Here is a 1,017,562-nt window from a genome sequence, read left to right on the forward strand (position 1 = left end):
TGCCGTATTTAGTAGTCACGGGCTTCAACTCCGGTTACTCAAAGCACGTGTACTTGCTTTTTTAATTACATCGCCCGAAATCGACTAATTCAGCCATTGTGAAAAAATGCCCATGACAATTCCTCGCCTCTTTAACGTGATTCCAATTTACACCTTTTCGAGTCGTTGTGGGACCGCGATTATATCCACTTCGCTATCCGCTAGTGCCTAATCATTCATTTTTCGAAATAGAATTTAATTTTTGTTATCAAAGGTTATGAACAGTTAACTTTTTTTTACATTTAATAATTAAATACAACAATTCTTTATTATATGGTATCATATGACTGCTATATAATGAGGAAGATCATAAGAATGCAATACAGAAAATTCGAATATTACAAAAAAACGGATATATAAAATCTTTGTTGAAAAGCAATAACATCACCCTTCATTGCCAGTGGACAGAAGATTTACAAAGAAAATAAAAGAGAGAAAGAGATGGGGGAAGAAGAGGGGAGATTTATAGCTATAGAGTCGCATCAAAATATTTTCAGATGTGTGTAAAGTGATCATTACGCAGTGAAACAAATCTTCAGCTCTGCAGTGGTTTTATGGTTGTGATTACATTTTTCTATACTTCAATCACAGATGAATCTATGGGAATCTGCATACAAGTTCTCGAGACGGTCTAAAGTTTGCTAGTGGATATGAAACGATCTGCAGTTGTTACCAGCTGAGGCTCTGAGGGTTTTATATGGGATCTTCCACTGACAAATAAACAAATCCCAGAAATAAAGAGATCTAATGTAGCCTGTAATAATTTTTATGGTGGTAGTCCGCTTCATTTCTTCAATATTCGATTTTAAAGTGTTATTTTAAGGCTGCTCTAATGGCGGCAGTGTTTATATTATTTGTAAGGTTATGTTTACGTGCACGCTACTCGATCATCTAGTAATCATCCTATGAACCTGATGGAAGGTGCAGAAAACATGAAATAGATACTGCTTTACTGTTCTTAAACTACACATTCTGATGCAAAGGCCTCCAAAATGTCAGTGGAACTAGCTTTGGTCCAAATCACTCCTAGATCAGTGTGGTGTAGACCCTCGGGATTCAAGTATCATTAAGCATTACTGGATATTTTCAAAAGTCAATGTGAAACTGTATTTTGTGACGGCTAGTTTTAAACTCGAAAACATTTAGGGCTATCGACGTGGTGTTGTGCTGTATAATGTGAAGGAATGAACTGCAGAACTTTGGCGCAGATCTTAAAAATTTGCGATTGATCGTTCCTACAAGAACATTGTTTTGGCTACTCATCAATACAATACAATACACATCAAACACTCTAATTTAAAACGTTTCAGCGGGTACCGTTCCGATGTACCAGCTGTAGAACAGAAACACGGATTGCTGTTGTCATTTTAGCGCCTCTGCTTGTCTATTACTAGATGACTCTGCTGCCACAAAACCATCTTGTAAAATGCAAACGCTCTGAACTTATGCTTATCATATTGTAAAAAACATTTTATTTTTCACGAAAACGTATGCAATTAGGCTTAATTGATAATCAAAATTTACCAGTTAGGCCTTACGTTGGTATCACATATAATAAAATTAGTAAAACTAAATGCGCAGTAAAATTTATTGATATACTAACCTTTAAATTTATGTATTCTTTCATTATGAGCCCTTAACCATGTTGGGGTGAAATGGATAGTGCAATATTATTATTCAATACTTCAAACGGATAAATTATCTCCTAGAATTTATAGGATTATTTCGTAAGTAGTTGCTAAATGGGGAAGAAAACTTGATAAACCAGTAACATTTGGATATTACTTCATCAAACCAGTAATATCCAGTTATTTCTAGTTTACTAATAATTTCAAACTAGCATTGTCCAGTTTTGTGACGTATCTGCAGTTTCTTAATTTGACAAATACATCATCGGTTGCGACCATCCACCGACAAAAACTTATAATCAATTTCTCAAACATTACGACCTAAGTTCAATCAAAGTTTGACGAGTGAAAGGGAGGGTCACTGAAATCATTTGCTATCTATTTACATTCGATAACTAACTGTGTGCGTGCAACAGATTTGTACGATAAACAATGAAGTCATGGCAGGCAGCCAAATAAGAGGGGCAAAGAGCCTTACACCATTGTACAACAAATATAAAAATTTATCAGATCATGAACGAATCACTCCACCGAAGGTCCAGCAGTCGAAGTGATTAGTTGGCAATTTTTCACCATGACTCGTAGGGAAAGCAGTGAGATCGTCTCGTATGGGACTATTTCAGAAGACGTTTCAGTCAACTCCTACAACGAAAATAATGTGGAACAAAATACTGTGGAAAGAAATCCACCAACAAGGAGGAGAAAGTTCAAAGTCATGGCCATTGTCATTTATGGCAATTTTTGGTTGTGTTGCTGTTATGCGCTTCTAGCTCCATTCTTCCCATCCGAGGTAGGACATTTTATTAAAATTGAAGGGATTTTGTGTAGACAGTAATGAATAACGTTACTTTTGAATATATTTTAAAATAGCGCTTTGAGTTGCTTGAAGCGTTGTTATTACATGTTACAAATGCAGTTATTATTGGGCTCATAATGAGGCATTATGCGTGAACAAAATCTACATAACAGATGTAAATTAAACAGAATTAATATTTTCGGATAAATCATTAACTACCCATCACTTGCATTTCTGGCCGCCTATTTGCCCTGCATGGAAAACTTCATGTCTATTTGTATCATAATCTTTAAGTCCTCTTCTTAAACCACCTCTAACTGCTCTCCTCCATAGTCTATAAATTATTCCTGGGTTTTCCTTCCCCAAGTTCAAGACATTTCGTAGAATTAAATCTTAATTTAGTCATTCAGATCATATGTGTAGACTTTAATGTATAGCATGCGACAATAGAGTTCTATGAGTATCAACGACTTTAGGAGTATCAACTCCTTATATATATACTGTCTGTAAATTGCGTGTGTTCTGTGGTCGATTTTCTGTTCGCTGAACGAAGAACCCGAGACTATAACTAAGGCCATATTGCTCCTTATATATATACTGTCTGTAAATTGCGTGTGTTCTGTGGTCGATTTTCTGTTCGCTGAACGAAGAACCCGAGAAAAAACAATGTTACCCTGGCCTGAGACCGACTAACTCAGCCACATTGTAAAAAAGCCCTTAAAAATTCCTCACATCATTGACAAGACTCGAACTCAGGTCTTTTCCACCGGTGTGGGGAGCACAGTTGAGAATTCTACCAACTGTGCTACCCACGAGGGCAGAATTTACTCAGTTATGCAGCTGCCAGGGCTCTAATGTGGCAGGAGGGGAAACAGGACTACTGTTGATCCAGTCGAAAGGATGTGTCTGATAACAGAAACATCGTTCCGATGCGCTCCGATTCATTCTGAGCCCTAATCTAGACTCACGTGTGATTTCATTTTAGGGCATCTAAAAATATGTATGTCAGGGCCCCAGACTACTTGTTTGTTTGTTATTTGGTTTTTAGGAGCATTAGCAACTAAGGCCATATTGCTCCGGGAATATGCGGTGATCATTCCCTGATCTTTCCGCATCCCCGTATTTGGTGGTGACGGGATCGAACCCCGGTCTAATCAAGAAGCGTGCGTTACGCACTGCTGCTTCTTCCCACCTGGCTACGGAGGCGCCCCCAGACTACTGAAATCCGGATTTGGGCATTATAAGTGCGAAGTTCCATGTAAGGAAACATTCAGAAATTACGTAAGCCACCGCTTAATTTATGAATGGCTCTTATTATCTTAAATGTATCGTTTGAGATAAAGAAGGTAGACAAGAGATAAAAAGAGATAAATGTGGAAAGTATTCTATACGGACGCCTTCCATTTACATTCAGAAAAGCAACTTTTCTGGTGTCTTTTGTATTATTTGTGAGATCTCTGTAGCTGAGTGGATCCGGTAATCGTCATAGGCTGGAAAGATTCAGATTCAAATCTTGTTAATGAAGATTGGTATAAATACCTGATGAAGTTAAGAACGTTTATTCTCCATTGCCGCGAAGTATTACCTTTCGCCTTGCAATGCTTTGAAACTAGGTACCTCTAAGGAAACCCCCTGCATATTAGTATTAGTATCAGTATTAACCATATGGGGCAAGGAAGCTTCAGCTGTTTCCTGCGCAATCCAGAAAAGAATATAAAATAAAATGAATAAAATAAACTACCAATAGTGAACTTTCCCTCCATACTTAAGTATCTGTCCAATTTATCTTTGAATTCCCCCAAGCTGTCAATCTCAACTGCCCATGGAGGCAACTTTTACAGCAATTAACAACTCGCAGGCTGAAAGAAAACTTCTGGAATCATTTTTTACGCTAAAAATTTCGCTCTCATTCATTTTACGTTCTCCTCTCCGAGCACCATAGACTTCAACTAGATCCCCTTCAAGGTGCCTGGTTGCCAAGCTATGTGGCCTTTCGAAGTCTTTCCTCATATGATCGCCTTTTTGCCGATCTCACTAGTTTTGGCTGCCTTTGGACCCTTTCAACAATTTCAATGATAGTCTAAATAAGACTATTTTTTTAAAAATGTTTTAAAGTTCATGGTTCAATTTTTTTTTTCCAGAGATTTTCTAAGTGGGTATAGCATTGTGTCCCAAAGGGTACCTTAAAATTTTGGCATCACATCAGCATTGTTTGTACTGATTTCCTTTCACAGCATACTTTGATATAGTCAATTAATTAAAATGCAATTATTGATTAATACATAAAAAATTATGACATTTATAGTCCTGCACACTTATCCTCCCCCCTTACATTGTTTGGACGTAATTGGGCAGAAACAAAGGAAGTTGTCTGCCGTTGCATTTAGATCAGCTTAGAGGTGAAAAACAAAAATGATGGGATCGAATAATTACAACATTCTTTATGGGGGTATCGAATTATGTTTGGCACGTTCATACACTGGCGTCAAAAAAGTTTAGAAAGTACTAAATGTTTGGGATGAAGGTTGTAAAATAATGTTTAATTCATTTCGTGAAATCGATACCACTATCATTCGACTATTTTAATAACTATTAGCTCTTTATTTTTGCAATTACCGTAAAGGAAGATAATTTATGTAAAAAATCCATATTATCACTGCTTTATCGTGATGAAGCTGTCATGCCTATTACTGTGGTATTATGTTTCATCCCAATATTGACAGCTTATCTCATTACCGATGATTTAAGCGCATGATATCGCCTGATTAATCTTCCACGGATTTAGAGTGCTGGTTGATTCTAGAATTACATAATGTGTGTGTTTAAATGAAAGAGGAGTAGCTGTGCCAAACACTTTCAAGCCATTGAAAATATAAAAATAAAATTTCTGTTTCACTTAAATGTCGACAAGTTGAAATAAAAATCCTTTCAAGGTCACCTAAGGCTTCATTTTTTTCAAAGAGAGCCCATGTACCATTCTAATCTCAAGTACTCAAGTTATTTGCAGTGTCACATAAATTTTTATTTGCTAATAAAAACTATTTTATGGACATCGTATGACATTATTTAAATGAGAACATGTTAAGGAGGACTGCTTCGTTTTATGTATTGTTTAAAATAAGCAGCTTTAGATTAAACATATTTTATTTTTAAGCCTTTAAATGGAGGAATATGTTTTGTGACCTACTTTGTGGTATTATACAGTACTAAAAATAAGAGATGCAACTGAAATTTTCCACCACTTGCTATAATCAAATGTGAGAACAGTAAGCGATCGACATATTGGATCACATAAGCAACACATCTCTAGAACTAGATATTTTGTATCCTGAGAAAACTATTAAATATGTATTGCCCATCCCTTCTGTTTTACCCTTGTTCCGGCATGGGCAATACACTGACCCAGTGTGATGTGTCCTTGATGAGCAGTATCGATAACGAATTCTCTACCTCATCCTAAAAACGACGTAAATTCGAAACAACTTTAAATGAAGAGACGTTAAGCGAAGCCTTCTTATTTCAATTTTTTTAAACTAAATTAGACATTTATTGTTTTTCCATTGCTAGCTCTGTTTATTACACGACGAGGATTTTTATTGGTTAATTATATTCAATTAAATATTAAATGTATGCGAATATTTGACGATCTGTTATGTGCATCTCTCCAATCAATTAATGCTCTTTTGGTCTGTGTAACATTAACTGCAAAGGCTCAAGAATTGACATGTAAATATTTAAGTCGTTTATTATATTTTAAAAAATATATTATGTGATTATAAATACTTCATAGATTTTTAAAACGTTTCTTCCATAGGCTGAGAAGAAAGGAGCAACCCCAACAGAGTACGGTCTTGTGTTTGGTGTCCTACAGTTGGTTATATTTATTACTTCACCCATATATGGAAGGCTGGTAAGTGAACGTATGTAAATTAAAATATTTGAAGTTGCTGAAGTATCTTTTTGTGTAATGTTCGAATTATTCATAAGCGAATAACAAATAGACCTCCACAGATCTGTGCGTTGTGTGTGTGTGTGTGTGTGCGTGGCAAAATAACTCCCACCATTGTACCAATCATCTGAAGTTTGAGATGATACAGGAGATTTCTTTTTAGTCTTACTCTTTCTTAACATTGACAAATGCAAAGCACTGCTTATGGGTAACAGTAGCAGTCGTAGCCCCTATTCTGTTGTGAGGGTTTTCTACAAAAAGTATATAATATATAGCTGTCTTTTCTGTTTCCCTCCAGTTATATGCAAATCGAATAACGGTCTCCATGTAACTTATTAATTTTTTATAAGTACAAAGTAATAGCTTGTATGTAAACCAAAACTGAAGTTGTTTACAAATTTTATCAAGCAGGCACTTGAAAAGTTTTTAACCTGAGCACTCAAAGATTTTTAAAGGTGACAATCGATGTAAACAGCAACGCAGTTGTTAGATATTGAAGGTTCATCCACTACAGCCGATTTAGAAACCAAAGTTAGCACAAGACTAAACAAGGTTTCTTCTCCCAATTGATTTTTTATATCAGAATATTTCTCGAGTATTGCGCTGCGTATGAGAGGTGCATGTTTTGTTAAAAAATAAAAAGGGCGCTGTGTCTTTTTTTTAATGTAAACTAATTTACATATTTGCTCTAATTAACATAATTATTATAATTAATAATTTATTTAAATTAATATTATTACAATTAATTGTTAATATATCAGATTGTTAATTAAGATTTATTATTAAGATATTATTAAGATTAAGATTAATAATTAACAATATTATAATTATTATTATTATTATTATTATTATTATTATTATTAATAATAATCATAGTGTTATATTAACTTTGAGAAGTGCGTATTGTATTTTTTAATTATATTTTGTTTACCAAATAAAAGTATTTTCATATAATTTCAATGAAATTAAATTTTTTTAGCTGCCTATTTTAAAAATCGGGTTTATGCTGAAGGCTGGAATGTTTGTTGCTGGATGCTGTTCTGTCCTATTTGGGTAAGAAGAAGCTTTGATTTTTAAAATTCATTAAACATTAGGTGTTTAATAAGTTATGGTAAAATGGTAATCAGCGTTATTATTTAAGCAGCACACAAAATGTATGTTTTTACTACTTAAATTTAACACAATAACGTTTTAGTTTTGTAAAGGAGGTTTGCGAATATCCTGTATATTAAATTGTTTTATAAGCGAGCTGTTCCATTCAGGAACTTCACCATCTTCTCTAGAACGTCTTGCTGGTACGATTTCTCACTTCTTTTCACAAAAATACACCACAGTACGCTCGTCATAGAAAACTTACAGCAAATCATTATTGAGCAGGATAGTGATCGCTTTGTGGATGACTCGAGCAGCTTACCAAGAAAGTGAGAACATAGACTTGGTCACTTTGTTTATTGGGTGCTCCTCACCAGTCAGTTTCTTTTTCGTTCTAGAATATTATAGTGGCTATGGTTGATGAAGCAGTTGTTACATCCAAGACTTTCGAATTTCCTTTAGCGATGCCGTCAGCATAGGGCTTGAATTGAACGGAAACACCAGAATGTCTTTCCTGTTAGTTGTACTCATCGGTAATGTCATGTCTGCTTGTTAAACTACTTGCCGTTGTTACCCTGTCACAGACTTGAGTCATCACGTGGCCTATATCGTGGGTTCTCAAGAAGCTTTGTGACACTGCAACCTCTGAAAAAAGAATTTGGGGGACCCTCCCAAATGAATAATACGAATGATTTCATTCGGGTTAGAGTGGGGCAAGAAATAAATATACCACTTAATTTTAATAATTACATTTTACTGTAATTAAAAACAGCAACGAGAACCTTACAACTATATAAAATAAAACCGTTTCATTGGAAATAAAATCAGCAAAAAAATCAGATTTAAAATCTGAGGAAATACACCGTTAGTATCCCGGCTCCCTAGGTTTTGGCCAGCTTCATTCTCTATATCTTCAGGTGGTAAAACAAGGCCTCTTTCAATGAAGGAAAGCCATCCCTACTGAGATTCTTGGAATTCAAAAAGACATGGCAAATTATCTGGAGAGGGAAAGACGCATAATGGAGAGACTGCAAGCCATTTGGCAGAGATCTTGGAATGAAACTATAAAAAGTGCCATCACCAAAAAATTCCTTCCTAATGTGGTGTTTCCTGGCCCAAAGCTTCTTCTCTAGTTTTCTCCTGGGCTACAAGTAACATTTATCTTAACGGAGAACGGTCCGTTTAATCGCAAGTTGACAACCTTTGGAATACAGCAAAACCCTCCCTGCATTTGTGGCGACCCTGAAATTTGGACCACGTCATGTATACATGCCCTGAATATGAAGAATATCGCATCAGACTCATCACTAAAATACAGCAAAACCCACGGAACCAAGAGTATCCTCCTGCAACAAGAACACCTCTATACTGCGCTTATTGAGTTTGTGCAATCAGTATTCCAACATAGGCGCTCTATTCAGAGGCGACCTCCCTAATTTGACATCCATAAAAATGAACAAACAAATGCTGAGTTGAAAATTCCCAAAGTCAGAGCACACACTATTTTTTTTATCTACTGGACTCAACTGTGGCAGAAATTGCTCAAATGGATTCCGGACAAATGGACTAACCTTCTACGAGAAATTGCAAACCTAGATGCTCCAGGGTAGGATTTCAAATCCTGAACCTCAGGTTAGGATTTCAAATCCTGAACCTCAGGTTAGGATTCGCTAGTCCCCAGTAGACGGCAAGGGTGCACCTGTGTACTTTCTGGTGGGTCAGGTGCTGCTGACATCTTTAGGTGTGAGATGCCATTCTGGCGCTTCACTTTGTAACACACTACACTACACAAACCACACACTACTCACAAACTTCTGCCATTTACAGAGTTCTGTTTACCTCACAAGAGTACTGATGGCGCAGTTGCGGGAAACCACCGGTGGCGCTTTACCTCCAACACTATGCCACTATTTGCACATTCGGCAGACATTTGAAGCGAAATAATAAGGCCCTGGAGCACTGAATCAAGTGTTCTTTTCGTATCTTTATTAGTCATAGGCACATTAACAACAGTATTACCATTAAATAATGGTAATACTGTTGTTATTCTGGATGAACGAAGAATTTTTTAGTCTGAAAAATAGATTTGAAATCAGCAGATAGGCCAGCACAATACTTTCGTTTCCCCCATTATCAGACCGTGGAAGGGCCCTCCTCTCCCTTTATTCTTCTTAGTAGTCACTGTGATCGTATTGTAAACCTACTGTTAACATAACATCTTGATACCTCAAAGAGTGTCCATACTACAAAGGCAGGTCTTTGTACAAGACGTACGACAAATTTTAATTTCAATTTTTATTAAATGTTTCATTCAGCCACAAGATTTCGGCAAATAAAAAAAAAGAAGAAGAAAATAAAGTTTATCATACGATTATGAACACTCAAGTATAACTTTAATGGTACATATAATAATGAATTTAACTTGTTTATTATAGGACTCTGGATAAAGCTCCTTCGGGAACAACTTTTATAGCATTAGCTTTCTCAGTAAGAACAATAGAAGCCCTAGGTTCATCGGGATTCTTGACAGCCAGTTATACACTATTGGCCATGGAATTTCCTGACAACATTGCTACAGCAATGGTAAGCAGATTTCATCTTTAGTTAAACCATGTATTTTATAGATGCCTTTACCTTTCATTGATGCTTTACATTAAAGCAGCAATCCCTGAAAAAAATTTAAAAAAAGTAAATACTTTTATATTTTTTAGGCGCGTTCGCATATTGTTATTGTCGTCCATCTGTCTGTCCGTCCACGAGTAACAACTCAGCTCACAATGGACAGATTTTCATGAAATTTTATATTTAGCTCTTTTGAAAAGATTTGTTGACCATTCCAAATATCATTAAAATCGGAAAAATATAAATTAGGAAATTATTATTCCTCCTCTTTTTTTTTTTTTTTTTATCAAAAAGACTAGCGGTTTCCACCCGGTGGTTCGCGAACCCCTGGAGGTTCACACTAAAAATTCCGTAATGGCGTCTGCTTAGATTTACATAGGTAAACTACAAAATATAACTAACAATAAACAATAAAGTACAGTATACTAAAATTAAATAAAAAGTAAAGAATTGCCAAAAAAATAAACCACATCTCCTACAATTCCTTATAATTACTGTACTACCTTACAGTATACCATGTTAAATAAATATCTAAAATTATTTCTTGACTAAATGTCTAAGAGTATGAAAAAGGTTGTTCATGCATGGGTAAATTCGAGATATAATCAGGTGCATGCATACTACCTGTGTAGTAGAAATTACGGAAGTGTATTATTACCTATGCATAAACAACCTTTTTCATACTCTTGGACGTTTAGTCAAGAAATAGTTTAAGATTAAATCATGCACACCATCAAGCATCTCTCATATTGTGGAGTTATACTCATAACCGGGTTGTCACTATTGCAACAACAGGATACCTACCCACCCACCGATGAGTAAGCCAATAAGTTTCGAACCGGTGGTGGCAACCGCCGAGAATAAGTAACATTAGCAATACCTCGGCCACTCGTTCTGAAGGTTCATTCATAATATGAGATATGAATAAACGATGCATTCATACTACCTGGGTAGTAGAAATGATGGAAGGGCATTACCCATGCCTAAACAACCTTTTTTAAATAAATATGTTTTCCATACTATTTTTTTTTTTCATTCTCAAGGATCATTGTTACGTACAGGTACTTTTTTTTTTAGAACTTATAGTACTTAGTACCGTGCATTGGTTGAAAAGATGAAAGAAGATAATTGTTGTCATTAGACTTGAACTTCTGTAGACTGTAATTTTCAGGAAATACGTATGAAGGAAGGTTGTTCCAGAAAACGGCAGATGAATGATTAAACGAGGAAGATGAAAAGTTGGTTTTGTGAGTTTGAAGTTAGATAGTAAAAGGATGTTTACCGGTTGCATCACGTGTTGGGACTGCTTTAAAAGAGAGAGTGAGAATTATAGAACCCAGTTCAGAAGAACGGCGCCCATGGAAGTATCTGTAAAAAAGACATGCGACAGAAACAGAACGTCTAAGTGACAGATTGGAGACTCTGTTAGAGATGAGTCATTAATTAACCTAACTGCCCTCTTTTGAATGTAATCTAGAAGCCTGCGAGAGGTTTTGGGAGCACCGCCCCAGATGTGGGAACAATATTCCATGGTAGGGCAAATTTGCTATTTGTACAGAGTGAACAGCTGCTTGGAAAGAGAAAACCAAGTTTCTTAGATGCAGAGGAAGCAATATTTGTAATGTGCTTGTGCCAAGAGAGATTAGAAGTCACGGTAATCCCCAAGGTCTTTCCTAGAAATCGGAGTGTCATCGAAGATAAGCATAGGAGCAGAAGAATCCATTTTTCTAGATATAAGACAGGACTGAGTTTTAGAAGGATTGAAATTAAGATTTCTTTGCCCCACTGAAGAAGTCCCGGAGATCAGCATTTAAGGATTTGGCAGCGGATACTCAAGAAGTTGAAGCTCTTTCAGCAGGGCAGGGTTTCTCAAACTGAAAGGTGGAAAGTAATGTGCTATCACCAGCAAAACTATGGATAGGATTTCCGGTCAATGGAAGAAGGTTATTAATATACAAGAGGAAAAGAGTGGGGGAAAGAACTGAACCTTGGGGGACACCGGCATTAGTGGAGAAGTAAGAAGACAGAGCCTTCTACCATCACCCACAGTGAGCAGTCAGAGAGAAAACTGAATACCCAATTACAAAGCTCACAAACCATAGGATGGACGATTATTTAGAAGACCTTTATGCCAAACATGATCAAAAGCCTTTGAAATGTCAAGAGCAATGGCTTGAGTTTCACCAAAAACTTTTCTATTGAATTTGTCCATAGATATACATCTCCTTCTTCAAGAGGAGTGTTTCCATTTACAATGGATTTCCTCAGCCTACAAGTTATTTTTTGGTAGGAATTTTTTCCCGCGATAAAGTGTGGTTCAAGATGTCTTGGTCAGTTAAACCTCGGGCTGTCATGCACTCCCGTTCTCCATCCATCCATGTCCTCCTAGGTCTTCCTCTTCCCCTTCTTCCAGGTGGTATCCATTCCAGGATAGCCTTTGGATATGTGGTTTCTTGCATCCGTTTTACATGTCTATACCATGTGAAACGCTTTTCTCTACTAGTGTTAATATTCTTTTTCACTTCCATTTTCTCTCTTATGTTTTGATTTCGTTTTCTGTCTCTTCTAGAAGTTCTTGCATAGATGTACATAAGCAAGAATATCAACCAGTGGAACGACACTGACAGAATCCATGCTGGCGATCGTTGAGCAGATGAAATATTTCCAGATAGTTTAAGAGTTGGCAGTTAATTTATTTCTCTTCATTACTTGGGACAATAATTGGATGGAAGGGTTTGTCACCCTTTTTAGGAACTGGCTGGATATGAGCAAATTTCCAAGCAGAAGCAAAAACACCTTTTAAATAAGAAAGTGAAGCAAGACGACACAAAACAGGAGTAAGTTCACGGGCGCATGTTTTGAGAACAAGTGGAGAAATACCATCAGGACCTGGAGCTTTCGTAGCATCAGATTCATCAAAATCCTTCTGACGTAAAACCACAGGATTCATTGAATAGAGTGTACTGAGAACGGTTTGAGGTGATTTACCAAGATCATCAATACATGAGTTGGTAGAAAAATAGGTTGCTAGCAGGACAGCTTTATCTTTGGCTGATGTGGCAATAGAACCATCTGGTTTTGACAGAGGCGGGAACAGAGATGGACAAAAATTGCAGCCAATAGCTTTGGAAAGACCAGAATGCTCGCCTACCATTTGGACAAGAAGCAAGTTTTCTACTCTTAGCCTGTTCAAAATCTAGTTTGGACTAATTAATAACTGCTTCACAAAGTATAAAAATAATACTTAATAATTTTTATTATGCAATGACGCGTATACAAACGTAATGCTGGAAATATTTTATAATGAAAATTCAGTACTTTTGTACGATTTCAGAGAATATAGAGCGATATAAATATTATGTTGAAAGGGGTTCGCGAGTCAAAAAAGGTTGGGAACCGCTGATATAGACAATCCATATACCGCAATGTAGCTGAAGTACTGGATACAGTATTATGTTTGTTGCTGTTCGCTGATTGTAGGAATGAATGGACAATATGGCAGATATTCTTAAACGAAAAGTTCTCATTAGCACATAAAACTCCTTGCATTTTTAGGGAGTTCGTTTTCCGTTATCAGTTTACTAAATATATAAATAATGGATTATTGTTATTTGTTTATTACATTAATCACAGCAAAGGCGTAAAATAATTCAATTTTTATTAGAATTCAAGAAGAAATAAGTCAAGTACATTACGAAAGTGTTGGCAGCATACAACAATCTGATGTATGTATTGATATTTGTTTAATTTATTGAATCACAGAGCGGGAAATATATATTGCATTTCAATTTTTATTAAAATCGAGAAGCAAGTTAGTAAAGTGCATTTAAAAAAGTTAATTGCTTAGTAATTAACTGGCAGGATGTTAATTAGATATTTACTTTCCACTTCCATTAATCATAGAAAATGAAAATTCAATTAAAAAGCATCTAACGCGCCTGAAATAAAGCACTGCGAACATTACCTAATTTATTAATTCGTGCATCAAATCAAATTTGAAATTTTCGTAAATGATGTAGTATATGTTTCAAGTTTTTTTTTAAAAAGCCAGAGACGATAATAACACTAATAGGAGGCAAAACCAACACCAGTTTATTTAATGACAAATCGTTTTTCTTTCGCAAAGTAGTTTTTAAGTGCATCGCGTATCAGATTACTTGTAAGGCACCTTTTGGAACCAATTTGCCTGGCTGCTTATTTGAGTTTTGTTGAGAGATCTATTGGTAGCTATCGGGTATACTGAAACCGCTTACGCCACACCAAAACTTCTAACGATACATTCTCAGTTACAAGATGATCACGTGCTCATTAACAAGATCTGCAAGTGACAAAAGAGCTTCAGTTTAATATTGACCACCAGATGGCGATATAAAATATCTAGAGGGCAAAACAAAATGGTGTTATTGAAACCTCGTTGTAGATGTAACTCTCGTGTATAAAACAAAGGTTACTTGTTCCACTGGCTTAGCGAGAGGAAAAAGAATATCGAAATGTGTTCGATCGAACGAAGAGAAGTTTCTTTTAATATTATAATCATCTTTCAATATAGCTTGAAGACAAGAAACAGTTTCGTGTTCGCCCTTTGCCCTTCTTTCGTATTTATCGATAACCGGGCAATGCCGGTTGCCACATCCTTTGCAGCAGCTGACATTTGTGATTTGTCCTTTGAGAAAACTGAATGCGGAGGGGATCAATTTTCTTCGTTTACTCCTTGGTGCGCAGAAATAGAGTATTGAACTGCACAGTTTAGATTTCGAGTTAAATATTTTATTACGTCACCATTTAGCTTTCAAATATAATCGGCATAGAAGTATTGAATGTTCTGTATTATTTATACCATTACGAAATTTAATTAAAAAACAAACAAACAAACATTCAGCAGTAATTATGAATAATGCTTTTATAATAAGCAGAATTATGATTGGTGGATTGTTTATATCTTCGTAGTTCAAATGGTAATTATAAAAAGCTGTTGAACAGTGTATTTCTTAGAAAAGCAGATGCATACTCGAACAGCAAAGTGAATTCGGTTTATAAATATCACTGTTAGACATATGGCTGGTCAGAATGTGGCATACACCCACATGTTACCTTGAAGTCGAAGACCTATTAAATTACCTCTATGAATAATACGAAGGTATATCTCATAACATAGCTAGCAGAGCGTTGTTGTGTAGGAATCAGACAGAAAAAAAATTACAAAAAAAAAAAAAAATGGGATATCGACTGTTATATTTTCAACTACGCAGTGCTATTAAAGCATGTTGTTGTTGTTGTCATCTTTTCGTCGAAATGGGTTGGGTCTTCAGTTATAGTCATGTAGTTGTGAGTTCTGTGAGGATGTTTTTTTTTTTCCTGTCTATTCATTTTAATTTACTGGAGGACGCATAAAGAGTTACTTCTGATTCAGATAACTTGTTTGGTATGTAAGACGAAAGAAATAGCACTCCCATATGTTCATTAGAATTGAGTTTTGAGTGGCTGCGAGTCTTTGCCACTCTAAAAATATTTTTTAAAGATAATAAAGATAAATAAATAAATGTAAAACGTCTGGCCTTAGTGTCCAGAATTAAGAAATAAAACTGGATATCTCTAAATAGACTAATTTAATTTAATCTTTATTAATAAACCATACATAACAGGGCTAGAGTCTCTTTAAAAAACTTGTAAATAAAGTAGTATTTATACACGACCTCAGCATTGATACGCCAAAGATTTGTCGCTAAATACAATTATATTATAATGGATTGTTTCTCCAGCAATATATAAAAATTGAAAATAATATACCTTAATTATCAATTGATAATTTATAGATAAAAACAGAAAACGGGTTAGCAGTGACAGAGATAGCACTACATTATTAATACTGTAATATAAAAAAACGACGTTAATAAAAAAATAAATCTTCTGTTTATATTTCGGACGCCCACATAGGGTCAGAGGAATATACAGGATAGATAAGAACAAGATAATATAAGAACAGCACTACAGTATATTTAGCTGTCACGCGAGATTAAACCGCGGTCAACTCAAACACGTGTACTACTGTACCTACGCGTTTTACCAGTCGGCCACAGCAGCCTCTAAGTTCAAGGTTACTTTGTCCTCTGGCACCGTATTGTATACATAGAAATATCTATTACGCTGGCGCTATTTACTGAAACATTAAAAGTTATTTTGAGAATAATACTAATCTAGAATATGACATATTAAAATTTCGAATTACGCTTTATTTAATAATAAAATTTTATTTAATTAAGCTAACTGTATAGAGTGGTTTCATATGTAACTGATGCTACGTTAATGAAATAAAATTTTTTGTCTGTTTGTAGGCTATCAGTGAAACAAGTTTTTCTTTAGGCCTGACAATTGGTCCACTGATTGGAGGAGCTCTGTATCAGGTATGTTGCTATGAAAACAAAACAATACATCAGTACCCTCTTTCTCATCAATTTTCATCAAAATTACGAACATAATCTGATTATCCAACTACACAATGCCTCTGCAATAGAAGAGTGGCTAAGACCTCTGTTTTACCACTTCGTGTGAAAACAATAACCATTATGGCTCTTACAAAAAAGGAACGTGTTCTTTTAGTAAAACTAAATAATACCAGAATAATAGTAACGCTAATGCGTGAATATCAGAAACTTAAAGGTTTGCGTAAAGGACCTTTGACATTGTCAGTGGGGTTTCGAAACTAATAAACATAACTCCCCAATCAGTGGTTGGTGACGCCACCGATTGGGGAGTTAGGTGTAATTCTAGGCAGGGGAAGACCGCGTATCGGAACGGAAGTAGTGGATAAAGTGGCGGTTGCAATGGTCACAATGCGAAACACTACCAGTCAGTTGTGCCAGAGGTGTGTGGGACTTGAACCTTCCTTGGTCTACTGTATGTAAAGTGCTTCGAATAATTTACGCTGGTTCCCGTACAGGATTCATGTAGTGCACGAACTAAAGTCTTGTTGTTGTTGTTGTTGTTATTTGGTGTTTTAGGAGCATTAGCAACTAAGGCCATATTGCTCCGGGATATGCGGTGGTCATTCCCTGACCTTTCCGTATCTTCCGTATTTGGTGGTGACGGGCTCGAACCCCGGTCTAATCAAGAAGCGTGTGCTACGCACTGCTGCTCCTTCCCACCTGGCTACGGAGGCACCCCTAAAGTCTTGTGATCAGCAACAACTAATAGACTTTGCTCAACGATTTCTGGCTCGTATGAACTTGACGATCGAATGATCTTGTAGTCTAATGAGACACATTTCACTCTTCATGGGGCTGTAAATGCACAAAGCTGCGAAATATTCTTATCATCTGCTGTGCATGGAAGATCACTACAAAGTCCATACGTTACAGTGGTGTGGATTCACAGCAGAGTTTATAATCGTACCATTTTCCTTTGAAGAGTCATGGCCTCGTAAGGTGTATGGTAATTAGTGCATGGTACAGCGCTCTTCTAAAAGATCACATTATTCCCGTTCTGCAAGAAAGGCAATGCTTGGAGACTGTAGTGTTCATGCAAGGTGGTGCCCCTCCCCACGTTGTTCGACAAGTGAAGGAACGGCTCCATTCAACATTCGGAAATGATCGCATCATTTCTAGAGACTTTCCGTAGTTCTGGCCAGCCCGATCCGCAGATCTCAATCCCTGTGATTGACAGAGTTTACTGTGGCGGCACATAGACGCTTGTAGATTTGAAAGCAAGCATTAAACAGCATGTAGCCATCATTCCCAATGAGTTGCTACGCGAAACTGTGTCACATGTAGTCCTTCGTTTTCAGAATGTCATCTCAAGTGAAGGAAAGCACATAGAACAATATCCGTAGATTTCTGAGTTCTGATATTAAAATATAATCCTAAGTTAAGTATTCCATCTTATGTTTACAGTGCCAATTTCTTCCCTGGTGGCGAAAATTTGAACTATTTTTTTTTTTCTTCTACAAATCGCTTCCCCATATCCTAAATGACATACCCACCGATTTTCACAGCGCTATCTCTAACCGTTTTGACACTAGGGTCTCCTGAATATGGAAACTTATTTTATAACCACTCGGTATATATATTATTTCAAGAAACTGGAAAAAAGCTGTGTACCCCTGCTTTGTAATCTCCCTCTCCCGGGAAACTTGCTTTTTTTTTTTTTCGAAAACTTGCAGATAAAGACTCGACTATAGAAGACACAGACGCCTGTGATTGTCATGTATTGGGAGTGGAGACATTGAAGTAGGAAGTTAAAAGGAGAAAAGGAGAAGATAAATGGGAGTATTCGTCTTAAGTCTTTCTTGTTTGATTTCCTATATTAATTTCCATTCCCATTGATTTCCTATTCCTAATTTCCATTTGCCTCCATTTCTTTAGTTGTTTTAAGTTTTCGTTTCCTTTCTTGTCTTATTTGGAATTTATCGTGTAACTGTGGCAGAATACACCGAAGTGACCATGGCAACAGCAACGTGACGTCATCGAATATGGTGAATTATTTTTACAGATATCAAAAGGAAATTTCATTTTGAGAGTTGGGTATTTGAGGACCAGTACAGCATTTATTAGTGCGGTGCACAAAATGAGTTTTCCTTCAGAAGAATGTCTTTATTTTGGAATTACTTTGGATACAAATCATTTTTGCAATGCCAAGAGACAATCAGTAATAAAAATCCAAACAGAAACTAAAATTCCAAACAAAACATTAAGAACTGAATTCGCGTAATTGATGACCATATTTTTTTTAGAGTTGTATCAAACACACTAAAAAGATTGAATGCATTATGCATGTCTGTACGTGCAAGGGGGACACTTCCATATTTCTGCAACAGTATTTTTCATTAGTTTTGTTATTAAAACTTCTTAAGCGTGTCATCTTAAATGGATTCTACTGTATTTATGTTTATAATTAGATAGTATGAATCAGAGCTGTAATGCTCTGATTCATACTATACATTGAATACAACGTTGAATACACATTAGATATTATTTGGGATATGTTAAATAAAAACTCTACACCAATTAATTATACGAAGCTACCTATTAAGGAAAATTTTCACTTAATTAAACTGTTAGTTGAGGCTAACTACATCACCTTTCGAGACAAGGTGTACAAACAAATTTTTGGATTACCAATGGATTTGAGCCTGAGTGGCTTAATGTCAGAGATCTATCTCTCAACGATTGAACAGATACATTTGACACCTTTTCGACCCCGTAGCACATACTATGGGAGGTATTTAGACGATGTTCTAGTTATTACTGATAGTAGTACTATCCAAGACATTTTTCATTCGTTTAATAATATTCATTCTAGACTCAAATTTACATTGAAAAGGGAGGATACGGATACAAAGTCATTAAAGTTTCTAAATTTCATGCTTACTCGGGACTCGAATAAAATCCAATTTAGCATCTATCGAAAACCTACAAACACCGGTATGCTTCTACATTATAATAGTTATCACCCGTTCACCTACAAAAGATCGATTATCTTTAATCAATTTCTAAATGCCTATAAATATTCAACAGCGGAATCTGCTTTAGGCTCAGAAATACAAACATTAACTAGCAGGTTCTTAAACAGGGATTATCCCCTTGCCACAATAAACCGAATTAGGTACAGGCTAAGGATAGGATACAAAATACTACACCAACCAACAATAGTAATATCAAAAAATACTTTATTTCTGTCCCATATGTTGAACAGTGGCACAAACAGCTTAATAGATTCTTTAAAGATACCAAATTTAAAATTGTGGCTAGGCCAATACGGAAATTACACACTATACTGAACAATCGCTCGGTTCTTTCCGCGTTCAAATGACCTGGTATACATTTCTTGCGGTGATTGCGGCTCGTCTTACCAAGGTTCGACGCGTTTTCTCTGAATATTCGTGTAAATCAACATGAAGCCTCAGTTCGTGCTTCTCGTTCAGCAGCATCAGAATTAGCCTTTCATGCCATTAACGAAAAACATACTTTTTTATTTAACGAGGCCAAAATACTTAATGTCCGACGTAATTATACGCGACAATTAATTGCAGAAATCGTAGAAATTAAATTACACGAGAATTCTGTTAATGTTCGTCGGCCATATTTGATCTCCGATGCATGGACCTTTACGCGCATGCTCGAAGACAAATAACACTATTTATGTTTCATGTTCAACCCTGTTCGGTAATTTTCATTCCTGTGATCACGACATACGGTCGAAAAGCGTTGTCAGCTTCAGGAAGGAAAATCGTTTTGAATATTTTCGTTAGATTCTTTTTAATATTTTTAATTGCGTCAAATTGATTTTTAATTGTGTTAAATTGGTTATGTATAAATATAGTGCAAGTGCATCAGAAATAGATATTCATAATATGAAATTAAAATGAAATAGAATGTTTTGGAAACAGAGCCGGACTGAATCAGAAATAAATGAAGAAAAATCTCGGAACGTCTTGTCTTCCTGTAGGGTACTCGCTAAGGGTTTTGTTTGACTTACTAATGAATCGAAACTAAAATACTTTTATTTTCTTGGGAGCCTCTTTTTTTTTTTTTTTTTCAATTCGAGCCTGTTTGAAAAGGACTGCATCGTCCCAACTATGAAACATGGTGATGGCGATAGTCGGATGTTTTGAGCCTCGTTTTTTGTGGTATGGTGTTCGACCGATGGTTTTGTGGATGCCATGGTACCTTGTAGAAGAGGTTGACAGGTGGCGTAACGTAAACTGAGGCAAAGTGTGGTCTGATGTGTAAGTTTGTCTTATCTATTATCACCCGAATATTTCTGCTAACACAGTAGGTATCCAAGCATCGTTATGTAATATTAAACAAAATAGCCACAACAGAGTTAAGGTAAAATTTTCACGAACTGTATAAACTAGATCACTTTCTGTAAGATACAAAATGCGATGAATCCTGTATTTGCGTACGACACAGATTTGAATAATGCTTATCACTGGCCAAATAAGGGTTTTTTTAATACGCATTTGTTCATAAAATGTGCAACTATAAAACATTTTTGTCTGCCCAGTACGGTACTCATCTTGTAGAATTTTAAAATTTATATAAAAAACAAAAGAGAAGAAACTTGAGAAGAAACCAAGAGAAGAAACTTGTAAACAATTCTAATTTGGTTTTGAAATGAAATTTTATCTTTCCACTTCCATGATATGCATAAAGATCTGCTCTTAAACTAAATTCAAGAAGAGATTAGGGCAATCAGATAGAGAGGAAAAAACTTACTTTCTTCTCATTTAATAAACAATGCATGTTTACCAATATCTGATTAGCGCAAAAGCAAACAAATTCTTGTAATGAAGTTGGTATTTGTCGGACGGCACAGAGACCTGACCTTAAATTATGATCGCATTTGGTCTTGTTTATTCAGGTTCTAAGTAGGCCACGAGAATATTTTAAGGAATTCCTGATTAGACCATATCTACTACAGGTCACCTCGACTGACCCCTTTTAGTTTTAGCGGTTCTATGCTATTTGCTTTTCCACTAGGTCTTAGCAGAACGTTTTCGTATTTCACAAATACATTTGTGACCTTCCCTCGGTATTGATTACGCTCCCTAGAGCGTTACCTACTCTCTTGATTGCCTTCTCTAGGAATATATTTTTCTCGTCCGTGACTTGAAAATTGTTTAACTCTCACTTATTAATACTAATATGAAATTACGATATTTATACATTACAAACAGAAAAACACCTGCGTGCAGATGAGTTATTCATCGTTGGTATCCCAAGGCAAGTAACACAACCAGCAATAAGTAGTGACGAAGTACCTGAAAGATAAATAAAATAAAATTGCTCTTAACGTATTTACTTGGATGATTTGGCCATGCCAATTTCTTAGCATTACTGATGTTTTTTGTTGTTTTGCTTTTTTATCTTTCCTACAGTATCATTTCCAACCGCCTTTCTTCCCAAATCTGTTTCTTTTAAATCTTTAATGGATTGATATCCAAATGAAACACCTGATACCCACACCATAAGAAACACTGTTAATCATTATTAAGATCAGAAACTTACACTAAAACTATATACACTGTATTTACGAACGCTCAAGTACACTGGTACTGAAAAGCTAAGGAACAAACATGGAAACGTAAATAAATCAAAAACCATTTATCGTATGATGGAAAAACGTTAGTGAGACATTCGTTTTTGTGTGTTAATAATAGTGAACAAAGACTGGACAGGAATCGAACCGGAATTACAGAGTTATGAAATGAGTTCGAGGAGTGATTCTTATTTGCAGAGAACTATTCTTTGTTCTTAAACTGTTAATTACAGCTAGTTTTATCAATTCCTATTCTTAAATAATAGCTGACCCAAGCTCAGTGAAGTCTCTGGATGGGATCCTTTAACTGACAACCCTCCTGTCTATGGTGTCCCAGGCATGTTTTATTGGACTGTGCTGTTGGGAAGTGGATGGTCATTTCATACAAAATATACTTCTTTCTGAAGGTATTGGTTCACTTGGAGAACTCTGTGGGGACATGCATTATGTCTCCAGTTACGCTTGCAAAAGGGCGAACATACGAATCAGGGACCTTATTTCGATACTTTACAGCCTGGAGAATTTCTCGCTGGAACACATGGAGATCTGAATTTCCGCTGACAGTAATGTCAGGTCGCCGAACTCCAAATGCATTTCTTCCTGTGATGTTAGTAGGATGGGATCCAGCTCCTTGATTCTACCAGATGAAAGTGCATTGAGAACCAATTGAAGATTGAATTTCCATTTATCATTGAAGAGTGTCACGGCGCATTTGGTACCAAGTCGGAGAGCACTCTGGGGATTAAGGGAATACAGACGGTTGGTGTGCATAAAATGCTGTCCCTCATGAATACAAGCCTTTGTTCTGGTAGATCCAGCTGGTGCTAGATGACGGACATCCTGCGTGGAAATGACAACAGGTTTTCAAGAGAACAGTTTGAGTGGTTTGGAACTGGTTTCGTAGTGTGAAACTGCTTAGAAATCCGCAAGTAGGTTTCTATGCACTGTGGTTTCAAAGACTCATGTATAAGCGGAATGTTTTAATTTTCCCCACAAGGTTGTTTAACATAACTGTTATCAGTCCTAGATATTTTTTCTTTCATTAAGATAAATTTTCGTTATTATATTAAAAAAATATTGGTATTAACAGTCTTCAAACATACGCTCCTAGTATTATAAATAAATTTTCTGTTTATACTCCGGCACGACAACCAAATCAGTAGAGTTTACAATAAATCGTCAATACAAATATTTATCGTATTTAGTAGTCACAGGCTTGAACCGCGGTCCACTCAAGGAACGCGTGCTATGCACTCTCGCTCCTGACCACTGGGCTATGTCAGTAGAAGTGTGTGTACACGGGCCGACAAAGTCGAAATAAAACCTCTTCAAACGCGTCGCAGACAACGATGTATCTTGCCTACTAAATTGCCACGGAGAGCCTTTTTTATTTATATTATAAATGTCACATATTAGGGTTACCCGAGAACAACCTCATCCACACACGTATTTTGTTGATAAATTGCAGCGCATTTGGGTAGCACAGTTGGTAGAATCGCCGTCCACCTGGTGGAAAAGACCTGAGTTCGAATTCCGTCAATGAGATGAGGAATTTTCATAGGCCTTTTTCACTGCGTGGCTAAGTTAATCGGTCTCAAGCGAAGATAGCATAGCTTTTTCTTCCGGAAACTTGGGTTTTTCGTCCACGAAATCGATCACATAATACATGCAATTTGCAGACATATTATGCACGGCGCATAATATTTATTGGGGGGGGGAAGAAACATTGCTATCCTCGCCTGAGACTGACTAACTCGGCCACGGAATGAAAAAAGCCAATAAAAGTTCTTTGCATCATTGACGGATTTGAAGTTGGGCCTCCTCACCCGATATGGAGAGGACGTTGATTATAACCACTGATCACTATGCTACCGAGAGGACTTTTTATTTATAATAGGTAATTTTATCTAAGTGCTAATTGTAGCGCCTCTAGCTCTTAGTGCCCTAGGCAATCGCTTAGTTTGATTAGTGACGCTGGCCCTGACTGCTCATGACATTCGACTGCCTGACCAGTTTGGCTCCTCCGTGGCAACTTAGCACCATACATCGCCGTCTGGTACTCGTTTGGAGAGGATTGGATTCGATTCCCGTCGAAGATCATAGGAATTTCTAAATCCCTCTTCAATGGAGGCTATATTTAGCCGATCTCAGATGGCGAGTGTAAATCTTCCGGGCTGTGAGTTATTTCGTGTTTTTCAGTCTGAAAGGGGGCCAATGAACACACATCTGCAGAGAAAATATATGTATACGAATATAATCATACGATTGGGGGTGATAAAATAGTAATGACTATTTTGACTTCATTTTCTGTTTCTACTCTTGCTACAACTCTCTACTTTGAAGAATTATCCAAAAGGTGTCGTTGAGCGAGAGCGAGAAATATGAAATGCAACAGTTCCGAAAACAGACTCTCTTGATTTGGTTTTGTAGTTTGAATGTTTTAGTAGGTTTTAGAATGTCATGCGCGACTTTGTTTATCGAGTCAAACATAGATTGCCTTTTTTCATAAATGACAACTATTCGAATATTTTTTTATTTGTATTTAAAAATTTATTCGTGTTTCTATGTTTTATCTTAACTTTTGAGCATTGATATAATTTTATTAACCTCCTTTTACACGAATACCGTCTACCTTGTCAAGTTTTGAAAAATTTTAAATAGGTGATTAATCATCTATTTTTAATTTTTCAAAAAAAAAGTTTCTGCGATCCTAAACGCAAAATATTTTTGGAATCTGTATTGCTCAAGGACTACGGATAAACAGAAGTGATGACATTAGGCGCTTCATGGTCATAGTCTACTTATTGGGTAATGAAATCCAGGAAATCTGTACATGTGGAGTCTACTTTTGTTTCAGATAAGGATATGACGCATCCATATCTCATTGCCAGTAATGATATAATCTTGGAAGGAAACTTTGTTTTCCTCTTATCAGACGAGATACTATAAGCTGAGCTCTATGAATTGATTTGTAGCGATCGGACTTAATGTGACGATACCTTTTGGTGTGTCGAAGGATTTCATATACCTTTGGAACATCCGGCTCTACTACAATATGCTAAATTTTAAGTGCATATCCTTGTGGATAAAAGCTTCAACACGGATAATGCAATTATCATAATGTGGTTTTTCTGTGTATGTCTTCAAATTCTCAACTTGAAGATTGTCACAACATGCTTTTTACCCAAGCGTTACATTTGACGTACAAAGAAGAGTAAAATGTTGGTGATTGACAAGTTTCACGAGTGTATAAGAAGCGATTTGCTAATACCAAGAAAAGGTTAGAAGTTAAGATTAAACCGTTAGTAACGAAATGTGTTTATATCTATAAATTTAGATGCTGTTAAAGATGTCGTGATAAACCTAATGAAAGTTTAGTTTTGTGAGAGTTAATGTGATATTCAGTTTTATTTGAAATTAACTAAGTGTTCTCCTAATTGAATAATGACCTGGAGATCAGCATTGAAGAAACTGTTGGTGGTTATTCTAGCAATTGCAGTTGTTTTTGCAGAGCAAAGTTTACCAAACAGAAAAGTGGAGTGAAGACATGGAAGCAGGGAATCAATTACATCTAAGCGTGAAATCTCGGGGAAGACGAAGATGGCAGTATTATGAGACATTTTCATGTAGGGGAAAGCGACACTGTTCTGTTTGCATCCAGGGGCTTTAAACGTTAGCACGGTTTTAAGTGGAGAATATTATTATGAACAAAAAAAAGTTAATTATGGGGCAAAGATTTTAAGGATAATCAGAGAAATGTTGCTAGGATTTGGGGACAAACTCAGTAACCTTGGAGCTACCGAGATTAATGAATATTCTTCTGACCTTTCTGATGAAAAACTCAGGGAGGCATTGAGTATAAATATTTTCTACTTTTGTGAAGCTAAGGTTAGAACACTACATGTTAACTGCATATTCCATTATCATAGATATCTTAGTTCCCATTTACCATCATCAAGATTTTAGTAATTTCCTATGAAATCTAAAATTGTTCAACATTTATTTTTTTGAAAATTAACACCCTCGCGGGTTGCACTAAGGTTATAATCACTGCAGGGCCGGCGCTAGGGGTGCTCAGATGAGGCACTTGTCATAGGCGCTGCTAGATGTGCTACTGCATATATATGCGTGTTATGATACGCTATGAATTATGCGCCGTTACAAGGTTTTTCCTCAGTCGCCACAAACGCTAGCGCTAGCCCTGAATGACATTGAGTGAGAATAAATTTTGTTTGAATTCCGTTAATGACAGGAGCAAATTTTATTGGCTTTTTTCATAATGAGGCCGTGTTAATCGGTCTGAATCCAAACTCCAACATTTGCTGACGGTTCTTATTCTTGTTGCTTTGGCACTAAGCACACAGGTTAGAGAATATTAGGTCATGAGGTCACAAACCATAGTATTCACTCTAAACTTATTAATATAGAAAAAAAAAATGGAATTTTGAATTAGACAGCTGTGATTATTATTATTTACTTTACAGTGGGGAGGTTATACGCTTCCATTTGCAACCCTTGGAGGTTTGTTGGTCACCGGCTCTTTGGCAACCTTTTTTCTGTACGACGATACAAGTAAGTAATTAATATTCATTTAAAACTGCATTACGTAATATTTTATGTTATTTTTAAGAAATTTCCTTCGACCAATTTCTATATTTTCTGGATTTATTCATTTATAGTGGCTGACAGCATACACATACACTGACACAGATAATAAAATCAACGAATATGATTAAAGATCACAAGGGTTTATAAATAATATTATAAAGAGATACAATGCATATAGATTACAAAATGTTATTACATTTTGTAATCTATATGCATTGTAAATTTATTTTTTTATACAGAAATAAAATAAATTTACAAAAATAACACATTGTTGTGGAGGTATGAGTGAATTCGGAAAGAGCATTTAAACTTGTTTAATTCCTGCGTTGTATGCGCTTTTCCAGGAAATATATCATAATCTCCTAGAGATGGAAGGGCAGGAAACACGTTACGTCATATTCGATATGTTTATCTCGAAATAAAATACAAGTTTTGATATGTTTAGATATTGATGGTTGGCTATCACTCAGAGTCTCTGCTGAAGTCGGTAACGTGATGGGCATTCTGTCGAGATTGAGGGTAAAATATTAATGTTATGGGGACATAAATTCAAAGTGAAGAATGATAGTTTGCAGGGTACATGTGAGGAAATTTGTCTTCTGCTGACAGGTGGTCACTTGTCGGAACAAACTCCCACTGGTGTAGTAGAGGTGGGTATTTTGAATGAATATGCTGGCGAAATTGGAAGGATTGTCTTATTTGGGGGGGGGGGGGGTGATGTTGTATAAACTTGGTTCCGTGCTTCATTTTCCGCTACTAATACTAATTGGTTTCAAGTTGGGAAGCCTATTGGGAAGCAACCGAAAAGGGTGCTATTTTTTACTTGAAATTGAAATTCAGAATTTTTTTTGGGTGTGCAGCAAAAGTCTCAGACTTTCTTGCACCATTTGGCTAATAATAATAATAATAATAATAATAATAAAACTTGCTTGTATATTTACTAACTTAAAAGCTTCGAAAAGTAAAATTTCAATAAGCATTTCTTCAAATATGTACCCTATAAAAAGTGTAGAACAAATTCAGTCCTACTGTCTTTCATATTAATCAAACCTGTAATTATACACACGGCATTTTTGTTTCTACAGTATTAATGGACTATATTCATTTCTAATGTTAACTGTGGAGGAAGCAAGTCATCATGATTCGTCTGGAGCACAGAGTACTTGTGTACCTAATATCCTTGGCGCCAATTCTGCTCAAATCATTCTTACATTAACATTTTCAGGCATTACAACGAAAGATTATTTGGTTTTACAAGAAAGCCATTCAATTATTTCAATGAACAGAGAGAGATCAATTTGGAACCTGCTTATTTAAATACACCCACGTTAGAAGCAGCTAGCTTGTTAAGCCACGGCTTTTTGAAATTCCACTTTAATTACTTTCGCTCTATGTTGGATTTAACGAGAGGTTTAAGCGAGTGATTTTAATTGCTAACTAGGATTTCGAAATACGAAACTGGCAGCAGGTGCGTCTCCTGTACTTGGGTGCGATATTTCACTGAATGGAGTTTCAATAAAAGCTTCTTCTTTTTTTTTTTTTCGGAAACAATGAAGCATTTTTTTTTTTTTTTTTTTTTATCTGTGTGTGAGGAACAGGAAAGATGGGAGGGGGGATGAGTAGCGTAACACTCGTTTTTTTTTTGAAATTTAAAGAATACTCTAAAATTGTTTTTTTTGTTTAAATTATACAAAATTTGACAATTAAATACCAGGACTGATTCGATTTAAAGAAAACTAGATGCCAGAATGAAAGCGCTTTTAATATTTTTTGGGAGTTTCACATGTTGTTGGATATCCATAGCCGTTATCTTCCAGATCTTCATGGCCATCCTAAAAGCTTGTAAATTAATGAAAAACACTTGAACGGATAAAGTCTCGTTGCCAAGCGTTTACCATTTCGAGGGCTTCAGTAAAATTTAATGTTCATCTTTTGTTCCGTCAGTTACCACAATGACAACTCCTTGAACATGATCGCTTGCAAACAACTTACGATACGCAAGTAATCTCGTAGAGGGGTTACGGTAATGTAAGCCAGCTACCACGATGCGTTGCATCACTGTCCTGCGTACTTAGTGTAAAAAATTATGGAAATCCTAAAGTCTCGAAACTTTTTTAGACATGTTGGACCCACTAATTTGCGGGTATCGACTACACAAGTTGTCCTGTCCAACATGTCCTACGTACTTTGTCGTGCGTGCTATGGGCCCAGTTCTTGGAACTCAATTGTCGAACCTTGTACTATGACCATTTCTTGTTAATTTATACTTTTTTAAAAATACGCATTTTAATGAATAACTTATTATCACTGTTATTTTGTGTCCTTGATTTTTTCTTTCGTCTGACTTAATCTGATCATATGTTTAATAAGCATTTCGGTAAAGATGTTTGCATTGCTATTCTAGATAACAGCAATATTACTGACAACAGTACAACCGCTGGCTCTTGGAAACTGCTTCTTCACCCAAGTTTTATCTTAGATTACGTAGCTGTTGTAGCTTGTTTTCTGGTTATAGGTTTCAACGACGCTACACTGGAGGTACACTTGAGACAGGTATATTGCAGCTGTTTATAATCATTCATATTTAGGAAATATGTTACTTCTAATTTCTAATATATCGAAGTTTATTTGCAAACTCTGCTGAAATGTGAGATTTTTTGAAAAATTATTATAACATGATTTTATCATAATCTTAGATTGCCATAAAAAGCAAACTAAAAAATGGTTCTTGTTTAATCAAGTACTGAGTAAATACAAATAAATAAATAAAATAGAATTTTATATAATCAGATAATTGGATACTTTCACAGTATAAGCTTTTATTTATCTTACAGTTTGAACTTCAGCCAGTATACATAGGAATGATATTCATGATTGCTGGTGGAGTCGATGTTTTAACTGCAATTGCATGGGGTATTATATGCAATAAGAGTGTAAGTTCAACATATTTAGAGCTATTGAAGTTCTTTTATTCGTTTCATGTTTATATCTATTTTCATTGTGTAAATACAAATGCAGTCGAACTTCTCAAATCCGACAGCCTATGGGCCTGACATTACTCGATCTTGGAATTTTCCTGATTTCGGATGGTCATATTATAATACTAAGAAAACAAAAATCGATAAAAATATTGTATTTGTATTTTTTTACTCACTGTGCATTTTACGCTATAGAAGTGCCATGACTTACTTTATAGCCAGCAACCACTGATTCATTTGCTAACTTCTAATTAATTTCTCCATGGTGCCGGAGTAATGCAGAAACCTTTATGGTTCAGGTTAAATCTCCACCTTGTACAATCAGCTGTAACTGCTGCCTTGGCGAATGGTTAATCAAAGAACTAAAATTATCGATTCTCCAGCTTTTGGTCCTTGAGGTTGTTGCAGACATTCTCTCAGATATGCCAGACAAGCTGTACTTGCTACCTGGGAGTCTAAAATGCTGATGTTTCTAATATTCGGGTGACACTCAAGTCAAGTGAATCGAATTTCGGCGAGGTCCGGATGGTCTGTGACAGCCAAATCCTCTGCTTGTACCTTCACGATGGTGGGACTGTTAGTAATCCTGGGTATAACCCTAATGCGCAAGCACACTGTGGGTGACCGCCCAGGTATGAACCAACGTAAGCAGGGGTCGAAGTGTGGCGCCCATACCACATGGAGGAATGCGTCCCTCTGTGTTACCAGGCAATACTATGTGGCAGTTGATTCTCATCAACCGGTGCAATACCACCACTTTGCTTATTGGAGGCTTGAAGTGGTGGAAACCATGTTTAGTCTCCAGAGCTAAGTTCCAGTCAACCCTTCCCCATCTCTTCCATCATGCAGTATGACTGTGACTTTTGAGGTTATGATAGACATCATGGGGAGATCCAACCTTCCTTACATTTCGAGTGTACAGCTCTAAAACGGTGTTCCCAGGCCGGCCGCTAGTTAGTACACCGGACCGAACCTATTGGTAACTCTTTAGGAGGCTTCCAGATCAGCTAGTGTATAATCTTGCTACCTCTACTCTGCCAGATAGTGACTGAGGGAGTCCGAGTAGTGTGTATGCGGGGGTATTGTCGAGGCCACGTTATTTCGAAGATCTGGATATATTCTTACCACGTGTACGCCATATCCAAAAATTTCATTACTTCATACAGCATGTCCCACCCACTTTTTATTACTATTGAATACACCATGAATTGTCAAACTAATAGAGTAAGCTTATCTGTGAAAAGATTTAAACCTCCCAAACACTTCCTAGTTAATTTCACGAATATACGTGGTCTCAGTTCTAATCTCAACGATGTCCATTTCCACTTGCAATCTGCCAAACCCCATGTAATTTTTCTGATAGAATCTCAGTTATCAGTTGATTCAACCACTGCTCATCTCAGTTGCCGAAATTATTCGCTGTATGATTCCTTTCGCCTTAAAGGTGGTACTTGTGCATATATTCGTTCCGATATTCCCTGTCGGAGACTTGGTAATTTGGAAGCTCCTCTTTTCGATTTTCTCTGGCTTAAAATCTCTCTACCTCATTGTGTTAAATTCATCTGTTTTCTCTACCGTTCTCCCAACTCCACTAATCACTTGGAGCTCTTCGACTTCCTCTCTTTGCAATTTGACTTTCTCCAGTCCAACTTTCCTAACAGTGAGATAATTTTCCTTGGTGATTTTAACGTTCACAACTCCAGCTGGCTTCCGTTTTCTAGTCACACCGACCCAGCTGGTCGAGATGCTGAGGCTTTTGCAATTACTAATGACCTTGCACAGATTGTTCATTTACCTACCAGAATACCGGACAATGCTAACCAACAGCCAACTCGCTTGATCTTTTTCTCACAAACAACCCTTATTAGTATACGGTCGAAGCGAGTGGTCCTTTAGGCACCTCAGATCACAACTTGGTGATTGTCTCTTCTCCAATCGAGCCTTTATCTCAAGGCTGTTCCCAACCTCGTGTTGTTTGGCATTATAAGAATGCAAAATGGGATGACCTGCGAGATTTCTTTTCTTCTTTTCCTTGGTCGGATTACTGTTTCAAAACTTTTGTTGTCAACGTTTGCTCAGATCGTGTCAGTAAAATTATTCTTGTAGGAATGGAATCCTTTATTGAACACTCCACTTTAAAATCTCGTCCTTTATCTAAACCTTGGTTTTCCAATAAATGTGCTAAGTCTGTTCAAAAGAAGAATGTTGCATATCGTAATTGCCTTGTTTCCAATTCTTCAGTTTCATTTTCTGCCTACACCAAAGCTCGCAACAATTTTAAAACAGTTATTAATCATTCCAAACTAGATTTTGAACAGTCTAAGAGTAGAAAACTTGCTTCTTGCCCTACTGGTAGCCGAGCATTCTGGTCTCTTTCCAAAGCTATTGGCCGCAACTTTTGCCCATCTCTGTCAAAACCAGATGGTTCTGTTGTCACTTCAGCCAAGTAAAAAAAGCTGACCTGCTAGTATTCTATCTTTTTTTTCCAACTCATGTATTAATGATCTTGGTAAAAACACCTCCCACCATTCCCAACACTTTCCATTCAATGCCTCCTGTGTCTTCCGTCAAAAGGATGTCAGAGGATTTTGACAAAACGTGATGTTCAGAAAGCTGCAGGTCCTGATGGTATTTCTCCACTTGTTCTCAAAACCTGTGCTCCTGAACGTACTCTTGTTCTTTTCTTTGCCGCCTTTTTTTACTTTCTCATTCCAAAGGTGTTTTTTTTCTCCTGCTTGGAAATTTGCTCATATCCAGCCAGTTCCTAAAAAGAGTGACAAATCCCTCCCATCCAATTATCGTCCCATTGCAATTACTTCTACTCTTTCTAAAGTAATGCAGAAGTCAATTAACCACCAACTCTTAAACTACCTAGAAACCTTCCGTCTGATCAATGTCGCCAATATGGATTCCGTCAGTGTCGATCCACTGGTGATATTCTGGCTTATGTTACCCATTTATGGACTAATTCAATGGAAAAGTTCGGTGAAACACAAGCAGTTGCTCTTGACATCTCAAAGGCTTTCGATCGTGTTTGGCACAAAGGTCCTCTAAACAAGCTTCCATCTTATGGTTTGCCAACTGTTTTCTGTAATTGGTTATCCAGTTTTCTCTCTGATCGCTCACTGAGGGTGATGGTAGATGGCTCTCTGTCTTCTAGCTTCTCCACTAATGCTGGTGTCCCCCAAGGTTCAGTTCTTTCCCTCACTCTTTTCCTATTGTATATTAATGACCTTCTTCTATTAACTGGAAATCCTATCCATAGTTTTGCCGATGACAGCACATTGCATTCCATTTCCAGTTTGAGAAAGCTTGCCCTGCTCAATCAGCTTCAACTTCTCGAATATCCGCTACCAATAATTTAAATGCCGATCTCCAGGTAATTCTCCAGTGGGACAAAGACAACTTAATTGATTTCAACCCTTCTAAAACTCAGTCTTGTCTTATATCTCGAAAAAAGGATTCTTCTGCTCCTATGTTTATCTTTGGTGATCTCTTTTGGGGATTACCCTGACTTCTAATCTCTCTTGGCACAAGCAGATTACAAATATTGCTTCCTCTGCATCTTAAAAACTTGGTTTTCTCTTCCGCTCTCGGCGTTACTTTTCTTCCAAACAGCTGTTCACTCTGTACAAATAGGAAATTCGCCCTACCATGGAATATTGTTCCCACATCTGGGGCGATGCCCCCAAAACCTCTCTCAGGCTTCTTGATTCCATTCAGAAGAGGGCAGTTAGGTTAATTAATGATTCATCTCTAACAGAGTCTCTCCACTCGCTTTCTCATAGACGTACTGTTTCTGCTGCATGCCTCTTCTACAGATACTTCCATGGGCACTGTTCTTTTGAATTGGCTTCTATAATTCCCGCTTTCTCTTTCAAAACAGTCCGAACACGTGCCGACAACATCCATTTACTGCCCAACTTCAAACACACATAACCAACTTTTCACCTTCCTCGTTTATTCATTCAAATGCCATTTTCTGGAACAACCTTCCTTCGTACGTATTTCCTGAAAATTACAGTCTACAGAAGTTCAAGTCTAATGTCAACAAATATCTTCTTTCGTCTTCTCAACCCATGCACGGTACTAAGTACTATAGGTTCTAATACTTCTCGTATTGGGGTTTTCGTAAAAAAAAAAAAAAAATTGTATTTCCTTATTTTCCCAAAAATATCTGGACGTGTGTGGGGTCGGATTTGGGATGTTCCACTCTAAAAAAATTTTTGGCAACGCATATCGATCTTAGTTTGGTTCAACAGACAACTGCTCTTAGGATTCAATTATCTAAATATTGGATTTAAGAGATATTTTAAAAATTGTAGGGCTACTAGGGCAGGTGATTGAGAAGCATTATACCTTGTTAAATTAAATAAATTAGCTTAGTTTTTTGTATTAAAAGGCAATAATGTAAATTGCCTTTTAAGGAGAGAAAACGCGTTTTAAATTTTCTCAAGGTTCTTTTGAATTTTATACATTGTACCTTTTTAGTATATTTTCTTTTTCCCAAATATTAACATGAATTGTTCTTCATTTCAGAATAACATACGAGTTTTCATCTTTGTTTCTTGTGTGATGTCTACCATTAGTTATCTTCTTGTAGGCCCGGCTCCCTTTTTGAATTTTAACACGTGAGTGCCATTGAGTATCTTTTATCTTATATATTAAATATAAACTTTACTACTAGTATTATATTAAAATCGTTGAGGGAAATGCACAAATTACGTGCATTAATTTAGATAAAATGGTGCCATCGTTAACGGACGAGAGGGGAAGCGATAGCATGAATGTTATGTAGCAGGCTTCTTTCATTTAACAAAAAAAAAATATTGAATTTGAGTATTTTGTCACGGTAGAGTGGACTGGTGTGGATAAAAAGGAGTTCAAAAAGGTCAAGTCGCATAATTTGTGAATAGCCGTAAGTTTGATTGGTAATCCTAGTCTCCTATGGAGACAATAGGAATCCCGGCTGGTGGAGTGTGCTGCCAATCACCGTTTGCCTTTGGATATAGACCTTTTCCGCGATAGCCACTGAGGTAAAACTAAGTTGAAATAAATGTTATCCAAAATTTCAATACTTGCACAACGAAGTAAGCTTTTAAACCAGCGACAGTATGCAGTCTTTGACGATTATCTTGAAACTGAAGCTCATTTATACTCTGGATTCGGTATGGAAAAAGTTTTAGGTGTTTTCTTACGGCGAAATGAGCTGAACCAGATGACATTCCTCTTTTCAGGCCTGATGAGAGAGGGCGGAGATAGTGATTGGGGGGGGGGGTCTGCCGTAGCCTGGCCCGCAGTTCTTCGAGAGGCCCGGCAAAGACCTTAACATTGCATTTTTAAGTATTTCAATTCATTTTAATAAACATAAAAAAAATCTACAACTTTAAAATAATAAAAAAAAATATTTTATTAATTTTTTATCTTATTGATTTGATATGCGTTAGAATTGAGTTGTTTTGTAACCTTGATATCTACGTGTGGACACACGCGCACACAAACACATATACAAAGATTGCGGGCCATCATGCACTTTGGACCGGGGACCGAGCTCTCCTGACCCCTTTGGATGCTGAGTTTCCATACAGATTTGTTCGGAGACTGCAAAATTGTTTGTCTAATGTCCTCTGAAGTGTCATGCGTAAGAACACTCCCTCTTCTTTTATGTTCCTTATTGCTAACTGAGTCACACTCCCTCTTCTTTTATGTTCCTTATTGCTAACTGAGTCACACTCCCGTAACTTCTTTATTATCTTGAAAATTTCATCTTTGCATGGACGGTTAGTGTCGAAGAATTTTTCAACACTTTTTTGACATTTACTGTTTACTTTGTTTCCAAGTAAGATTTCTCTATAAAACAAGTTGCTCGGTGATATACAGCATGAGCATTCACCAGTAATGACCATGCAATTTCAAAACGGATTATGACAAACTGAACACCTGAAATGCAAAAGCTATCACTTCCTCCAGTTGCGTAACATCCAACTCTAGCGTCTTCGCACAATTACACCAACGATCTTAACCTAGTTGTATTAAATACGAACAACGTGAGTTTACATTTAAAATGAACATCCTGTATAACTCCTTCTTGAAACCAGTCCAAATCTTTTCTTTACTTTCCAATACCTCTATCTTACAGTACTGTATATAATTTATTCGTACTTTTTTTAATGTATGATTTCTTTTGTCATATAAACAAACTATTTACTTTATTTTATACTTGTCCAGTTTGCTGTATACTAGTCTGTAAATCTGTTAATTCTTAAGTATGAGAATACGGATGGTTAAATGAAAATCTTAAGTCATCTTAAATGTAAAAAATAAGACTCCCATGCCACGTATTTTCTTAGTCATACGCGTAGTCAGGCAACCTTACGCATGCGCTGTTCCTTCAGCAGACAGTACTTAGTAAAATGAGACCACTCTTCTGTGTATTCAGCCACCAACAGAAGAGTCCCTAGAAGGCAATCCTCAATTTATTCGTTTGTTTCGTAGGCTTTATAGCGTTTTATTTTAAGGATGGCGGTTGAACGGTAGCCATGCACAAAGATAGATATGATCTTTAATATCGCTTATTGGTTATTGTGTTAAAATGTTATTTATATAGGATGGCCACTGAAAGACTGAAGGGTTTGAAAAAGTCATAATTTGTTCATTTTTAATCTTTTTTATTTTGTTTTTTTACAAGTTATAGAGCATCCCTTGGAGATTAAAATGTGGCCACTGAAAGACTGACCACCCTTTCAGAATCTTCTGAAGCGATGTTCTGGCGATGCCTAGTTGAGCAGAGCGACGACGGGTAGAGGCAGATGGGTCCTCAAGGACACTCTGCCGTACAGCTTCCACCGCTGCGTCAGTGTCAGTGCGCACAGGACCTCTTCCCGGAAGATCGCCGACTGATCCAGTTCTTTCAAACCGGGCGATTGGGTTCCGAATCATGTTATCGTTAGGAGGACTTTAAAATGTTGCCGGTATTTTCTCTGAGTTTCAATAATTGATCTTTCACTGGAATAGAAAAACCCAACGAGTTTTACTCGTTGCTCGACATCATACGTAGCCATTTTAATCTCCAAGGGATGCTCTATAACCTGTAAAAAAAGAAAATAAAATTAAAAATGAACAAGTTATGACTTTTTCAAACCCTCCAGTCTTTCAGTGGCCACCCTGTATAACTCAAGTTGTTTTCATTTCAATGACCGTCACATATTTTATGCACATGCGGCTATGACGTTTATTATAGCCGCATGTGCATAAATGCGGCTATAATATCATAAACATCATAGCCGCATGATATCATAAACATAATAAATGCGGCTATGATGTTTATTATTTATGTATTTTGAATGCTAATAAATTTAAAATTTTAGTGGTTACAGTTTTAAGCTTTTTATGTATTGCAGCTATGTCAGCTGAGTGACCGTTATAATTGTAAGCTTACGTTATAAATCAATAAATTTAATACTGATATTGCATTCATAATTAAAATAACATATTCAACATTAACAAAAAAATTACATTAGTGCTTTTCAGTTATTTCGTTTTTTTTCTCCAGAAATTTTGAAATTTGAAGGTAGAGTTTAATTGAAAAATCACAGAGCGCCAGAACACAAAAAATTCTTAAAATCAAAAAATTTATCAAAACCACTTGCCTATTTAGTAAGGTGTTGGTTCATTTTGTTCATAGTTAGGACATCGATAAGAGCGTTTGTGTACTGGCGATAATATTCTTCAATTATGTAATAGTAAATCAGGCATTTACCAATAGTTTAAGAAGGAAGAATACGTTTCTTTTTTTTTTTTTTAATAATAACAATAGCTTATTATATGCCATTTCTGAAACTTAAGGACAATTTATATAAGAAACGAGGTACAGTTGGGTAATAATGTTTATGTGCAACCTTAATTCAGATGAGAAAATATTATGATACTTGTAACAATTTACTGACATATAACAGAAGACTTTAACAACAAAACTGGAATAAATGAACGAAAGAATAGAGAAATTATGAGTTTCTTTAATGAAATACTGGATACAAAGGGATCCCTGGAGGTGAATTATGAAGACATAGGTGAAAAATAAAAAGTAACTGGTGGCAACACTTATAAACCCGCGTCTCAGTGTCATCACTGTATGGTAAAATCCAAGATGGCGGAAAGTAAGCATCGGAAATTTTCGAAAAAGCAATTTCAAGGACGCTGGCAAACTTGATGTTCATCTTGCGACATCTTAGGATGAACAGTGCGAAAACAAGTCGAGTACGATGAAGAACGCACTTACATATTTGATCCTTTTATACCTTTATTCATTTTTATGTAACAAAGAGGGTTATCTTCCTCCCTTCCGTTTTTTTTTCTTTTTGACAACCAAGAACTTTATGTATAAATAGCCAACTTTTATCTTCCCTCTTTATTTAGGAAGCTGTGGGTAGTCATTGTAGCTCAGATCCTTCTAGGTCTAGCAATGGCAGGAATCATGATTTGCTGTACTGCACATGCTGTTAAAGATGCCGTGTAAGTAAAATAATGTAATGTAAAATGCAATTTTCTTTTCTAAGTAAAATATAATGTAAAAAAATTGCGGGTAAATTTTACAAAAGGCTTGTCTCTGACTGTTTTTCTAGAGATTGCAAATTTATTAACAAGTTTCTTTAAACCACGGTTGCTACAATTCTTTCTTTAAAATAACCCTTCTATAGGCCGCCGTAGCCGAGTGGTCAAGCGAACGGGTGCATAAGTACACGTGCCTTGAGTGACCGGGGTTCAAGCCCGTGACTGCTAAGTACGGTGCTGTTTTTTGTATTCTATCTATCTTGTGAACTCCTCTGACCGTTTGGTCGTCCTGGAGTATAAACAGAAAATTTATTTATTATTATTTACTTTCTCACGTTTATTGTACACTTTCTATTTAATAATATGATATGTTTTATATATTAACCCCAGGGGCTCACATCTGGTGAGTATGGGCTTGGCACACCCAGGGTCCTAAGCTGGATATCATTATTTTTCTCTTTCTTGGTGATTCCTTTCTACTTCTCTCTCTCTAAGGGTAACTCAAATTTTTTCTTTTGGCCTGTGCAGCATAAGCCTCAGGCTTCCTTGCACTGTATGGCTAATAATAATAATAATAATAATAATAATGTAATATATAATAATATATTATGTTTATATTATACTTTATATAATATGCCTTATTATATTATTATATATATATATATATATATTAAAATATATTATATTAAAATTGTTAATATATTTTATAAATATATTTAATATTTTATTTATATTAATATTTAATATTTTATTTATATTAATATTTAATATTTTAATTATGGATATTATTTAATATATTTATTAAATTGTTAAATAAAAATTCTTTTTTTATTTAAATATTTTTTTATTTTTAAAATGAAAAATTAAATAATTTTTAAGAAATGTGTAAAATAAAAAAATTCAAAATAACATTTTCTGGAATAATTATATGTTTTATTGCAGTTTTTTTTTTTTGACAGATTTACTTATCATTTCTTATTCTTTTCCTTATCTAGTGCTCGTGGATATCCTGATGATCAATCAACTTACGGAGTAGTTTCTGGAAACCTTGTGTCAGCCTTTGCTTTAGGGTAAGTTCAAAATCTTAAAAAAGAAAGACAGTCAAATGGAAAAGTGGCTTGTCACTTTTGCAGTTATTTGTTTAGAATTTCATATCCATATTATTTTATTGATATTAAATGCTGTTATTATGACATTTCAATTAATTGTTCAAACTGTTTTCTATAATTGATAATTGACCTCTTCTTGCTGCGAACTTCTTACCGTTGGATGAACGTATCATGAATGGAAAACACAACAAATATTTGTTGATACTGTGCTCAAAGCGAGCCTGTCGATATTCAAGGTGAGCCACACAGGGAAACGACCTTCCTACCTTAGAAATAGATGACGTTATCCGTGCTGATAGATACCTAAAAAAAATTTCACAGATCGCGTCAGAATTCAATCTTCTAAAGTCAATTATCCCTGAAGTCCTCTGCCTTAATCTTGGACACCGAAACGTGTTTTCACATTGATTTCAAAACGATTGTTCGATCCCCACAAATCCATAAGAATGTCCGGCTTCTTTTTACCTATGGCGAGCACTTTTATGAATCAGCCTTTGGGCATCGAACACAAGTCAGTTTAAATGGAGATGAGTTTGCGTAGGAGGCATTGAACTCTGTCCTCTCAAACATCATTTTAAGACTTGTTGGAGCTCGCTGTGGTAGCCGTAAGCAGCTGGCTGAGAACATCTCATCTCGAGTATCTTGTTTGTTTTACAGTAATCGTATTCAGAAAACAAATTATTTGGATTTTACCCTTAAAATTCAAGAATATCGACTTGACTGTACTAAATAACACTTGTAGCTTGTTAAAAGTTTTAAATATTATTTTAAAGCCCTTTTTTATTTGTTTTTGAAATTAACAGCCATGGTATTGATCGTAGGCTGAATCGGTAACTTCCCAAGAAATCGTTATTTAATATTAATGCTTTCGTTAACATAGCATTCAGCAACTACTTAACCAATAAAGCGAACAACGTTAGCAATGTTCAATGTTTCGTTATTAAAATTTTAAAAGGTTATTATTTATTAAAATAATGACCCTTTAATTGATAAATAAATGATAATGGCATTATTATTTATTTATCAGCTCGCCTCTACTCTCAATATGGAGAAGGTGACTCTTACGATGATATTATCAGTTATTAGTTAATGTATCGATCGATAGGATTTTCATCTCTCTCTCTCTCTCTCTCTCTCTCTCTCTCGCCTCTCTTTCGAATTCCGTAGAATTTGAATTAGTAAAAAAAATAATAATAAAAATAATTTTTTTCTTAGATTAATTAATGTAATTATTATATTTTAATAATCACTGTCAGTCATGAAAAAATACTGTCCTTAGTTTTAAAAAAGTGACAGATTTCCAGCTTTTGCGTAGATAATTGCTACAGCAGAGGTGAAATGTTATCTATTCTGTTTTTGTAGTAGAATATTTTTTTGATACTTTCATCATTAACGAAAAGCTTCCTCTTGTACGTAGAAAAACAGTACGTTTACTTTTTATTTTAGCAAGTCCTTTGTAACCCGATTTTTGAGGCAATGTTCTCAAGGTAGAGCACCATTTTCTACAATGAATAAACAATTACCCTTTCATTAAATTTTTAAACATAATTTACTCACTAATTATTTTCTCAATTAATTATCCTTTGTGATGTCATTTGTGTAGGGAGGGACTTGTTAGTAGTAATTAATGCCAATAGCATTAATCTTTGTACGTGGATATATGAGTAAAAGAACACTCGTTTTTTTTTTTTATGGATTTATAAATTGTCATACGTATAATTTATTATTTATTTATTTATTTATTTGTGTCTCTAACTAAGAGTTCCTCGGTATTCGAAGAGCTTGCATATTGGAAACACTATGAATATTATTAAATTGCACTTCCTTGAAATTTATTCAAATTTCCCTTTGGATTAGAACAAAAGTGATTAACATTTCATTAATCTTATTTGAAATAATGGCTAATTAACCACAAATATATTTAGGAAACTAACTCATATCCAGGTGCTGGTTCTCAAGAGGAGAAAAATGAATAGTATAAATGGGAACTTTTAATTTGAAGGGACAGACGGTTACTTGTTTGCATCAGGGATCTTAAAAGTGTTAACACGGTCCCTCATCGATAACTTTTGCGATATTTAAGTAATTCAAAAACATTTGATCTCTTTATAAGGCTTTTTTTTCTCTCAGTTATTTCTTTTGATTATACACTGCCCAACCAAAATATTAGATAACGTACTTAATGGCACCTTTAATGGCGAATGACAGCAGCAGTCAGTCGCGTATTTGGATAAATGTGCACAGTTGTCCCTAGTGATGTTATTCCATTTCGTTTTTTTTTTTTTTTTTAATGAAAATTCCAAACACCAAAGGTATTAGGAAACTAATAAATACTTAATACAATGAGTGAGTTGAAGGTTGAGAAGATATTTGTTGACGTTAGACTTAAATTTCTGCAGATCGTAATTTTCGGGAAATACGTGTGAAGGAAGATTGTTCCAGAAAACCGAAGTTGAAGGAATAAATAAATGAAAAGAAAAGTCGGTTCTGTCAGTTTGAAGTTGGACAGTAAAAGGACTTTGGCTGGTGGCGTCACGTGTTCTGACTGCTTTGGAAGAGACAGCACGAATTATAGAAACCAATTCAGAAGAACAGTGCCCATGGAAAAAAATCTATAGAAAAGGCATGCAGCAGAAACTGAACGTCTATGACACGGAGAGTGAAGAGACTCTAAGTCATTAATTAGCCTAACTGCCCTCTTCTGAATGGAATCAAGAAGCCTGAGAGAGGATTTGGGGGCACCACCCCAGATGTGGGAACAATATTCCATAGTAGGGGGGATTTGCGATTTGTACAGAGTGAACAGCTGTTTTGAAGAAAAATAATGCTGAGAGCGAAAGAGAAAGCCCAGTTTTTTAGATGCAGAGGAAGCAATATTTGTAATGGCTTGTGCCGAGAGAGATTAGAAGTCAGGGTAATCCCCACTAGAGATATATGCTTTTGCGTAGAAATCAGAGTGTCATCGAAGGTAAGCATAGGAGCAGAAGAATCTTTTTTGCGAGATATAAGACAGGACTTAGATTTAGAAGACTTGAAATCAACTAAATTATCTTTGCCTCACTGCAGAATTACCTGGAGATCGGCATTTAAGGAATTGGTAGTGGATATTCGAGAAGTTGAAGCTGTTTGTTCAGGGCAAGAATGTTCGCAATAATTTTCAGGGCAAGAATGTTCGCAATAATTTTCAGGGCAAGAATGTTCGCAATAATGTTCAGTACCTGATGCATATTGCTTACCAATTGTTCAATTGGTTCAAGTTCAATTGTTGAAGTTGAAGACTTCTATCACATTCTGATGCACATCAGTGCTAAATAATGTGAATCATGATTCGCCTGACCACATTAGGCTTTTCCAGTGTTCCATCGACCCATGCCGTTCCGTCCGAAATCATTGTAGACGGCTCCATTTGCTCACAGACGAAAGGCTTATAAATTGCATACAGCTGTTCAATCCCATTGTTCTCTGGCGATGTACTGGTGGAAATAATTTTTTCCCATCCTGGCCATGCAAAATCTTCTTCCGGCTGGACTTGTCATTTTCGTTGCTGGTTTTGTCACGTAGTAGCCACTAATTTAAACCCTAAGAACTGTCTGCGTCGTAATATGTGTGCTCTCCGCTAACGCTACCTGTAACGATGCTCTTGTTACATGAATGCCTATGACCATGCTTCTCATGAAGTCTCTGATGCCGCTTGTTTTACTTGTGGTACAATTTTAACAACTCCATCGAGGAATTACAGCTGTTACAGGTTTGTTGTATCACGTGGCACAACAATCAGCGCAGCCCAAGCTATTTCATTGCTTTTTCTGTGCTGATTGCCTTCAGTTCTCGGTATATTGGCATCTCTAATAAATTGGTAAATCAGTGTAATATTTTATTTCAAGTGTCATATAACGTTTTCTGATTTTATGCCTGTTTTATAATATTCAGGGCTTTCATTGGACCTTCGATTGGAGGAATATTGGTGGATCATCTAACATACAAGCCTGCGACGACTGTTATCGCTGGTATACAAGGTTCTGTTGTAAGTCAAGCCTTTTTTTGGATTACAGAATTCGCTGAATGATATTATTGATATTATTGATATTATTCTTTTAGTAGACATACTTTAGACTAAAAAAAAAAAAAAACTATACAACTAGAGTTCAATGATTATTATTTTTTAAAAATAAATTTCATAAATTTTGTGGTCACTTTGTGCCACAAAAGAAAACAAACAAATATTTACGCCCATTACCAGTGGCGGCTCGTGACTCTGATGTTTGGGGATGCTGCGTCTTAAAGTTACATAAAATTGCCTTGGTTATAAAACATGCAGACATACACAGTAATAATAATAAGCAAGTTAAAAATACTACAAAACATTAACTAGACATTTACCATTAACAGAGTTGAACTTTTATTTAAAAACAAAATCCATTTTTCGGTTTTTATTTGTTGAAAATAGATTAATAACTTTTTCATTTAAGTTTGGTGCACTGTTGACCAAGCTTTTCTCTATTGAAAGCATTGCTGATGGCTCATAGCCTTAGTTGTTTTGGCGCTTAACACATACCTAAGGGAGTGATGCTCTCGTGGGTAGCCCAGTTGGTAGGATTGCCGTCCTCCTCACACCAGATGGAAAAGATCTGAGTCCCGAGGATGAAAAGAGGAATTTTTATGGGCCTTTTTCACAACGTGGCTGAGTTAGTCAGGCGAGGCAGCATTGTTTTTTCTCCCGGAAACCTGGTTTTTTTTTTTTTTTTTTTTTGTCCAGGAAAACAGAAAATCGATCCCAGAATACACCTAATTTATAAACAATATACCTAAAAGTATATTGTTTATATACTTTTAGGTATATAAAATTTTACTTTAGGTAAAACAATATACCTAAAACCCTACAACAGCAACAAGAGGGAATGACGCGCAGTGGAGACAATATTTCTCAACTTTTAAATTTGTAAATTAGAGGTTGCGGAATGTTTTGGCATGAATTCATATTGAAAAAGAGAAAACGTTGTGAATATAGGTACTCAAATTCTTATACACTAGCGATTCAAAGAGGTCATATTGAAAAAGGTAATGGTCTATTGTTTTTATCATTATTAGAAGGTCCATTTTATTGAATCGGATTTAGATGAATTTGTTGCCTAGACAGATAAAACAATTAGATAAACAGAAAAAAAAAAAAAAAAAAAAAACTTCAGAAAGAAACAAGCACATTTCTGCATGTCTTATAGAATAGCACTAGTAAACTTTCAGAACTTGGAACAATGGTGTTCGAATCGAAAAATCGTGCTGTTATTCCCAACAGCTCCCCGAAGTGATTGCTAAAATAAGCAGACTAAATAGTAACATGACTGCTATCTGATTTCTACGAGTGATGCCAACGAGTCAAAGCATTAGGCGCATGTGAGCGCGCCACAGTGAAAACAAGGGCCAATGAGGCCAGTAACGGTTCCAAGTAGGGGTTAAAGGGGTACAGCACCTCATGATAAAAAATATGTATTTTTTTTTACTGCTAGATGATGATTTCCGAAAGCTGTTTTAGCTCTCTCCCACCTTTCAGAAAATTCTGAGACCCCTACTGCAGCAGTACATAAGGAAACTTACTTTATATCACAAATATCGTTGTTTCGTGCTTTAAAGTTTATATATAATCTCCGGGGAAATCATGGAACCGCGGTTGGGAACTGCTGATCTAGGCGGAGTTGAACTTGAGATTGATTTGTTAAAACAGCGGAAAAATGTTAGCGGACAAACTGGTCTTGGCACTAAACGAATTGACTGAGCGATTGTTAGAGGATAATAATGCTGGAATGCTGAATGACTTCCTATCGCCAGAATTGTTTAGTGTTCGAGTCAAGAAAGTGGTGGAGTGATGAAAGCGATGGGGCCAAGGAAGCATTTGTGATGCATTTAGGTGAATATTAACTTCTCTACGAAACGATGAGGAAAGGTTGAGGACGATTTGTTCATAATAAATTTTCAATGTGCAGCATAATGTATCTTTTTTCACGATGGGAGATATCTTCTTGGGTTATCAGTGAGACAGTGAGGAGACCCGCAAGAAAGGTAAACAAAGCATTCTAGTTTGTAAAACTGAATGAGAAAATCATCTGACAGAATATGCCCTCAAGCTGGGTTAAATCAATTACAACAGGAATGTGATCAGAGCTAGAAAAGTAATCATCGTCACTAACAGAGACAAAAAAAGAAAAACTATCGTATTTGGGCCATCTAAAAACTAATTTGTATGCCAATGTGTATTACGTACATAAGTTGCGGGTGTGCTCTAGTCGATTTGGCTCTTTCACTGGAGAATATTTGGAGAAACCCGAATTTCCGGAGAGAAAACCTTGCTATTTGACTAACTCAGCTACAGAAGATAAAAAGCCCATAAGAGTTCCTCGCATCATTGACAGGACTTGAACCGGGCCTCTTTTACCCGGTGTCAGTGGACGGTGATTTTAACTCTGTACTACACGAGCAGACTTATCAACGGGTGACAGGAGAAGGATTTACAGTAAGCACAAAAGTTGTGAGAAATGGGCATATCTGTGAAGGAGCTTTGCTCAGCCAGGTGTTCTTGAATTATTAAACTAAACAGTTCTGATAACAATTAGGGATACAGGCAGAAAATATACCCTCGTGGGTAGCACAGTTTGTGTAATCACTGTCTTCCCAACACTGGCTAGAAAGAACTGAGTTCGAATCCCATTAATGACGCCAGGAATATTTATGGATGTTTTTTAACAACGTGGCTGAGTTAGTCGGTCTCAGGCTAAGGTAGCATAGTGTTTTATACTTGAAACTCGGTTTTTTTCTTCCAGAAAACAGAAAATCGACCACAGAATACACGCAATTTACGGACATAATATATTATAAGTGCAATATGATCTAAGTCGCTGATGCGCTTAAAGTCCTAAAGATAAAGAGAAAGAGCAGAACAACGGAATTCTAAAAGATCTGTTATAAAATGATAGAGATATAAATGTTTGTACAATGGTATAGAAGAAGGCTGCTATACTTTCACCTCTTTCTAGTCAGAAGATCGAATATTCTTGCAAAGTGCTCAATGCAGTTACAGAAGTCAATGGTTTTGTTTTTTTTTTTGTATGCAGTCAGTCCTGGAAATTTTAAGCTATAGGATGTACGTGGCACACAGCAACAATAGAGTTTTTAAACTTTATCAAAGAATGATAATAAAAACTTATAAATTATAAAATTAACGTATGTACTGTTAACGTAGTTTTTTATCTACCTTGCATTTATATTCTTTATTTTTTATGTTAAAAAGCGAAACCTCTTGCTTAAAATTGTGTTTCAGGTCTTTCCTCGCTAATTAATTTAATTTTTTTAGGCATTGGCTGTCCTAGTATACATAGTCGTGGATATAGTTCGAGAAAGGCGAAAAGGCGTGGTTTACAAGAATGAAATTTGAAGCAGGATCTTATTTCTATCATCTTGAAGAACCTGTCATAAAAATAGCAGCTCTACTACAGGAGTACGAAGAAAGCAAGTCCAATCAAAGTGGAATTTGAAAATACAAGAAGAATATGATTATAGTGTGAAGGAATATGTCTGTTTTTTTAATATGCCCGTGTATCCTTCAATCGGACCTCACGTTTCTCGGGAGTATACGGCTTCCATCGGTTGATAACCACTGCTGTAAAACATTGTATAGTTTTATAAACAACCTAAGTGCATGTAATTTATTATTGTTATTGTATTTTTTGACCTCTCAGTGGTGGCACACACACCAAAGGCTGCAATGAAGCCATAATATTTTATCTTCATTTGAAATGGGTAACATGGGTTCTTTTTTACGGACATCCGTTTTTTATTATTATATATTTTTTATTGTTTTTATAACCATAGTACGCTGCTGATCTCAGGAATTTCGAGATATTTATTTTATACTATTTCATACTGTACTTACTTTGTTTCAGGTTTTATGCAGTATTGTATAAATATACTATGTTGGAAGTCTGTTACAAAAAAGTGTGGGCCTAATTGAGCAAAATGTTAATCCTAATATGTAAATAAATGCTACATTATTGTTATTATTATTTTAAAATGGTGTTTTAATTGGTTTATGCTTTATAGAAATTGATAAATGCAACTTAACTGATAAAATATATCGTTCTGATATTGTTCAGATGATGAAATTAAAACAAAAAGCTGTAACAATAAACTTATCAATATACAGAAATTTATAACATCTGAAAAAAATAAATACTATATATAGGAAATATATAAGGTGGGAAAATTGTTCCCGATCTTCCCGGATCCCGTTGAAACCAATACAACCAAACTTTGTATGACTTCCTTCTTTATCCACGAGAAATCGAAGGCTGTGTTTCAATCCAAAATTTTGAATCGTCCAGAGATATAGGCTCGCCACAATAGATTTCGTAGCTTGTCATCAAGGAAAGTAAAGAACTGCTTTTTTTTGTCATTATTTTTAAAAAATATATATAAAATATTTGGAAAAAGTATTATTATAAGTCATTGTCCTATGCCTGAACTGGATCATGGTGCAAGGAAATGATTTATTTTTGCGATGCAACCAATTTTCTGTTGTTACAGCACTGGTATTTTATAGAAAATCATCCGTATTGCAAATCCTCATATTAAAAATAATCATTATGAAAGCATATTCGCCCAATAAACTGTTTATCTCTTCATGTTACAGTTTTGTACTCTTTATTACTCAGGCTTATTTCAGCTGTATATTGTGTCTATTAAATTTCGTAACATCCAGCCCATAACTTTTAACTCTACTACAAAACGAAACAGGATTTTACTTTGCGTCTCCACCTTACAATTTTCAATTAGCTTCTTAAAAGGGAAACAGACCTTGTAATAGATGTGATCTTGTTATAACCAGTTCAAGAACACGCCTTGACACAAAATTCACCAGCACAATTAAATTTCATCGGAATATCGTTCCATTTTCTCTCACCCTCAAAGAGAAACAAAAATGCAAGATAGACGAGACACAACATATAGTAATGCATGTTTTCGCATCTTTTATTATTATAATTCTGGAGCTAACGGTACAGTTGACAGAGGTCAGCAACCATATTGCTTAAGAGAGCTAGTTTGCATGTAGTGTCAAGGGATGAGAAAGCATTTATTTTACGAGAGCAAAATAGATTTGATTCGAAATCAAATTGTTGAGAGTGACTCGCATGCAAATATACCTGTGTCGACAGTTATTACCTCAATAAATAAATACCGGTGTGCATTTTCTTAAAATCTGTATTGACAGTGTGTCAATACAGATTTTAAGAAACTTCAGAAAACCCCTAATTTTATTGAAGAATGGGATAAATATAATATGAATTCAGCATGTCCATATTTTACTTTTCTTCCTCATAATGGGCCAAGTGCACGATTGTGGGTTCCATTCTTTGTGTCATAATAGTTTAACAAATAATTACGGAACCTTTTCTGTGACAAGGGTTTGGGCATTCTCGCTATTTTGCATGGCCTTATTTCCTGAAGGCTATGTTGTCTAATCAGTGTTGTTCTTTACATGTGAAACTGAACACTTTTCCAACGTTGTCAGTAGCTGTCGTGACAATTCACGCAAAATAAATTATCTTTATTGCAAAAAACTGCAAGAATACACATAGATTCCATGATTATACAAAGTCTCTTTACCGCACTCACCCAGAATTCCCGCGAATAGTATTAGTGGTTATAATAGCTTTCCTTCCATACAATGTGAAAACTCTCAACAATCATATTGCACAGTATTATATATACAGACTCCATTAGTGCTATCCAATCTATACAACAGAATACGAAGGATGATAACCCTTATTGAGACAGGTCTGGGATACTCTGACTAAATTAGCATTAGCATTAGTAGAGGCATATGATGCAAGAAAGCAAGCTTATATATCATCAGCCAAAAAAAAAAAAAAAAAAAAAAAAAAAACATTCCCGTTTCACCCATCCATTAACTCCCAAAGTTTGTCTAGTTCGGCATTGAATTTATTTACGCTGTCAACTTCCACAATGACAGATGGAAGGTTTTTCCAGCAGTCAATCACCCGCTGGCTAAAGGCAAATTTCCGCATATCTATTCTACAACTACCTTTCCTCAATTTGAATTTATGCTCCCTCAGGTGCGGAATCTGAGTAAGAGGAAGAATCCCATCAGCGTTGAGCTTGCTCAAACCGATCAAGGCCTTATACACTTCAATGAGATAACCTTGGTTACAGTAACCCTTTGTTCCACTCTCTAATCTCGTTGCCCTTCTCTGTACTGTTTCCAGCAGCTCTATATCTTTTCTAAAATGAGTTCTCCAGATCTGTATGCAGTACTCAAGGTGTGACTTGACCATTGTCTCATGCAAGGGGACAATCACCTCCTTATCGCTGCTAGCAAAATTCCTTATATATCATTGACAAGACCCATGAGCTACTCTTTCAGTTAAACCAGAAGAAACAAGTTCTCTTTTGTTGGGTTCCTGGTCGCGCTGAAATTTCTGGAAACAAACATGCCGATCTAGCTGCCAAAACTGCTACTGATCCTGTAGAAATCCTTTACTACATCTGCATTTGACTACAAGTACATTATAAAGAAACGATATCTCAAACATTAGCAACACATCTGACAGAGCCAAGCCAATAACAAGCTACTCAGTATAAAAAAGATTTCAAACTATGGAAATCCAGTATACACGAGAACCGACATGAAGAAGTTGTATTTGCCCAATTACCGATAGACCACACACACACCTGACACATCTTTATTTACTTGCGGCCACTGACTCACCACAGCATATACTCATTGATTTCCTCATTTACAACAGTGAGCGACAAACTCTCTTTGTCTCATTTTCAGCAATGAACACTCTGAGTATTGCTCATCTCCTATCTGATATACCACACGTGGACAAAATATTACTTTCTTCAAACAGATACAACTATAACGCACTCCTCTAAACGTAAACCTCAATCCATATTGATAAAAAGCGGCAGAGCAATGAACTTTACCATAGTTAGGTGCATTATGGCCATTTTCCCCTTGCGTCATTTAAAGCTCACAAAGAAACAAGGTGAAAAGAATTGTTTGGGTTTGAATCTCTTCGAAATCGGGCGTTTTAATAAATTTTTTCCACACTATGGTATAGCTAGTCGGTCTTGGGGTTATGGGGTAACAGTATTTTCGCCCCCGGAAACACTGGTTTTTCATCCATGAAATGGATAAACGACTTTAGAATACACGGCAGTTTACAGACACAGTACGCTGATGCCTCATGCTCTTTGTTGTTCTGGCGCATGAGCAACTAAGGGTATGAGTTAATAGACGTCAGAAGAATGGTAGATATAAACGAGAAGGTTATGATTGGGAAAGAAGATCAAGGATTAATTTAAACGTTACTTTTAAAATAAAAATTAATAATGAATTTAATGCGAATAATGCTAGATGACGATCAGTTTATGTTTGAAATACTGTTAGTACCGTAGTCTAATCACTATGGCAAAATGTAGGGAACTCTGACACCTATCACAGAAACAACTGTACTCAGTCATCGTTAATTCCGGTTAAAAGTGAAATGACTGCCTTGAATATGTATTGTATTAAATCAGTACTAAGCTTATAGTCGTTAATATAATTCTGAACAATTGCCGACATGCATTCTAAAATATCTTTGAGTATGTTTGATTTTTCAGAACTATTTTATCTGATTTTTCAAAAAATTAGAGTTATCGGTTATTGTAGATCAATAAGAGAACGGTGAATTGAAAAAATACATATTTGTTTTATTTATAAACTTATGAATTTAATTATATTACACGAATCATAAAATTGCAAATGTCAATATCCCAGAAACAGGGAAGACTAGGAGTGAAGTTGAGAGTTAATATTATATGATGTAGTAAGTCTTGTGGAAAATGTTAATTCTGTATACTTTTGGCAGGACATAGCAGTTCGACTTTTCCTACCAATTCTGACGAAGTTAGAAATGGTATTTGTCAGAAACATATACTATGTAGGTGACAGTAGGTGTTAAAAAATTGATATCACCCCACTTTTTTAACACTCAGTTCGTTTCAATTAAAAAATAAAAACGCTACTATTGATACTATACAGTCTCTAAGAGAACAATAATAACAATTATTATTTTAGAGGTATATCAATAGAATTTTCTAGAATTTTAAAAACTGGTTCTTAGAGAACCTGTGCGACCACCAGGTGAGTTTATAGACCTCTTAGCTGATCAAGGACCCTCGCGAATAGCACAGCGGTTACGATTGCAATTCCACACCGTATAGAAAAGCCAGGTTTGAATCCCATCAAGATGGAGGAATTTTTATAGGCTTCACTCTGTAGCTACATTAGACGGTCCTGGGATAAGGGTTGCATGCTTATTTGTCTTCCAGAAATTTGGATATTTTATCCAGAACAACAGATAAACCGACTATAGAATACATTCTATATAAGCTGGTCAAGATGAAAACAAAGTCGTGTAACTGGTGATCCCTGCATGCTTCTTTTGCTGTTCGATTGCATGATTGTGTATATACTGTATATCTAGCGACTGGAACCCAGATGAAAGTTATTTTTCAAAAGTTAATTTATTTGCTCTAATTATCATTAGCATTAGCATTAGTAGAGGCATATGATGCAAGAAAGCAAGCTTATGCAGCATCAGCGGAAAAAAAAAAAAAAAAAACCCATTCCATTTCACCCCTCCGTTCGTTCGAAATACCTGTCCAACTGAGCCTTAAATTTATTTAGGTTATCAACTTCCACAACAAGTGATGGAAGTCTGTTCCACCAACCAACTACCCGCTGGCTAAAGGCAAATTAATTATAAGGAACATCTATAGGGTAGTGATTAGTAACACCTTTGGGCATACTGTTTGAATTTTTAGTTTAATTATTAGCAGTAGCTTTCTTTAGAATGAATTAGAGGAACAAATCGGCAGGGAAGAGGGTGAAGAATAGCGAACTCGGTCTACAGCCAATGTACATTTTTACAAGTCAGTGTGAATGTGATCATTCACTGAATAAATATTTTGCATTCGCATTCACACGTGAAGTTGTTAGGTATGGTGATAAGCAGAAGTACACCTAATTAAAAAAAAAAAAAAGATTTTGTGATGAGAAGAAAGCAGCCTTCGATTCAGGAGAGGCCCCTACAAATTGGTGATGTGTGCCTTTCCCGTTCTCAACTAAGTGTGACCTGTGATTCAGGAAAATAACGGATTCAGTGGTTAAAGTAAGCTAGGATAATCTTTGCAGAAATGCAGTTATACAGCAATCAGAGCATAAATGAAACAATCCATGCTTTAAAGCCGTTAAGTTATCCAAACTTCTATCTCCCAATCGCCTTATTGTCAAATCTCAGAAGGATTCTAGAAAGATGAATAGCTTTTCGAATGAACAATCCTAAGCGGGTAGCACAGTCGGTATAATCACTGTCTCCTCCCAACATTTGCCTCTAGACTTGTACATTGAGTATCGGGCCCTTTGTTATTACTTAAAAAAAGGCATAGTTGTTTCTTTCATGAATATTACATCTGATGTCACTATAGAGATGGCTAAAGCTAAGAAAAATGTTCAAACACAATTGATTGGTATGTGGCAACAGAGATGGGATCTTTGTGTAACTGGGTAACTAGATTGTTCATTCCAACAGTTACATTTACTTATGATAGTAACAACAAATGCTTTTTTCCTTCTATAGTAACATCGTTTATTTTACTGGCCATGGGTCATTAAATTTTAAAATACATTACTTTGATCTAGACTTGCGGTCAACCTGAGACTTGGAGTCATTTATTATATGATCGTAGTTTGCATGTTGAACATAGAGAAAGGCTAAAAGTGAAGATTGGTAATTTAGTTAGAGGCTGTGAAAGTGATCTTATTGCTAATCAGGATAAATTTCAAGCACTGCAAGAGTTCTGTGTAACTGTTTTTCAACGGAAAAGACATTGGAATAATCTAATGCTTACTAATTAAGATTTGGTTATATACACTTTGATTATCTGGTTTATTTTTATTTTTTTTTAGTTTGTTTATATTGTATGTATATGTGTGTGTATGTACTGTATATATACGTATGTGTATGTGTGTATATGTATATAATTTTTTTTTTTTTTTACTGGCTGTCAGGTGTGGGCAGCCTCGGAGCGGGATTGCTGGCACCCACCGGTATAGTACTACTTCCTGTGGGTGAGGGATTTTTGTGAATGAGGCACTGTTAAAATAGTAGACCAGGCCCAGTACCAAGTGACTATGGGCGGCCATTGGGGAGCAGCTGCTCTCTGGTGGCGAAGAGGCCTGCCATACAGGTCTGTTCCGCAGAGGTTCTGCACAAATTCAGTTTATCAGGTGGAGATAGACGGAAGTCTAGGTGCCACCTTAGACATAATAATTATAATAATAATAATAATAATAATCGTGAGCCATGCATTGGAAGCAATTTTATGTATGTGATCTTGATGGAAATCATTGTAGTGTCTGCCATGGTGTGTCTTCTCTGCCCATCTTTCTAGCTTCGTTTGTACCTCCAGGTTAGGGGGAACTCCTCGCTTAGGTTGAGTCGGGTATACCGCTTGTCTATCTTCCTTATGGCCTGGTGGAGTGCTGCTGTGTGTTTCTGGAAGTAATTCTTCAGGTTAACTATTGCTGTCTTCTGTTGCTCCATGAGGTCTATCAGGTTCTTTCCTCCTTCTTCCCGGGAAATTGATAGTCTCTCCACGGGAGATCTCGGGTGATGCTGGTGGCTCTTGGTCATGATTGTTCTTGTCTTTCTCATGATATCCTCTAGCTCGGAGTTAGTCTAATCTATGACCCTGTGGGAGTATGTGAGCACTGGGGCTGCATAGATGTTTATGGCTTTAACTTTGTCCCCTCCATTCAGCTTTGCTTTCAGCAGGTTTCCGAGCCTCTGATGGTATTTTTCGGTCAGGCAGGCCTTAATTTCCTTGCGTTGTAATTGCTGAGCCTGCATCATTCCCAAGTATTTGTAGGCCTCTCCCTCTGGCATGGCTTCGATCTCTTTACCAGTTTGCAGTTGGTAGTTTCGGTTGACTAATTTTCCCTGGTGCAATCCATGGGTCTTGCATTTGTCTAGACCAAATTCCATCCTAATATCATTGCTGAATTCTTCGGTGATCTGGAGTAGTTTCTGGAGGTGCTTTTCGGTTCCCGCGTAGAGTTTGATGTCATCTATATGCATCAGGTGGATGAGGGTGTACAGGTTCTTCCTTCTTTTTTTGTGGTTATATCCGTACTTGCTACTGTTGAGTATGATGGACAGCGGGTTAAATGCTTGACAGAACCACAATGGGCTCAGGGCATCTTCCTGAAAGATTCCTCTCCTGATCGGGATTGGCCTGGTTGTGATGTTTTCGACCTTAATGGTAGTACTCGATTTCGCTATCGTTTCTCCTAGGAAGTTTGTCACTATCGGATTGACTTTGCAGATCTTCAGCGCCTCTATTAGCCAGCTATGAGGCACAGTGTCGAAGGTCTTGTGGTAATCTATGTAGGCTGTGCACATATTGCGGCGCTTCTTGTAGGCATGCTCCATAACCGCGGCATCTATGGTTAATTTCTCCTTGCATCCTTTCTGCTGTTCGGCCATTATGTTCTGGCTCTCCAAGTGGTCTGATATCTTCCTAGTTAAGCAGCTGGTCAGGATCTTGTACATTGTTGGCAGGCAGGTGATTGGCCTATATATCGCAGGGTTTCTTGTATCTTCTTCTTTAGGCTTCAGATATGTGATTCCTTGAGTGAGAAACTTCGGGATTGTTTCTGGGTACCTTATCATTCGGGTGAACTGCTCTCCCAGGTGCTTATGTGTGCAAGTGAGCTTCTTGTACCAGTAGTTGTGGACGTTATCTATTCCTGGAGCTCGCCAGTTGTGAGAGTTCTTGATCGTCTGTTTTACTTCTTCCCGAATCTCCCACCCTCTCTTTTCTTGTACGTCCTTGATTTTCTTGCGTTCTAATTCTATCCAGGGCGCTCCGCTGTTATGTCTTACTTCCCTGCTCCATAAGTTTCCCCAGAATTCCTCAATCGTTTTCTTCTCGGTGGTCCGTTCCCTTCTTTCCCGTCTTCTCTGACATTCCTGTAGAAGCCTCTTTGGTCCTCATCAAAGATTCGGTTATTTGTTTTCCTCTGGGAGCTCTCTTTGTGTCGGCGTAGACTCTTGCTGAGTGCAAGGAGGTTCTGCTTCAATGTGTCCAAGTTCTCTCCTGTTCTCTGATTTTTTATCTCATGTTTGCTGTGGATGCTGTCGCTGACGCGAGGAACTTTCATGGGCTTTTTTCACTCCATGACTGAGTTAGTCGGTCTCAGGCGTAGACAGCAAGGTTCCCACCCCATAAATCGGGTTTTTTTTTCGTCCAGCAAACAGGAAAATCGACCAGAGAACACGTGCAATTTACAGACAAATAAATACATGGGTAGATGTAAGAAATTATGGGTGGCCCTAATATAATAATTCGAATTTTTGGATGTTGTCTCTTGAGGATGCTCTTCACTTGGTACTGGGTCAATTGGCCTATCTCGACTCTTAATTCTTCTATTTTCTGCTGAAGTCTTCTTTCCCAAGCTGGTGGTTCGTTCTGTTTTCGGTTCTTCTGCTGCTGGTCTCTCGCTTGTCTCCCGTTAATCCTCATGGCTGCTACTGCAGCACAATACACGGCTGTGTGAATGGCCTCCAGTGTTGCACAATTGCTGTCGAGGTAACGCGGTATTATGTGCCGATTTAGGTGGTCTGTGACTCTCCACAAGGTTCTTTTTGGCCTCTGCCTCGGTATCATGTGAGCTTTGTGGGGGTCCATCCCTTTGAATTCTGTTAGGGCCTTCTTGCACTCGTCCTCTATTCTGGATATCGTGACATCGTCTCTTTCCACTTCAGCTGCTGTGGGTTGTATTTCTTCTTCCTCTCCCTCCTCTAGTTCAGTGGTGGTATGGTCTTCCTCCTGTGGTTCCGTATTCTTTAACCTTTGTAGTTGATCGTTCACGTCCTGCTTGATTTTTTCCAAGGCTGCAGGAGCTATCAGGTTCTTCGTGACGATGGTCCTTCTCTGGTCCGCTATTCGCTGACTTGAATATTCGGGAATCGTTCCAGCCACTTGGTATGTAGTCTTGCCCTGTAAGTTGTCATATCGGTGTCCAGCTTCGTTGTTTCGTAGTATGCCTGCATGATGTACGTATTCATTTCGATGCTCCACTTCATACGTTGGCGTTTTCTTCCATCCTGGATGGTCACTAGCGCAGTTACAGGAAGCACTTCCAGTTGGTGGGGCGGGATGGTCTTTCTCTTCTCTTCTTCTTCTTATTATTATCCATATGGTGCAAAGAAGCTTGAAGGTTATGCTGCACCAGCCAAAAAAATTTTCTGAGTTACATTGAGAGAGAGAGAGAGAGAGAGAGAGAGAGAGAGAGAGAGAGAGAGAGAGAGAGAGAGAGAGAGAGAGAGAGAGAGAGAGGAATCACCAAGAAAGAGAATAATGATGATATCCAGGTCAGGACCGTGGGTGTACAAAGCCCACACTCGCCAGATGTGAGCCCCTGGGGGTATTGCATGCACAGTAGTTGTAATTACTTTTAGTTATATTCACTAATCGTAATAATTGCCTTTCAATATATATCTTACGTTCACATAACGAATTCTTGTTTTACGTGAAACTTTTCGAGTACACATATATTACATTAACCGAGGAATTCCTATATTTGTTCGTTTAAATTTGGAAAACTACCATATTTCTCTTAAAATCGTTTCCTTCCTCTTTCATGGAAAGAATTTCACCTTTTTTATTTCGTCTGATAATTTTAATGTCTTTTTCTTTGTTGATTAAGAAATATTTAATACTATTCTGAAATATGTTTATTTTTTCCTATACGGATAGATAGTATTTAAGTATAATTAATTTGTCTTAAAGATAAGAAAATTGTAACGTTTTAATTAATTTGTCTTAAAGATAAGAAAATTGTAACGTTTTAATTAATTTGATTTATAATATTTCCATAAGATGGCGGGTAAGTTCTTATCGTTCATCAGCAAGACAACTGGAACCACCCTGTACTCACAAGATTACCGCTTTTTGGTTGAGTAACAGTGGCTCTCAGTTAGAAACTAAGTTTTGCGGTTTCTATTTGCTGACACTTGTCGGGTTCTTTATCCGCCTTATTTCGTTGACATATGGTGCAAACAACTTGTAATATAAACATCTCTTTGGACCAAGTGCGAGAGAGAGAAAGCGATAAAGTGCGCTAGGATACTCAAAATATTGGAGAAAATAGTTCCAGCATCATGACCTCAGTCATCGGACATTCAGCTCCACGTTGAAGTGGCTCAAGGAAATCGCTTTTTTAGGGGTGATTTGCAGTGAAAAGGCCCTTGGTCTTCCGCGTTGGGCTGTTTACTGTAAGATATTTAGGAATGTGGCGTAGATATTTTTATGTTCAAACAGTGTTCCTAGTTCTCGTATCAGGAAAAACTGAGGTGAGTAGTGTTCATCCCTTCTTGAAATACATCTTCTGAAAATACATGTGATACCCTGTAACCGTACTCATGTTGTGGGACATTGTATTCTTGAAGAAGTAAACACTAAATATAATTAGACACAGGTGTTCTGTAGCTTTTGCACCGTAGTTCACGTGCGTCCCGGCTCCCCTGAAGTATCGGAGTCTCTCTGTCTAGGCTTTCCTCCCACACCACCTCCAAGGCAAAGAAACTTAAGCTGTAGTATTTTCATCAAGCCAGAATTTGAAATTAGTATTTAATTTTATTATATTGTGACAATCACGCGAAATTTCCTTCCCTCAACTGTGTTACAATCACCCATTTGAAAACTACTACATTAGATATAAATTTGGCAGTTGAGTAGTACACCTGGTGTACTATTCAATGAATAATGATTGTTACACAAGTTACCAATATGACCTTTTTTTTTTAAATTTTTTATGGCAGTTATTTTGGTTCGAAGAACGTAAATATTTCATTGCCATAACCACATATTTGGTGTTTATCCCACCCATGCCGCTGTTTTAAAATCGGGAACTCGTTTTCCTATTTTAAAACAGCTGGAAGAGGGGGAATAAACACCCCAAGACCATGGCATGGCAGGCTGAAGGTGCACCATGTTCTGGAGTATAGCGTTTTTTTTTTTTTTTTTTTTTGCTATTAGTGTGTTATAAGACGTACATTTTAAAGAGTTTTTTTTATTTTTAAAATGCAATTTTGTATGTAAAGTAACAAAGTCCATGAAATCTTGGTTCTACACTAGCTGTAAAGTGCAGAACCTAATTAGATTTCAATAATTGAACTTTGAATACAATTTCTGAATGCTGTAATTTAGACAAACTACTGGTTATTATTATTATTAGCATTATTAGCCATATGATGCAAGGAAGCCTGAGGTTTATACTGCACCAGCCAAAAAAAAAAAAAAAAAATTCTGAAGTACCCAGAGAGAGAGAGCACGCATCAGAAGTAAAAGGGAATCACTAAGAAAGAGGAGTATGATGATATCCAGTTCAGGACCTTGGGTGTGCCAAGCTCATACTCACCAGATGTGAGCACCTGGGGTTAAAAGGAATAAATCAAGTGCCAGTAATGTAGTGTTTGTATGTGTTTCTGTTACTTAAAATTAAAAATAAATACAGATTTTTAATTGGTAAGTGGTTAAAAAACAATGCAAAACTAAATAAAATAGCTGAAAATAGAATAAGAGCATTTAAAATAATATCCATCCTTTTTTCAGTGACATATAGATTCAATAAAAAAAAATCCTGCTATCTTATGCTGCATGCCCTGGTAATGCAAGCATTGAGGCTCACAAACTAAAACTGGTTATGATTACTAGCCTTGCACACAAAGAAGAATTTTAGTTTGTCTTAGGCAAGGGTAACATGTTTTTCTCCTAGAAAATTAGATTTTCATCCAGCTTCTGGAAATTTCATTTGTAAAGTAGCATCAGAGTTAATTTCCTGAAAGTTTAGATTCTAGACTAGCTAATAAGCTAAAAGTTAGATTTCAATAATTTAACTTCGAATACAATTTTCAAAGGATAAAAAAAATCCAGTTTTCTCCAAGGAAACGGAATTTTCATCTTTTCCATCCTTCTTCAGTGACAAGTAGATTCAGTAAACATCCAGCTATCCTATGTTTATGCCCCGATAATGCAAGTATTGAGATTTTCAAACTAAAAGATTGCTGTTCTGTCTCACAATGCAGAATCAGGTGTGGTGAGAGAAATATTAGTTTGTTTTAGGCAAGGGTTACATGTTTTTATCCTAAAAAATTGGATTTTTCATCCATCACAACAGACAAACCAATCAGAGTATATGTAATTTAACAGACATTATATACAACACCTCCTGTCTTTAACTACCTCAGAACTGTATGTAAAAGAAACAAACAGTAAGCAAGCAAATATTGTTGCACTCCCATATACAGAAATGGAATTATGGCTGCAGTTCCCAACAGTTTCATCTGGCATTTCTTCACTGATCGTTCTGCCCTCATGGGTAGCACAGTTGGTAGGATTGCTGTCCTCCCTACACTGGGTGGAAAAGACCTGAGTTTGAGTCCCATCAATGATGGGAGGAATTTTTATGGGTCTTTTTCCCAACATGGCTGAATTAGTCGGTCTCAGGCTAGCATAGCATAGTATTTTCCTCCGGCAACTCTGGTTTTTTGTCCATCAAACAGAAAATCAACCCCAGAACACACGCAATTTACAGATAGTATATACAGAACAATATAGCTTTAGTTGCTGCTGCTCTTAAAACCGTATAGCCTTAGTAGCTAATGCGCCAATAAAACCAATCTTAAAACCGTATTACAACAACTACTGATTGTTTTATTGCAAGATAATTGATTCTAAAATTGGAAGCTTTTATTTAAACAAGTTTTTAGCATAGATATTTATGAATCACTTTAGTGAATCAATAAATCAAGTGTTAATTGATTTATAAATTGAGTTTTAATGACTGGGAAAACCATTAGTACTATATACACTGTAAAACTAAAATATATTCATAATGGCAGTAATTACTTTTTTAAAAAATCATTTACAACCTAAGAGGTTACATTAGCTGTGTGCAATGTAGCGGAGTTATTTTTCATTTTTATTTTTAATCAAATATAATCAGTGATGTGGTTTTCAAAAACTTGTTTAAATGAAAATAAACAAATTCATAATCAATTCAGGAAAAAACAAGGATTCATAATCCTTGTTTTTTTTTAATGTTATTCAAAACTTAATTATGAAAGTTTATTAAGCAGGTTATGGTGTAAAAGTAAACATCATGACATCAACTGTTGTCACTGTGAAATATTGATGCTGTTGGTTGCATTTTTTTTTTTTTTTTGAAATTTGACTGCTGGTCATATGCCAATTCATATGTCTTAACATGTATTATCTTCATAATCATAGGCTGATTTACATGTATGGGATTAAAAATGTGGAATTACCAAGGTGAGAAAATTCTCACCTCTCTTTCCACCTGAGATTGGCTAATTGCAGTTTTCATTGAAGAAGCCTTAAGAATTTTGATTGTCTCCAAATATTTGAACTTCTCTATACCACTGATTGTTGGTTTTGGATAATGCACATGGGTATGTTATATTTATGAATCATTGCCAGGCAACACATGCACTTCCACAAAAAATGTTCATCCCATTGTTAATTGTTACACTGATAATATTGCCTGCAATAAAAGAGTGAAGTTGTAAGCTTCTCTGGCATGGTGCCTTACTGAGTTTAAACAGAAATTTATTTTTACTGTCATGGAGGACAGGATATTCATGTTGTCAGTTGTGTGGAATTTAGAAGCAGATTGCAGTTTAAGTATTTTATTTTATTTTAATCATATAAAATATCATTTGCTGATGATATTTTTTCAAGCATCGGCAAATGATCCTATAAAGATTTTGATTTCAAACACTTTTTTAAATAAAAATACATTGCTTTCAAAAATGATCCAGGCTTGTATTATTTTTTTTTACTGCAAAGGCTTATGGAGATTTCAATGTCTCACTGATATTCTGAGTATGGTTATTCTGAGACAATTTATTTTATTTTAATTTTTTAATTACTGTAAGTCACAGAAGAATACTGCAGAACTTCTTTTGATGAATGTACAAGTAACAAACAAGTTTTCCAAGAATTTTGAAATAGATCTGTGATGAGGGAAGTTAGTGGATGATTGATTTTTGAACTTGGAGAAAAAATTTCTCTTCCCTTATCTTATCTTTTTCTCATTCTTATCATATATATTCTCCCCCATTTCTCCGTGCTATCAGACTATATGCAGGCAGGTATTATCCTCTTGTTTGCCTTATACACAATGTAAGATTATGTAAAGTAAATGACATATATTTTCTTTAATGATAACTTCAACTTTGCATACTATTTTTGAAAAAAATAGTTTGCATTTTAAATAAGGGATGTTTAGGTTAGTAAGAGTTGTAAGATTAGTTAATTAATTTACTTTTGTTGCATTAAGGTGAGTTACTTAGGAAGTTATTGCTGTTTTTAATATTGAATTCATGTTGAAAAAGGAGATACGTGGCAGTTTTAAAGTCTTTTGAAGACAATGTATCAGTGAAAAAGCTTCATACAGTAATGCTTTAAGGATTGTAATCAGTGGATGAAAAATACTCTTATTTTTGATGTATTTTTTAAATTTGAACAAAGGAAAATATTTAGAGAAATTGGTTTATCAGCATGGTATTACCATTAGTAGAGGCATATGACGCAAGAAAGCAAGCTTATATACAGGGGCAGCTCCTTGGTAGGCACTGCAGAACTGCAGCACCCCCAGCTTTTTAAATCAAAATATGCAGTCAACCGGGTTATATGAAATTTTGTGAAGAACAATGCAAATATATTTATTAACAGCTCCCACATATAGTATACTCATCCTCTATTTCTGAAAATGAAAAAAAAATAAAATAAATAAAATAATTGTTTTATTTAATACAAGTATTAAACAGAGCCCATGAACCAGGCCTTTAGTTCATGGGAAAACAACTATTTCCAATAATCTCAATAATAAACGAATAAAAACACAAAATTATTTTAAACTTTTTTTGGAGTTAAACCACAGGCAGAAGATTGTGCTAGACACTTTCAATTACTATCTATGTTTACATGTCTTATAACCAAGGCAATTTAATGTAACTTTAAGAAGCAGCACCCCCCCATACATCAGAGTCATAAGTCGCCACTGCTTATATAGTATCAGCCAAAAAAAAAAGAAAACCTTCCCTTTCACCCATCCATTCGCTCCAAAATTTTGTCTAGTTCAGCATTGAATTTATTTATTTATTTTATTTATTTATTTATTTTTTTATGTGAACCCCAAACACGAGAGGTATTAGAACCTATAGTACTTAGTACCGTGCATGGGTTGGAGGTTGAGAAGACGAAAAAGATATTTGTTGACATTGGACTTGAACTTCTGTAGATTGTAATTTTCAGGAAATACGTATGAAGGAAGGTTGTTCCAGAAAACGGCAGTTGAATGAATAAATGAGGAAGATGAAAAGTTAGTTCTGTGGGTTTGAAGTTGGACAGTAAATGGATGTTGGCTGGTGGCGGCACGTGTTCTGACTGTTTTCAAAGAGAGAGAGTGCGGGAATTATAGAAGCCAATTCAGAAGAACAGTGCCCGTGGAAATATCTGTAGAAGAGGCATGCAGCAGAAACAGTACGTCTATGAGAAAGCGAGTGGAGAGACTCTGTTAGAGATGAATCATTAATTAACCTAACTGCCCTCTTCTGAATTGAATCAAGAAGCCTGAGAGAGGTTTTGGGGGTACCACCCCTGATGTGGGAACAATATTCCATGGCAGGGCAGATTTGAGATTTATACAGAGTGAGCAGCTGTTTGGAAGAAAAGTAACGCCGAGAGCGAAAGAGAAAACCAAGTTTTTTAGATGCAGAGGAAGCAATATTTGTAACATTAGATGCAGAGGAAGCAATATTTGCTTGTGCTAAGAGAGATTAGAAGTCAGGGTAATCCCCAAAAGAGATATATCATTTTGCCTAGAAATCGGAGTGTCACTAAAGGTAAGCATAGGAGCAGAAGAATCCTTTTTGCGAGATATAAGACAAGACTGAGTTTTAGAAGGATTGAAATTAACAAAGTTTTCTTTGCCCCACTGGAGAATTACCTGAAGATCGGCATTTAAGGAATTGGTAGCAGATTTTCGAGAAGTTGAAGCTGATTGAGCAGGACAAGGTTTCCCAAAATGGAAAGTGGAATGCAATGTGCTATCATCGGCAAAACTATGGTTAGGATTTCCAGTCAATTGAAGAAGGTCATTAATATACGAGAGGAAAAGAGTGGGGGAAAGAACTGAACCTTGGGGGACACCGGCATTAGTGGAGAAGTTAGAAGACAGAGAGCCATCTACCATCACCCTCAGTGAGCAATCAGAGAGAAAACTGGATAACCAATTACTAAAAACAGTTGGCAAACCATAAGATAGAAGCTTGTTTAGAAGACCTTTATGCCAAACATGATCAAAAGCCTTTGAGATGTCAAGAGCAACTACTTGTGTTTCACCGAACCTTTCCCTTGAATTAGTCCATAAGTGGGTAACATAAGCCAGAATATCACCAGTGGATCGACACTGACGGAATCCATACTGGCGATCGTTGATCAGACGGAAGGTTTCTAGGTAGTTTAAGAGTTGGCGGTTAATTGATTTCTCCATTACTTGAGAAAGAGTAGAAGTAACTGCAATGGGACGATAATTGAATGGGAGGGATTTGTCACCCTTTTTAGGAACTGGCTGGATATGATCAAATTTCCAAGCAGAAGGAAAAACACCTTTGGAATAAGAAAGTGAAAAAAGGCGGCAAAGAACAGGAGTAAGTTCAGGAGCACAGGTTTTGAGAACAAGTGGAGAAATACCATCAGGACCTGAAGCTTTCTTAGCATCAAATTCATCAAAATCCTTCTGATATCCTTTTGACGGAAGACCACAGGAGGCATTGAATGGATTGTGTTGGGAATGGTGGGAGGTGTTTTACCAAGATCATTAATACATGAGCTGGAAAAAAAATGGGATGCTAGCAGGTCAGCTTTATCCTTGGCTGAAGTGACAACAGAACCATCTGGTTTGGACAGAGGTGGGAGCAGAGATGGGCAAAAGTTGTGGCCAATAGCTTTGGCAAGAGACCAGAATGCTCGGCTACCATTAGGGCAAGAAGCAAGTTTCTACTCTTAGCCTGTTCAAACTCTAGTTTGGACTGATTAATAACTGCTTTACAATTGTTGCGAGCTTTGGTGTAGGCAGAAAATGAAACTGAAGAATTAGAAACAAGCCAATTACGATATGCAACATTCTTCTCTTGAACAGCCTTATCACATTTATTGGAAAACCAAGGTTTAGATAAAGGACGAGATTTTAAAGTGGAGTGTTGGATAAAGGATTCCATTCCTGCAAGAATAATTTCACTGACACGATCTGAGCAAATGTTGACATCAGACGTTTTGAAACAGTAATCCGACCAAGGAAAAGAAGAAAAGAAGTCTTGCAGGTCATCCCATTTTGCATTCTTGTAATGCCAAACAACACGAGGTTGGGAATAGCCATGAGATAAAGGTTCCATTGGAGAAGAGACAATCACCAAGTTGTGATCTGAAGTGCCTAAAGGTCCTCTCACTTCGACCTTGTACTTAGAAGTGTTGTTTGTGTGAAAAAGATCAAGCGTATTGGCTGTATGATTAGGATTGTCCGGTATTCTTGTAGGTAAATGAACAATCTGTGCTAGGTCATTTGTAATTGCAAAAGCCTCAGCATCTCGACCTGCTGCGTCGGTGTGACTAGAAAACAGAAGCCAGCTGGAGTTGTGAACATTAAAATCACCGAGGAAAATTACCTCACTGTTAGGAAAGTTGGACTGGAGAAAGTCAAGTTGCAAAGAGAGGAAGTCAAAGAGCTCCAAGTGATTAGTGGAGTTGGGAGAATGGTAGAGACAACAGGTGAATTTTACACAATGAGGTAGAGAGATTTTAAGCCAGAGAAGATCAAAGAGAGGAGATTCCAAATTGCCAAGTCTCTGACAGGGAATATCGGAATGGACATATGCACAAGTACCACCTTTGAGGCAAAAGGAATCATACAGTGAATAATTTGGGCCTCTGAGATGAGCAGTAGTTGAATCAACTGATAACTGAGTTTCTGTCAGAAAAAGTACATGGGGTTTGGCAGACTGCAAGGGGAAATGGACATCGTTGAGATTAGAATTGAGACCACGTATATTTGTGAAATGAATTAGGAAGTGCTAATTAGGAAATTAGGAAGCTTATTTAAGCTGTTAACCTCCACAAGAACAAATGGAAGCTTGTTTCAGCCATCAACCAGCTGCTTGCTAAAGGAAAATTTTCACACAGTCTGTTCTACAACTGGCGTTCCTCAACTTGAATTTATGCCTCCTCAGGTGTGGAATCTGAGCAAGAAGAAGAATCCCATCGGCATTGAGCCTGCTCAAAACATTCAAGGCCTTCTACACCTCAATCAGATCACCTCGCAGGTGCCTTGTCTCCAGACTGCAATTTGCACAACTTAAGCCTTTCTTGGTAACAGCAACCCTTTGTTTCACTCATCAGTATTGGATTATTTCATCTGTACACTTCCTAGCAGGTAAATTTTTTCCATGTGGAATTGAAAAACATATTTTCTGTCACATCAAAGAATATGAAATAAAATGGGCTAACATTTTGCATTTTTACTTCTGTCAAAAAATATATATATAAAAAAATATTGGTTATGCATAGTGTCATTAATGTCATGCTCCAAAATCAATCTAAAATTAAAAATTGAATAATTATTAATTATTTATTAAACCTAAACCTTGATTATTTACACATAATGATAACATTAAAACTTCCAGTATACCCATGAATAATTTCCCGGAACGTTTTCTTTTGTTCATATTTAAAATTCCCGTTAATTCATGTAGAAAAAAACCACTTGTTAGGATGGTAATGTAAGTAGTAGTTTTTTTTGGCTAAGATGTGTGTGTTTAGTTTTTGAACTGTTTTAATCTCACGGGGTCAGATGTGCTATAAAGAAAATGAAATATTTGTTGTTATTAAATATATGAGACAAGAAAGTATTTGCAATATTTGTACTAACATTTTATTATGATTGCAACTGTTATTCAGTTATATTTATGGGTAGCATAATTATTGTGATTGTTGGCCTTCCATACCATGTGGAAAAGGTGTGGGTTCTAATTCTGCCAAGGTGGAATTTTATGGACTTTTTTTTTTTTCATGGTGGCAAGTTCACAGTCTTAATTTTTCCATAGTTCCCCCCTCCATAGAGGGGAACTATGCAAATTCCCCTTATTCAATGAACTATGCAAATAAACATATTCCAGAGGCACTGCATATGCTCCTGGTATAGAAAACCAAAACTCTGGTTTTCCATTCAGGAACCGAATACATATAGTGGACCAATGTTTCATAGCCATAGTTGCTTTGTTGTATAAATAAAACAACATTGTAATTGGTTTTGCTGATATACTATATAACATAACCCCTTATACTTCATTGCAGATATGATTTTGGTTTGTGTCAATAGTGTATCTGAGATTTTTTTTTTTACAGAATTCTGTAAGGCTACACACCTTGCATACTGTGTACAGGTCTGGAGGCCTCATTTTAGGAAGGATGTGGAGTTGCTAGAATGAGTACAGAGAACAGCAACAAGATTGGTGAGGGGAACAAAAGGATGTTCTTACCAAGAAAGGCTTAAGTTCTGCAAATTGCAGTGTCTGGAGACCAGGCACCTGCAAGTTGATCTGATTGAGATGTATAAGGCCTTGAATGGTTTGAGCAGGCTGAATGCTGATGAGATTCTTCCTCTTGTTCAGATTACAAACCTGAGGAGGCATAATTTCAAATTAAGGAAAGACAGTTGTGTGGAAATTTGCCTTTAGCCAGTAGATAGTTATTTGGTAGAAAACTTCCATCTGTCTTGGAAGTTGATAGCTTAAATAAATTCAAGGAAGAACTGAACAAACTTTTGGCATGAATGAATGGGTGAAATGGGAAGTTTTTTTTTGGCTGATGCTGTGTAAGCTTGCTTTTTTTGCATCATATGCCCAGTGCCTGACCAAGGTATTTTCATGCCCTGAGCAGAAAGATTTTTTGCTCCCCCCTTTACTAAGGATATATATATATATATATATATATATATATATATTTTTTTTTTTTCATGATTTGTAAAATTTGCTCCCCTTAAAGAATGGCAAGGGCCCTGTAAGCCCATGCCTTAATCCAGCACTGCATGTGCCTCTATTAATGCTAATTACAATTGGACATCCAGCCACCATTCATTTGTAATTCAGCTCACGTTTCCTCATCATTCCATTTCCTTTGATATCTGTTTTCCTCATACAAAATTCCTTCATATGTACACCTCAAAAATTACACTCAACAGACGTTCAAGTTGAATAGGTTTCATCAATTTTTACACCTCTGAAACTATTCAAAGTTCTGTGGATAGAGCAACCTATTTTGTTGGATAGCTGCCATAGAAAAAAATGAATTGATTTGTATGATATTTTATTAAAAAAAATAGTTATTTTTAATAATAAAAAATAAATAAATAATGAATATCATATAAAGTACTATAGGCTAACCTGTACAGCATAATAGCCAGATGGGGTGACAAGGCAAAAAGTATAATGCTACGAGGGTGATTCAATAAAGAATTGCCCTAACCTAGCTGCAGAGGTGCTAGCCTGTTGATTCTTGGCACAGGTTTTAGTCCTTCTGTACATAGCCACCGTGCAGATTTACACATTTTTCCCATTGATGGATGAGGCTATGCATACTGTTTTTGTAGAAGTGGTGAGGTTGGTCTTTGAACCATGACTCTGTTGCAGAAACGAGTATCTTGTCGTAAGGGATGTGGGTTGCCCGAAAAAATGATTTGAGGGAAGGAAACAAGAAGACTGGTGTAAGATCAGGTGAGTAGGCTGGATGGGGCAACATTTCATATCCACAAGTGGCCACTTGTATTGTTGCAATTTCTGTAGTGTGAACTGGGGCATTGTCTTGGACAGCATGCCACGCCTACATGTTTTGATTTTCTCCCGTAATTTTGTTGAAAGTAAGTTGGCATAATAAGCACCTGTAATTCTACCTTTCGGCCCCTAATCAATCATTACTATGCCTTTCTCATCCCAAAACACTGTCAGCAAGACCTTTCCTGCTGATGCTTGGACCCTTGCCTTCTTGGGAATTGGTGAACCATGATGTCGCTATTCTGTGGACTGCTTTTTTACTTTCAGGGTTGAAATGGTTTATCCAACTTTCATCCTGAGCGATTAAACAAGAGAAAAAGTCTTCCTTATTTTTTTTTGGCACAGGGCTAACAACTCTTGTGATTTCTGTTGTCGATCAGCATTCTGGAAACCTGTCAATAATCGGGGAATACATCTTGCACCCAATTTCTGTAAATGGAGTTTGTCATGAAGGACTATTTCAACAGAGCCCACACTAATCTTCACTTCCTGGGAAAATTCACGCACAGATATCCAGTGATCTTCCATGATTAACACTTTTTTGATCGTGCTGTCATCAATGGCTGAATGGGAACGACTTGGAATGGGTTCAGATTCTACTGATGTCCGACCACACCTAAACTGTCTATGCCAGTGCTTCACAATGCCCAATCACACCTAAACTGTCTATGCCAGTGCTTCACAGTGCCAATGGGGCTTCATCCTTATATAGGGTGTCTCAAAAATATTGGTACAAATGTTTAGGGGAGGTAGGTAACATCTAAAGGAATGTAAATCGCATAGGAACCCATAACCGGAAACGTCACCGTAAGTCTGTAGATGGCACGGTAGTTTCTGCATGAAGAGCATGCATCGATATACGAACTGTGAGCTGGCGGACATGCACTTAGTGTATGGATTAGCAGAGGGCAATGGACGAGCCGCTCAACGAATTTATGGAGAACGCTTCCCAGGCAGACATGTACCGGACCACCATTTGTTTGCCCGTGTGCATCAAAATTTGTGCGGTTATGGGTTATTTAGAGGTAACAGGAGTAGTGCGGGCAGACCACATTCGACGCGAACTCCCGCCATGGAAGAAAGTGTGTTGAATGCTGTCCTGAATAATCCTACTACCAGCACACGTGCCCTTGCCTCTGCCTTAGGAGTGTCTCTTTGCAGTGTACAGCGTGTCTGGCACGACGATTTCTTCACCCCTTTCATCTCCAAAGGGTTCAGTTACTACTCCCCCAAGATCATCCTGCATGTGTGGCTTTTGCGCAGTGGTTTCTCCAAGAAAGTGTTCAAGACTTGAATTTTCCAGCCTATGTTTTGTTCACAGATGAGGCTTATTCAATCAGCACAATGCTCATGTGTGGGCTCACGATAACCCACACGGTGTGCGCCTCCATTCAGCACAACATCGCTTTGCAATAAATGTGTGGGCAGGTATGGTCGGTGACTGCTTAGTCGGCCCATATCTGTTACCATCCCGCATGAACTCCGCTAAATATCGGATCTTTCTTGAACAAGTTCTACCAGGGTTACTTGACGATGTTCCAGCAAATGTGAGACGCAACATTTGGTTTCAACATGATGGGGCACCTACCCATTATGGAAGGTGTGTTCGTGACCATTTGAACAGGCATTTTGGGTGTCGACGGATTGGCCGTGGTGGACCCGTTGCCTGGCCCCCACGCTCACCTGATTTATCGAGCCTTGATTTCTTTCTGTGGGGAGCTCTCAAATCTATCGTGTATGAATCGCCTGTGGAGACGGAAATGGGTCTCGTCTGTGCTGCTGCTACTGTCAAAGAAACTCCAGGTGTGTTCGACTGTTCGCCAATCCATGCTGCGTCGTTGTGACACATGCATCATGTCTCATGGTGGAGTTTTGGCGCATCTGTTGTAACATCGTGAAATGCATCCATCTCGTACTCCATTGTTAATATTATGTCAAATAAATGTTTTCCACTAATTACTGTCTTGTGTCATTTCTGCTTCTTGTGCCTCTACTACTACTTTCCCATGATGTTTCCGGTTATGGGTTCCTATGCGATTCACATTCCTTTAGATGTTAAATGCTTTAACATCCTCCTCCCCTAAACGTTTGTACCAATATTTTTGAGACCCTGTATACAGCAGTCATCTCCTCATGGATTTCTTTAGATTTCCCCTTCAAGAACAGATACCGGATTACAGCTCTGGCTTCAACTTTGTCCCTGATGCTACTTCATCACACGTTCGGCTCTGTAAGAGAAAAACAAATTAAGACACAGGGCTAAAATTTTACACCTTTAGTACAGAGATATGTATGTTGTTACACACAAAATATCATGACTCTGCTACATGTGGAAGTAGGTGAGGGCAATTCTTTATTAAACCACCCTCGTATATCAAGATGTTATAATGAATTTCTTATTTCATTATAATAGAAAAGTTATTCATATAAAAATTAAGTAGATAAAGATAAGGTGAAGACATCACAAAAGATGCTGTTTATTTATGGATTATCGACGTATCATGTAAATTAGATTTTATTTTTTTTTTATTGCATGGTGAATTTAATGGCTTATGAAGTAGCACATTATCTGTATAAAATAAAAATAAAGTGCAGCCATTATCAACCCACTGCAGGATGGAAGCCTCCTCAACAATTCATGCTGAGGGAAATGGACCATAATCTGCCACGCCGATCCAGTGCGGGTTGGCAGATCGACAGTATTCAGCAGTCAGGGGCTTGAACCCTGGTCTACTCAAAGAGCGTGTGCTACTGCACTCCCGTTCCTGACCACTCGGCTACGGAGGCCTTTATATAGTGGCAAATAATGCAAAGAAACAAGCTTGTACAGCAACGTTATGAAAAAAAAAAAAAGTCTAATCCTAAAATGTATCAAACTACCTACTTTCATAACATCAGACGGAGTTTGTTCTAACATTCAGTTACTCTCTGGTTGGAAGAAAACTTTCACACAACTATCCTTTTACCATTTAAATTGTCTCCTTATGTGTGTCAACTGAGAAAGGGTAAGGATGCTGTATAGTAAAATATAATGAATTAAGCAGTTTGAGAAAAAAGTTTGGAAGCTTCATTTTAGGAAGGAGGTAGTATTGCTAGAATGATTATAGAAAAGGGCAACAAGACTGGTGAAGGGGACAAAGGGGTGCTCTTATGTAGAAAGGCTTAAGTTCTGCAAATTGCAGCTTCTGGAGACTAGGCACCTGCGAGGTGATCTGATTGAGGTGCATAAGGCCTTGAATGGATTGAGCAAGCTCAATGCTGATGGGATTCTTCCTCTTGCTTAGATCACAAACCTGAGGGGGCATAGATTCTGAGGAAAGACAGTTGTAGAATAGATGTGCAGAAGTTTGCCTTTAGTCAGCAGGCAGTTGATTGCTGGAACAAGCTTCCATCTTTTGTGAAAGTTTGATAGCTTTAATAAATTCAAGGCAGAACTAGACAAACATTTGGAATGAATGGATCAATGAAAAGCATTTTTTTTTTTATGAAAAGCATTTTTTTTTTTTTTTTTTTTTTTGTGGTTGATGCTGTATAAGCTTGCTTTCTTGTATCATATGATGCCTTTGCTAATGATGATGCCAAAACAAATTTTTACTCCTTGTTTTTACTTATTGTGCATGTAAACAAGATTCTAGTATAAGGTTTGTAATATGATGCTCATTTGTTAAAATATTTATTATGGTAATTTAGCAATTTTTTTTCATATACACTGAAAGAAAATGTTGAATTTTTAAAGCGATTAATTATCGTCTTCATAGCTGATTTCCTTGCTTAATGTGAGGGCAATCTTATTAGCAGTTTTGTGGCAAGATCAAATGGGAATACTTAACAATTGAAGGACAATTAACTGTGGAGAAATTGATAATTTTTAATTTTTTTTTTTTGCCCTGAGTTTTGCACAAAAAGAATGTGGAAAAAAATTAAAAGGGATGTTTTATGTCAAAAGACATTGTAAGCTCAAAGTGAACAGAGTTAAAAATAGGACAAACAATCTGCATCTAAATGACACTCTATCCAAAAATATTAAATCTAATGTTTGATTTTCCCTTTCAAGCAGGAAATAAGTAATAAGTTCTTTTGTGTTAAATTGCAAAAATTTTCCTTAATAAACTGTTCTAATTTCTTTAATAAGAAAAATTTATAGGATTAAAATTGCCTGATAGGATTGTGAGGAATTTATAATAATAATAAAATACTTTATTCATAGAAATGTAGGACACGATTCCTGCTACAGGCAACCAGAGGAATCTTACAATTAACTGGACACATTTCATTCAGTACATAAAAAAACGATGTGGATACACAGCAAATACATAGAATTCATACACAGTGCAATATACACAGCTAATATTGCAATAAATGTATTTTATAGTTATTATAATAGATTGATTATGCAGAGCTTATATTCCATTATAGTACATAGATTTTATAGTTATTATATACAAGCTGTGAGGCAGTCTGGAGACTTTCACTGGGAGTTATTCCGCTGACAATTGCAGGAATGCTGACTGCACTTTGACTATGGATTTGCGCTTTTCTTCTCTGTAGACAGAATCTCTGGACTGCACATCCAAATCAATGTTTGTGGAGTTCAGTGCGCTGATGATGCTGTTTGGAAAGTGCTGCTTGAAGGTCGAGAGCTTCTGCAGGTTAGCACTAGACGGTTTCTGAGGGCTCTACCAGGAATTTTCCAGCCTATGACTTCCCAGATAATTAACGAAGTTGAGAGCAGTGGAGCACAGATTAAGTGCCATTGTGAGCTTCCTTGCATATGCCAGGTGCTGGGCTGGGGTGTATCTCAGATTTATGCAGAGCTGTGATTTTGATGTTGTATAGGGTAGGTGAGTCCAATTGTTGGCCCACTTTAGGACCCAGAATTCCAGACCCCCATAACTGATGATAGAACTAAAGTAGTAGAGGAGAAATTTTCTGACTGTTTCCTTGTTGTGCACTCTACAGAGATCAAGTTTCATACCCCAAAAAAGCCCGTAATGCTCTTGAACGCAGTTGCTGGATTTGTTCCTTATACATTAGGTTTTCATCCATTACCACTTCTAGAAATTTTATGGAATGAGTGGCGACGAGAACATGCCCCGCAATGGAGGGCTGCAGAGAGGCTTCTTGATTGAGATCTGCTTGTACTCTAGGTGAGAAGATGACATATTTGGATTTTTCAGGGTTTATTTAAAGCCCAAAATAAGTAGCGTACTCACAGAAAGAGGAGAGATATTTGTCAGAATTTGATAATTGACAGAATTTGATAATTCCTCTGCCTGGTCTGGTAAGGTGTTAGCCGGGCTTGAGAGGTAACATACAATGTGATCGGCGTAGGCCATAAACGCAAATATTTTATTCATTAGTGGAATAAATATTGCTGAAAAAAGCAGCCTGGGGTATACAGGAGGTGTCTTACCTTCCTGCTGGAAGGTAAGACACCTCTTGGTCAGCAAATTTCTGAGGAGCTTCGAGACATTACCCGTGAAACTGTAGTAGTTCTCCATGAGGCACATAAGTGGCTAAACTTGCACTGAGTCAAAGGCCGCTTTCAGATCAAGAAAAACAGCATGCATAACATAGCCTTGCTCTCAGGCTTGAAGGGTTTTCAAATTCAGAGCCTGTATGCATGTTATTGGCGATCTTTGTGAGAGCGCATAATGTGTATGCTGAGGTCTCTGGGAAAGGATCTGATTGGCAACCACTTTAAACAAGCACTTCTCCAGGCATTTGAGAAAAGGGGAGGAGATTGAAATAGGCCTATAGTCAGCAGTAGAGGTTGGATTCTGCACCTTTGGAATTGGGATGACTATAATTTAGCCAAGCGTTTGGGACAACACCCTGTTGTAAAATTCTGTTAAACAACTTTGTCAGCTCATCGCTGATGAAGTAGGAGGCAACTTTAAGGCAAAAGGTGGGAATAGAGTCACTTCCCATTGATTTCTTATTGGACAGGACATTGATGGCTTTGATTAGCTCCTCTTTGCCAATTGTCACGTTAGTGAGATTAGTTATGTTGTAGTGTGCACTGTTCCAGGGGAGTCCGCAGCTGGACTGTCTGTTTTGACGAACCGGGTTACATGATCGCACCATTCGGCCAGGTCTAACGATTCTGCTGATCGGATGTGATTGGCCAACCAGGATCGCTGGCCACACGCTATCCTCTTCTCTGTGAATGAGTTTGTAGCCTGCTTCTTGGATTTCTGGAAACTGTATCTGGCTATTGAGTATGCTGAGTATGAACTTTCTGTGGGTGATCTCTTGAATTGGGCATGTAGCCATTGTTTTTCTTTAAACTGGTGCATAAGGATGCTGGACCACCACGATTTCGAGTGTGGGAAGATGACGCAAACTCTTGACATGGCCACTCTAGTAATGAAAGACAACCGTTTCTGAAGCCAAAATGCAGCTTCCTCTATATCGATTTCACTGAGAGTTCACCAGGGGTAGAGCTTAAAGAGATCCATTGCTGTTTCAATTTTTAGGTATTTTGGATCATATACAGCTTTCCTGATCTTTTCAATCGAGTTCGATTGGTTTGGTTAGTTATAGCATTCTTTCAACAGGACGAGAGAAGCTTCAATTGGCCTGTGGTCGGAGGGAAATGCCAAATTAGAACTGATTACAGCTTCAACACTCCCATGGCTGGAAAAGATTCTCTGTAATGTGGCTTCTCCGTGAGAGGGGGGGGACACAGATGCAATGGATGTTGAGACTCGACAGATCCAAAATTAACTGATCGAGGAGCTTTGGTGCAGCTGGCAGGGACAGGTTGAAGTCTTAGAGAATTATTACTTTCTGGTTGCACTTGATAGAGGTCAGGAGCCAAGCAGAAAAATTAGTAATGCATTGGTCTGCAACAGGTGGGGTAAGTAAACTGCACATACTAGTAACTGTAGTCCATCGACTAGATAGCAGCCCAGCGCAGCCTCAAAATCTTTACCAGAATATGCACAAGCCTTATTCAGAGGGAACTGTTGCCTTTGGCAGATTAAGACTCCCCTCCTTTCCTATCTTTCCTGTTTGCCAGAACAGACTGATAACCGATGTTGGTGGTTAAAGGCGATATGTCCATGTCATCATGAAGCCAGGTTTCAATAAGGATAACAAAGTCGTAATCTGTACTTAGAAGTATGTCAGTCAGGGCACTGAGCTTGTTATTCAGGCTCCTGATTTTCTGCACGAAGCATTTCACATGTTTATCGTTGACAGGCTTGATCTGGATTAAGTTTTTAGGGTTCCTTTCCCTGAGGATGGTGGCTGATTGGAGGTGGATTCCTCTTGAGTAGGGTGTGGCACCCACCCTACTAGTAATGTGCACTTGTATCTGGTTATCATACTTGACGAGATGATTGCAGGATTTAGTGAGCACTGTGGCTGCTCTTCTTTCATTAGGTTGAAAGGTATAGTCTGGTTTGCTGCCTAGCTATGCGGAGAGATGCACCCTGCCATGGTGCATCTCTCTGCATAGCTATGCAATGTGCAACCAGGGGTACATGCTATCTCGAGACCTCTGGTCTCTGATCTCGAGATAGCATGTACGTCTGGTTGCAAATTATGGTTGCCGAAAGATGGCATCACCAGGAGACCTGCAGGCCAGATATCTGTGTTTAGATGATACCTTTCTATATTGGGATCTTTGATTTTGATCTGGAAAGAGGCATAGCTTGGATGCCTGGTGGGAACCCTGATGGGGTTACCGGGTATGTCTTGCTGCTTCAGAAGGGTTTCAATTTGTTCCACCGTTGTTTCTGGGGATAGTCGACTTATAAATATGCTGGATGGTTTAGACCTCCTGCCTCTGCGTTGCACGATTTTAATACCTAGTGTGTTAGGGTTAGAGCCAATAACTGCATCACAATTCTGATCTGCTCGGCTGACAGAGGTTTCTTTACTAAGACTGGCTTTGCCTTACTTGGGAGGCACATTACTTCTGCTTATTGCTGATTTCTCACCCCATGCTTTCGCAACTTCCGGGACAGGGGATGAAGGCGAAAGGATTGCAGGTAACGGCTCTGTTGGGGGCTGCACGATGCGGTAGTCAGAAACCATTTGTTTCGAGTATTGAACAATTTGCATAGGTAAGGAGTCTGCTGTATCCTGGATGGGCTTACTGATGGATTCCAGCAGCAAGGACACAGAATGGTGCATAGAATGTTGTAGGTCTTCCAGCCTATGTATTGACTCTCTTAGGGTTGTATTCTCTGTGCAGAACTTTTTCAGAATATTTTCAAATAAGGTAAACTTCTTGCCCATTTTACTACAATTCTGACGCATGCGCTCCTCGTGCTGCTCTAGGACCTGATCAGTTTGCGCCTGAGCGTCTCGGCTTAGAACTGTGGTGGAGTCGGACATGCTTGTATTAGGTGACCTGCAGTCAACTTCGCCGGAGTAGCCTGCTGGCGACGGAGGTGGGGAGGGGGAGACACTATTCCTTGCCTTTGATTCTATGGCGTTTACTTTTTGTGCCCACGGCATGCAGCACATTGCCATCGTGATCGCCTCTGGGCTGAGGCGCAAGCTAAGTTTTTTAAAAGACAACAGGTCTCACAAAAAACAAGCCTACAGGGGCCACTGCAATCTAGCAATTTGTAGATTGTGAGCATTTTCTGCATGTTTCAGATTGCTTCTGCGCCATGCTGCCACTTGTATAGTAAGGCTTAACTTTGTGGGAAGAATAAAAGTTTAGAATACAGTACTTACTTTATGACGTATGCTAAGAGACACTTCACCCTATGGGGAGATTATCACCCCCTTCCTGATCTTGACAGTGGTCACAGACGGTAAAGATGGCAATGAGTGGGCAAATTCTTCCAAGCTGTAGGAATGGCGAGCTTCTGCAGCAGAAAGGTGCCCGATTCGATTTAACTAACAGGATTGTTGGAAGTGTTAGAAGGTACAGAACTTGAAGATTTTGATCTCAGAAGATATAAAAACACTGCCGTTGCCCCGGTACATGGGTAAAACTCTAAGCATTAACTTATATTTAAAAACACAGTCGATTATTAGGGGCACTTGAAACAAAGACTATGTCGAGTTTGTGCACGTGCATGAGAGTTTAAAGTCAGTTATTGTAATTCTCTACTTAAGACATTTCTTGAACTTTTCAATATTAATGCACCCCTCCTCCCTGAACATATCGTTTTTAGCATTAGTAAAGGCATATGATGCAAGAAAGAAAGCTTATACAGCATTAGCCAAAAAAAAAAAAAAAAAATCTTTCCATTTCACCCATCTATTTGCTCCAAATGATTGTCTAGATCTATTCTGGGCAAGAGGAAGAATTCCATTAGCATTGAGCTTGCTCAAACCATTCAAGGCCTTATACACCTCAATCAGATCACCTCACAGGTGCCTAGTTTCCAGACACTGTAATTTGCAAAACTTAAGCCTTTCTTCATAAGAGCAATCCTTTGTTCCATTCACTAATCTTGCTGCCCTTCTCTGTATTTGTTCGAGCAACTTTACATCTTTCCTAAAATGAGGCCTCCAGACTTGTATACAATACTCAAGGTGTGGCCTGACCATTGCCTTATACAAGGAGATAATCATCTCCTTATCTCTGCTAGAAAAATTCTTGTATATCATTGACAAGACACCATGAGCTACTCTTGCAGACCATCTGCACTGCTCACAAAACTTCATATCTGACTGCACAATTACCTCCAGATCCTTTTCATTCTCTACACCATTAGTGTAGTACTACACAGTTGATATGTTACATTTTTACTGTTAATAATGTTATACTTTACATTTTTCAATGTTAAACTTCAGTTGCCACCTCTCAGCCCATCTGCTCAACTTTTCAGGATCATGTTGCAGTAGTGTACTGTCATCAGTGTCATTAACAACCCTCCAAACTTTTTGTATCGCCTGCAGACTTAGACATTAACTTTAATATACCTTCATCAATATCATTAATAAATACAGAAAACAACAATGAACCCTGGGGAACTCCACTAATAACATTAGTCCACAAAGAGGAGTCTCCATTGATTATCACTCTGTCTTCTTGCACTCAACCATCCTTTTATTCATAGCAGCAATTTGCCCCCAGTGCCACATTGTTCCAATTTGTACAGCAGTCTTCCATGCGCAGCAGTATCAAAAGCCTTCCTAAGATTAAAGTATATGATATCAAAATTATTCTTTGCTTCCAATTTTAAATGTATCCAATCAGATTGGCCAGACAAGACTTCCCCTTAACAAACTCATGCTGTGTCCAAACTATAACTGAAGTCTTGTCTAGATGATCCTGTGGCTCTTATTTAACCAGTGCCTTCATTAATTTCCCCAGAACAGAAGCTAAACTAACAGGTCTGTAATTACTTGTCACCCTTTCATCCTCCTTTGTGAATTGGGATCACATTTGCACATCTCCAGCCCATGGGTATCTCCCCTGAGTCCAAGGAAGCTCCCATAATTATGGCTAAGGGTTTGCTTTCTTCCTTTGCTGCCTCCTTTAATATAACTGGATAGATCCCATCCACCCCAGGTGCCTTTTTTTATGTTTATCTTCAATAATTTCTGCTCCACTTTGATCTCAGTTATTACAAAATCATTTAGCTCACTGCCAGAGTTTAATACACCCCTGGCATTCTCCTCCCCGAATAACTCCTCGTGTGTAAATGTAGATGCAAAATGCTCGTTCGGTTTGTTAGCTCCCCGAGCAGGATCATCTGCAGTTGAACTATCGATATCAAGCGGACCAATCTGATTCATCCCCCTTCCTTCTAGAGTTTACACTAGTAAACTCTAGAAGGAAGTTTTGCTGTTTTTCTTTGCATCCTTTGCCAAAGGCTGATTTCTCGTAATCTGCCTTTGTGACTTGATTACAGACCACCTTATAACTACCGTAGGCTTCTATGTCTCCTGTTAATTTATATGTATCCCATGCATTTTTCTTCTCTGTCATATGTCTCATTAGTTCATCTGACATCCATTTGGGCCTAAACCTTGAACAGTATTTCTTAGTTAGTATGAAAAGCCTAGTAGCTTCCAAGATTAATTCTTTGAATGCTTGCCATTTAGGATTTTCTGTTGGTATATAATTTAAACTGTATGGAATTTAAACACTGTCTCAGATCACCGTAGTCACCTTTACAAAAGCAAAAACCCTTCCTTTTACCCCTAATGGTAGTTATCTTTGAGTGAATCCCACATCTATGCACTGTGATCACTGCCACCTAGTGGTTCTTTTATCTGCATATTCTTAATGCATGAAGAATCACTACTGATAATCTGATCAAAAGTATTACTCCCTCTGGTTGCTTCTGAACATATGCTGCTGTAGAAAACAATCGTTCAATAAATCCACAAAAACTTTGCTAGTGTGTGTCAATGACCAGCCCACAACTTCCAATAGAATAATGAACCCCACACTCCCTGATGGAAATTACATTTTTTTTTTTTTTTTTTTGGAGTCTCTGTAGCCAGGTGGGAAGGAGCAGCAGTGCGTAGCACACGCTTCTTGATTAGACCAGGGTTCGAGCCCGTCACCACCAAATACGGAGGATGCGGAAAGGTCAGAGAATGACCACTGCATATTCCAGAGCAATATGGCCTTAGTTGCTAATGCTCCTAAAAAAAAAAAACCAAACATTTTTTTTTTTTTCAATTCCTACTATTAGTTCACACTCTCCCTATATATATTTATATATCTTGTTCAAATTTTCAATCGTTAATAAAATACTTTTTATTCATCCACTCAAGTTCAAATACATTTTTTTAAACTTGTAGTGGATGACACTTGATGTTAATACAGTTTTTTCAAATATTAATTTAGTAATTAAATTTAATTAATTAATTTTAGTTTTATATGGGAGAAAAAAATTTCTTTTATATAAGATATTTAGCAGGATTTTATTTAGGAATAAAATTGAAATCAACAGGCAGTAGCTCAATCGGTAAAATGCAAGGATTTCAGTATTTTTCACGTGAAGGTGAAGAATGCAAGTTCAATTCTTGCGTAAATCAATAATTTTTTGATAAATTTTTGCTTTAAGTAGACATTTTATCCAAATGATTTTCGAGAGTGAGTTAGCAGTTGTGGCTTAGTGGTTAGAATGAAGGATTTTTCTCAAAAAATAAAATTGAAGAAATTTTATGCTTTGGGTTCAATTCCGATTTCTCTCCTTAAAATCTTTGTCATCAATTGTTGGTCACTTCTCCTACCTAACCTTAAGATTGAGCTACGTGTCGAGAAGGTGAATGGCATAGGGTAGTAAAATAATTATGTCGCTAGCGTGCCCCTCAGGGGCACGCTAGCGACATAATTAGCGACACCCCCCTGTTGTAAGAAGCCTTACTCCATCATCAGGGCCACTGATGGAGTGGACCGTATATTTGCTCCTGTTACGTGGGATTAAAAATGAATGAAAACAATAAACTAAACAAACAAACTGGATTAACGGTATCGACCCTTGCTTCACAAACGGACAATGCGAAAGGAAAGCGAAAAGAAACTACAACACAACGCAAGCGACGATTAGAGAAAGAAAAACAAAAGCGCCAAGAAAAGCTTGCAAATGAAACAGAAGAAGAAAAGCGCCTACGCTTAGATAAACGAAATCAAAGATTACAGGATGCGTCTCAAGAGCAGCGCGAAACTCGATTATTAGCTGATCGTCAAAGACATGCACTGTCAATAACAAATGAAACTCAAGAACAACGCGAATTATGATTGCAAGATCTACGTCGTAGACAAGCACTAACAATAGAAAATGAGACGCAAGAGCAGTGCGAAACACGATTACAAGATCTACGTCGTAGACAAGCACTAACAATAGAAAATGAGACGCAAGAGCAGTGCGAAACACGATTACAAGATCTACATCGTAGACAAGCACTAACAATAGCAAATGAGACGCAAGAGCAGCGCGAAACACGATTACAAGGTCTTCGTCGTAGACGAAGATCTTGTAATCATAGGTCAAGCATATGTCGCCTTGAGTCGTGTGAAATCATTAGATGGACTATTAATTGAAGAACTGGACTGCTCGAAACTCACTGGAAAGGTTCCTTGCAATAATGATGCATTACAAGAGATGGATAGAATGAGAAATTATAGACCACCATCAGCTTCATAAATTAGAAACGAAAAAAAATAGAAAGCGAATAAATCGTTAATAAAATACTTTTTATTCATCCACTCAAGTTCAAATACATTTTTTTAAACTTGTAGTGGATGACACTTGATGTTAATACAGTTTTTTCAAATATTAATTCATTAATTAAATTAAATTAATTAATTTTAGTTTTATATGGGAGAAAAAAATTTCTCTTATATAAGATATTTAGCAGGATATAAATTTAGGAATAAATACCGTCAGTGGCGAAGCGTGTAGATCGCTGGAAAAAAATTTCTTTTTCAGTTTCTTTTTTCATTCTGGGTTCTAGTCTGAGTCAAGGAGGGAACAAAATGGAAAATGAAACATGTGAATAAAAATAATAGTCCAACACCATATATAGAAAGGAAAATGGAAAATTGCAAGGAAATTCGCTTTCTATTTTGCCACTTAATATTGTGATTCTGTCATATGTATATACATATTTATATTAATTGTAATTATTTAATAAAAAGTAACTAAAATAAAATTTTTCTTTGTTGACCTAAGTAGGAATTGACTTTAAAAAATTTTTTTTTTATATTACTTGTTTAAACGTAAGAAGAAAGGAATTGTTGAGCCAATAAACATCTTTTTTTTTTTTTTCACTTTAATTCTAGAGAAATTTTAAATCACTTGAACTTTATAAATCAACACAGAAGCAATTAAGTATATTATATCAAAATTATTTTTTGTATCTAGTTCCTTTGTGACCACATCGTAGTATCCAGTCAGATTGGTCAAACAAGATTTCCCCTTAACAAACCTATGCTGTTTTTGAAGTACAATTGCAGCCTTGTTTAGATGATCCTTCACTCTTTAACCAGTAACTCCATAATTTTCCCCAGAACAGCAGTTAAACTAACAGTTGTGTAATTACTTTTCACCCTTTGAACTCCCCTTTGTGAATTGGGAATACATTTGCACATCTCTAGTCCATGGGAGCTTCCCCTCCCCATCATCATCCTAATTTCCTTAGGATGATGATGATAAAAAACAAAAGAAAGAAAGAAACAAATTGATATTGAAAATAAGTTATTTATAAAGAGGCTGTAGTAGCGGGGTAAATGTGTGTGGTGCAGATAGGCATAATGAGAGGTGGACAGCATGGCCACAAAATGTGCAGCTCACATTACTTGCTTCCTACCTATATCATCACCATCAGAAATATTTTGTAAAGAGTGGATATCTAGGTCAATATTATAGTTTATGTCAGTCCTTACCTCCAATCTTCCAGTCACTACTTTTTTTTATGGTCTCTGTTACTTCTTTGATTTTTAGCCTTCTTTCCTCCCTAATGCTTGCCTGACGATATTGATCTGTTTTCACTTGATCTGCATTTAGTTTTATTAGCATTCATTTCTTCTTTTAATATCTGTTTAACCAATCATGCATTAGCATTAGTAGAGGCATATGATGCAAGAAAGCAAGCTTATGCAGCATCAGCCAAAAAAAAAAAAAAAAAAACCTTCCACTTCACCCCTCTGTTCGTTCGAAATACCTGTCCAGCTGAGCCTTGAATTTATTTAGGCTATCAACTTCCACAACAAGGGATGGAAGTCTGTTCCACCAACCAACTACCCGCTGGCTAAAGGCAAATTTCCGCACATCTATCCTACATCTGTCTTTCCTCAATTTGAATTTATGCCCTCTCAGGTGATTATTCTGAGCAAGAGGAAGAATCCCATCAGCATAGAGCATGCTCAAACCATTCAAGGCTTTATACACCTCAATCAGATCACCTCGCCAGTGCCTAGTCTCCAGACACTGTAATTTGCAAAACTTAAGCCTTTCTTCGTAAGAGCAACCCTTTGTTCCCTTCACTAATCTTGTTTCCCTTCTCTGTACTCGTTCCAGCAGCTCTACATCCATCTTGAAATGAGGCCTCCAGACCTGTATACAGTACTCAAGGCGTGGCCTGACCATTGCCTTATACAGGGGAATAATTACCACCTTATCCCTGCTAGAAAAATTCCTGTATATCATTGACAAGACACCATGAGCTACTCTTGCAGCACGTCTGCACTGCTCAGAGAACTTCGTATCTGCCTGCACAATTACCCCCAGGTCCTTTTCATTCTCTACCACTGCCAGTGTAGTACCACAGAGTTGATACATTGCTCTGGGGTTGCTGTTTCCCATATGTAGTACTTTACATTTGTCAATGTTAAACTTCATTTGCCACCTCTCAGCCCATCTGCTCAACCTTTCCAGTTTCTGTTGCAGCAGCATACTGTCAGTAGTGTCCTTAACAACCCTGCCAACCTTTGTATCGTCTGCAAACTTGGACATTAAGCTTGATATACCATCATCAATATTATTTATAAATACAGAAAACAATAATGGACCCAACACTGAACCCTGAGGGACTCCACTAATAACATTAGTCCATGATGAGCAGTGTCCATTGATTACCACTCTGTCTTCTCCCCCTCAACCACCCCTTTATCCATAGCAAAAATATTGTTCATATTTTCCACCTTCCTTGCTTTTCTTTGTTTTCATCACTTGCCTTTGATTGGATAATTGCTACTCCAAGATTTTTTTTTCTTCTTTTCTCATTTGTTATGTTGTCTTACCACTGGTTCCATTGTTAGTGGTGGGCGTATTCATGTATTTTTCTTAAAACTGTCATTTCTTTATTGGCTTCTCATGCCTCTTGTTTTACTTATTGTGTTGGTTCTCTCTGGTCAAACTCATTCAATTGTTTAAGAACCCCTCCATGTATTATTTTCATTGTAGACTTCCCAGATATAAAAATTAACCAACCTTCCAATTTTTGTTTATTTAGTCTCTAAACTAATTTTTTTCATGTTTCTACCAGCTTTCACAGGTTTTATTTTTGTGTAACTAATTTTCATGCCAAATTCTCTGCATCTTTATCTAATTCATTAAGTGATTGTGTCCTATTTAATGACACAGTTATCATCCACGTATAATAACAATCCAGTTTTTTATATCATACTGAACTTTTTCAGTAAATTATGATATTTTGTTCAACATTCCATTAAAATTATAAACATAACTGGTGATAGGTGCTGCATTTGCCTCTCACATTACTTTAAAACTATTTACTGATGTTTTTATCATTCCTCATGCATATTTGTTTACTTGTATACAAGCTTCTTATTCACCACAAAAGATATCTTTTTGTCTTATTTTGCTAAAATTTGAAAGAGAAGCATTCTCGGTATTTTGTTCTTGTGTTTTTTTAAATATCGACAATTCATTAATACAATTTGTTATGGTTCCATGATTTTCCTTCATGAAAACCTGCAGGCTTAAAATTTTACTGTAGTTTCACAAGGTTACATTCAATATTTTAGCCCTTCCCTCTTCTCTAAGCTATTCTTATAAATTTTACCTGATATGCCAGGAGTATAAATTGCTCCATAATTTCCATATCCCAGTTAATTTAACTCAAGGGGCTTACATCTGGTATGGGCTTGGCACACCCAGGATCCTGAGCTGGATATCATCATTCTTCTCTTTCTTGGTGATTCTCTTCTACTTTTGACACACTCTCTCTCTCTCTCTCTCTCTCTCTCTCTCTCTCTCTCTCTCTCTCTCTCTCTCTCTCTCTCTCTCTCTCTCTCTCTCTCAGGGTAACTTAGGATTTTTTTTTTTTTGGCTGGTGCAGCATAAGCCTCAGGCTTCCTTGCACCCTGTAGCTACTAATAATAACAATAATGAATAACAAGTTATTAACACATTGAAAAGCTTGCTGGCTAAGTTTATACTAAGTGATCAGTGGTGTAACCAGGGTAGGGTCAGCAGGTACATTGTACCCCCTGATTCCGATATCTGGTATTGTGGCACTTTTTAGCATTAGATAATTGGCACCTTTTTTTGTGAATGTACCTGCTGATAAAAAAAATCCTGGCTACGGCACTGTAAGTGATTGATCAAATCTTTGAAGTATTTAAGGTAATTTTTCTTGTGGAAGAAAAACCAATGAAATTTATTATAAAATGTTTTGAATCACCATTTAATGAAGCTTTCTTCCATGTTATGCATAGTATGCATGGCATATTCAATAAGCAATTACTAAAAATTGAATGTTCCGAAAATTTTATAATAGAGGTAATGAGTTGGATACATCAGATGATCAAAATGGATCTAGGAACATTCACTCCCCACAATTCACTGCGGAAAATTCACTGCTGGGAAAATTCATCATCAGGGTTTGTTTATGTAACAATTTTATATATTTATTTTATAAAATAGTATTTTTTTCTGTCACTTGCAAACTAAGTAGTATACCTAAAGAGGACATGTAAATATGACATTTCTTAATTTTGTTCCAGTCTCTACTTTATTAGCAGTCCGAAATGTCTTTCCAGTTTATTCAGACAGAAAAAGGAAAGAGGAAGTTGATAATCGGCGATCACTGCTTCTTTGAAGACAAGCAGATTCAAGAAAAGACACATTGGAAATGTGAAAAGTATCAAAAAACAAAATGTCAAGTGCGAGTCAGTACAGTTGATGACAAAATTGTTAGAACATGGAAGAAAGAACACAATCATTGTGGTGATGCAGCAGAAGTAGAGGCAATGAAAGTTTATGATATCATTCGTACAAGTGCGAAAACTACAAATGATGCACTGCATTACGTAATATCAAGTGCTTGCTAGTGAATGCAGTTCTAGGGGCAGCGTCTAAACTTCCATGCATTGACAGTATTAAAAGAACAATAAGAAATATTAGAAATCAACATATGTCTGGTCCAGCTCTTCCGACTCCCCGTAGTGATATTCAGTTTCCCGAAGAATATACCAAAACATGCAACGGGTTCAGAACAGCTTTTACTTTTTGATTCCGGCCCAGAAAAGAAGCGGATATTAGTTTTTTCAACACAGCGCAACCTCCATTTATTGGCACAAAGTGATCACTGGTATGCTGATGGAACTTTTAAAACCGTTCCGCTGCTATTCCATCAGTTGTACACAATACATGGTTTGAAACAGAATGCATCTTTGCCGTTAGTGTATGCACTGTTACCTGACAAATCAGAACGTACCTACATAACTCTTCTACAACAGTGGCACCAGGTGGGCAGGAGCAGCAGTGCATATCACACGTTTCTTGATTAGACCGGGGTTCGAGCCCGTGACCACCAAATACAGAGGATGCTGAAAGGTCAGGGAATTACCACCGCATATCCCCGGAGCAATATGGCCTTAGTTGCTAATACTCCTAAAAACCAAATAACAAACAAACAAACAAACATCTACAACAGTTAAAGAATTTAGAGCCATCACTTTCACCATTATTGATAACCCCTGATTTTGAGAAGGCAATGATTAGTGTGTGTAAGAAGGAATTTCCGAACGCAAAACACCGATGTGGTTTCTTCCATTTCACTCAGTGTATTTTTTGTACAATTCAGAGAAATGGACTGAAGCAACGATGCGAAACTGATGCAGATTTCGTATTAAAGCTGCGTATGTTATTTGCAATAGCTTTTGTGCCAGCAATTGCAGTAGTAGATGTATTTGAGTTTTTATATGGAAGTGGGATTTTTCGTCCAGAAGCTCAAATAAGTCTTGACTACTTTGAAGATATGTGGATTGGACGTCCACAAACAAGGCAGCAACGACGGCAACCACATTTTCCACATGAAATGCTTTTTATTTGAAACTGTTTTGGAAGGTTTTCCAAAAACAAACAACTCTGTGGAAGGTTGGCATAGAGGTTTTGAAGAACAAGTATCGACCCATCATACAAACATATGGAAATTTATAAACTGTTTAATAAAAGAACGAAGCCTAAACGAAGTGCGCATCGAACAGAGAAGAAAAGCACAACTCTATAGTAAAGTGCAGTCAGCATTTCTGCAATTGTCAGCGGAACTAGTCAGCTCCCAGTGAAAGTTTCCAGACTGTCTCAATGTGTTGCAATTTGTATATAATAACTATAAAATCTATATAATGCAATACAAGCTCCGTAATCTATTATAATAACTATAAAATCTATATAATTATAATAACTGTAAAATCTATATAATGCAATATAAGCTCTGTATAATCTATTAGCACTTTCTATGTATTTGCTGTGTACCCACTTAGTTTTGTATGTACTGAATGTAATTGTCCTGTCTAGAAATGTGTGTGTTATCATTGACGATAAGCACAGGAGCAGTAGACTTTTTTTGCAAGGTATGACTGAGTTTTAGATGGATTGAAATGAACTAAGTTATCTTTGCCTCATTGGATCAACATTTAAGTTATTGGTAGTGGATATATGAGAAGTTGAAATTGTTTGTGTAGGGCAAGGTTTGTCAAACTGGAAGGTGGAATTTAAGACTATGGACCAGTCAGTGGAAGAAGGTCATTAGTATACAAGAGGAAAAAGAGTGGGAGAAAACTGAACCTTGGGAAATGGCAGCATTAGTGGAGAAGTTAGAGGACAGAGAGCCATCTACCATTACTCTCAAAGAGTGGATACCCAACTTCCAGACACAGTTGACAATCTATAGGATGGAAGTGGAAGCTTATTTAGAAAAACTTTATGCCAAACATAGTCAAAGACATTAGAGGTGTCAAGAGCAACTGCTGCAATTTCATTAAACTTTTCCATTGAATTTTGCAATAGTGGGTAACATAAGCCATATATTACCAGTTGATTGACACTGATGGAATCCATATTGGTGATTGCTGCTCAGATAGAGGGTTTTGAGATAGTTTAGGAGTTGATGGTTAATGGATTTCCCCATTACTTTGGAAAGAATAAAGATGTGTCATGGGATGATATTGGATGGGAGGAATTTGTCAACCTTCTTTAGAAACTGGCTGGATATGAGCAAATTTCCAAGCAGAAGGAAAAACATTGGTGTAATAAGAAAGTGCGAAAAGATGACACAGAACAGTGGCAAACTCAGGCTTTGAGAACAAGTGGAAAAATGTCATCAGGGCACAGAGCTTTTTTGGCATCAAGATTGTTGAAAATTCTTCTGATATCCTTTTAATGGAATTAAATACAAATATTCAACAATTATTTCACAACACTAATAACATTTCCATTATATGGTTAATAATAATATTGTTAAATTGTAAGGAAAGCACATAGAATATCGTAAGAAAGTGAACTATATTTGTTACATATTAGTTTTAAACTGTTGAGATGCATAACACTTAAGGCTATATGCATGGCCATGGTTCACATAATGTAGAGGAACAGACCATATGCAGGTTGCAGATTGGACACCCTTACCTTAAGTTCTTGAAAATTTTAACCGATCACAAATTCAGTGTGAGGAAATGATATTATTTAAGGATTAAATATTTGATATGTATAAAACTAGTGACTATGTAGGAAAACGGGCAACCCTTTTATAAATTCAAATTTATGGTTTGAATACTTTTAAAAGTATAGTTTGAGAGGAAATGCCAAATGTGTAAAAAAATATTATTGATGTGGAATTTCAACTGAAAATTTATTATTTAATTAGTTTTCTTTGCAAAAATTAAATCTAGAAGAGTTGAAAGAGAGGAATGATGATTGACTTAAAAGATCTTGCATATTCTGGGGTTTTTTCCTGAAGTTTGTAGAGCAGATCTCAGAAATTGAAAAATTCTGACTTTTTGCTTGCCATTCTCACGCATAATGGAAATGTTGAAAGAATATTTTTGGAAATTCTTGAATTGTTATTCAAAATTATTATAGTTGTCCACAGTGGTATTTAGTTTTGTTCACAGTTAATTGTCCACAGTGGTATTTAGTTCTCGAAGTATATTTGTGATAAATCTGTAATTGATTTAAGAGATTTTGTAATTTATAATCTACTGTCAATCACACAAAACTATTTTCTTGGAAAATTTATTTTCCTGGAATGTATTTTAACACATCGTGTTAATTAAAGTATGTATTTGGAATGCTACTTCATCTTGTTAGCTTTCATTGGTTGGATGTACAAAATTTGAGCATAAAAACTGTTATCCATTACATATATAAATTTAATATGTGAAGATTTTTATTGAACAAAATATTTCAATGATTAGTTCAGGAAGAAGTTTAATAAAATATAATTAAGTAAAAGACTTTGGTGCCTGATTTATTTTATTGCAACAGTGCTTAATTATTCCTCATATATATTAATATGAGGATGGAAGTGGAAGCTTAAGTTCATTGCAAAATTCAGTTCATTGAACTGAATTAAGTTCATTGCAAAAGCCTCAAGGTGTGAAAGCTGTATGTACATATTGGGCATAGCCTCTGTGTGTGGTTGTGAGCAAACTGGGTTTGCTACTTAATGCATTGGTCTCATATTGTGGAAGCACTTTACCATGAGTTGCCTTGGGTATTGCACTACTCTAAATAAAATGCATTGTCTAATAGAGAAGTATACTGCTTATTAAACCCAGGTCTGCATAGCGGCACACACTTTAAATAAAAGGCAGTATACTTCTCCATTGGAACAGTGTGTTTTATTTAGAGTGGTACCACACCAAGGCAGTTTGTGAAGTGCCTCCACAGTATGGGATTGTTGCACTAAATGGAAAACCCAGTTTTCTCACTATACTTAGAGGCTATTCCAACACACACAATGATGATATACAGTACTAAACTGTGTTTCTCTTTTATAATTATTTGTTTTATTTTCAGAGCACATATTACCTAAACATGAAGTTCTTTATGTCCCCTCCCGGCTTAAACTCATTTTGGCCCAGTTGTGATTGTCAGCATGTGTTCACCCTAGTATAAACAAGAGAAGTTATTTATATATGTAAAGATATAGTTCATAAAATAAAAATGGAAAAACAGAATACTATAACAATATTGTAGCTTGAATGGCATAGTGTGTAGATAATGTAAATTTATTAAAGATGGCATGAGATCTAAATATCTGCTTATTTTCAGTTGGAAATTATATATAGATGGAAACCAACACATAGACAAGTGGTCGGTAGTGAGAGTGCAGAAGCACATTCTCTTTGGTTGAACCATGGCTCAAGCCTGTGTTGACTGCTAAATATGATTAATGATTGTATTCATAATTTATAAACTCCTCTGACCTGTGGTTGTACCAGAATATAAACAAGAACGTTTCATGGTATGTTCCTACAATTTCATCAGTGATTGCTGTCATTGGCTACTTAACAACAAAAAGGCCAAAGATTTGACATACAAGGACTGTTCAATAAAGAATAATCATTATTTTTCATGGATAACCATACTGCTTGCTATTTCTAGTCAAGCTGTGGAATTTAAGACCAAACCAAGTTGCATAATGTAGCAACTGCACAGTTGACTTGTGTGCACGGCGTGACCTTGTCAATTGGTGAAATTTATGTTTCAGTTTCATTTACGTAACAATGGACGTGACATGTGAGGAACAGTATGCTGCTCTCAAATTTTGTTTCCTTATCAAGAAAGCTTCATCTGAAGCGTATGATATTTTAAAAGAGGCTTGTGGTGAATCTGTGCTTCTATGTAGTGCAGGTGGTTTAGAATGTTTGAAGATGGATGATTTGGTCACAAAAGTCGGCAGTCCTGGATCTCCAACCACTGCTGTCACCACAAAAACCATAATCGCTGCTTCTGTAATTGTGAGAGAAGATCATCATATAACAGACGGCAGAGATGTTGAGAATATTATTAGGAACCAGGCATGGTATTCTCCATGACCATTTGCATATGACACGTGTTTGTGAATATGGAGTTCCAAGCCTGCTCACACCGGAGCAACAACAAGTTTGCATGGATGTTTTCTGGAAGCTGCAACAGATAGTTACTGAAGATGGTGAGGTTCTATATAAGGTGATAATGGCAGATGAGATGTGGCTTCATCATTTTCAACCCAGAGAATAAGTAACAAAGCTCTGTTTGGAAGTCTATGTTATCACCAACATGGAAAAAAAAAAAAGTTTTAGCTTCTGCAGGAAAGTTTGTGGTCATCTCTTTTTTTGAGATTCAAGGAATAGTTTTCCAGCATGTTGTGCCATGTCATGTGACTGTTACAGGACTTTATTACAGAACTGTACTGCACACTTTGCAGGATAACATTTGTTGCAAACAACCACAACTGCACACAGGCAGGTAGATGCTGCATAACGTCAATGCAAGACTTCACATTGTTCATATTGTCATTGAATACTTATCCAGCATTAATGTTAAATGTGTTCCTCATCCATCTTATAGTCTTGACCTTGCAGCCTGCAGTTTTTTTTTTTTTTTATATCCAAAGTTAAAGAAGTTACAAGGAAAACATTTAGAGTTGTCAGAAGTTGTAAAGACAACAGAGGCAATTCTCAAGAGCATGTCAAAAAATGGTTTCCACCATGTTTTTGAAGAATGGCAGAAATCTTGAAGTAAGTGCATTCCATCAAATGGAGACTAATTTGAAAAGGACCATCAAAATACGGATGAATAATAAAGGTATGTTGTGAAAAAAAAAGTTATGATCGTCCTTTATTGAAAAGCCCTCCTACATGATCAGATCATGTATGTGATCTGATCATCTTTAGCCATTCTGGTTTTTTGTAATGGTGAAATAGCAGTGATGGCATTCACTGATGAAGTGGCAGGAACATACCATGATATGCCTGCCAAGCATTAAAATTGAATATGAGGGAGTGGGAAATTTCGTGGCCAAAATATTAAGATTATGTTCATATGAGCAACTAGCTGCAGCACTTTTTATTTTTAATTGATTTTAATTTATTTCTAGCTTAAGTAATATATTTTTGCATTTTAATGATGTTAATGTTTGGAGTTAATGATTTTTCACTCTCAGTGCTATACTATGTTCAGCTTGAAAGAAGCTCTTATGAAGGTATGCTAAAAGCTTACCGAGATGATCTGGTACTTTCAAAGTTAGCTTGATTTAATACAATTAAATGAAACATAATGGAATAAAGGAAGATTTCGTCTGTGGGGACTCTGTCTCATCAGGAATCACAAGCCACTGGCATCCAAGAAAATCTACCATAAGCCCTATTTGAAAGGCTGTAACCCTCCTATACAAATCACTATCATAGTAATTAACCAGTGAAGATAAAAGAAGAGCTTTGGCACTGATTACCCCTCTGTCTGGACAGTGCCCTCCTAATGAAAAATTTATTCAGAAAAGTGATCAGCTACTTGTAATAAATGACTAAACATGAATCTTATATTTACTAGTGTAGCAGAAAATTGCTCTGGGGTGGGGAGGAACTGTATTAAAATATAATTTTGCTCAGAAATAGACCTGGATATTCAAAAATAACCAGCAGGAGAGTAAATACTACTGAAAATCAAGTTTCATTGTAAAAGAATGAAGTTTGATGCTGGAAGGAAAGGGCCTGAGCTCTGGCAGACAATCCTTTATTCCATTATATATATTTTTAACTGTATTCCATTGTTTATATTTTTGCATTTTAGCTCACAAATCCAGCTGTCTGAGAGTACAAGTTGTAAACGAGATGTCTGTGGCAAGCTTTGGTGTATTTTCATAGGTGCATCTGAAAGGATTTCTTTCAGTCTCAATGTAGCATATTCAGTATAGTATTTAGTACAGCATATTTTGTTCCCTTTTGCTTACATGTTTTAAATACTTTCATTTGAATTTTAAAAAATCTGTTTCTCTTTTACAATTTAATTGGCCTGAATTATTTCTTATGAGCTGTTGCCTAAAATAAATGTTTTGTTGTTTAGACAGTTATATATAGTGCTAGTACTATAACACTTTTTTTTTTAATTAAAACATGCATATGTTAATCTGGTCCTATCTTAAAAATTTCAGAGCTGAAATGCAAGTCTTTACACAACAAACTGGTTTAGTAGTACTGCTACTTCACTAGGATCACATCTGTAATTTTGTTTGTAATGGTTTTGCTGCTTAAGTGTAGTTCTTTGATTATCCATGGACACAAAATGTTTGTGATTCATTCTTCACTATTAACTTACCTCAGTGACACTTTTTTTCATGACATAAAGATATTAGAGGCATGAATAAAATATTAATTTCTAAAATTTTTTTGGAGGGAATTATGATCAGATCATATCTATGAGTAGTAGCGAGAAATTTTTATAGTTCTTAATTGTACTGAATGTTAATGCAGTTCTAATAGTAAAAATTGTTTTAAATAATGTTTTAATTATTTTATTTTCAGAATGAAGCAAATGTATTTGATAATGGTATGTTCTTTATTGATGGGCCAGAAGTAAGTATAAGCTAGATACTATATGTATAATAGATACTGTGTTACAATTATACACAGGCCTCAACAAATTTGTTCAAGGTCATGGTGCTACTGCTAGAAGTGAACCATCAGATGGGGGCATTCTAAAAAAAAAGTCTTCTGGAACAGCTATTATGCAATAAACACAAGTTATGCGATGAGGTGAAAGTATCGGTCTATCATAATATCAGGCTATAATAAGGAGGTAAAATATCAGGCTATCAGTGTTTACATTTCTTTGTAGCATTAAATTCATATAATGTCAATTTCAAAGTAACTAGGATCAGTCTTTGGTTGCAAACAGTCCTTTGATAATTAGATTGTGAAAATTTAAAGCATTTAAGCACGAGGTTAACTTTTATCTATATATGTTAAATTAATTATAAATGATATATTAATTATTACCAGCATGCTGAATCAACACAAATCAGAAATGCACAGGAGATATTAAATTACTGAGTCACTTCCCAAGTTAGTATTAGTAAGGCCAGAACAGGCAAGGGTGAGAGATTTTTTTCTGCATTAGCAAAAGCCTGGCCCACTATAAAGAATGGCTGTGATTGAAGAGTATCTTAACCAAAGCTTCATATTATAAACAGTAGAATGCTTTCGTGAATGAAGTCTGAGTATTTATTTATATTTCCTCTGATCTCAATTACCATGCAAAATATGTACTTCAGAAAATAAAAGCTATGACCTATAAAATTATTAAGATTACCAGGAGTACTTTTGGTGTAAAGAAATCTTCCATTAAATTATACTACTCTTGTATATTTATACCAATTGTGTGTTATGCAGCTGGGGCCTGGGGATACAGAATCGGTAACTCCCTTGTTCAAAAATATCTTACCCAAGCACAAAGATTCTTTCTTCTTGCTGTAAGTAGAGCTTGTCGAACTGTCTCTACAGCTGCTCTCCAGGTCCTCAGTCATCGACTGCCAATCCAATATGAAGTAATGTTACACTATCTTTTATATTGTAGAAGAAAAAAATGTTCCTGCGATTGTAAAAGGTATAACATATAATACTGACTTGCAAGAAAATGTAGACATTAAAAGAATGAGAAATGAATGTTGTAGAGCATGGTCCACCTCTACTTTGGGTAGGGAGACCTTTAAGTTTTTTCCCGAGGTTGTTGATTACGACAAGAAAATGGACTGGTTCAATCCTGGTTTACACGCTACGTTTTTATATACCGGTCATGGAAGTCTTAACTTTAAATTGTTCTCACTAGGATTCAGTAACACTCCTCTCTGTAGTTGTGGTGCTCAAGAAACTGTTGAGCACCTCATCTTTCATTGTCCTCTGTACGACAATTTAAGACTAGACTTTCAACTTGTCACAAATGTATTTGACTGCTCCGAACTGCCAAGAATCGTTAACTGTTCTGAATATTACACTGCCTTCTCCACCTATGCAGAGAAACTGTTTAAACGGAGGAAAAGAATTCTTGCTCCTGAGCTTCAGTAAAATGCTAGACTGTTTCTTTGGATTACTCTTACCTGATGTATTGATCAGTCTGCTGGACTCCGAAGCGCAGTATTTATTTATGTACCATCATTGTATATAGTCTTTTATGTACCATCACTGTAAATAGTCTTTTCATGTATAATTAATCATTGTACTTTTCATGTATAATAAATCATTATAAATTGTACACAATGTATAGATTACCTTCAGCGGCGAATAGGGGAAACCCTGGAGCCCGCCAAAAAAAATAATAAAATACTTTGAATACTTTGAATTTCCTCTGATCAGTTAAGAGATAGTTTGCTGTATTGATGTAGAATAAGAAACTAATTACAAAATGCTCTCATGGTAATTTTATAAATAAATATATCGTAATGAAAGCAAGATGTGATTCCAGTAAGATTTGTTCTGTAAAATAATGCTCTTGAATAGTTTAGTATCCATGTTAAGAGTCATCATATTGTTCATTTTTCAAAAGTCATGCCAATTCTTGCAAGGTTCAAATTGTCATGAAAAGAAATGAAAAGAAACAGTTATGAAAAGAAATGGTAGTTGAACATCACAGTCCTTAGACTGATCTGTAAAATACTGATTGCTAAAGTAATATCTTAGTAACCACGGCAACTGTTTGTTGAGGCCTGATTATATACATATATATATATTTTTGAATATATTCAAATAAATAATATAAATATAAATAATGTAAAATAATATATATCCTTTTGAATATATTTTAAAAAAATTTTGTTCTGATTTTATTATGTTCAATATGCTTTGACCATCCAAATTTTTTTTTTTTTTTTTTTTTCCACTCCAACATTTGAAATGTGGCTATAGCATTCATCAAACTGGCTAATTTCAGCCAGTTTGATGAATGCTCCTCTTTGGGTCATTGATCAGAATTTGTATGCTGTGAAAATTATAAATTTTTGAAATCATCCATTTTCTGTGTAATTGTGATGTAAACTGAAATTCAGTGATTCAAATACAGTAATGCCCCGACTTACGCGAACTCAGAGTTATGCGGTTCTTAATTTTTTCGTTTGGCAACACTGCTGCCCACTATCTTCAAGGTCATTTTTCATATGCTATTGATATACGGTGCGACGGTGGAGAGTGAAAGCGAAAGATGAACAAAATTCAACTTTGCTGCCGCATGAGCTGCAAACATATACAAGAATTTGTATTCCAACTGTCATATTTATATGTGTGCGTTTGAATTTGCGCTTAACTTTTGTCGGAAATTACATCGTTTTCACGAATAAAAAAACTTTCCAGGCTTTAAGGTTTCCAAAGACCGATTGACATGATGGTCGGCGAGAATGCAGCTGGTGACTGCAAGTTAAAACCTCTCTTAATTTATTGCTCCGAAAACCCAAGAGTTTTAAAAAATATATCTAAAATTAGCTTACCAGTGATTTGGAAGTCAAATCATAAAGCTTGGATAACAGCTTCCGTTTTTGAGAACTGGTTTGGTAACCACTTCATACCCAAAGTCAAACATTATTGCAAGTCTAAACAGATTCCATTTAAATTGATCCTTCTTATTAACAATGCACCCGGTCACCCTCCTGCCACCCTAATTAATTTCGACCGACATGTGAAAGTTGTGTTTTTGCCTCCAAACACAACCAGCTTGCTTCAACCGATGGACCTGGGAGTCATCAAAACATTCAAGGCCTACTACACGAGGCGTTCGTTTGCACGTCTGAATGAAGCTATGAGACAAAATAGTGAGATATCTGTTAAATACTTTTGGAAACAATTCAATGTTTTAGATGCCGTAAGAATCATTGAAGAATCTTGGGATGAAATTCACAAAAAAACATTGAATGGTGTCTGGAAGAAACTTTGTCCATTTTTTTTCAAAAACGAGATGAAAACAATGCCAGAAATTGATCATGTCGCTCATATGATAGAAGAAGTTGTTTATCTTGCCAGGCAATTAGATTTGGAAGTCAATGGTGATGATGTCAACGAGCTGTTGGATTCACATAGTGAGAAGCTGACAATGAATGAGCTCATAGAGATGCGTGAGCAAAACGTCACTGAATTATCCGACACTTCAGACCCAGTTCTACCAGAAAAGCACATGACAATTGCAAGCTTGACAGAAGGTCTCAGCTCAATTGAAAAGGGCTTAAAAATTTTAGAAAATATAGACTCCAACGAAGAACGCGTTATAGCTACAAAGCAAGGAATAAAAAATTTATTAGCTTGCTACGAAGAAATTCTGTGTGAAAAAAAGAAGGGGCTGTGTCGTCAGATGAATTTGTTAGATTTTATGAAGCCATCGACATCGAAATAACTTTTTTACGTAACTCATTTATTTTTTTAATACATAATTTGTATTAATATGTATAAAGAACTGCAATTTTATTAAATATTTTTCTTTTAAACTAGTGTTTTTGTTAGTCCTTGGTCCCAATTAAACAATATTTATATGTAATTTATATGCAAAGTTGTACCCCGACTTACGCAAATTCGACTTAAGCGATTTTCGTCGGACCCACCTATCGCGTAACTTCAGGGTATTACTGTACTAGGAAATTCTGAAATGCACAAAAGAAGGGATACACAGAAAAGAATATTTGTAGTGATGACAAAAGAAGAGATACACAGAAAATACATTTGTAATTGTTGCTCAAATTCAGTGCATCTTGAAGTTGAAGGAGAGCATTTTTGCCAAAAATGCTCTCCTTCGACTGACCAAAAGGCACTTCCATTTGAAATGTGATATGGTGAGTACTGGTGCGTTTCAAGTCAACAAGAAGATGTGAGATTGGTTTACTTAGTTGTCTATACTTGAAACATGTGAGATTGGTTTACTTAGTTGTCTATATGAATTATGGCCAAAAGACATTTTCAAACCTGGTAAACAAGACTGGAAACCCACAGCAGGATACATAGAAAACCTGACCAATAGTTGTGATATGTTAGCCAAAGAAAGGCTTAATTTTTGCAAATTACAGTGTCTGGAGACTAAGCACCTGCGAGGTGATCTGATTGAGGTGTATAAAGCCTTGAATGGTTTGAGCATGCTCAATGCTGATGGGATTCTTCTCAGAATAATCACCTGAGAGGGCATAAATTCAAATTGAGGAAAGACTGTTGTAGGATAGATGTGTGGAAGTTTGCCTTTAGCCAGTGGGCGATTGATTTCTGGAACAAACTTCCATCTGTCGTAGAAGTTGATAGCTTAAACAGATTCAAGGCAGAACTAGACAAACATTTGGAGTGGGTGGATGAGTGAAGTGAGAAGGGGATGTGTGGGTTTTTTTTTTTTTTTTTTTGGCTGATGCTATATAACTTGTTTTCTTGCATTATGTGCCCATGCTAATGTAAAGGAGTCTCATCTTAATATTTTCACTGAAAGAGAGAGACTCTGGAAACCAAAAGAATGTTATTTAGGGTGGATAGGTGTAATTTTTATAGGCAACTGCAATGGAATGAATATAATGCTTTATGAAGTAAGTGATCTGGAACTGTTCTGCAAAATGTGGTATCGTTGTTTAAAAGAAAGTTCCCCTGACATGTGTCGGTGTGATGGAGAAAATTGTTGGCATAGTTGTTTCTCAAACAGTCCCACAATTGTTCTGTCTGATTGCTGTACAGTGATTGGGAAAGGCATAGAAAGTGGATAACTTAATCTTCAAGCTTTTTAAGTCACCTGTGGACTGGAGTTGTTGGGACTGGAAGACACTCTTTTCTAGCAGAGAAGAAAACCTCTATCTTGGGATTTCAAACATTCAGGATGGCTATCAAGGCAAGGTTTATACAGCCACTCCATGGCTCACATAATGCTTGATTTATGGAAATTCGACTTTACGTAAGTTTTTGCCAGCCGATGCAAACTTAAAAAAATCATGGAAACTGGTTTTGCATCCCGTAGGAATAAATGGAGGTATCGTGAAAATATCATAATATGAACCCATAACACGTTGTTTTTTGATAACTCATTCCAAGACCTTGGAAGTTGAAATTTTCGATATATAACTAAGCTATTTATCTCTCTAAAAGGTCATTTTTATAATGGAAATTGCACTACGCTTTCATCGTTATCATATGTTCCATTATAAGAATCAGTTTTGAATGCCTTTGTGATATTTTTCTAAAACACATTTCTGGAAGTCACTACCATAAAACAATAAAAACAATTTGAACTTTTCGGTTTATTGGGCTTTTCTGTTATCGAAATCTATTTATAAACGGGTAGTAAACTCGATCTTAATGCATTTGCGATATAACCGATAACTGGAATTGCGTGGATTTTTACATTACTATGGTGAAATGTGTTTCTCTTTCACGAAATCTTCAATCATATAAAAAACATAAATAACTTTTCAGAATCTTCTCTTCATTCCTATTTACTTATTACAATGGTGAAGGGTAGGGGACCAATGGAAAGTGCAAGTGCTGGCAGTGCTAGGAAATGAAACAAATTTGATTTAGAAATGAAGATGAAAATGATTAAGAAGTATGAAACCGAACAAAGTTTGTCATCTGTTGCACGGAATTAGGTCTCACTGCTTCAACAGTGAGATGTTAAAGGATCAAACGCATGTTAAAGGATCAACGCATTTAAGATCAACAGTGACCACAAAACAGCATTCAGGTGCTATATCAAAAATGGAAAAGCTATTAATAATATGGATGGAAAATCAGATTCAGAAGCAAATGCCCCTGAGTCCAATGGCCATTCAAGCAAAAGCAAGAAGTATTTATGAAGATATTAAGGATAAGTATGGTGAACCCCAAGCCAAGTTCATGGCAAGGAATGGGTGGTTTAATAGGTTCAAGCATTGCACTGGTTCCCAAAACATTAAAGTATGCGGTGAAATCGCCAATGCCGATTCTGCAGCTGCACAGAAATTGTGATATGTTAGAAAAAACCCCTTCTAAATCTCCACAGCCCTCAACTTTCACAGCAGCAGAAGTTGAGGACTGTGGAGATTTAGAAAGGGTTGTCAGCTGGAGTTAATTCTGCTTATCAGCTAGATAGTTAATTCTGGCAACGATGCTTGAAAGGTAAAACTTGCTAAAAATTATGCCTGTCTCCTCCCTTTTTTTGTAATTTTATAATTTTGAAATTTTGGTAATTTTGTACACTTTTGTAATTTTTCCTGCGTATGAGATAAAAAAAAAAATAATTTAATAAATAATTCTATTTACATGTTCGCCAAACATTTCTTTTTTGCTTCAATCAAATTTGCGAGTACTGCTTAAGCATTTAGGGAAATTCCGACTTACGTAAAATTCTGACCTAGCATTAGTAAAGGCATATGATGTAAGAAAGCAAGCTTATACAGCATTGGACAAAAAATCCTTCCCATTTTACCCATCCATTTGCCAAAATGTTTGTTTAGTTCTGCCTTGAATTTATTTAAGCTGTCAACTTCTACAATGACAGATGGAAGTTTGTTCCAGCAATCAACCGCCAGCTGGCTAAAAGCAAATTTCCACACATCTATTCTACAGCTGTCTTTCCTTAATTTGAATATACGTTCCCTCAGGTGATTAATCTGGGCAAAGGAAGAATCCCATCAGCATTGAGCTTGCTCAAACCATTCAAGGCCTTATACACCTCAGTCAGATCACCTCGCAGGTGACTAGTCTACAGACACTGTAATTTTCAAAACTTAACCTTCCTTCGTAAGAGCAACCCTTTGTTTCATTCACTAATCTTGTTGCCCTTCTCTGTACTCATTCCAGCAGCTCTACATCCTTCTTAAATGAGGCCTCCATACCTGTATACAGTACTCAAGATGTGACCTGACCATTGCCTTATACAAGGGGATATTCACCTCCTTATCTCTGCTAGAAAAATTCTTGTATATCATTAACAAGACACCATGAGCTACTCTTGCAGACCATCTGCACTGCTCAGAAAACTTCATATCTAACTGCACAATTACCCCCAGTTCCCTTTGGTTCTCTACCACCGTCAGTGTAGTACCACACAGTTGATACGTTACTGTTATTCTTTTCTAGATCCTGTTGCAGTAGCGTACCATCATTAGTTTCATTAATAACCCTGCAAACCTTCGTGTCATCTGCAAACTTGGACATTAAGCCTCAATATCATTAATAAATACAGAAAACAACAATGGATTAAACACTCAACCCTGTGGGACTCCAATCATAACATTAGTCCATGAAGAGCAGTGTCCATTGATTACCATTCTCTGTCTTCTCCCACACAACCATCCCTTTATCCATAGCAGCAATGCCACACTGCTCCAATTTGTGCAGCAGTCTTCCACATGGAACGGTATCAAAAGCGTATCTAAGATCCAAATATATGATATCAAAATTATTCTTTGCATCCAGTTCCTTTGTGACCACATCATAGTATCCAATCAAATTGGTCAGACAAGATTTCCCCTTAACAAACCCATGTTGTGTCTGAGCTATAACTGAAGTCTTGTCTAGATGATTGTGCAGTGTAATCTTAATCAGTGCCTCCATTAATTTCCCTGAAACAGAAGTTAAACTAATAGGCCCGTGATTATTTGTGTCACCCTTTGATCCTACTCTATGAATTGGGGTCACATCTGCACATCTCCAGTCCATGGGTACCTCCTCTGAGTCCAAGGAAGCTATCATAATTATGGCTAAGGGTTTGATTACTTCCTTTGCTGCCTACTTTAATATAATTGGATAGATCCCATCTACCCCAGGTGCCTTTTCTTATGTTTATCTTAAACAATTTCTTCTCCACTTTGCTCTCAGTTATTACAAAATCATCTAGCTCACTGCCAGAATTAAATTCACCTCTGCAATTCCCCTCCCTGAATCTACTTTCATGTGTGAAAGTAGATGCAAAATACTCGTTTAGTTTGTTAGCTACCTGAGCAGGATCTTCAACAGTTGAACGATCGATATCAAGTGGACCAATCTGATTCATTCCCTTCCTTCTAGAGTTTACATAAGTAAAGAACTCGCTGTTTTTTTTTAGCATCATTTGCCAAAGATTTCTCGTAATCTGCCTTCGCCTGCCTAACCTCCTTTGTGACTTGGTTACAGACCAGCTTATATCTATCATAGGCTTCTGTGTCACCTGTTAATTTATATGTATCCCATGCATTTTTCTTCTCTGCCACATGTCTCATTAGTTCATCTGACATTCATTTGGGTCTAAACCTTGAACAATATTTCTTAGTTGGTATGAAAAGCCTAGTAGCTTCCAAGATTAATTCTTTGAATGCTTTCCATTTTGAATTTGCTTTTGGTAACATCATCAGTTGGTCCCACCATATAGAATTTAAAAACTGTCTCAGACCACCGTAGTCACCTTTACAAAAGCAAAAACCCATCCCTTTACCCCTGATGCTAGTTACCTCTTTGAGTAAATCCCACTTCAGCACACTGTGATCCCTGCCACCTAGTGGTTCCTTTATCTGCAGATTCTTAATGCACGAAGAATCACTACTGATAATCAGATCAAGAGTATTACTCCCTCTAGTTGCCTCCCAAACATGCTGCTGTAGAAAATAATCATCCAGTAATTCCACAAAAGCCTTGCTAGTGTGTGTGACCAACCCAGAAATTCCAGTCAATTTCTGGGAAATTAAAATCTCCCATTATAAGACAATCAGATTTACTGGCCCACTCTATTTTCCTGTACAGTTTTTTTATTATACTCATCAGAGTCGATGGGCCTATAACACACTTCTACTCAACACTCCACTGTCCAGCGATGTTGACTGGCTGCACTTCCTTGGATTTTATGTGTGTGTCTTAGCTAATAGCATAATCCCTCCTCCCTTCCTGTCCTGTCTATCCTTCCTGTACACATTGTACTCCCCAAATTCCAGTTCTGTATTCCTTATATCTGTGTGACACCACATCTCTGATATCCCAACAATATCTGCCTTTGATGTTTTGACCAACACCTCAAATTCATCAAATTTATTTACCAAAAATCCTAGCATTGGTGTGCACGCAATTATACATGCACCTGTTCCTATTCTTAGCTACCCTAACACAGCCCGTGTAGTTACTTGTTCCGCAATGACTCCCAGCAGTCTCTGAAATCACCGAACCTTGTTTTCTAGTCTCCTGCTCATTCCAATAGAAGCAGTGCAAGAATCACTTTCACCTCTGCTTGTGGCTACTGTTAATCTATTAGTCCGTGTATCCCCCCTCAAGATAGCAGTGTCCGACTCGCCTAACACTGCCTCGATAGCCTCAGCAAATATTCTTGCACCCTTTCTATTTAAGTGTATCCCATCCCTGCAGAAGCAGTCTCTCCTGTTAACAAGCACAGACCAGGCTAAGAAAAATTCTACCTCTGTTGTAAAAATCAAGGATAAGATTAAGGAGTTTTTAGGGAAACTGCCTTTGAAAAAAATACCAGCAGCTGAACTACAACTTCTTAGCTCCAACTCTGTAGAAAGTTTTTCCAGGCACCACTACATAATCATGGTAAATTATCTTCTACTACATATCAACCAGCAAATCAAGGTAAAAAACTAGTCTTTTATTGTTTAACTTTATTTTGCTGTTTCTTATGTATATAATATAAGATTAAATAATATGTATGTTGTAAAAATGGTTTCGAAATATAAATTAAAAACCTTTCATTTTAACAGACATTTGGCATTAACGTGCCCCTCCCCCATTAGTCCGCACAATAGATGGCTTTGTGTACATGTTTGAACATGTACACTGACTTTTGGTGGAAAATATATATTAGTTATATCACACAGTCGATTAGTTACTGTGACTTTCCAGGCGTGTGCATTTTTCTTCAAATATTTCTCTCTCATTGACCTATCATAGGCCTTTGAGGAAATGGTGGCATGATTGTGAATGCAAAATGCTGCAATTGGCAGAGTTAACAGACTTTCAGCATGGATTGATAATAGGGGTGCCATGTAAGCACTCTGTCTGTATGTGACATTTCAATGGGACTGAAGATCCCTAAGTTGATGATTGGTGATGTGATCTGCAAATGGAGTGGACTGGTGATGGTCACAAAATGACCCAAAAAACCTCTGAAGATAACTGAACATGACAGGAGAATTCTGCAAAGAATTGTCTACTGGGAACACAGGCCCCTCACGGAGATGATTAAGACACATATCAGCCCCAGTACATAGTGTACGGTGTTACCATGCCATAGCATAGCTGTGCTATGGAGCGATGAGTCACGGTATATGGTTTACCAGTCTGACAGTTATGTTTGAAGAAAGCTATAAGCTGGACTCTACTATCCCAACAATGAAATTTGACGGAGGCAGCATGATGCTCTGGTTACTTTTCGTGGTTTGGCCTCAGATGACTGATTGTTTTGGACAACCATGAATTCTGAGGTTCTATCTAGACATCCTGGACGGTGATGTTACCTACATTGTGGCAGTGTTGGGAAGGCTCATGCGTGCCTGTATCAGCAGGACAATACTTCACATCGTACTGCTTACATTGTGACAGACTGGTTTGAGGATATGAGTGTTAAAAAGTTGGACTGGCCAACCTAAAGCCTTAACATAAATCCTATAGCAAAAAACCTCTGAGATGAATTGGTTCATTGGTTCATCGGGTGCATACGAGGAGAGACTGTTTTTTGGACAGAGTTGAAGTGGTTGTTGCTTTGAAGGCCCAGTGGTAGAAAATATGAGAGCATTTACAAAAAAAAAAAAAAAAAAAAGTTGGAGAGCATTCCACAGAGATTATAAGCTATTAAAGGTTTTAGCACATGATATTAGTTTTATTGTAAACGTAGGTTATTTATAGATATGCAGGTATCCAGGTATTACTTTTAGGGCAGTGTAGTTCCTGTATGTGAACTCAAACACATTTGATGAATGAAAAGCAATGTTTTATTTCTGTAGCCTTCAAACGTTGTGCAGGTATGCCTTTTATATATGTCCATGAATCCTCTCCATCCCATTCTTTCATCCCTTGAGATGACTTTTGAGTTTTTTCATTTCTTTTCTGCATTTTTTGAAACATGCAGTGTTAATTCAAATTCAATCATGCCATTCACTTTGTACAGATTTTAGAATATGGAAAAGATTAAATTTGGACAATTTGTATTATTATGAACTCTTTGTTCATGGTAGATCATTTGCAGTTAAAAATAATAATTGTCAAAGTGTTATTGTTATTATATAAAAACAATTTATATAATAGTGTATTTTAGCTTTATAATAACAAAATACTTGTATACATTAACTAATAATATGCAACTATAAATGATTAAACATTAAGACTGATTTCTCTGTTTTAAAAACTATTGCTATTCTGAATAATTTGCTAGGAAGATCAGTTAATAGAGGGTAGTGCTTCAGAGGATGAATTTGGTGATGTTGACCATTCTTCTGGACGAGGAGATGATGATGAAGATACTCCGGGATCAGGATTTGGTCCAGATCAGGAACAAGATTCTGGATCTGGTGGTAATAAGTCAGGGTTATTTATGTATATATATTTGTATATGTGCACGTGTGTGTGTGAAGCATATTTGTTTATATTAGGGACTAGAATACCTATGGCGAATATTTCGCCAAAACTGTTTCTGAGAAGTAAGGATTAATATCGAAGTAACCTCTCCCTCGGCTCCCTTCGCTGCTAGCTAAAGTGTCAGTGGGACGGACTCAGGTAATAAAATGGCTAAAAATGCAATTTGATAATTTTTTACATGTATAACTATATTGTCCTTTAAAAAAATTACAATTATTGCACTGAAATTATGAGGACCTGGAAACTTATGTAAAGTTGTCCATGAGCAAAAACATCTACTTTGTTGAAAGTGTGGCTGAGATTTGTTGATTGTGATGACCAAAGCTAAGAAATTGTCTTCTCTTCAAAGTAAATGGCAAGTTAGTTTTGCTGGAAACTAACTTGCCACTTGGGATTTGAAATTTGTTGGAAAATTTTTTTATAATTTTTTTTTTTTTTAATTTTAATTTTACTACTATATAAAACCTATTGCAAATAGAATTAGGTCAGAAGAAAATCGGTTGGAAAATTTTTTGGATTTTCTTTGGAAATTTTTTTTTTTTTTTTTAATTTCAATTTTACTGCTAAATACAGCCTATTGCAAAAGCTTGTTTAGTCCTTCAGTTATTCAAGTTCAAAGAGTGTCATGGACAGAGGGACATAAGCAAATTATACATATAATTAGGTTCTTAAGGAGACTGTGTAGATGTCTAGTATGCAGGTGAGAACCAACGTAAGAACCCAGTGTTGGAGTTTTTATTCGATAACTGAAAGTAGGTTGAATGAATCTGGTAGAGATGTTTAATGACTTTGAGTCTGCCAGGCCAAAACCAGGCAAAACTGATGATATTTGTAAATAAGTGGCTTGGTTGAGATTTTGTTACTCAATATATAAAATAATTTCAGACTTCTTGTGGGTTGAAAATTTTTAATATCTATTAAAAACAAATTTATTTATTTTTTTTACTGATTTACTAATTTAACAAGCACAGACAAATGTCATAATACATTATCCTATTACAAGTAATGGGACACCTTATTTCAGGAAATAATGACAAAAAAATATGCAAATATTTTGGTCTATAAAGTTGATGAGAAGGCAGTTAGCACAGAGTTCATTTCAAATGTATACACTGAATGTTGAGCCCACAAAAATACTTAACATTTTCAGAGGGGAATTTGGATTTCCAATTGGGAAAGGGCATTCTGTTGTTCAGGAATTAAAAAAATGTTCTTTGCTTGCTCAAAAGTAGTTTAATACAATACAATAATTACCATATTTTAGTAGTCATGTGGGCTCAAATGCGTGTGTGTTACTGCATATTCCCATGCTGATCATTCAGCTTCCTAAGTAAACAAGTGGCAGTAAGATGAAATCTTGATACTGAGCTTAAGAAATGGGCAGCTGACGGCTGGTTGTCTCCTCTTGCCATCAAACTCTAGAGAATCTGAGTGTGGAGAGTGATGAGAGCAGTTTTGCCTATATGCTGCTAGCAGCTATAGGCAAGCCTGTAAATTTTTTCCAAGACTTGTATAGAGCTGTATGACATGGATTTTCTTTGAAGAGCTGCAGTCCATAACTTGTTAACAAAAACAAGTGTATGCTTAGTTTTTTTTTATTATATTTTGAAGTTTAATAAAAATGAAAACTTTGTACATACATGTCTTTAAATATTTTCTTCTTGTTTTGACTGGATTGCCCATCATTAAAGTAAAATTGTTATTAAAAAAAAAAACAGAATTAAAAAAAAAAAAACTTCACACATTTTTTTTTTTAAAATAAAACTACCTTCTACATCTATTTATATATCACTTAATTTGATTTCATCAACTTCTAGATCTAAATTGTAGAGAAATTCAGATTCTGTACTCCAAAATTGGATAACAATAGCCAACAGGTGTAATATTTTTGTCTGATTTTCGATTTAAAACTTCTTTCTTATTGCTGTTAGAAACAAATCTTGTCAACCGTCTGTTCATTGCCTTAAACTCTTTGTGTAGTTTTTCAGCAAAATCATTAGCTTTTTGATGAAGAATGCTACAATTAAATGAGCTGGCCTGTTTGAACCAAACAAACAGAGCTTCATCTACTGTTTGCATTTCCCTTCATGCTTCCTTTTTCTGGTTTTACTAATCACATTAGTGTTTACTGTGTGACGTGATTTTAACATTTTTGATAAAGATGACTGAGGCACTCCTAATTTTACTGCCGCTTCCCTTTGAGACATATTGCCTAAGTTTAATTTATCGTACGTTTCTATAATTCGTAACTTATCTTTTCCACTCAAAATTCACTCTTTTTCTGTTTACTGACATTTTTTTTTGGTGGTAAAATTTAAAACACAGTAAAAAAGATAAGCTTCAATCAATAAAAAGCACATGGCACACACAAATTGGTACTAGCATGATACACGCAAGTGAGACGGAGTTTAGATATAGAAATGAAGAACAGATTTTAGTGAAGGGGAAATGCATTTCACCATAATAACATGAAAACACAGAATTCCAGCTATCGGTATTATTGCAAATGAATAAGATTGAGTTTACTACCCGTTTATTGCACTAACAGAAAAGCCCAATAAACCGGAAACTGCAAATTGTTTTTATTGTTTTATGGTTGTGTCCTCCAGAAATGTGCTTTAGAAAAATATCACAGAGGCGTTCAAAATTGATTCTTATAACCAAAAATGTGATTCTAGTAAATGATGAAAGTGTAGTGCATTTTATTGATTTGGATCGGTTCTTCAAAATTTGATTCTAATGAGCAGCTGATTCTAATAACCAGTGATCACTACAACCGGTGCTTACCACGTGTGTGTTTGTGTGTGTGTGTTTCGAAATTATGCTTGCACATTTTTCTCTGCTTAGAATTTTGTTTTCGTATACTGCTCAAAGAAGTTTACAGACTATAATGGACCCTTAACAAAAATTTTAAAAAAAGTTAGGGTAGCTTATTAGAATATTCTGTAGTTTCAGTAAAAATTCCTGAAAACTTTGAGTATGTTTTCACTTCATAGTGCTGTACACAAAGATAATTACAAGAAGTGCAGGGAACAAACACTGTCATTAGTTAACTAGTGAAAACAATAGAATGTAGGATGATCTTCATTTCTGTTCTTCCAGCGTTATTAATCACTTGGAATTCTTTGACTTACTTTTTTACGAAACTTGATTTTTTCAGTATAACTTTTCTAACAAGGATAATTTTACTTGGTGATGATTTTAATGTTCACAGTCCAGCTGGCTTCAGTTTTCTGATTATACAGACCCAACTGGTTGAGGTGGTGAGGCTTTTGCAATTAATTGTGACCCCACATGGTATGTTCATTTACTTACCAGAATACCAGAAAATTCTAAACACACACCCAACACTTTTGATCTTTTCCCTACTAACAGTTCTTCAAAGTACACGTCCAATGTTAATGGTCCTGACTTGGTGATGGTCTCTTTTCCAGTAGAGCCCTCCCCCCCCCCTCTCTCTCTCTCTTTCTCTCATGGCCATCCTCAGTCTTGTGTCATTTGGCATTACAAGAATGTGAAAATGTGATTTTTATTTTCTTTTTCTTGGTTGGAGTAGTTTTTTAAATCTTCTGACTCCATGTTTACTTGGATTTTGTCAGTGAAATTATTCTTGTAGGAATAAAATCCTTTATTCCTCATCTACCTAAAATCTCATTCTTTATACAAACCTCGGTTTTCCAATGAATGTGCTTAGGCTGTTCGAGATAAGCATATTGTAACTCTCCAAGTTGATTTTCTACCTACACTAAAGATTGCAACAATTGCAAAGCAATTATTATTCAGAACAAACTACATTTTGAACAGGTTAAGAGTAGAAAATGTGCTTCTTATCCAAATGGTAGTTGAGCATTCTTATCTCTTGCCAAAACTGTTGTCCGCAACTTCCATCCATCTGTACTCCCGCCATCTGTTAAAACCTGATGGTTCTATTGCATTCTCAGCTAAAGATAAAGCCTACTTACTACCATCCTACTTTCAGCTCTTATATTGATTATCTTGGTGAATCACCTCCTGTATAATATGCTCCACTCAATGTCTCCCATGGTTTTCTGACAGAAAGATGTTAGAAGAAATCTAGACAGCCTTAGTGCCACGAAAGCTGCATGTCCTGATTGCATTTCTCCACTTGTCCTCCCAACCTCTGTTCCTGAGCTTGCTTCCATCCTGGGTTGCCTTCCTACACTTTCTTATTGTACTAGTGTTTTTTTTGTTCATATCGAACCAGTTCCTAAAACTGATGACAAATCCCCCCCATCCAGTATCATACCATTGCACTTACCTCTACTCTTTCAAAACTAATAGAGAAATAAATCTTTTGTCATTTTTTAAACTTCTTGGAACCCTCTATGTGATCAAATCTTCAATATGGATTCCATCAGTGTGAATCGATTGGTGATATGTTGACTTGTGTTATTCATCTTCTTCAGACAAGTTTGATGGGAAAGTTTGGCAAAACCAAAGCAGATACCATTAAGAAATATTGTTCAAGGTTTAGGCCTAAATGGTTGTCAAATAAACTAATGAGACTCGTAGCAGAGAAGAAAAATGCATGCGATGCATATAAATTATCAGGCAACACAGAAGCCTATGATATATATATATAAGCTAGTCTGTAATCAAGTCACAAAGGAGGTTAGGCAGGCGAAGGCAGATTACGAGAAATCTTTGGCAAATGCTGCTAAGAAAAACAGCAAGGATTTCTTTACTTATATAAACTCTAAAAGGAAGGGAATGAATCTGATTGGTCCACTTGATATTGATGGTTCGACTGTTGATGATCCTGCTCAGATAGCAAACAAATGGAATGAGTATTTTGCATCTACATTCACACATGAGTTATTAAGGTTTGAAAATGCCACAAGGTTATCAAATTGTAACAGAGTGCTTAATGATTATATAATAACTGAGAACAAAGTGGAGGAGAAATTGTTGAAGTTAAACATAAGAAAGGCACCTGGGGTGTGGGATCTATCCAGTTATATTAATGGAGGCGGCAAAGAAAGTAAGCAAACCCTAAGCCATAATTATGAGAGCATCCTTGGACTCAGGGGAGGTCCCCACGGACTGGAGATGTGCAAATGTGTCTCCAATTCACAAAGGGGGATTGAAGGGTGACACGAGTAATTACAGACCAGTTAGTTTAACTTCTGTTCTGGGTAAAATGATGGAGTCACTGGTTAAAGATGTATTGCAAGATCATCTAGACAAGACTGCAGCAATAATTCAGACACAGCATGGGTTTGTTAAGGGAAAGTCTTGTCTGACAAATTTGATTAGTTATTATGATGTGGTTACAAAGGAACTGGATGCAAAAAATAATTTTGATATCATACATATACTTGGATTTCAGGTAAGCTTTTGACACTGTTGCACTTGGAAGACTATTGTACAAATTGGAGCAGAATGGTATTAAGGGTAAGTTGCTACAATGGATAAAAGGATGGTTGAGTGGGAGAAGACAGAGGGTGGTAATCAATGGGTGCTGCTCTTCTTGGACTAATGTTATTAGTGGAGTCCCATAGGGTTCGGTGTTGGGTCCACTGTTGTTTTGTATATTTATCAATGATATTGATGATGGTATATCAGGCTTAGTATCGAAGCTTGCAGATGATACAAAGGTTGGCAGAGTTGTTAATAACAGTAATGACAGTGTGTTACTGCAACAGGATCTAGAAAATTTGGGCAGATAGGCTGAGAAGTGGCAACTGAAGTTTAACATTGAAAAATGCAAAGTACTGCATATGGGTAGAAGTAACCCCAGAAAAACGTACCAACTGTGTGGTACTACACTTAAGGTGGTAGAAAATGAAAAAGACCTGGGAGTAATTGTGCAGTCAGATATGAAGTTTTCTGAGCAATGCAGACAGGCTGCCAGGGCAGGTCATGGGGTGTTGTCAATGAAATACAGGAATTTTGTTAGCAGGGAAAAGGAGGTGATTGTCCCTCTGTATAAGGCAATGGTCAGGCCACGCTTTGAGTACTGTGTGCAGGTCTGGAGGCCTCATTTTAGGAAGGATGTAGATTTGCTTGAGCGTGTACAGAGAAGGGCAATAAGATTGGTGAGGGGAATGAAGGGATCCTCTTACCAGGAGAGGCTTAAGTTCTGCAAATTGCAGCAGCTGGAGACTAGGCACCTGCGAGGTGATCTGATTGAGGTGTATAAGGCCTTGAATGGGTTGAGCACACTGAATTTTGATGGGGTTCTTCCACTTGATCAGATTACAAACCTAAGGGGGCATAAATTGAAATTGAGGAAAGACAGGTGTAGAATACATGTGCGGAAATATGCCTTTAGCCAGTGGGTGGTTAATTGCTGGAACAAACTTCCATCTGTCATTGTGGAAGTTGTTAGGTTAAATAAATTTAAGGAGGAACTTTACAAATATTTAGAGGTGATTGTTTCGTAATTTTTTTTTGGCTGATGCTGCATAAGCTCATACGCTTGCTTTCTTGCATCATATGCTACTACTACTACTACTACCACCACCATTGAAATTTTTATGGCTTTTGAACATGTTTGGCTTAAGTGTCTCTAAATAGGCTCCCACTTTGGAAATTGCCAACTTTTTTTTTTTTTAATAGGTATTTATTCAGTTTCTCTCTCTCTCTCTCTCTCTCTCTCTCTCTCTCTCTCTCTCTCTCTCTCTCTCTCTCTCTCTCTCTCTCTCTCTCTCAATGCTCACTGCAGGTGATGATAGATGGCTCTCTGTCTTCTAACTTCCCCACTAACACTGGTGTACAACAAGGTTTAGTTCTTTCTTCCACTTATTTCCTGTTGCATATTCATGACCTCCTGCTGACTAGAAATCCTATCCATAGTTTTGCTGATTAAAGCACACTACATTCCACCTTAAGAAACCTTGCCTTGCACAAACAGCAGCAACTTCTCAGATGTGCACACCTGCCTTGCTCAATTCTGAGGTTGTCTTAGAATAAAAGGAGATAATTTTAATGTAATCTTAATATCTATCTAGTATTATAATCAACAACTGTAATTATTATTCCATTGGTGGTGGGGGGGTTGCTCCCTTGTTCTGAAGTTATGATGGGATAAAAATAGATAATATTAATGTAAAAATGAAATATGAAACAAGGAATTAATTTGCCTAATATGAATGAGTTCACAAGCTAGAGCATAAAGCCTTTTTCTTTAGTTGGAATTAAGGTGCCTAATAGCATTTTAACATACTACTGGAATCGAGCATCAGGAATTCAATATTAAGAAATGACTCATCTTATCCTAAAGGTATTTTAAGTAAAGGCCTCATGCCACATATATATCTATATAATGTATATGGTTACACTTGAAAAAGGGTAAAAGATTTTTTTTATCTATAACTGAAGTTTTTCTTTTTGATTTATCTGTATTCTTTGAATGCTTATGAAATAAGAAGCATTACATTTTAGTCCACCCTTGTAAAATGAACTGCAAAAAGTGGTTACATTCGTTTACAGTTCAAACATGTTTTTCAGTTTAGGCCTTTAGCAGGAAGGCAATGCCATTGTGCTGTGTGATGAAAAACATCTATAACCTAATATTGTATGATATCCTAGAAGCTTTGCATTTCTTTTGAGGTGTGCGTGTGTCGTGTGTGCACGTGCATGCACGATTTCCACAACTCTGCCTGTGCCAATTTAAACCAGACTGGTCTCCTTCAACATACTGTCAATTACAATGTCTGTAACACCTTTCTCCTGAGGAATATACTCATAGCTACTAACAGGCCTAGCAGTAGAGCTTAAGCTTAAGTGGAAATTTCTTTGCTACAGAACAACAGGACTCCTGAGATTTTTTTTTTTTTTTTTTTTTTTTCCTGTAAGTATTTTTAGACCTGAAGACTTGAAAATACTTATTGAATACTTTTGGGTTGGCATTGCAAAATGTGTAAGTCTCCTTAATTATGCTTTCCACTGGATTATTTATGCAACCTTTAAGAACTTGGTAACATTATATGCAGGAATTATCCAAAAGGTAATGAACAGCATGCTGCTATATAGATATTAATTCATCTCTCTTCCTTCTCCTGTAATAACCAATATTTTGGTAGGGCCATTCCAATTGGCTATTCTTATCAATGTTGAATGCTCGGGCTCACTTCAGTGGAAAATTCCTGGGTGAATTTAATTCTAGTGCGAAATGTCTAATGCATTTCTGTCACTAGGATTAATCCTCTTTTAAAATATCATGCCCTTTAATTTTAGGATAGTGCAGCAGCTACCATATTATTTTTTTTTTCCATTTCAAATGTTTACAGTCCACAAATAGCTCTTATTAGTAATTTGATCCTTTCATTAGAAGTCTAATTTTCAAATGACAGTGTGGCATCAGCTTGAATGAGTGCAGTAAGCTTTTTTGATAACTGTTGTGTATTATGTAATATAATATTGTTATGTAACAAGCACGCTTTGACTTTTAATTCTCTGACAGGTCTCTGAAAATTTTTTTTTTGCCATGTAATACTGATCTGTCTATCTAAGTAATACACTTAAGCCTCTTTCTAATATAGTGTAGCATCTGTAGCATTGGAAAGAAATTTGTATTCATGTTCATGGATCAGAAACATTACCATGTACACATCATTTTATCATACGTATCTTCCAACCAGTAAATGTTCATCTAAAACCAAAATCTGCTCCTAATAGTAAGTTTTGCATTTGTTGAGCCCAGTTGCAAAAGTGGCACGATCTATGTTTCTCGGTTGAATAATGAGTTAAAATGCGCGACCAAAAATGTTTTTTAGAATTAACTTTGTATTGCTTTTGTGCATATTTTTTTGTTTATTTTATTTTATTTTTTGTCTTATATATATATATATATATATATATATAAAATATTAAAGAGTAAAAACAGATAAGATATTTGAAGGTTAAAAAACAGGATAGGATATGGCAAATGCACCAAAGCGTACAAAGCAGCAGCAGCAATGGATGCAAATGTAAGTATATGCATATTATAAAAATATGACAAATAGAAATGAAGATGATGGTAGTACAAAACGTCCGGAAAGCCACAGGCCAAAAAGGAAGATAGTTGAAAAAGTAGTAACCTTAAAAAAAAAAAAAAAAAAAAGGAATGGCACTTACATCAGATAAAGGCGGGAAAAATTTTTTGCAAAAATACTTCAAAATGGGGAAGAAAAGCAAATATGCAATTAATAAAATTAAAATAATCTTTCTTTTAGATAGCCTGCTAGCTAATCTTAGAAAAGAAAGATAGCCTGCTATCTTTCTTTTTGGCCTGTGGCTTTCCGGATGTTTTGTACTACCATTATTTTTATTTGTCATATTTTTATAATATGCATATATATATATATATTTGGAGAAAAATTTCATTTACACTTTGGATTTTTCTGGAATGTCCAGGTAAATCATACTGAATAGCCTGATGTGGTGAGGACTCCCACCTTGAAATGGAAATGTGGTTTGGCAACGAATACTTCCTTGAAATAGAAATTTGTGGTTGAGAATCATACTTTGAAATTGAAATTACTATACATCACTAAAATTTTTAAGATGCATAGTTTAATATGATTATTTTTTTTTATTATGAAAAAGATAATGACTTATAAGGCAAACTGCTTTTATTGTATTAAATATTAGATAGCAAAAAAAAAAAAAGAGTTGTGGAAACATAACTAAGGAGTCTCTTTTTTTTTTATTTGAGGAGGGTTGTTATTTGAAGAGGATAATATTGCACTTCATAATACTCTTTAAAATGGAGACACAAAGCATGAGATACTGTGTGTGCATACAATTTAAGTCTAAACTCATTTATGAGAGTGGGAAAGTAGGTGTTGCAGTGACGTTGTATTATGTCATTTAGTTTGTAGATTCACAATGTGACAATAGGTATAAGTAGTGGCATGCATGAGTCCTGGTTTAATCTGCAACCTTCGAAAGTTTGAACTTCTGAAATTTTGAAACTCTTCAGCATTTAACAGTTTTTATTTGGCACATTTCTGATATAGATATTAGTATTAATAGTGGCAAGTGATGCAAGAAAGCAATCTTGTACAGCATCAGGGGAAAAAAAATCCATTTCTCCTATCCATCTCCAACTGACTGTCTGGTTCTTGAAATTATTCTAGCAAACGACAACTTGCGGACTAAAGACAAACTTACAACTATTCTGTAGCCATTTATGCCCCCTCATGTATTTAGCCTGAGCAAGAGGAAGAATCCCATCAGCATTAGGCTTGCTGAATCCATCCAAAGCCTTAAACACCTCAATAGAATCACCTTACAGGTGCCTAGTCTCCAGACACTGCAATTGAAGAATTGAAGCATTTCTTGGTAAGAGTACCCCTTTGTTCCACTCATCAATCTTGTTGTCACTTGTATTCGTTCCAGCAGCACTATATCCTTTCTAAAATGAGGAAAAATGTAATAAATTAAGAATGTTGCTGCATACAGGCTTCCAGACCTGCATGCAGTACCCAAGATGTGGGGTATTCTTGAGTACTGCATACAGTACTAATCATGATTACATGTTGAGTACTATTATGCAGTTCTCATCTTGCCTGTATGCCATACTCATCTTTAGTACTCAGTGCAATACTCAAGATATGGCCTGGCCATTGCTTTATACAATAGGATAATCATTTCCTTATCCATGCTAGCAAAATTCCTTTATATTATTTACCAAACCCCATGAGCTGCCCTGGCAGCCTATCTGCACCTCTCAGAGAACTTCATATCACACTGCTCAACTACCAAGTCCTTTTCATTTTCCACTACCCTGAGTATAGTCCTATGCAGTTGTTATGTTACAAGAGTAGGAGACTGGTGGAATTACTTAACAAGTACAGGTCACTGTTGAAAAAAAGCCGTGAATTAGGGTTGAATTTGAAAGTGTCTGCAATTCTGCCCAGACACGATAGGAGGGAGTATATGATGAGAGCCTTGTCGATCAATTCGGCCATGGAAAGATTGTGCAAGGCTCAAGGGGTAGAATTTTTTTTCAGGCTGGTCTGTACTTGTTAACAGGAGAGACTGCTCCTACAGGGATGTGATACACTTCAATAGAAAGGGTGCAAGAATATTTGCTGATGCTATCAAGGCAGGGTTAGGTGGGTCGGAAAACTGCTAGCTTGGCGGGATACAAGGACTAATAGATTAACAGTAGCCGCTAGCAGAGGTGATTCTTGCACTGCTTCTATTGGAATGAGCAGTAGCCTGGAAAACAAGATGTAGGGTATTTCAGAAACTGCTGCGAGTCATTGTGGTACAAGTAAACACATGGGTTGTGTTAGGGTAGCTAAGAATAGGAACAGGTGCATGTATACTTGCGTATACACCAATGCTTGGAGTTTGGTAAATAAATTTGATGAATTTGAGGTATTGCTCAAAACATCAAAGGCAGATATTGTTGGGATATCAGAGACGTGGTGTCACACAGATATAAGGAATGCAGAACTGGAATTTGGGGATTACAATGTGTACAAAAAGGATAGACAGGATAGGAAGGGAGAAGGGGTTATGCTATTAGTTGAGAAACACAAAATCCAAGGAAGTGAAGCCAGTGGACATCGTTGGACAGTGCAGTGTCGAGTCAGTTTGGTGTGACATAAGCATTGGGAGATCAAAATTGAGAGGAGGAGTGTGTTATAGGCCTAATGACTCTGATGAGTGTAATAAGAAACTGTACAGGGTAATAGAGTGAGCCAGTAAATCAGAGAGTCTTATAATGGGGGATTTTAATTTCCCAGATATTGACTGGAATTTGTGGGTTGGTCACACACATTAGGCAAGGCTTTTGTGGATTTATTGGATGATTGTTTTCTATATCAGCATGTTTGGGAGGCAACTAGAGGGAGTAATACTGAATCTTCATGCATCAAGAATCTGCAGATAAAGGAACCACTAGGTGGCAGTGATCACAGTGTGCTGAAGTGGGATTTACTCAAAGAGGTAACTACAATCAGGGGGTAAAGGGAGGGGTTTTTGCTTTCGTAAAGGTGACTACGGTGGTCTGAGACAGTATTTAAATTCTATACAGTGGGACCAACTGATGATGTTACCAACAGCAAATTCAAAATGGGAAGCAGTCAAAGAATTTATCTTGGAAGCTACTAGGCTTTACATACCGACTAAGAAATATTGTTCAAGGTTGGACGCTACTAGGCTTTACATACCGACTAAGAAATATTGTTCAAGGTTGGACGCTACTAGGCTTTACATACCAACTAAGAAATATTGTTCAACACCTAAATGGATGTCAGATAAACTGAGACATATGGCAGAGAAGAAAAATGCATGGGATACATATAAATTAATTGGGTGACAAGGAAGCCTATGATAGATATAAGCTGGTCTGTAACCAAGTCACAAAGGAGATTAGGTAGGCAAAGGCAGATTATGAGAAATCTTTGGCAAAGGATGCAAAGAAAATCAGCAAAGAGTTCTAATGTAAACTCTAGAAGAAAAGGGATGAATCAGATTGGTCCACTGGATATTTACGGCTCAACTGTTGATGATCCTGCTCAGGTGGCTAACAAACTAAATGAGAATTTTGCATCTACATTCACACATGAGGAGTTATTTAGGGAGGGGAATTCCAGAGGTGAATTAAACTCTGACAGTGAGTTAGATTATTTTGTGATAACTGAGAGAAAGTGGAGGAGAAATTGTTGAAGATAAACAAAAAAATGGCACCTAAGGTGGATGGGATCTATCCAGTTATATTAAAGGAGGCAGCAAAGGAAGTAAGCAAACCCTTAGCCATAATTATGAGAGCTTCTTTGCACTCTGGGGAGGTACCCATGGACTGGAGATATGCAAATGTGACCCCAATTCACAAAGGAGGACAAAGGGTGAACAAGTAATTATAGACCTGTTAGTTTAATTTCTGTTCTAGGAAAATTAATGGAGGCACTGGTTAAAGAAGCACTGCAGGATCATCTACACAAGTCTTCAGTTATAGCTCAGACACAGCATGATTTTGTTAATTTGTCCAATCAAATTGGTCATGCTCTTGCCTGACCAATTCGATTGGATACTATGATGTGGTCACAAAGGAACTGGATGCAAAGAATAACTTTGATATCATATATTTGGATCTTAGAAAGGCTTCTGATACTGTTGCACATGGAAGACTGCTGAACAAATTGGAGCAGTGTGGCATTGGAGGCAAATTGCTGCTATGGATAAAGGGATGGTTGAGTGGGAGAAGACAGAGTAGTAATCAATGGACACTGCACATCATGGACTCATGTTATTAATGGAGTTCCTCAGGGTTCAGTGTTGGGTCCATTGTTGTTTTCTATATTTATAAATGATTCTGGTGATGGTATATCAAGCTTTAATGTCTAAGTTTGCAGGCGGCGATACGAAAGTTGGCTGGGTTGTTAAGGACACTAATGACAGTACGCTGCTGCAACAGGATCTAGAAAAGTTGAGCAGATGGGCTGAGAGGTCGCAAATGAAGTTTAACATTGACAAATGTAAAGGACTACATATGGGAAGCAGTAATCCCAGAGTAACATATCAACCGTGTGGTACTACACTGATCATGGTAGAGAACGAAAAGGACCTGGGGGTAATTGTACAGGGAGATATTAAGTTTTCTGAGCAGTGCAGACGGTCTTCAAGAGTAGCTCATGGTGTCTTGTCAATGATATACAGGAATTTTTCTAGCAGGGAAAACGAGGTGATTATCCCCTTGTATAAGGCAATGGTCAGGCCACACCTTGAGTACTGTATACAGGTCTGGAGGCGTCATCTTAAGAAGGATGTAGAGCTGTTGGAATGAGTACAGAGAAAGGCAACAAGATTAGTGAATGGAACAAGGGGTTGCTCTTACGAAGAAAGGCTTAAATTTTGCAAATTACAGTGTCTGGAGACTAGGCACCTGTGAGGTGATCTGATTGAGGTGTATAAAGCCTTGAATGGTTGTAGTATGCTCAGTGCTGATGGGATTCTTCCTCTTGCTCAGAATAATAACCTGAGACGGCATAAATTCAAATTGAGGAAAGACGTGTGTGGAAGTTTGCCTTTAGCCAGCGGGTAGTTGGTTGGTGGAACAGACTTCCATCCTTTGTTGTGGAAGTTGATAGCCTAAATAAATTTAAGGCTGAGCTGGACAGGTATTTGGAATGAAAGGAGGGGTGAAATTGGAGCATGTTTTTTTTTTTTTTTTTTTTGACTGGTGCTGCATAAGCTTGCTTTCTTGCATCATATGCCTCTACTAATGCTAATGCTCTAGCCATATGCAGTACCTTGCATTTGTCAATGTTAAACTTCAGTTGCCATTACTCAGACCATCTGCCTAATTTTTCTAGATCTTGTAGAAGCGTGCCTTCATATAGTCATTAACCACCCTGCCAGCTTTTGTATCATCTGCAGACTTGGACATTAAGCCTAATATGCCTTCATCAATATCATTGATAAATACAGAAAACAACAGTGGATCCAGCACTGAACCTTGTGGGACTCCACCAATAGCATTAATATATGAAGAGCAGTGTCCATTGACCTCTCCTGAATCCAAAGACGCTCTCATAATTATGGCTAAGGGTTTGCTTACCTCCTTTGCTGCCTCCATTAATATAAATGGATAGATCTCATCCATCCCAGTTGTCCTCTTATGTTTAACTTCAACTGTTTCTCTTCCACTTTATGCTGAGTTATCAAAAAATTGTTTAGCTTCCTGTTGGTTTCATAAACTTCTGGCATACCCTTCTCCTAGCCTTCACACATTCCTCATGTGTGAATACTAGGAGTATAGTAAATAAATTTGATGAATTTGAAGTGCTGGTCAACATATCAAAAGCAGATATTGTTGGGATGTCAGAGATGTGGTGCCACATGGATATAAGCAGTGCAGAATTGGAATTTGGGGAGTACAAAGTGTACAGGAAGGGAGGAGAAGTTACACACAAAATCTGAGGAAGTGCATCCAATTGACATTGGCAGACAGTGCAATGTTGAGTCAGTGTGGTGTGACATAAGCACTGGTATAGGGAAAATGAGGGTAGGTGTGTATTATAGGCCTAATGAATCTGATGGGTATAATGAGCAATGGTATAGAAAAATAGTGGGCCAGTAAATCAAAATGTCTTATAAAAGGGGATTTTAACTTTCCAGATATTGACTGGAACTTGTGGGTTGGTTACTCGCACACTAGCAAGACTTTTGTGGATTTATTGGATGACTGTTTTCTATAGCAACATGTTCGGGAGGCAACCAGAGAGAGTAATACTGTTGATCTGATTATCAGGAATGATTCTTCATGTGTTAAGAATCTGCAGATAAATTAACCACTGGGTGGCAGTGATCACAGTTCACTGTTGTGGGATTTACTTAAAGGTGTGACTATCATTGGGTAAGGGTTTTTGCTTTCGTAAAGGTGACTAAAATGGTCTCATAGAGTTTTTAAATTCTATAGTATGGGATCAACTGATGTTACCAATGATGAATTCTAAATGGGAAGCCTTCAGGGACTTAGGCTTTTCCATCAACTAAGAAATACTGTTCAAGGTTTAGGCTTAAATGGATATCAGACGAATTAATGCTGCTTGTTGAAGAGAAGAAAAATTCCTGGGATGCTTAAAATTAATCAGGCGACACAGAAGTCAATGGCAGATATAAGCTTGTCTAATCAAGTCACAAATGAAGTTAGGCAGGTGAAGGCAGATTACGAGAAATCTTTGGCAAAGGATGCAAAGAAAAACAGCAAAGGGCTCTTTACTTATGTAAACTAGTAAGTATTTTGCATCTACATTCACACATGAGGAGTTATTCAAGGAGGGGGAATGCCAAAAGTTTATTAGACTAACAGGGATACAAGTGATTTTGTAATAACTTTGAGCAAAGTGGAGGAGAAATTGTTGAAGTTATAAGGAAGGCACCTGGGGTGGATGGGATCTATCCAGTTATATTAAACGAGGCTGCAATGGAAGTAAGCAAACCCTTAACCATAATTATGAAAGCTTCTTTGGACTCAGGGGAGGTCCCTATGGAGTGGAGATGTGAAAATGTATCCCCAATTCATAAAGGGTGACACGGGTAATTACAGACCTGTTAGTCCAACTTCAGTTCCAGGGAAAATAATGGAGTCACTGGCTAAGGAAGCGACGCAGGATCGTCTTGACAAGACTGCAGTGATAGTTCAGACACAGCATGGGTTTAAGGGGAAATCTTGTCTGACAAATTTGATTGGATACAATGATGTGGTCACAAAGGAATTGGATGCAAAGAATAATTCTGATGTCATATATTTAAATTTTAGGAAAGCTTTCGATATTGCGGCACATGGAAGACTACTGTACAAATTGTAGCAGTATGGCATTAAGGGCAAGTTGTTACAATGGATAAAAGGATGATTGAGTGGGAGAAGACAGAGAGCGATTATCAATGGACACTTCTCTTCGTGGGGGTGCCTTCGTAACCAGGTGGGCAGGACCAGCAGTGCGTAGTATACGCTTCTTGATTAGACCGGGGTTTGAGCCCATGACCACCAAATAGAGAGGATGCGGAAAGGTCAGGGAATGACCACAGCATATCCCCGGAGCAATATGGCCTTAGTTGCTAATGCTCCTAAAAAAATCAAAATAAATTCTCTTCATGGAGTAATTATTAATGGAGTTCCCCAGGGTTCGGTGTTGGGCCCATTGTTGTTTTCAGTATTTATCAATGATATTCATGAAGTCAGGGTTAATGTCTAAGTTTGCAGATGACACTAAGGTTGGCAGGATTGTTAATGATGGTAAAGATGGTATGCTACTGCAACAGGATCTGGAAGTGTTGAACAGATGGGCTGAGATGTGGCAACTGCAGGTTAACATTGACAAATGTGAAGTACTCCATATGGGTAGCAGTAACCCCAGAGTAACGTATCAACTGGGTGGTACAACACTCAGGGTAGTGGCGAATGAAATGGACCTGGGAGTAATTGTGAAGTCAGATATGAAGTTTTCTGCAAAAAAAAGGCTGCTAGAGGTTTTTTTTTTTTTTTTTTTTTTCTTTTATGAAAACCCCAAACACAAGAGGTATTAGAACCTATAATATTTAGGTTCTAATACCTTCGAAAGCACATACCCCCTTAACAAAGGGGGTGTGCTTACGAAGAAAGGCTTAAGTTCTTAAGTTGCAGCATCTGGAGACTAAGCACCTGCGAGGTGATCTTATTAAGGTGTATAAGATCTTGAAGATATATTGTGAATGATGTTACCGTTCTGAATAAGGTAAATGTTGGAAGTGATCACAGAATGGTAAGATGTACACTTGATATAGATGTAGGAAAGGAAAAAACTGACTCGAGTAAATAATACAAAGGTCTTTGAAATAACAGAGGAGGAGAAAAAGCAGTATGTACTGGAACTGAAGAACAAGTTTGAGCTTCTGCAGACTGCTCAGGACCAAGATATCGACGAGGAATATTACAACTTTCTGAAAGTGATAAAGCCCAAGAAACCTATAGGGAAACAGAAATCCAAAGAAGAAAAAATTAGTCAAGAAACACTTGTCATGATGAACCAAAGACGACAAATGAAGAGCAAGAAAAACACTGACAGGGAGAAAATTGAGTATACTGAGTTATGCAAAGCCATTAGAAAGAGACTCAGAGAGGACATAAGAAGATTTAACACAAGAAAAGTAGAACAAGCATTAAGGGAAAACAAAGGATTTAAATCAGCAGCCATGAGCAGTAATACAGAAAGACAAATGATACTGAAACTGAAGAATAGCGATGGTGTACTTATAAACAGCAGAGAAGGCATAATTCAAATAGCAGAAGACTACTATAGAGAATTATACAAGGAGCGAGAGAATGATACCAGCAGTGGGGAAGATGGATTGCAAAGTAGCAACACATACGACATACCCGATATTCTTCCTGATGAGGTAGAACATGCATTGAAGAAAATGAAGAATCGGAAAGCCCCGGGGGAAGATGAAGTTACTGTAGAGTTGTTAAAATTGGGAGGAAGAGACATAACACAAAAACTGGCAAGGCTCTTCACAAAGTGCATTAGAAAAGGTGTGATGCCTAAGCAGTGGAATAATGCAATCATAGTTTTGCTGCATAAGAAAGGAGATAAATCAGAAATTGGAAATTATAGACCAATTAGCTTGTTATCCCATATCTACAAGTTGTTCACAAGGGTCATTACTAACAGACTAGAAAGAATACTTGATGAGAATCAACCGAAAGAGCAAGCTGGCTTTAGGACAGGATTCTCAACTATGGATCACCTTCACGTAATATCACAGCTAATGGAGAAAGCAAATGAATATAAAACACCATTATGCCTGGCATTTGTGGATTATGAAAAGGCAATTGACTCCATACAGCATAAGGCAATGTTTGGGGCACTGGAAAGACAAGGCATAGATACTCCATATATTATGATTTTGAAGAAAATATATGAGTGCTACATCCTTTATTAGACTAGACAAAGACAGTAGGAAATTTAAAATCGAGAAAGGAGTTCGACAAGGAGACACAATATCTCCGAAGCTGTTTACTGCTGCCCTTGAGGAAGCTTTCAGAAGATTAGACTGGTCGTAGAAAGGAGTCAATGTGGACGGAGAGTACCTAAACCATTTACGATTTGCAGATGACATTGTGGTCATAAGCCACGATCCCAAAGAATTAGAGGAAAATCTTAATCAGTTATGCACAGTTAGTACGGATTTTGGACTAAAGATGAATATGGGTAAAACAAAAGTAATGATGAACAAGTATGCCACGGAAAGGGAAATAATGATTGAAGGAGCAGTAATTGAAAAGGTGGAGTCATATACTTATCTGGGACAAGTTATTAGCTGTAATAATGATAAATGGCTGGAAGTCAAGAGAAGAATAAATTTTGGATGGATAGCATTCAGGAAATATAGTCACATACTGAAGAGCAATATCCCAGTTTGTCTGAAACGTAAAATAATGAATCAATGTATTCTCCCCACCATGACTTATGGAAGTGAAACTTGGGCACTCACCAAAAGAATGGAAGAGAAGCTATGAACTACACAGCGAAGAATGGAATGAATTATATTGGGAATCAGACTGTTAGATAAGAAGAGAAACACATGGATTAGGCAGCAAACTCAAGTAAAGGACATTCTTATCAAAACTAAAGAACTAAAATGGTCTTGGGCAGGACACATAGCTAGAAGACATGATGACAGATGGACTAAAAAAATAACAGAATGGTACCCAAGAGGAGCTAGAAGAAAACCTGGAAGACAAAGGCGGAGATGGATAGATGAAATTCATGAGTTTTTGAGTAGTAAATGGATGGCCAGTGCTCAAAACAGAAGGAACTGGAAAGTTGCTGGAGAGGCCTTCATCCTGCAGTGGATTGAAAATGGCTGATGATGATGAAGGTCTTGAATGGTTTGAGCAAGCTCAATGCTGATGGGATACTTCCACTTGCTGAGGTTAAGAAACTGAGGGGGCATAGATTCAAATTGAGGAAAGACAGTTGTAGAATAGATGTTTGGAAGTTTGCCTTTATTTTATTTTATGTAAACCCCAAACACGAGAGGTATTAGAACCTATAGTACTTAGTACCGTGCTTGGGTTGGAGGTTGAGAAGATGAAAGAAGATATTTGTTGACATTAGACTTTAACTTCTGTAGACTGTAACTTTCAGGAAATACGTATGTAGGAAGGTTGTTCCAGAAAACGGCAGTTGAATGAATAAACGAGGAAGATGAAAAGTTGGTTCTGTGAGTTTGAAGTTGGACAGTAAATGGATGTTGGCTGGTGGCGTCACGTGTTTGGACTGTTTTGAAAGAGAGAGCGGGGAATTATAGTAGCCAATTCAGAAGAACATTGCCCATAGAAGTATCTGTAGAAAAGGCATGCAGCAGAAACAGTACGTATGTAAGAGACAGAGAGTGGAGAGACTGTTAGAGAGGAGTCATTAATTAACCTAACTGTCCTCTTCTGAATGGAATCTAGAAGCCTGAGAGAGGTTTGGAGGCACCGCCCAGATATGTGAACAATATTCCATTGTAGGGGGGGATTTGCGATTTGTACAGAGTGAACAGCTGTTTTGAAGAAAAGTAACGCCGAGAGCAAAAGAGAAAGCCCAGTTTTTTTAAATGCAGAGGAAGCAATATTTGTAATATGCTTGTGCCAAGAGAGATTAGAGGTCAGGGTAACCCCCAAAAGAGATATATCATTTTGCCTAGAAATCGGAGTGTTACCAAAGATAAGCATAGGCGCCTCCGTAGCCAGGTGGGCAGGAGCGGCAGTGCGTAGCACATGCTTCTTGATTAGACCGGGGTTCGAGCCCGTGACCACCAAATACAGAGGATGCGGAAAGGTCAGGGAATGACCACTGCATATCCCCGGAGCAATATGGCCTTACTTGCTAATGCTCCTAAAAACCAAAATAACAACAACAACATACGAGCAGAGGAATCCTTTTTGCAAGATAGAAGACAAGACTGGGTTTTAGAAGGATTGAAATCAACTAAGTTGTCTTTGCCGCACTGGAGAATTATCTGGAGATGAGCATTTAAGGAATTGGTAGCGGATATTCGAGAAGTTGAAGCTGATTGAGCAGGGCAAGGTTTTTCAAAATGGAAAGTGGAATGCAATGTGCTATCATCGGCAAAACTATGGATAGGATTTTCAGTCAATGGAGGAAGGTCATTAATATACAAGAGGAGAAGAACTGAACCTTGGGGGATGCCGGCATTAGTGGAGAAGTTAGAAGACAGAGAGCCATCTACAATCACCCTCAGTGAATGATCAGAGAGAAAACTGGATAACCAATTACAAAAAACAGTTGGCAAACCATAAGATGGAAGCTTGTTTAGAAGACCTTTATGCCAAACATGATTGAAACCTTTGAGATGTCAAGAGCAACTGCTTATGTTTCACCAAACTTTTCCATTGAATTTGTCCATATATGGGTAACATAAGCCAGAATATCACTAGTGGATCGACACCGATGGAATCCATACTGGCGAACATTGATCAGAGGAAGGTTTCTAGGTAGTTTTAAGAGTTGGCAGTTAATTGATTTCTGCATTACTGTAGAAAGAGTAGAAGTAATTGCAATGGTATGATAATTGGATGGGAGGGACTTGTCACCCTTTTTAGGAACTGGCTGGATATGAGCAAATTTCCGAGCAGAAGGAAAAACACCTTTGGAATAAGAAAGTGAAAAAAGGCGGCAAAGAACAGGAGTAAGTTCAGGAGCACAGGTTTTGAGAAAAAGTGGGGAAATACCATCAGGACCTGGAGCTTCTTTAGCATCGATATTCGTCAAAATCCTTCTGACATACGTTTGACGAAAGACCACAGGAGGCATTGAAAGGAATGTGTTGGCAATGGTGGAAGGTGATTTACCAAGATCATTAATACATGAATTGGAAGAAAAATGGGATGCTAGCAGGTCCGCTTTACCCTTGGCTGAAGTGAAATCAGAACCATCTGGTTTTGACAGAGGTGATAGCAGAGATGAGCAAAAGTTGCAGCCAATAGCTTTGGCAAGAGACCAGAATGCTCGGCTACAGTCAGGGCAAGAAGAAAGTTTTCTATTCTTAGACTGTTCAAAATCTAGTTTGGATTGATTAATGACTGCTTTACAATTGTTGCGAGCTTTGGTGTAGGCAGAAAATGAAACTGAAGAATTGAAAACAAGCCAATTACGATATGCAACGTTCTTCTCTTTAACAGCCTTAGCACATTTATTGGAAAACCAAGGTTTAGATAAAGGAAGAGATTTTAAAGTGGAGTGTGGAATAAAGGATTCCATTTCTACAAGAAAAATTTCACGCAAATATTGACATCAGACGTTATGAAACTGTAATCCGACCAAGGAAAAGAAGAAAAGAAATCTCGCAGGTCATCCCATTTTGCATTCTTGTAATGCCAAACAACACACAGTTGGGAATAGCCATGAGATAATGGCTCCATTGGAGCCATTATCTTCTTTTGTAGTCATACCGACCCAGCTGGGTCGGTGCGACTACAAAAAGGAAGCCAGCTGGAGTTGTAAACATTAAAATCACCAAGGAAAATTTTTCTCGCTGTTAGGAAAGTTGGACTGGAGAAAGTCAAGTTGCAAGGAGAGGAAGTCAAAAGAGCACCAAGTGATTAGTAGAGTTGGGAGAATGGCAGAGACAACAGATGAATTTGCACAAATGAGGTAGAGATATTTTAAGCCTGACAAGATCGAAAAGAGGAATTCCAAATTATCAAGTCTCTGACCGGTAAAATCGAATGGACATTTGCACAAGTACCACCTTTGAGGCTAAAGGAATCATACAGCAAATAATTTGGGAAACTGAGATGAGCAGTAGTTGAATCAACCGATAACTGAATCAACTGATTTTATGTCAGAAAAAGTACATGGGGTTTGGCAGACTGCAAGTGGAAATGGATATCGTTGAGATTAGAATTGAGACCACGTATATTTGTGAAATGAACTAGGAAGTGTTTGGGAGGTTTAGATCTTTTCACAGATAAGCTTACTCTATTAGTTTGACAATTCATGGTGTATTCAATAGTAAGAAAAAGTGATGGGAACATTCTGTATGAAGTAATCAAATTTGTGGATATGGTGTACACATGGTAAGAATATACCCAGAGCCTTGACATATAACGTGGCCTCGACAATGCCCTAGCATACACACTACTCACTCCCTCCAGTCACTATCTAGCAGAGTAGAGGTAGCAAGATTATACACTAGCTGATCCGGAAGCCTCCTAAAGAGTTACCAATAGGTTCGGTCCGGTGTACTAACTAGTGGCCACCATCGAAATAAGGAAGATTGGACCTCGCCACGATGTTCATCATAACCTCAAAATTCATCAGTCATACTGCATGATGAAAGAGATGGGAATGGGTTGACCGGAACTTAGCTCTGCAGACTAAACATGGGTTCCACCACTTCAAGCCTCCAATAAGCAAAGTGGTGGTATTGCACTGGTTGATGAGAGTCATCTACCACTTAGTATTGCATGGTAACACAGAGGAGTGGCATTCCACCCTGTAGTATGGGCACCACACCTCTACCTCTGCCTATGTTGGTTCATACCTGGGTGGTCACCCAAAGTGTGCTTGTGCATGGACTTCGTCAAAATTGGGTCTGCTTGACTAGACTATCTCCTAAATATAAGTAACTCATGGTTTCTTGTCAATTCTATACAGAAATTTTACTAAAGGGATAAGGAGGTGATTGTCCCCTTGTATATAAGTCAGTGGTAAGGCGACACCTTGAGTACCGTATACAGGTCTGAAGGCATCATTTTAGGAAAGGTGTATAGCTGCTGGAACAAGTACAGAAAAGGGCAATGTGATTGATGAGGTGAACAGTGGGTTGGTGTTACTAAGAAAGGCTTAAGTTCTGTAAATTGCAGCTTCTGGAGACTATGCACCTGCAAGGTGAGCTCATTTAGGTGCATTAGTATTAGTAGAGGCATGTGATGCGAGAAAGCAAGCTTATGCAGCATCAGCCAAAAAAAAAAAAAAAAAACTCCCATTTCACCCCTCCGTTCATTCGAAATACTTGTCCAGCTGAGCCTTAAATTTATTTAGGCTATCAACTTCCACAACAATGGATGGAAGTCTGTTCCACCCACCAACTACCCGCTGGCTAAAGGCAAATTTCCACACATCTGTCTCTCCTCAATTTCAATTTATGCCCTCTCAGGTGATTATTCTGAGCAAGAGGAAGAATCCCATCAGCATTGAGCATGCTCAAACCATTCAAGGCTTTATACACTTCTATTAGTTCACCTTGCTGGTGCGTAGTCTCCAGACACTGTAATTTGCGAAACTTAAGCCTTTCTTCATAAGAGCAACCCTTTCCATTCACTAATCTTGTTGCCCTTCTCTGTACTCGTTCCAGCAGTTCCAATGAGGTCTCCAGACCTGTATACAGTAAGGGATAATCTTCTCCTTATCCCTACTAGAAAAATTCTTGTATATCATTAACAAGACACCATGAGCTACTCTTGCAGACCATCTGCACTGCTCAGAAGACTTCGTATCTAACTGCGCAATTACCCCCATGTCCTTTTCATTCTCTACCATGCTCAGTGTAGTACCACAGAGTTGATACGTTACTCTGAGGTTACTGTTTCCCCCTATGTAGTACTTTACATTTGTCAATGTTATACTTCATTTGCCACCTCTCAGCCCATCTGCTCAACCTTTCCAGATCCTGCTGCAGCAGCATACTGTCAGTAGTGTCCTTAACAACCTTGCCAACCTTTGATTCATCTGCAAACTTGGACATTAAGCTTGATTATACCATCATGAATATCATTTATAAATAAAGAAAACAACAATGGACCCAACACTGAACCCTGAGGAACTCTACTAATAACATTAGTCCATGATGAGCAGTGTCCATTGATTACTACTCTCTATCTTCTCCCCCTCAACCATCTATTTATCCATAGCAGCAATTTGCCTCCAATGCCACACTGCTCCAATTTTTGCAGCAGTCTTCCATGTGCAACAGTATCAAAAGATCTAAGATCTAAATATATAATATCAAAGTTATTCTGTCCATCCAGTTCTTTTGTGACTGCAGCATAGTACCCAATCAAATTGGTCAGGCAAGACTTTCCCTTAACAAAACCATGCTTTGTCCAAGCTATAACTGAAATCTTGTCTAGATGAACCTGCAGTGCTTCTTTAACCAGTGCCTCCATTAATTTTCCTGGAACAGACGTTAAACTCTCAGGTCTATAATTACTTGTGCCAGCCTTTGATCCTCCTTTGTGAATTGGGGTCACATTTGCACATCTTCAGGGTACCTCCCCTGAGTGTAAAAAAGCTCTAATAATTATGGCTTAGGGTTTGCTTACTTCCTTTGCTGCCTCCTTTAATATAACTGGATAGATCCCATCCACACTGGGTGCCTTTTTTATGTTTATCCTCAACAATTTCTCCTCCACTTTCCTCTCAGTTATTACAGAATCATCTAGCTCACTGCCAGAGTTTACTTCATCTCTGGCATTTGCCTTCCTGAATAACTCCTCATGTGTGAATGTAGATGCAAAGTACTCGTTTAGTTTATTAGCCACCTGAGCAGGATCATCAACAGTTCAACCATCAATATCCAGTGGAACAATCTGGTTCATCCCTTTCCTTCTTGAGTTTACATAGGTAAGGAACCCTTTTCTGTTTTTCTTTGCATCCTTTGCCAAAGATTTCTAATAATCTGCCTTTGCCTGCCTAATTTCCTTTGTGGCTTGGTTATGGACCAACTTATATCTATCATAGGCTTCCATGTCACCCATTAATTTATGTATCCCATGCATTTTTCTTCTCTGCCATATGTCTCATTAGTTCATCTGACATCCATTTAGGCCTGAAACTTGAACAATATTTCTTAGTTAGTATGTAAAGCCTAGTAGCTTTCAAGATAAATTCTTTGAAGGCTTCCCATTTTGAATTTGCTGTTGGTAACATCATCAGTTTGTCCCACTGTATAGAATTTAAATACTGTCCCAGACCATCGTAGTCACCTTTACGAAAGCAAAAACCCTTCCGTTTACCCACTAGTAAGACTTTTGTGGATTTATTGGATGATTGTTTTCTGCAGCAGCATGTTCAAGAGGCAACCATGGAGGGTAATACTCTTAATATGGTTATCAGCAGTGATCATTCGTGTATTAAGAATTTGCAGATTAAGGAACCACTAGGTGGCAGTGATCACAGTGTACTGATGTGGGATTTACTTAAAGATATAATTACCTACAGAGGTAAAGGAAAGGGTTTTTGCTTCTATAAAGGTGAGTACGTGGTCTCAGACAGTTTTTGAATTCTGTACAGTGGGATCAACTGACGATGTTACTAACAGTAAATTCTAAGTGGGAAGCATTCAAGGAATTAATCGTGGAAGTTACTAAAAGTTTCATACCTATTAAGAAATATTGTTCAAGGTTTAGGCCTAAATGGTTATCAAATGAACTGATGAGACTCGTGACAGAAAAGAAAAATGCATGGAATGCATATAAATTATCAAGCGACTCAGAAGCCTATGGCAGATATAAGCTAGTCTGTAGTCAGGTCACAATGTAGTTACTAATGGTAGTTACCTCTTTGAGTACATCCCACTTCCGCACACTGTGATCACTGCTACTTAGTAGTTCCTTTATCTGCAGATTCTTAATGCATGAAGAATCACTACTGATAATCAGATGAAGAGTATTATTCCCTCTAGTTGCCTCCCAAACATGCTGATGTAGAAAACAATCATCCAATAAATCCACAAAAGCCTTGCCTAGTGTGTGTGTGACCAACCCACAAATTCCAGTCAATATCTGGGAAATTAAAATCCCCCATTATAAGACTCTCTGATTTACTGGCCCACTCTATTTCCCTGTACAGTTTCTTATTATACTCATCAGAGTAATTAGGCCTATAGCACACTCCTCTCAATTTTGATCTCCCAATGCTTGTCACGTCAAACTGATCCGACACTGCACTGTCCAGCGATGTCGACTGGTTTCACTTCCTTGGATTTTGTGTTTCTTAACTAATAGCATAACCCTTCCTGTCTATCCTTTCTGTACACATTGTACTCCCCAAATTCCAGTTCTGCATTCCTTATATCTGTGTGACTCCACGTCTCTGATATCCCAACAATATCTGCCTTTGATGTTTTGAGCAATACTTCAAATTCATCAAATTTATTTACCAAACTTTTAGCATTGGTGTACACTCAAGTATACCTGCACCTGTTCCTATTCTTAGGTACCCTAACACAACCCATGTGTTTACTTGTACCGCAATGACTCCCAGCAGTCTCTGAAATACCCTGCATCTTGTTTTCCAGGCTGCTGCTCATTCCAATAGAAGCAGTGCAAGAATCACTTTCACACATGCCAGTGGCTACTGTTAATCTATTAGTCCTTGTATCTCCCCAAGCTAGCAGTTTTCCGATCCACCTAACACTGCCTCAATAGCATCAGCAAATGTTCTTGCACCCTTTCTATTTAAGTGTATCCCATCCCTGTAGAAGTAGTCTCTCCTGTTAACAAGGCCTTCAATGGATTGAGCAAGCTCAGTGCTAATGGGGTTCTTCCTCTTGCTCAGATTACTCACTTAAGGGGGCATAGATTCAAATTGGAGAAAGACAATTGTAGAATAGATGTGCGGAAATTTGCATTTGGACAGTGGTGGTTGATAGTTGGAACAAACTTCCATCTGTTGTGGTGGAGGTCACCAACTTAAATAAGTTCAAGACAGAACTAGACAAATGGATGGGTGAAATGGTAAGGGTATTTATTTATTTATTTTTTATTTGGCTGATGCTATATAAGCTTGCTTTCTTGCATCAATTACTCTACTAATGCTAACGTGGATGACTGCTGTACAAATTGGAGTGGTATGGTATTAAGGGCAAGTTACTACAGCGGATAAAGGGTGGTTGAGTGGGAGATGGCCAAGAGTGATAATAAATGGGCACTGCTCTATGTTGACTAATGTTATCAGTGGAGTCCCCCAGGGTTCGGTACTGGGCTCATTGTTGTTTTGTGTATTTTTCAGTGATGTCAATGAAGGTATATCAGGCTTAATGTCTAAGTTTGCAGATGATACAAAGGTTGGCAGGGTTATTAATGACAGTAAAGCCAGTATGCTATTGCAACAGGATCTAGAAAGGTTAGACAGATGGGCTGAGAAGTGCCAACTGAAGTTTAACATTGACAAATGCAAAGTACTGCATATGGGTAGCAGTAACCCAAGAGAAATGTACCAACTGTGTGGTACTACACTCAGGGAAGTGGAGAATGAAAAAGGCCTGGAGGTAATTGTGCAGTCAGATATGAAGTTCTTTGAACAGTGCAGATGGGCTGCCAGAGCAGGTCATGGAGTCTTGTCAATGGTATATAGGAATTTTGCTAGCAGAAACAGGGAGGTGATTATCCCTTTGTATAAGGCAGTGGTCAAGCCACACCCTGAGTACTGCGTACAGGTCTGGAAGCCTCATTTTAGGATGAATGTAGAGTTGCTAGAATAAGTACAGAGAAGGGCAACAAGATTGGTGAGAGGAACAAAGGGATGCTCATACCGAGAGAGGCTTAAGTTCTGCAAGTTGCATCATCTGGAGCCTAGGCACTTGCAAGGTGATCTGATTGAGTTGTATAAGGCCTTGAATGGTTTGAACAGGATCAATGCTAATGGGATTCTTCCACTTGCTCAGATTAAGAACCTGAGGGGGTATCGATTCAAATTGAGGAAAGACAGTTGGAGAACATATGTGGGAAGTTTGCCTTTAGCCAGCAGATAGTTGATCACTGGAACAGACTTCAATCTGTTATTGTGAAGTTGATAGCTTAAATAAATTTAAGGCTGGACTAGACAAACATTGGAGTTACTGGATGGGAAGGTTTTTTTTTGTTTTTTTTTTATAATTCTAAATTACTCAGTCGGACCTCTGTTTAATTGTGTCCTTTTATTGTGAATTATTTTGAATTTCTCTTGGAAGTTACATTTAAAATAGTTTCCTTTGAGCAAAGAAAATTTTCATATAGTGAACGGATTAGGAGAAAATTAACTCGGTACGCACTGTTTGCATTTCTGGCAGTTAGTGCTGCTGCAAGAATTAAGAGAGCTAAAGGGATTACCATTCTACAACTTGGTGGTAAAATTTGGTAAAACCTATCCGACTACCTGTCCCACATACAGAGAAGTTGCGCTGGTCTGCAGTGAGCAGATCAAGGTGTATTCCCAATGGGCTCTGGTCCACCTTCTACTGCAGAGGTGTTCAAACATTTCCCATACAGGGGCCATATTCAAAAAAATTCAAAGTTAGATTTTTTTAGTGTGTTACATTTTTCATATCTTGTTGCATGTAAAATTAAAATTGAAAATATTCAAAACTTTTATTAAGTACAATACACAATTATAATACAAATTATTTTTACTTATTTTATTCACATTTTACTTATTTTTTTTATATACTTGAATAATAAATTTATGCTTAATAAACTCTGCTAATATACTTAATTTGTTGCTCTTATTCTAAAAAAAATTACTAACTAAAGTAACAATATCAGGGAAAAAAAATTTTAGTTACTTTTCATATCCTTTTAATTTTCAGTTTTTCCTGATAGCAAAGAATCAGTACCGGCACTATTTTTTTATTTTTATTTTTTTTCAAAAAAAAGCACTGCTCTTAATTACCATAACACAGCCCATGTATTTCCTTGTTCCAGTATGACTCACAGCAGGCCTTGAAATCCTCAGTACTTTTTTTTCAGGCTGCTGCATGTTCCAATAGAAGCAGTGCAAGAATCATTTTCACTTCTGCCTCCAGCTATTGGTAATTTAGTAGTCCTTCCCCAAATATGATCTTTTTTAAGCCATTGACAACATTATTAGAAAAAACTGGTAGATATTATCAATATATTAATATTCTAGAACAGCATATGCCAACTCCTTGATGATTAAGATAACTGATATTTTAGATGATCCACATTTGGGTAATCAACACACCCACTGCATTATGAATTATGAAAATATTTGACACATTATGAATTGCTGCATTATGAATGATGAAAATTTTGTATATTAAATTGTTAGATTTATTTTATTGTGTATTCATTATATTAATTATTTGCATTTGCACAGTAGTAGATCTACCAAAGATGATAGCAAATCCTGATGTTCACAAAACAGTATCAGTCACGCCTCCAGTTACTACTACTACTAGTACTACAACTACTGCCAGTACTACTAGTACCACCACCACCACCACTACAAGTACTACAATTCCTGTGACTGATGCAGCCACTACAACTCAGAAACCTTGGAAGAAACTGGTAAAATTATTTTTGAAAACTCTACCACTTGCTAGTTTAGTGTTATTTTCATGTAGTATAAAAAATGCATATTCTCTCTATAAGAAAATATACTATATTCTCAAAATTAACCAGACACCTGGATGTTTTAAAGAATATTTTTTGTTACAATATTTAATAATATGTCAGGCAACCTTTTGGTCTTAATTGCACACTGTATATCCTCATCAGTAGATCCCAGACTTATTGAACTTAAGTTTTTGATAGTGAGAAGTGGTAAGGACTTGTTTAAGTTAACAATTCATTTAAAGTCATAATTAAGGAAGGGGATATTTGATATATTAGTGCTACCCATATGCAGTACCTTGCATTTGTCAATGTTAAACTTCAACTGCTGTTTTTGAGCCCATCTGCCTAATTTTTCTAAATCTTGCATATCTTGATTACTGTCATTAACCACACTGGCAACCTTTGTACCATCTGCGAATTTAGACATTAAGTCTGATATACTTTCACCAGTATCATTAATAAATATTGAAAACTATAATGGGCCCAGCAGTGAACCCTGGGGTACTCCACTAATAATATTAGTCCATGAAGGGTAGTGTCCATTAATAACTACTCTCCATCTTCTCCCACTCAGTCATTTCTTTACCCATAGCAGTAACTTGCCCTTAATGCTGCACTGCTCCAATTTGTACAACAGTCTTTTATGTGCAACAGTATCAAAAGCTTTCCTGAAGCCAAAGTATATGTCAAAATTATTATTTTTTTTTTTTGCATACAGTTCCTTTGTTACTGTATTATAGTATCCAACCAGATTGGTCAAGCAAAGACAACCCCCTCCTTTAAGAAATCTCTGCTGGGATTGCAGCATAATTGCATTCCTGTCTAAATGATCCTGCATTTCTTTAATTAGTGACTCCATTATTTTCTCTGGAACAGAAGTTAAGCTAACAGATCTACAATTACTCTTGTCACCTATAAACTCATGCCGCTAGCTAATCTTTTCTCCCAGTGCAAAAAATTCTGGAACATATTTCAGGGTCGGAAAAAAATTAATTATTTTGAGGTTATTACACATGAAAGTAACTCACATTTGTCATGTTAGAGGTTGTCTGCAACTTATGATTTAGGAAACATATGTGTGAATGCCAAAACAGTAGAAAATAAAATGTTGATATTGTTTAATATGAAAGACCAAATAAGTTCTGTATTGTTTAATATGGAACTTATTTGGTGACATTGTTTCATTTTACAGTAGAGATTCATTTTCCAACATTAAGTACACAGATATATACCTTAAGTATAGTCATCTTGGAGGAAATTCACCTTAAATAAGGTGATTACACCAGAAAGAACATGACAGCCTGACGAAACAAATGGCCCTCAGTCCCCAGTAGCTTTCACTCCCCCTCTTACAGCAGCGAGAGGATCAGAGTGGAAGCAGAGGGTGCTAAGAATCTCAGGGTACAACCAGGCCGCCATGCATGGAAACTGAACTTGGCCTGTTACAACGTAAGATTGCTCATAAGTGAGGACAGGATATTAGAGCTGGAAAAGAAATTAGAAAATGTGAATTGGAATATCATCGGTTTGGCTGAAACAAGAAGAAATGAATCACTTATAAGTTTATCAAGTGGAAATCTGCTGTATACTAATGGAAACAGCAAAAGGAGTGAAGGTGGATTTGGCTTTCTGTTCAATAAAGATATAAAAAACAACATTTTGGAATTCAAAAGTACATCACTAAGGGTATCAAGACTACTACTCAAGATTTCTATGATGATGAAGAGGTTGAAGAAATGTACACTGAAATTGAGAGTCTTCTAGACAAACAGAAAACTCACTACACTATCATTGGGGGACTTCAATGCTAAGGTTGGAAAGAGACAAAACAGCACAGAAAGGGGAACTATAGGAAATTTTGGAATTTGTGAAAGAAATGAAAGGGTGAAAGACTTGTGGAATTTGCAGAATCTCGAGGAATATCAGTAATGAACTGATTTTCTTTTTTCAAGAAAATGGTGAACAGAAAGTGGACATGGAAGAGCCCAAATAGATTAACAACTAATGAAATCGACTTCATCCTCACTAACAGAAGATATATCGAGAAGGATGTTACTTGTCCTGAACAAGGTAAATGTTGGAAGTGATCACATAATGGTAAGATGTACACTTGATATAGATGTAAGAAAAGAATGGAAAAAACTGACTTGAGTAAATAATACAAAGGTCTTTGAGGTAACAGAAGAGAAGAAAAAGCAGTATGTACTGGAACTTATGAACATGTTTGAGCTTCTCCAGACTGCTTAGGACCAAGATATCGACAAGGAATATTACAACTTTCTGAAAGTGATAAAGTCCAAGAAACCTATAGGTAAAAAGAAATCCAAAGAAGAAAAAATTAGTCAAGAAACACTTGTCATGATGAACCGAAGATGACAAATGAAGAGCAAGAAAAACACTGACAAGGAGAAAATTGAGTATACTGAGTTATGCAAAGCCATTAGAAAGAGACTCAGAGAGGACATAAGAAAATTTAACACAAGAAAAGTAGAATAAGCATTAAGGGAAAACAAAGGACTTAAATCAGCAGCCATGAGCAGTAATACAGAAAGACAAATTATACTGAAACTGAAGAATAGCAATGGTGTAATTATAAATAGCAGAGAAGGCATAATTCAAATAGCAGAAGACTACTATAGAGAATTATACAAGGAGCAAGGGAATGATGCCAGCAGTGGGGAAGATGGATCACAAATTAGTAACACATACGACATACCCAATATTCTTCCTGATGAGGTAGAACATGCATTAGAAAATGGGTGCCTCCGTAGCCAGGTGGGAAGGAACAGCAGTGCGAAGCACACGCTTCTTGATTAGACCGGGGTTTGAGCCCGTCACCACCAAATACGGAGGATGCGGGAAGGTCAGGGAATGACCACCGCATATCCCGGAGCAATATGGCCTTAGTTGCTAATGCTCCAAACAACAACAACCAACCAGCATTAGAAAATGAAGGATCAGAAAGCCCTGGAGGAAGATGAAGTTACTGTAGAGTTGTTAAAACTGGGAGGAAGAGACATGGTACAAAAAAACTGGCAAGAGTCTTCACAAAATGCATTAGAAAAGGTGCGATGCCTAAGGAGTGGAATAACGCAATCATAGTTTTGCTGCATAAGAAAGGAGATAAATCAGAAATTGGAAATTATAGGCCAGTTAGCTTGTTATCCCACATCTACAAGTTGTTCACAAGGGTCATTACTAACAGATAGAAAGAGTACTTGATGAGAATCAGCCGAAAGAGCAAGCTGGCTTTAGAACAGGATTCTCAGATATGGATCACCTTCATGTAATATCACAGCTAATGGAGAAAGCAAATGAATATAAAACGCCATTATGCCTGGCATTTGTGGATTATGAAAAGGCATTTGACTCTATGCAGCAGAAGGCAATGTTTCAGGCACTGGAAAGACAAGGCATAGATACCCCATATATTATGATTTTGAAGAAAATATATGAGAATGCTACCTCCTTTATTAGACTAGACAAAGACAGTAGTAAATTTAAAATTGAGAAAGGAATTAAAATTGAGATTGAGAAAGCAATTAAAATTGAGATTGAGAAAGGAAGCTTTCAGAAGATTAGACTGGTTGCAGAAAGGAGTCAATGTGAATGGAGAGTACCTAAACAATTTACGATTTGCAGATGACATTGTGGTCATAAGCCACGATCCCATAGAATTAGAGGAAAACCTTAATTAGTTCTGCAGGGTTAGTAAGGATTTTGGACTAAAGATGAATATGGCTAAAACAAAAGTAATGATGAACAAGTATGCCACAGAAAGGGATATAATGATTGAAAGAGCAGTAATTGAAAAGGTGGAGTCATATAATTATCTGGAACAAGTCATTAACTGTAATAATGATAAATGGCTGGAAGTCAAGAGAATAATAAATTTTGAATGGATGGCATTCAGGAAATATAGTCATACTGAGGAGCAATATCCCAATTTGTCTGAAACTTAAAATAATGAACCAACGTATACTTCCCACCATGACTTATGGAAGTGAAACTTGGGCACTCACCAAAAGAATGGAAGAGAAGGTGAGAACTACACAGCGAAGAATGGAACGAATTATATTGGGAATCAGACTGTTAGATAAGAAGAGAAACACATGGATTAGGCAGCAAACTCAAGTAGAGGACGTTCTTATCAAAACTAAAGAACTAAAATGGTCTTGGGCAGGACACATAGCTCGAAGACATGATGACAGATGGACTAAGAAAATAACAGAATAGTACCCAAGAGGAGCTAGAAGAAAACCTGGAAGTCAACAACTGAGATGGATAGATGAAATTCATGAGTTTGTGGGTAGTAAATGGATGGCCATTGCACAAAACAGAAGGAACTGGAAAGTTGCTAGAGAGGCCTTCATCCTGCAGTGGATTGAAAATGGCTGGTGATGATGATGACACCAGAAAGAATTTTTTTACAGATGATTGCCAAATTGGCCCACTTCAAAGTCTACCATCAAAACATTGAAAGGTGAAATTCTTGAAATGGAATAAGATTTTCCATGGATAAGTACCTGGCAAATTGATGTTGCACTGTAGGTTCATGACTTATCTGTTTGGGGTATTCTTTGATCATATCATTTGTATCTTTTCATCTGTAGAAAGTGTAGTCATTTATCCCAGCAGACTACCTTAAGTGACAAAAGTTCTGTTAATAGCCCCTCTGTCATCATGCCCAAGATCCTGATTTTGGCAAGTCAGTTGCTGTTTACTGATAAAGCAAACTTGAGTGCAGGTTTGGAATCATCAATGTGCACAACTTGAAAAAAGAAAATGAAATGGTGTAATGGTAAGAGTTCATTAAGAGCAACTCTTTATTATCATCTAGTGCAGTATTATTTGAAATCAATTAATTGGACAATATAATCTGCTCTATGTTATTTATTTATCCTGTATTATATTTCCGACGAGATGATATCTCAGCCACATGTTAACCCCTGGCTTAGTACCGTGAAGGGTTTGTGAAGTCTGGGTACCTGCGTGTACTTTTGCACCTTACAATAAAGATCATATTTATATATTTATATGTTCTTACATGATATCTGGTCAGTCAAGCCTCCCAACACTTTTTGGAAGATATTGCTTGAAGATGTTCCTCTTTGGACAAAATGTGATAGGTAGTTCATACATGATGGCACTCTGTTCATTTCAGCTGGCTGGCAGGGACCTACCTTGCCACCTTTTCACTCAGGTGAGGGAGGCCCTCTTGTTTGGCCAGCACAGTTACATGAAACCTTCCCCCCCCCCCCCTTTGACTACTTCCTGTGGATTACTTAAATCCTGGTTCTGTGATATCCAGAACTTCAATGAAAAATAGTCCACCACCACTGTGGGAATGTTTGAGCATGTTTTTCAGTCAAGATGAGGTCTGCATTGAACTACAAGGATGTCACTTTGAACAGTTATTCATAAAATTATATGAGGGCTGTTCAGTTAAGATGATCATAATTTTTCATGCACTGCTTGCTATTTCTAGCTGAGCTGTGGAATTTAAGACCAAACCAAGCTACATCATGTAGCAACTGCACAGTTGACGGCGCCTCCGTAGCCAGATGGGAAGGAGCAGCAGTGCGTAGCACACACTTCTTGATTAGACCGGGGTTCGAGCCCGTCACCACCAAATATGGAGGATGCGGAAAGGTTAAGGAATGACCACCGCATATCCTGGAGCAATATGGCCTTAGTTGCTAATGCTCCTAAAAACCAAACAACAACAACAGCACAGTTGACTCGTGTGCTTAGTGTCACCTTGGCAGTCAGACAAGTTTATGCCTGTTCAGTTTCGCCTATGTGACAATGGACATGACATGCGAGGAACAGTAATGTTCTCAGCTTTTGTTTCTTTCTTAAGAAAATGTCAGCTGAAGCATAGATGTTGAAAGAGGCTTATGGCGTGAATCTGCACTTCCATATAACACAGCTTGCAGGTGGTTTAGATTATTTAAAAATGGATGTGATTCAATCACAAAAATTGGCTTGTTCTGGAGCTCCAACCACTGCTGTCCACACAGAAACCATAAACACTGCTTCAATAATTGCAAGGGAAGACTGTCATATAACAGTAAGGCAACTGTCAGGGATGTTGATAATATCAATAGGAAGCATGCATGGTAATCTCCATGTCATATTTCTGCATGACGTGTTTATGCACGATGGGTTCCAAGACTACTCACATCTGAGTAACAGCAAGTTTGCAGGGAGGTGTGTAAGGAGCTGCAGAGAATGGTTACTGAAGATTGACTAATTGATATATTAAATTATTTTCTATAAGTAGCTTATAGACCTAGCCAGGATCCTTGGTTTTTTCTGAATTGAGACAGCGAGATTTTGGAACTTAATTAATACTTGTGTCCGTAGATTTAACGTTCGTGACTTGCTGCCATTGTTATGCGATACAATGTTTTATCCTGTTAGTTTAGTATAGTATAGTATATAATATTATCAATTAATCAGTAAAATTTATTAATCTTGTTAAACTTCATTGCCATTTAAATTGTACTTTTTTAACTAAATACATATAATGACTTAGATTTTACAGACGTAACATAATTAATTAATACATAACTTGATACGGAAGTTATATGACAGAATACAAGTTTAGGGTTATAATTTTATACTGAAATTGAAATTTAATCGAAATCATGACTCGGATCAGAGCAGCAAAGCAAAAGGCTCAAGCTAATAGGAGTGCTGTGGCTCAGGGGAGAACCGAGGGGGGCCAGTTGCTCTCTGAATCACAGCCTTTTAAAATGCACTGCTTGCTTGATGTTTGTGGAGCAATCAGGTACGGGACATGATATTGCCAAGCCAAGGGGAATTTGTGTTTGTGTGCGCGCGATGTAAGGAGTGTGAGAAAATCAGGCAACAACTCAGCATTGTTATGGGCTTATATGAGAGCTCGAAGGATAGGGTGGATGCCCTTGAAGAATCTAAATTGGGGGGGGGGGGCATCAGGCTCTCAGCCGCCCACATCAACGCCAGAGCTTGCACTTGATCACGCAACACTGCAGCAACCCCCAAGGCAGAATGCTCTGGTCCCACAGGAATTAGTAGTTGTTGGTGACGCTATTGTCAGGGATAGGTGGAACAGGACCAGGTTATGTCTGCCAGGGGCAAAGGTTGATAACGTTGTAGAGTGAATATCATCTTTTAAGAGCACAATAGGTGATATTGTTGTACACGTTGGCACTAATGATATTAAGAGTAGGAGAGCGGTGGAATTACTTAACAAGTACAGGTCACTGTTGAAAACAAAGCTGTGAATTAGGGTTGAAATTGAAAGTGTCTGCAATTCTGCCCAGACATGATAGGAGGGAGTATATGATGAGAGCCTTGTTGATCAATTCGGCCATGGAAAGATTGTGCAAGGCTCAAGGGGTAGAATTTTTTTCAGCCTGGTCTGTACTTGTTAACAGTAGAGACTGCTTTTACAGGGATGGGATACACTTAAATAGAAAGGGTGCAAGAATATTTGCTGATGCTATCGAGGCAGTGTTAGGTGGGTCAGAAAACTGCTAGCTTGGGGGGGATACAAGGATTAATAGATTAACAGTAGCCGCTAGCAGAGGTGAAAGTGATTCTTGCACTGCTTCTACTGGAATGAGCAGTAACATGAAAAACAAGATGCAAGGTATTTCAGAGACTGCAGGGAGTCATTGTGGTACAAGTAAACATATAGGTTGTGTTAGGGTAGCTAAGAATAGGAACAGGTGCATGTATACTTGTGTATATACCAGTGCTAGTGGTTTGGTAAATAAATTTGATGAATTTGAGGTGTTGGTCAAAACATCAAAGGCAGCTATTGTTAGGATATCAGAGACATGGTGTCATACAGATAAAAGGAATACAGAACTGTAATTTGTGGAGTACATTGAACCCTCAGGGTTCAGTGTTGGGTCCATTGTTGTTTTTGTTTTCTGTATTTATAAATGATATTAATGATGGTATATCAAGCTTGTTTGCAGATGATACGAAGGTTGGCATGGTTGTTAAGGACATTGACAGTACGCTGCTGCAACAGGATCTAGAAAAATTGAGCAGATGGGCTGAGGTGTGGCAAATGAAGTTTAACATTGACAAATGTAAAGTACTACATATGGGAAGCAGTAACCCCAGAGTAACGTATCAATTCTGTGGTACTACACTGACAAGGTATGTTCATGTCAGACGGCACCTGGGATTTCTCCCAGTGGTAGAGAACGAAAAGGACTTGGGGGTAATTGTGCAGGCAGATATGAAGTTTTCTGAGCAGTGCAGACGGTCTTCAAGAGTAGCTCATGGTGTCTTGTCAATGATAAACAGGAATTTTTCTAGCGGGGATAAGGAGGTGATTATCCCCTTGTATAAGGCAGTGGTCAGGCCACGCCTTGAGTACTGTATACAGGTCTGAAGGCCTCATTTTAAGAAGGATGTAGAGCTGTTGGGACGAGTACAGAGAAGGGTAGCAAGATTAGTGAATGGAACAAAGGGTTGCTCTTACGAAGAAAGGCTTAAGTTTTGTAAATTAGTGTCTGGAGACTAGGCACCTGCGAGGTGATCTGATTGAGGTGTATAAAGCCTTGAATTGTTTGAGCGTGCTGATAGCTGATGGGATTCTCCCTCTTGCTCAGAATAATCACCTGAGAGGGCATAAATTCAAATTGAGGAAAGACAGATGTGGGATAGATGTGCGGAAGACATTTGCCTTTAGCCAGCGGGTAGTTGGTTGGTGGAACAGACTTCCATCCTTTGTTGTGGAAGTTGATAGCCTAAATAAATTTTAGGCTGAACTGGACAGGTATTTGAAATGAAAGGAGGGATGAAATGGGAGCGGTTTTTTTTTTTTTTTTTTTTTTTTTGACTGATGCTGCATAAGCTTGCTTTCTTGCATCATATGCCTCTGTTAATGCTAAAGATGGTGAGGTTTTGCACAAGGTGATAATGGCGGATGAGATGGCTTCATCTCATCTGCCATTATCACCTTGATCACATTTTTCAGAGTAAGCAATAAAGCTCTTTTTGGAAATCTGTCATTGCCAACACAGAAAAGAAAAAAAAGTTATGGCATATGAGGGCTTGTTTGAACAGCCCTCATATGAATCTCAAAAATTGAGGATTGCTGTGTTTACATGCTTTTTTATTTTTATTTTTTGATGGTTTACTGTAATAAGTTTGAAATAATAAATTATTTTCAGGTATACATTTACATCAACTTTTTTTCTTATTTTGGACAATAGAATATGTCCCAGAATTTTTTAAGCACAGTTTGAAATATCCTGTTATGTATTTTTCTGGTTAAACAGGCATGCATGCTAAAACTTATAGAACGGAGTTTCTATCTAATGTGTTATCTTTCCTAGTTTTGCCCTTCTGATTGCAAAGTTTACACCCATTTTTTTTTTTATATCACATTAAGGATTTTCTGCTAATTGAGGAAATAGAAAATGCATTTTTCCTATTTTGTAAATTTTATTTAATTTATCCAAATGAAAACTTGTGTACTTTTTATAATGAAATAGACAAAACTTAAGGGGCGCCTCCATAGCCAGGTGGGCAGGAGCAGCAGTGTGTAGCACATGCTTCTTGATTAGACCGGGGTTTGAGCCCATGACCACCAAATACAGAGGATGCGGAAAGGTCAGGGAATGATCACCGCATATCCTCGAAGCAATATGGCCTTAGTTGCTAATGCTCCTAAAAACTAAATAACAAACAAAACTTAAAATTAAGAAAATAGAAGAATATTAATGTATTATAGTTTTTCTTTTGTGCATTATTCATCTCTGTCAACTCTCCAGGTTTATAACAGTAATTTTGTCTTTTTATCTTGTTTTGATCACTTTTTTTCATCTCGGCATCATAAAAATTTCAGATTTTTTGCTTATTTTCATTAATGAATTGGTCATCAGGTATGCTGGTATGTGTTGCATGAAATATGCAGAATGCACACGTTATTCTTCAACAGAACACTGTCCCATACTCTGTTACTTGTAGTATTTACCATCTTTTATTTTGTGTGGTATGGTGTGAAGCTAATTAATGTCCATTATGATGCTAAAGCAATATGTCATAAAATTTTAGAAGACATGTACAAGGTTTTCTATGTATTGTAAAATCTGTAAAAGGTAATACATTTTCTATGTGTATTGTAAGTTGAGGTGATTTTTAAAATGGTGGGAAATGCAGTGTAATCAGAACATTTGCAAGCAAATAAGAATAAGAGCAGTGTGCAATACATACAAAAAAATGTAGAATTTCAAAATGATGATGATAATGTCATATATTCTAAATTCTTGTTGACGTTTAAAATCATAGAACATAATCTTCCTGTGAACTGTGCTAATAATGCAGGCACAATGTTTAGAAATATGTTTCTCAAAAGTGAAATAGCAAAAAAAAAAAAAAAAAAAAAAAAAGATCTGGAAGAACAAAAACAGCAGGTATTGTTAAAGTAAAATTGCACAGAGAGGGAAAGAAGAGAGATAGTGATAACTTTGAATAATATGCCATTTTTGATTGCTACTGATAGCACTAATCAGCGATTCCAAGCTGTATATGACATCTTTTATTCAACTGCTGAAGATGGCAGTTGGCACCTCTTCAGCACTACTTGACACAGTTTGCAAACAAATTCATTTCCTTTAATTTTGTTTAATAGTGTTTAATTTGAAAATCATTTGATCACACCATGTTTAATTTATATTTTAGTGAAAGCGTACTGTACTAGTAAGCAGTCCTCTGGCTGTCTTAATATAAAATGCATACATTGTTAGCGAAATTTAATTTCAAGTGCAAAGTCTGGACTTTAAAACCTCCTGCTTCTTCCAAAAGTCAAAATGTGGCAGCTCTGATTGTTCCACACATCTCCCTTTTCAAAGACCCATAATTGCCCATCATGTTAACATTCTGCCTTTCTAGTATCTTCTTTTTGTACACTTTATACCTTAGTGGAATCACCACCTTGTTACTTTCTGACTGAACCAGGATTTCCAGAAAAACAAGTCTGTGGGATTGCAAGAAATGAACTTTCAGCTCATCTTATAACCTAGATTTTGAAATCCATTGATTTTACTTTAAAAGATACTTTAATAATTGGGTGGGTGATTACGAACAGTACTTTTGAAGTCCGTCATGCTTATTTTTCAGCTGTCATCATTCCTGCAAATTGCTCATCTGAAATTAACTAATTAACTTTGGCCGCATTAGCATTAGTAGAGGCATTTGATGCAAAAAAGCAAGCTTATGCAGCATCAGCCAAAAAAAAAAAAAAAAAAAAACCCACTTCCACTTCACCCCTCTGTTCGTTCAAAATACCTGTCCAGCTGAGACTTAAACTTATTTAGGCTATCAACCTCCACGAAAAGGGATGGAAGTCTGTTCCACCAACCAACCACCTGCTGGCTAAAGGCAAATTTCCGCACGTCTATTCTACATCTGTCTTTCCTCAATTTGAATTTATGCCCTCTCAGGTGATTATTCTGAGCTAGAGGAAGAATCCCATCAGCATTGAGCATGCTCAAACCATTCAAGGCTTTATACACCTCTATCAGATCACCTCGCTGGTGCCTAGTCTCCAGACACTGTAATTTGCAAAACTTAAGCCTTTCTTCGTAAGAGCACCCCTTTGTTCCATTCACTAATCTTGTTGCCCTTCTCTGTACTCGTTCCAAGAGCTCTACATCCTTCTTGAAATGAGGCCTCCAGACCTGTATACAGTACTCTAGGTGTGGCTTGACCATTGCCTTATACAAGGGAATAATCACCTCCTTATCCCTGCTGGAAAAATTCCTGTATATAATTGACAATACTCCATGAGCTACTCTTGCAGCCTGTCTGCACTGCTCAGAGAACTTCATATCTGCCTGCACAAACACCCCCAAGTCCCTTTCATTCTCTACCACTGTCAGTGTAGTACCACAGAGTTGATACGTTGCTCTGGGGTTGCTGTTTCCCATGTGTAGTACTTTACATTTGTCAATGTTAAACTTCATTTGCCACCTCTCAGCCCATCTGCTCAACCTTTCCAGATCCTGTTTCAGCAGCATAGTGTCAGTAGTGTCCTTGACAACCCTGCCAACCTTTGTATCGTCTGCAAACTTGGACATTTAAGCTTGATATACCATCATCAATATCATTTATAAATACAGAAAACAATAATGGACCCAACACTGAGCCCTGAGGGACTCCACTAATAACATTAGTCCACGATGAGCAGTGTCCATTGATTACCACTCTCTTGTCTTCTCCCCCTCAACCACCCCTTTATCCATAGCAGCAATTTTCCTCCAATGTCACACTGCTCCAATTTGTGTAGCAGTCTTCCATGTGCAACAGTATCAAAAGCCTTTCTAAGATCCAAGTATGTAATATCAAAGCTATTCCCTGCATCCAGTTCTTTTGTGACTGCATCATAGTATCCAATCAAATTGGTCAGGCAAGACTTCCCCTTAACAAAACCATGCTGTGTCCGAACTATTACTGCAGTCTTGTCTAGATGATCCTGCAATGCTTCTTTAACCAGTGCCTCCATTAATTTCCCTGGAACAGAAGTTAAACTAACAGGTCTGTAATTACCTGTGTCTCCCCCTTTGATCCTCCTTTGTGGACTGGGATCAGATTTGCACATCTCCAGTCTATGGGTACCTCCCCTGAGTCCAAGGAAGCTCTCATAATTATGGCTAATGGTTTGCTTACTTCCTTTGCTGCCTCCTTTAATATAACTGGACAGATCCCATCCACCCCGGGTGCCTTTCTTGTGTTTATCTTCAACAATTTCTCCTCCACTTTACTCCCAGTTATTTCAAGATTCTGTAGCTTACTACTAGAGTTGAATACACATCTGGTATTCCCCTCGCTGAATAACTCCTCATGTGTGAATGTCGATGCAAAATATTCATTTAGTTTGTTAGCTACCTGAGCAGGATCATCAACAGTTGACCCATCAATATCAAGTGGACCAATCTGATTCATCCCCTTCCTTCTAGAGTTTACATAAGTAAAGAACTCTTTGCTGTTTTTTTTTGCATCCCTTGCCAAGGATTTCTCGTAATCTGCCTTCGCCTGCCTAACCTCCTTTGCAACTTGGTTGCATATCAACTTGTATCTATCATAGGCTTCTGTGTCATGTGTTAATTTGTAAGTATCCCATGCATTTTTCTTCTCTGCCATATGCCTCATTAATTCATCTGACATCCATTTTGGCCTAAACCTTGAACAATATTTCTTAGTTGGTATGTAAAGCCTAGTAGCTTCCAAGATAAGTTCTTTGAATGCTTCCCATTTTGAATTTGCTGTTGGTAACATCATCAGTTGGTCCCACTGTATAGAATTTAAATACTGTCTCAGTCCATCGTAGTCACCTTTACGGAAGCAATAACCCTTCCCTTTACCCCTAATGGTAGTTACCTCTTTGAGTAAATCCCACTTCAGCACACTTTGATCACTGCCACCTAGTGGTTCATTTATCTGCAGATTCTTAATGCATGAAGAATCACTGCTGATAATCAAATCAAGAGTATTACTCCCTCTAGTTGCCTCCCAAACATGCTGATGTAGAAAACAATCATCCAATAAATCCACAAAAGCCCTGCTAGTGTGTGAGTGACCAGCCCCCAAATTCCAGTCAATATCTGGGAAATTAAAATCTCCCATTATAAGACTCTCTGATTTACTGGCCCACTCTATTTCCCTGTACAGTTTCTTATTATACTCATCAGAGTCATTAGGCCTATAGCACACTCCTACTCTCAATTTTGATCTCCCAATGCTTATGTCACACCAAACTGACTCAACACTGCACTGTCCAGCAATGTCGACTGGCTTCACTTCCTTGGTTTTTATGTGTTTCTTAACTAATAGCATAACCCCTCCCCCCTTCCTATCCTGTCTATCCTTTCTGTAGACATTGTACTCCCCAAATTCCAGTTCTGCATCCCTTATATCTGTGTGACACCACGTCTCTGATATCCCAACAATATCTGCCTTTGATGTTTTGAGCAATACCTCAAATTCATCAAATTTATTTACTAAGCTCCTAGCATTGGTGTACACGCAAGTATACCTGCACCTGTTTCTATTCTTAGCTACCCTAACACATCCCATGTGTTTACTTGTACTGCAATGGCTCCCAGCAGTCTCTGTAGTATCATGCATCTTGTTTTTCAGGCTTCTGCTCATTCTAATAGAAGCAGTGCAAGAATCTCTTTCACCTCTGCCAGTGGCTACTGTCAATCTATTGGTCTTTGTCTCCCCCCAAGCTAGCAGTTTTCCGACCCACCTAACACTGCCTCGATAGCATCAGCAAATATTCTTGCACCTTTTCTATTTAAGTGTATCCCATCCCTGTAGAAGCAATCTCTCCTGTTAACAAGTACAGTCCAGGCTGAAAAAAATTCTACCCCTTGAGCCTTGCACAATCTTTCCAGGGCCGAATTGATCGACAAGGCTCTCATCATATACTCCCTCCTATCGTGTCTGGGCAGAATTGTAGACAATTTCAAATTCAACCCTAATTCACGGCTTTTTTTTTAACAGTGACCTGTACTTGTTAAGTAATTCCGCCAGTCTCCTAATCTTAATATCATTAGTGCCAACGGGTACAACAATATCACCTTTTGTGCCCTTAAAAGATGATATTCGCTCTACAACGTCATCAACCTTTGCCCCTGGCAGACATACCCTGGTCCTGTTCCACCTATCCTTTTTACAAAGCATGTTCCCCGTTTCCCTGACAACAGAGTCACCAACAACTACTTGTTCCTTCGGGACCAGCGCAGTCTGCCTTGGGGGTTGCCTCTGTGTCACGTGATGCCAAGTGCAAGCTCTGGCGTTGATGTGGGCAGCTGAGAGCTTGATGGGCCCCTCAATGTAGTTTCTTCGAGGTCATTCACCCTGTCCTTCAAGCTCTCATATAGGCCCACAAGAACGCTGATTTGTTGTCTGATATCGATACACTCCTTGCATCGCACACACACAAAGACATCCCCCATGGCATGAAAATGCTTTCTCTGAGTTTTACATCAGATAAATTCAGAAAGAAAAATATAAATTTGCTAAGATACTTGAGCAGTTATCATCCTTTTGTAAAATTTTTACAGGTTACTTCATCAACCCAAATTTGGTACAAAGGGCCAACTAGACTTGTGTTCAGTACATCTCTCTCTCTCTCTCTCTCTCTCTCTCTCTCTCTGTGTGTGTCCACTTCCTCCTTAACCATCACTCACTCTGTTCTCTGCTGTTCCATTCACTTATAAAGCAAAAATGTAACTTGATCACTGACCCAACGACATATAGATTTGTCAGGGCTTCACGGAATAGTCAATTATGTCTTTTTTATTAAGATGTTTTGGGGATTTCATGTTTCTCCTTTAATTTAGCTGAATATGCAATTGTAACAGAAAGATAAATGTTTCTTTTATGAAGGGGAAAATGCTTTTCAGGCTAATTTTGTTGAAATTGAAGAACCGTCTATTTAGTTGATTCATATACCAGATCTAATGATATTTCTGCAATAGACAAGTGAATCATCCTGAGAAAAGTATGGAATGACCTCCCCTGTGACTGCACTAAGAAAATGATGTTGTCAGAGGCTAGGTTTTTAGTCTGGAGTCTTTATCCAGGATCTTTGCAAGGATTTTTAAGATCCAAATCTCTCATCAAATTGTTTGGCATATTTTTACGAACTGTGTGATTGATGTACATTTTAATTTTGTCATTGTTGCCATGTATATTACATTTAGAATCTGATGGTGAAGGCAGTTTATTGAAATATCTGGTGCAGATGTTGTTGCTTGAGAGCTATTGGCGCAAGAGCAGCTTAGGCTATAATGCGCCTAGTACCTCTGGTGCAGAAGGCAGATCACATTCATTCATGATGTCTTATAGCAAATTTAGTATTCACATACAAAATGTTATTTTAATTTTTAGTGTTGTTGTGCTTAAGATAAACAGAAATAGCAGTCGTATCCATGGCTTCTCAGTTCATACCAGACTGTAGGAGGAAAAGATATTCTTTCTCACCTTGACTCTGTTTCCAAAACTGTTCAACACAAGTGTGGAAACCTGTGTGTGGAGTCCATAGTTTATCTCAGATGCCAAGTTTTTTCCTAGAATGTGTACATACAATGTGCTGTTTTAACAAATTAGCCAGTTTTCTCTGCTATTTTTATAACAAAGCTACCACTAATGTAGAAAAATATGTCAGGTTTATTTACAACTGCCTCTTGTTGCGATAATGCACTACAAAAATCACCAACACAGGAATAAAGATTTTATTTGGATCACTCTGTACAGACTAAAACAGTACAAAGAAGGACACTTAGTGGCCTGCTATCCACTTATATACTAATGTCATTATGGATTCTGTTTCTCATTGTTTATGGAGGGTTCTTTGTTTACAATTATACAGTAAAAATCAGTAAGCATTGGTACCAACCTTTTAATAATAAAAAATGCATTGTCAGTTTTGCATATGTTAGTTTTGCATAAAATTTTTTTATGTTTTTGAAACATAAAATATATGTGATGGAAAAAAATAGATTAAGACAAATGGACCTGGAGTACTGGTGTCCATGGTTAAAGAATAACAATAAGTCTATATCCAGTAAAAAAAAAAAATTTTTTTTTTTTTTTAAATTATAGATAACTACATTGGAGCTTTCGAGACAATCATGTCTCTTTATCAACAAATTTGAAATTAACGTATACAGTTATGCGTGCAGTGAGGCGAGTGAAGGCACATTATTCATTAAATTGGTATCTATTGTTGCTGCACAGACATGCGCTGTATTACTCCAGCATTTGTCGAGGCATAAAATGGTTGTCTCTAGGATGGGGTGCAATCTCATGCCTTTGCAGTGGTTCATGGTTCTTGGGTTGCCCAATATATTGAGTGACTTTAACCAAAGGCGGTGGTGAATGTGCTGGAGTGGTCTATTATCTTATAGTCCTGTTTGGGATTGAGGTTGTGGTCGGTAGCCCAGAAGTGCTCCACGATTGCGGATTGGTCAGTCTCAGCAAGGCGGATTGCTCTGTTGTGTTCGGTGAGGCGGTCTTGAAGACATCTCGATGTCTCTCCTATGTAGCAGCTGTCACAGTCTCTGCAGGTTATGCGGTATATTACACTACTACATAAGAGAGAGGTGTGATAGGGGTCTTCATACTGGAGACTAGAGAATGTAGGCTTCTGCCGGGCAACTGTACACATTTTATGCTGCATTCTCTGAGGATTTTAGAGATCCACCCCGATACACCTGGATAGTAGGAATGTATGCAGTAGGTAAATTGTCCTGGTTCGGGGGTCTCGGGTGGACTGTGAGCTCCTGTGCTTTTAATAGGCACCTGTCTAGCACGTGCAATGGGTAGCCACAATTGATCAAATCTGTCCTCACACGAGAAATCTCGCTGCGTCTAGCTGCATCAGTATTTGAATGGCTCCAAGCTCTGGAGAACAGAGTGCGGGCAGTGTTGTTGAGATGACTGGGGGCATGGCCGGATCTGTAGTTTGTAAACTGTTCGCACCACATAGGTTTACGGTATACTGAGGTCTCCAGATGTGGGCCCACTCGTTTTACCAGGACATCCAGGAATGGGAGTGACCTGTTAACTTCCAACTCTAGAGTAGACTGGATGAAATCAGACAGGGAATTGAGATATTCTAGTAATGTTGTTTCAGAACCACGTGGGATGATGGTGAAAATATCGTTAACATATCTGCACCATGTTGTAATAGGCACAGGTGGGTTCAGGAATATTTGTTCTTCCAAATCTTCCATGGTGATGTTCGCTACTACGGAACTGATGGATGCTCATAGCAGTGCCATATACTTGCTGGTATATGGAATCCTCGAAGGTGAAGATGCTGCTTGACAAGCATAGGTTGAGGGCAGTGCAGATGTCATCAGTGGATAGTGATGTTCTGTTTGAAAGGTTTAAGTCACTCTCAAGGAGCCTCCTGGTGCAGTGTACGGCCTGTTGGACAGGAATTGATGTAAACAATGACACTACATCAAATGATGCCATAATGGCACTGTTGGGAATGGAGAGCTCTTTAATGAGGCGGATGAATTCGCCGCTATTATTGACGGTACTATGATTTTTTAGTGGATCGCAAGTGGCTCGAGAGCTTACGAATTAGTTTTATTGAGAATAATATAAATAGAGATAGGGGCACACGCATTCATCCCCTCTTTGAGGCGGTAATCCTTGGAGGGGATGAACGTTTTTGCCTGAAACGCTCCCGAGCCACTTCCGGTTCCGATGGGAACAGTATACGTTTACGTGAGACGCACCGTGAACCTGCTGGTATTTAATCATGCACCGCAGAATAGAAGTACACTGTTGAGAAAGAAGGCAGAAGCCTTTGAAAGCTTCAGTTAGTATTTTAGCGCTTTTAACCTAGTATATTTTATTGTATTTTAAATTCGGTATTTGTATATTTACTGTATATCACAGTTGTCTTATTTTAAAATTACTATCATCAGTAATATGGTATTTTGTTTTGTTTGTAAATAAATTTATTGTAAATATTAAAAATTTTAAGAATTTGGTTTTCCGTCTTTCGTTTTTACTTCAGTGGTTGGTGAGAAACACTAAAAAATCATAGTATGAATATACCCAACCCCAGAGGCCTATTTGAAGAATTATTGACGGTATGCGTGGTATTTCCTACAAGAGGTGAGAGGAGGCGTGCACTAAACTTGGACAGTTCATATGTGGGAATATTGCAGCAGGACACTATAGGTCTGAGAAGAACACCTGGTTTATGGATTTTTGGTAATCCATTAAACTGTGGCAGTTGGCAGCCGGTGGCATGAAGAAGACGCCGAGTTGTGGCAGAGATTTTCTTTTCTCTAAACCATGCGTGGACAAGCTTATTGATACAAGCCTCTAGATGTTTTAAGACCTTGATGGGTGGGTCTGCCACAGGTTCATACATGTTGGGGTCTAGTAGGAGAGCCAGGGTGGGTTTTCTCTCGGTAGGCTGACCAGTCTAATACGACAGCCCGGCGTCCTTTGTCAGCAGGAAGTATGACGATGGTGTTGTCCTTTTTTAAAGAGGAAGGGGCGCGTGCTGACGATGGTTAAGGTTTGAGCAAGTGGGCCGAGTGCTGTGGAGGATGGTGGCTGTTCTGAAACTAATTTCGTTAGCAGTTTCTTCTGGGAGGTTGGTAATACTTGCTTCCACTCCCATAGCGAGCTGTGTGACTGGCGGATTAGATGGTATGACGGCGAACTTCATGCCAGTGGACAAGACGTTGAGCTGCTCCATGGTTAGCTGTTTGCTGCTCAGATTTAGGACGAAGGAAGTCATGTCAGTTGAACGGGTGTTTGCTCTCGAGGAGTTGGTCTCTCTATCTAAGTTAATGAATTTACATTGTTATCGTAAGCGGTAAGTATCAGATGTGGTTAGCTCAGCGACAGATGGTATGTACAAGGTTGGTAAATAAGGTAGGCGAGATCTTACCTTGTAGTTCTTGTAAGTCTGAATTTATTGTAGTCAGCGTTCTTGATTTCATAGTGGAGATGGGTTATCCACAATTTTAAAGTTTGTAGACTGAAGTTAAAGCAGGCATGTTCCATGCAAGTGTTGCTAAATGGGGCTCTATAGCTGAACCCTTTAGGGATGATGCGTTTGTTTTTGCACCTGTGCGCAAAGCGCAGATGCTGTCTGTTGCGGGCTATCGAAATGGACTTCTGTAACTGGACACAATCACTGTAAATGTTTTGGCCATAAAGAGAGCGTATTAAGACAAATGGGCCTGGAGTACTGGTGTCCATGGTTAAAGAATAACAATAAGTATATATCCAGTAAACATTTTTTTTTTTTTTAATTATAGATAACTACATCGGAGCTTTCGAGACAATTGTCTCTTTATCAACAAATTTGAAATTAACGTATACAGTTATGCATGCAGTGAGGTGCGTTATTCATTAAATTGGTATCTGTTGTAGATAGATACCAATTTAATGAATAATGAATTTAATAGAAATTAAATTAAATAGAATACCAGTTTAATTGGTATCTACTGTAGATAGATACTAATTTAATGAATAACATGCCTTCACTCGCCTCACTGCACGCAAAACTGTATACATTAATTTCAAATTTGTTGATAAACAGATACGATTGTCTCGAAAGCTCCGATGTAGTTATCTATAATTAAAATATATATATATATATATATATATATATATATATATATATTTTTTTTTTTTTTACTGGATATATACTTTTTGTTATTCTTTAAAAAAATAGATGTCACTTTTGAACTCTGTAACACAAAAAGAGTTCAAAAACTAAAGAACTTATATAGTTAGCCAGACCACAAAACTATTTTAGGCACATATTTTTGTTTTGTTTTCATATAGCAATATACTGAAGAATGAAATATGTTGAAAATAAAAATTGCCCTCCATAGTACTGCATTTTTTCTTGTTACCAAATTTTATTTTAAAATAGCCATGTGTTTTATTTATTTATTTTTCAAATGCACATTACAGAGCTACTGTTTCATTTAAGTTGCATGAAAATACACTAATAAGCATAGAAACAGTTAAACACAGTGTAAAAACAGTTTTTTATTTTTCATTTAAAAATAGTAATCCTCAAAGGGATCGATTTTGTAGGTATATTCAAATATTTAATAAAATATTTATTGGACTTAAATATCCATATTCAGTATTAAAAGTAATGTGAAACAATTTTTTGTTTCTACAAATCTTAAAGGGAACATGTGGGGAAATATATTTCGATAATGTATCATTTAAAATTTTATTTAAAATGTATAAACAGATGCATCCAAAATGTAATTCTGCGCATGCTTTTTTCCTGTGAAGTTTCATACAGAGATAACTACATCCCATCTTCATTTCTGGTGCACAAATAAACACCAAACCAGATCCCATTTCACTTTTTGGGAGTTTTCAACTGTGTGTTTCTTTTTCAGCCCCCACCTGAACATGAAAATAGAATTCCTGAGATTATAGATCCTATTACTCATGAGACATCAACAAAATTTAACGGTGGTGAACCAAGTCCTACAAAGCAGACAGACCAAAACAGTATGCATAATGAGATACACATTTTGGGTCAAAAACAAGATGACCAGCCAACTTCATTTTTTGGCCAACCTGGCATTTTGGCAGGTAAGTTTATGCACCCAAACTTTTTTGCTTTTACATTTGTGGTGGTAAATGTATTTTATTCATATCTGTTGCTTAAGTATAATGTTCAATTATATATAGAAATAAAGAGGAATTTACCTCGATGCTTTTTTGTAGAATAACTTCACCACTCACACACCTGAATTCAATCAGGCATAAAATTATTACTCGATGGCTTCCTTCCCTCAAAGACATGAACGATCCGATGTATCTGCAATCGATAGGCAAGATCTCTCAACCTGACCACCAACACACAACTCTGAGTGCCAGAAGACATTGTCTAATAATAAAATCATTAAAAAGATCACAGTGTATAAAAGTTAAAATAATTTAATCCAATTTTGAACAACTTCCTTCCTGAAGCAGACAGGGGCTTTTAATGGGGAAAAACCCCGGTCCACTTTAAGAAGTTGTTCAAAATTGGTTTAAATTATTTTAACTAATTTCATGATTTTAACTTTTATACACCGCAATATTTTTAATGATTTTATTATTAGACATAATGTCTTCTGGCACTCAGAGTTGTGTATTGTTGGTCGGGTTTGGAGATCTTGACTATCAATCATGGATACAGCAAATATGTGGATACGTTGAATGTCTTTGAGGGAAGGAAGCCATTGAGTAATAATTTTATATACGATTGAATTCAGCTGTGTGTGTCATGGTGAAGTTATTCTACAAAAAAGCATTGGGGTAAATTCTTCTTTATTTCTATATGTTAATATAAATGTAGAACTCATTGAGCATCATAGCTCTGTTTTTCATTTATCTTAATCTTCAATTATGTAAGCATAGAATTCTTAAATTTTTTTAAAAAACATTGTTTAAATAATTGAATCAGATGAGCTTTTTAAATTTGTGGAACTCACTTCCAAGACTGCAGTAATGTGCTTTCAAGTTAAAAGGTGAAGATTTTAAAGTGAATTTAAAATTGCTTATTCATCCTGAATAAGAAATTTTAAATTCACTGAATTGAATGAATAATCCATTTCAAATTGTTTATTCATTCAAGGTCCCGAGTTTCTGGGCTGTGTATGAGGGGATTGTATATTTGTGTGCATAAGAACAAGTTTTTTTTATTTTGAGAATAAAAGTAAGAATTGAAAACTGTGTAGATTTCCTATGTATATGCATTTCTCTAAGGTTTCAAAAATTAATGCTATTAAAACAATAGCATTTTTCTAGCATATACATTTTTATAGCATTAATCTAGTGTTAAATCAGTTTAATTTAGTGCAAGGGTGGCCGACTGGACTAGCCGGGTGGGTAAAGTGCCTGCCTGGCAACCCAAAGGTCACAATTTTGCAATAATGGGAATATGACTAAAATGTTCACCTTTCTTCACAAATGCAGCATGTATTACAGTTAAGGAAGGATGTTATGTTGTTTTCCATTAAGATTATTACTATAATAATCTTAATGGAAAACAACATAACATCCTTCCTTATCTTAATGGAAAACAACATAACATCCTTCCTTAACTGTAATTAAGATTATTACTATAATAATCTTAATGGAAAACAACATAACATCCTTCCTTAACTGTAATACATGCTGCATTTGTGAAGAAAGGTGAACATTTTAGTCATATTCCCATTATTGCATAATTAGGTAAGGTGATATACTGTTCCATGACTGCTTATTTGTAATTGTATATCTTAGGAAGATTTTAAATTATAATGATAATATTTGAAATATGCCCTTTCTTTTCAATGATTAATTTTCCTCTGCATTTTTCAGCTGTGATAGGTGGTGCTGTTGTCGGCCTTTTGTGTGCTATATTATTAGTTATGTTCATTGTTTATCGTATGAGAAAAAAAGATGAAGGAAGTTATGCACTTGAAGAACCAAAACGATCTCCTGCAGTTCACTTATATGTAAGAAATACAAACAAAGAGTTTTATGCTTAAATAAAACAGAAGTCCCTTATACCAAACCACTCATCAGGACGTGTGGCTGCCAAGTCTCAACCATCTAAAAATTGTTGGTTTATGGCCATCAGTTCTTGTGAAAAACTCTTTGTGATGTCACGTGTAGTTCCTTGGCAACTTATATGCACTATAAGATGGTATATGTCCCTCACTTAAGAAGCAGCTTTGGTGAATTTGATTGGCATCTTTTACACACATGTACATTGGCCTAACTGTATTTGTATATATTCCAGAAATCAGCCATGTGTGCTTAATGTTTTCATAACAAATCATTTTTATATTTAACTGATATTAATAGCATTCATTTTCATTAAAAACTCACTGGCTGGATCGGTAACCGTGTACTGTTATTTATACGTTGTGCATTCCACGATGTTGTGGGGCCTGTTTTGATAAGCTCTAGATTTTAAAGCATTTAAAATGGTTTGTGTACATTTTCACATATAGTTTGTGATAATGATTTGTGTCACCAACTTTTAGTGGTTAAAGTTTGAAATAAATGAATTTAGGAACAGCGATATCAAGAATGTTCCTAAGTCTGCTTTTTTATTATATTTTTTTCCAAACATACAATGAACTTGAATTTGTACCTGAGAGTGTTTAGAATACATCTAGTGATGCTATGTGCAAAACACTAATGGACTATGGTGTATTTCCAAATACACATGTATTTGCATAATAATATGCTGCTGCCTTTAGCAGTTTTGACAGTTTTTTTTGAGTACTTAGAAATAAAATGCTGCTTCACTTGCTGTGATTAATGGTTCCATCTGTGGTATTAGTTGTGAAATTTCTACACCAGAAGACATATTTGTGAATATGCATGTAGTATTTTGATGGTTTCCCTATACTGGGCTTTGATAGTTTGAATTTAATCATGTGTGCAAAGACTTCAGAAGTCCTAGTGGTAAATGACTTATAGCTCAAATAATTTGGTAAAATTTAGAATTCTTAGTGTTGTTTTAATTCCTTCCCCCACCAAAATGCACATTTTGATGATGTATCTGGGGGAATAAAACCATATCCCCCCCACCATGTAATTTCTACAATGGAGTTTTCTAAATGTGTAACAGAATCAAATGGTGTTTTGCCATTTCATTAAAGCTAGAAACTTGTTGGAATGTAATTGTTTTCAGGATGGAATTTTTTTTTTTTTTAATATGTGATCATTTATTTACTATAACAAGTTGTTTTCAAATTAAGTGTTGAACTATTTGTGGGGAATTATGTTTCTAGTTGGCATAATAGTGCTGTATAATTCAATTTGCTGTTTTACTCCAAGCTAAAATGATGTAATGACTCTTATTTTAATCAAGAATTTAGTTATAATTTTATTTCATTTTATCCAAAATATTGCATTGTGAAATATGTAACCAGAATAATGAATATGTTGATATGAGATGTATATGCCACTGGAATGAATTTTTATTTATTTTATTTTTTTAAAACCAAAATGTAAGTTTAAGTTAGCACATTTAGAAAAAAAAATGTAAATAGTTGGATTACTTTCCATCAATAAACTTCTTACTTTAAATACATTGATACCAGTTGAAGTTTGATGAATTGAATGTCTGGTGGATGTAGTTTTACATGTTAAATGTATTTTGCCTTGAAAGTAATATAATACCCTGTTTTTACCTTTCCTGTTGTGTTCAAACAAAGAAAGGTTCACTGCCATTATGGCTGAAAGTATGCAGTTTATTAATATAATGTGGTAACTTTTAAATACTTCCACGCGGACTACCAGCTTATGGGGAGGAGGTAGAATATCCCAATGACTTTGAGAGCTCTGCTGGCAGGAGCTTAAGCTCCTAGTAGGCCCACCCTAGCCAGACAGGATGAAGGATAAGGGTGAGACAAAGTGTAGTTCATCAAAGTGGGGGGGGGGGGGGTGCAACCCAAGATGTAAAATTAAAATGATCAAAGAAAATTAGACAGAAACTGAGAAGGATGATATATACTAACCCAATAAGTAGCATACTTTATGGGAGAGGAACTTTTAAATATAGATCTAGTGCAAAAGATTTGTGTGCTTTACTGTAATCTGAGTATATATTTTGAATAGTAAGATAAATATAGAAATAATATGAAGGGCATCCAGAAAGACCTACCTTGACTTAAGTATTCTTGATATATATAGAAAACTATTTTCATCATACTCATGTTTGTATCTTATTTGCACAAGTGCAGCCTACAGTGAAGTATGAAAGAGCTTTTTAAAGTAGTCAACCCAAAGGAAAATATGACTAAATGGATCATTGAGCCAACATCAAATATTTGACAAAAGAAGGGAATGGCCCAAATGCTTTCAGGAATCCATAGGTGATCCCAAATGGGATCTTCTGTGGATTCCTGACCAATGGAAGTGACAACTCCAGAAATGTGTCAAAAAAAAAAAATTGTGTATTAAAGGTGTGCCAAAAATATTTTTGAGGGTTCCATACCCATGTCAAAGGTCAGTTCTTGCTGAATGCCAAGGATGTTCATACTGCTTCAGAAATAATTCAGGACTCAAATTTGAAAATTTCATCTATAAATTTCAAGAATTGTAATGGTGATGAAACATGGATTCTTCACTGGAATCCACAAACAAAACAGCAGTTCATGTGATGAAAATATCATGGAAAAAAATTCAGGTCTCCAGGAAGATTCTGACTAATCACCATCTTTTTTGGGTTGTGTGAAGAGTTCTTTACACCCTGTACCCAGTGATTAAGAAAATAATCACTGTACAGGATGTCTCAAAAATATTGGTACAAATGTTTAGGGGAGGTAGGTAACATCTAAAGGAATGTGAATCTCATAGGAACCCATAACCAGAAACGTCATGGGAAAGTAGTAGCAGAGGCACAAGAAGCAGAAATGACACAAGACAGTAATTAGTGGCAAACGTTTATTTGACATAATATTAACAATGGAGTACGAGACAGATGCATTTCATGATGTTACAACAGATGCCCGAAGGTTCCACCATGAGACGCAGCATGGATTGGCAGACACAGTTGAACACACCTGGAGTTCCTTTGACAGTAGCAGCGGCACAGTCTCGCCACGAGATCCATTTCCGTCTCCACAGGCGATTCATACACGATAGATTTGAGGGCCCCCACAGAAAGAAATCAAGGCTCGATAAATCAGATGAGCATGGGGGCCAGGCAATGGGTCCACCACGGCCAATCCATTGACACCCAAAACGCCAGTTCAAATGGTCATGAACACACCTTCCATAATGGGCAGGCACCCCATCATGTTGAAACCAAATGTTGCATCTCACATTTGCTGGAACATTGTCAAGTAACCCTGGTAGAACTTGTTCAAGAAAGATCCGATATTTAGTGGAGTTCATGCGGGATGGTAACAGGTATGGGCAGACTAAGCAGTCACCGACCATACCTGCCCACACATTTATTGCAAAATGATGTAGTATGGGGGTGCACACCGTGTCTTGAGCCCACACGAGCATTGTGCTGATTGAAAAACCTTTCTGAGTGAAATAAGCCTCATCCGTGAACAAAACATAGGCTGGAAAATTCTGAAGTCTTGGAGAAACCACTGCGCAAAAGCCACAGGATGATCTTGGGGGAGCAGTAACTGCACCCTTTGGAGATGAAAGGGGTGTAAGGAATTGTCTTGCCAGACATGCTGTACACTCTGAGACACTCCTGAGGCAACGGCACGTGTGCTGGTAGTAGGATTATTCTGGATGGCATTCAACACATTTTGTTCCATGGCGGGAGTTTGCGTCGAACGTGGTCTGCCTGCACTACTCCTGTTACCTCTAATTGACCCATAATCGATTGCACAAATTTTGATGCACACGCTCAAACAAACGGTAGTCCAGTACATGTCTGTCTGGGAAGCGTTCTCCATAAATTCGTTGAGCGGCTTGTCTATTGCCCTCTGCTAATCCATACACTAGGTGTATGTCTGCCAGCTCAGAGTTCGTATATCGATGTATGCTCTTCATGCAGCAACTACTGCTTGAATGAGTAAACCAGAAATTTTCCCTCTCGCAAACTGATGAATAGCCCCGTCTACCAACTTATGGTGACGTTTCCGGTAATGGTTTCCTATGCGATTCACATTCCTTTATATTATTGATGGGCAAACTATGGCCTGCGGGCCAGATGTGGCCCGCCTGGAGGTTCTATCCGGCCAGCCGCAGATTTTAAAACAATAGCATAGAAAATTTCAATGTTTTAAAAAAATTCATTTAAGGGCGTGTTCCATTCTTTGCATATGCAAAAATTTACGTAGAAATTTGAATATATTTTTTGCATATGAAAAATATAGTTGTGATAATTTATATAGAAATTGATTTAAAAACTTTTGCATGTGCAAAAAATGGAACCCGCCCTAATAAATATGTATAAAATTATTAAAATATACTTATTTGCTTTTATATTTAAATTTAAAAAAATAGAAACAAGATTTTGAAAGAAGAATTTGGATATACTGCTTATATGTTTATATTAACGACAGCAGAGGCGCTAATATTTGTCTACATGACCACATCAAATAACATTAGTTGGTTCGGGAATATGCGTGAAGCGGGAACCTACTCTTGAATGTTAGTGTCACGATGGTGAAATTATTGTTGTTGGTGCTTGTGAGTTTTATTGTGGATATTAGTAAAATATTTCAACCCCAAAACTAAAAAACGTAAAATTGATTCAGAGTGCCATGTTTTCAAAGATGAATGGACCTGGAAGTACTTTTTTACAGTTGTAAAGGATAAACCACTGTGTCCCATCTGCAATGAAACCGTAGCAGTCTTCAAAGAATACATTTCCTGCCACTTCACTTCTAAGCAGAAAAATTCCAATTATGAAGCAATGTCTGAATATGAAAGGAAACGAAAAGTAGATCTTTGCAAAAAATTATCAAGTTACCAAAATTTTTTAAATAAAAAAAATAGTTCTCAGAAAGCAGCTACACTTGCAGGTTATATTGTAGCATACAGTATTGCTAAAAGTAATAAAGCTCTCTCTGATGGGGAGTTTGTTAAACACTGTATGCTCCAAGTTTGTGATGTTTTATGTCCTGACAAGAAAAAAGATTTTGAAACTAAGCTTATCCCGAAAAACTGTGACTTCTAGAGTCGAAGCTATAAATAAAAATCTGACATCACAGTTGGAGTCAAAGATTGGTCAGTTTAAATTCTGCTCCATTACTATGGATGAAAGCACTAATATAAATGATACTGCTCAGCTAGTATTATTTATAAGAGGCGTTGATGAAAACTTTTCTATTAGTGAGGAATTGGCATGCATGTGGTTGTTAAAAGGAACAACACAGGGTCTGATATTTTTCTTGAATTTCAGGAAGGGCTTTCGACATTGAAAGTACCCATAACAAACATGTGTAATATTACGACTGATGGAGCACAAAGTATGACAGGTAAAAAATCTGGATTTGTTGGGATCTTTAATCAAAAATACCTTGGGAATAAGATTGTCTTTCTATATTGCATTGTACATCAAGATGCCCTGTGTAAATCTGCCTTGAATATGAAACCTGTGCTTGATGTAATCATGAAGCTTGTAAATACTATTCGATCTCGTGGGCTTACTCACAGACACATTCGATCTCGTGGGCTTACTCACATTTCGAGATTTTCTTGAGTCCATGCAATCTGAATACTCTGATGTGCTGTATTACACGAAAGTTAGGTGGCTGAGTGCAGGACGTGTCTTTGAGCGAGTTTGGCAGCTGAAAGACGAGATAGTGTCATTCTTCCATGAGAAACAGTGGTCTGTGGAGTGTGAAATTTTGGAAGATACAGCATGGCTTTCGGACTTTGCATTTTTCACAGATTATCTCTGTCACATGAACAAGTTGAATGTCAAAATGCAAGGAAAAAATCAATTTATCAACGGTATCTGGGGCCATCTCAGAGGTTTTAAACTACAACTTGTTCTGTTTGCTAATCAGATAGCTAAGAACGACTTGTCTCACTTCCCGAGATTAAATTCAATAGCCCCAGTAAATAAAGACAAGCTTAAGAGCTACGAAGATGGCCTGAGAAAACTTCATCTTGAATTTGAACGAAGATTTCAAGACTTCAGTGCCATTGAAAAAGACTTAGATATTTCAGCATGCCTTTTAATGTGGACTGTGAAGTAGTGAGACCGGACTTGCAGCTTGAATTAATTGAATTGCAATCTAACAATCACCTCAAATAGTTGTTTCTCAATGTCCCAAAATTAGAGTTCTACAAGTCTTTATCGAAATCAAGTTTCCCAAATCTGATATCTCAACGCCCCGAAAGTTAGTGCTATGTTTGCTTCATCCTATATATGTGAACAGGTGTTTTCTACTTCGAAAGAGTTGTATTAGAAACAGACTGACAGATAAGCATTTAACTTCACTTCTCAGAATCAGTACATCCTAGTTCGAACCAGATTATGAGGAACTTTTAGAAATGCAGTCACAACTTCATCACATTAGTATTAAAGAATTTTTAAAATATACTATTTTTTTTTTTTTTTGTCTTTATTGCATTTTATAATAAATTATATTGGCCCACCAAAATTTTTTTTTTTTTTGGCCCATTCCTAAAAAAGTTTGCCCATCACTTCTTTAGATGTTACCTACCTCCCCTAAATGTTTGTACCAATATTTTTGAGACACCCTGTAGATACAGAAACCTATACTACTGTTCTCAAAACTTTAAGAAGGGCCATTAAGGAACAGTGACAGAAGGTGTTTTGTTTCTTTATGGCAATGCTCCTGTATGCAATTCTGATAAAGCAAGTGCTAAGAAGTTAAACCACCTGCCCTACTGTCCCCCAGTGATTATTTCCTCTTCAGAAATCTGAAGACATGCCTGCCTGAACATCAATTTTAAAGTGATGACTATCTCAAGGAAGCTGTAACTGGCTTTTTCCAGAGGCCAGAACAGACTTGTTTCACAACTCTTGTCTCTAAATGAAGGACTTATGTTGAACTTGGGGGATATTGAGAAAAAGATAATAATAATAAATATTTTTTATTATACTGAGGTAGATAACTTTTTGAGTGACCCTCATGTGTTCAATATAAGAAGTAGGTTTTTCATACTTTTTTTTGTTAAATTTTTTCCTAACTACTTAAGAACATGGTCATGTACTCAGAATACAAGTTTATAATACAGTGCAACCTTACTTTAATGCAGTTGCAGGAAGGGACAACTTTAATAACTGCATGATAAGCAGGTGGTACAGTTGAAAATAAAATCGACTCAGTTTTTTAACATGAATAAAAGACAATCTATTAAGTATGTTTGTATTGCTTTGCACGTGTTTTTAGTTTTAACATTTTGGCACTGCTGACTGAAGTGTATTTAAACATTTCAAATGGTAAATGCATCAATACTGTAGTTTTTTTTTTTTTTTTTTTTTAAGACATGATTGCATCAAGCACCTATTGTTTTCACCATATCTGTCTGTCAGGATGTTGTTGTTATGGGGGGTTTGATGGCACATAAGTTTTCTTTGGCTATAATGCACCTTGTCAGGGTGTAATAACTTGATTCCTAGTGGATGAATAAATGGATTTTCATAAAATTATATATTTGGCTTTTTTTTTTTTCTTTTTTTTTTTTTTTAAGATTTGTAGAGCTGTTCCAAATATCATTACAATCAGATCAGTACAAATCCAGCAATTATTATACTCCCAATGGATGGATGGATTTTCATAAAATTTTACATTTAGCTCTTCAAATATTTTGGAAATTATTCTTTGTCCATACTCAACAGTCAATGGATTTTCATGAAATTTTATATTTAGCTTTTTTAAAACAATTTATCAAGCTGTCCCAAATTTCATTAAAATCATACTAGTAGAAATCTGGCAATTATTCTTTTTGTTTCATATCTAACACATAGGCTATCATGTATTTTTAGCTGAAGAAGCACTGGATATTACATTTGTTGCTGTGATCTGGTGGAATAAATGGGCAGTCAGGCAGATGTACAGAAATTAAATATTCTCAGTTTTACATAAGTCTCTGCTTTTTGCTCATCTTTTTGTCACAAATCATGAATTATTACTATTTGCTAATGTGCCTGAACACTGCATACTTTAACTAACTTGTTTTATTAATGCTGTACTTAAAAATATTAGTCAGCAATACTTCATATACTAAAAATAAAATTTCAAAATTGTCAGTTGCTTCTAATGATCCACACACTTTCAAATGAGCCATGCTTACAGGGAATCCAATTTACTGTATAATTACAAATAAGAAATAAAGAGCCACTCAGCTACATAACCGTAGTGTTGTGTGTGTAAGTAACACCATTAGAACAATGTCACACTGTTGGGGTCAGCGAACTTCATAATAAAATACACTAACTTCGTAATCATTTACTATTCTATGAAGGGTGATTATCAGTGGTGAAATTAAAACATTTCCAGGTTTGCAACTGGCGAGGTAAGGTAGATGGGTTGGTTGGATGGCATGCTTGTTAAAGAGTATGGAGGGGTGGTTCATGAATCTTGGAGATGAACTTGTAGTTCTCACTGGGTGATATTCTAACTTTGTTTTATGAGTTATGTTTAATAACAAATAATCGGCCTTTCCAATCTTTGTCTGATACTACAAAGTAAGAGCTTGAAGTACACCAACATTCAGTACTGCAGTTCTTTTATTATTATTATTATTATTATTATTAATAGCCATATGATGCAAGGAAGCCTGAGGCTTATGCTGCACCAGGAAAAAAAAAAAAAAAAAGCTCCCGAGTTACCCTGAGAGAGAGAGAGAGAGAGAGACAAAAGTAGAAGGGGATCACCAAGAAAGAGAAGAATGATGATATCCAGCTCAGGACCCTGGGTGTGCCAAGCCCATACTCACCAGATGTGAGCCCCCGGGGTTTTCAGAGAGATGCAATTGTAAACTTCTTTCAACAAGCTGCATGGCATAAATAAACATTCGTAACAAATTTGGAATCTTCTAATATAAAAAGTTAATGTAATTCATATAACTGTGAGAGTTCTTATACAACTGGCAAGCATCAACCGTACAGAACACATGGTAATCAGATTGATTCATTACCTTGTGTAGCCATTTTTGGTCTGGATTTAACATGATTATGTTCATTTTGGTAGTTTAAGCAAAAATATTTTTCACTCCATTAAGACTTCTCTATATATATATATATATAAAATAATCTGCAGTAAGGATCCATTGGTTTATTGCTTAATGAGCCAAAACATTATGACCAGCAAGTCGTTATGCAAATTGAAGCAACTGCAGGTGAACTGTGCATGCGTGGGTCGGGACACTGTATAAAAAACATCTGATACCAAAGAAGAGTAACATTAATCAGTGTTACTCTTCTTCTTCAGATCAGAAAGGCAGCGGACTTAAGCGAGTTTGACAAACAGTAAATTGTAATGGCCAGAAGACTGGGTCAGAGCATAACCAAAATGTCATGGCTGGTGGGGTGCTCACGGTCAACTGTGGTTAGTACCTACAGAAAGTGGTCTGAGGGAAAACCCACGAACTGCCAGCGAGGGTTGTGACCATGGCTCATCGATGAGCGAAGGCTCTCCTGAATGGTATGTGGCAACAGAGGGGCAACTCACCTGTAACTGGAATGCTGGAGATGGGAGTAATGTGTCACAACACACGGTACATCAAATCCTGCTGAAAATGGCTGTGTAGCTGCAGGGCACTCCGAGTGCCCACTTCCACAGTTCACCGGCGACAGCACCTACGATGGGCACGCGAGCATCGAAACTGGTCTTCGAGTGATTGGAAGGCCGTCTGGTCCAATGAATCATGTTTCCTGTTGCACCATGTGGATGGCCGGGTACGTGTATGTCGTTTACCTGGGGAAGTGATGGCGCCTGGATGCACCATGGGACGAAAACAAGCTAGTGGCGACGGTGTCATGCTTTGGGTACTGTTTTGCTGGGATACCCTGGGTCCAATCATTCATGTGGCGGGCACTCTGACATCTACCACCTACCTAAAAACATTGCTGACCAGGTACATCCTTTCATGGCAACAGTCTTCCCCTCTGGCAGTGCCATCTTTCAGCAGGAAAATGTGCTATGCCACACCACCTGGATTGTTCGAGACTGGTTCGTGGAACATGAGGAAGGCTTCCAGGTATTGCCCTGGCTTCCAAATTCTCCAGACATTAATCCCATCGAGCATCTGTGGTTTGTGTTGGAACAGCAACTGCGATCTGCAGGTACTCAACCACGGACCTTAAAAGGATCTGCTGGTTACGTGTTGGTACCAGATACCACAAGGCACATTTAGAAATCTTGTAGCATCCATGCCTTGCCGGGTACGAGCTGTTTTGGCTGCATGTGGAGGACCATCATATTAGGTAAGTGGTCATAATGTTTTGGCTCATTGGTGTAGGTTAGGCCATACATCAGATTACTGAGAAGATATGCAATTTACAAGAAGTAAATTACTGAAAAAAATTTGAAAAATTTATCTAGGTGTTGTAAATAACATTATCCAGCTCATGTGCATCTGAGAAGGTAATGTCATACATTACACACAAATAGCAATATATTTCTCCTTAGGAAGCAGTATAGTTAGTTTATTTTTAGTTTAATCTGTTTATTTGTAGTTTAATACGTGGGATAATTTTGAATCTCCCAATGTAAAAAATAAAGGGATGTTGTGAACATTAGATGTTTGATGTATTTGGAAAAAAAATTAGTAGAGGCATATGATGCAAGAAAGCAAGCTTATACAGCATCAGCCAAAAAAAAACCCTTCCCATTTCACCCATCCATTCGTTCCCAATGTTTGTCTAGTTCTGCCTTGAATTTATTTAAGCTATCAACTTCCACAATGACAAATGGAAGTTTGTTCTAGCAATCAACTACCTGCTGGCTAAAGAAAAATTTCTGCACATCTATTCAAGAACTGTCTTTCCTCAGTTTATGTTCCCTCAGGTTTGTAATCTGAGCAATAGGAAGAATCCCATCAGCATTGAGCCTGCTTAATCTGTTCAGGGCCTTATCCACCTTATTCAGATTGTCTAGCAGGTGCCTAGTCTCCAGACACTGCAATTTGTAGAACTTAAGCCTTTCTTCATAAGAGCAACCCTTGTTCCCCCTCACCAGTCTTATTGCCCTTATCTGCACTGTTCTAGCAAATCTTCATCCTTCCTAAAATGAGGCTTCCAGACCTGTATGCAATACTCAAAGTGTGACCTGACCATTGCCTTATACAAGGGGATAATCACTTCCTTATTCCTGCTCACAAAATTCCTGTATATCATTGACAAGACCCCATTACCTAAATGGGGTCTCTGGCAGCCTGTCTGCACTTCTCAGAAAACTTCATATCTGACTGCAGAATTACCTCCAGGTCTCTTCAGGGGTGGGCAGAGGGACATATGCTGCTCCTTAAACAAAAATTTTAAATTTTTAAAGAAAAAAAAACACAGGAGTCATTCTAAAAAAAAAACTCAAAATGGCTGTTTGCCATGCCCCCCCCCCTTACGATGATACCTGGGTACACCACCAGGTCTCTTTCATTCTCCACTACCCTGAGTGTAACACCACCCAGTTGGTACATTTCTTTGGGGTTACTACTAACCATATGCAGTACTTTGCATATGTCAATGTTAAACTTCAGTTGACTCTTCTCAGCCCATCTGCTCAACTTTTCCAGACCCTATTGCAGTAGCATATTATCATTACTGTTATTAACAACCCTGCCAACCTTTATATCATCTGCAAATTTGACATTAAGCTTGATATAACCTTCATCAATAACATTGATAAATATACAAAGCAACAATAGGCCCAACCCTGGGGAACCCCACTAATAACATTAGTCCACGAAGAGCAGTGTCCATTGATAACCACTTTGTCTTCTCCCAATCAACCATCCTTTTATCCATTGTAGCAACTTGCCCTTAATGCCATACTGCCCCAGTTTGTACTGTAGTCTTCCATGTCCAACAGTGACAAAAGCTTTCCTGAAATCCAAGTATATATCAAATTATTTTTTGCATACAGTTCCATTGTGACCACATCATAGTAACCAATCAAATTGGTCACACAAGACTTTCCCTTAACAAACCCATGCCGTGTCTGAATTATTACTGCTATCTTGTCTAGATGATCCTGCAATGCTTCTGTAACTAGTGACTCCATTATTTTCCCTGGAACAGAAGTCAAATTAACAGGTCTGTAATTACTTGCATCACCCTTTGATCCCCCTTTGTGAATTGGAGATACATTTGCACATCTCCATTTCATAGGGACTTCCCCTGAGTCCGAGGATGCTCTCATAATTATGGCTAAGGGTTTGCTTACTTCCTTTGCCACCTTGAATATAACTGGATAGATACCATCCACCCCAGGTGCCCTTCTTATGTTTAACTTAAACAATTTCTCCTCCACTTTGCTCTCAGTTATTACAAAATCATTTAACTCCCTGTTAGAGTTTGATAAACATGTGACCATCTCCTCCTTAAATAATTTCTCGTGTGTGAATGTAGATGCAAAATACTCATTTAGTTTGGCAGCTATCTGAGAATGATCATCTACAATTAAACCATTGATATCAAGTGGACCAATCTGATTCATCCCCTTTTAGAGTTATATAAGTAAAGAAGTCTGCTGTTTTTCTTTGCATCCATTGCCAAAGATTTCTCATAATCTGCCTTCGCTTGCCTAATCTCCTTTGTGACTTGATTACAGACTAGCTTATATATACATAGGCTTCTATGTCGCCTGATAATTTATATCTATCCCATGCATTTTTCTCCTCTGCCACAACTGTAATTAGTTCATCTCATATCCATTTGGGACTAAACCTAGAACAATATTTCTTAGTTGGAACAAAAAGTCTGGTAGCTTCCAAGATTACTTCTTTGAATGCTTCCCATTTAGAATTTGCTGTTGGTAACGTCATCAGTTGGTCCATTGATAACCACTTTGTCTTCTGTTTGTACTGTTATTTATATTAAACTGTATTACACTGAATTAAACTTTGGTGCTGGTGGAACCAGCTGTATGCTAGCTAAATTAGTGTGCTATTAAAATTAATTAATAAAGAAGGTTTTCGGGAGTGTTGCTCAAAAATAAGTTATATTTTAGATGAAATAAGTGTGGGTGAGTGAAGTTAAGATTTGGGACCTAAAGGTGGTTTTATTTTTCGGACTGTGAACTTTTTTAAAATGGCTATCATTATTATGTTCGGACATAGGAAACATTGGAAATTTCAAGGTCATTAAATTTTTAAGGAACTATAATCAGTAACTGGGAATTCTTAGTAGAATAGTTGTGCTACATTGATAGCTTTGATGTAGAAGTTTTCAGGATACCAAATTGTATTTAAAAATACTCACGTGTTGCTGAGTTATACGTTATTGGTATTTTCAAGGTCACAGTAATCCTACCGAGTCAGCCATTTGGATGTTTCCAGGAGATAAAAGAACTACAGCAGTGCCACCTGCTTGTTCAGTGGTGACTAGAAATTTGGCATAAATTGCATAAAATTATTAAATTGTGACATTAAATTGTGACATCACGAAGAAGCTTCATCACTGAATAAGAGCTACTCCATTTATATGGCTGCGGCAGGTTTAGTAGATCGGCAGCTTAAATCCCAAGCCCGGATAAATGGTGAGGGTTGACGTCAGGAAGGGCATCTGGTCGTAAAAACTATGCCAAAACCAATATATGTATTCCGGTTAAGAAGTTAATCCAACTAGAGGAGAAGAAGAGGATGTAAAGTGTGAATTGGGAACATTAAATGCCAACCCCATATAACATCGGAAAAGGCGAAGACAATGAAGAAGAAGAAGACACTGTATTAAACTTAAAAAATCTCTGGGACTACTGTAGTCACCTTTGCGAAAGCAAAATCCCTTCCCTTTACACCTAATGCTAGTTACATCTTTCAGTAAATCCCACATCAGTACACTGATCACTGCCACCTAGTGGTTCCTTTATCTGTATATTCTTAATGCATAAATAATCACTGCTGATAATCAGATCAAGGTTGTTAATCCCTCTGGTTGTCTCTCTAACATGTCGCTGTAGAAAACAATCATCAAATAAATCCACAAAAGTCTTGCTAGTGTGTGAGTGACCCATCCACAAGTTCCAGTCAATATCTGGGAAATTAAAATCCCCCATTATAAGACATGCTGATTTACTAGCCCACTCTCTTTATCTGTATAACTGTTCATTGTACTCAATCAGAGTCATTATGCCTATAACAAACTCCTACCCTCATTTTTGCTTTTTAGTTTGCTCTTTTATGTGCAAAAAGGATTCTTTCACTACATTTACATTAGTGTGTATTCTTATTTATTATGAATAATGTGTGACTAACTGCATTCAAATTGGTGGAAAGCTTCTGCCCAACTTGAAGGAATCCAAAACAAATAATATAGCTGTTGTTGTTTAAGGGTTTTAAGACACAACAGCATCAAAGGCCAAGATATGTCTTTTCAGTTTTTTTTTAATGTAAATCAATTTTTTTTCAGATTCATTTGTCAAATCAGACAAATGAATTTGCTGAATGAAATTAAATAGTTAATCTAGATTTGCACAGTTATCTAATATCTTTTGAAGGGTAAGTGGGTTCTGATTAGTGCATAAAACCCTGCAAATAAATGAATCTGGTATTTCTGAAGCTAGGGCATAACAAAAGGATGTGTCTTACTGTAAGCTGAACTTGGCATTGAAAACAGAGAGGAGCATTTTCATTAGCTAGTAGATGATAACTTGTAAGATGAAAGTGGCCAATTCTCAGTCTGGCAAGCATTACTTCTTCTCTGTAACTTTCTGATGCTTGAGTCCCATGTTTGTGGATTTGGTTTTATTTCTGGCAGTTCATTGTTGGTTTGATTTCTCCTTATCTGGGCCCATTTGTCTTCACTATTGTTATAAGAGCATAATAACATTTGGCCTAAAATCAGTATATGGAACTATGATGTAGCCGAATGGTCAGGAGCATGAGTGCAGTAGCACACGTTCTTTGAGTGGACTGGAGTTTGAGCCCGTGACTGATGATTTATTGTAAACTCCACTGACCTGGTGGTTGTGCCAGAGTATAAACAAGAACGTTATTGTTTTGTTTGGTAGTTCTGATGCCGACTTTGTTGCATTATCTTCTTTGTCATTGCCTTCTATTCTGGAGTGTCCTGGGATCCAGCAAAGAGTTATTTCAGTGCTTTTTTTTTTTTTTTTTTGAAAGAGGTTGGGTTGATTAGAAAGCCTATTTCTTGTAGGGTGGGATAACGAGAATGATGTTTATGCTGTATGACTGATATAGCATTGAGTGAATCAGAATATATTAGGACAGAAAGTGATGATTGCTGGCATATTTCACTTAATGTGAGCTGAATGGCATATAATTCTGCAGAAAGTATTCTGTACTCAAGTGGAAGGGATTTTGAAACTACATGTGAAGGGAATACAGCTGTTGCACCAACGTGTGAGTGTGGCTTAGAGTCATCCATATAGATTATGACTTTCCCAGTGTTCCAAAGTATGGTTGGCATGTAGCTGTTGGATGTTAAAGGATGGAATGGTGTTATTTGACCACTGAGCAAAGTACAGATCAGTGTCTATATCATGTCTATCCCATGGAGGTAAAGGCATATTTGTACTTTCCTCCATTTTGTTGAGATCAATTTTCCACTTCTGTATTATTTCTTGAAGGGGTATTCCCAGCAGGCCTGAGTTCATTAGACTTGGATTCAGTCTTTGCCAAAGAAGTTGGTTGAGGTATATCCAACTAGAATGAGATGAAAAGCTTGTATTGGCAGACTAGGATTTGTCTTCTAATATAAAGTGGCAGGGGGTCATGTGCTTCCACGTACAAGCTGTGAACTGGCGAGGTTCTGTAGGCACCTAGTTTAGATCGAAGGGCACTGTGTTGGTGTTCAGAGACCATAAGATGCTAATTTTAGCTGAAGCATATACTATAAGTCCCATAATCTAATCATGACTGGATTAGAGCACATATAAATTCAGTAATGACTGCCTGTCAGCACCCCAAGATGTTGAGGATACTGCATGAAGGATGTTTAATTTCTGGAGGTAAGTGGGTTATATGTTTATGAAAATTGAATTTGATATCTAAAGTCAAACCCAATAATCTTATGGAATCTGTCATTGGCATTTCTCTGCTTTTTAGTTTTAATACAGGTTCCAGATGGAGCAATCACAATTTACAGAAGTATATTGCTGCTGTTTTCCCCTCAGTTAATTGTTAGTTGTTGCATTTTGTCCAAATTTCAATTTTTGGTATTGCTAATTTTAGTTGTCTTTCAATGGTAACCATGCTCGATGATTGACAGGAGATAGTAAGATCGTCTACATACATAGATAAGTTTCCACTATAGCTGGGATGTCTCAAGTAATGACACTGGTACGTAAAGCAAAAGTGTGGCACTTAAAATTGATCCTTGAGGTACTCCTTGCGTGGGAATTGTGGACAGCTTATTCTGGAATCATACTTGAAAGGTCCTGAGATGAAAATTCTGAATGAATTGAGGCAGGTTACCTCTCAGTCCAAGATTAAGTCTTGGAGGATTCTATATCTCCAAGGTTGTGTTGAATGCTTTGGTAATATGGAAAGTTATCATTACTATGTGTTGTTTTTTAACAAAAGCATTTCGAATGTGAGCTTCAACTTTGATGTGAACATCAGTTGTAGACCTGTTACAGCGGAAGTCAAATTGGTGTCGCATTATAGTCTCTTGATCTCCGATAATCCAGGCAAGTCTCCTGTGAACCATCTTTTCTAGTATCTTTCTCAAGTTTTGCTATGGCTACCACCATTGACTGAAGCCATGTATCAGGGTAAACATTCTTTTATTAAAGATTCTGTTATAAAATTTTAACAATGTAGATTTAGAGTCGGAGTTGAGGTGGCAAAGCATTATGTACTAAATGCCATCTGGTCCAGCAGAACTATTTTGAGAATTCTGGAGAGCTTTGTTAAGTTCAGTAATAATATAGCTGTAAGAGTAGTAAACTGTTTAATAAAGGAATATATATCACAGGGCAGCACATATGCATTAGCATTAGCAAGGTTTGTCTAGTTCTGCCTTGAATCTGTTTAAGCTATCAACTTCTACGACAGATGGAAGTTTGTTCCAGCAATCAACCACTCTCTGGCTAAAGGCAAACTTCCACACATTTATTCTACAACTGTCTTTCCTCAATTTGAATTTATGCCCTCTCAGGCGATTATTCTGAGCAGGAGGAAGAATCCCATCAGAATTGAGCATGCTCAAACCATTCAAGGCTTTATACACCTCTATCAGATCACCTCGCTGGTGCCTGGGCACCAGACACTGTAATTACAGACAATCTAGAAAAGTAATTACAGACAATCTAGACAATCTAATCACCAGACACTGCAAATTACAGTGTCTGGTGCCCAGACACTGTAATTTGCAAAACTTAAGCCTTTCTTCGTAAGAGCACCCCTTTGTTCCATTCACTAATCTTGTTGCCCTTCTCTGTACTCGTTCCAAGAGCTCTACATCCTTCTTGAAATGAGGCCTCCAGACCTGTATACAGTACTCTAGGTGTGGCTTGACCATTGCCTTATACAAGGGGATAATCACCTTATCCCTGCTTGAAATATTCCTGTATATCATTGACAAGACACCATGAGCTACACTTGCAGACCGTCTGCATTGCTCAGAAAACTTCATATCTGCCTGCACAATTACCCCTAGGTCCTTTTCACTCTCTACAACTGTCAGTGTAGTACTACATAGTTGATACGTTACTCTGGGGTTACTGCTTCCCATATGCAGTACTTTACATCTGTCAATGTTAAACTTCAGTTGCCACCTCTCAAGCCCAGCTGCTCAACTTTTCTAGATCCTGTTGCAGCAGCATACTGTTATTAGTGTCATTAACAACCCTGCCAACCTTCATATCATCTGCAAACTTGGACACAAAGCCTGATATAACATCATCAATATCATTAATGAATACAGAAAACAACAATGGACACAACCCTGAACCCTGGGGGACTCCACTAATAATATTAGTTCACGAAGAGCAGTGTCCATCGATTACCACTCTGTCTTCTCCCACTCAACCATCCTTTTATCCATAGCAACAATTTGCCTCCAATGCTACACTGCTCCAATTTGTGCAGCAGTCTTTGACAGTATCAAAAGCCTTTCTAAGATCCAAATATATGATTTATTTTTGGCATTCAGTTCCTTTGTGACTACATCATAGTAAGCAATAAATTGGTTAGACAAGACCTCCGTTTGACAAACCCATGCTGTGTCTTAACTATTACTGCAGTCTTGTCTAGATGATCCTGCAATGCTTCTTTAACCAGTGCCTCCATTAATTTCCCTGGAACAGAAGTTAAACTAACAGGTCTGTAATTACCTGTGTCTCCCCCTTTGATCCTCCTTTGTGGACTGGGATCAGATTTGCACATTTCCAGTCCATGGGTATCTTCTCTGAGTCCAAGGAAGCTCTCATAATTATGGCTAAGGGTTTGCTTACTTCCTTTGCTGTCTCCTTTAATATAACTGGATAGAGTCCATCCACCCCAGGTGCCTTTCTTATGTTTATGTTCAACAATTTCTCCTTCACTTTACTCTTATTACAAGATTATCTAGCTTACTGTCAGAGTTTAATACACCTCTGGCATTCCCCTCCCTGAATAACTCCTCATATGTGGATGTAGATGCAAAATATTCATTTAGTTTGTTAGCTACCTGAGCAGGATCATCAACAGTTGAACCATCAATATCAAGTGGACCAATCTGATTCATCCCCTTCCTTCTAGAGTTCACATAAGTAAAGAACTCTTTGCATCTTTTGCCAAAGATTTCTCGTAATCTGCCTAACCTCGTTTGTGACTTGGTTGGAGACCAGCTTATATCTATCATAGGCTTCTGTGTCACCTGCTAATTTATATGTATCCCATGCATTTTTCTTCTCTGCCACATGTCTAATTAGTTCATCTGACATCCATTTAGGCCTAAATCTTGAACAATATTTCTTAGTTGGTATGAAAAGCCTAGTAGCTTCCAAGATTAATTCTTTGAATGCTTCCCATTTTGAATTTGCTGTTGGTAACATCATCAGTTGGTCCCACTGTATAGAATTTAAATACTGTCTTAGACCACCATAGTCACCTTTATGAAAACAAAAACCCTTCTCTTTACTCCTGATCAGAAGAAACTATGCAGATCAGCAGAAACTTGAATGAAGCTAAAGATAAAAGTTTTATGTGTGCTGGTTTTAACAATGATTCAATAAATTCTAAGCAATTGTGCTTATCTGAAATTGTGAAGGTTAATGAAACAAAACAGTAAATGTTATGGATTTACATGTTTTGATTCAGTGGGCATATTAACCTACAAGCTTTTCTGCAACTTTCATATCCTCATGGATTTGTTTTGCTTCTTTGAATTGTAAATGAAGAAACACATCCTGCTACAGATTGCCCTGCAAACATGCTGCAAGTAGCTCATATTATGAAGTTGGTTCGTAGGAGAACTGCCCTCGGAATGCCTGCCCCAAGCCAAGCATTCCTACTACTCTGAGCTGTCTGCTTTGCTGCTCTAGTCTGAAGCAGGATTTCAGTTTAATTTTAAATTTAAAATATCCATGCAAAACTAAGAGAAACAAGTAGAATAATAATATTACACTATTCCCATAATGCTATATTTGTATTGTTATAAATTTATAATTTATAGACTTAATAAAAATACTACTATGGAATCGCAAAAAAAATCTATCAAATGATGCTTATATCATTCTTATGTTGATGCAATGAACACAATGGCATAAAAACCTCTCCTACCTCAATTCGCATTTCCAAGCCAAGTAAAGAAACAATTTCACCTACATTATCAGATAAATACAAATAATAAATGCACTACTAATTTGAAACAAAAAATTAATAAAACCCAATAATTTAAGTAAAAGATTCTACCTGGCAGAGAACAAAATGGCTCCCAATATGACCCACATATCTAGAAAAAGGCAACTGGCTAAATTTTTTAAATATTTGGCACTCTTATAAATCATAATGCAGAATTTTAGGTCTAAAATATTTTTACAAGCCTTATAAATATATATTAACAGGAATCTAGACAACCCATAATTTACAAATATAAACGGAAAAAAAAAAAAAAAATCTTAACATGCACACACATGGCAATGGAATACAAAACTTGTGTATTAAATAAACAAAAGCTAACTTTTCTTTTTAGTGCCAAAGAAATTGTCCTGTTAAAAGACATAATAAAAAGAATAAGATAAAAAAAACTTCCCCAACTCAATTCAAGGAATTGATTAAGCATACTTTTGATATTTTGAGATTATAAAACTTAAGACAAATGATCTTACTACATTCTAACCATATTTTAGTATAATCATCATATGATGATTATACTAAAATGTTGTTAGATTGGCTTGCTATAGATGGAGTGTATGTAACAAAATTGCACTTGATGAGGAATTAACTTCTGTATGAAATCAAACACATCTGTAATCAGTTTAAAATGATAGTTTACTTTGAATACAAAATTAAATTAGACACACTATTATTTTCAGAATTTAAAACAAACATAGAATAAGAATTCTTCATTTCCTTTACATACATAAATTCATGATACATATTTGAAGAGCTACTCATAAATTTCCAGTGGTATTTCTGTGTTAAACCACAGATATACCAAACTTAAAATAATTTAAAGTTCATATTTATCAGCCTGACTGATAGTATATATCATATTACATAAGCAAGCATGATTTTTATTAAATTTAAGTAAATAATTCTAACAGCGGGAGGCTAAGGAATATATACAACACTGTGCCAGTCAAAAGCTGGCTGACTGTGCCAAAATCCTTCATTCAAAATGTTGTGGGGAAAACTGTCACTGATCTCACTTATTTTCTGCAGTGGAACTTTAAAATGTCAAAGTACACTTTTGTTCATTTACACTTTTTGTTACTTTTTCAGTGCAGTGTTTTAGATTATAGTTTTTTTTTTTTACCCTTTATCACCTTACAGAGTTTATTTCATTAGTTTCTTTTGCTTTTGAACTTTGTAATCCTGATATGCAAGAAAGCCGTGCAATTCCAGACTGGCCCGCAGTGAATATCCACAGATGAGAACCCATGTTTGGATTCCAGCACACCTTGACAAAAAAAAAAAAATAAATAAATAAAATAAATAAATTAATTAAAAGTTATGTAAATATTCATTCATGTAATTTTAAAAAATATATTGACTAATTAACAGCAGGAAAATTATCCTTTTGCTATAATACGTTTATAAGTTCATATAGTAAAAAAGATATAGAGAAAATATAAAAATAATAAAAAGATACTAATTCCACACTGAAAAATGCAAACTAAAGTTTACTGAAAACTAAAAAGAGGGATTATTCCACACTCGGTATATGATAAATTAATTTGCTGGCTGTGTACATAAAAAGGTGAAATGGACTGAGAGGAAATATTAAACTTAAAGCAGCATAAAATACTTGAATTTGAATCAAGGCTGGTGCAAAAGTATTTGGCACCCTAGATAGTTTTGATAAACTTAACTACGTTAACTTATAAAAAGTTACACTGAGTGGTCACTTTATTAGGTATGTCTGCCTAACAGAAAATAGGTTCTAAGAACTTAAGCTCTAAGAACATCCTGGATTCAGTGGCATGGGCAGGCCCATTTTGACTCAATTACTTCCTACAGTTTTAGCAAATTGGATGAGTGCAGATCTCTACTCCAAAACAAGCCTGTTCCACCTCATTCCACAGGTGCTCAGTTGGACTGAGATATGATGATTAGATATCCCACTGTAGTAGGCTAAATTTACTCTTGTGTTCCTGGAACCAGTTCTGTACAATTCTGACCCTGTGATATAGAAGGTATAATACCAATTTGCAGATGGATATACTGCAGCAATGATGGGATGTGCATCATTGGAAACAGTTTCTAGATAACCTGTTGCATCCAAATGTTGCTCCACTGATATGAGGAGGAGGAGGAGGGGAGCCCAATCTGCACCACAAAAACACTGTATGTACACCATTACAATGCCACCACCAGCCTGCACTGTTCACATCTAGGGGTTGGGTCCATGGCCTCGTGCAGTTTTTGCTACATTCTGGACCTATCATTGTAAAACAGCAGGAAGAGGCAATTCACTAGACTAGGCAACATGCCTGACACAGCCGAGTGGTCAGGAGCGTGAGTGCAGTAGCACACACTCTTCAAGTGGACCGGGGTTCAAGCCTGTGACTGCTAAAATACGATTAATATTGTACTGATTTATTTATTGTAAACTCCACTGACCTGGTGGTCGTGCTGGAATATAAACAAGAACATGTTTTCTAACCTTTCACTATCCAGTGTTGGTGTTCCCAAGCATATTTAATCATACTTTCTTGTTTTTTTGTCGACAGGAGAGGAACCCAGTTCAGTTATCAGCTGTAATATACCAATCTGTGATAATGTACACGATAAGTTGTTCTTGTTTATACTTTGGTAAGGCTACTAGATTAGAGGAGTTTACAATTAATTATTTTCTGACAATGAGTACAATCATTACCATATTTAGCAGTAATGCAGGCTTGAACCATGGTTCACTCGAATGTGTGTGTGTACATTACTGCACTTAATGAAATGCTTCTTAGGCCACTACTGTTATGCTGAGATGTTATTTAACTTACTAGCTTTTCTGATACCCAGCACAAGTTCCGTTAGTCTCCACTGACCTCTCATATGAATAAGCTTTCCAACCACAGGATTACTATTGGCTGGAAGTTATTTGGTTATTGGACCAATATTGATACACCCAAGACACAGTTATATGTGAAAACCCCAACAGGATTGCAGTTTCCAGGATATTCATACCAGCACATCTGTTGCCGACTACCATGCCATGTTCAAAGCTACTTCATTCATGTTCCTCATTCTTGCATTGAATTGTACACATACATATCTAGCTACCTGCTTTATTTTGCATGGTTTAAATATATGCTGCAGTTATCGAAGGAGTGCTCCATTTCAGGAAAAGGGTAGGTGCACCTAATAAAACTGGGCTTCATAGCTACATTCATGCAATAACCAATTTGTTATCACTATAGTAAATCTGTGAAGACCTAATAAAACACACACTATTTTCTGTTAAGCATATTTAGCTAGCATCTTTAACATAATATTATATTATTTTTATAGGGGTGATCAAATGAAACACACTTTTGGAGGAACTGTTGTTCCTCTGAAATACCAACAAACAAAATCACTTGTAGCATTCTGTCCCATCATGTGACAAGATATAACCCCAACATAGAATTTTGCTGGTTGCTGGCAATCTCAATCTGTCATGATTGACACTAAACCCAATCATAACAAGGTGCATGAATGGGGATGAAACAAGACAGTCTCCATGAAACCACTGTTAAAAAAATACCATATTTCGATCAACTACTAAGAAATTATCACTTTCAAAGTACCATTCTTTCCACTTTTTTTTTCTTAGCTATTGTATCTTTTTTTAATGTTTTGTCTCTTTACTGATTTCCTTACTAAATTCGCATCACTTTTGGGTAGAATTTCTTTCCATTGAGTTCCCCCCTCACATCTACACCCCCCCACCCAGTAAGTTTCATGTTCCATATATTCTCATGTTAGATATTTGGGTTCTATTAACATTAAAGGTAAGGCATGCAAATGGAATGAAGACCTTGTAGTTCTTCATTCCATCTGTATGCATTACCTTTATTAAAACAGTAGTAAAATGGCTAACAAAATATGGAAACAAAATCTTTTACTTTTATTCCATGCTTTAGTATCTATATTTATTGTCAAAAATAAATAATACAGATAAACAAAATAAAATTTCTCTAGCTCTATATTAAGGCTAGCTACTCATAGCTGATTACACTTTGACTAAAGACAAATTTTTCTTACATCCAGCCTACAATTATGTAAGGTGTCTCAAAATTGAATGGAACAAAACAGAGAATATTCAACAGTTAAAACTAAGAAAAAGTTCCAATACAAATATCTCTCAAAAATTAATCAAATTATAAAACTGTGTAAAACATCAAAACATAAGTATGGGTCTTGCACCACAGTTTCACTGCTGCTTGGTGCCTTGTTGGTGAAGCAGGCACCACAAGTGAATGATCTAAAATATCCACAACATAGTAATAGCCATATAGTGCAAGGAAGCTACAGGCTTTTGCTGCACTGGCCAAAGGGTAAAAAAAATAATAATAAAATTAAAAAAAAAAAAAAAAAATAGAAAAGTGCCGACCGGGCTAGCCAGGTGGGTAAAGTGCCTGCTTGGCAACCCAAAGGTCGTGGGTTTGAATCCCGCCTCAGGCTTAGATCAAAGTAGAAAATGCAAAAACCTTGGGAGGTGCAATATGGCCATAGAAGCGGATGCGCCAACAACTAAAAAAAAAAAAAAAAAAAAAAAAAGAAGAAAAGTAGACAAGAAAGTACAAATTATTTGTTTCCCTCCTCACATAGGTAACTACCAACACTAATAACTCAGTTTGAGTGACCAGTGTGGCACACCACATACCAGCAAGCAGTGTCGATGTGATGTGAACTGTTACTTGAGTTTCAGGTTCCATGATAATTCTTTATTTACAGAACAGCATGCGTTAAACTTATATTATGGGAAATACTACAAATCTGTTTACCTTTGCAGAGTTAACTAATATGATTTTAATTATCAGCGAGTTCATAAGAATTCTACAGCTATATAAGCAGGCTGAAAAAGCTGGAATAACTGTAGGGGAACGTTACTCCCCCCCCCACCTCTCTCTGCTTGAGACTGGCTAAGTAGAACTTTGAAGAGGCCTCTGGATCTTCCTCCAGTCACCAGTGAGAATCAAACCTAGAACTCTCCAGGTGAGTGGCAAATGACAATGTATCACACTGACTAAGCTGCCACAGAGGAATAATCTGCATCACAAACAAAAGAACCATTTCTAATTACAGACTACCCAAGTAGTAGCTCATACATCAACATGTAATTTATGTTTAAACTGCATGTGTTTTCTGGTTGAATTACTTATTTTGATAGATGAAAAAAACCTGAGCTTCCAGGATTAAAAATTCTTGCTACCCTTACATGAGATCAAAAAAAAAAAGCCTACAAAAAGTCCTCCTGTCATTGTAGGGATTTCAATCCAGCCTTTTCCATGCAGTTTGGGAGGGCGATAGTTATAACTACTGTACTACTACTATATGGGCAACCTGTAGCCACAGATGGATGCTTCCAACAAACTAAAGTGCTAGCGTGTGACTCAGCTCTGGTCTATTTCTATCGGTATTAAAATACTGATCTATGGTAATCCAACAAATTACTTAGTAATCATTGATGGCTGACCAACAGTTGCTATCTGACCTGTATGATCCCAGAATTATCTACATTTGTTTCCAAATAACTTGTGGAAAAGCTCATTGTTCTGTTTTTAGTGAGCATTACTCATCCATTATCAAGCTTTGGCAGTGTATTATCTATGTTATTCCCCCCCCCCCTTTTTGTATTCTTTTCCAAGTGCACATAATGATTTCAAAAAATACCTGTTCCTTTTTGCCTTAATCAATAAGTTCTGTTTCAGGCAGGTCTCTTAATATATATTCTTAATAATCTCATTTATTAAACCTGTTTTATTTACAAGACGTGTGCAGGAATATACAGTGAAACTTCCCTTTAACAGACAGCCATGGGGAATGAAAATCTGTCCGTTAGAGAGAAGTGTCCACTAACAAAAAGTCTGAGGGAGAAAAAAAAAGAATGAAAGAAAAATCGTTAAATGTTTAATGTAAAATTAAATTAAAATATATACAGATTTTGAACAATATTTTTGTAAATAATATACATACAATTGTGCTATGCATATTATGACTTCATCTTAAGAAAAATACATACAGTAATCACTTATTTTCCTCTGCACCTTCTTCCGGCTGATAATTTTGTTTTAAACATTTGTTTGGAGTGAAGAAACCATCGAAAGTCCTTCAGTATCTTCTTCAGTGGCGAAAAACATTTTTAAATGATTGATTTGTATGAGCGCTTCTTCTATTTTCATCGGTGGTTCGTCTTTAATATGTTCTTCGACAGAATGACCTCCTTCCATTTCTTCATCCTCATGAAGAACTTCTTGAAAAATATCGATGATAATGTCGTTGATATCTAGATCACCATCTTCTGTAGTGAGGTTCGAGTCTATATCTTTGTAGCCAGGGTCACTTGTAGCTGAAGTATCGTACATTATCAATAGATGTTGAAGTTTTTGTTCTTCTTGGTGCTCCACATTGCTGTTCACAACTTCAATTTTTGCGTTTGAGAAGCCAGACTTTACAAAACAGTTCACGACAGTTTGTTTTCTAATTGTGTTTACTGAAGAGGAAATCCATTGAATCGCATCTAGGATGCTGATTTTCTTTGCAAGGTCACTCGCACATGTTACATCGTTCATGTTTGCAATGAGATGTCTTAAAACACGTTTTCTGTAGTGAAGTTTAAAATTTTTTATTATCCCTTGATCCAAGGGCTGACACTCTGCAGATGTGTTTGGTAGCAGAAAAACGATTTGAATGTTGGACAATTCAATGTGCGGGTGAGATGCAGCATTATCCATGAAAAGAATAATTTTTCTGTTTTGACGAATCATGTTTTGGTTAAAGTGACTTATCCATTCGTTCATGATATCTCGTGTCATCCACGCTTTTTTATTAGACTTCCAGTCAACATTCAAAAGATTCAACTTTATGCCCTTGAAACAACGAGGATTTTGTGGTTTTCCTATAACAAGAGGTTGTTCAAAGTCTCCCAGCATATTTGTACACAATAGTACAGTCAAGCGTTCCTTAGAAATTTTTCCACCTGGCACTTTTCGTTTTTTAGACTCATTGTTTCTTCAGGAAGAGCTTTAAAATACAACCCTGTTTCATCACAGTTGTAAATATCCTTAGCTTCAAAATCACGACATAAATCTTCCAATTTGACGGTCCACTCTTTTACAACCCAAGTATCAACAGATCCACCTTCACCACTTACGGTTTTCCAAGAAATTTTATGCCGAGTTTTGAACTTGTCTAGCCATCCCACAGAAGCTTTGAACTCATTTACTCCCATAGATTTCGCAACCTCCAAAGCCTTTTCCCTAATAATAGGCCCATTAATGGGAATTTTTTTAGCACGTGCGCGACAAAACCACTCATACGTAACATTGTCAATTTGAAGTCCAACAGTTTTCGGGAATGATTTTTGAACCTGATCATTTCCGTGTTGCCAAAATTGTTTGAGCAGTTCATTTTTTTTTCTTTAGGATGTCGCTTACCTGCGTCTTCCCGATTTTGAATTTTGCAGCGAGAGTGCGAACACTATTTTTTTGCCGATCATACGCATTAATGAATTCGACTTTATCTTTTAAAGTTAAATGTTTACGAGAAGACATTGTGTACTTCACAAGACACTGAACAAAACTGAAAACTGAAACTCAAAAGACGAAAGGCCGACCAAATTTACCCCGCCCCCTGCAAACACCGAATTCATCAGAAGTTTTACACGTGCCTTAAAAATTCTTGAAAAAGGGTTTAGAACCGCGACGTAAACCTTGATAAAATTCAGAGAATCAGAAATAGAAAATAGATTGAGGCAATATGTGGAAGAAAAGTTCCTAGAAAAAGGGCGCCCCATGAGCTCTCCCGCTGTCCGTTATGGGGAGTTCAAATTAAGTGCTAGATCTAAACGAAACAGTGCAGATTGCCTGTCCGCGTCCGTTACAGAGAATGTCCGCTAGACAGAAGCTGCAAACACGCTAAAACCAATAGAGGTGAGTTGGGGAATTTGAAAATGTCCATTGTAGAGAGATGTCCGTTAACGAGAGGTGTCCGTTAGGAGAAGTTTCACTGTATATATATTTTTTTATCATTTTTTTTTATTTTTTTATTTTTTTTTATCATTGTTTTATTCAATTTTTTTATTTATTTATTTTTTTTGGGTGGTGCAGCATAAGCCATAGGCTTTCTTGCACCATGCGGCCATTACTAATACTAATATCCATTAGTCATCATATCAAAAATTTGTTCTTTAAAATTTAATTTTACCACCAATGTATTAATCACTCAACCCTGCATATTCATTATTTTCATTCATTTGCATGCAAATATAATTCCAAAATTAATAAAATGAAATATCTTTGCAAGAATCTAAGAACTACATCTAATGAATTAAGATGAAGGAACTCTATTTTACGCTGTTTTAATATTAAGTAATTTTGCTGTAAACAGTTATGTAGGAATATAAAGTACAAGTAGCATTCAGAAAACTTAGTTTGCTGCAGAGTGCATTAATCTCATACTGTGAAAGCACTTCAGCACGAGTAGTACTGCTGAACTTTTCCTGAAACATTAAGTGTTGCCTTGTCAAACATGTCAGGAAAAGAAATCAGTGTTTTGGTCAATGCAATCAAGAATATCAACAGTGAAGTTTTGTCACTTGGCTTGATTTCTTGAACCATTTACAATTTATAGGTGTACAGATGCAGCCGCTTGTGTATGCTCTGCAGAGTTTCACAGGGCATGTTAAAATCCCTTGATTCATGCCAGATTGATTTCTGCAGGCTATGAACAAAGGCAGCACGTACCTCTTCAATTCACTCTTCTGAGATGCTTTGATGATCTCCTTCATGTTGCTTCTGCACACTACCAGTGTTCAAAAAAGTCCTGTACCATCTCTGTAGAGACATTGGGTCAGGTGCATATTTGTTGAACACACCTAAATTGCCTAACGACAACAGGTTTTCTCTTTGCAAACCACACCACTGCCTGTGCTTTTTCTTGGAATAATCTTATCTTTAAGCAAACGATAGCAGTGCTGCAGGCTTGGTTGCAATGCATTTCAAATCATCAACAAGTAAACTTGATCATATCCCCCTTTCCCAGCTCCCACTAGGTTGCTGTATGTACAACACATGAATTTTAACCAACTTTTAAAATCAGGGATATTCAAAAGGTACGCCCTGTATTATTGTATCATTATGTTTTATACCTCTTGTAACATAAGGCCTTTACCCTAAATTCACTGTACAACACATCTAGCTTCAGCCTACTCACCTTGTCATTTTATCTCTCTCGTGTTCTGTTACAGTACTGATTGTACAGATTCTGGTAATAAAATAACAAGATAACTTGGGACACTGGAAGTGAAATTAAGTTGCATTATGTGTTCTGAATAATGAAGTTCTCCCCCAACAGAAGCAAGGTGCATAATAAATATATGTGGTGCTGTATGACCTCAGGGATGTGTACATTACAAAACAGTGTTCTGAAGAATAAATAAATTAAAAGAATACTGTATCTTACGGCATTATTTATAAGAGTAAGTTTGTGAAAAAATGGGCTTCAATATTCATTGTTTCATTGTCATGGTTTTGAGAATCAAATAAGAATGAATAATGAGGTATGCCTGTATAGCATATTCTGTTATTGATGTGCTAAAAACTGATTCTTAAAAATATATATATTACCTTATTTACAGAAGCAAGTGGATAGTGTTGTGGCAGTGTTAAATTCAAACTCTCTGTTCTGTTTAGTCTCTGAAACTCTGCCTGTGGTATAGATGACAAATTCCTCTAGCAAGAAATAAATTATGAATAATTAATCACATGCACATACACATATATATATACACTGCCCAGTGAAAATATTATGACCACAACCATGTTTTAGCAATCAGCTGTTCCTCCCCACCTGGTGGCACATGTTGCAGTGAGATTCGGTAAATGTGATACTGCAGGTTCATGGCAGGCAGTCAATACGAATAACTTGATTGACATGGGCAAGGGATGTGATCTGGACTTTAAAAAAGGGATGATTGTTGAGTGCCAGTTGAAGGGTGGCAGTATTACAAAAACTGTGAATCTTGTGGGCTGTTTGCAGAGTGCTGTAGTTAAGGTGTTTTCAGAGTGGACAGACAGTGGATGGAGTAGCAGTCACCAGGCCAATGGTGGAAGCCCATGCCTCACTGATGGTTGTGGTGAACTCCCAGTGTGCGTGAGCTGATAGATGGAAAATTGTGGAATGGTGACCATGGACTTTAACCAAGGGATGGCATGACCAGCAGTGTTTTCAAGACCATGACCCTCCTTCACATGGGACTGAGGAGTAGGTGGGTTAAGATACCCATGCTTACAGCATTCCACTGAATGGCATTTGAATGGCATTATTGGACCATTAACAACTGGAAAAATGTTGGCTTTTCCAATAATGAATCACGTTTCCTGCTGTGCCTTGTGGATGATAGATATAAATCACTCCGATGTCCTGGTTCAACAGAAACAGGCAGGTGGCAGCAATGTTTTGGTATGGGGGATGTTTTCCTGGGAATTTCTCCAATGTGGCTGATCAGGTACACCCCTTCATGGTGACTGTCTCCCTAGATGACATAGGTGTGTCCCAGCAGGCACCACGCCACTTTGTCAGTATCATGTGAGAGTAGTTCGCTGAACTCAAAAGTGATCTCCAAGTGCTACCTTGGCTGCTGAATTCGCCAGAATTTTAACCAACACATGAATTTTGCACGAATCCCATAGAACAACATGGGATCATCTGGATCAACACATCTGGCATTTGAATACTGCAGCATGGACTGTTGCAGATCTATGGGATGCAATTCTGGCAACATGGTGCAACACATCTCCTGCAATGTTCAGGGACTTTACAGAGTCCCTATCTGGCCATGTGGAGACAGTAAAAATGGCAAGAAGAGTGCATACTTGCTATTAGGTAGGTGGTCATAATGTTTTGACTGGACAGTGCATATTGTATATAAATATAAATAATATTTTGAAGACATTATTATCATATTGCTGAAAAGTATCCTTTCAGCAATAATTTAAATACATTTATAAAGAAAATCATTTTCAAGCATTCTGGAAATGAAGAGATGAACAGTTAAGGTTTTGAATAGCCTCTTCAGTTGTAAAATTACAGTATGTTATCAAAAGTAGAGTAGAACCTCACTGTTTGTGGAGATTATGCATCTAAATATTTCTACAATCTCCAAAGAGTAGAGGGGAAAATGCATGATTAGGTTCTCAGGTTGTAAGATATTTTTGTGTAATTCTTCTAGGTGTAGGTCTTCATACAGAAATATAAAGAAACCATTATCCTTCTAGCATGTGTGGCAAAAAAAAAAAAAAAAGATGAGGAAAGTGGTTTACATAACACACAATTCAGGTTTTTAAGATGAAAGGTAAGAAATAGGCAAAAATGGTGCACTTTATAATTTTATTATGGAACTATACTGAATAATAACAAACACCATTGTTTGAAACAGCAGTCAACTACCTCACTTACAATGCACTGTAATAAAAATCAAATATAAAACCAAAAAAGCTCTATAGAAAATCAATACAGATGCAGATTAAATGTAAATACAGTCTGTCCTCGTATAGCACGATAGTTGTGTTCCTAGAAACTCTCGTGCAATGAAAAATCGTGCAATATAAACAACAGTCCCTATGGAAAAAGTGGGGTTAGGTGCCGACCACCCAAATGTGTGTTCAACACATTTGGAACCAAAACATTACCAAATACAATAAATAATCAGGTAATTTTAATCGTTATAAAATATAATATAATATTTTTTTATTTTTATTATACAATAAATAATAAAAAATATTTATTTTTATTATATTATAAAAAAGTATTTTTTATGAATAAAATATGTATTTTATTCGTAAAAAATTATTATATTAAATAAAATAGTCGTAATAAAATACTTACGTATTTTATAATACGTAAGTATAAATTATAATACGTAAGTCGTAATAAAATGCTTATGTATTTTATTACGTAATAAAATATTGCTACTGCTTTTGCTTCTATCGTAAGCAAACTTGTTTTTTGTTTGATTTTCTATCCAAACAGATGACAGCCGTTCCATCTCTTCCAATTCTTGTGTCTTAATCTAATGGATTTTAATTACACTTTGAGTTGTTCCCGCTATGAAAGTTGTTTTTATTTTCTCCGCATTCTTTGTAATTCTCGGCGTTGCCTCATTTAGGTCTGTAGCACGTGCAATATCACATGGTCTTTCATTTCGCTCAAAGCGTTTCACAATTTCATATTTTTTTTCTCTATCGACAGAGGCGGACTGGCCATAAGCCTTACTGGGGAAACCCCGGAGGCCGGTGTGATTTTGGCCATAAATGCTAGTATGAGGCCACTATAAATTTTCCCGGGTAAGAATTTTTGATCCAGTCCACCTCTGTTTATCGATATTGCTTTTCTTTTTCTCTCTGAATCTGTAGTGTCTTCACCAGGATGCTTCCTTTTCACACCTTTTAAGCATTTTACTCATTTTTAGGGAATAAAGCACAATTACAAAACGAGGAGGCACCCTTAATACACATAAACAAAGCTGCGCGCGTATAGCAACTGAATAAACAACACGGTAAAGGCCGAGATACGCTATTAACACCTCACATTTTACTAAAGCACATTTCTGGGGGTTACTACCATAAAACAATAAAAACAATTTCCAGTTGCGTTTCTGCTAGTGGAATCTGTTATAAACTGGTAGTAAACTCCATCTAATTGCATTTGCGATTATACCGATAGCTGGAATTGTGTTAGTTTTTACGTTATTATGGTGAAATGTGTTTCCCCTTCACTGATATAAAACATAAATACATTTTCAGAATCTTCTTCATTCCTATCTTGTTGCGTTCGGTTGGGGTGATTTCGCATTTGACTGCCATTTCTTGTAAATACAAAGGCGAATCGTGCATAAGCGAATTCGGTTCGTGCTATATAAGATAACATTCCCCTATTTATAAATCGTGTATGATCGAATTCGTGTAATGTAAACACGTGTTATACGAGGACCGACTGTACAATGCATAGGAATATATACCAATGTAATTCTAACAGATATTTTAATTTTTATATTTTTCTGTTTTGGTTTATAAAATATACCACACAAATCTAAGAGAGGGTTAAGAGAAACCATGCTGTTTACAGGGGTTCTATGAACTGCAAATCTGTGAATTGTAAGATTAAAGTTCTATGGGAAAAGTGGAATTAGGCTCTTGGCCTGGATACAGGGATAAAAAGAAAGTATTATTTATACTTTGATATAAAAAACTTCATATCTTATTTAACTAAAATTACTTTTAAATTACTATATAAAGAGTAATTTAAGAGTAATAAACAACTTTTTTAATACTGAATATGCTGGGTGAAAGGGAGACATGGGAATTATCAATTAAAATAGATTAAAACACTTTGACTCCATGTTTTAAAAACAACAATTCTGTTTGCTGACTCTGCAACACTGAGAAGCCTTACATCTAGAACATTCAATATGCTAAACCAAACTGTTTATTTACAGATGGCATTTTTGAATCCACTTAGAGATTCTGTTATCAAGTCAAAGCAAAAATGTATATGACCATCTCCAGACAAAAAGGAAAAGAAGCAGTTTCCTTTCCTCTCTGTCTGAAGACAGTCCATCCATTTTTCCTTTGATTTGATAATGGAATCCCAAAATGGATTCAGAAACATCTGTAAATAAGCAATTAGTTTAGAGTACTGAATGTTCTAGATGTAATGTTTCTCAACATTACACAGTCAAAAACAGATTGTTACTTTTAAAATGAAGTTAAAAGAGATTTAATTAATTTCAATCTAATTTTGATAGCTCTGGTAATTAAAAATTCTTCCTTATGTATTAAATGTGACACTTTATTTTATTAAGTCCCCCTTCTCCTCCTATCAACTGCTATTAATTAGAGTATAACAGTCGGTAGGGAGAGAAGAAGGTTATTATTGTTGTTATTTGGTTTTTTTTAGGAGCATTAGCAACCAAGGCCATATTGCTCCGGGATATGCGGTGGTCATTCCCTGACCTTTCCGCATCCTCCGTATTTGGTGGTGATGGGCTCGAACCCCGGTCTAATCAAGAAGCGTGTGCTATGCACTGCTGCTCCTTCCCACCTGGCTACGGAGGCGCCAAGAGAGAAGAAGGGGGATGAAATCATTTCCCTGAAGTACTCAAACTTTTAGTACAGACTGCTAAGTTTACATTTTTTTATTACTTAAAAATTAATTTTATTTTTGTTAAAAATTAAACACAAGTACACTCGTTACTTGTATTTATCTAATAAAGTTGGTTAATTTGTTGCTTACTTGGTTTTCAAAACTGTTCAAAAAAGAAAGTTGTAGTTTACCACCACTGTTACTCCCCTGAATTGATATAATAATGATATACCTTCCACTGTTATATTATTGATAAAAGAATGATATAAATGTAGTATTGATTACAGTATTGTTATAGAACAATATGAAGTATTTTAGTAGTCTTCTATATAATTCCGCAGGAGTATAGTTATATTAAATGTGTTTTATTAAATCCATAAACTATAAACATATACAAATTTGATCTCATAATGTAAGTGTATAACACAGTAACGTAACTTACAATAGTGTAGTAAATAGTGCTTTTGAATGAAGTTATATTATATTTAACAGATATAGTTATCTGTTATACATATATAGTTATATTTGTTTTATACTGTGTTATATTATACTTTATCTTTTAATTTTGTTAGACTAGACTCAAGCAACAGACTGGAGCACTGAAGCAAAACGTTCAAAGTAGTGGGAATTCTTTCATTTGGGATAGATCTACCAACTGCAGTTCTCTTATAAATCAGGATTTTTTAATGTGTTCTGCTTGTTCTTCTTGCAAAGATACTTTTAACCAGACATGATACAGTGTGTGTGTGTGTGTGTAGTTAAGAGCATGAGGAGGTTAAGTGTGAATTCAACTTTCTGATGGGCTTATATGAAGGCTTGAAAAACAGGTCGATGACTCCCCCCCCCAAAGGAATTAAAGAGAGAGAGAGATCCAACAAGCACTCATCTGCCAAGCTCAACCCTAGAGATCATGCTCAAGCAACAGACACACAGTGACATTTTCAATGGCAGAGACCTCTGATCCAATGGGGGTTGCAGTCATTGGTGACCCTATTGTTGGGGGAATGGGAAATATACTGTATACAAAGACTAGGTGGAACAGAACCAAGGCATATCTGCCAGGGACTAAAGTTGATGATATTGTACAGCAGCAATCATCTTTTAAGGGCACAAAAGGCGATATTGTTGTTCATGTTGGTGCTAATGATATTAAGAGCAGAAGATCTGAGGAATTGCTTAAAACAAGTACAGGGCAATACTGAGAATGCCATAAAATTAAGAATAAATCTAAAAAAGTGTCTGCAATTCTGCCCAAAATGATAGAGGGAGTACATGATGAGGGCCTTGTCAATGAATTCAGCCCAAGGTAGAATTTTTCTCAGTGTGGGCTGTGCTTTTTAACAGGAGAGGCTGTTTTTACAGGGATGGGTTCACTTAAATAGAAGGGGTGCAAGAATATTTGCAGATGCTATAAAAGCAGTGTTAGGTGGGTTGGAAAATGCTAGCCTGGGAGATACAAAAACTAATAGATGAACAGCAGCTGCAGGCAGAGGTGAAAATGATTCTTGCACCGCTTCTACTGGGACATTAGCAGTCTGAAAAGCAAGATGTCAGGGATTACAAGGCCTGCCAAGGTAATTGTGAAAGAAACAAATATATGGGTTGTGCCAGGTTACTAAAAGCAAAAAGAGGTATATGTATACTTGTTTCTACATTAATGCTAGGAGTACAGTAAACAAATTTGATGAATAGGTACTTTTTTTTTTTTTTTTTTTTTTGTAGTTGTTGGTGCATAGGCTTCTGTGGCCATAATGCACCACCCAAGGTTTTTGCAGTACTTTGATCCAAGCCCGAGGCGGGAATCGAACCCATGACCTTTGGGTTGCCAGGCAGGCACTTTACCCACCAGGCTAGCCCGGTCGGCTTGAATAGGTACTGATTAAGTAAACAAATGCAGAGTAGACATATTGGATACATGGTGCCACTCAAACATAGGTGATGTGGAATTTGAATATGGAGAGTACAATGTGTGCAGGAAGGGTAGGCAGGACAGGAAGGTGGTGGGAGAAGTAATGCTCTTGATTAAGAAGCACAGAATCGAAGGCAGTATACCCAGACAATGTGGGTGGCCAGCGAAATGTTGAGTCAGTCTGGTGTGAAAGCACTGTGAAAACTAAAACGAAGTAAGAGTCTGACAGTAATGAGTACAATGAACATGCAAAGATAGGTAAAGTGAACTAGTATATTAGAATGTCCTATAATGGGAGACTAACTTTACAGATACTGAGAGTGAAACTTGTAGATTGGTCACTTGCACAAAAGCAGAAATTTTCTGGATTTATTAGCAGACTTTTCTACAGCAGTATACCTGAGAGGCAACAAGAGAAAATAATGCTCTTGATCTGATTACAAGCAGTGACTCACCATTAAGAACATCAAAATAAAGGAATCATTAGGTGGCAGCAATCATAATATACTGATGAGGATTATACTTAAATTTATAACTACTGTCAAGGGTAAGGAGATGGGATTTTGCTTTCATAAAGGCAACCAAAGTGGTCTTAAGCAGTTTTTAAATTCCTTTCAGCAGGGACCAACTGATGATATTATCAGCCACAAATTCTAAATGGGAGGCATTCAGAGAATCGCAGAAGCTACTAATCTTTTTACAGCAACTAAAGGCTCTTGATACAGTTGCACATAAAAGACTTGTTAAAAAGTGGAGCCCTGAAGGGTTCAGTGCTCGGTCCATTGCTGGTTTTCAATATTTATTAATGATATTGATGAAGGTATATCAGATTTAATGTCAAATTTTGCAATGATACAAAGGTTGGCAGGGTGGTTAATGAGAGTAATTAGGATGAGCTACAGCAACAAGATCTGGGAAAATTGGATCAATGGGCTGAAAAATGGGTTGAAGTTTAACGTTGACAAATGCAAGGCATTGCCCATGGGTAGCAGTAATCCCAGAGTAACTTATCAACTGTGTGACACTACACTCAGGGTAGGGGAAAATAAAAAAGACATTGGGGTAATTGTGCAGTCAGATATGAAATACTCAGAGTGTGCAGACATGCTGCCAGGACAGCTCATGGGGTTTTGTCAATCATACACAGTAACTTATCCTTGCTAGCAGGGATAAGGAGGTGATTATCCCTTTGTACAAGGCCATAGTTAGGCTGCATCTTGAATATTGTATAAAGGTCTAGTTGGCCTCATTTTAGGAAGGATCTGCTGGAACAAGTGCAGAGAAAGGCAACCACATCAGTGAAAGAAACAAAAGAGTGCTCTTACCTAGAGAGGCTTCAGTACTAGTAGTAGTGGCATGTGATGCAAGAGAGCAAGTGTATGAGCTTATGCAGCATCAGCCAAAAAAAAAAAAAAAAAAAAATTCACACATCTATTCCCTCTAAAATTATGTCCAGTTCCTCCTTGAATTTATTTAACCTATCAACTTTCACAATGACAGATGGAAATTTGTTCCAGCAATTAACCACCTGCTGGCTAAAGGCAAATTTTTGCACATCTATTCTACAACTGTCTTTCCTCAATTTGAATTTATGCCCCCTCAGGTTCATAATCTGAACAAATGAAAGAATCCCATCAGAATTCAGCATGCTCAACCCATTCAAAGCCTTATACACCTCAATCAGATCACCTTGCAGGTGCCTAGTCTCCAGCCACTGCAATTTGTAGAACTTAAGCCTCTCTTGGTAAAAGGATCCCTTCATTCCCCTCACCAATCTTGTTGTCCTTCTCTCTACATGCTCAAGCAAATTTACATCCTTCCTAAAATGAGGCCTCCAGACCTGTACGCAGTACTCAAGGCGTGGCCCGACCACTGCCTTATACAGAGGGACAATACCTCCTTTTCCCTGGTAGCAAAATTCCTATATATCATTGACAAAACCCCATGACCCGCTCTTGCAGCATGTCTGCATTGCTCAGAAAACTTCATATCTGACTGCACAATTACTCCAAGGTCTCTTTCATTTTCTATCACCCTAAGTGTAGTACCACACAGTTGGTACATTTCTCTGGGGGTTACTTCTACCCATATACAGTTTTTTGCATTTGTCAATGTTAAACTTCAGTTGCCACTTCTCAGCCCCATCTGCCCAAATTTTCTATATCCTGTTGCAGCAGTACACTGCCATTAACAACCCTGCCAATCTTTGTATCACCTGCAAACTTCGATAATCGATGGGTCAACTGTTGATGATCCTGCTCAGGTAGCTAACAAACTAAATGAATATTTTGCATTGACATTCACACATGAGGAGTTATTTAGCGAGGGGAAAGCCAGAGGTGTATTCAACTCTAGCAGTAAGCTAGAGAATCTTGTAATAACTGAGAGTAAAGTGGAGGAGAAATTGTTGAAGATAAACACAAGAAAGGCACCAGGGGTGGATGGAATCTATCCAGTTATATTAAAGGAGGCAGCAGAGGAAGTAAGCAAACCCTTAGCCATAATTATGAGAGCTTCCTTGGACTCAGGGGAGGTACCCACAGACTGAAGATGTGCAAATGTGACCCCAATTCACAAAGGAGGATCAAAGGCTGACACAAGTAATTATAGACCTGTGAGTTTAACTTCTGTTCAAGGAAAATTAATGGAAGCACTAGTTAAAGAAGCACTGCAGTATCATTTAGACAAGACTTCAGTTATAGCTCGGACACAGCATGGTTTTGTTATGGGGAAGTCTTGCCTGACCAATTTGATTGGATACTATGATGCAGTCACAAAGGAACTGGATGCAGGGAATAACTTTGATATTATATACTTGGATCTTAGAAAGGCTTTTGATACTGTTGCACATGGAAGACTGCTGCACAAATTGGAGCAGTGTGACATTGGAGGCAAATTGCTGCTGTGGATAAAGGGGTGGCTGAGGGGGAGAAGACAGAGAGTGGTAATCAATGGACACTGCTCGTCGTGGACTAATGTTATTAGTGGAGTCCCTCAGGGCTCAGTGTTGGGTCCATTGTTGTTTTCTGTATTCATAAATGATATTGATGATGGTATATCAAGCTTAATGTCAAAGTTTGCAGACGATACAAAGGTAGGCAGGGTTGTCAAGGACACTACTGACACTATGCTGCTGCAACAGGATCTGGAAAGGTTGAGCAGATGGGCTGAGAGGTGGCAAATGAAGTTTAACATTGACAAATGTAAAGTACTACACATGGGAAATAGCAACCCCAGAACAACGTATCAACTCTGTGGTACTACACTGACAGTGGTAGAGAATGAAAGGGACCTGGGGGTGGTTGTGCAGGCAGATATGAAGTTCTCTGAGCAGTGCAGACGGGCTGCAAGAGTAGCTCATGGTGTATTGTCAATGATATATAGGAATTTTCCTAGCAGGGATAAGGAGGTGATTATTCCCTTGTATAAGGCAATGGTCAGGCCACACCTAGAGTACTGTATACAGGTCTGGAGGCCTCATTTCAAGAAGGATGTAGAGCTGCTGGAACGAGTACAGAGAAGGGCAACAAGATTAGTGAATGGAACAAAGGGGTGCTCTTACGAAGAAAGGCTTAAGTTTTGCAAATTACAGTGTCTGGAGACTAGGCACCAGCGAGGTGATCTGATAGAGGTGTATAAAGCCTTGAATGGTTTGAGCATGCTCAATGCTGATGGGATTCCTCCTCTCGCTCAGAATAATCACCTGAGAGGGCATAAATTCAAATTGAGGAAAGACAGATGTAGGATAGACGTGCGGAAATTTGCCTTTAGCCAGCGGGTGGTTGGTTGGTTGGTGGAACAGACTTCCATCCCTTGTCGTGGAAGTTGATAGCCTAAATAAGTTTAAGGCTCAGCTGGACAGGTATTTTGAACGAACAGAGGGGTGAAGTGGAAGTGGTTTCTTTTTTTTTTTTTAATTTTATTTTTTATTTATTTATTTATTTTTTTGGCTGATGCCTCTACTAATGCTAATGCTAACTTCGACATTAAGCCTAATACACCTTTATCAATATCATTGATAAATACACAAAACAACAATGGGACCAACACCGAGCCCTGGGGAACTCCACTAATAACATTAGTCCACGAAGAGCAGAGTCCATTGATTACTACTCTCTGTCTTCTCCCAATCAACCACCCTTTCATCCATTGTAGCAACTTAAATTTAATACCATACTGCTCCAATTTGTACAGTAGTCTTCCATGCGTAACAGTGTCTAAAGCTTTCCTGAAATACAAGTATATGATATCAAAATTATTTTCTGCATCCAATTCCTTTGTAACCACATCATAGTATCCAATCAAATTTTTCAGACAAGGCTTTCCCTTAACAAACCCATGCTGTGTCTGAATTATTACTGCAGTCTTGTCTAGATGATCTTACAATGCATTTTTAACCAGACTCCATTATTTTCCTCAGAACAGACATTAAACTAACTGGTCTGTAATTACTTGTGGCTCCCTTAGATTCCCCCTTTGTGAATTGGGGATACATTTGCACATGTGCAGTCCATGGGGACTTCCCTGAATCCAAGGATGCTCTCATAATTTATGGCTAAGGGTTACTTCCTTTGCCACTTCCTTTAATATAACTGGATAGATCCCATCCACCCCAGGTGCCTTTTTTATATTTAACTTCAACATTTTCCTACCTTAACTCCTCATGTGTGAATGTAGATGCAAAATACTCATTCAGAGTATTAGCTATCTGAGCAGGATCATCAACAGTCGAACCATCAACATCAAGTGAACCAATCTGTTTCATCCCCTTCCTTCTAGAGTGTATATAAGTAAAGAAGTTCTTGCTGTTTTTCTTAGCATCCTTTGCCAAAGATTTCTTGTAATCTGCCTTTGCTTGCCTAATCTCCTTTTTGCTTGATTACAGACTACCTTATATCTGCCATAGGCTTCTGTGTCACCTGATAATTTATATGCATTCCATGCATTTTTCTTCTCTGCCATGAGTCTCATTAGTTCATCTGACATCCATTTAGGCCTAAACCTTGACCAATATTCCTTAATTGGTATGAAAAGCCTAGTAGCTTTCACAATTAGTTCCTTGAATGCTTTCCACTTAGAATCTGCTGTTGGTTAAACCATCCATCACTATAATCAAGGAGAAGAAACAACCATTCATTTATGCATTAAGTGAGCACTGCTTCAAACAATTTGACACAAATGTCTTTTTGTTTGTGGAACAGCTGGCTGACATCTTGCTTATTCAGAGATCTTCATGAAGGATGGTATACGTGGAGTCAACATGGATCTTGTAGCTGTTTCAATTTTCTCCACTGTTGCTCAACTGTCACCTAAAACAATTTCATCCATCCAGAGGATGTTGGCCTCAGAATGAATGATTCGATGTCTTGGTTGATGAGCTTTGTTCTTATAAGACTCTCATCCTTCACAAAACATTTGCACTGAGCTATGCTCATCTTTCACATGCATAATGATGTTAGGGCAAACTTCTGACATTTATGCAAATACCGGATAACTATACAATGGTCTTGATAAATGAAGAATTTTAAGTATTTTAAGAACCATTTTAAGTATTACAAACATACTATGTTGTTTGGAGCATTACAACTGATGTGACATGTTTTATCTTGCTGCTATCTTTTGACAGCTTTCTAAACTTCCTACCATTTTTAAAGCAGTTGCAATAATATATTTCGATTATTTTTTAAAACTAAATTTGGAGAACTTACAACTTAAATGCATCTTCTACAGCTCTTTGCCTCCTGTCATGTGACTATTGTGTAATTCATACCAAGATCTTCGATAATCCCAATATGTTCTAGCTTATATAATTAATCTCTTTGTGTGGGACTGAGTCAAATGCTTTGCAGAAGTCCAAATAAGCAATGACAAAATTACTTCTTGCATCCAAATCAAGAGTGACACATCATGATTAGTGATGGCATTACTGAATGATTGGAAATCAAGAAATTTCCATAATTAAAATGATAAAAATAATCCTTTAATATAAATAAAGTGGTACAGAAAGTACCACAAAATGTCTGGGAATAATCTGTAGTCCTTTAAGAAATTAAAGACATATTACAATCTATGCACGTTCAAGTGCTTATTTTCTCCATATTCTTCATTAAAAATAAGTTATCCCTTTATTAACCACTGCAATACATGTATTTAATAGTTATTTTCTTCATTCATATGTTCTATAGTATGAATCAGAGCTGTATTACTCAATATGTTCTACGTTGGTAATAATATTAGTAAATTGATAAGAGGAGTTATAATATTAGTAAATTCTGGAGGGTATCATACGGAAGTGTTCCACGTACTATATTGAGGTAAACTCCTCTTATCAATTTACTAATTCATATGTTCTAAAATACTTGTGCAGAAGTTCACCTTTAGCCAGCAGGTGGTTGATAGTTGAAACAAACTTCCATCAGTTGTAGTAGTGGAGGTCAACAACTTTAAATAAGTTCAAGGCAGAACTAGACAAACATTTGGAGTGAATGGATGGGTGAAATGGGAGGTGGGGTTTTTTTTTTTTTTTTTGATTGATGATGCTATATAAGCTTGCTTTCTTGCATCATATGCCTCTACTAATGCTAATGAGTAAATTATTTTTATTTATTTTGTTCAATTACTTAGCACTAGAGGTTTGTTGCAAAGAATGCCGCATTCAAATATGAATTCAAATATATATATATATGATAAAAATATATAATAAAAAACAAAATTGAAGTGAGGAAGAAAACTTAAAAATACACATATGCAAAAATTTACTGCACACTTCTCTGACCCTTAAAATAGTTGTTCAAAATAGTATATTATGGGTAATAGCATGCGGCTACAAGGCACAAGGTAGCCCCTACATGTTTATCTTACTGATTTTATAATTAACAAAATGATAAATATGTCATAGTTATTCCTAAAATTAACATGAATACTTGGTGGGAATAACTGTAATTTATCATTTAAGAATCTCTCAATGAATATAAGAGACTGAATTGTAATAACAGATAATTGGTGTATAAGTATCATATAAAAAAAATAATATTTGCCAAAATATATTACATTTGAGACTGAAAATTTAAAAATGCAAATTGTTTTTTCCACACGTAGAGTAGCCATTTCTCAAAAATGAAAAGTAAATAACAAATACAAAATATCTTACTTACTAAATCAATATCCTTGAACACCAACCCATATTTGCTAGAAATATCTTTATACGACCGCAAAGGAACACTCTCCTTCAAACAAGATATAACCGTCAGAGCTGATTCTTCAGCTAGCACTGATTTGGCATGTTCTTTACTTCCAGAAGAGCCAATATCCACAGTCAATTGACTATTATTTGATGGTACAGATTTTGTTATTTGGAAATTTTCTGATGACTGGACACTGTTCAGCACAGGTGTACTAACTTCTATTTTATTAACATTTGAACTATGTACAATGTTTTCAGAAAAATTATCATTCAGTTCCATGTCTGGTACCTTTGAAACCAAACACTGAAGCTCTTTATCTACATCACAGTGTGTATTTTTTGGGGTTTCTAAAGATTTTATGGATTCTGTACATGGGCTACTAATTTTGTTCCCAGATCCTTCTCTGATTACAGCATTTATATTGGGTATATTCATTTCTAGAATTTCAGTATTTTCAGGTTTTGGTAAATTTTGTTCCCTCCTTTCATCAGACATAATTGCTAAAGTATGTTCATTTTGGTGCAGTGATGACTGAAAATTTGTACATTTTTGTGGTTTATTTTCATTCTCCAATAGATTTTTATTTTCATTCATCTTGTGACTAGGCATCTGGCCACAGTTCACTGTTTTGTCTGATGAACCATTATTCTCTATTATAATAGTACCTGTGTGAGATAATGCTTTACTGCTATAATCATTTGTTGAATTCTCCAAATTGGACCTGAGATCGACATCCTCATCTACTGCTCTTCCATTTTCATGTGTCACACTGATGATCATATTATTTTTCTTGTGAGAATGGTCAACCACTCCTTCACTCTGAGCCAAATTAATTTTACTAATTTCTGTTTTTTCTACTGAATTAGGTGATACTGATGAATCTACTGATTCTTCTTCTTTTTCTTCATCCTTTTTACTATCTTCCAAACTTTTCAAAAGTTCCAGCTCAGTTCTATAGATGGGCTAAAAAACACAGAATTTTTATTAATGAAAATATAGAAATGCTAACAGGAATAATTTTATTAAAATTTGACAAATTATACATGTAGAAATGAGAGAAAAGATGAATTAAAGGGCATAATATATTGAAAAGGGAGGACATGGGGGGGGAAGAACGTTTTAATGGAAAATCTGTCATTTGTTTCCCTTTCCATTGCCAAAGAGTTATAACACCATATTGCTCAAATATGCACATTTGAGTGCATATTTGAGCAATCGACACTTAGCAACAGTGCAAGCAGCCATATTTCAGGCAAGTATCTCTTCTTCTAAAGAGGCCTAAAGGTGAGGTTCAGTAGAACCTAGAAACATTCTCAATATTTTAAGTGTACCTTGATGTGGTAACACTTCAATAAATATATTTTAAAATACATTCACATGGTATAATAGTGTACTTAGTTGTCATTTAATCTATATGTAAAAGTAAAGTTATTAACTAGAATTATCCATTAAATTCATAAAGCCAAATATGACAGGTGTTTGGCGAAATAAAGTGCAAACTGTTACACAATATCAAAACCATATTTCAACATGCTGTTCAGGATACAGGCCTCAAGTTTTGCATCTAAAAAGAAAAATTATACATAATTTGAAGTCTAAACCATGAATCAAATTTGTGACATTAAATTTTGGTTAATGAGTCAATTTTTAAATACAAAATCAAGTAACTGATATGTTTGCACAAATAACTAACTGACAATATAAACAGGATATTATACCGATGAGCCAAAGCATTATGACCATCAAGTCGTTATGTAAATCGAAGCAACTGCAGATGAATTACGGCACGTGTGCGGGTCGGGACACAGTATAAAATACACTTGATACTGAGCTCCGTTAATCAGTGTTACTCTTGTTCTTCAAATGGGAAAGGCAGCAGACTTAAGCTAGTTTGACAAAGGCCAAATTGTAATGGCCAGACAACTGGGTCAGAGCATATCTGAAATGGCACAGCTAGTGGGGTGCTCATGCTCAGCCATGGTTAGTACCTATTGAAAGTGGTCCGAGGAAGGAAAACCCACGAACTGCTGGCAAGGTGTTGGACAACCACAGCTCATCGATGCTCAAGGTGAGCAAAGGCTCTCCCGGATGGTACATGGTAACAGAAGGGCGACTGTGGAGCAACTCACCGGTAAATGGAACACTGGTGATGGGAGTAATGTGTCACAACACACAGTACATCATGTACTGTGAGCTCTTGTGCTTGCAATAGGCACTTGTCTAGTATGTGTGCTCACAGTCTATCCGACACCACCAACCCAGGACAATATACCTACCGCCTACATTCCCTACTATCCAAGCGTGTCAGGCCAGATCTCTAAAATCCTCAGGGAATACCGCATAAAATGCGTACAGTTACCCTGTAGAAGCCTACGTTCTCTAGTCTCCAGTGTAAAGACCCCTGTCACCCCTCTCTTACGCAGCAGTGTAATATACCGCATAACCTGTAGAGACTGTGACAGCCGCTACATAGGAAAGACTTCGAGACGTCTTCAAGACCGCCTTGCAGAACACGATAGAGCAATCTGCCTTGCTGAGACCGACCAGTCTGTAATCACACAGCACTTCTGGACTACCCACCATGACCTCAATCCCAAACGAGACTACGAAATAATAGACCACTCCAGGCACTTCCGCCGCCGCCTATGATTGGAGTCACTCAATACATTGAGAAATTCGAGAGCCATGAACCACTGCAAGGGCATGAAACTGCACCCCATCTTGGAGACAACCATTTTATACCTCGACAAGCGCTGGAGAAGAACTGTGCCTGCAGCAACAATGAATGCCAGTTTAATGACTGAATAATGTGCCTTCACATGCCTCACTGCACGCATAACTGTATCCGTTAAGTTTAAACTCTGTTGAAGAAGAGACACGATTGTCTCGAAAGCTCCAAAGTATTCATAATTAAAGATATTTACTGGATTTACACTTATCTTATTTCATTGTACCATGGATTGCAGTACAACAGGCCCATTTATACTTAGGGAATTTACTCACTAAATAAAGTAACCATTAAATGTAAAACTGGAACCTTATTTTTTACCCTTCATAAGCAACCCCCAAGGTATTCTGTGATCTATCTGGATTAGAAATATTAAAGACTAGTTTGTCACAGAATCTGGCACACCTTTGAGTGAAGCAAAATGGCTACTTTGTATATGTGGAGTAGAAGTATATTAAATGTACTAACTCTTAACATTCATAACATGCATTCTCAAAAACCTTTATTACCATGAAATCGGCACAAGGCAGTACTTTAAATTTTATCCAGCAATATGTCAGATAAAGTCAACTTGTTTCATATATTATACAGATTTTCCACGCCATACATCAACAGTCCTTTAGTTGCATATGTCTGTACAACACTGTGTGTGTGTGTGTGTGTGTTCATGGGATGATTTGAATTTTGTGTAGGCCGATTCTTCAGTGGGATTTGAATCCAAATTTGTATTATAAATCTATTTATTGACCTGATATATTAAGCATTCAGTGTTGCATGGTTAACTGAAAGAAGCACAATTTTATAGCTTTTTTATGTAAAACATTTTCATAACAAAACTGTCTCACGTCTTCCATACTCTACAAACAAAGGCTACAGTTAGTACCAGGGCTTGATAAATCTCAGAAGCTTAGAAAATCCTGTCTGGTATCTGTATTTTATAGCAATGTTGAGGTAGTAGTGGCCTGAACACTAAATTTTTTACAACTATTGTAGAAAGCAGGATACTATTATATCATGAAACTAATACAGCAATTAAGGTTATGCTTGGTAGGGCCCTTCATTATGTTTTAATTTTTCATTTGGTTTGCCTTAATAAACTTTATAATTGATTAATTTATTTATAATAATCCTGTTCACTACAATTTGCTATTTAAGGTTAATTTGCACATCTGTATTTATTTGAAACCTGTCAATTGGTGGTGTCAATGTAGAAATTCATGCAAGAGTGGGAACAGACTTATGTTCCCGAATGCCGAGAACATCGCACCCACTGAGGTTCACTGACATATGAAGAAGGCTTATGGGCAATTCTACAGTTAATATAGATATGTTAGTGGTTTAAAGGACATGCCAAAGTCAGGTTGTCCTCGCACCATGATGATGATGGCAGAAAATGAAGACAAAATGAACTGATTTGTGAAGAAAATGCATGTAAGAGTAAGAACAGGCCTAAATGCACTAAAATCAATGTTGGTTGATCTGAGATACAGGAAATTGTGTACAGATGGGTTTCACAAATACCAGATTACAAGGAGCATGGTGCAGTTTTAATCTTCTGGAGTGGCATGAGACTATGAATAATTTTCTTAACAATATATACCACAATGAACCAGAGTTAAAGTGGCAGTCTATGGAGGGATGACACAAGGATTCATCAATTAAAAAATATCAGCATCCTAACAAGGGTGACTATATCAGAATTTGGGTGGACTGTTCTGCCAACCCACCCCATAAAATTTTGACCTTATACCATCAGACTTTCACCTGTGGATCTTGGAGGCCGATAGAAACTTTTAAAAGAAAGGGATGAAGGCTCTGGTTCAGTGGTGGAGAAATACAGGGAGTCTCTTCTGAATATACCTGATTTCAAAAGTTGGTTAAAATTTATTATCATAATCATCTATTATTGTTCCGCTATTCCATGGGCCGACGTATGAAGCCTCACCACCATGCCCTGTCCGTGTACTTCTCTTCGTCGTTGATTTCACCCCAATTTCCTCCTCTCTTAATGACATCGATCTTTATGAGGAAAAAGGATGAAAGCATGTCCTGCCATCTCATTTTTGGTCTCCCCCTTGGCTTTTGTCCCTTAATTGTAAATCAAACATTCTTCTTGGCAAATGCCTCTCGTTCATCCTCTTGACACATCCAAACCATTTCAAATGGGACCTTTCAATCCTATTCTGGAGTTTTTCAACCTGAATTCTCTCCCTAATCACATCATTCCTGATTTTGTCGAGTCTTGTCTTTCTGGCTATGCTCCTCATAAATCTCATTTCTGCCCCCTGAATTCTGCTTTCATCCTTTTATCTCATAGTCCAAGTTTCAGATGCATATGTCAGAATTGGTATGTAATAGTCCTGATATATAGCCTTCTTACACTTCAGTGGTATGTTCCTGTTCCAAATCAAATCTCTTGTCTGCCTATAGAAATTTCCACCCGCTTGTACCCTTCTATTTATTTCTTCGTCTATTACTTCAGTCTTTGTAATGGTGCTTCCTAGATACTTGAAGTTGTTAACCATTTTTAGCTGTTTCCCTTCCATTGTAATGTATCCATCAAGCTTGTCACTCCTCTTTAGATCCATTATTTCACTCTTCTCCTGACTGAAAACCAGTCCAAATTAATTGGCCATACTAGCCCATATATCAACTTGCTGTTGCACTTGTTCCCTGCTCTCTCCTCTTATGCAGAGGTTCATCTGTGAAGAGCATGACTTTCATCTGGTCCTGTCCAAGTTGTTCCACCACTCTACATTGGTTAAAATTCATGTATTGTATATATTACAGTGTAGTGGGAATCAGTAGAGGGCGATATGGTCAAGTTTCATTGTTGATTTTTGAAATGTGCTGTGACCGAGGCTGTAGCTCTGTTGTTTGTGTAAAGTCATGGTTCAAAGGCAATTTAGACACGGGTTCAACAAAGATGCACCTGACCCAAAGTCTATATGGAGATGGTACAGGACATTTTTGAACCTGGGTAGCATGCAGAAACAACATGAAGGAAGTTGTCAAAGCATCTCAGAAGAGCAAGTTGAAGAGGTACAGGTATGCACTGCCTTTGTTCGTAGCCTGCGGAAATCAATCAGGCATGCATCAAGGGAATTGATCATGCCCTGTGCAACTCTGCACTTCTACTTCTACACCCGTAAATTGAAAATGGTTCAAGAAATCAAGCCAGGTGACAAATCACAGCAACAAAACTCCGCTGTTGACATTCTTAATTGTATCGACCAAAACAACAATTTTTTTTTTAATCAGGCAACATTTCACATTTCAGGAAAAGTTAACCTACACAATGTTTGAATTTGAGGTTCTGAAAGCCTGTACTGTATCCGAGATCACATTTAAAACAGCTCAAAATTGAATTTGTGGCATAGTCTTGTGAAGGTCATCATTATCGGACTGTTCTTCTTGGAGGATACTGTTACAGAATCATATTGCTAGACATACATGCATTTCCTCAGATTGCACATCTACAGCCCAACATAATCTTTCAGCAAGATGGAGCACTGCCTTATTGGAGCTTGCAGGTGTGCACTGCTCTGAATGACACATTCCTGGACCATTGGATTGGGTGTGGTGGACTGATACCTTAGCTCCCTTGTTCACTTGACATAACCCTTAGATTTATTCTTCTGGGCTATGTGAAAGATATGGTTTATTCCACCAAGGCATCTACCATTGCCTTGTATCATGCATGCAACTGCCACCATCAGTGCAATTATGTTGGAGCAAACTTGGTCTGAAATCGAGCATCGTTTGGACCTTCTTTCCTGCACCAAAGGAGCTCATGTAGAAGTCTGCTGACTTTTTTATTATAAACGGTTTGAGTTTTCATTCCCAATAAAAGTTATTAACATTTCCTAGTGCACTGGGTTTTCTTTTACGAGACATTTAAAATCAAGGATAGCCTGTATATACCAAGTTGTGGTGAATATGTGAAAATAAATGCAAGTACTTCAAGACTTGAAGTACATATCATATAGTTTAGAGTGATACACCTGCAGTGGAATAAAAAAAAAAAATTAAAAAAATCAGGCATTACTTTTTTGAGTGATTCTCATATTAATCCTGAATCAGAATATGGAAAGGAATAAAAGGAAATTCCATTTGCTTTAAATGTCTCATAAAAGAAAACCCAGTAAATACCATATATTTAGACTGTGGACAAGTTTTTGTTATTTGGTTTTTTAGGAGTATTAGCAACTAAGGCCATATTGCTCTGGGGATATGCGGTGGTCATTCACTGACCTTTCCGCATCCTCCATATTTGGTGGTCACGGGCTCGAACCCCAGTCTAATCAAGAAGCATGTGCTACGCACTGGTGCTCCTGCCCACCTGGCTATGGAGGCACCTGTGGACAAGTGGATGTTCTTAAAACTCTTAGGGCAATCTTGAGACACTGATGGACAGTACTGAAGTGAATGGATGCAGCTTTTTCCTAGTCATGTAATAGAGAGGTGCACCACAATCCAGGCAAGATCTGATTAATACATGGCATAAATGAAGGAGAGTGTGTCCGTCCATCAGAACTCCATGTCTTACAGAGTACTCTGAGGATATTTAGGGTTGTTCCCCCCCCCCAGAAAAATTGTCCTCAGATGTGTGCGATATGTTGCATAAAGCTTAATTTATTAACCAGCTTAGGCTTAGAATTTGATAAAATCATTAAAATGCATTTATGTGAGTTCTAGTGGTGAGTGAAACATGATTCACTCTGAATAATGCATAATTCAAGTTCAGCGAATCTCTTGTTTTTTTACAGAAATGGATACACGTTGACATCTGGGCTGATAAATGATAACCATTACAATATGTATAAATTTTATTAAGTGAGATCTAAAGCTGTCTTTCAAAGGATTCATATTTTCTGCTTGACATGAGATAAAGTAAGAGTAATTTGTAAATTACATATATGCAGTATCTATGTACATAGTTACAGTGATGGCCACAGTAAATTTCATCACCCTCCTAAAGTTTAATATTTCCTTAATAATTCCGACCATAGGTAAAATTATGTCATCTCAAGATACTATTACATCATCTGTAAAAACAGCATGATTTGCATCATCATTCCATAATATTTGAGTAGTACTGCATCACTTGTTTTATAAAAGGATTAAGTGTCCAACGTAATTATATGCGACTATTAATTGCAGAAACTGTAGAAATTAAATTACACAAGAATTCTGTTAATGTTCGCTGGCCATATCTGATCTCCGATTCCTGGGCTTTTACATGCATGCATGAAGACAAATAATAACTATTTAAGTTTCATGCTCACCCCTATTCGGTTATTTTCATTCCTGTGATCACGACATATGGTCGAAAAGCGTTGTCAGCTTTAGGAAGGAAAAGCGTTTTGCAATTTTTTCGTTAAATTCTTTTAATTAATTTTCTTATTTTTAATTGTGTTAAATTTTTTAAAATTATTTGTTACTCTAATGTAAGATTTTCGATTTTTTCATTTAGTACGTATAGTACCTCGATATAGTATGTAGGACACTTCCTATTTCATACGGAAGTGTCCTACGGTACTATATCGAGGTAAACTTCTCTTATTATTTTACAAATATTTAAAATATAAAAAAGAATAAATGACTCTGTGCATTATTTTTTGGATAATGCAATGAAAAGTTATTCCTATTTTTTCTTAAATGGGAAGGGAGAGAAATTCCTGTGATCTCTATCAATTATATCTATAAATAAGACATATGACCAATGGCACACATGTGATTCCAAATAAAACAGACTTGGTAAAGCATAAAAGTCAAGAATGCTGAATTGTGCAAATTACAGACTAGCAAAAGTTACTTACCACTCTAGACTGACTGATAATTTTAGAAATTTCTGATTTTGTAAGTTCACCAAGCAGTGTAACAATCACTTCTCCAGAGGCATCAGCACTAGCTTCAGCATTTAACCATTCTGATACATTAACACTCTGAAGAGGAAGATATAGATTTTTTAAAATAATTCAGTTATAAAATTTTTAAAAAATATTAAATATTTAGCTAAACATCAGATCTGCAAACCTGTAAATTTCAAAAATCAACAGTTAATTCCACACTTTAGTTAAAGTGTGGATTAAGACAAACTTTTGCTGATAACTTTTTATATTAACTTTTGATCATGAATGTCACAATGCTCCAGGATTTAAAAATACACACACACACGTGTGTGTGTGTGTGTGTGTGTGTGTGTGTGTGTGTGTGTGTGTGTGTGTGTGTGTGTGTGTGTGTGTACATAAATATTACATATATATGTAAATATTTTTATTTTAGTGGATTGAGATAAAATTTTAATAAAAAAATAATAAAATAAAAATTTAATTTAAATAAATTTAAATAACAATTATGGGAAAGTATTTTTAAAAGGGAAAAACAATGAATGGACAGTACTATGCTAACCTTGTAATTAAATTGCCCATCGTGTAATCAAGTCAAAAGTTGGGTAAACTGTTTGTTTACACCAGACCAATGCACCTGTTTATACACAGGCTGTTGCCATGGATGCATTTATCAGGGCTGATTATGAATTGTTGCCAGCCCAACATATTTGCTAGATTCAGCCCAAATGATGTTCATCTATTTTTTAAATTGAAAACCAACAGTGGGACATCAAAAATTACATGATGTGTGTGAAAAATGAAACTCACTAATGGAGAACTGAAGACTTTTATAGGAAAATAAAAACATTAATAGTCTCTCGAATTCATTATTTTTTTTAACCTCAGAAGACAGATGCTATGATAAAAAGTAAAAAAAAGTAAAGTGCAGCCATTATCAACCCACTGCAGGATGGAAGCCTCCTCAACAATTCACGTTGAAGGAAATGGACCATAATCTGCCACACTGGTCCAGTGCGGGTTGGCAGATCGACCGTATTCAGCAGTCAGGGGCTTGAACCCCGGTCTACTCAAAGAGCGTGTGCTACTGCACTCCCGCTCTTGCCCACTCGGCTACGGATGCTATGATATTGCCTGTCAACTGAATTGATTTAGTTTATTTCAGAGTAATGAACTGGCATGCTTCCTTTGTTTTTATTGCAATTTTTAACTCTGGTTGGTAATGATGAAATCATGTATTGTTTATAGTTAGATATCTGGCCAGAACATTTTCAGGATTTGCTTGATAATGAGAAAAAAAGTTACTTTGAATTTCTGAATTGAAGATATTTCTGATTGGTGTGCAAAGGAGGGGAAGACATCATGCAGAAACTGTTGTTATTCATTTGAAAGAATGTTTTGCAGTCATTCAATTAACATGTCTATAACCTCTACTATTTCTCTAACAGTTATTCACTGATCATTCATTACCATGTTATGAACTCTACTAGTATTTTTGTAGTGGTTGTTGTTGATGGATGTTCTGTTCACTTGTGATGCTGATTGTGCCATGTTTAAATTCATCCACCCAATTTTTGACAGTTATATGTGACACACAGTGGGATTTTTTTTTTTTTTTTTTTGTCGATACTGTATAAGCTTGCTTTCCTGGATTATTTGCCATCACAAATACTAATCCTTGGTCCATAATCCTATTTTATAAAGATATTTTATTCTGGCATAATTTTCAATTTTTTTCCATTTATGAAGGTTTGAATTTTAATAACCTAAAATAAAAAGTTCTAAATTATGAGTCTACATGCATTCGCATAAAGGTTAACATTATTAAAAAAAAAATAATAATAATAAATGACCATATATATATATATATGCACTAAAAGTACATGTATATAAGAATTTCATCAGCATTGAGCATGCTCAAACCATTCAAAGCTTTATACAGCTCAATCAGATCACCTAAGTAGGTGCCTAGTCTCCAGACACTGTATTTTGCAAGACTTAAGCCTGTTTACATGCAAACTGTTTACATAAAAAAATTAAGTGATATGTGTAAAAAATGAAACTCAGTAATGGAAAACTGAAAACGTTTATATAAAGATCAAAACAATAATAGATTCTCTTAGATTCAGCACTATGAAGAATTTCGTCTGCCACACAAGAGGCCAAACAAGAGGAAGAATCCTAACAGCATTGAGCTTGATTAAACCATTCAAGGCCTTATACACCTCAATCAGATCAATTCGCAGGTGCCTAGTCTCCAGACACTGTAATTTGCAAAACTTAAGCCTTTCTTTGTAAGAGCAACCTTTGTTCCATTCACTAATCTTGTTGCTTTGCTTTGTCCTCATTCCAGCAGCTCTACATCCTTCCTAAAATGAGGCCTCCAGACCTGTATGCAGTACTCAAGGTGTGGCCTAACCACTGCCTTATACAAGGGGTTAATCACCTCCTTATCCCTGCTAGAAAAAGTCCTGTATATTATTGACAAGACACCATACTCTTGCAGACCGTCTGCACTGCACAGAAAACTTCATATCTGACTGCATAGTTACCTCCAGGTCCTTTTCATTCTCTACCACCCTGAGTGTAACCACACAGTTGATATGTTACTCTGGGGTTACTGCTACCCACATGCATTACTTTACATTTGTCAATGTTAAACTTCAGTTGCAACCTCTCAGCCCATCTACTCAACTTTTCTAGATCCTGTTGCAGTAGCGTACTGTCATTAATAACCTTGCCAACCTTCGTATCATCTGCAAACTTAGACATTAAGCTTGATATACCATCATCAATATCATTTATAAATATAGAAAACAACAATGGACCCAACACTGAACCCTGAGGGACTCCACTAATAATATTAGTCCACGATGAGCAGTGTCCATTGATTACCACTCTCTGTCTTCTCCCACTCCACCATCCCTTTATCCATAGCAGCAATTTGCCCTTAATGGCATACTGCTCCAATTTGTACAGTAGTTTTCCATGTGCAACAGTATCAAAAGCTTTCCTAAGATCCAAGTATATGATATCAAAATTATTTTTTGCATCCAGTTCCTTTGTGACCACATCATAGTATCCAATCAAATTGATCAGAAAAGACTTCCCCTTGACAAACTCATGCTGTGTCCGAACTATAACTGAAGTCTTGTCTAGATGACCCTGCAGTGCTTCCATTAATTTCCCCTGGAACAGAAGTTAAACTAACAGATCTGTAATTACTTGTATTACCCTTTGATCTTCCTTTGTGAATTGGGGGTTACATTTGCACATCTCCAGCCCATGGGTACCTCCCCGTTTTACAAAAATGCTTTAGAAGTGCTATAGTGTTATGAAAGTTGGTCCTTTTCACTAATAATATAAATATTATGAAAATTAAATGTACTTATAACTATAATAAGTATGTTTTTAATGAACGTTTATACATGCAAATCTTATATTTGTAGTGCAGCCAAGTATCAATATTTTTTCTTTCCTCCTTTTTTAAAATGTCACAAGTACCACTGGTAATGAACATATAAAATAAAATGTTCAAAATTACAATAATTATTAAAAAAAAAGAAAAAAAAAAAAAGGAAAATGATCCTATATTATTTTCTTAGAAATATTTTTTGTTTAACTTCCATGGAACTTCTTACAAAGAGATGTAAAATAAATAAAGAAATAAAAACAGTTTCACTTCCTTTCTTTTTAACCCAAATATACTTTCAGCTTCATGGAAAGCTAAAAGTAGGAGATTCAGGACTACAAAAACTCTCAATTTAAAATTTATTTATTTTTACTTGAAAAAAAAAAAAAAAAAAAAATCAATGAAAACAGTTCAAAAACATTTGTCTACAAAACTCTTTTCACTAGTTTTATTTCATGAAGTACTATGATGCTCTATGCTACAGCACTTACTAAAGTGAAGCTTTAGTGATAGCATTTTATCATACTAGGTTCAGCTTACACAGTTTTATTTTATTACAAGGGGCAAAATGTTTACTCCACTTTATTCCTCAGTAACAATTCACTTAAAAAAACTGAAAATTGGTAAGTGTTTTTATATATTTTATTTACGCAATTATTTTTATATAATCTGAATTTTTATGCATGTTAGCATATATGCATAAACCATATCTGTCAGTCCATACATAACCACTCAATTCCTAGTAGATGGATTATCATAAATTTTTATATTTGGCTTTTTAGAACACTTTGTCAACCAAAATTTCATTAATAGATATCCAGCAATTATTACTTTTTGTCCATTTACGAACATCTAACAACTCACCTCTCATTGGAGGATTTTCATGAAATTTTATATCTGCCTCTTTCAGAAAGATTTGTCAAGCTATATATATATAAATTTTTTTTTTTTTGGCTGGTGCAGCATAAGCCATAGGCTTCCTTGCACCATGTGGCCATTGCTAATACTATCCTGAATTTCATTAAAATTAGACCATTAGAAATCTGGCAATTATTTCTTTGTCCATCAGTCCACACATAATAACTTGACTCTCAGATGGATGGATCTTCAGAAATTTTTATATTTGGTTCTTTTAGAATGATTTGTTGAGTATTTTCAAATTTCATTAAATTTGGACCAGAAATTTACAAATTATTATTTCTTTTTCTTTTTTTCATAGATATCACATTGGATATTCACAGTGCTTTTTTTTGGGATGGTACACAATGGTACTGCGTACTGGCACCTTTATTAACAGTGACTTGTGACATTTGGATGCTGTATACTTCGAAATTTGTAATATTCCGTAAATTTTTTTCACACGTTTACCTACTAGTCAAATAAGCTTAAAGTTATTAAACTAAATTTGCATTTTTCACTGTCTATTAAGATATTTTCTATATAAAACTTTATAACCATTTTTATAATTCTAAATTACTCAGTCTAAATAACCTCTGTTTAATGAACTCCTTTTATAGCAATTTTTTTTAAAAATTCCCCTTGGAAATTACGTTTAAAATAGTTTCCGTTGAGCAAAGACAATTTTCATATAACGAATGGCTTAGGAGAGATTTAACTGGGTAGGCACTGTTCACACTTTTGGCCTTCAGGCAATTTAGGAAATTAGTGCTGTTGCTAAGCAAGAATTGAGAGAGTTAAAGGGATTACCATTCTACAACTTAGGGGTACCTGGCAAAACACATCCGACCACCTGTCCCACATATGGAGAAGTCGCGCTGGTCAACATCGAGCAGACAATGGGTATTCCCAATGGGCTCTGGCCCACCTTCTACGGCAGTGGTGTCCAATCTTTTCCTGTAGAGGGGCTATTTTCAAAGTTAGATTTCTTTCAGGGGACTGCACTGAGTGATTTGAGAAAAATTAGTGCATTATCTTACATTTTGCATATCTTGTTATATGTAAAAGGAAGTTTCTGTTTTCATGTTACCATGTTTTATTTTCAGGCTATATATAAAAAATGCTTTTATGTGTAACAAATCTATGTCACTAATTTATTTTTTATATTTTATTAAAATTATAAAAATATGACTTTCTGTTGTTTTTCAAAAAAATACCTTACTTTTGCTTTTAAATGCTTTAGAAAATTTACAACCTGAAAGGATGACTGCGTAAGATGAATAAATAAAATTGAAATAAAATAAAATACACAAAATTAAAAATATTCTAAAATTTTATTAAGTACAATACACGATTACATTTACTAAACAAAACATTTAATGAGAAAATTTTTTTGATAATTAGCAAAATTTAAAATGCTGTATTCACTTTCCGCACGGGCCATAGGTTGGACACCGCCGTGAATCAACTGTAAGCTCCCTGTTCGAGAATTAGGAGAAAGTGATTTTCTTTTACCTTGACAAATAATCATCTGTTGTTTCGCGGAAGTGCGTTATCCACATTTTTCTGTAAATTTTCCCTACTTCTGTTTAAATGGTCACAGTAGCTGAATATCTGAATGACAATGACATTTTGGAAAGTTAAAAAAAATAAGAAAATATTCAAATTTAAGAACTAGTGACAATATCGATGACGATAGAAGGAAAATGAGGACAATGAAGGTATTAAACCTTCTGAACATGAAATGTTGGCATTTGGTGAGAATGAAGTTAGAAAATTGTCAAATTAGGCTTTAGTTAAATGAAAGAGATACAATTTGTGGATTTCAAAAATCCTAATTGAAAAGGCAGTTTTGGAAAAATTGAAGAGCATTTGATGAATGCTCTGAGTACGATACCAATTTCATAAAGTGAATGCAAACGAGGATTTTGACAAATGAATCTGATCGTCAGCCCAACCAGAGCTTTGTTAATGCTCTGGTTGGGCTGATGCAAAAACAATTTCTTCACTACTATTTCTTAAAATTGTAGGCCCACCGGGGACACACTTTGATCCAGCAAATATGTCAATTCATGGCTACTTCACAAACTTCATATTGTAACTGAATTTCTGGATATTACATGGATTACTGTGTGCTGATTGGAGAAATAAATAGGAAATATGGTGGATGTGTAGAAACGTTGCTTTTTGCTTGTTTTTGCCATAAATTGCCATGTTTTTGTCATAAATCATGTTCTAACATTCCTGAAATGTAATGAACTGCATACATTAATAACTTGTTTTTATTTATTGATGGAAAAAGTTCTCTTTAGTATTCTTTCTTGCAGCCACAAAACTCAGCTTTGCATTGCTCTGATGAACTCACACTTAATATGCATTCTTCTGATCTTCCTGACAGGATTACCTGTCAGGAAGAACAGGGAATGTTTGTAAATATTCTCCACCGCTTCCATCCCTGGAAACAGTGGAGAATATTAAAAACTTTATACATCTATATGATTTTAATAATCTGACTCCATTTTGTAAACAGACTACTTCAGCACTATAATTAAAACTGGAATAAAGGAGAAAATGTTGAGTACTATCAGTAATTAGATAATGAATGCCATTCTGCATTCTAATTTTCATTACGAGGATGTAGACTATTTGCATTCTAATTTTCTGTCAACAGAGGGAACATGGTGTCCCCAAGGGGATACCGTATTCCTTCTGTTGACAGTGACATACTTGAGTTTGTGCTCCTTTTAGATATTATTCTTAAAATTAACCTAAAATTACTAATAGCACTTTTAATTGAATAAAATCACCAAAAGAGGTGAATTATTAAAAACAAAAACATTGCCACTAGAGCTGCTTTGAGTAATAATGAGCCCTTATCAGACAATGAGTGACCCCAATTAGCAACTTTGTGGTAAATATTAAGCACATGAATATTGAGCTAAGCAGCGCATGAAAAAAAAAAAAAAGGAAACAAAAGCAGGGAAAAAAAAAAACTAGAATCTAAATGAGCAGGCTAAGTGGAGTATAGAAAAAAAATTCAATTAAATACTTAACGAAAATTGCAAGTGTATATTTTAACTCTTAGTATTGGGATGCTTTGGTTGATTGCTGTAAATCAGTAAAAGTCTTGAGTTTTATTTCAATAAAGGAGTCAAAATAATTACATAACAAATGCTATTTGATACTGGCAGGCTTGGGCTTGTGATCATTTTAGAAATGCCATTGTTATCTGAAAGTCAACCTAAAATTACTAATATTGTTTTTAACCAAATAGCATCACTAAAAGAGGCAAATCCACTATTCACTTAAAACTCATAGGCACCACTATTACAGTTATTTCAAGTCTTACTGAAACAGTTGTAACAGTGGTGCCTAATCAACCATCAGATAGTGAGTAGTCTCAATCAGCATATTCATGGCAAAATTATGAAAATGCATTGAATTTAAATGAGCAGCAAAGCAAGGAGGAAGAAAGAAAAATACATAAAAAAAAATTATATATTTAATTGGAAATGTAAATGCTTAAACTTGGCATAATCAGTCTATGAATTAACAAAATGAAATACTATATTGCTTACATGTAACATTTAATACTTTAAATGTTGGATAAAATCATTAGGAACTGATATTTGATATACATTACCATGGTTATATAACTTAATATCAGAAACACTTACAGAGAAATACTTACCCAAATGCAGGAGTTGTGATGAGACAATAAACGAACATTTGGGGCACTGCAATCTTTATAGAAAGTGCAACTTGAATACATGCTATAAAAATAATTCAAACATATAAACTTTACCTATACAGTTAAATACATACAATTATGCAATATATTTTTTATAGTAATGCAACTATTCAGATGTGTTAAAATCAGAGGATTTATTTTTATTGAATAGTAACAGTACAGTAATTTATTTTTATAATACATTTCTTCATAAGGGAAGACTGGTTGAGCCTAATCTTAACCTATTTACTTAACAAAGTCATTGAAGCATTTACTTCTAAATTCTGAATATAATAATGGTATTAAAAAGTTAATCCACAATGGAGATATACATAAAACTGTATTTGCTTCTTACCTATAAATAAACTCATCTCATTATCCATGTGTGTGAGTCTCTGAAGATGCTATACAAAAAGTGGGAGTGGCCAAACATATCTGTAATATCCTGTTTGCCACTATGTTGTAACAAAGTTTATTTCACTGTCCATATGTCCCTCCTTGCCTCTTTTGGAGATGCAGTGCATGACAAGTATGTTTACTGTTGTTCACCATTAATAGTTTTTTTTTTCCCCTGCTTACCTTCTTGGAAAGTCGCACAATGGACAACCAACCATATGAGAGGCAACAAGTGTGTCTTACAACTACAGTAGTTAACAGTGACCAGCCACTCGAATAATAATCCATATGTATTGTGCACAGTGATAGAAAAACAATGGATAAATCAACTAAACCTGGGAGGGATGTAATTTCCATATTAGATGATGTGGTAAATAACAATAAAGCTGTGGATATTCTAAACTTAAATAGTGAATATTAAAATATAATGTGCTGATTCAAAAGCAGCATATGTATAGCGCATGCAGAATTTGTTCCTACGAACAAATTTTGATCACAAAATTAAAATTTGTGTACAATTTTGGTTTATTTTTTGATTATATTATAATTTCCTAATAAAGTGAGAAAACTCATACCAAGAAGAAGAAACAATTTGAATGGCTAAGTTATTACAGGCCTCAAATACTCCAGAAGTTATTTTATAATCTTAGCCATTCAATTTGTGAATATGTTAATATATATATATATATATATATATATATATATTTCTTTTTGTATTATCATTCTATTGTGGTTTATTCCGTCTTTGTTCATTTTCTTAATTACAGGTATTTTCTACACATAGGTATTATATTTAAGACATTACAGGTCTTTAAGCTAGCCTAATCTCGGTTATCTTAATTTCCCATGGCCTATACATTCAGGATTTTTCAACTTGTTACGCATTGCTAAAAATTATATCAATTATTGATGAAAAACTGTAGCAATACTATTTTAAAACAATATTATATAATATTAAACATATTTATACCTTTTTGTATTACATCTTTATACATTTTTGTATTACATCACATGGACGTCAATCCCCTACTTCATCGGGGGCTTTGAGCGGATTGACGGTCCATTCGATGTACAGCAGGCCCCCGTTATAACGCGGTTCGCTTTACGCTGATTCGCTATAACGCTGTTCTTATATTATAACCCGTATCTGACTATAACGCTGTCAAAACTCACTATAACGCTATTTTACTAGCATACAGATTGAATTTTTGGCAAATCCGTCTTCAGTCCAGTCTGTTTTGAGCCTTTTTTTTTTTTTTTTTTTTTTTTTTGGCAAAAGGAGAAAATAGTCACCATGAAATTAACTGCAGTAATTATTTTTATAATTTCTACTCTATGTACAAAATTGAAACTTTCAATATGCTCTATTTTCTTGGTGTGGATAGTTTCAAGGGAGAAATTCTTTTTTAGTACACCAGCTGAAAAAATTTACCATCCAGTGTCATATGCTGTTACGAAGTCTGCATTTTCTGTTCTGACATGTAATAGAAAGATACTAAAAATAGATTTACTCCCTATCTCTTCTTTTGTTTTACTGTGGGAACTATAACTTGCAAAATGTTTTTCACACAATCAATCCCATGAGTGCTAAATGCGGTGCTGTTTCTTGTACAGTATTCTCTTGTCTTCTGAACTCCTCTGACCTTGTGGTCACCCGAAGTACATAAAATTTGTTTGTTTTACTGTTTTGGAAATTCCATAAACATTCTCCATGACTCACACCATAATTTATTACAGTATTTTCGTGCAATAAACAACCATTTGATTTTACTGCACGGTAAAATCGAACTTTTCAGATAAATAAAACATTTGTCACCGTCTTCAGCTCACTTGCCAGAGGAATTCTAGATATCATTCAGTGCATACATACAGACAGTTTACTGTACTCGAACATCGTATCACAATCAGTGCAACGAAGTTACATTTGCAGAGAGTTATGGCGGATAAGAATGAAAAAGCAACAATGTCTGGACGCGGTGCAAAGATTGGAAAGGTAAGAAAAACATTGAGTTTGAAAATTAAATTAGACGTTTTGAAGAGAATTGATTCCGGTCAAAGACAAGTGGATGTGTGCAATAATTTAGGACTGGCAGGTTCAACTGTAAGAACAATCATAAAAAATAAAGAATCAATTTTAGCAGCTGGAAAAACCGCTGTTCCCCTGCAGGCAACTAAATTGACCAGGGCTAGGCCGGCTATTATGATTGAAATGGAGAAACTTCTACATAATTTTATTGAAGACAACATTCAACGTAGAATTCCGTCAAGTTCAATTATTATTAAAGAAAAAGCGAAGAGCCTATATGAAGATTTAAAGGAAGCTCACCCCGAAAAAAATGTGGAACCATTTAATGCTAGTAAGGGCTGGTTTGATAGATTTAGAAAGCGCTATAACCTGCACAATGTAGCAATACAGGGAGAAGCTGCAAGTGCAGATCAACAAGGAGCCGAAACTTTCAAAAAAGAATTTGTTAAAATTATTGAAGAGGGATGTTATACTGCTCTACAAGTTTTTAACATAGATGAAACAGGTCTTTTTTGGAAACGTATGCCTTAAAGAAGTTTCATATCGAAAGAAGAAAAAAACATGCCAGGCTTCAAAGCGGCGAAGGATCGGTTAACTTTGTTGTTGGGTGGTAACGCTGCGGGGGATTTTAAATTAAAACCCCTTTTAGTTTACCATTCCGAAAATCCAAGGGCTCTTAAAGGTTTAGCTAAATCAAACCTACCTGTCATCTGGAAGGCTAATAAAAAAGCTTGGGTAACCAGACCGCTTTTCATTGATTGGTATGCTGAGTTCTTCTGTCCTGCAGTGGAAAAATATTGTGCAAAAAATAACATTGGTTATAAAGCTATTCTAATCATGGACAATGCGCCAGGACACCCAAGCAAAGAGAGCTTAGAAGACTTGAACAATCACATAAAAGTTTTTTACATGCCTCCAAACACTACGTCTCTGATCCAACCAATGGACCAAGGAGTAATTGCCACATTTAAAGCGTACTACATAAGGAACACCTTTTCCCAAGCTATTAAAGCCATCAACACTGAAAATGTACTGAGTTTAAAGGAGTTTTGGAAATCCTATAACATTAAAACTGCCATCTACAACATTTCAAGTGCCTGGGATGAAGTGACTCAGAAAACCATGAATGGAGTGTGGAGGAAAGTTTGGAAAAATTGCATAAAGCATTCCCAGGAACCTGATGATTCCGTTGAAAATGTTAAAACACAAATTGTTGAGCTCGGAAAAGAAGCAGGATTACACGAAATTAACGAAGACATCGTACAAGAGATGATCGACAACGACAGGGATGGCCTCTCTAATGAAGAAGTAATGGAAATTTTAAAAGAACAAGAGCTTGCTATTGAGGGAGATGATGATCAAGATACTATAGATGAAGAACCGATGAAGTCGCTGACTGCAAAAGGACTTAGTGAAGCTTTTGAACACTTCGAAAAAATGTGTGATTATTTCCGGGAGAACGACCCTGACATGGAACGAAGTGCCAAGGTAATAAGAAATTTGAAGAAAGAAATGAATCCCTACATGTTGTTGTACAATGAGAGGAAGAAGGCCAAAGCACAACCCAAAATCGACTCATTTTTCAGTCCAAAGATACGAAAACTCGAGAGCACAGGGCCATCGAATTAATAAATTCATGATTTTCGTAAGTTAATTACCTCATAATTATATGTGTATATAATGTAGAATATTTTATATGTACAAAATTTTGAATATTAAGTATTTTTAATCGATATTGGTGCATATTTTCACTACCATTTATTATTGATTAGAAAATATCCTATGGAATAGATCGCAACTCACAAATACATATGTTACCTTATGGGAATATGGCGCTCGCTTAGCGCGGATTCACTTAGCGCTCTGTTTTCCCGGAACGAACTATCAGCGTTAAGCGGGGGTCACCTGTAATGCATTTCTTACTTAGCCGTTTCTGTTTGCATCTATCACAGCTTTGCTATTTTTTCAAATAACTAAATTCTAAGTTTCTATTTAAAATTTTTTGGTCCCAGGTTTATCTTAATTGTTATTAGTTAAATCAGTACTATTTATTATAAATTTATTATGAACCAAATTAATTCCCCATAATTTCTACAGCAACTGTGATAGAATACACAAAGCCCTACGGGTAAGTTTATTTAATATATTGCAATAACATTACTTACTTGATGTGTTTCAATGTAGGTCGTAGAGTCGAAAAAGGGAAGTTTCCCGCCCTTAACTTGTTTTAAAGATGGCTATTTTTATTGCGCAGTCGCGTTGACGTTTCAATGTGTTACTTCCATTAGGTTTCACGTTTCACTTCCAATAGGTTGTGTGCCGATGGTGTATTGGCCGAAGTCCCCGATCTTCAGGCCAATGTCTTTTATGGTGGTTTTGTAGTTGAATTTCGATGAATTTACTTAGCTGTGTATTTACATAATTTTTACATTTATTTTATTTTATGCCTTACCTCGGACAGTGCCGGTACCGCTTTTCCAAGGCGTAACAGCACTTAATTGTCCGGAGGCAAAGCTATATACATATTTACAGCCTCTTACAATGGGTGTGGGTGGGGGTGAATTTTGGCAATAGGTCGTAGTGCAGTCAGGCGACGAGCCTCGCCTGAGTGCAATAAACCTAATAAATAAGGGGCTACTCTTCTGAGCAAATACTATTATATTTTTAGCTGGCTTTTGATAAATGCATGTGGGTCTACATTGGGATGGTGTTTTCTACTATTTGCGTATATGGCAGTTTTTATGTGATATCTACTGTATTGTTTGGGAATTTTGTTTCTATCCAGCGTTATAATGAGTTTTTTTAATAGCTATAATTACGTTATTTATATTGTTGCATATTTGTAATAGTCTGTTTGTCTGATTTCTTATGGTATTACGATGTACATGCTTTGCTATGTTACTTTCGTGTGTGAGTTTTATTGTTTCGAAATTAAAGTGGTCTCTTTTATCATAGTGATTTGTATATATTTTGTCTGGGTGGATGGCAATTTCGCTGTCTAAGTAGGCAGCTTTTTGGTTGTTATCCGGATTTGTACATTCTATCTTAAGGTCTGCTGGGTAATTTGTCTTTGCTACATTGATAAAGCTGTCATGGTTAAACACAATTACGTCATCTATATATCTATAGAATTTTATATCGTCCGTAATGTTACTTTCATAATAGTGCAGATAGAGGTTAGCCAAGGCGCAAGAACTGCTGGATCCCATAGCTATACCCCTACATTGTATATACGCTTTGCCTCCCATTAAAATGTAGTTCCCTTTTACACTGATTTTAGTAAGGTCATTCCAGTATTGTTTTTTGCATTGTAGTATGCTGTGATATTTTTGGTAATATATCTGTAGTACTTCCATTAGGTTGTCGTGCGCTATGCTTGTAAAGAGGTTTTTGAAGTCGTACGTGTTTATACTTTTAATATTATTGTTTTGTTTTTTAATAACATCCAAATATTCTTTGTTGTTGTTGATAATTCTGGTGTTTTTAATTTCTTTGGTGATGTTTTTTAATTTGTCTTCCATGATCTTACTGGTATACTTGATATAGCTGTTTTTGCCTGAGGTAATGAATCTTTTTCCCGTAGGAATCTTGTGATATTTTGGAATCCAATATATGTAGGGGTATTGTATCTTGTCTATTTTAATTTTAAGCTTTTTATGCATAGCCAATACTTTTTTGCTGATGATGTTTGGATTGGAGTCTATGTACTTGTATGTTTCATTGTCATTCAATTCCTCTTTGATGGCTTCTATGTAGAATCTTTTGCAAATGATACTGAAATTATTGTTTGCTTTGTCGGTTCTAGTGATAACAAATTTGTTTTGTATTTCTTTTATTTTATTGTAGATATTTTTTAATTTTAATTGATTGTTATTTATATGATGTTTTTTTAAGTTTTCCTTGAAACGGTCTAGTATGTTTTCAGTATTGGCGTTTATCCAACATTGGAATGATTCTATGGGTTCATTGCTTTTGTATGCGATTTTGAATGCAAATTGTAACAGATCTGTGTATATTGATTTTTTAATATTTTCCAATCTAATTGGGGTGTTGGGTCTGAATTTTGTACCCTTTTTCATTGTTTCTCTTAGTGTTTTGTCTTCGATGATATTGAGGTCTCCTGTTATTATATGATTGTAATGTGTATTGACGAATTTTTTATATCTATTTTCCTGGCAGTGACAAGGTTGTTCTCCTTCATTCATATTATTAATGGTGTTATTGTAATTGCAGATGGTTAGTCCTATTGGCTTGGTGTATCTGTATCTAATATTTATTTGTGTGTTTTTGATGGGTAGGTAACATTTGTTATTATTTATGATATTACTTATATTAACTGTGTCGTATAAACGGTTTTGGTATTTAATTATGCAGTACTCTTTTTTATTGCGTTCGTTGAAATTTATGGCTATTCTGAATTTAAATATATCTTCAAGTATATTGTTGAGGTGTATATTCTGTGTCTTTTGCCTTTGGTATATTTTGTTAAGTGCTTTAAGTTTGCTTATTTTAATAGAGAAAAGTATGTTGTGTATATTTTTGATGTTTATGGGGTTTGTGTCCCATTCTGTTAATAGTTTTTCGAAATCATTTATATTTATTGGTATTTTGCTGTTGTTTTTGTTGTATTCCTGTAATTTTCCGTTTTTAATCCCGTTATATTGCCAGTTTTTACTGATCTGGAATATGTTGTAAGTACATGTTTCTGGGCTGGTGAATGCGAAGTTCCTTCCATTGAATCGATTGTTTAATCCATAGGGATAGAGGGATTTATATAAAAGAATGAACATATCTTCCATGATTCCTCTTTGTGTGTTGTTATCGATGATGGTTAGAATGGCAATGGATACTTTGGCGAAGTCATGCTTTTTGAAGTGTCTGTATTCGATTTCGTTATTGTATTTGTCTGTCCTGTTTTGAGCGTCTATTGCAGCATTTTCATCAAATCTGTTTATTTGTGATCTGTGAAGGTTCATACGAAGGTGGAGCTCTGTACTTGTTTGTCCGATGTATTGTATCCCACATATCCCGCATGTAATTAGGTAGATTACATTTTTGGTGTGACAGAATGTTGGTGCTTCTTCAGAATTTAGATGGTGTCTGTGCATGTAGGGACAGGTTTTACAGAGTTTGCTGTTGCATTTTTTGAAATTGAGTTGCTTCATGTGTAGCCCGATATTTTCATTGTTTATACGTTTTTGGTTATTTGCTTCTTTACTCCCATGTGGTGTGATGGCATTGTATGCTAAGTGACCATTGCTATGAAGAGACGGGTCCCGCGTGGTCATATTCGGTCCCGGGGTGCCATTTATGCTGTGATACCCATACAGCATGTTATTCTTATTTGTATTAGCTTCCATGTTGTTATTTATTGTGCATTTTGTGATTAATGCATTTTGTTATTAATTTAAGGCCCTTTATGTATGTCCCGTAATACCCCTGGGTAGGAATTTTTTATATAAAATGGTTCTTTTCGTATTTTATTTTTAATATGCTATTATAATAGTTTATTTAATTTCTTTCTTTCTAGCTTTTTCTGTTGTCCCAGTAGCTGTTTTAGCAATGATTGGGTACAAACAGAGTACTTAATATTATTCTTTTGTAATATGATAATTCATGTTGTATTTTATTTTTAATATGCTTTTATAGTAGTTTTACTTAATTTATTTCTATCTCTAGCTTTTAGTAAAAGCTATCTCTAGCTTTAGTAAAAGCTAGAGATAGAAATAAATTAAGTAAAACTACTATAAAAGCATATTAAAAATAAAATACAACATGAATTATCATATTACAAAAGAATAATATTAAGTACTCTGTTTGTACCTAATCATTGCTAAAACAGCTACTGGGACAACAGAAAAAGCTAGAAAGAAAGAAATTAAATAAACTATTATAATAGCATATTAAAAATAAAATACGAAAAGAACCATTTTATATAAAAAATTCCTACCCAGGGGTATTACGGGACATACATAAAGGGCCTTAAATTAATAACAAAATGCATTAATCACAAAATGCACAATAAATAACAACATGGAAGCTAATACAAATAAGAATAACATGCTGTATGGGTATCACAGCATAAATGGCACCCCGGGACCGAATATGACCACGCGGGACCCGTCTCTTCATAGCAATGGTCACTTAGCATACAATGCCATCACACCATATGGGAGTAAAGAAGCAAATAACCAAAAACGTATAAACAATGAAAATATCGGGCTACACATGAAGCAACTCAATTTCAAAAAATGCAACAGCAAACTCTGTAAAACCTGTCCCTACATGCACAGACACCATCTAAATTCTGAAGAAGCACCAACATTCTGTCACACCAAAAATGTAATCTACCTAATTACATGCGGGATATGTGGGATACAATACATCGGACAAACAAGTACAGAGCTCCACCTTCGTATGAACCTTCACAGATCACAAATAAACAGATTTGATGAAAATGCTGCAATAGACGCTCAAAACAGGACAGACAAATACAATAACGAAATCGAATACAGACACTTCAAAAAGCATGACTTCGCCAAAGTATCCATTGCCATTCTAACCATCATCGATAACAACACACAAAGAGGAATCATGGAAGATATGTTCATTCTTTTATATAAATCCCTCTATCCCTATGGATTAAACAATCGATTCAATGGAAGGAACTTCGCATTCACCAGCCCAGAAACATGTACTTACAACATATTCCAGATCAGTAAAAACTGGCAATATAACGGGATTAAAAACGGAAAATTACAGGAATACAACAAAAACAACAGCAAAATACCAATAAATATAAATGATTTCGAAAAACTATTAACAGAATGGGACACAAACCCCATAAACATCAAAAATATACACAACATACTTTTCTCTATTAAAATAAGCAAACTTAAAGCACTTAACAAAATATACCAAAGGCAAAAGACACAGAATATACACCTCAACATATACTTGAAGATATATTTAAATTCAGAATAGGCATAAATTTCAACGAACGCAATAAAAAAGAGTACTGCATAATTAAATACCAAAACCGTTTATACGACACAGTTAATATAAGTAATATCATAAATAATAACAAATGTTACCTACCCATCAAAAACACACAAATAAATATTAGATACAGATACACCAAGCCAATAGGACTAACCATCTGCAATTACAATAACACCATTAATAATATGAATGAAGGAGAACAACCTTGTCACTGCCAGGAAAATAGATATAAAAAATTCGTCAATACACATTACAATCATATAGTAACAGGAGACCTCAATATCATCGAAGACAAAACACTAAGAGAAACAATGAAAAAGGGTACAAAATTCAGACCCAACACCCCAATTAGATTGGAAAATATTAAAAAATCAATATACACAGATCTGTTACAATTTGCATTCAAAATCGCATACAAAAGCAATGAACCCATAGAATCATTCCAATGTTGGATAAACGCCAATACTGAAAACATACTAGACCGTTTCAAGGAAAACTTAAAAAAACATCATATAAATAACAATCAATTAAAATTAAAAAAATATCTACAATAAAATAAAAGAAATACAAAACAAATTTGTTATCACTAGAACCGACAAAGCAAACAATAATTTCAGTATCATTTGCAAAAGATTCTACATAGAAGCCATCAAAGAGGAATTGAATGACAATGAAACATACAAGTACATAGACTCCAATCCAAACATCATCAGCAAAAAAGTATTGGCTATGCATAAAAAGCTTAAAATTAAAATAGACAAGATACAATACCCCTACATATATTGGATTCCAAAATATCACAAGATTCCTACGGGAAAAAGATTCATTACCTCAGGCAAAAACAGCTATATCAAGTATACCAGTAAGATCATGGAAGACAAATTAAAAAACATCACCAAAGAAATTAAAAACACCAGAATTATCAACAACAACAAAGAATATTTGGATGTTATTAAAAAACAAAACAATAATATTAAAAGTATAAACACGTACGACTTCAAAAACCTCTTTACAAGCTGTTATTGTTGTTGTTGTTGTTATTTGGTTTTTAGGAGCATTAGCAACTAAGGCCATATTGCTCCGGGATATGCGGTGGTCATTTCCTGACCTTTCCGCATCCTCCGTATTTGGTGGTGACGGGCTCGAACCCCGGTCTAATCAAGAAACATGTGCTACGCACTGCTGCTCCTTCCCACCTGGCTACGGAGGCACCAGTCTCTTTACAAGCATAGCGCACGACAACCTAATGGAAGTACTACAGATATATTACCAAAAATATCACAGCATACTACAATGCAAAAAACAATACTGGAATGACCTTACTAAAATCAGTGTAAAAGGGAACTACATTTTAATGGGAGGCAAAGCGTATATACAATGTAGGGGTATAGCTATGGGATCCAGCAGTTCTTGCGCCTTGGCTAACCTCTATCTGCACTATTATGAAAGTAACATTACGGACGATATAAAATTCTATAGATATATAGATGACGTAATTGTGTTTAACCATGACAGCTTTATCAATGTAGCAAAGACAAATTACCCAGCAGACCTTAAGATAGAATGTACAAATCCGGATAACAACCAAAAAGCTGCCTACTTAGACAGCGAAATTGCCATCCACCCAGACAAAACATATACAAATCACTATGATAAAAGAGACCACTTTAATTTCGAAACAATAAAACTCACACACTGGGAAAGTAACATAGCAAAGCATGTACATGGTAATACCATAAGAAATCAGACAAACAGACTATTACAAATATGCAACAATATAAATAACGTAATTATAGCTATTAAAAAACTCATTATAACGCTGGATAGAAACAAAATTCCCAAACAATAAAGTAGATATCACATAAAAACTGCCATATACGCAAATAGAAAACACCATCCCAATGTAGACCCACATGCATTTATCAAAAGCCAGCTAAAAATATAATAGTATTTGCTCAGAAGAGTAGCCCCTTATTTATTAGGTTTATTGCACTCAGGCGAGGCTCGTCGCCTGACTGCACTACGACCTATTGCCAAAATTCACCCCCACCCACACCCATTGTAAGAGGCTGTAAATATGTATATAGCTTTGCCTCCGGACAATTAAGTGCTGTTACGCCTTGGAAAAGCGGTACCGGCACTGTCCGAGGTAAGGCATAAAATAAAATAAATGTAAAAATTATGTAAATACACAGCTAAGTAAATTCATCGAAATTCAACTACAAAACCACCATAAAAGACATTGGCCTGAAGATCGGGGACTTCGGCCAATACACCATCGGCACACAACCTATTGGAAGTGAAACGTGAAACCTAATGGAAGTAACACATTGAAACGTCAACGCGACTGCGCAATAAAAATAGCCATCTTTAAAACAAGTTAAGGGCGGGAAACTTCCCTTTTTCGACTCTACGACCTACATTGAAACACATCAAGTAAGTAATGTTATTGCAATATATTAAATAAACTTACCCGTAGGGCTTTGTGTATTCTATCACAGTTGCTGTAGAAATTATGGGGAATTAATTTGGTTCATAATAAATTTATAATAAATAGTACTGATTTAACTAATAACAATTAAGATAAACCTGGGACCAAAAAATTTTAAATAGAAACTTAGAATTTAGTTATTTGAAAAAATAGCAAAGCTGTGATAGATGCAAACAGAAACGGCTAAGTAAGAAATGCATTACATCGAATGGACCGTCAATCCGCTCAAAGCCCCCGATGAAGTAGGGGATTGACGTCCATGTGATGTAATACAAAAATGTATAAAGATGTAATACAAAAAGGTATAAATATGTTTAATATTATATAATACTGTTTTAAAATAGTATTGCTACAGTTTTTCATCAATAATTGATATAATTTTTAGCAATGCGTAACAAGTTGAAAAATCCTGAATGTATAGGCCATGGGAAATTAAGATAACCGAGATTAGGCTAGCTTAAAGACCTGTAATGTCTTAAATATAATACCTATGTGTAGAAAATACCTGTAATTAAGAAAATGAACAAAGACGGAATAAACCACAATAGAATGATAATACAAAAAGAAATAACAATATGTACTCTGTTCGTACCCATGCATTGCTAAAACAGCTACTGGGACAACAGTAAAAGCTAGAGATAGAAATAAATTAAGTAAAACTACTATAAAAGCATATTAAAAATAAAATACAACATGAATTATCATATTACAAAAGAATAATATATATATATATATATATATATATATAGGGTAATTATAAAATAATGTCTGTGGTTTAAGGCTATATATATCCCAAAGTACTTGTTGGAAAGAGCTGTCTAATATGTAAAATATTGTAATTTCCTATATTAGACATATGCAACAGAGAGAGAGAGGTTTTCATAATTGCATAGTTTAAGTATATTCAGTCTGAAAACTGTGAGTATTCTATGGTTACTTTGCATGTTTTGTTGGATGAAAACACAAGTGCTTTTTTTTTTTAAGGAGTTGTTTGTTTGTTGTTGTTTATTTGGTTTTTAGGAGCATTAGCAACTAAGGCCATATTGCTCCGGGGATATGCGGTGGTCATCCCCTGACCTTTCCGCATCCTCTGTATTTGGTGGTCACGGGCTCGAACCCCGGTCTAATCAAGAAGCATGTGCTATGCACTGCTGCACCTGCCCACCTGGCTACGGAGGCGGCCTTTTTGAGGAGTGGAACCAATATGGCAATGTTAGGTGATTATATTAATATTAGTTTGTCTAGTTCTTCTTTGAATTTATTTAAACTACCCACCTCTACAACACCAGATGTTTGTTTCAAAATTAACTACCCACTAGATGAAGGCAAATTTCTGCACATCTGTCCTGAAACCATCCTTTCTCAATTTGAATGAACCCTCATGTGAGTGGTCTGAGCAAGAAGAAGAATGCCATCAGCATTATTGAGCTTACTTAATATATTTAAAGCCTTAAAACTCAATCAGATCTCCTCTCAGGATCCTATGTCTTTAGTCTTTAGACACTGCAATTTGCAGAACTGATAAGTCTTCTTGGTAAGTGCACACTTTTGTCTCCCCCTCCATTAATCTCATTGTTTTTCTCTGCAACCGCTGTAACACATCCACATCCTTCCTGAAATGAGGCTTTCAGATCTGTATGCAGCACTCAAGATGTGGTTTAACCATTGGCTTATACAATGGGACAATCACCATCTTATCCCTGCTGGCAAAATCCTGTTTATTACTGACAAAACCCCATGAGCTGTCCTGGCAGCCTGTCTGCACTGATTAGAGAACTTTGTATCTGATTGCACAATAAGCCCAAGGTCTTTTTCATTCTCCACTATCCCAAGTGTGATACCACACAGTTGGTACATTAATCTGGGATTACTGATATCTATATGCAGTACCTTGCATTTGTCAATGTTAAACTTCAACTGCCGTTATCAGCCCATCTTCCCAATTTTTATAGATCATGTTGCAGTAGCTTACCTTGATTACTGTCATTAACACCCTGACAACCTTTGTAACATCTGCAAAATTAGACATTTAAGTCCAGCACTTAACCTGAGAGGACTCTACTAATAATATTACTCCAAGAAGAGCCATGCTCATCAATAATTCTGTCCTTTTTTCACTCAACCATCCTTTTATCCACAGTGGTAAGCTGTCCTTAATGCCACACTGCACTAATGTTTACAGCAGTCGTTTATGTGCAACAGCATCAAAAACTTATCTGAAGTTTTAGGAATGATGTAAAAATTATTTTTTGCATCCAGTTATTTTGCTACTGCATCATATTTTCCAATCAGATTAGTCAGAAAAGATTACCCCTTAACAAATCCATGCTATGACTACAGTATAACTCCATCTCTATCTAGATTAGCAGTTCTCATGAGAAATATTTTTGTGGCAGCAGGTGCAGCCACCACAACTTACTGGTGGCCACAGTCATTCAGATTTCTATAAATTAACCCATAGTCATTTTTAAAATTTAATTTTCTTCATGATAAACCTGTGTAATAGATAACTGATATTAATTCTAAAACTTAACAAAAATTATAGCAAAAGTAATCATTTATACCCTATAGTACTTACTTCTCAAGCTTCACATATAATTCCTAACCATTTGCATTTCTGTTGTAATTTAAAATTTTAAAATTATTCTAAAAAGGGTTTCAGAAAATAAATGAATGTTTTGTAATGAGGATGTAATATTTTTTGCATTTATATTTCTTATTTAAGTACAAAATAAGCAAAGAATTTAAACAAAATTGAAAATATCTAAAAACCATGATGGTTAATTGTATTTCTTGTATGATTAACCATCGCAATTTTTAGATATTTTCAATGAAAAAGAATGTTTTATTACAATAACTTGTTAAAAGGAAAATTGGACACAGTTTTGTTCGCTGAAGATTTTGATCAATAATTATTTCAGAATTTGTTTTTTATGAAATGAAGTATGTTAAATGATCTTTCATGCAAAATTGTTGGTGGAAATACACTTAAAATTAATACAGAAATATGAGCAACTTCTTCTGAGTGTTGGTACAGATCACACCTAAAACTTTCTACTGTGCTATTTTCATCATGAAAAATGTATACATTTGCTCGTATCTGGGAAGTTCCATCAGCACAAACTTTATGTTACCCCAATTGGTTCCTATTCTGTGAAAGGAAGAAAGTCTGTTTGCATTTCTAGAAAATTTTTATGATTGATCTCTTGAAATGGCAACAATATAAATGATATGATATTTGTGAAATACTTTAACTCTTGAATTCTATCTTCCAATTCATCATGCAATGTTTCAAGAAAGATTATTATTTTATGTTTTGTTTCAGTTTTAGTGGCTAGTGATTCATCTGAAAGGAACTCGTTAATGCTTGAAAAAATGTAGAGGTCAACATTATTTTTACTGGTGTAACTATATCTTTTAAAAATAGGATGCAATCACAAATGGAGGTTTGTTGGAATTCTAGCACTAAATGATTATATTTTGGGGTTAAGGCAGTTACTACATTATCTAAAACTCACATAGCCTCTCCACACTTGGATCAAAACTTAACCACTGGATATAATTATACTTAAGAAGTACTTTATACATTTCATCAGCAGTGTCATGTAATGATCAAAAATTATTTCTAAGAATGCTGCTTTAGTATTTATCATATTAATAACCTTCTTTACCATTGATACCATATTATTCACTGCTTTATTAACAGATTTGCATACAAGTACTTCTTGACAATCATTGATAAGAAGGCTCAATCACCACTTTGGATCTTCATCATAGCAGCGCCATCTGCAGTTACAGAACAAAGGTTTCTCACTGAAATGCCAAGAAGAAATGATTTCTCATTGAAATGCAAGTTTTCTTTTACTGCATTGTAAATATTTCTGAATTTTTATTTTATTTTTATTTTTCACTAAAATAACCGCGATCATTATCAAAATAATATTTGCATATAAGTATTTGTCTGATTTGTGTTAGCTTCTTGCTTTCATCTAAGCATAAGTTGAAGAAAGAACTTTTATTGACACATTCAGTCACTTCCATGCCTATAAATTTCCCTAGTTCATGTATCCTACATTGTACAATATCATTACTAAGAAGAAGGTCTCTAAACACAAATATTAGACCCTATAGTACTTTAGTACAGTGTATGAGCTGTAGGTTGAGAAGACAGGTGAGCTCTCTTGATATCAAGATCATTCAGAATTCTTTTAATTTCCTTCTGTCAAAAGACCATAGAAAGCATTGAGTTGGCAGAGTAGAGACAGCAAGATTATACACTAGGTGATTTGAATGCCTCCTAGATAGTTACCAACAGGTTTGTCTGGTGGATTAACTAGCCAGTGGACCAAACCATAGTAATCCACAGATATATTTCAATACCTGTGTTGAAACAGTATCCCACTTCTTTACTTGAATGGTACACTGATAGTTTTTTTTCTTATATACTTTTCTTCTTTCACATTTTTTCATGTATCCCATTATATAAAGCAGTGGTTAGGTAACATGTTGAATATTGCATACAAGTGTATAAACTCTATTTTAGGAAAGATGTAAACCATCTGTTGGAAAGGATACCTAGAAGAGTGATGACATTGGTTAAGGGCACAAAAAGGAATTCTTATCAAAAGTGATGAATTTTGTAAGCTAATGTTTGGAAATGAGGTTTCAGGATCACCCGATCAAGGTGGCCATGAAAAGCTTCACCTACTACTCATCTCAGTTTCCCTAATTATTTGCTTTACAATTTTCCTTTTGCTTTAAAAGGCAGTACTAGTGCATATGTGTGTGCTGATATTATTTGTAAGAGACTTCCTAATTTGGAATCTCCTCTTTTTGATCTCTACTATATTCTGTCAAATCCATCTGTTGCCTTGATCATTCTCCCAACTCCACTAAACATTCTGAACTCTTTGACTTCATTTCTTTGAAACTCAACTTTCTCTAATCTAACTTTCCTTACAATAAAGTAATTTTCATAGTAATTTTAAAAACTCCAGTTGGTTTCAGCTATCTAGTTGCACAGACCTAGCTGGTTGGGATGCTGAACTTTTGCAATTTCTAATGATCCTACTCAGCTGTTCATTTACCTGACAGGTTATCCTAACCAAAAACCCAACGCTCTTAATATTTTACTTGCAAACAACCCTTCAAGGTCAATGTTAGTGGTTCATCTAGGCAACACAGATCACAACTTGATGATGGTCTCTTCTTCAATGGAGACTCTCTCATGGCCATTCTCAGCCTTGTGTCGTTTGGCATTAACAAGAATGTGATGTGGGATGACCTGTAATATTTCTATTCTTCTTTTCCTTGAGTGGATTAGTGTTTTAAATCTTCTGATCCCAATGTCTGCTCAATCATGTCAGTGAAATTATTTTTGTAGTGATAAAATCCTTTATTAATGAATTCCACCTTAAAACCTAGTCCTTTATCTAAACCTTGGTTTTCCAATAAACATAAGGCCAATTAAGAATGGCCTTATGTTTATCGAAATGGCCAGTTCCAATACATTTGGTATTTTTTTTTTTTTAGGAGCATTAGCTACTAAGGCCATATTGCTCCAGGGATATGCGGTGGTCATTCCCTTACCTTTCCGCATCCTCCATATTTGGTGGTCATGGGTTCGAACCCAGGTCTAATCAAGAAGTGTGTACTATGCACTGCTGCTCCTGCCCACCTGGATACGGAGGTGCTTTACAATACATGTTTAATGGAATGGCACATATTGCAACTGGTATGCATCCAATCTCAAGCTTCATCTTCTGTCTACACTAAAGCTTGTAACAATTGTAAAACAGTTATTATTAAATTCCAACCTTGATTCTGAACAAGCTAGGTGAAGTGTAGAAACTTACTTCTTGTCCAAATGGTAGTCAAACATTCTGGTCTCTTGCCAAATCTACTGGCTGCAATTTCTGTCCATCAATACTCTCACCTGTTGGTTCTATAGCATTCTTAGCTAAAGATAAATTTGACTTACATCCTACTTTTCTTCTAACTTTTAATTCACCTCCTACTATACCCAGTTCACTTCACACAATGCCTCCTGTACTCTTCTGATAGAAGGAAATTAAAAGAATTCTGAATGATCCTGATACCAAGAAAGCTCCAGTCCTTATAACATTTCTCAACTTGTTTTCACAACCTGTGCTCCTGAATTTCCTATTAATTCTATAATTCACCTCCTACTATACCCAGTTCACTTCACACAATGCCTCCTGTACTCTTCTGATAGAAGGAAATTAAAAGAATTCTGAATGATCCTGATACCAAGAAAGCTCCAGTCCTTATAACATTTCTCAACTTGTTTTCACAACCTGTGCTCCTGAATTTCCTATTCTGTGTTGCCCTTTTACACTTTCTTATTCTATCATTGTTTTTTCTTCTGCTTGGAAATTTCCTCCTATCTGGCTAGTTGTTAAAAAGGGGTGAGAAATCTCTCCCATCTAACTATCACTCTATTGCATTCACATCTACTCTTTTCAAAGTAATGGAGAAATTCATCAAATGCCAACTCTTAAAGTGTCTTGAAACCTTCCATCTGATCAATGATTGCCAATATGGATTCTGTCAGTGTTGATCAACTGGTGATATTACTGGCTTATGTTATTCATCTTTAGAAAAATTCAATGGAAACATCTGATGAAACTGAAGCAGTTGCTCATGACCTTTCTACACCTTTTAATGGTGTTTGTCATAAATGTCTTTTAAACAAGTTCCTTTTTGGGGATTGCTAACTGGGTTTTTTTTTTTTTTTTAATATTTTAAATTGGGTATCCAGGGGTCTCTCTCTCTCTCTCTCTCTCTCTCTCTCTCTCTCTCTGAATGCTCACTGCAGGTGATGATAGATGGCTCTCTGTCTTCTAACTTCCCCACTAATGCTGGTGTTTCCTAAAGTTCAGTTCTTTCTCCCATTCTTTTCCTGTTGTATATGCATGACTTTCTTCCAATGAATGGAAATCCTATCCATAGTTTTTCTGATGATGTCATTCCACCTTCCAATTTGAAAATCTGTGTCCTGCAGAAACAGCTTCAACTTCTCTAATATCCTTCTAAATTTTTTATGATTTAGCGAAGAGATCAGCCTGAGAACAGATTTACCTGAGACTGGCAAAAATGTCAATCTCATGTAATTCTTCAGTAGGGCAAAGGAAACTTAGCTAACCTAAATCCTTCTAAAATTCAGTTGTCTTATTTTATTGCTACAAAAAAAAAGTCTACTGCTACTATGCTCATATTCAATGTCACAGATTTTTAACCACTCACAGAAGCATAACACAAATATTGCTTCCTCTGCAGTAAAAAAAACTGGGTTATCTCTTTCATTCTTGCCATTACTTTTCTTCTAAACAACTGCTCGTTCTTTACAAATCCCAAATACACCACATCATGGAATACTTGTTCCCACATTTGGGATGGTGTCCTCAAAATCTCTTTCAAGCTTCTAGACTCTGTTCAAAATAGAGCAGTAAGATTAATTAGTGATCTGTCTATTACAAAATCTCTCCCTATATTATGTTTCATAGACATTCAGTTTCTGTTGCATGCCTTTTGTACAGATATTCCATCGGCAATACTCTTCTGAATCGAAATCCATAATTTCTCCACTCTCTCTTCCAAACCAGTCTGAACAATCAGTCAGCAGCATCCATTCACTATACAACACCAAACTCATGGAACCAACTTTTCCTTCTCCTCATTTATCCCTTCTTCTATCTCTGTTTTCTGGAACAACCTTCCTTCCCATTTATTTCCTGAAAATTACAGTCTTCTGATATTCAAGACTAACGTCAACAAGAGTATGTCTGTCTTCTCAACCTCCAACTTATACGCTGTACTATAGTTCTAATATCTTTTGTGTTTTTTTTTTTCCCATTTCAGAAGTGAAAAAAAATTGTTTAAGGTTATTGGTTATTTAGATATTGATACTGGACATGGAGGTGTAGACATTTAGATACGATGTGCACATGCCAAGCAAAAGACTCAGTATCTATACCAGCTTGGTGCACTGAACTAGAGAACTAAAGCAAGGTGGGGCAGCGAGCTTTACAATTATCAGAGACAATTAGAAAATTAATTCACTGTTTGGAAGGTCAGATTGGAGAAAGTCATGTTTCAAAGAAAATAAGTCAAAAAGCTCTGAGTGAGCTGTATAGTTGGGGGGGGGGGAGAGAGAGAGAGAGAGAGAGAGAGAGAGAGAGAGAGAGAGAGAGAGAGAGAGAGAGAGAAGAATCTGACAGAATGTGGTAAAGAGATTTTAAGCAAAGGAGTTCAAAAATAGGAGAATCTAGATTAGAAATCTTTGACAAGGAATATCGGGGTTAACATATGTATATACCACCTTTAAAGAAAAAGGAATTATAGAACAAATAATTATGATAAATAATGTTAGTTGTGGTTGAGGTAACTGATAAGTGAGATTCTAACAGAAAAAATAAGTGTGGCTTGGCAGATTGAAGGTGAAAATAGACATCACTGAGACAAGTGTAACATTTGAAAAATGATTTAGAAAGTTTATGGAAGGTTTGGTTCTTTTCTTTTCACAGATATGTTTATCTATGCATTTCACTATTCATGATGCCTTGATGTAGATGAGGTAAATGATGTGGGGAGGGAATGTTGTATGAACTGAAGTTTTTAGATATGATGTGTACACAGCAAGAGTAGCCAACTCTTAGACATAATGTGGCCTTGGCAGTTTTCCTGCATACATACTATTCCCTCAAACTGCAGCTGGCAAAGTAGAGATAGAAAGATTATACACTAGTTCATGCTTTCAAACATTTTTTGATGCTCACACATTATGTTTATGAGAAAATAATTTGACACTCCATTCATAATTTTATAATTACTTAACACTTCTGGGCCCAGCCACAAATGACTGAAATTTTAAAAATAAACTAAATTATGAAAGTTATCTACATATTTTCAAAACTTTTTTTGAACAACTGAATGATACAGGTGTCAGGAAGGTCACTTCCAACAAGATGTACAATATTAATGCTATACCCTGTGTGTTACAATGGTTTTTTTTTTTTTTTTTTTTTTTTTTTTTTGTTTTATGTAAACCCCAAACACGAGAGGTATTAGAACCTATAGTACTTGGTACCATGCATGGGTTGGAGGTTGAGAGGACAAAAGAAGATATTTGTTGACATTGGACTTGAACTTCTGTAGACTGTAATTTTCAGGAAATAAGTATGAAGGAAGGTTGTTCCAGAAAACGGCAGTTGAATAAATAAACGAGGAAGATGAAAAGTTGGTTCTATGAGTTTGAAGTTGGACAGTAAATGGATGTTGGCTGGTGGTGGCACGTGTTAGGACTGTTTTGAAAGAGAGAGCGGGAATTATAGAAGCCAATTCAGAAGAACAGTGCCCATGGAAGTATCTGTAGAAGAGGCTTGCAGCAGAAACAGTATGTCTATGAGACAGCGAGTGGAGAGACTCTGTTAGAGATGGATCATTAATTAACCTAACTGCCCTCTTCTGAATGGAATCAAGAAGCCTGAGAGACGTTTTGGGGGCACCACCCCAGATGTGGGAACAATATTCCATGGCAGGGCGGATTTGCGATTTATACAGAGTGAGCAGCTGTTTGGAAGAAAAGTAACGCCGAGAGCGAAAGAGAAAACCAAGTTTTTTAGATACAGAGGAAGCAATATTTGTAATGTGCTTGTGCCAAGAGAGATTAGAAGTCAGGGTAATCCCCAAAAGAGATATATCATTTTGCCTAGAAATCGGAGTGTCACTAAAGATAAGCATAGGAGCAGAAGAATCCTTTTTGCGAGATATAAGACAAGACTGACTTTTAGAAGGGCTGAAATCAACTAAATTGTCTTTGCCCCACTGGAGAATTACCTGAAGATCGGCATTTAAAGAATTTGTAGCAGATTTTCAAGAAATTGATGCTGATTGAGCAGGACAAGGTTTCTCAAAATGGAAAGTGGAATGCAATGTGCTATCATCGGCAAAACTATGGATAGGATTTCCAGTCAATGGAAGAAGGTCATTAATATACAAGAGGAAAAGAGTGGGGGAACAAACTGAACCTTGGGTGACACCGGCATTAGTGAAGAAGTTAGAAGACAGAGAGCCATCTACCATCACCCTCAGTGAGTAATCAGAGAGAAAACAGGATAACAAATTACTAAAAACAGTTGGCAAACCATAAGATGGAAGCTTGTTTAGAAGACCTTTATGCCAAACACGATCGAAAGCCTTTGTGATGTCAAGAGCAACTACTTGTGTTTCACCGAACCTTTCCATTGAATTAGTCCATAAATGGGTAACATATGCCAGAATATCACCAGTGGATCGACACTAATGGAATCCATACTGGCAATCGTTGATCAGACGGAAGGTTTCTATGTAGTTTAAGAGTTGGTGGTTAATTGATTTCTCCTTTACTTTAGAAAGAGTAGAAGTAAATGCAATGGGATGATAATTGGATGGGAGGGATTTATCACCCTTTTAGGAACTGGCTGGATATGAGAAAATTTCCAAGTAGAAGGAAAAACACCTTTGGAATAAGAAAGTGAAAAAAGGCGACAAAGAATAGGAGTAAGTTCAGGAGCTCAGGTTTTGAGAACAAGTGGAGAAATACCATCGGGACCTGGAGCTTTCTTAGCATCAAGATTCGTCAAAATCCTTCTGACATCCTGTTGACGGAAGACCACAGGAGGCATTGAATGGAGCGTGTTGGGAATGGTGGGAGGTGTTTTACCAAGATCATTAATACATGAGGTGGAAGAAAAATGAAATGCTAGCAGGTCAGTTTTATCTTTGGCTGAAGTGACAACAGAACCATCTGGTTTGGACAGAGGTGGGAGCCGAGATGGGCAAAGGTTGCGGCCAATAGTTTTGGCAAGAGACCAGAATGCTTGGCTACCATTAGGGCAAGAAGCAAGTTTTCTACTCTTAGCCTGTTCAAACTCTAGTTTGGACTGATTAATAACTGCTTTACAATTGTTGCGAGCTTTGGTGTAGGCAGAAAATGAAACTGAAGAATTAGAAACAAGCCAATTACAATATGCAACATCCTTCTCTTGAACAGCCTTAGCACATTTATTGGAAAACCAAGGTTTAGATAAAGGACGAGATTTTAAAGTGGAGTGTGGGATAAAGGATTCCATTCCTGCAAGAATAATTTCACTGACACGATCTGAGCAAACGTTGACATCAGAAGTTTTGAAACAGTAATCCGACCAAGGAAAAGAAGAAAAGAAGTCTCGCAGGTTATCCCATTTTGCATTCTTGTAATGCCAAACAACACGAGGTTGGGAATAGTCATGAGATAAAGGTTCCATTGGAGAATAGACAATCACCAAGTTGTGATCTGAAGTGCCTAAAGGACCTCTCACTTCGACCGTGTACTTAGAAGGGTTGTTTGTGAGAAAAAGATCCAGCGTATTGGCTGTATGATTAGGATTGTCTGGTATTCTTGTAGGTAGATGAACAATCTGTGCAAGCTCATTAGTAATTGCAAAAGCCTCAGCATCTCGACCAGCTGGGTCAGTGTGACTAGAAAATGGAAGCCAACTGGAGTTGTGAACATTAAAATCACCAAGGAAAATTACTTCACTGTTAGGAAAGTTGGACTGGAGAAAGTCAAGTTGCAAAGAGAGGAAGTCAAAGAGCTCCAAGTGATTAGTGGAGTTGGGAGAACGGTAGAAACAACAGATGAATTTGACACAATGAGGTAGAGAGATTTTAAGCCAGAGCAAGCTTAAAGCCAGAGCAAGCTTGGCAATTTGGAATCTCCTCAAAGAGAGGAGATTCCAAATTGCCAAGTCTCTGACAGGGAATATCAGAACGGACATATGCACAAGTACCACGTTTGAGGTGAAAGGAATCATACAGCGAATAATTTGGGCATCTGAGATGAGCAGTATTTGAATCAACCGATAACTGAGATTCTGTCAGAAAAAGTACATGCGGTTTGGCAGACTGCAAGTGGAAATGGACATCGTTGAGATTAGAATTGAGACCACGTATATTTGTGAAATGAATTAGGAAGTGCTTGGGGGGTTTAGATCTTTTCGCAGATAAGCTTGCTCTATTAGTTTGACAATTCATGGTGTATTCAATAGTAAGAAAAAGTGGATGGGACATGCTGCATGAAGTAATGAAATTTTTGGAAATGGCATACACGTGGTAAGAATATACCCAGATCCTTGACGTAACGTGGCCTCAACAATGCTCCCCGCATACACACTATTCGGACTCCCTCCAGTCACTATCTGGCAGAGTAGAGGTAGCAAGATTATACACTAGCTGATCCGGAAGCCTTCTAGAGAGTTACCAATAGGTTCGGTCCAGTGTACTAACTAGTGGCCGGCCTGCGAACACCGTTTTAAAGCTGTACCCTCGAAATGTAAGGAATATTGGATCTAGCCACAATGTTCACCATAACCTCAAAAGTCATCAATCAAACTGCATGATGGAAGAGATGGGGAAGGGTTGACTGGAACTTAGCTCTAGAGACTAAACATGGGTTCCACCACTTCAAGCCTCCAATAAGCAAAGTGGTGGTATTGCACCGGTTGATGAGAGTCATCTACCACCTAGTACTGCCTGGTAACATAGAGGGGCAGCATTCCTCCATGTGGTGTGGGCGCCACACCTCGACCCCTGCTTACGTTGGTTCACACCTGGGTTGTCACCCACCATGTACTTGTGCATGGAGGTTATACCCAGGATTACTAACAGTCCCACCATCGTGAAGGTGCAAGCAGAGGATTTGGCTGTCACAGACCGTCCGGACTTCGCCGGAATTGGGTCCACTTACTTGAGTGTCACCCGAATATCAGTTCCATCAGCGTTTTAGACTCCCAGGTAGCAAGTACAGCTTGTCTGGCATATCTGAGAGAATATCTGTGACATCGTCAAGCACCAAGGTTGAGGTAACTGATAAGTGAGATTCTATCAGAAAAAATAAGTGTCGCTTGGCAGATTGTAGGTGAAAATGGACATCACTGAGGTTGAAACTGAGACAAGTGTAACATTTGAAAAATGATTTAGAAAGTTTATGGAAGGTTTGGTTCTTTTCTTTTCACAGATATGTTTATCTATGCATTTCACTATTCATGATGCCTTGATGTAGATGAGGTAAATGATGTGGGGAGGGAATGTTGTATGAACTGAAGTTTTTAGATATGATGTGTACACAGCAAGAGTAGCCAACTCTTAGACATAATGTGGCCTTGGCAGTTTTCCTGCATACATACTATTCCCTCAAACTGCAGCTGGCAAAGTAGAGATAGCAAGATTATACACTAGTTCATGCTTTCAAACTTTTTTTGATGCTCACACATTATGTATATGAGAAAATACTTTGACACTCCATTCATAATTTTATAATTACTTAACACTTCTGGGCCCAGCCAAAAATGGACAGGTATTTCGAGTGAACGGAGGGGTGAAATGGGAGTGTTGTGTTTTTTTTTTTTTTTTTTTTTTTTTGGGTGATGCTGAATAAGCTTGCTTTCTTGCATCATATGCCTCTACTAATGCTAATGCTAAATGACTGAAATTTTAAAAATAAACTAAATTATGAAAGTTATCTATATATTTTCAAATTTTTTTTTGAACAACTGAATGATACAGGTGTCAGGAAGGTCACTTCCAACAAGATGTTGTACAATATTAATGCTATACCCTGTGTGTTGCAATGGTTGAGGCTTCCTCAGTATCTGGAGACCAAGTAAAAGGTTTTCTGACTAGATCTCTTGATGTAAGTTTATCATTTCCTACGAGGATGATGCAAGAAAGCAAGCAAAAAAAAGAGTAATTGCTGACAATGTGGTGCTGAATGAATACACGTATATCGACAGCATATATTTTAGGACTTCTTAACTTATAGAGAGAGAGAACGATTTTTTGGAAAGAAAAATATATTACTTGTAGCAGTCGTCTGTGGCAGCAATCACTCCACACCAATGAGATATCCAGGAAAGATCCCTAATTAAATTTTTCTTCAAAGTATTAACAGGTATACCTACAAGAAAGGGGGGAAAAAACTGTTTTAGTTACAATAGCTCGAATAAACTGAAATATGGTTTTTTTAAAAAATTATCAACACTGGCAAAATGATGCAAGAAAGCAAACAGATTATGATATTATGAGCAATATGATGATACTGCCAAAAAATAAGAAACAAAATCACACAAACACAACTTAATAACTAGGAATAAACTATAATTATTCAAAAACAAGTTTGTTAATGTATACAAGGCTTGATAAACACAGTTGTCATGGCTATTAGGAAATCCACGAAACTAGTACTTTATAGTCAGTCTAGTGACTGCAAGGCTGAACTACCAATACTTTGTTTATGATTACTGTGTTCTGTATCTTGCAAGGATTGCCATGACTTTTGCAAAGATATAGAATGATGCATTTTTAATATTGATGTTGAATTATCAACATTTTATGGAATTTTACTGTTGAAAGAATGTGATGATGAATAACAGCCCTAACCAATCATATCCAGCTTCATTAGGGTAGTAAAAAAAAAAAATTAAAGTTGCCCAATCATTTTGTAATTAGTTTCTTATTCAACATTGATACAGTAAACTTTATCCTTTTTCGATTAATCAGTGAAAAAAATAAATATTTGAAGATTGTTCATTTGTGTAAACATTATACAAAGTTTATCTCACAGGGCTTTGTTCACACTAATCACGAGTTCGATGTTTGTAATTCAAGAGAGTGACTTGGTAGTTTGTCATCTCTTGTGCTTTTTTTAAATTTGGGTTGCTTTGATACACTGGTAAGTTAATATATCATTTATAATTAACCATTACATCCATGTTATATTTACCTATGCTCAAATCAGACAAATGAACGATGACCATCTTTAAAGCATATTCCTGATTATGCTGTGTGTGTGTGTGTGTGTGTGTGTGTGTGTGTGTGTGTGTGTGTGTGTGGGGCAGAACTCACAAAATAAAATTACAACTTTAATGAATGAAATTATGCATCTTAATGATTAACTGACAGGAAATTTATGTTAAAGTGGTCAGTGAGCAGATATCAGAAAAGATATCTGCTCAGTGAGAAATCCAACCAACATTCCTTGTACATCAGTCTAGAACCCATGTGCGGCGCTAGAGGTTCTAATAGACTGTAATAGATTTTACAATTTATAAAAAATTGAAACATGAAGTTTGCAGTTCTCATATATATATATATATATATATATATATATATAGTAGTATATAGTATGAATCAGAACTGTAATAATCAATACATTTTACGTTGATATTAATATTTGTAAAATAATAAGAGGAGTTTACCTCAATATAGTATGTAGAACACTTCCGTATGATACTCTCCAGAAATTAAAACGAAAAAATCGAAAACTTACATTAGAGTAAAAAATAAATAACTAAAAACCAATTTAACACAATTAAAAATCAATTTAACACATTTTTAAAATTTTTTTAGCAGTTAAAGTATGTGAAGTTAAAAGTATGTGATGTCAAAATTACTGTTTACATGTAGTTATTATATAGTATGAATCAGAGCTGTAATACTCAATACGTTTTACGTTGATAGTAATATTTATAAAATAATAAGGAGTTTACCTAGATATAGTATGTAGAACACTTCTGTATGATACTCTCCAGAAATTAAAATGAAAAAATCGAAAACTTACATTAGAGTAAAAAATAAATAATTAAAAACCAATTTAACACAATTCAAATCAATTTAACACAATTAAAAATCAATATATAACAGTTAAGTAGTAATATATAACAGTTAAGAAGCAAAGTAAACAGAAAAAGGAAAATAACAAAAGTTATAGTATGTTTAATGCTCCAAAACGTGCAGTGCAGCAGTAGAGGAAGCACAAGGACATAAATAATGTGCTGTCATTATTTGGTTTTTAGGAGCATTAGCAACTAAGACCATATTGCTCCGGGGATATACGGTGGTCATTCCCTGACCTTTCTGCACCCTCCGTATTTGGTGGTCACAGGCTCGAACCCCAGTCTAATCAAGAATCGTGTGCTACGTACTGCTGCCCCTGCCCACCTGGCTACGGACGCGCCAAAATAAATAAATAATGTGTGGTTTGTAGAATAAATAAAGTGTCTGTAAAAATGGAAATGAAAAGAACACAAGGTGCCAGAACTAAGAGAAGTTTAAGGGATAGTAGAAAGTGGAAGTGAAGTAGTACTTAAACAGGTGAAAGAAATTGAAAAACTTAGTGCAAAAATGAACTGGGACTGAGGAAAAAAAAAAAAAAAGGAATATACAAGTAAATAAATAACACTATATTCAGATATGGGAGGGTAATTTTAGCAAGAGGTCGAATTAGGGGATGGCAAATATGCAAAAGCTGAATATAGTAGATGAAAATATGATACATAGCCAGGAAATTCATCAGTATTACGATAAAAGGCCGCATATTTGCCCCCTTTTTCTAATACAAGTTTGGAAATGCAGTGACTGATACATGGTCAGAAGTAGTCCCCTGATGAATTTCCTGGCTATGTATCGTATTTTCATCTACTATATTCAGCTTTTGCATATCTGCCATCCTCTGATTCGACCTCTTGCTAAAATTGCCCTCCCATAACTGAATATAGTGTTATTTATTTATTTACTTGTATATTCCTTTTTTCCCCCCCTCAGTCCCAGTTCATTTTTGCACTAGGTTTTTCAAATTCTTTCACTTGTTTAACCACTACTTCACTTCCACTTTCTACTATCCCATAAACTTCAAAAAATAATGGCTAAAAATGAATGAAAAATTATATTAATATTAATTTTTCTTTCATACAGCAACGACTCAAAGCAGTCTCTGAAATACCTAGGGTATTTCAGAGACTGCTGGGAGTCATTGCATGTAAACACATGGGTTGTGTTAGGGTAGCTAAGAATAGGAACAGGTGCATGTATACTTGCATGTACAACAATGCTAGGAGTTTGATAAATAAATTTGATGAAATTGAGGTATTGCTCAAAACATCAAAGGCAGATATTGTTGGGATATCAGAGATGTGGTGCCACATAGATATAAGGAATGCAGAACTAGAATTTGGGGAGTACAATTTGTACAGAAAGGATAGACAGGATAGGAAGGGAGGAGGGGTTATGTTATTAGTTAAGAAACACATAAAATCGAAGGAAGTGAAGCCAGTCGACATCACTGGACAGTGCAGTGTCGAGTCAGTTTGGTGTGACATAAGCATTGAGAGATCAAAATTGAGAGTAGGAGTGTGTTATAGGCCTAATGACTCTGATGAGTATAATAAGAAACTGTACAGAGAAATAGAGTGGGCCAGTAAATCAGAGAGTCTTATAATGGGAGGTTTTAATTTCCCAGATATTGACTGGAATTTGTGGGTTGGTCACTCACACACTAGCAAGGCTTTTGTAGATTTATTAGATGATTGTTTTCTACATCAGCATGTTCTGGAGGTAAATAGAGGGAGTAATACTCTCGATCTGATTATCAGTAGTGATTCTTCATGCATTAAGAATCTGAAGATAAAGGAACCACTAGGTGGCAGTCATCACAGTGTGCTGAAGTGGGATTTACTCAGAGGTAACTACGATCAGGGGTAAAGGGAAGGGTTTCTGCTTTTGTAAAGGCGACTATGGTGGTCTGAGACAGTATTTAAATTCTATACGGTGGGACCAACTGATGATGTTACCAACAGCAAATTCAAAATGGGAAGCAGTCAAAGAATTTATCTTGGAAGCTACTAGGATTTACACACCAACTAAGAAATATTGTTCAAGGTTTAGGCCTAAATGGATGTCATATGAACTAATGAGACATGTGGCAGAGAAGAAAAATGCATGGGATACATATAAATTAATGGGTGACATGAAAGCCTATGATAGATATAAGATGGTCTGTAACCAAGTCGCAAAGGAGATTAGGCAGGCAAAGGCAGATTATGAGAAATCTTTTGGCAAAGGATGCAAAGAAAAACAACAGAGTTCTGTTGTTTTTAAATTTTCTGTTTATACTACGGCACGACAACCAAGTCAGTAGAGTTTACAATAAATCGTCAATACAAATATTTATCTCTTTACCTATGTAAAGAAAATGTTGTTTTTTTTTACCAATGTAAAGAAAAACAACCTATGTAAACTCTAGAAGGAAAGGGGTGAATTATATTGGTCCACTGGATATTGATGGTTCAACTGTTGATGATCCTGCTCAGGTGGCTAACAAACTAAATGAGTATTTTGCATCTACATTCACGTATGACGAATTATTCAGGGAGGGGAATGCCATAGGTGAGTTAAACTCTGGCTGTTACCTAGATGATTTTGTAATAACTGAGAGGAAAGTGGAAGAGAAATTGTTGAATATAAACATAAAAAAGGAACCCGGGGTGGATGGGATCCATCCAGTTATATTAAAGGAGGCAGCAAAGGAAGTAAGCAAACCCTTAGCCATAATTATGAGAGCTTCTTTGAACTCAGGGGAGGTACCCATGGACTGGAGATGTGCAAATGTAACCCCAATTCACAAAGGAGGATCAAAGGGCGACACAAGTAATTACAGACCTGTTAGTTCAACTTCTGTTCCAGGAAAATTAATGGAGGCATTGGTTGAAGAAGTACAGCAGAATCACCTAAACAAGACTTTAGCTATAGCTTGGACACAGCATGGTTTTGTTGAGGGAAAGTCTTACCTTACCATTTTGATTGGATACTATGATCTAGTTACAAAGGAACTGGATGCAGGGAATAACTTTGATATCATATATTTGGATCTTCGAAAGGCTTTTGATACTGTCGAACATGGAAGACTGCTGAACAAATTAGAGCAGTGTGGCAATGGAGGCAAATTGGTGCTATGGATAAAGGGATGGTTGAGTGGGAGAGGAAGTGGTAATCAATGGACACTGCTCATCGTGGACTAATGTTATTACAGGAGTCCCTCAGAGTTCAGTGTTGGGTCCATTGTTGTTTTCTGTATTTATAAATGATATTAATGATGGTATATCAAGCTTAATGTCCAAGTTTGCAGATGATATGCTGCTGCAATAGGATCTAGAAAAGTTGAGTAGATGGGCTGAGAGGTGGCAAATGAAGTTTAATAGTGACAAATGTGAAGTACAACATATGGGAAGCAGTAACCCCACAGTAACGTATCAACTCTGTGGTACTACACTAGCAGTGGTAGAGAACGAAAAGGACCTAGGGGTAATAGTGCAGGCAGATATGAAGTTTTCTGAGCAGTGCAGATGGTCTGCAAGAGTAGCTCATGGTGGCTTCTCAATGGTAGACAGGAATTTTTCTAGCAGGGATAAGGTGATTATTCCTTTGTATAAGGCAATGGTCAGGCCACACCTTGAGTACAGAGAAGGGCAACAAGATTAGTGAATGGAACAAAGGGTTGCTCTTATGAAGAAAGGCTTAAGTTTTGCAAACTACAGTGTTTGGAGACTAGGCACCTGTGAGGTGACCTGATTGAGTTGTATAAAGCCTTGAATGGTTTGAGCATGCTCAATGCTGATGGGATTCTTCCTCTTGCTCAGAATAATCACCCGAGAGGGCATAAATTCAAATTGAGGAAAGACAAATGTACTATAGATGTGTGGAAATTTGCCTTTAACCAGCGGGTAGTTGGTTGGTGGAACAGACTTCCATCCTTTGTTGTGGAAGTTGATAGCCTAAATAAATTTAAGGCTGAGCTGGACAGGTATTTGGAACGAACAGAGGGGTGAAATGGGAGCGTTTTTTTATTTTTTGTTTTTTGGCTGATGCTGCAAAAGCTTGCTTTCTTGCATCATATGCCTATGCTAATGCTAATTCATATTTTCGTTAAATTTCAGTGTGACAATAGTCTGTAGGTGCTGCTATATATGTTTTCACATCAATAATTTCCTGAGTAGTGAAAGGAACTCAATGCCACACTGCTATTGGCCATTGTGTTCAACAATGCCGAAGTCGAATGCAGAGCGTTGTCGAGTATCGAGCAAGCCAAACTATCAAAATAAAAATGGAGGTAGCAATGAGTGTGAGAGAATGACAAAGACTATTGATATTGAGTAAAAGACAAAATGAAAATCAAGAGTTGGATTCACCAGTGCTTTCAATCAGCAACAATGCCACTCCATCTAACATCAATGTACTTGAAGTGAACATTAATTACGTACAATGGAAAATTTTTCCAATTGCGGAGCAGATGAGTTTAAATGATCAAGCTCCTTTTCTTTACACCGACTACTATTTACATAAGAATGCGCATCGAGAGTTGGAAAAGATATTCATGAAAAATAATTTCTGTTCTGTCTATGATTTGAAAATGAAACAAAGAAACCAGCTGCTAAAGATGCACCATTGATATGCACTGCATTTCCTGATGTTGACATTGACAGGATCCTCGTGTGTAATAGCTGTAAAAGATCACTTAAGAACACCATTCCAGCTATCTAAGTCGAACGACTTTGTCTACCCAGAAATTCCATCCCATTTACCAAGTTGGATTTAGTGACAGAGAGGCTTATTTCACCTCGCTTACCATTCATGCAAATAAGGTGACTGAGATACGCATACAGACAATACGGCATTCTGGGCCAAGTGATCAATGTGCCTGTTTCAGTCAACAGGATGGTCCATTGCTTGCCAAGGGAGATTGACTGAAACAGGCACATTGATCACTTGGTCCAGAATGCCATATTGTCTGCAAGCATGTCTCAAGCACCTAATTTGTGCATATAAAACGCAAGAAAATACACAAGTCCAGCTATTTGATCGGGTTAGTAAGAAATCAAGTGGTTAAAGTGTGGCTTCAATATTTGGTCAACATGCCTCTGTATCGATTGTATCAAACCACGATAGATCAGTCATTCTTTGATGACAGTCATATGGAAATTAATTTGGCTAAAGAAGACATTAGCATTAGTTGAGGCATATGATGCAAGAATGCAAGTTTATACAGTCAACCCATACGGTCACTCCAGATCAGTTTTAAATTTATTTAAGCTATCAACCCACAACAACAGATGGAAGTATGTTCCAGCAATCAACTACTCGCTGGCTAAAGGCTTTGTTTGTTTGTTTGGTTTTTAGGAGCATTAGCAACTAAGGCCATATTGCTCCGGGAATATGCGGTGGTCATTCCCTTGACCTTTCCGCATCCTCCGTATTTGGTGGTGACGGGCTCGAACCCCGGTCTAATCAAGAAGCATGTGCTACGCACTGCTGCTCCTTCCCACCTGGCTATGGAGACGCCTCGCTGGCTAAAGGCAAACTTCCGAACATCTATTCTACAAATGTCTTTGCTCAATTTGAATCTATGTCCCCTCAGGTTCTTAACCTCAGCAAGTGGAAGTATCCCATCAGCATTGAGCTTGCTCAAACCATTCAAGGCATTATACACCTCAATCAGATCACCTCACAGGTGCCTAGTCTCCAGATGCTGCAACTTAAGAACTTAAGCCTTTCTTCGTAAGCACACCCCCTTTGTTCCTCGCACCAATCTTGTTGCCCCTTCTCTGTATTCATTCTAGCAACTCTACGTCCTTCCTAAAATGAGTCCTCCAAACCTATACACAGTACTCAAGGTGTGGCCCAACCATTGCCTTAAACAAAGGGATAAGCACCTCCTTGTCTCTGCTAGGAAAATTCCCATAATCACAGACAAAACTCCATGACCTGCTCTGGCAGTTGCCCTCTGAATCACAGCCTTTTAAAATGCACTGTTTGTTTGATTTTGTGGAGCAATCAGGTATAGGACATGATATTGCTAAGGGGACTGTCTTTGTGTGTGCACAATGTAAGGAGTGTGAGGAAATCAGGCGATCAATTTCTCATATAAGCCCATAACACTGAGTTGTCACCTGATTTCCTCACACTTCTTACATCGTGCACACACAAAGACATTCCCCTTAGCAATATCATGTCCCATACCTGATTGCTCCACAAAATCAAACAAACAGTGCATTTTAAAAGGCTGTGATTCAGAGGGCAACTGCCCTCGTCAGTTCTCCCCTGAGCCACAGCACTTGCATTTGATTGTAGAGTGAATCAATCGTAAAATGTGAGTCTACTGTATTAAATTTATATTATATAAAATAGTTAATTTTTATTAATAATTAATATTAGTATTATTTTTATTAAGCCTGATAATATAATTCTAACTCCGAAAGTAAAATATTTTTAATTAGTAAATTGAAAATTATTATATTTAGTAAAATTTTTATTTAAATTTAAGTAAAATATAAATTTATAACAATATGTATATACGTTTATAGCATAGTATGTGTTAGTGTCTATGCTATAAACGTATATAGTTAACTATATACGTTTATAGCATAGTATGTGTTAGTGTCACGTAACCTGGAAATAGTATAGTATTCTTATTGTACTTATGCCTTGGTTTAGTGTGGTAATTTAAATTTGATATGAAGTTCATATGAAGATATGAAGTTCTCTGAGTAGTGCAGATGGGCTGCCAGAGCAGGTAATGGAGTTTTGTCTGTGTTATATGTGAATTTTCCTAGAAGAGACAAGGAAGTGCTTATCCCTTTGTATAAGGCAATGGTTGGGCCACACCTTGAGTACTGTGTATAGGTTTGGAGGACTCATTTTAGGAAGGACATAAAGTTGCTAGAATGAATACAGAGAAGGGACAACAAGATTGGTGCGAGGAACAAAGGGGGTGTGCTTACGAAGAAAGACTTAAGTTCTTAAGTTGCAGCATCTGGAGACTAGGCACCTGCGAGGTGATCTGATTGAGGCGTATAATGCCTTGAATGGTTTGAGCAAGCTCAATGCTGATGGGATACTTCCACCTGCCGAGGTTAAGAACCTCAGGGGGCATAGATTCAAATTGAGGAATGACAGTTGTAGAATAGATGTTCGGAAGTTTGCCTTTATTTTATTTTATTTTTTTTTATGTAAACCCCAAACACGAGAGGTATTAGAACCTATAGTACTTAGTACCATGCTTGGGTTGAGGTTGAGAAGATGAAAGAAGATATTTGTTGACATTGGACTTGAACTTCTGTAGACTAATTTTCAGGAAATACGTATGAAGGAAGGTTGTTCTAGAAAACGGCAGTTGAATGAATAAACGAGGAAGATGAAAAGTTGGTTCTGTGAGTTTGAAGTTGGACAGTAAATGGATGGTGGCTGGTGGTGGCATGTGTTAGGACTGTTTTGAGAGAGAGAGCGGGAATTAGAGAAGCCAATTCAGAAGAACAGTGCCCATGGAAGTATCTGTAGAAAAGGCATGCAGCAGAAACAGTACGTCTATGAGACAGTGAGTGGAGGGACTCTATTAGAAATGAATCATTAATTAACCTAACTGCCCTCTTCTGAATGGAATCAAGAAGCCTGAGAGAGGTTTTGGGGGCACCACCCCAGATGTGGGAACAATATTCCATGGCAGGGCGGATTTGCGATTTATACAGAGTGAGCAGCTGTTTGGAAGAAAAGTAACGCCGAGAGCGAAAGAGAAAACCAAGTTTTTTAGATGCAGAGGAAGCAATATTTGTAATGTGCTTGTGCCAAGAGAGATTAGAAGTCAGGGTAATCCCCAAAAGAGATATATCATTTTGCCTAGAAATCGGAGTGTCACTAAAGATAAGCATAGGAGCAGAAGAATCCTTTTTGCAAGATATAAGACAAGACTGACTTTTAGAAGGGCTGAAATCAACTAAATTGTCTTTGCCCCACTGGAGAATTACCTGAAGATCGGCATTTAAAGAATTGGTAGCAGATTTTCAAGAAATTGATGCTGATTGAGCAGGACAAGGTTTCTCAAAATGGAAAGTGGAATGCAATGTGCTATCATCGGCAAAACTATGGATAGGATTTCCAGTCAATGGAAGAAGGTTATTAATATACAAGAGGAAAAGAGTGGGGGAAAGTACTGAACCTTGGGGGAAACACTCACATAAGTGAAGAAGTTAGAAGACAGAGAGCCATCTACCATCACCCTCAGTGAGCGATCAGAGAGAAAACTGGATAACCAATTACTAAAAACAGTTGGCAAACTATAAGATGGAAGCTTGTTTAGAAGACCTTTATGCCAAACACGATTGAAAGCCTTTGAGATGTCAAGAGCACCTACTTGTGTTTCTCCGAACCTTTCCATTGAATTAGTCCATAAATGGGTAACATAAGCCAGAATATCACCAGTGGATCAACACTGACAGAATCCATACTGGCGATCATTGATCAGACGGAAGGTTTCTAGGTAGTTTAAGAGTTGGCGGTTAATTGATTTCTCCATTACTTTAGAAAGAGTAGAAGTAACTGCAATTGGACGATAATTGGATGGGAGGGATTTGTCACCCTTTTTAGGAACTGGCTGGATATGAACAAATTTCCAAGCAGAAGGAAAAACACCTTTGGAATAAGAAAGTGAAAAAAGGCGACAAAGAATAGGAGTAAGTTCAGGAGCACAGGTTTTGAGAACAAGTGGTGAAATACCATCGGGATCTGGAGCTTTCTCCGCATCAAGATTCGTCAAATTCCTTCTGACATCCTTTTGACGGAAGACCACAGGAGGCATTGAATGGAACGTGTTGGGTATGGTGGGAGGTGTTTTACCAAGATCATTAATACATGAGTTGAAAGAAAAATGGGATGCTAGCAGGTCAGCTTTATCCTTGGCTGAAGTGACAACAGAACCATCTGGTTTGGACAGAGGTGGGAGTAGAGATGGACAAAAGTTGCGGCCAATAGCTTTGGCAAGAGACCAGAATGCTCAGCTACCATTGGGGCAAGAAGCAAGTTTTCTACTCTTAGCCTGTTCAAACTCTAGTTTGGACTGATTAATAACTGCTTTACAATTGTTGCGAGCTTTGGTGTAGGCAGAAAATGAAACTGGAGAATTAGAAACAAGCCAATTACGATATGCAACATTCTTCTCCTGAACAGCCTTAGCACATTTATTGGAAAACCAAGGTTTAGATAAAGGACGAGATTTTAAAGTGGAGTGTGGGATAAAGGATTCCATTCCTGTAAGAATAATTTCACTGACACGATCTGAGCAAACGTTGACATCAGAAGTTTTGAAACAGTAATCCGACCAAGGAAAAGAAGAAAAGAAGTCTCGCAGGTCATCTCATTTTGCATTCTTGTAATGTCAAACAATACGAGGTTGGGAATAGCCATGAGATAAAGGCTCCATTGGAGAAGAGACAATCACCAAGTTGTGATCTGAAGTGCCTAAAGGACCTCTCACTTCGACCGTGTACTTAGAAGGGTTGTTTGTGAGAAAAAGATCAAGCGTATTGGCTGTATGATTACGATTGTCTGGTATTCTTGAGGGTAAATGAACAATCTGTGCAAGATCATTAGTAATTGCAAAAGCCTCAGCATCTCGACCAGCGGGGTCAGTGTGACTAGAAAACGGAAGCCAGCTGGAGTTGTGAACATTAAAATCACCAAGGAAAATTACTCACTGTTAGGAAAGTTGGACTGGAGAAAGTCAAGTTGCAAAGAGAGGAAGTCTAAGAGCTCCAAGTGATTAGTGGAATTGGGAGAACGGTAGAGACAACAGATGAATTTGACACAATGAGGCAGAGAGATTTTAAGCCAGAGAAGATCAAAGAGAGGAGATTTAAAATTGCTAAGTCTCTGACAGGGAATATCAGAATGGGCATATGCACAAGTACCACCTTTGAGGCGAAAGGAATCATACAGCGAATAATTTGGGCATCTGAGATGAGCAGTATTTGAATCAACCGATAACTGAGATTCTGTCAGAAAAAGTACATGGGGTTTGGCAGAGTGCAAGTGGAAATGGACATCGTTGAGATTAGAATTGAGACCACGTATATTTGTGAAATGAATTAGGAAGTGCTTGGGGGGTTTAGATCTTTTCGCGGATAAGCTTGCTCTATTAGTTTGACAATTCATGGTGTATTCAATAGTAAGAAAAAGTGGGTGGGACATGCTGTACGAAGTAATGAAATTTTTGGATATGGCGTACATATGGTAAGAATATACCCAGATCCTTGACATGATGTGGCCTCGACAATGCTCGCCGCATACACACTACTCAGACTCCCCCCAGTCACTATTTGGCAGAGTAGAGGTAGCAAGATTATACACTAGCTGATCCGGCAGTGTCCTAGAGAGTTAACAATAGGTTCGGTCTGGTGTAATAACTAGCGGCCGGCGTGCGAACACTGTTTTAGAGCTGTACCCTCGAAATGTAAGGAATATTGGATCTCGCCACGATGTTCATCATAACCTCAAAAGTCATCAATCATACTGCATGATGGAAGAGATAGGGAAGGGAGTGGTTTAGCCAGCGAGTAGTTGATTGCTGGAACAGATTTCTATCTGTTGTTGTGGGTTGATAGCTTAAAAAAATTTAAGACTGATCTGGAGTAACCGGATGGGTGAAATGCAAAGGTGTTTCTTTCTTTTCTTTTTTTTTTTTGGCTGTATAAACTTGCATTCTTGCATCATATGCCTCAACTAATGCTAATGTCTTCTTTAGCCAAATTAATTTCCATATGACTGTCATCAAAGAATGACTGATCTATCGTGGTTTGATACAATCGATACAGAGGCATGTCGACCAAATATTGAAGCCACACTTTAACCACTCGATTTCTTACTAACCCGATCTAATGGCTGGACTTGTGTATTTTCTTGTGTTTTATGTGCACAAATAAGGCGCTTCAGACATGCGTGCAGACAATACGGCATTCTGGGCCAAGTGGTCAATGTGCCTGTTTCACTCAATCTCCCTTGGCAAGCAATGGACCATCCTGTTGACTGAAACAGGCACATTGATCACTTGGCCCAGAATGCCGTATTTTCCTTATGCGTATCTCAGGCACCTTATTTGCATGAATGGTAAGCGAGGTGAAATAAGCCTCTCTGTCACTAAATCCAACTTGGTAAATGGGATGGAATTTCTGGGTAGACAAAGTCGTTCGACTTAGATAGCTGGAATGGTGTTCTTAAGTGAGCTTCTGCAGCTATTACACACAAGGATCTCATCGATGTCAACATCAGGAAATGCAGTGCATATCAATGGTGCATCTTTAGCAGCTGGTTTCTTTGTGTCATATTTTTTGAATCATAGATTACTGCAAATGAAGCATACAGAACAGAAATTATTTTTCAGAAATATCTTTTCAAACTCTTGATGTGCATTGTTATGTAAATAGTAGTCGGTGTAAAGAAAAGGAGCTCGATCATTTAAACTCATCTGCTCTGCAATTGGAGAAATCTTCCGTTGTACGTAATTAATACTCACTTCAAGTGCATTGTTGTTAGATGGAGTGGCATTGTTGCTGGTTGAAAGCACTGCTAAATCCAACTCTTGATTTTCTGTTTTGTCTTTGTCTTGATTTTCTGTCTTGATTTTCTTGTTTTTGTCTTGATTTTCTGTTTTGTCTCACACTCACTGCTACCACCATTTTTATTTTGTTAGTTTGGCTTGCTCGATACTCGACAACACTCTGCATTTGACTTCGGCATTGTTGAACACAACGGCCAATAGCCGTGTAGCATTGAGTCCCTTTCACTACTCAGGAAATTATTGATGTGAAAACATATATAGCAGCACCTATAGATATACACCTATACAGACTATCGTCACACTGGAATGTGATGAAAATGTGAATTAGCATAGGCATATGATTCAAGAAAGGAAGCTTTTGCATATGATTCAAGAAAGCAAGCTTTTGCAGCATCAGCCAAAAAACAAAAAATAAAAAAAAAAAACGCTCCCATTTCACCCCTCTGTTCATTCCAAATACCTGTCCAGCTCAGCATTAAATTTATTTAGGCTATCAACTTCCACAACAAAGGATGGAAGTCTGTTCCACCAACCAACTACCCGCTGGTTAAAGGCAAACTTCCGCACATCTATCCTACATCTGTTTTCTTCAATTTGAATTTATGCCCTCTCAGATGATTATTCTGAGTAAGAGGAAGAATCCTATCAGCGTTGATAGGATTCTTCCTCTCAACTCCATAAGCTTGCTTTCTTGCATCATGTGCCTCTACTAATGCTAAATCACTTTATGATGGACTCTGTACAATAAAATACTGTTCACTATACAATATATAGTAAGCGCCGATCACTGTGATCCCGTTTTTGAACTGAATTTTAATTCTGTTAAAGGGTGGTTCTAATAAGCGGAAATAGGAGGAATGTTATCCACAGGCTATAAAAGTAAAGATATTAAGCATAAAATTACACTTACTAATTTACAAAATTAAATGATACGTGAAAATCGTTTAAAAAAGTTTTCTTCCTAGCGATATTTATTCAAGCTAATGGGAGAAGAAGGTGGGGCAATGACATCACTTATTTGAGCCATAACTAACTCCATAATGTTTACCAACCTCTTGTAATGTCATTACAAATCCATTGTAATGTCAGCTGATGAAGGGGACCAGATATAGTTTGTATATTTGTAAATAGTTTGTAAATATTTTAAAGGCATTAACTCCATTAGCCAATAGGATAATGCCAAGTTTTTATTCTGGATCTGGGGTTGTTAAAAGCCTGGGGTGACCTTTGCTCCCATACTGGACACCAGGGTTGGTGTGCAGGCTGTTTCAGGATCTATAAAAACTTGGCACTATCCTAGTGGATAGTGGAGTTAATGTAGTTAATTCCTCTTCTATAAATTAACTGCCGGCAGGCCTCTTGCCTATATGCACACCCAGTTTCTGGGAGCATGGTAAGAGGAGTCTGTCAGCTAGTAAGAATTTAATATCTTTGTAAATATCTTAGTTTTCCTGTTTTCTATTGTAACAGTAACTTTAAAAAATTTAATACTTTACAACCATAATTTGTTAATTGTAAATTAGTAACTGTGATTATTGGTAATTGTAATATTCTAAAAATTTTTCAAATTTGTAACTCTTTCTATTTTTCTGTTCCCCCAACAACTTGGTCTGATGATGGGTATCGGTAAGATACCTGAAACATCATATTAATGTATAGTAATGCAGGCGAACAGCCTAAAAAACTATATTGTTAATTTTCACATGGTATGAGTGGTTTTAATATAATCATAACCTCAATGGAAAACAACCATGTAATGTCCTTCCCTAATTACATAGTGATATTTATTTGACCTTGAGAATGCTGCGTGGTGGGGTAGCCAATCATGTAGTACAAGTGGGTGGGGTAATTACATCACTACAAATGCACAAGCAAATAATTACGTAGGTCATTTCCTGATTAGATATCGATCAGTGTGCTTCGACAGGTGTATCTTTTACGTAGAAAAGATTAGACTTACTCCGTTATACCTCTACATTTTACATAGAAAAGCGTGTGTGGGGTTTGGCGAGCAAAGTGAGCAGGGGCGAAGCCCCCATAGTTATATTATTAAAATAATATCAATAATAATGTCCCTTTGTATAAGGCAATGGTTAGGCCACACCTTGACTACTGTGTACAGGTCTGGTATTATTATTAAAATGTCCCTTCGTATAAGGCAATAGTCAGGCCACACCTTGAGTACTGTGTACAGGTTTCGAGGCCTCATTTTAGGAAGAATGTAGAGTTGCTAGAACGAGTACAGAGAAGGACAACAAGATTGGTGAGAGGAACAAAGGGGTTCTCTTACCAGAAGAGGCTTAAATTCTGTAATTTGCTGCATCTGAAGAGTAGGCACCTGCAAGATGATCTGATTGAGGTGTACAAGGCCTTGAACACTTTGAGCAGGCTCAATGCTGACAGGATACTTTCATTTGCTCAGACTAAGAACTGAGGGGGCACAGATTCAAATTGAGGAAAGACAGTTGTAGAACAGATGTGTGGAATGCCTTTAGCCAGCGGATTAGTTGATCACTGGAACAGACTTCCATCTTTTTCTGGAAGTTGGCAGCTTAAAAAAATTTAAGGCTGAACTAGACAAACATTTGGAGTGACTGGATGGGCAAAATGGGAAGGTTTTTTTTTGGCTGATGCTGTATAAGCTTGCTTTCTTGCATCATATGCCGCAACTAATGCTAATGCTAATAAATTTAAAAAATTATTCTAATGATGTACATAATGCTCATTCATAAACTATGAACAACTTCAAAATTTTGGATTTGTAAAAGAAGACAAAGTAAAAGTTTACACTAGGATCTCATTAACACAAATTTTAGGGACCTAAACATTTGTATTTTTTTTAATAATGAAGTCTGCCAAAAACCAGAATGCTGAAGCAGTCAAAACTTGACTGCTTCAGCATTCAGCTTTGGCAAACAATAATAAGAAAATATTTTATTTTATTTATAAGTGAAGCCATAAGAAAAGAAATTAAATGAAAATATATAATTAGTAACACAAACTGTTAAAAAATTTAATTCAGCTAAATCACTGTATTAAAGAAAACATGACCAATTAACTCTAATAAATTAACTTAAACAAAGAATCCAATTTCAATTGTACAGTTTATGTCTTATATTTTACATACATTAAATACAGCAAAGTACATTAAGCATATCAAATATTTTAACTTTCACTTTCATCACTGGTAACAAACTTCATTCTGCTTTGTTGTCAGAAGCTTTTCTGATGTTAGTGGCAACATTATCCTTCCCTTAATAAACTCCCCAAATTTTCCAGAAAAATCCACTTTCTTCAAAGTCCCATCCCTTCGATATCCCGTCCTATCATATTCATTCAATTCCTGGACTGTTTTTTCAATGATATTCTCACCAAAGCCATCAACACAATACCATTCCAAGAAATAACATTATAAATAGCATCTAAGACATTCTACTTTGGCTGCAAATTGTTTCCTGCTTCTATGCTGGGAATCAAGTTCCTTATCAGGCAGGCAGCTTCATATGCTCACCTGGAGTTATAAATAATGCCTTGATCTGGCTGTTGTACAAAAGTGGAGGTATCAGAAATTAAAGACTGAAACACTAAAGCTGAAGAAGTGATCTACAATCATTAAAATGTTTCTTTTTTCTGAAACTCTTAATAATCAAAAATGAAAAATTTCATTCGTTTCTATAAAACAGCAACAAATTTCTATTGATATTATAATCACAGGAAAGCTGGTTAACTACTTTAAAAAAAAATAAATCTTGATTTTCAAATGCAAGTGGGTTCAGTTTTGGACTGCCATTTCTTATGGGACAAAAATGGATTTTGTAATACAAAGTCCACATTAACCAAATTTTGTAATAAAGGAACATGTTATGTTGAAAAGGTTATCCTTAGCAGGAGAACAATGTGTTTTGTATAAACTGAATTTGTATTAATGTGGTTCTACTACATCCAATTTTAACCTGAACAGAAGAATGTTTTCTCCTTAAATAATATAAATACTGCTTACTGATATCACGGAGGTCCCAAAATTTAATATTCCTGTCATAAGCAGTTGACACAAGAAAGTATCCACCTGGAATTGATGACCATGTCAAACCTGTAATAGGAGCTCCATGGGCAGGAAATGCCAGATATGGTTTCAAAACTATTTGTCCTGTGGTTTCAGAAGTCACTAATAATGGCGAATTGCTATTCAGGTTCCACACGCATACAATGCCTAAGATGATAAAAAAAAAAAAAACATGCATGATGATCTTTTAAATACAACAATTAAACCTTTTGTTACAAATATGCAATAAGAACACATTGAAAGATAGTTGTTTCAACCATTTAAATATATTATCTTTATTTATTTCAGAAATTTCTTAACATATGATTCTAACTTTAATATACTCTGCTGCAAACATCTCCAATATCTCTCAACTGACAGACACATTCCAGAGATACAGGAATGTGTCCTGTGGAAAAATAGATAAGAAAGCATTCTTCATTAAAATTTAAATATTGGTAAAAATTAAACACCCTCTCAGAAAACTCACTTGCTTAATTATTCATTGTGAAACCCTACAGAAAAAGAGATTAACTCTGTCATGCAAGAATAATGATTACATATTAGCTCAACAAAAAAACTCAGCCAGTTTCATCTAGAATGAGAGAAACTTGTGCACTTTAGCTATATTTATAAGTTTAGTTATTATTTTTATGTTTCCAGTTAAAATGTACTGCTTATAATCAAGACTACTACTATCACATAAAAACTACTAGAAGAGACAGTAGTAGTTGATTGAGTATGGAATCAGTTTTTAGCACTTCAGATCTCCATCTAAAAGATCTAATGTACTTCTTAAATAAGTATATAATCCAAATAAGCTGAAAGGTATAAATTCTTCAAAAGATTATTTAATAAGTGTGGGTTGATATGATAAGTACCGTATCAATATTTTTTCTCTAACGTAAAAGTTCTTGTATTTCCTTGTTTAACTCACAGTGAGACTATTTTCAGTAATTGTGTGGAACCAGATATAAAAATCTGCGCAAAATATCAAAACTGATGAACAAATTGAGACTGTTTCATGAGAAAAAGGGAAGTTTTGTAATTAGCCTCAATGCACTCTCTTGCTACCTGCTTCAAAATATCTGGATATATGCTATCAACACCAGGAGCCTTAGTTGCCTTTAGGCTCAGATGTTTTTCTAATGAATAATCTGAAATTTTAATTTTGCCAATTTCATGCTTTCTAGCTTCATTCATACAGTTTCTCCTAACCACAAAGAGTCTTTCATTTGTAAATATCAGTTCATAGTACCTGTTCAATTCATTTACAACATCAGAGAGTTATCTATAATTGGAATTTGGGGAGAACAATGTGTACAAGAAGGAAAGACAGGACAGGAAGGGAGGAGGAGTTATGCTGTTAGTTAAGAAACACAAAATCTAAGGAGGGGCATCCAATTGATATTGGTGGACAATACAGTATTGAGTCTGTTTGGTATGAAATAAGCACTGGGAAAGGAAAAATGAGAGTAGGTGTGTGTTATAGGACTAATGAATCTGATGAGTATAATGAGCAATTGTGCAGAGAAATAGAGTGGGCCAGTAAATCAGAATGTCTTATAATGGGGGATTTTAACTTTCCAGATATTGACTAGAACTTGTGGGTTGGTCACTTGCACACTAGCAAGATTTTGTGGATTTATTCGATGACTGTTTTCTACAGCAACATATTCGAGGGGCGACCAGAGGGAGTAATACTATTGATCTCATTATCAGCAGTGATTATTCATGCATTAAGAATTTGCAGATAAAGAAACAACTGGGTGACAGTGATCACAATTTACTGATGTGGGATTTACTTAAAGATGTAACTACCATCAAGACTAAAGGGAAGGACTTTTGCTTTTGTAAAGACGACTACAGAGGTCTTAGTTTTTAAATTCTATACAGTGGGATCAACTGATGATGTTACCAACGTTGAATTCAAAATTTTGGAGGCTACTAGGCTTTTCATTCCAACTAAGAAATACTGTTCAAGGTTTAGGCCTAAATGGATGTCAGATGAATTAATGAGGCTTCTGGCAGAGAAGAAGAATGTATGGGATGCATATAAAGTATCAAGTGACACAGAAGCCTATGGCAGGTATAAACTAGTCTGTAATCAAGTCACAAAGGAAGTTAGGCAGGCGAAGGCAGATTACAAGAAATCTTTGGCAAAGAGTTCTTTACTTATGTAAACTCTAGAAGGAAAGGGATGAATCAGACTGGACCACTTAACATAGATGGGTTGACTATTGATGATGATCATGCTCAGGTAGCTGATAAACTGAATGAGTATTTTGTATCTATATTCACACATCAGGAGTTATTCAATGAGGGGAGTACCAGAAGTTTATCAAATGCTAACAGGGAGCTAAGTGATTTTGTAATAACTAAGAGCAAAGTGGAGGAGAAATTGTTGAAGTTAAACATAAGGAAGGCACCTGGGGTGGACGGGATCTATTCAGCTATATTAAAGGAGGCAGAAAAGGAAGTAAACTTAGCCATAATTATGAACGCTCCCTTGGACTCATGGGAGGTCCCCATGGACTGGAGGTGTGCAAATGTATCACCAATTCACAAAGGGGGTTCAAAAGGTAACACAAGTAACTACAGAACTGTTAGTTTAACTTGTGTTCTGGGGAAAATAATGGAATTGCTGGTTAAAGAAGCATTGCAGGATCATCCACACAAAACTGCAGTAATAGTTAAGACACAGCATGGGTTTGTTAAAGGGTGGTCTTGTCTGACCAATTTGATTGGATACTATGATGTGGTTACAAAGGAACTGAATGCCAAAAATAATTTTGATATTATATACTTGTATTTCAGGAAAGCTTTTGATACTGTTGTGCATGGAAGACTGCTGTACAAATTGGAGAAGTATCACATTAAGGGTAAGTTGCTACAATGGATAAAGGGATGGTTGAGTGGGACACGACAGAGAGTGGTAATCAACAGACACTGCTCTTCGTGGACAAATGTTATTAGTAGAGTTTCCCAGGGTTCAGTGTTGAGCCCATTGTTTTTTAATATATTTATCAATGATATTGATGAAGGTATATCAGGTTTAATGTCCAAGTTTTCAGATGATACAAAGATTTGCAGGGTTTTTAATGACAATAAAGACAGTATGCTACTCCAACTGGATCTAGATAAGTTGGGAAAATGGGCTGAGAGGTGGCAACTGAAGTTTAACATTGACAAATGCAAAGTACTGCATATAGGTAGCAATAATCAAAGAGAAATGTACCAACTATGTGGTGCTACATTCAGGGAAGTGAAAAGTGAAAAAGACCTGGGGGTAATTGTGCAGTCAAATATGAAGTTTGCTGAGCAGTGCAGATGGGTTGCCAGGGCAGGTCATGAAGTCTTGTCAATGATATATAGGAATTTTGCTAGCAGGACAGGAAGGTGATTATCCTGTTATACAAGGCAATGATCAGGCTACACCTAGAGTACTGTATACATGTCTGGAGGCCTCATTTTAGGAAGGATGTAGAGTTTCTAGAACAAGTACAAAGAAAGGCAATAAGATTGGTGAGGGGAACAAAGGGGTGCTCTTACCAAGGAAGGCTTAAGTTCTGTAAATTGCAGTGCCTTGAGAGTAGGCACCTGCGAGGTGATCTGATTGATGCTGATGGGATTCTTCCTCATGCTCAGACTAAGAACCTGTGGGGGCACAGTTTCAAATTGAGGAAAGATAGTTGTAGAATATATGTGAGGAAATGTGCCTTTAGTCAGCGGGTAGTTGATTGGTGGAACAGGCTTCCATCTTTTGTTGTGGAAGCTAACAGCCTAAATAAAAGTAAGGGCTGGACAGGCATTTGAAACAAATGGAGGGGTGAAATGGGAGTGTTTTTTTTTTTTTTTTTGGCTGATACTGCATAAGCTTGCTTTCTTGCATCGTATGCCTCTACTAATGCTAATGCTATACTTTTACCACACCCATTATTAGCATTAGCATTAGTAGAGGCATTTGATGCAAGAAAGCAAGCTTATGCAGCATCAGGCAAAAAAAAAAAAAAAAAACCCACTTCACCCCTCTGTTCGTTCAAAATACCTGTCCAGCTGAGCCTTAAACTTATTTAGGCTATCAACCTCCACTACAAGGGATGGAAGTCTGTTCCACCAACCAACCACCCGCTGGCTAAAGGCAAATTTCCGCACGTCTATCCTACATCTGTCTTTCATCAATTTGAATTTATGCCCTCTCAGGAGATTATTCTGAGCTAGAGGAAGAATCCCATCAGCATTGAGCATGCTCAAACCATTCAAGGCTTTATACACCTCTATCAGATCACCTCGCTGGTGCCTAGTCTCCAGACACTGTAATTTGCAAAACTTAAGCCTTTCTTCGTAAGAGCACCCCTTTGTTCACTAATCTTGTTGCCCTTCTCTGTACTCGTTCCAGCAGCTCTACATCCTTCTTGAAATGAGGCCTCCAGCCTGTATACAGTACTCTAGGTGTGGCCTGACCATTGCCTTATACAAGGGAATAATCACCTCCTTATCCCTGCTGGAAAAATTCCTGTATATCATTCACAATACTCCATGAGCTACTCTTGCAGCCCGTCTGCACTGTTCAGAGAACTTCATATCTGCCTGCACAACCACCCCCAAGTCCCTTTCATTCTCTACCACTGTCAGTGTAGTACCACAGAGTTGATACGTTGCTCTTGGGCTGCTGTTTCCCATGTGTAGTACTTTACATTTGTCAATGTTAAACTTCATTTGCCACCTCTCAGCCCATCTGCTCAACCTTTCCAGATCCTGTTGCAGCAGCATAGTGTCAGTAGTGTCCTTGACAACCCTGCCAACCTTTGTATCGTCTGCAAACTTGGACATTAAGCTTGATATACCATCATCAATATCATTTATAAATACAGAAAACAATAATGGACCCAACACTGAGCCCTGAGGGACTCCACTAATAACATTAGTCCACGATGAGCAGTGTCCATTGATTACCACTCTCTGTCTTCTCCCCCTCAACCACCCCTTTATCTATAGCAGCAATTTGCCTCCAATGTCACATTATGCAAGGGTCCAATCTAATTCACTCTTTTCTTTTGAGTTAGGGTAGAAATCATTAAGGAAAGGGGAAATGCCCAGGAGCATTATCAAACAAACTAGCTGGGGCCTTCAAACAATACTAACTTGTTAAAATCTTTCAAGTGTTTGAAGCAAATTCATCCTCATCTTTCTAAAATAATGAAGATGAATCTGTCACTTAATATTTTAAGTGACTCTATTACATTTTTTTAAATAATAGTTTTTCCACAAATATGGTGGGTGAATTCCTTAGGAAATTCCATAAAGAAAATAAAACAGATAAATCTTTATTGAAAAATAGATAAATTTTGACTGACAGTATAAGAAATCTAATCAGGCCTTTCAGTTTCGTGAAACATTAAGTTGCATAAGCCAGGCCATCTCTTACGTGTTTTATCACACAAACTTTCACCTTTCCTCCATTTTCTTACCTCATTAGATTCAGAAGTTATTTCCTTTAATGGGAGAAGTGCCAATGTATTGCCAACACATAAAGGTGGCTCTAAGAGTGAAGTGGTTAACTGCTAACTGATCAGTCTGAATTCAGAATCATTTAGATAGAAATGATATTCTTAGGGAAACATAGCATGATTCTGTAAAATAAAATCATGTTTATTTTACAAGGGATGGAAGGGATGGATTTTACAAGGGATGTTTAACCAAATTGGTTAGCTATTTTGACAGGGTCACAATAGCTAACCAAATTGGCTACTGTGATCTTGTCAAAATAATTTCAATGCTGTTTACAAAGATTTCAGCAAAGCATATAACTCAGTCCTGCATGAGAGGTTACTATATAAACTGGAACACGTTGGAATCACAGGGAAATCATAAGCTGGATTGCAGGATTGCTGTTGAGCAGGAGGCAGAGGGTTGTGATTAATGGTTATTCTTCAGATTGGGCTAACATAAGAATTAGGGGTTCCCCAAGGATTGGTACTGGAACCACCCTTGTTTCTGATTTTCTTAAATTTGATTTGATTTGGTTTTTAATGGCACATTGGGATTTTCTTAAATGATGCTAATAAAGGGTGTGATGTTAAAATTTGCAGATGACATCAAGAATGGTAGAACAGTTCATGATCCTACCCCAAAATAACTTACACACTTGATGGGGTTGAATTAAAAACAGAGAGAGAGAGAGAGAGAGAGAGAGAGAGAGAGAGAGAGAGAGAGAGAGAGAGAGAGAGAGAGAATCTTTATTGCCCTTCACGGCCAAAAAGCCAGGGGTTTACAGCCTCCCGAAACTTCCGGGAAAATCGGACAATTATTTACAAAAAAAGGTAATTTTACAAACGAAAACATATTTTAATACAAAGGAGAGAACTCCTTACGAGAGTTAAGTCTGATTGAGCTGGCTTAACATCGAGATAAGAGCACCAGCTCCATCAGACAGGAACAGATGCAAGGTACACATCAGTCATTGCTGATTAGTCCTACTAGTCATAATTTTTTCATGGTAAGTCCGCTCAACAGCGAATTTGTTTAGGTCAGCGTCAAGTGCCTGGGTTTGCTTGAGCATCTGCTGAGGGAGGAACATGTCCGAGAGATGGAGTCGTGCTGAATGCGAGTAGAGCTGGGGATTGGCCCTAAGGACAGCAGGGGGAATCCTCCAGCCACAGGTATCCCAGAATGAAGGTGTTGCAATTATGCCTGTTATCATCTTGACTGTTGTTAGGAGGCGTTGGTTGTTGACTAAGGTGGGAAGCCGTGGAATCCTGAGAGTCGGCAAGCTGCATGGTGCGAATCAGTGCTGGAAGGTGGTGCTTCCTGTTGGCCCACTTTAGGAGCCAGAATTCTGCGGCAAAGAGTGGTTTCTTTATTGACGGTGCTGCTGATGCCCAAATTTCAGTAACAGTAGAGGAAGAAAGATTTTGGAATTACAATATGGTCAGACACCAAGTTCTCCGAACACTGTAAACAGGTGGCATGGTGTCCTATTGATGATTTATCGAACATTTTCTTGTAGAGACAGGAAAGATATAATACCGCTGTATAAGGCAATTGTAAAATCACATATGGAATACTGTGTCCAGGTAACAAGACCACACCTAAAAAAAAAAAAAAAAAAACTGAGCTTCTTGGAAGGGTCTAAAAAGGTGGGCAAACATACCCTGTGAGATTAATGTAAGGGAATGCATATGAGGAAAGACTGCAAATGTGTGGGCTACAGTGCTTGGAAACTAGACACCTTAGAGATAAAGCAAAATGAAAGAGGGTGAAATTTTTAATGTTATAAAAGATTTCAGAACTAGAAACCATAAATTCAAATAACAGGAGAGGTTTAGATTTGCAGGAAGTTTTCTTTCAGTCAGCAAGTGGTTAATTATTGGAATAAATTGTCTCCATTGGTGGTTGAGGGTAACACAGCAGTGTGGGGAAATTCAAAACTCAACTGGATAGGTATCCATGTGAGGAAGGAGTCAAATAGGCTTCTTTTTTTTTCAGGTGCAGCAAAAGTGCAGTACTTCCTTGAACCATATGGCTAATGCTAAGATCAAGTAAACTTTTTTTTTTATCATCTAATATAACATCTCTCATCCAGTCTATGCACTAAGGCATCATTGCAACATTTAAAGTGGTAGATGACTTTCATCAACCGGTGAAATACCACCACTTTGCTTATTGGAGGCTTGAAGTGGTGAAACCCATGTTTAGTCTCTAGAGCAAAGTTTCCGGCATCCCCTCTCCCCCCATACTTCTCCTTCAACCCATGCACGGTACTAAGTACTATAGGTTTTGATACCTTTCGTGTTTGGGGGTTTTCGTAAAAAAAAAAAAAAAAAAAAATTTAAGGCCTACTATCTCAGGGCAACATTTACACAGGCTGTCAAGGCAACAGAAGGGCCTGGCTGGTGGAGGGAGAAATTAAAAACATTTTGGAATAAAATTAAAGAAACAAATAGTATAGTAAATTCTGCAAAATCCATCATTTTAGAATCTGGATTACTTTAAAATCCAGCACATTTTACAAAAACTAAAATCAGTATTTTACAATCCAGAAATATTAAAACAGCAATCAAGCACTAGTTTAATGATTACATTTGTCACTAAGAATCCATGCAAAAAAGAGTAATACTTTTTTTTGTTATGAGATGCCTGCAGGACTATTTTGTCCTTTAACTTGTTTTTGCAGCCAGCAGAATTTGACCCCATTGATAAAAGAACTCTGCATGGTTTTGATGTTTGTAAACTAATAGCTGCTTTTAATTCAGTTTTTTAGGCTTATTTCAAAAATTTTTTTTTTTCTTTTTTTTCTATCATGTACTGTTTTTTCACAAATCCTTAAGTTGTCATGAGTTGTATTATTGAATGTATTTAGTTAAGAGTAAATGATAGAATTTGTAAACTAAATCTTCACACGTTGGCAATGATGCGTTCAGTCATGTTTCTTGACCTTGAAAGCTCTATGCAGCAGTGTTTACCAATGTGAGCCCAGTTTATTTCTGAGATTATTGTGTCAGACTTGTGCTGAAAAGTGAGTAAAATATCTTCATGCAAGTGTTTGAACAATCCAAACATATTTTGTTATATTTGTGGAAGTTAAGTAGATCTCACGCAAATACAAAGTATTAAAGAATTTGAAAAAATGTGTATTGTGTTTATTTTGGAGTGAAACTTGGTGACCAAGATAAACAATAGGTTCCACATAAAGTTTTCCAAACCTGTGTTGAAGCATTAAGATTGTGGAAATTTGCAATTCCCATGATTTGGTGAGACCCTACAACCACTGTGATAACTGTTATTTTTGTTTAGTTAATGTAGAAGGGAGTGTGCGGAAACAGAGACGCTTGCCGATGGCAATGAGTCTTAAATGCAAGCCATCACCAGAGCACGATTCTATATCGAATAAATGGGTACAGCAAAGACCATCCCTGCGACCTAGCCAGTCGCTTGAATGTACGAAAAATGCGGCGTACGTTGCGATCAACGGAAAAAATGGTGAGAAACGTTTACACAAATTGTCAGTCACATACCATCAAAAAAATTACGAGCAGAACAAATGAAAAAGAAAATATAAGCCCGAAAGGGATGGTCTCGGGCCGCCTGCGCTGAGAAGCATACGGCGGCTGGATGTCTTTGTCACCCTAAAATCGCTGGGTGTTCGAAGAGAAGCCCCGAAAAACAAGGGCGAATAAGGCAGATGTGGACACCGATAAGAGAAGTAATTGAAATGAATGGTGGAAAATATTTGTGGGCTGATCAATCCCAATGGCTAATCGGCTCTGATAAAGTGCAGCATCCTGTGACCCCCTCACCATGTGTTTCACCTCTCCTCTATGCCTCTCGTTTCATTCGCGAAGTAGTGCCCATTGGTCTACACAGCAGATTCAGTTGCCTGTTTTGGCCGAAGCACTGATCAGGAGGCGTTCTGGATTCGAATTTCCATTTATCGAGTTTGCTGCCTATGCGACCGAGTGCCGAGATTTCTTATGAAGTCAAAGCATTCTTCCGCACCAAGAGTTGGAGAGCGGAGCAGGGTCGAGGCAAACTGCTCCTCATTGCGAGGTCTTGTTTAAGACACAGTATGCCGAGAGTGTACCGCGGTGTGCCGGACTTGGCGCACCTCGACTGTGACGCAGTTGGAAACGATTAACGAATTTGAAAAAATGTGTATTGTGTTTATTTTGGAGTGAAACTTGGTGACCAAGGTAAACAATAGGCTCCACAATAGGCTCCTGTGTTGAAGCATTGAGATTGTGGAAACATGATAAAAAGAAGGCTATGCCATTTGCAATTCCCATGATTTGGTGAGACCCTACAACCACTATCACAGTGGTTGTTATTTTTGTTTAGTTAATGTAGAGGGATATGATGCAAAGAGTAAAAAGGGCATTGTGTATCTTAATATTCCATCTGCCATTAGACCAGTCCCACATAGAGATTACCTGTTGCTTTCATGCCCTCCACTTATATTGGAGAATGTAACAGCAGAGAGTGCTGAAAATAAAGCTTCTGAAGATGAAACTGAAGTCTATATGCATGGAGACAAGTCCGGCTCTCAACTGTTTTCGCAGAATGAACTCAATGATCCGGTAAGATATTTAAATTTACCAAAGGAATCTGTAGAACTCCTTGGTTCCAGACTTAAGTCAAAAAATCTAGCAAATGGGATGTTTTTCTCGTGGTAGAAACACAGAGACCAAGAACTAGTTCCCTACTTTTCTGAGGATGATTCTACAGTTTTTTGCAGTAATATAAATGACTTAATGAACTATTTAGTGAATTAGTTAAAATCCTACACATCAAAGAGGAGTCTCAAAGGTGTGTAGCTCCACAAAAGAAGTAAAAATGTGTCAATTCCAATAGCTCACTCTGTGCATTTGAAAGAAACATATGAGAATTGAAGAAGTTGTTAACAAATATTAAGTATAAAGAACATACTTGGTTAGTCTGTGCTGACTTTAAAGTGAGAGGCATGTTATTGGACAGTAATCTGGCTACACAAAAACTTGCTTTTTGGGTGAGTGGGACAGTCAAGCATGAGCACCGGAACATCAAGGTCTGGCCAAAGAGGGACAGTTTTTGCCCGGATCAAAAAACATAGTTCATAAATCACTGATAGACCCCCAAAACTGTCCTCCTTGCATATCAAACTGGGTTTGATGAAACAGTTTGTGAAAGCTTTACCCCAGGAAGGTCCCTGCTTCAACTACCTTTGTACAAAATTCTCATTGATCACCTAAGAGAAGCTAAAACAAAGTATTTTTGTTGTACCTCAAATTCACAAACTGATGAGGGACCGAGATTTTGAGGGAACTATTAATAAAAGAAAAAAAACAGGCATGGATTAGCTTCGGGTCTGTTGTTGAGGACTTCTTAGGAAACAAAGTATCCACACTACAAGAATATAGTTGAAAATATGTTGGCAAACTTCAAGAAGCTGGGCTGCAACAAGGGCATCAAGGTAAATTTTTTATGTTCCCAACATCAACTACTTCCCAGAAAATCTAGGAAGTGTTAGTGAAGAATAAGGTGAGATGTTTCATCAGGACATTAAAGACAGGGAGATGAGGTACTACAGGAGAAAGAATGTTAAAATGATGACCGGCTATTGCTGGATGCTGAAGAGGGACTGTAAAGTAAAACAATCTGCAAGAAAACCAAAGAAATGAAAATTTGACCCATTGTAGATCAGTTTTTAAAATGAGAGGTGAATGTATAGTGTAATTTTTACCATACTAAAATAATAACAAAATGCATGTTTTCAACATGCATTTTGTTATTATTTTAGTGCACAAATTCTGTCAAAATTAATAAAAATTTGTGAAAAATCAAATTTTATTTCATGATTTTTGAAAAAATTTGACATGATGGAAACAAACTGAAGTAATTTTTGAAATTAGCATTACAAAATGATTCAGAAACACCTCTTTTCCGAAGAAACATCAGTAAATGTTTTTCAAAATGCAGAATAGTGTAATGCAATGGTCTTAATTCTCACATAAGAACAAACTTGCTTTTGCAATGACTTGCCCATTGCACTACTTTCAAACAGAGTGCTCACTGACTGGTTAACCACTCATTTATTTAAAAGATGAGACTATAGTACGCTCTTTCAGGATTAAAATTGTCCTTCACCAGATAGCAGATGGTTTCTAGTGACAGCACACAGACAAAACAACTAAAAGTTGTTGTTCAATATGAGCCTCTATGCAGTATACAAGATCATAGTTTTCAAAGTTGTAATATAGCAAAATCTACCTGTTAAAGTAGTGAAATACCAGCACAACTCATTACAAAGACAAGTCTGCTCTTTTGTGGAAATCAAGACCATTGCATTATCCATACAGTTTAAATCCTGTTCATAAAACCAGGTGAAAGGACAAGATAGTTATTATTAAATGTTTACAGATGTAAATAAGTTCATCTGTTTGTGCCTAAACAGGCCCATTGTTTTGGATATTTATTAATGATACTGATAATGGCATATCACACTTAATGTGATATGCCTTTATCAGTATCTTTATCTTTATCAGTATTTACAGATGGTACAAAGTTTGGCAGGGTGATTAACAACAGTAATCAGGGTATGCTACTCTAACAAGATCTAGAAAAATTAGGTAGATGAACTGAGAAGTAGCAATTGAAGTTTAACATTAATCCCAGAGCTAGTATTTTACTACTACTACTACTACATTCAGGGTAATGGAAAATGAAAAAGACCTGGGGGTAATTGTGCAGTCAGATATGAAGTTCTCTCAGCAATTCAGTCACGCTACCAGGCCAGCTCATGGGGTTTTGTCAATGATATAGAGGATGTTTGCTAGCAGAGATAAGGAGATGATTATCCCATTATCCATAAATGTATAAAAACATGTAACCTTTGCTGATAATGAACCTTGTGCTCATGTGAAGCTAAATTGTCATGAGAAATTCATTTTTAAATCTATAAGGGGCCCCAAGGTGATTTTGCACTTCAGACCTCTAAAGGTGCAAGTTTGGCTCTGGGAAGAACCAGATAAAAGTTAGAGTGGATGGACAAGTGTCGTCTTTTTTTTTTTTTTTTTTTTGCTGATGTTGCACAAGCTTGCTTTCTTGCATTATTTGCTATTACCACCACTACTACTCCTACTAATAATAAATTTATGTACAAAGGTACATAAGCTTATATTGTAAAAGGACAGTTGAAGGGCAGATGTACAAAAATTTTTGTTTTCAGCCACAGAGCAACTGATTGCTGAAACAAACTTACATCCATATTGTGGAAGTGAGTAGTTTGAATTAAGTTTAAAGGATTGGACAAATTTTAGAATAAATGGGCGTATGAAGTAGGTAGATTTTTTTTTTTTTTTTTGTTTTGCTAATACTGTGTAAGTTTGCACAGCAAAAAAATTCAGATTCCTTAATGATGCAAGAATTAAATTCTTGTATCATTCTGACCTACTATACTACAGTCAAAATCCTTAATTTATATACTAAGATCAAAATCCTTATTTATCTAAGTCAGAGCAGACAATTTGATATTTCCAATGCTAAGCACAGAGATTATCTTTATTAACACAAAGGCAAACTCTTCAGATGTAATATAAATTTCCTCTGAACAGAATGCTTCCATTTTTCAGATAAATGTTCCTGCATTCAAAGAAAAATCAACTTTATCCAAATCTGGAATTTGCAATAGGCAGCATTCTAATTTTTTTAGGGAGGCAGAAAAAATAATATTAAAATATGTATTAAATCATCTATAAGCTTACCATTTGCATAACCTGCTGCAAGTTGAAAGCAACCGTCATGCCGCTGCCAAGAAATTTTAGTACATGGCATTTTGTGAGAGACTTTAGAAGGTCCTGTTCCAGAGGTACACAAAACAGCTACAGGTTGTACCGAATACACTGGTAATACCAAAGAATTATCTTCACAAATCAATTCTGGATGAGGAATGCTGTATTGTAACAAAAATATTATATTAATTGTTTACTTTCAGACATTCCACATCTAAAAATCTGGCTAAGTAGCTACTGCTATATGGAAATCACCCTCTTTTACTTCTAAATAATGTTTAAATAACTTTTAATAGTCAAATTCACTGAAATTGAAATTCTAAATGTAAGTCTGATATTCTAATATAACGCATATCAGACTTACGTTTATTAATTATAATTTTAAATAAATTGATTAATGTTTGAAGCCACACACTAATTAAATTAGAATTCAATTCAGAGTTCAAATTTAAAGAGTTTCACATTAATGCTGATATATAATGTTAGAAGCGTCGTTTTGTTCTTATTTTTGTTCAAATTCATAGAAATATTGAAGAGGGGGAAACTGGTTGAACTACGCAGATGTTTCATATGCAGATGCTAGAGATGCACTTGAATGTACTGGTATATAGTGGTGTCATTAGTATTATAATGACCACATGGTGCAAGAAAGCCTATGGCTTATGCTGCACCAAAAAAAAACAAAAAAAAAAAACTAATAATTAATAAAAGAAAAGGAAATTAAACTTATCCTATGCGTTTCCCTCACCCAAAGGTACTATCCAGATGGTACCTTTGAATTTTCCCACACTGTCTGCCTCTACCACCCATGTAGGCAACTTATTCCAGTAATTTATAAATCGCTGGCTAAAATAAAACTTCCTGCAGTCCAATCTAAACATACCCCCCCCCCCGTAACTTTAATTTATGTCCCTAGTTCTAGCATCATTTATAATCTTGAAAATTTCGTCCTCGCTAATTTTACTGATGCCTCTCAGAGCCTTAAACACCTCAATCAAATCTCCTCTAAGGTGTCTAAGTTTCCAAACTCTGCAACCCACATATTCAAAGTCTTTCTTCATAAGGATGCCCTTTTGCTGATCTCACCAGGCGAGTTACCCGTCTTTACACCCTTTCAAGAAGCTCGATGTCTTTCTTTAGGTGCGGTCTCCATACTTGAACACAGTATTCCAAGTGTGGTCTAACATAAGCCTTATATAATGGGATTATCACGTCCCTATCTCTACTTGCAAAAGTTCGATAGATCATCGATAGGACACCATGGACCTTCCTTGCAACCTGTTTACAATGCTCAGAGAATTTCATGTCTGACCATATCGTAATACCCAAGTCCCTTTCCTCCAGTACTGGGTTTAGTCGAACTCCACCAAGTGAATAAGTTATTTTGGGATTAATGTTTCCCAGGTGTAATACTTTAGACTTGGTTGGATTAAAGCATAGCTGCCATTTTTCTGACCGTTCCTGAAGTCTATCTAGGTCTCTCTGAAGATGCTCAGCTTGACAGTGATCATTAACCACTCTACCAATTTTAACATCATCTGCAAATTTAGACATCACACCCTCTATCCCTTCATCAATGTCGTTTATGAAAATTAAAAATAGTGGTCCTAATACTGCTCCTTGGGGAACCCCACTTCCTACATCAACCCAATCCGAGGAATAGCCATTTATCACAACCCTCTGCCTTCTGCCCTGAAGCCATCCTGCTATCCATCTAAGGATTTTCCCAGTGATTCCAACCTGTTCCAGCTTATAAAGCAACCGCTCATGTGGGACTGAGTCAAAAGCTTTGCTGAAATCTAAATAAACAACGATGAAATTATTCCTTAAATCCAGCTCATGAGTGACCCTTTTAAAATAGCAAACCAGATTTGTTAAACATGATTTTCCCTTTACAAAACCATGCTGAGTATCCATGAGAATTTCAATTCTATCCAAATGATGCTGAATTCCATCCTTGATCATTGCCTCCATGATTTTCCCTACCACTGTAGTCGGACTAACAGGTCGATAATTTCCCACTTCAATCTTAGAACCACCCTTATGTATGGGAGATACATTGGCACTTTTCCAATCCAACAAAATCTCCCCAGAGTCTAGTGATGCTTGCATAATTAGCCTCAATGGTTCAATGCACTCACTTGCCACCTCCCTTAAGATTATAGGGTATATTCCATCAACTCCAGGAGCTTAGAGGCCTGTAGGCTTGAAAGTTTTTTCATTTAATAATCTTGCGAAATTTCAATATCATTAATTACATATTTTTCAACTTCGCTCCCACAATTTCCCATTGCCACAAAAGGTTTTTCATCTGTAAATATTGATGCAAAATAACTGTTGAGTTCATCTGCAACGGCAGCTGGAGTATTTAATACTATCCCCTTTCCCTTACGCAAAAGTCCAATCTGGTTTGTCCTGCTCTTCTTAGCATTTATATATGTAAAGAATTCCTTGTCCCCGCTCTTTGCTCTGTTTGCTAGCGATTTCTCATAAATTGCCTTTGCCTGTCGAACCTTTTCTGTGGCTCTATTACAGATCATCTTGTAGCTGTTGTTGTTGTTAAGGCGCCTCCGTAGCCAGGTGAAAAGGAGCAGCAGGGCGTAGTACACGCTTCTTGATTAGACCGGGGTTCGAGCCTGTTACCACCAAATACGGAGTATACGGAAAGGTCAGGGAATGACCACCGCATATCTTGGAGCAATATGGCCTTAGTTGCTAATGCTCCCAAAAAAAAAAAAAAAACTTGTAGCTGTTATACGCTTCAGTACTTTTTACTGCTCTGTAACTTTTCCATGCCACCTTTTTCTGCTCAAGTAATGTGGCAACTTCACTATTCATCCAACTTGGAACCCTCCTCGTGGAGTATTTTTTTAATGGTAAATACGCATTCAAGGCGTCTGTGATTAATGTTTTAAAAGCATACAACAGTTCAATTGTATTCATTCTCTATGCAATATCTACCCAGTTAATAGAGGCCACGTAGCACCTTAAGGCATCGTAATTTCCTTTTCTGAAATTATAACTCATTCCTTTGCCTTTTACTACTGCGACCCCTCTCTCTCTTCATCATCCACCATAGAACACTTCCTGCTACTAGTTCCTCTTTTTTTTTGGTATTTGTTGGCACATAGGCTTCTGTGGCTATAATGCACCTCCCAAGGTTTTTAGCAGTACTTTGATCCAAGCCCGGGGCAGGAATCGAACCCGCGACCTTTGGGTTACCAGGCAGGCACTTTACCCACCCGGCTAGCCCGGTCGGCACTGGTTCCTCTACTGTCAGCCCTATTATGTCATCTGATTCATGGATGATGATGTCTAGGATATTCTTTTCTCTAGTACTTTCCCTGACATGTTGACAAATAACAGTCATCTAGTTGATTTAAAAATTTTGTTCCCCATGTTAAGTTTCCTTCCCATTTACTCCAATCAATTAAAGGCATTGAAATCACACATAATTATTGAAATCACACATAATAAGACACTGAAGCTTACTTGCCCGTTCTATTTGTATGTAGAGGCTTTCGTCATAATCTTCACAATCACCTGGTCTGTAGATTACTTCTACTCACATTATACCTTTGTTTCTAACTATCTCACACCATACAGATTCTATACTAGCACGTGAAACGTCTGAATCCGGGAAAGCTATCGTTGCACTCAGGATGCTTCTGATAAGAAGCATTATCCCACTACCACCCCTTCTATCTACCCTATCCTTCCTAAATACATTATACAAGCTGTAATGAAACTCATCATCCCCTATTTCCGGGTGGCACCGCATTTCCGTAAACCCTATTATGTCCGCATTACTTGTTTTAACCAGCAGTTCGAATTCACTTATTTTATTGACGACGCTTCTAACATTAGTATATAAACAATTAAGAGTTACTGTTCTTGTGTACTGAACAACCCTAACACAACCCTTGAAGTTTTTTAGGCTCTCTTCCCTGGCATTAGCTACCCGCTCACTTGAAACATTTCTGCCCCCAGAACATCTAGATAATATGTCCAGTTGGGGTAACAGATAAGAACTCTTGAGGAATGTGCAAGAGTTACTTTGACCAATATTATCAGATAAACACGTGTCAGTATTACCCACATCCCCCCCTAACTAGCAGTTTCCCTGAACCTTTAAGGTAACCTCATAATACTGGCAAAAACTTTTGCACCACCTTTGTTTAAGTGTATCCTGTCTCTACAAAACAAATTCCTTCTATCTACAAGTGTGGGACAATCGAATAGAAATTTCCCACATAAAGCCTTGCAGAGTCCTTCATGTCTTGAGTTAATCCACAAGGCTTTTAACATATAATCCCTCCTATCATGTCTGGGCAGAATTGCAGACACATAAACATTGTGGCCTAGCTCGCAGCATTTCCTCAGCATGGTCCTGTATTTTTCCAATAAATCTTCAGATCGTGTATGTTTAATGTCATTAGACCCCACATGAATAATAATATTCTCTTTACCCCCCTTAAAATCTGACAATCTGTTAGTGACATCATTAATAGTTGCTCCCGGCAGACATATCCTGGTTCTACTCCACCTATCCTTATTAAAAAAATATTCCCCGTTTCCCTGACAATAGAGTCCCCTAATAAAACAAAGTCCTTTTGAACCAGAGTAGTTTGCACTTGGTTTTTCTGTTTTGAGGCCCGAATCAGGAGTGCATCACTTGGTAGACTGCTGGAATTTTGAGTCCCTGATGAGCTCCCAGATGCATTATCCTCGAGGGCAAGCACCCATTTTTTCAGTGCCACAAATTGTTCCATCAGTGCACCAAATTGTAATTTAAGATCGGTGCACTCCTTACATCGATCACAAAGAAAAGAATCCCCAAGTGAGTTATGATTAGTCACCAGGTCAACCTTGGAAAACATTCCACAGGTTCCGTAACAGATTAAATCATGACTCACCCGTAAATCGCCATCGGCTATTTCCATGTGAGTCACGATACCCTGTGACGTGTTTAAGGCAGATCTCGTAATTACCATTATAAAATTAGCTAAATATCAATGAAAATTAACTTTAAAAAATTATACCTATAATATTATAAAAATCAAACTGTTACAGGAAAAAATATAACAAAATAGACTGCAAGTGGAAATGGACATTGTTGAGATTAGAATTGAGACCACGTATATTTGTGAAATGAATTAGGAAGTGTTTGGGAGGTTTAGATCTCTTCACAGATAAGCTTGCTCTATTAGTGTGACAATTCATGGTGTATTCAATAGTAAGAAAAAGTGGGTGGGACATGCTGTATGAAGTAATGAAATTTTTGGATACGGCGTACACATGGTAAGAATATACCCAGATCCTTGACATAACGTAGCCTCGACAATGCCCCCCCCCCGCACACACACTACTTGGACTCCCTCCAGTCACTATCTGGCAGAGTAGAGGTAGCAAGATTATGCACTAGTTGATCCAGAAGCCTCCTAGAGAGTTACCAATAGGTTTGGTCCGGTGTACTAACTAGCGGCCGGCCTGCGAACACCGTTTTAGAGCTGTACCCTCGAAATGTAAGGAATATTGGATCTTGCCACGATGTTCATCATAACCTCAAAAGTCATCAATCATACTGCATGATGGAAGAGATGGGGAAGGGTTGACTGGAACTTAGCTCTAGAGACTAAACATGGGTTCCACCACTTCAAGCCTCCAATAAGCAAAGTGGTGGTATTGCACCGGTTGATGAGAGTCATCTACCACCTAGTACTGCCTGGTAACATAGAGGGGCAGCATTCCTCCATGTGGTGTGGGCGCCACACCTCGACCCCTGCTTACGTTGGTTCACACCTGGGTTGTCACCCACCATGTACTTGTGCATGGAGGTTATACCCAGGATTACTAACAGTCCCACCATCGTGAAGGTGCAAGCAGAGGATTTGGCTGTCACAGACCGTCCGGACTTCGCCGGAATTGGGTCCACTTACTTGAGTGTCACCCAAATATCAGTTCCATCAGCGTTTTAGACTCCCAGGTAGCAAGTACAGTTTGTCCGGCATATCTGAGAGAATGTCTGTGACAACCTCAAGGACCAATCTGCTGCACGTCTTTTCTACAGATATTTCCATGGACACTGTTCTGCTGAATTGGCTTCTATAATTCCTGCTCTCTCTCTCTTTCAAAACAGTCCAAACACGTGCAGCCACCAGCCAACATCCATTTACTGTCCAATTTCAAACTCACAGAACCAACTTTTCATCTTCCTCCTCTTCTTTCATCTTCATCCCATTTATGGACTAATTCAATGGAAAGGTTCGGTGAAACAAGTAGTTGCTCTTGATATCTAAAAGGTTTTCAATCGTGTTTAACATAAACGTCTTCTAAACAAACTTTCATCTTATGGTTTGCCATCTGTTTTTTGTAATTGGTTATCCAATTTTCTCTCTGATCGCTCACTGAGGGTGATGGTAGATGGCTCTCTGTCTTCTAACTTCTCCACTAATTCCAGTGTCCCCCAAGGTTCAGTTCTTTCTCCCACTTTTCCTCTTGTATATTAATGACCTTCTTCCACTGACTGGAAATCCTATCCATAGTTGTGTCGATGACAGCACATTGCATTCCACTTTCCATTTTGAGACAATCCTTTGAGACAATAATCCAACAATATACTAAATAAATCAAATATTTAAAAGCAATAATCAACAGTAATCCAATCCACTTAACTGAGGAGCCCTGACGAAGCGTGTCCGCGCAACTCGAATGACCTTATCGAGGGTTTACTGTAATACATTGATTTCTGTATGCATTGGCATTACAGCAAGTACTGAACAAAATCTAACCTCTCCTTAGGCATTGCTGACTGTTGCTGTCAGCAGTAACTAACAAGAAATAGCCTTATTTCAGACTAAGGATCTCTGATCTCTGCCCTTAACCTTTTTTGCAGACTTATAATGCCAAATCCTGCAAGTGTTGCTGCTGTAATAAGCATTTAAAGTGAAAAGTTTTCTGACAGAAATCCAAATTACTGGTGGCCTCAACCAATACTCACCTCAGTCGCCCTACTTATTCTCTTTATGATTCCTTTTGCTTCAAAGGTGGTACTTGTGCATATGGCTGCTCTGAATATGTCTTGTGAGAGACTTCTCTTTAGGAATCTCACTGCCTTAAAATCTCTGCACTCATTCTATAAAATTTATCTCTTACCTCTATCATTCTCTCAACTCTACTAATCATTCACAACTTTTTGATTTCCTCTCCTTGAAACTAGACTTTCTCTAATCTAACATTCCTAACAGTGGTGTAATTTTTCTTGACAATATAACATTCATAATTACAGTTTGGTTTAGTTTTCTAGTTGCTAATGATCTTTCTGTAGTTACTAATGAAAATGTTCATTAACCTACTGGAATACCAGACTATTTTACCACCAACACTCTTGATCTTTTTCTCACCAAATGCAAAAGTATACAGTCAATGTTAGTGATCCTCTTGGCACCTCAGTAGACAACTTTATGATAATCTCTTCTCCAACAAAGCCTCTTTCTTATGACCATTTTCAGTAATGACTGTTGTTTAGCATTACAAGAATGTAAAATGTGATGATCTGCATAATTTATATTTCTTTTTTCCTTGGTTGGATTACTGTTTTAAATCTTCCAATCCAAATGTTTTCTCAGATTGTCAGAGAAATGATTCTTATGGGGATGAATTTCTTTATTCCACAATCCATTCTAAAATCTCATCATTTATGTAAATCATGGTTTTCAGTAAATATGCTAAGACTGTTTGAGACACAAATGTAGCATATGAAAATGGGCTTGTACCTAACCTAATGCTTGTAAAAGATTTATTAGTCAATCCAATCTTGATATTGATGGCTAAGAGTAGAAAACTTGCTTCTTGTCCAAATAGTAGTCAAGTCTGGTTTCTTGCCAAAGCATTTGGTTGAAACTTTGTCCATCTGTACTCCCATCACTGTTATAACTGCATGGTTCTATGCATCCTTGGCTAAAGATAAAGCCAACTTACTAGCATCTTACTTTTCTTCTAACTCTTGTAAAAATGATCTTGGTAAATCCCTTCCTACCATACCAAATACACTTCACTCAAAGCTCCGAGTGGTCTTCTGAAGAATGTTAAAATTCTTGATGCCAAGAAAGTTTTGGGTCCTGATAGCATTTCCCTCTTGTTCGAAAAAACCTATGCTCGTGCACGTGGTCAAAGTTTTGGCCTAAATGGTTATCAAATGAACTAATGAGACTCGTTACAGAGAAGAAAAATGCATGAGATGCATATAAATTATCAGGCGACACAGAAGCCTATGGCAGATATAAGCTAGTCTGTAATCAAGTCACAAAGGAGTTTAGGCAGGCGAAGGCAGATTACGAGAAATCTTTGGTAAACGATGCTGAGAAAAACAGTAAGGATTTCTTTACTTATATAAACTTTAAAAGGAAGAGGATGAATCTGATTGGCCCACTTCATATATTGATGGTTCAACTGTTAATGATCCTGCTCAGATAGCAAACAAACTGAATGAGTATTTTTCATCTACATTCACACATGAGGAGTTACTAAGGTTTGAAAATACCAGAAGGTTATCAAATTGTAGCAGGTTGCTTAACTGAGAGCAATTTTGCAATAACTGAGAGCAAAGTGGAGGAGAAATTGTTCAAGTTAAACATAAGAAAGGCACCCGGGGTGGATGGGATCTATCCAGTTATATTAAAGGAGGTGGCAGAGAAAGTAACCAAAACCCTTAGCCATAATTATGAGAGCATCCTTGGACTCAGGGGAGGTCCCCACAGATTGGAGATGTGCAAATGTATCTCCAATTCACAAAGGGGGATCGAAGGGTGACACGAGTAATTACAGACCAGATCACCTCGCAAGTGCCTAGTCTCCAGACACTGCAATTTGCAGAACTTAAGCCTATCTTCGTAACAACAATACTTTGTTCCACTCACTAATCTCGTTGCCTTTCTCTGTACTCATTCTAGTAGCGCAACATCATTTCCTAAAATGAAGCCTCCTGACCTGTATGCAGTACTCAAGGTGTGGCCTGACCATTGCCTTATACAAGGGGATAATCATCTCTTTATCCCTGCTAGGAAAATTCCTATGTATCATTGACTAGATCCCATGATCTACTATTTCAGCCTGTCTGCACTGCTCAGAAAACTTCATATCTAACTGCACAATTACCCCTGGGTCTTTTTCATTCTCCACTACCTTGAGTATAGTACCATAAAGTTGGTATGAATTTCTTGGGTTACTGCTACCCATATGCAGTACTTTGCATTTGTCAATGTTGAACTTCAGTTGCCACCTCTCAGCCCATCTGCTTGACTTTTCTAGATCCTGTTGCAGTAGCGTACTGTCCTTACTGTCATTAACAATCCTACCAGTCTTCGTATCGTCTGCAAACTTGGACACTAAGCCTGATATACCTTCAAAAATATCATTAATAAATACACAAAACAACAATGGGCCTCACACCAAACCCTGGGAGACTCCACTAATAACATTAGTCCAAGTAGAGCAGTGTACATTTATTACTAATCTCTGCCATCTCCCACTTAACCATCCTTTTATCCACTGCAGCAATTTGCCCTTAATGCCATATCGCTCCAATTTGTACAGCAGTCTTCCAGGTACAACAGTATCAAAAGCTTTTCCCAAGTATATGATATCAAAATTATTTTTTGCATCCAGTTCCTTTGTGACTACATCGTAGTATCGAATCAAATTGGATACTACGATGTTTGTTAAGGGGAAGTCTTGTCTGACCAAGACTTCCCCTTAACAAACCCATGCTGTGTCTGAATTATTACTGCAGTCTTGTCTAGGTGATCCTGCTTCACTTCTTTAACCAGTGACTCCATTATTTTCCCCGGAACAGAAGTTAAAATAACAGATCTATAATTATTTGCGTCACCCTTTGAACCCCCTTTGTGAATTGGAAAAACATTTGCACATCTCCAGTCCATGGGGAGCTCCCCTGAATCTAAGGATGCTCTAATAATTATGAATAAGAGCATTGTTTTATTAGCAACTAAGGCTCCGGGATATGCAGTGGTCATTCCCTGACCTTTCTGCATCCTCCGTATTTGGTGGTGATGGGCTCGAACCCCAGTCTAATCAAGAAGCATATGCTACGCACTGCTGCTCCTTCCCATCTGGCTACGGAGGCACCTATGCCTTTTTTTACAGATATTTCCATGAACATTGGTCTTCTGAAATGAAGAACATATATAGTTCTTCATTTCAGAAGTAATTACAGACCTGTTAGTTTACCTTCTGCTCCGGGAAAAATAATGGAGCTACTGGTTAAAGAAGCACTGCAGGATTATCTTGACAAGACAGCAGTTATAGTTCAGACACAGCATGGGTTTGTTAAGTGGAAGTGTTATCTGACCAATTTGACTGAATACTATGATGTGGTCACAAAGGAACTGGATGCAAAAAATAAATTTGATATCATATACTTGGATTTTAGGAAAGCTTTTGATACTGTTGCACATGGAAGACTACTGTACAAGTTGGAACACTATGGCATTAAGAGCAAGTTGTAACAATAGATAAAAGGATGGCTGAGTGGGAGAAGACAGAGAATGGTAATCAATGCTCTTCATGGACTAATGTTATTTGTGGAGTTCACCAGGGTTCGGTACTGGGCTCGTTGTTTTCTGTATTTATCGATGATACTGATGAAGGCATATCAGGCTTAATGTCCAAGACAATACGAAGATTGGTAGGGTTGTTAATGACAGTAAGGACAGTACACTACTGCAACAGGATCTGGAAAAGTCGAGCAGATGGGCTGAGAGGTGGCAACTGAAGTTCAACATTGAGAAATGCAAAGTACTGCATATGGGTAGCAGTAACCCCAGAGTAACATAGCAACTGTGCGGTACTACGCTCAGGGTAGTGGAGAATGAAAAAGACCCGGGGGCAATTGTGCAGTCAGATATGAAGTTTTCTGACAGTGCAGACAGGCTGCAAGAGTAGATCACGGGGTCTAGTCGATGATACATAGGAATTTTCCTAGCAGGGATAAGGAGGTGATTGTTACCCCATTGTATAAAGCAATGCTAAGGCCACACCTTGAGTACTGAATACAGGTCTGGAGACCTCATTTTAGAAAATGATGTTTGGCTACTAGAATGAGAACAGAGAAAGGCAATGAGATTAGTGAGTGGAACAAAGAGTTATTGCTATGAAGATAGGCTTAAGTTCTGAAGATTGCAGTGTCTGGAGACTAGGCACCTGCAAGGTAGTCTGATTGAGGTGTATAAGGAATTGAATGGTTTGAGCAAGCTCAGTGCTGTGGGATTTGTCCTCTTTCTCAGATTCTGCACCTGAGGGGGCATAAAGTCAAATTGAGGAAAGATGGTTGTAGAACAGATGTGCAGAAATTTGCCTTTAGCCAGCAGGTGGTTGATTAGTGGAATAAACTTCCATCTGTCATGGAAATTGACAGCTTAAATAAATTCAAGGCCGAGCTAAACAAACTTTTGGAGTGAATGGATGGGGGAATCGGGAAGATTTTTTTTTTTTTTTTTTTTTTTGGCTGATGCTACATAAGCTTGCTTTCTTGCATCATATGTCTGTACTAATGCTAATATCCATCAATTAGCCAATATCTATCCACAGTTCAACTCTGGGATCTTTGAACAATGCTCTAGTTTCCAAACTTTTCCTCAATCATCACTTATCATTTCTGTTGCTGTTGTGTGGAATAAATTTCTTATATATTTTCTCTATAATAATCAAAATAATTTCAAGTCCAACATCAACACACACCTTCTGGATACTTGTTAATGTGGGACTATAACTTAAATTTCGCAGCTGTATTCACCTGCAAAGAGGTTTTTCAGGATGGGAATATCTGAAGTACAGCAAGTTATACCTGGGAGCTAAATGATTTTATGATAACAGAAGAAAGTGGAAAAAGTGGAAGAGTTAAAGCTGAAAGTAAATAAGGCACCTGAGCTGATGGTATGTATTCAATTATATTAAAAGCAGCAGCAAAATGAGGTAAGCAAACATATGAGAGCATTCTTAGATTTTGGGGGGAGATCCCATGGATGGGAAATATGAAACCTTTGATTCACAAAGGGAGATCAAAGGATGAAATGAGTAATTGCTGACCTGACCTCTATCCAGGGAAAATAATGGAGCTACTGGTTAAAGAAGTAATGCAGGACCATCTAAACAGGAATGCAGTCATATGACTGTCATAGCATGGATCTGTTAAGGAGCAATCTTGTCTGATTTTCACTGGATACTATGATACAGTAAAAAGGGAACTGGATGCAGAAAAATAATCTTGACACAATATACTTAGACTTCAGAAAAGCTTTTGATATTGTTCCACATGAAAGACAGCTGCACAAATTGAAACAGTGCAGCATCAAGGGGACAAATTACTGCTATGGAGAAAGTGATGATGGAGGGAGAGAAGACAGAGTAGTTATCAATGACACTGCCCCTATTGGACTAATGTTGTTAGTGGAATGCCCCAGTGTTGGGTGCTGAGTCCATTGTTATTTTTATATTTGTTAATGATATTGATGAAGGCATATCTGGCTCAGTGTGTAAGTTTTTAGATGATGCACAGGTTGACTGGATGGTGAATAAGAGCAATCAGGGTATGCTACTACAACATCTGAAAAAATTAGGTAGATATGCTAAGAAGTGGCAATTAACTTTGGTAAAAGGGTACCCTGATAAGGGTTCTACTAATTGCAGTGTTTTCAAACTAGGCACCTCTGAAGAAACCTAATTGAAGCATTTAAGACCTTAAATGGATTGAATAAATGTGAATGGTATCCTAACTCTTGCTTATATAATACACATAAGGGGACAAATTTACATTTGATAAGGATGATTGTAGGAGTGATGTGTAAAAATTTACTTTTAGCCAGAGCGTGACTAATTGTTGGAACAAATTTCCGTCTGGTGTTGTGAAGGTGGATAGTCTGAATAAATTTAAAGAAGAATTAGACAAATCATTTTTATTTTTTTGGCTGATGCTATTATTAGCTTGCTTACTTTTGGCATTTGCCACTACTAATACTAATTCACACACAGTAATTACAAGTGATAGAAGGAAGTAAGCTTATATAGCATCAGCCAAAAAAGGAAAAAATAAAATAAACCCACCACTTACCATATCACCTACCTTGATCATAATCTGTCTAGTTCTTCCAAACTTTATTCACACTACCCATTTCCAAACATCATATGATAGTTTGTTCCAAAAATAATTCATCTGGCTGAAAGAAAACTTTTGCACATCTATCCTGCAACATCCTTCATCACCTAACTCAAGTCAACCTTTTCTGGACTGGCTGTGTGGAACTAACCATGTAGTATAGCATTGTTTGGTTTGGTTTTGGTTTTTTTTTTTTTTTTTTAGGAGCATTAGCAACTAAGGCCATATTGCTCCGGGGATATGCGGTGGTCATTCCCTGACCTTTACGCATCCTCCGTATTTGGTATAGCAGTGTATTATCAGATACTGCTGAAATGGTCATTGTGAATTAGCATGGTGAGTTTTGTGCCAATAGGACAAAATGCTTTTGCACAACTGGTTCTTAAGTGTGTTTCTGTTGAGTGTGTCTTGCAATTTTTGTAGCCGAGTAAGACTGTGCAGGGTAAGAAAAAGTGACTTTACATCAAATTTTGTCAAAAACTTGGGGAAACTGCTTCAGAGATTTAACAAAATGCTAAAACAAGTGTTTGGTGATGATATCACGGCTATAATATAACTTTTCAATGGTATTTGTGTTTCCAAGACAACCAAATTTCGGCTGATGATTCTGGACATTTAGGTCATTCATTGTCATGTCAGACTGATGAAAATGTTGAAATAGTGCATCAAATCAAGGATAGCCAGCAATATAATTAAAGATATTTGTGATATTCTAGAGCTATCATACGGTATATTTCAACGTATTTCAGTGAAAAATTGTTGCAAAAAAAAAATTGCTGCAATAAAAAAAAACTCGCTTTCTTTGTATAGGGACCTGCATGCACAGGCTGGAAATGACAGAAACTTCATATGCAAGGTCATAATAGATGATGAAATCTAGGTTTATGATTATGACCCAGAAACAAAGCAACAATCCTTCCAGTAGAAAAGTCCATCCCCATGTCCTGATATACCTGTATAACCCTATGGATTTTTTCTTCTTTGCCACAAGTCTCATTAGTTCATCTGACATCCATTCAGTTCTAAGCCTTGAATAGTATTTCTTGGTTGGTATGAAAAGCCTAGTAGCTTCTTCGATTACTTCCCTGAGTGCTCCCCATTTAGAATTCGCTGTTGGTAACAAATCAGTTGGTCCCACTGCATAGAATTCAAGAACTGTCTGAGACCACTGTAGTCACCCTTACGAAAGCAAAAGCTCTTCCCTTTACCCTTGACAGTAGTTAAGTCTTAAAGTAAATCCTGAAATCTCACATCAGTATATTGTGATTATTGCACTCAGTGGGTCTTTTATCTGCAGATTCTTAATGCATAGCAAATTACTGCTGATAATCAGATCAAGAAAATTGTTTCCCCTTGTTGTCTGTCTAACAGCTGTAGAAAAGTCACACAATAAATCCACAAAAGTTTAGTTAGTGTGTGAGTGACAAACCGATAAGTTCCCATCAATATCTGGAAAGTTAAAACTGCCCAGCATAAGACATTCTGATTTACTGGCCCACTCTATTTCTTTGTACAGTTGGTCACTGTACTCATCAGTCATTAGGCCTATAAGCACACTCCTCTAATTTTTGTTTTCCCCCTGCTTACATCAAACCAAACTGAGTCGACATTGCACTGCCCATCCGTTTTGACTGGATGCACTGCCTTAGATTTAATATGCTTCTTAACTATGAGCATAACTCCTCTCCCCTCCTGTCCTTTCTGCATAGAGACTCCATTTTGGCCATATTCATTCTCAGTCTGTGGTTATTTAACCCCATGTTTTTTCATCTGATACTAAGGATTAATTGACAAGCTATATGGCATCTGAATATTTTCTACCTAGGGTTTTCCTGGGTGATTTCAATTCTTTTTTTTTGTGATGATATGGGCTATTTGTGAATAGCCCATATCATCCCAATTAGCCAGCTTGCTGCTTGGCCTTTAATATTCGGAATGAGATGTTTGTTTTCACCACCAATTTCCCTTTTTCGTGCCACCTCTTTCAGACTATGCTGGTTATATCATGCTAATCTGGACTGACTTGATTATTCAAATTTCTATAAAATTACCCCATGATTGTGTCCCCATCTCTAAAATCATGTCTGATGAAACTGATACTGAGAGTTCTGGCTCTCTCTCCTTGATTTGCCCCTGACCTGGGCCAGAAGAGTTGACCTTTCCCAACTGGACCTCAATAGGGACTTCCCTCACAGGAAGTCCAGCCTTGCATCCAAGAAGAGGGGCTCAGAATAGTCCTCCCTCCCAGGTGTCACTAAATGATGGCATTCAGTCTGAGCTGCCACAGAGTTCCTTCTTCATTGGGATTTTGCCTGGTTCAATTTTTCTGGTTCTGACCAGGACTGAGATATTTTGGGTGATTCCATTCTTGATACGCAATTTATATTCTGAGGTCCCAGCTGGAGAACGTCATGCCCCTGGCCACGAGCCAGGTTACTGCTGCTGCCTGTACATACATTATCAAGTCTTAGTTCCTTATGGAAATGGTCCTCCTCGACTTTCACATAGACAACGAGAAGCTTTGGGCCAAGATGGAGGTCCGGGCCCCACTGCAAGATCAGTGCATCAACCAAATGCCACAGCATTCCAACTTTTTTTTGCTGAAGTGCTGAGAAAATAACCACCTATTGATGACATTGCTCTCCCTACGCCTAAACCAGAGGCCAATCTGGTTATTCTCCAAGCCATTAATGATAGCGACCTCCTTCCTTAGCAGTGAAGCAAAAGATTATCTCTGTACTTAAACCATTACTAAAGTCAATTAAGATCAAGGCCCTGATTAAAATCAAGAACAATGGGGTTATCATTAGAGATGCCTCCAAGTTGGACTATCCATGTCCAATGACTAACCATTCCACTCTGAATGATTCCTGCTTCCAGAATGCCAGGCTCTGTGCTGAAAGGGCAAAGGGCAGGCTGTGACCCCCTACCTTATAATATATGGCACTTTTCTGGTCCATCATCTTGGATGAACGGCTTCACACAGAGATCAAGTTTGAAGGCATAACCACAGCTGCTTTTGTGGATGATTTGGTCATTCTTGTTTTGGGTGATCCTGGGGCCACCCTTCAGTGCAAGCCCAACAGTGTCCTGGCTCAGTGAACTCTATCCCATCGACTTAACATTTCCTCTGATAAATCCAAAGTCATTCAGATAAAAAGACCACTCCTTCAAAGAAGACCACTTATCCACATTTATAGACAGTGACTTCAGCACGTGACAGGATGGAAATACCTTGGACTCACTACTGACCCAAAACTCAACTTCAGTGCCTCATATTTCCAACATCAGGATAAAAGTAAAAAAATATATTGGCCTACTTTCTTGTGTGACAAGATCCAGCTGGGTTCTCAAAGGAAGGTCCCTTGCCATTCTCTACTTGAGTGTGTGCTCATTCAGATATTTTGCTATGGGGCTGGTGTTTGGTTTAAGAGAGCGATGAATGTCTGTAACCACACCCAACTTGAAACCATCTAGAGGCTGATTCTTCTTGCTATTAGCAGGGCAGTGTCTACTTCAGCCCTCCAGGCTATCACTGGTGCTTTGCCAATCGAGCTGGAGGTGGTCAATTGCAGACTCAGATATTGCATCTGCAAGGGAATTCCTGCACAAGTCTTTTGATTTTTTCATTCATCTGACTAATGATCTGCATTGAAAGAAACAGATCATCTTCAAGAAGCTGTGTACCATTTGGTAGGAGAGGTGGATGACCTCTGATAAAGGACTGGTCACCAAGAAGTTCATCCCTGACTTGAATACTATTAGATTGAAGTTGCGGTCCTGACTGGCTCACTCAATGGGAACTTCACTCTCCGGACCTCACAGATGACCACACCTGCATGTGTGGTGAGGTGGACTATGTCCATGTTCTTTACTTGTGTCCTAATTATCATCGATTCCGATGTATTCTGCTGACTAAGCTTAGTAACCTTTGCAAAGACGATGAAGTGCACTAGTTCCTTGAAGTTCACTTGACCTTCAAATGCCTCTCTGACTTAGCTCAGGCTTCCTTTACCTGAAGATGGTAACTTCTCCATTTTTCTACTGCAGACCCCAGTTGTAAAACCCTGATGTCGAGGAATAGAATGGACACTACTATGGGTGAGGCTAACCCGCATGGGGTACGATTCTGCATTCTTTGTTCTTCCCCTGTGGGTGTGCTGCCCTGGTGCAGGGCAGCCTTCACTCCTCTCCCATCTTCTTCCTCTTCCACAGGGGAACACCTCCTTTCTCCATTCCCTCTTTCTCTTTACCTGCATTCTACAACACTGAACGGAGGATATCACCAAATGATGATGGACGGAGTGCAAACTCCAACCCTCCGAGTTGCACCCTGGGACACAGGGTTCGATCCGGGCTCATATATTGGGACTCACATATAGAACTGATATAACTGGACTTGATCCTGAAACAGACTGAAATAACCTTTGAGAAGACGAAACATAAGTCGACAAAGTGGACTGGAAACCCGAACATCACAACTGAACTGAATAGCAGCGATTGCTGCCACATGCCCTTTTGGCGACCTGTGCTGGGTTCTAGCCAGCACACTTTCATTCCCTTCCCTGGTGCATGGGGGGAAGGCAACAGTGCTCCTGTCCCCTCCTCTCCCCACCACCCCTATTTCTTCTCCTGGTGGGGCAAGGGCATGACCCACTGTTCTGCCTTGGGGTCACCTTCTCTATCATCCCCATAGTTCTGTCTTTCCCTCCAGTCTCCCTCCCTACTCTGCCTATATCGCCGGCAAACATCCCACACAATGAAAAATTTTTTTTAAGTGTCCAAATTCTCACAGCATACACGAACCTCTTTCAGCCTAACTAGATTCTAGCATCCATCAGCCCCCCCTTTTTATTTTATTATAGGCCATAGCCACTGAAATCTCAAGAAACGAGGTGGCAGGGCCTGACAGAGTAAATAATTTCTCAATACTGGGTGCCTGGTCTGCCTCCATGGAAGACCCACCAAATGTGGGCAACGTTGGGCTCCAGCAGGGGGGGGGGGTCTAGCAGCTAAATGGCCAGAAGAACAATGATGCACAATACTACACTCATACAATATCCATGCACTTTTAAATCTCTGGCCTTCCCAGCGAACTGGTACACCTACAATGAAAGCAACACAGAGATGGAGGGGAACCCCTGGTGCCATTTGACACTAAATACAGTTTAACCTGCATTCTACTGCACCCCTCTTTTATATCCCACTTACTCATTTCTTGAAATTTTATTTTTTTTTTTAACGGAGTTCCATCAGGAAGCTCAGAGGTCAATGCCCTTTAGCCTGGCTCACCTCCATGCAGTGAAGGATGGGCAAGAGGGGATCTTGGTTTTCGAATGGCCCTATGGCCAAGCAGCCAGGGGGAACAATACACCAACACACCCTTTCACTAACTCATACAAACACTCTAACACACACACTGGCATTTACAGAGACTGCACCTACAACACAAAAGACATATGTAGAGTTGGGGGAGACCATCAGAACCAACAGACCCAATATACAATGTCTTTTCTGTGCACATTGTACTCACCTGTATTCAAATTCTGCATCCCTTATGTCTGAGTGACAATATGTTTCGGATATCTCTACAATGTCTGTATTTGATGATGACTTAATCAATACTTCAACTTCATCAAATTTATTTACAATGTTCCTAACATTAGTCTACATACAAGTACGCTAATGCTAGGTATACATACGATGCACCTGTTCTTACTCTTAGTTACCCTGACACAGTCTATGTATTTATTTGTTTCATGATGAGTTCCAATACATTTTGTGCTTGTGTGTGTGTGTGGGGGGGGGGAAACTAAGTGAAATGAAAGTTTATAAGTTTCCCATTAATTCTTTCTCATCAATTTCTCATCAATTTCCATACTTTTAATACTTGAAAAAACTTTTTTGTTCAAATGAAATCTAACTTAATTTTTTTTCCTTACAAATTATAGCGTTAAATATGTAAAAAAAAAAAAAAAAAAAACCTTAAGAAATTACCTATATATTCTAACAGAAGCATCACCAAAGCCTATAGCAAGAAGTCCCAATCGTGGTAAAATTTTATCTTCTTGATAAAAACTTTCTTTTTCACTTGTGTTATTAAAACAATCTGGATCTTCCCAACATCCACTTGGACACCATGCAATGTCATGAACATCTCCGTGATCCAGAGCAACAGCAAGAGCCAGAGAAGGTGGTATTGCCATACTAAAATGTAAAGAAAAAATTACAAATAGCTTGTATAGCTAAAGCTAATTTTAAATATTTGTAAAATTAAACTATATATATCAGTAATAAAATATAAAATTCATTATTGACATAAATTTTTAAAATTATAAATTACTGGGAAATGACTGCATTTCCTCTGTGATTAAAAGTCGGAATGAAAATTTATTAAAATACTGATTTGTGATCAAAGCTTGGATAATCTTTTGAGATTTTCAGAATAAGATTTCAGAATTATTAATTTTTGTTAGGAAGCACCATACGATTCAAGAAATAAGGTGCTCAGAGAAAACCAATTCTAAATAATCTTTTCCCTAAACTGAAAAGGATAGCTCTTTGGCAAAGGGAGGAGGAGCAGAAATGAAAAAACAGTTGTAGTTAACTGTTGTATATTTGTTCAACTTCTAAATAATGTAAGAAGCAGTGCTGGCCTGGCAAATTTTGCCCTCATCATTCCAAACAATTTTAGCCCCATATGGGTCACTTATCATGTCTTAGCCAATGAACCAAATTTGCTGTTGGCCCCAACATTGATCACTGCATGGGCCAGTCTGCCTTTGGTGAGAAGATTTCAACCATGACACATAATTCTATTCCATTTCTATGCACTTCTATCTAGTTCATAGGGAAAAAAAGAAAAGAAAAAAGAAAACAAAACTGATTTAAAAAAAAGGGGACGAAGTGCTATCCATCCACAGATAAAATACTACTGATTTATAATAATGGCTGTCAAAAATGCCATTTTCATTCAGGCATTGCTATTTTGCTTCTCCCTTTTGCTATTTGCTCAGATCAGTCCATACAAATATGGTAAAAACTGGAATATAGCTATTATGAATCACTATTTAGAACCAGTTTATGATTTTCAGTATATAAGCTTATTTAATGAAATAGTGGAAATTAATAACAAATAGCAAACTAAAATTTAATATTTACCTGCAATATTTAATAAGCATCTCTTGCCTGTTTCTCTTCTCAGTCTCTATTGTTTATTCTTTGTTTGTAACTGAATTTCACCAACTTCCATGTATACGATGAATTTCACCAACCTCGGGAATGGAGCAGCATTTAAACCAATCCTCAAAGAGAGATATTGCTATCCATGCTCTCTGGTTCAATCGGAAATGCACGGGTAGAATGCCCTTAAATTCATGAGGAATTCCAGAATGGTAAGCAAGCAATGGTTTTAACCTGTAATCTCCTGCTGCATTAGCCCCAAGCAAGAGCATGGCCCTATCTTTTGAAGCCTTGAAACCTGGCATTGTCTTTTCCTCTTTGGCAATGTGTGTTCGATCCGGAATTTTTTTCCAATACAGACCAGTCTCGTCAATATTAAAAATTTGCTCGCTGAATGATGAAGCCGCCTTCATTAATAATTTTTTCCAACACAACACAAAATTTCTCTCCAGCTGCAGAAGCAGCACTGGTGACTTCACTGGATACTTTAATGTTGTGGAAACCAGCACAATGCTTGAACCCATTAAACCACCCGTTGCTTGCCACGAACTTGGCTTGGGGTTTGCTGTACTTATCATTAATATCTTCATAAATACTTGTTGTTTTTGCTTGAATGCCCACTGGACTCAGGGGCACTTGCTTCTGAATCTGATTTTCCATCCATATTATTAACAGCTGTTCCATCTTCAATATAGCACCTGAACGCTGTTTTATGATCAGGTGATCTGTTGATCTTAAGTGAGTTGGTCCTTTGACATGTTCTTTTGTACGCATACTGTCCTTTAAAATAGTATTTACTGTTGAAGCAGCGAGACCTAATTCCCTTGCAATAGATGACAGACTTTGTCCTGCTTTGTACTTAATAATTTTCATCTTCATTTCTAAACCAATTTTCTTTAGTTTCCTGGCACTACCACCACTTGCACTTTCCTTTGCTCACTTTCCCTTCATCATTGTAAGATGTAAATAGGAATCAAGAGAAGTTTCTGAAAATTTGTTTTTTATATGATTGAAGATTTTAGTGAAGGGGAACTCATTTCATCATAATACCATAAAGTAAAGACCCAAGAATTCCAGTTATTGGGATTATTGCAAATGCAATAAGATTGAGTTTACTACCTATTTATAACAGATTATGCTAACAGAAAAGCCCAAAAAACAGAAAGTTAAAATTGTTTTTATTGTTTTATGTCATGACCTCCAGAAACGTGCTTTAGAAAAATATCACAAAGGCATTCAAAATTGATTCTTATAACAGAACATATAATAATGACGAAAGTCTAGTGCAATTTCGATTATAAAAATGACCTTTAAGAGAGATAAATAGCTTAGTAATATAGTGAAATTTTCAACTTCCAAGGACTTGGAACGAATTACAAAAAAAACAAAACAAAACAAAAAAAACAATATGTTATTGGGTTCACATTACGATACTTTCACAATACCTCTATTTATCCCTACAGATGCAAAATATGTTTCTTTTTTTTTTTTTTTGAAAAGTAAGACAAAATGTAAGATGGATATATGAGATTGAAAACACTACTACTAGAATATCTTTACAAGAGCTCCAAAATGCAATGGAAAATAGAAATGTGCTTGTCCAGAGAGACAACAGGAACTGAAACTGACTTGATGGGACACAGCAATAGACACCATTATCTTATCGGTCCTCTTCATGTAATGTATGATGACAGGTGGTTAACACCAGTGCTAGTGTTTAGTCCTGACTTTTAAACACTTGTGGACAATGATTTGAGAGTCATACTTGTGGTTCTTGATAGGGCCACATGCACAGCTTTACCACTGTACATAAATTCTTTCTTCTTTTATAATAGTATCTGTTAGGTTCTGAAAAAATTCACAAAATTGATATTGAAAAATATCTATTTCTTTATCTTCAAACAATACCGAAAAGTACTAAAGACACTGTTTTTTTTTTTTTTTTCAAAAAACTTGCTCACTGAAATAGTGCAACCGGATGATGAATTAGTAGTCCAATTCATCATCCAATATTATTATATTTAAATTAAACTATATTTATAATTTTATTTAAATATAATTATATTCACTTAATGCTTCCAAAAACTTTGTTGGCAAAATGCTATCTATGAATTCTGTTTAGCAGGCTTTTGACAGCCATAAGGAAAATGCTTTGGTATTAGGAAATTCATAATAGACAGTCATCTAGCCACCAAACCAAGTCCACACAATTTGCAAATTTCCACATAAAGTCATACAGCTTCCAAATGAGTGTATTAATATTTGAAGTCACAGCACTTTAGCGGATTGCATTGGCACACAAATCATCCTGATGGCTCAATGGTGTAAAATGGCACTAATGCTTTTTTTTTTTTTTTAGTGTATGTATAAAACATTTAGACATCCTCATGAATGTTGTGGCATACTACTAATCATATATTATCCATCAACCTGTTTTGATGTTAGTGATGTATTCTCTCTACACTTGCCTCACACTGTTTTTTTATAATTATTTCTGGGGAGGCCAGTGTTTTTGTTCACATTTCTAGATTTTATTGGCAACATTGCCAGTCAGAAAAGTTTTCATTTTGTAGGTTTATTTATTTTCATTAAAAATAATAAGTTTGATTTTTATAAACTTAAGTTTCTTTATTAAACTTTATTACTTTCTACATACAGAGAAGAGTATCATCCTTGGGTTGTATCATATGCACTGTGTGGGAAATGAAAAACCAACAGAATAAACTTTCCTTTACTGACAGGTTTAAAGCACATAACTGTTCTGTTTCCTGCAAAGATCAATTAAGCTTGGTCTTAGGTCCAAAATGCCATTACCATTATTCAAAAACCATTATCAACAGTTCAGCCTAAGTTGATAATATCTTTTTAAATTGCAAAGCGTGCATTTAAAAATCTGAGCCGCTACCAAGACAGCTGTTACTAAGCTTATTGGCTTCTCATCAGCTGACAGGTAGCCTCTTTTAGTGAATCTATGCCAAATATTGTATGTGAAATTGACCTTAGTCTAATTGAACAGCCAAACAATGTATAGAAGAAAAACTTCCATTTAAAAACATAACTGTATGTGTGCAATCCCACAGTTAGTGGATATAAGACCCAGTTTGTCTAAATTGAACATAAGAGCAATCTCAATCAAAGAGGGAATAGAACATTCCACATGATTGGTATAAAGCAATTGGCTTAAACATTCTGTATTTAATTTCTTCATTTGCATCCCTCACAATTCTATATAAAGTTTACTTTTTTTTTATTGCAAACTGTTGACAGGTAGAAATTAGAAGAAATTCACAGAATTTTTTAAAAATTATGATTTTAACACAGTTTTACTCTTTTTCTACAAAAATAAAAAAAAAACAGAGAAAAACCTGTTATTTCAAAAAGACAGAGAAAAACCTGTTACAAATTATGTTATGATAGTAAGGTGAAGAAGAAGTCAAATTGAGTCATAAGAATGGATTCTATGCTGTAAATCTGGAGAGTTGGCAGCTATGCGTATGACTCTGAAACTTAGATCTTCACATAGAAAATGAGAAGGAAGTTAAAATTTTTGAAAGGAAAATTTTAAGAAAAATATATGGACCAATTCGTGGTTTGAATGGGACATTGAGAATAGATTAACTATGAAATGAATAAACTGATTAAATGAGAAATAAATTGAGAACTTTAAAAGTGCCCAAACAATAGCATGAGCTGGTCACATAGAAACAATAGATAATAAAAGAGTTACTAAAATGTTATGGTTATGAAAAACTATGGTTAATAGCCCCAGAGTAAAGCTAAGAATGAGGTGGCAGGATCATGAGCTGGAGGATTTTAGAGTAACTGAAGGTGAAAGGATGCAGAGATATAAAAATTGGGGACAAAATCATCGAACATGGCAGAACACAAAAGAAGAGAAGAGAAGACTAAAGAAAATCAGTTAAAGTTTCATCTCTCTCTCTCTCTCTCATACACGCCCCCACACATACACAAAAATAAATAAATAAGTATATATATATAAATAAATAAAACTTACGTGCTATTATCCAATTTTCCAACATTCCATAATTGTAAAAGGCATTTGCTGTCACTGATGTCTGTTAAAGAATCAAAATTATTTATATCATTACAAGAAGCCACAGCAATATACTGAGGGGAACTTTTACCCACTGGAGTAGGACACCAGGCACTCGCCCATACAGGACCACCCAAAAAAAATGTGTAGTGACTAGAATTTTCTATGGGGAATAAAACAAAAATACAGCTTTTAGTGGGAAAAAATATCAATGTAAAAAAATTAATTAATTAATTCTATTTAATACTTTAATAAATTTATTAATTTGCATAAATTTAAAAAACCACTAACATAATGAAAGTCTTAACTAGTCAATCACTTATACAGATTATGAAACAAGTAAAAGCCGCTACAAATCAGTTATTAAATATAAGAGTTATCAAAAATAATGCAAGACAATTGTTTAAATCATAAACCAATTCATTTCAAGTATTGAACATTGTTAAACTCCTCCAATACAGTCTCCCTCCTTTTCAATGACCAATGTTCAATTGATTGGAAGGCTCTGATGCACATCAGTGAGTGGCTTTTGCTAATTTCACTTATGATTCCCATTGCAAACCGAATTACACTGGAATTGATTGATAATATCTGCAGAGAAGTTCTTTTAATTTTGCAAAGAGATCACAGTAGTCTGGTGGGCTCATGTGTGGACTGTATGGTGAGCGAGAGATAGGGCACTGACTCTCTTTAAAAATTACAGCTGTGAATTACAGGCTCCGAAAAAGCGATGTGTTTGCTTTTTATTTACCTAATTGTTATTTTATATTGTACTTTATACATAGTCTTATAGTTATAGTTATGCTGGTTATTTTTATTTTTAATTTAGATAAAGAGTTTTTGTAGATTACTAGTTAATATACGTAAAACCGTTATTTCGTTCAAATCTTGCAGCCATTGTTTTTGTATAGAGTACAGGTGACCCCCGGTTAACGCTGATAATGCGTTCCGGAAAAACAGAGCGCTAAGTGAATCCGCGCTAAGCGAGCGCTGTATTCCCATAAAGTAACATATGTATTTGAGTTGCGGTCGGTGCCATACGATATTTCCTAATCAATAATAAGCGGTAGTGAAAAGATGCACAAATGTCGGTCAAAATATTTAATATTCAAATATTTGTACATATAAAATATTCCGCATTACATACGTATATAATTATGTGGTAACTACTTACGTATCAAAATTAAACATAAAATTCCAATTAAAATCATGAATTGAATTGATATAAATTGATTTAATTTAATTGATGAATTTAATTATGAAAAATGTGTCGATTTTGGGTTGAACTTTGGCCCTCTTCCAAATAAACTAAAAGGGGTATTAATTTTAAATCCCCCGCAGTTTAATTACCACCCAACAATAAAGTCAACCGATCCTTCGCCGCTTTGAAACCTGTCATGTTTTTTCTTCTTTCAATATGAAACTTCTTTTAGGCATTCGTTTCCACACAAGTCCTGCTTCGTCTATGTTATAAACTTGTTGAGAAGTATAACACACAATACCCCTCTTCAATAATTTTAACAAGTTCTTTTTTGAAAGTTTCGGCTCTTTGATCTGCACTTGCGGCTTCTCCCTGGATTTTAAATCTATTCAACCAGCCCTTACTAGTTTTAAATGGTTCCAATTTTTTTTTTTTTTTTTTTTAGGTGAGTTTTCTTCAGATCATCATATAGGCTAATCTCTCTCTCTCTCTCTTTTTTATTATTTATAATATTTAACTTAACTGAATTCTGCATTGGATATTATCTTTAATAAAATTAGTTAGTCTTTTCATTTCAATCCTAATAGCCGGCCCTAGCCCTAGTTGCTTGCAGTGGAACGTCTATCTTTCCCGCTGCTAAAATTAATTCTTTATTTTTTTTTTTTTATAATTGTTCTTACAGTTAAACTTGCAAGTCCTAAATTTTGGCACACATGCGCTTGTCTTTGACCGGATCGATTCCTCTTCAAAACGTCTAATTTGATTTTCAAATTCAGTCTTTTTCCTTACATTTATATTCTTCGTATTGCACTCAGATGTTGCTTTTTCATTCTTATCGGCCATTATTAACTCTTCGAAAATGTAACTGCGTTGGTTGCATTAATTATGATACAATATTCAAGTAAACTGGCCGTTGTACTGAGTGATCACTAGACTTCGGATAAATGCATATAACGCAAATATTACAAGCAATATACGTGATCATTTATTAAAATGTTGATCTCCGAACTACATAACAAGTCCCTGTACTGCAATTAAATTAGCGTGCGAGAGAATTTCACTGAGCGTGGGAATATTTCTCAGGTCGGCGTGGGAAACGTTTTAACTGTATTTTTATATTCATTTTCAAGCTATCGACTCCATCAAATGAAACGATTTCGTTAAATATGCCAAAAATGCAATCTGTAAAAGAGCGTTATAGTGATCTATAACAGCGTTATAGTCAGATACGGGTTATAATAAAAGAACAGCGTTATAGCGAATCAGCATAAAGCGAACCGCGTTACAACAGGGGCCTGCTGTAGTAGGGAATTCAAATTTTTAATTGTGGTAACTAGGTAGCTCTAACATATAATTATAGCGTAATATGCATCACTGCATTTAGGATTCTATTAGATAGCATAGTATTGACAATTAATTAATAAAATTTTAAAATATCATGCCCCAGACTAGAGCAGCAAAGCAACGGGCACAAAATGGCAGGAGTGCTGTGACTCGGGGGAGAACTGAGGGGGGAGATTCTCCAACGCATCACAGCCTAAAAAAATGTGCAACTTGTGAAATGTTTGCCGAACTCTCTGGAACAGAACATGATATAGCCAAGGAGGATGTCTTTGTGTGTGCCAAGTGCAGAGTGTCTAGAAATTAGGCATCAACTCAGTGTTCTGCTGGGCATCTATGAGAGCTTGAGGTGTAGAGTAGATGCCCTGGAAGAAATTAATATGAGGGGCCCATCAAGCTCTCAGCTGCCCAACCTAATGCCAGAGCTCACTCCTGGGCATCAGGCAACACAGCGGCAATCTCCAAGGCAGAATGCGCTGGTCCCAAAGGAACTAGTTATTGTTGGTGACTCTATTGTCAGGGAGACGGGGAATATATTGTGTAAAAAGGATAGATGGAACAGGACCAGGGTATGTCTGATAGGGGCAAAAGTTGATAACGTTGTGAAGCATATATTATCTTTTAAGGGCACAAAAGGTGATATTGTTGTACACGTTGGCACCAATGACATTAAGAGTAAGAGATCTGCATATTTACTTAACAAGTACAGGTCAATGTTGCAAAAAAGTTGAGTTAGGGTTAAATTTGAAAGTGTCGGCAATTCTGCCCAGATTATGATAGGAGGGAGTACATGATGAGAGCCTTGTCAATCAATTCGGCCGTGGGGGGAATGTGCAAGGCTTAGGGGTAGAATTTTTTTCAGCGTGGTCTGTGCCTGTTAACAGGAGAGACTGCTTCTAAAGGGATGGGATACACTTAAATAGAAAAGCTGCAAGAATATTTGCTGATGCTATCAAGGCAGTGTTAGGTGGGTCGGAAACCTACTAGCTTGGGGGGGGAGATAATTCACAGACTAAAAGGTTAAAAGTAGCCACAGGCAGAGGTGAAGGTGATTCTTGCACAACTTCTATTAGAATAAATAGCGACCTGCAGCAAGGGGTGCTGGGGGTTTCAGGGACTGATGGCAGTCACAGTGAAACAGGTGGGTTTGTGGGATGAGTCGGGTAACTAGGAACAGGAATAGGTGCATGTATACCAATGCTAGAAGTATAGAAAATAAATTTGATGAATTTGAAGTGTTGGGTCAAGACAACAAAGGCGGATATTGTTGGGATATCAGAGACGTGGTATCACACTGATATTAGGAATGCAAAATTGGAATTTGGGGAGTAAAATGTGTACAGAAAGGATAGACAGGATAGGAAGGGAGGAGGTGTCTGCTGTTAATTAAGAAAAACATAAAATCAAAAGAAGTGCAATCAGTTGATATAGATGAACAGTGCACTGTTGAGTCAGTTTGGTGTGACATAAGAACTGCAAAAGCAAAAATAAGAGTAGGAGTGTGTTATAGGCCTAATGACTCAAATGAGTACAATGAACAATTGCACAGAGAAATAGAGTGGGCTAGTAAATCATAATGTCTTATAATGGGGGATTTTAACTTCTCAAATATTGATTGGAACTTGTGGGTTGGTCACTCACACACTAGTAAGACTTTTGTGGATTTATTGGATGATTGTTTTCTGCAGCAGCATGTTCGAGAGGCAACCAGAGAAAGTAATACTCTTGATCTGGTTATCAGCAGTGATCATTCGTGTACTAAGAATTTGCAGATAAAGGAACCACTAGGTGGCAGTGATCACAGTGTACTGATGTGGGATTTACTTAAAGATATAATTACCATCAGGGGTAAAGGAAAGGGTTTTTGCTTCCGTAACGGTGAGTACAGTGGTAGTAGTAGTAGTAGTGGCATGTGATGCAAGAAAGCAAGTGTATGAGCTTATGCAGCATCAGCCAAAAAAAAAAAAAAAAAAAAAAAATCACACCATTCCCTCCAAATGCCTGTCCAGTTCCTCCTTAAATTTATTCAACCTATCAACTTCCACAACGACAGATGGAAGTTTGTTCCAGCAATTAACCACCCGCTGGCTAAAGGCAAATTTCCGCACATCTATTTTTCATCTGTCCTTTCGTAATTTGAATTTATGCCCCCTTAGGTTCGTAATCTGCACAAGTGGAAGGATCCCATCAGAATTCAGCGTGCTGAACCCATTCAATGCCTTATACACCTCAATCAGATCACCGTGCAGGTGCCTAATCTCCAGCCACTGCAATTTGCAGAACTTAAGCCTCTCTTCATAAGAGGATCCCTTCATTCCCCTCACCAATCTTGTTGCACTTCTCTGTACACGCTCAAGTAAATCTACATCCTTCCTAAAATGAGGCCTCCAGACCTGTACGCAGTACTCAAGGCGTGGCCTGACCATTGTCTTATACAGGCGGACAATCACCACCTTCTGCCATTTTCAAACCTTAATAATTCCTCATGTGTGAATGTAGATGCAAAATACTCATTCAGTTTGTTTGCTATCTGAGCAGGATCATCAACAGTCGAACCATCGATGTCAAGTGGACCAATCAGATTCATCCCCTTCCTTTTAGAGTTTATATAAGTAAAGAAATCCTTGCTGTTTTACTTAGCATCCTTTGCCAAGGATTTCTCGTAATCTGCCTTCGCCTGCCTAACCTCCTTTGTGACCTGATTACAGACTAGCTTATATCTGCCATAGGCTTCTGAGTCACTTGATAATTTATATGCATCCCATGCATTTTTCTTCTCTGTTACGAGTCTCATTAGTTCATTAGATAACCATTTAGGCTTAAACCTTGAACAATATTTCTTAATAGGTATGAAGACAGTTTTTAAATTCTGTACAGTGGGATCAACTGACAATGTTACCAACAGTAAATTCTAAGTGGGAAGCATTCAAGGAATTAATCGTGGAAGCTACTAAAAGTTTCATACCTATTAAGAAATATTGTTCAAGGTTTAGGCCTAAATGGTTATCAAATGAATTAATGAGACTCGTGACAGAGAAGAAAAATGCATGGGATGCATATAAATTATCAAGCGACTCAGAAGCCTATGGTAGATATAAGCTAGTCTGTAATCAGGTCACAAAGGAGGTTAAGCAGGCGAAGGCAGATTACGAGAAATCTTTGGCAAAGGATGCTAAGAAAAACAGCAAGGATTTCTTTACTTATATAAACTCTAAAAGGAAGGGGATGAATCTGATTGGTACACTTGATATCTATGGTTCAACTGTTGATGATTCTGCTCAGATAGCAAACAAACTGAATGAGTATTTTGCATCTACATTCAGACATGAGGAGTTATTAAGGTTTGAAAATGGCAGAAGGTTATCAAATTGTAGCAGGGTGCTTGGCACCTCCATAGCCAGGCGGGAAGGAGTGGCAGTGCGTAGCACACGCTTCTTGATTAGACCGGGGTTCGAGCCCTTGACCACCAAATATGGAGGATGCGGAAAGGTCAGGGAATGACCACCGTATATCCTCGGAGCAATATGGCCTTAGTTGCTAATGCTCCTAAAAAAAAAACCAAATAACAGCAGGATGCTTAATGATTTTGTAATAACTGAGAGCAAAGTGGAGGAGAAATTGTTGAAGTTAAACATAAGAAAGGTACCTGGGGGTGGATGGGATCTATACAGTTATATTAAAGGAGGCGGCAAAGAAACTAAGCAAACCCTTAGCCATAATTATGAGAGCATCCTTAGACTCAGGGATGGCATGAGTAATTACAGATTTATTTTACCCGGAACTTCTGTTCGGGTAAAATAATGAAGTCACTGGTTAAAGATGCATTGCAGGATCTTCTAGACAGGACTGCAGCAATAATTCAGACACAGCATGGGTTTGTTAAGGGAAAGTCTTGTCTGACAAATCTGATAGGATATTATGATGTGGTTACAAAGGAACTGGATGCAAAAAATAATTTTGATATCATATATTTGGATTTCAGGAAAACTTTTGACACTGTTGCACATGGAAGACTATTGTACAAAATGGAGCAGAATGGTATTAAGGGTAAGTTGCTACAATGGATAAAAGGATAGTTGAGTGGGAGAAGACAGAGGGTGGTGCTGCTCTTCATGGACTATTGTTATTAGTGGAGTCCCACAGGGTTCAGTGTTGGGTCCACTGTTGTTTTGTATATTTATCAATGATATTGATGAAGGTATATCAGGCTTAGTGTCGAAGTTTGCAGATGATACAAAGGTTGGCAGGGTTGTTAATGACAGTAATGGCAGTGTGCTACTGCAACAGGATCTAGAAAATTTGGGCAGATGGGCTAAGAAGTGGCAACTGAAGTTTAACCTTGACAAATGCAAAGTACTGCATATCGGTAAAAGTAACCTCAGAGAAACGTACCAACTGTGTGGTACTACACTTAAGGTGGTAGAAAATGAAAAAGACCTTGGAGTAATTGTGCAGTCAGATATGAAGTTTTCTGAGCAATGCAGACATGCTGCAAGAGCAGGTCATGGGGTTTTGTCAATGATATATAGGAATTTTGCTAGCAGGGAAAAGGAGGTATTGTTCCTCTGTATAAGGCAATGGTCAGGCCACACCTTGAGTACTGCGTACAGGTCTGCAGACCTCATTTTAGGATGGATGTAGATTTGCTTGAGCATGTACAGAGAAGGGCAACAAGATTGGTGAGGCGAATGAAGTGATTCTCTTACCAAGAGAGGCTTAAGTTCTGCAAATTGCAGTGGCTGGAGACTAGGCACCTGCGCGGTGATCTGATTGAGGTGTATAAGGCCTTGAATGGGTTGAGCACGCTGAATTCTGATGGGATCCTTCCACTTGTTCAGATTATGAATCTAAGGGGGCCTAAATTCAAATTAAAAAAAGACAGGTGTAGAATAGATGTGCAAAAATTTGCCTTTTAGCCAGCGGATGGTTAATTGCTGGAACAAACTTCCATCTGTTGTTGTTGTGGAAGTTGATAGGTTAAATAAATTTAAGGAGGAAATGGACAAGCATTTGGAGGGAATGGTGTGATTTTTTTTTTTTTTTTTTTTTTTTGGCTGATGCTGCATAAGCTCATACACTTGCTTTCTTGCATCACATGCCGCCACTACTACTACTACCTGCCACCTCTAAATTTTCCAAATTCTTTCAGGCTGGAAATGCTTGCTTCATGCACAATCTTAAATGTTATTGGCCATGTAAGATTACACCATAAGCAAGCAGCATTTCAGGTCACGTTTTGAATCTTCTGCTTTACGATTATTTTATTTTGAAAATAATTTTTAAAATACTGATGGACACTATAGTACCTTCTTTAATTATGATTGGCCACATGCCCCAAAGCATGTAGTCAATCATAGTTACCCCCTCCATATCATAGGCCAAAATCACCATTCTCTTCACTTTAGATTGTTGTCGATGGTGATGACTAGCAATGACAAGGTGATGACTAGTGCCCCCAAATCAGCAGATATCCTTGAACTAAGGCTTGAATATAAGATTCAGCAATGGAATAATTCTCTTTAAAAAATGAGTTCAATCATTTTCATCATGTGTGAAAAGGTTCTGTGCAATGTTTTTGTGATTTACTTTCTCAAAATCTACAATATGGTGAGAATATGGCTAAAATTTGATGCACTGAACTTTTAGAGAAATCATACTGCGATGCAATCTCTTCACACATTACTTGCCTGTCTTCTTCCAATATTACATCCATAATGGCTTGTAGTGATTGAAGGTCTTCCAGTTCATGCACTTCTGCAATGGCTGCATGATTCTCCTGGAAATTGGAATGCCAATAAACAAAAATAATTCTATGACTCATGGTCACTTCATGGATCACTTCTTGAAAAGTTAAATTTCACCAATATTACAACTATATAAAAACCCAATTTTGATAAATGATCGTTATGTGTTACCTGGTCAATTACATCACTAATTTCACATTACCTTGGAACCAAATGAATCAGGAAAAAAATTATACAATTGGCTTCACAAAAATTAAGAAAACTAGAGAAACTAGAAAGGTTAGTGCATCATTCTTCAAACAGGCCTCTGAGGTTGGGTATGTTCATATTGTAGTTTTAAATGTTTTTCACCAACCTTATGTAGAAATAAAACACAAAGAAAACAAAAACTGGAATCTTGATAAGTGTATTTATAATAAGTTATATTTTTCTGTATTTACAATAAATTATATTTAACTTTACAACTAAAATATATACATATAAAATATACTGGGTTAAGAACAATAAAATACATTAAAATATACTAAATTAAAATCGATAAAACCAAAGCTTTCGAAGGCTCCTGCCTTCTTCTTCAGTGGTATTTTCTTTGTTCTGCGGTGCGTCTTTAAATACCAGCAGGTTCACGGTACTCATCACGTGTTTCATTCCCACGTGTTCCGTTCTCTTGTGTTACGGAATCGGAAGTGGCTCGAGAGTGGGTCATGTGGAACCGTTCATCCCTTCTGAGGATAGTAGCCTCAAAGAGGGGATGGATCCGCATTCCTCTATCTCTATTAATGTTCACTGTGGAACAGATCCGCAAACTCTCAAGCCACTTCCGGTCCCAGAACTTATTCGCCCGATCGGTGATGATAGCCTCGTCCGGGGAGATGTGGTGCTGCTTCTCCCAAAAATGCTCGGCCACGGCGGACTTACCATAGTCCGCACTTCTTATTGCCTTAGTGTGCTCCCCCAGACGGTCTTTGAGACGGCGTTTTGTTTCCCCTACATAACATCTAAAAAACATTTAAAACTACAATATGTTAGTGCATCATATGACATAACACAAACTCACTCTCTCTCTCTCTCTCTCTCTCTGTGCATTACTTTTCAGAATAACTCATAATTTCGATAATTTTAGGTAATATACCACATTACCCAAATAGTCCCCAATAATATTCATGATATAATAAAATAAAAACCAGGACATTTGAGGAAATTGAACTATTAAGATCAAATTTCCATGCAATTCAGCACAATTTACCACTAATGGTAACATAATGTAATGCAATTAGTAAATGACACATAATTACATTTATAGCTGCAATAGTGAAAAATCCATTAATTCACTGAGGTCTATATTAAATTTCTGAGGTCATGCATGTTTGATTTTAAAAAATTCAAACCTGAATTTTAAAAAAAATTTCAAAATTCAGATTACAATGTGGATAACCCTCAACAATTTGAGAAATAACTATTAAGATCAACCATGGTAGTAGAGAACAAGCAAGCAACAATATTTGTTATCACTTGTACCACTACTCACCCATTGGCCATCATTCAGTATGCATGATACAGAAGGCTCTCTGAGCAACAGTGAAGGTGCTTGCATGCAAAATCTACCATATCTTGACCTTCCTGAAGAGCCTAACATCTTGATTTTTTGCTGCAGCTTCTAATATATTAGTGGAAGAGCAGAACCTAAAAACATCCTGTGGGAAAATGAAGTGCATTCTATCCTATAAGATAACATGCAACATAAGAAACTGCATGACATAAAAAATGCCCTTCATGATATAATAATGAATCTGTCCCAATATCTAATGCAAAACATTAGATATTGGGACTGAAAGGTACTGTCCCAATATCTAATGTTTTGCCAGCTCCATCTTTCAAAGAAATAAAAAGACCAAAAATAAAATCACAATCTAGTGACATTAGATGTTTATTTGATATTCATGTCACGCTAACAATGAAACAGAAAATGTTGAAAAACACTGCTTTTATGCAGAATGATACTCCACATCTTGACTACCATAGAAAAAAAAAAAAAAAAAAAAAAAATGATATGAACATATCAGTGTTTTTGCCATCACACAGGAAACAATACCAAAGAATATATAATACCACTGCATTATTATAGAAATACTAAATTTAATACAGACAAATAAACTGCATCACCTTAAAAAAAGTAACATTTGTAGCGAAATATACAAGATATTGTTTGATTACAGTCATTTTGTTTGTCGCAAAGCAAAGGTATTGCATCAGACAGTAATTGCAAGATACTGCATCAGCTGTTTCTATAAATACGGCATTGGAAGGGTATACATGCTCATTACTATCCTGTTTTGCGGAGGTGTAAGCATGGATCCATATGTTCAGTTGATACAAAGAAAAAAAGTGTAGCTGTTGCTCTGTCCCAGGAAGGGCTTTCTACACATGCTATCACTGATAAAATATGCTGCCACCAGTCAACAGTATCCCGGGTGCTGAAATTAAAGCGTGAAACTGGTGATGTGAAGAGAAGACCAGGATCAGGCCATAAAACAGTGACTACACCTTCCCAAGATCGATATTTGAAACAGCTGTGCCTTCGTAATCATCATGCTAGTGCTCCTTATCTGAAACTGGAAGTTGAGATGGCCTCTGGTGTTGAAACAAGTGCACGAACTATCCAAAGACAGCTTTCGGAATGTTGTCTGTATGCCTATTGGCCCAAGAAGAAGCCTTTGTTGACACATGAGGAACAAGGAACCTGCTTGAGCTAAAGCCTATGTTTCATGGATAAAAGAGCAATGGGACACGGTCATCTTTTCTGACGAATTGAAATTCAACCTGCATGGCTCGGATGGGAAGCGATATGTCAGAAGAAGAAAATTGGAGGTATACCATCCTGACTGCATAACAACGACTGTAAAGTTCACCGCCGGTCAGACGGTCTGGGGATGCATAAAAAGCAAAGGGGTGGGGAAAATTAAGTTTATTAACAGAATGGTGAATGCAGAAACCTACACTGCTATCTTGGAGGAGTGCCTGAAACCTGTTATTAAGGATCGCCACACAGACGTCCAAAACTGCATTTTTCAACAGGACTCAGCAACTTGCCACATAGCAAAATTAAGTTTTATGCTATTTAGATTTAATGAGTTTGCCTTCTTGTCTCACCAGGTTTAAAACATACTTACACCAATGTTTTCCCTCATTTTTTTCCCTTAAGGTGCAGTCATGCCACAGAAATGCTGGTATTACAGTGTTGGACTGGCCTGCAGCAGTCCAGATTTGAACCCTATTGAAAATTGCTGGTACATAATGTCATCTAAAATTGCTCAGAAGAAGCCAACAAGTAAGATTCAGCTGCAGGAGAACATTGTAAGGTGTGGTACCACGAAATTGGGCAACCGTATATCCAGAAGTTGATTAACTCTATGCCAAATCGTTGCAAGGCTGTAATTGCAGCTCAAAGAGGAACAACAAAATATCGAGGACTTATTTTGCTGATTTACATTACATAATACTATTACGTTAACTTGTCATTTCAGTTTGCACACTGAAATGCAATAAAATGTATGTTTGGTTGCCATGGTTGTTATTTGCATGATTTCTTATATTTCCATTAATTACGCATTTTACCCTTTGGGAAGATATTTATGGCAATTAGGTATATCAGGTGGAGTCTTTTTATTGGATTTCATTCACAGAGATATATATCATATCTAACAAATGCATTTTGAATATTTCTGCAAGCCACAATGCAGTGCAAAACACATTATTTGTAAATTTCACAAGTGATGCAGTTTTTTTTGTCGGCCACTGTACATACCAACTTATCAAAAGTCACTGGACAACTTTCTAATTTCAGGAAACTGCATGTGATTATGAAATATTTGCCTAAAGAAAAGATAATCTGAAATGAGTTAAAGGCATTTAGCCTTTAATTAATTTCAAATGCATATACCAAGCAACAAGCAAAAAGAAAGAGCTAACAGTTTCAGAGGAAATGACATGTGGATGTTATTGGGAAAAAATGTCTGCACATGCTGCTGATCAGGAATTCAATGTTCCCAAGTTGAAAATTGGCAAAGCACTGAAGAAATGGAAGTCCAGAGATGACAATGAGCCTAAGAAATGACTAAGTAGGAGTAAAATACTGACTGAAGGAGCTGACATACTTTGATATCGCTAGTTACCTTAACACACAATCAGGCTTTAGAGAATAAGTTTGTAGGCTGCAAGCAGCTACAGGAAAATGTGCAAGTGTATCCATAAAAACCAGAGTTCCATTCATTTCACGGAAATACATGCTGTTGATTGGCATGGTGCAAGAGACACTGAGTCTGGATTGTAGAGCTTCGAGTTGCACTACACATGCTCTTTTGGTTTGATGGACATGTTTGTGTACAGAAGATGCATGGGAAATGCTTAATACTTTAGTGTGTTGGCTTAAATATGAAGCTGGGAGGAGGCCATGTCACAGTTTTAGGAAGAGGCATCTTTGTGGCATTAAATAGGTCCAGTGGTCATACTGCAGAGAAACACCAGTGCTGTTTCCTATACTGATGATCTGGACAATTCTGTGTCCCTTACACTGTAGTAATATTTTGAAAGCAGCCTAATAACAATGCTCCATGTCATAAAACAAGAATTGTGATAATACTGCTTGAAGAAAATAACAATGCAACCTTGCTATGGCCAGCACATATCCCCAAATCTCAGTCCAGCTGAACATCTCTGGAATGAATTGGAATGGAGAATTACAGCAGGGCTAAGATGGCTTCACCAGCAGAGCTCATGAAAGTTTTAAAGTAAGAACAGAACACAATACCATCAGAGTTCATGCAAAAATTAGCAAAAAGTCTTTTGTGAAGCACTGAAGCAGTCATTATGGTCAAATGGTGGGCCAATTGAATCCTATTCATTTTTTTTTGGATAAATATGTTTTGTTCTAATTACAAGTATTAAATGACTTTTGATAAGATAATGTATACTGTAGATAAAACAAAACTTGATATTTACATTATATATAAAACCAGAGAGAGAAACTCGATAACCACAACCCTGTCATGCTCATAACTTTCTCTTAGTTACAGAAAAACATAGGGCAATGGTTGGACTAAAAACAACCATGTGTACACAACAGTATTAGCCTGTGGGAATCATACACGTGATCTATAGAACTGACTACAGAACTTAGTTTGGGTTCCTTGATTATAGATCAAGATTTTGGGTTGCAATATGAATATAGCTATTCTTTTGCATTGTTACTAGTTGTGGTATCTTGATTTTTTAAGGAGTCCTTATGTGCTGTAATGTAATAACTAGATCGTATGTATAGCTTAGCTTAATTTTCAGCATGAGGTGAATGCTGAAAATTAAGCTAAGCTATACATACGATCTAGTTGTGGTATCTTAATTGGCTTTACTAGGAGATGACTGATTATGCTCCAGAGGTGCATCCCTAGTGAAACAGTTTTAATATAAAATGCTCCTTAGAATTCATTCATATCTATTGTTTCTGTTATCTAGCACTATGTATTCTGGAAATAAAATTATGCTTCACAGAAAAGCTGTAATCTGCAATGCAAGATTACAGCTTGTCATCTTGCACTGCAGATTACAATGACTTTTACAATGCCTCCTGGTCACCACCATGTTCCTAGATGTTGTTATAGATTGCAGTATATCTGTTTTAAATACAATTTGATGCATTTATAGCAAAATTAAATAATTGTAAATTATTTAAAATAAAGAATAAATTATTTAACTAAAGAATGGTAAGACAAGTTTATAGTGCAATGGATAAAAGTAGTGTAATGGATAAAAGCGTTAAGTGATACACTTTTATCCATTATGCTACTGTTTTTATTATTTTGGCTATATGTGACCAAACCCAGAAAAAAGCACCCCCCCCCCAAACTATTCCTTGATTCTTTTGTGAGAAAAATTAAATATGTAGTTATATGAAAGGAAATTTACTGATTAAATGAACTAACCAATGAAAGTTAAACTGGACCCTTATTTTTGTCCATTATAACCAATCTTCACACATACTGTGCAATCCACTTGGTTCACGAGTATCAAAGACAAGCCAATCACAGAATCTGGCAGAATCTTCAGAATAATGTAAAACAACAACTCTGTATCCATGTTGTAGAAGTATACTAAATAGGTCATCATAATACTAACTCTTAACAATTATAACACACAACACTTATTACCAAATTAAATCACCACAAGTCACTATTAAATATTATGCAGTGGTATACTGGATTAGGTCAACTTATTTTGTATACCATTATTTGATTATACCATGTTTAATTTACATTTTTTGTATGAACTCTGAGAGAGACAACACACAGGCTGTTTGCATCTTTTTTGTGCTCTTTTGCTATCTTGCCTCCCCAGTTTTTGTTCTTTGATGGCTTCCCCATCCTGCTTTAGTTTTAAGTTAATTTCATTTTTCAGTTTTTATGAGTTCTCTTTGTGACGTTTGGTTGTTTAAATTTTATAATTTGGTTTTTAATTTTGCTTTCGTTGTAATTTTAGTTAGTAGATTTAAAGTTGCATATCTGATCTTTGTTTGGCTTGTCAAGTGGTTCAAGTTGACATGGAATTTAAATTACATCTTTAAGATATTTAAGAAAACATATTTAAGATATGTTTTCTGTTAATCTTATTTATCACTCACATGCTTCCTTGATAAAGCAGTAACTATGGTTCGCCTAAACTTTCCCGTGTCCTGGGTTATTTTCTTTCTTGGTGGGTCTGTATTTACTAGGGCTTACAGTACCGGAATCCCGGTAATTTTATTCGGATATTCAAATACCGGTATTGATTCAAAAATATTGGTTTTTCGGTACTAATTTAAAAAAAAAGAAGTTTATTAATCACATGAAGGTTATAAAATCACCTTATGTGATTACGATGTCCTTATCTCTACTAGCAAATGTTCGATAAATCATCGATAGGACACCATGCAACATTGTAACTTGTCCAAAATTCTCCAACAACTTCATGTCTGACCATATCGTAACTCCCAAATCCCGTTCTTCCACTACTAATTTTAGTTCAACTCCACCAAGTGTATAAGTTATTCTGGGGTTGCTATTCTGCAGGTGTAAGACCTTGCAGTTTGCTGAATTAAAGCATATAGCTGCCACTTTTCTACCATTCTGGAAGTCTATCTAGGTCACTCTGAAGAAGCTCTGATTGGCGGCGATCATTAACTACTCTACTGATCTTTACATCGTCTGCAAGTTTAGACATCACCCTATATCCCTTCATAGATGTCATTTAAGATAATCAAAAACAACAATGGTGCCAATACTGATCCTTGGGGAACCCCGCTTCTTACATTAACCCAATCTGAGGAATAACCATTTATCACAACCCCCTGCCTGGTGCCCTCAAGCCATTGTGCTATCCATCTAAGGATTTTCCCTATGATTCCAGCCTGCTCCAACTTATAAAGTAACCGCTCATGTGGGACTGAGTCAAATGCTTTGCTGATATTTAAATAAACAATGTCAAAATTATTCTCTAAATCCAGCTCATGAGTGACCTGTCAAAATGGCTAACCAGATTTGTTAAACATTATTTTCCCTTTACAAAACCATGCCGTGTATCCTTCAGAATTCCATTTCCATCTAAATGATCCTGAATTCCACCCTTGTTCATTGCCTCCATGATTTTCCTTACTATGAAGTTAGACTGGTCGGTTGGTAATTTCCCGTTACACTCCCAGAACCACCTTTATGTTCCAATTTACACCAATCCAACAGAATCTCTCCCGAGTCCAGTGATGTTCACATAACTAGCCTTAATGGTTCAATGCACTCACTTGCTGCCTCCTTTAAGATTATAGGGTATATATGCCATAAACCACAGGAGCTTTACTCACCTGTGTGGCACGAAAGTTTTCTCATTAAATCAACATGTGAAATTTCAACATCATTAATTACATTTTTTTCAACTCCATCCCCATAATTTCTCATTGATATGAAGGGTTTTTCTTCTGTAAAAATCGATGCAAAGTAATTGTCGAGTTCATCTGCAACTTCAGCTGTGGTATCTAATACTCTCCCATGTCCATTACATAAGGGTCCAATCTGATTTGTCCTTCTCTTCTTTGCATTTATATATGTGAAGAATTCCTTAACTGCACTCTTTGCTCTCTTCTTTATTCCTTATCCCCACTCTTTGCTCTCTACCAGACTCAGTAAAGATACTAAAGTGAAAATTATACTTCGCTGAATAAAACGTCTTTCTCCTTCAGAAAATGATGAACATAATTCAATCATGGAAGACCAACGTGGAACCGAACATCAGTGTTCCTCAAATTCTTTCCAAAATAAGAAATTGCCTGACTCCAATGAGATTTTAAAAGATGAACTTGAGTCGGAAAGTAATGAAATGTTTCTAACTATTTTTGCTAAAAAAGTTCAAAGCCTAGAAAATATGGACTGAGATCATCTACGATTATCTCAGTACCAGAATAGAATCTGAAAGGGCATTTTCTGCCGCTAATCAAATATGTACCAAAATTAGATCCATTTTAAATGATCATTGTATTGATTGCTTATATTTCTTAAGAGCTCACTTTATTCGGACAGGTAGTATGGATGCTTAAACATAACTAAACTTTGCAGTAACAATATATTTTTTTTGTATTTTTTTGTTTTTAGAATAACTGTATTTGTAGTGATTTTTTTCAGAATACAGTAAATCCCCGCTATTCGTGGGGGTTACGAGAAATTTCTGAAAATTCCTGAGAAATTCCGCGAATACTGAAAATGCGAATAGTGAGTTATGGGTCCCATAGTAATAAAGGGGTTCTGTTCCAATATATAAGAAAAACTAGTCTAAAATTTTGTCTATGTATGTATTATATGTACCTTCATAATATGACTATGTACATAGACAGTACATAGTGAAATGCAAGCATATGGCATCGAAATGAAAATAAGAAACAATTTAATATTAAATGTAATATTTATTAGAAATTTTAAACAAATCTTTCAAACCAGCGCCTTTAGTTAAGAAACTTATCCCGCCAGTGCTATCACCAGTTTCGCTAAAGTGTTGATAAAGAAGTTTTGCCTTTTCACGAATGATGAGTGAACTTAAGGGAATTTTATTTTGAGTTCGGTCTTCTATCCACAGATTTAAGGCTTTTTCCATTTTTTCTAATTTAGCATCACGAGTTACAGAGCAAATTTTTGAAGCAATTAGCGCGTTTTCACGGACACTATGTCAGATTTTTTCTTCCAATTTCTTGATTGATCGAACCGTTGACTCATTGATTTTATAATGTTTTGCCACTGAGGAGACACTTTCACCATTAGAAATTTTGTCTAATAACTCAATTTTATTCGTTAATGTCATCTTTTCACATTTCCCTTGTTATTCATAGCCATATTCTTGTACGGGTTAGAAAGAACTTGTCCACAATAAAGTAACTTTCTTCCATTAATGCATTCGAAAAGTCTGTTTTACACTGCAAAAAGGTATATTTATCACTTTTGTAAGCATATCAATTTATAAATTTATAAATTTATTCAATTTATAAGCATATAAATTAAAAGCAAACGACAAAACCTTCCATGACAAGCGCATAACACATACTGAACAAGGATTAGCGAGAAACATCCACGCTTGTGATTTTGTCACCCTTCTCCCCCCCCACCCCACCCACTGAGCGCTGTTTTGACCGGGGAAGATAATTTTAGCCACGCCCATGTTTTTTTATGGCGGAAAATGTTCACGGCGCTTTAAAATTCAAATTTTTTTAGGTTTCATTTTATATTAAATCAGCGACCGCGAATACAGCGAATAGTGGGGGTTAACTGTATTTATTATTGCAATAAATGTTTATTTAAAATTTGAATTCAAGTAATTACAATTACTTGAATTCAAGTAATAACTGTCATCAAAATTTATTGAGGAAAAACGTTTGTTAAAAAAGCAGTCCTCTGAACAGGGTCTTTCAGGAATTTGGACTGACAAATATAAAGATAAACCTATTCTAAAATTATTTTTGAATATGAATCTATGATTCCTATGCCTTTATATCAAGAGATCATACTGTTAATAAGGTTATGCACACAGAAATCAGAGCACTTGAGAAATGCAATTAGAAGGGAGAAAAAAATGTCAATATTGCACAAAACCATCAAGATGAGGCAAGAAGGGGCTCACCATAGGGTTTTCAATTGTGAGCAACACAAAATTGGAAGTTGCTCTGTGACAATCTTCATAAAAATCTACTAATCATATAAAATAACTTCTGTTTCCAAATACTTTGTAATTATCTTATGGCATCCTCCCTACTCACCTGACTTTATGCCACGTGGCTTTTAGTTTTTTCCCAAAACTAAAGAACTCGTTAAAATAATGGTAATTTTCCAGTGAAGCAAAATATATGGCAGCTATGACAAATGCAATCAATAAACTTACAAAAAAGCTTTTCTGAAATTATATAATTGATGAGGAAAAAGAAAATGTTAACAATCAAGATCATTATTTTGAAAAATTCAATGTGTATAATTATCTGGAAAAATTATATTTATTAAAATAAAAATTCAGTCCTAGAACTTTCTGATCCTACCTTGGATGCTTCATATTCTGATAATGGTGTGTGTTAACCTCACTGGTCAAAAAAACTGACTACCTAAATTTGTTTATATGTTTCACAATAAAGTAAATCATTTCCAGATTACAGGGTGATTCAAAAGTAAGTAAACATATTCAAAAAAAAAAATAAATAAATAAATAAAACTTTACATATTATTAACCTAAGTACTGATAACAAAATGATTAAAGAAAATGTTCTACATCCTCTTTACAGATCTTCACGCAGTAGCAATCTTTTTGGAGAACTACTTTCTGGAGTATATATGTAATACATTGAAACACTTCAATCATAAATTACTTCAGTTCATCAAGAACCTTAGGTCTGTTTACACATTAGGTTTAAAGTCACCTATTTTCAACTATTTCTTGCCTTTTATTCCAAAAACTGATGAATTCTGTACATTAACACACACTGCCTTAACTTTTTTCATGCATCCACTACTCAGTTAATAATGTAGTGCGCGTATGCATGTGTGAGAGTAGTATTCACCTTACCTGTAAACAAATTATTTGTAATATAAAGTTTTCCCTATTTGTCTCCTCTTGTTAAATCCAGTCATTAAAATATGCTACTTGCTGACTTTTTTGTGTGTGCATGTGCATGCATACATACATACACACTACTTTAAAGTATATATGTAGACCCCCACCCCACTCCAAATGTAGTGAAAGTGTGATTGAGATTTATAAAAAGTAGGAACAAGTTTAAAAGTGTGCAGTAAAAGGCAGTGATATCACAAACATGCAGAATGAATCATAACACATAGGTGTTTACAGAGTTGCTTTACAGAGTGTTTTAAAAAATGCTTAACTGGACACCGTGTGACTGCCACATTTTTGTACTTGCAGAGTCAACTGTAGCCACTGAAGTGAAAAGGAAAAGAAAAAGGCAATATAGGTAAACTTGAGACAAAAAACTGATATATATAATTGTAGGAATACCAAATATACAGTCTTATGGATATCTGTGGCTCCAATATGTGTGTTCACAGTCCATAGGGAGCCATACAGCACAGGTTTCTCATGATAGAACTGTTGCTCACAAGCTCTCACATCATACTACTGAATGCTATCATTTTCAGTGGTGTCTAGCAAGCTGTTCATGTTACACAGTCTTTAGATCAGACAGTGAAGTGCAGCATACATCTGGGGGAAACTATATCACAGAGTACTCTGTCTACAGTGTTGGGGACACTTCTTGCATACAATTAAAATTAGGAAACAATAAAACCACAAAATAATTACAGTGTTAAATTTCAACAGCATTAGAAATATAACCATATTCTCTTCCCCTCCCAACAGTAAATATTATGCAACTTCTTTCCTTCAAAAAAACCTAAGGAACTGACTTAAATTCTTGAGACCTAATATGCAAACACATATTCTACTGTAAGAGCATACACATGGGCAAAGAAAACAGAAGATTGTTCCATATAAACACATTCGTTGCCACTTTAATGTGAGAGAACCTGTTCAATGTACCATAGTTTTCAGAATATTGGGGGGGGGGGGGAGAATCAACATTCCAACATCCTCGAGCATTCTGAAAATTCACACACAATGATTGAAAATTAAAAGTTTGGAATTCACTGCTAAATAAAAATGAACACTTAATTTTGTGCTGAGCTGTAATAAAGCTGTGCCAAGTCCACAAACAAAAGCCAATGATTACTGAAAAGTCTTTTGTGCCCGTACTGAGAACTGGACCACTGGTTGTAGTGCCAAAAATTATTGTTGTCAAGTCATAGACATGGTAGATAAATCCACAGTACACATACTCTAGTTCTAAGGAAATAGGCACCTCTTCATATTTCGGCATGATAATACTCTATCCCATACAGTGAACAGCATAAAACTTTGTCTGAAGAAAACAAAATCCAAGAGCTCACTTGGCTGGTGGAGATTTATATTCTGGGCCCGACAGGGATGAACCTTTGGTATGAGCTGGAATGCCAGATCAGGAAGCAGTCAACATTGCCCTCTTCTTTGTGTGTCAATAGGTAAACTGGCAACTGCAATGAAGGAAGAATAGATAGATTCTTACCACCTACTACAAGGAACTGGTCAAGAAAGTTCCATGATATATTAATACTGTCACTGGAACTGGGTGGGCCTATACCTTAATTTGTTCATTAAACTTGTGTTTTTACAAACATAATGGTGTCTAAACACTTTTGATAGGGCAACAAATTTGCAAAATCAGTTAAGCAATATGTACTTCAATTCACTGGATGGATTAAATCTGTTTGTAGCATAAAAAATGCAAAAAATCACAATATTAAATTCATTAGCAAACTTAAACAGAATATATGTTAGTTTCCTTATCAAGTCCTTTCATTGGAGAATGCTATGAAAAATTCTTACCATTTATAGATGCAGATTCAAAGATTTTTAGTTTCACCCAGGAAGTGGATTCATTATTTTGAATTTGGTTTATTTTGATATTAACAGACTCTTCAAGAGGGGGAAAATAAGAAATATATTCACTGCAAAATAAAATAAAAAATTATTTTTTATCATATTTCATTGCATTGCATGTTCTAATCAATATATAAGCCACAAAAGAACAAAAATAAAGATACTATGTATGCTTTTTTTTTAAAAAATAACAATGGATTGTTGACCTGAATGAATTGGTCTGCATTCAAGAGTTATCTTGAATGCAGACCTCTCTTCCAGAGTCTACAGGAAATAATTCATGAGAAGATAATCTGTTTCAACAAACCTGAGGCAAAAATCAATATTTCAAACCCACCTTTCCAATCACCCATCTTTATCTAATTATTAAAATAAAGGCAAGCTTACTTATGTAATGCAAATTAATTACAAGATATGAAAAGAAATCACGTCAATACAAAAAAAACATATAAAGAACTCAAAAGGTTTATGTATTAAGAAAATGTATTTCTTTATGAATTAAGAAGGCAAGAAAAAAAAACAAAAAAAAAAAACATAACAGTAGAACATCAGTTATTCAGAATAATTTCAAAGACTGATCTTTCTTTTTTATATTCAACAATTAATTACATCAAGAAAAATTCCAATGCTATAACAGAATTTGTGTCAATTATGGATACTGAAGGAGGATCTAGCAGGAAAAAAATGTCAAAACCTGAAAATGCTGTTTAGACAGTGTACTCACTTTATTTTATTTATTTATTTTTTTTGTTTTTGTTTTCTTCAGAGTGAAGTTTAAGTTAACCAGTGTCTGGCCCAATGTTGTGTGAAAAAGGATAGGATTTTAATTGAAAATTAATATGTAATGAAGATTTTAAGGCAAGCACAGGTTGGCTGAAAAACTTTAAACTGAGACTCAGTATAAGTGAACTAGATATTCAAGGCAAGAAACTTTCTGCAGACAAATTGGCAGTGGTATCCTTTGAAAAGTAAGTTTGCTTCAGTTATAGCAAATATGAGAAAGAAAATGTTTATAATATTGATGAGATGGGCTTATTGTGGAAAGCATTACTGAGAAAAACCCTAGCCACTAAAAGAGAAATGCCTGCACCAAGTTTTAAGATGAGAAAAGAGTGAGTTACAATTGCTGTGTGCAAATGCTACTGGGATGCACAGATTGTCCGTGCTCATTATCGGTAGGTCGAAAAAACCGAGAGCATTTAAAAATATTTCTAATTTTCCTGTTTTGTATAAAAATCATAAAAATGCCTGGACGGATGTTTCTGTTTTCTAAGATTGGTTTATAATTTTTTTATTTAATTAATCTTATTTAATTTAATCATAAGTAAGATTAAATTTAATTATTAAATATTAAATTTAATATTATATAAATTATATAAAATATTATATAATATAAAAATTAATTTAATATTAAATATTAAATTTATTTAACCTTTATTTTTAATCTTAAAAATTATCCAGAAAATTCCAGGTTGATTATCCAGAAGAGCCTAACATCAATTATTCCGGATAACTGATGCTCTACTGTATTTTATTTTTGGAATTTAAAGCATAATTAAAAGTATGCTGCAAAGAAACTCTCACCAAATGTCACAGTCATTTCAAAATAAAATAAATTAAAATGTAAATTCACCAACAATAAACAGTAAATAAACGTAACCATGAGGATTCCTATTCAGAGAAAACATGATATATATATATTAGCATGACAACTCAAACTATAATGATATTCTGCTGCTGTTACAAATAAAAAATGATGAATAGGAAATGAAAAGTTCAAGTGACTTAGGCTCTGAAGGTAGAAACAACATTTTTGGCCTACAGTACAGAAAGCCTATAATTCATTATTTTTTTTTTATTTAATTACTGGTTTCTTGTAGACGTAACTAAGTATTTTTATTTAGCTGATGAATCGTTTTATATCAACATTTTTCATATCTTGGTACTCATGTGCATTACATGGTCCTAATATTCAAAGACATTCTTCCAGTGATGATTAATAATTAAGATTGCCACTTTAGGCTCTAAAACTCTGATGGAGCTGATATTCAGGACCTGCTTGTGAACTAAGTGTACATTAAATTTTTGTGAAGTCTGGTGTTTTGGATGATTAGCACGAAGGTGTAAACATTGTTATCTGCTGTTTTGTGATAATCAAGCTCCTCTGCTTGCACCTTCATGCTTGGGGAACTATTAGTAACTCTGAGTATATTCATAATGTGAAAGTTCTAAAAATACATGCAAGGGTGCAGCAATCATACCACACAGAGGAATAGCTAACATCATAACATAAAGCTGTTGTTGTTGTTGGTTTAGGGATTTATTAGGTGCATCGGCAACTATGGCCATAGTGCGCTCATAACATAAAGCAATATGAGTTGGTGGATGGTGCAGTGCACAGAGTGCAATGTAGGTGGTGCAAACCATGTTTGGTAAAAAGCTCTGGCATCACTTCTGTCATGCAGTATGAGTTGTGTTTTTAAGTTATGATAGGCATCATGGAAAGATTCAATATTCCTAATATTGGGGATACAGTTTAAACCAGTTTTACAGGCTTGTCACAAATACTGGGTTATATTTTGCCATGTGTACATAACTAAAAAAAAATTCATTGATTCACACACAATGTAATGCATGAATTAATGAAACTTTACATATCAGTATTGCTAATATCAATACAAATGTAACATTTAATAGTTATAATCAGACAATAATGTCCATTTCCATCTAAAATCTGCCATAAAAGTAGGTACTTTTTCTAGAAGAATCTCAATTACTGACTGCATTAACTACCACTTATATCATTTGCCCAATGAAAAAATAAAAAAATTCCAGCCCACACAGGACACAGGGTGCTGTGCTGGCTGAACTGGATTAGGGGAAAAGGGAAAAAAAAAGAAAAAGAAAAAAAGATTTTCATCCGACATGGCAGAAAGTGATTAGCATTAGTAAAGGCACATGATGCAAGAAAGCAAGCTTGTATAGTATCAGCCAAAAAAAAACCCTTCTCATTTCACCATCCACTCAATCCAAGTGTTAGTCTTGAATCTAAGCTATCAACTTCTACAATAGATGGAAGTTTGGTCCAGCAATCAACCAACCGCTAGCTAAAGGCAAACTTCCGCACATCTATCCTACAACTGTTTTTCCTTAATTTGAATTTATGCCTTTTCAGGTGATTATTCTGAGCAAGAGGAAGAATCCCATCAGCATTAAGCATGCTCAAACCATTCAAGGCTTTATATACCTCAGATCACCTCGCAGGTGCCTAGTCTCCAGACACTGTAATTTGCAAAACTTAAGCCTTTCTTCATAAGAGCACCCCTTTGTTCCATTCACTAATCTTGTTGCCCTTCTCTGTACTCGTTCCAGCAGCTCTACATCCTTCTTGAAATGAGGCCTCAGACCTGTATACAGTACTCTAGGTGTGGCCTGACCATTGCCTTATAAAAGGGAATAATTACCTCCTTATCCCTGCTAGAAAAATTCCTGTATATCATTGAAAAGACACGATGAGCTACTCTTGCAGAACGTCTGCACTGCTCAGAAAACTTCATATCTACCTGCATAATTACCCCAGGTCCTTTTCATTCTCTACCACTGTCAGTGTAGTACCACACAGTTGATACGTTACTCTGGGGTTACTGCTTCCCACATGCAGTACTTTACATTTGTCAATGTTAAACTTCAGTTGCCACCTTGCAGCCCATCTGCTCAACTTTTCTAGATCCTGTTGCAGCAGCGTACTATCATTAACAACCTTGCCGATCTTCATATCGTCTACAAACTTGGACATTAAGCCTGCTATACCATCATCATTATCAATAATAAATACAGAAAACAACAATGGACCCAACACTGAACCCTAGGGGACTTCACTAATAACATTAGTCCACAAAGAGCAGTGTCCATTGATTACCACTATCTTCTCCCACTCAACCATCCCTTTATCCATAGCAGCAATTTGCCTCCAATGCCACACTGCTCCAATTTGTGCAGCAGTCTTCCAAGTGCAAAAAAGCCTTTCTAAGATCAAAATATATGATATAAAAATTATTCTTTGAAGTCAGTTCCTTTGTGATCACATCATAGTATCCAATCAAATTGGCCAGACAAGACTTCCCCTTAACAAAACCATGCTGTGTCCGAGCTATAACTGAAGTCTTGTCTACATTATTCTGCAGTGCTTCTTTAACCAGTGCTTCCATTAATTTTCCTGGAACAGAAGTTAAATTAACAGGTCTATAATTACTTGTGTCACCCTTTGATCCTGCTTTGTGAATTAGGGTCACATTTGCACATCTCCAGTCCATGGGTACCTCACCTGAGTCCAAGGAAGGCCTCATAATTATGGCTAAGGGTTTACTTACTTCCTTTGCTGCCTCCTTTAATATAACTGGATAGATCCCATCCACCCCAGGTGCCTCTCTTATGCTTTTCTATAACAATTTCTCCTCCACTTTGCTCTCAGTTATTACAAAATCATCTAGCTCCCTGCCCGAGTTTAATTCGCCTCTGGCATTCCCCTCACTGAATAACTCCTCATGTATGAACCTAGATGCAAAATACTCATTTAGTTTATTAACTATCTGAGCAGGATCATCAACAGTTGAACCATCGATATCCAGTGGACCAATCTGATTCATCCCCTTCCTTCTAGAATTTACATAATCAAAGAACTCTTTGCCTTTTTTTCTTTGCATCCTTTGTCAAAGATTTCTTGTAATCTGCCTTTGCCTGTCTAACCTCCTTTGTGACTTGGTTACAGACCAGTTTATATCTATTATAGGTTTCCGTATCACCTGTTAATTTATATGTATCCCATGCATTTTTCTTCACTGTCACAGGTCTCATAAGTTCATCTGACATTCATTTAGGCTAAACCTTGAACAATATTTTTTAAGTTTGTATGAAAAGCCTAGTAGCTTCCAAGATTAATTCATTGAATGCTTCCTATTTTGAATTTGCTGTTGGTAACATCATCAGTTGGTCCCACCATATATAATTTAAATACTGTCTTAGAAACCCTTTATGAAAGCAGAAACCCTTCCATTTATCCCTGATGGTAGTTATCTCTTTGAGTAAATCCCACTTCAGCACACAGTGATCACGCCACCTAGTGGTTCCTTTATCTGCAGATTCTTAATGCATGAAGAGTCACTACTGATAATCAGATCAAGAGTATTACTCCCTCTAGTAGCTTCCCAAACATGAGGCTGTAGAAAACAATCATCCAATAAATCCACAAAAGCCTTGTTAGTGTGTAATTGACCAACCCACAAATTCCAGTAATATCTGGGAAATTAAAATCCCCCATTATAAGACACTCTGATTTACTGGTCCACTCTATTTCTCTGTAAGTTGTTTATTATACTCATCAAAGTCATTAGGCCTATAACACACTCCTACTCAATTTTGCTTTCCCAGTGCTTATGTCACACCAAACTGACTCGATACTGCTCTGTCCAGCCATGTTGACTGACTGTACTTCCTTGGATTTTATGAGTTTCTTAACTAATAGCATAATCTCTCCCTCCCTCCCTTCCTATCCTGTCTATCCTTCCTGTACAATTGTACTCCCCAAATTCCAGTTCTGCATTCTTTATATCTGTGCAACACCATGTATCTGATATCCCAACAATATCTGCCTTTGATATTTTGACCAACACCTGAAATTCATTAAATTTATTTACCAAACTCCTAGCATTAGTGTACATGCAAGTATACATGCACCTCTTCCTATTCTTAGCTACCCTAATACAGCCCATGTATTTCCTTGTTCCGATTGTTGTTCCCCAACAATCTCTGGAATCTCCTGCACCTTGTTTTCCAGGCTGCTGTTCATTCCAACAGAAGCAGTGCAAGAATCACTTTCACGCCTGACAGTGGCTACTGTTAATCTATTAGTCTGTGTGTCCTCCCCCCCCCGAAGCTAGCAGTTTTCTGATCCACCTAACACCGATATGACAGAAAAAGTTTGTCTGTGAGATTGTGTGTGTTCTGTAGTGTAGTGTTGTGTATTGGCCTTTTGGCTACCTGGAAACAGTGATCACCTGGACTTCTGCCCAGGTACTTGTCCCTAACTGCACGAAGGGAAGACCTCCCCTACTATCTGCTCACCCTCCTCCTCCTCCCTGGGGAACAAGGTTCCCAGGGAGCAAAAGAAAACTAGAGTAAGGTGAAGAAAGGGAAGGACAAAAGAGAAGGGGGACTCCCCTGACCCAAGGGAACCACAGTCCAGAATAAATTGATAGGAAAAAAATAAATAAATAACGAGAGTGAGAGGTTGCTAGCCTGACCTGGGGAATCCCAGGCCAGGGCAGAAAGCAAGGGAAAAAAAGAAAACCAGCTTTAAATCTGGTATCTCAATTGAGGAAAGGAAGAAAGCATCGATTGGGTGCCAGCAACAGGTAGATTTAAAGGGGAAAAAAAAGTTTTTCATCCCACGCGAGACAGAGAAGCAGGAGAGTGCTATTGCTACTCTGGATCCAGACACTAGTCCCAGACCCAGAGCAGAACGCGGAGAGAGGGGGGGGGAGAGAGAGAGAGTGAGAATTTTTATTGATAGGACATTTATCATTTTGCAGTCAGCTCATGTCCTAGGTTGGTTGGTTGGTTATCAGTTATAGTCGGGTTTAGGTGTCTCCATCTGGCGAAAACTTCCTTAGCAAATGTTTGGAAGGCCCTTGGGTTGTCAGTCATCATAATAAGTTGATCAATATGGCTAGGGTCAAGGTTTGTCATAATAGTTTTCAGTTGCACTCGCTGCTCTTCATATTGAGTGCAGTCGAAGATTGTATGGAACCAGTTCTCTTTTTCCCCACATCCGCATTGATCTGTGTTTGAGAATCATACCTGAAATAGCTTCTCATTAAGGGAGCTGTGCCCCGTTACCAGGAAAGATGTTTCAAGGCTCAGTGAGAACCACCTTCCCACTGCTTTAGTCATTGTAAACGTTACATCTGGGAGGAATCTTTTAGTCACAGTTCCGAGGTTCAAGGTGTCCCACCTGGTCTGCACACATTGTTGAGTCATTGAAGCACCGAGTTTTTTCTTTAGTTATAACTCAAGGGAGGTCTGCATATCCAGAATGGAAGTGGGAATTCTTTTCTTGAGTCTAAAACAGGGTCCTTGGTAGATAATGAAAAGATCTAGAGGAAGTGTTCCTGCACTTACCTGGATGGCAACCATGTATACAGTGCGACAGATCCTCTGGGTGGCAAGAATCATGTTTCTCTGGATGTTATGAAGTTTATCACTCATTTTTACCAGGACTACTCGGTGAAACCATGCTCCAGCTGTTATGATACAATAGGGAGGAAAACCACTTTATAGTAATAGTGGCTTGTGACGCAAGAAAGCAAACATATGAGCTTATGTAGCATCAGCCAAAAAATAAAAATAAAAAATTCACACAACCATTATCTCTAAAAGTTTGTCCAGTTCCTCCTTGAATTTAAGCTATCAACTTCCACAATGACAGATGGAAGTTTGTTCCAGCAATTAACCACCCTCTGGCTAAAGGCAAATTTCTGCAAATCTATTCACAACTGTCTTTCCTCAATTTGAATTTATGCCCTCTTAGGTTCATAATCTGAGCAAGTGGAAGAATGCCCTCAGAATTTAGTGTGCTCAATCCATTCAAGGCCTTATACACCTCAATCAGATCACCTCACAGGTGCCTACTCTTCAGGTGCTGCAATTTGCAGAACTTAAGCCTCTTTTGGTAAGAGGATCCCTTCATTCCCATCACCAATCTTGTTGCCCTTCTCTGTACACGCTCAAGCAAATCTACATCCTTCCTAAAATGAGGCCTCCAGACACAGTACCCAAGGAGTGGCCTGATCATTGCCTTATACAAAGGGATACTCACCTTCTTTTCCCTGCTAGCAAAATTCCTGTATATCATTGATAAAACCACATCACCTGCTCTTGCAGCCTGTCTGCATTGCTCAGAAAACTTCATATCTGACTGCACAATTATTCCCAGGTCTTTTTTATTTTCTACTACCCCAACAAACTGTAGTACCACACAGTTGGTACGTTCCTCTGGGGTTAATCTATTCATATGCAGTACTTTGCATTTGTCAATGTTAAACTTCAGTTGCCACTTCTCAGCCCATCTGCCCAAATTTTCTAGATCCTCTTGCAGTAGCACACTGCCATTACTGTCATTAACAACCCTGCCAACCTTTGTATCATCTGCAAACTTTGACACTAAGCCCGATATACCTTCATTAAAATCATTGATAAATATACAAAACAACAGTGGGCACAACACCAAACCCCGTGAAACTCCACTAATAACATTAGTCTACAAAGAGCAGCACCCATTGATTACCACCCTCTGTCTTCTGCCACTCAACCATCCTTTTATCCATTGTAGAAACTTACCCGTAATACCATTCTGCTCCAATTTGTACAGTAGTCTTCCATGCGCAACAGTGTCAAAAGCTTTCCTGAAATCCAAGTATCAAAATATCAAAATTATTTTTTGCATCCAGTTCCTTTGTAACCACATCATAGTATCCAATCAAATTTGTCAGATAAGGTTTTCCCTTATCAGACCCATGCTGTGTCTGAATTATTGCTGCAGTCTTGTCTATATGATCCTGCAATGCATTTTTAACTAGTGACTCTTATTTTACCCGGAAGAGAAGTTAAACTAACTGGTCTGTAATTACTCTTGTCACCCTTTGATCCCCCTTTGTGAATTGGGGATAAATTTGCACATCTCCAGTCCGTGGGGACCTCCCCTGAGTCCAAGGATGCTCTCATAATTATGGCTAAGGGTTTGCTTAGTTGCTTTGCCGCCTCCTTTAATATAACTGGATAGATCCCATCCACCCCAGGTGCCTTTCTTATGTTTAACTTCAACAATTTCTCCTCCATTTTGCTCTCAGTTATTACAAAATCATTAAGAATACTAGGGGTGTTCTTTTAGAGAGGCCCCAATGACTTCTGGATACTCTAACAATGGCTGTGGCAAAACTCTTAACTTTACTGGCCATTTGCTGCAGGTGCAGCAGGAGATTGACTTGAGGGGGGCTGCCTGATATCTAGTTTAGTTTTGAATATGATCATGTGTCATTTGGGAAGGTTGATTTTTAGTTTGTTTGTTATAGCCCCGGTCATGAGATGATTAATTACCGGTTGGGCATTTGTTTCTATTGCAGATCGAGATCTTCCTGAGACTAAGATGGTTAAATCATCAGCAAAGGCTATGATTTTTGTGTTGTCAAAGGTATTATGTAGCCAGTCTTGTAAGATCATATTCTTTATCAGGGACCCCAGAATGGAACTTTCAGGGCATTCCCGACAGATGGAAAGCTGCACTTGGTGATGTCTTAACAATCCTTTATACAGAAGTAATATTATTATCCTCTAGATACTTCGTATAATAGCTTGGCAATGGGCTCTTACCCAACAGTGCCTCTGCCTGTGGCCATTCTCAGCTCCATGCTGTTTGGCTCTTTTCCTTTGTTAGACTACTGTTTTGGATCATACTAATATTTGCTCAAATGAAGACAGTGAAATAGGGTAGGATGAATTTCTCTATACTTCATTCTATTCTAAACTCTTGCCCTTTATCTAAATCACAGTTTCCCAAAATATGTGCCAAGGCTGTTCAAGATAAGAATACTGCATACTGAAACCAGCTTATATCCAAATCTCAAGCTTCATTTTCTGCCTACAAAACACGCAATGCTGTAAACACATTATTAATAAATCCAAACTCTATTCTGAAAAGGCTAAGAGAAGAAAATTTTTTTTCCTGTCCAAATAGAATTTAAGCCTTCTGGTCTCATCCAAAAGCTTTCAGCTCTGTTTTCATCTTGATTTCTATTCTGTTTTCAGTAAAGATAAAGCTGACTTACTAGCATCTTACTTTTTCTGTAACCCTTGCACTGATGATTTTGATAAATCTATCATACCAAACACATTCCATTTAATGCCTCCCTTGGTCTTCCAACAAACACATTTAGAAGAATCCTGAACAATATTAATGCCAAATACCATCAGTACTTGGTCTCCAAGTACTGATGGTATCAACACTTGTTCTAAAAACATGCATCCTGTAGTTAACTCTTTTTTCCATGTTACCTTTTACACTCTGTTATCCCACTAATATTTTTCATTCTTCATTGGAAATTTGTTCATTCATATCCAGCAAATTCCTACAGTCCAATTACTGTCTTTTATCATTGGAAAAATCCAACAATCTTCAATTTTTATATTACTTTGAAATCTTCCATCTTTGATTAATGATAACAACATGGATTCTGTCAGTGTCAATACATTGGAAGTATATTCATTTAGGTTGCTCTTCTCTGAACAAATTTCATGGAAAAGTTCAGATAAAATCAAGCAGTTGCTCATGACGTTTCTAAGCTCTTCATCATGTTTGGCATAAAGGTCTTCTGAACAAACTTCCATCTTATGATCTGCATGTGTTTTTTGCAATTGGGTGGCCAGCATTCTCTCTGACTGCTTACTACATGTCATAGTAGATTGCTCTGTCTCCTAACTTCTCAATTAATGATAGTTCCTCAAGGCACTGTTCTTTCACCCATTCTTTTCCTTCTGTACATTAAAATCTGCTTCCATTGACTGGTAATCCTCAATGGTTTTGATGAGTACAATACATTCCACCAGAAAAATCCTGCTCTCCTCATATATTCTTCTAATACCTCAACCAATTCCTTAAATTCTGAGCTCTAGATAATTTGGTAGTGGGATGAGGAAAATTTAGTTAATTTCTCCCCTTAGGTCCTGTCTTATTTCTCAGGAAAAGGTGCCTGCTGTTACCATGCTCATCTTCAGCAAAAATCAGATTTCTAAACAAGAACATGTATCTTACTGGGAGAGAGCTTGACTTCTAACCTTTCTTGGCAATGGAATATAACAAAATATTGCTTCCTATGCAATTAAAAAATTACGGTATTGGGGCCACTTCAGTTTCTTGTTTTCCTTAATGACATTGATAAGAGAGTGCAAAGGAAATTGTCAAACTCTGATGATCATTTAAAAGTAAGTTAGGACAGTTAACAATCAGAACTAGGCCATTCTCCTTGAGAATGGACTCAGACTGGTTGCAAAAAATGGTCTGAAAAATGGCAACTGCAGTTTAATGCTTCTAAATATATGGTTTTGCAGGTGGGAAACATAAATCTAGGTTGTCTTTGACCCCCCCCACCAAAGATGTCCGGGGGCCTCCAGTGAAAATCTTCTGCTTTCAATTCATTGATTGTATTTGTGACCCTATATACCTCAATCAATGCCTCTCCCACACACTTATGATTCAGTTAGAAATGAAATCTAATCTTCCATGCAATGTAAACAAGTGGTCAGGAAGAGGCACGGTATAATATATAGGACTTTTTTGTTAGTCTATATAAGATGATGGTTATACTACATTTATAATATGGTATTTAGGTCTGAAGGCCACACCTGAAGAGAGACAGTGCTTCCAGAAATGGTTCAAAGAAAGGTTCAAAGTTTAGGCCATAAATTCTGGACAGTTAAGTGAGCAAGAGCATTGCCATGATGAGAACATAGAAAGTACACCATTTCTCTAGATATTTTCACCCCCATATCTTGTATACATTGCAAAACATCTTTATAAAAATGTTCAGTGTCAATTTATCCTCATGGGATGACTTCCTAATGCACAGTTCTGTTAATGTTAAAAAAAAAAACACAATCAGCATACTCTTCTACATTTCAACACTTCTTTGAGTATGATAACTTTGAATATCCTGTTGCTTTATTTCAGTGTCATACACAAACTTATGTTTTGCCATTTGTTCCTTAATTCCTTTCTGAGGAATTGAGTATCTCTCTCTCTCTTAAGTGATGGATCTTAATTCATCCTTGTCATGACACATGATTATTAAATCTATTCTGTTCTTGCTGAATGTGTAGGCAAGTGAGGCACAAATTTGGTAGAATCAATCACGTGTTCAAATTTTGCATCAAAATGCTTTGGCATGATACAGGGATTTCCAACTCACTGGTCAAACTGTTTTCAAGAATAATTTCTTTAATTGGTATGACATTTTAACTTGTTTTGTTCAAGGATGAACACCTTGAATGGTCAGCATTGAAAACCAAAGCCCTTCAGAATTCTAAATATTCCTGAAATGTTGGGGTTCTTGTCTATTTTCTGAGGTGGTGTAATCATTATTATTATTATTGCTCTTATATTATTTCTCCCTGATCGGGGCTTCCGCCTCATGATGGGTATTGCTACCATGTACACAGGATGGTTGTTGTTATGTCTGGTGTTATTGTTGATTGAGGAATTCTCTGACTGTCCTACATGTGTTCAGGATTGTGACTTTCTGGAGATCTTTGTAGGTGTTCTCTGGGAGACCTATTGCTGCTAGGCTGTTATGTAGGGTCTTTGGCACCATACCTGTGATTGACACAATGATCAGGATGGTTGTAACTTTGCATATGCCACATCTCTTTGATCTCCTGTCTTAGGTTCGTGTGCTTCCTGATTTTATCCCCATGGGTTTTCTGCAGGTTGCCAGTGTTGGGTACCACTGTCAATCAGTTAGTTAGCCTTTTCCTTCTTGTCCACAAGGGTTAAGTCCGGTCTGTTGTGCAGGATTGTCCTATCTGTTATTATGGCATGGTCCCAGTACACCTTGTGGGTTGGGGTCTCTAGTTATTATTATTATTATTATTAGCATATGGTGCAAGGAAGCCTGGGGCTTATGCTGCACCAGCTAAAAAAAAATTCTGAATTACCCTGAGAGAGAGAGAGAACAAGAATCAGAAGTAGAAGGGAATCACCAAGAAAGAGAAGAACGAACGTATCCAGCTCAGGCCCCTGGGTGTGCCAGGGGCCTGAGCCCCTGGGGTAAAATAATGCAGGCTATAAAAGATTTTCTATATACATATCATGCTTAACCAGTCAGCAGATTTCTCAATATCTATTCTCAGTCCTAAAAACACTTTTCCCATGTAAAAATTTAGTTTGGTTGGGAAACCTTGATTGCCTTGCAGTGAACGTGAGAGATGAGTAATAGTATTGAATAAACTTTTTTGTGGCTTAATCTAGTTCTTGATAAAATTAAGCTTTATGTTAAAGGATTTCTGCTATACCTTGATTTCAAATCCATCCCTGCTAGCTACTAACACCACACAATTTGAGGTTCATTCCTTGCAGCTGGCAGCAATTGGCAGAAATTGGATAATATAAAGCTTAATTTCTGCATATTTTTCAAAATCAATGTAATACCTGTTTTTCAGTAAATTCCATCTGTTTTTGTTTGGTTTCCACATTTTAAACAGTTCACTTCTTTCACATTCTTCAAAACTGAAATAAAACATAAATATAAAACTTTTTTATTATAAATTTAAAAACTTGGATAATAAAATTGTTAAAAAGTTTCTATATAATTTTATAAATAATATAATTGTAGTAGGAACTTGAAGTGATTGGTATATTAGTTGATTTATACGTTTTTTTTTTTGTGCATTTTTTTATGCATTTTAATGGTTCTTATGATGTTCCAGTTTTTTTCTGGTTTGGCAACAGAGAACGAATGCAGAGATTCAGTTACCAGTTCAAGCTGGTTGAAGGTAACAACTGGGTATAATAGCTGTACTTAATTCTTGTAAAATTTCAAACTTTATATATACAGTAGACTTCCTCTTATCCAGTCTCGCTTTAACCGGTCATATTTTTGTCGATATTTTTCTGCAAAACAGATTTCCAGTGTCATGGACCCAGCACGAAAACAAAATTAAAAGATTCTGGGAATGAGTACAGTGAACCATAACGATCCTATAATTTTTTTTCACTTCAGTTAGTCTTTGCTATCTGTGCTGTCTGTCACTCTGTGTGTACATATTTTCGTCGTTAATTTTTGTTTTTTAAATTAGGTTAACTTGAAATGATAGGCTCAAATAATCGTAAAGGGAATGTGTTAACTACTGAAACAAAACTAAAAGCATTGGAATGTATTGATAATGGAGAACTTGTAAAAGAGATATGTAACGAACTGGGTGTCGGGAAAAAAAGGATGGTGAATGATTGGGTGGAGAACTGGAAATACTGTCAAGAATTCAGTACGCAAACAGAATCAGAAAAAGTGCTCTCAGACAGGTGCACTATGAAGAAGCCAAAAAATGAAATCATTGATGATGCATTATGGATATGGTTTATGCAAGAACGATAAAGAGGAACACCTCTTAGCAGGCAGTTTTGAAGGAAAAGGCAGTACACTTACACAAGAAAGTCAACAGCGGAGAAGAATTCTTAGCCAGGGAGGGATGGCTCTCATGATGGAAAAAGCGCCATGGAATTCATTATCTAGGTGTTCGCGGCGAGAAATTGTCAGCAGATCAAAATGCTGCAAATGAATTTTCCCAAAAATTTTTGGACATTATACAGAAGGAAAATCTTACTCCTGAACAAGTCTACAATTTGGATGAAACAGCCATAAATTTTAAGCTTCTTCTGATGAAAATGCTAGCAGCACCACAAGAAACATTTGCCAGTGATTTCAAAATGAATAAACAGAGAATCACTGGCCCTTTGTACAAATTCTGGGAGTCAAAAACTGCCCCTTTTTGTTGTAGGAAAGTCAGCCAAACAAAGAGCATTTAAAAATGTAAATTTCAATGCTCTACCAGGTTACTACAAAGCCCAGAAGTCAACTTGGATGGATTCTTTTCTATTTGAAGAATGGTTTTCAACTGAAATCGTTCTAAAAGTTAAGACATATTTGACACATTTGAAATTACCACGCAAGGTTGTTCTTGTCCTTGACAATGCTCCAACACATCCCATCGACCCATCTTCTGATGACATCAAGGTGGTGTTCTTACCACCTGACGTTACATCTTTGGTGCAACCTATAGATCAAGGTGTGATAGTTAGTCTGAAAAGGCATTACAGAAGAAAATGTCTTTCAGAAATTCTTGAGAAGACTGTCAATGAAGAAACAGAACTCACTGAGGCCCTTAAGAAAATTAACATCAAAGATGTGATTTACATGTTGGTATCTGCTTTTGAGGAAATGCAGTCATCAACATTTGTGAGGTAATGGAGAAAACTATGGCCTGATGTGGAAAAATTAACTGCAAACTGCGATCTGGACAAAGAGCTGTGTACTGAGGATCTGACAGACCAGGACAACATTGCTCTGCTTAATGATTTGAAACAATTATCAGAGTTCAAAGACCCAAAAGAAAGAGACATCGATAACTGGATTGTAGGTGATAACATTCTAGAGAATGAAATTTTAACAGACAATGAAATTATCAAAGCAGTTGGGCAAGGAGAAATGTCAGAAGACGAAGAACCAGAGAACCCAGAAGCTATGAGTGAAGATAAAAATGACAAAAGAATAAGTCATTTGGAAGGAAAGAAAGTGCTTGAAACTGTGATAATTTATATCGAACAGCAAGATAATTCATCTACCATTGATATAATTCTTATGAAAAAGTGGTGTGATTTTGATTGAAAAAAAGAATTTAAATGAAAAAGGCAAATGAAGATTACCGATTTTTTTATCTAAGTAAATGTTTAATAAACATTTATGTATAACATACTGTATATATATTTTTGAATTTAATTTACAACCTATAAATGGTACTTTTCATGTGTTTTCAGATTAACCGGCCATTTGTTCATCTGGCCTGAGGTCCGGTTAATTGGGAGTCTACCATATATATGTACATACAAATAAAGTTTGGTATTATAAGGTTATATTTGGTGTCATAAGTTTGACTTATATAAGTACTTATATATAAAGCTATATAAAAAATATGAATATATATAAACATATATTTGTATTTTCTATAAACATATCATTAATTCATCAATGCATTTATAGTGAACACAAATATTAAATATAAAAAGTGCATAGGTATACATGGAGTAAAAGATTTATTACATTTGAGGAGATGAAGGAAATTTTTACACTGTAAGTTTTAAAGGAAATAACATCATTCAAGTATTATAAAAATTGCAATTTTCAGTGCAATTTTCTATACAGTTTTATAAAAAAAATTTTATTCTTACAATTAATTTGGTATATAAAAATATGGCATGTGAAGAACAGAGTTTAATCAGAAATCTCTCAAAGAACATAAAAGGTTAATTATTCATTGAAGGAGGGACAACATATTCATATTCGGGGGAAGGGACCATCCTGAGTGTGCAAGGGGCGCCTGCACCCGGGCGGTAACATTCAAGGGGCCCCGAAAACCTGAAACTTACATACATGTATGAAGAAAATTTTAATGGGGGGGGTGCCAAATTTCAATTGGCACTGGCGTCAAATTGCGATTGGCACCCGGGTGCCACACACCCTACGAATGTCCCTGTTAATAGTTAATGAATTACAAAGAAAGGACACTAATCATACAAAGTTTTATTATCAATTCAATTAAATGAAAGTGTTACATTTAGCTTATATAACCATCACACAACACAATTTCAAACTCAATAATGATATTCCAAGATTCATCTGAATCCCATCTTCAGGCCTGTATGTGGGTAATAAAGTTTAAAGTTAATGAGGTATGACACAATTAACACAATGATCACAAAAATTATTCATCAGATGAATTTTCTGTATAACAATCATAATATTAATGATAAATGTGTACTACAAACTGACATTGTTCAAAGGTAGCTAATAAATGAGGATACTGCCACTACTTAAGAAAATGGGGATTGGGGAAATGGACCCCAGAAGTAAGTTACGGAAAAGATTTGACTTAAGAGGTTAAAAGAATATTTAGGGAAGATTAGTATTAATGATAAAACAGTGAATATTTCAAAAACAAAAAAGACTAAGCTAACAAAATTAGAAATAATAAAGCTAGATTGGCTAACTAAAAGGCTTACCTGGAAAGTTATATGGATGCAACCAGATCAAAGATGTAGACAAACGTAACTGTGACATTAAAGTAGAATGAACAGAGTACGATAAATTTTTCTGTTATTTAGCATTAGTATAAGTAGTTCATGTGCATCATCTCTTCACCTTTTTCTGTCTGCATTAAATTTATTTTTTCAGTTTCTATATGATGATGTTTACCTTTGACTCACACCTTTCTATTTAATCAAATTTTGTTCAGGTTCCTCCTGAATTTAGATTATTCTCTGATCACTTTCATTATATGGTTATTTCCGCCACCGCCAACTTACGGACAATTTAGCACTGGAAGAGGCATTTGATGCAAGAAAGCGTCATATGCCAAACGTTTGTCCAGTTCTTCCTTGAATGTATTTAAGCTATCAACTACCATAACAGCAGATGAAAGTTTGTTCCAGCATCAACTACCCACTGGCTAAAGGCAAATTTCTGCACATCTATTCTATAACTGTCTTTCCTCAATTTGAGTTTATGCACCTTCAGGTTCTTAATCTACGCAAGAGGAAGAATCCCATCAGCATTGAACCTGCTCAAACCATTCAAGGCCTTATACACCTCAATCAGATCACCTCACAGGTGCCTAGTCTCCAGATGCTGTAATTTGCAGGACTTAAGCCTTTCTTGGTAAGGGCATCCCTTTGTTCCCCTCACCTCTTTGTTGCCCTTCTCTGTGCTTGTTCTAGCAACTCTATATCCTTCCTAAAATAAGGCCTCCAGACCTGTATGCAGTACTCAGGGTGTGACCTGGCCACTGCTTTATACAAAGGGATAATCACCTCCTTATTCCTGCAAGCAAAATTCCTGTATATTATTGCCAAGATTCCATGACCTGTTCTGGCAGTCTGTCTACACTGCTCCAAAAACTTCATATCTGACTGCACAATTACCCCCAAGTCTTTTTCATTCTCCACTACCCTGAGTGTGGTACAACACAGTTGGTACATTTCTTTGGGGTTAGTGCTACCCATATACAGTACTCTGCATTTGTAAATGTTAAACTTCAGTTGTCACTTCTCAGCCCATCTACCCAACTTTTCTAGATCTTGTTACAGTAGCATACTGTCATTAACAACACTGCCAACCTTTGTGTCATCTGCAAACTTTGACATTAAGCCTGATATACCTTCATCTATGTCATTGATAAATACACAAAACAACAATGTGTCCAACACCAAAACCTGGGGTACTCCACTAATAACATTAGTCCATGAAGAGCAGTGCAGAATAGATGTGCAGAAGTTTGCCTTCAGCCAACAGGTAGTTTATTACTGTAACAAGTTTCTTTCTGTTGTTGTTGTGGGAATGGCTAGTCTGAATAAATTCAAGGAAGAACTACACAAACTATTGGAGGTGATGGATAGGCAAGATTTTATTTTGCTGTTGCTGTATAAGCTTATTTTTTTTCATTTACTGATTTATATAAATAGTAGTTCTCTTGAAAATGCAATAAAACTCTATACACTTCTACGAAGTCCTTCAGAATATTTTATAAGGTTCTGTGACAATCAAAAACATTCTCTGGAATTCTATAATGCCCAAGAATATTCCAGAAAATCATGGTATAAAGTTATTTATTGATCTGGTAGGTTATAAAATCCTAATGTTATGGAGGGCACCTGAAAATTCTAAAACAACAATTGACAAATGTTGAATAATCCTTTGGAGAAGGAGAACAATCTCTACTCACATCACTAGGTATGTTTTGGGCAACTTTTATTAAGCCATATCATTTATTAAATTTGTTTATGAAAGCTAAAACAAAACCACAAGATTTGTAGAAATAAATGAAATTACAACTGGAAAATTAAGGATGAAAATATCATTCAAGTGTGATAATGAAATTTTTCAATAAACAGATTTAACAATCATTCAAATAATTCAAAAATACCAAGACAAATTCAAGTTTAGTTCTCAGTATGTTAAAGTAGTACATTTTTTAACCATATGGCTTTTCTTCTGAAGGCAGTTTAATTTTTTTTATTATTTATATGAATTTTCTGCTTGTCTCATATTCATCTTTCCAAATTATTTGCAATGAATGGTCCATTTTATTTATCTATGCTTCTTTTAATTTTTAAATATTACACAGAGCATTTTAAAAATACTACTCACTATTTTAGTGTCCAAGTCATTGCATCTTTTAGTGGATGAAGAACTGACTTTAGTTTTCTCGGTCCTAAAAGGTGGGGAAAAAAAAAAGATTATTTATTAATGAGTCTAAAGGCTCAATACATGTAAGGATAACTACTAGTATAATCCACTACTATATCCATCATTCATTCTTACAACTACTACAGATTATGAATATCCCTTCAGCTCTGCTGAAGGGATAAAATTTTTCTCAGCACAGTTTGTACTTATTGACACATGGAACTATCTGTAAAGATGGAAGTACAGTTAAATGGAAGGAGTGCAATAATATTTCCTGATACTATTAAGGCATTGTTAAGTTTTTGGAGAAACTGCTAGCTAGTGGATGATGCATGCACTAATAAATTTATGGTGGCTAAAAGCAGGAGACTGAATTATTGCATTACATGGAACCATCCAGTGGCACATATAGTAACTTGAAAATCAGCATGGGATGGACAGTTAGAAATTGTCAAAGCATTAACACAGCAAGAATTAGAACTAGCTGTAAGCCCATGGAAAGTAATGAGTAGTTACTGAACAATGGATCAAATGCTACAACAAATCATATAACCAGCTGAAAAATTCTCCAGAAAAGTGCTGCCATAAGTAATTACAGAATTAGAATTATAAAAATCATTAAAGTCAGACACTCCTGTGTTTGTATAATAATATTAAGAATATATTTAATAAATCTGATAAATATGCAATGCTGGTTAAATCAATCAACAATTTCAACAAATTATTAAAACAAAGTATACAGGCATACAAAATCCAACCCCAATAGCAGCCAGAGAAAATTATGAACAGAAATTGTTTCTAATTTCTGGGATTTTAAGGCAAATGGAAGAAATCATTTGATGTTCTAGAGATTCTGGTCAACTCCTCTCATTCCCTGGAGTCCACCAATGAAGATCTTGTCTTCTTAGAGAAGCAAAAAAAGTCAGATAATCACAATTCATGTCAAAAAGAGTCCATAACAAGATGCCATGTGGACCAAGCAATTTGAGGAAATGGATCTCAACCAAATGTAGCACCAAGATTAATAGCGAGATATTCAAGATTTGATATTCGAGATATTCAAGACTCAAATTTGCACTACCGTCCTTAGTCCACTCATAACAGCAGTGCACATCACCACTTACAATCATGACACCTTCATTTAAATAGCTTTAAGCCTCATAAAAAGTTAGCAATGCAACTTCTTAAATGTCAGGTTATAAACACAACCCCCAGTGTTCCTTCCCTATTAAAATTACTTGCTAATTTCTACACGCACGTTTTTTTTTCTTTTAAGATATTTCTACTCCTGCATAATGTGTATTATGCCCTTAATACGTTATATTTTCAAAAATGAAAGGAGTATTAATTTCTTTATTATTTCATATATAATAGATACTCTGTTTTGAGTCAACTGTGAAAAGAAAAGCAATAAGATAGACTCCTAAGGACAGTTCCTCATATCACAATTATTGGTCTAAACAACAAGGATTGAGAGCCAAACAACTGTGTAATCACAAAAATGGATTGGAAAAGAAAGTATATGAACATAAAAAAGGTACAAGGAGTTGATGAGATTTATTGTGCAATATTAAAGGACGAACTAAAAATTCCTATGTATTCTAATGGGTGCATCTCTGAACTCAAGTGAAGTCCCTAAGATGAGGCCTTGTATAATGGGATTATCACCTCCCTGTCCCTGCTAGCAAAATTCCTATGTATCATTGACAAGACTCCATGACCTGCCCTGGCAGCGCGTCTGCACTGCTCAGCGAACTTCATATTTGGCTGCACAATTACCCACAGATCTTTTTCACTTTCCACTTCCCTCAGTGTAGTACCACCCAGTTGGTACGTTTCTCTTCGGTTATTGCTACCCATATGCAGTACTTTGCATTTGTCAATGTTAAACTCCAGTTGCCACTTCTCAGCCCATTTTCCCAACTTATCTAGATCCAGTTGGAGTAGCATGCTGTCATTACTGTCGTTAACAACCTTGCCAACTTGGTCATTAAACCTGATATACTTTCATCAATATCATTGATAAATATACAAAACAACAATGGGCCCAACACCAAACCCTGCGGAACTCCACTAATAACGTTTGTCCACGAAGAGCAGTGTCCACTGATTACCACTCTCTGTTGTTTCCCACTCAACCATCCCTTTATCCATTGTAGCAGCTTACCCTTGGTGCCATACTTCTCCAATTTGTCCAGCAGTCTTCCATGCGCAACAGTATCAAAAGCTCTCCTGAAATCCAAGTATATGATATCAAAATTATTTTTGGCATTCAGTTCCTTTGTGACTACATCATAGTAAGCAATAAATTGGTCAGACAAGACCTCCCTTTGACAAACCCATGCTGTGTCTTAACTATTACTGCAGTCTTGTCTAGATGATCCTGCAATGCTTCTTTAACCAGTGATTCCATTATTTTCCCCTGAACACAAATTAAACTAACAGGTCTGTAGTTACTTGCGTCAACCTTTGAACCTCCTTTGTGAATTGGTAATACATTTGCACACGTGCAGACCAAGGGGACCTCCAGAGTCCAAGGAAGCTCTCATAATTATGGCTAAGGGTTTGCTGACTCCTTTAATATAACTGGATAGATCCCGTCCACCCCAAGTGCCTTCCTTATGTTTAATTTCAACAATTTCTCCTCCACTTTGCTCTCAGCTATTACAAAATCACTTAGCTCCCTGTTAGCATTTGATAAACTTCTGGCACTCCCCTCATTGAATAACTCCTCATGTGTAAATGTAGATGCAAAATACTCATTCAGTTTATCAGCTACCTGAGCATGATCATCAACAGTCAACCCATCTATGTTAAGTAGTCCAATCTGATTCATCCCTTTCCTTCTAGACATTACATAAGTAAAGAACTCCTTGCTGTTTTTCTTTGCATCCTTTGCCAAAGATTTCTCGTAATCTGCCTTTGCCTGCCTAACCTCCTTTGTGACTTGATTACAGAATAGTTTATACCTTCCATAGGCTTCTGTTTTGCCTGATTTTTATATGCATCCCATACATTCTTCTTCTCTGCCACTAGCCTCATTAATTCATCTGACATCCATTTAGGCCTAAACCTTGAACAGTATTTCTTAGTTGGAATGAAAAGCCTAGTAGCCTCCAAAATTAAGACCCTGAAGTCTTCCCATTTAGAATTCACTGTTGGTAACATCAGTTGATCCCACTGTAAGAATTAAAAACTGTCTGAGACCTCTGTAGTCATCTTTACGAAAGCAAAAGCCCTTCCTTTTAGCCTTGATGGTAGTTACATCTTTAAATAATTCCTACATCAATACATTGTGATCACTGTCGCCCAGTGGTTCCTTTATCTGCAGATTCTTAATGCATGAAGAATCACTACTGATAATCAGATCAAGAGTATTACTCCCTCTGGTTGCCTCTCGAACATGTTGCTGTAGAAAACAGTCATGCAATAAATCCACAAAAGTCTTGCGTGTGTGCGAGTGACCAACCCACAAGTTCCAGCCAATATCTGGAAAGTTAAAATCTCCCATTATAAGATATTCTGATTTATTACCCCTTTTTCTATTTCTCTGCACAATTGCTCATTATACTCATCAGATTCATTAGGCCTATAACACACACCTACTCTCATTTTCCCTTTCCCAGTGCTTATTTCACACCAAACAGACTCAACACTGCATTGTCCACCAACATCAATTGGATGCACTTCCTTAGATTTTATGTGTTTCTTAACTAACAGCATAACCCCTCCTCCCTTCCTATACACATTGTACTCCCCAAATTCCAATTCTGCACTGCCTATATCTGTGTGACACCACGTCTCTGATATCCCAACAATATCTGCCTTTGATGTCTTCACTAGCACTTCAAGCTCATCAAATTTATTAACTACACTCCTAGCATTGGTGTACATGCAAGTATACATGTACCTGTTCCTGCTCCTAGCCACCCTAACACAGCCCATGTATTTACTTGTTCCACTATGACTCCCAGCAGTCCTGGAAATCTTCATTACCTTGCTTTCCAGTCTGCTGCCCATTCTAATGGAAGCAGTGCAAGAATCGCTTTTGCCTCTGCCTGTGGCCACTGTCGGAAAACTGCTAGCCCCCCCACGCTAGCAGTTTTCCGACCCACCTAACACTGTCTCAATAGCATCAGGAAATATTCTTGCACCCTTTCTATTTAAGTGTATCCCATACCTGTAGAAGCAGTCTATCCCGTCAACAAGCACAGACCAGGTTGAAAAAAATTCTACCCCTTGAGCCTTGCACAATCTCTCCAAGGCTGAATTGATTGACAAGGCTCTCATCATACACTCCCTTCTATCGTGTCTGGGCAGAATTGCAGATGCTTTCACATTCAACCCTAACTCGCGACTTTTTTTCAACATTGACCTGTACTTGTTGAGTAAATCTGCAGATCTCTTACTTTTAATGTCATTAGTTCCAAAGTGTACAACAATATCACCTTTTGTGCCCTGAAAAGTTGATATCTGCTCTACGATGTCATCAACTTTTGTCCCTGGCAGACATACCCAGGTTCTGTTCCACCTATCCTTCTTACAAAGTATATTCCTAGTGCATTCTGCCTTGGAGATTGCCTCTGTGTTGCCTGATGCACAGGAGAATGGCAGCTCATACGGTTTATCATGTATTATATCTGTCCAAAGTGTGTTCATGGGCAATTTGCATAGACTGAAAACCCTGAAATAACTCAAAGGAAAGTTACTTGCCCAAGATTGATTAACTACAGCCTTCATGGAAGAATCCTTTAAGAACCCCTGTAGTGTCCAATGGGATTTGAACCTGGACCTCTCCAAATGAGTAACAGGTAGCAAATCCATTATTCTCTCATGGAGGATGCTTGAGGAAAATCATCCATTGTGTGGATTTGTATAACAGGAACATGTGAGTGAACGTGCAAGCATTACACATAGTACAGGTAGAGGCAAACCCAACAGTTAATGGGAACAGTCTAATTTCTGATATGATTGCTAAAAGCCAGTTCTGATAAGTAGTTTACCTGGTATGATCTACAGAATAAATAATACACATGGACATGATGTTAGTTTTTCTATGTAATATATATAGCATGTAAATTTTAGTTTATGGCATTTTACAGAGAATTAAATGTCACTGGATGATGAAAAGGAACAGAAATTTATTCTGAATGCATTACAATGTTTTTACAAATGAATGATGAATAAATGACAAGTCTGAAAGATATCCAGGTCTAAAATGAGCAATTCCTTTGTTCCTGCACATGTTAATATCAGTTGCAGATATATAAATATACTGAAATTCAATGCGATTTTCATTAATGATAAAATTACAACATTAAATTCTTATTCCAAAAACCTTCTTTCTAAAAAAAAAAAAAAATAACAACAACAAAATTCTAGCCCTCCCCTTAATGGTAGTGTGAACCTCAAAGTATTACACATGTGAAACATGGAAGCAAATGTTTCGGCACAACAACGTTTAAATATTCACAGGTAAAGTTTAAAAATAAAGCAATCATTTTTAATATTTGATTAAACAGAAAAACTGATAAAGACAAAAAGATGATACACACAATATACTTCAGATACTAATAATACTAACAAATGTAATTAAATGTAGAGTTTAAATATATGTAGTATAGACAGTAAATCTATAGTTCTTTCTGAAAGTGTTCATTCACATAAATGATGAAAATGATAAAAACCTTAAGTTCTCAATATGGAAATTTCATATGAAAAAAATTCAAAAGTTCTGATAAATCTACTTATTCAACAATATCCTAAAAGCATGCAAATAACAACCATATATATTGCACATATGGTTGGTTGATGTGTGCTATGAAGGCTTTCATTCCTATATTCTATTACTATATATTTCTAGTATAAACCATTATTTTTGAATGTGTGCTCTCTGTCTTGTTATCGAATTTAAAATCAAAAGTCATATTTCTAGCTCTTTAATTTCCACAATTCCAAAGATCGATGGAAATAATGTTGCACAGTTTAGCAGAGTTATAAACTGGAGATCAATAACATAACCATGATCTTACTATAGCATGATATAAGTGAAGAAGAGTATGACAGTTAGTATCCCATAATGTAGTTGATAATACTCTCACATGATGTTTAATTTCTTGAAACGGATGATTCTAAGCTATTTGATATGGTCATAAAAGGCCAAGTTTTTATCTAAGGTTAAGCCAAGAAAGCAGACAGTAGGTACAACCAGGACTGTAGTGGAGGGTATATGCTGTATACCATTTGGAATTTTTTTTTTTTTTTTTAGGTGAATAGTGTATACCTTCTGGTTTTTGAAAGACTTGAAAAAACAAATATTATTAAAATATTTACTGAAAATTAAAAAATAAATTTATTAGAATTTGATGCTTAGGAAATACTTACAGTTTTATTATTTTTAATATGTAGTAAGTACTTTTTATTTTTAATAAAAAGTAAGTAAGTATGCCACATATATATATACATACATACATACATACACGGGTATACGCTGTATACCCTCTGAAATTCAATTAATAAGCCTGATATGCACAGTATACTCTCTGCTTTTCGTAACATTCATAGAATATACCTTCTGCTAATTTTATGACAACAGCACTGGGTACAAAAGATATGATATGGTTGCCTAGCTTTAGAACTGGGTCAGGTTGGAGATTACATCTTCTACAGAAATGAACTGCAACTGTTTTTTTTTTTTTTTCAGTTGATATGCAGAAACCATTATCTGCAGCCCAAATTGTAATCCTGTTAAGGGTGCCTTGAAGTTGTCTCTCAATCATTCTCATGTTTTGATATGCAAGGCTAAAGTCATCTGCATATAAATAAAAACAGATATAGGAACAGTCTGCATTACTGAGTTGATTTTTATAATGAAGAAAATGGCACTTATAACTGAGCCCTGTGGTGGTACACCTTCTTAGATGAAGTTATGAGAAAGGATGGACTGAATGTGGACCTGGAAAGACTGCCTTCAGAGAGTTCTGCATAAACTTTGGGAGACTGCCCCTTTCCATATAATGTATATAGATTGTGCAGAATTTTATAACACCAAGCTATGCCAAATGCTTTCTCAATGTCAATGTCTATCTCAATGCATTACAAATCAGGATTTCTGTTTGAAGCAAGATGTCTAAAGTTATCAACCAGTATGAAATCCATATTGTGATACGAGGGTGGTTCAATAAAGAATCGTCCTCACCTATTTCCACATATCACAGTCATGATATTTTGTGTGTAGCATCATACACATCTCTATACTAAAGCTCTAAAATTTCAGCTCTGTATCTTAATTTGTTTTTCTCTTACAGAGCTGAACGTGTGATGAAGTGTGGGCTCTGTTGAAACAGTCCTTCATGACCAACTCCATTTACAGAAATTGAGTACAAGATGGATTCTCCAATTATTGACTGGTTTCCAGAAGGCTGATTGACAACAGAATCACAAGAGTTGTTAGCCCTGTGCCAAAAAACAAGTAAGACTTTTTCTCTCGTCTAATCACTCAAGATGAAAGTTGGATATGCCATTTTGACCCTGAAAGCAGTCCATGGAATGGCTACATCATGGTTTCCCACCCCCAATAAGGCAAGGGTCCAAGCGTCAGCAGGAAAGGTCTTGCTGACACTGTTTTGGAATGAGAAAGGTTTAACAATGACTGATTACCTGCCAAAAGGTAGAACAAGTACAGGTGCCTATTATACCAACTTACCCTCAATATTATGGGAGAAAATCAAAACATGTAGGCGTGGAATGCTGTCCAAAGGTGTGAGAATGCTTCAAAACAATGCCCCAGTTCACACTTCTGAAATTGAAACAACACAAGTGGCCACTTGTGGATATGAAATACTGCCCCATCCAGCCTACTCACCTGATCTTGCACCATCGGACTTCTTGTTTTCTTCCCTCAAATCATTTCTTCGGGGGACCACTTCCCTGACGACGAGACACTCATTTCTGCAACAAAGCCATGGTTCAAAGACCAACCTCACCACTTCTACAAAAATGGTATCTGTAGCCTCATCCATCGACGGGGAAAATGTGTAAATCTGCACGGTGGGTATGTAGAAAAGGACTAAAACCTGTGCAAAGAATCAACAGGCTAGCACCTTTGCAGCTAGGTCAGGGCGATTCTTTATTGAGCCACACTCGTAATTGATAAGATTGTATTTGATCAGTGGCTGGATGAGATGAGGGTTTACTATTTTTTTCTTAGATAGTATGAATCAGAGCTGTAATACTCAATATGTTCTACGTTGATAATAATATTAGTAAATTAATAAGAGGAGTTTACCTCAATATAGTACGTGGAACACTTCCGTATGATACCCTCCAGAAATTAAAACGGAAAAAACGAAAAAATCGACAACTTACCGGTACATTAAAATAAAATATAAATAATTAAAGTAAAATATAAATAATTAAATAATCAATTTAACACAATTCAAAATCAATTCAAAACAATTAAAATTCAAATTAACGCAATTAAAAGAATCTAACGAAAAAATATAAAAACGATTTTCCTTCCTGAAGCTGACAATGCTTTTCGACCGACTGTCGTGATCACAGGAATGAAAATTACCGAATCAGGCTAAACCTGCAACTTAAATAGTGATTATGTGCCTTCGCGCATGCGCGTAAAGGTCCACGCATCGGAGATCAAATATGGCCGCCGAACATTAACAGAATTCTCGTGTAATTTAATTTCAACGGTTTCTGCAATTAATAGTCGCGTATAATTACGTTGAACGTTAAGTATTTTGGCCTCGTTAAATAAAAAAGTATGTTTTTCGTTAATGGCATGAAAGGCTAATTCTGACGCTGCTGAACGAGAAGCACGAACTGAGGCTTCGTGTTGATTTACACGAATATTAAGAGAAAACCGCGTCGAACCCTGATAAGCCGAGTCGCAATCACCGCAAGAAATGTTGTATACTAGATTATTAATTTGTGTTGCGAACGTGGAAAGAACCGAGCGATTGTTCAGTATAGTGTGTAACTTCCATATAGGCCTAGCTATAATTTTAAATTCGGTATCTTTAAAGAATCTGTTAAGCTGTTTGTGCCACTGTTCAACATATGGGACAGAAATAAAGTATTTTTTGATATTACTATTGCTGATTGGTGCAGTATTTTGTATCCTATCCTTAGCTTGTACCCTAATTCGATTTATTGTGTTAATGGGATAACCCCTGTTCAAGAATCTGCTAGTTAATATTTGTATTTCTGAGTCCAAAGCAGAATCCGTCGTTGAATATTTATAGGCATTTAGAAATTGATTAAAGATAACCGATCTTTTGTAGGTGAACGGGTGGTAGCTATTATAATGTAGAAGCATACCGGTGTTTGTGGGTTTCTGATAGATGCTAAATTGTATTTTGTTCGAGTCCCGGGTAAGCGTGAAATTTAGAAAGTTTAATGACTTAGTATCTGTATCTTCCCTTTCCAATGTAAATTTGAGTCTAGAATGAATATTATTAAACGAATGTAAAATGTCTTGGATAGTACTACTATCGGTAATAACTAGAACATCGTCTAAATACCTCCCATAGTATGTGATACGGGGACGAAAAGGTGTCAAATGTATCTGCTCAATCGTTGAGAGATAGATCTCTGACATTAAGCCACTCAGACTCAAACCCATTGGTAATCCAAAAATTTGTTTGTACACCTTGTCTCGAAAGGTGGTGTAGTTAGCCTCAACTAATAGTTTAATTAAGTGAAAAAGTTCCTTAATAGGCAGCTTCGTATAATTAATCGGTGTCGAGTTTTTATTTAACATATCCCAAATAATATCTAATGTGTATTCAACGTTTACATTCGTATATAATGAGGTAACATCTAATGAGAATAAATTGTCATTGTCGCCGAGTCTACAGTCTTTAAGATTATTAAATAATGTATCGTAATTCTTAATCGCAAATTGTATAACCTGTCTAAAAGGTTTTATAATGTTATATACATGTGTGGCTAAGGCTGAAAATGCCGAGTTCCTGTAGGAAACAATAGGTCGAATCGGAAATCCAGGCTTGTGTAATTTTACCTGACCAAAAAGTGCAGGAATATTGTATGTTCTGGACTTCAATTCCTTCAACTGAACCATAGTAATGTAGTCGTTTTTACGATATGTGGTTAACGTTTTATTGTATTGATTTACCAAATTGGTAAACAGTGTCGGGTCCACTTCACGATAAGTGGAGGTATCAGACACAACTGAATCTAACTTATTAATATAATCATGTTTATCTAGTATTACCACTGTATCTCCTTTATCTGCCCTCTGTATAATAATGTCCTTATTTTCTCGAAGTTCTCGTAAAGCTGAACTGTCATGTGTATTCAATTTAGGAAGTCGCGTTTCTTTTATGTTATTCACTACTTGGTTAACTTGTTGAATAAATACATCTTTTTGTGGAACACTACGAAGTCCAAATTCAATATCAATTACGCATTGTTTTTTTGGCAGCTTTCGAGGTGGTAAATTATAATTTAATCCTTTGGATAAAAGTGAAATCTGGTCCTGCGATAGTGTACACGAGGAAAGATTTGTAACCTGTTGATATGTCGGTTCGTTGGATACTGGGTGAGGGGGTGTTCGTGAACTAGCCGACATATTCTGTGGTAGTGCGTTATGTGTCTGTGGGGGGGGATGTCACCCAACTCGTGTGAACTTGGTCGCAAGCTCGCGACAATGTGTTAGAATTCGCATGAACGTGTCTTGAACTATTCGATAATGTTTGCAACTTATTAACGTGTCTGTTTTTTATTTCTGAGGCTTGTGCTTCCCGTCGCAAATCTATGGAGGTCTTCAATACAGACCAATCGTTCGGATGTAGATAATTTTTTAATTTATCGCGAAGCTTCCTAACCTGGGAAAGGTATTTTTGTTTATCCGAATATCGAGATTTTAAGGCAAGCTTAACAATATTACGTGATGTCGTCAGTGATAGTTGTTTTATGCCTGAAATTTTTTGATTTAAATTCACCCTGGCAAACTTCGGAACGATGTTGTTTTGAAGGCAACATTTTAGGAAAGAAATATGGTAACTTTGGGCCGAGTACCTTAGTGTAGATTTAATGTAATTTTGTACCAAGCCATTCAAAAAATCTCCCATAATTGTGTGTATCGATTGTATACTACTGGAGAGACAGGAAGTGAATGAAATAGTCAATAAGAGTTTGAAAATTAATTAGATAGTATGAATCAGAGCTGTAATACTCAATATGTTCTACGTTGATAATAATATTAGTAAATTAATAAGAGGAGTTTACCTCAATATAGTACGTGGAACACTTCCGTATGATACCCTCCAGAAATTAAAACGGAAAAAACGAAAAAATCGACAACTTACTAGACTCAAATTTACATTGGAAAGGGAAGATACGGATACTAAGTCATTAAACTTTCTAAATTTCACGCTTACCCGGGACTCGAACAAAATACAATTTAGCATCTATCGGAAACCCACAAACACCGGTATGCTTCTACATTATAATAGCTACCACCCGTTCACCTACAAAAGATCGGTTATCTTTAATCAATTTCTAAATGCCTATAAATATTCAACGACGGATTCTGCTTTGGACTCAGAAATACAAATATTAACTAGCAGATTCTTGAACAGGGGTTATCCCATTAACACAATAAATCGAATTAGGGTACAAGCTAAGGATAGGATACAAAATACTGCACCAATCAGCAATAGTAATATCAAAAAATACTTTATTTCTGTCCCATATGTTGAACAGTGGCACAAACAGCTTAACAGATTCTTTAAAGATACCGAATTTAAAATTATAGCTAGGCCTATACGGAAGTTACACACTATACTGAACAATCGCTCGGTTCTTTCCGCGTTCGCAACACAAATTAATGATCTAGTATACAACATTTCTTGCGGTGATTGCGACTCGGCTTATCAGGGTTCGACGCGGTTTTCTCTTAATATTCGTGTAAATCAACACGAAGCCTCAGTTCGTGCTTCTCGTTCAGCAGCGTCAGAATTAGCCTTTCATGCCATTAACGAAAAACATACTTTTTTATTTAACGAGGCCAAAATACTTAACGTTCAACGTAATTATACGCGACTATTAATTGCAGAAACCGTTGAAATTAAATTACACGAGAATTCTGTTAATGTTCGGTGGCCATATTTGATCTCCGATGCGTGGACCTTTACGCGCATGCGCGAAGACACATAATCACTATTTAAGTTGCAGGTTTAGCCTGATTCGGTAATTTTCATTCCTGTGATCACGACAGTCGGTCGAAAAGCATTGTCAGCTTCAGGAAGGAAAATCGTTTTTATATTTTTTCGTTAGATTCTTTTAATTGCGTTAATTTGAATTTTAATTGTTTTGAATTGATTTTGAATTGTGTTAAATTGATTATTTAATTATTTATATTTTACTTTAATTATTTATATTTTATTTTAATGTACCGGTAAGTTGTCGATTTTTTCCGTTTTAATTTCTGGAGGGTATCATACGGAAGTGTTCCACGTACTATATTGAGGTAAACTCCTCTTATTAATTTACTACTATTTTTTTCTATATAACTATTGGCCTGTTGAGGGCAACAGGCCAATAGTGTTATGGATTCATTAAGTTTTTTCCAGGTTTTAATAACACTATGATATGTGCATGGTTGCCAGGTATCAGGAAAGGTGCTTTCCAAATTCAAAAAGAAGGAGTAAGAAATGAAGTGACTCTTCAGTAAGCTGTTTTAATGAGGAATAGCGAACTCCATCAGCAATAGATCTTGAACTGTCAAGAGAAAGCCATAATATGATTATTGTGAAGGGACAATTGTAAGATTGATGGGATCAGTACCAAAATTTTGGATCTGCTTTTCAACACGAGACTTTAATTTCTGGAAGGCTGGTGAGTACAAGGATATGGTAGAGGTTTGAGCAAAAGACAGTGCTAGTTATGTCTTGAGGTAACAAAACATCATTTATGTTCAGTACGGTTAGATGTAAAAAAGGATACTTATTATACATTTTACGAATATTTTTTCAGATGGCTTATGCTTTAGTGGACCTGGTAATTATAGAAGCAAAATGCTTCCATGACTCTCTTTTGCTTGTTCACTGAATGCATCTGGCATTTGCTCTGGCATTCTTAAAATACACTAAATTTGTGGCAGTTAAAGTTCTTGCAAAAGTAATTCCAGACTTTATTTTTCTGTCATTTGGCTTGGTTGCGTTGCATTCTTTATTCCACCAGGATTCTGGCCATATTCGATGCCTTGTAAATATTCTTGGTTTATTTCAGTGGCCTGTAATATTAGATTTGTTATATAAGTTATAGCAGCATTAATTGATACATTTTTTGCAACTACTTTGTCTAGAATTGGTAGCTGCCTGTATTTTTCCCAATTAGATTTTGCAAAGTTCCACTTGACTGTATGATTAGGACAGGGTGGTAAATAAATTTGCCTCTACATAACAGACTATTGGATAGTGGTTTGACTGGTCTGTTCAAAAACAGACCAATCGTCTGTTCAAAAATAGACCCAATAGTCTCTTCAAAACAGTGGAAAAAAGTCAACTATCTATCAGCTATGAGTAAATAGAGAGGTTGATTGCTGAACTTGACTCAGAAGGTAGGTGAAAATAATTTGGTAATCCAGTATTCAGGTAAAAATAAGTGGGTAATCCAGTATTTATAAGCTAAGTTTAACACTTAGCTTATCAAGAAACTTTTCTAAAATTTGTCCCCGTTTATCACATATTTTATAATCTCATAAAAGATGACATACATTAAAGTCTCTCATAATGAAGCAGGGAGGAGGAGGAAGGTAAGATAAAAAAACTTTCTCCAGGTCACTGTAAGAGATGTCTTGGTTAAGGGAAGATAAAAAGAGACGATGGTAAGGGCAAAACAGAAGGATATTCCAGTGGCCACATCTTCTAGATTTGTTTGTAGCATTAACAGTCAGGATTATTATGTTGTGTATGTTCACATTGGAGCTAATTAGAATGTCAATGCCTCCAGGAACCAAATTGGTCACATATGACACAACCTTTTCTACAGATGACATGATGTTTAAGTGATGTAGTAACAGATGCTGCTAAGTTAGTTTCTTGAAGCAAAAAGGCAACTCAGTTATAATGGATAAGAAGACCTCAAACCTCATCAAGGTTGCTGAGACACAATTTCTACTGAAGGAAACTGGGCATTACTTAGGTTTAGTGTGGCCCTCAGTCTGAGTGGCTGATAGCTATCAGATTTGTTTTTTCTGGGAAGTATGATCTTCCTGTGTCCAATCCAGTTCGCAAAGAGGTCAAGAATTGATTTTCTTAGTGAGCATTTTCTTTGATTTACATGCCTGCTAAATCAATTTGTATAGTATCATTAGGGTTCTTGCAAAAGTAATTCCAGGCTTCATTTTTCTGTCATTTGGCTTAGTTGCATTCATAACCATTTGTCATTTGGCTTGGTTGCTTTCTGAATACTTTGGATAAGTATTATATTAGAACAATGATTGGTGTTTTAACAGCCTTGTTTAGTCTAGTTATTTTACTAGGTAAGGGTATACTTTCCAAAAGTGACTGAGCCCAGTCTGGCGTTGATCTGTTTGGGTGAAATGTTACTTCTGTTTGTTGTTCCTTGCACAACAATAATTATTGGTGCTGACTTTTGAATTACTTGACAGAAAGTAGGTTGGTGTTATTGTACCAATATTTTGGCTTCTTGATACTTGATGTTTTGTTCAGCTCTAACCAGTTGAATCTTATTTTTTAGAGACTGTCCTTACATTTTTACAGTCTCCGTAAAAGACTGTAAAAGTGTGACTATTTACACTTTTTGCCTGATGACAAGGAGCAGAGTCATTGTGAAAGATGCAGTTACTTGGCAGGTTGAAATGGTCTCTAATGTTTAGCAGCAATTTGCCTTCCAATATAGCCAGGTATCCTTTGGCATTTACGGAACCTTTTATAAACTGCAGGTGAAAAGAAATGCACCCCCCATATCATTTCGCTGGTAAGGAATTTCACTGTAGACACAATACAGTCTGGATGGTATTCTTCATCACATCTACAGTGAATCATTTGTCTCCCATCAGAGCCATGCAGGTTGAATTTCTTCTCATCTGAGAAAATAACTGACGTCCACTGCTCAGGGGTCCATTTGACATGCTCCTTACACCAAATTAATTGGGCCTTTTTAATTTTTTGTGTGAAGAGAAGCTGCTTCTTCTTCTTAGGATGATGGGCTACAAGTCCATTTTTGAAGAGGCATCTTCTGACTGTTACTGCACTTGCTACCACTCCTGTAAGTTTTTCCCATTCTCTTTTCAGCTCAGACGAAGAAGCTTTGCAGTTTTCAAGGCACAAGAGCTTCAAAACATGATCCTGTTTTGGCGTAGAGACTCGTTTTCATCCGATTCCTTTTTTTCCTATCAGTCAGCAGAACCAGTATTCTTGAGTTTGGAAAGAAATCTACTCACTGTCGACTGATCACAAAACACTCAGTTGTTACTCTATAAGCAACATGACAGGAATAACATCCTTTCTCATGTAAAGCAACAATAGCACTCTTTCTTCGTGGCATCAACTGCACATAACTCACCATCCCGACACAAGCAAGGAATGACTGCAACTCTTGCAGAGTGCGCTTATATAGCTGAAAGTAACAGGTGGTGCAATAATTCGTCATCATCTATGCGTGTCAATCTTATCTGATGCAATTTGTAAGAAATATTGCCATATACTTATGTTATTCGGACAACAATTACAATTTTAAGGGGTGATGTGCTTTCTTTGAACACCGGTGTACTGTATATGTGTTTCACATGCACAATTCCCTAGTCTTGTAATTAATTTGAAAACTCTTCTTCTGAAGGGTTTATGAGATTCCACTCAGTTATAATACCCCCTAAAATAGCATCAGGCACCAAAAGAAAAAAAAAAAAAAAAAACACCTTCCCATTTCACCCATTCATCCACTCCAAATGCTCGTCTAGTTCTACCTTGAACTTATTTAATTGTCGACCTCCACTACAACAGATGGAAGTTTGTTCCAACTATCAACCAGCCGCTGGCTAAAATCAAATTTCTACACATTTTTTCTTCAGTTGTCTTTCCTCAATTTGAATTTATGTCCCTTCAAGTGAGTAATCTGAGCAAGAGGAAGAATTCCATCAGCACTGAGCTTGCTCAAACCATTCAAGGCCTTATCCACCTCATTCAGATCACCTTGCAGGTGCCTAGTCTCCAGATGCTACAATTTGCAGAACTTAAGCCTTTCTTGGTAACAGCAACCCTTTGTTCCATTCACCAATCTTGTTGCCCTTCTCTTCCAGCAGCTCTACATCCTTTCTAAAATGAGGCCTCCAGACCTGTATGCAGTACTCAAGGTGTGGCCTAACCACTGCCTTATACAAAAGGACAATCACCTCCTTATCCCTGCTAGCAAAATTCCTGTATATCACTGACAACATACCATGAACTACTCTTGCAGCCTCTCTGCACTGCTCAGAAAACTTCATATCTGGCTGCACAATGACCCCCAAGTCCTTTTCATTCTCCACTATCCTGAGTGTAGTACCACACACACAGTAGGTACGTTTCTCTGGGGTTACTTCTACCCATATGCAGAACTTTGCATTTGTCAATGTTAAACTTCAGTTGCCACCTCTCAGCCTATCTGCTCGACTTTTCTAGATCATGTTGCAGTAGTGTACTGTCATTACTGTCAGTTGCACAAGGATATAATACATGACGAAAGTGTCCAGACTGGCTACACAACACTGCAGTTAATAAACAAAGTGCTAGCTACTGTTGTCAAATTGCAAATTTTGACCTGCATCTACACATATATTGATATATTTTTTTTCTATATGCATTTGTTTAATCATAGCTTCTCACCACGGAAAATTTCATATATGGAACATTGTGGAAACTTCAAATTTTGTTGACTCTTAGGAAATCTGCTTCTGAATTGCTGGAAAAAGCCTCTGTAAATGTGTTAAGTTTACAGAGAGGATTCTCCATCTCAACACCACTGAGTTTGAATGGCATTGCAGATTCAGAAAGGAAAAAGGAAGGCTGGCAGATGATGATCATGTTGGAAGACTTAACTGTTTGTATACTCTGAAAAACCGAATGTCTGGAAAACTTTAGAAAGCACTATCCGGCAAGATGTATAGTGCAATCTAGGCTTAGTTAGGGAACTTTTTGAACTGTACCATGTACATATACATGGTACAGTATACAATTTCCATAGGGATTAGAGAACGAACTCAAACAGAATACCAAGCAGAATGTTTGAGATGAAAATGGACAAGAAGAGGTCGAGAGGAAAGACCCTGGAAAAGATGGAGAGATCAGATTAGGGAAGATGTGGAAATGAAGGGAATTGACTGGGAAAGAATGACAGAAGATAAGATTTGGGAAGACAGAAAAGGATGGAAGGCTTTGATTCACCTGACCCAACCCTAGGTTGGAACAGAGATACAGACAGACTACAGATGGTCATAGAGGCTAAAGGTTTTAGCACATGTTATTTAGTTAGTTTTTCCTGTAAATAAAAATTATTTGTACATATGCAGGTGTCTGGACATTAATAGTAAAACAGTGTACACACGCACACACACTTTTTAAGGTAAAACTCTGATAACAGGGCACAGGTACACTGTTTCGCTACATGTTAAACAATTCATATTTTTTACCTATCTATAATGCTGCACCCTTATCATTGTTGCAATGTGGACTTAGTCAAAGTACCATATCTCTTTGTAATGATCCTTCCTGACTTGCTTAAATTCTCTCTCTCTCTCTCTCTCTCTCTCTCTCTCCCTCCCTCTCTCTCTCTCTCTCTCTCCCTCTCTCTCTCTCCCTCTCTCTCTCCTATATACACAGAACTTTTAGAACAGGGCACATATAATCCATTATATTCCATATAATCCATTCTGTATTCAACCTACATATACATGCCTATATAAAATCTTAAGTTATTTATTAGCATTCTATCAATGTGTATATATGCATATACATATATTTAGCTTCAATTTAGGACTTGAAAACAATGAAAAAAAGTTTGTGTAAACATTGTCTGATTCTAAACAGTTATGGAGCTGTGGCTGTTTCATGGTAAAAATTTTACAAGAGTAAAAAATATTAAGTATAATAATAACCAAACATATACCTAATATGAATAAACATTTTATTAGGTATATGTTGCCTTTTTTTTTTTTTTTTTTTTTTTTTAAATGTGAAACCCAAACACGAGAGATATTAGAACCTATAGTACTTAGTACCGTGCTTGGGTTGGAGGTTGAGAAGACGAAAGAAGATATTTGTTGACATTGGACTTGAACGTCTGTAGATTGTAATTTTCAGGAAATACATATGAAGGAAGGTTGTTCCAGAAAACGGCAGTTGAATGAATAAATGAGGAAGATGAAAAGTTGGTTCTGTGGGTTTGAAGTTGGACAGTAAATGGATGTTGGCTGGTGGCGGCATGTGTTTGGACTGTTTTGAAAGAGAGAGCAGGAATTATAGAAGCCAATTCAGAAGAACAGTGCCCATGGAAGTATCTGTAGAAGAGGCATGCAGCAGAAATAGTACGTCTATGAGAAAGCGAGTGGAGAGACTCTGTTAGAGATGAATCATTAATTAACCTAATTGCCCTCTTCTGAATGGAATCAAGAAGCCTGAGAGAGGTTTTGGGGGCACCACCCCAGATGTGGGAACAATATTCCATGGCAGGGCGGATTTGTGATTTATAGAGTGAACAGCTGTTTGGAAGAAAAGTAACGCCGAGAGCGAAAGAGAAAACCAAGTTTTTTAGATGCAGAGGAAGCAATATTTGTAATGTGCTTGTGCCAAGAAAGATTAGAAGTCAGGGTAATCCCAAAAAGAGATATATCATTTTGCCTAGAAATCGGAGTTTCACTAAAGATAAACATAGCAGCAGAAGAATCCTTTTTGTGAGATATAAGACAAGACTGAGTTTTAGAAGGGTTGAAATCAACTAAGTTGTCTTTGCCCCACTGGAGAATTACCTGAAGATCGGCATTTAAGGAATTGGTAGCAGATTTTCGAGAAGTTGAAGCTGATTGAGCAGGACAAGGTTTCTCAAAATGGAAAGCGGAATGCAATGTGCTATCATTGGCAAAACTATGGATAGGATTTCCAGTCAATGGAAGAAGGTCATTAATATACAAGAGGAAAAGAGTGGGGGGAAAGAACTGAACCTTGGGGGACACTGGCATTAGTGGAGAAGTTAGAAGACAGAGAGCATCTACCATCACCCTCAGTGAGTGATCAGAGAGAAAACTGGATAAACAATTACTAAAAACAGTTGGCAAACCATAAAATAAGACGGAAGCTTGTTTAGAAGGCCTTTATGCCAAACACGATCGAAAGCCTTTGAGATGTCAAGAGCAACTACTTGTGTTTCACCGAACCTTTCCATTGAATTAGTCCATAAATGGGTAACATAAGCAAGAATATCACCAGTGGATCGACATTGACGGAATCCATACTGGTGATCGTTGATCAGACGGAAGGTTTCTAGGTAGTTTAAGAGTTAGCGGTTAATTGATTTCTCCATTACTTTAGAAAGAGTAGAAGCAATTGCAATGGGACGATAATTGGATGGGAGGTATTTGTCACCCTTTTTAGGAACTGGCTGGATATGAGCGAATTTCCAAGCAGAAGGAAAAACACCTTTGGAATAAGAAAGTGAAAAAAGGCGGCAAAGAATAGGAGTAAGTTCTGGAGCACAGGTTTTGAGAACAAGTGGAGAAATACCAACAGGACCAGGAGCTTTCTTAGCATCAAGATTCATCAAAATCCTTCTGATACCCTTTTGACGAAAGATCACAGGAGGCACTGAATGGAGTGTGTTGGGAATGGTGGGAGGTGTTTTACCAAGATCATTAATACATGAGCTGGAAGAAAAATGGGATGCAAGCAGGTCAGCTTTATCCTTGGCTGAAGTGACAACAGAACCATCTGGTTTGGACAGAGGTGGGGGCAGAGATGGGCAAAAGATGCGGCCAATAGCTTTGGCAAGAGACCAGAATGCTCGGCTACCATTAGAGCAAGAAGCAAGTTTTCTACTCTTAGCCTGTTCAAACTCTAGTTTGGACTGATTAATAACTGCTTTACAATTGTTGCGAGCTTTGGTGTAGGCAGAAAATGACACTGAAGAATTAGAAACAAGCCAATTACGATATGCAGTATTCTTCTCTTGAACAGCCTTAGCACATTTATTGGAAAACCAAGGTTTAGATAAAGGACGAGATTTTAAAGTGGAGTGTGGGATAAAGGGTTCCATTCCTGCAAGAATAATTTCACTGACACGATCTGAGCAAACAATGACATCAGAAATTTTGAAACAGTAATCCGACCAAGGAAAAGAAGAAAAGAAGTCTCGCAGATCATCCCATTTTGCATTGTTGTAATGCCAAACAACATGAGGTTGGGAATAGCCACGAGATAAAGGTTCCATTGGAGAAGAGACAATCACCAAATTGTGATCTGAAGTGCCTAAAGGACCTCTCACTTCGACCGTGTACTTAGAAGGGTTGTTTGTGAGGAAAAGATCAAGCGTATTGGCTGTATGATTAGGATTGTCCGGTATTCTTGTAGGTAACTGAACAATCTGTGCTAGGTCATTAGTAATTGCAAAAGCCTCAGCATCTCAACCTGCTGGGTCGGTGTGACTAGAAAATGGAAGCCAGCTCGAGTTGTGAACATTAAAATCACCAAGGAAAATTACTTCACTGTTAGGAAAGTTGGACTGGAGAAAGTCAAGTTGCAAAGAGAGGAAGTCAAAGAGCTCCAAGTGATTAGTGGAGTTGGGAGAATGGTAGAGACAACAGATGAATTTGACACAATGAGGAAGAGAGATTTTAAGCCAGAGAAGATCAAAAAGAGGAGATTTTAAGCCAGAGAAGATCAAAAAGAGGAGATTTTAAGCCAGAGAAGATCAAAAAGAGGAGATTCCAAATTGCCAAGTCTCTGACAGGGAATATCAGAACGGACATATGCACAAGTACCACCTTTGAGGCGAAAGGAATCATACAGCAAATAATTTGGGCATCTGAGATGAGCAGTAGTTGAATCAACTAATAACTGAGATTCTCTCAGAAAAAGTACATGGAGTTTGGCAGACTGCAAGTGGAAATGGACATCGTTGAGATTAGAATTGAGACCACGTATATTTGTGAAATGAATTAGGAAGTGCTTGGGAGGTTTAGATCTTTTTGCAGATAAGCTTGCTCTATTATTCTTATTCTTATTTAGTATTTCATTATATTTTACCATTGTAAATTCCACAATCTTCTTTTAAAATTTAAACAGCCACAGTTCTGCACTAATTAGAATCGGACACTTTTATATAAAGTTTTTTCACTGTTTTCAGGTCTTGAATTGATCCTAAAAATATGTCCCACACTTTATGAAACACCGTGTGTGTGTGTTTACAGTGCACTAATCGCGCCTCCATAGCCAGGTGGGAAGGAGCAGCAGTGCGTAGCACACGCTTCTTGATTAGACCGGGGTTCGAGCCCGTCACCACCAAATATGGAAGATGCGGAAAGGTCAGTGAATGACCACCGCATATCCCGGAGCAATATGGCCTTAGTTGCTAATGCTCCTAAAAACCAAATAACAACAACAACAGTGCACTAAATATTTACGAAAAAAGTTAAAAATATCAATGCTATTACTATTCTGAATTTTCGAGAAACAATAAAATACACTCACGGGTTATTGGCTCCTTGCATCTTTTGTCATCAGGCTGAAATGTACAAGTGCATATTTCAGAATGCATAGTGGCTAAAATTATTTTTAAAAAACACTATGGTAATTTTTCAAAGCAGAATGTGCATTTTTGGTCATTAAACGATAACAAAAACCATGGAAATTTTTAAATAGGTTTACATAACTTAAAGATAAGAAAATAAAAAATAATAAAAAAAGTTTTTCAAAAATATACCTTGTATTTCAATAATCGTACACTAAAAAGCAGAAAACAAATTTTTTCTTTTCGCACACGATCGGTATTGGGTGGAAGTATTAAATGATAGACAATTAGTAAATAAATTCCAATTATTAATTTTTAATTTTATTAATATAACATTATTAAAATTTTCACTCCATTATGGTTTATTACAGTCAGCAACTCAACACTGGGCTCAGCACCAAACCCTGTGAAACTCCACTAATAACATTAGTCCACGAAGAGCAGCGCCCATTGATTATCACCCTCTGTCTTCTGCCACTCAACCACCCTTTTATCCATTGTAGCAACTTACCCTTAATACCATTCTGCTCCAATTTGTACAATAGTCTTCCATGTGCAACAGTGTCAAAAGCTTTTCTGAAATCCAAGTATCAAAATATAAAATTATTTTTTGCATCCAGTTCCTTTGTAACCACATCATAGTATCCAATCAAATTTGTCAGACAAAACTTTCCCTTAACAAACTCATGTTGTGTCTGAATTATTGCTGCAGATTTGTCTACATGATCCTGCAATGCATCTTTAACCAGTGACTCCATTATTTTACCTGAAACAGAAGTTAAACTAACTGGTCTGTAATTACTCGTGCCACCTTTTGATCCCCCTTTGTGAATTGGGGATACATTGGCACATCTCCAGTCCGTGGGGACTTCCCCCGAATCCAAGGATGCTCTCATAATTATGGTATACTCACCTGATGTGGAGACTCATTCAAGAAGTTCATCAGCAAAAGTCACATTAATTTGTACCTACACTGGTGTTCAAAGAAAGTGCATAACCTAGGAATTTCACATTTCTAACCCTTTTTTTGTGATGGTATGTTACATTAATGACTAGCATCACAAACAGAAATATAAACAAAAGATATTTATTAATAGTTAAGGCAAAGTTAAGTAATATTTGACATGTGCTCTCAAAATATTCCAAAATGAGCATTTGCAACCTTTATACAACAGTTTTGGTAAACATGTCAATTATGGCTGAAATGTTATCAGAAGCCCTCAGTTTGCTTCAGTTTATCATTTTAAATGGAAAACAAAATGAAACGTTCACCAGGTGCAAACTAATATTTAATTGAACCACCTCTGGTCCTGATAACAGCAGCACACCGTCAAGGCACTAACAAGATCAATTTCTGAAGATAAACAACAGATGGTTCGTGGTTCCAAACATGAATTATGGCTTCCTGAAGTTCAAAAAAGGTCTTTGGTTTCTTTCTGGCAAATGCAGATTCCACACGATGCCTACAATTCTCTATAGAATCCAGGTCCGGCCAGGTTGTTTCCTGACCAGCTAAGAGTTGTAATGGACCATTCTTCCAACCATATTTTCGCCTGTAACAAAGGTAAATACATTACCGTCGAACCTCTAATGCAGAAATGAAGCTAAAGTAGCTACAAAAATGCCTACTTACACTTTTCGCCTGATGACAAGGAGCAGAGTCATTGTGAAAGATGCAGTTACTTGGCAGGTTGAAATAGTCTCTAATGGTTGGCAGAAATTTGCCTTTCAATATAGCCAGGTATCCACTTTCATTTACAGAACCTTTTATAAACTGCAGGTGAAAAGAAATGCACCCCCATATCATTTGTCTGGTAAGAAATTTCACTGTAGACACCATACAGTCTGGATGGTATTCTTCACCAAATCGAAGGCGAATCATTTGTCTCCCATCAGAGCCATGCAGGTTGAATTTCTTCTCATCTGAGAAAATAACTGACTTCCACTGCTCAGGGGTCCATTTGACAAGCTCCTTACTCCAAATTAATCGGGCCTTTTTCATTTTTTGTGTGAGGAGGGGCTTCTTCTTAGGACAATGGGCTACAAGTCCATTTTTGAAAAGGCATTTTCTGACTGTTACTGCACTTGCTACGACTCCTGTATGTTCTTCCCATTCTCTTTTCAGCTCAGAAGAAGAAGCTTTATGGTTTTTAAGGCACAAGAACTTCAAAACACGATCCTGTTTTGGCGTAGAGACTCATTTGCGTCCAGTTCCTTTTTTCCTATCAGCAGAACCAGTATTCTTGAGTTTGGAAAGAAATTTGCTCACTGTCGACTGATTACAAGACATTCTATAAGCAATATGACGGGAAGAACATCCTTCCTCATGTAAAGTAACAACCAACGTAAAGTAAATCCTTTCGTATCGATATTCTCTTCACAGCAGTCACTTCTTGGTCTTTTAATTCAGAGCAGATCTCTTCTTCAGAAACATGAAGAAGGTCCCACTCTGATATAACACCTCGTGAAGAATTCAGAGTTTTGTGGGGGGGGGGGTTTACAGTGATAGGTATTCCCCCTATGGATGTAGAGTTCAAGAATCTTGCTGCTTGTCTTGTGCTGGAAGCTTCAACCAAAAGGTCACCAGAATGCAGTCATTTAATGGATTTTGGTGAACCTGCCAACCCTTTTAATCCTTTCTGGATAAAGAATGGTGACATCTTTCTGATTGACTGCTCTCCGGTGGAATGGAGAATGAGTAAGAGTGGCGTCACCGATGGTGGTGGTGTCCTCAGTTCTGGCTCTTTTAACGGATGTGTTATCTGTGCTATCATCTCGATTAGGTAGGGGCCTTGTTATGGCACCAGAAGAATTTGAATTTATAATACTCATAAGAGTAAGATAAAAATTTCCAATGCCCTAAGTACCTCACCCATCATGGAGCCCTATGAGGGGACGCCCACACGTAAACTAGCAGGTACTGCGTACACGATTGGGACACCAAGTTCGCTTAGGAGCACCATACCCACGTTTCCAATAAGCCTTGATCCTATCCCAGGACCAAAGGGAGGGAGACTTATTGTAACGCAGTTGACCCTAGCAGTAAGAACCACCTGCCGATTGATCCCAGTCGGGCCGTTCCGGGACAACCCGTCTTGTCGAAGCAGGGGGCCAAAGTGGTGTATAAAGGATAGGCCCCTCAACCACCAGGATCCCCCTTTCCGAGTTTCCACGGGTCGCGGCGCACGGCTGCACACGCTGGATTCCAAAGATGTAACCCTGGAACCAAGATATGGGCGTCGTTAGATCCCAGTGATGATAATCTGGAAGCCCAGCTGCATCACTTGGAGGTCCACCATGATGTCTGGAACGGACACGCTATGTTGAATTGTGTAAAGCCAAGCAGTTTACATTCAACCTTTTGTGATGAAGATTGCGCTTAGCTTTGTACTTGGCAATCACAGAAATATCTTTGTGTATCATCATTAATGTTAAGTAATATATGTGAATTTAAAAACTGTTCATGTGTTCAACTCCGAAGAAGTTCACCAGTCGTGGGATTCTCAAAACATCATATTTGGGTAATTATTTATACCTTGCAGTTTATTTTTTTGGCATGGGTATCTGAATGTGGATATAGGTTTTGCAATATCAATCTCAGTTTTCTACTGCTATAATAAACAACCCACAAGTAGCTGAGAGTGACTCTTTCATTCATTCATTTTGTTGTTTCAAACAAATTTTCTTTTTTAGCATATGATATTAATTGCTATGTGGGGGGGAGTGCAATTATTTTAAAACATCACTGTAATTAAAATACTGTTTCTCATATATGTAAGAGAAACAATATTTTAATTAAATGATGTTCCAAAATGAAAAAATAACATAATATACAATGTGTATATTATAACCATTCTTTTAACTAGAATTTTTATGAATGTTTATGAATATTTAAAAGTATTAATTACTCAAATCAAAGACCTACATATAGCATTTAATTAGAATATAACATTTAAGAACTTACAAAATGACATCTTAACATATGATATTTAAGTTTTTTTCCACTTCTTTTGAAAAGTGTATTGCATAACCGACACCGCCAAAAGAGATCATCTGAATGAGAATGCTGAAAGTGGTAAACCATTCCTAACTTTGTTGAAAATTCTTTTCCACATCCCTATTAATAAAACCACATTTCATGAAATTAGAATTAACAACACCATCTACAACCTTTTAATATAAGTTTTGCTCACAAAAAAAAGTTTAAAATTTCTAAAAAATTTCAGTCAAAGTTAACAAGAACCTGCTGAAGCAATATAATTTAATTTTTTTGTGTAAAGAAATATTTAAAAGCACTCACATACAAAGTTGAGGTTGTTTAGATTAGCACAAAGACAACTTACATCATAATCTGCATCATACCAAGAATTAATTACAGACATGGTATAATGTCTGTAAAAGTATTAATTAAGTATTAGTTATTTATGTCAAATCAGTTTATTATGATTTAATTCAGTATAAATTTACATAATCTGCATTTGGTTTAGACCTATCAACTGGTTAGGCCAATGTTTAAAATTTGCCTTTTGTCACTTGTGCTTGTTTATTTAACCTATAGCAGACAGTGGCCATGACATTAATAATTATAAGTTCTGTTCATTATTTTCATTCTAGTTTGGGTTGTATAGGGACTTCCACTGATATTTTGCTGGGTAGTAGTCAACAACTGAAACACAAAAGTTTTTGGAGTTCACATGAAGTGCCTTTGAAGTGGCATTGCTTGCAAGTTCCTAGTTCCTATTTATTATAAAAGTAGCACTCATTCTTTGGAAGGTATGGCTTATGGGAAGCCTTCAGGGACTTCATTTTGGAGGCTACTAGGCTTTTCATTCCAACTAAGAAATACTGTTCAAGGTTTAGGCCTAAATGGATGTCAGATGAATTAATGAGGCTCGTGGCAGAGAAGAAAATGTATGGGATGCATATAAAGTATCAGGTGACACAGAAGCCTATGGGAGGTATAAACTAGTCTGTAATCAAGTCACAAAGGAGGTTAGGCAGGAAAAGGAAGATTACGAGAAATCTTTGGCAAAGGATGCAAAGAAAAACAACAAAGACTTCTTTACTTATGTAAACTCAAGCAGGAAAGAGATCAATCAGATGGGACCACTTAACATAGATGGGTTGACTATTGATGGTCATGCTCAGGTAGCTGATAAACTGAATGAGTATTTTGCATCTACATTCACACATGAGGAGTTATTCAATGAGGGGAGTGCCAGAAGTTTATCAAACGCTAACAGGGAGCTAAGTGATTTTGTAATAACTGAGAGCAAAGAGGAGGAGAAATTGTTGAAGTTAAACATAAGGAAGGCACCTGGGGTGGACAGGATCTATTCAGTTATATTAAAGGAGGCAGCAAAGGAAGTAAGCAAACCCTTCGCCATAATTATGAATGCTTCCTTGGACTCATGGGAGGTCCCCATGGACTGGAGGTGTGCAAATGTATCACCAATTCACAAAGGGGGTTCAAAAGGTGACAAGTAACTATAGACCTGTTAGTTTAACTTGTGTTCCAGGGAAATAATGGAATCACTTGATTAAAGAAGCATTGCAGGATCATCTAGACAAGACTGCAGTAATAGTTAAGACACAGCATGGGTTTGTTAAAGGGAGGTCTTGTCTGATCAATTTGATTGGATGCTATGATGTGGTCACAAAGGAACTGAATGCCAAAAATAATTTTGATATCATAGGGGCTTAGAGGGGAACAGGCATTCTGCGTGTTATCAGACACTCAGTCTAAAACACTGATGGACCACATTATCTTTCTATTTCAGAAGATTTAGGAGAAGTCCGGTTGGCCTGCCTCCCTAAAATCCAGTCATGCACACCTTCTCGATGGTAAGCCCTGTTACGTCACTTAGGTGGCAACGAACATGTAGAGTGGTTCTCTTCAAGGCGCCTTGTCAGCATGAAGAAGAAAAGACCAAACCCTCCAGCACATGACAGCACAATGAAACAAATGGCCCTCAGTCCCCAGCTGCTTTCACTTCTCCCCATCTCTTATGGCAGCGAAAGGATCAGAGTGGAAGCAGAGGGTGCTAAGAATCTCTGGGTACGACCAACTGCCGTGCACGGAAACTGAACTTGGCCTGTTACAACGTAAGATCGCTTATCGGTGAAGACAGGATATTAGAGTTTGAAAAGGAATTAGAAAATGTGAATTGGAATATCATCGGCAATCAAACAGCAATCATCCCAGTATATGCCTTCTTTCCCCAACCCAAAAAAGCATGGTACATATGCAGAAAAATGAAGCTACCATGTTGCTAGCAATTTTTAACTGTCAGGGTATTGTCCACCAATAATATGTTCCAGGGGGAAAAAAATTAATAATAATAAAGAGCTCTTCAAAGGCTTCTGAGATGTCTTTGTGATGTTATTTTAATAAAAATATTAGAAAAGTGGAATCCAAAGACTGGTTGCTTCACCATAATAATGCATTATCACATTCATCACTACTTGTATAGTGTTTCTGATCAAACATGGAATTGCTTAAGTCCAGCAACTCCAGATAACATCAGATTGGCTGCATATGATATTTTTTTTGCTGCCTAAAAAATTCAGTCAACAAAAGAAAATTTTGTTGACTGAAGAAATCCCCGAAAGGACGTCATTTTGATGATTTAAAAACAATAATATGACTGTTCTAAGAGTAATAATACAACAGCTCATCTTGCAGAAATTTTCAAAATTGACTTTCCAGAAGTGCTTTGAAGAGTGGGAAAAATCACTGGGCTAAGTGTATTGTCTCAAAAGACACTATCAAAAGGGATTAAGTTGCTCATCCCGTAAGTATGCTCACTGTCACTATATTGTAGCAGTCTGGAGATTTTTTGAACGGAACTTGGTTACAATTTGATTAAGTTTATTCACTCACAGGTTTATTTATATTGTATTGATTTTTTATTTCAGCACTCAATTACCAATTAGAATTAAAAATAAGTTGCCTGATTATTCTAATATTCTAATAAAATTAAATTATTATCAATGAAATGATTTTCATAACAACATCAATTAATATGCTAATTTTTAATGGAAGTATGAACATATATTAATTTACCTCAGTTGAACATGCTATCTTCCCATGCTGAGCAAATTCATCATCCCAATGGCTAGACATTTCTCTTGTAACTTTCCTGAGAGTTGGAGGCTGATAATAATCTTTGTACTTTTTGAGGCATTTATCACGATTATTAGAAACTGGTTCAGAGTCAGATTCGTCATCTGATGTACTATATTTTGAATCACTAAATGTCCCCTCAGATTTTTCTTCTGCATTGAGACCATGTCTTTTAACAAGGTTCTTTACCAATTTTCTTGCTCTGTTTAAAAAAAAAAAAAAATTAAAAATCTTCATATTTTAGATTATCAAACGAGAATGTGGAAAATTCCTATCAAAAATAACTGATCATGATAAAACAAATCCAATTCCAGCTCTAAATGGGGACAGATTGAACACTTTAAGACACTTTCCTTACTGTATAAATTGCTCACACACTTCAGTTAATTTCAACAAGGAATGTTTTGATTTATCACTATTCATGAGCTATAATTAAACACAAGTTACTGTACTGCTACGGATTCTTTAATTGAATCAGTCATCGATCTTCTTTTATAAATATAGTAATAAAACTCCCATATTTATGTTACTGCTATTCGTAATGTCTTCCTTTTAAGGCATTTTATTTTAGTCTTGTTTATTTTCTTATCATTTCTATGCATACTCGTCAGGCCACCTCAGCAAAATTAAATGTGTTAGGAGGGAGAAAATCTTACTGTAAAATAAATTTTAAAATAAAATATTCACTTCATATTCATGCTCAAGGTAAACCCTATAAGAATGAGTGTCAAAAGATTTTTACAAAAGAAAGAGCATCATGCACTTTCCATGCTGTCTCTTGTGTGAGTACAGCTGGAAAAATATATGTTTGATTAACCCCTTCACTGATGCCATGACCTTTATGCACTGAATTCAAAAATTACAAGATTGAGTTAATTTAGACTGGGGAGCACAGAAACATTTTGGACTTTCTTCTCATTATGGCTGAATTAGTCAGCCACTGGTGAAGGTTGCTTGACAAAAATTTCCAGTTTTCCTTCTATCAAATTGGAAGAAAATGAATCGTAAAGTCAGGTGGTTCCCCTTCCAAATGGATTAAAAAACTCCATGATGCAAGTGTTTGTCAACACATAGTTAATGTAGTAGTAGTAGCAGAAAATGATGCAAGAAAGCAAGCTTATATAGCATCAGGTCTGTACACAATACAATACCAAAAAAAAAAGAAAAACTACACACTTCCATTAGTTGCTGTAGAAGTGGATGGAAGCATGTTCCAACAATCAAACACCCACTGGTTGAAAGCAAACTTCTGCACATCAATCCTGCAATCATCCTTCTCAACTTGAATTTATGCCCCTCATGTTTAGCCATTAATGTTCAGTTAATGTCATTCTTACTCAATCCATCCAAGGCCTTAAGCACCTCGGTCAGATCACACTGCAGGTGCTTAGTCTCCAGACATTGCAATTTGCAGAACCGAAGCCTTTCTAGATAAGAGTACCCTTTTGTTCCCTTCACCAATCTGGTGCTTTACCAGAATGGCGAAGGGAACAAAAGGGTACTCTTATCTAGAAACCTTATCTTACCTTATCCCCATTCTCTGCATCCACTCCAGCAGGTGTACATCCTTCCTAAAGTGAGGTCTCCAGATCTGTATACAATACTCAGGATGCAGCCTAACCATGGATTTGTACACAGGGATAATCAGATCGTTATATCTGCTAGCAACATTTCTGTATATCACAGGCACCTCGGTAGCCAGGGGGGCAGGAGCGGCAGTGCGTAGCACATGCTTCTTGATTAGAACGGGGTTCGAGCCCGTGACCACCAAATACGGAGGATGCAGAAAGGTCAGGGAATGACCACCGCATATCCCTGGAGCAATATGGCCTTGTTTGCTAATGCTCCTAAAAACCAAATAACAACAACAACATCTGTATATCACTGACAAACCCCCATGAAATTTCATGGGGTTTTTGTCAATGATATACAGAGAATTTCATGTCTGAATGCACAATTACCCCCAGGTCTTTTTCATTCTCCACTACACTGAGTATAGTACCACACATTTGATAAGTTACTCTGATAAGTACCCATATGCAGTACCTTGCATAATTGTTAAACTTCAAATGCCATTTCTCAACCCATCGACCCAATTTTCCTAGATCTTGTTGCAGTAGCTCACTCTGATTACTGTCATTTAACCAGCCTACCAAACTTTTATCATATGCAAACTTAGATATTAAGCAGTAGTGAAATTTTACCTTGGCTGTGTGAATTAAAACTATTTATTATGGGCATAAATTAAGTCACCATTCACAGAAGTTATTAATCACAAAACTTGCTCCAGATGTTTTTCTCTCATTTTTCAATACTACACTGTTGATGAAAAACATAAATATTTTATTACATACCTCATTGTTCAAATTGGACGATGCTAACATGTTGAAAACTAGTGTATGTGTTGTTTTATTTATTTATATTAGTGTACAGTTGCATGTTCCTTCTTTTTTTTTAATGAAAACTCCCAAAACAAAAGGCATTACAACCTATAGTACTGTGTATGGGTTGTAGATTGAGAAGAAAAAAGATACTTGTTGACACTGGAATTGAATTTCTATACATTGTAATTTTCAGAAAATATATGGGAAGGAAGGTTGTTCTAGAAAACAGAACTAGAAGAGAAAAAGTTGGTTATGCAAGTTTGGAGTTGGACAGTAAATGGATGTTGGCTGGTTGTAGTACATGTTTGGACTGGTCTTGAAGAGAGCAAACAAAAGAGAATTACAGATACCAATTCAGAAGAAAAGGAAGGCAAGCAGCAGAAATTGGAGTCTATGAGCCAGGTCATTAATTAACCTCAATGCCCTCTTTTGAATGGAGTCTAGACACTTCAGAGATGTTTGTGACATTACTCTAAATATGGGAACAATAATTCATGACAGAGCAGATTTGTACAGAATGTGTAGTTGTTTAGAAAAAAAAAAGTAATACCAACAGCAAAAAGAAAACCCAGTTTTTTTGGATTCCAAGGAAGCAATATTTGTGGTGTGCTTATGCCAAGAGAGATTACAAGTTAGGGTAATTCCTAGTAGGGATATGGGATCTTGTTTAGAAATCTGGGTCATCAAGAATGAGCAAAGGAGCAGTAGACCTTTTTCTTTTCTTTGTGAGAAACACAACAGGATTAAGTTTTAGAGGGATCAAAGTTCTTAAGATTTTTTGCTGCATTGAAGAATTACCTGGAGATCAGCATTTAAGGATTTAGAGGAGGATATTTGAGAAGCTGAAGCTGTTTGTGCAGAACAAGGTTTCTCAAATTGGAAGGTGGAATGTGCTGTCATCAGCAGAGCTATTGACAGGATTTCCAGTCAGTGAAAGCAGGTCATTAATATACAAGAGGAAATTGGATAAATAACTGAACATTGGGGAATAGTACATTAGTGGAGAAGTTAGAAGACAGAAAGCAATTTTTTTTCTCTCCTTTTTATGAAAACCCCAAACACGAGAGGTATTAGAACCTATAGTACTTAGTACAGTGCTTGGCTTGGAGGTTGAGAAGGCGGAAAGAAGATACTTGTTGCCATTAGACTTGAACTTCTGTAGACTGTAATTTTCAGGAAATACGTATGAAGGAAGGTTGTTCCAGAAAACAGCAGCTGAATGAATAAACAAGGAAGATGAAAAGTTGGTTCTGTGAATTTGAAGTTGAACAGTAAATGGATGTTGGCAGAACTTGTTCAGACTGTTTTGAAAGAGAGAGCGGGAATTATAGAAGCCAATTCAAAAGAACAGTGCCCATGGAAGTATCTGTAGAAAAGGCATGCAGCAGAAACAGTACGTCCATGAGACAGCGACTGGAGAGACTCTGTTAGATTTTTTTTTTTTTTTTGGAAGCATTAACAACAAAGGCCATATTGCTCCGAGGATATGCAGTGGTCATTCCCTGACCTTTCTGCATCCTCCGTATTTGGTGGTCATGGGCTCGAACCCCGGTCTAATTAAGAAGCGTGTGCTATGCACTGCTGCTGCTCCTGCCCACCTGGCTGCAGAGGTGCCACTCTGTTAGAGATGAGTCATTAATTAACCTAATTTCCCTCTTCTGAATGGAATCTAGAATCAAGAAGCGTGTGCTACGCACTGCTGCTCCTTCCCACCTGGCTACGAAGGCGCCTGCGCCTCCCTGTATAAGGCAATAATTAAGGCACATCTTGAGTACTGCATACAGGTAAGCCTCATTTTAGGAAGGATGTGAATCTGTTGAAACAAACATGGAGAAGATTAGTCAAGGGCAGAAAAAGCAAATTCTTACAAAGAAAGACTTCAGTTCTGCAAATTGGAACAAACAGAAACTAGTTAACTGTAAGGAAACCCAGATGGTATCCTTATTCTTGCTCAGATAATACATATAAGGGGACATAAATTTAAACTGAGGAAAAATGGTTACAGGACAGATGTGTGGAAATGTGCTTTCAGCTATAGTGAGTTAATTACCTGAACAAACTTCCATCTGATATTGTGAAAGTAGATAGTTTGAATAAATTTAAGGAAAAATTACTAAGAGGGATGAACAGATAGGGTGGATAGTTTATTTGTTTTTATTTATTTTTTTTTTTACTGATGCTCTAGCTAGCTTGCTTCCTTTTATCTCATTTGCCACTACTAATACTAAAAGTCAAAATTCTTTGGAATTAAAATCAAAAAGTTGAGTGAAACTGAATAAAATCACTATTACTTAAAAAAAAAAAAAAAGTGCTAACAAGAAGTTTTTTTTAGATTTTTTACATTCATTTAGAATTTTTACAATATTTTTTAAAAACTTTGATTTAGTTTTCAACAATAATTTTACCCTAAGGATGGGCACAACCAAATCAAAATAAGAACAAATTAATATATAAAAGCATTTATGTACAAATTTCCAAAATTTCATGAAGAACTCTGCAAAACTGGCCACTAGTAGAAACCTCAATATTCAGGTCCCGTGCTCTTTCAGGAAGCTCTCCAGTAAAGGCTCAATAGATCACAATAGTGCAAAGTTTTAAGCACAGGAATGGAGTTACATTTCAGTATAGGTGTTGAAATATAATTTGATAATAAAGTTTTCCACATTAATTTCATTAATTGTGAACTGAAGATTATTGATAAGAAAAAAAATTCTTATAAAGACAACTTACTTGACAGCTGCTTGTCGAGAAGGTACTTTGTCTTCTTCTACTTCCTCCATTTCTAATTCAGATTTTTGGTTAGAATGTTTGGCGATTTTATGCCATGATAAGCTAGTAATTTTTATCATCTCTTCACATATATCACACTTCACAAGCTGAATCTAATGGTAAGAAAAATGCAAATTAAATTTACATTAAAAAGCACTAATCTCTAATCTTATCTATATTATTCACAGTCATAGTCCTAACATATTGATGCTGGTTGTGCTCCCTTCTCCTATATGGATGTCACTTGTTTCCTTTCAAAAGGACTCCTATTTCTCAATGGGAAGGAACCTTCCAGTTTCTTTCCTTCCTCCCACTTATTTATTTCATGTATTCTGATACAGCTTATGATAACATGGATGATATCATAAGCTATTTGCATTCCTCAATGGCCATAATATCATATAAGCAGTCCCTGCAAGTCAACAATTTCATTTATCTTATTCAATAAGTCTATCTACTAGCTAGTGTAGAAATGAAATCTTTATCAGTTGGCCACCTCTACAAGAATACATTGCAGGTGGTTCCCTGCTGGATTTCTAATTAAAGTTAGTTATATTTTGAATTTGCAATGTAGTGCAAAGGTTCACCTTAGGTTGGAATAATTCTGCACTATTTGCCAAGCACTGCTGCTTTGTGTTATATGCAGAGATCCCTTATGATGAACAACATAACTGCACATCACTGTACTGAGTACTCATTGTTCCACTAAGCTGTACACCTATCATGTATACTTGAGAAGGGCCAGCCTACTGCTGCCTTATGAAAGCTGTATCAGAAAAACAAATGATACCATGTCAGTTTAATTCACCACCTGCAACACACTGTCTACACTGCCTGAGAAGTCTCTTGTAAAAAGTATATTATGGCCTATGAGGACCAGTTAAATTTATGTTCAGTCTGTGGCATGTACATTGACGTTAAGAATTTATGGGAAGAATGGAAGTGTTATGCAGTTTTATGAAGTACTAAATACTGAAGCTAACCTCATTTGTAGGTGAAGGTGCTTTTCCTTCTTCTGCTTCCTCCACTTCTAATTAAGTGGGTGTTAAATAATTTCAAATGCTTAGACATGGTCACTTAATAATGAAATCAGACAACCAGTGAAAAAATCCAAACTCTGTACTGAAGAAATGAGTGTTGGTACATTAATAGCTCATTTGTATGAGGAATGCAACATTTGTAGCAATATTATTCTACAAAATAAAACAGAAAAGCATGAATAAAACAGATTATGAAATTAATGTGCTAATATTATTTTTATTCGTGCTTTTCAGCTACTATAAATTACAAGGACTACCATTCTTTAGTAAACACTAACCAAAGAAATGTTTTTTATTTGTTCAATGTGAATTATTTCTATTAACATTTACATTAAATAAAAAAATAAAAAAACTGTTAAGATTTAAAACTGTTTTTTGCTGCATATTTGCAATTTTTCTTACTTATCATTTAAATCAAATTTCATTAGTAATAACTTTTCTGAAGATTAAAAGTAAAAACTTTGTAGTGTGGTACTGTTTAGTGTAGTTAAGAATACTATAAATAATAAGTAAAAGTAATTATTAGTTTATTAAACAGCTTGTGCACAAATAAACTAACTTATAAAATGCAGAGGCAGTCATTATTTTCATTAAGTGCCTTTTTAAACAAGGCATTAAATTCTGATTATGCACTGCATCATAAATATAGTTCTTACCTCTTTTCCACACAACTTCCTATGGTACAAGTACCCACCAAGGGAACTAAAAGTTTTTCTGCAGTCTGAATTAAGACAGGTCAAATGCTTTAGTATTCTTAGTGTTTTCTTTAAAGCTCTGTTTTCTTCTGTTGAAGTAAACGAGGTTGCATCATTTATTCTTGCCTTCAGATGTGCGAGAAGAAAAAAATTCAAGTATATCAAAACAGTGTTATTTTTGATAAAAAGTGAAACAATAAAAATATATATCATTCTACTGGATATATTCCAGTAAATTAAATACAAACAACTGTACAAGTATGGCATGGTTTGTAGCACTACACACACACACACACACACACACACACACACACACACACACACACACACACTATATTTGTTATTAAGTGAATTAATCTCATATTGTAGAGGCATTTACCTCAAGTTGCTTTGGTACTGCACTATGTACTTTAACTGCTGAATGGGCACTAATGCCCCCTTAGCACTGATGAGGGCCCTTTCCCCTACATTTTAAATCTGTTATAAACCCAACTGTGAACAATCCATTTTGTTATATTGAAAACACATTATTTCTAAATATTTTTTTTAAGTAAAACCCTTGAAGCATGTGCATTTGTTTTTATTCAAACCTGCATCTTTTTTTTTTTTTTTTTTTTTTTTGGGTGGCATAATTCGTTGCTAAGATTAACAACATAATTTGTTGCTGGTAAATAGAACCACTTTGGAACAGTTCCATTTAATGTATTATGTGTCCAGATTACAGGATGTGTTATGTTGGTGAGACTGCCAGGTCTCAGAGCATGAGGTGGCTCTCTGCACCGCTAACTTTGAATGCACTTCTGTTGCTGAACATTACTGAGTCAAGCAGTATAACCTTGATTACTGACGCAACATTGAAACCATTGACTATTCACGTGATTACCGCCAGTGTTCATGGCTTGAGCCACTCCACATAGTCAGCTGTAATTGCACTATTAATCGTAATAGGGGAGTTCACATACGCCCCATTATGGAGTCTGCCATTGTACAGTGTGATGAGTGCTGGCGTTCCTTACATACGTGTAATACTGTGTTACCAGAACCGGAGTTGTGATTTTACGATCATACCCAGTTGTCTTCTGTTATTTTTCCCAATGTATATATACTCAGTACACCAACTAGCTGATGAAGGGACATCAGTTAGTCAGTGTACTCTCCACGAAAGATTCTATTTTATTGCTTTTTACTTATATATATATTTTAACGTTTTTATGTGTTTTAATGCTTTTAACACTTATATTTTATATCTGTTTTAGTACTTTATTTATGTATATATCTATTTATTTATTTTAATAAAGTTTAACTTAAACCAGTCTGTTGGTCATTACTAGAAATTGTAGTGATACGCAGCCTGATGCTCAAGGCCTGTTTACTAATGAGAATACCAGATAGTCACTTGTGAAATTCCTGTGTTCCCTTATTATTGAGGGCCAATTTGTTCACATGAACACCCCTTGTTTACATTTATGAAAATTATACTCCCTTGTTTCTTCATTATTGGTATTCGAAATACAGTTCCAATGGAAATGTATATTACTATTTATTTAAAATGTATGCAACTCCCTAAGCCTTTCCCCAAATTTGTTAAGTTTTTAAAACTTCTATAGCATCATGCATCTCACCTATTGTGTATATTTTGCATCATTGGTGTTGCGTGGTCATTCTCTTACAGTGCCTACTTTCCCCAGTGATGAGGCATTAGCTGCCACCAAAACTGTGGTATGGAAAATGGCATGCCACAGTACCACGATTCCATACCACAAAAAGTTTAGCTCAGTAATAAAGAAACAAGATAGCCTATTTTTTAAAATTTTATATATATATATATATATATATATATATATATATATATATATATATATATATATATATATATATATATATAGGCATAAAGGTCTTCTAAACAAGCACCCATCTTATGGATTGCCAACTTTTTTTTCTGCAATTAAGTAATCAGTTTTCTCTCTGACTGCTTTCTGCAGGTTATGGTAGATGGCTTGCTACCTTCCAACTTCTCTACTAACAAAGAGGAAATACACGAAGAGGGAAAAAAAAATCACTGAGGGTAGCCAGGTCAAGCAACAGATTTGTCTGTGTAGTGTGAGATGACTAGTAGGTGTGTGTTACATGCCAAATGACTGTATGAGTAAAACAAGTCTCTTTAGGCAACTTAAATGGACAAGCAAGTGCAAATGTCTCCTTATGGATGACTTACCTCTCTTATTGACTGAAAATTATGGACAGCAATATACTAAGTTGGATCAGATTTTTGAATCAACTAGATTGCTTTTATTCATTTAAGAAATGTAAAGTGAAGGTACAAAGGTTCAATATCCTGATCTGGGTAGTATGAAAGGTGTGGCAATTAAAGAAAACCAATACTATGAGGTGAAACTATAGTGAACTAAGACATTTCCTGGCCTTTATTAATTGATTTGATAGCTACATACTATAGAAAAGAAAAACATTATGTGAACTGTCTAAGGGATTTATACTGGAAACCATTTTTCGAATCATTCCAGTGGAGAAGTCATGCAAAAAGAAAGATGCCAAAATTGATGACAAGAAAAATGAAAGGTTTAAGTGAAGAAAGGCATACTTGTAGACGATCACAGGACACTATTTGTATGACAATTACAAGCATAAACTGATATGCATATCACAGTACAGGTTCATCATGGGCAAGCCTTGTCTGAACAATCTGGGTAACTACAATGGCCAGGTCATAAAAGCAGATGGACCATACACACTTGTAAAAAAAAAAACAGCTGACGGGGTAAAATTGGCAAAAGCTGAGTATGAGATATCCCTTGCAAACAGATCTAAGAATGGAAACAAAGTGTTCTACTTATATGTGAATACAAAAAAGAAGAGTATAAATTAAGTATAAGTTGCTCAAAAGGCAGTAGCTGCAGAACCATAGACAACCCAGACAATGTGGCAGATGAGCTGAATAGCTATTTTGCAGCAAACTTTACAAATGAAAGTGCATTTAGAAAAGCAGGAAATAGTGTAAAGAGAGTCAGAGTGCCAAGAAATTAAATATTACTACTTCGGAGAAGTTTATGTAAGAAAAGTTATTGAATCTGAGAGTGGGTATGGATGCAAAGGTAGATGATGAGATGGAGACAAGAGTTTGCAAACTGGGACAATAAAATTAATTTAGACTTAAATTAGTTAAATGTTGGCTCTGTCCTCCTCAAAGTAGTTCCTACCAGAGTTTACACATTGATCCCAACACTTCTCCCACTGTTCAAAGCATCTCTGAAATTCCTAGTTTGTGATGCTGTTCAAAACTCTTTAATGTTGTAATGTCTTAATGTAACTCTGCAATGTCTTTCGTGATGCTGTTCAAAAGTGAGATTCAGTTTGAATCAATGCAATGTCTTTGAATCATCATCCTTTTAATTGGATTTTCACTTTGGGGAACAGGAGGAAGTCACATGGGCCGACCGGGCTAGCCGAGTGGGTAAAGTACCTGCCCGGCAACCCAAGGTCGCGGGTTCGATTCCCGCCTCGGGCTTGGATCAAAGTACTGCAAAAACCTTGGGAGGTGCAATATGGCCATAGAAGCCGATGCGCCAACAACTACCAAATCAAAAAAAAAAAAAAAGTCACATGGGCCAGGTTGGGAGAACAGGGAGGGTGTGGGACTACTGTGGTTTTGTTTTGGTTAAAAACTGCTGAACTGACAAAGCCACATGGACTGGCACATTGCCATGATGCAGATGCCAACCTGAGTGCACCACTTGTCTGGGAATTTACTCCTGACATCCTCCCTCAAACAACTTAGGACCCCAATGTAGAACTGGTGATTGACAGTTTTGCCTGGTGGAAGGAACTTCCAATAAACAGTTCCCTCATCACCAAACACTTGCTCTCATCATGCTCTTAACGTTTGTTGAGACCTGCCTTGCCTTTTTTTAGATGTGAAGGTGGACTTTTCCAACAGAAGGATTGCTGCTTTGTTTCTGGGTAATAACCAAAAACTGTTATGACCAAGGAAAGGAAGTTTCTGTCCTTTCGAGCCTGTGCTTGCAGGTACCTACAAACAGAAAGCCACTTCTGTTTATCACTCAGAAAACAGGACACAATTTTTGCAGCTATCTGGCTCATGTTTAATTTTTAGTTAAAATGCATCAGCATGTACCATACAATATGCTTAAAATGTCACAAATATCATTAATTGTATGCTGTCTGCCCTCATGAATTACTTGATGCACTTTTTCAACATTTTCATCAGTCTGACTTGATGGATTTTAAACACACCTAAGTGTTTAAAATCCTCAACTGAAGTTTGGCTGCTGTTTGTTTGTTATTTGGTTTTTAGGAGCATTAGCAACTAAGGCCATATTGCTCCAGGGATATGCAGTGGTCATTCCCTGACCTTTCTGCATCCTTCGTATTTGGTGGTCATGGGCTCGAACCCCGGTCTAATCAAGAGGTATGTGCTATGCACTGCTGCTCCTGCCCACCTGGCTACAAGTTTGGCTGCCTTGGAAACATGAATATCATTGAAAAGTTTATGTTCTACCAGCAGCAACATCACCAAAAGCTTGTTTAAGCATTTTGTAAGTCTCCAGAACTGTTTTCCCAAGATCACGATGAAATTTATGCAAATTTTCTGTTTTTTCATATCTGCTATCTTATTCAGCTACAAGATTTGCAGGGCACACTCAACAGAAACACACTTAAATACCAATATTGCACAAGAGCACAATGTCCTTTCATGCAAAAGGGAAATTCGCTACACTAACTCAGAATGAATTAGTCTAGCAGTATCTAAATGGCATAATGTTTTACTACATGTGGTTAGTGCTCCATGTGGCCAGTCTGAAAACTTTTGACTTGCCACCTTGTACAATTTACATAAAAAAAAAAAAAAAAGTGGCACATGAATAGCATCTCAAACTGGGAGTAATGTTAATGACATCATCATTAGAGTGTTGGATGATCTCCTTTGACTGGAGACAAACTAATTCTCAATCCATAAAGTGGGATAAAGAAGTGAAGAGAAACTATAGACTGATGAGTTCGATGTTGGTGGGCAAGATCACTGTATTTCATTAAGGCTACACTATGGGACCATCTCGAGAAGAATGGAATTTTAAAGGGATCATAATATGGATTCATGATTCCATATCTTTGGACAAGGAAGCCTTATGTGAACAATATGATTTACTACTATGGCAAGGTCATAAAATAGCTGGATGCTAAACACAACTTTTAAATTATATAGCTACTCTTCAGTAAAGCTTTTGATATGGTCATTTATGGCAGGTTATTGTATAAACTGAAGTATAATGAGATTATATGGAAGATTCTTAGGTGGATCAGAAGCTGACTGAAGGATAGGGAAAAAAGACAGAAGCATATTTGCCAACTTTTGAATATCAAAAAGTTTGAGATAAGGTAATTGTAAGCAGGAGGAAAACGGGTTTTTTTTGGGCTAAAGGAGGCAAAAAAGTAATAGGGGAAAACAGAAGATTTTTCATTAAAAAAAGCAGGGTTTTTTTTTTTTTTAAGTCCATGCACTAAAAATTAAATTATACTAACAACATACACATTTTATATTAAAATACAAACACTGAACTTTTTTTTTTTTTTTTGAGTTGGTAATTGTTGGCGCATCGGCTTCTGTGGCCATATTGCACCTCCCAAGGTTTTTGCAGTACTTTGATCCAAGCCCGAGGCGGGAATCGAACCCGCGACCTTTGGGTTGCCGGGCAGGTACTTTACCCACTCGGCTAGCCCGGTCGGCAAACACTGAACTGTTTACCAGTACAATATGCTTTCAAACATTAGCTAACCTAAGATTTTTTGTCTGAGGATTAATCTTTGGATTTTCTATTAGCCAAAGTTCTGTTCCTAACAATGGTCTTGTTCTCAAGAGCATTTCCAAAGCTTCCAGAGAAAGAGAAGATCTGAGCTCAGTGTTTGTTTTTCGAACCTGGCTACATATTCTCTCACACTCAGCATTGCAATCACATTTTAATAATTTCCCATAAGAAATTGTTAAAATGCCAAGCATGACTTGGGATAATCTGTTATATTTCAAGCTCCCTTGTGCACTTCTCAGTTCCCCAACCAAGGACCAACATACATCAATTCCTTCTTTCATAATAGCATATGGTAGGAGGTACTCACACTGAAAATGACAGAACTAATGTTTCAAAACAGCTATAGCTTCACCTGTTTCTTTATCTTCAATGACACCAAGCAGTGGAAATTCATCCACAAAAAATTTCAAATTTAAAAATGCTGCACTGCCAATTAATGAAATTTGTACTACCTCAACATTTATAAGAATAATTTTCAATGGAACTTGTACACCTCATAGTCAAGTGCCATAATGTACTTCCTCACTGAGCAAAACAACAGGACCTTCTCTGCTTCACAATCTTTGCAGAAGAAATGTCTACATCTAAGTCAGATTCATCCTTCTTGCTTAGTCTGCTATGGTAATTAACTTCCTGAAAAGGAAATAGATGATTTAAAAACTGTTTGTATAATAAATCTGAACATAACTTTCTTCAACATATACAGGAGTAATGGCTTCAATATGAGCCATTACTCCTGTATATGTTGAAAAATGTTGATGAATAAAGCAAACTACCTTATTCTAATGCCAGAAGAGAGAAACAAGAACAGAATTTCTGCACAAGTGAGGATAACATGCTTGAATTATTTGCTTGTTTTCAAGTTTTCAAGCTTAATATGAATATGAAGCTTGAAAACTTGAAACTGATTGCTTGTACTTTTCAATTTGGTAACTGTAAAGAGTGCTCACATGGCTTTTCTCACCACTTCTAACTTCTTTAAACAGACTTGTCAAAGGTTGCCACTTGTCCAAGTCTAGTTACAGATTTAGTCAAAGACAGAATGTGTACACATATTACTGACTCTTAAAACCATAATTTTATGAGGATGATTGAATTTTATTGGACAATTCATACTATGTACTATTTGCATAATATTACAATGGTTTTCACTCGCATATTATAAGAAGTTAGCATTAGCATTAGTAGAGGCATATGATGCAAGAAAGCAAGCTTATTCAGCATCAGCCAAAAAAAAAAAAAACACAACCACTACTGCCATTTCACCCCTCCGTTCATTCGAAATACCTGTCCAACTGAGCCTTAAATTTGTTTAGGCTATCAACTTCAACAACAAGTGATGGAAGTCTGTTCCACAAACCAACTGCCCGCTGGCTAAAGGCAAATTTCCGCACATCTATCCTTCCTCAATTTCAATTTATGGCCTCTCAGGTGATTATTCTGAGCAAGAGGAAGAATCCCATCGGCATTGAGCATGCTCAAGCCATTCAAAGCCTTATACACCTCTATCAGATCACCTCGCCAATGCCTAGTCTCCAGACTCTGTAATTTGCAAAACTTAAGCCTTTCTTCGTAAGAGCAACCCTTTGTTCCATTTACTAATCTTGTTGCCCTTCTCTGTACTCGTTCCAGCAGCTCTACATCCTTCTTGAAATGAGGCCTCCAGACCTGTATACAGTACTCAAGGTGTGGCCTGACCAATGCCTTATACAATGGAATAATCACATCCCTATCCCTGCTAGAAAAATTCCTGTATATCATTGACAAGACACCATGAGCTACTCTTGCAGCTCGTCTGCACTGCTCAGAGAACTTCATATCTGCCTGCACAATTACCCCCAGGTCCTTTTCATTCTCTACCACTGTCAGCGTAGTACCACAGAGTTGATACGTTGATCTGGGGTTACTGTTTCTCATATGTAGTACTTTACATTTGTCAATGTTAAAAACTTCATTTTTTGTGTTTTGTGTTTTCATGTTGGAGACGCCATTAAAATTTTTTCCATATCATCTCCACAAACACTTGTCTGAATAGCTTGAGACAGTTTTGTTGAAGGTACCATTCATTATCTTAATGCCTGATTGCAGCCTTTTCCAGTAATTTTTAACTTTCTTTGGATGTGCTCCCATAGTAGAATTAATGAATCAATTGTGGACAGGGTTCATACTTGTAGTTCTTACTTGACAAGTATTTAGTGCCACCATTAATAACAATTTGACCATGATTTCTTCTGAGGCATTCAATTTTGCAATGAAAGCCAGATACCCTACTTTTAGTTCAATACTGTATGCACCAATGCATTTTTTAGGAAATTATATTTAAAACAATTTAGGAAATTGTTTAAATATAATTTTTGTTTAGCCTTTCTTTCTATATAGTAGTAAATTTCCACAAAATATTCATCCACTTTTACAGAAAAGCATGAAACTCCAATTTCAGCACAAATTATGTATTACCATAACACTATTATCACAAAGTGCTCAATTTCCACTTTTAATGTCCAGTTTCCACTTTCTAGTCCAGTTTTTAGGCATTCCATAAAAAGTATATTATCAAAAATAAGTGCTAGCAAATTTTTAAATAAATCCCACATGCTTTTAGATTGTTCAGAAGAAGATACCAAATGTTTTGTCCTGCAGAGTTATCTTCCAACTTTCGATTTGAAGGTTTTTTTTATTATTATTATTATGAAAGGACACTGCAATGGGACAGTTTCGAATCAGTTTGATTACTGCCATCTATAGCAAGTGAAAATAGTCCATTTTTTTTTTGTAGCCATCACTATCACCTTCCCTATCCATGCAATTTCACTAACAATTCCTGTTGTTTTTGCTCTTCCACAACTGTATTTTTTTGCCATTTCAGTATCGAGAAGCATATTTCTGAACGATATGCCTGCATAATCAGCCCAAGTCAGAAGAAAATTGCTTTATGACAAAAGATGCAAATAAACATTCAGTAAGATTGACATCATCCTCACTATGAAATGCTACATCTACTTATGCATTTCTTTTTCCATGCACTACATGCTGCATACATATTAGTTTGCAAATATCTAATTACAACATATTTCCCACCTTCACATCATATTAAATAAAGACAATGTATTACCTTTTTTCAGAATGTACAATACATGAAAAATGTATTTTAAATTTTGAAATTTTAAATCTTATTTCTTTGAAATCTTACTAAAAGACATTGTTAATTAGTTTTGAACCACAAAATGATGAAATGGTCATACATTACAAAGAATAGCTGTTATCTCATGTTTCTATTTCGAAATCCAGACTAACACATCTCATAGCCCATTTGTTAATATTTGTTAAAATAAGTAGAAATATGCAGTTTTTAAAAATTTCCATTTTAATTTTGCTTTTAAAGAACTTTATGGCTAAGGTAAAGAAAGCCCATACGAGAAGCAGGAAAAAGTTCAATGAAATTTACCGGTAAAAGTACTTTGTCGTAATGGCATTTGTATTGTTGCTCGCTTGGTAAACAGATGGTGGGTGTCATCAGTCTGGAGTAGAAGTTGAATCCCACGGGAGCTTGAAACCCTCCCAAAATGGAGGGGGGTAACCTGACCTTTTTTCTTTAGACTCACTAATTGAATCAAGAACAGAGTCATATTGGAAGTTCTGGTGTCATAAAAAATGTTCGTAACGTAGTTTCACTGGTAAACATTTTGTCGAAGTTTGCCATGCTTCTCGTGTGGGCTTCCTTTACCTTTGCCTTTTTTTCTTAATAAACAATTTATCCACTAGTCCACCAGTGATTCTAAAGAAAAAAAGGTCAGGTTACCCCCTCCACTTTGGGAGGATTTCAATCTCCCATGGGATTCAATTTCTACTCCTGTCCGATAACACCCACTGTATGTTTACTGAGTGAGCAACAATACAAATGCCGTTATGACAAAGTACTTTTACCGGTAAATTTATCAAACTTTTGCGTGCTTCTCATGTGGGCTTTCTTTACCTTCACCAACTTTACTAAAAGTATTTATTAATAATATAATACTAATATAATAAAATAATAATATAATTTTAACTTCGCTAACAGCAAAGATAAAATTCCAATTTTAACTTTATTTTTAGTTTTACTATTTTTTTTTTAAAAAAGAAAAAGACAGAGGAAAAACTGTTTCTGCAAAAAGAAACTCATACAGAAACACTTTCTAACCAACTGTATTATGTTGGTAAGATAGAGAAGGGTTCAAATGGATAAAAAATATGAATTTGATGTTGCAAATCCAGAGAGATAGCAGCCATGCAGGGGTAATCATAAATGGCCATTCTTCTGAATGAACTACAGTAGCAGAGTTAGTGCTATGCTGGTATAATTTGAATGCCTAATTCCTGGATCCCTCAGGAATTGCTTCTAATCTTCATTAACGGCACGGATGAGGGAGCATAGAGGAAGCTGTCAAAATCTGCTGATTATATGAAGGTAGGGTGGATTATTAATGACCTGAATCAGCTATATTACTTCAAAATGAAGTAACAAAGCTGGTTACAAATATGGTCCGAAAAATGACAACTAGTGTTTAATGCTATTAAATGTAAGTTCTTACACCTGGAGAACAGAAACTCATGATGTAACTTATAGACTGGGGTGCATGTAGCAGAGTCAAAGGTGGTTTCAAACAAAAAAAGAAGACTTTGGACTTAAAAATGGGCACTGCCCCCATGAGAAACAGCTTAGAAGGTATAGAATGAAAAGGTTGAAAACTAGACACACTGGGTTACTAGCATCTACAGAAAAAAAGTTTGATTTGCGTATTATATTTGTATAAGTGTGTTTATGTTCATGGGCAAACATACAAGTCGTGCACTGAAAACTGGAGGAACTCACAGTGGGGGAACCCTACTCCCTCATCTGAGAATGGCTATTTACAAGACAATGAAAAGGTCTTTAAGAACTTCTTTAATCTTGGAAGAGACTCAAAACAACACAGACCTCTCCAAATTATTCAAAACATGGTGAAAGCACCCTACTGTCAAGGAGGGTGGTTTTACCACATTACACATTGGGGAACTTGACTGAGGTGGATGAATAACATAAATGAGCAAATATATTCTCACCGGTATTGGTAGGAGAAGCAAGAATTCGGGGATATCCCTACTCCCTCATCTGAGAATAGCCATTCTCAGATGAGGGAATAGGGTTCCCCCACTGTGAGTTCCTCCAGTTTTCAGTGCACGACTTGTATGTTGGCCCATGATACAAGTTAACCCCTGGATTGTAGCTATGAAGGGTATTGTGTACGGCATGTGCATTCTGTACGCAATAAAGAGTTCTAATATAAATACAAAAGTTTAAGAGTAACAGATGACTGGATCTTGTGAGGTTTACCTTCAAGGAGTGTTTCACCTGCAGATAAACCTCACCTTCATTTAATTCAGTGATCAACAACTGTAATAAATCACATTGAGAAGTAATTTATTCCAACTATAAGTTACTGGAATAAATTACCTCTCAAGCCAATTGAGGTGGAGAATTTGGTAAAGTTCAAGGCAGAACTGGATGGTCACTTTCTAGCAATGGGAAAAAAATCACATTGATCTGCCAAGTTGGAAGAGCAAAAGAGTTAGCAAATGAATTTGATAGATTTTGAGCTAAAGGAGATCTCCGACATGGAATATCAGAATATATGGAAGCAAAGAATAACTTTGATATCATATAGTTGGATCTTAGAAAAGCCTTTGATACCGTTGCACATGGAAGACTGCTGCACGAATTGGAGCAATGTGGCATTAGAGACAAATTGGTTGAGCAAGAGAAGAAAGAGAGTGGTAATCAATGGACACTGCTCTTCGTGGACTAATGTTATTAGTGGAGTCCCTCAGGTTTCAGTGTTGGGTCCATTGTTGTTTTCTGTATTTATAAATGATATTGATAATGGTATATCAAGCTTAATGTCCAAGTTTGGATAGATGTGCGGAAGTTTGCCTTTAGCCAGCAGGTGGTTGATTGCTGGAACAAACTTCCATCTGTCGTAGACGTTGATAGCTTAAATAGATTCAAAGCAGAACTTGACAAACATTTGGAGCGAGTGGATGGGTGAAATAAGGGTGGTTTTTTTTTTTTGGTTTTTTTTTGACACTACTGACAGTATGCATCTGCTCAACCTTTCCAGATCCTGTTGCAGCAGCATACTTTTTTGCTGTAGATGCTAGTAACCCAGTGTGTCTAGTTTCCAACCTTTTCATTCTATACCTTCTAAGCTGTTTCTCATGGGGGCAGAAACAGCTTAGAAGGTATAGTTTTTAAGTCCAAAGTCTTCTTTTTTTGCTTAAAACCACCTTTGACTATGGGAAGCAGTAATCCCAGAGTAATGTATCAACTCTGTGGTACCACACTGACAGTGGTAGAGAATGAAAAGGACCTGGGGATAATTGTGCAGGTAGATATGAAGTTTTCTGATCAGTGCAGATGGTCTGCAAGAGTAGCTCATGGTATCTTTCAATGATATACAGGAATTTTTCTAGCAGGGATAAGGTTGTTGTTGTTGTTGCTATTTGGTTTTTAGGAGCATTAGCAACTAAGGCCATATTGCTCCGGGATATGCGGTGGTCATTCCCTGACCTTTCCGCATCCTCCGTATTTGGTGGGTGGTGACAGGCTCGAACCCCGGTCTAATCAAGAAGCGTGTGCCACGCACTGCTGCTCCTTCCCACCTGGCTACGGAGGCGCCTCTGAGGGATAAGGAGGTGATTATCCCCTTGTATAAGGTCAGGCCACACATTGAGTACTGTATACAGGTCTGGAGGCCTCAATTTAAGATGGATGTAGAGCTGCTGGAACAAGTACAGAGAAGAGCAACAAGATTAGTGAATGGAACAAAGGGTTGCTCTTACAAAGAAAGGCTTAAGTTTTGCAAATTATATTGTCTGGAGACTAGGTACCTGTGAGGTGATCTGATTGAGGTGTATAAAGCCTTGAATGGTTTGAGAATGCTAAATGCTGATGGGATTCTTCCTCTTGCTCAGAATAATCACCTGAGAGAGAGCATAAATTCAAATTGAGGAAAGACGGTTGTAGAATAGATGTGTGGAAGTTTGCCTTTAGCCAGTGGGTGGTTGATTGCTGGAACAAACTTCCATCTGTCATAGAAGTTGATAGCTTAAATAGATTCAAAGCAGAACTTGACAAACATTTGGAGCGAGTGGATGGGTGAAATAAGGGTGTTTTTTTTTTTTTTTGGATGATGTTATATAAGCTTGCTTTCTTGCATCATGTGCCTTTGCTAATGCTAAAGTCACATTGATCTGCCAATTTGGAAGAGCAAATGAATTTGATAGATTCTGAGCTAAAGGAGATCTCTGACATGGAATATCAGAATATATCAAAAGGCTCTGATATTCCATGTCATTGGTTAGTTAGTTATTTGGTTTTTAGGAGCATTAGCAACTAAGGCCATATTGCTCCGGGGATATGCGGTGGTCATTCCCTGACCTTTCCGCACCCTCCATATTTGGTGGTCATGGGCTCGAACCCAGTCTAATCAAGCAGCGTGTGCTACGCACTGCCACTCCTGCCCACCTGGCTACAGAGACACCCTATGTAATAGTCAAAGCACCAATATCATTTGGCCACCTATAAAGAAATTGAAGGAATCATAGAGAGACTAATTAGAACAAATCAAATGAGTGAGGGCCAGAAACATGTAATAGTCAAAGTACCAATATCGTTTGGCCACCTATAAAGAAATTGAAGGAATCATAGAGAAATTAATTAGGACAAATCAAAAGAGTGGGGGGTCAAGGCCACTGATAGTAGAGAAAAGAGTAAGTTGGACTGGAAAGATTTCACATGGAAATGAACATCAGTGAGATTACAACAGAGGCCATTATACAATTATGAGATAAATTGAGAAGATATGGAAGATTTTGTTCTTTTTTGGCAGATAAATTTGTTCCATTAGTTTGTCATGAATAGTCAAGTCCCCAATTTGGAAGAAAGGAAAACCAGCTAGCACTTGCAGCAAGCAACTAAGTACTGTATATGCTACTTTCTTTAGTTCAAAGAACAAAGTTTAATTAGTCACTCATCATAAATTTACATTTATACTTTGTAACAGTGAATTTTGATTAACTGTTTTATTACACTCAATATATGAGTGCAAGAGTTATGGATTGTATTAACTGTTATTCTGCTACAATGTCTGCAACATAACAATACAATAGTTAACAATAGTGTTTTTTTTATTATTTCGACTACTAAGAATAGATCACAAATTTTGTTATGACAGTATAGACTCAAAGCAGCCATCATCCAAATCCTAATCTTGCCTTATCATTAGTTGATTATAGCAGACATCGGAGCATAGTACATGTTAAATCACAAATAAATTAGCACGTTTTATATAGAAAACTAGCATGATGCAGCTGATTTGACTTGTATAACATTGTACAATCAGTTCAAGAGAAATGTGTTTGGTATGGACTGTATGGCACTACAGTATTTTATGATTTCATTTTCCTGGGGTTTTATTTATTATTTAAACTACTTACCAATCCATTATGAACAGACATGATGTGGTAACATATTCTGGACATAGTGGTGAAGGTACTTTTACAAACTCCACATTCTAACGAATGCTGAAATAGAGAAAATACAGAATAAAATCAATTACAAAATAAAAAATATTATCACACAATTTTCTAGCAACAATCGGCTGAGTTAAAATAAATTTATTGAAATAAATAATATATACATAAAATACTAAAACAGAGATGAAATAAAATAAAAACAGTAAGATACAATAAGGTAAAAGTGTTAAAATACAATATGATAAGCATTAAAATCACAGTAGCTTTCAAGACAAAGTGCCTCTTCGTCAGCTTAGTCGGTGAATGGTGTACTCCAGTATATATTGTTGGTTACAATAGCAAAAGTCAGCTGAGCATGACCATGTATCACGAGTCTGGCGTCGGTAAAACAGAATTACATACACGTGATGATTGGCAGCACTCATCGCACTCCCCTAGTGCGATTCATGGTACTATTACTGCTAGCAACAATCGGCTGAGTTAAAATAAATTTATTGAAATAAATAATATATACATAAAATACTAAAACAGAGATGAAATAAAATAAAAACAGTAAGATACAATAAGGTAAAAGTGTTAAAATACAATATGATAAGCATTAAAATCACAGTAGCTTTCAAGACAAAGTGCCTCTTCGTCAGCTTAGTCGGTGAATGGTGTACTCCAGTATATATTGTTGGTTACAATAGCAAAAGTCAGCTGAGCATGACCATGTATCACAAGTCTGGCGTCGGTAAAACAGAATTACATACACGTGATGATTGGCAGCACTCATCGCACTCCCCTAGTGCGATTCATGGTACTATTACTGCTAGCTATATGCAATGCCTCAAGCCATGAGTGCTGGCGGTAATAACGTGAATAGCTGACGATTTCAATATCCTGTTGGGGATCAAGGTTGTGCTGCTCATCCCAATAATGCTCAGCGACCATGGAGCATTCAAAATTAGTGGTTTGAAGAGCCACCTCATGTTCAGAAACCTGACCTTTCAATCTTCTGCCAAATTCATCTACATAACATTCCCCACAATCCGGACACATAATGCGGTATACGGGACCACTCTGTAGGAGAGGAGGAACAGGTGTTTCCACCTTAGAAATAATAGACTGTAATTTGCTCCTCGGAAGTTACACACATTGTATATGATGGAGACATAAAATCCTAACAAGAAGTTCCGATATGCCCAGATAACAGGGAATGTAGGCAGTAGAGATAAATTCATTGATGCAAGGAGGGTTAGATTGTGCAACAATTCGTGAGCCTGAAGCTCACATCTATCTAGAACCTGAGGTGGATAACTGCAATTTGAAAGCTCTGCCCTAACTTTGGAAATCTCCAATTCTTCAGGCTCACGAATTTGTTTCACTATATAACCCTCGTCGCATCAATGAATTTATCTCTACCGCCCTACATCACCTATCATCCGGGTATATCAGAATGTCTTGTTAGGATTTTGCATCCCCATCATATATGATGTTTGCAACTTCCGGGAGGAAATTATAGTCTATTATTTCTAAGGTGAAAACACCTGTTCCTCCTCTCCTATGGAGTGGTTCTGCATACCGCATTATGTGTCTGGATTGTGGGGGGGGGGGGGTGTTATGTAGGTGAGTCCAGCAGAAGATTGAAAGATCAGGTTACTGAAAATGAGGTGGCTCTTCAAACCGCTAATTTTGAAAGCTTCGCAGTTGCTGAGCATTATTGGGTTGAACCGCACAATTTTGATCCCCGATGGGATATTGAAATCGTTGACTATTCACATGATTACTGACAGTGCTTGTGACTTGCGGCACTGCACATAGCTAGCAGTAATAGTACATGAATCGCACTAGGGGAGTGCACTTGCACCCCATTATGGAATGTACTATTTTGCAGTGCGATGAGCACTGCCAATCATCAAATGTATGTAATTCTGTTTTACTAACACCAAACTCTTGATACGTGATAATGCTCAGCTGACTTCTGTTATTGTAACCAACAATATATACTGGAGTACACCATTCACCGACTAAGCTGATGAAGAAGAGGCATTTCATCTTGAAAGCTGCTGTGCATTTTAATGCTTATCATATTGTATTTTAAAACTTTTACCTTATTGTATTTTAATGCTTTTATTTTATCTCTGTTTTAGTATTTTATGCATATATTATTTATTTATTTCAATAAATTTATTTTAACTCAGTTAGTCGGTCGTCGCTAGAAAATTGCGTGATATGTAACCTGAAGCTCAAAAATATTATAATATAATATTTTATTATTATAAATTAATAGTGTATAATATCAAAAAATATTATACACTATTAATTTATAACTTCAATATCAAGCTTAATAATGAATGCCAATAATTTTAGTTCTCAGGAAGTATAACTATAAAATTTATATATCATACTCTTAACTGCTGAGTAAAACAAATGATAATAAAATGCTTCTTATGACATACACAAAATGAAATTTAAGCATAAGAATAATAAGTTTACTGCTGAAGCAGTTTGGACAAATCAACTGCTTATTCAGATCCACTGGTCAAATTAATGGTGTACCAAATGGCATGAGAAAAAGCAGCAAAGATGATTTCATTTACCAATAGTTCTCTTCCAAATAGGCTTTGCAAATGCCTAGAAAAAAGAATGGCTACTTCATAAAAACAAAGAGATAAATTTTGGATAAATCTTCTGGTCATATCAGGAACTGTTATGACTTGATGTATGAAATAAAGATAAGTTTTTTTTATCTTACATATTAATCATGAGCAAACCATTCCTGGTAAATCTGAAGCCATTTATGCATCTCTGCTATGTTTATATGTCGCTTGGAAAATGTTTCATATTTCTGAATACAAGAAGATGCAAACCATAATTATCAATATTTATTGCCAATCAAACGGTGTCACTAATACTGATAACTATGGTTTACATTTTAATCCTACAAGATATCATGCAGTTAGCATTAGCAAAGGCACATGATGCAAGAAAGCAAGCTTATATAGCATCAGCCAAACAAAAAAAAACAACCTTCTCATTTCACCCATCCACTTGCTCCAAATGCTTGTCTAGTTCTGCCTTGAATCTATTAACTTCTACAATGAGACAGATGGAAGTTTGTTCCAACAATCAACTACGCGATGGCTAAGGGCAAACTTCTGCACATCTATCCTACAACTATCTTTCCTCAATTTGAATTTATGCCCTCTCAGGTGATTATTCTGAGAAGAATCCCATCAGCATTGAGCATGCTCAAACCATTCAAGGCTTTATACACCTCAATCAGATCACCTCACAGGTGCCTAGTCTCCAGACACTGTAATTTGCAAAACTTAAGCCTTTCTTCATAAGAGCAACCCTTTGCTCCATTCACTAATCTTGTTGCTCTTCTCTGTACTTGTTCCAGCAGCTCTACATCCTTCTTAAAATGAAGCCTCCAGAGCTGTATACAGTACTCAAGGTGTGGCTTGACCATTGCCTTATACAAGGGGATAATCACCTCCTTATCCCTGCTAGAAAAATTCCTGTATATCATTGAAAGATACCATGAACTACTCTTGCAGACCATCTGCACTGATCAGAAAACTTCATATCTACCTGCACAATTACCCCCAAGTCCATTTCACTCTCTACCACTGTCAGTGTAGTACCACACAGTTGATACATTACTCTGGGGTTACTGCTTCCCATATGCAGTTCTTTACATTTGTCAATGTCAGTTTTCAGAGAGCACTGGCAGAGAAAGGCTAGCCTTATCGAGAATGAAAAATTCTGTATTTCATGTTATCATGAGAAACAATTTTTTTTCATGTATTTTCAACAAAATTTTTTATGTATTTTTAACAGTTTGGCACTTTCTTCATCTACAAAATTTTTTTGGCATAAGCTATCTTGATGGCCACAGAATGCATACCAGCAATTATACATGCTCATTGCATGTGCTCTCTGATTGGTGGTGCGCACACGCACACACACACACACGCACGCACGCACGCACGCACGCACGCACGCACGCACGCACGCACGCACACGCACACAACGGTGATTGGTTATTTAGTAGTTTTTTATATATATTAAATAGCAGAGACTTGTATTATTATATTAATCAAAGCTTTCTGTATCAGAAATGAATGTGTTCAGTATGTTTAGAATTGGTCAAGCCAAGAAAAATATTTTAAATTACATTCAAAATCACATCATAATTAGAAGAGAATTAAAATACACATCATGCAACTGGCATTCATTTTAGTGAAATGCTAATTGCATCATGCTGATTGGGGATTGGAGAAGCATGTTCCCACTGGCTGCTATTTGAAGATCTTTGTAAAATATTGCACATACTCTATTTCTGGCCAATAAAACACTTGTCAGGACTATGCATAACACAGCTGTATCAAAAAAAAAAAAAAAAAAGAAAAAAAGAAAAAAAAAAGAGTTCTGTTGGTATGACATTTTCCTGTGGAAGATGCTAACAAGCAACTTTGACCACCACATAAGGAACAGGCGGAATTTCAGGCTTGAGAAGAGTATTTCCAAAACCCAAAATGCAACTACAGTTGCAACTTGCTGAAAAATGCACTGGGGCATAAAATATTGAACTAAAAGTAGGGTATCTGGCTTTCATTGCAAAATCGAATGCCTCAGAAGAAATCATGGTCAAATTGTTATTAATGGTGGCACTAAATACTTGTCAAGTAAGAACTACAAGTATGAACCCTGTCCACAATTGATTCCTTAATTCTACTATGGGAGCACATCCAAAGCAAGTTAAAAATTACTGGAAAAGGCTGAAATCAGGCATTAAGAAAATGAATGGTACCTTCAACAAAACTGTCTCAAGCTATTCAGACAAGTGTTTGTGGAGATGATATGGAAAAAAATTTAATGGCGTCTCCAACATCTTATAATGTATGAGTGAAAACTATTGTAATATTATGCAAATAGTACATAGTATGAATTGTCCAATAAAATTCAATCATCCTCATAAAATTATGGTTTTAAGAGTCAGTAATCATAACTCACTTTAGATATCCTAACCTAAATTAAATTACCTTGATATAAAACAGCCCTAGTAGCAAGAGTAAAGGCTGAGAAAACTAAGTGGTGGAATGTAGAGAAATTGAAAGATAGATTTGTTGAAACGAAGTACCAGGCAGAGTTGGCCCGAAAACTGCAGGAACAGGAAAGCAGTGACAAGATTGAAGATGAATGGACTTGCATAAAGGAAGCAATTCTGATTGCAGCATGCGTAACCTTGGGTGAGACCTTGAGGCTGAGAAATGAGGAATGGTATGATGACAAGTGCCAAGTAGCAGTAGAATTGAAGCTAGGGTGAAACATTTGCAGCGGAACAGAAGAATGAATAGTGAACACTACAAGGAAAAACAGATTGCTGCAGCTAGGATATGTAGAAAGAAAAAGAGAGAAGCTTTGAGGAGAAAGGTCAACGAAATGGTGGAAAATTACAAGAAGGAAAGTAGAGTTTCATAAGAAGATTAAAGAAAGTACACAGGAATTCCGATAAAAAGTTACTGCATGTAGAGATAGTGAAGGAAACTTGCTGACTGAGAGAAAGAAGGTTCTGAAACAGTGGAAAGAGTATTTTGAGAGCATCCTGACAGGAGGTAAGACTGAAAGAAAACAGCTGTTGTACTATACAGTAGAGCCGTGCATTGAAGACCCTAGCTTCGAAAAAATTCAAAAATTTATTCAGTACTTAAATAATTTTAAAGCACCAGAAGCTGATGCAATAACTGCACAGTTGCTCAAGAACGGTGGAGTGACATAATCACTATGGAAAAGAATACATAATCTGATACTGTTAATATGGTCTGAGGAAAAGCTCCCAGATGAATGGACACTTGGAATCATACAGCCAATTCACAAGAAGGGTGATAAACTGCTTTGCTCTAACTATAGAGGTATCACTTTGCTGAGGGTTACTTACAAGGTTTTATTGGGAGTTATAACAGACTGGCAGCATATTCAGAGAAAATCATTGGAGAATATCAGTGTGGTTTCAGACCCAATCTCTCAACAACTGACCAGATTTTCATCTTGAGGCAGATACAGGAAAAAGAATTTGAGTACAATATATAATTATTTAACCTATATGTAGATTTCAAACATTGTAGATTCAAACATATGTAGATTTCCTCAACAGAAGGAAATGATAAATGATCTCCTTCTCTTGGGCATACCCACAAAGATTGTTAGGCTCATAAAAGCAACCCTGGCTGGCTCTAAGGCAGTGGTGAGAATTGACAATTGGACCGCTCCCTTTGACATTAATGCTACTGTTAGACAAGGCGATGCACTCTCTACTGTGTTATTTAATGTGGTTTTAGAGGCAGCTGTCAGAACATTAGAAGTGACTGGACACATAAGCACAAAGACAGTGTGCAGATCTGTGCATATGCTGACAATGTCACTATTATCAGTAGGACTAAAGGAGTACTGGAGGAAACAGTGGTTAGGCTGGATAGTGAAGCACAAAGAAGAGGACTTAGGATAAATGAAGCAAAGACAAAATATATGGAAGTCTAGAGAACAGCAGATAACATGGAAAATTTAAGAACCAGTGGCTTCTCGTTTGAGCATGTTCAAAATTTCAACTATATAGGCTCGCAGATAAACCAGTCCAACTCTATTACCAATGAATTAGTCCCATATCTTGAGTGCAAACAGATGTTTCTATGCACATGAAAAACTAATGAAGTCCAGAATATTGAAGAGACATTTAAAATTAAGAATATACAAAAGTCTCATTAGACCAGTTGTGAAATACAGTTGTGAAGCTTGGACATTAACGAGTAAAGATAGCAGTTGTTGAGTGTTCGAGCGTAGAATTTTACAAAATATTTTTGGGCCCATACAAGACATTGATGGATCCTGGAGGATCAGAATGAACCATGAACTTGACCATCTTATTTAGGGTGCAGACATCGTCAGATTTGTGAAGAGCCAGAGACTTGCCTGGTTGGGACATGTTGTGAGAATGGATGCCAGCAGAACAATTAAGAGTATAATGAAATGGAAACCTACCGGTAAAAGGACGAGAGAAAGACCGCAGAAAAGATGGATAGATGACGTACAAGAGGACTTAAAGATCATTTCTGGTCTACCCCTAGGGCGTTTTCTTACCACAGTCCCCTCCATTACATCCAGAAGCAAACCACCATGTCGAATCATGTGGCCCACTCATTTGAGTCTAGTTGACCTTATTCTACCTAGAATTTTCCTTTATTCTTGGACACATCTTAATACTTCCACATTTGACACTTTTTCAGTCCATTTTATTTTTTCCATCCAGTGCCAGCACCACATCTAAGGCCTCAAGTCTCTTTTTGTCTCTCTTTATTAGAATCCACATTTCTGCTGCATATAGTGCCACTGACCAGATATGTCATTATTATATTCTTCCTAATTTCCTGCAAAATCTTCTTCTTCTGAGAAATCAATGACAGTTTATTCTTGAAAGATTGTTTTGTCATTGCAATTCAATGACCTAAGGGTATGAAATATTAACTACGCAAATAAAAATGAAAACAGATACACATACATAAGTTAAAGATTTTTAAGTACTATTTCAGAATTTTTAAATATTTTACTCTGCCTATGGGAAACATTTTTAAACTAAGGATTTCTAATTGCTTAACATTCTATTCATTAAACTCATTACCAAGGTTGGAAGCATGAGGTCCTTTGGAGTTCAACATACCTTAAAAGGTCACAATTACAATAAGACAGAGCAACAATCCACTAAATAATTCAGAACTGTTCACAACCATCAATACTTAACATGGTCAACATATCCAATTATGGATATCGATGAAAACAATTGCAATAAGTCACTTCCATTGTATCAAAATGTTTATACTAAAAAGATTTTAGCGCTGAAAGCCTCTGATTATGGAAAATTCACTAATCAAATAAACAAGTTAGTGCATAGTATCATTTTAGTTTGTAGTAAATCACTGAAGTAGGTGAAATGGCATTGTTTTTGTTATATCTCATATTGTGAATGCCTTCACAATGAGTTGCCCTGATATTAAACTACCTTCGATAGTGGATTTTCGAATAGGCAATACTTCACCAGTGGATTTCAGCAGATATCACTGCCCCTGAGTGGTGGTATATGCCTGAAATAAATAACATTGGTCTTTTCCAGTGGTGAAGCATTGCTTATTGGAGGTAGTGCAATATCAGGGCAACTCATTGTCAAGGCATTCACAATGAGATGTAAAAAACAATGCCATTTCACCCACTTCAGTGATTTACTACAAACTAAAATGGTGCTTTGCACTAACTTGTTTGATTACCAAATGTTTATATCGTTTTATATTTTTTTAATATAAAAATAAAAAATTTCTATATTTAAAAAAAAACGTATTATGTGGGAAAACGTCATTATAATAATACACCATGTATTCTTTATCACGTACTTTTAACATGGGAAAATTTTACCTGGGAAACTTCTTATGCAGAAAAATAATACATTACAATATACAGAGTTGAAATTGGGAATAAAGAAATCAAACCTAGTGCAGGGGGAAACTTCTTATGCGGGAATTTCTTATCCAGGTTCTATTGCATCTGTCAGTCTAAGTTTAAAATATCCGAATGCTAAACTGACCAATTCTAGAATTTGATTCCTTACATAATTTCATTTTAAAGCTCCATTGTTCAATTACATTTTGCTAGAACTTGCTTTTTTGCTTCTTCTTCTTGGGCTTAACCTATAAAAATGCTTAAAAATTTAAGCAAATATATGTTAATGGAAGAAATAATTATACGTCATTCATGTTTTTTTTTTCCCTTTTTTCAGAATCTTTGGGTATTAAACTAGTGGGTATATTCAACACAAACCTCAAGTCTCTATCAAAATGTGTGTGTCAAAGTAGTGGAGATGGCTAAGAGTCTGAGAATCATTGTTGGGGGGTCAGTAGCAATTCTTACAAAACAGGGTGCCAAATATTCTTTACTGGTCAGCCACTTCTGCTTTCAATGAATGTTTAAAGTCAGCTGAAAAAGTCCCTTTGTGAGGGATTGTCCAAGAAAGAATAATAATGCCCTCATTAAGTTTACCCAATCCATTTAAAGATTTAAACACTTCATTTAGGTCTCCTTTCAAAAGCCAAGTTTGTAAGTATTGAAATTTGCAGAATCAGTTTTTAGTAATAAGAGTACTGGTAAGAGTAACTAAGAGTTTTGTTCTTGACTAGTCCGACTCTTTTCTGCACCCATTCCAAGAAATCCATATCTTTCTTAAAATGAGACTTCCAGACATGTATGCCATACTCAAGATTCGGCCAAACCATTGCCTTATACATGGTGATCGAGAAGTCTCCCTGAAGTAGCTATTGGCAAATAGTTTACATAATATTTATCGCTGTTTTTAATTCAGTGATACTTCTAGAGTTTCTCAGTCAAGAAATCTGCAGCCAGCACTTTCTATATACATAATGTCTGAAGTGTTTGTAAATATTACATAAAATGTTTACCAATAAAGTGAATACTGTATGTCTAGTACTACTGCAGTGGGACTTTTCGTCACCCTGTAACAACAAGATAAGCGCCACCTTGTCCCCACTGCAAAATTGTTCTATATCATCGACAGAACCCGATGAGTTGTTCTAGCAGCTTGTATGCACTACTCAGAGAACTTCACGTCACTGTACAATTACCCCTAGGTCTCTCGTTCTCCACTTACCTTGAATAGTACAACTTAACTGGTGTTATTCTGGGATTACTACTGCCCATATGCACTACCTAGTATTTCCCAATGTTAAACCTCAATGGTCACTTTTCAGTTCATTTGCCTAATTTTTCTGTCTTGATGCAATCATGAGTCCAGTGTGATGAACCACCCTGCCCACCTTTCTATCATCTGCAAACATAGACAATAAGCTTGTTATGCTTTATGTTATTAGTGAAGTCTTCCTGGAGTGAACTCTAGGAGACTTCACTAATAACATCAGTTAAAGAAAAGTAGTACTCATTAATCACCCCAACTGTCTTCTGCCACTCAATCATTCTTTATCCAGTAGTAACTTGTCCCTGCAGCGGACACACTTCTCCGATTTGTACATCAGTCTTTAATGTGGAATACTGTCAAATACTTTATTGAAATCTAAATATATGATGTCAGAATTATTGTCTGCATCCAGTTCCTTTGTTACTGCATCATAGTATCTAACCAGATTGGTCAGACAGGATCTCCACCCTTAACAAACCCATGCTGTGATTTCCATATAATTCCATTTCAGTTGAGACGATCCTGCAATCCTTCTTTAGCCATTGACTCCAATTTTCCTGGAACTGAAGTCAGGCTTGTAGGACAATAATTGCTCATGTCACTCTTTGATCCTCTTGTGAATGGGAGATACATTTGCACAACTCTAAATATATAAGGTTTCCCTCCAAATCCAAAGATGCTTTTTGGTACTTTTCATCGCTCTGTAATGTTCCCATGACTCCGTTTCTGCTCTATTTGATTGACCAGCTCTGCATTCACCCATCTAATCACCCTCCTTGTGTTATATGTTCTTAATGGTATATATGCATTTGTGGCTTCTGTGACAATTGTTTTAAAGATGTTCCATACTTATAATGCATTCACACTTCTATTATCCATCTGATGATAGATGGCATTTTAATTAATCTTCCATAGCCTCCCTTTCCTAAAATTAAACCCCATACCTATCTTTAACAACTGCAACACCTTTCTTCATCTTCAACCTAAGGACTGCAGGATCACTTCATACTAATAGTTCCTCTAATGTGAGCCCTATGATGTCATATGATTTGTGGAAAATGACCAGGTTTAGAATATTCTTATCCTTAGTATATTCTCTAACATGCTGATGCAAATAATAATCATCTAGTTTATTTAAAATTTTTTCTCCCATAATGAGTTTCCTGCCCACTTACATCAGTAAGGGGCAATCTGAAATCACCCATAATAATACATTTGCCCACCCATAATAACACACTTGCCCATCATGTAATTTGCAGTGGCTGGAGACTAGGCACCTGGGAGGTGATCTGATTGAGGTGTATAAGGCCTTGAATGGGTTGAGCATGCTGAATTCTGATGGGATCTGAATGGGTTCTGGAGTCTGAATCAGGATGTATCACATGGCAGGTCACTAGATAATTGAGTTGATGATGAGTTCCCAATTTTATGTCTCTAAGAAAAACACCCATTTCTTCAGTGACTCAAATTCACCTAGTAACATACTATGTTTCCCCTCAAAAAGTAGACTGAGACCAGTCTACTTTTTATATTAGGGACAAAGAAAAGAATCATCAGTTAAGCTATACAGGAGGGCCTCGATTAACGCGATTAATTTGTCCCGCGAGCGCATCGCGCAAAACGGAAACACGTTAATCGATATAATAACCAATAGGAAAAATTATAATTGATCCTTGACCTTCTAGAATGTACATAAAGAATTTTAAAAATACCTTTTAAATAACTTTTTAACTGTGTACAATGTAAAAGATAATGAAAATAATTATGGAATTAAATGTTTATTGCATAAAACAGCGGTTCCCAAACTGCGCGCCGCGGAATATTTTAAATTTTCGAGGGAAACACAGCGATACTCGACATCTGTCGGACACCGCGTGAACTACTAGCTCAAGGTAGTTCAGTTTCAACATTTCTTATTAAGTTGTTTGGACCTAACTACTAAGCGGAACTGTTAGGTATTTCTTTTGGTCTGAGTGCGCCTTTAAAAAATTACTGAGACACTAAGAGCGCCGTGAACAGAGAAAGTTTGGGAACCTCTGCCATAAAATACACAATGAAGAAATGACTGTTGTGGAAATATTTGAACAGTGTTGACTTTTTCTTTTCATCAATCAATTTCCGATAGCCGACAACAATCTTCTCTGGGCCCTGGCGAAATAAATATCGCAGAGAACATCAAACCTTTTGTTTGAGGTTCTATGCGATACGAAAGATTTCATCTAATTCTTTTACCGTTATCTCCTTCACGGTAACATTTTCATCTGGCTCATTTAAAAATTTGAATTTTTATGCAAGTGTGCATTGACTTTATTAGCAGGAGACAAACAAGTAACACGTCTTCTTCCGATGGAATACACCGAGGCGGGCAGCAGGCAAACGTTTGTTTATTGACCGTACTACTTGCGGTAAGCTTAACGCGCGATTCAAATCTTTTTCAACTATCGCATAAAAAAAAAAAAAAAAAAAAAAAAGATCGCGTTAACTGGAAATTTGCATCATGTAAAGTGAAAAGTGGTATAATTTTTCAAATAGCGTTAACTGAAATTCGCGTTATGCGAGGCCTTCCTGTACTTATAAATATAATTGACTTTTGAATACATGCCACAGGCTATACAAGCAAAGAACTCTTGACTCATACAAGAATTGCCTATGGTCATTTTTGTCTGAGTCACAATATCCTTGGTTGAAGTATTCAAAGTGAATCTGTAGCAACCACTATTAAGGTAAGAATTAATACTAACAAAATATTACAGAATTAATTTTACGGAACTTAATCAACAAATTAAGCAGTTACCAAAACTTTTGTCTACTAGCAAATTTAAAAATTTAAGCTTACAAGATACTGAAATAATTTAACTGAGTGGAATTAGCTTTTAGAAAAGGCAATAATTAAATTTATAAAATATTACAGAAAATCACATCACAAAATCACCAAAATTAAATCTATAAAAGTACAGAAATTAAATTTATATGATATTTAAACAAATTATGGAAAAACAAAAATTTGTATATTAATCTCTTAATCCAATATTCTGTTAATCCTCTTGAATATAATCCTACAGAGCTCTATATGAGAATCATATGACCAAGGTTTAAAGATTCCAGTGGAAAGTGACATCACTAAACAAAAAAGGCACAGCTCAAAATCACATGTTAATAAGGTCAACAATAGTTGCAATTTTTTTTTTTTTTAGATGACAAGAGGATGGTGTTATCAGAATTCATTCTGCAAGATGTGTTACTGTCACCTAAGTTTTTACAGTTGAACAATGCAATTAACCTTACGCAACCTGAAAAATGAAGAAATGTTTGGTTCCTTCACCATAACAAGTTAACATGCCATGTCACAAATCATCTACCATCCGGTGCTGTTTCTTGTATTCTGTCTATCTTGTGAACTCCTCTGATCATTTGATCGTCCCGGAGTATAAACAGAAAATTTATTTATTTATTTATCCAGCAATTTTTGACTGACAAAAACATTCCAATCATGCTGCACCAAACTGGTTTTTCTGATTTAGCAATTTTCAGCTATTTCCAAATTTAAATCAGGATATGAAAGGAAAGTGCCATGAGTCGATTCAAGAAATCCAATCAAACATGACAGACCACCTAAAGCACAACGGAACTAGTGTGTCATTCAGATTATATTAAAGAATATTCACAGTGTAAACATTTACCTCTAAATCAAAAGAATTTTTAGGAATGAAACCAAACTTTCAGTTAAACCTTGTATTCACATATTTATTGCATTCTTGGCTAAAGAAAAAGCCAACTTACTAGCATCCTATTTTTGTTCTAACTCTTGCATCAACGATCTTGGTAAACCACCTTCTCTCATACACAATACACTTCAACTTAATAACTCTGTGGCCTTCTGACAGAAAGGTACTAGAAGAATTCTAAACTATCTTGATGCCAAGAAAGCTCCAGATCCAGATGTCATTTCGCCACTTGTTCTCAAAAACCTGAAATACAGAGCTTTCTACTGTTCTCTGTTACTTTTTTTTTTTTTAGATTTTCTTATTCCACTAGTGTTTTTTCCTTCTGCTTTGAAATTTGCTCATATTTGGCCATTTCCTAAAGAAGGTGACAAATCCTCTGTTCCAAGTATCACTTCTACTGTTTCCAAAGTTACGGAGAATTCCATCAACTACCAATTTTTAAACTATTTCGAACACTTCTGATCAATTATAGAATCCATCAGTGTCAATCCACTATGTTACTCATCTATGGAAAAATTTAATGGAAAAATATGGCAAAGTTCAAACAGTTGTGCTTGACATTTCTAATGCTTCGGTTCATGTTCGGCATAAAGATCTTCTAAATAAGCTCACATCTTATGGAATTCAGAATTTATTCAGAGTGCTATATACCAAGCGATGGTATATAGCACTCTGTCTTTGAACTTCTCCATTAATGCTAGTGTTCCCTAGGATCAATTCTTTCTCCTACTCTTTTCCTCTTGTACATTAATGACCTTCTTCAATGGACAGGAAATCATATCCATATTCTCAGCGATGATTATTTTCAGCCAGTTTAACATTTGTAGAAGAATAAGAGAAATTTACCTCAATATGATAAGTAGAACACTTCCGTATGATACTCTCCAGAAATTAAAATTAATTGTCCTGTACAAACAGTTGCAACCCTTCAAATACCCACCACAAATCCTCAAATGCCAATGGGGCAAAGAAACTTTAGTTAACTTCAATCCTTCTAAAACTGTCATATCTTATTTCTTGCAATAAAAAGTCTACCAAGTACTCCTATTCTCATCTTTGACACTCAGATTTCTAGAAGATCCCATATCTCCATTAGGAAAAACTCAGTCCTATCTTATTTCTTGCAAAAAAAAAAACAGTCTACCAAGTACTTCTATGCTCATCATTGACACTCAAATTTCTGGACAACATCACATATCTCTATTAGGAATTATCCTGACTTCTAATCTCTTTTAGCATAAGCACATCACAAATATTCCTTCCACTGCATCAAAAAACTGGGTTGTTTTTTTTTACCAATTCTCAGCATCACTTTTATTATAAACAACTACTCGCTCTGTACAAATTTCCACTACCAGGGAATACTGTCCCCAAAACCTGTCTTACGATTCTAGATTCCATTCAAAAGTAAACAGTTAGGTAAATTAATGATCCATCTCATACAAAGTCTTTCTACTTTCTCTCATAGATATTGTTTCTACTACATACCATTTCTACAGAACTTCGAATTTTCCCACTCTCTTCCAAACCAATACAAACACATGCTGGAAGCAATCAGCATTCATTCACTGTCCAACTCCAAACTCACAGAACCAACTTTTTCTCATTTATCCTTCCGGTTTTCTGGAATAACTTCCTTCACATTATGTAGTCTCAAAATTACAGCCTACAGAAATTTAAGTTTTAATGTCAACAAGTATTGTCTGTCCTCAGCCTTCAACCCATGCATGGTAAGAAGTACTATAGGTTCTAATATGTCATGCTTGCAGTTTTCATTTAAAAATAAAAAAATGCACATAGAAGTATGACATGGGCATGTTACTGGGGGTTTATTTTTCTTGTGTAATGTGTATGGGGAGAAGGAGTAATAAATTACCTAATAGTGTATATGACTATTTAATTATACCTAGAACTTGGGAAAATTCTTTATCAGAAATTAAACCGTCAGTGTCGATCCACTGGTAATGTTCTGGCTTATGTTACCCATTAATGGACTAATTCAATGGAAAGGTTCGGTGAAACACAAGTAGTTGCTTTTGACATCTCAAAGACTTTCAATCGTGTTTGGCATAAAGGTCTTCTAAACAAGCTTCCATCTTATGGTTTGCCAACTGTTTTTAGTAATTGGTTATCCAGTTTTCTCTCTGATCGCTCACTGAGGGTGATGGTAGATGGCTCTCTGTCTTCTAACTTCTCCATTAATGCCAGTGTCCCCCAAGGTTCAGTTCTTTCCCCCACTCTTTTCCTCTTGTATATTAACGACCTTCTTCCATTGACTGGAGATCCTGTCCACAGTTTTGCCAATGATAGCACATTGCATTCCACTTTCCATTTTGAGAAACCTTGCCCTGTTCAATCAGCTTCAACTTCTCAAAATTCTGCTACCAATTCCTTAAATGCCGATCTTCAGGTAATTCTCCAGTGGGGCAAAGACAACTTAGTTGATTTCAACCCTTCTAAAACTCAGTCTTGTCTTATATCTCACAAAAAGGATTCTTCTGCTCCTATGCTTATCTTTAGTGACACTCCGATTTCTAGGCAAAATGATATATCTCTTTTGGGGATTACCCTGACTTCTAATCTCTCTTGGCACAAGCACATTACAAATATTGCTACCTCTGTATCTAAAAAACTTGGTTTTCTCTTTCACTCCCGGCGTTACTTTTCTTCCAAACAGCTGCTCACTCTGTATAAATCGCAAATCCGCCCTGCCATGGAATATTGTTCCCACATCTGGGGTTGTGGCCCCCAAAACCTCCCTCAGGCTTCTTGATTCCATTCAGAAGAGGGCAGTTAGGTTAATTAATGATTCATCTCTAACAGAGTCTCTCCACTCGCTGTCTCATAGACGTACTGTTTCTGCTGCATGCCTCTTCTACAGATACTTCCATGGGCACTGTTCTTCTGAATTGGCTTCTATAATTCCCACTCTCTCTTTCAAAACAGTCCGAACACGTGCCGCCACCAGCCAACATCCATTTACTGTCCAACTTCAAACTCACAGAACCAACTTTTCTTCTTCCTCGTTTATTCATTCAACTGCCGTTTTCTGGAACAACCTTCCTTCATACGTATTTCATGAAAATTACAGTCTAATGAAGTTCAAGTCCAATGTCAACAAATATCTTCTTTCGTCTTCTCAACCCAAGCACGGTACTAAGTACTATAGGTTCTAATACCTCTCGTGTTTGGGGTTCACATAAAAAAAAAAAAAAAAAAAAAAAAAAAAAAAACCCTTATAAACTGTTGATTTCTCACTTAAATTGTTATTTTATATTTGCCTCTTTTATTTTTGGTGATAAAACTCTTGACTGTTACAGCAAAGTCTCTTGTTACTGTTGCCTGTTCATCCTTTTTCATTTAAATTAAATTAACATTATCCAACTGATTCTGAAATATTTGCTGTATCTTGAAAGCTTTTATATTTTTCTTATTTATGCCGAAATTTACTCACATTATACGTTCTTCTTTTTTTTTTTTTTTATGGAAACCCCAAACACAAGAGGTATTACAACCTATAGTATTTAGTACTGTGCATAGGCTGAAGGTTGAGAAGATGAAAGAAGATACTTGCTCACATTAGACTTGAACTTCTGTATATTTTAATTTTCAGGAAATATGTATGAAGGAAGGTTGTTCCAGAAAACGGAAGCTGAATGAATAAATGAGGAAGAAGAAATGTTGGTTCTGTGAATATGAAGTCAGACAGTAAAAGGATGTTGAGTGGTTGTGGCACGTGTTCAGACTGCTTTGGAAGAAAGAGCAGGAATTATAGAAACCAATTCAGAAGAACAGTGCTCATGGAAGTATCTATAGAAAAGGCATGCAGCAGAAACAGAATGTCTATGACACACAGAGTGAAGAGACTTTGTTACAGATGAGTCATTAATTAATCTAATTGCTCTCTTTTGAATGGAATCTAGAAAACTGAGAGAGGTTTTGGGGGCACCGCCCCAGATGTGAACACAATATTCCATGGTAGGGCAGATTTGCATTTGTACAGAATGAACAACTGTTTGGAAGAAGAGTTATGTTTGTGTAGGACAAGGTTTTCAGATTGGAAAGTGGAATGTAATGTGCTATCATAAGCAAAACTGTGGAATGGATTTTTTGGCAATGGAAGCAAGTCATTAATATACAAGAGGAAAACAGTGGAGGAAGAACTGAACCTTGGGGAACACCAGCATTCGTGGAGAGAAGTTAGAACACAGAGAGCCAATCTACCATCACCCACAGTGAGCAGTCACAGAGAAAATTGGATACCCAATTACAAAACACAGTTGGCAAACCATAAAATGGAAGCTTATTTAGAAGACCTTCATGTCAAACATGATCAAAAGGCTTTGAAATGTCAAGAGCAACCGCTTGAGTTTTGCCAAACTTTTCCATTGAATCTGTCTGTACATGGGTAACATAAACCAGAATTTCACCAGTGGATCGATACTGACCCATCAGTGTCGATTCACTGGCAATCCTTGATCAGATGGAAGGTTTCTAGATAGTTTAAGAGTTGGTGGTTCATTGATTTCTCCATTACTTTAGAAAGAGTACAAGTAAGTGCAATGGGATGATAAGTGAATGGGAAGGATTTGTCACCCTTTTTAGGAACTATGAGCAAATTTCCAAGCAGAAGGGAAAACACTTTTGGAAAAGGAAAATGAAAAAAAAATGACACAGAACAGGAGTAAGTTCAGGTGCACAGGTTTTGAGAACAAGTGGAGAAATACCATCAACACCTGAAGCTTTCTTAGCATCAACCTTGTTCAAAATCTTTCTGACATCCTTTTGATGGAAGACCACAGGAGGCACTGAATGGAGTGTACTGGGAATGGTGGGAGGTGGTTTATCAAGATTATCAATATACGAGTTAGAAGAAAAGTAGGATGTTAACAGGTCAGTTTTATCTTTGGGTGAAGTGACAATAGGGCCAGCCAGTTTTGACAGAGGTGGAAACAGAGATGGGAAAAAGTGCAATAGCTTTGGCAAGAGACCAGAAGGCTCAACAACTTTGGACAAGAAACAAGTTTGCTACTCTTAGCATGATAGAAATGTAGTCTGGTCTGGTTAATAACTGCTTTATAAGCTTTAATGTAGGCAGAAAATGCACCTGGAGATCTGGGTACAAGCCAATTATAATATGCAACATTCTTCCCTTGACCAGCCTTAGCACATTTACTGGAAAACCAAGGTTTAGATAAAGGACAAGATTTTAAAGTGTAGTGTGGAATAAAGAATTTCCATCCCTACAAGAATAATTTCAATGATTCGATCTGAGCTAATGTTGACATCAGAAGATTTGAAACAGTAATCCAATCAAGGAAAAGAAGAAAGAAATCAATTTCAGCTTATATCTATCAGTTAGCCATCCTTCTTGTCATTCTTATTTATTTACATCAGTTCTCACTAACTCATGGTAGAAATATTGGATAATTGGATGCTATGTTTCATATTCTGGTATCATCAAGTTATTGTGTAATAATTTTGTCCTACTTGTCATTAGTGCTGAAGTCCTAAAACCACAAACAAACAAAAATAAAAAAAATAAGAGAGGTAAAACTGAAACTTGTAACGTTTAATGGTTGAAAGAGTTTTGGATCTTAAGGGATTATTTGCAAAGTGCAAATACTTTGGTATGTTGTGCATAAACAAACTCTTGGTATATAGAAGGGTCTTGAAAAATCTAAATAACTGTCAACACTATAATTATAGAAATGTGAAAGGTACTTACCACAGATGATTCTTTTTTTCCATCTTTATATGATTCAGAATCCACTTCTGACAATTCAGCATCTCTATTTATAGCACATACTTTTCTAATTATACTTTTCAGAACTACATACACTGCAGGATCTACTAAATTTCTATTTCTTGTCAAATTTGATACTTTAGTTCTAATACACCTTCCAGATCCATTAAATTCTTCATTTTTATCATCAGTTAATGTAATTTTATGAAGTACAGGCGCCATCGAATCTGATGACCTTAATTTTCGTTTTCTCCCCCTTTGTTTATATGAATTATCTGCATTTTGAATCCCATTTTCATCATTGCAATTTGCATTGTTATCTGCAAAGCTTACTGTTTCAGAAGATGTAGAAGAATCCAGTCTAACAATACTTTCCAGATCTGATGTTATGTTTTTCTGATTCATACCCAAATCACTTAAATTTTTTCTTGGTCTTCCTCTTTTCTTCTTTACAAATCCAGAATCAACATTAATTTCAAACAGTCTGTTGCCACTTTTATCACTCTTTTCTGCTGTTAATGGATAGATATCATCATGAAATTTTGGACTTATAATAAGTCTTCCTCGTCTTGATCGCTTTTGCAAATCTCTGTTTTGTTTCACACTTATTTTACTCCTATCCACTGATGTCACACAAGCATCTGTTAATTTATTGCCACTAATCTGACTCTCTAACAATGAACTATCTGAAGTTTCACTTGTGTTATGACTGTGAAAAGCATTTTCTGAAAGGGAGCTCTTCTGGGAATGGCTAAATTCTGAAGTAGCTGCCAAAATCTTTCTTGGTCTACCTCTTTTCCGTTTTGGATGCTCAGCTTGTTGATTTGACAAACATATTCTTTTGTTAACTGTGTTAATACAATCACCGGAATTAGTAGGTGTATTTTCCTTCCTTGGTCTTCCCCTCTTGCCTTTTACTGAATGAGTTTTGTTACCAAGCGACTCTGTCTTTGCTACTGTTGAACTCTTGTTGCCCTCATTAGGATGTTTCCTCGGTCTTCCTCTTTTTCTTTTCACAGGCTTATTCAATTCAGGTGAAGCTTGTTCAGAGCCACTTTCACTTGCATGTGCAGCACTATTATTATCACCAACAGTATTGGTGGAAGAGTCATTCACATATATTATGGCTTTATTTGGTTCAACACTAGAACTATCTGTTTCAGCAACTACACACTTCTGCACACAGGGTGAATTATGGCTACCAGCAATTTGTTTTTTAAAATGCTTATATGTTTTAAGAACAGGGATGCTATCTGATTTACTGGAAGAACAAACAGGCTCTACAGTAGTTATACTCTTGTTTTCAACAAGCTGAACTAGTTTATCATTGAGAATATTATCATTCTGAAAATTCTGCAATATCCGTGTTTTTTTTGACAAAGTGTTTTCTGATGTGCCAGTTAAAGAATGAGGGCACAAATTTTTATGCTTCACTTCAGATTGAAGTGAAGTTTTAGTTAATACTGATTCATCAACAGCATTAGGTAACACTGATTTATCAACAGTGTTATGTAACACTGATTCAGCAACAGTTTTAGGCAACACTGATTCAGTAACAGTTTTAGGCAACACTGATTCAGCAACAGTTTTAGTCAACACTGATTCAGCAACAGTTTTAGGCAACACTGATTCAGCAACAGTTTTAGGCAACATTTTTTCATCAACAGTTTTAGGCAACACTGATTCATCAACAGTTTTAGGTAACACTGATTCATCAACAGTTTTAGGTAACACTGATTCATCTTGACTGGACTTCACTTCTTCCCCATTTGAATGTGAATCAAAAGTATCCTTACCATCAATATCAAAATTTTCATTTGGTAAATTTTGAAATGATATATGTTCAGCAGAAACTGTATTTATAAGCTGATGCTTATCATTTATAATAGGTTCTGGAGTTCTAGCTACCATATTGCGGGAACTTTCATTTGACTGTTTAATCACACCCCTTGAATAAGTTTTGCGAGGTGCAGCCCAGTCTCTTGTAGGAACAATAAAATCATTTAATCCTCTCATATTTATAGAAGCAATTTTTTTCCTGGTATACTTTATTTGTCCATTATTTTGTGTATTGTTTTTTACCAAAGTTCTGTTAATATTTTGTGTATTGTTTTTCGCCAAAGCTCTGTTAATATTTTGTGTATTGTTTTTTGCCAAAGCTCTGTTAATATAGTTGTCACTAGGATCATCGACTTGAGATTCAGCGATATCAGATAATCCTGGGCACTTTTCAACTGGCAAGTTACTATAGCATGTCCTTCGTTTAACAAATTTTGTGGACCTGCTTTCTATATTGTTATTACTATTAAAATTGTTGTCTGGATGTTGCACATTATTAGAAGTGCATTTATCTTTAATGAGGTCCTTGTCAGTTGAATTTCTATTATCACATGAAACAACATCTGCTGATAAATGGTTTTGCTGTTCTTGGTTTGGAAGTTGAATTGCTTTTAGCTTCCTGTTCATATCATGTTTTATATTATCTTTTAAAGGAATTTTTCTAGCATTTGAAAATAAAAGTCCTTTCCGATATCTACCACGAGAAGCTTTTGGCAAAGGACGTAGCGAATCACTATTTTTTTGTCTTGACAAATGTACATTGGTATTGGTACTGTTTCTATCCAACTTTCCAACCGCTATATCACTTTTGGTTATAATTCTATTCAATTCTTCTTCTTTCTCCAATTTGTCTGCAATAAGAAATAAAAATAAAGTAAAATATAAAAGGCAATTAATTTAAATGATAAAAACTGTTCTACAGAAAAACAATTTTATTTTACTACTAGCTGAGATAGAACTATGATTTATGACAAAATTATTAGTGCAATTCCACAAATTTATTTAATGTAAAATACTTATGACAAAAAAAAGAAGAAAGAAAGAATAGTAATAATCACAGATTTAAACGGCAGTGTGGGAAACAGCAATTTCATCTTAGGGATTTTTTTCAGAAAAATTTGGAGAAAAGGTAAAATTAAATGACAAAAAGCTACTACTTTGTATTTGTAATGAAGATTGCAAAACTTGAACAAAAGTAGTGCTAGCTTCATAGGGCTCACAGTACAGGAACCACTGGCAGATAGTGATCACACAGTTCTTAGTTGGAAGATGAAGTATGATGTTACAGTAGTTACAGGTTTTAATTTCAGGAAATGGAACTCTGACAGTTTAAGACACTACACAGCACCAATCAAATGGGCAAATTGCAGAGGGAGGGTGAATACATTAGCATTATGGAATGCATACCTTGAAAGCAATAATCCCAGACACCATGAATGCATACATGCCATTAAGAAAATATAGCATGAGGACGATGCTCAGATGGATGAATATGGAGCTAGCCAGTTTAACAGAGCAGAAAGGCGAGGGAAAGTTACAGAGTGATGAAAATTACTGAAGCCTACAGAAGCTATAAGTTGATCTACAATAGTAGCACAGGAAAAGGTTAAAGTGGCCAAGTATGAGTAAGAATAGGGACAAAGAGTTTTTCATATATGTGAATACAAAGATAAGGAAACAAATCAGATTGGACATGTAATGGATAAGGCAAAGTCTTAGATAATCCACCTGATTTGCTGATGAATTGAATAGGTATTTTGCATCAATCTTTACTGACGAAAGGCCCTTCATGGTGAGGAGAGATTATGCGAGTGAGGCTGAGACATAAAATTAGCAATCTAAATGTTTACAGATGAAAAATTATAGATGACTGCTTGTCAGAAAAACTTTTGAGACTAAAGGCACATAAGGCTCCTGGAGTTTAGCATTAGTAGAGGCATATGATGCAAGAAAGCAAGCTTATTCAGCATCAGCCAAAAAAAAAAAAAAAAAAAAAAACACACACCACTCCCATTTCACCCCTCCGTTCGTTCGAAATACCTGTCCAGTTAAGCCTTAAATTTGTTTAGGCTATCAACTTCACAAAAAGTGATGGAAGTCGGTTCCACCAACCAACCACCCGCTGGCCAAAGGCAAATTTCCGCACATCTATCCGACATCCGTCCTTCCTCAATTTGAATTTATGCCCTCTGAGCTGATTATTCTGAGCAAGATGAAGAATCCCATTGGCATTGAGCATGCTCAAACCATTCAAAGCCTTATACACCTCTGTGAGATCACCTCGCCGGTGCCTAGTCTCCAGACTCTGTAATTTGCAAAACTTAAGCCTTTCTTCGTAAGAGCAACCCTTTGTTCCATTCACTAATCTTGTTGCCCTTCTCTGTACCCGTTCCAGCAGCTCTACATCCTTCTTGAAATGAGGCCTCCAGACCTGTATACAGTACTCAAGATGTGGCCTAACCATTGCCTTATACAAGGGAATAATCACCTCCTTATCCCTGCTAGAAAAATTCCTGTATATCATTGACAAGACACCATGAGTTACCCTTGCAGCTCGTCTGCACTGCTCAGAGAACTTCATATCTGCCTGCACAATTACCCCCAGGTCCTTTTCATTCTCCACCACTGTCAGTGTAGTACCGCAGAGTTGATACGTTGCTCTGTGGTTACTGTTTCCCATATGTAGTACTTTACATTTGTCAATGTTAAACTTCATTTGCCACCTCTCAGCCCATCTGTTCAACCTTTCCAGATCCTGTTGCAGTAGCATAGTGTCAGCAGTGTCCTTGACAACCCTGCCAACCTTCGTATCGTCTGCAAACTTGGACATTAAACTTGATATACCATCATCAATATCATTCATAAACACCGAAAACAACAACGGACCCAGCACTGAACCCTGAGGAACTCCACTAATAACATTAGTCCACGTTGAGCAGTGTCCATTGATTACCACTCTCTGTCTTCTGCCACTCAACCGTCCCCTTATCCATAGCAGCAATTTGCCTCCAATGCCACACTGCTCCAATTTGTGCAGCAGTCTTCCATGTGCAACAGTATCAAAAGCCTTTCTAAGATCCAAATATATAATATCAAAGTTATTCCCTGCATCCAGTTCTTTTGTGACTACATCATAGTATCCAATCAAATTGGTCAGGCAAGACCTGCCCTTAACAAAACCATGCTGCGTCTGAGCTATAACTGAATTCTTGTCTAGATGATCCTGCAGTGCTTCTTTAACCAGTGCCTCCATTAATTTACCTGGAACAGAACTTAAACTAACAGGTCTATAATTACTTGTGTCAGCCTTTGATCCTCCTTTGTGAATTGGAGTTACATTTGCACATCTCCAGTCTATGGGTACCTCCCCTGAGTCCAAAGCAGCTCTCATAATTATGGCTAGGGGTTTGCTTACTTCCTTTGCTGCCTCCTTTAATATAACTGGATAGATCCCATCCACCCCAGGTGCCTTTTTTATGTTTATCCTCAACAATCTCTCCTCCACTTTCCTCTCAGTTTTTACAAAATCATCTAGCTCACTGCCAATGTTTACTTTACCTACGTCATTCTCCTTCCTGAATAACTCCTCATGCGTGAATGTAGATGCAAAATACTCATTTAGATTGTTAGCCACCTGAGCAGGATCCTCAACTGTTGAACCATCAATATCCAGTGGACCAATCTGATTCATCCCTTTCCTTCTTGAGTTTAAATAGGTAAAGAACTCTTTTCTGTTTTTCTTTGCATCCTTTGCCAAGGATTTTTCGTAGTCTGCCTTTGCCTGCCTAATCTCCTTTGTGACTTGGTTACAGACCAACTTATATCTATCATAGGCTTCCATGTCACCCATTAATTTGTATGTATTCCAAGCATTTTTCTTCTCTGCCACATGTCTCATTAGTTCATCTGACAACCATTTAGGCCTAAACCTTGAACAATATTTCTTAGTTGGTATGTAAAGCCTGGTAGCTTCCAAGATTAGTTCCTTGAATGCTTCCCATTTTGAGTTTGCTGTTGGTAACATCATCAGTTGGTCCCACTGTATAGAATTTAAATACTGTCTCAGACCATCATAGTCGCCTTTACGAAAACAAAAACCCTTCCCTTTACCTCTGATGGTAGTTACCTCCTTGAGTAAATCCCACTTCAACACACTGTGATCACTGCCACCTAGTGGTTCATTTATCTGCAGATTCTTAATGCATGAAGAATCACTACTGATAATCAGATCAAGAGTATTGCTCCCTCTTGTTGCCGCATGAACATGCTGATGTAGAAAACAATCATCCAATAAATCCACAAAAGCCTTGCTAGTGTGTGAGTGACCAACCCACAAATTCCAGTCAATATCTGGGAAATTAAAATCCCCCATTATAAGACTTTCTGATTTACTGGCCCACTCTATTTCCCTGTACAATATCTTATTATACTCATCAGAGTCATTAGGCCTATAGCACACTCCTACTCTCAATTTTGATTTCCCTATGCTTATGTCACACCAAACTGACTCGACACTGCCCTGTCCATCGATGTCGACTGGCTTCACTTCCTTCGATTTTATGTGTTTCTTAACTAATAACATAACCCCTCCTCCCCTCCTGTCCTGTCTATCCTTTCTATACACATTGTATTCCCCAAATTCCAGTTCCGCATTCCTTATATCTGTGTGACACCACGTCTCTGATATCCCAACAATATCTGCCTTTGATGTTTTGAGCAATACCTCAAATTCATCAAATTTATTTACCAAACTCCTAGCATTGGTGTACACGCAGGTATACATGCACCTGTTTCTATTCCTAGCTACCCTAACACAACCCATGTGTTTACTTGTACCGCAATGACTCCCAGCAGTCTCTGAAATATCCTGCATCTTGTTTTTCAGGCTTCTGCTCATTTCAATAGAAGCAGTGCAAGAATCACTTCCACCTCTGCCAGTGGCTACTGTTAATTTATTAGTCCTCAACTAGCAGTTTTCCGACCCTCCTAACATTGCCTCGACAGCATCAGCAAAAATTCTTGCACCCTTTCTATTTAAGTGTATCCCATCCCTGTAGAAGCAATCTCTCCTGTTAACAAGTACAGTCCAGGCTGAAAAAAATTCTACCCCTTGAGCCTTGCACAATCCCTCCAGGGCCGAATTGATCGACAAGGCTCTCATCATATACTCCCTCCTATCGTGTCTGGGCAGAATTGCAGACACTTTCAAATTCAACCCTAATTCACGGCTTTTTTTCAACAGTGACCTGTACTTGCTAAGTAATTCCGCCAGTCTCTTACTCTTAATATCATTAGTGCCAACGTGTACAACTATATCACCTTTTGTACCCTTAAAAGATGATATCCGCTCTACAACGTCATCAACCTTTGCCCCTGGCAGACATACCCTGGTCCTATTCCACTTATCCTTTTTACAAAGCATGTTCCCCGTTTCCCTGACAATAGAGTCACCAACAACTACTAGTTCCTGTGGGATAATTCCTGTGGGAGTTGATGGCATACACCCAATAATTTTGAGGGCCAGAAAGTGCACTTAACAATTAAGATTGATTATGAAGCATCATTGGTCTAGGGAGAGATTCCTTTAAATTGGAGAAGTGCCAACATATCATCAATATATAAAGGTGACTCTAAGAGTGAAGTGTGTAACTACAGACCAATTATTCTGGCTTCAGTGGTAGGGAAATTCTTGGAGGCAATGATACAGCAGCTACAAGTTGTATCATTGCAATCCACAGATATTTAGATAGAAGTGGCATTCTGAGTTTGCACAACATGGTTTTGCTAAGGGAAAATCATATTTAACTAACCAAGTTAACCCGCTCTATTCCTGTTGGATGTTAATGACCTTTGTCCATTGACTGTAACCTATCCAGAGTTTTGAAGATAATAGCACACAACATTCATTCTGCTTCTCAGTTTGTTCGAGCCCATCACCACCAAATACGGAGGATGCGGAAAGGTCAGGGAATGACCACCGCATATCCCGGAGCAATATGGCCTTAGTTGCTAATGCTCCTAAAAACCAAAATAACTAACTAACTAACTAACTAGCTTCTCAGTTTGAGAAGCCTTGCCCTGAACTAACAGCTTCAACTCCAAATATCCACCACCACCAGTTCCTTAAATGCTGATCTTCAGTAATTCTTTAATGTGGGTGAAGAAACCTTTATTAATTTCAATCCTTGTAAAACCTAGTTCTGTTGTATTTCTCATAAAAAGAAAAAAAGGGTACAGTGCTCCCAAGGTCATATTTGAGGACACTCAGATTTCTAGGTTAGAATGCATATCTCTAACAGGAATTACATTGACTTCTAACCTCACTTGCCATAAACACATCACAACTGTTTCTTCCCCCGCATTACTTTTCCTCTAAACAACTATTCACTTTACAGTGAATAGTTGTTTAGAGAAAAATCTTTTAAAATCTGAAATCTGCTATACCATGGAATATTGTTCTCACATCTGGGATGCTGCCCCAAACCTCAAGATCCTAGACTGTTCAAAAGAGGACTGTCAGGTTAATTAACGACCCATCTCTTAAAAAGTCTCTCCATTCTATCTCACGGATCTTCTGTTTCTGGTGCATTCCTTTTCTACGGATACTTCCATGGGCACTGTTTTTCTGAATGGCATCTGTAATTCTGCCACTCTCTTCAAAACTAGTCTACAAATTTGCAAGCAGTCAGCATACTTCCGACTGCAAACTCACTGAACTGACTTCTCTTCTTCATCATTTATCCCTGTTACTTCTGCTTTTTGGAAAAACTTTCCTTCGTATATATATTTCTTGAAAATTACAATCTCCAGTCAAGTAAACAAGAATCTTCTGTCTTCTTAACCTCCAATCCACGCACTGTACAATGGATCATAATGCTTTAGCATTTCACGTTTTCATTTAAAAAGTAATAATAAAATAAAAAATAACACACACGCATGCAGTTAAAGCTCTTTATAGCAACCTTCTTTTTAACATTCCAGCACAATATAATGTAGAAGGTCCTAGCTGATTCCCCATAAACCCAATGCTTTTAGGAAGGATGTAGAGCTGCTGGAACAAGTACAAAAAAGGGCAATGAGATTGGTGAGGGGGGAACAAAAGGGCACTCTTACCAAGAAAGGCTTAAGTTCTGCAAATTACAGTATCTGGAGACTAGGCACCAGCAAGGTGAACTGATTGAGGTGTATTAGCATTAACAAAGGAACATGATGCAAGAAAGCAAGCAAACCAAAAAAAAAAAAAACACATACACCCTTCTCATTTCATCCATCCACTCACTCAAAACGTTTGTCTAGTTTTGGCTTGAATCTATTTAAGCTATCAACTTCTACAACAACAGCTGGAAATTTGTTCCAGCAATCAACCACCCGCTTGCTAAAGGCAAACTTTCGCACATCTATCCTACAACTGTCTTTCCTCAATTTGAATTTATGCCCTCTCAAGCTATTATTCTGAGCATGGGGATGAATCCCATTAGCACTGAGCATGCTCAAACCATTCAAGGCTTTATACACCTCAATCAGATCATCTCACAGGTGCCTAGTCTCCAGACACTGTAATTTTCAAAACTGAAGCCTTTCTTTGTAAGAGCAACCATTCGTTCCATTCACTAATTTTGTTGCCCTTCTCAGTACTCGTCCCAACAGCTCTATATCTTTCTTAAAATGAAGCCGCCAAACCTGTATACAGTACTCAGGGTGTGGACTGACCATCACCTTATACAAGAGGATAATCACCTCGTTATCCCTGCTAGAAAAATTCCTGTATATCATTGACAAGACATCAAAAGCTACTCTTGCAGATCATCTGCACTGCTCAGAAAACTTCATATCTGCTGCACAATTACCCCCCAAGTCCGTTTCGCTCTCTAGCACTGTCAGTTTAGTACCACCCAGTTGATACGTTACTCTGGGGTTACTGCTTCCCATATGCAGTACTTTACATTTGCCAATGTTAAACTTCAGTTGCCACCTCTCAGCCCACCTGGTCAACTTTTCTAGATCCTGTTGCTGTGGCTTACTGTCATTAGTGTCATTCACATTCCTTTGTATTGTCTGCAAACTTGGACATTAAGCCTAATATACCATCATCAATATCATTAATAAATACAGAAAACAACAATGGACCCAACACTGAACCCTAGGGGACTCCGCTAATAACATTAGTCCACAAAGAGCAGTGTCCACTGATCACCACTCTGTCTTCTCCCACTCAACCATCCCTTAATCCATAGCAGCAATTTGCCTCCAATGCCACACTGCTCCAATATGTACAGCAGTCTTCCATGTGCAACAGTATCAAAAGCCTTTCTAAGATCCAAATACATGATATAAAAATTATTCTTTGCATCCAGTTCCTTTCTGACCACACCATAATATCCATCCAAATTGGTCAGACAAGACTTTCCCTTAACAAAACCATGCTGCATCCGGGCTATAACTGAAGTCTTGTCTAGATGATCCTGCAATGCTTCTTTAACTAGTGCTTCCATTAATTTCCCTGGAACAGAAGTTAAACTAACAGGTCTAATTACCTGTCTCCCTTTGATCCTCCTTTGTGGATTGGGGTCACAATTGCACATTTCCAGTACATGGGTGCCTCTCCTGAGTCCTGGGAAGCTCTCATAATTATGGCTAAGGGTTTGCTTACTTTCTTTGTCACCTCCTTTAATATAACTGGATGGATTCCATCCATCTGAGGTGCCTTTCTTGTGTTTATCTTCAACAATTTCTTCTCCACTTTACTCTCAGTTATTACAAGATTATCTAGCTTACTGCCAGAGTTAAATACACCTCTGGCATTCCCCTCCCTGAATAACTCCTCATGTGTGAATGTAGAGGCAAAATATCCATTTATTTTGTTAGTTTCCTGAGCAGAAAGCTCAGGCATCAACAGTTGAACCATCAATATCAAGTGGACCGATCTGATTCATCGCCTTCCTTCTAGAGTTTACATAAGTAAAGAACTCTTTGCTGTTTTTGTTTGCATCCTTTGCCAAAGATTTCTCGTAATCTGCCTTCGCTTGCCTAACCTCCTTTGTTACTTGGTTACAGACCAGCTTATATCTATCATAGGCTTCCATGTTACCTATTAATTTATATGTATCTCATGCATTTTCCTTCTCTGCCACATGTCTAATTAGTTCATCTGACATCCATTTAGGCCTAAATCTTGAACAATATTCCTTAGTTCGTATGAAAAGCCTAGTAGCTTCCAAGATTAATTCTTTGAATGGTTCCCATTTTGAATTTGCTGTTGGTAATCACCAGTTGGTCCCACCATATAGAATTTAAATACTGTCTCAGACTGCTGTAGCCACCTTTATGAAAGCAGAAACCCTTCCCTATACCCCTGATGGTAGTTGCCTCTTTGAGTAAATCCCACTTCAGCACACTGTGATGACTGCCACCTAGTGGTTCCTTTATCTGCAGATTCTTAATGCATGAAGAATCACTACTGATAATCAGATCAAGTGTATTACTCCCTCTAGTTGCCTCCTGAACATGCTGCTGTAGAAAACAATCATCTAATAAAAGCCTTGCTAGTGTGTGAGTGACCAATCCACAAATATATAAGGTGTTGAATGGTTTGAGCAAGCTCAATGCTGATGGGATTCTTCCTCTTGCTCAGATTATACACTTGAGAGGACATAAATTCAAACTGAGGAAAGACAGTTGCAGAATAGATATGCAGAAATTTGTGAGTGAGTGGTTGATTGCTAGAACAAACTTTCATTTGTCGTAGAAGTTGATAGCTTAAATAGATTCAAGAACTGGAAAAACTTTTGAAGTGAATGGATAGGTGAAACAGGAATTTTTTTTTTTTTTTTTTTTTGTGCTGATGCTGTATAAGCTTGCTTCTTGCATCAGATGCCACTATTAATGTTGATGCTAAAAACTAATGCTAATGCTATTTTATATTTGTTATAATGAACTTGAAAGATGAAGGAATTCTCTATTATGATCCGAAAATATTTGCCACTATCTTATTTTTTACTTTTTTATTATGATATCCACAATTCAAAATAAAAGAATATTGAAGCTAGTAATGAGCATGTAGTCTGGCCATCATAAATGACTTACTGGTGATTTCACATGCTCAATGACAATTTTTCACACTCATTGGCCCAATGAAATTATCTTCAGCTATAAGTTTATTTCATTATACCATATGTAGATACTGTTGGTTTATCAGTATGGCTCCTATAAATTGGGTAGCTTTGTCAATCGTAGATAAATTTAAAATTTCACAAGTTGTGGATAATAGCGTGTAGTCTAAACGTGATATATCTAAATACCAAAGAGTACTTAAGAATACCGAAGAACAGTTCGGTATTCTTAAGCGTACACTGTTCATCATTCTGAAAGATTGAAAGCTCAGAGAAATCTGCTACATCACATAGGGTCAGAGCATGAAAGATGTATCTGGATCCTGAAAAGGTACTCTTGGAATGGTCAGTGGATGATGGGATACACTTAAATAGAAAGGGTGCAAGAATATTTGCTGATGCTATCGAGGCAGTGTTAGGTGGGTCGGAAAACTGCTAGCTTGGGGGGAGACAAAGACCAATAGATTGACAGTAGCCACTGGCAGAGGTGAAAGAGATTCTTGCACTGCTTCTATTAGAATGAGCAGAAGCCTGAAAAACAAGATGCATGATATTTCAGAGACTGCTGGGAGCCATTACAAGTAAACACATGGGTTGTGTTAGGGTAGCTAAAAATAGAAATAGGTGCAGGTATACTTGCGTGTACACCAATGCTAGGAGTTTAGTAAATAAATTTGATGAATTTGAGGTATTGCTCAAAACATCAAAGGCAGATATTGTTGGGATATCAGAGACGGGGTGTCACACAGATATAAGGGATGCAGAACTGGAATTTGGGGAGTACGTCTACAGAAAGGATAGACAGGATAGGAAGGGGGGGGAGGGGTTATGCTATAAGTTAAGAAACACATAAAAACCAAGGAAGTGAAGCCAGTCGACATCACTGGGCAGTGCAGTGTTGAGTCAGTTTGGTGTGACATAAGCATTGGGAGATCAAAATTGAGAGTAGGAGTGTGCTATAGGCCTAATGACTCTGATGAGTATAATAAGAAACTGTACAGGGAAATAGAGTGGGCCAGTAAATCAGAGAGTCTTATAATGGGGGATTTTAATTTCCCAGATATTGACTGGAATTTGGGGGCTGGTCACTCACACACTAGCAGGGCTTTTGTGGATTTATTGGATGATTGTTTTCTACATCAGCATGTTCGGGAGGCAACTAGAGGGAGTAATACTCTTGATTTGATTATCAGCAGTGATTCTTCATGCATTAAGAATCTGCAGATAAATGAACCACTAGGTGGCAGTGATCACAGTGTGCTGAAGTGGGATTTACTCAAAGAGGTAACTACCATTAGGGGTAAAGGGAAGGGTTATTGCTTCCGTAAAGGCAACTACGATGGACTGAGACAGTATTTAAATTCTATACAGTGGGACCAACTGATGTTACCAACAGCAAATTCAAAATGGGAAGCATTCAAAGAACTTATCTTGGAAGCTACTAGGCTTTACATACCAACTAAGAAATATTGTTCAAGGTTTAGCCCAAAATGGATGTCAGATGAACTAATGAGGCATATGGCAGAGAAGAAAAATGCACGGGATACTTACAAATTAACACATGACACAGAAGCCTATGACAGATACAAGTTGATATGCAACCAAGTTACAAAGGAGGTTAGGCAGGCGAAGGCAGATTACGAGAAATCCTTGGCAAGGGATGCAAAGAAAAACAGCCAAGAGTTCTTTACTTATTATGTAAACTCTAGAAGGAAGGGGATGAATCAGATTGGTCCACTTGATATTGATGGGTCAACTGTTGATGATCCTGCTCAGGTAGCTAACAAACTAAATGAATATTTTGCATCGACATTCACACATGAGGAGTTATTCAGCGAGGGGAATGCCAGAGGTGTATTCAACTCTAGCAGTAAGCTACAGAATCTTGAAATAACTGGGAGTAAAGTGGAGGAGAAACTGTTGAAGATAAACACAAGAAAGGCACCCGGGGTGGATGGGATCTATCCAGTTATATTAAAGGAGGCAGCAAAGGAAGTAAGCAAACCCATAGCCATAATTATGAGAGCTTCCTTGGACTCAGGGGAGGTACCCATAGACTGGAGATGTGCAAATGTGACCCCAATTCACAAAGGAGGATCAAAGGCTGACACAAGTAATTATAGACCTGTGAGCTTAACTTCTGTTCCAGGAAAATTAATGGAGGCACTGGTTAAAGAAGCACTGCAGGATCATTTAGACAAGACTTCATTTATAGCTGGGACACAGCATGGTTTTGTTAAGGGGAAGTCTTGCGTGACCAATTTGATTGGATACTATGATGCAGTCACAAAAGAACTGGATGCAGGGAATAGCTTTGATATTATATACTTGGATCTTAGAAAGGCTTTTGATACTGTTGCATATGGAAGACTGCTACACAAATTGGAGCAGTGTGACATTGGAGGCAAATTGCTGCTATGGATAAAGGGGTGGTTGAGGGGGAGAAGACAGAGAGTGGTAATCAATGGACACTGCTCATCGTGGACTAATGTTATTAGTGGAGTCCCTCAGGGCTCAGTGTTGGGTCCATTATTGTTTTCTGTATTTATAAATGATATTGATGATGGTATATCAAGCTTAATGTCCAAGTTTGCAGACGATACAAAGGTTGGCAGGGTTGTCAAGGACACTACTGACACTATGCTGCTGCAACAGGATCTGGAAAGATTGAGCAGATGGGCTGAGAGGTGGCAAATGAAGTTTAACATTGAAAAGTGTAAAGTACTACACATGGGAAACAGCAACCCCAGAGCAACGTATCAACTCTGTGGTACTACACTGACAGTGGTAGAGAATGAAAGGGACTTGGGGGTGGTTGTGCAGGCAGATATGAAGTTCTCTGAGCAGTGCAGACGGGCTGCAAGAGTAGCTCATGGAGTATTGTCAATGATATACAGGAACTTTTCCAGCAGGGATAAGGAGGTGATTATTCCCTTGTATAAGGCAATGGTCAGGCCACACCCAGAGTACTGTATACAGGTCTGGAGGCCTCATTTCAAGAAGGATGTAGAGCTGCTGGAACGAGTACAGAGAAGGGCAACAAGATTAGTGAATGGAACAAAGGGGTGCTCTTACGAAGAAAGGCTTAAGTTTTGCAAATTACAGTGTCTGGAGACTAGGCACCAGCGAGGTGATCTGATAGAGGTGTATAAAGCCTTGAATGGTTTGAGCATGCTCAATGCTGATGAGATTCTTCCTCTAGCTCAGAATAATCACCTGAGAGTGCATAAATTCAAATTGAGGAAAGACAGATGTAGGATAGACGTGCGGAAATTTGCCTTTAGCCTGCGGGTGGTTGGTTGGTGGAACAGACTTCCATCCCTTGTAGTGGAAGTTGATAGCCTAAATAAGTTTAAGGCCCAGCTGGACAGGTATTTTGAACGAACAGAGGGGTGAAGTGGAAGTGGGTTTTATTTTTTTTTTTTTTGGCTGATGCTGCATAAGCTTGCTTTCTTGCATCAAATGCCTCTACTAATGCTAATAATGCTAATGCTAATGCTATATAAGGTGTTGAATGGTTTGAGCAAGCTCAATGCTGATGGGATTCTTCCTCTTGCTCAGATTATACACTTGAGAGGACATAAATTCAAACTGAGGAAAGACAGTTGCAGAATAGATATGCAGAAATTTGTGAGTGAGTGGTTGATTGCTAGAACAAACTTTCATTTGTCGTAGAAGTTGATAGCTTAAATAGATTCAAGAACTGGAAAAACTTTTGAAGTGAATGGATAGGTGAAAGAGGAATTTTTTTTTTTTTTTGTGCTGATGCTGTATAAGCTTGCTTCTTGCATCAGATGCCACTATTAATGTTGATGCTAAAAACTAATGCTAATGCTATTTTATATTTGTTATAATGAACTTGAAAGATGAAGGAATTCTCTATTATGATCCGAAAATATTTGCCATCTTATTTTTTACTTTTTTATTATGATATCCACAATTCAAAATAAAAGAATATTGAAGCTAGTAATGAGCATGTAGTCTGGCCATCATAAATGACTTACTGGTGATTTCACATGCTCAATGACAATTTTTCACATTCATTGGCCCAATGAAATTATCTTCAGCTGTAAGTTTATTTCATTATACCATATGTAGATACTGTTGGTTTATCAGTATGGCTCCTATAAATTGGGTAGCTTTGTCAATCGTAGATAAATTTAAAATTTCACAAGTTGTGGATAATAGCGTGCAGTCTAAACCTGATATATCTAAATACCAAAGAGTACTTAAGAATACCGAAGAACAGTTCGGTATTCTTAAGGGTACACTGTTCATCATTCTGAAAGATTGAAAGCTCAGAGAAATCTGCTGCATCACATAGGGTCAGAGCATGAAAGATGTATCTGGATCCTGAAAAGGTACTCTTGGAATGGTCACTGGATGATGCATGCAAAAAATGTTCCTATATATGACCTTTTAAAAACTGAAGCTGAATTGTCAGATGAATTTTGAAGGTTAAATCTTCTGATGGATGGTTCCAGCAATTTATGACTCATCATGGGCTGTCTTTCCAAAATGTGTGCAAAAGTGCAAAACACTGAAGCTACAAAGGAATGGAAACAGTCATTTTAAAAAAATGTTTTGTTCACACATGACCAGAATGGCATCTTCGATGCTGATGAAACTTGAATTTTTTTTTTTAAATTGCTATACTGGAAAAAGCATATTTAAAGGTATAAAATGCAGTGGTGGAAAAAAAGGCAAAACAGGTTGCCATTCTCTTAGCGGCAAATGTGTCTGGCACAGAGGAGTCAAAATGCTTCTCTGCTTAATCCACTAGAAAAGGCTTCTCCTGATGATTTATAGGTTTGAAGTCACTTCTGACTATGTATGAGCAAACCATAAGGCTGGATGTCATTAAAAATGTATGAAGAATGGATCAGAGACAAAGATCACAAGGTGAGCAGGGAGAACGAAAAATTTTGCAATTTGTGAATTAATGCACCCCTTTCTTGACAAGAGTGATTGCCTACATGCAATTGAACAGTGATTGCCTACATGCAATCACTGTTCAGTACCTGCAACCTAATATGTCATCAATTTGCAGCCACTTGATCAAGGTGTAATCCAGTGATTAAGAAAACTATTGAAGAATGCTATAAATACACAGTTTTGCTGTATCTCAAAAAAAAAAAAAATGCACCCCCCATTCAGGTCCCAGGTAAGAATAGTCAAGTGCATATTACTCTGGTTGAAGGTGATCTAGTTTTATTGGGAGACTACTGTCAGGGAAACGGGTAATATTTTTTGCAATAAAGATAGGTGGACCAGACCCAGGGTGTGTTTCTGGGAGCAACAAGTGATAACATTACAAACAGTTTGTCAGATTTTAAGGAGGGTAAAAAGAAGATTATTATCCATGTGGGGAATAATGTTATTAAACAAACATGACCTGACTGTTTGTTGGATAAATAAAAGACCATGCTGAAAAAATGCCACGAGTTAGGTCAGAATGTATGTGTCTGAAATTCTACCCAGACACGACAGGAGGGATTATATGATGAATGCCTTGTAGATTAATTCAAGACTTGCGGGAATCTGCAAATTTTTAAATTTTTAAATTTTTATCAGCGTGACCCACACTTGTAGGTGGAAGGAGTCTATTTTGTAGAAATGGTATTCACTTGAACAAAGGTGGAGCAAGGATTTTTGCTAGTATCATTGAGGATACCTTAAGGGTTTAGGGAAACTGCTAGTTGGTGGGGGGAGAATGGTAATATAGATCCACGTTTATCTAATGGTATGGGTCCAAGTAACACTTGTACTCACCTCAAGAATTCTTGTATGTTGCTACAATAGCCAATGCTGGCAAGATATTCTGAGTGTAGAAATGTTTAAAATGAGTGGGATGTGAAAGATAGGGAAACAAGCCAAAATACCTTCAAGGGGTGTGTGTCAGGGTAGTAATCTATAGGAGAATACTTAGTCTTAACTGTGTCTACAGTAATTTCAGGAGAGTTTGTCAATAAAATGGCCAAATTTGAACCCCTGGTTATGACACCCAATGCTGACGTAATAGGGTTAAAGAAACGGGGTGCCACCTTGAAATTGGGGATGACAAGTTCCACTATGGCATGTATAATGTATTTAAGAAAGACAGGAGGAGTGGTGGTGTCATGCTTCTTATCAAAAGCTGCCTGAGCACAAAAAGACCTTTTGCTGAGTCTGAAGTTACATCTGTCAGCAAAGAATCTGTGTGGTGTGAGTTATTTGAAAGCAAAAGTTCAATGAGAGCAGCAATAATCTAAAGATCAGAATGTGAAGAATATGACAAGTCTTTACATGCAAATGGAATGGGCAAGCAAGCATGAATCTTATTATGGGTGACTTCAATCTGCCCCAGATTTATTGGAATAAGTGGGAGGGAAACTCACCTTTGGGAAATTTTTTTCTAAATAAACTAGATGATTATTATTTGTACCTGCATGTGAGAGTAATACTAGGGGTGAGAATATTCTCAACTTCATCATTACATGAATTAGATGACATCACTCAACCATCCCTTTATCCAAGTTGCTACAATGGATAAAGGGATGATTGAGTGGGAAACGACAGAGAGTGGTAATCAATGGACACTTCTCTTTGTGGACAAATGTTATTAGGGGAGTTCTCCAGAGTTTGGTGCTGGGCCCATTGTTGTTTTGTATATTCATCAATGATATTGATGAAAATATATCAGGATTAATGTCCAAGTTTGCAGATGATACAAAGGTTTGCAGGGTTGTTAACAACAGTAAAGACAGTATGCTACTCCAACTGGATCTAGATAAGTTGGGCAAATGGGCTGAGAACTGGCAACTGAAGTTTAACATTGACAAATACAAAGTACTGCATATGGGAAATAACCCAAGAGAAACGTACCAACTGTGTGGTACTGCACTCAGGGAAGTGGAAAAGACCTGGGCGTAATTGTGCAGTAAAATATGAAGTTAGCTGAGCAGTGCAGACGGGTTGCCAGGGCAGATCATAGAGTCTTGTCAATGATATATAGGAATTTTACTAGCAGGGACAGGGAGGTGATTATCCCGTTGTACAAGGCAATGGTCAGGCCACACCTAGAGCATATGGTCTGGAGGCCTCATTTTAGGAAGGATGTAGAGTTGCTAGAATGAGTACAAAGAAGGGCAACAAGATTGGTGAGGGGAGCAAAGGGGTGCTCTTACCAAGAAAGGCTTAAGTTCTGCAAATTGCAGCACCTGAAGAGTAGGCACCTGTGAGGTGATCTGATTGAGGTGTATAAGGCCTTGAATGGATTGAGCAAGCTGAATGCTGATGGAATTCTTCCTCTTGCTCAGATTAAGAACCTGAGGGGGCATAGATTCAAATTGAGGAAAGAGAGCTGTAGAATAGATGTGCGGAAATTTGCCTTTAGCTAGCGGATGGTTGATTGTTGGAACATACTTCCATCTGTTGTTGTGGAAGTTGATAGCCTAAATAAATTTAAAGCTGAGCTGGACAGGCATTTGGAACAAATGGAGGAATGAAATGGGAGGGGGTTTTTTTTTTTGGCTAATGCGCATAAACTTGCTTTCTTGCATTGTATGCCTCTACTAATGCTAATGCTAATCACAGGACTTAAAATACAAGAACCATTGGCAGGTAGTGATCATGTAGTCGTCAGTTGGAAGTTGAAGAAAGATGTTGCAGTAGTTAAAGGTAAAGGTATGGGTTTTAATTTCAGAAGAGGAGACTGACAGTTTAAAGCACTATATGGCTTCTTTAAATACACTTGAACTATGGAATACATTTAAAGCAAAAATTACAGAAGCTACAAATGGCTACATACCTTTAAGAAAATATTTCAGAGGAGGATGATAAAATGGATGAATACAGAACAGGCCGGTCAAAAAGAGCAGAAAAGGATATCATCGGACAGTTACAGAGCGATGAATAGTACTGAAGCCTACAACGGTAAAAGTTGATTTGTAATAGTACCACAGATAAGGTTAGAGTGGCCAAGGCTGCATATGAGAAAGCACTGGCTAAAAACGCAATGGGGACAAAATATTTTTCATGTATGTAAATACAAGGAAGCAAAAAGCAAATCAGATCGGACCCTTGTGCACTGGGTTTGGGAAAGTCTTACACAACCCAGCTGATGTTGTAGATGAATTGAACAAGTACTTTGCATCTGTCTTTACTGAAGAAAGATCCTTCATGCTGAAAAGAGGCTGTGCAAGTGGGGCTGAGTCATATGAAATGAGTGATTTTGAAGTTACAGATGACTGTTTATTAGAAAACCTTTGAGCATAAAGGCAAATAAGGCTCTTGAAGTTGATGGCATATATCCAGTAATTTTGAGGGAGGCTGCCAGTGAGTGTATTGAACTACTGAAGTTAATTATGAGGGCATATTTGGACCCAGGAGGGATTCCTTTGGATTGGAGAAGTGTCAATATATCACCAATACATAAAGGCAGCTCTAAGAGCAAAGTTGGTAATTATAGACCTGTTAGTCTGACTTCAATGATAGGGGAAATCTTAGAAGCAATGATTAAGAGCGCAATTAAGGGATATTTAGTATTAGCAAGGTCACATGGTGCAAGGCTTATGCTGCACCAGCCAAGAAAAAATAAAATAAAAAATAAATGAATAAAATAAAATAATAATAAAAATAAAATAATAATAAGAAGAAAATTTAAAAAAATAATAATAATTAATAAGAGAAAAGGAAATAGAAAACCTGTGTTTCCCTCCTCCCATAGATAATTTTCCAGCTGATCTTTGAATTTCCCCAAAGTGTCAGCCTCTACCACCCATGTAGATAACTTATTCCCATAATTTATAACTTGCTGGCTAAAATAAAACTTCCTGTAATCCAGTCTAAATTTCTCCCCCGTAACTTGAAATTATGGCCCCTAGTTCTAGAATCATTTATAAACCATGAAAATTTTGTCCTCATTCATTTTATTTATGCCTCTCAGAGCCTTAAACACCTCAATCAAGTTTCCTCTAAGGTGCCTAGTTTCCAAATGAGATAGATATGGCATTCTGAATAACACACAACATGATTTTGTTACGGGAAAATCATGTTTAACTAACTTATTTTGAAAATGAAATGCACTAGGCATAATCCTTATGGGTTTTGGTAATTAACTATATAGTATCGGTGTAAATACACCATAGTTAACCCATATGGGTTAACTATGGTGTATTTACACCAATACTATATAGTTAATTAACTTAGTAAGCTATTTTGACAGTTACTCATGTGCTGGATGTAGGGAACATTTTAACATAGTTTATTTGGATTTTAGCAAGGCATTTGACTCAGTTCCTCATGAGACGTTATTGTATAAGCTGGAAAAATTCTAAGATGGATTGTTGGGTGGCTGCAGAGCAGAAGGTTGAGGGTTGTGATTAATAGATATTCTTCAGATTGGTGTAAAGTCAGAAGTGGGGTCCCCCAGGGATCGGTCCTTAGCCCACCATTGTTTTTCCAATTTATTCAAATGCAACTAACCCCCACCATGTTCTGGTTAGAATACAAATTCAACATGACAAAATTGGTTTCTGTCCTAGGTGCAACAATTTGCACATTTTGACCGTGTACATCCCCTACTACTGGGTGTTTCCACTCATCTTGTCAGGATGTTACAATGTTGCCATATTGGCTGTGTACAACTTCCTGGTAGAAGGTGGTAATCAGTTATGCCTAGAATAAAATCAACCTTTCCATTGTTGCATTGTTCAATGGTGGTATACTATATTGCTTGCCCAGATTGTGGGGTAGGTTACATTGCCAAAACTGAGTGCAGGCTATGTGATTGTGGTTTTGAGCCAAGCTTGATGCGCATAGGCCTGGCAAATATTGAAATATTTGCCAGGCTGATATTAGCAGCTCTGCTGTCACAGAGCATTACTGAAATCTTAAACCCCAGATGAACATTGAAATATTGGAGGCTTTCCATGTAACTGTTGCTGGTCCCATTATTATCGTAATTCTGGGGTGCCCGCATACATCCATTATGGTTTCCATCCGAGGTGCAAAAATTTGCACATTGCTATCACGTACATCCCCTACTACCTAACTGTTTCCACTCATCTTGTCAGGATTTTACAATGTTGCCATTTTGGCTGTGTATAACTTCCTGGTAGAATGTTGCAACTGGTTATGCCTAGGATAAAATCGACCCTTCCGTTGTTGCATTGTTCAATGGTGGTATACCATGGAATATGATTTTAGATGAATTCCTGGCCCTTGATATTGGCGAAGTCGGCGCCCAGGCTTTCGCCGATGATTTGATAATAACTGTTACTGCTAACTCACGAGCACAGATCGAAGAAAAAGCCAACCACGCGATAGGAATTTTGCAAAACTGGGCTACAATCCATTGCCTGCGAATTTCTCCAAGTAAGACCTGCTCGGTACTCCTGAAGGGCAGACTCAACCTTGCCAGACCACCGCAAGTGAAAATCCAAGGCACCACAATTAAACTTGCTACAGAAATCAAATATCTCGGAATCATCATTGACAAAAATCTGTCTTTTCAGCCCCATCTAAAGTACATTAAACAAAAGATACGGAAATATTCTGCATTGGTTGCAAGAGTGACCAGGAGGGACTGGGGGCTAAACAAGCAGACCCTGTCCCTCTACTACAAATCTACCTTCATCCCGGTCATCACATATGCTTCACCAGTTTGGTACAAAAAGGTAACCACAGTGGTAAATAGAAGAACCTTGGACAGCATCCAGCGGTCAATAATTCTGACAATCACACGAGCTGTCTCCACAGTCAGCACGCACGCACTCCAGATTCTGGCCGGAGTCCTCCCGCTGGACTTGGAAATCATCAGATGCGCCCTGACATATAATATGGCAAAAGAAATACCATGCACTATCCTGAACTTCACGTTGGATCTCGCCAACAACAGGAAACTTGAAAAAACCAGACTTCTCGACCACCTCCGACAGGAATGGCAGGATCGGTGGACAGAATCCACTAAAGGTGAAATCACCAAGAAGTTCCTCCCTAGCGTTAACAGAGTCTTTCCAAAACCCCCGAGTTGGTTTCAACCAGGGCTCCACATCACCTTTCTGCTCACAGGGCACGGGCCATTTAATGCAAAACTATCTAGCTTCCGAATCACTGAGGATCCCCATTGCCTCTGTGGCCACGAGGAGACATGGCAACATCTCATGTATGACTGCGACCAGTATGAGGACCTGCGATGCAGGCTCACCACTGCTATCACCTACTTCCCGCAGAACATGGAACAGCATCTTCTCGACTCGGAACAAGAATACAAAGCCCTTACCATTTTTGCCCAGAAACTCTTTGCTAGAAGGCAAGCACTTATAGCAAACCACCATGCACAGCACCCAGAAGCTGATGATGAATCCCAAAACAAGGACTAGAGAAAACCGGAATACACAAGAAAACTGTACCAAATAACCCACGAACATGACCATCATTTAGCCTTGTTCACGAGGGAACTGACAACCAGAAAGACCTACGTCTGAACCAGAGACAACCTGACACAGGACTTGATTCATGTATGACCCTGCGACTAGGATCTGACTCCCACATTGAAAAAGAACACCAAAGAAGATCCGGTTCAGATCGCTTGGACCCGCACGTGCTCACAACTGTCAATGCCTGATGGCGATCAGTACCGGGCTCCCTTGCCTGGTACCTTTACTCCCTTTCCCCTGGTGGGGAGGAGGAGACAGTCTTGTCTCCTCCCACCTCTGCCAAACCTGATTCTTCTCCTGGTGGGGCTTGGGCCTGCCTCACTGAAAATCCTGGGGTCGTCTTCTCTATCGTCCCCATACTTCTGTCTTTTCCCCCCAGCCTTCAGTCTCCCCCCCCCCCTACTCTGCCTAATACGCCAGCGTATAACCCCACACAAACTGCAAAAACTTAACTTCGTCCAAATTAAATCACATACACCTCAATTGGCTTTCTAATTCCAGCGCTCACCCCTACCGAGTTTTTTTTTTTTTTTTTTTTTGGCCCTAGCCACTGAAATCTCAGGAAACTAGGTGGCAGGGCCTGCCAGAGTAAAATTTCATTCTGTGTACCTGGTCTGCCTCCACGAGGCCAAGTGTGGACAACGTTGGGCCTCAGTAGGGGTCCAGCGGCTAAACGGCCAGATGAACAACGATACACAACACCACACATATACAAAATCCACACACTTTTAAATCTCTGGCCTTCCCAGTGAACTGGTACACCTACAATGAAAGCAATGTGGAGATGGGAGAAACCCCTGGTGCCGTTAGACATCAATACACTTTACACTTTACTTATACCATATTGCTTGCCTGGATTGTGGGTTAGGTTAAATTGGTGAACCTGAGTGCAGGATATATAATTGTGTTTTCAAGCATGGACGCTATTTGCCGGGCTGATGTTAGCATCTCTCCTGTCACAGAGCATTCTTGGGTTGAGCAGTATAGCAATTTTAACCCCCAGATGAACATTGAAATATTGGAGGCTTTCCATACAACTGTTGCTGGTCCCATTATTATCGTAATTCTGGGACCTGCATACATCCTATTATGGAGGCTGTTATTTTGCATAGTGACAAGAGATGGCAGGTAAATAATCGAGCAGGTGGTCATCTTGTACTGCACTGTACTGCACTGAGTATCGTGAACGATCGACTGATGAATGTTAAATTACATTAGCCCATTTCTTCCTCTTCCTTTTCTCCCTTCTCTCTTTCTTTTCTTTTGTCCCCCAGGCTTGATGCACATAGTGTTGTATATCCAGTCGAACTTCTGGAGTATAAGAGAAGCTGCTGTTGTTGCTTCAGTCTAAATAAGCGATGAAATATGCTTATTTCATCGCTTATTTGCTGTTTTATGTGTATTATATTCTTATCACTTTTTGCTACATTACATATTTTATTTGTTTTATTTACTTGTAATATCTGTTACACTCATAATAGTTTTATTTCTTTTATAGTTATTTTAATGCCTATATATTTTATTTTTTAAATAAATTGTTTAATGTTCAGGTCAGTGGTTACAATATTCTTATCAATATGAGTATACCTGATGCCGGAGGTAAAGTCTCTTCTCTTATATTTGTTCTTTTCTCCTGATTGAAAGAAAACTTTCATTTTGCCTTTCAGTTCATGTTCAAGTTTTAGTTAAAGTCAAACAACCTTGTGGCCTTGTGGATTAACTCAAGCCTTGAAGGAATCTGCAAGGCTTTAGGGGGGAAATTTCTATCAGCATGGCCTACACTTGTAGGTAGAAGGAATTTGTTTTGTAGAGACGGGATACACTTAAACAAAGGTGGTGCAAAAGTTTTTGCCAGTATTATTGAGGATACCTTAAAGGTTCAGGGAAACTACTGGTTAGGGGGGATGTGGGTAATACTGACACGCGTTTAACTGATAATATTGGTCAAAGTAACTCTTGCACATATCTTAAGAGTTCTTATCTGTTACCCCAACTGGATGTATTATCTAGATGTTCTGGGGGCAGAAACGTTTCACGTGAGCGGGTAACTAATATCAGGGAAGAGAGCCTAAAAAACTTCAAGGGTTGTGTTAGGGTTGTTAAATATTCAAGAACAGTAAATCTTAATTGTTTATACAGTAACGTTAGAAGCGTCGTCAATAAAATGAGCGAATTTGAACTGCTGGTTAAAACAAGTAACGCAGACATAATAGGGCTTACAGAGATGTGGTGCCACCCGGAAATTGGGGATGATGAGTTTAAGTACGGCTTGTATAATGTATTTAGGAAGGATAGGGTAGATAGAAGGTGTGGTGGGGTAATGCTTCTTATCAGAAGCAGCCTGAGTGCGACGATAGCTTTCCCGGATTCAGACATTTCACATGCTAGTATAGAGTCTGTATATGGTGTGAGATAGTTGGAAACAAAGGTATAATGCGAGTAGGAGTAATCTACAGACCAGGTGATTGTGAAGATTATGACAAAAGCCTCTACATGCAAATGGAATGGGCAAGTAAGCGTCAATGCCTTATTATGGGTCATTTCAATTTGCCTCTAATTGATTGGAGTAAATGGGAAGGAAACTCGACACGGGGAACAAAATTTTTAAATCAACTAGATGACTGTTATTTGCATCAACATGTCAGGGAAAGTACTAGAGAAAAGAATATCCTAGACCTCATCATCACACATGAATCAGATGACATAACAGGGCTGACAGTAGAGGAACCAGTAGCAGGAAGTGATCACGGAGTTCTACGGTGGATGATGACGAGAGAGGTAGCAGAAGTAAAAGGCAAAGGAATGGGTTTTAATTTCAGAAAAGGAAATTACGATGCCTTAAGGTACTACATGGCCTCTATTAACTGGGTAGATATCGTGCAGAAAATGAATACATTTGAACTGTGGTACGCTTTTAAAACATTAATCACAGATGCCTTGAATGCGTATATACCATTAAAAAAATACTCCACGAGGAGGGTTCCAAGTTGGATGAATAGTGAAGTTGCCACATTACTTGAGCAGAAAAAGGTGGCATGGAAAGGTTACAGAGCAATAAAAAGTACCGAAGCCTATAACAGCTACAAGGTAATGTGTAATAGAGGCACAGAAAAGGTTCGACAGGCAAAGGCAGTTTATGAGAAATCACTGGGGGGGGGGGGATAAGGAATTCTTCACATGTATAAATTCCAAGAAGAACAGGACAAACCAGATCGGACCTTTACGTAAGGGAAAGGGGATAGTATTAAATACACCAGCTGCCGTTGCAGATGAACTCAACAGTTATTTTGCATCGATATTTACAAATGAAAAACCTTTTGTGGCAATGAGAAATTGTGGGAGCGAAGTTAAAAAATATGTAATTAATGATATTGAAATTTCGCAAGATTATTTAATGAAAAAACTTTTGAGCCTACAGACCAGTAAGGCTCCTGGAGTTGATGGAATATACCCTATAATCTTAAGGGAGGCGGCAAGCAAGTGCAATGAACCATTGAGGCTAATTATGCGAGCATCACTAGACTCTGGGGAGATTCCCTTGGATTGGAAAAGTGCAGTATCTCCCATACATAAGAGTGGCTCTAAAAGTGAAGTTGGAAATTATCGACCAGTCAGTCTGACTTCAGCAGTAGGGAAAATCATGGAGGCAATGATCAAGGGTGGAATTCAGGATCATTTGGATCGAATTGAAATTCTCAAGGATACTCAGCATGGTTTTGTAAAGGGAAAATCATGTTTAACAAATCTGGTTCGCTATTTCGAAAGGGTCACTCACGAGATGGATTTAGGGAATAATTTCGACATTGTTTATTTAGATTTCAGCAAAGCTTTTGACTCAGTCCCACATGAGCGGTTGCTTTATAAGCTGGAACAGGTTGGAATCACTGGGAAAATCCTTAGATGGATAGAAGGATGGCTTCAGGGCAGGAGGCAGAGGGTTGTGATAAATGGCTATTCCTCAGATTGGGTTGATGTAAGAAGTGGGGTTCCCCAAGGATCAGTATTAGGACCATTGTTGTTTTTAATTTTCATAAACGACATTGATGAAGGGATAGAGGGTGTGATGTCTAAATTTGCAGATGATGTTAAAATTGGTAGAGTAGTTAATGATCACTGTTAAGCTATGCTTTAGGTGCAGTATTACACCTGGGAAACAGTAATCCCAAAATAACTTATTCACTTGGTGGAGTTCAACTAAACCCAGTACTGGAGGAAAGGGACTTGGGTGTTACGATACGGTCAGACATGAAATTCTCTGAGCATTGTAAACAGGTTGCAAGGTTGGTTGGTTCTTGGGTTTTATTGGCGCATTAGCAACTAAGGCTATAATGCGCCACAATCAGGTTGCAAGGAAGGCCCATGTCCTATCGATGATCAATCGAACTTTTGCAAGTAGAGATAGGGATGTGATAATCCCATTATATAAGGCTTATGTTAGACCACACTTGGAATACTGTGTTCAAGTATGGAGACCACACCTAAAGAAAGACATCGAGCTTCTTGAAAGGATACAAAGACGGGTAACTCGCCTGGTGAGATCGACAAAAGGGCGTCCTTATGAAGAAAGACTTCGAATATGTGGGTTGCAGAGTTTGGAAACTAGACACCTTAGAGGAGGTGTTTAAGGCTCTGAGAGGCATCAGTAAAATGAATGAGGACGAAATTTTCAAGATTATAAATGATGCTAGAACTAGGGGACATAAATTTAAATTACGGGGAGAAATGTTTAGATTGGACTGCAGGAAGTTTTATTTTAGCCAGCGAATTATAAATTACTGGAATAAGTTGCGTTCATGGGTGGTACTGGCCGACAGTTTGGGGAAATTCAAAGGTCATCTGGATAGTACTTTCGGGTAAGGGAAGCGCATAGGATGATAGATTTAATTTCCTTTTTTTTTTTATTAATTATTATTATTTATTTTTTTTGTTTTTATCATTGTTTTGTTCGGATTTTTTTTTTTTTTTGGCTGGTGCAGCATAAGCCACAGGCTTTCTTGCACTATGCGGCCATTACTAATACTAATACTAACAGCCATCCACTTAACAGCCATCTTACTTCTGTATGCAAAATTAAACATTCATGATTGGCATCCATGCCACTACAAAGGTAAGGGTGATCTCACGTAGAACGCAGTTGGCATGCTTACTTGGGACCAGCTACAGGTAGCCTAAATGAACAATGTAAGTGAATGGGAGTGTATACAGTAACAGCATGTGGACAGCGGCATCGCTTCTTGTGTTAATCCCCCAGCTTACCTCAACAAATTAAGCTTGCTGATTCACAGATATCACTCAACTGGGTACGCGTTGCTCGCACCTCTCCTTTCAAGCCATTCGTGGGATTGGCTGCCTTATCTTGTGCTCCCCAAGTTTACAGTGTTTTCATGTGTTTATTATGCGAGTTAGACCAACTTTTTTGTATAGTGACCTGGCTGATTATACTGTGCACCTCCTGTGGAAGATTGTGTCCCTAAACTTTTAGGTAATTATGCTTTTTTTCATGATCTGTGTCTTACATATACAGTATTCATATTTACCGTCTTTGCTTGTTTGAAGGCCCGAATCTATACTTTCGCATTTGCTGACCTTCACTGCTCGTCAACTTCCCCACTGCCTTCGGGCTATATCACAAGGTCAAGCAGTCCCACCACGTTGTGTGTTTGCCGTCAGTTAATCACTTCAAATGTGCAAATTTTACAATACTGACCTATTTCTGGATCAGTTTGGCTTACGAGACTGGCCTGCCCATCATGCTGCTAACCTGACAATTTGCTTCAAGACTGTTACTCCTTCCTTCTTCTCTTCACCGGATACTGCTTTCTCGACGCAAAAAAGAGGAAAATAAAATAAAATAACTCGTGTGTGCCATTAACTGAGTGTTTACAGAAAATAAGCAAACGATTCTCCGGAATTTGTGTGGAGTTTTTTAGACAAGGTACAGCCCAGAACTAGACTTACAGAATTATTATTGATTCAGTTTGATTTATATTGTTTGTGCAAATAATGACGTCTAATGACAGCTCTTCTTCATCCGGTGAGGATGGATCTGAAAATTTTCCTTCTCTTCCGCCTAAGGCACCACGGCGGACTCCCCACCCCTCACATAAGAAAAAAAAGAATAAGAGCAAGAAGAAACTGAAGCTCCTTTTGTCTCGGTCTGAGACTGCTGCTTCCGCAGATGAACAAGTTAAGCTAAAGTCTTTAGATGCAGTGGAAAGTCCTCCTGGACGCCCTGATGCTGACTCTCCTGGTATTAACCTTGTTGCTTCCAAGGATACCCCTCCAGCTGCTCCTGTTACGGCATCTGTTTTGGACCGCACATATGCTTCTGGCCTCAGTTCTTCCTCCAGGCTGGGGACTCCTTCCTATTCTGGAATTGCAGAAAATAAGAGTCTTGAGGATGCTCCACAGCGTCACCAAATCATCTCTAAGCTGCATAAAGAACTGATATCTTTTATTAATTGCAATGCAAACGGATTCACAGAAACAGCAGCAAACTACATCCATGACCTGTGGTCAAGCCTGGAGATAATTGCCACGGAGCTGCTAATTGACAACGAGAAGCTACGCGCCGTCAACGATGAGCTACGATCCAGAGCGATCATCCTCGAAAAAGTCTTTGACACTTTCACTATAAACCCACCTACACCTTCATATATCCCAGATCCCACTCCATTTGCAGAAGCTCTGAAGAAGGGCATCTCCCCACTTTCTTGTGGTTCCAACAAACCTTCCACATCCTCGGCTCCAAACAGTCTTCAACTTGGTCCCAAAACCCAACCACCACAGAATGTCCTTCTCCTGAGAGCCAATGACACCAGCGAACTGAAAACTAGCCATGAGGTAAAGGAATTTGTATCCAAAACGCTCAAAAGCGATTTCAAGATGGTTAAAATAAAATCCCTCAGAGCGATAAGAAATCGCGGAGTCATCGTGGAAACCGCGTCCAAGCAAGATCTCAATACTATCTCCTCCTCTGAGTCACTCTCTGCTGCTGGCGTCGCCACTTCTGCTCCAAAAAGATCAGATCCTGCCATTATATTCTACGGCGTTCCCAAAAACTACGCAAATGAGGACTTCTTAGAGGACCTTTACTTTAAAAATCTTATTGATTTAGGGTTCTCATACGAGGAAATAAAGGAGGGCACTACGTTCCGGTTCAACACCAAATCAAACTCATCCTCGACTAATCATATGGTGATCAGCTTTGCACCAAAGATTTATAAAGAAGTACTATCCCGTGAACGGGTGTTCCTTGGCTGTGGCTCCCATAAGTTTAAAGCATTTACGATAGTAACCAAATGCTTTCTTTGCCTAGGCTACGGGCACACCACACAACATTGCACTCACAGCTCTCCAACCTGTAGTCACTGTGCCCGTAGTGGGCACGTCATTGCAGAGTGTCCACACAAAGAGGAACAGCCTGTCTGCATTAACTGTAAGAGGCGCAAGAGGCCTTCACAACACTCGGTAAGAGATACAACCTGCCCTGAATACCAACGTGCCCTGGAAATGATACGCCTCAGAACTGCTGATGGAGAGTAAACCGAACAACACTGCATTTCAGATGAATCAAAATAAAACATCTCCAGGTGATGTTCACTCTCATTCTTTCCCCAGCACTCCACGAAACCTTAAACTTAAAGTTCTTCAAATCAATGGACAGGTCGCGAATTGTCGCGGATGAGATTCGGCTGGCTGCAGAGCAAAACGCCGTGGATGTGATCTCTATCCAGGAGCCATACTTCTCAAAGGGTCAGTTTGGGCATATCTCTAAGATTATGGGCTATTCCATTTATGCTCGAGTGGTACAACCTGTGCCCCAAGACCCTAAAACATGCATCATCATTTTAAACAGAGATTTAGATGTTGTTGTTGTTCTGCAACAAACTGGCAACTTGTGTGCAAATCACATTCTCATCTCTCTCCTTCTATCTTCTGTCAATCTACTGTCCCCCTTCTGCAGACTTCAACGATTCATTAAACTTCTTGGAGTTTGCGCTCAACTTCCTTGGCTCTAGGAACATCCTGATCACTTCGGATGTCAATGCAAAGTCCCATTTCTGGTTCAGTGCTGTTTCTGACGCCCGAGGTCTTCTTCTTGAGGACTTTATTATAAGTCACAACCTAGCAGTCCATAATCGACCAGGCCAGCTCTCCACCTATTGCAGCTCAACTGGGGAGTCGAACATTGACGTTACACTCACCACCAGTGACTTAAATTCACGCATCAGTGACTGGGTTACAATTCCAGATTGGACACACTCAGTGATCACAGAGCCATTGTGTTCCACATCTCTGTCGATGTGCCTAACAGCCACAACTCACCTAGAACACCAGACTTCGTCAGATTCTGCACAAAAACTATTGACTGGGACTCTTTTGATGCCTCCATCACTAATGACTTTCCATCAAACCCTCCAGACAGCTTCAGCTTAACTCGTGCAGAAAATCTAGCCCAACTTATCCAACAATCTCTTATAAAAGCCTCCTATAAATCAGCAAAGAAGAAGACCATCCGCTCTAAAGTCTGCTCCTGGTGGTCCCAGGACCTTACTACTCTTCGCAAATCAGTTCACCGAGCTCGACGGTTATATCAGCGACACCGTAACTGGCCTGCTGATGATGTTATGCTATTACATAATGACTACATTTCAAAAAAAAATGCCTTCTGTAAAGCAATTGCAACGAGAAAAAGAGAAACCTGGACCACCTTTGTAAAAGAATCCAACAGCAAAAACCCATGGGGCCTCATGTACAAGATAGCTCAGGAGAGAACATTTACCTCTGATGTCCTTGGTACTGTTACCACTGAGACTCATGAAACCTCTGGCTGGACAGACTCTATCAACCAAATTCTTGATAACTTATTCCCTATGGATAATCCTTCTGAAGATTCTCCAGAGCATATGGCAATTCGTGAGGCTAATAACAAGTACACCATTGAGGAACGTACCGAGCCATTTACTTTAGAGGAACTTACCTCGGTGGTCAAGACGATCAATGTGAAGAAGTGTCCGGGAATGGATATGATTGAGTATGTGTTCATTCTCCGGCTGTTAAAATTAAGACCTCTCTACTTGCTCTTGCTCTTCAATAAATGCCTCATGGAAGGCATCTTTCCTTCTGTTTGGAAGGTTTCTTTGCTCCGTCTTATCAAAAAGCCAGATAAGCCTGCCTCAAATCCACGTGCCTACAGACCAACTGCGCTGCTTGCTAATCTAGGGAAGATCTTGGAGTGGCTTATGGCTCTTTGACTAACAGCTCTGTTTCAACAACAAAATCTCTTTTCTCCCTGTCAATATGGCTTCACCCCAGGTCATTCTTGCGAGGAGGCCTTGTCTGACTTTGTCTGGCACATTATAAATTCTAAATCCAAGTTTGAACTAGCTATTATGGTCGACTTCGAGGGTGCCTTTGACACTGTCTGGTGGGACAGCGCCCTTGAACGTCTCCGGTCTGCCAGATGCTCCTTTCATATGTACAAATTATTTCAAAACTATTTCTCTGACCGCTCAATAATTGTCAAATCCAAATTCCTCCAAGTCTCTAGGAAGGTTTTTCGAGGGTGTCCCCAAGGTTCAGTCCTGGGGACCCTTATCTGGAACATTGTGCTTCAAGACTGGCTGGGCCACTCTCTCCAGAATTGCAAAATTTTTGCTTTCGCCGATGATCTGACAATTGTGGTCTCAGGCAGTTCTCGTGCAGTGTTGGAGGTGAATGCAAACCAGATTTTAACTGACCTTTCCACCTGGTCATTGGCTAACAAACTTAAAATTAATCCATCGAAAACAAAAATGATGCTTTTTAAATCCAAATTAGATCTCAGGCGGCCTCCCCAAGTCAAAATTTTTGGCAAGCGGCTTCCTATAGTCACTGAAGCAAAACTCCTTGGGGTCATTATTGACCATAAGCTTTCCTTCTATCCTCATCTGATTCATATATGTACCAAAATCAAAAAGTTCACAGGGTCAATTATTCGAATTTCCAGAGGGGAGTGGAGGCTCTCTAGGAAGTCACTCTTTCTCTACTATAATGCTGTTTTCCCTGCCCATAGTCACTTATGCAGCAGGAGCTTGGGTTCATCGGGCCACTAATTCCAAAATGAGGTTAAAACTGAATTCCATCCAGCGGAGCATGCTCCTCTCTATTCTCAGAGTCTGTAGAACAGTTTCCACCGCTGCAGTGCAAGTTATTGCGGGGTCCCTCCCATTGGATCTATTTGTCATCTATCGTGGCCTCTGCTTTCGACACAAAAAAAACAAATACCTTCAGAATTACTTGGAATCCAGCTAAATTTAAATGAAGATCCTAAAAAAGAGAAATCCAGATGGTTTAACGAGCTGATTAGCATCTGGCAGACCAGATGGGACACCACCGCACTTGGAGCGACGACAAGAAAATTTCTGCCTGATGTGACCTTCTTACTCTCTAAATCAGTTAAAACCTGGTGCTCTTTAACTATGCAAACTTCCTTTCTGATAACAGGACATGGCTCTCTCAATCAAAAACTCTTTCAGTTTCGCTTGCATCACACTGATCTCTGCAGCTGCGGGAATACAGAAGATTGGAGTCACCTGCTCTATAACTGTGCAAACTACGACGATCTTAGGGTGAAGCTCCGAACTGACGTTCCAGATCTCTCTCCGGGGAATGAGGAAATGCTTCTGCATAATAAGAATAATCTCTCAGCACTTCAGAACTTTGCCTCCGAGGTGTTTGCTCGCAGAAAAAGAATCAACGCCAGATTAGCGCACCAGAACAATCCACCAAATACAACTGTGTAAGCAAGCGGGACAATAGTTTTCTTCTATGGTTCATGTCTGCATGAATTGTCACTGCACTGATCCTAAAGGTCATCATTCCACATCTGAATTATTCTGGATACAAAAGTATTTATTGAAGACTACCCTTTTTTTTTTTTTTTTTTTTCTTCTCTCACCAGCACCAGTCTGTGTGTGTGTGTTTTTTTTTTTTTTTTTACTATTAGTTTATTATTATTTTATTTTATTCTTTTATTTATTTATTATTATTATTATTATTTTTTTTATTATCACATGTCTTTTTTTTTTTTTTTTTTTTACCAGCACCACGGGTTGTGTTTACTTTATTATTATCATTATTATTTTCTTTTTCTTTTTTTTCTTCTTTTTTCTTTCTTCTTTCTTCTCTTTTTTTTTCTTCCTTCTTTATTACTATTATAATTTTTTTTATTTTTTTTTTATTTTATTTTATTATTATTTTTTTTTTTATTTTATTTTATTATTATTATTTATTATTTATTTTTTTTCCCTCTCTCGCTCCTTTCTTTTTCCTCTGGAATGGGCCCCCGGAGGAATCTGGCCCACCTTTTGGCAACATCAGGTGGGTCAGAGTCTCTTTTGAGGCGTTACGTGCTCTACTAGAACTGGCCCACCTTCCCTGGTGTGGACGAGTACCCAGAATCATCTGTCCAGGTGACTGATGCTTCTGGGTAGCCAAGTGGCCAGAACATAACAACAGAACACACACATAAAACACACAAACGTACGTCACACACATATCTGGCCCATTTGTAGTGATACTGTTCTTCACAGAGACATGAGGCGGAGTTGAACATACGTTCTAGGTGCCGCCCATTACATATACACATGTCCACATGCCACTACAAAGCTGATTACAGACAAATTTTTAGTGGTCTTGATTTAATGTAATTGACCATTAATACAGCCTAATCTAACACTGATTTCAACAATATGTCTAGTTTTCTTCCAACAAGGGCCTCTGTGCAGAAAGCAATGCGTAAACATCGCATTCACGTTTTATTTCTCTACAAATGATAAAACCTGTAATGAACCCTATCAATGATGGAGCACCATTAATACAGACACTCATGCATGACTTCCATGGAAATTCTAATTTTTTTAATTAACCAGTAGGCTCGTCCACCTGTAATGCAAAATCTGATTTTTTTAGCCTTGTAGATACTAGTTCTTGATGTTAAATGATATTTTGATTATTCTTCTTCAAACAGTATCATCTGATAGGGGTATTTTAGCAATTACCTTCTCAGCTTCAACACCAATGTTCTAACAATCGAGTGAAAAGTTGACAAAACATGGGACTTGTTATGGCGTGCATGGTTTTTTTTTTGCAATACAATGATTTCAGATAAGGGGCTTAGAGGGGAACAGGTATCCTGTGTGTTATCAGACACAGCCTAAAACACTGATGGATCCAATATCTCTCTATTACAGAAGATTTAGGAGAAGTCCGGCTGGCCTGCCTCCCTAAAATCCACTCATGCACACCTTCTTGATGGTAAGCCCTGTTATGTCACTTAGGTGGCAACGAACGTGTAGAGTGGTTTGTTTCAAGACGCCTGGTCAGCGTAAAGAGGAAAAGACCAAACACTCCAGCATATGAGACAACAATACAAATGGCTTCAGTCCCCAGCAGCTTTCACTCTCCCTCTTACGGCAGCGAGAGGATCAGAGTGGAAGCAGAGGGTACTAAGAATCTCTGGGTACGACCAGGCTGCCATGCACGGAAAACTGAACTTGGCCTGTTATAACGTACGATCACTCATCGGTGAAGACAGGATATTAGAGCTGAAAAAGGAATTAGAAAATGTGAATTGGAATATCATCAGTTTGGCTGAAACAACAAGAAGAAATGAATCACTTATAAGTTTATCAAGTGGAAATCTGCTGTACACCAATGGAAACAGTGAAAGGAGTGAAGGTGGAGTTGGGTTTCTGGTCCATAAAGATTTTAAAAACAACATTTTGGAATTCAAAAGTACATCACCAAGGGTGTCAAGACTAATACTCAAGATTTCTAAGAGGTACAAGCTAAAGATTATAATGATTTATGCACCAACATCGAGCCATGATGATGAAGAGGTTGAAGAAATGTACACCGAAATTGAGAGTCTTCTAGATGAGCAGAAAACCCACTACACTATTATTATGGGGGACTTCAATGCTAAGGTTGGAAAAAGGCAAAACAGCGCAGAAAGAGGAACTATAGGAAATTTTGGAATTGGTGAAAGAAATAAAAGAGGTGAAAGACTTGTGGAATTTGCAGAATCTCAAGGACTGTCAGTAATGAACACTTTTTTCAAGAAAAGGGTGAACAGAAAGTGGACATGGAAGAGTCCAAATGGATTAACAACTAATGAAATCGACTTCATCCTCACTAACAGAAGATATATTGTGAATGATGTTACCGTCCTGAATAAGGTAAATGTTAGAAGTGATCACAGAATGGTAAGATGTACACTTGATATAGATGTAGGAAAGGAAAAAACTGACTGGAGTAAATAATACGAAGGTCTTTGAGATAACAGAGGAGGAGAAAAAGCAGTATGTACTGGAACTTAAGAACAAGTTTGAGCTTCTGCAGACTGCTCAGGACCAAGATATCGACGAGGAATATTACAACTTTCTGAAAGTGATAAAGCCCAAGAAACCTGTAGGGAAACAGAAATCCAAAGAAGAAAAAATTAGTCAAGAAACACTTGTCATGATGAATCGAAGACGACAAATGAAGAGCAAAAAAAACACTGACAGGGAGAAAATTGAGTATACTGAGTTATGCAAAGCCATTAGAAAGAGACTCAGAGAGGACATAAGAAGATTTAACACAAGAAAAGTAGAACAAGCATTAAGGGAAAACAAAGGATTTAAATCAGCAGCCATGAGCAGTAATACAGAAAGACAAATGATACTGAAACTGAAGAATAGCGATGGTGTACTTATAAACAGCAGAGAAGGCATAATTCAAATAGCAGAAGACTACTATAGAGAATAGTAGAGAATACAAGGAGAGAGGGAATGATACCAGCAGTGGGGAAGATGGATTGCAAAGTAGCAACACATATGACATACCCGATATTCTTCCTGATGAGGTAGAACATGCATTGAAGAAAATGAAGAATCAGAAAGCCCTGGGGGAAGATGAAGTTACTGTAGAGTTGTTAAAATTGGGAGGAAGAGACATAACACAAAAACTGGCAAGGCTCTTCACAAAGTGCATTAGAAAAGGTGTGACGCCTAAGCAGTAGAATAATGCAATCATAGTTTTGCTGCATAAGAAAGGAGATAAATCAGAAATTGGAAATTATAGACTAATTAGCTTGTTATCCCACATCTACAAGTTGTTCACAAGGGTCATTACTAACAGATTAGAAAGAATACTTGATGAGAATCAACCAAAAGAGCAAGCTGGCTTTAGGACAGGGTTTTCAACTATGGATCACCTTCACATAATATCACAGCTAATGGAGAAAGCAAATGAATATAAAACACCATTATGCCTGGCATTTATGGATTATGAAAAGGCATTTGACTCAATACAGATTAAGGCAATGTTTCGGGCACTGCAAAGACAAGGCATAGATACCCCATATATTATGATTTTGAAGAAAATATATGAGAGTGCTTCCTCCTTTATTAGACTAGACAAAGACAGTAGCAAATTTAAAATTGAGAAAGGAGTTCGACAAGGAGACAATATCTCTGAAGCTGTTTACTGCTGCCCTTGAGGAAGCTTTCAGAAGATTAGACTGGTTGCAGAAAGGAATCAATGTGAACGGAGAGTACCTAAACCATTTACGATTTGCAGATGACATTGTGGTCATAAGCCACGATCCCAAAGAATCTTAATCAGTTATGCACAGTTAGTAAGGATTTTGGACTAAAGATAAATATGGCTAAAACAAAAGTAATGATGAACAAGTATGCCACAGAAAGGGAAATAATGATTGAAGGAGCAGTAATTGAAAAGGTGGAGTCATATACTTATCTGGGACAAGTTATTAGCTGTAATAATGATAAATAGCTGGAAGTCAAGAGAAGAATAAATTTTGGATGGATAGCATTCAGGAAATATAGTCACATACTGAAGAGCAATATCCCAGTTTGTCTGAAACGTAAAATAATGAATCAATGTATACTCCCCACCATGACTTATGGAAGTGAAACTTCAGCACTCACCAAAAGAATGGAAGAGAAGCTGAGAACTACACAGCGAAGAATGGAACGAATTATATTGGGAATCAGACTGTTAGATAAGAAGAGAAACACATGGATTAGGCAGCAAACTCAAGTTCTTATCAAAACTAAAGAACTAAAATGGTCTTGGGCAGGACACATAGCTTGAAGACATGATGACAGATGGACTAAGAAAATAACAGAATGGTACCCAAGAGGAGCTAGAAGAAAACCTGGAAGTCAAAGGCGGAGATGGATAGATGAAATTCATGAGCTTTTGGGTAGTAAATGGATGGCCAGTGCTCAAAACAGAAGGAACTGGAAAGTTGCTGGAGAGGCCTTCATCCTGCAGTGGATTGAAAATGGCTGATGATGATGATGATGATGAATCTGGGCAATCAGAAATTTGTATTATTTTTTGAAAATAGTCTGCTTTTTTCTTCTTTTTTTTTTTTTTTTTTGTTGTTCAAGCAATTTTTTGAAAGAGCTCAAATCTTTATCCACAAGATTTTCATGGTTAGCAATTAAATGTTGCTTCAATTTGCTAGGAACCATGGCATCACTGGAAAGTTTCACAACAAACAGAGATAGAAGACAGTCCTCTTCACACAAAGAAAATCTAAAACTTATATAGTTCGGATAACTTTTCACCTCTTCAGTTGTGTGTTCCTGTTTGGTGTGACATGAACACTGGGAAAAAAATTAGAGAAAGAGTGTGTTATAGGCCTAATGGCTGTGATGAGTATAATGAACAAATTTACAGACAAATAGAGTAGGCCAGTAAATCAGAATATTTTATAATGGGGGAATTTAACATTCCAGATACTGACTGGACCTTGTAGATTGGTCACTCGGCACACAGTATCAAGATTTCTGTGGATTTACTGGATGACTGTTTCCTACACCAGCATGTTAAAGAAACAACAAGAGAAAGCAACAGTCCTGATCTGATTATCAGCAGTGATCCCTTTTCTTGCATTAAAAAACTGTAGATAACAGACTCACTAGGTGACAGTGATCGCAATGTATTGATGTGGGATTTACTTAAAGATGTAAAGGCAAAAGAAAGAGCTTTTGCTTTTGTAAAGGTGATTACAGTGGTCTCAGAAATTTTTTAAATTAAATATATCAACTGATGAAGTTATCAACAGGTAACTTCAACTCACAATAAGTAACTTCACTTTATCTCACTGCATAAAATTTACCCACTAAGAATTTGCCAACAATACCAACTATGAGATACAGTTCAAAGCATAGACCTAAATGGATGTCAGATGAAATGATATGACTTGTAGCAGTGAAGAAAAATGAATGGGATGAACATAAATTATCAGGTGACACAGAAGCCAACAGCAGATATAAACTAGTCTGCCAATTAAGTCACAAAGGAGGTTAAGCAAACTAAGGCAGATTATGAGAAGTCTCCAGCAAAGAATACAAAAAAAAAAAAAAAGCAGAAAAGACTTCCTCACTTATATGGACAATAGAAGGAGGGGGTTGAATCACATTGGTCCACTAGATTCGAGATATAAGTGTATTACTGTTGACGATCTTGCTCAGGTTGCTGCCAAACTGAATTGGTATTTTGCACCTACATTCATATGTCAGAAATTTTTGGGGATGGGGATGCCAGAAATGAGTAAAATTCTGATGGGGAGCTGAATGATTTTATGATAATTGAGAGGAGAGTGAAGAAGAAATTATTGAAGCTAAACATAAAAAAAAAGGCATTTGGGATGAATGGGACTATCCAGTCATATTAAAGGCAGCAAAAGAGGTAAGCAAACCTTTAGCCATGATTATGAGAGAGACCTCCACTGAATCTATCACCGGATTCAGTGGAGGTCCCTATGAACTGGGGATGTGCAAATTTATCCCCAATTCACAAAGGGGGATCAAAGGGAGACATGAGTAATTAAACCTGTTAGCTTGACTTCTGTTCCACAGAAAATAATGGAATCTTTGGTTAATGAAGTATGCAGGACTTTGTAGACAGAAACATAGTTATACTTCAGTCACATCATGGATTTCTTAAAGGGCAATCTTGTCTTGTCAATCTTGTTAGATACTGTGACACAGGAATTGGATGCATAAAAATTGATTTTCAAATCATATACTTAGGTTTCAGAAAAGTTTTTGATACTGTTGCACGTAAAAGAAAGTTATACAAATTGGAGCAGTGTGGCATTAAGGGCAAGTTGCAGCTATGGAAAAATGGATGGTTTTTTCCATTCAAAGTGCACATAGACTGCCAGGATAGCTCATGAGGTTTGTCAATGATATGTAAGAATTTTCTCAGGGCACATTAAACAGTTTTAGTGCAATACATTAGACATTGGTTTTATTGCTGCTGGTGCACTCCTCCCTTGCTATTGACCCATCACATACAACCTCTTTGAGGAAGGTAGAACTGGTTATTTTGATTACAAAGGTGCTATAATCCCAAACTGGTAGTTTTTTGACATACAAAGTATTGCAGTATCAATAACAATATTCAAAATGATGAAGAATGGTTGCAGGTCAAATGTGTGGAAATTTGCCTTCAGTGAGAAATAGCTGACTGTTCAGACAAACTGCCATCTAAAGTTGTGGATGTTGTTGTTGTTATTTGGTTTTTAGGAGCATTAGCAACTAAGGCCATATTGCTCTGGGATATGCGGTGGTCATTCCCTGACCTTTCCGCATCCTCCATATTTGGTGGTGACGGGCTTGAACCCCGGTCTAATCAAGAAGCGCGTGTTACGCACTACTGCTCCTTCCCACCTGGCTACGGAGGCACCTCTAAAGTTGTGGAGGTGGGTAGTTTGAATAGTTAGAGAGAATGGATAAGTGAAATAGGAAGTTTTTTTTTTTTTTACTGATGCTCTACAAGCTTGCTATCTTCCATCGGTTGCTGCTACTACTAACTACTACTACTACTATGATGCCATAAGGGCAGCATCAGAATTAATCCTTTGCTGTCCAGAGTTATTTTCACAGTCTGGAGCTGAGCTGCACAGCTCAGCTCAGCTCCAACAATCAAAAAGTGATTAGTTGAAATGAAACGTTCAAAAATTATTTTCGGGTTTACTAGAGCTAATAATAAAACAGCTTGCAAAACATTTCAAAAGCTCTAATGCAAATTTATTCTTGGAAGAAAATATTCATGAAACTTTCCATTCAGAGACCTTACTTTGAATTCCTTTTGTTTGTCCTTTTGTGGGTGGGGGCAAAGATTCAACATCCAAAGTATCTGTAGAAAAATGTCTTCCTGTGAAATACATTCTTGAAAAGTTGAATTCTGTCCATCCATTCTTTAGATCAATATTTCTTTATATCTTTATATCTTTTTTTTTCCATTTAGCTCCATGTTTATAATAACACTAAACAATACTTTTAGTTCATTTAGTGAAACAAAACCCAGTCACACTACAGAAAACAATCGGAAACTGCCATATTTGTAACAATTTTCTTCCTTTTTTTTCTCAATTTCTTCATCAAAAAGGCTTTAACGAGATATTGATGGTGTGTCTAAACACTGCACCCAAACACACAGGGTATAAGTTACTCTGACTTCTACATTGGAGGGAAAAAAAGAAAAGAAAAAAAAAACATCTGCTATTAACAACTAAAGATAAACATCAACTTAATTTTTCAGATCATTTATATGAAGTATAAATAGATGAATATGAAATGTAAATAGATGGCAGTAGAATAACTGAGCCAGCAAAGAGGAAAAACAAACTTTGTAATCAGAAATGCCAACAGCTGCAGTGGCCACAATATTGGATTGGAAGTCGAATTTTATGATGTTTTAGTGGTTATGACATTGAACTGCAAAAAGTAAATGCTTCTCAATAAATGGATTTAATAATAACTTACTTCCACATTTTTTATAATACTTAGTGAAGCAAACTGTCTTTCCCTTACAAAAGTATTGGGAAAAAAAATTACATTCTATTTCCATTAAAAACAATAACATTTACAGTCAGCATAATTTTTTATTACTTACAAGATGAAAAGAAAATATATAAAAAGCTACCTTTGTACTCATCAAGTTTATCAGGATGTTCGACTTCCATGTGATGTATTGAGGCATCATGATCAGCAAAAATTAAGGAATGGCAGTAAGGACAATGCTGTAATCCTTGTTTTTGGCCCTATAAAAAATATTTTATACTATGATATCATTTACTTTTCTTTGAACTGGCCATAAAACTATTTTATAACAGATCAAATCAAATTTTAGAGGTTTAAGTCTTCATTATTATTCCATACAAATGAGATTGCATTGACAGCATAAGGCCATCTTCTGTGTACTCATTATATGCATTCTCCCAGTGTTTATAATTATCAGAACTGCCTATCACAGATATGTGTATTTAATTTTTTTTGTTTAAATTTTGCTAATGTGTGATGTATTTAATTATTTCCTTTGGCCTGATATAAAGATAATGTCTATCCATACTAAGCTTAATCTTCTAATGCAGTTAAGTCAGAAAGTTATTTTACTACAAGTCAGTTTGACTCTTAATTGTTCAGAATTATTTGTAGGATCAACAAAGGTTAGAGGAGTGGAAAGAAACCTTGTAATATTAAAGCAAGCCTATAATAAAACTATACACATGCAAGATCTCATGTAAAAAAGCAAACAATTGCAAAATGTAAGGAACCTGAATAATAAGATCTTGTAAACTTCTGAGTAATGATATGGCATTACTACATAAGTGACACATGAATGCTGCAAGCCTTTTTCACTTTTTCCTTTGCCAATTTACACACTATAAAAACAGATCAAATAACTCCATATTCTTATTTTGATGTAACTCCGAAAAACAAAATAGATATAACATCAATAGAAATATCATTGAAATTCAACAAGCTATGAATGGAAGTACTGCAGCACTGAATTGCAAAATAATTATGAGTTGTTACAGAAAGCTAATGATTATGGGTTCGACGGTGGTAAGAAACATGGGACATGTTCACTTTAGCAGACAGGAGAAAATACTACAGTTGTTCAAATGATGTTCACCTACAGTTAGAGAAAAAAAAAAAAAAAAAAGGAAGAAACCATAAGCTATAATATAAATTGCAGTATACTAAACCATAAGCTATAATATAATGTAGATTGACAAGTTACACAATTATGAAAAGCTCATTACACTCAAGAATTATTTGTGGAAGACTATGATAGGTACATTGAATTTGCCTAGCACCTTAAAAGAGGTTTAGCCCAACTTGTTCAAATAGCATTCTCTATTAGATAATGCAATGTTGCAAAATTCATAAGTGCCACAACTCCCATTATTGGACAAACAAAATTGGATTATGAACAAAGAAAGACACTGGAAAAAATGCAATCCAGCCCAAAAGTCACCATTTAGTTTGGCATGAGTAGTTGTCATGGGATATTATAAATGGGAAATGTTACATGGATCAGTTATTATTGGGAAAATGTTTAAAAACTACTATTCACACAATGATACCTCTCAATATTTAACATTAACCATCATCATCATTCTACTCTTCTCTTTGGCATGGGTTGCGTCTCTATTTAGATATCGTCTTCCATTGTTGTCGATCTCTTGAATCTTGCATCATTTGTTGATAACTCTGAAAGCCTGTGTTTTCCTTTAGGCATTGGAGCCATTCTCTTTTGGGTCTTCCTGGTGGTCTCTTATCTCCAATTCTTCCTGTCAGTACTACATTAGGCAGCCTGTGTTGTTTCATCTGGTTCACATGTCCAAACCACTGAAGTTGTTTTTTGTAGTTCTGCTCTATTATTCTGCATTCAAAATTTAGATCTCTCCTTACTTGGTCATTAGTTTTATGTTCTCTCCAATTTGTTTTATTGATTTTCCTTAGACATCTCATTTCAAATTACATTATTTTTTGCCTTTCTTTCTTATTTATTCCCCAATTCTCTGATCCATAAGTTGCTGTGGGTATGATGACAGTTTCATATAGTTTAATTTTTAGACTATTTGAGATTTTATTGCTCTTCCATATGTTTTTGAGTTTGTTCATGTTTGTCCATCCGATGTTCAGTCTGTGATTAATTTGGTCAATATTACTTAGGTTTCCAGTTATTAAAGAGCCCAGGTATACAAATTTTTGTACTTGTTCTATTTGTTGATTTTGGATGTTTATGTCTTCTATGTTTTTTTCCAATTTGTATTACTTTGGTTTTATTTATATTAATTCCATAATTGTTGCTTGCTTTATCGATGTTTTTTAATATTTCTTTTAGTTGTTCTTTGGTTTCTGTTAGAATCACAATATCATCTGCATATTTTATGTGGTTTATATTTTTTTCATTTATTACTGTGCCTCTTTTTTCTTTAATTGATTTCATTAGTTCTTCTAGGTAGATATTAAATAGATTGAAGATAAAGGGCATCCCTGCAGTAAAATTCAACAACCTTAAAAAGAGAAATTGAAATAGAGAAAGGAGTTGAATTTTACTATTGCTCTTATATTTTTGTAGAAATTGTCTACAAACATGATTATTTCATGATCAAGTGGGATTTTTTGTTGTTGCTTCATTAAATTTTCTCTGTTTACAGAGTCAAATGCCTGCTTGAAATTGATGAAGCACAGATAAAGAGGCTTCTTCTTATTCCAATATTTTTCTGCAATGATGTTTAGTGTGAATATTTGGTCTATTGTTGATCTGTCTTTTCTAAATCCTGCTTGTTCTTCCCCCTATTGTTTCTTCATGTTTTAAGTATCCTATTTTGTAAGATCCTTATAAATATTCTATATATATGGTGACGAGAAAGGACAGGATAAGAAATGACTACATCAGAGGTATGGTTAAGGTGAGGCCTTTGAGTAAAAAAATGCAGGAATCTAGGTTGAGGTGGCTTGGACATGTGGAACGAAGAAGTGAGGAGTATGTGGAGAAGAGGTGTGAAAAGTTGGAGGAGATAGGGAAGAGGGGGAGACCTAAGCTGAGATGGAAAGACAAGGTGGCAGAGGATTTAAAAGAGACAGGATGGAGGAGAGAGGAAGCCCAGGATAGGGAGATATGGAGGAAAAGAATTAAGGACGGAAATGCCGACCACATATAAACGTGGGAAGAAGGCAAAGATAAAGAAGAAGACGACTTAAGGACATAACTTGGATCCACACAGGTTTCCAGTGGCTGTTCCTATACAGAAGAGGGAACTAGAACTCACAGATACCTAAACTCATGCTGAAAGAGTGCTGAGAAATATGGGAGGGACAGTAGTGCACTCTATTCAGTACATTTTTTATCTGACCCTTCTTTGTAGTTAGTCAGTGGGGTCATGGGGATATTGCCAAATAAATTTGAGTCAGTAGGGTTTTCTAGTTTTTTAAGCAAAATCTAATTTGTGTATCTTGACTAATATATGATTAGTCAGGAGACACAAATCTTGATTATTAATAAATTATCATATAAGATGTAGATCTTTGATTATAGACTTCGAAATCCAACACAAAGTTGATTTCAACTTTGTGTTGGATTTCGAAACTCAGTTGATTTCAACTGAGTTTCTAAACAGACAATGATATATATAATTTGAAGCTCAATCTGAAACTATACCATCTCAATCAATAATAATGTAAACCCTGAACTTTATTCCTATTAGAGAGAGGGGGGGGAGTAAATCCAATTGAAGCTATTTCCACTTTTTTAAAAACTGTAGTCCAGGACAATGTCCCAGTCCTCCATCTGGGAATCTACAGGGTGGCACATTATTCCAAAAAATTACCAACTCAAAGCTGACAATCACATTGCTTAAATCTAGATTAAAAGGTAGTCCCATATTCTTTACTATCTCATTAGTCAATGAAATAGAAGTTGGCCTTGACCAATTCTCCTTAAGAATTCCCAAAAAAAGGAGACTATCCTTTCTCTGCTTTCCTAAACTTTGTGGAACACTCCATGAAAGGCTTTTACATAAACTGAAGCAAACTGCAATTACAGTTAAGATCCTTTATTGGATCATGGGTTGGCTAAAAAAATATGAGACAGAGAGTCTCATATTTTTTAGTCCCAATAATAGTCTCATATTAGTGCCAACAATTGTGTGCGACTATCATGAAAACAATGGTAATATTCTTGCCTCCAAATACAACTTCCCTCATACAACCCAAGGATCAATGTCTCATATAGACTTTTAAAAAGTATTACCTACAAACAACACTTAGACAGGCAGTAAGGGAAGCTGAAGGACAGAATGGCAAATCACTGAAGCAGTTCTGCAAAGAGTACATTTACAAAACTTTAAAAACACTGATGTTGCCCAGAGTGAAATTACAACATCTACCATGAATGCTGTCTTGAAGAACCCAGTTTGTTCAAGACACTACAGGATTTGTAGGGCATGAAGATGTAATTAGAAACCTTGTGGGAATGACCATGAAATTTGAATTAAATCTAGAGGAAAATGACTTTATTGAATTGTTGCAAAGTCATACAAAGGAAATGGGCAACAAAACTTTAACGGAGCTTGAAGACCAGAGAAACAAAGACGATGTTTCAGAGGACAAGCAAGAAGCCGAACCACCAAAATGATTTAAGACTAAACAGATGGCAGAATGCTTTAATATGATTTAATATGATCTAAGCCAGCCAGACAAAGGACTGGCTGGCTGGCTTAGAGGCTCAAGATCAAAACACTGAATGGTTTGCAAAGGTGTTTAGAGCAGTGCATGATGAGAAGAAAAGGGCTAAAGTACAAATATCACTGGACATGTACTTCCATAAATCGGAGAAAAAAGGTCTGACGCCGTTAACTGCTGTTTAAGCACATAATAATTGAATAGTATGTATTTATAATGAATATATGGTATATGTATTAGTTTTCTTACAATTATGTTTGTATATAAGTACGCTATGTGCATACCGAATAAATCTTCATTTTTTTAATGTTTTCTTTTCATAAACAGTGCCTGTTTAGCTTTAACCATCTTTTGAAAACAACATATATGTCAAAAATATATCATATTTAAGAAATGCTTGACTTAAATGGTTTTCCAACTTACACAGAAACCTCTGGAACGAATGAATCTCATAAACTGAGGACTTATTGTATAACATTATCAGTTGTAATAGGAACATTTTCTGGTTTCAATAAAGTATTTTTTTTTAAACAAGCAAAATGAGAAAATTTGCTAAATAAATAATATAAAGATTCTATTATCATTTTAATATAATAATAAATAAATAATTAAAATCCTTACTAATTAGTAAAGGTAGTAAAACAAATACTTACTGCAGTACACCACTTAAAATGGGTTCTCAAGTTTGCTATTGTTTTATACTTCTGGATACATCCTGGAACAGGGCATGTTATATGGCCATTGGCTTTTAGTTGCATTTCCCATTGCCTTTTTAGCCTTGGGGTAATTCTTCGTTTCGCAACTGTTTTCCTAATTAATCAGAAAAATATTTTAAGATAAAAACTTTTGCATATGAACCAAATTATAACATGTTAGTATTTATAACATTAATTTCTTGTACTGAATCTGGAAAAGTGATATAATGCACAACTTTCTCAATAATTTCCAGTTCTCCTTTTAAGGAATAACTTTTGAGATTATATTATATTATATTTCATTTCAAGGATACAGCTTTTTTAAATCAACAAAATGGTCAGCAGTTATTAGACTGGACAAACCAAATGGTAATATTTTAGTAAATCAGCTAGTGGATAAATCTTCTGCCACTCATCTGCCTGATAGTGCCCATAGAGAAGCCTGAGCAGCATTATGAACTGGAGGGAAAAGGAGAAGCAGTAAAATCATGTTATAACTTTATTACCAATATGTGCCTGAAGAAACATATCTGATCCCTTCTGTTAAGGGGAAAGGCATATTTTTCCAAGTGAATGGCATACTTAAAATTTTCACTGCTTCAATGAAAATTAAAGAACCATAAAATTCAAACTAAAGATAACTGTAAATACATTAAATCCCCTAAAATTTTTCATATTTATAAATATAATTGGTATAAATTGTAAATATTACCTGTAGGCCGTTGTAATCAATATACAAAACAATTGGAAAGGTTCCTTCATCATTTTATGTGGGTCATATGTGAACAAACAAGTCCCATCATCAGAAACACTTTCCAACATCTGATAACAAAACTCACAGCACTTTACACTCTGTCATCCCCTGTGAAGTGTATAAGTTGTGATTTATTACAGGAAAAGGTTGAGATGAAGCACTCTCCACATGACTGGTTTCAGTAAATAAAAAAAGGCTTTGCATCCCCATTGGCAGGTCTGGCTATGCATTTTTCCTTACAAAGTATTTCAGCAAATTCTGATTACACACACACACAGAGAGAGAGAGAGAGAGAGAGAGAGAGAGAGATACTTACTATTATTACTATTGGGTCCTTGAGGTTGTTGCAGACATTCCTTAGATATGCCAGAAAAGCTGTACTTTCTACCTGGGAGTCTAAAACGCTGATGGAACTGATATTCGGGTGACACTCAAGTCAAGAGCACCCAATTTCGGCAAAGTCCAGACAGTCTGTGACAGCCCAATCCTCTGCTTGCACCTTCATGATGGTGGGACTGTTAGTAATCCTGGGTATAACCCCCATGCGCAAGCACACTGTGGGTGACCACCCAGGAGTGAACCAACGCAAGCAGGGGGTCAAGGTGTGGTGCTCACACCACATGGAAGAATGCCACCCCTCTGTGTTACCAGGCAATACTAGGTGGTAGATGACTCTCATCAACTGGTGCAATACTACCACTTTGCTTATTGGAGGCTTGAAGTGGTGGAACCCATGTTTAGTTGCCAGAGCTTAGTTCTGATCAACCCTTACCATCTCTTCCATCATGCAGTATGACTGATGACTGTTGAGGTTATGATGGACATCATGGCGAGATCCAATCTTCCTTACATTTCGAGGGTACAGCTCTAAAACAGTGTTCGCAGGCTGGCCACTAGTTAGTACACCCAATCGAACCTATTGGTAACTCTCTAAGAGGTTTCCGGATCAGCTAGTATAATCATGCTACCTCTACTCTGCCAGATAGTGACTGGAGGGAGTCCGAGTAGTGTGTATGCAGGGGAGGACATTGTCGAGGCCACGTTGACACAAAAATTATGTCAAGGATCTGGGTATATTCTTACCTTGTGTACGCCATATCCAAAAATTTCATTACTTCATCCAGCATGTCTCCCCCCACTTTTTATTACTATTGAATACACCATGAATTGTCAAACTAATAGTGTAAGCTTATCTGCAAAAAGATCTAAACCTCCCAAACACTTGCTAGTTCATTTCACAAATATACGTGGTCTCAGTTCTAATCTCAACAATGCCCATTTCCACTTGCAGTCTGCCAAACCCCGTGTGCTTTTTCTGACAGAATCTCAGTTGTCGGTTAATTCAACTACTGCTCATCTCATTTGCCAAAATTATTCGCTGTATGATTCCTTTCGCCTCAAAGGTGGTACTTGTGCGTATGTCCGTTTGGAATTCCAAATTACCGTTTGGTAATTTGGAATCTCCTCTCTTTGCCTTCTCTGGCTTAAAATCTTTCTACCTCATTGTGTCATATTCATCTGCTGCCTCTACCATTCTCCCAACCCCACTAATCACTTGGAGCTCTTTGACTTCCTCTCTTTGCAACTTGACTTTCTCCAGTCCAACTTTCCTAACAGTGAGGTAATTTTCCTTGGTGATTTTAATGTTCACAACTCCAGCTGGCTTCCGTTTTCTAGTCACACCGACCCAGCAGGTCGAGATGCTGAGACTTTTGCAATTACTAATGACCTAGCACAGATTGTTCATTTACCTACAAGAATACCGGACAATCCTAATCATACAGCCAATACGCTTGATCTTTTTCTCACAAACAACCCTTCTAAGTACAAGGTCGAAGCGAGAGGTCCTTTAGGCACTTCAGATCACAACTTTGTCATTGTCTCTTCTCAAATGGAGCCTTTATCTCATGACTATTCCCAACCTCGTGTTGTTTGGCATTACAAGAATGCAAAATGAGATAACCTGCGAGACTTCTTTTCTTCTTTTCCTTGGTCGGATTACTGTTTCAAAACTTCTGATGTCAACGTTTGCTCAGATCGTGTCAGTGAAATTATTCTTGCAGGAATGGAATCCTTTATCCCACACTCCACTTTAAAATCTCGTCCTTTATCTAAACCTTGGTTTTCCAATAAATGTGCTAAGGCTGTTCAAGAGAAGAATGTTGCATATCGTAATTGGCTTGTTTCCAATTCTTCAGTTTCATTTTCTGCCTACACCAAAGCTAGCAACAATTGTATAGCAGTCATTAATCAGTCCAAACTAGATTTTGGACAGGCTAAGAGTAGAAAACTTGCTTCTTGCCCTAATAGTAGTCGAGCATTCTGGTCTTTTGTCAAAGCTATTGACCGCAACTTTTGCCCATCTCTGCTCCCACCTCTGTCGGTTGGTTGAGTTTTATTGGCGCATCAGCAACTAAGGCTATAATGCGCCAAAACCTTGTCATAAAAAGGTAAAACTTTCAGTGACCTAATGAATTAGGTCACTAAGTCAGGGTATAAAAACAACTATAAACTGTAAAAGACAAATATCAGTAAACAAGTAACAATAATAAATCTTAAAAAAAATAAGATTTTTTTTTTTTTTAAATATGAGTAAAAAGGTTTACTGTTTTTAGGAAACTAAAAATAGCAGACACATGGTCATTGTCGGATAAAATCTGACTGAGTGTATACGGCTCAGTCAGATGGTTAAAAGCGGTAAAACGAGCATTTCTAAAATTGGTACAGTCACATAAAATATGTTTAATGGATAAAATGGTGTCGCATTGCTCGCACATAGGAGGGTCATCAGCCCTCAGCAAAAAGGAGTGTGGAACATGACAGTGTCCTATGCGGAGCCGAGCAAGAACAACTTCCTCTTTGTGATCCCTGCGTAAGCTGGACCGCCAAGGATGGATCACAGGCTTAATTCGACATAGTTTGTTTGTAGTAATCAGTCGATGCCACGAATCTTGCCACTGAGATTGTAGGTTACTACGGATCACTTGCCTGTAGTCTGTATAGGGGGCTAACAGGTCAAGATTATCCGTCAGGGCTTGCCGATTTGGCTGCAGTGTCAGCCAAATCATTTCCTCTAATCCCGATGTGACTGGGGATCCAGCAGAAGCGGATATCGAATCCACTTACATAGAGGCTGTATATTATCTGCTGGATTCGGGACAGGGTTGGATGATTAGTGTGTGACATCGCTGATAAAGCCTGTAGTGCACTCATTGAATCGGCATATATAATACACCGTTGGTAACGGTGTTTTCTTATGTGATCTAGAGCTAACTAGTATTAGTAACGGCCGCATGGTGCAAGAAAGCCTATGGCTTATGCTGCACCAGCCAAAAAAAAAAAAATAATAAAATAAAAAATAAAAAAATATATAAATCCGAACAAAACAATGATAAAAACAAAAAAAAAAAAAAAATAAATAAATAAATAACTAAACAATAATAATTAATAAAATAAAAAATAAATAAAAAGGAAATTAAACCTATCATCCTATGTGCTTCCCTTACCCGAAAGTACTATCCAGATGACCTTTGAATTTCCCCAAACTGTCGGCCTCTACCACCCATGAAGGCAACTTATTCCAGTAATTTATAACTCGCTGGCTAAAATAGAACTTCCTGCAATCCAATCTAAACATTTCCCCCCGTAACTTGAATTTATGTCCCCTAGTTCTAGCATCATTTGTAATCTTGAAAATTTTGTCCTCATTCATTTTACTGATGCCTCTCAGAGCCTTAAACACCTCAATCAAATCTCCTCTAAGGTGTCTAGTTTCCAAACTCTGCAACCCACATATTCGAAGTCTTTCTTCATAAGGACGCCCTTTTGCCGATCTCACCAGGCGAGTTACCCTTCTTTGCACCCTTTCAAGAAGCTCGATGTCTTTCTTCAGGTATATGGCATGCAGCTCTGCAGTGTAAATGCTGCAGTCAAGGGGTATCTGCTCTGATACAGTATTATTTGGAAAGACAGCAGCAGATCCCACATACGATTCTGACTTTGAGCCGTCTGTGTAGACTGGCAAGAAGTCAGAATGTTCTGCACGGTGTTGTGAATAGAGCTGAAGGTAGACAGAAATTGGAATATTCGACTTCGTCGCAATCTTGAGCGAGAAGTCACATGCTGGTGTTTGTGCATGCCAGGGAGGAAGGGGCTCCTTTGGTGATCGAGCGACCTTGTCTACCGAGATGTTAAGCTCATTGAGTAGCTCTTGAACACGAATACCGAATGGGCGATTGGCGGTCCGTCGTGTGTTGTAGAGATTTTCCCATCGTGGCTCGAAAACGGATGTCCACGTGGGATGGTCTGGCAGGGACTTCAGCTTGAAGGCATATTGTAGAGACAACTGCATTCGTCGAAGCGACAAGGATGGTTCATTTGCTTCGACATACAGACTTTGGACAGGTGATGTTCTGAATGCACCAGTAGCAATACGAATGGCTTGATGATGGATGGGGTCAAGCCAACGAACAGCGCTATTTCTGGCAGATGCATATACCTGAGACCCATAATCTAATTTTGAGCGTACAAGTGCACGGTATACACGTAGGAGAGTGCATCGGTCTGCACCCCAAGAGGTAGAAGAGAGAGAGCGGAGGATATTAAGCCCTCTCGTGCACTTTGTGCGAAGCTGACAAATGTGTTGGACAAATGTCAGCTTTTTGTCAAAAATGAGTCCCAGGAATTTCGCCTCTGATACAACTGGAATGGTGCTTTGTCCAAGTCATAATTCAGGCTCAGGGTGGAGGTTACGTTTGTGACAAAAATGTATGCAAACGGTCTTCTCCGGTGAGAACCTGAAACCATTGGCCGTGGCCCAGGAGTTAAGACGGTCAATAGCTTGTTGTAGTTGTCTCTCAATAACCCTCATATTGCATGATTGAGAGAATATACTGAAGTCATCGACGTAGAGTGCACTGTTTATAGTTGGAGGAAGTTGTTCAGAAATAGAATTTATTTTAATGGCAAAAAGCGTGACACTTAAGACAGATCCTTGTGGTACCCCCTCCTCTTGGCAAAAGGGCCGCGAAAGGGAGGATCCTATGCGAACTTGGAAATAACGGCAGGATAAAAAATTTTTAATAAAAATTGGAAGGTGGCCTCTTAGACCAAGGTTGTAAAGGTCTTTTAAAATACCAAATCTCCAAGTTGTGTCGTACGCTTTTTCCATGTCAAAGAAGATGGACATCAGACGGTCTCTTTTTAGGAAAGCATCTCGGATAGATGTTTCCAGTCTAATTAAGTGGTCCAGTGTGGACCTGTTTCTTCGGAAGCCGCACTGAAAGCGGGACAGAAGTTCGTTCGATTATAAATACCATAAGAGACGGGCATTGACCATTCTCTCCAATATTTTGCACAGACAGTTGGTCAGAGCAATGGGACAATAGTTTTTTGGACATATAGGATCCTTTCTTGGCTTAGCAAAAGCAAGAATAGTTGCCTTGCGCCAGGTATCCGGAAAATGGTCTTCAAGGAAGATTCTGTTGTGCAGGAAGAGCACATGGTCCATGGATTCTGGTGAAAGATGTTTGATCATTTCATAATGGATGTTGTCTGGTCCAGCAGCTGTAACCTTTGTTCGGGCGAGTGCTGTTTTCAGCTCATTGATATTAAATGGCCAGTTGTATGGGTGGGAACCCTTCGATGTGAATTTAAGGGCCTGTTTTTCAATGTTGTGCTTTAAGACCAGAAACTCTGGGGAGTAAGATGATGTTGCAGAGATGTTAGAAAAAGTTTCCCCAAGAGCATTGGCTATTGCAGTAGAGTCTGCAATGGTACATCCATTATATTCAAGGACCGATGAGGGGTGTGCTGTGTATTTTCCCTTCATTTTCCGGATTTTTCCCAGACCACCTTAGTACTGGTCGTCTGGGTAATGGATGATGTGAAACGGATCCACGATTCCCTTTGACTCTGACGGCGGATGTAGCGGGCTTTGGCTCGGGCACGTTTAAAGGCTAATAGGTTAACTGTGGTAGGATATCTTCGAAATATCCCCCAATCCTTGTTTTGAGCCTTTTTAGCTGCTGTGCATTCAGGATTCCACCATGGCTTTGGAAATGGAGGAAACCGGGTGGATGTTTTTGGAATTGTAATTGCAGCTGCATGGACAATATTTTCTATTATGTACGTAACTGCATCATTGATAGGCTCCTGACTGACTGCAGAGTTGTCAAATTTTGCCAGGTGTTGAAAGGCACTCCAGTCAGCTTGATCAAACTTCCACCGCGGTAACCTGACAGGAAGACAAGGTCTCCCAGTAATTAAGGTGGTTATCACGGGGAAGTGATCATTTCCATACAGGTTCCCTTCTACCTCTCAGGTAAGTGACGAGAGAAGAGAAGGCGAGCTGATAGAAAGATCAATGGCAGAAAACGTACGGGTAGGCATGTGGAAAAAGGTGTTTGTTCCCACATTAAGAAGGCAGAGGTCATTGTCAATGAGCATATGCTCTATGACTCGTCCCCTTCTATTAATGCTAGCACTACCCCACAGGGTGTTATGTCCATTAAAGTCCCCAAGAAGTAAGAAAGGGGGAGGCAACTGCATTACGAGATCATCAAGGTCTTTTTGGCAGATGTCAGTACCAGGTGGCAAATATATAGAGCAAACGGTTAGTAAAAACCCCACTGTTATTCGAATTGCTACTGCCTCTATGCTGGTAGTAAGTTGCAGATGCTGAAAAGGGGTATGGTTGCCCACAGGGATTGCGACTCCTCCATGAGCGGGGCCATCCCCAGTTCTATCCTTGCGAATGATAGTAACGTTGTGCATCCTGGGGTCATCGTTTGCCCTTAGGTAAGTCTCCTGTATACAAAAGCAAGATGGTTTGTGCTTTTGCAGGAGTGCCTTGATGTCTTCTGCATTTTTCCGAAATCCACGACAATTCCATTGTAGGAATTTAGCCATTATTTTGGCTTGGTGGGTCCATCAGGCGGCTTCCAAGGTGCTGAGGGCTTACTTTTATCAGTCTTGGGTTTCTCTTTTTTGGGGAAGAATGGACGCTGTCCCGTGTCCATTTCTTCCTCCACAAAGAGTTCCAAGACTGAATCTTCGTGTACCCCCTTCTGCTCGACATCCATCTTTTCTTGGGTACTAGGTGGGACTTCCCCTCTCTTATTCTTTTCTTTCGTAATTACCTTTGTTACTTGTGGAGCATTAGGAGGTACTGATATAGGAGTGGCAGCTGATTGGTTTTTCTGTGCAGGTTTTTGAGAACTTAAGAGATAACGCGCGATGGGAGTGAAAGACTCCTTTGGAGGAATGGTCATGTCCGTCTGTGTTCCAACGGAACATCTCCCTGCTACCTTCTGGGCATAGGTAGGTTTGTTGATATTCAGGGGTTTCACCGATTTCCTTGCCTCCTGGTATGATATATTTAGCTCTGCCTTCAGCCGTTGAATTTCTTTTTCTTCTTTCCACCTCTGGCATGCTCGTGAGTAGGCCGGGTGTTCGCCTTCACAGTTAATCCAGGTGGGTTTTGCGGCTGAACATGCTGTTGTTTCGTGGTCCTTTGCACCGCATCGAGCGCATGCAAGGACTCCACAGCAGGCCATTTGAGAATGTCCATACTTCTGGCATTTAAAACACCGTAAAGGGTTCGGAACGTATGGACGCACTGAACAATTGATGTATCCAGCTTTAATCTCGTCAGGAGGTTTAAGAGAGTTAAAAGTCAGGATAACACTCCTGGTTTTAACAATTTTTCCATCCCTTCGCGCAGTAATTCTCTTGACGGCAATAACTCCCTGTGGTTTTAATTCGGAGCAGATTTCCTCCTCGGTTACGTCGAGAAGGTCCCACTCCGAAATGACACCTCTCGATGAATTGAGTGTTCTGTGTGGTGTCACTGTTATGGGTACTCCTCCGATTGATGTTACTCGGAGTAGATGTTCAGACTGCCTGTCATTTTTTTGTTTCAATCAAGAGGTCACCCGAACGGAGCCTCTTAACTGACTTGGGTGAACCTGCTAACCCATCCAACCTTTTTTGTATAAAAAAGGGTAACATTTTACCAATCAGTGTTTCATTCGTGGAATGCATAATTAAGAACCTTGGGACAGGCCCTGATGGTAGTTCGGTTCGCTGCCTCTTAGTAGCAATAATGCTATCTGTCTCTCCGTCTCTGTTTTCAGATAGGGACCAGGTTAGGGCCCCTGAAGAAATATATTTATCAGGATTCATGAAGTTTTGAAGTGGTTCAGTGCCCAGGCTCCCCACCCACCACGGAGCCCAAAGGGACGCCCACTACCCAGCAGCAATAAATGCGCTCGGGAGTGGGAAGCCAGGGTTACCCGGACACCATACCCGCACCGCCGCCAGCCTGAATCCTGTCCCTCGGACCACGAGGGTAGGGGCATGGCATTGACACGGTTGACCCTCGCAGGCGAGCCTACTAGCCGATTGATCCTAGCCGGGCCTTCCAGGACCTCCCGTCTTGTCGAAGCAGGGGCCAAAGTGGTGTATTGAAGCTGGGCTCCTCAACCACCAGGATCCCCCTTTCTGAATTTCCACGGGTCGCAGCGCACAGCAAACAAGCCGGATTCCATTGATGTAAGCCTGGAACCTGGGCTGTGGGCGTTGGATCCCAGTGATGCTAGTCTGGAAGTCCAGCAGTGTCACTGGGAGGTCCCCTCACCACGTACAGGTGCCCACGTCGAGGGGCCCACCTCTGTCAAAACCAGATGGTTCTGTTGTCACTTCAGCCAAGGATAAAGCTGACCTGCTAGCATTCCATTTTTCTTCCAACTCATGTATTAATGATATTGGTAAAACACCTCCAACCATTCCCAACACGCTCCATTCAATGCCTCCTGTGGTCTTCCGTCAAAAGGATGTCAGAAGGATTTTGACGAATCTTGATACTAAGAAAGCTCCTGGTCCCGATGGTATTTCTCCACTTGTTCTCAAAACCTGAGCTCCTGAACTTACTCCTATTCTTTGTCGCCTTTTTTCACTTTCTTATTCCAAAGGTGTTTTTCCTTCTACTTGGAAATTTTCTCATATCCAGCCAGTTCCTAAAAAGGGTGATAAATCCCTCCCATCCAATTATCGTCCCATTGCAATTACTTCTATTCTTTCTAAAGTAATGGAGAAATCAATTAACCGCCAACTCTTAAACTACCTAGAAACCTTCCGTCTGATCAACGATTGCCAGTATGGATTCCATTAGTGTCGATCCACTGGTGATATTCTGGCATATGTTACCCATTTATGGACTAATTCAATGGAAAGGTTCGGGGAAACACAAGTAGTTGCTCTTGACATCTCAAAGGCTTTCGATCGTGTTTGGCATAAAGGTCTTCTAAACAAGCTTCCATCTTATGGTTTGCCAACTGTTTTTAGTAATTGGTTATCCTGTTTTCTCTCTGATCACTCACTGAGGATGATGGTAGATGGCTCTCTCTCTTCTAACTTCTCCACTAATGCCGGTGTCCCCCAAGGTTCAGTTTGTTCCCCCACTCTTTTCCTCTTGTATATTAATGACCTTCTTCCATTGACTGGAAATCCTATCCATAGTTTTGCCGATGATAGCACATTGCATTCCACTTTCCATTTTGAGAAACCTTGTCCTGCTCAATCAGCTTCAACTTCTCGAAAATCTGCTACCAATTCCTTAAATGCCAATCTTCAGGTAATTCTTCAGTGGGGCAAAGACAACTTAGTTGATTTCAATCCTAAAATTCAGTCTTGTCTTATCTCACAAAAAGGATTCTTCTGCTCCTATGCTTATCTTTGGTGACACACCGATTTCTAGGCAAAATGATATATCTCTTTTGGGGATTACCCTGACTTCTAATCTCTCTTGGCACAAGCACATTACAAATGTTGCTTCCTCTGCATCTAAAAAACTTGGTTTTCTCTTTAGCTCTCGGCATTACTTTTCTTCCAAACAGCTGTTCACTCTGAACAAATCGCAAATCCGCCCTACCATGGAATATTGTTCCCACATCTGGGGCGGTGCCCCAAAAACCTCTCTCAAGCTTCTATATTCCATTCAGAAGAGGGCAGTTAGGTTAATTAATGACTCCTCTCTAACAGAGTCTCTCCACTCGCTGTCTCATAGACGTACTTTTTCTGCTGCATGCCTTTTCTACAGATACTTCCATGGGCACTGTTCTTCTGAATTGGCTTTTATAATTCCTGCTCTCTCTTTCAAAAGAGTCTGAACATGTGCCGCCACCAGCAAACATCCATTTACTGTCCAATTTCAAACTCACAGAACCAATTTTTCATCTTCCTCGTTTATTCATTCAACTGCCATTTTCTGGAACCTTCCTTCATACGTATTTTCTGAAAATTACAGTCTACAGAAGTTCAACAAATATCTTCTTTCGTCTTAACCTCCAACCCAAGCACGGTACTAAGTACTATAGGTTCTAATACCTCTTGTGTTTGGGGTTTTCATAAAAAAAAAATAATAATAATAACCCCTCCTACTTTCCTATCCTGTCTATCCTTTCTGTACACATTGTACTCCCCATATTCCAATTCTGTACTGCTTATATCTATGTATAACCATGCCCCTGATCAGAGCTGTGCCAAACGACTCTCTGGTTATGAATACAGAAAAAGGGGGAAAAAATGAAAAGTGACCAAATAACAATTTAAATTTTTACAATGTTTTAGCTACCTAAGTAAAATGTTAAAAGATGAAATTTTAAAACATTGTTCAGATTTGGAATTATGATTATCAGATGCCACCAATGAGAAATGTCCAAAAGATATTGTGATCTTGCAAATGAAATACAAATTTTTCAAAAATTTATGTCCATGAATCAGACTTTTTAAGTTTTATATCGAAAAATAATTTAACCACTCTACTTCCTAATATATTTATTTCATTAAGAATAATGTTAACAATGCCCACATCAGTAGCTAGTAGTGAGTGCTCTTTTTCGAAATTAAAATTAATAAAAAATTATCTGTGTTCATCAATGCATCAACAAATGTTAAATAATTTGGCAATAATATCTATAGAAGTGATATTTGTGATTCTTGAGATTTAAAAAATATTATCACTGATTTTGCTACAGCCAAAGCAAGACAAGTTAAATTTATATAATGTTTTGTTACCTTTCTATACATTAAAATAATTTTCCTTCTAGTGATATTTATTCAGCCAATGAGAGATGAGAGATGTGTGTTACGTGAAAATACATAACAAATACAAAAATATGTAAGCGAAGCTTGTTTTACTGTGGTAAATCAAGCTTCTGTTTAAGCGTGGTCACACGCTATGTTTATCTAACATGACAGCGTGGTACCAGTCTTGATTTCCATATGTAATGTATTTGTTTATATAAACTAAATGCAACAAAGCATAATACTTTAAGAGCTTAAGATTCTATATCTATATAATATCAGTGTAAATACACCATAGACAACTCTTCAAGAAAAACTACGATTGTAGTGTGAAAGGCACCCACGAGAATAAGTAACAATAGTCTTCTCTATTAGTGAAGCATTACTTATTTCAGGTAGTGCAATACTTGGTAACTTGTTGTGAAGGATGAGCACAATATGAGATACAGATGAAATGATGCCTTTCACACTACGATCGTAATTTTTCTTTAAGAGTTGTCTATGGTGTATCTACACCAATATTATATAGATATAGTAACGTATTTATGTATTCATAGCTGAGGAAGAGACACTGTGTAGAAAGCTTTTGTAAATATTTTATTTTATCAAAAGAAGCGAGCACAGCAAGCAGGGGGCAAAGCCCCCTAGTTATTTTATTATTATTTACATTTTTATTTTAAGTTTATATATAGTTTTATTTTATTGTCTGCAGCCAAAACAAAATAAATGTGTTTTTGCTTTTTAATTTTATTTTTAACATATTTACTTCATGTATCATAATATATGCTATTTTGTGTTTAAAAAATAAAATTATATATTATTTTGAAAATATTTTTTTTTTAATTCCCAAAAAAAAAATTGATATAAGAAAAATTACAGTGGGGGGAGATAGCAATAAGAATTTTGCACTAGGGTGGCTTTATAGCCTACCGTGGCCCTGCCTCTAATATCCCAACAATAGTGAAGCTGCCTTTGATGGCCAGCACTTCAAATTCATCAAATTTATTTACTATACTCCTAGCATTGGTGTACATGCAAGTATACATGCGCTTGTTCTTACTCTTAGTTATCCTAACACATATTTACTTGTTCCATGATGACTCCAACCAATCCCTGAAATCTCCAGCACTTTGCTTTCTAGGCTGCTGCATATATGGTCTTCTTTTATTTTTTTGTTGCATAAAGTAAATATTTATACATATATAATGGTCTATTAACATTTTGTTGCAGCTATCTATATGATAGCTGCAACAAAAAATAAATTCATGTGTTTATGAAATTGCATTTTATCATAATAAATGTTGTTGTTGTTATTTGGTTTTTAGGAGCATTAGCAACTAAGGCCATATTGCTCCGGGATATGCTGTGGTCATTCCCTGACCTTTCCACATCCTCCGCATTTGGTGGTGACGGGCTCGAACCCTGGTCAAGAAGTGTGTGCTACGCACTGCTGCTCCTTCCCACCTGGCTATGGAGGGGCCAACAATAAATGTGTGAGAGATATTAACAAAATGAAAACATGGGATCAAAATATAAAGTGCATTAAATGAACTAACTCACTCATGACTAGAAATAACTTGAAACATTGAAGAAAAAAAAAGGAAAGTACAACCAAGACTGACTTTCTTCCTACTTCCAGCATATGAATAACATGCCAAAAGAAAATCTGGGAAAATGAAATCGATATTTTTTTATTGTATTTTATATGTGCACTATTATTCAAAGAACTATCACTAGTACCGCAGACTATTTATTTATCGGGATTGGATTAACCGGAAAGTGGATTAACCAGGACACTTCAAGATTCCAAATTAAAAAAAAAAAAAAAAAAAATCAACCAGAAACCATAAAATTCAAGTAATAACTAGAATAGGTATAAACAGATGATTTTCAGCAAAGTCGTAAACAAGGGACAAGAAGCGGCATTATGAGATCTGTGTGCCTATTATCTTGCAACCTCGCTGTCTTCACACCTGCCCCTCAAAAAAAAAAAAAAAAAAAAGAGAGAAAAAATGTTTGTTTTAGTGTGTCGCATCGATTGTAGTGTCCTTTTGCGCCGCAAAAGGAAAAATTTTGTTTCATTATTTATGTCAGGAATGTCTGAATTTTTTTTTGTTTTGTTTAGAAATCGCAAAAATGATGGGCAAACGCAAGTGTTGTCCTTTCAATTAAACAAAAACTTGAAATTATTCAAAAGTTTGAAAACGGTGCATCTGTTAAATCTCCAATGAAACATTATAATGTTTGTGACCAAACCATATGTGAAATTGTAAAAAATAAAGGCAAGCTATTCGATTTAAAATCAGCATTGTAAAAAATAAATGTGTGTCCAATATGCACTACTCACATATTGGACATGCAAGTAGTGCATGCATGGTAAGTTTTTTCGTTTTTTATCTATCGCCATCCTTTTTACGTAGGTTGCTGAACATTTTTCGATACAGTAAGTCCCCAACTAACATAGCTTCGAACTTACATTAGTTATTTTTATTTTTTTTACACGACTGAAGATTTCAGTGAAGGGGACACACATTTCACCATAGTAACGTAAAAACCCACAGAATTCCAGCTATCACTATCATCGCAAATGCAAGAAGATCGAGTTTACTACCTGTTTATAATGAATTGCACTAACAGAAAAGCCCAGTACCCCAGAAAGTGCAAATTGTTTTTATTGTTTTATGGCAGTGACCTCCAGAAATGTGCTTTAGTAAAATGTGAGCTCGCTTGGGGTCTAATAGTGAGTTTTTGCCATAACTCTGTGCAGTTCTTTTCAGAAAATTTAATTTTGACTGTTATCATGGCGCCAACTAAGAGAATAAGTGACAGCAGTACTAGTAAATCTATCAAGAAAAGGAAAGCGATCGATTTGGATCAGAAAATTAAAATAATAAGAATGTATGAAAATGGCCAAACATTAACAATTATAACGCGGAATTCAGATTTGTCAGTGGCAAAGGTGAACACAATAAAGGAGAAAAACAGAATACGAGAAGCGGTCGGCACCAAAGTTCAACTATAATAACCAAAGCTACGAAATACAAATCGGATTTTACAGTACAAAAACTATATAATATCGGTGTAAAAACACCATAGACAAAATACAGTACAAAATCATGCGTTTTTTCTTCCTTTTATGTGCCACTCTGGCTACTTCACTGCTGTCCCCAGATAAAGTTTTTAAATTAACTAATTAAAAATACATACTATTTTTTTTTCTGAGGATATTGTGGTTTTTAAAATTTTGTCATATAGTAGCAATATTTTATTTGGCATTCCCGAGTTACGCAAAACTCGACTACGTAAGAATTCCTCTTACATATGTCGGGGACTTGCTGTATTTTTGGATTAACCGGGAAATCCAGGAATTTTTTTTACCATCTATCCCGAAAAATCAAGAGTCTACTGTAGTTCAAAAACACCTGGGGAAGAAAAAAATTAGTTATCTATCTCAACTTTAAATATAGAAAACAGCTAACTTTTTTTAGGTTAGTCTTTGATAAGAAAACACTTAATATCAAAATATAATATACTGATAGAACAAACTACTGTAGTTTACAGTACCTTGGATCTCTTTTCAAATTTGCAGTGGTTTCTTGAACATTTTTTATCTGTACATTATGTAAAGATTTAGATGTCCGTAATTGTTGCTTGTGACCATTCTCTTTGGATTTCCAACATTTGGAAATGGAAGGAATATTTATTTTTCCTTTTGTATTCCTACGTCTGCTGACATAACCTTTATTTTGCTTCTGACTTAGACAATCTTTACCCATTACTTTATCTCCAGGTATAACACAGTGTGAAATACTTTGATTCTTATCACCGGCTTCATCACCAGTTATACAAACATTTGAAATATCTACTTGAGGAATTTCACTTTTATCCACATCATCATCATTGTTGCTGGCAGATTCACTACAACTGACAGTTGAGTTCATATTCAGCTTATTATCTGCAAAACTGAAAATAGAGAGAAAACTAAAATTATTTCTTATAGCTTGAAAACACAGTTATCGTGACAAAACTTTCAAAATAAAAAGAAGTGAAAAAAAAAAAAAATCTCATAACTTATGTTAAGAATAAAATTTACATCCCATTATCATCTGAATTTTCTTCAATGGGATCAAGTTATCCTTACTCTAACAATAACTCAAACAATAACTCTTTCAACTGTGCTTTTGTTTAGAATGTTAAAATTTTATAGTTACTCATAACATTATTCTTATAGTGAGTATGAAGCAGTGGCCTAGTTTACCAAATGATGCTGCAAAACAATAAATTAGTCTTAATTAAACTGTCAGAATTTTTTTTATATATATAATTTGATTACTAAATATCGAAAGTGACTAAAATTTTAAATGCTTATAGGTGCTGTAGATTTATCAAGTAGTTCTCATAATGTATACACATTTATTTATTTATTTATGGTCAACATAACATCAGTCCCTTGCTAAAACTCTATACCACTTATTTTTCAACTGAACAATTTACTTCACATAATTGTGTTTTGGATAGTCCCTCACTTAAAGTGCTCAGGATTTGTATTCACTACTGCCAATTAAATGATACTATCACTAGATTTAATGGCTTTTTTTTTTTTTTTTTTTTTTTTGGTAACTCATTTGCAAATATTGTTTAAAAAACATTGGCCAAATTTGGTGACATTTCACAATTATCGACATACAGATAAGTAAGACAACTATTAATATAAGCAGGCTTTGATAAACATTTCTGCAGTTATGAAAATATCTATTAAGGTTTAGAATTCCTTTGGCTTGCTTAAAATAATAAAATATATTATTTTATTACCTTGAAAAAGAACTGCTCTCGTGAAACTTTTTGTCTGGGTAATGCTTTCAGTCATGTCATCAACAAGGATAGTTACATTTGTTCAAATTAAATATTTCAATGGCAAGCTGCAAAGTAACTGGATTTTGAGAACCACTGACACCTGCAATTTTTAACATTAAAATAATTTTTGGAATTTACAAAATTCCCCATTTGTGTAAAAAGATGGAAAAGTGAGGAGAAAGGAGGGTATTATACAATGAAGAAACAATGCACATTTTGAATGTGGTGGATTTCCATGTAAATATGATAGGAAAGATTTATATTGAGATTGAAAAAAGTGCATATCAATGAAGAGATATGGCTAAGAAGAGAAGTGCACTAAGAGTCCTAAATATGAGAGATTAGAGGTGTTAAAAGAATGGTTTATGGTTTTTAACTTTTAGAGCTTTTAGTATTCCCATGAGTAATATTATTATGAGAGAGAGGGGAGGGGACCTTATAAATCACCAAAGGTAAGAGAATAATGGATTTTACAACCTTAAAACAGCTGGATATATTGATTTAAGGAAGCAGTTTTATATAAGAAAGCATTGTGTGGTATAAATAAAAGTGTAGATGTGGGCTGCACACTGAAAGCCATCTACCAAACCATCAGCTGTCTAATGAAGTTATAGCAACACAAAAAGTAAAACAGTGAAAAAGTTGCCAGGGCCCACAACAACAACAACCATGCTTTTGATTATTTGTATTTAGTTGAAAACCTGGTAGATGACATGCAAATGGAAGCAAAAACTGTAGAAAAGAAAATATTTTTTTTTTGCTGCAAAGCCTTTTTAAAGTGTTTTTTTTTTTTTTTTTAACATAGATTCTAATTACATTCTAGATATATTTTAGTGCTTTCAGTATACAGCAGTTAATTTGTTTAAAATCTGAAAACATTTTTTCCCTTTAAATTTTCCCTTTATATTGTTAAACACTTGCTCAGTGCAGTTTACTTTCAGTGTATTAAAGGGATTAAAATAACAGCTCAATTTTATGTTTTCATTTCCTGAAATTCACACTTTCCCACTGATCTCTAGAAAAGCACAAATAAGGATTTTACTGTAATTATAAGTAAATAATTTTAAGTTAATGAAAACTAAATCTATTCACAATTCAGCAACATATGGTTAGATGGTATTCATACTGACTTTGACAAAATCAGAAATTTTTGTTGAACAAAGGTCCTATTACATTGCCATTTCATAATGTTGTTATTCCTTTCTCTTAGGGCATAAAAATATTTTTCTAAACCTGTCTATAAATAACAGTTTAATTATAATAAGACTTACAACCATATTTTGGAGCACAGGCAATAAAAAGATGCAAAGTATAATGAAAGGCAATGATCTCTCAAATTGTAAGGTTAATACCATAATGAGGTGCCAACAAACATCAAAACAGTTGTCTTGGGAGTGGCTATAGTTCTTCCTTAGAAAGAGATGTTGATTATTAATAGTTCAGCATAAGGCAACTCATGAGGGTAGCCTTATAATTTGAGAAACTAATGCCTTTCACTAGACTTTTTTTCTGTCTGTGCTATAAAATATTTATTTAAGTCCAACTTACACACATACAATTCAACTACATCATGGGTTCTCAACCTGAGGTACACACACTGGTACTGGTACTTGAATAGTGAGTTACTGGTATGTGAGCTGTGAATAAAAATTTTTCTGCAACATGATTAAGAAGTGTCTCATGTCACTGGTGAGAGAACCAGGCAAGTGAGCAACCTGCCAAGGACGTTGAATTATACAAAAGGGAAATAAAAATTCCCGAACAATTGTAAAATACATCTGGTTGCAATTTATTTGACCGACCGTTGTTGTAAACTGCAGTAACTTTAGCAAGACAATATTTTCAGTTTTTAAGTTTTATTCAGTTTCTAAAAGTGTCCACTCAGGCAAACTATTGAAATAATTTTGTTTACTGAGTTAAATATTATTATAAGTGAGGAATTACTATAGTGCAGTGCAGTTGAATTCATAAATATAGAAAATTTAATGTATGTTTATCTCTCCTTGTATCAATTTTAAAAAATATAATATGTGCTTTTAAGTGCACAATTTAAATATTCAATTCATAAATAAAAAAAATAAAAAATAAAAAAATATATATATACAGGGTGTCTCAAAAATATTGGTACAAATGTTTAGGGGAGGTAGGGAACATCTAAAGGAACGTGAATCGCATAGGAACCCATAACCGGAAACGTCACCGTAAGTTGGTACACGGCGCGGTAGTCGCCACACAAAGAGCATGCATCGATATACGAACTGTGAGCTGGCAGACATGCACCTAGTGTATGGATTAGCAGAGGGCAATGGACGAGCCGCTCAATGAATTTATGGAGAACACTTCCCAGACAGACATGGACCACCATTTGTTTGCACGTGTGCATCAAAATTTGTGTGATAATGGGTCATTTAGAGGTAACAGGAGTAGTGCAGGCAGACTACGTTTGACGCGAACTCCCGCCACGGAAGAAAGTGTGTTGAATGCCATCCAGAATAATCCTACTACCAGCACACGTGCCGTTGCCTCTGCTTTGGACTGTTTCGTTGCAGTGTACAATGTGTCTGGCACGATGATTCCTTACACCCCTTTCATCTCCAGTTGGATCTGCAATAGCGCATCCATTATAATCTAGGATTGAAGAAGGGTGGGATGTATATTTTCCCTTCATTTTCCGGATTTTATCCCAGACTACCTTAGAGTTGGTAGACTGGTTAATAGATGATGTAAAACGGATCCACGATTCCTTTTGACTCTGATGGCAGATATATCGTGCTTTGGCTCGTGCACGTTTAAAGGCTATAAGGTTGGTCAAGGTAGGATATCGGCGGAATATCCCCCACGCTTTGTTTTGAGCCTTTTTTGCTGCTGTGCATTGTGAATTCCACCAAGGTTTGGGAAATGGTGGAAACCGGGCAGATGTTTTTGGAACAGCATTCGCAGCTGCTTGGACAATATTTTCTGTGATGTACTTAACTGCATCATTGATAGGCTCTTGACTGACTGTGCTAAGATCAAAATTTGCCTGATGTTGGAAGGCAGTCCAGTCAGCCTGATCAATCTTCCACCGTGGTAACCTGAAGGGAAGACATGGTCTCCCACTGTGTAACGAGGTTATCACAGGGAAGTGATCACTTCCGTATGGATTCTCCTCCACTTCCCAAGTGAGTGAAGGGAGTAGAGAAGGGGAGCAGATAGAGAGATCAATGGCAGAAAAAGTACGGGTAGGCATGTGGAAGAAGGTATTTGTTCCAGTATTTAGAAGGGAAAGGTCATTGTCAATTAGCATACGCTCTATGACTCGTCCCCTTCCATTGATGTTAGCACTACCCCACAGGGTGTTATGTCCATTAAAAGCCCCGAGAAGTAAGAAAGGGGGAGGCAACTGCGTTAGAAGATCATCAAGGTCTTCCTGGGAGATGTCAGTCCCAGGTGGCAAATAGATAGAGCAGACGGTTAATAAAAATCCCACCGTAAGGCGAATTGCAACGGCTTCTATGCTAGTTGTAATTAGCAAGGGCTGCACTGGGGTCTGGTTACCCACAAGGATAGCCACTCCCCCATGTACAGAGCCATCCGCAATTCTATCCTTTCGAAAAAATGTGATGTTGTGCATGGTGGGATCATCATTTGCCTTTAGATATGTCTCCTGCAAGCAAAAGCAAACTGGCTCGTGCTTTTGCAGGAGGGCCTTGATGTCATCAATATTTCGCCGGAATCCACGACAATTCCATTGTAGGAATTTAGCCATTATTTTGGCTTGGTGGGTCCATCAGGCGGCTTCCGAGGTGCTGAGGGCTTACTTTTATCAGTCTTGGGTTTATCTTTTTGGGGAAGAATGGACGCTGTCCCATGTCCATTTCTTTCTCTGCAAAGAGTTCCAAGACTGAATCTTCGGGTACCTCCTTCTACTCGACATCCATCTTTTCTTGGGTACTAGGGGGGACTTCCCCTTTCTTATTCTTTTCTTTCATAATTACCTTGGTTACTTGTGGAGCATTAGTAGGTACCAATATAGGAGTGGAAGCTGATTGGTCCTTCTGTGCACGTTTTTGAGAACTTAAGAGATAACGCGTGATGGGAGTGAAAGACTCCTTTGGAGGAATGGTCATGTCCGTCTCAGTTCCGACGGAACATCTCCCTGCTACCTTCTGGGCGTAGGTAGGTCTGTTGATATTCAGGGGTTTCACCGATTTCCTTGCCTCCTGGTATGATATGTTTAGCTCTGCCTTCAGCCGTTGAATCTCTTTTTCTTCTTTCCACCTCTGGCATGCTCGTGAGTAGGCCGGGTGTTCTCCCTCACAGTTAATACAGGTGGGTTTTGCGGCTGAACATGCTGTTGTTTCGTGGTCCTTTGCACCGCATCGAGCGCATGCAAGGACTCCACGGCAGGCCATTTGAGAATGTCCATACTTCTGGCATTTAAAACACCGTAAAGGGTTCGGAACGTATGGACATACTGAACAACTGATGTATCCAGCTTTAATCTCGTCAGGAGGTTTAGGAGAGTTAAAAGTCAGGATAACGCTCCTGGTCTTAACAATTTTTCCATCCCTTCGCGCAGTGATTCTCTTGACGGCAATGATGCCCTGTGGTTTTAATTCGGAGCAGATTTCCTCCTCGGTTACGTTGAGAAGGTCCCACTCCGAAATGACACCTCTCGATGAATTGAGTGTTCTGTGTGGTGTCACTGTTATAGGGATTCCTCCGATTGATGTTGTTCGGAGTAGATGTTCAGACTGCCTGTCATTTTTAGTTTCAATTAAAAGGTCTCCAGAACGAAGCCTCTTAACTGATTTGAGTGAACCTGCTAACCCGCCTAACCCTTTTTGAATAAAAAAGGGCGACATTTTACCAATCGGTGTTTCATTGGTAGAATGCATAATTAAGAACCTTGGGACAGGCCCTGATGGTAATTCCGTTCGCTGCCTCTTTTTAGCAATAATGCTATCTGAATCTCTGTCTATGGTTTCAGATAGGGACCGGGTTGGGGCCCCTGAAGAAATAAGTTTATCAGGATTCATTGAGTTTTTTTATATTGTTCAGTGCCCGGGCTCCCCACCCACCACGGAGCCCAAAGGGACGCCCACTACCCGGCATGCAATAAATGCGCTCGGGAGTGGAACGCCAGGGCTACCCAAACACTATACCCGCACCGCCGCCAGCCTGAATCCTGTCCCTCGGACCATGAGGATAGGGGCGTGGCATTGACACGGTTGACCCTCGCAAGCGAGCCTACTAGCTGATTGATCCTAGCCGGGCCTTCCAGGACCACCCGTCTTGTCGAAGCAGGGGCCAAAGTGGTGTATTGAAGCTGGGCCCCTCAACCACCAGGATCCCCCTTTCCGAATTTCCACGAGTCGCAGCGCACGGCAAACACGCCGGATTCCATTGATGTAAGCCTGGAACCTGGGCTGTGGGCGTTGGATCCCAGTGATGCTAGTCTGGAAGTCCAGCAGCGTCACTGGGAGGTCCCCTCACCACGTACAGGTGCCCACGTCGAGGGGATTCTGTCAGAAAAATACATAAGGTTTGGCAGACTGTAAGAGGAAATGGACATCATTTAGACCGGAACTGAGACCACATATATTTGTGAAATGAATGAGGAAGTGTTTGAGAGGGTTAGATCTTTTCACAAATAGGTTTGTTCTATTAGTTTGACTATTCCTGATGTATTCTATAGTAAAAAAATGTGGAGAGGAATGTTGTATAAAGTAATGAAATATTTGGATATGGTGTACACTCAGCAAGAATATACCCGGCTCCTTGACCAACATGGCCTTGACAATGCCCCGCCCCTCACATAAACACTACATGGACTCCCTCCATTGACTATCTGGCAGAGTAGAGGCAACAAGTTTATACACTAGCTCATCTGGAAGCCTACTAGAGAATTACCAACAGGTTCAGTCCAGTGGAATATCTAGTGGCCAGCCTGCAAACACCATTTTAGAGCTGTATCCTCGAAATGCAAAGAAGATTGGATCTCACCATGATGCCCATCATAACCTCAAAGACATCAATCATACTGCATGCTGGAAGAGCTTTGCTCTAGAGACCAAACACAGGTTTCAGCACCTGAAGCCTCCAATAAGCAAAGTGGTAGTTTCACACTGGTTAATGAAAATCAGCTAACACATAATATTGACTGGTAATTCAGATTGGTGACTTTCCTTCATGTGGTATGGGTGCCACACCTCAACCTCTCTGCTTATGTTGACTCACACCTGGGTGGTCACCTCCAGTATACTACATGCCTTATTTCAAGACTTGACCATGCAGTTATATACCCAGGGCTAACGGTCCCATCATCGTGAAGGTGCATGCAGAGGATCTGGCTGTCACAGAATGACAAGACTTCACCAAAATTCATTCCACATGATTTGAGTGTCACCTGAATATCAGTCCTATTAGTGTTTTAGACCTCCCCAGTAGTAGCAAGCCCACTTTGATGAGCGAATATCATGACCAGCCTCTGGTTTGCATCATATAGCTAATATTACTTTATCCATAGAAGCAGAGGCATAGCCACCACATTGCAAGAATTAGATTAGCAAAGAATAAGGGCACGCAGGTCTATCCTGATAATTTTGTTATAAATATTAAGAAACAAAAAACTTTATTGAATAATAATATATTATATAATAATAATTATTATATAATAGTAGAGAACCACCTTAAGATAAAATTAACAGCTGGAATTAGAATTATTATTATTATTAGCTATATGGTGCAAGGAAGCCTGAGGCTTATGCTGCACCAGCCAAAAAAAATTCCCGAGTTACCCTGAGAGAGAGAGAGAGAGAGAGAGAGAGAGAGAGAAAGTAGAAGGAATCACCAAGAAAGAGAAGAATGATGATATCCAGCTCAGGACCCTGGGTGTGCCAGATGTGAGCCCCTGGGGATTAGTTGTTAATTAAGATGAATTTTTAACAAAAACAGGTTTAGAATACCTTATTTTTAATTTAATTCACTCCTTAGCTGTTTGCATTTGATTGGAATAAAAACTGATTAGGAAGGATTATGAGTATTAAAAACTATTTAAAATAAAATCCCACAGAGAAAAGAGCACTTCTCCAGTGTTCGTTAGAGATTTGCTCCATGCTAAAACAAAAAAAAAAAAAAAAATTAAATCCTTATGTGGGATTTCATTTTAAATACTCATAATTCTTCCTAATTAATTTTTATTCCAATCACACATAAACAGCTAAGGAGATAAGTTCTGTTAAAAATAAAGTATTCTAAACCTTTCTTTTTTGTCAATATTTTCACAGAACTTAAGGTTAATCCATAAATAATAAGATGAATTTTTAAATGTTTCAAATTTATAAATTAACCTAATTATAACATTACAGATTATTAAATTTCTTATTTGATGTACCAACTCTTTTAATAGTTTTGTAGAGTTTAGACTGAATATTACTTGAAAAGCATATTATAAATAATATTTTTACAAGGCATTAGCATTTCATGTTAATGCCTTGTTAATAAAAATAGAGTGGAAGGGAGCCCTCTGGCAGTTTTTGCATGGGAGCCAGAGGCGGATTTAACGGCGGGCGCACCGGGCACGCGCCCTGGGCCCCGACTTCTGAAGGGCCCACGTAAAACCCCAACAAATTAGTTGAACATATTAGTTCAAAACTTTCTGATTATTATTATGCTATTATTAATTATATTATACATATATTATATTCAAATTTTATTGGAAATAAAACATTAATAGTACATAATATTTTTTATTTATTTAAAAAAACGGTTAACATGTATTTTTATTTTCCCTGTCTCTCTCTTTTTTTTAAAGGGCCCAATATTTTCTTCTGCACCCGGGGCCTCAACCGACCTTAATCCGCTCCTGATGGGAGCACAAAAATTCTAGCTGTGCCACTGCATAATACTAACTTACCCTTAATACCACCACACTGCCCCAATTTATACAACAATTATTTAAGTGAACCAGTATCAAAGATTTTGCTGAAATATAATTATATGGTCAAAATTATTCTTTGCATTCAATTCCTATTCTGGAATTGAATGTCCATGTGCACCTGTTTGTATTCTTAGCTACCCTAACACAGCCCATGTGTTTACTTGTACCACAATGACTCCCAGCAGTCTCTGAAATCCTCTGCATCTTGTTTTCCAGGCTGCTGCACATTCCAATAGAAGCAGTGCAAGAAACACAAAATCCATGGAAGTGCAGCCAGTTGACATGGCTGGACAGTGCAGTGTCGAGTCAGTCTGGTGTGACATAAGCACTGGGAAATCAAAATTGAGAGGAGTGTGTTATAGGCCTAATGACTCTGATGAGTATAATAAACAACTGTACAGGGAAATAGAGTGGGCCAGTAAATCAGAGTCTTATAATGGGGGATTTTAATTTCCCTCAGATCGAGGTATATAAAGCCTTGAATGGTTTGAGCATGCCCAATGCTGATGGGATTCTTTCTCTTGCTCAGAATAATCACCTGAGAAGGCATAAATTCAAATTGAGGAAAGATAGATGTGCAGAAGTTTGCCTTTAGCCAGTGTGTGGTAGACTGCTGGAACAAACTTCCATCTGTCGTTGTAGAAGTTGATAGCTTAAATAGATTCAAGACAGAACTAGACAAACATCTGGAGCGAGCGGATGGGTGAAATTTATGGTTTTTTGTTTTTTTTTTGGCTGATACTATATAAGCTTGCTTTCTTGCATCATGTGCCTTTAGTAATGCTACTAATTCCTTTGTGACAACCTCATATTAACGAATTGGATTGATCAGGCCTGATCTCCCTTTAAAATCCATGCTGTGATTAACTCATTGCTCATTTACTACTGAGATGACCCTGCTTTATTTCTTTAAACACTAAATCCATTATTTTCCTACACTTACAGGTCTATAATTACTCATTTCACCTTTGGACCATTCTTGCAAACAAGAGAGACATCTGGATATTTTCAATCTGTGAGGATGTCTCCTTGATTGAAGGATGCTCTCATTATTATAGCCAAAGATTTGATTACCAATTTTTGCTGCTTCCATTAATATAAATGGGTAATCCATCAGCCCCAATGTGCATTGTTTATTTTTTGCTGTAACGATTTTGCTTCCAGATCCCTTTCCATTATCACAGAGTGATATAACTCCCAACTAGTATTAGACAGATTTGGTATTCTCCCATCTACAAAAATTTCACTCAGTGCAGATGGGAAACATTTATTCAGTTTTTTGGCAAAGTGAATAAATGTTTCATTGACAATATTATACTATTTATACGGTTCATTCCTCTCCTAGTGTTAATATAATTCTTTGCACCTTTATTGGGCAATGACTTCTCACAATCTGCATTATTTTGCATAATCCTTGAGTAACTTTATTACAGACTCTGCTTTATGCTTAGAAGGATTCTGTGTCCCTTGACAATTTATATCCATTTTGTTCAAAGTCTCAACCTTGAACAATATCTCTTATTTGATATAAAAAACATAGCATTTTCTATGATTACTTCCCTAAACACTTCTCATTTAACATTTGTTAATCATATGGTCCCAATAAAAATAATTTTAAAAATGTCTAAAACCACTGTGAACATCTCTGCAAAAACATACCCTCAACAGAAGTCATTTCTCTGAATAAATCCCACATCACAAGACTTTGACCTCTATCACCTAGTGCTCTCAATTTAACCAAAGACTTGAGGCATCTACAAGACATCCCTTTTTTGTTTTAATTATAAAAAATTCATATTTAGCTTTTTTTTTTATTGAAATGATGATCTATTAATTTTACTTGCTAAAATCAATTAAAAAATATCAAATGAAAATAACAAGAAACTAATAATAATAAAGTTCTTGTGTTATTTTATTTTAGAATTTTCAAGGTGACTCATCCTTCAGATTGAAACCCAAATTCTCACGTGTTGTGTGGCAGATGTCACATGAACATCTGTATCTTTACTAGTGGGTGAAACCAAAGCTCTACAACAAGATTGGCCACCAGTCACCAGTGTCTTGGAGATGCCACATGGGAATGGAAATTGTCTGTAAAAAAGTTAGATGTTTTTGCTTGCCTGCTGTCAAATGCAGTTGTGTGTACACTATCAACAAAAATTTAATTTGTTCATACATGTACCTACACCCCTACACTCTTTTACTTGACTACCGAATACGTCATGATTAGTTAAACAGAACAAACAATTTGCAAAAAGATCTAAACCTCGCAAACACTTCCTCATTCATTTCATAAGTATTTGTAAAAGAATAGAAGTTTACCTCAATATGATATGTAGAACACTTCTGTATGATACTCTCAAGAAATTAAAACAAAAACAATAAGGAAAAAAAAAAAAAATTGAAAATCTTACATTACAGTAAGAAATAATTAAGAATAATTAAAAATCAAATGAACACAATTAAAAATCAATTTAATGCAATTAAAAATTAAGTAAAAATTAATTTAACGAAAAAAAATGCAAAACAATTTTCCTTCCTGAAGCTGACAATGCTTTTCGACCGTATGTCGTGATCACAGGAATGAAAATTACTGAATAGGGGTGAGCATGGAACTTAAATAGAGATTATTTGTCTTTGTGCATGCAAGTAAAGGACCATGAGTTGGAGATTAGATAAGGCTGGCAAACATTAATAGAATTCTCATGTAAATTAATTTCGACATTTTCTGCAATTAATAGTCTCGTATAATTATGTTGGACACTAAGTATTTTGGCCTCGTTAAATAAAAAAGTATGTTTTTCATTAACAGCATGAAAGGCCAATTCTGATGATGCTGAACGAGAAGCACAAACTGAGGCACCGTGTTGATTAACATGAAAATTCAGAGGAAATCGCATGAGTCGCAATCACTGCAAGAAATGTTGTATACTAGGTCATTTATTTGTGTTGCGAATGAGGAAAGGACTGAGCGATTGTTCAGTATAATGTGTAATTTCCGTATTGGCCAGGCTACAACTTAAATTTGGTATCTTTAAAGAATCTGTTAAGTTGTTTGTGCCACTGTTCAACATATGGGAAAAAAATAAAGTATTTTTTGATATTACTATTGTTGATTGATGTATTTTTTTGTATTCTATCCTTAGCTTGTACCCTAATTCTGTCTATTGTAGCAAGTGGGTAACCTATGTTTAAGAATCTTTTTTTTTTTTTTTTTTTTAGCATTAAATCAGATCACACACCAACCATAAGAGTAAGTATTTACTGTAACTAAAATATTTACATATTAAAATAAAATAAAATAAATAAATATTTACAAAAACTGCTATTATATTAAATTAAATTATATACATATAAAACATTAAAACTGTGATAAAATCCTTGAGATAAAATACACTAAAATAAACCGGATTAAAAGCGATAAAAACGATAAAAATCTCTGGAGCTTTCGGAGGCATCCGCCTCCTTCTTCAGCAGTAACAAAACTTCCTGCAGCACGTCCATATATAACAGGCTCACGGTACCTATACACGTGGTGCAGTCGGCGCATGGTCTGAACTGGAAGCGGAAATAGCTCAGGAACGTGTTAAGCAAAACCGTTCATCCGTACTTAGGGTGATAGTTTCAAACAGAGGATGCATACGCATACCTCTGTCCCTATTCATAATATTGTGGTCGGATGAACAGATTCGTAGGCTCTCGAGCCATTTACGGTTCCAGAACCCATGCGCTCGATCCATGATAACCGCATCCTGTGGGGAAATTTGATGCTGCTTCTCCCAAAAATGCTCGGCCACAGCAGACTTATTGTAATCAGCGGTTTTTATAGCATTTGCATGCTCCCCCAGATGATCCTTGAGCCGTCGTTTTGTCTCGCCCACATAACATTCCCCACAATCCGGGCATTTTATCCTGTATACTACTCCACTACTCAGGTCCTTTGCTATTGGGTCTTTTACCTGAGACAACACTGTGTGCAACCTCCGCCCTGGAAGCTGCACACAGCGTGTTTTATAACCCCGCAAAACTCTAGCGAGATGCTCAGTAACGCCCGGATAGTAAGGAATGTATGCGGTAGCCACAGGAACAAACGGTTCCTGACGGTTAGACTCTATTCCTTTACTAAATCTGTCTATGACCCTCTGGAGGTATCCGCATTTTCTAAGGTCTGCTGTGACCCGTCTAATTTCACATTCTTTGTCCTCAGAGGTGGTGCAGGTATGTTCGTGTCAGGCGGCACCTGGGATTTCTCCCATGTGCAGTGTGACCCTGCTCTATCTAGTAGAGCTTTCACTACACTAATCTTATGCTGCCCAGCTTGTGCTGAACTGTAATGGGTGTACTGGCCTCTGCACATAGGTTTTTTAAATACAGAAGTTTTGAGACTAGGGCCTATCCTAGAGACCAGTACATCCAAGAAAGGAAGGGTACCTCCTGTTTCCACCTCTGAGGTAAATTGTATAAATTGGGAGAAGCTATTAAGCCAATGGAGTGCATCATCCTCTCTCCCCTTCTGGACCACGGTAAAGGTATCATCAACATACCTTTTCCATTTCTTTATGGGAAACTGACATCCATTAAAAACCCTGTCCTCTAACTCCTCCATGGCCAGATTGGCCATGATGGCGCTAATAGGAGATCCCATGGCTGTACCGTGAACCTGTTTGTACATAACACCTTGGTACACCATAGTGGTGCTGGCCAGACAAAGTTCCACACCCGAACAAATATCCTCTACATTTAAAAGCGATCTATTACTCAAAGAGACATCATTACTCAAAGATTTTCTAACACAATATATTCCATGTTTAATTGGAATGCATGTGAATAGTGACACCACATCAAAAGAAATCATGCTCTCATTTTCATTTATAATCAAATCTTTCACAAATTCTTTACTGTCTTTTATGACATAGTTGGACTGGCCCACTATAGGCGAAATCAATTTAGCCAAATACCCTGACAAAGCATATGTGGGGCTTCCTATAAATGATACAATAGGTCTGAGTGGGACATCTGTCTTATGAGTTTTTGGAAGTCCATAAAACCTCGGGAGTTGACATCCAGTAGCATGTAAGGACCAAAAGGTCTCCCTGGAAATCTTCTCTGCCTTTAACCAATCCTGTACCAGTTTATTAACACGCCGCTCTAGGCCAACCAACGGGTTTCTCTGAGTAACTTTATAAGTATTATTGTTCTGTAAAAGGTCCATTGCTTTTTTGTGATAGTCTTCTTTGTTTAGGACAACCGTCGATCTGCCCTTTTCCGCAGGTAAAACCACAATTCCATCGTCTCTTCTCAGTTCATTCAAGGCTTTTCTTTGACTAAAGTTAAGATTCGGAGATACTTTCTTTACCTGGCTCAAAATAACGGCAGATTTAACCCGGATCTCACTAGCTAGGGCCTCCGGTAGCTTGCTGATGGCCCGTTCAATACCCATTGCTATCTCCGCAATGGGAGGTTTGGGAGGTACAAGCGTAAACTTAGGACCTAAATTTAAAACTCCCTCTTGCTCTTCCGTAAGTTGCCTATTACTCAAATTGTAAACAAAATGAGTACTTCTATCGCTACGTTGTACTGTACCTTCTCCCAACAACCTATTAAACTTCATAATCTGCCTCTGTCTATAGGTGTCCGCTATCCTAGTAACTTTATCCAAAACTAATCTTGTAACAAGAGCCAAATGTCTGGAAGATACACTACTACTAATAACATCCAGGTACATACCTATTTGCCTCCTAGTGTCTCTTAACTCCTCATGTAACTTACGGATCCAAATATTCATGATCTTCCTTTGATAACACAAAGTAACCGACTTCAATCGGTCATCCTGAAATGGTGTTTTGACTCTAAAGCCATATGGTATAAGTCCATGCGTTTTGCATCGATGCGCAAACCTTAGGTGCTGCTTCTGTCTGCCTCTTTTATACAATACTTTTGATATTGTCGGACGTGTTGCACTACAAATTGGCCATAGCTGCTAACGATATCCTGAAAAAGGCCTCTGAGGTTGGGAAAATTCATATTTTAGCATTAAATCAGATCACACACCAACCATAAGAGTAAGTATTTACTGTAACTAAAATATTTACATATTAAAATAAAATAAAATAAATAAATATTTACAAAAACTGCTATTATATTAAATTAAATTATATACATATAAAACATTAAAACTGTGATAAAATCCTTGAGATAAAATACACTAAAATAAACCGGATAAAAACCGATAAAAACGATAAAAATCTCTGGAGCTTTCGGAGGCATCCGCCTCCTTCTTCAGCAGTAACAAAACTTCCTGCAGCACGTCCATATATAACAGGCTCACGGTACCTATACACGTGGTGCAGTCGGCGCATCGTCTGAACTGGAAGCGGAAATAGCTCGGGAACGTGTTAAGCAAAACCGTTCATCCGTACTTAGGATGATAGTTTCAAACAGAGGATGCATACGCATACCTCTGTCCCTATTCATAATATTGTGGTCGGATGAACAGATTCATAGGCTCTCGAGCCATTTACGGTTCCAGAACCCATGCGCTCGATCCACGATAACCGCATCCTGTGGGGAAATTTGATGCTGCTTCTCCCAAAAATGCTCGGCAACAGCAGACTTATTGTAATCAGCGGTTTTTATAGCATTTGCATGCTCCCCCCCTTTGTTTACAATTTGAGTAATAGGCAACTTACGGAAGAGCAAGAGGGAGTTTTAAATTTAGGTCCTAAGTTTACGCTTGTACCTCCCAAACCTCCCATTGCGGAGATAGCAATGGGTATTGAACGGGCCATCAGCAAGCTACCGGAGGCCCTAGCTAGTGAGATCCGGGTTAAATCTGCCGTTATTTTGAGCCAGGTAAAGAAAGTATCTCCGAATCTTAACTTTAGTCAAAGAAAAGCCTTGAATGAACTGAGAAGAGACGATGGAATTGTGGTTTTACCTGCGGAAAAGGGCAGATCGACGGTTGTCCTAAACAAAGAAGACTATCACAAAAAAGCAATGGACCTTTTACAGAACAATAATACTTATAAAGTTACTCAGAGAAACCCATTGGTTGTCCTAGAGCGGCGCGTTAATAAACTGGTACAGGATTGGTTAAAGGCAGAGAAGATTTCCAGGGAGACCTTTTGGTTCTTACATGCTACTGGATGTCAACTCCCGAGGTTTTATGGACTTCCAAAAACTCATAAGACAGAAGTCCCACTCAGACCTATTGTATCATTTATAGGAAGCCCCACATATGCTTTGTCAGGGTATTTGGCTAAATTGATTTCGCCTATAGTGGGCCAGTCCAACTATGTCATAAAAGACAGTAAAGAATTTGTGAAAGATTTGATTATAAATGAAAACGAGAGCATGATTTCTTTTGATGTGGTGTCACTATTCACATGCATTCCAATTAAACATGGAATATATTGTGTTAGAAAATCTTTGAGTAATGATGTCTCTTTGAGTAATAGATCGCTTTTAAATGTAGAGGATATTTGTTCGGGTGTGGAACTTTGTCTGGCCAGCACCACTATGGTGTACCAAGGTGTTATGTACAAACAGGTTCACAGTACAGCCATGGGATCTCCTATTAGCGCCATCGTGGCCAATCTGGCCATGGAGGAGTTAGAGGACAGGGTTTTTAATGGATGTCAGTTTCCCATAAAGAAATGGAAAAGGTATGTTGATGATACCTTTACCGTGGTCCAGAAGGGGAGAGAGGATGATGCACTCCATTGGCTTAATAGCTTCTCCCAATTTATACAATTTACCTCAGAGGTGGAAACAGGAGGTACCCTTCCTTTCTTGGATGTACTGGTCTCTAGGATAGGCCCTAGTCTCAAAACTTCTGTGTTTAAAAAACCTATGTGCAGAGGCCAGTACACCCATTACAGTTCAGCACAAGCTGGGCAGCATAAGATTAGTGTAGTGAAAGCTCTACTAGATAGAGCAGGGTCACACTGCACCACCTCTGAGGACAAAGAATGTTAAATTAGACGGGTCACAGCAGACCTTAGAAAATGCGGATGCCCCCAGAGGATCATAGACAGATTTAGTAAAGGAATAGAGTCTAACCATCAGGAACCGTTTGTTCCTGTGGCTACCGCATACATTCCTTACTATCCGGGCGTTACTGAGCATCTCGCTAGAGTTTTGCGGGGTTATAAAACACGCTGTGTGCAGCTTCCAGGGCGGAGGTTGCACACAGTGTTGTCTCAGGTAAAAGATCCAATAGCAAAGGACCTGAGTAGTGGAGTAGTATGCAGGATAAAATGCCCGGATTGTGGGGAATGTTATGTGGGCGAGACAAAACGACGGCTCAAGGATCATCTGGGGGAGCATGCAAATGCTATAAAAACCGCTGATTACAATAAGTCTGCTGTGGCCGAGCATTTTTGGGAGAAGCAGCATCAAATTTCCCCACAGGATGCGGTTATCGTGGATCGAGCGCATGGGTTCTGGAACCGTAAATGGCTCGAGAGCCTACGAATCTGTTCATCCGACTACAATATTATGAATAGGGACAGAGGTATGCGTATGCATCCTCTGTTTGAAACTATCACCCTAAGTACAGATGAACGGTTTTGCTTAACACGTTCCTGAGCTATTTCCGCTTCCAGTTCAGACCATGCGCCGACTGCACCACGTGTATAGGTACCGTGAGCCTGTTATATATGGACGTGCTGCAGGAAGTTTTGTTACTGCTGAAGAAGGAGGCGGATGCCTCCGAAAGCTCCAGAGATTTTTATCGTTTTTATTGCTTTTAATCCGGTTTATTTTAGTGTATTTTATCTCAAGGATTTTATCACAGTTTTAATGTTTTATATGTATATAATTTAATTTAATATAATAGCAGTTTTTGTACATATTTATTTATTTTATTTTATTTTAATATGTAAAAATTTTAGTTACAGTAAATACTTACTCTTATGGTTGGTGTGTGATCTGATTTAATGCTAAAATATGAATTTTCCCAACCTCAGAGGCCTTTTTCAGGATATGTTTAAGAATCTGCTGGTTAATATTTGTATTTCTGAGCCCAAAGCAGATTCCGTCATTGAATATTTATAAGCATTGAGAAAATGATTAAAGATAATCGATCTTTTGTAGGTGAATGGGTGATATCTGTTATAATGCAGAAGCATACCGGTGTCTGTAGGTTTACGATCGATGTTAAATTGGATTTTATTCGCGTCCCGAGTAAGCGTGAAATTTAGAAAATTTAATGACTTAGTATCCGTATTCACCCTCTCCAATGTAAATTTAAGTCTAGAATGAATATTATTAAACGAATGTAAAATGTCTTGGATAGTGCTACTATCTGTAATGACTAGAACATTGTCTAAATACCTCCCAAAATATGTGATACAGGGTAGAAAGGGTGTCAAATGTATATGTTCAATCGTTGAGAGATAGATTTCCGATATTAGGTCGCTCAGGCTTTATCCCATTGGCAAACCAAAAATTTGTTTGTGTACTTTGTTGCAAAAGGTGATATAGTTGGCTTCAACTAAGAGTTTAATTAAGTGAAAATTTTCCTCAATAGGAAGCTTCATATAATTAATCGGTATCGAGTTATTATTTAACATATCCCAAAGAATATCTAATGTGTATTCAACATTTACATTCGTATATAACGAGGTAACATCTAGTGAGAATAAATTATCATTACTGCCAAGTCTACAGTCCTTAAGGTTAAATAGTGTATCGTAGTTCTTAATCCCAAATTGTATCACCTGCCTAAAGGGTTTTATAATGCTATATACATGTGTGGCCAAAGATGAAAATGCAGAGTTTCTGTAGGAAACAATAGACCAAATAGGAAAGGCGGTCTTATGTGATTTTACCTGACCGAAAAGTATGGGAATATTGTACATTCTGGCTTTCAATTCCTTTAACTGAGCCATAGTAATGTAGTCGTTTTTTTTCGATACACGGTTAAAGTTTTATTGTATTGATTGACCAAATTGGTAAATAGTGCCGGGTCTACTTCAAGATAAGTGGAGGTATCTGATACAACTGACTCTAACTTATTAATATAATCAGGTTTATTGAGTATTACTACTGTATCTCCTTTGTCAGCTATCTGAATAATAATGTCTTTATTTTCCCGAAGTTCATGTAAAGCTGAACTGTCGTGTATTCAATTTAGGAAGTCGCATTTCTTTTATGTTATTCACCATCTGGTTGTTATTCACCATCTTGTTGAATAAATAAATCTTTTTGTGGAACATTACGAAGTACAAATTCAATATCAATTATGCACTGTTTTTTTTGGTAGTTTTCGAGGTGGTAAATTGTAATTTAATCCTTTGGATAAAAGTGAAATCTGGTCCTGCGATAGCATATACGAGGAACTATTCGAAATCTGTTGATATGTCGGTTCATTGAATGTTGGGTGACAGGATGTTCGTGAACTACCTGAAGTATTCTGCGGTAGACTGTTGTGTGTATGTGGTGGGGGGTTGTCACACAACTCGTATGCATTTGGTTGCAAGCTCGCGACAATGTGTTAGAACTCGTATGAACACGTCTTGACAGTGCATAATTGATATTGAATTTGGACTTCACTTCAATTCTAGTTTAAAACCTCTCTACCACATTCTGCCAAACTTGTCTGTTGCTGCTATCGTTCTTCTAACTCAACTAATAACTTGGAACTTTTTGACTTCCTTTCTTTGAAACTTGAATTTTTCCAGTCCAACTTTCCTAATGGTTAGGTAATTTTCCTTGATGTTTTTAACATTCGCACCTCCAGCTGGCTTTCGTTTTCTAGTCACACAGACCCAGAAGGTTGAAATGCTGAGGCTTTTGGAATTATTAATTGACCTAGTACAGATTATTCCTCTATCTACCAGAAAATTCCTAACTACACAGCCAATACTCTTGATTCTTTTTTTTCTCACGAACAACCCTTCCAAGTACATGATCGAGGTGAGTGGTCCTCTAGGCACTTCGGATCACAACTTTGTGATGGTCTCTTCTCCATCGGAGCCTTTCTCTCATGGCCATTCTCAGCCTCATGTTGTTTGGCATTAAAAAATGCAAAATAGGATGATCTGATAGATTTCTAGTCTTATTTTAAATCTTCTGATGCCAATGTTTTCTCAGATCGTGTCAGTGAAATTATTCTTGTAATGATGAAATCCTTTATTCCATACACTGCCTTAAAATCTCATTCTTTATCTAAACCTTGGGTTTCCAATAAATGTCCTAAGCTGTTCAAGGTAAGAATACTGCGTAACACAATTGGCTCACACACCTAACATCCAGGTTCATTTTCTGCCTACTAAAGCTTTCAACAATTGTAAATCAATCATTCATTAGTCCAAACTAGATTTTGAACAGGCTAAGAGTAGGAAACTTGTTTCTTGTGCAAATGGTACTTGAGCATTCTAGTCTCTTGTAAAAGTTACTGGCTGCAACTTTTACTCTCTCTACTCCCACCTCTGTTAAAACATGATATTCCTATTGTCACCTCGGCTAAGATAAAGCCAAACTGCAAGCATCATACTTTTCTTCTAACTCTGGTATTGATGTTGGTGCATCAGCAACTTAGGCTATAATGCACCTGGTATTGATGATCTTGATAAACTACCTCCTACCATTCTCAGTACACTCCACTCAATGCCACTTGTGGTCTTAAGTCAAAAGGATGTCACAATAATTTTGAACCCTTGATCTTTTCTGCCCAGAAAGCTCCAATTCCTGATGGTATTTTTATATTTGTACTCAAATCCTGTGCTCCTGAGGTTACTCCAGTTCTAGGTCACATTTTTACATTTCACAAAGGTTTTTTCTTCTGCTTGGAAATTTGCTCATATCCAGCCAGTTCCTAATGAGGGCAATAAATCCCTCCCATCCAATTATTTTTCCATTGCCCTTAATGTGTGTAGTGGATTTCTCCAAAATAATGGAGAAATCCACTACACACAATAAGGGCATTTCAGTGGTGTAGTGGATTTCTCCAAAATAATGGAGAAATCCACTACACCACTGAAAAAAAAGTCGCAAGTTAAATTTAAATGTCTACAATTATGCCCAGACATGATAGCTGGGAGTATATGATAAGAGCCTTGTCAAACAACTTGGCCCTAGAGAGATTGTGCAAGGCTCATTAGGTACAATTTTTCTCAACATGGTTGGCACTTGTTAACAGGACAGATTGCTTCTACAAGGATGTGAAACACTTAAATAGAAAGGGTGCAAGAATATTTGCTGATGCTATTAAGCCAGTGTTAGGTGGGTTGGATAACTGCTAGCTTGACAGGATACACAGACTAATAGACTAACAATAGCCACAAGCACAGATTCTTCCACTGCTTCTACTGGAACAAGTAGCAGTCTGGAAAGCAAAGTGCCGGGGATATCAAAGACTGCTGGGAGTCATCATGGAACAAGTAAATACATGGGCTGTGTTAGGATAACTAAGAATAAGAACAGGTGCATGTATACAGTAAGATCCCTGTATCTGCGTGGGGACACATTCCAAGACCTACCGTGGATGGCTGAAACTGCAAATATAAGCAAACACCTGCTGACCCCATATATAACGTGATTTTCTTGTACATACATACGTATAATAAAGTTTAATTGATAAATTAAACACACAGTAAGACATTACCAACATTAAATAGTAATAATAAAGTACAGCAGATTCTCGATTTAATGGGATTGGATTAACCAGGAATTAAAAAAAAAAAAAAAAAAAAAAGTCAACCAGAAATCATAAAATTCAAGTAATAACTAGAATAGGTATAAACAGATATTTTGCAAGTTGTGATTAAGCGACAAGAACTGGCATTATAAGTTGTCATTAGGAGATTTAGTGTACCTATTATCTTGCAACCCCTGCTGTCTTCACACCTACTCAAAACAAAAAAAACAAAACAAAAAAAAAAAAGACCAAATGTTTAGTTTGATTTAGTGCATCGCGTCGATCGTTGTGTTCCGTCGCACCGCAAAAGGACAAATTTTGTTCCGTTATTTATGTCAGGATGTCGGAATTTTTTTTTTGTTTAGAAATCACAAAAATGATGGGCAAACACAAGAGTTGTGCTTTCAAATTAAACAAACATGTGGAATTATTCAAAATTTGAAAATGGTGCATCCGTTAAATCTCTGAGGAACCATTATAACCATAATGACCAAACCATGTGCGACATTGTAAAAAATAAAGAGAAGCATTATATTGGACACACAAGTATTATTATTAATAGCCATATGGTGCAAGGAAGCCTGAGGCTTATGCTGCATCAGGAAAAAAAAAAGTTCCCAAGTTACCCTGAGAGAGAGAGAGAGAGAGAGAGGAGAGAGAGAGAGGAGAGAGAGAGAGAGAGAGAGTCAAAAGTAGAAGGGAATCACCAAGAAAGAGAAGAATGATGATATCCAGCTCAGGGCCCTGGGTGTGCCAAGCCCATACTCACCAGATGTAGTGCATTAAGGTTTTTCGGTTTTTTTTCCGTGGTTAACCGGGGGTAACTGAATCAGCGGATATGGGGGTACAACTGTACTTGCAGATACACCAATATGAGGAGCACAGTAAATAAATTTGATTAATTTCAATTGCTGGTCAAAACATCAAATGCTGACATTGTTGGAATTTCAGACACGCGGTGGGTGTCACACAGATATAAGGGTTGCAGAATTTGAATATGGGGAGTACAATGTGTACAGAAAGGAGAAACACCATGGGTGGGGGATTATGCTCTTAATTAAGAAACACAAAATCTAAGAAAGTGCATCCAGTTGACATGGGTGGTCGGTGCAATGTTGAATCAGCTTGATTTCACATAAGCAGTGGGAAACAAAAATGAGAGTAGAAACGTGTTATAGGCCTAATAACTTTGATGAGTACAATGAATAACTGTACAGAAAAATAGAGTGGACCAGTGAATCAGAATGTCTTATAAGGGAGATTTTAACTTTCCCGATATTGGAACTTGTGGATTGGGCACATGCACCTAGCAAGACTTTTGTGGATTTATTGGATAACTGTTATCTGTAGCAGCATATTAGAGAGGGAATAATACTCTTGATCTGATTATCAGCAGTGATCATTCATGCATTAAGAATCTGCAGATAAAGGAACCACTAGGTGACAGTGATTACAGTGTATTGATATAGGATTTACTTAAAGATGTAACTACCTTCAAGGGTCAAGGGAAGGGTTTTGCTTTCGTAAAGGTGACTACAGTGGTCTCAAACAATTTTTAAATTCTATACAATAGGACCAACTGATGATGCAACCACCAGCCAATTCAAAATGGGAAGACATCCAAGGAATAGTTCATGGAAGCTACAGCTTTTCATACCAACTAAGAAATACTATTCAAGGTTCAGACCTGAATCGGTCTCAGGTGAACAAATGAGACTCGTGGCAGAAAATAAAAATGCATGGGATTCATATAAATTATCAGGTGACACAGAAGTCTATGGCAGATATAAGCTACTCTGTAATCTAGTCACAAAGTCACAAAGAAAGTTAGGCAAGCGAAGGCAGATTACGAGAAATCTTTGGCAAATGATGCAAGGAAAAACAGCAAAACCTTTACTTAAGTAAACTCAGGAAGGAAAGGGATGAAGAATCAAATTAGTCCAACTGATGTCAATAGTTCGACTTTTGATATGATTCTGCTCGGGTTGCTGACAAACTGAGCAAGCATTTTGCATCTACATTCACACATTAGGAATTCTTTTAAGGAAGTGGAGGCCAGACATTCCTAAATCTCTAATAGGTCCAGGGGCTCGCATCTGGTGAGTATGGGCTTGGCACACCCAGGGTCTTGGAGCTGCATATCAGCATTCCTCTCTTTTTTGATGATTCCCTTCTACTTCTCTCTCTGGGTAATTCAGAAATTTTTTTTTTTTGCCTGATGCAGCATAAGCGTAAGGCTTCCTTGCACCATATAGCTAATAATAATAATAATAACAATAAATTATTTTGTAATATGTGAGAGGAAAGTGGAAGAGAAATTGTTGAAACTAAACATAAGACAGGCATCCAGGGTGGATGGGATCTATCCAATTATATTAAGGGAGACAGCGAAGAAAGTAAACAAACCCTTAGCCATAATTATGAGAATCCTTGGATTCAGAGGAGGACCCACAGACTGGAGATGTGCAAATGTACCCCATTTCACAAAGATGGATCAAAGGATGACATGAGTAATTACAAACCTGTTAGTTTAACTTCTGTTCCAGGGAAAATAATAGAGTCATTGGTTAAAGAAATAATGTAGAATTGCCTAAACAAGATTGCATTTATACTTCAGATACAGCATGGGTTTGTTAAGGGGAAATCTTGTCTGACGAATTTGATTGGATACTAAGATGTGGTCACAAAGGAACTGAATGCAAAAATAATATTGACATCATATACAGTAGCCCCTCACCCGGATTAAGCGATAATATGGTTTAGTGAAGCAAAAGATTGCCCTAAAAGACAAAAAAAAATTAGAACACAAATAAACAAAAAATTTAATGATAGTGCTGATGGTAGGATTATGAAAATAAATTTAAAAAAATATCACTGTAGAGCCTTTATTTAAAAACTATAAAAAGACACTACATTTATCCATTGATAGAAGGCTCAGAAGTTATTATTATTATTATATTATTTCTCCCTGATTGGGGGTTCCACCTCGTGACGGGTACTGCTACCAAGTACACAGGGCGGTTGTTGTTATGTCTGGTGTTACTGTTGGTCGAGGAACTCTGATTATCCTACAGGTGTTCAGAATTGCGACTTTCTGGAGTTCCATATAGGTGTTTGCTGGGAGACCTATTGCTGCTAGGCTGTTATGTAGGGCTTTGGCACCATACCTGTGGTTGACACGATGATCGGGGGGCGCCTCCGTAGCCAGGTGGGAAGAAGCAGCAGTGTGTAACGCACGCTTCTTGATTAGACCGGGGTTCGATCCCGTCACCACCAAATACGGGGATGCGGAAAGATCAGGGAATGATCACCGCATATTCCCGGAGCAATATGGCCTTAGTTGCTAATGCTCCTAAAAACCAAATAACAACAACAAACAACAAACAAACGATGATCGGGATGGTCATTACTTGTTGCATATGTCACATCTCTTTGATCTCCAGTCTTAGGTTCACGTACTTCCTGATTTTTTCCCCATGGGTTTTCTGCTGGTTGCCAGTGTTGGGTACCACTGTCAATCAGTTAGTTAGCCTTTTCCTTCTTGTCCACAAGGGTTAAGTCTGGTCCAGTCTTAGGTTCACGTACTTCCTGATTTTTTCCCCATGGGTTTTCTGCTGGTTGCCAGTGTTGGGTACCACTGTCAATCAGTTAGTTAGCCTTTTCCTTCTTGTCCACAAGGGTTAAGTCTGGTCTGTTGTGCAGGATTGTCCTATCTGTTATTATGGCACGGTCGCAGTACACCTTGTGGGTTGGGGGTCTCTAGTACTGCCTGGAGTTTGTACTTGTAGTACGGTACACTTTCTTAGATCAACTGGTATTTCCTTGCTAGCTTCTGATGTATTATCCTGGCTACCTGGTCTTGTCTATCAGTATACTCAGTCTCGGTGATCACCTTGCACCCAGCAGTGATGTGTTGGATCGTTTCTGAGGCCAAGTGGCATCGTTGACATGTGTCATTGAATACTCCGGGCTCCTTGGCAATGTATTTTCTATAGTTTCTGGTGTTGATTACCTGGTCTTGGATGGCGAGCATGAATCCTTCAGTCTTGGGGAAGAACGTCTCGCTCATGAACCATGCATTAGAAGCAATTTTATCTATGTGATCTTGATGGAGATCATTGTAGTGTCTGCCATGGAGTTTCTTCTCTGCCCATCTTTCTAGCTTCGTTTGTATCTCCTGGTTGGGGGGGGGGGACTCCTTGATTAGGTTGAGTGGGGTATACCGCTTGTCTATCTTCCTTATGGCCTGGTGGGGTGCTGCTGTGTGTTTCTGGAAGTAATCCTTCAGGTTAACTATTGCTGTCTTCTGTTGCTTAATGAGGTCTATCAGGCCCTTCCTCCTCCTTCCCGGGCAATTGTCAGTCTCTCCACGGCAGATTTTGGGTGGTGTTGGCGGCTCTTGGTCTTCATTGTCCTTGTCTTTCTCATGATATATTCCAGCTCGTTGTTAGTCCAATCTATGACCCCAAAAGAGTATGTTAGCATTGGGACTGCATAGGTGTTTATGGATTTAACTGTGTTCACTCCGTTCAGCTTTGCTTTCAGCAGGCTTCTGAGTCTTATTATTATTATTATTATTAGCCATATGGTGCAAGGAAGCCTGTGGCTTATGCTGCACCAGCCAAAAAAAAAAAAAAAAAATTCTGAATTACCCCAAGAGTTAGCACAGGAACTGCATAGGTGTTTATGGCTTTAACTGTGTTCACTCTGTTCAGCTTTGCTTTCAGCAGGCTTCCGAGTCTTATTATTATTAGCCATATGGTGCAAGGAAGCCTGAGGCTTATGCTGCACCACCAAAAAAAAAAAAAAAAAAAAAATTTCTGAATTACCCCAAGAGAGAGAGAAGAAGTAGAAGGGAATCACCAAAAAAAGAAGAATGATGATATCCAGCTCAGGACCCAGGGTGTGCCAAGCCCATACTCACCAGATGTGAGCCCCTGGGGTAATTGTACAGCACTCTCGATTAACCGAGGCACTTCAAGATTCTAAAGTTTAAAAAATATATATATACAGGGTGTCTCAAAAATATTGGTACAAACGTTTAGGGGAGGTAGGTAACATAACTAAAGAAATGTGAATCACATAGGAACCCATAACCGGAAACATCACTGTAAGTCGGTAGATGGCGCTGTTCATCAGTTTGTGAGAGGGAAAATTTCTGGTTTACTAATTCAAGCAGTAGTTGCCACACGAAGAACATGCATCGATATACGAACTGTGAGCTGGCAGACATGCACCTAGTGCATGGATTAGCAGAGGGGCAATGGACGAGCCGCTCAACGAATTTATGGAGAATGCTTCCCAGACAGACATGTACCGGACCACCGTTTGTTTGCATGTATGCATCAAAATTTGTGCAATTATGGGTCATTTAGAGGTAACAAGAGTAGTGCAGGCAGACCACGTTCGACGCGAACTCCCGCCATGAAAGAAAGTGTGTTGAATGCCGTCCAGAATAATCCTACTACCAGCATGCGTGCCATTGCCTCTGCCTCAGGAGTGTCTCGTTGCAGTGTACAGCGTGTTTGGCACAACCATTCCTTACACCCCTTTTATCTCCAAAGGGTTCAGTTACTGCTCCCCCAAGATCATCCTGCATGTGTGGCTTTTGTGCAGTGGTTTCTCCAAGAAAGTGTTCAAGACTTGAATTTTCCAGCCTATGTTTTGTTCACGGATGAGGTTTATTTCACTTGGGAAGGCTTATTCAATCAGCACAATGCTCATGTGCGGGCTTACGACAACCCACGCGGTGTGCGCCCCCATGCGGCACAACATCGCTTCGCAATAAATGTGTGGGCAGGTATGGTTGGTGACTGCTTAGTCGCCCATACCTGTTACTATCCCGCATGAACTCTGCCAAATATCGGATCTTTCTTGAACAAGTTCTACCAGGGTTACTTGACGATGTTCCAGCAAATGTGAGACGCAACATTTGGTTTCAACATGACGGGGCGCCTGCCCATTATGGAAGGTGTGTTCGTGACCATTTGAACAGGTGTTTTGGGCGTCAATGGATTGGCCGTGGTGGCCAAAGTCAAGAATGGACACCTGGTACCTCCATCACGATAATGCTGCAGCTCAACGCGCCAAAGCCTGCACCAAATATTTGACCACGACAGGACTGAAACTTCTCGAGCACCCTCCCTACAGTCCAGACCTTGCTCCCTGCGACTTTGCACTGTTCCCGCATGTGAAAATGAAGCTAAAAGGGAGGCGGTTTTCCAGTGATGAGGACCTTCTACGGGCTTGGGACAACGAGTGTGCTTTACTCCCTAGTGAAACTTGGCAGAACTGGTTTAAAGATTGGTTTCGGAGGATGGAGAGGTGTATTGAATGTAGAGGAAATTACTTTGAAAAAATTAAATAAACAAAGCTGTATTGCAAAACTTTCCTAGTACCCTTTGTATAAAGGTATAAATAGATGTTTTGCAAGTCTCCTAAATAAGTGACAAGAAGCAGTGTTAAAAGTGTGATTGGGAGATGAATGTACCTATTATCATGTGCCTATTATCCAAAAACAATGGAAAGAGAATAAATGTTTAGTTTGTTTTAGTACATCAAGTGGATTGTTATGCTCCAAAGCTTCGCAAAAAAAAAAAAAAAAAATTTGTACGTTATGTCAGGAGTGTCAAAAGTTTTTTTAAAAGTAAATATTAGAAATCGTGAAAATGATTGGTAAATGCAAAAGAGTTGTGCTTTCAATTGAACAAAAACTTGAAATTATTCAAAAGTTTGAAAACAGATAATGAACAATACGCAAGACAGGGTCCTGAGCTGGATATCATAATTCTTCTCTTTCTTGGTAATTCCATTCTACTTCTGATATTCTCTCTCTCTTTCTCTCTCTCTCTCTCTCTCTCTCTCTCTCTCTCTCTCTCTCTCTCTCTCTCTCTGGGTAACTCGGGAATTTTTTTTGGCTGGTGCAGCATAAGCCTCTGGCTTCCTTGCACCATATGGCTAATAATAATAATAATAATGTGAAGTATCTCTCTCTGCGCAGTCAGAGTGACTCTTCTGCTTTCCTAAATCTTGTGAGTTTTTCAAAGTACACTGTTCAACTGTGAAAGAATTTTTTGTGTTTCAATCCGGATTATCCACCATCTGGATTAACTGTAACCGGATTAGCAAGGGTTTACAGTAAGCGGATTTCAGGAAATCTTCTTGTAAAAATCAGTGTTTTACAATTGGAAGTCCATAATGTCTTTTACATTAAAGACTTGCTGTATAAACTGGACCATTGTGGCATTAATGTCAAGTTGCTGCTATGTATAAATGGATAGTTGATTTTTTTTTTTTTTTTTTTGGTAGTTGTTGGCGCATAGACTTCTGTGGCCATAATGCACCCCCCAAGGTTTTTGCAGTACTTTGATCCAAGCCCGAGGCGGGAATCGAACCCGGGACATAACGGAGTTGAACTTTCGTTCAGGTGCCGTCCTACATAAGATACTATACATACATATGGATAGTTGAATGGGAGAGGACAGAGCGCTAACCAAAGTCCACTGCGCTTCGTGGACTAATGTTATTAGTGGAGCCCCAGAGTTCAGTTGAGCCACTGTTGTTTGCTATATTTATCAATGATAGTGATGAAGCCATATCATAACTAATGTCTAAGTTCACAGGTTACTTAATAACAATATTGACAGTATGCCACTGCAACAGGATCTAGAAAATTTAGGCATATGGGCTGATAAATGCAAAGTACTGCATATGGGTTGCGATAATCCCGGAGTAACTTACCATGTGGTACTATACTCACTTAAGTGTAAAATGAAAAAGACTTGGCGATAATTGTGCAGTCATACATGAAGTTCTCTCATCAATGCAAACAGGCTGCCAGGGCAGCTCATGGCATGTTTTCAATGATATACAGGAATTTTGCTAGCACGGATACAGATGTGATTATACCATTATATAAACAAATGGTCAGGCCACATCTTGAGTACTTCGTACAGGTCTGGACGCCACATTTTAGGAAGGATGTAGAGCTGCTTGAAAAAGTATGGGCAAATTCAATGGAAAAGGTTTGGCTGATGCTGCATAAGCTTGCTTTCTTGAATCATATGCCCATACTAATGCTAAGTACAGAGAAGGGCAATGAGGGTTTTTAGATTAAGAAAGGCTTCAGTTCTGCAAATTTCAGCATCTGCAGACTAGCCACCTGTGAGGTGATCTGACTGAGGTGTTTAAGGGCTTGAGCAAGCTCAATACTGATGGGTTCTTCCTCTTGCCTGATGAAGGGAGATAAACTCATGATGAGAAAGGAAGGTTGCAGAACAGATGTGTATATTGGTGATTGAATGGTGGAAAAACTTCCATCTGTTCTTGTGGAAGCTGATAGCTTAATGAAATTCATAAAAAAACTAAACAAACTACAGGAGAGAATGGATAGATGAAATGGGAAGTGTGTTTTTTTTGGCTGATGCTGCATAAGTTTGCTTTCTTGTATCATATGTCACTGCTAGTGCTTAATCCATGAAGCACCAAATCCTAAACTTGAAACTTTCCATATCATCAATGATGTCACTATGGAATCCCGCAATGTCAATGCACTGGTGATATATTGGCTTATATTACTTATCTATGGGCAAATTCAATGGAAAAGTTTGGTGACACTCAAGAAGTTCTTTCTGACATTTCTGAAGCTTTTTTTTTTTTTTGTGTGACATAAAAGTCTTCTTAACACATTTCTACATTATGGACTTCCAATTGTGTTTTACAATTGGGTATCCAGTTTTTTCTCTGACCATTCTCTCTGAGTGATAGTAGATGACTCTCTGGATGATGGTTCATGCTCTCTAATGCTAGTGTCCCAGGTTGAAGTCTTTCTCCCACTCATTTCCTCTTGTATATTACCGACCTTCTTCCATTGACTGGAAATCCTATCCATAATTTGGCTGATGACAGCACATTTCATTCCACCTTCCAGTTTGAGAAACTTTGCTCTGAACAAACAGTTTCAACTTCTCAAATATCCACTGCCAATTTCTTAAATGCCAATCTCCAGGTAATTCTCTAATGGGGCAAAAATAACTTCAATAATTTCAATTCTTCTAAGTCCTATCTTATATCTCACAAAAGGATTTTACCAGCTCCTATGCTTATCTTCAATGACACTTGGATCTAGACAAGATAACATATCTTTGTTAGGGTTTACCCTGACTTCTAATCTCTCTCTCTCTCTCTCTCTCTCTCTCTCTCTCTCTCTCTCTCTCTCTCTCTTGGTATAAGTACATCAGAAATTGCTCCCTCTTCATCTAAAAAACTGGGTTTTCTCTTTCACTCTCAGCATTACTATTTTTCTAAACAACTATGCACTCTGTACAAATTTCAAATCTGCCCTACCATGGAATACTGTTCTCACATCTGGAGGGGGTGCCTCCAAAACCCCCCCCTCTCTCTCTCTCTCTCTCAGGCTCTTCTGGACTCCATTCAAAACAGAGAAATCAGGTTAATTAATGACCCTTCTCTTACTGTTTCTCACTTTCTGTCTCATAGATAATCTGTTTTTGCTGCATGCTTTTTCTATAGACACTTCCATGGGCACTGTTCTTCTGAACTGGTTTCTATAATTCTCCCTGTCTCTTCTCAACCAGTTCAAACACGTGCAGTAACCAGCCAACAACTATCTACTGTCCAACTTCAAATTCACAGAACCAACTTTTCTTCTTAGGATACTTATATCTCAACTTCAGCTTTCTGGAACAACCTTCTTTCACATATTTCCTAAAAATTCCAATCTACAGAAATCCAAGTCTAATATATGCAACTATCTTCAGCCCTCTCAAGCTTCAACACACACAGTACTACAAGTTCTAATACCTTTTGCAAATGGGATTTTTGTACAAAAAAAAAAAAAAAAAAAAATCTGCATGGACTAGACTGCCACAGGTCGATTACAGGCTTAATCTTGCATAACTTGTTTGAAGCCTACCATGCCATAAATTTGCTATTAGGAAACTAGGTATTATTTGTCTGTCATATGTACAGAGGACTAACAGGCAATGGTTGTTCGGAGGATCACTGCTGATTTGGCTGTGATATCAGCCAAATCATTTTCCCCCTGATCTCAACTGGTTGGGAATTCAGCAAAAACAAATATCAAAATCAGATCCGAAAAGATGATATAGCCTCTGCTGTACCTGCAACAGGAATGGATAAAGTTTACACCTCATCGTTGACGTGAATGAAAATGAACCTAGAGTAGAGTCAGTATGTATAATACATTTTTGTGGTGGTAAGTTCGCAATCCAAAGCTTATTTATTATTTATTTTTTTTTTTTTTTCAAATCAAAAGCAGCTTGCTCTCAGTGCCAGCACTTGATAGTGACCTACAAGTTACAACATTGGACATCTGAACAACCTGAAAGCATGTGGGATTCTTTCAAAAAAAAAATTGTCTGGTACTTAGTGTTGATAATGCACTATTATGGTGAGCCTAAAAGTAAATAGCAAGGGTATTAAAAGAGAAGATTGAGCACTTGGTGGTAATAGGCTGCCATGTCGCCTTACTAATTTGTGCTGAAAAGGGAGCTATATGCCTTTCTTATGAAAATGGATGATTATTTACTATCTAGAATTGGATTACAATACTGCAGTAAATATGCCATATTCAGAGATGATCTCCTCATTATAGTGTCTGAAGAGCAAGTGGCAGATCCCACAGATAGTTCTGACTTTGCTTGCCATGGAGGTAAGAATTCAGCAAGTTCAGCTCTGTGTACTGAGTAGACCTACAGGTAGACAGAAGATAGAATGTCCACCTTACCTCAGTTGTTAAGGGACACTGGCTAAAAGAGGAGTATACCAGGGTGGAAAGAGTTGCCTTTGTGACAGGGCAACCTTGTCTATTATGACATGTAAATCTCTGAGTAGCTCTTGGATATGAATACTAAAAGGACAATGGGCAGTCACAGGTGTCATAAAGAATTTCTCAGCATGGTTCAAAAACTGAAGTTCATGTAGAGTAGTCTGGCAGGTATTTCAGTTTAAAAGTATACTGTACAGAAAATTGCTCTCACTGAAGCAACAAGAGCCATTCATTTGCTTCTACATAGAAACTTTGGACAGGATATGCTCAAAATGCTCCGGCAATAACACTGATAGCCCGATAGCAGATGAGATCAAGCCATTGAAGGGCACTGTGTCTGGCAGATCCATATATCTGTGACCTAATTAAATTTTTATCAGACTAGGGCATGGTACAGACAGGGTAGAGTATAACGATCTGCACCCCACAAAGTAGAAGAGAGAGCATAGTGGGATGGATGGTCAAAGCTGATGAATATGTTGAAGAAATATCAACTTTTTTGTCAAACACGAGTTTGAAGAATTTTGTTGTCTCCAGTACTACTGGAATACAATTTTATCCAAGCCTCAATTCAGGTTTGAAGTGAAGGTTGTGCTTGTGAAAAAATATATGCAAATAGCCTTCGGTAGAGAGAAACTGAAACCACTGGAGGAGTTGAGGTGATCAATGGCTATTGCATTTGTCTTTCAATAATCCTCTTGTTGCATGACTAAGAAAATATGTTGAAGCCACTGATATAGAGGAAGCTCTTTGGTAATGTAATTCACTTTAATGGCAAAAAGCATGCCACTTAAGTTTGATTCTTGAGGCAATACTTCTCTTTGCAAAAAAGGTCAATAGAAAGGGTGGATCCTACAACAACTTGGAAAGAACAACTGGCTAAAACGTTTTTAATAAAGACTGGGTGGTGACTTCTTCAACAAAGACTACAGAGGTCTTTTAAAATGCCAAATCTTCCAAGCTGTATCATGCCACATCAAATAAGAATAACACCAAATGCTCTTTTTTGAGGAAAGTATCTCAGATAGATGTTTCCAGTCTAATGAAATGGTCTAAAGTTGACCTGTTCGTTTAGAAGCAACACCGCACATGGGTAGGTACATCACTTGCCTCTAAGTTCTACTTAAGAATGCCATGGCTCATTCTCTCCAGGATTCTGCACAAACAGGTAATCAGAGTGATAAGACAATAGTTAATTGGAACGCTGAAATCCTTTCCTGGCTCAGGAACAGCAAGAGTGATTGCCTTATGCCAGGAGTCAAGAAACTGCTCCTCCAAAAAGATTCTGTTATATAGAAAGATTATATCATCTATACATTTTGGTGACAGGTACTTAATCATTATATAATTTTATAATGAATGTCATCTGGTCCAACAGCACTTTGAGTGAATGGCCCATTATAAGGATGATAACCCTTAGGTTTCAAGTAATTGACTGCTTTTAACTTTTCTTTTTTAGGACCAGAAATTCTGGGAGGTAAGGTGATGTTGCAGAGATGTTGAATCTGCAAAAATACCATTATGTTCAAGGATTTATGAAGGGTGCAATGCAAATTTTCCCTTCATTTTCTGGATTTTGTTCCAGATGGCCTTAGCATTGTTTGACTAGTAACAGAGGATATAAAGCAGATCCGTGGTTCCTTTTGTTTCTGACAGCAAACACAGTCTGATGTGTCGCATGCATATTTAAAAGATAATAGCGTAGACATGGTAGAATATGTTTTGAGCCTTTTTTGTCTGTGCATGCTGAATTCCACAATGGTTTCAGAAATGGTGGAAACCATGCAGATGTTTTTGGAATTGCAATTGTAGCTTCATGGACAATAAGGACCAGGGTATGTCTGCCAGGGGCAAAGATTGATGACATTGTAGAGTAGATATCATCTTTTAAGGGCACAAAAGGTGATATTGTTGTACATGTTGGCACTAATGATATTAAGAGACTGGCAGAATTATTTAACACATACAGGTCACTGTTGAAAAAAAAACTGTGAATTAGGGTTGAATTTGAAAGTGTCTGCGATTCTGCCCAGACACGATAGGATGGAGTATATGATGAGATCCTTGTCGATCAATTCAGCCCTGGAGAGATTGTGCAAGGCTCAAGGGGTAGAATATTTCTCAGACTGGTTTGTTCTTGTTAACAGAAGCGACTGCTTCTACAGGGATGGGATACACTTAAATAGAAAGAGTATGAGAATATTTGCTGATACTATCAAGGCAGTGTTAGGTGGGTCAGAAAACTGCTAGCTTGGGGGGGGGATTCACAGACTTAAAAGTCTGTGAATTCACAGGTTAAAAGTAGCCACAGGCAGAGGTAAAGGTGATTCTTGCACAACTTCTATTAGAATAAGTAGCGACCTGGAGTGAGGGGTGCTGGGGTTTCAGGGACTGATGGCAGTCATTGTGAAACAGGTGGATGTATGGGATGTGTTAGGGTAACTAATAATAAGGATAGGTACATGTATACTTGCATGTATACCAATGCTAGAAGTATAGTAAATTAATTGTTGAATTTGAAGTGTTGGTCAAGACATCAAAGACAGATATTGTTGGGATAGCAGAGACGTGGTGTCACACAGATATAAGGAATGCAGAACTGAAATTTGGGGAGTACAATGTGTACAGGAAGGATAGACAGGATAGGAAGGGAGGAGGGGTTAAACTGTTAGTTAAGAAACACACAAAATCCATGGAACTGCAGCCAGTCAACATCACTGGACAGTGCAGCGTCGAGTCAGTTTGGTGTGACATAAGCACTGGGAGATCAAAATTGAGAGTAGGAGTGTGTTATAGGCCTAATGACTCTAATGAGTATAATAAAAAACTATACAGGGAAATAAGAGTGGGCCAGTAAATCAGAGTCTTATAGTTGGGAATTTTAATTTCCTGGATATTGACTAGAATTTGTGGGTTGGTCACTCACACACTAGCAAGGCTTTTGTGGATATATTCGATGATTGTTTTCTACATCAGCATGTTCGGGAGGCAACTAGAGGGAGTAATACTCTTGATCTGATTATCAGTAGTGATTCTTCATGCATTAAAAATTTGCAAATAAAGGAACCACTAGGTGGCAGTGATCACCTAGGGGTTCCTTTATTCCTTTACCATCACGGGTAAAGGGAAGGGTTTATGCTTTCGCAAAGGTGACTACAGAGGTCTGAGACAGTATTTAAATTCTATACGGTGGGACCAATTGATGATGTTACCAACATCAACAGAAAATTTAAAATGGGAAGCATTCAAAGAATTAATCTTGGAAGCTACTAGGCTTTACATACCAACTAATAAATATTGTTCAAGGTTTAGGCCAAAATGAATGTCAGATGAACTAATGAGACATTTCGCAGAGAAGAAAAATGCATGGGATACATGTAAATTAATGGGTGACATGGAAGCCTAATGATAGATATAAGCTGGTCTGTAACCAAGTCACAAAGAAGATTAGGCAGGCAAAGGCAGGTGAGAAATCTTTGGCAAAGGATGCAAAGAAAAACAGCAAAGAGTTCTTAACCTATGTAAACTGTAAAAGGAAAGGAATGAATCAGATTGGTCCATTGGATATTGATGGTTCAACTGTTGATGATCCTGCTCAGGTGGGTAATAAACCAAATGAGTATTTTGCATCTACAGTCACACATGAGGAGTTATTCAGGGAGGGGAATGCAGAGGTGAATTAAACTCTGGCGGTGAGCTAGATGATTTTGTAATAACTGAGAGGAAAGTGGAGGAGAAATTGTTGAAGATAAACATAAAAAAGGCACCTGGGGTAGATGGGACCTATCCAGTGATATTAAAGGAGCCAGCAATGGAAGTAAGCAAGCCCTTAGCTATAATTATGAGAGCTTCCTTGAATTCAGGGAAGGTACCCATGGACTGGAGATGTGCAAATGTGACCCCAATTCGCAAAGGGCAACACAAATAAGTATAGACCTGTTAGTTTAACTTCTGTTCCAGGGAAATGGTAATGAAAGCACTGATTAAAGAAGCACTGCAGAATCATCTAGACAAGACTTCAGTTATAGCTCGGACACAGCATGGTTTTGTTAAGGGTCTTGTCTGACCAATTTGATTGGATACTATGATGTGGTCACAAAGGAACTGGATGCAGAGAATAACTTTGATATCATTAGCATTAGCATTAGTAGAGGCATTTGATGCAAGAAAGCAAACTTATGCAGCATCAGCCAAAAAAAAAAAAAAAAAACCATTTCCACTTCACCCCTCTGTTCGTTCAAAATACCTGTCCAGCTGAGCCTTAAACTTATTTAGGCTATCAACTTCCACGACAAGGGATGGAAGTCTGTTCCACCAACAAACCACTCGCTGGCTAAAGGCAAATTTCCGCACGTCTATCCTACATCTGTCTTTCCTCAATTTGAATTTATGCCCTCTCAGGTGATTATTCTGAGCGAGAGGAAGAATCCCATCAGCATTGAGCATGCTCAAACCATTCAATGCTTTATACACCTCTATCAGATCACCTTGCTGGTGTACAGTCTCCAGACACTGTAATTTGCAAAAAACTTAAGCCTTTCTTCGTAAGAGCACCCCTTTGTTCCATTCACTAAAATTGTTGCCCTTCTCTGTACTCGTTCCAGCAGCTCTACATCCTTCTTGAAATGAGGCTGTAGAGCTGCTGGAACGAGTACAGAGAAGGGCAACAAGATTAGTGAATGGAACAAAGGGGTGCTCTTACATCATATATTTGGATCTTAGAAAGGCTTTTCATACTGTTGCACATGAAAGACTGCTGTACAAATTGGAGCAGTGTGGCATTGGAGGTAAATTGCTGCTATGGATAAAAAAGGGATGGTTGAGTGGGAGAAGACAATGAGTAGTAATCAATGGACACTGCTCTTCGTGGACTAACATTATTAGTGGAATCCCTCAGGGTTCGGTGTTGGGTCCATTGTTGTTTTCGTTGTTTTCAATATTGACGATGGTATATCAGGCTTAATGTCCAAGTTTCAGATGATACGAAGGTTGGCAGGGTTGTTAAGGTTACTAATGATAGTACGCTGCTGCAACAGGATCTAGAAAAGTTGAGCAGATGGGCTGAGAGGTGGCAAATGGAGTTTAACATTGACAAATGTAAAGTATTACATATGGGAAGCAGTAACCACAGAGAAACATATCAACTCTGTGGTACTACACTGAGTGGTAGAGATTTGAAAAGGACTTGGGGGTAAATGTGCAGGCAGGTAATTGGGGCTTAGAGGGGAACAGGTATCCTGTGTGTTATCAGACACTCAGCCTAAAACACTGATGGATCCAATATCTCTCAATTACAGAAGATTTAGGAGAAGTCCGGCTGGCCTGCCTCCCTAAAATCCACTCATGCACACCTTCTCGATGGTAAGCCCTGTTACGTCACTTAGGTGGCAACAAACGTGTAGAGTGGTTTGTTTCAAGACGCCTGGTCAGTGTAAAGAGGAAAAGACCAAACACTCCAGCATATGAGACAACAATACAAATGGCTTCAGTCCCCAGCAGCTTTCACTCTCCCTCTTACGGCAGCGAGAGGATCAGAGTGGAAGCAGAGGGTACTAAGAATCTCTGGGTACGACCAGGCTGCCATGCACGGAAACTGAACTTGGCCTGTTATAACGTACGATCACTCATCGGTGAAGACAGGATATTAGAGCTGGAAAAGGAATTAGAAAATGTGAATTGGAATATCATCGGTTTGGCTGAAACAAGAAGAAGAAATGAATTACTTATAAGTTTATCAAGTGGAAATCTGCTGTACACCAATGGAAACAGTGAAAGGAGTTGGTGAAAGAAATAAAAGAGGTGAAAGACTTGTGGAATTTGCAGAATCTCAAGGACTGTCAGTAATGAACACTTTTTTCAAGAAAAGGGTGAACAGAAAGTGGACATGGAAGAGTCCAAATGGATTAACAACTAATGAAATCGACTTCATCCTCACTAACAGAAGATATATTGTGAATGACGTTACGTTCCTGAATAAGGTAAATGTTGGAAGTGATCACAGAATGGTAAGATGTACACTTGATATAGATGTAGGAAAGGAAAGGAAAAAACTGACTCGAGTAAATAATACAAAGGTCTTTGAAATAACAGAGGAGGAGAAAAAGCTGTATGTACTGGAACTGAAGAACAAGTTTGAGCTTCTGCAGACTGCTCAGGACCAAGATATTGACGAGGAATATTACAACTTTCTGAAAGTGATAAAGCCCAAGAAACCTATAGGGAAACAGAAATCCAAACAAGAAAAAATTAGTCAAGAAACACTTGTCATGATGAACCAAAGGCGACAAATGAAGAGCAAGAAAAACACTGACAGGGAGAAAATTGAGTATACTGAGTTATGCAAAGCCATTAGAAAGAGACTCAGAGAGGACATAAGAAGATTTAACACAAGAAAAGTAGAACAAGCATTAAGGGAAAACAAAGGATGTAAATCAGCAGCCACGAGCAGTAATACAGAAAGACAAATGATACTGAAACTGAAGAATAGCGATGGTGTACTTATAAACAGCAGAGAAGGCATAATTCAAATAGAAGACTACTATAGAGAATTATACAAGGAGCGAGGGAATGATACCAGCAGTGGGGAAGATGGATTGCAAAGTAGCAAGACATACGACATACCCGATATTCTTCCTGATGAGGTAGAACATGCATTGAAGAAAATGAAGAATCGGAAAGCCCCGGGGGAAGATGAAGTTACTGTAGAGTTGTTAAAATTGGGAGGAAGAGACATAACACAAAAACTGGCAAGGCTCTTCACAAAGTGCATTAGAAAAGGTGTGATGCCTAAGCAGTGGAATAATGCAATCATAGTTTTGCTGCATAAGAAAGGAGATAAATCAGAAATTGGAAATTATAGACTAATTAGCTTGTTATCCCACATCTACAAGTTGTTCACAAGGGTCATTACTAACAGATTAGAAAGAATACTTGATGAGAATCAACCAAAAGAGCAAGCTGGCTTTAGGACAGGGTTTTCAACTATGGATCACCTTCACATAATATCACAGCTAATGGAGAAAGCAAATGAATATAAAACACCATTATGCCTGGCATTTGTGGATTATGTAAAGGCATTTGACTCCATACAGCATAAGGCAATGTTTGGGGCACTGGAAAGACAAGGCATAGATACTCCATATATTATGATTTTGAAGAAAATATAAGAGAGTGCTACATCCTTTATTAGACTAGACAAAGACAGTAGCAAATTTAAAATTGAGAAAGGAGTTCGACAAGGAGACACAATATCTCCGAATCTGTTTACTGCTGCCCTTGAGGAAGCTTTCAGAAGATTAGACTGGTCGCAGAAAGGAGTCAATGTGAACGGAGAGTACCTAAACCATTTACAATTTGCAGATGACATTGTGGTCATAAGTCACGATCCCAAAGAATTAGAGGAAAATCTTAATCAGTTATGCACAGCTAGTAAGGATTTTGGACTAAAGATGAATATGGCTAAAACAAAAGTAATGATGAACAAGTATGCCACAGAAAGGGAAATAATGATTGAAGGAGCAGTAATTGAAAAGGTGGAGTCATATACTTATCTGGGACAAGTTATTAGCTGTAATAATGATAAATGGCTGGAAGTCAAGAGAAGAATAAATTTTGGATGGATAGCATTCAGGAAATATAGTCACATACTGAAGAGCAATATCCCAGTTTGTCTGAAACGTAAAATAATGAATCAATGTATACTCCCCACCATGACTTATGGAAGTGAAACTTGGGCATTCACCAAAAAAATGGAAGCGAAGCTAAGAACTACACAGCGAAGAATGGAACGAATTATATTGGGAATCAGACTGTTAGATAAGAAGAGAAACACATGGATTAGGCAGCAAACTCAAGTAAAGGACATTCTTATCAAAACTAAAGAACTAAAATGGTCTTGGGCAGGACACATAGCTAGAAGACATGATGACAGATGGACTAAGAAAATAACAGAATGGTACCCAAGAGGAGCTAGAAGAAAACCTGGAAGTCAAAGGCGGAGATGGATAGATGAAATTCATGAGCTTTTGGGTAGTAAATGGATGGCCAGAGCTCAAAACAGAAGGAACTGGAAAGTTGCTGGAGAGGCCTTCATCCTCCAGTGGATTGAAAATGGCTGATGATGATGATGATGATGATGATGATGATGTGCAGGCAGATGTGCAGTTTTCTGAGCAGTGCAGACAGTCTGCAAGAGTAGCTCATGGTGTCTTGTCAATGATATACAGGAATTTTTCTAGAAGGGATAAGGAGGTGATTATCCCCTTGGAATGATTGCAAAGAAAAACAAAACAAGATTAGTGAATGGAATGAATTGTTGTTCTTACAAACAAAGGCTTAAGTTTTGCATATTACAATGTCTGGAGACTAGGCCCCTGCGAGATGATCTGATTGAGGTGTATAAAGTCTTGAATGGTTTGAGCATACTCAATGCTGATAGGATTCTTCCTCTTGCTCAGAATATCACCTGAGAGAGGCAGAAATTCAAATTGAGGAAAGACAGTTGTAGGAAAGATGTGCAGAAGTTTGCCTTCAGCCAGCGGGTAGATGGAACAGACTGCCATCTTTTGTTGTGGAAGTTGAGAGCCTAAATAAATTTAAGGCTGTGCTGAACAGGTATTTGGAATGAACGGAGGGGTGAAATGGGAGAGGTTTTTTTTTTTTGGCTGATGCTGCATAAGCTTGCTTTCTTGCATCATATGCCTCTACTACTGCTAATGCTAATATTTTCTGTAATGCATTTCACAAGGGGCGCCTCCATAGCCAGGTGGGCAGGAGCAGCAGTGCGTAGCACACGCTTCTTGATCAGACCGGGGTTCGAGCCCGTTACCACCAAATATGGAGGTTGCGGAAAGGTCAGAGAATGACCACCGCATATCCCCGAAGCAATATGGCCTTAGTTGCTAATGCTCCTAAAAACCAAATAACAAACAAACAACAACAACAATGCATTTCACTGAATCGTTGATAGGCTGCTGACTGATTGTAGTACTGTTAAACTCAGCCAGTCGTTGGAACGCATTCCAGTCAGACTATTCAATCCTTCCACCACAATATCTAAAAGAAAGACATGGTCTCCCACTAAGTAAGAAAGTTATCGAGGGGAAAATGATCATTTCTATGAGGAGGCATTCTCCTCCTCCTCCAAAATAAATGAAGGAAGGATAGAAGGGGAGGAGACAGAAATATCAATGCAAAAAACATATGGATAAGTGTGGAAGAATGTGTTAGCTCCCACGTTTACATCATTAGAGGTTATCATCAATGAGCATATACATCAATCGCTTCTCCCTCCCCTTACATTAATGTAAACACTATCCCAAAATGTGTAATATCAACTGAAATCACTGAGAAGCACAAGAGAAGGCATGTGCATGATAAGATCATCAAGGTCTATCTAGGGAACATCTATCTCAGGTGACAAACAGATAGAGCAGACTGTTAATAAAAACCCTATTGCAAGTTGAATTAATCCTACCTCCATGCTGGCAGTAAGCAGAATTAGAAGTAGTAGCAGTAGTAGTGGTGACAAATGATGCAAGAAAGCAAGCTTATACAGTCACAAAAAAAAAAAAAACACTGCACACTTCTTCCATCCATACTCTCTAAGAATTTTTCTAGTTCTTCCTTGTATTTATTCAAACCATCCATTTTCAAACAGATGGATGCCAGTTCTAACAATCAGCCACCAGCTGGCTGAAGGCAAACTTCCACCCATCTATCCTGCAACCATTCTTACTCAACTTAAATTTATATCCCTCATGGGTGTAGTCTCAGTAAAAGGAAGAATGTCATTCGCATTCAGCTTACTCAATCCATTCAGGGCCTTAAATACCTCAATAAGATCATCCTTAAGTGCCTAGTCTCCAGAAGCTACAATTTTCAGAACTGAAGCTTTTTTAGGTAAGAGCAGCCTTTTGTTCCCTTCGCCAATCTGTTTGCCCTTCTCTGCACCCATTCCAGCAGATCTATATCTTTACTAAAGGGAGATATTCAGACCTGTAAACAATATTCAAGATGTGGCCTAACTACTGCTTTGCACAAAGGGATAATCACTTCCTTAACCGTGCTAGCAAAGTTACAGTATATCATTGACAAAACCCACAAGAGCTGTTCTTTCTGGCAGCAAGTCTGCACTACTCAGAGAATTTTGTATCAGATTGTACAATTACCCCCAGGTCTTTTTCATTTTCCACTACCCTTTCATCTGAAAACGTTGACATTAAGCCTTACATACTTTCATCAATATCATTAATATATAATGAAAACAACAATGGGCCCAGCACTGAACCCTAGGGGACTCCACTGATAACAAATACGGAATGCTATCGTTTGGTGGGGTTGCGTTGGTAAGGTAAAATGAGTACTGTAATTCCGAAGGTTGCATATCTTTCTCCCCGAGTTATTAGAATTTTAGGATGCAATTCAGGACCTATGACTTTGCAAGGTACAAACACTTACATAATAGGAACAGGAAAAAAGTAAGATATTACTGTACTTACAAGATATCAATTAAATAATTACAGTGATATGTAAGTTTCGGTTTAAACATACCTGCTTTTCTAATAGGCATTATTGTAATGATTGCCCGGACGAATTAAAGGTTCTGCCATCAGGAATGAACGGGGAATTTTCTCCTATTAGTGACAGCTGACACAAGATTCAGAGCCAGCGTTAGATATTTGAAACTGTTTCAACTATGTCATGTGCCTCGCATGATGGAATGGCACAAAACACGTAATACGGACAGGAAAATATATATTCCCGTACTTAAAAGATATTCAGGTATTTAACCACACTGGTATGAATGAGATGCAAGTTTACATTTAAATGTGCTCTGTAGTACTGATAGACAAATATTGCTTATAAGTTCTAATAGGCAGCAACATTTCGATTGCTATATGGATGAATTAAAAAAGTTCCTATCTTTAAGATTGGTCTGGTAGGTTCATTTATTTAATCTTTCTAGTAGCCTTTTATAGGGATTCTCTATTTAAAAAAAAATAAAAATAAATAAATAAACCACGTTTTCTGTATTTTTTCTTCCCTCATTCAGGTACATTTCATTCCCCAAACTTTTGTTCAAGAATATTTAGGAGATTTGTATGTCGAGTTGACAATTCTATTTGTCTTTGGGTTTGCTTGGTGCGAAGAAATGAGGCATTAAGGCTCATCACACCAACTCAGTGTTGTGATGGTCCTTTATGACAGCTTGAAGAGTAGGGTGGATGCCCTTGAAGGTATTAAAATGGGCACCCATCAAACTCTCAGCTGCCCAGCACAATGCCAGAGCTCACAATTGAGCATCAGACAACGCAGAGGCAGCCCTCAGTCACAATACACTGGTTCCACAGGAGACAGCTATTGTTGGTGACCCTGTTGTCAGAGAAACAGGAAATATATTGTGTAAAGAGGATAGGTGGAATAGGACCAGGGTATATTTGCCAGTGACAAAAGTTAGACATTGTAGAGCAGATATTCAAGGACACAAAAGGTAATATTGTACACATTGACACTAATGACAGAGAGTAGATCTGCTGACTTACTTAACAATTAGAGGGCAATGTTGAGGAAAAGTCACAAGTTAGGGTTAGATTTGAAAGTGTTTGCAATTCTGCCAAGGTACAATAGGAGGGAGTATATGATGAGGGTATTTCTATCAATGCAGTGCAGGGAGAGATTGTTCAAGTCTTGTGGGGTAGAATTTTTCACAGCATGGTCTGTGCTTGTTAACAGGAAAAACTATTCTGCAGTGATGGGGCACACTTAAATAGAAAGGGTGCAATAATATTTGCTGATACTATCGAAGCAGCATTAAGGAAGGTTGGAAAACTGCTAGCTTTGGGGACACAGACTAATAGATTAACAATAGCCAGAGGCAGAGGTGAAAGGGATTCTTGCACTGCTTCTATTCGAATGTGCAGCAGCCTGTAAAGCAAGGTGCTGGGGATTTCAAGGCCTTCTATGAGTGATTGTGGAACTGGTAAATATATGGGCTGTGTTAGGATAACTAAGAGTAACAATAGGTGCATGTATAATTGCATGTACACCAGTGCTAGGAGCACAGTTAATAAATTTGTTGAGTTTGAAATGCAGACATTATGGGGATATCAGAGATGCGTCACTTAAATATAAGGGATCCAGAATTTGAATTTAGGGATTACAAGGTATACACAAAGAACAGACAAAATGGGAGGGGAGGGGTTGTGCTCTTAGTTAAGAAGCAAAAAATCTAAGGCAGTGCATCCAGTTAACATGAGTGGACGGTGCAATGTTCAGTCAGTTTGATGTGACATATGTACTGGTAAAGCAAAAATTAGAGTAGGGGATGTTATAGGCCTAATGACTGATGAGTACAACGATCAATCGTATAGAGAATTGTGGTCCAGTAAATCTGAATGTCTTATAATTGGGGATTTTAATATTCTAGATATTGACTGGGACTTGTGGGTTGGTCGCTCACACACTAGTAAGACTTTTGCGGGTTTATTGGAGGACTTTTCTACAGCAGCATATTCGAGAAGCAATTAGAGGGAGTAATACTCTTGATCTGATTGTCAGTGGTGATGTTTCATGCATTAAGAATCTGCAAATAAAAGAACCACTAGGTGGCAGTGATCACAGTGTATTGATGTGGATTCATTTAAAGATGCAACTACCATCAAGGATAAAGGTAAAGTTTTTTGCCTTCATAAAGTTGACTACAGTGATCTCAAATGGTTTAAATTTAATGTGATGGTACTAACTGATTCTGTCGCCATCAGCATATTCTAAATGAGAAGCATTCAAGGAAATAAACATAGAGGCTACTAGGCTTTTCATACCAACTAAGAAATACCATTCAAGGCTTAGGTATAAATAGATGTCAGATGAACTAATGAGACTCACTGCAGAGAAGAAGAGGTGCATTATAGCCAAAGTAGCTTATGCGATCAAACTTCCATATCAACAACAGCAGAGAAGAAATATGCATAGGATGCATATAAATTATCAAGTGATAGAGAAGCCTGTAGTAGATATAAACTAGTCTGCAATCAAGTCACTAAGCATGTTAGACAAGCTAAGGCAGATTATGAGAACTTTGGCAAAGGATGGAAAGAAAAATAGCAAAGACTTCTTTTCTTATATAAACACTAGAAGGAATGGGATGAATCACTTAGGTCCACTTGTTGTTGATGGCTCAGCTGTTCATGATCCTGCTCGGGTTACTGACAAGCTGGAAGTATTTTGCATCTACATTCAAACATGAGGAATTCTTTAGGGGAGTGAACACCAGAAGTTTATCAAAGTCTACCGTGCAGCTAAATTTTGTAATAACTGAGAGGAAAGTGGAAGAGAAATTGCTGAAGTTAAATATAAGACATGGCATCTGGGGTGGATGTATCTATCCAATTATATTGGGGGTGGGACAGCAAAGGAGGTAAGCAAACACTTCGACATAATTATGAGAGCATCCTTGTTTTCAGGGGAAGTCCCTGTGGACTGGAGATGTGTGAATGTATCCCCAATTCTCAAAGGGATATTAAAGAAAGACACGGGTAATTACACACCTGTTAAATGATATTCTGTTTCAGTGAAAATAATGATTTCACTGGTTAAAGAAGTAATGTAGGACCATCTAGATCGGAGTGCAGTTATACTTCATTTACAGCATGAATTTTTCAAGGGGTAATCTTGTGCAGCCAGTTTGTTTGGATACTATGATGCAGTAATAAAGCAACTGAATGCAAAATATAATTTTAATATACTATATTTAGATTTCAGAAAAGTTTTTGATACTGTTGCATGTAATGGACTTCTGTATAGATTGGAGCAGTGTAGCATGCTGAGGAAGGACGGATGTCGGATAGATGTGCGGAAATTCGCCTTTAGCCAGCGGGCAGTTGGTTTGTGGAATAGACTTCCATCGCTTGTTGTTGAAGTTGATAGCCTAAACAAATTTAAGGCTCAGCTGGACAGGTATTTCGAACGAATTGAGGGGTGAAATGGGAGTGGTGGTTGTTTTTTTTTTTTTTTTTTTTTCTTTTTTTTTGGCTGATGCTGAATAAGCTTGCTTTCTTGCATCATATGCCTCTACTGATGCTAATGCTAATGCATTAGGGACAATTTGCTGCCATGGATGGAGGGATGGTTGAGTGGAAGGTGACAGAGTTATTATCGGTGGACACTGCTCTTCGTTTTTCTTGGCACAGTATAACCGCAGTCGTTTTTACGCGAGTAAAATAAAATTCAAATTCACTGCTCTTCATAGACTAATATTATTGGTGGAGTTCCCCAGGGTTCGATGCTGGACCCATTGTTGTTTTCAGTGTTTGTCAGTGATACTGTTGAGAGTGTATCGGGCTTAAGGTCTAAGTTTGTGGGTGATATAGAGGATGTCAGGGTGGTTAGTGACAGTAGTTATGGTGTGCTGCTGCGGCAGGATCTAGAAAGGTTGTGCAGTTGGGCTAAGAAATGGGAATTGAAGTTTAACATTGAGAAATGCAAATTACTGCATATGCATAGCAGTAATCCCAGTTTAATGTACCACGTGGCACTGCATTCGGGGTAATGGAGATGAAAGGGAGGTGAGGGTGGTTGTGCAGTCAGATATGAGGTTCTCTGAGCAGTGCGGACATGCTGCTAGGAGAGTACATGGAGTTTTGTCAGTCATATATGGGAATTTTGTTAGCATGGATAAGAGGGTGATTATTCCATTGTATATTGGTAGATGGACATTTCTTCTGGCAATTAACCACCCGCTGGCTAAAGGCAAATTTCCGCTCATCTATTCAGCAACTGTCTTTCCTCAATTTCAATTTATGCCTCAAGTGCATAATCTGAGCAAGAGGAAGAATGCCATCAGCATTGAGCTTGCTCAAACCACTCAAAGCCTTATACACCTCAATCAGATCACTTTGCAAGTGCCTAGTCTCCAGATGCTGCAATTTTCAGAATGAACCAAGGCAGATTGCAGATGCTGCAATTTTCCTTTTTTTTTTTTTTTTTTAGTAAGAGCAACCCTTTGTTCCTTCACCAATCTCGTCTTTCTTTGTACTTGTTCTAGCTGCTCTACATCCTTCCTAAAATGAGGCCTGTATGCCAGAGCCTATTTTAGGCCTAGGTATATGCCTAGGGCCTGTACTTTGTGGGCCCATAAATGACAATGGACACAGCCAAAATCATTGATTTCCAGTAGCTTAACGACGAGCTTGAGCACTCGTGTTCCTTATCACATTTGCAGATAAAATTATTATGATATTTATAGGTGTACCTGATTTTGATACCAAAAATAAATGTTTTTTTTGGAATGCGTATGTGTTGTGTATTATATTCTTAATTTTTCCTCTCAGAAATATAGTTAGCGTTGGTTATAGTGATCACATTTGCAAATTGAATTTAATTCTAATAAACGGTGATTCTAATAAGTGAAAATTGACGAATATTATTTGGAGGCTATAAAAATAAAGATATAAAGCACAAATTTGCACTTTATGACCAAAATTTATTACCAATTAAATGAAGCTTGAAAATTGGAAGAATATTATCCACAGATTAGAAAAATAAAAATAAATTTATACTTACATATGTAGCTTAATTAATATGTATATTAATTAAACATAACACTGTAATATGATTATAATTTTAAATAGTCACTTATTTTACATTGCTTTAAATTATCACTACAAAATCTATTTATAGATTTTTTCAATATTGTATAATAACAGTCTATATTCATGATCACTTGCACCAGTTTCTTTCAATGCTCTCCTCAGGACAGCTATAGCTCCATGAGTTTGCCGTTTTGTAACTGGAATTCATTCGGGTTCATTGTCATTTTCCTCCTCCTTGGCGAAATTAACAGTAACAGACTGGCCAATTTCTTCTTCTATTAAAGCTCCAGTAACTACCCATTTATAACTGATTGTACAAACAGAAAGACCCAATAAACTGAAAACTGCAAATTGTTTTTGTTTTATGGTTGTGACCTCTAGAAATGTGACCATCAGAAATGTGATTCCAATAAATGATAAAAGTGATGCTATTTTATTGATTTGAATCAGTTCTTTGGAATTTGATTCTATAAAGCGGCTGATTCTAATAACCATTGAACACTATAACCGGTGCTTATTGTATATGCATATATGCAAATTTATTTGCTTTTACATTTTTATGTTGATGTAATCCTAATTTTGGATTATAATGTTAATTTTGGATTATAGAGTTAATTTTATTTTTTTTTTATTATTATTACAGTAGGGTATAGGGGAGCCCGAAAATATTTTGCCTGGGGTCCAAATACTCCAAAGATAGGCCTGGCTGTATGCAGTACTCAAGGTGTGTCCTGACCAGTGTCTTACACAGAGGGGTAATGACCTCCTTATCCCTGCTAGCAGGATTCCTGTGTACCATTGACAGGACACTATGAGGTACTCTTACAATCTCTCTGCACTGCAATGAAAACTTCATATCGGACTTCACAATTGCCCCCAGGTCTCTTTCATTCTCCGTTGGTCTGAGTGCAGTACCCGATAGTTGGTACGTTACTGTGCGATTACTGCTACCCATTACGCAGTACTTTACATTTGTCAATACAGCAGACTCTTGATTTACCGGGATCGGATTAACCGGGACACTTCAAGCCTCCAAATTTAAAAAAAAAAAAAAATCAACCAAAAATCATAAAATTCAAGTAATAACTAGAACCTGCCACTCAAAAAAAAAAAAAAAAAAAAAAAAGTTTAGTTTGTTTTAGTGCATCATGTCGATTGTTGTGTTCCATCTCACTGCAAAAAAACAAATTTTTTTTCGTTATTTATGTCAGGGATGTCAATTTTTTTTTATAGTAAATATATATATTTTTTTTTGTTTAGAAATCGCGAAAATGATAGATAAACGCAAAACAGTTGCGCTTTCAGTTAAACAAAGACTTGAAATTATTCAAAAGTTTGAAAATCATCGAGGTTGGCATTCGAGGTGAGCGGACGCGCTTAGACAGGGCTCCTCAGTTAAGTGGTTTACTTTTGGATAGTGCTTTTAAATATTTGATTTATTTAGATATTGTTGGATTATTTTGTTATAGGTTTTCCTGTAACTGTTTGATTTTAATAATATTATAGATATAATTTTTTAAAGTTACTTTCATTGATATTTATTTAATTTTATAATGGTAGTTACGAGATCTGCCTTAAACACGTCACAGGGTATCGTGACTCACACGGAAATAGCAGATGGCGATTTACGGGTGAGTCATGATTTAATCCGTTGTGGAACCTGTGGAATGTTTTCCAAGGTCGACCCGGTGACTAATCCTACCTCACCTGGGGATTCTTTTCTTTGTGATCGATGTAAGGAGTGCACCGATCTTAAATTACAATTTGGTGCACTGATGGAACAATTTGAGTCCCTGAAAAAACGAGTGCTTGCCCTCGAAAATAATGCATCTGGGAGCTCGTCAGGGACTCAAAACTCCAGCAATCTACCAAGTGATGCACACCCGATTCGAGCCTCAAAACAGAAAAACCAAGTGCAAACTACACTGGTTAAAAAGGACATTGTTTTATTAGGAGACTCCATTGTCAGGGAAACGGGGAATATTTTTTGTAATAAAGATAGGTGGAGGAGAACCAGGGTATGTCTGCCGGGAGCAACTATTGATGATGTCACCAACAGACTGTCAGATTTTAAAGGGGGTAAAGAAAATATTATTATTCATGTGGGGACAAATGACATTAAACGTACACGATCTGACGATTTGTTGGAAAAATACAGGACCATGCTGAGGAAATGTCGCGAGCTAGGCCATAATGTTTATGTGTCTGCAATTCTGCCCAGACATGATAGGAGGGATTATATGTTAAGAGCCTTGTGGATTAACTCAAGACTTGAAGGAATCTGCAAGGCTTTAGGGGGTAAATTTCTATCAGCATGGCCCACACTTGTAGGTAGAAGGAATTTGTTTTGTAGAGACGGGATACACTTAAACAAAGGTGGTGCAAAAGTTTTTGCCAGTATTATTGAGGATACCTTAAAGGTTCAGGGAAACTGCTAGTTAGGGGGGATGTGGGTAATACTGACACGCGTTTATCTGATAATATTGGTCAATGTAACTCTTGCACATACCTTAAGAGTTCTTATCTGTTACCCCAACTGGACGTATTATCTAGATGTTCTGGGGGGCAAAGACGTTTCACGTGAGCGGGTAGCTAATATCAGGGAAGAGAGCCTAAAAAACTTCAAGGGTTGTGTTAGGGTTGTTAAATATACAAGAACAGTAAATCTTAATTGTTTATACAGTAACGTTAGAAGTGTCGTCAATAAAATGAGCGAATTCGAACTGCTGGTTAAAACAAGTAACGCGGACATAATAGGGCTTACAGAGACGTGGTGCCACCCGGAAATTGGGGATGATGAGTTTCAGTACGGCTTGTATAATGTATTTAGGAAGGATAGGTTAGATAGAAGGGGTGGTGGGGTAATGCTTCTTATCAGAAGCAGCCTGAGTGCGACGATAGCTTTCCTGGATTCAGACGTTTCACATGCTAGTATAGAGTCTGTATGGTGTGAGATAGTTGGAAACAAAGGTATAATGCGAGTAGGAGTAATCTACAGACCAGGTGATTGTGAAGATTATGACAAAAGCCTCTACACGCAAATGGAATGGGCAAGTAAGCGTCAATGCCTTATTATGGGTGATTTCAATTTGCCTCTAATTGATTGGAGTAAATGGGAAGGAAACTCGACATGGGGAACAAAATTTTTAAATCAACTAGATGACTGTTATTTGTATCAACATGTCAGGGAAAGTACTAGAAAAAAGAATATCCTAGACCTCATCATCACACATGAATCAGATGACATAACAGGGCTGACATTAGAGGAACCAGTAGCAGGAAGTGATCACGGAGTTCTACGGTGGATGATGACGAGAGAGGTAGCAGAAGTAAAAGGCAAAGGAATGGGTTTTAATTTCAGAAAAGGAAATTACGATGCCTTAAGGTACTACATGGCCTCTATTAACTGGGTAGATATCGCGCAGAGAATGAATACAATTGAACTGTGGTACGCTTTTAAAACATTAATCACAGATGCCTTGAATGCATATATACCATTAAAAAAATACTCCACGAGGAGGGTTCCAAGTTGGATGACTAGTGAAGTTGCCGCATTACTTGAGCAGAAAAAGGTGGCATGGAAAGGTTATAGAACAATAAAAAGTACTGAAGCCTATAACAGCTACAAGGTGATGTGTAATAGAGCCACAGAAAAGGTTCGACAGGCAAAGGCAGTTTATGAGAGATCACTAGCAAACAGAGCAAAGAGGGGGGATAAAGAATTCTTCACATATATAAATGCCAAGAAGAGCAGGACAAACCAGATCGGACCTTTACGTAAGGGAAAGGGGATAGTAATAAATACACCAGCTGCCGTTGCAGATGAACTCAACAGTTATTTTGCATCGATATTTACAAATGAAAAGCCTTTTGTGGCAAAGGGAAATTGTGGGAGCGAAGTTAAAAAATATGTAATTAATGATATTGAAATTTCGCAAGATTATTTAATGAAAAAACTTTAGAGCCTACAGACCAGTAAAGCTCCTGGAGTTGATGGAATATACCCTATAATCTTAAGAGAGGCGGCAAGCGAGTGCATTGAACCATTGAGGCTAATTATGCGAGCATCATTAGACTCTGGGGAGATTCCCTTGGATTGGAAAAGTGCAAATGTATCTCCCATACATAAGGGTGGCTCTAAAAGTGAAGTTGGAAATTATCGACCTGTCAGTCTGACTTCAGTAGTAGGGAAAATCATGGAGGCAATGATCAAGGGTGGAATTCAGGATCATTTGGATCGAATTGAAATTCTCAAGGATACTCAGCATGGTTTTGTAAAGGGAAAATCATGTTTAACAAATCTGGTTCGCTATTTCGAAAGGGTCACTCACGAACTGGATTTAGGGAATAATTTCGACATTGTTTATTTAGATTTCAGCAAAGCTTTTGACTCAGTCCCACATGAGCGGTTGCTTTATAAGCTGGAACAGGTTGGAATCACTGGGAAAATCCTTAGATGGATAGAAGGATGGCTTCAGGGCAGGAGGCAGAGGGTTGTGATAAATGGCTATTCCTCAGATTGGGTTGATGTAAGAAGTGGGGTTCCCCAAGGATCAGTATTAGGACCACTGTTGTTTTTAATTTTCATAAACGACATTGATGAAGGGATAGAGGGCGTGATGTCTAAATTTGCAGATGATGTTAAAATTGGGAGAGTAGTTAATGATCACTGTCAAGCTGAGCTTCTTCAGAGAGACCTAGATAGACTTCAGGAATGGTCAGAAAAATGGCAGCTGTGCTTTAATCCAACAAAGTGTAAGGTATTACACCTGGGAAACAGTAATCCCAAAAAAACTTATTCACTTGGTGGAGTTCAACTAAACCCAGTACTGGAGGAAAGGGACTTGGATGTTACGATACGGTCAGACATGAAATTCTCTGAGCATTGTAAACAGGTTGCAAGGAAGGCCCATGGTGTCCTATCGATGATCTATCGAACTTTTGCAAGTAGAGATAGGGACGTGATAATCCCATTATATAAGGCTTACGTTAGACCACACTTGGAATACTGTGTTCAAGTATGGAGACCGCACCTAAAGAAAGACATCGAGCTTCTTGAAAGGGTGCAAAGAAGGGTAACTCGCCTGGTGAGATCGGCAAAAGGGCGTCCTTATGAAGAAAGACTTCGAATATGTGGGTTGCAGAGTTTGGAAACTAGACACCTTAGAGGAGATTTGATTGAGGTGTTTAAGGCTCTGAGAGGCATCAGTAAAATGAATGAGGACAAAATTTTCAAGATTATAAATGATGTAGAACTAGGGGACATAAATTCAAGTTACGGGGGGAAATGTTTAGATTGGACTGCAGGAAGTTCTATTTTAGCCAGCGAGTTGTAAATTACTGGAATGGGTTGCCTTCATGGGTGGTAGAGGCCGACAGTTTGGGGAAATTCAAAGGTCATCTGGATAGTACTTTCGGGTAAGGGAAGCGCATAGGATGATAGGTTTAATTTCCTTTTTATTTATTTTTTATTTTATTTTTATTTATTAATTATTTAGTTATTTATTTATTTATTTATTTTTTGTTTTTATCATTGTTTTTTTCGGATTTTTTTTTTTTTTTTTTTTTTTGGCTGGTGCAGCATAAGCCGTAGGCTTTCTTGCACCATGCGGCCGTTACTAATACTAATACTAAATGGTGCATCCGTTAAATATCTAATGAACCATTATAATGTTAGTGACCAAACCATATGCGACATTGTAAAAAATAAAGGGAAGCTAACCCCAGCGCTTCACAACTGGTAAGTATGGGCTTGGCACACCCAGGGTCCTCAGCTGGATATCATCATTCTTCTCTTTCTTGGTGATTCCCTTCTACTTTCTCTCTCTCTCTCTCTCTCTCTCTCTCTCTCTCTCAGGGTAATTCAGAATTTTTTTTTTTTTTTTGGCTGGTGCAGCATAAGCCTCAGGCTTTCTTGCACCACATGGCTAATAATAATAATAAAAGATTTAACATTGACATCCCAAAAAATAAAGGGAAGCATCATATTGGACACACGAGTAGTACATGATAAGTTTTTTTTTTATCTATCGCCATATTTTTTATGTAGGTTGCTGAACATTTTTCGATACAGTAAGTCCCCGACTTACGCAACTACGGATTTACGTAAATTTTTTTTCACTCAAATTTTTTTTTTTTTTTTTTTTAGGATTGTAAAATTTAAAACAAAAAAAAAAAATAATAAGTAATCAATAACGACGATCACGGCACGCACAAATTGCACTAGGAAAGAAGAGAAGATTCTTACAATTTATTTACGGTTTTTTTTTATATGACTGAAAATTTCTTGCGAAGGGAATGCACACTTCAACATAATCCCAAGGGGCTCAACATCTGGTGAGTATGGGCTTGGCACACCCAGGATCCTGAGCTGGATATCATCATTCTTCTCTTTCTTGGTGATTCCCTTTTACTTCTCTCTCTCTCACACACACAGGGTAATTCAGATTTTATTTTTTTTGCCTGGTGCAGCATAAGCCTCAGGCTTCCTTGCACCATAAGGCTAATAATAATAATAACATTAGTCCATGAAGAACAGTGCTCATTGATAACCACTCTCTGTCTCCTTCTTCTTCCACTTAACCATCCCTTCATCCATAGCAGTAACTTGCTCTTATTGCCACATTGCTCCAGTAGAAATGGGGGTCATGTTGCCTATAAAGGTAACAACTCCACCATGAGCAGATCCATCTCCCTTTCTATCCATATAGACAATGGTAATGTTATACAGGCTTGAGAACAAGAGTAGCTCCGTACAGGCAAAGTTTTTATGGATCCACTAATAGGGAAGTTTTTCTTAAATTTTTGCCATTTTATTGACTTAACTTGGCATATTAATTTATTTTATAGAAGTAGCTTTATATTCCTAGTTATGACACTTAGTTTATATTGAACTTGTATAGAGATTTTGTAGGTTATTATTAGTAAAGGTAAGGGTATCCACATGTTGGACAAGATTTTGCAGCTCCAGTGAATGCTAAGTTTTAATTACATTTAGCCGTTTTATTGAATTAATTGTTATATTAAATTACTGTATTTTCTATAAGTAGCTTATAGTCCTAGTCAAGCTCCTTGGTTTATTCTGAATTTAGATGCAATTTTGAAAGTTAATACTTAGTGTCCATAGATTTTATCATTCATAACTTGACATCATTGTTATACGATACAACATATATCCTGAACTAGATAGCGTAAGGTTTAACGTAAAACTAGACAGCAAAACACGTAGAACTGTATTAGAAATCTGTTAGCTTAGTATAGTATTTTCAATTAATCAGTAAAATTTATTAATCTTATTAAATTTCAGTGTTAATTAAATTGTACTTAAACGGAATCGTGACCCAGACTAGAGCAGCAAAGCAATGCTCACAGATTAGCCAGTGCTAACCCAAGGGGACGATTCTCCAACGTATCACAGTCTAAAAAGATGGGTGAAATGTGAAATGCTTGCGGACCTGTCTAGAAAAGGACATGATCTAGCCAAGGAGGAAGTCTTTGTGTGTGTGTGTGTTAGATGCACAGACTGTGAGGAAATTAGGTGCCAACTGAACATTCTGATGGGCATCTATGAGAGTTCGAGGTGTAGGGTAGGTGCCTTCAAGGAAATTAATAAGAGGGGCCCATCAAGCTCTCAGCTACCCAATTCAACACCAGAGCTCACCACTGTGCATCAGACAACACAATGGCAATCTCCAAGGCAGAATGCACTGATCCCACAGGAACTAGTTATCGTTGGTGACTATTGTCAAGAAGACAAGAAATATATTATGCAAAAAGGTTAGATGGAACAGGACCATGGTATGTCTGGGAGGGGCAAAAGTTGATGACGTTGTAGAGCAGATATCTTTTAAGGGCACAAAAGGTGATATCATTGTACATGTTGGCACTAATGACATTAAGTGTAGGAGATCTGTGGATTTACTTAGTTGTTATGTTGTTATTTGGTTTTTAGGAGCATTAGCAACTAAGGCCATATTGCTCCGGGAAATGCGGTGGTCATTCCCTGACCTTTCCGCATCCTCCGTATTTGGTGGTCACGGGCTTGAACCCCGGTCTAATCAAGAAGCGTGTGCTATGCACTGCTGCTCCTGCCCACCTGGCTACAGAGGTGCCTGATTCACTTAGCAAGTACAGTTCAATGTTGAAAAAAAGTCGCGAGCTAAGGTTGAATTTGAAAGTGTCTGCAATTCTGCCCAGACACGATAGGAGGGAATATATGAGAGCATTGTCACTCAATTTGGCCCTGGAGAGATTGAGCAAGGCTCATGGGGTAGAATTTTTTTCAGTGTGGTCTGTGCTTGCTAACAGGAGAGACTGGTTCTACATGGATGGGATACACTTAAACAGAAAGGGTGCAAGAATATCTGCTGATGCTATTGAGGCAGTGTTAGGTGGGTCAGAAAACTGCTAGCTTGGGGGGGATTCACAGACTAAAAGATTAACAGTAGCCGCAGGCAAAGGCTAAAACGATTCTTGCACTGCTTCTATAGTAACAAGCAACAGCCTAGAGAGCAAGTTGCTGGAGATTTCAAGGGCTGCTGGGCGTCATCATGGAACAAGTAAATACATGGGTTGTGTTAGGGTAACTAAGAGTAAGAACAGGTGCATGTATACTTGCATGTATACCAATACTAGAAGTATAATAAATAAATTTGATGAATTTGAAGTGCTGATCAAGGCATCAAAGGCAGACATTGTTGGGATATCAAAGACATGGTATATACACACATATAGGGTTGTTAAAATTAAAGTATCCCTATGTAGAGAGCTCTGGAGAGAGAGAGTTCTAAGGCTCGTACTGAAAAGAAATTTGGACAACAGGTACAATAAAGAATGCGCTTGCTATTTATTGGAAAAAAAAATTAGTTACAAAATTTGTGACTGTATGGCACGTAACTATCTTAGTTACGATTATGCAAATAACCTACGTTATTTGCATAATCATAAGTTATTGCCACAGTGCCACTACTCAGCTCTACTGTACTGTATAAAAGCAAAGCAGTCTCTTCAAAATCATACAATAGATGTTTGCCTGCACTACAGCAGCAATGGCAACAACGTTACAGGAAAAGGCACTATTAGTGAAGCTGTACTATCAAAACAGCAACAATGTAGCTGCGGCTATCAGAGAATTCTGGTATCAGAAGCACATAAGGCGTGGACTGTTTGTGCTGTCTGCAAAATGATTGCAAAATTTGAAGCAACAGGACATCTTAGTGTTCAACCAGGTAGAGGTTGAAAACAAGTGGACTCCTCTTGTGTTGAAGGTGTGGCTATGGCTGTCGTGGATATATCAAGTCAGTATGGTAGTGCAAGTATGCCAGCTGTTTCTCGTGAAGTGGACATACCGTATTCCAATGTAAGGTTAGTAATGTGTCAGGTGTTGCGGTACTATCCTTACAAGATGCACATGCTACAGCAGCTAAAGCATGGTGATGCAAATATTCGTTTCAAATAAGCACTTCAGTTTCTTGTGCAAATGACAGTAGATATCACTTGGCCATGGAACATCCTTTGGAGTGAGGCCCACTTCTGCTTAAATGGACAATTGAATATGCACAACTGTCGCATTTGGGCAACGGAAAACCCTCGAGTTATCCAAGAGGTCCCGTTGCATTCTCCAAAAGTGACAGTGTGGTGTGGATTTACGGCCACATACATGATTAGGCATATTTTTTTGAACAGGTAACACAGACTAAACCCCCGCACCTGTTCCGTCACTGGACAGTGATATTATGAAACGTTGGCAAATTTCGCAATACCAGAGCTGCTGCTGTTGTTGTTGTTTTTGGTTTTTAGGAGCATTAGCAACTAAGGCCATATTGCTCCAGGATATCTGGTGGTCATTCCCTGACCTTTCCGCATCCTCCGTATTTTGTGGTGAAAGGCTTGAACCCCGGTCTAATCAAGAAGCGTGTGCTATGCACTGCTGCTTCTTCCCACCTGGCTACAGAGGTGCCTACCAGAGCTGCAAGAATGTGTGTGCCTTCAGGATACCATATTCACCGTTGTATCCAAAGATTGCTAAGACAACACTTTACAGACGAACAGGTCATCAGCCGTTGTTTCCAGACATCTTGGCCACCCTGATTACGGGAACTCACACCGTGCGACTTCTGGTTGTGAGGTTTTTTGAAGAACCATGTGTATCAGGAAGGAGGTCAAACTCTGGCAGATCTGAAGGACAGCATTAGACGTCATGTGTTGGCTATTCCAGTTGCCATGTTACGTTCTGCTGTAGAAAATGCAGTTCTTGGAATGGAAACTGTTGTTGACAAAAATGGGGGACATACTGAACAATTGTAGCACTGCTCAAGTGATTTGTATTACTACAGTGCCATATAGTGACAAATTTTGTAACTTTTTTTTTCCAATAAATGGCGAGCACATTCTTTATTGTACCTGTTGTCCAAATTTCTATTCAGCATAAGCCTTAGAACTCACCTCCAGAGTCCTCTACATTGGGATACTTTAATTTTAACAAACCTGTATATAAGCAGTGCAGAATTGGAATTTGGGGAGTACGATATGTACAGAAAGGATAGACAGCGTAGGAAAGGAGGAGGGGTTATGTTATTAGTTAAGAAACACACAATCTAAAGAATTGCATCCAGTTGACGGGTGGAAAGCGCAATGTTGAGTCAGTTTGGTGTGACATAAACACTGGGAAAGGGAAAATTAGAGTAGGAGTGCGTTATAGGGCCTAATGACTCTGATGAATACAAAAAATTGAAGACATAGAGTGGGCCAGTAAATAAGAATGTCTTGTAATGGAGAATTTTAACTTTCCAGATAGATGGGAGCTAGTGGGTTAGTCACTCGCACACTAGCAAGACTTTTGGGGATTTATTGGAGGATTGTTTTCTACAGCAACATGTTCGAGGGGCAACCAGATGGGGTAATACTCTTGATCTGATTATCAGCAGTGATGACTCATGCATTCGGAATGTGCAGATAAAGAAACAACTATGTGACAGTGATCACAGTCTACTGATGTGGGATTTACTTAATGAGTAACTACCATCAAGGGAAGGGTTTTTGTAAAGCTGCCTACAGTAGTTTTTGACTACAGTAGTAGCTGACTACAGTAGTCTCAAGCAGTTTTTAAATTATATACAGTGGAATCAAGTGATGATGTTAAAAACAGTGAATTCTAAATGGGAAACCTTCAAGGAATTAATCTTGGAAGCTAATAGGCTTTACATACCAACTAAGAAATACTTTTCAAGATTTAGGCCTAAATGGATATCAGATGAACTAAGGCCCGTGGTAGAGAAGAAAAATGCGTGGGATGCATATAAATTAGCAGATGACACAGAAGCCTATGGCAGATATAAGCTAGTCTGTAATCAAGTCACAAAGGAGATTAGGCAGCTAAAGGATGCAAAGAAAAACAACAAAGAGTTCTTTACCTATGTAAACTCTAGAAGGAAAGGGATGAATCAGATTGGCCCACTGATGTTCGTGGTTCGACTGTTCATGATCCTACTCAGATAGCTGAAAAACTGAATGAGTATTTTGCATCTACATTCACACATGATGAATTCTGTAAGGAAGGGGAGGCCAGATGTTTACTAAACTCTAACAGGGAGCTAAATGATTTTGTAATAATGGAGAACAAAGTGGAAGGGAAATTGTTGAAGTTAAACATAAAAAAGGCACCTGGGGCAGATGGAATCTATCAAGTTATATTGAAAGAGGCAGCGAGGGAAGTAAGCAAACCCTTAGCCATAAGGGTTCTTACAATACTGGTCAAAATCTTAATGCCGGTATTTCGGTATTTTTAATTTATGAAACCGGGACACCAGTATTAATCATCATCATCATCAGCTATTTTCAATCCACTGCAGGATGAAGGCCTCTCCAGCAACTTTCCAGTTCCTTCTGTTTTGAGCACTGGCCATCCATTTACTACCCACAAACTCGTGAATTTCATCTATCCATCTCTGCCTTTGTCTTCCAGATTTTCTTAGTCCATCTGTCATCATGTCTTCGAGCTATGTGTCCTGCCCAAGACCATTTTAGTTCTTTAGTTTTGATAAGAATGTCCATTACTTGGGTTTGCTGTTTCATCCATGTGTTTCTCTTCTTATCTAACAGTCTGATTCCCAATATAACTCGTTCCATTCTTCGCTGTGTAGTTCTCAGCTTCTCTTCCATTCTTTTGGTGAGTGCCCAAGTTTCACTTCCATAAGTCATGTTGGGGAGTATACATTGGTTCATTATTTTACGTTTCAGACAAACTGGGATATTGCTCTTCAGTATGTGACTATATTTCCTGAATGCTATCCATCCAAAATTTATTCTTCTCTTGACTTCCAGCCATTTATCATTATTACAGCTAATAACTTGTCCCAGATAAGTATATGACTCCACCTTTTCAATTACTGCTCCTTCAATCATTATTTCCCTTTCTGTGGCATACTTGTTCATCATTACTTTTGTTTTAGCCATATTCATCTTTAGTCCAAAATCCTTACTAGCTGTGCATAACTGATTAAGATTTTCCTCTAATTCTTTGGGATCGTGGCTTATGACCACAATGTCATCTGCAAATCGTAAATGGTTTAGGTACTCTCCGTTCACATTGACTCCTTTCTGCGACCAGTCTAATCTTCTGAAAGCTTCCTCAAGGGCAGCAGTAAACAGCTTCGGAGATATTGTGTCTCCTTGTCGAACTCCTTTCTCAATTTTAAATTTCCTACTGTCTTTGTCTAGTCTAATAAAGGAGGTAATAAAGGAGGTAGCACATCATATTTTCTTCAAAATCATAATATATGGAGTATCAATGCCTTGTCTTTCCAGTGCCTGAAACATTGCCTTATGCTGTATGGAGTCAAATGCCTTTTCATAATCTACAAATGCCAGGCATAATGGTGTTTTATATTCATTTGCTTTCTCCATTAGCTGTGATATTACGTGAAGGTGATCCATAGTTGAGAATCCTGTCCTAAAGCAAGCTTGCTCTTTCGGTTGATTCTCATCAAGTATTCTTTCTAATCTGTTAGTAATGACCCGTGTGAACAACTTGTAGATGTGGGATAACAAGCTAATTAGTCTATAATTTCCAATTTCTGATTTATCTCCTTTCTTATGCAGCAAAACTATGATTGCATTATTCTACTGCTTAGGCGTCACACCTTTTCTAATGCACTTTGTGAAGAGCTTTGCCAGTTTTTGTGTTATGTCTCTTCCTCCCAATTTTAACAACTCTACAGTAACTTCATCTTCCCCCAGGGCTTTCTGATTCTTCATTTTCTTCAATGCATGTTCTACCTCATCAGGAAGAATATCGGGTATGTCGTATGTCTTGCTACTTTGCAATCCATCTTCCCCACTGCTGGCATCAATCCTTCGCTCCTTGTATAATTCTCTATAGTAGTCTTCTGCTATTTGAATTATGCCTTCTCTGCTGTTTATAAGTACACCATCGCTATTCTTCAGTTTCAGTATCATTTGTCTTTCTATATTACTGCTCATGGCTGCTGATTTAAATCCTTTGTTTTCCCTTAATGCCTGTTCTACTTTTCTTGTGTTAAATCTTCTTATGTCCTCTCTGAGTCTCTTTCTAATGGCTTTGCATAACTCAGTATACTCAATTTTCTCCCTGTCAGTGTTTTTCTTGCTTTTCATTTGTCGTCTTCGGTTCATCATGACAAGCGTTTCTTGACTAATTTTTTCTTCTTTGGATTTCTTTTTTCCTATAGGTTTCTTGGGCTTTATGACTTTCAAAAAGTTGTAATATTCCTCGTCGATATCTTGGTCCTGAGCAGTCTGCAGAAGCTCAAACTTGTTCTTAAGTTCCAGTACATACGGCTTTTTCTCCTCTTCTGTTATCTCAAAGACCTTTGTATTATTTACTCTAGTCAGTTTTTTCCTTTCCTTTCCTACATCAAGTGTACATCTTACCATTCTGTGATCACTTCCAATATTTACCTTATTCAGGACGGTAACATCATTCACAATATATCTTCTGTTAGTGAGGATGAAGTCGATTTCATTAGTTGTTAATCCATTTGAACTCTTCCATGTCCACTTTCTGTTCATCCTTTTCTTGAAAAAAGTGTTCATACTGACAGTGCTTGAGATTCTGCAAATTCCACAAGTCTTTCACCAATTCCAAAATTTCCTATAGTTCCCCTTTCTGCGCTGTTTTGTCTTTTTCCAACCTTAGCATTGAAGTCTCCCATAATAATAGTGTAGTGGGTTTTCTGCTCATCTAGAAGACTCTCAATTTCAGTGTACATTTCTTCAACGTCTTCATCATCATGGCTCGATGTTGGTGCATAAATCATTATAATCTTTAGCTTGTACCTCTTAGAAATCTTGAGTATTAGTCTTGACACCCTTGGTGATGTACTTTTGAATTCCCAAATGTTGTTCTTAAAATCTTTATGGACCAGAAACCCAACTCCACCTTCACTCCTTTCACTGTTTCCATTGGTGTACAGCAGATTTCCACTTGATAAACTTATAAGTGATTCATTTCTTCTTCTTGTTTCAGCCAAACCAATGATATTCCAATTAACATTTTCTAATTCCTTTTCAAGCTCTAATATCCTGTCTTCACCGATGAGTGATCTTACGTTATAACAGGCCAAGTTCAGTTTCCGTGCATGGCAGCCTGGTCATACCCAGAGATTCTTAGCACCCTCTGCTTCCACTCTGATCCTCTCGCTGCCGTAAGAGGGAGAGTGAAAGCTGCTGGGGACTGAGGGCCATTTGTTTCATCGTGCTGTCATATGCTGGAGGGTTTGGTCTTTTCCTCTTCACGCTGACCAGGCGTCTTGAAGAGAACCACTCTACACTTTCGTTGCCGCCTAAGTGACGTAACAGGGCTTACCATCAAGAAGGTGTGCATGAGTGGATTTTAGGGAGGAAGGCGAACCGGACTTCTCCTAAATCTTCTGTAATAGAGAGATATTGGATCCATCAGTGTTTTAGGCTGAGTGTCTGATAACACACAGGATACCTGTTCCCCTCTAAGCCCCCCAGTATTAATACCGGTATTCAAAAAACAAACGTTTTTGTCAATAAATTTTGATGACAATAAGGTGCAATAAAGTAAGGAAAAAAACAAGTACTGTAATTACTTCAATTCATGTTTTAAATAAACTTTTATTGCAATAATAAATATTCTGAAAAAAAATCATTAATATACAGTTATTCTAAAAACAAAAAAATACATATTGTTACTGCAAAGTTTAGTTATGTTTAAGCATCCACACTACCTGTCCGAACGAAGTGAGCTCTTAAGAAACATAAGCAATCAATAGTATGATCATTTAAAATGGATCTAATTTTGGTACGTACAGTATTTGATTAGCAGCAGAAAACGCCCTTCCGGATTCTATTCTGGTACTATTGGACTGAGATAATCGTAGACGATCTCAGTCCATATTTTCTAGGCTTTGAACTTTTTTAGCATATTTTTGCTAAACTATTTTTGCTAAAAAAGTTCAGTATTTCATCAATTTCCGACTCAAGTTCATCTTTTAAAATCTCATTGCTGATGCTATCGAGGCAGTGTTAGGTGGGTCGGAAAACTGCTAGATTGGGGGATACAAGGACTAATAGATTAACAGTAGCCACTGGCAGAGGTGAAAGTGATTCTTGCACTGCTTCTATTGGAATGAGCCGCAGCCTGCAAAATAAGATGCAGGATATTTCAGAGACTGCTGGGAATCATTGGGATACAAGTAAACACATGGGTTGTGTAAGGGTAGCTAAGAAAAAGAACAGGTGCATGTATACTTGTGTGTACACCAATGCTAGGAGTTTAGTAAATAAATTTGATGAATTTGACGTATTGCTCAAAACATCAAAGGCAGATATTGTGGGGATTTCAGAGACATGGTGTCACACAGATATAAGGAATGCAGAACTGGAATTTGGGGAGTACAATGTCTACAGAAAGGATAGACAGGATAGGAAGGGAGGAGGGGTTATGCTATTAGTTAAAAAACACATAAAATCCAAGGAAGTGAAGCCAGTCGACATCGCTGGACAGTGCAGTGTCGAGTCAGTTTGGTGTGACATAAGCATTGGGAGATCAAAATTGAGAGTAGGAGTGTGCTATAGGCCTAATGACTCTGATGAGTATAATAAGAAACTGTTCGGAGAAATAGAGTGGGCCAGTAAATCAGAGAGTCTTATAATGGGGGATTTTAATTTCCCAGATATTGACTGGAATTTGGGGGCTGGTCACTCACACAGTAGCAAGGCTTTTGGGGATTTATTGGATGATTGTTTTCTACATCAGCATGTTCGGGAGGCAACTAGAGGGGGTAATACTCTTGATTTGATTATCAGTAGTGATTCTTCATGCATTAAGAACCTGCAGATAAATGAACCACTAGGTGGCAGTGATCACAGTGTGCTGAAGTGGGAGTTACTCAAAGAGGTAACTACCATTAGGGGTAAAGGGAAGGGGTATTGCTTTCGTAAAGGCGACTACAATGGACTGAGACAGTATTTAAATTCTATACAGTGGGATCAACTGATGATATTGCCAACAGCAATCTAAGAAATATTATTCAAGGTTTAGGCCTAAGTGGATGTCAGATAAACTAATGAGACATATGGCAGAGAAGAAAAATGCATGGGATACATACAAATTAACACATGACACAGACGCCTATGATAGATACAAGTTGATCTGTAACCAAGTTACAAAGGAGGTTAGGCAGGCGAAGGCAGATTACGAGAGATCCTTGGCAAGGGATGCGAATAAAAACAGCAAAGAGTTCTTTACTTATGTAAACTCTAGAAGGAAGAGGATGAATCAGATTGGTCCACTTGAGATCGATGGGTCAACTGTTGATGACCCTGCTCAGGTAGCTAACAAACTAAATGAATATTTTGCATCGACATTCACACATGAGGAGTTATTCAGCGAGGGGAATGCCAGAGGTGTATTCAACTCTAGCAGTAAGCTAGAGAATCTTGTAATAACTGAGAGCAAAGTGGAGGAGAAATTGTTGAAGATAAACACGAGAAAGGCACCTGGGGTGGATGGGATCTATCCAGTTATATTAAAGGAGGCAGCAAAGGAAGTAAGCAAACCCTTAGCCATAATTATGAGAGCTTCCTTGGACTCAGGGGAGGTACCCATGGACTGGAGATGTGCAAATGTGACCCCAATTGACAAAGGGGGATCAAAGGCTGACACAAGTAATTATAGACCTGTGAGTTTAACTTCTGTTCCAGGAAAATTAATGGAGGCACTGGTTAAAGAAGCACTGCAGGATCATCTAGACAAGACTTCAGTTATAGCTAGGACACAGCATGGTTTTGTTAAGGGTAAGTCTTGCCTGACCAATTTGATTGGATACTATGATGCAGTCACAAAAGAACTGGATGCAGGGAATAACTTTGATATTATATACTTGGATCTTAGAAAGGCTTTTGATACTGTTGCACATGGAAGACTGCTGCACAAATTGGAGCAGTGTAGCATTGGAGGCAAATTGCTGCTATGGATAAAGGGGTGGTTGAGGGGGAGAAGACAGAGAGTGGTAATCAATGGACACTGCTCATCGTGGACTAATGTTATTAATGGAGTCCCTCAGGGTTCAGTGTTGGGTCCTTTATTGTTTTCTGTATTTATAAATGATATTGATGATGGTATATCAGGCTTAATGTCCAAGTTTGCAGACGATACGAAGGTTGGCAGGGTTATCAAGGACACTACTGACACTATGCTGCTGCAACAGGATTTGGAAAGGTTGAGCAGATGGGCTTCGAGGTGGCAAATGAAGTTTAACATTGACAAATGTAAAGTACTACATATGGGAAACAGCAACCCCAGAGCAACGTATCAACTGTGTGGTACTACACTGACAGTTGTAGAGAGTGAAAGGGACCTGGGGGTGGTTGTGCAGGCAGATATGAAGTTCTCTGAGCAGTGCAGACGGGCTGCAAGAGTAGCTCATGGTGTATTGTCAATGATATATAGGAATTTTTCTAGCAGGGATAAGGAGGTGATTATTCCCTTGTATAAGGCAATGGTCAGGCCACACCTAGAGTACTGTATACAGGCCTGGAGGCCTCATTTCAAGAAGGATGTAGAGCTTCTGGAACGAGTACAGAGAAGGGCAACTAGATTGGTGGATGGGACAAAGGGGTGCTCTTACGAAGAAAGGCTTAAGTTTTGCGAATTACAGTGTCTGGAAACTAGGCACCAGCGAGGTGATCTGATAGAGGTGTACAAAGCCTTGAATGGTTTGAGCATGCTCAATGCTGATGGGATTCTTCCTCTTGCTCAGAATAATCACCTGAGAGGGCATAAATTCAAATTGAGGAAAGACAGATGTAGGATAGATGTGCGGAAATTTGCCTTTAGCCAGCGGGTGGTTGGTAGGTGGAACAGACTTCCATCCCTTGTCGTGGAAGTCGATAGCCTAAATAAGTTTAAGGCTCAGCTGGACAGGTATTTCGAACGAACAGAGGGGTGAAGTGGAACTGGTTATTTTTATTTATTTATGTTACTTTTTTTTTTTTTTTTGGCTGATGCTGCATAAGCTTGCTTTCTTGCATCAAATGCCTCTACTAATGCTAATGCTAATGCTAATTGCAGTTGGGTAATTTCTTATTTTGGAAAGAATCTGTGGAACACTGATGTTCTGTTCCATGATGGTCTTCAATGGTTGAATTATGTTCATCATTTTCTGAAGGAGAAAGACGTTTTATTAAACGAAGTATAATATTCACTATACTATCTTTACTGAATCTGGGAGAGAACAAAGAGTGGAGATAAGGAATAAAGAAGAGAGCAAAGAGTGCAGTTAAGGAATTCTTCACATATATAAATGCAAAGAACAGAAGGGCACATCAGATTGGACCTTTATGTAATGGACGTGAGATTGTATTAGATAACATAGCTGAAGGTGCAGATGAACTCAACAGTTACTTTGTATCGATATCTATATAAAAAAACCCTTTGTGTTAATGAGAAATTATGGAAGTGAGTTGAAAAAATTAATTAATGATGTTGAAATTTCAAATGATTATTTAATGAGAACTTTTGTGCCTACAGGCGAGTAAGACTCCTCTGGTTGATGGCACATACCCTATAATCTTAAAGGAGATGGCAAGTGAGTACATTGAACCATTAAGGCTAGTCATGAAAGCAATACTGGACAGGAGCGATTCTGTTGGATTGGTGTAAATTGGAACATAAAAGCAGTTCTAAGAGTGTAATGGGAAATTACTGACCGGCCAGTCTAATTTCAGGAGTAGGGAAAATCATGGAGGCAATGATCAAGGGTGGAATTCTGTAGGATACACAGCATGGTTTTGTAAAGGGAAAATCATGTTTAACAAATCTGGTTAGCCATTTTGACAGGTCACTCGTGAGCTGGATTTAGGGAATAATTTCGACATTGTTTATTTGGACTTCAGCAAAGCATTTGACTCAGTCTCACATGAGTGGTTACTTTATAAGTTGGAGTAGGCTGGAATCATATGGAAAATCCTTAGATGGATAGCACGATGGCTTGAGGGCACCCGTCAGAGGGTCGTGATAAATGGTTATTCCTCAGACTGCGTTAATGTAAGTAGTGGGGTTCCCCAAGGATCAGTATTAGGACTACTGTTGTTTTTGATTATCTTAAATGATATCTATGAATAGAGGGATGGAAGGCATGAGGTCTAAACTTGCAGATGATGTAAAGATCAGTAGAATAGTTAATGTTGGACATCAAGCAGAGCTTCTTCAGAGTGACCTAGATAGACTTCCGAGATGGTAAGAAAAGTGGCAGCTATGCTTTAATTCAGCAAAATGCAAGGTTTCACACCCCAAAATAACTTATACACTTGGTGGAGTTGAACTAAAGTCAGTAGTGGAGGAACGGGACTTGAGAGTTACGATACAGTCAGATATGAAGTTGTCCAAGAATTGTGGACAGGTTGCAATGTTGCATGGTGTCCTATCGATGATTTATCGAACATTTGCTAGTAGAGATAACAAGGTCATATGATTTATGTGACTAAATTATAAACAATTATTTATTTTTTTTAAATTAGTACCGAAAAACCAGTATTTTTTGTATCAATACCAGAAAAAATTACCGGTATCCCGGTATTGTAAGCCCTAGGCAGGATCACCTAGACAAGACTACAGTAATATTTCAGACACAGCATGGGTTTGTTAAGGAGAAGTCTTGTCTAACCAGTTTGATTGGATACTACGATACGGTCACAAAGGAACTGGATGCAAAAAGTAATTTTGATATCATACATGGATTTCAGGAAAGCCTTTTGATACTGTTGCACATGGAAGACTGCTGTACAAATTGGAGCGGTATGGCATTAAATCCAAGTTGCTGCAAAGGATAAAGGGATGGTTGAGTGGGAGACAGCAGAGAGTGGTAATAAATGGACACTGCTCTACATGGACTAATGTTATTAGTGGAGTTCTCCAGGGTTCGGTGCTGAGCCCATTGTTGTTTTGTGTATTTATTAATGGTATCGATGAAGGTATATCAGGCTTAATGTCCAAGTTTGCAGATGATACAAAGGTTGGCAGGGTTGTTAATGATAGCTAAAACAGTATGCTACTGCAACAGGATCTAGAAAAGGTAAGTAGATGGGCTGAGAAATTGGCAACTGAAGTTTAATATTGACAAATTCAAAGTACTACATATGAGTAGCAGTAACCCAAGAGAAATGTACCAACTGTATGGTACTACACTCGGGGAGGTGGAGAATGAAAAAGACCTGGGGAAAAAGATGGGCTGCCCAAGCAGGTGATGGAGTTTTGTCAATGATACAAAAAATTTGTATATAGGAATTTTGCTAGCAGAGACGAGGTGATTTAACCTTTGTATAAGGCAATGGTCAGGTCAAGTACACCTTGAGTACTGCATACAGGTCTGGAAGCCTCATTTTAGAAAGGATGTAGAGTTGCTAGAAAGAGTACAGAGAAGAGCAACAAGGTTAGTGAGAGGAACGAAGGGGTTATCTTACCAGGAGAGCCTTAAATTCTGTAAGTTGCAGCATCGGGAGACTAGGCACTTGCAAGGTGATCTCTGACTGAGGTGTACAAGGCCATGAATGGGTTGAGCAGGTTCAATGCTGATGGGATACTTCTGCTTGCTCAGATTAAGAACTTAAGGGAGCATAGATCGAAATTGAGGAAAAATAGTTGAAAAATAGATTTGCAGAAGTTTGCCTTTAGACAGTGGGTAGTTGATTGCTGAACTAAATTTAAGGTTGAAATAGACAAACATTTGGAGTCACCGGATGGGTGAAATGAGTTTTTTTTTTTTTGTAGCTGATGCTCTATAAGCTTGCTTTCTTGCATCATATGCCTAAACTAATGCTAATGATAACTCACTTGAAAAGTTCTATTTTTAAGGTAATTCTCTATGACCACTGGGAGCTGACCTCGGATTTCTAGGATATACAGGTCTTCCAGAATGTCACACCAGGTGGTGTCAAATATTTTTTTTCAATATCCACACATACCATGACAACATATGCTTTTCAGATAAAGGCATTCCACGTGTCACACTCAGGTTTCACCATAAAGTCTACCATGGATCAGTTTTTACGGACGCCGTATTGATTACAACTGATGATTGAGTGAGATTCTAGGTACCATACAAGTTTATTGAGTATCATCTTTTCTAATGTCTTTCCCGAGCATTTGGTAAGGGATATCAGTCTATAGTTGCATGGATTCATCTAATCTTTTCCAGGTTTAGGAAAAGCTAGCACCGTTGAATGATGCCATGAGCAAAGATAGTAGCTTTCAGAGAAGATCCGATTCAGAAAAAGAAATAGGGAGTTCAATGCCTTTTTGTCTAGGTGTTGCAACATGAGGTAATAAATCCCATCAGGACCTGATGCCCCATTTGTTGATTTGTTTAGAAGGTTCTAGAGCTCCAAAATTGTAAAGGATTGATTATATAGAAGTGATGAAATCTTGTGGTGAAATTTAATTTGCTTTGCTCAGCCTTGTTGTTGAAAAGATAGTTTGTATGCAGATATATCTGAGATTTGTGAAAAATTTTCTGCAAGAGCATTGGCTATTTCAACTGGAGATAAGTCGTGCCCATTCCATCTCAGTATTTGAGAGGATATTGGTAGACTTCTACCATTCAGTTTTTTTTTTTTTTTTGATTTTATTCCAATTATTTTACTGTTGGTATTCTTCATTATAGTAGAAGCAAACAATCCAAGAATCTTCTTTAGCCTTTATCCTTACAGATCGTGCTGTTGCTTTACATTTTTTGAAATTTCTAAACTTCTCAGCTTTTTTGACTAATTTGAGTTACGATGATGTGGTCACAAAGGAACTGGAAGCAAAAAATAATTTTGATATCATACACTTCAATTTCAGGAAACCTTTTGATACTGTTGCATATAAAAGACTTCTGAACAAATTGGAGCAGTATGGCATTTAGGGCAAGTTACTGCTATGGATAAAAGGATGATTGAGTAGAAGAAGACAAAGAGTGGTAACTCTTTGTCTTCTTCTACTCACTACAAAGAGTGATGAATCGGCACTGCTCTTTGCAGCCTAATGTTATTAGTGGAGTCCCCCAGAGTTCGGTGTTGGGCCCATCGTTATTTTGTATATTTATCAATGATATTGATGACGGTATATCAAGCTTAATGTCAAAGTTTTCAGATGATACAAAGGTTGGCAGGGTTGTTAATAACAGTAATGGCAGTGTGCTAAAACAACAGAATCTACAAAAGTTAGGCAGATGGGCTGAGAAATGGCAACTGAAGTTTAACAGTAATAAATGTTAAGTACTGCATATGGATAACAGCAGTGGTGAGCTATAGTGGGCTCACGAGAGCCCATTGTTATTTTTTTTTTTGAAAATTTGCGCATTGTTGAGACGATCATTTATTTTACAAATAAAATCCTGAATGCAATTATTGAGTATCCAGAGCCGAAACTACGGTGGGGCCCCATTCCCAGAATTTTCGTGGCTTAATCAGTCAGTTACGTATTTTAAAATGCTTCATTTTTGATTTAAATACAGTCAGACCTCTGTTTAACGAATTTCTTTATAGCGAATTTTTTTGATTCTCCCTTGGTAATTACATTTAAAATAGTTTCCGTTGAATGAAGAAAATTTCCATGTAACAAACAGATTAGGAGAGACAACTTTGTATGCACTGTTCTGACCTCTGGCCTTTAGGCAATTTAAATTTACTGTTTCACAATGTTAGTGGTGTCCGTAAAACCTATGCAGTCACATACCAAGAAGTCACGCTAGTCAATATGCTTTCCATAGCCAGTCAGAGGATTAAGAAGATTCTCGACACAGATTATAGCCTCTGGTCAACGTGTGTTGTGGTTCCCCTTTACTCCAACAAACGGGCATATGTTTTTCGGAGAAGTGAGTGATCCATGCCTTCCAGTAAATTTCTCCTGTCTATGTTTGCATGGTCACAGTAACTGAATATCTGTGTGATTCTGACATTTTCACTGTATTCAAAGAACTAGTGAGAGAGTAGCAATGTGGGGGGGGGGGGGGTATTGAGGCAACTAAGATATTACATAAACTTTACGAAGATGAAATGTTGGCAGATTTCGAAACTTTGTCGAGCCTTTCACTGTGTAGAAAATGTTCTAAAATATAATGGCATACAGGCAATAATTAAAAAAAAAAACTGTATCACCAATCTCCAAAAAACTAGCACGAATTAAGAATGACTGCTAAAGAACTTGATGTGGAAACTATAAAGATCAGTCATGTGTTCGGGCCACGATGAGCAGCTTTTAGCTTGCGGACGGCAATTGTGGGTTGGAGGAATCATCCCCCTTTGTGCAAACATTTTGAATCAGAAGTTAAATATTCCGGATTATTAAATTGACTTTTAAATTTGGAATTTCTTACTCATTTAGCACTAATGATCGACATCCTGCAGGAGCTGTTTTTTTTACCTTTCAGGTTTTTAAATTTTTTTTTTAGATAGACCTAGGAACATTTTATACATTCATTTATATGCATGGTTAAGGGGGTAAGCCGGATCTGTCCACCCCCCTAAATCCACCCCTGACTCAAGATAACATACCGGTCACAAAAAAATGCATCACACCTCTATTATTATTATTAGCCATATGGTGCAAGGAAGCCTGAGGCTTATGCTGCACCAGCCAAAAAAAAAAAAAAAAAAATTCCAGCATTAACCTGAGAGAGAGAGAGAGAGAGAGAGAGAGAGAGAGAGAGAGAGAGAGAGAGAGAGAGAGAAGTAGAAGGGAATCACCAAGAAGACAAGAAAGAGAAGAATGATGATATCCAGCTCAGGATCCTGGGTTTGCCAAGCCCATACTCACCAAATGTAAGCCCCTAATCACACTATTAGTGGTGCGAGCGTGGGAAGCACCTCTAGTGGAAGCCACGGATGACGTCATTTCCATGACCGATCAGATTTACTCGGTAGAAAGTCGAAAAAACTGCGAGCCCATTGTTAAAATATTCACAGCTCACCACTGGATAACAGTAACCTCAGAGTAACATACCAACTGTGTGGTAGTACACTCAGAGTAGTGTAAAATTAAAAAGACCTGGGGGTAATTATGCAGTCAGATACGAAGTTCTCTCAGCAATGCAAACAGGCTGCCAGGACAGCTCATGGTGTTTTGTCAATGATAAACAGGAATTCTGATAGCAAAAATAAGGAGATGATTATTCCATTGTATAAGGCAATGGTCAGGCCACATCTTGAGTACTGCATACAGGTCTGGGGGGCCTCATTTTAGGAAGGATGTGGAGCTGCTGGAATGAGTACAGAGAAGAGCAATGAGATTGGTGAGTAGAACAAAGGGGTACTCTTACCAAGAAAGGCTTCAGTTCTGAAAATTGCAGCATCTGGAGACCAAGCACCTGTGAGGTGATCTGATTGAAGTATTGAAGTATTGAATGGATTGAGCAAACTCAATGCTGATGGGATTCTTCCTCTTGCTCAGACCACAAATGAGGGGGCACATTCAAATTGGTTGCAGAACAGATGTGCAGAAATTTGCCTTTAGCCAGCAGGTGGTTGATTGCTGGAACAAACTTCTATCTGTTGTTGTGGAAGTTGACAGTTTAAATAAATTCAAGGAAGAAGTAGACAAACTATTTGGAGGGAATAAATAGATGAAATGGGAGGTGTTGCTTTTTTTTTTTTTTTTCTGGATGATGCTGTATAATCTTGCTTTTTTGCATCATTTGCCAATGCTAATAATTATTCATGTCTTTAATTTGATAATAAAATATTTTTGAAAAGTCAGTTGTATTCCAAATTATTTGCTGTTTTATTATTAATAGTTAGTGGTATGACTATAAAGTTTAGTATTCTTTTAAGAGAATACACAATAATTTTACTCTTTCAATGGTATGCTTGGTTCCAGGATCAACTCGTGTAATAGTGTTTGCACACACACAAAATATACAATTCATGGTTAAACAGCAGAAATGTAAGAATTTTCTGCTGTTTAACTAATTTCATTTAGTTAAACAGCAGTAAAGATGCATTTTTACTGAAAATTTGTTTAACTAATTTCATTTAGTTAAACAAATTTCATTTAACTAAATTTTCTGTCATTTGACAGTACCATTGATGTTTGTTAAACAATACTCTGAAGTACATATAATTAATTCATATATGAGATGCAAACCAGAAGTTTGCACCTTAGTAACGGTTCACTGCTTAGTAAAGCAGTGGGGCATTAGATACCATTGAACATTGTGAATTGGTGTAATGAGTTTCCCTTTTGCAGAAAAGGACATTGTGCTCTCATGCAATATTGGTGTTTTAGTGTGCGTCTGCTCAGTGTGGCTTGCAATTTGTTTTTTGCAGACATTAAGAAAAAGTAAATTTAATCAAATTTTGTCATAAACTCAGATCATAAACTTCAGAGACTTATGAAATGCTTAAACAAGCATTTGGTGATGATGCTATGGGTAGAATACAAACTTTTCAATGGTATTCATGCTTTCAAGGTGGCCAAACTTCAATTGAGGATTTTGAGTGCTCAAGTTGTCCATCAAGTTGGATGGACAGCATACAATTAATGATATTTGGATCTATCATAGGGTACATGGAGATGCATTTTTACTGAAAATTAAACATAACTGCTGCAAAATTTGCACCCTATCTGATGAATGACGAACAAAAACAGAACCGGCTTTCTGCATGGAGGGACATGTAAACACAGGCTAGAAAGGACAGACACTTCCTTCCAAGGTCATAACAGGAGATGAAAGCTAGGTTTTATATCCAAAAACAAAGTAGCAACCTTCCCATTGAAAAAGTCCATCATCTCCAAGTCCAAAAAAGGTAAGAGAGGTTATTGTTATTTGGTTTTTTTTTTTTTTTTTTTTTTTTAGGAGCATTAGCAACTAAGGCCATATTGCTCCGGGATATGCGGTGGTCATTCCCTGAATGACCTTTCCGCATCCTCCGTATTTGGTGGTGACGGGCTCGAAGAGAGGTCAAGATCAAACATCAAGGGCATGCTGACCATTTTCTTCGACAATGAGGGATTTGTTCACTGGTTCAGCAGTGTTTAGCCAAAAATAAAATGGTGATGGTTCCCCCCATTCCCAAAAAGAAAATGCAATTAAAAAGATGAAGATTCGAAGGCATCATGGAGAGTCAAGCTGAATTTCAGGAAAAATACTGGAGAGTATCATCGTGAGTTCAAGAGATGCTTCAAACAGCAGAAGTGCTGGGATCAAGATAATAATAATTATTATTATTATTAGCCATATGGTGCAAGGAAGCATGAGGCTTATGCTGCACCAGCCAAAAAAAAAAAAAAATTTGAGTTCCCTGGGGGTGGGGGGGGGAAACAAGAGTCGGAAGTAGAATCACCAAGAAAGAGAAGAATGATAATATCCAGCACAGGACCCTGGGTGTGCCAAGCCCATACATAATAAATAATAGTAAAAACAATACATACTCACCAGATGTGAGCCCCTGGGGTTAATATTCAAACAATGTATTCAAACAATTCAAACAAATTTAAACAATGGTCACGGTATTATAAGACTACTATAATTTCACTATATTCAAACAATACAATTTTTTACATAAATATGCTACCTTGCTTCCTCCAATCAACACTTCAAGATTGCCTACACTTGACCCATCGTAATATTTTTATTTACAATAGAAGATATTGAAACACTAATGGTTGAAATATTTTTTTTTTGGAAATCTGCTTCATTTAAAACATTGCTATATTCCTTTGAGTGGTAGTTAATATTCATGTTAAATGCAGTTAGAAAGGAGAAATCTATAACAAACAATGACAAAACAAAAATATGAAACTGTGGTCAAGACTGAAAGAAAAAAATAATAAAAAATAAAAATAATTTTGGAAGTGCAATACAACTAGCTTAATGGCAAGGAAAATGACCTCAACAGTGAAAAGGTCTGCAATGTTAAACCATTAACAGATGAGAAAATTTAAATGGCATAAAATGTAAATATTTCATGCTCTTTAAATTTCATGAAGCCCTTATGGATAAAATGGCAAAACTTTTTCCACATAAAACCAAATGTACTAAATAGTAAAAATAAAATATATGTTTCTCTGATATTACCATTTAAAAAGCATATATATTTAGATAATATATGATTAAATTTGGAAACTAAATTTATTTAATTCATTATTTGTTTGAATACTCCACAGGCAACAGTATTCATTGGTTAGGATTCAAATGAAATTCTTAAAAGCTGTATTTTAATATCCTAATGTTCGAAAAATCCGTTTTGTCTTTCTACAGTGGAAAAGTATATGAAGTACAGTATATATAATTCTACACTAGGACAATGCTATAAATATGTGAAAAACTAAAGGAAGTTTTTGTTAAAATCGAACAAATATACAATCTAAAATTTTGCATCTTTTACCGAAAAGTGTTTACTGTTTTTTTTTTTTTTTTTTAATTTTAATAAGCATGCATTTAACAAACATATATTACTGCCTACATAAATTTTTCTTCTTCTTTCAGTGGATTATTACTGACTTCTACCAACTGTTTAAAAATTCAGTAGAAAACTGATTATATACGAGGGTGGGCAGAAAATTAATTCCTCTTACTGCATAACTTTTGAAGGAACAAAGATCAATCAAAAAGAAAAAGTTGTCTTTAATGTGGTGTATCATTTTCATACAAACGTCCCACATAACTGGATTCATTCTGCAGAGTACTTAAGTTTTTGTATGCCCTACAAGTAATATTTACTCAGCTGAGAGGCTAACCACCTCTTTGTGGGTGCTTTAACTTCTTCCTCAGAGTCGTATCTTGCTTTGGAGTTGAACTTATCTTCAAATCCCAGCAATGAAACTCTTGCCAATGTTGCACTGCTGCAGTGAGACTGTGCATTGTTGTGTTGAAGCACCATTGCTTCAACATGACAACACTTCTTACTTCCAGGCTGTTGTGCAACAATAATATCTCAACATACCAGCTTGCACTGAATGTGGTCCCTTTAAAAAAAAATTGACTTTTGGTCAGTCAGTATTTAATAACTGCTCGCTGCCTGAACCATGTGTTCAATTATGCTTCCATTTAAAACAACATAACTTATAAACAACTAATCACAGGGAAACATTATTGCACAAACAGTAACTAGGCACTACTAGCTACATGAAAAACCTACATGAACATCAATATATTCATGTGTCAGTACTTGCAATGCCACCTGGTGCTGAGTTTCTGAACTAAGTGGCATTTCTTTACAGCTGCCCTCCCACATAAACATTTTAAATATATTAATTTTTTTAAAAAATACAAACTCTATATTTTCATATATTTTATTCCTATGCCTGGAAATGATTTATAGGAGTAAAATATATGAACATTTAGAGCAGTCATTTTTACACATTTCTGGAAAACATAAAAATGAATTCTTCCTACCATAATTTCTTTAAAATATAAGAAAAAAAATTTACAACAGAAATATGAACTTACACAATATGTTGTGCAATCAAATTAACAATAAATATATGTACGCTAAAAAAGAAGTTGAATAAAACTGTCCCTTTAATATTAGCATTATTTTAAAATAATTTTGACATTACAAGGTTTAAACATTTAAATATATACTATCTTCTTTTATTTTTTATTTATTTTTTTTTCCTATCCAATACTTGATAATTCTGGTTACTACCATAACGCTGAACAATGAAGTGTACACAATTTAATTTCATTCAGAATGCTTTCCTTTCATATACATTTTGCATGCTGAGACATCTTGTGTTAGGATTTCGATCTAAGAATTTTGCATCATAAAGTAATACTTAATGACGATATTTTCAGTTCCAATATATAAAACAAATAAATAAAAATGACTAATTTGTAGTTTTCTTTTTTGAAAAGGGGTGTCTTACATAATAAAGAAAATACGATCATAAAATACTGTAATTCTTAGGTAGCATTCCTTAAATAAAAATATTACTTCCTGCTTTCTCCCCAATGAACGTGTTACTTAAATCTGAAAGACGTTGATATGAAGCTACTTTTTTGTATTATATATGATAATTCTTATTAAGTAATCATAAGCTTGTCTAAATGCAACAATATCATCCAACCGAAAAAGAAATGTTTACATTTTATTTATACGTAATCTGTTGAATGTAACGTACTAGTAATCAGTGGATTTTTTGGATATTTTCAACTTACCATCATACACCATGTTCCTCTTAAATATCTGTAAACTCCTTTACATCTCTTACAGAATTACTCTGTATTTATAAAAATTTCATATAAATCACTTACAAAATTTAACTAGTATTAAAAATACCAAATATCTATCTATGTGTTTAAATGACCACACAAACACTTCTGAAAAATTTACAATAACTCACTAAAGATGGCGGTTCAGTCACTAAGCTGGTTGTTTGTGTTATATCTTACACGTCATTTTGATAAATCTTGTTATGAAATTGCAATACGGTACAGTACTTCGAACTATATACACTAATTTACTTTTACTCAATTTCTTTGCAGATATCAAATACGCTTGTTTAATAATCGTTTTTACTTATAATTTCAAAATGTTTAAAGTCTGTTCCTGTTGAAAATCCGGCATTAAATTTAATGATCGTCATAAAGTGTGTGTGGCTGCCAGCTATGTCAGGATCGCTTCAGCCAAGTGGTAAAATTTAAAGAGCAAACCAAGCTGTTGATAGATTTTGAATGTTTGTGGTCGTATGTGTTAGGCGCCATAACAATTAAGGATACGAAGCGTCAACACTAGCATAGGGTGTCTGTAATAGAATGTCTTCGGTCGACGTACTTGTTTTTAGGACGAAAAAGTTAATCCCTCATTCAAGACCAACTAACTCCAGGGTCTTGAGCTGGATATCATCATCTTTTCTCTCTCTCTCTCTCTCTCTCTCTCTCTCTCTCTCTCTCTCTCTCTCTCTCTCTCTCTCTCTCTCTCTCCCCCCGGGTAACTCGGGAATCTCTTTTGGCTAGTGCAGTATAAGCCTCAGGCTTCCTTGTACCATAGGGCTAATAATAATAAAAACTTAACGCTACTCGCAAAAAAAACCAATACGCCTTTTCCACACAGTGTGAAGGTTGTTAGATCACAACAGCGATCTCGAAACTTCCGCATCGTTTGGATTACAACGACGATCCTGTTTTTAGCATAATGAATTGAAATTTTCCCTTATGGGCAGCACAGTTAATATAAACAAGTCCTCCCAACCTGGTGGAAAAGACCTAAGTTCCAGTCCCAACAATACGCAAGGAACTTGTATGGTTCCTTTTTCCAACCTGGCTGAGTTAATCGGTCTCGAGTGAGGGTAGTGTTTTCTCACGGAAATTCCAGATTTTGGTCTAGCAAACCAACTAAAGAACTCACGAAATATACAGATAGGGTATGCAACACATGGTGCATAAAATGCAAAACATGGAATAGGTGCAATAATGCAAGGATTAATGAAGTACATGGTGCAATATAACAATAGTAATAAGAATTTAGGCGCATCAGGACTATGGCTAACTGCGCTCTATATACTGTGTTGTCTGAGGTTGATTTTTTGTTTTCTGAACGAAAATTCAGAGTTTCTGGGAGGAAAAATCATGCTATCCTCTCCTGAGACGAACTAAAACAACCACGTTGTGAAAAAGGTCCATAAAAATTCCTCATGTCATCGACGGGATTCGAACTCAGTTTTTTCCACACGGTGTGGAGAGGATGGCGCGTTTACCAACTGTGTTATCGACGAGGGCAGGTGAGGTGCAATATAGCCTGAGTTTATGATTCACCTAAATCCAACAACAACAACAATAACAGTTTTTTTGTTTTTTTTTTTGGCTGCTGCTGCATAAGCTTGCTTTCTTGCATCATATGCCTCTACTAATGCTAACAGAACGTAGAGCTATCTTTAAAGGAAAATCATGTTCAACCAAGATGATAAAAAAAAATACTATATTAGGGTTACCCGTAAATGATTACATTAACCCGTATTCGTGTCTGTAAATTGCGTGTATTCTCTGGTCGATTTGCCTGTTTTGCTGGACGAAAAAACGCCAGTTTCTGAGGGAAAAAACCATGCTATCTACGCCTGAGACCGACTAACTCAGCCACGGAGTGAAAAAGCCCACTAAAGTTCCTCGCGTCATCGACGGGATTCGAACCCGGGCCTTTTCCACCCGGTGTGAGAAGAACGGTGACGATACTACTGTGCTACCCACCCAGAGTAGAAAGATGATAAATTGTTTAAAAACTTATTTTCAGCATTCACTCATGACTTCGGAGATACCAACGATGACATATAAATACAAAATTTTTCAATCATCGCTGTTGCCCATTATTCAAACAAAGAGCAATATGAATTGCAAGTTGGTTATTCACACATTGGCCGAAAAAAAAAAAAAACGAACTTCTATTCAGTATCGAATTGGGAATCCTTTATTTCGAAAAATAGCAAGAATGCACGTGGCATGGATAATACGTGGTGTTTTAGTGAGATTTAGTCTTATTGTAACTATCCTTCCAACAAAATATTGCATAGCTACGACAAAGTTGAAGGAAGGGGATTCGCTGCTGAATAGTTCTCTCCGACATATCACACTGTGCTGTACGATAGACATCACGTTAATGTGGGGAAGCAGGGAATATGGTGGAAATCTGTGTAATACTTTCCGAACCATTCTTGCATAATGCGTTTTTGCGTTGTTAACTTGGACGTAACTTTCAGGATACCTCGTGGCGGGTATTGCTACCAAGTACACAGAGTGATTATTATTATTTATTGTAAACGAATTCTCTTGATAAATAAAATTGTATTGTGTTGTATTATTATTATTATTATTATTATTATTATTATTATCAGCCATATGGTGCAAAGAAGCCTGAAGCTTATGCTGCACCAGACAAAAAAGAAAATTAGTTACCTGAGAGAAAGCAAGAGCTCAGAACCCTGGGTATGCCAAGCCCAATCGCTTGTGTTCATTAGTTGACTTGTCGTTTAATGAAAGAAAAACCAAGTTTCCGGGAGTAAAACCTTTCACCCCTCGCCCTAGACCGACTAACACAGCCAGATTTTGAAAATGCTCCATAAAAATTTCTCGCATCATTCACCAGCATTCGACCTCAGGTCTTTTCCAACTGGTGTGGGGAGGAAGGTGATTATACTCATTGTGCTGCCGACAAGGGCTCTCGGATACATGCAGTGTCCTAAAAAACAAAACATCCCTCCGATTGCGGGCCATCGTCTGGCTGTGAAAGATACAAATTTCAGGTTTAAATGTGATCAACATAAACTCGGAATTAATTTGATATTTGCACGAAGAACGTTGAACAAATGAAAATCTAGTTCTTCCTTGAATCCATTTCGGTTATCAACTTCCACAATAAGACGTGGAAATGTCTTCCAACAATCAACCACTCGCTGGCTAAAGGCAAACTTCCGCACATCTATTCTGCAACAATCCTTCCTCATTTTGAAATTATTTCCTCATGTGCATAGTCCGAGCAAGAGGAAGAATCCTACTAGCATTGAGCTAGCTCTCTCCGTTTTAAGCCTTTACACCCCAATCGGATCTTCTCGCAGGTGCCTAGTCTCCAGACGCTACAATTTGCAAAATGGAAGCCTTTCTTGGTAATAGCACCCCTTTGTTTCCCTGACCAATATCGCTGTCCTTCTCTACTCTCGTTCCATCAGCTCTACATCCATCCGAAAATGAGGTCTCCAAATCTGTATGCAGTACTCACGATGTGGCCTGACTATTGCCCTCTTCAATGGGACAATCACCTTACCCTGCTAGCAAAATTCCTGTATATCATTGACAAAACCCCATGAGCTGTTCTGGCAGCCTGTCTGCATCGGTCATAGAACTTTATATTTGCCTGCACAATTACCCCTATGTATTTTTTATTTTCCACTGGCCTGGAAAATAAAAATGACCTGGATGTAATAATGAGAATGACAAAACTGTCCGAAAACAACATCATCCAGCCATCTGTACTAGGCCCATAAATTGGATGTTTTTTTCTGGTCGGTTTGCCGGTTTTTCTGGAGATAAAACCCAGGAGGAGATCCTTGCTTTCCTTGACTTAGACCTACGTACTTAGCGTATGTGTGAAAAAATTACCATAAAAGTTCACGTTATAGACAAGATGGGAATAGAAGCTTTTCCCAATGGGTGCATGCATAGTGTTAGGATTAGTCGCCCCCTGTGGTTTTTCACATCTGTGTCGTTTCACATCTCTGAAAAAATACACCACTAGTGTAAATGCCAGGAAAGTGTTGTGTCTTGAATGTGTAGTATATCTTGGGTTCTGTTGTTATGTCCTAGCATTTGGCAGCGGGGCCGATGGTGGGACCCCAAGATGCCCGCATACACCACTAGGAGGGATCCAGGCAGCCCATTATTCTCTGGATTGTTGCCGCCAGTGTCACCTAAGCTCTTGGACGAAGACAAAAGTAAATAAATAGCGCAGAGCATTATGCTTTATGGAGCAGAAATATGGACAGTGAATAAAAGGCAAAATTGCCTGCAACAGAAATGGACTACTGGAGAAGAACAGCAGGAAAATCGAGACTGGAAAAATAAGAAATGAACAGATTCGACGAATGATGGAAGTGAAAACTGATATAATCCAGGTAATTGAAATGAAAAAAACTAGGTGATATGGGCATACCAGAAGAATGGAAAAGGATAGATTTACAAAAGTGATTATGAATTGGGTGGCACTAGGAAGAAGGAAGAGAGGAAGACCAAGGTAGGTGTGGATGGATGGAGTCCATAAATGCATGGAAAGACGAGGACTAAGAGAGGAATGTTCCACAGGCTTTTCCGTCATATTATGCTCTTGCCTATCAATATACTCGTGAATCCTCGCTATAGCAAGTCAGCACAATATCATGTGAATTCCAGAAAAGCCTGGGTTTCGAATGATCTATCTAGTGGTTCAAATTAGGACAAAATCCTGCGCCCTCAAGTCTCACTCAACATGTCACAGTGAGCGTACTCGCAGCGACAGAATTGCGTTGTGTTTTTCATCCCGAAACAACTCTTAGCTAAGGGCTGGTTCGAAATGCCGCCATAAATGATTCTTAAAATAATTATTGTTCAGTGAATTGTATGTAATTTAGGAAGAATGATCAGAACGCAAAATAATAACAAACAAAATAAGGTTTATTTAACATATATGTATACAAGTGAGTACAATATAACTGGTAAATAAGTTAGATTAATTGGTATTTAATTGTTAGACAAATTAATTGAATGCAAGCATTATCTTGCTGTTAGCTATATTACAATGTTGTAATATTCTTCATATGGTTTTTCCACTAATTCCTTAGCAAGTACAAAATAATTAGTGTTTGTCAGAGCATACCACTGTTCAAAATATGAAACAGGTAATTATATTATCTTAATAGTGTAATTAGTAATTGACAATTAAATTAATAAGTCGCATTATCATTAAAGTTGAATACTAAGAAAATAATACAGTTGTCGGGGTATATTTATGTGAGGAAAGGTGTCTTATAAATGCATTAAAACGTATGCAGGTAATAGGTTGGCTTTTGGGTGATTTAATACAGTTTGTTATTAAACAATAAGGGTTGTCTTACCCGAAAATATTCTGCAACGCCTCGGGGGGGGGGGGGAATCTGTTCCAGACATCAATATAGTTCTTTTCTCATCTTTTCCTATTAATTATTAATTTACCTCTTCTTCACATAATGACAAAAATCGGCCAAAACTATTACTACTCTTTCTTCAGTCATGTCTTGCACAAAGATAACTGTGTCTGCCCCTGTCTGTGTCCGTCTGTCTTTCTGTTCTTCCCCTTTCAAATATATCTATCCCTGCATCGCTTCGGGGGGGGGGGGGGTGAGAAATAAATTGATACTGTACCATGCACGGCCTCGTAGTGACAATTAATATCTTTATAAAGGTCTTGTTATGCAAGACCTGCTGTGTCTTGTTCTGGTAATTTCTACTCATATCATATAACAATTTTCACCGTTCTTCGGACCTTTGCATTCGATCAACATTCTTGTCCGCTCAGGAGAACGGGTGACGTCACTGTGGTGTAGTATTACGGCGAGCGCACCCCTGGGGTGTTTGAATTCGAAAGTAAAAGCTTAGCTCTGTCAAGGGACGCTATGTTCGTTGTACAGACCGTGAAAAAAAAAAAATATCAGGCACTATTAGGCGAAATTACTTCTTGAAAGTAAGCGAAAGGGCTGAAAAGTGAAAACATTTTCACACACCTTCCCCCTACGGATAAGAAATTCTGAGCGCCGAGAATTTGACAAGCTCAAAATTTCTCAAGTTTCGTTTTTTTTTAAAAAAAAACGTGTAACATGAATTCTACCGGTGTAAAAAAAAATGAAGTGACAGACATCTTTCCTCTTACAGAATTCGGAATGTTCTCCACTATGATAAATGGTACCCCAAACAAAAAGAAATAATGTGTCTACATACACTTTTCAAAATCTTCTGAGTCCTCTAATAACAACAACGATAATTTTATGTAAATTTTCACATTCAACAACCCTACCTTGGTTGATCCGCAACTTGGTCTCCACAGACCTTAAACAAAATCCCATATTAGCAAGTAAATTTTCACAAGAGGTGTTTATCATATATGCAATGTCTATATTGTAGCAATGTTTATTTTTGTATTAACACAAATTGTTGTAGTATGTTGCACTGAATGTTCTCTACACAACGTCTGAACTGGACATTTGAAGCACTGGAATACTGATAGGATTGTTCATTGTTGGTCAGGGAAAAATACTGGAACTACTTCTCAAAGAATTCTTTGGTAACATTTCCTTTATATCACCATTGCTCCACACAATAGTATTACATGCAACAAAAAAAAAAAAATCAAAGAATCTGTATCTATTCTTTTTAACAAAATTAGTATAATATGACAGTAGATATACTATTCATTATGACAGTTAGCAACTGAGACAACACAAATGTTCAATACATATGACATCCTTTTATAATAAATGTATTTAAAAATATATCAAGTTAACAGCAAAAAAAAATATTCTTCTAACAGGTGAACATTTATTTTACTTATTCTATCATATTTATTTATTTATTTACCCTTTTTTTTAAAAAAAAGAAAAACATAGCAAACATCAAACATTAAATGATTATATAATATAAATCCTCACATATAATTAAATTCCTGCAACTAATATACAGAATTTGCAATAAGAACAAAAAATCAAAGAATACATTGAATAAATATGGCTGCACGTTCCAACTTATACTTGCAATGTTATAAGACTACAAACTGAACCGTAAAAATTTAGGCAGTTATATCAACTGACCAATTGTATAGTTTTAACTATTCAGCACCTTTTGATGGTGCAACCATCATCTGTGGGGAATATCTCACTAACTCTCCAGACATAGAGAGAGTTCTTGGGTCCACAAATCCTTAAAGTTTAAGGCCACTGAGTACACTTGTCAGCTGTGAAGACTGCATCATATTCCTTGAGTGATTTCATGGAGATAGTCCTTCACTATTAACAGGAACACCATGTCAGAGCATGAGAAAGACTAAATGTTCACTACAGTTCTGAATGGGAGAACTTTTTGCATGCCTTCAGAGGAAGGACAACGATCATGCACATAAAAAACTGAGACATCCTAAAAAAATATCCTCTAAGCAACTGAGCAAGAAGAGGGTAAAATGTTAAGTGGATCTCATTTATACTTTCTTTCTTCTTTCTGTTCAATTCGTTTAACTGTTAGGTTCACAACCTTAATTCATCTTTTTACATTTTGTTTTGACTTGTAGGAGAGGGGTGAGGTCTCATGCCCTTTACCCTTCATCTATACACTTTCCACTCACTTTTCTTGTATTTGATCACATTCCAAAACTGTCACCTCCTTATTTCCTTTCACTTCTTTTCAAAAAACGGATTTTTCTCTTTATTTTCCAAAACAGAAACACACAAGTCACTCATGACAGATAAACAAAATTCCCTTAACAGAAATTAGTAACCAATCTCTAAACTTGAAAATGAGCTCTGATCTGCTCATTCAGTGCACTATTTTAATCATCAGCTATTTGGATTATCAAAGGCAAGAGCACAAGATTGATACTTCAACAGTTTGCTTTCTGTTCCCTTTTCATTATTGCAGTTGATATTGACCAAGTATGAGTACTATTCAAACTCTCTTTACTTTAATACAATATCATTTACTCTTCTAACGTCATATGTGATACAATTGTAATTAGTGGATATACTCCTTTTCAAAAAAAATAATTATTTATGGAACTACTACTCTGATTTATATTGTTTCAACTTTAACTCAGGATGAGGCTGAGTATTCTTTTTCAAAATGGTACAAGGAAAGATTCTCTTATCTTCATCTAGAAACACAGGTGTTACTATTTATTACACTCTACTCTTCTCTTCGGAGGAACGACAAAACAAGCAGTAACTGGGCGGAACCAGCCATCCTCAGTCCACTTATTTCATCCGATCTTCAAAAGAAAAGCCTAAATATACATCTAGACATATTTATATTTTTTTCCCAGAATCTTTTCTCTTGTAGTGAAATTTTAGTCAGCAATGAGAGAGAGAGAAAACAAAAGGAAACCAGGGGTGCACCCAAAAGGCCCAAGTATCCACTGTAACCTTCCTCTCAAAATTGGCCTATAGAATTGCAACATGTTTTGTGGAATGAGGGTGATAATATAGGTTCCATAAGAAAATATTTTCCTCAATGGTCAAATTTGAATAAGAGTTCTAGTATTTATCTTCTTTTACCTTCTCTTTTTTTTTTTGGCGTGAAACAACTCCTGAAAATAACTCTTGTTTTTATTTGAATTCCAGATTCTCTTTCCATGTTCTCTACCTGTATCCTTTAATTCTCTGTGCTCACTACATCATCCCTAACATAACTGCTGATAAACACAATGATAGAGTTTGATGAGAACTAGCCTTTCTTTTCCCTTTGTAAATAAAAACTTCATGGGTCTGATACTCTAATTAATCAGAAACTTCATTTAATGTATCTCTTAGCTTATAATCAAATCATCTTCAACCGAATGCAATATTCATCTCATGCCACTATGCATCAATTTAGCATGATACTGGAATCATTATTCTTATATAACTTTCCCTCTCCAAGAACTGACTTCTTTTCTTTAAAGATGGAGGAAACACAATAACAAACTTTTCCTCATACTGTTTTCTCTTTCTCACAAATTTCAATTTTGCTTCTTTATAGTTTTAATCTCTCCACGCATCTCTTATAAGACCTGCCAAATCAAGGCCTCTGTCATCATTTGGTGTATTTAACCTCGCGGTAAGTGGACTTCCCAACATCCACTGAATAGTCCTATCTAATCCACTGGGTTGATCAGCGTGATCTGCACTTCCATGTTCTTCTGTATTTTGATCAGAAGATTCGCCTCTCTGCATCTCTGTTTCATGAGAGGAGCTTCCATGTTCTGTTCCTACTCTACTGTCAGAAGCTGATTCGTGAATTCTCACTTCATTTTGTGATGGTGGATTAAGGGTTACCACATATGGTGTGTGAGTTACACGACTACGACTGCGCAAATTATAGTCATGTGTCTGTGCAGGCTTATGGGTAGATTCAACTGTCTCTTCAGACTGTTTTATCACTGACGGCCTATTTTGGTTCTCATTTGAAGATGTCGTCAAAGGTTCTGGAATAGGTGCAGTTCTGGTTGGCTGCAAATACACAGGTTGGGGGTCTATGGGTGGGATTAAATCACATTCTTCTATTATGGGGTCATCAAAGATCCATGTTTCTTTTGGCACTTTTGGCACTGTCTCTGTACCAGATTGATCTTGTATTTCACCATCTTCTGATTCTTCTGACTCTTCTACTCTAAGTTCAGGAAACACTTTTCTATTTACCACCTTTGTCAATCTGTCAACATGCACTAACTGCTTGTCCTTAGGTTTATTTATATTCTGTATTTCAAAATTGACTGGAGAGGTCTGATTGATCACACGGTAAGGTCCTGTACTCAATCGAGCCAGTTTCTTCGTGGTACCGGCTTTCACCTTGGGAGTAAAAAGGTAAACAAGGTTTCCTACTCGAATATTCTTATCCACAGCCACTGCTGCTCTACGTTGTTCTTGTTTCTGCACTGCTTCCTCCAAATGTTCAGAGACCATTTCATAAGCTCTACGGAGTCGTGCACACATTTCTTCTGAATAGTTCTCTAAGGATGCGTAACTTGGCCTTAATTTTGCATGCCATAAATCTGAAGGTAACACTAAATCTCTGCCATAGATTAAAAAGTTGGGTGTTTCTTGAGTAGAACTGTGAGTTGCAGCATGATATACAGCTACAGCCAATGGAATCATTTCGTCCCAGTCAGTCTGAGTCTGATTTATGACATGGGATAATATGTTCGCTAAGGTATGGTTTAAGCGTTCCACCTTGGCATTGCACTGCGCATGAAACGGAGAGGTATGAATTTGGTGAATGTTCAATTTTTCACATACTTGTCGCAATAATGAGGACATGAAATTTGTACCTTGATCGGTGAGTATGTATTTAGGAATTCCATGTCTCGCTATCACATTGTTTATAAATGCGGTGGCTACTTCATCTGCCTTCTGAGTTTTGAGTGGAACTGCTTCAACATAACGCGTGAAATTATCCACTGCTAACAATAAATATTTGTGTCCTCTCAAGGACATAGGAAGTGGTCCTAGGATATCTAATGATACTCGCACCCAAGGTGAACTTTCACTGGGAACTCTCATCAGAGCTGCTTTAGCTTTCGGATTGTACCCTTTTCGTTCCAAACACGATGGACATGACTCAATATAATTCTTAATGTCGCTGTAAATCCCAATCCAGAAAAAATTCTTTTTTACCTTCTCTAATGTCTTCTGTAGAGACCAATGGCCTCCGTTGTCGTGGCATGCTTTCAATACCTCTGTCTTTAGGCCAACGGGGACCACTAATTGTTCTGTTGGCTCTTCTCTTGTCGCTCCAGGGTCAGATAAAGTGTAATGATATAGTATTCCCTCTTTCGATAAATAGAAGGAATCTGGGATTTTTGCTGATGCCTGGGGTATTCCTTCCAATTGTTCAATTAATTTTCTTAAAACCGGATCTTCTCTTTGCAGGGTTTTAATTAAAGTTCTGGTTTGTTGCTGGGGCATCACCAATGACTCCATAGTTAAATCAGCTGATATGGGAGCCACTAACTCAGTTGTTTTAGGCTTCCTTGGCCTTTTTTTTCTTTTCATCCTCTTCTAACACTGGCCTTGAAAGAAAGTCTGTGTTCGAATGTACTTTACCAGGACGGTACTGAATTTGGAAGTCGTATTCTTGTAAAAGCATACTCCATCTCGCTAAGCGGGGAGAAGGATTCTTCAGATTGAGCAAATAACTCAAGGGTTGGTGATCTGTTATCAGGGTGAAATGATTGGACACTAAAAAAGGTCTGAACTTTGTGACCGCGAAAACAATAGCCAAAGCTTCTTTCTCTGTCGTACTATAATTCAATTCGGACTCCTTTAATAGCCTAGAAGCATAGGCAACTGGCTGTCTTGTATCTTCATCCATCTGAAGCTCGAGACAGGCCCCTACACAGTACGCTGAGGCATCAGTAGATAAGAGAAATGGTTTTGTAAAGTCAGGAAAAACCAACAGAGGTTCAGTTGTCAAGGCAATTTTCAGTTGATCGAAAGCGTGCTGCGTGGAACAGTCCCAAACAAAAGGTTTTTCTTTTTTTGTTAGCGAAGTGAGAGGTCTTGCTATCTCTGCATAATTGGGAATAAATTTCCTATAGAAACCTGCCATTCCAAGAAATGATCGGACTTGTTTTACGGACCGGGGGGGGCGTGCGTCTCGAACGGCGACTAAGTTTTCTCGATCCGGACGGATGCCTTCAGAACTAACTAAATGCCCAACATATTTAAACTGTTCTTTCAGGAACTCACATTTCTTAGGTTTTAGCTTAAGGTCGTATTCTCTCAGACGCTGGAAAACCTTTCGCAACCTCAAGAGATGCTCATTAAGGTTGGGCGATGCAATAATTATATGATCAAGGTAAGCGAAAATCGATTCTTCACCGAGACCATGAAGCACTAATGATAAGGCTTTCAAGAATGACGAAAATCCATTCTTTAATCCATGTGGCATTCGAGAAAACTCAAATAAGGCTTCTCCAGTAGTGAAGGCGGTTTTGTGTCGATCAGCTGGGTGCACCTCAATTTGATGGAATCCACTTCGCAAATCAAGTGAAGAGAAGTAGCGTGCTTTCCCTAAAAGTTGGAGAATTTCATTTAAATCTGGGACAGGATATGCATCTGAAACCGTTTTCGCATTCAATCTCCGAAAATCAATACACAGCCTATATGATTGGTCCTTTTTGCGCACCAAAACAATTGGCGCTGAATATGGGGAGTTGCTGGGTTGAATGATGTTTGCCTCCAAAAGTTCATTCACCTGCCTTCGAACTTCATCTTTCAACAAGAAAGGAACTCTATAAGCTGACTGCTTAACCGGTATACTGTCCGTCAATTTAATTCTATGTTTATATACCTTTGAATTTCCTAGCTGAGCTGGACACTTGGCAAAAATGTCTCTATATTCATACAACAAGTCCGATAGTTTATGTTTCTGATCACCAGTCAAATGATCAAGATCAAAATCTTTTAAAGTCACAGGAGATGCCTTATTTTCTTCTACTTCCTTACCTGCAAAAGTAACTGGATTATTTTCAACCCTTTCCAAACTAGCAATGCCCATCCCCTTTGGAAGATATAAAGGCTCAGCCGACAAATTTGCCACCAAGACTGATATCAATCCATCGGACTGTACTTTGTCGATTGAACACCTGACAGCTAAGTCTTCACTACTTAGGTTAAAATTAGGCTCTGTTAGCATCAATTGTTCAGTGGAAACAGCAAGTTGGTTACAATATGCTGTCACTACCCTCTCTGACGCAGGGGGTAGCACATGTTTACATGTGAGCTTAGCTACCACGGGTTTAGAACTCATGACTTGTTCCCTAACACCTACTTCTCTTAAACAAATATTCAATGGAATTGATCGGATCATTTTTTTGCCTAAGTCAACTATGAAGGAAAAACGTCTCAAAACATTCAACCCTAATATAACATTATATTGTCCGGTGAAATTTCCATTAGCTACCAAAACATTATCTTGAAAACATGTATTATCCAGTTTAATGTTTACTGTAATTTCAGTACGGATCGGTACTACATAACCAGATACACCCGTTACCGTCAAGTTTGGAGTTCTTGGATTTAGAGACTTATCATGTTTAATTTTATTAAATAAGTCTGTATTAATTAAAGTTACGCTAGCGCCTGAATCTACCAAAAATTTAGCCTCAACATTTTGAACTGACCCCATGATCAACGGCAATTGAGAATCGTTATCTAAGATATAAACTCCATGTTGTACATTTTTGTGATTGGCATACGATTTAGCTCCTCTATAATAATTTTGACCTGGTAACACATTTCTATGACGCAGATAGTCCCTTCTATTTCCTTCTGACATCCGTTTATGTCAGAAATACCTATCTCTACCTTGTCTGTAACTTACATTATCTACCTGGTTAATTTGCCTACCAAAAATCGCTTTAGGGTGAGTTTGTCCCTGATTAAACTTATTTCTAGGTATTTCTTTTGTTGCACCAGTGTAAGAGTTCATATCTGTCCTATTTCGATTATTATAATACATTTGGTTTGCATTTTTCACCCCATTTCCATTAAAATTGCAACTTTGTGTATTAACATAAGGCGTCCGATATTTTGGTAACGCAGTGTATTCACGCGCTCCGCGACTCGGGCACGGACGGTTAGAATAAGTTGGCGTCGGTCGGGAGCTGCTCGGACGACGGCAAGCGGCATAGCGTCTTACTGCCTGTCTTGCTTCGTATGTAGGGTTACAGTATACATGCTTCCCAGCATAGCACGGAGCAGGAACGCGTCTCTCACTTCTGGCGAGTTCATTGCTACTGACGCCTGAGGGCATAGCGTCTCTTCGTTCGTCAGACCGCGAACACGTATAACTGGACGCTCTATTATTGTAGGAAGGAAAAAATGGATAAGCTGCAGTATCAAAATTTTGACATCGTTCCGTTTCGTAAATTGGCGTTTGTATATTATTACAAGTCGCGTTACTTACAGCTAATGCTTTAAGTGATTGTTTTAAGTCCAGTATTTCATTTTGTAAAGGTTTAATAAATTTTTCAAAATAATTTTCCTGCTGGCTACCGACTACTTCATTATTAGATTGACAGTATATGGCATTAATTGGTCTGTGTTTTGTTTCTGTAATAAGTTCATTTGTTTCCTCTCGTTTCGAAATAACAATTGCTTGATGGAAAGTGAGGGGGGTTTTGTGACAAGACTATCCTTTTAATTTTATTTGAAACACCCCTAAGAAATTGGGCTAACATTGCCTGATCTAAAATCGACTTTGCTTCAGGGGTTTCATTCTGTATCTTAAACGCCTTTCTTGCCAGGTTTTGAATTCGGGCTCCAAAGCTGGCGACATTTTCGTCAGGTTTTTGCACAGTATTAGCGAATTCGCTTAAACAAGTGACTATGGGTTCCGTTTTTTCAAAGTGAGCTAAGAAAGCATTTTTGAACATGTTATAATTTTTTTCCTTACGTAATTCAATGGATTGTGCTAGAAATTCTGATGCCAAAGAACGAAATTTAGATCTTGAAATGGCGATCATTTCTGAGCTTTCCCAAGCCGCTAATTTCCCTACGCTTTCTAAGGTTTCAAAAAAATATTGGACCGATGGGCCTTCGTCTGTACCAAAAAAAGTAGGCACCAAACTTAGGTAACCTGCGATATTAGCCACACGCAGTCTGTCAGATCCGGGAGGGGATTGCGTTTGTTGCGTATCAAACAATGGGGCAGAAAGGTCGGTTGAAGTTTGTGGGATTTGTTCTTCCATGTTGGATTTATAAGTGTCTATGTTAAATTAGACGACTCTATTAATATTTGAGTAAAATTTGGGGTGGAAAGGTCCCTCCAAAATAGTGTACTTACCTTTACGTAGCTGAAACAGAACTAAACAGTTAGTACTGAGCAATGCTAAGATCAAAATGAGTTTCTAACATATAGCAACTAGAATTTTTTTTTTTTTTTTTTGTAATTTATTATTATTATTTGTTTTGACAAATCAATTAACTACTACTAGTTGCTTCTAGTTGTATGTATTACTACTGTGTATGTACTTGAGGACTATGTTATTTGTATTGCTGAAAAAGAAAAAAAATAATAATAAAATGTCTCTAACCATTCTCTGTATACACACAAAATCACTAGTGTTAGACGTTTCCCTTTTATTCTATTACCACATTAATCCCTTATTTGTCTTCTATTCCTGTTACTCTTGTTGTGCTTTGCTCTTCAGTTTACAGTAATCCTCATAACTCACAAGCTTTCATATATAAAAAAAAGCGGTTTTTCATCCCGCAAAAGCACATTTCATCCTGGTCACGATTAGCAACCAGTGTTCCACAGGCTTTTCCGTCATATTATGCTCTTGCCTATCAATATACTCGTGAATCCTCGCTATAGCAAGTCAGCACAATATCATGTGAATTCCAGAAAAGCCTGGGTTTCGAATGATCTATCTAGTGGTTCAAATTAGGACAAAATCCTGCGCCCTCAAGTCTCACTCAACATGTCACAGTGAGCGTACTCGCAGCGACAGAATTGCGTTGTGTTTTTCATCCCGAAACAACTCTTAGCTAAGGGCTGGTTCGAAATGCCGCCATAAATGATTCTTAAAATAATTATTGTTCAGTGAATTGTATGTAATTTAGGAAGAATGATCAGAACGCAAAATAATAACAAACAAAATAAGGTTTATTTAACATATATGTATACAAGTGAGTACAATATAACTGGTAAATAAGTTAGATTAATTGGTATTTAATTGTTAGACAAATTAATTGAATGCAAGCATTATCTTGCTGTTAGCTATATTACAATGTTGTAATATTCTTCATATGGTTTTTCCACTAATTCCTTAGCAAGTACAAAATAATTAGTGTTTGTCAGAGCATACCACTGTTCAAAATATGAAACAGGTAATTATATTATCTTAATAGTGTAATTAGTAATTGACAATTAAATTAATAAGTCGCATTATCATTAAAGTTGAATACTAAGAAAATAATACAGTTGTCGGGGTATATTTATGTGAGGAAAGGTGTCTTATAAATGCATTAAAACGTATGCAGGTAATAGGTTGGCTTTTGGGTGATTTAATACAGTTTGTTATTAAACAATAAGGGTTGTCTTACCCGAAAATATTCTGCAACGCCTCGGGGGGGGGGGGGGGAATCTGTTCCAGACATCAATATAGTTCTTTTCTCATCTTTTCCTATTAATTATTAATTTACCTCTTCTTCACATAATGACAAAAATCGGCCAAAACTATTACTACTCTTTCTTCAGTCATGTCTTGCACAAAGATAACTGTGTCTGCCCCTGTCTGTGTCCGTCTGTCTTTCTGTTCTTCCCCTTTCAAATATATCTATCCCTGCATCGCTTCGGGGGGGGGGGGGGGGGTGAGAAATAAATTGATACTGTACCATGCACGGCCTCGTAGTGACAATTAATATCTTTATAAAGGTCTTGTTATGCAAGACCTGCTGTGTCTTGTTCTGGTAATTTCTACTCATATCATATAACAATTTTCACCGTTCTTCGGACCTTTGCATTCGATCAACATTCTTGTCCGCTCAGGAGAACGGGTGACGTCACTGTGGTGTAGTATTACGGCGAGCGCACCCCTGGGGTGTTTGAATTCGAAAGTAAAAGCTTAGCTCTGTCAAGGGACGCTATGTTCGTTGTACAGACCGTGAAAAAAAAAAAATATCAGGCACTATTAGGCGAAATTACTTCTTGAAAGTAAGCGAAAGGGCTGAAAAGTGAAAACATTTTCACAGGAAGATACAGAAAACAGAGAACTGTGGCGAAAAAGACTAGAACAATAGAAGCTTTTTTTTTTAGGTCGAGGAAAGCCGAGGTAAGTATAATGAAAAATTTCTAATGAAGACGAAATAAATAAAAATTAAATATTAAATTTTAAAAAATAATAATAAAATATATAAATAAAAATAAATAATAAAATAAATCAATAAATCTCAATCGGTGTGGGGAGATTTGATTCAGAGTGTGGTAACATTAGTGCCGACCGGGCTAGCCGGGTGGGTAAAGTGCCTGACTGGCACCCCAAAGGTCGCGGGTTCGAATCCCGCCTCGGGGCTTGGATCAGAGTAGAAAATCAAAACCTTTGGGAGGTGCAATATGGCCGCAGAAGCCGACGCGCTAACAAAAAAAAAAAAAAAAAAAAAAAACTTTAGCATTAGTAGAGGCATATGGTGCAAGAAAGCAAGATTTTTTTCTTGCTTTCTTGCACCAAGAAAGCAAGCTATATTTTCCGAAAATAACAGGGGGGGGCGCCTACCCTGAATCCGCCACTGTCTGCACTTCTATATATTTTCTTCATATGAATTAACATTACCAGATGGATCATTCACAGAACGTTTCAGGAATATATACTGAGTGATCACTGAATTATGATCACCTATCTAATACTTCGTAGGTCCTCATTTTTACCTCAGTACAGCAGCTGTCCGATGTGGCATTGATTCAACAAGATGTCGGAAGCGTTCGGGAGGTATGGCCAACCAAGCTGTGTGTAATGCGGCTAGCAATTACGTATGGAGGTGATTGTTGTATCAAGACGCCTGATATGCCCTTCCAAAGTGTCCCACAAGTGCTCTATGTGATTGATATCGGCGGAGTTCGGAGGCGAATCGATATGCTGTAAGTCAGAACTCTGTTTCTCAAACCATTCCTGTACATCAAGTGCCCAATGACTCGGCGCATTGTCATCTTGGAAGACACTATCGCCATTCGCGAAAAACTATAACATAGCGGGGTGTACACAGTCAGCAAGCAGTTGACGATAGCGGAGATTAGTGATAAGTTGTTCCACATGCACCAGGAGCCCATGTTCCTGCCAGTGAAACATGCCCCACACCATGCAACCGCCTCCACCGGTCTGCACTTTTCATACCATGCATGTTGGATGAAGAGCCTCATGTTGTTGACGCCAAGTCCGTACACGACCATTCACAGTTTGGAGTAAATAACGTGACTCGTCCGACCAGCACACTTTCTTCCAGTCCTCTAACCTCCAACTTGCATGCTCTTTGCACCAGGCGAGTTCAACCTTGGTTAACAGAGGATGCCGTAAGGGTCATATGCTGGTATAGCCCATACGTACGAGCGTGGGACGCATGGTCATGCTAGATATTGTTCCGGCTTGGCCCATGTTGTATTGGGTAGTCAACTCTGCAACAGTGCTGCGCCTGTTCGCCTGTAGGAGTCGTCGGACCGGGTGCTCAACTTTAACATCAACCTTTCGCTGAACTTTGCATGTTTTGCCGTGAGGTCGTTGTTTGACCATTTTGACGCCAGTCCTGGTACACTTTAACAACGGTGGCTCTCGAACACCCCACCAGTTCAGCCGTTTGGGAAATCGAGGCACCACTTCGTTGAGCTCCCACAATCTGTCCTTTATCAAAGTCCAATAAATTCTTTCTTTTACCCATCACGCTCGGAATTTTACTGCCTACTGAACCATTGGCACTTTATCCATGCTACGTAGGTCGACTAACTGCGCACTCTCGTACCTCATGTTGTCAACGGGTCGCATTCACATTTCATAGGGGTGGTCATAATTCAATGATCACTCGAGGTAAGTTCATAGGTTAGTGAGCACAACAAACGACCAGGAAAAAAATATATTAAATGAAGGGCGTCTACGAGTTTTGAGCTACTTTCTATTCCAGCCGTCACTGCAGGTGTTTACAGAAATCATAGAAAGCAGCCGTGCCATGGATTTTTATGGAAGAGAAGAGCAGGCGAACCTTATCAATGCAACCCATCGAGTTCCTGATGCAAGACACAGCATATCTGAATTAGGGATCAATGGAAGTAGGTCCAGTGAGGCTATGAGTGACAGCTACATATTCTTACAGACTAATGGATGTATTTTGCCAACGTAGGCTCCTGGAGAATGTTCACTAATTTAATATGATGTCTGAACTCTGAAATTAGGAAGAGGAAGAATCACTGCATGGAGTTGTTTCTTATGGTGCAGACAAATCTAAGTCTGCTGGTACCAATGCATTAAATTATAAATGCTACACTTTGCTAGAACAGAAGTTTATCAAACAGTAACAGGGAAATAAATGAATTTGTAACAACTGAGAGCAAAGTGGAGGAAAAACTGTTGAAGTTAAACATAAGAAAGTCACCTGGGTGACTGGGATCTATCCAGTTATATTAAAGGAGGCAGCAAAAAGAAAATAGGCAAGCCATTATCTATGATTATGAGAGCATCCTTGGACTCAGGGGAAGTTCCCCATGAACTGGAAATGTGGAAATATATCCCCAGTTCACAAAAAGGGTTCAAAAGGTGACATGAGTAATTACAGACTTGTTGGTTTAACTTCTGTTCCAGGGAAAATTATGGAGTCACTAGTTGTAGAAGCACTGCAGGATCATCTAGACAAGACTGCAGTTATAGTTCAGACAAAGCATGGGCTTGACACGAGAAAGTCCTGGCTCAGCAACTTGATTAGATACTATGGTCACAAAGAAACTGGATGCAAAATATCATTTTTATATCATATACTTCGATTTTGATACCGTTACACACGGAAGACTGCTGTACAAATTGGAGCAGTAAGACATTAAGGGAAAGTTGCTGCTATGGATGAAGGGATGGTTGAGTGGGAAGAGACAGAGAGCAGTAATTAATGGACATGGCCTTCGTGGATTAATGTCATTAGCGAATTCCCGCAGTGTTCGGTTTTGGGACCATTGTTCTTTTCTACCTTTATCTGTCATATTGCTGAAGGTATATCACGCTTAATGTCCAATTTTGCAGATGATACGAAGGTTGACAGTGTTGTTAATGACAGTAATGAGAGTACGCTACATACTGCAACTAGAAAAGTTGTGCAGATGGGATGAGTATGGAAGACTGCATATGGCTAGCTGTAACCCCAGAGTAACGTATCAACTACACTTAGGGTATTGGAGAATGAAAAAGACCTGAGGATAATTGTGCAGTGAGATATGAAGTTTTCTGAGCAGTGCAGGCAGATCATGGGGTCTTGTCAATGATACACAAGAATTTTGCTAGCAATGATAAGAGGTGATTATCCCTTTGTATTCAGTACCTTAAGTACTGAATACATTTCTCAGGCCTCATTTTTGGAAGGATGTAGAGCTGTTGGAATGAGTATTGAGAAGGGCAACGAGATTGTAGAGGGGAACAAATTGGTGCTCTTACCAAGAAAGGCTTAAGGTTTTCAAGTTGCAGCGTCTGGAGACTGCAATTTGAGCTAATTTGATTGAGCTGTATAAGGCTTTGAATGGTTTGTACAAGCTCAATGTTGATGGGATTCTTCCTCTTGCTCATATTGCTCAGCTGAGGAAGCATGAATTCAAACTGCGGAAACAGTTTTAAAATAGATGTTCGGAAAGTTGCCTTTAATCATGGAGTGGTTGATTGCTCAAACAAACTTCACTTTGGAGCGAATGGATGGGCGAAATTAGATTTTTTTTGACTGGTGCTGTATAAGCTAGCTTTCTTGCATCTTATACCTCTGCTAATGCTAATGCTAATTCTGTATGGGCTATGTTGTGAGAATTTTGAGAAAGTAGTCCTTACATCTTTCAGCATTTTCTCCATGTTAGAAAGAAAGAATTATGAAACGTGTTTTACAATGAATAATATCGAAAACTTAATTGGTTTGCACAGAGAGCAGACTTAATCGAGATGAACACCTTTAGGATTATTTCTATCCCCAAATTAGGAAAGGTTTAGGATGGCGGTATTCGCTATTGGAACTCACGAATGCTTTAAAAGAATTAATGAATACTAGTGATCCAATTTTTTTTTTTTTTTAATTGAAGATCCATTATGCAGAAATGGGAGTATAGAGGTGGCGCTGCTGACTGATGCGTTATGCAGAAATGATTTTTTTTTTTTTCATGTAAAACCATTTCTACCTAATGAAACTTCCAGGGGATTGAAATAATCCGGGAAGTTAGCTAATTGAATTGTGCACAGAGCTCAAAAATTTCCCTTCGCAATTGTCTAATGCAGTTCGTTTGTTGGTATGCAATGTCAAAGCCATGTCCAAAGGTAACATTATTTGATATGCGACTGTTGTGAATAGTGACGTGGATATAATCTCCGTCGACCCAAAACGAATGTAAAAAGTCTGCATTCATATGTGTGCGTCATTTGTACTGGTAGCAGAATAGTTACAAGTAACGTATTCCGGCACTTCGGGTGGGAAAAGTTTGGGTTCGAATCCCATCAAAGAAGCAGGGAATTTTTTCTTTCAGTGGCTGAGTTCGTCGGCCTGCGGAAGGGATAAAAAGGAATCTACCCGCATGAAAACTCAGGTATTTTGTTCAGCAAACATTCAACCAGAGAACACATTCAATTTATCGACATAATACACATGGGTATGTAAGTTGGCTCTGTGGCGGCAAAATGAAATATATTTGAAAACTTTTGTTTTAAGACATTACATTCGTGTTCCATTCTTCCTACATCACACTAGGAGCACTATAACTCCTAGTGTAATGTAGGAAGAAACTTATCTGCTTTAGCGTTTTACAAACACTTCTCCTAATATTGTGTAACAGTGACATTATCCTATAAATTGTTTGACTGCAGAGAAGATTGTTAGTGTCATTTTGAACGAACATTATATACAGTGCTGTAACTGAGTTTTTCAACTGGTCGCTTAGAATAATGTGTTAGAGATCTTAAATCTGAGTCCCAGTTTGGTTTTTCTATTTTAATACTGGTTCTAGGCGTTTCGGATTGAACCAGTGCCAAGGGCCCACATCTGGTGAGTATGGGCTTGGCACACCCAGGGTCTTGAGCTGGGTATCATCATTCTTCTCTTTCTTGGTGATTCTTTTCTGCTTCTCTCTCTCTCTCTCTCTCTCTCTCTCTCTCTCAGGGTAACTCAGAAATTTCTTTTGGTTGGTGCAGAATAAGCCTCAGGCTTTCTTGCACTATATGGCTAGTAATAATAAAATAATAAAAAGAAACAACTTGGTGACAACATTGATTAGACGTGGAAACACAATATATTTTGGGACAGAAGCCAATGTTTATGAGCCAAACATGGGTTTATGAGGAAAATAAGTTTTCGCTGGCTAATCCAGTTAATTATTATAACGAAGTCATTAAACAGTTCAATTCAAAAAACAACTCTGACTTTATTCCAATTAAGTTCAGGAAAGCATTTTATTTAGTTTAAGGGAAGCTGTCCAAGTTTGCTAATGATTTAAGAGGAGGAACGGCATTTTTCGACAAGAAATAGGCAATGTTGCTTATAAATGACTTAGATCGTTTGCGTAAATGATCTGAAAAATGGCAATTGAGCTTTAATGTTTCTAAATTTAAGGCTTACCCTGCGGCTACAGAATTCAGATGGAGCTACTACACGGTGTGGAAATAAAGTTAAAATTGGTCCAGGAATAAAAAGGCTTTCGGGTCACGATTTAGTCAGATACGAAATTTTTCATACTGTATAAATTAGTAACTGGGAAGGCACAGGGTGTCCTGTCTGTGGTGTGTAGAACCTTTTTATACAGGGAACTGATGGAGAGATTGCATTTAGAACGTCGTGTGCAGGTCGTGTTGAAAAATTGACTAGAACGTCTTGAAAGGGTTTAGAGAACAGAAACCAGATTGATAAGAGGGTGGCTAATCTATGCTGATATGAAGAATGATATTAATAAAAGTGAGCACTGAAAGATTCTCAACTATTTATTTTAAGGGACCTGATAGATGTATATAAGTTTCTGAGAGAATCAATAAATCGAATTAGGAAGGTACAATTTCACTGGTAGAAAACTAGAAGTACTCAAATGAAAAAAAAATTGATGATTAATAGACAGTTAGAATTCATTAAATTTATTTACGAGCAGCTTGTTACATCATTGGTTGTTATAGGATTTTAGGTGCATCAGTGACTTAGATCATATTGCATTGCATACTGTATACATGGTCATCGAAAAGGGTGTCCGTGATTTCCCTTTTAATTATCTTTGGAAATATTTGATTGATTGCTGTGATCATATGGTAACTCACTAAGTTTTATTTGACTCCTCAAAAATGACCTTGATCGCGCCGTGTATGTGCGCAGAATGACTCCTACGCGCACTGCCTCAGACAAAGTTAGTGTCAGTAACATGGCCGTGCAATAGAAAGCGCAGTATGTGTTATGGTACGCTGAATTTCAATCTTACTCCCACTGTCTGAGGCGATCGGGTAAGGAACATTCTGCGCACACTCACGGCGCAGCCAAGGTCATTGTTGAGGTGACAAATAAAAGTTAGTTAGTTACTACACTGTTTGCTGCTATGATCACAGCAATCGATCATATATTTCCAAAGACAATTAAAATGGAAATCACGGACACCTTTTTCGATGACCCTGTTTTATGTCTGTAAATTAAGTATGTTTTGGGGTACATTTTCCTGTTTGCCTTTCAAAAATCTGAGTAAACGGGAGGAAGAATCGTTCTACTTCTGCTTGAGACAGTCTAAATCAGCCAATTCATGAAATCGACCATAAAAATTCCTCGCGCTGATGACAGGATACGAATTGTGAAGGGCCTTTTCCACTCCGTTCTGGCAGGACACTGATTATATTGACCATGCTACCGCGAAGGCGGATCTTTGGAATTAAATACTTGCCACAGTGACCAAAGTTATTAAGTTAGGTAAACTGAGAGCATAATTGGGATGTGGTACTTTTTAGGTACTTTTCGACGACGGGGAGCATGTGAAGGATATATATATATATATATATATATATATATATATATATATTATTATTATTATTATTATTTTTGTGCAGATGCAGAAAACGTCCGCTCCTTTGCATTTTTTAGCCATTTTAATATTGTACCTCTAATAGCGACTCTGTAATCATGTCTCTAATATATATTTTGCATCTCTAATAGCATTTGTTCTTCACTTAGTTTGCTGAAGAATACTGGACGAAACGCCCGACTTTCATGGAGGAAAACCAAGCAACTTTCGCTTCAGATCGATTAACAGCACACTGTGAAAAAAATACACAAAAGTTCCTCGTGCTGTTTAAGGAATGCGAACATATGCTTTTCTATTGGATGTGGGAGGAGAGGTTGGCGATTGCAGCACTGTATTACACGCGAAGGACAGAGATATAGACGTTTGATAATAGAAGCTAATTGAAGATTAGAACGGGTAGATAATCTAAGAAAATGAGAATGTTTAGAGAGGAGATGTGTGATTGAAATAATATTAGTGATAACAAAAAATATTTTTCCTTTTTTTATTCTTCAGAATTTGTTAATTTTTAATGGTGCAATTTGGATATACGTAACAATATTCCTCTGTAATAAGTTTGTCACCTTTTTTTTCTGGTAATGGACCTACTGTATCTATAGATCCATTACAAAGAGAAATAGAGGTAAAAGTCGTGAGGAGTACAATCAGAGGTAAACTGAGAAAAACTGTGATAAATGATTTGAAGATTGAAACCCCCATGGGCTCACAATTGATGAATATCAGCTTGGCACACCCAGGGTCCTGAGCTGGATATTATCATTCTTCTCTTTCTCGGTGATTCCCTTCTACTTCTTTCTCTCTCTCGGGGTAATTCAGAAATTTTTTGACGTGAATACCTCCTTAAATTCGGTCCGGTATAGGGGAGGGGGGGGTCTCTACGAAAATCTCTGTAAAAATGGCAAGATTTGTCGCGCTTATATCTTGTTAACTATAAATGATAATCTAATGATTTAAATTTTGTTGGATAGAAGGTTTATGTCCGTATCTAAAACTGCACAACCCCAACCCCAATCTTCGGTCTCCCTCCCCTCTCTACCTTCATCATAGCGAAAGCCCCACACGTCAAAAACTTAATATGATAAAATTACCTTACGCCCAAAACTCGGCCTAGCAAACCAAAGCGACATTACCCCAGCGCAGATTTTTTATTTACTTATATATATTTTTTTTTTTTTTTTTTTTTATTATTTTATTTTATTTTATTTATTTTTTTTTTTTAAGGTCCTAGCCGCCGAAATCCCAGGAAATTAAGCGGCAGGACCTGCCAGAGTGAATCTACAGCTACTGGGTTCCTGGTCTGCCTCCACGGGGCGTAAGTGGGATAACGTTGGGCCTCAATAGGGGTCCAACGGCTAAATGACCAGATGAACAACGGTACAGAACACAACACATGAACAATTCCCACACACTTTTAAATCTCTGGCATTTCCCAGTGAACTGGTTCACCACAATGAAAGCAACGCGGAGATGGGGGAAACCCCTGGTGCCGTAAGACAACAACACACACTTACACTTACACTTACACTTACCCCCAACCCCACTACCGTGGGTAGTGGGGATGTGCAGAGGTGAGGGGTAGCGCTTGCTTGTGAACACTGAAAATGGCCACGCCGCGGGGCGTTTGGGCAGTGTCACAGAGAAGTAAAACGCTGTGGGCAGTGTAACTTTGGATTGCGAAGAAATAGGACGTTGAAATTGGTGTGGATTTGTAGAGAATAACAGGATCTACAATATTATTTAGCAATAATATCCGATAAAATAAAATTTGTAAAGTTATAAGCCGATAAGTGTGCTGAGTTGAAGAAAACTTTCATTATGTCGAATTTTCATATCTCATTTGAAAGAAAAATTCAAAAGTTCACCGTGAGTTAAACTTGAAGTACATTTCTACATCGCCCACTATTCTGGGCAACACTTGTATAGCTTTAACCTTTGTAAGAAACATCGATGTATATACTATGCCATATGTATCTTACTTCTCTTGTCATCGGCCTTTGATAAATAAAATTATATTTCACTTATAACCACCAAGACTTTATTCATTTACATCTTAACCTCCTCTAATAACACAAAGACGGATTAACGCCTTAAACGAAACGATTGCGGTCCCCGTACACAACCCACCCCAATTTTTTTGGCTGGTGCAGCATGAGCCTCAGGCTTCCTTGCACCACATCGATAATAATAATGATTTGAATTTAATAGAATGAATATCTGTATGGCGTTGCCGAAGGATACAACATTTTAGATGTAGGTGGCGTTGTTTATCGCTTTTTGACCAATGCCTTTAGTTTCCGTTGTATGTTTTGGGTAAGGAGTATCATGTTGGCGATATATATTTTTTCTTTCCTTCTGAGTGTTGTTTTGGTTTTATAATGTGAATGATGAGTATTTTGCATCGATGTTATAGAATGCAGATGTCTGGTATTTTGCATGGAAATTATAAAATGCAAATGCTGAATATTTTAGAATGCTTGCTGTTTTTAAACCATCCACACGATACTATATACCTTCAAGTGTGTTGTATTTTCATTTGAGTTTGCGGAATGATAGAGTAGATCGTTAAATCTCATTTTCCTAGTAATATAACGCCATCAGTGTACACTTTGTTTGATACCTTCATATTGAGATATAGATTCATTGTCTGTTTGACTACAGTGATTATACGCTGTTGTCAGTTATATGCGAGTTTCGGCAGTTCTCGCACATTTATTTCACCAGGGAGCACACACACACACGCTGTGGTAAAAACTACCCAATGAGGCTTAAAAACCACGACTTCGAAACAGGCGCTCACTGCAGTGTCTACTCCGGTATTTTTCAAGAAAATTTTAATTTTTATCATACTAGGGTTTTTTGAGTTGCCATGAGAGCTTCCGAATAAACACGTTGAGTGCTTTGATAAAAGTTATTCAACGCGTGTGTTAATGGTTCCAATTTTTTCAGTTAAGTGAAATATAGAACGATCAAAACAGATAGTACTTGAAGATGATTTGCATAGAGCATTCTGTTGGTTTTTATTGAAGGCCTATATGTGTTTCATTATTATAATTATTTCTTTTAAAGTAATGCCTGTTGTGTGCACCTGTATTTAATATTCATCAGTATTTTTAACAAGTTCTGTCAGAATTTGTTGCTTATTTCTGTGTTAATGCCCACTCTATTCATATATTCTGCGATTTATGGCTTCTTATCCTAATGGAAGCTGTGCCAAAATCTTGAGTTTTTGCTTTTGTGCTCCCAAGTTTATTTTACATTTGAATTTGATCATTCTCTGGCCCATGATGTAACCGAAAGTATGGGTACTGATGTTAGCTTATTTATAATAAATGTAAATATGTAGAGTAATTATTTGTAAATAATGATTACTTAATTATTATTGGAAAGGCATTTCTCTTTAGTTTAAATGGCAAAATTTGTAATTCTTTCAAAGTAGTATATTAACCCCACACTTATGTTTTGGCTTTATCTGGCAACCTCTCTTCCCCCAAAGAAAGAAATTTCAGAAAAATACATTGTGAGTGAAAACAGGGCCAACTTATAAAATAATATACTTTGGTATGCAGGTATATTACTCTATAATTCATACTGTAGCATGTATTATAGTTATTATTATTATTAATAGTAGTAGTAGTAATAGTAGTGGAAAATGATGCAAGGAAGCAAGGCGCCTCTGTAGCCGGGTGGGCAGGAGCAGCAGTGCATAGTATACGCTTCTTGATTAGACCGGGGTTCGAGCCCGTGACCACCAAATACGGAGGATGCGGAAAGGTCAGGGAATGACCACAGCACATCCCGGAGCAATATGGCCTTAGTTGCTAATGCTCCTAAAAACCAAACAACAGCAAGCTTAGATAGTGTAGCAAAAAAAAAAAAAAAAAAACCACTAATACCAAGCACCACTCGTTCAGCCATGGTTGCTGGATGAGTGTCGGCGCCTCCCTGGGCAGGAGCAGCAGTGCGTAGCACACGCTTCTTGATTAGACCGGGGTTCGAGCCTGTGACCACCAAATACGGAGGATGCGGAAAGGTCAGGGAATGACCACCACATATCCCCGGAGCAATATGGCCTTAGTTGCTAATGCTCCTAAAAACCAAATAACAACAACTGGATGAGTAGCGTTTGCATATTCCCACAATTTTTTGAAACAAAAATATGTTCATTCACATATCAGATGCCAGACAACAGTTAGTCTTGTAACCTGGATCAGTGAAAACAAAAATTAGAAAATACTGTATCATGATTTAGAGAATATTGATCAGGAAGGGTATATGGGAAAACTTGATTTTATTCTGAAAAAAAAAAAAAAAAAAAAAAAAAAAAAGAGAAAAATTTTAAAGGATGACATCTAGTGCTAAGTGGGCCTCTAAGGGTTAATTAAAGGTGGTTTTGCTAATCACTTCACCTGACCCAGTACTATATAATGAATTGGATAAACAGAATACTGCACATAATACAATTACATTAATGCATCTCACCGCAGTTACACAAGAATTGCATAATAAAAAAAAAATGTAAGCATAAGGATTTTCCAACCCATGATTCTAAACAGCTGGGAATGAAAAACACGTGCCAAACAAAGGGCATAGCAATGGGTATCAACTTCATAGATAACATGGTGGTTATGATCACTGCTCTTTCATTATCTGTAAAAGGCTATGGTTTGAATTCCATTAAGATTGGAAGAATTTTTGTGGTCTTTTTTTCCCCATTTTTTCCCCCAACTGATTTTTCATCTAACAAACATTCAAATTCCATAGAATATATATTGCTTACACAAATACTATGCTAATGCCTTATAGTATTACTTGCTTTGATATAAAAATGGGCAAACAAATAACATATATCATGGTGGACAGTGATGATTTAAGGAAAAGTGAGCTGTTATTGAGGGGAAAAGGTATCCTGTGTGTTATCAGACACTCAGCCTAAAACACTGCTGGATCCAATATCTCTCTATTATAGAAGATTTAGGAGAAGTCCGGTTGGCCTGCCTCCTAAAATCCACTCATGCACACCTTCCCGATGGTAAGCCCGGTTATGTCACTTAGGTGGCAACGAAAGTGTAGAGTGGTTCTCTTCAAGACGCCTGGTCAGCGTGAAGAGGAAAATACCAAACCCTCCAGCATATGACAGCACGACAAAATAAATGGCCCTCAGTCCCCAGCAGCTTTCACTCTCCCTCTTACTGCAGCGAGAGTATCATAGTGGAAGCAGAGGGTGCTAAGAATCTCTGGGTACGACCAGGCTGCCATGCACGGAAACTGAACTTGGTCTGTTATAACGTAAGATCACTCATCGGTGAAGACAGGATATTAGAGCTGGAAAAGGAATTAGAAAATGTGAATTGGAATATCATCGGTTTGGCTGAAACAAGAAGAAGAAATGAATCACTTATAAGTTTATCAAGTGGAAATCTGCTGTACACCAATGGAAACAGTGAAAGGAGTGAAGGTGGAGTTGGTTTTCTGGTCCATAAAGATTTTAAAAACAACATTTTGGAATTCAAAAGTACATCACCAAGGGTGTCAAGACTAATACTCAAGATTTCTAAGAGGTACAAGCTAAAGATTATAATGATTTATGCACCAACATCGAGCCATGATGATGAAGAGGTTGAAGAAATGTACACCGAAATTGAGTCTTCTAGATGAGCAGAAAACCCACTACACTATTATTATGGGGGACTTCAATGCTAAGGTTGGAAAAAGACAAAACAGTGCAGAAAGGGGAACTATAGGAAATTTTGGAATTGGTGAAAGAAATGAAAGAGGTGAAAGACTTGTGGAATTTGCAGAATCTCAAGGACTGTCAGTAATGAACACTTTTTTCAAGAAAAAGGTGAACAGAAAGTGGACATGGAAGTGTCCAAATGGATTAACTACTAACGAAATCAACTTCATCCTCACTAACAGAAGATATATTGTGAATGATGTTACCGTCCTGAATAAGGTAAATGTTGGAAGTGATCACAGAATGGTAAGATGTACACTTGATATAGATGTAGGAAAGGAAAAAACTGACTGGAGTAAATAATAGAAAGGTCTTTGAGATAACAGAGGAGGAGAAAAAGCAGTATGTACTGGAACTTAAGAACAAGTTTGAGCTTCTGCAGACTGCTCAGGACCAAGATATCGACGAGGAGTATTACAACTTTCTGAAAGTGATAAAGCCCAAAAAACCTATAGGAAAAAAGAAATCCAAAGAAGAAAAAATTAGTCAAGAAACGCTTGTCGTGATGAACCGAAGACGACAAATGAAAAGCAAGAAAAACACTGCCAGGGAGAAAATTGAGTATACTGAGTTATGCAAAGCCATTAGAAAGAAACTCAGAGAAGACATAAGAAGATTTAACACAAGAAAAGTAGAACAAGCATTAAGGGAAAACAAAGGATTTAAATTAGCAGCCATGAGCAGTAATACAGAAAGACAAATGATACTGAAACTGAAGAATAGCGATGGTGTACTTATAAATAGCAGAAGAACTACTATAGAGAATTATACAAGGAGCAGGGGAATGATGCGAGCAGTGGGGAAGATGGATTGCAAAGTAGCAACACATATGACATACTCGATGTTCTTCCTGATGAGGTAGAACATGCATTGAAGAAAATGAAGAATCAGAAAGCCCCGGGGGAAGATGAAGTTACTGTAGAGTTCTTAAAATTGGGAGGAAGAGACATAACACAAAAACTGGCAAGGCTCTTCACAAAGTGCATTAGAAAAGGTGTGACACCTAAGCAGTGAAATAATGCAATCATAGTTTTGCTGCATAAGAAAGGAGATAAATAAAAAAAACTAGCGATGAATAAAACAAAACTAACGATGAACAAGTATGCCACGGAAAGGGAAATAATGATTGAAGAAGCAGTAATTGAAAAGTTGGAGTCATATACTTATCTGGGACAAGTTATTAGCTGTAATAATGATAAATGGCTGGAAGTCAAGAGAAGAATAAACTTTGGATGGATAACATTCAGGAAATATAGTCATATACTGAAGAGCAATATCCCAGTTCGTCTGAAACTTAAAATAATGAACCAATGTATACTCCCCAACATGACTTATGGAAGTGAAACTTGGGCACTCACCAAAAGAATGGAAGAGAAGCTGAGAACTACACAGTGAAGAATGGAACGAGTTATATTGGGAATCAGACTGTTAGATAAGAAGAGAAACACATGGATTAGGCAGCAAACTCAAGTTAAAGGACATTCTTATCAAAACTAAAGAACAAAAATGGTCTTGGGCAGGACACATAGCTCGAAGACATGATGACAGATGGACTAAGAAAATAACAGAATGGTATCCAAGAGGAGCTAGAAGAAAACCTGGAAGACAAAGGCGGAGATGGATAGATGAAATTCATGAGTTTGTTGGTAGTAATAGGAAATGGATGGCCAGTGCTCAAAACAGAAGGAACTGGAAAATTGCTGGAGAGGCCTTCATCCTGCAGTGGATTGAAAATGGCTGATGATGATGAGCTGTTATTGAATCTGATTTTGGTAAACAGCAGCAAAACTACCAATTCTGAGCTCCAAGAGTAAGGTTTGTGAATGGTCCCCTTGTAGTTGTTAGAAACTGAAACTATAGTTATTGCTTGGATTTTTTTGTTTTTGCCCCAATAAAGCCTCCTGTATCAACAAATGGCTTCTTTAATATTTCAGCTCCACGCAATGCAGCATTCCAAGTTTGAGTCTTTAATTTTTTTTATGGGGGGGGGGGGCATTGTCATTACCTTCAAAAAAATTCCAAAAGATATTTAGCTCAGATATTTTGGTCTGAGTAACGCTTAATTGGAGGCATCTTCTTCAGTGGTCAACTTTTCTGTATGAAGCTCAGTTAAGTTTCATTGGTTAGCCAACTTTTTAGAATGCGATGCCATTAACTCTTGAACATCTTGTTAGAGTGATATTTTCAGAGTGGACCACATTTGCCAACTTCACAGTTTTATTTGTAATGACAAAAAATAGTTTAGCATTAGCATTAGTAGAGGCATTTGATGGAAGAAAGCAAGCTTATGCAGCATCAGCCAAAAAAAAAAAAAAAAAACACCACTTCTACTTCACCCCTCTATTCATTCGAAATACCTGTCCAGCTGAGCCTTAAACTTATTTAGGCTATCAACTTCCGCGACACGGGATGGAAGTCTGTTCCACCAACCAACCACCCGCTGGCTAAAGGCAAATTTCTGCACGTCTGTCCTACATCTGTCTTTCCTCAATTTGAATTTATGCCCTCTCAGGTGATTATTCTGAGCAAGAGGAAGAATCCCATCAGCATTGAGCATGCTGAAACCATTCAAGGCTTTATACACCTCTATCAGATCACCTCGCTGGTGCCTAGTCTCCAGACACTGTAATTTGCAAAACGTAAGCCTTTCTTCGTAAGAGCACCCCTTTGTTCCATTCACTAATCTTGTTGCCCTTCTCTGTACTCGTTCCAGCAGCTCTACATCCTTCTTGAAATGAGGCCTGTATACAGTGCTCTAGGTGTGGCCTGACCATTGCCTTATACAAGGGAATAATCGGCTCCTTATCCCTGCTAGAAAAATTCCTATATATCATTGACAATACACCATGAGCTACTCTTGCAGCCCGTCTGCACTGCTCAGAGAACTTCATACCTACCTGCACAACCACCCACAGGTCCCTTTCATTCTCTACCACTGTCAGTGTAGTACCACGGAGTTGATACGTTGCTCTGGGGTTGCTGTTTCCCATATGTAGTACTTTACATATGTCAATGTTAAACTTCATTTGCCACACCTCAGCCCATCTGCTCAACCTTTCCAGATTCTGTTGCAGCAGCATAGTGTCAGTAGTGTCCTTGACAACCCTGTCAACCTTCGTATCATCTGCAAACTTGGACATTAAGCTTGATATACCATCATCAATATCATTTATAAATACAGAAAACAATAATGGACCCAACACTGAACCCTGAGGGACTCCACTAATAACATTAGTCCACAATGAGCAGTGTCCATTGATTACCACTCTCTGTCTTCTCCCCCTCAACCACCCCTTTATCCATAGCAACCATTTGCCGCCAATGCTACACTACTCCAATTTGTGCAGCAGTCTTCCATGTGCAACAGTATCAAAAGCCTTTCTAAGTTCCAAGTATATAATATCAAAGGTATTCCCTGCATCCAGTTCTTTTGTGACTGCATCATAGTATCCAATCAAATTGGTCAGGCAAGACTTACCCTTAACAAAACCATGCTGTGTCCTAGCTATAACTGAAGTCTTGTCTAGATGATCCTGCAGTGCTTCTTTAACCAGTGCCTCCATTAATTTTCCTGGAACAGAAGTTAAACTCACAGGTCTATAATTACTTATGTCAGCCTTTGATCCTTCTTTGTGAATTGGGGCCACATTTGCACATCTCCAGTCTGTGGTTACCTCCCCTGAGTCCAAGGAAGCTCTCATAATTATGGCTAAGGGTTTGCTTACTTCCTTTGCTGCCTCCTTTAATATAACTGGATAGATCCCATCCACCCCAGGTGCCTTTCTTGTGTTTATCTTCAACAATTTCTCCTCCACTTTACTCTCAGTTAGTACAAGATTATCTAGCTTACTGCCAGAGTTGAATACACCTATGGCATTCCTCTCGCTGAATAACTCCTCATGTGTGAATGTCGATGCAGAATATTCATTTAGTTTGTTAGCTACCTGAGCAGGATCATCAACAGTTGACCCATCGATATCAAGTGGACCAATCTGATTCATCCCCTTCGTTCTAGAGTTTACATAAGTAAAGAACTCTTTGCTGTTTTTCTTTGCATCCCTTGCCAAAGATTTCTTGTAATCTGCCTTTGCCTGCCTAACCTCCTTTGTAACTTGGTTACAGATCAACTTGTATCTGTCATAGGCTTCTGTGTCACGTGTTAATTTGTATGTATCCCATGCATTTAACTTCTCTGCCATATGTCTCATTAGTTCATCTGACATCCATTTAGGCCTAAACCTTGAACAATATTTCTTAGTTGGTATGTAAAGCCTAGTAGCTTCCAAGATAAGTTCTTTGAATGCCTCCCATTTTGAAATTGCTGTTGGTAACATCATCAGTTGGTCCCACTGTATAGAATTTAGATACTGTCTCAGTCCATCGTAGTTGCCTTTACGAAAGCAGTAACCCTTCCCTTTACCCCTAATGGTAGTTACCTCTTTGAGTAAATCCCACTTCAGCACACTGTGGTGACTGCCACCTAGTGGTTCATTTATCTGCAGATTCTTAATGCATGAAGAATCACTACTGATAATTAAATCAAGAGTATTACTTCCTCTAGTTGCCTCCCTAACTTGCTGATGTAGAAAACAATCATCCAATAAATCCACAAAAGCCTTGCTATTGTGTGAGTGACCAACCCCCTAATTCCAGTCAATATCTGGGAAATTAAAATCCCCCATTATAAGACTCTATGATTTACTGGCCCACTATTTCCCTGTATAGTTTCATATTATACTGATCAGAGTCATTAGGCCTATAGCACACTCCTACTCCCAGTTTTGATTTCCCAATGCTTATGTCACACCAAACTGACTCGACACTGCACTAGCGATGTCGACTGGTTTCACTTCCTTGAATTTTGTGTGTTTCTTAACTAATAGCATAACTCCTTCTCCCTTCCTATCCTGTCTATCCTTTCTGTAGTCTCCCCAAATTCCAATTCTGCATCTCTTATATCTGAGTGACACCACGTCTCTTATATCCCAACAATATCCACCTTGGATGTCTTAAACAGCACTTCAAATTCATCAAATTTATTTTCTATAATCCTAGCATTGGTGTACATGCAAGTATACATGCACCTGTTTCTATTCTTAGCTACCGTAAAACAACCCATGTGTTTACTTGTACCACAATGACTCCCAGCAGTCTCTTAAATATCCTGCATCTTGTTTTTCAGGCTTCTGCTCATTCCAATAGAAGCAGTGCAAGAATCTCTTTCACCTCTGCCAGTGGCTGCTGTTAATCTATTAGTCTTTGTCTCCCCCCAAGCTAGCAGTTTTCCGACCCACCAAGTTGAAAGTCTCAGTTTGGTGTTTAAATGAAGCAGGTAAAAAGTTATAAAGGAGTATGTATTCTTAATTTGAAAAGAAGTTATGTACACAGTGCATTATATTTCTGGCATGTTAGCAAATAGTAATTATTTATAATAAAAATGAGCAAAAAGCAATGACTTTAGTATTAGCATTAGTAGAGGCATATGATGCAAGATGCTTCTGATGCTTATACAACATCAGAAAAAAAAAAAAAAAACTTCCCATTTCACCCATCCATTTGCTACAAAAGTTTATCCATTTCTTCCTTGAATTTATTTAAGCTGTCAACTTCCACAATGACAAATGGAAATTTGTTATTGGAATTGTGCTGGCTAAAGGCAAATTTCCACACATCTGTTTTACAACTGTCTTTCCTCAATTTGAATATATGCTCCCTCAGGTGCGTAATCTGAGTGAGAGGAAGAATCCCGTTAGCATTGAGCTTGCTCAAACTATTCAAGGCCTTGTACACCTCAATCAGATCACTTCTCAGGTGCCTTGTCTCCAGATGCTGCAATTTGCAGAGCTTAAGCCTTTCTTGGTAAGAGCAATCCTTTGTTCCCCTCCCCAATATCTTGGATGCAGAAACTGAGAAAAATTTGTTTCTGTTATGTCTCCCACCTTGCCTACTCATTTCTCCAACCAGTACATGGAAACAAACTTAATATCCAATGCTTCAGCTATAATATATGGTATATGGATAGCCTATTTAATATGTATGGAAAAATATAAATAATAATTACTGGATTTCTATTGGTCCAATTTTAATGAAATTTGTGATAGCTTGACAAGTGTAGAAGCCTGAAAACAAGGTGTCAGAGATTTCAAGGCCTGCTGGGAGTTCTTCATGAAACAATCAAATATATGGGTTATATTAGGGTTACTAAGAGGTGTATGTATACTTCATGTAAAAACAGGTGTATGTATACTTCATGTATGCCATTGCTAGGAACATAGTAAATAAATTGGATGAATTTTTAGTATATAATTTGTAGCAGAAAGGACAGACAGACAACAGGGGAGGTGTCATCCTCTTAGAGACAAAATCAGAGGTGGTGCACCCAGTTGACATGGGTGGCACCAGTCTAGTGTTGATTCAGTCTGTTGTGACATACTTACTAGGAAAATAAAAATGAAAATAGAGGTGTGTTATAGTCCTAGTGACTGCAATGAGTATAATGAGAAACTGTACAGACAGAGAGTGGGCCAATATATCAGAATGTCTTGTTCTGATTTTAAAGATTTTAACTTTCCAGATATTGGCTGGAACTTATGGGTTGGTCACTTGTACAGTAGCAAGAAGTTTGTGGATTTATTGGATGCTTGTTTCTTGTACCATTATGTTAGAGAGACAACAAGAGAAAGAAGTACTCTTGATGTGATTTTCAGCAGTGACTCTTTATGGATTAAGAATCTGTAGATAAGACTCACTGAGTAGTTGTGATCATAGTGTATTGATACTGAGTTATGCAAAGCAATTAGAAAGAGACTCAGAGAGGACATAAGAAGATTTAACACAAGAAAAGTAGAACAAGCATTAAGGGAAAACAAAGCAGCCATGAGCAGTAATACAGAAAGACAAATGATACTGAAACAGAAGAATAGCGGTGGTGTACTTATAAACAGCAGAGAAGGCATAATTCAAAAAGCAGAAGACTACTATAGAGAATTATACAAGGAGCGAGGGAATGATACCAGCAGTGAGGAAGATGGATTGCAAAGTAGCAACACATACGACATACCCGATATTCTTCCTGATGAGGTAGAACATGCATTGAAGAAAATGAAGAATCGGAAAGCCCCTGGGGAAGATGAAGTTACTGTGGAGTTGTTAAAATTGGGAGGAAGAGACATAACACAAAAACTGGCAAGGCTCTTCACAAAGTGCATTAGAAAAGGTGTGATGCCTAAGCAGTGGAATAATGCAATCATAGTTTTGCTGCATAAGAAAGGAGATAAATCAGAAATTGGAAATTATAGACCAATTAGCTTGTTATCCCATATCTACAAGTTGTTCACAAGGGTCATTACTAACAGATTAGAAAGAATACTTGATGAGAATCAACCGAAAGAGCAAGCTGGCTTTAGGACAGGATTCTCAACTATGGATCACCTTCACGTAATATCACAGCTAATGGAGAAAGCAAATGAATATAAAACACCATTATGCCTGGCATTTGTGGATTATGAAAAGGCATTTGACTCCATACAGCATAAGGCAATGTTTCGGGCACTGGAAAGACAAGGCATAGATACTCCATATATTATGATTTTGAAGAAAATATATGAGAGTGCTACCTCCTTTATTAGACTAGACAAAGACAGTAGGAAATTTAAAATCGAGAAAGGAGTCCGACAAGGAGACACAATATCTCCGAAGCTGTTTACTGCTGCCCTTGAGGAAGCTTTCAGAAGATTAGACTGGTCGCAGAAAGGAGTCAATGTGAACGGAGAGTACCTAAACCATTTACGATTTGCAGATGACATTGTGGTCATAAGCCACGATCCCAAAGAATTAGAGGAAAATTTTAATCAGTTATGCACAGTTAGTAAAGATTTTGGACTAAAGATGAATATGGCTAAAACAAAAGTAATGATGAACAAGCATGCCACGGAAAGGGAAATAATGATTGAAGAAGCAGTAATTGAAAAGGTGGAATCATATACTTATCTGGGACAAGTTATTAGCTGTAATAATGATAAATGGCTGGAAGTCAAGAGAAGAATAAATTTTGGATGGATAGCATTCAGGAAATATAGTCACATACTGAAGAGCAATATCCCAGTTTGTCTGAAACGTAAAATAATGAATCAATGTATACTCCCCACCATGACTTATGGAAGTGAAACTTGGGCACTCACCAAAAGAATGGAAGAGAAGCTGAGAACTACACAGCGAAGAATGGAACGAATCATATTGGGAATCAGACTGTTAGATAAGAAGAGAAACACATGGATTAGGCAGCAAACTCAAGTAAAGGACATTCTTATCAAAACTAAAGAACTAAAATGGTCTTGGGCAGGACACATAGCTCGAAGACATGATGACAGATGGACTAAGAAAATAACAGAATGGTACCCAAGAGGAGCTAGAAGAAAACCTGGAAGACAAAGGCGGAGATGGATAGATGAAATTCATGAGTTTTCGAGTAGGAAATGGATGGCCAGTGCTCAAAACAGAAGGAACTGGAAAGTTGCTGGAGAGGCCTTCATCCTGCAGTGGATTGAAAATGGCTGATGATGATGATGATGAGTGTATTGATGTGGGATTTACTTAAAGATGTAACTAACATCAAAGTTAAAGGGAAGAGCTTTTGCTTTCATAAAGGTGACTAAAATGGTCTCAGACAGTTTTAAATTCTATACAGTGAACTAATTGATGATATTACCAACAGCAAATTCTAAATGGGAAGCATTCAGAGAAATAATCATAGAAGCTATTAGGCTTTTTGTACCAATTAAGAAATACCATATTTCCCCATGTATAAGATGCACCTTAATTTTGGGGCCCGAAATTTGAAAAAAAAAAAAAAGTATTACATAAAGTTATTGAACTCAAGTTTATTCATCATAAAATTCATACAACTCCTCATCACTTTCAAAACTCCCATTCATTAGCTTGTCCTCATCTGTGTCTGAAGACGAATCACTGTCTTCATATATTGCCTCGTCCTCAGTTCCATTTGTGGCATTTGAAATGCCACACTTCTTAAATGACTTGACAACGATCTCAATCTTGATATTATCCCAGAATTTTTTCACTCAGGTACAAACTTCTCCTATAGTTGGTTTCTTCACTCTTCCTGCTGGTGTCAAATTGTCCCCAGAAGACTTCATCCATTGGTTCCATTCGTCTCTCATTGCAGCTTTGAAGGGTTTGTTAATGCTGACATCAAGTGGTTGGAGCTGGGATGTCAAGCCTCCAGGTATTCCAATTGCCCTCTGCTCTTCAATCCATATCTTCAATTCCCTCTTTAAATCAGGCCATTTTGCTGACTTGCCTCTCATGGCCTTCTTCTGCCGTGGCGTTTTCAGTCGGGTTTCTTCTTCCCGAAGCCAGTCTCAGATTGTTTTCTCAGTTGGAGGAGGACGAAATTTACGTTTAGCAGCACGATTTCCATTCACTTTTGCAAACTGGATCACTTTTAACTTGAATTCAGCATTGTACGAAAATCTTTTAAGCCATTTCTGGGCAGAACGTGGCAAAACGTAACCTAATATACCGGTATCAAGTGCGAAACAATGAGCGTAAAGACAACAAGCGCGAAAAAGTGGGAAATGTAAGTAAAAAAATCTACAACCACTGTATAAGACGCACCCAGTTTTTAGACCCCAAATTTTTCGAAAAAGGGTGCATCTTACACATGGGGAAATATGGTACTGTTCAAAGGCTTAGACCTAAATGGATGTCAGATTTGAACTAGTGACACTCTTGGCAGATAAGAAAAATGCATGGGATACATATAAATTATCAGGTGATACAGTAGATAAAAACTAGTCTCCAATCAAGTCACAAAGGTGGTTAGGCAAGATAAGGCAGATTATGAGAAGTCTTTAGCAAATAATGCAAAGAAAAGTAGTAAAGAATTCTTTACTGATGTCAGCGGTAGAAATAAGGGGTTGAATCACATCGGCACACTTATTATTAATAGTTTAACTGTTAATGATCCTGTTCAATAAACAATAGCTATTTTGCATCTGCATTCATACATGAGGAATTCTTTAGGGATGGAGATACCAGATGTTTATCAAATTCTAACAGGTTGTAGAGTGACTGTGATAAGTAAGAGGAAAGTGGAAGAGGAATTGTTGAAGCTATATGTTAAAAAAAGGTCCCTATGGATTGGAGATGTGGGAATACATCCCCAATTCACTAAGGGTGACATGAGTAATTGCAGATTTGTTAGCTTGACTTTGTTCCAGGGAAAATAATAAATAGAGTCACTGGTTAAAGAAGTAATGCAGGACCATCTAGGCAGGAATGCATTTATACTGCAATCACAGCATGAATTTGGTAAGGGGTGAATGTGTCTGACCTAACTGATTGAATACTGTGATGCAGTAATAAGGTCACTGGATGCATAAAATAATTTTGATATATGAGTTTAGGGAAGCATTTGATATTGTTGCACATGTTGCTGTACAAACTGGGGCAGTATAGCATTAAGGGCTAATTACTGCTATGGATAAAGGGATGGTTGAGTGGGAGAAGACAGTATTATTATCAGTTGGCACTGTTTTTCTTTGACAAATGTTATTTGGAGTACCCCATGTTTCATTGCCAGTTTTTGTATTACTGATATTGATTAAACTGGGTAGTTGATCGTTGGAACAAACTTCCATCTGGTGTTGTACAAGTGGGTAGTTTGAATAAATTCAAGGAAGTAAACACTAGACAAGCTGTCGCAGGAGACAGGTGATATGGGAATTTTTATTTTTTATTTTTTTAGCTGGCGCAGTATAATCCTGCTTTGTTGCATCATTTACTCATACTAAATCTTTCTAAAATGTTCAAATGTACCATCCACATAGAGTCAAGTTATTACCTGGAGATAAAAAATAAATAATTGCTGAATTTCTATTTATGTCTGAACATCATCCAATTTTAATGAAATTTGGAATTAATGGATTCCAAATCTGAAATATAAAATTTCATGAAAATCCATCTATGGCAAATCCATTTGTTAAATATGGACAGATGGACATGGTGAAGATAATAGGTGCATTATGCACATATGCTGAAGGTATGAAATGTGAAAGACAATATAGCAAAAATTCCCAAATACAGGTTTTTGTAAATTAAGGTTTATGTGTGTATTAGTTTCTTTTAAAATTGAACATTCATGGAAACTGTATACTACAAGAATTACTGGGATTCTATAAATTGCAGCATCTGGAACTAGGGCTTACAATACCGGGATCCCGGTAATTTTTTTTCGGTATTGAAATACCAGTATTTATACAAAAAATACCGGTGCCTCCGTAGCCAGTTGGGCAGGAGCAACACGCATCTTGATTAGACCAGGGTTCGAGCCCTTGACCACCAAATACGGAATATGCGGAAAGGTCAGTGAATGACCACTGCATATTCCCTGAGCATTATGGCCTTAGTTGCTAATGCTCCTAAAAACCAAATAACAAACAAACAAAAAAATACTGGTTTTTCAGTATTAATTTAAAAACAATGAAATTGGTTATAAAATCACCTTTATGCGATTATGACGTCCTTATCTCTACTTGCAGATGTTAGATAAATCATCGATAGGACACCATGCAACATTGCAACCTGTCCACAATTCTTGGACAACTTCATATCTGACCGTATCGTAACTCCCAAGTCCCGTTCCTCCACTACTGACTTTAGTTCAACTCCACCAAGTGTATAAGTTATTTTGGGGTTGCTGTTCCCCAGGTGTAAGACCTTGCATTTTGCTGAATTAAAGCATAGCTGCCACTTTTCTGACCATCCCAGAAGTCTATCTAGGTCACTCTGAAGAAGCTCTGCTTGGTGGCAATCATTAACTACTCTACTGATAGGCGCCTCCGTAGCCAGGTGGGAAGGAGCAGCAGTGCGTAGCACACGTTTCTTGATTAGACCGGGGTTCGAGCCCGTCACCACCAAATACGGAGGATGCGGAAAGGTCAGGGAATGACCACCGCATATCCCGGAGCAATATGGCCTTAGTTGCTAATGCTCCTAAAAACCAAATAACAACAACAACAACTCTACTGATCTTTGCATCATCTGCAAGTTTAGACCTCACGCACTCCATCCCTTCATAGATGTCATTTAAGATGATCAAAAACAACAGTGGTCCCAATGCTGATCCTTGGTGAACCCCACTTCTTACATTAACCCAATCTGAGAAATAACCATTTATCACAACCCCCTTCCTGGTGTCCCAAAGCCATTGTGCTATCCATCTAAGGATTTTCCCTATGATTCCAGCCTGCTCCAGCTTATAAAGTAACCACTCATGTGGGACTGAGTCAAATGCTTTGCTGAAATCCAAATGTCGAAATTATTCTCTAAATCCAGCTCATGGGTGACCTGTCAAAATGGCTAACCAGATTTGTTAAACATGATTTTCCCTTTACAAAACCATGCTGTGTATTCCTACAGAATTCCATTTCCATCTAAATGATCCTGAATTCCATCCTTGATCATTGCCTCCATGATTTTCCCTACTACTGAAGTTAGACTGGTCGGTCGGTAATTTCCTGTTACACTTCTAGAACCGCCTTTATGTTCCAAACAGGCGCCTCCGTAGCCAGGTGGGAAGGAGCAGCAGTGCGTAGCACACGCTTCTTGATTAGACCGGGGTTCGAGCCCGTCACCACCAAATACGGAGGATGCGGAAAGGTCAGGAAATGACCACCGCATATTCCCGGAGCAATATGGCCTTAGTTGCTAATGCTCCTAAAAACCAAATAACAACAACAACAACAATATGCTCCAATTTACACCAATCCAACGGAATCTCTCCCGAGTCCAGTGATGCTCACATAACTAGCCTTAGTGGTTCAATGCACTTACTTGCTGCCTCCTTTAAGATTATAGGGTATATATGCCATAAACCACAGGAGCCTTACTCGCCTGTATGTGCAAAAGTTCTCATTAAATAATTATTTGAAATTTCAACATCATTAATTACAATTTTTTCAACTTCACTCCCATAATTTCTCATTGACACAAAGGGTTTTTTTTAAAGTAAATATTGATGCAAAGTAACTGTTGAGTTCATCTGCACCTTCAGCTATGTTATCTAATACTATCCCACGTCCATTACATAAGGGTCCAATCTGATTTATCCTTCTGTTCTTTGCATTTATATATGTGAAGAATTCCTTAACTGTACTCTTTGCTCTCTTCTTTATTCCTTATCCCCACTCTTTATTCTCTCCTAGACTCAGTAATGATTAGGGCTTGCAAACCGGTTTTATAAACTGGTTAAATCCGGTTTTCATATTGAGTTGTTAAAACCGAAACCGAGCTTCTAAAACCGGATTCGAATATTTTTTTAGTTAGCCCTCGAATATAGTTTTTTGTTATAGTTTTTTGTTACGCACATTTTCTTTCGTTTGTCTGGATCGTTCAACTGCTTTGTTTTAAACATGTTTTTTATTTTATTTTATTTTATGTTTAGGTACGAATCTCATGGGCAAGTGGCCTAAATCTAGGAGGGGTACCTTTTATCTTTCCACCTGTATCATGGCACGATGCAGGTGTACTCATTTACGACTGAATGAGTTGTGGAACGCGCCTTATTGATGGTTACCCACTAGAAACAGATCGCTGAATATTGCATCAAATTTCAATCGTAGAAAGTTTTTTGCTTCTTTATTCCTATTAAATTTGCGATCAAATGTTCTCCAAAAAGCAGCTTCACCAAATTTAGCTTTTATGTAATTTTGAAAATTACAATAGATTTAATTGGGGGAAAAAAATTGCAAGTAAATAAATAAAAAATTTCTTTCGTGAAAATTTTGAAACTTGCCTCGTTTAGACTCTTCATTCAGTGCTTGCGGGAGTGACGCATAGTATTGTGCCTTTGTTATCTTCAATATTTTTATTTAAAATTGTCAGTGATATAAATTACTACTAATTAATATTTATTACTCTTAATATATCTAAGATGAAATCAAATGTATGGAATTATTTTGCTCGAAAAAGCAAAGATGAAGCACAATGTTTGAAATGTCGGAAGATAATGAAGTCGTATGGAGGATCTACATCATCTTTGATGTTGCATTTAAAGAAAATGCATCAGATTGACATTAAACAAGATAACAGTGAACCTCCCGTAAAAATGGTAAGAACATTAGAAAACTTTATCGTTAAAAAAATTTATGGAAGAAGAGATTTCAAAATTAGCTGCTTTAGATGGGTTTTCTGTTAATTCAATTGCCAAGAGTGAGTTTATACAATCAAGCCTTAACCTTCAGAGAAATAAATACGATAAATTACCACCAGCCTCAGTGAATGGAATTAAAAATATGGTTCTGAATTATTATAAAACTAAAGAACTCGTTTAGCATTTCAAAAATTCATTGGTTTTGGGTGCACGGTATTCATTGATGAATATACATCTATACAAAATAAAATGTATATGAATATAAATGTGCATTCAAAAGACAATCATTGGTCGTTAGGTCTTATTGAGATTAATGGTTCACTTGATAGCAGAAGAACTGAGCAAATTGTGAATGGACACTTGAAGGGATTTGGTTTGAACTTGGATGAGGATATTGTTGGCTGCACCACCGATGAAGCAGCAATGATGATTAAGTTTGGCAAGCAAATTACGCCTAATCATCAACAATGTATAGCCCATTGTATACATCTGTCAGTTATAGATGTGGTAGATGAGTTTCATCAACCGGTGAAATACCACCACTTTGCTTATTGGAGGCTTGAAGTGGTGAAACCCATGTTTAGTCTCTAGAGCAAAGTTTCCGGCATCCCCCTCCCCCCATACTTCTCCTTCAACCCATGCACGGTACTAAGTACTATAGGTTTTGATACCTTTCGTGTTTGGGGTTTTCATAAAAAAAAAAAAAAAAAAAGATGTACTTTATGAAAAAGCAATCAATTATGGGGCCACAGTCTCGGAGTCTCACAAAGACAATGAAGAAAATGAAAATAATGAAGAAAGTAGTGATGATGAAGAAGTTGAAGAAAGACAGCAAGGCATGCTTTATCAAACCGACCTTACCGATGAGCTCATTTATTTCTTCTATCCAGTGGCCAATATTGCACAAACTATTAACAAAGTCAGAAAAATTTGCAAGCTTTTTCGAAAATCGCCTACCAAAAATGACATTACAAAATTTTGTTAAAGCAAAACTTAATGGGAAAGAATATAAACTTATTTAGATTGCAAGACTAGATGGGATAGCACATTCTATATGATTGAGAGATTTTTGAAATTAAACAAGATAACAGTGAACCTCCCGTAAAAATGCAAATGGACACTTTGCATTTTTATATTTGCCCATCTCCAGTCTGTGGGGACCTCCCCTATGTTAAAATATGGACTGAGATCGACTACGATTATCTCAGTCCAATAGTACCAAAATAGAATCCAAAAGGGTGTTTTCTGCTGCTAATCAAATACTGTATGTACCAAAATTAGATCCATGTTAGACGATCATACTATTGACTGCTTATGTTTCTTTAGAGCAGTACTGTCTTTTTCTATATGCAGTACTGTCAACTGAAGCTGTCTGACGATGACTGGAAAACACTTGAATTGCTATGTGAAACTTAGCGACCAGTTGAAATGATTCTGAAGGCTACAACCTCAGAAGATAGACTTACTTAAAGCCGAGTCTTCAATAGAATTTCTGCTTGCTAAGCTTGATACAGCAGAAAACCCATTTGCTTTAAAGTTTCATCAAAGCCTTTTGCAGCGTTACAACGCAAGACGAAATTGCCAAACTGTGGCTTTGCTGAGCTATCTACACAACCCCAAAAAGTTTAGGAAAGAAGATTCAGGTTCAAGAACTTTTGATTTTCCAAGTAAGCAAGTTTTGAAAAAGCATGCTGAAGAGATTTATCAGAGATTATTTGCAAAACATTCCGAAGGAGTCTTAGCGTTGAATGAAGAAACTGAAAATAAACGAACTGTTCTTTTAGAAGAAAACAAAGACTCGTCTAGTTCCGATGTTGGAGATACACTCATGCGAGAGTATGATAGTGTAATAAAGAGATTAACTGAAGAGCCTTCAAAATATCCGAGTGAATTGGAAATCAGCAAAGAATTTAAAATTTTGGAGGCAATTAGCAGTAGAAATGAAAAGCTGGAGAAGGTTTATAGAGCACTGCTGACCATTAAACCAACAAGTGTCCAATCTGACAGAGTGTTTTCGATCACTGGTCTCTTTAACACAAAAATAAGGTCAAGTCTATCAGGAAAAATGCTTAATATACTGTGTTTTTTAAAGGATCATTTTCAGCAAAAAGCTGAGCAATAAATAGTAATTTCCCCAAGCTGTTTTTTTTCCACATTATTTTTATTTATTTATTATTATTATTATAGGGCTTATTATTTTTTTTGTTTACTATACGAGAGGATAGTTTTTATTCAAAGGATTTGAATACAATTTGTAATTTTGTATAATCTCAAGCTGGTTACTTTTTTGGAGCATTTTAATTTTTTATTTTTTTTTACTATAAGCTAGATTTTGTTTAAAATATTTGATTACGATTTGTACAATCTACCCAAGATAAAATAAATATGTTATAAGCTTTTAATTATTTTCCCTAAGTCTGAGAAAATCGGTTTTAAAACCGGTTTTAAGAGTGAACTTCGGTTAAACTCGGTTTTGAAATTTCTTGGTTTTATGCAAGCCCTAGTAATGATACTATAGTGAAAATTATACTTTGTTTAATAAAACGTCTTTCTCCTTCAGAAAATGATGAACATAATTCAACCATTGAAGACCAACATGGAACAGAACATCAGTGTTCCACAAATTCTTTCCAAAATAAGAAATTGCCCGACTCCAATGAGATTTTAAAACATGAACTTGAGTCGGAAATTAATGAAATACTTGACTATTTTTGCTAAAAAAGTTCAAAGCCTAGAAAATATGGACTGAGATCGACTACGATTATCTCAGTCCAATAGTACCAAAATAGAATCCAAAAGGGTGTTTTCTGCTGCTAATCAAATACTGTATGTACCAAAATTAGATCCATGTTAGACGATCATACTATTGACTGCTTATGTTTCTTTAGAGCTCACTTTATTCGGACAGGTAGCGTGGATGCTTAAACATAACTAAACTTTGTTTTTAGAATAACTGTATTTTTAATGATTTTTTTCAGAATATTTATTATTGCAATAAAAGTTTATTTAAAACATGAATTGAAGTAATTACAGTACTTGTTTTTTTCCTTACTTTATTGCGCCTAATTGTCATCAAAATTTATTGAGAAAAATGTTTGTTTTTGGAATACCGGTATTCTGGTTTCATAAATTAAAAATACCGAAATACCGGTATTAAGATTTTAACTGGTATTGTAAGCCCTATCTGGAACTAAGCATTGGTGACATAACTGAAGTGTTTAACAGTTTAAAAGGGTTGAATAAACTGAATGCTGATATCATTACTCTTTTTCAAGTGATAGAAGGGGATATAAATTGAAAAAAGATGGTCAGAACAGGTGGGCAGATGTTTCCCCTTAGCCAGAGATTGATTACTGGAATAAATTTCCACCTTTTGTTGTGATATTGGGTAGTTTGAATAAATTTAAAGAAGGATTTGAATTATTAGTTGAGGGAAGCAGTTATTTTTTATTGTTTTTGCAGTTATACTGCAAAAATAACAAAATTTATTACATCATTTTGCTGATACTATTTGAGGCTAACATGTAACTTTCTATTCCAGTTTTCAAAGCTATTTCTGTGCCGCCATCCATTGTCTACTGTTACCTGGAGACAGATAAACTATGGCAGCACCTACTGAAAGATTTCACGGCAATTTATACATAAATGGACACTTTATTTGAAATGTACTTGAAATTACCTTGAAAACAGCCGACCGGGCTAGCCAGGTGGGTAAAGTGCCTGCCTGGCAACCCAAAGGTCGCGGGTTCGAATCCTGCCTCGGGCTTGGATCAAAGTACTCTAAAAACTTTGGGGAGGTGCACTATGGCCACAGAAGCCGATGCGCCAACAACTACCAAAAAAAAAAAAAAAAAAAACCCTTGAAAACAAATAAACACATTCTCTGGAGACCACACAAAAAACTTCTATACATGCAAGTACTCTGAAATGGGTGAGATCTAAAAATTCATTGCTTGATTGTGATATCACTTGACTTTACAATTACAATTAGGTGGCACAATGGATACAGAAGGTTGTAAGTTTTGATCCATAAATTGAGATGTTACAATTGGTTCATTGTGTAAGTGATTATTATTTTCCCTGGAACAGAAGTTAAACTAACAGGTCTGTAATTACTCGTGTCACCCTTTGATCCCCTTTGTGAATTGGAGATATATTTGTCCATCTCCAGTCTGTGGGGACCTCCTCTAAGTCTATCGATGCTATCATAATTATGGCTAAGGGTTTGCTTACTTCCTTTGCCACCTCCTTAAATATAACTGGATAGATCCCATCTACCCCAAGTGCCTTATGTTTAATTTCAACAATTTCTCCTCCACTTTGCTCTCAGTTATTACAAAATCATTTAGCTCCCTGTTAAAGTTTAATAAGCTTCTGTTCTCCACTTCCCTATAGAATGCCTCGTGTGTGAATGTAGATGCAAAATACTCATTCAGTTTGGCAGCTATCTGAGCAGGAGCATCTAATCTAGGGCTTACAATACTGAGATTCCGGGATCCCAGTAATTTTTTTCCGGTATTCAAATCCCGGTATTGATACAAAAATACCAGCTTTTCAGTACTAATTTAAAAAATAATTATCCATGGTTTATTCACATAAAGGTTATAAAATCAACAACAATAAATCGTTAATACTGCTGAATTTACAAATGAGGGACTGTTATACCCAGTATATAAATGTAACGGTAATCTGAAAACATCATGAAACTGTAAGATAAAATTTTACAAATATATTTCTCTTAGTAAGTATAGTGTGGAAGTAAAGCACTTAAAGAATAACCAAAACATCATTACGGAAATATTTCCATTAGTGGCAGTAGGCCTGTTAGGGAAATTAAGGAATAGGTGAAGAATGGTATAGCAGGTGTGGAAGAGTTAAAATTAAAAGCTTCTGAACAATAGTTTAATCCCTCTATTACCTGCTGCTTGGGAATGCGACACTTAGTGCATTTTGGGAAAGGGTGTCAGTATGGAGCAGTTAAAAGGTATTGTGAACAAGTGATCTTGAAGTAAAAGATGAAAATGTTTCATTGTGTGGGAAAAAACAATGTTTTTCTCATCAAAGGAAGAAGAGCGAGTTTAAAGAATAACACCGTGATTGGGTCAGGTTTAAATTAGATAGGGGGAGATATGTAAATGCATGCAAACCCCTCTGGGGTTTGCACATAAGCTTGCATATAAAAAAGTAGTACAAGGGGCGATTGTATCTTGCAATCAATTCAATAAATAAATAAATGAGATAGAAATAGGGTTTTGTGGTTGTTGTTCGGAGGGGTTGCAGACTTCCAGCGGCAATTCTGGGTCCAGTTCTGGGAGTGTAGCTATATAGTGAAGGGTTCCGCTGGACACGTTCCTGTGTTAGAAGTAAATCTGGAAGTTGAATAACAAGCCAGTCAGATAAAGTCAGATACTGTTCTTGAAATCCCAAAATAAGACAGTACTGGAAGAGCTATACAGCAGAGATGCAGAGTTCAAAAAGGAAGAGAGAGAGAGAGAGACATCACCGCACTCCGTGGAAGGAACCCACACAAAGGAATCCCACCGTGAAAGAGAAGGAAGGTAAGTCCTCTGAACTGTGTTGTTTTGGAAATGGCACTTAAGTAAAGTGGGAGATTATTTTAGAGTAAGGTTGAAATTGAAGAAACACGAGAAATAAGGAAATGTTTAGTATCGAGTTGGATTATTGGTTGATGTAAAGAAAATTGATATTGCTAAATTAAGAGAGATTACATGGGATTGTTAGCATTAAGTTATCGACTTATGAATCGCTGTTGTGAAAAGAATTGATATTGCTGATTAAGAGAAATATGAGGAAGTGATTAAGATTGAATTAGTGTTTGATGCTGTAGAGAGAGTTGAGATTGTTAATCGAGAGAAATTTTATGGAAATTATAGCATGTATTAACAGATTAAATGAGAATAATGAATAGATTAGATGTAAATGAACAACACCAGTTATGTATTATAAGTAGATTTGTATGATAAATGACTTGTTTTATATCTGTGTCATTGCTCTTGAGAAATTGACAGCTCACATATAATGTACACTTGAGTGATCACTGAATTATGACCACCCCTATGAAAACTGAATGCGACCCGTTGACCATGTGAGGTACGAGAGTGCACAGTTAGTCAACCTACATAGCATAGATAAGGTGTCAGTGGTTCAGTAGGTAGTAAAATTCCGAGTGTGATGGGTGAAAGGAAGGATTTATCGAACTTTGATAAAGGACAGATTGTGGGAGCTCAACGAGCTGGTGCCTCGATTTACCAAACGGCTGAACTGGTGGGGGTGTTCAAGAGCCACCGATGTTAAAGTGTACCAGGATTGGCGTGAAAATGGTCAAACAATGACCCGACGGCAAAACTGCAAAGGTAGCTAAAGGTTGATGTTATAGGTGAGCGCTGGGTCTGACGACTCCTACAGGTGAACAGGCACAGCACTGTTGAAGACTTGACTGCTCAATACAACATGGGCCAAGTCGGAACAATATCTAGCATGACCATGCGTCGCACGCTCGTATGTATGGGCTATACCAGCATATGACCCCTACAACATCCCCTGTTAACCAAGGTTCATCGGCATAAAAGACTCGCCTGGTGCAAAGAGCATGCAAGTTGGAGGTTAGAAGACTGGAAGAAGGTGTGCTGGCCGGATGAGGCACGTTATTTACTCCACACCGTGGATGGTCAGGTACAGATTTGGCGTCAACAACATGAGGCTCTTGATCCATCATGCATGGTATCAAAAGTGCAGGGCATGTTTCACTGGCAGGAACTTGGACCCCTGGTGCATGTGGAACAACATATCAGTGATCTCCGCTATCATCAACTGCTTGCTGACCATGTACATCCCACAGTGTTATACTTTTTCCCGAATGGCAATGGTGTCTTCCAAGATGACAATGCACCGAGCCATCGGGGACTTGTGCAGGAATGGTTTGAGGAACACAGGTCTGACTTCTAGCACATTGATTGGCCTCCGAACTCCACTGATGTCATTCCACAGAGCACTTGTGGGACTCTATAGAAAGGCATATCAGGCATCTGGACACACCAATCACCTCCATACCTGCATTGCTGACCGCATTACACACAGCTTGGTTGGCCATACCTCCTAAATGCTTCCGACATCTTGTTGAATCAATGCCATGTTGGATAGCTGCTGAGGGCAAAAGGAGGACCTACGAAGTATTATATAGGTGGTCATAATTCAGTGATCACTCGTTGTGTATACGATATATAATATATACAGCAATACCTCACATAGCACTGATAACACTAGGTTACAATTTAAGTTTGTTCACTGGGGTTTGAATTTCAATAGGTCCTACCGCCAAAATACGTTGCTGTGATTTCAAATATGACCTAGATTTTTTTCTATCACATCCAGATACATCACAATTTAAGAAATAAAAAAAGTATTGTTTTTTACGAAAGTATATAACTTTATTGTATTTAGTAATGACAAATTGATAGGATTACATTTTCACATATAAAAAAATATGTAAATATTAATATGTATTAAGTATTAATCAAAATTCTGAAACTTTCATTAATCAGACCTTCTGATTAATGAAAGTTTCAGAATTTTGATTAATAAAAGAACGTTTAATCGTTTTTCTTTTATGTACAGTGCCAGGTTTCTCTCTTTTTAAACACCAGCAGTAGTTGGCCATCATGCTTGTATACCAGGGAAGGTACCTCTGCTCCATTTCCTTTATGTCCTGATGGAATCTCTCCCCTTGTTCTTTGCTCATCTGTGCAAGATTTTCGGAGAAAAAATCAAGAAGGGCATGCAAAAAGTGAATTTTGATGCTCATATTGCAACCTAAATTGCGAAGCTTTTTGAGCATATTTTGAACAATTTTCTCATAATCCTGTGATTTATGATTTCCTAGAAAGTTTTCCATTACACTTTTAAAAGCAATCCAAGCTTCCCTTTCAACATTAGTCATAGTAGTTTCAAACTGACCATCTAAAACCAATTTTCTAATTTGGGGACCAATGAAGATACCCTCCTTAAGTTTTGCATCAGGTAAACTGGGAAATTTACTGCAAAGGTACTTAAAGCAGTTGCCATCCTTATTCAATGCTTTAACAAATTGCTTCATTACGCCTAACTTGATATGCAGTGGAGGTAAAAGTATTTTATCTGGCTTCACCAAACTTTTGTGCACAATATGTTTTTACCCTGGTGTAAGATTTGTGCCTCCGAGGCCATTGCTTTGTCCAGTGCAGCGTTTTAGCTCTGCTATCCCATTCACAAATAAAGCATGGCATTTTAGTGTACCCACCCTGTTGCTCCAACAACATACATAACACTTTTAAGTCTCAACATAGTTTCCATTCGTGATTTTGATATTTAATTTTCTCCAGAAGCAACTTTAGATTGTCATAAGTTTCCTTTAAGTAGACTGAATGAGCAACTGGCACAGATGTGTACTTATCTCCATTATACAAGAGAACACCTTTTAAACTAGTCTTAGAATAGTCTATAAATAGTCTCCATTCACTAGGAACATATGATGGAGCTCCTAAGTCACTTATTAAACCAGCGATATCACTGCAATATACAAGAGAACCTTCTTGTGAAAAATACTGTATAAACTCCCTTTCACGATTTCTGTACCAGGAAAATTATGTACCTGGAGCAAGTAAGTTCTTTGCTTGAAGTCTGGATCCCAGAATTTCAGCAGGCGTACTTTGGAAGACCTAAGTCCCTTACTAAATCGTTCAGTTTGACTTGCGTGAATTGCTGTGGCATTAAAATATTTTCTGGTTGAAAACATTCCTCTTCACTAACTGCTTTAGCATCTGCTTCAGTGGAAGGTGATGTGGACTCCAAAGTTTCTGGTGGAGGTTTTACAGGCAGATCAGGTCCATGCGGAACCAGTATTATGGCTGACGGTAATCTGGATATTTGATGTCCTTTTTATTTTTTTAATTGTAACCTTTAACATCACATACACAAAAGTAACGTTTGGCATGGCTTACTGGCTCATGCTACACCATAGGAATAGCAAATGGTAAGCACACCTTTTTTCCTTAAATCCATTTTCTAAGATGTTCGATACATGTATGGCATACTTTATGCAGTGCCCACGATTTTCCCTGATCGCCTAGTTTTATGTCAAAGTATGCATAATACGATTTTTTTACAAAATCGGTAATATTTCGCCTCTGTTTTACATGAACAAAACAACCACATATGTAACAAAATATGTCGCGACTGTTTATACACTTTCTGGTTGCCATAACTAAAAGAAAACTAACACACATTGAGAGCTCACGACGGTTTTTACAGGAGCACTGTGACTGCATAAGGGATGTGCCACTTGTACAGGGTATCTCAAAAATACACAGCATAACTTCAGGAATGAGTTCCTCATATGTAGACAATAAAAATATTTTATATCAACATAGTTCCGGAAATGCTTGGTTTCTGAGTTATTAACCGGAATGTCTTATCTCCCGCAGGTGATTTCCTTCATCACAAGGTACTGATAGAATCTGGTGGTTTCCCATTCTGACCATGTACTCAAATCAGGAGCAAGCGGATATGCACTTTATGTACGGTTTGGCGGACAGCAATGCTCTGGAGGCATGTCGTTTGTACCATGAAGGGTTCCCAGAACGAAGATGTCCAGACAGGAAAACGTTTGAAGGTATCCATCGCTGCCTTTGTGAACATGGGACCTTTACACCTTGTGCTGCTGACAGAGGACGATCAAGATCTACAACTCTTGAAGTAGAGGAGGAGGAGATTTTGGATGTTGTGCATGCCACTCCTGGAATCAGCACATGCAGAATAGCAATGCAACTGGCTGTTCAATGTTTGACTATTTGGAGAGTGTTGCGAGAACACCAACTGTATCCTTAACATCTGCAATGGGTACAGGCCTTGTCACCAGCAGATTACCCTGTGCGAGTAATGTTCTGCCAGTGGTATTCAGGCAGAAGGCAGACATTTTGAACAATTACTATAAGGTGATGTGTTAAGTGTCATAGACAGACCCTCAAAACTCGGAAACCAAGCATTTCCTCACTATGTTGATATAAAATATTTTTGTCTACATATGAGGAACTCATTCCTGAAGTTATGCCGTGTATTTTTGAGACACCTTGTATAGGCTGTGTGGTTGAGTGGACTGTAGAAACGACTGCATGCTCAGACAAATTTAACCCTGTTTGAGCATGCTGAGAATATATAGAATAATGTCTGAGAATATAGGAGTATAAAACTTGTAAACCATTGCAGAAACTATAGTTATGTACAGATTTGCATATAATACTTAGGTAATATTTTGTTAATGAAGTGTGAAAAATCTTTATGTGATAGAAACAAATGGACTTCTGTTTAGTAATCAGTAAACATGCATAAATAACTGCCACATACTTTTACTCAAACTCCAGATACACTGTAAACCAGCATTGGTACTGAAACTGTTCCGTGTTATGTGAAGCCGTACTGATTGAGGTATACAGTAAACCCCCGCTATTTGCGGGGGTTACGTTCCTGAGAAATGCCGCGAATACCGAAAACGCGAATACTGAGTTATGGCTCCCATAGTAATAAAGGGGTTCCGTTCCAAAGTATGAAATATATAAGAAAAACTAGTCTAAAATTTTGTCTATGTATGTATTATATGTACCTTCATAATATGACTATGTACATAGACAGTACATAGTGAATTGCAAGCATATGCCATCGAAATGAAAATAAGAAACAATTTAATATTAAATGTAATATTTATTAGAAATTTCAAACCAGCGTCTTTGCTAGCTAAAAAACCTATCCCGCCAGTGCTATCACCAGTTTCGCTAAAGCGTTGATAAGGAGTTTTGCGTTTTCACGAATGATGAGTGAATTTAACGGAATTTTATTTTGAGTTCGGTCTTCTATCCACAGATTTAAAGCTTTTTCCATTTTTTCTAATTTAACATCACGAGTTACAGAGCAAATTTTTGAAGCAATTAGCGCGTTTTCACGGACACTACGGCGCATTTTTTCTTCCGATTTTTTGATTGATCGTACCGTTGACTCATTGATTTTATAATATTTTGCCACTGAGGAGACACTTTCACCATTAGAAATTTTATCTAATAACTCAATTTTATTCGCTAATGTCATCACCTTCTTTGATATTTTCACATTTCTCTTGTTATTCGTAGTCATATTTTTGTAGGGGTTAGAAAGAACTTGTCCACAATAAAGTCACTTTCTTCCGTTAACACACTCGAAAAAGTCTGTTTTACACTGCAAAACGGTAGATTTATCACTTTTGTAAGCATATCAATTTATAAATTGATAAATTAAAAGTAAACGACGAAACCTTCCATAACAAGCGCATAACACATATTGAACAAGGATTAGCAAGAAACATTCACACTCGCGATTTTGTCACCCCTCTCCCCCACCCACTGAGCGCTGTTTTGACCGGGAAAGATAATTTTAGCCACGCCCATGTTTTTTTATGGCGGAAAATATTCACGGCGCTTTAAAATTCACAATTTTTAGGTTTCATTTTATATTAAATCGGCGATTGCGAATACGCGAAACCGCGAATACAGATACCGCGAATAGCGGGGGTTTGCTGTAATTATAATGGGTTTTAATTGAATATGTACCAGAGAAAGTCTATAAACAAATTATAATCTATAAACAATTTGCACTTGATAGCCAATTAAAAGGATTTGAAATTAAAAATATTGCAAAAATTTTATTAATGAAAAGGTAACATCATGAGAGATGAGATAAAAGCTTTATTGTTTATTTAAGTATTTCATTAATAAAGTCTGGTGAAGTAGTCTCTTCTTTTTCTCGGCATACGAGTCTTTGTAGCATCAAATCCCATCTTGTAAAATTTGCCGTATCTTGATGCTATGTTTGACATCCGGATCTCCATTCATAATCGCTTCGCAGGCTATGTCAACCCCCTCGCCCAAAAAACTTTCTCCAATTCTTCTGTTGAAAATTCTTTTGGTGCCACTTCAGAATTGTTTTCCTTTTCTTCATATGCAGTTTGCTTGTCAGTTTTGTGAAGAGTTGCATCATCTAAGTCATTTGCAGTGTCCAAAGTTTCGAATCCAGAGTCTTTTCTGATCTTCACAGTGTCTTCGGCAATTGTCTGAATTTGTGATTCAAAACCAGTGAAATCATTTGCCAAATGGGGCAAAACATGCTGCTAAACAGAATGCATGTTGTTGGCAGTGATTTCTAGTCAAGAGATGCAAATATATTTTCAATCGTATTTAAAGGGGTAAAAAATAAATTGTGAAATGAAAAGTTTGAAAGCTATCACGTCGTCTCGTCAGGATGGAATTAAGAATCTGAACACTGTTGCACGTTGCCGCTGACTGCCTGTGGGGAATCAGCGGCAATGTGCTGACTCCCCACGTGCAATGGCACATGTGCATGTGAGACAGTAGAGTTGGCACTGCAGCATATATGTATGCATACCTAGGCTACAACAACACAGCATGTATGTAGAGTGCGTCTAGGCTATTGAATGAGTTTTAATATATATGGTAAAATTTTGACTTAAACTTAATTGAAATCCGTGCTGTTTGAAGCTGTGCTAAGCGAGGTATTGCTGTATACTCCTGTGTGTGGGGGGGGGGGATATCCCTCAGCTCCTGGAAATTCTCATTTTTTAATGCAGTCAGGTAGCTTGTGGGCTTAGTGCTTGAGGGGAGCTGCTGTACGAAAACCATAACAATGGCTACTGACAGCGATACTAAGGTACAGGGAAATAAAAATTAATAACTAATCCCCCCCCACAACTTAGATTTGGTTTCCTCACCAAGCTTAACCGTCAGTCCCTTTCTTTCGTTAATACGGATATAATGCCATAAAAAGTCAAAAAAGGAAATATTTTTTATTTTTTTTACATATTTTGGTACATATTAATTAAATATGCACCAAAATTATATCCAGTTTAAACAATATCGCTATTGAGTTTCTTAAGAGCTCACTTTATTCGGACATGTAGCATGGATGCTTATTTTTTTTTCACATTGTGAATATGGGCTTGGCACACCCAGAGCTGGATATCATCATTCTCTTTCTTGGTGATTCCCTTCGACTTTTGGCGCTCTCTCTCTCAGGGTAACTCCTGAATTTTTTTTTCGCTGGTGCAGCATAAGCCTCAGGCTTCCTTGCACCATGTAGCTAATAATAATAATAAAATTAATAATTTTTGCTAGAATATTTATCATTGTAATAAAAGTTTGATTTAAAACGTGAATTCAAGTAATTACTTGTTTTTTCTTTACTTTATTGCACCTAATTTTCATCAAAACTTATTGCGAAAAATGTTTTTTTTTGGAATACTGGTATCCCAATTTTATAAATTAAAAATACCGAAATACCAGTATTAAGATTTTGACCGGTATTGTGAGCCCTATCTACATCGATATCCAGCTGACCAATCTGATTCATCCCCTTCCTTTTAGAATTTATATTAGTAAAGGAGTCTTTGCTGTTTTTCTTTGCATCCTTCAGCAAAGATTTCTCCTAATCTGCCCTTTGCTTGCCTAACCTCCTTTGTGACTTGATTACAGACTAGCTTATATCTACCATAGGCTTCTGTGTCGCCTGATAATTTATATGCATCCCATACATTCTTCTTCTCTGCCACGAGTCTCATTAGTTCATCTGACATCCATTTGGGCCTAAACCTTGAACAATATTTCTTAGTTGGTATGAAAAGCCTAGTAGCTTCTAAGATTAATTCTTTGAATGCTTCCCATTTAGAATTTGCTGTTGGCTACATCATCAGTTGGTCCCACTGTATAGAATTTAAAAACTGTTTCAGACCACTGTAGGCACCTTTACGAAAGCAAAAACCCTTCCCTTTAGCACTGATGGTAGTTACCTCTTTGAGTAAATCTCACATCAGCACACTGTGATCACTGTCACCTAGTGGTACCTTTATTTGCAGATTCTTAATGCATGAAGAATCGCTACTGATAATGAGATCAAGAGTGTTACTCCCTCTAGTTGCCTCCCGAACATGCTACTGTGGAAAACAATCATCCAATAAATCCACAAAGTCCTTGCTAGTGTGTGAGTGACTAACCCACAAGTTCCAGTCAATATCTGGGAATTAAAATCCCCCATTATAAGACAATCTTATTTACTTGCCCACTCTATTTCTCTCTTCAGTTGTTCATTATACTCATCAGAGTATAATGAACAACTGAAGAGTATAATGTTACTCATCAGAGTCATTTTGGCCTATAACACACTCCTCTCAATTTTGCTTTCCCAGTGCTTATGTCACACCAAACTGACTCGACACTCCACTGTCCACTTGTGTCAACTGGTTGCACTTCCTTAGATTTTGTTCCTTAACTAATAGCATAAACCCTCTTCCTTTCCTATCCTGTCTATCCTTCCTGTACACATTGTACTCCCCAAATTCCAATTCTGCATTCCTTATATCTGTGTGACACAACATCACTGATATTCCAACAAAATCTTCCTTTGATGCTCCGACCAACACCTCAAATTCATCAAATTTATTTACCAAACTCCTAGCATTGGGGTTCATGCAAGTATACATACACCTGTTCCTATTCTTAGCTACCCTAACACAGCCCATTTATTTATTTGTTCCATGATGACTTCCAGCAGTCTCTGAAATCCCTCGCACCTTGTTTTCCAGCCTCCTGCTCATTCTAATAGAAGCAGTGCAAGAATCACTTTCATCTCTGCCAGTGGCTACTGTTACTCTATTAGTCCATGTATCACCCTAAGCTAGCAGTTTTCTGACCCACTTAAAACTGCCTCGATAGCATCAGCAAATATTCTTGCATCCTTTCTATTTAAGTGTATCTCATCCCTGTAGAAACAGTCTCTCCTGTTAACAAGCACAGACCAGGTTGAGAAAAATTCTACTCCTTGAGGCTTGCACAGTCTCTCCAGGGCCGAATTGATTGACAGGGCTCTCATCATATAGTCTCTCCTATCGTGTCTGGGCAGAATTGCAGACACTTTCAAATTTAACCTTAACTCAGGCTTTTTTTTTTTTTTCAACATTGACCTGTACTTGCTAAGTAATTCCATCATTGACAGAACCCCATGAGTTGTTTTAGCAGCCCTTTGCACTGCTCAGAGAACTTCGTGTCTGACTGCAGAGTTACACCCTGATCTTTTTTATTCTTTACTATTCTGAGTATGGGTACCACACAGTTGGTGTGTTATTCTGGGTTACTGCTTCTCATACGTAGTTCCTTGCATTTATCACTGTTAAACTTCAAATGCTAATCCTCAGTCCATCTACCTAATTTTTCTAGATCTTGTTGCAACAGCATACCCTGATTACTATCATTAACCACCTTACCAACCTTTGTATCATCTGCACAGCACTGAATCATGGGGAACTCCACTAATTACATTAGTTCAAGAAGTGGAGTTCCCATTGATAACTACTCTTTCTTCTTCCAGTTAACCATCTCTTTATCTGTAGCAGCAACTTGTCCCTAATGTCACACTGTTCCCATTTGTATACAGTATTTTATGCAGAACAGCATCAAAAACTTTCTAAAATCTAACTATATGATGTCAAAATTATTCTTTACATTGAATTTCTTTATTATGACAACATACTGTGTTGTTGTAATAAAGACATTGGTCAGACACTATCACTCTTTTAACAAATCCATGCTCTGACTGCATTCCTCTCTACGTGGTTGTGCATTAATTCTTTAACCAGTGACTCCATAATTTTCCCTACAACAGAAGTCAAGTTTACCATTTTGTAATTGCTTATATCATCCCCTGATTCCCCTTTGTGAATTGGGAATATATATGCACAGTTGAGAAGCATTTTGATTTTTTTGTAGCTGGCACTCATCTGAGTTGCCAAAAGTAAAACTTTTCCTGATATTCCTTGAATTAAATTCTTTTAAATATAGCAGAAAACATACTCCATATTTAGCTAATTTTATTAGCATTAATACATTACTAGGTTGTGCATTAATATTAGCCTGATTACAGGTACTTTATTTTTCATTATTATTTAATGAGTTTAGTGTAATTTTTAAGGTATTAAAAAGATGTGTACATTTCAGGTGTTACTTATTTGGCCAAAATATGACATCACCCTTTCAACAAGCACATACTGGACAGCCCCATTTACCTCCTCACCAGCAATATCCAACAACTCAAGGGCTTGTTATTGGTACCATGGGCTCAACTGCTCAGCCGATGATACCTGGTGGTGTTGTTGATGGGCAAAGTGGAATTGACACTAGTGGAGGCACTGGAGGACCAGGTTCGCAACCTGCCCAACCACACAGAGATTTCAACATGGCATTACTGTGCCGAGTTGGACAAGAAACAGTTCAAGAAATTGTTACTAAAACTACAGAACTATTTCAAACATTAAAAGGATTGCAGGTATTTTATTTGAACAATTTATAAATAATTTGAATTTTTATTTGATTTAAAGAATTTATAAAATCATTTTAATGTAAAATGAAATGACCTATTTATTATGATTTATTATGATTCAAACCATTCAAGGCTTCAAGGTTTGAATCATAATAAAATTTAGGACATTCTTTAGTGTTGTAATGGTCAAAAGATGTAAAGAAGCTTGTAGCTCATTATCAATATGATTTTTGCAATGAGAACAGGCTTTACCTTCTATTCTTTACTCATGTTTCTTTGCTGTTTTGTTTTTTGCGGTAGCATTGATTTCTCTTTATCCTACAGGATTTTTACTTACTGAATCATACTTTAAAGATGGTTTTGGAGAATAAATACACTGATTTGTTATGTCCTTAGTTGGCACAGTGCATTGGTGTATTAGCTAATTCTTTGCTCAGCTTTGGTGATTTTAGTATGTCTAGAGCTTCCAGTTAAACCAATTATTTACATAATTAATTGTGTAAGAAATTTTTTAGTTTCTAGCAACTGTTATGGTTATCTTGGAAGATTTCCTGAAATTGTATGGGGGTTTTATGGAGAATGTACTTTTGCCAATTGTTGGGGGGAGGTCTTTTTGTTGTATTACTATTGATTTATTTACTCAATTATATGAGGTAATTAGTAATAAAGGTAAGTACCCCAATCCTCTGATACCCACTTACGCTACCTGACTGTTTAATAAGTATCTAAATCAGAAATTTCCCGGTCCAGAGTGCATTGAGATTTTCCCCGGTCCTGATAGAACCTAATTATGTCAGCAAGGCAGTGTCTGAGTCTCTGAATAATTACAGACAATTATATTATCTTTGAAACAGTTTTAATACATGTTAATATATATACAAGTACACTATAATACATGTTATAGATTTCATAATGTATAATATCTATAATTTCTTCTTCTCAAATTGAAAACAGTTCAAACACTATACCAGCAGATACTAATCTGGTCATAACAATGGGTTTACCTCCCCTTGGTTAACAACATAGGTATAATTTATCAAATTCCACTATTTATTCTTGCCCTATAATAGATCAGGGCTACCTTACTTAGTATATATATAATTCATTCTAACATTTTGGGTACCTTCTATTCTTGAAGCCATTCTAATTCAATTCAGTGAAAGAACCACTTAGCCTATTTCTAAATACCCATAAGATATTGGCTTGGTGTATGTTACAAGTTTCTTTCCTTCTCGTGATCTACTTTGATTTCTATCTTCTGTATGGAAATCATTCTATAAGTGTATGGTTTCCTAATTTACATAAAATTTCCCTTCTACAAAACATTAACTGTCTTTGCTCTCCCTAACGTTTATCGCGACTCTACCTTGCTCTTTTAATGAACACAAATTCATTGGGTTATGCTCAGATGCCAGATATAACTTTCCACTTTTCGTAATGAATTTCTTAGCTGTTCCACCTTAATTTAGGGTATAATCCCCCTTTGTGTAAACTTGGCTTTAATCGTTTTGCTCTTAACATCACATTTACCTAAGGCACTCTGTCTATTACCCAAGGATACAAGAGCCCTGATATATGCATATATATATATATATATAAACATAAAAGTACCATAGTTCTAGTACACTCACTTATATATTTCTTACAAGTTCCATTTTTGCTGCCAGACCCCTTTTTAACTATACAGGCAGGCCTCGCTTAACACGGTTTTCAGTTACCGCGATTGGAAAAAATGATACCACTTTTTACTTTACGCGATGCAAATTTCCAGTTAACGCGATCTTTTATTTCTGATAGTTGAAAAAGATTCGAATCGCGCACTAAATGTCTGACTGCCAATAAACAAGCGTTTGTCTGCTTCCCGCCTCAGTGTGTTCCATCAACTAAGTAGACATGTTACTTGTTTGTCTCCACCTAATAAAGTCACGTGCAGACGTATTTAAAAATTCTAATTTTCTACCCCTGTTAATTATGGATAAAAGAAAGAGTGAAAAACAACGTGATTGTAATAAAAAAAAACGAAAAGTTATTACTTTAGCTGATAACCTTGAAGTTATTAAAAAACATGAACGTGGTGCAAACCATGCGAAAATCGTAAGAGATCTAGGATACAGTGAGTCTACCGTACGAACTATCTTGAGCCGTAAGAACGAATATAAAGAGAAAGGTAAAGTTTCATCATCTTCTTTTGTCTTACAAAATACCAGAAACAGAACTCTAATAATGATTGAAATGGAAAGCCTTTTATCAATTTGGATAGAAGATTGCAATCAAAAAAGAATTCCATTATCTAAGGACAATATTCAGAGCAAAGCTATTAACCTTTTTACTAAGCTCAAAGAAACAAAATATCAAGGGGAGACTGAATTGTTTGTCACTAGTTCAGGGTGGTTTGGACGTTTCAAAAATCGAGCACGACTGCATAATGTTAAAGTAACAGGGGAAGCTGCTAGTGCTGATGAAGATGCTGCAGCCAAATTTCCTGCAGAATTGCAAAAAATCATTCAGGATGCTGAATACGACGATCGGCAAATATTTAATGTAGACGGAACGGGCGTATTTTGGAAACGGATGCCAACTAAAACTTATTTGGCTGCAAATGAAGCATCACAACCTGGGTATAAAGTCTCAAAAGATCGACTAACACTTTTATTAGGAGGTAACGCTGAAGGTGATTTTAAATTGAAGCCCATGCTTGTGTACCGTGCACAAAATCCTAGGGCTTTAAAAGGATACAGCCATCGCACTCTTCCAGTCATTTTTCGTTCAAATAAAAAAGCATGGATGACCAAAGCCCTATTTGAAGACTGGTTTACATCTTATTTCTGTCCAACAGTTGAAGCCTATTGCAAGAAAAATAATCTTACTTTTAAAGCTCTGTTGCTTTTAGATAATGCACCTGGACATCCTTCTGCACTTGGTGACTTAAATGAAAATGTGAAAGTTGTTTTTTTACCGGCGAATACGACTTCGTTATTGCAACCCATGGACCAGGGGACAATTGCAACTTTCAAGGCTTACTATCTCCGCAGAACCTTTGCACAGGCACTTGAAGCTCTAACAGGAGATAATGCAATTTCTGTACCAGAATTTTGGAAAAAATATAACATACGATTGGCCATTGAAAACATTCATGCAGCATGGGAAGAAGTGACAGCCAGCAATATGAGAGCAGTTTGGAAGCATCTTTTACCCCGCGCAAACGATTTTACTTGCTTCAAAGATGCAGTTCAAAAAGTTATTGAAGACATAACTAATATTGGTAATGACCTTGGTTTCAAAGGCTTGGATGCGGCTAACGTTCGAGAATCACTGAATTCGCATTTAGAACAGCTAAGTGACAATGATCTCCTTCAAATAGAACAACAGCGTGCGCACGAAGAAGCTGAAGAAAAAGAGTGTGAGCCAGATGAAAATGTTACCTCAAAGGAGATAACGGTAAAAGAACTAAGCGAAATCTTTCGTATCGCAGAGAACCATAAACAAAAGGTAATGGATGTTGATCCTAACATCGAAAGAAGCATGTTATTTCGCCAGGGCCTAGAGAAGCTTGTTGTCGGCTATCGGAAATTGTATGATGAAAAAACGAAAGCCAAAACTGTTCAAACGACTGTGTTCAAATATTTCTGTAGCAAATAGTTAGTTTCTCCATTATATATTTTGAGCAATAAACATTTAATTCTATAATTTTTATTATCTTTTACATGGCATGCAGTTAAAAAGTTATTTAAAAGGTATTTTTAAAATTCTTTATTCACATTCCAGAAGGTCAAGGACCAATTATAATTTTTCCTATTAGTTATGATATTCGATTAACGCGTTTCCGTTTTGCGCGGTGCGCTCGCGGGACGAATTAATCGCATTAATCGAGGCCCGCCTGTACTGCCCAATCACAGGCCCACATATATATGTCCTGGGATTCACTTTATAGCTTATATAGCATGAAAATAACAGTTCACTTACTTATTCCCATCATAGATTCCATCTCTCAGTAGGGATATCACTTTACTTGGAGATTTTCTCACTATAAGGCAAATAACTATCTTAGCTTTATGCTCACTATCATTATTTTCTTTTACTTCTCTTGCATCACCGACCTTGTTCCAACCCACACTTCCCCTGTTGTTGTTCTTCAGAATCTTTTGCAATCTGCTACTAAGACATTTTTCTGCCAGCTTTTATGGCATTACAGTTGACACAATATGTTCTTTAACATGCCCGTTCAAAAGTATGCTCACAGGCTGATTTGCATGTTGCACAGGTTGAAAAATCCAGAATATCTCCCTCCCTCCCTACATCCCTCCCTCCAGGTTGCAACTAGAGTCCCAGTTGAAGAGGCCATGAGATCCAGTCATTTATGCTATTCAAGCCTAGATCACTCCAAATGTGTGGTAGAACCACTATTGACATTGAGGATTTCAGTTTGTTTTTCATTTAAGCATTATCTATTTTAAATATGGATTTACTAAATTTATTGATAAATGGTCTAAAGCTGCTGTTATTTAGTTCTGTTTATCTTCTTTGCATATTACAATGTATGCTGAGTGTGCAATCTGGTACGTTTTTTTTTTTTTTTTTTTCTTTTTTAGCTCTACTCAGTGACTCTTAACTGGTAGATTCCAAATGTTTTAAGATTGCTTGAGAGTATTTTATTATATACTTTTTCGAGATTACAATACAAGTTACCTGCACTTAGTGCACTACCCAGCCAATGCAAGTTTTTTATAAATGGTTTATATTTCAAACAATTAAAATGCTAAATTTTAATATAATAACATCTGGTGGGAAGCCACAGATGAATAGTATTAGGCCAAGTAACCCAGCCCAGCAATGGCAGATAATGTTAGCTTGGGTATGGAGTAAGGATTATACACAATTCAAAATTTTATGATTTGACTCTACCCAGTCTGATGAAATTTTGGCCTGACCTAGTCCAAGCCCGAAGTGAATTCCAACGTGTTTTCAATATCCAACCAAAACCTGACATTTTTTTCACACTAACCCAGTAGGTAGTGTGAAAAAAAGATTGAATTTCTGTGAGGATTTGTATGAACCTCCAGCAATCATGCTCAAGGGTCCTTCAGACTTTGAATGTTCTGCTGCTGCTATATGACACAAATATTTCAAGCTTTTCTACTCCATGCAGCAAGTGCAGTATTACAGTATTTAATGTTTTTAATTTCATAGAATATCACTTTTTTCATAACATTCTAGAAACTTCCACAACTGTATATATTTCTTTCATGTTTAATGGACACTCAGGTTTAGCAGACATTTATTTATTTATTGTAGACAATACCAGAATGGAAACTCTCAAACTTATCAAGTATATTATGTGGCAAAACTATTGCCAAATCGTTGTGTTCTGTGTGGGTATTTTACTGTAATGTAGCATTGCATTGTCATGTTGTTGATTAGCCAGGGGGAAGGACCAGTTACTTGATTAATCACTGTTGTAAACAAAGACAGAGAGTGTTGATAATTTCCAGAAATGGAAAATCCCAACCTATAACCCAAAGAGCACAGAGTCAGCAAAGAGAAGAAGTCGGAAAGGTAGAACAAGGGAAAATTTGAGCTTTAGTAGACAAATCTTTCCCCCATGTAGTCATTTAAATCAAGGTTTTGCTATATATTCCTTATTACTGTTATCCTTCTTTTAGGGGTGTCACATTTTTTGACAGATAAACTAGACAAAACGTTTATTTCAATATCAATATAGTGATACTTAATACCTACATTCTCTATTCATACAAAATTTGTATTTAATAATTTTTGGTAAATAGCTGCATATACATATATAATAAATTATATTAAATTATTATACATAATTTTTATTAATCAACTGTTTTAATAATTCTTCCATTTTGGGGAACCTTATAATTAAATGTTAGTTGGAAATCTTAAGAGTGACTACTCTTTATTGTAGTTTTAGTGAACTGAACAGCTTGTTGCATTCATAATTTCCTCCATTACTTGGAATTGAGTAGTCAAGCATGAGGGTACTAAAGCACACACACTTTGAGTGATTATGGTTCAAGCTCACTTGACTACTAAACACAGTAATTTTTTTATATATTCTCTCCCTCTAGCTTGTGAACTGCTCTCACTTTATATGGTCATCCTAGAGCATAAACATATTTTTTTTTATTTTTAAACTAGACTTGTAATGGGGAGAGGGGATAAAGAGGCAAAGTACTCGTGATAATGTGTAGCTCGGTCAACAGATTTGTCAAGTAATAGTAATTAAAATAAATAAACAAAACTTATGTACTGATAATCTTTTACTCTCTGTTACTTGAAATGAATAATAAAATTTAAAAATATGTTTGAAAATGCATAACTGGAAAAGTTGTGTTTTCAAATAAGTCTTCAAATAAATTCATCAATTAACAAAAATTAAAAGAAAAACAAATTGAAAATTCAAGCATGGATAACCTGCAAACTGAATAATTAATATTCACATTATTTTTGTGAACCAAAGTTGTTGGATCCAGAAAATCTAGAATAATACATGGGGAAAAAATTTTACTCCCTCTGCCAAGTCTATAAGTCACAATTGAAGAGGCTTTAACAATTTCTCCAGTCTCTGATGGGATTCAAACCAAGATCTTTTTATTTACCTGTCCAATGGTTGCACATAACTTGTTAGCATAATAGAGGCCATTAAATGTAAATAAAAAACTATCTACCAGAGTCATATTAGTATCAGTTTTAGCATTCTTCAAATATTGCTATTCCTTTCAATCTGCATCATTAATTGTTTTGTTAATGAAGTTTAGTCATACATAGATAAAATAACATGTTTTCACTAAACCTAATTCATGTAATCATTAAAAATATGAATTTGAAATTAGCATTAGCATTAGTAGAGGCATTTGATGCAAGAAAGCAAGCTTATGCAGCATCAGCCAAAAAAAAAAAAATAATAATAATAAATAAAAAAAAATAAAAATAAATAAATAAAAAATAACCACTTCCACTTCACCCCTCTGTTCGTTCAAAATACCTGTCCAGCTGAGCTTTAAACTTATTTAGGCTATCAACTTCCACGACAAGGGATGGAAGTCTATTCCACCAACCAACCACCCACTGGCTAAAGGCAAATTTCCTCACGTCTATCCTACATCTGTCTTTTCTCAATTTGAATTTATGCCCTCTCAGGTGATTATTCTGAGCAAGAGGAAGAATCCCATCAGCATTGAGCATGCTCAAACCATTCAAGGCTTTATACACCTCTATCAGATCACCTCGCCGGTGCCTGGTCTCCAGACACTGTAATTTGCAAAATTTAAGCCTTTCTTCGTAAGAGCACCCCTTTGTTCCATTCACTAATCTTGTTGCCCTTCTCTGTACTCGTTCCAGCATCTCTACATCCTTCTTGAAATGAGGCCTCCAGACCTGTATACAGTACCCTAGGTGGTGGTCTGATCATTGCCTTATACAAGGGAATAATCACCTCCTTATCACTGCTAGAAAAATTCCTATATATCATCGACAATACACCATGAGCTACTCTTGCAGCCCGTCTGCACTGCTCAGAAAACTTCATATCTGCCTGCACAACCACCCCCAGGTCCCTTTCATTCTCTACCACTGTCAGTGTAGTACCACAGAGTTTATACGTTGCTCTCGGGTTGCTGTTTCCCATATGTAGTACTTTACATTTGTCAATGTTAAACTTCATTTGTCACCTCTCAGCTCATCTGCTCAACCTTTCCAGATCCTGTTGCAGTAGCATAGTGTCAGTAGTGTCCTTGACAACCCTGCCAACCTTCGTATCGTCTGCAAACTTGGACATTAAGCTTGATATAATATCATCAATATCATTTATAAATACAGAAAACAATAATGGACCCAATACTGAACCCTGAGGGACTCCACTAATAACATTAGTCCACGATGAGCAGTGTCCATTGATTACCACTCTCTGTCTTCTCCCCCTCAACCACCCCTTTATCCATAGCAGCAATTTGCCTCCAATGCCACACTGCTCCAATTTGTGCAGCAGTTTTCCATGCGCAACAGTATCAAAAGCCTTTCTAAGATCCAAGTATATAATATCAAAGTTATTCCCTGCATCCAGTTCTTTTGTCACTGCATCATAGTATCCAATCAAATTGGTGAGGCAAGACGTCCCCTTAACAAAACCATGCTGTGTCTGAGCTATGACTGAAGTCTTGTCTAAATGATCCTGCAGTGCTTCTTTAACCAGTGCCTCCATTAATTTTCCAGGAACAGAAGTTAAACTAACAGGTCTATAATTACTTGTGTCGCCCTTTGATCCTCCTTTGTGAATTGGGGTCACATTTGCACATCTCCAGTCCATGGGTACTTCCCCTGAGTCCAAGGAAGCTCTCATAATTATGGCTAAGGGTTTGCTTACTTCCTTTGCTGCCTCCTTTAATATAACTGGATAGATCCCATCCACCCCAGGTGCCTTTCTTGTATTTATCTTCAACAATTTCTCCTCCACTTTACTATCAGTTATTACAAGATTCTCTAGCTTACTGCCAGAGTTGAATACACCTCTGGCATTCCCCTCGCTGAATAACTCCTCGTGTGAATGTCGATGCAAAATATTCATTCAGTTTGTTAGCTACCTGAGCAGGATCATCAACAGTTGACCCATCGATATCAAGTGGACCAATCTGATTCATCCCCTTCGTTCTAGAGTTTACATAAGTAAAGAACTCTTTGCTGTTTTTCTTTGCATCCCTTGCCAAAGATTTCTCGTAATCTGCCTTCGCCTGCCTAACCTCCTTTGTAACTTGGTTACAGATCAACTTGTATCTATCATAGGCTTCTGTGTCACGTGTTAATTTGTATGTATCCCATGCATTTTTCTTCTCTGCCATATGTCTCATTAGTTTATCTGACATCCACTTAGGCCTGAACCTTGAATAATATTTCTTAGTTGGTATGTAAAGCCTAGTAGCTTCCGAGATAAGTTCTTTGAATGCTTCCCATTTTGAATTTGCTGTTGGTAACATCATCAGTTGCTCCCACTGTATAGAATTTAAATACTGTCTCAGTCCATCGTAGTCGCCTTTACGAAAGCAATAACCCTTCCCTTTACCCCTAATGGTAGTTACTTCTTTGAGTAAATCCCACTTCAGCACACTGTGATCACTGCCACCTAGTGGTTCATTTATCTGCAGATTCTTAATGCATGAAGAATCACTACTGATAATCAAATCAAGAGTATTACTCCCTCTAGTTGCCTCCCGAACTTGCTGATGTAGAAAACAATCATCCAATAAATCCACAAAAGCCTTGCTAGTGTGTGAGTGACCAGCCCCCAAATTCCAGTCAATATCTGGGAAATTAAAATCTCCCATTATAAGACTCTCTGATTTACTGGCCCACTCTATTTCCCTGTACAGTTTCTTATTATACTCATCAGAGTCATTAGGCCTATAGCACACTCCTACTCTCAATTTTGATCTCCCAATGCTTATGTCACACCAAACTGACTCGACACTGCACTGTCCAGCGATGTCGACTGGCTTCACTTCCTTGGATTTTATGTGTTTTTTAACTAATAGCATAACCCCTCCTCCCTTCCTATCCTGTCTATCCTTTCTGTAGACGTTGTACTCCCCAAATTCCAGTTCTGCATTCCTTATATCTGTGTGACACCACGTCTCTGACATCCCCACAATATCTGCCTTTGATGCTTTGAGCAATACCTCAAATTCATCAAATTTATTTACTAAACTCCTAGCATTGGTGTACACGCAAGTATACATGCACCTGTTCTTTTTCTTAGCTACCCTAACACAACCTATGTGTTTATTTGTACCCCAATGATTCCCAGCAGTCTCTGAAGTATCCTCTATCTTATTTTCCAGGCTGCAGCTCATTCCAATAGAAGCAGTGCAAGAATCACTTTCACCTCTGCCAGTGGCTACTGTTAGTCTATTAGTCCTTGTATCCCCCCAATCTAGCAGTTTTCCGACCCACCTAACACTGCCTCGATAGCATCAGCAAACATTCTTGCACCCTTTCTATTTAAGTGTATCCCATCCCTGTAGAAGCAGTCTCTCCTGTTAACAAGTACAGACCAGGCTGAAAAAAAATTCTACCCCTTGAGCCTTGCACAATCCTTCCAGGGCCGAATTGATCGACAGGGCTCTCATCATATACTGCCGACTGGGCTAGCCAGGTGGGTAAAGTGCCTACCTAGCAACCCAAAGGTCGCGGGTTCAAATCCCACCTCGGGCTTAGATCAAAGTACTGCAAAAACCTTGGGAGGTGCATTATGGCCACAGAAGCCGATGTGCCAACAACTACTACCAAAAAAAAAAAAAAAAAAAATCATCATATACTCCCTCCTATCGTGTCTGGGCAGAATTGCAGACACTTTCAAATTCAACCATAATTCACGGCTTTTTTTCAACAGTGACCTGTACTTGTTAAGTAATTCTGCCGGTCTCCTACTCTTAATATCATTAGTGCCAACGTGTACAACTATATCACCTTTTGTGCCCTTAAATGATGATATCCGCTCTACAACGTCATCAACCTTTGCCCCTGGCAGACATACCCTGGTCCTGTTCCACCTATCCTTTTTACAAAGCATGTTTCCCATTTCCCTGACAATAGAGTCACCAACAACTACTAGTTCCTTTGGGACCAGCGCATTCTACCTTGGGGGCTGCCGCTGTGTCGTGTGATGACCAAGTGCAAGCTCTGGCATTGGTGTGGGCAGCTGAGAGCTTGATGGGCCTCTCACTTTTAATCCTTTGAGGGCATCCACCCTGTCCTTCAAGCTCTCATATAGGCCCATAACAATGCTGAGTTGTTGCCTGATTTCCTTACACTCCTTGCATCGCGCACACACAGACATCCCCCATGGCAGTATCATGTCCCGTACCTGACTGCTCCACAAAAAATTAGCGTGGTCTTTCTCCCCAATTCTGACAGTGTACTACTGTTGTATGCCTTAGAAGCAGCTTGAATAGTTGACATGCTCCGGCTCATGTAAACATTTCTAGTGCCAATAACAAAGAATGCAGGAGTTTCATTTTCATAAGTGTAAACAAGGGGTGCTCACATAAACAAATTGATGAGGAAACCTGGGAATTATGTTTTCACAAGTGTAGCAATCTGTTATTGCTCTCTGAGAGCTAATTTTTAGCCTAAGCTAATAATATCTTGATTTTTAACCTGAATTGAGACACATGAAAATAGCCAACTTGAAATAAACAAATAAGGCAAATTACGCATTCAAAGGAACCATCTCTAGCAAATGAATTGCATCCTTGTAAATAAAAATTCAGGTAACCATTCTTTGGTGAATGCCCTCTGATACATTCTGAATTAAATTAACAGTTTCAGTTTATTGCTTCTAAATGGACTTAATTAAAAGTTTACAAGTCAGTAGCCAAGCCAGTTCAGTTTAGAATTACTAAATTGAATTACTGATTAGACTGTTATTTAAGTCAGTTGAATTGAATTGATTTACATAACATCAAAGAGAGGGAAAAAAGTCAGCAATCTAGGCTAACTTGCCAAAAAGTTTGGGGTTAGCTAGTTAAAGTCAAAACAGAACTTCTTGCATTCAAAGTTCTGTACAGTAAAGCTTAGCTAAGTGGAATGGGAATCAGCTACTGCTAGTGAATTGATACGGTCTTCTCTGTTTGTATATATCTGGGTTTGTGACAATAGATTTATTTATGTATATATCTGAATATAGGAACTACCAACTGTAATCAGTTATATCTGGGAGGAGGAGGGACTTGGGAGAAAACAATTCTGAGATCTTGCTAATAGGATGCATATGAACAAAACACTTTTGTTTATATGCATCCTATGATATGAACAAAAACAGAACTTGGAGAAACAAATGAAAACAGTGTGTGTCTGTGCCCTGTGTCTAAATTTAATAACCTATAAAATTTTGCCCGACCTATTAGGCCTTTAACATATCTCTTTAACGTTCAACCCCAACCAGCGATTTCTTAACAGCAATCCCATTAAGCACTAATGTCAAATGCGTATTTTTTTTTTCAGAGCAATTTGTTGTGATACTGGATACACCCGGCTAGCCTCCATGTGGCAGGGTATGGGCAATGTCAGGCCCCAATTGGGGCCTGGCAGCCAATAAGCCGGTCAAACAATGGGCACAATATATCACACTTCACAGACACGGCCCACACACTTTCAAGTCTCTGGCTTGACAGTGTACTGTCCTCGATACAGCGAAACACATGCGGAGTTGGGAGAAATCCCAGGTGCCGTTTGACATGAACATACCTTATACCTTGTGTTCCTGCGTTAACCATTGATCCAGCACGGCTTGACAGTGTACTGTCCTCGATACAGCAAAACACGTGCGGAGTTGGGAGAAATCCCAGGTGCTGTTTGACATGAACATACCTTATACCTTACCTTATACCTTGTGTTCCTGCATTAACCATTGATCCAGCACAGTGTTCCAGAGGAGAGGTTCCAACACTGATCCTTGGGGGCATCCTCTTGAAATCTGAGCCCAGTACGATCGCATAACACTGTAGATATACGCATCACACTCTGCAGATCTCAAGTTGCTAAGGGCACTTTCCCACCATAAAGTGTCAAATGCACCCTGAAAGTCCACAAACACAGCGAGTACGTATTAATCAATAAGTCAATGGTAAGATCATAGTTGGTCAGAAGATTTATAGCGTCTTCAGTCGACCGTCCTTTCTTGAAGCTGTATTGTGCTTCTGAACATAACTGATGATCTTCTAGCATTTTTTGGATTCTTGGGGCTAACATTTGCTCAAACAATTTCCCCAGGTTTGCCAAAAGCGAAATAGGTCTGTAGATCCATGGATCTGATATTAATTTCTCAGGCTTGTGCAGTGTCTTTAGTAGAGCTATTTTTCATCGACGAGGAAATATTCCTTCTAGTAAACATTTATTCATCAAATTTAAAAGAATGTGTGGAAAAAATTTAACTATGACTGTGTTCTCAATTGAAGTCAATACCGGGGCTTTTCTTACCATTGAGCTTTGCCACGGCAGAGCCCAAATCCAGGAGTGAAAAGGGTTCAATGTCTGATGGTCCTTCATACTTTTCATTATCATGATGTATTTGCATTTGTTCAGGTGAATCTAGATCTGATATATCTTTGGGGAATAGGTTGTTAATTAATGGAATCCATTGTAGACATCCAGTCTTGAGTCTCTTGACCATCTAAAAAAAAAAAAAAAAAAAAGACTGATGCAGTGATGGTAGCCATGATTATTTTTCTTAGATTCTAAATTAAACAGGATTGATGAAATATATCTATATATATTCATTTGCTGTAGACTACTTTACGTTGCAGTAACCAATCGAGGAACACAAAATCATATGCTGTGGTTTATCAGGGTGTTGTGTTAAGCTTTTTTTCCCTACATAATCTTCCTTCCTTACTAAAACAAAAATGTTTTAATTGTAACAAATAACATTTTTTTTTATACTGTGGAGTTAGTCTGCCGTGGCTGTCTTTTCTTATATAACAAATGCTACTTTTAGATGTTGCTTTCAGCAGTATGGTGCACAGGTAATTTAAATTTATTAATAGAGGAATGAAGAACTTTCAACATATGTGAAATCTATATATTTCTTTAATTTCTGGTTGAAAATTATATATAGATGGAAAACAGATGTTTCACTTCATTGATAAAGGGACTGCAAAGGCAGCCAATAAATGAAAAAAGAAGAGTTAAATTGTTATTAGTTACTATAATAAATTATTTTAAGTTACTTACATAAGGCTAAAACTTTAAATTTAAAATTTTAAAATTTAAAATATAACCTTAAAATGTAAAATTTTACATTTTAAGGTTATATTTTAATTAAAACATTTTAAAGTTAATTTTATTTAAATACATTTTAAGGTAAGATTTGAATTAAATTTAGGAGCTTTAGAAAATATGTACTTGTTGTTGCTACTTTGCTCTTGCAAAGAACAAATGGCTGACGGTTTGGTATACATGATTTAGCTAACATGAATTTCAGTGGGTATATACAACAGGATTTTAATCTCATCACCAGAGGTTTGTCTAATAACACTATTGCAGATAAGATGATTCTAAAGAATTAATAATCTTTAATTTTATTACAGAAGTTTGTCTAATAATAATACTGCAGATAAGGTTGTTTTAAAAAAATTAGGCACTTTGCAATCTCATTACAAGAGACCTGCCTGGTAATGAGATTATAAAGCATCCAGTTCTTTAGAACTGGCTATTTTATAATAATCATGATAAGGTCATCAATATTAATACTGATGGTAATATTCTTTATTAATTAATATTAGTTAATATCATTAATATTGATGCAATTAAAATTTATTAAAAGATCTTTTAAAAAGCCTTGTTTATAAAGTTGGAGGTGGTAGTATTTGTCTGTTAATAGGACTGAGATTTAGCAAATCTCAATCTGTCGACAACACCTATCGACAGGCCTTTGGCTATATTTATGAGAGCATTCTTGGATTCAGGAGGAGATACCTATGCATTGGATATGTGTGAATGTCTCCCCCAGTTCACAAAGGAGGGATCAGAGGGTGACATGAATAATTACAGACCTGTAAGCTTGACTTCTGTTCCAGGGAAAATTATGGAGTGATTGGTTAAAGAAGTAATATAGGACTATCTAGATAGGAATGCAGTCATATTGCAGTCACAATATGGATTTCTTAAGGGACAATCATGCCTGATCAATCTAATTAGATACTATGATGCAGTAACAAAGGAACCCTATGCAAAGAATAATTTTGACATCATATACTTAGGTTTCAGGAAAGCTTATGAAACTGCTTTACATGAAAGATTGCTGTTTAAATTGGTGACATGTGGCATTAGAGAAAAGTTACCACAATAGATTTAAGGGATGGTTGAGTGGGAAAAAACAAAAGGTGGCTATTAATGGGGATTGCTCTTCTTGGATTAATGTTATTAGTGGAATCCCCAGCAGGCATTGCTGGTCTCATTGTTATTTTCAGTATTTTTTTTTAACACATTCACTGTTGGCTTGACCTATAACCTTAATGAACCATATTCAAAATCACAGGATTGAGTCGCTGTGGATTGGAGAGAACAGAGTCATTTAGGGGCTTTCTTTTCACTATGGCTGAATTGGTCAGCTGCTGGCAAAAAGGTGGCTTGGTGCACACGTGTCACCCCTACTACATGCACGTATGTGTCAACCAGCAGTGAGTGTGCTAATGATATTGAAAAAGACATATCAGGCTTGACTTCTGTTCCAGGGAAAATTAATAAATAAAATAGGTTTGCAGATGATACAAAGGTTGACAGGGTTGTTAATGACAGTAATTAAGGTATGCTACTTGAACAAGATATGGAAAAATTAGGCAGATGGGCTGAGAAGTAGCAATTGAAGTTTAACATTGACAAATGCAGGGCACTGCATATGGGTAACAGTAATCTCAGATTAACATAACTGTGTAGTACCACACTTAGGGTAGTAGAGAATGAAAAATACAGTAAACCCCCACTATTTGCGGTCACTGATTTAATATAAAATGAAACCTAAAAAAATGTGAATTTTAAAGCACTGTGAACATTTTCTGCCATAAAAAAACATGGGTGTGGCTAAAATCCCGGTCAAAACAGTGCTCAGTGGGTGGGGAGAGAGGAGTGACAAAATCGCAAGCGTAGATGTTTCTCGCTAATCCTTGTTCGGTATGTGCTATGTACTTGTCATGGAAGGTTTCGTTGTTTGCTTTTAATTTATATTCTTATAAATTGAATAAATTTATCAATTTATAAATTGATATGCTTACAAAAGTGAAAAATCTACCGTTTTGCAGTGTGTTAGTGTAAACAGACTTTTTCGAGTGTGTTAATGGAAGAAAGTGACTTTATTGTGGACAAGTTCTTTTCTAACCCCTACAAAAATATGGCTACGAATAACAAGGGAATTGTGAAAAGATCAAAGAAGGTGATGACATTAGCGAGTAAAATTCAGTTATTAGACAAAATTTCTAATGGTGAAAGTGTCTCGTCAGTGACGAAACATTATAAAATCAATAAGTCAATGGTACGATTAATCACGAAATCGGAAGAAAAAATCCGCCGTAGTGTCCGTGAAAATGCCCTTGCTTCAAAAATTTGCTCTGTAACTTGTGATGTTAAATTAGAAAAAATGGAAAAAGCTTTAAATCTGTGAATAGAAGACTGAACTCAAAATAAAATTCCGTTAAGTTTACTCATCATTCGTGAAAAGGCAAAACACCTTTATCAACACTTGAGCGAAACTGGTGATAGCACTGGTGGGATGAGTTTTTTAGCTAGCAAAGGTGCTGAATTGAAAGATTTGTTTGAAATTTCTAATAAATATTACATTTAATATTAAATTGTTTTATAAGCATTCGCTGTCTTTATTATTAAATTGTTTCTTATTTTCATTTCGATGGCTTATGCTTACATTGCATTTCACTATGTACTGTCTATGTACATAATCATATTATGAAGGTACATATAATACATACATAGACAAAATTTTAGACTAATTTTTCTTATACAGTAATACCCCGACTTACGCGAACTCGGAGTTACATGGTTTTGATTTTTTCGTTTGGCAGCACTGCCGCCCACTATCTTCAAGGCCGTTTTTCATATGTTATCGATATGCGGTGCAACGGCGGAGAATGAGAGCGAAAGATGATCAAAATTCAACTTTACTGTGCATGAGCTGCACACATATACAAGAATTTGTATTCCAACTGTCGTATTTATATGTATGCGTTCGAATTCGTGCTCAACTTTTGTCGGAAATTACATCGTTTTCATGAGAGAAATGGATCGCGTCGGTCGAGCCGTATACAGTCAGTCCTCGTATAACACATGTTTACACTACACAAATGCGATCATACACTATTTATAAATACGGTAACGATATCTTATAATATAACACGAACCGAATTGGCTTATGCACGATTCGCCTTTGTGTTTACAAGAAATGGCAGTCGAACGCAGAATCACCCCAACCGTACGCAACACGATAGGAATGAAGAGAAGATTCAGAAAATGTATTTATGTTTTTTATATCAGTGAAGGGGAAACACATTTCACCATAATAACGTAAAAACCAACACAATTCCAGCTATCGGTATGCAATTAGATCGAGTTTACTACCAGTTTACAACAGATTCCACTAGCAGAAACGCAACTGGATTATTATTGTTTTATGGTAGTAACCCCTAGAAATGTGAGGTGTTAATAGTGTATCTCTGCTTTTATGGTGTTGTTTATTCAGTTGCTACATGCACGCAGCTTTGTTTATGCATATCAAGCGTGCCTCCTCGTTTTGTAATTGTGCTTTATTCCCTAAAAATGAGTAAAATACTTAAAAGGTGTGAAAACGAAGCGTATTGGTGAAGACACTGCAGATTCAGAGAGAAAAAGAAAAGCAATTATCGATAAATAGAGGCAGACTGGGTCAAAAATTCTTACCCGGGAAAATCTGTAGTGGCCTCATACTATGGTTTATGGCCAAAATCACACCGGCCTCCGGGGTTTGCCCGGTAAGGCTTATGGCCAGTCCGCCTCTGTCGATAGAGAAAAAATATGAAATTGTGAAATGCTTTGAGCGAAATGAAAGACCATGTGATATTGCATGTGCTACAGGCCTAAATGAAGCAATGGCGAAAAGCACATGACAATTGCAAACTTGACAGGTTGAAAATTGAAAAAGGGCTCAATTGTAAAGGGCTTAAAAATTTTAGAAAACATAGACTCCAACGAAGAACTTGTTATAGCTACAAAGCAAGAAATAAAAAAATTATTAGCTTGCTACGAAGAAATTCTGCGTGAAAAAAAGAAGGCGCTGTGTTGTCAGACGAATTTGTTAGATTTTATGAAGCCATCGACATCGAAATAACTTTTTTACGTAAGTCATTTATTTTTTTAATACATATTTTGTATTAATATGTATAAAGAACTGCAATTTTATTAATATTTTTCTTCTAAACTAGTGTTTTTGTTAGTCCTTGGTCCCAATTAAACAAAATTTATATGTATTTATATGCAAAGTTGTACCCCGACTTACGCGAATTCGACTTAAGCGATTTTCGTCGGACCCACCTATCGTGTAACTTCGGGGTATTACTGTATATTTCATACTTTGGAATGGAACCCCTTTATTACTATGGAGACATAACTCAGTATTTGCGTTTTCGGTATTCGTGGCATTTCTCAGGAACGTAACCCCCACGAATAGCAGGGGTTTACTGTAACTGGAAGTAATTGTGCAGTTAATCATGAAGTTCTCTGAGCATTGTGGATGGACAGCTCATGGGGTTTTGTCAGTGATATAGTGGCATACTATAATTTTTCTAACAGGGTTGTGGAGGTGATTATCCTGCTTTATAAGGCAATGGCCAGGCCACATCTTGAGTACTGCATACTGGTCTGAAAGTGTCATTTTACAAAGGATGTGTATCTCTTGGAATGGGTGCAGAGAAGAGCATTGTGATTAGTGAGGGGAGGAAAAGGGAACTCTTACCAAAAGGGTTTCAGTTCTGCATATTGCAGTGTCTGGAACTAGGTACCTCTGAGGAGATCTGAATGAGGTGTTTAAAGCATTGAATGGATTGAGTAAGGTAAATGATGATGGCATCTGTCTTTCCTCAGACAACACACACATGAAGAGACAATAATTAAATTGAGGATGGTTGTAGGATAGATGTGTAGAAATTTGCTTTCTTCTGGAGTGTAGTTGATTGTTGGAACAAACTTCCATCTGGTGTTGTGGAAGTAGGATTTTTTTTTTTTTTGTCTGATACTGCATAAGCTTGCTTGCTTGCATCATTTTTCACCACTCAACCATACCTATAACATGTACTATAGCAGTTGAGATTTTATGAAACAATTTTGTGTTTCTGATATCAGTAGAATCAGGGTGCCTCCGTAGCCAGGTGGGCAGAGCAGCAGTGCGTAGCACATGCTTCTTGATTAGACCGGGGTTCATTCGAGCCCGTGAGCCACTAAATATGGAGGATGCGGAAAGGTCAGGGAATGACCACCACATATCCCCGGAGCAATATGGCCTTAGTTGCTAATGCTCCAAATAACAACAAAAACATCAGCAGAATCAGGCAGGAACGATTATTTATAACGTGGAGGTCAACAAGTTCATTTTCAGAGTATACCCAAGATGTTTACTTCTGAATAAAGTCAAAAATGGAATGCAGCAAAGAAAAGCATTATAATTTCTAATTTTTACTAAAGTTATTTTAAATTCAGAACTCATTAAATCCCAAGTTTTGTGCAGTTCAGTAAGTTTCCTCATTCAGTTAAGTTCTTTCAGTAAGTTCATCAGAGTAGTTATCTATTTTATATTGATAAATTTTATTTTTACATCCTTCATCCATGTACAGTGCAGCATCCTTTTACTGTTCATAGGTGACTTCAAGCATTATCATGTTGGTCTATGCAAGCTCCATGGCCAGAGGGTGATCAGACAATCTGTAGAGCTGCCATGCATTAAATTGTCCAGAATGTCAATGCGCAGGTAAGTTCAAGAGGGTTATGTGAGAAGCAGCCCACGTCATGAAATCTCCTCCAGACTTCATTATTGGGGTGTTGCATTTGTGGCTAAAAGTAGCATGCTTTAGCCATTCTCAAAACCCAGGTATGCTCAAACTTGTATGACTTGGTTCACAGCTGCACAGGATCTGTTTCTGTCATTCCAGTTCACAAAAATAATGGACAACAGTGTGACAGGTGACAAACTAAAATTTTGCAACCTTGTCTGGATTGAGTGTTCAGTTATGGTGCATTGTGCCTGTGGACTTGCGATCTTGCTGTTTGCAGAGATCATGGCCAGAACATAACCTAATCTAATTCCACGTCCCCATGGACTGTAGATGTGCAAATGTATTCCCAATTCACAAAAGGGGATCTAAGGGTGACATGAGTAATTACAGACCAGTTAGTTTAACTTCTGTGCCAGGGAAAATAATGACATCACTGGTTAAAGATGCATTGCAGGATCACCTAGATAAGGCTGCAGTAATAATTCAGACACAGCATGGGTTTGTTAAGAGAAAGTCTTATCTGACAAATTTGATTGAATACTATGATGTGGTTACAAAGGAACTGGATGCAAAAAATAATTTTGATATCATATACTTGAATTTAAGGAAAGCTTTTGAAACTGTTGTGCATGGAAGACTACTGTACAAATTGGAGCAGTATGTATTAAGGGCAAAGTTGCTACAAAGAATAAAAGGGTGATTGAGTGGGAGAAGACAGAGAGTGGTAATCAATGGACTCTGTTCTTAGTGGAGTCCCACATGGTTTGGTGTTGGGCCCACTTGTTTTGTATATTTATCAATGATATCGATGAAGATATATCAGGCTTAATGTTGAAGTTTTCAGATGATACAAAGGTTTGCAGGGTTGTTAATAATAGTAATGGCAGTGTGTTACTGCAGCAGGATTTAGAAAAGTTGGGCAGATGTGCTGAGAAGTGGCAACTGAAGTTTAGTATTGACAAATGCAAAAGTACTGCATATGGATAGAAGTAACCCCAGAGAAACGTACCAGCAGTGTGGTACTATACTTTGGGTGGTAGAAAATGAAAAAGACCTGGGAGTAATTGTGCAGTCAGGTATGAAGTTTTCTGAGCAATGCAGAACGACTGCCAGGGCAGGTCATGGGGTTTTGTCAATGATATACAAGAATTTTGCTAGCAGGGAAAAGGAGGTGATTGTCCCTATGTATAAGGCAATGGTCAGGCCAGGCCTTGAGTACTGCATACAGGTTTGGAGGCCTCATTTTAGGAAGGATGTAGAGTTGCTTGAGCGAGTACAGAGAAGGGCAACAAGATTGGTGAGGGGAACAGTGGGTGGTCTTACCAAGAAAGAATTAAGTTCTGAAAATTGCAGTGTCTGGAGACTAGACATTTGCGAGGTGATCTGATTGAGGTTTATAAAGCCTTGGATGGGTTGAGCAGGCTCAGTTCTGATGGGATTCTTCCTCTTGCCCAGATTACGAACTTGAGCAGGCATAAATTCAAATTGAGGAAAGACAGTTGTAGAATAGATGTGCGGAAATTTGCTTTTAGCCAGTGGGTAGTTGATAGCTAGAACAAGCTTCCATCTGTTGTGGAAGTTGATAGCTTAAATTCAAGGAGGAATTGGACAAACGCTTAGAGGGAATGGATGTGCGAAAAGTTTTTTTTTGGCTGATGCTACATAAGCTTGCTTTCTTGCATCACATGACTCTACTATTACTATTAACCGGCAGTTAAGTTAGGTTAGTTAGCTTATTCCCTGAAAGGACTTTGTCTCTTCAGGAATTGACAGTCCATCCCTAAATATTTTTTGACCTCTCACATTGTTTCTTGATCTCACATCTCCTCTTTCATTCCTTGCATCATGTCAGCTGCATTTAACTTTAGAATGTTCAAATGGATTGTAACAGTAAACTGTAACATATGACTGATATGGTGTTTTTCAGTTGGATCACTCTGAAATTCATTACTTTTGCAGTGACCTATACTGAGTCCTACCAGTGTTGAGGTTGCTTTCTTGGCACTTTTATTGCTGCTTACACTATGCATATGTCTTATCAGACTTATATTACTTGTGTCAAAAGAGTATTTAAATCCTTGAGAGTATTATGTGTTGATTGGTGTCATTTTGTTTCAGTTTTATGATAATTAGACTTACACTATCTTTTATACATTTGTTTTGTATATATGATTTGTCATTTATTTGATTTTTATTAAGTTATATATATATCATTCATTTAGCCAAGTGGTATTGGGGGACAAGAAGAAAGGAGAGCAAAATTACAAGAAAGTTTAAGAGTTATTGGAGTGTCTTTCAAAAGGTTGAGGCGTATTTATGAAAAATGTAATGAGAATTGTGCAGGAATGGAATATACCCATATAGAGGTAAGAAATATTCATATTTAATATTCTAAAAATATTCTTGACTAAATGCCAAAGAGTATGAGAGATGCTTGATGGTGTGTGTGTGGTTTAATCTAAAAATATTTCTTGGCTAATTCATACTCTTAGGCATTTAGTCAAGAAATATTTTTAGATAAAACCATGCACACCATCAAGCATCTCTTATGTTGTTGAGTTATAATTCATAACTGGGTTGTCACTATTGCAACAACAGGGTACCTGCCCACCCACCGATGAGCAAGTCAACAAGCTTCGAAACGGCGCCATCTGTCCAGAATGAGTAAAATTTGCAGAGAGCTTATTCCAACCTTTCACAACATGTTGCTTGACGATAAAATTCATGAAGTATAAGATTTTACATCATGATGTATGAGTTTATAATTGCGCCCTCTAGTTCTTGTCTCACTCATCAGTGAGAATATTCCTCCCTCATTCATTTCACTAATCCATCTCATGGCATACACTTAATCAAATCCCCCATCCTTCAAGGCATGTAGTTGATAAGCTCTGAAGACCATATATTCTTAGCCATTCTCATAAGGATAATGCTTAGTGCTCTTTGCTATCTAGCCACTCTTCTTTCCACTTTCTCCATAAACAAGTTCTATATCTTAGATGTAGTCTCCAGACCAGGATACAGTATTCATATCTTGGATATGAATATTGTATCCTGATATGGAGAAAGGTCAATTTAACCCTCCCTGTTTCACCATCATATATGGTTGGTGACAAAGAATTTCTCCATTTTTTTTTTTTTTTGCAGAAACTCAGTATGCCTTCATCTTTTTCTTTTCACAAAAAATAATAAAACCAGGTTAAAATTGGGATTAAAAAAAAAATTGCTATTTATTTTCATTAATGAATTGGCTGTTAGGTATGCTCTGTTGCAAAATAGAAATGCACAATATTTGTGTTGTTATCTGCTGTGTAGAGAACCAAACACTTGTGTAGTACCAAGCTGATTAATAATATCTTCAGTAAGATGCCAAAGAAATATGACACACTTTCAGAAGACATAAACACAAGGTTTTCCATGCATTGTAAATTCTGAAAAAGTAACATGTTTGCCTTGTGTACCATATGTGGTTATGATTTTTCAGTTTCAAGCAGCAGGGTGGGAAATGTGATGCAATCTGACATTTTCAAACAAATATGCATAATGTCAGCATGCAGTGTGGAGAAAGAAATTCAAAAATAGATGTATTTCATGGTGAAGAGTGCCAGTCATAATTGTGACAAACCAAAATCCCAACAGCCGTAATACCCTGTTTAATACCAAGAAATAAAAATACCGACAATACAATAATACTGGACTGCCTATAATACTAGATTTAAAAATTCTAGAAATTAATAGTTTTTTTGGAGGTCATTGTCCTCATTTATTTGGATATTTCCTTTTGAGAAATCCGTTGGAAAAAGGATTACAGTAGGTAGGTAGGATGGAGATGGACAACTTATATAATAGCATGTGCAAAATAAAACTTATTACTGTTAGTTCATCCCTCTTGTTGAAATGGATGAAATTGCTTGATCTTAAAAAGGGAACAACAAAATTGACACACATGGATATTTAATGATAAAAGACAAACATTGTGAGGATATTTATTATTAGTGTTGTGAGAGAAGAAAATCAGAAGATTGTCAAGGTAGAGCAATGACAAAATATTTGAATGGGCAACATTGTCTTGAAAAGTTTGTGAATCATAATCATGCCCAGAATCAAGTGCTGCTGTTGCAAAAGTCATTTAGCAAATTAAGATGCATGTAAAACAAACAAAAAATTTGCCATGTTCTATTATTCAAACCAACAGCATTGCCATGATGCAGGGAATAACTTTGATATTATATACTTGGATCTTAGAAAGGCTTTTGATACTGTTGCACATGGAAGACTGCTGCACAAATTGGAGCAGTGTGGCATTGGAGGCAAATTGCTGCTATGGATAAAGGAGTGGTTGAGGGGGAGAAGACAGAGTGGTAATCAATGGACACTGCTCATCGTGGACTAATGTTATTAGTGGAGTCCCTCAGGGTTCAGTATTGGGTCCATTATTGTTTTCTGTATTTATAAATGATATTGATGATGGTATATCAAGCTTAATGTCCAAGTTTGCAGACGATACGAAGGTTGGCAGGGTTGTCAAGGACACTACTGACACTATGCTACTGCAACAGGATCTGGAAAGGTTGAGCAGATGGGTTGATAGGTGGCAAATGAAGTTTAACATTGACATATGTAAAGTACTACATATGGGAAACAGCAACCCCAGAGCAACGTATAAACTCTGTGGTACTACACTGACAGTGGTAGAGAATGAAAGGGACCTGGGGGTGGTTGTGCAGGCAGATATGAAGTTTTCTGAGCAGTGCAGATGGGCTGCAAGAGTAGCTCATGGTGTATTGTCAATGATATATAGGAATTTTTCTAGCAGGGATAAGGAAGTGATTTATACCCTTGTATAAGACAATGGTCATTCCACATCTAGAGTACTGTATACAGGTTGGAGGCCTCATTTCAAGAAGGATGTAGAGATGCTGGAACGAGTACAGAGAAGGGCAACAAGATTAGTGAATGGAACAAAGGGGTGCTCTTATGAAGAAAGGCTTAAGTTTTGCAAATTACAGTGTCTGGAGACTAGGCACCAGAAAGGTGATCTGATAGAGGTGTATAAAGCCTTGAATGGTTTGAGATGTTCAATGCTGATGGGATTCTTCCTCTTGCTCAGAATAATCACCTGAGAGGGCATAAATTCAAATTGAGGAAAGACAGATGTAGGATAGACGTGAGGAAATTTGCCTTTAGCCAGCGGGTGGTTGGTTGGTGGAACAGACTTCTATCCCTTGTCGTGGAAGTTGATAGCCTAAATAAGTTTAAGGCTCAGCTGGACAGGTATTTCGAACAAACAGAGGGGTGAAGTGGAAGTGGTTATTTTTATTTATTTATTATTATTATTATTTATTTATTTATTTTTTCTTTTTTTTTGGCTGATGCTGCATAAGCTTGCTTTCTTGCATCAAATGCCTCTACTAATGCTAATGCCATCCCTCAACAGATCCAGCCATATATGCTGTCAGAAAACACTCTCTGCAAGAAAATAAAACCAATGAGAAAAGCTGAATGACTGGCAGTGCCACAGTCATTGGCCAAAACTGATATTCACTTGCTTTGTGTGAAGCATTAAATGCTGAGTTATTTCTGTTTAGAGATTATGTAGTGGGAGAGGAAAGAATTTTGGTTTATACAACAAAAGTAAATGTTCAGCATTTATCATAATCCGAATATTGGATTATGGATGGTACCATTCAAAACTGTTCTCAAAATTCAGCATTATACAATACCTGTAACGGTTGGTTCTGGAAATTACCAAATTCTACCATTAGTTTGTGTATGTGTAATAACTTGCAAGAGCGAAGAATGTTATAAATGTTTATTTCAAGATTTGACTGACTTTGCTGAAGAAAATGAAATCGAACTGAAGCCACATATAATATTAATGGATCTAGAATTGACTGCAATAAACACTTCTGAATGTCAATTTCCTGATGTATCAAACAAAGTTTGATTCTTCCACCTGGGGCAGCGTGGTTGAAGAAAGATTCAAGCAAGTGGATTGCATTTTTCCTGTCTGATGAAATTCCAGGGGCATGCATCATTCTGAAATCCTCTTTGCCAACAGAAGCGTAATGTGATTGAGTGGCTCAAAAAGTTATATTTGTGGAAGAATAAGATTATTTGTGTAATGGTACTGTTGTTTGTATCCCACTGTGTTGTTTCCACCAATTTTGTGGTCATGTATGATTCCATAGAACTAGGAATTCCATGTACCTAAAATATCATTGAAGCTTGCACAAAAAAAGTATGTGTGTTCCTTGTATGAACAGAATGATGTTTTATTCTATGTGAAAACATCCTTGGCTTAGAAGAAGTTAATGGGATTTTAAAAGGTTCAAAGTTATGAACATTGTTCATAAAATCAAACAGCTAGAACCGAAGTTATGAACAATGTAATGTTTTATGCTTATCGCTGCTACTTACTCTACCGAATCAACGTTAGTGACTGAGTTAGCATCATTTCTGTCTTGCATTTTCGTTACCAATCGGTTTTACTTCAGTCCCAAATATTTAGTATGAACGATGTAACATTTTATGCTCATGCCCGCTACTTACTCTATTGAATCAACATTAGTGACTGAGTTAGCATCATTAGGAAGTGACATCATTTTGTGGGTTCGAAGTTATGAACGTTACATCGTTCATAATTTCGAACAGCTAGAACCGAAGTTATGAACGTAACATTTTATGCTTCCGGCTGCTACTTGCTCTTTCGAATCTAGCTGTTAGTGTTAGTGACTGAGTTATCATCATTTAGGAAGTGATGTCATTTCTGTCTTGCATTTTCATTACCAATCGGTTTTACTTCAATATTTAGTATGAGCAATGTAACATTTTATGCTCACTCCTGCTACTTACTGTACTGAATCAACATTAGGGGCCGAGTTAGTGTCATTTAGGAAGTGATATCATTTGCATCATTTCCATCTCGCACTTTCGTTACCAGTCGATTTTACTTCAGTCTGAAAAATTTATTAAGTGCTGCCAAACATGTTTTCACATCAAAAATGAGAGAACATAATTGGAGGAGTACACTTTAGCATCTAATGTATCACTGAAGAATTTCAGAAAAAACAGCAGCAGGTAGATAACAAAGTTGAATGTATACTGCACAGTGAACCCTGTCCAAAATGGAAAGTGACATTTAATTATTTTAAATAATTGATGACATTTAATGTATGTGTGCAACTTATGTAATTTGCAAAAATGTGCAATACTTGTAATATATGTTTCATATCAGCACAAAACCAATGATGTGTAAATATAAAAATACCGAATAAATTAAGTTTTAAATTTCTATTTGAATTTTTTTTTTTTTTAAATTTGCTGTTAAGAGGGTATTATAGCTGTTAGTATTATGCGGTGTTGTGATTTTGGCTTGTTGAGATTACAGCTGTCAGTATTATAACTGTCTACATTATGATTCAAACACTATGATGACGATATTCTACATGTTGAATATTTATTTGCGTCTTGTTGTAGAACATAACCTTCCGAGTTGTGCTGATCATGCGGGTGCATTATTCAAAATTATATTTCCCATTAGCAAAATAAGCAGAAATATATGGTTATTTAAGAGAGGCTGTCACAGACATTCTCTCAGGTATGACAAGCTGGGCTTGCTGCATAGGAGTCTAAAACACTGAAGGAAATGATATTCTGGTGACACTGGAGTCAAGTGGACCAAATTTCAGCAAAGTACAGTTGTTCTGTGACAACCTGACCTTCTACTTGCACCTTCATCATGGTGGGACTGTTAGTAACATTAAGTATAACCCCCATGTGCAAAGTCCTGAAATGTGGTATCTAGTATATTTGGAGGTGACAACCCAGGTGCAAACCAATGTAAATAGGGATTGAGGTATGGCATTCACACCACACAGAGGAATGCCACCCCTCTGTGTTACCAGGCAATGCTATGTGGTAGATGCCTCTCATCAACTGGTGCAATACCACCACATTGCTTATTGGAGTCTTGAAATGGTGAAACAAATGTTTAGGATCCAGAGCAAAGCTCCAGCAACCACCCCACCCATCTCATCCATCATCAGTGATCAAAGATCCAATCATTAATGGTTTTATTATATATATGCTTATGTTTATCAAAAAGAGCATATGATATGATAGTTTGTAACTCTCTTATGTTATCACACAAGCATATGACACAATGGCTTGCAGCTGCTTATAGTTATCATATAAAGCATATGATGTGATAGCTTGTAAATGTTCCATGCGTTTTAGGTACATTAGCATATATGCATAAGGTACCAAATTTTGGTTCATCCCTCTATATGTAATAACTTGACTCCTAGTGGATGGATTTCTATAAAATTTTATATTTGGCTTATCTAGAAAGATTTGTCAAGCCATCCTAAATTTTATTAAATTTGAATTAATAGAAATCTGGCAATTATAATTTCTTTGTCCATCTAATAACTAGACTTATAGTAGATGAATTTTCATAAAATTTTAGTACATTTGGCTCTTTCGGAATGATTTACCGAGCCTTCCTAAATTTCATATTTTAATTACATTTTTAATCTATTTGATTTTTAAAAAAATTTTTGATATTAATACAATAGAAACGGCGCCTCCGTAGCCAGGTGGGAAAGAGCAGCAGCAGTGCGTAGCACATGCTTCCTGATTAGACCGGGGTTTGAGCCCGTCACCACCAAATACGGAGGATGCGGAAAGGTCAGGGAATGACCACCGCATATCCTGGAGCAATATGGCCTTAGTTGCTAATGCTCCTAAAAAAAAAAAAAAACAAATAACAATAGAAACATTTATTATTGTTTACTGATTGATATTATTAATTGATATTATTGTTGACTGACTGGTTTTAATTTAAAACTAAATATATTTTATTAATACCAATGTGTAAAAAACCTATGATAAATTTTCTTAGTACACCAGTTTTTTTTTTTTTTTTTTCTTTTGCATGATCAAAGCCACCACTTTGCTTATTGGTGCATGACTCTAATCTGATACCTTTGAAACATCTTACGTTTTTACTATTACCAATTAGTAAAAATGGAAGTTTCTCAGGTAGTCCCAGCCATGGCAGTTACTCTTTTTGTTGTACTTTTCCACAAAATATTTTTCATTTTTAAAAGTCGAATAGGCACTTATTAAAAAAAAAATCATCCGCATTAAAAATGTCTTTCGGACTGTATTTGTCTAAAAACTTGTTCAAAAAACTCTTTCCATCTTGCACTCCCACTTTCACCAGAAACTGATTTCAATAAAATATCCCACGTTTAATTTTAAATCTGTACAAGCAATCTGAAACTGGCTTGAAAATCTTGGTTAATTCATTTCTATAATTAAAGTCAACAAGAGTGGAAATTTTTTCCATGAATCACTTCAATTCATTTTAAAACTTGTTTTTCAGCGCCCTCTTAGGTTCATAGTTGCATTGGTTTCCTGTTGGAAGTTCCTGCATTTGGTTTTTCTGAAATCAGATTTCTGTTTTTTAATATTGTTGATAAACCAAATTTACGGAATGATTTTTTATTAAACCAAATTTACGGAAAATACCAAATTTACTTAATTTTGTAATGATATGTCTTCTTGAATTCTTTGTAAACTTTGTCTAATACTTTAATTTTTCGCTGACACTCAAGTATTTTCTTTTCAGCATTTTTGTGTTTACTATTCTGGGTCCACTTCAGACTGATTGCCAGGTTTGATTAACACAAGAGACTAACTTGTGGAGCGCCCCCCTCCAAAAGTTTAGTCATATAGTACCTACCGATAAACAGTTAGCAGCAACGGAGAAAATTTTTCTACAACTAATGTTGACTGTCAACTATCAGCAAAATTACATTATATTGTAGTCAGCATCTTTAAGGGATGCTTCATCATTGAATTCTGTAAGATTAACGGCCATGACATTTTAGGAGTGTTGTGCTATTACATTTTTAACTACAGTACATATAGTGTAAGGGTTACTCTGAATGACAGAGTTGAGAAACTGACTGAATCTAGTGTATCATTGAACTACTGAATCTTCATTAAGTTACATAAGCATTTCAAAGGTCATGTTTTGCTGCTGGACTTTACTGGTGTTTCATGCTGACAGAATGCAGTATCTAAATTGCACTATTTGAAACACTGGTGTAGGGCCATTGTTAATAAAGAGTGGGGTAGCTCTACCTTGTCTCAGCCATACTTTATTTGGCAACTGCTGCAATAATCAGAACACATTAAACAAGGCTACTGCCAAGAACTTTTTCATTATATGGAGACAAAATTTCATGTTAAATTCTTTGAAATTCAAGGTTCACCAGAAAATTATGCCATAGAGAGAATTTTGTTATAGAAGGAATTCTGTTATATTGGCTGTATTTCAAAACTTGAACATTTTTCAGTGGTGCACAATCCATGACTTGAGAGGACTGAAATATTGACTCAAATTTTTTTTGTGTGATGGCTCAAATTTTATTATAATTAAAGTAAGTCAACTACAGTATTAAGTTGATATGAAATGTCTGCAGAACCCAGTGAGATGGCTTGTATCTGTTGTGCCATCTAAGAATCATTACATAAAATTATTTAAAATAACTAAATGCACAAGGCATAATACATTAAGAGTTTAATATCTATATAATATTGGTGTGTAGATACACCATAGACAACTCTTAAGAAACTACAAAGTAGTTGTTGTAGGCATCATTTGCTCTTTCTCATATTGTGCTCTGCCTTCACGACAAGTTGCCATGATATTGTGCACTATCTCGAATAAGTAACGCTTCACTAATAGAGAAGACTATTGTTACTTATTCTCAGTGAATACCACCACCCAGACATGGGTGGTGGTGGTACTCACTGAGAATAAGTAACAATATTCTCAGAAAGTAACAAAATTCTGGGTGGTGGTACTCACTGAGAATAAGTAACAATAGTCTTCTCTATTAGTGAAGCGTTACTTATTCGAGGTAGTGCAATATCATGGCAACTCGTCGTGAAGGCAGAGCACAATATGAGAAAGAGCAAATGATGCCTACAACAACTACTTTGTAGTTTCTTAAGAGTTGTCTATGGTGTATCTACACACCGATATTATATAAAATTATTGAAATTGATGGCAAAACACTGTTTTTCAAACAATGCATTTTGTCACTTTCTGATAAATTTGTTAACCTTTAACTAGTAAGGTGTGGGTCAACTGTCTACATTTTGATTAACACTTATAACTTTTGTGTTTACATTACTGGGATCTCTGCTTCTCACTAGCTTCCTATGAGAAACAGAATTTATAATCATTGTGTATTTTAGCACTTATAGGTCATTTTGACCACCAACTTTACCATTCACATTATTATAGTGGGATTTGGACTCTTCAGTCATGCAGTGCTGTAGTCATTTGTCTTTTCATTCATAATTGTTTTGTAATGGCTGAGTTAATAAATATAATAAGGATTATGTTAGGTGACTCTGATTTCGAGATATCATTCTGAAATGGATGGGCCAAATTAGTTGTGGCATTTTTCATGCAGATGATGAATCAGTCAGTTGCATGTAACCTGGTTGTCACTGCTGCAATAACATATCATTTGCAAATTGTAGGCCTGATGAATATTGTTTGAGGGCTTCTAAAGAGATGAAAATCCTAGGGTGCCAAGTTGGAACTATATGCAGGAAATATAATTTCCAAATGTGGATGAGTCTGCTCTTCCCCAGGTTGGTTCGTCATTCAGATTACCATGTCTAGATTTAAATACAGTATACTACACAGAAACTTATTTCCTGCTAATATTGTATTCTCAAAAATGACAATAAGCTCTTGATGAATTTGTGTGTTGCCCTTTATGTGCAAAAACAAGTTGTGCTTTGCACCTCTCTACTTTATCCAAATCCTCAGACTTACTGCCATTTTGGTATAGATGTTACATGCACATTTAGCACGCTCTTGCTGTATAAACATATGCTTGTTTCAGCAGCTGCTGTTAAAACATATCCACAGGTGAAGATTTATGCATGATATTCTTGTTCGTACCTTACTGTTGGAAATCCTTCATAGGTAAGTTCAATTAAGATTATAAAATCTTGATTTTACACTACACTTGTTTTGTTCTTGTTAGTTGAAAGTACATTGCAGCTTTTTTATATACATTTTAAGCTGCATATTACAATGCATGAAAAATATATATTTTTGTTCACAAAAAATCATTTTATTATTTTTATCCTTGCTTAACAAGATAACCAAAGCAAAGTTACATACTAAATTTATGAAATATTTTTTGCAGTGATATACAGTTATAAAGTTTGTTAATTGATCTACACTTTACTTTTTCTGTGACAGAACTGGACTTTAACAGTTTAGGATTAAATGTCCATAAAATAAAAATTCCTTTAAAAAGACTATTGCACCCAAGTTAAAGTGAAGTTTATTGGAAGATTGGATTTTCTTCTTGGCCTGCTCAACAAAAACAAAACAAAAAGTTACATTCAGTGATGATTTTCATACTGGATAAGTGCCTCCAAATACCAACAGGACTAGTTTAAATGAAATTATGTTGAAGCACAATATATGATGGAAACAGTGAGTGTGATTTTTTGGTGTATCAGAATTTAAATAATTTACATTTATCAGAATTTAAATGTAAATATAATTTGAATTTAAGTTCTTATATTATGTAAACAAATGTAAATTACATCATTATCACCACTGTTTATGCCCAGTAGGTCTACTGTGGTAGTACAAACCAGTCCTTCTGTGCTATCCTATTTCATGTAAGATCTTTAGCCACGATAAGGTCTCTGAATTTAACTGTTATTTATATTTTTGATGTTTTAGCACAATAAAATTAGGCTGCTTCAGTTAGAAAGGGTTTTCATACCATTTGATTTCTTTTTTAACATATTAAGATAAGTATATGGTAAGGAATATTTAAACTCAAAATTCCTTCATAACATAACAGATTATTTACTTCAGTTATTTATTGATTTGAAAATAGCATATTATGCTTCTCCTCTTGTTTAGTCTCCTTTCCTAATTTTGCAGTTTTCTTGGATGTAGACAGCTATTGGTTACAATTTGTGTATTATGCTTATTAATATAAGACATTCTTGGGATTAGAGTCTTGTGCCAATGAAGGATGAAATAGAAGGGCGACAGGAGGATAGAAAAGTGACCGAAACTGTAAAGTATTTAACAGAGGAACATAATGAACTTGTTGAGGTAATTGACTAGTTTCTCTTCATTATAAATATTTTGTAGGTATATAATATTTTAGTTTTATTTTTGCATTTTTTTTTTTGTGCGTATGAAATGAATTTTATAACGATCTAGTAGCAGATGAATACATGTCAGTATATGCTGTCTAGTGGAACTCTAAAACACAGGTATGTATTCCTTGATTTACACACTTTTGCATATATGTATGTTGTACTTTTAAGAACTTTTTTTTTTTTTTTTTTGAAATATACAAAAAATTTTGAGTTGATCTGACTTTGAAATTTACCTACTACTAGGACATAATTTAACCTGGCAGTGAAGACACCCTATTCTTAACAAATGGAGCCTGACAGGCTCACCTATTTCCTTTTTTATTTCTGAAAAAAGTAAAATTGTTTTTAAAAAAATTTGCTTAAAATAAAACTGTTAAGCATGCAAAAATTCAAACTAGTGCATGAATTTTGCAAATTTCACTTAACTCTGCAACTCATATCGCTTACAAAACTACTGATGTAAAACTGTGAGTATCTAGCAAGAGGAAGAGATTCTGATCACAAAATGGTGATTAATCTGCAACAGATATTTTTCAGGTGGGCCTGCAAAAGTCCATGACACTGCTTCCAGGTTAAGAAATTTTTAGAACTGTTCACACCACACTGTACATATTCTGTTGAAAACATTTGGAACTGTACTGGTATTTTTAGAACTACATTTGTGCAAAAATTTATGTTGGAAAAAACCTATAAACCACAAGGTAGCTTCATGTAATCAACTGCACATTTTCCTCCTAACTGTTTGGAGAGATCTGAGTTTGAATCCCGTGTGTGTGTGTGTGTTGTTTGCTAAACTCAGGCAAAGGGAGTAGGGTTCTTTAGTGGGAGTTATTTTAGCTTTTTTAGCCAGCACAACATGTGGATTAATCCTTCAAACCCAGACCTCTCAAAACAAGTGATGAGTGGTGGATTGTAATATCATAGAGGACTCTGATCAGTTATTACTGCATTTAATGTGCAGAATGGTACATAACATGTAATAAATTTTGTATATACAGTAAAAGTACGCATACCCATCAAACGATCATGGGTAGCACAGTCAGTAGAATTCCATCCTTCCCACACCGGGTGGAAAAGATCCTGAGTTTGAATCCTGTCAATGCAAGGAATTTTTAAGGGTCTTTTTCACAACGTGGCTGAGTTCTCATACATTAAATTTTTCACAGCAAAAGTTTTTTTTTTTTTTTTTTGTAACAAAGGAAAGAATTTCTTATACAGCAATACCTCGCTTAGCATGGCTTCAAACAGCACGGATTTCACTATAAAATGGTTTTCAATTAAGTTTAAGTCAAAAATTTACTGTATATATTAAAACTCATTCAATAGCCTAGACACGTACTCTACAGATATGCTGCGTTGTGGTAGCCTGGGTATGTGTACATATATGCTGTGGTGCCAACTCTATTGTCTCACATGTGCATGTGCCAATAGCTCTCCTCAGGCAGTCAGCAACAACATGTAACAGTGTTCAGTATTCTTAATTCCATCCAGACAAGACACGTGATAATTCAATTTAGGTAATTCAATAACAGTCTTGAATTGATAGCCTTCCATTGCACTATTTATTTATTATTATATTTTTTCAAAAATATATTTGCATCTTGGCTAGAAATCACTGCCAACAACATGCTAAGCAAAACATGTCCCATTTCACTGGTTTTGAATTGCATGTTCAGACAATTGCTGAAGACATTGTGAAGATCGGAAAAGACTTGGGATTTGAAGCTTTGGACACTGCCAATATACGTGACTCACATGCAAATGACTTGGATGATGCAACTCTCCTTGAAATTGATGAGCAAACTGCATATGAAGAAGAGGAAAACAATTGTGAAGTGGATAACACTGAGGTGGCACCAAAAGAATTTTCAACAAAAGAATTGGAGAAAGTTTTCTGAGGGGTTGACGTGGCCTGTGAGGCGATTATGAATGGAGATCCGAATGTTGAATTAGCATCAAGATACGGAAAATTTTACAAGATAGAATTCGATGCTACAAAGACTTGTACCCTGAGAAAAAGAAAACATAACTTTACAAGACTATTATTAAATTGCCTAAATAAACAATAAAGCTGTATTCTCATCTCTTATGATGTTACCTCTTCATTAATAAAATTTTTGCAATATTTTTTATTTCAAATCCTTTTAATTGACTATCAAGTGCAATTTGTTTATAGACTTTTCTCTGGTATGCATTCAATTAAAACCCATTATAACTATACCTCAATTAGCACAGTTTCACATAACATGGAACAGTTCCGGTACCAATTATCAGTGCTATGCAGGGTATTGCTGTATGATCGAGCTTGAAAGGGCACTAGCAAGTACACTAGCATAACAAATAACATTAAACAACCCTTTCAGTTGATGACAATTTATTGAAAATGGTTGTGAGACATACAAAGTTATCTCTACCATTAAATGTGTTCTTATTTATACTCCAGTGCAACAACCACATCAGAGGAATTTAGAGTAAGTCAGAAATCAATGGTTAATCATATTTAGCAGGCTTGAACCACGGTCCACTCAAAGAGCATGTGCTGCTGCACTCTCACTCTTTTCTACCCGGGCTACATCAGGCCTGTGCATGAGGGAAAAAATTCTTTTCTTTAATCTTGAGAGTGACTTTAAATTTACTTTACACTTTGTTCAGAACTTTCTTTCTTGGTTACATTCAGTTCTTTGGCTGTCTTTAAACAGATTAATAACTTTTGCGGGAATGCTTTATTTCTGTATTACCAGCAAGAAACTTCTTTTATTGACAGTAAATTCACTTTTTCCAGCAATCATTAAAATTTTAAACCATTTATATGTTTACTGAATTGACTCTCATTGCTGTTTATTCACTTTTCACTTTGTGAGAAAATCTAAATTGCAGTTCACTAAATAAAACCTTCAAAAGGTAACTTTAACTGCTTTTGAAAAATCTTTTTAAAAATAACCTTCTTCAATTTAAATTGGCAGAATAACATTTACACTACATAATTTTCCACAATAAATAATAGCTTGTTATTTATTGTGTAATAAATAAATTGTTATTTATTGTTTAAGTGAATTTCATACTTGATTACTGGGCTGCCAACCAGTTGGTAGAGAAAACTAGAAACTGGTTAGAGTGTAATATTCATTCAGTAACAATGTCAAGTGAGAATCTCTGTTAAGCAAGGATTGTGTACAAGACAAGAGATTGTGCATGCTATTAATAGTGTAACGTTTAAAATTACTCAGCATATTACAAATGTGCAATTTCTATGAGTAATAGTAATAGAGGCATGTGATGCAAGAAAGCAAGCATTATGAGCTTATGTAGCATCAGCAAAAAAAAAAAAAAAAAAAATATTCACACAACCATTCCCTCTGAATGTTTGTCCAGTTCCTCGAATTTATTTAAGCTATCAACTTCCAACAACAGTTAATTGCTGGAAGTTCGTTCCAGCAATTAACCACCTGCTGGCTAAAGGCAAATTTCCGCACATCTATTCTATAACTGTCTTTCCTCTATTTGAATTTATGCCCCCTTAGGTTCATAATCTGAGCAAGTGGAAGAATCTCATCAGAATTCAGCATGCTCAACCCATTCAAGGCCTTATACACCTCTCTTGGTAAGAGGATCCCTTCATTCCCTCACCAATCTTGTTGCCCTTCTCTGTACACGCTCAAGCAAATCTACATCCTTCCTAAAATGAGGCCTCCAGATCTGTACACAGTACCCAATGCATGGCCTGACCATTGCCTTATACAAAGGGATAATCACCTCCTTTTCCCTGCTAGCAAAATTCCTATATATCATTGACAACACCCCATGACCTGCCCTGGCAGCCTGTCTGCATTGCTCAGAAAACTTCATATCTGCCTGCACAATTACTCCCAGGTCTTTTTCTTTTTTTTCTACCACCTTAAGTGTAGTACCACACAGTTGGTACGTTTCTCTGGGGTTACTTCTACCCATATGCAGTACTTTGCATTTGTCACTGTTAAATTTCAGTTGCCACTTCTAGCCCATCTGCCCAAATTTTCTAGATCCTGTTGCATTAGCACACTGCCATTACTGTCATTAACAACCCTGCCAACCTTTGTATCATCTGCAAACTTTGACACTTAGCCTGATATACCTTCATCAATATCATTGATAAATATACAAAACAGCAGTGGGCCCAACACCGAACCCTGTGGAACTCCACTAACATTAGTCCATGAAGAGCAGCATCCATTGATTACCACCCTCTGTCTTCTCCCACTCAACAACCCTTTTATCCATTGTAGCAACTTACTCTTAATACCATTCTGCTCCAATTTGTACAGTAGTTTTCCATGCACAACAGTATCAAAAACTTTCCTGAAATCCAAGTATATGATATCAAAATTATTTTTTGCATCCAGTTCCTTTGTAACCACATCATAGTATCCAATCAACTTTGTCAGACAAGACTTTCCCTTAACAAACCCATGCTGTGTCTTAATTATTGCTGCAGTCTTGTCTAGATGATCCTGCAATGCACTTTAACCAGTGACTCCATTAATTTTCTTGGAACAGAAGTTTAACTAGTCTGTAATTATTTGTGTCACCCTTCGATCCCCCTTTGTGAATTGTGGATACATTTGTACATCTGCAGTCCATGGGAACCTCCCCTGAGTCCAAGGATCTCATAATTATGGCTAAGGGTTTGCTTAGTTGCTTTGCCACCTCCTTTAATATAACTGGATAGATCCCATCTGCCCCAGGTGCCTTTCTTATGTTTAACTTCAACAATTTCTCTTCCACTTTGCTCTCAGTTATTACAAAATCATTAAGCACCCTGATAACCTTCTGTCATTTCTTTCCTTAATAATTCCTCATGCATGAATTTAGATGCAAAATACTCATTCAGTTTGTTTGCTATCTGAGCAGGAACAGCATTGATATCAAGTGGACCAATCTGATTCATCCCCTTTCTTTTTAGAGTTTATACAAGTAAAGAAATCCTTGCTATTTTTCTTAGCATCTTTTGCCAACCATTTCTCGTAATTTGCCTTCGCTTGCCTAATCTCTTTTGTGACTTGATTACAGACTAGCTTATATCTGCCATAGGCTTCTGTGTCGCCTGATAATTTATATGCATCCCATGCATTTTTCTTCTCTGCCACAAGTCTCATACAAAAGTACATACAAAGGCCATTCAAAAAAAACAACAAAAAACTTCAAAATCAACATAAAATGCACATCATGTAAAAATTGATGATAACCTTGTGTCAGATTACTGATTTAAGTCTATTGATAACACGGCGTATTCACATGTCTTCACCTGTTGGTGTTATTTTTCCAAGAGGTTGGCAGCACCCTTCAGTAATGTAACAAGGTGGAGATGTGACCTGTAATCTAGTTTTTGAATGCAGAAGGAATAAAACCTGTCAATTTATCACAGAATGTTGACTCATTATGGGAAATCATGCAAGATTTAGTGGTGAATAAGTTTAAGAACAGTATTGAAAGTGTTGAGGATTTAGGGCTAGCAAATTGTGTCCTCCCTCCCCCAGAAGTCAGTGACAGTGGAAGAACTCATACAAGAAAATCATTGCATTACTGTTGGAGAAATTCTTCTTGGAGAGTATGAGGAGATGCTTTCTTAGGATACATGTAACTTAGATGCACTATTATACATCGGAGAGTAAGTGTGCAAGTTCAGTGTGGTGCCATATAGGCTAAGTTTGACTGAATAAAGTCCATACCCAAGCATCAGCAGAAAAGTGTTAGTGTCCTAGGATCATGATGGAATGATAGGAATGTTGTTGTTTCTTAACATTCCAAAACCTATGGTACTTTGGATGCACTTCCTCAAATGTAGGCAGTAGTGAATGCATTAAAGAATATTTAACTTAACACTTTCAAAAACTCCATTAGTAGCTCCGTACGTATAAATTTAATTTTGACAACCAGCACTCTCAACTGCTGTAAGTTAACACATTATGGTATTACAATAGAAAGTCTGCTCACCGCTAAATGAAGTCCACAATTTACCATATTTAATTATTATATATTTATTTATGTATATTGCATATAAACACAGTCTTACTTTCCCTATACATAAAAAATCACTTAGGGTGAAACTTTGTGCTATGATCAGTTCATCATCTATCAACTTAAGTGATGTTCATGGTGCTTTTCTATATTTCTCTCTGATTGGTTATTATGGGCAGGGAACGCTGTGTTTATGAAATTTTTATCAAGAGAAAGGTGTTTTGGTCGATATTTTTGAACTTCAATTTTATTTACTATGCAGTTACAGTTATCATTCTGTGCATTTATTTGCTCTGAAAGTTAATCTTTATTGACATTAGTTTTTATTAAACTTTATATTATAAATCTTTACTACTTCCAAAAATGAGGGAGAGTAGCATCTCTGGACCATGTTGTGTGCATTGCATGGAAATAAAAACCTGATGTGGGATATAAAAACATGCTTGCTATGAGAAAACCTTAATAAACAATTTTTGCATTATTTAATTTCCTTTACTATCTTACATTGACATTTCTCTGAACGAAATTTGCTTAATATCTCACATCATTCTTTTTCCAGGTGTTTCACAACCATATTTGTTATTCTTGCCTTTCTAATTATGTTCTGTATGGATGTTTAATATTTTAGTAAGTAAAACAGTTATGCATGTACTGTAGTAAAGGTATCTGAACATAGACATGAAGAATTTCATGTTTTCCCTTTGTTTTCATCTGATGTTAAGAGCACATTTGGTTGATAGTACTGTATACAGTTGTGCATCATTCAGAAAACAAAAAAAATCTGAAAACTGGCTTGTCTTCTACCTCAAGTTTGTTGGATAAATTTATACCTGCACGACAGTCCAGACTAATTTCTTCTCTGAAGTGGCCTTTCTCCCCCCCCCATACTGAAGGTCATTCAGTAGTTGTGGACAAGACTTTTCTGTGGCTGCCAAAAAAAATGCTTAGTGTTGATCATGCTAAGGGAAGGCAATCTAAAAGTCTTTACTTTCATTCCTGAAAAAAAGGTATAAAAAAATTTTGTTTCTGTTTTTTTTCTCTTTGTTATTTTATAATTTTTTAAATGAATTATTTATTATCAGAGAGCTTTTATAGGTGATTGCTTTGGTAGCTTCATGGTACCAAGTTTCTCAATTCCAAATTTTCATCAGTGGCCTAAGGGATAAAAGAATAAATAAGAATAAAATAATGTAATTAATAAAAATAAATTAATTATACAGAAAAATGATTAAAAAGTAGATGGTTGCACTGTCAAAGCATTCTTTCTTTATTCATGTTTGAATTTTAACATTTCATGTTTGGTTATATTTATTATTCAAAAATTAGAAATATCCAAAAGCTGGCAATTTCCAGGTCCTGACATTGATAAATGCAAAGTGCTACATGTGGCTAGCAGTAATCCAAAAATAACATACCATTTGGTTACCACCAAACTCAAAGTAATAGATAACGAAAAAGAGATGCCTCCGTAGCCAGGTGGGAAGGAGCAGCAGTGCGTAGCACACGCTTCTTGATTAGACCGGGGTTCGAGCCCGTCACCAACAAATACGGAGGATGCGGAAAGGTCAGGGAATGACCACCGCATATCCCGGAGCAATATGGCCTTAGTTGCTAATGCTCCTACAAACCAAATAACAACAACATAACGAAAAAGACTGGGAATAATTGTAGATCTGACATGAAATTCTCTGACCGCAGATAGGATGCTAGGATAAATAACTCATGTGGTTATATCAGTGATTTATAGGAAATAGAGATAGAAGTGATTATCTTACTGTATAAATCAGTGGTATGGCCACATCTTGAACTGCATATAGGTTTGGAAACCTCATTTTAGGAAGGACATAGATCTCTTGGAGATGACACAGAAAAGATCAAGATTATGAGAGCACAAAAGGGCATTCTCTGATGAGACCGAAGTTCTGTAAATTGCAGAATCTGGAAATTGTCTATGTGAAGAGCTAAATGGAATGTTTAAGGCTTTAGCAGGGTTAGGTAAATTAAATGCCAATGGCATCTTTACTACTGAAAGAAACATAAAACTGAAAAGGGATACATTAGGTGTGCAGAAATCTTTTCCTTCAGCCAATGGTTGGTGGAATAAACTTCTGCAGAGCATTGTTGAAGATAGGAAGTTTGGATAAATTTAAAGGAATGGGCAGATTATTAGAGGGAATGGAGAACTCAAGCAGGTTTTTATTTTCCATCACTTTATTAATACTAATGTAATAAACTAATGCTAAAAAAAGTTCCTGCCATCTCATCATGATGAGTATTAGGTACTTAGTTTTTGTATTCCCTTTAGTCGTTTAGTGCGTAATAAAGGATAATTTATTTATTTAATTTAAATCTAAACTCCATTAAATTTGAAATATTCATATAAACTTCATATGAAAGTGATCCACACTGAGTATTAAGTCTAATATCACATGTGAAAGCTGTGCGAAAAAAAAAAAAAAAAAAAAAACACACAATTTCTTAGGCTTTCTTCAACTGAAAGGCTTGATGAAATTTTCATATTCTTTCAGGAAACATTTGCTGACAAAAAATTGGTTCTACAAGAGGAAGTATTCTGCAAACATACAACGAATATTGCTTGAGCTGTAAACTATATCCTCACCAAAGAGAAATAACTTGTTTTAATAAAGTTAGTTTCTAGTTCTCATTAACTAGTTAATTTGACTTGTTCATTTCTGAAAACACTGCATGTTTCCTATAGATAAATTAACAGTTCTTTGATACTGCAGTCTGTAGGGTAAAACATTTTGCAGTGGCAGCCATTAAAAACTTATATAATTCAGTCTTATAGACTTATACAGGGTGATTCACTACCAGTGCGACAAACTTGCAGAAGGTGCAGGGGGCACAAAGGCGAATTGGAATCACATAGCATTGCAGGGTCCGAAATGCCTTCGTCATGCGGTAGAGGATGTTGAATGAGAGGTCGCGTGAACAGCGATCCCGCTGGAAGTCAGCATTTGCAAACCGGTTCCCGAGGCAGTAGGATGGATGAGTATTCAAACGTTGAACTGGCCGACGTGCACCTCGCGTATGGAGCTGCGGACTGTAACGGGTGTGCCGCTCTGCGCTTGTACCAGGAACGTTTCCTGCACAGGCGTGCTCCTCATCATACGATTTTCGCGCGTGTGCACAGAAGGTTACGTGAGACTGGTTGTTTCAGGAGAGGTACCATGAATCGAGAGCGAACGACGAGGATGCCAGACAATGAGGAGAATGTCCTACGTCTTGCAGAAGGCAGTCCGAGTACTCGAGCGATAGGTCAACGATTGGGTATTTCCCAATCCACTGTATGGAGAATACTGTCAACAAACCAAATGAGTTCATACCATCTGCAACGCGTCCAATCATTGGAGCCTGTGGATTATCCACTCCGGAGGACTTTTGCTACTTGGTTTCTTCAACAAAAACGGTTCGCAAATGCTGACTTCCAGCGGGATCGCTGTTCATGCGACCTCCCGTTCAACGTCCTCTACCTCATGACGAAGGCATTTCGAACCCTGCAATGCTATGTGATTCCGATTCGTCTTTGTGCCCCCTACACCTGCAAGTTTGTCACACTGGTAGTGAATCACCCTGTATAATAAGTTACAGACATATAATTCAATTAATTAAATAATTGAATTATATGGGTGTAAACTGAAATAAATTAAAAGACAAGCTATCTATTACAAAAGCAAATACAGTATATTTGTGCAGAGATTATAAAATATTAATAACTACATATTTGGAATACAGAAAAGTGGGTATAACTTTTTAATTTTTGTATTTAATGTTCAATTTTATTTTTCATGCATTAATACAAAAATTCAATTTTAGTGCAATCTAGAGTGTGTCATTTCACATTCACTAAAACTGAATAAGGTTACTAATTCTAATGCTTTTTTAGCTGAATGAGTGGACTGCTTATGAGAATGTTTCCAGAGTGAAAGATTTGAAATCAGGAAGCACAGGGTCTCTTTTGTTATGCTTCTGTATCCACACTTCTTTTTGAAAAGTACATTTACTGATTACAGAAAGAGAAGAAAAAAATTGTATATCACAGTAACAAAATATGAATAAATATATAAACCACTGAATTTCAATATGATCATTCAGGAATCTAGAAAACAGTGGGTGTAATACTGAATTATTTTGTGAATTCTTTCCATCTTTTTTCATCAAGTGAAGTGTTTGCATTTCTTTTATTCCTTCCTTTCATAGGTGTATTTGACTTTTGTCTAGGTAATGGGTTTTGGACGTGACTGATAAAACTGCACCAGCATATATTCATTTTTACACCATTCAAGATTTTCACATAATTTTCAGTCTTTGGAAATCAGTATGTTTCACAAGAGGCCTCTAGTTTAGTGGTCAGGAGTGGGAGTGTAGTAGCGTACGCTGCTTGAGTAGACTTGGGGGTCAAGCCACTGACTGCTAAATATGGTTGATCTGCCAACCAGCATAGCATATTATGGTCCATTTCCCTCATCATGAATTGTTGAGTAGGCTTCCAGCCTACAGTGGATTGATAATGGTTTTACCTTTACATTTCCATGAATAGGTGGTCTTTGAAAATAATGTGCTGACCTGAATATATGAGCTCTTTCATTCAAAAGAGACTTACAAAGCAGTAGTGCTAAGAGTTTCCATTGACCTATATTTTTGTAATTGAAAAATTTTCACCTTAAAATGGTATTCACTGCAATGGGATTTTAATATACATAATTTTTCTATTACAAATTAATTTTATGAGAGGTACTGTTTATTAATACTGAGTATGAACATCTGTGTGATGTGTTCAGCTTGAAAATGCAACATGTATTTTCATATTAGTTCTTTCTTCAATAATAGGTATTTGTGTGCACATGTAAATCATATCTATTCATATGTTACTAAGATTTATAAAAAGCCATCTGTTGAAATCACAACTAGGCAAGATTAGCATAGCCTATTCTGTGGAACTTGCAGCTATAGAAAAGACCCAGTGAAGTAAGCTCCACTTGTATTAATTTTACAAAATTGTTATTTATGACAATAATTCACTTAGCCATTTCATATATTCATACTTCATTATATAACCAGATCGGACATTTATGTAATGGACGTGGGATGATATTAGATACCCCAGCTGATGTTGCAGATGAACTCAGGATTTACTTTGCATCGATATTTACAGAAGAAAAAGCCTTTATGTCAATAAGAAATTATGGGAGTGAAGTTTAAAAATATGTAATTAATGATATTGAAATTTCACATGATTATTGAAAAAACTTTCAACTTACGGGCAAATAAGGCTCCTGGGGTTGATGGCATATACCCCATAACTTTAAGGGAGGCAGCAAGTGAGTGCAATGAACCATTGAGGTTCATAATGAAAGCATCGCTGGACTCAGGAGAGATTCTGTTGGATTGGAAAAGTGCCAATGTATCCAGATTTTACCAACATGGGTGGTAGGGGCTGACAGTTTTGGGGAAATTCAAAGGTCAGCTGGATAGTTACCTATGGGAGGAGGGAAACGCTTAGGTTGTCTGTTTACTTTTCTTTTATTATTATTATTTTACTCTTTTCTTCCTTTTTTTGGGCTGGTGCGGCATAAGCCTTAGGCTTCCTTGTACCATATGGCCATTACTAATAACTAATTTTGTTGCTAATATTCTCTGACCGACATACTTGATTCTTATGGTTGTCCAGCTTCTTATTCATAATATATCACCCCTACTTATAGTTTTAAAAATAGCCAGTTCTGTCTGGCATTGGCAGATTTTGTACTTTCCCTTAGGGTACAGAAAGAAATGAACAAGTCAAACTTACAAGGCTTAAAATTGGGAAGGGTAGAAAGAGGGGTGACAGTAAAACTTCAACTGTTTTGGTTAGTTTTATGGAGGGATTTTTGCAAAATGATGCATTAATATTTCCATGTCCTATAATAATAAGTTTACTGAATCCCAGGCACTGCTCCTATATGCATCATTATTGTTGCAAATCAAAGCATTGCATTTATTATCAAATTACATCTTTCATAATCTCTCTTTGTCAAATGGCCTAATAAGTCTGAATGTTTTAATATTATATGGTGTGTATAAAAATAATTAATATTTTTATTAATATATTTATATTAATATATACAGTGGAATCTCGTTAATACAAAGTTCAAGGTACCTAAATTTTCATGTTTTGTAATAATGAGGTCCCCAAAAGTGTCAAAATTCTACCTTTTTTTTTTTTTTAATATATATACTGTATTATCTAAGAATAATAATAATATCAAAAATAAATTAATAAAAATAAAAGCCTTGTCTAACAATAGAGTAATAGGAGTAACATATTTTTTAAAGATTTTATTTTATTTGTAAGATAAACTAAGAGAAAAGCAATATGAATGGAAATGAAAATATTGTACAGTATATATTTTGATATATACAATATTTTAGTATCACAGTAAAAAGAATTAATCTTAATATAAAAGAAGACATACAAACAATTAACTTTTTTAATAAATTGATCTAATTTAAAGAAAGAATCCAATGTTGTTTGCACAGTTTTTGTCCTATATGCATTTTTAACTACAGCACAGATGTTATCAAATGCAATAGTTTTTTCTTTATCAACGTTACTGCAAACCAACAAATTCTCATGTTCAATGCATTTTGGGCATCCTTTTTAGATGGCAGTGTGCTTGCTTCTTCACTTTTGCTGTCGCTGGTAACAAAAACATCATCGTCTTGTTTGGTACCCAGCAGCTCTTCTGGTGTTGACATTGCAGTGGTAGCAACTTCATCGTCCACCTTCACAAACTCTTCAAATTTGCCAACAAAATCCATATGCTCCTTCAAATTCCTCTATTCCTCACTGTTGCTATCACATTCGTCTGCTGGACCATGTTTTTCGATGGTGTTCTCTCCAAAGCCACTCTTTCTGAAGCAATTGATTATTACACTTTATGTAATACTTTTCCAAGACATTCCAATTTGGCTGCAAATTGTTTCTTCCTATGTTGCAGATCAAGTACCTTATCAGGTGGGCTCTATATGCTCTCTTGAGGTTATAAATAATGCCTTGATCCAGTGGTTGCATTAAACTTGTGGTATTGAGGGGGTAAAAACAACAGCCGTATATTTGTCAACTGAAGTGTCTCGGCAGAATGTGCTGTGCAACAGTCTAGAATCATCAAAATGTTCCTTTTTTTCTGAAGCCATTCTTCTGTCCAATTTTGATAACCAAGACTGAAAAATTTTGACTAAGCCAAGCGCTTCTGTTGGCTTCATAATCACAGGGAAGTTGGTTAACTGCTTTAAAACATCTTGGCTTGGAAAACTTACCAATCACAAGTGGACATAGTTTTGTACTGCCTTCTGAATTGCAGCATAACAAAGCAGTAAGTCTTTGTTTATTTAATTTTCCACCACGACAAGACTCTGCTCGAACAGCAAGTTATAAAATAAACCTGTCTTGTCAAGATTAACAATATCCTTTGCCTCATATTTTCAAGGATGGACTGTACAGAACACAACCAGGCTGTAGCCTTTTCTTTGTTGACTAATCCAGACTTGCCACAAACATTTCGCGAAACCAAGTATTTCTTGTCTTTAAATCTTTGGAGCCAACCACTGCTGCATCTCAGCTCGATAATTTGCCTTTCCTTGCAAAATCAGACCTGATATTAGCAAATTATATGCACGTGTTTGTTGGTATCACTCAAAAAGTTTTGTTTCAAGCCCCTCATGTTTTTCACCACAAATTCGTTTCCTGTTTTTCATCACTGCTCCAGTGTCACGCACTTCTTCAAGTCTTTTTCGGTTTTTCAGTACTGTAGGTAAAGGGATGTTGTATTCCTTTGCAATGTCCGTTTTGCTTCTTTCCATCCTATCAGACTCTTTATAATTTTTTTTTTTAATTTCCAGGCTTAATTCTGTCCTTTTACGTTTAGTTGCCATAATACTGCTAGATAAGATTTAATATAAACAAATCTGGAATTAATTTAAAGACAAGTTCCAAAAAAGACATTAGTTCAGATAAAATGGCACAAAAAATAGATTGCTGTATACGATAGCAAAAGACTTTTTGAACTGGAGTAATAATTGCAACTGAACTTATTACTGTGGAGAGTGAGGGAGTGCATGTAAACAACTTAGAAAAACTTTTTATTCTTTTGTTAATTTAACAACTCATCCTTCAGAAAGATGTTTTTCAGAGTGCACTTGATGTTGTAGCTACCATAAACTGCTTTTGTTTACACAAAACTAATTTCTAATAAGTCAGTGCCATCCTTCGGGGAGCTGGGTGGCCAGGGGCAATAATTGGATCGCTCTACCAAGATTTGTATTAAACATATAAAATGACAATATTTATTTCTCACAGGGTGAAAAAGTACTTTGTAATACATATTAACCGAATTTTGTAATAAACAAATATATTTACATAGAAAAGCCTATCCTTTCGCAGGGAATGGTATGTGCTTCATATAAACTGAGTTTGTATTAACGAGATTTTACTGTATATTAATATATTTATAAATATATTTTCTATAAAGATTAATTTATAAAGAAATGACTAATCTAAGCCTATCCTGTTAGCTTAGCCTTCAAATCTTCAAAATAACTAATTATCTGTTTTTCTTTTTAGCAAGTAATGATGAAGAACAGACAAATGAAGGAAGTAATAGACAACCTGAGAAGTTTTATATGGGATATAAACACTATGCTTGCTGTGAGAAAACCTTAATAAATAATTTTTGCATTACTTATTAGTTTCCTTTGCTATCCACTGACATCATAGAAAAACCTTAGCAGTTAACAGATATGTCTATGTTATCTTAAGATGACATAGCAAATGTTTCTTATCTCAAATCATAATAGGAAGCTCAAACAAATTCTCTTGTCGAGTGATGAAATGCTATGCTGAAATGAATTTTATTTGATTCTTTTTGTGGGTGGGGTGAATAAATCCACTGCTGACAATAATAAACTATTTGTTTACACTGTGGTGGAACATAGGAACAAAGAAATTTGTAAGATAAAGGGCCAAAAAATAATTTTGTTTTGTGGTATCACATGATTCAAATACTCCTCATGCAGAACTTTGTACTTTCACCCTGATCACTGATCTATTACGGTAATAGTAATTGTTCATTAAAAATAACTACCACCACATCAAGAGGCTTAATACTTTTGCAATACTGTATCAATAAAATTAAGATTGCATATTGATTATACAGGTTGCCCATAAAGTTCACATGCAGTTTTAAAAGTTAATAACATTTGAATTTACAGATGAGACACTAAAATTGTAAAAAGTATTTCAATGCTTAAACAATAAATTTAATTAAATTTTTAATTGTTTCTGTTCGGGAAAAAGTCACTAAAAAGGTGAATTGAATCTTCTAGCTAGAACAACTGAAATCCATAACTGCTGTTCAACACAAATTTGCTAAGCACTACCAAGTTTCCTATTGAACTGGATGAAATACTTAATGAAACTAGTTCACTGAATGATATATTTGAGTTCTGGAAGGCCAGCCATAATCATGGAGCAAATACAAGTTGTTGATCAAGTATTTTACAGAAATCCAGAAAATTCGCCCAACCAAATAGGTATTATTTCTAATTGCATGGCTAATAAAAAATTAAATGCTTAGGCTGCACAATGCCTTTATACAGTTTTATTCTATCACTTGAAGATCAAAAGTTATTAACTTTTAAAAGTGTACAAGAAATTTATCAAAGTCCTATGTGTTTTCTAGTCAATAAATAAAACTACTTTTGTTGTTCACGTTTCCCCCGCCCCTCTCTCGCCTAGGAAAAATAACTTGAAATTAAACTGTCCATAAGGTGCCAATCCTAGTTGCAGCTTGTGTAGTTCTTAAAACGAAACCACTGTTTTTATTAGAATTAGAGGAGGAGACCACTGAGGTAATCATAAAAAATCCAAACTTACCTTTAATTCTGCCTTGCCACATTATAACCTTAGTCGTTTTTGTGCCATTAAACCAAAATCAATTGATCCTAATTTATATAGCCATTTATTATATTATTTGAAATACATTGAAACTTCCCTTTAACGGACAGCCATGGGGAACGAGAATTTGTCTGTTAGAAGTGTCCACTAACAAGAAGTCTGAGGGAGAAAAAAAAAAAAAAAAATCATCAAACGTTTAATGTAAAATTAAATTATATACAGATTTTGCACAATATTTTTGTAAATAATATACATACAATTGTGCTATGCATATTATGACTTTATCTTAAGAAAAATACATACAGTAATCACTTATTTTCTTCTGCACCTTCTTCCGGCTGATAATTTTGTTTTCAAAATTTAGAGTGAAGAAACCATCGAAAGTCCTTCAGTATCTTCTTCAGCGACAAAAAACATTTTTAAACGATTGATTTGTATGAGCGCTTCTTCCATTTTCATCGGTGGTTTGTCATTAATATGTTCTTCGACAGAATTACCTTCCATTTCTTCATCCTCATGAGGAACTTCTTGAACAATATCGATGATATCTAGAGCACCATCTTCTGTAGTGAGGTTCGAGTCTATATCTTTGTAGCCAGGGTCACTTGTAGCTGAAGTATCGTACATTATCAATAGATGTTGAAGTTCTTGTTCTTCTTGTTGCTCCACATTGCTGTTCACAACTTCAATTTTTGTGGTTGAGAAGCCAGACTTTACAAAACAGTTCACGACAGTTTGTTTTCTAATTGCATTTACTGAAGAGGAAATCCATTGAATTGCATCTAGGATGCTGATTTTCTTTGCAAGGTCACTCGCACATGTTACATCGTTCATGTTTTCAATGAGATGTCTTAAAACACGTTTTCTGTAGTGAGGTTTAAAATTTTTTTATTATCCCTTGATCCAAGGGCTGACACTCTGCAGTTGTGTTTGGTGGCAGAAAAACGATTTGAATGTTGGACAATTCAATGTGCGGGTGAGATGCAGCATTATCCACGAAAAGAATAATTCTTCTGTTTTGACGGATCATGTTTTGGTTAAAGTGACGTATCCATTCGCTCATGATATCTCATCATCCATGCTTTTTTATTAGACTTCCAGTCACATTCAAAAGATTCAACTTTATGCCCTTGAAACAACGAGGGTTTAGTGGTTTTCCTATAAGAAGAGGTTGTTCAAAGTCTCCCAGCATATTTCTACACACAGCGCGCCTCCATAGCCAGGTGGGAAGGAGCAGCAGTGCGTGTAGCACACGCTTCTTGATTAGACCGGGGTTCGAGCCCGTCACCACCAAATATGGAGGATGCGGAAAGGTCAGGGAATGACCACTGCATATTCCTGGAGCAATATGGCCTTAGTTGCTAATGCTCCTAAAAACCAAATAACAAACAAACATTTCTACACAATAGTACAGTCAAGCGTTCCTTAGAAATTTTTCCGCCCTGGCACTTTTCGTTTTTTAGACTCACTGTTTTTTCAGGAAGAGCTTTAAAAAACAACCCTGTTTCGTCACAGTTGTAAATATCCTTAGCTTCAAAATCACAACATAAACCTTCCAATTTGATGGTCCACTCTGTTACAACCCCAGTATCAACAGATCCACCTTCACCACTTACGGTTTTCCAAGAAATTTTATGCAGTTTTGAACTTGTCTAGCCATCCCACAGAAGCTTTGAACTCATTTACTCCCATAGATTTCGCAACCTCCAAAGCCTTTTCCCTAATAATAGGCCCATTAATGGGAATTTTTTTAGCACATGCGCGACAAAATCACTCATACGTAACATTGTCAATTTGGAGTCCAACAGTTTTTGGGAATGATTTTTGAACCTGATCATTTCTGTGTTGCCAAAATTGTTTGAGCAGTTCATTTTTTTTCTTTAGGATGTCGCTTACCTGCGTCTTCCCAATTTTGAATTTTGCAGCGAGATTGCGAACACTATTTTTTTGCTGATCATATGCATTAATGAGTCTTTTAAAGTTAAATGTTTACGAGAAGACATTGTGCACTTCACACGACACTGAACAAAACTGAAAACTGAAACTCGAAAGACCGACCAAATTCCCCCCCTCCCTCCCCCCGCACACACACCGAATTCATCAGAAGTTTTACATGTGCCTTAAAATTCTTGAAAAAGGGTTAGAATTGCGAAGTAAACCTTGATAAAATTCAGAGAATTGGAAATAGAAAATAAACACACGATTGAAGCAATACAGGGAAGAAAAGTTCCTAAAAAAAGGGCCATGAGCTCGCCCGCTGTCCGTTATGGGGAGATCAAATTAAGTGCTAATCTAAACGAAACAGCGCAGATTGCCTGTCCGCGTCCGTTACAGAGAATGTCCGCTATACAGAAGCTGAAAACACGTTAAAACCAATAGAGGAATTGGGGTTGGGGAATTTGAAAATGCCCGTTGTAGAGAGATGCCCATTAGAGAGAGGTGTCCGTTAGGAGAAGTTTCGCTGTATTTTATTATATGTCATGTGAAGGGTTTGAGGAGTCTGGTAATATGTTATTTTTCAACATAGTCTGACTGGAGCCAATATACTTTTGCCACAGATGATGCAAGATGTTGATTCCAGCTGCAAAGAAAGTTTTCTTTTGGGCATCCAGGAATGCATCCATTGCAGCAATGACATCACTGGGGTGGGAAAATGAATGTCAGCCAGGTATTTTTTTCAAATTAGGAAATAAGTGAAAGCCTGATGACACTAGATCTGGTGGATATGGGGGGGGGAATAGCCTAAGATTTCAAAGCCACACTCATGCAGTGCAGCCATGGCAGCATCAGACTTATGAGCAGACACTTTTTCCTGATGGAACAAGATTCCTTTTCTGAGATTGCTTGGCGTTTTTCTTTGGTGTTTACATGCAAATTCCTCACAAGGTCTGCATAATATGTCTCTGTAACTGTCTGGCTTTTCTGAAGGTAATCCACTAGCAACACTCAATCAGCATCCCAAAAAACTGATGCTATCACCTTGCCAGCAGAAGGAATTGACTTGGCTTTCTTTGGAAGGGAAGAAGAGAAAAGCAAACAGTGTTTCCACTGTTTGCCAAATTTTCACAGGTCAATCACTCATTACCAGATCATGCACACTGTCAACAACTTCTGGAGTGATGGACGTTGCAGGTCTTCCACAGCATGGGCCATCTTCCAGGTTCACCCTCCCTCATTTAAATTCTGCTGCCCACTTCTTAACCAAAGTGCGAATGTTTCCTCATTCGCACTTTGTTGACTTTGGGACCTGCAAAAAAAAAAAAAAAAGAAATGAAAAAAGTTATTATTGAAACCGACGAAACTCGGTGGGTTACCATTTGAGGTATTATGCATGCATTAAGTACAGATATTTTTAATACTTACCACTACCCTTTCATACTGAGGCTGCAAACTTTTAAAATCCTCTTAGTAGTTTTTCCAGATGGCTCAATGTTATTCTTATGGTTTTCCACATATTTTAGAGAAGGTATCAAGACTACCAGAAGCCATACTGTCAGTTGTTGCATGACAACACATACTGACCATCTCATGTAAATTATGACTTTGCACAAAGTTGTCACAGGAATGTTCGTGTGTGACTAACGTACAGAGGCATTGTATGTGATTTCCACTTAAAAGGAGAGAGAGTGTGATCTGGCAGCCAGCACACTATATGGACCAATGGCAGTGTGTATTATTTACTTGTGCGTCCACATTTTCCTGCAAGGATTTGAGGATGTACACCGAACTGAAAGGAGGCCGAGAACATGACTTTTTGTCAGTAGTATTACTGAATAGGATACTGGCCTTTCGACCAAGTGTAGAGAGAATGATGTAGTCATCATGCTCTCCACACTGGGTTAAAAAAATTGCCTGTGTTTGAATCCCATCAATGGCGTGAGAGGTTTTTCGGGCTTTTTCATAATGTGGCATTAGTTTGTGCCAGGTGGGATAGAATGGTGATTTGATTTGAAACAGGAAAAAAACTAAGGTTTTTTCCTCTTGCAAGTCAAATCAACCACAGAAAACATGCAATTTATGGTAGAATACAATGCCGCCTCATAAGCTTAGTTGCTTTGCTCATTAGCATTAATAGAGGCATTTGATGCAAGAAAGCAAGCTTATGCAGCATCAGCCAAAAAAAAAAAAAAAAAGAAAGCACTTCCACTTCACCCCTCTGTTCGTTCAAAATACCTGTCCAGCTGAGCCTTAAAGTTATTTAGGCTATCAACTTCTACGACAAGGGATGGAAGTCTGTTCCACCAACCAACCACCCGCTGGCTAAAGGCAAATTTCCGCACGTCTGTCCTACATCTGTCTTTCCTCAGTTTGAATTTATGCCCTCTCAGGTGATTATTCTGAGCGAGAGGAAGAATCCCATCAGCATTGAGCATGCCCAACCCATTTAGGGCTTTATACACCTCTATCAGATCACCTCGCTGGTGCCTAGTCTCCAGACACTGTAATTTGCAAAACTTAAGCCTTTCTTCGTAAGAGAACCCCTTCGTTCCATTCACTAATCTTCTTGCCCTTCTCTGTACTTGTTCCAGCAGCTCTACATCCTTCTTGAAATGAGGCCTTCAGACCTGTATACAGTACTCTAGGTGTGGCCTGACCGTTGCCTTATACAAGGGAATAATCACCTCCTTATCCCTGCTAGAAAAATTCCTATACAGTGAAACTTCTCCTAACGGACATCTCTCTACAACGGACATTTTCAAATTCCCCAACTCACCTCCATTGGTTTTAACGTGTTAGCAGCTTCTGTCTAGCGGACATTCTCTGTAACGGACGCGGACAGGCAATCTGCACTGTTTCGTTTAGATTAGCACTTAATTTGATCTCCCCATAACGGACTGCGGGAGAGCTCAAGGTCCTTTTTCTAGGAACTTTTCTTCCACATATTGCCTCAATCGTGTGTTTATTTTCTATTTCCGATTCTCTGAATTTTTATCAAGGTTTACGTCGCGGTTCTAAATCCTTTTTCAAGAATTTTAAGGCACGTGTAAAACCTCTGATGAATTCGGTGTGTGCAGGGGGGGGATATGGTCGGCCTTTCGTCTTTTCAGTTTTCAGTTTTGTTCAGTGTCGTGTGAAGTGCACAATGTCTTCGCGTTAACATTTAACTTTAAAAGATAAAGTCGAACTCATTAATGCGTATGATCGGCAAAAAAATAGTGTTCGCAATCTCGCTGCAAAATTCAAAATCGGGAAGACGCAGGTAAGCGACATCCTAAAGAAAAAAAATGAACTGCTCAAACAATTTTGGCAACACGGAAATGATCAGGTTCAAAAATCATTCCCGAAAACTGTTGGACTTCAAATTTGTCGCGCACGTGCTAAAAAAATTCCCATTAATGGGCCTATTATTAGGGAAAAAGCTTTCGAGGTTGCGAAATCTATGGGAGTAAATGAGTTCAAAGCTTCTGTGGGATGGCTAGACAAGTTCAAAACTCGGCATAAAATTTCTTGGAAAACCGTAAGTGGTGAAGGTGGATCTGTTGATATTAGGGTTGTAACAGAGTGGACCGTCAAATTGGAAGATTTATGTCGTGATTTTGAAGCTAAGGATATTTACAACTGTGACGAAACAGGGTTGTTTTTTTTAAAGCTCTTCCTGAAAACACGAGTCTAAAAAACGAAAAGTGCCAGGGCGGAAAAATTTCTAAGGAACGCTTGACTGTACTATTGTGTACAAATATGCTGGGAGACTTTGAACAACCTCTTGTTATGGGTAATCCACAAAATCCTCGTTGTTTCAAGGGCATACAGTTGAATCTTTTGGATGTTGACTGGAAGTCTAATAAAAAAGCGTGGATGAGATGAGATATCATGAGCGAATGGATAAGTCACTTTAACCAAAACATGATTCGTCAAAACAGAAAAATTATTCTTTTCATGGATAATGCTGGATCTCACCCGCATATTGATTTGTCCAAAATTCAAATAGTTTTTCTGCCACCAAACACAACTGCAGAGTGTCAGCCCTTGGATCAAGGGATAATAAAAAAATTTAAACTTCACTACAGAAAACGTGTTTTAAGACAGAACGATGTAACATGTGCGAGTGACCTTGCAAAGAAAATCAGCATCCTAGATGCGATTCAATGGATTTCCTCTTCAGTAAACGCAATTAGAAAACAAACTGTCGTGAACTGTTTTGTAAAGTCTGGCGTCTCAAACGCAAAAATTAAAGTTGTGAACAGCAATGTGGAGTACCAAGAAGAACAAGAACTTCAACATCTATTGATAATGTACGATACTTCCGCTGCAAGTGACCCTGGCTACAAAGATATAGACTCAAAGCTCACTACAGAAGATGGTGCTCTAGATATCAATGACGTTATCATCGATATTTTTCAAGAAGTTCCTCATGAGGATGAAGAAATGGAAGGAGGTCATTCTGTCGAAGAACATATTAACGACGAACCACCGATGAAAATAGAAGAAGCGCTCATACAAATCAATCGTTTAAAAATGTTTTTCGCCACTGAAGAAGATAACGAAGGACTTTCGATGATTTCTTCACTCCAAACAAATGTTGAAAACAAAATTATCAGCCGGAAGAAGGTGCAGAAGAAAATAAGTGATTACTGTATGCATTTTTCTTAAGATAAAGTCATAATATGCATAGCACAATTGTATGTATATTATTTACAAAAATATTTTGCAAAATCTGTATATAATTTAATTTAATTTTACATTAAACGTTTAACGATTTTCCTTTCTTTTTTTTTTTTTTTTTCCCTCAGACTTCTTGTTAGCGGACACTTCTCTCTAACGGACACATTTTCGTTCCCCATGGCTGTCTGTTAAAGGGAAGTTTCACTGTATATCATTGACAATACACCATGAGCTACTCTTGCAGCCCGTCTGCACTGCTCGGAGAACTTCATATCTGCCTGCACAACCACCCCCAGGTCCCTTTCATTCTCTACCACTGTCAGTGTAGTACCACAGATTGATACGTTGCTCTGGGGTTGCTGTTTCCCATGTGTAGTACTTTACATTTGTCAATGTTAAACTTCATTTGCCACCTATTAGCCCATCTGCTCAACCTTTCCAGATCCTGTTGCAGCAGCATAGTGTCAGTAGTGTCCTTGACAACCCTGCCTACCTTTGTATCGTCTGCAAACTTGGACATTAAGCTTGATATACCATCATCAATATCATTTATGAATACAGAAAACAATAATGGACCCAACACTGAGCCCTGAGGGACTCCACTAATAACATTAGTCCATGACGAGCAGTGTCCATTGATTACCACTCACTGTCTTCTCCCCCTCAACCACCCCTTTATCCACAGCAGCAATTTGCCTCCAATGTCACACTGCTCCAATTTCTGCAGCAGTCTTCCATGTGCAACAGTATCAAAAGCCTTTCTAAGATCCAAATATGTAATATCAAAGTTATTCCCTACTTCCAGTTCCTTTGTGACTGCATCATAGTATCCAATCAAATTGGTCAGGCAAGACTTCTCCTTAACAAAACCATGCTGTGTCCGAGCTATAACTGAAGTCTTGTCTAAATGATCCTGCAGTGCTTCTTTAACCAGTGCCTCCATTAATTTTCCTGTAACGGAAGTTAAACTCACAGGTCTATAATTACTTGTGTCAGCCTTTGATCCTCCTTTGTGAATTGGGGTCACATTTGCACATCTCCAGTCTGTGGGTACCTCTCCTGAGTCCAAGGAAGCTCTCCTAATTATGGCTAAGGGTTTGCTTACTTCCTCTGCTGCCTCCTTTAATATAACTGGATAGATCCCATCCACCCCAGGTGCCTTTCTTGTGTTTATCTTCAACAATTTCTCCTCCACTTTACTCTCAGTTATTACAAGATTCTCTAGCTTACTGCTAGAGTTGAATACACCTCTGGCTTTCCCCTCGCTAAATAACTCCTCATGTGTGAATGTCGATGCAAAATATTCATTTAGTTTGTTAGCTACCTGAGCAGGATCATCAACGGTTGACCCATCGATATCAAGTGGACCAATCTGATTCATCCCCTTCTTTCTAGAGTTTACATAAGTAAAGAACTCTTTGCTGTTTTTCTTTGCATCCCTTGCCAAAGATTTCTTGTAATCTGCCTTCGCCTGCCTAACCTCCTTTGTAACTTGGTTACAGATCAACTTGTATCTATCATAGGCTTCTGTGTCATGTGTTAATTTGTATGTATCCCATGCATGTTTCTTCTCTGCCATATGCCTCATCAGTTCATCTGACATCCATTTAGGCCTAAACCTTGAACAATATTTCTTAGTTGGTATGTAAAGCCTAGTAGCTTCCAAGATAAGTTCTTTGAATGCTTCCCATTTTGCATTTGCTGTTGCTAACATCATCAGTTGGTCCCACTGTATAGAATTTAAATACTGTCTCAGTCCATCGTAGTCGCCTTTACGAAAGCAATAACCCTTACCTTTACTCCTAATGGTAGTTACCTCTTTGAGTAAATCCCACTTCAGCACACTGTGATCACTGCCACCTAGTGGTTCATTTAGTTCATTTTATCTGCAGATTCTTAATGCATGAAGAATCACTGCTGATAATCAAATCAAGAGTATTCCTCCCTCTAGTTGCCTCCCGAACATGCTGATGTAGAAAACAATCATCCCAATAAATCCACAAAAGCCTTGCTAGTGTGTGAGTGACCAGCCCCCAAATTCCAGTCAATATCTGGGAAATTAAAATCTCCCATTATAAGACTCTCTGATTTACTGGCCCACTCTATTTCCCTGTACAGTTTCTTATTATACTCATCAGAGTCATTAGGCCTATAGCACACTCCTACTCTCAATTTTGATCTCCCAATGCTTATGTCACACCAAACTGACTCGACACTGCACTGTCCAGCGATGTCCACTGGCTTCACTTCCTTGGATTTTATGTATTTCTTAACTAATAGCATAACTCCCCCTCCCTTCCTATCCAGTCTATCCTTTCTGTAGACGTTGTACTCCCAAAATTCCAGTTCTGCATTCCTTATATCTGTGTGACACCACGTTTCTGAAATCCCCACAATATCTGCCTTTGATGTTTTGAGCAATACCTCAAATTCATCAAATTTATTTACTAAACTCCTAGCATTGGTGTACACGCAAGTATACATGCACCTATTTCTATTCTTAGCTACCCTAACACAACCCATGTGTTTACTTGTACCGCAATGACTCCCAGCAGTCTCTGAAATATCCTGCATCTTGTTTTTCAGGCTTCTGCTCATTCCAATAGAAGCAGTGCAAGAATCTCTTTCACCTCTGCCAGTGGCTACTGTTAATCTATTCGTCTTTGTCTCCCCCCAAGCTAGCAGTTTTCCGACCCACCTAATACTGCCTCGATAGCATCAGCAAATATTCTTGCACCCTTTCTATTTAAGTGTATCCCATCCCTGTAGAAGCAATCTCTCCTGTTAACAAGTACAGTCCAGGCTGAAAAAAATTCTACCCCTTGAGCCTTGCACAATCTTTCCAGGGCCGAATTGATCGACAGGGCTCTCATCATATACTCCCTCCTATCGTGTCTGGGCAGAATTGCAGACACTTTCAAATTCAACCCTATTTCACGGCTTTTTTTCAACAGTGACCTGTACTTGTTAAGCAATTCTGCCGGTCTCCTACCCTTGATATCATTAGTGCCAACGTGTACAACTATATCACCTTTTGTGCCCTTAAAAGATGATATCTGCTCTACAACGTCATCAACCTTTGCCCCTGGCCGACATACCCTGGTCCTGTTCCACCTATCCTTTTTACAAAGCATGTCCCCGTTTCCCTGACAATAGAGTCACCAACACTACTAGTTCCTTTGGGACCAGCGCATTCTGCCTTGGGGGTTGCCGCTGTGTTGTGCGATGACCAAGTGCAAGCTTTGGCGTTGATGTGGGCAGCTGAGAGCTTGATGGGCCCCTCAATTTAGTTCCTTCGAGGGCATCCACCCTGTCCTTCAAGCTCTCATATAGGCCCATAAGAACGCTGAGTTGTTGCCTGATTTCGATACACTCCTTGCATCGCACACACACAAAGACATCCTCCATGGCAATATCATGTCCCGTACCTGAATGCTCCACAAACATCATGCAAGCTGTGCATTTTAGAAGGCTGTGATTCAGAAGGCAACTGCCCCCCTCAGTTCTCCTCTGAGCCACAGCACTTCCATTAGCTTGAGCCTTTTGTTTTGCTGCTCTGGTCTGAATCATGATTTCTTTTAATTTAAATAAAATTTCAATTTCAGTTTATAACCCTAACTTATCTCCCAACACAGTTATAATGGGATATATATTTTTTAGTGTCAAGTATTAATTATCTCCGAGTTCCCTTTATATAACTTCCGTATCAGTTATGTATTAATTAATTATGTTATTTTTTTTATTTTTTTTTTTTATTTGGTAGTTGTTGGCGCATCGGCTTCTGTGGCCATATTGCACTTCCCAAGGTTTTTGCAGTACTTTGATCCAAGCCCGAGGCGGGAATCGAACCCGCGACCTTTGGGTTGCCGGGCAGGTACTTTACCCACTCGGCTAGCCCGGTCGGCTAATTATGTTATGTTTGTAATCTAAGTCGGTATATGTATTTAGTTAAAAGTACAATTTAAATGCCAACGAAGTTCAACAAGTTTAATAGATTTTACCGATCACTGAAAATATTTATACTATAGTAATGCTGCTATCTAGGTTCGATATATAACGATCGTATGACAAAGACAAAGGCGGGAATTTACGAACGGTAAATCTATGAACACTTAAGTATTAATTAACTTTCAAATCTCGCTGTCTCAATTCAGAATAAACTAATGATCCTTACCAGGTCTATAAGCTACTTACAAAAAATAATTTGATGTAAAAAATATTCAATAAGCGGCTAAATATGGCTAAAAAACTTCTCGTTCAGCGGAGTTGCGACTTGTAACACGTGGATACCCGTACCGATACTTTTATGCAATTGCAAGGCCGAGTAAAGAATAAATGCACCAAATTAATCAGAAAATCACAAAATAATGCTATACTACTAAATTTAAATCAAAAGTTTTAGAAAAACAATAATTTCAAATCAATAAATAAATAAGAAAATTTACACATACATGCATGACTGCTTTGAGTGGAAGCACAATCTTCATGTGTCTTGGAGTTAATTACTACATAAAAATGTGCAGGTGACATCTTGGATGTGAGCATCAACATTTGCCATTCAGTTTCATCTTATGGGGCAATAAATCCTCACAGAAACCACAGTCATTATGATTTGCTATCCTTCCACATCACATGGAAAAGAATGGATTTGAGTCATGTCTCAACAGGACCAACTTTTTTCTTTTTTTTTTCACACTGTCTGAGCTAGTTGGTTTCGAGTGAGGATTAACATGGTTTTAAATCTTGCAAACTCAGGTTTTTCATTTAGAAAACTGGCAAACAGACAACAAAACACAAAATGCATTCAACTTGTACACCATTTGCATGAACAACAGTACAAATCTTTTTGCCAATTTAGAATATCATGAATTGTTTTTATTGTGATCAACAAAATGCAGTGAGATTTCATTCTTTAACATGTTTGATGTACATATTTTCATAGTGTACTCCTTAACTATCAGATAGTCCCAGAGGTGCAAGGTCAGGAGATTGTGGTAGCCATTCCAAAGAGTAGACCATTGTAAGGTTGCCTCTGAATCAAAATATTCTTAATTCGGTTTTCATCTCTCTGATTTTGTGAATAAATAAATTCAAACCCACTGAAAGTAAAATTAATTACATAATTCCACCACAATTTGAGATTTTTGTTACAGCAGCATAAGCCATAGGCTTCCTTGCACCATGTGGCCATTGCTAAAACTAATACTAATACATTTTAAAATTTTTGTACAGTAATGAACATAGTTGAAATCTATATGGGACACCATTTTTAAACATTAGTATGTGTACTGTAATTAAAATTTGCCATAATGTCCAAATCCAAGAGAATAAAGAAACAAAATGACTTCAAAAACAATTTGTGTAGCACAGGCTGTCATATAAAATTTGAACATTAAAAACACCCATTTCCGAACTTCAGACAACCACTATGTCCTTCCTTCATATTTTTCATGAGTCTTAATTATGTAAATATTTTGAATAACCTCACCTAATTGGTAATTTGGAAGATCTGCTTTTCTGTCTAAAAGATCTGGCTTATTTATTGAAAGACCATCTGTAAAGCCTTCTGGTATGAGCAAGCTTTAGTTTGGGGAATTTTTCTTTTTTGCTTGAAGTCCTTAAGCAAGTAGCTGGGGGAGACTGACTTATACCCCTGTGTGAGAAATGCTCTTCAACTGATCTCCACTGTGTGCATCAGTTCATCAAATTCTTTCCCCTAGAAGAAGAAGAAGGCATAGTTATAAAATAAAATGCTTGGAGTAGTCTTCAGCCAGAAGAGTTTATGAAGGAAGACAGTTAATAATATACAGTTCATGATTTTTGTTACAGTGATTTTCAGAGCCTATCTATCATCTGCATTTACATTTGGTTAGCTTAATACAAAGCCAAGAAATTATTTTGTTTAAGTTTAAACTGTTTACTAAAGAGTTAAAAAAAAAAAAAAAAAAAAACCAGTAAATACACTCAAAGCATTTTAAGGTGCTTTATACAACAAACACTGGTATATAGCATGTAGATACAGAAAGTGGCAATCGATGTTCATGGATAATTTTTAGGAGTGGCTTCACATTGTAAAATATTAGTATTAGTTCTAGCAAATGATGCAAGAAAAGCCAGTTCAAAAAATGCCTTCCCAGGTCACCTGACTATTGCCTGCAATAGTTTGTCTAATTCTTCCTTGAATTTATTCAGCCTACCTGCTTCCACAACAGCTGATGGAATCTTGTTTCAAAAATCCACTACCCGATGGCTGAAGGAAACTTCCGCACATTTATCCTGCAACCATTCTTCCTCCCCATTTGTGTTGTCCAACCAAGAGGAAGGATGCCATCAGCATTTAGGTTGCTTGATCCATTCAAAGCCTTAAACATCTCAGTCAGATCACCTCACACGTGTTTAGTCTCCAGACGCTGGAATTTGCAGAACAATTTGCAATTAGCCTGTTTGGTAAGCAAACCCTTTAGTTCCACTCAAGTACTGTTTTTTGCTTTAAGTTTTGCTTTTGCTTTTTGTTTTAAGTTTTTTGCTCTGTACCAATTCCAGCAGATCTGCATCTTTCCTAAAATGAGGCCTCCAGACCTGTATGCAGTATTCAAGATGCAGCCTAATCACTGCCATATACAATGGGATAACCCTCTCCTAATTCTTGCTAGCAAATTCCCATATATCATTGATAATGCCCAATTAGAATTCCTGGCAGCGTATCTGCACCACTCAGAGAACTTCATATCTGATTGCACAATTTTTTCCAAGTCTTTAATTTCCCACTGCCTTGAGTATAGTACCACACAGTTGGTACAAGAATCTGACTGCTATCCATATGCAGAACCTTGCATTTGTCAATATTAAACTTCAGTTACCATTTCACAGCTCACCTGCCCAATTTTTCTACATCTTGTTACAGTAGCATACCTTGATTACTCTTATGAACCACCCTGCTAACCTTTATATCATCTGCAAACATAGATATGCTTGATGTAACTTCATCAGTATCATTAATAAATATAGAAAACAACGATTGGTCCAGCACCGAACCTGGGGGATTCCAATAATAACATTAGTCCACAAAGCATGCTATCCACTCTGTCTTCTCCCACTCAACCATTCCTTTTTTTGCATAGTAGCAACTTGGCCCTAATGCCACACTCTCCAATTTGTGCATCAGTCTTTTCTGTGTAACAATATCAAAACCTTTATTAAGCTCAAAGTATATGATATCCATATTATTTCTTGCATCCAGTTCCTTTATTGCTGCATCACAGTATCCAATAAAATTGGTCAGACAGATTAATTTCCTTAACAAATCCATGCTGTGACTGCAGTATAACTGCACTCCTCTCTAGGTGGTCTGCATTACTTCTTTAATCAGTGAGTCCATTATTTTTCCTGGAAGAGAAGTTAAAACTAATTGGCCTGTAATTACTTGTCACCCTTTGATTCTCCTATTGTGAATTGGGAACACATTTCCATATCTCTAGTAAAGAGGGACCTCTCCTGAATTCAAAGATGATGTGATAATTCTGAAAAAGGGTTTGCTTGTCTCCTTTGCTGCCTCCCTTAAAATAATTGGATAGATCCCCCCCCCCATCAATGTGCCTTTTTCATGTTTAGATTCAGCAATTTCTTTTCCACTTTCCTCTCAGTTATCACAAAATCATTTAGCTCTCTGTTAAAGTATGATAAACTTCTGGCATCCCCTTCCCTAAAGAATTCCTCACATGCAAAAACATAGTTGCAAAATATCTATTCAGTTTGTCAGCAACCTGAGCAGGATAATCAACAATTAAACCACTGATATCAAAGTGGACAATGTAATTCAGGTGTTTCCTTCTAGTGTTTACATAAATAAAGTCTTTGATGTTTTTCTTTGCATCCTTTGCCAAAGACTTCATGTAATCTGCCTTGGTTTGCCTAACCTCCTTTGTGACTGTACTGCAGACTAGTTCATATCTACTGTAGGCTTCTGTATTTCCTGAAAATTTAAATGCATCCCATGCATTTTTGTTCCTTGCCATACATCTCATCAGTTCATCTGACACTCATTTAGGTCTAAGCCTTGAACAGTATCCTTTGGTCCTTAAGGCTATCACAGACATTCTATCAGGTATGTCAAGCTGAGCCTGCTACCTATAAGTCTAAAACGCTGATGGAACTGATATTCAGATGACACCCAAGTCAAGTGGACTTAATTTTGCCAAATTCCATGCAGTCTGCAACAGCCAAATCCTCTGCTTGCACCTTTACAATGGTGGGACCGTTAGCAACTCTCATTGTAACTCCCATGGTCAAGTCTTCAAATACGGCACCTAGTATACTGGAGGCGACCACCCAGGTGTAAATGAACATAAGCAGAGGTTGAGGTGTGGTAACCACACCACGTGAAGGAATGTCACCCTTCCGTTACCAGTCGATATTAGGTGGTAGATAACTCTCATTAACTAGTTTGATACTACCACTCGCTTATTGGAGGCTTGAAGTTGTGAAGTGTTTAGTCTCCAGATTAAAGCTCCGGCAATCCCTCTCTCTTCCAATCATAGTGTATGATTGATGTCTTTGGGGTTATAGTGGGCATCATGGTTGAGATCCAATCATATTTACATTTCAAGGGAACAGCTCTAAAACAGTGTTTGTAGGCTGTCTACTAGATATTCCACTGGACCGAACCTATTAGTAACTTTCTAGGAGGCTTCCAGATCAGCTAGTGTATAATCTCGCTGCCTCTACTCTGTAAGTGGAGGGAGTCCAAGTAGCATGTATGCGGTGGGCATTGCTGAGACCACATTATGTCAAGGAGATGGGTATATATATTTTTTTTTTATGAAAACCCCAAACACGAAAGGTATCAAAACCTATAGTACTTAGTACCATGCATGGGTTGAAGGAGAAGTATGGGGAGAGTGGGATGCCGGAAACTTTGCTCCAGAGACTAAACATGGGTTTCACCACTTCAAGCTTCCAATAAGCAAAGTGGTGGTATTTCACCGGTTGATGAAAGTCATCTAACTGCTGCACTTTGTGCAAAATAATACAAAGTTAACTAATAAGAGGTTAATTAATAAAGTGGTGAGATTACACTTACACTTTAATATAGAGTAATACAATTCTGTTGCTGCGTGCACGCCATATCCAAAAGTTTCATTATTTCATACAGCATGCGAGGTCTGGGTGCGAGATTAGCCTGTGCGGTCATTGCTCCTTAAAGCTCTTCAAACAGAGAAGTTTTTCCTGATTTATTTTCTGCTTTATTAGTTTAAATTGTCATATTAACTTATTTTCTAGAGTAGCTTTATATTCCTAGTTACGATACTTAGTTTAAAGTTTAACTTAGACAGAGATTTCGTAGATATTACTTAGTATCGGTAACGGTATCAAATCCACGTGTCACAAACCAAATTTTTTTTTTAACCAAATTTAGTCGATTTATTAACCAACTGTTATATCAAATTATCATCTATAAGTAGATTATAGACCTAGTCAGGATCCTTAGTTTATTCTAAATTGAGATAGCGAGATTTGGAAGCTAATCAATACTTACGAGTCCGTAGAAATACCGTTCGTGAATTCCCGCCATTTTTACACGATAGCATAAGCTTAGTGTCGTATAGTGCATAATATAATATTGTCAATTAATCAGTAAATCTATTAATCTTGATAAACTTTATTGTCAATTAAATTGTACTTTTAACTCTATATATATATATATATATATATATATAACGACTTAATCGTAACAAATAATTAATACATAACTATAGTGGTACACGTGATACGGAAGTTGTATAAAGGGAACTCGTAGAAAACACTAGATACCGAAAAAAAATATATATAACATAACTGTTTTGGGATATAACTTAAGGATTTAATTTTTGTTTTGAATTTTATTGAATTAAATCGGAATCATGACTCTGACCAGAGCAGCAAAGCAAAAGGCTCAAGCTAATGGGAGTGCTGTGGTTCAGGGGAGAACTGAGGGGGGCAGTTGCCCTCTGAATCACAGTCTATTAAAATGCACTGTTTGCTTGATGTTTGCGGAGCAGTCGGGTACGGGACATGATACTGCCAAGGGGGATGTCTTTGTGTGTGCACGATGTAAGGAGTGCAAGGAAATCAGGCGGCAACTCAGCGTTGTTATGGGCCTTTATGAGAGCTTGAAGGACAGGGTGGATGCCCTCGAAGGAAATAAATTGAGGGGCCCATCAAGCTCTCAGCTGCCCACATCAACGCCAGAGCTTGCACTTGGTCATCAGGCAACACAGAAGCAGCCCCCTAGGCAGAATGCGCTGGTCCCACAGGAACTAGTAGTTGTTGGTGACTCTATTGTCAGGGAAACGGGGAACATACTTTGTAAAAAGGATAGGTGGAATAGGACCAGGGTATGTCTGCCAGGGGCAAAGGTTGATGACGTTGTAGAGCGGATATCATCTTTTAAGGGCACAAAAGGTGATATAGTTGTACACGTTGGCACTAATGATATTAAGAGTAGGAGACCGGCGGAATTACTTAGCAAGTACAGGTCACTGTTGAAAAAAAGCCGTGAATTAGGGTTGAACTTGAAAGTGTCTGCAATTCTGCCCAGACACGATAGGAGGGAGTATATGATGAGAGCCTTGTCGATCAATTCGGCCCTGGAGGGATTGTGCAAGGCTCAAGGGGTAGAATTTTTTTCAGCCTGGACTGTACTTGTTAACAGGAGAGATTGCTTCTACAGGGATGGGATACACTTAAATAGAAAGGGTGCAAGAATTTTTGCTGATGCTGTCGAGGCAGTGTTAGGTGGGTCGGAAAACTGCTAGTTGGGGGAGATACAAGGACTAATAGATTAACAGTAGCCACTGGCAGAGGTGGAAGTGATTCTTGCACTGCTTCTATTGAAATGAGCAGAAGTCTGAAAAACAAGATGCAGGATATTTCGGAGACTGCTGGTAGTCATTGCGGTACAAGTAAACACATGGGTTGTGTTAGGGTAGCTAAGAATAGAAACAGGTGCATGTATACCTGCGTGTACACCAATGCTAGGAGTTTGGTAAATAAATTTGATGAATTTGAGGTATTGCTCAAAACATCAAAGGCAGATATTGTTGGGATATCAGAGACGTGGTGTCACACAGATATAAGTAATGCGGAACTGGAATTTGGGGAATACAATGTGTATAGAAAGGATAGACAGGACAGGAGGGGAGGAGGGGTTATGCTATTAATTAAGAAACACATAAAGTCCAAGGAAGTGAAGCCAGTCGACATCGATGGACAGGGCAGTGTCGAGTCAGTTTGGTGCGACATAAGCATAGGGAAATCAAAATTGAGAGTAGGAGTGTGCTATAGGCCTAATGACTCTGATGAGTATAATAAGATATTGTACAGGGAAATAGAGTGGGCCAGTAAATCTGAGAGTCTTATAATGGGGGACTTTAATTTCCCAGATATTGACTGGAATTTGTGGGTTGGTCACTCGCACACTAGCAAGGCTTTTGTGGATTTATTGGATGATTGTTTTCTACATCAGCATGTTCGTGAGGCAACAAGAGGGAGCAATACTCTTGATCTGATTATCAGTAGTGATTCTTCATGCATTAAGAACCTGCAGATAAATGAACCACTAGGTGGCAGTGATCACAGTGTGTTGAAGTGGGATTTACTCAAGGAGGTAACTACCATCAGAGGTAAAGGGAAGGGTTTTTGTTTTCGTAAAGGCGACTACGATGGTCTGAGACAGTATTTAAATTCTATACAGTGGGACCAACTGATGATGTTACCAACAGCAAACTCAAAATGGGAAGCATTCAAGGAACTAATCTTGGAGGCTACCAGGCTTTACATACCAACTAAGAAATATTGTTCGAGGTTTAGGCCTAAATGGTTGTCAGATGAACTAATGAGACATGTGGCAGAGAAGAAAAATGCATGGGATACTTACAAATTAATGGGTGACATGGAAGCCTATGATAGATATAAGTTGGTCTGTAACCAAGTCACAAAGGAGATTAGGCAGGCAAAGGCAGACTATGAAAAATCCTTGGCAAAGGATGCAAAGAAAAACAGAAAAGAGTTTTTTACATACTTGAACTCGAAAAGGAAAGGGATGAATCAGATTGGTCCACTGGATATTGATGGTTCAACAGTTGAGGATCCTGCTCAGGTGGCTAACAATCTAAACGAGTATTTTGCATCTACATTCACGCATGAGGAGTTATTCAGGAAGGAGAATGATGTAGGTAAAGTAAACATTGGCAGTGAGCTGGATGATTTTGTAATAACTGAGAGGAAAGTGGAGGAGAGATTGTTGAGGATAAACATAAAAAAGGCACCTGGGGTGGATGGGATCTATCCAGTTATATTAAAGGAGGCAGCAAAGGAAGTATGCAAACCCCTAGCCATAATTATGAGAGCTTCTTTGGACTCAGGGGAGGTGCCCATAGACTGGAGATGTGCAAATGTAACCCCAATTCACAAAGGAGGATCAAAGGCTGACACAAGTAATTATAGACCTGTTAGTTTAACTTCTGTTCCAGGTAAATTAATGGAGGCACTGGTTAAAGAAGCACTGCAGGATCATCTAGACAAGAATTCAGTTATAGCTCAGACGCAGCATGGTTTTGTTAAGGGCAGGTCTTGCCTGACCAATTTGATTGGATACTATGATGTAGTCACAAAAGAACTGGATGCAGGGAATAACTTTGATATTATATATTTGGATCTTAGAAAGGCTTTTGATACTGTTGCACATGGAAGACTGCTGCATAAATTGGAGCAGTGTGGCATTGGAGGCAAATTGCTGCTATGGATAAGGGGATGGTTGAGTGGCAGAAGACAGAGAGTGGTAATCAATGGACACTGCTCAACGTGGACTAATGTTATTAGTGGAGTTCCTCAAGGTTCAGTGTTGGGTCCGTTGTTGTTTTCGGTGTTTATGAATGATATTGATGATGGGATATCAAGTTTAATGTCCAAGTTTGCAGATGATACAAAGGTTGGCAGGGTCGTTAAGGACAATACTGACGCTATGCTGCTGCAACAGGATCTGGAAAGGTTGAACAGATGGGCTGAGAGGTGGCAAATGAGGTTTAACATCGACAAATGTAAAGTGCTGCATATGGGAAACAGTAACCCCAGAGCAACGTATCAACTCTGCGGTACTACACTGACAGTGGTGGAGAATGAAAAGGACCTGGGGGTAATTGTGCAGGCAGATATGAAGTTCTCTGAGCAGTGCAGACGAGCTGCAAGAGTAGCGCATGGTGTCTTGTCAATGATATACAGGAATTTTTCTAGCAGGGATAAGGAGGTGATTATTCCCTTGTATAAGGCAATGGTAAGGCCACATCTTGAGTACTGTATACAGGTCTGGAGGCCTCATTTCAAGAAGGATGTAGAGCTGCTGGAACGGGTACAGAGAAGGGCAACAAGATTAGTAAATGGAACAAAGGGTTGCTCTTACGAAGAAAGGCTTAAGTTTTGCAAATTACAGAGTCTGGAGACTAGGCACCGGCGAGGTGATCTGATAGAGGTGTATAAGGCTTTGAATGGTTTGAGCATGCTCAATGCCAATGGGATTCTTCATCTTTCTCAGAATAATCACCTCAGAGGGCATAAATTCAAATTGAGGAAGGACGGATGTCGGATAGATGTGCGGAAATTTGCCTTTGGCCAGCGGGTGGTTGGTTGGTGGAACCGACTTCCATCACTTGTTGTTGAAGTTGATAGCCTAAACAAATTTAAAGCTCAACTGGACAGGTATTTCGAACGAACGGAGGGGTGAAATGGGAGTGGTGTGTTTTTTTTTTTTTTTTTTTTGGCTGATGCTGAATAAGCTTGCTTTCTTGCATCATATGCCTCTGCTAATGCTAATGCTAATGCCTTTTCCACCTTTTTTTTTTTCCTTACTACTGAATACATCTTGAATTGTCAATCTAATAGAACATATTCTGATGTTCCCTATCAGAGACTTAGTAATTTGGAATCTCCTTTTGATCCTTTCTGGCTTAAAGTTACTTATGTAAACTCTAGAAGGAAGGGCATGAATCAGATTGGTCCACTTTGATATCAATGGTTCGACTGTTGATGAGTCTGCTCAGGTAACTGATCCAGCTGGTTGAGATACTGAGGCTTTTGCAATTTCTAATGACCTCACACAGATTGTTCATTTACCTATCAGAATAACAGCAATCCTAACCACGAACACGCTTGAACGTTTTCTTCCTCGAGGCACCTCAGATCACAACTTGGTGATTTCTCCTTTGATGGAGCCTTTAAAATTTTGAATTTTGAGACATCAGTATTTTCTCAGATCATGTCAGTGAAATCATTCTTGTAGGGATGAAATCCTTTATTCTACACTCCACCTTAAAATCTTGTCCTTCATCTAATTCTTTGTTTTCCAAAAAATGTGCTAAGACTGTTTAAGATAAGAATTGGGATTCTCAATAAGAAAAGAAAAGAAAACGAATATTTCTTAGTTGGTATAAAAAGCCTAGTACCTTCTATGAATATTTTACGAATGCTTTCCATGTAGAATTTGCTGTTGGTAACATTATCAATTAGTCCCATTGTATAGAATTTAAAATCTGTCTGAGCCCACTGTAGTCACCTTTATGAAAGAAAAAGCCATTGTCTTTACCTGTGATGCTAGTTACATCTTTAAATAAATCCCACATTAATACACTGTGATCACTGCCACCTGGTGGTTCTTTTATTTACAGATCTTTAATGCACAAAGAAACTCTGTTAATTCTATAAAGGGTATTTCTTTCTCTTACTGCCTCTCTAACATGCTACTGTAGAAAATAGTCATCCAATAAATCCATAAAAGTGTGTGATTGCCCAATCCTCAAGTTACAGTGAATATCTGTAATGATAAAAATTCCCCATCATAAGATATTCTGATTGACTGGCCTACTCTATTGCTTTGTATAGTTGTTTGTTATACTCATCACACAGTCATTGGGCCTATTGCACACTCCTACTCATATTCCTCCCCCCACCAAGTGCTTATATCACATCAAACTGACTTAACTCTTCACTGGCCACCCCTATCAACTGATGGCACTACATTAGATTTTATATACTTTTTAACTAAGAGCATATTCCCTCTCTCCACATTCCTGTGCTGTCTGTTATTTCTGTACACATGGTGCTCCCCATATTGAAATTCTGCATCTCTTATGTCTGAATGACATTGTCTCTGCTATTTTTATAATGTCCACATTTCCTGACTTTTAACCAGTACTTCAAACTCAAATTTATTTATTATGCCCTTGGTATTACTGTACATGCACCTCTTAACACAGGTCATGTATTTGCTTGTTCCATGAGCACACCAAGCAGGCCTTGAAATCCCCAACACCTTTCTCTCCAGATTGCTTTCATATTCTACCAGAATCAATGTAAGAATCATGCCTCTGCCCATGGCTTTTGTTAATCTATTGGTCTGTGTATCCCCCTCAAAGCTAGCAATTTTCCAGCCTACCTAACAACCTGATAGCATCAAGAAATTTTATGCACTTCTACTTAAGTGTGTCCCACCCTTGTAAAAACATTCTCCTGTTAAACAAGCACAGACTAAGCTGTGAAAAAGTTTACTCCATGAGCCTTGGACAGTCTCTCCAGGGTTGAAATGATTGACAAGGCTATCATAGTACCTGCTTCTCCTATTGTGTCTGGGCAGAATTGCAGATACTTTTAAATTTATTCCTAACTTGTGACTAATTGCTCTATATTTGTTAAGTAAATTCTGAAATCTTCTACTCTTAACATCATTAGTGTTAACATGTACATCACCTTTTGTGCCCTTAGAAGGTATCAGCCCTACACCATCAACTTTTTCCCTTGGCACACCTACCCTATTCCACCCATCATCCTTGAATGACACATTTCTAATTTCCTGACAACAGAGTAACTGAAAATAATTACCTCCTGTGGTATCATGTATTCTGGCTTCAGGATTGCCGCTATGTTGCCTGATGCATGAGTGTATCAGGCAACACAGTCATTTAAGTAAGCAGCGGAGAACTTGACGAACCCCTCAATTTTTATTTCTTTGAGAGCATCCACTGTGTTTCAAGCTCCCACCAGAATTCCTACTTTGCACTTAATTTCCTTACACTCTTAGCAGTGAGCACACGAAAACATTCCCTTGGCTGTATGATTTCCTGTTTCATAAATTTACAAACATTGAACAGGTAGCACATTTTGTAAATATCATCTCCGTGATATTTAGGAGATTACCCCTGAGAACCACAGCTGCTTTCAGCCCTTTCCTTTGCTGCTCTAGGCATGATTTCCATTTAAATTCAATTTAATTTGAGAATAGTCAAGGCATTTTTTGTAAAATATAAACTTCTGTAATGCTGAGAAGTCCCCCTCCAAGAAAGAGGAAAGTCTGGGATTCCTCTCCCAGAAAATATGTACAAAATCATAGTGCCAAGTGTGCAAAATTTTCTAATTTTAGGGGGGGGGGGTTAAAAGTCTTAAACAGTTAGCTTTAAATGATTTTTTTTTTTTTGAGATCTCAAGAAAACAATAAATTTATCATTTTGGCCACTTGTTACTTTTGCCGCTTGTCCTACACTCTTGCATCTTTGTTGCAGTGTGTTTAGTAAAGTCACATTTTCCTTTATTTGATACTTCAATAATATCGCACTTACACAATAAACAATATGCATTCTCATTACCCAATGATGCTTTTAAATAATGGCAAATTTGACATTTCAAATTACAAAAGTATAGTAAACTGGACAAAACTAATTAATAGGTATTTATTTATTATTCAAAACATTTTTATAAAGATTTCTACAGTAAAAGTATGTTATATTTCTTACTGGGATTTATTTTTTTTGATGCTTGTCTATGGCCGCAAGTGGCTCTTAATTAGCCATAGTTTTATTAAGCATTTTAATTACAAATTAAGCATTGTGATTGGCGAACACTTCAGTAGATGTCAAAAAATCAAGCTGTACTTGATTCTCCGCCTATGCACAATGTACCAACAGCAATAGTAATTAACAGTACATTTTTTTAAAATATTTTTTTTAATTTCTTTTTATAATAATACTACCCTATTTATAGGTTGTGCAGAAATAATACATATCATGCCAGCAAGTTTATGTTATGTACACTCTGATTATTAAACTGTGACCACCTACCTAATATTGTGTTGGGACATTGATGCCGCCAGATGTCTGAAGGGATCTGCAACCATGCTGCCTGCAGGGCTTTCCACAGTATCAAAAAAGATGACAGTTACATGTCCATATGGCTCACTTCCCATTCCAAAACATCCCACAGTTCAATTCAATTGGACAACTATGGCAAATTTGGAGGTCCACGGCCTAGATGGGTGATATCTTCGTGTTCTTCGAACCACTTGTGCACAGTGCGAGCCCAATGACACGACACATTATCATCTTGGAAAATTCTGTTTCTGTCCAGGAAAAAATGCTGTATGGCAGGGTGCACATGGTCTTTTAACACTGCTGGTAGAGCTCACCAGTGAAAAAGTCAATACACATGCTGGAGGTTCTAATTCTTGCAGGCAAAACTGCCCCATATTAAGCAACCATCATTACCTGCTAGGATAGTGGGCACCATGCATGATGGGTCCATGGACTCGTTGCTTGCACCATGCATGAAGGCATCCGTCGACATGTTGCAATAGGTATTTGAACTCATCTGACCAGAACGTACATTTTTGGTCATCTAGTGTCCAACCAGTGTGTTGGCATCACAGCATTCACCGCTGACAATCAATCAGCAGCGGTGAGGAGAGGGTGTCTTGGGTCATCTGCTGTGGAACCCCATAATATGTCTGAGTGTCCACTGCATTGTCATTTGGAATAATGTTATTGCATTCTCCATATTGTATTGTGATGTCACCTGTTGCACAGTGACCTGCTGTTCAACTTGTACAAAGTGTTGCACCCTTTGCTCACCATGAACATCCACCTTGTGTAATCCTTCACAGTTTTTGTCAGTCAGAGGTTGTTTGACCTGTTCGACACTATTCTTTGTATACCTAAACTACAATGGCCCATGAGAAGCCAACAAGACATGCCTTTTTTGATATGGAAGTACACGACACATGAGCTCCCACAATCATTTTGACACTGTGATATCTTTGCTATGCTCCACGACTGCTACTTTAATAGGTCCATTACATATGGGGTGATCACTGAGTGTATATTATGCTACAGCGTTACGTTTGTAATGTTATAAATTAGCTACAGCCTTACTAAATAATAAAATTTCTTAGCTAAAAAAAAAGCCAAACTACGTGATTAGAACCTCTTAGCTACTTATATACCAAAATTAAAACACTCAAATTATGACTACCATGCACTACACTAGTTTTAAGTTTGCATTTTTTTTAATTGCTACAGAATTTACTATTGAAAATTTTTAAATCGCAGAGCCCTGTATACTTATTTTATACTGTGCTTCGGGATTTTTCAAATCGATTCAGTTCTGGCAATGAATCTAGGTATAATAGATGTCATTGTGTTTGATAACAGGCATGTCGGATATTATTTGACTGTAATTTGCAGTTGGAATTCATATTTGCAACAGAGGTAATTCATTTAAAGATTTGCAATGAAAAACGAGGATGCAATGCTTTTTTTTCTTACACCTCAAAGAGAAATTATAAGCTTTTATTTTATGAGGTTAACAAACATATTTATGGAAATAGTAAAAATCAATGATGTGCAGAACAGTTTGTAGAATATGCACATTTACAGGCAGAGAATCACAAGCCAAAATAATACCAATTGTTCATTCCTACAATCCAGATATCCAGGATGTCAGCTTATTGTGAGTTCTGTGATTATTGTCACACTAGTTTTACTATCATACTCAATAGCATTGTTGAGTAATAAAGCAAAATAATTTCTGATGAACAGCTGCATTGTTTTGACACAATTACCATGCTTACAAAGTAGTATCATTGTACAGTATATGAAAACTAAAACCAACTCTTATTTGGTTATATTAGAAATGTGGGTCATGTAACAATTTTTGGCTAGGAGCCAAAACAGAAGCTGTTTGGTCCCTAGCCAAATAAAAGAGATTAGGCACCTGCAAGGTGATCTGATTGAGATATATAAAGCTTTGAATGGTTTGAGCAAACTCAATGCTGATGGGATTCTTCCAGATTAATTGCCTGAAGGGACATAAATTCAAATTGAGGAAAGACAGTTGTAGAATAGATGTGCCGGAAATTTGCCTTTAGCCAGAGGGTGGTTGATTTCTGGAACAACTTCCATCTGTTGTTGTAGAAGTGGACAGCTTAAATAAATTCAAGGCAGAACTAGACAAACATTTGGAGCGAATGGATAGGTGAAATGGGAAGGGTTTTTTTTTTGCTGATGCTGTATAAGCTTGCTTTCTTGCATCATATGTCTCTACTAATGCTAATGCTAAAAGAATCACTAAAGGTGACAGGACAAATGGGTTTTTATGAGCAGTGAGTTGGAACCACAAGAACAATTCCTTATATATTTTTCAAAACATATTTTCAATCACTATGTAATGAGCACAGTGGTTATAATCACCATCCTCTCCACACCAGGTAGAAAGACATGGGTTTGAATTCTGTCAATGACGTGAGGAACTTTACAGGCTTTTTCGCTCCGTGGCTGAGTCAGTCTCAGGCAAGGATAGTATGTTGTTTTCTCCCAGAAATTTGGGTGTTTCATCCAGCAAATCAACCAGAGAGAACAGCATTTTTTTAAAAAATATTTTTGATCATTTATATTTACAGTTTAATTTTTCACAGTGCACAACACTTAGAACTGACTACATGACCCATGGGTTGAATATTCCTGGGTTACAGTATCAACACATAGATATCAGAAATAACACTGCCATTGTGATGCTAGTCGTTAGTGTGACATACCATCGCGAAAAAGGGTTAGAAATGTGAAATTCCTATGTGATGCACTTTCTTTGAACACCTGCGCCTCCGTAGCCAGGTGGGAAGGAGCAGCAGTGCGTAGCACACTCTTCTTGATTAGACCGGGGTTCGAGCCCGTCACCACCAAGTACGGAGGATGCGGAAAGGTCGGGGAATGACAACTGCATATTCCCGGAGCAATATGGCCTTAGCTGCTAATGCTCCTAAAAAAAAAAACCAAACCAAACCAAATCTTTGAACACCCAGTGTATAAGTACACTAACGTTTAGTTTTCCTACATTCTTTGGTGTATACTCCAATAGACTTTTTGAGCTTGATCACATTGTCTTTATCATATGAATGCATAAATACCATTAAGAAAATATTGCAGAAGGGAGATGGTTGGTTAAATAGAACAGAAAAAGGTAGCATGTGACAGTTAAAGAGTGATTAAAAGTACTAAAGCCTACAACAAGTACAAGTTGATCTGTAATAGTATCACAAATAAGGTTAGGCAGGCCAAGGCTGTGTATGAGAAAGCAAAGAATGGGAACAGGGAATTTTTCATGTATGTGAATGCAACGAAGAAAGCTAATCAGAGCAGATCCTTGTGCACTGGGTGTGGGAGTCTTAGATAACTCAGCTGATGTGGATGAATTGAATGGGTACTTTGTATTGGTTTCTATTGAAGACTCTTCCTGCTGAGAAGAGGCTGAGCCATATAAAATTAGTGATTCCACAATTATAGATGACAGTTTATTAGAAAAGCTTTTGAGCATAAAGGCAGGTAAGGCTCCTGGAGGTGATGGCATAAACCTGATAGTTTGAGCAAGACTTCCAGGGAGAGTATTGAACTGTTGAGATTAATTATCAGGGCATTTTTGCACGGGGGGGGATTCCTTTTGTTGTAGAAGTGTCAACATATCGCCACTGCATAAAGGTGGTTCTAAGAGGGAAGTTGGTAACTACAAACTGATTAATCTCACCAGTGGTAGGGAAAAGCTTAGAGGCAATGATTAAGGGTGCAATTCAGGGGGGACATTTAGATAGACATGGCATTCTGAAGTATGCACAACATAGTGTTATTAAGGGAAAATCATGTTTAAATTAGTATATTTTAACACATACACATGAGCTGGATGTGGGGAAAAATTTCAATCAAGTTTATTTAGATTTTAACAAAGCATTTGACTCGTTTGCTCATGAAGGTTACTGAAAAGATTCTAAGGTGGATTGCTGGGTGGCTGCAGGCCAGAAGGCAGAGGGTTAAGATTAATGAATATTTAGATTATGGTCCCACAAGGATTGGTTTTTGGACCACTGTTGATTTTCATTTCAAAAATGACTTCGACGAAGGATTAGAAGGTGTAAAATCAAATTTTTCCACTCATTGGGAAGATTGATAGAGTTGTTAATGAATAGTGCCAAGCAGCAATCCACAATGACCTGAACAGACTTAAAAGATGGTCAGAGAAGCTGCAGCTATGTTTAAAGCAGCTAAATTCAAGGTTTTACATATGGAGAATAATAACCAAATTAATAATACACTTGGTGGGATTGAATTAAAAACAACAGAGGAAGGAAAGGGTTCTGAAAGTTATGACAGGGGCAGATATGAAGTTTTTTGAACAATAAACAGGCAGCCAGGAAAATAAATGGTATCATATCGATGATTTATCGAATGTTATTGTTTACAGATAGGGAGGTCAATGATCCCACTGTATAATTGCAAGATCACATTTTAAATGCTGTATTCAGTGTGGAGACCATCTGAAAAAAGACATTTAGCTTCTTGAAAGAGTCCAAAGATAGTAACTCGAATGGTGAGATTGGCAAAAGGACATCCATATGAGAAAAGACTCCATATAACCCCCAGGGGTTCACATCTGGTGAGTATGGGCTTGGCACACCCAGGGTCCTGAGCTGTATATCATCATTCTTCTCTTCTTGGTGATCTCCTTCTACCTTTGATACTCTCTCTCTCTCAGGGTAACTTGAGAATTTTTTTTTTTTTTGGCTGGTGCAGCATAAGCCTCAGGCTTCCTTGCACCTTATAGCTAAAAATAATATGTGGGCTACTAAGCTCAGCAACCAAGCACCTTAGAGGTCACCTGACAGGTTTATAAGGCCCTGAGACGGATTAGTAAAATGAATGACAGTGGAATTTTCACTGTTATAAAACATTCCATAGGCCATAAATTCAAATTATAGGAGTTGAGGTTTAGCATTAGCATTAGCAGAGGCATATGATGCAAGAAAGCAAGCTTATTCAGCATCAGCCAAAAAAAAAAAAAAAAAAAAAAAACAAACCACTCCCATTTCACCCCTCCGTTCGCTCGAAAATTTAGATTAAATAATTCTTAAAATTAAGATTAATTTTAAATTTTCTTCCTAAAATTTAATCTAAGTTTTAGGAAGTTTTCTTTTAACCACTGAGTCACTGCTGAAACAAGCTGCCCTCATAGGTAGGTGAAGCTGACATTTTTGATAAATTCAAAGGTCAACTGGATAATTACAGTTGTGTCCCGTATCTGCTGATTCAGTTACCCACGATGGAGAAAAAACTTGAACACGTACTACTTGCGTGTCCAATACGATGCTCCCCTTTATTTTTTATGATGTTGATTATAAATCGAATAGCTTCCCTTAATTTTTTTACAATGCGCATATGGTTTGGTCACTAACATTATAATGGTTCATTAGAGATTTAACGGATGCACAGTTTTCAAACTTTTGAATAATTTCAAGTTTTTGTTTAATTTGAAAGCCCATCTTGTTTGCCCATCATTTTCGCGATTTCTAAACAAAAAAAATAAAATAAAAAATAAATAGTTAACTATAAAAAAAAAATTCCGACATCCCTGACAAATAACAGAACAAAAATTTTTCCTTTTGCGGTGTGAAAGAACAACAATCGACGCGACATGCTAAATCAAACTAAACATTTGGTCTCTCTTTTTTTTTGTTTTGAGCAGGAGTGAAGACAGCAGGGGTTGCAAGATAATAGGTACACTGATCTCCCAATGACGACTTATAACGCCGGTTTTTGTCGCTTATTTACGACTTGCAAAATATCTGTTTGTACCTATTCTAGTTATTACTTGAATTTTATGATTTCTGTTTGATTTTTTTTTTTTTTTTTTTTAATTTGGAGCCTTAAAGTATCCCAGTTAATCCAATCCCAGTAAATCGAGAGTCTGCTGTACTTTATTATTGCCGTATTTAACGTTGGTAATGTCTTACTGTGTTTAATTTATCAATTAAACTTTATTATACGTGTCTATGTACAAGCAAGTCACGTTATATATGGGGTCAGCTGGTGTTTGCTTATATCCGCGGTTTCAGGGGCCTCCAAGTGCTAAGCGATATTAATGACCACAGTGCCCTTTCTAGTGATTATTTGGTATGCTTTACTGTAAATACGTTTCTCCTGTTTCGCAAATCTGCTAACTCTTGAGTATTATAATTAAATAGATCTTTCAAATTATATAACCCAGAAAAGAAAGGACCTTTCTTTAACTCCCTTTTTTATTTTTCGTTAATACTAACCTCTTCGTTTGGGTCACCGCTCTTGCCTCCACGTGGCGGGGCTGGTAACCTTGGGGAAAAAGATCTCCCAGGGCCAAAAAGAGCACGTCATGAGTAAATCAAACTCTGACTTATCTGGGCTGCCAGATTCACTCCAGACATCAAAAAAGAAAGATAGTTCTATTTCAGGAACTTCAAAATGCCAGAAAACTGACTCTGAGATCTATCCTACTCCAACTTTCCTGATCATGCACTCAACTGGTGAAAATGCAATTGGCTAACTCTCGGCATTTAGAGTACAAAAGGAATTAGAAAGTAGAGCTGGAGCTCCTAAGTCTGTAAAAAGACTTAGGTCAGGAGATATTCTGATCAGGACCTCTAATGGTAAACACTCAGAGCGGCTCTTGAATATTAATAAATAAATAAATTTTCTGTTTATACTCCAGAACGACAACCAAGTCAGTACAGTTTACAATAAATCGTCAATACAAATATTTATCGTATTTAGTGGTCACGGGCTTGAACCCCGGTCCAATCAAGAAACGCGTGCTATGCACTCTCGCTCCTGACCACTCGGCTACGTCGGGCCATCTCTTTGCTGGAATACCAGTTATTGCTTGTTTGTTATTTAGTTTTTAGGAGCATTGGCAACTAAGGCCATATTGCTCCGGGGATATGCGGTGGTCATTCCCTGACCTTTCTGCATCCTCTTTTTGGTGGTCGCGGGCTCGAACTCCAGTCTAATCGGATACGGGGGTCTTACTGTACCTATATCAGGAGGGAAGCATATAATTTGTATTTTCTTATCCGCTTGTTTTTTTTTTTGCCATTGCAGCCAAAGCCTTTGTCTTCTTTACATTATATGGAAAATACTACACTACTCAACCAAGTTAACAGAACACAGAAAATGTGGTATAACTCGTGCAGCTTGCAATGAAGTGGAAAAAATTTGGTATGGTAGGGTACTAGAGAATAATGATGAAATAGGAGACAGCGAGAAACTTTGGACAGGTATAAGGGGCATTTACAGGGATTGTATAAGAATTATAAAAAAGGTTACATTACAGAAGTGAACACATGGTAAAATGCCAATATGGCATATGATCCCTCCAATGGCTAAACAGGCCGTGCAGCATTGAATCACACTCAATATATGGGAGTCTAAGATTCTGGGGCAAGAAATCCCATTTTTCCCAGACCTTAGCTCAGCAAGTGACCAAGGAGTTGGCTGCTGACATGCAATGCGACACCCAAGGGCAACACATGGCAGTCGGATATCTTCAATTTCAAGATATTCTTTTTACCGCTTCAGCTCTGTACAGAAACGTGCATGAAAAAATCTGGGCCAAACGTACCCCTAAAAATCCGCACAAAGGGTTCGAGGATCTGTTCTCAATACCCCCAGTCATAACCATGGAGGGGTGTGGCCGGCTCACACGAGATCACTGCCTTCCCCGTATGTATCTATTTCTCTGATGTTGGAAGGATGGTACCGCATTCTGCATCTCCAGATGAAATAATGTCTAGAATCTGTTTGTAGGCTAAAACGGGACTCATTGGAGAACAGAACTGTTCCCTATTTGACAGGACTCCAAGTTACCTGATCATGGCATCAGTTTTGATGAGCTCTGCGATGATTTGGGGTTAATGGGATACAAACTACTGGCTTGTGCAAAGTCCACTTGAATTGAGCCTACTTATCACAGTCTGGTTGGAAATGTTTTTGCCTATGGACACAGCAACCTCAAGACACAGTTGATGTCTGAACAATGTAGGGTTCTTTCTTGCTATTAGAGCCAGATAGCGGTCTGTTCTGGTGGACATAGCTCTCTAATGACCTTGGTTAGCTCTTCTAATGGTTTTGTCTCCTGAAGCTGCTTCCATAGTGCCAAGAAGACACTGTGACAAATTAAGCCATCGTGCCACCTCCACCTGTGACTGCCGTGTTTCAAGTTTTCCAGTGGCCCACCATTTCAAAGTCATCTAAACAACAATCACTTGCCAACCTGAGTACTGGAGATATGACTATCCCACTGAGCAAGCCAAAAAATGGGAATGAAGTGATTGTGGTTGCATGCTGTTGTTGGCTCTGGGATGCAACTGCATCCCGGAACCAGACAGCTGGTTTGGCAGTTATTATAGGTCGCGTGACAGACATTAAGTGATCTGTTGGGGGACGGCAGAATTTATAACCGTGTCACTGCTTTAGTGTGTGCTTTTAAGTTTGATGTAGCTGGTTAGTCGAGTGCGAGAGTACCTAGCACACGCTTTTGAGTGTTGACCGTGGTTCAAGCCAGGATGACTGGTAAATGTCGTTGACGATTGTATTCATTACCGAAATTCCTCTAATATATGGATTGTGCCAGAGCACATTCTTTTTTAAACCCCTATAAACGGAGATGGAAAATTACCCATACTGTACTTACTGTACATCCGAATGTTATACTACAGATATGAGTAATTACATCCAATAATGTTTAAAATAGTTTAAAATAATTCTATAAATATCACCACAAAAAAAGTATTTATTTTTATTTTATTTATATATATATATATATATATATTGTCTCTACTTAAAGCATTTCCATACCTGTATTTTTTTATTTATTCAGAAAATATTCAGTTAATTTATGGAGAGGTGGGAGGGATGGTGATTTGACCTCATTGGTTAAAGCATATACTTCTGATAAAGCACTTTTAATGCTAAGTGAGTATTGAGGTTTGCAATACTGTATTTTCCCTCTCAAACACAGCATATTTAAAACAATGCAAAATTCGTAAAGCAAGGATTTTTGGGCATCATCCATTGCAATAAATGGGGATTGATTTATAAATTTTTAGTAAACAATGGCAGGCAACAATGAATTTAATGTCAGTGATTAGGTCACAAAAAAAAATTAAATTATATTAGGGTTACTCATAAATGATTACATTCACCCGTATTCGTGTTTGTAAATTGCGTGTGTTTTCTGGTCGATTTGCCTGTTTTGCTCGACGAAAAAAAACCCAGTTTCTGGGGGGGGGGAAACCGTGCTATCTACGCCTGTGACCGACTAACTCAGCCATGGAGTAAAAAAACCCCACTAGAGTTCCTCGCATCATTGACGGAATTCGAACCCGGGCCTTTTCACCCAGTGTGGGGAGGACGGCGACGATTTCACTGTGCTACCCAGGCAGACATTGTTATGTCACAGTGGTGACTTAACCATTGCGTTCCATACTACTTTAAAAAGCCTTATATACCTCAGTCAGATCACCTCGCAGGTGCCTAGTCTCCAACCGCTGCAATTTGCACTACTTAAGCCTCTCTTGGTACGATGATCCCTTCATTCCCCTCACCAGTCTTGTTGCTCTCCTCTGTACACACTCAAGCATATCTACATCCTTCCTAAAATGAGGCCTCCAGACCTGTACGCAGTACTCAAGACGTGGCCTGACAATTGCCTTATACAGAGGGACAATCACCTCCTGTTCCCTGCTAGCAAAATTCTTGTATATCATTGACAAAACCCCATGATCTGCTCTTGCAGCCTATCTGCATTGTTCAGAAAACTTCATATCTGACTGCACAATTACTCGCAGTATTTTCCATTTTCTACCACACTAAGTGTAGTACCACATAGTTGGTACGTTCCCCTGGGGTTACTTCTACCCATATGCAGTACTTTGCATTTGTCAATGTTAAACTTCAGTTGCCACTTCTCAGTCCATCTTCCCAAATTTTCTAGATCCTGTTGCAGTAGCACACTATCATTAACAACCCTGCCAACCTTTGTATCATCTGCAAAATTCGACACTAAGCCTGATATACATTCATCAATATCATTGATAAATATACAAAACAACAGTGGACTCAACACTGAACCCTGTGGGCCTCCACTAATAACATCAGTCCACGAAGAGCAGCACCCATTGATTACCACCCTCTGTCTTCTCCCACTCAACCATCCTTTTATCCATTGTAGCAACTTACCACTACAATGGTAAATTGCCATTCTGCTCCAATTTGTACAGTGGTCTTCCATGCGGAACAGTTTTGTTTGTGATGCTTAAAAGTTACCTAAACGCTGCCTTCAAGCTACACTTTTTAGGGTCCATAGTCTAACAAAGGATCCTTATAATGTCACTAGGTTGTCTGTCTGTCTGTCTGTACGTCCGTCTGTCACACCATTGTATGTCTGGAACCACTCAACCAATTGACTTGAAATTTTGCATGGGTTTGTACATCATGTGGGCCAACATATCGCCATATCGATCGTTGACAAAATATGTCGACAACCTACGCTTATTATACATCGCAGGAAAGAGCTCAACGAGTAGATTTACAATATAATTTTAAAATATTTTTAAAATTAAAAATGGCGGCGCCAGACAGGAAAATGTGAATAATTTTCGTGCCCCACTCCTCTATTTCCATCGCTAATGGAGCTAAAAATTTAAAAATCACATTAGCTATGCATTATTCGATGCTTTTCAAGGGAAAACTATTCCGATTGAAATCTAACATTTACTTTTTTGTGATAAAATTTAAAAAAAAAAAGTTTTTTTATTGTACTTTAATAGCGCACTTCTTTGTAATAAGTAACTCTCATTTTTGGTGACAAAAAGATTGCTAAATAGTTAATTAATAATTCTATAAAGGTCATTTATAAATTTTGCGATTAAAATTATTTTTTAACAGTTTTCAAAGCTGGAGTTGTCTCGGCAAGGAGGTACTCAGAGAGCCAGTGTTGAGGCGGCTGTGGTGGGGAGGCACCCGTGCAGTCTTGTACAGTCCTCACCTCCCTGTTGCTTCTCCCTCAAGACATTAATCACTTCTCCAGGAAGAATTCGGAGTCACTTCTCCCACCCTTGTCATTCATAACAACTGGAAAGACTCAAACAGACAAAGTTTTCGTTAGTTCCTCAGATTTAGGCCAAGCCAGGGTACAAGAAACTTTTTTTCAGTTACCATAAAGCTTTCTATTTGAGATACTACACTAACGACCATTCGTGACTACGACCCTCATCCCGAGTGCCCGGCACTCAGTAGCTGACCGATTTAATTTTTTGCTATTTAGAGATAATGAGATTCTGCTTTTCTTCCATGTAAAGATACAGCAGCAGCATCCACTTTGGCCCTAAGTGAGCAAAAGACAATTGTCCGACATTAGGAGTGTTCAGAAATATACTGGATGCAGTGATAAGTGGTGAGGAGAGGCAGTATATTTCCTGGAGATGGCTCTTCCGGTTGTAAGCAATGGAAGCAAGGTGGCACTGGAATGAGGAACCTGGTTTCCAAAAGTCTCTTAACATAAAATTTTTCTCATAGTCTACTGAAGACAATGCTGAGAAAATGTTTTGCGTAAATAGTATGCTTTTAAATTGTAAATAACACCCTGATCTATATATAGGTTGAATGAGTGAAGTCATGTTTGGCGGTACAAATATGACTTTCACGTTCGAATTGAAATCATATAGATGCGTAGGATGTCTGGGAGCATTATCTAATAGAAGCAAAATCGTGAAAGGAACAGCGTTGTCTTTACAATATTTTCAACCTCAGGAATGAAGCAGCATTTAAACCAATCCTCAAAGAGAGAGATATTGTTATCTGTACTCTCTGGTTCGATCGGAAATACACGGGTAGGGTGGCTTTATTGATGCCCTTAAATGCACGAGGATTTCCAGAATGGTACACAAGTAGTGGTTTTAATCTGTAATCTCCCACTGCATTATCTCGAAGCATGAGCGTGGCTCTATCTTTTGACACCTTGAAACCTGGCATTGTATTTTCTTCTTTGGCAATGTATGTTCGATCCGGCATTTTTTTCTAATATAGAGCAGTCTCGTCAACGTTACAAATTTGCTGCAGAATCAGCACTGTTTGCTTCACTGCATACTTTAACGTTGTGGTAACGAGCGTGATGCTTGAACCTATTAAACCACCCGTTGCTTGCCACGAACTTGGGTTGGGGTTCGCCGTACTTATCCTTAATATCTTTATAAATACTTGTTGCTTTTGCTTGAATAGTCATTAGACTCAGGGGCACTCGCTTCTGAAACTGTTTTTCGATCCATATTATTAACTGCTGTTCCATCTTCGATATAGCACCTGAACGCTGTTTTGTGATCACTGTTGATCTTAAGTGCGTTGATCCTTTGACATGTTCTTTTATACGCGCACTGTCCTTTAAAATAGTATTCACTGTTGAAGCAGCAAGACCTAATTCCCTTGCAGTAGATGACAAACTTTGTCTTGCCTCGTACTTCTTAATCATTTTCACCTTCATTTCTAAATGAATTTTGTTTCGTTTCCTGGCACTACACCACTTGCAGTTTCCGTTGGCCGCTTTCCCTTCATCGTTAATTAGATGCACTAATAGAAAAGCCCAGTAAACCGTAAAGTGCATATTGTTTTTTGGTCATAACCTTTTAGGAAGGATGTAGATTTTCTTGGGCGTGTACAGAGAAGGGCAACAAGATTGGTGAGGGCAATGAAGGGATCCTCTTACCAAGAGAGGCTTAAGTTCAGCAAACTGCAGTCTAGGCACCTGCGCGGTGATCTGATTGAGGTGTATAAGGCCTTGAATGAGTTGAGCACGCTGAATTCTGATGGGATCCTTCCACTTGTTCAGATTACGAACCTAAGGGGGCATAAATTCAAATTAAGAAAGGACAGATGTAGAACAGATGTGCGGAAATTTGCCTTTAGCCAGCGGGTGGTTAATTGCTGGAAGAAACTAGTAGAAACGGTTGGGGTTCTAACCGAGTACGGCTCTATGAATTTTGGCGTCAATTTTCGTGCGTGCTGCCGCCTCGGTCGTTTGTTTTGCCGTTTCGGTTTTGAGCGTGCTCCGGTGAGGCGAGCCGAGGTTTAGGTTTAGCTGTTGCGCCGAGGCTTAGTTGCGGAAAAATATATTTTAGTTCTTATTTCGCCCGCTAGGTGGCGCCACTTATTTTCGACATTAAGTAAAATAAATATATTATAAAAAAAATAAATAAATATCGACATAAAATTTTTTTTTTTACTTTACCCAGGCTCGAACCCCAGTCATTGCTACTGATGGTCCGGTGCTTATCCCCACGGCTACCCTTTCAGTTATAAGAATATGTGTAAATGTATCTGTTATAGTTAAGAGTGGTGTGAGTGTGACGTAGGAACTTGTATTTCGCCTTGTTCTGATTGGAGGGGGATACGAACCGATGTTCTGATTGGTCTGGGGGGTATAAACCGACTACGTCTGTGACTTTGCCTGTGATTTCTGGCCGGTTGATGCCGTAGAAGTCGTCTGTTTTTACCGCGTTGGTTTTCAAGCTACCGTGTTCGCGCACGCACACACACACAAGCACGGAGATTGCCACGACATCGTAACTACCAAGAAACTGTGTCGCCATCTAGCGTGTCATTCTGAAAGCTGAAATTAATGATTTTTATTTAAGATGTTTAAATATATATTTTTTTTTCTCACATACTTCTTGAACGGAGATTGCCACGACATCGTAACTACCAAGAAACTGTGGCGCCATCTATTGAAGCATTCTGAAAGTTGAAATTAATGATTTTATTTAAGATGTTTAAATATATATATATATTTTTTTTCCCACATACTTGGGGACCACAACAGTTTGTGCACGGAGATTGCCATGACAATGGAAGACATAGAAAACGGTGTCGCCATCTCTGGAAGCATTCTGAAAGCTGAAATTAAAGATTTTATTTAAGATGTTTAAATATATATATATTTTTTCCCACATACTTGGGGACCACAACAGTTTGTGCACGGAGATTGCCATGACAATGGAAGACCTAGAAAACTGTGGCTCCATCTAGTGAATAATTCTGAAAGCGAACTTAAGCTGCTTTTGATATTTACCAAAAAAAAAAAAAAAAAAAAACACGGAGACAACCAAGAAATTTTGGCTCCATACATACTTCTTGAACGGAGATTGCCACGACATCGTAACTACCAAGAAACTGTGGCGCCATCTATTGAAGCATTCTGAAAGCTGAAAATTAAAGATTTTATTTAAGGATATATATATTTGCATGGAGATTGCACCGACATCGGAAGACCCAGAAACTGAGTCGCCATCTACCGAGTTATTCTGAAAGCTGAAAATTAAAGATTTTATTTTATGTAAGGTGTTTAAATGTATTTTTTCCTAGATAGCCATGACTTTGACGTTTTTTATAAATATATTTCCGTAGCTTTGCAATATGTGTCGCCATCTATCGAGTCGTTCTGAAAGGTGAAAATTAAAGATTTTATTTAAGACGGTGTTGTCATCTGTTGAGTCATTCTGAAAGGTGAAATTAAAGATTTTATTTAAGTTGCTTTGATGCTTAATTTTTTTTCCCAACACATGCAACCAAGAAACTGTGGCTCCATCTAGTGAATAATTCTGAAAGCTGAAAAATCTGAAATTAAGGAATTTATTTCATTTTATATCCTTTTTATGGTTAAATTTATATGTATATATTTTTACCCATAATTATTTATGATGTTTCCGTTTTTTTCTCTGCAAGTTGAATTTGTATTCTGATGTGTAGAGTCTTTCTAAACAGGAAAAAAAAAACCTGAAAAGTAAAATGTGTTTATATTTATTTACCATCTTCGTGAAGCACTGGCGCCATCTTCTGTTTCTGTCTGCAAGTTTGATTTTTTTAATATATATATTTGAAATCATTTTCTTTCCTAAAAGGTTATTGATTAATGGAAACTTATTTTCTACTTTCTAAGAAAAAAAGACAGACAATATTTTTTCAAATAGATATATTTTATTGATAAATAATAAAAAATAAAAATTACAACTTAGTGGGGTCATCATTAGTTTTACCCCATCTTTAAGTATTAGCATCCAAAGCATCCATATAAGATGCAAAGAAACATGGGTCGCGCCACAAGTGTTCCTGGTTTTCGTAGAAGTCCGTCTGGAAAAAAAAAAAGAAATGTTAGAAGATTACAACGATCCGCGCGTCGTTGGGAGTTTTAGTGGTATTAATGCATTACAAAAGCATACAAAATTACCCCGGCGTATCGTGAAAGAGTATTTGTCATCTCAGCCTGCTTATGTCAGACACAAACCTCAAAGAGTTAATTTTCCTAGAAACCAAATAATAGTTCCTGGACTACACCATACGTTTCAGTGTGACTTAGCAGAGGTTTCCAATCTGTCTGATGCTAATGGCGGAGTGCGTTATTTACTCGTCTGTAGAGACGCTTTTTCTAGATACGCCTGGGTGAGAACACTTAGAAATAAAACATCGAAGCAGATGGTAAAAGCATTCAAATCAATTTTCAAGCAAGAAACGCCATTCAGTCTTAACAGCGACAGAGGCAGAGAGTTTATAAACAAAGATGTGAAGGCCCTATTTAAATCTCTCAACATTAATTTTTATACTACTAGATCGGAGAAAAAGGCTGCAATCGCTGAACGTTTTATTTGAACTCTGAAAGAAAAAATATTTAAATGGATAACTTATTCTGAAAGTAAGAAATATGTGCATGTTCTTCCCGACATTGTAGCTACTTATAATCGAACCCCACATCGAGCCATAGGAATGCCACCTGCCAATGTCACTTTGCATAATGAAGAAGACGTCTACAGGAAATTGTACTTGAAAAAAACCAAAGAACAGATTCCTAAATTTAAAGTGGGGGATCGTGTCGTTCTAAGTACAGGTTCACATCTATTCCGCAAAGGATTCTGGGGCAATTGGACGCGTGAGATTTTTACTATATCTCAAGTATTGAAACGAAGAAAACCAGTTGTGTACAGAGTACAAGACAAAACAGGCGATACGATCGAAGGTACCTTTTATGAACAACAGCTTCAGCTTGTTAATATTCACGACTCGTTACCAATCGACGTGTATCTTATTGAAAAAGTACTTAAGGAGCGACGTGTGGGTGGAGAACGTCAATTCCGTGTTAAGTGGTTAGGATATCCAGCTTCCTACAACAGTTGGGTTTCGGCTAAAGATGTTCTTCCTAACCCTACCTAGTAATGCCTGTATGGCTTTCCATCCCTAGAATACGCAATCTAATTTTACCATCGTCTTACCCGACACTATATCGCTGAAAGGCAAGTGGGAGGTAGCACTTGCAGAAATACACGTACCTAAGTCCTGGGATAATATTTCCGAAGGTTGGGCCGAGTTTGCAATTCTACAGAAAGAACCGACAATTAGGAACCCCGAGGTTTACATGTTGCACGACGAGTACGAAAATTCGACTAAATTGATTGAGCATATGTATGGTCTTAATGCCAATTTAGAGTTTAAAGTAGAAGAGACAGAATTCAAAGAGAGATTCACAATTCGTGTTAAAAATGGTTGTGAGTTGCGTATGCCTTTACGAACAGCTCGAATTCTAGGACTAGCCCACAAGGTAGCAGTGAGGGGTGATATTGTTGACAAATATAGAAATTTCAAAGGAGAACACATCGGAAAGTGGATAGCTAAAGGTAAAATAGTGATACCATCAATAAAAACTGACAGTGAGTCTGTTGACAGGAAGCTTGTGTTCGTACAACCGCCGACTCGTGATGTTCGCGAGCATAAAATTCCTTATGGTCGTTACAATAGCGTCTCCGAAATTCTAAAGGTTATGACTTTTATAGCCCCTGAAATTAAAGGTTCTGTTAATGCACATGGTTTTGTTTCTTTCGAAATAGAAAGCAGTGTGCGTCTTCGCTTCCCTGAGACTGGACTCGGCGATTTACTCGGTTTTGAACGTATGCCCAATGGTTTCGAAGGAACGGTGAGATCAAAATTTCCGGGTGATATAAATAGAGGGGTCGGGTCTTATTTCGTTTATAGTGCCTTGATTGAGGACCAGTTTGTAGGCGATACTAGAGCGCCTCTGTTGCGAGTAGTACCGTTCGGAAGCAGTGGTGAATTCTTACATTTGGATTATTACCCTGTGCTTCTCTCAAGCATTCAATCCGTTTCTATTCAAATTCGCACAGACACCGGTCAGTTATTTCCATTCAGAGGTGGTAAAACTCTAATTAAGTTGCATTTTCGGCCCCAATGAACGTGTACGTCGAATACTACAAAGTGCAGGCGGGGGGAAATCCCTACTTTGTAGGAGCAGCGATCCAGAGGGGCCAGGGTTTAGGCAGTATATTCCGATCAGCATTTACATTTCTTTCTCCACTTTTGAAACCCGCTGCCAAGTTCATAGGTCGCCAAGTGTTGTCGGCAGGTCGTAATATGATCGATGGTGTCATTTCGGGGGCACCCGTGAAACGATCATTTATAAATCGAGCTTCTGAAGTAGGACAGGCCATTAAGCAAAAAGTCCGTAGTCAGAGTGGAGGCAAGCTTCGAAAAAAAAAAAAATATCAGGACATCTTTCAATGATGGGCGAGGTTATGATGTCAGAATTAGACCTGTTTGCACAGCCTGCTACTAATCTATGCATCAAACGATCTTCATACGTTACTTTCTTGCCTTTAGCATCCGTGGACACGCCGGGGCCAATAGAATTTTCCATACCGGGAACATCTGAAGAATATCTGGACCTGGGAAAAACTTATTTGCGACTCAAAGTACAGTTAACTCAAAGCGATGGAAAAGAACTAACATCGAGTGTCGGCGTTGTCAACAACTTTTTTCACTCCATGTTTAAACATGTGGATCTTTTCGTTCAAGACAAATTAATTAATCCAAGCAGCGACACATATCCGTATAGAGCTTATTTAGAAACGCTTTTGAATTTTGACAGAGGAGCAAAAAAATCCCAACTCACTACAGAGCTGTTCGTAAAAGACAATGTTTCCGATGTTTCGCAAATGTTTTCTCAGGCCGACAGCGGTATGAATCAACGTATGAAGTTTTTTTCGAAAACCAAAACTGTGGAACTTTTGGGTCGTCTCAGACTAGATTTGTGCCATCAAGCCAAATATATTATTAACAGCGTATCGATCCGTCTTAGAATGGTTCGCAGTTCGCCCGAGTTCTGTCTGTTGTCTCTCGACAATACTGCGAAGATTCACGTACGCGAGGCGTGTCTTTTTGTGCGTAAAGTTAAACTTAACCCCAGCATACAGTTAGCGCACATGAGTGTTCTTGAAAAACATCCCCTTGTATATCCCGTTAACAGAGTTTATGTAAGTTACTATTCAATTCCAAAAGGCATGTCAGACTCTACTAGAGACAATATATATCTAGGCCAGATCCCCGCTCGTTTAATAGTCGGTATTGTGTCCAGTGATAGTTTCCATGGCTCCCTCAAAACCAACCCATTCAATTTTGGTCACTACAACCTGTGTTATTTACTTCTGACTGCTGATGGTGTGCAGTACCCTTCCATTCCGCTAACACCCGATTATAAGAATGGACATTATACCCGGTCCTACCTATCGCTTTTTACATCGCTAAACAAGTGGAATTCCGACTGTGGAAACGACATATCGCTCTTGGATTATACTGAAGGGAACGTGCTTTATGCTTTTGATCTAACTCAAGACAGCAATGCGGTGGGCACACATATTAGTTCTTTACGACGAGGTGGAGTTCGGCTCGAACAGAAATTCGCAGAACCTCTACCCGAAAACGTAACAGTGATCTTGTATGCCGAATTCGAAAACATTCTTTCTGTGACTAAAGACCGTTCGATAATTGTAAATTATGAACACTAGAGATATATTAAAGGTTTTAGAAGCAGACAGTGAATCGAGAAAACATCTGATCGGTGTCTGTGCCAGGGACGAGTTACCGTCAAGAATACAGAGAAAACCAGCATTGTTAGTCATCAATACGGACTTTTCGTATATGCCAGGTACTCATTGGATTTGCATTTTCCTGGGAAAAAACAGCAGTCAATATTTCGACAGCTTTGCAGGACCGCCGGCACAGGACATTGCAGAGTTCCTTAACCAAAACAGCAAGAAATGGACTTATAACAAAGTGGTGATTCAACATCCAGAATCTATAGCTTGTGGACTACACTGTATTTTTTTCCTAACACATAGGTGTAGAAATATTTCTATGTCAAAGATTGTAAACAAATATTATTGTAAAGATTTGTGGGCAAATGATGTTAGAGCCACATTACATGTACTTCAACACTTACTTGCAAAATAAAATTTTATTTATTTTAAAAAGTGTCTGTTTTATTGAAAAAAACTTACCATAACGATATCCAAGTGTGTTTTCTTCTGAAACGACGCGGGGATATCAGAGCAGTATATCGGCGTTTGACATGCTTACGGGATTTTTTTTTCACTCCGCCCTCGGGCTGTTGTTGTCGCTGCGCTTCAGTTCAGAGTCTGGAATTGTGGGTAGTGAGACGGCAGCGGCGGCGGCTGTTGATACGGTACCCTCGATGTCATTCGATGCCGTCGGAGACGGCTGTTTTGCGGCATTATTTTTCAGACCTAAATATGTTTGCAGTATCTGAAGGTACATTTTAACTTTTGACTCTGGCGGTAAATCCTGCCTTTTTAAGATTTCAGACATTTGCTCGTCTAAAGAGAGCATCTGTTTTTGTTCTGGCGGTGCAGCTACAAGCAAGAATTTGCGGGAAGACTCGTTCATCTTCGAATCAAACTTGCAATTAGTGGGGCTACGATGCTGGCCAATAATGGGAACAGAGCACCTCCTTGTTGAATTATTAACTTCCGCCTGGTTTTAAATGTCACTTTTTTATCTGCTAGTGTTCTGAGCAGACGTTTTTTGCGCTGTAACTTGTTTTTCACTCTGTCTGGCAAAGGAATACAGCCTTTGATTATATTTTTGCAGATTTCACAGAGCGAATTTATTTGTGTGGGATCTGAGCTCTTTAGCAGAGTGGATGCTTGTTTTGGTCGAGCTTCCGCCAGATACTTTATGAAATTAGCGTTGTTTTTTAGACGCTTAGCCATGAGGGTACATAGATTATAGTAGATCCTTCGCTTGGCAATACGTGTGAGCGCAGCCTTAGTATATCTGCAGTTTCCTGACGAAAATCAAACAGCAAATATGAATGCGGATCGCGTGTGGCATCTTTATATATGTCGACTAAAATGCGTGTCCTTCCGGGAAACACTTGGCTAGCTAGATGTGAGATTTGTCGCGAGTCGCGAGGGTTTTTAAAAACAATCAAGTAGTGTGAATTCAAGCTAATAGTACGGAACTGTGTGCCTTGGGAGAACAAATTTTGCGTTAATAATATTACACTCAGATTTCTGTGATGCGATCCTTTAATAAATATCTCTGACACAACAATACTATCTTTTACTTGGCTGATGAGATCATCTAAAACAAGTAAATTGTTTACTTTTGGATCGAATTCGGGGATGTTTAAACCATCCACGAACTCGATTTGCGGGTAACACTGAAACTTATCTTGAAGTTCTGAATAGCAATAGACGATTCTTTGAGGTGGTGGCGAAATTAAATGTTCACTATTTTCTAACAGTGACAACACAAAGGTTGTCTTGCCGCTCTGTGTCGCTCCCGAGACTATCGCTGTGAAGGGATGATGAAACATTATGTAAATGATCGCGCGCGAGTCTGGACCATGTATTTATGTGTGTTCGCGCGCCGATGCGAGAGGCAGGACTAGTAACGGTAAAAGACAGAAGGTGACGTCTCCAGAAAAAACGAAACATTGTCCCCTTTTTTAAAAAAAAAAAACTGTGAGTTATGAAAAAAGGTGTTCCCCTTCATCTAAGCGCGCCCGTCACTTCGTGACGGGTGGGAGGGGTGCCGCGATCCCCCCACGCTCCGGCGCCCTGCAATTCCCATCCGAGTGCCGTCACGAATGTGACGTCGGTGGGAATAGGATGGGGAAGTACGTGCCCGATCGACTTCGCCGACATCCTGAAAAAAAAGGAGACGTCACCAGAGGTAGCCATTGAAAAACTGCTTAGTATCAAAAACATGGGGATTTCACTGGGTTTTTTTTCTAATGTTGAAAGTATGATGATTAGGTGGTTAGCTTTCGCTATGTGTCTTGGAAATATCCATAAGGGTAAGTGCGTGTGTCGTCTCCTACCACATGTTTAGCGAAAGTAAATCCAAACCTTTTTGTTACTGAGGACTCAAGGAGACGAGAAGTACGTTTGTCTCTCCGGACAGAAAACGGTACCTCGACAGAAACGTCAACATGTTGGCCTTTTGCAGCAGCAGTCATAACGTCCATGTTGATCAGCTTCGCGTTTTTGGCATTAAGAGTCACACCCTTGCATTTGGTCACTGTTTTACCCCCTTGGGTGCGGAAGGAGTAAGATTTGAGACCGGTCGAGGCAAACTCGACAATGTGGTCCCCAGACAATTCGTCTGTGAGCTGACCCAGCGAGTGACCGATGGGTGGACGTTCGTCGCCCGGTTTTTGGATGAACACCATCGAGTCGGTATCGCAATATAAAAGAGATTGGCGTAGGGGGGGCCATAGCTTTGTAGAGCTTTATTCGGCCATAGGAAGTGACGAAAGAGCCAATGACTGCATTGCCCCGACGGTGTGGTTCTTCCGTTCCGTCAATCGGGGCAAATGCAACTTGCATTATTTCTTCCGACACTAACATGGCGTCGTGGATGATTTTTGTGTCATCCATGAAAAGCTTTACAACGCTTTCGTAAGTGTTACATACTGCAGTGCTCACCCTATTAGTTCTCATTGCGAGCCGTCCCCAGAGACTCTTGAGACATAATTTTGCAAGTGCGCGCTTAGCGGGGTTCGCCTTTATTTCGTGCCTGTCCATAGAGATACCTTCCCTACTTTTAAAATCGGAAATGTATGCATCGGGTTCAACCCCTTCGGGCCAGCCCAACGCCTCCTGTTTGATTTTCAAGAAGGTGTCTATGTAGCCACCAAATAACGACTTATGGCTCTCTTTGAAATGCCAAACTTCGTAGATGTTATCAATTTTATAACCGCTCTCAACAGCCAGGTAAAATTCAGGCGTGCACCAGATTCCCGAAAAGCTCCGATCCTCGTGACTACAAGTGGGCGACATCTGCTCGGCACAAGCACCGCATAGTGGGAACACTAGCTTGCCATTGCAGCTTATTGGGAGGACGGGTAAGAACTCCTTTTCGGGCGCTGTCACCCTAGCATGGATTATACCAAAGTATGCATTGTGACTATAGTCAAAGTCGCTAAGAATGACTTCAGGGTGACCGCGAGGAAATACGCCGTATTTGCAAACCCACGGATACAACGAACAGAAATCCACATAGTGAATCTCCTCGTTATCCGCCACCTTGTGGTAAAGTTTAAAACAGTCAACTCTACCACCTCTGAGAGCGCTACGAGGGGTAATCGATTCGTGCGTTATGAATGCTGCAACAAATTCTTTCATGGCAGGGTCGTTTTTCTGTTGGTTGTCAAACTGGCATTCCCATACGGAAACCACATCATATCCCTGAGCCCTAATGAAGGCCTCACGGTCCATGGTTTCAGCGTATAGGGCGCCCATAGGTTTGTATCTCTGTGTCTGTATAGTGCTAGACCGAAAACACTTCTTGCACCCGTGATAGTAACAACCATAGAATTCGTAAGCGGTTCTATCACATACCCCATCTAAAAAAAAAGGACCTACTCTAACTTCCCCGCCCTGTGACCGAGCGTGTTGAATTTTAATGTTGTTCTGTTGTTCCAGCCACGAAAGCCAAGCCAACGGCTTCCTACTCTGTGTGTTACTCCCTATGTAGCCGCCAGGTGGCAGGATAGCCATTGTGTTTGGTTCTAAATAGTTTCTGGCAAAGATCCTGCTACAAGCACCGGCGATAGTAACGTCCTGACAGAAAGGATCAACTTGCGAGACTGCTATGAAGAGAGAACGGAACTTATTGCAGGAATCTCGCAATACCCTCACGTCGTCTAAGGCATAGGCCAAAAGTTCACATTTCAGGTTGTAGGTATCTCGTGACTTCTCTTGGTACCATAACACGAATTCCGTACGGGTTTCTTCGCTCATGAATTCCGGTTTAAAATATTTTTGGTCAGGCAAAGCTCCCACATAATCTAATGTATCTATCTTGTGGAATTCGTGAGGGAAGAAGCCCTTATGCACCTCTGGCAGTTCGAACATAGCTGGCAGTTTTCGGAGTGGAACTGCTAGATAGGAATAAGAGTCCAAGAAGACTATGTTTAGCGATGACAGAAAGATGCCCAAAATCTTTGACCCATCAGAGATAGTGCGAGGAACTATGTGTTTCGCAAAAATATAAGAAAGCACAAAGTAGCCGTCAAAACCGCGAAGGTTGTGGGCGATTACTCGCACATTCCTATATTTTGGCTCTGTGTGTCGAAGTTTTCGGCCATCACTACCTTGTTTCAAGGTCTCTCGGACTCCTAACAATTCATCCAAAAACTCAGCCATGCAATTTCGGCCCCAGTAAACGCGTTCTTGGTTGCCAAAAGAAGCAACGCAGAGCACAGCCACATGTTCACCATCCAGCAAGACTGGTTCTGTGTCAAAGGAAACAACAGAAACATCGTGCTTTGGGTCCTCAGGTTTTTTAACAAAACAATGTTGTGTTTTGTGCACAGTCTTACAATGGCTACAGAAGTCGGGGTGGATGCATTTGTGTGCTGTATTGGTAAGAAAGGTGCACATACAAATGCTACAGCGATGCACTTCAGAGCAGGTTTTGTTTGCCCTGTGAGCATTAATGCATGCTTCGCCTTGGAAAAATCGATTACACAAATTACACAGGAGAAGGTTGTCTTCATTATGAACGGCGACAGCTCTGCATCTATTGCACTTGAAAGAGCAATTGTGTGTGTTTAGTCTCTCGCGAGTAGGTAAGACTTTAAGGCAGAGGGGACAATAATAATCACTGCCAAACAGAGCTTTCAAAGATCGCACAAGATCATAATGTCTGTTGTGACTGAGTAGAAATATCTGTTTATCAGCAGCTGGGCCCCGATACGCAACTTCAAAACCGCACTCAGCGGAAATTACAACAAGTTGGTAATCGGGAATCGCACGCTGGAACAGTTCAACTTCATTCAAGCCACAACTTTCTAAAGCAACCCCTGCAATTCCGTGTAAATTTGTAGCCCTGATAGTTTGCATGCTACATTTATCCTCTCGCACCTGTCTGTAGGTTTTAGCATCGTCCTGATGGGCAGAAATACCGACAGCAATAGCTCGGGCGAGGCATAAACTATCGGTATTGTTGATTTGAATGACAGCTTTTTTTTTTTTAAAAAAATCATTCAAATTCAACATTGCCCTTTTTTTATATTCTCAGAACGATTACCACCCTCCCCCCTATTCGTGATATTAATAAGAATTACGTCCAGACTCAAGTCGTCCGTTATCATAAATTCACTATTTGATTGATCGACTGCTATGAAAGCTGCCATCACACGGTCAAACGTTAGATCCGTTAGGGGCATAAAAGGTAAATTTATGGGGGTTTTTTAGGCGAGGTGCATCTAAACACAATCTAACGTGGGAATAATCGCCTTGACTGTTTAAATTGGCGATTATTTCCTCTAGCATCCGTCGAAAGTTCGAAAAAAACAGATCCCCGTCTGCTAAATCTGCCAAGTTTCTAAACCGGACCTCGTAAGATTTAAACAAGGTCCGATATTTTTGTGAAAAACGAACTACCCCATCCTGTATCTGGTAGTTGTTGTTGTTCTGGAAGTCTGCTTCTCTTTCTTCCATCTAAAATTTAAAAAAAAAGTGTCGCATAAGATTTAGGGATTTGTTTTCGTGAAAAAAAAAAAAAATCTATAGACATACTTACATCATCGTCCTCGGCGTTAAAACACAGTAAAGATGAACTATCGAGCTCAGTTTCATCTTTACCAGCACCTTCTAAACTAGAGCATCCGGGTCGAGCCTCAACATTATCAGTGGTAGTAGTAGTAGTAGTATTATTATTAAAGAACTCGGCATTCTGAAAGAGTAGCGTAAAGAAAACACAGTTACTAAACAATAATTCTATAAACATTTTTTTTTAAAAAATCAAATAAAAATTTTTCAGTAATGAAAAAAGAAAAAAAAAAAAATCTATAGACATACTTACATCATCGTCCTCGGCGTTAAAACACAGTAAAGATGAACTATCGAGCTCAGTTTCATCTTTACCAGCACCTTCTAAACTAGAGCATCCGGGTCGAGCCTCAACATTATCAGTGGTAGTAGTAGTAGTAGTAGTAGTAGTATTAAAGAACTCGGCATTCTGAAAGAGTAGCGTAAAGAAAACACAGTTACTAAACAATAATTCTGTAAACATTTTTTTTAAAAAAATCAAATAAAAATTTTTCAGTAATGAAAAAAGAAATACTCACACTAGTGTACACTAAACTTTGACAGTAGTCAATTTCCGCCTTCATCATTTCAGTTTCCTCGTATTCTTTTTCAATCTTCATAACATCATTTAGGAATGATGAATCGTCATCCATTGCTAGAAAAACTTCTTCCATGCTCATAATGATAGCTTGTAAGCAGGTGTGATATGTGGTCGTATTGACCCCCTTTTAAAGCAAACTCGTGGATTGAAACGACATTTGACGACAACCAATCAGTGCTTAGATTCAAGAGTCACAACCAATAGGAAATTACTACAGTATGAGAGTTAAAGTCACAACCTATAGGAAATCACTACGGTATGAGGGTGAAATGCAAAAGACATTGAAGGAAATACCTGTGGGAATGTTTTCATGAACTAGCGGACTCAATGTCTCCCAAACAACCACATTTGAAGATAAGTTATCTTTTTTTGCTTTTTTTTTCATACCAAATTTGAAGAAAAGCTTTGGGGACGATACCAACGTTAGTTAGTTATGGGGGATTATATGTCCTTTGTACGACATTTCACAAACAACAACAGAAACATTTGAAGGTGAGTTATCTTTTTGTTGTATGACATGTCACAAACAGACACATTTGACAGTGAGCTATCTTTTTTTTTTCCCATCCACTCAGGAATGCTATAGAATTGTGAACATCTGTGCAGCTTGCATTGAAGGAAATACCTGTGGAATGCTTTCGTGAACTAGCGGACTCAATGTCTCCCACATTTGAAGATAAGTTATCTTTTTTTGTTTTTTTTTTTTCATACTGAACAGTCTTTGGGAACGATACCAACGTTAGTTATGGGGGGGATTATATGTCCTTTGTACGACATGTCACAAACAACAACAACATTTGAAGATGAGTTATCTTTTTTTTCCCTTTGTACGACATGTCACAAACAGCCTCATTTGAAGATGAGTTATCTTGGGACAGACGTCTCCTTCACAACATGTACCTACTTGCTCCTGGCACGTTACGAGTTTATGAGCCAATAACAAGGCTAGCAGATTCTAAGCATCAGATGTTATGAGCCAATAACAAGACTAGTAGATTCTAAGCATCTGATGTTATAATCCAATAGACCACATTTGCAGTTTGGAACTTTCTCAGTGCAGTTGTAATTTTTTTTTCCACTGCTGTTTTCCCACAAAAATGTCACGCCACGAAATGTTTGATGATATAAGACGACCAAACGTAACTTTCTACAGACGTCTAAGCCACAGCAGCACAGTTCGTGCTTATTGTCACGAATTCGAGCCACATGTTACGATCGAGACATCTAATACGCACATGATGCTATCGAGAAACCAGTGGGAAGAATTCAAAAGCAAAATGACTGATATCTTGCTTTCCGTAAGAGCCAGATCTAAAGATGAAATCCATCTACCGGGGATCCGAATCAATACAGATGGTGGTGTTTGTGATTTCTATTGGAAACAATTCTCGCTATCAGGAGAACGATGAATGACTCTCCAACTTTCTGAACTTGAAGCTATATCTAATAGAATCATAGACATAGATTCTTTTCTTCAACGTCTAGAAGACGAAAAACCCGCATTTCTGTTAATGCAGTCAGTTATATTGGAACATCTTGATTGTGTTAGAGAACGTATAAAGAACGACGTGTTTACTGGTTCTATCGATGTTTCGTTTAACGACGTCTATGCATATTACGTAAGAAACGCTGAACCATCTACAAGTGTTAAAATTTTTATTGCTAAGTGTTCGAAAGAAGGTGTAGTTACTGAGTTCAACGCTTATGCTTTGTACAATGCTGTAGTTTCGATGATCGAAGAACTTCAAACTGCTTACACGACGAAATATACGAAGTATCCGTTCTGATCAAAGCAATGTATATATGTAAGTGTTGATTTTGTGATTAGTAACTACATCTGTAAAACTTACAAATGAAAGTATGTCTATTTGAAAAAGATATTGTCTGTCTTTTTTCTTAGAAAGTAGAAAAATAAGTTTTAATTTTCCATTAATCAATAACCTTTTTAAAATTGAGAAGTTACTTTTAGAAAAGAAAATGATTTCAAATATATATTAAAAAAAGAAAGAAAAAAATAAGTTTTAATTTTCCATTAATCAATAACCTTTTTTAGGAAAGAAAATGATTTCAAATATATATATATTAAAAAAAAAAAAAAAATCGAACTTGCAGACAGAAACAGAAGATGGCGCCAGTGCTTCACGAAGACGGTAAATAAATATAAACACATTTTACTTTTCAGGTTTTTTTTTTTTTTTTTTTTTTTTTCCTGTTTAGAAAGACTCTACACATCAGAATACAAATTCAACTTGCAGAGAAAAAATGGAAACATCATAAATAATTATGGGTAAAAATATATACATATAAATTTAACCATAAAAAGGATATAAAATGAAATAAATTCCTTAATTTCAGATTTTTCAGCTTTCAGAATTATTCACTAGATGGAGCCAAAGTTTCTTTTTTTTTTGATAAATATCAAAAGCAACTTAAGTTTTTTTTCCCATAGATGGTAAACAGTAGAATACAAATTCCAGAGGAACCATCACAAATAGTTATGGGTAAAAAATATATACATATAAATTTAACCATAAAAAAAGGACATAAAATGAAATAAATTCCTTAATTTCAGATTTTTCAGCTTTCAGAATTATTCACTAGATGGAGCCACAGTTTTCTAGGTCTTCCATTGTCATGGCAATCTCCGTGCACAAACTGTTGTGGTCCCCAAGTATGTGGGAAAAAAAATATATATATTTAAACATCTTAAATAAAATCTTTAATTTCAGCTTTCAGAATGCTTCCAGAGATGGCGACACCGTTTTCTATGTCTTCCATTGTCATGGCAATCTCCGTGCACAAACTGTTGTGGTCCCCAAGTATGTAGGAAAAAAAAAATATATATATTTAAACATCTTAAATAAAATCATTAATTTCAACTTTCAGAATGCTTCAATAGATGGCGCCACAGTTTCTTGGTAGTTACGATGTCGTGGCAATCTCCGTTCAAGAAGTATGTGAGAAAAAAAAATATATATTTAAACATCTTAAATAAAAATCATTAATTTCAGCTTTCAGAATGACACGCTAGATGGCGACACAGTTTCTTGGTAGTTACGATGTCGTGGCAATCTCCGTGCTTGTGTGTGTGTGCGCGAACACGGTAGCTTGAAAACCAACGCGGTAAAAACAGACGACTTCTACGGCATCAACCGGCCAGAAATCACAGGCAAAGTCACAGACGTAGTCGGTTTATACCCCCCAGACCAATCAGAACATCGGTTCGTATCCCCCTCCAATCAGAACAAGGCGAAATACAAGTTCCTACGTCACACTCACACCACTCTTAACTATAACAGATACATTTACACATATTCTTATAACTGAAAGGGTAGCCGTGGGGATAAGCACCGGACCATCAGTAGCAATGACTGGGGTTCGAGCCTGGGTAAAGTAAAAAAAAAATTTTAACTTAATGTCGAAAATAAGTGGCGCCATCTAGCGGGCGAAATAAGAACTAAAATATATTTTTCCGCAACTAAGCCTCGGCGCAACAGCTAAACCTAAACCTCGGCTCGCCTCACCAGAGCACGCGCAAAACAAACGACGGAGGCGGCAGCACGCACGAAAATTGACGCCAAAATTCATAGAGCCGTACTCGGTTAGAACCCCAACCATTTCTACTCAAACTTCTATCTGTCGTTGCAAAAGTTGATAGGTTGAATAAATTTAAGGAGGAACTGGACAGGCATTTGGACGGAATGGTGTGATTTTTTCTTTTTTTTTTTTTGGCTGATGCTGCATAAGCTCATAAACTTGCTTTCTTGTATCACATGCCACTATAGTACTACTACTACTACCTCCAATACGTCCTTTAGGAAAATATCACAAAGGCGTTCGATATTGATTCTTATAACGAAACATATGATAATGATGAAAGGGTAGTGCAATTTTCATTATAAATATGACATTTTAGAGAGAAAAATAGTATAGTAATGCCGACCAGGCTAGCCAGGTGGGTAAAGTGGCTGCCTGGCAACCCAAAGGTCGCGGGTTCTAATCCCGCCTCGGGCTTGGATCAGAGTAAAATGCAAAAACTTTGGGAAGTGCATTATGGCCACAGAAGCGGATGCACAACAACTAACAAAAAAAAAAAAAAAGTATAGTAATACCGCGAAATTTTCAACTTTCAAGGACTTTGAACGAATTACAAAAAAAAAAAAAAGAAATGCGATAAAAAAAAACATTACGATATTTGCAGGATACCTCCATTTATTCCTACGGAATGCAAATTACGTTTACCTTAATTTTTCATGAACACTGCGTTGGGACTACCTACCCTATTTTTTTGTGGAAGAATTTATTTCTCTTGCTCTCCTTTTTAATAAAATTTTTTTTTTTACACACTAGTGTTTCCTTTTAATATTTTTCTTCCATACCTAGGCACAGAAAGGAGGTCTAGTTCCCCGATGAAATAGCATTTCTGTATACAGGTAACCCTCGTATAACACGGTTATTAGGTTCTTGTAAAATGTCGTGTTGTGCGACCGTGTTATGCGGGACTAAGAAAAAGTACAAGAAGGGGGGGGGGGTTATGTTCCAAAAGCTAACAACAAAACTAACAAAAATACACTATTCTAGATTTCGTGTATCTTTTGTTCCCTTTAAAAAATCAGTAATCTAGGTTTGTTTGCTTGATAAATCTTTGTGAATTTCATCGTTTTGGAACTAAGGATGTTTGAAGGTTCCTTTTGAGCTTTGGGCTCCTTTCATTCAAAAATCTGCATTCAAAAAATAAAAATCTAATTGCTCGGCTAACTTTATGCCTTCCCGTATGCTTTTTAGTCTATAATTTGGAAGTTTAGAACTTTAATCTGCGATATCATCATCATCTGAATTGATTTGAGTTTACCTCCGATGCCATTTGCACCAAATCCGCCACGCCCGCTTCTTTTTCTCTTTTTCTACCAGTAATTCTTGAACGTCTTCAGTTACCTCAGGGACTCACATCTGGTGAGTATGGGCTTGGCACACCCAGGGTCCTGAGCTGGATATCATCATTCTTCTCTTTCTTGGTGGTTTCCTTCTCTCTCTCTCTCTCTCTCTCTCTCTCTCTCTCTCTCTCTCTCTCAGGGTAACTCAGAAATTTTATTTTGGCTGGTGCAGCATAAGCATCAGGCTTCCTTGAACCATATGGCTAATTATAATAATAATAATAATAATCGTATTTTTATTTTTATTTTTTTTTTAGAAGCATCGGCGACTAAGGCCATGTTACTCTGTATATTGTCTATAAATTGCGTGTGTCCTGAGGTTAATTTTCTGTTTTGCTGGACGAAAACCCCGATTTTCCGGGAGAAAAAACCACGCTACCTTCGCCCGAGCCCAACTAACTTAGCCACCTTGTGAAAAAGACCCATAAAAATTCCTCCCTTTATCGACGGATTCGAATTCGGGTATTTTACAGCCGGTGGGAGGGCGATTCTATCAACTGTGCTACCCATGAGGGCTTCAGTAATGATATCATCAAAACCTTCCCCTCCTACCGACGTAGCAAGTTCTACTATTTCACCGATTCTGTTTTCTGCCCGTTCGATCATATTTCCTGGATGAACTGACTCTGGCCATAACATTTTTCCAAACGCATTTAACGTTGACGGTTTTACTTCTTTCAGCGATAAAGCTATGATTCTGATACAGTCCACAATTGAGAAATGTTTCCATGCCTCCATTGTAACGATTTTATGATGGAAGGAGTTTTAAAGGTGGATATAATTGCCTTGATCTAATGGCTGAATGAAACAAGTTGTACTAACCCAGTACAACTGTGGCGGTAGGAACATAACTTCAACGTTTGGATGACTTAAATCTTTTGGATGGCCTGGTGTGCTACCCAATAGCAATAAGACTTTGAAATATAGATTTTTCCACAAGTTCAATAGCACAGAACGTAACACGGGAATTTCCCAACAAAATAAAATACAGGAATTTCTCAATAATTTTTGTTTTGACTAGCGAGTTAACAGCCGGGATTCAAAAAGAGTGGAAATGTTGAAAAATTACATCCAACATAATAGCAGAGTTTTCCCACAAAAGCTCAAAAATACCCCATTATGCGAGGTTTACCGAAATTCTCTAACCGTGTTAAAGCGAAACCGTGTTGTAGAAGTACCGTGTTATATATACACATATATAGATCTCTTCACAAAGGAAACCACGTCCCGGAGTCTTTAATAATAATACACAAGAAGCGGGCACAGACTGTCTAAAGCTAACAGTACCGCATTAAAACTATATAATCTACGAATATTTTTTTAATTTCTTTTTTTTTTTTTTTTTTACTCATATAAATTGCATGGGGAAAAAAGTTTGGAATTGTGTCATATCATTTTCATCTAGGAAAGATCTTCGTTCTGCATAAATAAAATTCATACAAATAAAAGGTGTGTAAGAATTTTAAATATATATATATTTTTTTTTTTTTTTTTTTTATGGAAAATCTTTATTTTTCAGAAGTGATAAATTAGCGGGAACAGAAATACTGTAGAAAGCACAGCTACTCTGATAACTTTCTAATCACGATTTAGATATTAAAAAAAAAAAAAAAAAAACAGCACGCACAGTGAAAGTTACTTTACAGTATTTACACTGCCCGTTTGTACTGGCATAACGCAAAATAATATTAAAATCAGGGATATCACGATATGGTCGCATGAAAACCATAATACCTCATTATATTTCCAGAAAATAATCACCGCTACGTTTTCTCTTTCCATCGCGAGCTCCATTCATTTTACAGTATTGGGTATTATAAGTTAAACAACCTTTTGGTTTGTTTACCATAAAACAGATTACGTGAAGATATGCTAAGAGGTTTGCTACGTTAGTTGAAGTGAACTGACAGTCTGTACAGTAGTGAGTCCATTTAGTATTAAACTGATAATAAAAATCAGTTTTATACTAAATGTTTTGTGTTTGGTAAAAATACACTGCTCAAAAAGTATTTTAACTATTATATTATACTTTATTAATTAGGTGGTCATGAAATTTCTGATGAAAATTTAGAGGAATGATATTATCATTAACTGTATATAGTGGTCATGTGGGCTCAAACCGTTAACTCAAATGTATGTACAGTACCACTGTACTCTCATACTGACCACTTAGCTACGTCATTACACAACAACAGTATATACTAGCAAACTCATCCTCCTGCTATGATTATAAAAAGTTTTAGATTTCTTAAACAAAACCAGTTATAAGTAGCAACATTAGTTCTACAGTGGAAAATATGTTTTTTCTTATTTCTCTCAAGGAACTTGAGTGATGAAGGCGGAGGACCATTCTTCTATGAAGAATGGTCCAGTATTCTTCTTAAGACAGTTAAAGATTTATCTGAATCTATTAACCGTAGAATAAAGCTGTTTTAAAAGCAAGGGTGGCCCAATGTCATATTAATACAGCTTGAACTCTTATCCACCATTTTGTCCGCCCCCTGTACTTCCGGGTAACAAACATTAAGTTTATGGCTAGTAAAATAGGTTATCAACTCTTTTTCAAACATGGCATCCATCCGAATTCCATAAGCCTGTTTTCATGATCGATGTTGGTTATCTGAGATAAACCGCTGGCCTTTTAATCTTCGAACTTTGCGATTGCAACCACTTAAAACTCGGCTGCTGTTTGTTTTATTTATTGCTCGATCACTGAATGTAGGAAGTATAATTCCCAGTTCAGTTTATACTATGGTTTGAGTTCTATTTGTCAAATAAAAAAGAGGTGCGTAACTGCTGTTGAAGTCACTAGTGTATAAATAGGTAAGAAACAACGAATACTCCCCTGTTTTGTTATTGATAAATAAGTTGTTTGTTCAGAAGTATGTTTTTCTGGAGTTGCGAACAGAATTGTGCTAAATTTATTTAAGTTTCGAAAAGAATTATGCAATTTTGAGGGAAGCGTAAAATTGGTAAACTAACTTTTTAAAGATATTTCAGAAATTTCTATCTGATTTTCATTTTTTTATAATTGTTCTTTTTATAATTCATTTCGCAAATATAATTCTTTTAGAATTCATTTTTCATAATTCATTCTTAATTATAAAATAAATACATTAATTAATTACTGAATTTTATTGAATTTTTTGTACATTTTATTATTTAAAATTAATCACTGTTAAGTTTATTACCTTTTTAATTTCCACTGATATCAAAACATCAGTAAACATTCTGTATTTAAGAAAGATATAACCGCATTGTTATATCTTATTACATCTAAGTTACAAATCCAATGACAATATAAATAAACGGAAAGGAAGCTAAGGCTATGACGCACTCAAGGGCGGATCTAGGTTCTTGGGACCCAGGGCTGGCATTCTTAGTGGGTCCCTTTTGGGTATTAGTATAATATGCATAGCACAATCAGTTAAACCAAATGTGATCACTTTCTGAATAATATAATCTGTCAATTTAAAGGAGCTATTACTCCTCTCTCTCACTAATATTCCATTTGTTATTGTTAGTAAAGATAATAATCACAGTGTCAATACGAAATATTTTAGGAACATATTTTAGAACATTGTGCAAACGTTGTTAGACTATGAAAAGTGGGAGTTGGTTCTACCGGGGTCGTGTCAGAGCAAGTGTAGTATCCACTACCACTAACATTATAATCGTGAAAACCTCGCGATTTGTAGAGGATTTTGGTTGAAAAGCTGCTTCAAGGTCGTAATAACCGTTAATCATTTAAAAATTTCGAATGCCATGGGTATCTGTATGTACTGTAAATAATGAATAAAAAAAAAAAAAAAATACAAGTTAGGTATTTGGGAACTGTGGACTCGAGAGGGTCAAGGGCTCAAACCCTATCAGCAGTGGGTGATCCGCCCCTGGACGCACTAGTATAAATTGTGGGTGTATACTATGAGCCAATTGCTTGCTTTTGGGATTAAAAAAAAAATAATAATAATGGAAACATGTTAGTTAATGTAGTACGCAGTGCATTACATTTCACGAGCGTTCAATTTTGTTTTTCCAATTTTTGTGATTATTAGAAATTAAAAGTAAATATAGTTACCTATCTCCTCATCAATTAATTACTAAGATTCTATTACACAACACTGAATAAAACTGTATAGGGTTGCGTTCTCAGAGTTGAAGTCAAGGTAGAACGGCTGAAAATATCAGATGATATTTACAAAAACTGGTGGAGAGTATTTTTTGGAGACCAGAGGTTGCTATAAAGGCCAAAGATTATTTATAGATACGCAAGTGTCCGTATATTAATGGTAGGGCAGTATACATTAGAGCTATGAGACCAGTGCTATTTTGTTATTTATGACTGTACTATTTGTAGTAATTTAGTGAGCTCTTTATTATTATTATTATTATTAGCCATATCATATGGTGCAAGGAAGCGTGAGGCTTATGCTGCACCAGCCAAAACAAAAAAAAAAAAAAAAAAAATTCCCGAGATACCCTGTGTGTGTGTGTGTGTGTGTGTGTGTGTGTGTGTGTGTGTGTGTGTGTGTGTGTGTGTGTGTGTGAGAGAGAGAGAGAGAGAGAGAGAGAGAGAGAGAGAAGTAGTAGAAAGGAAGCTTGGCACACCCAGAACCCTGGGTGTGCCAAGTCCATACTCACCAGATGTGAGTATGGGCTTGGCCCCTGAGGGTGATGATACTGTATCGATTCTGTAAGGACTAATGCTTATCCGTTAACCTATATTATATTTATTTTATAAACGTAAAACTGTTTTACTATTTTTTTTTTTTTTTATTACAAGAGTTACAGAAACATTTGGTAGCACTAGACGCGTTTGAAGTAGGGGGGAAGACGGTATTGGTTCCTGCAGCTTCCAGATATGCTCTTAGGTGGCACGCGAGAAATTTCCAACATAAATATGTGGCATGCTGCAAGAAAGGTTTGCCCACCCTGGAACGATGGTCTTAAATTGAAGATAGTTAAACCACAGTTTTTTACTCTCTGAGAGATTGTGGTCCAGCTGTCTGTATACTGCATATAGTATATACAAAGGATCCCTAACTAATGCAAAAAAAAAGTGATTTTATCTTCAAGTGTGTATATATAATTGAAATGTAGTTACGATTATCTTAAATTCTGAATATTCTTATTCTAAATAATTTCTATTTCACAGCTCGTCTTTTGCATATCAGTGCTGATTAAATCTCATAAAAATGAGGAAAAAAATCGCTATCATTGGAGCAGGGGCCAGTGGACTTACGGCGATCAAATGTTGTAAAGAAGAAGGTCATGATGTTATATGCTTTGAAAGAAGCGATAACTGGGGTGGTCTATGGCGTTATCGTGACAGTGACATTGATGGTATTGCATCTGTCATGAGATCGACAATCATTAATACGAGTAAAGAGATGAGTGCTTTCTCAGACTTCCCACCACCCAAGGAGTATGCAAATTTCATGCATAATACATATATAATGAAATACTTCAAGAGTTATGCAGAAAACTTTGATCTCCTTAGGCACATCGAATATTTTCAAGAAGTTGTAAACGTTAGTCAAGCCGAGGACTACGAAGGAACAGGTAAATGGATAGTGAAGAGAAAACACACAAAAGAAGGTCACATTAAAGAGGAAGTGTTCGACGGTGTCATGGTATGCATAGGTCATCACGTGTATCCTAACATCCCTAGCTTTCCTGGTCAAGAACATTTTCAAGGAAAGATTTTTCACACTCACAGCTGTAAATCTGCGGATGGTTATGCTGGGAAACGCGTGGCTGTTATTGGTATAGGAAACTCTGGAGCGGATGCTGCTGTGGAATACAGTTTTACCTGTGAAAAGGTAAGAATTCTCAAATTCAGATATAAACAGTATTAGCATGACATATAGCATGACCCTCCGAAACGTAAAATCGCCTAATTTTGTTCAGTATCTTTTGTATAATTATTTAGGATTTATTTCAATGCTCTCAGCATAATTAAAAAAAAAAAAAAATTATATACAGAAACTTACAAATAGATATTAAAGAAAAAAATACTTTCTTTAACATAAACAGTTGGGTCACCAAAGGGTTTTTACAGTCTTGGGATCCTGGTGTCAAATAAGAAAAATAAATACAATCTTATTTTCGTCATATGACCCAAAGTAAATTTAATCTAGGGGAAAATGCAAGTTTAAAGTGTTGGTAGCTCTACTGCTTTCAAATCTTAAAGAGTTCGTACGTAATTATAAATGCATATTTCTCTCACAGGCTTAGACTTCTAAGACTTTAAGATGATTAAAAATTCTTATATATGAAGTGCATAGATTAAGGCTGAAGGACAATTTATTTAATTTCCCCTCATTCCCGTAATTTTATTTTATTTTGTATTAAAGAAATGGCAAACTTATATCCATTCTGTAATATACATATCGATTATATTAAATTACATACTCTACTGTTTAATTAATTTAATTAAATAACGCACGAAGCGATTGCTATGTTGTCTTTATTTAAAATGCCCAATAAACATTTCGACAATATTAGAACTGCATATATGAATGATGCTTAAAATTCAGAGGTATTAATTTTTTTTTTATTGTATAGGTTTACCTTAGCACCAGAAAAGGAGCTTGGATATGGCCTCGTGCAGAACCCGGTGGCAGACCTTTTGATCTTATGTCACGGTTGGCACATTTCATCGGAACAACGCTGCTGCCGTATAATGTTTTATGTTCGATTGTCGAAAAGTGGCTGAATAGGAATTTCAATCACGAAATGTATAATTTAAAACCGAGCCATAGGGCTATGGGACAACATCCTACCGTGAATGATATTTTACCATCTCGAATCCTTGCAGGAACTGTTGTAGTCAAAGGCGATATTACAAAATTTACAAGGGAAGGGATACTATTCGAAGGAGACAAAGAAATTACATATGTAGACGCTGTTATATTGGCCACAGGATATAAGATTAAATTTCCTTTTCTCGGAGATTTAATACCATGTGAAGACAACCAAGTATCACTTTACAAATATGCTTTTCCTCCTCAACTGCGGCATCCATCTCTTGTTATTATCGGATTAATGCAACCAATTGGCTGCTTATTTCCTCTTTCTGAAATACAGTCACGATGGTTTGTCCTTCTAATGAGTAAAAAACTCACTCTACCCTCTGCTGACTTGATGATGGCTGACATCATAGCCAAAAGAGAAGTCAATTCTAAGCGATACACTGCTTCGGCTCGCCATACAATCCAGGTGGACTGGATACCTTTTATGGATGAAATGGCTTCTATCATTGGTGTTAAACCAAATATGATCCTCCTCGCTCTGACGGATCCTAAGCTATTTTGGGCGTATCTCACAGGACCATGTTTGCCTTATGAATATCGACTCGTAGGGTCACACGCATGGCTCGGTGCTAGGGATGCTATTCTCAGATGCAGAGAAAGAGTCTGGGCGCCTCTTAAAACACGTCCTCTTCCACACGCAGATCGACAACAGCTGAGTATTAAAGTTATTTTTACTTGGACAGTTCTAATTCTTTTCCTGGGTCTAGTGATAAAACTTATCGTTTAAGGAAAATTTATGGACAATTAAAGATGGTAAATATTGTTATTTTTATATCCAGCATTTCTCTTAAGTGTATTCTCAACGTTTGGTATGTAAATATAAACCATATACCACTGTTCAAAAAAAAAAATAAATAAATAAATAAAAAAAAAATATATATATATATAAATAAAATAAATACATTTGAAAAATAAGAAAAAAAGTGTTTGACGAAAGAATTTATATTTTTTTCCCTTTCTTATATCTTCCAATAGATAATGCTATATACAGGGTGATTCACTACCAGTGCGACAAACTTACAGGAGGTGTAGGGGGCACAAAGACGAATCGGAATCACATAGCATTGCAGGGTCCGAAATGCCTTCGTCATGCGGTAGAGGACGTTGAACGGGAGGTCGCGTGAACAGCGATCCCGCTGGAAGTCAGCATTTGCGAACCGGTTCCCGAGGCAGTAGGATGGACGAGTATTCAAACGTTGAACTGGCCGACATGCACCTCACGTATGGAGCTGCGGACTGTAACGGGCGCGCCGATCTGCGCTTGTACCAGGAACGTTTCCCGCACAGGCGTGCTCCTCATCATCATACGATTTTTCGCACGTGTGCACAGAAGGTTACGTGAGACTGCTTGTTTCACGAGAGGTACCATGAATCGAGAGCGAACGACGAGGACGCCAGACAATGAGAATGTCCTACGTCTTGCAGAAGGCAATCCGAGTACGAGTACTCGAGCGATATGCCAACGATTGGGTATTTCCCAATCCACTGTATGGAGGATACTGTCAACAAACCAAATGAGTTCATACCATCTGCAACGCGTCCAATCATTGGAGCCTGCGGATTATCCACTCCGGAGGACTTTTGCTACTTGGTTTCTTCAACAGAAACGGTTCGCAAATGCTGACTTCCAGCGGGATCGCTGTTCACGCGACCTCCCGTTCAACATCCTGTACCGCATGACGAAGGCATTTCGGACCCTGCAATGCTATGTGATTCCGATTCGTCTTTGTGCCCCCTACACCTCCTGCAAGTTTGTCGCACTGGTAGTGAATCACCCTGTATAACTACTTCGAACTATTTAAATAATTAGGAAGTATTGCAATATTCATTTACTGCAGAAGGTGTATAAGGTGGCGGCGGCGGCCATAAAGATAAGTAAAAATAGGCAAACTGAAATGCAAGGCTTGAGGTTTCAGCGCGTTAGTGCAGTGGTTATAATCACCATACTGCGGGTGGAAAAGGCTCGGGTTCGAATCCCATCTGTGATGCTAGGAACTGTTATAGGAATTTTTATCATTGTGACTGAGTTAGTCGGTCTCAGGCGTGGACAGCAAGGTAATCCCCCCCCCCCCGGAAACTCGGGCTTTTCCAGCAGAATAGAAAATAAACCAGAAAATGCACAGAGTTTATGGTTATAATACACATAGGTAGCTGAAATCGTTCTCGGGTGGCCCTAATATGACAGTTTTTTTTTTGTTTTATTATTATTATCCATGAAACCAGGAATCTAAGTGTAAAGGCAACTCGGCTGAAAACTAGATATAACTTCTGCAGCTCATTATGTGTGGAGACTGAAGATGCATTCTTTGGTTGCATTAACACTCATGAAATCTGACCCTTTATAGATCTTTCCACGGATCGAAGCCCCAGATAATCCACCTTCTGACGATAATTCTCTCATAAACAATATTCATTGGGCAAATGCTTATCATAATGGCAAATGACCTAACCATTAAGAATCGCACAGAGAAGGTAACAGAACAAATCTTGCCAACGTAATTTATGAAACAGAAGAGAGAGAACTGAAGTGGCATGGCGTTAAGGATGGAGAGTACGCAAAGAGCATGTCTGATAACTTCGAAATTATTTTCAGCACCATCAAGTTTGATAACTGCAATGTCCATATCTTCCTAGTTTACTCCCCCACACTAACGGACGCATTACTGATGCAATGATTGAGCTTTTCGCACCGATGGGATATCAGCTCCAACCTGATTTCCTGGCACTAGTGGCAGACAATTTCGACATGCCCGCAGCCAAGGCACTCTGATGCCAAAAAGATCTTCAACTAATTACGGAATATAGATATGGATGTCTGGACAAGACCTTGTTGTTCTTGCAGCTCAGGCAGGGGATTGCAAGCCCTAGATATAACGTGCCACAGCCTTCCCAATCTTGCTGCTGTATCACCAAGTCCTTGTCTTTGAATCTCTAGCTAATGAATCGGCGACGCCCAACATAACAGAATCCAAAATAGTCTTTTACAAAAAAATTCATAGAGGTTATATCATTATTCTTCACCCCAGGACGATCGACTGGCAGATGACCTCCTCTAAACAAATCGAAGAAGCTACGTTGAACTTTACCATATCGCAGTTAACGGAACCGTCGAAGTCTGCATATTCCCAAGAACTAAGTCCTGGTTTACTAGGAACTAAAAAAGGCTTTTGCCAGGAAGCTAAAAAGCTTTCAGAAAATGCATGGAAACGAACTCCTTATCTGGTTAGAAAAACTTTAAGAGGAAAGGGCACTCTTCCTAAAACTTAAAACGAAGCGTAGAAGCGTGTAATTTACAGTTGCCAACCGGGCCGGTAAAGTGCCTGCCTGGCAACCCAAAGGTCTCAATCCCACCTCGGGCTTGGATCAGAGTAGTCCAAAAACCCTTGGGAGGTGCATTATGGCCACAGAAGCCGATGCGCCAACAACTAACAAAAAAAAAAAAAAAAAAATCTACAGTTGCCTCTTGCAATCAAAGCGGATCTGCTCCGTACATTCCAAAGATACCAATGTCGTCCACCGCTATGCGTTCGAAGACCCAACAGACCAAATCTTTCAACTCTTACAATTTTCCGTTTCTTACAATTTTCTGTTGAGAAACCTGTTAATGGCTAAGTGTAGCCATTAACAGGTTTCTCAACAAGGCTACAGTCGGACCAGATGGCTTCCCACTGTTCATTAACTAAGCGCGCGCAGCAGATTCATAATCCACACTCTCTTGCTTGTTTTTCAAGAAATTCTCAGAATCGACACAATTCCCAGGTGATGGAACAATGGAACGATTACCTGGGTAAATCTCCCAAAAAACTAAAAATCCTAGATCCGAAGAGATTTTCAACCAATCTCTATTAGATGTTTGTTACTCAAATTTTTTAAAGAAAGTGATTACGCTCGAAATTGATCAACCACTGTTTCGGTCGCAGGCTTCCATATCTACATGCTGTAGTCAGTAGCAGATCTATGACCATTAACCGCCCTAGAGAACCACTTTCACATTCAGAAAACAATCGGTTCCAAATCCCAATTTTATATACGATTCCTGGATGTCAGCATATGATCGGCTCTGTCTTTTAGTCGCATATCGCAATTTTCATCGAGATTTTACCATTTCTAAAGGCGTTCCACAAGGAGGCGTCCAATTCTCAACATACGTTTTTGCTGCTCATTTGGAACAGTTCTTGTCTGCGAATCACGATCTGATATCATATGCTGATTTGAAATTATTAATCCAGGAGATCTAAACACCACCGAAACAATCTCGTAATACGTTTCGCAGGAAATCGTATGACTTTAAGGGCCGCCGTAGCCGAGTGGTCATGCACATGGGTGCATAAGTACACGTGCCTTGAGTGACTCGGGTTCAAGCCCGTGACTGCTGAATACGGTGCTGTTTCTTGTATTCTCTCTACCTCCTCTCCTCTGACCGTGTGGTCGTCCCGGAGTATAATCAGAAAATTTATTTATTTACTTCCATTTTATCGGCATGGAAATAGACGAGTATAAGTTCGCACAGATTACATTCAATGACATCCCGATTATCATTAATGGTTCCCAAATTAAGAAAGTGGCACAACATAAGGATCTAGGGAAAATAACTTTCGCTGTACAGGACCAAATAATTCGCTGCAATATGGGGTCATCAGGCAGGAGATTACTCGGCTTTGTGGTCACGAGCTCACTGTCCAATACGCTCAGCGGTGTACTGTCCCAGCTATGGTGTATCCCTCAGTAATGTGGCTTTCAGCTCCACCCTCACAACTAAAACGTTACATCGGAACCAATATCGGATTGGATATTGGTTCCTTTGATGGCTATATCGGGCTACACGGAGTCCATTCACAATCGACAGGAATTATATTCGAATCTTGGCATTATGCCATGGAAACAACTCATTTTAATGCGCAATATCTTAGCCCTAAGACATCAAATAGCTGCCCTGGATGTCGACAGCATAATCGCGTATTGAAGGTGGAAAAGAGAACACACAATTCTGCACCGACCAATTATCGGTGCAAACTACAAAATCTTGCTTCCATTTCATGCATGTTTCCTTCTCCCACCACGATTATTATCCACATATACAACTCTCTCTTAACTTCGATCTCCACAAGCAGCATATGTTCAGAAGCTATAAATTGCAAACCTTTGCGGAGGTTTGGTGCAGTTCTAAATCGTTAAAGGTTAACGAGCCAAACACTACATCTATCTACACCAGAAAATTCATACCTGACATCAGCTTCTTAACCAAACACACCCTGGCCTGGTTTACTCCGAACCTGGAAACTACATTCTTACTGACCGGCCATGCTCCATCAAGGCCAGCCTAAAACAGTTTGGAACAGTTGATGATTATATCTGTATCTGTGGCGAGAAGGAAGAATGGGCTCATCTCTTGCACGTGGCTTACCTTGACCTCAGGCAACAGCTCCTCCTTCAGACCTTCATTAGCTCCATTCCCTGATTGTAAACAAGGAAGCTTTCAGCGCCTTCCTACAAATTTTGTACAGCTCTCTTCAAGCGAAGAGACCACCTTCTGGCCAATGCTTCCACATCTGCAATCCCACTGGCTCCTGACGAGCTCGGTCATCTGAGCTATGCTGTTGTTGTTATGTTGTTATTTGGTTTTTAGGAGCATTAGCAACTAAGGCCATATTGCTCCGGGGATATGCGGTGGTCATTCCCTGACCTTTCCGCATCTTCCGTATTTGGTGGTCACGGGCTTGAACCCCGGTCTAATCAAGAAGCGTGTGCTACGCACTGCTGCTCCTGCCCACCTGGCTACGGAGGCGCCATTGAGCTATGCCTGAATCCAGTCTTTTCCACAATCAGGCATGAAACCTCTAGATTACTGCAAACCTTTTTGGGTAGGATTTCATCGCAGACCACTATGTTGGTGTAGAATGTCTCTGTGCCTGCACTCTCCCTCTTTTGGGAAGAAGTGCCTTCTCTGTCGATCTCTCGGCGTTCACTCCTGTTTCTGTCATCAACTTGCACTCTTGCTGTCCTTACTCACTCTTCTCAGGGGTGTTCTCCCACTACGGCTTCTGATCTCCTGAGGGCGCGTGTAGCACAGTGGTATCGTCACCTACCTCCCCACACCGGGTGGAAAAGGCGTGGGTTCGATGATGCCAGGAACTTTAATGGGCTTTTTTCATTCCGTGGCTGAGTTAGTCAGTTTCAGGCGTAGATAGCAAGGATTTTTCCTCAGAAACTGGGGTTTTTCGTCCAGCAAACAGACAAATCGACCATAGAACACACGCAATTAACAGACATAAGATGAATTTAATCATTCAGGTGGCTTAAATATAATAGTTTGATCTCCTGAAGGATCCTCTCCGCGTGGTTTGCACTTTTTATTCCCCTATTCTTATTTCCTTCCTTGGCAGGAAGGGGTAGGCCCTGACAGGCATCCCTCTACTGACTTGGTCCCGCTCCTCGTGCCGTGGACGGATACTGGAATACACCTTCCTGGTGAGGGGACCTTCCAGTAACTAAGCGGACAGATGAACAACATATCAGTCATGATACTTGCACTACTCACACCTTCATCTGGCCTTGTCAGATTTTGCTACTTCACAGTGACACTTTTAGCGGTCTTGTGGAGAACCACTGGTACCGCTGACAGATACACACTAAGTATCTACACCAGTAAAGGCCAAAGAGACTAAGCTAAAAAGACTGACACAACATCTGTCTTCCTATGCTGCAGCTTCATTCAGAGATGGTGGCACCTGATCAGCCGTTAGAAGCTGTTCTAATCATCTCAACCTGCACACTACATTTGTGAATTAACAGGCTCTTATTATATATATTTTTTATGTGAACTACAAGGTAAGTCAAAATTATGTATGCTCACTAACAATTCATAATTCGTGAATTAGATGACCGATTTGTATTATTTCTTTCTGATTAGTTGAATCCTAGAAATGACGAAGAATACGCAATTAAGTTTCGATGAAAGGTGATTCTTAAATGGAACTGGACATTTGAAATGGCGTAGGGGTTTCGGCGTGCACGAAAAACACAACATGGAACAAGGGCACCAACTCGTCTAACAATAATCCGTCTGCACGATAAATGTTTGAAAATGAGTCAATCGAGCGTTAAAAGAATCTTAAAAGACGTAAATCTGTAGGCTTTTAGACATCGATTACTGCATGAAATACAAGAAGGTGATCAGGTTGACGAATACAAATTTCGGAATGGTATTTTCATAAGAGTGGTGGAATCGCATCCAATTGCATCGCTTCTAGGTATGCAATTGGATGGCCAGACGAAGCCACGTTCAAACTAAATTCATTTAGTTCGAATCGCCACAACTGTGTTTACTGGGCCAGTGAAAATTCTCACCTAACCTTGCAGAAAGTTGTTAATCTGCCAGGGATAACCGTGCGGATGGGAATCTCCTCTTATTGAATGGCACTGTTACCGGTGAAAATTATCTTGAAATGTTAAGGAATTATGAAGTACACCCCCCCCCCCTAGTACAGGGGTGTACAAAATAATGGAAACACCTGATATTCGGTAGCCGTTTTCATAATGGCTGTATGAAGTACGTATTTATGAACATGCAGTGGTGTTTTTATTTTTTTGTTTTTCTTGTAGGTAGTACTGTGAATGAAAGACGATAAAAGCTGATGTTTATTTAGAGGTGATATAAAATGGTACATGAAGAAAATGACTGACCTGTCTGAATTCCAGAGGCCAAATTGTTGGTGCACGTTTATTAGCAGGGGCATCGGTGAATAAATTGCTGATTTCTTCAGAGCAATAGCGCGTAACATTAGGGAGGGTTTACGTTTGACGAATTCCAAAGGAAGTGTATCATCCTGTCTGTCTAGCGCCAACATTTAAATCTGGAGGAGGATCAACGATGGTTTCGGCAACAATATCTTGGTATTCTTTAGACCCTATCACCCTGAAAGGACAAATTACTGCCACTGATTCACAGATTACCTTGATATTCTAAGTGGCCAGGTTCATCCCATAGTGCAAACATCGTTTCCCACAAACGATGCCATGATTCAAGATGATAATGCTTCAATACACACAGCCAGATGTGTCCAATCTTGATTTGATGAGCATGGAACTGAGGCTAAGCATCCCCCATAGCCTGCATTATCACCAGACCTAAACGTTATAGAGCCACTGTGGGCATAATTTGAGAGGAGAGTGAGAAGCAGATCTCCACCTTCATCACTCAAGGAGCTTGAAACGTTTAAGGTAGTTCAAGATTTATTCGAATCTATTACACGTAGAATACAAGCTGTTTTAGAAACAAAGGGTTGCCTAACACTATATTAAATGAAAATTGCAGATGCCCCAATCCTAAATGTCTATGCTAACAAAGACCTTGGAGTCGTTTTTGATAAAAATCTTTCCTTTAATGCCCACTATTTATATGTTGCTCAAAAAATTCAAAAAGCAAAATGGTTAATCAAACAAGAAACAGCAGTGATTCAAGACAAAACCAGTCATTAAGCATGTTCAAAGATGCATCTTTCCCATTCTGTTCTATGCTTCCGAAACCTGGTCTAGTGCTCCTCAAGTAATCCCTTACTCTAGAATATTGGGTTCTTAGATAGCTCAATAGTAAGCTTCGTTTTCCCCATACAGTATCCAGGCAACAGCTTTATGAAAACTTAAAAACAAAGCCTCTGCAACAGATAATCAACGAGTTTGGAGTCATTCTTCTTGCAAAGTTAATTATTTCTGCATGCGATTCACCAAACTTAGCCAATATAATGGCTGCTCGAAACAGAAAAATTTCGAACCAACAATTCAAATCCAACCTATCCAGGCTCAAACAAATGGACAGAATATTCCCCAATGCATTCATGCACCTCATAAATCATCATAACATTGATTGCAAACGGTTACTCAACTCTGAAACCTGCAGGAGTCTAATGATATTAAGAGTAGGAGACCGGCGGAATTACTTAACAAGTACAGGTCACTGTTGAAAATAAGCCGTGAATTAGGGTTGAATTTGAAAGTGTCTGCAATTCTGCCCAGACACGATAGGAGGGAGTATATGATGAGAGCCCTGTCAATCAATTCGGCCCTGGAAGGATTGTGCAAGGCTCAAGGGGTAGAATTTTTTTCAGCCTGGTCTGTACTTGTTAACAGGAGAGACTGCTTCTACAGGGATGGGATACACTTAAATAGAAAGGGTGCAAGAATGTTTGCTGATGCTATCGAGGCAGTGTTAGGTGGGTCGGAAAACTGCTAGATTGGGGGAGGGGACTAATAGATTAACAGTACCACTGGCAGAGGTGAAAGAGATTCTTGCATTGCTTCTATTGGAATGAGCCGCAGCCTGGAAAATAAGATGCAGGATAGTTCAGAGACTACTGGGAATCATTGGGGTACAAATAAACACATAGGTTGTGTTAGGGTAGCTAAGAAAAAGAACAGGTGCATGTATATTTGCGTGTACACCAATGCTAGGAGTTTAGTAAATAAATTTGATGAATTTGAGGTATTGCTCAAAACATCAAAGGCAGATATTGTGGGGATTTCAGAGACGTGGTGTCACACAGATATAAGGAATGCAGAACTGGAATTTGGGGAGTACAATGTCTACAGAAAGGATAGACAGGGTAGGAAGGGAGGAGGGGTTATGCTATTATTTAAGAAATATATAAAATCCAAGGAAGTGAAGCCAGTCGACATTGCTGGACAGTGCAGTGTCGAGTCAGTTTGGCGTGACATAAGCATTGGGAGATCAAAATTGAGAGTAGGAGTGTGCTATAGGCCTAATGACTCTGATGAGTATAATAAGAAACTGTATGGAGAAATAGAGTGGGCCAGTAAATCACAGAGTCTTATAATGGGGGATTTTAATTTCCCAGATATTGACTGGAATTTGGGGGCTGGTCACTCACACACTAGCAAGGCTTTTGTGGATTTATTGGATGATTGTTTTCTACATCAGCATGTTCTGGAGGCAACTAGAGGGAGTAATACTCTTGATTTGATTATCAGTAGTGATTCTTCACGCATTAAGAATCTGCAGGTAAATGAACCACTAGGTGGCAGTGATCACAGTGTGCTGAAGTGGGATTTACTCAAAGAGGTAACTACCATTAGGGGTAAAGGGAAGGGTTATTGCTTTCATAAAGGCGACTACGATGGACTGAGACAGTATTTAAATTCTATACAATGGGACCAACTGATGATGTTACCAACAGCAAATTCAAAATGGGAAGCATTCAAAGAACTTATCTGGGAAGCTACTAGGCTTTACATACCAACTAAGAAATACTGTTCAAGGTTTAGGCCTAAGTGGATGTCAGATGAACTAATGAGGCATATGGCAGAGAAGAAAAATGTATGGGATACATACAAATTAACACGTGACACAGAAGCCTATGATAGATACAAGTTGATCTGTAACCAAGTTACAAAGGAGGTTAGGCAGGCGAAGGCAGATTACGAGAAATCTTTGGCAAGGGATGCAAAGAAAAACAGCAAAGAGTTCTTTACTTATGTAAACTCTAGAAGGAAGGGGTTGAATCAGATTGGTCCACTTGATATCGATGGGTCAACTGTTGATGCTCCTGCTCAGGTAGCTAACAAACTGAATTAATATTTTGCATCGACATTCACACATGAGGAGTTATTCAGCGAGGGGAATGCCAGAGGTGTATTTAACTCTGGCAGTAAGCTAGAGAATCTTGTAATAACTGAGAGTAAAGTGGAGGAGAAATTGTTGAAGATAAATACAAGAAAGGCACCTGGAGTGGATGGGATCTATCCAGTTGTATTAAAGGAGTCAGCAAAGGAAGTAAGCAAACCCTTGGCCATAATTATGAGAGCTTCCTTGGACTCAGGGGAAGTACCCATGGACTGGAGATGTGCAAATGTGACCCCAATTCACAAAGGAGGATCAAAGGGCGACACAAGTAATTATAAGACCTGTTAGTTTAACTTCTGTTCCTGGAAAATTAATGGAGGCACTGGTTAAAGAAGCACTGCAGGATCAGCTAGACAAGACTTCAGTTATAGCTCAGACACAGCATGGTTTTGTCAAGGGAAAGTCTTGCCTGACCAATTTGATTGGATACTATGATGCAGTGACAAAAGAACTGGATGCAGGGAATAACTTTGATATTATATACTTGGACTTAGAAAGGCTTTTGATACTGTTGCACATGGAAGACTGCTGCACAAATTGGAGCAGTGTGGCATTGGAGACAAATTGCTGCTATGGATAAAGGGGTGGTTGAGGGGGAGAAGACAGAGAGTGGTAATCAATGGACACTGCTCATCGTGGAATAATGTTATTAGTGGAGTCCCTCAGGGTTCAGTATTGGGGCGATTATTGTTTTCCGTATTTATAAATGATATTGATGATGGTATATCAAGCTTAATGTCCAAGTTTGCAGATGATACGAAGGTTGGCAGGGTTGTCAAGGACACTACGCTACTGCAACAGGATCTGGAAAGGTTGAGCAGATGGGCTTAGAGGTGGCAAATGAAGTTTAACATTGACAAATGTAAAGTACTACATATGGGAAACAGCAACCCCAGAGCAACGTATCAACTCTGTGGTACTACACTGACAGTGGCAGAGAATGAAAGGGACCTGGGGGTGGTTGTGCAGGCAGATATGAAGTTTTCTGAGCAGTGCAGACGGGCTGCAAGAGTAGCTCATGGTGTATTGTCGATGATATATAGGAATTTTTCTAGCAGGGATAAGGAGGTGATTATTCCCTTGTATAAGGCAATGGTCAGACCACACCTAGAGTACTGTATACAGGTCTGGAGGCCTCATTTCAAGAAGGATGTAGAGATGCTGGAACGAGTACAGAGAAGGGCAACAAGATTAGTGAATGGAACAAAGGGGTGCTCTTACGAAGTAAGGCTTAAGTTTTGCAAATTACAGTGTCTGGAGACTAGGCACCGGCGAGGTGATCTGATAGAGGTGTATAAAGCCTTGAATGGTTTGAGCATGCTCAATGCTGATGGGATTCTTCCTCTTGCTCAGAATAATCACCTGAGAGGGCATAAATTCATATTGAGAAAAAACAGATGTAGGATAGACGTGAGGAAATTTGCCTTTAGCCAGCGGGTGGTTGGTTGGTGGAATAGACTTCCATCCCTTGTCGTGGAAGTTGATAGCCTAAATAAGTTTAAGGCTCAGCTGGACAGGTATTTCGAACAAACAGAGGGGTGAAGTGGAAGTGGGTATTTTTATTTATTTATTTATTTATTTATTTTTTATTTTTTTGGCTGATGCTGCATAAGCTTGCTTTCTTGCATCAAATGCCTCTAGTAATGCTAATGCTAAGGAGTCAGACATCTGATAAAATGAAGAGAAATAAAAACAGCAGCCTGCTTCAACCCAGTAACTGCAACTGAAAGTGCTGTTCTGCAATTTTTTTTATTAATTCATAAGTATAATTCCTATTCATTGTTAATATTTACTAGAGGGCTTCGCTCCCCGCGCACGCTTTTCTATGTAAAATGTAGAGTTATACGGTGTAAGGCAAATATTTTCTAAGTAAAAGACACACCTGTCGAAACGCACTGGTCGATATCTAATCAGGAAATTACCTATGTAATTATTTACCTGTGCATTTGTAGTGTGCGCCATTGTCAAGGTCGAATAAATATATCACGGTAAAACTCCAAAACGGTGTACAACCTCCAACATGACGGCAAGCAAAACAGTGGGAAAGCAGTGATTGACAAGTTGTAAATCCCAAATTTCGACAAACGGAAGGAACAAAGCAGTGATTGGCAGAAGCCACTGCTTTCCCCGCCCACTGTCCTCCTAGGTTGATATGCCTAGTGTGTTTTTTCTCATATTTGCCGTTGTTTTTAAATCGGGAACTCGTTTTCCCATTTTAAAACAGCGGGATGGAGTGATAAACACCCCACCTAAGCTAAGCCCCCCTCCTCCACAAAAAAAAAAAAAAAAAAAAAAAAATATCAGAAAAGGCCTTCACATGTCAATTATCGCCGTCATCCTCGCTTTCATCGAAGTCGTCGTCGTTTTTGCTTTTTAGGAGCATTAGCAACTAAGACCATATTGCTCCGGGATATGCGGTGGTGATTCCCTGACCTTTCCGCATCCTCTGTATTTGGTGGTGACGGGCTCGAACCCCGGTCTAATCAAGAAGCGTGTGCTGCGCACTGCTGCTCCTTCCCACCTGGCTACGGAGGCGCCCTTCATCGAAGTACCTGCCGGTGTATACTATACTTCAGCCAATATCACTATGTAATTATTTACCTGCATTTACATAAGTCACTTAGGAAAAGACCGTTTACTTCAGGTTACATAATACATGGGGAATATTGTTGCATCCGAAAGAACAGAACTGAAATATTTACAAACTATACAAATATTTAAAATATTTACAAAATACTAAACTACAGTATTTACAAATATACAATATTCATTAATATACGAAAAACGTTACAATGGAATATCAAATGTTAGACAGCGAATCAGGTGCACGAGGTTGGTGAACGTAATGGAGGCAGTTGTCAATAATGAAATGCATTTGTAGTGACGTAATTGCGTCGCCCTCTTCTCCCACTGGCTCGAATAAATATCATTAGGAGGAAAACTTTTTTAATGTATAGATAGATATGAAATCTGCGATGTATTCGATTTATTTTATTTTATCTCCTTTGTATCGTATTATCTGCCCCTAGCCATGTGCTATGACAGGCTTTCTGTATTTGCAATAAATGGATATTTATTTATTTGTTTATTAATGTATACATACCTGTAACCCTTGTCACAGTTGTTTCCATTATTTTGTCCAGCCCTGTAACAGAAGCATGTTTTCAGGTATAATAGCGTTTTTCTAACAGGATGGAGCACCTAAACATTTTCATATTGCTTTCTGTAACTATCTGGACAGGGAATTTCATGAACAATGGAGAGGCCGCAGTAGGAGAGCTTCTGAATACCTTCCAAGGTGTTCGGACTTCAGTCCCTTAGGCTTTTTTGCTTGGGGATACCAGAAAGTATACGCTCAAAAACCAAAAACATTGGAGGATCTGTGGATAAGCAGGAAACTTGTGCACTGTAGTATGTAGGAGTTTTGAAAAAAAAAAGGTTTCGAGACCGAGCAAAAAATGACAAAGGGTAATGCCACAAAAGATGGGAGAAATGTGTCGTTTTGGGTAGTGGCTACATAAAGGAATAGCATTAGCAGAGAGAGGCGCATGATGCAAGAAAGCAAGCTTATACAGCATCAACAAAAAAAAAAAAAAAAAAAAAAAAAAAAAATCCCTTCCCATTTCGCCAATCCCTTTGCTCTAAATATTTGTCTAGTTTTGCCTTGAAATTTTTTAAGCTGTCAACTACAACGACATATGGAAGTTTGTTCCAGCAATCAACCACCCGCTGGCTAAAGGGTAATATATGTTTCAAATCTCAGTCTCCGGGAACACGTAGAATACAGTCAGGGAAAGAAACGTTTTGATACCCCCTTACTATATGAACTATATTATGTCTTAATCTGCCAAATTGTCGTAATCTGTCAAAATTCACTATTTTGTGTCTCTATGACTTGTTTAACTATTTTGTTTGTATATTAATGTGTATCCCACTAGCACTTTTCTTCCCTGAGGTGAGTCCACAGTCTTAAACTTAAATAAATAAAAAAATAATAAAAAATCCTAAAATAAAATAAAGTAAATAAAATGAAGTATGACTCATTTATATATATATATAATAAAGAAATAAATTTTCTGTTTATACTCCGGGACGACCACGCGGTCAGAGGAGTTCACAAGGTACTGAAAATACAAGAAACAGCGCCGTATTCAGCAGTCACGAACTTGAACCCAGGTCACTCAAGGCGCGTGTGCTTAAGCACCCACGCGACTGACCACTCGGCTAGGGCGGCCTTATTTCCAGAATATGGTAGCCACAGTTCACACTTCTGAGACTTTTTCCAACGTGAAAAGGGCATATGATTTTTATGTGATTATCACTAACTAAAGTAATCGGAACCTTTATAAATTCTGCTTAACACGCAAACGAGGAAATCTTTTAGTTTCAGATTCTGAGAAGTTGTATACAATAGGAACACACTCTCGTGTCATTTTACAATCCGCGTAACGCTAGAACGGGAAATTTTAAGTTTCTCTGATAATTAATTTTAATTCTGCGACTGCACACCTTTTCAAATACCCAGACCACACTGGCATTTGTTATCATTGTGTGGTACCTTACACAATTCCTTTTGTTATGATCTTGCACGGAGAATGTCTTCCTGAACATTTATAAAAATAACAAAATAGCTTTATTCTGTGGTGCTTCGTGGAATTTATCCACTTGTTGCAGGTTGACAGCGAGTACACTCATAGGGAGCCCTATTCCTATTCATCTATATTCTATCCTACCCTAACCAGGCGAAGTAGTGGGTACTACCATCACGTACACTTTAACCTTTCCTTATCAGTTCCTCCCACCTGCAAAGGTGCCCTCCTATCCCCGATACTTCATCTCCTAGTGGAAGTCTCATCATCCACTATCTATGCCTTCAACTACACTCCACACTAAGATTGTCAACCCGCGCCCCTTTCCAATAAACATATTACTTTTTAGGCCCTCCCTGGCAAGCTGCGGCTACACCAGGGTTCGCTCCGCCAGAGCTTTCACTCCCTACTTACTTGGTCCACCTCCTCGCGGCGATGGATGGTAACTAGGGAATTGCACTGTTCCACAGGCCCTAGTCCAAGAGGCCAGATGAAGAACAACCTAACGCAAACACTAACTCCACACTCACTAGCCTTACAGGGTTTGTATTGCGTTTCAAAATTACTACGTGGAGTTGGGGGAGACCCTTGGTGCCATTTGACACGAAACACTATACACTATGTCTGAGCAAATTCACCTGTTGGATACCGTTGCATTGCAATCCAAACAAAGAAATAAAATTAGGAAAAGAAAAGAAATAATAACAAACAAATAAAATTAATTTATCATACCAGTACAGCTCAATAAAATACAACACAAAATGTTTTTACAACTTGCTCCCATTAATTTCTAATTATTTCAGTTACCTCTTCTTTGGACCACCCTATAACACCTAAATAGTTTTCGGGCTTGTATTCACCACAATTAACTTGTATTAGTTTGAATGAAAAAACAATTGCAAATAATTACAAATATATTTTACGTGAATAGGGAACTGTAATACTAATTGAATGTCCCTATTGTTAAATTTTGTTCAATATTTTTCACTACGAGTAAAGAATTTTTTTTCTCCACGATTTCAGTTTAGCAAATATATAAACAAGTTTCTTTAAAATTTCTCGTTCTGTTAATAAGTTGGATAGTACCCAACAAATCTTTCTTGTATCTTTGAGGAATGGATATGAAACTGAAGTCAGTTTCTTTACTTATTCAGTGTTATAAATATTTCATTCTGTTCTACCTCTTCCTCTCAATTTTGTCACTGTAGGTAACCTCCTTGTTTACCTACTGCGACGCCGACAGATTATGTACGTACCGAAATAATCCCCCCCCGCCTTTTTGTTCCTCAAGTTGACAGGAAATGCAACGATACTCAACTTCCTTTTTTTCGAGCAAAAAATATCTAAACAAGAGTAAGAGAGGGAGGAGGATGTATGGTACTAGGCTTTCACTTAGTAAAGCCATCTGCAATCGAAATCGTCAATCAGCTTTCGAAAAAGGAAGTCCGTGTCCAGAGCTCACCGGACGTCGAGTATGAGACAAGGGAAGAAATAATAAATGTCATAAATTTTTAATGTATTCCTCAATTATTGTATTTTAATTAGTCGGTTACATCGATATTCGTAATAGCTTGTTCGCTGTACTCGGAAGATCTCTGTAATGCTTGCTAGAAAAAACCTTTAAAGGCAGAAGTACTTTAAAATTCAATATGATTAAAAATAAATAAATAAAAATGTGTACAGCGAAAGGGAATCAAAGTGAAAATGCTACTGATATGCTTACAATATCTGGCGACACCCTTTGGGACACAAACCGACACAGCCACTTTGGAAAGCTCTGGCGTAATCTGCCATCCGCCAGAATTTTTTGTATAATTTGAAATATATATATATATATATATATATATATATATATATATATACAGGGTAACTCAAAAATATTCGTACAAACGTTTAGGGGAGGTAGGTAACATCTAAAGAAATGTGAATCGCATGGGAACCCATAACCGGAAACGTCACCGTAAGTCGGTACACGGCGCTGTTCATCAGTTCGCGAGAGGAGAGGGAAAATTTCTCGTTTACTCATTCAAGCAGTAGTCGCCGCACGAAGAGCATGCACCTAGTGTATGGATTAGCAGAGGGCCCACACGGTGTGCGTCCCCATGCGGCACAACATCGCTTCGCAATAAATGTGTGGGCAGGTATGGTTGGTGACTGCTTAGTCGGCCCATACCTGTTACCATCCCGCATGAACTCCGCTAAATATCGGATCTTTCTTGAACAAGTTCTACCAGGGTTACTTGATGATGTTCCAGCAAATGTGAGACGCAACATTTGGTTTTCAACATGACGGGGTGCCTGCCCATTATGGAAGGTGTGTTCGTGACCATTTGAACAGGCGTTTTGGGCGTCGATGGATTTGCCGTGGTGGACCCGTTGCCTGACCCCATGCTCATCTGATTTATTGAGCCTTGATTTCTTTCTGTGGGCGGGCCCTCAAATCTATTGTGTATGAATCGCCTGTGGAGACGGAAATGGATCTCGTGGCGAGACTCGTCTGCGCTGCTGCTATTGTCAAAGAAACTCCAGGTGTCCGCCAATCCATGCTGCGTCTCATGGTGGAACCTTCGAGCATCTGTTGTAACATCATGGAATGCATCCATCTCGTACTCCATTGTTAATATTATGTCAAATAAATGTTTGCCACTAATTACTGTCTTGTGTCATTTCTGTTTCTTGTGCCTCTGCTACTACTTTCCCGTGTCGTTTCCGGTTATGGGTTCCTATGCGATTCACATTCCTTTGAACGCCTCCGTAGCCAGGTGGGAAGGAGCAGCAGTGCGTAGCACACGCTTCTTGATTAGACCGGGGTTCGAGCCCGTCACTACCAAATACGGAGGATGCGGAAAGGTCAAGGGAATGACCACCGCATATTCCCGAGCAATATGGCCTTAGTTGCTAATGCTCCTAAAAACCAAACAACAACAACATTCCTTTAGATGTTACCTACCTCCCCTAAACGTTTGTACCAATATTTTTGAGACACCCTGTATATATATAAATAAATAAAATTTTTGCCAGCACCACTTCGCCTCCCCCCCACTCGCGTTCTGTCTGGAGTGAGCCAGTCTAGAACAGGAATTTTTTTTATTTCATTTTATTTTATTTATTTATTTTATTTCATAACCAGCACCATGGGTGTTTTTTTTTGTTTGTTCCTCTGGAATGGGCCCCAAGAGGATCCTGGCCTGCCTGCTGGAAACACCAGGTGGATCAGAGTCTTTTTTGAGAAAGTACGTACTTTACTGGGACTGGACGCGTACCCAGAATCATCTCTCCAGGTGACTGATGCTTCTGGGTAGCCAAAGCGGCCTTCAGTTTCAAGACATTCCTCCACCAAGTGGTAGGAATGTCTTGAAACTGAAGGTACCTAACGACTGCCGTGACCTGCATGATCAACAGACTTAAACCGGATCGAACATGTGTGGGACGTCGCACTGCATCCCGACAGCTAACTCTCGGTCACTTGGTAAGGTCAGCTCTGGTGGAAGAATGGGATTTGTTCCCACAGAATCTTGCAGACACCCCTTATATCGAGCATGGTTCACCGCCGTCAGGCCTGTTTAGCTGTTGGAGGGTATCATAAGCCGTATGATGTCACGTGACCATATTTTCGAGCATCTTGTATCGACTTCTGTAATGTGACCTTTTTGGCAATTCTTATACAACCCTATACATGTCCCTTATACTTCTCCGAAGCTTTTCGCTATCTACTCATTTAATCGTTATTCTGCGGTACACCATCATACCACTTGTCCCGCTTCATCGCAAGCTGCACGAGTTACACCACTTTTCTACGTGTTCTGTTAATTTTGTCGAGCAGTGTAGTAAGGTTGTTTCATTCAGATAATGAGGGATAGGATGCTACCCATAAATTTAAAATGAAACAAAAAGGGAAACCGATTACATATTCTGAAGACTTTCACTGAACTAATCTCGAGTCTTCAAGTAAGAGTCTAATTACCGACGACTGGATGACCTTACTGTCCCCTGGCTATTTAGCTAAACAGATGTAACCCTATCAAGGACACAAACATTAACAACTGCGTCGTTAATTTTTCTCAGAATGATTTATTTCACATTAGTCAAATAATGCCAGTGAAATTTATGACAATAATGGATGCAAGAGGATAAGCATTCATATACATGTTCAGGAAAATCAATTTGCCACCGTCTCTGAAATATGTGACTGGACCAACAACTATCGTGTATATAAAATAAATATTTTATTCTGTTCTCTGAATAAATAGTCGAACTCATTTTATGACAGAAACTTGGGCAATCGTTTACGAAGTTCTGCGTGTTTGTTCTCTGTAAGTATTATCTTAAGTCATACGTAGTCATGAAATATAAAATTTTCCTTCTCGTTTTTCACTAGGAAAAAAGAGCAAGGGAATCTCTAATTAAACTTTTTAAATTAATTAAATTTTTTTTAATCAATGAACGATTTCGTTGTGGATTTGCATACCTCGATGATATAACGAAAGTGGCAGATAGGTCTTCTCACACAATAAGCAAAGCTCATTAAGAAATTTTTTAAATTAAATTTCTTAATATGGAGGCGCGATCAGCTATCAATTTAAGATTCTGAAAATATTCCTCTGTTTGGGAGAATACGAATTAAATTTCCTATGCTGCGCCAAATCAAAATACAGAACATTAATAAATTTTCAGAACATCAGTAAATATTCCATAAATCAATAGTAGTAGTGTAACAGAAGAAACAACAGACAACTTAACTGTTTTTGAAAAAACCCATCCAATTTAAGTGGATTTTCTCGCTTATGTCTCGATCATGTCTGAGTGACAACGTCTCCGCTATCCTGACAAAGTCTGCATTGATAACTTAATTAGTATTTCAAATTCATCAAATTTATTTACAATTGTCTTAGCATTAGTGTACATGAAAGTACACTTTGTACACGTTTGTACTAATGATATTAATAGTAGGAGATCTGAGAACTTACTTAATAAGTGCAGGGCAACGTTGGGAAAAAGTCGTGAGTTAGGATTGAATTTGAAAGTGTCTGCAATTCTGCCCAGACACGATAGGAGGGAGTACATTTTGAGAGCCTTGTCAATCAATTCAGCCCCCGAAAGAATGGGCAAAGCTGATGGGGTAGAATTTTTTTCAGCATGGTCTGTGCTTGTAAACAGGAGAGAGTGTTTTTACATGGATGGGATACACTTAAATAGAAGGGGGTGCAAGAATATTTGCTGATTCTCAACCGATATTACTAAAAGGAAGCAAGTCGGGCCTCGTTAGAGAAGGCTAGACTTGCTTTCTTAAAATATTTAACTAATATAAAATACAATCCTTAAAACATTTAAATGATGTAAAATAAAATAATTTATATTCAAAGCACTGGCTGTTGGTATTTTCCAGCCTTCTTAAACGATTCGGATAACTCTCTCACGTTCAGATAATCGATTTCCTGCTAATGTAATGAGATATCAGCAATTCCGAACACTTTTGTCTGTAGACAAACAAAGAAACACACGTTAATTTATCGCTTTAATACATCTCAGTGTATTAGAATGATATAATAAACTGGGAAGTGCCACAAATTTTCAATCAGATCAAGTAAATAAATAAATAAATAATAAAATAAACTACCTACGTGATTCTCTCCTAATGGAAGTGTTCATGTAATTGACTTTTGAAGAATATTTCCAAACCGTCAGCCTCAACCATTTATGGAGGAAGCTTATTCGAGCAATTAGAACTGGCTGAAAAGAAAAAAAACCTTCCTACAATCCAGTCAACACCTCTTCCCTCGTAATTAGAATTTGTGGCCATTAATTTTGGAATCATTTATAACTATGAAAATTTCCCTCATTCAGAGTCTGAGAGGCCTCATCAGGTGCTCTCTAAGGCGTTTAGTTACCAAGCTTTACAGCCCACATATTCGAAGTCTTTCCTCATATGGTCGTTCTTTGGTCAACCTCCCCAGGTATCAGCATATCATGTTGGTAAGTTGCATACAGTTCCTTTATGACTACATTGTACAGTCAAATTTGCCTGTTTTGGTATGTCCAAGTTTCTTGAGAGACACAAAAGCTATATTACCGATGAAAATTACACCCGCACTTTTAAAAAGAGAAAACAACAGGTGGCGTATCATTTGATCAGTGAAATTCCCTACCAGCCAAATGATATCGGGGTACATTTCGTAATGCGGAGTATATCACCTGCAGTTTATAAAAGGTTCCGTAAATGCCAATGGATACCTGGCTATATTGGAAGGCAAATTTCTGCCAACCATTAGAGACCATAATAAACTTCTTTATTGCTGCTAAGTACAAGTACGGTACATGTACTAGTAACAATAATTCTCATCGTGGCGACATGGCCAGGAGTTTTACATTATATATGTGATTAAATTAGCAAAAATTACAATCACATGGGAAATTATGAGTTACACAAAATTAAACATGTAAAAATGAAATTATAATAATAGGAAAATATAAAGAGGAACTGAACGTCGTAACCCAGTTTGGAGGAATTTATCCCAGTTCCACAGATGTAATCCACTCGACGCGCATGTGACGTATTTGTAGTTGGTAGCCATTTTCTGTAGGTTGACTCCAAGACGGAGCAGTGCCTGGGCAGGTAGGAATTGACTACACAGTTTCAACTGGTTGTATTGGAGGATTACTATGGGGTCTGACCTCAAGGATGGCAGAGGATTGTGCCACTGACAAAAATTCCAGGTGTTTTTGGGGCGTTTATCACGTGATCCTGTGTACATTTTTACTGAGGTCATTAAACGCCTGCTGTCAATTAACCTCGGGAGCCTGGGTACATTTAGCTGCTCAGCCATGTCAGTTGTTCTCAAATGAGGGGGTCAGCGATGCTTATTTGTGGCCCATTTCAGGGTCCAGTATTCACAAGAGAACACCGGTTTTTGAAGTGAGGGCGACGCAGATGCCCAAATTTCAGCAGCGTATAAAATAATCGGATAAACAGTGGTTTGAAGATATCTGGTAGTGGTTGCGGCATCGTTGGAATGACGTAAGTGTTGCTTCGCTCTCCAGCGTAGGGTGTTAAATCGCTTTCGGAGGTATTCTGTGTGAACATTAAATTTCAGCTTTGGATCAAAATCGACACCGAGGTGCTTATGGCAGGTAACCACTGGGATGAAAGTACCCAAAACTGATGGTTGAATTACTGTTGGTTGCTGTTTCAATGCGTAAATCATTATTGCAGATTTTGAAGGGTTAAGGTTTAACCAAACATCTTCAAGTAAGTTGAAAGAGCGGTCAGGTTCTCTGTGATTGAAGACGTAATTGCCGTTGGGTTTGCAGACGGTGGGATTAAGGTAAGAAACTTTATATCGTCGGCATATATTAGAGTATCATCACGGAGACTCATGAAAGGAATTAGAATGGCTGAGAAAAGAAGGCCAGACAGGACGCCACCTTGTGGGACTCCTGCATTGATTTTTCTTGTAAAGTGGGTCTTCTTCATTCTGAGGTGGACAATTCTATACCTCAATAAGGTGGTGAAGAAAACTAGTAGGTCTCCATTAATCCTGAAGAAGAATTGCAGAAGACCGAGAAGGGTTGTGACGTCTAGGCTGTCAAAAGCAGCTTCAATATCGGCGTACACAATAGCTAAAACGGATTTAGTTTCGAAGGCTTGAAGAATTGATTGTGCGGCCATGAGGTTTGTTATGGTAGATCTATTTGCGACTGCGAAATGGAACTGTTTCGGCTTCTGTGGCATCAGCTGTTTGTTTAATGCTGGAAGGAGGAGTACCTTTTCATTTCAACCTGCCAAGTAACTGCATCTTTCAGGACGACTCTGCTCGTTGTCATCGGGCGAAAAGTGTAACTAGGCACTTCTGTAGCTTCATCACTGCATTAGGGGTTCGACAGTAATGTGTTTACATTTGTTACAAGGGAAAAATGGTCGGAAGAACGGTCCATTACAACTGTTAGCTGGCCAGGAAACAGTCCGGACCTGTTGGCATTGTGTGAAATCTGCAGTTGCCAGAAAGAAACCAAAGACCCTTCATGAACTTCAGGAAGCCATAATTCGTGTTTGTAATCACGAACTATCAGTTGATTATCTTCAAAAATTGATCTTGTCAATGCCTCGACGGTGTGCTGCTGTCATCAGGGCCAGAGGTGGTTCAACTAAATATTAGTTTGCACCTGGTGAACTTTTCAGTTTGTTTTCCATTTAAAATGATAAACTGAATCAAAACGAGGGCTTCTGATAATATTTCAGCCATAATTGTCGTGTTTACCAAAACTGTTGTATAAAGCTTGCAAATGCTCATTTGGGAATATTTTGAGAGCACCTGTCAAATATTACTTAGCTTTGCCTTAACTATTAATAAATATCTTTTGTTTATATTTCTATTCATGATGCTAGTAATTAATGTAACATACCATTGCGAAAAAGGGTTAGAAATGTGAAATCCTACGTAATGCGCTTTCCTCGAACACCAGTGTATATAAGAGATGGATATTATTCACCCTGAAGGTGAGTGGTGGTTGGCTGAATCCCGTGTGACAAATAAGTTTTGATACATGCTCTTACTGGACTGAGGCCTGATTCTACTCTGCTACCGATCTCAAATAATTGTCTTTCGGATTGGTTTCTTCCGATTGCTGCCATGGCATCCTAAGATATGCGATAAACAAAAAGTGCTATTGTAAGAATCTGTGTTCAGACCCCTCTCTCGGCCCTACTGCAACAACTCTGTAGGATACTTTCGGTCTGTCACGTAATACCAAATAAATACCTAGAAAACTTGACGTGATTTAAACAGAATTATCTTGTACTCCAAAGGAATGGAAAATAAGAAGACTCGGATCTTAAACTTTTAACCTCAACGGAAGCCTTGCACTAACTTTCATTCTAAAAATATTTGTTAATCTTGTTTTATTGCTTCCCTCCTATGATTAAGTTTTTTTCATGTTCCTTAGATTTTCGTTAAACCGATGATCTTGACTGGATGGTGTACAGAATTTAATAGACAGATAGTACAGTATATATTTATTTTTATCATAGAAACAAAATTCGCAGGTACAGGGTACTCTCTGGCCTTATTAACAGTCTTTGCAAAACAAACCGTTGCTTCAAGATTCTGTAGCAAACTACTGCAAAAGCTTGAATCCAAGCTGGTAATCATTGAGTTGTCACATATCCCAGTGATATTCCGGTCGATCTAACATGCCTTAGAATTTAATTGAACAGACATGCTGGCTTTATGTTTTAGTGCTATATTCCCTAAGGGATCAGGACATTCCTAGGATTTGAGAAAAATAGATCATGCCCGCCATCTACATCACGAACAAGATTTAAAAGCAACTCAGTTAAGTGAATCAACGAAATACAGGTGTCCAGGATCTGAGTTTAGCGGCTACTAATGGGGAGTCATCATCTTGTCATGACATATTGGATACCATATTAGCAATCAATCTCTTCATTCCATTGCAACACTGTATTTCAACAATAGATAATGTAATTACCAAATGGAAATATCACGGTGCTACTACAGCCGATAAAGTTTCTGTGGTCTACTCGAAATTGACGGCAAGAGACTGGAGGGCACTCGGAAGAGTGGAAAGTATTTCCCGTCAGTTTTAATCGAATACTATCAAAGAAAAGTTCCGGGAAGCAATAGGAAATTGTATTAATGCAGGGGCGATAGATAGGGAGTTGAATGACATTGGGTTTTGCGGAAAGGCAGCAACGCGCAAATCAAACTTCACAGAACGCAATTCACCGCGCCTATTTGCCTTTTCCTGGTGCACAGTCCATCATAATTGGTTCTTGAAACTTTTAAACAACTGTTAGGAGTGCTGAATCACGATACACGGTTTCCTGATTTGATGCCCGTGTTTGTTTCGAGATTCCAAGAATTTTTATTTACTATGGAGTGTGTGATCCCAAGTAAGATGTTTGGAGGAGGTGCTTTCACCGTCCGGGTTGTTTCTCATGGTTTGGGCTTTGTTTCTGGAACAATGAATGCCATGCAGTGCACTAGTATTGAGAAATTTCTGCTCTTTCTACACCGTGGCAACAGTATGGTAAAATCCTTTTCTTTTTCAGCATGACAATGCACTAATGTTATACTGCACAGCCTGTAGTGATTTGGTTTGAAAATATGGGCGTCCAAAAGCTTCCTTCCCAGGAAACCGATCTTAACCCTACAAAACAACTTTGGAATGAAATAGAAATTCAGCTCTGGGCCAGACCAATACCAGCTTCAATTAGTAGATGAAATGGCTGCTGTTTGAAAGACCAAAATATCGCCTTCATATTATCAAAAATTGAATCTAAGTCAACGAATGAGGATACAGCGTGTAATTAAGGCCAAATGGAAGTAGACACGTTATTAAATATTGTATCAAATAAAAGTTCTGTGTCTGTGTCTGTGTAACATGCAGGTGTGCGGTTATATTTGGTAATAATATATATTTATACGCAAGTTATATTTGTTTATGAGCATGAGCAGTAGAGGAAAAAACTATATTCAGGGCTCCCTGTGAGATTCTCAAGCGGGTTCCCCACACGTGAGCCTCGATCATACATATTTACTCAAGCATATTTTTTTTTAAATTAGAGCGAAATTAAAAATTCCGGTCACAACTATTACACAGTGACGTGTATAATGCGTGGAATTAAAGCTTACGTTATCGTAAGCCTTAATTCCACACTATTGGCAAATAAAAAAAATAATTCTTAGGAAGCTGCTGTGTTTTTATAAAAATTCTGTTTGTTATTGCTCTATGAAATAATAACCAACTAGAAAAAGATGTCGTGTGACGTAGAGCATGAGATTATAGTCACATGATGATTTACATGTAGTTGTATCAATGCATAAACCTGATGAGACCAGCTCAGGTAATTCAGTGTCATCATGGAGTTTGAACACATTCTCGCCGATGTGGGAGACTATGGGCGCTACCAGTCACTTCTGTCTTTCTTCTTCCTTATTCCTTCATCGGCTGTAACCGCGATTCTTACAATGAATAACCTCTTATTGTTATCCGAACCTGATCACTGGTGTTGGGTACCTGAGGTCATGAACTCTAACCTTTCTCTACCGCTGAAACAATTGTTAATTAGACCCCCAACTTCCGAAGGACCAAGTAAATGCAAAATGTATTCTGTCGACTACTTGCAAGTTCTATCGAATATCTCGGAGCTGGGTCAAAACTGGAGCGAGGTTATCAGAGAAGAACAACATCACTGGCACACACAGAATTGCAAAAATGGATGGCAGTATGATAAAACGAATTATGACGAAACAGCTGTTACAAAGGTGAGTGAATCAGAAATTTAAAGTGGAAATTATGAATCCAATTAATTTTTCCTTTTGGTCATTCTTTCATTAATGTACGAAACCTTCCCAATTTCTTAATGCGTATATTATGTTTGTATCGTGGCTTCATGAAAAGGTGGAAAGTAGAACTGAATCCTGTTTCGCGTAGATTAATATTTATAGCCGAAGATGAATATTTATACTTTGAAAAGAGATGTAAGTTTTTTGTACAGTATTATTTGTAGTGGAAAGAAGATTGAGAGAGAGAGAGAGAGATTGATTATACTTTTAAGTATCTTGTGTAAATTTGAGTAAAACTGTATACCAATTGGAGGGGGGTGGGATTTCCCTCTAGAAAAATGGAAAAGGAAGGTATTGAAAGGATGAAATTCAAGGTGGTGACAATTGCTAATACTCCAGAATTATTAAGAGAGAAAGCAGTAAGGCAGACGGATCTAGAAGATGTGTTTCGCCACTCGGTAAAAGATTTTAAATTTGCTTTTATTCTGACGAACAGTTTCATATTAAGAACTTCCGAATTTATCATTTCGTAATTTAGTCTAGTTGGGAATCACAAAACAAAGTAAAACAACTATAAATATCACGTATTGTGTGATAATCGTATTATCACAAATTGTGTGAATTAAAAATTTTATTTTTATATAATTCAAGAGGAATTTTGTGTGGATATTAAAATTATAATTTATGAACTAATTAAAAACTACGAAAATATAGTATAAATTTTTGCTGCAAAATTACTGACTATTTTATCATGTTTCACGCCTCTTTCAACCATTTTCGATTGGTTGGTTGTTTAAAATTTGCACCGAAGAACCCAAGCCTATGGGGTGCCTGTAGATCGTATATTTAACTTTATTACATTCATTAGTCAGTCAGTATGTTTTTCCGGATGAAAAACCTGCAACTCTAGATAAAGATCGACTACGAGGAGTGCCGCAGCCTAGCGGGAGCCCTCACAGTCAACGCGGGGCACAGTAGCGCACGCGTTCGGGTTGATTGTGGTTAAAGCCGGCGCTGTCGCTAAATACGGTAATATTGATCTCCTATATTATTTTTATTTATTTATATTTATTATTTTTTGTTTTAAAACAACAACAACAACAAAAAAAAACACATAAAAGTTTTTTCTATCCCAATGGAAGTATTTCTCAATTTCGACAACCGGAATCGAACCTAGGCCGGCCGTTTTTGAAAGGTGTTAGATAACAGTGACACTATCCACTGCCACAAGAAGAAAGAATTCTACCACTAACTACATATCTACTGACATTTACTTTAATATAATTCATTTTTATAATTTGAGTATATACGCATTTATATTTTAGGCAAGGTATTCTTTCTATCCAGGAATTTCAATGTGTACTCTGCTTTTATGGACAAATATGCTTCTATTAGATAAAAGAGCCATCAAAACCTTTCTGGTGTCTTTATCTCGTATCTATAGTTTATTAATTTTAAGCTTGTATTAACTTAAAGATGGTTATTCTAGACTTCATGTCTGATTTTCATCTAGAACCACACAAAAAATATTTGCGAGTGATTGGCTTATTTTCAATAAATCAGCAAGCAGTAGTTGCACATATTTTGTTGCATAATAGGAAGCGTGTTTATCCGCACACCATCTACTAAACTAAGATGTCTGTCACTTCACGTGGAGATTCCGTAATACCAAAGCTAAAGAATTTTCCTACTTTTTATTATCTTCTGACAAAAACGTAAATTACTGTGAAATTAAATGTGCTTTTATTTTTAGTAAACAAAAGCAATAATGCAATTTAGAAAATGGCATTACTGTAGTGATGACTATTTAGTTTTTTATCACTGAAAAGGAAATTAGGACTCGAGCAATATTTTATTGTTTACAAGCAATGCATTTGAATATTCCGAAGCACATCTCTAAATCAGAAGAGGAGGCGTAGTAACCAACGAAGGAAGACCTTTTTTCAAAGATTTCCTTTTTGTTTCCTCTGAACGTGAATTTCCTTTAAAATGAACTGATTTGATGTATTAAAAAATAATAAGTACAAAGTTAACAAGGAAAAGAGCGGATAAAAACAGTGGTGCTGCAAACAGTAATCGTTATGCAGTTGAAAAGTGACAAGCTTCACATGCACATGTAGCTATACTATTCCTGGTTTGCATCACTATGTTGAAACAGTCTCGAAATAATTTTATTACATAGAGTTGTCTCTGTAGAAATATACTTTCCTTCCTTTCTCTAAGTAATGACGCGACAGCTTTTATTGAGAAGCGTGTCATCAGTCTTAACATGAATAATAGCACGAAGACAGGACTACCAGCAAGTATCCTAAGACAACAGGTGGACATTGAAGCTCGCCTGAAGAAATCTTTCTGGACTTTAACATCACATAGTTAGCTTTCATATATTGGGCAAAGAAGACAACAAATACACAGAAATATTTTAAGCTGTTCAATTTAAATTAAATTTAAAAAACCATGATTAATAAGTCGGAGAGAAAGCCAAAATTTACAGATGTATAAGAAGAAGTAAGTAAACTTATATAGAACAGAAGTACGGCTACACTGCCCTACCAAAATTTATGGAAAACCCTGTTGACTGCGGAAAATTGTGCGTGACTACGAAATTAGATAGTACGAGTCAGAGCTGTAATACTCAATATATTGAGGTAAACTCCACTTATTATTTTACGAGTGACTACGTAATATACAGTACCTTTGATTATAAAGGTGATAAGCGGTTAGCCCGGAATTCATTTCGAACATGTATGCTGAATGATGACAAGGAAGCAGAAATAGTTTCAGAGGGGGGGAGGGTGATTCTGGACTGTCGTTCAATGTAAATCAGTTGTGTGGAGCGACGAGTCCCTCAATACGCTCTTATAGTCTGGATAGATGTATTTGGGTATGAAGGATATCTAGAAAAGGCTTCTTACGTGAGTGTGCTGCTGCATCTGTGAAGTTGGGAGGTGGACGTGTAATGGTCTGTGGGAGTTTCCCGTGGTATGTACCAGGCTGACTAGTCGCAGTGCATGGAATCATGAATGCTGCATCCTACACTGATGTTATGGATAATTATGTACCTAACAATGTAAAATTATCATTGTCATGTTGGTAGGTCTAAGGGTAGAGGCAGTCCTTAGACCTTGCAACATGACAACGCTCTATATCACAAGCAAGAATTTTGAAGGTTTGGTTTAATGCGAATAACATCGACACAATTAATTATTGTAGCCAGCAAAGAGAACCAGCCTCAAATCAATTAAACATATTTGGGATGAAATAGAGCAAAAAATTAAAGTTGATCATCATGTCCCCACCGCCTCTATACACAGAAATTAAAACAAAATCTTCCACAGCGCACGCTGAAGCGATCGGTCAAAGGTGGACCAATTAACAGGTGATTACTTGTTAACGCCAACTGACAGGTGGCCAATTAATTTCTCTAGATAAATACTTTTGTTCATAACTACAGGTGTCCCATGATTTTAATAGGGTAGTTTATGTCTAAATTTAACTAGGTGGATAAAGGAGTGGACTTTTTATCATTTAGATGAGTGGCAACAAAGATGATCATCATGAAGTACTTCTAAATTAATAAATTACTGTATTTTCCGGACCATTAAAAAGCAGTACTCTTTAGGAAAAACGTTGCCTAAAGTTCTGCTACGACATATGGTTCGAAGGCATACTAGGTGCATGTAGCGAGAATTTTTGTTAGATCAGACTGTATATTGTTCTTGCCTAGCAAATGCAAGTGCGGATTTACATATATCTCAAAAACTTTTCTTTAGTGCCAAGAAAAGGTTCAGTAAATCTCACTTCCTCCAAAAAAACAAATGTCTTTCAAAATACGCAGAATTAGTAGTGCTGTTGACTGTACTGAAGACGACGCCCTCTTTGAAGAAAGTAAAAGTTCAGATCAGTAATGACGAGCGTGAGAATTTCTGGGATTCTACGACGAGTAAATTCGTTCTATACTGATATTTTGCTAGTAAGAACTTGTAAATTTTGTGTCTGATATGTGCAATACATATCAGAAACACAATGATTTTAAATTATTTATACATTAATTTAAAAAAGTCTTAATATGTATACGTATAATCTATTAATGCTAAACTTAGCACATTACAAACATTTATAAAGGCATTATTCCACCGCCTTCATATCTTCGAAGAATTTGCAGCAATGTTATTTCATTGTCTTAATAATTACTATTTTGACATGTTATTTATAATTTAAGTTGGCAGTACCCCCCCCCCACATTACCCTCATATGTGTTGCACTAGTTCTCCTTAAGCTTTTCAGGTGCATTATCTTATATATCAGATAATGAACAAAATAGTAAATGTCCCAAAAAACTAATTCCAATTAATAGTTAAAAATAAAAAAATAATTTTTAATGGTCCAGGATTTCTAATCCTAGTGAAAGTCATAATACAGTTTTCCTTTACGATGATCGCCGAAAACAGAGGTGAGCAATGCTGGATTTAAGCATAAGCTAAAAAGCCATGGCTTGGGGCCTCTCAATATGAGAGAGAGAGAGAGAGAGACCTCACAGTTATCTTTTGTGGCGATAAATATCTATAATTATATTTATTACATATTTTGGGGTTCCTTCATATGCTTTGACTTAGGATTTCATTAGGGATGTGCACTCATGAGCAACATTATTAAAAACTAAGTGTAAGGCAACGTGTTCAGCTTCAGTAATGACGGTAGTAACTCGTTAGCACAGATAACATAAGTCGTGACCCATGTATCTGACACGAGATACAGCGTTGAAGTTACAATTTAAAGTATAGTTATTGAGATATTTTCCACGATCTCTTTACTAAATTCAAGCGTATTCTTTTGTGTTTCTATAGACAGTTGCCATATTTCGTGACAACCATTAATAATTTTCATTCAGCAAAATTCGTCCTCGTCTGGTAATTGCAGTTTAACCAAGAGCATTTTGATCATTTGGGCTGTGGTAGCTGCTCAAAGGATGGGAGGTTATGTCATTGTGTTTTTTCAAGAACTATAATTTCACGGTTTCTTTCAAGGTAATACGTTATATGAAGGTTATTTTCCCAAATTATCTGCGCGGGCATTACCTTGAGACTGGTTACAATGCCGGCTTAAGATAAATGGAGAAAATTAATACGACTACAGTTGACTTCTCCAGACGATATTCCCACGCTAGCTATTCACTGTTGTTGTTGTTGTTAGGTTTGTTGGTGCATCAGCAACTGTGGCTATAATGCACTGATTTTCTGACTATGCTATTCACTGCTACCTGGTCCTTGCTACTTGCACTAACAAAAATATTCTTCTGTGATAAACACCAATTTCATTTTAATTCTTGTTTTAAAGATAGGAAGAGGAGAGTGCAAAGGAAAAACGAAGTCTAATTGTCATTTTTGCTAGGTCAGCAAGTTGATCCAACGTATATTTTTATTTCCAAAAAATAGCAATAAGAAAATCGATTAATAAAAATTATAAACTGGTTAATTTCAAGCGATAATTCAATATTTAACCGATATAATATTGCTCTCTCCCTTTTTATTTCTTTACAAATAAAGATGAGAGTATTTATATTTTCAAATTCCGTGCCCCCTTTTCTGCTTGCTTTTAAAAAACTTTGAAAAATCTCAGGAGGCGGTTAGATCAATAAGTACAATATAATCTTTCGTTGGTTTTATGCCTTTGATTAATGCAGTAAACTTTTCTGATAATGCGTCCGTTTCACTGAATTTACCATAAAAGTCTCCGGTACTTCCCAAAGCTTCCCAATCTGTTTTTTTTTTCTGTATGTCTGTTTTATGTCAAGCAATATTTCTAGTTGGGTAAGAAGTGTGATTTTGCGTTTAACCATTTTTCTCATAATGCTTCCTTTACTCACATTTTCTATTTTATGATTTTCGTCCCCAACATACGAAAATTTCATAGCACTCATATTTAATTTTGTTGCTTAATTTTAATTTAAGAGCCATTCATCTCCATTAGAGTTAGGGTTGTCAGGACTTCGGGCTTATAATTCGAACTTCTGTAGTACTTGTAAATCTTTTTGTGGAAATTTTGATAAAATTGTGAAATTAGCATTGATATTCGTTGATAAATTAGTAAAGTTATGGAAGACCTCACATCAAATTATTGAATAGGACAAATTATGCATGAAAATAGATATTGTAAAAGCAGTCATAACAAACACACGAAACAATCGTCATTGGACAAAAAATACGAGATAGATAGTGACTAAGCATAACATTTCTCCACAGGCGACCTAAATGGCGAGCCGGATAGAGCTTCCAAGGCTACCAACAACAATAAATAGCAGAAAGCTCACAACTTCTAGCCTGTTCGACAAAATTAACAGAATAAAATGTTTTTCATGAACATTTTATTGTGAACAGTGTCGCTAAAGGCGAATATTTGATATAACAGGCATCCTGGCATGCAAATTCCGAGTATCCAATAGATCTACCACCTTACAGAGCCACACATTATGCAAATTATTCATGCCTATAAAAATACAGGTTGCGACCACATTACTTCATTCCTGTTTTCTGGCTTGCTCAGTGAGATGGCCACATTCCAGTACTCAGGATGGCAAGTCATCGTCGTTTAGATGATTCTTTAAGATGGCGGACCGTTGGACGACTTGAAGCGTTGCAGTCGCAGGCGAAGTGGCACGTTGACTTAATGTGTCATGCATTGTCGTCTTGAATAGCGTGGCACTATGGAAGCAGTTTCAGGAGACAGCAGCCATTACAAGAAGAGCTGACCAAGGTCGCCGGAGGGCTACGTAAAACAGAACAGACTGCTATCTGGCTCTAGGAGCAAGACCTAGATGTATTGTCATCAATTAACTGTCTTGAGGTTTTCTGCGGCCACAGGTGAAAACATTTCCAATTGGACTATGTTAAGAAACTTAAATTCAAGTGAACTCTATGCGAGCAACCCAGTGGCTTGTATCCCATTAACCCATTTGCCCTGGAAGCGGCAACAAAGTACAAAAAAATAAAAATAAATAAATAATAATAAAATAAATAAATCACATTAACCCCAAACCACCGCAGAGCTCGTTCTATGACTTGGAGCCCTGACAAATGGGGCACAGGTCTGTTCTCTGATGCATCCTTTTAGCCTACAAACAGATTATAGACATTATTTCATCTGGAGACAACAAGGGATGCGGTACTACCCCACCAACATCAAAAAAATTAACACTTACGGTGGAGGCGGTGTTCAAGTGTGGGGCGGAATAACGGCCGCACCCTTCGTTATGTTTTTGATAGGGATACCGTAACTGCGCAGAGGCCGAAAACAAATCCTCATACCCTACATGCGACTTTTTAGGGATGGGGTTGGCCCAGCTTTTCTTTTCATGCACGACAACGCCAATGCACACAGAGCTCAAGCGGTGGAGGAATATTATTATTATTAGCCATATGGTGCTAGGAAGCCTGAGGCTTAACCGCTGCACCAGCCAAAAAAAAAAAAAAAATTCTGAGTTACCCTGAGAGAGAGTCCGAAGTAGAAGGGAATCACCAAGAAAGAGAAAAAAGTGAAGAATGATGATATCCATGATGACTGCTGTGGCCAACACGATCACCACCAAACTTAAATACAATCTTAAATCTGATGAGGCCTAAACTGTTACCTGCCAAAATGAGAATCCGTGCTTCTCCAGACCAAATGGTGAACTGCCTAACTGTGCACTTTGGCAGGTGCATCAACTGGAATTGATTTTTGTGTATATTTTTCAAATTTTATGTAATTTATTGTACATATCACATGTGACACTTTACTTTACCTTCCACTTTGTAGAAAATTGTTAATCTACGAGTATTTCATATAAAAAAAAGTAAAAAAGTAAACTGCAGCCATTATCAACCCACTACAGGATGGAAGCCTCCTCAACAATCCATGCTGAGGAGAAATAGACCATAATCTGCCACGCTGGTCCAGTGCGGGTTGGCAGATCGATGTATTTAGCAGTCAGGGGCTTGAACACCGGTCTATTCAAAGAGCGTGTGCTACTGCACTCCCGCTCCTGACCACTCGGCTATGGAGGCCTCTCATATTAGTATTTCATATTTCATATTACTATACTACAACATCCAATTATCATCACTGTTAAAATAACATGCTAAATTCCTTATTATTATATTTATGATTGTTATGTTGTTATATACCCATGACTTGTCAAGTGATGGGTATTTATTGTCCACTGTATCTGGTTTTGTGCGATAAAAGATTATTTACTTTACTTTATACTGCCGATCCGTCACCGCGTGGGGGGGGGGGGGAGGTGGCTAAAGGTTAGGGCTTCTGACGGTTGGTTTGATAGATATAGTTGTTAAAGAACAAGGGGGAGCCTGTTCCTGCATTTGGTGGGAGATCCAGAATTTGTAGTTTTGCAACTGGAAATAGGTCATTATAATTAAAAATAATGAATTGACAGAAACGTTTTTAATACCAATAAAATGGTTATATCGAAAGAGACAAAAGTATAGTATTTACGGCTATGAGAAAGATCAGGGTAATAAACTATAAAAGATTACTCAGTCTCAACTGTCTACAGTAATGTCAGGAGTATTGTCAATAAAATGGCTGAATTTGAACTCTTGGTCAGGACAACTAATGCTGATATACAAACTAACAGAAACGTGGTGCCACCCGGAAATTGATGATGGCGAGTTCCGCTACGGTATGTATAATGCAGTTAGGAAAGATAGGGAAGACAGAAGGGTCATTCTTCTTATAAAAAGCAGCCTGAGCGCAAAAAAAGGGTTTTTGCTCAGTCTGAAGTTACGTCTGCCAGCATAGAATCTGTGTGGTGTGAGTTAGTTGGAAGCAAAGGAACAATGAGAGTGGGAGTAAGCTACAGACCAGAAGATTGTGAAGAATATGACGAGGGCCTTTACATGCAGATGGAATGGGCAAGAAGAGTGAATGTTTTATTATGGGCGACTTTAATCTGCCGCAGATTGATTGGAATAATTGGGAGAGAAACTCACCATGTCGAAAAACTTTTTTAAAATAAACTAGATGATTATTATTTGTACCAGCATGTTAGAGAAAGTACTAGGAGCGAGAATATTCTTGACCTCATCATTACTGACTAATCAGATGACATCACAGGGCTTAAAGTACAGGAACCATCATCAGGAAGTGATACTGCAATCGTCAGTTGGAAGATGAAGAAAGATATTGCAGTAATTAAAGGTAAAAACACAGGTCGATCTGTCTATTTTCCGGTGGAAAAAACTCGAGTTTCCGGGAGATAAAACCCAAGTGATCTTCACCACATTGTGAAACAAAAAAGTTGATAAACATTATTTCCGTCAAGATTCGAACGGGATTCGAAAGCTAGGCCTATTCCACACAGTATAGATCATTCATCGTAACCACTGTGCGCTAACCGCCAGATCGAGATAAAAACAAGAATTATGTAATATAAACTCTACACATTAGCCTACCAATAAAATACAATGAAATCCATAAGAAATGATTCATGCCTTTGGAATATTGTATTCAGATATAAAGACCACACCTAAAAAAAGAGTGCTTCTGGAGAGGTTTCAGAGAAGGGTGATCAGATTGATGACGAGTGCAAAGCGATGTACGCATGAGGAATAGCTTAGAAGGTGTGGACTGCAGAGTTTAAGAATCGGACATTCCAGACCAATTTCTTTTGATATTGAATCTAACAATAGTTGTGGAAGTAACAAATGCTTAATTTTATACTGAACTGTATTTTAATTTCAAGTCATTATTAAAAAAATTATCGATAGTAACATAATTGTTGCATGCGAAATGAATTTGCAAATGTGATTTTTACAGTGGAATCTTGTGTGTGATCGGAAGTATTTATCGAGTCTTGTGCTTACTCTGTCTTTGGCTGGAAACACCGTTGGCGCAGTCATTTATGGACCCCTTGCAGACAGGTAAGTGCCTTTTATTTTTTATAAAATTACTTTACGCAAAATGCCAAAAACAAGGTGTTAAAAGTTTCATTTCTGCAAACGAATTATAATTGGGCATATATATCTGTAAAAGAAATAAAAACTTTAATGTAAAGGAACTACTATATATAAAATCATTTACTGCCATCCAATAAAGTAAGGGCGATACCCCGATACAGCCGAACTAGAAGTGTTTACATATGTACATTAAGTGAAAATAATAACATATGGGAAGTTTCTTTAAAAAAGTAATAAAATAAAATAAAAATATAACAAGCTCAATGAAATTGGAGATACGAGGTGGGGGGGGGGTTCAAAAAAGATTTGATTTGTATTCACCCAGAAGCAGTTTTTATAGAAGGTCGAAACGAATACCACGTGTTACATTTTTTCAACATAGTCACCAGACGAAATGACACATTTTTGTCATTTCTCAATACATTTCTGCAGGCCAGTTTTTTAGAAGTCCTCTGACTGTCCTCCACACAACGACTCGGCAGCAGAAATCACTTCACCATCATCAGCTTAGTATTTTCCATGAAGAAAGGACATCATGAGAAGAAAATGGAAGAAATGCGAGTGTGCAAGGTCGGGGGGAATAAGCTGAATGCGAAAATATTTCAAACCCACATTCGTGTACACACATTACTGTAGCATGCGAGGAATGAGGAGGGGCAATATCTTGGAGGAGGCACAGACCTTTTGACAGTTTTCTCCGTCTTTTTTTCCCTTTTATAGCATCATGTAGCTTTATTAGGAGGTCGGAATAATACTCTACTGTCACGGTACAGCCTTTTTGAAGGTAATCTGTTAGTATTACCCCATGCTGATCGCAAAAAACAGACATCACCTTGCCAGTATTTAGTTGCACCTTTGCCTTTCTGGCAGGAGGAAGGGACGATTCTGATGTTTCCATTATTTTGATATTCGTTTAGTTTCGGGATCAGAGTGATGGATTCAAGTTTCATTCATGGTGACTAGCCGCGAAAAAAAAAAAAAAAAACTCCTCTTGCTTTACCTGGCACATCAACAACATTTCATGTGCACACTGTGCCCTTTCCATCTTTTGGTAAGGGGTCGGAAGTCTGGGAACCCATATGAGTAAAGTAGACACTTTATTCATATGAGTAAAGTGTAAACAGTTGCATATGAGTAAAGTAGACACTTTACTCATATGCAACTGTTGATGGATGATGATCTCCACAGACCCTACACTAATTTGGAGCTCTGAAGCTAGTTCTTTGATGCTGAAAAGGAGATCTTCCAGGATTAATGCCTCAATTTTTGCGGCATTCTCTCCTGTTTAGCAGTTGCTGGGCTTCCTGGGATTTCCTCATCATTCACCGATTCTTCCACATTTGAATTGTTTATTAAACGTTCGACAACACTGCAACCTGGGCAGCCTTTTTCATAAACAGCGACCATTTATTTGTGGATTGTTTCGGGTATTTCCCCTTGCAGAAAGAGAAACCGAATCACGCACGCAATGTATTGACATATTATACATGGGCAAATGAGATGGTTCTCGGTGGCCCTAAAAGTTTAACCTGGCAATACTCCTAGCAGGTGGGGAAAGCGGCTTCCATATAGTTGAGAATTAGAAGCTGGCTAGGCAAGAGAGTTGCAGTGTCGGTGGGAGATGAATAAGATTAAATTCACCAATACAAACTACGATATCAGATGGTTTATCGATGGAGACTGACCAGGAGTTAAGATCGTCAAACTGACCGACAGACACAGGAGGGGCACAATATGTCACAACAACAACAACAATGACGGGGCGTGCGACGAATCCGGACGAGGAGAGCTACAGCTTCAAGTTAAAAAGTATGATACTAATAGTATGATGATAGGGTAAGCCGTGGAGATGAGCAGACACACGCCACCACCCCGGAGATTTCCACGAGACGTAGCATCAAAATTAAATTTAAATTAGCAGCGAGAGAGCCTAAGTCAATTTCGGGTATAAGCCACATCTCAGCAACTGCAATAAAACTGTAATTGTCAACAGTAAGCAGATCGAGAACAGTGTGAATCTTGTTCTGAAGGCTCCTAACATTTTGGATGAATATGTTTATTTCGCCGGTTGTACATACGGGATGAGGACAAGTGCTGAGCGGTGACCGTTGAATAAAGTCGGACGGCGACATTTCTGCGAGACGAATCGATCATTAATAATAATAATAATGTTCTTGTTTATACTCCGGCACGGCCACCAGGTCAGTGGAGTTTACAATAAACCAAGCAATACAAATGTTAATCGTAATACGAACAGAGATTTATCCTGAAGGCAAGTGAGCGTATACAGTACAATAAAACGACTTTTAGACCTTTTTACTGGGTCTAGCTGAAAAATAAACAGTTATTTTAAAATAAGGGAAATCTTCGTAAGCCGAGAAAAATATTTTAAACCTGCATAACTTTAACAGGACTTCAGGTTGAGTGGCCACTTTATTAGGTACACTTTTCTTAATTGCGAGTAGGTCCTCATTTAGCCCCCAGAACAGCTTGGATTCGTCGTGGTATTCATTCAACGAGGTATCGAAAGCGTGCCATAGGGATATTAGTACATATTGACTTATGTTTCCCACGGGGTGGAAGCACTTGGGTCAATGAAATTGGATGGTCGCAGATTTTTACCCTGAAGAGCTCGTTCCACCTTATCCACAGGTGTCCAACAAGACTGAGATCTGATGACGGGGGAGGCCACCGCATTGGACTGAATTCGCTCTTATGTTTCTGGAACAAGTTCTCTACAAAACTAAAAATATTCGCGAAACATAAACAATAACACAACAAGAAATATTAATTACGAAAGAGCCGTAGTGATTCCATGCTTAACAGACGTCGGCGAAAAAACATAAAGAATCAATAAAAATAGAATCTTTAATTGTAGCATGATATACATACAATTAGTCCCGTCACGGCATGGTGGTACTAGGGGATTACAAAACATATTTACAAAAGAGATACACATGAGCAAAACATAAGTTACACCAGATTAGTGGAAGGCAACAAAGCACAGTTTTACATTTTCAGTTCGACGAGGATTCCCTTCCTGTATTTTTTATTGTTGATCACTTCTTGGATGTCCCCGTCGATGGCTTGCAGTGAGGGCAGCATTTGCTTTGGCAGGAATCTGCCGGTTAGTACTAGCCGGTTATAGTTTGCTAGTAGCTTTGCTGAAGACCGGAGATAAGGGGAAGGAATGCGCCAAGAGCAGTGATCCCAGAACTTCGGCTCTGTAATTTTACTGGTGGCCATCTTAATGGTGAACAGCAGCCTTCTTTCTACGATGTAGGATCGGAGCCTGCGTAGTTGAAGGGCTTCTGTTAACTGCGTTGATCTGAGAGCTGGGGGAAGGTGGAATTTGCTGTTGGCCCATTTTAGAAGCCAGAATTCGGCAGAGAATATTCTTTTAACGTTGGATTCGGCAGCCAAGGCCCATATCTCTGAAGCATACAGTATTGTCGGGTAAAGGATTGATACGATATATCTTTTTACCAGTTGTGGGTCGGTGGTGTGGAGCAGCTGTTGTTTGGCGACCCAGCGTAGTGAATTCAGCCTCGACTGTATGAGGTTTAAGTGATCGTTGAAAGATAGTTTGGAGTCGAAAATGACCCCCAGATCTTTGTGCGTTTGAACACTTTGGAACTGAGGAGCCGTTAAGCACAGGCTCCAACGTTGTTGGGCTGCCCTTTAGTGAATAAATTATTTGTGCCGATTTTTGGGGGTTGATTTGGAGGTTGAAAGTATTGAGGTAGTCAGCCATGTCCTGCAGTTTGCTAGTGATTTGCTGAGTGGTTTCGGCTGCCGAGTTGGATGGCGATTTCCTAGTAAGGAGCTTGACATCGTCAGCATATGTGATCCAATTGCACCTGTTGGTCACAAACGGCACCATGATTGCTGAGAAGAGAACGCCAGACAGGAATCCCCCCCCCTTGAGGCACACTGGCAGTTATGTGACGAGTGAAGGTCTTTGTTTTGATCTTTAGAATAAGGGTCCTCTTGGATAGGAGAGATTCTAGGAACCAGAGAACATCGCCGCGAAAATTGAAGTAGTTTTCTAAGAGACGTAGGAGATTAGGTATATAGATGGCATCAAAGGCGGAATGGATGCCAAGATATATACCTGACAATTCCTGTCTTTGTTCAAAGGCTTCTATGATGTGCAGTGTGGTTGTTGCAAGGTTAGTTATAGTTGACCTTCCTGATATCCCATAGTGTATTTGCTGAGGACTGTCACAGAGAATTTGATGGGTGACAGACGGTAGCAGTGCTTTCTCCAGAATTTTTAGCAATACAGAGGCGCAAGCGATGGGTCTATATTGGCTTGGGAGCGTCGATTGTTGGTGCTTAGGAAGGGGCCGGACAGAGTACCTGTTCAACTGGGGTGGAAAGAAATGAACTTCGAGGCATCTGTTGTATAGGTTGAGGAGTGAATCGATGATGAAGACGCTTAAGCATTTGATTATGAACTGGGGTATGCCATCGTCACTGGTGGTTGCAGTGAGAGGAAGAGTATTAATGGCCTGCATCAGTTGTTGCTTGGAAATTCGGATCGTAGCGAGACTATCAGTGGGATGAGAGTGGTTGAAGAGTGGCAGGTTAGGTAGAGCTGGAGGTTGATTGGAAAATCTGGCAACGTAGTTGAGCCAGTCAACTGGGTCGATTTTGCTGGAAGAACTAGCCTTTGTTCTGTACAATGGTTTTCCCCTTTTTAGGGTTCTTTCGAGGTGCTTCTTAATTGCAGCTGATTTGTTTCTGTTGAATTCGGCCCTGGCTTTGGAAAATGAAATGAGGTCTTGGACATCGCCCGAAGCCTTCCATTTGGCGTGTAGTGATTGTTTGTAGTGGAAACTTGGGTTGAGCTGGGGAGTCCACCACGCTCTGGAGCGCGGAGTAATGGTGACTGTCTTGGTAGCGGTGTGAAGGGCTATGGTATTGATCCATTTGGTCATTTGATCGATAGTGAGGCTCAGTTCACATCCATCTAAGATGTTCCATGGGGCTGTGGATGCAGTTTCAATGCAGAGTGCTGGATTCAGAAATTTTGGAGCGGTGACCTTTTGCACAGATTTGGTTTTTGGGGTATTGAAATATTTTTTGGGTAGAAGAGCTGTAAATATGATTGGTTTGTGGTCTGATTGAAACATGTCGGCTGTGGTTTCTTCGAATTGACATATCGCCGAAGAATAGACTATGTCCAGCAGGTTTTGGTCTCTCGTTGGCTGATAGTTAACTTGGAATATTTGGATTGATTGGAAAGATTCTGTGAGCCGACTTTTGAGGTGTTGGGTAGATAGCGGAAGATTAAAAGTCTCCACATATGATATGAGTGGCTGCTGGGTGCAGATTATTTATTAACCAGTTAGTGGCTTCGTCGGTGGCCATCATAGTCGACGTTGGAGGAGGGTACAGGGATGCGACGTCTATAATGGTATCTTGATGTTCCAGAGTTATCATTAAGGCTTCCACGCCTTGAGAGATACTTGAAACAGAGTGTACGATGGAGAACTTTATCGTATTGAAGATTATACCAACTCCATCCTCTCTGCGGTTATCGCGAGAGGCAGCCAGAACATGAAAGCCTGCATGAATGGAGCAGCTTATATCTGTCTGGTTCGCCTCTAACCATGTTTCAGCGAGGTACACGATGTCTAATGAGTTTGAGAGTAGAATCTCTACCAGTGTATTAAGTTTATTTCTTAAGGACCTGATATTCTGGAACATTATGGGGATGGTAGGAGAGGTTGTAATGCTTATCCTCACGGGAGGGAGCCTTGCTTCCCGGCTGCGAACAAGTAGAGGCTCTCGACAATGAGAGATCAAGACAGGGATGAGGCGACCTTGAGGTCTCTCGCGTTGGAGGACGGTATTAGCAGCCTTGGGCGGAGTTTGTTCCAGTATGTTAGTGTGGGAAGATTCTGGTGCTGGCATCCTTTCTGGCAAGCAATTATAATCGCCAAGTCAGCTGTGCTGCGGTGGGAGTACTTTTGTCTGGTCTGAGTAGTCGCTTTAGGTTTCGAGGTTGATTGATAGTGAACAAACGGCCTGATCCTCGTTCCGACAGGCAAATGGCGACGCTTCCTATGAGGTCTACTTGGTGTCAGCTACAGTCAATTTTGAATGCAGCGTATTGTTGACTCCTAGTTTGTAGCTTGTGTACAGTTGGCCGTAGATTCATCTCTTCGTATATAACCTGTTTGACTAGGTCAGGGGTTGTGCATGGATTCAGTCGAGATACGAAAAGGCTGGTTGTACTGTTTCTGGTAGTGTCTTGAGTCCTGAAAACTCGTAGCTTGGAGTTTATTACTGTGCCGTACTTTACAGCGTTTCTCTAAGTGCAGGTTTCTTGTCTGGTATCGCCGTTTAGTGAAGCTGCTATAGATTGGGCAGTGCTGTTATCGTGCTTGTCATTCGTCTGAGTTTGAATTGTGTCGATTGAGCTCGCATGGGCGTCGACGTGGCTTGATGAGGTTGTCGGTATATTTTCTTGACTGCGTTGGGAAGTCAGCGATGGGTTTAGGTCACTGTCAGGGACTGAAGTTTGGAGGGAACTGTGTGATTTTATCGCGGTGCATATTAGAGCTTGACCTTTGATGGTTTTGCCACTATTACTCACCTCGGTGGCCAGGATTTCCGCGTATGACTTATCCCGGCGGGACTCTGAAGGTTGAGCATCATGGGTGTTTGTTAGGGCTGTGCAGCCATGTTGGGGTGATGCTGTTGTATCAGCAAATTTGCACGTCGTGCTTTCCAGTGTGTGAGAGTTGGGTTGCAGGCTGGCATTGATTAGGCAACTAATTATTTTCCCTATGAGATCTTCCACTATTTCGTTAATTTTGCTGTCAATGATTTGCTTTAGGGATGACTTTTAAGTATTGAATGGTAATTTCTGATTCGATTTGGCACCCTTCGGACCTCCGAGCAGGTGCGCTTTGGCTATTTTCAGATTTTGGCATAATATAAGCTGTCTGAGAGGTTGCTGAAGACGCATCGATGCTTGCATGCGATCCGGACAAGTTCAGGTGGCCTGGTGTTGGTCTGTAGGAGGCGTCAGTATGAGGCGTTATATCTGTAACGATGTTGTCAGTCTCGTAGGTATTATTGTTCATATTTTCTTGCAGACTGGCATAGTGCTGAGTATTATCAAGTGTGGCGCGACTTCTGTGAAATCTGCTTCGCTGGGCGGTTTCTGCTTTGCGCTTTGGGCTGTGCGTGTTGAGTTCTGTGAGTTGTTAGGAAATTTCGGGTTGTCCTTGTGGCCTAATGAGCGTAGCTTCTTGCAGCACGATCCCTTGAATTTCAGCCTGGTTGCCATGGAAAGTGTCTTCCAGCTGGATGGGGACAGGCCCGAACATCCGGGACAGATGGGGTTATCACAGCTAGTACAGGAGAAGACGTCACCAGTCGAATGATACCAGAGGGCACATTTCTGTATCGAGTTGAGGGGTTTTCCGTTTCTGCTCATATTTTGGAGAAAAGCAGTGGTGATATTCATTAGACGGGTGTTTGCATAGTCTACGTGGATGTCTTGCTGTGAGTTGGCTTCGAGCTAGAGGAACTTTCCGCACAGTCGAATAGTCAGCTGAGTGAAAACAAAGGGCGCACTTCAGCTTAATGTTGTGATCGGAAAGTAAGCTTTTCAGCACCCGGGGCTATGGCTGGTGAACAAAGGAAGAATACAACGTGCTATAGCATTTCGTATCCGCTTGCAGTGATACGAATATGGAAAAACAGTAAATACAGTTTACTTGATTCAGGTGGTAGGATGAAAGCTTCGTCAGTGGATCAGTCGCTCGATAAGCATATGGGTGATGTGTACTTCATCCATAGGTTAAACATTAAAACCACTGTAATTAGTATTAAACTGAGGAGCACACAAACTACTGACCGACTCACACAGGCGCACGCGCAGATTCCGAAGAACAAACAACCAAAAAGTACGGTCTTTAAGCCGATTAATAAAATAAGATGTTTGGTCGAAGACTTAACACAATTAAAATAAAATATATAGAATGCAGAAAAATAAGTGTTAAGCGTGGCAAGATATAGGCGAGACGAGGACAAAATTTGACACTCGCATTTTGACTAAAGGATCACCAAAGAATTATCAGAACAGACACTTCGACGTCCAGCTACCTCTACCTTGCGAGATAGTGACTGGGAGTCAGAGTAGTGTGTATGAGGGGGGAATTGTTTGAGGCCACGTTATGTCAAGGATCTGGGTATATTCTCACCATGAGTCCGCCATTTCCAACAATTTCATTACTTCATACAGCATTTCCCCCACGTTTTCTTACTATTGAATACACAATGAATTGTCAAACTAATAGAGTAAGCTTATCTGAGAAAAGATTTAAACTCCCAAACACTTCCTAGTTCATTTCACAAATGCACGTGGTCTCAATTCTAATCTCAACGATGTCCATTTCCACTTGCAGTCTGCCAAAACTCATGTACTTTTTCTCACAGAATCTCAGTTATCAGTTGATTCAACTAGTGCTCATATCAGTTGCCCAAATTATTCGCTGTATGATTCCTTTCGCCTCAAAGGATGTGCATATGTCCGTTCCGATATTCCCTGCCAGACACTTGGTAATTTGGAATCTCCTCTCTTCGATCTTCTCTGACTTAAAATCTCTCTACCTCTTTGTGGTCAAATTCATTTGTTGTCTCTGCCGTTCTCCCAACCCCATTAATAACTTGGAGCTCTTTGGCTTCCTCGCTTTGCAACTTGACTTTCTCCAGTCCAACTTTCCTAACAGTGAGGTAATTTTAATGTTCACAACTCCAGCTGGCTTTCGTTTTCTAGTCACACAGACCCAGCTGGTCGAGATGTTGAGGCTTTTGCAATTACTAATGACCTTGCACAGATGGTTCATTTACCTACAAGAATACCGGACAATCCTAACCATACAGCCAACACGCTTGACGTTTTTCTCACAAACAACCCTTCTAAATATACGGTCGAAGTGAGTGGTCCTTTAGGCACCTCAGATCACAACTTGGTGATTGTCTCTTCTCAAATTGAGCCTTTATCTCATGTCGTGTCAGTGAAATTATTCTTGTAGGAATGGAATCCTTTATTCCACACTCCACTTTAAAATCTCGTACTTTATCTAAACCTTGGTTTTCCAATAAATATGCTAAGGCTGTTCAAGAGAAGAACGTTGCATTTCGTAATTGGCTTGTTTCCAATTCTTCAGTTTCATTTTCTGCCTACACCAAAGCTCGCAACAATTGTAAAGCAGTTATTAATCAGTCCAAACTAGATTTTGAACAGGCGAAGAGTAGAAAGCGTGCGTCTTGCCCTAATGGTAGCCGAGCATTCTGGTTTCTTGCCAAAGCTATTGGCCGCAACTTTTGCCCATCTCTGCTCCCACCTCTGTCAAAACCAGATGGTTCTGTTGTCACTTCAGCCAAGGATAAAGCTGACCTGCTATCATCCCATTTTATTTCCAACTCATGTATTAATGATCTTGGTAAAACACCTCCCACCATTCCCAACATGCTCCATTCAATGCCTCCTGTGGTCATCCGTCAAAAGGATTTTGACGAATCTCGATGCTAAGAAAGCTCCAGGTCCTGATGGTATTTCTCCACTTGTTCTCAAAACCTGTGCTCCTTAACTTAGTTCTGTTCTTTGCCGACTTTTTTCACTTTCTTATTCCAAAGGTGTATTTCCTTCTGCTGGGAAATTTGCTCATATATCGAGCCAGTTCCTAAAAAGGGTGACAAGTCCTTCTGTCTGATCACCGATCGCCAGTATGGATTCCGTCAGTGTCGATCCACAGGTGATATTCTGGCTTATGTTATCCAATTATGGACAAATTCATTAGAAAAGTTTGGTGAAACACAAGCAGTTGCTCTTGACGTCTCAAAGGCTTTCGATCGTGTTTAGCATAAAAGTCTTCTAAACAAGCTTCCATCTTATGGTTTGCCAACTGTTTTTTGTAATTGGTTAACCAGTTTTCCCTCTGATCGCTCACTGAGGGTGATGGTAGATGGCTCTCTGTCTTCTAACTTCTCCAGTAATGTTGGTGTCCCCCAAAGTTTATTTTTCCCCCCACTCTTTTCCTCTTGTATATTAATGACCTTCCATTGACTGGAAATCCTATCCATAGTTTTGCCGATGATAGCACATTGCATTCCACTCTCCATTTTGAGAACCTTGCCCTGCTTAATCAGCTTCAATTTCTCGAATATCTGCTACCAATTCCTTAAATGCCGATCTCCATGTAATTGTCCAGTGGGGCAAAGACAACTTTGTAGATTTCAATTCTTCTAAAACTGAGTCTTGTCTTATATCTCGCAAAAATGATTCTTCTGCTCCTATGCTTATCTTTGGTGGCACTCCGATTTCTAGGCAAAATGATATATCACTTTTGGGGATTACCCTAACTTCTAATCTCTCTGGGCACAAGCACATTACAAATATTGTTTCCTCTGCATCTAAAAAAAACTTGGTTTCTCTTTCGTTCTCGGCATTACTTTTCTTCCAAACAGTTGTTAACTCTATACAAATCGCAAATCCGCCCTGCCATGGAATATTGTTCCCACATCTGGGACGGTGCCCCAAAAACCTCTCTCATGCTTCTATATTCCATTCAGAAGAGGGCAGTTAGGTTAATTAATGACTCCTCTCTAACAGAGTCTCTCCACTCGCTGTCTCATAGACGTACTGTTTCTGCTGCATGCCTTTTCTACAGATACTTTCATGGGCACTGTTCTTATGAATTGTTTTCTATTATTCCCGCTCTCTCTTTCAAAACAGTTCGAACACCTGTCGCCACCAGCCAACATCCATTTACTCTCCAACTTCAAACTCACAGCACCAACTTTTATCTTCTTCGTTTATTCGTTCAACTGCCGTTTTCTGGAACAACCTTCCTTCGCACGTATTTCCTGAAAATTAGAGTCTACAGAAGTTCAAGTCTAATGTCAACAAATATCTTCTTTCGTCTTCTCAACCTCCAACTCAAGTACGGTACTAAGTACTATAGTACTTAGTACTGTACCTCTCGTGTTTAGGGTTTTCATAAAAAAAAAACAAACAAACAAACAATACAATTCCGAATTAAAACTAGATCGCTGTTGGGCCGCAGGTTATCTAAGTCTGGCACAGGGGATGCAAATGTCAAATGAATTATGCAATACTGGGCAGTTGGTAAGAGTTCCTGAAGTTTTTTCCTCTTTCTTTAAGTTATTTCGAAGAAAGGAGTTTTTCCTAGTAAAAGGTTCCATTGAAAAAGATAAATCTTTCCTTAGGCCAATTTTCCTTTTAATTGAAACATGCGTTCTTGGCTGGTGTTCAAGTATATAGGAATCTCGAAATCGTGCTTACGTTGTGATTTAATTGATTCCAGTTCAGACTCTAGTTCGGTCTCACTTCACGTTTTCTTTTTTTTTTTGTCAAAATTCGTATTAACTGTTTTCCCTTCCTCTTCCTCCTGTGTAGCGTGGGTATGTTAATTACTAGCAGGATATAAACCAGTACCAGATAAGGAAGAAAATGAAAATTAAGTTTCTGTATCATTCTGCTAACATATTTAAAAGAAAGCGGTGGTGCAGCTTTGGAGAAAGTCATACAATAACGTGTTACGAGATAAACTAAAGGGGAACTCCCGTATTTGGAGAAAGCAAACTTTCAAATGTTCTTACATCAAACAGGATGTTTAAAAAGCATGAGTATTTAGTTCTATATACAGGAACTCTTGAGTTCCGCGGAACTCTACTTAAATCGGAATTTTACGTAAGTCGGGGAGTTCCCCCATGCTTGTGCAGCACTCGCAACTATGCTCGCTGAATTGATTAAATCGAAAAAGAAATATGACAAACATGTAAATAGAATTATTTATTGTATTTATTCAATTTTTTATCTCATGCGCAGGAAAAATTGCAAAAGCGTGCAAATTAAAAAAAATTCAAAATTATAAAATTACAAAAAAAAGAGAGGAGTAGGCATAACGTCAATAAGTTTTACCTCTCGAGCATCGTTGCCAGAATCGACGTCTTCAGCTGATAAGTACGCCGCTGGGAAGGTTGAGGGCTGTGATTATTTAGAAGGGGTCGGCCGCTCAAGCTTACGAAAGAATATATTAATGGATGACTGCTGGACAGTGGCTTTTTTCTTTTCATCGTAGAATTCTTTGCAGCAAGCAAGCATATCATTCACCCCTCTGTTAACTTTTAAGAATCGTTTGCTGTCAGGATCATTCTTCTCAAACCACGCCATTGCCGATGCAATTTCATGAAATGTCATTGCCATCTCTCTGGCGATGAAGCGTCTCGGCTGCTCATTTGGTTCACCTTGAGCTTCGTCAGCATTTTCTTCTTTCACTATTGCTGCCTGCAAGTCAATATGTTATTCGTTAGATAATTCCTTCTCTTCTTCCTGTATTAACTCCTCCAAGTCTTTGGCATCAACCTCCAACTGAAGGAGTTGTGCAACCTTTACAATCTTATCTGCAACTTCTTCATATGATTCGTCTTTTTCAAATCCTTCTTAACCTTTTACGTGCCGTGGGCATATTTTCTTCCATGCGGAATTTAAACAACTTTTATTAATTTCCGCCAGGCTTTATTAATGTTTAAGATGGCGCTGCAAATATTGTAAGATTTCCAAGTCTCTCAACGTAAAATTTTTCTCATCGTCTACTGCAGACAATGCCTGAGCAAATGTTGTGAGTAAATAGTATGCTTTTAAATTCGAAATAACATCCTGATCCATAGGTTGGGTGAGTGAAGTCGTCTTTGGCGGTAGAAATATGATTTTCACGTGAGAATTGAAATCATCTAGATGCGTAGGATGTCAGGGAGCATTATCTAATAGAAACAAAATCGTGAAAGGAATGTCGTTGTCTTTACAATATTTTTCCAATCCTCAAAGAGAGATATTGTTATCCATGCTCTCTGGTTCGATGGGAAATGCACGGGTAGGGTGGCTTTATTGATGCCCTTAAATGCACGAGGATTTCCAGAATGGTACACAAGCAGTGGTTTTAATCTGCAATCTCCTGCTGCATTAGCCCCAAGCAAGAGCGTAGCCCTATCTTTTGAAGCCTTGAAACCTGGCATTGTTTTTTCCTCTTTGGCAATGTATGTTCGATCCAGCATTTTTTTCCAATACAGAGCAGTCTCGTCAACGTTAAAAATTTGCTGCGTTGAATAGCCACCTTCATCAATAATTTTTTCTAACACATCACAAAATTTCTCTGCAGCTGCAGAATCGGCACTGGTGACTTCACCTCATACTTTAACGTGGTGGAAACCAGCGTGATGCTTGAACTATTAAACCACTCGTTGCTTGCCATTAACTTGGGTTGGAGTTTGCCGTACTTATCCTTAATAATCATCCTTTGTTGCTTTTACTTGAATGGTCATTAGACTCAGGGGCACTCGTTTCTGAATCTGATTTTCGATCCATATTATTAACGGCTGTTCCATATTCGATATAGCCCCTGAATGTTGTTTTGTGATCAAAAGTGTTGATCTTAAGTGCGTTGATCCTTTGATATGTTCTTTTATACGCGCACTGTCCTTTAAAATAGTATCCACTGTTGAAGCAGCGAGACCTAATTCCCTTGGAATAGATGACAAACTCTGCCCTGCTTCGTACTGCTTAATCATTTTCATCTTCATTTCTAAATGAATTTTGTTTCGTTTCCTGCCACTACCACCATTTGCAGTTTTCTTTGGTCCCTTTTCCTTCGTCATTGTAATAGGTAAATCGGAATGAAGAGAAGTTTCTGAAAATTTGTTTTTTATTTTGACTCCAGGCACTGGAATTTGCAGAACTTAAGCCTTTCTTGGTACGAGCACCCCTTTATTCCCCTCACTAATCTTGTCGCCCTTCTTTGTACTCGTTCTAGCAACTCTATATCCTTCCTTAAAATGAGGCCTCCAGGTGTGGCCTGGCCATTGGCTTGTATAACTGGATAATCACCTCCCTGTTCCCGCTAGCAAAATTCCTATATATCATTGACAAGACTCCATGAGCTGCCCTGGCAGCCCGTCTGCACTGCTCAGCGAACTTCATATTCAACTGCACAATCACCCCAGTTCTTTTTCCCTTTCCACTTCCCTGGGTGTAGTACTACACAGTTGGTACGTTTCTCTTCGGTTATTGCTACCCATATGCAGTACTTTGCATTTGTGAATGTTAAACTTCAGTTGCCACTTCTCAGCCCATTTAAGTTTCCGATATTCACGTAGTGCTGCATTAGCATTACTATTATTCTGGTAGAGCATGTTCCTTTTTTTGTAAGAGCCATAATGGTTATTGACACTGGCATTGGCCTTTCTGCTTTTATCTAACAGGATGCCATTTGCGTAAGCAGCGTGTCTTGAAGTAAATGGCAACTTTTACAAATGTGCAGCGCCGTTTTTTCTCTGGTGGGGGAAATTTGAACTAATTTTTTTTTCTTCTACAAATCGCTTTCTCATACCCTAGATGACATACCACCGATTTTCACAGCGTTAACTCTAACCGTTTTGACACTACGGTTTTCCTGATAGGCAAATTTATTTTTTAACCACCCGGTATACGTGTTACCAGGTAATATTGGTTATTATTCTTCTACAGTAGACTGCCGCAATAACGGCACATTGAGATCGGATGTATACATACAGCCCAGATGTCTTGCAGTGCCGATAAAAAAAAAATGGCAAGTCACGTGATTACTGTATTTGTTTACGTTCGCCATTTTCAAAGTGAATTCTGTACTGATATCACGGATTATACCGCTGCTGTACATTTATTTTAAATTAAAAACCCCTCACTATGGCTGCTAAAGTTTATAAACCTCATACAGAGAAGAAAAGAAGAACAGCATTAAAGCTTAGTGACAAACTTGATGTAATCCGTGATATCGGAGTAAATCACGGATTATATCGTCGGATCGTCAACACGTTTATGCTTTTTATGCGCAGTTAATAAAAATTCCAGCTCAGCCAAGTTTACGAAACTTACAACATCACAGCACTGACTTCCCGTGACAAGCTGTTCATCACTAGGCTGGCGCCTACTACCCAGGCCACTGTTATCAAAAGTTTCCTGGACATAGAGCTTGGCGTAAAGGTAGACATTAGAGCCATCAAAAAAAATACCCATCATATTCCTGGTTTGTTCTGTCTTGCCCTAGGACACATCTACACGAGGTGCTCAACCCAGCAGTATGGCCGACAGGTGCCTTAATTAAGCCATATATCGAAACAAAAAAGATACCAACCACAAGGCCCCTAGTGTACACTAATAGCAATCAATTGACAAGAGGCTTGTTTGTTTGTTATTTGGTTTTTAGGAGCATTAGCAACTAAGGCCATATTGCTCCGGGATATGCGGTGGTCATTCCCTTGACCTTTCCGCATCCTCCGTATTTGGTGGTGACGGGCTCGAACCCCGGTCTAATCAAGAAGCGTGTGCTACGCACTGCTGCTCCTTCCCACCTGGCTACGGAGGCGCCTGACAAGAGGCAAATGGATGTAACCCAAACGACAGTAACAATTTTTCTACAAAATGTTAGGAGCCTTGCTAACAAGCTACATACCTTGCAAGCCCTGCTCCTCCAGATTTCATTTGCATCTCGGAAACATGGGTTGATGAGGAGAAAACAATGGATTGCTCCTCTTGTCCACTCAATATCAACATATTGCAAATTCCAGGAAGGATAAGAGAGGAGGTGGTGTTGCCATCTTCTACAAGACCTCTTTCAGGCGGATTCATGTCTACAGCTGTAAAACATCAAACTATGAAGCAATCACTGCGATTTTCAGCAAAAATGAAAAAAGGATCCAAATCTGCCTTGTGTATCTCCCACTAGGACACACCCCATAAATCAGAGAGGATCTTATCTCATGGATGTCTGCTCATCTACGCCCCGATATCCAAACAACCATTTTAGGAGTTTTCAACCTGCCTTTGCCAAGGTATAAGGAGGGAAGGCAAGACATGGAAGACACCATGCGGACCTGGGGGCTCATCCCACTGAATACATCACCGACCAGAGGAAATAAAGTCCTGGACAGCGTCTACCACAATTTGGAACAAATACAAATCATTCCCTATAATTCCAAATTCGTGTCGGGCCACCTACCAATAGTGTTTGAAATTGCACAGGCACCTGCAACCTCAGTCGCTGGGACCAAATCCGCGGACCCGGTGGGTGCAGTAACTACATTTTCAACCAACGTGGTCAGGCCAAGGTTGTGGTTCAACTCCGAAATGAAACAGGCTTTTAAGTTAAAGCAAAAAACCTACAGAACCTGAAAAAAGTCTGGCTCGATGCAAGATCACGTCGCTTACAAGAAACAAATAGCGAATTTCCTGCGTGTTCGGAAGAAGGCACATCGTAAGTACATCCAGAGAAGACTTAGGCATTCCAAGCGTATCGCTTCCACACGTGGTCGTCAGGTAGAAATGGATGAAGAAACGATAAAACTGTGGACACAGTCAACCTTCCACCCTGACCAGGAAAAACATCCGCCCCTCCCTGCAGCGGCCATCACAGATAAGTCCAGGACCGAGCTTGTGCATGTTGAGATCTCAAAGGAAATGATTATGAAAGCAATAAACAGCCTTCCCAATAAATCTACAGTTGGTTCCGACCGATTTCCCCTCTTTATTCTCAAAATATGTAGTTTCGATGTGATTGACCTGTTACATCACCTCTTCAACCGTATCCTCGAGACTGGTAACGCACCGACAATATGGAATGTCTACCATGCTTTATCAGTTCCAAAAACTAATAGATCAAGAGATCCCAGAGACTACAGAGCAATCTCTATTTCCTGTGGACTACTAAAAGTGTTTGAAAAAACGATACAGTCCACCTTAGTCGATCACTGCTTCAATGGGCGTCCACAACATCTTCATGTTGTTATTCCTAGGAGGTCTACGCTTTCAAATCTACTAATGACCAGTTGGGCAATCCAAAATACCCTTAACTCTAAGAAACAACTTGAAATCTTATTCCTAGACATACAAGCAGCTTTTGACACACTCAGCACAACAGAGCTAGTTCAAAATTTGAAGCATTATTTCAGAATCGAAGATAATCTTCTTGCTATTCTCCATCGACTCCTCATCAATAGGTAAATCTCTATTAAATATGATCATAGATTGGAGAGGACCACCACGACCCCTGTCGGCATCCTACAAGGGGTAGTTCTTTCATCATGGTTTTTTGCAGCAGCACTAGAGCCCTTCCTTGCGAAGCACCCAAACTTCATTTCATATGCTGATGATCTTAAGATGCTGGTCACATCCGATGATCCAGCAAAAGCTGAGGCAGTCGCCTATGAAAATCAGATAGTACTGTTTGAACTCCAGGATTATCTAGGGCGTCCGGGACTTAAACTGAATCCTCAGACAGCAGCTCAGATGACTTTCACAAAAATGAGGCCTCTTATTGAAATTATGCTCACAATAAATGGGACAGCCATTAAAAAGGTTCACTCACACACTGATTTGGGGTTGAAGTAGTAGTAGTAGTGGCATGTGATGCAAGAAAGCAAGTGTATGAGCTTATGCAGCATCAGCCAAAAAAAAAAAAAAAAAAAATCACACCATTCAATCCAAATGCCTGTCCAGTTCCTCCTTCAATTTATTTAACCTATCAACTTCCACAACGACAGATGGAAGTTTGTTCCAGCAATTAACCATCCGCTGGCTAAAGGCAAATTTCCGCACAAGTGGGATGATGGGCTTACTTTCAAAGACCACCAAGATGGCCAGGCTAAAAACGCTTGGGGCATACTGAGCCATCCGGCAGGAATCGGTCGGTCTTAGGCCTCGAGAGTTCCTTTTGGAATACGTCCGAAGAAATTTAATACCCGTACCGCTCTACGCTTCGGTACTCTGGTCAGGAGATTCCTATACTCAACTAAAGAGATTTCTGGGGGTTGAATATTGGCGCCTGAGATGGCTAAACAGGGAGATGGGCTACCCTTTCACCATCTCTAGGAGCGTGTTCTCTGCAAACCTGGTCATGAAACCCTGGGAAACCATATCAAAGAGAGGAATCTACACACCTTGGCACAACTTCTATAAGGCCAGATGGATTCGCCTGACATCTGGGATGTTTCGGCAAACCCTCGGACCTCACAACGAACCCGGTGCAGTTCAACACAATGTCTACAATCTTGTCTGCAAAATGTGCAATACCTTAGGTCAGTGTTCCCGGCAAATACGTTCGGAATGTATAACTCCCTGGGAATTGATGCCTCATCTTTCTGAAGCTCGAAGCGCTATAGACAGTACGTAGTGAAAGAACTCTATAAACACGAACAATAAGCACTATGTGAAAAGAATTCCCTACAATGGCTTTCCTGGATTCACCATTGTGTTTTTTATTGTTTGTTATTTATGTACTTTATTGTTTATTATTTTATGTATTGATGTTTACTTTGTTGTGTATTTTCAATCTGTTTTGATCTCTTGCAATTCCAATGAATGTAATCAACTGGAATTTGCATAATGTACACCCTTCTAGCCGAACCAGGCTGTTCCAGGATTGCCCAATAATGTGGAAATAAAATGGTATTAATAATAATAATCTGGCTGTCCTTTGAATCCATTCTAACAGCTCTGTGTTTCTTCAAATATGAATTCCAGACCTAAGCACAATATTCAAAATACGGTCTCACCATCATAAAGGGGCATTAATATCCTTCTCCCTACTTACGAACTACCCGTATATCATAAACAAGCGTGCCCTTCTAGCTACTTGTTCATACTGGATGAAAAATTTTACGTCTGGTGGAATAATTAAACAAGTCTTTTTTCGTTCTAACCCACTTTGAACTCTCTTCCCCTCTACCCTTATAACTAGTCTTCCTAGATATCGGTTCCCTAGGTCCAAAAACTTGCATTTAAAAGCATTATATTTCAGTTACCACTATTCAGACCATTTGTGCAACCGATCAAAACGTTTCGAAGCAAAATGGCCTACTTGAGTCATTAACTACCTTTATTATCATCCTTATCATCAGAAAACTTTAGCAATTCCCCTGCACTCCCCCCAAGAAACAGATTTTGTTTCTAATCTCTTAACGAGATGAGAAACAGAAGTGGTCCCAATACCCGAGGAACTCCACTTACTACTTTGGTCCATTATGAGGAATGTCCTACAGAGGATAGCATTTTACATCATGAGACGAGGCAACATATTCGGTACTCCTGGAAAAAGTTCAAGGGGAAGGGATTATAATTTTTTTTCCAATATTTTATTTCTTTGTCAAAAATGAAAACAGTTTAATATAATGATAATCACCGCTGGCGATTATCAGTTATCCAAGATTCCGCATAACTTGTGGTATAAAAATGTCTCGCATATAAAAAATAACCTATGGTTCAGAGAAAGTCATTTTTGCAATTATGTGGTAGATTCAACAGAAACCGTTCGAAAGTACTTGTCTGTGATCTGTTGAATCTATTTGGCACAACTATCATGAAGACACACAACCATTATTTCATTATGCATTCTTTGCAGACTAGTGATGAAATAATTGAATGATTTCCATAATCGAATGATTTTCCATAATGGAATGAATTATTCGAATGATATGAGTGTAATCAAAATAACTGAATGATTTTCTATAATCGATTATGACTATCACTACCGCAGACTTTCTGTAACCGATATCGTGATGAAATCGGTTGCAGAGAGCGTGTTGCATCTTTCACACTCTCCAAGCTCTTTATGGTCTTCTAAAGAAGCGCCCTTCTTAGAAGACTGCGGATTGGGACTGGGTGAAGTAGAGATCTAAAATGTAAGCGGGAATGCTCCGATACCTCCATACCGCAAGTAACCTAGTCTTTAATGACTTCAAAACATCTGGACGAGCGTTGTTAAGAAAGAGAATGATACCCCGTGCTAGCTTGCTTGTACACTTATTACGAAGTTTCTTCGTATCGCATCACTGGGGAAGCTTTAGGTTCCTTGAAACTTACGAAGTAGTCTTTGATAATAAAAGAAGACAGCACACTGGTATTGTTTGGACTCAGGAGAACCTCCCAGTTCATGTACTACTCCCATATACGTCACACGACTGACTTAACATCGTGGTGTATCCTGCTGATTGATATGTAGAATTGCATGACAGATATTCTCGAACGTCGCAGGAGTTTCCTTCTGCGTAAGTTTGGGAATTACTTACAGCATAGCCTGACTTTTATTAGCCCTCCTTTATCATGATAAAAGTTATAATCTTTTCTTTTTATATATCCATTGTTGTGTTTCTAAAACAGAACAACGGATATTCAACGACTATTTGGATAGTCTATAATAATAGACGCATAAAAATGATTTTTATGCGTCTATTATTATTGACTATTATTATTAATGTCGAATTTTTTAAAATAGAATATTGGAAATATTTATAATTAATGCTAAGGGTTTTTGTTTTGCTTTTCACAGAATCGGCCGACGCCCCACATTTTTCATTATAGCATTGGTGACTCTGATTAGTGGTTTTGTTTCGATGTTCGTACCAAATTTCATTGCCTTTGTTGTTCTTCGTACTATCAACGGAGGATTGATGCCATCAATTTTTCAGCTGACGTTCATCATCAGTAAGTAGTACCAGGTCAAAGCTATTTGTTATTTATTTCCCTTAAATTTAATTGAATTTTCATATAGCTTCCAATTAAACATCAGTATAATTGTAAGATGTAGGAAATCAGGCTTGGATGCCTGTAAAAATAGAATGTACTATCAACAACAAAAATATAATAATATTAAATTAAATAAACTTGAAATTAGCAGCATAGCACTTTTTCTCGTGCAATGCGCATTAGAAATAATGACATATCAATGCAGTCCTTCAATGTTGCACAGAAACATTAAAATAAAATATATATGGAGTGATGGAATGATCCCTTTTCGGGTTTGAATAAAAGTAAAATACTGAAACGATAAGAATATATATATAACATTTATTTTGCGATATATCATTTATTTGCTGTGAATGTGTTGCACAAGCACAACGCATTCCGGGTAAATCAATCATGGCGGCGAGTGCACAGAAGAGATCAGTGTATTCTGTGGTTTGCGAGTGTAACAGTAGAATGGTCCTAAATTCTCCTAAGTACGACTCCATAATGAAGTGATATTGCACGTTCCAGAAAGCTGGTGACGTCACTAAATAACAAGGTGATGAATGTCGGCATTGGCCCGTGAAAGAATTCATCACAGCTCTCTGAACAGCTTAAACTGCAGCGTTTACCAGACATCATTGCCTGGAAACGATTAATAACCACAATCAAAATGATGACTGGCACGATATTATCACCATGCTTCTGGCAGTTTTGTGAGTGGCACATCCCACCATCTGCATTAAGATGCACCAAATCCTTGAGAATGAAGACCAACAGACTGAAGATGGCCGACAGGTTTATAGCCGCCAGTGCGTTAGAATCAATTCAGTGCCTAACACATATCGGAATTGAGCTACTAAGGCTCATAGAAGATCTGAAATATAGGAAACAAACCGCAGTGTGGCTCGCGGAGGCTACTGTTGCCTAGTAGTTGTGTGAATTTCTGTCAAGAACTGTGTGTACGCAATTGAATAATGTATATCTCGCACAAGTTGATTAGTGGATGTGATGTTAAGATGAACTTTTGTATTACAATTGCCAGGACTCTAAACAGAAATGTAGTGAAGAGTAATGTAGTTTAAATGTCATCTTTTCGTGTATATTTAACCTTTCTTGTATATTTTAGACATTCTTTTATTCACATTTTATGGTAATCCCCTGGCATTTTTTGCCGTGAAGGGAATTTGTCACTTACCAATGTTCACCTATATTTTAAATTTGGTAGGACAAATAAAGATTTATTAAAGATTTATTATTATCGTGATGCGATGTTGAAAGTCCTAAATGACAAGAACAACTGTTTTCTGTATAAGCTGTCAGCACACTGTTCGGTGGTATACCTGAAGATGTGGTCATTATCGCACGCAGCGTTTAAACCTAACGAGCAGTGGATCATCAATCTCGTTTCACCTGCATGTGGTTGGGTGAACAGAGTTGAAAAACCTTTCGAACAGGTGGCTGTTCGCAGATAAGATAATCACGGAAGATGGTTGTTGTAGAGTTTTAAGAGCATCAACGACAGACCATATTGGGTCGTATATATATATATATATATATATATAATGTCTGTAAACTAAGTGTGTTCTGTGGTCGGTTTGCTGGACGAAAAACTAAAGTTTCCGGAAGGAAAAACCATGCTGTCCTCGCCTGAGACTGACTCACTAAGCTACTTTGTGAACAAGGCCCATAAAAATTCTTCGCGTCACTGGCGGATTTTTTTAACTCAGATCTTTTCCACCCAGTGTCGGAAGGAAGTTGCATATACCAACCGTGTTACCCATGAGGGCAGTAGAAGAAGGAATACCCATATCAGCATCATATAGGGTGATGGAAACACCTCTCTACGAACGAAAGGGAAAGTCCCAAAGTCAATGCCTGGCATAGCGTGACATGTAACAAGGTGTACAAGCAGTTGCCTAATCCCCTTGCCATGGAGATAGTGAGTCGGATTCAATACTTGAAAATGCTTCAACGATAAATAAATGATTCTTATAAATACAGTGCACGCCGCTTATTGTGATCATGGATAATGTTATCATTTTCATGAAGCCGTGATAAAATTTTTACATAGAAAAAATCACGTTTATTGTAATCAGAGCTTGGTTTATATTATCGCTTTTTTGCCTTATCGCGGTTTACGCATGTAGAGTGGAAGTTATGCAACATCCCTATTTGTTCTTGAACTTTGACACGTTGCATGTCTAGTAACTGTTGTTGTTTCTCACAGTTCCTATGATTGTCGGTTTCGTTACTCCGTGAAAGAAAATATTGTATCTACTCCTGTCATTCTGTTTTACAGCAGAACCCTTTTGTAATTCTCGATTTTACTATTTTCTTTATTCGTTTTTAATGGTTTGTATGGATTTCCGGAAATATTATTACCGTTTCATTTTTATTAATGACTTTCTTGGAGAAATAGTGGATAGTCAAATTAAGGTATTTTATATTGCATGATTTTAATATTTCCGCTGGACAATAAGTGACGTACACTAATGTATATACGAAAATATATCTTTTTTCTTTTAAGGGGAAGCAAAATTTACATGAGCCTCAGGCGGGAAAATACTGAGACCTGCCACTACAGGGAAGTCTGTATTAACATACATAACGTAGTAAGAACTTATGTGGCCTTTTATGGCTGTTTGCAAGAGTTCTACGTAACGAACAATAGATACTTTCGCATGTTATATACTAATACTTGGGGTGTCTCAAAAATACACGGCATAACTTCAGGAATGAGTTCCTCATATGTAGACAATAAAAATATTTTATATCAACATAGTTCCGGAAATGCTTGGTTTCTGAGTTTTGAAGGTCTGTCTATGACACTTAACTGTTCACATCATCTTATAGTAATTGTTCAAATTGTCCACCTTCAGGCTGAATACAGGCCTCACATCGACTCGCGAAGACGATGCCAAATTCCTGGCATGTTTCGTATTGTCTCACAATCTGCCACAGTTCGATTGCGGAGAGTTTCTACATCAGGTACTGGATTCGAATACACCAATGACTTTAAATGGCCCCACAAGAAGAAATCTAGTGGGTTTAAATCAGTGAGCGTGGAGGCCAGACAGTGGCCTCCACCTATCCACCGACCAGGAAACCTTCGATTCAGGTAATTGCGGGCTAGGTGGCTGAAATGTGCGGGAGCGCCATAGTACATGAAGTGTGCTTGTTGACGAATGATCATTGGCATGTCGTCCAAGAAATCAGGCATGTTGTTGTCCAGACAAATGCAATCCGTTGGTCTTGCATTTGTCTGGACCAAATTCCATCTTAATATATTTGCTGAATTCTTCGGTGATCTGGAGTAGTTGCTGAATGTGCTTCTCGGTTCCCGCGTAGAGCTTGATGTTATCCATGTGGGTGAGGGTGTACAGGTTCTTCCTTCCTTCCTTCGAGGTTATATGCGTACTTGCTAATGTTGAGCATGGTGGATAGCGGGGTTAAGTACTAGAAAGAACCACAATGGGCTCAGGGCATCTCCCTGAAAGATTCCTCTCCTGATGGGGATTGGCCTGGTTGTGATGTTTTCGACCTTAATGGTAGTACTCCATTTCGCCATCGTTTCTCCTAGGAAGTTTCTCGCTATCGGATTGACTTTGTAGATGTTCAGCGCCTCTATTAGTCAGCTATGAGGCAGGGAATCGAAGGCCTTGCGGTAATCGATGTAGGCTGTGTAAATGTTGCAGCGCTTCTTGTTGGCTTGCTCCATAACCGCGCATCCCAGGTTAATTGCTCTTGCATCCTTTCTGCTGTTCGGCCATTATGTTCTGGCTCTCCAAGTGGTCTGATATCTTCCTGGTTTTGCAGCTGGTCAGGATTTTGTACATTGCTGGGAGGCAGGTGATTCGCTTATATTTCGCCGCGTTTCTTGTATCTTCGTCTTTAGGCTTCAGATATGTGATTCCTTGAGTGAAAAACTTCGGGAGTGTCTCTGGATACCTTATTATTTGGGTGAACTGCTCTGCAAGTCGCTTGTGTGTGCAAGCGAGCTTTTTGTACCCGTAGTTGTGGACGTTATCTATTCCTGGAGTTCACCAGTTGTGAGAATTCTTGATCGTCTGTTTTACTTCTTCCCGAATCTCCCATCCTCTAATTTCTTGTACATCCTTTTTCTTGCGTTCTAGTTCTATCCAGGGGGCTCGGCTTTTATGTCTTACTTCCCTGCTTCACATGTTTCCCCAGAACTCCTCAATCGTCTTCTGCTCGGGTGGTTCATTCCCTTCTTTACCTTTTTCTCCGAGACTCTTGTAGAAGACTCACAACGTGCCTGGGACGGGCGCCAGGAAGCAGCTGCCCAAGTGTGACTGCTTCCTGGTGGTGAGATGGCCTGAATATAATGTTCAGGCCACCTGTAATATTCATAGAGTACATGTTTGACTATAATTCTAGGTGGATTTGGACAAGAGTCTTTAGGCCACCATAGAACAGAAACAAAGCTGATGATGTGGACGCTGTCTCTCTTGAGGATACTCTTCACTTTTCCAATTAATTTCTTACTCCTGTTGCCCCGTTGGTACTGGGTCAGTTGGCCTATCTTGACTCTTAATTCTTCTATCTTCTGCTGAAGTCTTCTTTCCCAAGCTGGTGGTTCCTTCTGTTTTCGGTTCTTCTGCTGCTGGTCTCTCGCTTCTCTTCCATTAATCCTCGTGGCTGCTACTGCAGCACAATACACGGATATGTGGATGGCCTCCAGTGTTGCACCATCGCTGTCGAGGTAATGCTGTATTATGTTGCGATTCAGGTGGTCTGTGACTCTCCACAAGATTCTATTCGGCTTCTGCTTCGGTATCACGTGAATCTTTGTGGGGTCCATTCTTTCGAATTCCGATACGGCTTTCTTCCGCTCGTCCTCTATTCTGGATATGATGACCTCGTCTCTTTCCACTTCAGCTTCTGTGGGTTGTATTTCTTCTTGTTCTTCCTCTTCTGGTTTCGCATTCTTTATCCTTTGTAGTTGATCGCTCATGTCCTGCTTGATTTTTTCCAAGATTGCAGGAGCTATCAAGTTCTTCGTGACGATGGTCCTTCTCTGGTTCGCTGTTCTGAATATTCTGGAATCGTTCCAACCACTTGGTACGTAGTCTCGTCCTTATTATTATTATCTGTTAATTCCACGAAAGGAAACCACCCCGGGACGGCAAAGTGCCAGGAGGTTACTAATTACATGTCAGGGTACGATATACTACGGGAAGTGGGTTACATATACTGAACACGTAGTCTCGTCCCGAAATATTATATACACATTTTATATTTAACACAGTATATACACATTAATGATTCTGTACATACATTATATAAAGCATGTATTTACCATTTCGTAATTCCATATATAACTTATATATTTACACAACTGTTAGGGAAGGTATATTTTACCACTCAATAGCTTACCAAATTATTATTGTTCTTAAAGCAGAAAGTTTCACTTTTACTCACAATCCTTTGGTATGTTGTCACTTTGCAGCCGATTCTGTAAGTCTATAAGAATTCTGGAAGATCTCTTTCCGGTATGTTGCATCTTCACATAGTTTTTCAGCATCTATCTGCACAGAGTTAAATATTTTTGCTGTTTTTGATGGGAAGAACCTTTGCAGGCTACTAAGATTGTTCAGGATTGGACGCAGTGGATGATTTACTCCTCCGCAACGTCTAGCAGTGGCACGTGGTTTAACTAGAATATTAACCAGGGCTGGCATCCCATCTGCCTGTGAGCATTTGTGCGAGAGCGTGTACGTTCCTGTTAATTGTCCGCTGATCCAGGGTGTGATGTTAAGGTTTGAGTAGAGAATGGCGTTGAGATAGTAAAAGGGTGGCCAGCAACTATGTTAAGCCACCGCGAGAACCAGTATTCGATCCCAAAGACGAACTTATAATGTGAATCTGGAGCTGAGGACCAGATTTGAGAGGCGTACATTGGAATTGGCAGGACACACTTTAAAATGTACTTGGTCCTTCTCTTTTCTATTTCGAACAAGTGCCACAATTCTCCCTCTCTCTTTCGAACAAGTGCCACAACCAGTAAGAGTCCTTTTATTGTCCAACTTTTCTTCTTCATTTATCCCTTCAACTTCCGTTTTTATAAAACAACCTTCCCTTATACGCATTTACTGAAAATTACAATGTACGGAAATTCAAGTCTAATGTCAAGAAGTATCTTTTTTCACCTTCTTAACCTTCAACCTACGCACGGTACTAAGTGCTATAAGTTTTAATACCATGGCGTTTTGAATTTCATAAAAAAAAAAGTATAATTCCTACGAACATAAAGACAAACTTTAAAATCGATGTTATCAGTGTGGCGTTACTGCTCAAGTATGAAATCTTAATGCACCGCACTCCCTTGCTTAATGCAGCGTCACAGTGAGTTGTAATAGATTGTCCTTGAACTGGAGCTGTATGCAGAAAGCCTATAATTACATTACAAAGCGTTGATATTTTGTAGAGCTTAAGCAATATAATAATAATACAGTATATACAATATATAGTTACTAAAGATATGGCAAAATTCCAATATACCTTGGAGTTATCTCATAACTTGATCGCAATCGATACAGGTATCTCCCGTTACACGAGTCTGAAATACGCGTTTGTATGCACAGTGAAATCGCGATAATCTGAATAAATCAATGCAGCAATTACCAAAATGTTCGGATTAGCGAAATATTCGAATTTTATGCACATAAATTATTCGTTTATATCTGTATTCATTAACCAGAATATATTACACTATACGGTATTATATAATGTTTTAGTAAAGAAATATCGCGAATTTTTTGTCTGTTTTATCTAAAGCGTGTTCGAGAAGCTGACGTAAAAACAGCATATAGTGAGCTAATATGTCATTTTTGTGGCCCATTTAATACATGTGTTGAAACTTAAAACAGCAGTTTCAAGTTTCACCAAATTCACTGGAATGGCCCCTTCTTGACCCGCTTTATTTTACTTTCCTTCAATTTGTAAAAAGTGAATTTTATCAGATTTTATCACTCAGTTTATCAGATCAACAAATTTTATCAGTTCTTTGCTGGCTCCAACTTCATTTATCTCCAAATTGAAAATCATACAATTTCAGCCATACAGATTACTAAGTACTAGGTCTCAGCGAGACAAAAGTCCCATATCTTTTGAATTTACCTTTGAAATAGTTTCTTAAAATAACGCTCCTCTGCGTTGTTTTTTAATCGACCGTCTGGGGACACTTTTGTCCCTCCAGCGATAGCAACAATGCTTGGGCTTAGTTTCTTTATAAATTAGCATAAGTAGAAGCAAATGATACAAGAAAGCTAAGTTTATACAGCATCAGCCAAAAAAAAAAAAAAAAAAAAAAATCCCATTTCACCCATCCATTTGTTCGAAAAGTTGGTCCAGTTCTTCCTTGAATTTATTTAAGCTATCAACTTTCACAACGACTTATCAACTTTCTTTCAGAAGGAAGTTTGTTCCAACAACCAACTACCCGCTGGCTAAAGGCAAATTTCCTCACACCTATTCTACAACTGTCTTTCTTCAATTTGAATTTATGCCCTCTCAGGTTCGCAATCTGAGTAAGGAAAAATCCCATCAGTATTGTTCCTGCTCAAACCATTCAAGGCCTTATACACCTCAATCAGATCACATCGCAGGTGTCTAGTCTCCAGATGCTGCAATTTGCAGAACTTAAGTCTTTTTTGGTAAGAAGACACCTTCGTTCCCCTCACTAATCACGTTATCCTTCTTTGTACTTGTTCTAGCAACTCTACATCCTTCGTAAAATGGGGCCTCCATATCTGTACGCATTACTCCAGGTGTGGCCTTATACAAAGGGATAATCACCTCCTTTTCACTATTGGCAAAATTCCTGTATATCATTGACAAGATCCCATGATCTGGCAGCCTGTCTGCAATACTAAAAAAACTTCATATCTGACTACACAATTACCCTCAGATCTTTTTCATTCTCTACCACCCTGAGTGCAGTACCACACAGTTAGTATGTTTCTCTGGGGTTACTGCTACTCATATGCAGTACTTTGCATTTGTCAATGTTAAACTTCAGTTGTCGGTTTTCAGCCTATCTGCCCAAGTTTTCTAGATCCTGTTCCAGTAGTATACTGCCATTAATAACCCTGCCAACCTTTGTATCATCTACAAACTTGGACATTAAGCCTGATATACCTTCATCAAGTTCATTAATAAATATACAAAACAGCAAAGGGCCCAACACCGAACCCTGAGGGACTCCACTAATAACATTAGTCGACGAAGAGCAGTGTTCATTGATTACCACTCTCTGCCTTCTCCCACTCAACCATCCCTTTATCCATTGTAGCAACTTGTCCTCAATGCTAAACTGCTTCAATTTGTATAGTAGCCTTCCATGCGCAACAGTATCAAAAGCTTTCCTGAAATCCAAGTATATGATATCAAAATTATTATTTTCATCCAGTTCCTTTATGACCACATCACAATATCCAATCAAACTGGTCAGACAAGACTTCCCCTTTAACAAACCCATGTTCTGTCTGAATTATTACCGTAGTCTTCTGTAGATGATCCTGCAATGCTTCTTTAACCAGTGACTATATAAATTTCCACGGAACAGAAAGAGTTAAAACTAACAGGCCTGTAATTATTTGTGTCACCCTTTGATCTCTCTTTATGAATTGGGAATGCATTTGCACATCTCCAGTCGTCCGTGGGGACCTCCCCTGAGTCCAAAGATGCTCTCAAAATTATGGCTAAGGGTTTACTTACTTCCTTAGCCGCCTCCTTTAATATAACTGGATAGATCCCATACTCCCCAGGTGCCTTTCTTATGTTTAACTTCAACAATTTGAAGTTAAACATAAGAACTTTGCCCTCAGTTATTACAAAATCATTTAGCTCTCTGTCAGAGTTTAATAAGCTTCTGTCTTCCACTTCCCTACAGAATTCCTCATGTGTGAATGTAGATGCAAAATACTTGCTAAGTTTGTCAGCTATCTGAGCAGGATCATCAACAGTGAATCATCGATATCAAGAGGACCAATCTGATTCATCCCCTTCCTTCTAGAGTTTATATAAGTAAAGAAGTCCTTGATGTTTTTCTTTGTATTCTTCGCTAAAGATTTCTCGTAATCTGCGTTCGCTTGCCTAAACTCTTTTGTGACTCGATTAGAGACTAGCTTATATCTACCACAGACTTCTGTGTCACCTGATAATTTATATGCATCCCATGCATAAAATGACTATGTCCGCTTAGTCAACCTAAAGTAACTAATATTGTTTTTAATCGGATAACATCGCCCATTAGGAGAATCCATTATCCATTAAAAATTCAAGGCGCTGCTTTGATCCGTATCGGAACTATTTGGTTCCATAATCAGATAAAAAAAAATATCAGTTTCTTTAGGTTGACGTGGACAAATGTAGTCGTTTCTAAAGAGCCTAAGCTTAAGCGCTGTCGCTGGAGTGAAAACACCGTCCCCGGCAGTCGATTGATGCAGAGAAGTATCAATATTGAAACTATTTCAATTATTTTAAAATAAACTGCGTTGAAATAGCAACCCGCTTCTTAATTATATTGTAAAGTTATCTTTTTTAATGTAGTTGTGATATCTCCAGTTTGTATTAGTACATTAACAAAAATTTTTAGAGTACCCGAACTTTATCGTCTGAATCAGATTTTGGTTCACTGGCTACATTAAAAGGAAGAAACATGTTGCAATATTGTTACCATTACATTTTAAAATTACTCAACGTCTGCATGATCTGGTGAATTGTGGAGAATTAGCAGAGTTTTCTTGCATTTTCATATCTGTTAGAGGTACAGGTATTAAATGATTTATATCTTATCAAAATCTTGTTCTAAGTAAAATGTGTGTAAAATATGAATATGATGGAGTACATCTATGGAACAAGGAATAGTCTGGGAAGCTGATCTAGAATGCAACCGAGCCTCGTTATATTATTTTATATGGAAAATTTCAGAGATTTGCATTTTTGCCTTACGCGACCATATATAGGAAACATTTATCGTATGACTCGATACTATATCCGTATTATTAAAATTATTTCAATAAGATACAACAGTGCGTTTGCTCTGCGAGAAACCTTAAGGAAAAGAGTTGCATTTTCAAAAGTTGATAGCACAGAAAGTTTAAGTTTAATCAAGAATGCAAGCAAAATAGTCAGATTCAGGCTTCAGCGAGAGTAAGCGAAAGTCAGTTAAGACTTACGCGTACCTATAAAAACTTTTCAAAGAATTCTAGGAAAATCGAATTGAAATACAAGGTGCAATCAAAAGGTTCAGGGGGCTGACTTTATATCGTGAAATTGGGGCATCACAGCAATATGTGACTTGTCACAACATGTTCTGTGACTGTTCTAAAATAGTAATGCACGAATCATCACCTGTTTCTCTGTAGGCAGTCCGTGTACACATTGAATAAAAAGGTATTGTATGCATTCTGTCGCATTTTAAAATAAGTTATTTTACTGAGCAGCGAATCTACATCAAAGTTTTGTTTAAAATTACGGAAAACTGGAACAAAAACTCCATGAAATATAAGTAGCTTATGGAAAAGATGACATTTTCCATCTGAAGACTTTTTAGTGGCTTGCAAAAATTTAGAGGGCAGCTTACCCATCGAAGATGATCCTCTCTGTCTTGCTCTCCTTCAACAACCAATGATTCAATCACGTGTGTTCGTGATCTGATCAGAAGTGATCGACATTCTGCACAGTTTCTAATAAAACTGGCGTTTCTTACGGGATATGTTAATCAATTTTAACACAACATTTGAGAATGCGATGAGTGTCATCCAATTTTGTGCCTCGCATCCTCACTGATGTAATAGGCGCGTTCTCACATGTCAGGATCTTCATTGTTCATTAAGAACTTGTCCTACATGGTCAAACAGTTAAATAAGAATATTGCAAAACAGTTCCACGGCAATTACTTGATGCCATTTGGAGAAAACAGCTGGAAAAGTGAGCTTCAGTAAATTGGCGCTTGATCAGGACAACGCTTCTTGCACACTCGATACTTCCATTCAACAATTTATTGTGAATCATATTATCAGTGTGCCCTACTCACCGGATTTAACACCATCTGATTTTTTTTTTTACCATTCTTAAAACTCCCTTAACAAATTTTCAATGGCTGAGGACATTCCGAAAGCAACACAGGAACTGTCAGTAATTCCAAAACGAAGGCTATCAGCAATGCTTCCAGTAGTTTCAGAAGCATTGGAATCGGTGTATCAAGGTGACTTCGTCGAAGGAGATCCAACCGAATCGATAATAGCCTTCATTTGCCAAATATTGGTTCTGTCCCAGAACGTTTTGATTACATCTCGTATTAGATAAAACTATTGTGAACTTATGTGAACCCCTGCCTTGTAGCCGTGAAGGGAGTTGTATACAGCAACGTGCCTTCTGTATATATAATAAAGAGTTATATTTTACAATTTATCCTATATATTGTTTGATTATCTATACCAATGGTGGCCAATGTATAACTCTCTGTATAACTCAATGTATAACAATGAATAACTCAAGGGTCACTTTATTTTCATCATAATGGTCTGAGGACAGACCGCAATTTGAGGAGTTGGGTTGGGTCGTTAAAAAAGTTAACAGTAGTAATTCCTGCCTTTCTTTCGTTCTCTCCACGCCACTTATGTTTATAAAAGGCACGTTTTCTCTTGGGTGGGTATGTTGTTGGATGCTTTGAGTAGTTGCCATGCGTGATGAATATAAATGAAAAGACCACATCTGATAGATGGTGAAATCATGTTTAATTTTTTTTTCAAATGCATGGCTACACTGCTTAATAATTGTCTGCTTTGTGTAAAAAGAAACTCTCTTTAGAAAGAGGGAAATCGGTAAAATAAATAGATTGATAATGGCGCAATTAATGTTGCTTACAATAAAATAGTTGTAAATAAAATAGATGCTGCTCCCATCATGCATTTCCTATCTACGTAAGTAAAAAATCCATTATTGTATGAATAATGGATACGATGCCGAACACTACTGCACTGCATGATGGAAAGGGTGGCTAAATTAAATGAAAAAAAAAAAAAATAATAAATAAATAAAAATAACCTAAAGTTTATTTAACTAACCTAATAAACTGATGCCTAATTACTCTACGAAGCTAATTAATCTATTATACCGAAACGGCCGTGTGGGTAAATGCACACATTTCAAATACTCTTAAATAACAGCATACTTCTTAAGGAGAAGTGCTTTTATTTATTTAAAATGCATGTACAATACCGAGGCAATTCGTGGTGATTTGTTTCGCAATATAACATCGATGTTTTTCGTTAAGTACGTAATTTTTGCTATGTACTCAAATGAGAGGCCAACTAATGTACAGTAATATTTAAAAATAAATTAAATATTAAAAATTTAGTTGTTTATATTCTATACATTAGTGGAAACAGATCTGATTACAATACGCAATATAACAAAATATCACAAACTTAAATAATGTTTAATTAAAACTTTAAAAAAAATCAATAATAACGTTAAAAACGTAGTATATTAAGTGATGTTCTCGGTACAACTATACTTATGGGCTTTCTGTATTTACAATAAATAAATATTTATTTATTTATTGGAAATAAATAAATAAATAAATATTTATTTCCAATAAATAAATAAATGGTTCCCAATATTTTGCGACTGAAGTCACACTTGAAGAAAAACTCTGTGGAGTTTTTCCTAATTTCGCGACACACTTGGAAAAGGTCACGGCATACCACTGTAGCAGAGCACGCTGGGTGGGAACCACTACCATACAGAGATCGATGTAAATGACGTCCACCGAACCTCTCCCATATAGCTCAGAAGTAACGAATTGCCAGGAGGAGACCAATTTGGTCACCACCGACCCCACAGGGCGAACACTATCAAAACCTAAAATGGGGTTTATTTATTGGGATTATTTCCTTCGAATAACTGAAATAAATAACAAAAATTTTGGAGAAGTGTTTGGTAACGTTATTTCCCTTTAGTTGGAGCTAAAAACGACAGTAACGTGAAAAAAAAAAAAAAAAACTTTGAAAGAGCTATTCTCTTGCACAGCGGAAACTTAAGGCTAACTATCCCCACTGCGCACTCTGTTCATGTAAAGAAGGCATCCCCTAACATGAAGATACCAATCGAAGAATTTCAAAGTCCTGTTCAATCGAGAGCCAATATCAGGAAGAGAAGGGCGTATTGTGAGTTATTCCGGGTTTTTAAGTAAGCACAACATGCAAATCGGCCCTTGAACACACACAAACATTTATACGGATATATAGTCGGCACGATACATCGCCGTCTACAACTCGTTTGGAGAAGAGGAATTTCTAAAGTTCATTTCATTCGATGGTGTAGTTAGCCAATCTCAAGAGGAGGATTTCCTCGTGCAATATTCCGAGTTCTTCAGCCTACACAATAAGCAATTGGCTGGTAAAAACACACACACTGCTACAGACATACCTGTAATACGCTTACGGTTATGAGCGCATGCTTTGAGGGCCGTTAATACAAATATTTATTTATTTATTCAAGTAAAGGTTACATCCATCCCTAGACAGCAAAAAATTGCTAGGAGGGTAAATATAATTTTTTTTTTTTTTTTCTGTTTATACTCCGGGACGACCAAACGATCAGAGGAGTTTACAAGATACAAGAAACAGCACTGTATTCAGCAGTCACGGGCTTGAACCCCGGTCACTCAAGGCACGTGTACTTATGCACCAGCGCGCCTGACCACTAGGCTACGGCGGCATCAAATAAATTACAGCAGCTAAGACAAAATCCGAGATAAATGTTCTAAATAAATTCCAAATCCCTGGAAGCGGTGTGTGGGAGAGCCGGAAAGTTGTAGAAAGCTGTCCGGAACAGGAGGGGGAGCGCAGTTTGCCTTCACAGAAGCCTACAGAGAGCGAAGGAGACCTGAAACATCTAAAATTCCAACATTGCGTAGGTGTCCGCAAGGACTTTGGATCTGTAGATCGTCCACGCAAATCGCCTCGGGGTTAATATTTAGGTCGTTCAGGAGACTGATCGTGTTTTCTGGAAACATATGACTGAGAGAGCTGATTTGGTTGAGGGCTGGTCGGATCTCAGACGTTTAGTGATTATTTGTTCTTCTGTTATCTTTGGTATAAAGATAACAGATTTGGGTAGAATGATGAGCTTATCGATGATGGGAGCATCTAGTCTACCCGAAATAAGATTGGAGAGGGTAATTACATTGCGAGTAGTGATTATTTGTTTCCAGGGGTCATTCCATGCAGCGAATGCAGTATAGCCCTAGAGATAGTAAGGGGATGTCCTGAAAACCTGGATCGCAGCAGCGATCCAGGTCTTCAGGATTGAGGGATCGCAGCAGCGAATACTCAAGCCCCAAGAACTGCTGCAGGTAGGTTGGAGGAGCGGAGGACCAGATTTCCGACGCGTAGAGAGCCACGGGTACAACACAAGTTTGGACAAATCTAGATATTAGCTTCTTATTGCCGTAACCAACCAGTTCCTGTCGAGCAGACCAAAGGGCTGCGTAGAATTTTCCTTGCTTCCTTGAAGTGCTCCAGAAAAGACAGGTTCGAATCCCACACCAAACCGAGATCCCTGTGGGAGTTGACATGCTTTATTTGATGTCCATTTATAGAGACGTGCATTGGGATTATTCTTTTCCTGTTTGTGAAGGTCATCCGGGAAGATTTTTCGGCATTTAGCTCGAGTCCAATGTAATGCAGAAAGGTGTTCATCTTATTTATTTGTTTTATTGCAGCTCTTTGCACTGAGAGCGCTTGTTCTGGCTGATCCGAATGAATGAAGAGCTTCAAATCATCGGCGTAAGAGATCATGTTTTTGAAATTTGCCAGAAGAGATTTCAAAGCAGCTGCAAACAGTGCTGCTGACAAAATGCCACCTTGTGGAACCCCTCTGCAGACAGAAAAGGAACGGGAGAGACTGTTGTGCTCTACAAGGAGCCATCTTTCCTGCAAAATTTTATTGAGTACGGTGAGTAGGTTATCTGAGATCCTGAAGTAGTTCTTCAGAATGTTAAGTAAGGATGCGATGGAAATCCTGTCATAAGCAGATTTGACGTCCAGAAAAATTATGTCGAGCTGAGTTCGAGAATTCAAAGCCTCCTGTATGTGAAAGAGACTTTGAAGGAGATTGGTGGCAGTAGATCTTCCAGGGACCACAGTGTGAAGGTGGCGAAGTCTGTGATGGAAACAGTGCTCCATAAGTTGAGTAAGGATTGCCCTTTCAAAAACTTTAAGGAGCGAAGAGCCCACTGAGATAGAACGAAAATCCTTCGCAGTCTTTGGCCTCGAATTCTTCGGAATGGGTATGACGCAGTAGTGCATCCAAATCTGGGGCGCTGTCGAGGTTCGTAAAATTTCATTAAAGATATGTAAAAGAACATCTACAATGAAAACACAGGATAATTTAACGATATAAACAAGGGAAATCCATCAGGTCCGACAGTAGCTTTGTTCGGTAACTCGTTTATTACTTTCATCAGATTCTCCCTCGTGATGTTAAGCGTAGACAAGGGAGTCAAATCACGTAATGGGATGGAGACGGGAGGATTCGATTCTTTCTTTTATTCTCACCAAACGTATTACTGGCCCACTCAACGAAAAGGCTTTCATCCACCTTAATATCTTTGCAAATGGCCGCTTTGAGCAAACTAACCTATTAGCTATGTATCTATTGTTGGCGTGTCGCTTTTGCTTCAGGAAAAATGCTCGTTTCTTTTTAAAGATAATGAAATCACTTGTGGATCCAGTACTCTTCTATTTCCTAAAAGCACGTTGCTTATCCAGAAAAGCGGGCTTCAGATCTCTTGAGAACCATAGTTTTGTCCATTTAGAGATTCTGATGGTTTTTGAAGCTCCTTGAATTGCCATTGCCTTTAGGAGCGAAACTAGACCATTAGTGGCTTCTTCGATTGGTGGGGTGGAAAGTGCTGCCCAGTTGGTTGAGGTGAGAAAACTCATTATGATGTCTTGCCTGATGAAATTAACTGAGAAAATGGTTTTGGTTAGGACTTCATCATCCCTAGGATGCATCGACGGAAACGTAAAAGAAAGCGTGAGTGGTTTGTGGTCTGAATTAAAAGTGAAGGTCGGTATTGTGGGCGTCAAATCTGCAGTACGATGAAATACTAGGTCTAACGCTTGGTCGCCCCGTGTAGGCTGTGACTCAAGGAACCCCAATTCTAAATTTTCAATGAAGGTAATGAAGTCTCGCCTAGTTTCCGAGTGTCTTGGGGTGGGCATATTGAAGTTCCCTGTAAGAAAGGTAGGTTTATCAGAAGCAAGGTAGCTCGCAAGCCATGACTGCAGTTCATCCCCGGAGTCTTGCGTATGATCAGGTGGAAGATAAATTAGACAAATTTGGATCGGGTGATTTCCGCGTGTTACATTGGCACACAAAGTTTCAAAGCGATCAGAACTGCTGGACCTCAGGCAGGAGAGTGAAAAATTACGATGGTAAATAATCATAACGCCTTCCCCTCTTCTTCCCATACGATCATTGGTAACTGCATGATAAGATGAGTTTCTGAACAACGTGTCGCGCTGTTTATTGGATGACATCCAGGTCTCTGTAAGGAAAATAATCCCAAATTTCTCAAGGAACAAGAGTTATTGTAGGGAGTGGAGCTTATTGCAGATGCTCCTAACGTTTTGGGTAAAAATTGAGCACAGCCTGTCGGTTCCAATGTCCTCTGTTCCCTTTAGTTGCTAGCGACGGTTGCTGGGGGCAGAGATTCGAGAATTTTCCAGAAATTCCCTGACCCTTGAGCCGAGAGGTCATAAGTGAGGGTTAAGAATAGCATCTAAATCCGAGGGTGAACAAGCTACATCGAAAGATGCATAAGAAGGGTGTTTTGTATGCATTTTACGAACGCTGGTGTGCACTCCAGTCTTGCTTAAAATCAAATTCCAAACGTCTTGTGAGGCTGTATCAGGATCAAGCCTATTTACAAAAACATGCCCTAAACCAGGGTCGATTTGAGTTCCGAAGAGCCGTTACTCCCATGGATGAAGCCATCGCGTGCGGTTATAGCCACTTCTCTGTTGTCAGTGCAGGAAGTGGACATGACTTCGAAGTTGGGCATCAAGGAGGGTGTGGCATCGGTAGGAGCCACTTCATGAGGTGGTAAAGGGAGAGACCGGATGCTCCTGCTCATTGGAGGGAGGTTCACCTCCACACAATTCTGGGCTGTTTGTAGTAGATCCTCTTGATTGGTGAGCAATGGTGGCTGATTTGCTGTAGATTGAAGAGCAGCTGGCCGGGATGACACAGGATGAGGAGGAAGTGCTGCGACTTGAGCCCAGGTGCCGGCGAAGGGGTCCTTCAGAGGCATAAGGCCAGGTAACGCTTCAGTAGGGCGAGGCTGGCCGGAGGGAGCAGCGCTCCCATCGATTCTTCTGGTCTGGGAAGAATCGATAGTAGAAGGTCGTCGTATCGAAAGAGCATCCGGATGTTTGGCTGTGGCAGAAGGCTGCCTAGTACGGGAAACAGAAGAAGCCCTGGTAGGGGTAGCCATTGTTGACTGCATATTGTACATATCTTTATTGAAATCAGTAGTAATATGGTGTAACGCTGAGGACTGACACAATACCCATAACAGCAGTAATGTTAGGGGTTTAACATATCGTTATAAAGAATATACATTATAACCTCAAAAATTCGGAACTTTTTTGAATTTTGAATATTTCTCGGACGGTAGTCAACCATATAAGGGCAGAAAGAAAATAGGCAGGCTGGGTTTAAAAAAGAAAGCACCGCAGGTGCCAAATTTATACATTATGTTCCATTAATAATTTTCAAACACATACTTGTTTCTGTTTTACACATTTCCTAGATTGTAAAAGTATGTCATTGTTACTATTTATTTGTAACGTAAAATAATTCATTTTGCGAGATATTCAATACTATTTCACAGTACAGTAGTACGTATTTAGTTTTTAAAGCGATTCGACTGCTGAAGTCATATCGTGCTATTTATACCTCATATTAAAAATATTGGACAATCGCAACATACGTACGGGAGGCAGATTTCGAACCTGCTGGACTAATCTGGCAGTACGAATTAATATTTCGGTTTAAATGTTGGCGACTATAGTTCAGCGGAGAGTATATGGATCAGGGCTACTGTCTTATTTAACAACAAATTACTCCTGAATACTTAGTGGATAACATGCGTAAAACTGGAATTTTCAAAAATCCAGGACCCGAATATGAAGGATTTATGAGGTTCTGCTGTGCATATACAGTGGTGCTCAAAAAAATTGCATCACTCACAAATTCTGTGAAATTCGGAAATATATCATATGTGTTTTGTAATAGCATTACCATATTCCATTATCCGCCTCTAGCAAGCGCTCTTATATGAAGTCACGCGCCAGACATGATCGCATCACCCCACAGCAGTATAAATATGCCACGAGCCCAGTATTCTGTTGCAACGGCTAAGTTTTCACAATTAACACCATGTAGAAAAAGTGCTGATTCTGCTGCGTTGAATATGCAGTGGATATACTACGCATGAAAGAGTTAAAGGGATTCACTGTAGCATGTTTATTACGAAAAATATCACAAACTGGCAGTATGAATAGAAAGAAAGGAAGTGGAAGTCGGCGAATATCTTCTGCGGCGCAGGATAGATTTCTGGTCCATATGTGTATCCAAAACCGAAGATCCTCATTGACAGATCTCAAAACAATCTGGGAAGAGAGTAAAGGCAAGTACTGCTACAGCACGTGGCCCAAGCAAGAAAGCAATTTTTGACACAGAAAAAAAAAAAAAAAAAAAAAAAAAATGAAAGCCCAGCGTCTAAAGTGGGCAAAAGAGCATGCTAATTGGGTTTGAGGTTTAGTGGGAATGTGTTATTTTCTTTGATGAATCAAAATTCAACTTGCATGGTTCGCACAGCCAGCAGCAGCAGAATGTTAGACGAAGAAGAAGAAGAGAAGACTTTCATCCTGACTGTATTGTCTCCACAGTGAAACGTTTTTCACTTCAAATGATATGGGGCTGTATTTCACAGAGAAAAGTTGGTCATCTTAATTTGTGAATGGCACAGTTAATGCTGAGGTTTACAAGGACATTCTTGAGACAAAATCACTTCCCATAACATAATTAGAGATCACGATGTGGTTGTTGCCAATTAAAATTTTCAGAACGACTCTAATCCATGTCATAGAGTCAAAACCGTAAGTTTTGACTCTATGAACAGTAATATGATTCCATAGAACTATCATTAGATCAAGTGATGGCTCTCTTCTTAATTCCATAGCCTCAAAGCCTAAAGATGAATTTCCATATACAAATCGAAACACAACCAGTTTTATCTAGTATTGGGCTTTTTGGATATAATTGCATCAATTGATCCTTTTACTAATTTTTAAATAAATTTAAAAATTAGTAAATTTTTTTAATTTATAAAAGGTCGCACTCATGCTTAAATAAATATCATTTATTTTGCTGTCTTTACTATCCACAGATGTGAAAATGGTTGAAGGATAAATCAATTCGCACAATAACATGGCCTAGGAACAGCCCAAACCTCAGTCTAACTGAAACTTGTTGGAACAAAATATGTGTTTCAGTAATGCAAAAGAAATCAAAAACAATTTAGGGAGTTGCAGGAGACATTAATACTAGTTGTACCATGGGATTTCCCAGGAATACATTCATAACCTTATCTAGTTGACGCCATGACGATGTTCAGCAGTCATCAAAGCAAGGGGTGGGCCAATGAAATATTAGTGTGCACTTTGTGTTTTGTAGTCATATAGCTGCCTGTCGTCCTAGTAAGAGCAAAGTAATGAAAAAATCACTGCTTTCATAGAATTTTTGTTATTATATGAACGTAAGAACATGCTCTTATTTTTGGAGAAAAATATTTATTTCATTGTACTGTATATTTATCCATAAGGCATAAAAGTAAAATTTTCAGCAATTAATAGTTTCATCTGTGTATTGTTATTAATTATTTATGCTCTTTCAGCTATTTCTAAAAAAATATTAGATACCAGTAAAAGAACAATCAAGCTAAAAAATGAGATGCAACTTTTTTGTGCATTGTTGTATATATTTCTTCAGAAAGAAATCAATAAAAAATAATCCCAAATCGGTCGAAGTAATATTAATAATTAATATTATCACAAGAAAATCTGTTAGCTAATCTTGGAGTAATTCATGCACTGCTATTTCGACCTCTTCATCTGAGAAGTGATGTTGAAAAAGGGGGTCAACGCGATTTTTCATCATTCAAACAGAATCTGCTGGAATTTAACAGAAGGTAAAGTTGGACTCTGTATAAAAATCAATTCAATGTAGACATCATTACCTCAGCATATGGAAACGGCATTTTGCGAAAAAGTTTGGCTGCTGATCCTTTTGCGCTTGAAAATGACCTACAGATCTAGCTTAATCCTCATGGATGACTGCATCTGGAGCCGTCATATTGTAGGCCTACACTATCCATTTATGACTACACAAAATTTTCATTGTTTTGTGCATTTACAGTAACTTACGACGACTTTGGTTTCCATTTGACTCAGTGGCATAGTATTTATGGTCAGGCGCCACCGGCGGTTCCCCACATCTGTGCCGTATCTACTCTGTGATGGAATGCAGAACAACTGCAAAAGCGAGAAAAAAAGTGTCATGTCTGGTTTATGTAGTATTGTGTTTTGTTCTGTTGTTGTGTCTCAGGCTGCTTGGCCGCAGGGTCCCCAATGGGACCCTAGGTTGCCCGCCACCACCACTGGGAGGTGAGCCAGGCTGCCCATTATACTCTGGCTAGTCTCTGCCAGGGTCGCCTGAGTTTCCTGACTGAGGCCAAGTTAAAAATAAAAATAGTAATAATAATAAAAAAATTAAAATAATAATAATAATAAATAAATAAAACAAAATAAAAAATAATAAAAAATCATACAAAAATTGCATAAATTTATCAATGATACAAAATCTTCCCCGACTAGAACAATTTTAATTAACTTCGTGATTTCTAAATTTGCCAACGAAGTGATTCCAATATTAGCGGAGTATTAGCATAGACAAGATTGGAAAGCAATGTTACTGAAATTGATTTTAACGTCATTTATAAATTGTCTGTTTTAGTGATAGAAATGGTGAATCCTAAAGAAAGAACCTGGCTTAACAAAGTATCGAATTGTGCATGGACAGTTGGGATGTTCTTTCTACCTTTTATTGCCTATTTGACCAGAAACTGGATAGTTTACGGCTTTATAACGACTGCCACTTGCTTCATCTTCTTTTTCTACTGGATGTAAGTAATATACTTTCTTTTTAAAAAATATTTTTGGTTTAATTATAATTCATATTTAGATATACAAGAATACCTCTCCAATCGTGGATCTGAAAAAACGCCATTTTTATTTGGAAACCAAAATTTTAGTCCGCGCTTTTTAGATGCGTTAGCAAACATGCGTAAAGCGCCCGTTGTCTTCCCCATGTCCGTCCATCACAACCCGACTGCTAATGGATGGATTTTCATAACATTTTACATCTGGCTCTTTCAGAATGATTTGTAGAGCCTTCCCAAATTTCATTAAAATGGGACTAATACAAACAGGCAATTTGTATTAGTCCCTTTGTATTTTGTATTTATAATTTGTATTATTTCTTTATTTTTTTTTCATACATGTCATCCATTATCCATAAATGAATGAGCAATATGGCGGATGCGTAGAAAAGAAATGCCCCTTTTTTGCAAGGTACAGTTCCCTTTTTAGCATAAAATTAATGAAATGTCAAGTAAATATTATGATAACATACATATTTTTATTTCTTTTTATTACAAACAAAAGAGCGTACAAAAATGCTAAAATAAAATAATTACTTTATGTAATATAGTGTTATAGTAATTACTAATATAATTAGTATATTACTAATTTATTGGCACATCACTTCGGTCTGTGAAAAAGAGGTCGGTTAGGTCCACTCACTATTTTTCAGACACCTAGTAGAATTCATGCCACGACGTGCATGGGCAGTAATTCGGGATAACGGTACCCAATTTTTTGGCCAGTGAGTGTTTAATATTAGTTGCCATGCCCTACGCTGCTCAGGGAATTTAATACTTAATGTATGATGAAGTGGAGAACGTTAGCCCAGTGGTGTGCAATAAGTTACCAATCTTGGATGTAGTAAAATGCGCTCGGACCACTTATCTTTTGTAAGAAACCAACAATTAAAACATCCTGAGTTGAAATTTTTCGATTAAAACATACGTTGGATCAATGAAGAAGTGGTCATGCAAAGTTCAGTTATACTAATTCTTATGGGGGGTTCGAGTGCATAACGGAACTGAGAAAAAAAAGTATCTTCTTTATTTATTTAAGATATACGAGTGCATAATGTTCCCAGCTCTACAAGGTAAATAAAACAATCTTTTCCGTTTTTAGCATTTATTTGCATAAAATATCAAAATAAAGATTTGACGGAATAAGACGAGGAATCACTCTCAGAGACAATGAGCTTTTCAAGCGGACGTAATCAAATGAAAACCAGATTATATTAAAGGCAATAAAAAGGAATAATCTTTGTAGATTCGCCAAGGCAAGTGTTTTTCACTCTGTAGGTGGTGGCTGCCAGTGAGAAAGAGAAAAATGTGGGTGTTTAGCGAAATTTTTGATAAAGCAGAAAATTCGCATTAAAAATAAAATTAAATACAATGAGCGGTCACTTCATTGGATACACCTTAGGGTGTGTCCTTGAGGCAGTCACAGACATTCTCTCAGGTATGTCAAGCTGTGCTTGATATCTGGGAGTCTAAAACGGCGATGGAACTAACATTCGGGTGACACTCAACAGTAGTGGACCGAATTTCGGGAAGTCATGTCGTTCTGTAACAACCAAATCCTCTGCTTGCACCTTGACGATGGTGGAACTGTTAGTAACCATGGATATAACCCCCATCATGTGCCAGTCCTGAAATGCGGCAACTAGTATATCGGAGGTGAACACCCAGGTGCGAACCAAAGTAAGCAGGGGTCGAGGTGTGGTGTCGACACCACACAGAGGAATGCCGCGGCTCGGTGTTACGAGGCAATACTAGGTGGCATATGACTCTCATTAACAGGTAAAACACCAGCACTTTGCTTATTGGAGGATTGAAGTGGTGGAACCCATATTTTGTCTCCATCTAGAGCAAAGCTCCGGAAACCCCCACCACCACCATCATTTTTTTCATCATGCAGTATGAATGATGTCTTTTGAGGTTATGATGGATATCATGGTAAGATTCAATCTTCCTTACATTTCGAGGGTACAACTCTAAAACGGTGTTCGCAACCAGTCAGCTAATTAGTCCACAGGAGAGAACCTACTGACAAGTCTTTAGGAGGTTTCCGAATCAGCTAGTGTATAATCTCGCTGCCTCTACTGTGCCAGATAGTCACTGGAGTAGTGTGTGTGTGAGGGTCATTGGTCGGGCCACGTTACGTGACAAGGAGCTGGATATATTCTTGCCACGTGTATGCCATATCCAAAAAATGCCATTTCATTACTTTTCATACAGTATGTTCTCGCCACCGTTTCTTAGTACTGAATACATCATGAATTGTCAAAATAGCATAAATGTCTTAAAATAGCACAAACATCTGCGAAAAGATCGAAACCTCCGAAACACTTCCTAGTTCATTTCACAAATATACATGCTATCAGTTCTAATCTCAAAGATGTGCATTTCCACTAGGGTCTGCCAAAAAGGTCTGTCAGAAAAAGTATGTGGGTTAAGTGTAAAGTGTATTGATGTCTAACGGCACCAGGGGTTTCCCCCATCTCCGCGTTGCTTTCATTGTAGGTGTACCAGTTCACTGGGAAGGGCAGAGATTTAAAAGTGTGTGGATTTTGTATATGTGTAGTGTTGTGTATCGTTGTTCATCTGGCCGTTTAGCCGCAGAACCCCTACTGAGGCCCAACGTTGCCCACACTTGGCCTAGTGGAGGCAGACCAGGTACACAGAATGAAATTTTACTTTTTCAGGCCTTGCCACCTAGTTTCCTGAGATTTCAGTGACTAGGGCCTAAAAAAATAAAAAAAAAACCCTCGGTAGGGGTGAGCGCTTGAGGTTTATGCCGTTTAATTTGGACGAAGTTAAGTTTTTGCAGTTTGTGTGGGGTTATACGCTGGCGTATTAGGCAGAGTAGGGGGAGACTGAAGGCTGGGGGAAAAGAAAGAAGTATGGGGACGATAGAGAAGGCGACCCCAGGATTTTCAGAAAGGCAGCCCAGTGCCCCACCAGGAGAAGAATAAGGGTGGGGTTTTTTTCCCTCCCATTCCTCTTCAAAATTTTGCTTTTGTCTTCTTATTTCTTAGATATCTTTTTATTTATCAGGTCCACTTTACAGATTTTCTGCTTAAAATGATTTAGGTGGAGATGGGCTTTTGCCTGGGAACCACCCTGACACAGTATATATACACACACACACACCTTCCCGCTAGGGGGGAAAGGGAGTAAAGATACCAGGAAGGGGAGCCCGGTACAGATCGCCATCAGGCATTGACAGTTGAGAGCACGTGAGAGTCCAAGCGATCTGAACCGGATCTTCTTTGGTGATCTTTTTCAATATTCAATGTAGGAGTCAAATCCCAGTCGCAAGGTCATACATGAGGCAGTCTCGTCCTATGGTTGGTCATGTAACCTGTTCAGGTCGCCTAGTGTGCATGTAATGAGGATGCAGCCTTGGGTCCTGGTGATATCATTTTCTTAGTTCGTGCATTGGTCATTTGGTTTAGTCATCCAGCTAGTGGTCCAGTGCGAATAATATGCATCCAGTTCATGTCAAGTCCTGTGTCAGTTTGTCTCTGGTTCAGACGTAGGTCTTCCTGGTTGTCAGTTCCCTCGTGAACAAGGCTAAATGATGGTCATGTTCGTGGTTGTAGGTTATTTGGTACAGTTTTCTTGTGTATTCCAGTTTTCTCCAGTCCTAATTTTGAGTTTCATCATCAGCTTCCGGGTGCTGCGCAAAGGTGGTTTGGTATAAATGCTCGCCTTCTAGCAAAGAGTTTCTGTGCAAAGGTGGTAAGGGCTTTGTATTCATCTTCCGAGTCGAGAAGATGCTGTTCCATGTTCTTCGAGAAGTAGGTGATAGCAGTGGTGAGCATGCATCGCAGGTCCTCGTAGTGGTCACAATCATACATCAGATGTTGCCATGTCTCCTCGCGGCCAAAGAGGCAACGGGGATCCTCAGTGATTCGGAAGCTAGATAGTTTTGCATTAAATGGTCCATGCCCTGTGAGCAGGTGACGTAGAGCCCCGGTTGGAACCAACTCGGGGGCTTTGGAAAGACTCTGTTTACGCTCGGGAGGAACTGCTTGGTGATTTCCCCTTTAGTGGATTCTGTACACGGATCCTGCCATTCCTGTCGGAGGTGGTCGAGAAGTCTGGTTTTTTTAAGCTTCTTGTTGTTGACGAGATCCAACGTGAAGTTCAGGATAGTACACGGTATTTCTTTTGCCATATTATATGTCGGGGCGCATCTAATGATTTCCAAGTCCAGCGGGAGGACTCCGGTCAGAACCGTAGTGCGTGCGTGCTGACTGTGGAGACAGCTCGTGTGATTGTCAGAATTAGACCACTGGATATTGTCCAAGATGCTTCTATTTACCACTGTGGTTACCTTTTTGTACCGTACCAAACTGGTGAAGCATATGTGATGACCGGGATGAAGGTAGATTTGTAGTAGGGGGACAGGGTCCGCTTGTTTAGCCCTCAGTCCCTCCTGGTCACTCTTGCGACCAATGCAGAATATTTCCGTAACTTTTGTTTAATGTACTTTAGATGGGGCTGGAAATACAGATTTTTGTCAATGTTGATTCCGAGATATTTGATTTCTGTAGCAAGTTTTATTGTGGTGCCTTGCATTTTCACTTGCGGTGGTCTGGCAAGGTCGAGTCTGCCCTTCAGGAGTACCGAGCAGGTCTTACTTGGCGAAATCCGCAGGCAATGGATTGTAGCCCAGTTTTGCAAAATTCCTATTGCGTGGTTGGCTTTTTCTTTGATCTGCGCCCGCGAGTCAGCAGCAACAGTTAGTATCAAATTATCGGCGAAGGCCTGGGCGCCGACTTCGCCAATATCAAAGGCCAAGAATTAATCTAAAATCATATTCCATAACAGGGGTCCTAGGACAGATCCCTACGGGCACCCCCCTGTGGATTTGTCTGGTTAGCTTCCTATACGGTGCATATACTTCGATCATTCTCTGTGTTAAGTAACTCCTGATTGTGTTATACAAGTTTAGAGGCACTCCAGCCCGCCTAAGTCTCGCGAGGATGCTCGGCCAAACCCCACATACTTTTTCTGACAGAATCCCAATTATTGGTTGATTCAACCACTGCTCATCTTAGTTGTCCTAATTATTCGCTGAATTATTTTATTTGTGCATATGCTCGTTCTGATATTCCCTATCAGATACTTAGTAATTTGTAAACTATTCTTTTCGACCTTCTCTGGCTTAAAATCTCACTACCTCAATCCGGTAAATTCATCTGTTGCCTCTATCGTTCTCCAAACTCCACTAATCACTTGGAACTCTGATTTACTCTCTGTGAAACTTTACTTTCTCCAATACAACTTTCCGATCACTGAGGTAATTTTCCTTGGTTATTTTAATGTTTACAACTCCAGATAGCTTCTGTTTTACAGTCACAATGACCCAGATGGTTGAAATGCTGAAGCTTTTGAAATTACTAATGACCTCACACACATTGTTCATTTACCTACCAAAATACCAGACAATCTTAATTACACAGCCAAAATTCTTGATAACTATTATAATCAAAATTCTTGATTCTATTCTATAACTGTCTTTCCTCAATTTGAATCTATGCCCCCGCAGGGGGCATAGATTCAAATTGAGGAAAGACAGTTATAGAATAGATTTGCAGAAATTTGCTTTTAGCCAGCGGGTAGTTGATTGCTGGAACAGACTTCCATCTTTTGTTGTGGAAGTTGATAGCCTAAATAAATTTAGGGCTGAGCTGGACAGGCATTTGAAACGAAAGAGGGATTTTTTTTTTTTTTTTTTTTTTTTTTTTGGCTGATGCTGCATAAGCTTGCTTTCTTGCATCGTATGCCTCTACTAATGCATATGCTATTTTGATTGTGAACATGAATTCGTCTGTCTCTAATTACAACTTCTAAAATGATGGAATGCAGACGTAGGTCTGCATTCCATCATTGGTTTTACGGTGATTCAGAATCTCTGACAGAATAATTCCAGAGAATTCGCTACTCCCTCCGTATGATATGGCTAATTACAGTCCATATTCAAGAATCGTTTAAAAATTCTTCAAACTTCCGATGGAATGCGAACCGAGACCTCTCAAAAAAATCTAATAAATGACGAAACCATTATACTATTACTAAGAACTAAACGATTATGTGAAAATGGAGTAGCAAGTGAAAGAACTTAATTTTATAAATAAAATAAATATTAAATCTTTGAAAAGTAAATAAATTTATTATTGCAAAGAAACATAATTTACTTTTATCATTTATGTGCGATCAATTTTTCTGAAATTACTTAAAATTTATTTTACCGTGTGTGTGTGTGTGTGTGTGTTTATGACTGTTTGAACAATTTATTTTCTGTGTACAATTACAGCTTCTATCTGTCATGTTACATGTTTCAGGGTGTTACCTGAATCTCCTAGATGGCTTGTGAGCCTAGAGCGCTATAACGAAGCTGCAGTTATTTTGAATAAAATTGGTCAAGTCAACGGCAGATCAGCCCCAGACATCGGGGATATAGAGATGAAGCTAAAAGTAAGCTATCGGCTTTGACATTTCAAATATGTTTATGTTTTGTTTCTGTGAATTGTACTGTTAGATTAAGTAAGCGTTACATGCCATGAGGCGACAGTATATTGTAATTGCATGCATCTTCAGTCAGTTGGTTGTTTGATGGACGAAAAACTAGTTTTCGGAAGAAAAACCATGCAACCCTCGCCAGGAACCGACTAACTCATCCACATTGTGAAAAAAGTCCAAAATATTCCACGCTTCATTGACAGGATTCAAACTCAGTTCGTTTCTACACGATATGGGAGAACGGTGATTAATAAACCCTGTGCTACCACGAGGGGGACGCGAAGTGTGTAAACACTTTCCTTTTTCATACAGTACACTGAGAGAAGACCACATACCAGCAGTTGAAGTTCAAGAAAGAGCTGAATATTTACTACTCTAATATTTCTCTTCTTGCTTAACTTAAGACACTAGATTACTTTAGTCAAGGAAGTTTTAATATACATGGCGATAGTAGCTCTATCAGCTGGATTTCTCATCGGGTACAATTAGGACTGTGTCCTTAAGGTAACTTCTTCGACATCCACGTTTATACTAATTCCAAATTTCAAATTTTTTTAGAGAATATTTAAAACGAATTTTGGTTATAAAACGTAAAGAACACAATAAATACAACAACTGCATATAAAATATTTCGTTATCGAGTCAACTGAAAACTACAGAATACGAAATATAGCTAGAAATGAAAGAAAACTCCAGTTTCCTTTCGTTTATTTTATTGAGTTCCAGTATTTACACTTTTCAGTTGACTTCATAACATAATACTCCAAAGGGATTCAGACGTCTGTAAACAAATACCAGTTTAATTACTGGATGTAGGATCTCTCAATCTTACAGGATAATTAAACCAAACGTTGCTTACAGAACGTAAAGTCAAGTATTTCCATTTAATTTAATCAAATTTTAATCCATTATTAATCCACTTAATTTAATTTTAAATGTAATTTTCTTAGCCCTCGAAGAGAACGCTGTTACGGGGCATGCAGTGTGATGTGTGATCATTACCATTAATACCCGGATAACCCTCCGTTGACAGTTGGTCGCGGTCTACCCAAGCACTAAGTGTCCGAACTATAAAGATGATCGTAGGCCTTCGAGTAGACAGCAGTATAATTGCAAATGCAAGATGCAGCTATCGACGGAATTAAAAGACTTTCAGCGTGGAATGATAATAGGGTGCCACATAAGCACGTCATATTTCAACGGCACTGGAAACGACGATTAATGTGATGTGAAAATCGAAAAGAACTGGTGCTGAAACCGTCACGAAAAGAATCCGGAAAACTTCCGACGCCGACGGAACTTAACAGCAAAGAATCATCTGCTCGGAACGCATGTCGACGTTGTCAGTACACATACACAGGCCTGAGTGAGACCACTGGGACACATGTAAGTATCAGTACAGTGCTCAGGACGCTCAATGCTATGGGCTACCACAGTCGTGCAGCGGCCAAACGCCACTAATCATCCCAACTAATGGCAGACGCCGTCTAGCCTGCTGTAAGGCCTGCCGTTCTCGGTCTGAATTCCAATGGCAAGCTGTACTTTTAGGCAGCGTATTGGTCTGGGGCTGTTTGTCATTGTTTGGCCTACAACCATTGGTTGTTCTGGACAATAATACGCTTTTTTACTTTTTGTACTCCGATATGCTGCCATAACCTAGGTTGTGGCAGCATATAGGAGTACAAAACTCCAGTCATACTGCTCGCACTGTAAGGATCGTCGGGTGCGTTTGAGGAGAGACTGCCAATAAAACAAAGCTTAATTGGTCGCCGCTTTAAAGGCCGAATGGTGGAAAATATCAGAGTATCTTTATACAAAAACTGATGGAGAGTGTTCCACGAAGACTATATGCTGTCATAAAGGCTAAAAGTTCAGCACACGTAATTATTAGTGGACCTATAAATAAAGGTTATTTGTCGATATGCAGGTGCCCTGATATTAATAGTATGGTAGGGAGATTGCGCCTGTTCAGAGGCAAGTTCTTATAATTATACAGAAGAGTACTGTAATCTGGAATAACTCACAAGTTAAAACCATACACTGCCACCTGAGATTAGTCAACTACAGTTACAAGTGAACAAAAATTTAAGAAATGCTTCCAGTAGACGACGGAGTTCAATTTATTTTATCTTTTTTTGAAGGAAATCTTCATTTTATATCAGTAACAATAAACAAAAAAAAAAAAAAAAAAATCACTGATCCAGCAAAAACATGATGTGTCAAACTGTCAAAATGTGGTTGTGGTAAAATTTTGCGTCGAAACTGAGGGACGAGATCCTCATTATAATCACGATGGCAATTAATAGCTTCATCAAGAATAAGCTTGCAAAATAAACAATTTTACCATTCAAATGCAAATCAAAAAAAGAGTGCCTGGAAAACCTCCATAGGAGTCAAATTTGGTGTTGATTTAGTGATATCAACTCATAAGAATTTTTATAGTTTCCATTTTTCCTGTTACTTTTTAATATCTGTATTACATACATACAAAGCCATAATACAAATATATAAACACACAGAGCCATATTTCTCCTTGTGAGAGAAACACAGACACAAACATGGGCTTATATTTATGAAAACTTCATTGCTTTGCATTTTTGGAGGAGCAATGACGAGTGTAGGGATACATATCTGATTATGGTCTCTTTGTATATTATCACTCCTTGGTTTAAATTCATTTCGAATGAAGGTATCTATTCCTTTCACCTTAGCAAAGGATCAAGGCTGTATATTGCGAGAAGGTATATACGTAATGAATTAATTAACACTCCCAATGTGAATGTGTCCGTTGATATCGAGGTTCTTTTTATAACATAACTATATTTTAAAATTGCAATTCATTTAGGGCAGTAACATTGAACATATACAACGTTACTGAGTGATCATAGCACCCTCTTGCAGCGTTCTGCACTGCCCTGGCCTAATAATAGATTTCACAACACAGTTTTAACAAGAACAGAAAGGTTATAGAGAAGAATTGCAAAATTTTACTGCCTGTGCTTTGTTTGCATTACTCATGACATTTTTACTCTTTTTGAGTTTCATATACACATTATCACCTACATGACATATATATCTATCAACTACGTGACATACATGTTTATCATTGAAATCTTTGAGATTTCACATAAAAAAAAAGGTTTTTGCAGGTGTGAGATTTCACACCTGCAAAAAAAATTCTGTCGACTCCGGTGGATGCTTAAGCAACAACTTATTCATGTCCATAACCAGGACGTTGGGTGCAGGTATATTAAGACATGTGTCTATCTGGTCATTCTTTATGGAGCAGAAGTCTGGACCTCAACTGCAGCAAAGCATCTGAGACGGATTTTTGCAGGCGAATTTTGGCTGTTGAAGTGGGCCATATGGAAATTTCGGCTTTCCCCTGCACCAAGGACCATCCAGATGGCAGCAGCTCTAAACATCAGACGTCTTCCTGCCATTATCCATGAGAGAAGACTCGTATTTGCTGTAAAAATGATGGTTGGCATTATTTCGGACCCAGACTTCTGGGCTAACTGCGGTTGGAGGATCCCAGTCCCCAGCCTTCGGGCCAATCCAGTCCTTCAGGCCACCCCAAACCGGTTAAAGTTATCCGATCGGTTCTTACCCGTGGAAATGCTGCAGTACATATACCCCTTGGATGGCGACCTCTACAAGTTCGCATTGGATAAAAAATACAGGCAGAACTTACTCCAACCACTTCCTTCTCAGGACCACGTCACAGGACATTAGAACCTGCTCCCAAGGACCTGTCCATCACTCCCATGGATCCCTCACTACATTGTTCCAACTTTCTGCGCCTGCTCAGATGACTCCAGCACTGTAAAAGGACTGCTCCCTGGAGAATAATTTAACATGATAACATGCTTTTATGTATATATGTTCATATGTAAATTTTTCATTTGCTTTCTTACACTTGTATAATTAGTAATAATATTTTTTCCCTCCTATCTCATCCTTGTTTATTACATTGTATTAGCCTTTGTAACCTTGTACTGTATTAGCCTTTACTGTAAACCCCTGGCTTGTAGCCGTGAAGGGTATTGTGTACGGCATGTGCGTTTTGTATGCAATAAAGAGAGTTCTTCTTCTACAGGGTGTCTCAAAAATATCGGTACAAACATTTAGGGGAGGTAGGTAACATCTAAAGGAATGTGAATCGCATAGGAACCCATAACCGGAAACGTCACCGTAAGTCGGTACACGGCGCTGTTCATCAGTTCACGAGAAGGAAAATTTCTGGTTTACTCATTCAAGCGGTAGTCGCCGCACGAAGAGCATGCATCGATATACGAACTATGAGCTGGCAGACATGCACCTAGTGTGTGATTAGCAGAGGGACCCACACGGTGTGGGCCCCCATGAGGCACAACATCGCTTTGCAATAAAATGTGTGGGCAGGTATGGTCGGTGACTGCTTAGTCGGCTCATACCTGTTACCATCCCGCATGAACTCCGCTAAATATCGGATCTTTCTTGAACAAGTTCTACCAGGGTTACTTGACGATGTTCCAGCAAATGTGAGACGCAACATTTGTTTTCAACATGACGGGGCGCCTGCCCATTATGGAAGGTGTGTTCGCGACCATTTGAACAGGCGTTTTGGGCGTCGATGGATTGGCCGTGGTGAACCCGTTGCCTGGCCCCCACGCTCACCTGATTTATCGAGCCTTGATTTATTTCGGTGGGGCCCCTCAAATCTATCGTGTATGAATCGCCTGTGGAGACGGAAATGGATCTAGTGGCGAGACTCGTCTGCGCTGCTGCTGCTACTGTCAAAGAAACTCCAGGTGTGTTCGACCGTGTCCGCCAATCCATGCTGCGTCGGTGTCACGCATGCATCGCGTCTCATGGTGGAACCTTCGAGCATCTGTTGTAACATCATGAAATGCATCCATCTCATACTCCATTGTTAACATTATGTGAAATAAATGTTTGCCACTAATTACTGTCTTGTGTCATTTCTGCTTCTTGTGCCTCTGCTACTACTTTCCTGTGACGTTTCCGGTTATGGGTTCCTATGCGATTCACATTCCTTTAAATGTTACCTACCTCCCCTAAACGTTTGTACCAATATTTTTGAGACACCCTGTATAAGCGATGATATCTTTATTGATCACCATTACAATGCATTATTTCGCGGCCATGCTGATCAGGTGATTTACAAGAAAGGAATCGACACCGGCGTGAAACAAGGATCTTTAAAAGTTAATGGGTCCACTTGTTTGGCATTCGCTACCTAACTGGTGTTAGAAAAATATTGCAATTAATAAAATTAAATAGGCTGCAACTTTATTAATTTATCATATCCTCTTAAAGCTTAATAATTATACCTCATTTTCAATACAATACAGTGGAAACATCTAAGAAAAAAAAGAAAGACTGTTGAGGGAAAGGCACGGTTGGGAATTATTCTTCTTATCTCAAATAAGTGCTGCAGAGAATAAGCTAACCACCATTTTTACTCAGTACATTAGCCATTTTCAGGAATGTTAACATATATGCGTGATGCGCCTATTGTCTTCACTATGCTCGTCCATATGTAATAACTTAAGTTTCTAGTGGATGGATTTTCACGAAATTTTATATTTAGACCTTTTTAAAAAGATTTTTCGAGCCATCCCATTCATTAAAATCGAACTAATAGATATCCGATAATTATTATTTCTTTAACCGTCGACGCGCATTAATCGATTTTCATGAATTTTTCGTTCGGCACATCGTGCTGTTAGAACGATTTGTCGAGTTCTTCCAAATTTAATTAAAATTGGTCCAATAGAAATCCAAATTATTTATTTATTTATTTTTCGTACATATCACATAGGCTATCCCTATACCGTATGATGCAGATGAAGCACTGGATATTATGTTTGTTGCCATGCGTAAAATGTTCTCGGTTTACGCACAAAGGCCGTTATTTTTTTACTAATTTTTTGTTATAAATTATGAATTATTATTTACTAGCGCGCCTGAAATGTAACACTCTGTGTATATTAACTAACTTCTTAATTTATTTATGTTGGCATAGGTGGAACTGAAGGAGAGGAGATGGCACCGGAGTGTGTTCTCATCCCATTGTTCAACCCAGAAATACAGAAGTAAAAATTTCACAAGCCTAAATTATATGGCCATTCATCCGCAATGGTCCTCCTACTTTGCAACTGAAACGCCTTCAATTATACTTGGCAGGCTGTAACAAAATGAATGAAGTTAGCAACAGATGATCTACTCCTTAAAACCTGGCCCTCGTGGGCAGCACAGTTGGTATAAGTACCATCCTTCCCACACTAAGGAGAAAAAATCTAAGTTCGAATCCCAGCAATGACGCGAAGAATTTTTATGGGCTATTTTTCACAACGTGGATGAATTAGTTGGTATCAGGCGAGGGTAGCACGGTTTTTACTCCCGGAAACTCGAATTTTTCGTCCAGCCACAGAACCTACCACAGAACACACGAAATTTACAGCCATATACGGTGCAATATGGACTAAGTTGCTGCTGCGCTTAAAATCCTACAACAAAACTGAATATTTCACTCGGAGGAATCACATATAAAGCGTGATCTCGCACACATATCCAGGTGTTTTATTTGATAACCAGCTGTCATTAAACACCAAGCTGATAAAAGAAATACTAAATTTTTTCCAGGTTCATTGCATCTCAAAGCAGCTATTATCACATCAAAGTTGTTAACTTTTAACTTGCAAAAATAAAACTGGAGATCAGACATTTGTGAGCAGGAGGAAAACAGGGAATTGTTCAGAAAAAATAGGTTTTTTTAATTCCACACTGCACTACAAATTAAATTTCACTGGCAAAATACACATTTTATATTAAAATAGCTATAGGAGATTGTTTACCAGTGCAATATGATTTTAAACGTTAGCTTACCTAACATTTATCTATCTATGGATTTCTGTTTGGATATTCTATTAGACATCGACAGATTTTGATTGCTTCAAGAAAGAAACTGTTGCGGACTTTGCTCTCTTTAGTAATGCTGAATCAAAGTTTTGTTTATAGCAACGACATTTACTGTTCAGATTTGGATGTCGAGTACATTCCCAGAGCTTCTCCAAAAAGGGAAAAACTGAATTCAATTTTCTTTTCACCTGGTTAAATATTCTCTCAAACGGAGCACAGCTATGAGGAATTGTTAAAATGCCAAGAATGACGTGAGATAATTTGTTATGTTTCAAGCAACTTTGGGCGTTTGTCAGTTCCACAATTGCGGACCACTGCACATTAATTCTTTCTTATTTCCTTAATAGCGTCTGGTAATTGCCAGAAGCAATGTTGCAAAACACCCACTGCTTCATCTTTAAACAAGCACTGGAAAACTGAACACAAAAAATTTCGAATTTGAAACCGATGCGCTACCAACTGATGAAATTTGTGCTGCCTCAGCATTTACAAGATCATTTCAAAATGGGAACCTGTGCACCATATAGTCATATGCAGCCATAAAGTACTTTCTCAGTGAGCAAGCCCTCGTGGGTAGGTAGCACAGCTGGTAGAATCGCCGTCCTCTCCACACCGGGTGGAAAAGACTTGAGTTCGATGACGTTCGAAGACTTGAGGTCGATGACGTGAGGAATTTTATGGATCTTTTTTACAATGTGGCTGAGTTAGTCGGTCTCAGGTGAAGACAGCATGGTTTTTTCTTACGGAAACTCAGGTTTTTCGTGCAGCACACAGAAAATCGATCACAGAACACACGCAATTTACAAAAGGAGCAATATGGCCTTAGTCGCTGATGCTCTTAAACCCTATTACAACAACAACGCAGAGCAAAAGAACATAATGTTCTCCTCTTATTTTAGACTCTCCATGACCTCGGCAATAAAATGCCTATGACTAAGTCAAAATCATCCGTATGGTTTATCTGATATGGCAATCAATATCCAAAATGGACGTGGAAGATTTGAAAACTGCTGGTAAAATAATTTTGCATATAACATTCTTCCACATATCTGAGAGTAATGACCTCAGATATGTGGAAGAATGTTATATGCAACATATCTGAGAGTAATGACCTCAGCACATGGATGTGAAGTACATTGGAATGAAGGGCTATGTTCGGATTTTCAAACTTTTGCATTACATTTAAGGGAACCAAGCAAAATGCTTTATTCAAGCCAGAAGAGACACAGACATGAAAAGACTTTCTGTATAAGTGTAGATAACATGCCTAGAATTAACAGCTTGCTTGGCTTATTTAGGATTGCTTTTACCAGAAGTTCGTAATTTAAAAGTTCATTTCTTCAATTCATCAATTTGCCTTCTTTCAAAACTTTTGGATCATGAATTGGGTTTGAAAATGAGTTAGCGCCACTCACTGGTGATCGCTTGTTCACTTTTCAATTTGGTAACTGAAAAGTGCTTATATTGCTTTTCTCACCACTTTTACCTCTTCTTTAAAAGATTTTTCAAAGGTTTCCCCTGTTCTACCAGCCAAGTTACAACATTTAACCAAAGACAGCCAAAATACACACATGCTTCAGCTTCAAATTCTTTTATACTTCAGTGAAACTTAAAATCTCTTTCCTGGGTCATGGGTGACACACTTTGCAAAGCTTTGCTGTATGCGTTGTTTCATTTCTGATTTTTTCAAGCCGACGGTATAATTTAAACGTTTTAATTTTCATATGGGAGGCAGGCCAATAACAAGAGCTTCGAAGGCCACAAGTAGCATGCGTGCCGCGGGTTGGACACTACTGGCCTAGAGATGTAGATTGAGCTTCTCCAAACTTTTCCACAGAATTTGACAGAGAATAAGTGAAGTAAAATCTATACTGTATTCATTATATACCTACTTTTTAAAATTTGTTTACAGAAATATGGCGAGAGAGTGAAGAAAACGAAGACAACGGCAAGAAAATATTCCTGGTGGGATCTGATTAAGCATCCAAGACTACGCCGGAACTTTCTGATTTTAACATTAGGATGGTAAGAATTCAGAACATTGAATGCTATTGGTTTTTGCTCTTGTGATTAGATATTGTCATATATCATCAACATTATCTATAGCATGTATGTATTACTTATTCGCATTCGCATTGCAGTGATCTGATATCAAGAAATGATATGTTAAATTCTCGTTTGCGACTCTTAGGAAATCGGATATCCGTTTAGTTCTAGTTTACTTTATCTGATGACGTAAGAAAAAGGCTGTTTGAAAAGTAAGATAATAGATGTTCCTCTGAAAAGATATTTAATCACAGAATAATGAAACAACACTTAAATGAAGGCCCATAAATGTTTCATTTTTCAATATATAATCGCCATCACATTTAGTAACTGTTTCCAACGCGACAATATTGCTGTCATATCTCTGTGGTAAAACTTTGCGACATTCTCATTCAACGAGGTTTCAACACACTGTTTATCAAAGGCTCGAATCAATGAGTCAGAGGGACAATTGTAAGGATTCCGTGAAGGTAGACAAGCATCTCTCATTTGTAATGCTGTAACCACTGTCGTGTTTAGAGCGTAGTGTTTACTGCACAAAAAAACAGACCTATTTCTTGGGTATGACTCTTGGCCCACACACAGCTCACTGACGTTGATAAATTTTTGTGCCTTCGGTCCCTCTGGCATACAGCAACAGACACATGTACGAATGTCTTTATCTGTCCACGTTTCAAGTAGAACTGCCATTTTTATTCAATTACCTATTGACGAGAAAGAAGTAGAGCTTCATGCAACAAAAAAGAAATGTTACACGAGTGTCATTACTCATGTTTTGTCTGACTATTGGGAAAAGCACAGTCTCTTCAAAACGTTATTTTAATTCGGAAACATCTCCCTCTTAATGAGTTTTCTTTCCTTAAAAATATAAGCAATTTAAATACTGCTGAATAATTAGTATGTCAGTCGAAATAAAGTTTACATACTGTCCATTATCAAACGGATGGATGGTTGTTACCATTTTATTCCTTTCCCACAGACAGTACTCACCACACTTATCTGAGCTTTTTGCGATACATTAACATAACGGATATACATTAAAATTTTTGAAAGAAATTTTATATTTTGAATACAAATTTTTAAAATACATTAACATGAAAAATTTCGATAACATATGTCAACAAGCGCAACTTCGATTTAGCATCGAACTGTAAAGATGTTCATTCCTTCCAGTGATGATCGCAATCCACAGTTAATTGCAAACGATGCTACTAGACAACTTCAAGACGTTGCCTTGTTCCTAAATGACATCGGATTTGCCCTGAACCCGAAAAATATCGCTCAAATATCATTCACTATGGAAAGGCTGAAGAGTGATATGTGTTTTCCTCAATGGGCATCCTGTTCAGAGAGCGTAACAATACAAAGACCTTGGTATGATATGGGATGAAAAACTCATCTTTGCCCTTACCTCGCAGAGGCAAGGAAGAAAACCTTTGGGGCTGTGTGGCGTGTTAAGCAGGAACTGACAGGGATATGAAGTTCTTATCTCGTAGCACGCTATGTGGTGAGATGTGTCTCTTCCATCGCACTTTATGCCTCCACTGTATGGTCTTCCGTGCCAGTTGAAAATTTCAGGAGTTTCCTGACTGTGGAATACTAGATCCTGAGGTGGCTTAACCGCTACCTAGGAAACACGTTTTCAACCTCTAGAAGTACCCTTCAAGCAAATCTAGATTGGGTACCCTGGAAACTGATACTAATCAAAATTAACATTTCTACCCTCTCAAAACTCATCAGCAAAAAAGATAGAAATCCCTAGCACAGCTGAGATTGTCTTTCACCACCCAACTTCCAGCAAACCCCGTCGACATTGCCATACTACAATGCAGCCACCCAGGAACAGGATAAAATCTGTTGACTGGATGTTCCTTTCCAATACCATGGATATGTTCCTCGCCATGGACATTGACTGTGACCGATTTCATAAAGAACTACCAGACTGAATTTGTGCATCGCGTGTACGCCATCCTACCCAACAACTACCAGATCGAGACTGGTAAAAGAAAGGTCCAGACCAATTAATCATACATCTCAGGAATGCTGTGTTCCGGATGTCAACTGGTGACCTCTAGCGATTGCCTCTCGAAAGGAAAGAGTCCATTGTCCAAGTGGTCCCAGATCCCGTTACAGAAGCAGACAGAATTCTCAGTTTCCATTAAGAATGAAACTCAACAACCTTTCCTCCCTGAAAAATATATTTCCAGCATGAGCCACGACTTGGAGATGTCTAGTAGAAAGAACCAACTGTGATTTTTTTTGCTTGATCCGAGGAACCAGTGAACTCTCCTATCTAAAGTCCAGTTTGTCTAATTCATTTTATTTAGAATTTTATTTATTTTATTTATCAAATATCAATTGTACATATTTCTATAGATAAATACTGTCATTGTTTTTTTATTGTAATTATTTTCTGTAGGTTCCTTTTTTGCACCCTTCTAGCTTGCATGCTGTTCTTGGGGTGTTTGTAAAAAGCAATAAATTGAATAAATAAATAATTCCCATTTGAAAACGTACGTTGTGTTTTGCAGGTATTGTACCGTACAGGGATACTACGGTTTACAGATGAATGTGTCTAACCTGGCTGGCAACGAGTTCCTTAATTTCTTCTTGCTGTCTCTGATCGAAATTCCCGGTTATGTTTCTAGTTGGTTGTTCATGAACAATTTTGGAAGACGGTGGAGTGGAGTGATTTTATTTTCACTCACGGGGATTGTGTGTTTAATTCCAGTTTTTTTACCTCCAGGTAAGTTTTTTGTTACATTAAAAAGTAGTATTTATTATTACTAATTATCTCCTGGTTTTTCTGAATATTAAATAAATTTTCTGTTTATACTCCGGCACGACAACCAAGTCAGTAGAGTTTACAGTAAATTTTGTATCTATTAAAATACGTTCTTCTCAATTTCTGTCATTATTAAAAACTATTTACAGACAGAATAATGTGCATTAAATTCACTTTAGCAGGAAAAAAAAAAAAATGAATCACTAGTAGCTTCCGTTTTACAGAAAATGCATTTCCGTGATGTACTGATTGCTAACAATAAAGCGTTGTACGAGAGTAAATTCGAACTACGTTTTACGGCCCATTTGGAGAGAGTAATTTTATTCCTTACTTATGCAGAGATGGTTTGTGTACACTGCTCGAAAAAATTAACAGAACAAAATTTTTTCATGAATATTTTTTGTGAACAGTGTCACCGAAGGCAAATATTTGATATTATAGGCACCCTGACACGTAAATCTACACCTTACCGAGCCGCACATTATGCAAATTATTCATACCTATATTATTTATGTGGTCGCAAACACGGGTTGCGACCACATCACTTCATTCCCGTGCTTTGGCTTGCTCAGTGGGATAGCCACAGCTTCAGTACTAAGGATGGCAAGTCATAGTCGTTTAGATGATTCTTTTAGATAGCGGACCGTAGGACGACTTGAAGCCGTGCAGTCGCAGGAGGATGTGTCATATTGGCTGATTGTAACGCAGTTTCCTCTTGGTACTATGAAAGTAGTTTCAGGAGACAGGAACCATTACAAGAAGAGTTGGCCAAGGTCGCACGAGGGCGATGTCAACCAGAATGGACTGATATCTGGCCCTAACAGCAAGAAGGGAGCCCCAAGATGCCCTGTCATCAACTGTCTCTTCAGGTTTCTGTGGCTACAGTTGAAAACATTTCCAACCGAACTGTGAAGTAGGCTCAATTCAAGTAGACTCTACGCAAGGAAGCCAGTGGTTCGTATCCCATTAACCCCAAATCACCGCAAAGCTCGTCGAAACTGGTGCCATGAACATATGACTTGTAGCTCTGACAAATGGGATATAGTTCTGTTCTCTGTTGAGTCCCGTTTTAGCCTACAAACAGATATCAGACTTTATTTCATCTGGAAACAATGAAGAATGCGGTAGTATGCCTTCAACATCAGAGAAAGGGATACTTACGGTGAGGTGGTGTTCTCGTGTGGGGCGGTATAATGATCAATGGACGCATCTCTCTTCATGTTTTTCATAGGGGTACCAAACCAAAGGTACCGAGAACAGATCCTCGAAGTCGCCTGGGCCAACCGCATCCCTAAAATTCGCACAGATCCTATGTGCGACTTTTAGGGATGCGGTTGGCCCAGGTTTTCTTTTCATGCACGACAATATGCCACTGCACATAGAGCTCAAGTGATGTAGGAATGTCTTGAAACTGAAGACACCCAAAGACTGCCGTGGCCAAAACGACCACAGACGTAAATCCGATCGAACATGTGTGGGACGCCCTTGGGCGTCGCATTGCATGCCGACAGCTAATTCCTCGGTTACTTGGTGAGCTAAGGTCTGCGCGGGTGGAAGAATGGGATTTATTGACACAGAATCTTGTAGACACCTTGAAAATCTTGTATTGAGCATAGTTCACCGCTGTCAGGTCTGTTTAGCCGTTGGAGGGGTTCATACGCCGTACGTACTGATGTCAAGTGACCATATTTCGAGCATCTTGTATCGACTTCTGTAATGCACTCTTTTTGTAATTCTTATAGAACACCAATTAATGTCCCTTATACATGTCCGAAGTTTCTCTCTTACTCCTAGCTTACTCCTCGCTTACTTCATTCTGTTTTCTACGTGTTCTGTTAATTTGTCAAGAAGCGTAATTTCATCTTATTTTTACTTTGGAAATTTCCGGAAAAAAACGTCAGAAGTTCAATTTATCTACTGCAGTGGTTTTCAACCTTTTTTTAATAACGGCACCCCTAAGTAATTTAGTTTATTTTACGGCACCCGTACTCAATTTTCTGCCTGTTAGATCCGATTCTCTCTCTGCATATATATATATGCAGAGAGAGAATATATATATATATATATATATATATATATATGCAGAGAGAGAATATATATATATATATATATATATATATATGCAGAGAGAGAATCAGAGAATACTTTATGTATATATATATATATATATATATATAAAGTAAAGTGCAGCCATTATCAACCCACTGCAGGATGGAAGCCTCCTCAACAATTCATGTTGAGGGAAATGGACCATAATCTGCCACGCTGGTCCAGTGCGGGTTGGCAGATCGACCGTATTCAGCAGTCTGGGCTTGAACCCCGGTCTACTCAAAGAGCGTGTGCTACTGCACTCCTGCTCCTGCCCACTCGGCTACGGAGGCCTTAATATATATTATTTGGATCGGACACATCTACTGTGTCCGATCCAAATAATATGAACACTAAGTATGAAGATTGAATGAAAGTTACTTCATATCGAGTGCTACAAAAGCTTAAGTTCGTTAGTTCTAATGCAGGAATATTATTAAGGAAATTTCAAAATGCGGGAATTAAATCTGTTAAACAGCGGTTGGGACAGCTGTCGAACATTTGTGGGATGCGGTGGAACGCAGCATTCGCCAGTCCACGCCAATGCCTCGCTCTGTCGTCGAACTCTGGAACACCTTGCTGTCCAGGACACCTGATGACACCTTCAGCGGTATCGTGGAGTCGATGCCACGCCAGGTGCAAGCGGTTATAAGATGAAAGTGGCCTAATACGCTGTTAGTTAGGTGGTCAAATTGTTTTGGCTAATGAGCATAAATGTTAATGATTCTGTTCAGGCTGCTGACAAACTACATTGATATTTTGCCTCTACATTCACACGTGAAGAATTTTATAGAGATTGGGGTACCAAAAGTATATTACATTTTAACAGGGAGCTAAATGATTTAGAGATACTTGGGAGAAAAGCATGAGAAATTGCTTAAATTAAACGGGAATAAGGAGTCTGGCGCAGCAATCTAATCATGAAAAGTGTTCTTTCAGCAGGATGGTGCTCGACCTCATTATGCTCAAAAATAGTGAGGCCGAGAAAAATCATACTAAGAATTTCTTCATAGGTCGACAGGTCAGCCAGGGTCAATCGAATGGCCACCACAGTTCCCAGACATTACGCCCAGTGAGGTTTTCATTTGGGGAGTTATTAAAGACAAGGTGTGCGGTTGAAAACCTTGTAACATCCACGATCTCAAATGCTTCATCACTGACATCATTCAGGAAGTGAAGACAAACGCAGATCTTTGTACCAAAGTGTGTCACAGTGTGGTATACTCTAGGAATGTGTTAATAGCGAGGAAAAATATTTTTATCACCGCAAAATTAACATTCTATGTGTTTTTCTCTCTTACACCTTTCATATATACTTTACACCCATAAAAACACATAAGCAGTTGCATACCTACTTTTACTAACTCTGTATACACTGTCCAATGAAAATCTGTCGGACGCAACTATCCGCCGTGCAGAAACTGTACCTGAATAGTTCCAGGAACAGTCCCAAGATTTCCAACATCTAGCCTGGCCACCTAATTCTCCGAATCTGAATCTAACTGAGAATATGTTAAATGTGTTGGAAAGGCAGTTCGGCTACAGACCACAATACAGCAGCAGAAAAATATCCTGATGGACGAATGGTCAAATTTGAAGCTAGACTCCTTCCAACACCTAGTGGAATCTACGCTAGGACATGCAAGGATTTAATGTGGACAAAAGGTGTCCCCCATCATAGATACTGAATGAAGGGTTCTAATATTTTGGCTAGTAAGTGTATTTGGCTAGTAAGTAGCACACTGTGTTACAGAAATTGCATTTATAGCACAACTCATTGAAGTCAACAGGAAAGAAAGCAGGATGTATCTCCCAAAATAGGAAGAGATGAATTTAATTTTTTTTTGTGCGATATAAATTTCATTTCACGAAGGTTTGATGATTAAGGAATTATTGTAAGCAAGATATATAAAAAGCACATACACTTTCAACACTATTCTTCGTTTATCTTTCTTTCAGAGATGGAATCCATTCGTATAGCAGTTTCTCTTATTGGGAAATTTGGAGCTTCGGCAGCATTTATGGTTGTATACCAGCAGTCAGCAGAGCTTTATCCAACTCCGATAAGGTCTATCGGAATGGGACTTACTGCTACTGTTGCATCGGTTGTTAGTATCGGTGTCCCTTACATCGTCTATCTGGTAAGAAAAAATTCAGTAAAATCTTATTGTGTACGTTGCAGTTTCTTTTCAGTTTTTCTTCTTACAAAATAGATAAACTGACCATATAACATATGCAATATAGTAACGTAATTCAAAAGAATATAGAAAGATCCGTGAGAGATATTACTATTTTTAGTTTGAAAATTATAAACCTTAAATAATATTTCCCGTCACGGCGAAAATGCCATGTGTTAACAAAACAAGGAAAGACAGGAGTTAAATGACTAAAATTTACACATTAAATGGAAATATAAGTAACCAGCATAAATACAATTTAAATAAAAAATAAACTAAAATTAAGTATATAAGATAAATAGAGTAGTATAAAATAATAAAAGTAAGTGATCATAAAATTAAAAGCACTTATTTTAATTCTTACGCACATGCCTACCACTTTGCAAACTAGAAATCAATTACATATTACCAAAATTATGCAATTTTTTTTCAAAACTTGCTCGTCTTAGACCACACTGAGCGTTTGTGGCTAATGTTTACCAAGAGGTCACTGAAGTTTAGATAAATTCAATGATAAAATTAGGAAACGAAAAAATACTGCAAGGCTGTACATCAGTTAAAGGGATGTTTTTGTGTGCTTTTTTCTTGCATTTTTGCGGATCTGGACAAAATACATTCGACTGGTTAACCTATTCGCTTATAACAAAATCTATCTGTTTATCATTAATATACAGTACGTCTCATTAGAAAAATTTAGTCTTTTCTTATAATCTATTAAGCTCCATTTGAATTCAATTTTATAACTGCAGATAACCTAATTTTGATTATGCAGCAACTTCTCAATATTTCAATTAAATTTAAAGAGGATAGATTAGAATTTTCGCCAAGGCAGCTAAGGACGTGTGACATCAATGTACCGTAATTGCATGTTTTATGTGGTCGGTATGTCTGATTTACGGAAAAAAAATAATCGCTTAAATCAGGAACATTTAAAAATAACTAAACTATAAGAATGATATATACTCAGTGATCGCTGAATTATGGCCACACCATCAGTAATGGACTAAGCTGCATAGCTCGCAGTATAAAAATCCGATCAGAATCCTACGCTAAAACAGCGTTAATTTGCATCTGGTCGTGCAAGTCAAAGTGATAAAACAGCAGTTATGGGGGTGTTGTAAAGATATCCAGGATTTTAAAATTGGCATGATTGTGGGATCTCCTGCGTGGGATGCTTCCATATCGGAAACGGCAATCTTGTTGGCTGCTAACGGCCCACTGTGGATAGATGTACAGAGAATAGGGTCGAAAGGTCAAACCACCTCCCTCCGAAAAAACATGTTTTTCTGGCAAGAACTTGGACCCCTGGTGCGTATAGACTAACGCTTCATCTGCACGGTTAGCACAGTGATTTCGTCACCGCCCTCCCCACACCGGGTGAAAAAGGCCTGGGTTCAAATCCTGTAGATGACGCGAGGAAGTTTTATACGCTTTATACACTCTGTGGCTGAGTTAGTGGGTCTCAGGCGTAGATAGCAAGGTTTTATCCCGGAAAAATTGGAGTTTTTCGTCCAGCATAGCAGGGAAATCAACCAAAGAACATACGAAATTTACAGACACAATACACATGGGCATTGAATTAACATTCCGAGTGATCCTAATATAATAATAGTAACCGGAAGCCCCTTAGGAGATCATGTGCACCCTGACATGTTGCATTTTTTCCGGGACAGAAGCGGGATCTTCCAAGACGATAATGTGCCGTGTCATCGGGGCTGTACTGTGCGCGAGTGGTTCGAGGAACATAGTAAACATATCACCCATCTTGACTGGTCCTCGAAATTCGTCTGATTTCAATCGAATTGATCACCTGTGGAATGTTTTGGAACAGAAGTAAAGAGTATGGACACGCAACCGACATCTATTCGGACACTGTGGAAAGCCATGCAGGCAGAATGGCTGCAGATCCCTACGGAAGTTTTCAGACATCTAGTGGAGTCAATGCTTAGGCTAATAGCAGCTGTTATCCGTGAGAACGGTGGCCCAAACTGTATTGAGTAGGTGGTCTTAATTCAGTGATCACTCAGTGTGTGTGTGTTACTATAAAATTGTACAATAACGTTGCAGCAGTCAGGTGATTCAATAAATGTTTACCAAACCAAGACATATTTAGCATAAAAAAATCAGAAATGTTAAAAATTATAGTAATCAGTAGAATAAAAAGCGATAAGAAAAGCATTATTCCTTCTTTTTTGCAGAGTATATATGACAAGTTCATCCCATATCTCGTTTTTGGAAGTACTAATATTCTGACTGCAATAATTTCTGCTTTTCTTCCCGAGACAATCAACCAGAATCTTCCTCAAACACTAGAAGATGGTAATAAGTTTGGCAAAAATCAGAGCTGGTGTGCCTGTGTAAGGTAAATCATTCAATAATAATTCGCGTATCGTTTGAAGAAATATATTCATTTATTGTATCTCTTCAATATACAGCAATTACTTTTTAAAGATTTTTTTTAGTGTTGAAAGATCTAGGCTAAATAAGTTCATTTATCTTTTAATAAGAGATGTGGGAGGTGGTCAAAAATTCTGAGAACAGAACATGTAAAATGTATTAATAATTTATAGAATAGGTTATTTTGATAGCATAATGCCTTATAAAATAACGTGAAAAAATTGCACGTCAATATCTTTAGTTTCTAAAATTTAATATTTTACATTGGTATGTGGGAGAAGGATGAATATCCAGCAAATCGAGTATCATTCAGTAATCAAATTTTTGTCCAAATAGGGTAGGAATGCTAAAAAAATCCATTAAAGAGTGACTAGAGTCTCACAGGACGGAAGTCAGAAGACGATGAGGATCCAAGATATGGTCGGTCACATGAAACAATCAAATCTCAAACATATACCATCGTTGAAGAAAATATTTTATAAAAACTGAAAAATTAAAGTATCTGAATTTGGAAAAAGTATCTAATATTTCACATGGAAGCATTTTAACAATATAAAATATATATTGTGAGCACTTGGGGACGTCCCAAGTTTTTGCAAGACGGATTCCCAGAAACCTTTCCATTCATGACAAACATCAGACGATGCCATCCTCCGATGTTTGTCATGAATTGGGACTCAAAAGGCAACATGAGTTATTACAGACCTGTGAGTTTAACTACTGTTCTAAGGAAAATAACGGAGTCACTGGTAAAATAAATAATGCAGGATCATCTAGACAAGGCTGTAATTATACTTCAGACAGAGCAATTAATTTGTTAAAAAGAAACCTTGTCTGACCAATTTCGTTGGATATTACGATGAGGTTACAAAGGAACTGGATGCAAAAAATAATTTTGATATAATATACTCGAATTTCAGGAAAGCTTTTGAAACTGTTGCACATAAAAGACTACTGTACAAATTGGAGTTGGAGCAGTGTGGTATTAAGGGCAAAGTGTTGTTATGGATAAAGGGATTGTTGAGTGGGAGAAGACAGAGAGTGGTAATCAACAGACGCTGCTCTTCGCGAACAAATGTTACTAGTGGAGTCCCCCAGGGTTCTGTATTGGGCCCATCGTTGTTTTCTATATTCATCAATGATACTGATGAAGGCATATCAGGCTTAATGTCCAAGCTGGCTGATGATACAAAGGTTGGCAGGGTGGTTAATGACAGGAATGACAAAGTTTAACACTGGCAAAGCAAAGTACTACATATGGTTAGCAGTAACCACAAAATTGTGCAGTCAGATATGAAGTTCTCTGAGCAATGTATAAAGGCTGCCAGGACAGCTCATGGGGTTTTTTCAATGATATACAGGAATTTTACCAGCAGGAATAAGGAGGTGATGGTCCAGTTGTGTAAGGCAATGGTCAGACCACATCTTGAGTACTGACTGCATACAGATTCCGGAGGCCTCATTTTAGGATGGATGTAGAGCTGTCGGAAAGTACAGAGAACGGCAACGGGATTGGTGAGGGGAACCAAGGGTGCTCTTACCAAGAAAGGCTTCAGTTTTGCAAATTGCAGCGTCTAGAGATTAGGCACTTGGCAGGTGATCTGATTGAGGTGTTTAACGTTATGAATTGGAGGTGTTTAAGACAAGCTCAACGCTAATGGGATTATTCCTCTTGCTCAAACTACACACATCAGAGTGCACATATTCAAAATGAGGAGGGACAGTTGCAGAATAGAGGTGCGACAGTTTGCTTTTAGCCAGAGATTGTTGATTGCTGGAAGAAAATTTTATCTGTTGTTGTGGAAGTGGATAGCTTAAATAAATTCAGGGAACAAACTAGAAGGAAACAAAGTGGAGTAATGAATTTTTTTTTTTTTTTTTGGTGTGTTGTATAAGCTTGCTTTTTTTGCATCATTAGCTATTGCTAATGCTGAAAATGGCAAGTTATTACTATTAGCGATTTCAGTCTAGATAGCAAAATATATTCTGTTTTATGGTCTAATTTAATTTCTCAATTTTCTTCTGTGGCCTGCAGTCTAGTATCTTTCCTTCTGATTTGATGTTTTACCGTTCTAGAATTAGATGGAATTGATAGAAGATTTTCTAATATGCCGATTAATATTCTACCGATTAAATCTAGTTTAGTGTATAGACTGTGCGTAAGGCATTACGTGGGATAAAAACTCAATTGAAAAAAAAAATTATATTCCGCTCTACTCTGCGATATGTTTTTTTTTTTTTTCATCATTATTTCCCAATTTTAAATGATTTACTGAATCATAAAGCAGAAACGTAGAAAAACTTAAACCGATTTCCTACCAATGTATATGCATTCATTATGAAAAATAATATCGCCTTCTTGTCTGTTTCCAATTCAACTTTGGGTATCCGTTATTAAAAGAGTTGAGCAGGTAACTAAGATTGCTTAGAAGCGACTAGTTACCTGGTCAAATGAAAATTTATTTTTCATCAGCTGCCGTACACCAGAGTGGAAATGATCTCATGCTATTTTCAGGACGGTTATCACTAGATAATAGTGCTTTAAATCCAAAAATACCTCTACATTTTTGTTTGTGCTTTCTTGCAAAACATCGTTGCAAAATATTAACCTTTATATTACAATCATTCTGTACATTATTGAGTGTAATAATATAATTATATTAGAAGCCAATCTTTTTATTTTCATATTTATTTACAGAAACGCTATTCAGAAACTTAGGTATTACTCGTATGATATAATTTGTATTAAATCGTTCTACTTATAACGTTCTCTATTTTTATATTCCAGTTTGAGGAAATCCGCCAATAACGATGATGGGAAGAAAGAAAAAGAAAAACCCGCAGTAGAGATTTCGAGTCCAGTTTATCATATCGAGATTGATAATTCATCAATTCCTGCTGTCGGCTACTAAGTAGATGACTGTGCCAACAAGTGGTAATGTAGATCAGGGGTGTCTAATCTGTGGGCTGAGATCCGGATGCTACTCGTGGAAGTGAATCACCTGTTTTGCCATTCCTATGCATAATTCAATACGTTGATTCATATGCATAAGTTTTACGAACATTTGAAAATTTTTGGGTTAGTTTCTATTGAGGGACTCAAATAGGAGGCAGAGTAGGTATTCTGTTATCAGAACATACCCAACTTGTGTGTGGAAGGCCAGCTGGTCACGTGCCTAGAATGTAGCACGACTCTCCAAGCTGACGCTTTTTTTATGATTTCAGTACGTGCGATAAAACCGACTCCACATCTGGTTATTAAGTAACTAAGTACTTCTTAACGCTAAAGCAAATTTAAGGGGTGCCGGCTCTTGTTCAGATAGGGACAAAAAAAAAAAAAAAAAAAAAAAATATATATATATATATATATATATATATATATTTAAATCTTGACTTTCGAAGTTCGAAAGTCCAGATTTTACATGTGCATTTACAAATAGGCCTTACTAGCTTCAGCATTGACAGCTTGTATATGCGTCAATTCTTAACTGTAATTCTTAAATAGAAAAAGGGGGGAAAAAACCCTTAACGAACCCTTAGCATAAATGATCTATATAAAATTTTGAAATAAGTACTGCTCTGCCTATGAATAAAGTCAATATGAAGCAAGTTTATTCAGTACAACGCTCTGATTTATTTCGTAATTTCCCAATCCAAGAATCGAAATTCTTAAACAAATATTTTTTTACATTAAATAGTTATTAAAAAGCAGATTAAATAGTTATTACCACAAGTATACACATTAAGTGGCCACTTTATTAGGAGGTACACCTATCTAAGAACGAGTAGATTCTCCTCCAGAAAAGCCAGGATTCGTCGTGGAATGGATTTAACTAGGTATGTGCCACAGATATAATGCCGATCGATGTTTATTCAATTCCTTCCCACAGTCGTTGCAAATTGGATGGCTGCGGATCTCTACTCCGAAGAGTTCGTTTCCATTTCGCACCTCACTGAGATCTGGTGACTGGGAAGGCCACCGCAGCAGGCTGAATTTCACTATTTTTTTCTGGAATCAGTTCTGTACAATTCTGGCCTTGTAACAAGGCACATTATCCTGTTAGAAAAAGCTACTCACAGATGGATATACTGCAGCCATGAAGCGATGTCTGGTCGGGTACTATTTACAGATAAGCTGTGGCATCCAAATGCTGCTCCACCGGTATCATGCTCTTTGTTCCTTTCTCGGTATAAATATAAGTTAGGGTAAATTTCATTGAGTGTCTGCCACACCAAGGATACTCAATGAAATTTACATCGTACTCTGTACAATTCTGGCCTTGTAACAAGGCGATTATCCTATTGGAAGAAACCACTCACAAATGGATACACTGCAGCCATGAAGTGATGCACCTGGAAAGAAATTATTTCCAGATAAGCTGTAGCATCCAATTGCAACTCCATCAGTATCAGGTTTTTTGTTCCATGCGTGGTATAAATTTAAGTTAGGGTTAATTTCTTGCCCCTTCGTCTATGGAGACACTGAAATTTACACCGTCCTAATGGTCGTTTCGTTCAGTTCAGTTCAATTAAAACGATGAAAAGTTTTTAAACTCTTGTCCCAATTTATCTATACCTAACTCTCCATTGATCAGGTGCTAGTCAACAATGAAACGGCTGTATGGGGAATGGCTAAAGTTTCTCATAATAGTCATTACTTAATAAACTGGTTGATTTCGGGTTCCTATTTTTAATGGAGCGCCTTCAACTTACGAGGCTTATGCCCAAGGCATGAACTTAACAATATACTAATTATGAAACTGCATGACTGAACTGCTCGCAACGTTTTCATATAATATGAACCAAAGCAATCGATATTTATTCTGCATGTTACAGAACAAAATCTTGGGGAAACGCTACGGCTCTCGGTACATCTAAGCACAGATCCAAACAAAAATACGACTACTTTTATTATTAGTAGTGGTGGCTTATAAAGTATTAGACAGAATAAAAAAAAGCCTCCCATATCACTTGTCCATCTCCTCCAATAATTTGTCTAGTTCTTCCTTGAATTTATTCAAAATATCCATCTCCACAACAGATGGAATATTTTTTACAACAACCAACCACCCACCAGCTGAAAGGAAACTTCCGCACATATAGCCTGCAACCATCCTTCCTCAATTTCAACTTATGCCCCTATGTGTATAGCATTGAGCTTGCTCAATCTATTCAAAGCCTTAAACACTTCAATCAGATCACCTAGCAGGTGCCTAGTCTCCAGACGCTGCTATTTGCAGAACTGATGCCTTTCTTGGCAAAACCACCGTTTCGTTCCCTTACAAATCTCGCTGCACCCTCTGCGCACCCATTCCAGCAGTTCTACATCTTTCCTTTGCATGCCTTTACACCTGGCATGCAACAGAAAAAGAACATCTATGAGATTGAGTGGAGAGGCCTTGTTAGAGATGGATCATTAATTAACCTAACTGCTTTTCTTTGAATGGAATGTAGAAGACAGAGAGAAGTTATAAGGCACCGCCCAGATCGAGGGACGGTGCTCCATGTTAGGGCGGATTTGCGATTTGTACAGAGTGAGCATCTGTTTAGAAGAACAGTAACGCCGGGAGCGAAGGAGAATAACCAGTTTTTTTTTATTCAGAGGAAGCAATATTTGTGATGTGCTTATATCAAGGCAGATTAGAAGTCAAGGTAATCCCTAATAGAGATATGTGATCTTGTTTAGCATCTCAGTGTCATCGAAGATAAGCATAGGAGCAGAAGAATGAATCATTTTGCGAGATATAAGACATGACTGAGTTTTAGAATGATTGAAATAATCTAAGTTATCTTTATCCCACTGCATAATTATCAGGATATCAGCATTTAGGGAATTGGCAGTGGATATTCAAAAAGTTGAAGCTGTTTGTGCAGGGGAAAGTTTCTCAAACTGGAAGGTGGAATGCAATGTGCTATGACCAACAAAACTATGGATCGATTTCCGGTCAATGGGAGAAGATTAATAATATACAAGTGGAAGAAGGAAGAACCTTGGAGAACACCTGCATTAGTGGAGATGTTAGAAGAGAGAGAGATCCATTTACCATTACACGCAATGAGCGGTCAGAAAGAAAACTGATACCCTACTACAAAAACAGCTGGAAAATCATAAGATGGAAGCTTATTTAACAGACCTGTATGCTAAACACGATCAAAAGCCTTTGAGATGTCAAGAGCAACTGCTTGAGTTTCGCAAGGGTTTTCCATTGATTTTTGTTCATCGATGGGTAACATAAGCCAGTATATCACCAGGGAATCGACACTGACAGAATCTATACTGGCGATCATTGATCTAATGGACGGTTTCTAGAAAGTTTAGGAGTTGACTGTTAATAGATTTTTCCCTTAATCTGGAAAGCTTAAAAGTGCAATGGGACGATAATGGAATGGAAGGGATTTATCACCTTTTTTAGGAACTGGCTGGATATGAGCAAATTTCTAAGCAGAATGGTAACTGGCGGTGGAATAAGGAAATGTAAAAAGGTGACAGAACAGGAGTAAGCACAGGAGCACAGGTTTTGAAAAAACGTGGAGAAATACCATCAGGTCTTGGTGCTTTTTGGCATTAAAGCTGTTGAAAATTCTAGTGGCATCCTTTTGACGGAAGACCACAGGAGACACTGAATGAAGTGTACTGGGAATGGTAGGAGGTGGTTTATCAAGATCAATACATGAGTTAGAATAAAAATAGGATGCTAGCATGTCAGCTTTATCTTTAGCTGAGATTGCAATAGAACCATTTAGTTTTGAAACAGGTAGGAACAGAGATGTGGCAACTTGCAGCCAATAGCTTTGGCAAGACACTAGAATGCTTGACTACCATTCGAACGAGAACAAGTTTTGTACTCTTAGCTTATTCAAAATATAGTTCGGATTGATTAATAACTGCCTTACAATTGTTGCGAGCTTTCGTGTAGGCAGAAAATGAACCTGGAGAATTGAATACAAGCCAATTGCGATATTCAATATTTTTATCTTGAACAGCTTTAGCATATTTATTGAAACACCAAGGTTTACATACAGCACGAGATTTTAAGGTGGAGTGTGGAATACGGCAATCCCCCACATTTCTTATATCGCATTGTATGATTGATGTCTTTTGAGGTTATAATGGACATCAAGACGGGATCCGATCTTTCTTACATTTCGAGGGTGCGGCAGTAAAATGGTGTTCGTAAGCCGGTCACTAGATAGTCCACCGGACCGAACCTATTGGTAACTCTAGAAGTCTTCCGGATCAGCAAATGAATGATTTCGATGTCTCTACTCTGCCAGATAATGACTGGAGGGAATCCGAATAGTGTGTACGCTTGGGGCATTGTCGAGGCCATTTATGTCAAGGAGCTGGATATACATATTCTTGCCGTGTGTACGCAATATCCAAAATCTTCATTACTCCATACAACATGTCCTCCCCTGCCTTTTCTTACGACTGAATGCATCATGAATTCAGTAATAGAACAAACTTATTTGCGAAAAGATCTAAACACCCAAATTTTCTCGTTCATTTCACAAATATACATGGTCTCAGATACAATCTCAATGATGTTCATTTCCAAATATACATGGTCTCAGATCCTATCTCAGTGATGTTCATTTCCACTTACAGTCTGCTAAACCCCACATACCTTTTCTGACAGAATCCCAATTATCGTTTGATTCAACCCTTTCTCATCTCAGTTGTCCTAGTTATTCGCTAAACGATTTCTTTCATTTCAAATATAGTAATTGTCATTATGTGCTCTCCGATATTCCCTGTCAGAGACTCAGTAATTTGGAATCTCATCTTTGGCTTAAAATCTCCTGCTCCTTTCTGTCAAATTCACCTGCTGCCTTTATCGTTTTCTCAACTCCATTAATCACTTTAAAAGCATTGACTTCCTCTCTTTGAAACTTGACTTTCTCCAGTCCAAAAGTGAAGTGATTTTCCTTGGTGATTTGAATGTTCACAACTCCAGCTAGGTACCAGCTTGTCGAGATGTTGAGGCTTTTGCAACTAATGACCTCGCACAGACCGTTTACCTACCAAATAGCAGTCAATCCTAACCACACAGCCAACACACTCTATCCTTACCTAACAAACAACTCTTCTAAGTACACCGTCGAGGTGACTGGTCCTCTCTGCACCTCAAGTCACGACTTCGTGAGTAGCACAATTGACAGGATCGCCGATTGACAGGATCCTCCCCACACCGGGTGGAAAACACCTGAACCTGAATTCGAGTCCCATCGAAGACGGAAGGAATTTTATAGGCCTTTTTCACAACGTGTAAGAATTTCATCCCTACAAGAATAATTTCACTGATACGGTCTGAGCAAATTTTAACATCAGCAGATTTGAAACAATAATTCGGAGCAAGGAAAAGAAATCTCGCAGATCACTCCATTTTGCATTCTTGTAATGTTACACAACACGAGGTTGAGAATGGTCATGAGAGAAAGACTCCACTCGAGAAGACCCCATCACCAAGTTGTGATCTGCAGTTGTTACTGTAGGGGGTTTTAGGAGTATTATCTACTAAGGCCATATTGCTCCCTGTACATTGTCTGTAAATGTCATGTGTTCTGAGGTCGGTTTTCCGTTTGCTGCAGATAAAACCTGAGTTTCCGTGAGAAAAAAACAATGGTAATTTCACTTGAGATCGATTAACTCAGGAGCATTGCTTTGGAGACTAGAAATGGGTTCCACCACTTCATGTTCCCAATAAGAAAAGTGGTGGTGTTGCACGGATTGATGAGAATCATCAACCACATCGCATTGCCTGGTAACATAAAGGGGCGGCATTTCTCCATGTGGTGTGGCGCCATATCCTCCTTCCTTGTATACAAGGTCACCTCCAGTATACTAGGTGCCGGATTTCAGGACTTGCACACGTGGGTTCAAAAGCTTTCCAGAAATCTAAGTATACGATATCAAAGTTATTTTTTACGTCCAGTTCTTTTGTTACTGCATGATAATATCCAATCAGAATGGTCAGATAAGATTTCCCCTTAACAAATCCATGCTGTGGCTGCATTATAATTGCATTCCTGTCTAGATGGTCCTGCATTACTTTTTTAACCAGGGATTCCCTGGAATAGAAGGTAAGCTAACAGGCCTGTAATTACTCCTGTCACCTTTTGATCCCCCTTTGTGAATTGGAATACATTTGCAAATCTTCAGTCCATAGGGACCTCTCCTGATTCCAAAGATGTTCTCATAACTATGGCTAAGGGTTTGTTTACCTACTTTTTGTTTGTTTGTTGTAGGGTTTTAGGCGCATCAAAAACTAAGGTCATCCATATTGTGCCATATAACCAAATGGACTAAAGTGATTCAACCCCTTCCTTCTGTTATTAGTATAAGTAGAGATGTCTTTGCTGTTTTTCTTGGCATTATTTGACAGACCGCTCGAAAGCTGCCTTAGCTTGCCTAACCTCCTTTGTGACTAGATTTCAAACTAGTTGATATCTATCATAAGCTTCTGTTCTGTGTCACATGATAATGTTATGCATCCCATGAATTTTTCTTCTGTGCACCAAGACTCGTCAATTTATCCAACATCCATTTAGGTCTAAATCTGGAGCGGTATTTCTTACTTGGTATGAAAAGCCTAGTAGCTTCTACAATTACTGTACTTTCCTGAATGCTTCCCATTTAGAATTTGCTGTTGGTAACACCATCAGGTGGAACCACCGTATAGAATTTAAAAACTGTCTGATACGAATGTAGTCACCCTTACGAAAGCAAAAGCCCTTCTGTTTACCATTGACAGTAGTTATGTCTAAGTAAATCCCACATCAGTACACTGTTATCACTACCACCTAGTGTGTCTTTTACATGAAGATTCTTAATACATGAAGAATTGCTGCTGATAATCAGATCAAGAATATTGGTCTCTCTTATTGCCTCTCTAACATGCTAGCATAGAAAACAGTCATCCAATAAACCCACAAAAAAGTCATGCTAGTGTGTGAGTGACCAATCTACAAGTTCCAGTCAATATCTGGAAAATTAAAATCCCCCATTATAAGACATACTGATTTACTGGTCCACTCTATTTCTCTGTATAGTTGTTCGTTATACTCATCACAGTCACCGACTGCTTAATGTCACACCAAACTGATTCAACATTGCACAGGCCACCCATGTAGACTAGATGCGCTGCCTTAGATTTAATATGCTTCTTAACTAAGAACATAAGCCCCTTCTTGTACACTACATGTTCACATTATACACCACATATCCAAATTCTGTATCCCTTATGTCTGAGTGAAACCATTTCTCCGATATCTTCACAATGTCTACATTCGATGGCTTAATCAGTTCTTCAAATTCATCAAGTTTATTAACTATGCTCCTAGAATTGGTGTAAGTGCACATTTTCTTACTCTTAGTTATCCTAACCCTTCCCATCAGGGCTCCCACGCCTGGGTTTTTCCAGCCAGATCTGGGTTTTTTGATTGTCATCTGGGTTGATAGGTTTTTTCACAAAAATATCTCATTATCTGGGTTTTTTTGGTAATTTTTAATTTTAAGTCAAAATTTATTTTTATTTCTTGTAAATACAATAAAATTTAATACATTTAATAACAGTTTACAATTTTCTTAATTGTATATTCTAACAATACTGATCATAATTTGTAATATCTCAAGTGCTTGTACAAAATACTACAAATGTAAAAGGATTTCAAAGTTTTCCAGGGTTCTACACTATGGTTTTCGTTCGTGTTACTAACATGTATGCGCAGCCTATTGAGCAGGCGGAAGGCACTCTTTACTGCACAGTCTTTCTTGATCGTTCGTGGTATTATTGCATTATTTGATGTGATTTTTAAATTTAAGCGTGTACTAAATACAGTGATATAATAAATTTAAATTGTAGTGACTATTTCTATTTTATGTTAATGGATTAGTGCTTTATTTTTTATTTTATAGAACATTTTTAAATAACTGCTAACTAGCCATACCCACAAATTGCCCACAATGTCTGAAACTTGTTCCCCACGGAGAAAGATGAGTAAACGGTGGTATACTCAAAATTTTAGGAATGAATGGTTAGAAGATCCGGAATTAAAGGTTTGGTTGAAAGAAGACAGTAATGAAAAAAAATGTGTCTTACTGTATTTGTTGTGAAATGAAATTAAAGAATGCCAATAAATCGATGTTGCTAGCGCATAAAAATACAGTTAAACATAAAAAAAGTGCAAATATTGCTAAGACAAGTTCAACGTTAAACACGTTCTTCACAAAAAGTAAACCTACGGAGAATGAAGAATTAGCAAAGGCAGAGTTAACAATTGCTGCACTAATTTCTGAGCATAATATTCCATTTGCGCAATGTGATCACCTTATAGAAGCATGTAAGAAAGCATTTCATGATAGCAATATTGCAAAACAAGTTCAGATAAAGGCGACTAAAGTCTGTTATCTTATACAAGATGGCATAGCCTATCATGAAAAAAATATACGTTTCTAACATATGCAGAAACAACAAGTTTTCAATGATAATAGATGAAAGTACAGATTTATCTTTATCGCAAGTTCTAGCTGTTGTTGTTAGATATTTTGATATTAAAAAACTTGATGTTGTAGATGTATTACTTGACACTGTTTGTGTCGAAAATGGTACTTCAGAAGGGCTTTATCAAGATGTAAAAGATCTTTTCATCGAAAAAAAAACATTCAAATAAGTAATCTCGTTGGCTTTGGAAGTGATAATTGTGCCTCTATGATGGGTACTAAGAGTGGGTTCCAGTCATTGCTAAAAAGGATGTACCATCAGTATTTATAATGGAATGTGTTTGCCATTCTTTTGCATTATGTGCTAGTCATTCAGTCAAGGTACTACCCATCATATCTAGAAATATTTATAAAAGATATCTCTTATTATTTTTACCGTAGTAATAAAAGATTAAACGAGTTCAAAATGATTCAAGATGTTGTAGATACTGCTAAGTATAAAATCCCCAAATTAGCACAAACATGTTGGTTATCCCGTGGCAATGTAATAAAAATTATTATTGAGCAGTGGGATGCGTTAGTTCTTTATTTTCAGTCTCAATCAAATATTGACAAAATCGATGGTGGAGGGAATATTTACAATACTATGATCACCAAAGGAACTAAGCATATGTTGTTTTTAGGATATGTACTGGAGAAAATAAACTGCCTGAATATTGAATTTCAATCTGAACATTTCAGATTGCACTTACTTCATTCAATGGTTTTAATTGCGTATAAAAATATTCTTAGTTTTTTTCATAAAAGAAGTCATTACTTCGTGCAAGCTGGTTGAAATTGATCCAAGCAATGCAATAAATCATAAGCCTCTGAATAAAATATATTTGGGAGGCCGTTGTATGGCCTTATTAAATTCAACGCAACTTAGTGACAGTGAAAGCAGGTTTAAAAATGATCGTTTAAAATTTCTTGTTGAACTTTGTATGGAAATCAGAAAAAGATTTCCTCTAAATGACAATGGAATTATCGCCAGTCTCAATGTTCTTGGCCCAGCAGTGATACATGATTGTGCCAAATCGCCATCCTCAATTTTCCATTTAGCAATGCAGTTCCCTCACCTTGTTTCTGAAGACAAAATAGATCTTCTAGATGATGAATGGAGATCATTTCTTAAATCAAGATTTAGATCTCTCTTACAAAACCATCCCTGAGTTTTGGTATCCGTTATGTAATGTAAAAGATGGCTTTAATAATTCTAAATATGAGATTTTATCTAACTTTATGACCAGTCTAACTATTTTACCTCACTCTTCGGCAAGCGTAGAAAAAATCTTCTCCCAAGTAAAACATATAAAAACAAAAGCCACAAACTTCCTTAAACCAGAAACTGTGAAAGATCGACTAGTGGCAAAACAGGCGATAAATAGATCTAATCAAAATTGCTATATATGGAAACCTAAATCAGAATTGGTAAAAGAAGTCATACAAGGAGCTTGTCATAAAAGATAAGAAGAACGTTTGAAAAAAATGAAAGAACTTCAAAAAATAAATGTGGAGGGAACTGAATGGGATGAAAATTCTAATTACAATTAAATAAAAGATATTTATGCACAAGTTTTATCTTATTTGTGCTGCTATACTATATGATGAAAACTAAGTTTTTTTGGGGGTTTATTTAAGTTGCAATCTAAGTTTTTTTTTTAAAATTAGTGAGTGGGAGCCCTGCTTCCCATGTATATACTGTACTTGTTCCATGAGGACATACAGCAAGGCTTGAAATCCCCGACACCCTGCTTTCCACTATGCTCCAATAGAATCACCCACCCCAAGGTAGCAGTTTTCCAGCCCATTTAATACTGTCTCGATAGGGTCAGCAAATATTCTTCCACCCCTTCTATTTAAATGTATTCCCTCTCTGTAAAACAGTCTCTCCTGTTAACAAACACAGAACACGCTGGGAAAAATTCTACCCCATAAGCCTAGTTTGTTTTAGGATTTTATGGCGCATTAGCAGCTAAGGCTATAATGCGCCAAGTCAAAAAGGTAGTGGTAGTAGTAGTAGTAGTGGCATGTGATGCAAGAAAGCAAGTGTATGAGCTTATGCAGTATCAGCCAAAAAAAAAAAAAAAAAATCGCACCATTCCCTCCAAATGCCCGTCCACTTCGTCCTTAAATTTATTTAACCTATCAACTTCCGCAACGCCAGATGGAAGTTTGTTCCAGCAATTAACCACCCGCTGGCTAAAGGCAAATTTCCGCACATCTATTCTACATCTATCTTTTCTTAATTTGAATTTATGCCCCCTTAGGTTCGTAATCTGAACAAGTGGAAGGATCCCATCAGAATTCAGCGTGCTCAATCCATTCAAGGCCCTATACACCTCAATCAGATCACCGCGCAGGTACCTAGTCTCCAGCCACTGCAATTTGCAGAACGTAAGCCTCTCTTGGTAAGAGCACCCCTTTGTTCCCCTCACCAATCTTGTTGCCCTTCTGTACACGCTCAAGCAAATCGACATCCTTCCTAAAATGAGGCCTCCAGACCTGTACGCAGTACTCAAGGCGTGGTCTGACCATTGCCTTATACAGAGGGACAGTCACCTCCTTTTCCCTGCTAGCAAAATCCCTCTATATCATTGGCAAAACCCCCATGACTTGCCCTGGCAGCCTGTCTGCATTTCTCAGAAAATTTCATATCTGACTGCACAATTACTCCTAGGTCTTTTTCATTTTCTACCACCCTAAGTGTAGTACTATACAGTTGGTACGTTTCTCTGGGGTTACTTCTACCCATATGCAGTACTTTGCATTTGTCAAGGTTAAACTTCAGTTGCCACTTCTTAGCCCATCTGCTCAATTTATCTAGATCCTGTTGCAGTAGCATACTGTCATTAACAACCCTGCCAACCTTTGTATCATCTGCAAACTTCGACACTAAGCCTGATATGCCTTCATCAATATCATTGATAAATATACAAAACAACAGAGGACCCAACACCGAACCCTGTGGGACTCCACTAATAACATTAGTCCACGAAGAGCAGCACCCATTGATTAGGTATAAAATATAAAACTATAATATTATAATTGTTTATATATTATTGTGAAAGAGTATACGATATAAAAAGTTAATAAAACATAAAACGATAAAAACATTCTAGATAAAGTTATTTAGATTAATAAGTTGTAAAAACTTAAAATATAGCTGACATGTTGTCGTTGTCCGATAAAATCTGTCTCAGTGTATAAGGCTCAGACAGATGGCTAAAACATAAACGACGATCATTATAGAAAGAAGGACATTCAATTAAAATATGACGGACTGTTAAAATGGTGTCGAAATTTCTACACATAGGACGATGGTCTGCCCTCATCATAAGCCTGGGCCTTACACAATGTCTCCAGGGGGGGCTGACATGATTGACAAAGCTCTGAACATGTACTCCCTCCCATCGTGTCTGAGCAAGATTGCAGACAATTCTAAATTTAATCCTAATTTACGGCTTTTTCCCTAATGTTGTCCTGTACTTGTTAAGTAATTGTTCAGATCTCCTACTCTTAATATCATTATTCAATATGACTAGAATGAACAAGTATGGGGATGCGGCATCTAAGAAATTCTAAGGTGAAATTCATTCGTGCCTACTGTAGCATTAAAAAATGTAAATAGCACCTGTAACGAATTAAGGTATTTGTTTTGTTATCCAATCGCAGAGATTCCAACTAATCTGCTGCTGCACAATCTGTTTTTTTTTTTTTAAGGAGCATTAGCAACTAAGGCCATATTGCTCCGGGAATATGCGGTAGTCATTCCTTGACCTTTCCGCATCCTCCGTATTTGGTGGTGGGCTCGAACCCAGGTCTAATCAAGAAGCGTGTGCTACGCACTGCTGCTCTTTCCCACCTGGCTACGGAGGCGCCGCTGCACAATCGAGAATGACGAAGTGTGTATTTGGGTAGGCATAAGCTCTGTGGTGTATTAATAATTTTGTTAGTTCATCTCCTTTTTCTCTTTCTCAATTTCCTTGCTTTCTAAAATTCCTTGAATTCACATTATACCTCTGAAATATAATCTGTATTGAATAACCTGTATACTGTGGCACAGCCCCAGTATACAGGTTATTTCAGATTATATCAGTATACAGATTATATCACACATAGGTCAGAAGTGCTTACAAGTAGTCGTTTTACAAGAATAGTTAACTCATATAGTACGTATTTGATTTAACTCAAATAAGTACTTTCACCTTGAAATTCGGCTAAGAACGCTTAAGCAGTTTTTCAGCCTGCACTACATGCATCACAATTCTAACGTATCCTGCCTTTCTGTACACCCCATACTTGGGTTGTAATTTTATCACTCAGGTAATCCCTTATTTTTTAACTACTAAATATATATAAATAATGAAAAATGTTTTCATAATTCATATATATTAGAGAACGTAAAAATTACGAAATTTTCATGGTCCCACTCCTGCGCTATATATATATTCAAATCATTCACAAGAAACTGTATTTTTGAAACAGAAAGTTTAATTTCTGACCGATAGATGGCAGCAGTAACAAAAACTTAATACAGTATAGTATACGTAATCATGCAATGATTTTTAGAAATCACCTTTCAGCACTGAAAGTACAGTGTACCTCTCGAAGATTATGAATTACCGCTCCTAAATAACTGCGTTCAAAGGTGTGTTTTGATACAAACCTTTGAACCAAGTCAGAGCGCTGGTAAACTAGTAAATACTTAAATAAGTGATTACACATTGCATTACAATTATTTATTATTCAAAAAAAAAAAAAAAATGTTACATAGAAACGTACTTCAATATATACACTGCCTTACCATTAATATCCGGATCCCCTTCCATGGATGGGGAAACAAGTCCTATGCATTCAACACGTCACAGAACCTGCTATAAATATGCACACTGGTCTTCGAACATACAATTGCAAAAGTGGGCACGCAAGATGACACGTTCAATAGTAACAGACTTCCAAAGTGGAATGATAGTAGTATGCCACATAAGCGTTATGTACATCGCAGTCACTCTAGGGATTCCTAGGACAACGGTTAGTGATGCTATATGCAAATGGAAGAGGAATGGGACTGAATCTGTCAAAAAACGACCAGGTAAACCCCGAAACTAACAGAACGAGACAAGAGAATCTGCGAAGAACTGTGCCCGAAAATCGTAATTTGCTATTGTCTCAGGTCACATAAACCCTCTATAAGAATATTGGGACTAATGTCAGCGCTGAAAGTACAGTGTACAGTACAATACGAAGGACACTACATGATATGGGTTACAATGGTCGTGCAGCTGTTCACAAGCCATTGATCACCTCAACAAATGCTAGACGCCGATTAACATGATGTAAAAAGCGCGAATCCTGAACTGTAGAGCAGTGGAAAACAGTTCTATGGACAGACGAGTAGAGGTTCGCACTCTACCAGTCTGATGGCCGTTCCTGGGTGTGGCGAATGCCAGGGAAAGAGTTCCTTCCTGATTCTACCTTCCCAACAACGAAGTTTGGTGGAGGCAGCGTCATGGTATGGAGTTGCTTTTCATGGTTTGGTTTGGGTCCATTAGTCGTTATCGACAAAACCATGAATGCTGTGCAATACTAGGAGAGCCTAAACAATTATGCACTTCCAACATTATGGCAATACCTGTATCAGCAAGACAACGCGCCATGCCATACTGCTCGGGTCGTAACAGAGTCGTTTGAGGACATGGGTGTAGAAAAGTTGGATTGGCCAGCCCTGAGTCTGATCTGAACCCTATCGAGCATCTTTGGGATGTATTGGATTGTAGGGTACGTGCACTTTGAGATCGCCCAAAGAACAAGGCCGAACGGGTGGCTGCGTTAAAGGCCGAGTGGAGGAACATATATCACCTGACGTTTATAAAAAACTGGTTGAGAGTATGCCGCGAAGATTGAAGGCCGTCATAAAAGCAAAAGGTTTCAGCACACAATATTAAATGACACAATAAAAGCTCTTTTTTGTCTAAAGGCAGGTGTCCTGATATTAATGGTAGGGCAGTGTGTGTGTGTGTGTGTGTGTGTGCATATATATATGGCATGTCATAACATATGGGCCGTACTTTTAGGATCAATTGAGGAACTGGAAATAATGGAAAAGGTTCATATAAACCGGTGTCCGATTCTGAACGGATGCGAAGCTACGGCTTTTTGAATTAAAAAATATGGCTAGGAATTTTCAATGGTAAAACATAAAACCATAAAATAATAAGTATAAGCATTATTATTATATTGTATATTTTTAAATAATTTCACGTATCTAGTGAAATGGCTATTCGCATTAGACACATTTATTATTTTTATTTATTTATTTTTTATCACTGAAAACTGCTTAGCCAATTTAAAAAAAAATTGGCTAAGCAGTTTTCAGCCAGAGCTCCGTTGAGAATCACATTATACTGTATACACTATTTTCACTGTTTTCAGGTCCTGAATCAATCCATATAGTAAGTTGTGTTATGAAGCACCCTGTATTTACAAAAAAAAAAAATTATATATATATATATATATATATATATATATATATATATATGAGTGTGAAAATAAATGGAAGTGGTATGTTGTAGTTCAAACTTCCTCCAACAGATGGTCAAGTAGGCTGACAGGTTGCAAGTAACAACCAGTTTCGTCAGTAGCGTTAACATTCCGTGTCACTATTTTGCAACGGATCAACAAACGAATATCAAGTTTTGCTTTAAACTGGATAAAATCTGCAACAAGTTTTTGTTGCAGATTTTTCCCAGTTTACATAGATTTTTTCCAGTTTTTGTTTAATATTTCGTGTGTTTATAAGAAATATTAAACAAAAACTGTCTATGGTGAAGAAACGTTAAGTCGTCAGTGTGTCTGAATGGTATACGCGGTTCAAAGACGACCGTGAGGATGTTTGCAATGACTCAAGAAGTTGGCGTCCGTCAACCTCTTGAAATGAGGAAAGAGTTGCAAAAGTTCAGGAAATTGTGGCAAGAGATCGCCGTTTCATCCTCAGGATAGGATAATGGCTGATAAGTTGGATATGAATAAGGAGATGATTTGTAAAATTCTTCCTGAATATTTAGGAAAAAGGAAGGTCTCTGAAAATTTGTACCGCACAGCCTCGCGACGTAGACTTTCATCTGGACTTGCCAAAACAATCCCAATTGTTTTGACAAATCTAAACAATCCTATGCAGTGGACTTCAAAATCGTCACCAAGGCCCAAAACGTTTCATTTACAGAAGTCCAGGATCAAGACTATGCTGATCATGTTTTTCGACAAACAAGGTTCATTCACAAGGAATTTGTACTGGAAGGGGAGAGAGTCAATGCTGCGTTCTAGGTACAGGTGCTTTAAACTTTATTGAAGTGCATTTCTTGGTGAGGCTGCAATTTCGAGAGAAAGGCAGCTAGTTCTTGTTGAACAACAATGTCCCTACTCATTTCGCGCTTGTTGTGAAGACATTTCTGACGAAACATGACATTGTATAGATCAACCATCAGCCCTACTTCCCCGATCCAGCATCGGCGGACCTCTTCCTCTTTTCCAAGGTGAAAACTGTCCTCACAGGAAAGATATTTCAGGATGTTGCGGACATAAAGAAAAAGCGTAACGCCTGTGTTCTTATTGCGCAAATTCGAAACTTTATTTCCATACCTCGTATAATAATGAATGTTTATTAATTATATAAGTAATATATTTGAATATAAAAATAAAAGTAAATCAAATTTATAACTGCAATACTATTTTAACTAAATCTAAAGAAATCTCGTTTTTCTGACTTTGGAAAAGGAAAATTTTCTAATAATTCTATACAGATCAAGGTCATCACCAGGACCGTGCAATGGTATCCGAGAGCCCCGAAATATGGTTAGTTTAGGCTCCCCTTTCCATTTAAGAAAGTTGGAGACCCAAAATGATGCTTTATTAATTTTAGATTAGAAAAAGAATGTTCAATAATCAATCGAAACAGGATATTTAAAAAAGTACAACTTCATCATTCGAAGTCGCATTAACTGATGTCGATGGACTTTGAATTAAATGATATGTAATTGTTAAAGTAATTTTTCCTTTCTTCTTTTGTTTCTTGTCGAGTGACTGGTGCAGGTGGCGCCATCTTATTAACGAAATTATGTAAGCGGTAAGAGTAGTAAAAGCAAATGATTAATAATTTAAATTATTAATAATTTGCTTTTATACTTTTGAATTAATTATTAAAATTAATTCATTTACTACTGTAATAAAATTTTGAGGGGGGTCTCAATAAAGAAGAAATCTTCCCTTCCGATCCTCAACCATCCAATAAATTTCATCGGAATTTTATTCTGGCAAAATATTTTCACGTTCGAAGTTGTTGTAGATTTTAGAAAATTTATAAATGTACCAATAATAATTATTAGCAAGCACCCAATAAATAATAATAAATTCAGATACCACCAAGAACTTATCATTAAGAAACATCAGCCTTTCCCACATTCAAAAACATGCAAAACTGTTGATTTTGGCTTTCACCCTTTTAAGGATGTATAAACATGTAACAATATGGTGACCGATTGTCAGCAAATTTTTGCTGCAAATTACAATTCCGCAGTACATACAGTCTGCAACACAGCTACCACCAACATAAGTACAATGTGTTTCAATTAAAACATGCAAAAGTACGGAAGCAGGAAGTCTGAAATCTGAGAGCGTGATCACGCGCTAACATCTGCGACCAGGTAGTGGATCTAAAGGGGCTTTTCTAGAATCTGTTTGCTTCAAGTTTTTGAAAATTTAATTTTCAAATTAGTCTTAGAATACTTTGGAAGTCAGTATCATCAGCGTTCTACCAAGGGCTGGTCCCACAGGTCCCACATAGAACCACAGCTTCACACACCAGTCAGCTTCAAGGCTGTTCAGATATAAGCATGCACTAAGATTTTGATATTAGAGTGCAAGCATATACATGAACTTATATCTGATCATTTCTTACTGAACAAACAGCACAACGTTAAGACAACCCTTTCATTACCCAGCCGGAAATTACCCAATGCTGCCCCTCGACATAAAAGATCGACTGGATCCAATGGTGTATGGCATTTCTTACACAGAAATGTGAATTATGATATTATTCTAGAAACTAAGAAGTCTCTAAATGAAATGAATAAAAATAAACGATCCAACTTTCTGTAATTCATATGAAATGTATGTTAAAAGTATCCTCTCATGTAAAATGAAAATCTGTCAAATGTACCATGTACCTTTTTTGTAAGTATCCTTCCAGCGTGCAAGCTGTATATAGGGGGATGAATTTTAGGACGAATATATTAGCATTAGCATTAGTAGAGGCATATGATGCAAGAAAGCAAGCTTATTCAGCATCAGCCAAAAAAAAAAAAAAAAAAAAAAAAAACCAAAAATACACACCACTCCCATTTCACCCCTCCGTTCGTTCGAAATACCTGTCCAGTTGAGCTTTAAATTTGTTTAGGCTATCCACTTCAACAACAAGTGATGGACGTCGGTTCCACCAACCAACCACCCGCTGGCCAAAGGCAAATTTCCGCACATCTATCCGACATCCGTCCTTCCTTAATTTGAATTTATGCCCTCTGAGGTGATTATTCTGAGCAAGGTGAAGAATCCCATTGGCATTGAGCATGCTCAAACCATTCAAAGCCTTATACACCTCTATCAGATCACCTCGCCGGTGCCTAGTCTCCAGACTCTGTAATTTGCAAAACTTAAGCCTTTCTTCGTAAGAGCAACCCTTTGTTCCATTCACTAATCTTGTTGCCCTTCTCTGTACCCGTTCCAGCAGCTCTACATCCTTCTTGAAATGAGGCCTCCAGACCTGTATACAGTACTCAAGATGTGGCCTAACCATTGCCTTATACAAGGGAATAATCACCTCCTTATCCCTGCTAGAAAAATTCCTGTATATCATTGACAAGACACCATGAGCTACTCTTGCAGCTCGTCTGCACTGCTCAGAGAACTTCATATCTGCCTGCACAATTACCCCTAGGTCCTTTTCATTCTCCACCACTGTCAGTGTAGTACCGCAGAGTTGATACGTTGCTCTGGGGTTACTGTTTCCCATATGTAGTACTTTACATTTGTCAATGTTAAACTTCATTTGCCACCTCTCAGCCCATCTGTTCAACCTTTCCAGATCCTGTTGCAGCAGCATAGCGTCAGTAGTGTCCTTAACAACCCTGCCAACCTTTGTATCATCTGCAAACTTGGACATTAAACTTGATATCCCATCATCAATATCATTCATAAACACCGAAAACAACAACGGACCCAACACTGAACCCTGAGGAACTCCACTAATAACATTAGTCCACGTTGAGCAGTGTCCATTGATTACCACTCTCTGTCTTCTGCCACTCAACCATCCCCTTATCCATAGCAGCAATTTGCCTCCAATGCCACACTGCTCCAATTTGTGCAGCAGTCTTCCATGTGCAACAGTATCAAAAGCCTTTCTAAGATCCAAATATATAATATCAAAGTTATTCCCTGCATCCAGTTCTTTTGTGACTACATCATAGTATCCAATCAAATTGGTCAGGCAAGACCTGCCCTTAACAAAACCATGCTGCGTCTGAGCTATAACTGAATTCTTGTCTAGATGATCCTGCAGTGCTTCTTTAACCAGTGCCTCCATTAATTTACCTGGAACAGAAGTTAAACTAACAGGTCTATAATTACTTGTGTCAGCCTTTGATCCTCCTTTGTGAATTGGGGTTACATTTGCACATCTCCAGTCTATGGGTACCTCCCCCGAGTCCAAAGAAGCTTTCATAATTATGGCTAGGGGTTTGCTTACTTCCTTTGCTGCTTCCTTTAATATAACTGGATAGATCCCATCCACCCCAGGTGCCTTTTTTATGTTTATCCTCAACAATCTCTCCTCCACTTTTCTCTCAGTTATTACAAAATCATCCAGCTCACTGCCAATGTTTACTTTACCTACATCATTCTCCTTCCTGAATAACTCCTCATGCGTGAATGTAGATGCAAAATACTCGTTTAGATTGTTGGCCACCTGAGCAGGATCCTCAACTGTTGAACCATCAATATCCAGTGGACCAATCTGATTCATCCCTTTCCTTCTTGAGTTTAAATATGTAAAGAACTCTTTTCTGTTTTTCTTTGCATCCTTTGCCAAGGATTTTTCGTAGTCTGCCTTTGCCTGCCTAATCTCCTTTGTGACTTGGTTACAGACCAACTTATATCTATCATAGGCTTCCATGTCACCCATTAATTTGTATGTATCCCATGCATTTTTCTTCTCTGCCACATGTCTCATTAGTTCATCTGACAACCATTTAGGCCTAAACCTTGAACAATATTTCTTAGTTGGTATGTAAAGCCTGGTAGCCTCCAAGATTAGTTCCTTGAATGCTTCCCATTTTGAGTTTGCTGTTGGTAACATCATCAGTTGGTCCCACTGTATAGAATTTAAATACTGTCTCAGACCATAATAGTCGCCTTTACGAAAACAAAAACCCTTCCCTTTACCTCTGATGGTAGTTACCTCTTGAGTAAATCCCACTTCAACACACTGTGATCACTGCCACCTAGTGGTTCATTTATCTGCAGATTCTTAATGCATGAAGAATCACTACTGATAATCAGATCAAGAGTATTGCTCCCTCTTGTTGCCTCACGAACATGCTGATGTAGAAAACAATCATCCAATAAATCCACAAAAGCCTTGCTAGTGTGCGAATGACCAACCCACAAATTCCAGTCAATATCTGGGAAATTAAAATCCCCCATTATAAGACTCTCTGATTTACTGGCCCACTCTATTTCCCTGTACAATATCTTATTATACTCATCAGAGTCATTAGGCCTATAGCACACTCCTACTCTCAATTTTGATTTCCCTATGCTTATGTCACACCAAACTGACTCGACACTGCCCTGTCCATCGATGTCGACTGGCTTCACTTCCTTGGACTTTATGTGTTTCTTAACTAATAGCATAACCCCTCCTCCCCTCCTGTCCTGTCTATCCTTTCTATACACATTGTATTCCCCAAATTCCAGTTCCGCATTACTTATATCTGTGTGACACCACGTCTCTGATATCCCAACAATATCTGCCTTTGATGTTTTGAGCAATACCTCAAATTCATCAAATTTATTTACCAAACTCCTAGCATTGGTGTACACGCAGGTATACATGCACCTGTTTCTATTCTTAGCTACCCTAACACAACCCATGTGTTTACTTGTACCGCAATGACTCCCAGCAGTCTCTGAAATATCCTGCATCTTGTTTTTCAGGCTTCTGCTCATTTCAATAGAAGCAGTGCAAGAATCACTTCCACCTCTGCCAGTGGCTACTGTTAATCTATTAGTTCTTGTATCCCCCCCCAACTAGCAGTTTTCCGACCCACCTAACACTGCCTCGACAGCATCAGCAAAAATTCTTGCACCCTTTCTATTTAAGTGTATCCCATTCCTGTAGAAGCAATCTCTCCTGTTAACAAGTACAGTCCAGGCTGAAAAAAAATTCTACCCCTTGAGCCTTGCACAATCCCTCCAGGGCCGAATTGATCGACAAGGCTCTCATCATATACTCCCTCCTATCGCGTCTGGGCAGAATTGCAGACACTTTCAAATTCAACCCTAATTCACGGCTTTTTTTCAACAGTGACCTGTACTTGCTAAGTAATTCCGCCGGTCTCCTACTCTTTATATCATTAGTGCCAACGTGTACAACTATATCACCTTTTGTGCCCTTAAAAGATGATATCCGCTCTACAACGTCATCAACCTTTGCCCCTGGCAGACATACCCTGGTCCTATTCCACCTATCCTTTTTACAAAGCATGTTCCCCGTTTCCCTGACAATACAGTCACCAACAACTACTAGTTCCTGTGGGACCAGCGCATTCTGCCTAGGGGGCTGCCTCTGTGTTGCCTGATGACCAAGTGCAAGCTCTGGCGTTGATGTGGGCAGCTGAGAGCTTGATGGGCCCCTCAATTTATTTCCTTCGAGGGCATCCACCCTGTCCTTCAAGCTCTCATAAAGGCCCATAACAACGCTGAGTTGTCGCCTGATTTCCTTGCACTCCTTACATCGTGCACACACAAAGACATCCCCCTTGGCAGTATCATGTCCCGTACCCGACTGCTCCGCAAACATCAAGCAAACAGTGCATTTTAAAAGACTGTGATTCAGAGGGCAACTGCCCCCCTCAGTTCTCCCCTGAACCACAGCACTCCCATTAGCTTGAGCCTTTTGCTTTGCTGCTCTGGTCAGAGTCATGATTCCGATTTAATTCAATAAAATTTCAAAACAAAAATTAAATCCTTAAGTTATATCCCAAAACAGTTATGTTATATTTTTTTTTACCACTATAGTTATGTATTAATTATTTGTTACGATTAAGTCGTTATATATATATATAGAGTTAAAAATACAATTTAATTGACAATAAAGTTTATCAAGATTAATAGATTTACTGATTAATTGACAATACTATATTATGCACTATACTACACTAAGCTTATGCTATCGTGTAAAAATGGCGGGAATTCTCGAACGGTACTTCTACGGACTCGTAAGTATTGATTAGCTTCCAAATCTCGCTATCTCAATTTAGAATAAACTAAGGATTCTGACTAGGTCTGTAATCTACTTATAGAAGATAATTTGATATAACAATTGGTTAATAAATCGACTAAATTTGGTTAAAAAAAAAGACCTCTCGTTCAATTTGTAACACGTGGATTTGATACCGTTACCGATACTAAGTAATACCTACAAAATCTCTGTCTAAGTTAAACTTTAAACTAAGTATCGTAACTAGAAATATAAAGCTACTCTAGAAAATAAGTTAATATGACAATTTAAGCTAATAAATCAGAAAATAAATCAGGAAAAACTTCTCTGTTCCAAGAGCTTCAAGGAGCTTCGTCCGCACAGGCTAACCTCGCCACCAGACTCCAAATTTAGGTGGGCTCAGCCGGGATTTGAACCCGGGACCTCTCGCACCCGAAGCGAGAATCATACCCCTAGACCACTGAGCTACATTATATTGATATATATAGTAGATAAGTGTTACACTTAACATTGGAAAACTAACCGCATCGTTTTTTTATTAGCATATATACACTTTTCTTATACAATCATCCGGTTCTGCAGGGAAACTCCTTCTGATTATAGACCATTTCATACAAATCCATAAATAACGATAAAACACTCAAAGACTCTAAAGAAAAAACATGTATGCGTATATACATGTAACTGTTCAGTGGAGCGGCGGCACCTGGAACAGTTCCACTTCGCCAGTTATCATAGTATTGTTTACAGAATGCTGTCGTTTGGCCAGATGTAAATTACATGTGGTTTGTATTTGCCACCTTAACCGAGCAGCAGCAAAGCAGTACCCATCCTCAGCACGAGGAGGTGGGCCTGTTTAATTTAATTGTCCAAAAAGGTGCAGATCCCGCACCCACAGAAGGCAGTGATAAATCGGAGGGTGCCAGTAGATCTCTCTAGTTGCCCAGACTAGAGAAAAATAAAAAAAAGAAATGTCACTGAAGGCTTCGTGAATTTTCAGTACAACTAAGGATAATCATGAAAGGCAAGCAGGATGATAGATGATGCGATAAGAAAGCATCCATTCATAATGATGCGTCGTTGGAACTCGTCGTGGAATTGTCAGTAACTGCCTTCTGTTGAAAACGTCAACAGAAAACTGTTGAAAATGGTTAAAATTGGAGACAGTTTCGATCAAAACTTTTACATTGTCAGGCATTGTAAAAGGAACAGTGGACAATAATAAGGGCAGTGGAAGACAACGTGCGCCCAGTCTTCTCGCTGATATTATTTTCTAAACTAATCACATCATAGGAATAAAAAATTTTCAGCTACTTCATCTGTCAATCCTTTCCAATAATTTCCGAATGCTTCAAAATTTATTCAGGATTTCCCGCCTACACAACACTAAGTGAAATCCCACTCCAACAACCAATGGCTCTGCAACAGAAAGCAAACTTTCACACATCTAACATATAATCATCTTTTCTGTGTGACCTGAGAAAGAGCAAAAGATGCAACAGGCACCCGGTCCACTCAACTCCTTCAAAGTCCCCAAATATCAACCAGGCCTCCACACAAATGCCCGGTTTCCAGACATGAAGACCACTGTAACACTTTATATTCATGGAGTTCTCTGAACGGAGTACACAGGCTGCTAGAATAACTCATAGGGTTCTGTCAATGATTTACCAGAACTTTGCAAGTAGAGACAAAGAGCAAATTATTCCATTATATAACGCACTGGTTACGCCACATATTAAATACAGTATGCACGTTTGAAAACCCTATTTTGGAAAGATGTAGATCTGATATAAATGATTCATTAAGCACACCGAGAGATGGTAATTCTTCTGCAATTAGCTATGACAATGTAAAGTTCAATACAAAAACAACACCCTACAAAGTATTTTAAGATTTTTTTTATTAAGCACTGAAAAATTTACAGCAAAAATATTGAAATGATTAATATTAACAACTATACAGTACTGATTTTTCATCAAACTATCCTCCACGAGATTTTACGCGTATCACAGATATGGCAAGCTGGCGACTAATTTTATAATAGCGTCTTGACTAACATTATTCCAAGAGATCAGAAAGGTTTCCCATAAATTTTGTGAAGATGGACAAACTTCACGGACTTCACAATCTATAAGATCTCATAAGCGCTATTGGGTTTAAGTTTGCCGATTTGAGTGGCCACACCATAATTTAAAAATAACACCTCCTGTTGTTAAAAAAGTCTCTGCACGGCTTCGAACTGTGCTTCGGGTTATTGTCTTGTAATATAAAATTTCTTCCACAAAGTTGAAGTGCTGTGGATATTGCATTATGTTCAAGAATGGTTTATAGCCTTCTTTTCTTAAAATTCCTTCAATTCTGATGATGTTATCCACTACAGAAAAACAGAAGCAACTCCAGATCATGAAGGAACCATCACCGTGTTGACTGTAGGCACTAAACAACGCGACACCATCCATTTTTATTTCAGTTTATCAAATTTCAAATTTGGATTCATTCGTCCACAGTACGTTTTTCCACTCTTAAATTGTCCACTGTTGATGGCTCTCTTAGCCCAAGCAACCGTTTCTTAAGATTTCCAGTTATAATAAGGGTTTTTAGACCATAAAGTCCTGCTTGCTTAAGACGAAGTTTTACAGCAGATGTAGATACGGGAATTTCTCTGTTCCTATTGAATTCAGCTTGGATTGCAGGTGCAATAAGTCGTCGGCTGGGTTTAAAAATCAGTGTTATAGTCTTATTCTTATCCTGTTTCCGTTGTTAAGCGCGACCGTCCTGATTGTCGTTTGTCCTTTAAACTTCAAGTCTCTTTGAATTGTCGAATGGAAGTTTCTACTCCTTTAAATGAAACTCTTAGTTTTTTGCCAATACTTCTCATGGAATAACGTTTTTTATACTTCATGTTATAATATTCTTTATAATAGCACTTCTTTTTTCAACACTCGGTTCCTTATTTCTTGTCATTTTTATCACGAAACACACAAAACTTACACAAAGCAATCTTTCTGAATGGTGGGTGTTCGATGTTATAAGTTACAGCTCTTACTTCTCAATTTATACAATGAAACACTCAAGAATCATTTACAATTTTCTATAGGAGGGATTTCAAAAAAGATTTTTATTTACCCATAAGGAGTTATGTTAGAGGGCTGGAACAAACATGCTGTATTACACTCCTTCAACAAAGTCACCAGCCAAAATGACACATTTTTGCCTCATCTCAATACACTTTCAGAAGCCAATTTGTAGAAGTCCTCTGACTGTCCTTCAGACAATGACTCGGCAGTAGAAATCACCTCCTCCTCCTCCTCCTCCTCCTCATCATCATCATCATCATCAGTAGCAGCAAAGTACAGTATTTTCCATGAAGAAAGGGCATCAGGACAGGAAAGAGGAAGAAATGCGATGGTGCAAGGTCGCGAGAATAAGCAGGATGCGGCAATATTTCAAACCCACATTCGTGGGCATCATCGCTGCAGCATGCGAGGAATGCATAGGAGCATTATCTTGGAACAGGCGCTCACCTTTGGATAGCTTTCCCCGTCTTTTTTTCTTTTATAGCAGCATGTAGCTTTATGAGGAGGTTGGAATAATACTTCACTATAACAGTAACAGCCCTTTTGAAGGTAACCTGTTAGTATTACACCATGCTGATTCCAAAAAAAAAAAAAAAAAAACTGAAGGTATCACTTTTCCAGCACTTGCTTGCACCTTTGCTTTTTTTGGGTGGGGGGATTTTGCATGCTTCCATTGTTTTGACATTTGTTTAATTAATTTCAGGATTTTAGTGATGGATCCAAGTTTTATCCATGGTGACCAGCCGCGAAAAAAAAAACCGCTCTTGCTTTTCCTGCCACATTGGCAACATTTAATGTGCACACTGTGCCCTTTCCTTCTTATGGTAAGGGGTCAGAAGTCTGGGAACCCATCTAGCAGCCACTTTACTCAAACGCAACTGCTGATGGACGATGTTCTCCACTGACCATACACAAATTTGAAGCTCTGAAGCTAGTTCTTTGAAGCTAATACGGCGATCTTTCAAGGTTAATGCCTCAATTTTCGCAAAACTCTCTTCTGTTGCAAAATCAGGCGTTCTGGGATTTCTTCATCATGCCACATTTAATTTGTTTATACCAAATGTACAATACTGTAACCTGAGCAGTAAGTCTTCTCCATAAATAGCGACCATTTCTTCGTGGATTGTTTTGAGTGTTTTTCCCTTGCAGAAAGAGGAAACGAATCATTGATCTGTATTCCACTTTATCTATTGTGACTGAAACTTCATTCAGAGCTGCAAATAAAAAAAAAAATTAATTAATTGTCAGATCGAAACCAAAATTTGTGTGGTTGCTATAGATATTTCAAGGTATCAAACAAAAGAAATTATCTTTCTATCACAACTACTTCTGGGTGAAAACAAATTTTTTGTGATCCCCCCCCTCGTAATACTGGAACAACACTCCAACTTTCTATAATATACTAAAATATAGAATCATCTACAACATTCAGGAATCTTCTAAAATGTTCTACCACGTTCAAGAGTCCTCTACACCTTTATGGAATATTCTCGAATCTTCTAAAAATTTCTTAAATATTATTTAAGTTTTTTTTTTTTATATATATACATAACAGAAAATATTTTAATAAAAATTGGTAAACCATTTGGCTCTATTTTAATAAAAACTTTGAAAAGTAAAAAAAAAAATTTAATTTAATTTTTTTTCGTGATTCCAAACTTTTAGTCGGGGATGTAGATGTTTAAGGCTTCGAAAAAGTTGAATAAACTAAATTCTTAGCGCATCTTTGCATTTAGTCATGAAACTTACAGAATGGGTGTGTATTTAAGTTAGTATCAGTAAAGCCAAATGATGCAAGGAAGCGGACTGTTTTCTACATCGATAAAAAAATGCACATTCCTTCTAGTCCCAATTCCCACAAAAAAACCACCCAATTCCACTTGGAACTTAGAAAAACTCACTGCCACTCGGAAGCAACTTATGTGACTACCAGCTGCCTATAGATAATTTATGAGATCCAGTCTTTTGCCATTCTCTGAAATTTTACATTTGTGCCTCCAGTTCTTATCTCAACTACAATGGAGAACACTTTCCTTATTCGTTTTACTCAATCCCTTCTGTGCCTCATATACATCTCAATTAGATGAGTTAGAAAGATAATTGTAGAAGAGATGACCAAATTTTTTTCTTGAATGAACTACCACCTGCTTTTGTGAAGATAGGTTTATCTAAATTTATGAATAAATTAGAAAAACACTTTAAAGAAATACGTAAATGAAGTGACGGAAAGTTACCACTAGTTATACCATTTGTTTTTTGGATGATACTACATACGCATGGCTGGTTTGAATTTAAATAAGTTACTACTGTTAAACGTTTCCGAAGATTTTAGTTGATAGGAAGAACACCTCAAGAAAAATTAAGAAGCAATACTGTTTTGTGTCAGCGCAGATGTATTATCCTATGATGCAGGTGGTGCAGTTGCAACAGGACCCTGAGCTTCGGAAGGGGGAGAGAAAACAATCTTGATGGGTAAAAGAAACGTTACACCAGATCGCATGCTCGCCAATATCAGCGTTTTAATTATATACCGTAATCAAAATGCGAACACAAACTTTATTTTACATAGTTTCGTCTGGAAATTCAGACTATCAATTGGAACTGATCTACGTGCTTTGAATCATGCAAATTAATGAAGCCTATTAAACTCAAGTTGTTTGAAGGCTATTAAGATTTTGCTTAGAGCAGGAGAGTCGACTTCGCTGGCCCAGACTGAACGTTTCAGGGTAAGTCGTATGGACTCCTGGGAAGCAATTTAAAGAAGAAACAGTCATTGCCCGGAGACCAGAACATGAAAAGTCCACTAATCACGTCAACCGAAGACGATCTGTTTCACTCTGCATTATCATAGCTCAGCTATTATCAATCCAATTTTCTCCCTTCACCAATTTATTGTTAAATTGTAACCCTTTCTATTTTTTTTCCCTGTGACTAACAATATGATCATTTAGAGGTCACTGAAGACACCACAGGAGAAGGTCTTATTTTTATTTTTCTATTCATTTTTGATTATTTATTTTATTTTAAAGAAACCATAAGAAAACAATCTTATAACAATCGATATCCAACAAAAAAAAAGAAAAGGATCCTTAGGCAGCTGTCTAGGGTTCTTTTATCCTCATCTGCTTTTTTTTAACACAAGGATCTTATTTTATTATTCCAGTAAGTGTGCAACTGCCTTTGTTAAATAGAGAAATTAAAGCAGACTTAAGGCCAAATTTCCACATCTGAAAATTTATTAATCACGTTATAAAGGAAAGCAAATCGCCAATATATTTTTCTCTTGATCGCTTCCTTTTACGTTGTTCATCACCCATCCTTGTGGAAGATCCCTGCAGAGGTATGACGTAACAGTGTGTTTTAGTGTGACGCCATGTGTCGTCACTGAAGCGGTCATTTATATTTGGGTCGTGTGGCTAAAATAGTACGTTGACCTTGGATAACACCGACATTCGCGAAGTTCCATTAACCTTTACCTAGTTATGGTCTGCTGAAGTGGGTTAACCACGTACCTTTCCCATGACGGGAGAGCTAAAATTTCAGCGGCGAAGCCCAAATTCGCTGTTTGCAAACACTACAATTTCATAAGCATCTAAGGCGGAATGGTGTGTGCTTATGAATGATTCCGTTTTCCATCGTTAAACGGGAAGACCCGCCTCCTTCTCCTACAATAGCAACAGTAGGGGAGGAAAATGCTGTTTGCTCAAGCAGGCTGTTCTTCCGTTTACTGTCAGATTACAGGGATTACCCGAAGGTAGACTTCTCCGTGTGATGGAGGGGATTATTAGGCGTGAACAACCTTTACCTTACGTTCTATATTAGGACTACTATACTCAGAGACACAGTTTTCTATCTTCCCCACTGTAGGTGACTTGAGGCATCGCTCGACTTACTATTCCGTGGAAGTTGAAATTGTCATTTGCAAATTCGTGGAAATATTTTTTCCTTTCCATATATTGAGGATGTCCTCCCGAGTATATTTGCATTAATATCCTGACTTTGTCTTTACACTACAGACACGAAAGGGATAATAAAATTAATATTCACAAATCGATGTACAATTTTTCGGGATAATACTCAAACTATTTACAAGTAAAATGGAATGAAACTGTTTACAGTCCCAGCAAGATATATCCAAGGACTGCTCTAGGTGGATACAAGGTGCAAACCGAAATCGGCCTCACTTGCCCGGCACTGTTCTCTTAATGAAAGCTCAAAGTTCAATTTTAAAAGAATAAACGAACGTAAAACGTTAAAGAACCTTTCCCATGAAGCAGTCTTGGGGATAAAATATGTCGCCAAATCATATTATTTCTTGTAAGAATCATATACAAATAAAATTTCTATTTATATTCGTGGACGACCGCATAAGATCAGACGAGTTCCCACAAGACAGAGAGAATACAAGAGCATCATCGTATTTGACAGTCACGTGTCTTCAACCACAGTCACTTAAACGCGCCTATTTCTGAACCCTCCCGCTTGACCACTAGGCTACTGCGGCACATTTGTTGACGCTGTAGTATAAGAAAATCTTTATTGCACTGTATTATATGTATAACAGGAAGACCCTGTATTATAAAACAATATTCATCCCAGCGTTCACCTACGGATCGCCAATCTGGTTCAGGAAGGCCGGAACCGCGGTCAACAGAAGACTGCTGGACACTATCCAAGAAACATACTTCTAACTATAACCAGGGCCTGCAAAACGGTGAGCACCCACGCTCTGCAGGTCCTGGCGGATGCCCTTCCGCTGAACCTCGAGGTGACGAGACGTGGACGCATGTAGTTACTATCCAAGGATATGCCTGCCTCCATCTACGACTTTACCCTGGACCCAACCAACAGGCGGATGACAGAGAAACAACGAATAGTGGATCACATGTTGAAGATTTGGCAGCACAGATGGGAGATGTCGCCAAAGGGTCAAGTTACAAGAAGCTTCATACTGATAGTGGCAAAAATGTACCCAAAAGCCCCCTCGTGGTTCTACCCTGGGCTAATTACAACGGTCACGGTCCATTTAAAGCAAAACCGAACGCACTCGGAATAATAGAAGAGTCCACATGCACCTATGGAGAACCTGAAACCTGGCAGCATATTATGCACGATTGTGAATGCTATGAAGAACACAGAAGTAGACTTATATCTGAGATTCAATACTTGCCGAAAAATCAAGAGTACCATCTACTGGATTCAGAAGATGAATACAAAGCCCTCAGCCGATTTGCACTTGACGTCTTCAATAGACGACGAACAGAAATAGCCATCCACAACGAATAGATAACCACAAATAATAAATAAAGGCAAACTGATAATGAACATCAACACAGAGGATTTCAATAATTGATTTTCAATTATTTCAAACATTATTCAAATATAAGTATATCACATGACAGTGGTGGGCTGATTTGCTAACGCTGCGCCTGTGCTGCCATCCATACTTCATGTTTTGCCTATATAATCTGGTTAAGATTACTTTTTTCAGTGGTGTGGCTTTGCATTTGAGTGCTTGTATCTGTCCTATTTTTAATTTTCGCCGCATAAGGACCACAGCTATTCAAGTCCTCTGCATTGGCGGTTCGATCTGGGGATCGGATGGGGGACTGATCTTTCGATCGATTCGCCTTTGCGGCGATTTGTCTAGCGATCGAAATGCAGCGATTCCCTGAGCATTATTGGCCTTGTGGTCCTCTGTTAAGATGGGGCATAATGGTCAGTCTATTTCGGGTTTTTTTTATTTTATTTTATTTTATTGTAGTTGCTCACATCTCTGTTCGTGATATTTCGCATAAATTTGGACTTGGTGCCCGTTAGAGGGGGCGCCGTTAAATTTCATTTAATTGGCTATTCAAAATTTAATTGATTTTATTTTATTATCTTTGTGTTTAGGCTTTCTAAATTATCTTTGAGAGTTTCTGCTGCAATAATTTTATTCTCTTCCCTTTCTGTTGGTTTGATCGTTAGGTATAATTTCATAATTTTCGCTCTTCTGTTTTGCCATGCTGCTGGCATTTTCATTTAATTTTTAATCATTATTCTCACTTAAGTTTATATATATATATATATATATATATATATATATATATATATATATATATAGGTCCTAGCCATTGAAATTTCAGGAAATTAGGGGCCAGGACCCGCCAGAGTACTTATCTAAAAATACTGATGTACCTGGTCTGCCTCCACGGGGCCAAGTGTGAGCAACGTTGGGCCTCAGTAGAGGTCCAGCGGCTAAACGGCCAGATGAAAAACAGAACACAACACTACACATGTACAATATCCATACACTTTTAAATCTCTTTTCGGCATTCCCAGCGAACTGGTACACCCGCAATAAAAGCAACGCGGAGATGGGGGGAACCCCTGGTGCCGTTAGACACTAAATACACTTTACACTTTGTATTACAGTATATACATAGTTCATTGCATATATCATCGATGTACAACACAGATACGATATGTACCACCAAAACCGGGAGGCCAAGAGTTTGACAAGATTTAAAGGAATAAAACGTGTATAATACAATAAAAGATGTAATAATTAAATAATTATACATAAATATAGTTTGGAGTACACACAGATTCTGACAGACAAACAGGTACACAAATATACATCTGAACAAAATATTTACAAACGCACGTAGTCGCAGTCATCTCTGATTCGACGCGTTGCAGGCCTGCTGTAAACTGCACAGCATGCAGCTAAGCATCAGCTTATGTACGAGAGAGTTTATCAGTGAGCATGAGAGGTTTTGTTCTCAGCCTTAAATGGCATTTCCATTTTTTTTTCATTTATTTGTACACACAATTATTGCATATATATACAATACTTACAAGAAGATATATATATATATATATACACAATTTTATATACATTAACATTCTCGTTACACATATATAAGATACTATACTATATATGACCTCCTGGTGCATTGCGTACGTGTATCCCAGAATCAAGGGTGGCTCCTGGGCAAACGCCTATTTCCATCTGTTTTGGCGTAGAACCTGTACAAAGCTAGCCTAAAAACATGTGTGTGGTATTATACCACCGCCAATACAATACAAGGCAGCTGCTGCCCCGTGCCCTTCTCTAGGGTATCTGTTTGTGCCGAATGCACAAGTCCCGCACCCACCGGATGCAGTGCAATACCAGTGGGTGCCGACAAGTGAATTACTAGTGGAGAACTTCCACAAATTATCCTCACTACCAACGAGAAACAGTAATTATTATATTAAACAGATATATACAACACTTGTTTTTAATATGCTCAGAGTCTCTGAATTCCTGAGAACCAGAAAACAATATATAATTAAATTACATACAGTGGTTGTTGTTGTTGTTTGGTTTTTAGGAGCATTAGCAACTAAGGCCATATTGCTCCGGGATATGCGGTGGTCATTCTCTGACCTTTCCGCATCCTCCGTATTTGGTGGTGACGGGCTCGAAACATACAATGGACAATCAACAACACTGTCTAGTCTGTCCGATAGAACTTTCAAACCTGCCGACAAGCACAATGAGATAGCTACTAAATGTTTCTCATAAACCTTGTGTTTCACAGAAATCAATCTTTACAATAGCAATTGACATAAATCAACGCAACATTAATTAACATAAATAAACACAATTACAATCCACATAAGTCAACAAAATAACAATTCGCATAAATCTTCTGTTTACACATAAACCCTTTGTCTTTTGGTCTTTTGGTCAATATGAAAACTGTTCTTGAGAAGGTTTGCAGAGCAGTAAAGTTATTACAGTCTTCAACTAAGATATTTACATTGCTCTCCAATAAGTTTGGAATCGCAGACATTAAATCCGCTCTAGGTTGAGAGTACAATGGACAGTTCAGAAGTATATGAATTCACGTTTCATATTCCCAACATGCAATACGGATCAGGCTCCAGACCACGCTGAAATAACTTAGCCCGGAGGGACCCATGCCCTGTTAGCAGATAGGTGGAGACATCATGCTGCGAAATAAACATTAAGTATTATAATATAATATTTCACTGCACTTATTAGTTGAGTGCAGCAAAGCCAGCCTTGTCATTAGCTGTGAGTTAAATTTGCTTTATTGCGAAAATATTTTAAATGATGGTAGATGCTATCCGCCTGAGCCATTTATGTCAGCGAGTTACGTACGGACGAAACAGTGGTACAAGTGAGTTAAAGTAAGAGTGTACTATATAATTAATAATTAAATCTTGTTATTAATTATAGCAAATGTTCTTGTTACGAATTATGAAACCCAGACTGAGTTTCATAATTCGCAACAAGAACATAGGCTGTAATGTTTCTTTTTTTTTTTTTTTTTGGTAGTTGTTGGCGCATCGGCTTCTGTGGCCATAATGCACCTCCCAAGGTTTTTGCAGTACTCTGATCCAAGCCCGAGGCGGGATTCGAACCCGCGACCTTTGGGTTGCCAGGCAGGCACTTCACCCACCCGGCTAGCCCGGTCGGCTGGCTATAATGGTACTTTGGTGAATCGGCTATGGGAGAATTATAATTTCCTATTCTCAGGTGATTGCTAAATGCACCCATTTTCCTAATACAGTATAGTCGGGTAAGGGAGTTTGGATTGCACATAGCAACTTCGAAGCAGCAGTGGTAACGACTGCTGTCCTTTCCACCCCCCCCCGTGTGTGTGTGTGTGTGTGTGTGGATAAGGCGCTAATTCGAACTCCGCCAAGACAGTAGGAATTTTCTTGGCGGAGTTCGAATTAGCCAAGACAGTAGGAATTTTTATAGGCTCTTTTCATACCATGGCCGAGTTTATCACTTTCAATCGAGGGTTGCGCGAAAACTTAGCTTTTTCCTCCAGCAATTTAAAAACAGGCAAACCGACGACAGGATGCATGCAATTAACACACAGTATACTGAGGCTTCAAGACAAAAAAAAAAAGAATAAATAAAAATAATTATTTATAGTGTGTTTTTAAACACTTAAATCTCACTCGGTCGTTCTCGAGAAGTTAAAAACCATGTCTGCATATCCCTTCCCGTAACAAAAAAAAAATTATTATTATTACTTTTTTATTTTGATCTACCATCTTGTTTAGAGATGACATATAAAACAAAATAAGGGCAATCTCATTTTTATTCCAGCCTGCCATCTTGAAACAAGATTTACTGTGCTCCATTATTCGCCATCTTATTTCTTTACATACAAAAATTTGTACAACCACTTTTCTGCAGTTTGACCCTAGTGTTCTATTCCTTTTCTCCACTGTCTTTCATCATTCCTGATTATTTGAGGTATTGCTATTCGAAATCGTGCCTATAGCTTACCAATGCACTCCCTTAAAAGAAGTTTTTTTTTCCCTTTTTTCATATCGCATCTTTTAATGGCAATAAGGAAGAATATTATGTGTCAAAAATCTTACTTCCTGTTTTCAATATGTAGGTGATGATTCAAAAATAACGGTTTTCGGTTTAGTCACGTGCTCCATTTGCTGTCCCGATTATGTTCGTTGCCCTAGATTTCCCTTAAAATAGTTGCGCTACGCCAGGCTTTCTCATTGCATTACGACGGAATGACTTACTCCTTGAGAAAACATTTAAGGGGTATTTCCTAAGGTAAAAAGCACTGTTCAAGTTAATAACTTAAATTCTTCACTCTGACATAAAAAAAAAAAAAGGAGGAAACCCTTCAACAACCTGGTCGTTCTTTTTATACCGGAGAACGTAAGAGGGCGCCACGGTTTATTACTTGTAATTGTCGTAATGGTATCGTCATCGGCCATCAGTAATGCGACTTGACTCCAATGGCTTTATGTGGAACACGTTAAACTGATGGTATGAACGGAGGTTATACTGGTGAAAAGCGTTAACATTTACACGTTTGCAGTTTAGCATATTCTACGGAAAACCTGAAGGTAAGATTTACTTTAATTATTTAAATTCGAGTAGTTGAATAAATAAAAAATGAAGTGCAATTATTGATTTGCACCACGATAGTTGAGAATTATTTCTTGCACATGCAGTTTCTCGTTTGACATCTTGAGGTTATGAAATTGCTTATCCATAAGTTGATTTTAATGTTAATGGAAAATATTTCTTTTATGCGCAGTTATATAATATAAAATGACTGGATTTTGTTAATTATTTTTCTTTATTTAGGTGATCATTTCAATAAGGTTATATATATACACCTTATGAAGCCGATGTTATGTTTATATAAAGATGTGTAATAAGTTCCAAGCATTAATGCACATTAGAATAATCAGAAAAATTCAATGTACAATTACAAAATAAGAGTTAATAATTTTAATATGTAAATAGTTTGTCACACTATAATAATATTAAAAATTACTGTATAACAACAGATCATAGCCTTGTTATGTGATCTTATTATGTCAGCTCATGACTTGTTCGTTATTATTTTCTTGAGTTTTTTTGCTAGCTCTTTAATGCGTTATGCAATCTTTTGTTTTAATAATTAACTTATGCGGTATTTCTTTTTTCGTTAAGCCTTATTTGACGATATTGGCAACAAACTGTCCTCCTGTAACTTGGGGACTTTTCTTAAAAATCAAGGCAATCCGTGGTGAAAACATTTTTCTCTCACCACTGACAAGCAATTCCTTGACGGTAAGCTAATCTTTTCGGATGATTAAAATTTCATATTCGAGCAATATATATTTTAATTTTATATTCCAAAAATGGAAAACTTATTTTTATTTAATTGTACTTTTCTCACTTCTAAGAGGATGGGGAGGGGATTTATGTTCACTTCCTAGTTTAGTGATCAATTAGATAGTGTTATACACGGGATCCCTACGAGAGAGAGATCTGTAATCTAATCATTTCTTCCATACTTCTAATATTCAGGGCCGAGTGAAAATATTCCTCTTTCCAACGTTTTTATATTATGGTGGATTAATTGCCTAATATACTTCATGATCTAGAGGCATATCTGCACGATTATAAGATGATATATTTCCCATTTTGACATTTTTAAAATAGCATATATAGTCATAGGAATCTTTTAAATTATTTAATTATTCTATATGCACAAGCATTGGATAAGACAAAACCCCGGCAACATAAAATCATTCATTCTTACAATGGCGCTCACCCAGACTTACCGCAAAGTGCCTTCACAGCCTTATATTTAGTGTTACTATTAAACATTTAACAAATTGCTGTTATAATGTTTAAACTGATTTAGGGCCACCGGTGTTTGTTACTTGTATTAACTGCATATTTCCTATGAGAACTTAGCCGCTCGATAATATACTTTTATTTTATTTTATTATTATCATTTTTTTTATTTTTTTTTATTTTTATTTTCGGTAGAGTTTACAACTTTTCAGTTAGGCTGCAATTAGGCTTACGCAAGTATTGAATTTACATTATAAATAATGACACAATTTATATTTCTAATCCTAAAAACTGCGATTGCGAACATAATATTTTGTTCAAACAAATATCAATGAGAAATATTCATAAATGCAATGCCATCCAATTACTTCGGCACGACCACATAAGTGAGAGGAGTTAGCATTTACTCATTCTGACAGTGAATATAAAGGTTATCATATTTAGCAGTAACGCGAGTTCGAACCACGGTCAACTCAAACGATCTCCCAGCTTAGAACCACGCAAATACGATTTTCTACTCGTTATATATTACTTCAAGTAATGTTATCTTCGATTTTGATTTGTTCGTCTTTTATTCTGTAGTATACAAGTATAAGCAGAAATGGAAATCATTTCAAACTCTTAGTGTGTTATTGTAACCTACACGTATACCTCATCAAAGTTATGTTTTTAAAAATAAATATTCATAAAAATAGCAAATCGGAAAATTTTCACATTGGAAAAATATAGATTTTTTATCACAGAAGAGAACTATATAGTACAGGGGTGGCGAACTTTTTAAGGGTGCGTGCCAAATTGGCAAAATCTTTTAAAAAAATACCCTCGCGTGCCCCTCGGAAGGCGATATTCAGGACATTTAATCACACAATTTTTGTCAGTACATCTGACCACTCCAACTTCAAACAAATCACTGCGTAAATACAGTTATTTACTGAATGTTGTGACGCCACTACATGCCTGGCAGAGAAAACGGGTGTGCGTAGATCACGACTCAAGGTGCATTCCTGGAGTGATGTTGTTTCGAAGTTTGAAATTTTTTTGGGAAGCTCTGAATTCCGTGTGCCCAAAAAGTTGCACGCGTGTCAAGGGTTCGCTACCCCTGATATAGGAGCAATCCACAAGTAATAATACAGGAAACCCGCTGGCAAGATCTGCAAAGGGCAGGCTTATGGGGAAAGACTTCGAATATGTGGGCTACAGAGCATGGAAACCAAGCATCTTAGAGGGGACTTCATTGAGGTTTATAAGGCTCTGTGAGGGATAGTAAAATGAGTGAAAGCTAAATTTTCACTGTTATAAATGATTCCAGAACTAGACGCCATAAATTCAAATCACAGAAATAAATTTAGCAAGCGAGGTGCAAATTTTCTCGAATGAGTTATGTACGTTCGTGGTTGAGGTTTGTTTGTTATTGTTTGTTATTTGTTTTTAGGAGCATTAGAAACTAAGGCCATATTGCTCCGGGATATGCGGTGGTCATTCCCTGACCTTTCCGCATCCTCCGTATTTGGTGGTGACGGGCTCGAACCGCGGTCTAATCAAGAAGCGTGTGCTACGCACTGCTGCTCCTTCCCACCTGGCTACGGAGGCGCCCGTGGTTGAGGCTGCCAGCTTTTGGGAAATTCTAAAGGTAGCTGGATTAACTAACAACGTGAGGAGAGAAGCACGTAGGTTGTTGATTTTCTATTTGTATTATTTATTTATTTATTATTTTGGTTGGAGGGGAGCAGTGCAGCAAATAGCTATAGCTTCTTTGCCCTATATGGCTAATACTAAAAATAAATACTAATCGTATTTTGGCGCATACTTTTTATATTATTCGTAGTAGGACAGTGAGATGTTAAATTTTATCTTGTGAACTCGGGTTTAACGAGAAACATTATTTTTTGTTTGCTTCCCCCCCCTTTTTTTCTCATAAAAGAGATTTGAAATCTATCAAAATACTTTTTATCATAATCGAAAGTAACTATTGCTCTATGAAAGTCCCACTGGAACTTGCAATCAATTGATTAAATAAATAAATTAAATAAATAATTTATTATTATTATCTTCGTTCTTTTTTCGAAGGACAGATATTTGAACTTTTTCGTTACCTGTTTAATCCTAATTTCTTTTATTTATTCATTCATTCATTTAGTTATCTAATTCCTCTTTTGTGCTAAAAAAAAAAAAGAGTAAATAAATAATTCTGCCTTTACTCCGGAAAGGCCACATAGGGCCGAGGAGTGTTATAAGATAGACTACAAGAATATTATATTTTGTGGTATCACAGATCCGAATAGGAGGAATAAGTAATTCTATACTGTGGCTTTGACTACTCAGCTGTAGTCGTGTCTGTCCACATTAAAATATATATACTGTAATACAGTATATATTTTAATGTGGTTCTCATGGGCTCTTCTTGCCTAATTTCTTTTCCCTCCAGTCAATAGCTGGTTCTGTTTCTTCTGTTATGTCCGTCCTGATTACTGAGTTACGTTACGACACCAGTTTCCAGTCGTGTCTGAGTATGGGGTTTTTGACCCTTCTCTTTATACACAGTTTCCATTTCTGTTTCTCTGATGCAGGTTTATTCCAGTAAGGTTTCATTACTTCAGTAAGGTTTACCCTTTATGCTTTCGTAACGTTCAATATATATTCTTCCTCGGTAGGAGATTTTGTCATCAGTTAGTACAATATTTCGCAATGCGAAATAGAGCAGTTGAAAGAAAAGACAAATTACTTTAAGAAAAAGTAGGCCAATTATCTCGACGGGTTTGTAGTTTTCACAGTAGGTGGCTACATAGTACTGCAGCTTTAGCAGTACATTAGGATATCGACCTTTCTATGATCGCAGGACAATGTATTCTATCCAGACGAATGGTGGCTCATATATCTGTCTGTCTACTTGAACAGAAAAAAACTCAAGAAAATGTACAAGAATTCACTACGTTAATTATAAACTGGAATCAGGCATAGGCTAATTATTCGTAAAACTCTTTCGAATAAGTTTATCCCAATGATTAGCCTTTATACCTGCTCGAAACAACTGTATCAACAGCTACATCATAGCTACATTTAATTGTCCCACTGGAGCTGAGATTTCAGCAAGATGAAGGACGTATTTCACAGATCACAAGAATTAAAGGAAATACTTAGCTATAGGCTATGGTTCGTCCCCCCCACAAAGAGATAGAATTATTTTACTTTGTTTTAAATTTTTGCTGAGATTATGGGCTTTTGGTGTTAAAATCAGTCTCTAAAAGGAACTATCGCTTCATCAGTTCTATATTTTCATAACGCAACATGATGTTAAGCGACAATGTATTTACATCCCTCACCTCTAGATGGGTAAGAGCATGCGATAAGAGTAGAGAGGCGCTTTTACGAATTTACTACAACGGATTGAGTGCTGGATGATAGTGTTAATTTGTTGAGGAAGAGAACTCTTTTGAGAAACTTCAAAAACCAGATGAAAACTGGACGTGTCGGCAGTACTCTTTTTATCATTATTTGCTATCTTCTGTTGATTTCTGGTGCATTCAAGAAGTGATATTTAAGTTTAAAAAATGTATACAGCATAGGCCCAAACTCCAGTGCTCGGGAATTGCGTGCATGCTCTATGTGCGTGCTACCGACCTATACACGATGACAGATAAGTGTTCCATAACCAGCATGCCTTGATTTTTTTTAACTAACCGAGAAAATGCTTTGTTTAGAATGGGATACTATTTATGTACTCATTAGTAATTATTTATATCTCTGCTAACACACTTCTCTGTAGGTTTTTTCATTCTCTCAAAGAGTATATTATCATTAGCATATGGTGCAAGGAAGCCAGAGGGTTTTTTGCTGCATCCTCCAAAAATTAATTAATTAATTAAAAAATAATGATAATAATAAATACCCATTTGACCACCTCCTCCTCCCGTAAGTCTCTATCCAGCTGACCTTTTAATTTCTTCAAACTGTCAGTCTCAACCAACCCATGCAGGCAATTGATTCGGTAATTAACAATTAGCTGATTGAAAGGAAACGACCTGTAACCCAGCTAAATATCTTCTGCCCGTAATTTGAATTTACGGCTCCTAGTTCTGGAATTATTTTTAACAATGAAGATTTCATCTTCATTCATACTTTCAACCTATGAGAGTCCTATACTTCTCAATCAAACTCCTTCTAAGGCACCTAGTTTCCAAGCTCTGCAGCCCACATATTGAAGTCTCTTCTCATGCGGACGCCCTTTTGACATCTCACCAGGCGCGTTATCCATCTTTGGACCCTTTCAAGAAGCCAGTTGTCTTTTTTCAAGTGCTGTCTGCATACTCGAACACAGTAAAGTGCGGTTTTACAATTGCGTTTTGCAGTTGGATTATGACCTCCCCAATTCTATAAGCATGTATTCGATAAATCACCAGTAGGAACGCCATGGGCCTTTCTTGTTGCCTATTTAAACTGCTCCAACTTCATATCCGACTGTATCGTAACCCCCAAATCCATTTTTTGCCTTCACTGTTTTTAGTTCAAATCCACCTAGTATATAAGTTAATTTTGGGTTGCTGTTTCCCAAGTGCAAGACCTTGCATTTTTCCATGTTAAAAGACAGCTGCCACTTTTCTGATTATCTCTAAAGTTTGTATAAGTCATCCTGAAGACGTTACGCTTGTCGCAGATCATTAATATTCGCCAAGTATAAACATTAATTTTCTGTTTATACTTAGGGACGGTCATGTAAAATCAGAGGACTTTACAAGATAGAAACAGAAAGAACGTTATCATATGTTGTTTGATGATTCATATTGAACATGAGTTTATCGAGTGTGTACAAGAACACCCTTCGCATTCTCAGTGATTAGGAGACCAATATCAACAAATTTTCATCTCGAAACCTATAGAAAGCCACAAAAATAAAATGAATGTGTACAGAACAATTACAGAGTAGTGACAAAATGCAAATTTGAATTTAACTAAATTAACTGAACTAAAAATACAAGAGAAAAAATACACTGATCATGAGAGTGTCATTTTGTGTTAACCTGACATGATCACAGTGCAGAAATGTTCGTTCTACGCTGAGACTATATCATGTGACATAAGCGCGTTGACCTCGATCTTAGAGGATAGTCTGAACGCCAATTATGAACTCGCGTAACACTGAAATACAAAAAGACCAGTTATCGACACCAGAGAAACACTGTTGGCATATAAGAGGTAAAAAGCGCAAAAAGACTTATTATCATAAGCATGGTAGGTGTCTTAGCAAAAATACGAATGTCTTAAGCAAACTGCCGACAGTAAAGAAAGTAGCCAGGTGGAGGAGGAAAGGGAAGAGTTACAACCATGAGCTTTAGCCTTCTCTATCTGCGGTTCTTAGCAAATGACTCTGCGTTTATATCGATGGAAACGTCGAATATGTATTTGGGTAAGAACCTATCATGCGGAGTCTTAAGTTATCATGTGAAACGTTCAATTTCGGATTTCTTTCATCTTTCATCTAAGCGCGTGATTGTCTCAAGATGCCAACCATCTTGAGTAAATCTAATTGGAAGGTATGTTTATTATGCAATATCCAATTATGTTCCGAGTAATCGATGCCGTTAATCTCTGGCAAGACTGATCATGGGGGTTGGGGGGGGGATTTGGCCTGGTCCGCAAATGCCATACAGATTTTTCCTCAATAATTACTGCACATGCACAAAAAGCGGCTGGAAAATCCTTTACTAAAATATTTCATTGAAATCATGTGACTTTTTTGTGCCCTGTTTTGTTTTCATGTATCGTCTTTTAATTTATTGGTGGGGTCTTAAAGGCTAGAAGCCGCAGTGCCTCTCTGAACCAGAGAGCGTCTGATCTCCAGAGATTGCTAAAGCAAAGTTTCTTTGCAGTATACAGTAATTTTTTGTGAACTTTCTTAATTTGTGTTAATAAATTCCTGTAATCTTTGTTGTTCTGTAGAGTTTTAGGCGTATCAGTAACTGGGGTATATACGGACCAATTATGGCTCACAGTGCGCCGTAGATAATGTCTGCAAATAGTGTGTTCTGTCGTCGATCTGCTGTTTACTGGAAGGAAAACCCGAGTTTCCGGGAATAAAAACCATGATACACTCGCCTGAGACCGACTAACTCAGCCACATTGTGAAAAAGCTCCATAAAAATCCTCGCGTCATTATCAGGATTCGAACTCAGGTGTTTTCATCCGGTATGGGGAGGACGGTGATTATACCAACTTGCTACCCACGAGGGCTGTTATCTTTATTTATTTGTAATGAGGTTTTTCAAATTACAGTACAATACCCTGCAACCAACAGTATTCGGTGCATTAGTCAGTCAACTCAGAATAAAAATTTTCACAATGTGGCTGAATTAGTTGATCTCAGGCCAGGGTTGAATTGCTAAAGGGCGTCAGCATATTGTATGCTATAGCGTGGACTTTTTTTTTTCCAGTCAGTTTGTCTACTTGCTGGAAAAAAAATCAGGGTTTCTCGAAGAAAAAGGCCATGTTACCCTCGACCGAGAACAAAATTTCAATCATAATTTGAAGAAAGTCGGTGATTGTAACCACTGGGATAACTGCGAGGGCGTGTATATTCTATATAGACTTATAGCATATGTATGCAAAAATTTCCCCATTTCGAAGTAGGTCACTTTTTTATTTATTTTTTTTTTCAGGGACTATCGAAATGCTATTAGTTGTGTGTGTCTAACCCCTTGCGTAACCTGGCTAACCTGTTTAACTGGAACGGTTGGCCACTGAGTTTTGCTGTATGTCCATAATAAAAAGTTGAACTTATTTATGTGAAAAGCAAATGACTTGGCCAATGTACTAACAGATTCATGATTTTTTCCATTACTTTCTTCTTTTAATCTTATTTTTTCTTATAATTAACCAGTTCGTTTTTGTGTTACAGCTGAGTCCAACATATTTCTTTAATATCCAGTTGACGTATTTTTCACGCCTTGGAGTTTCGAGCGAGGGAATTCCGGTTGCTTTCAGGACCGAAAAGATTCTTTGTTTTAAGATATAATTCTGTTTCTACTGGAACAACCCGGTCTACTTACTTAATTTCACTTAATTCAGATGTATAATAATTAACATTTACTTCTCACCTATTTATATAAGGATGCCTATGCTTTGTGGTCCATCTTAAATCGTTCCGTGACCCAGATGGAGAACGCGATCCGTCTTGCCCGTCCTGCTGTAGAGAACTCAAATTTTGAACGTCTAAGAAAAATCTTAGGATCTTTTTAATTTTTTTTGCCTAGAATTTTTAATAATTTAAATTTGTAAAATTTAATTTCAATTTTTAATATTTTAAAATTTATTTAAGGTGCTATAGGTAAGACGTTCATCGTAAAAAAAAACGATAACAGTAAGAGTGGCTTGAGTAATTTATCTCAAGCGATAAACTATTCTTTGTTTTCCAACTACCGTGATGATTGCATGTAATTATAATAATTTTACAACCATTGTATTTTTTTTCAGAAATGGGCACACACACATAAAAAATGAAGGTCGATATCGAGACTATTTGTTTTAAATGGTGAAAAGGGTCGTCGGCCCCTGCATTCTGTAGTTATTTACACACACTGGGTTGTCACTTTATTAATTATACCTACATAATAGCGAGTAGCCAGCTTCATCCCTCAGAACAGTCTGGATTCGCCGTAACATGGACTCAAGGTGTCGAAATAGTCCCACAGGGACGCTGGCACATGTTGACTCAACTGACGTCCACAGTTGTTGGAAATTGGTTGGTTGCGGATCTCTACTACGAAGAGCTCGTTCCACTTCATACCACAGGTGTTCAGTTGGACTGATATCTGTAGAGGTGGGATGTCTCCGCAGTAGACTAAATTCACGCTCATGTTTCCGGAACCAGTTCTTTACAATTCTGGTCTTGTGCGCATTATCCTGTTGGAAAAATCCATTCGCAGATGGATACACTACAGTCTAGTCCGAAATAATTTCCAGATAATCTGTGGTGGCGCCTCCGTAGCCAGGTGGGAAGGAGCAGTAGTGCGTAGCACACGCTTCTTGATTAGACCGGGATTCGAGCCCATGACCACCAAATACGGAGGATGCGGAAAGGTCAGGGAATGACCACCGCATATCCCCGGAGAAGTATGGCCTTAGTTGCTAATGCTCCTAAAAAAAACAAACAAAACAAATAACCTGTGGCATCTAAATCTTGTTGTAACTGTATCACGGTCAAATATGCACCATTAAAACACTCCCCACAACAATGCACCGTCTCCACCAGCCAGCATTTTTGCAGTCCGTGGACCTCTCGCTAGCAGGGAGAGGTCCACGGACTGCCGCTGTTTTAGACATATTCTGATCTTCCGGTAAGAGTGAAACAGCAGGATTATTGTTACTGTTGTTTGGTTTCAGGTGCATCAGCAACTTAGGACATACTTTGCTGTACGTAGTAATATGTCTGAAAACTGCGTGTGTTTTGTGGTCGATCTGCTGTTTGCTGGACAAAAAACTGAGTTTCCTGGAGAAATAAACCATGTTCCCTCGCCTGAAACCGACTAATTCAGCAACGTTGTGAAAAAGATCCATAAAAATTCCTTGCATCATTAACGGGAATCGAAGTCAGGTCTTTTCCACACGGTGTGAACAGCAGGAACCAGGACTCATCATATCAGGCACCGGTTTTCCAATTTTCCAATTCCAATGTTTGTGTTCCTGAGTCCATTGTAACTGTACCTTCTTTGGTTTTTTTTAAGTTGTTATTTGACTGACTCTACTCTTTTTGCTTGGGATCAGCTAACTACAACGCCATATTGAAAAAGACCCTTTTTGTTTAGCTTCAGATCGTTATGGCTACTATTCGAGTCTGTTCTCTCTCTCTCTCTCTCTCTCTCTCTCTCTCTCTCTCTCTCTCTCTCTCTCTCTCTCTCTCTCTCTTACATTAATCCAAAGCACAAAAAGTACAAGATTTCAGGTAGCATTAAGCTTTGTAGTGCACGTCAAACATATCAAGGAATGCCTATGTACGACAAAGACAAGTCATGGGCACCTCGCTGTCACTGTTGGTGTCTGCGGATCAGTAGTAGGAGGATGACTGCCCGGTACCAGTAAGTCCTTGCCTCTTGTGATTTCTCTAAATTTGGTAGGAGACCACTAACCACCATGATCACTTCACTGCTATTTTTCTACGATGGTTATCTCAATATATATAGGAAGATCCAATAAATGCAATGCTTCCGAGTATACCACCCTGTATTGTCCCGGTGCCATGCAGTGAAGAGTTATCAATTCCAGATCCAACTTTCCCAGTAAGCCTTCAGGGGTTAAATTTCATCTGATGAGGAAGATTGCAGTTGTGATTTCAACGAAGTGTACTCAAGAAAATTTCTACATTTCTCTCCTTAATCGGCAAGTATCAGATGACTTAGTCAGGGACTCAAGTCTCATGAAAACCAATGCAGAACTCTTGACATCTTGTAAAAAAAAAAAAAAAAAAAAGAGCAAAATTTACTTGATCACTAACTGTAATACATCAATCAACAGAAAAGGTGAACACTTGTGAATCTTCCTAATAGTAATGATTATTTCTGCTACTGCATAGATGTGAATGGTCGCTTTTGAAAAGGATGGGATTGATTACAGCTCAACTGAAATAATCCCAGCGATAAACAAATTTACACCAGTTACATGTGCTCGGTTCATGTAAAAAGAAGACAATAAAAATTTGAAATACCTGATGTCGAAGACAGTCTGATAACTACAAATGGGATATCAGTGGGATTTCAAAATGTGGGATACTTTCTTGGGTAGCAAGGGAGCTAATTAACATTAAGTATCCTTGCTATTTCATCTGCTTATGGGAAAGCAAATCCTGATAAAGGCAGAGTGCTCCAATTCATATACACAGTCTTGCTACTACCACGTCGCATTAAGTTTGGACTAGTGATACTAGCCCAAAGTGGTACTTCACCAGCATATTGTTCCAAATATTCCCTGAAGGGAAAGGTAGCACAAGTTAAATGGTAGAATCTAAAGAACTGAAATGCAAAATTATTGCTGAAAAGAATGCTTGGCAGGCATTTAGGCTTGCAATGCATGGGTTTCTAGGTAACAAGAGTAGAAATTACAAGCGACTAGTTAGAAATTTGATTAAATGGAAAAAGACTGTTGTACAGAATGTCCTCAAACTACCATTTTTGGACTCAGACTTGGACTTTTTCGAAACAAATTTGGATGAATGGGTAAAGAGCAGAGAAATATTTCCATCGGAATATTCAAGCAATGGAAATGAGCATCGGAGAAGGTGAGATGCAACCATGATCGAGGTGATTACAGTGATCACCTCGATCATAGACTTCCATTTGTAAATTGGATTAAAGGGAACTTTTTTTCCTGTAAGTTAGGAAACTTTGATAATAAACACAGATTCATGCAAATTGTACTTTAATTTCTGGAAAAAATAGACATGCAATGAACAATATAATATCATATTAAAGTCAGTACATCCAAAATCCTAAAGAAATGACAATAAAACATGAAGATAGAGAACATTTCAAAAATTTTGTTAAGATGTGTTATTAACAAAAATGTAAATTCTTTAAATTAAATAAGAAGAAATAATGTAAAGATGTCACGAAAAAATTCAAAGAACAGATAGCTTCAAGGGTATCCATAAAGCACTGAATCATACCAGCCAAGGAAACATCCAATTTGTTCAGGGTCAAAACCAGAGACGGTAATTCAAATTGATTACAGCCAAGATTTACCGAATGAATGGGTGTAGTATTTTGAGGGTTCCTAACTGGCCAGCTGCAAAAATACACTTATATTTCCTCCCCACAAGTACAGGAAATGCAAATCGACGTGGTTAGTTTAGTATACCATTGTAATTTCCGGAAATATCTTACCGTCTTTATCCCCTAACTGATATTTGTAACACATCACTAGTAGAGTGAATAGTCATGACCAATAGAAATATGTCCTATGTTTCTTACCCTTACTATTCTCCTCTTCCTCAAAAAAAAAGTAATAATAAAAACAACATGCTTGAGTTTTAAAATGAATCTGTTAATTTTTTTAACTGGTGTTATAAATTTGCATAGTGTTTAAATTACTCGTTGACTAGATTTGAAAATATTACGGGCTTTAATAAGTGCTCTTAGGGGATAGCACAATTCACTCAACAGAAAAACAGTACATTTACTAATAATAACCACTGGTATTTTCCACCAGCTTTTATCATCTGCTATGAACTCTCACGGAAGCGATTAGTTTCGTTTAAAAGGACGATAGATTATTGGTACAATGCTGTTACTTCACTTCTCATCCTATCTTCTTCTTTCCGTGTCCACGTGAACTGTCTTTCTTGTTGTTATTTTAGGAGCATTAGTAACTAAGGCCATATTGTTGCGGGGATATGCGGTGGTCATTCCCTGACCTTTCCGCATCCTCCGTATTTGGTGGTCACGGGTTCAAACCTCGGTCTAATCAAGAAGCGTGTGCTACGCACTGCTGCTCCAGCACACCTGGCTACGGAGGCGCTCATGAACTGTCTGCACAACATCCATGCTAGTCAGGCTCAGACGTAGGAGGAGCTGGGGGGAGGACGAGGCATTTTTTTTATGTGAACCACAAACACGAGAGGTATTAAAACCTATAGTACTTACTAACGTGCTTGGGTTGGAGGTTGAGAAGACGAAAGAAGATATTTGTTGGCATTGGACTTGAAGTTCTGTAGATTGTAATTTTCAGGAAATACGTATGAAGGAAGGTTGTTCCAGAAAACGGCAGTTGAATGAATAAATGAGGAAGATGAAAAGTTGGTTCTGTGGGTTTGAAGTTGGACAGTAAATGGATGTTGGCTGGTGGCGGCACGTCTTCGGACTGTTTTGAAAGAGAGAGCGGGAATTATAGAAGCCAATTCAGAAGAACAGTGCCCATGAAAGCATCTGTAGAAGAGGCATGCAGAAGAAACAGTACGTCTATGAGAAAGCGGGTGGAGAGACTCTGTTAGAGATGAGTTGTTGTTGTTGTTTTTTGGTTTTTAGGAGCATTAGCAACTAAGGCCATATTGCTCCGGTGCGGTGGTCATTCCCTGACCTTTCCGCATACTCTGTATTTGGTGGTGACGGGCTCGAACCCCGGTCTAATCAAGAAGCGTGTGCTACGCACTGCTGCTCCTTCCCACCTGGCTACGGAGGCGCCTAGAGATGAGTTATTAATTACCCTAACTGCTCTCTTCTGAATGGAATCAAGAAGCCTGAGAGAGGTTTTGGGGGCACCATCCCAGATGTGGGAACAATATTCCATGGCAGGGCGGATTTGCGATTTATACAGAGTGAGCAGCTGCTTGGAAGAAAAGTAACGCCGAGAGCGAAAGAGAAAACCAAGTTTTTTTAGATGCAGAGGAAGCAATATTTGTAATGTGTTTGTGCCAAGAGAGATTAGAAGTCAGGGTAATCCCCAAAAGAGATATATCATTTTGCCTAGAAATCGGAGTGTCACTAAAGATAAGCATAGGAGCAGAAGAATCCTTTTTGCGAGCTATAAGACAAGACTGAGTTTTAGAAGGGTTGAAATCAACTAAGTTGTCTTTGCTCCACTGGAGAATTACCTGAAGATCGGCATTTAAGGAATTGGTAGCAGATTTTCGAGAAGTTGAAGCTGATTGAGCAGGACAAGGTTTCTCAAAATGGAAAGTGGAATGCAGTGTGCTATCATCGGCAAAACTATGGATAGGATTTCCAGTCAATGGAAGAAGGTCATTAATATACAAGAGGAAAAGAGTGGGGAAAAGAACTGAGCCTTGGGGGACACCGACATTAGTGGAGAAGTTAGAAGACAGAGCGCCATCTACCATCACCCTCAGTGAGCGATCAGAGGGAAAACTGGATAACCAATTACTAAAAACAGTTGGCAAACCATAAGATGGAAGCTTGTTTAGAAGACCTTTATGCAAAACACGATCAAAAGCCTTTGAGATGTCAAGAGCAACTACTTGTGTTTCACCGAACCTTTCCATTGAATTAGTCCATAAATGGGTAACATAAGCCAGAATATCACCAGTGGATCGACACTGACGGAATCCATACTGGCGATCGTTGATCAGACGGAAGGTTTCTAGGTAGTTTAAGAGTTGGCGGTTAATTGATTTCTCCATTACTTCAGAAAGAGTAGAAGTAATCGCAATGGGACGATAATTGGATGGGAGGGATTTGTCACCCTTTTTAGGAACTGGCTGGATATGAACAAATTTCCAAGCAGAAGGACCTCTCACTTCAACCTTTGGAATAAGAAAGTGAAAAAAGGCGGCAAAGAATAGGAGTAAGTTCAGGAGCACAGGTTTTGAGAACAAGTGGAGCAATACCATCAGGACCTGGGGCTTTCTTAACATCGAGATTCATCAAAATCCTTCTGATATCCTTTTGACGGAAGACCACAGGAGGCATTGAATGGAACGTGCTGGGAATAGTGGGAGGTGTTTTACCAAGATCATTAATACATGAGCTGGAAGAAAAATGGGATGCTAGCAGGTCAGCTTTATCCTTGGCTGAAGTGACAACAGAACCATCTGGTTTGGACAGAGGTGGGAGCAGAGATGGGCAAAAGTTGTGGCCAATAGCTTTGGCAAGAGACCAGAATGCTCGGCTACCATTAGGGCAAGAAGCAAGTTTTCTACTCTTAGCCTGTTCAAACTCTAGTTTGGACTGATTAATAACTGCTTTACAATTGATGCGAGCTTTGGTGTAGGCAGAAAATGAAATTGAAGAATTAGAAACAAGCCAATTATTATATGCAACATTCTTATCTTGAACAGCCTTAGCACATTTATTGAAAAACCAAGGTTTAGATAAAGGACGAGATTTTAAAGTGGAGTGTGGGATAAAGGATTCCATTCCTGCAGAGAATAATTTCACTGACACGATCTGAGCAATCGTTGACATCAGAAGTTTTGAAACAATAATCCGACCATGGAAAAGAAGAAAAGAAGTCTCGCAGGTCATCCCATTTTGCATTCTTGTAATGCCAAACAACACGAGGTAGGGAATAGCCATGAGATAAAGGTTCCATTGGAGAAGAGACAATCACCAAGTTGTGATCTGAAGTGCCTAAAGGACCTCTCACTTCGACCGTGTACTTAGAAGGGTTGTTTGTGAGAAAAAGATCAAGCGTATTGGCTGTATGATTAGGATTGTCCGGTATTCTTCTAGGTAAATGAACAATCTGTACTAGGTCATTAGTAATTGCAAAAGCCTCAGCATCTCGACCTGGTGGGTCGGTGTGACTAGAAAACGGAAGCCAGCTGGAGTTGTGAACATTAAAATCACCAAGGAAGATTACCTCACTGTTAGGAAAGTTGGACTGGAGAGTCAAGTTGCAAAGAGAGGAAGTGAAAGAGCTCCAAGTGATTAGTGAAGTTGGGAGGACGGTAGTGACAACAGATGAATTTGACACAATGAGGTAGAGAGATTTTAAGCCAGAGAAGATCAAAGAGAGGAGATTCTAAATTGCCAAGTCTCCGACAGGGAATATCAGAATGGGCATATGCACAAGTACCACCTTTGAGGCGAAAGGAATCATAGAGCGAATAATTTGGGCATCTGAGATGAGCAGTAGTTGAATCAACCGATAACTGAGATTCTGTCGGAAAAAGTACATGGGGTTTGGCAGACTGCAAGTGGAAATGGACATCGTTGAGATCAGAATTGAGACCACGTATATTTGTGAAATTAATTAGGAAGTGCTTGGGAGGTTTAGATCTTTTCGCAGATAAGCTTGCTCTATTAGTTTGACAATTCATGGTGTATTCAATAGTAAGAAAAAGTGGGTGGGACATGCTGTATGAAGTAATGAAATTTTTGGATATGGCGTATACGTGGTAAGAATATACCCAGATCCTTGACATAACGTGGCGTCGACAATGCTCCCCGCATTCACACTACTCGGACACCCTCCAGTCACTATCTGGCAGAGTAGAGGTAGCAAGATTATACACTAGCTGATCCGGAAGCCTCCTAGAGAGTTACCAATAGGTTCGGTCCGGTGGACTATTTAGCGGCCGGCCTGAGAACACCGTTTTAGAGCTGTACTGTCGAAATGTAAGGAATATTGGATCTCGCCACGACGTTCATCATAACCTCAAAAGTCATCAATCATACTGCATGATGGAAAAGATAGGGAAGGGTTGACCGGAACTTAGCTCTAGAGACTAAACATGTGTTCCACCACTTCAAGCCTCCAATAAGCAAAGTGGTGGTATTTCACCAGTTGATGAGAGTCATCTACTACCTAGTACTGCCTGGTAACATAGAGGGGCGGCGTTCCTCCATGTGGTGTGGACGCCACACCTCGACCCCTGCTTACATTGGTTCACACCTGGGTGGTCACCCACCATGTACTTGTGCATGGAGGTTATACCCAGGATTACTAACAGTCCCACCATAGTGAAGGTGCAAGCAGAAGATTTTGCTGTCACAGACCGTCCGGACTTCGCCGAAATTGGGTCCACTTGACTTGAGTGTCACCCGAATATCAGTTCAATCAGCGTTTTAGACTCCCAGATAGCAAGTACATCTTGTCTGGCATATCTGAGAGAATATCTGTGACAACGTCAAGGACCAAATGCTTGTTTGTCCCACTCTGAATTTTAGACAACATTGACATTTTGCTATAAAATTACACAAACTGGCTTTCAATAACGTAGTCTCCTCAACACTAAAAATCACTGGCATTTAAAAAATTGTTCCGCTTCTTCAGAAAAACCTGAAGACGCTTATGTTACAATTTTGTACAGCAATTTTTACCAACAAACTGCCGAACTGAAAAAAATATTAAGTTTAAAATTTTTAGCTTTAGCAGAATCTCCAAAATTAGAGCGCGAGTGTTTTAAAGACGATAAAGACCAAACATCTAAGACCATGAGGCATCGGCACATTGTATCTGTAAATTGCGTGTAGGCTGCTGTCGAATTGACTGTTTTGTGGGATAAAATCTCAACTTGAGTTTTTAACTTTGAGTCAAAACTACAAATCTCCGCTCGAGACTAACTCACGCCATTACATTACAAACCCATTAGTTCCTCTCAACAATTAAGGAATAAATTATTCCATTCTGAAGAAGGGAATCAAAACAAGCTTTTCCAAACCGGCTACAAGTGGTGTGGTCATCATGCTACCGCGAAGCCTTGTCCCAAATCAAAGGTTCATTACGCTTTCTATATGAGCCGCCACTTGGGAAGTAAATGCTCATAAGGGTGATGTTGTGTAGATAAGTACTGCGAAAGAAATATGCCATTTATTTTTATTTTCTGATGATTTTAGGATGCTAGCATAATTCCACATATCCGGGTCAATTAATTTTCTCAGTTGCAATGTGTACTTCCTTATTCTTAGTTACATGACCTCTCCTCTTATTCCTCTTAACAAGACCGTGAAATTCGTACAACACGGTCTTTCAAAAATCTTTCTCCGTCGGTTTCTTTACTCCCGTTTGTCGCGTCCTTTAAGACATAACGACTTCCTGATGATTACTCCGTAAAACACCTTTTAAAAGCCTTCGTGGTCTGGAACATCTAGCGTTCCTATTCCCCTTCCGGCTGCGGGAAAGTAGATGACTTTAGGTCTCCTGTAAGCCGGAGGGAAAACGCCGCGCCAGTAACCTATATAATTCGGTTCACAAGCCCACCGTGATGTGGGTCAGTGTTCGGAAAATCTCTTCACTGGTTCATTCGAGTCGGCTAATTCTTTGGTGCTATATCTTGACCTCACTGGCTGGTGGAGCATGAATGAAGGCATAAGAGGAGAGGATGGGACAGATAAGATAATGTTATAAAGCCTTATAACTTCAACAATATTTTTTGAATGAAAATATTCCATAAACTGTAACACACTAGCTGTTACAGTTTTTTTTAAATATTAAATTTAAAAAAAGAACCTGAATTTATTTTCTGTATACCTTAAATAATCTAAACTGCTGTTTATATATAACAAAAACAGTGGTTTTAAGTAATTTTTTTGTAAACTGGCCTAGCGTAGAACACTGTAAATGTTATTATTTTAATACTTGCTATGACTTGACTGCGTTATTGTAGGCGCCTCCGTAGCCAGGTGAGCAGGAGCAGCAGGAGCAGATAAATTAAAACTCCGTTATTAATTAATAAGGATGTCTCTCCCTCCCAATTTTTTTCCTTCCGAACGAATCAGATTTTTTCTGACCAGATGCCGCTCGCTGCTTGCGAACACTGCTGAAAACCACTTTGGGAAACAAATTTTTTTTTCGACATCCGCCTTGTTCTGACCTAAGTTTAAACTGATTAAAAGTAATTTGTGAATTGCCGTGACGCCATACCTGCTCTAAGATTGAAGCGGATATAAAAAGAGCTCAGAAACTACAAAGCTTGAAACGCTCCAAATGGAGAACTCGGTCAGTCCAGAGGCGTTGACCTGCAGCTACGAAAGTTTATATTCGCCTGAATAAATCAGAGGAATAACAGAACGGCGAGTCTAATAGCCAAGAATGGGGTTGGGGCGGGAACAAAAGGGGGAAAGCAAATTATTTCACGAGAGAACGTCAAACTGCATTTACTGATGAGTCAATGTAAACGCTGCTTTTACAATTCCTCTTTCTATCGTTAAGGGTGCGGGCATATAATACGTATGGTCGTAATTATTTCAGTTAAAGGAATACTAATCCATTCCACTGTGTGTTCAATAAGTGCAGTTTTTATAGGTAATAACAGTAACTTCTCCAGTGAGCCTTCTTGAATTCCTTTTTGTGATAACTAGTCATTAATAGATAATTTTATCACCTCCACCCAAGTATTTAAGGACTGTATGTAGGTACACGCAATTATTGTATTGCCATAAGCTCTAGCTAAAGTTAGTATTATAGAATTATATACAATGAATCAATGTTAAATATTAAAATGCATTACTGTTGCAAAAATAAAAAAAAAAATGCTTTGCGTATGCATAATACATGGCATGGTGACATCACCCTGTCCGTTCACATGTAACAACTCAACTCGACACCCGGAGAACGATGAAATTCTATAATTGAATCCTTTAAAAATTGTCGAGTAATTCTAAATTCCATTAAAATCGGACCAACAAAATTCGGAAATTGGTTTAAAAAAAAAAAATCGAGTTATCCCTATATATAGTAGTACACTGGTGTGCAAAACTTAAGGACCAACACTATTTCTAAAGGTTACAACCACAAAATCAAACGAAACAGCCTGGGGCGATTTGCATAACTGTAACCAGCAGTTCAGTAGAAAGCTGGTGCACATGCAAAAGTTTGAATCGTGATGAGAGGGCTCACATAAATAGATAAAACCAGCAGTTCAGCAGGTATGTGCAAATTACCCAATGGTGAGCACGATTGTTACAGACATTCGATTGGTTCCATACAGTGCTTCACAACAACGAAATAGCCAGTAGACAATGTCTGGATGACTTTACCCGGGGTCGAATAATTGGGAAGCTCGAGGAAGGTCGAAGTGCGAGGAGTGTGGCTGCAGAGTTCAGTATCGCCCACAGCATCGTCTCACGTGCGTGGTCGGCCTTCAGAACTACAGGTACAGCTGTTCGAAGGACCAGTAGTGGTCGACCACGAAAACAACGCTCAATGATGACCGCTATATACTCCTACAGGACAAGAGGGACCGACACCAGATAGCGGGATCCATTGCAAACCATCTGCACAGGACGATGGATATCGCGGTTCCAGCCTTTGTGGCCAGGCGACTCCACAAAGGTAGACTGTTTGCCCGACGGCCAGTACGCTATGTCCCTTTCAATACTTGCCCATCGGAGACACCGTTTACAGTGGTGCATCGAACACAAGACTGGACACCAGCGCAATGGGGTAAGGTACTCTTTACTAATGAGAGTAGATTTGGTCTCGGCAGCGATTCTGGACGTCAGCTAATCTGGCGAGAGGTTGGCACACGGTATCACCCTGCAAACATCACTGAAAGGGTTCGATATGGCGGTCGAGGTGTTATCTTGGATGGACGTACACAACTCCATATACTAGAAGGCGGTACTGTAACCGGTGCACGCTACTATACTGAGGTAATCCTTCCCCATGTGAGTCTGTTCCGAGGTGCCATTGGCCCCTAGTTCGTGTTTATGGATGATAACGCCACACCCTATCGCACTGCAGCTGTGATATGGAAAGTGAGGACATGTTCGCATGGATTGGCCCGCCCGTACGACCGATCTAAATCCCATCGAAAACAAAACATATGGGACGCTCTGCGAATGCCCCTAGCGGCACGTCTGCACCCACCAGAAACTGTTCACCAGCTGAAGATTGCGCTGTCACGGGGAAATGGACAACGTTACCGCAAGAACTTATCAACAACATTGTTGACCATCTCTTCCCTTTGTTCAATCTTTGGCAGTGATGCATCTGTATCATGGCAGCCAGTGCTATGTTGCCATTTTTGAATAAAGTCCCTCTGTACCGTCCGTTTTGTTTCCGTTGTTGTGTCGGTGTTGTTTCCTTCATCATTTCTGTACCTCACGAGATTCCTTCGCTATGCTTTTCCCATATACAGATTACTCCTATGCGAAGCTACAGGTGAAAACCTGACTGGTCCTTAAGTTTTGCCCACCAGTGTAGTAGTAGTAATGGAGGCATGTGATGCAAGAAAAGAAGCGCATGAGCTTATGTTGCATCAGCCAAAAAAAAAAAAAAAAAAATTTCATACATCCATTCCCTCTAAAAGTTTTTGCAGTCCCTCCTTGAATTTATTTAAGTTATCAACTTCCACAACGACAGATGTAAGTTTGTTCCAGCAATTAACTACCGGCTGGCAAATTTCCGCACGTCTATTCTACAACTATCTTTCCTCAATTTCAATTTATGCCTCCTCAATTGCATAATCTGAGCAAGCGGAAGGATCCCATCCGAATTCAGCGTGTTCAACACATTAAAGGCCTTATACACCTCAATCACATCACCTCGCAGGTGCCTAGTTTTCAGCCGCTGAAATTTGCGGAACTTAAGCCTTTCTTGGTAAGTGTACACTTTCGTTCCCCTCACCAATCTTGTTGCCCTTCTCTGTACACGCTCAAGCAACTCTACATCCTTCCTAAAATGAGGCCTCCAGACCTTTATGCAGTACTCAAGACGTTCCCTGACCATTGCCTTATACGAAGGGATAATCACCTCCTTTTCCCTAATAGCAAAATTCCTGTATATCATTGACAATATCCCATGATCTGCTCTGGTAGCCTGTCTGCATTGCTCATAAAACTTCATATCTGACTGCACAATTATCTCAGATATTTTTCATTTTCTACCACCCTAAGTTACCACATAGTTGGTACGTTTCTCTGGGGTACGTTTTAAAGCACTGCATATGGGTACGTTTTTCTAACCATATGCAGTGCTTTGCATTTGTCAATGTTAAACTTCAGTTGCCACTTCTCAGCCCATCTGCCCAAATTTCATAGATTCTGTTGCAGTAGCACACTGCCATTATTGTCATTAACAACCCTGCCAACCTTTGTATCATCTGTAAACTTCGAAATTAAGCCTCATATACCTTCATCAACATCATTGATAAATATACAAATCAATAGTGGGCCCAACACCGAACCCAAGGGGACTCTACTAATAACATTAGTCCACAAAGCGCAGCGTCCACTGATTACCACTCTCTGTCTTCTCCCACTCACTCACCCTTTTATACATTGTAGCAACTTACCTTTAATACCACACTGCTCCAATTTCTACAGTAGTCTTCCATGTGCAACAATGTCAAAAGCTTTCCTGAAATTCAAGTATATGATATGAAAACTATTTTTTGCATCCAGTTCCTTTGTAACCAAATAATATCCAATCAGATTTGTCAGACAAGACTCTCCCGTAACAAACCCATGCTGTATCTGAATTATTACTGCAGTCTTGTCTAGATGATCCTGCAATGCATCTTTAACAAGTGACTCCATTATTTTCCCAAAAAAGAAGTTAAACTAATTGGTCTCTAATTACTCGTGTCACTCTTCGATCCCGCTTTGTGGATTGGTGATACATTTGCACACCTCGCACATCTCCAGTTCATGAGAACTTCCCTGAGTCCAAGGATGCTCTCATGAGAATGGCTAAGGGTTTGCTTCTTCCCTTGCCGCCTCTTTTACTATAATTTGATAGATCTCGTCCACCCCAGGTGCCTTTCTTATATTTAACATCAACAATTTCTCGTCCACTTTGCTCTCAGTTACAGTTATAACAAAATCATTAAGCACTCTGTTACAGTTTGATAAACTTCTGGCATATTCCTTCCTTAATAACTCCTCATGTGTGAATGTAGATGCAAATACGCATTCAGATTATGAGCTATCTGAGCAAGATTATCAACGGTCGAACTATCGATATCAATGGAATTGTGTTTCGTACCTTTAGGCACTTCAGTAGAATCCAGGTTATCTGAAACAGCTGGAATCCAGAGATTTTGGATACTCGATTTTAATGCAATCTTCTGGAAGATAAAAGTTAAGCAGGAAAAAAAAACTTAATGCTATTCTTTGCTTTATTCATAATGCTTTATATAAGTGAAATCATGATTTTATAACATTCATTTATTATTTACACATTATATTGTACATGCTTATGCAGCCTTAAAATAATTGACAAGACAAAGTTTTCTGCTGAAAGGTATCAGTCCTTTCCCCCCACTGCAGGATTCTATATTTTCTTCAAACATATAAAATGGTTCCCATTCAAATCTTCATGCGATTCGGTCTATCTAGTAGCGATCTGAATGGTATTAAACGCTTCATTGGCTGTTGGTTTCCGTGGTGTTTATTCATCATAATGTCCCCTCTTCATTTTCAGTTTCTAATTGGGATTAGTAATCAGGAACTTTTTTCGTAACGATCACTCCTTAACAGATGAGAGAACAGTTTTGTAAGTGCTTTCTGACTTGATAAAAAGTTATCACCTGGATTGTTACGAAAACGATAGCCTACATTAACACGACACTCAGTTCGTGAGTTCTGTAGTTCTGACCATTGCTGTTAAAATGTCCAAAGAATTTATTGAACTGTACAGAAAAAAATCCCTGTTTATGGAAAGAAACCGTGGGGCTATAGAAATAAAAATATTACTAATAATTCGTATATAAAAAACTAAGAAGCTTGATTAGTCTGGAATAAAAGCCAAGCAGACTGGATAGATTATCCATGCCACTTCTATATAATACTAACCACACCGATATGATGCATAAAACGTCTACTAAAACTTCTACAAACTGACTAAATAAATTTTTATTTGATGTAATTCATGTAATTAATGTATTTGATGTAATTCATGTAAATTCATGTATTTGATGTAATTCATGTAATTACATCAAATAAAATACATGTAATTATTTGATGTAATTCATATAATTACATCAATTTATATAAGTGAAATCATGATATTATAACATTCATGTGATGGCAAGTGAGTTAGTGGGTCGATTTCTTTGAGTGAAATTAGGAGCATATTAAAGCGAAAACAAGTTTCGGATATCTGGAATTCTACTATACTCTATAAGGAAAAGACAGATTGGCACTAAATTGTCAATACAGGTTCGTTTAGTCCCCCGGGAGAATCGGTTCCCATTCGAAATTCCCCTCTTTAAAATACGGCACCATCGGCGATTGAGAGGAGCTGGATTTTAAAGTTTTAGAAAGAAAGGTATACCTAGTCGACGAGCAGTTTTGGAGAAGCACAATTCATTGAATATTAAGCACTAAGTGGAAAAATAAAATATTATTTACATCTACAAACGTTTGTAACGACTAAACGCAACGCTAGTAGTTACAAAAGTAAATAACAGTTCAATTTGTTATATCAGAATAAATGACAGTAAGCGAAGTCAAAGTAAATGTTGTCACGTAGTACACTTTAAATGCTTGTCTCGTACAGTATCGTTTGTTTGTTTGTTATTTGGTTTTTAAGAGCATTAGCAACTAAGGCCATATTGCTCCGAGCTATGCGGTGGTTATTCTCTGACCTTTCCGCATCCTCCGTATTTGGTGGTGACGGGCTCGAACCCCGGTCTAATCAAGAAGCGTGTGCTACGCACTGCTGCTCCTTCCCACCTGGCTACGGAGGCGCCTCGTACAGTATCAGAGAGATTACTAAGCATGTCCTTAGGAGAAAATACACCTCCGTATTCGGTGGTAAAAGAATATTCTTCTCAAGGAATAATAATTATTATTATTTTATTTTTTATGAAAACCCCAAACACGAGAGGTATTAGAACTTATAGCACTTAGTACCGTACTTGAGTTAAAGGTTGAGAAGACGAAAGAAGAAATTTGTTGACATTAGACTTGAACTTCTGTAGACTGTAATTTTCAAGAAATACGTACGAAGGAAATACGTATACCGTTGTTCCAGAAAAGCAGTTGAAGAATAAACGAGGAAGATGAAAAGTTGGTTCTGTGAGTTTGAAGTTGGACAGTAAATGGATGTTGGCTGATGGCGGCACGTGTTCTGACTTTCTTGAAAGAGAGAGCGGGAATTATAGATGCCAATTCAGAAGAACATTGCCGATGGAAGTATCTGTAGAAGAGACATGCAGCAGAAACAGTACGTCTATGAGACAGCGAGTGGAGAGACTCTGTTAGAGATGAGTCATTAATTAACCTAACTGCCCTCTTCTGAATGGAATCTAGAAGCCTGAGAGAGGTTTTGGGGGCACCGCCCCAGATGTGGGAACAATATTCCATGGTAGGGTGGATTTGCGATTTGTACAGAGTGAACAGCTGTTTGGAAGAAAAGTAACGCCGAGAGCGAAAGACAAAACCAAGTTTTTTAGGTACAGAAGAAGGAATATTTGTAATTTGCTTGTGCCAAGAGAAATTAGAAGTCAGGGTAATCCCCAAAAGAGATATATCATTTTGCTTAGAAATAAGAGTGACACCAAAGATAAGCATAGGAGCAGGAGAATCCTTTTTGGGAGAGATAAGACAAAACTGAGTTTTAGCTGGGTTGAAATCAACTGAGTTGTCTTTGCCCCACTGGAGAAATACCTGGAGATCGGCATTAAAGAAATTGGTAGCGGATATTCGAGAAGTTAAAGCTGATTGAGCAGGGCAAGGTTTCTCAAAATGGAAAGTGGAATGCAAGAAATGTGCTATCATCGGCAAAACTATGGATAGGATTTCCAGTCAATGGAAGAAGGTCATTAATATACAAGAGGAAAAGAGAGGGGGAAAGAACTGAACCTTGGGGGACAGCAATATTAGTGGAGAAGTTAGAAGACAGAGAGTCATCAACCATCACCCTCAGTGAGCGATCAGAGAGAAAACTGGATAACCAATTACAAAAACAGATGGCAAACCATAAGATGGAAGCTTGTTTAGAAGACCTTTATGCCAAACACGATCGAAAGCCTTTGAGATGACAAGAGCAACTGCTTATGTTTCACCGAACTTTTCCACTGAATCTGTCCATAAATGGGTAACATAACCTCCTGGCACTTTGCCGTCCCGGGGTGGTTTCCTTATGGAAATAAGCAGATAATAATAATAATAAAATAAGCCAGAATATCACCAGTGGATCGACACTGACGGAATCCATACTGGCGATCGTTGATCAGACGGAAGGTTTTAAGGTAGTTTAAGAGTTGGCGTAAGTTATATGATAATAGAAAGTCCGACATGTAAGACAATGAGTAGATTACCTAACTTGTTTTCTGTGGTTCCTCCCACAAGAGAAATAACCTAGTAGTTAGCGGGAAGAGAGAGTTAAGAGATTCGTATATACGCCCCATTTGCGATCCATGTGACACTACAAAATCGGGTAGAATATTCTTATAAACTCGCCTCACTCCATATGGTCGTGCTGAATTATTTACAAAAAGCTTTAAATGAATTTATTTTTTGCACCAACTGGCTTCAAAATAATTCTCGTCGGCTGGTGTAAGTCGAAAACAAGACACTTCTTTTACCTAGAAGTCAATAGGAAAGTTTAAGTTTCTTTTTTTTTCTTTCTTGATTTCTTTCTCTTTTGTTTTTCTTTTCTTTTTTTTTTTTATTTGTTTTGGAAAGTGGAGCCCTTGCTCACATCCTCTCGAACTTTCAACACAGGTTTTTCATTGGTTATATATAAAGGTTATTAGACCGCAGACAAGGAACACACTGTGTAGTTCAAAAAAAAAGAGTAAGTAATGCTAGTGGGAGCTTAGATAATAAGCAGTATACTGTAATGGAAGGAGTAAAGACCAAGAAACCCATAAAGGCTTCAATCTGGTATTCAGAAATGCCTAAACACACACACACACACGCACATTCCCAAAAAAGTTAACTATAATTTATCCGATAATTTTTATTTGTTAGAAACATAAGAAAAACATTGATATAGGAAAGTCGGTTTTTCACAATCAAGAGACAGAGTACTGTAATCACAGCCCACGAAGCACAGCAGCATATCTATTTCTGTTAATAACATCAAACAGTTTTCATATTTAAACATTGAATAATTACACTATTCGAGCTTTTTCTTTAATTTTTTTGTCATTTGCAAATATAATGGATTCCTTAGTGGAAAAAAAATCATTCAAATGAAAAATTCCTTCCAGTTGGCATTAATCTCTTGGGTAGCGATATTAGTGTACTCTTGCAATACAAATGAACAACACTCCTCACAAGGGAAGAATAACGCACTTTATTTATAATCTGGTGCCACCACGTAAACGGTGTTTCCAATAGTTACTTTAATGACATGGAGTTCGAACTCTATCTCATTAAAGAGTACTACTACTTCTGGAACTGTGTCTCCTTTGCCCCTCTAACGTTCCTCCACTTTAAATTTGCCAATAGAAAAACGACATTTTCTTATGCCCTTTCCGGTATTAAAATCCAGTAAATTTGTCCTTCGCTTTAAGAATATTTTTAAATGATATATTGAGGAAGAGAAAGTTTCGTAACGTGGTATTTTATTAAATTGTAGAAACAATTCAATCTCCCGACACCGAACCAAATTAAACGTAAGCCGTATTAATTATAATTATCAAGGTTCTATATTTAAAAAAAAAAAAAAAATCGTAACTCTCGTAATGTAATAACGACAGTCCATTTACAAGTTCGCAGTAATTTTCTTAAATATCAAATTTCTAATAAAAATAATTTATAAAAAGTAAGTGAATACCGAAACTGAAATCTATAATTTCTGTGGTTCAAGACTTTCTACAATATAAGAATTTACAAGTACTGGAAATATATAACTGAACCTGGGAAGACATGCATTCATAAAAGGGCAGACCTAGTTTCAATGCCATACTGGCTCATTTTTGTTTTTCTATTAAAATAAATAACAGAAATCAGGATATTTCGGTCAAATTGCGTCGGGTACATTGATAAAGTAATAACTTTCTTCATAGTATTCATAAACAAAAGCAATACTTTACTGATGGTTTCCATTCAAGTCATGTTTTCAATCATCAATGAAATGATTACATCAATGGAATGATTAAAACGGCTACATCAATGAAATGATTTCTTTTTATGGTTAAAGCATTTCTCTAAACACAAACCACCAGCAACGACCTTGTTGATTACAGCTGGACATCTGGAATATCGTTGCTTACAGCGATAGAATACTGCCAAGAAAATCAAAGTGAAGTTCACTGCCTGCCGTCACATGCAGTATATATTCTCCATCCTCTTAACACTGTTTTGTGTTTAAAATGTTGAAAATATTTTATCGCTGGGAAACTTCTATATGGATCCACAACAGTCCTTTATCTTCATTCTGTAAGTCTCGATTTAGAAAACTGTTTGCTATTGTATGTGCAGTTGTTTTAACTGCAGTAAAAGAAAATATAGTCAGAAGTCTACAAAAACCCTCAAGTAGTATTAGATTTAAACAGATCAGATAAAAAATCCTTTGGGCTCATGTAAAAATAACGGATCACTGATCCAATATCCTCAGAGAATATTAACTCGATAAAGAAACAAACAAAAATGAAAAAAAAAAAGCACCGAAACTGAATTCCACAAAAATATGAAAAGAAAAGCTGCATCAAGACACTGAGATATATCAACACAATTTGGTGAATCTACTTCATCTACAGAACGGACAACTATCGCAGGAAATAACGGCGAAAAAAATTATGGGTCTGTGGATTTAATTATAACTTTTTACACTGCATTAAAAAGGTAATGGATTCAATGCCAGTTTTGTTTTGTCTGCTACCATGAAATTTGGATTGGTGCAACAAAAAAAGTCAAAAAATAAAATAAAACTTGCAAATGTGGAAAATGTGCGTAATCAATTGTATGCTGTTCATAAATAAAATGAGTTTAATTTTAATTTAATAAATGAGACCCAAATAAATTTTTCGGCAATTCATTGTAAACAGTAATTTGAGTGATTGATCCAAATAAAATTCCAATGATTCATTTATCTCTACGTAAAGGATAAATTAATCGTTTTGTAACAGTCGCTATTTTCTAATTTTTTTTTTCATACAAAAGTAAAGTTTTTTTTCTCTGTCGTTTTCTTATAACAATTTCATGCTAAATTATAATTCTAAAGTAAGCGAATCTGGGCTTAAATTGCTTATAAGCGTAAAGTGATCCAAATATCCAGACTTTACCCCATCAAATAAAAACAAAAAAATTACAAATAATAATAAACTCCTGACTCAGAAATTATTCTACCTAAGTTTCATTGTTTTAATATATTTTTGTGTGTGTCGCGTTTTGTTTCTATAAGGTGAACGAACGCCTTGCACGATGAACGTGATGAATGCCTCCCCAGTTTCCTTCCACATAATCTAACTCATTTCATCAATAATGGAACATGTTTGCCATGCTGCAGAATATTTTTTATTCTCTATTATAACCTTAGTGTAGATCAGTAAATGTATCCATAATGGGAGTTCCCATTTAATATGTATTGTAGAATTAAACAGACCGTAGGTGGAGATAATGCAGAACTAAAGTAGAGCAGAGCAAAGTACTTTCTCATTCATCTTGGAGACGTGGCCCAAAACAAAAGACACAAACAGGAAGTGGGTAAACGGCCACATCCATATGCAGGAACAAAACACTCAGTGAAAGGGCATTTAATGAGGCTGATGCGTCACTAATTTTTTTATCCAAGTATTCCTATGCAGATTCGTTCTACTACATACCCCTACCTTTTCGTCCGTTTTTTTTTTTTTTCTTTCATAGAATTCCAAAGGCGAAAAGTTTGAAAGTAGACCATAATTCGGCCTATTTCTGTGGGGGGGGGGGGAGAGGGTAATGAGCTACAGCTACCATTAAATAAAATAAACATGACTTATGATTCTATGTGCAGGTTGAGATACACAATACTATAAGGTATGAAAAAATAAAACTTTTTGTGCCACGCAAACAGGCAGACAATGTACATTCATCACCATTTCAAAGATTTTTCTGTGCATTTAACTAAACGCGCACAAAACTTCACTGCATACCATTATCGTACTTGGCAATCCATGAGACTTCAACTGCTCACACAGCTTAGACAAATTAAGCTGTTCTTAGATCCACCTATCTCATTACATTCTGTATTGCTGAATGTAAAAGGTCCAAACACTCAGAGATAATCTCAACAAGATTGTTGGAATTCAATTCAGTGTATTTCTGCTTCATACAGAGATTCACTAATTATCACGCGGAAGAAACAGTGCCCTACAACCAGTGGCGGATTTAACCATAAGCGAGATAACTAGCCACAGGCATCTGGTTTTATCCCCCCCCCCCGACAAAATTACTATTTTTGTTTTAGGTACGATGTGAAGATATTCAGAAATTCGCTTAAAATATATTTCATAGTTGAAATAATTTTTTAAAGAACACTTATGCTATGTTTTTGTCCAAGTAGGTGTATATAATTATATACACCAATATTGGCCCCAAAAACATTAAATCCTCCCCCCTGCGGAGTACACCGCATGATAAAATTGGTAGAATAAATTGCCATATTCCTAGAAAGGATAACTGCTAAAGGGGAAGACCCTCATGTAAAAATAACGCACTACACATTCATTCTACAGATAGCTGGCAGATTTAATTATGGTGAAATTAATTGGCTAATCTTCTGACTAAAAGTAAAAATAGTGAATGTTCTCACATCTCAAGATAAGATTGCCATTTTCCTTCGTATGATCCATGTTTAACAATGTACGCGTACGGCCAGTAATGTATTCATTTTCAGAATTGAGGATGACCTTATTCAATACTCTTTCCGAGAGTATTTTTCATTATTTACACTATTTGGTTATTATTTTTAAACTGTTTGCTACCTCTTCCTGCCTGTTTAAGCATATCGCTTACACCAATATGATATCCTGTTTATATATAGGAATTATTCCTTCAAATTATTCGGTCACTAATTTTGGCTACTTAGTCTACTTCGGATGACCAATTATCTAATTATAGTAATCATAAACAAAGGGTGATAATCTGTGACTTTCCTCTACAAAAGCATATACCATTCAGGTGTATCATAGTAAACAACTGGAACCACCACAGTGCAGGTCTTTAATGTGTATCTGCAGAAGTTCTGCTAAAACAGATCTGACTAGAAAATCTGTGTTACGAGTATTTTTGTGGAACAGGAAAGGAGAGTTTCCTTCTTACAGCCACTAACCTGGTTCCAGAAGTGTGTCACCAATGGTCCAGTGGCGCAGATCACATGAGCATTAACACAGGCGGAAGTAATGTTCCTTTTTTGTACATGCTAGTGCCAGACACTTGGCAGATTTTGAAATACACAAAGGGATGAAGATATGAGGGAAAGGCTGAAAGTTCCAACAGTAACCTACCATTAGGAAGGCAGCTTCATACACCATTAAATGTGTACAACAATCTAAACACGTCTTGAATTGAAACATCACCTCCTTTGACCAGTCTTTCTGCTCTAACTCGATATTTCAATTTGTGTACGGCAACTAGGTTTCGTCTGGTTATTAGATATCAGTGAATTAATTATTTGGTGGTTATTATTATTATAGTTTACAGACTGTTAAGTACGTAAATTAAGCCTTAAGGATTAAAAAGAAAAACAAATGTGCTTATTATTTATTTATTTTCCTTGTACAGGTTAAGAATTCCTCAACATGATCTTTATTATCATCCAGCTTCAACCAAATCTAGGATTTATTGATTACCTCATTTAATGTTATGTGTAAGTAGTCATGGTTTTAAAGCCAAGTTAAAAATAACAACCTCCCTGAATCGAAAACGCCTCGGGAAAACAAAGTTTACAGTATTGAAAAATCAAGGGATTTGGGTTCACTAATACTGGTTAATCTGGGATGGACATTTTGTTTAATTTACATGGAATTTTGAATGGTGACATACAAGAATCTAATTATTTGTCCCATATAGAAGCTGAAACAAACGAGGGCAATGGCATGGTAAACTGGCTTTAAAACAAATTCTTCTAATCTACATAATGAAGCATTTGTGGTGTTACATTCCCTTAAATTTTTAAAACCTAAAATTTTTAGTCTCCATCATAAGTTCGGGACAAACTGCTAAAAATTGTAATCAATATTACTAGAAGTTTAAGCAAAAATTCAGATGTTCCTTAAATTACCAGCCAGCCTGTTGAATTTAATTAAGTCTCGAAAGATGCCAATTTGATCATTGTACAAAATATAGTAAGTACATATAATGATAAAATAACAACTTTTAAGAACGTGTATTTTGCAGTAAATATAGCAATACATCATTTAAAAGGTCTTGACGTCATATATTTCACGAATCTTTGGACGGGTATGCCAAATAAGTATTCAACTTGAACCGTCTTCAAGTAAGGTCAAACTCTCCTCTTGATTTTGGGGTGTTTCGGATTTTGCTGATAGGCAAAATATAGATATCGTATACACACGTTTTTGTAAATAAATCTCTCTGTATATCCTCCGTAAAATGATGCCAGAAGAATTTTTAACAATCTTGGTGCCAAGAAAGCTCCAGGTCGTGATGGAATTTTTCCACTTGTTCACAACACATTTGCTTCTCAGCTTACTCCTGCTCTGTGTCGCCTTTTGACACTTTCTTTCTCCATTTGTGTTTACCTTCTGCTTAGAAATTTGCTCATATTCAGGCAGTTCCTAAAAAGGGTGAAAAATCCCTCCCATACAACAGCTTCTCAATCTGTAGAAATCACAAATCCGCCGTCCCAATGAATATTGTTCCCACATCTGGGATGGTGCTCCCATAACATCTCTCATGCTTCTAGACTCCATTCGAAAGAGAACAGTTAAGTTAATTAATGACTCATCTCTTACAAAGTCTCTGCACTCTGTTTCTGCTGCATGCTTTTTCTATAGATACTTCTATGGGCACTGTTCTTCTGAATTAACTTCTTTAATTCCCCGTCTCTCTTCCAAACCAGTCCGAACATGTGCCGCAACCAGTCAGCATCCTTTTACTGTTCAACTTCAAACTCACAGAACCAACTTTTCTTCTTCTTCTTCATTTATCCTTTCCATTTCCGTTTTCTGGGAAAAAAATACCTTCACGAATTTCCCGAAAATTACAATCTACAGAAATTTAAGTCTATGGATAACGATACTTCAAACTGCCGTACGGTACTAAGAACTGTAGGTTCTAATACCTTTCGTGTTTGGGGTTTTCATAAAACAATCACACACATACACGTGTTGAATAGCATAACAATAAAGTGGAAACAAGGATGGTAAAAAGATTTCTTCATTATACACTGAGGTTCTTCCACATTTCATTTCTTTATATAAATGTGCAACAACACTGTAACCTGGGCAGTCTTCATAAACAGCCACCAAAACCAAAATTTGTATGGTTGCTATAGATATTTCAAGGCATCAAATAAAAGAAAAAATCGTCTTTATATCACAACTACATTTGGGTGAATACAAATCTTTTTTGAACCCCTCTCCCTCATCCTCTGCACATCTCGCATCTGTAAATTGTGTTGATTCTATAGTCAGTTTCCGGTTATACAGAATGGAACACCCCAAGTTTTTTTTTCCGGAAAAAAAGAAAAGAAACGGAGTTTACTGAGCCTCGCCATGGTGTAAAATAGCCTACAGAAGTTCCTCAAAAGATGCATTTTACAACTTCGACTGTTGATCGGAATCGGATGCCAGGCCTATTTTTTAAACTGTGTTGCATCTTAAGAAGAACATTATATGTATGCTTAAAAAGTAATAGTTAATGTCATTCTTTTATGATTCCGTTGCCTCAAAGAGTTCAGAGTAGACTTATATTAATGGGGATGGCAATTAAAGTGTAGTTGGTGTAGAAAGCTGATCGTCAACAGCAAGACAGGTCTAATCTCAGAAAAAGTAAGAACCACCGCAACAAGTCAGGAATACCATGCAGACAGTTTCTGTAATTCAGTAAAAGGGTAGGTAACAGTATGCCCAAGTATCAGAAGTCTATTCGATGAAGGAAGTTGTTGTTGTTTGTTTGTTATTTGGTTTTTAGGAGCATTAGCAACTAAGGCCATATTGCTCCGGGGATATGCGGTAGTCACTCCCTCACCTTTCCGCATCCTCCGTATTTGGTGGTCACGGGCTCGAACCCCAGTCTAATCAAGAAGCGTGTGCTACGCACTGCTGCTCCTGCCCACCTGGCTACGGAGGCGCCTATGAAGGAAGTGGGGTAGCCTACAACACCCCCACTTCGTCCAGTAGTCTTCTATTGAGATAGGCATAAAGTTTTCTGTCAAATATATGACAGAAAACTTTATATAATTACCTAAAATATTAGTATTAGTAATGGCCGCATGGTGCAAGAAAGCCTATGGCTTATGCTGCACCAGCCAAAAAAAAAAACAAAAACCGAATAAAACAATGATAAAAAAAACTAACAATTAATAAAAGAAAAGGAAATTAAACCTATCATCCTATGCGTTTCCCTCACCCAAAGTACTATCCAGATGACCTTTGAATTTCCCCAAATTTTCAGCCTCTACCACCCATGTAGGCAACTTATTCCAATAATTTATAACTCGCTGGCTAAAATAAAACTTCCTGCAGTCCAATCTAAACATCTCCCCCCCCCGTAACTTGAATTTATGTCCCCTAGTTCTAGCATCATTTATAATCTTGAAAATTTCGTCCTCATGCATTTTACTGATGCCTCTCAGCGCCTTAAAAACCTCAATAAAATCTCCTCTAAGGTGTCTAGTTTCCAAACTCTGCAACCCACATATTCGAAGTCTTTCTTCATAATGACGCCCTTTTGCCAATCTCACCAGGAGAGTTACCCGTCTTTGCACCCTTTCAAGAAGCTCGATGTCTTTCTTTAGGTGCGGTCTCCATACCTGAACACAGTATTCCAAGGGTGGTCTAACAAAAGCCTTATATAATGAGATTATCACGTCCCTATCTCTACTTGCAAAAGTTCGATAAATCATCGATTGGACACCATGGGCCTTCCTTGCAACCTGTTTACAATGCTTAGAGAATTTCATGTCTGACCGTATCGTAACACCCAAGTCTCTTTCCTCCACCAAGTGAATAAGTTATTTTGGGATTACTGTTTCTCAGGTGTAATACCTTACACTTTGTTGGATTAAAGCATAGCTGCCATTTTTCTGACCATTCCTGAAGTCTATCCTAGGTCTCTCTGAAGAAGTTCAGCTTCAGTGATCATTAACTACTCTACCAATTTTAACATCATCTGCAAATTTAGACATCACGCCCTCTATCCCTTCATCAATGTCGTTTATGAAAATTAAAAACAACAGTGGTCCTAATACTGATCCTTGGGAAACCCCACTTCTTACATCAACCCAATCTGAGGAATTTATCACAACCCTCTGCCTACTGCCATCCTGCTATCCAACAGCATGCCCAAGTATCAGAAGTCTAGTCGATGAACTGGGGTGGCCTGCAACACACCACTTCGTAGAGTAGTCTTCTATTGAGATGGGCATAAAGTTTTTTTGTCAAATATATGAATGAAAACTTTATATAATTACCCAAAATATTAAATAATGTATCTAAGAATTTTGGATAAGTTTGATAAGGAGAATAGGACTCCAGTTGGCTGTGTGCTTTTCTGTCTAATCTTCACAACATAAAGGATATTTGGCAGAAAATTTGTCTATCTCTGTCCACACCTTATTAGAAGACTGGTGATGAAGTTGGGATGTTATAAGGCCACCCTATCTCCCTTAAAAGATGGCCGATTTAAGACAGTGAGGGTGATGGTGATGTTCAACAGAACCAAAAGCCGATTAACATATTCATTGAATGGCACTAGGGAATGCCATCTTTGTCACTGTTAGCACAGAGATTTCAAGGAAGGACTGCGGATCTAGTTTTTTTTAGGAGCATTAGCAACTAAGGCCATATTGCTCCGGGATATGCGGTGGTCATTCCCTGACCTTTCGGCATCCTCCGTATTTGGTGGTGACGGGCTCGAACCCCGGTCTAATCAAGAAGCGTGTGCTACGCACTGCTGCTCCTTCCCACCTGGCTACGGAGGCGCCTGCGGATCTAGTATCAATATGAGTTAATATTACAGTTTGTTAGTGAATTTTTGAGTTAGTGAATATCAGAACTATAATGGCAGAAATATTGTTAACTTTCATGAAGCAAGACTATTACAGATATGATTCTAGTACAAATGGTACACAAAAAGGGGAGAAAGAATTTATTTTAAACAGCACAAAAAGCTGAGGAAGAATGGCGTGACGTATCAGAGTGGTTAGCGCAGGAATTCAACAGCACATGCGTTTGAATTGACTGTTGTTCAAGTTCACGTTACTGCTTAAAACTATGAATACAACCAATAGTTGACTATGAATACAATCAATAGTAATTGATTGTATACTGCTTATAACTATGAATACAATCAATAGTTGACTATGATTGACTATGAATACAATCAATAGTTGACTATGATTGACTATGAATACAATCAATAGTAATTGATTGTATTCATAGTCAAAATAATTACAGTATTTGCAAACTTCTCTGACTGAGTAGTAGCACCGGAGTATAAACAATACATTTTTGATTATTGTTTTATCATTTGACATTATTTGTACAATAGGCTGAGATCGAATTACAGTATCATTATAACTCAAATAACACTATTCAGAGTTGCCTGAAGCGTCATTTAAAGGTAAAGTTGACGTGAAATTTGGCGTACTTATAATCTAGGCATGGGAAAGAGAAAAGAAGAAAAAACAGTTCATATAACCTCCTACCAGGGACAAATACCGCGTTCGCTGACATGTTTTGCATACTGTGGTTGTGCAGGTGGGTTTAAAGGAAAGTAGCATGACTCTTTCTTAAAGAGTCATGCTGCTTCCCTTTAAACTGCACGCCTGCCAAGACATTCACCCTCACATTCTTGGCAGGCGTGCTAAATGTATGGCCAGTAGCCCGCTTTACTTTGAATGAGAATAAGAAAAAGAAATTACGGTGTTTGGGCATTGGAAAACCCCTGTGTGGTACACGCATCGCTACACATCCCGAAAGTAACTGATTGATTTCATAACTTCCTTCCTCATTGGACTATTTTTCTTTGAGGAATTTCAGCCTGGAAGGCCTATCACCTGCTTCGCTACAGGTAGAAAACATTAGAAAATGCTAGAAATCTTCGTCATTTTCTGAGCTCCAACAGCAGGGATGTCTGAAATCCATGGTGTTTATGGGTGTCAATGTAACACCACCTCACATTGCACAATCTGTTTCAAATGCATTTCGCGGGTGAAAAATTATCAGTTGATCTTGGTCAACTGATCACTTTTCATCGGCAGCCAATACAACATCGTAGTCCACCCCGTACGCTCGACCTTAAATCCTCCCTTGTGATTTCTGGCTGTGAGAGTACTTAATGGCACACTGTACCGAGATACGATCTATATCCCTACCGGCCTGAAGGACAGCATTATTCGCCAAGTGACTGCTATCACTCCGATACGTTGCCGCGACACTGAAAGTACTAGGAGTCACATGAAACACAACACATGTAATGGCAGGCACACTGAACATGTTTTGCAGTGATAGTGCATAAACAACACACTTTTTTTTCCACTCAAGCGAATAGAACTATTTCTACCCCTGTTGGAGTTGTCTGACTTACTTTTTTTCTGTCGTTCTTTCTCTGTGTTGTGGACATATACACCAAATTTCACTTCAATTTAGCCATTAGCTGGAGCTCCACACAGTTATTTCTCAATAGGAATACTCTAAATATAAATCCCCTGAATTATCCAATCAATTATAAAGATGCTGTTCTACTGTTACTACCTTTCTAAAAAAATTCTGGTTGCTTTCTTTAGAGGTCCTTTGCTATAATTCCCCCTCTGATAAACTAACTGTCAGCTCTTTTTACAGTTATGAGAAGATTATGATATTCGGTTTACTGAAGCAGCAATACACCTGACATACTATAAAGGTTGCCGTTAAGAATTTTAGGATTATTAAGGTTTTAATTTTCTTGCGTGATATCAGACGGTATTTATCCACTGATATAATGTTTCATCTCTTTGCACTTGTTAATATGTAACTGCGGTTCTGTGATAAAGAAGCGATGGTTTTCCAATATGTGTTTATGTTAGCTGGTTATAATGTCTTTTCTCTAGCAACTTCAAATTGTAAGTAATGTTATTCATATTGCTTATTTGTGATTATATCTTAGTATAAATTGAACGTATTAATTTCTTTGTATACATTAGTATATCTGATCAGATAAAGTTACTTTTTTTGTGAAACATCCAGCTGTACTGTTGTGGTTGAATGGTGTCAATCATTCTCTATGCTCTTAAACAGAATCATGTTTATTTATCTTTCTATCTATCTTAACCTGATAAAAGACTGTTTTTTTTAACCTTTCAGAAAGAGAAGATGTCTGCTGTGAAGAGAATAGCCGTGGTTGGAGCTGGACCAAGTGGTCTCGCTTCTATAAAAGCATGCAAAGAGGAAGGCTTAGACGTCGTTTGCTTCGAACGTACTGACAACTTTGGGGGTTTGTGGCGTTTCCGTGAGAACGACATTAGCGGTGTGGCTTCAGTCATGAAATCCACCATTATCAATACGAGTAAAGAAATGAATGCCTTCAGTGATTTCCCTCCTCCTAGTGATTTTCCAAACTTTATGCATAATACCCTCATGTTGAACTACTTCGAGAGGTACGCGGAGAAGTTTGACCTCCACCCTCACGTAAGGTTTCGCCACGAAGTGATGAAAATTGTTCCCACAGACGACTATGCCCAGAGTGGCAGATGGACGATAACAGTCAGAGACATGATAAAAGAACTGGTCGTTGAAGAAATATTTGACGGTGTGATGGTCTGTATTGGTCATCACATGTTTCCTAACGTGCCTCAGTTTCCAGGCATGGAAAACTTTAAGGGACGAGTTTTGCATACCCATAGCTTGAAGAAATCTAACGGATTTGAGGACCACAGTGTTCTTGTCATAGGGATCGGCAACTCGGGAGTTGATGCAGCTGTGGAACTAAGTACTGTAGCCAAGAAGGTATGATTTCTTCAGTATTCTACTTAGAGCGGAATAATATTCTTTATGGATGTACGGTTTCCAATATTTTAACCCAGAGAGAAACCTTTCTTTAAATTTTATAAAATTAAAAGGAAGGGAATGCTTGTAGAAATGGTCATGATTGATATTTTTGATGTAAATCAGCTCTTTTAATAGGCTTTACATACGAAACTTAAATTAGTACGCACACGTGTGTATATGTTAATGTGTATCTATTAAGTAACTTGATACATAAAGAATAATAGTTACTATACAATAAAATAAATAGTTGTTATAAATATTGCATTAAGCAAAATGGTTGCTTAATGCAATAACAAATAATTAACACTTGTGAATGGTGATAGGCACAATAAATACTACTTGCCGCCTAGATTCTGGGGTGCCTCCGTAGCCAGGTGGGCAGGAGCAGCAGTGCGTAGCACACGCTTCTTGATTAGACCGGGGTTCGAACCCGTGACCGCCAAATACGGAGGATGCGGAAAGATCAGGGAATGACCACCACATATCCCCGAAGCAATATGGCCTTAGTTGCTAATGCTCCTAAAAACCAAATAACAAACAGTCTAGATCCTGACATTCGGATCATAGGTTTAAAAATGTGACTTGTATTTATTATGAGCGCAATTTGAATTGGTCAGTAGAAATATCTGCTACTGAATACAATTTTAAAAATACATTCGTTTATTTTTAATCTTTCTTTAATTTAATTTAAACTATTATTTTTTGTGTAAACCATATACGAATGGTATAACGGAAGTCATCAACAAATCTCGCTTACAGAATTAGAAATTTAATAAGATTTTTTTTAAAACCATTACGGTTATAAGCAATTTAACCAGCATTTCATAAAAGGAATTTCATTCGCTGTGCGCGATATAGCATTCTGCTACTTTCCTTACGTAATTAGACGTACCAGTTCATAAATAAATCACTCATTGATTTTAAAAAAATGCTACTAAGTTACCAACAACCAATATAGGAGACGTCACATATATTTCTCAAATTCCTTAAAATATTCGAATTCTTAAATTTCCTTAAAATATTCGAATATTTAGTTGGCAGAGAAAGACATTTAATACATAATAACTGAGTGCAAAGTTATCATGTTTTTTTTTTTTTTTTAAGTATGCCTAACCTATTCTCCGTGGAAGCCTAATCTGGGTTTCAACTCCATTCAGCGATTGAAGGAAATTCTAGTACAAGGCTGAATTTAGCCATTTCAGGCGAAGGGAGTGGTGTGTTCCACCATTACTTATACAAAGTTTCAGTTTTCAGCCAGCGCAACATACATATTGGACCGTGAATAAACAACATAAAATTCTGAGAGAGAAGCTCCGCCGCCATGAAAATAATAATATCCTGATATTCAAATGTTAAGTTACAATTATAAAACCAGAAATAGCAATTAAGCTATGTACCTGAGGGGATGTAATTCTGCAAAATTTTTGGGGGGGGGGGGGAGTTTACTTCAGTTTATATTCGTATACCAAAATTTTATAATTTTTTTTTTCTTTTTTTCTTTTTTTTTTTTTTTTTTTGTACACGCAGTCTAGTCTTCTTAAACAAAAGAATTATTGCTCGGGGCGATAAGGGATTTGTTTACAGCGACAAACTTTTCACTCAACGGTGAAAAAGTGTTATGGGGCCAGCGGTGGTGTACAAGCCAAATGGCACCAACTCCAATTAGTCAGTCACCAATAGATTTCACCTTGCATGGTGCAAGAAATGCTGCAACTGGTCAATAAAGCAGTGGAAATTGGTTGTGGATGTGGCAGATGCTCGAAGAACGTCTCGTGCCAGAGTGCACTGTGTCAACAATGATTCAGAGGAGGTGGGGTTACATATAGCTTAAGACTTTAGTAGGTTGTACGGGGGGGGGTGCTATGAACGCTGACGCCAACCTTAACATTCGGGAGAATTCCATGCTGTCTACATTTGTAAGTTCTATAAAGAAGTATAGGGCATTTCTGTTTGAACAGGATAATAACCCATGTCACACCGGCAGTGCCGTGCTCATGGACATAAACGTGCAAAAGTTGGAACGACTGGCTCAAGTTCCTATTTTAGCACTGGGGAACACTTATGCGATGAACTAATGCCGAGTGAGGGCCATCATCATCATTATCATATTTACACTTGCTTGGGCGTTTCCTGAGCAAAAGCTCAACAACGCAATTTCACTTCTTCCGACCTATTTAGCCTTCCCAGTAGCAGGAGTGATCCCGCTACTAGGAAGTTTACCATCCCTAGCCCCGTGGAGGCAGGTCGCTACTATCCTTATTATTTACACTATCTTAACTCTCTATTTACAACATTTATAGATCTTTCTACAACATTAATTAACTCATTTAGAAGGTCAAAGGAGAATTCCTCTATTTTCAATAATGCTATTTCTATTTACACTATTTATATAATGCAATCATTGCTGTTGCGGTCATAACTAACATCCGCTAGCATGCGGGAATAATGCCCCGTAGGGTCAGGTGTCGTCGGGCGCCACCCCAACGACACATGTGTATATAATGCAACGACAAGTTGCTGCGGTCATTTCTAACATCCGCAACATGCGGGAATAATGAACCCAAGGGTTCAAGTAGTGTCAGGCGCACTACGAATACTATTTACCTCTTTAAGATAGTTTACAAATGTAGTATAATTTTCTTTATTTTCAAAGAACCTCCGCATCTCATGAGGAGAGGAAATCCCTAAATGGCTAATTAGCCTTCGCCTTGGTATATCATAGTGAGGGCATTGGAGAATAACGTGCTGGCTATCCTCAGTTTGCCCGCAACGACAGCGATCACTGTCTACGAGGCCTAACTGAGATAGACGCAGCCGTAGCCCATGTCCTGTCACCACCATTGCCTGGAAAACTCCCAGTCTAGGACACTTGCTTATTTGTTCCAGCCTTGAGATGTCAGGTATCATCTCGTGTGTTATCCTGCCCTTGACAGAAGCTGCCCAACGCTCCTGCCAGAGGCGGTGGATGTCCAGTGAGATTCGCTTGCTCTCGTCTTTCAGGTCAGTTCTGCTATAGGTTTTTCCCGCATCAGGGCAGCAACAGATGCCCATGAATTCCAGGGGTTGGTTATTCCTGGTGCGGTACTTCATCAGTCTTCCTAGGATCAGAAGATCAACTGGCATAGCTCCTGCTATGATCTGTAGGGCTTCCGTGGAGACGGTGCGGCACGCCCTGGTCACGCACAAGAGGGCAAATCTCTGTGCAGCCATCAGGTGACGCCTCACCACGCAACCGTCAATTGCCTGGCCCCAGGCTCCACAGGCATATGTTAATATAGGCACGAAAAGGCACTTATAGAGGATGTCTAAATTTCGTCCTTTTATTCCCCAGTCTGACCGGGTAATGCGCCTCAATTTCCCGTACAGATTTTTAATCTTGTCCCGCATGGCCTTCGCATGGGGTATGAAGTTCAATCTCTGATCCAGGTTGACTCCTAGGTATTTGACCAGTGGGGCAAATTTCAAAGGGAGCCCACCAAGTCCTATATAGTGGGTGGTCTGGTAGGGCTGAATTTACCCTTGAGCATCAGGCATAACGACTTCGTCGAGGATATCAACAACTTGTGAGTTGCTGCCCAGGCCTGGACTTTGGTCAGTGCCCAGTTGGCCTTGGTCTCAAGCTCCAGGCGAGCGTCTGCACCCACCAGAACGGCAACATCGTCCGCGTAGGCTACTATCTCCACGCCATTCCAGTCTTGGTTTAGGAGGTCGTCCAAGACGAAGTTCCACATATATGGCCCAATGATGGAGCCCTGTGGTACTCCTCTGGAGACTACGTGGGTAATGACCATGTCATTTGGTCATTCACTACACGTGTCACTTCTTGCCTAGTGCTGTCAGCACTACCGTCCGTAGTGCTGGTGGCACACTTTGCACTCTTCACACCCTTTGTACGTGGTTGTCCAGACATGTTCATGGTCTTTGCAACTGTACGTTTTCACTTATATTTGTTTATGGTTAAATAAACGAGCACACAATGTCTTGCTCCCAAAAGAGTCCCACACTACACTGTTTCGATTGACAAGTCCGCCAATCTGGGCCTATTTAGCCGACCAGGTCTCGCCTGGTCGCCCACCCCGGACTACGTGGAAGTATAGGCCCTCACCAATCAGCAAGGTAGTTACACAGTATAACAAGTAGTCTCTTGTTGAAAATCGCTGAGATTCTAATATACGCAAATCTAAGCAATAGGAAAAGATCACTGTGCACCCAGACCGCTAAAATGGTACCGGGGCGCCGAGTGAGGGCCAGACCAAAACGTCCCACAGAGGTAACTGAAATGGTCACCGTTCTACACTAGGAATGGAGGGTTATATTCACTGCAGCTTCCAGTAGGCCGTCTACCTCGTTAATGGACGTCCTACCAGAGTGGAGTGGGTCGTAGTGGCAAAAGGGCCACCGATAAGCTATTGAAGTAGAAGTAGGTGGCAGAAACGTCAATGTGAAATTGACATGTATCCGAATACTATCTGAAAAATAGTGTACGCACATTGTCGATGCCTATTTCCAGATTTTTGTCTAACATTTAGGTCTTTCCCGAAAGTATTTTGGGTTTGTTTACGTAATTCACTGACGATTACCATGTTCTGTGGCATTAAATAAATTTCACAAATAGTGAAAAAATACCATTGTATACTGGTGTGCAAAACTTAAGGACCAACACTATTTCTAAAGATTAAAACCACAAACTCTTTACTTAAGGTACTCTTTACTGATGAGAGTAGATTCAGTCTCAGCAGCGATTCTGGACGTCAGCTAATTTGGCAAGAGGTTGGCTCACGGTATCACCCCGCAAACATCACTGAAAGGGATCGATATGGCGGTCGAGGTGTTCTTGTCTGGGGAGGCGTTATCTTGGATGGACGTAAACAACTTCAGATACTGGAAGACGGTACTGTAACCGGTGCACGCTACTTTTTTTTTATTGGTCTCCGTTCAGGAAGCTCAGGCGACACTGACGGAGACCTGCCAGAGAATAATGGGCAGTCTGGCTACCTCCTAGTGGTGTGTGCGGGCAACATGGGGTCCCATCAGGGATCCTGCGGCCAAATGCCAGGACACACAACAGAACCCAACACAATACTACACATTCAACACACTACACTTTTTCTGGCATTTACAGTGTTCTGTATTCCTTCACAGTGTACATATGGCGCAGATGTGGGAAACCACAGGTGGCGCCAGACCCTAACACTATGCACACTACTGTACTGAGGTAATCCGTCCCCATGTGCGTCTGTTCCGAGGTGCCATTGGCCCCGAGTTCGTGTTAATGGATAACACCACACCCCCATCGCGCTGCAGCTGCTGATATGCTTTTGGAAAGTAAGGACATTGTTCGTATAGACTGGCCTGCCCGTTTCATCGGTCTAAATCCCATCGAACACATACGGGACAGTCTTGGGAGATGCCTAGCGGCACGTCCACACCCACCAGAAAATGTTCACCAGCTGAAGATGGCGCTGACAGAGGAATGGACAATGTTACCGCAAGAACTTATCAACAACATTGTTGTTCTAAGTGTGGACAGGCGGTACAAAGCCTGCATTTACATTAGGAGTGGCCATATCTCCTACTGAGGACCACCTCTTCCCTCTAAATAAAGTCCCTCTGTACTGTTTTGTTTCCGTTGTTGTGTCAGTGTTGTTTCCTTCATCATTTCTGTACCTCACGATGTTCCTTTGGTATGCTTTTCCCATATCCAGGCCACTCCTATGAGAAGCTACAGATGAAAACCTGACTGGTCCTTAAATTTTGCACACCAGTGTATTAACAGATTCTAGCATTTTTCTTAAATTCTTCCACTTTTTTTTCTGGATGGTAAATATGGTATATTAGCATTAGTAGAGGCACATGATGCAAGAAAGCAAACTTATGCAGCATCAGCCAAAAAAAAAAAAAAAAAAAACTCTCCCATTTCACCCCCTCCCTTTCGTTCCAAATACCTGTCCAGCTGAGCCTTAAACTTATTTAGGCTATCAACTTCCAGAACATGGGATGAAAGTCTGTTCCACCAACCAACTACTCGCTGGCTAAAGGAAAATTTTCGCACATCTATCCTACATCTGTCTTTCCTCAATGTGAATTTATGCTCTCTCAGGTGATTATTCTGAGCAAGAGTAAGAATCCAATCAGCATTGAGCATGCTCAAACCATTCAAGGCTTTATACACCTCATTCAGATCACCTCGCAGGTGCCTAGTCTCCAGACACTGTAATTTGCAAAACTTAAGCCTTTCTTTGTAAGAGCAACCCTTTGTTTCATTCACTAATCTTGTTGCCCATCTCTGTACTCGTTCCAACAGCTCTACATCCTTCTTAAAATGAGGCCTCCAGACCTGTATACAGTACTCAAAGTGTGGCCTGACCATTTCCTTATACAAGGGGATAATCGCCTCCTTATCCCTGCTAGAAAAATTCCTGTATATCATTCACAAGACACTATGAGCTACTCTTGAAGACCGTCTGCACTGCTCAGAAAACTTCATATCTGCCTGCACATTTACCCCCAGATCCTTTTCGTTCTCTACCACTGTCAGTGTAGTGCCACAGAGTTTAGACGTTACTCTGGGGTTACTGCTTCCCAGATGTAGTACTTTACATTTGTCAATGTTAAACTTCATTTGCTATCTCTCAGCCCATCTTCTCTACTTTTCTAGATCCTGTTGCAGCAGCGTACTGTCATTAGAGTCCTTAACAACCCTGCCAACCTTCGTATCGTCTGCAACCTAGGACATTAAGCTTGATATACCATCATCAATATCATTTATAAATACAGAAAACAACAACTGACCCAACACTGAACCCTGAGGGACTCCGCTAATAACATTAGTCCACGATGAGCAGTGACCATTGATTACCACTCTCTGTCTTCTCACACTCAACCATCCCTTTATCCATAGCAGCAATTTGCCTCCAATGCCATACTGCTCCAATTTTTTCAGCAGTCTTCCATGTGCAACAGTATCAAAAGCCTTTCTAAGATCCAAATATATGATATCAGAGTTATTCCCTGCATACAGTTTCTTTGTGACCACATCATAGTATCCAATCAAATTGGTCAGGCAAGACTTTTCCTTAACAAAACCATGCTGTGTCCGAGCTATAATTGAAGTCTTGTCTAGATGATCCCGCAGTGCTTATTTTACCAGTGCCTCCATTAATTTTCCTGAAACAGAAGTTAAACTAGCAGGTCTATAATTACTTGTCGCCCTTTGTCCTCCTTTGTGAAGTGGGGTCATATTTGCACATCTGCAGTCCATGGGTACCTCCCCTGAGTCCGAAGCTCTCATATTTATGGCTAAGAGTTTGCTTACTTCCTTTGCTGCCTCCTTTAATATAACTGGATAGATCCCATCCATCCCGGGTGCCTTTTTTATGTTGATCTTCAACAATTTCTCCTCCACTTTCCTCTCAGTTATTACAAAATCATCTAGCTCACTGCCAGAGTTCAATTCACCTCTGGCATTCCCCTCCCTAAATAACTCCTCATCTGCGAAGTTATGAGATATGGTAAATCAATCACCTAAATACAAACTTAAAAATTATGCAACGTGTATATTTAAATCTTGAAAATATCAGACACTACATCGAGATTGCCATCATTCGGCAACAGAATCGTAGTTGTTATTCCCCAAGCATTTAAAGAAGACTAATGTTCGCTGTAATGAAGGAAAACAGAATATAGATTCGGGTTTATGAAAATCTGATATAATTTTAAATGGAATAAATGCGAGTGTAAAAAAAAAAAAATACTCAATTAGTTATTTTAACCGAAGTAACTTCCATAAGCATTATGACAGTTGATAGCTGCATAGTCTCCTCCCACCGCTTAGGAAGTTTCGCACTCTTACGACTTCTCGTTGAGGACATTCTAGAGATGTTATAAATCACAGAACTGCTGGTAGGGCAGTAGTACTTTACTGGGAACTGTTCAATACATCCCCTTACGTCACATTAATCCTGAGTCCGGTTAGCGTCAGAAGAGCAAGATGCTCTTGTATACCGGCTCTATATCGTTTACATGAAAAAAAAACCCGACTAATCAGTGAACATCAGAAGCCGACTTACAGAATATCATCAGATCCATGTAGCTTGCACAGTGATTACGATAATCATTGTTCTTCCACACTGTGAAAATGATTTGCGTTTGAATTCCCGTCAAAGACGGAAGAATTTTTATAGGCTTTTTCCACACCTTTTGTCAAGTTAGTCGGTCTCTACAAAGGGATGCATGGCTTCTCTTCAGGAAAATCAGATTTTTTACCCGGCGAAATAGGCAAATTGACCAAAGAATAAGAGTAATTTACAGACATTTATACCGACGCCCCATGGCTTTAGCTGCCTCGGCGCTAATTCTAAACGCCACAATACCGGCAATGACGGATCGTTTCCTCCCTTTTCAGATGCTCTCCAAGGTCTACAAACTTGATGCTGATCTCGACAAATTCGCATGTGATAAAAGATATGAAAGAAGGTGCTTTCCATGCAATGAATCAGTTGGACTGAGTTTTTTTTTTTTTTTACTTCACTTTGTATGTGTTGGCAATTGTTAACCCCTTGGCCTGCGTGCCGTGACGGGTCGGTTGCAACATTACGTTCTCTGTAACCATATATTTTCTTTTTTAATTTCTTAAGTTGCAATAAAGATTCTCTCTCAAAAAGTGAACCGTTCTCCAACTGTTACAAAATTTGGAATATGTATCGGTCTCAGAATCTCACCGCCATGCCGTTCACTTGTTACCAGTTCTTTTCTGATAATAAGTGAAAGTTCAGAGCGATCACCTAAGCTGATGCTCCTCTAGAAACATATCCGCTTCGGTGACTGCTCTTCAGAGTGTTGTGTACGCTCCATTGAGCAAACGCAACATTTTCTGAGAAGAGGAAGAAAAGCACAATCACAAAAACACATGAAATTGAGTATTTTTATAAAAATAAACTTCTTTCTGAGAAAAATAACAGTAACATTTGTTTTTATTTCTGTACTAATTAGTTAATAAAGGAGCTTGCACTAATAGCACATTATACGCATAAATCATGTAGTCCAGCTTTCTCCAATCCGAGGCGTGAGTTTCCATGACGGGCAAAAGTTTGAGAACCACTACTCTAAACCAATGGTGCTCTTTTATGTCGAGGAGTCACATTGGGGATTTTTTCATGTTCTGCCAGCCAATTAAGGAAAGAATTAAATAAATTTTCTGTTTATACTCCGGGACGACCAAACGGTCAGAGGAGTTCGCATGATAGATTGAATACAAGAAACAGCACCGTATTCAGTAGTCACGGGCTTGAACCCCGGTCACTCAAGGCACGTGTACTTAGGCACCCGCGCGCCTGACCACTAGGCTACGGCGGCCTCATTGGTTTAACGTCGTCCTGTTTCGCTCCATAAGAGATATTGACATTGTATAAAAAACATTATGGGAATCCTGTTGTCTCGAAACTTTACTAGACATGTTGAGCAGGCAACTTATGTGATAGGGACCTGTTAATATTCGTAAAGTCGGACAAATGCTAACTTATTGTGATTTTCTCTTGTAGAGAACGTGTCCTCACTTTGAATTTAAATCAATGTTTTATTTGTTTTAAATTTAAAACATTGATTTAAATTCAAAATGAGGATACATTCTCTACAAGAGAAAATCACAATAAGTTAGCATTTGTCCGACTTTACGAATATTAGCGAGTCTCGATTATACAAGTTAATTGTCCAACATGTCCATAACAGATAATGAGGATGCATGGTCTCTTCTTAGAGAAATAAGTAACTTGGAACCTTTAAGTTTAATAGAAAAATTGTATACTGTATTTTTAATTTATATTAATTATGAATATCGATAAAAGAAAAAAAAGGAACTTTTACTAAACTGGTCAGGAGACAAAATCCTCTTATACTGTCCATTTTTAACTGTGTCATATATATTGAATTTTGTACGTTAATAATGAAATCGACATTGTACCATACTGGAGTTTGTATTTTAGAGCTTCAGCTGAGTTTAGCCGATGACACAAAAAGTTTCGTTCATTAATGCTAGATAAACAGAAAACCTTTTTGCTTTTTAAAAACCCACTAGAGACATGAAGCACCACTGATTAGCTCTATACTAACTAATAAGTTCAAATATTCATTAATTTGCAACCAGGTAGCAAAAAAGGTTATCAACCCTATATTTTGATAGTCAAATATTCGTCTAAAATGATTTTAGTCAAAAATGTTGTCTACTTTAAATTTACGACTTATGAAAAAAGAACACTAAACTGCGTAACAAATAATGCAAATTCCTGCTGAAATTAAGATTGACTTGTCAAGGTACGATTCTACTGCAATATACCAAGCGGCGGCTTGGTAAATAGCAGTAGAATAATATTCAAAATCAAATCAAATAAAATATAGCAACGCTCACTTTCAGCAGAGCGAACGCATGACCCTATGCCTAACAGAACTCACGCCCCCCACTCTCAGAAAAGGAGGCACACTTTTATAATAAATGTAAACGGCAGGAGATGGACATGATATGCTTTGTAATTGAGTTCGATTCGTTATTTTCTCTGTGCTTCGGATCGTAGGGGAACATCCACTGCCTTTTTGCTGGACAGCAGTAAATAAATGACTGAAATGCGATCCGTTTTTAGACTATACGAGAGCTGATTTCCCGTTGAAAAGGTAATGCTTGAGTTTGTATTTATTATAACACTCATTCTTCGGTGGGTGTGGACGTGCATTAAAACTGCTGAAGGCGAATGTTGCTTGTCTTTTCTTATTTATATTTTAATTTAATTTAATTTTATTTTAAATATTAGGCATCATGATAAACGGGAACAGAATCACACCTTGCCAAGTCAACCTTAACTTCAGCAGGGATTTCCTGTATTTGTTAGGTTGTTTAGTGTTTTTTTATTTTCATGAGTCGCATAAAGTGATATTAGCACAGTGGTCTATAGTCAAGTTACTTTTTTTGGTTTATAAAATATCTACTTAAATTTGTTGCCATCTAAAGCAGCACTAAAGTTAGTGTGCTATATTCAATATTAAAGATCCATTACTACTTGAGTAGATTTAGAATTGAATCACTCATTATTATTCACAAAAGTGTGTTTCATGGAATTTATTCGTTTTTCATAATTTTTTCAGGTTTACCTGAGTACACGCCGTGGAAGCTGGGTGGTAAAGCGAGTTGGCCCCAGAGGAATACCTTCAGACATACTGGTTCACAGAAGATACCTAAACAGTGTCGTAGGCGTTCTGCCTTACAACTTTATGTGCTGGGCTATCGAGAGAGAGCTAAACAATTGGTTTGATCATCGTTTATATAATTTAAAGCCGGAACATAGGTGTCTCAGCCAACATCCGACAATGAACGATATCCTGCCTAATAAAATCCTAAGTGGCACCGTTGTGATCAGGAAGAATGTAGCCAGGTTTTTAGAGTCTGGTGTCATTTTTGAAGGCGAGAAGGACGTCACTGAAATCGATGCTGTAATTCTAGCCACTGGCTATTCTATAAATTTTCCTTTCTTGGACGACGAAATCTTGGCGGTGAAGGACAACCGTGTAAATTTATACAAATATGTGTTTCCTCCTCATCTTCCACATCCAAGTCTGGCCATTATTGGACTTACTCAGCCGTGGGGATCCGTCATTCCAATATCTGAGATCCAGGCTCGCTGGTACGTACTTTTAATGACTAACAAACTGCATTTACCAAAGGAGGAAGATATGGCAGCGGACATTAAGGCTAAAGAAAACGAAATGAACAAACGCTACGTACGTAGCAGTCGACATACCATTCAAGTGGACTTCATTCCTTATATGGACGAAATTGCTAATTTAATAGGAGCTAAGCCTAATTTAATACGCCTACTGGTCACCGACCCTCTCCTCTTCTGGACTTGCTTAACCGGCCCATGTGTCCCGTATCAGTACCGTCTAATAGGGCCACACCCTTGGCCTGGGGCACGTGACGCAATTCTTAACTGCCACGAACGAATCATAACGCCATTACGCAAGGATGAAAAGGATATTTGAATTTCCCCTCTCAAGAAATTGCTAACCTCAGAAACATCTAAAGTAACAAGTCTTAGTGTAACCTAGAAACGGCATAGCTCCCTCGACACGAGACTTCTTCATATATGCACGCTTACATAAAGTGTTCCAAATGATCAGGGAATCCTTTTTTGTTGAAGGATAATAACATACTGGAATTTTCGTGACCGAGGGGAAGGGAAAGCCGTTAAGTTATGATGATGACACTGTAAAGAGATAATGTATCAATCATTTACAAAGAACTTACTCAACTGTATCCAAATGGACAACTTAAGTCTGCCTGCAAATGGCAAAAGCAAACTTAAGCATATTTAGATTGATTCGTGGAAATCTCAAGACCTACGAAGTTATTTTTATAATTTAATATATATTTTTTCATAATTTTGTGTTGTCCTTTTAGACTGATAACGAAAGTTTGATAATTCTAAAGATACTAATGAATTACGAGGAATAAACTAATGAATGTGATGGCAATGGATTATAGCTAGTATTGAATGGTAATAATAACCAGTTTTACTTCTAATTATTTTCAACATTAAATAAATTTTTTATATATTATATATATCGAATTTTTCAGTTTAAGAAATATCCTATCTTAAGAAACAATACAAAAAAGGTTCTGTAACGAAATCATGAATTCAGCTGTGTGGTAAATATTAATATAGTAACAAAATACTGTTCTGAACAACTCCCAATCGGTTTACATTTCGGTGGGTGTATCGATAGACAATCAGAATGTCTGTAATAGAAGATCCAATTCATTCAGTTGCGTAAATAGTTCTTTGATAAAGATCGTGCAACACTTACAGTTACACATAAATAAAACACCACATTTTAGATCAAATTGTTAGTTTACCGGGTATATCTATAAAAGTCACACAAAGGTTCATACAGTGGACCTTTGTGTGAATCTGCGCAGATTTGACAATGAACCGAATTCACTCTGAAATTCGTTATCCGAGCCTAAAAACAGAAAAGAAAGAGGGAAATAAATAACAAATTACCGAAAGATAATTTATATATCGAAAGATAATCACTAGTAAAAAAATAATATTCAGAAAGACACTAAAAAAAAAAAAAAAAAAAATATCCAACTTCCCGTACTTATTAGGATATCTGCCAATTACGGACAATCTTAAAACATTGACAACAGAACTATCGAACGCCGATATCGAGATTTTGAACGCCAACTCCCCATTACGAGGTTATCTACGACTTTACTGGCTTATTTATATAGACTATTAGCTACGATATAGATTATTTTAAATCGTTCAAAACGTAAGATAAATTACGTGAAATAAAGATAAATAATGCAGGGAAACGGACTTTTTCTGCATCTGTCAAAAAAGGGGGGGGGGCAGATTTTATCATTCGCACCTTCCTGTCTCCAAAAATGCGCTTTGCACTTTACCAAAGTATCAACCTCGACCAACCACTGTGGCAGGCAATTTATTCCAATGTTCTACAACACGCTACACGAAAGTAAACCATGCTTTCTGTAACACCCTAATATTTGTTGTCCCGTGGTTCTTCTTGTTTGTTGTTGTTTGTTATTTGGTTTTTAGGAGCATTAGCAACTAAGGCCATATTGCTCCGGGGATATGCGGTGGTCATTCCCTGACCTTTCCGCATCTTCCGTATTTGGTGGTCACGGGCTCGAACCGCAGTCTAATCAAGAAGCGTGTGCTACGCACCACTGCTCCTGCCTACCTGGTTACGGAGGCGTCCGTGGTTCTTTTTTCATCTACCAGCGAAAATACATTTCGATTGAACCTTCCTTGTTCAGTCTAAATTCCTTTGGAGAAATGGTAGAATGAATGAATATACCTCTATCAGGTCCTCCCCAAGATGCTAGTTGTCAAACTTTGCAGTGCGCACTTTCTTAGCCATTCTTCATATGAACATCAATTAGCATCTTTGACCAATTTGGTTGAAATTAAAGAAATGAGAAAGACAAAATTATCGAGAGAGAGAGAGAGAAAGAGAGAGAGAGAGGCTATCTCCCCCCCCCCCCCCGATTTATAATAAATAAAAATAGGCATAATAATAACACCACTACGTTGGTAATGATAACAACCAGTGACAAGACTAGCAATTACATCGAATACACCTATATCTTAATTTTGAGGAATACCATCCATCCTGTTTCTCGGAAAGTATACAGTAATCAGCTTTTACAAATTACTAAATTGCTTTGTGCTTTTATGGTTGTTATCCCTGCCTTTAATTGAGAGGATCTAGCCTTTGTCCAGATTGAAATAGTGTAGTGTGAACGCGAGCCCTCCCTTCTTATTAATGGCTTTGTTTTTAAAGAATTTTATGAAAAATGTTTCTCTGAACATCTGGAGTAACGGACATCTGTGTACAGAATGTTACAAAATACCCAATAAACTAATAACTTTCTCTAAAATATAATGTTTAGCGATGTTTCTATTCATGTAAGACGTTTAAAATTTGTACGGAACAAACCTAAGAGCATATTCTACAGGTAAAAATAAGAAAAACGTTTTTGCAAACATATGTCTCAAGTCTTTATTACAAATATTAAAAATCAATAACACATAAAAAGAAACTGAAATAAAACCCTTAATGGAAAAATCTAAAGCACCTTTTCAAAGGTAACCTCCATTTTGTCAATTTAGCAGTGAGCGGAGCGCATCCACGATTCACTAGAATGTCTTTTAGCAGCTTCCAAGATGCGATTTTTCAGTTCGTTCTGTATGGTAATATGCGTAGAATAAACTATAGATTTCACGTGATCCCACGAATTAATCTCCGTACGAAGGTGGTCGTGGTGACTAATTTACAGGTCTGTTTCGATCAATCCTTTGGAATGGTCCAATAAAATTTCAAAAACATTAAAAGAAAAGTGTGCTGATGCACCGTCGTTCATAAACCAAATCCTCTGCCGATTTTCGAGGGATACGTCTAACAATAGACCTCACAAATTGTTTGCAGAAAATGTAGATGCCATTCCTGAACACCTTGCTGATAAAAAAAATAAGGATCAATACGACTGCACTCAAGATTGAGTGCAGTCGTATTGGTCCTTACCAAACATTAGAGAAAAACATTGGTTGATTAGTTGGTTTAATGCGAAATGAATAACATAAGCAAGTAGGGCCATATGTTGATGCTATATACCGACAATTGTATGTGGATTTTCTTCGTTCCAGTTGTTTCGAGAGTTAAGAATTCCATTCTATTTCTTGTAAACGTGATTCACCTATAATAAGAATATAGCTGAAATAAATGAACAGATTCATGAACACATTGAATAATAAATGTAATGCCCATACGCTTGCAGATGAAATATTTATTCTGGTACTTTTGGTAGGATATACTGTTACAGTGCGAAGTATTTGCTCCTTAATATGTGCAGTTCATTTAAAAATTTAAATTTTTAAATGAACTGCAAAATTTCCCTCTATCAGCGATTACTTGTATAGTGTCTACCATAACATACTGCAAACAATGAGGCAGTCGTCGTAGAACCTGCAATTCAAGTAATAGACACGTAGATACTGTTCAAGACTATTCAGCACAGTGGATGCTCGTAATTCGTGAACTGATGCCGTTCACGGAGTAGAAGAACACTATTCACGTCGGAGTTGGTATATGTATGTTTTATACTATTTAGAACCCGTTTCACACAAATCATGTTTTTATGAGAAATTTGAACATAAAAATGTTTTGTTGTATAACTTAACATTAATGTTTAATATCTCTGAAATAAAAACTTTGGAGATATGTTTACAGGAATTTCTTTCTTATTTTTAGCTGTAGAATATACTCCTCCATTTGTCCCATGCAATTGTAAACCTCTTGTATATACAATTGACTGTCAGTTACTTCCCGCGTTATTCCTTAAAGCTCGAATCCCGTTCAATGACCCGAGGAATTTTTGTGGGCTTTTTTCATAACATAGCTGAGTTGATCGATTCAGCTGAGGGTCGCATAGTTTTTTCCTACAAGAAACTCGGATTTTAATTCTAGAAAACCACCAAACCCAAGAAATTATCGGTTTGATGGAATATAAATATTCTAAATTCTAAAAATTCAGAATATTCTGCTTGAGTGTCCAAGTCTACAATATGGACTTTTGAGATAGACCTGCTCACTCACTCCAGCAGAATATTTATAAATTTCACAGAAGTAGAAAATGATACCAAAGAAACAATATTAAACAATAACTAGATATAAACCATTCTGAAGATTAAAGTAAATTTTAGCTGTAATTTACGCACACACAACTATGTGCATAAACAGCAAATCGTTTGATTATTAACAGATATTATTTAACGACGCCTAGTACAATATAATTTGGGTCTTAAACTACTTACGCCATTCACTATCTTAACGAGATCTGTTAGTACTTTCCACGGTTATAGTTAACTAAATATCCTACTAACGTTTGACTGAAACTTAATTTCAAGGAAAATACCTGATTCAGAATTAAAGTTTTCATATATCACTTTAATTCCGAAAGGTACAATTACGGACAGCTAAGTGCAGGTGAATCTCCGAAATCAGGCGACCTCGGGACCTGATCCTTTTCGGATTTTGGAAGAATTTTCCAGATTACGGTGATCGTATTATAATAATAAAAACAAAGAAATATATTGTAATATTACTGTACAAGTTTTTGTGTTCGGTATTCCAATGCAGAGCCCCTTTCAAAATGCAGCTTTGACAATGCAACCAACTGACAATGATCCGTGTTTGCGTTTTGAATGGACGCAGTCCTTGGGGCTCCTTAATTTTATTTTAGGCAGCAGCATACGGTCAAATACAAATGGATGGTTTCAGTGTTGATATTGTATACAAACGATAATCTAAAAATATCTGCTTACCAATGAACGAATTTAAGTAATCATAACTGAACCTTCATGTAAAAACCATGAAACCCAAAAACTATGAATAATCAATGAGTTATTAGTCACCTTTTTACCAATGAGTTGGTTTTACGGGGAATCAAATAAGTTACTTCTGCACCATAAAATCCAAAACCCACAACAGCAACCGAGATTCACCTGCTTTCCAAACCCAAATCAAAAAACAGGTGGTATCGGAAAGAGACGGGTTTGAGAGGTTCTACTGTGTTTGGTAATAAACCTTTTAAAGTCTCAAATGTAGTTAACCTACAGTTTTGATATTGTGAACGATTTCGAATATGAACAATTTTGCATTTCATTCTTACACAAAGGGTTTTACCATACTTATATAAAGCTGAACAAAGCTAAATATTTGAAAATTTTAAAGCACATTAAATGTTATTTCAAAAATAGAATATTTGTAGCTGAATTAAAATAAGACAATTCTGTCTGTGAAAGAATCTACTGTTTGTATTATGAAATTTCCTCCAGATTTTACTCTGAAATGTTATTTGTGTTAAAAAAGGAATAAAAATATTATTACTGAGCTGTATTTGTAAATAAATTCTTTCTACATGAAGGCATATCTCACCACTCACTGCCTCCTCACTGGCAAAAGTTCCATTTTAACTTTTCTCTCCTTCAGTAAAATTTAAACATAGTACTTAAAAAGAACTTCCGTTAACTAATTTTACTTGTGTCATGTGTGCGTTAGCCTTCTGTTATTTAAATCAAGGACATTTAGCATTTATTCTTTCCAACTTACGTATTTGCAGAGCGTTATTTTATTAATATTGTGCATCTTAATTTACAACTAGCTCTAGGATCTCGAAATAAAACATGAAGTTCAATCGAAAACCATTTGAAGCGCAGCGTCAAGGATGTTGTATCATCAACACCATACTGTATCCACTGACCTCGTGGGTAGCACAGTTGGTAGAATCGCCGTTCTCCCCACACCAGGTGCAAAAGACCTAAATTCGAATCCCATCGATGACGTGAGGAATTTTTATGGGCCTTTTTCACAACGTGGCAGAGTTGGTTGATCTCAGGTGACGATAGCACGGTTTTTCGCCCAGCAAATCAAACAGTCAATACACGCAATTTACAGACATAATGTACACAAAATTCCGTGGACAGATCGGGTTCTCAAGAGGGCAGGGACCGCAAGGAAACTATTAACTACAATTGCAAAGAGTGAGAGACCGCCTACCTCGGGCATATTACAAGAGACCCACAATATGACCTGCAAAGACTAATCCTGTATGGGAAGATTAAAGGCAAAAGAGCAAAGGGAAGACAAAGAAAGAAAAAAGTACCTTGATAACATCAAAGAATGGACGGGGGGGGGGGGTCTTACGACACAAGAACTATTTCAAAAAGCAAGAGACAGAGTTGGCTGGAAAATGGTCTCCAACGCTCAAATTGAACACGGAACCTGAAGAAGAATGTACACAATGAAATATAGCCTAAATCCATGATGGGACTAAAATATAACAATTGTATCCATTAAAAAAATCCACGATTAGGTGAATGAAAACTTCAATACCACAGAGAGTCAGTAAGTGACAAAAAAGTAAAGATAACATGCAACAAGAAGGGAAATCACCTGAACCTAGCGATTATTTTGCAACATAATCACCAAAAACATTTGCGAACTTGACCCATTGCTTTATGAAGTCACTGGTTACGATTAGAAACTGACGTATTTTTACATAGAGGATTGCAATGGAATAATGTATAAATGTTTTTGGTGATTACGTTGAAAAATAAATGCTATGTTCAGGTAAGTTTCTAGCTTGCCTCTTTTGCTCCTTTTTCCCGTTACTCTGTCACTTACTAAGAATCTGTGGGGGTGGTTTCTTGTTTATTGTGGGGGGTTGTGGTATTTGTTTCTTTTCTTGGTTGCCCTACTTTTCTTTATATTTTAATTATTGTAATTTATCCCCTTTTTTATATGTATATCCCCGTAGTCCAATCCTCCCACTTAGCATCTGACTTGTTTGTTCTCAGAAGATTACCAGACCCAAAGGGGACCCCAATTATTTTAGGTATTTTTCTACCGGATTGGCTGAGTTTCGGAATGACAGACTCCAACACATGAATGTAAAGTAAAACAATGTTTATTAACTTATCATACAGAGACTGGCAATAGTATTTAGTCAAACTATATTTGGCTGGTGACTTGTTATTTCATTAACCTTTATATGTGTAAATATCTTGTTCAAACTCAATTGTTTCTCATCAGATATTCTACTCTAATACACATTATTATTCATTATGTCATGGTGTCTCTTCATGTTCTTTACAGGGACTTCAGTAGGTCGTGTCATACACTTTACATAGATTCTTCCCACTCTTCTCCTGAACAGTCTGTATAATAAACCAACAACTACCTGCCAATGAACTGGCTCACAAAAACCTTCAGAGTTCGTGTCTCAATTTGTAAGAAAATTGCATTTATTCAATCAGACACCCTTTCTGCATTCAGGTCAACAGGAAATATCAATCAATCCAATTTAACATTACCTTTCAGAACAGTTAATCCTCTATACCTTTATATATCACTTATTAATTAGCTCCTACTCAAATCAGAAATACTCTCCACAAATCAACTCATAATAAATTGAAATTTCAACCTTCAATTTCATACATATTATAAAAACCTTTCCCAATCTTAAACAATTCTCAGTTATCTATTATACCCTCTCCTTCCAGCAAGCATTTATGAGGAGCTTCACTCCAAATTATAGGCTGCGTCCGTCTTAAATACATTACCCCTTTATTCATATATTCATTACTTAAATATACACATTTTTTCTCCTAAAGTCCTCTCCTTAATAAATTAAGTACACCTATTTCGGTAAACTCTCTAGCACTTACGTGTTTGGCCTGGAACTTCCCTCTCTGCTCGGCTTCCTTTCATATCGGTCATTCAGGTACTGGAATGCGGGGGCGCTCATTTGGGGATCTCGGTGATTATGGTGTTTCCCTACCGGGTACTGCACGGCTGGAATCAATCAGTGTCGCATACTCTTTACCGGTCAGCATTTCTTCTTCCGTGGATAGAGGGGTTTTCGAGTAGTTCAATGGTTCGACCACTCATTCAACTGGCTTTGCTTATATAATTCTCAGGGTGTGATTCTTCCTTCTTCCTCACTACGGCTTCCATGTTTACAGGTGAACATTCCTACGGACTGTCGGGATATGCAGAATTTCTATCACTGCTTCCATCTATCTCAGGTCTGCAGCTATCACCCAAATTAGACTACTGCTCTGCTTTGTATCGTTCTCCAACTCCTTCAATTCATTCTCCAGACCGCTCTGTGAACTTCTTCAGCCTCCTCCGAAAACTTCTTCCGAATGCCCCGAAAACTTTTCCAGAAAATTCCAAACTTCTTCAGAATCTCCCTCTCAAAATTCCCTCTACTTTCTTCCTGGCCAATAGGAGATCTGCACATCCTTTTTCCTGTGTTCTCATTTGTCTCCTCTCCTCTTCCGTGGGCGGGTCTTCTTTACTCTTTGTGTCCCAACTTCCGTGGACCTCGAACATACGAGAACAATCCAGAAGGAGAAGTGGAAGTTCAGGTCAACTGAGAAGCGTCACAGCGCCTCCCGTGACCTCACGCGCGCACACCTGGTGACGTCGCCTACCTCTAATAGCGTTTCACCGTGAAATCTTTAAGAGGGCCAGCTTAAGCACTCTTGGCCCTTACTATGGTGCATCTGCTTCTGTCTTAATGGGGATTTGTCATGGTATATTACTTTTACTGACTCGTCAAGGAACTTCCATACAAACAAGCTACAACTAAACGGGGAGTGACTGGAAGGTATTTTTGAATTCCAGTGCTACTTAACTCATGTTGTTTTTACCAGAAAACCACTATTCGTATTACAGTTAAATTCTCATAATATTTAACAAATTTTATTAATTAATGTAAGGACGGGTCCTTACAAATCCTTCTTATCCAATGCACCATAAGGGCATGAAAGCATGAAAGGGCCAAGTACAATCACTGACCAAAAAATTAGAACGTCTTGGAACTAGTTTCAAGATAAACATGCGTTATGCAAATTAAAAGTTGTCACTTGGTATGATCACAAATTCTTTGGTATCAGATAAATATTGTACATTTTCCTAAATCTGGTCAATGGGAAGACAATGATTATTCTAATTTTGAAAAAGGTGTTATTGTTGGAGCATATTTAGCAAAAACCACCAAAAAGAAAACAAAGGACCGGCGAATCAAAAGCAACCATCTCACCACTATACAATGCGCGGAAGATGAAAGTAGAATGTAGCTCTAGAAAGAAGAAATGCGAAAGTCAGTACTCCAAAAACGATAATGAGAATTTAAAGCGAATTGTGTAGCAGAATAGACGGTTCAGTGTGCAGAAAATTACCAAAAATTTCAATTTAGCAAAGAAAGCCTCATTTTGAAACGAACTTGCAGCGGGAGTTAAAGAATCTGGGATTTGGTAGTTGCGTGCCTATTGAAAACCGCTTCTGTAAAAAAAAAAAAATCGAAAGATTCGATTGGAGTGGTTTCGCCAACACTCCACATTTTTTCACCAGTGGTAGGGTGAAAGTGTGGCGTGAATGTCACGAAGCCATGCATCCAGACTGTCTCGTATCTATCCACCACTCAAGTGGCTGGAGGTGGTATCATGGAATGGGGTACTTTCTGTTGGTACGAACTGGACCAACTCATACCGTTAGGTCGTGTTACTTCCAATAAATATCTTTCATAGGGCCAACTTCACCTTGTAGTGCTTCATTTTAGCAGAATAGCGATATACCTTTAAAGACAACAACGCAGCTATTCACCTCGCAAAAATGATATCTGAATAGTTCGAGGAACATTCAAAAGATTTCCGATCTCTACCCTCGATACACAATTCTCCAGATCTGAATACATTTGAGAATGCCGAGGATATGTTGGAAAGGGCAGTTGAGCTTTGCAGTTCTCTAACGACTACAATAACAGCTGCAAGAATGCATCTGATGGAAGAATAATCAAATCTAGAGAAAGGATAAGAGTTCATCCATGAACTCTTATCCTTCATCAGACACCTAGTGAATCCCATGCCACGACGTGTAAGGGCTGTAAACAGAGTATTTAAAAACTAAGAATTAGCAACACCTTTAGTACAATGCTTGTAGTTTAGCTTTGTATGGCTATTAGCAACATCTTCTGCTAGAATGCTTCACATTATAAAACCTCTTAATAGACAATATTTTATGTATAAATGTTCCTTGATGGAAGTCTCAGTGTTATCTGTATTATCGTATTTTCTCAAACAGTCCGTGCACCTTTTTTTATAAAACATACACGGAACACAAAAAATTTAGATGCAGGCTTTATTTGCGAATTTAATCAGATGAATTGAATCAATGAGGGATAATGTAAAAATAAACAAATTATATGCCTTATACATTCTCGTACAAAAGTACATAATGAAGAATAATCTAGGTATCTATAATATAGCTGAAATATATAAAATGGTTCCTAATTTCAAATCAAAAGCAGGAAATAACTTTAAAATTGTATCCTGTATTTCGTTCCTGCACAAGCAAAGCATCTCTCGTTTTCTTCAATGTAATATTAGAAGAACTACAGTTTTAGCTGCCGATCTACTAGAAGATTCTTCATTTTACTGTATTATAACTGCCTCTGGGGGAGTGTTACACCGTTTTCTAAGTGGAAATTCGAGTTCTTCATAAGCTTGCTTTCCATATTTGGAAAGTAGAGCTAAAAGCAATACATGTAGGATGGAATTACCTACTCACATTCATTTCTCATATAATAAAAATTTAACTGAAACAAAATTATTTAAATCAACGTCATGCTATCTGTTTGGAATCAGTATCAAAATTATAAATTCTGAGCCCCACCTATGCAGGTTTAACAGTCATGTAAAACTGACGCCGGGTTGTCTCCTCGGGCACCCAGCAGTGGCGAACCTGACGGTATAGTATTTTCGCCGCTGCTGTGAATATAGCTGAACTTTTGAATTCCTAGCTCAATAAAATCCACTTTCATGCACGAATATTTTTCTAAGTAAACCTGCAAGATCTGAGTAAGCACCTAGGAAACAAAAAAGTTTAAAAATATACCCAGTGCAAAAGAAAACAGAGAAAACATTTGCTAGTGTTTTCTATCTTATTGTATGGGAGTGTCTCCCTTTGTTTCTATAGAGGTGGGTCATTGTAATAAACTTTTACCTCTAGCAGAATTAATGAGTATGCCTAATCATTCAGTTTGCTACATATCTTTCTTATTTAATTCGTTAATACTCTAGAATTCTATAAGAATACGCGTTTTCTTTTCGTCCCTGCTTAAGGAGTGCAGTTGGCAGAAAGAAGAGTGTAAAAGTAAAAACGTGAATGTTGTTGTGTGCGTCGTTCGGAATTGTCTGTGAAAAGGAGAGGCTGGATGCATATGAAAATACTGATTTGTGCCAGCTATACCAAATTGAACCTACAATCACGATTTTCTGGGATGAATGAATCTTGGCACTCTGGAAAGCAGGAAGTAGGGCAATGAGCAACACACCACTCCACTCCAAGAGATGTTTGACGTTCAAGCAGAGATCTGCAGCGCAAGAAGAAGAAAAAAAAAAAAAGTCTATCTGTAATCGAAATACCTGTATTTAACTGGATAAAATGTATGCAAGGAAGTGATATTTCAAATTACTCAACGTGTATCCAAATTGTATTTCTAGGATAAACTTAAGGATTTGAATCATAACGAATTGCAGCATGACTGGCATGCTATCACTTAATATTTACCTGTTTGGTAAACCTCCAGGCATCTAATCCCTCCTGAAAATCGTTGAGGATATTAAGATTATGACCCAAATATAAATGAACATCCTGCATAGCCCATTATGGAATTGTAGATATTTACTTATGGTACTTTTATAATGTAATAAATCCTTATTCTTCTAAGTGCCGATATTGTCCTCCTTTCAAATCAGCTTTCTGCTTCGGTAGTTTCTCTCGCAAATATTATTACCTCTATGCTCTTAATCTACTTGATACTTTTTTTATCTTTCTGCTTTCTTCGAATTTCAAATGCTCGTTCTTCTCCAGCTTTGGAAACTGCTTCTTCCTTCTTTGTCTTCATTATTGTTTATTTTATTATTTTTTCTCCTTCTAAATCTGATTCCGTAAATCTCATAAATTCTTTGGACAAGAATAACAAAGTTTCCAGCCATACTTTTTATTCTTGGTGAATATGATTATTTTTTTAAGTTCAATAAAATAAGATCTGTTTTGTTTTTCACAGAGGTAATTACCAATTATAAGGGAAAGTCAGAAAATAACAGCAAGCCACTCTAAGTTTTGACAATTTTAATATCAGGGTATTCAGTCTGGATTATTCAATTTGTCCTCTACACGAGGATGCTCCTGGGGATCATCATTATACCAAAAAAAGGCAATCATGCGTAAAAAAAAAACCATAAAAATTCCTTCCGTCCTTCTTTCTTAACAGAATTCCTAGAATTTAGACTTTCATGAAAGGAGGGCAATCGTATAGTATAATTTTTTTCTTAGACTAAACAATAAGCCTATCGTACTTGCTGATTTAGTCAAGGAAATGAAATAGACACCAGATGGCCATATTAAACAAACAAATGATAAAGATCAAAGAAAGAAAGATTATTTAATTGGTACTTTCTGCATTTCATGTGAAGTAAAAACAAATAAAAAAGGTACTATATATAACTGTTATTATTACTCGTATCTAAGCTATGAGTATTTTTCCAGCAATGCAGAAGAAACATTGACACACTTTTCACCAGTGTGTATTATCAGAATTAATTGAATGACACGAACAAAAATCGGGTGTCGACATTAAATTTGAGCCATACGCCTTGAAGAGACTCTATCTCAAACAAGTTTTAGTTTCAGACTAAGGGTACTTCACAAGAGCAAATAAAAGCTAAAACAAAACAATCAGAGGCACCCTGTGTTTGGCTTCGTGTTGATATTAAAGTCGAAGATTCTCAATAAAAGGTATGCGTTACTTAGAATGATATAATGTTGTCCCTCATAATGTTCCTCATTTCATGGTGACGGCTTTAAGTCTATACGTTATAGATTTCCTTGTCAGAATCCACAATGCTATCCTCAACCAAGGAATATTTCCTGTTATGTGGACAGAATATAACGCCAGATCTCTCGCCAAGGTTCAGCTCACCACAGTGTTGAGTAGCTATGGCCAATAGCAACTATCTCTATCCTTCAAAAGGTACTTTAAAAAGCTCTTCTTCCAACTCTCATACCACACTTACCTCTCCAGCCTCAACCACAGTTCCATTATGCAGCAAAGAATCTATCCACAATCACTAATCTGCTGGCTACTACTAATGTCATCCTATCTGCCCTTGAGGCAAATGCTGAACTAGCCATAATCTATCTGAATATCAGTGCTGCCTTTGATTCTATCAACATCCAAAGGCTACTCCACCTCCACGAGCATTATTTTAATATCAAGGGTGACATAATAAAATTGATAAAATCCCTATTATCTGAGAGAGTGCTACACTTGAAATTTGCCCAAAAAATATTATCCAGACATATAACAGCATGGATCTCTCAAGGCGGCGTGCTGTTAGGATTACTGTTCACTGGCAAGTTGTTACTATTCCGTAAAGGAAGCCAAACTTCCTAAGCTATGCTAATGATACCAAACTATTGACAGCTATTCAGGCACATGATGATTGTCACATTATAATCTCCGCATAATTAATTACGAGCTCAGCCAGCTATTAGAACACATTGCCACTGATGGAATGAAAATATATCCTACTAAATCCACTACAGTAGTCTGCTCCCTGAGACAATGCCAACCTGAAATCCATCCATTTATGGATGGTATCTCCATCTCCCTAGCCGAATACCACACGGATTTAGGAGCCGAATACCACACGGATTTAGGTTTTTCATAGGAAGCTCGCATTCAATAATCACCTTGATCTTATACAGCAAGAATGCAGAAGTTCAAATAGAATGCAAAGCAGCATATGTTACACAGTGATGCCCTTTGCATAACGAAGCACTACAGAAACACCATCATTTACTCCTCCATTCTCTATGGGATGAAGCTGCGAAGATGAGCCGTCCCCCCCCCACTACTCTAAAGCGACTGTTTGCACAGGAATTCTAGCTGCTGAGATGGACTGCACAGAAGCACCGGGTCCGAGGTAGTCGCAGAACCGCAGATCTCGCAACTGCAATCAGCATTTCCAGATTGCCAACGAGAATAAGAGACATCAGGCTAACAGTTACTGTTAAACTTCTTGTTGGTACAACCGACGTTCCTCAGATGTGGAACTTCTACCATTGGAGGATCTGTGGCAGCAGGGCTACGTCATCCCTCGTTCACAACAAACATCGACTGCACATAACAGACAGGTTTATCCCGACTCTGTTGCTTAGCCTCGTCCAAAAACTGAACTGTGATTTCGTCACATATTTTCCAAAGATCCAATGTATCACAAAAAGGATCCTCTATGAACTCAAACTTGAAGCTCATTCACGAGCTCTTATCCTTTAGAGACCACTACACAGATGCCCTTCTGCTGACGGTAAATTTCTACCTCACTGGCGAGGAAGCTACAGGACTTCAGTAAATATTACATGCTGTGCATATGCTACAATATGTAAATAGTTTGTTTAAATAGAAATGCAATGATTAAGTTTCATCTTACTGTTCATCATCAGTAATTTAGTCTTGTGACTGCTCAGTTTCTATGAGCTGTCGCCATCTTTGTCTCTCCTGTGCCATTTGTTTTAGTTCCTGAAAGCTTTAAAGTCTTGCTTCATCCAGCAACGTCCCGATGAAGGTGTTTTTTGGTCTGTCCTTAGGGCGTTTTCCCTCCATCGTCTCCTCTATTGCATTCAGAAGCAATCCACCATATCGAATCACGTGGCCCACCCATTTTAGTCTAGTTGATCTTATTCTACCTAAAATTTTCCTTTGTTCTTGGACACGTCTTAATACTTCCATATTTTAACACCTTTTCAGTCCATTTAATTTTTTCCATCCTGCGCCAGCACCACATCTCGAAGGCCTCAAGTCTCTTTTTGTCTGTCTTTATTAGAATCCATGTCTCTGCTGCATATAGTGCAACTGACCAGATATACACCGATGAGCCAAAACATTATACACCGATGAGATATACACCGATGAGCCAAAACAAAACAGAAGACAGAGGGTGGTAATCAATGGGTGCTGCTCTTCGTGGACTAATGTTATTAGTGGAGTCCCACAGGGTTCGGTGTTGGGTCCACTGTTGTTTTGTATATTTATCAATGATATTGATGAAGGTATATCAGGCTTAATGTCGAAGTTTGCAGATGACACGAAGGTTGGCAGGGTTGTTAATGACAGTCATGGCAGTGTGCTACTGCAACAGGATCTAGATAATTTGGGCAGATGGGCTAAGAAGTGGCAACTGAAGTTTAACCTTGACAAATGCAAAGTACTGCATATGGGTAGAAGTAACCCCAGAGAAACGTACCAACTGTGTGGTACTACACTTAAGGTGGTAGAAAATGAAAAAGACCTGGGAATAATTGTGCAGTCAGATATGAAGTTTTCTGAGCAATGCAGACAGGCTGCTAGGGCAGGTCATGGGGTTTTGTCAATGATATATAGGAATTTTGCTAGCAGGGAAAAGGAGGTGATTGTCCCTCTGTATAAGGCAATGGTCAGGCCACGCCTTGAGTACTGCGTACAGGTCTGGAGGCCTCATTTTAGGAAGGATGTAGATTTGCTTGAGCGTGTACAGAGAAGAGCAACACGATTGGTGAGGGGAATGAAGGGATCCTCTTACCAAGAGAGGCTTAAGTTCTGCAAATTGCAGTGGCTGGAGACTAGGCACCTGCGCGGTGATCTGATTGAGGTTTATAAGGCCTTGAATGGGTTGAGCACGCTGAATTCTGATGGGATCCTCCCACTTGTTCAGAATACGAACCTACGGGGACATAAGTTCAAATTAAGAAAGGATAGATGTAGAATAGATGTGCGGAAATTTGCCTTTAGCCAGCGGGTGGTTAATTGCTGGAACAAACTTCCATCTGTCGTTGTGGAAGTTGATAGGTTAAATAAATTTAAGGAGGAACTGGACAGGCATTTGGAGGGTATGGTGTGATTTTTTTTTTTTTTTTTTTTTTGGCTGATGCTGCATAAGCTCCTACACTTGCTTTCTTGCATCAAGTGCCACTACTACCACTACTACTATTATGACCATCTACCTAATATCAGCATTAGCAATAGTAAAGGCATATGATGCAAGAAAGCAAGCTTATGCAGGATCAGGCAAAAAAAAATTAAAAAACAAACAACTCCCATTTCACTCCTCCATTCGTTCCAAATGCCATCCCGGGTCAGGCTTAAATTTATTTAGGCTATCAACTTCCACAACAAAAGAAGGAAGTTTGTTCCACCAATCAACTATCCGCTGGCTAAAGGCAAATTTCCGCACATCTATTCTACAACTGTCTTTCCTAAATTTGAATCTGTGCCCCCTCAGGTTCTTAATCTGAGAAAGAGGAAGAATACCATCAGCATTCAGTTTGCTCAACTGGTATGATGTTGATCAACCACGTGCAGCCAAAACAGCTCGTGCCCGGCGAGGCATGGACGCTACGAGATTTCTAAATGTGTCTTGCGATATCTGGTACCAACACGTAACCAGCAGATCCTTTAACTCCTGTAAGGTCTGTGGTTGAGACACCGCAGATCAGAGTTGCTATTCCAACACAAATCACAAATGCTCGATGGAATTGATGTCTGTGGAATTTGGAGGCCAGGGCAATACCTGGAAGTCTTCGTCATGTTCCGTGAACCAGTCTCGAACAATCCGGGCAGTGCGGCATGGCGCATTATCTTGCTGAAGACGGCACCACCAGAGGGAAAAACCGTTGACATCAAAGGGCGTACTTGGTCAGCAATGATATTCAGGTCAAGGTGTATTTGTTTAAAAGGCAAAAAGCCAAGGCCGGCAAGTGTGTGTGTGTGTGTGTAGGTAGGTGTGCAAGTATGTGTGGTGTTATGTTAAGTGTTGAGTGCCGGCACCTGGCGACTTCGCAGCCAGGGACAACTTTATTACCAGAGACACTTACTGGGGCTATCAGGCATGCCTGGGAACGTCAAGGGGTTTAGGGACAGGAAGTGGAGATAAGAATGAGAAGTATGGGGATTGGAAGGAAAGGGAAGGGGAAGTTGGATAGAAGGTAAGGGGAAGGAGAATAAACATCCCCTGAAATAGAACAGAAAAGTTTACAATAGTAAAAAGAAATAGTGTATAGTGATGTATATTCTATTACATTTCAAATCTAATCTAAAGATACTTAGACATACACCGATGAGCCCAACATTATGACCAGCGAGTCGTTATGCAATTCGAAGCAACTGCAGGTGAACTACTGCGCGTGAGTGGGTCGGGATACGGTATAAAAAACAACTGATACTGAACTCTGTTGATCAGTGTTACTCTTGTTCTTCAGATGGAAAAAGCAGCGGACTTAAGCGAGTTTGACAAAGGCAAAATTGTAATGACCAGATGACTGGGTCAGAGCATATCCGAAACAGCACGGCTGGTGGGATGCTCACGGTCAGCCATGGTTAGTACCTACCGAAAGTGGTCCGAGGAGGAGAAACCCACGAATCTCCGGCGAGGTGTTGGACGACCACGGTTCATCGAATTTCGAGGTGAATGAAAGCTCTCCTGGAAGGCCCGTGGCAACAGAAGGACGACTGTGGCGCAACTCGCCGGTAATTGGAATGCTGGTGACGGGACTAATGTGTCACAACATATAGTACATCGAATCCAGCTGAAAATGGGACTGCGTAGCCGAAGGCCGCTCCGAGTGCCCATGCTAACCACGGCAACAGCACCTACAATGGGCACGCGAGCATCAGAACTGTACCTTGAGCGACTGGAAGAAGGTCGTCTGGTCCAATGAATCACGTTTGCTGTTGCACCATGTGGACAGCCGGGTACGTGTGCGCCATTTACCTGTGGAGGTGATGGCGCCTGGATGCACAGTGGAGCGAAAACAAGCCGGTGGCGACGGTGTCCTGCTTTGGGCGATGTTCTGCTGGGATACCTTGGGTCCAGTCATCCATGTGCTGGGCACTCTGATGTTTATCACTTACCTAAGCTATGACTACCAAATCGTAGTCTTCACGTACAGTTGTTTTGTTTATTATGGAAGGGGCGAATAGTTTTAAAAATGCAAATATCTGCAGAATTTGCAAAAAAGAAACCAACGAAGAAAACAAAGGTGCATACATCAAATGCTCCAAATGCAAATTCCAAATTTGCCAGAGCTGCTCGGGTCTCTCTTATATAAGCCTGAAAAAATTATCAAGCGCAGCTCGCGCGAAATTCATTGCATGCTGTTGCCGAGAAAAAAAGCCGGCGAATGGGCAAGGGATCCCTTCCCACTCAGCCGTGGATTCCCCTCCCAAACTGCTGCTTGACTCCCACTTGACGCCACCTTGCCCACTGCAGAATAGTAGAAGGCGTCATGTCAGTAACAGCCAGGTGTATTCCACCGAGCTCGATAAACGAAGCCATTCTGAAGCTGTTACTAACCTAGGAGAACTTACTAATAATCCCTTGACAAGACAGAGAAACAGCAGCCCTTGTGCTACTCAACCGGACCAGTCCTTCACGGGTGAACTGGACTTTATCATGTCCACACCAGTGGCTGCTTCCATCCTGGAGTCCCTTGCTAATGCTCCACCTGCATCAACTCCAGTTTTTCAGCTCCCACCCGCAACACCAGCTCACTCGACTACTGCAGCTATCTCCTCTAGCTTAAAAACTGCCACTCCAGTTCTCCGTGTCCCGTCTGCTGCAAATGAATCCTTGGACGGATATGTGCAGACCTCCCCTGCTACTCCAGCTCGCCCTCTCCCAGCTCCCACTACTGACAAAAATACTGTGTTGGATCAGGTCTCGATACTTCGAACCAAGCTGGAAAATATAATGAAAGACAACAACAATAGGATCACTACGGCCGTCAGAGGAGACATAGTAATCCTTTGGAACAAACTGGAAACCATCGCAATGAACGAACACCTCCAACAAGAAAGGGCGAAAGCTAAGCTTGAAGCTTTCATGGAAGGGAGAGAAAAGCAAATGCCACAGCGCTCTCTCTCTTACTCTGCTGCGCTGAGGACACCCGCCGCTCCCTCTCCCTCGGCAGATGTAGCGCAAACAAAAAAGAAACCACCTGTCCAGCGGCCAAATTTGATCATCCTAAGACCGAAGGAGAGTGAACCAGCAACCACCAGTGAGGAAATTAAAACTAAAGTAATGGAATCAATGAAAGACGACTTCAAGACAACACGAATCAAGTCAATAAGGAAGATTAGAAGTACGGGAATAGCGATAGAAACTGAGACGAGAGAAGAAATACAAGGTATAATAGGGAATCCTAAAATCGCGACTTTAGGCTTAACTGCAGAGCTGCCAAAGAGAAGGGGACCAACTGCTATTATTTTTGACGTTGGAAAAAATATTACCCCACAACAACTAACAGAGGAAATCTTTACAAGGAACCTTCGGGATCGGCTCCCCGACCAAAACCCGCAAAGGTCAGTAATTCCAAAATATGCGACCAAGCCTAAAGACAGAAACGCCAATAACTGGATTGTGGAGTTCTCCCCGGAGGCCTGGCAAGCGATAAAAACCCAAACGAGAATATACATCGAGTGGAGCTGTCACCGCTTCAGGGAACATGTGATCGTTCCCAAATGCTTTAAATGCTGCAGGTTCGGCCACACTTCCCACACCTGTGTTCAAACAACAACAACATGCGGCCACTGCTCCGACAAAGGGCACAACTTTAATAGCTGCCCAAACAAGTCCAAAGAACCCGTCTGTGCGAACTGCAAGGCAGCGAAAATGAATAGCAATCATTCCATAAGAGATCCTAAGTGCCCGTCGTATACAAAAGCCAAGAGTATGTACCAGAGCAGGACCGATTATGGGAACTAGGCCAAAACAATTCAATACCACGGAAATCAAAATCTTTCAGCACAACGCACAGCGGGCCAGAGCAGTGGCTGACCAGCTCAGAGTGAAGGCCGACGAGGAAAATGCCGATATAATTATTGTCCAAGAGCCATATTCCAACGCAAAAAAGGTAAAGGGGTACCCTTTGACTTACAAGACCATTCAGTGTGATGAAGACACTCCCTGGGCGGCGGTGCTCATCAGGAATCCTAATATAACAGCCACCAAAGTGACACAGTTATGTACGACCTGGGCAGCTTGCGCCCACGTAATCACACCCATAGGTTCCTTCTATGTGGTCTCCTTATATTGTAGACCGGGGGTAGAAATCACTTTTGCCATAAACTACCTTCAACACCTCTTGGATGTCCTTCCAAACCAGAAAATCATCGTCGGAGCAGATGTCAATTGCCGCTCGCCTGCCTGGCATAGTGCAACCGAAGATAGAAGAGGAACAAATAATGGCCAGCTCTTGGAAAACTTCCTTGCGGGGTCACCCCTAGCCATACTCAACCAGCCGCACCAACTCCCCACCTTTTGCAATACACTGTGGGAAGCAACAATTGATATCTCACTTGCGTCCACCAACACGGCCGCCCACGTCTCTGACTGGAGGGTAGAAAACTCCTGGACAACCTCCGATCACCGTGTCATCACGCTGAAAATCTCTAGGACACTAACCAGAACTCAGATCCCAAGACAACTGGACAACCGATATGCAATAAACAAGGCAGACTGGAATCTGTTTGCTGAGAAGCTCCTCACAGCAGTAAATGCTGGAGAGCAGGACCTGATGCTGGAAGAGGATCCGGACCTCCTTCAACGAAAGATTACGGAACTCATCACCAAAGTCAGCAAGATAGCAATTAAGAAGAAAATTCCATCCCCAGGGGCAGTGCCTTGGTGGAATCGGGATCTGCAGTCACTGCGGAAGGAAGTCATCATGCGCAGGAAAGAATTTCAAAGAGCCCGGCGCTCTTGGCCAGAAGCTGAAGTAGAAGTCATGAGACAGCGCTACAAGGCTGCCAGAAACTTGTATACGGACTCGATCAGAAGAAGCAAACGAAACTCCTGGGAGCAACTCGTCTCCAACATGGGAAACACAGATCCCTGGGGGGTGGTATATAAAGTTACCACCAACAAACTCCCCAGGGGGGAAATCCTTACTACTACCAGAACACCGCAGGGACTGCTTACAACATCGTGGGAGCAGTCGATTGAAAACATCCTCAACTCGATCTTCAAGGAGCAGGTTTACCCGCAGTCCCAAGCACAATGCAGGCTTTGTAAAGAAAACGATGACTACGCCACTGACAACCAGGAACAGCCGTTCACACAGGAAGAGCTTCAGAGCGCTGCTGCGCAGATAAAAACTAGAAAATGCCCGGGCAAGGATATGCTTGAACCGGAAATCATTAAGCGTGTTGTGGATTTAACACCAGGACTCCTACTTCGACTCTATAACTGTTGTCTGAAACAGGGGTACTTCCCCAAGGACTGGAAAATTGCCAATACAAAATTAATCCTAAAAAATCCTAACAGAAACCCAACTCTTCCGACCTCCTATCGGCCCATTGCTTTGCTGTCGGTCTTGAGCAAGCTCTATGAAAGACTTTTATACAAGCGGATTCAACAGTATTACTCCATAGCAAACCTAGAGGCAGCAAACCAATATGGCTTCAGGCCGGGACTGTCAACAATCGAAGCCATCAGGAACCTTATAAATACTGCCAATTCATGCCAAAGTAAATATTTCCTGGTGATCGCTGTGGATTTTGCTAGGGCGTTTGACTCTCTCTGGTGGCCAAGCGTCCTTGGCAGACTCCGCAAAGCTCATACGCCCATAAACCTTTACAATACTATCAAAGCTTACCTGTCCCAAAGAAGAATTGAAGTCATAGCGCCCTTCCAAAGGATAACAAGAAATATCCATAGAGGATGCCCGCAGGGGTCCGTTCTTGGCCCCCTGCTTTGGAATATAGTCTTCGACGACTTCCTTGACACCAACTTGGGGGAAGTAAAGTGTCAAGCCTTCGCAGATGACCTTGCACTGATGGTGGCTGCAGACTCCAGGGCCCAACTGGAGATACAGGCAAACCATGCCCTAGAGATCCTACAACAATGGGCGGAAGAAAACTTCCTACAAATTGAACCGACAAAAACAACGTCGATCCTTCTCAAAGGATCATTAAATATCAGAAGACCCCCGCAAATTAAAATAAAAGGAAAAACGATAAAGTTTACCACCCAAATGAAATATCTAGGTGTCATCCTTGACAACAATCTCTCCTTCCAACCTCATCTCAAGCAACTAAGAATAAAAATTAGAAACTACTCTGCACTGGTAGCCCGTGTTACAAGGCGTGACTGGGGCCTGAAAAAGCGAACACTCTCTCTCTACTATAAGGCTACATTTATACCAGCAATCTCATATGCTGCTCCAATCTGGTTCCACAAGACAGCCATGGCCGTAAATAAAAGAATTCTTGATTCAATCCAGAGATCAATCCTTCTAACAATAACCCGCGCATGCAGGACTGTCAGTACGCATGCGCTCCAGGTGCTGGCGGGGGTTCTCCCGCTGGACCTGGAGATTGTCAGGTGTGGCCTGTCATACTACCTATCTAAAGGGATGCCCGTCACATTCATGGGGTACACCATCGAACTTACAAATGACAGAAAGACAGAAAAAACCCGATTATTAGGGCATCTAAAGCAAGAGTGGCAAACCCGCTGGACAAACAGTACCAAAGGAGAAGTGACAAGGAAATTTTTTCCGGAAATACACAAAGTGTACCCTAAATCACCGCCTTGGCTCCACCCAGGACTGCACTCCACTTACCTCCTGACGGGTCACGGCCCTTTCAATGAAAAACTTGCAGCCTTTCGGCTTGTGGAGGACCCACATTGTCCATGTGGGGAACGCGAGAGCTGGCAACATTTGATGCACCAATGTCCACTGTACGACGACCTACGCGGAATCTTAATCACCAGACTAACTTACTTACCTCAGGACCAGGAACACCATCTCCTGGACAGCTTCGATGAATATAGTGCGCTCGCCAAATTTGCACAAGACTTATTTGCAAGAAGGAGAACACAAATTGCAATCAATAATGCACGCCATTAGCCCAGGGCTCCCTGCAGATGAGCATCCAAACTGAACCAGACTATGGCCGTTATGGTGGGACCTCACTCTCCCTGTCTCCTAGGATTGAACATCCATTGCAAATGATAGACGATCCGACACCATATATGCGGACTCCTACTAGACAATGATCTCTCTCTGGACGGGACTCTTTCTCCCATGTGCGACGCAATGACTGGACCACATGACCACAGCAGCTCTGCTTCAGCACGCCGCCTGGCGTTCTAAACTAGGCACCTTTGCCCAGTTCACTTTTAAAACCCCATCCCTAGGCAGGGAAGGGGAAGAGATAGGCCTCTGTCTCATCCCCTCCCCTGTCCCCCCCTTTCCTCCCTGGTGGGGCTTGCTCCACTGACACTCCTGGGATCGCCTTCTCTTTCGTTCCCATACTTCTATCTGTTCCCCCCAATCTTCAGTCTTCCCCCACTCTACCTTTACCGACCGTGAATGTCCCACTGCATGCTGCTAAATTTCAATGTAAAAAATTAACCTAACCTTCATTTAAAACCTATCTCGGCCTTACCTAAACCTCTAGCGTCTACCCCATTTTTTTTTTTTTTTTTTTTTTTTTTTTTTTTTACATAGGTCCTAGCCACTGAAATCTCAGGAAATTAGGTGGCAGGGCCTGCCAGAGTAAATAATTGTAAAACTGGTGTACCTGGTCTGCCTCCACGGGGCCAAGTGTGGGCAACGTTGGGCCTCAGTAGGGGTCCAGCGGCTAAATGACCAGATGAACAACGGTACACGACAGTACACATGTACAATATCCACACACTTTTAAATCTCTGGCCTCAACAGTGTTCTGTTTCACATGACAATGTATACTACGCGGAGATGGGGGAAAACCCCTGGTGCCGTTTGACACGAATACACTTTACACTTTACACTTTACACTTACCTAAGCTATTCCCCCCTAGCCTTCAGTCTCCTCCACTCTCTATCTCTATGCCAGCGCAGGACCCACACCAAAATTCTAGCTTCTCTAAATTATTTCGCCCTCTCCTCGGCCATTAAATTTTCAAATGCAACCCCTTCAAACCGGGAAACATGTATGTGATCAACATACAACGTGCGAATTTTATTTTTTATTTTTTTTTTTTTAAGGTCCTAGCCACTGAAATCTCAGGAAATTAGGTGGCAGGACCTGCCAGAGTAAATTAATTATAATACTGGTGTACCTGGTCTGCCTCCACGGGGCGAAAGTGGGGCACGTTGGGCCTCAGTAGGGGTCCAGCAGCTAAATGACCAGATGAACAACGGTACACGACACTACATATGAACAATATCCATACACTTTTAAATCTCTGGCATTTCCAGCAAACTGGCACACCCATCACAATGTAAACAACGCGGAGACGGGGGAAACCCCTGGTGCCGTATGACCGTAAATACACTTTACACTTTACCTAAATTCCCTCTGGTGGAGCATGGGCATACTCCACTGAAAAACGGGGGGGGAGGGTCATCTTCTCTATCGACCCCTTTGCTTCCTATTTCCACACCCAGTCTTTTGCCTTCCCACCCAAAACTGTCATCTTACATAGCGATCAGCCCAACATCAAAATTTAAGACACACCAAAATTTATGCCCGACCTTTTAGGCCTTACAGACTTTCAGTGCAAACCCCAAACGATGTTTAAAAGAACCTTAACTAACTAAACTACGCTCGCGACTTCTCCAATGTATTTTATTTCATATATATATATATATATTTATATATATTTTTTTTTAGGTCCTAGCCACTGAAATCTCAGAAAAGTAAGTGGCAGGACCCGCCAGAGTAAAATAGCCTCACTGGGTACACTCGGCCAGCCTCCCCGTGGCAGGGTGTGGAAACGTCAAGTCCCACTAGGGGCCTGGCGGCTAACAGGCCGGATGAACAAAGGGCACAACACGTCACATAGCTCATGAACCATATATATTTTTTTAAAAAAATCTCAGGCTTGCCCGAAACATAGAAAATACGCGGAGATGGGGTAAACCCCAGGAGCCGTTAGACCCCCAACACACCTTACACCTTACCTAAACTACCGTATGGTTCCATCGTTCGTCCATCATCAGCACTAGGAACGTTATTCTGCAGAAAAAACGGTTGATGTTATTAAAAATGTCTCGGGCTTGTAGAACGACCTCAACTGCAGCACCACAAGTATTAACAGGTTGTATCCCCTTTACCTCCAATCGGCCTTAACAGCGCTTTCACATGCTATCAGAAAGAACAAAGAAACTGAATTCCTGGGAATAAAAACTATTGTCGATGCCGATCCGAAACAAACAAGAACTCGGGCGTACTTGGCAGGAACTTGTTTCCCTCTGGCAAATCCGTTGGGATGATTCCACCAAAGGCAGTACTACCGAGCTATTTCTACATGGTGTCTCCTACCTCAACCAACAAATACTTGGCTGGTTCTTCCCTAATTTACACACTACCTTTCTTCTGACAGGACATGGCTCATTAAAAAAGTGACTTCAGGACTTTGGGCTTGTAAGCGATGCCACTGTGTTTGTGGAGAACTGGAGGACTCGCACCACGTAATGCACTTGTGTAACATCTACCTGGACTTACGTAATAAACTGTTACTGGATATAAATTTACTCACACTCAGCTCGGAAAGCAACCTGTTAAAATCAAAAGAAGCGTTTTTAGCTTTTAGAAGGTATGCCTCAGCAGTCTTCAAAAGGCGTTGGTATCATCTCTCCACGTCTTATCCCACAACATAGACATCCACACCATACGTTCCTGAAACCGCTATGATCTCGCCTGGTCTCTGGTCTTCCCTCTTCAGCGGCCACTATCTGAACTGGATGAACACACAAATGGCCATCTTCCTCGTAGGAATGACTGCGCTGAACTGATATAATTCAAACTCACACACTTCCCGTTGCACCTTCCCAACTTTGAAAATCGCACTTGTTCTGCAAGCTGTCTTCCTTTCCATGGTCTTCGGTGGGCTAACCAGACCAGGGGTGATTCCTACTTCTCCCTTCCCACCTCTCCTTTCCGCTGGAGGATGCCTTCTTTACTCATCCTGCTCCTTTTGCCTACTTTGACTCCACCACTTCTACTATCTTCCCCACTCTATTCCTCTTTTTTTTTTTTTTTTTTTTTTTGTCTTCGTCCAGAAAGCTCAGGCGACCCTGGCGGAGATCAGCCAGTGTATGAAGGAGCCTGGCTCACCTCCCAGTGGCGGTGGCGGGCAACGTAGGATTCCGCTAGGGGCCCCGCGGCCAAGTAGCCAGAGACACAACAACAGAACATAACATAATTATGCATAAACCAGACACTACGCTTTTTTCTGGCTTATGCAGTAGTTCTGCATTCTATCACAGAGTACATACGGCGCAGATGTGGGAATTCACAGGTGGCGCCTAACCCTAAATACTATGCCATCTAAACTACCTGCTATTCTGGCCAGGCTCCGGAAGGCTCATATCACAGGTGACTTATATCGATGCCTCAAATCCTATCTTGCAAACAGGCGAATCACTGTTACCACTCAATACGCCTCTGTTTCTAGGCCGGTCAACAGGAGAAGCCTTCAGGAATCTCTCCTGGGGGCGCTCTTGTGGAACTTGGTCCCCGGTGAGTTCCTTAATATGGATATTCCAAATGTTAAAACCCAAGCGTATGAGGATAACCTGGTTCTGGTGCTGCAGGCTGACAGCCGGGCACAACTGGAGGCCACAGGAAATCGAGCCACCAATGACCTGCAAAAATGGACTAGTGCAAATCTCCTTACTATCTCCTCAGATAAAACAAATTCAATACTTCTCAAAGGATTTCTTGACCCTAGAAGACCTTTACAGATTAAAATAAACGGGAAAACCATAAAGTTGCTAACAGAAATAAAATACCTCGGAGTGATACTTGACAAAAACCTTAGCTTCACGACACATCTCTGCTACCTGGCCTTCTCGGACTGGACTCTACCAACTATGACTGCACGCAGCATTGCTGCCAACGTGTGGCGATCATGAACCAGTGCGCCGTTCAGAGCCCTGTTTCTCCTCTTTTCCCCTGGCAGGGGAGGTGACGTCCGCCTGGCTCCTCCTCCCCTACAGTGACTGGTAGTACAGTAACATAAATCGCATAAGACAGAGACAACTCCTGGAAAAGAAAACTGTGGAAGAAAAGAAAATGAATGGAAAAGAAAGGAATAAATAAAAGAAGGGAAAAAGAAGAAGAAAAGAGAATCAACGAAAAAAAAAAAAAAAGGACAGGGATTGCCTCATGAGTGTCCCAATCTGAATCAAGTGGACAAGAATAGAGACAACAAACAACAGCCTAGCTCCCAAAGCCTCACGGCAGCCTGAAGACGGCACCCTAGCCCACTTCACCTTTAAACCCTACTCCCCCGGAGAGACGATTCTCTCGTCGCCCTCCCTCATTTCTACTCTGGTGGGGCATGGACATGCCACACTAAACTTGGGGCTGTCTTCCCTATTGGCTCCATACTTCTGTCTTTCTCTCCCCAGTCTTCAGCCTTCCCCCCTCTCTATCTTCACGCTAGCGAAGCCCCACACACCTAAATTTAAATACATCCAAAATATCTTCACCCACGTTCTGGCCCAACTCAAGCGACGTCAAGCCCACGATTGACGTTGGTATGTGTATGCACGTTGTGTGTACATATGTGCATATATGTACTTGTATGCACGCATATATGCACCCAACTCAAGTGACGTCAACCCCACGATTGACGTTGGCAAATGTATGCTGTACATATATGCATGTGTGTATATATGTGCTTGTATGCACGCATATATGCATGCAATATAAATTCAATAAAATTTTTTTTTTTTTTTTTTTTAGATCCTAGCCACTGAAATCTCAGGAAATTAGGTGGCAGGACCTGCCAGTAGTAACTTAAGCCTACTGGGTTCCTGGCCTGCCTCCACGGGGCAAAGGTGGGGCAACGTTGGGCCTCAGCAGGGGTCCAGCGGCTAAACGACCAGATGAACAACAGTACACGACACTACACATATATAATATCCATACACTTTTAAATCTCTGGCATTTCCAGTGAACTAGTACACCCACAATGAAAACTACGCGGAGATGGGGGAAACCCCTGGTGCCGTCTGACACTAAATACACCTTACACCTACAGTGACTGGGCAGTAGCACAGTGGCATCGTCACCGTCCTCCCCAACACCGGGTGGAAAAGGCCCGGGTTCGAATCCCGTCGATGACGCGAGGAACGTGGCTGAGTTAGTCGGTCTCAGGCGTAGATAGCAAGGTCTTCCCCCCCCAGAAACTGAGGTTTTTCGTCTAGCAAATTGACCAGAGAACACACGCAATTTACAGACATAATTCATAAACGAGTATATGCATAATCATTTACGGGAGACCCTAATATAATAATTTGATTTTTTTTTCCCTGCAGTGACGTTTCTAACGGATAAAATGAACCAGAGGTGGTTCTCAATGGGGTTATATCTATCTTATTTTCTTATGGGACATGGGAAAGCAAAACGTTTTCAGTTTAGATTGCGGTTTTCCAGAGACTTGGAGCCATATTCTTTTCAATTGTATTCTCTAAACAGATCTTAGAGGAATATTAATGCATAATGTTGGGAATGTTGCCCCAGGGCATGAATCAAGACTCATCCAGAATAATCAATTCTTTAGAGCTTTACAGGAGTTTGCGAATGAGGTATTTAAAAGAAGAGTATCAAACAGGACATTTTTGTCTATTAAAAATTAAGAGTAATGAACGGTTCTAGAATGGCTTGAACATGTCGGTGGATTTTGTTTTTGATGTTATATAACTTCTTTATTTACACAACAACTGGTAAATGTTTTCTTGATTATATTTGAAGTCATAACTTGTAACTGCTTGGAAGATCTAAGCACGTGGTTGTAATTAATACTGTGGAATTACTGCGCTTATTATGTTTTATTGTTTTGGTTTGACAAGTGCCTTATTTGAGAGCAAAAATATGTGATCCTACTGGCCAGAGTCACTAGGAAAGACTAGGGCCTGAAGAGGGCCCTCCTCTAGCCTATGCAGCTGGGGCATGGTACACAAATACTAGCACAGCTGTCAACAAGAAAAAACTGGAGATGACATACCGATTGATATTACTCATAACGACAAGAGCTTGCTGCACTGTGAACACCCACGCGCTCCAGGTCCTGGCGGGATGCCTTCCCCTGGACTTGGAGATTGCGCGCTGGGGGTTTCTGTACCAACATTCCAAAGGAAAAATAGTCTCCCGTATAGGATTAACCACAGACCCAGCAAACTCCAAAACCGTGGAGAACATACGGATTGTACAACACATGAAATCACTATGGCAAAATCGCTGAAACCTCACTAACAAAGGCTCCATTACTAAGGGGTTTATACCGGAAGTCAAAACCCGGCCTGGTTTCGCTCGGCTCGAAACCACCTACCTATTGACTGGACATGGCTCATTTAGAAGGAGACTATATGACTTCGGAATCTCAGCCTATCCGCGGTGTTCCTATGGACAGGGGGGGGGACAAGTTCTGGGAGCACCTGGTCTACGAGTATGACGATTACGAGGACCTCAAATGTCAACTATACACCAAGATTCATTCGCTTCTTCGAAACCAGGAGGACATCGTTCTGCAAGAGGAAGAGACCTACAAAGCCTTCGCACTTTTTGCACAAAATCTGTTAACAAAACAACGGACCCTACCTCCTCTTGAGTGGACGTATCCCAAAAGTTCAAATTCACGTATTCGTGAATTTGAACTTTTGGGATACGTCCACTCAAGATTGTCCTATTGGACAATCAATCACGAGACAACAGCCATCCCTGAATGGCCCAGAGTAACGGAGGGGCAACTAAGACCTGACTAAATTCAGAGAAACACCTCTCGAAGGAACAACAGAAATAATGCCCGAAATATACTCCGAATATTTCGCAGAGGATCGGGAACTGACCACGGAAAAACTATACACCTCACTGGATCACTGGAATGACCCCCAATCTGTGAGGAAACCAGGATCTGGTTGGTCCACTTTAGTGACAACAAATCTTATACAACCTACATGGTCCAAAACAGGGATGAGACTGGTATACTGCTTTGAAAAGAAACCCATTGATAAAGATCAGGCAGTTGGTCTCCCTCTTGACCTCCTAAGCGAATGACAACAGGAATGGATTCCCAAACTGAGAGGCAGCCGGGTGTATTAAGGTTAACCTTCTAAGCGACAACAAACTGCTATGATATGACTGGACCAAAACATGGAAGAGACTTTCTTACCACAGACAAAGAAAACACACCAATAAAGACTGGCGGTAGGACATATCAGTGTCCTCCACTGTGACTCAACTCATCAAGACACCACAGAAGACCAGAAGAACCTTAATCCGCCTTGTTGGGCACCTGGACTAAAGGATATCCAAGGTGGCCATATGACTAATAATAACACTGTTTCTCTCCTGAACGGTGCTTTCTTTCCCTTACTGTGGGGAGAGGGGGGGATTTGGATCCCACTCCTCCCATTCCCCAAATCTCTTCCCCCTGGTGGGGCCAGGGCCTGCTCCCCTGCAAACGCGTGGCCATCCTCTTTATGGGCCTCTTACTTCCTTTTCTTCCCTCCAGTCTAACAGCGGCTAACAGGCCCGATGAACAAAGTGCACAACATATACTTTTAAATCCCTGGCTTGTCCGATACAGTGTACATACGCGGAAATGGGAGAAATCGCAGGAGCCGTTAGACCCATATATATACTATACCTAAACATCGGGAAAAAAGCCGACTCCTAACCTACTTACAACAGACCTGGCAAGCTAGATGGTCTAAATCCACCAAAGGGGCCATCACCCGCAAATTTAAACCGGACATATGCAAAGTATATCCTAAATGCCCATCCTGGTTCTCCCCAGGCCTTCTAAAACCTCGTACCTCCTAATAGGGCATGGTGCCTTTTTTCGCAGAAATGAACCTTCTTGGACTCTCCGACAGCTCACTTTGGACCTGTGGTGCCCAGGACACCTGAGACCACTTGATGCATGACTGCCTACTATATGATGACTTTAGTTCTTCTCTCATCAAACAAATCCATTTCATCCCGAGAGACCAGGAGCAACATCTCCTGGGACCACCACACCTATACAGCCTTTTCTAACTTTGCTCAGGACCTCTTCACGAGGCGGAAAACCCTGCCACAACCTCAGAATCAGACTCAACCAGACAACGACATGGCATAACCAACCATGTGTCAAGACCACTATTTGTTTCAGCGTACTGCAATCCCCGCGAAGACTTTCAATTTGCACAATAAACGTGCCTTTACAATGCAGCCTCAACATCACCTCCATCTACCATGACTGCTGCTCCGGCTTCGCCTCCCACCAAGTTGACTCACCACTGAAATGACTCCACTACCTGGACGGGACTTGTCTATCCCAGGATTGACACTACCCAGATTTGACCATCTCGGATTGATTCTACCAAATATGACTTCATGCAGCTCACTATGAAATGACTCCATCACCCGGACGGGACCTGTCTATCTCAGGATTGACACTACTCAAATTTGACCTTCTGGATCGACATGGCCAACGCCATGTGGCGATCCTGAACCAGTGCCGTTGCACGGCCCTGTTTCTCCCCTTTTTCCCTGGCAAGGGGGGAGGGTGCTTCCCCTTGTCTGCTCCCCCCAGCAGTGACGTTTCTAACGGATAAAATGAACCAGAAATGGTTCTCAATAGGGTTATTTTTATCTTATATTCTTATGGGACACGGGTCAATGATGTTAAACTTTTTCAGTTTAGATTGTCTGACATGGATTTATGTCAATGCGGTTTTCCGGAGACTTGGAGCCACAATCGTTTCAATTGTATTCTCTACACAGATCTTAGAGGAATATTAATGCATAATGCTGAGAACGTTTCAGTTTAGATTGTCTGACCGGGATTTATGTCAATGCGGTTTTCCGGAGACTTGGAGCCATAATCGTTTCAATTGTATTCTCTACACAGATCTTAGAGGAATATTAATGCGTAATGCTGAGAACGTTGCCCCAGGGCATGAATCAAGACTCATCCAGAATAAACAATTCTTTACAGCTTTACAGGAGTTTAAAAGAAGAGCATCAAACAACAGGACATTTTTGTCTATTAGAAATTATGAGTAATAACCGGTTCTAGAATGGCTTGAACATGTCGGTGGATTTTGTTTTTGATGTTATATAACTTCTTTATTTACACATCAACTGCTAAATGTTTTCTTGATTTTTTTTTTTTTTTTTTTTTTTTTTGTTAGTTGTTGGCGCATCGGCTTTTGTGGCCATATTGCACCTCCCGAGGTGTTTGCATTTTCTACTCTGATCCAAGCCCGAGGCGGGATTCCAACCCGTGATTCTTGATTATATTTGAAGTCGTAACTTGTAACTGCTTGGAAGATCTTAAGTTGGATTTAGCACGTGGTTGTAATTAATACTGTACTGTGGAATTACTGCGCTTATTATATTTTACTGTCTTGGTTTGAAGGGAATTTGGAATTATTTGGAATTTAGTTTTGTGTTATGTTAGTACATACGATGTATGCATGCCTGGATAGACATGATTTATTGGTGTTTTTATTATATTTTGCATGTCAACTATGATTATTTTTGTATGTTGTTAAATGATAGATCAATCAAATGTGACGATAAAATTGGATAAGATTTTTGCCAAGACGAGGAAAATATTTAAGAGTTTTACAAATCTATGATGTTATAATTGTTGGTAGCAAAAATTGTCTAAGATGTAGATGAGTTGGTAGTTTAAATTTTTTTTTAAATTAATTTATATCTTCTACGTTTTTATTATGTTTTATTTATGATGATGTAGGATGCTGGCAGAATTAGGCGGATTTGAACTAACGTTCTGGTTTACGCCTTTATTTTTAGTAATAATGAAAAAATGTTTTAGATTTTTACATTTTTACGCCCACTCTTTCCTTCTGGTAGGGCACGGGCCTGCCTCACTGATTTTGGGGTCATCTACTCTATCGACCCTATACTTCTGTCACCCTCCCTCTCTAGCATTCCAACTAGCATTCATCACAGGTCAAAATTAACCTACCCTACAACGAAAATTCTTAATTCCACACTATATAATTTAAAAATCCTTTGGCCTGACCCAACCTCTAGCGCCGCCTCCCCCCCCCCTTTTTCTTCTTTTTTTTTTTTTTTTTTTTTAGGTCCTAGCAACTGAAATCTCTGGAAATTAGGTGGTAGGACCTGCCAGAGTACTTATTTAAAAATAGTAGTGTACCTGGCCTGCCTCCACGGGGCTTAGTGTGGGCAACATTGGGCCTCAGTAGGGGTCCAGCGGCTAAATAGCCAGATGAACAACGGTACACGACACTACACCCAACAATATCCATACACTTTAAATCTCTGGCCTATACAGCGTACTGTAACATGCGACAATATAGACAACGCGGAGATGGAGGAAACCCCTGGTGCCGTTAGACCTTAAACACACTTTACCTAAACATCATTGTGTTTATGAGAGATTAATGGCATTGTCTTGCAGGAAATTAAGTCCTGTTAATGATATACATTGTATGTATCGAATTTTAATGACTATGTACAAGACCAAAGGTATTAACTTTCAGGAAACTTCGTTCTAGAAGATAGTGTCGAAAACACTAATTTTTTTTTTGCTGTTGACATTTAATGAATATTTTTCCTATCAAGACATATGGCTGTTAATGTTACTTCCTGTCTATAGACAGGATGTAGACTTGTATATAATTTTCATTGATACTGTTTGGTTGCTAGCTTTGCAGCTCTATTCAAATTCACCGATTAGCGAAAACATTATAACCACCTACCTACGATGATATTAGTCCTTCACGTGCAGCCAAAACAACTCGTACCCGGCGAGGCATAGACGCTACAAGATTTCTAAATGTGTCTTGTGCTATCTGGTACCACCAGATCCTTTAATTCCTGTAAGGTCCGTGTTTGAAAAGCCGCAGATCGAAGTTCTGGGGAATTTGGAGGCCAGGGAAATACCTGGAATTCTTGCTCATGTTCCGCGAACCAGTCTCGAATAATCCGGGTGGTGCGGCATGGCGCAATATTCTGGTGAAAGACGGCACCGCCAGAGGGGAGGACCGTTGCCATGAAAGAGTGTACCTGGTCAGCAATGATGTTTAGGTTATATTATTATTATATTAGGGCCATCCGTAATTTCTCACATATACCCATATATGTATTATGAAGGTACATTGCGTATGTTCTCTGGTCGATTTGCCTGTTTTGCTGGAAGAAAAAACCCCAGTTTCTGGAGAGAAAACCTTGCTATCTAGGCCTGAGACCGACTAACTCAGCCACGGGTCTTTTCCACCCGGTGTGGGGAGGACGGTGACGTTACCACTGTGCTACCGCGGAGACTGATGTTTCGGTTGGCGGAAGATAACAGAGTGCCCGCACATGGATGACTGGACCCAGGGTATCTCAGCAGAACATCGCCCATAGCATGAACACCGCTGCCACCGGCTTGTTTTCGTCTCACGGTGCATCCAGGCGCCATCACTTCCCCAGGTAAACGACGCACACGTACCCGGTCATCCAGGAAACGTGATTCATCGGACCAGACGACCGTCTTCCAATCACTGAAGGTTCAGTTTTGATGCTCGCGTGCCCATTGTAGGCGCTGTTGCCGGTGAACCGTGGTTAGCATGGGCACTTGGAGCAGCCTGCGACTATGCATAGTGGCATAGTGGCATAGTGTTTTGTGGAAGGCGCCACCGGTGGTTTCCCACATCTGCACCATAGTACTCTGTGAAGAATTTACAGAATCTCTGTAAAAGCCAGAAAAAGTGTGGTGTCTGGTTTGTGACAGAGTTGTGCTGTGTTCTGTTGTTCTGTCTCTGGCTGCTTAGCCGCAAGGCCCCTAAGGGAACCCCACGTTGCCCGCCACCACCACTGGGAGGTGAGCCAGGCTGCCCATTATACTCTGGCTGGCCTCCGCCAGGGTTGCCTGAGCTTCCTGACGGAGACCAAAAAAAAAAAAAATAATAATAAAAATAAATAAAAAATAAAATAATATAAAAATTAAAAAAAAATAATAAATAAATAATTAAATAAAAAAAAAAAAAAAAGAAAAAAAAAAATATATATAATAATAATAAAAAAAATATATATATATATATATATATATAAAATAAAAATAAATTAATAGAAATAAGTAAACAAGTAATAGATTAAAAAAAAAAAAAAAAAAAAAAAGGGAGAGAGAGAGGGGCATAGAGGATTTGAGGGGGAATGAATTTGGGTGGGTTGACAGTGGAGAATAAATCCACCCTAATTGGGCGAAGTATAGGAAAGAGTGTGGGTTTAAAAAGTCACAGGGGACAGGTGCCCCTGTGTAATTGTCAATGACATAGTGCCTGTAGATCCCGCACTGAGGTCAGTGCCAGCAATCCCGCACCTAGATCGGTGCCAGCAGTATATCCTACCCATTTCGGGTTTGCGATGACTTAAATCCCGCACTCCAAGGAGTGCCAGCATCCCGCACCTTGGATGGTGCCTGCAATAGATCCTACCCTATTAGGGTTTGCATGATTATGTCTGCGTTTTCCGGGGGAATAGAGAGTTATCCCACGCCGGTCCGGTTTAGTTCTTGGGCTCTGAGTTCTGCAATCTTAGCTCGCCTAAGAGCAAATGTTTCCTGCGCGTAGGTGGTTAATGCCTTATAGGTATGTTCCTCGAGTAGCAGAGTGGATTCTTGATTACGAGGGTTTCTCTGTATCGTGGTGAGGAATTTAAGCCTAATGTTGTCGTAGCTGGGGCACTCATACATGAGGTGCCCCCAGGACTCCTCTTCGCCGCAGTGGCAACGTGGATCATTCTCGATTCCCATGGCGGTCAGTTTTTGTTGGAAGGATCCATGGCCGGTGATGATAAAGGTCACATGGAGGCCAGGCGAAAACCAGGGTGGAGGTTCTGGGTGAGTTGAGCTTATGGATGGAAGGAATCGTTTTGTGATGGCCCCTTTTGTTGTAGTGTCCCAGTCATGTTGCCATATCTCTTGTAGATGTTGGGTTATCCGTTGTCTTTCCTGCCTGATGCCATTTGTGGTGTCAAGTTGAAAATTTAGCAGTTGGGTTGGAATTCCCTCTGCGACTATGCAGCCCCATTTTCAGCACGGTTCGATGTACTGTGTGTGTTGTGACACATTAGTCCCATCACCAGTATTCCAATTACCGGCGAGTTCCGCCACAGTCGCTCTTCTGTTGTCCTGTACCATCCGGGAGAGTCTTCGCTCACCTCGAGCATCGATGAGCCGTGGCCGTCAAACACCTCGCCGTCGGTTCGTGGGTTTCCTCCTCCGCGGACCTTGGCGCCTCCGCAGTCAGGTGGGAAGGAGCAGCAGTGCGTAGCACACCCTTCTTGATTAGACAGGGGTTCGAGCCTGTCAACACCAAATACGGAGGATGCGGGAAGGTCAGGGAATGGCTACCGCATATTCCCGGAGCAATATGGCCTTAGTTGCTAATGCTCCCAAAAAAAAACAAAAAAAAAAAAAAAAAATCTCCGCGGACCACTTTCGGTAGGTACTAACGAAAGTGGTTCGGTAGGGTCTTAAGAGAAAATAAAGATAATAATAATAATAATAACCTCGGCTGACCGTGAGCATCCCACCACCCGTGCCGTTTTGGATATGCTCTGACCCAGTCGTATGGCCATTACAATTTGGCGCTTGTCAAACTCGCTTAAGTCGGCTACCTTTCCTATCTGGAGAAGAACAAGAATTACACTGATTAAGGGCGATCTGGAGAAGAACAAGAGTAACACTGATTAAGGGAGCTCAGTATCAGGTGTTTTTTATACCGTGTCCCGACCCGCACTTCACCTGCAGTTGCGCCGACCGGGCTAGCCAGGTGGGTAAAGTGCCTGCTTGGCAATCCAAAGGTCGCGGGTTCGATTCCCGCCTCGGGCTTGGATCAAAGTACTGCAAAAAACCTTGGGAGGTGCATTATGGCCACAGAAGCCTATGCGCCAACAACTACCAAAAAAAAAAAAAAAAAAACCTGCAGTTGCTTCGATTTGCCTAACGACTCGCTGGTCATAATATTTTCGCTCATGGGTGTATATCTGTTGAAATAAATCAGTATGTCATACACTGCTGGCTAGATTATGCAAAATCGGCACGTTTTGGTAAAATAACTCCCTCTATGTTTAATAACTGTGACGTGATGTGAAACTATCATGATGATTTTAGAAATCTACGTATAAAAATTGGTTAAAAACAGCATTTAAGTTCTTGGAGGTAAAAATCGTGTTTTTTAGTGTAAATTTAAGCTGCCACATTTATTATCCTTTTTCAATTAATTTTCCATTATTTGTTGGTATATCAACTTTCAGCAATACATTCACAACATTAAAGATGCCAAAACAGACAGCTGATTTCTCTTTATTCCGGCGTCTTGCATACGGTTGACAACTTCTGATACTGGCAGAACTTATAATCGTCCATTCGTTAAGGCTACCGAGAAAAACTACAAGAACTGAAGCACTTTACAAAAGACTTCAGTAATTCGGATGCACAAATCAGCCTGGTATAAAACAAGCAATTAAAGTCACATCTTTTAATGAGAATTATATATGCCATTTAATGATTCAAGTTTGAAGCTGAATCAAGTGTTTCTTTGTATACCTTATTAACTTGCATCTCTCATCCTGCGATTTAATCAATTGGCGAATGTCCCCCCCACCACCCCCGAAATATACCGAAGTAACATTAAAGCATTTGTAAGGAAGGCTGAATCACATTAAAGATAAATTTAAAAATTTATTTCTCGCTAGGTAAGTGGTATTTATTTTTTTGGAAAAGAGAGGCAACTCAGGGTTGAAACCATGCAACAAATTTGTCTTTTCCCCCATGAAGAATGCCTATTCTTCCTTATAACAATTAGTTTGCGTTTCTTAGTTTCTTTATATGGAGACTTACTTTTAAAATTAGTGTTAAGACTTCCTTGTTAGTTTCTTTACCCGCTCCACCCATCAAGCGTTTTAACACTGAATTATTGGTTGGTTGGTTATTTTCAGGACTTTTGGTGATTCAACCAATGGTCACAGGGCAAAAATAACTCCTATTATTAACGTCATTATATGAAGCAGACGCAGTCTGCACCCCATTGTAGCGTGTACCGATTATTTAAACCACTTTTATTTATATGTTTATCTGTGTACTTAAAATTATCTTTTCCCATTTATTTTCACCTTTCCAAAACAAACGTCATAAACCTCTTTAACCTGTTCCTTATTTGATCGTGAATTTTTGGAAGTATTTTTAGAAACATTACAGTTCTGAGACGTGTGATCACATGAAATCTTATGTTTTTCTCAGAAAATAATACTCGGCTTGAAATAAGGATCAAGATGGCAAACAAAGTGTGCGCCTGTGAAACGACTTACTTCCTCATCTTATTTCTTACTTCCTCATCTTCGACTTATTGCCTGTGAAACGGCTTATTAACAAAGGCACACAATAACTTACCATTCTTTTCTAGCCAAACCTGAAGAGAAACCTGGAGTGTGTCGTACATATACAATTCTTTGTGATTATACTACAACAAATTCCGGATCTTTGTACTGAGGACAGTCAAAAATAAAAAAAAAAAAGAGAGAGAGAGAGAGAGAGAAATGCTCACTACGACCTACATAGAGGTAGGTCTGAGACAGGTTTCGTGAAATAACAAAACAAGCAAAAAGAAAAAGTAATGCGCAGTAAAATAACCCTTTCAAACTCGAAGTTTCAAAAGCGTTTGATGATCATGGGTAGCTCAGAGCCATTTTTGTGAGTAGTGTCTTCCCCTACACTTGCTTAAACAGTATAAGGTGTGTGTGTGTGTGTGTGTAGAGAGAGAGAGAGAGAAATACAGTTTTTACAGTTCAAAAGGTCCCATGCTTTGACAACACTCATATTTCTAAGCAAGATCATACCATCTTTACTTAACACTGACTTCTAACCTTTCTTGCATAAACATATTACAAATTGTTTACCCTGCATTTTCGAATTAAAAGAGACTGTTAAAACCTCTAATACTACCCCAGAAAACCTAACGCTGAAAAGTACACTACATTCCACCCTCCAGTTGGAGAATCCTTGTTCTCCATAACATCTACAACTTCTCAAATATATCACCGGCTTCGCTAAATGCTGACCTCCAAATAATTATTTGTCCACTTAGGAAAAGAAATCTTAGTTAACCTCAACATTCTGAAATTCAGTACAGTCTAATTTTTGACGACAAAACGATTGCTGTCCCATGCTTTGACAACACTCATATTTCTAGGCAAGATCATACATCTTTACTTAACACTGACTTCCAACACGTTTCTTGCATAAACATATTACAAATCTGCTTACTCTGCATAAATGTTTCACTTTCACTCTGCGTTCATTTACTTCTAAACAGCTACTAATTCTGTACAAATCAAAAGTTCGCCATACCATACCGTTTCCAAATATGAGGAGGTATCACCAAAAGTTGTCTTTTAACTCCTAAAATCCTACGCTTCCCAATCTAAAAGAGGGCAGTTAAGTAATTAGTAACCGAAATCTTATAACGTCCTCCACTCTCTATCATCATATCAACATTCTGGTTCTGCTGCATGCCTTTTCTATAGATATTTCCATAGGCACTGTTTTTCTGAATTGGCATCTGTAACTTCATCTTGAAAACCAGTCTGAACACGTGCCTCAACTAGTCAACATTAATTCGCTGTTCAACTGTAAACTCGCTAAACTAAGCTTTATTTCTTCCTCCTTTATGCCTTCTATTTCTGTTCTTTGGGAATACTTTCCCTTTGGGTGTATTTCCTGATAATTACAATCTACATAAATTCAAGTCGAGTTTGTTTTCTCAACCTTAAACAGTATTGAAGTCCTACAGGTTTTAATACCTTTATATATTTTGAGTTACTATAAAATTGATATTTTACATTGTTAATAGCTCATTTTATGAGGACTATCGCAGAGTTTCCTCTGTATTGCATTAAAAGGAAACAGCACACTTCCTGAAAGAGGAATAAGGATCAGATGGCAGTTTCAGCGCTTATCTCTACGTTATCTATGAACACTTTATAGCGTTCATAGATAAGGTATCTATGCAACTCGTACATTCTAGACCCTGTCTGCATGAACGGATGAAAACATCTCTCTGGGGAAATAAATTATTTCAAGTTAATATTTCTAAATTATTATACCGTATATACATTGAACTCTTTTAATTCAGAAATAATAATGTCAAAAATAATAATGTCATACAATGAGTGTACAGAAATCATGGGATACCAACATAGTAACGGATAGGCCCACCTTTCGTCCGGATAACGGTAGTCACACGACGAGGCAATGAGTCCACTAGTTCACGAAAGCGTTCCATCTATGCTTGCTGAACCACTGTCTACAATTCCGTCGCATTCCTGGGTGGAGGATTCAACGCTCGAACGGACCATTCCACAGCATCCCAAAGATGCTCCACAGGGTTCACGTACGGTGAACGGGTAAGCCTTTCCATGGTGGTAAAGTCTGAGGAATGCTCTTCGAACCATGTTGTAGTTACCACGGCTCTGTGGGTGCACGATGACCATGAAAGGATGCAGATGGTCTGCAACGATGGACACGTAACCTGGACCGTTCAGAGGTCCCAACGTGTGCCAGTTGAACACGCCTCAGACCATTACCGACCGTCCACCTGCTTGAACAGTTCCTTGTTGACATGACGAGTGCACAGCTTCGTGTGGTATCCGCCAGATACGCACCAGACTCTCATTTTGTGGAAGTGACATTTTTTTTAGAAATTTAAAGGAGGTTCGGACGGGGCACACACACACACGCGCACGCACACAAAACCATGAAAACGAAGTAAATGAAGGTGATATGAATTACAGTTTTTAATGGCATTGTAATAAAAAAAAAAAAAAAAAAAAAAAGAAACTCCCGTCCATAACGCAAGCGAACTTGGGTTTGAATCATAATGTGGAACAAATTACTGTGTAACTACAAAGGCCTTTACGCCCTATCTTTATTATTCATTATTATTATTAGCTATATGGTGCAAGGAAGCCTGCTGCACCAGCCCAAAAAAAAAAAAAAAAATTCCCGAGTTACCCTGTGAGAGTGAGAGAGGAGAAGTAGAAGGGAATCACCAAGAAAGAGAAGGATGATGATATCCAGCTCAGGATCCTGGGTGTGCCAAACCCAAATTCACCAGATGTAAACCCCTGGGATTATTTTAATAATATATTTAATAAACACATGGTGTGTAACACTGTAACAACGATAAATACCATAAGTAAATAATGAAAGAAGAAAACCAAGAGAAATAAAATAAACAAAACCAGCATTGAAATCAATTCCGAAAAGCGGATCAGACAGAAATGAATAATTGACTCTATCGTGCATCGAATTTTCTGAAAACATGTGCTGCCATCTGTTAACAGCAAAAGTAGTCTCTCTCTCTCAATTCGCTGTTTATTTATATACACACGTTTCTCACATACTGGGCACACAGACCCTAAATAAAGGTGAGAACGCTAGGAGTTACATAAAATACAAAACAGCAATAACTAATACAAAACTAGAATTAAAATATATACAAAATTTACATTAAGAAAACAGTAAGGAGCAAATTCTAATAGATAGATGGATTAAGATACCTTTGGTGTTTGGGGTTTTCATAAAAAAAAAAAAAAGAGTAAAATCAATATTGTAGTTATTCATTACCTGAAGGAAACGAAACATGGGACTACCAAGTAAGTGACGAGTATGAGGAACAAGCAGTGAGAAATTAATTTTATAACGAGAATTCAAACGGGCATAGCGAAAGGTATTTGTTCAAGAGGAGATGAGATGGAGAATCGATAAGTTTATGATATTGTAGACAAAAAGAGACCCATGGAGTTGTCGTCTAGAGTGAAGAGGAATGATTCTGAGGCAACCACAAAGAGCTCCATAATTTCGACGGTGAAAGGCAATGTGATTTCGATAGCATAAGAATTTTATGAATTTAATTTAAATTCTCTCAAGTCTGTGAGAAAGATATGTCTGTTGTGGGGATCAGATAATATCACAATAATCAAAAATGGGAAGTATAAGCTGCTTGTAGAAAAGAATTATAACTTTGTCACTCTTGAAAATATAGGAAGAACGCGCTTTTTTTTTTTTTTTTTTTTTTTGTGAACCCCAAACACGAGAGGTATTAGAACCTATAGTACTTAGTACCGTGCTTGGGTTGGAGGTTGAGAAGACGAAAGAAGATATTTGTTGACATTGGACTTGAACTTCTGTAGATTGTAATTTTCAGGAAATACATATGAAGGAAGGTTACTAATGACCTAGCACAGATTGTTCATTTACCTACAAGAATACCGGACAATCCTAATCATACAGCCAATACGCTTGACCTTTTTCTCACAACCCTTCTAAGTACACGGTTGAAATGAGAGGTCCTTTAGGCACTTCAGATCACAACTTGGTGATTGTCTCTTCTCCAATGGAACCTTTATCTCATGGCTATTCCCAACCTCGTGTTGTTTGGCATTACAAGAATGCAAAATGGAATGACCTGCGAGACTTCTTTTCTTATTCCAATTGATTAATCCAAGAAGTTTAGAAGTGTGAGACATTACGTGATCAACGTGGGAAGAGGGAAGAAGATCAGATCGAATAGGACACCTAAATCGTTGAACATTTCAGTAGTTGCAATTAAGGCGTTTCTAATATAATAATCAGTAAGGACAGAGGGTCTAACCACACGATTCGAGCGAAAGCGACATAATTTACATTTTAGCGGGTTCAGAAACAAGTTAAGTTTATTGAGCCAGAGTGAGAGGGAATCAAGACAGGACTAGAGTTCATCGCTGTAAGTTCAAGAACAAATAACTTTGTAAAGTTTAATATGATCTGCATAGAGTTGCCACTCAACATTAGCGAATTGAAATAAGGTTGACAGATCATTAGTATAAAGAAAAGCGGACCCAAGGTGAGCCTTGAGGAACACCTTGTTGTTTCTACTGGATAATGTATTTGGTAATTCAATTATATTTCAGTACTAAGATGGCACGATATTGTTTCAGCTCATTTACCGAATTAATGAGCTTAAAATAAGAAAAGATATCGATAAAACAGTGTTAAGTTATCACTTTTTTTTTTGTTTTGTTTTGCCTATTATGAAATTAGTAAATGATTTAATATAATTTGGGCTTATATGAGTCAACTGGTCTCGGTGTCGTATTTCTTTTCTGTATTTTTATAAACTATAATATTTATAGTTTATCAGTAAATGATAAACTATAAATATCATTAAAAACAGCTTCAAACAGCAAATTTTAATTTCTCACAGATACCTTTGGTTGTGAGGGGGAAAAAAAAGAAAACAATAAAAAGAACTGAAATACGCATATTTTTAATATGACCTTGTTACCAGCAATTCGGGCTTGCAAAGATTTCTACCTTGCATTGGCCTTCATTATTTAATTACGTGTACCTTGATTTCTCGTTCATTAAATGTTTGTCACAATTTCTTCACCAGATGGCAGCACGTACAAGAAGTTACTGTTGAGTACGCTTTAAAAATCCTTAGCATTAACATGACTTATGATGCGAGAAATCAAGCTTATACAGCACCAGCCAAAAAAAAAAAAAAAAAACACCCTTCCCATTTGACCCATCCATTCATTCCAAATGTTTGTCTAGTTCTGCCTTGAACTTATTTAAGTTGCTGACCTCCACCTACAACAGATGGAGGTCTGTTCCGACTATCAATCATCCGCTGGCTAAAGGCGAATTTCTGCACATCTATTCTACAAATGTCTTTCAGCGATTTGAATTTATTCCCCATCAGGTGAGTAATATAAGAATCCCATTAGCATTGAGCTTGCTCAATCCATTCAAGGCTTTATACACCTCAACTACATTACCTCGCAGGTGCCTAGTCTCTAGAAGCTGCAATTTGCAGAACTTAAGCCATTCTTGGTAACCAACCCTTGGAAACTCACCAATCTCGTTACCCTTCTCTGTACTTGTTCCAGCAGCTCTAGATCTTTCCTAAAATGAGGCCTCCAGACCTCTATACAGTACTCAAGGTGTGGCATGACCATTGCCTTATACAAGGGGAGAATCACCCCCTTATCTCTGCTAGCAAAATTCCTGCATATTATTGACAAGACACTATTAGCTACTCTTTCAGCCTTTTTGCAATGCTCAGAAAACTTCATATCTAACTGCACAATTAGCCCCAGGTTCTTTTCATTCTCCACTACCCTGAGTGTAGTACCACCCACTTGATACGTTACTCTGGGGTTACTGCTACCCATATGCAGTACTTTACATTTGCCAATGTTAAACTTCAGTTGCCACCTCTCAGCACATCTGCTTAACTTTTCCAGATCCTGTTGCAATAGCGTACTATCATTACTGTCATTAACAATCCTGCCAACCTTCGTATCGTCTGCAAACTTAGACATTACCCCTGACAAACCTTCATCAGTATCATTGATAAATAACGAAAAAAACAATGGGCCCAACAACGAACCCTGGGGCACTCCACTAATAACATTAGTCCATGAAAAGCAGTGTCCATTGATAACCACTCTCAGTCTTCTCCCATTCAACCATCCTTTTATCCACTGTAGCAACCTGCCCTTAATGCTATATTGTCCCAATATGTATAGTAGTCTTCCATGTGCCACAGTATCAAAAGCTTTCCTAAAATCCAAGTATATGACATCAAAATTATTTTTTGCATCCAATTCCTTTGTGACCACATCATAGTATCCAATCAAATTTGTCAGAGAAGACGTCCCCTTAACAAACCCCTGCTGTGTCTGAACTATAAATGCAGGCTTATCTAGATGATCCTGCATTGCTTCCTTAACCAGTGACTCCATTATTTTTCCTGGAACAGAAGTTAGACTAACTGGTCTGTAATTACCCGTGTCGCCCTCTGATCCCCCCCTTTGTGAATTGGGGACATATTTGCATATCTCCAGTCCATGGGGACCTCCCCTGAGTCTAAGAAAGCTTTCATAATTATGGCTAAGGGTTTGCTTACTTCCTTTGCTGCCTCCTTTAATATAACTGGATAGATACCATCCACCCCAGGTGCCTTTCTTATGTTTAACTTCAACAATTTCTCCTCCACTTTTCTCTCAGTTATTACAAAATCACTTAGCTTTCTGTTAGAGTTTGATAAAAATCTGGCGCTCTCCTTCTTGAATAACTCGTCATGTGCGAATGTAGATGCAAAATACTCATTTAGTTTGGCAGCTATCTGAGAATGATCATCTACAGTCACACCACTGATATCAAGTGGACCAATCTGATTCATCCCCTTCGTTTTAGTTAATATAAGCAAAGAAGTCTTTGGTGTTCTTCTTTGCATCCTTTGTCGAAGATTTCTTGCAATCTGCCTTTGCCTGCCTAACAGCCTTTGTGACTTGATTACAGACTAGCTTATATCTGTCATAGGCTTCTGTGTCACCTGATACTTTATATGCATCCCATACATCCTTCTTCTCTGCCACGAGCCTCATTAATTCATCTGACATCCATGAATAGTATTTCCTAGTAGACTCCAAAATTAAGTCCCTGAAGGCTTCCCATTTAGAATTCACCGTTAGTACCATCATCAGTTGATCCCACTGTAGAGAATTTAAAAACTCTCTGAGATGGTAGTTACACTTTTAAGTAAATCCCACATCAATACACCGTGATCACTGCCACCTAGTGGTTTCTTTATCTGCAAATTCTTAACGCATGAAGAATCACTGCTGATAATCAGATCAAGAGTATTACTCCTTCTCGAACATGTTGCTGTAGAAAACCACAAAAGTCTTGTTAGTGTGCGAGTGACCAACCCATAAATTACAGTCAATATCTGGAAAGTTAAAATCCCCCATTATAAGACATTCTGATTTACTGGCCCAATCTAATTCTCTGCACAAGTGTTCAATATACTCATCAGATTCATTAGCCCTATAACACACACTTACTCTCATTTTTCCTTTCCCAGTGCTTATGTCACACAACACTGACTCAACGTTGCATTGTCCACCAATGTCAACTGGATGCACTTCCTTAGATTTTATGTTTCTTAACTAACAGCATAACACCTCCTCCCTTCCTATCCTGTCTATACACATTGTACCGCCCAAATTCTAATTCTGCACTGCTTATATCCGTATGTCACCACTTCTCTGTTATCGCAACAATATCCGCTTTTGACGTCTTGACCAGCACTTCAAATTCATCAAATTTATTTACTATACTCCTAGCATTGGTGTACATATATCTATTCTTACTCTTAGTTACCTTAACACAACCCATGTATTTACGTGTTCCATGATGATTCCCAGAAGCCCTTGAAATCCCCAGTATCTCGCTTTGCAGGCTGCTGCTCATTCCAATAGAAGCAGTGCAAGAATCACTTTCACATCTGCCTCCTACATCTACCGTTAATCTATTAGTCTGTGAATCCCCACAAGCTCAGTTTTCTGACCCACCTAACACTGTCTCGATAGCATCAGCAAATATCCTTGCACCCTTTCTATTTAAGTGTATCCCATCCCTGTAGAAACAATCTCTCCTGTTAACAAGCACAGTGTGTGGGGGGAATTTTGAGGCTTTTTTTTTTTTTTTTTTTTTTTTTTTTGTATGTCCTTTTCTTATATATATTTTTATCTATCCCCTTGTGATTAGTTCCCCTTTACAATAAGTCCCCACTTGCGCATCTGACTATTAACTTCACAGAAAATTCTAGGTTCAAGGGGAAAAGCTCTTAGATGTATTTACTTCCCTTCGGATAGGCTTGTGCTCAGAACAACAAAAAAACACACAATGTTGTATATAAAATTCAGTTTATTATACATATTTACATGAGTGTATTAAAAGCAAAATAATTAACTCATACATAAGACAACATGATTTAGTCTCACCTACATGTATATATATATATATATATCATAATCACACATCAGTTATAATCATTACTAGCTGATATCAATCCCTTCCTTTCTAGGTATATTTAATCCTGCATCATTTAAATACCATTAGTAAGAAATATCAATTCCATTCTATCCCTTTCTACATATGTTTAATCCTAGTATATTAAAACCAAAATAACAAATATCGATCCTTTACTATTCCCTTCCAAAATATCATATATATATATATATAATAAATTTCCTCTTTTGTTAATTTCTTTCCTTCCTGATTCTTCTCTAAACTATCTTTACAATTAGGTATTTCTAGTACATATCTCACAGTATTTTTTTTTTAAAAGTCCTGCTAATCAAATTTCAGGGTTCCTACAGTTCTTTGTGTGCCACTTACTTGTAGAACTCTGCGGGACGTCACCTCTCGTCTTTCCGGTTAGGTACTGCTTACCTTCATGTCTGGGGCGGCGTCTTACTATCTTCGAAGAATTTGGCACGGGTAGTAGGGCTGCCTGGTAGATTTCGGCTTCATTTATTCAGCCCGCTTGATGCACTTCTTCTGTTCCAGAATGGCTACTCTCATGTCGGTCGGTGTTCCGATTCCATCCGGTTCAGCACTTTGCCTTCCAAGATTTCAGGAATCTTGATCTTTAACGGCAGATTTGATTTACCTTTTTCTTGTGATAGACTCGTTTTGTCTTTCACTCTTTCACTATTTTTTCCCAACTCCTAGACTTTCCAAAGAGCTAACATTGACTATGTTCCCCTTTCTCCTCGTCCACTTACTTGTCACAGGCACTTGCTATCGACACTTCCTTTCCCCTTTATTTTTTCTTACTACTCGATTCCCAGTACACTACACTACGATACAGTACTACACTGTCCTATACTTTTGTACACTTCTTTACACATCTGGACTGCGCGACTTACTTTCTTAAAATCATCCCTCTCTACCAACTCCTTCACTCAAGGAAAAACTCTCCTTCTCAATTTTGTGTCTGACTAACTCATTTTCAGAAACACCGACTAAAACCTCAACTCTGTCTCTTAAACCATTTTCACTCACACCGCCCAAATCTCAACTTTGTGTCCCTAAACGTCTGTTTGTATAACAGACGAGACAAGATCACAAATACTAAAATATAGCTTCCCAATTATAACACTGGTCAACAGGTAAAATGTTACGAACACAAAAATCACATTAAAATTCGTCGATTGGCTCTTGTTTTCGAATTATAGTTAAGGAATTACTCTACATTATCAACTACGGCTCTCGGCTAAAGGAATGGCAACACCGCAGTTTTAGTACCACCACGCTCTTATTACGTGTCGGCAACTGTCGCCTCGCTCTGCATCACGTGATAAATTGTAGTCCCAATTTTTGCGCAGTATTTGTGTCGAGCAAGGTTAATATGCCCCATAACTGTGTGAAGTGAATAGTTCGGATGATGTTAGCTATGAGAAAACGTCCCTTAACTCGAGCCATAAAAAACGCCTATTTCTTGTACTTTGGGTACGAGTAGGTGACCAGGACAAGAACTGGGCTCCACACATATGCTGCAGTACCTGTTCATCAAAACTCAACGCGTGGGTTAATCGAAAGGGATGTTTTATGCCTTTCACAGTGCCCATGATATGGAGGGAGTCAACAAATCACGCCACAGACTGTTGATTGTGTATGGCACCTCCTATTAGAAAAGGGATGACAATGAAGAAAAAGTGGACAGTGACGTACCCAAATATACTATCTGCAATTCGTCCCGTGCCTCACGGTAAAGTACAGTACAGTACTACCTATTTCTGAACCACCCGACCGTTTTTCTGTACACTCTGATGAACATCAACTTGATATACACGAAGTACAGCAGCAGCAGTCTACGTCAAGGGATTCGCCATTTTTTCCAAACCGTTAGCCTTCTGAATCACATAAGATCACTTGATCCTTCTGAACCACATAAGATCACAGAAAGTAAGCTTAATAACCTCATCAGGGATCTCGAACTGCCGAAGAATAAGGCAGAGCTTTTGGCCTCGAGACAACAATGGAATCTTCTAGATCACTCTGTGAAAGTGACAACGTCGTACTTGAAATAAAGACTATGATAAATTCTCTCAAACAGAAGGAGAATTCACTGTTTGTAAAGATGTTGATCGTCCAATAGCACCAATGACCATGAGGCATGTTACCGAAGAATGGCGACTAGTTATATACGCTTCTAAGGTTAGCCTTAAGGTTGTGTTATTACACAATGGAAATATGCTGCCTTCAACATATTGTCCACAAAGAGTTCGAATCACAGCAGGGTTCGAATCCCGTCGATGACGCGAGGGACTTTAATGCACTTTCTTCATTCCGTGGCTGGGTTAGTCGGTCTCAGGAGTAGATAGCAAGGTTTTTTTCCCAGGAAACTTTTTTTTTTTTTTTTTCCGTCCAGCAAAACGGGCAAATCGACTAGAGAACACACACAGTTTACAGACACATTACATAAATGCGTATATATAAGAAATTCTGGGTGACTCTAATAAAATAATTTAAATTTTTTTTTTTTTTTTTGCCTTCCACAAAAAGAAACATATACTAACATGGAGAACATACTCTTAAGTGTACACTATCAGAAGTATCAGTGGTAGATATGTGGTGATTGAAAGGCAATCGCCATTTTATTAGTACTACAAAAGGGTTACACTATGTATTGTTGCTTTCCCTGCGAGTGGGATAGTCGTGCCAAAGATATGCACTACGAGAAGAGGAGTTGGCCTCAACGAAAATCACTAACACCTGGAATGAAGAGCGTAGCATTTGAACCTCTGGTAGATTCAAATGAAGTTTTGCTTCCACCACCCCACATCAAACTGGGGTTCATAAAAAATTTCGTGAAGGCTTTGGAAGTGAACGGTCCTGCATTCATATACTTGCAAGAGAAGTTCCCAAGACTTAGTACAGAGAAGATTAAGGCAGGCGTTTTCCTTGGTCAACAAATAAGGCAACTTTTCAAATACGAACAGTTCGAATGACACTTAGTGATAGCGAGAAATCAGAGTGGAAAGCTTTTCGAAATGTTTAGACTAGTTTTATAGGAAATGTTAAAGCCGGCAACTACAGGCAGCTTGTGGAAGATCTTCTCATTACTTCTTTCAAAAAACTGGGGTGCAACATATCATTGAAGATGCATATTTTGTACTCACACTTGGATTTCTTCCCGCCAAACTGTGGTGAGCGCTTCCATCAAGACATTGCAGCGATGGAACAAAGATACAAAAGCAAATGGAATGCCGCCATGTTGGCCATACAAGCGAAAGGCGAAAAGGTCCTGTGTTTGATACAGGTACGTTCGTAGCTACATCTTACTGGCATATAAATAAAACATACCTTGTGTAAATATAAAAAAAACTACTTTTTTTTTTTTTGAAAACAAGAGCCAATCTGCCATTTTAAGCACTATTTCCGTGTTTAGCACCCCAAAATCTATAAAGTAAACTTACTTTTATGCCTGTAACAAATTTTATACAAAAGCAAATGGAAGGCCGCCCGGGCATACCCAAAATTTGTTGTTCAGTGTAATTGAAGCCTTACATAATAATTTAGACGAATAGTCAATAAAACCTACCTGCCTTACGCACTGCATTCATTAGGAAAAGGTCAAGCACTGGTATACAGCAAATGGAATACCCGAACTCTAAGAGTCCATGTTCAGGACACGAACGTCTGTCATCAAAATGCACAGCTTATGTAAAGTGATATGATCTGTTAATTATCTGTTTGATGTTCGCCCTCCACCCTTACTCACAAAGAAGACGCTAAATCTCTGCTTTTACTTCCTAAAATTCCATTTGATCCTTGCACTTTCTTTAAAAAGCACAAATCAAAGAGCCTAATATTACAGTGACTTTTTATTGCCTATCAAGTGAACTGGGCTATAATTAATGAAAAACTGAATAAAAATACTATTCATTTTCCTATCTATTCTTCAGTTCAAACAACGTAGAAAAACCTTTTTGATATACTGATCAAAATTATTGATACTACGTTCTTTAAGATGCTATGCAATAATGTATTCCCACCTTGGTTTTATCCTACATAAAAGCAGCTACTAAACGGTTACAGAGTAAACACAAAAGCACGCGAACGACATATGAAAAAATAACTCTTCAGTAGAATCACCTTTACTGACATTTCGCAGAGAAACTATTGTAATCATAAAACTATGCACACGGTGTTATCCATATTTCTTAAAATTGAACACTGCTTTTCTTAGAAGGGCAAGGGAGTGCACTCAGGACGCCACTACTTTTTAATGCTATTTAAATGATCCCGCAATAACATTTCAAGAGTTAACGGTTAATATATTATCTTATGATAATGATATAAAGGTGTGTTTTTTGCTAGTTCTGCTTCTTATTATAATGAACTCAATTTGGCTATCGGCCAATTCACAGTAACTACTAGATATCTAATAATAGCACTTAAATATAACGAAAATGTAGGGCTATGACATTTGTTCACCAGAATAGAAAATTCATTTATTATAAATATACCATTGATATGATTGTTAGCGTGTCCCATCACAAGGACCTTGAAGTATCCTTCGTTTCCAATGTTTCTTTTACTTTTTATATTTCAGAAACAAACCTGTAAAAAATCCAGCGCTTTTTGTTAAAGGCGCTGGATATATTTAACAAAAGCCTGTTCAAACTATTCTAAGACGAAGATAAATCACAGAAAAGATTACATCATCTATCAATATTGATTTCCGCTAACCTCTCTCTCTCTCTCTCTCAGAGACGCCCCATTGTTAGGACATTTTAAAAGAAACGTCCTCCGCGACAGTATAGTGGTTTCGTCAGTTGTCGCTCGTTTGGAGAGGTTTCGGTTCGAATCCCGTCAGGGATTGAGGGAATTCTACAAGACCTTCTCAATGAGCTGTAGGGAACCGATCTTAGGCAGAAGGGGCAAGGTTTTTCTCCAGCGTCATTCTGGGTGTTTCAGCTAGTAGAACATGTAAATTTCCCGTACACACATACACTGGTAGACATACATATAGTGCGATACAGCCTTTGATGCTGAGTGCAATAAATAATAACAAATAATAACAGCAATGCACATAACTAATAAATCGGTCAACTACTGAGTGCCGGGCACTCAGTTTGAAAGGTCCGTAGTCACGAATGGTTGTTAGTGTAATATCTCATATAGAGAGCTTTACGGTAACTGAAAAAAGTTTCTAGTACCCCGGCTTGGCCTAAAACTGAGGAACTAACGAAAACGTTGTCTATTTGGGTCTTTCCAGTTGTTGTTGTTAATTGCAAGGGTGGGAGAAGAGACTCCGACTTCTTCCTGGAGAAGCGATAAAAGTTTTGGGGGTGAAGTGACCGGCAGGTGAGGGCCGTGCAAGACTACGCACAGGCGTCTCCACACCACCGCCGCCTCAACACTGGCTCTCTTGAGTACCTCCTTGCCGGGACAACTCCAGCTTTGAAAACTGTTAAAAAATACTTCTCGTTGCAAAATTTATAAATGACCTTTATAGAATTATTGAATAATTATTTAGCAATCTTTTTCTCACCAAAAGGAGAGTTACTTTGTACAAAGAAGTGCGCTATCGAACTGCAATAAAAAATTGTTTTTTTAATTTTAACACAAAAAGTAAATGATTTTTAAATTTTTAGCTCCATTAGCGATGGAAATAGAGGGGGACACGAAAATTACTCACATTTTCCTGTCTTGCACCGCCATTTTTAATTTAAAAAATGTTTTAAAATTAAATTTTAAACTTGCTCGTTGAGCACTTTCCAACGATGGAAAGTGCTCAAAGTGCGACAACCTATAAGCTATAGGATGTCGACAACATTTTTGTCCCCCCAAGATTTTACCACCCATTTCTCAGACAAATTTTTGTCAACAACGATCAATATGGCGTTATGTTGGCCCACATGATGTACAAAGCCATGCAAAATTTCAAGTCGATAGGTTGAGTGATTCCAGAAATACAGTGCTGTGACAGAAGATCGGACAGACAACCGACTGACATTATAAGGGTCCTTCGTTAGACTACGGACCCTAAAAAGCATGAACCTGATCAGCTGTCGATTTTTTTTTTTTGAACAATCCAGGTTATCACTTTTTGACAGATTATGAAAACGTTTCACAATTTAAATAATAATCCGAATCATAGAGGAAATAAAATGAAAAAGGGGACATTGTGATAAATATATATCATGGAAAACCGACAGCCTGTGAAGCCTTTCAATTCACTGGTACACAGGCCGAATGGCAAGAACGATTGAATGAGAACCAATTTACAGGAATTAAAAAAAAAAAAAGAAAAAGAACGACACCTTTCAGGCAGCAGAATATTAAAGAAGCTCTCTCTCTTTCATTTGTAGATAGAATCGATTAATTAATTTGGTATATTTCAAATTAATATTTGAAATATTCTCGGTACCAAATGTTTCGGGTAATCTACTGTATTTGCAATAAAAATATAAGCGCAAATTGGAAAGTAAAATCTCACATATTTTATATTCAAAAGTTAGTGAGACATAAGAAAAGAAATTGTGTTGCTACAATGAAACGTGCATTGAAACATTCAACATTTGATGAAAATTTCAAAACTCGGTTGGATGAATGTGCTATGACATTGGTGACGCCATTTCTAATACAACTGTTGTAACCTCATTATTTACCAGAATACTTTTCTGCAAGATGTCGCTGAAGGTTAAAATGAGGTTTATATTGACAAAAGATTGGTCTGTTTTGACCGAATACTGTCAATTGCGTAGTGTATGGTCGTGCATTTTCATACAAGATGATGACTGTCATCATGATGTTGAGATCGTTTTCCTCTTATGGTATTTCTCAGTTCTTGTACAATTAGACACTATGTTTGTACATTATCAGCGAAGCGATGTTCTGCAAAATCGATCAAGATAATATTTTCCTACTCCAGACATCACATTTCTGCAGAAAGTGTTTGATTTTTTTTGCTATGGAAATCCAGGATACTTCCACATCCTGGATTTATACTTAGATTCAAAGAACGAGAATTGTACTTAGGTCTCATCTTCTGTAACAATTCGATCCAGAAAGTTCTCCTCTGAGGCATAAAACTGTAGGTTTTGCAAAGAATATCCCACATTATTTCATTCACATATTTGCTCATCCGTCAACATTCGTGGTACTCACCTACTTCACACTACGAAAATTCAGTTCCTGATGAATGATATCCCAATCTATATCAGAATAATGTCAAGCATTTGTTCGGTTTTTGCAGTTACACGATGATTGTCTTCAATGATTCGTTCAACCTAAGTGATTGTAGTTCGTAAGCGATTAGGCCGTGCTTTATCGTACAATTTGCTTCTCCCTTTCTTAAATAATTGAGACCACTCAAGGACACTTTTGCAGATACTGCTGCTTCAGCATACATCTCCATAATTTCTTTGTGTATTTTTATTGGTTTCTTCACTTTAGTCAATATGAAAAGGATATCTCCTTACACTTCTTTTGTGTACATGTCAATTCGACTGGCCATTTTTAATATATCACGGCACAGTCACATCAGTAAAGTCAGTCGTAAATTTTTAATATGGGGTATGGGAAGGGGGTGATCTAATAACATTTTCTTTATCTTAATTGTTCAAAAGCAGTTCCCTCAGGAACTGCATTTCAATTATTAAATTGAACTAATATTGAAATGAACTAATGTTGAAATGAACTTTTAAACTAATATTGAAATGAAAAAAATAAGTATTTAATTCCGCACACTAATTCCGTTATAAATATTCTTCTGAAAAGACTATAAAATTTTCTTGATGAGCACAGAAAGTTTTATCACATAATGCAATTTTTGCCTTATATAAATTAGTCACCGTTTGTGTCTCCACCTTTTGGCTGAAGCTAAAAATAAAGTTAATTTATTTATTTCAAATCTGGGACACAAAAAACACACCCACGGATACGCAGATCATATGGTAATCAAACAGTAACAATAATAAAAAATAGTAAAAATAATAAATATAAACAGTCACATGTTTAAGCATTAAAAAAAAAAAAAAACTTAAATTGAAATATCGCAGGCTTGCGACGTATTGCCCTTCGAGATTGTTGCTGTCCTGGGGTATGTATAGAGTATACGAGTACAGTACACTGTACTCGTATACTGTATTTTTAAATTGAAATAAATAAAAAATATATAAACATATAAAATGTTAAATATTTTCCCTTGCAGAACACTGTCAGAACATGAAGCAAGTCTTCTGTGGAACATGGTGAATCAGGCAAACGATAGTCCACCAAATGTTCCATGATTTTGATGGCACCGCAGTCACAATCTACGGGCCCAAGTCAGATCGAATTTCGGTCTTCCAGTAAGGATCCAAATTCAAGCTTTTCCATTTAAACCAGTCTAAATCAGCTGCTGGTGGAAGTGCCTCGGACAGTGGGAGGCTGATAAGTCTGTTCGGTTGGTGTCTGGCAACGGCCTCTTGGCAGAGTCATAATCTGGTACCATCACGAGGAGAGGAAAGCGGTATCTCATACAGGAAGCTCCTGCAGGACAAGAGATGACGTGGAGCTGGCTGCTGGCTATATAGTGAATATCTGGGATCAAGCAGCTGTTTGTTCCTTCCTTTTATGCTATCTTAACTTGTAAAATTATTGAGTTAACTAGAAGCTCGTATGGTATTAAGTCTTCTACTCTTAGTTTGTATTACACATGCATTTTTATCCCAATTGTCTGCTATGCTGCTGGGGCTTGGGGCTCTAAAGTTATAAATTGTATGGTTAAAAGGTAAGTCACACAGGCGCAGCGTTTCTTTTTATTGGCTACCAGCAGATCTTGTAGAACTATATCTTCAGTAGCGTTGCAGGTATTATGTCATCGACTCCCAATACAATATGAGATAATGTTACTTTACGTTCTATATTACAGAAAGAAAACTCTTCTAGTTAATTTGAGAGGTTTCACTGTTAACTATGATATTCAGGAGAAGGATGACATTAAAAGAATTAAATCGTGGTTCTCCAGGAAGTGGAAAAATGATTGGGCACATTCTAGACGAGGAAGAACAACTTATAAATTTTTACCTGAAGTTTCTGACTATAAGAAACAACGTGCTTTCCCTACCTTCCGGATTACTGGTCACGAAAGTATAAATTCTAAACTGTTTACCTTGGGACTGCTGATACCCCTCTTTGTCAGTGTGGTGCTCTCGGATCTGTTGAACATCTCATTTTTGATTGCCCATATTACGTGGATATAAGAAATGAATTGCAGCTGTTGACCAGTGTTTATGTTTACTGAATTGCCGGACTTTCTCATGAATAAGGAGAATTTCAATGCTTTCTCCTTGATTTCTGAAAGATTATTCAAGCGTAGGAACAGTATTGTTAATGTTCAAGTTACATAATCGTGTTATGGTTCTAAGGTGAACACTCTTAATTCTAGTTTTGTATTTTCTGTAACTCCTAGCGTTCTCTTTACGAGTTGACTCTTTCCTTGGATTTCCAGTTTCCTCAATCAATTTGTTAAGTTGTAACTGTGATTGAGATTTTTGAATTATTTTGTTTTGTATATAGAAATATCTAGTGAAGGCAGTAAACTTGGCTGTTTCACTAAGGGGCAGAGTTAGGATGTTTACTGTGTAAGGTTGCAAGTTGAAGTATCATTATAAAATGTCTTGTGGAGGCAGTAAATCAGTCTGTTTCTCTCAGGGCTTGATTATGGATGTATATATTTTATATATTTTGTAAGATGTAAATGTTGCCTGCAGCAAGAATGCTGCTGAATTTACAAATGTCATTTTGGATTTTAGTTGTATAAACTGTGGCAATAAGAATGTTACATGTCTTGGTAAAACAACTGTCAAGTTCAGTATGGTGTTAATTGTTGTATGATGTAAATGCTGCCTGCAGCAAGATTTCTGCTGAAATTACAAATGTTGCCTTTGGATTTTGCAGTATATACTATGGTAAAAGGATTGTTACATATCTTGGTAAAATAACTGCCAAATTTAGTTTGATGTCTTGCAACTAGAAAGCTGTTGGTTCTTATTGTTGTTAATGGTGTATATTATTGTTTGCAACAAGAATGCCATACATTTTGGGAGTTGCTTAACAATGTTTTATTGATTCTAATGATCCTAAAGGTTTAAAATGTAATCATTAACTATAAATAGAATATTTCTTTCAGGCTGAAGGTTGCCTGATTTTGAACAGTACTTTGTAGCTTTGACTGAGTTGTTTTCTGATCTGGTTGGCTGAATAATTTCCTATTATTGGGACACTGTAAAACTGATGCAGATGACTATCTTGGATCTTATGTTCTCTAATTCTGGAGTATATTGTTAATTTTGGTAAATAATTATTGTTGGGGTTAAATATTAGCCTTAACTGCAAATCCGTGCACTGTTGTACTCCTAAGTCTTGGAGTATGTCGAAGGTGTTGGTGGTTACTGATTTAAAGCTTGTTAATTGTTTAGTTTTAAAAAAAAAATTCTATTTCTACTCCGGCAAGACAACCAAGTCAGTAGAGTTTATAAATCATCAATACAAATATTTATCGTATTTAGTAATCACGGGCTCGAACGCCGGTCCACTCAAGGAACGCGTGCCATGCACCCTCGCTCCTGACCACTCGGCTATGTCAGGTTGTAGGTTCTGATGAGCTTCTAGAGTTGTATTAGTTTAACTGTTATGCTGTAATATGTAACCGGATAGAGAAATTTCTGTCCATTTGTAATTCTCTTATTTTAGCTTACTTTTGATATTCTCTCTTCATCTTCCAGGGGATGTCCCTTTCTTTATCCTCTTCTTTTTATCTCTTTCCTCCCCTCCCCATTTCCCATACTTCTGAAGCTATCTTCCTGCTCCTATTCTTATTGGGGTTTTCAGAATTTTCTGAAATCCCCCCTACGTGTCATTTCCTGCATTGTAGTCCCTTGCGCGCCTCCTCGTGGCCAAGGTAGGTTGGAAGTCAGGGGACCAGGTGTCCCCTGTTTCCTGGCTGTGAAGTCGCCAGGTGCTGGCACTCAACACTCAACATAACACACCTACATACATACGTACACTTGCCGGCCTTGGCTTTATGCCTTTCAAATGCTACTGCGGCTTATAGGGGAAACCCTGGAGACTGCAATCAAAACAAACACCTTGACCTTGTTATTTGACCTTGACCTCTATTAGAATTATTTCTTCTAATAGAGGAGGGAGGGGAAATACCCACCAGTATGTAAAGGTCATTTACTGGCATCGGTACCGTATGAGGTATCCGATGAGTAGTCTGCAAATGTCAAAAGATAAATCTTCTGCATACAAAAAAGCTCCGGGTTCCTCGAAAAATGTGCTGGTCGATTTTAAAAATAAATAAATATATATATTATGTTTATATCCGACAGAGCTAACTAAATCAGAGGAGGAAATTGTAAAAATTGAAAACTCTGTCAAGAATAGAATTTGTATTCTTGATATTTTGATAAGAATATCAAGCATTACTGCATTTATCCGTCACAGGGCTCGAACGACATTGAACTCAGACGTGTGTGCTATTGCACTCAAGAACTAATTATTACTTGGCTGCGTTAGGCAAACTTTCTGTTTATATTTCGGGATGGCTACTTAAGATCAACGCAGTTTACAAGTAGCTGGCCTAAACCATGATCAACTCAAACATGTGTATTATTTTACCACCAAGTTAACGAATCGGCTACGTCAGACCTATCTTCATGTTACTGATTTCAGAAGTTTTTCAGATAGGCCCCCCCCACAGCTTCTAACAGCATTGTAATGTAAGTTTTTCAGATAGGCCCCCCACAGCTAACAGCATTGTAATGTCTTCTCACACAGTGTGGAAAAGGTCTAGTTTCGAATTCGGAAACATTCCGTATATTGTTTTTTTTTTTTTTTCTTTTCTTTTTTTTTTATTCCATACAAAACAAGCAACTCAACCATGTAATACACGCGATTTAAAGATGTTAAAAGTCGAAGCCTTATGGCCAGGGCTGTAGGGGAGGGTATACCCTCTGGATTTTTTTAGGTGAATAGCGCATTCCTTCTGGATATATATATATATATAAACCAAAACTGCTTTCCAATATAATAGTAGAGGGACGTTTTCTAGTTGGGTCGAATGTTTTGCCAGAAATTAATTTTTTTAAAGAATGCTTCTCAAAGAGGAGGAGGGAGAAATGTCGGGAGCAGAGAAAATAAAAGAAAGGGAAGAAGAAAGCAAAATATCGTCAAGGCCACATTTTGAAGTTTGCTAATTAACACAGATGTCGATGATAATGAGAGTTAATGAGACTGTCACAGAGATGACCCACGCAACAGGAAGCATATGCAATGGGCATGTAGATTGTTTTTGGAGCCAATCATCCGATTATTGGAGCCATTACGGTAGCAATACTTTAATGATACTTAACGTTCAGGAGCCGTTACTCACGTCAAGTCGATTCTCCTCTCGAAAACGTACGTCAGCCACGCGTAGTCACATGATTCGTAGCCACGGAGAGTAAAATGATCTATGTAAAGCAACGTGCGACTCTATTCCGGGAGACGCCGAGTCTACTAGAGGCGCGCGGTCTATAAATGCCTCCAACGTCAACAGATGTAATAGTTTTTATCCTTCGTACTTCCGCGGTGGTTGTGTTCGTATCAGAAATGGTTACTTTGAGATGTTGGCACGCCCTCGAACAGCACTCACGCTGGTTCACAAAACGCTCTTCTTAATCCTACAACTACACGGTACGGAGAAGGGGTAGACAGAGTGATGCTGCATCCCCCTTTGATGGCACATAGTGGATTCCTAAGAAGATATCAATGAAAGAAAAGTTGGGTCTTCCGGACACATCACCTAGCGGTGAGTCTAGTAAGAGCTTAAATTTCTAATAGACTTTTTCATATGAGTCACTGGTGGTAGTGTAACCATGCAGTGTTTCTATCTTCCTTATTTGCATCCTTAAAACTTTTCGGAGAGAGTGAAAGATTTCTGTATCACTATATATCTATGAGACTTAACTTCACGTTGGTTTCTTTGTTTGTGCAGTGATACATTTGTCATAACCACCGGTCACTATGACAACGTCCTATAACATTATTCTATTCTATGTGAATTGTTAATGGGAGTGTCAACACTGAAGTGTTGAATATCCGGGCAACATTTATATGTTGCCCATGATAAAAATGTTTGGATATCCAAGCTATAATAGTTAACACCGTTGAGATGTGGATTTCCAAATTTTGTCATTTTTATCTGTTTTCCCGATTTATTCAATCTAACTTAACTGGCCACTGGGTCAGTGTTTATAAATCACATATAAAGTACAAGAGGGCCACAACTATAGAGAAAAAAAAAAAAAAAACAAACAAAAAAAAGTTTATGTTTACTAAAACTTCCGAATAAATTATATGTGACTGCAACACAGTCACATATTTATCTGTAATTTATGCGCATTAGATTTATAATATAGATGTAGCTGTGCATGCGATGTATTTAAATTCATATATGGGAATTTCCTAGTAACATACCTCATAAAAATATTATTTTTAGTTGTAGCCTTGTAGCCTTTAATAAGCAATATACGGAATATTTCCATGTATTAATTTGATCGTTGCTCGGATACATCATCTAGCGATGAGGTTTGGTAGAGGTTTAAATCCCAATGTCCTAGTAATTATCTTATCATTAAAATTACCATTATCAAAAGGCTCATTTTAGGAGAAAGCACTCTGTTTCTATGGTAACTTGGAGAACAAATGGAAAGTCAGCCCTGATTGCAATTGTCGCACTTCTGCGCACTGAAATATAGGTCATATCCATGACACGGAATTTATTTTACAATCAGAGAACTTAGCCTTTGGGCTACCTTTTAAATTATTACACGCATTATCCATGATTGGTCACGAATATTTCCAATTTGTGGTGGAAAGCTGAACAAGCACTTGACACCAACTGTTTGCGTACATCTACCTATTCGTATTACTGACACATGATTCTACTGTAGGGTCATACGAAAATTCACATAATTTGGTGTCACAGATGAGAAAGGTTTGCACCTAGATTGCCTAATAACAACTATTACTGGTTAAGAGCAACTACTTCTTAAAATTTCAACGTTATGTTTTGTTGGCCTCTGAAAGCTTTTAAAACTAATTAAAATTCAAAAGTCTGTCCGGACAGACATTAATTTTCATTGCAATATCTTTTGGTCGCTGTGGAGGTTTTTAGGATTAATTCCGATTTCACAGGCCCCTCATCCCATACCGAAACTTTGTGATAAATGTAGAACCGCAGCTCTGATCTTTTTCAAAATTTTAGCAACCTTTAGAAAGCATATTTCTCCACCTTTGTACATTAAAATTACAGTAAATTAGTTTCGAAATATAGCAGAACGCCAATACTATAGTAAGGAGAAACACAATAGGTATAGTAAGGAGAAACACAATAGGTATAGTAAGGAGAAACACAATAGGTATAGTAAGGAGAAACACAATAGGTAATAGATTGACCGTAGGTAGACTACGATCAATCACTGAATAGTGTTAGCAGAGTAGGTTGGTTTAGTGAATGACCTTGAATCACCTATTTTTTTTTACTTCATACAGATAAAAAATCTCGCGGTCAGAAAGGGAAGAGAAATTAGCTGTTTGCCATAAGATAATCTACTTTGATACCGTTCACTGGCATTTCTTTTTTAAACTTCATAACCGATTGTTTTCTTCTTGTTCTTCTTCTTGTACTTAGTGGATTTTAGGCTTATGAAGCCTGTACCATTATCTTTCTTCAAAGAACTGATTTTAATAATTAATAATAACTGTTCGATCCATCTCTTTCTGAGACGCCCTCTTTTCTTTTTCCAATAGGTTTATAGTTCATTGCCAATTTTGGTAGTCTCCTACTAGTCATTCTCTCTACGATTGTTTTAATAATCGAAAAAATCCATTACGGATCATTCGATAATGCTGGTAACTAGTTATAATCATTGTCCTCTCACACTGGGTGGGAAAGGCCTGAGCTTGAATGTCGTCAATGACGCAAGGAATTTTTATGAGCTTTTATCACAATGTGATTGAGTAAGTACGAGGATTACACCGTTTTTAACTCCCAGAAACTCAAGTTTTCCTCCGGAAAGAGAAACCGACAGAAGAATATATGCAGAATAAAGAATAAATATGCAGAAGAATAAAGTTATAGACACAATACACTGGTGCCTCATAGCCTTTACTGCTATTGCGCTTTAACACACACACACACACAAGTGAAACAAATTTTATATTTTATAACTGAAAATTGTGAACGTGTAGATAAACGTGAGGCCGGAAAGAGAGAAGAATGCATAAAACGAAAAGTTGTAAATCTTTATTACGGAGTACAGCAATAAAGATGGTTTCAGCTTAAACTAATAAAATTTGTGGCACCACATGATTATTACGGCGACGTTAAAAATAACTTCAAAGAAAGCCGTTACTGGAATACAGCAAATCATAGCACTAAGTGTGTTTAAAGACTGAGGGACCGTTTGTGCAGAATGGAAGATTTTTATTTTATGGAATAGGGGTACTGTATATTCGATAAAATAGAATAGATACCTTTTCCTTACTACTAACACTGTGAAGAAATTTATATAATGGTTACGTTTAAAACAAAAATTATAAAAAAAAATAAAAACTTTTTATTTTAAGGAATAAATACGTGATGAAATTTAAGCGCCGAGAGTGACCTTCACTCCATATGATTTGCTTATAGAATGAAAATCGGTATGAAATTCATAACTATTCATAACTAATTAATATTTAAAATAACTAAATGCAACAAGGCATAATACGTTAAGAGTAAGAGTTTAATATCTATATAATATCGGTGTAAATACACTATAGCCAACTATGGTGGTAGTGTGGGAGGCATCATTTGCTCTGTATGTGTTAAGGACTGAGGGATCTTGTGCAGAATGGGAGAAGATTTTTATTTTATGGAATAGGGATATATTCCATAAAATAAAAATAAAATAGATACAGAGCAAATGATGCCTCCCACACTAACATCGTAGTTTCGAGTTGTCTATGGTGTATTTACACCAATATTATATAGATATAACTAATTAAACATGGAAGTGAGCTCATATAGTGAAGACACTTCTCCGTTTTTCACCACTTTGAATTAAAAATACAGCTTCAATGGTGAAATATGTTGCTATTTATATACTTTAAATAAACAGCAATATACCTCTCCACTGGACAGCGCTTTTTAATTAGACTGGTGTAAGATCACGGTTACTCGTGGCGAAGGGCCTCTATATTACGAGATCGATGCAATGAGTAGCAAATTTATATGCTGCTCATTGCTATGCCGAATGAGACTATATCCTATGTGTACACTAATGTGTCTAACTGAGTCTATTAAAAGTAACATCAGACATGAGAAATAAAGTCCCCTTGATACGTTCCACATTTATTCATTTTGTGTAATCACATGATGAATTGTACAGTGACATTTCGGATTGTAGCTTGCAAGGTTTCTGCGGGGATAGAGCATATTTTTTTGCTTTTTGCACTTTTAAGTCAATAACTACGAGTGGATTGTTGGTGAACGCTTTGTCTTTGAGGCAGCCTCACAAAACACAGGCACAGAATTAAATCTGGTGCAAAGGTGGCTATTCAAGAATTCATCATTAACCTTCAGGGGAATCTAAAAACATTCCGTTTTCAAATGTTTACCTCAAAGATTTAGCATAATTCCTGCTGTACCGGGACTTGCACCATTACCAGATCTAAATGTCAACTCATAGTCAATGAGAAAAGGAAGAAGTTATTTTGCAAAATGCCGAAGACAATAACAGAAATGATAAATAAAACCAGGATCGAATATGCCAATCTTGAGAAGAGCACACCATATTTTTCATATCTCATATATAATTTTCTCTTTTAAAATAATGTAAAGACGGGTTAAGTTCTTGATCAGACAATCGGACTTCACTTTTCACTTCATTTAATCTTTATAGACATTTTTTTAAATTTCGAAGCCGATTATATCAATACAGAATCATCGAAAAAAAAAAAAAATAAAAAAAAATAACGGCCCAACACGGTATTGGGTAAGTGATCATAATTCAGTGATCACCAATGAGAGCTGCAGATATATGTTCACTTGAGTTGTTTAATTTGTAACGGGAAGATTCTGATATGTATAGATCTCTTTGATCTATACATACACAGTAAGCTACATTTACAGTAAGCATATGACATTTATTTTATTTTTCGGTGCCAAAGTACGGTTGCATAAGTACGGTACACCTTGTTTAGCGACATTTAACTTAACCACCCTTCAAAACTACCACAAATATTCGGTTTCCAACATCCCTCTCATCATTATAACGACATCTTAAAAATAATTTATAGAAACATAAAGATGGTACCCCAAATAGCACTCCCCCAAGCTGATTTAAAACAAATATTCGCAGCGTTTACAGCCAAACCGAAGTCCTTTTATATATAGAGGTATTCATGATATTTTTACTTGTTTTGTGCTTTCTTTATTCATTTATTGGTTTCCTTTCAATATTTCCTTTTACAAGGAGTCCAAAATGCTCATTAAGGGACGAAAGAGCATTGAAGAAGATAAGATTTCAAATATATCTGGAGCTTGGAGAAAACTATGGCCTGGTTTTTTCCAAAATTACCTTGGATTGGGAGAGCCGGGGCGAGATACACAAACAGTGAAGACTGCAAAAGAGGCCTGGATTAGTTAATGTTGGATAGGCTGATGTGGTTGATTTACTCGAATCACACGGTGAAGATTGACTACCAAAAAACTCCTTGAAATTAAAAATCAAAGAAAGCGAGGCATGGTCGCAGAAATATAATTCTACAGATCCAAAAATTAATAGAAACCACAGGCATATTAAAATTCTTTACGCAAGCAAAGGGGCAGCAGAATGAACAGACATTAAAAAAGTAAGCGAACGTTACTAGGTATTGCACAAACAGAAAGAGTACGTAGATGTCAACAGATTAACATTTTTAACGATTAAGATATTACTATGCTAAATAAACCAAGGATCAACAAAGTTTCAGCCTTCTCTTTTTTATCCGGCAAATGTAATTAAGTCATTTACGGGGGGGAGGCTGTTGTAAAGTTCGTGACTTGAATATGAAAGGGTAGTGGTACAGTGTTAAAAATTTCTGTACTTAATGTATAACACTTCAAATATTAACCCACCAAGTTTCAAGCAGTTTTAATAACGGCTTTTTTTTTTTGTTTTTTTTTTTAATTACAGATCCTGAAATCAACATAGTTGTGCGAATGAGGAAAGATGGACAAAAATCAGTCACCGTGCAGTTATCCATTATTTGGGGAAAAAAGGGACTAACGCTAAATGCAATTAGTGAGGATATGGTTACAACATTGGGCGATGATGCCTATTCCATGGTTAAGAAGTGAGTAGCAGAATTTAAACAAGGGAATGCGGAGAGCCTGGAAGATGACCTACGCTGTGGAAGACCTGCAACGTCTATCACTCTATAAGTTGTTGACAGTGTGCATGATCTAGTGATGAGTGATCAAAGAGTGACAGTTCGAAGCACTGCTACCATCTGAAGATGGTAGCAATGCTTCGAACCATCTCATATGATTAATGTGTACCACATAATAACAGAAGTTATCGCTATGAAAAAATCTGTCAACAGATTTTAAAAAAAAACACAAGAGTTGTCACGTGAACATTTGCATCGTTTTTTAGCAGATCCAACAAATTTCCTTCCAAGGTTTGTGACCATGAATGAACAGTTGTAGTAGGGCTTTTTTAGGAGCATTATCGACTAAGGCCATATTACTCCGTGTATACTATCTGTACATTGCGTGTGTTCTGTAGTCGATTTTCTGTTTGCTGGGCAAACTCCCCGAGTTTCCTGGAGAAAAAAACCATGCTACCTTCGCCTGAGACTGATTAACTCAGCCATGCTGTGCAAAAGGCGCAAAAAATTCCTCACGTCACCGACGGAACTCGAACTCAGGTCTTTTCCACCCAGTGTGGAAAGGACAGAGATTATGCCAATTGTGCTGCCCACGAGGGCACTCAGGGATGAGACGCCAGTCCATCACTTTCAGCCAGAAACAAAGGAGTAGTACAAATAGTGCAAATGCAGTGCTTCTCCCCTCCAAAGAAAGCTAAATCAGTTCCTTGGGCTGGAATGGTAACGGCATCGTTTTGCTGGTATAATGGTAGTGGACTACCTTAAGAAAAGCCAGACAATCACAGGGACATACTATGCAGACAGTGGGAGAAGTTTGTGTGAAAACATCAAAAGAAAATATGGAGGAAAACTCAAAGGAGTTTTCTTCTACCAGGACAACGTGCTTGCTGACAAGTCTGTCACTAAAACGGCAGCACTGCTTGAATTCAGCTTTGAAATATTGGACCATCTTCCATATTCACCAGGTCTAGCTCCATCGGACTGACCTATTTCCTAATATGGAAAAATGCCTGGCTGGTATCCATTTTTCTCCGGATTGTGACGACGTCATTGCTGCAGTGGATGCATTCCTGGAAGCACAAGAATAAAAATAGCCCTCGTGAGTAGCACGGTTGGCAGAATCTCCTTCCTGCCCCACAACGGGCAGGAAGGAGATTCTTAGTTCGGGTCCTTTCGATGACGGAAGGAACTTTTATGGGCCTTTCTCACAACGTGGCTGAGTTAGTTGGTCTTAGGCGAGCATAGCATGAATTTTGTACCTAGAAATTCGGGTTTTTCGTCCAGCAAACAGAAAATCGACTACAAAACACACATGGAATTTACAGACAATTACACGGACCAATATGGTCTTAGTCGCTGATGCTCTTAAAAAACCTACTACTACTGCCCAAGAGAACACTTGTCAACGGCGCTCGTTGACACCAGCTGCAAAAAAAGTTCTCTCTTGGGCAATATGGTCTAGGTAAATGAGACGTATGCCGTATTGCACTGTATATAACAGATATGTAAATTGCATGTGTGTGTGTTCTCTGGTCGAGCTGCTGTTTGCTGGACGAAAAATCCGAGTTTCGGAGAGAAAAATCATGCAACCATCGCTCGAGGCCAACTAATTTATCCACGTTGCGATAAACACCAATGAAAATTCCTCATGTCATTGATGGGATTCAAACTCAAATCTTTTCCACCCCGTGTGGGGACGTCGGCGTTTCTACCAAATGTGCTACCTACAACGGCAATATATCGTTTAACAATTACGATACAATATCGTTTAACAATTAGGTTCCTCGTTTTCGAGGAATCTAAATCTGTTCTTAAGTGAGGTATAAGCATACATGGTAAACTAGAAAAACGTAAACCAGAAATATGGCTGTCGCCATAAAGAAATTAGAGAAAATAAAATTCCACCTGTGGTTACGAAAATCTGGTGTGCTTCGAAATACACTGCGGCGTAGATTAACCACAGACAATGTAAGCAACAGACAACTGGGAAATGATTGCTTGTTTTTGTGCCCGAATGCAGCCAAAGAGGAACAGTTAGCCCACCATTTACTTCTGGATTCCAAAGGATTTGGGTTAACTGAGACCAGTATCATATAGTTATAATGTGCACAGGACAGGCTCTACCACCGTTTGTCATAATGTAAGGAGTTCGGCAAAGAAAATGACACAGATTATGCATAGACTATAATAATGCATATATTCTGTAATTTACTTATATATTTTGTACAATTAATTAGTTTAAATTTCTTTAAGAGATTCTGGTCTATTTAGATACATGTTGACTTCGCTCAAAAATCAGGAATAAGTGGACATTTTGTCTTCATCTTTTTTCTTAATAAATTAATCAGTTTTACTTATGAATAATACTCATGAGGATATTCAAAAAATATGACGCAGACTGTGAAGGCAATTCCAACGGATGCGTTCCAGTCTTAGGTGGGATAACTAGCGTCCTCTGGCTGGAATTGTTGACCACTACAGCAGTGAATGTGACCAAAAAAAAATTCCATTTTAGGGCCGCCTGAGAATTACCTCATATATCCACGCATATTACATTTCTGGCTACAAACTGCATGTGTTCTCAGCTCTGTTTGCCTGTTTCACTGTACGAAAAATCCCAGTTTCGGGGGAGGGGAACCCTACTATCCTCGCAGAGACCGATTAACTCAGCCAGGGAGTAAAAAAAAAAAAAAAGCACATAAAAGTTGCCAGCGTCACTGACAGGATTCGAACCCTGACCTTTTTTACTTGGTGGGAGGAAGACGGTGATTATAACTACTGTGCTACCGCGAAGTTAAGTGCAATATGGCCTAAGTAGTCATTGCACTTAAAACCCCAACAACAACAACTACCGCGAAGACAGTGAGTGTGATTATGTGTGGACATGTGTAGGACGGCGCATAAACATTAATTCAACTCCGTCTTGTTGTACAGTGATGTACCAAACTCTGTAGAATGGCCATAAATGAGTGTAGTGCAATCTTTGTGTAGTGTATGTGTTGTTTAGTTTAGTTGTTTTTGGCCACTTTGCTACTAGGAAGCAGCTATCACCAGGAAGTATTGATTCCCAGTACCCGTTCACACCATATGTAAGTGTGCATCCACAACTAGGTACACGTACTGCCCTTAGTGGCCTAAATCCAGCACCCACACGAAGTAGTACAAGTATTATGGGTGCCATTATTCCCATACCATGAGATCCAATCAATGGTACCAGCAAAAGATTCCGCCGCTACATAAGTGAGAAGCAGGATATAAAAAAAGAAAAAAAAAAAAAAAAAAAAGAGTATGACCAATTTAATTTTCCAACATTTACTCGCCACTTTTTTTTTTTTTTAATATAGTTCCGTTACCAAATGCCCGATGCTTTCATCGGAAAAATATAAACTGAAATTGTGTAATGAAGCAAACATCTCACAGTATTAAAAGAATAGGATGAGTGAGTAGAACAGCAAAATGGTGTGTGTGTGTGTGTGTGTGTGTGTGTGTGTGTGTGTGTGTGTGTGTGTGTGTGTGTGTGTGTGTGTGTGTGTGTGTGTGTGTGTTGGGGGGGGTGCTTGGATGGTAAGCATTTTTCTGAGGAAAATAAAGACCGCCTAACGGTTGGCAAAGGCAGAGAATATTTCTAAAGACTTAATGATGTGGCAATACTTTTAGCGCAATCAAATACGATGATGAGGAAAATAAAAACCTGGGCTGACTGATGCTAGGCTGTGGCGATACAACTGCCATAAAAACAAAGATAATTATACATAGCATACAGCATTTTAGTAATCATCGCGCAGCACTATTACTTACAACAGCAATTTTTGTTTGCTAAAGAGATATAGATCGCAATACGAATCGATGAAAGGAGAATGTTATACAGGTAGTGAAACCTAACTAGTAATCACACTGAACAGTGAGAGAGAAATTAAAGGTACATGAAAAAAACTCCATAAAGTTGCTTTCTATAACTATCCATGAAAGAATTAGTGAGTATTTGGGTAAACTTTTAAAAATATTTAGACCATGCTGTATATGTAATCGAATCAACTTTTATTTATTTATTTACATGGATCCTTCAATGAAGTGATAAGCCTATTATATGTGATTGCTCATATTATACAAGGTGATTTTTTGTTAAATTAACAATTAAGCCCCCTTTATTTGAAGGTATTTCAGAAATAACCGAGAAAACTGGTTACAGTAATATCAAAATGCAGTCGTATAAAATATTTGTTTCTTAAATTTTGAACCTCAGCAACAGAGTTAGTAGCTCTAGAACGAGTGTTATACACTGAGTAATCACTGAATTATGACCACTCCTACGAAAACTGAATGCGACCTGTTGACCAGTGAGGTACGAGAGTGCGGAGGTAGTCGACCTACGTAGCATAGATAAGGTGTCAGTGGTATAAAGGACAGATTGTGGGTGCTCGACGAGCTGGTGTCTCGATTTCCCAAACGGTGGGGTCTTCGAGAGCTGCAGTAGTTAAAGTGTACCAGGACTGGCGTCAAAATGGTCAAACAACGACCCGACGGCAAAACTGCAAAGGTCAGCGAAAGGTTGATTTTTCTTTATTTTTTCTTTATTAACAAAACAACAAGTGGCCCCTAGCCAGAAACTGGCAAATCCGCTATGTACATATATATATATATATATATATATGATACACATAATGATACATACAATGATATATACATATAATCGTGTTAATTACAATGTTATAAGTGTAATGAACATGTAACATGTTCACACAGCAAATCACATCACGCAACTAATCAGAAGTATAAATTGTGGCCCAGGAACCACAAGACAGCAGTCTTTTTCTGTCCTAGGAAGAACGAAATCCACACCCACTGGAGGTAGTGCTATACCAATGGGTGTTAGCTACTCCTGCATCCACAGCTGCCCAAACTGGGGTACAAGCTTAAAAAAAAAAGTAGATGGCAGGCGATATCAGTTTTAAGAAATATCGATAGACATTGCAGGTGTTCGGTTGGTTCCTTGTTGTTGATAAACTTGAGAAGAGTTGCTTTCTTTTGGTGAAAACAGCAGTGCAGAATTGTTGTAGAGCTGAAAACGATTGAGAATTTTCAGTCAGCGCGACTTCATTTCCTTCAGAGAAGTTGCTGACAGCAGCTTGCAGTGTAGATCTGTCATCGTGGTACAGGCTGCAGCAGTACAGAATGGCGTCCAGGTTTCCTCAACACCACACAAGCAGAGATTGGTGTCAGACAAGCCAAACTGAAATAGTTTGGAGCTGATGGAGCCGTGCCCAGTGAGTATATACGATGTTGTTAGGCTGGGAGAAAACCATTGGCGGACGTTCTTGTTGAAAGGGAAGGTAACTGCAGGAACAAAAGAGCGGGTGACTTGACCAGTAGTACTGGAATTCCATCGTGAATGCCACACACTGATAAGTTCATTCCATATTCTCCGTTTCTCGTCTTTGATGTTAGCAGTTAAGTTGCATGAGATGCGGTAACTCCCTGCTTTAGACGATAGCATAGTCCTTTGAAGATGACATGCAGGTCTAGTGGTAAGACTCCAGCAAGGACCTGCAGAGCAGCAGAGGACACTGTCCTGCAGGCCCGGATCCGTTGAATGGAGATGAGCTTGGAACGGAGTTTAACATTAACGGTTCTATGAAACCAGACTCCCGAAGCATATGTTGTTATTGGTACGAATACTGCTATGTAATATAGTAAGAGAGTCTTCCTATTTAGTCCCCAGTCCTATTTGGAAATTCGGATAACTGCTGCAGTGAACTTCTTAATCTTCGAGGCGTGGTGATTAATATGAGAGGAGAAGGTTAATCTGTCATCTAAATTTACGCCAAGATGTTTTAATTCAGGAACAAAAGGGATTTGCTTTCCGTCTATCTTTATATTTGGAGGTCTTCTGTAATCTAACTTGCCTTAAAAACCATCAGTTTTGTTTTTGTGGCTGATATTCGCAGTTTATATATACTTCACCACTTGATTAGCTCAGAAAGAGTTATATTGGCTGCTTGTTCTAGTTGAAGACGCAATCGACCTGGAATTAGAAGAACCAAATCATCGGCGTAGGCGAAGGCAGAGATATTGTCAGGTTTTTGCGTGAGCCAGCTGTCCAAAACTATGTTCCAGAAGAGGGGTCCCAGAACTGATCCCTGGGGGCATCCTCTTGAGATGGTCCTTGAGAGAGACTGCTGTTTCGAGATTACTTGGATGAGTCTATTTTGGAAGTAGCTTCTAATAACGTGGAACAGTTGCTGAGAGCACTTGGCTTTGGTAAGACGATTGAGAGCGCTCTCCCACCAGAGGGAATCGAAAGCTCCCTCGAAGTCAATGAATATGGCCATTTCATATTTAGCCCTCGAAGCTGATATGTGGTTAACTAAAGAGACCAAGGCGTCTTCACTGGATTTTCCCTTCTTGAAGCCAAATTGGGATGGAGACATTAAGTTTTGACCTTCAATTAAATCTGCTACTCTGGGTGCTAACAATATTTCAAATAGTTTGCCAAGGTTTGCCAAAAGAGAGATGGGTCTGTATGCTTTGGGATCTGATTTATTTTTGTCCGGCTTGTGAATAATTTTGATCAAAGCTACCTTCCAGAGATTAGGAAATATCCCCTCAGTAAGACATTTGTTGTACATAGAAGTATTTCTGGAAAGATTTCGGCAAATTTGATAATTACAGCATTTTCCACAAGATCTAAACCCGGACATTTATGGATATTTATTTTGCTTAGGACCAGCTTTAGCTCGGGAAGAGTGAAGAGATCCGTTTCATATGAGGAGTGGTAGGTTGAGTTGCTATTCCTGATAGATATTTGTTCTGGAGTTTCTGTGGTGAGATCGTCCAGGGGAAGCAAGCGATCCAGGATGGCGTTAACTGAGTCATTCCAGTTAGTGGTTTCTGTGTTTTTGTTCACTACAGTGTTGTACACTTCATGAGAGTGATACTTGTTTTTGCTAATTTTATATAATAGACCCCAGGGATCAGAATTTCCTGTTGAGTGAACTAAGTGTTACCAGGAGGCAAGTTTTTGTTTAGCGAAAGATTGATGTTAGAGGTGAGCTCCGGGTCCAACGACTCGTACAGGCGCTGCACTGTTGAAAAGCTGACTACGCAGTACAACATGCGCCAACCCGGAACAATATCTGGCATGACCATGCGTCTTCGCACGCTCGTACGTATGGGCTATACCAGCAAACGACCCCTACGGCATCCTCTCCTAACCAAGGTTCATCAGCGTAAAAGACTCGCCTGGTGCAAAGAGCAAGCAAGTTGGACGTTAGAAGACTGGAAGAAGGTGTGCTGGTCGGATGAGTCACGTTATTTACTCCACACGGTGAATGGTCGTGTACGGATTTGGCGTCAACAACATGAGGCTCTTGACCCATCATGCATGGTATCAAAAGTGCAGGACGGTTGTATGGTGTGGGGCATGTTTCACTGGCAGGAACTTGGACCCCTGGTGCATGTGGAACAACGTATCAGTGTCTCCGCTATCGTCAACTGTTTGCTGACTGACTGTATACACCCTGCTTTGTTACACTTTTTCAGGAATGGCGATGGCGTATTCAGAGATGACAATGCGCCGAGCCATCGAGCACTTGTTTGTGCAGGGATGGATTGAGGAACACAGTTCTAACTTCCAGCATATCGACTGGCCTCCGAACTTTCCCGGATATCAATCCCATAGAGCACTTGTGGGACACTATGGAAAAGCATATCAGGCGTCTGGATACACCAATTACCTCCATAGCTAACCGTATTACACACAACTTGGTTGGCCATACCTCCCGAACGCTTCCGACATCTTGTTGAATCAATGCCACGTCGGATAGCTATTGTACTGAGGGCAAAAGGAAGACCCACGAAGTATCAGGTAGGTGGTCATAATTCAATGATCACCCAGTGTATGTTTTGCACCCAAAAACTGAGATTTTTCAAAAGAAGTATTATATTATAGCCCATCGTTTCATATAAAAATAAGCTCATAAAATTTTTCTGATAATAAATTATGAAATAAGCATCTAATTTCCTTTACTTACGAACGGCACAAGCTAAACTTGAACATATGTTGTCAGAAAAAACACAGAAGGAAACAGAATAATTCCTTTTATTGCTGGATAATATTTATTTATGAGTCAATATTATATCTTTCACTATGCTATCATGTGACTATTCAAATTCAGTTCAGAAGTAAAAATTTTTATCGAATAAGGAAAGGACAGTAGGAAAAGACAATCAGAACTTTGATTACTATTTTGCTTCATACTTTTAGACGCATTTGCTAATGTAAAGCGTCTATTTGTCTTGACAAATGGACAGATTTTAATGAAAATTTTTTTGGTTCTTTCAGAAATACCTGTTAAACTTTTCTTTAAAATCAGACAACAGAAATCGGGAAATTTTTTCCCGTAAGTTTTCCAGTTATCTCTACACTGAGTAGCCGCTTTATTAGCAGGTGGGAAAACAGATATAAGCGTTATAAAGATGTGCTCACACTAGGGATGCTGTACGTGGTACTACAGAGCTTGAATGGAGAAGACGAGGTGTCGAATGCGTCTCACAAGGATGCCGGTTGACTTTGACTGAATTCCTTCCCATAGTTTTTCAAATTGGATGGGTACGTATCTCTACTACGAAGAGCTCGTTCCACTTCCCCCCTCATTGAGATCTTGTGACTGGGGAGGCTACTACAGTAAGAACACTCATGTTCCTGGAACCAGGCATATCCCTTCATACACTGCAGCCCGGTTACTGCTATTCCAAACGTTGCTCCACTGGTAACAAGGTGCCCAATATGCAATAAGAAAACACTCTCCACACATTACATTAAGTGACCTTGGATTATGATATGGCAGTTGCCGCCAAACAAACAAATAAAATCTAGCCAACGACGATCCTATGCTGGGAACCAGCATCTTGAGGAAAAAAAGACCTCACAAGACTTGTGTGGTGTAATAGAAAGGCTGCAGTTTCCTGGTCTGAAGAATCCCGCTGAGAGGAGATCACGAATATGGCGAAAACAATACGAGTCCATGTACACATGCTTTCAGGAGCCAACAAGGAGAATAGTGCGATGGTGATGGCGGTATAATGGTGTGGGAAATATTTTAGTGACGTATATCGGGCCCCTTGATATCAGTGGAGCAACATTTGAGTAGAGCAGGTTGTAATTACGTTAACGCTCCCAAGCGTAACTTGTAACCATATAAGTATACTATGTCTGTTGACGTGTATGTTAATGGGCCGGTTTGCATGCTGTGCAAACTGGAAAAAACTAGAATAACTCACAGAGGAAACTCAACCACCTCCTCCAGTGATTGGCTAACTACAGCCTCGAATGAAGTAGTTAAAAATTTCTCCAGTAGTCCACGGAATCGAGACCCCTCCACACAAGTGATCAGTGGGGAAACCACTTTACTGTCATGAAGGGATGGAACTGATTATTAGGAAATTGTTTCCGATCAGGTTCATTCCTTCATGTCTGCAGCGTATCCATCTGCGAATGCAAATGGGTTCTTCCAACAGGATAATGCGCTATGGCGCAAAGCCAGTATTGTATACAGCTGGATCCAGGGATATATGAGTGAATTCAGCTACTTGTGACAACGTTCCTAGTCACTAGATCTCAATCCAATTAAACACTTGTGGGAGGAGGTTAAACGCAGTCTTCGGAGTAGAGATCCGCAACCACCGAATTTTCACAACTATGAGACGCAACTGAGTGAACATAGACCTTTCGACATCTCGTTGAATCCATGGCATGGTAAATCTAGGCTGTTCTGAGGCTTAAAAGGGGACTTACTTGCTATCAGATAGGTGTACTAATAAAGCGACCACTTAGTATATACATAAGTGGAAATGTGTTTTGGATGTCTGGGCATTATTCAACAAGACGTCAGATCTACACCAGATTTTTACAGTTTGTTCCTAGAAACGTTTTAGTGTCAATCCTGATTTGACGGCTCCAGTTTTTTCCCCAACTCCTCTGTATAGAAATCAATATTAGTTTCAGATTTTCGAGCGTTACTCGAGAAGAGAGTAAGTACGCAAAATTTCAGCCGATTTCCTGTTTATCCCTGGAAAGCTTTTAAGAATAATTACTATTCCATGGTTCTCTCACCCTTGTTTCTGCATATAAGGTCGGAATGTTATCAAAATTTTAGCGTATCTTGTTGCTACCTTGGGAGATTTTAGGTCCAATCATGATTCCATATCCCGATCCTCTCTGCATAAATTTATATATGTATAAATGCAACTATCTTTCGGACGTTCGGGAATTAACCGTGAGGGAAAGTGGAATCGAATTCACAGACCTTTCCCCATCAGTTCCCATTCCCTCCTACATCCAAAAGATACTTGCATTTATATGTGTATAGATTTATGTAGGGGGAACCAGGATGTGCAATCAGAATTGGACTTAAAATAACCCAAGGACCAACAAGGCACGTTGAAATTCGGTATCGATATAGCTTTTACTTCTATATTTAGAACAGAAGTCTTGATATTTTTTTAAAAATTTGTTGACTTAGAATACTCTCCTCAAAATAATATTTGGGGAAGAATAGTCTCCTGGACCTTTACATCAAACATCATGTCAGTAGGCTAACTCATATCCAACGTACTTGTTTCCATCCCCCTCTCCTCACCCGGACATAAAATGTCATACAAATCTCACCACATGGATACCCATCCGGCGACAATCACGTGGGGAAATTTTCGTAAACAATTCTGAAGTACAGTACAATACAGTACAGGATCGACCTCTGTGCCAAAAGTACTTGAAATAAATATTTAGGAATTTTCGCATGCGATAGTACAAAAATAACTAAGGTAAGTAAACAGTCTATCGAAATCACAAAAAGGTAACAATATTTGAAAGTTTCTAAGGAGCACTTTGTTGTTGTCATTAGTTCGTCATCGCAGGTTTGAATGTTTTTAATCACAGAGGTACGTTATTTGATAATCAAACACACTTGAAAATGTAACGCATTATTATTATTTCCCGATTGGGGTTCCACATCGTGAAGGATATTGCTACCAAGTACACAGGGTGGTTTTTGTTATGTCTGGTGTTACTGTTGGTCAAGGAACTCTCTGACTATCCCACAGGTGTTCAGAATTGCGACATTCTGGAGTTCCTTGTAGGTGTTCGCTGGGTGACCTATTGCTGCTAGGCTGTTATGTAGGGTCTTCGGCACCATACCGGTGGTTGACAAGATGATCGGAATGGTCGTTACTTGTTGCATATGCCACATTTCTTTGATCTCCTGTCTTAGGTTGGTGTACTTCCTGATTTTTCCCCATGGGTTTTCTGCAGGTTGCCAGTGTTGGGTATCGCTATGTCAATCAGATAGGTAGCCTTTTCTTTCTTGTCCACAAGGGTTATATCCGTTCTGTTGTGCGGGATTGTCTTATCCGTTATTATGGCGCGGTCCCAGCACAGCTTGTGGGTTGGGATCTCCAGTACTGCCGGTGCTTCGTACTTTGTAGTAGGGTACACGTTCTCTGATCAACTGGTATTTCCTTGCTAGCTTCTGATGTATTATCCTGGCTACCTGGTCGTGTCTACGAGTGTACTCAATCTGGGTGATCACCTTGCATCCCGCGGTGATGTTTTCGATCGTTTCTGAGGTCAGGTGGCATCGTCGACATGTGTCATCGGATGTATCAATGAGAATAAGTATTTGCTTTATTTATTGAGAACATATCCTACAGTTTATGGTCGCTTTAATATAAACCTCTCTTTTCATCTGGAGAATATTAAGGCGATTCTCTAGCTCTCTCTCGTTCGCTAGGGCATGCATTGGTGTTATTATTATTAGTTTATTTGACATATACCCACATGAAGTAGTCAAGTGGAATTAATTAGGAGAGCGAGGGATTGAATCCCACGACATGGAAATGTTGCATTAAAGTAATCTCGAACCTCTTTTGCCCAATGTAGGGAGCACCATCTAACTGGAAAATCACTTCATCTAGGTTAGCAAACTGTGGAACAACGCGATTCTACATCTGTGGGAATTCTTTTTGTTAATAATAGATTTCATTAAAGAAAAATGGTTCTACATAGTCGTGCAAAGTCCGCAAATCACGTTTATTTTTGGGCTGTCACGGCTCATTTCTTGAGCATGAGGATTTTTTGGAGCCCCAGTTACTAAAGTGAGACGAAGGACTGAACTTCCTTCTGCACTATGCTTACATCCGTAGGAAAACATACGCGGCGCTCTGGACAACCAGGCAGGAGCTCACCGGTATTAGAAACCCCAATTTAATGATTCAGTATATCAATAGATGTGTTATCCCTATTCCTCTATATGCGTCACAAATCTGGTCTTCAGCTCCCGAAAGCACTATCAAGGCTTTTCTAGGAATAGAATACTGACTCTTAAGATGGCTGAACAGAATTTCAGCTAAGCCTTTTACCATATCAAGAGGTATACTATACTCCAATTTAGAAGTCACGCCCTAGAGACAAACGATAACTACAAAGAATATAATGACACTTGCTCAGATCTTATCGGGACGGCTGGATTCTCCGAAAGCCCGAGAGTGGATAGTAGCACCCGGAGAAAAACAAAGACGAGTTGCAGGTAAGGAACAACAACTGAAGCCCGCATTTACGCAGTTGGATAGTCTGGGAAGATTATTTCCAGCAAACACTAAAGCTGTTTAATACCCTAAAAATCAACCCTGAAAAACTCTGCACAAGCAAAACACACAGAAAAGTTCTCGAAAACTGCTACCTGCACATACAGATGTAAGAAAAAATAAATAGCACTAAGAACCTCGATACAGTAGCTGACAGGAATCCCGACCTCATCTGGAAACACTCTCCCTGATATGTCTTACCTCCTCCACTCTACTCCCACAGAAGAAACAGACTGCTGAAAACCGTAAAAATGAACTTTTACGCTTTTACACTGTTTTATATTGTATTCTGTATACTGTTGTGCTGTGAATATCTGTGCTAATGTAAATATGGTGATGTAAATATGGCTTTAAACGCAGCAGTATAAATTTTTTTTCGTTTATTTATTAAGTCTTAAGCAGATTACAAGTTATTAATGTATTGTATAATTCTGATAATAAGTACTACATGTATTGTATAATTTAGTAACGAGTGTTATATATAATGTAAAATTGTTGTTGTTATGGAGGCTTAATGGCACATAAGCTGCTATGGCTATAATGTGACTATTCATGTAAAAAAGTGCAGCCCTTATCAACCCACTGCAGGATGGAAGCCTCCTCAACTTTTCATGCTGAGGGAAATGGACCATAATCTGCCACGCTGGTCCAGTGCGGGTTGGCAGATCGACCGTATTCAGCAGTCAGGGGCTTGAACCCCGGTCTACTCAAAGAGCGTGTGCTACTGCACTCCCGCTCTTGCCCACTCGGCTACGGAAGCCTATTCATGTAAAATTGTATATAATATTATTCTCTGTTGCATAACATAATATGTATCTACACCCTCTAGTCAATGGCTGTGACCAGCTGTCTCCTAGGAGAAATAAAGATAAAAATTTGTGGTGAGCGACTCTTCCTGAGACATAGAAGTAGCCTCATCAATGAATATTACACATCTTACGAATTCATAGTTCTCGACCAACCGTTTCATCATGTCCATGGAAAATGTATAGCGTTGCATTCGATCGTTGAGTTTCAGAGTCTGTACAAGCTGAATCCTGTATGCACGCAGTCTCAAAGCTTATGCAGCATAAATTCATGGAGCCATCCTGTCAGGTGTCAACGATGCCAGTTAGTGGTGGTAGTGTAATGGAATGGTGTGGAGAGTATTTTCGTGGTGCACACTGGGAGCCCTGGCACCAGTGGAGCAACATTTGGACGTTACAAGTTATTTTTGTTCGTTTTTTTTATTTTTTATTATTTTTTTATTTGTTTGTTGTATGGTTTTCGACTTAGGCCATATTGCGCCGTATATATTATGTCTGTATATTGCATGTATTCTGTGATCGATTTGTCGATACAGGTTATCTGGAAGTTGCTACCGACCAGACGCATCCTTTCATGGCTGCAGTATATCCATCTGCAAATAGGTTCTTCCAAAAGGATAATGCACCCTGTTACAGGACCAGAACTGTACAGAACTGCGATGGCCTAAGTCACCAGATCGCAATTCAATTGAACATCTCTGAGATGAGGCGGAATGAGCTCTGCAACCATCCTGCTACTGCAAATTTGCAGACCTCTACTCGGAAGAGCAGAGATCTGCAATTTGCAATAACTGTGGGAAGCAATTGAGTCAGCATGCACCAGAGCTCCAGTAGAACGCTTTCTACAGCTCACTGAGTTCATACCACGACGAATCTAGACTGTTCTTATGGCTGAAAGGGATATCACTCGCTATTAAATAGGTGTACCTAATAAAGTGTCCACTTAGTGTATATACAAGCTATGGAGAAAGTCCGAAATGTAAACAATCTGTCCATACAAATCTAACTAAATTGTGAAGTGATGCTTTAGCATCACTTCACAATTTAGTTACATTTGTATGGACAGATTTGTATGAGTCAGAATATTTTCAGCATTCATTCTAAACTAATTGAGGAAAGTGGGATATCATTTCAGGCAATTATTGGTAATGGTTGTAGTTTTTGGTGAAACAACAGCTATATGAGATGGGATGGGGTGAATGATCACAAACTGATATTTCGGTATATCTTTGTAATGAGTTCTGAATGAAATTTGATAAAATATCAGTTTAAATTGTGTGTAAATGTACAGATTGGTAGAGTTGGTAAATATCTGAATAATCAAAATAAAAATATAATATAAATAGTAAATTGCGAAATATTTCGATAAGTAAAAACTTATTATAAACTTTCTCCCGCAAATACCCATTTGGGATTTGAAAACCACAGCCGTTGTTGTCTTCTTAACATACGCCACAATCATAAGAGTACAATGTCGTCTTAAGTAAACACCATTTCATAATGAAGGTGGGAGGAAAATTCTACGGAATACCGCCTTAATATCGAGTTTCGCTCCGCCTTCATTATTGTTATTCAGTCGATAGTGTAAACAACTATTACGCGTAAGAAGGTTTCCGTGACTAGGGGGGAACCCCACTGAAAATCGTAGCTTCCATAGCTTAATTAAGATAAAACTGGAGTATTCCATATATAATAAGGACAGAATTAAAGCAGTATTGTCTACCATTACCCTGTAATGTTCTCAATTCCAATCCTCAGAACATATCCTGTATGATAAGCATGCGTTTTGTTTCAAGAAACTTGTCTGACTGATGCTGAAGCAGTAAATCACACTCGAGATTACAGATGCTGCATAATTATATCGCTTATTTGGAATATTACAAAGGCATTTTATCGTGTCAGTGTACTTTAAGGTCGGTTTCTCATTTGGTGGGATGAAAAACAAGTTTGAGGGAGAAAAACATTCATGAAAGCTACCCACTTCGAGACTGAATAACTCAGCTATGGTGTGAAAAAAGTCAATAACAGTTTCTAGCGTCTAGATGGAAATTCTAGACTGCGGTGTTGCAATCGTTGCGATAGAGCAATCATTTCTTGCGTATTCGAATTATGTATGAAAGTGCATTTTGCTTTGTACTAATGTGTATATTGTGACAAGCAGAATGTTTTGTGCATGTTGAAACAGCAGGAGTAACGTCAATTCATTGTTTACACAGGCTTATTTACTGTAAGTTCAACGAAATGTAAAGTTTCCTGAAGCACAGAGTAGGATGCTATTAGGAACTACGCTGCCACATTATTAAGGCTGACATCTAACAGAATATTAAACTGCCGTTTCAATAAGTTAACAGCCGTGACAAGCCTTATGGTACACAGCACTGGTCACCGAAGACTCATGGAATTTTGACATTTAGTGAATGAGACAATTGTGACTGCTGTTTGGCATCTTTGCTCATCTTATAAAGGCTTAGCGATCGCCTCAGATAAACGAATCGGCTATGGCGACCGCGTCCTTGACGGTTATTCCAGCATACAAGATGAATGTTTTCAGGTGGGTGACCACTTATTTACATCGGGAAAACAAAAAAAAGAAAAACAGTGGTATTCAACTGTTGGAACGAGTACCGCCGGATTAGGTTAGGATAAGTTATCTGCCAAAGAAACTAATATTATGCCGCGATAGCATACCGTGTCTTTAATTGCGGGTATTCTTCAGTTCACCAGTTTGATTGATGAAAAAACCGAATTTCCAGAATATAAATCCAAGCACACTTGCATCCGCGACGGACTAACTCGACCATGCTGGAATAAAAAATAAAAAAAATAACAATCCTCACGTTATTAAGGCCTGGCTTAGCCGAATGGCTAGAGCAAGAGTGTAGTAGAACACGTTCTTTGAGTGGACCGTGGTTCAATCTCGTGTTACTACTGCACTAAACTTCTCTGACCTGCTGGTCGTGCCGGAGTATAAAAAGAACACTTTCAGCCGTGACGTTGGCAATTGGTCAAGCGTGAGGCTGCAAAAGCACATGCACTTTCAGTGGACCGTGATTCAAGTGTGCGTGACTGCTAAATATGGTTAATGATTGTATTCACTGTCATAATTACCCTTCACAGAGAAACAAGCGCGGAGTTGTGGGAAACCACGGGTGCCGCTTGTCAAACAATATGTCAAAACAATTAATGCAAACTCCTCTGACTAAGCAGGGGGTTTTCAAAAGTTAGTGGCCTGAGTATGAAATGCTAGTGGTACAGTGTAAAAAAATTCCTGTGCTTAATGTAAACACTTCAAATAGTTTCATGCAGTTTCAATAACGTATTTTTTAATCACATGTCCTGGAGTCAATAACGTGGTTTTTCTAAATACAAGTTCTGACGTCAACTAAGTTGTGTGAATGGGAAAGATGGACAAAATCAGTCACATTGCAGTCATCCAATATATGAGAAAAAAGGACTAACGCCGAAGGCAATTCGAGGATATGGTTACGACATTGGGAGATGTTCCTTCCTGTCACATGGTTAAGAAGTGGGCAGCAGAATTTAAATGAGGGACGAAAAGCCTGGAAGATGACCCACGCTGTGGAAGACCTGCAATGCCCATCACTCCAGAAGTTGTTGACAGTGTGCACGATCTGGTGACGAGTGATCGACGTGACAGTTTGGTACATTACAAGCGTCTATAGCATCTCATCTGATCACGTGTACCACATAATAAGAGATTAGCATTAGTAGAGGAATACGATGCAAGAAAGCAAGCTTATGCAGCATCAGCCAAAAAAAAAAAAAAAAAAAAACCCTCCATTTCATCCCTCCATTCGTTCCAAATGCCTGTCCAGCTCAGCCTTAAATTTATTTAGGCTATTAGCTTCCACAACAAAAGATGGAAGCCTGTTCTACCAATCAACTACCCGCTGGCCAAAGGCAAATTTCCGCACATCTATTCTACAGGGTGTCTCAAAAATATTGGTATAAACGTTTAGGGCAGGTAGGTAACATTCTAAAGGAATGTGAATCGCATAGGAACCCATAAACGGAAACGTCACCGTAAGTCGGTACACGGCGCTGTTCATCAGTTCGCGAGTAGGAAAATTTCTAGTTTACACATTCAAGCAGTAGTTGCCGCACGAAGAGCATGCATCGATATACGAACTGTGAGCTGGCAGACATGCACCTAGTGTATGGATTAGCAGAGGGCAATGCACGAGCCGCTCAACGAATTTATGGAGAACGCTTCCCAGACAGACATGTACCGGACCACCGTTTGTTTGCGCGTGTGCATCAAAATTTGTGCGATTATGGGTCATCTAGAGGTAACAGGAGTAGTGCGGGCAGACCACGTTCGACGCGAACTCCCGCCATGGAAGAAAGTGTGTTGAATGCCGTCCAGAATAATCCTACTACCAGCACACGTGCCGTTGCCTCTGCCTTAGGAGTGTCTCGTTACAGTGTACAGCGTGTCTGGCACGACGATTCCTTACACCCCTTTCGTCTCCAAAGGGTCAGTTACTGCTCCCCCAACATCATCCTGCACGTGTGGCTTTTGTGCAGTGGTTTCTCCAAGAAAGTGTTCAAGACTTGAATTTTCCATGCTATGTTTTGTTCACGGATGAGGCTTATCACTCGGGAAGGCTTATTCAATCAGCACAATTCTCATGTGTGGGCTCACGACAACCCACACGGTGTGCGCCCCCATGCGGCACAACATCGCTTCGCAATAAATGTGTGGGCAGGTATGGTCGGTGACTGCTTAGTCGGCCCATACCTGTTACCATCCCGCATGAACTCCGCTAAATATCGGATCTTTCTTGAACAAGTTCTAACAGGGTTACTTGACGATGTTCCAACAATTGTGAGACGCAACATTTGGTTTCAACATGATGGGGCGCCTGCCCATTATGGAAAGTGTGTTCGTGACCATTTGAACTGGCGTTTTGGGCGTCGATGGATTGGCCGTGGTGGACCCGATGCCTGGCCCCCACGCTCACCTGATTTATCGAGCATTTGATTTCTTTCTGTGGGGGACCCTCAAATCTATCGTGTATGAATCGCCTGTGGAGATGGAAATGGATCTTGTGGCGAGACTCGTTTGCGCTGCTGCTACTGTCAAAGAAACTCCCAGGTGTGTTCGACCATGTCCGCCAATCCATGCTGCGTCGGTGTCACGCATGCATCGCGTCTCATGGTGGAACCTCAGGACAATCAATCACCTGAACCGAGTACTAAAAATTCTTGAGCTTATATTTACAATACACCTACGTAGGAGCCTAAACACGATTCGGGCACTCAGAATAAACATGTCCACTTCCTGCACTGTCCACAAGAGGGTGGGCATTGTGCAGGAAGTACAATACATTCAGGGGAATGTCACATAAAACCAGAGTTCACGAGAGAGAGAGAGAGAGCTTTTATAATAATAATTTTTAACAGTAAAAATATAAAATTTTTACTGTAAAATTTTATATTTTTACACAGTAAAAATATAAAAAAAACCCAAAATAAAAGAAAATCAATTTATATTTGACAGAAGGCACAAGTAAGCCATATTAACGATTATGAGAAAGACAAAAAATGAATTTTTTTCCCCTGGATGATGGCATGACTTATGTCTGCTATTGAACAGCATATAACTGATGACACATGGCTAGCTGCTGGGAGACCAAAACACGTTATGCAACCGGGAGAGAGAGAGGGAGAGAGAGAGCAATCATTCATAAGCAATCACCAGCCATTTCCTGGCAATTCAGTTTGATCAAGTTAGTAGTTTCATGAAATGCACGTATCTTCACAGACAAAGGTAACGTTTTAGCACATAAATGTCTCATTTGCTGATTAATGAACGGTTAACTTTAACTTTCCTTGCTGTTCAAACTAACCATCATGAGCAGCAGCCTCCGGACGAACACTTTCACGCGAAACCGAGAGCTCCTACCCAAACCACCCCATCTTTATTACCACTTGACCCCTCTCCAGCCCCCATTCTTACAACATGTGAGTCTGAAGTTGTGTGCCCTGAACGTAGCACTAGACCAGTATATATTGAAATCACAGCAGATGCCAACGGATACTCAGGAAATACTGCCTCACAGAAGACCCAAAGAATTCATCAGGAGCAGAATCGGCCAAATCGCACCTATTCGCGATCACAAAACTCACATATGGGGTCCTCGCGCTCAAAACCGGATAATGCTTTGGCTGCTGAAGTACATCGCAATTGTAGTTCCGCTTCAAACAACGTGAGAGGTAACCATTATGCAGGGACTACGATTGCATCTAATGTAAAGACCCATAGAGACACTACAACATATGCAATGATTGCAAGCCAACGAACAAAAGAACAAACACTGACCCGTAATCCAACTGTTAAGGAACTGAGCCCCAATCCTAAAGTTATTGGAACCAATTTGCACTTCAGCAAGATGCAAATTGCGAACACTGGAATGATGAGCAAGCGGATCCGTAATGTCTTCATTAGTAGGCTCTCCCCTGCTACCACAGCTGATGATGTGGAACACCTTCTTGCTGCTTTCAAAATGAATGGTAGAGTCACCAAGCTATCCACAAAATATCCCACCTACGCCTCCTTTAAGATCGATGTGGCTGATGCAGATTTTGAAGCACTCTTCAATCCTGAAATCTGGCCTGCTGGAGCTCTTGTTATGCCATATCTCGGGCATAAAGGGCAGCGATATAGAAGTAATGGAAAGGACTCCCACCAATGGTACCCTGATTCATAGCAATCCCAGATCTCGTTACCGCAACTAGAACCACAGACACGGAACACCAATATGCCGATCCCTGTGCTCATCAGTCCTAGACACACCCCGCTGAATCGAGTCGTGCGATGTCAGAGACCACCTGTCCATATCAAAGTACCTACAGTACCTGCCTGCACCATATTTTATCAGAATGTGCGTAGTCTTAGGAACAAGCTTGACACTATGGAGCAAATTCTGCTCCCCGGATATTTTGACCTGCTCGCCATCACCGAAACCTGGCTCAATGACGATGAAGAATTCCTAGCAGCAGCTGCCCCAGCTGATTATGGGGTCGTATTCACATCTCGGATTGCACGCAAGGGTGGAGGCGTCGCAATATTTTACAAGAAATCCACTTTCAAGCTATTGGATAATAAATCCAGTAACTCCCCTAACTATGAAGCAATCCTCGTTACGTTAAGATACAACTTCGTGACGTTTGACCTCTGTGTGGTGTACATACCTCCAACGCCTTCCCCGCAAATCATCCTTGAAGTTTCCAACTGGATAATCAATCAGCTGCATCCCACAGCCTCTCACGTAGTTTGTGGTGATTTCAATTTACCTCCTCAGCTATCTAATATGAAAAAGGATCTTCTGGCACACTTGAGATGTGCTGATCTACAACTTATTAATGAAGCTCCAACCAGGGGGAATAACCTCTTAGATCTAGTTCTAGCCTCTATCCCTTGCACCCTTGATTACATTGCAGAAACGTCATTCGACTCTGATCATGTCCCAATACATGTGACTGCATATCTGCCAGCCCCCAAATTAGAAACCAGAAGGACAACAAAAAAGGTTGACATCACTAGCCCCAACTTACTTGACGTAGATAAGTGCATCAGAGCCGCCTCTCTCATTCCCTGGGTGGCCTTAGAGACTTGTGACCCAGAAATAGCTGTGAACATTCTCACAAACTGGATCAACACGGTTGCCAAATATGCCGCCTCTAAAAAAATCACAATCAGTCCATATACAAGACTTTGGTGGAATTCAGAACTCAAAATGAGTTTCCAGCTGAAGCAACAGCTCCATCGCACATGGAAACAGTCGCAAAATGTCAATGATCGCATCGTTTATTCTAGGGCACGGGCTCAATTTAATCGCATGAAATCTGAGGCAATCAAATTATATGTTAACCGAGATCTGGCTAAAGGAAAAATTCCATACAAGAAAGTGAACCTTCATTTTCCTCTGCAATTTGATCCTGAATTGTGGCTCGATTTCGTCACAAGATTTAATCGTAATCCTATGCCAAACTCAGATCTGGCTCTACTAACAGAGCCCACCCAGCAAGAAGTGTTGAGCACCATTCAGATCACAAAACAACAGCTGATCGTCGCCATCAATTCTCTACCTGCCTCGTCAACCGCTGGTGATGATGGAGTTCCCCAATTCATGCTCAAATGCCTAAGTCCGTACATTATTCAGCCACTTTTAATTATTTTCAACCAGTTACTCTCGAACCAGATTTTCCCACAGCAATGGGAAAACTATCTTATCAAACCTTTAGCCAAAGTTCAGTCGCCATCGAAACCTAAACATTTCCGACCCATCTCCAACTCCTCCAGCCTGCTGAAGCTCCTGGAGAAGACCTTACTCCCGATCCTCACCAAGCAGATCATGCCCAGTAATCCAGCCCAAATTCACTACTCCCTTCCAAACAGATCAACGATCACAAATCTGCTAGCCACAACGAATACTATCTTGTCAGCATTCGAGAAAAGGCACGAACTAGCTGTGACTTACTTAGACATTGAGGCTGCATTTGATGCCGTCCAAGTAAACCAACTACTCACTCTCCTGGAATGCCACTTCCAGATCACAGGGAACATATTATGCTTTCTCTCCTCTCTTCTGAATAACAGAGTTATAAAGCTTCATACAGGAGATCGCACCCTTACTAGATCCGTCACCGCAGGAGTCCCACAAGGAGGGGTCCTTTCCGGCCTTCTGTTCTCATCTATTATCTTCCCACTGGTTGCACATTCTCGATGTCTACTGAGCTATGCAGATGATATCAAGATACTGACTCCCATCATCCCTGGTCAAGACCTTGATCTGGTAAAAACGGAAATTAACAACACTCTCACTGCAGTCACATCTTACCTCTGCCAGTTCGGGCTCAAGATCAATCCTGCTAAGTCCGAATTCATGGTGTATTCATTGAAGCAAACTCCTTCTTCTCTCCAGCCTTCGGTCGGCAACATCCTCATCCCAATTGCATCCAGCCATCGTGATCTGGGCGTTGTATTCGACTCCAAACTTCGATTCAACGCCCACATAGACATGCTCCTCACACGTGCTTCAAGACTCCGGTGGATAGCAAAACAGCATCTCCTTCATATCAGAGATAAAAAGACAACCGTGAGGTACATAAGAGCAATCATCTTTCCACCTTTACTCTATGCTGCTGAAATTTGGGCGTCAGCGGCACCATCAATAAAGAAACCACTCTTTGCCACAGAATTCTGGCTCCTAAAGTGGGCCAACAGGAAGCACAACCTTCCAGCTCTGATTCACACCACGCAGCTTGCCAACTCTCTCGGGATTCCACGGCTTCCCACCTTAGTCGAAGACCAACGCCTCCTAGCAACAGTCAAGATGATAACAGGCATAATCGCAACACCTTCGTTCTGGGATACCTGTGGCTGGAGGATCCCCCCTGCTGCCCTTAGGGCCAATCCCGAGCTCTACTCGCATTCAGCGCGACTCCATCTCTCGGACAGGTTCCTTCCTCAGCAGATGTTCAAGCAAACCCAGGCACTTGACGCCGACCTGAACAAATTCGCTATTGACCGGACTTACAGGAAAAAAATTATGTCTAGTAGGACTAATCTGCATTGACATGTGTACCTTGCATCTGTTCCTGTCTGATTGAGCTGGTGCTCTTATCTCGATGTTAAGTCAGCTCAATCAGACCTAACTCTCGTAAGGAGTTCTCTCCTTTGTATAAAATATGTTTTCTTTTGTAAAATTACCTGTTTTTGTAAATTAATTGTTCTATTTTCCCGGAAGTTTCGGGAAGTTGTACAAATGTAAACACCTGGCTTTTTGGCCGTGAAGGGCATTAAAGATTATCTCTCTCTCTCTCTCTCTCTCTCTCTTTCTTAGAAATGAGATGATCGTGGGATTCAGAATTAAACTGACTACATTTTCAAAATAACTATTGTGTAAATAGTTCAAGTAATTTTATCGCAGTAATATTTAGGATGTGTTAATTGGTAGATGTCGGGTATTTAAGCAGTTTTCACGCAATATTATTAAAAATTGTAGTACAGGCACTTTATCAGCGTCGAGAAATGTTCTTGTAATTTCAAATGGAGTACCCCCATAGAGCGAGAAAAATCCAACACAAATCTTTATGTTATTGCCTGTTCATGTAAAACAGTAGAGAAAATTCATAGCATGTTAAATAAAAGATTATCACTATCCTGCACTATATAAAAGTATTTGGTGGTGGAAAAGCTTGGAGAGGGTGAAAAAGTGTACTTAAAACAGATTGAGGACTTCTTCAACATGACGTCGTTTTTCTTGGGGTAAAAATCTTGCCTCCGGAATGAGGTTTCGACGGTACACCACAAACTTATTGCTTCGCTATCATGTTTCGCTTACAAGTCTTAAAAATCCTGCCGGCAGCAGTTTGATTTCTTCACTCGTTGTCAACGAAGCCGTTAAAACACTGCTGTTTTGACTGAGCATGAATGATTACAGCAACTGTAATTTTCTGCCTGGCGTATCGTTGACAAAGTGCATCGTTCTTGCGGGCGCTTGTACGAGGTGTTTCTAAATTGAGTACATTCCTTTCAGAGATCATCTCAGTGGGTAAACTGAACGGAAAGTGCGTAATCAAATTGGGTTATCAACGTATGGTTGTTTAGCTATCGTGGCTCAAAGCAAGGTAAGATTTTAATAAATATAAAGAGATTTTAGTTCAAGTTTTATTAATACTTCCACTAATGCCAAGAAATAACTAACTTTCTGTCACTGTGACGTAGCAGTTGTGAGAAATCAATATCCTATTCATTTTGCTATTGTTTACGTATGGTAATATAAATGATAATTTTCTATACAACTCACAGGATGGTGAACAGTGTAGAAAACAAGTTGATTAATGTATGCAGTGCGTTACATTTTAGGAGTGTTTGGCAAATAGTAATAATTCATGATTTATAACAAAAAAAAAAAAAAAAAAAGGCAACGACACTTTTATGTGTAAACCGAGAACATTTCATTCCTGCGCATACTAACCCTAAACCCTTTCTGTCCGAATTCGGCTAACTACAGCTCCGAAATAAAAAAAAAAAAAAAAAAAAAAAGGCCTTTAGAAACTCCTCTAATCATAGACTGATTCCGAACCCGGACTTCTACAAACAAGTGACAAGTTTGTTTGTTATTTGGATCATTAGCAACTAAGGCCATATTGCTCCGAGGATATGCGGTGGTCATTCCCTAACCTTCCCGCAGTCACGGGCTCGAACCCGGTCTAAATCAAGAAGCGTGTGCTAAGCACTGCTGCTCCTGCCCACCTGGCTACGGAGGCTATTTGTTATTTGGTTTTTTTAGGAGCATTAACAACTAAGGCCATATTGCTCGAGGATATGCGGTGGTCATTCCCTGACCTTTCCGCATCCTCCGTATTTGGTGGTGACGGGCTCGAACCCCGGTCTAATCAAGAAGAGTGTGTTATGCACTGCTGCTCCTCCTTCCCACCTGGCTACGGAGGCGTATACAAGTGACAAGTAGTGAGTGGTAGATGACTTTCATCAACCGGTGAAATACCACCACTTTGCTTATTGGAGGCTTGAAGTGGTGAAACCCATGTTTAGTCTTTAGAGCAAAGTTTCCGGCATCCCCCTCTCCCCATACTTCTCCTTCAACCCATGCACGGTACTAAGTACTATAGGTTTTGATACCTTTCGTGTTTGGGGTTTTCATAAAAAAAAAAAAAAAAAGGTGAAACCACTATACTGTCACGGAGGACTCTCTACCAGTAAATGCCTTATAATTTATGGATAGGAAACTATGTACCTTTCTAACTGCCTGTTTACACTGCGCTGTAAGATACCCATCTTAAAAATAATAATATTACAAATCTCACAATAATAATAATCTTAGAAGTATAGGGGGAAATTTAAGATTTTTTTTTTTTTTTTGAAAATGAATTTAAATTTTCTGAAATTTAGAGAATGACTAAGTAATAGGCTAGGGTTCGAAAAGGCTGTAATGGAAGCAGTAAAAGGCCACAACCCCAGGATAAGAAGCTAAAAGGGTGGGATTCCCGTGAAGAACCAAGAATGGAATTGAAGTTAAGTAGTGGGAGTGAATAATAGTACTAATTTCATGCATAAATTGAATGGAAAGGTTATATTTAGGAGATTAATGAAAAGTAGAGCGAAACATAAGACTAGCGGGGCTGCCGTGAGAGGGTCCCCAGGTAATGGGGGACCACCCAAATAATGCTACGAGACCAGGAATATCTGATACTAACTGAAAAAGATACCTATAGTGCCTTCACTCAATATGTGCAAGACCTCTTCACAAGAAGGCGGACTCTTCCGCATCCACCACCACAACAGCAGCAACCATGAAATGAATAACCTATGACAGCAAACAATACAAACCAACAACTAACTGCCTCAGAAAAAAAAAAGAAAAAAAAACCCACGATAAGAGGATCACACGAACTGGATCTAACCCACGAAAAGTGCACACCGGATATGTGGACCACCCCCGGATGGGACGCAGCCTCATGAGTGACTTTCTACTCAGCTGAATTTCAACCAGCCCAATGAGGCCGCAGAGCTTTCTGCACATGCCAGCCATAATGGCAATTGGTGCCGGCGCTCTTGCTGGACGCATCTTTCGTTTCCCCTCCCTCGGCGGTCCCTTCTGCCTCCTCCCCTACTCGCCAACCCAGATTTCCTCCTGGTGGGGTATCGGCAAGCCCCACTGACTTATAATGGGGTCGTCTCCTCTATTAACCCCACTCCTTCTGTCTTTCTCCCTTCAGTCTTCTCTCCTTCTCTATCTGCTCGCCAGCGTATACTCCACAGGTCAAAATTTAATAGTTCCAAATTAAGTTCGCTCACATTTCGGTCCTTCAATCTAGCAATCAACCCACGCAAACGTAATTTTTTTTTTTTTTTTTTTTTTTAGGTCCTAGCCACTGAAATCTCAGGAAACTAGGTGGCAGGACTTGCCAAAGTAAACTACAACTACTGGGTACCTGGTCTGCCTCCACGGAGCGAAGTGTGGGCAACACGGAAAAACGAAAACAAAAGAGCTTCCATGGGACAGGGGCGAACCCACGGAAAAGTACTACCAAACGGAGACAAATTTTGGCGAATAAGGGAGAAGAGAATCTTCTGGAAATTTGTTATGATTGTACAAGAGAAGGGGAGAAGAGAAAGTATGTGGGAAAAAGGAACAGTGAGAAACCAGGAGCGAGGGCGACTTGTAAAGGCACTAATCGAGCGTAGTGTCATCCGGTAGATAGAAAACGGTCATATGAAAAAGACTGAGCTGATCGTCCCGACTCAGTACTGTGCTCTCGAGGAAGAAGGAAAGGTGGAACTACAGAGGAAAGAAGCCAAGCCAAGCCCAGCCTGATGTTTAATTTTCACAGTACGAAAGGGAAATCGGATTGACAAGGAAGCCATACAAGGAAGATGACAGTAGTTATATAGAACGAGGATGCCAGGTGCAAACTGACTACAGAAGTTGCAGACGTCTGGAGCCATGTCAGAGGGTAACGAGTGATGAAAACACGGAAGGAGACCCTCCCTTGCATTCGAAGTAGGAGCCGGAGACTTTTCTGAGGACGCAAGAAGAAAGTGTCGAAGTAAGTGTCTGCTTAAACTGTACAAAAAAATAAGGAATAAACAAGAGGGTAAACCCCCAAAGTAATGAACTGAACGTGGGAGAGAGAGAGAGAGAGAGAGAGAGAGAGAGAGAGAGAGAGAGAGAGAGAGAGAGTTAAGCATAAATGATGGCCTATTAGGAAGGTAAAGTCAAAGCCTACTAAGAAATTTAGAAGATATTTATTACGTGTTGCGAGAGAGAGTTATTTTGTGCATTCCTAATGGTAGGGAAATATAAAAGGGAAGAGTAAGTGTATGTGACAGAAGGGAGAATTCACTACAGAGTTATATTTTAGTGAAATCCTATTACTGAGAGATTTAAGGAACATGACGTTATAAGAAAGGAAGAGTTTTAATCCTTTTTTGCAATTCTATATATATATACACACTGTATATTTCTGTTGTTAAGGAAAGTTATCCAGTTATTGATTATAAAAGGAATGTGAAATTGAGAAGAGAATGTTTAATGAAGTAGATGAAAAGAACTGTACACATATGTATATGCTATTCTTTTGAATTACCAACAGCTGAATTGTATTTCTAGCATGTCAAAATTAGAATAGAGATAGACGTTGGTATAACAAAAATCAAATAAATTTTGGTATATGTCACTAATAGAGAAGCATCAAGAAATTTTGTAACAAATTAGGTTGTAATTATTGTAATAATTTCATGTTTTGTTTGTATACTTGGGGTCTTGTTAATTGTAGAGAGACATACACACACTACCTGCCAATGAAATAAAAATTATTCTTTGCTTATTCATTTAAAGAACTAATTAGGGAAATTAAATTACCCTCACTGCCTGGGAAATCTTCTGTTTGTTTTGTTTGTTTGTTATTTGGAGCATTAGCAACTAAGGCCATATTGCTCCGGGATATGCAGTGGTCATTCCCTGACCTTTCCGCATCCTCCGTATTTGGTGGTGACGGGCTCGAACCCCGGTCTAATCAAGAAGCGTGTGCTATGCACTGCTGCTGCTCCTTCCCACCTGGCTACGGAGGCGCCTGGGAAATCTTCTGTGAGAGCAAGATAACATTAAAGCAGTCAGATAGCAAAGAGGGCCTTGGTGGAGTGAGGGTGCCAAACTAAGGAATAAAAAAACCAGGTTCCCATAGCATCAAAAATACCATGTGAAACTGAATCTTAACGCCCAATTTTATTTTCTTGAACCACTATTAGCTCCTCTTCCCCTAGCTTACACGTGATTCCAGGTTTTCTTATCCTCAAATACATAAGCATTAAATTTCAGTTTTCCGGAAAATATATGTAATCGATCCAAGTCTTTTTAAAGTAGCATGGCCTGGCTTGGATTATTCACTACCTTTGTTTTTGTCATCGAAAGGGCTCCGTGAAAATTGATGATGTGTAGTCCTCTACATATCATGGAAACAGTTTCCAGTTTGTGGCCATTCACAGATCTAAACTCAGATTCCACAGTATTGGTGGAAAGATGAGGTAATCAGCTGTTCGCTTCCTATTCGTTTCTTGGACTCTCTTTAATAAGTGTCTAGTTAATGAACTTTAAAAATTTTAAGCTTTTTGTTCGGCTCAACCGGAGCGGTTGCAAAAATCCCGCTTCCACGTGGCGTGGGGTGAACGGCCACTGGGATCCCTAGTCGGCGAAGTGGAGTTTGATCTGAACTGAAAGGGAACAGTGGTGTATTTGTTTGTGAAATGGATTAACCTTCAGCTTTACCAAGTGATGGACAGAGACAGTGGTGAACTTGATTTGTTTTCTAAAGGTGATCTTCAATAATTGATCTTCAGAACTTGTATTTCTAGTATTTCTTGTATTTGTATTTCCAGCACCATCCTTGAGAAGGTGCTGGACACTATACCGAATCTTCCTACATCACAGTCTCCATAGCGTACTCCCACACATGCACAAGCGCTGAGGAATCCAAACAACAAAGAGTCAAACCCAAAGGTCCCACAACCTAGAAAACAACCGCTGCTTCGAACACCAAACCTTGTGGTCCTCAGACCAGCAGAGATAGAAGGAACACAAACAAGTGAGGATTTTAAAACCACCTTAATGAAAAAAACTGAAGGATCATTTAAAGACAACAAAGATAAAAGCGATTCGAAAGACGAGAAATGTAGGGTAATAATAGAAACAGAGTCAAGGGAGGGTAAAGAATATCGTGGAAAACCCCAAGATAGCCACACTGGGTATCACTGCCGAGCCACCCAAGAGAAGAGGCCCATCAATCTTAATTTTCGATGTCAACAAAGATGTGACACCTGCCCAACTTGCGGAGGAAGTCGTAACTCGTAATCTACAAGGGATAAATCAAGACATGACAAATCTTGTGCAACCAAGATATTCAAAAAAAGTCGAAATCCAGAGAAAAGAACTGGATAGTTGAACTGGCTCCTGCCGCTTGGCAGATTCTAAAACATCAGACAAGACTCTATATTGAGTGGGGTAGCCACAGGTTCAGGGAGCATGTGACCGTGCCTAAATGCTATAAATGCTGCAGGTATGGCCACACCTCCCATACATGCACTCAGATCACACCAACTTGGGGACACTGCTCTAGCAAAGGGCATGAATACAGCAGCTGACCAAACAAGGAGCAAGAACCGGTTTGTGTGTGAATTGTAAATCCTCAAAGCTTGAACACACCCATTCCATCAAGGACCCAAAATGTCCGACATACAACAAGATAAAGAGTTTATACGAAATGAGGACTGATTATGGCAATACAATTTAAAAAGTTCAATACAACCAAGCTATTAATACTACACCAAAGCGGCGCAAACCACGCCAGAGCAGTGCCTGAACAACTCAGAAAAATAGCGGACGAGGAAAATGCCGACATCCTCTTGTTGCAGGAACCCTACACCCACTCCAAAAAATTAAGGGGCTATCCAATAGCATATAAAATTATACAGGCTGAAAATGAGACCCCAAAAGCGGCCACAGTGATCCGCAATCCAGCCACCTGTATCACACAACTCTGCACGAGCTGAGCCGCTTGTGCCCATATAATATCACCCCTGGGATCCTTCTACGCGATTGCCTTGTATTGTAGGCCGGGGGAAGAAATAACATTTGCCACGAGATACCTCCAGGTTGTGTTGGACAATCTCCCAAGCCAACGGATCTTGGTAGGGGCGGATGTAAACTGCCGCTCTCCGGCTTGGCACAGCCAAACACCGGACAGAAGGGGCACCGGAAATGGGCAGCGTCTCGAGGAGTTCCTGGCGAATTCTCCCTTGACAGTCTTAAACAGGCCTCATCACCTACCTACGTTTTGTAACACTCTGTGGGAGGCAACAATTGACGTCACCCTTGCCACCGGAAACCTTGCAGGACACATCACTGGCTGGACAGTCCAAGACTCCTGGACCACGTCTGACCACAGTGTGATTACCTTCCAAACCAACCGATCTCTCTATAGAACACCAATAGCTAAACAGATGCTTAAGCGCTTTGCAGTAAACAAAGCTGACTGGAGAACTACTGACTCGAACCTTATGATAACACTGCATTGAAGCGGATCAACAAGAAGACCCAGACGGCATCCAGAGAAAAATTACCAAGACCATAGTAGCGGCCAGTGAGGCTGCGATGAAGCGAAAATTGCCCACACCTAGTGCAGTCCTTTGGTGGACTCGGGAAATCCAGAACCTCAGAAGATAAGTCATAAAGGCAAGAAAACAATTCCAAAGGGCAAGACGTACCTGGTCGGAAGTGGAAGTAACAGCACTCAGACAAAGATACGCAGCAGTGAGAAACAGATACACTGAGTTAATACGAAAAAGTAAGCACAAGGCCTGGGAGCAATTAGTCAGCACGACTGGAAATGCCAACCCCTGGGGAGTGGTGTACAAAGTCACTACGAATAAGCTCCCCAGGGGTGAGGTCATGATCTCTATCCACACCCCGCAGGGCACATTGGCCACCACCTGGGAACAGTCTATCATCAACATCCTCAATATGATTTTCCGAAAACCAGCACACCCGCAACTATCAGAACAACTGCAGATCTGCGATGGAAATGAAGCATATCACATAGACCAAATGGAACCACCTTTTTTGCCCTAGAAGAACTACAACTGGCAGCGCAACAAATAAGGAATAAAAAATGCCCAGGCCCAGATTTCTGGAGCCGGAAATTATTAAAAAAGTAGTAGACATCTCTTCGCAGACTTCACTAAACCTCTTCAACACATGGAAGACTGGAGTCTTTCCAACCGATTGGAAAATGGCCAACGTCAAATTAATTCTAAAAAATCTTATGAAGCCATCCGAATCATACCGGCCAACTGCCCTGCTCCCAGTTGCTAGTAAACCCCTTGAAAAGATGCTTCAGAAGCGACTCCTGCACCACTATGAAGCTGGAAATCTCGTGAGGCCCACACAGTTTAGGTTCAAATCCGGAACCTCAACAGTAGATGGTCTCGACAACCTCCTGAGTTCGGCTGCTGCCTGTGATAGGAAATACTTTTTGGTTATTTCGGTCGATTTTGCTGGGGCATTCGACACCATCTAGTGGCCGAGCGTCCTGGCTAGACTGCGGAAGGCGAAAACACCCAACATACTTTACAAAATAATGAAGTCATATTTGTCCCAGAGAAAAATACAAGTAATGACTCCGTACAAGAAACTGACCAGGCCTGTTTACAGGGGCTGCCCCCAGGGCTCGGTACTGGGACCGCTCCTCTGGACTATGGTATTGGATGAGTTTCTGGCCTTCGACCTGGGGAAAGTCCACTCACAGGCATTCAAAGATGACCTGATATTGACTGTTGCCGCAGACAACCGACTTCAATTGGAAACCCAGGCAAATCAAGCAATTAAAATTCTACAAGACTGGATGAAGATCCATTTTCTTAAGATCTCACCGGGAAAAACCTACTCAATGCTACTGAAAGGAACATTACATCTCCGTAGACCACCGCAAATTAAAGTAGAAAATACAACTATCAAACTACTCAGTGAGATGAAATACCTAGGAATCATACTGGACAGGAACCAATCTTTCAACCCACACTTGAAACATATCCGAGAGAAAATCAGGAGATATTCTGCCCTCGTTGCAAGAACAGCTAAAAGGGATTGGGGACTTAAGACCTTGGGATTATATTACAAAACGACATTTATACCAGCCATAACTTACGCGTAACCCATCTGGTTCCAGAAAGCAACTACTGCAGTTAACAGATGGACACTAGATTCCATCCAGCGGACAATACTCCTCTCTATTACACGGGCCTGCTGCACTGTGAGTACACATGCTCTGCAGGTTCTGGCGGGAGCACTCCCCTTGACCTTGAGGTGGTGCGTTTTGATATGATGCAGCATCTCGCAAAAGGGCTTTCCAGAGGTTACTTCTTGTCTCTCCCCCCTCGCCTCCCCTCTGGTGGGGCATGGGCCTGCTCCACTGATTTGGGGGTCATCTTCTCTATGGACCCCTTATTTCTGTCTTTTTCCCCCAGCCTTCAGTCTCCCCACACCTCTCTCTAACTTATAATTACTAGTGTCTAGTTAGTTAGTTAGTTATTTGATTTTTAGGAGCATTAGCAACTAAGGCCATATTGCTCCGGGATATGCGGTGGTCATTCCCTGACCTTTCCGCATCCTTCGTATTTAGTGGTGACGGGCTCAAACCCCGGTCTAATCAAGAAGCGTGTGCTACGCACTGCTGCTCCTTCCCACCTGGCTACGGAGGCGCCTTACTAGTGTCTGAACCATTGTTAAATTGCTTCAGTCCTGCATCCAAAAACTTAACATCTATTCGCATAAATAGTATTCCTTTTTACCCCTATCTATAACGGGTTTTTTTTAATTTTTTATTTATTATTATTATTTTATTTATTTTTTATTATTATTTTTTTATTTATTTATTTTATTATTATTATTATTTTATTTATTTATTATTTTTTTATTATTATTTTTTTATTTATTTATTTTATTATTATTATTATTTTATTTATTTATTATTTTTTTATTATTATTATTTTATTTATTTATTGTTTTTATTTTTTTAAGATCCTAGCCACTGAAATCTCAGTAAATTAGGTGGCAGGACCTGCCAGAGTAAATAACTATAATAGTGCTATACCTGGTCTCCACGAGGCGGAGTGTGGACAACGTTGGATCCCATTAGGGGACCAGCAGCTAAATGACCAGAGGAACAACGGTGCACAACACTACACATGTACAAAATCCATACACTTTTAAACCTCTGGCACTGACAGTGTTCTGTTTCCCACCCACAATGTATGCTACGCGGAGATGGGGGAACCCCTGGTGCCATTTGACACTAAACACACTCTACACTAGTTCACTGAACGATCAAATCACTTTACGACGGTAACTCCATAACAAAATACCGTTTACTATACGATATGTAATAAGTGCCGGTCATTGTGATCAAGTTTACAAATTGAATTTTAATTCTATTAACGGCGATTCTAATAAGCGAAAATAGGAGGAATATTATCCACAGGCTATAAAAGTAAAGATATAAAGCACAGATTTACACTTTATTACCTTACCAATTAAGAAAATAAATGATACGTGAAAATTCCACAGGTTAACAAAAGAAAAAGAAAGGAAGGCAAAAAGTCAATTACACCGGATATTCCCAGGTAGTCACTATATCAATTAATAAACGAGCCTAACTTGGTTAGGCTCGGTTAGCAATTGATATTACTAACTTCAGGCTAAATGCACCCGAATCGAGGCACTTAGCCTGAACCATAGCTGGCTGTTCAGAGTTTAATGCGTTTACTTATTATAACAACGGTCGCATTTTCGTTGCGTTTTTTGTCAACCCACGAACGCAAGTTACTCCCATCTGAAAACTGCCTGTACCGTGCCTAAAGAAGTTTTACTTCAAAAAATTAAGAAATCAAAGGTCAAGGAGGACTGATCAACGAGCGATCACAGATATACATATTTCGAAGTACATGTATATTAAGGAAGGGAAGGGAGTCGTATGGAATTAAAAGATAAGCTGGCAATAATACCATGAATTCGCAGCGCTTTGGTGACAAAATTGATTCTTTATTGAATATAATTTATATATTTTTTCGACATTTCTTGATGCCAAAATGTGCCTCGAGGCAGCACAGTCTATTCCATGGCATGTGCTTGATGGATGTGACCCAATCCTCGCAGTTGACCTAATCACAAGATGGATAAATACAGATCCTCTATACGTCTGCCAAAACCGTACACATTTCTCCAAGGACTAGAGCTTGGTGGACCAAAGATCTAGCGCGCAGTTTCCACAACAAGCAGTACCTTTACAGGCAGTGGAAAATCTCTGGCACAACCCAAGATCGAATCCTATACTCCAGAGCAAGAACTATTTTCAACAGACTCAAAGCAGGCGCCTCCGTAGCCAGGTGGGAAGGAGCAGCAGTGCGTAGCACATGCTTCTTGATTAGACCGGGGTTCAAGCCCGTCACCACCAAATACGGAGGATGCGGAAAGGTCAGAGAATGACCACCGCATATACCGGAGCAATATGGCCTTAGTTGCTAATGCTCCTAAAAACTAAATAACAAACAAACAGACTCAAAGCATCATCAATAAAGAGATATACCGATGCTACCTTGTCTAAAGGAAAAGCGCCATACTCATCCGGACACAGTCTCATTAATCTCATCAAAGATAACATTAAACTCATCAAAGATAACTGGAATCCACACAATCCAGTTATCTATATCAAGATAACTTGATCTAGATAACTGAATGGACTACATTTCAAGATTCAAAGCCAATTCCGCTTCTGCTGAAATTCCTCTCCAAAACTCTCAATTTGTTCCTACTGATGACCTTTCCGTAATTTCCATCACAAGACAGCAACTGATATATGCTGTTAACTCCCTGCGTCCATCTAGTACCGCAGGCGAAGATAAGATGCCTCATTTCTCAATTAAGTGCCTTAGCTCCTACATCCCAGATGCATTGCTCTCAATCTAAAATCTGTTCTTTCCACACGAGTTTTCCCTGCTCAATGGAATGAATACTCTGTGAGTCCACTGCCTAAGGTTAAAGCGCCAACAAGCCTAAAAGATTTCAGACCAATCGCAACTTCTTCCACCCTCCTCAAACTTCTTGAAAAGGTACTCCTTCCAGCATTAAACATAGCTGAAGCCACAGAAACCGAAACAGTTCCATTTCGCAGTGGCAAATAGATCCACCATAACAAACCTCATGGCCGCACAGACATCAATTCTTCACGCCTTTGAAACTAAATCCGAATTAGCTATTGTGTACGCCGATATTGAAGCTACTTTTGACGGTCTAAACGTCACAGTCCGTCTCAGTGTTCTGCAATTCTTCAGGATCAATGGAGATCAACTAGCTTTCTTCACCGCCTTATTGAGGAACAGAAGTGTCCACCTCACAATGAAGGCCCACTTTACAAGGAAAATCAATGCAGGAGTCCCACAAGGTGGCATCCTGTCTGGCCTTCTATTCTCAGCCACTCTAATTCCTTACATGGGCCCCCGTGATGATGCTCTAATATATGCCGATGATATAAAGTTTCTTACCTTAATCCCACCGTCTGCAAACCCAACGGCAATTATGTCTTCAATCAGAGAGCTTGACCGCTATTTCGACTTAAATTAAATTTTCTATTTATACTCCGGGACAACCAAACGGTCAGAGGAGTTCACAAGATAGACAGAATACAAGAAACAGCACCGTATTCAGCAGTCACGGGCTTGAACCCCGGTCACTCAAGGCACGGGTACTTATGCACCCGCGCGCCTGACCACTAGGCTACGGCGCCAAGACTTACTTGAAGATGTTTGGATTAAAACTTAACCCTTCAAAATCTGCAATAATGATTTACTCATTGAAAAAGCAACCAACATTAATTCAACCATCAGTTTTTGCAACTCTCATCCCAGTGGTTACCTGCCATAAGGACCTCGGTGTCTATTTTGATCAGAAGCTGAAATTAAATGTTCAACACAGAATACCTCCGGAAGCGATTTAACACTCTCCGCTGGAGAAAAAAAAAAGATTATTTTTATAGGGTAACCCGTAATTAAATACATTAACCCGTATTTGTGTCTGTAAATTGCGTATGTTCTATGGTTGATTTGCCTGTTTCGCTGGACGAAAAAAACCCCAGTTAATGGGGAGAAAAACCTTGCTATCTACGCCTGAAACCAACTAACTCGGCCACGGAGTGAAAAAAGCCCATTAAAGTTCCTCGCGTCATCGATGGGATTCGAACCTAGGCCTTTTCCACCCGGTGTGAGAAGGACGGTGACGATACCACTGTGGTACACGCGCAGACACTCTGCTGGAGAGCGAAGCAACACTTACTTCATTGCAACGATGCCGCAACCACTATCAGATATCTTCGAACCACTGTTTATCCGGTTATTTTATACGCTGCTGAAATTTCGGCATCTGCGTCGCCCTCACTTCAAAAACCGGTGTTCTCGTGTGAGTACTGGACCCTGAAATGGGCCACAAATTAAGCATCGCCGGCCTCCTCAATTGAGAGAGCAGGGCTGTGCAGCTAAATGTACCCAGGCTCTCTAAGTTAATTGACAGCAGGCATATAATGCTACAGTAAAAATGTAAACGCCCCAAACTCTGGGATTTCTATCAGTGGCACAATCCTCTGCTATCCTTGAGGTCAGACCCCATACTAATCCTCAAATACAACCGGTTGAAACTTTGTAATCATTTCCTACCTGCCGAAGCACTCCCCAAAATTCAGGCACTGCTCCGTCTTGGAGTCAACCTACAGAAAATGGCTACCAACTACAAATACCGTCACATGCTCCTCGAGTGGACTGCATCTGTTGAACTGGAATAAATTCTTCCAAACTTGGTTTCGACGTTCAGTTCCGCTTTATAATTTCTATTATTATAATTTCATTTTTACATGTTTAATTTTGTGTAACTCATAATTTCCCATGTAATTGTAATTTTTACCAATTTAATTCATTCCTTAATGTAAAACTCCTGGCCATGTCACCGTGATGAGAATTGTTTTTTCTAGTACCTGTACCATACTTAGCAGCAATAAAAGAAGTTTATTATTCTAAACAGACAAAAGTTGGACAACAGGCTGGCAGAGGAAAGGTCCAAGGTCATTACTGAAATTATGTCCGAAGCTTCCAGCATATCTATGAGAAGGTGCGAGAATTATAAGAGCTCAGTGCTTTGGTGAAGTGCTGGGCTGAATGAGGCAAGGAGGAGGCACAGACTGCATGAAGAAATAGTTTTTGACAACGCCATATATATGCAGTTACGAAGAGAGAATATACTGGTATGATGCAATAATACATTGTGCAAAAAGGATAAGTGGATTAGGACCAGGGTATGTCTGCCAGGGACAAAAGTGGATGACGTTGTAGAGCAGATATCTTTTAAGGGCACAAAAGGTGATATCGTTGTACACGTTGGCACTAATGACATTAAGTGTAGGAGATCTGCGGATTTACTAAGCAAGTACAGGTCAATGCTGAAAAAAAGTCGCGAGTTAGGGTTAAATTTGAAGGGGTTTGCAATCCTGCCCCGACACGACAGGAGGGAGTATGTGATGAGAGCCTTGTCAACCAATTCGGCCCTGAAGAAAATGTGCAGGCCTCATGGGATAGACATTTTCACAGCGTGGCCTGTGCTTGTTAACAACAGGAGAGACTGCTTCAACAGGGATGGGATACACTGGAATAGAATGAATGCAAGAATATTTGCTGATGCTATCGAGGCAATGTCAGGTGGGTCGGAAAACTGCTAGCTTGGAGGAAAATCACAGACTAATAGATTACAGTAGCCACAGGCAGAGGTGGAAATGATTCTTGCACTGCTTCTATTGGAATGAGCAGCAGCCCGGAAAGCCAGTTGCTGGGGGTCAAGAAACAAGTTTGTTTGTTGATTGTTATGTGCTGTTGTTGGCATATCAGAGACTTGGTGCCATTCAGATATAAGGGATGTAGAATTGGAATTTGCGGAGTACAATGTGTACTGAAAGGATAGATATGATAGAAAGGAAGGAGGAGTAATGCTATTAGTTAAGAAACATAAAATCTAAGGAAGTGCATCCAGTTGACATAGATGGACAGTGCAATGTTGAGTCAGTTTGGTGTGACATAAGCACTGGGAAACCAAAAATGAGGGAACGAGTTTGTTATAGGCCTAATGACTCTGATGAGTACAATGAACAATTATACAGAGAAATAGAGTGGGCCAGTAAGTCAGTAAATCAGAGTGTCTTATAATGGGTGATTTTAACTTCCCAGATATAGACTGGAACTTGTGTGTTGGTCACTCGCACACTAGCAAGGCATTTGTGGATTTATTGAATGATTGGTTTCTACAGCCTGCATGTTAGAGAGGCAACAAGACAAAGTAACACTCTTGATATGATTATCAGCAGTAATTATTCATGCATTAAGAATTTACAGATAAGGAACTACTAAGTGGCAGCGATCAAAGTACACTGATGTGTGATTTACTTAAAGATGTAACTACCATCAGATGTAAAGGGAAGAGTTTTTGCTTTCGTAAAGGCGACTACAGTGGGATCAGAGATTTTTAGTTTCTATACAGGGGGACCAACTGATGATGTTACCAATAGCAAATTCTAAATGGAAAGCATTCAAGGAAGTAAAATCTTGGAAACTACTTGGCTTTTTGTTCCAACTAAGAAATATTGCTCTAGGTTCAGGCCCAAATGTCACATGAACTAATGAGACTCGTGGCAGAGAGTAAAATGCATGGAATGCACATAAATTGTCAGGCGACACAGAAGCTTATGGAAGATACAAGCTACTCTGTAATGAAGTCACAAAGGAGGTTAGGCAAGCGAAGGCAGATTATAAAAAATCTTTGGCAACGGATGCAAAGAAAAACAGCAAAGAATTCTTTACTTATATAAATTGTAAAAGGAAGGGGAATAATCAGATTGGTCCACTTGATATCAATGGTTTGACTGTAGATGATCATTCTCAGATAGCTGCCGAACTAAATGAGTATTTTGCATCTACATTTACACATCAGGAGTTATTCAAGGAGGAGAGGACAAGATGTTTATCAAACCCTAACAGGGAGTTAAATGATTTTGTAATAACTGAGAGCAAAGAGGAGGAGCAATTGTTGAAGTTAAACATAAGAAAGGCACCTGTGGTGGGTGGGATCTATGCAGTTATATTAAAAGAAGCAGAAAAGGAAGTAAGCAAACCCTTAGCCATAATTATGAGAGCATCCTTGGATTCGTGGGAAGTCCCCGCGGACTGGAGATGCGCAAATGTATCTCCAATTCGCAAAGGGGGATTAAAGAGTGACACGAGAAATTACAAACCTGTTAGTTTGACTTCTGTTCCAGGGAAAATAATGGAGTCACTGGTTACAGAAGCATTGCAGGATCATCTAGACAAGGCAGCAGTAATAATTCAAATACATCATGGGTTTGTGAAGGGGAAGTGTTGTCTGACCAATTTGATTGGTTACTATGATGTGTTCACAAAGGAACTGGATGCAAAAATAATTCTGATATCATATAATTCGATTTCAGGAAAGCGTTTGATACTGTTGCACATGGAAGACTACTCTACAAACTGGAGCAGTATGGCATTAAGGGCAAGTTGCTACAATGGATAAAAGGATGGTTGAGTGGGAGAAGACAGAGTGGTGAACAATGTGTACTGCTGTATGTAGACTAATGTTATATTAGTGGTGTCCCTCATGGTTCGGTGTTGGGCCCATTGTTGTTTTGTATATTTATCAATGATATTGATGAAGGTATATCAATCTTAATGTCAACGTTTGCAGGTGATACAAAGGTTGGCAGGGTTGTTAATGACATATGCTGCTGCAACAGGATCTGGAAAAGTTGAGTAGATGGGCTGAGAAGTGGCAACAGAAGTTTAACATTGACAAATTGAATGACACTGAATTCGGCTAAGTCCGAATTCATGGTGTATTCATTAAGCAAACTCCTTCTCTCCTGCCTTCGGTCGGCAACACCCTCATCCCAATTGTGTCCAGCCATCGTGATCTGGGCGTTGTATTCGACTCCATACTTCGATTCAACGCCCACATAGACATGCTCCTCACACGTGCTTCAAGACTCTGGTGGATAGCAAAACAGCATCTCCTTCATATCAGAGATAAAAAGACAACCGTGAGGTACATAAGAACAATTATCTTTCCACCTTTACTCTATGCTGCTGAAATTTGGGCGTCAGCGGCACCGTCAATAAAGAAACCACTCTTTGCCACAGAATTCTGGCTCCTAAAGTGGGCCAACAGGAAGCACAACCTTCCAGCTCTGATTCGTACCACGCAGCTTGCCAACTCTCTCGGGATTACACG

At 37.9% G+C, this 1,017,562-nt stretch overlaps 8 protein-coding genes, 1 long non-coding RNA gene and 1 other non-coding gene across 11 annotated transcripts; 8 read left to right on the forward strand and 2 right to left on the reverse strand.

The window, feature by feature from the left end:
- The first annotated feature begins 2,241 nt into the window (after window positions 1–2,241).
- Window positions 2,242–34,383, forward strand: LOC150077144 (MFS-type transporter SLC18B1-like). Its single transcript, XM_090385788.1, has 9 exons — window positions 2,242–2,457; window positions 6,278–6,373; window positions 7,392–7,465; window positions 9,940–10,087; window positions 16,459–16,527; window positions 26,647–26,734; window positions 29,175–29,323; window positions 29,605–29,703; window positions 34,288–34,383. The coding sequence occupies exons 1-9, from the start codon at window positions 2,242–2,244 to the stop codon at window positions 34,381–34,383; spliced, it is 1,035 nt and encodes a 344-aa protein (XP_090241914.1).
- Window positions 34,384–38,186: 3,803 nt separating this feature from the next.
- Window positions 38,187–46,850, forward strand: LOC150077145 (uncharacterized). Its single transcript, XR_016547709.1, has 4 exons — window positions 38,187–38,259; window positions 39,294–39,368; window positions 43,338–43,431; window positions 46,750–46,850. It is a non-coding gene; the product is annotated as an uncharacterized LOC150077145 (long non-coding RNA).
- A 10,592-nt stretch (window positions 46,851–57,442) lies between these two features.
- LOC150077146 (uncharacterized) lies at window positions 57,443–159,876 on the forward strand. 2 transcript variants are annotated; one of them, XM_090386138.1, is made up of 6 exons: window positions 57,443–57,883; window positions 93,633–93,683; window positions 105,436–105,574; window positions 135,200–135,387; window positions 156,372–156,570; window positions 158,329–159,876. In XM_090386138.1, the coding sequence occupies exons 1-6, from the start codon at window positions 57,821–57,823 to the stop codon at window positions 158,496–158,498; spliced, it is 810 nt and encodes a 269-aa protein (XP_090242264.1). In that variant the 5' UTR covers window positions 57,443–57,820; the 3' UTR covers window positions 158,499–159,876. The 2 variants fall into 2 exon arrangements, with proteins under 2 accessions (XP_090242264.1, XP_090242262.1); XM_090386136.1 differs by having other exon boundaries at window positions 135,197–135,387; window positions 158,329–159,875.
- A 4,271-nt stretch (window positions 159,877–164,147) lies between these two features.
- LOC150077147 (general transcription factor II-I repeat domain-containing protein 2-like) lies at window positions 164,148–164,645 on the forward strand. Its single transcript, XM_090385789.1, has one exon. The coding sequence runs from the start codon at window positions 164,148–164,150 to the stop codon at window positions 164,643–164,645; it is 498 nt and encodes a 165-aa protein (XP_090241915.1).
- Window positions 164,646–179,277: 14,632 nt separating this feature from the next.
- LOC150077148 (uncharacterized) lies at window positions 179,278–549,901 on the reverse strand. The gene is made up of 24 exons (XM_090385790.1): window positions 549,792–549,901; window positions 471,890–472,288; window positions 456,445–456,601; window positions 451,239–451,356; window positions 408,857–411,564; window positions 389,626–389,712; window positions 375,236–375,400; window positions 373,501–373,652; window positions 368,327–368,588; window positions 365,225–365,377; window positions 361,221–361,254; window positions 339,463–339,526; window positions 333,696–333,773; window positions 320,390–320,511; window positions 299,087–299,288; window positions 293,887–294,096; window positions 274,692–274,879; window positions 261,412–261,621; window positions 244,058–244,154; window positions 218,205–218,286; window positions 210,175–210,300; window positions 201,595–202,587; window positions 188,016–188,120; window positions 179,278–179,647 (listed from the first exon to the last, which is right to left on the reverse strand). Exons 2-24 carry the CDS (start codon window positions 472,264–472,266, stop codon window positions 179,510–179,512), a joined length of 6,828 nt encoding a protein of 2,275 aa, XP_090241916.1. The 5' UTR covers window positions 472,267–472,288; window positions 549,792–549,901; the 3' UTR covers window positions 179,278–179,509.
- Window positions 549,902–575,856: 25,955 nt separating this feature from the next.
- Window positions 575,857–657,364, forward strand: MED30 (Mediator complex subunit 30). Its single transcript, XM_090385791.1, has 5 exons — window positions 575,857–575,879; window positions 609,556–609,883; window positions 631,638–631,781; window positions 642,497–642,598; window positions 657,266–657,364. Exons 2-5 carry the CDS (start codon window positions 609,578–609,580, stop codon window positions 657,362–657,364), a joined length of 651 nt encoding a protein of 216 aa, XP_090241917.1. The 5' UTR covers window positions 575,857–575,879; window positions 609,556–609,577.
- Window positions 657,365–718,027: 60,663 nt separating this feature from the next.
- On the forward strand, window positions 718,028–720,374 carry LOC150077150 (flavin-containing monooxygenase 5-like). Its single transcript, XM_090385792.1, has 2 exons — window positions 718,028–718,654; window positions 719,400–720,374. Exons 1-2 carry the CDS (start codon window positions 718,028–718,030, stop codon window positions 720,372–720,374), a joined length of 1,602 nt encoding a protein of 533 aa, XP_090241918.1.
- A 25,378-nt stretch (window positions 720,375–745,752) lies between these two features.
- LOC150077151 (beta-alanine transporter-like) lies at window positions 745,753–826,249 on the forward strand. The gene is made up of 10 exons (XM_090386211.1): window positions 745,753–746,157; window positions 755,992–756,095; window positions 776,537–776,691; window positions 797,836–798,004; window positions 804,376–804,508; window positions 813,393–813,505; window positions 816,058–816,272; window positions 820,359–820,540; window positions 822,775–822,938; window positions 825,762–826,249. The coding sequence occupies exons 1-10, from the start codon at window positions 745,753–745,755 to the stop codon at window positions 825,883–825,885; spliced, it is 1,764 nt and encodes a 587-aa protein (XP_090242337.1). The 3' UTR covers window positions 825,886–826,249.
- Window positions 826,250–829,673: 3,424 nt separating this feature from the next.
- Window positions 829,674–911,704, forward strand: LOC150077152 (flavin-containing monooxygenase 5-like). Its single transcript, XM_090385794.1, has 5 exons — window positions 829,674–829,728; window positions 869,519–869,527; window positions 877,924–878,108; window positions 898,997–899,638; window positions 910,811–911,704. The coding sequence occupies exons 1-5, from the start codon at window positions 829,674–829,676 to the stop codon at window positions 911,702–911,704; spliced, it is 1,785 nt and encodes a 594-aa protein (XP_090241920.1).
- TRNAP-CGG (transfer RNA proline (anticodon CGG)) lies at window positions 848,406–848,477 on the reverse strand. The gene has a single exon. It is a non-coding gene; the product is annotated as a tRNA-Pro (tRNA).
- Window positions 911,705–1,017,562: the final 105,858 nt, after the last annotated feature.

Source organism: Mastigoproctus giganteus, chromosome 12 (assembly GCF_048544385.1).
Source record: "Mastigoproctus giganteus isolate SK-2022 chromosome 12, ASM4854438v1, whole genome shotgun sequence".
Lineage (NCBI taxonomy): Eukaryota > Metazoa > Arthropoda > Arachnida > Uropygi > Thelyphonidae > Mastigoproctus > Mastigoproctus giganteus.

Bases quoted from the DNA above. Each gene is read 5' to 3' on its own strand.
- LOC150077144 (XM_090385788.1), top strand. From the start codon at position 2,242: ATGACTCGTAGGGAAAGCAGTGAGATCGTCTCGTATGGGACTATTTCA. The intron at 29,324-29,604 runs GTATATTGCAGC...TTTATCTTACAG, and splicing joins TGGAGGTACACTTGAGACAG to TTTGAACTTCAGCCAGTATA. The intron at 29,704-34,287 runs GTAAGTTCAACA...TCTTCATTTCAG, and splicing joins GTATTATATGCAATAAGAGT to AATAACATACGAGTTTTCAT.
- LOC150077146 (XM_090386136.1), top strand. From the start codon at position 57,821: ATGTGGCGTAGATATTTTTATGTTCAAACAGTGTTCCTAGTTCTCGTA. The intron at 57,884-93,632 runs GTGAGTAGTGTT...TTTTATTTTCAG, and splicing joins TCGTATCAGGAAAAACTGAG to AATGAAGCAAATGTATTTGA. The intron at 156,571-158,328 runs GTAAGTTTATGC...TGCATTTTTCAG, and splicing joins CCAACCTGGCATTTTGGCAG to CTGTGATAGGTGGTGCTGTT.
- LOC150077147 (XM_090385789.1), top strand. From the start codon at position 164,148: ATGCAATCTGAATACTCTGATGTGCTGTATTACACGAAAGTTAGGTGG.
- LOC150077148 (XM_090385790.1), bottom strand. From the start codon at position 472,266: ATGAACTCAACTGTCAGTTGTAGTGAATCTGCCAGCAACAATGATGAT. The intron at 210,301-218,204 runs GTAAGTATTTCT...CTTCCTCTTCAG, and splicing joins ATCACAACTCCTGCATTTGG to AGTGTTAATGTATCAGAATG. The intron at 188,121-201,594 runs GTAAGTAAGATA...ATTTCTTGCTAG, and splicing joins TGTTCAAGGATATTGATTTA to AGGAATTTGTCATCTATACC.
- MED30 (XM_090385791.1), top strand. From the start codon at position 609,578: ATGACATCACCCTTTCAACAAGCACATACTGGACAGCCCCATTTACCT. The intron at 609,884-631,637 runs GTATTTTATTTG...TCATTCATTTAG, and splicing joins AAACATTAAAAGGATTGCAG to CCAAGTGGTATTGGGGGACA. The intron at 631,782-642,496 runs GTAAGAAATATT...TCTTGGGATTAG, and splicing joins TGGAATATACCCATATAGAG to AGTCTTGTGCCAATGAAGGA.
- LOC150077150 (XM_090385792.1), top strand. From the start codon at position 718,028: ATGAGGAAAAAAATCGCTATCATTGGAGCAGGGGCCAGTGGACTTACG. The intron at 718,655-719,399 runs GTAAGAATTCTC...TTTATTGTATAG, and splicing joins ACAGTTTTACCTGTGAAAAG to GTTTACCTTAGCACCAGAAA.
- LOC150077151 (XM_090386211.1), top strand. From the start codon at position 745,753: ATGGAGTTTGAACACATTCTCGCCGATGTGGGAGACTATGGGCGCTAC. The intron at 746,158-755,991 runs GTGAGTGAATCA...TGATTTTTACAG, and splicing joins ACGAAACAGCTGTTACAAAG to TGGAATCTTGTGTGTGATCG. The intron at 820,541-822,774 runs GTAAGAAAAAAT...TCTTTTTTGCAG, and splicing joins TCCCTTACATCGTCTATCTG to AGTATATATGACAAGTTCAT.
- LOC150077152 (XM_090385794.1), top strand. From the start codon at position 829,674: ATGTCAGCTTTATCTTTAGCTGAGATTGCAATAGAACCATTTAGTTTT. The intron at 878,109-898,996 runs GTAAATTGCGTG...TTAACCTTTCAG, and splicing joins GGCATCGGCACATTGTATCT to AAAGAGAAGATGTCTGCTGT. The intron at 899,639-910,810 runs GTATGATTTCTT...TAATTTTTTCAG, and splicing joins TAAGTACTGTAGCCAAGAAG to GTTTACCTGAGTACACGCCG.